This window comes from Taudactylus pleione, unplaced genomic scaffold (assembly GCF_031769625.1).
Source record: "Taudactylus pleione unplaced genomic scaffold, aTauple2 ptg000041l, whole genome shotgun sequence".
Lineage (NCBI taxonomy): Eukaryota > Metazoa > Chordata > Amphibia > Anura > Myobatrachidae > Taudactylus > Taudactylus pleione.
Window position 1 is genome coordinate 3,140,898 of NW_028284443.1, and position 1,153,433 is coordinate 4,294,330.

Below are 1,153,433 nucleotides of genomic sequence, written 5' to 3' on the forward strand. Positions count from 1 at the left end.
TCACAGCCTCCATGGATCTCAACTGTGGCTCCCAGTGCTGACACACAGTCTCCTGCTCTCAGTCTCAGCTGGGATTGAGACTAAGGGGCCTATTCATTAAATGATAAATGGCCCAGTAACCATGCAGGCCATTCATCATTAGGGGTCCTATCGGACCCCCCCCCCGGTATTCAGCCAATGCCGAAAACTGAAAGTTTTTGGAGTGTGCTACCGAGAACAAGCGCCATCTCCAGACGGTGCTTGTTATCAGTTTCCTGCTCCTTCCCATGGGGAGGAGTTCCAGGGATGCAAAGAGGGATCCAAGCGGATCCCTCTGCCGCCTCCTCACCAGCTCCCTGGCAGCTGTGCGCATGAGTAACCCAAGGTCACGCATGCATTGCCGGGGCGACGGGGAAGTAGCTGCCGTACTTTCCACAGGGGCAGCAGCTTTTCAGAGCAGTTGTCCCCTCACCGGAGCAATGATGAATTGCTCCGGTGTCAGGCTTCCTCCACTGTGAGTTGGATACTAAAGTATCCCTCGCAGCGAGTTCTAAACTACATCATCGGAGGCCATATGCCTTCAATGATGAATAGGCCCCTAAGAGTGGGAAACAGTGTTTCAGTATAGTAGCAGCTGCAGATAACTGTGGTAATTGGCACTACAGAAAGATCTGGGTTTAGTCCCCATACAAAACAGAGACTAATTAAATATTCTAATTATCAAACCTAAATGTAAATATGTTGCTTTTAGTTAAAAGTTCTTTCCATGTTCAACTATCTAAGAAAAAAAAGTCAGCAAGTAAACCTCACAAACTGCTCTATTTATCAATCTTTGTTTACTAAAATAATGTGAAATGGGGTGTTTCAAACCCTTTTCACATTATTTTAGTTTCACTGAAATGTATTAAAGGGCAATTGTAGTCATTTTTGTGAAAAACTACTCAAACTCTTTTAATTCTCATTTCTTTAGCAAGCAGATTGCATTTCCCATACTTGTAATGGGAAATGCAATCTGCCTATAACATCGCCATCTAGAGATGGCATTAAATAGGGATCCCTCCGGTTCTCTGACTTCTGCTCTGCAGAGCTGGGAGCCGGCCCCCCGTAATCAGCTTTGTGGTCTAAATAGACCACAAGCGGATCACTGCAAAAAAAAGAATAGTTAAAAAAAACACTTATCTGCAGCCGAGGGTCCACCAATTGGTGATCGTTGAGCTGTCTCCTCCTGTCAACTGGTCACTGGGGCTCCTGCACTGTGACCCTGGTCAGCTGTGCTGTAAACCAGCATTTCAGTTTACAGCACACCTAAATAGAGTCACAGACCAGAAGACCCGGTGACTAGCTGAATGGACAAGAGAGCTCACTGATCATCCGGGTAAGTGTTAGCTGGGGGGGAGGGGGGTTCACAGCGGGAAGGGAGTGTTGGCTGTGGGGTGGTTAGCGCTGGTTGGCATTGGCACACGCACAGGTTCTCGCATGCTCTCTTCCTACTTCAGAATGTTAATACATTCTCAGGAAATTATCACACTACAATCCCAAATTGAAATGTGGATTGTAGTAAATAGGGGCCAGTATGATGTAGATGTAGAACAATCTTGCTATAACAAGTTGATAGCCACAAATTTGAAGTCACATTATTAATCTCCTCATGATATGTTATTTCTAATACCTAATACCTAAAGAAATACAGATAAGTGGCATTATATAAATAGTTCCTATGTTAATTTTATTTCCTTTACCTTTTATTTCTAGTATTGTACACTTTTTTTTTCCAACCACGTATTATTTCCATTACAAAAAATGTAAGGCAGACAATTACTTATTTAGGTTGCTTTCATTAACAAGCCCCGGGCAGTGCTAATTCTCAAAATGGCCTTGAGTATAATGGATACTGTTTTGGCTTCAAATCCTAATTGTAATTTCTGAATATTATGTAGAACATTCTCTAAGAGAAGCTTTTATTATTAAAATTTATACTTACAAGTTTTTATTTGTTTTAATTAACCTTTTTATTAATTTTTAGAATAAAACAATCCTTCTCAGTTAAGTGATTCATCCTAAGTATAAGCCTTTCATATTTCTTAATTGACAATAAGTTGGCACTTTATCTGTTTAAAAGAAGACTCACTATCCTCCTCATTCTCCTACTACTACTATTACTATTACTACTACTTCTGCTAAAACTGAGACCAAAGGATGTACCCAGTACCCATGCCTCTGGGGGTCTTAGAGTGCAGGGGAGGTGTATCCACACCCCAAAGGTTTTACAGATATACCCCTCTTGACACACAACTGCTTCTGAATAAAGCCCCCAACTGGTCCCCAATGTGTGCTGCACCCCACCTACCACTGGCATTGGGCTCTTGATGGCCTTGCTACTACTATTATTATTTAGTCAGAAATATTGCATTGTTTGTTAAATTTACTTTTGCAATGTCATCCTTTACATTTTATTTTTTTATTAGAACAAAAACTTATTGGGACATTTTTTAAATAGACTATGAAAATAATAAAAAAAATAATCATGTCAACTACAGAAAGTTGAAATATATTTTTATTTGATGATTCAACATCTGGGTATGCCAAAAATTACTCAGTTCTTCATTGTACACCCTTTAATTACCAATATACTACCACCCTTATCTGATAATGCAATCATTTTTTTATTTTAACCTTCTAAACTTATTAAAGCTGCTTTCTCAGGCTTACTGGGATAAGCCTCACTATTATAAATTTTCAGATGGTCAATTATTTTGGTTTCCAAAGAAACAAATTAGTAAAACTTTGAATAGGGATGGGAAATGTGAACTTCTCCCTAGATTTCATATAGAGTATAGACTAATTCTTCCTGTGGCAAATGATATTAAAAGGCTACACTATAACATTACAGAGAGTTCAGTAAAATCAAATGTTGTTCAGGAACAATATTTAAAAAGTACAAATGCTCCTCACTTAACAACCTACCCTTAGTACAATTACTAAAATGTTACTCTTAATGTCTTTAGCTTTAATTGTACTGTATAGTATGTAAGAGTTATGCAAAGTACAACACAGTTATAGCATGAAGTTTGATTTTCATTTTCTTTATTCAGAATAAATAAAAACGATTACCTGTATTAAGTATATGCCGCTCCTTGTTTAGTGACCAATTAGTTTAGTGACCTAGTCATAGTAACGGAACTCAGTTGTTAAGTGAGGAACATCTATATATATACATGTTTTGGTTCTCAATAACCCTGAAGTGGTTTTTTTTGGATCTGAATTCCTTTAAAAACTTGATAAAACAGCTAGACGCAAGAAATCTTTGTCTTTTTTTGTTCCTACAGTATCATTCACATCAATGACACTAATTTCCAGTCAACCACCTCATGGCTCACAATATTGATTTCACCAATACTGGCCAAAAGCTGACTGGATAAACTAAGGGACAGAGCAGTGGCACAAACACACAGCAGTTTAAAAGAATATAGCACATCTACGAAACGTAGTGGAACAGCAGTGGCAAACAGGATGGCAGTTTGATAAACTATAAAATCCTATAGAACTAATAACCAAAAATTTAAAGCATAGTAGAATAAATAAATATATGTGCTCCATAGAAATTGATAATTGTAGAAAGTAGAAAGTGATAATTAAAAAGTTAGTAGCAAACTTCTCCAACCAGCAAATCACAGGCCTCAGGCCAACAGAAATTGAGAATTGTAGAAAGTAGAAATTGATAATTAATAACAAACTTTTCCAACCAGAAACTCACAGGCCCAATCAAATCAAATCATACAGATAAAAGATATAAAACATCAAAGACTATGAAAAGTACTGTAGTCGTTTAGAACTAGATGTACACTGTTGCTATGACCTCTAGAAAAGAGATAAGAAGCTGGAGCTAATACTACCACATCTACCAAAGAAGGAAAAGTGGAAATAGATGATCTGTACTTGTCATAGTCAGTTAAGGGGAATATAAAAGAGCATTACCAGAAATAATCTATTAGTATTTCCATAAATTTGGTTTGGCGTAGATAATATGTAGACTTATTTATTTTTCACAGTAGTTTACAGGTATTCGTACTTTCACCATCACTACTGACATTTTTTATGTCAGAGCATAATGGTGATAATAATTATCATAGAAGTTTGTAACCTTGTCTATATGCAGTCAGAATTTTGCTTTCTATTAATATAATTTTAATATATGGCTAAAAATCCCAGTAAAGTGTAATAATAATAATAATAATAATAATAATAATAATAATAACAATAATAATAATATGCTGCCTGGCAAAGCTCATAATGAAAAGTTGGGCATGATGGAATAGTCCTTGGAGTCTCCCACCCACCCTTGTGATGTATATTAAAAAGGGCATTCACTTATTTTATTTTATGTTTTTTTTATTTTGGTTTAGATTTGTCCCTCCTTTCTTCTTTTATGCGTTTGTTGTTTAACTCATCATATGTTGACCATCTTAGACCTGCTGTTATATGCTGTACTTACATTGATTATATTGTATAACATATTTTTGTTTATTGTGCAGCTACTTGACATGTTTTTATACAATGATAAATGGTCTTCTATACCTGCTAAATGCTCTTAATACCTATTTAGACTCAATAAAAATTTATTTAAAAAAGGGACATGCACACTTTAACAAACCAAACCCTTCATCTACTGGGACTGCACCTTTTGTGGCTAAAGTGCTTGATTTGTTTGGGCCCCCACAAAAGAAAATATTTTTGCAGTTTTGTTAAACCAAGGAAAAACTGAAGCAGGAGACATAATGTAATGTGCCACTTGAGTTGACATTTTTAATACACAAAGCACTTTGCATTTCTTAAGAGCTGTGTCAGTTAAAAAGAAAGACATTACATATGACTTAAACCTAGGATCAAGCATTGTTGGCAAACATTTACTGATTCAATTGCAAGATGATGCAAATTCTTTGGTCCTGGTGAAGCAAATAAAGAACTTGATCTACAAGCTCAACATACTTAGCAGAATTGCTTCATTTCATCTCCTCGTTCATCTTTTCTAACTAGTAGTTTAATTAAGGGTATGACCTGACTCAGTCTGGCAATGTCTTAACTTACTTATTTAATTGGCTACAATGTCAAAAGGTTTCAGTAGCTTGCATAAAACCAAGAGTATTCTCCACTGTGCTGGACTAAGGTACAAATCCCACCCCCTCTCCCAGTCCCTATCATGGCTTGTTGTGTTCTTTTGGTTATTTTGTTGCTGTTCCTATAGTTGCTGATGAATATGATGGGTGGAATTTTACCTGATTACTTTCTCTTACTTCAGATGGTGGCATGGATTAGTATAATGTTCTTGCAGCTGCTGCAGTCTTCTACATGTGTGGTTGCTGAATGCTGAAAATGCCCAGAAATTTTACAGGCCACAGTCAGCATCTCCTGTATCGATCTCAAATTTTTAAAGAAATTTTGAACCACCATGTTGGTCTACAACCACACGGTCGCCTCGATGTTTGTCCAGTGCGCATGCACATGAGGGAGCCAGATCCTTCGTGCACATGCGTGAGACCCGCTACGACTGACAGCGCTGGTTGTAGCGGGTCTCTTTCCAAAGGGGGCGAGCTGTCGATGTTGATTGACAGCTCGCCCCATTTGGAAGGCGGGCCGGGGGGGTGGCAGCCCAAATGGAGGTGTTCCCATGGGAACGCCTGCCATTTGGGGGAGGCCCCACTGACATCACTAGTGATGTCAGTGGAGAGCTTCCAGCTCTGACAGAGCCAGAAGCTCTCCGGGGCTTACGACAAGTCAGACCCTACCCTAGGGTCTCGACGTAAGCTCGGATGGTCGCGATGGTCTATGACCATCACGACTATCACCCTAGTGGTCATTAGAGCTGTGGGTGTAAACCCACAGCCTAATGACTGAAACAGAGGTGGCCAGTCAGGATGCAAGCGGCCGCCCAGTTTCTGAGCGACCGCTTGCATCCTCCGACCGCCTCTGAATGAGAGCCAGAATTTGGTAGTATGTACACATGCCCTCAACTAATCAACTAAATACAAATCCATTGATGGCAGGTATTGCAATTCCTTGATGGCTGTCATGGCTTCAATCCACTGTGCAATAGGATGGTGGCTGTCATATTTGCTTCCTCTTGCCAATGATTTTTTTTACAGACATTTGTTGTGAGGAAACTACTAGACTTCTTCTGGGTCCCCTTATGTGAGGAAGATTCACCCCCAGCAGCTGTAGCATTCAAGGATTTTTATTGGAAACCCTAGATAGGGGAGGAGTCAGTTTGTCTATGTATATTGGATGTAGGACTACATATGGTCATTAATGAGGAGATGGATGATGAAGGTGTTGGCGATGGAGTTTGCATGTACTAGGATCTATCCGTACTGCTGATAACTGACGTTGGACTGCTTCTTATTATTTTACATGATTTTCCAGAATTTGGTAAATAATTTGCATGATCTTGCACAAATGACATAACAGAGAGGAGGTGCTTAGATGATGAATTCCCAATCTCTATCTCTAATACAAATGGTATTGATGTCTTGATAAATGTTCTCAAGATTTAGGTTCAAATTTTTCCATATGGAAGTGGAAGCTTTTTTGGTTTTAGGTCCTATCATGTTTTTATTACTGGCAGGACATCTCCCTTCATTACTATGGTGAGTGCCCCCGAGTGACCTTGCGATGGGCCTCCCAGCTGTACACAAGAACTGCTACCACAGTTTAATCCTCCTTAATTTTTATCAACTTGTTCTTGTCCAACACATATATCATCAAAATCCTCATGAGTGTCAAATACACACTTATAATCCCCAGCCTTTTGCACATCCACCGTAGCATCCTTCCATTTTAAGTATAAACCATCATCATCATTACTATAATTTTGCTAGTACTCATCCTCACATTTGCAGAGGAATCAGAAATGGTGGAAGGAGGCTTCTATATGATTTCAGTGTCAGAAATGTCATACACAAAGTACTTGTGGACAACCTTAGACTCTCCTCAGGGATCTGTAGGGTTTGTAAACAAAAAGTTTGTTCTTCTGTTTTAGAGCCATATTCTGTTGCCGGCAAAAAGTCTCAGACTTTTCGCCTGCCGGAGTTTTTACCATCAATGTTTGTTTTGGCTCTGTAAAAGTATCATGCTCGTCACCCTGATTTGCCCCATTCAATTCCAAAGGAGGTGAAAATGGGTCCCAGCGAAACTCAAAAGTCCTGTCAGATTTGGGCAAATCACCTTGACAGCCCCCAAAAGAAGTACTGACATGGGGGATTACTATGGATACCCCCAAATAGCCCTGCTGAAGGTATTTGGGGTGCTTAACTGGTCTAAATTGGTGCTATTTTGCATCTTTGCAGAAGTGGTGAAGAATAGAATTTTGCAGGGTTTTTTTTGCAAAAATAAGTAGTCCCAGCAAATACATGAAAATGGGTGCAAACATGGTTAAAATTCGCTAAAGTGCTTTTTTAAAAAACAAAAAATGCACCTTCAGCATGCACCTGCAATGAAAAAAAAGCTTGGGCATACTTGGGGGACCTCCTGGAGTCGATTTTGCTAGTTTTTAGATTTGTCCCCCAACTTTGTTTTTTTGCCCCCAAAACAAAAGTACTTTTTTGTAAAGTATTTTTTAAACTTTTTTGATGCAGTTTACCTTTGGAGGACTGTCCCAAGGCTGCACGAGTGTACCCTCAACTTTGCACCCCAAATCCCCAATTCTGCACTCTTTTCAGCCTCCATTCACAGACAAATCTTTTCCGCTGGTTACAAGGCACACACTTTTCACACTGGCGAAAAGTCTTTGCTTGAATACGGGGAAAAGTTCTCACCTGGAGAAATGACGTCACTGGTGAGAACTTTTCGCAGTTTTTGGCTTTTCACCTGCAATTGAATATGGCCCTTAGTATTTTGTGCACTGAATTGCCTGTTTTAAAGGTGACACATCTAAACTAGGAGTGAGAATTACTGTAACGTACAATGAGATATTGCAGGGAAATGAGGGAAGTACCTTTCCTATGCAGTTTTATCTGGTGTTTTTTGACACCAGATAAAAACATTTTTTTTTGCAGTTATAATTTTTGGTGTGAAGCTGATAGGAACACACCCAGGAAGTACAGTAATATATGCTATAGTACCTCTCAAAAGCACTCAATATTCACTTGATATATGATTTTAATTGAATTATAAAAGACTTTTTTAGACAACAGAATTTTTTTTATTTTCTGCACTGTTATTAATTTGAGGTGCAGCTTATGGGGACATGACCACACCCTCTATGTACAGTAATATACACTGCCTCTCAAAAGCACATAATATTTCCTTGATATTTGATTTGTAAAAGGCTTGAAATGTCTTCTTTGGCTTGCAGCTCACAGACACAGCACATTATTTTTGGAAAGTTACTGTAAGCTTTAATAAATCACTAAATGTAATAGGGTGAGAGTTTAGAAAATGTGAGAGTTTTCTCACACTTTTTAAACTCGGCCAATGTAATAGAGTCTGAGAACAAAGCAAAAGAGCAAACTCGCATGTTTTTCAGACTCAAAAAACTCTCACAATTTAAAATCTCATCCAGATATTTTCCCTTTTTGAAGAGAAAACTAGACCAATGTGAGAGTTTACAGCTAAACTCTCATGTTTTCAAAACTCTCACCTTATTACATTTGGCCCTATACCTGCCATCATACAAAAATCACAATATGTACTGCAGTGTAAATAGATTTCCTTGTAAAAAATAATTGTAAGTAAGTGCAGCTCATTTCATGATCACTTCTAACAAAAATAAACAATAGCCTGATTGCACTACTTTGCTATGGGAAAGTTTTGGAGAGTTAGCAAGCTCTCTTCACTTCACCATAAGCCAAACTCGAGTAACTTTTTACTAGTGAAGATAGGATTGAGGAATTAACCAAGATGAGAGTTTCTAAACTCTCATGAGAATGGACAATACTCCTGTAAAAATTTGGGAAATCAATTCACCTGCTTGTGAGCAGTGAGTTTGGCAGAAACATACACAAATCAGTGTGATCCATTTATGTTTCTGCCTGTATACAGTAATTGAAGGGTTCATTTGTTAAAGTCCCCCCAAAAATATAACCAGCCTCGGGCTGCTCAGCCAGTCCTGGTTCCTAAAAAATGAATTAGGGTTCCCCCGTAATTTAGGAACCAGCACCTGGCTGCACGGCCAGAGCTGGTTCCAAATATAGAGGGAAAAAATGCATAAGGGTTTCACTATATTTATAACCAGCACTAGACCCAAACCGACCGGGGTGTAATGCCACAGCCAGGAGACCCTATCACCTTGTCTCCAGGGCTAAATCATTAAGACCTCAAGCTTGTCAACCCAAGCCGGGGATCTCAGGGGAGGTGGGAACCTCTCCCAAAACCCCAGGCTAGTCTGAAGCCCAGGGCTCCTCCCCACACTCCTGGGCTGTGGGTACGGGAGTAATAATGGGGGAAATAGATCAAAATTATTGTACTTTGCAGTGGAACTACAGGTGCCAGCATGTCTGCCCTTTTGCACTTGTGGAACTACAAATGCCAGCAGGTGGATGGCACCCACTCCTCCCCACTATAAAATAAATAGTTAAAAAACACAGTACACACACACTGTATATAGTAGAACTTTAATATATACACCTATCCCACACATACTTACCTGCTGCCAGATGTTCACATCCACTTTTCTTGTAGATTCCAATGGGAATACCTGGAATAAAGATCCCATACTCATATCCTGGCGCCACTCTCCGTAGCATCCACATACATACAAAAAAAAATGAAACCTGGACCACATACTTACTTTAGTGGTGTATGTGTGTGACTTCATACACCACTAGCTGGCTCCTGACTGCTCAGTGTGAACTGTCAGGAGCCATCAGCCAATCAGCAGTTAACAAAGCAGAGAGGGGCACTCCATAGTGCATTAAAAGTTTATCAAAACACTTTTATTTAAAAGTTGTGCAAAGATGTACTTGTACCCAGTATATAAGTGCTGTAGGCTGGTTACCATATGATATGAATTACAAATATCCATGGCAATCACCAACTGTCCTGCAGAAGAACCGGAGCCTGCCTCATGTTGTGAGCCGATGTCAGATAACTGCAGCATGCCGGACCATGGGGAATCAGGAAAGTGCAAGGATACATCGGGAGAATCAGGATAACATCACTCAGGTCCCTCCATGGGGTAACTTGCTCTGGTGCCCTCCTTAGGAAAGACCAGATTGCTGGGCTGTGGTGTGATATATTTGGTCTATGTCAACTGGATTGCAGGCTTGCAGGATCTGCCAAGGCACCAGGACATATTTATTGTTTTACCTACAGGATCCATTTGTTTCACGCTGTCACTTTGGGGTGCACATACACCAAGCTGTTTGGATGATTGTAGTCACAGTATGGCTACCACTATGAAAGATCTACCAAAGGCTGTTATGTATATGCTACAATATGACAATTCTGATGTATTAAGTTTTTCAGATGTAGAGGCTGAACATATTTGACATAAAGTTTCAGCTTTTCATACACAGATTGAACTTTCCAATGAGGACATTTATCGTGAATATTTAAAACTAAAAAAAAGAGAGTTGGACTTTCTATATCATGGACGCACATTATCTGACTACTATAGGGGAAAACAAATACCCCGGGGTTTCAGGATCCACAACATGCCCACTATAGGCCACTATAGCATGTCCTTTTGCAAACAGTGGATCTCGGTGCTAAACAAATGTTCAATGGATTTGATATTACTAGTAATCGAGGAAGCCACTTGTGAGATGAACATCACGAAAGACAAAATTAAACAGTTTGAGGATGCACATTTAGACCATAAACAAAGATCTAACAGCAGGATGGCTAGATAAGTTGAAAGTGCAGCTTGACACCTACTGGATTGATTTATTGAAATGTATAAAAGAAACATTTCTGAAAGTCCAACAGGACTAAGAACAGCATAAGGTCTATTCCTGGTTAACCAGCCTAATGTCTCCAAGCCAAAAAAATTTGTACCAACTTATAGAAAAAGGAGACAAGGTCTTAGATTTTCTAGCACCTCCGCCAGTAAGACCGAAGATCAATCCTCACAACCTACCCCCTCACAATCAACTAGTCACCCTTTAGAGGTAAAAACCCAGTCTAGGGCCACAGCCCGGGATCACAACCCATGAGGAGTGGGACCAAACATGGAGGCTGAGGAACAGCCAAACCCCTTTGGGGAGAATTAGCTAATATTTAATTTGTCTACAGCCAGCTGATCACCTGCCAAACTACAAGTCCTAAGTAAAGGACTGTCATTTATTCCTACTAATATTCCTGATGAGTTTGGCTGGAAAGTGGACTCCTATAAATTCCACAGGTCATTAAAATTGAAAGAATTTTTTGACAAACAACAACCTCAGGATGAACATAATACATTACCTTTACAATTGCGGAATATTGGACCTAAGTCGCAATTCGATCCGGTTTCCTCTAATATATCATTAAAAGCGTTTATGCTGGAAGCATCGGTGCATGAACAAGAACCACCTAAATTTAACAACTTGTCTATGGAAGAATGCAAGGCCCTTCAGTCCCTTAGTAAGAGACAAGACATCAAAGTCTGAGGGGCAGCTAAGGGTGGAGCAATCATTATCATGGACTTGAGTGATCATAAGGCTGAATGTGCTCATTTGTTGAGTGATGTGGATATGTACAGTCCTCTTGAGAAGAACCCTACTAATTTATGTAAAGTTAAGCTTGATTCTTTGTTGCAACAAGTGGTAATTGATGGTATCATTTCTGGTTCAGTTCGTAACAAGCTTACTAGTGCTTGTCCAATAGCAGCTATCTTTTATACTATCCCTAAAATTCATAAGGATTCCCATAGGCCCCCTGGGAAACCCGTTATATCGGCCAGGGAGTCTCTGTGTAAGCCAGTTGCTCAATACCTAGATTTGTGGTTACAAACCTGTATTCAAAATATATTGACTTATCTAAAAGACTCCAACATGTTGTTGAGAAAATTAGATGAGTTAAATGATGTACCAGTAGAAACGTAGCTAGCAACATTGGATGTTGCGAGCCTTTATACATGTATTCCCCACAAGGACGACCTGTTAGCTGTGAAACACCTGATCACAAAATACCCGGCATATCAAGGCCCAGATATAGACATTTTAATTACTTTGTTGGAGTTCACGCTAACTCATAACTTCTTTTTATACGATGGTAATTTTTTTCATCAAGTGACTGGTTGTGCAATGGGTTAGCCTGTTGCCCCTTCCCTGGCAAATGCATACATGTGGGAAGTATAAAGGGTGATATTTTTTGAATCACCTGGTATTTCTTCTAAAATTCATCTCTATTACAGATACAGAGATGATTTTCTATTAATGTGGAAAGGTTCCAAACAGGATCTAGAACTGTAGAGGTTCAAAATGCATCCACCAGCCCAATTAAACTTACACTCACTATGGATAAAGGTAAGATCTGCTTTTTGGACATTTGTATATCCATCTATGACATGAAAGTTCAAACATCACTCTACTCTAAACCCACAGATCGCAACACATTACTACAACATGAGAGTTTTCAACCGAGCTCGATTATTAAGGGATTACCATACTTCCAATTCCTTAGGGGCCATCGGACAACTAGTAACCCTATTAAAACTGAGGAATATTTAAATAGTATGATGGGAAAGTTTGTCGCCAGAGGGTATTCCAACCGTGATCTGGAAAAAGCGAAGTCCAAAGCTCTAACACCGCTGTTGAGCAAAATACAGATGAAAGAAAAAAGTAATAAAATTCCATGGGTAAATCAGAATAACACACTAAGCAGATACACTAAGAAAAGGGCCAAACAATGGTGGCCCTTAGTATCCACTGATTCTGAATTACCCTTTCTATGAAACACACAAATTATGCCGAGTTACACCAGAGGGAGATATGCTGGTAAAAACTGACATCACCGGTTTTAACAAGCCCACCAAACACTTTATGAGCAGAAATAATGGCAATTATAAGTGCTTGGGATGCACCACGTGTAACTATCTCATACCGGGAGATGAGATCAGACATCCATATTCTGGCAAGAAATTCAACATTAGATGGCCACTAACTTGCACCTCAAAATTCATAGTCTGTGTTCTGTTCTGTCCATGTGGCCTCATCTATGTTGAGAAAACTGATTGACAGTTCAAAGAAAGGCTGGTCCAACATAGGAGTGCCATACGGGCAACACTACTATCTGGGTCCAGTGACCAACCAGTAGCTCGCCATTTCACTTTTTTCAAACATGGGTTGGCTACCTTATGGTATAGGATGGTGGACCATGTTCCCCTCTCTTTAAGAGGTGGCAACAGATCAAAAAAACTGTTGCAACTTGAATCAAGGTGGATTTACAGGCTTGATGCGTTACATCCTAGAGTGTTAAATGACTTTCTTGGGTTGTCCAATTTTCTCTAAATTAATAGTATTATTAATACATATGTTTTGGTCATATCTATTGTTTCCATCGGATACTTGACTCAGAGTCACATGATGATTGTTGTATACCCTTTCGTGTAAGAGGATATAAGTGTTAGTATATATTATATAATGTTTGATAGGAGCCTTTTTGGTTGTACCATACATGGTGGTATATCATTATGGCTATGTTTTTAGAGCAAAAAAATTTCTTTATAAACAAAAAATCCTAATATGCACATTTTGACATTTTATTATGATTACACAGAGCTGATAATGCATTTATGGCAATAAAAAACCAGGAAAGGGGAATTTGGAGAAGTTCGATGAGAACAGGATGAGAAGGTCACAGGTATGTAAATATAGATATAATATAGACAAGTCCACAATCATCAAAGTTAAACCCACTATCCAATAGGGGTATGAAAATAATTATTGGTTGTGTGGAGGTGCTCCCCTGAGAGTATAAATTGATAAGAGAAAAGGAAGAGAAAGAAGAACTCTCTGGTTGGGGTCACTCTTAATGATACTAAATTAGTAATAAATAAATAACATTTATTAGATATGCATTAAAATATCTGCCAAGAAGGAGTGCAGATCCTAAATAGTAAAATTACAGTAGTACATAATCGATAATAGACAAAACAAAACGAAACACAATACTAAACACCAATATGGGAAGCATAGTGAAATATGAATCAATGGAGAAAAGATTGTTGTCAATGTTAGTATAGTTATATAGCAGAATCACTAAATAAGCTCCCCTGGATGTCAGACCAAGCAACTAAATGTAAATAATAATAATCATACACAAGAAAAGAAAGTTCCATGAAAATTAAATTCCATGACATGTCACAGCAACAACACATTTATAATATGATGATTCTCAAAAATGTAAAAGATGCATGTCAGCAGATATCTGTAGAGAACTCTCAATGTTTGTATCTTCCAATTAGGCAAATTGAAAATAGCAAGTCTATCAGATATGAAAAAATGGGAACTAAAAAAAATAGGCAATGATAAACTTCTGTAACAGCCTGTGAGTCCACCAGATGCCGTATATTTATAATTGTTTATGGTACCACAGAAAATAGATTACATAGTGAGTGTAGAAATATAGATAGGTTATACCCTTTATACGGTGTCAAGGCAACAGCTGCTGCCTGTCATTATGTATCACAGTGAATGACACGTGGTGTTTGTTTGCAAAAGCCTCTGAGTGCCAGTTCTTTTGGATATGCTGTTTATTTTCACCGTGCACCAGAGAAAGCTGCTTCGATGTTGGAGTGCCGGCAGACCGTGGATTGATATATATAAATATATGTATAAAGTACATAAAAAACACAATGTTTTATAAACCATATGATCAAAGTCTTCCATAACCTGCAGTTCTTTGCAAAACCACCTCTTCACTTTAGACTCTTCTATCCACACCTGATACTACTCATATAAATGTTCTACCAAATACCATCCCATGTCCATTTCCAGTGTTCCCCCTCATACCTGCCATCAGAAATTGTGGGGCCCGGGATTGACAAAATAGGCAACACCCCATTTTTTTGCAACTACAGCCATGCAGTGTCTCTCCAGTTCCAGCCAGCTCCAATTTTGTCTCCCCAACCAGTCCTCCTTCTGTGTCTCCCCATTCAGACTTCCTTCTGTCTCCCCAGCCAACCCTTCTGTATCTCCCCAGCCATACCTCTTCTGTGTCCCCAGCCAGCCTCCCTTTCTTTGTCCACAGCCAGCCCCCTTCTGTGTCCCCAGCCAGCCAGCATGCTTTCTGTGTCCCCTACCAGCCCCCCTTCTGTATCTCCAGACTGCCCCCCTTCTGTGTCCCCACCCAGCCTGCCAATTTTCTGTGTCTACAGTCTGTTCCCTTTCTGTGTCTTCAGTCCAGCCACCACTTCTGTCTCTCTAGCCCCAGCCAGCCCCCACACTTACCTTCTTCTTGGTGGCATGGTTCTTGAGCTCCTTTCTATCAGTGGTGTGGTGTGATGTCATGATGTCACGAGATGGGTCTCTAAAAAACTTTATTGCACGGTGGGCAGGCTGGTGGACAGATGATGGCCAGGCTGGAGGGTGGGTGGCCAGATAGGGAAGTGGGAGGCCAGCAGGTGGGTAAATGGGCAGGCAGCAGGATTGCGGTTGGGCCCCCCTCTCTGTCCGAGTCTAGTACTCCAGTCCCAGCAGTCCCCCCTAATGGTGGCCTGGTTCCCCGTACCTAATTTCTCAGCATTGCACTTTCCCTCTAGACTGTAAGCGCTCACAAGCAGGCCTGTCCTACACTCAGACTCATGTTGACAACCTCAACATTGTATGTACTTGTTCTGTTTTTATATGTCATTTGTAATACTTATCGTTTATACTGTAACTATGTCTCTCAGAAGCTGCATAGTTTTTGCCCCATTACAAATAAATGATGATGATGGTGCTATGCATATTTTTCCTGTTCTCTATGATCTACTGTATTTTAAATGTACAACATAAGTAAAGAGAATTTAAAATCTTTGTGAACAAACTGGCTGTGTGATATACAGTACTTTGATAATAGAATAATGTTTTAAGAGTGGGATGTAGTCTATAGGTCGACAATGACAATGTTGAAATTCATAATGTCAATACCACATTGTTGACAGTCATGATGTTGACATTGTTAAAAGGCTAACAGGTAATGTGTCAACATACTCAGACTGTAGACAGGAGAAGTGTCAACATTGTCAGAATGTCGACATTAGGTTTAAGCTGCTGGCACGATAGTTAGGCTGCATAGGCAGGTTAGGGTTAGACTGCAGGGTTGGGGGTTAAGGATAGGCACTAGAGAATGGATTAGGGTTGGAGTTAGGGATTAGGGTTAGGAATAGGAGAGAATCATAGTCACATGACCGCCAAGACCTGGAAGATGCTGCTGGAGTCTTCGGAAGCAGATAAGTGACCGCTGCGCCACCAGGGACGATATGTAGACATTCATGTTGACATTTTATCAGTGTCCATATGGTCAATGATGACATAATGATCATGTCAACATTCTCATGGAACATAATAAATGTTGGCATTATGACTGTCAACATATAATTCCCACCCCCTTAAGAGACATCTGTAGATTATTAGTAATAACAATTTGGAATATGTATGTCTATGTTTTATTACAGTTTCCCATTCAAGAATATAAAATAACACACATTACATCTTACACATGTACTGTTACTTGTGATTTACTTACTATATCTATGCTAATAGGAAAAGCAGCCAAGTGTAAGTTTTCTTTTAATTAAAACATAAAAAAATAATAATATTTGAACTCACTTAATAAATAAAAAATGACAACAACTAGGCTATAAGAAAAAAGGTTTGTAATGTAATGAAGGCAAAGCTAATATGCAATACTGTATGTAAGGTGATGTTACTTTGGATTCACATATTCTTAGTTTTAAAAAGATATAATCAAAAATATTGTATCTTTAGAACACCATTTAACCCTTTTGCTGCATATTTTGTACCTTAACTGGTCAGACCATGTTTGTACTGTGCGCATTACATACAGTCGAATACTTTATTTCTCTAACCATGTTAAATTCATTCCATCCCATTGTGCAGCTCACGGTCACTACTTGGATATTTGCTGCCCCCCCGCATTCATACGAATTAGTGACAAACACTTTACATAAATTAACTTTTATATAACATATATTAACATTCCCTCTATCAAAACACCCCTATCCTTGGTACAAAAGACATAATAAATATATCTGTAAACATGCACATTTATGCTTCTGAATAACTCTGTATAACCCACAATTAAGTCAACACACCACTGAATATTAAGAGAAAAAGTATATTTGCACTAATAAGACACTATTTATTATAAAATAATCAAAAAATCAGGTGGTCTGATGCTCACTAAACAACACATATAAATCTATTAATATATTTTATATGCAATGTATATTTATTCAGACTAGAATATGATTAGCCATAATGTAAAGATTAATATTTAGACATATGACACATAAATAAATACCAACAAATGCTGCATATAAAAACACATACAACCAATAAAACGACTATAATGATCACAATAACTCCATGGAGATCTCCAAGTCTAATATGTGAATGACACTGTGCTTTTTAAGATGACTCAGTCACTGTCCATTTGGGGAGTCCTCCATACCATCTGGAATATAGAGACTACTGACGTTCACTTCCAGCATCAGCATCGGTGGTACAGGCGGACTCCTGCAGGTGCATACATGGGCGGCGTGCAATTTCAGCAACTGCACCTCTCTTTACAGTATGGGGGTTGTTCAGAACTGCCTATTTCCACACAGCATACCTAGAGCTCCCTTACTGAATGATCCCAAGTCAAGAGAAGCATGAGCACCACATGAGGGAAGCAACAGGGATGCTTTCACACTTGCTGGGGGAGATGGCACATGTTTAGGGGAGAGGTCACTAACAGATGAAAGATATAGGGAGAGGTTGCCACATGTAGAAGGGGCAGGGAGAGACAAGAGAAGAGGCTCTCTCACATGCAGAAGGGGTTCATGGGGAGAGGCTGTCACACATGAAGAGGGTTAGGGGAAGACAGAGAATGGCACATGTTTAAGTGAAGTTAAAGTAGTGGGAGTGGTTGGTGTGATTGCTGAGGACAAGCATTTGTAATCCTGACAGTAACAAGAAGTCCCTTCACATTAGAAATGTATGATTATATTAGTGACAAAAACACAGGAATAGAGTTTGAGTGTAGTTTTATTTTTCCCAGGTTTCTGACCTACATGTTTTAAAAACCCCACAAAAATGTTTGTAGTTGTTTAAACGGTTTGCTAAGAATTTTTGGGATGTGGTAAAAGCCAGTTAAGGGTTCCTGTAATTATGGATGGAGAGTGAGGGTGGGCTCCATCCATTAGGCCCATTTTGGGTCTTTAGTAGCTCTTGCCTAAAGCTGGCCACACACTAGACCAACTTACATCCAACCAGCCAACTAGATGATTGGTTGGAATGAAAATCTGGTAATGTATGGGAGTAAATGATGATCAGCAAATTGTTCCTAAATGCCAAAAAACAGATGAAAATGGTTGTTCAGACAAGTTTGTTAAATGTTTGATCTAAACAATTTATTCAAACAACAGTTTTTTCGGCGTTTGGGAGCAACTTGCTGATTGTCATTTGCTTTCATACCATACCAGATTTTCATTCCAACCAATCAACTAGTTGGCTGGTTGGATGTAAGTTGGTCTTGTGTGTGGCCAGCTTAAGTACTGATTAGTACTTGCATCTGTGTGAGTATGTTAAAAACTGTTAGGCTGGACATCCACTCTCTCACTGCCTGGGGAAAGGGACTGCAGAGTCTCTGTGAGAGAAAAACTTGCTACTTGATTTAAGTAAGCTATACTTGCTGAAACAAAGGGAAAGAGCGAGTAACTTTGTATCTGGAACAAACCATTTTACAATGCAAGTGGTGCAAATACATTTCTTTATGTTTTTGCAGATTAAATACTGGCTGCATTTGCATGTAGCCCACAAATGCTGTAGAGCTTTATCTTTACACTGCAATTTCGATTTGAGTTTGGACACTCCCCTCCAATTCTAAATATCTGCACATTTTAAATCTGCCCCACCTGCAGTGTAGAATGGTTTTACCAAGGTGCTAAGTTACTTGCAATTTTTTTCCTTTGCTTCCAACTCAGAATCAGACCCAGAATCTATACTTGTGACCCTCTGGAAGTTTAATGCTACAATTCCAAAACATCTTTTAGATTATTTAATAAGCTACAATTCTGCCTAGTGATTTGTTTATAAATAATGAATAAGCATTTGTCACTACAAAAACCATCTCCCAACAATATTGAATTCTCTTGATTAACAAACTTTCAGCAGAAATTTTTTGGCTTGTTAAAATGTTAAAAATGAAAGATTAATGATTAATGGTATGGTTGTATTGTTGATTAAAGCAAGGATATTTTGGCTCAGTTAAACCAAATAAGACTATTATAATTTTTTATAATATTTTTAATACACAGGACATTGTATCATTGACACATGAGGATTATGATTTGTTTACAAATATTGCTATAAAATAGCATCAGCACAAAATGGCATATTAATGTTGCACACTTTTCTAATGGTGCGGACACACGGTACAACTATCATGAACGATATGAATGATAACGATATTGTTCATATTGTTATCACTTTTTTGCAGTCACCAACCTGACAATGACCAACTTTGCGCGTTCCCGCATGGACGATACAGATATCTTTCATCGTCCATGCATGCAGGCCAACTTAGCCGATATCGTCAACTTTGCCTGTTCAGAGATGTGGCAGGATCTCTTCACTGAAAGATATCTTTTAAAGATCGGTTTGAAAAATATTTGAAAGATATCTTTCAAGTCGTTTGTGGTACAGATCATACTGTGTGTATGCACCATTAGAGTTTCAAAATATGACCATAACTTTTCCTACAACTCGTAATACCAATCATGGAGACAGTGCATTGATGCTCAAACACAAACTGTAACAAATAATAAATATAAGAAACATAGATTTATAGTGTTTAGAAGCACCTGTATTTGACAAAGAGAAACTATTGATTCCAATTAATATTTAAAGTGAAATATGAACTGTATTCTCCCGTTTCAATGAGTTAGTGTCGATTCCAGGTCTAGATGCCAATTGGTACAGTATCTGTAGACATTAGAGCACTTAGGTGTAAAATCTGCACTGAATCCCATCAATCCCTCAGTAATAAGCTCTGATTTGTCTAGTGTAAATTAATGTGTGTGTTGTAAAATATGCACCTAAATATAACTCTATTATTTTTCCTTATGAACTGCTATAGAAAGATTTACTTCAATTATCCCAATTTTAGAAAAGTTTAAAATTGCACTTTACATTTTATTTGATTTGTGACAATTGTCAGTTAATCAGTAACATTATACATAGATAACACATATCCACCCATTCTATTACTCTTATTCAATAAATAGACTTCGATTAGTGTCTAGGTTTTAGAGCCAGCTATATTAAAATCATATTCAGGGAAAAAATAAGAACAGCAGTGAGACCGGCATTATAGATGCTTTTAGTCAGCAAAGAGCCTGTATGCCAACAGGGAGTAGAGTCTGCAGTTTTATAGAAATCTTCACTCTCTATGTTGGCTGTTAAGCCTCAAAGGCCTCTGTAAATCACATTTTGACAGAATTATATATAATATTAACATTTTTCAGCAGGAAATATCACCACCAGGATACGAATTGTGAATAATGAAATACAGTAGTCATATAAAGTCCACTCTGCACTCACAACTGTGTCTGCTTTGGTTTAATTTTTACCATAAACTAAAGTGCAATTTAATATAGTGATTAAATGTCACATGCTTATTGGCTTCTAGAGATATAATGCAATATTTTTACAAAAAATATGAATTTACCTTTGGGATCTATTTATTGAGTACAGAACAAATTATATGTACATAATTAGGTATATCTCTTTAAATACTGCATCAGCAGTTTGCTAGCTAGAAGTGCCTTCAAATATTTTCAAGATGTTCTAATGTGCATTAACAAATCTTACAGACTTTATTGATTATGTCAAGGTTCAATTCATCACATCAAGTGACAGCTGGAAAAAATTATCTCTCGGAAATGTTTAGCAGCTATTGATCCATTTGATTAACATTGCTTAGAGAAGTATTTAAAATTAGTAGGATTGTTCTGTATTCTCCATTTTGTAAATATACCTGCAATTAGTCTGACATTGTATTGGAATAAGAAAAAAAGAAAATAAAGCTTTCAAACCTTTGGATGAACTTTAAGCGCAAAATTTAATAACAATAAATTAAATAAAAAACAGTATTACAATTCAGATGATAGCAAAATTATTTCAAGGAATTCTTATCAGTATATCAGCTATAAAATAGAAAGATCAATAAAAAATCAAGATAAACAGCCAACAAATATATGTGCCATTCATCATTACTTTATATTCAGTTTCACATGTACAGAACATTCAAACTACAGCAGGAAACACAAAAAGTATCTAATATATCTCATATATCTTAGGAAAAATAAATAAAAACACATCTACAAGAAGTAATGTTATTCCAAACAAATGACATTGATCTCAGTAACAGGTCTTAGGCAATTTATTACACCATCTGTAGCAAGACGAGCATTAAAGGAAGACCATCAACATCAATAATAGAAAGCGACATTGGATACAAAAAATATGGGTCAGTTAGGGAAAGCAATAACAAAACAAAAACAAATAAATATATAATTTACCCAATAGATGCTTACTGCATAAAACTGCAAGTATTACTCTTTCACATGTTGTGTATATTATTACTTGTTCTACATAGCCAGTTTCAGCACTCATATACTGTGCTTTAGGAGTCTATGTACTAAGCCTTGAAGAGAGATAAAGTAGATGGAGATAAATTACCAACCAATCAGCTTCTAATTGTCATTTTCCAAACACAGCCTGTGAAATTGAAGTTGGGAGCCAATTGATTGGTATTTTATCTCCATCCACTTTATCTCTCTCCAAGGCTTAGTACATAGACCACTAATTGAATATATTATTGCTCTACCATTTCCTTTTAAAGCTATACTGTACTCTTTCAGGCACATTGGTAACTGCACTGCTGATAGTTAATGATCACTGGGGTTCTGGAGTTTGTTGGTGAAGGACAGAGCATACATTAAACAGAGACTACAAGGTAGAAAATGATAATTGCAGAACTGAAAAGAAAGCATAGGGAGGCTTCAGTTCACAAGAGCATACCATCTTATGGGAAAAGGTCAGAGACAATAAGTCATGAGAGAATATTTTAAGATGAGATTTAAGATGTATATAAGTTGAGTATTATTTAAGCTTTGCAGGGGAGGTTGAGTATATAGAGAGAAGATTAGCATTGCTGTATTAAGGGTGGATTGAAGTGGTTACAGGTGGGTAACATACTGTAAATGCCAAACAAGTAGATATGATAGAGGTGCAAATAAAAAAAGAGGTGGAAGCTGATGCATAAGCATTTGGTTGAATCATAATTTCTGTGAATGTTTCTCTTAAAGCATATTTTTGCAAAGCTTGTTCATTATTAAATTATTTTAGCTTTAATTTAAAACTATTCACTTGAATTATTTAGAAACTTACATTTTTGGCACAGTACATCATTTTCACTGTTATTAAAACAAGCATCAAATCCAAAATTGCTGCTAACCTGCTATGATTGTATTATTAGGTAACGTCTGTGCCAACAGATATTCAGTTTCATGGGTGAGCTGGTAAATAGGCAGTTAGGTTAGTCTCACCTCTTCTGTAACACATTATCTCTATCTGAGTCATGTTCTCTCTATAAGGGGGTTGTTACAGACATTCCAGCCCAACCCACAGAATATCACTGATTAATACACACATACAAAATGCACACACAAACACACACACTCAATGATGGGTAAACTAAAAGAGAACAGGTTAATTGTTTAATAGGATTTGACTTTCTCACTCAGTAGTTCAAGAGCTATGTACATTTAATGAAAGATCATGCAATACACTTTTTCAACCAATAATAGCTTTAATAAACAGTTTGAACATTTTTATATCTGAAATGTCATAATCACTCTTAGGAATAAAAAATAGTAATGTATATAATATTAGGAAGTGCAATGATAATTTTATCATTGTACTTATTAATATTGTGAATATTATTTTTTTTATTTCTGAGAGTAACACACTTTAGTACAGTAATATTGTTCAAATTGTTTACTCAAGCTATTATCCGTTAAAAAAATATTGAATGATCTTTCATTCTATGTACGTAGCTCAGAAAATGAGTTAGATAATCATACTTTTAAACATTCAACATGTTATTAATATTCAGTAAGAATATAAATTAGGACCTCAACTCTTATTGGGATTGTAGATTCTAGGTTTTAGTTATATGACACTATGTTCTAAGTGAAACTAATTGTGGTGGTTATTGGTTCCACACTGGAGATAATTTGTTTGGCTCTAAACTTTCTGGAAGTAATGGAGAAGTTATGTTCTCCTATGCTGCGGTATAGATCACCATGAGGACTTTGAACTGAATTTTGAAGGGAAATGTGAGCCAATGAAAAAAGCTTCAGAGGGCAGATATAGAGAAAGTAAGGCGGGAAAACAAATGAGACAAGAAGCAACATCAAGAATAGACTAAAATGGGGATATGAGAGTGAAGAGGAGGTTACAGCAATCTAGACAGAAAATGTTGAGTTCATAAATGAGAGTTTTGGTGGCATCAGGGCGATGATTTGCCAGATTCACAATATTTTCTTGAGGTGGAAGCAGTAAAATTGAGAGATTTCCTGAATGTGAGAAGTGAAGAAGAGAGCAGAATCAAAGGATGACATTGAGGTAGCAGCTTGGGGGATATAATAGAGGTTGCTGTTGACAAGAAAGAGAAAGATGCGGATTGACCCTGGAAGGGGAGAGAAATGAGTTCAGTTAGGGTCACATTAAGTTTCCAAAAGTACTGCTGCATCTAGAGGAGATGGCAGAAAAACAATTAGAGACATGAGAGATAATGGAGAGAAAGTAAGATCAGGCGTGGACAGGCAGATTTAAGTGTCATCAGCATATAGATAGTATTGGAGGCCAAAGGAGATAGTGACATATATATGGGAGGTAGTATGGAGAGAGAAGATAATGGTGCCAAAAAACAGACCATTGGGGGACACCTACACGTAGAGAAGTGAGAAATGAATTCAGAGGTAGGAAGAGAACCATGTAAGGGTAGAGTCATGGATACCAGCAGACAGGAGGGTGTGAAGTAAAGGATAGTTGATGATATTAAAAGTAATGATAGGGAAAGAGGATAATAAACAGAAGTGATCCTTGGATTTGGCAGTGAGAAAGTCCTCATTGACCTTGGTGGAGCCAGCTTCAGTGGAGTGTAGAGGCCAGAAGCCAGATTGAAAAGGGTTGTGAAAGGTGTGAAGGAAAGGAATGTGATGAGGTGGAAGTAGACAATCATTTCAAGAAGCTTGTAGGCATATATTGGATTGTAGTTAAAGAGTCAGGGTTAAGTGAGGTTTTCTTAAGGTTAGGGACAGAGTCTGGAGAGAGGGACAGGTTGAAGAGATGGCCAAGATGGGTGCCTGTATCAGGAGAGAGAACATCGTAGGCAGGAGGGAATGAGATCAAGCAGACATGTCATGGGGGAATATGAAGAGAGGATGTCAACTTTGTCCATAGTGGGGGGAGTGACGGCAGAATGTTAGTTATATTGCTCCTGCAGGAAGTCTTGCTGAAGTTATGGAGAGTTATATTGCTCCTGCAGGAAGTCTTGCTGAAGTTATGGAGTGCCACAGCTAGGAAGTGATGAGAGATGATGTACATCTAGATAAAATAGGTAGACAGAAGATTAATATTCAATTATTTGCAAGAATGTGTAGAGAGACGTTTATAATTATTTTTTATAGTGCCTAGTGACATATTGGTGCATATTGATTCTAGGTAAAATGATAGGAATAGAAAATAATTCAAATGTAAATTAGTAAAAAACTCACCTGTTACAGTAGTACTGTACTTGCACATATGCACATTTGAAAAGTATGTGAAGTGTGTTACTATTTGATGTACCCTACATAAATAGCATATAACAATATTATGGCCACTGCTTTGTGCAGATATACTTAATTTATGCTCTGTAATGGAACACTATAGTCAAGAGATATTGTGTTTGCCTCCTAGGCCAAAATTTGCCAGCACTCCTGAGCCAGTTATCAACCACATTATAGGAAGTTGATATTCAAAATGTTGACATTCAGAATATCGACAGTGTTCCAATGTCTATTTTTTCGACATATCAACATTATACAAGTGGACAGTGATAATGTCAGCAATACTATTTTACTCTAACTGCATCCTAACCCTAACCCTAACTGCAGTCTAACCCTAACGCTCATACTGTATGTTCATAATGTGGACATGCATAATATCAACATAATGAACATGTCAATATTCTGACAGAATACAGTATGTCAGAATGTTGACATGGTAACAACATACAGTGTTAGAAATGTATGTTAGGCTATAATGTGTGTGTTAAATACTGTGTTATGTACTATCTGATTTGGATTTTATATAGTTTGATATAAATTACATAGGGTGTAAAGTCTGTTATTAATTGGTCTAATGTCTTTTCCTTGAATTTTCTAAACTGCCCTGCATTCTGGCCTATGAACTCACTCATTGCTTGATGTTAAATATGCCCAAAGTGTACACATATTTTTTCTCCCCACTTTTAATTGTGACCAATTGAATACACACATGGGGCCTATTCATCAAAACATAATTATCACTTGTTATAATTATGGTTTGAACTCGCTGTAAGTTCAAACACATTTTACGAGGCATTCATCATGCCTCATGCACTAAACTTTCACTTCCGAAAAACTGCTGTTTCTACGAAGCAGTTTTTAGAAGTGAGAGACTTTTCTCTTGTTCCTCTTCAGTTTTCACTGCCTGCCTTCAAGCTGCGCATGCACAGCTTGAAGACAGGCTGCAAAGAGATACTGAGACCCTTTCCCTCCAACTAACCCTGCCGGCGTCTGTCACCCCCCACCACCCCATTCTTGTAAAGCTACCTCCCCCTTCCCCCCACTGAGACCTGCTAGATGCATTGAGTAGGTCCCCGCTGCACCTGCCGGAGACTGTGTGGCCCCCCCTTGCTGAGACCTGCTGCTCTGAGTAGGCTCCCCACTGTTGCTGCTGTGTGGGGGACCTACTCAGCTAAGCTTCTTTTGCTGACAGAGAATTGCCCCCATCACACCAGCTGACCGCTGTAGGACCCCCTGCCACTGCTGATCCCACTGGCCGCTGCTGCTGTGCCCTCTCTAGGCCCTGGCTCACAGAAGGACTGCTCTAGGAGCTGGGAGGGAGCTGCTGGTAGGTAAGTGGACACAGCAGAGGGATGAATTTCATAATTTCTACATTTCCATACTATAGTATGGGGACTGCGGAAATAATCGATGCACAATTGTAAACAGGATATATCTGTGATATCTCCTGTGTTACATGAATGATGAATGGCCCTGACACTTAAATTATACAAAATTAGGTGAAAATTTTATTTTTCACCTGCTTTTGTATAATTAAGTGATGATGAATCGGCCCCCTTGTCACAAATCAGAAGTTACTTAAATTACTTCCCAATTGGTGGCAATTTGCTTTTAACTACTAATTAATTTATGCACTTCATACAATATATTATATTTTAAGACTGGAACTTGCAAAAATTATGGATTGCATATTATGAACAAACAATCAGTGGAAATATATGCATTTTAGGATTTATATGTAAAAATAAATGTCTTAATGGTAAGATTAAGCATTTTGTGTTATTATCTAGAAAGAAGATAACCAACTATATAAAAGATACTAAAAGATTTATGCAAAGACATCACTGGCTCTGCGCACTCCATAATCCCCCTTCTGAAAAGGGATGTGGCCTAAAATTAGGGAGCGTGACCTAACAGAAATCACAATTGCATCACTCCAGGGGTCGGCCCAGCATCCCCGATGATGCTGGGCTGCCCCCAGAGACTATTGCCATGCACTCTCGGGTCCTCCTCTGTGACAGGAGCCGAGTGCTGCACCCGGCTCCCGTCACTGAGGAGGAGCTGCCATTTTGGTGTCACCCCCTCTGAGGGTGACACCCGGCTGCGGCCCACACCCACATAGTGACACCAGTGGATTTATGTATATTCAAACATCACATTCCAGGAAGCTTACTGAGAATACTTAGCATTTAAGTTATCATATTTTGTCCATTGGATTCCTTCATATGTCATACAAAACGGTATTTACTTGATTAAGTGTGATACAGTCGCAGACTTTATTATGGTATTAGAATCTAGGAGTCTATTCTGACCCAACTTAATATAATACAGTCCTTGGTTACACTACTGAATTAGAATCCATTTGTCTAGGGCAATTATTCACTTTGCTATCTATATATATATATATTACTTGCTTAGTCCCTTTGTCCAGAAAGCTCTTTGAATTTGAATATCTCAAAGACTAATTAAGAGATTACTTTCATTATTTTGCAAAGGATTTCAATCAGCAATAAATTACAGAATTTAGAATAAAACAGTATAAAATTTGATGGAAAAAAAAAAATCGACAAAGACCATAATAAATGCTTTGGTATAACTAACCTTAAAATGTCTAGAAAACTACTAGAACACAGAGCCAGCACAGTGACCCAGGGGAAGAAGGACAGGTGTCACACCACCAGCTGCTTTTTCTCATGCACTACTGGGTGGTCTGTGCTCTCACATGGACCTGGAACCCTAGACATGTGCGGACATTATTTACATTCTGCCTAGTTCAGCTCCTGATTGGCTGCCTGGCTGCATTATGTACCTATTTCATAATAATGGAGGGCACATGGGTGGCACAACATGTTAGGCTGATGCTTTAGAAGGTGCTCTTCCTCACATACTTTCTCCAACATGTCGATTCCAGGTTTTCAACTACCAGCTAATCAGAACCGGGTTTGTGCCTCAAAAGCAATGCCCTTTTTCTCTGCTTTCCACGAGAGTTGCTGGCAGCCGCTGATTGGCAGGAGGCTGGGAGACGGTGAGGTGGAGTAACAGTACATTATCATTTGCATCTATAGGGGCTCAGTTTGCATGGACAAATAAATCATCGCACTTACAAATTGGCGAAATGTTACATTATAAAAATCCCCAAAAATCACAAAAGGGCGTGGCTTAGCAGGTTATGTTTCACATACATCTTTTATTACCAGATTCCGTCATATGAACATATGATCTAGCCATTATCTAGCAAAACATTTTCCGTACGTAAGTTCTGGGTTCAAGTTGGCAAAATGTTCACCACAGGCAAACTAGTAGTTTCCATAATATGATGGTAAATATACCTACTCTTCATTATTAGAATTATTGGACACACTATGATAATTATTGCCATTACTGTGACACATATAGGGCCTGATTCAGAGCCAGACGCTATTTGCGCTCGCTCGTTCAGAAAAAGGGGCCGGCTATTTAAATTGAGCGCTCGCTCTTTGCGGTCTGTTGAAGCCTCTTTGAGCGAGCGAACAAAACATGCGCACGCTATTTTGTAAAGACGCCCCCTGGCCGCTTGCATCATACGTCATCTCCGCTATTTATTAGATTAATCGAGTACATCAAAAGGCGTCTGAATTGCTCGCAGTGCTTGTGGTTGGATTTTCCTACCACAATCATGCGAACAGTTCAGGCTAAGAAACAACCAAGTGACGTGGTCGATGACGCTGCTTTGTTAATAATGCACACCCTTAAAACGCCCGTTTTGACCGCTTGGTACGCCTGCGTTCGGATCTCCACTCCCCATTTTCAAGCACCTTCCCTTGTTACCACCCTCAAACGCCTCATCCTGTCACTCAAATTAGCAGGTACTCGCTATTTTGCGAGCGCTCGATTTCTGACCGCAATGACTGGTTGGCGCATGCGCATTACAACCCATACGCATGCGCAGTTGTGCGAACATCGCTCGGAGCGAACGAGCGGCCGCTTACGAGCGGTTCTGAATCAGGCCCATAGTGCTTAGCACTCAGTACTTTAGCTGGTATTTTACTGGATTTTATTAAGACATACGCTTACTAATGATATATTTTTTCATATTTCAAATATTTTGCCGGTATTTATAAGATATTTGTGTATGTACAGAAATATTTTGGGATTTTTAACATCTCGCTCATTCATTTTAATAGTCAAGAATAAAAGTTACGTTTCAAATCGGCATAATTTGTGAAATCTGTATTCCTAAAGTGTGCCCCCAAAAAGAGTCCTTTTATTTTCTTCTTAATTTTTTTTATGTTAAAAAGGCAAATACAGAGGTCCTATAAGAGTGACCTGCACCGTGCCTCATGCCACATTGTTATGCTTAAACTTCAACTTTATAAGCGAATATATGTGCAGCTATGATGCGAATAAGATTCAAAATCGAGGAAAAAGTATGAAATTATAGAAATTGCTAATTGTGGTGGAATATCTAAGCCACGCCATGCGTCTCATGCCATATGTTGCAAAAATGCTAGGTGTATGAAGACACATCTTTAAGAATAGTAGGTAAGAATTATTTTCTTATTTTAATATTTTATTGTTGAGTATCTTATTATGAAACTTTTGGACTAGGGGTGCCATGAAAATAATTAATGAAACACTATGATGCTGCAGTCTGAAAAAAAATGAGACCCACTGCTAAAGGCTATTTCACATCTATAAAGTGAGTAGATCCAATCAGATTTACCAGCATGTGGATTAAAGCTGGATGTGTGAGTGGGATGGACAAGGGGAATGTCCACAGTATTCCTTGGGATTGGTGATAGTATAAAAATGTCCCACAGGATGGGTAAGTATATATTAAAATTTTCAGTAAAAAGATGAAACTTAATAATGGAAGTATTTAAGTAAAGTCGTACCAGAGGAGAGCTGGGGAGCCAGTGGGTGTTGGTTTGCAGGGATTCCAGGTGGCCCTGCAATGACTCCACTGGTTTTGTTAAAAAAAAAAATGTTTTTTTCCTTTTTTCAACAGGAAGTGTTGAAAACTCCATTTTGGGGGAGATGTCTAGCATGTGTTTTCTCTCTATAATCAGCTTGGTTTCTTGAAACGGTGGCCATTTTGGAGAAAATGGTTTGAGAAGATAATTTGTGAAAAATGATTTATACTGTTGTTGTTAATCTTCTTTCTTGGTGATGGACGATGGCCATTTTGAAGTGGTCTTATAAAAAAAAAATTATATATATATTTTTTTTAACAAAAACTTAATTTCCGGTTCCGTGACATCACTTCTGGTTTCGGCAATCTGGAAAACTGGAAATGGGCATTTTTAACCTCCAAAAATGCCCACCACACCCTGCAGCCAGCTATAAAAAGCCAGCAAACACACAGGTACACAGCAGCCTTGAGGAAGAGACCACAAGTCTTGAAACACATTGGCTATCTTGACCTGTATCATCCCCTGGACCAGAAGGACAACAAAGATCCCCGGACGATTTGGGTACAAACCAGTGGAGCCATTGCAGGGCCACCCGGAATCCCTGCATACCAACACCCGCTGGCTCTCTGCCTCTCCTCTGGCACAACTTTACTTAAATACTTCATGTTATCAAGTTTCATCTTTTTACTGAAAATTTTTATATACTTACCCATCCTGTGGGACATTTTTATACTATCACCAATCCCAAGGAATACTTTCCCCTTGTCCATCCCACTCACCCATCCAGCTTCAATCCACATGCTGGTAAATCTGTTTGGATCTACTCGCTTTGTCGGGGCATTTGCCCAACATTCCCAAACCCATGAATTCTTGGAGCTAACCCATAACCTTTGGGATCCCCCCATTCATGATTTTGTATGTTAAATGTTTCATGTTTTCATACCTCTTCACGTGTTTTTTATTATCACATGTTTTCTATATGATGAATAAATGTCATATTTGTTACATTTAAAACTGAATACCTCTCATATGTTCCCATATGGTTTAGAACTGATTAGCGCCTACAGTAGGTAAGACCCATTTTTTTATTTTTATTTTTGCTATTGACTTAAGATTTCCTACTAGAAAAACTCATTACCTACCAGGCCTGCTTACAATCAGGGAGTGCCCAGGGTCACATACACCCACACTATTTCACATCTATGCATTTCAACATAGATCTAAGATCAAACATTTTCATGTACAGTATTGTGCTGGATGTTTTTCATTTAAATATTAAAAAATCTACTGTGAGTTAATGGATGCCCTCTCCTGGATGTCATTCTACCTATCTAACTGTTCCTTCTCTGTCTCCTCTCATGACTCCTCTTCCCCCCCACTACCACTACCAGTAGGTGTTCCCCAAAGTTCTGTTCTTGGACCACTCCTATACTTTTTATATACGTCCTCTTTAGGTAAACTCATCCACTCTTTTGATATTCAATATCATCTCTATTCTGATGACACTCAGATCTACCTTCCTCCTCTGACCTTCCCCTCTCTCCTCACCCATATCTTCAACTGTCTCTTTGCTATCTCTTCCTGGATGTCCAAGTGCTTTCTTTAACTTAACATGTCTAATACTGAGATGATCATCTTCCCACCCTCCCGCATAACCACACTTCCTACAATTTCATTATCAATTGATGGCACAACTATATCCTCTAGCCCCAAAGTGCTCTGTCTCTGAGTTATCCTGGACTCCTCTCTCTCCTTCAAACCTCACATCAGCACCTCTCGTAGTCCTGCCATTTCCTTCTTAAAAATATTCATAGGATCAGCCCCTTTCTCATCATGGATGCTACTAAAACCCTCATCCACTCACTGTTAATATCCAGATTGGACTACTGTAAACTCCTCCTATCTGTCCTCCTAGACTCTCACCTCTCTCTATCCAGTCTGTCTTCAATGCTGCTGCTCAGCTCATCTTCCTCTCCAAACATTCCACATCTGCCTATTCTCTCCTTTAAGCCCTACACTGGCTCCCCTTCCCCTTCAGAACCCAATTCAAGGTTCTTGCACTCACTTACAAAGCCGTCACCCAATCTTCTCCCATTTACATCTCTGACCTCATCTCTCTTCACACTCTCACCTGTCCACTTCGCTTAACAAATGCATGTCTTCTCTCCTGCCAACTGATTACTTCCTCCAACTCCTACCTCCAAGATTTTGACCGTGCTGCTCCCTTCCTCTGGCACTCTCTCCCTCTCCCTCTCCGACTCTAAACCTCTCTACAAATCTTCAAACGGGCTCTAAAGACCCGCTTATTCATCAAGGCCTTCTAGCTCTCATCCTAACTATATGCTCTTTCCTCCCTGTCTACCCCATCTGTTTTACACCTGTTTGTCTGCCCCTCCACTTTAGAATGTAAGCTCTTATGAGCAGCTCTTCTTTCATGTGCTTATCCTTACTTATACATTCTTCTCCTCCTTACTCCTCACAAGGACACCTAACACTTGATTGCTGATTCCCTGCTGCTCATATTGGGTGTTATAATCGCTAATGCAGCAATGTGTATAAACTATGTCCTACTCCTGCACTGTATTGTACAGTAAGTCACTGGTTTCTTGTTCACTTATTTGTTTATGTACTTTGTAAGGCGCTGCAGAACACTTGTGGTGCCATATAAATAAAGTATAATAATAATATTAATAATAATAAAATCACCAGTAAGATGTGTTAAAATATAGTTCAATGTACTATACTGCCATCTATTCATATTTTCCAACCACGCGAATTTTGTCAGGACAGTCTTGGTTTGAGCTGTCCTGTGATTGGGTGCTGGGAGATATTCCCCAACTGTATGCAATAAAGACAGGTGCCTCCAGTGCAAGTAGCCATAAAATTAATTTCCTGTAGCTAGTGTGGCATCCTAGCACTTCAAATATGTTTATAAAAAGCCAAGGGATGTTGCACTATGATGCAGCTACACCCAGCAGCCACTGCCAGACCCAATATTTTTCATGCTGTTCTCAATTATCCAATGTATGAAAACCATATACCAAATGAAAAGTTCATGGGTGTGTATATGAAGGAACACTAAAGGCTGATTTTGAGATAGCAGCACCTGAAAAAAACATTTTGTGATGCACAGGGGAAAATGTAAAATGCACAGCCTATTTAACTGTTGTGAAGGAATTGTGGTCAAGCAAAACTGAGGAAACCAGTATGAAAATTGAGCTGACTAGTAAGTCTATGCGGTAACTAATGGCATGCAGTGTATACCCTGCGTGCAAGAAAATGTGCTTTTATACACTTTGCAGTACAACTTTGTTTGCTTGGCTGTACTGTTTGCTTGACCATACCATTTGCTTGGCTGTACTGTTTGCTTGACCATACCATTTGCTTGGCTGTACTGTTTGCTTGACCATACCATTTGCTTGGCTGTACTGTTTGCTTGACCATACTATTTACTTGGCTGTACTGTTTGCTTGACCATACCATTTGCTTGGCTGTACTGTTTGCTTGACCATACTATTTACTTGGCTGTACTGTTTGCTTGACCATACTATTTACTTGGCTGTACTGTTTGCTTGGCAAAATTTGCATATCACTCTAACACCAAATTTTGCAGGAGACATTTAAATTTACACATATTTCATTTGTAACAATATCCAGATAATAAAGGTACTGTACATCACTTTCTGCTGGGTATGGGTTGTCACTGTACTGTTAATAAACAAAAACTTTGCAAAAAGAATGTTCTGTTATAATCACAATCAGTAACTTGTAATTGTAGATTAATTGCTGATTTTTGGGGTAGAATGGAGTTTTATCTTGGAAAATCATGTTGCCATTGAATACTAATTTGTTTTAACAAAAAGAATTTTAATTAGTTTCAAGTTTTCAGCTGTACTTTATCCAGTACATTATAAACACTACAATTATGATGTACTTTTGTTGAATCACAAATAACTATGTTACTCACTGAGATGTTGACACCATTAGTGTGTTCAGCAATAATATATATAGTTTCCAAATATGTCTTTGGTGCTAAATTTCTATCTAAGAAATAAGCCGTTGAATTAAGTTTGAGCAATCTACTATTACTTCCAAATACCAAAATAGAGTAGATGAACTATGTAATGCAACATAAGCTATAATCTATTCTTTTTTTGAATTGTTCAAATCTGTTCTCTAGAATAGACATAATGTCACACTATTTCATTAACTTTTAATTGTACTTTGAATATACCATTGTATTATTGAAATTTTAGTAGAAGTCATTTAACCCTTGTGCAATGTTATAATTTTTTGTTCATGCTAAAACATATACTGTATACAGATTATCTGAGATCTACCTCCTCCATGCTGCTCTAACTAAGTGGGATATGTATGAACAGGCTGTTAAAGATCATTAATTGTCTCGACTTGCTTTGCCCATTGTCTTGGTGAAGCAGGTCCAGATAACAGCCGGATGCATTACAATTTAATTTGCAATAGAAGGAGAGTGTTAACTCACCTCTCCGCTGAATCATACTCTCCCTCTTTCAGCATCTGACTGAGGTTTGCAGTGAATCTACACATGTGCCAGTCAGAAGTTATTACTTTTTGTATGCACAATCCCTGCCTGTTAGAATTGTCAGCCAGGGACAGAACTACGGGATGCAGCAATGATGTAGAAATTGATAGCTGCAATTGTCAGAACATTCAGTGCCACACCATATATAGGTATAGTGGGCGGCACCAATAACGACAGGGGTCTATAGCTCCCCTGTCATTCTGATCACTTCCCTGCATTTTTACATGGAACGAAGCGGTAACTATAGCACATAACATGTGCAGTCACCAATTTAACAGCAATTGCTCCTTCATACATCTCCCCATAAGTTATGTTCTGCCAGGAAAGACAGCTGAAAACCTAACTGTTGAGGTGTTGGGTATGGGTGTAGATCCAGGTCTCCTGTGAATCTTTTTTTTCAGATATCCCAGTGTTGCTATAATAGACATTTGCATTGATGCACACAGTGGAGGTTTGACAGGGATATTCCAGAGCCACTGAAGTGAATATCTGCCTTTGTGCAGTCTGTTGTATACAGTGGCGGCTTAAGAAGGATACTCCGGTGCTGCTGAAATAGACAACTGCATTTGGGAGCCGCTCTTATATCTTTGGAAAAGCTATATAACTGCATGTCCTAATGGGCTGACTCAGCATTGCATGCTGGTGTGGGGGGCAGGGGGTGGCCGGCGTTCCCAGAAACAAGGGCATGTCGGCCCCATTTTTTGGGACTGGACACAGTTTCCTGGCTTCACAAGGCAGCTAGCCTATGTTAGCTGAGGCTTACTCAGCTGGCCAGCACAGTCCACCATCGCAACTGATATTCGCAATGGCTATCTAGGACTGTGACCTCAGTCGCAGTGCTGGGATCACAAATGCAGCAAGGGATGTCAGACACCTTCTGCTGCATTTGCAAATTTGCAAGGTTGGAATTGCAAAGCTGCTTGTGTGCAGCTTTACAATTCCCTCCACTACTGAATCACCCCCTAAGATTAGTAAGACCCATATCTGGGACTGGTTATTTAGGAAATTAACATTTCTAGCCAGAACATCACCAGTAAAATAGACTCCTAATTCTTTTTCTCCCTTAATTAAAAATGTATTACTTATTCAGCTGGCCAATTAGCACAAGGACCGATGCAAACAATGTTACAACTAACAGTCATGTGCACATGCTAATTAATATGTATTTATATTTCATATTATATATTATATTTAATATTATAATTGGTTATATTAAAACATTTATTTATTTTAAAAGTGACTTTTTTTCTGCCATGACAAATTCTAATAGGTGGTGATAAGCACAGTGCCATTTTTCTTGATATATTTAGTAACATAACTACACCTTCATTTCAATGTCATACAAACAAAATTAATCTAAAAGTACATAACAACTTTAGTCTCTAGTTGGAAGTAACCTTTACTAATCATCTAAGTAAAACTATAAAAACTGCAGGATGATTGATTATGACATGTGTAGTCCATAGCGATGATAAAAGAATGAAACATTGATTAGTAGAATATGGGACACAAGGCCTGGTTCAGAGACAGACACAATGGTGATATTTATGCAGATCGAGTGATTGTTTACAAGTGCGCATGCATATAAGCCGCAATGTGCATGCACCGCGATTGCTTTGCGATTGCGTTCGCACAAAGGATCCTCTCACAAAGTGAATGACAGGTAGTTAGTATTTGGGGGTGGTAACAGGGGGGTAGTCAGAATAACGCAGGCATGTCTGACCATTTGATATTTATTGAAAGAAGCCCAACATTAAAATTAACCTGTTTAGGGTTAATCTTGATGTACGTCCAAATTTTCGTGTGAGACACAGTATACAATTTCATCTGTAAAAAGGAAAGTACCAAACGCCAAGATGGTAGTGCAGACAATGGTATATACAGCTTCCCATCACCTGGGAGTATGCCAAGGCACAATGGGCCTGATTCAGACCCACTCGCAAGTGGCTGTCCGCTCGCAAGTGGGTCGATGGTGTGCACTGCGCATGCACACGATGGAGGGAGCTCTGTCGTGCGCATGCACCAGACGCGACGAGCGAACGACTTTCCTTTGCTCGTTGTGTCTGATCAAAGGGGGCGAGCTTTCGATGTTGATTGACAGCACGCCCCCTTTGGTGGGCATGCCGGGGGCATGCCTCCCAAACGGGGGCGTTCCCAAGGGAATGCCTACCATTAGAAGCCGGCCCACTGACATCACTAGTGATGTCAGTGGGAGTGATTTTGGCTCTGATAGAGCCAAAATCACTCCGGGCCTTGCGGTTGAGAAACTCAACCGCAGGCTCCGGCTCGCAGTGGCGATGGTCAAGACCATCGCGGCCATCAACCTGCACGCTCGTATAGGCTGTGGGTGGTGACCCACAGCTATACGAGCGTCCAGGAGGATGCTCCATAATTATGGAGGATGGCCCTCATTCAGAGCGTGCGCTCTGCTCAGAGCGTCCGGCTCTGAATGAGGGCCAATGTGTGCTGTATTGGAAAAATAGACAAGAAGGTGGATCAGCACTAGATACACATGTACTACCAAGTAGTATAAATTGTGCAGACAATGGTATATACAGCTGCCCACCACCTGCGAGTATGCCAACACTCCCAAAAGGCACAATGTGTGCCGTATTGGAAAAATAGACAAGTAGGTGGATCGGCACTAGATACACATGTACTACCAAGTAGTATAAATGGCAATGACAAATGCAAGAGATTACAAATAATGACAAATAATTAATGCTCTGACAATAAGCTAAGAATGATATGCATGGGTGCTATATAATCAACCTCCACATGGTTACACTGAACCAAATAGTGCAACAAATGTATCATAAGTAGGGAAATGAAATCTCGCTGCTGCGTGTACTGGAGTCACATTAATAAAGAGTCATTCGAAATGTGAGTCACTGTGCTGATATGTTCGTTGATGTATCAATGGTATTAATACCCAGATGTCAAAGATCCAATGAATGGTATGGTCTGGTGGTATAGTGATGTGACACTAACCGTAGGTGTGATAGGGCTGACAATAGTTACAAAACTGAAATACACTGTGAGCACTGTACCTGTACACTGGTGGATGTAAATGTTCACCTGGCTCCCGGCGTGGATGATCAATTCTCCGAATCAAAGCCACATGATTAGCTGGGATGTGAGTGGCTGAGTTGTGGCTGGAGAGTGCCGTGGATGTGTGGGTGATCTCAGTGCAGGCACAGGTCCGCATACAGGTGGGCGACTGATGAATCCTAGTGTCCAGCGGGGTAGCGCTATGCCTCACCGGTAAGTGAGTTGGCTGTCAGTGCCCAGCAGTGTGTCTGATAACTCCAGAAGGATGATGCGGCATCAGACCTGGCTGACCAGGCTGATTCACGGTGGTAGACAGCCACAAAGAAAGTAGGTCCTGGTGTGGGTACTGGGAAATGCCGCAAGGTGGAATCCGTTGATGCAGGGTATCTGAGACTGGTAAACCAGGCAGCAGTGAGTGATGTGGTGGGAGATTTCTGTAGTCCTTTAACGCATTCCATTGCAAACAGTAGCTTTATCAAGAAGGCAGAATGAATAGCACTGACATGAGTGGCTATATAGAGCCCTTTACCATTGATTAGACACCTGCAGACCAGCACCTGTCCTATGTCAATCAATAATTAGTGCACATATTACAAAACAACAATTCAAATGTTTTATAGAAATAATTTGGTCAGATGCAGTGTCTAAACAAATGAATATATAAAAAGGCTAAGATATAAATCATGTTACTAAAGATCTCTAATACAAATATATCTAAATTCAGATGATCTGCATCTAGATGTTCATGAGCATTAGGCATGTTACACTTAAAGATAAAATAGGTAATAAATTCCAAAAGACACAGTGGCGTCAATGATACTGACTCACTTACCAATGTATTTTATAGTTAACTATATTAGTGGCTATACAGAATGTAAAATAAATCACTATAATTGTGATTAACATATGCATATATAGTCATGCATACATGTGAACAAATGTACACATGTGTATGCATGAAATCACACACATGCACACATGAGAACACAGTCACTCATGTGAAAACTAATTAGAATACTGAAATAAATGAACAAGTACAATATAATGTGATGTAGGGGGAAAAAATAATAATAATAAAAAATTTTTTTTTATATATTTACATATAATAAAGAAGAAGAGAAGAGCAGGAATGAATTAGAGAACAAGGACTAAGAAAGGTCTTAATAGTAATAACACATGTCTAATGCATGCAATAATACCCATAACTACATGAATGGGAGAAGGACAAACCGGTGGACACACTAGCAAGGAAACCGCTTGATGGTGTCCTAAATAGGAACATAAGGCTATTGAAAATGAATAATCAAAGAAGAGTGACATGACATCTGAGGATGAAACAAAAAACAAAACAGGAACAGCTGAGGGGATAATGTTAAATGAATTCTAAATCGATGTTTTCAATCAAACCCTGAGGACTCAGGGTGTGCATTTTCAAATCCAGGCTGCTTCTTGTTTGCAGAGAGTCCTGAATCTGTTACCCCCTCTAATCATATGTGGAATCTTTTCCACACTGACCACTCTAAGGGCCTGATTCAGAGCCACTCGTAAGCGGCAGCTCGTTCGCTCCGAGTGATGTTTGCCCAACTGCGCATGCGTACAGATCGTTATACGCATGCGCGAACCAGTCAGTGCAGCCGAAATTCATGTGCTCGCAAAATAGCGAATGCCTGCTAATTTCAGTGACAGGATGAGGCGTATATGGGTGGTAACAGGGGAAGGTGCTTGAAAACGGGGAGTGGAGATCCGATCGCAGGCGTGCTTAAAGGTCAAAACGGGTGTTTTATGGGTGTGCATATTTAAAACAGCAGCGTCATTGACCACGTCACTGGGTTTTTTTTAAGCCAGAACTGCTCGCAAAATTGTGGTAGCAAAAACCAACCACAAGAATAGCGAGCAGCTCATACCCTGTTCGATGTACTCGATTAATCTTATAAATAGCGGACATGACGTAGGATGCGAGCGGCCAGGGGGCGTAGCTTCCCAAAAAACGACCGCAAGTTTTGTTCGCTCGTTCAGACCTAGAGGCGTGAACAGACCGCAAACAGCGAACGGTTCATTTGAATAGCCACCCCTATTTTCTGGACGAGCGAGCGCTAATTGCATCCGGCTCTGAATCAGGCCCTAAGACCGTTAGGATCACTATTGTGATGTTCAAAGAAGTGTCTGGAAACACTGTGCTTGATCGACTTATGTACAATGTTACGTCTGTGCTCTAAAAATCTCTGTTTGAGAGGACGTATAGTGCGGCCAATGTAGAACAAATTACAGGGACATATCAGTAAATATATGACATATTGACTAATCAGCATGATGAGATATTCGATGGTTTCAATCAGTTAGAAAATTTACTAAAAGCTGAAGCTAGACACTGGTGGGACAAAATGTCACTACAAAAATATATTGAACATAAGAAAATTCCTTGTGGCCTTAGAATTTTTAAAACACTTTATTTTAATGAAGACCCGGAATTACTTAACCCATGGCACACTATTTTAGATAAATGTTCATTTGCATTAATGCAGTTATTAATTGACTATAGGGAAAGCAAACTCAGAACTCTAGAAATAGAGATTAAACATATACAAGAACAGTTTTTGAAATTTCAAGAGGGCAACCATTATAAAGAAAGGGAAACACTTACTAACACTCGTTTAGTACAATATGAAAAGGAAATTATAGATAGAAAAGAAAAGGAGTTTAAAAGAGATCTACATGACTATAGTACAGATATGGTTAGACCATACAATAAGAGATTTAAACCTTCAAGGCATTTCAGTAATCCCTCTTACCATTATTCCATTATTCAGAATCTATACCTCTTCCTCACCAGAGACTTCCTGCACATCCATCCTATTCCCATATCAACAAACCCAGACAAGAAGGATGGCAGGAATCCAAATCCAAACATACACATTCCACCTAGACCGGTTCCAGGATCCCAATCGGTATGCCAGCCTATATCAGTCTCCTGAAAGAAGCAGAGACCCAGATCTAGAGGTACCAGGGGAGGGAGAAAAAAACAAGAAAAAATGAAAGATTCCATTAACCCACTCAGGGGTATGCAACCTCTCTTCCAAACAACTCACCAATGATAAAACACGTTTACTTTCTAGAGGGTTGAATGTCTCTCCCTCTTCAACACCTAACTACTTCGAACTATTTATTGAACTTAATAGATATGTTTGCAGTTTGTGTAGAGCTAGGTACTTTGCTGCAAATAAAATGGACAAAAAATACAATTCATGGTAGCATCATCACACTGGGTAAAGGTGACCAAACGAGTTTAAACATCCTTAATGAATTATTATTGGAAAGTACAGATCTAACCACTAATACATCTCAGGAAGAGATTTTTCTCTTTGATATTATGTCACACCCGGAACAAAAATTTAAGGTTAAATCTAACTTCTTTCCAATACAACACAAAACAAGTGCCATTGAAACCTTTTATTACACTACCTTGGAACAATTTAAATCACTCTGTGATACTAAACTTCATCCGTGTTCTTTTAACCTTACCTCACAGGAACAGTCAGCTCTCAAAGCTTTATATAATGACTCATCCATCACCATCAAGATGGCTGATAAGGGGGGTGGGGTAGTCATTCAAGACACCATAGATTATTTAAAAGAAGCTAACAGACAACTGCTAGATGATTCTGTCTATCAGAAACTTCTTTCAGAACGGACTTCAGTATACCAACAGAAGCTTAAACGTCTTCTCTGTTCTGCATTAGACAATAAGATAATATCCAAAGATCAATTCACTTTTATTTATCCTTTGCACCCTGTCACACCTATTTATTATAACCTAACTAAAATTCACAAATCCCTACATGCACCACCTGGGCGTCCTATAATTTCTGGGATTGGGGGACTCCTAATTTATTCCACATATGATTAAAGGGGGTAGCAGATTCAGGACTCTCTGCAAACAAGAAGCAGCCTGGATTTTGAAAATGCACACCCTGAGTCCTCAGGGTTTGAATGAAAACATCGATTTAGAATTCATTTAACATCATCCCCTCAGCTGTTCCTGTTTTTTGTTTCATTCTCAGATGTCATGTCACTCTTCTTTGATTATCCATTTTCAATAGCCTTATGTTCCTATTTAGGACACCATCGAGCATGTTCCTTGCTAGTGTGTCCCATGTTTGTCCTCCTCTGATTCATGTATTTATGGGTATTATTGCATGCATTAGACATGGGTTATTACTATTAAGACCTTTCTCAATCCTTGTTCTCTAATTCATTCCGGCTCTTCTCTTCTTCTTTATATGTAAATATATATATTCATAATTATTATAATTTTTTTCCCCCTACATCACATTATATTGTACTTGTTCATTTATTTCTATTCTAATTAGTTTTCACATGAGTGACTGTGTTCTCATGTGTGCATGTGTGTGATTTCATGCATACACATGTGTACATTTGTTCACATGTATGCATGACTATATATACATATGTTAATCACAATTATAGTGATTTATTTTACGTTCTGTATGGCCACTAATATAGTTAACTATTGATAATATTAAATCTTCATCAAGATAGCTTGTAGTGAAACAAAGGTAGATTTATTCAGCTGGACCAGTCACAATATTGTGCGCACAGACGTGGACCATGCACATTGAGTTATCAGTGAGATATCCTATATTTCATTAGGTTACAATACATTTTATGCACTCCAATAACAATGATTAATGAAAAAGGTGTACATAATTACATTGCAATACATCATATTACAGAATCATGATTTGTTAATCCATTATCAAAGGGAGTGACAGGGAGGTGACAAAGAGGTGATGGGATAGAAAGGGGCGTTCAGGGGAGTGGGCAATTAGGACAAGTCCAGGGGAAAGTTACTGGTATATGTGACTGGGAAAATGTCAAGTCTTCACTTTAAGGGGTATAAAGTGGTTCATTATAGTTCATCACAGTCTCTACTCAACAGGTCCATTGTCCATCTTGATTCCGGGTGGCATGATTATTTAGTCCTTTCATCAGGTTCCATAATCAATAAAGTTTCTGGATAAGTTTACATTACCATCTCCATATCTCATACTTCCAACGTGTCCTTATAACTCATAGTCCAATATAGGGATGAAATCACTTCTTATTATTAGGTTAACCCATTCTGAAGCTATTGTGGTTACAGCAATAATTAGCTGAAGACAGTTTAATGCATTCACATAAAATCACTTAACTAAATTAATATTTTAAAGAAATACATTGGTATTTTAATACAACCTTAACAGTCCTCCCTTTTGTTAATTATCTTAACACCATAATCATCAAATTAAAATACTACTTCTTTCTTTGTGAGATAGAAAAAAGAAATTAGAGTATTATAAGAGATAGTACTATACCTGAGGGCCTACGCCTGATTCACTCCCGAGTCATTGAGATGGTGAGGGGCACACCATCTCCCTCTGGTTATAGTAAAAGAATAGGAGCGACAGTGGATGTGAAAGCTTTTGTTCACCCTCATGGTTCTCAGAGGAGGTGCTGCCTTTGGACTAAGTTCCAGGTATATGTGTGTGCAAGAAATAAGCATAAAAAGGGGAAAAGCATAATATGCCTCAATACTAATATCTGTATTTAAGTATCTACTGGAGAATATGTAGTTACAGGTTTCATTGCCATCACCTGGACTACTTCTTTCTGTTGGGCTTTCCTATTTTGGAACAGCGGCGTAGAATCACTGGCACACACCTGACTCCCAGATAGATGACGAAGACAATGGCAAAGAAATAACCCATATAGTAAAGGATACGTGTGAGCCACCTTGACATACCTTGTCCTAACCATCCAAAAGGGTCCCATTTATTTCCTTGATTTAAATGTTTTGTATACTCTGTAGGTCTTGGATTCTCTTTTCTATTGAGTTGTAATTATCAGAGATATTAAAACAACACAATCCCTTAAATTGTTCACAACCACTCCCAGCCTTCAGTAATAAGTAATCAATAGCCACTCTATTTTGTAGCATTCCTTCTCTAACTTCCCTTAGTTCTTAATTTATATAGGCGATTGCAGTACTAGTGGTGTTTATTGTCTTGGCAAACCCACAGGCAATACTGTTAATCACTTGGGTATTGTACAGGCTAAGGCCTGGGACTCCTACCAGAGAGGCGGCTAGAGCTATATATTGAGATGGTGATAATAAAGCTAAATCAGATCTGCAGTTAGGGGACAGAGATCTTTTGTCCCTAATAAAATCTTCAGTCTTTGTAATATTAGAGTGAGCAGCTACAAAAGTCAATCTACCTAAATAACATACACCAGTAGCATTCGCAGGCAAGTAAGAATATGCAATATCACCACATACAAAGAATATGCCTTTTGGCATATATAGGTCTGAAGATATGTAGCTACAATTCTCAGTATTCCCTAGAACTAGTGGTATTCTAATTTTACTAATAATATTCCAACAGTGCTTCTCAAATATACTAGGCTGTAACTCTATTTTGTATTTTGTGAGATGGAACCTTCGTGCGTTCTCTTGGGGATGCGTTGTTACTATCAAATCAAAGGTTATAGCTTCAAACTTAGGACTTTTATCATCCAATATGCTTACGTCATTTAATTCCTTCACTGATATGGGGATACATATAAAACAAGTCTTATAAGCTGCTCCAACATGCATAGGAGGGGCTACACAAAAGGAATCACTGTCAGCAGCCGTAGTGGCTAATTCAACAAACATATTTTTTCCATATGCACTGGCCCTAGCAATTGGATTATAACTCTCACCCGGATATTCTAAATCTGCATCATTGTGGGTGGCTACCCGTTTTACCCTACTCTCAGTGCTGGTATAAAATACTCCTCCATCCATTTCATAACACCATATAATACATTCATGTGCAGGAATTCTACCACAATTTCTACATATACATCTGAATACATTTACCATTTTATGACAATCTTTACTTACCATGGGGGAGGCTTCTCGTGTAATTCTTCCCCATACAGGTGTCTCTTCCGTACACCACCTTATACATCGCAAATTCTGGATTTGGACCACAATATTTACATATACAGTGGGGAATTTTAGGCAATCCTTGGCATCTTTCCTGAGGGCCCTGTTCTCTGGCCTCTCTCTTTCTCCTTACTTCACCTGATGTTTTAGAGGGTAGATAAGGGCCAAAAGTCACAGGAGACTCGGGGTCCTTACGAGGATACTGCACCACCCTGCTTACCACCGCAGTAGGGGTCTCCTGCACTCCACCAATTCCCATCATCCTAATAAGGATGTAATATGTAACAATTCCTGCCATCCACATGACTATAACTAAACAGGCTGCAAGTACCGCCAATTCTGTAAAGCGCCAATCACATTTCCCTTTCTTACTCTTGGGATGGAGAAAACCTGTATGCCAGGCCCTCTCATTCTCCATCCTGTCTGTCCTAGTCATGACCAGGCTTACTTTCCTTGAAACAGCCCTTCAAGAGCTGGGGTCAGGTCAGCCTCCTTGTTAGCTTCGTCTGTGAGAGAGCTGACGGGTACAGATCCGGTTACCCTCTTGCAATGTGAAGCATGAATCCAGGTAGGCTTTTCTGCGACCTTGACAGCAGTTGAAGTAGTCAGCAACATCTGGTAGGGTCCTTCCCAGTGGTCTACAAGAGAACCTGAACGTAAAAAATTGCACACCATTACAAATTCTCCTGGTTTCACTGTATGACAATTTAATTCTACATTATTGGATGGCTGGCGAGCTATCACACCCTTGTGTATTAACCTGAACTGCTTCTGCATGGTAAGAACATACTTGGTAGTCAAGTCATGTAGAGTGGCATGACTGTCTTCAGGGCCTAACATTAAGTTTGGGCAATGGCCAAACAAGATCTCATAAGGAGAGAGATTTAGAGGAGGTTTAGGAGTTACCCTCATGCTGTGCAAGACTATGGGTAGTGCATCCACCCAAACCATTCCTGTCTCTGCGGTGACCTTTGACAACTTACTCTTTATAGTGAAGTTAGCTTGTTCCACTTTCCCTGAGGCTTGGGGTCGATAAACGCAATGCAACTTTGACTCTATTCCCATAAGTCGACACATTTCCTGAAACACCTGTCCTGTGAAGTGTGTGCCCTGATCTGATTCAATAATATTTGGTATACCATATCTGGAAACAAATTCGTGTACTATTTTCTTTGCTGTAAAACTAGCTGTACTTGCTACAGCTGGAAAAGCTTCAACCCACCCAGAGAAGATATCACAAATTACCAAAACATACTTAAAGTTCCTACAGGGTGGAAGTTGTATGAAATCAATCTGTATTGCTTGGAAAGGTCCTCGTGTAGGCGGAATGTGCTTCACTGGGGTTGGGACTGTTTTGCCTGGGTTTTTTCACAAACAGGTAAGGCACGACTGTACTCTCTTACCTGCATATGAGGAGAACCCTGGAGCACACCAGTATAATTTGACCGTCCTCACCATGCCCTACTTTCCAACATGTGTAAGCCCATGGGCTGCCTCAGCCAAGCTAGGCAACAGTGATTTAGGTGCAACTGGCCTTCCCAATTTGTCTCTCCAAACTCCCAGGTCATCAGTTTCCCATCCCTTGGCCTTCCACGAGGAAATTTCCTTCTGTGAACAAGACTCATATAGACATGTTAATTTCTCATATGTGACAGGTTGGAACATATGCAATGACACAATTTGTTCTAACTGTGGGACCACATGCATTTGATCAATGTGAGTCGCTTCCATAGCTGCTTTCTTTGCAGTGTCGTCTGCCTTTGCATTCCCCAAGGAAACTGGGTCTTGTTGACTAGTGTGTGTTTGACATTTTATTACAGCCACCTCCTTTGGAAGCAATACTACTTCCATCAGATATTGGACAATGCTCGCATGAGATATAGGAATTCCATTAGAAGTTAAAAAGTTCCTTAATTTCCAAATGGCCCCGTAATCTTGTACCACACCATATGCGTATTGTGAATCTGTATAGATATTTACAGTTTTATCCTTTGCCAATTGGCATGCTCTTCCTAGCGCAATAAGTTCTGCCCTTTTTGCTGAATGTGGTGGAGGAAGAGCATGCGCCTCAATTGTATCAGTATCACTCATGATGGCATATCCTGAAGTAAGTTTTCCTTTCTCATTCTGCCTGTGGCAACTACCATCAACATAAAAGGTCAGTTCAGCATTTTCTATGGCTGTGTCTTTGATGTCTGGCCTTGGGGTACAAAGATGTTGTGTTAGTGTTTCACAGTCATGATCATCAACATTTACAACATTTCCCTCACCTTCCACCCCTTGTGACTGTCCAGTCACACCTGGGAGAAAAGTAGCAGGGTTAAGTGTGGTACATCGCTGCAATACAAGGTTGGGAGGAATGAGTAGAGCCAGTTCCCATTTTCCCATATTCAATAATGCTGCTACTGCATGTGGGACATTTAGATGCAAGCAATGTCCCAAAACGATATCAGCCGTTTTTTCTACTAGTAGCGCCGCTGCAGCTACTGCACGCAAACATTGTGGTAAGCCTCTAGCAACAGTATCAAGCTGGGCGCTATAATAACCTAAAGGCCAATGCCAATGACCATGCTTTTGTGTTAAAACTCCAGCTGCGCGTCCTGATCATTCTGTACAAAAAAGAAAGAATGGTTTAGTATAACAAAGCAGCCCTAAAGCTGGAGCAGTTACCAGGGCTGCTTTGAGTAAATCAAAAGCTTGTTCTGTTTGATCATTATGTATGACTGGGTCTGGCTTTGTGATGGAAACTAGCTCCTGTAATGGCAGGGATATGGCAGCATATCCAGGTATGAATTGACGGCAAAAGGTAGTCATTCCTAGAAATGTACGGACTTGCTTTTGTGCCCGGGGAATAGTCATTGCAGTGATAGCTGCTGTGCGCGTAGGTAATAGATGCCTGAATCCCTGTGACAAGCAGTGACCTAGGTATTGCACCCGCTCCTGTGAGAGTTGTAGCTTAGTTTTACTAGCTTTAAGTCCTATGTTGGCTAGGAAAGTCAGAAGAGACAATGAATCCTGTAGTGAGGTGTGCAGCGATGGGGAACAAAGCAGTAAATCATCAACATACTGTATCAGTACTGAATCATATGTTGACATCCAATGCTGCAACTTGTCATGTAGCGCTTGACTAAAATGACTGGGGGAATCAACATATCCTTGACTAAGCCTAGTCCAGGTATATTGCAACCCTCTGTACGTGAAAGCAAAAAGGTATTGGCAATCTGGATGTAGGGGTACATAGAAAAAAGCTGAGCACCAATCTATTACCAGGAAACGGCAGTACTTGGTATCTGGCTTAGTATGGTAGCAGGATTGGGTACAACAGGGTGGCATGTTTGCACTACTGCATTTAGTGCGCGAAGGTCCTGCACAATACGGTAAGATTTACAGGGTCCTGGCTTCCTTATAGGGAAGATAGGGGTATTGGCTGGGCTGGAACAATGAACCAGGACCCCTTGCTGGAGAAGAGAGGAGATGGTGGGAAACACTACTTCTTCAACCTCAGGCTTTAGTGGGTATTGGACAATGTGTGGGGCTTTCCTTCCTGGAAGTAGTGTTACTACCACAGGGGTAACATCCTGTAATAGACCTACTTCATCCTTGTGAGTTGCCCATAGGACAGGGGGTACACATTGTAATACTGCCTCGTGCTCAGGGGACAAGGCACGTTGAACATTTGATATTGACTGGAATGTAAGTAAAGGTACAGGTATGTCCAGAGATGCCTGAACAACCGTTGCATGTGAGTCAGGCACATCTAGGAACACACCGTCTCGTGTACAATATATTATTCCATTCATTTTACATAGTAGATCCCTACCTAGTAAATTTTGGGGGGCATTTGATGCCAGTAGGAGAGCATGGGTATGCTGCAGGGGTCCTATTTGTACCTGATTTTGTGATAGCACCGGGAATTGCTGGACTTGGCCAGATACCCCCACTGCTGCAACACTGTGTCCAGTAAGTGATTGGGTAGGTAGTGCCGTGTGCATGACTGACTGAGAGGCTCCTGAGTCCACCAAGTATTCCACAGGGACATCATTTACTTTTAGAGTCACTGTAGGCTCATTCATGTTCACAGGCACTACACTGCAAACAGCAGACACAGGATTGCCGGACCATCAGTATTGTGGGTCCCACCGTCTTCCTCCATCCGTGGCCCATGGGTGGCTATTGGCACTCAATGAGGAACTTTGGTTAGTTTGATTTGGGCCAGATGGGTTTAGACTACTGACTTGGGGTCTGTCTTGGGTTCTGGGGGTCTGAAAGGCGCGGGGAGCATCATCTCTATTGTTTTTATATGATTGTGGGCAGTTCCTGGAGATATGACCAGGCATACCACAAGTAAAGCAAATTATTTGTTGCGGCCTGTCTCCCTGACGAGTGGGTTTTGCCCACCTCTCAGCTGACTTCTACCGAGCTGGAAAATTTGGCTCCCTTTGTGGCCTATTTTGAAGATTTCGTGAAGACTTAAACGGTGTTGGTTTAAAATCCTGGATGAGCCCCCACTTGATAATATTAAATCTTCATCAAGATAGCTTGTAGTGAAACAAAGGTAGATTTATTCAGCTGGACCAGTCACAATATTGTTCGCAGAGACGTGGACCATGCACATTGAGTTATCAGTGAGATATCCTATATTTCATTAGGTTACAATACATTTTATGCACTCCAATAACAATGATTAATGAAAAAGGTGTACATAATTACATTGCAATACATCATATTACAGAATCATGATTTGTTAATCTGTTATCAAAGTGAGTGACAGGGAGGTGACAAGGAGGTGATGGGATAGAAAGGGGCGTTCAGGGGAGTGGGCAATTAGGACAAGTCCAGGGGAAAGTTACTGGTATACGTAACTGGGAAAATGTCAAGTCTTCACTTTAAGGGGTATAAAGTGGTTCATTATAGTTCATCATGGTCTCTAGTAAACAGGTCCATTGTCCATCTTGATTCCGGGTGGCATGATCATTTAGTCCTTTTCATCAGGTTCCATAATCAATAAAGTTTCTGGATAAGTTTTCATTACCATCTCCATATCTCATACTTCCAACGTGTCCTTATAACTCATAGTCCAATATAGGGATGAAATAACTTCTTATTATTAGGTTAACCCATTCTGAAGCTATTGTGGTTACTGCAATAATTAGCTGAAGACAGTTTAATGCATTCACATAAAATCACTTAACTAAATGAATATTTTAAAGCAATACAGAGGTATTTTAATACAACCTTAACACTATACAATACATTGGTAAGTGAGTCAGTATCATCGACGCCACTGTGTCTTTTGGAATTTATTATCTATTTTATCTTTCAGTGTAACATGCCTAATGCTCATGAACATCTAGATGCAGATCATCTGAATTTAGATATATTTATATTAGAGATCTTTAGTAACATGTTTTATATCTTAGCCTTTTTATATATTCATTTGTTTAGACACTGCATCTGACCAAATTATTTCTATAAAAGCAGTTGAATTGTTGTTTTGTAATATGTGCACTAATTATTGATTGACATAAGACAGGTGCTGGTCTGCAGGTGTCTAATCAATGGTAAAGGGCTATATATAGCCACTCATGTCAGTGCTATTCATTCTGCCTTCTTCATAAAGCTGCTTTTTGCAGTGGAATGCGTTAAAGGACTACAGAAATCTCCCACCACATCACTCTCACACCGCTGCCAGTTTACCAGTCTCAGATCCCTACATCAACGGATTGCGGCATTGCCCAGTACCCACACCGGGACCTACTTTCTTTGTGGGTGTATACCACCGCGAATCAGCCTGGTCAGCCAGGTCTGACGCTGCATCATCCTTCTGGAGTTATCAGACAACCTGCTGAGCACTGACAGCCAACACACTTACCGGTGAGGCATAGCACTACCTAGCTGGATGCTAGGATTCATCAGTCGGCCACCTGTATGCGGACCTGTGCCTGCACTGAGATCACCCACACATCCATGGCACTCTCCAGCCGCAACTCAGCCACTCACATCCCAGCTAATCATGTGGCTTTGATTCGGAGAATTGATCATCCACGCCGGGAGCCAGGTGAACATTTACATCCACCAGTGTACAGGTACAGTGCTCACAGCGTATTTCAGTTTTGTAACTATTGTCAGCCCTATCACACCTACGGTTAGTGTCACATCACTATACCACCAGACCATACCATTCATTGGATCTTTGACATCTGGGTATTAATACCGTTGATACATCAACGAACATATCAGCACAGTGACTCATATTTCGCATGACTTTTTATTAATGTGACTCCAGTACACGCTGCAGCGAGATTTCATTTCCCTACTTATGATACATTTGTTGCACTATTTGGTTCAGAGTATCCATGTGGAGGTTGATTATATAGCACCCATGCATATCATTCTTAGCTTATGGTCAGAGCATTAATTATTTGTCATTATTTGTAATCACTTGCATTTGTCATTGCCATTTTACTTATTATTGATTTTTTATTAAACCATTTGTACTACTTGGTAGTACATGTGTATCTAGTGCCTATCCACCTACTTGTCTATTTTTACAATTTCTTCTGTGCAAGCACACCAATAATACACTCATATTTATATTAAGAGTTGTGTGCAGTTTTGAAGTCAAGTGAAGTAAGGATATCAACATGTAATTGCAGCTTAAATGTGAACATCTGTCAGGAGCATATGTTTTGTGTGTGCTGGAAGAATGGTTCAATGATGATTTCTGTCAGCAATAACATTTTGCAGCTTCTGATTGGTCATTTATAGAATGACGTTTTCAGTTGATAGCATTTTGGCTATATTACATCCTGGCAATCTCTTCTAATTACTAGACTGTTAGTTCCACAAGGACTGTAGCAGACACTGCCCTCCATTTTAAATGGATAAACAATTGATGTGGAGGTGTCATGTTTTTTTTAATATAGTGTACTGTATACAACATTATTTTCTCTACTGTAACTGACTTCATTAGCCTATTTGTACAAAATATTATAATGTATTAAACTTAGTTTAGATTACATTAATAGGTTGTGTACAAATAGAATAATGCCACTTCAGCAAAAAGCTAATTGTTTTATTGCTTGAGTATCATACACTTCTGTCATGTGTATATGTGCACTGATACAATTCATGTTTGACTTAAGAATCTTTAAGTAGTTCCTATTGCAAGCTGCATCTGATTATATATGGAATCAAGAACACTTTTTCTTGCATGCATCTTTTCCCATGTTTCTTGCATGCATCTTTTCCCATGTTTCTTGCATGCATCTTTTCCCATGTTTCTTGCATGCATCTTATCCCATGTTTCTTGCATGCATCTTTACCCATGTTCCTTGCATGCATTGTATCCCATGTTTCTTGCAAGCATCTTATCCCATGTTTCTTGCATGCATCTTTTCCCATGTTTCTTGCATGCATCTTTTCCCATGTTTCTTGCATGCATCTTTTCCAATGTTTCTTGCATGCATCTTTTCCCATGTTCCTTGCATGCATCTTTTCCCATGTTTCTTGCAAGCATCTTATCCCATGTTTCTTGCATGCATCTTTTCCCATGTTTCTTGCATGCATCTTTTCCCATGTTTCTTGCATGCATCTTTTCCCATGTTCCTTGCATGCATCGTATCCCATGTTTCTTGCATGCATCTTTTCCCTTGTTTCTTGCATGCATCTTTTCCCATGTTTCTTGCATGCATCTTTTCCCATGTTTCTTTCATGCATCTTTTCCCATGTTTCTTGCATGCATCTTTTCCCTTGTTTCTTGCATGCATCTTTTCCCATGTTTCTTGCATGCATCTTTTCCCATGTTTCTTTCATGCATCTTTTCCCATGTTTCTTGCATGCATCTTTTCCCATGTTTCTTGCATCCATCTTTTCCCATGTTTCTTTCATGCATCTATTCCCATGTTTCTTGCATGCATCTTTTCCCATGTTTCTTGCATCCATCTTTTCCCATGTTTCTTTCATGCATCTATTCCCATGTTTCTTGCATGCATCTTTTCCCATGTTTCTTGCATGCATCTTTTCCCATATTCCTTGCATGCATCTTTTCCCATGTGTTGGAGAAAAACATCACCACAAATTAAAAAGAAATGTATAAAGATGATGTTGAGTTGTAACAATCACTGCTTTAAGGTCGCAAAAATATGCATTAGGGTGACTATTTGGTAAAGAAAGGCTATATTTTTTAGTATAACTTATTTTAGTCCTTAAAAAAATAATGAAAAAATAAAAATAAATGTGTATCCTGCCACACAACTAATATCGTAAACTGTATTTTTCAGGATTGCTTCAGAGCCAGAACATTAAAATCCATCAAATAATTTATAATTATATTCCAATGTGTTATATTTGTATGTTTTTTTAATATAGAATTGCCATATTGTAGTATTAGAAAGTCCAGATATTGTGAATAAATCACAATAATTTTAGTAAGCAAATAAACTGAATTTGCTATATAGTGATAGTGGCAGGCATTCATTAGAACAAAATCCATAAAGTTCAGAAGAAAAGTCTTTTAAATGAGAATAGCATGTGTGAATCTTTAATTTCATATGTTTCAACTAACCAGAAATATATGTGATGGATCTCCCCAAGCATCATAAATGTCTCTACTTAAAGATAGATGTCAATCTAGTCCGTGATGAAATTGCCTTGCATCTTTCATTAAACCAATTGAGGTAGCGTGTGAAACAGTCCTGATAGTAACTCTTGTGCAATTTAGCTCATGCTGTGATAACTAATTTCTACTCAGTTGCTATAAAGAAGGAGATTTGACCTGCTAACAAAAATACTTTCTATGACAATCACCTTTTCTTCAGCAGACTAACAGCTTTTTACCGCATTATTGGTAAATGGAGCAATAATACACTGAAGGGACTACTTACCAACAACAAGTGAGCGATAAGGAGAGAAATTGCTCCTCTTCACCTTAGATACTCAACCATCATCTAAAGTACTTATCTTGATTAAACATACCATTTATGTGCCATATAGTACACAACATCTAAAATGCACAATTTAAACAAAATACACCTACAGTATATGAACTAACCACAAACTGTATAAATGAAAATAGATTTACATAAAATAGATGTGAATGTCTTTATTTTTTTTCCCAAAATGAACCTTACGCTTCGGTCTGGAAAAAAAACCCTCCTTCAATGAATAGCTATTAGAAGTGACTAGCAATAACACAGCAAGCATTATTCATTGCAAGTTCAATTTCCATTAATGGCCATAAATGGAAAACTATTTATTCTCTCTACATTGCAAAGTCAAAAACATTTTCATTTTTAAAGTTTTGAGTTTCTGGGGTGCCAGCATACAATTGCAAATAGGTTTTAGGCCTCTGGCTGAGTCAAATGTATTTCAATGCATTTTAATTTGTACAGTGTTCCAATAAGATGTCACAAAATATATTGTTTAAACCAGAAACTGTATTAGTTGAACACTAAAGGTTCTCGTTCTGAATGAAAATTGTTTTAAAACTATGATTTATTATGTATTATTATATAGTCAGAAAGGGTATTTTGTAAGTTGTAATTACTTTGATGAGCCAAGCAACATTTTGTGTTTGTGCATATTTATACATAATGATACCTAAATGGAACTATGGCTTTGTGTCTGTGAAATAACAATTATTCTGAATAATCAGTAGCATTTAGTGGTTAGTTATGAATAGCATAATTATTCTCCGTTTGTATATGGGATCGGCAATAATACAATCTCTGTTTGAGTAAGTAGTGCTGGGTTACATGGAGTTTAAATGTTTACAATAAAATGAAAAATAGTAAAAAAATAATCATTTCTAAATTGCATTACATATAAATCGAAAAAATAAAAAATGCTTTCATTTGTTGGGTTTTTTAAATTCTGCATGCACATACACCTAAATTATTATGCACTAACAAATTAAACAAATATGTGTGGGGTTTTTATAGATTGTAAAATGGCATGGACAGATCTCTAAATTCTCTTTCATGTTTGCAAGCTTATTTTTTTAATACAAATCTGAACTACTGTAATACCTCATGCTTTCATACAACTAATTGACAATTTTTGGGGTGGCCAAATTGGTCCTCAAATACTCTGAACACCTTCATATTCTATGGTAGAAATTCAACAAAGCAGGAGGTCCTGTAGGAACTCAATGAGATATTACTGATGTGAAACATTGCTTATTTATTCTAGTGCATCATATCTGAAAATGTTTGCAGATGTCCATCATTGAACTCACACTTAATAACAATCTGCACCTATGGTAGGCTCATAGGAGCAAATTTGCTAGACCACCTGTGGACTTGCAGATGATGTCAGTAATGCTGGGCATACACTGTGAGATAAAATGTCTGTCAGACCAACAGACATTTTATCTCACATGCTGATACTATCCGATATCATGCCCAGTGAGATATTGCACAGTGTATGCCCACAAACTCTGTGGTCCTCCCATCGGGAAGAAACATTTCCCTGTTCTACTTCTGTGAAGGAACAGGGTAAATGTTGGGCGGTCGGCAGCAGCAATACATACAATGTCAGATGTGGTCAATTATTATTGGATCTTTTGGATATGCTGAACGATATCAGCATGTCAGACAGACCAAATACTGCTTGGTTGCAGCAATACACTATTCAAATATCTGTCAGATTAGCTGATTTTTGGCAGATCGAGTCAATAATTGAACAGTGTATGCTCAGAATTAGAAATGAATGCACATCTTTTCCACGTGGTCTGGAAAACATATACTGTTAGGGGTTGTTAAGGACCAGGTTGGCCATCCCTGTTCTGTAAGGTAAACATTCTCAGCCTTTGCTGTTTGATAGATATTATCTCTTAATGTTATTCAAGTTTGAATGACACAATAAATCATGTGAAATATATGAGTATATATCATAATGCACAGAATTGTATAATTGCATATTTACGTGTTAACTATTTTACTGTAATTTAATGTAATATGTAATTTGGACCCTATCACATCTACACATTCTATGGTTGAATCTCTACCAGTGGCGTCTCCTAGGGTGGGGCTGCAGCGCAGTCCAAAATTTAAATAGGGGAGCCAGACCAACTGCCAGTGAGTCCCAGCCATCCATGTTTGGCAGCATTTGAAATGGCAGTTGGTGTGGCTCCCCTATTTGAATTTTGGACTGCGCTGCAGCCCCACCTCTGGAGCCGCCACTGGTAGAGATTCAACAAAGCAGGAGGTCCTGTAGGAACTCAATGAGATATTACTAATGTGAAACAATAATTATTTATTCTAATGCCTCATATCTGAAAATGTTTGCAGGAGTCCATCACTGAACTCACACTTAATAATGTCTGCACCTATGGTAGGCTCAAAGTACAGACTGTGATGCTGCTATCCTGGATGCATGTGCATATAGTGGTCCCATTGATTGTCTAATCTATCTACAGTATGTGCCATAAAATAAGCAGTAAGACAGAAGAGTGAGATTAGTAATAAACTACCAGACCTTCTTGCCTATTATTTATAATAATATAATGTTTTCATAAATAGAAAAAAATAAATGTTTTTTCTATTAATGCCAGTTCCTATTTTTTGCTGACATAAGTGCAAACAAAGTAAACATATAAGCAGCTGCTGTTACCACCAAGGGGTTTAGTATAAGGAAACCAGGGGTGTGTGAGCGGTGCCATTGCCCAGAGTGCAGAGCCCTGTGGGCAGCAGTAGCAGTATCTCTGCCCAATGGTCCTTGCATCTGGCAAACAGGGTGCCTGGACACTCCAGGCATGCACACTGCAGCCTGTACAGCCCCCTGTGCTGTTTATCCCAGCCCCGGTGGCCCCTTCCTTCTGCATGACATCATGGGGGGTATGGCCAGCAAAGGACACCGAAAAGCCCTGTTATGGCACTGAAGTAAACCTTTCTGACCACACACACATTATGAAAATGATGTCACTAACAAAGAATAATTTGTACTGAACCATAGCAATGTACCTCTTCATGAAAATAAGAGGTTCAGTAATATTTTCTTATTCAAAGTATATAATAGTACATGTTTAGGGGCATATTTTTCACATTTTGCATTTTTAATGTGATGGTGCTGTGTGAATATCACCCATAATCGCAATGCAGTAATGCAAAGTACTACTTGCAATTATTATCCTTTGGGTGCCAGGACAGAGCTTCTGAGATAGCCCTATCCCAGCAAAGTGATAGTTGTCACTTTCCCTGTGGTTTTGGGTTCAGACACAGTGCTCATGCATCAATACACACTGTTGGGAAGTGATATGGAGGATCACTCTCCATAAAATAAATAAAATGTGAAACATAGGCTACCAGGGCCATAACTAGGGTGGTGTGACCGCAGGGCAGGGGGCGATATTTGGGCCTGTCAATTTTCCTGTTTTTTATCATTCTCACTTGTAGCGTCCTCCTCTTTTATCCCCAGCATCTCCTGGCCTCCCCTATCTCTTCCCTGGCCCTTCCCCATGAGGCCATGGCCCTTTTCAGATGCATTAACTTATGTCCCTACTTAAAAATGGGTGGGACAATGCTCTCTCTGGCATAGGGCACCAAAAAGAAAAGTCTAGTTATGGCTCTGTAGGCTACCCTAGGCTAACACCATCTGAAGATAACATTAGCTCACAGCTTAGTAAATTTTAAACCTATGTGGGCTACTTTTGCGAAAAAAAAACTGGGGACTACAGAAAATACTCCAATATCTGCTGCAGTCCCCCATACATTCTTGGGACACTTATTACTTGTAGGTGTCCCTGAAAACAGCAATTTATACCCACAAATTTTAGTAGAGATGAGCAGTTTGATTTTGTTGAAAACCGCTCACCCAAACTTTGGGGTTCTGAGTCAAACCGAGTCCTGGCTCAGATCACTTTGGGGTTCCAAGTAGCACCGAGTCCTGACTGGTATTTTCCTGCCAAGTTCGGAACTTGATCTAAAGACCTGATCTCATGTATTTTGGATTGCTTTTAAGTCCCTCCCTTGTGATTTCAGATGCTGTCAGGTGGTCAATTTGATTGGAAATTACTGGAAATTAATGTTATTGATGTTAATAATACTATAGGAACAAAAGTAGGTCCATGTTACATGATTTTAGCTGTTTTTATAAAGTTTTAAAGAAATTCAAAACCAAACAATAACACTGCAGGAGGATTTACCAATACCAAAACACGACAATGATTTGCTGTAAAACCAAAACCAAATCCCGGTCTGTTTTAAGTATCCCAAGAATGTATATATTTTAAGCAACATTATTATGCAGAATATGCTCCTTAAAGACTGGCAATTAAAATTACAGAGATTGCTTGCAGCTAAGTCCCTCTATCATTTGTTATGCAGTATGCAACATCCAACAAAATTGTGATAGGTGTTGACAATATAATACAATAATAATTCCAACTGCTACTCATTATGTTACTACACATCATTCATTTCCCTTGGAGATTACAAGATAGGCTAAAGTTTATTACATAACCTAATTTATCTGTAGTTTTTATCTCTAGATTTCACCATAGCCTTCAACAGAAATTGTTAAGACAACATTTTGAAACAAATAAATCTGAAATAATAGAATGCAGCATTTGTAACAAAAATAAATGCTTAAGAAAGGAATATGGTCACTTTACTTTCATTGTCTAGTCGGTTTAATTTCCTGTATTCCAAGATAAACATTTTTTCTATACATGCCTAATATTTGTCCAAAGAAAAATATGGCTGAGTTGAACATTGCTTGTAATAATATAAATATGTTCTTACAATAACTTTATTTTACTTTACACTAATACACAACAATGTCTTGAACAAATTAAAATAAAAAAATTTACGTTATACATGTAGTTCAAATTGTGTGCAGTATTTTTGAGAATGCACATACAGTATAAACATATTTAGTTTAGCAGAATAACAAGATGGAGCCCCTAGAGAATGGTGCATGGATCATCTTGCTCGCACATAGCTTGTGCCTCTACCACTTAAAGTAGGTGTTGGGGTTATTGCTGCATGGTCAGGTGCATCCACCATGCTTCTGGGGCCTTTCAATTATGTCATTTATCTACAAGAAATGTGGCTCATATGTATTTTTATATCTACACTTAGATATAAAAGCTATGTCAATCAGTACATATTAGTGTAATATATTTGGTTAGAAAAACCTCCTGGGGTTTCTTGTACAGTTTCTAGATCTATTCCATATCATGTACTTTAGCCACAAGGAAGAAAAGAAAGATATGTAACATATGCACTTTTGCTGGGTTTGACACTAATCTTCAGACAAAAGAGCTGACTCAGGTTCTGCATAGTGCCTTGTATAAATGATCACAGAAACTAAAATACAAAATGCCTCATGGAGAATAATCTAGAGATTTAAATAAAAGAATCCAATGAAAGTGAGAATGCTATGAATGAAAGAAAGATAATGAAAAATACAAATAGGAACAGTAATGTCACTGTTATTTATAAGGTTGACTTGTTTTCCAATGAATGTTTACTAAACCATGCTTACAATGCTTATTCTCCAAAGCAAATTATTAATCTGCATATTTTCATTTGACATATTTATGCTAACATAGCCAGGATAAACTGAAATATTGCCGCGGGCCAACAGAAAAGCCACATTAAGAGGGTGGAAGGCGCATACCCCAGGCCCACCTCTCACAGGGCATGCTCCCCATTAGTGATGACCACACTAAGGAAGCATTTTGTTTTGTTTTCAAAAGTAATAAAGGGCTCCTCAGAATGTCTCAACTGGAAAACCCACAGGGCCACCCCATCATCATGCACATGTCCCATGGTTACCCATAGCCTCCACAGCTGGAGAAGAGCACTTCTTTCTCCCACAAGTACTAGTGGCACACCATCATCCACAGCTCCTGGCTATCTGTAGACCTAGGGAGTGAGGAAGTCGCCTAGCCAGAGATGGAGCAGTGTAGACATGGGGGACTCACTTCTCCTGCCCAAACTGGGCATGTGAGTGGTTGAGCATCTAGACTACTAAATCAAAAGGCATGGTTGTGCTGCTAGAGGAGCTCATGGGCAAAGAGCTTCAAGCGACTGTTCAATGATTTCTTTTCAGGACACGACTAAGTGAAGTCTCGGGTAAGTGAAAACAAGAGATCTCCTGTGTGGTATGTGATTACTACCTTTGTGTTTTTTTGGGTGTGGATATCTATATCAGTAAGTTGCTAACTTTGAATCATACAATTTTAATGACTTCCAGTAAGGGTAATGAGGCTGAGATATTAAATAATTATGAAACAGATAATGACTGAGGATTAGGTGATTGAATAATAAAATAGATTAATTAATACTTTGAGGTGGTTTGTCTAAATATTTTTTTAGTTAAATATACAACTAGTTTTGTCCTAAAAATACATTATATCATTTTCCATTAATAATGTAATTGTTCTGACTGCTTCTTAAATAAGTCCCTCTCCTTTTAATCAAATTATCATAAAACATGTCAGAGAGCATTTTTAACTTCAATATCCATAATCATTGTGGGCAAAATAAAGATAAAGAAAACAGATAAATATGCAAATTACATGCTTACACAAAGATAGGACAGAGGAGCTGCTGCAAGGATATTCACCAATGGACATTCCATTAACACATATTGCCACCTCATCTGTTTACATGTGTTCTAATGTGTTCCATAAAATATTCACCATTTACTTGATGTCCCAATCGAATACTACCACTTTGCGAACTAAAGGTGTAAGAAAATGTAAGTGTTCTGGGTGTCCCTACCTGCCTGGTCTTCCATTAGTAGACACTCCCTTTAATATGGATGTGGCAACAGTAGCCATATCTACAATATTAATTTTGGTGGTCAAAGGGGTGTGATATCTCTAGAAGTGCATGCGACATGAGCAGTTCTAGGCATGGTTTGATGTGATTTGGGGTGTAACATCAAGTATATAAATTGTGCGATGTGTAAAGTAGGGTGATATAATCCTCTATGGATACTTGGTCAGAATACAAATACATGTACCACTAGCCATTTGGAGCAAATGTCATAACCTAAATATGAAAAAATTTGGCAGCAAATGAGTGACAACACAAATAAATATTACTCGACTGCAGAGTACATTCAATGGCACTAGCTGTAGGGTACAATATAAGTACCTTTAAGAGAATGCATTTGAAATTATATATTATAACAAATTGCAAGAATGGCCAAAATCCTTTCAACGAGAGGATGAAAATGCAGTAGATAGAAAAAAAACTGTTAAAAGTATATTCTGTTAGCTCCTCGAGCTGAAGATTGTTAGTTCAATTCCCATGTTCACTGGTTTAAAATGAAAGCCTTAGGCACTGTGGAGTGCTCAGCTGCTGCAGAATCCTCACAAGTCTTCTAATCCCAATGTACATAAATACTGTCAGAGCAGCTCTGACAATGATCTATTATTCTGATGTCAGATTGATAGGGATAGAAATGTCAGTTTACTTTCCGCGAAAGAGAAACAGTATTTTTGCAGTTTGGTCAGTGACGGCAGACAGAGAGAGATAATTACTAGCAAAGTGTAAAGAGGCAGCAGTAGCAAGATAGAATAGAATCCATAGCTGTTTCATTCTCTATCTCAATAAATGTCAAAGATATCTACTGATTCTATTTTCTGTTATATCTGCTCTTACTGTATACCATAGGGCATTTCAAATCAATACTTGTCAGACCACTTTAATGCCAACAAGTGTTAAGCATATATTATATTTTTAATAATACACACATACTGTATGCCACTATCTACTTTAAGACTCTGCAATACCACTTTTGAGTCATCTTTTAAAAAAAAACTGCATATACTGTAATGGAAGTGATTTATTCAACTCTTATATTCAAAGTCACAGGAGGGAGACTAACCAAATGATAGATGCAAGCAAAAGAAAACAATTTACATATCATGTACAGTAAGTACAAATTTCTTAATTAGAAGTGTGAGCAATTTACACTGACAATAAAGTCCCTACTAGAACCTTTGTGCAACCTTGTAAAATACTGTATGCAAAGGGGAACCAAATATTGGTGTATATTGTGCCCACTTTTGCACTGTGTGCCTGATTCAGAGCCGCTCGTAAGCGGCCGCTCGTTCGCTCCGAGCGATGTTCGCACATCTGCGCATGCGTATGGGTCATAATGCGCATGCGCCAACCAGTCATTGCGGAAATCGAGTGCTCGCAAAATAGCGAGTGCCTGCTAATTTGAGTGACAGGATGAGGCGTTTGTGGGTGGTAACAGGGGTAGGTGCTTGAAAATGGGGAGTGGAGATCCGAACGCAGGCGTGCCAAACGGTCAAAACGGGCGTTTTAAGGGTGTGCATAATTAACAAAGCAGCGTCATCGGCCACGTCACTTGGTTGTTTCTTAGTCTGAACTGTTCGCATGATTGCGGTAGGAAAATCAGACCACAAGCACTGCGAGCAGTTCAGATGCCTTTCGATGTACTCGATTAATCTAATAAATAGCAGAGATGACGTAGGATGCGAGTGGCCAGGGGGCGTCTTTACAAAATAGCGAGTGCATGTTTCGTTCGCTCGCTCACACATAGAGGCGTCAACAGACCGCAAAGAGCGAGCGCTCAATTTAAATAGCCGGCCCCTTTTTCTGAACGAGCGAGCGCAAATAGCGTCCGGCTCTGAATCAGGCCCAGTGACTGTAACTGATGCAGAGTTAGTATCAAAAGCAGCATAATTTACTAATTGGTAAAGTTGCAAGCAAAACAACTATTTTTGCCCATACTGAATGCAGAGCTTAAGATACATTTAGAAACAGTAGCACATGCACAGAGCTGGCCCTAGCCAAATTAGTGGGATCCAGTCCAAACTTACTTACCTTGAGTGCAGCCTGTAGAACTGTCCGACTCAAGGTACAACAAGTGGCGGGCGGCAGACCCGTTTCTCCAGGCTGGCAGGCTGTAGCTATGTGTGATGATTGTTGGAGATGGAGACCAGAGGCATGAGGTGTGACTCACTACTCCTAGCACCACGAAGCCCCATGGTGCAGCAGCCATCCTGCGACCATTACATAAAGTAATGAATGAGCCTCTGCCCAAGCGCAAAAGCTCATTATGATTGTGTGAAGCCTCCGAGCCGGCCCGGCGTTAACCACTAGCCACTGTCCAGGTGCTCTATCCCTGCAAACTTCCACCGGCTGTTCTGCCGCTGCCCGCTCACTGTTTGCTGCTGCCAGGCCAGATCGGAGCTGTCAACTGAGCACCAATTGTGGATGCTGTGCAGTGGCAGTAGCAGCTGCCAGAGTCTCTGCCTAGCCGGGAGCAGGTGCCCTGGCTGTGCCAGCACCAAACCTCCACCGGCCCTAGGCGGGTTTGAATGCACCTAGGCATTTGCTTAGTTTGTCTATGCCTGGGGCTGGCTCTGCACATGCACCTGCTTTATGTCAGCCACATGTCACACTTACAATTGTGCCTGTGTTTTAAATAATTAATTTTACACATCTGCAATTCAATCTAAGGCATCAATTGAACCACAAAACCTTTTCTAATACAGAAACTACTAGCCAGGGGCGTAACTAGAACTTTTTGGGCCGCATAGCAACATTTTTAAGGGGCCCCCCTAACTTAGGTCTTACACAATAACCACAGTAGTTCCCCTAAAACATTAAATGCCCACTGTAATGGTGCCCCTTATGCAATGTCCACTGTAATGGTGCCCCTTACACAGTGCCCCCAGTAGTAGCCCCTGTAGTTGCCCCCAGTAATGAGCCCCCTGTAATGCCCCCAGTAGTGGGCCCCTTGTAGCTGCCCTCAGTAGTGAGCCCCCTGTAATGCCCCAGTAGTGAGCCCCCTGTAGCTGCCCCCTGTAATGCCCCCAGTAGTGACCCCCTGTAGCTTCCCCCAGTAGTGAGCCCCCTGTAGCTGCCCCCAGTAGTGAGCCTCCTGTAGCTGCCCCCAGTGGTGAGATCCCAGTAGTTGCCCCCCCATACCCCCGCACGCGCACACATGCATACAAAAACAACTTACCTTATCCCCGCTCCTGTGAAGCCACCGTCCACCCCGGCGCCCGCTCCTCGGAACTATGGGAGTGACGTCATGACTTCACTCCCATAGTGCTCTGCGGGACCCGGAAGACAGAGCTCACTCCTGAGCTCCGTCCCCAGCGTCCGCTCCTCGGCACTATGGGAGTGACGTCATGACATCACTCCCATAGTGCACTGCGGGACCCGGAAGATGGAGTGCGCTCCGTCCTCTGGCTGCCATCGGGGGTTTGAATAGGAGCCGGGCGTCCGCTGGTAACACAATCTCAGCGGGCGCCCGGCATATGGAGGGTGCAGGGGGTGCGATCGCTGGGCCGGCGGGCCCCTTAAGCTGCCGGGCCCCATAGCAGCCGCACTCCCTGCACCCTCCATAGTTACGCCACTGCTACTAGCATACGCTAAACAAACAAAAGGTTAGCTTATAGCATATTATATGTGCAACAGTGGCATTTCAAGGGGGGTGTGGGTAGTGTGGGCCGCACCCGGGTGTCACCCGCCATAGGGTGACACCAAGATGCAGACTCCCCCTCAGTGACAGGAGCTGGGTGCTGCACTGTATAATAAAGTGCAGCACTCGGCTCGTGACACTGTGAGGGAGCCAGTACTGCAAACAGGGCAGTCACTCCGCACCTCCGGCACCCACCATTCCCCACTGTCTGCACACTTACTGTAACCACGGGCGTTCGGGCAGTGAGGCCCCGCCCCTTCCGGCGTGGCCTCACCCCTGCCCAAGAGGCCACACCCCCTTTTGTCTGCGTGCTGCTCTGCCGCACACACAACATCACTCCCCGCACCAGGTGACACAACAGGGAGGGACGCCACTGATGTGCAAGTGATAAGGTAAGCACCAATCAGGTTAAGTACAATGTTTGAAAACAGTCATTCACAAGTAGTTTTCTAGTGATGATCCTCCTAAACTATTTACACCTGCCCCTGATGAACCACAAATAATTTGCTCTCCCCAGCAAATGTGCATCTTTTCTTGACACCTGTTTGCCCCTTACTATACTTGGCATACTTTAGAATGCCTCCATCCTGCCACGTTCTGCCCATTCAGGCACATGCAGAATCATGCAAATCTGCATGAATACATAATGCATATGCATGCTCCCATTTTTCTGGGAAAGACAACTGGCATAGTACTCACTCTGCATCAGCCCCTATATGTGTACATAGCTCAGGTATACACCTTAAACCAAATTCCACTGATGAAACATATACAATTTCACAGTCAAATCTGAAATGAGGCAAATGTTCACATAACTGTTTTGTAAATGTAATCTAAAGAATATATGGAGCTCTACATATCAGTGAGATACTCATTAAGGGTAATGTCACATGTGCAATTAAAAGCTTGCTTTTTAATGTGGTGCTTAATTGCTAAATCACTAGCACATGCAAATTAATGGAAATTTGCAATTAGAATTTATACATTCTACAATCTGAGTTACCATTTATTTCTACATTATTGATTTTTTAATATGGCTGGTGGTAATTTGTCCATAGGCCTCACCAGGAGTTCTCCCAGTAGGCTTGTGTTCCCCATGACAAGCTGAGGCTTCTTAGGCATTTACTTTTTTAACCTTTACATTTTTAAAAAAGTAAGAGCACGATAGTCTGGGTTTTGGGACAGGAAGCCATGGTCTGAGTGTCCCCAGTCAATTGGGGTTGACCCTGGCAATAGCATTCTTCCTGATGGCTATGGTGCCCTGAAATTTCAAAACAGGTGAAAATGATTTGCCAACATCCCTGTTTAATGATATCATGCATAATATTCCTTGTTGTGCAGTGCATAATTCCTAAGAACCCCAATGAGTTTACAGGGGTCATGTTGAGTAAGATGCAATTTGCACTTAAATAAAACTGTAAGTGTAAATTGCAGCCAAAAAAATGTATAGTATACTATTTTCTTTCTACTGACAGATTCATATGCATTTGTGTCCCAGTTTTCATAGTTTGCATTTGCACCAACATGCCCATTTAGTACTTTGGCCAAGATGACATATCCACGCCTTCATCCAGTCTGCCTCTTCAATCATACAGAGTTGCAAAAAGTACCTGATTGATCATATGGCTTTTTTAAAAAGACCCCTAAACTACTTTAGTTTCATGTTTTCTGGAAAGAAAATACATTTAAATAAAAAATTGGTTACAGATGTGAATATAAAATGTCCTATAAAAAAATTAAAGAGGCCAAAAATTATTTTATTTAATCAATATCTCATTGACTTTCCCACAAAAGAAGGTTTGACATTTACTTTTCCTAACATTTAAAAAAAAAATTGACACATCAGTCTTCATAAATGTATTAGGAAACACACTATACAATGATTATTTACATTTCTAGCAATACATACAATGCATTAACTTCAATATTAACCACCTCTGCAGATATCAACTGCTCCAATATCACTGCTCATAATACCAAGTTTAAGAAATCCTCCAATCTTAAATCTACTGTAATTTTGCTAAAAGTGCATATACTTAAATTTTTTCACCATTTCACACTTTACAGTTTAAATAAACTCAATAATTATTATTCAATCTAAAACTAATTTTAAAACACAGTTTGACTCTGTAATATTTAAGCCACTGAACAGTAAAAAATATTTTTTAACTTACTATTAAGTACATGAGCAATGGTAGTGGTGTTGAATTATGGAAAATGGGAAATTTTATTATACTCTTATTTAACTTATGTATTGATCCACCATTTGCTCACAAGTTTGAAATGAAGGGCATATTGGATATTTTAGCTAATTAAGATAAATATGATTTTCTCTTTGTGAGCAATTTTTGTAATTCATTGTTCATTGTTTACAAAAAAATCATAAACGCTTAATTAAAACCTCAGAGAGGCCTACTGTTTCTGGTACAGACTGCCAAAACTCTAAATTCTCTTACTCTAGATTACATTATTAACTCTAGATTACATTCTTAAGATGTTGTTTTTTGACCCACAATCTTTTGTCAAGTATTCTACTCATATAATATATGCGAAAGCATCTGTTGGGATCAGAGTATTACACTCATTAGCTGTGACATTAATGCTGGGTACACACTGGCCAATATATTGGCCAAGCAATTGATCAGCCAGTATATCTGTCAGTGTGTACAGGTGATATGTCGTTCACAGACGTCGTTCACAGACATATCGCACTGGCTGTGCTGCACAGCCAATGGACAGATATAATATATGCAAAAGCATCTGTTGGGATGAAGTCCATGAATGACTGTGGCCAGCAGTGATCGGGATGCCGACATTACCCCCCACAGCGTGGCTGCAGAGCAGCCGATACCTCACCTCCTGCCTCCGCCGGCGGCACTGCGATGTGTCTCCAGCCAGCGCCAGGGTCAGCCTCACTCCTGCTGTGACTAACCGGCCCCGCCTCCCCCGTTCAGCTGCTCACTCACAGACAGCTATATGATATCCTCCTGGCCGGGGGCAACCCCACCTCCTCATTCCTTCTGGCCAGGAGCAGCTCCACCTCTTCTGCCTGCCTTGTGCCCGATCACTGCTGGCCACACTGATCGGACACTAAAGAGTCTATATATGTGCAATATATGTGCAGTAAAGACTATATATATATATATATATATATATATATATATATATATATATATACAGGTTGAGTCTCCCATATCCAAAATGCTTGGGACCAGAGGTATTTTGGATATCGGAATATTCCGTATTTTGGAATAATTGCATACCATATTGAAATGTCTTAGGTATACGGCCCAAATCTAAACACAGAATGCATTTATGATTTATATCCACATTATACACACAGCCTGAAGGTAATTTTATACAATATTTTCAATACTTTTGTGGCTCAAACAAAGTTTGTGTAAATACATGAAATTCATTTATGTGTCATATACACCTTATACACACAGCCTATAGGTCATTTTATACTTTATTTTTAATAATTCTGTGCCTTAAACGAAGTTTGTGTGCATTGAACCATCAAAAATCAAAGTTTTCACTATCTCAGTCATGCAGAAAATATTCCGTATTTCGGAATATTTGGATATGGGAGACTCAACCTGTATATATATATATATATATATATATATATATATATATATATATTAGGGGTGTGCACCGGCCACTTTTCGTGTTTTGTGCTTTGGTTTTGGATCTGGATCTTTCTTCATGTTTTGGATCTGGATTGGTTTTGCCAAAACCACCCTTCCGTGTTTTGGGTTCTGGGTTTTGTGTTTTGGATCTGTATTTTTTTGATAAAAAGCATAAAAACAGCTTAAATCACAGAATTTGTGGGTTTTTCTGCTCCTATGCAATTATTAACATCAATAACCTCCATTTCCACTCATTTCCAGTCTATTCTGAACACCTCACACTTCACAATATTGTTTTTATGGCCAAAAGATTGCATCGAGGAAGCTGGATGACTATGCTAAGCAACACGAGTGGGCGGCACAAGCATGTGGCCCATATAGGAGTGACACTGCAGTGGCAGACAGGATGGCAGTTTGAAAAACTAGGCCCAAAACAGTACATACTGCAAAGAAAAAAAAGAGGTGCAAGATGGAATTGTCCTTGGGCCCTCCCACCCACCCTTATGTTGTATAAATAGAACATGCACACTTTAACAAACCAATCATTTCAGCACCAGGGTCTGCCACATGACTGTGACTGAAATGATTGGTTCGTTTGGGCCCCCACAAAACAAGCTGGCAATTAATGTGTCCCTGCACAAACTGGCTCTACGGAGGCAAGATGTCGTCCTCATCCTACTCATCCACCGATTCCTTGGATAAAATAGGAAAAAGGGATTTAGGTGTCCCTGGACTGCTTACGGTCTTTCTGAACTTGACAGTAACTTTTTATGAACGTGCTGCAGGTGCCGTATAAGGGAGGATGTTCCTAGGTGGTTAACGTCCCTACCCCTACTTATTTCACCTTTACATATGGTACATATGGCAAGACAGTTGTTGTCCGGATTTGGATAGAAATATTGCCAGACCAAAGAGGTGGAATGTTTGGTCTTCTTCCCAGGCATGACCGTGATGGGCTTTTTCATCCCACGGACAACAACTGTCTCCCCCAGAGCCTGATTTTAACAAACCACATCACCATCAGAATCCTCCTCGCCAACTTCCTCCTCAGTGCCAGCTACACCAGTATCCTCATTCTGTTGTACTTCAACAGTGACATCTTCAATTTGCATATCAGCAAGTGGACTGTGGGTGCTCCTTTCAGCACTTGCAGGGGGCGTGCAAATGGTGGAAAGAGCCACCTCTTCCCATCCAGTGCTGGGAAGGTCAGACATTGCAACCGCTACCACACTTGGACTCTCCTTGGGGATTTGTGATATCTTCTTAGAATGCACAGTTCTTTGCTGTGCTTTTGCCAGCTTAACTCGTTTGATTTTTTTAGCGGGAGGAGGGCTTCCATCGTCATGTGAAGCTGAACCACTAGTCATGAACATAGGGAAAGACCTTAGCCGTTCCTTGCCACTCCGTGTCGTAAATGGCATATTGGCAAGTTTACGTTTCTCTTCAGATGATGTAAATGTTTTTTTCAAGGTAATTTTCCTGAACTTTGTCATTTGGGATTGTATGTGGCCTCTACTATGACATTGGGCATCGTTCTTGGCAGACGACGTTGATGGCATGTTATCGTCTATGTCATGACTAGTGGCAGCAGCTTCAGCACTAGGAGGAAGTGGTTCTTGATCTTTCCCTATTTTATTTTTATCGGAGAAAGTTTGGTCCTCCATTTATGTTATATTGATATATACGTGCGGCTAAGGCGCACACAAACACAGAAAATAATTTTTTATTTTTGTTGGAGACTAGTGCAGTTTGTGGGTTACACCACCCTTTAAGAAATGAGCCAGCCGACCCTTTACTTATGTGACACAGTCGCACGCATGCCACTACTCCTTTGTTGATGCACGTGCAGCTACAGCCCACACAATTCACAAACACAGAAAATATTTTTTTATTTTGTTTGGAGTGCCCCTTGGGGGTCACAGCACCCTTTAACGGACAATCCAGCCGGCCTTTTACTTATGGGACACTGGCGCACACTTGGCGCTGCTCCTTCGTTGATGCACGTGCAGCCACAGTGCACACAATTCACAAACACAGAAAATTTTTCTTATTTTGTTTGGAGTGCCCTTTGGGGGTTACAGCACCCTTTAGTGGTCAATCCAGCCGGCCCTTTATTTATGGGACACAGGCGCACGCTTAGCACTACTTTGTTGATGCACGTGCGGCTACTGCGCACACAATACACGAACACAAAAAAATATATTTTTTTATTTTGTTTGGAGTGCCCTTTGGGGGTTACAGCACCCTTTAACGGACAAGCCAGCCAGCCTTTTACTTATGGGACTCAGGTGCATGCTTGGAGCTGCTCCTTTATTGATGCACGTGCAGCCACAGTGCACACAATTCACAAACATAGAAAAAAAAAATTATTTTGTTTGGAGTGCCCTTTGGGGGTTACAGCACCCTTAAGCGGTCAATCCAGCTGGCCCTTTATTTATGGGACACAGGCGCACGCTTGGCACTACTTTGTTGATGCACGTGCGGCTACTGCGCACACAATTCACAAAAACAAAAAAATATTTTTTTTATTTTGTTTGGACTGCCCTTTGGGGGTTACAGCACCCTTTAGCGGTCAATCCAGCTGGCCCTTTATTTATGGGACACAGGCGCACGCTTGGCACTACTTTGTTGATGCACGTGCGGCTACTGCGCACACAATTCACAAACACAAAAAAATATATTTTTTTATTTTGTGTGGAGTGCCCATTGGGGGTTACAGCACCCTTTAGCAGTCAATCCAGCCGGTCCTTTATTTATAGGACACAGGCGCACGCTTGGCACTACTTTGTTGATGCACGTGCGGCTACTGCGCACACAATTCACAAACACAAAAAAATATTTTTTTTTATTTTGTTTGGTTTGCCCTTTGGGGGTTACAGCACCCTTTAACGGACAAGCCAGCCGGCCTTTTACTTATGGGACACAGGCGCATGCTTGGCGCTGCTCCTTCATTGATGCACGTGCGGCCACAGTGCACACAATTCACAAACACAGAAAACATTGTTTTATTTTGTTTGGAGTGCCCTTTAGGGGTTACAGCACCCTTTAGTGGTCAATCCAGCCGGCCCTTTATTTATGGGACACAGGCGCACGCTTGGCACTATTTTGTTTATGCACGTGCGGCTACTGCTCACACAATTCACAAACAAAAAAAAAATATTTTTTTATTTTGTTTGGAGTGCCCATTGGGGGTTACAGCACCCTTTAATGGACAAGCCAGCCGGCCTTTTACTTATGGGACACAGGCGCATGCTTGGCACTACCTTGTTGATGCACGTGCAGCTACTGCGCACACAATTCACAAACACAAAAAAAAAAAAATTTTATTTTGTTTGGAGTGCCCTTTGGGGGTTACAGCACCCTTTAATGGACAAGCCAGCTGGCCTTTTACTTATGGGACACAGGCGCATGCTTGGCGCTGCTCCTTCATTGATGCACGTGCAGCCACAGTGCACACAATTCACAAACACAGAAAACATTTTTTTATTTTGTTTGGAGTGCCCCTTGGGGGTCACAGCACCCTTTAACGGACAAGCCAGCCGGCCTTTTACTTATGGGACCCAGGCGCACACTTGGCGCTGCTCCTTCGTTGATGCACGTGCAGCCACAGTGCACACAATTCACAAACACAGAAAAAAAAAAATTATTTTGTTTGGAGTGCCCTTTGGGGCTTACAGCACCCTTTAGTGGTCAATCCAGCCGGCCCTTTATTTAAGGGACACAGGCGCACGCTTGGCACTACTTTGTTGATGCACGTGCGGCTACTGCGCACACAATTCACAAAAACAAAGAAAATTTTTTTTTATTTTGTTTGGACTGCCCTTTGGGGGTTACAGCATCCTTTAGCGGTCAATCCAGCTGGCTCTTTATTTATGGGACACAGGCGCACGATTGGCACTACTTTTTTGATGCACGTGCGGCTACTGCGCACACAATTCACAAACACAAAAATAAAACTTTTTTTATTTTGTTTGGATTGCCCTTTGGGGGTTACAGCACCCTATAGCAGTCAATCCAGATGGCCCTTTATTTAAAGGACACAGGCGCACGCTTGGCACTACTTTGTTGATGCACGTGCGGCTACTGCGCACACAATTCACAAACAAAAAAATATTTTTTTCATTTTGTTTGGTGTGCCCTATGGGGGTTACAGCACCCTTTAACGGACAAGCCAGCCAGAATTTTACTTATGGGACACAGGCGCATGCTTGGCGCTTCTCCTTCATTGATGCACGTGCAGCCACAGTGCACACAATTCACAAACACAGAAAAAAAAAATTATTTGTTTGGAGTGCCCTTTGGGGGTTACAGCACCCTTTAACGGACAAGCCAGCCGGCCTTTTACTTATGGGACACAGGCGCATGCTTGGAGCTGCTCCTTCATTGATGCATGTGCAGCCACAGTGCACACAATTCACAAACACAGAAAAAAAAAATTATTTTGTTTGGAGTGCCCTTTGGGGGTTACAGCACCCTTTAGTGGTCTATCCAGCCGGCCCTTTATTTATGGGACACAGGCGCACGCTGGCACTACTTTGTTGATGCACGTGCGGCTACTGTGCACACAATTCACAAACACAAAGAAATATTTTTTTTTATTGTGTTTGTAGTGCCCTTTGAGGGTTACAGCACCCTTTAATGGATGAGCCAGCCGGCCTTTTCTTATGGGACACAGGTGCACGCTTGGCGCTGCTCCTTCATTGATGCACGTGCAGCCACAGTGCACACAATTCACAAATACAGAAAAAAAAATTTTTATTTTGTTTGGAGTGCCCTTTGGGGGTTACAGCACCCTTTTGAGGTCAATCCAGCAGGCCCTTTATTTATGGGACACAGGCGCATGCTTGGCACTACTTTGTTGATGCACGTGCGGCTACTGCGCACACAATTCACAAAAACAAAGAAAATTTTTTTTTATTTTGTTTGGACTGCCCTTTGGGGGTTACAGCATCCTTTAGCGGTCAATCCAGCTGGCTCTTTATTTATGGGACACAGGCGCACGATTGGCACTACTTTTTTGATGCACGTGCGGCTACTGCGCACACAATTCACAAACACAAAAATAAAACTTTTTTTATTTTGTTTGGATTGCCCTTTGGGGGTTACAGCACCCTATAGCAGTCAATCCAGATGGCCCTTTATTTAAAGGACACAGGCGCACGCTTGGCACTACTTTGTTGATGCACGTGCGGCTACTGCGCACACAATTCACAAACAAAAAAATATTTTTTTCATTTTGTTTGGTGTGCCCTATGGGGGTTACAGCACCCTTTAACGGACAAGCCAGCCAGAATTTTACTTATGGGACACAGGCGCATGCTTGGCGCTTCTCCTTCATTGATGCACGTGCAGCCACAGTGCACACAATTCACAAACACAGAAAAAAAAAATTATTTGTTTGGAGTGCCCTTTGGGGGTTACAGCACCCTTTAACGGACAAGCCAGCCGGCCTTTTACTTATGGGACACAGGCGCATGCTTGGAGCTGCTCCTTCATTGATGCATGTGCAGCCACAGTGCACACAATTCACAAACACAGAAAAAAAAAATTATTTTGTTTGGAGTGCCCTTTGGGGGTTACAGCACCCTTTAGTGGTCTATCCAGCCGGCCCTTTATTTATGGGACACAGGCGCACGCTGGCACTACTTTGTTGATGCACGTGCGGCTACTGTGCACACAATTCACAAACACAAAGAAATATTTTTTTTTATTGTGTTTGTAGTGCCCTTTGAGGGTTACAGCACCCTTTAATGGATGAGCCAGCCGGCCTTTTCTTATGGGACACAGGTGCACGCTTGGCGCTGCTCCTTCATTGATGCACGTGCAGCCACAGTGCACACAATTCACAAATACAGAAAAAAATTTTTTTATTTTGTTTGGAGTGCCCTTTGGGGGTTACAGCACCCTTTTGAGGTCAATCCAGCAGGCCCTTTATTTATGGGACACAGGCGCATGCTTGGCACTACTTTGTTGATGCACGTGCGGCTACTGCGCACACAATTCACAAACACTAAAAAATATATTTTTTTATTTTGTTTGGAGTGCCCTTTGGGGTTACAGCACCCTTTAGCGGTCAATCCAGCCGGCCCTTTATTTATGGGACACAGGCGCACGCTTGGCACTACTTTGTTGATGCACGTGCGGCTTCTGCGCACACAATTCACAAACACAAAACAATATTTTTTTTTATTTTGTTTGGAGTGCCCTTTGAGGGATACAGCACCCTTTAATGGACAAGCCAGCTGGCCTTTTACTTATGGGACACAGGCGCATGCTTGGCGCTGCTCCTTCATTGATGCACGTGCAGCCACAGTACACACAATTCACAAACACAGAAAACATTTTTTTATTTTGTTTGGAGTGCCCTTTGGGGGTTACAGCACCCTTTAGCGGTCAATCCAGCCGGCCCTTTATTTATGGGACACAGGCGCACGCTTGGCACTACTTTGTTGATGCACATGTGGCTACTGCTCACACAATTCACAAACAAAAAAAATTATATTTTTTTATTTTGTTTGGAGTGCCCTTTGGGGGTTACAGCAACCTTTAATGGACAAGCCAGCCGGCCTTTTACTTATGGGACACAGGCGCATGCTTGGAGCAGCTCATTCGTTGATGCACGTGCAGCCACAGTGCACACAATTCACAAACATAGAAAAAAAAAATTTATTTTGTTTGGAGTGCCCTTTGGGGGTTACAGCACCCTTTAGCGGTCAATCCAGCTGGCCCTTTATTTATGGGACTCAGGCGCACGCTTGGCACTACCTTGTTGATGCACGTGCGGCTACTGCGCACACAATTCGCAAACACAAAAAAATGAGGGATACAGCACCCTTTAATGGACAAGCCAGCTTGCCTATTACTTATGGGACACATGCGCACGCTTGGCACTACTTTGTTGATGCACGTGCGGCTACTGCGCACACAATTCACAAACAAAAAATTTTATTTTTTTATTTTGTTTGGAGTGCACAGACAAGCCAGCCGGCCTTTTACTTATGGGACACAGGCGCACGCTTCGTGCTGCTCCTTCGTTAATGCACGTGCAGCCACAGTGCTCACAATTCACAAACACAGAAAACATTTTTTTATTTTGTTTGGAGTGCCCTTTGGGGGTTACAGCACCCTTTAGCGGTCAATCCAGCCAGCCTTTTATTTATGGGACACAGGCGCACGCTTGGCACTACTTTGTTGATGCACGTGCGGCTACTGCGCACACAATTAACAAACACAAAATTATATATTTTTTTATTTTGTTTGGAGCGCCCTTTAGGGGTTACAGCACCCTTTAGCGGTCAAACCAGCCGGCCCTTTATTTATGGGACACAGGCGCACGCTTGGCACTACTTTTTTGATGCACGTGCGGCTGCTGCGCACACAATTCACAAACACAAAAATATATTTTTTTTTATTTTGTTTGGAGTGCCCTTTGGGGGTTACATCACCCTTTAACGGACAAGCCAGCTGGCCCTTTACTTATGACACAGGCGCACGCTTGGCACTACTTTGTTGATGCACGTGCGGCTACTGCGCACACAATTCACAAACACAGAAAATATTTTTCTATTTTGTTTGGAGTATACTTTGGGGGTTACAGCACCCTTTAATGGTCAAGCCAGCCGGCCCTTTACTTATGACACAGGCGCCCGCTTGGCACTACTTTGTTGATGCACGTGCGGCTACTGAGCACACAATTCACAAACAGAAAATATTTTTTTTTTTTTGCACTTGGTGGGAGCACCCTGATGGACAGAGCACCCCCTGGACAACACTACAGCACTCCTTTAGGACTGGGACTCTGCACAGGACTTTGAAGTGGACACAGCCCCTTTGGACAACTGACTGCACAACACAGTCCAGCCAGCCCCTATGGACTTTGGAGGAGTGGACACAGCCCCTATGGACAACAGCAGCACAGCACAACACAGCCAGCCCCTATGGACTTTGGAGGAGTGGACACAGCCCCTATGGACAACAGCAGCACAGCACAACACAGCCAGCCCCTATGGACTTTGGAGGAGTGGACACAGCCCCTATGGACAACAGCAGCACAGCACAACACAGCCAGCCCCTATGGACTTTGGAGGAGTGGACACAGCCCTTATGGACAACAGCAGCACAGCGCAGCACAGCACAGCACAACACTACACTGCACTACATTACACTACACTACACAGCCCAGCCAGCCCTAACTCCCACCCTCCCTCTTCACTGTTCACAGCCGAGTGAGAAAATGGCGCCGACGCGGGTACCTTATATAGGATCCAAAACCTGCGAGACCTGGAAAGCGGGATGATTACGTTTTGCCTCGATTTCAGATCCGAGTCAGGCGGGAAAAGTCGAGCCTGACTCGGATCGGCCTCGGATCTTGGGGGCTCGGGGGGGTTCGGATTTCAGAAATCCGAACCCGCTCACCCCTAATATATATACATATACATAATATATGCAGTGTGTTTTTTATATATATATATTATACATTTATGCTATGTATATATATATATGCAGTATAATATATATATATATATATATATATATATATGTGTGTGTGATATATACATATATATATGCTATATATATGCAATATATATGCAATGTATATATATATATATATATATATGTTTATACAGTATATACACACACTAGGGATGGTCACTGACCATCGATGTTTTGCAAAACATCGATAGACTAAAAAAAGTGGTTTTGCCCTGCTGACAAGCACCGATGCTGCACAACGCTGGCAGCCCCCACCAATGTTATAGCAACATCGGTGGCTGTGGTCTCAAATAATTAATTAACTTTTTAATTGATGGTTTCCCAACTGACCATCGATGGTACGCCTGTCAATAGCTACCGTTACAGTATACCATAAAAATTGCTGTTTTTATGGTATACTGTGTTAAAAAAAAAATTTATGAAATTATTTTGGATAAAAAAGATGTTCTTGACCTAATTCAATCGTAAAAAAACCCGACAATTTCTGAGCGGTTTTTGGAAAAATAATTTGTCAGTTAAGTGGTTAAGTGCTATCTCTCTCTTTATTGCCAACTCTTAATCAGGCCCTTTATCTCTCTCCACCTATCTCCTTAAGCTTTGATAAATTAGTAACTTTATACCATCATTAAACATGACCATTATATTTTAACCACCAAATTTTTAATTGTGATTTTGAATATGCTTGAAGGACAAATGTTTTCTTTATGCATTCATTTTATACATATATCAGGTATTTTAAACATGAAGATACAGTACCAGGAATCTATTTTTTTAGACTTTTGTTTTAATGAATGTGGTGTTGAGTTTTGCATTGCAACATTTCAAAAAAGGTTATGAAAAATATATTTTAGTTGACTAAAACAATTTCCAAAAACTCAAATACTTACGATAAAATACAACTATACAACTTTAAAACCTACTGTACAAACAACAAAAAACTATTTTGTAAACTGCAGTATTGATGGTTAGTTAGTTTAAGATGAGTTTTATTAATGTATTGTATATATTATAATTATTATTGTAATCTTTGGAGAGGATATATTACATTCTAATTGAAAGAGGGCACAGCTAAAACAAGAGCAGCTGAGTGTTGTGATGTTGCTAAGCATGTTTATCATATTTAGATAGAGATGAGTATGCTCTAATAAAGAGATGGGTGTTCAAGGAGCATTTAAAAGATGTAAAGGCAGTAGGAAACTTAAGTTTTTAGGAGAGTCTGAAGAAAACAAGTAAACACACTCATAAGTGCTGCAGTACTCTGCTACTTCATATCACAAACATACACTGAAATGGCAAAAGTCATAGGATAGATGCTTAGTATCTTGTAGGACCCCCTCTAGCCCAGCAAAGTGCAGCAACTTGACATAGCATCAATACCACAAGTGGACGGCAGACCTCTGAAAAGATGTTGACTCATGCCATCTGAATAGCTTCCCACAGCTCCCTGATATTTGTAGGTGCAGAATCTTGGGATTTACCTCTTTACCACATTCCACAAATGTTCAATTGGGTCCATATTGGGTGAAGGTGGTGGCCGCACCATTTGTCATTACTATCCAGTATGCATCTCAAACCAATTCTGGACAATTTGATGACACAGAGCTTTATCTGGCTCGAATATTCCATCTTTGTTGGGGTTCATGAAGTCCATGAAGGACTGCAAATGGTCATCAAGCAATGTAATGTAGTGGTTACTAGTCAATGATGTGCTCAGAAGGACCTGCATACCCATCTATGCCATGTGAACACAACCCACACCATTATGGAACAAGCATCAGCCTGCACAGTGTCTTGTTGACAACTGGGGTTCATGGCCTCATGGGGTCTGTGCCACACCCAAAACTTACAATCAGCCTGAAACAAGTAGAATGTTGACTCAGCAGACCACTCCACATGTTCCCAGTCCTCCAGGGTCCAATTAGAGACAACACAAGTCCAGGTGAGGCACTGCATCAAAGTGTTAACAGGGCACTCTGATGTGACTTTTGCTCACATATCCCTTATAAGCTGCATTGACCTGCTGGTACCTTCTGTATTGAATATGGATGTGATTTGAGCTAGTTTTGCTTGCCTGTTACCATGGAAAATTCTGTCCAGACACCGCTGGTCATGATCATTAATGACCCATGGTCAGCCACTGCACTGTGCACTGTGTACCATCTAATATATGTGTGTGTGAGTGTCTTAACTCTCATGGATGGATAATGGATGCTAACCTGTATTTAGTTATTGACGAGACCAAGTACTGAGGCGCGGAATCTAACATGCCAGCGGTATTCACCAGGGACCCCCACAAAGAGGTTTGGACTTGCGTCCAAAAAGCAGGTCATGGCACTCAGACTAGGTTTCCTTGTGCAGGTCCTGGTGTTCTTGAATTGAACAGAATACAATACAGGTGAATACATAGTCGACATGCCAGGTCAGAACCAACTGGACAAGATGGTACCAAGAAGCAGACAAAATCAGGTCACGGAGGATAGCCATGATAAAAACTGGAATACAAGTGAAGTAACAGGAAGAAGACGGAATTATGTCACGAACAAGCCGAGGTCAGGTATGAGTAGGCAGTAATCACTGGGAGAGCTGGAGTGTGGTTTGAGAGCCTATACTCTGGCAAGAGGGAAGTGTCCCAGATCCTCTTTAAATGCCACCCACAGTGACATCTTCTGAGCGGCATGCACAGCTCTATGGAAGCCACAGCTGCTGAGATACACTGCCGCTGGAGCCTGAGGGAAGCCGGAGACCTCAGCAACAGGCACCAGGAACTCCCTGCCTGCTGCCTGGATGCCAATCAGTGCAACTGGACCAGGTAAGAAAATGTCAGGGTTTGGAACACTGTGACAGTGTGTGTGTGTGTGTGCGTGTGTGTATGTGTGTGAAAGTGTGTGTCTGTCTGTCCATTATGTTCAGACAGAGTTTTGTACCTAGTTCCACCAAATTTGGCATGGTGGTGTAGTTTGAATAGGATTAGGTTTTTGCCTAGGTTTGAACTTTGTCAGTTCAACATACTGTCCCACATTCCCATAAAATTGAAGAGCGGCTGGTTTTATACACACACTGTCACAGGCTTATGAGCAATTCAGGACTTGATACATTCCACTCGATACCTCAAACTGTGGCAGACAGCATGCTCATGTTAGCAACTGCGATAGCATATCTGTCCACAGCTGAATCACCCCCTCTGTTCTGCAGTGATTTCTAAAACTCAAATGATTTTGAAAGCTATGTATACTGATTTCTGTTCTGTAAGTCACTCTGCTCCTAACATACCCCATTCCAAATGGTATGAAAATACACCTGCCTGCACTGTCATTTACTCCTAATTTACAGTTATCCAGGTTATAGGTGAGGGCAATGTAAAAAAATTAAGCTGCAGGTGTACTTTAGGATCCACTCTTCAACCCGGGTGATTTATGTTTTAGGTTTGCTGTTATTTACTAAGCTTTCCATATTAACTCATTTACTCTGAATGTGCCTCCTCTCCCACCACATTGGTGGTGTAATTGGGGTTAAAGAGAAATCTGGCAGTGGAGCAGTTACTTTTGGATTGTCCTGGTTTTACTTTAGTGCTTACAATGGCTGTATTCTGGATGATTATTGTACGTCACTGGTTAAAAAAATAATTATAAATACTTACAATACTTTTATGAAATGTATTCATCTCCTGGACTGGCTTTGTTTCTATGTTCTTCAATTAAATAATCCTCCTTCTGACATTTTGTACTTGGCTTGGCCTCAATTCTGAACAGTCAGAGGAGACATCGCTCATTTCACCCACACTGCCTGCAGAGTTATTGTACCTAAGTGTGTGCAGGAACAGATTAACTTAGAGAACGAATGGCTGAATTTTGTATTACAAGTTAATGTAGGTACTCATCAGTGTTCTTATCTAGAGTCTTCATTCCACCTGTTCCCATCACTGGCTCCCATCATCCCAAACTGTCACATTACTGAAATCCAGATGGAAAGAAATTACACTTTTGATGAAGATGAGGAGATACTGAATGACTCAGATCCCCTTGGACCCCCATTTCCTCTGTTGCCTTTACAAGTTGCATAGTCAGAAATGGCTGTAGTAAAGTGTACTGTAGGCATAGAATACAGTTAAGTCCATATATCTTTGGACACTCACATATGATTTGTTATTTATTTTATCTGTTTACCAAAAAATATTCAAGTTCCAGTTATATAATGAATATGGTGTTAAAGTGCAGCCTATCAGCTTTGATTTGAGGGTATGCACATCCAAAAGGTAGACAGGGTTTAGGAATCTGTTTAATATGTAGCCCCCTACTTTTCAATAGATCAAAAGTAATTGCACAATTGACTCAAAAGCTGTTACATGGACAGGCATGGGCTATTATTTCTTTATCAATTAACCAGGCAAAAGATCTGGAGTTGATTCCAAGTGTGGTATTTGTATTGGGAAGCTGTTGCTGTGAACCTACAACTTGTGGTCAAAGGAGCTATCAATGCAAGTGGAACAGGCCATCCTTCAGCAGCAAAAGCAAAAAAAATATCAGAGAGATAGCAGGAAGCTTAGGAGTGGCCAATCAACAGTTTGGTACATTCTGAACAAAAAAGAAGGCACTGGTGAGCTCAGTAACACAGAAAGGCCTGGACATCCACTGAAGACAATAGTAGTGGATGACTGCAGGATCATTTCCAAGGTAAAGAAAAAATCTGACTCAACATCCAGAAAAGTGAAGAACACTCTCCAGGAGGTAGGCATTTCATTATTCAAGTCTACTATACAGAGAAGACTTCATGAGAGCAAATGCCATAAAATGGAAAGGCCAGATTAGACTGCCAAATAAAAAACATCTAAAAAAGTCAGCCCAGTTCTGCTATAGTATTTTTTCAATAGATGAAACTAAGAACAACCTGTACTAGAATGGGGGAGAAAATAAAGTATGGCAAAGGCTTGCATTGGCACATGATCCAAAGCATACCACATCATCTGTAAAACACAGTGGAGGCAGTATGATGGCATGGTAATGCATGGCTTTCAATGGAACTGGGTCACTAGTGTTTATTGATGATGTGACAGGAGACAGAAGCAGTCAAATGAATTCTGAAATGTATAGTGATATACTGTGTGCTCCGATTCAGCAAAAATCAGCAAAGTTGATTGGACAGCGCTTCACCTCACAGATGGACAATGATTCAAAACATACTGTGAAAGCAACCAGAAGTTTGTTATGGCAAAGAAGTGGAATATTCTGCAATGGCTGCATCAATCACCTGATCCCAACCCAATCAGCCATGCATTTCACTACTGAAGATAAAACTAAATGCAGTAAACCCACAAAGTAACTACATTTGAAGACAGATGCAGTAAATGCCTGGCTATTTGGTGATGTCAACAAAGTATTAAAAATTAACATTGTCCGATTACATTTGAGTCCCTGAAAATAGGGAACGGTGTGTAAAAATGGTTGCAACTCCCAAAAGTTTCATACAATATTTTTGTTCAACCCTTTAAATTAAAGCTAAAGGTCAGGACTTTAATTGCATCTCCATTGTTTAATTTCAATGCCGAGCCAATATTATGAAAATTGTGTCAGTGTCCAAATACATATGGACATACTGCAACTGTATATAATATGTACATGAAAGCAATGAAAAGCAGCATTGCATATGTGCACAGTATCTGCTTTTAACCAAGTTGAAAATGGAGCCTGAGGGGGATCACAGTTGTCACACTGCCTAGAGTACTGACTCTTGTAGAGACTGTGCATGCAGCTTTGTTGGTTTGGTGGGGGGAGGCATAGGAAACACCCACATTGGAGTCTGTAGTTTTTCTTTTTGGTCCTGGTCCATCTGACTTGAGGATGATACTGAAAATTGAGTAGTGTTTTATACTTTGCAATTATACACACAGAGACCTGTGTTTTTCCTACATACATGCATTTCTTGCTCTTACATTTACCTATATGTGAAAGAAGGTGTACTGCTGAATAATACTTAGAATTATGCCCCATCTCTTCTCACTCACTCTTTATAGTTCCCTTAACCAAGTTTGTTTTAGTCTGTTTCTATTTAAAACATTTCTCACCAATGTAGTCTTTTTAAAGTAATAAATAGATCAGTAAATAACTGACAAATATCTGTTTTAGAAAAATCAATGTTAATATGGACGTACCAAAATTTAAGGTTTTAAAGAATTCTGTCATCTTTAAAACTAATGTGCCTAGGGAGGAAAGTCACTGTCAAAAACAAAAGTAATTTTGGACAGTCGAAAACAGAGTCAGTGACAGTAACTGACAGAGCATCCCCCATAGTCCACTATGGAAGGGAAATGTGACACAGCCATGAGCCTGGGATGTCTTGTCACATGGTACAGAAATGTAGCTGACATTGTTGCATTTGCCCTCTAAGCCTGACGGTTATGCTACTTAGCATCTTCAAAAGCATACTAACATTAATAACATGAATTAAATTGTGAATATGTTGAATATATTATATTTATTCTACAAGAAGCAAAATAGCTATATAAATTTTTCCACAATTTGAGCAAAAATGCAACTTTTTCAATTAAATTAATCTAGTAAAAGAAGAAAAAAGATATGCACCATTTTCAATACAGAAAAAAGTATACCGCTGATTTTTTAAATATGGAATTCAATGTACTTATCTTTTAATTTTTGGAATTTTTTTAAGTTTAATTTAACTATTTATTTATTTAGTTATTTATTAATTTATTGAATCCATCTGCAGGTATGAATTTTATTTTATTGTACACGGTAAGGACATTAACTAAAATCTTGTGATTTACTTTGAGACGATAGCCAAAAAGTTTCACAACCAAAACCTAAATGTAAAGAAGTCTCACCCCGTTGCTTAGGTTGTACACAAATTGAGCATCACAGCGCTACCGCCAGAGGTGATGCATTCAAGATGTGGTTACCCCGGCAACCTGTCCAAACACATAGCCGGCAGCCAAACATGCAAACTAGAGATGACACAATGTAAACACACTACGCTCCAGATACAAAAGGATGGGGTGAGACCTCCGGTGGGAGATCTGACAGGGACAGTGCGCTTGTGCATGCATGTATAGACAGGTGAGTGTGATTTTGTAATTGTGAGCTGCTGGGTATATAAGGATATTGTGTTGAATTGTGACTTAGGCTCCTGACGAAGGTGGTTGTGGTACACCAAAATGGTTGTCGAGTCTGTTAATTGGTGATGGCTTCTGGCACTGCACTTTCCCTATGATGAGTATTACATGGACTATTGATGTTCTATTTTTGTACTTTGTCATCCTGAAACACAAATTATATATGGATATGCTGATACCCTTGTGATGACTTTTTGAATATATAAATGCTTTTTGATATGGATGTGCTGGCTCTGGACTTTCTATTTTACATTACCTTGTATGTGCCAATGCACTCCATCTTTTATTTACAATAATGTGCAATATAGTTAACCTTTTTATGCTGACTAGCACCATGGATATTCTATGATTCCTTGTTACTTAATGTTTATTTATTTTTTGGGTGATATATTTTTCTTTGGATTACTTTTCACAATGGAGGATACAACATCTCTGTCTAATGCTTTAAAAAATGTTAAACGAATTGAAAATAAGGACATTTCTAGGATCCTTTTTGCAGATACAGAATCCCTAGCTTTTGATGTGGACAGCCCTTTTTTGAAGTATATTATGACTTACTGAAATTAAGAAAAAGAAAAGTTGAATTAAATCTACATGGTTTAACCCTTTCTCAATATTATAAAGAAAAGATCATAGCCAGGGGTTTCAGAATCAAAAATCAACCCACCATAGGGAGGTCTAATATTGGTTTCTGCAAACAATGATGTTAAATTTTAAATGAATGTTTGTTTCAACTTATGGTATTGGTGATAGAACAGATCAATAAAGACATAGAGTTTCTTGACAAAATAGATTATGACTTGTGAGAAATCTGGTTTAGACATCCTTAAAACTGATGTTGATGATGATTGGCTGAGTAGGATTAAGACCAGTATTGGGCAATTCTACTCAGAACTACTCACCTTCAAAAAAACTAAGTATAAGAGAGTTAAGGATGATTACAAGGATTTGAGAGTATATAAATGGATTCATGGAGGTGAGTCTAAGTTTAATTGAGAAGAGACAACACAAGGCTGAGACATACAGAACTGCCCAGCTATTTTGTTGCTCGTGGCTTGAGTCACACCATGGACTTGTGGCGTGGCCTGCAGGCCTCTGAGTCATGCCATGGACTCTTCATGCTACGGCATGTAATACAGTGCTTAACCGCTGGGTGGTGAGTGCTCCACTTTTGTAATTGCATGTAATACAGTGTTTAACCGCTGGGTGGCGGGTGCTCCACTGTTGTAATTTGTACTGAATGCCTTGTACTGAATGCCATACTGTTAAACTTACACTAAATTGGATGGATATCACATTCACAGCATTTGCATGTTCGCACAACCAATACTGTATTTTTAATGTCACATAATGTACATACAGTACAGTACTGTACCGTACAGTAAGATCTTATAACAGGATGCAAATCACTGCACATACTGCACTGTACAGTATGTACAATACTGTAACTGAACAGTAGAGAAGTTGCCCGAGTTGTTATCATGGTATAACCGATACTGTAGATTAATGAGATGCACGTACAGCTTTCACTGAGATGGGATGAATTACAGTATGACAATTTTTTTTTTTATTAACAACAGCAGTGGGAGGAGTACACAAGGATGAGGCCGCTCTGTGAGGTTCACTGTAGCTGTCGTGTGGGCTAGTGGTTAGGTGATCACTTTGGTAGAATTATGGTCCTGGGTTCGATCCCTGGAAAAGAATATACCATACTGTATATTTTTTTTTAGTGGCACTGTCTGCTCTGGACAATATAGTAAAACTACTTTAGTAGTGTTGTACTGTAATACTGTAGTGTTGTTGTTTAAAAGGCTGCTTAAAAGTAAGACATTACAAACTGATTGTGTGTTTAAATAGTGCAAAACTTTCGGCAATGTCTGCGCTGTGGTGGCTGTCTGCTTCAAGGGGTTGCAATGGGATTTCATGCGCATGCCCAGTGGAGGGGTTACAATGGGATCTGTAGCGCCAAGAGAGGGCTCTGTATTTCAAAATGTGCACCTAAACCGCAAACCGCAAACATGCGACAACGCATATGCGGTCTCGGCCTTACACACTATAGCCACATCTCTTGGACTGTCTGAGAGTGGTTTCTGACTGTGAGAGAGGTCTCTGTCTTCAAAGTTGACTGTGAGTTTCAAGCGCAAAATAGCTTTGCATCGCAAACTTAAGACAATGGTGATGCTCTTCCAACCTTGCACACTAAGTACGGTAGTAGTGGGATCTGTATGAGAGAGAGCTCTCTCTATTACACGGTTGGCGCTATGGTGGCTGTCAGCCATCTGTGGTGGATTAGAAATGGAGGGGGTACCTGTACAATGGGATCTGTGGCGCCAAGCCATATGCCATGTAGCGCTATGCCATGGCATATGGAAGATCATCACTGAGCATGCGCAGTTGGTTGGCTGTATTACTGCAGTCAGTATGCTGTTGAATTTCCATCTCTGGCGGGCGCATGCCCAGTAGGAGGGTTGCGATGGGATTTCTGGTGCATGCCCAGTGGGCCGAGAGTCATACACAGTGCATCAGGTCCCTTCCCCCAAAGCAAGCAAGAGCCACTCATTACCATAATAAAGGATGCTTTGTTAATCCATTTATTGTATGCAGTCAGCTCTGCCCTAGTGTCCTGAAAAATGCTATGAAGAGTGACCATTGCCAAGGACACCATCCCCCATCTGCTAGGACAATTAGTGTGCCGCTATGAATGTGCCTGTACTGTATATTAAAAACTAACAGTGCCGTTGAATTTTGCACCACACAATAGTGATTTCATAACTGCAGAAACTGGTAGTGAATGGACTGTATAGAATGAGAGACAGGGCTCTGTATCACAAACTGTGCGCCTAAACCGCAAAATGCAAACATGTGACAACGCATATGCGGTCTCGGCCTTACACACTATAGCCACGTCTCTTGGACTGTGTTTGAGAGTGGTTTCTGACTGTGAGAGAGCTCTCTGTCTTCAAAGCTGACTGTGCATTTCAAGCGCAAAATAGCGTTGCATCGCAAACTTATGACAATGGTGATGCTCTTCCAACCTTGCACACTAGGTACAGTAGTATTGGGATCTGTATGAGAGAGAGCTCTCTTTATTACACAGTTGGCGCTATGGTGGCTGTCAGCCATCTGCGGTGGATTAGAAATGGAGGGGGTATGCATATGCGGTCTCGGCTTTACACACTATAGCCACGTCTCTTGGACTGAGTCTGAGAGTGGTTTCTGACTGTGACTTTGCCAATACGGTTATGACTACATTACAGTGCACCACAGACGCCTGCTGTAACGAGTAAATTAGTGTCGTCGTGCGCCGTGCGCCATATGTTATGCGCTGTGCGATGTACGATGTGCGTCACTGGCTATTGAAAATGGCTGCTACTAGGGCGCGATGATTTTCATCCGGCGAGCTCTTTGTCTTGGTGAAGTGGCGGGACCAAGCCTTCGCCACAAACCAAGACAAAGAGCTTGCATATCGAAGAGCAAGTCGCGAAATATACAGGCTCTATGGCCTGCGCCGAAACGTGAGGTCACTGCAGCGCAGGTGGTCGGAGCTGCTGAGGAGGGACATGCCTCACCTAGAGCACATCTGGAGGCGTATAAGGTGAAGTAAGTACAGTATTGCTGTATAATCACATGAATTGCAGTATACTGTACAATAATGAATACAGTACAATGCACGACTCTGACATACTCTACATTACTGTACACTGCACTGTAGGGTGTTGGATACTACAGTATCTGACGATGACTGACAGTTGTTACCACATACTGATATGACTGGCAGACATTTGATTGACAGGCTGATTAAATCTACAGTACTGTACTGTACATGGACTAAAGGGTGACACACTATTGGTCGACATGGCTTGTTTGATTAATAAACCTACAGTAACAAAAGGCAAGTTGATTGATCCACCATTCTAATGCTTGTCGACCAAATCTATGTTAACCTACAGTACTTTACACACTATTTTTCAGTGCTGGGCCTGCCCCCTTTAAGTCTGACATTATTACTGTACGTCATGGACAGATTCAGGGGTCTCCAATCAGCTCCCAACTGTCATCTCACAGGCTGTGTTTGAAAAATGAAAATTGGGAGCTGATTGGCTGGTATCTTATCACTTCTCACTCTGTGCCCCATTTACAAATGAAGAGAAATACCAGGGGGAATTTTTGTTTAGTATCACTGTGATACAAACGAAAATTCCACTGGTACTGTATTTATTAATACCGTACTTAACCCTCCGGCGAGGTCCCGCAAAGTCCTCTGCGAGGTCCTCCGCTGGGTACCGGCTCCAGTGTCATGCGCATGTTCATGACAGGGAGACCTGGCAGTGCCTCAAATGCTTTGTTGAAGCTGGAAAGGCACTGCCGGGTCTCCATTGCCGGCAATGGGGCCACATCGCTCTCGCCATCTTTTGTGCCATCTTGTACAGCTCGTGGGGTGGCGACAGTGCCACCCACAGAGCCTCTGTGTGACGTTGCACCACTTGGTCATACAGTACTTTACTGGACTGTATATTTTTTTATATACAGTACAGTACAGTACCATACTGTTTTATGTTGGGCCCAATGCCAGCTTCACAGACTACAGTAGTTTTTGTACTACTTCTGGAACCATGCACATCTCTCACATATACCACGTCCGAAGCATCCGTTAAAGGTCCATGTATGGGGAGGTATATCTCGTGGGGGTGCAGGACCAATCTATATTTTTGAAGGTGCTGTACAGTAATGTTTGTTGTAAAAATTATATACAGTCCTGTACAGTGTACGCTTGTTACTGACAATAATTTTTCATCTCTTTAGGCATCATGGATAAGACCTTCTTCCAAGAAAAAATAGTAGATTGCTGTATGGTGCCATTTGTGAGAAAATGCTTTCCATCAGGCATCTCCGGTGAGAACCTGTGTGTCTGTCTTTTACTGTCTGTTCGTCTCTGCCTATCCTCCTTTCTTCAGGGCGTATAGTGGACCTTGCACTCCGATGCAAGGTAGAGTCTGCACCTGGTATAGGTGAAACTCTGGATCTGAGGCCAAAAGTGCCAGTGATGATTTTAACTTAAAAGCCTAATCTTTTTGTGTAGTCCTTGATCCAGGTTTTGAATTCCAGGACATGCCAGCAGGGGACAGTAGAGGACTACGGGGGTGGAAAGCTAAAGAAGTCCCCCCCCTCTGTAAAGCATGTTACTGTAGGTTAAATAAAAATTGTCATTAATTTATAAAATTGGTGTTTGTACTGTATGTAATTCAGTCTTTAAGTGTGCCTGAGACCCAACACGTGCATCTGTCATTAAAAAGGTAGAAAAAGTCAATAACACACAGATGCAGGGGTGTATCGTCCTATTGGCCAGGATTTCACTCACCAGGGGCGCGCGGGTTGGTGTGGCAGTGCTAATCCAGGTTTGGAGCAAGGACTGGCTGGTGAATTTTAGCCTGGGGGGCAAGCACACAGCACCAGCCCATGAGTAGTGACTCAACCTTCCCCCTCTCTCTACCCTAACTCTAACCCTACTTCCCCAGTACTTAAACCTAACATGCCCCCTAGTGTCTAAACCTAACCTCCCCCTCCCTAAACGGTGGGCACGTGCCATGGTGCCCCCCTAGAGGTGGACCCTGATTCATATACGGGCGCTCTGGCTGTTAGCAAGTTAAATCACTAACCAATAAATAAAAAAAACACTGAAATAATAATTATATCTAAAGGAATAACTCGATCAGTGTTTTTTTTTTTTTTTTTAATTAAGTGGCCTCCTGGCCCCTAGCATAGCTGTGGGTGACCACCCACAACTAATGCGAGCGGCCAGGATGATGGTCGCCATGGCGACCATCCCGCTTGCAATGAGACCTTTGTGGTAGGGTCTCGGCCATCGCAAGCCCCAGAGAACTTTCGGCATTAACAGAGCCGGAATTTCACAAGTGATGTCAGTGGGGCCGCCCCCAGACGGCAGGCGTTCCGGCAGGAAAGCTTCCGTTTGGGCTTCCACCCCCCCGGCCCGCCCGCCAAAGGGGGGCGTGCTGTCACTCAACATCGACAGCACGACCCCTTTGGTGTGAGACCCGGAGCGACGGATTGCCCGTCGCTAGCCGGGTCTGGCGCATTTGCGCACGATGGAGCCGGCTCCGTGGTGCGCATGCCCAGTGGTCAACCATCGACCCCGTTGCGAGCGTTCAGTGCTTGCGACCTTGTCAGAATCAGGCCCTGAATTCACAAATTATTCAGGGTTAGTATACATAGAATGAATGGTACACATATTCAATTCACACACATAGGTTAATGAAAATCACACTCACAACCAAACATTTATTCTACATGAATGTACCATCAATAAAGTAAACCACAAGACCAGAGTATTGAAGTTGACAATTTTTATAAGTATAAAAAAAATAAAAAATGGACCGGATTCATTGAATATTACCAGGCCAATGAGTGCCTCCTCAGCAGGGACTACTCCAAACATGAGAAGCTTCAGGCACTGAAATAAGTGTAATATACAGTCGGGAGCTAAACAGTGATGTCAACATAAGCAGGGTGAAGAACAAGAAATAGGGTTCAAAAACAGTGTCCATGGGAGCACAAGAAGTATGCAGAAATCAAAACATTAGGAAAACAGGTGCAAATGTAGTACATTTGCCAAAGTTAAGGCACTATGTACATGCTCAAATTCAGCCTTGACAAAGAACCAAAGAAAAAGAAGTGTCACATTTTTGAATCACTTAAAAAAACCGAACATTAAAAAATATCTAATAATTAAAATAAATCTCATCATCTGCCTCCAGCGTGGCATGTGCACTCATCCATGATGAGCGCACTTCACTGCTGGATGTGGTGGGAATGGGAACTGGTGTCTGTGGGGCGCCCGACGCATGATAGGTGAGGGGATGTGACGGAGGAGGAATTGGCCTTAGTTGGGACGCGGGTCTATGAGGTGGGATAGGGAAATTGTCAGAAGACAATGGGGTGGGCTGCGCCATCATATATGACCCTATGTTACTATGCTCGTCCAAATTTCCATTGTGAGCTAGTAACAGAGCGTTATATAGAAGACGCTTGAAATGATGCAGCTGGTTATGAGCCATGCTGTCCATTTCGTTGCCGATGTGAGCTGCAAAAGTTTGATTTGGACCGGGGGGTGCATGTAATACCTCCTCCGCGTGACTCAAAAATCTGTCACTTCTTGACGGGCCAGAGGATGGAGTCCTGGAAGCCGTCCTCCGCTTTCATACATGGGAATAGTCAATTCCCGGCAAAATGTACTGTACTTCTTGCATGCTGGACTTTGACTACTTCACCTGTTTTCAATGCAAAAAAGCATAGCGTGCGTGCTCGCTTTTCGCCGTATTCAATTAGAAATCAGAGAAAAATCGGAGCCAGCGACATTAACATGCGAAAAGTCCTGATCAGCCCAACACCCCCCAAAAGATGCACTGACATTGGGGATCACCATAGATCCCCCGAAATAGGTCTGCTAATAGTATTTGGGGTACTTAAATGATCTCAACAGCTGCTAATTAGCGTCTTTGCAGAAGTGGTAAAGAATAGCATTTAGCCAGACTGTGAGGCTGTGGCAGTCAGCCAACTAGAGACCAGGCCGGAGCCTGTGTTAACCTGCAGGAAGCAGGGCTAAGCTGACTTTGGACTTTGTTTGCAGACTAGCTGCACTTTAATAGTGAGGGTTCAAGAAGTGAGCTAGTGCCCTAAACAAGGGCTAGGTTGCTTATTATTTTCTGTTTACTGGTTTCCATGCTGGAAGTAAAGCACCACTTTCATTTATTTTTTACTGGAATGCAATTTGTGGACTCTAATTCAGCACCTAATCACAGCACCACTGACCGTAATCTTCGAGCTAATTACCCCACAACATCACAATATATATATATATATATATATATATATATACACCATCCCGCCTAAAGCAAGAGTCACGATCCGCCCCTGGGTGCAAGGGGGTTTAGGCACTAGTGGGAGGGTTAGACACTAGGAGAGGGTTATGGTGCAGGGGGGTTTAGGCACTAGTGGGAGGGTTAGGGATAGGGGAGGGTTAGGGATAGGCAGAAAATACTCACCCAAATTGCCGCTCTATCACACGTCTGCCCCAAGAAGTGGTGGTCATGACTGTTGGGATCCAAAAGCTGTCCTGGAGCAGCTGCAGCCATCGGGTCCAAGCAAGTGGCTGCTGGGTCACCATTCTATCATGTCAACATGTCATCCATGTAGACATGATGAATGTCGACATGCTGTATACTGACATTTTGACCATGACTTTATTCTCATATCAACCTGATGCATGTTAACATGATAACTGTTGACCTAATATACCACACTCATTTATCATATATCAATTTCAGAAATATCAATTTTAATTGGCTTTATGGCACTCCTTTCTCTACTGCTACATTATTACAGTATGAAATAAATAATCTGTAGTACATGGTTCTGGCAGGAACATGGATTAACCCCTTATACTTTTTCTTGGTTCTCTGGGCCTGATTCAGACCCGCTCACGAGCGCTGAGTGCTCGCAAGTGGGTCAATGTTGGCCCAGTGCACATGCTCATGACGGACAGGCTCTGTAGTGCGCATGCACAAGACCCGGAAAGCGACGGGCAAGCTGTCGCTATGGGTCTCACTACAAAGGGGGCGTGCCATCGATGGCGAGTGACAGCATGCCCCCTTTGGTGGGCATGCCGGGGGCGTGGCTGCCCAGACGGAGGCGTTCCCATGGGAACGCCAACCGTCTGGGGCTGGCCCCACTGACATCACAAGCGATGTCAGTGGGAGTGCTTTCAGCTCTGATAGAGCCAAAAGCACTCCAGGGCTTGTGGCAACAAGACCCTACCACAAGGGTCTCGTCGCAAGCCCGATGGTCGCGATGGTCTTGACCATCGCGACCATCTTCCTGGTCGCTCGCTATAGCTGTGGGTGGTCAGCCACAGCTATGCGAGCGACCAGGAGGCCACTCTAAAAAAAGAGAAGACAGGCCCTGATTCAGAGCGAGTGCTCTGTCAGAGCGTCTGGCTCTGAATCAGGGCCTCTGTTCTTGGAACATCACTGTTCCTTTGTATAATAGCATACCTCCTAACGAACTCTATTTCAGTAGGACAGTCCTGATGATATTCCTGACATCAAAGTCCCTTCATCATGATTAGAATAGTGATGTCCGAAATACTTGAAAGTTGTGGCAGTATATGCATGCACTGATACTCCATATACCAATAACAGGTGCCCCCAGAGGCATGATAAAGCACCCTTCGTGGCACAGATATGCCTATCTCAATCTACTCACCTGAAATGTTGGGATGTATAGTACAATAGTGTACAAGTATGTTAACAGGAAAGTAACCAAAACTGAAATTGTAGAAAATGACCTTATAATCTCGAAGTGCAAGGGTTAAACTTTTCAAAGCAAAGTATATTGGCTACTTTATAACTTATTCAGTTTTGAGTTTTTTCTCATTTATATAAGATATGTAGTGCAGCAGTTAGCATGTCACCAAGGGAAAAGTTCCAAACGTGAAGGGATGTATGAAGCTGTTGGGAGAACGAATTAAACAGTAATGAACACAGTACGGCTTATTTTCTAGCCATAATTGCAGGATTCTTACTACTAATAAGCAAATTATCATAACTGTACATTTCAGCAGTCTGATCAAAAATCCTTTGATTCTAAATATCAATGGTAGCTCTTTAGGCTTTAATGTCATAATAATTATAACTGTACTATATGCAATGCAAATTTTATATATTTTGCTTGGACTGACTATTTAAGTTACCTGGGGATCTTATAGTGGATCCCAAGCTTCTCTGTATATAGGAAAACATTTCTTTCATTCTCCCTTCATATTTTAAACGTATCGCACAGACAGGTTTAAACATTATGTATTTATTCAGCATAAATACTAGTGCTAAATTAAAAAACATTATCTTAGTTGTTCAAACTTCAAAGATATAAATTAAATAACATTTTCTATTGATTTTAAGCTATTGGGAAAAGGGCATTTGCTACACTTTTATCAATTTGTATTTAAGAAATTTCCCATAATACACAGTGGAATATGTTGGCACATCTGTTAAAATAATAATAATATTAGTAAGAATAATAATACTCATCATCACCATTATTATCATCATCTTATTCTACATAAATTAATTTTATGTTATTTGCTATCTAAAAATTTGTTATCTAAAAATGTATTTTTCAAAATGTGCTGTCTATAAAGTAATGACAAGAAAACAAACATGTTTTACTAAAACAAGTGACCCGGATTTTTGGGGAAAACCACAGAAAGTGAAATTAATGACTTTGAAACTTTATATAAACCACTGGTTTTCAATAATCAACTAGACTAGATCTATGACCAATTTGCCATATTGGCACATAGGACAGCTACATTACAACAATGGTGGTTTGTGTTATTTAATGACAGTGTCTGACAACCATATTTTAAGGGGACACACACATTTCTGTTGATTGATTTCTCCCTATATATGCTAATGTGATCATTGGTATATTAGATTTCAGGGACAAAACAGGTGGGAGGCTTCTAGACAAGATAATGTGTTCATAGAGAATGAGTATATCAAATCACAGACCATTGTTAATCACAAATCATGAAAGAAAGAACAAAGTGTGATGGTGCTATCTAAAATAAATGATAACAAAACAAAAGATGAGGAAAGATGTGCTTTTTGCTGGAGGGCTTGATCACAATAGTCAGTGATCCCCATGTATAAGAGTTTGGTATTTGTCTGTCTTTGGCTTGCAGATATTAAGCAGAACAAATTATTGTTTCTAATTTAGGTCATATACACAGATTGATGTCAGTCCAATTAGAATTTAAACAATTGTGGGTCTATTTACTAAGCCTTGTATGGAGATAAAGTGAAAGGAGATAAAGTGCAAACCAACCAGCTCCTAACTGTAATTTTTCAAACACAGCCTGTGACTTGGTAGTTAGGAGCTGATTGGCTGGTACTTTTTCTCCATTCACTTTATCGCCATCCAGGGCTTAGAAAATAGACCCCTATATTGGCCAATTTCTTGCATAATGTGCCACCAGTATAAAACTTACAAGCCATTCTCCAAATCCTATTTAATAAAAAGCAATAGAATATAGTATCTAGAGAAATGGGAACATTTGATACTAGATATGGGTGACAGATATTTTCTGGCTTTTTTCATCATTTGCACATACATAGAATATCCTTTTTAAGGGAAAGAAATGTGCTGAATCGACTGAAAGGACAGTCGTTATTGGTAACAAAACCAATTAGTTTATTAGGGGTTCAGGAGAAAGGTCAACTACCTACACATTTGTAAAACACTATTAATGTATATATAATTATTTTTGTATTATTTTTCTTTTCCACAAACCTTTTCCTGGATTTATCCTAGTTCTTTTATGTGCAGTACTTTGGAATAAATGCTTTAGTAATACAAGATAATCTTTTACCAAATGAAAAGCAGAACACAATCTCCCAAAACTGCAAGGTTTCTTCCGAAGGCAGAAGTAAGTCATTTTAATCATTTAAATCCCATTTAAACATTTCTAGATAGTTCTTTTGTAGAGCTGTAATCAAACTGATTTTACAACTTAATTTTGCAGATTAATAACTAGTGGAATAGAGTAAAAACATCAGGTTCATTGAATTTTAGTTTATACAAATTGTTGTTATTCTGACTTTTCTGTCAAATATGTTAGATCATTTGTGTTTTATTAGAATAAGTAGTTTAAGGACAGGATTTGTTTCCAATATGTCTCTGATTTGGTGTTTTCAGTCCAGTGACCAAATTAAGACAATGGCAAATGTTCTATCAGCCACATTACCAATTAATGACCTAGCAGGTGATTGTCACTCAACTTGCCTTCTAAATCCCAGGTTGCATATCATCAATCAGTACAATCCTATTCTTGTATGATAGTTTTAGTGATTAACAGACCAAGTGAGATAAATTTTAGACAAAATAAATTAATTACATATATCATGTGGGCTTTATTGTGACTGTTAGTGCTTTGTTATATCTAGGATTTTAGCAACAAAAATTTAAATACATACATGTTCTGTGATAGCTTCTACTGTACGGGATCCTGGAAATGATTGAGGGGACTTTTATGCCATTCACTGCTGCGTGATCAGTGTTAGTTTCTCCTGTGGGACTGTGCTACTTCGTGGAATTGTTCTGGGACGTTATACGCTGCTCAGACTGGCCCTATCTGGACTGCTACCTGCAAATTGCCTGTGCTCTGTATTTACCTCTTGTCCTTACATTTTATCTATTTCTGTGTGATGTGGAAAAATAAACCATCACTTTGGTTTCATCTGCGCGGTGTCTGGGTGATTGAGAGAACCCGGTATCCTGGCCCAAGGTACCTAAAGCAGCTTCTGATTCCTTACCGTCCCACTATATTACTGCGATCCATTGATGAAGGACTATTAACAGTACCTAGATTCTCCCAAAATTTGTCTGGGGGTCGAGCTTTCAATTTTGGGGCTCCAACCTTATGAAACTCACTTCCCGGCACAGTTCGAGAGGCCTCCACTCTAGAATCCTTCAAAATTAGCCTCAAGACTTACCTCTTCACCCAAGCATTTCACTAATGTCCCTTGTTTAAGTTTATTTTGTATTTTGTACTGTAAAGGCAAATGTAAAGCACTTTGAGTCCTTTAGGAGAAAAACACTATATAAATAAAATTATTATTATTATTATTAAATACATACAAAAAAGTTATTTTTGTAACACTAACACAACATAATTTTTTTTATTCAGTTATGGACTTTTTAGCCATTGCAAATAAGTCTGACTAAGCTGTCTAAGGAAAAATAGTTTGTGCTAATCAGTGAAAATAAAAATAAGTAGGTATATTGGATATGGTAGAAAAACAGGATCAAGATGCCAATTTATATCAACATATATTATTTATATATATATATATATATATATGGACTAAAAATAGTAGTACCACAGTAAGAATCTAGTAAATTGTGATGAGTGACCTGAAGTCTGCATCTGAATCATCTATGGTAAGTTTGTTAATATATATATATATATATATATATATATATATATGTATATATAAACATGTGTAGTCTGTCCAAATAGGAATCTCACCACATCCAAGCAAAATGAATGGTCCACTCCCAGTGGCGTAACTATAAATTTTGCTCCCCCATGCCAAAAAAGTTTCAGGTGCCCACCCCCAAAAAAAAAACAACAACAAACTAACACACCCAAAGATGATGTTTAAGGTGTGTGGTTTCATTCATGTTCATGATACAGTTATGTGCCTTACACATTATGACACACCAAGTAATGCCACTTATAACACATTATGCCACACCTGAATGCCCCAATAACACATTATGCCACAGTAATACCCCTTACAACACATTATGCCACACAGCAATGCACCTTATACATGCCACACAGTAATGCCCTTATAACAAATTATGCCATGCCGTAATGCCTGTATTTCACATTATGACCAATAACACATTGTGCCACACAGTAATGCCCCTTATACATTATTCCCCTTATAACACATAATGCCACACAGTAATGCCCCTAATAGCACATTGTGCACACAGTAATGCCCATTACACTTTATGCCACACAATAATGCCCATTACATCCCACTCTGACAGTCTATCACCTCAGCTCAAGACAGGTTGCACAGTTTTTATGTCCATGTAGAACCAGATTCTTGGGAACATAGTTTATAACCTATTAAATTAGTGCCCCTTATACAATGCCCCCTGTAGTTGTGCCCCATATGCAATGACCCATGTAATAGTACCCATTATCCAGGGCCCCCTGTAGTTGTGCCCCTTAAAGTAGTGCCCCCTGTAGTTGTGCCCATATGCAGTGCCCCGTAACTGTGCCCCTTAAAGTATTGACCCTTCAAGTAGTGCCCCTGTAGTTGTGCCCCTTCAAGTAGTGTCCCCTGTAATTGTGCCTCATATGCAATGCCCCCTGTAATAGTGCCCCTTATGCAATATCCCTTGTAGAAGTACCCATTATCCAGGGCCCCCTGTAGTTGTGCCCATAGGCAGTGCCCTCTGTAGCTGTGCCCCTGTAGTTGTGCCCCTTATAGTATTGCCCCTGTAGTTGCACCCATTCAAGTAGTGCCCCCTGTAATTGTGCCCCTTCAAGTAGTGCCCCCTGTAATTGTGCCCCTTCAAGTAGAGGCCCCTGTAATTGTGCCCCTTCAAGTAGTGCCCATGTAGCTGTGCCCCTTCAAGTAGTGTCCCTGTAGTTGTGCCCCTCAAGTAGTGCCCCCTGTAGTTGTACCCCTTAAACAGTGCCCCCTGTAGCTGTGTCCCTTAAAGTATTGCCCCTTGTAGTTGTGCCCCTTCAATTAGTGCTCCTTCAAGTAGTGCCTCAGTAGTTGTGCCCCTTCAAGTAGTGCCCACTGTCCCCTGTAGTTGTGTCCCTTCAATTAGTGCACCCTGTAGTAGTTCCCCCCCTACTTACCTGACTCCATGCAGGCTGCAGCTGTCATCCGGGCTGTCTCTCCCGACTCCCGCGCTGACTGGATCAATTGATCCAGCAGACGCGGCTGCTCAGTTTCCTCACTGCGCAGGTGACATCATGACATCACCCGTGCAATGCAGTACTGGGAACGCTGGCCTCTGAAGTGATCAAAGGCTTCCATAGCCTCTGATCACTTCAGAGGCCAGTGCTCACAGTTGCAGTGGCGTAATCACTGCCCCCGGCACTCCCAAGCTACCCGGCACCCCCAAGCCACTGCGGGGGCAGCAGGGGCAGTAGTTATGCCACTGTCCACTCCTACATTCACAGGTCTCCAAACCTGCAGCATTGCGCACCACCCTGGGCTGAAGTGACACTGTGTGTAGAATGACAGCTGTGTGTACAGTATTACGAGTGGCTCCACGTGCAGAAGTAAAGTCAGCTTGCGACAACACAATGTGATGATGTGTAGGCAAGTAGTCCTCTTACTCAGCAGACCTCTGGTTTGTCCGTAGATGAATTCCTCAGAGGGAAATATTAACAGCAGCTTAGCGGTCACACATCAAATAAAAAGTCTAGTGGTAATAATTGTCAACTGATGCATTTCACTTCCCTGTTGGAGGCTTTGTTGCATACTGACTAATCAGTCTGACTAATAGTAAATTAATCTTTTGGTAACACGTGTGTAGATGTGCCAGTGTAAATTAATGTAACTACGGTTACATGCAGTTTGTGACCCTTGAGCTGATGACTTAGAATATTAATCAATATGTTTTTGTTTTAATTTTTATGAAATCCAAGACTTTTTAGTATAGTAAGATTTTGGGCCTAATTCTGATTTGGACGCAATGTTGGACGCAATTGAGCAATCTTTTCCTTCTGTGCATGCGTCCAGAGTCTGTGCGCACAGAATCGCATTTGTAATTGAGATGCATGGTGTCCGAACTGTCTTGAAAATGTATTGGGTTTATTTGGGCAGAGTTTGGGAGGTGACAGGGAGGTAGCTATACAGACTCAAAGAGATGGTCCCTTTTATGGTAGTGTTATGGGAGTGTCGCAGGCGTGTCACTGAAGCTTTTGCAAACTCAGACACATAATAGTTTACATACTCAGACAAATGTACTCAATAATTAAAATCTCTTTAAATTATATTCTTCAGTCAAAGCTTTTAATAATAAATTGGTGTAAAGACACCAGTAGAAAATATTTAGTGATTAAAAGAATCAGATTTTCATTGAGAATGTGTAACATATATAAATGATATGTGGTGTGCACTGGGCATGGTGGTACAGTGGTTAGCATTGCTGTCTCACAACACTGGGCTCATTCGTTCAATTCCATATATGTGTGGAGTTTATATGTTCTCAACATGTTTGTATGGGTTTTCTCCTGGTACTCCGGTTTTCTCTCATACCACAAAACATACTGGTTGGGTAATTGTCTGCTGTTTCTAAATTCTACCCTAGAACGCATGCGTTTGAGTGCATGTACTGTATGTTATGGATTTAAACTGTAAGCTCCACTGGAGTAAGGACTGAGGTGAAAAATAAATATATTCTCAGTACAGCGCTGCATAATTAGTGACACTATAAAAATAATATGTTAGAGCGTAATAATCAAATCAATAAAATATAAAAATAAATGCAAAAATAATTGTAATTTTAAATTCACAGATAAGATGTTTGGCAGTAAAATTAATATTTAAATGTACTATATAATAGAACAGAAAATGCCATGTTGTGATTTTAGGTATCACAGAAATATACTGTATGTAACAGTACACAGTTGTTTAAGAAGAATACAGTTTATACAATGCAACCATACACACGGTAAGCACCTAAACCTGGATGGGGCTAGACGAGTGTCAGTCTGGCTGTTTTAGTTTGACATTTCTAGATGTAAAACAATAGTTCAAGACAGCAACCAGCATCAAACAGCAAACAGATTGTAACAGATATAATGACCAATTGGCTGGCTTAGCTATGGTTGCCAACACATAGATACAAATTATAGCTCAAGGTCTAGGAGTAACAGCCAAGAGACTCATTATCACTTACAAGAAAGACTTTGAAAAAATACTGTCAAGAAAAAAATCAGATTATTTCAAGACTGCACATTTAGCATGATCAAATATGCATTTATTTTTAGACATGAAAAGAAAATGTAAGGATGGCACAGTAAATATTTTGAATGGGTTTTTTTAATGTAGTATTTAGAATATATATTTATAATGACTTATGCTTTATATATATATATTTATATATATATATATATATATATATATATATATCTATATATGTACATATAGATATAGATATATATATATATATATATACATATATAGATATATGTATATCTGCAATATAAAAATAATATCAGCTGAGATAACACACTGTTATTGAAGGTGGGTAACCACAATAACTTAATGCACAAACCAAAGATATTCTCAAAAAACAGAATCAATGCCATTCAACACAAGCACGAAGGGAACATCATTAAAATGCACCACAGGGCTATCTCCATGTAGGAATTTGGAACTACAGGAGACAATTAAGGTCCAGAGATTCATTAAGACCTCTAGGCGCCAACGTGTTCAATAGGAATAGCCAACGTGATTCCTTTTGTAACATACGTTTAGGTCTGTTCCCACCATGTAGTGACAAGGGAATGTGGTCAATCATCCAGTAGCATAATGTGGCTACCCCATGTTTGGCTTGAGCAAAGTGGTGACCCACCGGTTGGTCACTAGAGCCGCAGGCAATCACTGCTCTGATGGCAGAGCGGTGTTGAGCCATGCGCTCCTTAAATTGCCTCTCTGTCTTGCCCAAATCGCGTAACCCACATGGGCAAGAGAGAAGCTACACCACAAAACGTAAACTATAGGTCAAAGCATGAAATTTTTTTTTACTTATTTCCAGAATATGGATGCAAAAAGCTATCACCTATGACCATGTATCGACAAATAAGACACCCGGTACATTTAAAACAACCATTTTTCCAGTGTAAAAAATGTGTGGGGGCAACACGAACCTGTAATGCCAGTTTTTACTAAATAATCTTTAAGGTTGCGACCCTTAGAATAACACGATCGAATCCTGAAATCAGACAATGTCGCCAATTCTGGGTCAGACTGTATCAGCGGCCAGAGTTGTTTGGCTTTTTTGGTGCTACTTTTGCTACTAATGCTAAACTTGTTAACCCAGGTGATAACATTTGATCAGGGGATTTGTTAACAGGCTGTAATAAATGATCCCGATTAACAGATAAGGCTTTTTGTTTAGCTTGAATTAATTCATTCAGGAGTAACCCCTATCAATAAATTTTGCAATCATGATATCTAGTTGTTCATGTCTGTCCTGAATATCACTAGTTATGCAATATACCCAGAGCATCTGCGCATACAGCAGACTCCGTAATGTAGAAATGGGATGAAAACTGTTAAGTCTTAACAGGGTGTTATGGTCTGTTGGCTTAACATAGAGAGATGTCTGTAGTTTGCCCATCAAAAACATAATTCTGACATCTAGGAACGTGACCTCATTCATATAGATGGAGTAAGTCAATTTGGCAGGGGTATCAGATGAATTGTTTGACAAAATTAAGTCATGAAACATTTGTTCTGTGCCTGTCCAAAAAATAAGAATATCATCTATATAACGTAAATATAGATGAATGTGTTGGATAATCATAGAATCAGTAAAAAATAAGAGCTTCTCTACAATACATACAGGCATTCGCGTATGATAGGGCCACACAGGACCCCATTGCACACCCGGCCAACTGTATGTAGAACCACCCATCATGCAAAAAATAATTGTGTGTCAGCGTGAATTTCAACAATCTCAAAAAGAGATCAATCCTGGGTCCCATATATAAATCATTGTCAGTAATCAAGTCTCTTACAGCCGGGCAGAGATAATAGGTCTGCCCAGGGGACTCTGTGCATTCTTGTGAATTTTAAAGATGATGTAAAACACCGGCACTACTGGAAAATCCACAAACAGCGATTGTACAACCTCATCAGACATAGAAGAGGCATCTGCCAACAACATATCCAATTGTTTTTTAAAGACAAAAGTAGGATCTGCAGATAAGGGAGCACAGGTGGAATTATCGGATAGTAGCCTGGTACATTCTACACTATACATTTGCAGATCCATAACAACAATTGACCCACCCTTATCCACTCCACAGATAATTATATCCCTCCTTTTGCTTAAAGCTAAAAGGGCTTGATGTTGGAATAAGTGCAAAATGAATCTTCACTAGTACTTTGTTTTAACAATCTCGAGAATGTTTTAATGGAGGGGCTGGATGACAGGGGATCGAATTGAGAGCATGGACCAATATTGCATAGTTGTGGAGAAATAGATGGCTGGCAATCTGTAGCAACAGGTAAATCCTTCCTGCCAAAGAATTATTTTAACTTGAGAGTATGTTGCAGTTTATATGAGTCTATCTTCCACTGAAACTCATCATGCTGATTTGTGGGGAGAAATGAAAGTCCCTTGCTGAGAACTGAAATTCAAAATTTGCTCAATGGAGTAGAAGACAAGTTGAAAATCATATCTTCTTTCCACTCAGAGGTTTGGCATTTGTTCTGCCTCTTTGTCTGCCCACCCCTTCTTGTAGGTTGGGTCTTGTATCTGCTGGGTATGCTCTGGTGTCGACACCTAAAGGGATTTGCTTAATTCCCTAGAGGTGGATGGAGTACTCCAACTCTCATTCTCACTTGCAGATGTACTTGAATTGCCAGCCTGTGTAGACAGAGGCCTCCGTCTTCTTGATAATGCTGTGTAATTAGGTTTGTTGCCACTATTGAGCCAACCGTAAACTTTATGCTGCTCATAATCTTTTTGTACCCTATTCCATTTTTGTTCTTTATACTGGATCAAATCAAGGCGATACTGTTCCACTTGTATCATTTTGTCCAGCCAATTAGTGCTTGTATCCTCAGAAAATGACACTGCATGAGTATCCTCAAAAATCTTGATCTTATCTCATATCAGGTTTAATGCATAGGAAGATTCTTCCACCACTAAAAGGATTTAGGGCCTGATTCAGAGCCGGACGCTATTTGCGCTTGCTCGTTCAGAAAAAGGGGCCGACTATTTAAATTGAGCGCTCGCTCTTTGCGGTCTGTTGACGCCTCTATGTCTGAGCGAGCAAGCGAAACATGCGCTCGCTATTTTGTAAAGAGGCCGCTCGCATCCTATGTCATCTCTGCTATTTATTTGATTAATCAAGTACATCGAAAGGCATCTGAACTGCTCACAGTGCTTGTGGTAGGATTTTCCAACCGCAATCATGCGAACAGTTCAGGCTAAGAAACAACCAAGTGACGTGGTCGATGACGCTGCTTTGTTAATTATGCACACCCTTAAAACACCCATTTTGACCGTTTGGCACGCCTGCGTTCGGATCACCACTCCCCGTTTTCAAGGACCTTCCCCTGTTACCACCCACAAATGCCTCATCCTGTCACTCAAATTAGCAGGCACTCGCTATTTTGCGAGTGATCAATTTCCGACCGCAATGACTTGTTGGCGCATGCGCATTATGACCCATACGCTTGCGCAGATGTGCGAACTTCACTCGGGGCGAACAAGTGGCCGCTTATGAGCGGCTCTGAATCAGGCCCCAAGTCCATTGAGCATTTATTTAGCATTGCAGTCCATTTTTAGCCAAATGGAATGCTATACCTGCCAATAGTAGCATGTTGTGTATACGGAAGCCCCGTGGGACATGTTTCTCTTTATAATAATCTGAAAGAGTAATTGCATGGTAAAGACAATCCAATTCATTTTTCTTGAGTTTGAATAACTCTATTTAATTCTGATACAGAAAAGGAGCTACTGTGGTCAGATAATTTCTCTTTGAGCAAAATAGTTCAGCTTCAATGTCAGAAAAACTAAATGTCGTATAATGGGCAACTAAGAATACATAATCCAAAATAAAAAAAACACCACAAAAAGAGGACATTACAAAAAATTATGCAAAGAGTTATATTCATTCAACCCTCTAGGGGCCACTGTGTCCAACTTATGGATCCAGTAGAATTCTCTCTTAAGTAACAGCAAATCGCAGTCTCCTCCTCTTCTAGGTGTGGGAACCCAGTCAATAATCATATATTTTAACGTGGAGACTTGATGCCCCTTTAATAAAGAGTGGACTGACACTGGTTTGTCAGTGCTTTTTATCTCATGAGCCAGTCTAATATCTGACCTGTGCTGGGCCATCTGTTTGTGAAAAGTTCTAACAGTTTTTCTGACATAAACTAGGCCACAAGGGCATAGCAGTATATAAATTATATGGTCCATTTGACAGGTCATACAATGTTTAAGCATGACTCATTTCCCATTGTGTGGGTGCGGAAAAGAGTTTTCAAACAATAGTGCCCTGCACATAGTGCAGCCTAGGCAGCGATAACAACCATTTTTTTCAAATAGCCAATTGCCCTGCTGGAATTTCATAGTCTACAAATTTGTTCAAAAGAGGAGCTCTTTCAGATTTTTTCCCATTTTTATGCAAAATAAAGGTGGTCTGGTCCCAGTTCTCTTCAAGTTAGGGTCAGTCCCAAGTAAAGGCCAATGTTTTTTGACCGATTTCTGTACAGCTTATAAGCCTGTATCACATCTGGTGTTGAATATAAGTCTGTGCTTCTAATCAAAAACAGCAGTCGACTTTCTTACACCATTGAACAAGTCTTTCGCCATGGTGAGGCTTCTTTCAGTTGTGATCATCTTATATCCAAGTGCATAAAATCTTTGTTTAACTTCATTTAACTGAAACTCAGTCAAATCCTGCTCAGAATTATTTCTGAGAACTCACATAAATTGCAATATTGGAAAGTTTCTTTTTAGTGCTTCCGAGTGGTGACTATCTGTCGATTTTTGATAGAGGGTGAAGGTCAGTCTTCCCTCCTTTCTGAAAATTAGTACATTTAAAAAATTTCATCTGCTGTGGTTCAACCAAGCAGGTAAAACATACCGGACTATCCATTACATTGAGAGATTTAACCATCTCTTAAAAGGACTTAGCATCCCCATGCCATATCAAAAAAAATATAATTTATGAAGCATTGGTAATACAAAATATCATCTTTAAATTCTGAGAGAAAGTGATCTTGCTCATACCGATCTATATATAAGTTAGCATAGGCCGGGGCCATGCTTGAGCCCATGCCAGTGCCGGACTTTTGCATATAAATATCAGAATCATACAGAAAGTGATTATACTCCAATACTGTCTGCAATAGCGTCAACAAAAAATCAATTGGCGGCCCTGAATAGGTGCCTTCTCTTAGATGTTGATGAACTGCCCCTACACCACCATCATGTGGGATGATGGTGTAAAGGGAGCTCATGTCCATGGTTGCCAGGAGACACTGGTCCAGAATATTACACAAGCAATCAATCCCCTCTAGGAAATGTCCTGTATCCCTAGTAAATCTTACAGATTGTATGATGTACTCTTGAAGGTAATAGTCAATTAACTGATCCCCTGACTGAAATAATCGGCCTACCAGGGGGGTTGTCTAATGACTTATGCACCTTTGGGAGCGAATATATTATTGGGATTATTGGATGATCAACCATCAAAAATTCAGCTGTAGTTTTGTTGATCCATCTTTCAAGAAGTGCCATCTCAATCAAACTGTCTATTTTCTTTTTAATCCTAGGTACAGGATTAATAGAAATTTTCTCATATGACATTACTGAGTTGTCTGAGTATCTCTGCTTCATATTTAACAGAATCTTGGAGAACAACTGTTCCTCCCTTATCCTCTTTGCAGATCAGAAGTGTGTGATCATCTCGAAGAGCCTTGAGAGCCCACCTCTCAGCTTTACTTAAATTGTCAAAGTTATGGTGTTTTGGGATCTCATTTCTTACATCTCTTACAACCATCCTCAAAAAAGTTTTATTGCTAGGGTTGTTAGAGGATGGATCAAATCTGCTAGATTTTTTTAATCTCTTAACATCCCATTAGAAAAAAATTCTCTAAGCCTAATATTTCTCCCCATTCTATAATGGTCAATTGACTAATCAAAGCTCTTAAACTCACATGTCGAGACAAGGCTGGAGCCTTGAGAGAGAGAAGAGAGGATTCAGCCTCAGTGAGATTATGTCTGGACAAATTAAAAATTAATTCCTCATTCCCACCCGTTTGCATCTGGGATGACCTATTGTGCCTGCCCCTCCTTGGGTGCAGCCTATGATGTTTCCTACTGGGTCTGTGGCATGTGACCTTGTGGCCATCCCTAAAAAATCCTCTGAGGGTGGTCTAGTATTGGTACTTTCAGACTCTGATGTTGAATTAGATGTAGTTGTATCAAATCTAAAGTTTTTAAATTGGCATCATGGGCGTAACCTATATGTAGTCCAACCAGTACTGCCATCACCTAACAACCATCTATAAACTGTATGATTCTTGTAGTCATACTCAACTGTTTCAAGCTTCTTGCGTTTAAATGCGACAACCTCAGATCTATATTTGTCAATTTGAGCCTGAAGCTTTTCAAGCCAGGGTTCAGATTTATCACTGCTGAGGATCTTACCAAATTCTTTAACAAATGTCACTATCTCTTCCCGTGTGATGGCCAGCTCTACACCTACTCCCTCTACAACTAATAACTGCAAATCCAGAGAGCACTTATTCAGAATACTGCACCTTCGGCTACAGAAACCCGGATTCCTGCGTCCAATGGTTGGTATGTTGTTTATTCTGAACCCCCTTGGTATATGTTTTGTTCTGTAATAATCGGACAAAAATTGTCCGTGTAGGACTAAATCTATTTCCCTCCGTTTCAGTCTGCTTAGTTTATTGTATATCTCAGTGGGTGTCTGGCTGGACAAGGTGTCAAACTTTAGTTGTTCAAACAATACTCTCACTGCGTCATCATCTGTGAGATTTATCTGCACATTCTCTGCATCGCTAAGTAATGCATCACTCAAAAAGCCTTGACCTGCCACCATACTCAAAGACAAAATTCACTCAAATAGGTTGCTTAATGTGCGGAAATCTAATCCCTCTCAAAATATACACAACATTACCATAAATAAACACAAAAAAGCAAAACCAATTCTCAGAAACCCATTATCTAATATATATATATATATATATATATATATATATAAACTGTTAAAAAAATTAACAAAGTTCCTATTAAGGAACACAAAAATCAATTAAAGCCCGCTGTCAGTAACCTTGATTCCATGCTTATATTCATTTAAGAAAGTTCATCTTTCACATAGTTCCCTTCAGTTTTAAATGTCCAACATCAATGAAAAGTTAGGGTGCTTGACCCAAAGAGAATAATTTCCATATTCTCCTTTATATAATGTCCACAAACGGTCAGCACACGCTAAAAGCAACAAGCAGTTTAATGCCTGGGGTGGCAGTCAATGGAGCAATGGAGGTCTGGAGCAAAAAAAACTTGTCACAAGCAGCAATTTGTAGTCAACATTTCATTGCTACTTTAATTGACACTGTCTTCAGGACAATAAACAATGGCATAAACTCACCTTATATCCCCAAAAGCGACCACCACGTGCAAACACTGATTGTCCAAACCCAGCACATCAAGGTCTGTCACTGGCACCCACTTTTCATTTTCTAGTACCTGGCGATCACTTCTACCACCTGCAGTCTGGCAAGGTTTATAAGATCCACCACTACTTAAACTGTAACCGCTGTTTTATGATTGTCCTGAAGACAGTGCCAATTAAAGTAACACTGAAATGTTGACTGCAAATTACTGCTTGTGACTTGTTTTTTTTGCTCCCAAGAGCTGCACCTACATACTTGCTAGTATCCAGTACTCACCATTCCTGTAGCAGCAGACCAGGGTGCACAATCTGGCAAAAATACCATAGACAGACATAGAGGAGTTGCACTCCAGGATTTGTAAAGAAGACAGCAGACTGCAAGGACTTGCAACAGTTTTTTTTTTACTTCAAACCCATCATCAGGCATACAGCCATGGCCAAAAGTTTTGAGAATGACACAAGTATTGGTTTTCACAAAGTTTGCTGCTTGTGTTTTTAGACCTTTTTGTCAGTTGAATGGTCTCAGTAGGCTTTACTGTTGGCATGACACAGGACTGATGGTAGCGCTAACCTTTCATTCTCCAGACAAGCATTTTTCCAGCTGAACCAAACAATCTGAAAGGATTCATCAGAGAAAATAACTTTACCCCAGTATTCAGCAGTCCAATCCCTGTACCTTTTGCAGAATGTCAGTCTGTCCCTGATGGTTTTTCTGGAGAGAAGTGGCTTCTTTGCTGCCCTTCTTGACACCAGACCATCCTCCAAAAGTCTTCGTCCTGTGTCATGCCAACAGTAAAGCATACTGAGACCATTCATGTGAGGGTTTTCTTCTCAGACAAGTGAGTGGGATCACTCACAATTTTGCCTAATAGCACAGCTATGAATAAAGAATGGTATCAAAACATCCTCCAAGAGCAACTTCTCCCAATCATCCAAGAACAGTTTGGTGACAAACAATGCCTTTTCCAGGATGATGGAGCATCTCGCCATAAGGCAAAAGTGATAACTTAGTGGCTCAGGGAACAAAACAGTGACATTTTGAGTCCATGGCCAGGAAACTCCCCAGACCTTAATCCCATTGAGAACTTGTGGTCAATCCTCAAGAGGTGAGTGGACAAACAAAAACCCACAAATTCTGACAAACTCCAAGCATTGATTAGGCAAGAATGGGTGACCATTATTTAGTATGTGGCCCAGAAGTTAATTGACAGCATGCCAGGGTTAATTGCTGAGGTCTTGAAAAAGAAGGGTCAACATTGCAAATATTGGCTCTTTGCATAAACTAAATGTAATTTTCAATAAAAGCCTTTGACACTTATAAAATGCTTGTCATTTTATTTCTGTATACCACAGTAACATCTGACAAATAGGTCTACAAACACTATAGCAGCAAACTTTGTGAAAACCAATACTTGTGTCATTCTCAAAACTTTTGGCCATGGCTGTACATTACAATAGTGTGATCATAGTGAATTAAACCTAGCTGCAGGCTGGAGGCACAGCTCCCCATGGCGTCCCATGCATGGAGGCTTCTACCATTGATGTCACGCATGATCAGGCTGAGCCCTTAGTAACCAACAGATAACAACTTGTATATCAGGTAACACTTAAGCCCCTGTGACTCCCGGCACTGAGACATGCCCACCTGGGACGTCTTTAGAGACCCAGCCCCTACCCCACAACCAAATGTAAATAAACAAATAGAGTGCATGCACCTACATGTGCTGAGACTGAGAATCAAGAATCAAGAAATAGAAAACACCATGGTATATGAAAAATAATTAACTAAAACAGAACACATGAAAATACCTATAAAAAACATATTCAAATAAAATAAATACAAAAAAAAGCAATTTAAATTAACCAAAACAAAACCAAAATATGACAAAGAAGTATGAGTGAGACTGCTAGAGGTGCATACCTCCTGAAAGGCATTATGGGTGTGTTGTAGCAAATCTATCCCAGACCCAGGGAGTTATGTGCAGCAAAATCTAAGGAGCAGGCTATAGAAAAACAAACAAAACTATATGAAATATATACATCATAGAAGGGGTTAAGTAACCATCTGCCACACTACTAGAACTAGAACTAGAACCATCTAAGTGACCAAAACAGCCCTTTATAAAAGAAACTCAATAAGAATATACAGTGGTTCATGGCAACACGTGAGTGACAGTGACATATTGAGACCAGCAGGATACACAGTATTTAAGGTATAAAGCCATTTGGCTTCCAGACATAAAAGGGCTAGGGCCCTATCACCACCTCTCTCAGTCAGGGACATACAATCAATAATTTTCTATTTCAATGTTGCCAGCCCATAATGAAGATCTTTTAAAATGACTTGTGACTGTTTGGTCTTGATCTTTACCATTCAGCACTGCTCGCATGGCTAAGCGATGAAGTCCCATCCTCTTCTTGAACTGGCGTGTGGTGTTACCCACATATACCAGTCCACATGGACATCAAATTATGTAGACCATGAACTTAGATGTACACATAAGAAAAGGTCTAATCCGGTACCTTTTTCCTGATTGGAGATAGGCAAAAATATCTCCCGTTTCCAGGTAACAGCATGTGGTGAAATTGGTGCACCTATAGCATCCTGTTTTTTTTTGTCAAAAAGTGACTATGGGCTGATTTATTTAGGCCAGAAATATTATTCTTCACCACCCAATCCTTGATATTTTTTGGTCTAAATCAGCTCTGAATCAGGCCTAAAGTGTGTAATAGTGGATTCCAGAAGAGATAAGCTAATATTGTGTGTTAATGATATTAACAAGAGTGATGAGTGGGATGATGACGATAATGATATGTTTAAACTGTGATAATGATTAACAACAATGTTAGCCATTTGGTAGCTTGGTTTATCCACACCACCAAGATGTTTTCTTTTGTGTGGCCCAAACAAACCAAGCACTTCAGCCACAAAAGTGGTAGTCTCTGTCTCTGAAGAGCATGCTTTTTAAACTATGCATGTCTTTTTTAGTATACAACATAAGGGGTATATTATTGTACACCATTTTTTAGAATGGGCTTTGCCAAGATTGTTTGAGTTTGACAGGTGACATATATAACTGTATTTTACTGGGGTGTTGATGTTCTGTATCTTTCAAGACCATACATCAGGAAGGGAGAGGGGGCTTGAACTGCACACCCTAATTTTAAACATAATGAGAGGTGCTACCATGCTGAGACTTGTAGTACAATGCAGGGGACAAAGAACACAGGTGCACAATCTGAGTACTAAGAACAATGATGGTCAATATAATCCTGATAAACTCTAAAATTAAAATGAACCCCAACATCCCTAATACTAACACATTGGGGTATATTTAATAAAGTGCAGGTTTTTAGAAGTGGAGATGTGGCCTATAGAAACCAATATGATTCTGCTTAACAATTGTTAAGCACCTTCTAGAAGATAATAGCTAGAATCTGATTGGTTGCTTTGGGCAACATCTCCACTTCTAAAAACCCCAATTTTAGTAAATATACCCCATTATGGCAATTTATCCAGGACTTATCTATCACAGTGCCTATTTGTGTATTTTGTACACTTGAAGACTGAGACTCCTTCTGCTTATTATTTGCTCCCCACCCATCTGCCTTTAGGTTCTTTTAATCATCTGCACAAGTTACTACATTTGCTGTCTACATATTAGAATGGGCACCATGATAGGTATAGGGGATGTTAGGGAACCATCTTATGGGGTTCACCTTGACGTGGTGGATGGGCAAACAAATTTGGCCAAACTTGTACTAAAAACCTCACCTATACTCCATTTTAATTGTAGAGTTTATCATGATTATTTTGACTATCAAGACCATACATCACCAACTTCTCACCCAGGTGTATAGGCCTCATTTGCAGCAGCTTCTCCACAGATATAGAGTAGCATTTTCCTTCTTATCATCCTTTATTAAGTGCATTTGACAGGCAGCATCAAATTGACTATGATGAGTACATATTGTCCGATTTGCTCATTTCAGCTTTTCATCCTTTTAGTAGATGTTGTAATATCAGCTATAGCTTCTCAACTGTCTTCTATAGGTCACAGCAGCAGCATACATGTCATTCTGGACAGCCACTTTTCACCTGTATCTCTTATTTGTATGATTTGATTTGATTTGGTCTTGTATTTGCAGGTTTGAGAAGTTTGTTATTAATGAATTATTACTTTCTACATGTATCAGTTTCTATTGGTCTGATATGTTGTTTTTTGTATCATATTAGGCTTTTACTTTTAGGCTATTAGTTATTGATTAATGAAAACATTCTATAGGGTTGTATAGTTTATTAAACTACCATCCTCTCTACCACTGCTGTGTCATTATGTTTCATAGATGTGTATGACTTGTTTGAGCCTGTGATTTGCTGGGTGGGAAAATTTGTCATTAACTTTTTAATTAATTATCAATTTCTACTTTCTACAATTATTAATTTCTATAGGCCAGTGGCCTGTGATATGCTGATTGAAGAAGTTTGTTATTAATTGGTTAATAAAATATAACTTTCTAATTTTTAAGATTATCAATGTATATGCCTGATGCCTGTGATTTTGTGATATATTGTTTTTTGTATCATATTAGGTTTTTAGGCTAATAAATTCTTGATTAATGAAAACATTCTATAGGGTCATATAGATTATTAAACTGACATCCTGTCTGCCATGTATGTGCCACTATGTTTCATATATGTACTATATTCTTTTAAAATGTAATGTGTTTGTGCAACCATTGGCCAATAATGGCAAAAATAATAATAACTGTGAGGTGATCAAGCTTGACTAGAGATGACTGTATATTAACGTTATTGATACTATAGATAGAAAACCAGGAACAAATTACATTATTTGCACTGTTTTTATCATTTTTCAAATAAATCAAAAATAAAACAATTAAAGGTGGTTTTGTCAAAACCAAAACATGATCATGATTTAGACCCAAAACCAAATCATGGGGGTTTATTAAACTAACGCCTTCAGGATTATGCTCACAATATAACTTTGGTGTAATAGTCTACGTGCTCTATGTGCCAAGACAGACAATTTGTGCAAACATTTCTTCTTTGGCAATCTTTAGCACTAACCTAACACAGTTCAACTGACTATCAGATTGGCCAGATGGTCTGGCATTGATTGCCCTCCCCACAGAAACCAGTACTTTTTTAAAGGCTACACCAGCTCTATCCTAATTGCCTGATATCAAACTCCTGTTTTCCCATTCTCTGACACTCAAAATTCCATTAAAATTAATTCATTTTCATATTGCCTCACAATGGATGCATATAATAGCACATTCAATTATGGTTTAGCTAAATATATTATTACAAAATAATGCAACAGTATATAATTATAATAAGATATATTAATAATGTTACATAGACTGACATATATAGTTGGTTATTTAATCAACTGTAAGTATCTATCTGGATCTTGTTACTTAATAAATTTATTTAATGTAATGTATGTATTCAATCAAGTTATGCATACACTAATTGGCTGTGTCACAGATGGTCATTTTGTATATATTATTAATATAATTTTAGAAAAGCTGCTATGTCAGGAAAGTTTATGCTTCATTTCAGTATCACAACATGATATTGCTTGATATATTTTTGTGTACAATTCCTATATTCTAATTTTGACATGTAACATGCTTTAATGCTGACAAGGTTCATTAAATACATGTTTATTATAATAAATTGTGTCTTTCCTTCTTAGGCAGTAGAAAAAGCATAGTAAGGTTAGTTTAATAATTTAATAATCTATTTTATTATTATGATCACTGTGCTAGAAACACTAGAGTTATGAGCCTCCAACAAATATTTTAACTAAATTCTAATAAATATTTTTCTAATAAAAATCTATATATTCATTTTTTATCCTTTATGTTTTCTGAATTATAAATTCTTTGAAAATTAATCAAAACTCTACTCATATGCACAAACATTGTAAGGATCAGGGTGCTACAATATGGCATATTAGCCACATGAGATACATTTATTAACTAAAAAACTATATCACAATTTTTAAAACTCAGTTAATCAAGGTGTGAAAGAAATATAAGAAAACAATTACACTGACCTACAGAAAGGTTTTATAGTTTTCACCTCAAAAAAATGTGTTTTGTTTTTTAATTGAACAATATTTCATGCTGCAGACAGGATTTATTTGTGCTAATGTCCTCAAAACCTTAATGCTATTGTATGGTGTTTGGATTGTTCTTTGGAGATTTTCTGCCCATGCTGACTACAGAAGACTCTAAAGAGCAAAATAAGGCAAATGGAATGGTAACCAAAAAGGATTTGTTATAAGAATGTGCGTATAAAAGGCCAGTGCAATGCAGTAAGTGGGGTAGACATAGCAGGGGGCACTGGGCTGGAAAAGTGTCATGCTTTCATGCTGCTTGTTGATAGTCGGATGTCTGACAGAATGTCTGTCGCTGTGCCAGTCAAACTGTATGACTGGAAGGCTGAGGCAGCACAGCAGTGTCATGGGTCTGACAGGCACTTCAGCGCTAATCCACCTTCCTCCCCTCCCATGATCTTTGCTCACCACCAGACTACTGACAGGAGTGCAGTGAGCGTATGCTCATTGGGACATCAGGCACACTGCACTAATGAGAGAAGATAGCAAGGAGCTCTGTAATGGTGGACGGCCAAAGAGAAGCCTGACACAGAGAGAGGAACATCAACAACCTGAAAAGGGGTGCCCTGGAGAAGGCAAAAGACACAAAAAACAGACAAAGAAAAAGTGTTTTATTATAAATGTTTATAGTAAACTGTCATGGTCTAGTTATTTGGTAGATCTGGCTCAGGACCCTTGGGTCTGGCTGACATGCATGATGGCAAGATGGCTTGATCCAACTCTGGCTCATGCGTATGAACAGGAGGACAGGCACTATAGCTAGTGTAGGCAACACAGACTTGTGACATGCAAGGATGTTTCACTGGAACCGAGGCAAATACCCAGTTCACTGGTCACCCCTTTGCCTAGCAACCTCAGGAGGTCAACCAGACCAGGGAAATGCTCAAGCAACAATGGGGAGCCGGAACTCAGAACTGCATGGTACCGCTAGATAGGGACTCAGAACTAAGACCAGGAATCAGAGTCCCATGTATGAAGGATACATCTTAGGAAAGCTGCAACCCTGGTACAGTTCTAACACAAGACCTGGAACTGGAACCAGTGCAAAACTCAGAAACTGAGAGTTAGGAAAAGTAATTCAGCACTGAACATGTCAGTGTACAGGTTGCATACTGCACACTGAACCACAGCCCTGGAACTAACATCCTTATCTGAACCAGCCCAAGACAACAGCATACAGTGCAGAGAAATCAATACCAATTAGCACAATAGTATAACTATGTACCTGGACATCCACTGAACACAGAGTAGAACAGCAAAACAACTAACATGCAATGTCTCTGCGGTATGATGGAATAATACTGCAGGCGACAGTTCACAACACTACAGGACCGTCAACTACCCCACCAATTACCATTGCCAGGACCCCGGGTACCAATCACGATCCATCTATACAGACACAGCAACATGGAGAGGCCGAGCATGCAGCACAAGCCGGCAGCAGTTGTGGACCATAAGGTCCACACAGTGTAGCCTTGCTACCACCATAGCTACACTCCCCGCATATCAGCAGGAGACCGTTGGCACCTGGAGGCACATAAGGAGCTCCTTCCCTGTGATCTTAATGGCCGGCCATTATACTCCACCACTGGAACACTTCACACAGGACAAACATCAATACTGGACTGTAGCAAGTTCACATCAGCTACACTGTACAGCACAGACAATTGACTTTATCTATCACAGGAAGATTACTGGATCCCAACCCTGTTCCCCATACCACCCCCCTCCTTCCTTTACACATCTGTCCACATCTCTCAAAATATACCCAACACACACTCCTTCCTCTGTATAGTCCAGTGTTACTGAGTTTGTCCTGTGTTTATGTTCTGAGGAACCCTTCTCCATACATCCATAGCTGACTGTTTATTATAGAGTTTATTTAGACGCAGCTATAACTGCACTCCATTTGATGACACTTAATCTTTCTGTACATGGCGGCAATATATATATTTATTTTTATTTAAAATTTGAGTTAGGATTTAACATTGAGACTGTTCCATTTAGTACTGCCAAGTGCAGATTTTAAGATAATCAAATAAATTATCTTTATTTTTATTACATAGTATATTGTCTTCTGATTACAAACAGACACTAAGAGTGAGTGCTGGATACTCTTGATCTTAAAGACCTAAAATAATAGTCATGTTATGCAAATTCAAATCTTTATCAGCCTGTAGTATTGCCCAAAATTTCTAGTTTTGGACTGAATCCAAGAACTAGCATAGTTGAATCGAGTTATCCATATCATCTTATTAGGAGGCCACATCAAATGTCAGGGTACTACAACATCTCACATAATAGTATATCACACAATGCCTTAAATAGTGCACATAATGACCATTAGACAATAATTAATTAATTAAAACAATGCTTACGACTCCTATGATCCAAGTCCTCCGTCATTAACCACATGTGTCATGGCCAGTATTCCTGTAGCGCATGATACTTCTGGGACTTTCATTTGTCACCCCACTCATGAGGGATGATGCCAACGTGGTAAGCTTACCAGGAATTAATTCACTATTGGCTGTAGGTCATTATGTGCACTTTTTATATGGGGGCCTGGTGAAGCATTATGTGATATACTGTTGCATAAAAAGAGATGTTGCTGTACACTGTTATTTGATGTGGACATGTTTTATTATGCCTGGATAAAGGATCAGAGTGGTTCTGAAATGTCGTCTTAATTTGGCAATATGGTAACTTATTGATACAACTAAATGGTGTGTGCCTTCATATCTACATTTGTGGATTATCATCTGTATTATTTAAAGACATTCTTTGTGAATTATGCTTTGAAGTGCACCCCAGTGATGGTGTTTATATGAAGATGTGAGTGCAGATTTGTTTCAAATCTTGTTAGGAGGAATATTCCTAGTTTTTTTTAGTTAACAAGTCATCTCTATCAAATTGTAATGCACATGGTTTAGTATTTAGCAATAATTGTTTATCATAACATCTAATAAAAAAACTTGTCAATAACTTGATCTAAAAAAAATTGCGGCTTCTTCCCTATCACTACAAATCCACATTACTCTAAGCATTTGGGAAAATGGTAATCCCATCCTGAGGGGTTTAGGATTACTACTATTGTAGTAACATATTTCTATCTGTTGATATAGGCTTTCATATAGATAGACATGGAGATGTTACTATCTTTTTTAGACCTTTAACATCCTAAATTGATTTGGTTAGGGTCGATTTGAAATGTAAATTTATTGCACTAGAAGTGCTATTAATTATGCTTTTTAATATGTGAGTTGTTGAAGGTACCGAGCATAGTTTACCATTTGCCTGTGAGTGCCAAAACAGTGGTTTCAATTTCTATCTATCTATCTATCTATCTATCTATCTATCTATCTATCTATCTATCTATATCTATCTATCTATCCAAAGAAAAACACCACACACAAAAGTCAATCAATAAAAATGAATAGAGTGCTAGTCATATTAACATCATTCAATACATTTCAGTCCAAAAAGACATGAACACCTACTGTACTATTTCAGTATGCAAAAGACAAACATATTGATGTTTAAAATAGTTCCAACATGAAAAAATACTTATCAGGCTCTAGGTAAAAGCCATTTGCAGATCAAGAGTAGGCCCACTATTTGTTTTAGTGCCAGCATGAAGCTTTTTAACCACTTGTCTGGTGTGGTTGCATCTGCTGTGATCTGTCAAAAATGCCCACTGGGCAGCTGCTGGAAGATATTCTTCCAGTAGCTAGCCATCTCACAGGGACCTCCCAGCCCCTCTGCACCTTCAGAATATCCTCCAATTTTTGCTGATCACTGGCTGCTGGTTGCAGTGATCGGCAGCCAGATAGCACCCCCTTCCTGCTGGCTACAGAGAGAAGCAGCCACCAGGGAAGTGAAATATATCAGCATGCTGCCCCCTGTGCCCCCCCAGTGGCTGCCTAGTAAAGCAGCCATGGTGGAAGTGAAGCCTGTCAGCATGCCACACCCCTGTGCACTCCCGGTGGCTGCACAGAGAGAAGCAGCAGCTGGGGAAGTGTACCCTGTCAGCCCACAGTCTCCCTGTGCACACAAAGAGACTGCAGAGAGAAGCATCCTTCTGGACATATATAGCAGATCACCATCAACCTGGGGCTTATTGATTTTTCACAGACTGAACATTTTTTGAGAAGGCCTCCGGTGTTATAAGGCGGAACGCATCAGTGAACCCCGATAAATATGCTTCCCTTTGATGGTCATAGCATCCTGGATGTCTACAGGTGTAACAGCAATTATTGGAAAATTTACCACTGTTAGTATATGGATGGTCCATTCCCCGCAGGCATTAAAAGGAACCTTCAGTGATTGTATATACTGGCTTCCTGCTGATGAACTGGGAGCACACTGTGAGTGTAAACAGAGGTGGCTCACTTGTCACTTACCAGATCGCAGTCAGACGGAATACCACTGGGCAGATGGGACACTTGCTGTGAGTACATAACAAAGACAGCTCACTTGCAACAAGCCGGATTTCGGTCAGACTGAATTAACTCAGCCAGGATGGGGTAATTATTGAACAGCATAAAAAGCGTATGTACACTGCTAAAAAATTATCTTTAAAGACTTATACATTTAACTATACGGAACTCTGTGGATGCAAATTTATAGGCCATATAGTGAGAGATCCTCACCTAAAAAATTTGCTTGAATACTCATGAGGCACTAATGATATTGTGATATACTTTTAAAGTAATTATTGCTGTTGAAGTTTAAATTGGATATTTTATTTTATTAGCCTAATAGAAACCATATTGCATATGCTTGATTATTATTAAATGTGTGTATTGTCTATATACATTGTATGTGATTAAATATACACTTTTATTCATATATAGTACTGACTGATAATCATTTCTGCCATTTCTCAAATCAAACAATTTTTCTAACTAGCGCAGTAATGACACAGAAATATTAGTTCTTTCTTACTTTCTTAGATGAGCAACTATAGTTCCTCTCAATTACTGTAGCTGTATATATAATTACTGGAATAGTGCTGGAGATCTAAATTAGATCTGTGGATTTTATTAATAGTATTTTTATATTTTTTTTTTATTAGCACCATCAGTCTTGTACATTTTTTTATATTGTGAGTGCCATCTTCTGAGGACCTGAACTGTGTATTTAGATTGTGTGTTTTTTAAGGTGTTAGGTGTTGCATGTGGCCATTATTGAAGTAGGCAGCTCCATGGTTGCGCAGTAGTGTGTTTTCAACTTTTTGAAATTGTTGATCTACAAACATGTTTAATGTCTTAAATATATTAACGTATTTGTGCATTTCTACTGTAATGCATGTTTATATAGCTGTTACTGTAAATTTTACAGGCAAGACCAATGTTAAGTCTAATTGTTAAAGTAAAGTGTGTGGACAATCCATTCAAACTTACCACAAAATTATTGAGCTCCACACTTTTGTACAGCATTGGTGGTCATCTGTTGCTTTGAGGATCCAAGAGTACCCCCACTAACTTCCTTGATGGTGAGGCATAGTGACATGCAAGATTGGTTCTACCAATACCGGCATCCTGTGCTGTTTGAGTCCAGCTCTGGAAAGACATGCCTGCATCCTGGATTCAGGATTTGCTTCAACTCCATACACTGGTGTCACTATCAGAGCAAACATGCTGCTTCTCCTTGTTAGCTTGCTTTTCCAGTACTGCAGCTGAGTAGCTCACCTATATTTGCTTGCACACTGTCTTGTATTGATTGAGCCCTATCTGAAGAAGGCCTGGTATCCTGTGGGGTTGCATTTGCCCACCTCATAGCTAATCTCTTCTTATTTGATCTTTGAATTTTGTGGATCATCTATATACACTCTTTGCAACCTGAGAGTATATGGTGGTGGTAAGTTCCTATTGGTTAGTGGAAGCTACATATACATAGGCTTGCCATATCAGGTCTTTAGTTTAGGACAGATATGAGTTACACAGATTCTGTTGTTGTCTGTTTTCAAGTCTCCATTTTACTTAGTTTTAAATTAGCCACAGAACCTGTGTAATTCCCATATGGCCCATATGTCCTGCATTAAAGGGATGATATGGCAAGCCTATCTATACCAGGGCTGATTGAAAAGTAATGAGACTGCCTCTATTTTTCTTTGACATAGGTAGACATGGCAACGCTATGCTGGTTATTGTAAAGCTCAAACATTGATGTGTCTGAACCTCCAGTTGGACTGCTGTAGTCTTCTTTGATTGGTCACAAAGAGTGGAAGTACTTCATATGTATTGTCATGGCGGATGAGGAAGACATGTCTATGAGATTACATCAAAGGTGTGTGACTTAATTTTGTGTTGAACTTGGAAAAAGCAGAAATGTTTCTATACACTGGACTGTTGTTTGGATTCCAGGTCATAATGGCGAATCCACGATTCATCACACGTCACAATCGATGTCAAGAAATCGGGTATCCTCTCTGACATTCGAACGGTGTTCTTGCATGATTCAACTCGTTGTCTCATCTGCTCTTCTGTGAGATTTCTGAGTACCCACCTGGCATACAAGCGATGCATTTTCAGTCCCTTTGTCACAATATGCTGAACTCATTTGAATGAGATGCCTAGTGAAGCCGAAAGTTCACGTAAGGTTAACCTTCCGTCATTTGGCAACATCTCCGCAGCTTTGGCAATGTTGACATCTGTAACTGTGGTGAATGGCCTCCCAGAATGCACTTCAGCAGTCACTCATGTATTACCCTCTTTGAAGTGCTTCCGCCACGGAATTACTGCAGCATGGCTAATATGCTAAGCTGTATGCTTACCGTAACATTTCCACTTTTATGCAAACTTCATTCACACATCTTTGACGTAATATCACAGACACATCTTCCTCATCATATTGTATGTTTCTTCGATGATTCAATTACTACTATACTTTGAGACTTTGTGGAATACTGTACTTTCCCAAGCACATGATCACTATGTCTGACAAAATTGATAATCTGGAAAATAGATACTGAAGTAATAACTAACGCTTTGTTGGTATACCTATACCTACTAAAGGAAATAATCTTTTAGATTTTTTGCAAGTTGACTTGCTGATGCTTTGGGTTTGTCCTGTGACAATACCGATTCTGCCATTGAACAGGTGGATCACCTACAGCTTGATGGCCCTAATAGTTTGGGGAGTCCCTGAGCAGTTATTGCTAAATTCCTTCATTTTTGGGACTTGGGTGATAAAATTCAAGCCTACAGGAGGACTACAGAAGTGTCAGTGCATAATTTTAAAATATTGGTATTTCAAGAGTTTTCAGTCTCTCAGAAATTAAAAGAATTTGCTCTTTTATGCAAAATATTAATTTAAAGTTACATTTGATTTTCCTTAATCTATCCAGCAAATCTGAAGATTTTGGAAGGAAATTGGATCCATATTTTTGACAATGCTAGCAAGGCTAGGGAATTTATACCTGCTATATGTGTCTGATGACATGTATACTAGGTCACCACCCTGAAAATACTGCATTATTTTTATACTTATTACTGTACGTGTACTGAATTTAATATTTGATCCTACAATGGCAATGTTTTGCTGTTATTGCTTTTTCTTTCTAGTCTGCTATCTTATAGATTGGAATTATTCTCATCTGGAGGATAATTGAAAAAATGTTTTTTGGAGTGCTGTTTTGGTATTTGCATCTTGTTTTTTGGAAAATCATGTTGCTGGTGGATTTATTTAGCTGGGAGATTAATCCACCTTTTTTTGCCTACTTATCCATGCTATTGCCTGCTCCCAATTGTTGTGTTCGATGAGTGACTCTACATTTTCTCAAGATCCTCATTGGGGTGCACGTTACCGTATGTGTTGTTTCTTGGAATGTGGAAGGTTTACACCCCGGTTAATCCCAAGTGTGTTGTTTCTAATCATAATTCTCTCCATCCAGTTTACATTTTTCTCCAATAAATGCATTGGTCTTAATCCACTGTTGTATTAAGGAATGTTATTCAGCTTCTTATATATCTAAGATGCAGGAAGAGGGAGAGCATAATATTCCATAAGAACTTGAAATTCAATGTTCATTGGAACACTGAGGGCCATTTTCTACTGCTTGATACCTTCATTTTGGGGAAGGCTTTACTTGTCTCTATATATTTGCTCCTAATACTCCTAACCATGATTTATTTGCCTCTATTTCCTTGTTTGTGTCTCCCAGGGTCTGGATTGGAAAGCCTTCTATAATGTATTATAAGGTATTTATTTGAACATTTATTTGCTCTTTACATCCAATGCCATTATTATTGTATGGAATAATGTTAATGCTATATTCTTCTTTCCCTATATATGTATATTTCTCTTTTCTAATATGCCTACTATGCCAAATTATTACCTTAACACATAATATATCTCTTCTTAACCTCCACAATATCATGTACTGTATAACATCTGTTAGATTATTAATTGTCCCTTCCCATGACTTCATATATAACATTCCCCCTTTTGTTATTCCTGACAGATCTCCCAAGATTCCACTTATATGTGCATCCACAAACCCTGCTGTATCACACTTTCATCGGCAGCATGGTTCTCTTGAAAATGGACAGCGATACCAGAGCCATCTTTAGCCATGTGCCCTATGACATCACACTCAATACCATTTGTTTACATTGACCGGTGGCTCCCTGCAGTGTACATTGCCTGAGGAAGTGGTTCAGCAAGATTCCAAATAAGTGAGACTCATTCTGTGTTTAATATATTTTTTATATTTTTTTTATTGATTTAAGTGTTCTTTTTTATTATCTGATTTTTTAGTGCCAACAGCCTAGTTTAATGTATTCTATTATTTTATTAATCAGTCATTGTCTGTGATAGACATATTTGTATCTTATACTGTATACGGTGTCATTTAATTTTACACCTAAACTATTGTAGTGGACAATTCACCTTTCCTTGTGTGCACAGATTATGTAAAGTGAGTAAAGAAGGAGGTTGTTCAGACAAAGTCCTGGTAATATATAGTATTATTTATCCACATTTAAGGTGGTTATGCAGTTACATTTATATACCCTAAAGTCAGCACCGGATATTGTCTTGTATTGTAAATACATCTTTGGAAGCCATTTTGTAAACTCCATTTGTCGCTTCTGCTGTTTTTAGATGCTGTGGTGCCAGCCATTACTGCTGTGTCTCCATTCAAAAATGCTTATCCAATTAGATATTCCTAATTTTATTATACGAGTGGACATGAATACTGTGGGATTTCCCTTTCCAGACAGATCTGCTCCAATGACTACATTAATTTCTTCTTCATTTAATGGGATTTCTTTATTTTAGGCTATACATGATCTGACCATGGTACTTTGTACCATGGTGACAACGTTGCACATTTTAATCTGCTGTTCATTGAACATTGTTAAGGATTGACTGTTTTTTTATTTCACAATATCAGATCATGCCCAAGTATCCCTAAATATGGGTGGGAGAGGGCACCAGTGCATTGTATTGCCCAGGGCTTAAAATGCTGTTACGATGACCTTATATAAGTCTATATATATTTTATCTTCTCTTTGGATATAAGATCAAAGATCTTGTACTGGAATGTAGCCACCCCATGCATAGCCTCAGCCTGTTTACTTATGCCAAAGAGAATGGCAGCATAGATTACAGGTCTGTGCACCACCATTCTCTCTTTGAATTGCTATTTGGTTTTTCAAAAGTAATACAACCCACAAGGTCAAAACAAAAAGTATACTACAAACTCAGTGGTACATTTTAAGAAATTATGATTTTTTACTTTACTACCAAAATAAATATACAGTATCTGCCAAATAATGTACAGTATCTACAGTACATGTCATTTGTCAGTTGGGGTTTTTGTAGCAGGCTTTCCTAGGTTGGTTTAGAAAATGAGTGGGTTTTGTTTTGTCAAGCTAGTAACATTAGACTTAATTAAAATGTTTTTAATATTTTTACTTTGTGAGTAACAGGGCATTAGCCGACAGTCACGGAGACCCGGTAACTCTTGATCTGATTGTACAATAGGCTACAGGGATTTATCTAACTTCCTATCATTTTCACTTGCCTTAGTATAATAAACCTTAAACCATAATAGCTTCAGTAATGAATGTAAGCAGTGCATACTTATTTGCAAATGGTGCTGTATGCAAAGCTATTTATAATTAACCAATATGTTTGTTCCATGCACAATTAAATGTAATTGATGATAAACCTGATACACTGTGATGACAAAAATACAGAGCAGAAATCACTCAAATGAGCCTTATCCTGCCTTGTTTGTCATCAAATCCATTGCTTCCCCTGGAGTCAAATAACAGATTATGGAGGCTTCTATAAGTGCTAGAAGTTGGGTCTGCACTCTCTTTCTTTTTGGAATAGCACCATAAATGAAGCTATATAAAGTCTTTGTTTTCTTAACTTCCTGAATTTCCTGATTTCAGTGACAGTTTCTGTATATATTTGTATCCCTATGTGACTCTGCCAGGTTCCTTTGCATAAAATAATTGCTTTAGACTCAGCAAGACATACACCATAAATATATTTTTCTTTATGCAAACCTGGCAGTTCTTTGTTATTTTAAAATGTGTACATTGTTTTCTGAGCATACTTTCATTTTAATTTTATGGGATTCAAATATGCAGACAGCTGGATTCTGTCCATGATCTTATCCATTAAAAAAAACACATGCCGCATTTAGAATTGTAACTTGTGAATTAAACATTTTACAAAAAAAAAAATCATTGTGTTACCTGGAAAAATGTTTTTATATATTCAGTATAACTTCAGTAAACTATTAGTTTATTTTTTTTAACTCATTTTGTTTTTTTATTTAATTTGAAGGATTTCCAGTGTTGAATTCAATTCATTTAAATCACTTTAATGTTATTTTTTCATGTTAGTTATTTGATTGTATAAAAAAATTATTTCTAATCATTATCAATTCATTTTTAAAATGATGACCAACTTTATATTTTTATATTACTTCTCATGCATGATTGTTGACAATGAATTTTGTTTTAATTATTGCAGCTGTCACAGACTCAATTCAAATAATCCATCATGTTCAATATAACCATATACGGTATATGAATATCTTTCTGCACAGAGGAACAGCAGATAGATAGATAGATAGATAGATAGATAGATAGATAGATAGATACATACATACATACATACATACATACAAACATACATACATACTGATTAGCACTCTATGTGACATGCCAAAACGTCAACTTTTCTTAACACACATAACTCTTCAGAAAGCTGAAAATTATTACTACCCCACCTGAATATCACATTATTTCCATGTGCATATGTGCAATCTAGTGTCTTTTTTAGGTAATCAAAAGAAGGAGCAGAGCATACAGATTACAGAGCAGCTATCAACAAATTGTTGAATTTCAGTTTAATTATTGCAGTGATTTTAATGGAGATGGAACTACTGTATGATAAAGCTGTGTAAGACAAAATTATACAGCTGAAAGCTACTGAAAACTAGCCTAAGTTGAAGCATATGGGTAAATCAGCTTTAAAGGCTACTTAGTCTATGCGATCTTGCTGTATATAGGAATAAAAATATAAGATATTGTTACTTGACAATTTTAGCTGCAATTTGTGAGATAGTGACTGATACAGAATCTCTGTATAACTTGTGGAGTTTTATAAACAAAACTGAGGAAGTGAGGGGATGTATTCTATTTTAGGTTATTCAAAGCCTCTGACTAAATAATTTATGCCATGAATGACAGCAGAAGACTAATGGTGAAGACCAGAAGGTGATTTAGAAGATTGCAGTGATACAATCTTAATTTGTTTTGCACTTTGTATGTTAATGACTGAATTTAAAATTTAATTATGGTGGTATGTAATATGAAAAGCAACAAATGAGTAACCAATCACATGTATGAATAAAACTGGCAACAGTATTCAAAGTGTATTAAAAGAAGGAAAAATCAGTGGGAGAGAGAATGATAGTCAATGCGACTGAGACAAAACTGTTGGTGCTGAATCACTGGCAGCCTAATATACAAATGTAATTTCATATAACCTATATTCTCCATGCATGTTACTGGTTATGGTCTAAAATATGACTTACTTAGAATTATATAAAATACTGATAATAACATTCACAGATAGGTATGTGTATATATATTATTAACATTTATTTTTATAGCGTCAGTATACTCTGTAGCTATTTATAATAATTATGAATCATAAAGTTAAGATTTATGGGGAGAAATGTTACTATATAGCATGCTTCCTACCAGTAATCCAACTGAAATATACTGCATTCAGCCATTTTAAAGCTCTTTTGCCAAAAATGACTGTTAACAGAGATTCACAATTCTAAAACCCGGCAGAGTATGCCGGTGCTATAAAAACAAAAGGTTGACATAAATGAACAATAATAATAGCTTGCAATCAACTATAGTGGAAATGTATACAGTATATTTTGACAGGTATGATCATTCTATCTAGGTATCAAAACTTATATAAGTGGATTTGTGATTGTTATTAGTAGTTTTTTCATGTAAGGCAATTTAAGTAAATTATACTTTAGATTTACTGGTATTTTAAAAAATATATTTTTAATAACATTAAAGAATACATTCTTCAAATGTTGAATAAAAATAGTCTATAGTAAAAGCACACATTAGGTCTAATTTAGGGCTAACAGAAAATTCAGATGAAAGGTATAATTTTCCACCTGGGCAAACTACATTGAAGTGCTAATGTAATATTTTTCCATGCAGGAAAAATACTGTCTATGTTTCCATGTAGCACACAAATGCTGGGCTGCTTTAACCTAGAAGTGCAATAAAGATTGAGCATAACTCTGAATCAAGCCCATAGTAAGAAATTACAGAGACAGTGAAAACCTGACCAGAAAGAACAATTCACATTGCTTTACTTGCTATCTTCAAGACCTCATTTTTAGATTGCAGTTGTCATTGTTTTATATTGATAACTTAGTAAGAGGTTTACTAAAGCTTTTTACATTATTTGGTTCTTCATGCCACTCACCATACTAATGAATCTGTGAGTGTTGGCTACTGACAACAACTTGCTAACATGTATAAATGATCAACTTGACTTCAATGTACATGGCAAACCTTTCTCTTCCCAGCATTATTTCAACTTTCAAATCTCCAAATTAAAAAGCTAATTTTACAAGGGAAATTATTTCTTGGGCAGAATCAAATTTCACTGTAACCAAGAAAAACATCCAGTAAATGGTCACAATTCACTGTGAATGGAAAAACAGAATTATAAGTGGGAAAGTTGCCAAGCCAGCCAACAGCTTCCTAGAAAAGTGTTTTTGTCTGAAATCATTGTTCACTCTGCCTAATCAACTTTTCAGTTAAATATCATTTTGTTTGTTTGTTTGTTTGTTTGTTTTACTGTTACTATTAATGATATAAAAAAAAAAAAGTAACAAATTTGCATGTGCATGGCAGGCCTGGCAATAGACATTTTGTACACTCATGTTTTGGTACCCCCATCCCTCCCCGGAAAGAACAAAGTCGAAATATAGAAAAATACAAAATTTGTGAAAGCAAAAATACAAACATGAATTAAGGAATAGTGGGAATGTTTAACTAGGGGGCTAAAAGGTTACAGAATGGGGGAGATTAGCAAATGAGTGAGAGTTGCAGCAGACTGATAATGATGTGTGGAAGAGCCAGAGAATAAGAAATGTACAGACTGGGATAATGAGGGGAGTAGGTGTGATTATCCCCAGTGGAGACAATGTCAGAGGACATTAGTGCTAATGTAACCTAACCTTTCCCCAGATCCCCAGCACAGGCAACAGGAAGATACCCAGGGTGGCCCCCACAGCTGCAATTCCTCTTCATGGTACATGGTACCACAGCGACACTGGATCACAGTTTGGGCACATGGATACAGCAGGCCCATCAGCATCCTGACCAGGGCGGCAGGGACTTAAGGAACCAGCTAGCAATGTTTATACTTATTGATTAACACAGACAGGGTGTTTTGCTAGATGATCTAGGCCACCTGCTGGTGCCTTCTGCCAATGGTGAGCTGTGGGCCTCCGAGTAGCCAGACTTGTGAGGAAGCTAAAGCCTAATATATTTGTTATGTGGACAAATTAACTTGCAATGATTTAATGCATTATTAAAAAAGTTTATATATTGAAAATTACAGTACAAGCACCTTTTCTTAGGTATAATTTTTAATTCTTATAACTAGTTCTAAACTATGAAGAAAGGAAGACATCTATGAAATACTGTAATTTACATTTTTATATAAAAAAGCAGGGTATAGAAGCTGATATAAATGTTGTATCCACTTTCATTTTAAGTAAGTACTAGTACTGTTTTTCAGAGAAAAAAAGTACTGTAATTTACCTTCTACACCATGTCATTGAGTCATGAGATTTTAAGGATTGTTTAAGGGATTTTCCTTAAATTGTAATAGTATCAAATTAAATACTGGCTACCTTCATATCAACAGATTATTATTTAAGAGGTGTTTAGATCATTTGTTATTTTTTCAGGATAATTAATCACATTACAGTAAACTGAAAAATGTGTATAAGATTAGGAACAAGCACATTTAGCAGGGAATATTGGCATTCTGGTAACAAAAGCAATTTAGATATGTTCTTGAGATCATACTAGGAATTAAATTGTATGCAAACTCACTGCAAGTAAAATGACTGTATCTGTCTTGAAATCACCACACTAAACACTGATGTTCAAGAATAGTTTATTTTATTTTACTTCACTGTTCTGCAGAATATTAGCACTAGATGAGATAGTCAAATTGAAAAACAGCTATAGTAGTAATATTGGGGGGAGGACCTTATTTTGAGTTAGACATAAATGGAGTAGGAAAATGCATAAAAAAAGTACCATTCTTGCAACCTAAAAAGGTCGTATTTGCAAGTCTGCAAATATGGTTTCCTCCACTTCATGCACCAGATGTGATTGGAATATGATTGGAAGCTAGTTCTGAAAAAGCTAAAAATTGCAGTACACTTCCTCTGACCAGCAGGCCTATCCCCGAAGCCCCACATCTTACCTTGTGCTGGCAAGCGGGTTCTTCCACCGCTGCAGTGATATTCTGGAGGATGGCACATGCGTACAAGAGAGCACAGTGCTAAGGTCATTGCTTTCACTGTGTGGCACCATCTTAATGAAGATGTCCCTGGCAAGATGGCACCACAGAGGAGGAGGGACCCACTTGCCAGCACGAGGTAAGTATACTATAAGTGAAATATGCAGTACAGGGCCTGCACCAATTATAAATACTCCTATACACTGCAGTGTTAAGTGACTTTAAAAACACTGCTGCTGCAGTTTTATTGATTTGGCATATATGTATTCCATGGGTTCGACTATTTGGATGCAATCATCATCATGCACAATTTACACCAGGGCTATAGCACCTGCAACCCAGTCCCTTCCAGATGACTACATTTGCACATTTCAGTAGCCATTTTATTCACAGTTTGCTACTACATGACCACACAATGCCTTTACTGTACTTTGGATGCATCTGCACACCCACTGTCTATACACCTATTCCATCCATGATCTCAGCCCTCTGGTCATACACAGTTGCAAATCTGTTGTATGAATGAAAAAAGTGTAACTTGCAGGGGGAGGGAAGGGTGGCTGCTAATCATCTCTATGTCTGTCTCTGAATAAGAGATATAAGAATATAACCACATCAGAGTAATATAAATAATGTTCTTAGACATACTGTAGGTTTTTACTTATGATAAACTAATTGATGCAGATGACAATAAGAATTATGTGAGTCAGTGACAGGATTACTATGGCTGCAGGGGTTGTGCTAGCTACAGGGCCTGGAGGTAGAGGTCCACTCTGCCTGCCTTGCACACTCTAAGTTCCAAAATGCTCAGTAGATGCTTAATCTGTTAATTATAGCACGTTGAACGGGAGCAGGCTAGATTAACAATGGGGTGGATGAAGCTACAGTACAGCTCCTGGCCCTCACATAAAAATAGGCCTATAATCATGACAGTCTGATGATGACCAGCTGGCCACACAATCAGCCATAAATCATATATGTTAAAATTGTATTTCTATTTTCTTTTCCACAAAATTCTGCAATACTTCTATTTTTATGTATTTAGGGAGATAGTGTAGGGGTGTTCATACCCACGTGGCTCTTCCCACACCCATAGAGTACTGAACACAGCTCCTTCCCTTCACAATATAGACCCTTAAAGCAGTGGCGTAAATTCATACCAGATGGCCGGAGGCAAGTTATAATTTGGTGTCCCCCCCCGCTGGCACAGCCACTGACACTGTCATGTAGCAATTTGCACGCAGACAGGCTATAGATAGACGAAGGCAGCAGCTGATGGTCTGACATGGAGCTCTCCACTAGTGTATGGTAGCTTCTCAGGTGCCAGGAAGGGGTGCCATGTATTGGGCGGCCGTGACGGTACTCTCCGGATACATAGTTACAGGCCTAAGTAGGGTGAATATGTTGTGGACAATGAAGGAAGTGCCCCTTCAGTGCTGGAGCCCGGCAGCAGGCGCCTCCATTGTCTCCTATAGTTCTGCCCCTGCCTTAATGCATTTTCAGCCCCAGGCCCATGTGGCTCTTAATCCGGCCCTACCCGGGAGGCTACAGAGGTAATGCCGGGCCCCTCACCTTTTTTATTTTGTTTTAAAAGAGAGATGTTTTATGCAAATTCATAAACTTACTGCATGTTATTTACAGTGGAGGAAATTTTGTTTCATTTAATCCTACCATATCTTAACATAAATGGTAGCTGTATATTAGTTGCAAAAAGAGAAGCTATGTGACAAAGAGGTATTGTAAGCTGTTATACCATGTTCGAGTGTAGAATAAGAATGGTCACTGTACTTATGTCTTCAGGAAGAAAACTCTAATAAAGTAGTTCAAAATATTTTGCAAATCATAATATTACTTTTACTGTCGCTCCTTTATCTAGAACGATGTCTGTATATTGGGCCTGATTCTAAGTTGGGACTAAAGCAAGAAAGTGTAAATAACTGTGCACCTTGGTAACACCAGAGGAGTAGTGTGGAACCATGGTGCCCGGAGAACTTACATGTCATAGCGCCCCCCCCTCCATGTACTGAACCTTGCCAGTGGGGTCAGGCCCGTTAAGAGCTGCGCCGGACCCTGGTAAAAAAGGGGGCATGGCCTAATCACGGGAGGTGTGGCCACACCCCCTTTGGTTAAAAAAATAAGTTTTGCATCGCTGCGCGCTGGTGATGGGGGGTGCAGTGAGCCCGCTCAGCCTGGTGCATAACCAGTGGGGGGCGCGATCAGCTTGATCACTCCCCCCACAGGCATACTGTAGGAGACTGCTGTGGCTGCTTCTTAGATGCCACGAGCAGTGTCCAGGGCAGCCCAGCACACAGCAGCATGTGATGTAAGAGGGGGGGAGCGGTGCCGGACCCGGGCCCCTACCGGGCCCCTCCAGCAAGCCTGGGCCTGGGTAATTTGTACCCGCTTCCCCCTTCTCTTGGTGCCACTGAGTGGGGTATGGCCAGCCTGCGGGGGAATACTGAAGTGAAGAGAAAACAATGGGAATGGAATGATTCGGACATTAAGGGGTAGCTCCTTTGGCACTGCTTTATTTATGTAAATAGGATCTGACTTTTATCTCCTTAGAATCATTGTTATTAGTCAACAAAGGAGATTGTATATTATATATTCTGATCATTTAACTTAAATTGACAAAGTACATGTGCTAGAGTGAGATTCCACAGGGTGCACAGCTTATGACTGAAATTACTGCCCTGAGCACCATTCACTGGAGTGGGAACACCTATGGGAAGCTCCATTCTCAGCTATGCTCCTACTTCGCAAATATACATTGCACCTATATCAATGTGAGTACTACAGTACTAATCATGTTCTGTCTACCACCATTATTATTATTTCAGGTCTCCTAAAAGGCCTTTCAAATAACACTTTGTGGTCATTCATGGGAACACCTCCATTACTTTAAATAGCAAAGCAATGACTTTTTTTTAAAACTCATACCTTATAATTGAAGCTTAGGATTTTACCTCAGATGTGTCACTTTTAAATCCAATTAAGCACAGAATAAGTAGAGAGGGGTCAAAGAGGAGAGGGGAGAATGCTGATCAGACAGGGGAGGTGACAGAGGCCAATAAGAAAGGAGTGGACAGGGGCAAAGAGCTGATCACAGGGTAGAGGGGTGGAATTAAAGAGGAGAGGAAAGGGGAGGTGCTAGGAAAGGGGAGGTGACAAGATGATCACAGAGGAGGGAGGAGAGGCAATCTGGGCAGTTTGAGGGAGCATGAAATGTAGAAACGGATCTCAACTTATTTAAGATATAGAGCAAACAAACCGAGATAAAAACTAACAGATGGGCGTCATACTGTGTAGCATCCCATGAAATCCAGAACCCTGGATGGTGCCCTTTGTCCATTTTGGAACCTGGAGCTCATGCTCCACTGGAACCACCCTTGCTACTACCCTGGGTAACACCATGTTGCACTGCTGGTGGTGCAGATGTAAAATGTGCAGAGAGATTTACATTTGGGAGGGATGTGTCAAAACTAAAATCTGATGTGCCCAATCTAAAATATAAATTCAGTGTAAAATAAAGCAGTCCAGTATTATGGGCTACATGCATATTTGCACCCCTTGCATTGTTACGTGGTATGTCCAGGTACACAGTTACTTGCTCTTTCTTACTTTATTCCCAACTCAGAATCAGGCATATACCACAAACATATAGTGATAACAAAAATATAACTCTTAATTCTACTAATAAAACCAGTAAAATCGGCATGTGCTGCTTATGCAGCATTGGGTGCCTGGATCACTGCTCCCTATTTTGGCAACGTCACCTGTACCCGGCTTCTGCCAGTGTAGCGGACATATTGGTGTTGTGACACTGCCTGTCAGAGGAGCTGAGATGGAGGGAGAAGAACATGAGAAAGCAACTACAGGTAAGGTTCTTGTGGTGGATGGAAGAACAATAAGAAACATGTATACAGGGGTGTGGAGGACAATATGGAGCATAGATAGGGGGGTTGGTCAGGAACATATTAGAGAACTTACAGGGTGGGTAATAATATAATACTGATGGCAAGAGACAAAGGTGATTGTTCAATCTTAATCCTTCTGGATCTTTCAGCAGTATTTGATACTGTGGACCACGGGACTCTAATAGAGCGTCTAAAAAATTTCTGTGGACTGGATGGCACAGTCCTTAGCTCGTTCAAATCATTTCTGACTGGCAGGTCACAGAGAGTTTCTTCTGGAGTAAACTCTTCAACACCAGTGCCACTTCCATGCAGTGTCTCACAGGGTTCTATACTATCTCCCATGCTTTTTTCAGTATACATGCTACCACTGGGTGAAATAATCAGATGTCATGGCCTGGTGTACCACTGCTATGCTGATGATACACAACTGTACCTGTCCTTTGCTCCAGGTACAAAGAACCCCATAACAACCCTAAATGGCTGCCTAGCTGAGCTTCAAGAGTGGATGAGTGCCAGTTGGCTTCGACTGAACCCTGATAAAACAGAGGTCCTTATGATAGGGCACAAGTCAGGGCTACAGCCTAGCCAACCAACAGGACTTACGCCTGGGGGATCAGAATTACAAAACACTGAACATGTGCAGAATCTTGGTGTTGTCCTGGATAGTGGCTGGACACTTAAACATCAGGTATCAGCCACAATCAAATCCTCATTCATTCATCTGAGGAACATTGCCAGAATCAAGCACTTAATTCCCTCAGAAGATCTGCCTAAAGTCATACATGAATTTATATCATCATGCCTAGACTACTGCAACGCCCTCTACCTTGGACTCCCAGCAAAAGAATTGCAGCACTTGCAGATGGTACAAAATGCAGCTGCCAGGCTATTAATCAACCAGCCCCATTCCAGCCACATATCACCCACTCTCTACTCCCTTCACTGGCTGCCTGTCATATGGTGAATTGTTTTCAAGATTGGATTACTAACTTACAAAGCCCTATGTGACCATGGTCTAAGGTACCTAAAGCAGCTTCTGATTCCATACCGTCCCACACGAGTACTGCGATCCATTGACGAAGGGCTATTAACAGTACCTAGAATCTCCCGGAATTTGTCTGGGGGTCGAGCTGTCAGTTCGAGAGGCCTCAACTCTAGAATCCTTCAAAAATAGACTCAAGACTTACCTCTTCACCCAAGCATTTCACTAATGTGCCTTGTTTAAGCTTATTTTGTGTTTTGTACAGTAAAGGCAAATGTAAAGCACTTTGAGTACTTTAGGAGAAAAGAGCTATATAAATAAAATTATTATTTTATATCATTATTATTATTATTATTACTATTATTATTATTATTATTATTATTAATAATAAGAACCATAGCAATGTGGAAGGGATGAGGAGCACATTAAAGAACATTCATATTGGGGGAGGGTGTGTGTTTGTGAAGTACAGCAAAGAACATACAGGTGGGGGAGCATAATATAAAGTATATGGGGTGGAGAAGCACAAAACTTAACATATGTATAGAGGGGGAAATACTGACATATTCACATACATACATAGGGGGGTACATACAGAAATATGGAAGTATGAGACAAACAAAATTGTAAAATAGAAAGAGTAATCTCAACAGAGTATATAATATGATTGCATTAGTAATGTATGTATAAAGGCTGTCTAAATGTTTCAACTTCGAGACATCTTATATAAAGGGCAAACGGGGTTTGTAGTCAGAATACTGTAGATGATTGACAATTATTATTACATGTTAATTATTCTTTATAACTACAGATCCCATTTATCCTCATTTCTCTTCATTACAAGATGTTTTAATGTTTTTATAGTTGGATAGTTTTTTTTACTAATATTATTATTGCAATCACAAAACTGTATATACTGTATGAAACCTCCCTTTTGAATAGCAACCCTCATATGCTAGTACCATGTTTGTTTAATATTTATGCTAAGGAGGCTATTGATCAATGTATATATACTAGGGGTGTGCACCGGCCACTTTTCGTGTTTTGTGTTTTGGTTTTGGATCTGGATATTTCTTCGTGTTTTGGATCTGGATTGGTTTTGCCAAAAGCACCCTTCAGTGTTTTGGGTTCTGGGTTTTGTGTTTTGGATCTGTATTTTTTTTTAAAAAAAGCATAAAAACAGCTAAAATCACAGAATTTGTGGGTTTTTCTGCTCCTATGCAATTATTAACCTCAATAACCTTCATTTCCACTCATTTCCAGTCTATTCTGAACACCTCACACCTCACAATATTGTTTTTATGGCCAAAAGATTGCAGCGAGGTAGCTAGATGACTATGCTAACCAACACGAGTGGGCGGCACAAGCACGTGGCCCATCTAGGAGTGACACTGCAGTGGCAGACAGGATGGCAGTTTGAAAAACTAGGCCCCAAACAGTACATACTGCAAAGAAAATAAAGAGGTGCAAGATGGAATTGTCCTTGGGCCCTCCCACCCACCCTTATGTTGTATAAACAGGACATGCACACTTTAACAAACCAAACATTTCAGCACCAGGGTCTGCCACACAACTGTGGCTGAAATGATTGCTTCATTTGGGCCCCCACAAAACAAGCTGGCAATTAATCTATCCCTGCACAAACTGGCTCTACGGAGGCAAGATGTCGTCCTCATCCTCCTCATCCACCGATTCCTCACCCTCTTCAGTGTTGTGAACATCCTCATCCTCACAGAGTATTAATTCGTCCCCACTGGAATCCACAACCACAGGTCCCTCTGTACGTTCTGGAGGCTGGTCTCCCTGGAAGAGTTGATAATTCATTTTATGAACATCATCTTCTCCACATTTTGTGGAAGCAACCTCCTGCACCTTTCGCTGACAAGGTTCCCAGCTGCACTAAACACTCTTTCGGAGTACACACTGGAGGGGGGGGGCAACTCAGGTAAAATAGAGGCAGTTTGTACAGGGACCTCCAAATTGCTTCTTTTTCCTGCCAGTACAGGTACGGACTGTCTGACATGCCTACTTGGATGCTGTCACTGATGTAATCCTTTAGCAGACAGATGCACGCTTGTCGCTGCTGCTTTAAGGATGCAGGTGCGGCTACAGCCCACACATTTCACAAAGACAGAAAAAAATATTTTTTTTTTATTGTTTGTGGAGCGCACTTTGAGGGTTACACCACCCTTTAACAGACAGACGCACGCTTGTCGCTGCTGCTTTGAGGATGCAAGTGCGGCTACAGGCCACACAATTCACAAAGACAGAAAAAAAAGAAGAATATTTTTATTGTTTGTGGAGCGCACTTTGAGGGTTACACCACCCTTTAACAGACAGACGCACGCTTGTCGCTGCTGCTTTAAGGATGCAGGTGCGGCTACAGCCCACACATTTCACAAAGAGAAAAAAAAGAAGAATTTTTTTATTGTTTGTGGAGCGCACTTTGAGGGTTACACCACCCTTTAAAAGACAGACGCACGCTTGTCGCTGCTGCTTTGAGGATGCAGGTGGAATCTAGATGGGACACACTACCTCCATCAATTGTCTAAATCCCACTGCACTAATGGTGGATACCGGACGCATGTCTAACACCAACATAGCAGTCAAGGCCTCAGTTATACGTTTTGCTTCAGGATGACTGCTGTCGTACTTCATCCTCATCGCTAGGGACTGTTGGAGGGTCAATTGTTTAGTAAAAGTAGTGAAGTTCCTACTTCCTCTCTGGGATGATGAACAACTCCCAGCAGCAGCAACAGCACTAGCAGGAAGTGGTTCTTGATCTTTCCCTATTTTATTTTTATCGGAGAAAGTTTGGTCCTCCATTTATGTTATATTGATATATACGTGCGGCTAAGGTGCACACAAACACAGAAAATATTTTTTTATTTTTGCTGGAGAGTAGTGCACTTTGTGGGTTACACCACCCTTTAAGAAATGAGCCAGCCGGCTCTTTACTTATGGGACACAGGCGCACGCTTGGCACTGCTCCTTTGTTGATGCACGTGCTGCCACAGTGCACACAATTCACAAACACAGAAAATATTTTTTTATTTGGTTTGGAGTGTACTTTGGAGGTTACAGCACCCTTTAACGGTCAAGCCAGCCGGCCCTTTACTTATGACACAGGCGCACGCTTAGCACTACTTTGTTGATGCATGTGCGGCTACTGCGCACACAATTCACAAACACAGAAAATATTTTTTTACTTGGTTTGGAGTGTACTTTGGGGGTTACAGCACCCTTCAATGGTCAAGCCAGCACAACACTACTCTGCACTACACTACACTACACAGCCCAGCCAGCCCTAACTCCCACCCTCCCTCTTCACTGTCCACAGCCGAGTGAGAAAATGGCGCCGACGCGGGTACCTTATATAGGATCCAAAACTCACGAGACCCGGAAGGCGGGATGATGACGTTTTGCCTCGATTTCAGATCCGAGTCAGGCGGGAAAAGTCGAGCCTGACTCGGATCGGCCTCGGATCGGGGGGGCTTGGGGGGGTTCAGATTTCTGAAATCCGAACCCGCTCACCCCTAATATATACTGTATGTATGTATATATATATATATATATATATATATATATATATGTTTACTGTTATTATATATGTAATGGTGGACTAAGATTTAAAAATGTGTATCAAATAGCCTGTTAGGTAAAAAGAGGAAGCTTTACTTGTCTTATAACTGTTGGGGGAGATGAGAAATTCCCCAGCTGTGAGCAGTGATGGCTGCCCCAACAACTGTCATCAAAGAGATTTAAGTGACAGTTGAAGAGAGGAGTTAGAGGGTACTGGAGAGGACAGACGGGACCTACAGTACAATCCAGAGGGTTGGCTGCAGGGAGGATATGGATCAGAGACCTCCAGATTGAAGCTGGGGTCAGTGTAGACACCATATAGACACTGCTGGTTGGCTGGTGTCATAGTGTGGGTTGGATACAGAGACCCAGCACTAAAGTGATGGACATGAATAAAGATATTTAACTCTTATTGCAATGTAGCACAATACAAGTCACACTGCACATCATATGGCTACTTATCAGCAGACTGGCTGATTCAATTGTGAACTTGTTGGATGTCTTATATATTCAATTTACAGTACCAGGGTATAATTTATATATATATAATTTTTAGAGATGATCCGCACTCACATCCCACTGAGGTAGTATTATGCAGGGTGCTCCACTATAAAGGATACCAGCGGTATTCCAGTAATATAGTCCAGACTATGGCAAATAAAGCCAAAATGAGGGTACTCACCACAATTTTATAGTAGATTGATGTACATTTTAGAGGCTTGGCTAGTATGTCTCTACTGTGATGATGGATAGATATTGGGCTTTACCATCGATCACAGCTTGTCCAGTAAAATTTACTGTTAGAATGCATCAAGAGTGCATTGATTTTCTTGATGTCCTAATCACTAAGAAAGATCAAGTCTGATCTTCCTCAGTTTACTTTAAGCCCTTAAGAAACTAAGAATAAAGTTATGATATTGGATAGGTGTGATTTGCTTAAGAAAAGAACTGATTCGACTAAGAGAAGAGTTGTTCCATGGGTTAATCAGTTTAATGTTTTGTCACCAGCTATTAAAAAAGTAGCTAAAGAGCATTGGTTGATCTTAAAATCTGATGATTCTATGGCTTTAACCAACACTGATATTATGCCCTGTTACTCCAGAGGGAGACATTTATGGGATATTCTTGTTAAATCAGACATCAGTAATTGGGACATAGCCCCTGAGAAAAGTCATTTTTTGTCTCATAGAAAAATGGGATGCTTTAGTTGCTCCTGTGTTACATGCTGGTACTTAATATCAGGCAATACTTTTAACCATCCACACAGGATGCAGTCATGTGACCGGCGGCCTTGCGGCTGCCGGTCACAGTCCTGACAGTGTAATCCCGGCAAGGGATATAACATAGGCATCAAAATACCGATGCATATGTTAATCCTGACACCGGGACCCCGACAGGACGCTGGACCGATTGTCCAATGCTGGGGGTAGGTATCCATGTAGCTGGGGATGGGGGGGTTAGGTTTAGGGACCCCTGGGGGGAGTTAGGGTTAGGCACCTCCCCCCCAGGGAGGGCTTATGGATAGGCTAGGGGAAGGGGAGGTTAGGGTTACGGGGGGGAGAGGGGAGGGTTAGGCACTTTACTTACCTCTGAAGGGATCTGTGCTGTTCAGCCTGCCGCCGTCGGGATTTCATCATTGATAATTCATAATTCATATCAATTCCATTCAAGTTTAATCACAGCTTGGCATGTTTATGCTATTGGATGATTGATCATATTCCCCAACCTATTAGAGGTGGTGATAGAAATCGTCTTTTAATGCAATGTGAGGCCAGGTGGAACCATTGCTTAGATATGATCTCACCCATGGCCTAGATTAATCTGCTTCTTTGTCTTGTTTTTGAAATGTTTCTATTAATGTTTATTCTAATTGATATGATGTGCCTATGCCAATTAGGAATGTGTTTATACCTAGCTCTGATTACCGCTATACTTATATTTGTGTTTGACTGTATGTATATCTGTCTCCAGCGCCTCCAGTGGTTTGTTTACTGGTAACTATGGTGATGGGCACAATGTTCTGATGCTCATGCTTGTCACGATGATGTCATCTCTCACTGACGCCACCCGTGTGCATGGTCCCGCTGTCGGCGTGGTTCTCAAATGGGGTGCAGTGTGTACTTAAGGTAAGATGTTTTTATCTATTTTTGTAATCCTGAAGATAGTACATAAATTACTGAAATATTGATTATTACACGTTGGTGTAGTTTGGATTTATTATTGAGAGTGCCACACCTCTGGATGTTTTTATTTTTATTACTGTGAGGGCTCCTCTGCAAGTTTTTGGTTGTTGTAGAGAGTGCAGGACCTCTTGCAACATATATATATATATATATATAATATATATATATATATATATATATATATATATATAAATATATATATATATATATAGTATATATAGTAATAACTGTTAGAACAATTAATTTGGGGTATTGTCAGTGCGAGTGTGATGAGGATGGGTGTATGTTAAATAGGGATAGGTTATATTAAGGTGGTGAGGAAAGACAGGAAAGGTTTGGAAAGAAGAAAACAAAACTTTAGAATTGGTAACTGGAATCGGGGTTTAACATAAGCTGATTTAGGGACAAGTCGTAATTGTCATGGGAAAGGGAAACTACCTATGGAATGTGGTATGGGTGGGATGTGCAATAATATTGCTATGAATGATTATATATGGGATATTTGCTTGCAAGAAAGCAGAATATTGTAAATATGTTTATGTAATGGTTATGTTGACATAATAACCTTGCACTTACAAGATTGTGTGAGGTAGAAAAGATGAAATATAATAAAATTAACACTTATTATTTTATATTTTAAAGGTGTGTGATTGTCCATTTACTTAACCTAATCCTTTTCCTAGAGAGTAGTTTCAATACATTTATGGGTGTCATATATATATATATATATATATATATATATATACACTAGCTGTTTCCTGCTTCTTTGCCCACAATGAACTTGCTTCTGCCAACATATTTTTTGTTTGAGGTGTTATAGTTGTATTGCTCTGCATAGGGACCCTGTCTCAGGAATGGCCCACATGAACAGCACACCTATACAAGTGGGGGCAGCAGCTCCTTCTCCCACTACCTACACCAATGCTGCTGTGTGCCCTGTGCACATACTCCTATGTAGCCTATTCCATTCAAGGGAAGGCAGGCCCAAAGCACCTCGCCTACCCACCCCTTACCAGCTGCGCGCATGGTGCCAAACCTATCTCCTGCATTGATGGTCAATACATTTTGTTTTTGTTATTGCTGAGCTTCAGCTTAATGGACCGAGATTGAACAAAGTGCAAGTTTTTATAGGAGTTTGCACTTTGCACTACAAAATGATGCAGTTTTCATGAAATTCTGTTCCAAAGTTTTTGTGCTAACTTGGAACAAACAAACCAAATGTTATTAGAATTACAATATATATATATATACCAGTGCAGTCTTTGGATAGCTTAATCCAATGTAAATGTATCTTTATTCAATGCTTTGGGGCTCCCCCCATCGTCAGAAATATTCCTGACGACGGATGGCAGCCCGAAACATTGAGTAAAGATACAATTTACAAAGAAAGACGCTGGGTGCTGCCATTCCCTCTGTACGTTTTTTATATATATGTCTATATATCCAACCAAATGAGGAGGCACCCCAAGACTTGTGAAAAAACGTGTATTGGGAATTGATGTTTCAGGGTCAGTCATCCCTTCATCAGGACACACGTCCTGAAATGTCGACCCCGAAACGTTGATTCCCAATACATGTTTTTTCACAAGTCTTGGAGTGCCTCCTCATTTGGTTGGATGCAGTGGGGGTACATTATCCCAAAGGAAGGCACCCAAGCCAGTTACTGAGAGGTACCAGCTGCCTTCAGAGTGCCAGGTTTTTGTTGGATTACACATATATATATATATATGTATATATATATATATATATATATATATATGATGAAGTCCAGCCAAATCATTTGGGCATAAGAGACGAAACATGTTGAGGGCATTGCACTATACCTATCAGTATATATATATATATATATATATATATATATATATATGTACTGTATATATATATATATATATATATATAAACCACTAACACTTCCTGAAGCAGCAAAGTGTAAAATGCAGCACTATATATATATATATATATATATATATATATAACGTGCAGAGGGAATGGAGGCAAAATCAAGGTAAATGTGTGCACATTAGATGATTAAAATGAGCAATTGAATGATTAGGACATCGTTATCATTCAATCGCTCATTAATTGTTCATAAATCATCCAGTAGAATGTTGAAAAATTACCAGCAATACGCGCTCCCGCTGGTCATTTTTGATATCAATCATCAGCTGAACATTCAGGTCAATCTGCCAATAACGACAGATTGTGCATGTTCGGGGATGAGGGTGGGTGTCTGCACTGAACAACATATCGTTCAGTTTGGGCACATTATCCACTGCACTAGATGAAGAACGATTTACAAAGAAAGACGCTGAGTGCCGCCATTCCCTCTGTATGTTTTATATATCTATCCTCCCCTTGATGAAGTCCCAGGATGAAACGCGTTGCAGTCATTCCACTGTTGTCTAGGGTGTACGCACATTTAGTGCGCTGTCTCTTGGGGTAAATGCTTGCAGTTGTCATGCATCAGTCACGTAGTAGCACACCAGTCTTGGTGCAAATATCCGCTAGTTTTATTAGCAGCACAAAAATAAATCAAAACATATAAGTAAATCCTGACCTGTCTGGCTCTAACTAAACAAAATTAATCCCATACTTAGAGTGGAGGGACCTAACATCTCTCTCATAAAACAGAAGTCTTTAGCACAGCACTTATATTCAGTAATCACAGTGTCACTCAACAGGTCTCTTACATGTTCCAAGGCAGAGAGAGACTGACTACAGAGACTGACACACCCTTTATCAGCCTCTCACAGGTGGTTTAGCAATCAATTCTGCTGTTCAGCTCCTGTCTACCAGACAGAAGCTAAAAACCTGGGACATATATATCTCACCTTGACATATAAACAGTATGTATTGGCAAAGAGGGTTCATGTGTGTGTGTGTGTGGAGCATAAAGGTTGTGGGATTCAGGGGGGAGGTGCTCCTGATGCTGAACTAGTCGATCAGGTAATAGTGAGCTGCTATTGTTACCTTGGTGTCAGGGAGCCATATGTGGGATGTACATGTGCTGATATAACATTTTGCATCAATAAAATTTTATCTGACAAGGACAACTGCTGTCAAGTTTGTTTCTTTGCAAGTAGAATGTTACATTATATATATTCATTAAGTTTGTTTTTGCTTTTGAAGCCCGCATCTAGAACGGTCTACCCCATTTCCCATCAGTGTTGAAATACAGCAAAAGCCTCAAGCTGAAAAAAAGCCTCAGATAAATACAGCCGGTGGGAGGAGAAATGAATAGCAACAGTAGCTATTGAGAGGTAGGACAATGAAATATAAGAAGTATAAATGTTATACAATTTTTTTTTCTTTAGGGTTCTTTTGTCAGTTTTTGGAAAGGGTACAGATGTGATGCCCAGCGTGAGTAAGCCATGCCAAACAATATAGTGTAGTGACTTTAACAGCACAGAAATTAGTTTTAAATATGTAGAAAGTTAATGGTACTAGGAATGAAATAAAGCCATGGCCGCTGCTTCATAGCACTTTGTATACTGATTCAGAATTATTCGCACATAGATGTACAAGTGTCGCATATGAAATTAATCAGTGCAGTCTCATTAAGCAGTTTTGTCACATCCAATTGTTTCATTTGTGCATCTAAGACGTACATTCGTGTGAAAAAGACGCTTGGTGCAAATATAGCCTCATGGGACCTGGAGCACCAAGAAGGGCTGTTTAGCACGACCCTGTCGACCATTTGTACAGTACCTGTTGACGTTCTTCCATGTTGACCTTTAGTGTGTTGACCTTTTGTTCCTGTCGACCTATTGCCTGTCTAACATCTGGTGTCTGTCTAGACAGTGTCGATCTTTTAACTGTCTATGTTTTATATTACACACAAAGCAGCGTAATACATAGGAAATAATAACCCATCTTTCATCACCACAAACAGCATTGAATAGAGTCATGCTGTTTAAATCCCAAAAGCATTATTTTTCCTAAGTATATACAATATTTTTCCTACACAAATGATCTATGACTTCCCTCATGACATAAACTACTTTGATCATAACATACTTATATTGCATTAGATTCATTTAATAAGACAAATGGGATGTCACTAGTGTCCATATTTAATTACATGACCTAAATACAAGAATTACCTAAAGGGTCTTACACATATGAACTATGTTTTATCTTTAGCGTGTCACTTTCTTTACTTAAAATAGCATTCATATATATTATTTATATGTAAACAAAATGTCTCTTAGCATCTTCCCCCTTGAGTTTACATTATTCATACATTTTAAGATGCAATTCTCTTTTCAAGATCTCATACATATATTAATGAACTTGGCATGAGTAGAAAGAATACAGAATACAGTGTGCAATAACCTATAAAAAAATAAGGATTATTCGCTATAAAAAGCATCTGAGGGTAGACATGAGATAGGCTAGTGTAAATCAGACACTTTCTCAAATACAGCATGTTTGTTTTTAAAAATGGTGTATGCATTTTATAATGTAGCTCCTTCAGTTTCACACAGCATATGCTTACGTAAATGTGAGATTGCAGACTATTATTATTTCTTAAATAATCTTCTATGTACTGACATTCGATAGATCAAAAATTTGGGAAAATTGTTTTTTTCTTCTTGTTAGTAGCAGGGTGGGGGCAATATGGTATTATTTAGAATGAAAACTGAAAGTTCTTTTATTGCTTTAGGAGGAAGCTTAAAGTATTGTTCTGTATTTCATTTACAGTCTGAGACATTAACTGCTTCATTGTTTCCTTTCCTACAGCCCAGTAAGTACAATAATATTTAATACCACTGCCTTTAACCTAAATGAAACAAAATTTAGTCCTTCATAACCGGGGACTAGCCTTTTTCACAGAATGCTAAATTGCGCAAACTAAGAAATCGGACATAATCTTAAAAACACTGTTCCTCCCAATGCAAATTAATTCATTTGTAAAGGTCCACCTAGATATTAAAGTACTAAACTTTGCAGTGTGTAAAGAAGGAATTGCTAGAATTAGAAGAGCTTTAGAGGTCTATGTACTAAGCTTTGGAGAGAAATAAAGTACCAACCAATCAGTGTATAACTTCCATGTTACAGGCTGTGTTTGAAAAATGACAGTTAGGAGCTGATTGGTTGGTACTTTATCTCCATCCACTTTTTACACACTCCAAGGCTTAGTACATATACTGCTCAGTTTCTTTCACATAACCCTATATTTAAAAAATGTGTTTACGCACATCATATAGCTGTAACATATTTATGTAGTTCATCAAGTCCATTATCATATTAAGCCGATTTTATATCACTCTATTCTTAGGTAAAAATCGGACTCAGAAACACTGGGTAATGCCATGCCAGTGTAGAGACTTTAGAATCTATTGCAAAAAGCTGGGTTATTATCAGTAAGAAATGGAATAACACTTCTATATTACACATTCTACCTGATATCAGTGATGTATTGTGCTCACAATTGTCTGTATTCATTAGAACTATTTCACTGCTACTGTATGTAGCATCTTTCATAGCAACCTTTGTAGTATTAATGTCATTATTCTCTATTGTAAGCAAAATGCGGATAGAAGACTGGCAATAAAGTACATCTCAATCAAAAAGTGATGATTGCCCTACAAACTACTTTATAGTAACACAAATTTGTAGTGAAAATGGACACAGGCAGCCTGGAGCACTTTGGCAGTAGATAAAAACTATTCCTACCATTGAAATAAACTTTTCAAAATGATTGGGAGTGCCCAAGTCCTATCAGGAGAAAAGTGCTAAATAAAAAAAGAGTATGGGTCTTATGATTATAGGTTAACACCACAAACCCCCCACTGCACACACACACACACATAAACACACTCACATACACACAATACCCCATCTGTTTCTGAATTTTCCAGCTGAGGTGTCTGTTGTGAAGCCCTCACACCTCATGTTCCCACACACTAAGGAGATGATACAGAGTTGAACGCAAGTCCATCTGTGGATGCATGCTTGTGCACAGTGCTTGTGTCCAAACCAAGTATACACAACACTGGGTGATGTTGAATCTTGCGCTATTCATAACTTCTTGCAGCTGAAGTAGTTTAATTAGATAACAATATTGTAATGTGGGGTTCACATGTAGGGAATGCTAACAAAATGACACACTATGCATAGCTGTGTGTAGATACTCATATTTGCGGAGGTATATATTGCATGAAGTACAGGATTGTGCAAGTGTAGTGAATAGATAAGAGATGTCCAGATACATAGTTGTCTACAACTGTGCATATGGGAGAATATCTGCATTTAGTTCCAATGCAGAAGCAATTATGGCCAATTTGCCATTTTAAACCCCCAGTACCTCATATCTCATACCTATATATTTAGCATATTTAGTCTCCTCCTCAGTAATTGTTTATTAACCTCTCCCACCTCAGCTTTCCAATATTAACCATCCTCATTCAACATGCCTCAGTCTATAGTGCCCCCATTTGTCCTTCCCCACCTCAACCCTCTATTTTGAACAGATTCATACAGGTATTTTTTAAAAGATTACACACAAAAAATTACATAGCATGCAAGATACATTGAGCAGAGCAGCCTGTGTAAGTGACCTCATGTTGCATCGCTAAAGCTGGGTACATACCTTATGACAGTACAACCAAGCGCGCACAGCACACACTGCACGATCCACCAGATTCTACAGCTGAGGAAGAAAGGAGATGATTATCTGTGAAGGATCTTCTTTGCTTATGGGACTCTACCTGGCACAAGGACTGGTAACTTTTTCTCCCATCTTCATGGCTGGACATTATTTCCAATCAATCTTCTTATTTCCTCTTCACATACACATACAGTATGAAACAGTGACCACTTCTTTTAAGGAGAAACTGTACCATAGAAGTCTAAATATTCTGCAGAGTGTACCTCATATCTGCTACTTACAGATATTATTTTATCTATTGCATTTATTATTTTCTGAAGTTTGAATATGATTTATTACAATTTGTCATATACTGTATTTTATTCTTGAAGTCCACAGAAACAGTCATTTATACTTTTGTAATATACCACCATAGTGCTGCTCTGTTGTATGGTGTGTACTCAGCTTTAGCCTAACATGCAGTGCATGGTCTAGCCTACAGCCATGCAGACCAATTCATTTGATTAGGGATTGGACTACCTGTGGCATCCCTGAGTGTGCACTGAGGCACACCAGAGTGCTATGGTACAAAGTTTGGCAACCACTGCACTAAGCAATTAAGCTGTTTATGAAATACACACCCAATGATGCTCACCCACATTTAAAGCATACATGCCTACTCTCCCAAACTTGCGGTAGGCTCTCATTTTTTGGGTAACACCCCCGCACCCCCGGAAGAGTAGGCATATGTCCCGCATTCCGCCCACTTTCTAGTGAAGTGGATAGGATGAGATTTTATTGGGAAGTTTCGGGTCTGCTAGTAGGGGGTAGAGCTAAAATGACATGAAGCACATCATTTATTCTGCCCCTACTCGTGGACCCATGAATCACGGAATTTTCCTGTTTTGGGGCTGGGCCTAATGACGTATGGTTCGGCTCCGCCCCTGAAGATGTCAACAGACTATTTACAAAGTTGGCAAGTATGGTACTAAAGATTTCCCATAAATGTTCTAATTGTGCGTATACACAGTACAATAAAAATGCACAATATGAACAATAACGATATAATTCATATAGTATTGTTATCTTTCATTTTTTGGTGCCTTCCAACCCTCAAACGACCAGCGATGCGCGGGCATGTATAAGCTATAACGATATTGTCCATTGCCCGTGCATGCTTGTCGATATCGACCAGGCTACATAGGGACGATCGTGGGTCACTGGCCCGTCGTTGGTGGGTTGGTGGTGTGCTGGATGATCGATATTGATCATCCAGCACACAGGGAAGGTGCAGGGAGATCAGTCAGCGATATCGTCATCGCTGACTGATCGTACCGTGTGTATGCACCATAAACCTTTATAGTTGGTCATACTTTGAGGCATTTTAGAAACAAATTAAATTCAACATTCACACATCCTTTTTATTATTATTATTTTGCATTTACAAGGTACCTCAAGGGTTTCATAATGCTGTACAAATGGGAAAGATCAAACATAAATTAGAACATGTATAAACAGATAAAGATCATTTCACAACTTAAATATAAACACATGAATTTATAATTACAGTGTGCAGTTGAAATAATTATATGGAGAAAACAAAGGGGAGACTGCACTGCTAACAAGAGTTTACAATCTAGAAGGGATATGGAAATAGAAGGGAGAAGAGAGAGAGTAGGGGAAGGAAGAGAATTAGGAGTGTTGGTAGGCTACACTACATTCATTTAGTTATAAGGGCATGTTTGTAGGCATGGGGGCTGGAAGAGGTTGGGAGTGGCCCAGGAGGAATTGAGATGAGAAAGAGAAGAAGAAATAAGGAAGGGGGTGAGGTGGCAGTCATCGGCATAGCAAAAAGTAATGAATGGAATGTGTGAGGAAAAGGTGGAATTTGATTCTCTTATGGGACAGAGAGGTAAAGGGGACAACAGAGACGGAGGAACGACAGAGAATAATGGTGTGGATAGCAGAGTTGCCTCTCCTATATAACACATCTAGCCCTCTTTACCTCTACAACACATCCACCCTCCATTACACTTATATAACATTTCTTTATTGCACGTCATAATGCTCCTCTGCTACACATTTGTCCCTCATCACTTCTAACACATACCCCACTCTGCAAAATATTTCTTACCCCCACCCCTCACTTATAGCACATATCACCTATACATTGCTTACATTTCCTGTTTTGGGATCTTGGTGGTTTTCAGACAGCGATTTAGTCTCACAAGATACTTTGATCAATTATCAGTTGTGAAACTAGCCTCTGCAGCACAGTGACAGCCAGGCAGCAAGCCAGATTGTAGCTGATTCATTCTGTATCACGGCCAGACTGTCTGACCTTACTGAGGAATGGATGGGTCTCACTGGGTTGCAGTTGCAGGGAATAGGAGAGTTCCCACACCCAAAGCCCCACTGAGACCCAGTGCAAAGCAGGATAGAACTGATAAAGAGGGCTCTCTGGACACTACTGTGGTATCTCTGTATTGGTGTTCTCCTGTATCTGTCCTGCTTCTGGCGATTTACAAAAGAATGGCCTGCAGGCTTTATGTTCATTGTGTATTTGTGCTTTAAACCAATGCTAGATTGTTGCACTAGCAGTAAAGAAAGGGGACAGAAGAAATTTGAAGTTACATGTTTTCATAGTGAAGCAGTATCAATATAGTTTGTCATTGCTTGCTTTCGGCTATAAAAGGTAATAGCAAACACAGAAAATCCACTTGCTATGCTCTGTGCTCATACACCTTTGTGAATCATGGAAAAAAAGCATACATAAAGCTATCTGTATGAAATAATAGATTTCATGAGTGGATGAAATCTGAGACATACACTAGGTACTCTAGGTACTGTAGGTGTATAATTGTGATTAACACGAGACCATGACGGCACTTTGTAGTTTGCTCATCTTTTAAAAACAATTGATTTTCTAACCCATGGAAAATAGAATTAAATTGACTTCTTTCCATTCTTATTAATTTCAAGCTATATGTGCAGGAAGAAATCTGGAACAGTTTTCAACTAAAGCCTGGTACCACTAATTCTAAGGTACAAATAACATTGACAAATATATTTATGCAAAATTTAAGGACTTATTAGAACTCAAAATATTTCAGAAAATGTGATCACAGGGAAGGTTTTCTTTTTTGCACAGTATATTTAATATATTTCGGACACAAATAATGGGTTCTCTGTCGGGAGATGATTTATTAATGGCTTATTTTTCCTCTAGCTTGGCAGGTTTTTGTTCACATCCTACAGCCAATTAGGTATGATAAAATAGTCTATTTTTATGTTTTGCATAACCTAATTGGTTTTTAGACATGAACACATATCTGTGAGGCTAGATGAAAACTTACACCTTTAGTAAATCATCCCGAGTCTAAAGTGGATGATAACAGAAACTAACAGCTTGTACTTAGCTGTTTAGACACATCCCAGATACATCTAAAGATTATAATATAATTGTTTTTTAGATTTAGTCAAGTAAAAAAAATTAAGTTTTAATTAATATGCAAAATAGACACAATGAGGTATGTTTACTAAAGTTAGAGTTTTTAAAAGTGGAGATGTTGCCCATAGCAACCAATAAAATTCTACTTAACATTTAACTAGAACCTTCTAGAAGATAATAGCTTGGTTGCTATAGGCAACATCTCCACTTCTTAAACTCTCAATGTTTGTAATTTTTACCCCAATGTGCTCAAAGTATTAGTGTAGCACAGCCACAGTGGTCCTTTTGTACCAGAACTATGCATTATACAGGAATTTGAGGTGATAGAGGATGAAGGAGGAGATGGTGCAGTGAAAGAACCACCTGATAATAAGTAATCTTATTTACATATGTCCTTAATGTGACAGCACTCCCAACATTTCGACCAGACACATTCCTGGCAGATGGCTGCATAAAGTAACTGAAAGGAGAGAAATATGTAGAAATGCACCACTCTTTTCTCCATGTGTGCCGTTCATGTCTGTGTACATTTACCAGCAGAGTTTGTATAGCACTTACCTCTTCTGCAGTGCCTGGCTAGGCATACGTTCAGCATGCTGACATTCAGAATATCAACATGGACAGAATGTCAACAATCAACATGTCGACACTAACAGAATGTCAACACTAACAGAACGTCAACAGCAAATTTTAGTGTTAGCGTAAGGCTGCATTTAGGGTTAAGCTGTGGTTATAATTAGAGTTAGACTGCAGTTACGGTTAGACTACAGTTTGAATTAAGTTTAGGGTTAAGGTTAATTTTAGTTGACAAGTCAATAGAAAAATGCATTGTTGACATGCCAACTATTGACATTCAGAATGTTGAAATTAGGGCAATGTTGACATTATGTCAGTATCAACATTTAATGTCATTGTTTGACTTGTCAACATTCTGAGCCAAATGTAGTAGGTTGTGATTTTGTTAAAAATGCGAGTTTAGCACTGAACTCGCATTTTTTACTCAATCGCAAATGTAATAGGGTGCGACTATAGTAAAACTCACATTTTTACTATAATTCACAAAAAACATCTCGCATCCAGATTTTTTCCCATTCTCTAGATAGAACTCGGGCAATGTAATAGAGGGCGAGTGCTTCACTCGAACAAATTACTGCCTGAGAACTCTCAAAAACAATAGACCAGCTTCAGGATAGCGAGTTATCCTGAGCAGGTTAGAGTAACACAGAAAAATGAGATACGTGCATGTTTCCGTGTGTCCATATGAAAGTACTTTTGTATTTTTAAAAAATTACGTGCACCCCCTCCCCCAGACTCGGTACAGCCTGTGCTGGTTTTTAAAATACAGGGGCCAAAATGCGTAGGGGGCCCCTGTACTTTAAGTACCAGCACAGTGCTTTTCTGTTCCACTCCTGGTTGTGGAAAAAGAGGGGACAAAATGAGTAGGGGTCCCCTGTAATTTCCATAACCAGCACCGGACTCTTTCTAGCAGGGGGGTAATGCCACAGCCAGGGAAACCCTTTCACCAGGTTCCCAACCAAACCATTACCCCCTGACTGCTAGTCAGCCCTGTTTGGAGATCCCTGGGTAGGGGGTCCCCCCAATAAAGAGGTCCCCCTTTTCAGGGCACCCCATTTCTAGGCTGATAGCCTGGGGCTATCCCTGGCACCTCTGGCTGGTGGGTGCCAGGATGACAGTGTAAATGTGTTGTGTAAAATTGAAGTGTAAATATTGTCTTTTGCTGTGGAACTACAGGTCCCAGCAAGCCTCCCCCTCATGCTGGTACTTGGAGAACCACAAGTACCAGCATGTGGAGCATTATGCGCCTGCTGGTACCTGTAGTTCCACTGCAAAAGAAATATTAAAATAAAGACAAGACACACCATGAAAGTACAATTTTATTTAAACATGCATGCACACTCACACTCACTGACACACATACTCACCTAGTATCCTTGTTACCGTCATGTCCCCTTCTCCAGTAGGAATCCATATGGTACCTGTAATAAAAAAAAAACATATGCACCTCTCCTATGCGATGTTCCTGTCCTCTTCAATCCCTGTAGGCATCCAGGGGGTTAAAACAAAAAACGGAAAAACCTGAAACCATGCCGGACAGGAGGAAAGGTATGTGTTTATATATACCTTTCCTCCGCGCGAATGACTGGGGCACAGGTGTGCCGAGTCATTGCAGGAGCCACCAGCCAATCAGCGGGCATCTCCGTCGGAGCTGCTCGCTGACTGGCTGTGTGCGGTCAGCCTGTCTCCTCCATAGACTTCAATGGTGTGAAATCTCCATTGAAGTCTATGGTGGGAACCGCTACATTGTATTCAATGATGTAACCACAAGGTTACTTCAAGAGCCTTGAGAAAGCCTGTAGTGAAACGGCCATCGGCTTCAGTACGGCTACTGTTCATTTTAAAGAACCTTACTGTGCATGATAATATGATTTAAACCATGTCTAATCTATCCAGTGTGATGATGACATAAATATATGCCTAACACTGCAAGTGCAACTAATACGGATATCCACAACACTGACTATATGGCAGAGTGGGAGTCTCCCGGTAACCGCAGCAATCAATAGACGCAGCCACGGCCCGGATAAACTTAATAGTGGCTGGAAATAGAAGAAGATAGCCTCATTGGAAAGTGATAGGATGATACTCACTCGATGCATACACAGAGTGATAGTAGTGCTCATGCTTAGTGTCCGGGGCACGGTGTAGTGAGATCTATGTATGGTGCATAATCATCTATTGTTTGGGGAATATATTCATTAACGTGTATATCATGTTTGATTTAGATTATTGACATCAGACATTAAGGTTACCATTTACAATAATAACCATATTCATCTCATCTAATACTCACTACTGACATACTGCAGTGTGAAATTAGTAGCAAAATAACAATCAGAGTAATTTCACTGGACAAAGATACAAATGGAGCAATCACTGGCACAGTTCTCACAGGGTATAAGCAATACTGTATAGCTTTTTCATTTAGTGAAATACTTTAGGATCATAATAAAAGAACAGTAGCCGGAAGAAACTTTTATAGATATTTTTAATGCACTGTTCTTTCTTTTTGCACACTAACATTTTAATATTTCACCATCTCTCAGAAAATATAGTGTATATTTTTTAATGTATATGAATAAAATATAACTTTTTCTATATTTTTTGGATCAGCGTGCACCCAGCATAATGCTTCTTTTTCTTCATTCTTGAATACATTGGTCCTTGACTTATAGCATTAGGGTAGCACTGCATTGGGGCTGTATTTAACAATTATGGAGATTGTGTTCCTATGATTATTAATATATGGATACAGAACCAATGACCATCAGATAATTAAAAATATAGGTTCATTGGATACTGGTTCTGGATAGTCTTATTATAAGTGTCTCTTTTAAACCATGCCTGGCTGGTTGTACAGGGTTCTCTATCTTTATCATGATCTGGTTTGCTCAGAATAGTACAATTTGTTTTTCATTCTACTCTGTTTAAAGCCAATAATTTCTGCAATATTGGCTGGGTGGCCATATACAAAGGACTACCCAAGGTGGCAGGTATTGCAAGAGAGGTAAATGCTTGTAACTCTCTATAGAAAACAGTTACAGATTGGATAGGTGGTATATGTACAAAACTGAGAATTTTGAGTCTTTGTTGCATATTTAATTCATAAAAACCTATATGGTGTTTCCTTCAAAAATAAAAAGTAAACTGATCACTACACTTTATCTGAATCCACTAATGTACTAAGGGCCTTATTCTGCAGAGGACGCAGAATGGGGTATTCTCCATTTTGCACATGTGCAGAATGGGTCCTGCGAGATCACAAGCAGTCCCCCCTATGTCAATCATGCAGAGGCATTTGCGGGCAGCGTGGGGGCAGAGACAGCCCGTGTTCCTGGAAACTTTTCAGGAAGGACGAGGATAGGATCTGCGTCCATGGACGCAGACTTCCTGGCCTCGCAAGCTGACCAGCCTGCATAAGCTTAAGCTTACTCAACTGGCCGGTGCCTCACAACATCGTGACCAATAGTTGCCATGGTGATCCCAGGCTGTGACCTCGGTCACAGCATTGGGATCTCAGATGCTGATAGGAGGTGTCTCTTCACTTCAGATGCCTCCTACTGCATTTACATTTTAGCTGGATGGAACTGCAAAGGGGCTTGTGTGCAGCTTTGCAATTCCATCCACTGCTGAATCAGGAACTAAGACAGCACACCAGGTTAGAGGACAATGAATGGGGACATGGGGGTACTCCCAAAGCTGGTTTTAGTAGATCCCCAACTTTGGGTTGCACAACCCTCATATTGACAAGAAAACAAGAAACACACTACTCTGCTTCACATTGGCAATATGCCCATATACTGCCCCTCCAATATACAAACAGGGCCCCTCAAAAAGCACATGGAAAAAGTGATTCTGCCTTTAGAATGTTATGTTTGAACAATCTCATTCAATGACAGAACTGATTTCCTTGCTCTGTAACTGACATAGGAAATCTAATTGTCATTCTAACTTGCACTAACATTCAGTGCAATACAAATCGGCTCTCTAGCACATATCAGGGGTGTACGAGACATGACAGACTATCCAATAATTGCAATGTAAGAATGGGGTAATGACTAGTCTAGCCAAGCCTGGGCCTCATCAATCAGACTAGAGTAAGCCCATTCACTCATTTAAACAATATGTGCACCAGCTATTCAGGTATATCATTTGGAATTTTATGTCTACTGGTCTACTGCTTAAGAAGCTACTTTTTAACATGGTATATGAAATTAAATATTAATTACATTTCAATTGCTTTTATTAGGAGAATAACAAATAATATGTATACTGTAAATATTATTTTATCATGATGCTCCTAGTACAGTACATCAGATGTTTTGTTGCCTGTATGTGACAGTGCAGTTATTGTTTGCCAGTAACACTTAATATACGTCTAAAACATCTCCACAGAGTGCAACATAATAAACGAGGGCATCAAAACAATACAAACATGTGTTATTATTGTTATTGCTATTCTAAATACATAATATACCCATAAAATACATACCTGGAATTTTAAAGGAGTTCACATTTTATTAGGCAGCTACTAGTAAGATGCTTATCATTTTCAGAACGGACATTATTGATAAACCCCTTTGTTTGCCATGGCTTCTTTACAGGATTGATGCCAGCCTTACATGCTAGCATCAGCAGAACTGGTTGTCCCTGGCTAATTTCATCACTAACCTTAACTGTCAGGCAATATCTGTAATAGCTAATTAATCATGACATGTCAATGTGGTCTGATGCTTCAGATATCAGCTTGCCAGGTCGGTGAATACAAAATATGTGTTTCTGGTTTGCTTTATATCAACAGCTTGTAAAATAAAAATGCTTTACAATACTAATGTAGCTTATAATATAATATGTAATAAGCAAAACTGGTGAATATTATATGATTATAGATGTGTATTTATACAGGAAAAAACTTTGGAAAAACAAAATATATTTAGAATCAAATATATTGCACAATCAATTACATTGTGACACATTTGAGATACTGTAAACAGATTTTTTTTTTGCCATTTTCCTTATATTTTTACAAGTGACTTCCATCTGGTTTCTTTCCCAGAGCATATCACTGAGCTGTTCTGGAATCCAACCTTTGGTGGCACTAGAGATTTAGAATTTGCTGAGCAGAGGTGGTTATTAGTGGAAAGGCAAACAGTTGAATCTGCTATGATTTAGTGTGTTATTTGATAGGAACAGAATAATCTTGTGTGTGCATACGTAGACAAGGACATGAAGAAAGAAAGCAAGTGGCACAAACATCCCCAGCAGTAAGATTCATGTTTGCTGTTTATTCATGCAAAAGACAGATCTTTTCTGCTTTTAAAAAATAAATAAGATATTGCAATCTGTTTACATTATACATACTATAGTATTAGATTTACCCTTTCAGCTATAGATGCAGCATTTTCTATTATTGAGGTAGAGACTGGGCAACAACCAAGCATGAGGCCCAAATAATTGTTGTAAGTGAACTGATTGTGGGTTTTTAAAGATCATGATCCGATTATGCAGTCTATGCACATGCAGAGGATAGCACATAATAACATATTAATAAACGTGACAGTGGGGTTTTCTGTTATTTTTGAATAACAGCTGTCAATAAAATTACAATTGCAAGCTAACAGTCTAAAGGTGCATACACACGTAAAGATTTTCTGTCCAACCATCCAACTAGATGATTGGTTGGAATGAAAATCTGGTAACGTATGGGAGTAACTGATGATCAGCAATTTGCTCCTAAATGCCGGAAAATGGACAAAAACTGTTGCTTGAACAATTACTGTAGGAGCAAATTGCTGATCATCAGTTACTCCCATACATTACTAGATTTTCATTCCAACCAATCAACTAGTTGGATGGTTGGACAGAAAATCTTTACGTGTGTATCAGTGGTGTAACTAGGGTATTTGGAGCCCAGGGCAAATGTGAAAAGGGAGCCCCCCCCCCTAACATCCCGATATGTGCGCTCACGGAAAAAAAAATGGGCGTGGTCACTTAAAAATGGGGCATGTCAACATGACACACCCCTTTATTTTCACGCTGAACATTCCTATCCATATGCACCTTAACTTCAGTAGTACCCCTTATACAGTACCCCAGTATGCAGTTGTGGTCCCTCTTATGCAGGCCCATAGTAGTGCCCCTTATACAGTATCCCCAGTAGTGGTCCCCCTTATACAGCCCCCAATTAGTTCCCCTTACTCAGTGCCCCCAGTAGTGGTCCCCCCCAAATGCAGTTCCGTATGTAGTGTTCCCCCTTATGCAGTGCCCCCACCAGCCCCCGTTGTGCCCCCACCCTGGTAGAGGTCCCCCCAATAGTAGCCACCCCCCTCCCCCTCCCCCATTGTGCCCCCAGTAGTGCTGACAGGTTTAAAAAAATATATATACAAAAACATACTTACCTGAATCCATGCTGTTGCTCCGGACCGCGACACAGCTCCCGCCGCCACCGCCAGTCCTCCCGGGCAGGCGCGCTCAGCATAATGGGAGAGACGTCATGAAGTCACATGACGTCTGTCCCATTACCCACTGCAGGAGCCGGACGGAAGTCCGGCTCTTGCAGTGGGTGCTGCAGCAGTCAATGAGAGTCTATCTGACTCTCATTGGCTGCTGTTTAACACACACATCGCCGCCAGCGCTTGCGGCGAAGCGTGTGTTATGCACAGCCTGAGCCCGCCTCCTGGCGCTATTGGGCAAGCGCTCGGGGGGAGGGAACGGGCTCAGGTGTGCAGCACAGGACCGGTGCTGGAAGCCTAGCACCGGTCCTGTGTAAATGTGTAGCGCTGACCGCACTCATTGCGGTCGGCACTACACTGGCTAACTAGGGCGGGTGGGCCAGTACTGTGGCCGGCGGCGCCCCCCACGCCGCCGGTCCATTGGCACCCAGGGCACGCACCCCGCTCGCCCTGCCCTAGTTACACCACTGGTGTGTATGCACCTTAAGAACTGATTGGGTGCAGTGTGCTTCTTTCTGATTGTCACTAATCTGACACAGGAGAGGAGAGTAATACAACATCAGATACACTCACAGTCTCCAGCTGCTAAAGAAGTGCTGCCGCGCAATGCAGATTGTCGGCATCTGATTGGCTGCCTCAAGTGGCACCATTTCTATCTGTGTGTATATAGGATAAGAAAGAAATCATACAACGGTGTCTATTAATAATTGTATATCATAATCCAGCAAAAACATTTTAGAATGCATATCAATAATTTTTAATACCTAATTTAAATAAATTTATATAGTGCTATTTTTCTTTCTGGCTGAAATTGAATTAATAATGCTACATTAATAAAAAAGAAAAAAAGAAAATGTATCTGAAAATTTGGTGGACAATAAAGGCCTGATGCAGAGTTTCAATGCATTTACGCCTTAAATCGCAGGAATAAAATGTATTCACAAAGCTGCAATTATGTGCATACGCTAAAGTGGCAACAATCACAAGTCATGCAGGTCTCCTCCAGTAGCATATGCATCAGGTATATCACTCAAAATTACATTCATGTTTTTAAATAGTGGTGTAACTACCAGAGACAAAGAAGGGGTTCATATCCGTGCACCAGCATAGAAGGGTCCCAGGCCCTTTATTCTGGTGCTGATGTTCACAGCTACAAACTGCTTTTTATTCACAGACAGACTGCCTGTCAATCAGTAGCAGTGTGTGGTCGGGTTCATCTGCACCAGTGGATCTGGATTAAGCTGGGAATAGGAAGAAGATGCTCTGGCACTCTCACTCTTGGGTTCCCCTCTTTGTCTGGACCAGGTGCACATACTTTGTAGGAACACAGCACCTAACTTTCAGCATGTTTATCCATTATTTGATAGTACATGCCAGGCAGTAGTGTGACCTAGAAGCATTTTGCATTCCATGGTAAAAGAGGGAAATAATGGGAATAGGTAGTCCTCCAAGCTGTGCTTTTCATTGACAGAGAGAGAGATAAGCACATTGTTTTATTAGACCAAATAAAATTTAAGTAGGCAGCTTGGATGGTTTTCAATAAATGCACAGGTCGCTGATGTGAAGCACTCTCATTAGCCATAGCAGACATGAGCAAACTCTTCTTTATTATGGTTGTGATGCGGCTGGGCTTTGAGATATTTTTTAATCCCATTGTAGCAGAGAATCTTTATGTCCAAACAGCGCATTACGAAACTCCTTAAAGGCATGATGGAAGTATTTATAAATATTACTGGTTAGGTATTTTATAGTATTAGTAGTTTTTCTCCCTGAGTATACATAGGGGTTGTGGCTTATTCCTTTACAATAAGATAATTTGGCAAAAGTATCAATTATGTTATCTATTGCTTTTAACATAAGTAGAGGTTAATTGGCACAAATCATTTCATAATCAATGAAAACATATAGACATTTTCTGTGCAAACTATTACCAGAGTATAGCGTTTTAATAGTAGGGCCATCCATAACATACTCGGTTAATAGTTCCATTACCATACAGAAGATAAGTAGAGAGAATGGACACTCTTGTGTTGCTCTACTTGTAATAAAAAAAAAAGTTTTTCATAAATCCTGAATATACGATTTTTGCAGGAGGATTAGAATATACAGCTAAAATTGCTGAAGAGAGCTGAGGAGTTTTAAACCACGAGGAAGGCTTTCAGCCTTTTCCAGTTTACCCTGTCTATATTTGGAAGCCCATATCATCTAAACTGGGTCCAGAATAGAAAATGATGCCATCCAGTGCCTAGTGGGCTGTTACATACCCATTTAGTCTGGGATAATACATTATAATAGTTTTGTTGTGAGACAGAACTTTTGCATACATTTTAACATCTGCATTTAAGAGAGAGCTTTAGATAACGCTACTATAGTAGCTTCCAATATTTCTCTTGGGACAGAGCCCATTTCAGCAGCTTCATTAAATAAATTGGTCAATTGAGGGACTAAAATAGCTGTAAAAGATTTATAGTACAAGTTTGTGTTGCCGTCATGCTCCAGGGATTTGCCTCGAGTGAGAGACTTATAGCCTGTTGAACTTCCTGTGGAGAGATGGGCTCGTGAATTTACTTGTTGTGCAGTAACAGGTTCATAGTGTCTGATGTTGGTTTAAAAGTGTTATTATCCTTTTCCAGATAGATCTGTCATTGCAAATCTATCCCCAAGATTGTACCTTCTAGTGAACAGGGCCCCTTTCCCCTCTGAATCCTTGTCAGTAATTATATAACATGAGCACTGTTATTATGTATTTAAATATGTATGTATATATGTAAGTTATGTTTCTGGTCTGTACTATTCTGCAGTTACGCAAGTTTGGGTTGGGTATGATATGTCGACATGCAAAATGTCAATGTTCATTATGTTGGCACCATAATGTCAACATGATCAGAATGTCAGCTTTCAGCATGTCTACTTGTTCAGAATGTTGACAGTACTATTTTAGCCTAAAGCTAACCCTATCCCTAATTGCAGTTTAACCCTAATCCTAGCTGTTTTGCACAGGTTATGCTGACCCTCTGCCGAGGTATTGGAAGATGTGGTTGGGAAAGGAACAGGAGGCGAGGGGCCTGGATAAATGACTTCCTCATCTACTAGTACCGGATGTTGGCTAGACATGACCAAAGATGCGGAGTCTAACTTACTGGGAGGTGTTCACCAGTGACCCCTCCAAACAGGATTTGGGCTTAAGCTGCACCCAGCAAGCAAGTCATGGACCTTTGGTCAGTTATCCAGCACAAGTGGGAAATGGAAGAACACTATCACAGGGAAAGCAAGGAAAAAGATGCTGGAAGTTTGTACTGGGGTGATGTATTGAGGACACACTCTGTTGATCCAGAAGCAAGGCTGATACAGGAGAAGGCACTAGGAGATTGTACTTGGATGACCTACTAAGTAGAACTGGCACAGAAGAATGGTATTATGAGATGGTACTTGGATGACATACTAAGTGCACACACTGTGGCTTCAGATGCAGAACTGGCACAGGAGAATGGTACGTTGAGATGGTACTTGGATGATGTACTAAGTACACACACACTGTAGCCTCAGATGCAGTAGTGGTACTGGAGAATGCTATGATGATATAGTCCTTGGATATCATACTAAGTACACACATTGTGGCTTCAGATGCAGAACTGACACAGGAGATGACCCTAGGAGATTAAACTCAGAAGACTGAGTACACACACTGTGGATAAACACTAAAAACAAGTCACTAGGAGCAACGGAGCTTGGGACCTCGAATGCTGCAACAGCAAGTATGCACTGGAAGTAACGACAGGCAACTTCCTGTTGTCCAGAGCCCGGCTAAATACTCTAAGGTAGCCATCAATTGGAGGATAGTGTCAGCTGATAGCAACCAATGCTACCAAAACTGTCATGGCTGCATCCATGTAGGTAACTGCAGGACCACATCACAGAGCGAGCACATGTATGTCCTAGCAGACCCCAGGTATAATCCTCATCGCATCACTCGCCACTGTGCCTGGCGCCTGACTGCTCGGGAGGTCAGGGAAGCCAGCACTGAGGTGAGTAACGGCCGATCCTAGGCCACAACCGAACAGTACCCTCCCTTTCAGGAAGAACTCTGGACACTCACAAGGCTTAGCAGTAAACTTCTTATGAAAAGCTCGAACAAGCTGTGGAGCATGGACATCAGATGCCTTGATCCATGCTCGTTCTTCAGGTCTGTACTACTTTCAGTCAATGAGATACTGAAGATGATTCAATTGGTGTAGAGAGTCAAGGATCTTCTTAATTTCAAATTCGACTCCCAATTGAGTCTGAACTTGAGGAGTCTTGGGTGGAATTGATTAAGGATTAATGGTCGTAAAAGAGAAAAATGTGTTGGAAATCTTCAACTGAGGAGATAGCTCCAGTTTATACACCACCAGATTGATCATTTTAAGAATACAATATGGTCCAATGAAGCATGTAGCAAATTTCATGCTTGGAACCTTTAGTCGAATGTTCTTAGTTGACAGTCACACCCTATCTCTTCAGAAGAGCAATGGCAAGATGTTTTCGATCTGCACATTTTTTGTAATTACTAGAAGCTTTTTTCAAAAAGGAGTGAATATTTTGCCATGTATCAGACAATGATTCCACAAGATTAGTGACGGCAGGTACTTCCATGGGAAGTAAATCTTGGAAATCTTGAACACGTGGATGTCTTCCATATACTGCAAAAAATTTAGTAGAATTTGAAGAAGAGTGGTACCTAAAATTGTGGGAAAACTCTGCCCATGGGAATAAATCGACCCAGTCATCTTGAGAAGAAGAAACGAAAAGTCAAAGAAATGTTTCCAATTCCTGATTCATCCTCTTAGTTTGGCCATTTGTCTGCAAGTGATAGGTGGAGGATAACTTCAGTTTATTTCCACAAGAGGCACATAAAGCCCACCTGACACTATCTCCTTGGGTAGTTTATGAAGACAGAAGATGTCACGAATAAACATTTTGTCCAACTGTGGAGCAGAAGTCCTACCAAGGGAATAAAATGGGCCATTTTTGAAAATCAGTACACTACCACCCAGATGGCCTGATTCAGACCCGCTCGCAAGTGGGTCGATGGTTGTGCATTGCGCACACGCATGCACAAACCCAGTAACGAGTGAGAAATTCACTCGCCCTGGGGCTTGCTACAAATGGGGTGGCTGTCGATGTTGATCGACAGCTTGCCCCATTTTGTAGGCAGGATGGGGTGGTGGCTGGGCAAACGGAGGCATTCCTGAAGGAACGCCTGCCATTTGTGGGCGGCCCTTCAGTAGGAGCGCTGTGGGCAGTATGAGCGATGTAAAAACGTAAAATTTCTGTGGATGCCCGAGTGACCAGAAAACAAGGAGACATGAGCCCAAGTTAATAAGTTTTTACACAACTGAGGTGCTACAAAGATCTTGCCAGGAGAAGGAGGAGGAAGCAGCTGGGTGTGAGAAAAGACAAGAGGATCTAGAATAGGACTAACTTGAGGTTGTTCTTCTTCTTCCTGTGGAGACAGAAAGAACTGGGAGAGTGCATCAGCCTTTTTATTTTGTATGCCAGGATGAAATTGGACTTTAAAATCAAACCTGGGGAAAAAAAGAGAGCAGCAAGCTTGTCTGGCATTCAAATGATGAGCTGTATTGAGATAAAGAAGATTCTTATGATCAGTGTTGATAGCAATAGAAAATTTAGTGCCTTCCAAAAGGTGTCTCCATTCCTCTAGTGCCAATCTCCTATTCAACAATTCTTGATCCCCTATGGCATAGTTCTTCATAGACGGGGAAAATTTACAAGAAAAGAAACTACAAAGATGATTTTTTCCATCTTCAGCCACTTGAGACAGTACGGCTCCCATTCCTACCATAGAGGCATCGACTTCTAAAGTGAAAGGTTTTCAAGTTGTGGTTGACAAAGAATTGGAGCTGTGGAAAAAGCTGTTTTGAGGGCTTGGAAGGCAGGCACCGCTGTCAGAGGCCAATGAGACAGGTTAGCACCCCTCTTAGTGAGAGTCGTGATGGGAGCAACAATCATAGAAAAGTTTAAAATTAATGTTCTATAATAATTAGAGAAGCCAAGAAACCATTGGATGGCTTTCAAGGAGTGCGATGGGGGCCAGTCTTGGATGGCTCTTAGCCTGTCTGAATCCATTTGAAAGGAATTTTCTGATACAATGTGCCCCAAAAATGGCATGGAGGACTGTTCAACAACGCATTTAGAGATTTTCCCGTACAGATGATGACTTCGAAGATGGGACAAAACCTCTCTGACATGTAGATGATGGGATTGCAGGTTCTCTGAAAAAATGTAAATGTCGTCCAGATAGACTACAACTAATTTGTAAAGGACATCTTGGAAGATTTCATTGATGTAACTCTGAAAAATTGCTGGCGCATCACACAAGCCAAAAGGCATCACCAAGTACTCATAATGGTCATCTTGTGTATTAAAAGCAGTTTTCCACTCGTCCCCTGTTTTGATACGGATTTAATTGTAGGCTCCAATTTAATGAAAATGGATGGTCCACAAACCTTGTCAAAAACTCAGAGATGAGTTGCAAAGGATATCTATTTTTCACAGTGATTTGATTCAGCCCACGGGAGTCTATACAGGGTCTGAGACATCTGTCTTTCTTCTCAACAAAGAATAATCCGGTCCCAGCAGGACAAGAAGATGGTCTTATAAAACCTTGGCTAGGTTTTCTTTTATGTAGTCAGACATAGCAGCTGTTCTGGAAATGTCAGCAAAATATTGATAAGGTTTTGGCAAACAAGAATCTGGTTTAGAAATTAAATTATTAAACATAGGAAACTTTGGGGAAGATTCAGTAGATACTTGTTGGGTTCGCACTGGTGAAAACAATTGAATCTCCAAGCCAGGACATACATTGTGGACCAGTCCAGCATGGGGTTGTGGATTTTCAACCAAGGCAGACCTAAAACTAGAGCATGTGGAGTTTTAGGTAGAACTAGGAATTCTAACTCCTCTTGATGTAGGCATCCTACCTGAAGTGAAACAGGTAGTGTAACTGGAAATATAATGCCTCCAAGGATAAAATTGCCATCTACTCCAGAAAGAGCCAGCTTGCTTGGAAGAGGAAGAACTGGAATACCTAGTTTATGTGTCAGAGATTCAGAAAAAAAAATTCTGCTGGCTCCTGAGTTCACTAAGGCTTTAAAATTTTTTGTTTGAGTCTTGAAATTAATAGACACTGGAAGAAGACTACCCAACAAATGGGAAGGCTTAGTTAACACTCCCAACCAAATGCTCCTAAAGCCAATTGGGGTCTCTTGTTTCTTGAGAGAAGAGGACAAACTTTAAGAATATGATCAGAAGCCGCACAGTAGAGGCAAAGCTTGTTCTGTAATCGGCGGGTCCGCTTAGCCGGAGTCAAACGAGACCTGTTGATCTGCATAGGTTCCTCTTCAGTTGGTGCAAGAGAGGAAGGACGTGCAGCTGTCAGAAATTAATCCTTGAAATGATCTTCATGCCCTTTACTAACCTGCTGGTCTCTGTGGCGCAAGTCTATCTAAATACATAACGATTTTACTTCCGATAGGGACTCAGGAACATCTCGAGAGGCTAATTAATCCTTCATTCTCTCGCATAATCCATGAGTAAATGCTGCCCTAAGCGCCTCATCATTCCACTTTAACTCGGAAGCAATCATCTGGAATTGAACCACATACTGGCCCATTGTACGTGTCCCTTGTCGAACTTGAAGGAGAGCAGAAGAGGCTGAGGCAGTCCATCCTGGCTCATTGAAAATTCTCTTAAACTAGAGGATCGGCTCGCTCCCATAATGGGGAGACCCAGTCCAAGGTGGTCCCAGATAGTAAGGAGATGAAGTATGCCACCTTTTACCTTAGAGTGGGGAAGAGACAGGCACTTGAACTGTATCTCACACTTATTGATGAATACCTGGCATCATCTGGGGTTTCCATCAAAACGCTCAGGAGAGGCCAACTGCAAATGAGATCTTTGAGTTACTGCTACTGGAGGATTTACAGGAGCAGATCCAGAAGGAGTAGGCAGTATAGTGGCCAGAGTCGACTGAATGGAGAGTAATTGACCAGAGAGATCCTGGTGATATTGAGCCACCTGGTGTTGTGCTGCCTCCTGATTCTCGATGCTAAAGGCGAGATCTTGTAACGCCCCTGTACCCTGTGATCCAGTGGCTTCCATAGGGCCTATACAAACTGTCATGCTCAGGCTATGCTGACCCTCTGCTGAGGTATTGGAAGACATGGACCCCTTTAATCAGGTATCCAGCACAAGTGAGAAATGGAAGAACACTATCACAGGGAAAGCAAGGAAAAAGACACTGGAAGTTTATACTGGGGTGATGTATTGAGTACACATTCTGTTGATCCAGAAGCAAGGCTGACACAAGAGAATGGCACTAGGAGATTGTACTTGGATGACATACTAAGTAGAACTGACACAGAAGAATGGTATTATGAGATGGTACTTGGATGACGTACTAAGTACACACACTGTGGCTTCAGATGTAGAAGTGGCACAGGAAAATGGTATGATGAGATGGTACTTGGATGATGTACTAAGTACACACACTGTGGCTTCAGATGCAGAACTGGCACAGGAGAGGACTCTAGGAAATTGTACTCAGAAGACGTACTGAGGGCCTTATTCTGCAAGGGTCGTAATTGCAAAGCTGCACGCAGGCAGCTTTGCAATTGCAACCCTTGCAGATTTGGTAATGCAGCAGGAGGCTTCATGCCTCCTGTGCATTACTTATCCAAGCTGCGTTGTCCAATGCAGGATCAGATAATCTGCATAACATTGGCCAGCTGCGGTGACCCATGGTGTCCCGCTGCCGGCTGCCGCAGCCTAGAGGAAGAGGCCAGAAATCTCCATCAGACGACGGAGATCCTGGCTTCTTCCCTCCCCTGCAACGACAGCAACAAACCTCCGTTTCGGGAAATGGAGGGCATTGCCGCCCCCTCCCCGCCCAGAAATGGCAGCAGTCTGTCTATCACTGCCAGTCTGCGAGCGAGTTAGCAGGACCCATTCTGCACACTTGCAGAATGGGTCCTGCACCTGCAGATTCCCAAACATTGGGATTCTGTGTTCAGCAGTGCACTAGCGTGCACTGCTGAATCAGGCCCTGAGTACACACACTGTGGATAAACACTAGGAACAAGTCACTAGGAGCAATGGAGCTTGGGACCTGCAGCAGAAAGTATTCACTAGAAGTGATGACGTTGTACAGGCAACTTTCAGTTGTTCACAGCCCGACTAAATACCCTAAGGTAGCAGTCCATTGGAGGATAATGTCAGCTAACAGCAACCAATGCTACCATTGGGTAAAGTGCTAATCAGGATATGGTCTGTCATGGCTGCATCCATGACAGTAACCACAGGAACCACATCACGGAGTGAGCACATGGATATCCCAGCAGACCCCAGGTATAATCCTCAGCGCGTCACTCGCTGCCGCGCCTGGTGTCTGACCACTCTGGAGGTCAGGGGAAGCCAGCCCTGAGGTGAGTAACAGCCGATCCTAGGCCACAACCTGACACTAACCTTAATTGCAGCCTAACCCTCACCCTAATAACATGTGTCGAAATTGTTACACATTTTAAAATGTTGACATTATATTGAAGCCAACACATTGTGAATGTTAACATTTTATCTGTTGACACTCTAAACAAGTCGACATCCTAAATTTCAAATGATGTTGACATTCTGGTGTTGACATTTTGATTGTCGACATTCTGAACGGTGACATGTTCACTAGAGCCTTGCAAATTTTTTATGCTACTATTTTAATAATAATATATGTCTAAGTTAAGATATACAGTATACTTATTTAGCTGTTCAAAACAGTATAACCTGGTAAGCATCTACATTTAGTGTAGATTTCCCTGTCTTTTTATGCTAGAAACCGTTATAATAAAATTTAATATTTTGAGGTTTTTGTTGGCACACTTGAGGGTGGACTATTTAGGCAATGAGTTACAGCATAAGAATTCTTAACTGGTGATTCAATCAATTGTTATTGTAGAATTAGTGGTTCTACAGTCATCAAGTACCACCAACATGTCATGTTTTGTGGACTTCTTTAATCATGCATAGGTCATTATTTTACTTGGTCAATAATTATTCCACCTGCTTCCACAGACAGAAATCCTGAAAATATGACCTGTTGGGAATATTTAACGTTTGAGGTTGAGAACCACTGATGAACATACTTAAATGTAACCTCCACTGGCCTTTTCCAATGAAAGGTGCTGGTTACTTAATCAGTGCACAGATAGGGGAATAATCTATGGGGCTCCATTCAAGAATGAAACCAAATACAGACATGTTTCATTCAGTATCACAGTGAATATGCAGCCGGTATCTAACAACGTACATGTCCGGCGAGATCCAGCAGTGTTCACCTCTTCAGCAGTGACATCTGCTGAGCTGCCGTCAGTCTGCTACTGCTGATGATGGGCTGCTGACTAATACTAATGCGTAACGGATGCCTACTCATATGTATTGTGCTTCAACTCGGCAAGGACTCCTATGGTGTAAGCAATAAATTCATAAACAGTTATAAGCTACAAATATGTCCTCATTCACCTAGTGCAAGGGTTCTCAAACTTGGTCCTCAGGACCCCACGCAGTTCACTTTTTGCAGTTCACCCAGCAGGTGCACATGTGTATTCATTACTCACTGACACATTTTAAAAGATCCACAGGTGGAGCTAATTATCTCACTTGTGATTCTGTGAGAGACCTGGAAAACATGCACTGTTTGAGGTCCTGAGGACCGAGTTTGAGAACCTGTGACCTAGTGGCATATGGTTCGAGGCACTTTGCTATTTAATGCTCCAACATGTGTAGCAATTTGTATTGTTTTCCTAAATTTTGAGTCTTATTCACATAATAGCCGCATACAAAATCACTAACAGTGTACCAGGTACACTTGATTAATACTTTTGTCAAATGGAATTGGTATAAAGTTGAAAATGAAGCATAATAATATGTGGTGCAAGGCATAACACAGTCACTTGCTTTGGAACTCTGGAGTTGATTCAGACCCTCTTGCTAGGATGCGACCACTCGTTGTTGACCGATAGTTGCAATCTGCGCATGTGTATGCATCGCAATGCATGTGCGCAAACCACTGCGAAAGATCAGAATGCGTTCGTTCGTTGCACATAGACAGCCCAGCAGAGTGAGTGACAGAAGAAGCCATTTGTGGGTCGTGACGGGGGCAGTCCACTAGAAACAGGGGAGTGGAGGTGCAAACGCAGGCATGCCTGAGTGTTTCAATGCCGTTTCAGAGGCGTGCATAATTAAAAGACAGCATCATAGTACACGTCACTTGGTGGGATTTAATACTGAAGTGATCGCAGTGCTTGTGGAAGGGTATAGTCAAGCTCAAGCGCTGCGATCGCATCCGATGGTGCTCGATGTACCAATGTATTCATGCACTTCCAGGATATGACGTGCGCAAGTGGGCATCTTATGAATGGCTGGTGGGCATCTGCATACACAAAGTGATCACACGCCAAGACATAGTGGGCATGCTAATGCCTTGCCGAGCGATCGCCTGCCTTACTGGGCATGTGCTGGATTTGCATACGCAAGCTGCAAGTGAACAAATCTAGCGAGCGGGTCTGAATGAGCTCCTCTGTGTTTTACCCAGATAAGTGAAATTGTTGCACGCAGAAGTATATGAAATACCAGTACCAGTAGTCAGTGTACCCTTGCAATGTATGTTTTTTGCATTAGTTATGTGAAAACAAAGCATATTTTGAGAAAAAGTCTCTGGTGGGATGCTTAGCGGGCCAAAGATGCAAAGTCAGTGATTTGTTCAAAGGTGTATGTGCAGAGCCGGATAAAGGCTCAGGGAGGCCCCAATGGACTAAAATAAAGTATAATTATAGGTTTATACCCTGATGACGATAGAATAAAGCCATCGAAACGTTGGCAAAATTCTGCCTATATTAGTTTTTTATTACCTGAGTGCCGCTGTGTTTGGAGTGTACATATGGGAACCCTGTGCTAGGGGTTCTATAGGAGGGCATTGTGGACATTTAATACCAATTTATATGTGAGTGCTGCCAAGATGTGGTATATATATATATATATATATATATATATATTCCTGAAAACACTTGGAATGGTGTAAATGTTGTACTTTCTTATACCATTTCTTTTTAGCATATTTTTAAGCTATGATAGAACCCAGTGACATGCATCAGTGTGGCAACAGGCCACCAAAAACAATAAGAACCAAGAGACTAGAGTGTATATTTACTAAAGCTCTGGCTTTGGGACTCGGGGGTAACTAGAAACTGCCCCAGACACTATGCAGTGTCATCATCCAGGTACGCTCACAACTGCGGCAGTGCTGAGGATTGATGGGCCCCCCACCCCACTCCGCTCCTCCCCCTCCCCCTCCTGCTCATGTGTCCTGGCACAATGCATGCAGCCATGCACAGCACTCCTCCTGACTAGGTCACAGGATTACAATGTCAGAGGAGCAGCAATATCAGAGGAGCAGCGGCATGATAGTGGCTCCTTCTTCTTCCCTGCCCCTTGTATCAGTATCCCAGGTGCCACTAGTAGTGCACCTGCCAGTACTCAGAAACCCCCCCAAAAACAACAAATGTTTATTTTACCCACAGTCATAGCCACACCCCCTTGCATTATACCGCAATTTGTGGGTCCATGGGGAGGGGGCAGAGCCAAAATGATTAGAATCTATAAGATTTGCATCATTTTGGTTTCACCTACTCCCCCAGACCCACGAATTCCGGGATTATGCCATTGGGTCGGAGCCTAATGATGCAAACTGCCCAGCCCCACCCCCATCAACAACCTGCTGCAGCATGTCAGGATGCCAAAGTGCCAAAGTAAGTGAAAGTGTGTCTGTGAATATATATATATATATATATATATATATATAAAATCCAACACTCAGCGGCAAGGAGTTCTTTGCTAATAAACTGACAGTTTCTTCACATGTACCATCACGATTTTTAAACTACAAGAGAAATCAACATTCGACCCTAATAGTAATAATGCCTCTATTACTACCTTTACGTGGTTGCTTGACAAAACAATTAGTGAGTACCCAGAAGCTAAGTCACCGAAGTTTTGGAATCTAACTAAAGAAGAACATTGCGCCCTCAAACAACTTGCCTCTTATGAGGATATTGTGTTTTGGCAAGCAGATAAGGGCAGAGCCCTAGTTGTGCTAAATCTCACGGATTATAAAGAAGAAGCTTTGAAGCAGCTTAGTGACTCTGCCATATATAAGAAGTTGCCACAAGATCCGATGGCAGCATTCAAAAATGAATCGGATATCATCCTTCAGGATGCTTGTTCATCTGGTGCTATTCCGCTTGCAATTAAGAAAGCTTTGGAAGTAAAGCACCCCATCAAACCGATATTGTATTTAATTCCTAAATTACATAAAGATCCTTTGAGGCCGCCTGGTCGTCCCATTATAGCGGCACGCAGTGCTCTTTTCCAACCAATTTCCACCTATTTGGACACTGTGCTGCAACCTTGCGTCCAGGCGAAACCATCTTATCTGAGGGACACCAATAGCCTGTTGATGACATTACTGAAATTACCTGATTTGTCTGTTGATAGTGTACTTTGTTCTGTTGATGTGTGTAGTCTGTACACCTGCATCCTCCATGGGGAAGGTTTACAGGCTACTAGGAATCTCATCCATGATAATCCTCTATTTGAGGGCACCAATGAGGCCCTATTTATGCAGTTGTTGGAATTGACTCTTACCCGAAAAAACTTCATGTTCGATGGCAATTATTATTTACAGCTATCTGACTGCATGATGGGATCCAATGTGGCCCCATCCTATGCAAATTCATACATGTATGCCATCGAGCATGAAGTATTTTTTGCAGATGCATCTGTTGCAGCCAATATATTGGCTTTTTTTCGGTACATTGATGATTTGCTAATTGTGTGGGGAGGTACTACACAGTCATTTATTGATTTAATGGAGCAGCACAATAGTCTGAATAGACCAGTGAGGTTTACCTATGCTATGAGTTGTACTACAGTAAACTTCCTTGATGTAACAATTACTAAGAGTAATGGCAGACTAGTTCCTTCTCTCTTCACTAAGGCCACTGATAGAAACAACTACTTATTGGCCAGTAGTGCTCATCCAGCTCAACTAAAATAATGGCTTACCCTATTCGCAGTTTTTGCGGGCATTGAGAATAGCTTGGGATCATGATGAAGGCACCAGACAACTTAACCAGATGATGACAAATTTTGCACAAAGAGGTTACAGCAATGTGGATTTAGAATGAGCTAAACATAAAGCTTTCTCTGTTCCTGTGCATAGACTATTAGACAGAAGATCATCTATTGTGGTAGATAATCCTAATAGACACATTTGGGTTAACAATTTCAACCACATGAGCACCATGATTAATCACCTAGCTAAATTGCTATGGCCAATCATCAATACCGATAAGCAATTAAAACCACTTATCGATTTGTCCTTAATGTCTTGTTACCGTAAAGGGAAAAAATCTTAGCGATAGTTTTGTGCGCAATGACATTACTCAGTTGGGGAAATCCAAGAGTAGCACATTTTTAGGCAATCCCAAACAGGTCCGTCATTTTTTCATCCATTTACTGGCACTAAATACAATATTCGGTTTCATTTGACTTGCACAAGCTCGTATATTGTTTATGCCATTATGTGCCCTTGCTTTATGATGTATATAGGGAAAACAGAATGTACCCTTCGAGTCCACATGGCCCAACATCGTTCAGCCATTAGGGCTGCAATTGCCACTGGCACTAGTGAACAGCTAGTGGCAAGACATTTTGCTGAGGCTAAACACAATCTTGCCACACTTAGGTACCGTATCATTGATCACGTGCTGCCTCTGATGAGAGGGGGTGATCGCAAGAAGAAATTAATACAATGTGAAGCAATTTGGATTATGTGATTAGATACATTGTCTCCCTGTGGCCTAAATGATGCATTGGGGTTACATTGTTTTGTTTAATTCTCCAGCTTTTTGCTATGTCAGCTAATACTAGGTAGTGTTTTGATTTTGGTAGTGTCACACAATAAGTAGTGGTGTCTAGTGATAGTCATGTGTAGGGCTCTAGCTTTGGTGCAGTGCATTTAGACGCTGTACCATTTAATTAAATTGGGAGTCTGATACAGCAGTTATAGATTGATATTACATTGTAGGAGTCATCAGCATTGTGACCTCGTTTTGATACACCATATGCATGATTTCAATGTAATGTATAATATCATTATTAGTGTAGATCAGTTGTGCATTTGTTTGTCCTTGATGGTATGTGTATTTTTATGTGTTTGTCCTTTTATGCAATAAGTATGTATACTTGTCATGTGTATTTTTGGACATTGGCACTGTTTGTGTATCTCAGTTTAAGTATATTTAGTGTCTCTTATTGGCTGCTAGTATCACATTCTGTTATTCATTTAATTGATCTTATGTAGTGTGTTCTCACACTTTGTATTTTAGATTGTCCTTCTTTAGTTAGCAGTTGCGGTTGCATTGTTATTGTTGTTTGTAACAGCATGGCTACACACAGAGCCAATCATGACGTGTCTCTTTTGCGACTGCCGTTTGGCAGCACACACAAGGCATGTCCGAGGGTTGGTCCTCATGGGGTAAGCTATTTATGTCTGTTATTTCTCATTTACTTTGTCTTTTAAGCTTGATAAAAGCACCGATTAAAGGCGCTGAAATGTTGATATAGCTATGATAGCTATGTGTACCTAGTGTTTATTTGTATGGAGTGCCGCTGAGTGTTGGATTATGTGACTGTGCACCTTCTTATAGGAGACTGCATTGTGGAAGGCACCCGCCACAGTTATGTGTGTGCCATATATATATATATATATATATATATACATACACATGTGTGTATGTGCATGTGTGTGTCCCATGTAATATATGTGTGCAGAATATATATATATATATATATATATATGTGTATGTGTATACAGTTTTTGCAGGTAGATCTCTCCAGCTCCCACAGTGCTAGCATCTAGTGAGGAGCTGTTCCATTGGGTGCAGGCAAGGTGGCTTGAGTCCACTCCAGACAGCAGAGTGTTAGTCACTGGCAGTGTCAGTGTGAGGTTAAGCCTGCCTTGTCACAGGGTGAGTGCTGCATGTGGGATGTGGGAAAGGCACAAAAATATCGAAGGGGAGGGTTGTATTACTGTGTGGCATATGTATTGGGCACTACTGTGTGGCATTATGTGTAAGGGGCATTACTGTGTGGAATAATGTTCATAAGGGGCACTACTGTGTGGCATAATGTGTGCAAGGGGCACTACTATGTGGCATAATGTGTGTAAGGAGCAATACTGTGTGGCATAAAATGAATAAGGGGTACTACTATGCGGTGCAATGTTGTACTGCTGTGTGGTGTAATTTGAATTGGGGCAATATTGTGTGGCCAGGTCCATAAACTGTGAGACCTTTTTTTGTCCTTATTTAAAATATGGCACCAAAGATCTTTCTGGCACAGGGCACCAAAGCAGGGGCAAAGGCAGGATTTTTTACAGGGGGTTTTGCACACACATATATGCCATGTATATATATATATATATATATATATATATATATAGTGACAGGGTCAGCATAACTCCACTTGAAGTAAATGTGGAATAATCAGAAGATCTCCCAGGTTTGGCAGAGCAAAGGCATTAGGATTGTGTAAATGTCCAGTTCAGGTGTTGCCTCAATTAGTGCCTGGAAAGACAGCTGCTTACAGACACCTGTGAGAAGCTGGTTTAAGAACTGCAGAGACACTGGGGAAACTGAGCCTGATTAAGGCTAACAAGGGCCTGGAGCTGAAAACTATGAAAGGCCTCTTGTGTGATGCCACAGGTAGTATGACTAAAGACGGGAGTGTGTGACTAGCAATGTGGGGGTGTGGTCTGTACAAGGATTGTGGGGCGTGGCTGCCACCATGGAGTGCATAGCTAGCTCCTACCTTCAACCCACTTAATTTTCCTTGCCTCTTCACTTATAGCAATAGTGTAATGTGAGGGTCTACCAATGAACAAAGGGAAACAACCCTGGGGAACGTGAACATAGTATAACTAAATAAAAATTGCACTTAGTGAAGTGAATCCCTTCTATTAAAAATCATAAGAGTCACTTAGTGATGTTGTAAATATGAAATCTCCAGACCCAACATTATTGATAACTGTAAAAAGATTTCATATATATAATATATATATTTATATATATATATATATATATATATATAGTATATAAAAGAGGACACTACCCCTCTCTGAACATAACCTCATAACTGACCTACTGAATTACCTCTCATCCACCATCACTGCTTGGAACCATACATTACCCACATACAGTAAATATCCTTTCCAAAATTGGTCAATTAAGGAAAACCACAAAACAAAATTGCATAGCATTTGTCCTACCTCTCATAGGCACTCGTCAACATTCATTCCTCTTTCCAATACCTGTATTACTCACAAGCTTCTTCTCAACCTAAAGCTGCTATGATTCAACATTGGAGGGCTAAGGAGGGTTTAAGAAACAAAGAAACAAAAACAGAAAATAACGCAAATATAAAAATATTTACTCAAAGGTAAATACTATATATATTAATATTGCAAGAGCAATGTTAGTATAAAGACTATTGCCTAAATATATCTATAGTTTATAATCCTTAAAATATTACATACAGTATATATATATATATATATATTTATGCCAATATTAATTTTACAATCATAATATATATTGTGTTTAGATTATTTTTTTCCATTTTCCTTTTTTTTAGTTTTGACTTAAATCCTTCTATATGTCTGTATGTGTCCCTTTGTCTGTCAGCATGACCATTATATCTGTATTTGTTGTACTAAGCCTGCCTCATATGCTTTATATTGCGCTACCCTATCATCTGTATGTATATTCTGTACTTTGCCTTTCATCCCTTTCACCTACGGTATATGTCCAGTATTGTGTTGTCTGTCCCTCTTCCCATATGTATATCCTGCATTGTACTGTCCACCACCCCCTTTCCATCCATATGTCCAGCATTGTGTTGTCTGTCTTCGCAATGTGTATGTCTTGCATTGTGCTGTCTGCCCCTCCCCAACTGTAGACATTGCATTGTGTTGTCCGCCCCTAGGATTATGTCCTGCATTGTACTGTCCCGCCATCTGTGTGGCCCACCCTCTCCCAATGTGTATGTCCTGCATTGTGCTGTGTTCCCCCTCCCCATCTGAATGTCCTGCATTGCACTCTCTGTCCCTCCCCATCTGTATGTCCTGCATTGTGCTGTCCATATCTATATGTTATACATTGTGCTGTCCAACCCATTTGTATAATCAGTATTATGCACTACATCCCCCCTTCAATCTGTATGTCCTGAAGTGTGTACTCCCAAATTACAATGTATTCTATATTGTGCTCCCCGCCCTTATGTTTTGTATTGTCCTCTCACCCCTGTTTTGTATTGTCCTCTCACAACTCTTATGTTGTTCCTCCCTTTGTCTTCTATTGTCTTCAACCCATGTCTTTTATTGTCCTTGTTCCTCCCCATGTCCTCTATGTCTTGCATTGTCTCCTATCTCTGTCTTCTCTTGTCCTCTTGCGCTCCCCAGTATAAAGCAGAAAGAAAACAATATTGAATGGGTGGGTGATTCTTTCCATTTGGAAGTAAGCAGCAGTTTTTTCTTATCAAGTACCACAGCATTAGCCTACATTTATCTTTAGCCCTTCTGCGCCGTCCTCTGCACTGCCGCTCCTCCAGGGTTCGTCTTTGCAGAATCACAGACAGCAGCCGCATGACATCATCGCCTGCCGTCTGCACCGTGGCTCTACAGGCGGGACATTTCGACAGGCGAGAGGGGAGACTGTCAGGATCTGGGGCGAGCACCTAGCTGGGGCACGCACTGCACTGTGGGAGGAGGATGGGATCAATGTGTCCTACATGGCCCACCACCTAGTGCTAGATGATGTGGCCCAGATTACTGTCACTGACAGGCAGTGATGTACTGTGGGACAGCAGTCACCTAAGTGGGTAGAAAGAAAGGTGGTACGGCCGCTGGCCCGTACCACCATACTTGTAACAATGTTGTCCAGGAAATCCTGTGGGCCTATTTTGTATGGAGGGCCTGGAGCTGAAGCTCCACCTGCCCCATTATTAATCCGGCCCTGGCCTGATGGTGAAATAGTCGCCCAGCTTAGAAGCATGGGGGTGACTAGTGTTAGGGTTCCTGGACCTGCGAGTCCACTGAAGAAATATTGCTGTATTGGAAGACTTTGTATGACATTTTGCTTGTGAAACTGCCATATCCTGTGTACCTTCCAGTGGTGAGCAATAAAAGCTACTGATGGATTTTACCCGGTCTATGTGATTCCTGTCACAATATATTTATATATATGTCACACATAGTACACACACACTTACCTTGCAGCAGCTGTTGGTTGTACACCTGTGATGAGGATGGGACCTGGCAGGCTGGCACCATGTCATTAGCAACCCCCCCCCCCCTAGCAACAAAATGCCGCGATTCGCAGGTCAATCAGGAGGGGGCAGAGCCAAATGATGTGATTCTAATGGAATAAATGCATATTGGCTCCACCTCCTCCCGGTTGACCAGCATATCGTGGCATTATGCCACAAGGGGCAGGGCTTAAGAAGATGGTGCCCGCTCTTGCCGGTTTCTGCATGCGCTAGTGCAAAGTGTCTAGTTACGGCTTTGGTGTGTCACAATGAATGTTTGTAAAATATAGGGGTGAGCGGGTTCGGATTTCTGAAATCCGAACCCCCCCGAGCCCCCCTGATCCAAGTCCGATCCGAGTCAGGCTCGACTTTTCCCACCTGACTCGGATCTGAAATCGAGGCAAAACGTCATCATCCCGCCATCCGAGTCTTGCGGGTTTTGGATCCTATATAAGGTACCCGCGTCGGCGCCATATTCTCACTCGGCTGTGGACAGTGAAGAGGGAGGGTGGGAGTTAGGGCTGGCTGGGCTGTGTAGTGTAGTGTAGTGTAGTGCTGCTGTTGTCCACTACTTCAAAGTCCATAGGGGCTGGCTGGACTGTGTTGTGCAGTCAGTTCTCCATAGGGGCTGTGTCCACTCCAAAGTCCTGTGCAGTGTCCCATTCCTAAAGGGGTGCTGTAGTGTTGTCCAGGGGGTGCTCTGTCCATCAGGGGTACTCCCCCCAAGTGCTAAAAAAAATATATATATATTTTCTGTGTTTGTGAATTGTGTGCGCAGTAGCCGCACGTGCATCAACAAAGTAGTGCCAAGCATGCGCCTGTGTCATAAGTAAAGGGCCGGCTGGCTTGACCATTAAAGGGTGCTGTAACCCCCAAAGTACACTCCAGTCCAAACCAAAAAAAAAATTATTTTCTGTGTTTGTGAATTGTGTGCGCAGTAGCCGCACGTGCATCAACAAAGTAGTGCCAAGCGTGCGCCTGTGTCATAAGAAAAGGGCCGGCTGGCTTGACCGTTAAAGGGTGCTGTAACCCCCAAAGTGCACTCCAGTCCAAACCAAAAAAAAAATTATTTTCTGTGTTTGTGAATTGTGTGCGCAGTAGCCGCACGTGCATAAACAAAGTAGTGCCAAGCGTGCGCCTGTGTCATAAGTAAAGGGCCAGCTGGCTTGACCATTAAAGGGTGCTGTAACCCCCAAAGTACACTCCAGTCCAAACCAAAAAAAAAATTATTTTCTGCGTTTGTGAATTGTGTGCGCAGTAGCCGCACGTGCATCAACAAAGTAGTGCCAAGCGTGCGCCTGTGTCATAAGTAAAGGGCCGGCTGGCTTGACCGTTAAAGGGTGCTGTAACCCCCAAAGTGCACTCCAGTCCAAACCAAAAAAATATATATTTTCTGTGTTTGTGAATTGTGTGCGTAGTAGCCGCACATGCATCAACAAAGTAGTGCCAAGCGTGCGCCTGTGTCATAAGTAAAGGGCCGGCTGGCTTGACCATTAAAGGGTGCTGTAACCCCCAAAGTACACTCCAGTCCAAACCAAAAAAAAAATTATTTTCTGTGTTTGTGAATTGTGTGCGCAGTAGCCGCACGTGCATCAACAAAGTAGTGCCAAGCGTGCGCCTGTGTCATAAGTAAAGGGCCAGCTGGCTTGACCATTAAAGGGTGCTGTAACCCCCAAAGTACACTCCAGTCCAAACCAAAAAAAAAATTATTTTCTGTGTTTGTGAATTGTGTGCGCAGTTGCCGCACGTGCATCAAAAAAGTAGTGCCAAGCGTGCACCTGTGTCATAAGTAAAGGGCCGGCTGGCTTGACCATTAAAGGGTGCTGTAACCCCCAAAGTACACTCCAGTCCAAACCAAAAAAAAAATTATTTTCTGTGTTTGTGAATTGTGTGCGCAGTAGCCGCACGTGCATCAACAAAGTAGTGCCAAGCGTGCGCCTGTGTCATAAGTAAAGGGCCGGCTGGCTTGACCGTTAAAGGGTGCTGAAACCCCCAAAGTACACTCCAAACCAAATAAAAAAATATTTTCTGTGTTTGTGAATTGTGTGCGCAGTAGCCGCACGTGCATCAACAAAGTAGTGCCAAGCGTGCGCCTGTGTCATAAGTAAAGGGCCAGCTGGCTTGACCGTTAAAGGGTGCTGTAACCCCCAAAGTACACTCCAAACCAAATAAAAAATTTTTCTGTGTTTGTGAATTGTGTGCGCAGTAGCCGCACGTGCATCAACAAAGTAGTGCCAAGCGTGCGCCTGTGTCATAAGTAAAGGGCCAGCTGGCTTGACCGTTAAAGGGTGCTGTAACCCCCAAAGTACACTCCAAACCAAATAAAAAAATATTTTCTGTGTTTGTGAAATGTGTGCGCAGTAGCCGCACGTGCATCAACAAAGTAGTGCCAGGCGTGCGCCTGTGTCATAAGTAAAGGGCCGGCTGGCTTGACCGTTAAAGGGTGCTGTAACCCCCAAAGTACACTCCAAACCAAATAAAAAAATATTTTCTGTGTGTGTGAATTGTGTGCGCAGTAGCCGCACGTGCATCAAAAAAGTAGTGCGAAGCGTGCGCCTGTGTCATAAGTAAAGGGCCAGCTGGCTTGACCGTTAAAGGGTGCTGTAACCCCCAAAGTACACTCCAAACCAAAAAAAAATGTATTTTCTGTGTTTGTGACTTGTGTGCACTGTGGCTGCACGTGCATCAACAAAGGAGCAGCGCCAAGCGTGCGCCTGTGTCCCATAAGTAAAGAGCCGGCTGGCTCATTTCTTAAAGGGTGGTGTAACCCACAAAGTGCACTACTCTCCAGCAAAATTAAAAAAATATTTTCTGTGTTTGTGTGTGCTTTAGCTGCACTTATATATCAATATACCATAAATGGAGGACCAAACTTTCTCCGATAAAAATAAAATAGGGAAAGATCAAGAACCACTTCCTCCTAGTGCTATTGCTGCTGCTGGGAGTTGTTCATCATCCCAGAGAGGAAGTAGGAACATCACTACTTTTACTAAACAATTGACCCTCCAACAGTCCCTAGCGATGAGGATGAAGTACGACAGCAGTCATCCTGAAGCAAAATGTATAACTGAGGCCTTGACTGCTATGTTGGTGTTAGACGTGCGTCCGGTATCCGCCATTAGTGCAGTGGGATTTAGACAATTGATGGAGGTAGTGTGTCCCCGGTTCCAAATCCCATCTAGATTCCACCTGCATCCTTAAAGCAGCAGCGACAAGCGTGCGTCTGTCTGTTAAAGGGTGGTGACACCCTCAAAGTGTGCTACACAAACAATAAAAATATTGTTCTTTTTTTTTCTGTCTTTGTGAATTGTGTGGGCTGTAGCCGCACTTGCATCCTCAAAGCAGCAGCGACAAGCGTGCGTCTGTCTGTTAAAGGGTGGTGACACCCTCAAAGTGTGCTACACAAACAATAAAAATATTGTTCTTTTTTTTCTGTCTTTGTGAATTGTGTGGGCTGTAGCCGCACTTGCATCCTCAAAGCAGCAGCGACAAGCGTGCGTCTGTCTGTTCAAGGGTGGTGTAACCCTCAAAGTGCTTCAAAAAATAAAAAACTATTTTTTTAATGTGTTTGTGACTTGTGTGCGATGTAGCCGCACGTGCATCAACATAGTAGCAGCGCCAAGCGTGCGCCTGTGTCATAAGTCAAGGGCTGGTTTGGACATCTGGTCCAGACTGAAGGACGTGCCAACAATTTCTGACAAGTCTACTGTCACTGCATATGATACTGTCCTCAAAGCAGCAGCGACAAGCGTGCGTCTGTCTGTTAAAGGGTGGTGACACCCTCAAAGTGTGCTACACAAACAATAAAAATATTGATCTTTTTTTTTCTGTCTTTGTGAATTGGGTGGGCTGTAGCCGCACTTGCATCCTCAAAGCAGCAGCGACAAGCGTGCATCTGTCTGTTAAAGGGTGGTGTAACCCTCAAAGTGCTCCAAAAAATAAAAAACTATTTTTTTAATGTGTTTGTGAATTGTGTGCGATGTAGCCGCACGTGCATCAACATAGTAGCAGTGCCAAGCGTGCGCCTGTGTCATAAGTAAAGGGCTGGCTGGCTTGACCGTTAAAGGGTGCTGTAACCCCCAAAGTACACTCCAGTCCAAACCAAAAAAAAAATTATTTTCTGTGTTTGTGAATTGTGTGCGCAGTAGCCGCACGTGCATCAACAAAGTAGTGCCAAGCGTGCACCTGTGTCATAAGTAAAGGGCCAGCTGGCTTGACCGCTAAAGGGTGCTGTAACCCCCAAAGTACACTCCAAACCAGAAAAAAAATTATTTTCTGTGTTTGTGACTTGTGTGCACTGTGGCTGCACGTGCATCAACAAAGGAGCAGCGCCAAGCGTGCGCCTGTGTCCCATAAGTAAAGAGCCGGCTGGCTCATTTCTTAAAGGGTGGTGTAACCCACAAAGTGCACTACTCTCCAGCAAAATTATAAAAATATTTTCTGTGTTTGTGTGCGCTTTAGCTGCACGTATTTATCAACATAACATAAATGGAGGACCAAACTTTCTCCGATAAAAATAAAATAGGGAAAGATCAAGAACCACTTCCTCCTAGTGCTATTGCTGCTGCTGGGAGTTGTTCATCATCCCAGAGAGGAAGTAGGAACATCACTACTTTTACTAAACAATTGACCCTCCAACAGTCCCTAGCGATGAGGATGAAGTACGACAGCAGTCATCCTGAAGCAAAACGTATAACTGAGGCCTTGACTGCTATGTTGGTGTTAGACGTGCGTCCGGTATCCGCCATTAGTGCAGTGGGATTTAGACAATTGATGGAGGTAGTGTGTCCCCGGTTCCAAATCCCATCTAGATTCCACCTGCATCCTCAAAGCAGCAGCGACAAGCATGCATCTGTCTGTTAAAGGGTGGTGACACCCTCAAAGTGTGCTACACAAACAATAAAAATATTGTTCTTTTTTTTTGGTCTTTGTGAAATGTGTGGGCTGTAGCCGCACCTGCATCCTTAAAGCAGCAGCGACAAGCGTGCGTCTGTCTGTTAAAGGGTGGTGACACCCTCAAAGTGTGCTACACAAACAATAAAAATATTGTTCTTTTTTTTTCTGTCTTTGTGAAATGTGTGGGCTGTAGCCGCACCTGCATCCTTAAAGCAGCAGCGACAAGCGTGCGTCTGTCTGTTAAAGGGTGGTGTAACCCTCAAAGTGCTCCAAAAAATAAAAAACTATTTTTTTAATGTGTTTGTGACTTGTGTGCGATGTAGCCGCACGTGCATCAACATAGTAGCAGCGCCAAGCGTGCGCCTGTGTCATAAGTCAAGGGCTGGTTTGGACATCTGGTCCAGACTGAAGGACGTGCCAACAATTTCTGACAAGTCTACTGTCACTGCATATGATACTGTCCTCAAAGCAGCAGCGACAAGCGTGCGTCTGTCTGTTAAAGGGTGGTGACACCCTCAAAGTGTGCTACACAAACAATAAAAATATTCTTTTTTTTTTTTCTGTCTTTGTGAATTGTGTGGGCTGTAGCCGCACTTGCATCCTCAAAGCAGCAACGACAAGCGTGTGTCTGTCTGTTAAAGGATTACATTGGTGACAGCATCCAAGTAGGCATGTCAGACAGTCCGTACCTGTACTGGCAGGAAAAAGAAGCAATTTGGAGGTCCCTGTACAAACTGGCTCTATTTTACCTGAGTTGCCCCCCCTCCAGTGTGTACTCCGAAAGAGTGTTTAGTGCAGCCGGGAACCTTGTCAGCGAAAGGCGTAGGAGGTTGCTTCCACAAAATGTGGAGAAGATGGTGTTCTTAAAATGAATTATCAACTCTTCCAGGGAGACCAGCCTCCAGAACGTACAGAGGGACCTGTGGTTCCAGCGGGGATGAATTAATACTCTGTGAGGAGGAGGATGTACACACTGAAGAGGGTGAGGAATCGGTGGATGAGGATGACATCTTGCCTCCGTAGAGCCAGTTTGTGCAGGGACAGATTAATTGCCAGCTTGTTTTGTGGGGGCCCAAACGAACCAATCATTTCAGCCACAGTTGTGTGGCAGACCCTGGCGCTGAAATGATTGGTTTGTTAAAGTGTGCATGTCCTGTTTATACAACATAAGGGTGGGTGGGAGGGCCCAAGGACAATTCCATCTTGCACCTCTTTTTTTTCTTTGCATTATGTACAGTTTGGGGCCTAGTTTTTCAAACTGCCATCCTGTCTGCCACTGCAGTTTCACGCCTAGATGGGTCACGTGTTTGTGCCGCCCACTCGTGTCGCTTAGCATAGTCATCCAGCTACCTCGGTGCAACCTTTTGGACATAAAAACACTATTGTGAGGTGTGAGGTGTTCAGAATAGACTGGAAATGAGTGGAAATTAAGGTTATTGAGGTTAATAATAGCATAGGAGCAGAAAAACCTACAAATTCTGTGATTTTAGCTGTTTTTATGCTTTTTTTCAAAAAAATACAGATCCAAAACACAAAACCCAGAACCCAAAACACGGAAGGGTGGTTTTGGCAAAACCAATCCAGATCCAAAACACGAAGAAAGATCCAGATCCAAAACCAAAACACAAAACACGAAAAGTGGCCGGTGCACACCCCTAGTAAAATATGGCATAAAATCTTGCACCAGACTTTACTAAATATATTGGATTTATATGTACTTGCTTCCATAGAAATTTTCACAGGTTTATTGACATTTGTTGAAATGTCTCTGTGTTAGTGGCTTGTGGATGGGGGTTTTGTAAAATGTCAATTAAACTGATTTGCTATGCAAAGGCTACAAAAGGTGGGTAACTACAATTGTTTTTTTTCCCATTTTATTAACTCTGGGAATCTGAATGTTTTCTCTGGGTCTCCCATTCCCACCTGCTCTCCATTCCTCCTATTAGTAAATCTGATGTCTTGTTTATTTTAGACAGGATGTTTTTGTATTTCTTTGTAATACTGTATGATACATACTTTTTAAAGGTTATGTGTGTATATCCTTGTGAGTGAAACCTCTGTGAAAGTGTAATCTCTAACCAATCACTGCGATGTGCAATACGACTTTCTAGCATGCGCAATGGCTAAAATTTGCTCAATCTGCATAAATATCGGCATTGCAAAAATCTCTGAATCAGGCGCTCTGTCTGTTGTTGAGTGTTTGAACTTTTCATTAATTTATATTTAAAAAAAAGGTGGCCAGTTGGCGCTCATCAGGGCACACTCAGGATTCTCTATATATCACAATAAAGTCAAATTATTACAATAAAAAAAAATTAGAAGAACATTTTCATGGCAACCATTAATTTTCTTTCAGAAATAATGACTTTCAAAGCTGGGAGGGTTGGTTGTTCTTATTTCTTAGTACCCACTAAGCTAAAACTCATTTAGCAAGGTGGCAATCACCACTGGATCAAGGGGGTACTGGTAGTAAAATCTTACATATTTCTAATTTTATTTAGCATATGTGCCCATCTGTACCTCAATGTTATAGAAGGATGACATACAGTATCTACCTCAGTAAATGCATCAATACTTTATTTTGGTACGTGAATGTGTTACAGAATATTGCATTCATAATGACATGATAAATACCAATTTATTTAAAAGTAATTAAATGTATATTATTTATTTCCATGGGTTTTCTTAACCGTGTAACAACTTACTAGGTACAACACCTTAGAATGTATATGTGTTAAGGATATTTCTTAACATTGCCCAAGAGAAAAACACAGCAAGCCTAATATTCTTCCTACTGCCCTGGAGTGCTGTGTCCAGTGATTCCCAGACCTTTTAAAGTGCTGCATTAAAGTAGTTATTTTACCAATACATTAGTTCTACTTGAATAAGATAGTACATTGCCACTTATTTGTATATGTGTTGTGTATTCCCTTGCTATGTGGTTGCTATACATATTAAATAAATGCAATATTATGAGCAAATGTTCAGAGTGACAGTGAATGTGTTACAAGGCTTTCACTTTGCAATAAACCTTGTATGTGCTGTCATGTGGGAATTTGCGATTAAAGCAGCATTGTCAGCTTTTAAATAAGTTTGCCATATAAAAAAAAAATTGTGAATCAAGGCAAAGAGAGCAATACATTATATTTTCTTGCTTAATGTTTAGACCCACATACCTTAGAAGTATTATATTTTTAGCACTAAAGTGCCTATACGAGTTGATATTTCATTTTTATGTCTGTGTAGTTGCTTTTGACACCAATGAATGCACAAACAAATAACATCAACACATGAATACTAGAAGCAGATACCATTCATTGATGCAATGAAGTGCAGTGCTGTTATTGGGAAGACCTCGTGGGATCTCAAAACCACTAGCAAATACTGAGGGGCTTCTCCACATTCTGAGAAATGTATTGATTAAATGCTGCCAGGCCACATTTCGTCTCACTTGTTTCACAGCTCTACTCATGCTCTGCAACCAGCATATTCTTGTTGCTCTAAAACAGTGGTCAGGAAACAGGGGTAAATTACCCCACATGGGGTAAAAATTAAATTCCTTGGGGTAAAGGACGGACAGCCGGGCATGCATATGAATAATTCTATAATATAGAATGACTCATATGCATGCACGCCTGTGCCGCAGGGAGGCTCTAAGCCGGACGCCTGCCTAGATGTTATTACCAGCGGACGCCCGGCTCCTTCCCTGCAGCGCCGTGTTAGCCGAAGGCTGGAGTTCTCTTCTGAATTCCAGCTTCCGCCTCTCTCCATGTGCACTATGGGAGAGGCATCATGATGTCTCTCCCATAGTTCCGAGGAGCAGCCGGGTGGACAGGACAGCGGCGGATGCAGGAGCTGGGATTAAGGTAAGTGGTTTGTTTTTTTTATGTACAAACGGCACTACAGGGGCATTGTATGGGGGCACTACTACAGGGGCATTGTATGGGGGCACTACTACAGGGGCATAACTATGAGGGCACTACTACAGGGGCATTATATGGGGGCACTACTACAGGGGCATAACTATGAGGCACTACTACAGGGGCATTATATGGGGGCACTACTATATGATTTCCTTCCTTTCAAATCAAGGGGGTAACGTCGGCTTATCTAAATATATTTTGGGGTAAAAGGTAAAAAAGTTCCCTGACCCCTGCTCTAAAAGGAATAGATTGCAATGAATTTCCAGAAGGAACTGTCGAAGCTGGATAATTGGCTGAGACAAGATCAGTTTAAAATTGGATCGCAGTGAAGCCACTTGCGACTGGCCGCAAGATGCCATCTTGGAAATGAGATCGCAAGATGCCATTTTGCGAATGGCTGCCTAAGCGCCATTTTAGATAAACTCACACTTTAGTACATGTGGCGATATTATTATTAGCATCATGCGATTGCATCTTTCACCATTTCTCATACACACATTAATACGCACAATTGCGCTGTTAGCTAGTCGCATATTAGCGAATACATAAGACCCTGTATGAAAACGCTGAATATTAGCTCCATGCACACGCATCTGCCCCAAGTTAACTAGCGTCTTTACATCAAACCCCACATACTCACACATTACATATTCACATACAAGGTTCCATAAGCTATAAGGTATAAGATTCGAGTATGCACATTTATTATCATTGCTAGGAAATAAAGGTTATTTCGTAACTAAGGTTTTATACGTGATAAGTAAGCCATGTTTGGTATTGTGCTGATGCGTACTCTCTCAACAGTATTCCGGTAATATCGATGGAGAGATCGCAACATTCATTCTCAACTTATGGACCGCAGAGACTTCAAGCAACAAAATGTACATTATATGAACAACTGTTAGGATTTGCATGAGGCGGGAAACCAGAGACCACCAGTTGTTAGAGGCTGGGCTGTGTCTATTTGAACCAACCTGTTAAATGCCTTGTAACATATGCCCTCTCCTTTAGGACCAATGGTATTAGCAACAAACTTCTCTATTGTGTTGTTTACTTCTGGGGGGTATAAATATGTGTGCTCTGACCCTGGGTTCCTGGTCTTCATGCTGAATGCTGATTGACGAGGGGTTTCTTGCTGATGCCTACATCTGGACCAGAGAGCGCTGCATATGTATAATTGTACTTGGGTCTGTATAATCTCTTTGCCATAAGATTATATGAGGATCATAGCATGTAACTGCTGTACTTTTACTTGAGTAATACTTTGTGCTTTGGAACCACAGGTTCTAGGTCTGGAGTCTTTATTTACTGTATGACTGCGTATGCAAATTAGCATCATCCTTAGAGGTTTATAGGCAGGATATTAGAAGGTATAGGCAGGGGTATATAGAGGTTCAAAGGCAGTATCGTTAGAAGCAAATAGAGGAAGCCCAGAATTTGGATGAGAAATAAGGTGCTGCATTTGGATGTGGTTTTTTAATAAAGAATTGTTTTTCACAGTGTTTGTGTTTCTATTGTAAAACATTTTTGCAGGTGCACTACATGACCCTGCATTACAGGACCCTGATGGCAATTGAAGTTCACTTTGTATTGAAGTATTCAAATATTCCACCATGCAAATTTTCTGGTGGAGCCATAAAGTCAGAAAGGTGTTTGCTTCCAAGGACCAAGAAATACACAAGTGGACAATTAGGGCTACAGTTATGAAGCACTGGCTTTTGCTGATTTAGTGGGTTTGACCCTAATATTTGTAATGCCAATAATATGAGATGCAAATCCAGGCATCTTTTGCATCTAATATTATTGCTGTTTAGATTTCAGTGTCATAACCGCCAAAAATATGTGGCTTACTGAAGCCAAAGCTTAGTAAATCTGGCCCTTAATTTTCCTTGTAAAATAAAAAAAAACAGTGAGGTCGTACTGTGGTACTCCGCTTAAAATGAAGGTAAGGATGGTGCGGAGCAGGTGCAAGTTGGAGTTACCTCTCTGATAGATTGACCTTCTGGCTTCTTTGTTCAGCTGCAATTTCCAACTCAGACCACGCTCCAACAGAGAAGCAAAAGTTCTTCCTCCAGACACAGTAAAAACACGGGATGTAGTCTGTGATGTTCTGGGTTGTTTGTGGACCCGGTGTGGTAGCAGGAGCGATCACAGAAGCAGATTTAAAAATAAAACTAGAATTTTTAATAAGTGCTTGAGTAGACATATAATGGCAGAAAATAAAAGTCCAGGAATATATAATGTGCACAAGAGTTCTGTGGTGGGAGTAAAAGGGTTAATGTCCAAGTAGAAACAATTAGAGCTGTCCAGGTGTGCAGGTAGTGAAACTGAAAATAATCAAGCCAGGTTTGCAGGAAGTGAACTGAAAATAAACAAGCCAGGTATACAGGTAGTGAACTGAAGGGCAGGATGTCAGCAGGCTCAGGCACTCAGGTATGGGCAAGGGTGATGGAGGAAGCGGGGTAGTCCAGTGGGAGCTAGGAGCTGACAGGCAGACTGGCAGACAGCGAATTCACAGGAACAGGAAAGCACAGAGAACTCCCTCTCAGCTAGGCTGAGATACACGTTGCACTGGCAAAGAAGGAAGGCACTGACCCTTCCTAAATACCCCATGCCGTGCTGTTACTGGCTGGAGGGAACATGTGACTCACCAGGATTGGCCAGCCGCATCACATGGCCAGAAGGCAAGATGGCGGCGCCCATGCCAAACGGAACGGAGACGCCGCCAGGCCTCACCAGCGCAGAGTGACAACAGGGCCGCACAACAATGCGCGCAGCCAAAGCCCCCCGCCAGACACCAGCTCTGCCACCAGACAGCCCACAACGACCTCACAGGTAACACCCGCCTAGCACCATGCTGAAATACCCTGGCCGTGACAGTACCCCCCCCTTTTGGGGTGGCCTCAGGACACTCACCAGGCTTCTCCGGATGGGCAGAATGGAATCTCCTGATGAGCGTGGGAGCGTGGACATCATGAGCATCGGTCCAGCAACGTTCCTCTGGACAGTAACCTTTCCAGTCCAACAAATACTGAAGATGACCTCTGCGCAGACGAGAGTCCAAGATTTGGGCGACTTCAAACTCAACTCCTCTCTCCGTCTGGACTCGAGGAGAAGCAGGTAGAGCATTATGGAACTTATTCAGGACTAGGGGCTTTAATAAGGAAACATGGAAGGAATTGGGAATTTTTAGGTATGGGGGTAACTGTAAACAGTAGGCCACTGGATTAATGACTTCTGTTATGGTGAAGGGACCGATGAAGCGGGGTGCGAATTTCATAGACGGAACTCTTAGACGAAGGTTCCGAGTAGACAACCAGACCTGGTTTCCTACTTGCATGCGTGGAACTATTCTACGCTTCTTATCGGCCTGGGTCTTATAGCGAGAGGATGCCTTCAACAAATCAGACCGTACTTGAGTCCAGATGGCAGCAAAATTCTGCACCGTGTCCTCCACAGCCGGAACATCGAAAACAGGCAGGCTTCGGAATTCGGGAACACGAGGATGAAGGCCATATACAACCTGAAATGGCGTTTGGTTAGTTGACGAGTGGTAGGAAGCATAATGTGTAAACTCAGCCCATGGCAGCAAGGCAGCCCAATTGTCCTTGGAAGATGACATAAAAATTCTTAAGAAAGTCTCTAGATCTTGATTAACTCTCTCGGTGGAGCCGTTGCTTTGCGGATGGTAGGCCGTTGAAAAGATTAACTTCACTTGAAGCACAGAACACAAAGCCATCCAGAATTTTGCAGTAAACTGCACACCACGGTCAGAGACAATTTCAGCAGAAAGGCCATGTAGATGAAATATGTGTTGGACAAACAACTGTGCCAGGTCAGGGGCAGAAGGTAACTTCTTCAACGGTATATAGTGGACCATCTTAGAAAATCGGTCAATTACAACCCAGATAGTGTTGAAACCTTGAGAGACTGGCAGGTCTGTGACTAAATCCATGGAGAGATGCATCCATGGACGTGATGGAGTAGGTAATGGAAGCAATTCCCCAGCTGGAGCTTGTCGTGATGATTTATGCTGGGCACAGGAGGAGCAGGAAGAGATAAACTCCATTATATCTGCCTTCATGGAAGGCCACCAATAGTGTCTTTTCAGGAACTCCAAGGTCTTCCGAGTGCCTGAGTGCCCTGCGAAGCGAGAGGAATGTGCCCAAGTGAGAAGCTGCTTCCTTAATTCTGGGGCCACAAATGATTTTCCCGTAGGAGGCTGAAGTTGTAATGCGGCGAAAACTCTTGATTCCAAGACAGGGGTATTGCTTTGATTTTCAGATTGATCATCACAGAGGAGAGATCTCGATAGGGCATCAGCCTTCTGATTAAGTGCTCCAGACCGGAAGGTCAGGGTGAACTGAAACCTGGCAAAGAATATTGCCCAGCGGGCCAAACGAGGACTCACACATTGGAGGTTTTTGAGAAATAGGAGATTTCTATGGTCCATAAATACAGTAAATGGAAACTTGGCGCCTTCTAGCAAATATCTCCATTCCTTCAATGCCAACTTTACAGCTAGTAGTTCTTGCTCACCTATGGCGTAGTTCCTTTTGGCAGGAGAGAATTTTTTAGAAAAGAACCCACACGGATGGACTCGGTTGTCCTCATAACGTTGAGATAAGACTGCTCCCACAGCTTCAGATGATGCGTCTACTTCCAACAAAAAAGGCCTGTCCAGATCGGGTTGTCGAAGAACTGGTGCTGAGATAAAGGCCTGTTTTAGAAGATGAAAGGCAGACTCTGCCTCAGGTGACCATTGGGCAGGATTAGCACCTTTGCGGGTCAAGGCTGTAATGGGAGAAAGCAGTGTAGAAAATCCCTTAATGAAGCGTCTATAATAATTTGCGAAGCCCAACAATCTCTGGATGGCCTTCAGTGTCTGAGGTCGGGTCCAATCCAGAATTGCCTGTACCTTCTTGGGGTCCATTTCTAAACTGGAGCCAGATATTACATAGCCGAGAAAAGGTACACTGGGCACTCCAAAGACGCACTTCTCGAGTTTGCAGTAAAGGTGGTTTTCTCTCAAACGGGTCAAAACTTCTTTAACATGTTCTTGATGTTTAGCCACAGAGGGTGAAAAAATCAGTATGTCATCCAGATAGACAACAACCGAAACATATAACAGATCCCGGAAAATCTCATTAACGAAACTTTGAAAGACAGCAGGGGCATTACACAATCCAAAAGGCATTACTAAATACTCGAAATGTCCATCTCTGGTATTAAAAGCGGTCTTCCATTCATCGCCAGCTCGGATACGAATGAGGTTGTAAGCCCCTCTTAGATCTAGTTTTGAAAAAATGACAAAGCCCTTGACCCTATCAAACAACTCAGTAATCAGGGGAAGAGGGTATCGATTCTTTACAGTAATGTCATTAAGGCCTCGATAATCGATGCATGGTCTTAGACCACCGTCCTTCTTGCCAACAAAGAAAAACCCAGCTCCGGCAGGTGAAGTAGAGGGGCGAATAAACCCCTTTGCCAGGTTGTCCCGGATGTATTCGGTCATGGCTTGAGTCTCAGGCAAGGACAGCGGATAGGTACGACCACGAGGTGGTATCTTATCAGGTATCAATTCAATTGGACAGTCCCATTCCCTATGAGGGGGTAAGATATTTGCTTGTTGTTCAGAGAAAACGTCGGCGAACATCTGATATTCCTTGGGAATGGCAGAAGAAACTAATGGAACTGTCTTTCTCACAGGTCGCATCTTTGGAAGACAGGATTTCTGACAGTCCATACCCCATGACAGAATCTGCATTGAACTCCAATCAATCCTGGGATTATGTTGACGTAACCAGGGTAGACCAAGAACAATTTCTTGAGAGGCCTCTGATATCACCAGGAATTTTAAGGACTCAGAATGAAGTGCCCCAATTCGGACCAATACTGGTTGAGTCTCTTTGGTGACTATCCCGTTAGTTAGAGGGCGTCCATCTATAGAGGTCAGAGAGATGGCATGGTTGAGAGACAAACAAGGAATCTGAAATTTCTCTATGAAACTAGACGTTATGAAATTTCCGGCTGCTCCCGAGTCGAGTAGAGCAGTAGCAAAGACAGGTTTGGGTTTAAGATCCAAGGCTAGGGTAATCGTGAAATCTTTAATTTTTGGAGACGGGTTCATAACTCCTAACTTGATGTCTCCAGGATCAGTTAGGATTTGGCATTTCCCGGTTTACGGGGGCAGGAGATTAGCAGGTGACCGGACTCTCCGCAGTACAGACAGAGGTTCTTTTGCATTCTTCTCTGACGTTCTTCTTTAGAGAGGTGTGTATGATTCACCTGCATAGGCTCCTCTTCAGTAGGGGAAGGAAAGGGATGGGTAGAAATGGAGGGGGTAAATAACCTTTGCCGGTCAGTTCTGTTTTTTTCAGCCTGACGTTCCCTGAAGCATAGGTCAACTTTGATACACAATGAAATCATGTCGTTCAGATTAGTAGGAAGCTCTCGAGTGACTAGATCATCCTTTAGTCGGTCTGACAACCCATGCCAGAAGGTCGAGGTGAGGGCTTCCTCATTCCATTTGAGCTCTGATGCTAAAATTTGAAATTGCATGGCATATTGACTGACAGGACGGACCCCTTGTCTCAGTGTCATGATGTTTGATGATGCTGATACAGTACACCCAGGTTCATCGAAAATCCTCCTGAAGGATGACACAAAGCCTGCGTAATTATCCAGCAGCGGATCTGAGCGCTCCCAGAGTGGGGAAGCCCATTCCAAGGCCTGGCCGGATAACAGAGAGACTATATAAGCCACTTTAGTTCTTGCAGTTAGAAAGTTGTCAGGCTGCAGTGTAAAATGTATGTCACACTGATTTGGGAATCCTCGGCAGAGTTTAGGATTGCCGTCAAATTTATTTGGTAAAGGAAGACGTAAGTGGGGAGACGATCTGCCTCCTGTATTCCCAGACGCTGATGCGGATGTAGATGCTGGTACTTCAGGGGTAGAAAAGGAAGTTTGCAAACTATCCTGTCGCTTGGACATCTCTTGCAGAAATTGAGCCCTCTGATGCTGCATGTTTTCCAGATTTTCTAAACGACCAGAAATGCACCTGAACAAATCCACTCCTGACTCCTGATCCGTGGCCGGCTCCATGGGGCCAGTGCAAACTGTGATGTTCTGGGTTGTTTGTGGACCCGGGGTGGTAGCAGGAGCAATCACAGAAGCAGATTTAAAAATAAAACTAGAATTTTTAATAAGTGCTTGAGTAGACATATAATGGCAGAAAATAAAAGTCCAGGAATATATAATGTGCACAAGAGTTCTGTGGTGGGAGTAAAAGGGTTAATGTCCAAGTAGAAACAATTAGAGCTGTCCAGGTGTGCAGGTAGTGAAACTGAAAATAATCAAGCCAGGTTTGCAGGAAGTGAACTGAAAATAAACAAGCCAGGTATACAGGTAGTGAACTGAAGGGCAGGATGTCAGCAGGCTCAGGCACTCAGGTATGGGCAAGGGTGATGGAGGAAGCGGGGTAGTCCAGTGGGAGCTAGGAGCTGACAGGCAGACTGGCAGACAGCAAATTCACAGGAACAGGAAAGCACAGAGAACTCCCTCTCAGCTAGGCTGAGATACACGTTGCACTGGCAAAGAAGGAAGGCACTGACCCCTCCTAAATACCCCATGCCGTGCTGTTACTGGCCGGAGGGAACATGTGACTCACCAGGATTGGCCAGCCGCATCACATGGCCAGAAGGCAAGATGGCGGCGCCCATGCCAAACGGAACGGAGACGCCGCCAGGCCTCACCAGCGCAGAGTGACAACAGGGCTGCACAACAATGCGCACAGCCAAAGCCCCCCGCCAGACACCAGCTCCGCCACCAGACAGCCCGCGCCACAACGACCTCACAGGTAACACCCACCTAGCGCCATGCTGAAATACCCTGGCCATGACATAGTCATTATACCAACAATCGGGATGCCAGCACTTAGAATACCGGCGCCGGAATCCTGATACTTGTCAGAATCCCCGCGCCGGCATTCCGACTGCTGGATTCCTGACAGTAAGTATTAGGGGTTAGGGTTTTGTGGTTAGGGGGAGGGTTAGGGTTTGTGATTAGGGGGAGGGTTAGGGTTAGGCACTAGTGGGGAGGGTTAGAGTTAGGCACTAGGAGGAGGGTTAGATTTAAGCACTAGGGTGGAGGTTAGGTTTAGGGTGCAGGGACAGAGTTAGGGGTAGGGTTAGGGGTGGCTTACTTACTGCTAGGCATCGGTATTGTAACCTAGCTGGCTTTTGACCGCCGGCATCCCGTACCCAACTAAATGCAAATGTACAAGAATTAAATATGTAATTTACATTACACCAGATGAAAACTAGAATGTTATAATAAATTAAATAAAGGGCCTGATTCAGAAAGAAACGCAAGTGTGCACACGCATGCACCTGGCCGCTGCGAGAAAGAATGCATACGCACGGCATTTGCAGCAGAATAAGCAGACGCCCAGCACTACACAATACCACCCACTTCCCTTAACTTGTGTCCTCTACACCTGGCAAGACAGCGGAAACATCGAGAACCATCGGAACCATATGCACAATTAGTGATTGACCTGACCCTCCAGCAGTCTTTGCTACATCTCCTGCACACAGTTAGAGCTCAGGCTGCATAGGGTTTCGCAATGCCTAATTTATGCACGCCTCTGCAGCGGCATTGAAATGCACTGACACGCCTGCATTCGCACGACCACACCCCATTACCACCCACAAACGGTACTTCCTGTCAATCACTGGGTGGTAGGTCTGCATGCTGTCTGCGCTCACATTCCCCTTCACAGCAGCTGGTTCGCGCACGCGCACTGCATCTTATACACATGCGCAGTTTGCAAACATCAGCCGAGTGCGTGCGAATGCAGCATTGCGTTCCCTGCTGAATCAGGCCCTAAAGTCACAATGAATCAAAATACAATCTCACAGTTACTGTTAACCTTTTCACTAAGGAACTAGCTATAAAAAAATATAGAATGTCTCTTTAAGACAAATTCTATATTCACCAAATACACAAAAACTGGATATTCAAATAAACCAAACATAATATGCATTCTGCTAGCACTAAATGTCTTTTACGTAATGGAGGGTCCTTTAACCCACATACCAATGTCCAGAATACTATGGTGAAGCATCTCTAAGTGAAGTGAATGCTGGTAATCTGGGTCACAGCTGAGTTTTTTTGTGCACTTTGAGGGCAATAATGTTTATACCCAACTAGCACTGCAACGTTGCAGTGCTGATACGTATATAAAGGTATCAGAAATGGGTATGAAGTCCCGTCAGGATTAAGATAGGCATCTGTAATTCAATGCCTATCTTAAGTCACTTGACGGGATTCAGATGTCGGTATTGTGACCAGTGGTCTCATAACTACCTCCCATCACAAACTATGGGCTTGATCCAATTAAGTACAAAGGGGGTGAATTGCTGTTGCAGCGGCATAGAAACACTCATAATTTGCCCCCTTTGCAGCCCAATCTCACCCCAGATTCGCACATTTTTGTATGCAGCCCTATGGGGCTGTGAACAGAAATGTGCAAGTCCAGAGGTATCGTAAGTGCGGTAAACAGCAAAACTTATTTGCGGGTGCAAGTAACCTAATTGGATCCAATCAGGTGCGAGTTTGTGGACTGACTTGGATCCCTAGTGATTTCCGTTCAGGCTCTCCCTAAAAACGTGTTGCGGTGGTGCCGAGCTATTAAGCCCGGGACCCACAGCTAAGGAAGCTAGCCCACCGCAACCACCAGAAAGGGTGAGGACATTCATTTACCATTGCCCGCAAGGGAAGTCCATGGACCTTTATTTTCCAGGAATCTTTTAATGTTTTGTATGTTGTATGTATTCTTGTCCAATAAATGTACATTATTTGTTGCTCATTCCAGCTACTAGTACATTTATATTTTTTTGCTTTATGCAACCATAATCCAGACTTAGCGCTCCCTCACTCTCACCTACTTTGTTTTCATTCATTTTCACAGGGAGCCTTTGTGTTTCTCCCCAGGTGTGTGTTGGTACTGCATGTGGTCTGGTTCATTGCGCAAGAATTCACTCACTCCATTTTTTTGTACCTCCTATCACAAACTATGGGCTTGATCCAATTAAGTACAAAGGGGACGAATTGCTGTTGCAGCGGCATAGAAACGCTCATAATTTGCCCCCTTTGCAGCCCAATATCACCCCAGATTCACACATTTTTGTACGCAGCCCTATGGGCTGTGAATAGAAATGTGCGAGTCCAGAGATACAGTAAGTGCGGCAAACAGCAAAACTTATTTGCGAGTGCGAGTAAGCTAATTGGATCCAATCAGGTGCGAGTTTGTGAATGAAAATATGTTTCATGAAACTAAAATAAATCGTACAAATGCGCGCACCAGGGAAATGAGGGATCCAATAAGAAATGCCAATTCGATGTAGTCATGGAAAGGATGCGCAACTTTTTGACAAAATATTACCTGGGAGAAGTGCATGAAAAGGTGGAGAAACCATCATGGACTCTAAAAAAGAGGCAACTGAATAAGCAAGAAAATATAGAAAGCTATTAGTTGCTATAAGGAAAGTACTGGATGTTTTAAAAGGTGTCAAATGGCTGTTTTTTGCACTTTTTATTAATGTTTGAAAATGCTAGCAAGCATGTGATATTCACCAAATTAATGTTTTTCTAGCATTTTGGTGTACAGAAAAATGTATGCAGAGTAATTTTTCAGTGTTTTTATACAAGTTTGTAAAAAGTGGGAATTAACCCTTTATCTACAAGTTCTAAAACCCCTCTCCCATGAGTACAGCACCTCCACATACTGTACCTGGCCCACATCATTTACCCCTCCGCATACCTGTCCCCCATCATTTACACCTCCACATACCTATACACATCATTTACACCTCCATATACCTGGCCCACATCATTTACACTTCCACATACCTGTTCCCCATCATTTACACCTCCACATACCTACCCACATCATTTACACCTCAACGTACCTGTCCTCCATCATTTACACCTCCACATACCTGTTGTCACGATCCGGTGCAAGTGTTCCTCTGTGGAGGATGGTGAGCCGGGGGGTTCGGGTGACTAGGGAAGTGACTGCAGCTAGGTCTCCTTGTTGCGGCTGAACCCAGGTTTGGCTAGACCTGCCCGGAGGCGCGGAGTCTAATTCACTTGGTGGTTTTCTCCAGTGACCCTTCCAATTGGGATTTGGTTTTCCGCTGCACCAAGTGAGCAGGTCGCGGCCCTCTCGACAGGTACCTGGGAATGGCAGAAGACCGGAAACTATAATGAAAGCTATAACACTGGAGGTGAACTGAATGAATGAACTCTGGAGATGGATCTGAATGCTAGAAAACAGGGGAAGAATCTGGATGCTAGAACACAGGCATGGACTGGAAACAGTTAAATATCTAGGTGCTGATTAGTTCAGAAAACACAGAGTAGCATGGACAATAGAGAATACTGGGAAAGCTAGAAATGCTGGTACTGATTGTGCTGGCTACACAGGCAAGCACAGAGCAGACTGGACACATGCATAAACTGGGAATAATTACACATGCAGGTGCAGATTTGCACAGACAAGACACAGAGAAAAGACAGGCATATACTGAGGGAGCTAAAAGGTGCAGCTGGGATCTAATAGTAATAGCAGGTAATCTGACACCTCAGTGACACAGGGTAATAGCCACAGAAAAACTGCAATAGAATTAGCAGCACATAAACAAAGACACACAGGAAAGAGACATGAAACACTGAAATACTGTGAGAGAGCTAAAGTCTCAGACTAAGGGTTAGCATGTAAGCTAATACAGGAAACTGGAGTACTGTGAGCAGGCTGAAGCAACATGCTGAAGCAATTAGCACAGAGCAACAGTGGGAGTATCACAGGCACTGGAACAATGAAGTTGAACAGCAGTTAGTTGTTCCTGGAATCAGACTTAAATACCCCTGGGTGGCTGATCATTGGATCAGAGGATCAGTTGTGTGAACACAGGACTATCATTGGGAAAGACTAGTCAGGTGATATGAGCCAACATGGCTGCACCCATGCTTGGCACCCAAGAAACCAGGACGCACACATGGAAGCCCTAGCGGACCCCAGGGAGAATACTCAGTCACCACTCACCTCAATGCCCAGCATCTGGACACCTAAGCCCAAAGACACCAGCGCAGAGGTGAGTAGCAGCCGGTCCCAGGCCGCATCCTGACACCTGTCCCCCATCATTTACACCTCCACATACCTGTTCCCCATCATTTACACTTCCACATACCTGTCCCCCATCATTTACCCCTCCACATACCTGTCCCCCATCATTTAACCCTCCACAAACCTGTCCCCATCATTTACACCTCCACATACCTACCCACATCATTTACACCTCAATGTACCTGTCCCTCATAATTTACACCTCCACATACCTGTCCTCCATAATTTACACCTCCACATAACTGTCCCCCATCATTTAACCCTCCACAAACCTGTCCCCATCATTTACACCTCCACATACCTACCCACATCATTTACACCTCAATGTACCTGTCCCTCATAATTTACACCTCCACATACCTGTCCTCCATAATTTACACCTCCACATAACTGTCCCCCATCATTTACACCTCCACATACCTGTTCCCCATCATTTACCCCTCAACGTACCTGCCTCACATCATTTACACCTCCACATACTGTACCTGTCCCACATCATTTATACCTGTCCCACATAATTTACACCTCCACATACCTGTCCCACATCATTTATACCTGTCCCACAACATTTACACCTCCACATTCTGTATCTGTCCCACATTATTTACACCTCCATATACTTTATCTGTCCCAAATCATTTACACCTCCACATACCTGTCTCACATCATTTATACCTCCACATACCTATCCCACATCATTTATACCTGTCCCACATAATTTCCATCTCAACATACCTGTCTCACATCATTTATACCTCCACATACCTATCCCACATCATGTATACCTGTCCCCATAATTTACACCTCCACATACCTGTCCTACATCATTTATACCTGTCCCCATAATTTACACCTCCACATACCTGTCCCCCATCATCTACACCTCCATGTACCTGTCTAATATCAGTTACACCTCCACATACCTGTCCCACATAATTTACACCTCCACATACCTGTCCCACATCATGTACACCTCCACATACCTGTCCCACATCATTTACACCTCCACATACCTGTCCCACATCATTTACACCTCCACATACCTGTCCCACATCAGTTACACCTCCACATACCTGTCCCACATCATTGTACACCTCCACATACCTGTCCCACATCAGTTACACCTCCACATACCTGTCCCACATCATTTACACTTCCACATACCTGCCCCATATTATTTACACCTCCACATACCTGTCCCACATCATTTACACCTCCACATAACTGCCCACATTATTTACACCTCCACATACCGGTCCCACAACATTTACATCTTCACATACCTGTCCCCCATCATTTACACCTCCATGTACCTGTCTAACATCATTTATACCTCCACATACCTGTCCCACATCATTTACACCTCCACATACCTGTCCCACATCATTTACACCTCCATATAGCTGCCATTATTTACTCCTCCACATACCTGGCCCACATCATTTACACCTCCACGTACCTGCCCACATCATTTACACCTCCACGTACCTGCCCATATCATTTACACCTCTACATGCCTGTCCAACATAATTATTAAGCTGTTTAGAAAAATTCACCTGAAAACTGACATGACTATATTGGCCAAATTATGTTATTTAAACCCCTCCAAGTGTATGATTATTCATTAGGAAGGGGGGTACAAGAAGTTCTGCACTGTCTCCTGACATTTTTACCTTACAATAAAGATTACCTTTTCACTCGCTCAGGGGGTTGCGCACAAAATTTTTTTTTAATTTGCCGGGAATCTGCAATGTGAGTTTGGAATTGAGTTGCAAATGCAATTTGCAGTAAAAATGTCCTGCACCCAACTTGCACCTCATTAAATTGACCACTATGGGGTCAATCCTATTCCATGTGATGATCTCACCAGTGCGAGTCTTTGCGGCAGTGGCCACAAAGACTCGCACTGGTGAGATCATCACTCGGAAGCCCGGATTCGCCAAATTTTGCATGCAGCCCCATAGGGCAGCAAGCAAAGTTTGGCGAATTCAGGGTCGAGTCGAGCTGTGAAAGATACGACGTGCCGGTCCGTTGCCAGCGTTTTAATGCCGTTGCAGTGGCACATCACACTCTTCGCATGGAATAGGGCTGACTCCTATGTCTGTTACACAACAATGGATGCTTATGGACATCTAAATGGTTTTATTTCACCAATGTAGTATACTGAATCAGGATTCTACTTCCCCTCCAAACGTTAAGTACAGGTCTCACTTCAGTGGGACTCTCTGCGTAGAAACATGAGCCTCAGCCAGTCTGCTTGTTGCGGTCTCTCCCTCTCATCTGCTTAGCTCTCAATCTGCCTCAGCTCTCCTCTCTCCACAGCCCCAACTGTCATCCCTCCAACTGCTCTTTTGTTATTTTTTTTTTAAATCAACTTTGTTTAAAATGGCACTACCCTCTATGCCAGTGGTTCCCAAACTGCATGCCGTGGCACCCTGGGGTGCCTAAGGGTATGTGCTGGGGTGCCTCGGGTTGGTGGTCCAGTACCAAATAAAATTATTTTTAGTCATTGTGATAGGCAAAACCCATGCTAGTGGCTGCCAATCAAAAAATATGTGGACCAAAAGAAGCGCAGCCCTGTCAACCACCACATAACTGAACCTATGGGTGACATATAAGCACAATTTACTTCATTTAATTTTTGCTGAATTTCTCTGTAAGAAACTTTTGGCCCAGGGGTATTGTGGAAAGAATGATGATACTCTAGGGTGCCGTGAATCAAAAAAGTTTGGAACCACTGCTCTATGCTGACCCTCCAAGATGACCTGTTCCATTAGGTTCCAAAATGCTCTACTCAGGGATTTCCTAATTGGTTCAGCAAAGGTGACCAGGACCGCCATCAAGGGGAGACTGCCAGTAATGGAGTCCCGGGCCCAGACAGAAAGGGGGCCCGCCCCTGGCTCCTACCACCCAGGGCCATGGGGAGCTCAAGACAGCTCCCGGAGCTCCCCTCATTTGCTTGTCAGGCCCACAGCCGCTAGCTTCCCCATGCTGGGCCGATTCTAGATACACTGTAACAACAAGGGCTTGACAGGGAAATAAAGTTTTTTTTTTTTTTTAAATGCAGCACGGTGTGAAATCAAACTGCGCTATTGAGAGGAGCTGCAGCCACACCCACTATATGAAGAGGAGCAGCTGCCAGCCGGAATAAGGTAAATGATTGATGCTGGGGCTGGATGGAGGCACGCAAGCTGGGGCTGGATGGAGGCACGCAGGCTGGGGCAGGATGGATACACACAGGCTGGGGCTGGATGGAGACACAGGCTGGGGCTGGATGGAGACACACAGGTTGGGGCTGGATGGAGATTCACAGGCTGGGCTGGATGGAGACACAGGAGGGCTGGCTGATGACACACAGGATGGGGCTGGATGGAGACACAGGCAGGGGTTGGCTAGTGACACAGGCTGGGGCTGGATGGAGATACAGGAAGGGGCTGGATGGAGACACAGGCTGGGGCTGGATGGAGACACACAGGTTGGGGCTGGATGGAGATTCACAGGCTGGGCTGGATGGAGACACAGGAGGGCTGGCTGATGACACACAGGCTGCGGCTGGATGGAGACACACAGGCTGGGGCTGGCTGATGACACACAGGTTGGGGCTGGATGGAGACAAAGGCTGGGGCTGGATGGAGACACACAGGCAGGGACTGGCTAGAGACACAGGAGGGCTAGCTGGAGACACAGAAGGGGGCTGGCTGTTGACACAAAAAGGGGGCTGGCTGGTGACACAAAAGGGGGACTGGCTGATGACACAAAAGGGGGACTGACTGGTGATGGGGCTGGCTGGGGAGGCAGAAAGGGGAAGCTGGCTGGGGAGGTAGAAAGGGGATGGCTGGAGAAACTGCAGGGTTGGAGTTGCCGAAACACGGGGGGTTTGGGGGCCCTGTCTATTTTGTCAGTCTCGGGCCCCACAATTTCTGATGGAAGCCCTGCAGGTGACTGCAATCATAAATTAGGTGGGAAATCCAGGAGCAGAGCATTTTGTACATAATGGAACGGGTCATGTTGGAAATTAGGCTCTATGCCCTTTTCCAGAATGGTCTAATTTGAGTAGGGTCTGACTGACCATGAAATGTAAGTCAACAGAATTGTAACTGCAAGGTATCACACTACATTTTTTAGGGTATTTAAATGACAGAAATAAAACTTAGCAGAGGATTTCAATATTAGGACCACAGATATGGAATCTTGAATAAAAGGCAGATGTAATTTTACATGATTAAACAAATGTCTCACTATCCAGCCATATAAATGACATTTGCTATCCACTAACTGCACAATAACAATTACTTGAAACTAGTCATAAATGTTTAGTTTTTATTATAGAATAATAAATGAATTGTATTCAGACCTGCTGTAATAAATAGACACACTATGTCAAGGCAGCATATGACCAAAGATAATGAAAATGCATTAACTATGTTTCTACTGTAACTTTAAATCTGAGACTGGCAATTTGCAGTGGATATTAGCAACACTAGTGCATGCAGGGGGGTTTCTGAATACCTAGAACCCCCTCGACTCACCGATTCCCCTGTTAACTGGCCGCAATGGGAGCAGAGCCAATACAGCATGCCCTGCCCCCATATCTCTTCAAATCGTGGCATAATGCCGTGAGGGGCGGGGCCTTATGAATCCCCATTAGCAACCTGTCCTGTGCCTGCAGTATGTTATGTATGTGTAGTATTTTAGTGTGTATGTATGTGAATGTTTGTATGTGTTAGGGGGCCTATTCATCAACACTAGAATAACGTTGTTAAGGACATTTTCCTTAACAACCGTTATTTTACTATTCATGAACACACTTAACACAGGAGATATCATCGATATCTCCTGGTTAAGTCCACGTGAGTTAATTCCACACTCACCATACATTAGTATGGGGCAGGGGTGCTTTTAGAGAGGAGGGGGCTCGTGTGCAGTCTTTGACATGGGCCCCCTCCTCTCTGTCCAGCGGCCGGCAGCGCACTGAGCTGTGCATGGCCAGCGCCGTAGTTATAGACTCTGGGCACTAGAGTGTGTCTATAGAATATGTGCAGGTCACCGGGAAAATGACCACGGTGGCCATTATCTCTGTACTACGCATGCGCAAGTGATGGGAAAATGGCCGCGGTGCCCATTTTCCAGTTGTTTTTACAGCGCAGGACCCCCACGCTGACGTGGGTCTCTGGTGACGTAATACTATAGGTGCAGGGGCCCAGGGGCCCATGTGCCCTGCACACCCTGCACCATTATAGATACGCTCCTGGTATGGGGATATGGAAATTATGCTATTCATCAAATTCCGAAAATTGTGTCTTTTCGGAATTTGCTGGCGTTGCTATCCACCACTGTGAGGTGGCTTATAGCAGGTGGCACTTACCTGTGGGCAGGTCCTCTTCCGCTCCCTCCGGTGCTCCCTGGTCTCTCCTCTGGCTCTGGTGGCTGTTCTGACACGTGTTCTCCAGGCAGAACACAGTAAAGTTTAGAAATCGGTTTTTTTTTCTACACTTTACTGTATTCTGCCTGGAGAACACAGTGTCGGAACATCAGACGGAGTCAGAGGCGGTTGCAGCGGGCAGGTAAGTCAGGGACGGGGGGGGAGGTAAGCAAAGGGGGGAGGGGGGTGGGACACAGAATTACCTCAGCTGTAGGCAGTGCTGCACATGTGCTGCTTTTACGGATGTAACAGTGCATGCGCAGCACTGATTCCAGATGCGGTAAGGTAGAGTAGAAAGGGAAAACTATCTATTTCCTGAAAAGCTGTCATCGCAAAAATGACAGCTTTTCGAAATAGATAGTTATGGAGAGGAGGAATGATGAATTCCTCCGTTAATTAGGTAGAACTCCATGCAAATTCAAAATCTAATTACCTCCAAAGAAATTGTAGTTATGATGAATAGACCCCTGAGTGTCATTGTATTTGCTATTGTGTATATGTGTTAATGTGTGTCAGATGAGTAACTAGGGTCTTTGGCGCCCAGGAAAAATTAAAAATGGTGCCCCCCACCCAAATGTGCGCGAGTGCCAAAAAATGGGTGTGGCTACATGCCACAAGGGGCATGGCCACTGAAAAATGGGGGCGTGTCAACATGACATGCCACCATTTCTCATCACTCTGGGAACATTCCTTTCCATTCCATATGCACCTTACCTATATAGTGGTTTCTCACAATGGGGAACCTCTGAAGAAATTTATCCTCCCTGGGCAGACTGCGTCTTCAGTCAGTATTTACTACTCATGTAGAATATCATGGTCTGGAAGATGCCTTTTTGTGTAGGAATATTACCAAGGTCATCATTATACAACAACGGATCAACCAGACTCCTGCCCCCTGTGCTACTTCCTGCCCCCTTGTCTCTCAGCCACATCATCTCCTCCCTGCATCTCTCTGCCACACCATCGCATTCCTCCTGCATCTCTCACCATCCCCATTCACTCTGTGTTTCTCAGCCTCCCCCCTTCACTCTGTATCTCTCAGTCTCCCCCTCCTTTCATTTTGTATCTCTCTGTGCCCCCCCCCTCCCACTGTCTGATATGGAGGTGCAGGGTGTACATGAGTCAGGAATGGAGGATCAGGGTATGCAAGAGTCAGGGATAAAGGTGCAGGGTGTACAGGAGTCAGGGATGGAGGATCAGGGTGTACAGGAGTCAGGGATGGAGGTGCAGGGTGTACAGGAGTCAGGGATAAAGGTGCAGGGTGTACAGGAGTCAGGGATGGAGGTGCAAGGAGTACAGGAGTCAGGGATGGAGGTGCAGGGTGTACAGGAGTCAGGGATGGATATTACACAGAAGACAACTTTAGGTCAATCACAGTTCATGGAATGTGAAGAAGTCAATCAACAAGCATCAACAACTATCACATGTCTATAGCCTTATATAAGATCTTCTAGCTTCCTAGATTCTACAAGGATAAGATATACTATATCAATATGCATGCTCTAAGTTACTGTGCAAACTACACTACAGTATTATAACACGCTGTTTGCTGCAAACCAGGATTCCCCCTCAATCTGAGTGTAATATTCCTTAACCTCTGTGAGTCATATGGCTGAGCCAGTCTACTAAAATGATAGGCATGAGTCTTAAACATTGCTTAGAATGTGCAACATGTATTGTTTAATGTGACATTGTGATTTAAATAAATATACTTGTTTCAAATTCACTGATTGGTACAAAACATATTTTTTCTTTAGTCCACTTGCCTATCTCGGTGTGATAATAGACAGTTTATTTATTATGATAACAAGTGCACCATGGTGTAATATTGCATTGATTTGGAACAAATAAATATTTAGGGGTATATTTACTAAGATGGGGATTTCTAGAATTGGAGATGTTGCCCATAGCAACCAATCAGATCTACTTAACATTTATCTAGCACCTTCTAGAAGGTAATAGCTAGAATATGATTGGTTACTCTGTGCAACATCTCCAATTCTAAATTAAATTATACTAAATATAATTCTTAGGGCTCTATTTATAAAGATTTAGGGCGAGTTGAATGAATTGGAAAAATACTGTAAATCCCCAGAAAACTTGCAATTTTGGAGGATTACTGCATGACATATGGATCCCCATATGTATGAATAGGGTCCACAGTACAGCAGATATCTCCGATTTCTGTGGTGCAGTGGCTCAGCAGTCCTCATACAGTAGGTTTCTATGGGGCTGTGATATGGCCGCATGCATCCAGCTCCAGGAAGCATAACTTTTCCGGAGCTTGTGGCCAATAGCTATGGCCATTATTAGAAGGCATTAGCCAGGGTAGCCTATTAGCTACAATTCCACAAAGTGGCCCTCAGAGGGATCTGAAGTATCCCTCACCAATAGAGGCCAATAACTCAGGCTGCTGGCGTCATATGTGCATCATATTAACCCGGTCATATACCTGAAGGTGATGACATTGTCTGGATAGCTGGATAATGTTGAGCTGTCCTGGCAAGAATAACAATAAAGAATACTGGTGGACATTCCTGCATATAAGTAATGTGATCATTAATATATCTCACTGCTTAATTGTGGCCAGTGCTACTTATCACAGGGTGCAGGGTGTACAGGAGTCAGGGATGGAGGTGCAGGGAGTACAGGAGTCAGGGATGGAGGTGCAGGGTGTACAGGAGTCAGGGATGGATATTACACAGAAGACAACTTTAGGTCAATCACAGTTCATGGAATGTGAAGAAGTCAATCAACAAGCATCAACAACTATCACATGTCTATAGCCTTATATAAGATCTTCTAGCTTCCTAGATTCTACAAGGATAAGATATACTATATCAATATGCATGCTCTAAGTTACTGTGCAAACTACACTACAGTATTATAACACGCTGTTTGCTGCAAACCAGGATTCCCCCTCAATCTGAGTGTAATATTCCTTAACCTCTGTGAGTCATATGGCTGAGCCAGTCTACTAAAATGATAGGCATGAGTCTTAAACATTGCTTAGAATGTGCAACATGTATTGTTTAATGTGACATTGTGATTTAAATAAATATACTTGTTTCAAATTCACTGATTGGTACAAAACATATTTTTTCTTTAGTCCACTTGCCTATCTCGGTGTGATAATAGACAGTTTATTTATTATGATAACAAGTGCACCATGGTGTAATATTGCATTGATTTGGAACAAATAAATATTTAGGGGTATATTTACTAAGATGGGGATTTCTAGAATTGGAGATGTTGCCCATAGCAACCAATCAGATCTACTTAACATTTATCTAGCACCTTCTAGAAGGTAATAGCTAGAATATGATTGGTTACTCTGTGCAACATCTCCAATTCTAAAAAACGGCACTTTAGTAAATATACCCCCAAGTAGAAACTAAATTTCATTACTGTATATATTAAACAATAAATTTATTAAACAATAAATAATTTTTCTGACATAACCGTTTCCACTTTTAGCTAAATCTTCATGTTAACTTTAGTGACATCATGTACAATGATATGTTTTGGTGTACCTAGTTTGGCACCAAAGTACATGGGTTATGGAGGCAAGATGACCATGTCTGGACAAGCCAATCTGAACGGGAATGAAGGCATGCCTTGCTATGTGTGGATCAGGCACATGGGAGCACCTAGTTTTGCGGACCCTTGATTTCTTTTTATGGCATAAGACTATTAAAATATGATAAAGGGATGAAGAATATGCACATTGCAAAAACATATAACAATTGAAAACTGTGGGCCTGATTCAGCGTGGATCGCAAGTAAGAGATTGCACGTACCTGACCGCTGCGAGAATATGCTAATGAATGCATACGCACGACAATTGTAACACAAGATGCAGATGCCCTGCACTACATAAAGCCAGCCCATCTCTCTTTACTCTATGATCAGTAAGCAGGCTTGCGCAAACATTGGTAATATCGTGAACCATCGAACCTATATGCACAACTGTGGTAGCCCTGACCTTACGCAGGATTGTGGAAGCTTTTTGTGTACATCGAGATGTATGGCTGCATATGCCACTGCACAAGCTTAATTATGCATGCCTCTGTAACGCCGTTCAAACACCTGCGTTCGCATGACCACCCCCCGCCACCACCCACAAATGCCACTTCCTCTCAATCAACATCGGAGGTCTCTCCGTGCTGACTGCGTATGCTGTGTGATCCCGTACTTGATCACAATGACTGGTTCACGCACACGCATTGAGACGCATGCGCAGAGACACAAATCGGCCAACTGTGAGCAAATTCTTACTTGTGATCCTTGCTGAATCAGGCCCTGTGAGTGGTGAATTGCAATTTGCTAATTTTGCGCTCATTTGCTAATTGTGCACTCTACTTTGGTCAAATCTATATACATTTAAATCTTGGTATTTCATACAGTTATATCTGCTATTAAGCAGTATATCCTACCAAAATTATTAATGCATATTACAGTTCTTAGAGTTTAGGTGGCCAGGAAATAATCTCTTGCTGTAATCATTTTATCTATGTTAAATTGGGAATTGGATATTTCCTAAAATTTGGTTATTTTACATATAAATGTGCTGGTGTGTAAGACAAAGAGAAAGAAATGAACAGAAAGTAATTTCTTCTTGAATATACCCACAGCAGGGCATTTCACAGCTACAGTACACTCTATTTAAATTGTTCTTCTGCCTGCTGCTTAATTTAAACCTCCAGTTTTCATGATGCAATGTGTTTGTTTCTGCTATTAGTGTTGCTTTTAACATCTTCACAGTTATTGTACTTAGCAGTGTAAATGATTACATACATATGTAGTTGCTGCTTCCTTGTTGTATTGTGTCAGCAAAGAATTAGCTGTGGTAGTAAAGGCCTTTTGTCAGTTCCTTTGTGATAATCACAGCTGTGCCACATCAGCCCTATAATGACATTTGCTACTTGTTACTTATATGGAATATTATATTGGACAATCTCTCACTTAGATTGTTACATATACAATGAGAACAATGATTGTTATTAGTTGCCAATTTGTTAATTTACAATACAGGATATATGGAAGGGAATGGTCATACTTTATTTTATAGTGTGCAGCACTAGTATTATGTGTTCAGGTAACTACTTTCTATACCAGCTGCTCATAAACACATCTGCAGTACATAATATATGTGGTGCACTTGGTGCAGTGGTTTTCTGGCTCATTTCTTTATCATTCCAAATGAATTATAAAAACTGCCATGAGCACAATGTCAACACAAAACTTCATGATGGGTCTTATGATCCCCTTTATTAAAAAGGTTGACTGCTACATCTAACGTGATTAGCCTATAAATATGTAACGGACTTAAAAAAGCATGACATTTCAGGCAAGAGATGACTCAACACTGGATATCAGGTGATGGATGACATGTGAGTTCCTAAAATACAACTATGTTCAGTCCTCTTTGACCCAGAAAAAGTGTATTTGAAGCCTGAGAAGTATCTTCCAGCAGATATACTAAATATAATTCTTAGGGCTCTATTTATAAAGATTTAGGGCGAGTTGAATGAATTGGAAAAATACTGTAAATCCCCAGAAAACTTGCAATTTTGGAGGATTACTGCATGACATATGGATCCCCATATGTATGAATAGGGTCCACAGTACAGCAGATATCTCCGATTTCTGTGGTGCAGTGGCTCAGCAGTCCTCATACAGTAGGTTTCTATGGGGCTGTGATATGGCCGCATGCATCCAGCTCCAGGAAGCATAACTTTTCCGGAGCTTGTGGCCAATAGCTATGGCCATTATTAGAAGGCATTAGCCAGGGTAGCCTATTAGCTACAATTCCACAAAGTGGCCCTCAGAGGGATCTGAAGTATCCCTCACCAATAGTGGCCAATAACTCAGGCTGCTGGCGTCATATGTGCATCATATTAACCCGGTCATATACCTGAAGGTGATGACATTGTCTGGATAGCTGGATAATGTTGAGCTGTCCTGGCAAGAATAACAATAAAGAATACTGGTGGACATTCCTGCATATAAGTAATGTGATCATTAATATATCTCACTGCTTAATTGTGGCCAGTGCTACTTATCACATACAGTAACTTTGCTGTTCTAATTTGTTCAGTTATCATGTAATTCAAATACTCTCACTCCTCTTTGGAAATAAAACTAAAAATGGGTCCTCAGTGAGGAACATAAGATAATGTTGTTGTGGGCTCTACTGACTGCATGGGGTAGTATCAACTGCTCCAGTTGCGTGATGTTCAGACAAGGATGTATCAAATATCGCATGCAGGAACAGAGGGCCTGATTCAGAGCTGAACGCTCTGACCAGAGCGCTCGCTCTGAATCAGGGCCGTCCCAGCTAAATAGAGCCAAAAGCACTCCAGGGCTTGCAGCAGAAGAGACCCTACCACAAGGGTCTCGTCGCAAGCCCGATGGTCGCGATGGTCTTGACCATCGCGACCATCTTTTTGGCCGCTCGCTATAGCTGTAGGTGGTCACCCACAGCTATGCGAGCGGCCAGGAGGCCGCTCTAAAATCAGGAAGGACGGCCCTGATTCAGAGCGAGCGCTCTGTCAGGGCGTCCGGCTCTGAATCAGGGCCATTATTCCTATACTCGTGTATGGGGAAGTGAGACCATCTGTAACTCGGGGAATAGCAAGAATAATCATCATCATTATCTGCGGTAATATAGGCAAAAACAACAAAAACCTGCGCTGATGTATAGCTATATAAAATCTTAGATCTCAGAGTTGACTAGACATAGAATATTTATTAAAACACACAAAATATAAACACTATATGCTGCATAAGAAAATAACCACATAACAAACACTCTGGACTGTTAATAATACCCATTATTATATTATAACAGAGTACTATTGGTAAAAAATAAACTTATTGTAAACAATTCCCCCTAGAATCCTTCTTTTAAGAGGTTATAATATGTAATTTATTAAAGTTTTTGTTGTATTTGCCTATATTATCATGAGAATGTTTTGTTCTATAAATACGGGAAGCTGTTTGGCATTTTATTTAAAATAGTGTTTGTGGATTTTAATATTAATTTAGTAGTGGAATATCTGGCATTTTGTGGTTCGTTATTTCTCTGCAGTAACTCCATTACCTACTGCGATCCCTCCATTCCCGCTGGCAGCTGCATCACCCATAGGTTTCTATGGGGATGCGATGCTGCCAGATTTACCAATATCCGGAATGCTATGCATTCCAGATATTGGCCCCCGCAGCTGTCGCAATTTGAAGATGGCATTAGCCACTGTAGCCTATGGGCTACACCGCACATAATTAGCCAGCGGAGGGCTCCTCCAGAACCCTCCCTGGCTATGGCCACAGCACATGTGAAGTCAGCAGGACTGCGCTTGCGTAGCAGACCCGGCACTGGCTGGCAGCTCTCCGAGCACATCGCAGGGACAGGCTCCTTTCAGAGCCTGTGTATCTGCATGTGCCGGATGATACATCCGGGCGATATGATTGCATATTGCAATGCGATCATGGGCACTACAGACATGCCCAGATCGCATTGCAAGTGTGATCATTAATAAATGGGGGCCTATGACTCGTTCTTAAATGGAATGCTACGTATTTCATTGTAGATGTCCCAGTCATATCAAGCAGGGCCAGATATCATATAGCTATATCAAAAGCCTGAGACAGGACAAGTAAGTCAAGAAAGTATTGTGTATAAAAAGGTGGAGTTGCTCGATGGATTGAGGCTGATTGTTGTTTCCCTGCAAACAGTTATGTAAATCAAGCACTGTCTTCAGGCATTCCAAGTGGTAGCTACTTTTGCAGATAACAAATACTGTAGGAACTGATTTCTTGTGAGAAATAACTTGCAGAAGCCCAGTCAACTACATGCAGATAGTTAGTAAGTAAGAAATCTAACTGACCAAAGTTGTTTTGCTATACCATTCTAAACTTTTAGTTACCAGATATCATATATTCATGTTTCTGTTAAGAGACACTTGGGTTAGCACAGTATTAAGCAGATAGTAATTAAAGAAACAAATATCCTATATTAGTTCAATAGCACAGGAGTTTCTGTGCAAAGTTTATAGACAGCTATGTGCAGTGTCTGTAAGAAAACAAATCTTCTTGCACCCTGCACAATATATGTTTCGCAATTGCACTCTACCATACTGCAAGTATAGGACAAGACTAGAGATCTAGTTATTCTGCCTCACTTGACTTTCAGTGTTACTCATTACTACAGCACCAGCTTCGGTGGACAGCTCCGTCAGATAAGCTCAGCTGGGGAATTACTACACCCTGTTATACCTCCAAACCACTACACATCATGTCCAGTGCATCCATGCGTGGGGGAACTGTTACAGCTCTGCATTTTCCCAACTGAGCGTCTCACACCAACACAATACAAGTGACAGCGTGTTCCTATAATTGCAAAATGAATTTATTGTTCCCCTGAAGGCTCAATAAACTACAGTAGGAAGTCTTCAACTCTTTATTTATAATGTTCTATTGGTTTATTAAACTGCACAGATTTTTTTTAGCACAAGAGAAGGTGCCACTAAGCAATCAAAGAAATATGAATTTATTCAAACCAGATATGAACTGATATTATTATATATTAAGTAAACACCTCTATAAGTTTTGCAGTGTGGTACACATATACACACGTATGTGTTGTTGGGAAATAGTGGTGTGATATAAATTGTGTCTTACTGTATCAAAATCTAACCATACTTTAAGTGACATTTTCAACCACACGTATTTTCCCCCATTAAAATCTATACAGGTTAAAAAATAGTTTGAGGATATCTGTAACTTGCAGAATAATGCTTATAAGTAGCCTTTTGCGTGCAATTGGCAATTTGTCTTTCTGAAGACTTATTTAATAGCATGGTACATGTGACACAAATATCAACTATTCATGCATCTTACAGTACATCAGTCTGGTACCTTACATGCTAATTAAAAGTACTGATTAGGCCTTTAAGACAAATGAACAAATTAAAAAAAAATATGTATTTCTGTTTGTGAGACGGATTTCTCTACATTTTCACTTTCAATATTTTGGATCAGAATATTAAGATAATGAAACTTTATAAGTAATATTTGAGCCTGGAGTAGATATTTTTATCTCAGGATACAGAAGCCTGTGATAACTGATGCGAAATCTACTGTAACAACACATCCTATTCTATCTGGCTGGTGGTGACCTATAAGAAATATAAAGCAATATATATATCACTTCTGGATTGAAATGTGCTGTGTTTGAGAGCCCATCATAATAAGATCAACATGCTAGACAGCCTGGACCAGGGACAGCAGCCCTCCTCACAACAGTCACTGAGAAACTTCACGTCGGCATTTGTTACAGACTTCAAAGGACTCCCTTTACTTCACGTGTCCAAGACAACCAGAGAATAATATGTGTATTAATAGGAGAGCCTGTGTGTGAGACAGACACATACAGGCCACCTCGCTGAATAACAGCCTAATTACCAAGCCAGCCTACATAACAAGGATAAGCTGCCCATTGAAACACAAAAGGCATTCTTGGATTGCACATTTTTCAGGCCCGCACCATTAAGAACACATTAAGCTGGGAAAAGGACGCTTACATCCATGCAGCATGTGTTTTTGTGATGGAAACTACTGATGAGATGCAAAAATAAGTCCGTTGATATCACAAGCAATGATATTGCTGGGGAACAGTGTAAATACGCTGAAAGGTCTTGTCAACATGGACTACACATTATATATACAGTATGTACCTGTATACAGTATATAACTCCTGTATTGCATGGCAACATCCCTAGCGCTGGGGAATACAGGTTACTCTGTGACTAGGAGGAAAGCCCTGCTGCTTATAATGCTCAGTGGGAGGGGGCGAGGGTCACTGATCGGGGTGGGGGGAGAGGGTGCTGCTGTAGAGGGGGGCACACCGTGACGTCACGGAACGAGCAGAGGAAAGTTGAGGCGAGCTCTGGCAGTGTTTAAATAAGGAGGCAGCGGGCAGTGGCACTGAGCCTCCGGCACATAAACCCCGCACCGACATAAATACACCTCTATTAACATCCAGCTCGCTGCCCGTGTACGCGCCGAGGGAGGTCAGCGACATCCAATATTCCCTCCCAGAAAGCAGGAGGGAAAGGCAGCGCAGCCTCCGCAATCAGCACCAGACAGAGGTTCTGCAAAGCTGCAGCTGCAGCGCGGACTGTGCATGTCTACGGCTCAGCCCTTCCCTTCACTGGATCATTGCATCGGAATGAGCACTGAACTCAAGCAGCCCGCTGGCAGCTCCTCCAGCTAAAGCAATCAATCCAAGGGACACTACAAGGCTTGTCAAGCCCCAAACAAGCGGCAGGAGACAGACGTGGTCGTGGAAGTGGAACTCCCATGTTCTAGTGGAGTGGTACAATTACACAGTGGAAGGGAGGGACAGATTTGGGAAGGAAGAGCACTGAGTAGCTGCCACCTCTGGCATCTCAGCACCATGGTGCAGGAGCCCATGCCGAGCAACACGTAAAGAGACCCTCGGAGAGAGCAGCGACTATAGGAACCTGTCTCGGACAAGTTGCAGCAAAGAAGGGGGAGGAATGTCATAAAACAGCCCCAGTCCTAGTCAGAAACAGCGGCAGCAGAGAGAATCAGGGGGGCAGCGTACATGGGGGGCAGGAGGATGAATTGAACGAGGGGAAATAATTGATGGCTCGCATTTATTGCGCAATCGTGTCCAGTCTCCCGGCCAACTCCGAGGAACAGAAAGCTGATTCATGGATCACTGGTGGCTTCCTGTCTCCGTCCCTCCCGCAGAGAATGCTGCCTGAGACTGTGCTGTGAGCCAGCGCCGCGCTACCGGAGGCTACTGTCTAACAGTCACCCTGGCGGCTTGGGAGCCCTGGATGCATCGCTGTGCTGGGGAATCACTGTGTTACTTTCTGGGTATTTGCTGATTTGGGAAACGACATGCAGCTCCTGAAAGCTTTATGGGCACTAGCAGGAGCGGCGATCTGCTGTTTTCTTATATTTGTTATCCATTCGCAGTTCCTGAAAGAAGGTAAATATGGTGCCCCTGTAATTATCTCAGCCTGCAGTGTGCTGTGAGTGGGCTGTGTGTACTGTGAGAGTAGCCCTGTCACCAGCCATCCTAGCTGTGAGAATGCGGTAAGATGAAAGCGCTGTGTGCTAATAGACAACTCTGTCTTCCGCTCCTATTTAGCAGCAATTAGCAGTGGAGTGCGTGGAGATGTACACTGTGTGCAGGAACAGGATCGCTCTTCTGCAGGTGGAAGGACTCGCAGCCGAGCATGGGATAAAAAAAAAATCCTGTTGAGTAATTTGCTTGTTTGGAATCCAGATCAATAGGTGCCCTGATCCCCTTTTATTCAGCAAGTTTTCAATAGATGGCACTAAAGTTCTATGGAAAGGGCAGATGAGTGCACACAGGACGCACCAGATTCTGCAGCTCAGCTTCAGGCCCGAAACCATTCAATAGTCTAATCTTCCCCCAATGCCTCCAAACAATCTCCAACTGAATTTTGGATGGTAATTTCCTATTAGTGATCCCACTGGAAATACACAGTGTTAAAGGTTAATGGAGTCAAATGATCTCCTGTTTACATGGCTGCATCTGCAGTTTAAGCACAACTAGCAGACAACGCAACATTTATTTTCTCTGGTCTCAATGGAAAATATTCATGTTCAGTTACTGCCTAGTGGTTTTGTAGGTATTAGAAGGTTTTACCATGATATGCTATACCATTATGTACAGTTTACCTATTCCCCTAGGTTATGCCGGCATATACATCATAGTTATAGCCAAATAAGTTGTGGTGGTTCTGTCACCACTTGCGACAAAATGGGCAATATATATTTTATGCAATTCTGTTGATTCTCTACTGTTATTTATTAAATCATTAATGTTATATACAAATACTTACCCATCCTAATCCCTGCTACATATATTAACCTTGTCATACTGTCTATGGGAAAATCAACGTGTCTGTGAATGCATCAGCTTGCTACTTGTGGTGCAACATGGCTTTTATCTCAAGATTGTTGTTACTGGGGAATGACAAAGCTCCCATCTGTTGCTATAGCAGTATTTATTATCAGGCGTATTGATGTAAGTCTGGATCTTCTGGTATGTTCTCAACAACCATCAGAGGAAAAGGTTCATTGCTTTATTAGTCTAGGAATAAATCCTACTGTTGTTTTTCTGACAATCTGTGCAGCAGATACCTTTGTTGGTTGCTTTAAAGGAGAGAACACTGTCAAACGCATATTGCTTACCCACCTTTTATTATTTAAGAAGAATTACGTCTTTCATCAATAATGTGCTTGTGGTCAATTAACTGCCTTAGGTGCATATATAATATTAGAGAGCTGCATACAGCGCTTCAGTATGTCTTGGGTTCCCATTAGCGTTATAAGATTCCCACGCTACCCTTCTTTACACAGGCTACTTCAGCTGCTATGAAGTACTCACTGCAAAATATGTTTGGAGATTGACACTTTACATGCACCTAGTCAGTACGGTCAGATTGCAGAGTAACATTCTCCTATTACACTTGTATTTTGCATTTCTCTTTCTTAATGAAGCACCGATTTTTTTTTTTGAAATGTCAAGGAGAACTTGCCAGGGGGATGTTTCCTGTGGTGAAGAAATTTTGATCCTTGAAAAACAGGAATATGGAAAGTTCACAGGAATATTCTCTGAAGTGATGAGATACCATTTTTATTCTGGTTTGCATCTCTGTTTTTGAAACACATTTTGGAGGACGTTTTTTTTTCTCTTACTGATTTAATGAGGAATTTACAGTGCTCTTTATGATCTGTTTAATGATTGCAGTTGTAGTTTAACACATCCTGCATATATAATTATATTCCCCTTTAGAGTAGTTCTATAACCAGTTTGTATCCATTTGTAAGCTCACATTATCAGACTTCATCATAGAATACTGGATTAGTCTCCAATTATTCCAACTAGGTAGATAAGTGTCATTTACAAATGTCATCCTTCATAGCTTATAGTCAGCATACCATGGTTAAATTCAATAAAATATTATATAAATATATGTTTTTATGATTGATGGTGTGTTTTCATAGTACTTTTAAATTTTTTATACTACTCCATAAATAAATATCTGCCTCGTCAAAATAATTGTATTGTACTATATCTTTTATTTATCTATTCATTTTGCCTTAAAATAGTTTAGTTAGGTGATCTTTATCTAGAACCTGCACGTTAGTGGTTTTATTCTATTTGATAATTTATGTATGAGCTTTATAGTTTACAAGCAAATGTAATGTATACAAATTGTTAGTTTACTTCAATATTAACACATTTAAGCCAATAAAAGATACTCTAATTAAAAACCATTAAACTAGTCATTTTTGGCACAAATTATGGGAGGTATTTCTTCTATTAGGAGTTGTGCTGTACCCAAGCAACGATTGTCCTTTATATTGCATCTGAGTAATATTACACATTATGTAGATTTTGGCTTAACATATGTGTTCAAAATAAAACATTGGTAAAGGAGAACTGCTGCTACATATTTTGTACATGAGTTTTATTCAGGGGAGGCCTGTATGGCTTTTGTTGAAGTACACTGTCAGTATCGGTTCTCTTTTCCTAATTAACGTGAATTGATGGTAAAATTGCATTGATATAAGCCGCAGAGACAATCAGTTCTTGTTCTGCAATGAGTGGGAAAGAGCTGTTTATATGCCCATTTCCCTGAATTTTTAGAAAGTAAAGAATAGGTGACACAGGGTGCTATTTTTCCACACTTAGTCTTTTGTGTAGAAATACAGGTCGTCCCATGGGTAATCCTCACCCTGATGTCCAATCTGTCTTTCAATGTTTTAAAAAGATGAATGGAACTGTGAACTCAGCAAAGGGCATTGTAATTTATAATTGCAATCCCATGCCTGTCTAAGCTTTATACAAAGCACTATAACATTTTTAGTCTTTCTCAGTCTTTTCCTGAAGACTAAATAAACAAAATGTCTTAAACATGACTTTTAAAGATATATGCATGTCTGAGAATATATTTCTGTGCCAAATTATTTCCTAGGCTGTAATTGTAATAGTCTTCCCAACACTGCATCATTCTTGTAGACTAGGAAGATGGATGCTGTCCAAGAGAAATTTAGGGCAAATGCTACTGTTTAAAGATGCATTTCAACAATAATCTAGGAATCTGACAAACCATCTGTAATTGCAAATACTAACTAATAAAAGACTGTTCAATAGTGTCTTCAGTGGATATGTGTCTAATTGCAGTCTTTCGAGTAATGAAGCACATCATTCTCTTAAACTCATCTATATTTGGCATTCTTACCTTAATATATAATATTTAAACATATTGTATTACAATAACTTTCTCTTTAAGGCCACTGAGATGTCACGACCAGCCTGGAAGATGTTAAGAGAATTGTTAAAAATGGATTGAAGTTTGTGAACAACTCTTATTTATCGGCATGTTTTCTGTGTTATTGAAGTGTGCTTGTTTTATTTGTTGAATCATATTGATAAGTTTTATGGTTTATTTGTGAAAATGTATTTTCATCATTTTGTATTCGGATGAGTAACATTTTGTTTATTACAGATATGTAAAGCATACTTGCTAGGTTAGTTTCCTTTATATCACGCCCACAGTCACGGTGCAACTTTGAAATAATCTAGCATCATATGTTCGTCAAGAACTGGTGTATGAATTATAAGTATAATAAGTAAAATAGAATGAAAAAAATGCAACATTTTGATGGGTGTGTCTTCTGATGTTTTAGATTTATTTATATAATACTTCATGATTAACATGGATGATTTATTCTGGCTTTTGTAGCCTTTGTACAAGGCATATAATACAGAGTGGTCTGCACAAAGGGTTTTACCAACTTTTATAATCACCTTTCCTTATACATCATATGTAATTGGTTTTGACCAACACACAAAGCATGTATTATTCACACAGTACATTGTAAGGTACAGCGATTTATTTAACTTATTGATGCTGTTTTCCATCATTTGGAAACACTTTAAATTGATAGTAGCACTGTTATATAAGGCTGTCCTTTATCAGTGTATGCTGGAATGTCCTATGCTAGCCTTGTGATAAAACTTTACACCATAAATTTGATAGTCTAAATATAAACTATCATACTGTTTTACTGCATACATCCTTGCTGTGTGTTTGGAAAGACATGACTTTATGCCAAAGTATTGGATCTGTGTTCATCTACATCCTGCCCAATCAGAGGCAGAATGTAGCAGACAAAACTCATCAACACCAAGCTGTTATTTGCTTGAGTAAAGCACTCCAGTAGTGTAGGGATGAAGTCAGCATCCCGGCAGTCAGAATCCCGATGCTCAGAATACTGGTCAGAATGCCCACAACTTCTAATGGTAAGTATGAGGGTTAGGGTTAGGCTGCGGAATGGGAGGGTTAGGATTAGGCTGTGGAAGGGGAGGGTTAGAGCTAGGTTGCAGGAGGGGAAGGTTAGGTGGAGGGTGGAGGGCGGTTAGGGTTAGGCTGCGGGAGGGGTAGGTTAGGGTTAGCGTGAAACTATTTACTGAAATTGGGCAGCATTTTCACCATCGTGGTCCCATTTCCAGCATATCTGGATATACAACTGTGCTCAATAGGATCAATATTTTGACCAGGGATTATCCATTATGATTAATTATTGCAGCTGCCATCAGCAATATATTTGTGCTTTGTGAGAGCATTGTAACTTGTAGCTATTTAATATAACTGTTTCACATAAGTGAGCAAGGTTGCTATTAAATAATAATTTGTCTATATAATCGTGCTCTATGCCATAGCTGTTTTTGTCTTCATATATTCCATTTCAAGGTGACCACCATGACATTGCCTTGTCCAGATTTCCACCTCCCATGTATTTAAACCTCTATTATATGCTGAAATCAGGAATATGCAATAATTGAGGGCAGAACAAAATTCTGAGTAATGTTTTGATCTTCAGCACAAAAAGTTATCAAAAATGAATTTCGATGGCTATTCATTAAGCAACATTCTTGCAGATCACTAGGAAATCTGGCCTCCAAAAGGTGACCTAACCGTGCAGATTGCTTTAAGACAAGTCTGTGAAATTGGAGAATATAAAATAAATTTTCATGTATATGAGCGGCAAATTCCTAGTTAGATAATGCCACCATTAATTTATTCTAACCTTTATAAAAGAAAATATGTTCTTGTGGTAATTTTTACTCATTTGTTCATTTGTCCTCCTTCAGCAATCACATTCTGTTTAGTTAGTTTGTTCTTGTCAACTAGTGCTTAATGAGAGGGCATAGCCTTTGTTTAGTGTCTGATGAGATTACATGAAAAGTGTTTGATGTTCACATGCTACAGGGAAGCTATTTCACATTAACACCAATCACTGTTACCCTAATTGGCCATATGAATGGCATTATTAAGGTTCTTACCATTCTCCAGACTCTAAAATGACACATCAGATGCTACACAAGAGGGTAACAATGTTCTAGGTCAGCCTAGTGGTTTGTTTGTATTATGCAACTATTTCAATGAAAAAAAGTTAATCCTACCATTATGTTGTTCAAATTGGTTTCTTCTTTATGAAGGATAACCCCTAAGAAAACATAATCCCATTATAAACTCATGGTTCCCTTTGGGTGCCATTTACAGTTACAAATAAATCCAGCTAAAATATACAAATGTGTACCAGGACAAACCATGTAAATATGCAAGTGGAGCAAATAAATTTTTTTATCATGTTGGAAAAAAATACTTTTTTCTGTTGTATGTAGAATGTATAGTAGTAAGTTTAATACCATGTGCCAGAAATTAAAAACAATGCATCCCTCTTCCAACTATAAATCATTTTAAATGTGGCCCCTTCAGTGTAATACACATTTATCAGGGTGCAAGTTATACAAATTAGTAATGGCAAGTATGGATTTAAAAGGCATTTACACATAGGCACTGACTCTGAGTCACACACAAGGCCGATGTTCATGGAGTTGATCAATGGGTTTGTTACTGCATGTGTGCAACTATCCCTAAAATCATGTACGGCGCATGCGTTACACTGTGATGGATGTGATTGGGACTCACGTTATCAGAAATGTATAGGAAATGTGACTGGGTGGTGGTTATTTAGACGCACAGACATGGTCCCTCTTATTCATGTGTTATGGGAGTCTTGTGGCCATATCGCTGAAGTGTTTGTGTACACAAGCTTAATCATACACATTAGAGGCCATACACGGATGGAAAATCTGTACCCACCATAGGGTTGGAGCAAGGCTCGAAGATGATGTGGCCGATGATGGCATCTAAAGACGCACCAAGCAGTATTACAGCATCTCAAAGTGGGCATCTTCGTCCTTGCATATTCAGGCACATGCTTGTACACCAGGAGAAAGGCTGATACTAGCATCAGCATATAGTTGTAGGCGCGACTACAGCAAAAGACGTTAAGTTGGTTGCAGCAGAGTGCGACTCTTAATCAGGACCATAGAGAGCTTTTTATTGTAATCTTAATGATAACTTCATCATAAATCTAATTCTGTTCAACCATGGCTACGATAGCTATTGGCTGTTCATGCTGCATTTTTAAATGCAGTTTCACACCTCAATTGCAGCGCTTTAAATGCTTTGTAGTCATGTTATACATGAAATGCACTAGGGAACCAAGAGATAATTGTTACCTATTGTTACCATGCCTTTTCTTTCACATTATGATGTGTCTTAATAGCTGTACCCTGTTTAACACATATGCAAATGTGTATTATGTAGTTCAGGTTGATATTTTACCGAACACAGAATATAATATGCAGTGACCTTGTTTTGCAGTGCATATGGATATATGTGATTGATTAAAATCAGCTACTAGATCTTGAATTTAATTTGGTGCAACTGTCCTGAATCCCTAGTAGATTTCACACTGGCAGCTATTGGGTGTATGTAAGTTGCATAAAGTCATTCAGTAGTTGTATAATTACCTCCAATTCATTTCTGCTTTGTAAAGACTGTACTCAAGATGTTATTGTGACACAACCATGAAGAGGCCATTAAGTTAATGGTGATCAGTTTAGATAAATAATACAGCTGGTGTGCCCCCTTTTTTAGCTCCTGTTATTTGATTTGGGACATTTTGTTAAAGGATATTTATAATAATCACTGTTATCAACAATAAAACTTACTTTATTCTATATTTTGCTATTATTATTATTTTTGAATCAAAGTTAAACATTAGTAATAGTAATAATAATAATAATAATAATAATAATAATAATAATAATAATACTTTTAAGGTTAGAAATGCCTTTAACCAAATTCTAATATTTCTTAAGCTGGGTACACACTTTGATGATGGATCAGTCAGCAGATGATTTCACCGTCAGAGTGGCTGATTGGCAAGTTATGCACACTTACCAATTGGTCACGCGATGAGTTTGGGGATGGGCTGACATCACAACTGGACGGGCATTTATATGTCTGTGTCAGCAGTCCCTTGCAGCAAATGTAGGGGTGGTCCGCAGGTCGCCTGTACACACAGCCTGATGCATTGATATATCTTACAGATATTTTGACATCGACTGTGCTACAGGGCAGACCTGATATGTCTGGGAACCACATCATTCACAGACATATCAGGTGTATATACCCATTGATTCACTCGCTATACATTGCTCGTTGATAGAATGAGCAGCATATTGCCAAGTGTACCCAGCATAAGATAGGATCAGGGACATACCTATAATGGGTTCAGTTTGTGTGGTGTACATGGACCCCTGGGTCCAGGGGGGCCCACACTGTGCACCCTGCATCCATTTATTCAATACTTACCCCGCCGGAGTCCAGCAACGGCGGTATCAGCGCTGTACAAATTGCCTGGTAAATGGCTGCCGCGGCCATTTTAATGGCAATTTCCCTCCTGTGCATGCACAAATTGCCAGGAAAATGGCTGCGGTGCCATTTCCTCAGTGACTATATATTTTGGCAAGTGTATATGTGTTAAATATCATGTGGCTGAAATATTATAGTATATTATAGTATATTGCTTTTTATATGAGTTTACAAATAAAGAAGCTACAAAGTAATTTTATTTTGAAAGGCAGGAGATACAAGTACTGTGGGGTCTATTCAGCAATGGTGATGATATTACCCAGAATATTATCGGGCAACATCGTCACTATTTTTTATCAATTATTATTATTTATGGCTGCTATTCAGCATTATTTTGAGTAGGGACAGCGGTTGCGGTAACACGCTGTCCCTGCAATGTTACAGAAGACATTGTTATCGGTTTCCGAAAATAGTATCTTCTGTTACTACGACTGCGCATGCTCAGTCATGCGCTTCCGAACAGTCTCCGTCCTTGCTTTGAGGTGACTGCAGATGGTGGTCACCTCATGTGTATATTCATATTTATATATAAATGTTAACTATAATAGCACATAAATATACATGTATACAGGTTAATATAAAGCCTGTATACACATATCAATAAATTTTGGCAGGTTTAACAGGCTTTAGAGAGACTTACCTGCCGACGGTCACTGCACACCGGTGATGGAGACTGGGTGGAGGTACACGATGCTGCAGGGATTTATGAGAAAATTTCCCTCTGTCCCTGCAGTTTTCGGGGGAATTTAACGCATTTTATTCATATAACGCCATTCTAAAATGGCGTTATATAAAGTAAGGATTTTTCGAGTAGTTTAACACTTTTTGCTTTGCTGAATAGCAATAAGCGTTAAAGCACTGTAGAGATCAATGGCTGATCCCTACAATGCGGTACTCTGTGAGATGGGAATTAATGGAGAAGATAATGTGTTATCTTCTCCATTAACCCATTGGATTTTCTGCATTTTTATGTAAAAAAATCATTGCTGAATAGACCCATGTATAAGGTGAATATGTGGGAATACAATCCATGCATTAGGTTACTCATCCTTTTTTATGTAATATATGCATTTTGGAATATCTTACATATGTGACTTCAGCCATGTTGGTAAGGATGCAACAGAATGCAAAGTGAATATATCTTATATTCAGTTAATATAAATTACATTTTGGTAAAAGGGAAAAAAATGAAAAAGTTAAAAATGTAAACTTGCAAAAAGGACCAAATAAAGCTGAGGTCAGGCTTACTGGTGAACTAATGTAATACCAGACAAGCATGCAGGAATTAGGGACAAGCCAACTCATAAACAGCAATAACAATACAAAAACAAAGACAAGCACCAAAATAGCATTGTGGCACAATGGGCAACATCACTTTGTTTTAGCACTTGGGTCATTTCTGGATTTTGAACTAGGGCCATATCTCACTATATACTTATAACTGCCAGATGTGGACCCTAGTATGTATTTGTGATATGCACTGATGGTGCAGGGACTGGTGTGAATGATTACTATTCTCTGTATGCTACTGCTTTATATGGAGGGTCTAATGTATAAAACACCTGCTGCTCTGGCACTGAAGTTATCACTGAGCTGGAATTATAAAACAATTTGATTTTCCATACTGGGTCAAGTCAACTCCATAAGTACAGCTGAAGAGCAGTATGTAACCTAGCTTTAATGAAGCAATGTCTCTCAGTAATGATGATGATCGATGATTAGACTGGGACCCACCATCAAGATACATTACTTACTTGCTCATGGATAACCTGGCCTAATGGATTTTAATATATATGGCCTACATGTAAGTCTAGAGCAGCAGCATGGCCAATGGGTAGTGCCTAAAAATGTTCCAAAATTCAGTATCAGGTTACAGACATCTAAATTAAATTGACTTTGGTAAATGTTCTCCATTAAAGTACACAATAATGTGAACTATGTAATCTAAGAACTATTAATTGTACAAACTATTAAGTTGAAGTGGATATTAAGTTTAAATATTGGGACATGGGGTGTTATGCCATAGTGGGCGTTGGCATGGCCACATCTACAATGGGTGTGATTAGCACTTCTGTAGTGCTAGGCCACCTTCAACCATCCTCCCTACTTGTGGTACCCAATCATGACTAGCATATCACGCAACCTCTCATGAGTTGAGTAGGTGGGACAGTCTCTTCAAGGCGAGAATGCACCCTCAAAATCTGGATGGTTGGGAGTTCTGTTATCTTAGTAGCTTATTGTAATTTAAATTTGCCTATATCTTGCACCACTTCAAAAAATAAAATAGTTTGTATAGTTTCCTAATTATAAAACCATTTATTTGTTTTAGATTATTTATTATATGGTTCATTGTGTTATATTGCAAACTGAATGCTCAAAACAGTTAAAGTTATTTTTATAGTATTTTTTTCCATGGAGCATTTCTATATCTAGAAACAGATGAAATCTACTATAGTCTAAAATTCTTTTATTATTCCAAACTGTGCATTCATCATATTTTTCATTTCCTAAACAATAGCACTATTTATAGGGTTCAATTCCACATTGTCACAGGTTTGATATGTTTTTTTTTAAACTATGAAAATAAATAAATGCATATATTTCAGATATATTTGCATTTAGTTGTTGGGCTCTGAAAATTCTAGAAAGTATGTGGAAATGCTTTGCTTGCTCACCATTGTATTTCAATGAAGAGAAGACAGATGCAGACAGTTCCTAATGATGAAGGACATACCTTCATAAAGGCATCTGTCTTCTCTCTGGTTTTGTTAGGCTAATTTAGGTTAGGCTTGATGACCTAAAAATGAGGTTTTAGGTTTTTTTCATGGAGAAAAATAGAATGTATATGCATAAACTCATTTAAAATTGTGGAGTTGTTTTTCATTTCATTGTTCACTGGAGCAGATCCAAATTTCTCTCTTTGGAGATCTGCTGAATATATACAGATATAGACCTATAACAGCTTTTATGCTTGAAAAAATACACAACACATGAATTTAAGTTATGTTCGTAACTGAAAAAGCCTTGTTAAGAGGATAACAAATAATTAAATTTTAAAGGACAGTTTGTGAAAATAGTTTCTTTTATCTTTTGATTTTTTCATGGCAATTTTCCAAAATTTGAATCCTGGAATTGAAAAATACATACTAAAATACATTTTTAGTAAATTAACTTATTTGAAATATTTGTCTCTTATTTAACTATTTTCCTTAGTAATTAATTATTATTTCATTTATGTGCATGATATATGATGTAAGCTTGTTCGTCCAAGTGTGGATGGCATGTTCGCTGTGTTTCCATAGTGTATGAAATGTTTGCGGTGAGTGTGAAAGACAAATAATGTATTTTTTTCATTCAGTGATAACATATTCTTTTATTCAGTGTCCCACAACGTTACCCGAATTCCAGTAAAACATTTCAGTTCCTATTGACCTATTTATCAAACATGAAAAAGCCCTGTCTCTGTCAAAAACATGTATTTTCAAGAGAGATATGGTTTTTATTTTGTTTCGTACTATATATAAAAAAATTAACATGGGTGATAGCATTGCTGTCGCTGTAGGTAACACAAACCAGTGATAAGATTTGTTAGGTTTCTCTGGCAATAGCATAAGGAAGCTAATATAACATGTATCATTGTTGTACTTTTATTGCCACAATCCTCCTGCTACCACTATCTCGGGAGAGAGATACTGTATAAGATAAAAATGTATGAAAAATAAACTTTATGATTTAAATAAGCATTTTTTAAACATGAAATATTGTTTAACTTTTTTATGTAACTATTTTTGTAAAAAAACAAGTAACAAATAGAAAAAAACCAACATTTTGATAAATAGGCCCATATGTGCTGTGGAGGATTTGTAGGAGCATGTTAATAATGTGTTTTTGAAAGTGATTTTTTTTTTATGGTGTCTTTTCAACTACCAAGCTCTTTTGCCATGTTTTCTGATATATTTGGTTATATTTTTGTTGTGCCTGTAACACGCTATTCAATAAATGTCAAAATAGAAACATTTTGTTGGCCTCATCGAGAACAATTTGTTACAAAACTTGCAGTCTGTTGGTTAAGCTTAACCCCAAATACATGAAAGTAAAATGGCATGTGTAGCCTATCCATTACCTATTGCCATCACTAAACATTATAGATATGTGTTTATTACAGATTTAAGAAAGGTTATTCAATGAAAGCATCCTCAAAATAATTGCCAAAAAATATATAATAGTTGAAAGTTCACTATGCAGGTAAAATGCATGCATGAAAAAGTGCATTTACATGCTTATGTTCAATCAGGCACATCACAAGTTGTGTCAAAGCATATATGCCAGGTTTACTTTAAGAGCAACAAGTGTCTACACTCAGTATCAGACTGTGGCATGAAGGGCCTACCAGGGAATGCAATGGTAGTGGCCCAAATTTAAGGGGTGTGACTAGCCACCAGATGGGTGTGGCCAGCCAAAACAGATGGCCTTGGCCAACCATTAGAGAGTTAATGCAAAGGCCAGAGCCCATTTATAAATAAGGGGACAGGGGTGTGTCAGCACCACCCACTTTGATTGGCAGGAGGGCTAATCTTAGTGCAGTTTCAATAGAAACAAATGAAGCACCCAAGTTCATCCATGGCCCTGCTCAACCCCTATCAGTGGGGCCCTCAGGCAGTGGGGCCCACCGGGGACTTCCCCTGTACTCCTGTGGGCCAGTCCGGCCCTGTGTATGCTTATGTGCACTTACATCCCACAATCGCGTAGATATAGCATAGAGATGTGGCACTTAGTAGTGAACACAAAAGTCGCATTAACTTATTTGTATTCTCTTTTTACACAATATAATATGGTAAGTGTTATAGACAGAAAAGTGAATAGTGTCTTGACATTTTTTAATAAAAGCAAAAGGATACATGCCTACTCTCACAGAAGTCGCGGGAGGCCTCCGATTTTTCGGGTAACCCCCACACCTCCGGTAGAGTAGGCACTTCTTCCGCAGTCCTGCCCACTTTCTAGTGAAGTGGGCAAAATGGGGAGAATTTCCATAGCGATCGGGAGTCTCTGAGTAGGGGGCGGAGCTTAATAATGCGATTATATAAGGATTGCGTAATTTAGCTCCGCCCCCATTTAACTATGGGCTAATAGCATCAATTTACCATGAAGGGGCAGGGCTTAATGATGCGACATGTCAGGGCCCACCCCCCATCGGCGCCCACCTTCTTCTCCTCCCTGGGAAGTATGTGCAAAAGTTGCATGTTCCATACCAATAAATACAAATACATTAACAACATACAAATTTAAATGAATTGACTTCAATTAAATATAAGCATCTGTTGTTTTTGCCTTAAAGAATCAAATGACAATCTTCTTTCCAGCCACAGTTCAAATGGAAATATTAATTAAATGAGAATAGACAGCCACATCTTCATAAAACATAGCTGCTGTGCTATTGAATGTAATGCAGCTAGAGGGAACAAACCACAATCAACCAATCAGAAGCAGCTTCCTATTACTACTCTTTATCATCAGTATCATCAGCAACATTGCATCTTGTTACACGAGACCTCCAAAACCTTCAAGATATATTCCTTCTGAAAGGGGAATCTGTCAGTATGGAGGTATTCATGTAGTTGCAACTGAAAATGACTTTGACAAAGTCACAGCCTGTGTCTCTGTTGAAGTAGTTTTCAGTTGCAGCCACATGAATACCTCCTTTATGTACTCACCCTATTCTCACTCACTCTTCGTGGCCAATTCATCATCGAGGGCCATATGGCCCCCGATGATGAAGTATTCATCTCGCCGCGGATACTTTAGTATCACCCTCACCGTGGGGGATATTTAACACTGGAGCACTTTATCATTGCTCTGGTGCAGGGACATGCTCTGAAAAGAAGCTGTCCCCATGATTAGTAGCGCAGCCTGTCCCTGGCTTTTAAGGTCACGTATGCGCAAAGCCGCTGGGGAGTCACGGAGGAGGCGGCAGAGGGATCTTCGAATCCCCGGGTTACAAGACCAAGCGTCATCTGAAGATGGCACTTGTTCTTGCAGGCAAACTCAGAGTTTGCTGAATATCAGGTGGTCCTGTTCAGACCCCTGATGATGAATGGCCCAGTAACTTAAATATGTGAAAACTAGCGTTTATGCATGGTTAACGGTCCATTTTTCTTATGCTGAATAAACCCTTTAGCCACCCTGTGCCTTCTCCCGATTCATAAAGAATCATAAGTGTATGATGCAACAAGATATGCTTATGGACATATGAGTACATTTATTTGAGATCAGATATTGAAAGGTGTATTTTATGTAAACAAAACAGACCTCCATTCAAGTATTCATAATCCTCATGATATTGAAGGGTTACATTTTAAGAGTAAGGCTCAAGATCCTGTAACTTAGTAACTTACTCCATGCACACATTGACCCCAGGAACTATAGCACTGATTATTTTTTTTACACTATGCTTTTCATGGACCTAGCTGATTAGCTTGATGTTGTATGTGTGACAAAAAGGAAAAAAGTTTCACTCTTCTTCCTTTTTTTTAATGTACTGCGCAATAAAGAAAGCAAAAAAGAAAACTTCAACAGAGCCTGTTTCAGCTGCTGCTTGATGGTAACGTTGAATAAACTTCTTGCCAACTAGGTCAGCCAAATGTCGGATTCCTCTGGCAGAAATGATTGCAAGTTTCTATTCTGTGACATTTTGCAAAGAAGACAAAACATTTTATATAGCGTACAATATTTTTGATGGCTACAAATTATCAAAAACTCAGCTAAGTAGTGAAAATGATCACAAATATTAACATCACAATAGCGAAAAAGTAGATATTTATAAACAAGATAATAAAAACATCAGCATAGTATTTGTAGTTCTAATAAACTACATTACGTGCATCTTATGTAAAATCTTCATGGAATGGGGACTGTATTTGATACTAATGTCATTTTTGTAAAAACCCTTTAACTTTGGAATTGCAGCTAAATACTTTATGTAGATTCCATAATGATTTGCGCTTTCTAGCGCTCTGATTAGCTTTGATTGCTGCTATTAAGAATTGTGATTATCTAAAGTATTTAGCATATATTGGCACCTGTTCCTTCACATGTAAAAGGATTTGTTGCATCGATGCTGGAAATCTTATGATTAGTGTTTATTAACACAGTAATACTATGTGAATAGTTCAGGCAAATTTCTTATATTTGACTGCATGCTATTTTAGAGATACCAAAATAATTATAGGGGTTTACAGTTTCTTTTTTTTTCCATCCTAAAATTATTTCACATACAGTGCAAGAATTAATTTTTAAAATAAACTAAGGAACATTATTTTTTAACTCTAATTTAACTAATTTTTTTTCAATAATTAGAGTTATAGCTCTGTTTTATCATTTCCAGAGTCACAGTAGCTATCCTATAAAAATAAATAATATTCAGCAAATACTTGGAAGCAATAAAGGTAAATATACATTTTAGGTGGTATCATAATGTTTCTGTTTACGTCGTGATGTTGCAGTTTGTCTAAGTTTCAATCAACTCTCTACATGTATTCTAGTCAATATCAGTGGACACCTTGGCTAATATATATATATGGATATATATATATATATATATACATATATATATATATATATATATATATATATAGACACACACACACGGCTGGTAGCCTGGTGTATGTGTATTTGTTAAAAACAATATATATGTATATATATATATATATATATATATATATATATACATATGCACATGTATGTGTATATATTTATATGCGTGTGTGTGTGTATATATATATTTATATATATATTATATACACGCATACAACTTTTAGTGATAAGTGTCCCCACATATTTGTTGCCCAGGGGCACCCAAGGACCTTAATCCAGCCCTGTGGCTGAGGCTTGATCACATTACAATTCTACAGGTTTTCATATGTGAATAATATTTTAAGAGTAGATTAGGAGTGATTATCATCTGACCCTGGTTATGGGATTACAGCAGTATTCGTAGTTTTGGTGATATGGAGCCAAATGTAATAGGTTGCGAATTTGTAAAAAATGTAAGTTTAGCGCTGAACTCGCATATTTTACTCACTCGCAAATGTAATTCGCACCGAATATAGTGAAACCTGCATTTTACGTGCTGAACTATTTCTTGCATAAAAGCATCTCGCATACAGATGTGTTTCCATTCTCTAGATAGAATTTGGGCGATGTAATAGAGTGTGAGTGCTTCACTCGCACATATTACTGATAATTACTGATATTAATCAAAAATGTTTTTTGTTTAGAGATCTTTTTTTGCACTTAATTAATTATAATAAACACAATCTGGATGATCCATTGTGTTAAAAAATCTATGCAAATAAACATTTATACTTGAGTTATAATAGTAACAAAAAGTAATGAAAATAAAGAGCAACTATAAAAGATTTACAAAAAAGAGCTGCATTATTGGTCATTCTGGTGGTTAGTATTGAAGTTATAATCCAATGCCAAATACATCAATATTGGTCAATGCAGCCTGTTTGTTTAAAATACACATATTTGATCAATATCTCTTAAGGTTAGAGGTTTTCTCATATAGCTAGGATAACTTTATGTCTCAATCTTCATTATAGCTAAAAGGCATATTGTTCAATTAACAAAAAAAAGGCAATTTATTCATTGCAAATTGTGTGAAAATATACTTTGCACTGTAGTCGGCAAATATGTAAATGTAATACAAATTGTGAGTAATACTTCTAAAAGCAATATGGATGTTCCTAACTTGTTTCTGTGATGTTAAATATTAAAAATATTGATTCTATACATGCAAGTATTTTCAGAATTAGATCTTTTAGTTGACTTCCCAATGTCTTCTTCCGCAGGCTATGCATGTGCTGATTTCAGTGCCCACGTTGGCCAATTTAAGTCAAATCAGCAAATTACTATGTGTGGCTCTCCACTGACCACAACTGAAGGGCAGGAAAATATTGAATCCATGTGGACTTTATTGCTGACCATTGTAATTGGTTGTTACTTCTATGACTGAAATGGATACAGATGTGGATGTTTGGCAATAGAGCTAAATGACTGGCCAAATTTATTCTTTGCAAAACTCTTGCCTGTCACCCCCAACATATAATACAAATTCGAAAGTAATCACAAAACGGTGACAAGCTTTGTTTTAGTTCTTTTTTTTAGAACAATATAGAGACCATATGAGTGAATAGAGAAAAATATGTATTACATACTGTACATATATAAAGCTAAATGACTGGCTAGATTTATTCTTAGATCAACCCTTGCCTGTCACCCCCAACACAATCTAATATAAATTTGAAAAGTAATCACAATACAGTGACAAACTTTGTTTTAGTTCTTGTTTTTTTTAAAAAAACAATATAGAGGCCATTCGAGTGAATAGAGAATAAATCACATGCATGGTTAGCTGTTAAGTTTTATGTCATGAATGCTGGACAAAAATCAACAATAAGGAGCATATGATCAGTTTTGTCTTTGGTAGTCAGTTAATAATAGGCCTCAAAATAATAGGCATCTCCTATTTTAAATCTCATGATGTTAAATTTATTTCTAGTAAAATCCATAAATTGTGTCTGTAATGAATTATCAGACAGGTGCTATGCCGATCCTGTCCTTGACTTTCCTTGCTTTGCGAGTGTCATATACCCCGAAAGCCTCACTGTTGTCATGCAGAGGTCACCGCTAAAATCACTCCTCTTTTCTAGTATGGTGTGGCTGCTTCAGTGCCATGGGCATTGGATGTTTTCATCCCACCTGAAATCACCAATCTCTAGGAAGAATTTGGGGTGAGATTTAACAAAGATTGTATAAAAACTGTGATCTACTCCATCTGTCTTTTTGGAATCATTAACATTCAATCCACTAGAATGCATCACAAGATAAACTTGCTGGTAAATTGCTGTACCAGCGAAGTCATTATTTCCTGGTTTCGGACCTGAAAGATGTAATGCTCATGTGCAGCCATTGGACTGTACATGTGCAAGTGGCTAGTATATGACACAAGCTGCAAAAAGCTAAGCTTTACACAACCTGATATACTCAGCCAGATCTCTTTATAAAAACCTATGGGGACTTCTCTGCTGAAAAATAAAATAGACTGGTGATCCTTAATTCATGTGGTAGTACCCCCAAACTATTAGTTCTACTTAGATACATCTCCCCCTTTGTGCAGCTGGACTGGAATCATAAGCTTTGGTTTGCAGTTTTTCAGCTTCTGTACAGTGAGCTCACATAACAATCTTACACCCTTTTCATTATGGATTTGTGTGTGCAGACCTGCATCAGGGAATGACTTAATGATCTGCTGCTAGTTATGTGTTTGGCTTGTTAGCATAATTTTAAACCTACAATATATCAGCAGTTTCCTGTGAATAACAACACATGAACAGTTTATTGAGCTTGTCTCTCTTTTCTCTATTTTCCTGGCTGACTTATGTTTCAACCCTGGATTTCAGATGACTACCTTTCTGGTTTTTAGCCCATGGCTATCCTCTGGGTTGTTTACAGGAGTCCCCAGATTTGTCATCTGTACTTAAATGTACAGGTAATTTTTTCCCACTCATACCTTTTTTACACCGGAGCTAAAACCCGGGTTTTTGAAGGGTTAACCTGGGCAGCTCCCTGGTGTAAAAGGGGAGAGGGTTGGATCGCCGGGTCGAGTGACCCAGCAATCCAACCCAGGTAACTAGCAGGGTTTAACACGGGCGTAGCCCGTGAAACCCCACTGTGAGAACTGCGCACTCCGGATCACGATGACCTGGAGTGCGCTGCTAGCCTGCCGATTGGTCCGGCTTCAGTGGCGCTTGGAGATGACGTCATCTCCAAGTGACCACTTTCACTCCGGAAAAGCCGGGTCTATACAGACCCGACTGCGGTGTGAGCGGCGCCGACTCATCAATATCCCGAGTCGGCGCGTGGCAAAATTCCGGGTCTGATCCAGATAGGAACTTTGTTCCAATTCCGGGTCAGACCCGGAATATAGGTGGAAATGGGGTATTGGGGAAATGGGGTATTAGATTGTTCCTGCCACAGGTATCCACAATCAGTACCTACTATAATGTTTTGACAAGAGTTGTGCAGAGACATATGAGCAATGGAGCAACCCCAGAGTAACTTAATTTTACTAATTTAGGGGGTCATTCAGACCCACTCGCGAGCGGCAGTACGCTCGCAAGTGGGTCGATGGTCCCCACTGCGCATGCGCACGACGGAGGGAGCTCCATCGTGCGCATGCGCGAGACCCGGCGAGCGAAGGACTTTCCATCGCTCCGGGTCTCGCACCAAAGGGGGCGTGCTGTCGATGTTGATTGACAGCACGCCCCCTTTGGTGGGCGTTCCGGGGGCGTGCCCTAAGGGAACGCCTACCATCTGAAGCCGGCCCCACTGACATCACTAGTGATGTCAGTGGGAGTGATTTTGGCTCTGATAGAGCCAAAATCACTCCTGGCCTTGCGGTTGAGAAACCCGACCACAGGGTTTCACTCGCAAGTCCGATGGTCGCGATGGTCAAGACCATCGCAACCATCTTGTTGGACGCTCGTATATGCTGTGGGTGGTGACCCACAACTATACGAGCGTCGAGGAGGACGCTCCATTTTAATGGAGGTGGGCCCTGATTCAGAGCGAGCGCTCTGGTCAGAGCGTCCGGCTCTGAATCAGGGCCTTAATCCACTGTTTATTTTAGTGGAATGAAGAGCGATGGGACTTTTTAACAGTTTACAATATGTTTTTTTGAGCACAGAAAGTAAAAATAAAGTCTCATTCAGTGTCGTCACTAGGGGAAAGTGAGGGGTGCGGACCGCACTAGGTGACACCATCCGAGGGCGTGACACCAAAATAGCAGAGAAGCACCGAGCAACGGTGACAATGTGCCAAAAGTCGGGAGAGGCTGAGAGATGAAAACAGGGGCGTGATCGCATGGTCACACCCCCAAAAGTCACACACCGGGGGACATGGCCTCATGGGCACGATGCCACTTCCCATTTTGCAGGCATGTGCAAGAAGTCCACAGTGGCGCACTTGTTACACCAACCCCAGTGAGGCCACTGCTCTCATTACAAATGTTTTAATTGTGGGCATTACCAAATCACAAGTAGTTAAAAATCAATGTTGTAAAAGAAATTTAAAACATTATATTAAATTGATTTATGTGTTTTTTCTTTTTTAAATTAGGTAGTGTTAATTTACTTTGATTTGGAAATAAAAAAATAAAAGAAATAAGCAAAATATGTGATTAATAAACTAAAGCTTTATGTACTGCACAGGGATTCTTTTTTAGCGATCAAGAAACCAGCAAAAAAATAAAATTTTCCAGCTAATCTATTTATAAGTCATTCCTAGTAGCTTCCATCTCATATTTACCTGCTAACACCTGATAATTATACATAGCTTGCTGCAAGCCTCACAATTAATCACATTCTGCAGAGCATGGGACTGTTATTCATCAAGCAGATTAAGTCAGTCAACACTATTGAGATCATTGACTCTTGCTACAAAAAAAATGCATGTTCTCTCCTGGTTAGGAATAAATAATATGTCCTTCACTATCTGAAGTAGCTTAATAATGCCATTGTGACTCTCAAACTTTTGTGAAGCATATACGGTAAATATAAAGCAAGTCATATACAGTATGTGTATGTATGTGTATATATATATATATATATATATACAGTATGTATACATATATATGTGTATATATATATAATAAATATATATACAGTATATATTTTATGTGTGTATATTTATATATGTATTTTTGATACTGTAATAATGATCTGCATTGTATTTTATAACGTACATCAAAAAGGGTTGGCACGGCCACCCCTATCAGAAAAAAACATCTGAAAACTACTCTGCCTTCTTCCTCCTGAACAGCTGGCTGAGCCCCTTAAACAAGCCTGGCCCAGGTAATTATACCATCTACCCCCCTCTTTGCGCCCCTGCTCACACACACAAATAAGGGGGAATTTAAATAGCTGCAATAAAATAAACGTTAACATATTTTAACTTAACGCACCTTTCACCTGTTAATGTCATTTATGGCCTTTATGTGCACTCCCATTTAACGCCCAATTCAATTATAAAGGTTGTCTTCCGACATTTGGGTGATAATTCTTGCACGTGTTACATGTGTTAAGTATAGGTGAAAATAGGGAAATCAGCCTGTACCCCTAAAAATTGCAAAGTAATATATACTTCAGTATAGAAGTCTGTTAGTGGCCAAAAACAAACTATTTGGAGTTATTATAGTGTGTCAAATGTCTGTTATAAGTATTTTTCAATAACAGTGAAAACATTACATAAATCAAGTCTTTTTCAGCAAATAAATGCTGTAGGGAGCATAAAAATACCTGTCAGTTTATTTTTGCGTCATTTAAGCCACTGTTAAAAATATGTTAAGCAACACCTGTAACTGTTTCCTGCATATTTAAAATGGAATCGGTTTGTAATGCCGACTGTCGGGATACCTTGTGTGAAAATACTGACAGCGGCATCCCAATGGCTAGTATCCAGACAGGGGTCGGGTAAGTATACTTACACTCCACCCTTCTACCCCTAACCCTCCCTTCTTTTAGCTTAATCCTAACCTTCCTCACTCCCTAACCCTAGCCCTCCCCGTTAGGTTTAGGCACTAAGTCTCCCCATATTCATGCCTAAACCTAACCCTCCCCCTTTAGTGCCTAACCCTAACCTCCCCCACAAAACCTAATACTAACCTCGCTATGGTACCTAAGCCAACCCCCCCCCCCCGCGTCTAGCAGCTAAGACACCCCGGACTTACCCGTTTCGTGATGGTGTCTGTCTGGGTTCCAGCATCGGGATTAAGATAGGCATCGGTATTTCACCTTCCGCCGGTCTGCAAACTACATCCCATTTAAAACACCTGCCCTATCCATACAGCACCCCATACACTCGTCCCACATCTGTTAACCCATTATTCTGCAGTTTGCAGAATTTCACCCTGAATATAAAAATATATTATTATCCAAATTTAGCTCATTAAAAACTTCTAAGTGCCTAATTAAACATTACGGAGGGTGTCCCAGCAATTCTGAACCATATCCCAACAATTTTAGCTTAAAAATTTTTACTTATATATGCGAAAACGAGTTATCGTGGCTAACTGAATTACCCCAATATCATAATTCTGAAAACCTGTTCTGTCTTCATTATGCACAATGGAAACCAGAACATCCTCCGAAGGCTCCCAATGCTATAACAAGACAGGGAACATATAAAAGGCGAAGAAGATGCCCGCTTAGCAATCTGCGGCAGTGGGGATGAGCTGCTGCATTCAGGAATTTGACCATAAGTGCCACACAAGGGAGGGAAAGAGGCCCACCGACTGATGGATCTAAAAGCCCCCATACACGGTGCAATTCAAAGTTGGTAAGATGAGTTTGTACGATTGGCCTTGAAGTTTTTCATAAGATGTGGTCAAATGTTGTACGATTGATCGTTACGATCATAGGATAAGATGCGTAGAAGTGTATCACATTGTACTCAAAAGATCGTAGATCTCTCTGCAAAACCATCTTATCTAGGATCCAACTAGACGATGACGGGGACGCGCATCGGGGTCACACAACACACAAAATTTACCTATTTTCGCACGATTGGTCTGTCCAATATGTCGTAACTGGCCATATCGTGCAAAAAATCGTCCCGTGTATGGGCACTTTAACACACACACATTAAATAGCTTTAATACATAGTACAACTTGAAATAGCTTGATTAACATTATAAATGTCTCAGGTGAGTCCAAAGGATTTTATGTATCTTTGTTTTATATATAAATAAAAGAGGTTCTTGCCGCAAACTCACAATGACTACACTGAGACATATTGATTTCAATAGCAAGCCTTGGATTTATGCAATGCTTATGGATGAAATGTCAGAGATGGGAAGATGAAATAAGGCTGGATTAGGAATAATTGGCCAGTAAGCATGAGATAACACCAAAAATGAGAATGAAATAATTTGGATTACATAGAAAGATTGAACAGAAAGGAATAGCCTTTTCTTTTACTGACAATCATTTCATATTGCACTACATACAAAACTTGAATAAAAACAAAGTATTCTGTTTTTCAAATGATTCATACTTAAATCATATTCAAATAATTGAAGAACTAAAACAGCCTCTAACTATAGTTAAATTACATTTTCTACAAATGAAAATATATGGTACATTATCTTTGTTAAGCCTTAATAAGTATCACGACTAAGCAGAGAATGCTAATAGATTTTTTTGTCAATTTGTTATAGGACAGCTGTTATCTGACAGTGTTCTATGAGACAAGTCACGCTTTCACTTAGTGGCATTACTGGAAAAATCCATTTTTACCTATCTTTTTTTTCCATTTATAACCGGGCATTCATTATCTTTCATAATGCTCTTCAAAGTTTATTTGAAGTTAAATGAGCCCCCCCCTCTCCAAAAGCAAAATGATTTCTCAAGTTTAAAATGTTACCACTCTTAAATCAGGGACCTGATGTTGAATGAAAGTAAAATGTTAATTATATGATTGTTATGTTAATTATATGATTGTTATATGCAAGACATAAACATTCTGCTGCAGAGAGTTACTATTTATTTAATGATCTGTTTAAATACACATGATCATATATATGTACAGTAATCTTGTATTATTGATTTGTTTCAGTATCTGCAATTCTGAGTTTTTGCCCATGCAGTATTGATTTTCAGTGCTTATTCCCAGTGGGCCAAACGCTCAAGGATACTTTTAGAGCACTCTTAAAGCAAAGATTTCATGTGTTTCAAAGTAAATGCATATAGTGCTTGTTGTGAGAAAGTGTTCTAAGTGCTGTAATGACGCAGGATGTATTTTTTCAGTGTCAATAATCTTTTACAAACATTTTCAGTGAATGGTGACCCTTGTAGGAGGCATTATAATAGCAATGGCATGCCTATTAAGAAGTCAGAAGTAAATTAAAAATCCAAAGTAAATAACTCTTCTTGAAAGATGATATACCTTGCCTTCTGTGCTAACTCTAAAATAGCAGATCTGCTGTAACACAGATCACATTATGTGGTGCACACAGCTTTCTTCATGTTGTGACGTAAGGGGGCTGCTGTTGCACACACTGTGCTGTTTTACCCTGTGCATAGTAATTCAAACTATAAGATTGTTTATTCTTACCTTCGGATAATGGACAATATATACAGTAAGTATCTGGTTTTGCTATGGCTTAGACGTACCTGAAATTTGTTTATGAGTGTATGGAAAACTGTCTGCAAGAAGATTTTGTATGTGTGCATGCAGGTGCATACATATAGTGAGTTCAAGGGCTTCTGTTGCTATGCAGCCTGGAGGCTTTGGGGCTTGCCTCTCTTTCACCCAGATCACATTAGATCACCTCTGTTGGTGGTTCCTCCTCCTGTCTGTCCCAATTCATTTAGTATTATGATAGGATTGTGGGTGTCCTGCTCATTGTGTTCTGACCCATCATAGTGAATGCTGTTCTCAGATGCACCTCCTCTATTTTTTTATATATATAGTTTATTGAACAGATAACTTTGTAATACATTGGCCAAAACATATAGAGGTTAAAGAATACAAAATCAGTGCACACAGCAAAAATCGGATCATATCTAGTATTAGCTCAAAGTGATCCAATTTTAGGCATAACAAAGAGCGAGGGAGACACCCTCAAGAGTAACAGCGTGGCAAACCGTTAAAAAAAGAGACAAAAAGAAATCAGAGAAAGTGGGAAAATGAAATAAAGAGAACAGGTTTGAGAAAGGATAACAGTGGGGTGAAGTTTCTAGCTGGGAGCTACTTATTGGAGAGAAAGATACGAGCAATTATCTGCTAAACAGGGGTTGGGCTTTTTGGGAGGCCAATCGAGGACTCCAAACTTTTTTGAATGATTTGGCCGAATTATTGATTATGCTAGTCATAGGTTGAGTCTCCGATATCCAAAATGCTTGGGACCAGTGGTATTTTGGATAACGGAATAATCCGTATTTTGGAATAATTGCATATCATAATGAAATATCTTGGGAATGGGACCCCAATATACACACATCATGCATTTATTTGTTATATACACCTTATACACATAGCCTGCAGCTCATTTTATACAGTATTTTCAATAATTTTGTGGCTCAAGCAAAGTTTGTGTACATACATGAAATAAATTTATGTTTCATTTACACCCTATACACACAGCCTGAAGGTAATTTTATGCCATATTTTTAATAATTTGTGCCTTAGACAAAGTTTGTGTACATTGAACCATCAAAAATCAAAGGTTTTGTTATCTCAGTCATGCCAAAATTATTCCGTAATTCGGAATATTCCGTATTTCGGAATATTTGGATATGGGAGACTCAACCTGTACTGCATCTTATAGGTATACCAAGTGCGTGAAAGGACTAACTAGATAGGTGATGGTATGGGGGACTTCCAGTCAGCAGTGATTTGGCAAGTCATAGCAGAAACAATGTGACACATTAACTTGTTTTGGTGCCTGGATAATGTTGTGAGACCTAGAGGAAGAAGAAAGTATTTAGGGTCAAAATGGACAGGGACATTAAATAAGTGCAAGAGGAGGTTTATGACCTCCTGCAAAAAAGCAGTTAACTTTGGGCAAGACCACCAGATGTGGGTGAAGGTACCCTCATTAGAGCATCCCATCCAACATCTGTCTCTAGTGTCAGGGAACATTGTGCTCAGCCAAGAAGATACATAGTGGCAGATGTATGAAGCTCTTGAAAGTGATAAAGTGCAGAGTGATAACCGTCCAGCCACTCAGCTCCCAACTTTCTGTTAGCAAAGATTTAGATGTAATGACTTGATTGTATTTTGTATTACCTGGGTGGGGGATGTTGTTCAGTGATGCCTAGTTTATGGTAGGATACTGCTTGTGTTTACACAAACCCAGTGCCAAATTTCTTCATTGATTAGTTACCATTTGTGGTCAGCTGTAGCATGTTTCATTCAGACTTTCTTTAAGTTTAGAATCAGTTTAGAGGCAGCCTTGGATGTCGTTGGCAGCCGTGTATTATAAGCACTAAGTGTGTTATAACACAAAGTGTAATTATATAACAGTTAAAAAAACAGTTGAACAAACATTGAACAACATCTACAACAAGGTAATAACAATATCATTCCTTACCAGTAGTTTGTGTGTTGTACATTATTGAATGTATTGCAAAAATGTATCTGAAACTTCTATTAATGATCTCACTCCATGGAATCATCTCTAAGACTACTACATCCCTTACTCTCCCTGCAGCTCATCCTTTTGTACATATTGCTGCCTCAGTACTTTCCTCTTCTCTTACAAACACATATGAGCTTTTAATTTATCTAAACACATTGACAATAACATCCACAACCTCTCGCCATAACATACATTCAGTCAAATCCCACAAATATATTTATATCTCGCTCCTGTTGCTTCTATTAGCTGGTGACATATCTCCAAATCCAGGCCCAACCCACATGCCACACCCACAACAAACTATAAATCCAGCTAACCTCATAAATATTGCATGCCTTCCTTCACCATCCAAGTCACTAAAATGTGCCTTATGGAATGCACGCTCTGTCTGCAACAAACTAACATCCATCCATGACCTCTTTATTTCAACCAACCTCAACCTTCTGGCAATAACAGAAACATGGCTAACACAATCAGACACTATCTCCCCTGCTGCACTTTCACATGGTAACCTACACTTCTCACACACCTCCAGGCCTGGCAATTGTAAAGGAGGTGGGGTAGGAATATTACTCTCCCAATCTTTCACATTCACAGTTCTCCCACAGGTACCTTCACTCACATTTACATCATTTGAAGTACATTCTATCAGGACTTTTACCCCTTTCTCTCTGCGAGTTGCTGTTATCTATCGCCCGCCTGGGCCACCGCACCAATTTCTGGAACATTTTTCAGCCTGGCTCCCTCACTTCCTATCCTCAGACATCTCCACCATCATTATGGGTGATTTCAATATCCCCATTGACAGTCCACAATCTCCTCATGCCTCCAAACTATTCTCTCTAACCTCCTCTCTTGGTCTCTCCCAATGGACTGACTCCTCTACTTATAAGGAGGGCCACTGCCTTGATCTTGTATTTACCAGACTATGCTCAGTTTCTGATTTCACTAATGCTCCTTTCCCTCTCTCAGATCACAATCTTATCACCTGCACACTTTCCTCCATTACATCAACCTCAATGTCAGTGAAATCAACCAAACCTCCTAAAACCAGCAGAAATATTAATGTGATTAACTTTCAACAACTATCTACCTCTCTACAACAACAACTCTCACCAATTTCCACACTCACTTCTCCTGAGACTGCTGCATCACAGCTAAACCAGATTTTAGTAAAAGCCCTCGAAGTAGCTCCAGCTACCCATCACACTCCGCGTAGACTCAGACGTCAACCGTGGCATTCTAACTTAACAAGGCATCTACAAAAACTCTCGCGTAAAGTAGAACGTCAGTGGCGAAAGTCTCGCACTCCAAGTGACTTCCTCACATATAAGTCTATCTACAACTCTTATCGTACTGCTCTGGACACTGCCAAGCAAATATATTTCCAATCTCTTATCTCTGCTCAAGCCTCTAACCCCAAGCGACTTTTTAATACATTTAAACTGCTTCTTACCCCTCCCTCACCCAAGCCACCTGCTACTATCTGTGCACAAGATCTTGCTTCCTATTTCAAGGACAAGATTGATAATATCCGAAATGAAATGTTATTCTCTTCCTCAGCTAGTGACCTACTCAATTCCCTACCTGAACCCTCTGGCACATTCTCTTCATTTGACCCCACAAATGAAGATGAAGTATCTACACTCTTCTCATCCTCCTACTCTATTACCTCTCCTCTAGATCCTATACCCTCACAAATTAGTAAAGCTCTGTCTCCTGTGCTCATCCCAACCCTAACTAAAATCTGTAATCTCTCTCTTTCTACTGGCATCTTTCCATCACTGTTCAAGCATGAAGTGATTACTCCCATTCTGAAAAAACAAAATTCTGACCCTAACACTCTCTCTAATTACCGTCCTATCTCCCAGCTCCCATGCCCCTCCAAGCTACTGGAGAGACTTGTCTACACCCGCCTCACACACTTTCTTAACACCCACAACTTATTGGACCCACTTCAGTCTGGCTTCCGTTCCCAGCACTCCACAGAGACAGCACTGACTAAGGTAGTAAATGATTTGGTCACTGCCAAGGCTAAAGGCCATTACTCACTTCTAATTCTTCTAGATCTCTCTGCTGTTTTTGACACTGTTGACCACTCTCTTCTCGTACAAACATTACAATCCCTAGGTCTTAAGGACACAGCCCTTTCTTGGTTCTCTTCCTACCTATCTGATCGCTCTTTTTCTGTTCGTTTTTCTGATTCTGCCTCCTCTTCGCTACCTCTATCAGTTGGAGTACTGCAAGGCTCTGTCTTAGGTCCTTTGCTATTCTCAATCTATACCACCTCTCTTGGCAAACTAATCCGCTCTTTTGGATTTCAGTACCATCTGTATGCGGATGATACTCAAATCTACCTATCCTCTCCAGATTTATCACCATCTGTATTGGTCCGTGTCACTGAATGTATTTCTGCCATTTCATCTTGGATGTCATCTCGCTACCTGAAACTTAATATTTCTAAAACAGAATTAATTATATTTCCACCGGCCAATAACAGTTACCAATCTGATCTCTTTATCACTGTTGATAACTCAACAATCCACCCCACCCCACAAGCTCGCTGCCTTGGTGTCATCCTTGATTCTGAATTGTCCTTTGTTCCCCACATTCAATCTGTCTCAAAATCATGTTACATACATCTAAAAAACATATACAAAATTCGACCATATCTCACACAAGACACTGCAAAAACTCTAATCCATGCACTCATTATTTCCCGCATTGACTATTGCAATAGTCTCCTTACTGGTCTTCCCAAAAACAGGCTATCGCCATTACAATCCATTATGAATGCAGCTGCGAGGCTTATCTTCCTTGCCAAACGTTCATCGTCTGCTGCCCCGCTCTGTCAGTCCCTCCATTGGTTGCCGGTTTTCTACCGTATTCAATACAAAATACTGTTACTTACACATAAGGCCATTAACCGAATTACACCAACATACATCTCTTCACTCATCTCAAAATATCTCCCAACCCGACCTCTCCGCTCAGCACAAGAACTGCGTCTCTCATCCCCACGCATTACTTGCTCCCATTTACAGCTACAGGACTTTCTTCGGGCTGCACCCACTCTATGGAATGCCTTACCACACACAATAAGACTTACCTCTACTCTTCAATCCTTCAAGCGTTCCCTGAAAACTCACCTCTTCAGACAAGCTTATCAGATTCCAGAACCGACCACATAACCTTCATAACTTCCATGTCTTATCACATCCCCTCTCACAGTCCACACATAACCTCACATATTGTCTTTCTTTCACATACTCCTGACATTTTGTCGACATTCCTGTGTGACTGGATCATGCAGCCCACCAAGAAACTCTGCATTCTGGCCAGACCAAATTGCAATATATATAGCACCTATCCTTGTGTATCAATGCCTGTTTCCCTATAGATTGTAAGCTTGCAAGCAGGGCCCTCTTACCTCTATGTCTGTCTGTTATTACCCTGTTTTGTTCTATCAATGTTTCCAATTGTAAAGCGCAACGGAATATGCTGCGCTATATAAGAAACTGTTAATAAATAAATAAATAAATAACTGTCATGTTAAAGGCTGTGTTTGAAAAATGACAGTTGGGAGCTGATTGGCTGGACAGTTATCACTCTGCACTTTATCACTTTCCAGAGTTTCATACATCTGCCCCACTGTACCATAGATATAACAGTTTATATACATTCTTTTTAATTTTAACGCAGATGGAACTAGAGGCAGCATTGTCCCTAATCTACCATTCCTCAATATAAAAATTAATATCTAGATCTGTTTCCCTGAGTCATGCACGGGAGGAGCATCCTTGACCAGCAGGGCATAGAATTCAGAAATTAAACCCTTGGTCGAAGGGGCATCTCCAACAAAAATCCTCAAAGGAATGCACCTCCTATATAAGTGACTGAAGTATGATCCCACAATGAGAAAAGTAATAGCCCTCATCCCTAGCTAAGGAAATGTTGCCTCCAGTATTGTGTGTGTTGATGACTCAATGATTGATTACTTGTTATTGTTTATACCCACTGAATGCAGATGCACCTTCTTTAGATGTGTTTGTGTTTGTTTTGGAAGGGCTACATCAAAATATTGCTATAGGGCCTACAAAGTTCTAATGATGATCCTGCTTGAAAGATAATAAAATGATCTTCTAAGGGACTTGCAAGCATTAGCCTCATGTCAACCAGCAGTAAACCATCTACATTGGAACAGTGGTCTACTCACATAAAGGGGCTGATACAGAGTTGTAAACAAAATGGGTGTAAATTATTGTAAAAAAAAACCCAAACTACATGTAAATTAGCATATTTCCACTAATTAGTGATGTACTGTACTCATCTCAATATGTGTCCTGCAACACATATGCAAGTCATCATCATTAGTGTGTATTTTCACCTGCCCTGTACCAGGTGGAAAAGATATGCCTCCTAACAGGTTCATATAGCTCTCCCTGAGCAGCAGCTGCATGAACATGTCCTTACCATACTCACTCTATATTATACCACCACTTGCCTCCACATTCTGCCTCTCTAGTTCATAGGAGGTGCAAATGCCAGGTTGTCTGCTATGGTGCATATACATCCTTTCTCTTTTGAGAATACAGTGTGAATTTGCACAATTTATAATATGCAAAATTGAGTATGTTCAGCTGAGCATCAGGGCCTAATTTATACAATAAAATCGAGTGCTGATAAAAAATTATGTAATAATGTTGGATTGTAGTGATAAATTATATGACCTCTTACCCTTCCCACTATTGTCAGAGATGCACAAGAAAGAGTGAGGGGCAGTGATATAGACAGTAGGAGAAAGAGAATGAGTGGTGGATAGGAGAAGAGAGAAAGGGGAGGGGGGTGTCAGGGGAGAGATAAAGAGTAGGGGTACGAGAGAGATGGAAAAAAAGAGAAAGGGTGGGGTGATGGAGACAGAGAGGAAAAATAAATAACATTACAGCTTCTTGTCTATAAATCTCAAGCAGGGCATAGTATAAACCTAGTAAAATAACATGATAAATAAATTGACTGGCTCACAACAGAGAACAGACTGCAAAATGGTTCTTTCATTTACCTAAACAGTTAAATTAAACATCCTTCTCTGACATGTTCAGTAGGTGTCACTGACATGCGTAGGAGGGTCCAGTGCTCAGACCAACTGTCAGTAACTGTAATGTAACTGTTACTTGGTAATAGTGTTGGATCTTTCCTTTTATCTGCCTGCCACTATCCCTGAGTAGGTCACATGAGCAGTGTCAGAGGCCAGTGACAGTTGGAAGTGACTGGCAGTTAGTCACAGAGTCATTGAGGTTCCTTGAGAGCCAGAGTGGACCCTGCGCTGCTGCTGAGGGCCATCACATGGCCAGAAGGCAAGATGGCGGCGCCCATGCCAAACGGAACGGAGACGCCACCAGGCCTTACCAGCGCAGAGTGACAACAGGGCCGCACAACAACGCGCGCAGCCAAAGCCCCCCGCCAGACACCAGCTCCGCCACCAGACAGCCCACGCCACAACGACCTCACAGGTAACACCCGCCTAGCGCCATGCTGAAATACCCTGGCCATGACATCTCTGAGGTAAACAAACTATCTACCTGTCCCATTCCTTCCCCTACTGAGGAGGAGCCTATGCAGGTGAATCATACACACCTCTCTAAAGAAGAACGTCAGAGAAGAATGCAAAAGAACCTCTGTACTGCGGAGAGTCCGGTCACCTGCTGATCTCCTGCCCCCGTAAACTGGGAAATGCCAAATCCTAACTGACCCTGGAGACATCAAGTTAGGAGTTATGAACCCGTCTCCAAAAATTAAAGATTTCACGATTACCCTAACCTTGGATCTTAAACCCAAACCTTTCTTTGCTACTGCTCTACTCGACTCGGGAGCAGCCGGAAATTTCATAACGTCTAGTTTCATAGATAAATTTCAGATTCCTTGTTTGTCTCTCAACCATGCCATCTCTCTGACCTCTATAGATGGACGCCCTCTAACTAACGGGATAGTCACCAAAGAGACTCAACCAGTATTGGTCCGAATTGGGGCACTTCATTCTGAGTCCTTAAAATTCCTGGTGATATCAGAGGCCTCTCAAGAAATTGTTCTTGGTCTACCCTGGTTACGTCAACATAATCCCAGGATTGATTGGAGTTCTATGCAGATTCTGTCATGGGGTATGGACTGTCAGAAATCCTGTCTTCCAAAAATTCGACCTGTGAGAAAGACAGTTCCATTAGTTTCTTCTGCCATTCCCAATGAATATCAGATGTTCGCCGACGTTTTCTCTGAACAACAAGCAAATATCTTACCCCCTCATAGGGAATGGGACTGTCCAATTGAATTGATACCTGATAAGATACCACCTCGTGGTCGTACCTATCCGCTGTCCTTGCCTGAGACTCAAGCCATGACCGAATACATCCGAGACAATCTGGCAAAGGGGTTCATTTGCCCCTCTACTTCACCTGCCGGAGCTGGGTTTTTCTTCGTCGGCAAGAAGGACGGTGGTCTGAGACCATGTATCGATTATCGAGGTCTTAATGACATTACTGTAAAGAATCGATATCCTCTTCCCTTGATTACTGAGTTGTTTGATAGGGTCAAGGGCTCTGTAATTTTTTCGAAATGAGATCTAAGAGGGGCTTACAACCTCATTCGTATCCGAGCTGGCGATGAATGGAAGACCGCATTTAATACCAGAGATGGACATTTCGAGTATTTAGTAATGCCTTTTGGATTGTGTAACGCCCCTGCTGTCTTTCAAAGTTTTGTTAATGAGATTTTCCGGAATCTGTTATATGTTTCAGTTGTTGTCTATCTGGATGACATACTGATTTTTTCACCCTCTGTGGCTAAACATCAAGAACATGTTAAAGAAGTTTTGACCCGTTTGAGAGAAAACCACCTTTACTGCAAACTGGAGAAGTGCGTCTTTGGAGTGCCCAGTGTACCTTTTCTCGGCTATGTAATATCTGGCTCCAGTTTAGAAATGGACCCCAAGAAGGTACAGGCAATTCTGGATTGGACCCGACCTCAGACTCTGAAGGCCATCCAGAGATTGTTCGGCTTCGCAAATTATTATAGACGCTTCATTAAGGGATTTTCTACACTGCTGGCTCCCATTACAGCCTTGACCCGCAAAGGTGCTAATCCTGCCCAATGGTCACCTGAGGCAGAGTCTGCCTTTCATCTTCTAAAACAGGCCTTTATCTCAGCACCAGTTCTTCGACAACCCGATTTGGACAGGCCTTTTTTGTTGGAAGTAGACGCATCATCTGAAGCTGTGGGAGCAGTCTTGTCTCAACGTTATGAGGACAACCGAGTCCATCCGTGTGGGTTCTTTTCTAAGAAATTCTCTCCTGCCGAAAGGAACTACGCCATAGGTGAGCAAGAACTACTAGCTGTAAAGTTTGCGTTGAAGGAATGGAGATATTTGCTAGAAGGCGTCAAGTTTCCATTTACTGTATTTACGGACCATAGAAATCTCCTATTTCTCAAAAACCTCCAATGTGTGAGTCCTCGTTTGGCCCGCTGGGCAATATTCTTTGCCAGGTTTCAGTTCACCCTGACCTTCCGGTCTGGAGCACTTAACCAGAAAGCTGATGCCCTATCGAGATCTCTCCTCTGTGATGATCAATCTGAAAATCAAAGCAATACCCCTGTCTTGGAATCAAGAGTTTTCGCCGCATTACAACTTCAGCCCCAAATCATTTGTGGCCCCGGAATTAAGGAAGCAGCTTCTCACCTGGGCACATTCCTCTCGCTTCGCAGGGCACTCATGCACTCGGAAGACCTTGGAGTTCCTGAAAAGACACTATTGGTGGCCTTCTAAGAAGGCAGATATAATGGGGTTTATCTCTTCCTGCTCCTCCTGTGCCCAGCATAAATCATCACGACAAGCTCCAGCTGGGGAATTGCTTCCATTACCTACTCCATCACGTCCATGGACGCATCTCTCCATGGATTTCGTCACATACCTGCCAGTCTCTCAAGGTTTCAACACTATCTGGGTTGTAATAGACCGATTTTCTAAGATGGTCCACTATATACCGTTGAAGAAGTTACCTTCTGCCCCTGACCTGGCACAGTTGTTTGTCCAACACATATTTCGTCTACATGGCCTTCCTGCTGAAATTGTCTCTGACCGTGGTGTGCAGTTTACTGCAAAATTCTGGAGGGCTTTGTGTTCTGTTCTTCAAGTGAAGTTAAACTTTTCCACGGCCTACCATCCGCAAAGCAACGGCTCCACCGAGAGAGTTAATCAAGATCTAGAGACTTTCTTAAGAATTTTTATGTCATCTTCCCAGGACAATTGGGCTGCCTTGCTGCCATGGGCTGAGTTTGCACATAATGCTTCCTACCACTCGTTAACTAACCAAACGCCATTTCAGATTGTATATGGCCTTCATCCTCGTGTTCCCGAATTCCGAAGCCTGCCTATTTTCGATGTTCCGGCCGTGGAGGACATGGTGCGGAATTTTGCTGCCATCTGGACTCAAGTACGGTCTGATTTGTTGAAGGCATCCTCTCGCTATAAGACCCAGGCCGATAAGAAGCGTAGAATAGTTCCACGCATGCAAGTAGGAAACCAGGTCTGGTTGTCTACTCGGAACCTTCGTCTAAGAGTTCCGTCTATGAAATTCGCACCCCGCTTCATCGGTCCATTCACCATAACAGAAGTCATTAATCCAGTGGCCTACCGTTTACAGTCACCCCCATACCTAAAAAATCCCAATTCCTTCCATGTTTCCTTATTAAAGCCCCTAGTCCTGAATAAGTTCCATAATGCTCTACCTGCTTCTCCTCGAGTCCAGACGGAGAGAGGAGTTGAGTTTGAAGTCGCCCAGATCTTGGACTCTCGTCTGCGCAGAGGTCATCTTCAGTATTTGTTGGACTGGAAAGGTTACGGTCCAGAGGAACGTTGCTGGACCGATGCTCGTGATGTCCACACTCCCACGCTCATCAGGAGATTCCATTCTGCCCATCCGGAGAAGCCTGGTGAGTGTCCTGAGGCCACCCCAAAAGGGGGGGGTATTGTCACGGCCAGGGTATTTCAGCATGGTGCTAGGCGGGTGTTACCTGTGAGGTCGTTGTGGCGCGGGCTGTCTGGTGGCGGAGCTGGTGTCTGGCGGGGGGCTTTGGCTGCGCGCGTTGTTGTGCGGCCCTGTTGTCACTCTGCGCTGGTAAGGCCTGGTGGCGTCTCCGTTCCGTTTGACATGGGCGCCGCCATCTTGCCTTCTGGCCATGTGATGAGGCTGGCCAATCCTGGTGAGTCACATGTTCCCTCCGGCCAGTAACAGCACGGCATGGGGTATTTAGGAAGGGTCAGTGCCTTCCTTCTTTGCCAGTGCAACGTGTATCTCAGTCTAGCTGGGAGGGAGTTCTCTGTGCTTTCCTGTTCCTGTGAATTCGCTGTCTGCCAGTCTGCCTGTCAGCTCCTAGTTCCCACTGGCCTACCCCGCTACCTCCATCACCCTTGCCCATACCTGAGTGCCTGAGCCTGCTGACATCCTGCGCTTTAGTTCACTATCTGCAAACCTGGCTTGATTTTTTTCAGTTCACTACCTGCAAACCTGGCTTGATTATTTTCAGTTTCCCTACCTGCACACCTGGACTGCTCTAATTGTTCCTACCTGGACATTAACCCTTTTGCTCCCACCACAGAACTCTTGTGCACATTTATATTTTCCTGGACTTTTGTTTACTGCCATTATATGTCTACTCAAGCACTTATTAAAAATCCTAGTTTTATTTTCAAATCTGCTTCTGTGATCGCTCCTGCTACCACCCAGGGTCCACAAGCAACCCAGAACATAACAAGAGACAGTTTATATATAGAGCCAGTTGTGTGTTTCTATAACCCATCTCTGTAATGAATTTCATTGATTTATCGACAATGGTTAAAGACCAAGAAATGGCCATATGTTTCTAACAACAAAAAGGAGTTTTACATGCGCAAAGAAATTGCTCCTCAGCTCATAAGATAACATTGGGATTAACAGGAGAGAGATGGAGATGTTCTAAATGAGGATGCCGAGTAGAAATAGCTGTACATTCTAATACATGGTTCACAGCTTCTAAATTAGACTTCAAAATGGCTATATTTTTTGTGTATTCACGGAGTCACGAATACATAACAATTTTGTTTTTGTGAGCATGAACTGCGTATAAACAAGAACACTTGTGTGGACTGGATTAATTACACAAGAGAAGTATGTGCAGTTGCCTTGTTTTTTGATACTGTATTTTTCATGTATTTCTTGCACAGTTTGTAAAAGTATGTTTCTCAGGTATAGTGGCGGGCAGGTAACAGGAAAGAACCAAAGTGTTTTTTGGTTACTCCAACTGATTTACATCCATCCTTTCCTTATCACTAATCTACAGAGAAAGAGATAAGATGGAGAACATCCAGGAGGCATTTATAGAAATGGTTTGTGAAACCATATGGTCACACTGTATCAGCCTACTGTACATAACAACTGTCCCGAAAGTGATCGACCCGAACACCCATTAAATGTCACACAATAGAAATATATATAATAATCATGCATGGTCTGTTCTGATTTAGAAGTGCAGTGGGAGGGCACACACCCACCTATCTCCTGCTAATGACTACCACTGCAGGAGACAGAGAGAAAAGAGTGATAGAAAGTGTGGCCAGAGGGTGGGAGAAGAGAGGTAGGAGAGATCTTTTGAACCAATGAATGCCGGTTCCTTTATGCTAGTTAATAGTAAATAATGTACTTTGAAAACATTAAATCCACCTTAGTTTATTTTTGCACACTAACACTTTTTAAAATAAATATACAAAAGTATAATTTCATTAAATTCTGTTGTATTGATCTGATCATCTGCCATATGTCGCTTTGTCTATTTCTTATCCAGTTTTATTTTGCCTAACTAGATTGACTGACATTGGCCACTTTCTTGACTGATCATCAGTTTAAGATCACATTTTGGGATAAACTAGTTATTCAAAATACTTGTCATAATTTAGTAAGGTATTGTTTTATATTTTTATGATATCACCAATTTAAATGAAACTGCACAAAGTCATTCTACATGGAAAGTCATTTGGTGGTATACGTTTTAAAATTCCAGAAGACTTAGGAAATGAGCATTTATATGTAAGGATAACTAAGCATTTTTGTTACAGTTTTACCTTTAGGCAGCAGGTAGTGTTCGGTCCTTCAACTGTATGTGTTATATGTCACAAATCTGTCTCCTTGACAAGATGTGCCAAGTTTGTTAACACTTTTTCATATACTCCATCATGAAACAGACTGAAAATGTGTCAACACACCTTGGATACATTTACAGAGTTGAGAAGAAGTATATATTAATTGATAATGATGTGATTTGTAAAAATAGCTTCCTAATGCAAAGCAATAAGAGTATAGATGAAAGCAGTTAGGGGAAGCATCAATCTGAAAGCTTAATAAGTTCGGTGAGAGATAAAATTGGTATAAAAATGGTTTAGCCCACAGAATATATTAAATTGGGATGAAAAAGTATTTGGATGTTGCTGAGCTACACTTTTAAGATGTACTTCAAAACAGCAGCTGTGTCAGACATCTGACTGCAGAACTAGGACAAATAGAGCACCAATGTAAATGAGTTAGTCACTCTTGTAACATATTACTAAGTGTAAATGTTATACTTGTCAGAATCATTTTAGTGGGTACAGTTACTTTGATCGCTAGTGGCTAGTGGTAATTATAATTCTATATTACTACATTTCACTCGCACTGGAGCAATTTCATTGCGCCACAGCCCCCTGCATCTCATAACAATCTACGCCATGTCACCACAATCCCCTGCATCTCAACACATTAATGCTGCTAATCAGCTTCTGACTTCTGTCTAGCAGGCAAAACCTAAAGCCTGGGGCATATATAGCTCCCCTTGACAACCTCCCCAGTGTTGTGTAACTATATATACACAGTATATATATATATATATATATATATCCTTGACAAATATAAACATACACTGTATAAAAATTAAGAAGGCTTATCTGATGGATCACCTGACGCTTACAGCCATCACCACGAGTCCCGGACCAAAATTTCCCATGCCCCTGAGGACGTCATACTGTCCTCAAGTGTTGGACAAGACAAAACACATTGTCAAGGATTTTAATAAATTAATTATAATATGAGGTGCACTATGATATTTTCCTCTCATTTTTGCTTTTGGCCAACTGGAGATTACACCAGGAGAATTTCAGGAGTATACGTTATCCCTGACTATTCTGATTCAGATAATCCTATAAATAATTATTGTTTTGGTTCGGTGCCAATTGGCTTCACACTGATACATTTTCTTTCACATTGTTTTTTTTTTAATAATGCGCAAGGATGTGCCTGTTGTTTGTTCTTTTAGATTTTTTCGCCTGCAATGGGGTGTACAAGTGAGGCTGGCCCTCTTATACAGTGGAGGATTGATTTTGTAAAAATGCCCAGTGTCTTCAAGGATTGTTGAATACGATTTATAATGAACTTGGATATTCAGGCACATGTTAAATTTTTTATAGGAATGTAATTATAGCGTATGCTGAAATTGATGACCATTAACTTCTTGTCATTTTTATACTCTAACAATAACTGGAAGTGAACCCCCATGTAATTTGTCTCAGGTTATTTAATGAATTTCAGCAATAATATAGAGTCTGTATTCCCATTTGGCTCAATAAATATTAGCATAAAAATCTTCAAAGATTAGCATAAAAAAGTTCAAAGTTAAAGATGAAATATTAATATGCATTTACAAAGCATGCTTAACCCAAATTATTAACCTCTTATAACAGTTTGCAGTTACATATTTCTTAGTATTACATTAAAAATCTAATGCTATATGATTTCACTTGAAAAGGGCAAAAGATAAGTACAATGATAGAATATTGGGTTTATTTACAAATACATATTGACAGTTAACTAAAATGAAAGTATTGTAGTATATAGCATATTTTTAAGAGGTTTAGGGGAAAATTCAAATAGCCTTAATAATTTATTGAGGGTGAGAAAAGGTGGTAGCCTTCAGGCTTTAAGACCCAGGGCTATTCAATTGCAGCCCCTTTTTTCTTGCCAGATAAATTATTTGTTATCATGCATTAATATATAGACTGCAGGAAAAATTCCCGGACCTATGTGTTAACCCATTGTTTGCGCCCGATAACAGGCTAATTATCGGTTCGGACCCGAAAAAAATATGCATTGAGTGCAGTGCTGCGGGCTGACTTCGGGGCTAATTGGATAGCCCCAGGAATCCAGTAAATTACCGCAGCAAATTGATGAGAAATAAAGGTTTAGAACATATTGGCCACAACAGCATCTCTTATAGATGGTACTGCAATGATCAGGTTGGGTATGGGATCCTGGCTGTTAGGATGCCTACTGTCAGAATACCAACAGAGGCATCCCGAAAGCCCGAATCCTGACAATACAAGGCAAGTTCTCTACGGCTAACCCTTACCCCTACCCCTACCCCTCCCTCCCCGGCGGTGCCTAACTTTAACCCTCCTTCTAGTGTCTAACCCCTAACCCTAAACCTAACCCTCCCCTAATCCTCTGATACTTACCTTCGGGATGCCGGCGGTCAGTATACTGGAGCCAGGATCCCAACTACTGTCAGGATTCCTGCGCCGGTAAGTAGACCGTCGGCATACCATAAGCCGGGATGCTGACTACATCCTGCCATTATCATGTATACAGATATTGGGAATGTCCTTTAATGGACATGTTGTGAAATAATATGTAAACATTAGATATTGTTTCATATTCATGTTGAAAATTAATAGATTTTTAAACATATAGTTAATGTATGTTTCAAATAAAAAATAAGTTGGGAAATATAAACATGTACGTTTCATGTATGTAATCTGAGAATTACATAACAATTTCAATTACATAACATGATATTATAAACCTCTTGCAGTAAATATCAGCTGCAGGAGAGAATACATTCATTGTCATAGATTGCTGCATAAGATTTGTTGTAAGTTAGTCACAACCCATCACTACAGTAGGTGCCGACTATGGCACTGATTGTCCTGCTCTCTTTCAAGTATCTCTCAGATTATACTTGTTTTGCATTTTCAGTAAATGAAAACATTACGACAACCAAGCAAACTGATCACATAAGCTGCATACACACATAAATATTTTCTGTCCAAACATCCAACTAGTTGATTGGTGGGAATGAAAATTTGGTAACGTATGGGAGTAGCTAATGATCAGCAATTTGCTCCTAAATGCCAGAAAACAGATGTAAATGGACGTTCAGACAAGTTTGTTAAATGTTTGATCTAAACAATTTGTTAAAACAACATTTTTTGTCCATTTTGGGAGCAAATTGCTGATTATCATTTGCTTTCATACCTCACCAGATTTTCATTCCAACCAATCATCTAGTTGGATGGTTGGACAGAAAATCTTTACGTGTGTATGCAGCTATACATTTAATCAGTGTTATAATAATAAATATTTATTTTTTGTATATCTTTTGCAATTGTATACAGTATGACAAACTATACAATACAAACTATACAATATGATAGGAAAGCATTGAGCAGTTTGCTTGTCAGTTTTGTGTTTTTTTTCCAATGTCCAAATAAGTATGTGGGGATTTTTTATTAATCCACTACTCTTTAATGTTCTATAAATCTCATTCATACTTTGGAAGTAAACGTAGAGCTGGAATGAAGTAAAAATTACACCTTTAGTAAATCACCCCCAATGAGCTACATATTTGTGTAATAGAGAAATCCATGTACTATTATTTATAGCTTGATAAATGTCTTCAGAGAGAGATCAAAATGCTTAATGTCCCTCAAATACAATGGCAACTATACTAGATGCAGTACAGTATGTGACAAAATAGGGCCCATATAACATTGAAAGCAAACATTTCCTGGGCTGTAATAATTAAATCTTTAATGTTCTCTCATGTCTTACACAATTAATGAGTATAATCCAGTATTTACTACAGTATGTACCTTTACAAGTCAGTTGTTTTTCACTTAATGGATAAAAATAAGTACACATCTGTTTCCATAAAAGGCTAGCCGTGACTCTTTGCTTGTGTTATGCGTGTCTCATATTATTATCAATATTGCCCTCTGGCACAAAACACTACTTTATGTAATTGCTCAGAAGGTAATGAAAGGTCAACTGATGCCCATAAAATTTATATACATATACAGTGCAGATAAAGCTTGTTTCCCACTCAATTACTATACCTGTTTGGATATTATTACCCTAATTAGGTGAAATACCTAAACTGGTAGCAAAACTTGCCACTACTGATTATTTTGTTTATTATTACTTATTATTTTACAGATTGACTAAAATTTTTATGCATAAAAAACATCTAAATAATAATACTATAGTTTTGGAGAATGCTTGCTGCAATATACTAATGTCTGCATGCATTCATATTACTATTCTATTGACTGCTACATTTTATCAGGCCTTTAAACTTTATTGAGTGATTATAGGACTGATTCAGAGGTGGGCTCTATATCAGTTTTTATGCAGTACACACACATGTTCAGCGACGGTGCTGCCACTCTGGTTGCAGTGCCCTGGACACCGCAGCCTGGCTGACAGGCCGCAACCATTTGGGGGAGGCGATGTGGAGCGTTTTACAATACGGTGACATGTCAGCCCCATTTTGTAGGCGTGCTGAAACCAGTGCAAAACATATACAGAAAATAAGAGAAGGCCACCCAGCGCTGCTCTGAAAAACAATTATTTGTTAAAAAGATTAATAAAATATATTATGAAAGGTTCTTCTGTCCGATAACACCAATCCAAGTCCTTAGGGAACTTCAAGCAATCGATGTCAACTGATATATCCCAATGAGAGTATGCTCACCTCAAAATGGTGAAAAATGTGCACATAAAGGTATCTTTAAGGAGATCTTCTAGATTTATTCAGGGATAACCTTTGTCCTACTGTAATCGATGTTCCATGGACCCTCAAATAGAATCACAGAGAGCGCACTCCCATCGTGTAAAGCAGTAAAGCAATTTATTCACAATAAACACGTAACAAACAGCACAGGACAAAAAGATATGTATAATAATAATAATTTTAAAAATCCCCCTTCGGGGTATCCTGCGTACCGGAATGGGCCTAGAGATAGGCACTGTAAAGAACGTGGGTGGATAGATGTTAACCCGGGTACATCTCCTCCCCGATCAGTCCAGAGAAAATCCTTTCCTAGGTCCAGCCAGGCAGCAGTAATTTCTCCCACACCACCAACGCGTTTCGGAAACCTGTTCCTTCCTCAAGGTGTATGGGAGAAATGGAAACTAAAGCTCCTTATATACCTGAACACATGATTGATAGTGTTCATTAGTAAAAACACCTGTGATCCTAATGATACATTTTTTAAAATAATAAATGCGTCAAAATGACCAAAAAAAACTCTGCAATATCCACATAACATACATGATGATAATCCCAAGACCCTAAAACAAAACAAACTTTAATAATAAATATATAAAAAATATATAAAAAACATGTAAAATCTCACAAAGTGTCCCCGATTGGTAAGAAACAAAGTGCGGTGCATAATCCTAGCATAAGGCTATCCATCCTTAATGATCCAATTATTTCATTGATCCATTTCCTGCTTTGTTAGTACAGAACGATGTATCCAGAATGTAGCTGCGACGTAATATCCGGTGCGCGGAATCTAAAACCGGATGTCGTTTGCCGTCAGTGAGTCCATCTGGCTTGACACGCAAAAAGGTATTTCCGGGATATGACCCGCAAAACCGGAAAGTGTAACAATGTCTCAAGTCCTGACTGTAGAACGCACAAGCGGAAGTCATGGATGGAATGGAGAAATTGCTCCGCAGTGTAAATATCAATTAGCCACGCGCTCCGTTAACTCTTTGTTCACTGCATCTCTGTTCACTAAATAATACCATGGGGATGGAGAATGGTCTCAAAAAGCTGATAACACTGCAGGCACAGGGATACCTCATAATAAAGAAAACATGCAGTAAGAGAACAATATAAACAAACACCTAATACATTCTAAAATTATAAATATTATAAAAACCACTTAGTCTCAAAGTCAATATTGAGACCCTGTGGGTTGGACCCCGGCTGCCGTTCTTTTAGCGCAAGTCACATACCTTTTTTCTTTGTTTTCTTCGTGCTGAAACCAGTGTCTGTCTTCCGATGCAGATTTAATGGCCTTACTGCTGCACATTTCCGGGTGCAGCAGCAGATCACAGAAGCTGCCAGAAGAGGTGTCTATTTACATAAGACGCTTCCTGCGGCATTTGCATAATATTGCATAGCCACTGTGTACAAATAGGCAGCGTCTGTGTGAAAACCGCCCACGTGTGAATCAGCCCCTATATGCATTCACACCTTTATACTCACATTTATTGGACAATTTAATTAAATTAAATATGGCTTGTTCAACTCTTAACTCAAAGAGTATGTGTAGCAGAGGGCTTGGCAATTAAATTTAATAAAGTCAAGATTTTGAAACATTTTGGTGTTTACTATATTTTAATTACAATATGAAACTAGCTCTATTGCGTTATTGTGACACTGACAATACTTGTGATGTAGATCAAACTTAATTTATTTTTGTACTGTGTATAACATAATTGAAATTGATTATGATGGGGTCTTTGCTATCCTTGTAACATTAGTGGAACTCTAGTTACTCAGGGGTCTATTTATGAAGCAGTGAACTCTGGGGTAATGCTCTGTGATCTCTTTACAAAATGTACCTAGAGGTTAACGCTGGAGAAATCACAGATTTGTAACCCATTATCAACACAGCATATACTGGTCATCTAGGGCACAATAACCTGAGTCAGTTTACCAGTCTAAGGATGATGTTAGTTTTACTGGTCAGTGGAATCCAGTCAATCTAGACAGGCTTTGGTGGATCCTCACCTGATGAACTCACTGTACGCCTACCTTACGCCTGTACGCCTACATTAGGCACACAATCACATAGCACTTTCTCCTTTTGCCAGCTGTGTCAGAGGACATGGAGAAAATCCTTGTATAATTCATCTGTTTGTGATGCATTTAATATGTTTTATGTACATGTGATATATGTGTTAATATGAGGGTATTGGCTTCACAATTTCTAGTCCACCAATATTTTAAATACTTTTTTGATGCCTAAAATTCTATTTCATATTTTTTTTACATTCTTATAGAGATGAATAAGTTCTACAATTAAAAGTGCATTATTTCTTTATAGAACATTATTTACCAGACAATTGGTTTGTCTAACCTAAAGACATCTTGACAAACATTTTCACTTGAGCCACAGAAAGCTTTCAGTGCCTATTGTAACAATATTTTTAAAGTTAAAGGAATTTTTTTTAAAGCAGTAAGTTTTTCAAGTGTATTTCAGAAAAAAGAGCTGTGATAAAATCGGGATGCACAAAAAGCATACTTTTTTAGTACATTATATTTTCTACATAATAAGACTTAACAAAAGTTATATATTTTTTAAATCGTGTAAGATTGTTAACAATCTCAAACAGTGTAAAACAAAATGCATAGATATGTTTTTGCTGTGTTTAAAAAAACCTTCTAAATCATTTACATCAAACCTTGTACTGTTTTTCTAAAGACTAGGGGAGAATAAGATGTTGGCTAAAGACCTCCATCTACAGCTATTCCATAGAGTATTCTGCCTTTAGCTCGCCATTGGACGCATCAGGCAGATTATATTGAACCTGAGCTAGAAATAGTACAGCAATTTTAAAGAAATTAAATGAGTTCAAAGCCAAAACACATCCTGCCGCTGGCTATGAGGAAAGAGAAAAAGATAACTAGTCTTGTGCAAAAACTGACACACAGAAGAAGACAATGAGCTGTCATCTCGACATCAGTACACGATTGTTCCTGTGATTGTATACCTACCTTCTACAGAGGCAAAACCTAACTGATTTATGTCTCTTTCATTCAGCACATTCTATTCAAGAATTTATGCTGTCAGTGTGATATTTTAGTCCTGTGAATCAGATACATTTTATACCATGTGTTATCTATGGACAGCTTATGATAGATAATTATTTAGAACAACATTTTTATTGTTGAACAGGCATATTTTGACCTACAGTGTTCCCAGTCCTAACCCAACCATTTCATATAGTATAAAGTGTCTGTCATTGTCCCATCTCTTCAGAGACTATAAATTCCACATTGTGAAGTAGATTTTTGTCGGGCTGCTGTGCAGACACTCATGCATAGCAATCACTGCATCTATTAGTCATGACATGCTTACTGTAGTGAAGAAGAGCCAGGGTGCTGCAACAACCAGTATGATGGAGATGAGTGATGTTTGCTGTACAGGAGGACGCAGAGAATGGCATGCAAAGGAGAGGCAAAAGGAAGTAAAAATTAATTTTGTATTTTATCCTTTGTCACTTCACAAATAAAAATACAATGGGTGCTTTCAAAGCTGGATTCAGACTTTGAGGGTACTTAAGATAGGTGGACTACACTGTAAACATTAAAAGCATAGTGTCATCATGCTGAAAGATATTAAATTAGAGGTGTCACATATTAAAGAGGCATTCTTATAAAGTCCTTCATAAAAATAATATTTATTTAACAAATATCCTAATACAAACAACATCCTAGTGACCATCATATAATATGCAGAACACTGGAAGGAAGTGGATATCAAAACTACATTTATGTTGTGTGTATGTATACATTGGTCTGTTTTATGCTGTGCTAGACATATAGGGGGTTATGCTATGCTGAAGATCCACAATCTAGGAATATGTTAATGGTATCAATAGCTAATTAGTCATTGGTCATATTAATTGCATCAGACTTTTGATTCCGTAGTAAAGTGTTCACTAAGATATTTTCTTGATTTTGGTCCCAGGAATACAGTACACACAGCATTCATTTGACAGCCAAACAATACACAAAGCATCCAAGTGACTGCTATACAGTACACAGAGCATCTCAGTGACTGCTATATAGTACATAGAGCATCCCAGTGGCCACCATACAGTATACAAAGCATGCCACTGACTTCCATACAGTACATAATGCACCCCAGTGACAACCATACATTACACAGTACATCCCAATGATCACTATACATTACATAGAGCATCCCAGTGACCACTATACAATACACAGAAGATCTCAGTGACTACCATACAATACAATTAACATCCTAGTGACCATCATACAATGCACATATCATCCCTGTGACAGCAATACAGTACATAGAGAATCCCAGTGACTGCCATTGAGTACACAGAGCACCCCAGTGACTACCAAATAGTGCACAGCATATCAGTGACTGTCAGACATTACACAGGTCATTCTAGTGGCATGCCAGTGACTGCAATACAATACACAAGGCATCCCAGTTATTGCCATCGGATAGCATATATATTAATCCCATAATTATTGTACTTCCTTCATTGACTCCATTTAAAATATTAACCCCTTCATCCTTATAATAAAACCCAGTTATCCTATTGTAACCCTTATTCTAAACTTTAACTTCCCTCAACTCTTGGTGGTCCATAGTCCCCATGAATGCTGCTTTTCGAGGTTCTTTCTCAACTCCCATGCTGCTCTGCTAGACTTCCTCAACAGACAACATTGCACTCAGGACAGTCAGACGAGAAGCCCAGACCACACCGCAGAAGGGAGGGAACTTAAAAGGTTAAAAGGCTTGTGGCACATGTCTTGTCATGCTCCTGTGTTTCCTCCTACTCCCCACTCTTTTGCCACTCAGCCTTGTGGGCCTTGCACACAGGCTCACTAGTTTTTTTAAAATGTACCTGGTGTAAAAAAATATACAGTGACTGTTATATCTTTTTACACCCTATCAGCATCAGCACCACCATTCTTAATCATTAGATTTACAATTGCACCAAAGCAACGCCTCTAATTTACATTCATTGAATGTACCTCAGAACAACATTCTATGAGTACACTTCAGGGAAGAAGAATCAAACATTTGAGAGAGATAAGTGGAGATGTTGCCTATAGCAAACCAATCAGCTTCTAGCTATCATTTATCTAGCAGTCTACAAAATGACAGAAGCTAACTGAGTAATTTCTCCACTTTATCTCTCTCAGGGGTCTATTTACTAAGCAGTGTTAGGAGACAGAGTGAAAAGTGATAAGGTGCCAGCCAATCAGCACCCAACTGTAATTTTTCAAACACAGCCTGAGAGATGGCAGTTAGGAGCTGATTGGCTGGCACCTTATCACTTTTCACTCTGTCTCCTAACACTGCTTAGTAAATAGACCCCTCAGACGTATATATGGTTCTGGTCAATATCCCGGCACATGGGATGCCAGCAGTTAGAATACCAGTCCCGGAATCCCGACACCTATCAGAATCCTGGCGCCGGCATCCCGAAGGTAAGTAGCAGGGATAGGGTTTAGTTAGGTACTAGGCGGAGGGTTAGGCTTAGGCACCTGGGGGGGAGGGTTAGGTTTAGGGTGCGGGGAGGGGGAGGTTAGGTTTAGGCACCAGGTAGGGAGGAAATAGGGGTAGGAGAAGGGTTAGTATACCTATCGACAGGTGTCAGTATCCTAACCCTGTCGGGATGCCGGCATCAGGATTTTGACCACTGAGATCCCAAACACCAGCATCCTGTACCCAACCCATTTTATACATCTCCTTATTACTGTCTTATAGAGCTGCAGAAAGGAGCACTTTTATGTATTGTTTTCCGAGGGGTACATTCGGTACTAATGTACTGGTCCCAGGCTCAGAAGGGGGGTCCCGCAGGTTACCAATGATCTCACCTGTGAACTGCTTCTTGTCCACAGGCAGATGTCAGAAAGTTTGCTGTCAGAATGATCGGCAGTGACAGGGTCCAGTGTCCAATGTTCTGCTGGTTGGGAGGTGGGGCAGACAGACAGGCTCCTATAAGTGCAGGATGTGTGCACCTTCAGTACATTATCCTTTAGGTAACACACACATTTCTCAGTAATGTCATACCTGGGATTTGAACACTGGACCTCTGTGTAAGTCTGACACATTACACATGGAGCTATTTGCTCCTGCATTTTTAAGACTTGTAAGTATAACTATATAAAGCTAGGTGTAATGCAGCTAATCATATCTATGTAGTGTGCAGCCACACATCCAATGCCCCGCTGCCAAACTACATAGATCTGCTTAGCTGCAACAGTTTTATACTATTACAAGTAGCTTCATATAGTTAGAATTACAAGACTTCCTACACAGCAGCAAATTGTTCAATGTGTTAGATGTCTGACTGCAATGTGTGAAGTCCTGTGTTTCTTCTACTGGGAAATGTGAGAGTTTATTTATTTATTTATTTATTTATTAACAGTTTCTTATATAGTGCAGCATATTCCCGTTGCGCTTTACAATTGGAACATTAACAGAACAAAACTGGGTAATAACAAACAGATATAGAGTTTAAATAAAGGAGGATGCAGTTGAAATACAAGGTCCTCTCAAGTTAAGTTCAAGAGTATGGTATAAGAGGATTGGTGTTCAACTCCATTTACTTGTTCTGAAAGTCAGGGTAGGTGTGCTATAAATAAAATATATATATATATATATATGTATATATATATATATATATATATATACATATATATATATATATATATTTATATATATATATATATATATATACATATATATATATATATATATTTATATATATATATATATATATATATACATATATATACTTACACAAACATAGCACTTCTGCACTGACATATATATGTGTCATACGTGTCATATGGGAAAGCATCATAGCATGTGCTTACTCTAGGCGTCAGGGGCCGGGGGAGGATGAGGGGATCCCTTACTGTTTGATCTGTACTTGGCTCCACAATTTCTTCTGGCAGCCCTGTCAGTTACACTCAGAATTGGGGCATAAAACTGTGAGAATTATTTTTAGATGGCTTAACCCAATTGCTCCTTGTCCTGATAGCATTTTGCTCTCCTTTCGAGCTACTTAATGACTCTATAGATGTTGGTTATTTTTTGAATGCTCTACTAAGCATATAACATGTAATGAGTTTTTTCATTACATGTTATTAATTTAGCATATTTCAATTGGTGAAACTTACTCGTATGTGTTCCATAGTTAAATCTGTCCAAAGAAATAAAATACATGTTTTGGTTAGAGTTCATTTTTAAACAAAGTATTCCCATTTGAAACTAATGCATTATGAAAAAGCGACAAATTAGGCTGACATCTATGGTGCAAATTTGGCCTGAACCACTGGTAGCAAAAGCATTAGAATGTTTTACATGCTAGAAAAGATTAAGCCTTTTATACCTGTGAGTATGCTCTGAGAAATGGTCTATTCAACTGCAGATCTTGATGTACATGAAATTACACCACAATTGCACTCATCTTTAGTCACTGGCTTAGCTACATGCACAGACAGTTATTTTAAATATGCTTGAGACGTGGCAAACAAGTGAAAAAGGTTTTGTATTGTTTGACCAGTCTGGATCCTGGAAAGTAGGAAATGTGCCTCAAACTGCCTTTGCTTAATTCAAAGCCATCTATTTGTGAATATAAAAACAATGCAATAACTGCTTTTTCACTTATTATATTGTTGTAGTATACAGTAAGTGTCTGAAACAATGCACAGAAACGAAGAATTAACAAGGAACCTGCAAGAAGTAAGCTAAGAAATGTACAATGCAAATTTTAAGATGATACATAAATGCCTTGAAAATTGACATAATTAAAAAAAGAAAAAGTGTTTTATCACACACAATTGTTTTTTTATTATGAATTGTCTTCAACCTATTTGTTTTTTTATTTTCTTTTACTTGCTCATTATAATTTACTTTTATATAGGAAAGACATTCTTTGCTGCATATTGATGACTTGCATATTCTGCTTGCTCCTGCCTTTGAAAGCAGCTCAGAAAAACCCACCACTTATGGAGGGGTAGAGGTGCGCTTTTAAATACAGTGCACACCTTTGTAAAAAAATGTGTTTTATTTGCATATTGTTCCTAGTAATTAGTTTAAAATGCTCCCTAACCCCTTTTATTGTTTCGGTGAAGTTGCCTCTATACCAATTATCTTAGCCCTAGCCCATGTCATGCTCTGAATACACAGTGGGTAAAGCGTTGAATTATAGGGCTGACATGTACATTTCCCAGATGACTGTTCCCCCTAGGATGCCATCTGAAAGATTCTTAACTTAGCAGTATAAAATAAATGAAAATATTATCCAGTACAGTACATAAAGTTTAACCATTTTACTGCCAATATCATAGCCACAGCCTGTTCCACAATTAGTAGACCAAAATCTTAGAAACAATATCACCTGTCATTCATTCTCACACACTTGGTAGCTAATGTTGCTATATATAATTAGTGATTGGGTGTCTTCCTTGTCATCTGGGCTCTTATTAAACACATATGTTAAGCTATCGCATAGGGCGGGATATACCAAGTCATAAGGTGGATACACACCTCACCGATATATCTGCAGTCTGTGCAGAGCATGTGTTCTGCATACATCCCCGATCTGTAATGACTGATGTACTGGGTGGGCATTTACATGCGCCCGCCAAGTTGAGCTGTCAATCACCGCCGGCCCACACAGCAAGTGTTCAGGCAGTCGTCTGACCGCCCGTACACACAGCACGATGCCCCAATATATCTGCAGATATATTGGGCATCGGCTGTGCAGCACAGCCGATGCAATATGTCTGTGAACAACGTCGTTCACAGACATATCACTGTAACACACTTGCCGACGCACACACAATATATTGCCCATTCAATTGCATTATAATGGTGCCAACAAAGACTACAGAAGATACAGGGGATAACTAGTAAGCATCGTAAGCACCAAACCATCTATGCCACAGCGCCTCTAGTAGCAGAAGATGTAAATACATGGTGTAGCATAAATATTTGCATGACATCAAAACTTTACTGTGTGTATGTATATATATATATATATATATATATATATTTCAGCAGTCCAAGACAGACGATTAGCACTCCAATGTATATGCAAAAAAGGGTTTTCTGTTGTACAATAAAACATATGTTCCATAATCAGTTCCACAGGTGTGCAAATAATGCAAAAAGTGCAATTACCAGAAAAGTGCCACATATCATAAGAATGGCACATACAGTAATACTCTTCACTCCATAATGGGAACAAAGATTAGGGTCTGGCATTGGGCTGCCAGACCCTAATCTTTGTATGATATAAAAGATGGAACTATATATCATTCCATCCTTCTAGTGTGTATGCTCAATCCACACTCAAGGGAAATCATCGGGAAAGTCAAACGATTGCCGGTTGCTCCAGTTTGTACCCAGCATGACTGTGTGCATTATAATGCCACGCAAATAATTGTTGTCAAGGAAACCTTTTACTCTAGTTAAAATCCAGATTACTACAGTTGGGTATTGTTGTGTAAAGAGAGGGAAGCACCAGCACATTTCTGATAGCAATAGGTTCCGGTAGACATGTGTCTGTGCACATTTAAGCCCCATGAATGTATTTATTTTTTATACATTCTGTTAAAATTCAATTAAGTTGCCTAATACAAATCAACGTCATGGAAAAAAAACGAAACTAAAAAAAAACCTAAGATAATGATGATACAACTTGGTCGGCAAGAAGTGTAATCATTTGCAAAAGGCAATTTGAGTGTTTCATTTATATTAGATTATATAGCAATAGATCTGATGTATAAAGGGGTATCAGCATCACAGTGATCATTAAAAAAAATCCCAAATACCAGAAATGAAATGATTTCAGAAAGCCAATAGAAGACTTTTCTTTTTTTATTAGGTACTGTTTTGGTTAGGTGATTTGATTAGATACTTTATGAAGCATAATGTTTGACATGGAGAAGGACAGCAGCTACTGTAACTAATACTACTACCAATTCAGTGAAACATAATGCTGCCATCTGATGTGCAAATTTGGCAAGGACCCCTGTGGTGGAAGCGATAGAATGTTTTACACGCAAGAAAAGATAAAGAATAAAGCAGAGGTTCCCCAGCGCTCTCTTGGACACACTAGTTATTTATTAATCTTTTTTGAGTATGAAAAGTAACGGATCTGACCCAAGTTTGTGGAACACTTTGTTACATGTTTGTTGATTACATGAGCTGATTGTGTAAAATATTATCCATAATTTAAATAATTTTTAAAAAATCTTTATTTAAGATCATTTTTCAAAAAGCACAAATGCTTTGTCCTTGTGAAAACCATTCCTGTTCATAGACATTGTAAATTCATAGGTTTTAATATAAGTTCAAATGCCTAGCCTAGAATGATCCACTCCTATTAATAGTAATTGCTAATTCATAGGCTATACATTTAAACATAATTGTAAATATTGTAGCAGTTTTGACAGTACAAGGACAGAAAGGACAGACTAGATGGGCCAAGTTGTTCTTATCTGCCGTCAAATTCTATGTTTCTATGGTAAGGATAAAAATGTATAAATAGTATCAAAAGTTATTTTCACAGAATTGTGAATGATAATAATATGAGCAAAATGTGTATCTCGTTATTAATGCAGTCCAATAGTGAGAAACAATGTAACAGGGAACCTGTGCTTTATACACATTCTCTCTGGAGCATTTTGGGAAGCTACATTGCGCCCATGTGGCTGCAGTCAAGGACCCCTATACCCCATCAAAAAAGGGCATTGTTTAAATGTTTAAGCCCTTTCATGCCTCTGAGAATCACAGTCTATTCTCTCGTGTTTGCTTAACATGCATTCTAACAATCATTTTGTGTTAAATTGATACAATAATTTGTTAGCATTCATGCATAAGGAAATTATATCCTTATAACATCTTTAATGTGAAGTTAATGCTGACATTATTAATAAATGGTCCTTTTTTGCTTTTTTATCTGTTATTCAGATACAAAATTTAAACTTATAAATATAATTTTGGCATATTCCCATCTCATACTAGTCCATCATGCTTTTCATTATTGGAATTATCACAAGCAAATAATCAATGTCTGTCACAGCATAAATGAATGGCCCAATTGAGTAGTATGATCAGCTCTGTTTGCATAACTGTTAGAAAAGCAACATACAGTATCCTCTAACAAAACACAAGGTCATAGTAACTTGCTATCCTTATGTTTTTGAAACATTGAACTTTCAGAAGCTCATTTCTCATAATTTTCTCTGTAAAGCATTAGGAGACTTTGATGTTTCTTCTGCTGATAATGCATTACTGAAAAAAATATTAAATCTTGCTGAGGCAAAACATATTTTATGACTCAATAGCAGTTGCAATCAATGTATACATTATGATGATGGATATTATATAAAGTGTTAAAGGGCATTCATTGCTTGGTTTACTGTATGTGTGTATTATTTTCTAATACAAATGTTAAGTGAGTTTTATTGTTCATTAAAATGACGGACTTACATTGTTGAGAGGTACTTCATACCAGTAACAGAACACGATACTATGAGCCGATTCAGAGGTGGACGGTAATGAGAGCCGTGACTGCATGTTAATGCCAATGCCACAACTGTTGGAATTCATACAAAGATGTCCACCGTCTGCGATTCAAATTCACTGCTTTTCATAATATTTTGCACCATTTGATGCACAACATCGGTTGCACCGTGTGATGTAGGACATCAGAGCAGCCCTATGGTGGCTCAGAATATCCCCTGGAACTTGGCCACTGGTGCCACCGCAACTGCGAAAAAAGATGCTGTTGCTGGGCATGAGGTGGCACCCGCATCTAGCTTGCCACCCCCTGTGACACAGGAATGCTCACGGAAATTTTCTCTCCCTGCGTACAAATTAATTCTGTGTCCCCGACGGTCACCCAGGAACATGAGCAGGCAGAATACATTGGATGCTAGCATGCAACATTGACAATGCGTCCACCTCTGAATTAGGCCTTATATGTGAATGAAGGATGCATATTGATGGTATTATTCAACAGATCTGTAATCTTAGGCCTTTATATTATAAATGACTCATAAATGACTTGCAGTAAATAATACTTCATTTATTTCTAATGTACACTGCATATGTTCTGCCTGATTCAGAGATGGACACATTGTCACTATCAGACGCCAGTGGGAACTTTTAGTCTGCGCTTGTGTCCGAGCCGGAGTGCACATGCATCCTGATGGTTACCACTTTCAGTGGCTGTCTCTGGATGGTAACAGATTGTGTGGGGGATATGGCTGAAGTGTGTCGCGGTCAGCGACTGCGTCTTTTGCTGCAGTTGTACTCATACTGGTGCCCATGCTCAGACAGAGAATATGGCCCACATTCAGAGGCACTCGCAAGAAGCGAGCGCTCGTTCTGAATGAGGGCGGCCGCTTCTTTTTTTTAGTGCGGCCTCCTGGTCGCTAGCTAAGCTGTGGGTTTCCACCCACAGCTTAGCGACCGAGCAGGGTGATGGTTGCGATGGTCAAGACCATCACGACCATCGGGGCTTGCGACGAGACCCTAAGGTTGGGTCTCGGCAACCGCAAGCCCCAGGGAGCTTCCTGCTCTGATCGATGTCAGTGCGACCGCCCACAAAATGGTAGGTGTTCCTTAAGGAACGCCTCCATTTGTGAAACCACCCCCCTGCCCCGCCTACAAAATGGGCCGAGCTGTCGATCAACATTGACAGCCGGCCCTTTTGCAGTGAGTTCCGGAGCTAGAGAGTTTCTCTCTCGCTCCGGGACTTGCGCACGCGCAGTGCGGCCACTGCGCATGCGCAGGACCAAAACATCGACCCTGTTGCGAGTGCTCAGCACTTGCGACCAGGTCTGAATGAGGTCCCATGTGCTTACATAGAGAGAGTGCGACCGATGAGTGACCGATGGAGCATTTTAGAGCGCACAGCCGGTGGGCATCTCTGTATGAATCCCATCTGCTGTGGCATTTGCATAAAGACTCAGTCACGGTGCATCAAAAGACGCAGTCGCGGCTGCAATAGCATCTCTGAATCAGGCCATTACCTCTTATAAGATTAGATGAATGGCTCCATCATGTTAGCAGCAGCAGGCATGACCCTACATGTGCACATTTTAATGTCAGTTTATCCCCTACTACATCAACAGACATACCGAAAAGCATGAAATAAGACTAAAAACAAAAAGGATGCTCCGCTATTGACAAACACAGTTAGCCTTGATGTAGAGACAAGTACTATACTAGCACGGGCATTATAATGTTACATAAACAAGCGGATGCAGGGTCCATTGAAAGGTACCCCTTAAGACCATGTAACCACCGGTGTTATTATTTTATAATGGTAGTTAAAATGTAAATGAAAATGCTTTTGAAAAGTTTGACCTGCATTGTTATTAGCATTTTCAGCTCACTTGGATCTCAGTGTAGGTTTCAGTAAATGCATTGAATAGAACAAGATGTGTCATAGTAGCCACAACATAAATGCATTGTTACAGTAATGCTAGTAATCACAGTAGTGGGTATGATGACACTAGAAACAATGGGTTCTGGTTTCCAGTAGATAAACACATGCACCTAATTCAAATGAATATGTGATCCTATTTCTGCAGTGACCCATAAAAGCTGACTTCTCATCAGGTATCCTCCCCATAATCTATAGTCCCAACACGTTTCCATCTACACAGACTTTGCTCAGGATATTGCATTTGCCATTAGACTTGTTTTGAAGAATTATGTGAATTATAAACAGTTTAAGTCGTTATGACAAAAAAGTGTATTTTAATACAATCTGGTGTTACAAACATACTGTATATGTTTCAGTGCATAAACATGTTTTGCGTGGCCCATAGCATAACAATTATTGTTTGCATATACAAATTGCACGTCAACTTCATAAGATATAAAAGCTTAATATTGTATTTGCATTTGAGCATGTGTTGTAGGAATGAGCAGAATATAAAAGAAACAAAGTAAAAAGTGACACAAATAATTAATAATACATAATAATTAATCCATTAAGATTTTTGTATCCTGTATTCCCAAAGCATGACTATTTCTGCTTCTCCCAATCAAAATACCAAATTTGAGTTTAATGCTCAGAGTTTATAGCATAATGAAACCTATAAACCAACACAGTTTTACATTCTATACTGTAAATTGTTAAGTAAACCACCTATATTTTTTTCTATTGACATGTATTGACCATTTACAGGCAACATAAGCTTGTTGTATATTGGTAATCTTCTTGCTTTCAGAAGTTAATTTGCAGTTCAGCTTTGTGTTTCAGGCTTCCATTTGCCATTTAGTCACTTGATCTCCAAGGAGTTAGTTTGCCAATCATAAATGATCATGTATCTATTCTAGATAAATTAGTGTATTTCTTTTTGTAGAAAAAAAAAACATTGCAAAATTCCTATGCCTAAATATATTGAACCGTGATACTATCTCACTGCTTAAGTTTTTTTGGGTAGGGTCAGTAATCTGACAAGAATAAGGATGCATACCACATAATTCCACGTATGGTTTTACTGTAGAAAATTGTTATGTAACCAACAGATTGTAAAAAAAAAACACATATAAACATTTTTTTCATTAACCATTGACAAACAGACTAGTTGGTAAATATATATAGTAATGGAAAATATTTCTTACAATTTAAAAAATTTAATGGTAAGTGTTTCTTTCAACTTAAAATATGTAATATTACAAAATGAAGGAATTTAGTATCTGGACTATTTTGTTTATGCTAACTATAGTTACTAAATGTATCATATGTAAACCATTTGTGTTATTTGTATAGTTAAAAGTTCTTTGCACACTTACAGGTTGTTTAGTTTGGTCAATTAAATAAAATAATTTGACCAACTATCAGTGCTCGAAGTGTACCGGTATACAATGGTATGGCTTCCTGGTATTTCAAGCACTGAGCCGCCTTGGGCTCTGCTTGGTTGGAGAGGAGCCACCACTGCCTTATACATATACCGGATGCTCGCTGAGAATTTGTTACCAGTGGGCGCCCGGCTGCTCCATAACTGCAGCCGGAGGACGGAGCTCACTCCTGAGCTCCGCCTCTCGGCTCTTTCAGTGGGTGTTGGGAGAGATGTCATGACATCATGATGTCTCTCCCACAGTGCCAAGCGTGAGGAGCGGTCAGACGGTGGTGGGCGCAGGAACGGGGCTTCAGGTAAGTACTGTTTGTTTGTGTGTGTGTCTGTGTGTGTGTGTGTCTTTATGTGTAAGGGGCACTACTACTACTACTACTGTGGGCAATGTATAGGGGCACTACTACAAGGGGCACTGCTACTGTGGGCAATGTATAGGTGACACTACTACAAGGGGCATTACTACTGTGGGCAATGTATAAGGGGCACTACTACAAGGGGCACAACTACTGTGGGAATTGTATAGGAGCACTACTATAATGGGCACTACTACTGTGGGCATTGTATAAGGGGCACTACTACTGTGAGAATTACATAAGGGGCACTAATACTGTTGGCATTGTTTAGGGGACACTACTGATGTGGGCAATGTATTAGGGACACTACTATTGTGTGGCATAATGTGTATAAGGGGTACTATGGTGTGGTACACTATACTGATGAAAAGGAGTGTGTCCTAAGGACATGCCCCCTTTTGAGTGCCTTCAACCCTTTCCCGGCTTGGTCATAAGTACAACCTTAGATTTTCCATACACGTACTCCAAAATTCCCACTTCGACCACTGCCAGCCATTGTGCATTTTGAGGGGTCATCATGTCTGATCAGACTTCAAGTAAACTGATTTGACCTTTTGTGTTGGAAAACTGAGCAGAATGTTGATACCATCTACTGTATGTTACCGTCTATGTCTTTATTCAGCAGGAAAATTAAGCTGTGAGAAGGTCGCCTGAAGATTACAAACGTGGCCAAATTGCTTATTGTAGATAGTTCTGAGAATGTATTATACTTTATTGGGATTTTTAGTCTTGTACGGGATGTAACTACAAATTACTGGGCCCAAGTGTAAGACTCCACCGACAGGATATTTTCTAATCAAATATTGTACAGAGCTTCCATCACTGCCAATCATATAATGCACTCCAGTGCTCGTTACACATTACATAAAGACAAATCCCACTAAAATGGGGAGTATACCAGGGAATGGGGATATACAGTATGGTGATCATGTGAAAAGCAGGTGGGGTAGCAAGACAGTCCTGTTGCAGTCACAATAACTGTTGGGACTATGGGCCTAATTCAGACCCACTCGCGAGCGCTGAGCGCTCGCAAGTGGGTCGATGGGGCCCTAATGCGCATGCGCACAATGGAGGGAGCTCCGTCGTGCGCATGCGCGAGACCCGCATAGCGACAGCCAAGCTGTCGCTATGGGTCTCGCACCAAAGGGGGCATGCTGTCAATGGTTAGTGACAGCACGCCCCCTTTGGTGGGTGTGCCGGGGGCGTTGCTGCCCAGACGGAGGCTTTCCCATGGGAACGCCTACCGTCTGGGTCCGGCCCCACTGACATCACTAGTGATGTCAGTGGGAGTGCTTTTGGCTCTGATAGAGCCAAAAACACTCCTGGGCTTGTGGCAGCGAGACCCTACCACAGGGTCTCGTCACAAGCACTATGGTCGCAATGGTCATGACCATCGCGACCATCTTTTTGGCCGCTCGCATAAGCTGTGGGTGGTCACCCACAGCTATGCGAGCGGCCAGGAGGCCACTCCATTTTTAGGTAGGAGGGCCCTGATTCAGAGCGAGCGCTCTGGTCAGAGCGTCCGGCTCTAAATCAGGCCCTATGGTTAATCTGCTGGTCTTAAACTATATTACTTTTGCACATATATAATATCAATACACATTTTACATTTTTTTTCTTAAATTACACCTTTTTCTTTAAGGTTGTTTTACTTATTGCTTATTTACTTAACATTTATTTTTATTTTAAGCACATTGCAACTATTGTATGGTAACAATAAAGTATAAATATAGGGTACTGTTTATTACAAAAAATAGTTTTGTTGTTTTAAAAGGTGTACGTATAAGGCTGTGCTCCTGATCTAAATGCTAGAACATATGCAGAGAGGTTTTGCGAAAATGATTACAAGTATGCATTTTTGTATAGTTGCTAAATGCTCATTTTATATTCTATTCACTGAAATTGTTTCCTTTGGTTTATGCAGAAGCTCCTGATTATGACTAATGTTGACTCTTTACTCTAATACCTCCTACATAAGATACTTTACTTAAGTCGCCTGCAGGATATCTTGAGAACATTTTCAAGAGCAGTATTGTTGGTAAATCACTGGAGGTTTTCATTTTTTGTACATTTAGAGCTCAACCTTATTAAATTTCATACCAGGAAACAGCAGTGAGACTCTTGGCTTTTCCCGTGGGTTGTTCATTATTCATCAAAATCTCATTTCAGAACATTAAAAAATGTTTTCTCAACACCTGTCCATCTTCACTGTAAGTGCATTTGAATATATATATATATTTATATATATATATATATATATATATATATTTAATAGAAAAAATATACAATCCATATAAGTAATAAACAAACACAGATACATATCCCAGTTTTTGAATAAGACAAATTTGTACACAGGTAGATTAAGAAAAAAAGGTTAAATAAATTAAGAAACAGCTGCACAATAGCTAATGCCTGACACCAGAGCCGTAACTAGACTTTTTGGTGCCCTGTGCCAGAAAGAGCATTGGCGCCTCCCAAATTTTTCAAAGGACATAATGCATCCAAAAAAGGGCCATGGCTTCATGGGGAAGGGCCAGAGAAGAGAAAGGGGAGGCCAGTAGATGCTGGGGATGAGATAAGAGGAAGCTACAAGAGAGAACGATAATAAACAGAAATTTGACAGGCACAAACAGCGCCCCCTCACCTGTGGTGCCCTGTGCAATGGCACTGGCCGCACTACCCTAGCTACGGCCCTGCCTGACACCAGTTTCCACCACATCACAGGGGCCTGATGAAAACTATGAGGTGTGGTGGAAATGAAAATCATGCAATATAAAATATGTTGTCCTTTATTAAGTTTATTATACCTTGTTTCTTCTTCATCTACCTGTGTGTGTAGATTGTCACCAAACCAGAGGTTTTTCATGCTACAGTACTGTTTTTGATGTGTGGTTTGTAAATAACATAGGGGTCTATTTACGAAGCCTTAGAGACGAATTCAGTTTGAGCCGAGCCGCAAGACTTTTTCGCGTCCCGGACTTTTCGCCTACTTCGCCTGCTTTGTAGGCAGAAAAGTATCGCGCGCGTGTCCGCTTCACCCCGTATTCAATTTGAAAGTATGCGAAAACGGGACCAGGCGAAACTTGAACTGTCAGATTTGGGGAAATAAGCCTGACACCCCCCAAAAGATGCTCTGACATGAGGGTTCCGTATGGTACCCCCCGATTTGGCTTGCTGAAGGTATTTGGTCTTTTTAAACGGCCTTAATAGCTGCTAAATAGCGTTTTTCTATATGTGGTGCAGAATAGTATTCAGGAGTATTTTTCCTGAAAATATCTCATCCCAGCAAATTTGGGATACTTGAAAATGGGGGCCAGCATATTTAAAAGTTGCTAAAGTGAAGTTGAACTAATAGTGAAAAATCCACCTTCCGCAAGCACCTGCAATCAAAAAAACACTTGGGGCATACTTGGGGACCCCCCCAGAGTCAAGTTCGCTAGTTTTTAACTTTGTACCCCCAAATTTTTTTTTTGCCCCCTTTTTCAAAGTAATTTTTTGGGGTGTACTTAAGTGTTTTTTTTTTTATTGTTTGACACAGTTTACCTTTGGGGGACTGTTTGAAGGCTGCTCAGGGGTTCCCGCAACATTGCACCCCAAAACCATAATTCTGCACTTTTTTTCGCCTTCTATTCATAGGCAAAACTTTTTCGCCTATTACATTGCATTGACTTTCCTCCTAAGAAAAAGCGGGGTAAAAGCAAAACTGGCGAAAATTACATCATCGGCGAAAAAGTATCGCAGATCCGGACTTTTCACCTCAAATTGAATACGGGCCTTAGATGGAGATAAGAAACCAGACAACCAGCTGCTAACTGTCATTTTTCAAACACAGCCTGTGACATGGCAGTTAGGAGCTGACTGGTGCCTTATCTCCGTTGACTTTATCTCAATCCCAGGCTTAGTAAATTGACCCCACAATCTCAAATTGCATTTTTGGAGTTGGAACCACTGCAAAATATAAGATGCATAAACAGGCACAGCTCTATGCAGCCTCTGCTGATTTGCTCTCATTACAGGTGGCAAAAAAGCATGGAGGCTCCCTGGTAGTGGCAAATGGCATGGCGCAACAGAGGTTGGGCTAATATAACACTATTAGCAGAAAACAGCAAGCATGTATCTCTCTGTGATAAAACTCGTTGTGTATGATAATGGTGCTCCAGCGAATCAGCTTCCAACTGTCATCTGTTTGAAAAATGACAGTTGGGAGCTGATTGGCTGGAGCACATTTTATCATATGCAAAACAAGTTTTATCACTCGTGAGTGATAAAACTCGTTGATAAATAGGCCCCTCTGTTCTGAAGTAGTTTAAGCCACTGCAGTTTTACGTTTTAAGCTCTTGCACAGCGAGCCAGATCCAGAGATACACTCAATGCCCGTCGCTGCTGCAATCCCATGTGCAGTAGACTGGTGAAAATATGCCAATGACTCAGTTACCATCTTGTGCACAAAGATGCCCACTGTTATTGTCTCACATCTGCTGCTTACATTCAGAAGCGGAAACATCGGTCATACATTGGATGTAAATCGATCCACTGAAACTTTCCGGAGCTTGTATCCAGTAAGCAACGCCATAAAAAAAAGCATTGCCTATTAGAAGCTTATGGGCTTCACTCTGCATTCATCCAATAGGATCCCTCCCAGTGACCCTCGCAGCTCACGTGACAGCTAGCGCATGCACAGAAGGACTCCCGGGTTTTAAACCTGGAAGTTCCTCTTTGCAAAGGATAGCTCTTTTCAGAAGAGCTGTACTTTGCTATAGTGGGTATGCACACGGTAAGCAGCGGGATGTATCAAATACATAATGCTATGCTTAATACATATCGCCCTTTAACTGTTCTGGATTCATTCATTTCAAGTGGCTCAATATCTTGGGTTTTGCTGATGTACTTTGATATGTTCTAAAGAAAGGGGACTGTTTTAGTTCCCAACAGGTTTATCAGGATCTGCATAGAGATTGGTATTTAAGCACTCTCTTTGATTATTGGTAATTGACTGATCATCTTTGATAAATTGTCTATTTTTTATGTTATTTATAAAGGATTTATTATTTTTATAATTATATTTAGCGTTATTTCCATACACTCCATATAAATGTTTTAATTTTCTAAGTAGCATGGTGGTAATCAAGTAGAACAGCCTATTGTTTTGAGTAGGTAGTTCCGGAGTTTGTTTAGGTAAGTTTTCAGAATTGAAGGTTCAGAAGCTCAAGGGGGTCAGTCCAATTAGGAGCTAGTTTGCAAGTGCGAGTTTATCTCAAGAAACGCAAACACTTTGCACGAATGCTCACTCCTGAGAATCACACAATCCAATTAGAAAGGCCAACTCGTACTGCTCACAGTGAGGGCGTGTAAGTTCCCTATAGCATTCAACTTGGGAGAAGTGTATGAAAAAGTGGGGAGACCATGGTGGACCCTCAAAAACTGATAATTTATTTAGCAGGAGCATATAGATGGCTGTTAGTGGGCATAAGGAAAGCACTTGAGGTTTTTACATTGTGTCAAATGGCTGATTTGTGTATTGTTTAAAAAAAAATATTGAAAGTAAACTTTTTTCATTTAGTCTTAAACGAATTAACGAAAAATGCAAAGATACTAGTAAAAAGAGTGATTTTGGAGAAATTTGATGACACTATTTTTTGTTTTTTAATAATAATATAAATAAATGATGCAAAACAATTATTGTTCCATTCAAATAATACTGTAATTAAGTTTGGGGTGCCTAAACTAACAAAAAAGTTGATTTGGGGGTAATTTGAGGCCATTTTTAAAAAAAAAATCCCAAAAATTACATGTAATTATTGGGCCAATTAAACTAATTGAATACCTCTAAATGCCTTATTAGTCATTAGTGGTGTTGTCTCTGGGGTTCTGCATGGTGTCCCTACATTTTTACTTAAAAATAAAGATTTTCCATAACCATCTCACACCCTCAGGGAGGTGCGCACAAAAACACGTGAGTTTCGTTTGAAAAAAAAATGCGAGTTTGGAATTGAATTGCAAATACAATTTGCAGTGCGAGTTTGCCCAGAAAACAGCTCGCACAAGCCAACTCGCACCTAATTGGACTAACCCCAAGGATCGTCTTTTTGTATGAAGAAGGGAATTGCATAGAGAGGGTGAGGTCAGAAAAAAGTTAAGTAATGAGTGAAGATGAGATGCGCAAATCTTCGAAAGAGTGACAGGTCATATTGGACAATATTTGTAACAAGTGAAGAGAAGGATGTTGGTACAGTTTTGTTGATGACTTTGTATGGAAGTTGATGATTAGTCAAATTATGGCCTCTTGTTTGTAAGATGAGTAGAGTCACTAACATCTTGTTATTAAAAAAAGGCACAAGTTTTTGTTTTTACCATCTCCATTCTGTTCTTTTGTACACTGCTTTTCACACAGTGTAACTTTCCTACAGAGCAGATGAATGTATCTGTGTCTGTGCAGCATCATGTGACCTCCTCCTCCCTCTCCACCTGACCTAGTTAATGAGACAAGTTTCATAGTAAGGCAGTTCTCCCATACAGTACTTTGGAAACGGAAAACCAGGACATCCATATGACCCAGTGTGTGCTCAATCCATAAAAGCCACTATGTTTTGCTTTTTGTCACCAAACACAATAAAACATATAGAGGGGTTTGGTTACATAATAAATGGCTATAGGTAGAAATCCCCAGTAATGCTATTAAAATAAAAACAGCCATATATATATATATATATATATATATATATCCATTTAGTTATTATATATTTGCATATTTTTCAGCAGAATTAATATGAAAGATGGCAACTCTTGCATAATTTATTTTTCTTTATGAGATGACTGTTGCCTTTCTGTAAAACAATATCAGTATACAATTCAGGCAAACACACTGCTTTATCTACAATGTTAAAACTGACTGAGCAAAAAGATGTTTGGACACATCCGAAAAGGTCGGGCAGGTAAAACAATACACTCACATTTGACCATTAATTTATGATTATGTTTTCACCCGCACACATTAGTTTGAACAAAAATACTATATTGGGTGATAAACTTGCTAAGTGTGTGGTCAGCTTAACTAATGGCAGCTACAGAAAATACTAGGAAATCTGAATATTTTGTTAAAATAATTGTTTATTCTTAGAACTTTGAACAAATAGAAATATCACTGCAGCAAAATATTTCCCAGTATAAATTTAATGATGTGTATATTATGCATGAACGTAGTTTTGACAAGATATGCATTTTTCTTATAAACACTTTATTGTTCATGTATTTAAAATAAATTAATTTAACCTTTACAGAGAGTCGCCAGGATCTGTTTGAAGACCACATTAAGATAAGATAATGTTTAATTATTCTGGGACCTGGTTTATTTTCAGCAGCTCATGCTGTGTTCAGTAACCTGCAGTTGTAAATCAAACCAGCGCTTAAAATATGTAATGATATTGCAAAGCAAAGGAAGTGATTTATGAATTATGTTATAGCACTTTATCAGCATTGTATAAAGTACAGCAAGGAGTACAAACAAAACGGGTTTCCTTTGAAGAGACAAATAGATTTCTTTATTATTCACTCATCTTTTTTTTCTCTAACAAACAGTTTGAAGTTAGCAAACTTGAAAATGAATTTTCCAATATTCTCACAAAATCATATAATATAAGCAAGATAGCTGAAAGAAAGCACTACAGTATCAGCATCAGAGGTGGATCCAAAATCAGCCAAGCAGAAAATGTCAGCTAGTCCTGGCATCTATCATCCATGAAGCATTCCTGCTTTGGGCAGGACAGTCCAGCTTTTCTGCGACTGCCTCTACACAATGTGGGGAGAGCCTGGAGGCAGCCCAGCATCTTCGGGAGTGATGGAAACGGTTACATGCCATGAGGCCATGCCCCCTCTCTGTGAGGCCACACCCATGCGCAAATTCTTACTGCAATGTTGGGAGGTATGTCCATGTGTATTTGCTCTCAGGCACCCGCAAGTGTTGCGGCTACTGACAGGCTTATTTGCATCTCGATGTGTATCTGCCTCAGTCCAGTGGCATCACTAAGAGGTGCAGACTGCACCGAGTGTCACCCTCAGAGGGGGTGACACCAAAATGCCAGCTTCTCCTCAGTGACAGGGAGCTGGGCACTGTACACTAACTTGCTGGGCATGCTCTCAGAGTGATGAAATTGTGGATGTGCCATGAGACCATGCCCCTCTCCACTATACCACGCTCCCTTCACAGGTGTGCACAGGGACTTTACTGGCCAAACTTTGTATCACCGACCCCAGTGCCACCACTGTCTCAGTCACAAATACATAAACATGTACTGTACTCAGACTACCTGGTCTCTCCCCTGTTCTGCCGCTCCATGTGCAAGAAGGGGTTGGGTATGAGTTGCTGGAAATCGGTATCCCGGTGGTCAGATTCCCGATGCCAGGATCTCGACAGGATTAACATACCGACACTTGTTGGCCAATATGCTAACCCTCCCCTTGTCCCTACACTAACCCTAGACCTACATTCCTGGTGCCAAACCCTATCCTCCCCCCATGTGCCTAAACCTAACCCCCTCTCCCTGCACACTAAACCTAACCCTCCCCTCTTAAGGTGCCCACACATATACCGATGTGCTCGCGATACGATTTTATGGCCAATTTCCTCATGAACTTTCACGGGAGCTCCCTTGCCATCGTGATCACGATTTGGAGTTAAAAATGTCCAATCTGACTGAAGATCTATCTTGCAGCCAATGCATTGTATCCCAGATTGGCTAATCTGCCCTGCAGCACGGCAGATCAGAAGATGCGATATACGACTAGCGGTGACGCGCATCGGCATCGTGCTCGTGAGTATAAACTCACGATTTGTACTATTTTTACCCGATTCGTCGTCACGATTCGTCGAAATCGTGTAAAATCTCGCTATGTGTGTGGGCACCTTCAGTGCCTAACCCTAACCCTTCCCCTAAGGCCTAACCCTAACTCTGCACCCTAACCCTCCCCCTAACCTCCGATACTTACCTTCAGGATGCTGACAGTTGGTATTCTATGGCTGGGATCCCGACTGCTGTTGACATAATGGCGCTGGTATTTAGACTGTCAGCATCCCGTCAGCCGGGATGCTGACTACATCCTGTAAGGAGACACAAGAGTCTGATACTCAGATGTGTCTGGAGGTAGAAGTATACTCTTTTTTGTGTGCATGCGTATTACAAATTTGCATATTTTAAGCTAATACCCAAATCAGAATTAGTCCCATACTGTACAGTTTTTGTGAATGTGCTGTGTGTAAAAAGATTTCTTGGATACTCAGTATTTCCTATTATCATCTAGATTATTATAGAATGTGTCTGCAAAATTTTTGGCTTTGCTACTTTTGTTTTAACCTTGTTAGAATGGTTTTCGGTGGTATTAACATTCCTTGTAAATTTAATTCCTCACACTAGTCATCAAACTACAAACAATAGCATTATACATAATGTATATAAAATGCAGGGTAAAATACATTGCTATGAATACATTTGCTGCTACTATGACTTCAGTTTTGTTCTTGAAAAAACTAAATGGCTCAATTTTAATATCAAACATTAGAACGCAATATATTCCTTACATAAAAGTAATTTTAGTTAGCTTTTAATTTGCCAAATTAAAGGTACATGTTTTATTACTGGAGATGCATATTCTACAATTGTTTATCTCCATTGTATAACATAACATTCCAAATTAAAATTATTTACAAGGCTTAATTAGATTAGTTTAATCTACAGATAATAACACATTTAATGCAGGGGCGTATGTATAATGGGTGCAGGGAGTGCGGGGAACACGGGCCCCGCACCGCACACCTGCACCCATAATATTACTTACCTCTCCGGAGTCCCACATTGGCGCTGGCGTCCGGCGCTGTAAAACAACTGGAAAATGGCCGCGGCGGCCATTTTCCCATTGTTTGCACATGCGCAGTTCAGGTAAAATGGCCGTTGCAGCCATTTTCCCGGTGATCTGTGCATACACTATAGACTCTGGGCACATTCTAGTGCCCAGAGTCTATAACTCCGGTGCTGGCCGTGCACAGCTCAGTGCGCTGCCAGCCGCCGGGCAGAGAGGAGGGAGCCCATGTCGGAGACTGCCCACGGGCCCCCTCCTCTCTAGAACACCCCTGATTTATTGGGAATATATTTGTAGCTTTTTCACTGATCTAAACATACCAATCCCCCCCCCTCCCAAAAGGATAACATTAATAATGTGAGAACGCTTCACGCCATGTGGGTGTCCCGAATGTCCTGGAGTTGCTCAGATGGGCTAAAGCACAGAGAGCATTACTTTCTCATGAATATACATATACACATAGTGTATATTTATCTATCTGCTTTTATTTCATATAGAGATTGCTTATCTGTGAAATGCATATAAAACCCCCAAAAATCTCCAAACCTTTGCAGAGCAGTGAGGTCCTATAGTAAACGGACATTTTATTAGTCTCTGTTGATTAATCAAAGGAATAAAAAGAATCTGGATTGAATCAGGAACATTTTTATTTTTAATATCACTGTGATGGAATGTGCTTCTTAGAAGATTAACATTTTAAAAACAGAACATTGTTTTTATTGATCATACACACCAAACAATGCCTTTCCTAATAATAAAAAAGCAATCAAATCTACAAAGAAAATCTTGCATTGAGCTAGTAGCTATAGACGGCAAATCTGTGCAAATGCAAGTGCAGACTCAACGTGGTACAGCAAATCCAGCAATAATGAGCCTCTCAAACTGCAAGCATGACAGCCTAAGCCATTTTTATTATGATTGCAGTACAAAGGAGCTGGGACAGAAAGCTATTTAAGGAATCTGCTCATGCCATTAAGCCTGCATATTGTACTCTTTGGTGTTGTTTTTTTTTTTTACCTAGTACACTCCAATCTCATTGAATATTTTTGTCTTCTTGAAAATGTAACAGCTATGTTTATTTTCAATTAGACAAGAAAATCCTGCAAACAATATAACAATTTGATTTAAAAAATTTTATAGCCATGCATAATTGTCATGCCCTCTTGTGGACAAAATGTGTGTATATTATGTCTTATTTTCATATTTGAAAATACAGATGTGTCCTTGCTTATCTAGCCTTAATGCGCCATGCAGTGCGATATGCCTGGTGTGAGTGATCCACCAGGTCCCTTGCAACTCTTCTAGCATCGGGCCTCTTTTTCTGCCGAAAATGCGTAAAAGTCGCAATGCAATGTGACTATGTTGCACCAGGAGGCAATCTGACTAGGACGCACCAGGAGATGCTGATTAATTTGATATGTGACACTTGTATATCTGTGTGTGACTGAGTCTGTAAACAAGCTGCGGCTGTTACATCATAGACACTTGATGCTGATTGAGAGACTCAGGGGCGTAACTAGAATTTTGTAGGCCCCATAGCAACATTTTTAAGGGCCACCCCCTCAACTCAGGTCCCAACCAGAGTGTATACATTGCACCAGGCTATGCAGAAAATGAACTAAACTGTTCTCAGCGTGATTACTGGACCCTCAGGCTGCCATCTACAGAATAAAGCACAGCCTCCATCTTCATCATTGCCTAGGTAACAGACATATTTCGATGACATCACAATGCATGATATTTATACAGTACATATACTTGTGTTTGTTTCAACATAATGCAGTCCCCTCTGTGCCCTCCTCTGCCTCTATCTCTACTCCCTTTCTTTATTACACCTCCTCTGTGTTCCCTCCCGGCCACTGTGTTAACGCCCACCTCCCGCTGGATACCCCACTGCCTGTTGTATGCAGCTTCCCCTTTGCTCTGCTAATTTGCTCCTGTAGTGCAGCACGGCCTCTTCAGTGTCCCTCCTCTGGTCTGTTCAGTCAGCTAGCACATCGGGGGTCCTCCACCATTGCTCTCCCACTGATAAGTGAGGGTCCGCTTGAGTCTGCCTGCATCTCAGACACGGACCGTGGATACCGGCACTGAGCCAATCTTGCTGGCTTTCGGCAAACAGCTTCTTGGTTATTGTATTCGCTGCTATACTATATGCACCTTTAATTTGTTCACTATTTGTACTATAATAGAGAGCTATTCTGAGAGGCTCCGAGACATTTTCCAATGCTATCTGCATCTGTATTTGCTGCTACACTATATGCACTTTGTACAATTATTTATTTTATATTATATAGTTTATGTGTCATTTATGTAATAAATTTCAGCTGATTTTTTGAATAATAGAGACTATGGTAACTCTTTTTACCATTAGCGATTAGTGTCACTACACTTATATTGTTTAAGCTTCCCTCCCACCCCCTGACATTATTGGTGCCAAAGCTCCAACTCTGCCTACACACTCATACTACTCCCACTCCTAGAAGAGTGCTCACTGTTTGCCACTACACCCCTTTTGTCAGCCTGGCACAGCAGACTAGATTACATTACATGTCGGGCTAAACCGCCGGGTCCCATAGCAAGTGCACCCCTTGCATCCTCTATAGTTACGCCACTGGACTTAGTCAAACACAGATATACAAGTGTCACATATCAAATTAATCAGCACAGTCCTCTGGTGTGCCCTAGTTGCATCACATTGTGACTGACGGACAAAAAAAGACGCAAAAAAAGACCCCTAGCGCTTACAGATTTTCATGGGAACAGGCACCCCAAGAGGGGCTGTTTGGTGTGGCTGCAGCAAAGACGAGTGGGGACACATCCTTATGTTTTGAATCTTTTCATTTCATTGTTCAAATTAAATGAAAAAATAAATTTAGTATTTCACTATGCAGATATTTTATAAAGTGATTTTTGGGAGTTTGGAATTTGGACAAGAGGCGTCTGAAAAAGCCTTACTCAGTGGGGAACATGGAGCATATATAACACAAAGACCTAACAGGCGGATGATAAAAATCAGTGTTAGTCACTTCAGATACTGTGGAGCTGCACATCCCAGAATGCCACAGTTTTAGCATACCCTAACAAATTGCCTGCCCATGATATAAATTGAGATGTGAAGACTTTAGAGCAGGGGTTCCCAACCACGGTCCTCAAGGCACACTAACAGTCCCGGTTTTAAGGTTAGCCATACTTGAGCACAAGTGTGTTAATTAGTACTGCAGTTATTTTGATTTAACCACCTGTGCTCAGGCATGGATATCACTAAAACCAGGACTGTTAGTGTGCCTTGGGGACCGAGGTTGGGAAACACTGCGTTAGAGTTTTAAATAGTGGGTTAAATGGAGAGATTCTGCCAGTATAAAATTTCAGTTTGAGTTCTTCATACGCTTGGTTGATTATGTGAAATTCCTGTCAACTATATTATTATGCAATTAAATGGATTGATTGATCATGTTAGATTTCTTTAAATAAAATATATATTGTATTATAGAATCTAGTTGTAAAAGTAGTGTTTTATTAAATCTACAGTATATAAATTTACACGTTAGGCACTTTGGGGTTGATCCCGTGCCCCATCTGCATTGGACTTCATTTACAAATACTAGTGACGGACAAGTATATGGACTGATCCATATATATATATATATATATATAAATATTGCAATTGCATTTCATTTTGTTGCAATTTGAAGCATATGAACAGTTTCATGTGAGACTTGATTGTATTGGGCATTGCTTGGATAATCAAGGAGTATGTTACCACTTTCTGGATGCAGTCACCATGTTGACATTCATAATATCAACAGTTATGATGTAAAAATTGTTGAAATGTCAACATCAAACATTCTGAAATGCCGACATTCTGCAGAATGCTGTTTTAGGGTTAGCGTTAAACTGCGGGGTTAGGCTGCAGGAGAAGGGTAATGGTTAGGCTGCAGGGGGAGGGTTATGGATAAAGGTTAGGATCTTCCCTGTTGACATTGCTTTATCAGATGACTCCGCCATAATACCATCAGTTGTAATGTGTCCACATAAATTAGCCTCCTTGCGCGTTAAACAGTCCTTCTAGGTGCACCATGCTGTGGTGTGACTCATTAGCACTGTGCATCTTTTCATGCCACTTTGTCCCTTAAAATGCGTCTTATTTGCAAAGCGATGTGAATAGGACGCACAAGCAGCTTATGCTGATTTAAATTATATGCAGCATGTCTATATTCTGTGTGTGACTGCCACTGTATCAGCATGCAAATTACTATGTTACAGTGTCATAGACGCTGATACTGTAACGCAGCATTTTGCATGCAGAATTAACCGAAGTCACACACAGAAAGTAGGCATGCTGCATATCATTTTATTCAGAATAAGCTTCTTGTGTGTCCTGTCCTATTCTCATCAGTTTGCGAATAAGACACATTTTCAAAGGGAAAAAGTCATACAAAAAGACACTACCGGGTCGCATGGTGTTCACACGATATATGTAACGCAACTTGTAGCACACGGAGAATAGATGTATGTGGACACATCTGTATTAGGGCTGATTCATAGTTGGGGGCAAAGCAGAAAAAAGGAGTTACTGTACTATTGGACAAATCATGTTGAAATGCAAGAGGGGCAAATAATTTTTTTTCTGCAATCCATGGTAAATACTGTTTGCTTTTTTGTGTAGCCCACAAATGCTTGACAGCTTTATTTTTACACTGCAACTTAGGGGTATATTTAGTAAAGTGAGAGTTTTTAGAAGTGGAGTTGTTGCCCATAGCAACCAATCACATTGTAGCTATTATCTTCTAGAAGGTGCTAGATAAATGATAAGTAGAATCTGATTGGTTGTCATGGGCAATAACTCCACTTCTAAAAACCCACACTTTAGTAAATATATAACTTAGATTTGAGCTAGGACTCTCAAATCTAAACCTCTCTGCACATCATAAATCTGCCTCCCGTCAAACAGTGCAACATGGTTTCAAAAAAGTTGCAAATGTACTACTTTATTTTGCTTTTCTGCCAACTGTGAATTACCCTATATTTATGTTATATTTAAATTCATTATGCGATGGTGTTAAATACAATTGTATTTGTGATTTTATACATGTTATTATATTGCATATGATTTACATTGTGTCAGTTGTAATGCAATTTTACAGTCTGTATTTCATTTCATTATGTTTTAATAGTTATCACTCAATAGTTCATTATTATAGATTATGGATAGGTCAGAGCACTGTTTTCCTATTGGTATAGTATCAATGCTTGTTTATGTGTTTTATTGCATAAGTTTCTAACTAATGCTGGCCATACACTCTGCAATTATCGGGACGATCCGCCCGATATCGGCGGATCGCCGTGATAATTGCAGCGTGTATGCGGGCGACCGAGGGTTAAATATTGCTCGGTCGGGCATGCTGGATTGTCTAGCATGCCCGTCCGATTCGATATTTATCCGGGAAACTGTCAGCCGCATCGGGCAGTGTATGCCCAGCGCGGCCGACAGACAGACATTTCCTGTGTTCCTTCCTACGGAAGGAACAGGGAAATGTCTCCTCCCCCGGGGGCGGAGCGTGGATGTCGGGCTATACACTGTGAGATTTCTCTCACAGTGTATGCCGGCGACATCTGCTGCTGGCAGGCAGCCAGATAAAATGTCTGTCGGTCTGACAGACATTTTATCTGGCAGTGTATGCCCAGCATTATTGAGATCTTCATATGCTTATTTTGATTATGTTCAATTGTCAACTGCATCATAAAATTATTTGATTTTTTTAAAGCAAAATACATAATGTATTTTATCCTTTAGCTGTAGGAGTAGTGCTTTAAGAAATCCATATATGATTGCAAGTAACGAAGATACTTTGGGACTGATGCTAAATTTGGTGCATGCTAATTTTCTTAGCGAATAGACATATATACATATGCAAATGCCCATTTGCTGTGTTCCATGCATTTTCCATTTGCTAATATTTCAAATGGAATTTGATCTCTTTCTGTTACTTACTCTGACTAAGCTGAAAACGCCAGTGCAGCATAACTACATAAGCTCTATTCATTTTATTTAAAAAAACATATTTATTTCACTATAAGTGTCTACCTTATAATATAGAATAAGGGATATATTTGTACATACAAGCATTGCTGTTTTGATGCATTCATGTATGTACCCAGTGATTGCGGCTACTGTACATGCCTTCAGCTAATTCACTTTCTGGTAAGACATCGTCTGCAGAACTGTGATGTGCCAGATAGCCGATCACATCATGTCAAATGGTACAACAATGTGTGCTACATCTGTATATAAAGATGTTCAAATAGAAAATGTTGTTAGTCACATTTGTAACAAGGATTTTTTTTCATGTCCCGCAATGTGGGACTAAATAATTTGTCTATAAAGCAGGCATTTATGTACCTGTTTATATCAGCTCACGGATGCATGTGGAATACATTCATTTGTGTATTTTTAGAACTGCTGCTAATTGGTAGAGTTTTTTTAAAAAAACAAGCAAGGTGCATTTTATAATCAATAACTCCTAAAGTCTAAAGTACTTGGCTGTTGTTCTGTTTACCTTTATTCAATGCTAAGGGCTTTACCACTTACTGGTATGTCAATGATGTGTAGTAAGCAATTCAGACACTTTTAAGTAATACACATTGAATTGTATTTTCGTTTCTGGTCTAGAACTAGCTCTTATACAGAACTGTGTTTCAGTATTGCAGAATAGACCACCAGATATACATTTAATAGCAATAGGTATACATCTAGTGATATTTTTCTTACCATTATCTTGAAGAGGGGACTTTTATTATTTTATAGTCCTAATATTAGAAATCAGTGTTCTGTGTTTAGATATGCATAGCAAATTATAGCCAGAAGAAAAATGAATACAGCAGAAGCACAACAGAGCTAATTTTAGATCTGATCCTTACAAAAAAACACAGCTATAGGAAAACAACTGGCATTTAGCCTTTTTGAATAATATACATTCATCTATGGTTTGTTTATTCAGTCAAATTGAATATTTCCTCTAGTTTTTCTTAACAGTTATTACAGTATGATATGTACTGTATGTTGTTTTGTCCCTCCTGACAATCTTACAGTGTCTAAAACATACATGATCATTTTGTGTCAGCATTTCCTTGCATCCTCTGAGGTGGAACAGTTGAGGATGACTAATAGAATCTGCTTATAGGGTTAAGCTGGCCACACACTTAGCGACATTTTACCCGATCCGGCCGATTCCGACACATTGGAATGACAGATCGTGTAAAATGTGGCCAAATCCTGAGTAAATCGTGAGTCCCCACTCACGATCACGATGCGATGCGCGTCCCCGCTGGTCGCATATCGCATCGTCAGATCTGCTGTGCAGTAGGGCAGATCTGACAATCTAGAACGCAATGCACTGTGAAAGTCTGGATGCAGGAGAGATCGAATGAAGATTGGGCACCAAATCGTGTGGAGATCATGTGCAGATCTGCCGGGGAGATTTTCAAGGGAAATCGTACACATCGGCTGATTGTGAGCACATCGCTATGTCTGTGGGCACCATTACACAAAAAATATTCTGATTGAAAGAGTTACATAACCTGAGGCATAATTGACACATTGATACATGCATTCTGGTGCAACATAGCTCATTTATAATTTGCAACTAACAATACTGTAAGCAAAGCATGACACAACTAGTCTTAAAGGCTATTCAGGCTTATATATAAATGTGTTTTTTTCTGTTAATTTAGATAAATAATGTTAATGATATAGTTTCATGTTTTAACTTTTATGGTCTCTGAAGATTATGTGTCTGATGCTGAGCTGTATGCAAAATGGCCATAATTGTTTCCACATTGCATGCACAGAACTAAATGGTATATACACCAGTATGCTGAGTCGTACACTTCTTTGTGGCTCACCTGCCCCCTATCTGCTTTAATAGTTTGATAATTGTCATCAAGGTGCACATGCAACAGTCTATACCTAGTGCTAATGATACTCCTGGAACCAGGCATATATATACTTCTGTCTATCCCTGTATAAATTGCAGTAGCAGTGACGCTACGTCCCTGAACTTTGCCGAGGTGAGAATGAATCGTTACCACCCACTTACACTGCTATAGTCACAAGTAGAAATGTGAATGAAATGCTTACACCTGGTTCTGGAGCATGTGTGAATACATGCCAGACACACTCAGTAGGCAAACAGGCATATTTCTGACGCACCATAGCCTCTATGCCTCCTATATGAATACTGAATTCTATCAGTTTTATTGCACTATTAGATCTAACATATACTAATAATTCAAATATGTATGTTACACTGAAATGTAAAAAAATTATTTACCATGTATGAAGTTATTGTTATCACAAAGTAGCATATTTTGAGTAAACATACTATAATGAAACCTATGGATACAAATAGACCCTAAAAGAAAGTGTCAAGAGTGAATGCTGGATAGACTTTTAAGGAACTTGTTCTCTTGGGTCCTTGTTTCTTCCTGTGTTTACACTGAATGCCCCCCAATAAGTTTTATTCATGCCTATTTGTAGGTGGGCTACAATGATCAAACCCTCACTCTGGCCACATCTATATGTGCTCATAATGTAACATCACTGTGGAATTCCCAGACATTTGATAATGTCATAGAACTTCTTAGCCACATATAACATATTTGTGATATAATTTAATTGTCTCCAATATGGTACACTACCACACTAAGGTATACTGAACTTACTAAACGTTGATTTTAATTGATTTTGATCGGTCGGGATTCCGGCGGCAGTATTTTGACCTTCGGCACCCGGCACGCCAGGATGCTGACTACCTCCCATTTTTAGGGCTTCATCACATTTACTAACAGACAATTTTTTTTTATTTGTTTTACGTATTAGTAAATGTGTGATTTAGCCCCAGAATTTCAATGATTTTAAAACGATCAAGAATTATTAAAATGAACCTTTAGTAAATATACCTCTAGATGCCAGTTTACTCTGCAGTCCATATTTCATCGCTAATGGAATTGTATTTTTGGCCTGATTCAGCAGCGTACGAATATGCAATTACGCACACAGATCAATCGATTGTTAAACACTGCACATCATATGCTCATCACTGCATGTGCGCTGCGATCGTACTGTGATTACGAACACACTGATTAATCCATTGCAGTGTTTGGGGATGGTGACGGGGAAGTGGCTGGAAAAACGCAGGCGTGTCTGTCCGTTTGAACGGGCGTGCATAAATGAGCCACTGCGATTGCATACACAGCTTGAGTATTCACTGTGTCCGATGAGACTTGCAGTTTCTGTGGCTGGTCAGACCTTGTGTAAATGTTGCATGACGGGCTGATGTGCGTCAATGGTACCGATGTATACGCAAGAGTGCGAGATAGTACAGATGTGAGAAAGCAGCAGTGGGCATCTCTATGCCGTATGAGCTATGGCAGGCATTAGCATACATTCACAGCTGTGTTCTGTGCGAATTCGCAGTTGCATACCCAATAGCGATCCTTACTGAATCAGGCCCTCTGTGCATTGGCATTTTGCCCATATTCATGTGTGAATTTAGATTCACATAATGACAAAAAGCTACAAACTGTGTTTAGCACTTGATTTTGATATCACAATCTGTAGATACATGCTTCTTCTAAAACAAGTCAGCCAACAAAACATGACTAATTAGCTAGCTGGCAGTATGCATATGTAATTTGTAGAATTCATTGTCAAAACACACACAATTTAACCCACTAATTTCCCATAGTTACTTTTTTTAAATATGCATAGAGAAAAAAGGAAATAAATATCGAAATCTGCCCTGATTTTAGTACATACCATTACTATAAAGTTAACAAATCTGTTGCAAATTTATGCAATGACAAATATTTTAGTTAAAATAATTATTTTTTTAATTCAAGGTTTATAGATAGTTAAATAGTCTAATATCAAACTTGCAGTTAATTAATGCATGTAGACAGCTCCAGTGGGAAAAAAAAGTGTAATTTGGCATTTAAGATGCTGTTTTGCATAAAAAGAATGTTGGACTAAAATTTTGTTATTAATAATAACAATAATAATAATAATAATAATAATAATAATAATAATAATAATAATGTCTGCTTTAACCTGGAAACCTCATTTGAAAATGTTATTTGGCCTCATGAAAATAAAATATTTTATAATTGAGGAAACTACAATTATTGTAAGATTGTTAATATACTTGTAGAAAAAAGCAGGATGCTTGCTTCTTTGTAATATTTAGTAGTGTCATAATTTAATCAGGGGCCTGGGAAGGGTCTAGCAAAGTTTCTGGGTCAGATCCACCTATGGGGTAAGCCAGAGAGTTACTGGATTGCCTATAACCGTCCTAATGACTATTAGGCTATGTGCAGACGTATACCTCAGCGTCTCTGCAAAATAGCTCATCAATGTTAGCATGACCAACCATGTGTTGGCATGACCATGCACCCATGTGAATACTGAAACCATCATCTCTGAAGGAGGCATGGTCACATTATATTGTGGGTATCTCTACAGTAGCTTAGGCCCCTGAATAAGTTGGGACTCAGGTACTTTATACTTGCCCCTCCTCTGCTCTCAGCGCCCAATGGCCCTGGAGAAAAGTCAGGTATGTATTCTAGCAACCTTGATAGGTAAGGAAGGGAAATGCTTGTGCTGTTGGCGGAGAAGGATGGTCAAAAGGATGCTGCATCTGTGACTGAACGTCCTCTCTGTAGACCAGGTCATAATCCAAACTTGTTGTTAGAAAAATGGAATGCAAGTATAAGCATCTGTAATCAGGTAGTAGTGTAAACTGTGATTGTTGACCTCACAATTATTGAATATACAGTATGGTAGTTATTTCATGATTATTTTCCATGTATTGGTAAAATAAAAATATTACTCTGTACCCAGCTATTAGACAAATATCTTATAACAAAATGTAGTAAATAAGTGCCAGTATTTTGCATGCAAATAAGTGCCAGTATTTTGCAATGCACACTTTCACCTCTTCCCTTTAGCCATTTACATTTATTAGCATATTAATTTTAATTTTATCTGTAGACTTGCTCATTTTCTTACACGTTAAGGAGCCAGACAAGGTTTTATGTATTAGACATTTTGCTTTTTGAAGTGAATTCAGTCGACAGCAATTTTAAGAAAGATGAATGAGAACTGGGTAGTGGATATGTTCGTCTGGATGAAATTAGTAATAGCAAACTTCTGTGTTATGATTTTTCACACTAGAATGCTGAATCTGAGCTTGTAATAAAATTTCATTAAGGAAACGGTATAGTCAGCCGAGCTGAAGTATTTAAGAATAAAAGAATGCCCGTGATGCATACAGATGAAGAATCAACTTTACTGTCAAAATACCTATTTTTTTTCTAATTTTGTAAAAGAGACCACTGCATTTTTCATGTAACAAATAAAAAAATAATAAAATAACAATGATAGGAACCACATGTTAAACTTTTTATTATAGAAAAAGTCCAGTACTGAAAATAGAACACAATTATAATGTTTCATGTACATGAAACATGTAAGAAAATACATTATCAACTATTAGGTCCTTTCAGTCCTTTTTGATGCAGTGATGGCTTTCTATGGGTTTTATTGATATATTTTATAATAACTTACTCTGTCATTCTAGGACAGGCACAGTAAAAGCTAGAGGAAGGCCCGTCCCCTTGGGGGAGATGCACTAAGCCTTGGAAAGTAATAAAGTGGAAAGTACCAACCAATCAGCTCCTAACTGTCATTTTTCAAACACAGCCTGTAAACTGACAGGAGCTGATTGGTTGGTACCTTATCACTCTCCACTTTATCACTCTCCAAGGCTTAGTGCATCTCCCCCCGAGAGGTTACTATCAGACACCAGAGCACTTTCAGAGAGATGCCAATCCACCAAACCAGGGTAAGCATAGACAGGATACCCATTTTAACACTGCACAAACATACCATCTTCTGCTGGCTATCTGTCTTATAGCTATGTTATAAGAGGGGATAAGAGAAATACATACACACAGCCTATGTAGAGGAAGCAGACAGTACAAGAAAGAGAGACTAAAGAATAAAGTTACAGTCAATAAGTGAAAAGGGGGAGAGAGATAAAAGGAAAAAATGGGCAAATAGGAAGGGGGTGAGTGAGATGTGACAGAGAAGAGAGACACAGAGAAAGGTTAAGACAAAGACAGGAGGAAGTAGACAAAGAGGAGTGAGAGAAAGGGAGGAAGGAGGAGAGATATGGGATAAGGAAGAGAAAGAGAAAGAGACCACGAGAGAGAGAGGTAGAGAAAAACATGGGTAAGAGAGTGAGATTGAAAGATGGGCGAAGACAGAGAAAGAAAAATGTTGGGCATAATAGCTAGCTACCTGGTGAGTGATAGATACAAAATACTAGTTTTATACAAATGTATTCATACAATTCAAAAACTGTAATAACACAGAAGATAGTATCAAAAGCGCAGTCACTGTATGAGATCTTTGAGGTATCCGCCTCTGTCTCAATATATAGCTTCAGAAATCCTTCATTCCAAGTCTGGGGACTGTTCTTACTCACATATAATGGATAGAACTCACCATAAGGAATGTTATGATGTACACTGAAAGGTTTCTTTTACACTTCTTCTCTCTTTCAACATATCATATTTCTAGGAGTCTATGGACAAACACTCACCATTTGTCCCCCTTGGTTCTTGCACATATAGGTATCTTTTCAGGCTCATTCTCCATAGAGGATGAAGACGAAAAACAGCTTTTATTCCACTCAGGACCATAAAACCAACGACCATATAACAGATAAAGAATTTACAAAAAAGTATGTACAAAAAAATGAAGCAATATCAAAACTGCAGGTGGCAATGGAAAGTTCACAATATGGTTCATGAGCACATCTCCGTGTACCCGGGAATCCTCAGAGATATTCCTCCAACTAGGTGTTAAATTATTTTGGAGAGAACCACATGGGAACAAACCGAAAAGGAAGGTATATTACCACAGATAATGCAGTTGATGCTCCCTACTCCACCATCTACGTGTTTCGGACCTGTTGTCCTTCCTCAGGATGTGGAGTATGAACACAGAAAGGGCTTTATATACCCCTCCTCTAAAAGTAATAATTATCGGATCGTTATCCAATAATCCCTAAAAAACCCTATTAGTAAAGTTCCCATTGCCATCTATCAGCCTTCACAATGGTTAATAAACAATTTATACAACACTTATATTCTATACAGTGATGAATTTAAGAAAAATAGATGTAATGCGACATAAGCTGGATAATTGGTCCTTCCGAAAATCTGGAAAACTGACCCTCCTCCCCCATCAGACATATAATCTAAAAACCTCTTTCTGCAGCACCGTATATTTCGATTGGCCATCGGAAGTCCTTATAAGGCAATATCCTTGATGTAAATCCCAGCGTTCACGTGGACTGGTAGGTATTCCCGGAAGTTCTACCCCGGATGGTAGACGCTCCTAGCCGGAAGTTGAGTATCCCGCAGTTAACATCCTCGCGGCTGATACCCATTCCGCGTGACCAGAAGTGGTCACGTTCGCAACCGGAACTTCATATACGGAACATCTCGGATCAACTTCCGGTAGTTGAACCGCATCTCCATATGTTGAAAGAGGGAAGTGTAAAAGAAACCTTTCAGTGTACATCATAATATTCCTTATGGTGAGTTCTATCCATTTATATGTGAATAAGAACCGTCCCCAGACTTGGAATGAAGGATTTCTGAAGCTATATATTGAGACAGAGGCGGATACCTCAAAGATCTCATACAGTGACTGCACTTTTGATACTATTTTCTGTGTTATTAAGGTTGTATGTTGAGGTTTACATAGCAGCAGTCTGAGGTTGCGAGTTACTACTATTTTTTCTTTATTCAAAAACTATCAAAAGATATTAATGCAGGAAATATGTTCTTTTTACAGTGAAGCATAAGATTAAATGGCATTATTATGCATTGGGGCTGATTCTGATTCAGACAGATGCAATACAGTATCCACTGTGTACTCAGATCTCCCAACTGCCCCCTTTTCAATGGGATAATCCGGAATAATGGAAATATGCTGAATTTAGCTTCAGTGTCACAACGCACCAGAGCCCGGTTCCTACTAACCGGATCTGGTGGCGCTACATTCCTATATGCATCAGGACAACCAGTATTACTGCCTGCCTTAATACCCACCAGCCTGTACATAGGAAACAAGTCAGAGATCTGCGACCTGTGTATTGGGTTCAGCAAAGCCCAAACACCCTTGTGGAAGTCCCTGTTGAAAGCCACTGATGTAAAAGACTCCTTACCTCTGTTCTGGGTCTCACTCTCCACCAATCCTAATTGTACAGTCAGTATCTATAGCATCCCAGTGAGTGTTGTGACAACCAGCACATTTGTACTTTTACTTCACACTTGACATTCTCTATTCAGTGAGTAAACCACAGAAATTAGGGGTCTATGTACTAAGCAATGATAAGTGACAGAGTGAAAAGTGATGTCTGTGATAAGTGGCAGCCAGTCAGCTCCCAACTGTCATTTTTCAAACACAGCCTGTGAGATGACATTTGGAAGCTGATTGGCTGGCACTTATCACAGACTTATCACTTTTCACTCTGTCACTTATCACTGCTTAGTACATAGACCCCTTAGTCACAACTAAGGAGGAATTATGTACCTTTGCACAACAGTAGCAAGAAGCACAATTCTTTAAGGCAATGTTCCAGTCAGTTGTTTATTGCATTGTTACCCTCTCTCGCTCTCTCTTTATGAAAAATAAAGGGAGCAAGGCTCGTATGATGATGATTTCCACCAGCTACACTTTATTGGTCTCTCAATCATGTCATTAATGCAATAGAAACATTGTGTTTCTGTAACATACACTTATTAAAGTCTAGATATAAGGATATGGCTGGACACAAAGCAGAGCTATTTGAGTGAGTCGGTGGGTATACAATGAATGGTATCCAGAAAGACATGAACATGAGAAGTGTAAGGCTGACTGTACACTATGAGCTCTAGTTCTAGTTATTTTTTGTCTGTATTACCCACATTACACGTCCCTCCTCCTGCCAAATGCAGCTGTATTATAAATGAAACTGCTACCACATCAATATGTGTAGGTTGAAATTACAGATCATTCTTGCAGCAGTATTAAACACAAGGGAGTCATTTATGACTGAGCTGCAGAATAAAAATGTGTACATATTGTGTCCCACTCCCATTACTATTGCTTGTGTCTATAGCTTCTATGTGCATAAATTGCCCATTTCCCTACGTTTGGACACCTACTACAGTATTGTGCTTTTTCCATCCATGTCACCTGCACACAAACATGAAAAGGTCGAAGTGTTGCCTATTTCATTTTCCCATAGCAAATGTCTTAATTTATTGCATTAGCTTATGCACTACACTCCAAAATATATATGCTCCTAAAATGCTGATAATTTGTACCTGGTTCTTGCTGCCTATTTAAGATTAGATTGTGATCCTGTGGGAACTCTAATTGTGCACATGCCATGGAGCGGTTGGGTATGTTTTGTCACCATTCATCATGTCGACATGAAAATGTTGAAATGTTTGTAATGTTGACATGCTTAGCTTGTTGACATTGTCCATGTCGACATTCATCAGGTCTACACTGATTGTTGACATGATTAGAATGTTGACAAAACAGGTCTTGGTGGTGCATAGGCTTCTTATACCTGCTGCAGCGACTCCAGCTGTGTCTTGTGGTCCAGCAGTCATCTAACACAGAATTCTGATGGAATCATCTGATGAAGCAGTTCCAGCCTAGCCCTAACCTCTCTATGTGCCTAACCTTACCCTCCCCTCCAACAGCCTAACCCTAATGTCAGCATTGTGCAGAATGTAGACATTTCACATGCTGAAATTTCAGTTGTTGATATTGTAAACATGTCATCATTCTTCAGGTCTACATTTCAACAGTCAACATTTTGACTGTCGACATTGTGCTAATATTATGACTGTTGACAGCAGGGGTGGGTCGAGACTCTTCTTTTAGGCGGGGCGATTTAATAATTAATTCTGACTCCTCCTCTTTCCTGAACTGGCACCTCCCCCTTTCTGGTCCCAACTCCTCCCTTAATAGGGATACATTTATTGTGGCCAGATTGATTGTTACAGTTTATATATGTTTATGTATTCACTATGTGTGAATACACAGGTTTAGCACCAGCAACCATCTACATGCTCCCCCCCCCTCCCGCTGTCATTGGACAGCAGAAGCCATCCCCCCAAGACACACTATGTCCTCCTAATGCACATCTACTCTGGCATAGACGTGGCCTTCTCATGGTGTTTTGTGTCTGCAGTGCAGAGATGAAAGAGATGGGCTGTAGCGCGATCTCAAAGCAGCATAGATGGTGGCCTGAGCCATAGGTATTGCCAGACACTTTGCTGGTAGGTGGTAGCAATGTGCACAGCAGATTGGTTTAACCAGAGGGTGGTTTATTAACCAGGTAGAAAACAGGAGCAGGTTACACAGGGTTAATGGTAGGTACAGGTTGTAAGGATCCTAGTTGCAGTCAGGAGCTTTAGGGTTATGCTGGGCATTGTCATGTGACGGGTAGTACACACACTGTACAGCCACTTATGCACTGTGATGGCAGCGGGGTTATGTATAATAATAGTAGCAGTGGTGTGATTTGGGTCTCCATGTGGCCTCATGTTATATGGGATACTAGAGCACGTCCAATAGCTTCTGGAGAGAAAAGGCGTGTCGGGGAGCCAAACTTGTCAGAGGTTGCGCCTCCGTGTTGAGCTGCTCTGGGTCAACTACACAGAGTGTGCCTCTAACAAGGTTCAGCTGGTAGCTGAGGCAGGGATACACACTTCAGGAAATGGCACTCTGGGCAAACCTGTCAACTTGGGCGTTGAGCTGCCCCTGGTTGGTGAACATTTACTGTAACACAGAGCACATGTAAAAATCGAAGAAAAAAAAATAGGTGAGAAGCTCTGCTCTAGGAATTTTGGCTATTCAGTTTCTTTAGGACAACAGCAGCAGTTTAGGACAGCATACTGCAGTGCACAGCTGCTAGGACTGAAGCAGTGGGTATACGCTGCATTATCTGATGGGCACTTTTTTAACTAGCTAAATAAACAGGGCTACAAGCAGCCTAATGCCAGGATTGTTCAACAAGTCAAGGAAGAGATAGCCTTTGATCCCTGACGGCTTTATTACAGCAGCAGCAGTCCTCCCTTATTATTCCTCCCCAGCTCCTTTCCAAAGACGCGGTGAGTACTCAGATCAAAGTTCCCATTCTGACCATTGTATCTCCAGGTACTGTACTTGCCTGAAAAACAGGTCCTCACCAGCCCCCTCACAGCAAGTCACCACCTGAGCTGCTGTTTCCTCCCAGTCACACACACAGCAGTGGTGCCTTCTCCGAACCATGGCAGCCAAGTGCCTGCCTGTGCTGAGGATAGTGTTGGGAGTGTTTGCCATGCAATGAACGAGTCAGTCCAGCAGCGGAAGCAGGGTGCGCGGGGAGCCAGCTGTGATCTCTCCCTCCCTGGCTAGCCGACGACAGCCTGTCATGACACACCCCCCAGATGGTAACGCACATCGGCTCCCATCATAGCACAGGGCACTAGTGAAGAAGGGTAAGAGCAGGGGAAGGACACAAACAGTGATGCAGAGGAGAGAGATGAAAAGGATGGACTGTGCTGGGGGAGGGCGATTGCTCCAATCGACCTCCCTGGATCCACCACTGTTTGACAGTGTAATTGTGGACATCCCTTACAGAGCTACCTGTGTACCTCAATGGTGAAATTCTTAAGTAAACACTGGTTACCAATGCTTCCTTATATTGGGTTAGACATTTATGATATCCCATGGGTTCTCCAACATCTTGTGTGTGTTTATTGCGGTTCTCTCACTCAGGTGCATTACTGAAGGTAGCTTCTCCACCAGACAAAAAAACATATTCTTATTCAAAGGCTCTGCTTAATATAAATTCAGGAAACATAGGTCTACTGAAATGGATTGCAGATTTCTCAGAATTATCTATGCAAACTATCTTGGCAACATATGTCAATCTGAATAAGCAAATGGAAATGCACCAAATATTTTTACATAGAGCTTACTTTACTCCGAAACTGAAGTTTCTTTTTGATGACGCGCCAAACTGTAATTGTTATAAGTGTCACGCCCCAAATGCAGAGATTATGCATTGTCTGTGGGATTGCCCCAAAGTACAGACTATCTGGAATAATTTACAAGATTACATAAGTAATACATTTTGAATAGATTTTAGAGTATCTAGTGTTTTGGAGCATATACTCTAACAACACCAATACTTATCTTTTAACAGGTACTTGCCTATTACTCACTAAATTAGTGGCTGCTACTAAAAAGACAATATTGTTGCAATGGATCCAGATCCACCTTATATGACCTTCTTACTCCCTAGAGTTTCCTTCTTATTCATGATGGACTGGGCTTACCCAACATAAAGAAAAGCTAGTAGAATTATTTTTGACACATAGATGCCTTATATACACACATTATCCCCCCCCGCAATGAAAGCTGCTTTGAGAAGTTTTTTTCCAATGAACGTCTTGGTATAATGTAGATGTACTTACTAATGGTCTCCCTTTCTAAATGTACAAGTTCAATGGTTGCAGTACTCTGTATGTTCGCAGTTAATTGAATGCTCTTTGGAACTCACCTATGATGGCTCATTAGAGAGCTTCTATATTGAAATGGCCTTCCCTTCTTGGTCATTACTCCCTGATTGTTGCTAATGACTGTGGAGGAGATGTACTAAGCCTTGGAGAGAGATAATGTGCAGAGAGATAAACTACCAACCAATCAGCTCCTGTCATTTTTCAAACACAGCCTGTAAAGTGATATGAGCTGATTGGCTGGTACTTTATCTATCTCCACTTGATCACTCTCCAAGGTTTACTACATATCCCCCTATATCTGTAATGTCACATGTGAAAGTTGGACATTATCAGACATTGTTATCTCTGTATATGAATTTATTGTCAATGGTCACTGCTTGTACATTAACTTATTCCCACACAACTATAAAAACTTACTAATAAAAAATAAAATTGACAAAATAACACATTTAATATAAAATGTACAGCAATAGTAATTGGAGCCCTGACAAATTATGTACAATCAAACACCAAGTGAAATAAACAGGATGAAGTCTTCTACTGAACTAAATACAGATGTGATTTTCTCAGGAACCTGGTTAAGTTAATTATAAATTGAATTAAAGCTCAAACTTGTAGTGATCCAGTTGTGCCAGTTTGCATACCAGTCGCAGTAGGGAGGAGAGTTGTGTATCAGTCACAGTGTTTGTAAAATTCACTGTAGGTGCTCACCTCCGAATAGGCGATTATAGTCACAGCTGAATAGTTGGATGTGTAATGATGTTCCCCTGTGGGAGAGCATCGTCTTTGTCGTGTTGCTGATGTGGACAAGTTTGTTACAGCTCTAATCACAGATAGAGGAGTCCCATGTATGGTGAAGCATAGATGGACCTCACACCCCCATCACTTGGTATTAACTTGGACTTGCTCCCGAGAGGGCAGTGGGTGGTAACCTTTGCTCTTCCATTCATGAGACTGGGAGCAAAGCTGAAGCTACAGGGTAATTATCTCTGTAACTGGGGACAGTGTTACATGGCTGACATGCCTTGTTTAATGATTGCCATACATGCTGCATAGTATTCAGGTAGAAAAGAGATGCTTTAGTATTGCTAGAACACAATACTTAATTGCCAAATGTAAGTAATGTCTTTTAGATGGTATTTACAAATAAAGATATGTTCTAATTTTTTTAATACAGTGAATTGTCCTCGCAACAATCCATTAAAGGTTATTTTTGTGGAATTCCATTGGACATTGTTGACCCATGTACATTATCTTCCACCACAGCCACTAAATTATATAGCTCATTCTTTGTCACGCTTGATTTCGCAGTAGCTTCACTGATAAGTGCTTTTCTTGTCTGGCAAGTTTAATACTGCTTCCACTTCTGTATAATAGACTGCAAGAAGCTTAAAGGGATATATCTATAATTGTTTATCTGACTGATTTATAATGCTCTTTTGTCTTGATTATAAACTTTTTTTTTAATCACACTGTAGCTGGTAAGTTCAGATGAGCAATGGGAGACTGAGGTGTTGCAAACAAGAAAGCTTTTTATTCCAGAGTTGAAAAGGCATAGCCAGTGTAATGGCTTCTTACATAAGGCAAAAACAGCTCAGGAATAATAAATCAGCTTACATGAGGCAGCAGTTCAAACGAGCAGAGTATTCACAGCAGTCATGGTTAAGATTGTCCTGCATAGAGAGAGCTGCTGAAGGTGCAACCTCTCCATCACATTTCCACTGCCTATCTAAACTTACCAGGATTTCATACCTTCGCTGGTCTTTATTGAGGTAAGGGTGTGGTTCCTCCCTGGCTACAGAGAGGTTAACACTTTCCTCAGAATGTGGTAGAGACCCACTCTGTCACACACACCCATGTTGTAGGTCATCAAATAGAGACAGTGGTATTTATATCTATAAAATAATTCACAATAGCTTATGCTATAAATTTTTAAAAATGCACTAAGGGAAAGAAAATGTGTTGAGGACTAAATACTTATTTACAATATTTTTATGTCTGCATATTGCTTTTGATCTTTGGGCCTAATTCAGCAGTGCACATTAGTGCACATTAGTGCACTGCTGAACGAAGATTCTTGATGTTCGGGAATCTGCGCAGGTGCCAGACCCATTCTGCGCATGTGCAGAACGGGTCTGCGAGCCCGCACGTAAACTGGCAGCAGACTGTCATTGATTGACAGTCTGCTGACGTTTGGGGGCGGGGAGTAGGCAGCGATGGCCTCCGTTTCCTGAAACGGAGGTGCGTCACCGCCATTGGGGGGGAGGGAAGATGCCAGGATTTCCGTAAGCTGAAGGAGATTTCTTGGCCTCTTCCTCGCAGCATGACCTTAGCCGGTCTATGGTCCGCAGAGTATCCGATGCTGCGTTGGACAATGCAGCTCGGATACGTAATGCAGCAGGAAGCGTGATGCGAGCAGTTTAGCTATTCCGTCTAAGGGCCGTATTCAGTTAGAGGCGAAAAGTTGGGAAGGTTTTGCCTGTCCGACTTTCCGCCTCCTTCGCCTGTTTCAGAGGCAAAAACTTTTTGAGCGCGTCCCCGTCTTTTCACCCTATTCAATTCCAAACCACGTGAAAACGGATGCGAAACAGGTGGAAAGTACTGTCAGATGTGGGGAAGTCAGTATGTACCCCAAAAAAGATGCACTAGCATACAGAATCAATGCATATGTGTACTAATAGCCCTAATAAAAGTGTTTGGGGTACTTAAGTAGTTTAAATAGCTTCTTATTAGCGTCTATGCAAAAGTGGTGAAGAATGTTATAAAGCAGCATTTTTTGGTGAAAATAAGTAGCCCTGTCAAATTTGGGGTACTTGAAAATGGGTATATTTAAATGTTTGTAAAGTGAAGTTTTAAAAAATGTCAAAAACGCACCTGCTACATGCACCTGCAATCCCAAAAACACCTGACCCATCCTTACAGACCCCTCAGAAGTCTAGTTTACTAGTTTTTATGCTTGTCCTCCCACTTAACTTTTTTGCCCCAAAAATGAAAGTACTTTTTTGGGGTGTTCTTATGTTTTTGTTTTTTTTCATGATTTGGCTTTTGTACCCCAAAATAAAGATTTTGCACTTCTTTTCATCTGCTATTCTTAGGCAAATCTTTTTCGCCTATTACATTGCATGGAGTTTCCTCGTAGGTGAAATCCGGCTGGAATTGAATTTTGAAGATAATTTCCGACCAGGTGAAAAGCAGCAATAGGCGAAACTTTTTCACCGATTACAGCTTTTTGCCTCTAATTGAATACGGCCCTAAAGCTAAATCAGGCCCTTTGATTCAGAAATTATTGCACCAGTTGTTTGTGAAAAGTCTTCATTTATATTTGAAACAAAAATAATGCTAATTAATTTTTTAATATCAAGAGTTTTAATTTACCTGCAAAATTTTACCAGACATATATGTTATCACTAAAAAAGAACTGTATGCTTTCCAGAATGTGTTTTGATGTGGCAACACTTAAACATTTAACTTCCTCACATTTTATTTAACACTGTGGTCTACAGTCCCTGTCAATTATCACTTAACATAACACTTATGATGCACTTTTCATGTTTTGATGTTGCTAACATAGTATTGCACTAGATTGTACATGAAATGTGCAGCATTAAATAAATTTACCAAACATGCCTCAATTGCTAATTTCAACCTGAAATAATTTATTATGTTTAATCACCATAAAGACATTAACCCAGAAAATATAGTAAGTATATGTTGTTTTGACACAGAACCACCAAAAATAGAATTTATTAAAATAAATTACAGCATTCTATGGTGCAGTACAGATATTTTAATTGATTACTAGAATCTGAAGATAAAAACAAGAAAGAGAGGCAAAAGATGAAGAAAACAACAAGAATAAAATGAAGAAAAAAAGATAAAGTGAAAAAAAAGACAATTCACCTAAATTTCCAACCTCTGACACATACTATTTTTTGTTAAAGACACTTCCTCAAACAGAGGGCCTGATTCATTACGGATCGCAACTGCGAATGCAATAGTGATTATGCGTGTAGTTCAACTGCGATAGTATGCTAATTCATCGCGATCACTATAGCATCGCAGTACTACACGAGGATGCCCAATTTACCTTACACACATCTGTAATGTTTAACAAGACTGTGAAACCATCGGTACAATTGAGTACCATCGCAGCCCCACACACACTTGCACAAGGTCTGACTTTACTCAGAAATTGCTATCTTCAATGCACTCTATGAGACCTCAGGCTGCGTAGGGCATCACAGTGGACAATTTATGCACGTCCCTACAACGGCTTTCAAACGCACTGGCACGCCTGCATTTCGCCGACCACGTCACCAACCATGAATGGCACTTCCTGTCAATCACCCTGCAATGGGTTTACGTGGTCACTGCGATCGCAGTCCCGATCACAGTGGCTGGTTCGCGCTTGCGCACTGCGATGCATACACATGCGCAGAATGCAACAATCGGCTGATTGCGAGCGTATTAGCAACTGTGATCCTTACTGAATTAGGCCAAGAGTTTTCACTTTTACTTGTTTCATTAATAAAAAACCAACACTCCTCATACCTAAAATGTGTAGTCTTAATTATCAACATTTATAGATGTCCAATTTTACACTTGTAAACCATACTTGTTTCTTTTATTCATTTTTGAAAATATATATATATATATGCAGGTGCATGATCAGCAGGAACGCACAGACTGAGTAGTCTGTGTACTAATGTACCCAGGCCCCCAACACTTACCATGCCCATGCCGAGGCTCCTCTGTTTGATGGCACTGCTAGTGTGTGGCGCTGGCTGACGTCACGCGCAGCGCTGCAATAAACTTAAAAAACTTTATTGCACCAGCCAGCACCAGTGCAATAACGTTTTTTAAGTTTATTAAGGCGCTGCGCGTGACGTCAGCCAGCGCCGCACACTAGCAGTGCCATCAAACAGAGGAGCGGAGCCTCGGCATGGCCATGGTAAGTGTTGTGGGCCCGGGGCTGCACTGCGGGAGCTAGTTGGCCACCGGAGGGCACTGACAGGGAGCTGGCCATCGGAGGGGCACTGACAGGGAGCTAGCCATCGGAGGGGCACTTACAGGGGGCTGGCTGCAGAGAAACCGGGATAAGGGGCCCCCAAATAATGTGTGTACCGGGCCCCATGATATCTGTTTCCGGCCCTGGTTATATATAATAATACGTTTGGGGAGCACTGCAGGACTCTCGGGAGAGCAGGGTAACCTTGTTGATCCTGTCGACTTACCTAAGGTGCGAGAGACTCCTGGAAGAGAGGGTGGATCTCCCAAATGCCAGCCACTTCCTAGTGAAGTGGGCAGGATGGGGAGATAATTACCAGGAATCATGGTTTCGTATGGAGGGGCCAGGCTAAAATTATATGATTCATGTAAATTTAACTCCACCCCCTCCCCACAGACCCACAAATTGTGGCATTTTGCAGCAATAGGGGTGAAGTCTAATGACGTGAGAACTCGGCCTCACCCTAAGAGCAAGCAGATGCATCTCCTGTTCAGGCTTTTCCAGGAGAGATGCGCTTCAAAAATGGTAAGAATGCATTGCATACATCTGTGCTGTTATTGTGTGTTCAAATTATATTCATGAATATATAGTACTGTAAATTATAGTGGCACTATAAAAATATATAAAATAAATATTAATATTACACTGTATAGTTATCATGTCATAGCAAGCAATGTGTAGTGTATTATATTAGAGATTGGAAAACCGCTTTGTAAATGTATCCAAATTTAAAATATTGGTCTTTGGGGAATTACATTTTCTTCAGCTCCCAAACTGCCTGCAATCCACTGCAGTATACAGTATAAAGTAACTTACAGCCCCTCCACAAATTGATTTCTTTCTTGAAGAAATCTGTAGATTATTACTAGGAAATTCATAGCAGGATGCCAGGACCTGCAGAGCATTAGTAGGAACTGTACAACATTACCTGTCTGATTTATCTTTTCCTTTTTGTTTACATCCTGCATTTCTTTCTTGTGAAGGGGCAGTTCCAAGATTAAGTAAATCAGGCCTTGCCCCGCAGTGCAATGATGCAATTTGCATTATCTAACTGTGGTGTGTAGGAATTATAATGTAACTCACATTACCATTGTCTGTCCACTTTACAAAACAGCAAGTCATATTAGAGTTGTTACTGTGAGAAGTAGTTCAATAGTCACCATCTCCTACACCAGAGACTCACTTCTTGCAGCTCACAATGCTCCCCTAACCACATCTAGATCCATGCTGCCATATCACTGTATACAGGCATTTTGCAAGGAGTCTTCCCACCTGTTACAGCTGCACAGTCAGAGGTGTAGGAATCAGGGGTGGGGGCAGTTGCCCACCCATGATTTCTGTTGAGTGGGCAAAGACTGTTTTGCCCGCTCATGAACTTCTACACAAAAGTGAATGGGGATGAATGAAATTAAAATGGGGATGAAGCGATAATGGGATGCAGTCAGGAAGCCGACGGTCGAAATGCCGACCGCCAGCTTCCCGACTGTCAAATCCCAGCAGGATACTAATACAAGCATCAAAATCCCGATGCCTGTCATTATACCTACACCAGGAGCCCGACGCCCGGCATACCAAACGAAGGTAAGCCGGGCGGCGGGCGTAGACAGGTGGAGGGTTAGGTTAGGGGCTTCCGGGGGGACTTAGGGTTAGGCACCCCCCGGGAGGGTTAGGCTTAGGCTAGGGGAAGGGGGATATAGGGTGTAGACAGGGGGAGGGTTAGGTTAGGGGCTTCTGGGGTGACTCAGGGTTAGGCACCCCCCTGGAGGGGTAGGCTTAGGCTAGGGGAATGGGGATATAGGGTTAGGAATCGGGGGGAAGGTTAGGGTAGGCACCCCCCAGGGAGACTTAGGTTTAGGCTGCAGGGATGGGGGGGTTAGGTTTAAGCACTTAGGGGGGGTTAGGGTTAGGCACTAGGGGGGAAGTTAGGGTTAGGCACCCCTAAGGGAGGGTTAGGGTTAAGGGGTGGTAGGGTTAGTTATACTTACCTAAATCCCCTGTCAGGATTTTCACTGCTGTCGGTCAGCCGGCATCAGGATTTGAAACATACTGATTCTGCAATAATAGCTTTATTTGAACTCGCCTACTGTTGTCAATTATGTTTGCCGAAAATGAAGTTATCTTCATGTTTGTTTTCTGTACATTTTCTTCTTACAAACACATTTTTTTTCTTTCTTAGAAGCCCACTCATTTTGCTATCACAAGGTGCAGTAAGCATAAACAGACACATGAGACCAGGAAGCTGCATTTCCCATTGACTATTCTTGTAAGTTGTACGACAATGGAACAGAGAGAGTGAATGATTGAGGCCTGCGGATGGTTTAAACCATTAGCAGAAGTCTCAATGTCGCCAGATCGTAGCACATACCAGATATTATAACACATACAATAACCATTGAGGCAATGACTATAGATTTAAAAATAAGGTTAGACTGTCAATGAAATCTGAATAAAATCTAGGTTAATGATTATGAAAAAAAGTTAATTTTTAAGATGAACAATAGAATTTATCTGTCTTTCTAACATCTATTGTACTAATTGTTAGTTAATATTAATAATAATATTTATTTAATAATGTATAAACACATTAAAATAAACAATGAAACTGGGGTTGGCCAACCCCAGAAACACTGAAAATCAACATAGGAAAAATGGGGTGCCATGAGCAATAGTAGTCCTTGGCCTCTTCCCCCCTCGTGAAAATTTTCATTCCTACGTACCTGTGCACAGTCATACATTTATAATACAGAGGCTGTCATGCTCTTACATCATTCTGCTGCTGGTACTCTCCATCCTTAATGAGGTTGCCCCAAACTGCTTCTCACACAGCCTCAAAAGCCAGAGACTCTCCTCTGCAGTGGATTATGGAGCAACCTACGGTAATGGGCAAAAAAATTACAGCTCACCTTAAATTGAATCTGACCCTGTGGTTAAGGGATCCTTCTCTATTGAGCAACTACACTGTTTAGATGAAGTGATTACCCACTAATGATATTGGGCCATTTTCTGAGGGGGCTCTCATTTGGTCCGACCTCCTCCCCTCATCAGACACCTCATTCATGTTGCTTAAATGCAGCACCCCTGCTCTTTATAGGAGCACTTTTCAAGGAGGCTCTTCCCTACTATATAGTGGCAGTCACCCTCTCTTTCACTGGATGGCCCCCTTTACTGCCTTCACATTGCTTGCCATTGCCAGTCTATAGGTTTGATGCTGCTGTTGGTAATGGGAAGAAGATTATAGTATAGGTCAGGTGACACAGAGGGGAGAGACAGTGAGCGAGGAGCATAGAGTGGTAGTTTGGGATGAGAGCTGGAAAGCTTTTGTAAATAAATGTTTTTAAGTTCCAGTGGTGTGAAGAGCACAGGCAAAATAATATTAGCATATTAGAAATATAATTTGATCCCTTTCAGCATTCCTGGAATGCCTTGTCCTCTCTTGTCCATGGCATGATGTTTGACCCAGAACAACATGACCCCCTGGTGTTAGGTGCATTCATGCTTCACCACTAGCCATGCCCCATACCTAGTCACCACTAACCATGCCCCATACCTTGTCACCACCCCTTATCTAATCAAAGGATGACAAGCCACAACAATTGAATATCTTATGGACAGTAAATTATGGAAACATACTTACATTTCCCTATAAAGCATTCGGCTGCTTTTCATCCCCTGGAATAATGACAAATGGCACATGACTAGTTGCCAGTACTGTAAAATGTTGTCATTACTTTCTAGCCCATGTTCTAATGTATTATCTCAATATATGAGCAGAGCTGCCTGTGGAATTCAGTTAATCACTAATATGTGCTATAGCTGACATTTATGAAAATTAACTAATATAATGGATTAATCCCTCCACCTGCCAATGCAATATTCACAAGAACAATAACTGTGCAATGTAATCATAATTACAGTATATTGATTTGAAGCAGAAAGTGCTTGCTATATGTTTACTTAAAATTTAGAATGTAAATTGTAATGTGCAAAACTGCTATGGCTCAGTGCAAATCATCTCTGGTGTGCCTGGTTCTCCACCAAAGTGTATGGGTCCGTGGAAAAAAAATGTTGAGATTTTGTGTGGGGTGATGAGGGATTTTACAAACTAGGGGACTGATTCAGAGGTTAATACTGTTCAAATGTTTACGCAGATGGGCGATGTTTCGAGTATTGCACACAGTATGCATGTGCCATACAGCTGAAACATCGGTCACAGTGCCCTGTTAGCTGCAACCTGGTTGACAGGCTGTAGGCATTTCAGGGTGGCAACGTGGAGTGTTGCAAAAAATGAGGACTTGTCGACACCATTTTCTGGGGATGCTGAAACCAGTCCTCAGACATAGTTTCCCTGGCCCTCGCAGCATAGTTTTGCTGAGAATACTGAGTAACCTGAGGGACACTCAGATGTCCGATGGTTCAGCCAGTGTTTGTACTATGGATCAGATGCTGCATCTTCGGACTCAGACAAGGGCCCTGAGAAGCATTAGCATATGCACTCAAATCTATTGCAACTGAATACGCAGCACTGATCCACACTGTGTCCACTTATGCATCAGCCCCTAGGTGCACAAATGCACCTAGATTTATGGAGCAATTACATTTCATCTTGTGGAGCACGATTAGATAGAATGGGATAGATGGCCGAGGGCATTTTTAGAAGTGTTCCTTGTTTTTTGGAAAGGTCCACAGCCACTTTCACTCTGCATAAAACCTGTGCTAAATTTTATATTGAAAATGTTCTATGGTTTCATTCATATATCTATTATATCTAGCAATTATAGTATATTAAATACAACAATGAATAACATAGCGATGGGCAGTACTGTATATCATACCCAGTAATAAGAAGTAATAGAGAACAATGCTCACAGATATTCAGTGTAAGTTGTCTGGGATCCTTAGCTACTAAATACTAAGAGGTGCCTTAGAGCTGCCACTTATACATGGGGAAAACAGTGTAGCACTTAAGGATCCTTAAAACGTTTTTCTCATACTCACTAATTATTTATTACCAGTAAATTATATAGCGCCTGCGGCACTCCTATAACACACCTGTGGCACTCCTATAACACGCCCGCGGCATTCCTATAACACGCCCACGGCACTCCTATCAAATGCCCACGGCACTCCTATAACATGCCCGCGGCATTCCTATAACACGCCCACGGCACTCCTATCAAATGCCCACGGCACTCCTATAACACGCCTGCGGCACTCCTATAACAAGCCCCCGGCGCTCCTATCACACGCCCCCGGCACTCCTATAACATGCCCGCGGCACTCCTATAACATGCCCGCGGCACTCCTATAACACGCCTGAGGCACTCCTATAACACGCCCACGGCCCTCCTATAACACGCCCGCGGCACTCCTATAACAAGTCCGCGGCACTCCTATAACATGCCCCCGGCACTCCTATAACACGCCCGCGGCCCTCCTATAACACGCCCGCGGCACTCCTATCACATGCCCACGGCACTCGTATAACACGCCCACGGCACTCCTATCACATGCCCACGGCACTCCTATAACACGCCCACAGCACTCCTATAACAAGTTCGCGGCACTCCTATAACACGCCCCCGGCACTCCTATAACACGCCCGCGGCCCTCCTATAACATGCCCGCAGCACTCCTATCACATGCCCATGGCACTCCTATAACATGCCCACGGCACTCCTATCACATGCCCACGGCACTCCTATAACACGCCCATGGCACTCCTGTAACATGCCCACGGCACTCCTATCACATGCCCTGAGGCATTCCTATAACACGCCCGCAGCACTCCTATAACACGCCCACGGCACTCCTATCACATGCCCATGGCATTCCTATAACACGCCCACGCAATGGATTTTTTTGCATTCATTAGGCCACCTCCAGTCCCCACCTAGGAGAACCCATGGTTTTCCTTTGCTATTTCTGATACCAGCATTTCCGTACACAACAGCACATTTGTGCATACACTAAGGGTAAGGCATGCACCATAGGGGTTTTCAGAATATTTTGCGCATGTGCAGTAGCAAATAATCACTTAACTACATGAGCATCGGCATTGTGTGCACTTAGCATGCACCACTGAATCAGGCCCATTATGTGCAATTATACTTATTGTAAAATATATTGATTTTTCAGGCTAAATGGAAACAAAGAAGTAAGAGAGTTTGTTGGTGCTGCGCCTAGTAAATCACTGCTGCTACTTAGTTTCATTCACTAGTTATTAGGGCTTTTAGTATTGTTTTAAGCTCAAAAGGCTACTCAGACCCAATGTCTACCTTTCCCTGTGATGTCGGCTAGTCTCTAGCTGAGAAGAAAGTGTGTTAAAGCTATTACTATTGTTATACAGACTTTTAAGTACCTGAGTGGTGTATTTATAGACAAGCTAATAAAAGAAATGCTTGCAGGAAAGGTCATGTACTAATGTGTAAATGATTTAGCACTGGAAAGGATTTCTTTCCTGGTACATAAAATATAGATGAGCATTGCGGTACTCGGTAATCCTTTTTTTATTTTGACTACAGTATTTTTGAAGTAGCTGCTTCCATCATCAGATCTGGAGCAATACAGATAACACAATTCATGATGACAGCCCACTGACATTTAAAGTGGACCTACTATAACAAATGAACAATTTATGACTTACAATACTTACAATTCTGCATGTAAATAATGTTAGCCATCTATTACATGAACCCATCTCATTCTATTCTTAAATGTCTTTGTTGATACCCTATCTCTGTAATGCATGCATGCCAGCCACTCAAGGAATTAGGATGTTCACTGCTAGTTCAGACCTACCAACCCGTCAAGATTTTGGCAACCCATCCGTGGGCTGCAGTGTCCATCAGGGGGTGATGCAAGGTTGGGGGGGTCTTCCTCTCAACTATTGCACTGCAACATCCAAACACTGGGTAGAGGTACTATGTGTGTGCTATCTAGCAGCTTGGGAATCATTGGGCATGACCACAGCATGACAAAAAAGTGTGTGTGGGGGGTAGCAGTGATGCAAGGCCAAGCCCTAGTGCTGAGAGACTATGCCCAATTTTGTGAGACCACATTCCAAAGGAGCACAGACAATGTCCTGCTCTCTTCCTCCCTAATGTTGGGAGGTAGGCTAGTGTAACAGGGATAAACAAACAGTGTGTTTAACACCACAGTGTACCTGCACTAGTTTGAGAGGTATTTCACAGCTGTTGCGTTCTCCTTCTCCTCCTTCAGGCTCCCTATTTTTCTTAATTTCCCTTGTCACATCATGACGGTAATCCTGTCACATGCTTCCCTACCCTCACTAACATAGTTATACAAATGACAGCGATCAGTCCACTCGTCTCCAGCTGTGAGCATTTTGATGATCTCATTGGCTACACACAATTTTCTTTCTACCTACTTCAAAACTGGGGCCTAATATGAACATTGAACACAGGGCCTGATTCAGAGCCGGACGCTATTTGCGAACGGTCGTTCCTAAAAAGGAGCCGGCTATTTAAATTGAGCGCTCGCTCATTGCGGTTTGTTGACGCCTCTATGTCTGAGCAAGCGAGCGAACGAAAAATGCGCTCGCTATTTTGTAAAGACGCCCCTTTGCCATTCGCATCACACGTCATCTCCGGTATTTATTTGATTAATCGGGTACATCGAAAGGCATCTGAACTGCTCGCAGTGCTTGTGGTAGGTTTATCCTACCGCAATCACTGCGAGCAGTTCAGGCTAAAAGACAACCAAGTGACGTGGTCGATGATGCTCCTTTACTAATTATGCACTCCCATTAAACGCCCGTTTTCAAGCACCTTCCCCTGTTACCACCCACAAACAGTACATTCTGTCATTCAAATTAGCAGCCCCTCACTGTTTTGCGAGAGCTCGATTTCTGACCGCAATGACTGGTTTGCGCATGCGCATTACGACCCATATGCATGCGCAGTTGTGCGAACATCGCTCAGAGCGAACGAGTGGCCGCTTACGAGCGGCTCTGAATCAGGCCCACAATGAGATGATGAGATATCAGCCAAACACACCTTTATATGCTCAACATAAAACACCTTTCTATTTTTTGACACACAAACACACAGACTCATATACACAATGTGGTTATAAAGATGTTAAATCTATTTGAAATAAACTTACCAAGTGCAGAACCAAGGACAGTTACTAAGGTAATACAATAATGAACATTGTTTAGTATAGAACAGCTGAAAAGCTAGACATCTCTATATATATATAAAATAAAGTCCCCGGTTTAGGGGTCTGCCTGTTTGTTTGGGCTAATCTCTTGAACCACTGGACAGATTTTGATGGGGTTTTACTATTCTATACAACATAGCCGAGGAAGGTTTAGGTGTATGAGCCAAGGAAGGTTTAGCTGTATGAGCCATTTATCTGTGACAAAAGGGAATCAAGCAGTGACGATATTAGTAAAGCAAAGTCACAGAAAAAAATATTGCACCCAACCGCTGTATAGGAGCTGGCCATGGTGCTGAAACAGCAATAGACAGTCGGCCTGATTCAGCATGGATCGCTATTCTGCTTATACGCACGCAACTGCATTGCTAATATCAGCAGTGACATTTAAATGTTTGCATTCGCATTGCAAACGCAGCCTGACATAAGGATGCCCACTTCCCCTTACTCACATCCGTACACTTGGCCAACATAGCGAAACAATCGGTAACATTGAGTAACATCGGACCTAGACGCACAGTTAAGGAAGCCCAGACCTAACTTCTGCACACGCTATGAGTACTCAGGAGACGTTTGGTATCACAGTGAATAATTTATGCACGCCCATGCAACGGTGTTCAAACACTGGCATGCCTGCATTCGCACCAGCACCCCCTCGTCACCACCCACAAACAGCACTTAATGTCAATCACTCTGTCGTTCGTCTGTGTAGCCTCTATGAACGCAGTTCTGAATGCAGCGTCTGAATGCAGTTCTGAATGCAGCGTCTTAATTCGCACTGCATGCGCAGTGCGAATTAATCAACCGATAGCATGTGTATACGCAACTGGATTCCTTGCTGAATCAGGCCCAGTGAGAACTAATCAGAGATAGCAAGGTGCCCTGTTGTTTAGCACAGGTGCCCCAGCCCCTGGGACATGCTGCTGATAATATTTACAGTAGCTGCAATACAAATCTCTCATTCATGATCCACCTACCCTTCCAAGGACATTCCAGTGGCCGGGCCCCAGCCAGCTGCAGGGCAGCAGCAGTGGGGGTTGTGGTGACACTGGTAAGATGCAGTTGGCAGGGGTACGAAGCAGAGGGTTGTGTTGAGATTCAGGGGACTGTGGTGACATGGCGTAGGTTGTTATGAGATACAGGAGGCTTTGGCAAGGTGAAATTGCTCCTGTGCGAAGCAGGGGTGGGTCGCTATTCATTAATAAAGGTGTTAAGAGTATAATATATAAGAAATGTTTGTGCACTTTGATATGTTGTCATGCACATAAGCTTCCTTTTCTGTTCATAGTTCATTTATATACTGTAACATAACCAAGAAGCCACATCAAAGTTATATCTGCATATTTTGTTTTTGTTTTGGTATTTTAGTCAGTCTGTTTTCCTAGATGAAAAATCCCTTAAGCATAAAAAACCCAGGCTAACATTGACATGGCGATTAATTTCTGGATTTATTTGTTGTAATTTTTTTGCTTTTTGTTTGTATTTCTTCATTATTTAGATTTATTTTTGTCAGTTTGTGCAGTAAGTGTGCATTATAAATATTAAGCATAAATATTAAGCAGGCAGTATTTTTTGTGTAGCACAGGTGCTTTAATATGTCCCCCAATGTTCTTTTCTACTGACTTAAAATTCCCGGCTCTACCCGGGTTCAGTCACCCGGGAATCTTTGTCAGGTACCTAGCAGGGTTTTACACAGGAAGGACCCGGGTGAGCTGCAATGTAAATGGGTAACCTGGGTAGTCTGACTTGGGTCCTGTTTACAGCATGGGGAGAGCTGCATTCTGGTGAAAGGAGATGAGTCATCTCCAAGCATCGGCACTGCACCCATGTGCAGTGTGAACGGTGCCGATCTGGGGCAGTGGTGGAAAAGTGGTTTGTTCCGGGTCTAATCCGATTTGGAACTGTGGGCCTGATTCAGACCCGCTCGCGAGTGCTGAGCGCTTGCAAGCGGGTCAATGGTGGCACAGTGCGCATGCGCACGACGGAGCCAGCTCCATCGTGCACATGCGCGAGACCCGGATAGCGATGGGCAAACCGTTGCTCCGGGTCTCGTACCAAAGGGGGCGTGCTGTCGATGTTGAGTGACAGCATGCCCCCTTTGGTGGGCGTACCGGGACGTGGCTGCCCAGACGGAGGCGTTCCCATGGGAACGCCTACCGTCTGGGGCCGGCTCCACTGACATCACAAGTGATGTCAGTAGGAGTGCTTTCAGCTCTGTTTGAGCCGAAAGCACTCCAGGGCTTGTGGCAACGAGACCCTACCACAAGGGTCTCAACGCAAGCCCGATGGTCGCGATGGTCTTGACCATCACGACTATCTTCCTGGCCACTCGCTATAGCAGTGGTCACCCACAGCTATACGAGCGTCCAGGAGGCTGCTCTAAAAATCAAGAAGGACAGCCCTGATTCAGAGCGAGCGCTCTGTCAGAGCGTCCGGCTCTGAATCAGGCCTGTGCTCCAAATTCAGGGTCAGGCCCATGACTTTTGTGGAAAAGTGGTATAAATTGTTCTTTCTGCTTTGCTCCCAACTCAGAATCAGCCTCATAATCTTATTAATTATACATAGCAAAGGCTTTTGTGATTAGTGTTTAAGGCTGTGATTGTTAAGTGTTACTTCAACTCAAAACTAACACTTACCTTTGAGTGATAAAATAACAAATGTTAATTACTGAATTGATCCAGCTATTCTGTAGTTCACCTGATGGAGTTACTGTTTTGAGCTTTAGGCCCTCTCTCAAGTTATGATCCATCCCTTGTAAATTTCCCATTCAGAGAGTATTTTCTGTTTGAGAAAAATGCTTAAGAAGACCGTACAAATGGCTGGATTGAATGAAGGTAACCAATGGTAGTTTTTTTGAAACTTATTTCACTTATCTTAATTTTAACTGAATCTTAATTTCTCATTGGTGGTGGATTAAGCCTTTATGTGCATTATTTTGTTAACGGCTAAAATAGTTAAGTAATATGGTGAACCACAGCAAGGGGCAATAGATAATTTAGGATAATTCCTGTATAATTTATGAAGCTAAATGGTTGCTACCCTAACATTTCTCTGGTAGTTAATTTTGCACAAAGCAATGAACAACTGGAGCACATGAGATAAATTTGGGCACTGCAATGTGACAAATGATAAAGTTAGTTCTTCTCAATAAAGCATCTGCAAGATGATTATAATATAAATTGTATATTTAGCGAATTGCAGTGTGGACAGTAAATGTCACCCAATATGTGATAATGTATGGATGCAAATCTCTCTATTTATTATTGTATATGTGACTGTCTTCAATTTTCTTCAACTACTGTAGCAAATAAACCTTTATTCCTAGTTACACATTATGCTAACTAATATGTTAATTAATTAGTTGTCAGGCAAATAGTCCTGTAATTAATAAGGATGCATGACTTACCAGCAGTCATGAAATTTTATGATTAAAAGAAGGTTGTGGTGGGGGATGCACAGCTATACATTAATTACTGAAATGGGTTATTACAAGAGATAACCCAGAGTGTCCTGATTAAAGATTCATTGCAGTTTCTCCTGTAACATTTTAAATACATTCATTATTCTAAGTGCATAGCCTATATTGGTATAAAAGTGCTATACCTTTTCATTTTATCTTGTTATTTTCTATGAATTGCAATGTGTGCTTTGATCCATGTGTCATAAATTGAGTGCTGTTTATAACGTAGAATCTTGACTATTCCCTAGAGAAATGCCATTTGTTTCAAAATATGAATTGCTTGGCATATAAATGTATATGACATTAAGTTAGTGTCATTAATTTGATTTACGCTTCATTAACTACGAACATTGTTTATTTTTTTTTCGTTTAAGACAGATTTCAGCTAAATTATTAGATTAAGAACAAATACTCATTTGTAATCAGTCTTTATATAGGATTTGTTATAGTAACAGGATGCTTGAAAATGTCAAACCTGTCTGAAATTCAGTTGAATTCCAGCATTTTGTGGGTCCCAAACATGTTCTTGGTACAATCTTCAATATATGCCAGTTCAGTTTTGCTATTTGAAATTTGTTTGTAATTCACATTCGCTGATTTGCTTGTTAGAGCCTAAATGCCTACATTTTATAGTTTTTTGGGGGTGAAAATAAGTTTATTTCAAACCGCGAACATTTCTGCATTTGAATTTCATGTTCACCATTCACATTCATGATTCGCTATTCATTATTTGCATTAGAAAAGAGTTAAAATGTATTCCTCAAGTCTAGGCTCAAACATGTTGAAGCTAGTTTTACCATATGATAAGCAGCACTATCATGTATGAACAGACTCAGATTTAGTTGGCTTGGCTGAAAATGTTCACAATGATCAAATGTTTCCTGGATATAAATTTCAAGTTACCATTTAATTTTGAAACTTTGAACCAGTTTGAAAATAGCATACAATTTTGCCAAAGTTTGGCCATACTTTTGGCAAAACTTGTGTAACCAAGTTGTGTGTTATGTGCACCTCTCAGTGTCATTGGAATATTTTTGTAAAGTTAACAAGCCAATGAAGCTTGTTAACTGTTTTGATAGTTATTTTGATACTAAGTGATTATTATATGCAAATTTGCTTTTAAAGAATGTAAACTATATTTTTACTAGAGATGAGCGGTTCAGTTTTGGCTCGGATCTTCCCGTCAAGTTCAGGGGCAAAAAATTATCTTTCACGGACATCTATGCCAAGAGATCCATGAAAGATGACATTTTGCCTCTTTCTGAGATCTGACCTTGGCGGGAAGGTCTCAGCCAAACCCGAACTTCTCATCTCTATATTTTTTTACTAAATCTTTATAGAAATAACATAATAACTGCAATTTAACACATTTCTAATAATGCTTTGTTTAAAATGAACAAATATGTACGTAAAAATCAGTTTTGTTGTGGCTTCTCCGCAGCATAGTGATGGTTGAAAATGTTCCTGTTGCTGAAATTTTTACTGGATCTAAAGTTCAAGTTACTCTCTTATTGAATTTTGAAATTGAGGCGTGCTGTATAACTGGGGTCATGAGTTGGATTCCTATCTGTGCATTGCAAGTGTGAAAATTGTATGTTCTCTCTGTGTTTGCATCAATTTTCTCTGGGTGCTCCATTTTCCTTCCACACAGTCCAAAACATAATGTTCGCTTAACTGCTTGGTGACAAAATTGTTCCCTAGTTGTGTGCATGTTTGTGTGGTAGGAAATGTAAACTATAATGGTTCAAAACTGTAGACTATAATGGTTCCATACACTGTTTTGTAATATAAGGGGGGGGAAATCTTATTGAGGCCACCATAATGAATCAGCCTAGTGCTGATGCATAGCGTCTTGCCTCCTTCTCAGCCCCATTGCACATGCATGAGACCTTACAAACTGCGAGATCTCATGCGCACATTGCATAGATGAATACTGCAGCTGCACAGAACACATAATGGTAAGTAATAATGCCGATATGTTAATAAATGAGAAGCCACAAAGTGTGCTTATTGATTACTTGTACCATCTGAATGTTTTCATTTGTAATACAATAGTTAGATGTTTGCAAATACCATAGAGAAAACTTATTTTCTTTGCATTATCTGCTTTCATACATGTGGACCATTCATGTGTTGGATTGCTACTCAGCCAAGGGAGTGGGCTCACTCACAAATTTGCCTAAAAACACAGCCATGAATAAAGATTGGTACCAAAACATCCTCCAAGAGCAACTTCTCCCAACAATCCAAGAACAGTTTGGTGATGCCTTTTCCAGCATGATGGAGCATCTTGCCATAAGGCAAAAGTGATAAACTAAGTGGCTTGGGGAACAAAACATTGACATTTTGGGTCTATGGCCAGGAAGCTCCCCAGACCTTACTCCCATTGAGAACTTGTGGTCAATCCTCAAGAGGCAGATGGACAAACAAAAACCCTAAAATTCTCACAAACTCCAAGCATTGATTAGGGTAGAGTGGGTGTTAGGGAACAAACCGCATATGAAGATGGCAAAGGTTCCTGATGTCAAGCTCTGAGAATGTAGTATTTTCTGAGCTTGATGAATTTAGTTCCCCATACTATTGTATGGGGGCAACGGGACTGAAAAGGTAAGCATGATATCTCTTGCGTTGTCATTATGATAAATGGCCCCTATACTTAATTTCTACAAAAGTAGGTGAAAAGTAAATTTTCAACTACTTTTGTAAAAATTATGGGATGATGAATAGACCCTATAGCCCCTTATTTTCTACAGCAGACACTGGCTTTTTGAAGAAAATAAAAATTGGGGCATTGCAGTACAGAAATCAAACTGCAAACAGAATGTTCTTGTCATTCATAAATTTAATAAGTATATAATAATAAAATTAGTAGATTACTAAATTATGTATTGTAGTTATTGTAAGATTAATAATGTAAACACAATAGTCTTCATTTGAGATTTCTCTTATGTGGGTACATTTTCTTATAAAGAATATTTATTTCTCTAAAACATAAGACAAGCTGATATAAAGAAATGCATTATTTTATTCCAGACTTCAGCTTGCATAAGACATGAGCCAAAGAACAAACACTTAGAAATGTTTACACTATGCAGCACTTCATAATGAAAGCTAACAATCATCCAGGATGCTCTGGTTAGTGCTGAAACAGTTGGGTGCTTGTTTGCCTTAGTCATAATCAAGTACAAATTCTAAGAAAGTAAACAGTATCTTTTATTTACTTCAAGTCATAATTTGGTGAGAAAATATGTCTTTTAATTATTAACTCAGACAATATGTGAATGTGCTATCTTTCATACATACAGTTGTGGTCATAATTAAACAGGCCACAGCAAGCAGTACAGGATGCTGGTCAATTAAAAATGTGGTGGAAATGATCATTTTCTTTTAATTAAACTGGGACATAACACAGAGCTGTGGTTCCCTAGAAACCAGGGAATATGTTCCCATATTAGGTGCATGTCATTTCAGTGCATTCATTGTACAGTAGTTATGCTATTTGTGTCAGGTGATACTCATATGTAGGTGTATGTAGCATCAATGAATAATGCACTTATTAGTAAATGTGTTACATTATGTGACAGTAGAGGATGGAGCCTGTTATTGAACACAAATGAAAGATAGATGAATAGGACTGCTATAAAAAGGTGCCTGTTGCCTTGGTAAAATAAAAAAAATATGTATAAAAGGGATAAATCTACTTATAAGGTAAATGGAAAAAGAAAAATAATGACAATAAAATTTTTAAAGGGTTATAACACACTGTAGTAAACAACTATGACAATCATATGTTTTAAGAAACAATTCCAACATTTACAATGATACTTGCGGCTAAATGTAATAGAGTGTGAGCAGGCGCCGCTGCAGGAATACATGCGAGCATTCCCGTATTTTTAAAGCAACAAGCATGTGAAAGGCAAAACCAAGCTGGTTTTGCCTTTAACATGCTTGTTGCTTTCAAAATATGGGAATATTCACATGTATTCCTACATCGGCGCCTGCTCACACTCTATTACATTTAGCCTTGTAATCTAAAACAGCCGACAAATGTGGTAATGGTAAGGAGATACATGGGCTAATTCTGAGTGGGTAGCAAAGCAAAAAAAAGAGCAAGTAACTTTGCACCTTTGCAAAATCATGTTGCACTGTAAGTGGGGCAGATTTAAAATGTGCAGAGAGATTTTGGGCCCCATTTAACAAAGCGACATAACCCCTTCAGCATTCTATTGGAGTTATGTCCTCCTTTCAATATTTTGAAAAACAGCTGTAAACAAAGATTACCACTAATAGACTGTCACTGTAATGCTACCACTATCTATAAATGGTGAGAGCTATACAGTCCCCACAGCCGGCAAAGGAGACCCAGCAACAGCCTTTCCGGTTTCAGCAAAGTCTTCCAGGTTGGGTGACAGTGTCATGTGTATGTGCAGATTGGGCATTTGGCATGACATAGAAGCCTGTTGCTGCACCTCGCCAGAGGAGTAATGTTGAATAGCAGTGGAATATTAATTTGTTTCACTGCAATACTAAATGAAATATGCTGCTGGTATTAAAATTTGTTGTTAAATGGGGCCCTTAGATTAGAGAGGGACATGTCTAAGTTCAAATTTAAACTGCAGCGTAATGATAAAGCTGCCCATATTTGTGCCCCTTTACATCACAACTTGGTTTGTTCCAAATACAGTTACTTGCTCTTTTTGCTTCCACCTCTGAATCAGCCCAATAGTTCAGCAGGAAAACTCATAGGTCCTGATTCAGAGGTGAGAATCAGTGTCAGTGTTTGTGCTGTTGAGCGATTATTTGCCGTTGCCCATGCACAAAAAGTCCTGGAAACAACTATGGCACATGCACGCCATTGAGGGTATGCAGAGATCGCTGTTGCATACACAATCATGCTCATTTGAATAAGTATTCCTTGAAGGTGGCCTGAGGTGTACACAATAAGGGCTGTCTCATGGGCGTGTTATGGGAGTGTCATCGGCGTGTCAGTGTACACAGCTGCATTCTCAAATGCAGAGCTGGAGCCACAGAGACCATGTTTATAGAAAATTTAGATGGAGACCTGCGCCAGCCATAGGGCGTCGTAAATGTTGATGGACATTGCAAAGTTGCGCCAATGGTGGAGTGTTTTAGCCCACTGGTGGATTTCCACTGTCCACGGATATTGAAAGTGGGCATCTCAGGGCTTGCAAAATCCGGCACCCGCAATTACACAAGAGGAAGGCTGAAAGTAACATTTGCATATTATCGCAGCTGCGAATCCGAAATAAATCGCAACCGCTCATGCATTACTGTCCAACTCTGAATCAGGTCTATAGTTACAATTTAGAATAAAGAGTCTGACTTAATTAGCAAATTTGTATTGTATAATACAGCAGGAAAATGATTTTAAATTTGAATGCATTTTCAAACTAAATGTCATTAAATTATGCACATAAATGTAGTGTTTTTGCATTCAGAGCTAGTATCCCATGCTACAAACAAACTTCAGATACAGACCTACATGCTGACAGACTGAGATTAACATCCTACTTGTATTTAGGAATATTGCTCTATCAATAAAGTACCTTCAGGATGCAGTCAAAAGGTCGACAGTCATGATGTCGACACTGTTTTTGTCTTTGACATTTTCACGCCACCAGTATGCTGACATGATTTAAATGCTATTTCCTGCATTTTAAAAGTGTTGCTAATATAACTGTAAACATGCTGCTTTAACAACATATTTACAGTTATACTAGTGACACAGTTATGTTGTTATATTGGCGGTATGAATTCAGAACTCTCCCACCTTTGTCAGTGATGTTACTTTCAGAGAGTCTTGGCATAACATACATCTAATGTCTCCAAACACTTCTGTTGTTTCCCATACTTGCTCTTTTCATTCCACCTCATGATAAAAACACAAGACACTCCTGAAAATCACCCAATAACAACATCACAACATTATCCACAACCAAAATTGAATAACAATGTAAAACAAAGAAAAAAGGAACACAGGAATGCACAGGCCACATATAGAGAAAACAAAACTGTAGATGAGAAAAGGTGAGGTTGGCCCAAAAACTACAGTAGTGAAGATGAAAAGAAAAAAAAGGTTATTCTGAGGATAATCTATATAATAAAACCAAGTGATGGTATATAAAAGTCCAAAAGAGCAGGGCACTCACCAGGCTTGTAATGTATAGACTTCAAATTATTAACCTAACCTGATTATCTTCAAAAAAGGGAAGGAACCTGATCATCTTCAAAAAAGGGAAGAAAGCCACTAACATTTTTAGCAAATGGTTATATATGTTGTAATGGTGGGGACACTGCAGAACCTTTTTTGCCTTGTAATATTGAATGTCTGGCACCCAAAAAGATAAACATTGCCTTCCCCCTGGAGTGCAGTAATAATAAGTAAGTACTAATAGTTTGAAAATTGATGCTTCAATACACTTACCTAAAATCAGATTTTAATTGCATGCAGCTGAACTCCATCAGTGACTGATGTTATAGTGAATCCACCTCACCTTACTAGAGGATACAAACTCCAGGTAGATGACAAAGGCACTTCAGGTGATTAGCAACAATATGATACCCGAGGCATTTTGTCATGTATAAATACTTTTTTAGGGGTGTGGTTAAAGAGATCACTATTGCATATACCTACCCTTCATTTGAATGATACTGTAGATAACACTTTAATTAAGCATATCCTTCAATTTTAAGGAATAAGCATATTTACTGAGGGTTAAATTGCGCTGGGGCACAAATAAAAATATTACACTTATCCTAAATAAGTGGCATGGAAATGGGCAAGGCTACAACTACTTGAAGACGTTGCTATGCCTCCCTGGCAGGCCCAGGACTGGGTGGTTTTGACCCATCCCATCCCCTTCTCAATGACTCTGCAATTCTAAAGCTATGAGAGAAGAAGTATCAAATATCTATTATCCTAAGTGTCTAAGTAGTTCCGTATTACCTCTTTGCTTGTCTGATAATACCTGGTTTCATTTTATTTATTTATTTATTACAGAAAGACATGAAATGTGAGGTTTACCATACGCGCACAAGATAAGTTGCTGAATTGAAACACACCTAAGAGGTGATCCCCACCACCTGTTATACAATTGCAATAAAAGGAAGATGGGTGTGAAAACCACCAGCGCTCAAATTCGTGTCACTCAGATGTGGAAAATAAATTACATTCCATATAATGCAGTCAGTGACAAATCATAGTCCATCCTATCCTCCAAACGCTGTATGGAGCAAAAAGATCCTTATACATTCTCCTCCTCACAGTTTGGATTACAGCCTCCCGATGTTTTCAAAATGAGTGATATGAAGGAAAAACACATAAAAAATATATAGTGTAATACTGTTTAATAAAATGAAGAATACAATAAATGTCAAAAAAAAAATTCTAAACCAAATAGAAATGTGGCATGTATTGTCCCAAGATTCATATGGACAAAAAAGAGGGTAATTACCAGCAGAGCTTTCAGAACTGGATGGTGTCAGTTCTGTATAAGCATGAGGTACCTCCATACAGCGTTTGGAGCATAGGATGGACTATGATTTGTCACTGACTGCATTATAAGGAATGTAATTTATTTTCCACATCCGAGTGACACGGATTTGAGCGCTGGTGCTTTTCACACCCATCTTTCTTTTATGTAATTTTATTACTTTGTTTAATGCCAAATGTTAAATAATACACAATATTGTGTAATATAGTGCTTTATTTGACTTTCACTGTGCTATACAGGTATGTAGTGCAAGCAAACTATAATGGAGCAGAATTGATAAACAGAATATATCTCAGTGCAATGTACAGGTTTTTATTAATACAGATTTTTGTTATTTGTCTCCTTAAAAATAAAATTGTAATATTAAATCAGTGTAATAACATGGGCTGCCATTGTGTATTACACAATTACATCATAGTAACACACTGCCTTTTCACAAATGTATTTTTTTTAAACAAAGTTTTATTTATTGAAGCATAAATATACATAGAAAAAGTATAAAGGTAAAAAATAAATAAGTATAAATATCCAAAACCATTATCAAGTCAGTGGATAAGTAGTAAACTTCTACATTGGTAATGCTAATAAATATCTTTTGTTGCAGATTATACACTTTATCTTAAGCTACAATTTTGGTCCTTTCAAGTGCAAACTTAAAACATATAAGTGAGGAATTGTACTTGTTTTGCATTGAACCTAATGAGTTTATTGACAATATAAATAAATGTATATATGAATTTGGTAGCTTGTATTTCTCTTTAAGTGAATTCAGTATCCTTGACAAAAAAAGTTATACAAATAAATACAGTATTTTTCTTGCCAAATGGGAAAAAAAATCTCATCATTCACCCAATGTATTGGTCATCTGGGCATTTAGGTCAATTTTATACATTGTAATTATTGTCATATATTTATAAGGCTCCACAGTGCTCCACAATACTGGAAAGGGAGGAAAACAGGACATACATAAATTAGGTACATATAAGGTAGTCAAAATAAATGTAGATATGAAAACTAAGTATAGGGAGGGCTCAGCTTTAACTGGAAGAGGGCACAGCAGGGGGTGCATCAATGTGGGTAGTATAAGTGGGAGTAAAGTAACCTATAATAAACAAATGGGTTTTCAGAAAAGCATTTAAAGTTTTTGAAACTTCAGAAGATTCTGACCGGGTATGGTAGGAAATTCCATAAGTGTGTAGCTATCATAATGTGCATCCCAACAGATTTCACAAGGACATGATCATGTTGGAAACTTTTTCAGTCTACAGTATGATTGATATGTGTGCCTGTACTTAATCTGGGTACACACTAAGGGATCCATTGCACGATATATTGTTCTGATCGCATAGTGTGTACCCCCGATTGCGCACAGCAGATGGGATGATGCAATGAACGATGCCATGCAGCTAAATGTTGCCTGGAATGACACATTGCTCCATCATACACCGCATCATGCAGTGTGTTCAGATGGCACGATGTGTGTCACTCCATCGCTTCTTCCCATCGCTGTATACACACATCGTGTAGTGTGTACCCAGCATTAGATCCTCTATGGTCAAAGTTAAGCAGGTCATTAGGAAGCATTCTATAATTCTCAGCACCACTGATTCTGTAGTTAAACTGTTAAACAGAAAAATGCTGGTCTCACAGGGGTTATTGACACCCAGTACAAACCCTCTTGCATATTTACACTGGACAGAAGAAAAAATAATATGTGTCTGTAAAACCAGCATTTAAGCAGGGCAGGATAAAGGCTTGTGGGGGCCCCAGGGCAACTAAATTGCGGTGGCCCCCTTCAAGCCACACAGAGCAAAGCCGAGCCAAGCCTACATGGAGCCCCAAACGAAGGGCCCCCCCAGGCCACATGAAGACAGGGGCAAACACTCACACATACACATAAACAGCATACCCACACTAACTCATATACACACATTGACACATACATACACAGTATACTCACTAACACAATAACACATTCATATATACACACACTAAAGCAGTACACATACATATATACACTTGATGGACCCGGGCACCTCCTCGATTCATTATGCCCCGCCCCTGTAACATTTGCCGTGATTCGCGGGAATATGGGGGTAAGGCTTGCGTATTGGCTCCACCCCCAAAGCGGGCAGTGTAAGGGGAGGAATAAGTGTGTCGGGGGTCATGCGCTGCTGTGAAGCGGGTGGCACCCTCTCCCCCTTAGAAAGCTGATGCAGCAGCACTGACTGTGTTGCTGCATGCAGTAGAATAGCCATGGCTGCAGAATCTCCCCTCAGGAACAGGTGCCAGCTCCTGTTCTCGGCAGGGTCACATCAACCCTGTGTGTGGGGCCCTCTGTGGGAGCCCCGGGACGACCGCCCCTGTCGCCCCCCCCCCTCTTAATCCAGCCCTGACACAGTGTCTTGATTATTATATGTCAAAAGACAAGACAAAGAGCTGTATCAGTGGTATAACTGATCTCCTTAGCAACATTTTTTATTTTTAACTGCCATACAAAGACACTTCATAGCACTTGATTACAAACCTTACGGTATAATAAACATATCAGTCTGGCTAAATCTGACTGCAGCCAGGCTAAGAGGGATCTTTAGAAGCTTATTGCCACTTTGAGTCTTCCCTATGGCTTCAGTTGCGTCCTTGCTGCAGGCTCATAGTGAAATTTTGAGAGTTCATCATTTGGGCGCCTGGGAAATCCTGAGCTCATGTTATGAGTGATAATCCACAACCAATGTTATCTAAAGAAGGCACAGAAGAATTAGAAGTCTTTCAAAATGGTTTGTTTTGTAGCAAGCTGATAAAATCAAAGAAGCCTTACCTAGAAACAAATTCCATTTGTCAGATGGTAAGCAAATAACTATTTTTCCTTTATAATATATATATGTACAGTATGTAAGACCTTTGTCAATGAATACAATGTACTGTATACTGTACATTGCTTGTTCTATAAACAAAGGTCTGGTTTGTGGCTGGAAAAGGTTTGTCAAGGTTGTGCTGTGGAATAGTGTAATTCTTAGCAAAAATGTGTTTTCAAATGTAATTCATTACACATTATTCCTACATATATAAATATATTTACAAAATTGGAAACATTGATTATAAACAACATTTTTTACATTACTTTTTTGTTTGAACCAGTAATAAAAGATCAGAAAATTAATGAACCAATAATAAACCTAATAATGAATTAAAAATTGTGGACTGCAGAAAATGAGTACATACTAATTATAAGGAAATACACTAAGGGCCTGATTCAGACCCAGTCGCAAGCGCTGAGCACTCACAACCGGGTCGATGGTGGCCCACAGCGCATGCACATGACAGAGTCGGCTCCGTCGTGCGCATGCACGAGACCCGGCTAGCGATCGGCAATCCGTCCCTCTGGTTCTCGCACCAAAGGGGGCGAGCTGTCAATGTTGAGTGACAGCTCGCCCCCTTTGGTGGGCGGGCCGGGGGGGTGGCTGCCCAAACGGAGGCATTCCCATGAGGACGCCTGCCATTTGGGGGCGGCCCCACTGACATCACGAGTGATGTCAGTGGAGAGATTCCGGCTCTGTTAGAGCCGAAATCTCTCTGGGGTTTGCGGCCACGAGACCCTACCACAAGGGTCTCGTCACAAGCCCGATGGTCGTGATGGTCTTGACCATCGCGACCATCATCATGGCCACTCGCAATAGCTGTGGGTGGTCACCCACAGCTATGCGAGCGGCCAAGAGGCCGATCCAAAAAAAAAAAAGCCCGGCCCTGATTCAGAGCGAGCGCTCTGTCAGAGCAAGCGACTCTGAATCAGGCCCTAAGTTCTGAATTTAGCTCCATTTCCAAGTCAACAAGACTCTTTCATAATAATAAAACAGGTTCCCAAATAACCTAACTAGTAGTCTTGTAACCTAATTTCCAGGGTGGTGTTTTCTGACTAGTTGAAAATTGTTAAACGGTAGTGAAGAAATCAATGTGTGTAGCGTAATATATAATGTCAGGGGTGTAGTTAGACATATAGGGGCCGCAGAGCAAAATTTCTAAGCAACCCCATTGTGCGCCGAGAGCAAATTATGATATTATTTGGAGAAAATATTTCAGAAATAGTGAATATAAGCTAGGACTCACCACTCTCATATCTAAATATTTCTACACATTTTAAATCTGCCACACCTGCAGAGCAACATGGGGGGATTCAATTAGCCACAGCATATGTCCCGCAGCTAATTAATCACGATGTGCGGGGAAATGCTATTCAATTAGCATTGTTCCCTACAAGGTAAACCGGGGGTTAATGCAAGCTAATTCATTGATTCCATGTAAAGTTTGGAAACAATGGATTTTCCCCACGCGTTAAACCCAAGTGAGTGCTTTTTTTCATTGACTCTGTGGTTTAACCATACATGTCTACCCTCTAGGTTTTCACCATAGGCTCCCGATTTATCGGGTAACCCCCCGCGCCCTCAGAAGGGTAGGCCCTTCTCCCGCTTTCTGCCCACTTCCTAGGTACAGGTATAACAGACAAGCAGCTTTCACGTATCTCACTGATATGTGCAGGCTGCTAGCTCAGGAGAGATTTGCAGAGAGAAAACACTGCAATCTCGGGTGAGTAATCTCATCTAAATTTGCAACTTGGGGGAGAAATCTCGATCTGCTTCACCATCGGAAAACTCACTTTCAGCTATACTCACTTCTTAGTAAATTTGCAAGATGAAAAACGGGAAAAATCACCTGAGATTTGGCGATGCAAATCAAGATAAAAAAAAAAATCTCAACCAAACTCGAATCTTAGTAAATGTACCCCTTATACTGTTCAGAAAATGCATGTAGCCATAGGGATCATTGTAACCAATGCAGGGAAATTATACTAATGATCTCATTTGAATGTATATATCTCTGTTTTTTTTATGTAACAGCTACATAATGGTGGGTATGGTGCAATCAGAGAGATTGGTAGTCTTTTCTGGGAGTAAGTGAGGTTCCTACTATTTCAGGGAGTCTCCTTGACAATCAGGAAGAGTTGGCAGGTATGAAATATACCCTTTAGAGTGCGAGGACTCAGCCTCTCTATCATCTGCTAGAGGTGCTCAGGGCCATAGCTAGGGTGGTGCGGCCGGTGCGGTCGCACAGAGCGCAACGCTCTGGGGGCGGCACAGCTGCTGTCCCCATGGTCCCTGCATCTGACAACAGGCTGCCATTCCAGGCACCCTGCAGCCCGAATTCCTATGTCACTCACTGTAGTGCTGCACGTACGCTCCCTCTGTCCTGCCCAGACCCAGCCTTTTCCCATGCGGCCCTCCTCCTTATCCGCCCGCTCCCTCCTCCTTCACACATAGCTCGAGCCAAGAGCTCCGCCTCCAGCAGCAAGAGCAGTGGTTGCAGTTCCTTCCTCAGCGCACCGCTCACGTGCATCTGGACACTGCCGTCCTGTTTCTCAACAGCCAGCATGGAGCCATGAGCTGGGGTATGGAGCTGGGGGTGAGTGAGGCCACCCCTGCACACCGGAGCTGTACTTTACGGTGGTGGCTGGGGTTAGTGGAGTGCTGTGTGTGTGTGGATGCGTGTTGAGTATTGTGTATTAGTGTAGTGTGTTTTAAAGTGTAGTGTGCTGTGTAGTGTACTTGGTAATTTAAGAAGCGCTGGCTTCACCATTACCTGATGCTCATGAAAAGGAAGCGGGCACTACAACCTCCCTTTAAACCTGTGCCATATTTCCTTATCCCACTCTCCTCAGTCTGCAGGGTTCATACTCTCAGGTATTAGAATACAACGTCCCATTTATTTCCCATGGTCATAGATCCATCATCTCCAGGCTATTTAAATACATTCCTTCTCCACAAGACAGCACCCCTTTTTTGGTTTGGGCACATGCCGCCTAATGTCACTATTTAAAAGAATATGGGGTTGGGCGGTCAATGCTCTTTCTGGCACAGAGCACCGAAATGTCTAGTTACGGCTCTGGAGGTGATGTATTCCTTTCAAACTACTGTAGTACTTAACATGGTTACTTTATGTTAATCACACTTATTTTTTTGTTATCCCATATCTGTTTGGTTGGTTTAGTTTAAGCAATTCCATTTTAGTCACTATTTCAAGCTGAACTCTTATTAACTGGCTACCAGGTCTCTCATACTAACTGGAAGTCTGTCCCTGGTCCCAGTACTGTGGATCAGATGACAACTTCCTCCAGCCACAGTTAGTTGTCTGTCTTCATCAGATGCCAGTAACCACAATCAGGCATTGTCATTAGTACTATTTAGGGTATATTTGTCAAATGGTAATAGGACAGCAAAACCTAGGTTCCTTGAAATAAATATATTTCACACTATATATGACTATAATTTATGCTGATATCCATCATATATGTGCCTCTAGTATTACTACACTTGATTAAGTACACATGAAAATAAACACAAGCGATTAGATTTTGTGTTTTTCCTTTAAGCAGGATATATGCTTTCTGTGCATAGGAAGCTGATATATGTGAGCAAATTCCATGATGAAACAGCAGTTGATACATATAATATTAGCTAGATATATGCGCACATTCAATATCATCTTTGCATATTGGAATACACCTAAACATCTGTGTGTGTGGAGAAAATTGAATTGCTTATTTGGATGGGATGTAGATAACAGACCGACGGCTGAAGCACGAAAAGGGACTTCAGATAGGCGCCGAAATACTGATGCCTATCTTAATCCTCAAGCCTGAACACAGAATGACTGCTGCCAGAACGAGGTAAGTCTGGGGCGTCCTTAGTGTTAGCTGCAGGGGGTTAGGTTTAGGTTACACTGTGGGGTTTCTGTTAGGTTTTTTTTTGGGGGGGTTAGCATTCAGCACCCCAAGGAGGGAGGTTAGGTTAGGCACCACTGGGGGGGGGGTTAGGGTTATGCACTAAGGGGGAGGGTTATGGTTAGGCACAAAGGGGGGGAGACTTAGGTTTAGGCACTAACGGGGAGGGTTAGGGTGCGGGGTGGGGAGAGTTAGGGTTAGGCTACAAGAAGGAAGGGTCAGGGGGCGAAAGGGCGAGGGTAAGTATACTTACCCGACCCCTGTCTGGATACCAACCATCGGGATCCCGACAGTCAGAATTACATACCCATTCCATTTGGATTTGCAAGTCCATATCTACATTGGTGCTTCAAGGAATTTGCACTACTCTTCCAATTACAAATATGTAATTTTGGGGATCATATTTCGTTAGAGGCTATGTTATAATATATACAACTGATGTGATGTTCCCACTGTGTTAAATTGTTTTATAATTGCAACTGATATATTGTTCTTATTTTAACTGTTATAATTGAATTTTGCAAATGGAATAATTAACTATGTTGAGAAATTGATTTCAGCACCTTCAAGCCAGTAAAATTTAGTTCATTAATATTATACAGTAATGACCAATTTATATGAAAATTGTTTGATTACATATGGAAATTGTTTATTACTCTAAGGTTGCTTTGCAACCAATTTTAAAGCATTTAATTACACTCTTGTTTTAAAATATATATGATTTCATTTGATATCATAAATTATCAGGACATAGTAATTATGAAAGCACATCCCTTTGCAGTGCACCATACATAGATAACATTTCCTGTTCTCCATTTTGTTTGTAGACATTGATTAAGCTATCCAAAGTGCATCACCATCTTTGGAGATGTAGTATTGACCATTTGATTTTGAGGTAGTGAATATAAACATAATAATTTTAAACTGTATCTGGCACAGTTGGTATTTCCCTGTTCTAGATACAGGTTGAGTCTCCCATATCCAAAATGCTTGGGACCAGGGGTGTTTTGGATATCGGAATATTCCGTATTTTGGAATATTTGCATACCATATTGAAATGTCTTAGGAATAGGGCCCAAATCTAAACACAGAATGCATTTATGTTCTATATACACCTTATACACACAGCTTTAAGGTAATTTTATACAATATTTTCAATAATTTTGTGGCTCAAACAAAGTTTGTGTACATACATGAAATTCATTTATGTGTCATGAACACCTTATACACTCAGCCTATAGGTCATTTTATACATTATTTTTAATAATTGTGTGCCTTAAACAAAGTTTGTGTACATTGAACCACCAAAAATCAAAGGTTTCACTATCTCCGTCATGCTGAAAATATTCCATATTTTGGAATATTTGGATATGGGAGACTCAACCTGTATAGTTTTTGCCTAAGCCAAAGTCATAGTTATCCAGAAATCCATGAAAGATCATACTTTATGTTCTAGCTATTGCCTGATTTAAATACTAAACTTAGAACTGCAAGATTTTGCTAAGGTTTTAGCAACTAGACTAGGCCGAGTCATTATATAACTAGCCATAAGGCCAAGATATACTTTATACCAGGCTATGGATATTACACGTCATAAGATTGACCACATTCATTTAGTTTACAAATGGAAAATATCCTCATTGGTACTTGTCCTTGATGCTGGGAAGGCATATGATAGAGTAGAATGAAAATAAAGCTACTGTAAGTGCCTTGGGCTTCATTGGTAGCTTTCTGAAAGAGGTCAATGCTTTGTACCACAACCCAGTGCCGTAAATAGGTGTGTGCGATCTGTGCCTCCGCATATAGTGCAGTGCTCTGTAGTTGACACCGCGGGTGACACCTGCAGCCAGTATCACTGCGGCTGTTCCACCCGGAGCATCCACATCGAACAGCTGCAGTCTGTGCAGCCACTTGGAATTTCCTTAGGATGCTCCGGGCAGTGCTGGTGTTGGTGGCTTTGTTACAGCACAGCCATAACCCATTAGCATCCATCTCTGTCAGGCAGGTATTCCAAATTTTATCCTATAATATTGCTTGTTGGATACCTTTTTACAATGTTAATCATCAGACTGAAGCATGTCAATGTCTCTTTATTTCATAAGACCCATTTCTACATTTTAATGTTTTATTTGTATTTTACATTTACATATAAATTAATTTTCCCAAGAATATGTGTCTAGACAACATTTTATTAAAAGCAATGGCTGCAGCTTGTTCTAATACTGAAGGGCTAAAAAGTATCTCTGAGTAACAGCTGAACCAGGAATACCTCTTACATTGTGCAGTTCTTGAAGTTCATCATTATATATTCACCTGCAACATTATATCTCATGTTTGCACTTGGGCCCTCATTCAGACCCGCTCGCAAGCGGGTCAATGGTGGGGCACTGCGCACGCATTGTGCATGCGCAAGCCCCGTAGCGAGTGTGAAATTCACTCGCTCCAGGGCTCGCTACAAACGGGGCAGCTGTTGATGTTGATCGACAGCTCGCCCTGTTTTGTAGGCGGGGAGGGGGGGTGGCTGGACAAACGGAGGCGTTCCTGAAGGAACGCCTGCCATTTGTGGGCGGCCCTACTGACATCACTCATGATGTCAGTGGTGAGCTTCCTGCTCTATTTGAGCAGGAAGCTCACTGGGGCTTGTGGCAGATGAGACCCTACCACAAGGGTCTCATCGCAAGCCCGATGGTCGCGATAATTGCGAACATCACCTGGCCGCTCGCAAAAGCTGTGGGTGGTCATCCATAGCTTAGAGAGCGGCCAGGAGGCCGGTTTAAAAAAATAAGCGGCCGCCCACAAAGGACACGGCATAATATTATGCAGTTTAAGATACACAGACATAATACTGTGTAAAATGCACTGGAGTCTGTGTACTCAAGACCCACTGCACCACACAACAACATACACAAACAAATATAAATACACAGTCTATACAGAAGTCTAACGGATGTTTGGTCAGTCATGCTGGTGAATAGATATTACCCAGTGGAATCACAAGGGGGGGTGCTGGCCGCACACGGGTGTAACCCGCCATCTGGTGACAGCAAAATGCTGACTCCTCCTCAGTGATAGGAGCTGGGTGCTGCACTGCAGCATTATATGCAGCACTCGGCTCCTGACACAGTGAAGGAGCCGGCACTGCGCACAAAGTGGTCCCCGGGGGCAGTGATTAAAACGGGGTTTCAGGCTGCAAGGCCACACCCCCCTTTGTCACACGAACTACAACCCTCCCCACACCAGGTGTCATCATGGGGAGGGAAATCACTGATATTACCACAGTGATATTAGTATGGCTGTAGTAATTATAATTAAGTTGCCTGGTACTAACTGCAGAAAGGAGTGAGGCCCTATGGTAAGTAAACTTGGACTGGGATGAGAGAAGGAGACAAGGTGTTTGGCATCACTACCCTACAGAAAATATGGGCAAAACTTACCTGTCCTGTTATCACTATTTCAGGATTGTACCCTATTTCAGGAGGTGTGCTGGGCTGACAGGAGAAAAGAAGACAGATAAGCACAAAAAGGAAAAGGACAGAAATACATATACAGAAGGGGGGAGGGAAACAGACATGAGGTGAGAGAGATAAGGGGGGAGATGTATTGAAGTGTGGAGAGAGATAAACTACTCCGCAATCAGCTCCTAACTGTCACTTTACAGGCTGTGTTTGAAAAATGACAGAAGCTGATTGATTGGTACTTTATCTCTCTCCACTTTATTTCTCTTCAAGCTTTGCTAAATCTTCCCCAAAGAGACATACAAAGGGGAGAGAGATGTGCATACATAAAGGGCCAGATTCAATTAGCTGCAGGACTTAAAGTGCGGCTGCAGCTTTGCCTTGAGCTGTTCAATTACTGCCCGCTACCCTTTGCCACAGAGGGTGCACTTAATGCAGATTTTTTCCTTGCAACCTCAGGAAATGTCCGACCTTACCGTGCGGACACTTCACCTGGGAGCTATGAGTTAAAACGCGTTAGAACGCATAGAAATTGGCAACTAATTAAATAGCTTCAGCCGTTAAACCTTGGAGCTGCAGCCACATGGTAAGTCCAACGGGTAATTAAATCTGCTCCAAAAGTGGATGAGGGGACAGAGGCAAATATGGAAAGACAGAGATACACCTGAAAATACACTACCTGCAGCGATGGGAGGTTTATTGCCTTCAATTTTATGTAACTGATGACATGGTGGAACGGGATTGAGGGCATGACTAGGGGCTTGGGTGCAGCACAAGGCTGTCTGGACTTACTGGCAGTTGGCCCCGGCCTAAAGGGTAGTGACATGTGACAGTTAGGCAGCTTGCCTGTCATTACAGAGTGGACCACTGAGCACTTAATATAACTAGACGTAGATCAGTACCAGAAAAACTTACAGGTAAAAGTAAACTCTGTCCCCAAATACCACTATTAACCAGCTAACAGATTTAAACAGCAGAACATAAGACTATCAATTAATTTAAGACTCATCTCTGTTGAGTGAGTCTCAATGTGCATGCACACATTACCTTCATTTCACAGTCACTAAGGATAGGCATTACAGTGACAGCCATCTGTGCAATGAACGAGAGAGAGAGAGGGAGATTGATTCTTCCCCAGTGACTTAACTTAATGCTGAGTCCAGTGCTCATTGTGCTGTCAATGAATCCAGACTGGGGCAGAGACAGTGTAAGCAATCCAAGATCCTTGATCAAGGCAAAACCTACAGTGATCACAAGCCCAAATCCAGCTCTGCCTGAATCCCACCCTCTAACGTTAGAGGGTCTCTGAATCAGTGAGGTCCACACCAGTCCCCCCATTTGGCCAGTCCGACCTTGCACATATTACAGTATATTTCGGTATCCACCTCAGTCCCTGCTCCAGTGACGCTTACTATTTATATGCCCTATAATGGTTACACACATACAAACTAGGGTTCATTTTGTGTCAGATGGCAGTTAACCTTTGTTTTTGCAGTGAGAGGAGACAATAACCCACCGGGGGAAACACCCACTCAAACACTGGGGGGGACATACAAACCCCATACAGAAAGTGATTTTGTCAGGCATTGGACTCATGACTTCAAGGCTATGTGGCAGTAATGCTAACCACTATATCAACCGTGCTGCCCAAAAATGTGCGTTCATTTGTGTCCTGATGTATATAGCTAAATGTTACTCCACCTCCAATTGCTGCTTTTTTAATGTGCTGAAACATTTATGTCCATGTAGCGCTGAAACATGCATGTGTCCATGTAGTGCTGAAACATGCATGTGTCCATGTAGTGCTGAAACATGCATGTGTCCATGTAGTGCTGAAACATGCATGTGTCCATGTAGCGCTGAAACATGCATGTGTCCATGTAGTGCTGAAACATGCATGTGTCCATGTAGTGCTGAAACATGCATGTGTCCATGTAGTGCTGAAGCATGCATGTGTCCATGTAGTGCTGAAACATGCATGTGTCCATGTAGTGCTGAAACATGCATGTGTCCATGTACATTTTAGTGATATATTTTATATAAAACGACAACACAAGAAAATGAAAAGCAATGTTCACTCTGAGCCGCCACAATTTTTAGCATTTACAAATAACCCTGACAATATAATCCAATTCACTTCTTTAAGTGTTGTGTTTTTAACTGTAGTAATTACATTAAAAAGTATTATCTATATTCCACGCTTTAATATAAGAATGAAAAGTGTCCTAATTAGTTTACAGATTTATTTCATATGCAAAATCACTTTGTTCCTACCCTGTGTCTATGATTCATTTTTATTTGGTAACAAAGGAAATATTTAAACAGTACAGCTAGAGTTAGAATTTCAAACAGCGATCCATCTGCACTAATGTTTCTGCACAGCACAGCTTGATAGTTTTATTTCATATGTAGTCCCATTTAAAATAAGTAACCTCATGCTGCAGAACTTACTATTTCTATTTTCCAAGGGGCAGGCAGAGATTGAAATGTAATTTGCAGAAAACTGATGCATTCTTGCCCTTTGATTGAATGGCTTGTGTTGTTTCTAAAGCACATCAACGAAATAGCACTTGCGTATATGTAGAGATATATTCAATATATTTATATTCATGTAACCTAACTCTATTCCAGGCTGATAACTACCATACCAAAAGTACAGTGAACAAGTACATTTATTTTCCAAAGAAGTCTTTGTATGAAGCGCAGACTGTCAGAGTATGTTGCTCTAAATTACTGATGGTTCACTTGGTTGCCTAATCAGTCTTAACTGACAGCCTGCAAGATAAAAATCACTTCTCTGTTAGCATAGGAACATTTGGTATTTGGTTGCCATCTTGTTCCTTCAGGCCAGATTCCAGTATATATGAAAAAACAGCATATTATGCTTGTGAGGATTAACTGAAACTCATATGTTTTATTGCATGTTTTCTTTTCTGTTTTATACACAGAAAGAAAGAGCATATGCATTGAGATAGATCCATATAATTAATTGGTTGAAATATTTATTACAATTTTGCTTTAACTATTCTATTTATAAATGTACTGGTATTTTCCTACCAAAGTATGTAAAATGTATTTGAGGGTGCACAATATGAAATAGGGGTGTTCATATTCTTATTGCACACAAGCTGATATTTGGGTGCTCAAGCCACAAAACACTGTGGTCTCCTGTGCCATATACAAAGCATAATAGACCAAGGGTATGTTTCCTCTGGTGCAGATTACAAGGATTATTTATGTTTATTTTTCTTAATATAGGATAATGTCAGATGTTTGCAGATAAAAATATGATTAGGACATGGATTTGTGTTAGTTCTAATGTGAAGGCGATGTGTCAACCTAGCCATGAGGGATCAGCCTCTGAAGCAGCATTCCTGGCAGACCCTGCTCTTGTGGCTGTGTTGTGTCCACCGGCAGAAAATGATCCACAGTCCACACAGGAGCAGGACTGAGAATCGCTGGCAACTGGACTCATCCCCGGCCATGGCTAGCTACATGTGCTCCTGAGTCTCTGCCCCCTCCCCTAGTCTGTTCTGTCCTGGCCTCTCCCCTGCAGAGGCCGATGTGTGAAGAGAATACAGCACCCAGAGCAGGCAGAGGTAAGTTCCTGGGGTATGGGGGCTGTATGATTATTGATTCCTGTTATCTGGGGGGAGGGGTAATAATAATATTACTGGGATTGAGGTGGCATGGAGGGTATAGTACCTTGTGTAAGTGTGTGTGTAAGGGGTGTATAATATTAAATGTATAATGTATATAGGAAGCGCTGCTACCAGGAAGAATATGAACCTCAATTATTTTCACTATGGTTTAATATTACATATAGATATGGCCATAAATAAAACACATTCAAATAAAACACCATAAAACATCAATGACAATAGAAATAATACCCTGATGGTGTCAATTAGCTATCTCAGCATTCAGTATGTAGCAGCAAATCTGCAGACAATCTCAAGCTACACAAGAATAGCTGTACAGTAAAGAAATAAAAAATAAATAATAAAAAATACTCCGCACTCCTGGATGTTTCTCCGTATTGGATCCAGACCACATATAAAGAGTCACAATCTGCTTGTACCAATGACCATTTGGTTTTCTCGGCAGAGAGATTTATAAAGCAGTGCTTTCCATTCCTTATTCTTTTTAGAAGGATTTGGTCATAGGCTTATGTAAATTCACAAGGTTTTCAGTTGTTTTATCCACTTTTAGTAAAAAAACCTCAAATAATATAGATCTTCCCAAGCTGTTTGAATGGGGTATGGACTCTCAGCCAGATACCGATATCTCAATGTGTTTACACCAACTTTTTTAAAATAGGATCTTTGACAGAAATCCTATAATCAATCGGATTGTGATACTGACTAAAAGTTCTCAACAGAGCGCCCTGTTTGGTACTTGGAGATGTGGAGTAAAGAGCCTGTAGAGCCTGTAGAGCCTGTAACGTGTTTCCCCGCCTTGTGGTATACCTCAGCGGCTTCCTCAGACAGATAATACATTTACTTTCTGTTCATCAGAGGTGTGGCAACTTACCTCTATTAGGAAGCTGCAGCACTGAATGACCAGAGGGAGATAATTATATATGTATTTTTAATTTTAAAAAATTCTATAATTGTCTTTTATTATTTGGTTTGATTAGGTGCCAAGGTGTATGTATTTTGTGTAAAATATTACCTAGGGAGGATGTGGGTTGGGAGTTGTAGTAATGTGTATGTGGGTATACTATATACTAATATTATCTGGGGGGTGTAGTATTGTATGGGGGGGTGTTGTATACTAATAATACCTGGGGTTTGAGGTGGGTTGGGGGGGTTTAGTAATGTGTTTGTTTGTTGGGGTGGATACTAATATAACCTAGGGGTAGGAGTAGTAATGTATTGGGGGGGTTGTATACTAACATTACCTGGAGGTTGAGATGAGTTGGGGGTGTAGTTATGTATTGGGGGGTAGTAATATCTCATTGCCTTTGGGGTTACAGTACTGTAAGTGTTTAATTATTTTATATGCTTTTGGTTATTACTTTTGACCCTAGACCCCACTGTTACTTGTTTATAATACTGTTCACACTAATGTATTAGACAGCTGTAGTGGATTGTCTCCCATCCTACTAACGGGGATTTATCTGACCTTACCTGATGTGAAGTATAGTAGGACAGTATTAGAGTAATGTGGTGCTATACACACTACACATGGGACTATTAAGGCTGGGGTTATAGATCCTAATCTAAATTAATTAACAAAAATGAGGGGGGAGGCACTGATGCTCTACTGACACAGGCAACCAAAATGTCTAGTTACGGCTCTGGATATAGATGTTCATTTAGGGCCTTTTTGTCCATACTCTAATACTAGGAACTTGCGTCCTGACATCCTGTGTCCAGAGTAATTATATATTTCATTATTTAACCAGACTTTAGTATACATCGTTGGCAATTTAAATCAGTCCAAACTGGGGATCCAAATCTTGGGAGACAGAACAGCATCAGTTTTAATCTATTAAAAATGTATACTTCTTATATAAAATTGTAGATTCAAAATATTCAGTGTTAATTTGTGTTTTAACTTGATGCCAGTTGCTAGGCAACACGGACTTAGAAGGAAAATATCACAAGTTGCAACTCATATACACCCCCACTTAAGATGAAATAAGAATGTTACTTTTATCCAAACCAGCATAAGAGTTTCATTATTTTGTCTGTATATCAATTATTATGGTGTAAATAACATTTTAAGGACAAAGTAGACTGGTCTTTGTACTGATAAAGCTCATCCCTCTTCGCAGCTGTATATTTATTAAACAAGTTGCTTCATTTTATATGTTCTTGAAACATTTGTTGTGTTTTCTCTAACTGCTTTAGAAATGTGTATTGTAGCAAGCATACTGCAGGTATCAGTATTCTAATACTGTACACCACATTTTCCTCACCATAGCACACAACAGAATTTCCATATATCATGACTTGTTCAGGCACAATGGAATGGAATATTTGCATTATTTAGATATAGAATTCTATTGTAAACATGACAACTTTTTATATTTATTGTGTAGCTACTCTATAGACATAGCTCAGAACTACTTTATTACATTTTTACACTATCTCTGAGCAAGATGTGTGTTAGCCCTTATGTTAGGCAACATTTTGTGCTCCCTCGTGCAGAAATTAATCAATTCCTTTTAAATGTGTTTTTTTTTCTCTCTCTACTGAACAGTTCAAAGACACAACAAACTTTTTAGGAAAGCATTATCACAGTTGCCAGTAGGCATTTTTCTCTACTGATATTTCCTTCCTCTTTTAATACTGAAACTTCATAATTTTGAAAGATAATTTCATTAATGAAATGAAAGCAATCATTCTGCACAGATTGTACTCTGTAAAGCTACATTACCCAACACGCCAATAATTGTATACATTTCCTTGTGGTATTACATTGCAACATAGTCGAATAAGGAGCCATTGCCGTATGCTAACAGGTTTTTATATTCCCTCAGAGTACCACTAAGATGAAGCTTTCTTATAAAGATAATTTTAACATCCTGTATGAATTGATCTTTATATCTGAGGGGCATCCCGGCATTCAGAATCCCGGTCGGTCAGAATTCTGGCAGCGGAATACTGACAGTTAAAATGCTGGTGAATTTGGTAAGTAGTTTTAGGCTAACCCTTACATTAATCCTAACCTTACCCACCCCTCCCGCAGCCCAACTCTAACCCACCCCACACAGCCAAACCCTAACTCACCCCTTCTGCAGCCTAAGCCTATCCCTCCCCTCCCACAGCCTAATCGTAAACTCCCCCTCCCGCAGCCTAACCCTAAACCTAACCCTCATACTTACCATAACAAGTTGTCGGCATTATGACTACCAGGATTCTGAATGCCAGGATGCCAACTACATCCCATCTGAGAACTTTCCTTTTGTTCTTGCCCAGGGTGCAGGTTTGTATTTATTTTATTTAAACCTTTTCAACAAGTCATATGTGCATACATTATTCTGCACTGAAAATTTTATTTTACTTTTTTTTGCAAATTTTGGATGAATTTATATGCATGAAATCTGCCATAATGCTCGCCAAAGTGAAATAAAATATGTACCATATAATTCAATACGTCAGTGCTCCTAGTACACAAATTAAAAAAAAATGGAGTAAACTGGCATGCAGGTACATTTTTAATTTTTATTATAGACTTCTACATGACTTACTTTTTTATTAATATATAATACTTAACAATATATTTAAGTAGATTTTTAGGCACAGCATTTTTGTAGAAATCCCTACCTCTGAAGCATACTAATAAAACATAAAATACCTGTGTTTATTAAAAATCAACTGTAATTTTAAACTGGTATGAGGTACTGGAGTGCTGTGATTTGCATAATCATGGTTAAGTAGTGAACACTCTAAATTGACATGCATCACATGGCTAATTTATGACACTTAGCATCAGTGGAGCAGCCAGATATCTCTAGTGGCAGTGCTCCTAACATTTTAATTGGAAATAATTACATTTGCTCTCTAAAATAAGGGAATTTCAATAGACAAATGTGATATGAGCTCTTTCTATGATCAAAGGGAGGTGTGGCCATTGTATCCACTGTATCTCAGAGTTGACACAAGATATTTATGCATGCATCTTCTACGTAACTTGCAAACAGTTATTTATTGTACTTGGACACTTGGAATTAAATTATTGTACAGGAAACACAGAATTGGTGAGCCTATTTTGTAAATAGAAGGACAAGAAATGAACAGCGACACATGTAAATCATAAAAGATAGACAAATGTAATTAAGCTAAAGAGAAAAGGCATAATATAGCGCAAGTGACATGAGAAAAAACAAACAAATTTACAAGTAAAAATGTAAATGAATATAAACACAATCAAGTTGGAAGACAATAATAATCAAAACAAATCTGTCTCTGAAAAATGAACATTCATAGGAAATATAGACATGACTGTAAAAATATGATGAGCAATAATAAATTATACAGCATAGACAAAGAAAGTAATAATAGCCTTAATTACTGTATGTTTTTCCAGAACATGATGATGGCGCCAGAGCACTGGGACACACAGTTAATATTCTACTTGTACCTGTGTCCAGAGTTGGAGTGGGTGGAGCAATAATAACTTATCGACAGTCAGATCATCATGATAGTGACAGCAGGGGTGTTGATCTACAGTACTTTGCGGTAGTGATGACATTCCAACTTGTGTAATAAAGTAATATAGGACAGGTCTGTGGCATGATGTGAGAAGGAGTTGAATGTGAGGGAAGCAGAAAGCATACCTTACATCAATGGAAAATTCTAAATAGGGACACAGCCTTAAGGAAGTGTGTCCAGTCACATTGGGCATAACCGTCCCAATCATTTCCAAAGTATTAGGCCATCCCAGTCACCTAAAAACCCCCTTCAATGAGTCATTAGTAGATTGTGGGATGAGGAGAGCACCCCAGGAGGACAGAGCAATGTTCTGTGGCTACTGTCAAATGTAGGCCATAAGGCTGGTTTAAAGCACACTTCTATATAAAATATAGATCCTTTATCTCAGTGGCTGTAAAACTAAAGAAAACCATATAACAAATCTATTTTTTTGTTAGTGGATCATGATTAATGGTACAAAATCTAGGAAAGTATAAAACGAGTCAACAATCTAATATTAACCAAATCACAGCACATAAATCAAACCTGGTATACATCTGGTATACATCTTGAGGCAGATTCAATTAACCAGGATTTCCTGCAAATCATCTTCTATTGGGTACAGTGCCTGGAGCTATTCAGTTGGAGACCCATGATCAACCCATGATCAGCAGTTACTGCTGATCTCTTCTCACAACTTTGGAAGGCACCTCTGTATCTAACACAGGTATTGTCTTGATCTTCTCAGTGATTACAAAATACACACTATATTGCATATTTACACGTAAAAGGCAGTGAGGGACTCAGGTTTTAAAAATGACCAGGTCCTGCAGGACGCGCTGTGTGTGTGCCACAGCAGCCAGCCCAATAACATCCTTAGTGTCTCCCAACCAATCACCAGGGTGGCAGCTTCTCCTCATCCAACCACCGCCTGAGACCTCCATCCTTCCATCCCTGCCAGCGTGCCTATCCATTCCCCAGGCTCTGCATCAGCATCCTCCTTTACTGCAGCAGCAGCATTGTATATGGTGCCTGACCCCTCCAGTAAGCCTAGTTGTTCTTGCCAGGCCCCTCCAGAAGCCTGTGCTCATTCCCCGACTCCTCCAACCAGCTCTGCAAGCAGGAGGCCAGGGAGGTGGACACTGTGCAGGACAGGAGGGAGCTGGAGGCAGACAACAATGACCTGGCTGTGGGCTCCCAACAGGAGGAAGGAGGTAACCACTGCATTAAATGCTATCTACCCTTACCCCCTCCCTACCCCCAGTTGCTATCCTGACCCTTTCCCTATCCACAGCACTAACCTCAGTATTAGCTGCCTTAACCCTTTCCTTGCCCTCCAGTACTGTCCTAGCTGATATTTACCTTTACCTCCCTACCTCCAGTACTGCCTGCCCCTAACCCCCTTCTTGCCCCCCAGTACTACCCCACCTGCTATCTACTCTTGCCCACTCCCTATCCCAGTACTGCCAGCCCCCAACTCCCTTCTTGCCTCCCAGTACTGTCCCAGCTGCTATCTACACTTGCCCACTTCCTACCCTGTTTTGCCTGCCCCTGTCCCCCTCCTTGCCCCACAGTACTGCGCCAGATGCTATCTACCCATGCCCCGTCCCTACCACCAGCACTGTCTGCCCCTAGCCCCCCAGCACTGTTGCAGCTGCTGTCTGCACTTACTACCTTCCCTACCCCCCAGCACTGCTTGCCCATACTCCCCTCCATCCCCAGCTCTACCCAAATTTATCCCTTCCTTAACCTACTTTTACCCCTGCTCTACTTCAAATGCTTATTGCCCTTATCCCCCTCTACCCCATCTGCTACCTGCCCCCAGCACTGTCCCAACTGCTGCCTGCCCTCACCCCTATAATATTTGATGAGACCCAGAAACAGTGGAGTGGGACCCACAAATATTTTTGCTCAGCGTGAGCACTGCTTGTGTGTGTGTGTGTATGTGTATATATCTCCATATCCTGGGGCTCTTTAACTGCAACAAAATATGTAACACACAGCCTCCTGTATTTCCAACGTTGGTATGTGACCAGATTGTTTAAATAGATATATCAGGAGCTCTGCACTCACCATAATAACTAACAATAATAATAAACAGTGAAGTTTTGGTTCATGAATTGATCAATGCATTTTGGTTTTGCAGCCCCCGTCAAGGGACCCCACTTTACTGCAAGTCACTACTCTGTTGCTCAGAATTATAACATGAAAATAGCTATTACATTAGTGTTAAACTCAAGGTATGCTATCTGGTTTAAAGCTCACAGCAACTTTACTTTTAAAGGTGAGACAGTCACCTAGAAAACAGCTGACACAAGCTAGATTAAACAGGTTAAAAGGGGTGCATGAGAAAATGTGATTACAAAATTATTACTTAAAAGAATTGATCAAATTAACAAAAAGCACTAATCCACGGCACTCAACCTTCCTAGATTTGGGAAGCAACATGGTATGTGACCACATTGTTTAAATAGAAATCACAGAGTTTCTGCACTCACCATAATAACAAACTTAATGAACCAAGGGTCTGATTCAGAGCCAGACGCTCTGACCAGAGTGCTCGCTCTGAATTAGGGCCCTCCTACCTAAAAATGGAGCGGCCTCTTGGACGCTCGCATAGCTGTGGGTTACCACCCACAGCTTATGCGAGCATCCATGATGATGGTCACGGTGGTCAAGACCACCGCGACCATCGGGCTTGCGACGAGACCCTGCGGTAGGGTCTCGGTGACCGCAAGCCCTGGAGTGATTTTGGCTCTATCAGAGCCAAAGTCACTCCCACTGACATCACTAGTGATGTCAGTGGGGCCGGACCCATGGGAACACCTCCGTCTGGCAGCCACGCCCCCAGCACGCCCACCAAAGGGGGCATGCTGTCAGTCACCATCGACAGCACGCCCCCTTTGGTGCAAGACCCGGAGCGACAGCTTGGCTGTCGCTATGCGGGTCTCGCGCATGTGCACGACGGAGCTCCCTCCGTCGTGCACATGCGCATTAGGGCACCATCGACCCGCTTGCGAGCGTCCTGTGTTCGCGAGCGGGTCTGAATTAGGCCCCAAATCCCAAATATATATATGGCACTCACTGTACTTGACGATAACTAGTCCCAGTAGTGTATCAGTTGCAGTGTTGGCACTCAATTGTTAAATGTTCAATTAAAAACAATACTCCAACTTACAAATATTTCAATATGTTTTACATTTAAGAAAAAGTAAAATACATTGAAATGTTGGTCAGTTAAAGTATTGTCGTCAGTATATGTATGTGAAACTGATCAGTGTGGGTAAATGGAGCAGGATATATAAGTTTATGTGTACAAATTTAATAGCACAATGTAATATACAAAATGTCTAATTTTTAGCAGGAATCATATTACAAAAAAAATAGATATAACGGATAGTAATCAAAAGTTGTCTAAAGGTGCGTATCCACTAGCAGACTGTGAAACGTTTGAACAATTACAACATTGTAATTGTGCAGTTGTTTCACAGTCTATGCTGTGCCTACACTGAATGATCAGTCATCCCCTCATCCCCGAACATGGCCAATCTGTCACTATCGGCAGATTGACCAGCATGTTCGGGCGTTGATAGATGTCAAAAACGACCAGCGGGAGTTCGCATCGCTGGTCATTTTCGACATTAAACTGCCCGATTTGTGCTCGATTAAGCGATTGAGTGATAACGATGTCGTTATCATTCAATCGCTCTCATTTAATTGGGTAGTGGATACCCGCCTTTACAGTACATCCTTGCACCTCATCTATACAAGTTCTTATCATGACACCTGTTTCTGGATCTTGACAGATACTGTAGTTGTGTGTTCTAGTTGCTTAGCAACAACAGCCAGCATGCACATTCCTTTGTAGTCATTTCATTGGGTTAAGAGTTTCTGCATCATCATAATAATATGAACAATTATTTTTGGTTTGTTCTTTTTTTCAAAGAAGGTGGTCATTTTTTACAACATTTTACAGTTCAATGTTAAATCATATAAGAACAGTCTGTGCATCTGTGCAGATTAAGTATTATTTTTAAATTAATTGCACTAGCAAGTATCTCATCACATGTATTACATGAGACCATACTTCAGTTCAGTTGCCATGTAATCAGGGCTGGTGCAAGTTTTCAGGGCATCCTAGGCAAAGGTTCACAATGCCGCCCCTGTTTTCCCCCAAACCCTTCACCCAGCTCACAGACACATGCACAGCGCCCTAATAATATTCACATGACCCGAATTAAAGGGATGATTCCCCCTGCAGTGCCTTCAGTAGTAAGGTCCCCTGTAGTGCTCCCAGTTGTAATGCCCTTGTAGTGCCCCCAGTAGTAATGCTTGCTGCAGTGCCCCAGTAGTAATGCCCCTTGAAGTGCCCCCAGAAGTAAGGGCCCCTGTAGTGCCCCCAGTTGTAGTGCTCCCAATAGTGCCCCCATATGATGCCCCCAGTAGTAAGGCCCCTGTAGTGCCCCCTGTAGTAAGCCCCCCCCGGCACACACACATACACACACAAAGAAAAAAAAATTCTTACCATAAACCCTGCTCCAGTGCCTGCTGCCGTCCGGCGCCGGCTCCTCGGAACTATGGGAGTGACGTCATGACTTCACTCCCATAGTGCACTGCGGGACCTGGAAGCCGGAGCTCATGAGTGAGCTCCGTCCTCCAGCTGCCGCTGGCGCCGGGGGGGAGAGAAGAAGCCGGGCGCCCGCTGGTAACACAATCTCAGCAGGCGCCCGGCAAATGGAGGGTGCAGGTGGTGCGATCGCTGGGCCCCTTAAGCCACTGGGCCCCATAGCAACCGCATCCCCTGCACCCTCCGTAGTTAGGCGGACTCAGAAGCGCCCTCTAGTGGCCGGCGCCCCTAGGTAGCTGGCTAAGCTTGGCTAGTGGTAGCGCCGGCCCTGCATGTAATGTAATGGATATTTAAGGGGAAAGGGGTCTGGGAAAACTTCTGCACTAGTTCATAAATTAATTTTATATGTCAAATAAAACCAATTGAAAATTACTTAAATGTCATTATTTATTTTTCTTTTCTTGTTGTAATAATGGAATGGAATGGGCATGCTTAGTGCAGCGCGGCCATACCTAACCTCTCAGTGAGCTATAGATTACACTTAAGATCTAGTTAAATTGTACTCACTTAGAACCTTAGGTAACAGCATACCTATTACATACCTCCCAACATCTTGTAAATGCAAATCATGACCTCCCATCCTTCCCCCTCACTGTGGGACACAAAATCGGGATGGTTGGGTGGTATGCTGTAAGTCATGTGCACTAGCGAAATGGAGCTACATTCTACAATTAAATTATCTGCACTTAATTAGACTACATTTAATGTAAACCCCAAATGACTTAAATTCTGTATACGTATACTAATAGAATTTTTGAGAAATAAATCATACCACAGAAAAGCATGACAATGCAACTATGCTTTTATTGAGCATAAAGTTCAACAATGTTAATTAAACATACATCTGCTTTTGTAAAATTAACATATTTGCTATAATTGCATAGTGCTAAGTGACTATATTGTTGCATAGTTGCAAACCTTTGCTGTTAGACCACTTGAAGATCTATGGGCAACTATGTATTATTGGTATACGAATTAGACATCCCCCTATCCCCCTCCTTTCATTCCCTTTTTTTTCTTTGTCAGTTCATTCTATGATGTGTTACTCTAAGTGTTTGATTTCTGTTTTCTGTAATTCAAACTAAAAAATCCAAATAAAAATACAAAATGTCTGCCTTTGTACAATACTTTTACAATTTTTTCCTAATCTACTCCAAAACTCTGTGATTGATGTAAAAATGGTGTAGTCCCATGCAATATGAATATTGCAGACATCCAGAATGTGCAATGCGTACATTTCTTTGTAGGCTTCATAAATTTATAGAACATTTTCATATCACATTGAAAAGTGAAATTGGGATTATTTGTGTTCTAGTTGTGGCATGTTTGACATATTCTAAATTATTTTAGACCATGAAAAGATGCCTTTGGGATACTATTAACTTTTCACATGCTCCCAAGTGAGAAAAACAGCAGTGTTGCTTGAGATATTCTGTGCTGAAAAATAGTGCTATAAATTATAAAATGTAATCAATTGGTTTTGAGCTTTGTCAACAAATGCTGTAAAAATGCCTTAGTTTTACAATTAAATAGTGAAATGTTACTAGATTCAGCAAATTATTTGTTATCATCTCAAGGGTTTTGCGGTAATGATGTTGCCAAATATGATGCATATTGCAATATGTCTTGGTATGTAAATTATTTTCAGGTCTAGGCTGTGACAGGCAAGTTTAATGATAGATCAATAGTAGATTTACAAAAAAGAATGAAAATATTTGTATGAAAATAATATTGATGGTATCTGCACCATATGCTAATGAAGGAATAATGATAGTAACCCAATGTAGTGCATCTGAAATGGCTGCCTCCCTTAGATCTTTCATGGGTAGGATGAATAATACTTGGAACTGATTACCCAAAATGGCTGTAAAGTGCCTTAGGGCCTAGAAAAGCTCTATATAATAAAACTACTATTATTATTATTGCAGTTGAAAAAAAAACAGTTAAGGCACGGTGCAATATAGCAGCCGATCCGACGGATTGGTCCGATATCATTGCTATATCGTACCATGTGTGGGCATAATATCGGCCAGTGCACTTTCCCGTGGGATCGTACCTCGCACCTCCAGATCTTACATGCTGCACATAAGATCTGGTGATGCGATGTACGATCCCATGCAGCGCTATGCGGGGTGGGGGGGGAGGGTGCCGGCATATCGGGCTGTCGGGCAGCGGATCGCTCCGTGTGTGGGGACAGCCCAATATGTCGGCCATTGGATCAGCCGTTGCGTCGCAAAGTGCATATCGCCTTTAGAGGAGTATTTTTATTTAGGTTTAAAAGTCAGGTGCTGATTTTAATAGGTTTGGATCTTATATTCCAAAAAAAGTTGAATTTTGTAACCCCTTTAAGATTCTGATAATATCTTAAAAAATGTCCACCTACTCTAATTCAAAGCTTTAAGGCCAGCCATCAAAGGCAAGCAGTAGATGATATTTCCATAGTTTTGTTTTAAATTATAACAACTGAAATTACACTAATAACAGAATATGTTTCTTTAGAAACATAGATCTTCAGAGTTAGGACTTTTGTCAGATTCTCTCCGATCTGGTACTCTGATTGTAAAGATTCTACAACACAAAAGTCACTTAGGTTTTAGAAACCCATGCACATAAGTGTAAAGAACAAAGTATACTGTCATTAGTTTTTTTGAAAAATAACAAGAATAATATGAAATGTATAATGTTGTAATATTACATGCTTAAATTGAAAACATATTTATTCTTAAAGCTGCGGTAAATGGTAATATGAGAATGTGTTAATAGCATAAAACAATAAGAAATCATTGTAAAACCAGTGTACTTGGGATAATTTACAGTCACATTGTAATGAAAAACTTGCTGTACTATAATTTCAAATAATATATTGTACATTATAGTGTTCTTTTATTAAGTGGCAGATTTTACCTCTCACATTCATCAGTACCCTTCTCTGGTTATTGAAGTTTACTAAACAACTGACACTAGCCCTCCTGTAAGCAAAGTGCAGCAGTGAGTGTCATATTGAAGACTGGCAGTGTTCTGCTTTGAGCAAGAGAATTTATAAGGAATGGATGATTGTTATCGAAGCCTAGCAAACTGAGGCTCTTATTTACCTGCAGTGTTATGCTATGCCTAAGGGCGATAGAGGATGGAGAACTTAATCCACCCTTCAATTGGTGATGGACAGAAACACTTAACTGACCATAGCCAAGTGCTGTGCCCTATCCCTGGCGGCAGTGGGGGACAATAAAGGCCCCTACTTCTTGTTCCCAGATACAATCTAAATTAATATCTGGATTAGTAGTTCCTCTATGTCTGTGTTGATGAGAGAGAGAGAGAGAATAGGTTTATAACAACCCAAAGTGCATGCTGTCATGATTACCTGAAACCCGAACCACCCAGCCCAAAAATATCTACATTTTTTCCCCCATGAAAACTAGTTTAAGTATAGGGTGCCCACTAAATAAAGTGCATGAGCTGGGAGCTCACCAAAAGGTATTACCAGTCCTTTTTTAAACAATAAAAGTGCTACAAATGTAAACTAAGAAAAAGAGAGCGCCTGCACTTCAACAATCGAAATACATATAAAAATATTACAAATAATGTAAATCCATTTCACACGATCTCACCATTCATTATTTAATAACAATATTCCAATACATGAATATAAGTATCACAGTAAAAAATGAGAACTAAAGGAACAATGCCTGATGAGTTATGTATAACGCCACTTTCCTTAAAATTATGTATCAAATGCAGTTCCCGATACAGTTGCTAATTTGTACCCAGGTGGTTACTGAAATTTGCACAGTATATCTCATGTTAAATAATAAGTAAAAACAGTTGGTGTATGTAAAAACATACACTGATAAGCCATATCATTAAAACCACCTGTCTAATATTGTGTGGTTCCCCTTTCTGCCACCATAAAAAGGTCTGACTTGTGGAAGCATTGACTTTACAATACTTTTGAAGGTGTCCTGTGATTCTACAGAACCAAGACGTTAGCAGCAGATTCTTTAAGTCCTGTAAGTTGTGAGGTGGACTAATTTTTTAAGTTATTCTTGACACATATTCAGTTGAGTTGATTCATAGCTGGGGCAAAGCAAAAAAAACAAAAACAAACTAGTAACTTTACAACTTGTCAAAACCATGAGGTCTATGTACTAAGCCTTGGATGGAGATAAAGTGAATGGAGAAAAAGTACCAACTAATCAGCTCCTAACTGTCATTTTTCAATCACAGCCTGTGACAAGGCAGTTAGGAGCTGATTGGCTGGTACTTAATCATTGTTTACTTTATCTCCATCCAAGGCTTAGTAAATAGACCCCCATGTCTTTACTAAGGTCCTGATTCAGAGATTTACGTAAATTTGATATTTATGTAAATCTCCAATGTTTTTTTATCTATACACATGCAGGAGTTGCACTGCGCATGTGCAGATCCTTCAAAGATGGTCGTGGTGCACCAAAGCCGAATCATGATTGGCATGCTGCTGGTGTTTTGGGGCAGCGACAAGAAGACTTCCACAAAATGGGGGAGTGTCAGCCCCCTTTCCTAGGATTGCCGAAGCCAGTGGATACAGTTTCACTTGTCCAAGCAGCGTGATTTTACCGGACACCCTGAGTAACCTGAGGGCTACTCTGATGTCCGATGTTCACCCAGAGGATCTGAGGCTCTGTCTTTAGATGCAGCCATCAGATCATAGAAGCCTGATTCAGAGATTTACGGAGAAGCACAATCACTGCGTCTTTGTATGCAGCGGCTGTGATTCTCTGTAGATCTCGGAATCAGGTCCTAAGAACTCTAACCTTTATATGCCAAGGGCAGGATTACTTCTACAAAGTAGAGAGAAGCTTACAGAGAAATCAGTATCACTACTGCATGCCATTCTTCTTCAACTGTCACATTTATAATCCAACCTACAACTGTACTGTAGTTACTAAAATAAGGTACTGCTTTGTACTATAGGGACTACAGCATGGCACTGCATTTATTCTGTTGTCACCTGAATATGAACTTGGCATTTATACGCCTGTGTAATTTATTTTCAAATAGAGGCTAATGTTACTGGTTGACTTTTGCAGCACCTGCTGTCTCATTCAGAGTTGTATCTTTGTCCAAATGCAGAGTTAAGCACATCTGTACGGCTGCACCACATCTATCAATCCACTTGTGAAAATAGCCATCATCGCAAGCATCAGTCCTATACTTGGCGCAAGAGATCCATCTGGAATCAGATGTGTAGGCACAAGTCTGCATAGCCCACTATTCCACCTACATACCCTACCCACTAGTCGCCATCCGCATACTTAGCCTATATGTGAATGACCAGTTACCAGCCCAGTAACATTCATTTAGCCACAAGTGGAGATGCTACTGACATACATATGACTCACCTAGTTGCTTATAGTTGCATATGCTCAACTCGGACACATGTACATTGCAAACAATCGGAAGATGCATCCACAAAACAGACTGACGTGCAATACTAAATCTGGCACTGTTTGTGTATCTTCCAGTTTGTGTTTCAATGTACTGTAGTAACCAAAATAATGTTCTGGATGGTATTTACTTTGTTACTACAATAATAATGAAGCCACCCACAAATATGTTATAATGTATTTCCCCTATTCTTTAATGCAAAGTAAACAATTTCAACTTGCTTTGTTTGCATAAAATTAAGTGTCCCAGAATAATCAGTTACTTTACTACACATACAGGAAGTGTCATACAGATTTTGATAAATATATCTGATTACATCTGACATACAAGCAAATACATAGAAAAAAACACAAATAAATTTAAAAATACAATAACACTTTTGTGGCACTAAAGCTCCTAATCAGCCAAAGAAGGGATTGTCTGGAAGAATTTCTGGACATTCTCCCAGCTTCCCAGGAGAACAAGCCACAATCCTGAACTTCACAGACTTCACTATTGAGGTGGATGGATCCTTGATGAGATGATTCACTGTGAGTTGTGTCATCTTACCACCCCTTCCCCCTTACATGACATGAATTGCAGCATTGTGCATCATGGATATGCAAAGTGCACACCTCAGTTTCCCCTTGGAATCCCCCTCTGGAATGAAATACATATGACCATGATTCATCTTGCTATAGTTATATATTTATTTTCTAATGTATTCAGCATGATCAAATGACTTTTACCAGGTATCAGGAAGATAGTCACAGCATTCCATTACAATTAGAGCACACATGCTGTTTGCTGGCCAGCATAAAGCCTAATACCATTCAGTTCAGCAAGGTGACAAGTCTAATGGCAGACATTTCCACAGTGAGATTTTATGTGTTAACAGTTTTATTTCCAACCTTTTCTAGCACTGGATAATAATCTATCTCCCTTGATAGTCCTACCAGCACCATTCATTGAAAATAAGATATCAAAATGCCAATCAGTTTTAAATCTTACTTCTCGTGCACCCTTACTCCTACCTTTAGGAAGAGAATGAAGGTGCTTAATTAAGTAGCATACCTAGGGTGAGCTTTTGGTCTGCAAATAAAATAGTGTCCCTGTTAAGTGGTTATTCCTTTGTATACGGTTGTACTGTAAAATAACATTTAGACAAGTACTGACAGCAATTTTACAATCAACACAAAGATATATAAAGACCTGCGCAGTAGGAATTATCCATTAAACAGAGGAGTCTCATATGAAAATACAATTTTAATGTAGAAATCTAAAGCATAAAATATGCTATATTATTAGCACAATAACTAAATAATAAGAAAAAAAGAAGAAAAGGAAATGGCAATGATAACTAAGCACAATAATAATATTCAAGAAAAGAAAATGGTCCATATTGGTATAAATCAGCAGTCTGCTAAAACAGGGATATCCCTTAAAAATGTGAATGCTCATGAGCCATATATTATTAACAAGATGTCATGACACCATCAAAAATATGTTACTATCTTTCATAATCTATGCCCAGCATTAAAGGAATCAGAGTTTAGCAGTGAACACCTGGTTATGATGATGTCTTCAGAATTCATAGAATTTCACTTACAGTTAGTCTGTCATGGACTGTACCGTGCCTTTATTTGTAACATCAGAGCAACTGTTGCATGTTAAACAGCTACAATAATTCATGCACCCAGACAAACGGCAAATGTGCCTACTAGAGGAATGCAAAGCTTCCTTTCCTTTTGTGCCCAATGTAAGATGGTGTGGATCCATTGTGGCCACACACCATACAATGGCAGTAGTACTGCCTGCGACTGCATTATATGGTCAGCACAATTACAATAAAGCTGGAAATCCCTGGCCACTCAGCAAAGTATGCAAAGCAGGTAGGCGCCAGGCTGGAGAGGCGCTCTCCCTGCTTCGCTAGCCTGCTGAGTCCACTGTTGCTGCCCCCTCTTTGGTTTTAGTCCACCACCGCTGTTGCTGATTCCCCAGGCCAGACAGTACTACTGGTAAATAATTCCCATGAGTCTCTACTGAGAGGTGAGGAGCATATGCTGAGCTCCGATTGGAGAAGCCCAACACATGCTCCTCTGACCCATGGAGATCAACAGCAGCAGCCTCATGGTTGATGCTAGAACCAAGTGGGATAAAGTCACAACCATGTCATCCATAACACAGAAGAGGGTCAAGGTCGTTGGTCTAGCAGCTTTACTATCCACATGGATATCTATTGGGAATAGTAACCTGGGGCAGAGCGAGCCACCTTGCCCAAAACATGGCGAGCAGAGCGAGCCCGTGAGAGTACACATTGGGTCCCATGTTCTGAACTTGCTCCTCCTCCTGTCATCATGGGTCACATGGTTGTGACATCAGAGGTCCTTTAGCATACTTCAATTTAGACCTAACCGCAGCCTTATGGGAAGTCTTCATTCTGAGGCTGTCTCTGCTCTGCTGGGTGCCTGATGCTGCTTCCTGTGAGTACACTGTGGCATAATGTGGGTGCCCTAGAATTATGTGTATAAGGGGCACTACTACTGCGGGAATTATGTGTATATGGGCACTACTATGTGGCATGTGCACTACTGTGGTCATTATGTGTTTAAGGGACAGTACTGTTGTGGGCATTATTTGTATAAGGGGCACTACTATGGCATTATGTGTATAAGGTATACTAATGTGTAGCATAACGTGAATAAGGGGCACTACTATGTGGTATAATATGAATGAGTTTGTGCTACTTTGTGGCATAATTTGAATTGGGGTACTAATGTGTTGTCATGCCCCTTCCTTGGAAGACCACACCCCTTTTTTCCTTTTATTTATAGTTTACACCCTAGCAACGGCCCTGAGGGCTTCAATGTGGCACATACTCAGAAAAGCAGGAGCATGGCCACGGGAAGACTAACTTCATTACTGGCCTCTCTCTTTAAATGTTGCTATCGGAATGATGATGTACTGTTTTGGCTATATCATTTTTTTATAGACACAAGTACCAAACCTTACAGAAGTCTCTCTAATGCTCGACATCCACTATACAATTTCCTGTCAGATATCTGTCCAATCTGGTTGGTTGGAATGAAAACCTGGTAATGCATGGGAGCAAATGACAATTGTCCATTTGCCCACAAACACTGGAAAATATAAAAAAATGGTCGTTCAGACAAATTGGTTAAAACTCACAAATTTAAACAATTTGAACAATTTTTTTGTCCTTTTTTAAGTGTTTAAAACCATATGATCGACTGTCATTTGCTCCCATACATTACCAGGTTTTCATTCCAACCAGCCAGATTGGACAGATATCTGACAGAAAATTATTTAGTGGATGCCCAGCTTTACTCATGAATGTCTGGCTGCCATAAAGGGAATAGACTGTACTTGAAAATGTTAATATTAAAAAATTAAAATATTTAAAAATATTTAAATTATTTATAGTTGGTAAATTAGTATAAAATAGAAAATTTCCAGTAATTTCATGGCTTTGTTTATTACCATTTTATTTTTAGTGCTAAGGTTATAATGTATCTCTGTTTAAATACCTGAAGTTCTCAGATTCAAGACCGTTTACAATTACAACATGTCTGAAGTGTTTGAAGATTTAGGATGATACAACAATTTGTACTTTCACTGGTTTAGTAACTTAGTTTCAAAACTGCCCCATTCACTGTCACTCATTTTTTGTTCTAAAATATGTACATACATTTTCTTATTTTTTTTATTACACTATCTCCTGTAAACTGTTAATGACTCAAACTAATCTGTTGATGCACTATGTTCTACTAGCCCCTTTGTTCTCTAGAGCTTGCCCTTTACTTTTGAACAACCTTCTATGTCCTTGTAATGGTTATTTCTGTATTGATGTTGGACTTATATGACTGCAGCATGTTAAAGCAATTCATCTGCTCTATTTTTCCAGGAAATCTAGCTTTAGCAATCATTTAAATATATTCTTGTTAATCAAGCCATTTTGTTTTGCACACAGCCATTACTTACAATAAAACATTCTAGAACATTAATGTTGTATTGACTGCTAATAGAATAGTTTTCAAATCCGGAAATGTAAAATTATCTTTGTACCTCACACACACACAAAATATCATACATACATACCTCCCAAGCATATTCATTTGAGGAGGATAGTCCAGTTGTCTCACAATTGTTAAATTCGTTCCAGTTTGTAGAAAGGTGGGCAGTATTTATTTTGCCAAATGAAGAAGAGGCAGGTGCCTCTAGTGTCTGTGGCAATAAAATAGTGTTTTTGATCTACGCATTCCCATCCGGGGATTGGTCACATCCCTTATAGCACAGTCAGGCCCCTGCCACCATTGTTTTATTCAACAGTTTTAGCAACAGTTGGTTAATTCCAATTTAGTGATTGGATGGAGAATAACTGATTGTTAATTTAATTCACCAGAGATAATCTGACTTTTATCAATGTTAGTATATCTATTTTGGACTAAAAATAATGAATTCTTGGTAATGTTAAAATTTTATAAGTGATGCAGGGAGATCATTTTGGAATCAACTCCTTTTGCACATATGTTTTTCTTACTTCTCAAGATGCATACACACGTAAAGATGAAAATCTGGTAAGGTATGAAAGCAAATGACAATCAGCAATTTGCTCCCAAATGCCAGAAAATGGATAAAAACTGTTGTTTGAACAAATTGTTTAGATCAAACATTTAACAAACTTGTCTGAACGACCATTTTCATCTGTTTTCTGGCATTTAGGAGCAAATTGCTGATCATCCGTTACTCCCATACATTACCAGATTTTCATTCCAACCAATCAACTAGTTGGATGGTTGGACAGAAAATCTTTACGTGTGTGCCCAGCTTTAAGGGGAAAATCTGTAAAGTGATGGCTGCAATGTGCCTTGGAACGGCAGCACTTAGTGACCACTGAAGGAGAATTGGTAATGTTAGGGTACCATATTCTATTGCAATGTTCCCAGCCTTACATTGCAGTTGCACATCATAGAGAAATTAATATGGGCCTAAATGTCAGTGTTTGTTGACTTTCACTGTTATTTGCTGGTTTGGTTCCCTGCTCTATTTACTTCCCTACTCCTTGTACTGGAGAGTTCTTGCTTTCTCCTCTAGTTATCTATATTTAGCATGTTCAACAACTGCTAAAGTAAGTTGGAAACTGTCTTATATTGCTTAAACATGTGGTGAAACTAAGCTAATGTATACTGACCAACCTTAGTATTCTGAACACTATCACTATAATATATAATATATATATATATATATATATATAGATATATACATCTTAATGATCCCAGTTGGGACGTACAATATTAGATCACACCACAATTCCAAACACACCATTTCCTGCAGGCTGCTCCCCTTTTATCCTAGGCAGATTATTAGTGGATATACATAAACGTAGTTGCAAATTTGACAAAACTGTGTAAAATATGGCTACTTTGTGTTTTCAAAAACATATTTGGTTGTTCAACAATAAATTAGACTGCTTGGCAATCAGACCAAACACCAGCATTCGTCAGCTGAACACAAGTCCCCGCAATTAATTCAAATGTATAAAGACTTAATGCCACTTTAAATAAACAAAACTGCAACAAACCCAGCAATTCTTATCTCTAGTGACAGGATGTTACCTTAGTCCCTTACCACCTCTTAATGGTGGTTCCCAGTTTGCTTTTAGATTGATCCATTTATTTATACTATTTATATTTGTTATATGCTCATTTTCTTTTACATCAGATATTCACAGCTCTCTGGCTATATTAATATGCTCTAAAGTTGCCAGAGGAATATGTATCATTTACAAGAATAAGCCCTCAGTGATTTAATTTGAAGAGAACTTATAAAACAATTATATCTATGTTAAAATGGAAGCTATGTTGTTTGGTTTGCAGGGAACCAATGTAAGAATATTAATAGTAATAAAACACAATAGATAGGATCCTGGTGGAAATTGAGTTTAATAAACACTGAACTGTTATCTGATTATTTATTTGTTACAGCTGTATTTTATGTGCAATTACAAAAAGCAATTATAATTCTTGTGAAATCATAAACCTTCTATTTTCTATTAATGAGAATGATGGTCCTTCTGGAATCCAAATTCAGTTAATTGTACCTCATCCAGTGTTTTGTAATTTTGTTTTCTATGACAGCTCAAATTGTTTAATGCTCATTTTTGTTTCCATGTAGAAATAAGATGTATCTGCAGGTATCACTCCTAAGGTAATAGTATTACTTACTGCATCCCATCTTCTCCTAGTTTGTTTTAACTGTTTGTTATATGTAATATATTTGTTTGCTGAAAAGTATTTGAATAGAAAAACTATATACCAGTGATAATTATCTACATCTGAGTAGATGGGGGTATTCCGTTAGTGGCGATGAATGCAAAGTCCCAATGTTCCGACCGGTTTTCTGTCATAAGCTGTGATGTATGTTGGGTTACTGTAATTAGCAGTGGTGTGTGCAGCCGCATATTGCAACTGCCTATACAGCACATAAAGCTAATTGGATACCCTCCTAGTGTGGTGTTTGGAATTACCGTTAGACATGCAACAGGCCTATTAATTATACATTTACGGAATTAATTTTTTATCATTGGTTTTAATTTCTTTCAAATAATGAATGCACATTTGGAACCTGGAAGTCGCTACATTGCTGGGACAGCTCTATATTTTCAAACAACAGTCTCGGCGGGTAAGTAATTTTGCATACAGGCGATATAAAATGCTGGTATGCAGGCGAGTAGTAGAGAAGATATACTTACCGGCCTCTGTCGGGATTTTGAAGATCGGGTTGCCGCTGTCGGTCTTCTGACCGCCGGGATCCTGTCCAGCGGTATATCATATCGATTCCTCTCGCGCCATATGGCACACGGACACGCAGTAACTGAGGCCACATCTGTAGTCCAATAAAATCCGAGTTTCTGACCTCTAAAACTGATTCTCCACAATGAATCCCATGCATAACAAAGGGAAAATGCACAGATTCTAATGTATTGTTTTGATTTATTTAAAATAGAAATAATATTTCATAAAAGTTGGTAATGGTAAATCAACTCATTACAATCAATCAGGAGTGATGTGATCAGTAATCCAATGTTCCAGTAACCAGTGACTTGCAATCAGTATATACTACAGGTAACACCCCTTTCCTAGAACCCTATAAGAAAAGGTGTTGTGGTACAGTATGGAAAATTGAACAACAGGATTAAGCCTTCTCAACTCAGCTGACACAAGGTGCTTCAGGGGAATGACTTGCAAACACCAGGGGGAAGATTTATGGAACCATCTGCCCCACCTTTAATTTTAACCACAGTTTGATAGACACAGGGACACAGAAGTGCTGCAAAGCCACTCTGCCACATTTATTATTTGGGAAATAGCAAGGTAATACCAGTATGGCAAAGGTAAATAAGGTTATGGATAACACAGTTCACGTCAACACATAAACACAATAAATGGCAATTGCAATTCAGTAACACTTCAAATCCTGAGTTAAATAAATATAACTACTTTTTGCACTTTAGCCTTTTTTACTGAGGAATCTCATAAAGACGTTAATTCACATTAAGGGCCTAATTTTGAGTCACATGGAGTTTAGTGATTTTTTGCTAGAACCCCTAAGAACATGTACAGCACATACAGTCAGGTGCATAAATATTGGGACATTGACAGAATTTTCATATTTTGGCCTCTATTCACCACCACAATGGCTTTGAAATGAAACAAACAAGATGTGCTTTGCCCCAAGAACAAGCAGGAACTGAAGACATTTGCAGTAGAGGCCTGGCAGAGCATCACCAGGGATGAAACCCAGCGTCTGGTGATGTCTATGCGTTCCAGACTTCAGGATGTAATTGCCTGCAAAGGATTTGCAACAAAGTATTAAAAAAGTGAAAGTTAGATTTAGGATTGTTTAGTTTGTCCCATTACTTTTGGCCCCTTAAAAAGTGGGAGGCACATATAGAAACCGTTGTAATTCCTACACCGTTCACCTGATTTGGATGTAAGTACCCTCAAATTAAATCTGAAAGTCTGCAGTTAAAGCACATCTTGTTTGTTTCATTTCAAAGCCATTGTGGTGGTGAATAGAGGCCAAAATATGAAAATTCTGTCAATGTCCCAATATTTATGCACCTGACTGTACATGCGATTGAGATACATAGTATCAGAACTGTATTGTAAATGTGCTGGACACTTCTGGGTAGTGACTGGAAGATGGCTAGTCAGATGCATGAACAGGGTCCATGTTATGGGAGTGTCACTGAACTGCCTGCAAACTCAGACGATTAATCAATTACAATGAAGGCCATACTCTGACGGAGAATCTGCACCTAGCATGGGGCTGGTTCAAGTTTCAATGGTGCAACCTACAAAATTGTGTCTAAAGACACAACAAGCAATATTACAACGTCTAAAGATGCTAAAAGTGGGTGTCTCAGTCCTTCCACAGTCAGATGCACAGCTGTACATCATGGGAAGAGCTGTTACCAGCATTAGCATAAAGTTGCTGATGCGACTACAACAATAGACACTAAATGGTCGCAATGACGTGTGACTCAGACTCAGCCCCTAAACCTGATACTCATAGAACACAGTGGAGCATTGAGATCACTCTCACCCAAATTCTATGCAATGCAAACAACAACTATTCTCTCTTTTCTCTAGTTGGAGTTCAGGGGTCTATTTACTAAGCTTTGTTAGGACATAAAGTGAACGGTGATAAGGTACCAGCCAATCATTTTCTAACTGTCATTTTTCAAACACAGTCTGTGACAAGGTAGTTAGGAGCTGATTGGCTGGTACCTTATCACCGTTCACTTTATCTCCTAAAGTCGGGAAAAAAACACCTTCCGCAGCTATTTAAAACCCCAACTTACTTTTGCAGGCTAAAACAGGGGTACCCATAGTGATCTCCCATATCTGGACAGCTTTAGGGGGGTCCTACAATTTATTCCAGATAAATCCCGTTTTTTTTTCGCCGATCCTGTTTCGCCGGCTCCAGTTTTCGTAACTTTTTAATTGATTACGGGGATAAAGCGGGCACGCGCCCGATACTTTATCCCCAGAAAAGCTCTAGCACTGACTTTTCGCTCCAAATTGAATACGGCTATAAAGGGTCTATTTAGTAAGCTTTGTTAGGAGATAAAGTGAACGGTGATAAGGTACCAGTCAATCAGCTCCTAACTGCCTTGTCACAGACTGTGTTTGAAAAATGACAGTTAGAAGATGATTGGCTGGTACCTCATCACCGTTCACTTTATCTCCTAACAAAGCTTAGTAAATAGACCCTTTATAGCCGTATTCAGTTTGGAGCGTAAAGTCCGTGCTGGACTTTTCGCTCCACATCGGAGCTTTTCTGGGGATAAAGTATCAGGCGCGCGCCCGCTTTATCCCCGTAATCAATTAAAAAGTTACGAAAACTGGAGCCGGTGGAACAGGATCGGCAAAAAAAAACGTGTTTTATCTGGAATAAATTGTAGGACCCCCATAAAGCTGTCCAGATATGGGGGATCACTATGGGTACCCCATTTTAGCCTGCAAAAGTAAGTTGGGGTTTTAAATAGCTGCGGCAGGTGTTTTTTTCCGACATTGAAGAAGTGATGCAGAAGAGCACTTAGGTTGTTTTTTTCGTTTTTTTAAGTGGTCCCATCAAATTTGGGGTACATGAAAATGGGTGCTAGCATATTTTTAAGTCCCTAAACTGTTTTTTTTTTTAAATAGCCCTGAACCTATTTCCCTATTTTAAAACACTTTATTTTCCTTTTTATTTTTTTCACCCCAAATTTTTAAAGTAATTTTTTGGGGTGACCCTATTTTTTTTTTTAACTTTTTTTGACACAGTTTATTTTTAAATGTCATTCCCAGGGGTGCAGGCTATTTTTTTTAAGCCTACACCCCTAAACCCCAATTCTGCACTTTTTTTTCGCCATGTAAAATATGGTGAAAAGTTATCCCCGTTTTTTTTCAAAGACTTTTTGCACCTGCGAAAAGTCTTTGAAATTGAAAACGGGGATAATTGAAATCGGCGAAAATGATGTCATCGGCGATAATTTATCGCCGATTCTGAAGGTTTCGCTCCAAATTGAATACCCCTGTTATACCCCTTTTACACCGGAGCTAAAACCCGGGTTATTGCAGGTTTAACCCTGGCATCTCCCTGGTGTAAAAGGGGAGAGGGTTGGATTGCCGGGTCGAGTGACCCGGCAATTCAACCCAGGTAAATAGCAGGGTTTAACACGGGCGTAGCCCATGAAACCATGCTGTGAGAACAGCGCACTCCAGGTCACGATGACCTGGAGAGCGCTGCTAGCCAGCCGATTGGTCCGACTTCAGTCGCGCTTGGAGATGACATCATCTCCAAGTGTCCACTTTCACGCCGGGAAAGCCGGGTCTATGCAGACCTGACTCCGGTGTGAGTGGTGCCGACTCGGAAATATCCCGAGTCGGCGCCGGCTAAATTCTGGGTCTGATCCGGATAGGAAGTCTGTTCCAACTCCGGGTCAGACCCGGAATTTTGGTGGAAAAGGGGTACAAGTCTCTTTAAACTTTTTCCACAGAGCAGAGGGGATTAAACTTATTAAGAATCTGGCGTCACTCTTCTGGGACTAACAAACTGACATGATTGTTTTTCTGTCCAGCAATCAAGTATACTGAGTGTATAGCTTTGCTGTTCTTGCACCATACAGTATTTGTAGCTTGCAATTGCACATGATTTACACAGCTGTAGATTCACTGACAGCTAGTGGTGGATTTTAAACTAGGCACATGCCTAAGGGCTGCACTTGCTGGGTGCAGCACAGCAGTCCTCTGCCCTGCATCAGAGCCCTGGTAGGCTGCTGGATACCCAGTGTTTCCTTTTTTTTTTACTTTTTTTTTTATTTTCCAACCAACAGGCGAATCGCAGGTGTTAAATTGTGGTGCAGAAAGTGTGTTGCTCAGCAACAAAAAGCAAAGCTTTACATCGCATAATAAATCACTTACTATAGTCAATCCTCAGATCTATGGGGACAGCAGCAAACAGAGCTAAATAGGTGAACACTTTTGATATGTTGAGCAGAGTTGAGAAAATGCTGGAGAAAGGGATTTCTTAAGCTTAATTAATAGACCCCCTAGTCATCCTTTATATAAGTAGAATGAAATAAACACACTTAAATAAATAAAAAAAAGATAGTATTTACAATTCAAAAAATTTAAATAATGCAATTACAGTATTAATATATTTCTGACAGATATAGCATGTACGTATTTCTAAGTATTAAATCACAATATAAAAATATTTTATCTTTAATGAAATGCATATTGTATCACAATTGTTAACTGCAACGAAAATAGTTTAGACTCAAAGCAACTTGGCAATTAAAGATGTATTGCATTTGTTTCATCCCTCAGTGCAGAGGGGAGATGCAGCATATTGCCAAGCAATAAACTATCACTCCCGCAGCACTGAAAGGCTTAATAAAATAAGCTACATTCCTTGCTGCAGACTTTACCACTATGGCTGCAGCAGACACACTGAGCCATGTTGGATCTTTAAAAAGACAGACCTGTAGGTTTGGCCATCTACATCTCTTTTTACGTTGAAAACCTTTAAGAATAGCACCATTAATGTTCATCTTTTGACTTTGCTTGGAATGGAAATCTTTTGCTTCTAACAGTCTGGCCATTGGCAACTTTCTGCACAATGAAAGACTTCAGAGTATTTCATTTTATTCTTGCCCTTCAAACACTTCATTGGGAATTGTGACCTGACCGAAATGCTGCAGTTGTGGTACTTATTTCAGTTCAAACATAATGGGTCAAGCAGTGTATTTCAACAGCAAAGGGAGTTTAAAGCTTTTTTCCCAATACATCTGTTGTTTAAGTCTACATGTAATTCAAAAACCTTAAGTGTGTCAACATGCCTGTACATTTCTGTCCACGTGACTCTTATATGTCTTCCTGCAGCAGCAAGGCATTGCTCAGCTGGTGAAAGCACCATGTTATTACCTTTATATATTATATTTTTTGTCGTATATATAAACAAGTATAATAGGCCTTAGGGTGACCTGAACATACACCTATATGCAAGAGCATAACTTGTGTGTGTTCACACTAAGCATGGTCTGGAACTGAGCACATGCAATGTAGCCGATGCAGAGTCGTACACATTTTAATCAGTTATGACTGGAGGTGTGGCTGGATCAGGCCCAGCAACAGAGGGTTGCATTGGGGCACTTGTACCTTGGCCCCAAGATCAGACTCGACCCTGCTTCTTTCTTGCTTCCCGACGAGGCCACTACCACAGAGCAATCTGCATCAGATCGTGAAGGCTGATGATGATGGGAGCAGCTGATGATGACTGGTACAGTGCTGGCTACTGGAGCAGGAAAGCTGATGAATACAGGATACAGGATTCGCTGACTCCATCCCTCTGCTGGCAGAGATGAGTAAGTAATAGAGTGTCAGCACTGTATGACAGACAGTGGTATGTATGTCACACAGAGGGGTCTTTTCAGCAATGATTTTTTTACATAAAAAATGCGGGATCATCATTTCCGCATTTTTTATGTAAATACACTATTCAGCAATGGGATAAGGGAGAAGATAGTGCAATTATTTTCTCCATTAATTCCCATCTCGCTGAGTACCGCACTGTAGGGATCAGCCATTGAACTCTACAGTGCTTTAACACTTTTTGCTATAGAGCAAAGCAAAAAGCATTAAATTACTCGAAAAATCATTACTTTATATAACGCCGCCATCTCAGAATGGCGTTACCTGAAGAAAATACATTAAATTCCCCAAAAAGCTGCAGGGACACAGGGAAATTTTCCCATAAGTCCCTGCAGCATCTTGTAACTTTGCTCAGTCTCTGTCCCTACTTTGGGTTGACCGCGGACAGATAAGTCACTCTAGAGCATGTCAAACCTGCCTAAATGATTGATATGTCTACACAGGCTTTATATTAGCCTGTATACATGTATATTTATGTGCTATTATATTAAACATTTATATATAAATGTTAAATATAAAAGCACACAAAACATGTATACAGGCTAATATAAATCCTGTATACACATGTCAATCACTTTGGACAGGCTGTATTTGGACTTATCCGTCGGCGGTCACAGCAAAGCAGGAACGGAGACTGTTCCCGAGCGCATGACTGAGCATGCGCAGTCGTGGTAACAGAAGGGATTTTTTTCGTGTTACCGCAACCGCTGTCCCTGCGGGATATAATGCTGAATAGCTTCCATAAATTCAATAACTGATAATAAATCGTGACGATGTTGCCCGATAATATTCTGGGCAACATCATCACTATTGCTGAATAGAGCCCAGAATGTGATTTAGAAACAAAAGCTTGCAGTAATATCCATTATCACAGGGATATGTTGATAAAGTGTGTAATGTCATGGCTCATGATTCTGCATAGGGAACACACTTAAAGATAATTAATGTATGAATAAATAGTTAAATTGCTAGTTCAATAAATATGAAAACCCTATTTAAGTAAACGGCTACCAGACTCCACAAGATGTTATAAAGCAACTCCTTAGAGGTAAACAAAATATTAAAAACCCATTACTCTAAATCAATGTTATTTGGCTCAAATATATTTCCTTCTAAGATTTAAAAGCATACTTGCCTCCATTTTCAGTCTCTCCTCCTCCACAGCTGACTTGAGGTGGGGGCGGAGCCCTACGCTACGTATCACCATACTTGCCGACAATCCGGTCCAGCCTCCCGGGAGGGAGCTGATTGTCGGCTAAATGCGGGGGGCGAGGCCGGCCAATTTGTGTCACATTGGGGGCGGGGCCGCACGATTGCGTCATCGTGGCTCCGCCCCTCTTCACAATGCCGCTATTTTCGGCATTGTGAAGCAGGGGGTGGGGCTGTGATGACACGATTCAGCGCGAATCGCGTCACCGCCCCCCCCGCTGCGGGGATTTCTATTTTTTTCAGGGGGGAGGTTGGGAGGGTCGGAGGCTTCCGGGAGGCTTGCCTGCCTTTCCGGGGTCCGTTAGCGGCACCCGAAAATCGGGAGGCTCCCGGCCAAGTCGGGAGGGTAGGCAAGTCTGCGTATCACCCAGTCCCACTCCCTCACGGAAATTGCCGCAAATTGCTGGTTAATCGAGGAGGCAAGGCCAATATGATGTAATTTTCTTAGAAATACATCATATTGGCTCCTCCCCTTCACTGTTTGCGGGATTATCCTCCCTAAAGTGCCATTTTACTAGGAAGTGTCCGAGATGTGTGAGGGCTGCCTACTCTTCCGTGGGTGTGGGGGAATGCCTGCAAATTCGGGAGACTCCTGCTACTTCTGGGAGAGTAGGCAGGTATGCACAAAGGTCACCGGTTGTCATAAATACACATAATACATTATAGTATTTACTACTCACTTTCAATATTTTTCCATTAAATTCATGCCAGGTTAAAAACATACGAGTGAACAAAATAAAATGGCTTTCCACAATGCAGTTCCTTCTTTTTAAGTGAATGGTATGCTGCTATGACTGCAGGCATGTTGCAATATATTGTTATATAGAGAGGATGCTGTTTGTCATTTGTTAATGTGCATTTTAAGTATTCATTCGATATATTGGAGACCTAATGCAAGCACATTTATAGTGCAGGTTCAGTGTGCACGAAGCCATCTACAGAGATGAACTTTGGTTGGTCTCCATTCCATGGCAAGTAGTGTACAACTACATTTGAGATTTGATTGGTTATGGTGGGAAGCCCAGTTGAACTGCCGCACTAAAATGTGGATGGCAATATTTATTTTCTGGCTAAGATTATTTTGCACCATAAGAGAGAGATAGTATTTAAATATTCAGGTATTTTTTCGTTACGACAAAGGGCATTATGGGTTTTCCAATCACATGCTCTATGTATTCATCATAACAAAAAAAAAAAAGAAATGATTACCAGCATTTTTGTATTAGTTATGATTTTTTTCATTTTCTTATGTGATAAACATGATTAAATTTTTTATTTTATTTATTGCTTTGTCTGATCATATTTATTTAGCTGTCACCTGAAGCTATAGTGTTAAATACTTGATTGTCGAACATATTTCTGCCCTTTATTTGCCTTGACAAAGCATGTTTGTGTTCATGTGAAACAGCTGTTTGCCAGGGGGTTCAAACCTCATTGCTACAAGTATGGTCTGTTTTAATGCCATTAGATTTTAAAGAAATCTACGAAGTCTTGTGAGATTTTTTTTAATTATGGATTATTGGGAACTGTCATTTGTATAGGAGCTGAGCTAACAGCAGTCGACAAATAAAGCAGAGTGAACTCAACTAAAACCCTACCCATACATCATGGGGTATATTTATTTAAGTGTGGGTTTATAGAAGGGGAGGTTTTGCCCATAGCAACCAATCAGATTCTACTTGACATTTATCTAGCACCTTCTAGAAGATAATAGCTAGAATCGGATTGGTTGCTACGGGCAACTGCTCCACTTCTATAAAGTTAAACCCACACTGCAATAAATATACCCCCTAGAGTCTCATGTCATTCAACTATAATTACAGCTGGATGCTGTTATGTCTGTATGATGTTATGATCTCTGCTTTCTCTCTTGCTTAGAAAAAAAGTTGAGTAATCACCGTCATCATACTGTGAGGGGTCATTATCTGACCTGAAAAGGAAGGCAACCATTTAATACACTGTGATCCAGTTGTTCAGTTTGATACTTAAACAATTGGATCATTGCAATTTAGCCATCCATGTGTATGGCCAATTTTCACACTGATTCAATCATTTAAAATGTATACATAATAAGAAGAGCTATTAAAAGCTGCATAAAGAACACACCATGTGCCAGAATGCAGCTAAATAGAATAAAAAAGGATGTTTTTAAGAAATGGAAATCTGAGATTAGGAGAGACAAATAATACAGAAATTAATCTTTAAAAACTGTCACTGGATATCTGTGACACTTTGTTCATATAGTATCACATTAGATTAAATTTAAATTACATTGAGTACTTTGTTTTACTGGTACAATTTAATACAATACTGCTAAACCTAAAAAATAGAAACTCATTTGACAAATCTGTCTTGTAATAACTAAGATGACAGTAAATGTGTATTTTGCATACTGGAATGACATTCTATATTCTTAATAAAACATTAATAAAACAGACTTTATTTATTTTCTAATCATTTTCATTCACTTCCCAGTGCCTGTAATGAGTACACAGTAGTGCAGTAGCATTAATTATATCATAAAGTCATTATATACACTCAGGTATTTGACACAATTTAACTGACACCCACAATTCTACTCATTGCTGACCTTAGACTGCTTTATTATCTATATTACCTTACAGAGCCGTAAACAGACATTTTAGTACCCTGTGCCAAAAATAACGTTAGCGCCCCCCATATTCTAAATGGATTTGGCACGTCTCCCCCAAAAGTGGCGTGGTCTCATGGGGAAGGGGTCCCCATAATGCATACTGAATTGCACAGTATATGTATATATACTTACCTACCCTCCCGATTTGGTCGGGAGCCTCCCGAAAACCGGGTGCTGCTCCCGACCTCCTGGGAAGGCAGGCAATCCTCTTGGCTGCCGCCCACCCCTCCTATCCCCCCCGCATTTACCTTAGCAACCCCCACAGCAGGGGGGGAGGTGACGCAATTCACGTCATTTTGGCTCCGCCCCTGCTTCAGAATGACTATAATATCGGCATTGTGTAGCGGGGGCGGAGCCAAAATGACGCGATCGTGTGGCCCCGCCCCACCCACAAATTCATGTCATCAGACCGGCCCTGTCTTCTTCACGATGGCCATGCCCCCTGTCATGCCGAACTGGCTGCTCCCTCCCGGAAGGGGCAGCCAGGAAGTTGGCAAGCCTGTATATATATATATATATATATATATATATCTATCACAGCATAAAGTATATATCACGCACCACACAGTAGATTTATCACACAGCATGTGGTATATATCACACAGTACATGATCTATATCACACTGCATACAGTAAGGCTAGGGCTAAGCTGCGTGAATGATGGGTTAGGGTTAGGAAATTTACCTAATCCTGTTAGGATTCTGACCTCATACCCAACCCCCTGTAGCATTCCTCTTGACTTTTTTAAATGTTATAGTTATTAAAAATATGTAGAAAGCTAATTTTTGTCTACCTCCTCCCCCAAAAATATTTAGATTATGTCACTTTTTTTTTATTTTAGGGGTTTTTCTTTTTGGCAACACATGAGCCTTGTTTTCGTGAATGGCAGGTAAAAATACTGAACTACTGTATCAAACATACTATTTGTAAAAAAAGACAGGTTAAGTATGTTACAGTGATATTACCAGTTTTTAAATAATACACTCCAAACAAAAAATAAAATCAGTGCTGAGATCAACCGCAGTTATGTATGATTGTATTTATCAATTTAATACCTATACACCCTGATAAAAGATAAACAAAATACGTGGGGTGGGGGGGGGGGGGGGGGTGGCCAAGCACAGGTGCTATGTAACTATACACCTAAGCCAAAAAAATAAAAAAAAGAGGGTTGGACCTAACCAGTGCTAGAGACTGGTTAATATTAAAACACACAAATAAAAATATTCTACAATTTGGCTTCTCCAGGGCAGATATATCTGATATCCATGATCAATGTTTTCATAATGTGTAGTTTAATCATGAAGTTTGTGATTACTGATGTGATCATAATTTCTGTGCTACATTCCTAAAACAGCATTCCTAAAACAATATTAAAAATCTCAGGTGCTTCCTGCAAATGTGCTTGCATTTCAATCTCCTTGTTGGTTGAGGCATCCATTTCTCCCTTGGCACTGTCATCTGAGATGAGTATTATCTCTTAAAAGGTAGGGAGAAAAAAACTATTTATTGTGGGCCTATGGAGAATATAGACACATATTCACAGCCACATTTAAAACTGGACAAATGCTTACCTGGGGCATGGCCATGCATGGGGAGTGGGGCATGGCCATGCATGGGGAGTGGGGCATGGCCATGCAATCACATCACTTTGGCCCCACCCCACTACACAATGCCGAGATTACCGTCATTGTGAAGCAGGGGACACGGCCAAAATGACGTGATTCAGCGTGAATCGCATCACCGCCCCCCCGGCTGTGGGGGTTTCATTTGTTACCGCGAGGGGCCGAGAGCAATGAGAGGCTACTGGCCCAATCGGGAGGCTAGGCAAGTAAGCACGCATGGTATGAGGACAGCGGGCCATTCTGTGAGAGGATGTCCTACGAACTTTAAATATTTTATTTTGGGAATTGGACACTTGTGTTTATATTGAAATAATTATTAGATGTGTGTTTTATATTTGTTGTATACACATAGAGCACCTAATTGTTGTTCTTTTGATCATACACACATGTATATATATATATATATATATATATATATATACTGTATATGCCCGGAGTGCCGCCATTCCTACATGTATGCATCTCCCTTCCTACAAGGGAGTGGTAATTTGGAAGGCACCGGACGCAGTGGTTATCAGAAAGCAAGGGAGTGCCGGCAACACAGTCTGCTTATATATATATATCTATATATATATACACTGTATATATATCTATATATATATAAATATATATACATATATAAAAAAAAACAGGTGAAAATAATGGTGACACTCTGGACGACTTGCAAAAACTTAAAACTTTACTCCAAATCGTACTCCAACATTTCAGGTACATGCTCATCTTGAGTGCCTCCATTATTTTCACCTGGTTATACAAGGGTAATTTACCCATGGAGGGCACCGATGCATTAGTAGAAGAAGCTACATGTCAGAGTGCCGGAGACACCGCAAACATACAGTGTATATGTATATATATATATATATATATATATATATATATTCAGGTTGAGTTTCCCATAACTGTATATTCTAAAAACAAAAATATGACTAATGACGTCATGATGTCATTAGTGTCAGTGGCCAATGACTAGCGTGTGTGGGGTGGCTTTGCAGCCATTTCCTCACCAGGAACTGCTTCTCAGCCTCCTCCACCCTGCCGGACCTCCTACCCCCCCCTCGCGAGACCCTCAAGACCCCTGCAACACATGCCTGACCACCCTTGCAACATCCACTGGTCTCCTGTAACACACGCCAGACCCCCCTGCAACACCTTCGGACCCCCCCATGCCACCTAAAAGTGAGGGTGGCAAGTTTACCAGATAGTTCCAGCAAGCAGACAGGTGTTATAAAGGGGACACCAGAGTCTTATAGACCTCTGTGTCTGCTTCCACCTGGTTTAAGAGTTCCTGATGTGTCTTGCCTCTCTATGTGCAGAGTGTTCAGTTGCAGCAGTCCGTCCTGAAAGGTGGGGTCATCTATTCTATAGTCATCAGGATTATTTTCTCAAGTTTTGACTAATAGGGGCATATTGGACAAGGACTCTCTCCTCAGTAGCCAGTGCTTTGTCCAGAAGCTCCTATTCTTTCCCTCCTCTTCTGAGCTCACAGAAAGCTCACTGCAGTGACAATATACTGTAGGTAGCAACAGCTTGTTCTTCATCCATTCTTGCAGGTATAATGACCAGGGTATAATCATCAGTATGAATAGTAAAATAAACCAGCAGAGTATATACTGAGCTTCTACAAAACTCAGTAGCTATTTTATAGTGGTGAATATTGTGCCTTCTGTTTTGTCCATTCATTCCAGGCCATTATTATAATTAATTAGCATTTTCAATAATCTGAAAGTGTGCACTGAGATACTATATTGGCGAGAAAATTTGGAATCTACAGGATTGTTTGGAAATGAATTATTAATGTGTATTGTGAATGCTCCACATCAGCCATTTTTCGCAATCTGTTTGTACCAAGCTTAGCTCTTTGTGGCCATGATTTAGGTATGATTCACTTAATACTAGAGCACACCCAAACTTTAGTCATGCAAGTCAAACCGAGTCCCGACTTGGATCACTTTGGGGTTCTGAGTAGAACTGAGTCCCGGGTCGGGTCTTCTCGCCAAGTTCGGAACTCGGATCTAAAAACCTGGATCGTGCATATTTTGGATTGCATTAAAGTCCCTCCCTCATGAAATCAGGTGCTGTGAGGTGGTCAGAATTGACTGGAAATTAATGTTAATAATATAAATAATACTATATAAATAAAAAAAGGTCCAAGGGGCCTATTTATCAACTCTAAATGGCCCGTTAACCATGCGGAAACGCTAGTTCAAACAGGACCCCTGATATTCAGCAAACTCTGAAAACTGAAGGTTTTCGAAGCTTGCTTGTAGAACAAGCACCATCTTCAGACGGCGCTTGTTCTCAGATCCCCGCTCCTTCCTATGGGAAGGAGTTCCGGGGATGCGAATAGGGATCTGAGCAGATCCATCCTCCGCCTCCTCACTACCTCCCCAGCGGCTGTGTGCGTAGCCGGGATGATGGGGAGAAGGTAAGTAACGAAGCTATTTTTGTAGCTGCGATACTAACCAAGGGAACAGATGCTTTTCGGAGCAGCTGTCCCCGCAGCAGAGCAATGATGAATTGCTCCATTGTAATCTATCCCCCGCTGCCAGGTGGATACTTAAGTATCCCACGCAGCGAGTTCAATACTTCATCATCGGAGGCCGTACAGCCTTTGATGATGAATAGGCCCCCAAGTTACATCTTTTTAGCTGTTTTAAGCAATTTGTAAAAAATACCGAACCAAAACACTTGAGGGTGGTTTTACCAAAACACAACAATGTTTTAGAACCAAATCATGTGGGACTGTCCACTGCTCTACTTAATACTAGATCTATGGGCCATATGCACGATTCATGAATGTACCACATTGATCACTGGTCAATTTAGTGTTTGTGGACAGGTTTAGGTAGTTTGAATTGTGCCAGGAAAACAGAGGCCTTTAAGTAATTTCTAAATCTACTGACACCTGCTCTTTGTTTCTACCATAGATGTTTGTTATGGTTGTTGTTGTTATAGGTATATGTTTGTATCTTATTTTATAAAATGATTTCTGTACTATGGTTAATTTCCTCTTCTCTGTTATAAGGGTCATGTCAGCCATCTCCGATCTAAGCAAACAGCACAGATTTCTGTTTTACGAATGCCTCCTGGTAATTTCCCTGCCTTGTATCTGGAGAATGGAGCCACTAATCATGATGAATTGCCTTTTTTATAATTCTCTATATATTCTTCTGTCAGCTTCTTGCATACTTTTTCAAAAAGATGGTATATTTTAAGACATTAAATGTTCTTTCTAATATGTTATTGTTAGCTCTTAAAATCCTCATATGTAGATGGAAAATGTGACTAAGTGTATTTTGCTTTTTAACAGTCCTTAGTAGTGATTACATGCAATAATGCCATTTACTTTTTACTATTGCTCGAATTAAATTGCAAACTTGGTGGCGGCATCTGTTTCACTCTTTTCATTTTCAGAGGAAATAAAGCATGACAGTTGGGTTCTTCAAGTCACAATTTTGCCAATATCATGATAACGTCTTTTAATTATGCTGTTTGATTCACTGCAAGCCGTGCCAGCAATATACTAAATGTTAGTTAGGTTATATTAGAAATTAACATATTTCCAGATTATGTGTTGTACTTTGAGATATGTCTTGTAAAATGTTCAGACATAAATCTTCCTTCTGGAAAAAAATCATAGTAACTAAGCATTGAGAGCAATACAGGTTTTGCTGCATTTAATAATGTCAGTCGCAATGAGGAATGTGTTAAGTGCCTCTATCTCATTTGTTGCTGACTATGGGAATTACTGTTCTTAATACAGTGAGAGCACAGCAAATTCTATTATCACAGAAACTGTGTTCTGAGTTTCTGTTATTCTCATAATAAATATTAATAAAGTCATATTAGTTAACTCTTTGGACCCCCAAAGGGGAGATCCAAGTGGCAAGTGCAGAAGAAGTGGAGGTGTGGCCCCACGGCCGGCACAATGTCACCCTGCACACTTTATTAGGGAAGTGGGCAGGATCCAGGAGGGTGCTCTGAAAGTATGATGCAAGCATATCTACGTGCGTATGTTTAGTCATGCACATCTCAAGATGCATCCAGGTTAAAATAGTGTCATTTGCAGCAGACACATGTCAGGCATACGAGTGTGAACACTTCATACATACCGACTTTGCAGCCCTCTGCTCCGGGAGGGGGAAGCCAGGGTTGGCAGAGAGGGGGCATGGCGTCCGGATATGTGGGTGGTACAATGGGCATGGCAGTGCGATTGCATCATCGGGACCCTATAACCTGCTATACAGTGCTGAGAAAACAGGCATTGTATAGTGGGGGCAGGGCTGCAATGAGGCAATTCACCACAAATCGCATCATCAGCCCCCCCAGATCGCCCCCTTTGGGCTGTGTAAGTGGGTGGGTTGCGTTGGTGGCAGTGGCGGAACTGCCGGAGACAATGGAGGCAGTTGCCGCCGGGCTCCAGGCCTGAAGGGGGCACCTCCTCCATTGTCCCTCATTCCGTATGTTCCTTCCTGTTACTGTAATAGAGGAGCTGCTGAGCTGATTGCCGATCAGCAGCATCAGCGGCGCCCCTCCACTGCGACCTGGACCCTCTGCTCGGGTCGCGGACATCACAAAACATGTGACCGTGACCATGAGGCACTTGCCTGCGGAGTGGGAGCCGGGACAGTGCGGCTGGGCGTGCCGCGTACATGCTGAGGACGGCTATCACACACTGTGGGGAGCGCGCAGGAGTCAGGACTGGGAGAGCAACCAGCACATAAGCAGGGGCAGTGCAGTGGTGTCAGCAGACAGGCACCAGTCTGAGCGGCATGGAGGGGATGGAGACCCTGGCTATAGATGTCCCAGGCTCCAGCCAAGGTAGGGGAAATTGCATTCAACATGTGCAGGGGAGGGGGGGAGTGTATCATGGTGACCAGGGGAGAAAACAGGGGGGCTGAGAGAGGAAAGTTTAGAAAAGGAAAACTACTGTAGTAGAAGGGGGCACAGATAGAGGCACAACGGGGCAAAAGGTACAAAAGGCCCAGACAGACAGAAGGGGTGCAGGTTGAGGCACAGAGAGGTAGGAGGGGGGAAATGAGAGTCAAAATGGGGCACAAGTGTGTAGGCTTGCCATATCATCCCTTTATCTCAGGATACATGTGGATTACACAGGTTCTGTGGCCAGGGGCGTATCTATAATGGGTGCAGGGGGGCCCCGCACCATACACCTATAGTATTACTTATCTCTCCGGAGTCCCACGTTGGAGCGGGGATCCGGCGCTGTAAAGATGACTGGAAAATAGCCACCGTGGCCATTTTCTCATCATTTGCGCATGTGCAGTACAGGGAAAATGGCCACCGCGGCCATTTTCTCGTCGTTTGCGCATGTGCAGTACAGGGAAAATGGCCACCGTGGCCATTTTCTCATCGTTTGCGCATGTGCAGTACAGGGAAAATGGCCACCGCAGCCATTTTCCGGGTGACCTGCGCATACTCTATAGACTCTGGGCACACTCTAGTGCCCAGAGTCTATAATTCCGGCGCTGGCCGCACACAGCTCAGTGTGCTGCAGACCGCCGGACAGAGAGGAGGGGGCCCATGTCGGAGACTGCACACGGGCCCCCTCCTCTCTAGAAACGCCGTCTGTGGCTGATGAAAACCAGGTGATATGGGGACTTGAAGTCAGCCAGCCACAGAACCTGTGTAATTCATGTGTGTCCTGAATTAAAAGGGATGATCTGGTAAGCCTACAAATATAGAGGCACGGACAGACAGAAGGGGCCACAGGTAGAAGGAAATGTGTAGGTAACACAAAATTCTCGACTGTTTTGTTTTCACATAAAAAAAGGTGTAGAGGCGAGTGTTTCTGGGTGGAAATATACCAACAGGCAGCAGCAACAAAGATATTCTCCCTGTGCATATCCTGCATATTTACTTTAGCAAATAGGCACAATAGAAACATTCTATTTTAGTGTGTTTGTGTGCTTGTGCGTGTGCATGCGTGTGTATAGATTGATACATATACATCACATTTATTTTTTATTTTAATTTTTTTCTTGTGGGGGGGGGGGGGCGTCAAATTAGAACTTGCCTCCGGGCGACTGGGATGAACTTACACCACAGGTTGGTGGGGGGTTGGTGGATTGCGAGCAGGTGGAAGGGGGACCTTGGAGGGACTGGGTGGCGGAGGAGGGCGCCGGAGACTTGTCTATTTTACTGGGTGGACGAGAGCACCACCTGATTTTCGGGTGCCTCCTGGCCATTCTGGGAGAGTAAGCAAGTATGGTACACTTACACCCCAGAATACCATAGAGGTAGCATTGACAGTCTTAATAATACATGCTCAAGTTATATTACCCTATTTGTACACATAATAATGTAATGAAGTGTCATATACACAAGAGTATCATCTGTACAGTTACTAATAAATGGGTCACATTTGCAACTAAATAAAAACACACAATTCAAAATGAGTTAGACAAAAATAACCTGTTATTTTCCTCTTTAAATGTGAATCTACTTTCCTGCTGACATCCAAATGTCAATTATGAAATGCAAATACAAGGCTTGATATAATATAGCAATAGCAACCACACTAATGATTTAAGTGCTATAAATTAGAAGGGTCAATGCGCAACCAGCTAATCAGGAGTGGTTAGATAGTGCTGTTGATCCTCATTATTGCTATCATTTCCCCTCCAGCCTCCTAAAAGGTGTATCCGTAGATACATCTATGTCTAAATGTGTTGTAATTACATGAACGTGACCCTACTGTACTTCCAGCCACTGCCCTCCCCATGAAATGCAAGTTAATGAAATGCATACAAATTTTTGTCACACATGTACAGCTCAGAAATACAGATCATATGCAAAATATATTAACATTACTCTAACTGAGCCCCAAAGACTCTATTTGATAAATACAAGTCACAGCCAAACTTTTATTATTGGCTATGTACAGTCTGAAGCAGAGTGTATAACAGTTTCTGAAGAATGTTCTATTTAGTGAGAGTGGGTCATATGCAGTCTTAGACATTCTTCTGACACCCACCACCATGTTATCTGTCAATGATAATACTCTTTGAACAACCGGTGCAAGAAGCTGTTTGTTCAAGTGACTTCAAAGCCACTGGTGTTAGGAAGATGGAGCAGGAGCAAAGTGCATATAATTCCCCATGCCACTGAAGAGGAGAGTCTTCTGCCACAGCTAACATTGGATATACTCTGCTAGAGATTGTGCATTCAACCAACAAAACAAATTAAGCATGTACTTGTATTTACAAGATTGACCTTTTTGTCTCTATTATAACCACCAATTCTGCAGCAGGTCAGAAATTACTTTTTCCACTTATCGAAGACCAAATTTTGTTCTCACTAGCAATATATAGTTTTATCCAATGACCTTTATTACAAACAATTTCTGAATTGCAGCCCTATCATAAAGTTTCTTTTTTCTGCTGTTGTGAACCAAAAATAAAAAACATTTGTAATTAATATGAAACACACATAAAATAATTTTTACTTGCAAACTAGTTACCTACTACTAATACTACTACTACTACTGCTACTGCTACTACTACTCTTACTAATGATAATATATTCATTAGCTTGGTATTTACTAAAAAATTATGGAAATGTTTGACAACCGTGTTGGAAATCATGTAACTCACTGGTCTGGAAGCCAACTTTATTAGCAAACCAATCTTCACAAACAATGGCTTGTATGCCAAGTGTTCTTGAAATAAAAACTGATCATCTATAAAAGATAAAATTGGGATGCCAATGCTGATTTGTCACTTTAGATGTATTAATAAGTCTCAAATGTAACTGCATTTTGTGTGCCACTAGCTGAATTCAATGGCATACACAAGCAAATTACAATGATCTAATGAATCTTCTGTGCAAGTTGAAGTAGTTTATCACCTTATTGAGTTGCTTAGATGAAGATTTGAAAAGACATCTGCAGTGTTGTGCTATTTGGAAATAAATTGGTAATCTTAATGCATTGTATCATTCTGACAGCTCTGATTATCTGGGGTAGAGTTTATGGATGGCTAGTCTTGCCATGTCAATTAGTGAGGTGATATTTTACACAGCGATAGTTGCTTAAACAACTAATTATCACAAAAATAAACCACATATGCCCAGTACAAAAGTCACAGCAGCAATAGTGACAAAGCATCTAAAGACACTGACAGCATGAAGGAAAATGTAAAACATATATTAAGATATTTAGTTTACAATATTATTGAATCTGGTATGTTTAGCAGTTGAAACATACAGAAATTGCAATCATATTTGTTTTAGGCCCTCTACCTTAATACCTTGTCTTTTCTTGCTCTCTGAAAGGAGATTAAATTAACCTTGGAAACCTACCATATTTATATTTTTTTATTTTTATTATTATTCTTCTTATTATTAATATTATTATTATTTCATTAATGTAGCTCTGCCGTCATCATTAACATCAGTCTCTACCCTTTTAGAGCTTACAGTCAAAGTGCTGAAATTCTAAATCACAACAAACACATACATGTCAACATTTTGCCAGAAACCAGTTACTGGCAAAACTGCATATCTATAGCAGTCCCAATAGGCGGCACTCAGAGGACTTAAAGAAAAACACCAGTTACTTTACTTCATGCTTTCTACTGCAACATTTTGAGTCTTTGATACCCGTCTTCAGGCAAATACAAGAAGAATAAATCCTATTATGTAGTCACCCTGTGCAGGAACCATCTCTGGTCAGCTGAGGACATTGAAAGCAGTGCATGCGGGACTACTGGGTAGAACTTGGTCATGCCCACACACAACACAGCAGGTGTATGCAATTTCCCACCACCATAGAGGAATCACTGTATAGTAAAGAATAAAAACAATAAGTATCCACAATATGGACACTAGAACAAATTGCAATCCAGAATTAAATATATTCTTTAAAGATAAGTCTGCTGAGTGGCACCTAATGAAACTGTTGTATTATGTCTAGTCTGCACCATGGCACTTGTTATATTGGAAGAGATTGCCGGCTATGTGCATCAATTCTTCTAGGTACACTTGCACAAAGTCAGGGATTTTGTAGATTTATAGTCAGGTGTATGATTAACCAAACAGGTGACAATGATCATCATTTTCATATGTAGGTTGAAAAACAGTCAATAACTGAAACAGAAACAGCAGTGTAGGAGGCTTAAAACTGGTCAAGAAACAGCCAAACTCTGCTACAAAGGTGAGGTTGTGGAAGACAGTTTCATGTTACAGGTCATATACCATAGCAAGTCTGAGCACAGCAACAAGACACAAGGTAGTTATACTGCATCAGCAAGGTCTCCCCCAGGCAGTGGCGTATCTATAATGGGTGCAGTATGTGCGGGGCAGATGGGCCCCCGGGTCCAGGGGGCCCCGCACCACACACACTGCACCCGTATTTTTTTAAACTTACCTGTCTGAGGTCCCGTATCGGGTGTCACTGCTGCTCAGAATACTGGAAAAATGGCCACCGTGGCCATTTCCTGGTGTTCTGCGCATGCGCAGTAGACTCCGGGCACAAGAGTGTGCCCGGAGTCTGTTGCGCATGCACAGAACGCCGGAAAAATGGCTGCGGCGGACATTTTCCAGTGTTCTGAGCATGCGCAGTAGACTCCGGGCACACTGTAGTGCCCAGAATCTACTAATGCTCCGGTGGCTGGCCAGCCGCGTCAGTCAGCTGCCAGCCACCAGGGAGAGAGGAGGGGGTCACGCACGAGGAGTGCACACGGGCCCTATCCTCTCTTAAAATGCCCCTGTCCCCAGGCAAAGATTTCAAAGCAGACTGGGATTTCAAACTGTGCTGTTTTAGTGCTCTTGAGGAAGCACAAAGAAATGGGCAACGTTGAGGACTGTAGACACAGTGGTCATCCAAGGAAACGTACTGCATCATATGAAAGACACATTATGCTTACTTCCATTCAGAATCAGAATATGTCCAGCAGTGTCATCAGCTCAGAACTGGCAGAAACCAGTGGGACCCAGGTACACCCATCTACAGTTCGGAGAAGTCTGGCCCGAAGTGGTCTTCATGGAAGAATTGTGGCCAAAACGCCATACCTTTGACCTAGAGACAATGCCAAGTGACTCAACTATGCACAAAAACATAGGAACTGAAGTGCAGAAAAATAGCAGCAGGTGCTTTTGACTGATGAGTCAAAATTTTAAATATTTGGCTGTAACAGAAGGCAGTTTGTTTACTGAAGGGCTGGAGACCGGTACAATAATGAGTGCCTGTAGGCACAGTGAAGCATGGTGGAGGTTCCTTGTAATTTTGGATCTGCTTTTCAGCAAATGGAGTTGGGAATTTGGTCAGGATTAATGGTGTCCTCAATGGTGAGAAATACAGACAGGTACTTATCCATCAATACCGTCAGGGAGGCATATGATTTGCTCCAAATTTATTCTGCAGCAGGACAATGACCCCAAACATACAGCCAATGCCATACAGAACTATCTTCATCGTAAAGAAGAACAAGGAGTCCTGGAAATGATGATATGGCCCCCACAGAGCCCTGATCTCAACATCATCGAGTATGTTTGGGATGACATGAACAGACAGAAGGATTTGAGCAAGCCTACATCCACAGAAGATCTGGGGTTAGTTCTCCAAGAAGTTTGGAACAACCTCCCTGCAGCATTCCTTCAAAAACTGTGTGCAAGTGTACCTAGAATAATGTATGCTGTATTGAAGGCAAATGGTGGTCACACCAAATATTGATTTGATTTAGATCTCTCTTCTGTTCATTCACTTTGAATTTTGTTAATTGATAAAAGCAAGCTAATAACACTTCTATTTTTGAAAGTATTCTTACTTTGCAACATTTTTTAAACACTTGCCTAAACATTTGCACAGTACTGTATATATATATATATATATATATATATATATATAGTTTATACTTTCAGAGTAAATTGATGAACATGCTACCTCCACACACATTTACCTCTTGTAGGGCAGCAGTGCTAAGTATTGTGCCACTATGCTGAAATGAAAACATTCATCTAGACCTGGGGTCTTCAAACTTTAAGACAGTGTGCGCCACATAAAAAATATTCAATGAAGCCTGAGGGCCACTAAGGTATACTGTGGTATTTAAACTCTGCCTCCTCCTCACACAATTATGTCCCATAACTGTCCCCTCCTACAATTTTAATTAGGTCCCAGAACAGCCCCCTCCTCCCACAATTATAATTATGCCCCATAACTGTCCTCTACAGTGCCTCCAGTAGTGCCCTTTATACAGTGCCCCAGTTGTGGTCCTCCCTATGCAGTGGCCCCAGTAGTGGTCCCCATTATGCAGAGCTCCCAGTAGTAGTCCTCTCTATGCATTTCCCCTAGTAGTGCCCTTTATATAGTGCCCCCAGTAGTAGTCCCTCTTATGTAGTGCCCCTTATATAGTGCTTCCCGTAGTAGTCCTCCCTATGCAGTGCCCCCAGTAGTGGTCCTCCCTATGCAGTGCCCCCAGTAGTGGTCCCCCCTATGCAGTGCCCCTTATACATTGCCCCCAGTAGTAGTCCCCCTTATGCAGTGCACCCAGTAATGGTCCCCCCAATGCAGTGTCCCCAGTAGTAGTCCCCCCTATGCAGTGCCCCCAGTAGTGGTCCCCCCTATGCAAAGCCCCTTATAAAATGCCCCCAGTAGTAGTCCTCCTATGCAGTGCACCCAGTAGTGGCCTCCCCCATGCAGTGCCCCTTATACAGTGTCCCCAGTAGTAGTCCCCCCTATGCAATGCCCCCAGAAGTGGTCATCCATCTGTAGTGCCCGTAGTAGTGCCCTTTATATTGTGTCCCCAGTAGTGGTCCCTGCTATGCATTGCCCCCTCCCCCTATGCAGTGCCAATTCACCTTACATATATAGGACAAAGACACACACAAAAAAACCACTTGCCTGAATCCCCACTCTTGTGTCTACCACCGTCCACTTCTCCTTCCACCCGGCACGCTCTGCTGTATGGGAGAGCCGTCGTGACGTCTCTCCCTTCACCCACTGCTGGAGCGGGAAGGTAGAGCTCATGCCTTGGGTGCAGCAGCCAATGAGAGTCAGACAAACTCTAATTGGCTGCCAAAACAAACACACCGCTGTCGGGTAGTACAAGTGTTCTACCTGGCACTGGTGTTGATGTGTTTGTTACTGTGTAGTGCGGACCGCACTCACTGTGGTCCGCACTGCACTAACTGAAAAGGAGATGGAGGGGGAACATCTCCAGGGGCCACACATGGCCCGCAGGCCATGGGTTGAAGACTCCTGATCTAGACCTACCCTTCACCTATAGATGAGACTAGGAGTACAATGTATTTCTAGCAGTATTTTAAAAAGAGCAAAGTATATTAAAATATAGCTTTGAATTATATTTTACACTAATGAACCTAAATTTTCCATGATTGTCATTACAGTATGCAGTGGGAAAACATATCTAGGTGTGAAATGGTGCATATACTGGTGTGTCCCTGATGGAGGGAGAACTGTGACCTTTTTTTCACCTTCCAGACATAATAAAAACATCTAAATATATGAGTGATAAAGATACTCAATGTCATCCCACGGTCATGAATTATTTAAAATGTATAATTTCTTTGTCAGTAAATTAACTTAATTGACCATATGAACTTAATTGATCACAAGGGTCAATACAAGAGCAGCCAATAATGGCTTTTACATTCTCCCAACAATCAGAGACAAACAGCTTTATTTGGTTATTAAAATACAGGCCCTTATCAATTCACATCGCAGCTGCACTAGGATCGAGTTTGCATGACATTTTTCCCCCCAGAATTTTCTATGACTCCATATAGATTTAATTTATAATTAAAGCTGAAAATAGGGGGGTGTAGGATAGTATTGCAAATAGAAAATTAAAACCATTGGGGCCAAATTCGCAGAGTTCCATAAAATTTAATGCGGTCCAAGTTACTGTGCATATTGCACGGTATGTTCAGTATACACACGCTCACGATCAACTGTGTAAATATATATATATATATATATATATTTATATTTATAATCAAGTCAAAGCCAAAGGGGCACTCAGCAGAGTAAAGATAAGGTCACAGGTAATTTATTGCTTACATCTCCAGTCAGTCGATGTTTCGGTCAGAATAGACCTTTCTGAAGACATGCAACCATAACAGCAGGGCATCCACAAAAGCAAGTTTGTAAGAGGAATATATATATATACAGTCAGGTGCATAAATATTGGGACATTGACAGAATTTTCATATTTTGGCCTCTATTCACCACCACAATGGCTTTGAAATGAAACAAACAAGATGTGCTTTAAATGCAGACTTTCAGATTTAATTTGAGGGTAATTACATCCAAATCAGGTGAACGGTGTAGGAATTACAACGGTTTCTATATGTGCCTCCCACTTTTTAAGGGGCCAAAAGTAATGGGACTATCAACTCAAAAGCTATTTCATGGACAGGTGTGGGCTATTCCCTCATTATTTCATTATCAATTAAGCAGGTAAAAGGTCTGGAGTTGATTCTAGGTGTGACATTTGCATTTGGAATCAGTTGCTGTCGACTCTCAATATGAGATCAAAGAGCTATCACTATCATCGAAGCAAGCCATCATTAGGCTGAAAACTCAAAACAAACCCATCAGAGAGATAGCAAAAACATTAGGTGTGGCCAAATCAACTATTTGGAACATTCTTACAAAGAAAGAACGCACCGGAGAGCTCAGCAACACCAAAAGACCCAGAAGACCACGGAAAACAACTGTGGTGGATGACAGAAGAATTATTTCCCCGGTGAAGAAAAACCTCCACAACAGTTGGCCAAATCAAGAACACTCTCCAGGAAGTAGGTGTATATGTGTCAAAGTCAACAATCAAGAGAAGACTTCACAAGAGTGAATATAGAGGGTTCACCACAAGATGTAAACCATTGGTAAGCCACAAAAACAGTAAGACCATATTAGAGTTTGCCAAACAACATCTAAAAAAGCCATTACAGTTCTGGAACAACATCCTATGGACAGATGAGACAAAGATCCAGAGTGATGGGAAGAGAAGAGTATGGAGAAGAAAAGGAACTGCTCATGATCCAAAACATACCACCTCATCAGTGAAGCATGGTGGTGGTAGTGTCATGGCGTGGGCATGTATGGCTGCCAATGGAACTGGTTCCCTTGTATTTATTGATGATGTGACTGCTGACAAAAGCAGCAGAATTAATTCTGAAGTGTTTTGGGCAATATTATATGCTCATATTCAGTCAAATGCTTCAGAACTCATTGGACGGCGCTTCACAGTGCAGATGGACAATGACCTGAAGCATACTGCAAAAGCAACCAAAGAGTTTTTTAAGGCTAAAAAGTGGAATGTTATGCAATGGCCAAATCAATCCCCTGACCTGAATCCCATTGAGTATGCATTTCACTTGATGAAGACAAAACTGAAGGGAAAATGCCCCAAGAACAAGCAGGAACTGAAGACATTTGCAGTAGAGGCCTGGCAGAGCATCACCAGGGATGAAACCCAGCGTCTGGTGATGTCTATGCGTTCCAGACTTCAGGCTGTAATTGCCTGCAAAGGATTTGCAACAAAGTATTAGAAAGTGAAAGTTAGATTTAGGATTGTTTAGTTTGTCCCATTACTTTTGGCCCCTTAAAAAGTGGGAGGCACATATAGAAACCGTTAATTCCTACACCGTTCACCTGATTTGGATGTAAGTACCCTCAAATTAAATCTGAAAGTCTGCAGTTAAAGCACATCTTGTTTGTTTCATTTCAAAGTCATTGTGGTGGTGAATAGAGGCCAAAATATGAAAATTCTGTCAATGTCCCAATATTTATGCACCTGACTGTATATATATGTGCGTGTGTATATATATATATATATATATATATATATATATGTATATATATATATATATATAAAAACAGCGGCTATGTGAAAACATGCAAATGTTGCAGCACTGGGATTTATATTGAGATGCACACTTGTGGCATCTCTCTTCCGCCGCTTGTGCACAAAGATGTAACGATCAGACACACATCCGTTGATCAACGAAGTTATGAGTAACCCTATGGCTGTGCAGAATGGCAGAGGGAACTTAAATGCCGGAGCATTAAGAAGTGCATATGGGATCACAGGGCCCGATTCAGACTGGCTCGCTAGATGCGTTCGCATGCAGCCGTCAGCTGCCAAAGTATGCAAATCCCGCGATCACAAGGCAAGACATTAACATGCCCACTTTGTCTTGGCTTGCAATCGCGGTATGTATTTAGATGCCCACCAACCTATCACAAGATGCCCACTTTCCCTTAGTAACACACATCATGTCCAGGAATTGTATTAAACAATCGGTAACATCGAGTAATATCGAACCCATACGCAGTACTTGTGGCTGACCATACCCTACTGCAAGCACTGCGAGTGCTGCTGTGTGTAATTCAGCCATGTGAAGTGTCTGATGACGCTGCGTCTTAATTATGCACGCCCCTGAAACGGCATTCAGATGCACAGAATGCCTGCGTTCGCACTGCCAAACCCCTGTTTCCATCGACTACCACCTGTCACCACCCACAAACGGCTCGTCCTGTCACTCATTCTAGTGAGGCATCTAAGTACAAGGGGTGATCGTTTCGCGATTGCATGGACTGGTTCGTGCACGCGCACTGCGACTTATACTCATGTGCAGATTGCAAATATCAGCAGGCTACGCATCTTAGCGAGCCGGTCTGAATCGGGTCCACAGTCACAGGTCTCAGAAATAGTTGTGACACACCTGCATTTGTGTTGCCAACCTCTTACCGCCCACAAACGGTCCGGTCCCTGACTGTCAATCACTTTGTGAATAAATCCTATCTGCGACCCCTATCACAAAACCATCTCGACATATGCACAGTGCCACTCCCACATGTGCACAGAGAAAATACATTGCCCGTTTGCGAAAACATTGGCTTTGCATCCAATTGTAAATATACTCTATTTAAACTTGATATAGCATTTTTGTTAAATTATTTTGAATCTGTTTTAAATAGATATTATTTACATTATTTGATTTAAAAATCTACAATTTTGAGCAAATTTATTAGCCAGTTAAGTGGTTAATGCTCAATGTGCAGCATGTATATGATATATTTAATATATTTTATATATATATATATATATATATATATATATGTGCTTTCTATTGCATATATACTATTTTGTTAAATGATATAACTTCTGCTCCTCTAACATTATTCTTGTCTACTTCACTCACTAGCTGCTGCCACTACTGTTTTTTTGAAACTTTTTATAACAGTGCTCTCACAATGTAACACTGTGGTTCTTTGAATTGCTCAATTTACACTCTATGTAACCTTTCATTTCCCTCAACCATTTCAGCATTTTTATCACAAAACACTCTTTAGGACACCACACAGAAACGGTATCTTTGCAGTAAGTCTCACTCTCTTGAATACTCGATATAATGGTATTCATTTTCTGGTAATCAATAAAAGGACATGCTGTATACTTAGCAAAGTTATCCTGTTTTTTTCCAGACAGCATGGCATATTTCAGACTGTGACATGAGTATGTATGTAAGGAATATAACATGTTCAGGAAAAAGATTATACACTGTATCAATCTGTATGTGCAGCATCGAAATAAAGGGGAAAGTGTTTATTCTTGATATTTTGCATAAACACTCCTATTTCAGTATACAAATAGAAAATGATGCTACATCATAGTTTTTATCAAGTCAAAAGAGTATACATGGAATATATTGAAATGCGAAACTAACAAAGTTATAGCAATTCTAGATTTCTGAGTTTCTAGTCTCTAATATTACATTTAAAATAGTCATAATATTTGGAAGTTACTGTACACCATTATAATATACATAATTTTATATTTTTTTCTCAAAGTGATTGACAGGCACAGACTATGGGGTATATTTACTAAAGTGCAGATTTTTGGAAATGTTGCCCATGGCAACCAATCAGATTCTAGCTATTATCTACCTGAAGGTGCTAGATAAATGTTTAATAGAATCTGATTGGTTGCTATGGACAGAGGAGTAACGTGGAACCATGGCACTCGGAGAAAGTGCTTGTCATAGCGCCCCCCACTCCCTGTACTGAACTGTGCCAGTGGGGTATGGCCAGCATGCGAGGGAATATCGAAGTGAAGAGAAAACAGCAAACAGTAGCAATATAAGGCTGGGACATGGAGTTCCCATTGGGGGAATGGAATGCTTGGGACATTAATGGGTAGCTCCTTTGGTACTGCTTTATTTATGTATAGCACCTAGGATCTGACTTTTGCTCCTTTGAATCATTGTTATTAGCCAATAGAGGAGATTATATTATATATTCTGATCATTTAATTAAATTGACAGAATAAATGTGCAAGAGTGACATTTGACAGGGTGCACAGCTTGTTACTGCAATTATTGCCCCAAGCAGGAGTGGGAACACCTATAGGAAGCTCCCTTCTCAGCTACGCTCCTACTTAGCAAAATATACATTGCACCTATGTAAATGTGAGTACTACTAACCATGTCATGTTCTATCTACCACTATTATTATTATTTCAGTACTCCTAATATTTTTTGAAAAAACGTACAAATAACACTTTGCCTGGGAATACCTCATTACTTTAAATCAGGGGTGGGGAGCCTTTTTTCTGCAGAGGGCCATTTTCATATATATATATATATATATATATATATATATAACATTATTTGTGGGCCCGGTGCAGGCCATGCCCCCTCAGTGTGATGTCACACGGGGACGGGGCTACAATTGACGGTGATTACAGCAATGCCCGGAGCATCCTGAGGATGCTCCAGGGAACTGTAAGGGCAGCGGTGTGACCGTCTGAAGCATCCTAAGAAAGCTCCAGGCAGCACTGCTGCATAGATTCTGACTGTAGAGTGCTATTCTAGGCACCCCGCTAGCCAGATGAGGCTTGCAGAAAAAAGCTCAGAGGGCCAGACCAAATGATTCTGGGGGCCTTATACGGACCTGAGGTTCCCCATCCCTGCTTTAAATACCAAAGCCGTAACTTCATACTTAATTGAAGTTTTCATATAGTTTTAGGACTTTACTGTCACTTCTAAGTCTATTGAAGCACAATGAATGAATGAGGAGAGAAAGAGGGAGGGGATCAAAAAGGAGAGGGGAGAAGAAAGTGCCATCAGAGAGGGGAGGTGACAGAAGCCAATAAGAAAGGAGAGGGGAGGGGCAAGAGCCGATCAGAGAGGGTAGAGAGGGGACGGAATCAAAGAAGTGACAGTAATCTGACAGTAAAGAGGAGGTGACAGAAGATGTTTACAGAGGGGAGATAATCTGGGTAATTTGAGGGAGCATGAAATGTAGAAACTAGCTTATGTAGGATATAGAGCAAACAAACTGTGGTAAAACTAACAGGCGGCCGTCATACTGTACAGTGCCCAATGAATTGGAGCACTGAATGCAGGGCCGATGAGAGCTGCACCAGGCCCAGGTGACAGGGGGCATGGCCTAATCGTGGGTGGTCTGAGCATGCCCTCTGAAAAAAAATGAAAAAAAAAATATTTCAGCAGCGCTGCGTGATGGGGAGGGTGGTGCTGTGTGCCCTTCAGCCCGGCGCACAACCAATGGGGGGCATGATCAGCATGATTGCTCACCCCATAGGCATAGGAGACTGCTCTGGCTGCTGCTTTAGCAGCCACGAGCAGTCTTCCAGTGCAGCCCAGCACACAGCAGCATGTGCTGGGCTGCTGTGATTTAAGAGGAAAGGGTACCGGGCCCCTGCAGCAAACCTGGGCCTGGGTAATTTGTACCCGCCCCCCCCCCCTCTCAGTGCCCCTGGCTGGATGGCGCCCAGACCATATGCTCCACCGGAACCACCCTTGCTACACCCCTGGCTATGGGCAACATCTCCCCTTCTAAAAACCCGCAGTTCAGTAAATGTACCCCCACTAGTGGGCAGCAACGGGGGGTTGTCGACTCAAATGCAGGCGTGTCACAGTCATTTTCAGTGCATGCCTGAGACATCGATCCCACATGCCATAAAAAGGGCTTAGATTTGCAAAGCCGCTGGTGTGCATCTCAATATAAATCTGTGTGATTGTGATATTTGCATATTTTATACGGTGGCTGCGTACAAATTCACAGCTGTGGCAGTATTAGCGTACATCTCTGAAGCAGGCCCTTTATGAGAAAAAGGCTACATACACACCTAAAGATTTTCTTTCCAACCATCCAACTAGTTGATTGGTTGGAATGAAAATCTTGCAAGGTATGAAAGCAAATGACAATCAGCAATTTGCTCCCAAACACTGGAAAATGGACAAAAACTGTTGTTTGAATAAATTATTTAGATCAAACATTTAACAAACTTGTCTGAACGACCATTTTCATCTGTTTTCTGGCATTTAGAAGCAAATTGCTGATCATCAGTTACTCCCATACGTTACCAGATTTTCATTCCAACCAATCAACTGGTTGGATGGTTGGACAGAAAATCTTTAGGTGTGTACCCAGCCTAAAATAATTCCAGACTGAGGTTAGACAATTTGGGTCTCACTTAGAGTTTATTTTCTGCTTACAATCATTGATTCTAAAATTACTATTGCAATGTTGTGCAGATATATAACTAGAATGAAAACTGAAGTGCTGAAGTATTTTGTAGCCCAGGTAATCACCATAAAACTCTTATATTTCATGAGAAAATAAAAATTGGGAAAGAATAATAGAACATCTAGCTGATCTTGTATGCTTAGTTTGAGGACATGATGACATTTCCATTGTTATGACAAACTTAACATATCTCGAAACAAATTATTATTAATATCTATTATTTTGAATGCATCACAAAGTTTCTGCAGCCTCGCACAAGGAATACACATAGTAACAGTGTAATTTGATATATCAAGTATAATACAGTGTAAATTAATATATTATCATAATTACTTTTTGATTATTTCAATGAACGTGCATCTGGATGTCAAAGTCCAGAATTTTGTGCACTGTGTGTGTGAAACAGCAAAGCGGGACTAGAAGACTAGAACTGGCTGGCAAAGCAGTATCACTCAGCTGCCTCAGCAATATTTGAATGTAAATCAGGTGCAAAATGGTTTTAATATTGGTTGTTTTACATAAAGTCGACATTCAGAATGTGGAAATGTTCAGAATATCGACATTTAGACTGTTGACATAGATGGAAAGTCAACATATCAAATGTTGTCATTCGCAATGTTAACATTGACATTGCCAGAAACAATGACAGAATGTCGACATTGTGAATTTTGACAGTTGACATGTCGACCATTTGGATTTGCATTGGTGAGGTAGGTATGCCTAATCATAACTCTCATCCTAACCCCAACCTTAACCACAGCCAACTTAACCCTAATTGTAGCCTAACTCTTAAATTGTAAGAATATCAGCTGTCGGCATTCTATTGTCAACATTCACAAAGTTGATATTATGTCATATCAACATTTTGTCATTGTTGACATTCTAAATGTTGACATTATAAACGTATACCTTTATATTAGTTATGAAAGAGAATCTTTCCTATCAAATCTTGAAAAATAGACAAAAGAAGACAATGATTCCAAGATTTTTCCAAGCTACAGTATATCTGATATACCCAATGATAATAATCAGTTTTAGCCTCACACAGCAATTAATTGACTCTGCATTCTGCACCTTTCCTGTTATACAGTATGTATTGCAACAGAAATTCAACTATTAATACTCACAGGGCCAGAACAGGGATCAATGCTGCCCTGTCCAGGCCCCACCCCTAAACCTGTCACATCATGCATAGGGGGCGGGGCTTCCAGCTTTATAAAGTAGAGCACTGCCAAGAGCGTCCTAAGAATGCTTCAAGCAGCTGCACAGGTTGCAGGGTGCCTGCTGGAACCAACTCTACAGCATCTCTACTCATTCCAAGGAACCCTGCAAGCCACATTCAGGTGCCAGGTGGCAGCGACGATGCTGCTCCATGGCCCCTGCATCCTGTGCGATAGCACTGCTCACAAACCCCATAGTTACGACCCTGAACAGACATGATGGTAGTTCTTGGGTCCAGAGCAGGGTATATTCATCTACAAAAGATGGAATTAATGTTATGTTTTAGAGACCCTAAATTCCATCAATTCACAGTACTATTTACATAGAATACTTAATTAAGTAATTCTGAATTGCTGTGTTACAGTTGATATTAAACATTTAGAATGTGTCATGAATAATGCCCCTTATAATCATTAACAGTGTGCTTTCAGATAATAATTTATATTCTTATGGGAAAGTCTGAAACTTTATTATATTTTTATTTTACATTAATTTAATTACCATGGATGTGCATGTACCACTGTGCCAGTATGTTGATTCTTATTTTTCATGTAACTGTCTTTTGTTTTTTAAGTTGTAGCACACAAAGGATTATAAATAAATGATCATAATTGTATTACTGTTGGTATGAGATAAGCTTGCTGCTTACATTTCTATCATTGTTCAGATGTTTCAGCTTACTAATAATTTTAATGTTCACCGATGGATGACAAAACATTTGTTCCTCTAGACAGTTGTTGTTGTAAATTAAGAATGTCATTGAAAAGCTGCATCAGTCTTATGCATTGGGATCTAAAAAATGACACCAGTTTTTCATGCTATCAGTGAGGACTAAATTATTTTTTGGCCATGATACAGTATGTTTAGGCTTACCATATCATCCCTTTAAACCGGGACCCTCATGGATTACACAGGTCCTGTGGCTCATTAAAGCCAGGTGAACCAGCATACCACAGAACCAGTGTAATTCATGAGTGTCCTGGTTTAAAGGGCTAGTATGGTAAACCTAAGTATGTGGTCTTTATCAGTGATGTGTGGTGAGGTGAGGCAGGTGAGGCAGAGCTTTTCCTGTCACACTTAGGTTTACTCCAGAGTTTTGAGTATAAAAATATTCTAAATATATTCTTTGTATTATTCTAATAATTTTTAGAGTCAAAACTGTGGAGTAAAAGTGTATGGCAGGTGAGGCACTGCCTCCCCTGTCTATCTTTTCCTCACAAAACCCCCGATCAAAACACACCAAATTTCCGGACTATACACTGCTGCACCTTTGTATAATGTCCACAAGAACCCTCGGGTTCATATATGTATATGTAAGTCTGGCTCTGATTCTAGTCAGTGACTCCCCAGCCATTTAACTCACCGCACATAACTGTTCTGTATACTCTATTTGGATCTCAGTCTAATGTCTTATACACTAAACATAATTTGTCACAGGGATCTGTATACACTATATATAGGCTTACCATGCTATCCCTTTAATTTGAGACATTCAGGAATTACACAGGTTCAGTGGGTGTGAAATGCAGTCTTTTAGTTAGCCTTCCAAAGGAAAAGTATGGTAAGCCTAAGTATAGGGTATATCCATAGAACCCAACACTGTGTATAAAACATTCTGCAGGTCTACATTATCCAATGGGTCTAAGAGACTGTTCATACTAAAGGACTATACTGTAGGATGTTTATTTACTAAAGAACATTTGATCTATGGTATTTATATTTATACGCTATATTTAAAATAAAATAAAATGGGAGTGATAACAATTTATAGGATAGATACCTACAGTACCTGTATGCTCCCTACGGGAGATATGAATCAAACCTCTTAAAGCATACTTGCCTACTCTCCTGGAAGTTTTGGGAGGCTCCTGATTTTTCAGGTAGCCGCCTGCAGACCCCAAAAAGTGGCTGGATCTGCCACATCTTGCTCACTTCCGAATGAAGTTGGCAGAATGGGGGAGATAAAAATGGGAATCGCTGGTCCATATGAAGGGGGTGGAACTAAAATGATGCAAAAATGTCACACCCCCTAAACCTGTGATGTCATTACGTCATGCCTAGGGGACAAGGCTGTGATCACTATGATCAAGTACAAGTCGCATGCTGAAATATTGTCACCATTCTCACTTACCCCCGCTCCTCTACCATGCATATAGAATAGAAATGGTGGGGTCATTGTGGCATGATTCTACAAGCTGACTTACAGTACCGTAAGGAGTCACATCTGTATGCAAATTAAGTATATACCACACCTTGCATCTCTCTGCTGATGTTATGGTGTATATTAAAAACAAAAAAAAGATTAATCTCAAAATGACTCTCACTAGGTTAGATCACAACTGCATGCATGTTCCCAACTATAAGCCAATCAGCCAATTGTCAGTTTCAGCTTTCAGTTCTGTTCTGGATCATGGTTCTGATATTCCCATTCTTCTTGCTGATAAATGAAAGCAATGAGTATTATTGTGAATGTTACACATTTGTTCAACTAACATACAGGGCCGGCGCTACCATTAGGCAGCTTTAGGCAGCTGCCTATGGGCGTCAGCCACTAGAGGGTGCCGTATAGTTAGTGACAGTGAATGATTAGATATACAGACATTCCTCACTTAATGACCGAGTTCCGTTCCTATGACTAGGTCGTTAAACGAATTGGTCACTAAACGAGGAACCAGGAGGTAATCATTTTTATGTATTCTGAATAAAGAAAAGGTCTAAAGGAAACTCAAACTTGATACTGTAACTGTTTTACTTTGCATAACTCTTACATACTGTACAGTACAATTAAAGTTATAAAAAAAAAATCTTCAGAATAACATTTTAGTTATTGTACTATGGGTTCTAGCTGGTCAGAGTGCTGTTCATAAGTCAGAACGGTTGTTAAACGAGTAGGTTGTTAAGTGAGGAATGTCTGTATATCCATTCCGGCAGTTGGCAGCTGAGACAGGCCGCAGGGCCCTGCCCTGTAGGTCCATAAGTGACTGTGCACGCCATGTCCACCTGGTGGCCCACGGCACTTAAGAAGCCAGCTGCGGCCACTGCACTTGTCCTAGGCTCCACTGTCCACATGGGCGGCATCGTGGCAGGCACAGTCACATGAGACTGTAGATGGTCGCCCGATGGTGTCCACCCAGCGGCAGTGGCAACCGCACTAGTGAGGGAGTCGGGACTGAGAGACATTCTGACAGACAGTGTGTAACTGTCTGCAGTTTCAGAGTGTTGCACATACACACTGTCTAACAGACTGTCTCTGAGTCCTCACTTCCTGGCTAGCCCCTTCAGGCTCCAGAGGCAGCGTCAGCCGTAAGGGTTCAAAGGCATCAGTGCTGCAGTATTAAGGTAAGTGTGTGTTTTTTTTCCATGTCTTTCAGTCTGGACTTGCTGGGGGGGGTACTATTACTGGGGGCACTATATAAAGGGCACCGCACTGGAGGGACCACTACTGGGGACATTATATAGGGGGGCTAATACTGGGGGCACTGCATTGGTGGAACCACTGCTGGACCACTGCTGGACTACTACTGGGGGTACTATGTAAGGGGCACTGTATCGTGGGGACTACTACTGGGGGCACTGCATAGGGGGATTACTACTGGGGGCACTATATATGGGGCACTGCATAAGGAGGGCACTACTGGTGGCACTGTACTACTGGGGGCACTGCATAGAGGGGACCACTACTGGGGGCACTGTATAAAGGGCACTGCATAGAGGGGACCACTACTGGGGGCACTGTATAAGGACTTGTGTAGCTATCCAAGGGTGGGGGGGGCGCAAGGCTGAAGAATTGCCAAGGGTGCCAAGAAACCTTGCACCGGCCCTGCTAACATAGCAGCATTAAATCAACCAAACAGTTATCCAATCCAAATCATCGATGAGATAGTGTTTGGCAGTGTGGTTGAAACATGCAGAATACACAATTGCTGCTGTAAAGCATAATTGACGACAATAGACAAGGGCAGCATAATTTATAATTACAGTATGTATTTGCTTTAAGTCATGTGTGTGTATGTGTAGGGATGAAAAGAAATAAGCCAAACAAATGAGATGTTTTGGTGAATACTAAAGTGTGGTAGGTTCTCTAGACTCAATAACCCTGTGCACTGTATTTCAATAGCACTGGGATGGGGTTAGAGTGAATAATGCTATCGGCGTACCGTGCATTTGGCACTTAGTCAAGTTGCTCGGTTTAAAAACGGTGATTCAACCATAGTCAATTATGTACATGTAAACATCAGTGTGCATGCCTTTTAGCATCAGAGGGCAAAATTTACTAAGCAGTGGGTTCTAAACCTCTGTGGTTTTGTAGCGGTTTCTAAATTACACAAAAAACGCTGCCTAGTCATTTTAGCCATAGCCCTGCTCTATTCTTTTCCAAAATGTATCTTGATGGCGGTTTTGGCCTTAGTAAATCTGCGGATAGCAAAATCGCCACCAAACCGCCGGGGTTTAAACCGCTGCTTAGTAAATTTTGCCAAGATTCTCCTCCTTTTATTTGAGGCAGAAGTGAAAAAATGTGCTTCTCTTAAAGAGAACTGATGTCAAGCAGACTACAGCATTCCTAGCAAAGTGCTATACATGCTTTGAAATGTGCACCAAGGCAATTTTGCACGAGATGTTTAAACAAGGTTATAAGGTTTTTAGGGGATTAATTTACAGGTGTTTATGACACAGAAGCTAAACATATATTTTTAGCAACCATGGTGGGGGGTTGTTCTGCACGCCAGGAAACCACCCTAAGGATGACCCTTGCCCATAAGCAGATTTGATACTTGTGCCATACTTGACAACATCCAGATTTTCCTCTCCGAGAGTTGACCGGAGAGAAGATGCAGGTGGGGGGCAGGACCATACAAACTGCACCTGGTGCTCCTCGTGGTAAAATGCTGCGAGTCTGGCATATTTGAATAGGGGATGGTGCTAAATTACACGAATCTCATAGAATCACATAATTAGGCCCCGCCCCCTACTTGCAGACTTGCCGATCCACGAGAAAATGTTCCCCTTTCTGCCCACTTCACTTGGAAGTTGGTAGAATGCGGGAGAAGTGCCTACTTTTCTGGGGGTGCAGGGAGTTGCCCAAAAAATTGAGGGCCTCCCGCAGGTACCATGTGGGTAGGCAAGCGTGACTTTTTCCTCCTTACAGTTGGAGAGGTGGATCAGGGACAGGGGGGAGGCGACATGCAGAAGCAGGCTGAGAGCCTGATGCATGGATTTACGTTCAATGATATTCATAGATCTGCTCATGCGTAGGAGCCTCATTATGCATTTGCAGATCTGGTCCTGTGAGGTTGGTTGCAGTGCCCTGAAAGCTGCATCCTTATTGACATGCTGCTGGTGTTTGAGGGTGGCGACAGGGAATCGTTTCAGAAAATGGGGGCATTTCAGTATCTTTTTCTGGGCATGCCGAAGCCAGGGGCTGTGTCCTCGGATGCAGTTTCACTGGCCCCAGCAGCATAGTATTGCCGGACATTCTGAGTAACCTGAGAGTTACTCAGAAGGCAGGTGGCATCTTCGGATGCAGCAGCGGATTAGAGAAGCCGGCACTGGGTGTCTTTTTACACACTACTGTGGGCATTGTGTATAACGGGCACTAATGTGGACATTGTAGAAAATGGGCACTACTGTATGTCATAACATGAATAAGGTGGTGTAATTTGAATCAGGGGCACTATATGTGGTTTATTGTGAAAAAGATTGTGCTACTGTGTGGTGTAATTTGATTTGGGGATACTATTGTGTGACCATGCCCCTTTCTTTGTAGACCACACCCCTTTTTGTGGTGCGCTCCCAAGGCGCACACTGTCCCTTTATTGAGATAGCGATGAGGATAGGTGGGGGAGCTGAGTTCCACCACGTCTCTAGGATCACTTTAAACACTGAGTATACCAGACCATAAATAGTATATTAAATAGTATTTTTTTTACCATACATCCACTTCCTGGCCTAAGCCGATCTCCTGCAGGCTGTTGGGATAAAAGGCAGGAAGTGAAACATTGCCTGATATTAGTGGTCCCCACCTGTGATCTAACTACTACTGATTTATGTATTAATGGATTTCTTGGACTTTGACCTCTGCTTTGTTTGGCTACCCTTGCAGCTCTGCTTAACCCTTTGGCTACTTGTGTGAGCTCTGCAATATTTCCTGTGCAGCCAAATCCTAGGTCTGGACTTGGGCATTGGCACTGTATTGCTCATAGCCTCCACCAATTGGGATCTAAATCCTGAAATAACTGTGCTGCAGCACACTTGTTGTAGCTCAGCATAACAATACAGTATATGCATAAATGTAGATTAATATACATTATTTTTCCATGTAGCTCTTTAGAGCTCTTTTTGGGTCCCATATGCATTTTCAACTGAGCCTGTGCTCCTGTATGTTTAAAATGGCAGCTGTATTAAAACATGATTAAAGATGTTCTTTAAACTTGTACTGCACGTTAAGTGAACTGTAAACTTGAGGCCATGCCTGTTTAATGATTTTCATTTGATGTACTGCGTCTATCATAGTGGTAATTATTTGTACTTTTCTCCATAAATCAATGTTTCTAGTAGTAAGTAGTGTTTAGCTGGTTTTCACATATTATTTATGATATGATCCTTGAGTATGGCTGTATGCTATAATTAGGCATGACTTGAAATAAATTGAGTTATATATTTCAAGTTTCCCTATCCTATGCTGAAAAATACACAAACTCTGTACAAGGTGAGGTATGATTACCTGCAAATTTTAGTGACAACAAAAAGTTAGTTTGTAGAAAGTTCAGTATAATTTATTTAGTTTAGATTCTATTCTGGATGCTATTATAAGTTAAATAATATATTTTACTGGATATTCATATTTTGTCAAGAATTATAATTGCTTCCCGTAAATGCACAGTAAAATTTACTGCAGTAAATGCAGAGCATACTTTGTGCTTATTAATGTCAATTTCCTCTGGGTTCTGGGTGTTCTCTCCTGTTACTGAATATCCTGCTTTGTGTTTAATGTAAATCAAGCAACAAAGGTGACATATTAACTCAATGTATTATACATTATTGCCCTCGAGTTTTTATGCTACAAAGCCATCGGGACCTTTTGCATCACAGTGGCCAGTAATATGACTCTGCTAAGTACAGTACAAATTAAATTGGCTATAGTGCTGTCAAACGAGCAGAATATTTGGTAGATTAGACAATTTTATTCAATGCACATTAGCAAGCCTTAGTAACCCATCAGATATTAACTGTAATCGGTCCAGTTTGTGCGAGTTACACTAATAAAAGCAAATGTCTTACTCCTTACTTCGCTTCAAGCTATAAATGTACATTTAGTGCACATTTAAATATAGTAGTTTTTATTTCCATACTTTCATTGCTGCAAACTGGACTTCTTTATCCTTAATAAATGAAACCATCCACCCACCATGCTTCACATGGACTGCAGGAAGTAATGTGCAACAAATGACATGTGCAATGCATACTTGCCTACTTTTGAAAAAGCATTTTGGCCAGAGGTTCATTATTACAACCATTAGCGGTCTATGTTGACCAGTTTATCCAGCCTCTTTTACAACAAACGGGCAGCTATATAAGGGAGATGTCTGATTTCCTTGAGAAAATTAAAAATGTTCCTGCTGTGTCCTCAGATATTTGGTTAGCCACACTTGACATACAGTCTTTGTACACCATCATTCCACATGTGCAGGGCATTAACATAATTCGTGATTGTTTGGTTAAAGCCCAACAGACTGCACCTCTGGGTGAGTTCTTGGTGTCACTAACTGAGATGATATTGCCAAAAATAATTTTATGTATGGTTCCCATTGTCATGCCCAAAATACAGACAAGGCCATTGGCTCGAATATCATGCCATCATATGCGAATCTCTACATGGTGGCCTTTGAGAATAAATACATACTTGCTAAATACTATGATAACCTTATTATGTATCTACACTTTATTGAGGATGTCTTTATTTTACGGTCTGGTACTAAAATTGAATTTACTGACATGGTTGAACAGCAAAACTCTCTCTCTGAACTTGCCAATTTACTTACAATATTGATTTACAATCAATTGATTTTTTAGATGTTATACTGTTTAAGGATGGTGTTAAACTCGGATCAACATTATTCAGGAAGCCCACTGATCGGAATACGGTACTTAGGGCTGATAGTCAACATCCAGTAACCCTTAAGGAGAGTTTACCCATATCACAGTTTCTGAGAGTCCACAGGATTAATTCCTCTGTAACCCGTGCAACTGCACAGATTGAGGATATGAAATCAAGATTTCTTGAAAGAGGGTACTCAAAGAAGACTTTAAACTGATGTATCACCAAAGCATATAAAAGATTTGAAAATTGATAATTGTATGGTGCATGTCACCACATATGATCACACATCTAGCACAGCTGGGCGAATATACAAGAAATATTGCCCATTGGTTACATCTGATTCCTTATTGATGTTGGGTAGGGCCCCACCACCCATGAGTGCCTACAGAAGAAGACCTAATTTACATCAGCTTTTGATGCACCCTATGTTACAACCAAAGACAAGAGCAGAGTCGTGGTTGCACACTGACAAGATAGGTTGTTTCAAATGCAATGCTTGTATGACTTGTCGATCAATGTTATGTGGTAGTACATTCCCACATCCACGCAGTGGGGCAAAAATCAAGATCCAACATAAATTGCTGTGCACAATAAAGTTTGTTATTTATTTTTTTACATGCCCCTTTGGTCTTTATTATGTCAGCATGACCACCAGACCATTTAGGGAAAGAATGGCAAACCATCAAGCTTCCATTCGAGCCACATTTAGCAATGGTGATACCAACAAACCAGTTGCTAAACACTTTTTACGCCTTGGACATCAAGTATCCACATTGCGGTGTATGCTCATCGATTACGTGCAAAAACTGATAAGAGGAGGTGACCGTGAACTAATACTCAAAAAACTTGAAGCACACTGGATTTATAAATTAAATACCATTGCCCCAGGGGGCCTCAATGAGAATAACCCATTAAATATTTTTCTATAAAAACCTTTTTCTATGGCAATCCTTATATATCAGGGTAACATCTATTTTCAAATATCTTTGATCTTTTTGATTTTTTTGTTTTTCTGTATTTTTGTATATAGAAACTTTGTTGTCCAGTCCTAATATTTAATATGGAGTACAGTGCCTTTTTTAATAACTTTAAATTTCTATTTTTGGTGATTAATGTTGCACTTTAATATATTGTAGTTATTGTCTATTATATAGACCATTCTGGTCTATTTAGTTTAGTACTTTGAATATTCTAAGTATTTACAAGCTATGATCTCTTGAATTTTCATTGTTATAGTTGATTTAAGTTGATAGTCCTGATGATGTATTTATACATTTTATGATACTATGGGCTCTATTTATTAACATTATTTTTACTAAAATAAAGTGAAAAAGGGTGTTTTCACACCCTTTTCACATTATTTTACTATCACCTATAGTTATTACAGGGCAATTGGAGTAAAATTCGTAAAATTCTACTCCAACCCCTAAGCATCACTTATTTTTAGTAATCAGATTGCATTTCCCATAATTGTAATGGGAAATGTTATCCGGCCAGAGTTACTAAAAATAAAATGTGAAAAAAATGCCTAGGGAGGCCCTGGGATAATAACGCCACCTGGAGGTGGCGTTATCCAGGGACTTCCCCGGTTACCGGACTCCTGCCCCACTCTAACGGGGAGAACAGATCTGGGAGCCGGCACCAGTAATCAGCTGTGTGGTCTAAACAGACCGCATGCTGATTACTGGAAAAAAAAGCAAAAAAAAAATTGTCAAACATATTTTTTTACTTACCTGACTCCAGGGACCAGTGATGTCTATCCTCTGGTCAGCTGGTCTCCCATAGTGCACTGCGGCCCGGTCATCAGGTGATCGTGTCCCAGTGCAGTATGAGATATCACCTGACCAGATGCATGGAGGACATCACCGGAGGCCCGGATCATGCAGGTAAGTGTAATTAAGGGAGGGGGGGTCGCGGGGGGTCTGCGATCACAGGAGGCGGGGCTTAGCACCAGGGGGCGGTGCTTAGTGTCAGGGGGGTAGCAGTGGTGGCCGGTTGGTGCATGCGTGGGCACTTTGTAACGGTATTGTTTGCGAAAATACCATGACTAGTGTGCAGATGGGATTCGCAGGGACAGAGCTTTTTCGCAAGCTCTGTCCCTGCAAGGGATTTGCAGTAAATCCCTGTGATATTGCCTGAATTCGCAATGCGAATTCAGTCGATAATATCACACTACAATCTGCATTCAATATGCAGATTGTAGTAAATAGAGCCCTATGTATTGATATCTATGTGAATCCTCTTGAGCTCTGTCATTAGTCCTAACATGAGATATGTGACTAATAAAGTATTATTGTCCGTGTTGAAATGCATATTCCTCCCCTTATCACACTAGTTTCCACTTAGTTCCTGGTTGTGGAACGCATAGATGGACTAGTTTGAAGAAGGCAGAAGTGCTGAAACGTGTTTGAGACTCCTATATCCATCCCACATCCATCCCGGCTTGCCTCCACCGACGTTCCCCATCCCAACCAGGGACCACCGGTGCAGCCAGCCACCACCCCCCACATCGCCCGCACGCCCACTGGTCCACACCGCTCACACCATCATGATCGGCATCACCTCGGACCAGCCTCCCCCAGCGTGCCCTACCAAGTGTCCCGAGCAGACCACCCCCCGCCCCAGGGGTGGTCCCAGACCACACGCCTGCATCCGGTCTCCCAGCGGTTCCCCCGCCCGTGCCAGTGGCTCCACACACACCTGCAGCATCAGGACCAGCCACATAGGACCCATCAGTCTACCAATTCCACCTGCTGCACATGCTGGTCACTTACCACTGCAGGTCCGGTGACCACAAACCAACAACAGAGCCCTGCACCCGCAGACCTACCAGCATTCTTTTGACTTTGCTCACTGACATTCTGCAGCCACCACCTTCCTTCAACGGCCGCAACATCAACATCCCCCTCTCACCACAAAACCTACCGGTAGGTAAGTGACACTGAGACTCTCGCCTACACTCGGGATGCCGCCCAGGTGTTCTGACCCACTCTCCGCATCCCCCCACCTCCCGAGACATCCAAGACTGTCAACCATAGGTCCAGCAGGGGTGACAAGTTGGTCACTGAACCGCACGGCAAGGAGCCCCCTGAAAGGGTCCACCTACCTCCCCAGTCTCATTCCCATTCACCTCCACGCCTCCCCCACTTGCCCGAGACCTTATCGGAGCAGCACTGTGACTACTCCAATAAAACATTTGGCCCCCACATCTGTATCTGGCTGTTTTCATTTTCACTTTCACTTTCATTCTCAATGTTAATTTTCACTTTCATTCCCATCATTTCATCCTCAGGCCCATTCCCATCGCACCATTATCACTGCAGCACCATCCCCATCCACACTGCTCAGCAGTGCAACACTCGCACCTACCCAGTCATCCCACACCATACTCACCCACTTTAACACAACAGTTTTTACCACCACACTCAAGTAGAGCGCACCTTACCCCCTTTATTCCCATTCTAACTCAGGGCCTGATTCAGAGCCGGACGGTATTTGCGCTCGCTCGTTCAGAAAAAGGGGCCGGCTATTTAAATTGAGCGCTCGCTCTTTGCGATCTGTTGATGCCTCTATGTCTGAGCGAGTGAACGAAACATGTGCTCACTATTTTGAAAAGACGCCCCCTGGCCGCTCGTATCATACGTCATCTCCGCTATTTATTAGATTAATCGAGTACATCGAAAGGCTTCTGAACTGCTCGCAGTGCTTGTGGTTGGATTTTCCTACCGCAATCATGCAAACAGTTCAGGCTAAGAGACAACCAAGTGACGTGGTCGATGACGCTGCTTTGTTAATTAAGCACACCCTTAAAACGCCCGTTTTGACTGTTTGGCACGCCTGCATTCGGATCTCCACTCCCCGTTTTCAAGCACCTTCCCCTGTTACCACCCACAAACGCCTCATCCTGTCACTCAAATTAGCAGGCACTCGCAATTTTGCGAACACACGTTTTCGACCGCACTGACTGGTTGGCGCATGCGCATTACGACCCATACGCATGCGCAGATGTGCGAACATCGCTCGGAGCGAACGAGCGGCCGCTTACGAGCGGCTCTGAATCAGGCCCTCAGTGCAGGAACGGTACTCCCGCAAAAAGGTGCAGCACTCCTTACCAGAACTCACCACCCCCTGATCAACAAGAGCGCAGTTCTACCCCACATTTTCACATTGTTATAGTTGATTTAAGTTGATACTCCTGATGATGTATTTATACGTATTATGATACTGTGTATTGATATCTATGTGAAACCTCTTGAGCTCCATCATTAGTCCTAACATGAGATATGTGACTAATATAGTATTATTGTCCGTGTTGGTACACATATTCCTCCCCTTATCACACTAGTTTACACTTCCTGGTTGTGGAACGTATAGATGAACTAGTCAAACATGCATCGACTTCTGGGTGTGACTATGACCACTGGTGGTGACACACTTCTGGTCCAGCGTACACACGGTAGTGGCTACATTTGCTTCAGTGGAGGTAAGCGTCCACCATAACAGTATTAGTGTCTGAGTTTGTGATATGTTGTTTGTGTGGCCATCATTAATTGTTTTTTCTCTGTTATACACTATGCGTTCCAGTGTGGAGCGCTATTAACACTTACAGGTGGTTGTCATCATGGCCTATTACTACACTGACTAACATGTAGTTGGGCTATATTAAGTAGCTCACTAGGCTAGGTCAGTATGCTTCTTGTTTGCATACTGGATGGTTGTCCCTCTCTGATTTGTCTTGAGAAAGACCCCACGGGGCCGAAACGTTGACTTAGTTTTTTTTATGATGTTGAACTAGTAAAACACAGTGATTTTGTCTACAATTAGCGGTGAGTGCCCTCTGTCTGGCTTTGATTAGCCACTTTTGTACTTTTATATATTTATAAAAACATTAGTAGGTAGTGAAAAGGGCACTCAGCAATGTATAAGTGCCAATGTGTTTATTTAAGCAACATTAAATAAACATTAATGTTTTGAGCTTGAGAAAGGGCACATGTTGTAGTTGACCGAAACATTGCTGTTTATTTCCTGATGTTCTAATAACTCTGGTCAATAAAGCACACCTTGACACAGGTAAACGCCAACGTTTCGGAGCCTGACTTTATTGTTCCATCATCCATACCCTGATGATGGAGCAATAAATTCAGGCTCCGAAACATTGGAATTTACCTGTAACAAGGTGTGCTTAATTGACACGAGCGCCGCTGTGTATGCTGGTATTCGTGGGCTGACCAGCAGGGGAGTCCTAACAGAGGGCATCGGGGAATTTTGTATCACACATATTTGGAGTGCCGCCCTATTTGACTGTATATATATATATATATATATATATGCATTCACTTTTTAGGGATTAAAAAGCAACAAAGAGCCAGCACTCACGTTTAGTAGATTTAATGTGAAGGTCACATATGAAGTATACAGTGTCCAATAGTCAGCAGCAGCGTTTAGTAGATTTATTGTGAAGGTCACATATGAAATATACAGCGTCCAATAGTCAGCAGCAGCAGCCCGCCCGACGACCCTTTTAACCAAATCCTATGCACTGCTTTCTGAAGCTTGGCTCCAGTAGCTAACACCATCTCCACATGCTGTTAGCTGTTGTAGTATCTCTCCCTGGCGCTTACTACTAGCGTATGCTTTTTCAGCACACCGAGTCCTAAAGGAAAAGTGAAGTAATTACATTAGCGATCACTTCACTTATGACAGGGATGGGCTCCTATTGGAGCCCCTTTCAGAGCCCCTGTCCCTGTGTGTGTTTTAATACATTCGGGCGAACCTTAATTTCACATTGCTGTCATAAAAGGCGATAAGAAATTGTAACTATCAGATCTAAAACTCGCAAATTAGTAAATATGCTCCACATTGATGAAACATTTTTCTTATGTTTACTGCTAGAATTGGATAATTATTAATTTGTAGTAGAAGAAACACCAACTATTTTCAGGTGATTAAAAAAAACCAAAATGAATGTAATTAATTAAGAGAAGTTACTGGAAAATGTCTCTTTCCTGGATATTCCTTTGATATCATGTATTTTTATCTCTTCTTTTATGACCAGTTTGTCTTTTCTTTTCTCTGTGATCACAACTTCAAAGTTTGGTCAGGTTCACATAAGTGGAGCAAAGTCTCTGAAGAAATGATTAATTACAATGATATTCACAATAAACAATCCACAGATAAGGACAACAATGTATGAAGTCAAGTGGAATAAATGTTACACTCCAAGAGGGATTTCTGGAAAGTGTGCATATTATTTAGCACATGTTGAGAATATGCCCAGTGTCTCTTTATGGAGGTTATATATTATGACAATGTACTGCACAATGTATTTATTTATAATATCTAAGGAAATATCTATACCTGTTCAATTATGTTTTTGAATCAAAAATGAATGTATTGTTAGCTACTAATTATTACCCAGTTTAATAAATGATAAATTGTAACAATACATTTGTAGTATAAAAAGTGCAAAAGAAAAAATTGTAATCTAATAAATATTGTCAGCTTTCTTTTCAACGTGAAATCTATGCATCTTTATACATCTATGCAAGTGAGTATCTCTTAGGACAGGAAAGCTAAAAATGTCATGATTGATATTAGAGTAGATACAGATTTACAAGTCTTTATTAACTGCTCACCTGGCATGGTCTTATTATTTGCGACCTCACCGGGCAGTGCATTAACTGACATGGTTGCAAAAATCTATGTGACCAATCAGTAATGCACAGTTGGGCGGCTATTGGAAGATAATCTTCCAGCATCCACCACTAGCAGAGGAACCTGCCATCCCCACTGCATCCCTGCACCCTCTCCCAGTGACTGCCATGCTGTCAAGCACTGCTGATCGGTTAGCACTGCATGACTCCCCACTTGGCAGCTGCAGAGAGCAGTAAATGAAACATTAAACCCCCCTACCCCCAGCTCCCCCAGTGTGTACCTAGCAGCTGCTGGGACAATTAGAGTTGCAATGGCCGAGATGTTCCTAAAAAGTCAATGATGTCAATGATGATATATGTCAATATAAAAAAAACAATGATTAAGTTATGTATTAAAATTTTTTTTTTTTTTTTTATGAAATCATGTGGGATAAGTTATAAATATATGTTCTTGACCTACTTCAATCATAAAAAAACCCAGACAATTTATTACCGGTTTTTGGGGAAAAAAAATGTCAGTTAAGTCATTATAACATTTTACTCACCTGGATAATAGGTTAATTCAAAATAGAAAAATTGTATTGCACCTTGCCCATTGAAGCAGTGACATTCTATGGCATCAGCACCACAGCAGATGCCAGAAAGTAAACTGAATTGATACAATATATACATCTATACTGTACATAGTATAAATTAAAGTCCCTGGTAGACATCTGTCTGTTTGTTTGGGCTAATCTCGAGAACCACTGGATGGATTGATGCAGTTTTCATTATAATATAGAGCACAGGTTCTCAAACTCAGTCCTCAGGACCCCAAACAGTGCATGTTTTCCAGGTCTCCTCACTGAATCGCAAGTGAAATAATTAGCTTCAGCTGTGGATTTTTCTAAATGTATCAGTGAGTAACGATTACACCCAGGGTTGGACTGGCCCACGGGGGTACAGGGGAAATCCCTGGTTCACCCCACTGCCTGAGGGCCCACACCCTCTTCCAGGTGTCAGGTTTCAGACCTCAAATTATACAATGTCACTCTATTAGGTAGTCAGTTACCTGGTGGAGCAGGACCACTGATGGGTGCTTGGTTCTCTTCTACAGAAACGACACCAATATTTGCTTATTGGTCAGCCAAGCATCTGGGGTGACTGGCCACACCTCCTCTTGTGAAGCATGGGCTTCTATTACTACATTCCGCCAGTGGGCCCTTCATACCCCAGTCCGACACTGAATACACCTGTGCACTGGCGTCACAAGGGGGGTGCGGGCCGCATCGGGTGACACCCTTGGATAGTGTCACCGAGCAGCTGCAGGCACAGATGCAAGGGAGAGGCTGCTGGCTGTCCAGTAGTTGCTGCTGCGTTGAGCTGGGAAGATTACTCAGTGTAGCAGCACAGCAGCCCCTAGCCTGTCCCCTGCCCATTGATTGCAGAGGACGGGGGGTGTGACCAAGAGACTTTTTACTTGGCCCTTTTGCATGTCACATCAAAGCTAAATTTGTTCGTGTTGATGTCAGGAGGAGAATCAACTAATGTTGTCTACAAGGCAATCTTATAAGACCTATGTTAAAACACAAAAACAATAGTTGTAATTTCAAAATTGCTCCCATGCGATACCAAGGTGGGTTGCTAGTGTTATCTAACAGACTCTATCATCATATAACCCTTAAGTTATTTACCAATTGTTGTGCTGGAAATGCTGAATCTGGTATTATAAGATAGTGTTTTAATAAATAGAGTCTAGGCGTTAGATACTTATTTTCCTGCTTGCAATGTTATTTAATGATGGTGGCATGCATCCATTGCATGAAACATAAATATATATCAGATGGAAAAATAATGTGGAGACATAGTGAAAAAAGTTGATATCCAATTAGTGACAATGTATTTTCAGTCTTCTTTCACCAAAGACTTGAAAGTAACACACATTTTTTCTAACCTACTTAATTGACAGTTGGTGATTTCAGATGACAAGTATCACTTCAGTTTGAAAAGATGGTAGTCAAACTTCTCACTCCCCCTCCCTTCTCTTTTAACTACATCAGAACATGGCAGAATTTCTGCACAGTAGTTAACCCAGTGTTTGAGAGTAGTTGATAAATTAAAATGATGTTTCTCAAGCATTAACTATCCAAATAAAAAATGTTTGCAGATCAAATTATCATTAATTCAGATATATGATTAAAATATAGTGGACATAATCTTTAATCTTAAGTGTAAATGGGATGTTGTGGGAGGTATCGTTATTCCAAAAACTATATGGTTGTGGTTTCACTGTCTTAGATATGTGAAGTTTAAATTTTCAGTATTGAACTATTTAAAAATGCCCAGAGTATCCCATCAAAAGACTCCATTAATGAATAATAGGTGTTCTATGCAGTAGTTTAAAGGATATTTCATATATCATACAAGACATCAGTGATGGACATACTTAGCTACTCTACCTAAATGTCTTCCAGACTTCCGCATCTCACCCACTTCCTATTGAAATGGATTAGTTGAGGAGCATAATTCTAAATATCATGGGTCCATGAGGATGGGGCAAGGCCAATATGATGCAATTCTATGAGAGTTGAGTAATTTACTTACAGTATACCTCCAAACATGTCCTAAACATGCCACTTTTGACTTCCTGAAATCCCAATGACATTCCACTTATGACACACATCCACACATAATCTCCACATGCCACTCAAATCTCCCCACATGTCCAATGTCAGAGGTAGTGTATATAGCCACCTAAATGCATATCTAAACTAATTACTCTAATTGAATCATTCATTTAAACTAATTTTATTAATGGCAGCCAAAAACATCCACAAAATGAGACTACGTTTAACAGAATACACTGCATTATCTCCTTCTTCTCTGTTTGGATGTGCTGTATTGTGCATGTGGTACAATTGGGGTGTAGGATTCTGTGCTCAGGGTATCAAGTAATTTCTCAGGTGCTGCTTCAATCTGGAGATGTCCAGTATCCTTGGTGCAAATATTATACAGGGGTGGTTGTTGAAGTGCTGACACCTATGGATATATTTTTGAGGTGTAATGAAAATGATATGATAGTGGGATGTCACTCTACCTTAGAACCATCAAAGTCCTCTCCCCCAGACAAATGGAAATGAAGGGACATATTGGTAAGTGTTTGGGAGATGTCGCACACCACCACACTTGTTGTAGTCCATTGATTATATCATAAATTGATGTAAAGCAAAAATAATAAGTCTAGTCTGTATGATTAAGGTACTCTCTTAGAGAGTTGCCCAACATCACTAGCAGATCCCATGATATGTGGGTGTGTAACAGTCCCTACCACTACTCAACAAAGGCCACTCTCTAAATGGGTTCCACTTGATATTAGATTGAATATACAGAAAGATTGGAGGGCACTGTGACTCTTATTCACAAATAAATAGATGTATTGTTTCTTTCATACCATCTACGTCTTAATACCATATACTGTAATTTCCATTACACTACAAAACATATTCATAGGTGTCAGCACCTCAGCAACCACCCTGTATATACAAATGCCAGATGTTTCCATTCAGTCTTATTATTTTATTTATGACATAAAGCAAATAAGTCAGACAAAGGTTATAGAACCGGTAGTCTTAGGTGTCTTAGGAACTGATATTGTATTTAGTTGATATAAAGTTGGATTAAAAAGTATTATTATTATTATTATTATTATTATTATTACTTCTTTCTGTTGAAACAATAGGCATATTTTTAAAATGTATTTAACATTCACCTATATAGCACCAACCTATGCTATAGTGCATTACAATTGGGAGACACAGTAATAAAATAAGACTGGATAGTAACAGACAGACTATGGGCTAGATTCAAATAGCCATGGTAATTATAGAAATCTGTAGTAATTTCATTTATTGTGGGTGCCACAAACGCGTTAACCCATAGCTCCGGGTAGTTATCCCGGCACCTATGGGTTAATGTGTGCTAGGTGCAATTTTACTGCTCAAGGAAAAGGTGTTGTAATTGAATAGCGAGGCTACCATCGTTTTCCTCATGCTGTAAATTACTGCAGCTATTTGAATCCGGCCCAAAGAGGTAAGAAGGCTGTGCTCTCAAGCTTACAATGCATAGATATGATAATAAGAGTTGGATACATAACAGGTTAAGTGCCATATATTGCATATTGGTCCATCCAGATTGCACATAGAAAATGTCTGGCGGTCACAGAGATGTATGAGTAAAGAAAACGAATACATGTAAGTTTTGTGTGAACTGTGTATATGGGTGGAAGTCACATAGAATAGATTGGTTTCAATCATGTAGTATAGTCTAGGGAGGTGTAGAGAATGTATTAATATTGCCTGAAAAGGTGAGCTTTCAGGATACTTTAGAAGGCTAGAGGAATACATTCAATAGGACATTCAAAAGAGTGAGTGCAGTCCAAGTAAAATCATATAGCCGGGACTGGGAGCAAGTGATGAGTGTTTTCAAGGGTAGGTTTTAGTGTATTTACAAAGTAAATAGAGGTGCCAAATAGGTAACTTCTGATGGATGATTAGAATTTTATTTGAAAGATTGAGTTTAAAGAGGCAAGAGGACATCCAAGATAAAATCACAGAAAGACACTCAATAACATGGGCCAACACAGATGGTGAGAGAGATGGAGAGGATACAGTTTGTCAATTTGGGCATCATCTGCTAGAGATGATACTGAAATCCAAAAGAGCTTATACATTTTCTGATAAAAGCGGTACAAATAGAGAAGCAGAGGACATAGATTTGAGATTTATGACTCTAACTGATAAAGGAAGAAATGAGTAAGTGGATCTAGAGACACGAACCCTGAGCATTTTTATATGTAGGATGTGAAATAATAGGTCATAGGGAATGTAGTGTTAGTATGAAAAGAAAGTGATCAACGGTGCAGCAGAGAAGTTCAGGAGAATTAGTAGTATTGCTGATCATATCAATGAATACCTTAGTAAGTGCAATCTCAGTGGAGTGTTAGATACAAAAGCCTGACCTAAGAGGGTCTAATAAATTGTGTGAGGAAACAAAGAATGTAAGGTGATTGTAGACAAGTCTCTTAAGAGTCTTGGAGGAACAAGGGGGCTATGAGATTCAGATTGTAATTTATGAGCCAGTTTGGATCAGTAGTACATACTACATTTTCATTTGTGGGATCAAATGAAGAACAGGGTCCAGAAGGTTCAGGGAATAAATGGACCAGGTTGTTGGCTAAATTCATGCTAGATCTTATCAATCATATAATATTATTTCTACTATTTCTACTACTAAATATTTTACCCAGAATGTTTTAAGTGAGTTTTGAAAAGATAGAAAACTGGGTAGATTCTCATCCCCTTCCCTGTGCTCTGCTAGCGAAATTCACTGGCTTCCCAAACGGGTTGGATACAGGGTCACAGCAGTTGGGATGGTGGCAGTCAGATTACAGCCAGCAGCATCCTGACAGTCAGAATCCCGATGCCTGAAGGTAAGTATACTAACCCTAACCCACCTTCCTCACAGCCTAACCCTCCCCCCACAGTCTAACCCTCCCTCGCACAGACTCTCTAAACCTCCCCTTCACAGCCTAATCATAGCCCTCCCCCTAGAGCCTAAACCCTAAACCTAACTCTTCCCCTAACCCTAATACTTACTGTCGGGATGCTGGTGGTTCAGGATTGTCGCAACAGGATTCCAACTACTGTCCGGATTCCGGTGCTGGTATTCTGAACGCTGACATCCTGACAACAGAGATTGTAACTACATCCCTTACAAGCTACTGATTTGTTGTGTTTTTAGCTGTTGAACAATGTTGCTGAACTGAGCTATTTGGTAACCACTACTGTTATAGAAAAGGCTTAAAGTTATAATGCAATAAAAAAAGTAAATAACTATGTTTTCAAATCATCTCATTAATTGTAAGTTGAGAATTAAAGCGAAATGTGGAATCTGTTTTAAGAGCTGCAGAGGTCATGTACCAATAAAACATTGTACCATATAATTGCAGGCCAAGTATGGACACCTTGTTGACTTTTATAGGTATTCCTGAAATAGTGCATATACTGTCTGCAGTTTAAGGGTCCTATGATTAAATAACAGATGTTCTGAGAAATAATGTAGCTGAAAGTTGCATAGCTTCATAAAATGACTGGTACTGTCCAAGGCTGCAGAATCTCACCAGTGGTCACTTTGCAGCTCTTATTACAAACCTTCCGACTATGTACCACAAAGACAGTATGAAAAGTGGAATCATTTTTAAACCAGAAGCAGTAATAAATTAGGCAAAGTATGATTAGTTGTAATGCAGTTAATGCTATCCTTTGAGACATCTAAATGTAATATGCAATATACAGAAACCAAATGTTTCAATATGAATTTAAAAAATGTTGTATATTTAGATGCTTGTTACACAGCAGTGCACATTAAGTTCCATTGGTTTTCTCATGTTTCCTAATTAGATCATTTTAATTATTTAATACATGCAACCAACTGCTCACTTCAGAAAAACAACTTGGGTAACTACAATCAATTTGACTAAGCCTTATGGTATACATTTCTTTCATTTGTTTTTTTTTTTACTTACATTTACACATTTAATTGGGAGATTTATCCACTTTAATATTTAAATAATCACATTTCATGTTAATAAAATGCTGTTATTGAATCAGAAGTGATTTTTATTTTATGCAACATAAGCATTAAGTATGCAATATAGGGGCGTATCTATAATGGGTGCAGGGTGTGCGGGAAACATGGGTCCCTAGGTCCAGGGGGGCCCCGCACCGCACACCCTGCACACATAGAATTACTTACCTCTTCGGAGTCCCACGTCGGCGTGGGGGTCCGGCGCTGTAAAATGACTGGAAAATGGTGATGGTGGCCACTTTCCCATGGTTTGCACATGCGCAATACAGGGAAAACGGCCGCTACGGCCATTTTCCCGGTGACCTGTGCATACACTATAGACTCTGGGCACACTCTAGTGCCCAGAGTCTATAACTCCTGGCGCTGGCTGCGCACAGTTCAGTGCGCTGCTGGCCACCGGGCGGAGAGGAGGGGGCCAGTGTCGGAGACTGCACACGGGCCCCCTCCGCTTTAGAAATGTCCCTGATGCAATACAAACCTAAAGATACATAAAGCTTCAAAACTAATAATACAACATACCAGTGGCGTTACTAGGGGTGTGAGGGGGGTGCCGACTCTGCTATTTTGGTGTCACCCCCTTAGATATGGTCTCCAAGGCAGCACAGCAGTGGTGATGGATGAAGCTTACCGCAGCCTGACCGGGTGTTGGTTACTTAAGACACCAGGAATAGGCGTCCACCAATGCAGACCCCCGCTTCGTTCCTCCCGGAAAATGGGATGACACGCCCCTATGTCTTGGAATGATGACCAGGCACGCCACCACTCCACCCCAAAATGCTGTAGCATGTCAATCATGCTGCAGCTTGGGGCGGTCTACAAGTGAGATTGCAGGACCCGTTCTGCACATGCACAGAATGGGTGCTGCACAGACGCAGACCCCTCAACATCAGAGATCGGATTAACATACATATCTGTATCAGGCCCTGTATCTGGAGAGGCTGTGGTCTGCTCTGTAGCTCCTGGAGCACTGGGCAAACCCCCAGTGTGATGAGAACGGAGGCATGACATGTGGTGACGCCCCCCAAATGTCACACATTAGGGGCATAACCTCATGGGGCACAAGACTACGTTCCCTTTGGCACATGTCTCTCAGTGCAGCACGGGGTGTTGCCACCCATAGTGACGCCACTGCAAAACAAGTGGCTGTAATTAGCAAATAAATACAGCTAAAAGAGGTTACCAAATGTTAATGACCATACTAACTACACAGCTTGGTAAAGCAAAACATCATATTTAGAACATATAATAATGTAATCTATTTTATGAATAAAATCATTGTTATATGTTTATAAGACTAAAGTGTATTTACTTTTTTGGACAATGTTTACATATTTCCCCACAGATCCAGGGCCATAACTAGTGGTGCATTTGGGCTCGGAATTCCTTATACTTTTGTCTGGAGAATCTGAAACAGGACACATCATTATTACCAGATCGCAGAAATTCATACATGATAACCTGTTTGCTCTGTGACTTTCACATGTGTTAAGGTTATAAAAAAAAATGACACAGCAGGTGTAATGCATGCGCTGCTATAGGTCTCTGATTCTCTGGTCGTTCACCCAGGAACACTAAAGACACTTACAGTGGTTTCTGTTATATAAATGTCAGTTTCTCTTTGAAAGACTGTCACCATCTAAGCAGCAAAAAATTAGCAAAGGTGAAATCTCCTTTAAGGTGGTGTCACATGGCTGCTTTTTTTGCCCAAGCATTTTGTTGTTGTTGTGTTGCTGTGCTAATGAACTAAACAGGTTTTGCCTGGAGGGTGCCACGCAAAGTAGATGTTCTCTATGACAGCTGTCAAAAAACTACAATCAACATTTAGGACAAGCAGCAAAAGAGCTCTTGAGAAAAAAAAAACATAGCACCCTATGTTACTTCTCGTACTCCTGTCACACAAGGAATCAAGCACAGACTCTGAAACTCCTGGATTTTATATAGGACTTTTTGAGCAGTATTCCTGCCAACAGAATAGAAGCTCTGAAATATTGAAGTACCCTTTTCCTTAGCTGTTTATTTTCTGTGTAACAAGCTCTAGGTGACACCACCCTAAATAATAGCATAGTCTAATTAATTTCAGCCAGAAATAATACAGTTTCTGGCCGCTTGCAAAGATCTTACTTTTTACCAAATACCCACTATATGTAAATGTTGATGTTGAACCATACTTACCGACATTCCTGGGCAGCTTACCGGGAGCTGCTGCTCTCCTCTTCAGGGGGCGGGGCCAGATTATAGACTTCATTAAACCCCGCGATTTGCAGCTACGGATCCGAAAATTCCAGGTAAAATCTCCCCATCCTGCCCACTTCACTAGGAAGTGGGCGGGATGCAGGAGATATGTCTACTCTTCCGGGGGCGCGGGGGGTTACCCGAAAAACCGGGAGCCTCCCGCGATTCCTGGGAGAGTAGGCATGTATGTGTTGAACTAATGTGCAAATGTATATATATATATATATATATATATATATATAATTCTGGCACTGTACTTTAGGGTACAAATATCCCAAAGAAGCTCATCAAAGGCAGCACACTGAGACTTGTAATGTGAAGAAGTCCTTTTTAAGCCACCGTTTCAGTGCTACGACACCCGAGTCATTGGAATAAACAGGATTTCTTCACATAACAAGTCTCAGAGTGCCGTCTTTGATGAGCTGCTATATCGAGAGAGAGGGATTGATGAGATAAATTATATGAAACAAAGCTAGTTTAACACTTAATAGAATTGTGTGTTGTGATTAATATTGCTGAGGATGTATTGCCTTTATATGCTGGCCATACACCTGCACGACCAGCATAAGATCAGATTCACCTCACGACTCCCCGGAGCTCCCTGGCAGTCCCGGCAGCACGATTTGTTGTTTTTCTCTGCACACGATCTGACATACGATCGATCGTGTACCTCAAGTGCTCACCAGGAAAAAGTAATTTAAATTACATGAATGGATGCACGATGCATCGCATGCACAAATTACATGGTACGATCTGCACACAATACGATGGACCATATGGGCTGCACATCTGATCATATGATCTGTGTTTGGAGCTGCGGGAGCGCTCATCGGATCGTATCCTACTTAAAAAATACACGATTTCTACACTATTCATCGTATGGCTCATCGAAAATCGTCCAATCGGCCCGATATCGTGCAGGTGTATGGCCAGCGTTACTTATTCAGTCCTGACAATTGTCCCGCATCTACACTTTCCAATACAATATTGGAATTCACTCAATCATTATGGTTAATTATATTTCTGTAACAGAAAAAAAATGAAATATGAAGAACATTCTATGTTTGCTTTAGACAACCATTAATAATTGATGGTATGTTTTGTTGATATGAGCCCATTAAAGATTTAGGGCTCTATTTACTATAATCCGCATTGGTAATGCAGATTGTAGTGTGATGTTACCGAGTGAATTCGCATTGCGAATTCAGGCAATATCACAGGGATTTACTACAAATCCCTTGCAGGGACAGAGCTTTCGATAAAGCTCTGTCCCTGCTAATCCCCTTCGGAGCCTTATCACTGTATTTTTGCAAAAAATACCGTGATTAAGTGCCCACGCATGCGCCGACCGTTCGCCGCAGCTACCCCCTCCGTCGCTAAGCCCCGCCCCCGTGATCGTGGACCCCCCATGACCCCCCCTCCCCCCCGCAACCCTCCCTCTCCCTTACTTACACTTACCTGCATGCTTCCAGGCCTCCGGTGATGTCTTCCATTCCCCCAGTCAGGTGATCTCCCATACTGCACTGGGGCCCGATCACCTGATGACCAGGCAGCAGTTCACTATGGGAGACCAGCTGACCGGAGGGCAGACATCACCGGAGGCCCGATCACCGGTCCCTGGAGTCAGGTAAGTAATTTTTTTTTACTATTTTTTTTTCTTTTTTTTTTACAGTAATCAGCTTGCGGTCTGTTTAGACCACACAGCTGATTACTGGGACCGACTCCCGGCTCTGCTCTCCCCGTTAGAGCAGGCCAGGAGTCCGGTAACCAGGGGAGACCCTGGATAACGCCACCTCCAGGTGGCATTATTATCACAGGGCTTTCCCCGATATTTTTTCACATTTTATTTTTAGTAACTCTGGTCGGATCACATTTCCCATTACAGTTATGGGAAATGCGATCTGCTTTACTAAAAATAAGTGATAATTAGGGTTTGGAGTAGAATTTTATGAATTCTACTCCAATTGCCCTGTAATAACTATAGGTGATACTAAAATAATGTGAAAAGGGTGTGAAAACACCCTTTTTCACATTATTTTAGTAAAAATAATGTTGATAAATAGAGCCCTTAAAATTAATCTTGTTTAGTTAGCACAGGCATTTTCTACTATAAATATACAGTTTAGGCCCTTACTCTTACTCTTACCCAATGTGTGTTTGATCTCAAATTATAGTAAGAAACTGAAATAAAAGTCCATTGTCATCTCACATAGAAAGAGCCGAAGACCCATGCCTGTAGTAAAAACACCGATGTAAAATTATTCACTGTCACCAGTAATTGGTTATTATTATTATTATTATTATTATTATTATTATTATTATTATGTTTAACCTTTATTTATAAGGTGCCACAAAATGTACGCATGGCAGAACAGCAGTGAATGTATGCCATGTGCATGTGTATGCTGGCTATTATTATCAAAGCTAGATTATAAATGGGGCAGATAGGACTATAACTCCAGACCACCACATACAAATAGGCCCAATATCATGATGATGACCATACGTGTATCTGGCCACACTGTCGGCCATAAAGTATTACAGTTATATTTCTATTTTTCCTCCCAAACAAGTGCAATTATTCTACTTTATATTTAGGGAGACATTGGGGCTAATAGTGTAGGTGATGTGCAGGCCCACATGGCACTGGCCACACCTACACAATGCTGGCTAAACCTCCACTTCTAACTATAGACATTTGATCATTTTCAGCTCCAGGCCCATGTTGTCCTTAATCTAGCCCTGATTATTATTATATTTTATTTATATGGCACCATAAGGGGTCTGCATCACCTTAAATACTAAATAAGCATAAGCTGTGCAACCAAAAGAAAAAAAGACTAACAGTATGAAATATTGCATAACATAGGATAAATATGGGATAAAAGCTATATAACCGTTCGTGCACCAGCTTAACCCAAAGATGTCGTGCCACAGTTGGCAATGGGGAGGAGATAATGGTATGAGTGAGGGAGGGAGTAGCACATGAGGGAAGAGGGCCCTGCTCAAGAGAGTTTACAATCTAACGGGAAGGGGTGGACATACAGGTATGACTCAGAGAGGAGAGACAGTGAGCGAGTGGTATAGAGCAATGAGTTGGAAGGATTAAAATACAGAAGTGGATTGTAGGAGTCTGTTTGAAGCTTTGGAGAGAGGTTGAAAGTCAGATAGGGAAAGGGTTTTCAAGAGGTGGGAAGCAGCATGGGCAAAATTTTAGAGGTAGAAATGAGAGGAGGCAGATGACAGAGTGAAGTGGATGGCAGGATTGTGGAGGGAGATGATGTCAGAGATGTAGGGGAGGGCTTTAGAGATGAGTGTAAGTAGTTTGAATTGCAGCACTGGGGGCAGATTGGAGTGGAGAGTGGTGGGAGGCAGGCATGCCAGATAATCAGATGTTACAGTATTCCAGTCTAGAGATGATCAGTAAGTAGACAAGGGCTATATGGACACATGAAGGTTTGAGGCCCATAGTTGGAGAAATATAATGCGAAACAATACACCCATGCAACTTTAGGAAAACAATAATCTGAGCTGATTATATAATACAGAAAGTAATTATAAACACACTACAATTTTTTTTCAAGCATGTACATTATTTCCCTTTTATTTCATGAAGAAAGCATCTTTATTTAGCTCTGCTGTAAGATATATTGTGATTTATTTATCTCCTCTGATGGACAGTATTTTAAGTAGCTCATATACAACGTATACAATGTCTGTGATGTATCAATCGGCGTATAAGCATTGGCATCTGTTTTTAATGAAATTACATTGATTTTAAATTATGGTTTCTTTGATTAATCACTATAGTACCACAAATGATTGCTTTATACCATCTTAGTAGAGAATCACATTATAGTTCTATTGTATGGAGATTCAAATATTACTTGAAACTATTTAATCTGAGCAAGGATATTTACTGTGTATTTCTCAAATGGTAATGGCAAAGCGCAACTTAATTAACATATCCATTCTTTGTTTTATTGAAGAAGGATTTCTGTTGTTAAGAATAATTGTGGTGGTGAAACACTTAATAAGTAGCAGTCTTTACTACATAGATAGGGCTTATGAAAAATATGTTGCCATTAGGTTTGATAGTCTTGGATATATTACCACTACACTCATATTTATTTAACAATATGCAGCTAATAAAACTTTTATGTATTGGAATTTTCTTGTAGCGTATAAATGGAAAGGATTTATGATTTTAAAAATAGCTTTGAGTATTATGAGAAAAAACAAAAATGTCATAAAAATATCTATATAAACTATAATTAAACAGCATAAACAGTAGCAGCATAAGCAGTATGCTGAAAAAGAATCCCTCAAAATGTTTTCATTTTATAATAAGAATTTATTGAGTATTTCCTTCCTATTAACAAGTTAAATTCATATTTTAATCAGCAATGCAGATTTAATTTTAATTCCAAAATTACTTCACTGTCAAGAAAATGATTAACCTGTATAAAGAGAATTACAGATGAATGAGATTTTTATAACTATTCTACAGACTATTATCCTCAGTCTTCACTTTTCTGGAAAATTGCATAAGCAGTATTTGGTCCTATCTTCACCCAGCATGCAACAGAATAGATTATCTGTTGTCATTAAGAGTGGGATGTATCAAGCATGGCTTTTAGGATGCAATACATCTCGTTAATAATGTCGTTATGCAGCAGCATGTACAATTGCAATTAAAATCGCAAAGGACAGGTCTTCCAAAAAGAACTGTCCCTTCCAAGAAGGGACTATTGGATGGATTTATGACTCGGGAGTATTTCTGTGCATTCTGTACATTCCTCTTTGATAATTATGCAGAAAGAAGCCCATGGGCTTCTATTAGGCAATGCCAGAGCCGTAACTAGACTTTCTAGTGCCCTGTGCCAGAAAGAGCATTGACGTCCCCCCTATATTTCAAATAGGGACATAACGCACCCAAAAAAGGGGAATGGCCTCATGGAGAAGGGCCAGGGAAGAGATAGGGGAGGCCTGGAGATGCTGGGGATGAAATAAGAGGAAGCTACAAGTGAGAATAATAACAAACAGAAAACTGACAGGCCTGAACAGCACCTCTTGTCCTGCAGTGCCTGTGCCATGGAAAAGGCCGTACTACCCTAGTTATGGCCCTGGGCACTTGTCTATCGTGTACAAGCTCCAGAAAGTTTTCCAGAACTTTGTACATATGGGAAATGCAGTCATACTTCAGAGTTTTGACTGCATTTTAGCATTAGTACATCTGGCCCCAAAACACTACAGTATTTATAGACTAATCAGTGCACAAGTTGACAAATACAGTTTGAACTGGTCATTTCACAGAATGAAAACTGCAACTTGAAATTTGAATCACCAGAAACTCACATCTTTGCAAATCAGCCTGAACTATCAGAAATTTTTATTTGTGCAAAGGTTTTTTGTTTTATATCTAATTAGAATACAGACATTCCTCACTTAATGACTGAGGGCCTGATTCAGAGCCGGACGCTCTGACAAGAGCGCTCGCTTTGAATCAGGGCCCTCCTACCTAAAATTGGAGCGGCCTCCTGGCCGCTCACATAGCTGTGGGTGAGCACCCACAGCTTATGCGAGCAGCCAAAAAGATGGTCGCGATGGTCAAGACCATCGCGACCATTGGGCTTGCGACGAGACCCTGCGGTAGGGTCTCGCTGCCGCAAGCCCAAGAGTGCTTTTGGCTCTATGAGATCCAAAAGCACTCCCACTGACATCACTAGTGATGTCAGTGGGGCTGGCCCCAGACGGTAGGCGTTCCCATGGGAACGCCTCCGTCTGGGCAGCAACGCCCCCGGCACGCCCACCAAAGGGGGCGTGCTGTCACTCACCATCGACAGCACGACCCCTTTGGTGCAAGACCCATAGTGACGGCTTGGCCGTCGCTATGCGGGTCTCGCGCATTCACACGATGGAGCTCCCTCCGTCATGCACATGCGCACTAGGGCACCATCGACCCGCTTGCGAGCACTCAGCGCTCGCGAGTGGGTCTGAATCAGGCCCTGAGTTCCGTTCCTACCACTAGGACGTTAAAATAATTTGTCACTAAACGAGGAGCTGTATATACTTAATACAAGGAATAATTTTTATTTATTCTGAATAAAGAAAAGGTCTAAAGGAAACTAAAACTTGATACTGTAACTGTGTTTTACTTTGCATAACTCTTACATACTGTACAGTACAATTAAAGTTATAAAGATAAGACTTTCAGAATAACATTTTAGTCTTTGTATAGTACTATGAGTTCCAGCTGGTTGGAGTGCTGGTTGTAAGTCCGAGCGGTTGTTAAACAAGTAGGTTGTTAAGTGAGGAATGTCTGTATTTAATTTTGATCAACATGTAAATTATAATGTACTTGCAATCTAGAAAATATGCACAGATTATTTTATTTTAGCATATTTTTAATTGAATGAGGTATATACCAGGCTATTAAGAAAATGTATGTGTGCGTGCCTGCGTGCGTGCGTGCATGCGTGCGTGTATGAGTGTGTGAATGTGTGTTTGTGTAATTATAAGATTATGAATAAAAAATAAAGCCAATAAAGTACTCTAATCAGCCCCTGATTATGGAAGTAATTTGTTTCCTGTGGGCAGGAAGTTGGGATCCAGGATTAGACTCTTTTGGCAGGATTTAGACCCCTATCGAAAAGCTTAAAGTTCCAAAAATTATAACAAAAATTATAACACTGTGATATGATCACCAAAAATGTTGAAACTTTTGATAAGTAGAACAATACATTCTACAGAGGAAACAAATCCACACAAAAGTCAGTCCAGATGCCTAATGTAAGCAAAGGGCCAGATTCAGCACGGATGGCATTGCTGTGTTCGCACACACATGCTAGTTGCGAAATTATGCTAATGAATGCAATCACATGTCACCCGAAGCACTATACCAAGACGCCCATCACTGTATAAAGCCGCCCACTTCCCATGACATGCATCTGCAAGTCAGTAAAAACATTGGTAACATAAACTAAGTTTGGAACCATTCGCACAGTTGTGGTTGACCCTACCTCATAATCTGCTAAACTTGCTGTCATCATCTAGACCTCTGCCAGTGTATACTATCACAGGCGCTTAATTATGCACACCCCTGTAATGGTGTTGAAATGCATGGGCATGCCTGCGTTCCTTCGACCACCACCCGTCTACACCTTGTCTCAATCACTATGCGATTGGATTGAGTGGTCACTATGATTACTTCCCGATCGCAGTGACCGGTTGACGCATGCGCACTGCGATGTTCACACATGTGCAGAGCACAAACATCGACCAGCTGCATGCGAACACAGCCGTGCGATCCAACCTGAATAAGGCCCAAAGATCCACACATATTTATACAGTAGATAATCTGTTGACATTGGATGGTTGACTCATGGTTGGAGCTTGCACATTTGTTCTGGCATCACTTTGGCCTGTTAGAGAAGTCACTCCCACCACACTCTGAGCAATAGTGGTAATCTTGGTCTTCAGAGTCACTTTGGTCTCTCTAGGTCATTTTCCCTGGTCATCATGGAGTAGAGTGCCCAGAGGGGATGTTGAGGCTTAACTGCACCAGGCACATATGATAATGTTATTAATATTAATGGCATATTTCTACTTTCCTCCACATTTGCCACTTCTCTGAAGGTTTGCATAGCCATCCAATGGGGGAATGCCTGGGGGAAAAAACCTTTAGCTGAGCTACAGCATGCAAGCTTGGAAATTACCATGTGGCATGTGTGCCATCCTCATTACCATGTGTCATGTGTTCCACCTTCATTGCCATGTGGCATGTTTGGCATTCATTACTATGTGATATGTGTGCCACTCTCATCACCATGTGGAATGTGAGTTCCTCCCCTTTCTTCTGTGTGCCAAAATCAATTTTTGGAGCAGAGCTGCATTGTATGTGAGAAATGCTCCAAATAAGAACACCATTGTGGCTTCACATTAATATATGAAGCCTTAAATTTAGAGGGGTGGTATCTTCAAAGCTTATCTGTACACTGTGTAAAAATAAGCATAATTGAAACTTGCTAAATGTACCAGCTTTTAGTCTACAATAAAAGCATAGTACCGGGGCCAGCGGTATCATTAAGCAAATCTAGGCAGTAAGGAATAGTGTATGCACTGAAAAAGTGACTTAATATCACTTAGCCAGTGCTTTAAATGCCTCTGCAGCATCATCACGCAGATCATGAGCTGCTGACATAAAGAAGTAGCCAACAGCTTCTTATCTATGAATCAGATGGCTTATGCTTCTCAATGTCAATGCTACAATGGGAGAATGGAACTTGGCTATGATGTCAAACCCAAGCTTCACATTCCCAGTTTAAGGAGCTGAGGATGCCACTCACACCTCCACCTGCCAAGTTAAAACACATCTGCTGTGGGTGCATCTGTATCCTTGTGGGGTAGTTGCCTCATTCAGCCTAAGGAATCACCAAGGCTTGCACTGGCCCAGCACATGACTGAAGACTCTGGGGTCTAGTTACTAAGCAGTGTTATGAGACAGAGTGAAAAGTGATAAGTCTGTGATAAGGTGCCAGCCAATCAGCTCCCAACTGTCATTTTTCAAACACAGCCTGTGAAATGACAGTTGGGAGCTGATTGGCTGGCACCTTATCACTTTCTTATCACTTTTCACTCTGTCTCATAACACTGCTTAGTAAATAGACCCCATAATCTTTAGAATTACATGTAATGTCATAATTGTTTGTATATGTCTTAAAATCCTTTTGGTAAAAGAGCAATTAATTCCAGCAATTGACATTAATATATTTTCAACTTGTTTACTTGAGTTAACTGTAATATTTATACTTACATAAAATTATCTAGTTTACTATCTGTCCTTCTATATGTAATCGATTTCTAATAAGCTTTGTAGTTTGTTGGAGCTTCTCTATGTTTCATCACTCTGGGGTAGTTCAGAAGCATGAATATGACTCACAGACTAAAGAATGCTTAGTGTTGTTACTGCAAGCTTTTAAATAAATAGTTACTATGTAGTACCTTGTTATTTTAACTATTGAATCATATATCAAAACCATTTTAATCCAATGACTAATCATTCATCATTTAGTTTTTACTGTAACAAAGGTACAGTGGGATATCTAAGTGTGATGAAATAAATGCATATTTTCTTCATTCTTCAAACAGTATGTATAACATTTAAAATGTTGAGTTTAGTTGTCCATCACGGTTTCATCCCATTTGAAAGTTCTCAGTATGTATATTGGGACACGTATTCCATGAGCTTATGCTGTAGCCCAGACACTGGTGATAAACCTGCTATAATAACCAGTTACTTTAGTACAAATCAAGAGTATTTTCAAGAGTTTGAATTAACTGAAGTGAGCCATATCCCACAACTTTGATTACAGGTCAAGGACTTCATTTCAAGAAAAACTGTAATATTTTCTGGCAGCCCACAAGCCCTTTTGTTACAGTCTATGGATACAGAGATTTGAATCATTCTGAGTACTACTCTGAAAACAATTTGAGATGTTATTTTACAATATCCAGCTGTCAGAACTGTACAACATGTAGATTCCTTACATAGAAAACCTTTTTAAGATCTGAAATCTGAAGTCTGACTAAATTAATAGTCAAATATAATCTCAGAATAAAAGAAAACTTTCCTGAATAGTATTATCTCTTTGTAATTACTCTAAGTTAGAATAGCTGATTTTGATCAGTTTAAAAGAATAAAGAAAAACACGTATAAAATATAAGAGATTAGAATCTGAACTATAAGTGATACTGATATATGTCCTAAATGGTAAAGAAAGATATCACTTTTTAAAAAGATTAAGTACATTTATGATTGCATTACATAAAAGGTTCAAACAAATACGTCCAACATGCTAAAATATCACAAACAAATTAAGTAATATAACAAATATAACTGTCTTTTGTAAGAAATAAAATGCGTTCCTTGATGGCACTTTCAAAGCTTGTAAGACAAGCATATCAAGTTGTAGAATGCATATACCTGACAAAAATTGTAAACTGTAACATGGTGTCAGTGCCTAAACTATTTACCATAAATTAAAATATAAATATTAAATGTTACAGTCAGTTTAATGTGCAATGTCATTGGAAGGATTGGGTACGCGATCCCGGTGCACAGAATGCCGGCGGTCACAATACCAATGCCGGAATCCTGACAGTTGAAATGCAGACGCCTGCAGGTAAATAAACTAACCCTACCCCTAACCCTCCTTTTCTGCAGCCTAACTCTAACCCTCCACTCTTGCAGCCTAACCCTAACCCTTCCACCAACAGCCTCACCCTAACCCTCCCCCTAGTGCCTAAACCTAACCCTAACACTTACCTTTGCAGCTGCAGCTATTGTCGAGCCGGGCTTCTGACGCTTGTCTGGATTCCGGCATCGATATTGCAACCGCCAGCATTGTGTGCGCCAGGATCAGAACTAGTGAAAGCATAACATTATGTAATTGGAGGCATGGTTAGTTTTGCAAAGCACCGAAAAAATGAAAAGTGGGAAGAACAACAACTAGGTTTGTTATTAGCCTGCAGAAAGGGATACCATAAACCTATATCTAGCATATACATTCTCTTTGACCAAACACAATTAACAAAATGACATTTTTTTATTTTATTTATTGGGTCCCAATTGTAGCATAAAAATATGAACCACTTTTAAATAGCTAATGTACATTTTCAAATGTTTTTACTAATTTCTTTAAATGGCATACTTACCTACTCTCCTAGAATGCTCTAGAGTGAGTCACACAAGTATAGTGGCTCTCCTGGATGCCTGAGAAAAGTATGCAAATCTCCCAGAGGCTGCCCCATGCCTCCCTTTTCCCAAGTGAAGTGTGCAGTCCAGGTGGTTTGATGGCACAATTCATGCTGAATCAAATCATTGTGACCCCCCCATGCCGGTAATCGAAGCATTGTATTGTAGCGGGCAGGGCCACAATAACACAAGTGCAGTGTCACACTCCCAGCATTGCCCAATTGGCAAACATTATTTAAGGCATGTGATTTTTACAAGTACCAAGATTATTCCCCTCAATTGGAGGTGCAGTCTCTCACACACCATGATTGGATAGTTTATCTATCAATCACCATATGATCTAGGTTTTTGGTTTATCTTCACTACTAATACCTACCCAGTTTACAGTTGGGAACTGGCACTGTGAACAATCCACTCCATGGCAAAATGTGCATCAGGACTTTTGATGGACCCCTATAGTGAGCATGCAGGGCCCCTCTCCAAGCATTCTAAGTCTTTACCATTCTTTTCGTGCTCCCTCATTGGTTTTTGCAGCTTACCAGGCTTATTCCACAGTTATTATAACCAACAGTATAAGCACACTGTGCTCTGTCATCTGTTCCGGACACTCTCATTGATACTACCTATCATTATACCATGTACCAGTAGTGGTGTACTGTTAGTTAATTACTATTGTATCAGTAAACATAACTGGACATTTAGACCAGGACACTTTTCAAATTAAAATATGTTCTACAATTGATCCTTTATTTTTTTGCCTATATATTATGTTAGTTTTTTGTTACAATGCATTTATGATATGGAACCAAATGTTACACTAGAGCAGTCTCACCTAACCACATATTATTTAGGACTTCATCTGTACTCTCATCCTTAGTGGGTCTCCTCTCTTGAACAACACTGGGGTTAACAGCAGATTCAGAGCTACTACATACATATATTTGTGTGCTAATAGGTTCTCTCATTATTTGTCCACTGTCATTTACAAACAGTTAAAAGCAGAAATCTGGCATATTTGTATATTTGTATATATTTGTATATTTTCCATCTTTACTATTTTTATTTGATATGATACTACAAAATTATATGTCTACTGATGGTACATCATAAACTGTATATATAAGATCAATGTAAGCTTGATTCTTTAGGCTTGCTTGAAGTCCTAAGATGCCAATATCTGCTTTACTGACACATATACCTGGTTTCACCTGGGTAGACCTTAGATATTTACTGTTTCAATTTCCATCACACCACTCAAATAACATATTAATCCTTCACCTCTATGGTATTGAATCACTGCTATAGTAAGACATTACCATCCCTCACTTGTGTACTAATGCATTCCACTCCCTCACATTTGTAGTAACTCCCTCACCCATGTTTTAACACATTCAACATTCCCTTCCCTCATCTGTGTATAAATACAATCCCTCTCTCACTCCCCAATTTTCATGTTTCTAGGTCCAGGGGTTTGGGCTGGGCATTGATGAGTCAGTCAGTCAGGACATCTGATTGTTATTAGTTGTGGTTATTTACACCTGCATGGTTATAATTTACTGTCTTAAAATTACGGTCATGAATTTGTTGAAATTGTTTGGAATTTTCTGCTTTGCTGCTTATACTTGGATGTTATCTGCATACTGTGCCACATTCCTTTATGTCAAATGGTACACAAAAGTTAACAACTATAATTTTCATGCTACCTTAGGTATGCAATACATTTTCTGTGTGTATATGTTTGTGTTTGTCATGTGAGTCCAATTTATGAATTACAAGTTAATTTTTAAATTACATTTAAAGAGTGCCTCAGAAATAAAAATGTTTTATTTTTTCTCAAACTGTTAGTTCTAGGTTATTACTCTTGGGAGCACTAGTAGTCAATGATATAGTTTCCTTGTGTTTGGTTTTGTTATTATACGAGTGGACATTATTCTTACATACTTTTCTTTTATATACCGGTTTACATTATCACCACTGTCAAGTAGAGATGAGCGGTTCAGTTCTACTCGGTTACGTTCTGAGCTGAAATACATAATCTTAAGGGCTATATACAGCTCTCACATGTTTTGGATAGCCAATAAGATAATTCCAAGCTTACACTAATTTGGCAAAAAAAAGTAGAACCGAAGCGCTCATCTCTAATGTCAAGTGGAAACCAAAGCACATACCTATCTCCATCTCATTTATCTATAGTGCCAAGCAGCCCAGACCATCTAACACTGAGGCTAGGTGAGAGGTACATGCTTCTTGTTCTTTATTTTTTTACTTTAAACACCACAGTATGGAGACATGTCATTATTACAATTGGCAGTGCCTCACTAGTGTGCCAGGTAGCATTCTTCTACAACAAATTGCAACATCTAGGCAAATTGCAGATGTCATTTAAAGTATATTAAAATTATGTTCTCTTGTAGAGCAGAAATGGTTGTGTGTGCTAATAGCAATGAACACCTATGAAAATATGTCTCTCCATCCCTCTATATCAATGCAATATTAGTGATCTTTAATCGTATTTCTCATTACTGCACTGCTTTGACAAGTGAAAACCCAGTTTGTGGCTCCTCCATTTTTAATTAGGAATGTCTTAAATCCATCCAATTTCCCCAACCTGTCTGTCCAAACTGCTGCTTCAACACATACTGTATGTGCCCATCTTGTTCTGCAAGTAAGCAAGTTCCTAAAATATTGCCACTTTTGGGAAAATATATCCCCAAGTCAAGTTCAGAGCTACATTTGCCACATGGGGGGACTGTTTCGTGCTTCACTAATGACCTTTTGTGTTTTCCTTATCAGCCTTTTTCCCCTTTTTATTAACAACGTTTGGGTAAGCCAAAGACAAATTCTTACGCTCATGTTCAAAGTTCTATCCCCTAATCTTTCCTTTCATTTGCATGATAAAGTTTTCAGTCAGACTGTAAATTCTTCATTGTAGCTAATGAAAGCAGGTTAGAGAAATATTTTATTATTAGTACATAAATCTATTGGTTTCTTACTAGTTGATTATATCTGATTTCACTAGTTATTAATATACCTGAATAAACATGTATTTCAAATACTCTTACGCTTTGTGGCTACTGTTGTAAACAGGTTCTTATTCCACAAGGGCATCCAAGCATATGTTCTTTCATAGCTGTGTTTATTATAGCTCAGAAGTCAGAACATCTGAACCATGTATCGTTTCTACAACTACCTATTATATTCCAAAAATAGAAAAAAGAACACAAGAATGAAAGAGAGAACGTGTTAACTAAATGTTTCTCAAGATAGAACCCTATTTCTGCAATTGTTACTTTTCTTAGAATGTATACTATTTCAGATTGATCTGCATTCTTTATATTTTTGTCACTGTGAAATTTGGTATGAGAATCCCATTCCTAGGGGGTTTTCCTATATTTATATTGTCCTCTGCTGCTAAAGTTGTTAATTATAAGGTCTTATCTACATGAACAGTTTATATCATTGGTTTCAATATAGAATACAACATAAGAAAACCACCATTAAAATGAAGGAGGCTTCAGACCTATTGATTTTTACACTATGCTGCATATGCTGTCCACACTGACGGGAATTATTTACACCACACTAATAGGCAAGCAAGAACATAATACAGCCATCATATTCTCATTGCCATCTTGATGCAGAAGAGTTGTTACTGTGGAGAAGTTGCAAAGCATGGCGAAAAAAATAAAGCAGTCCTTACTTTGTCTTATTCTACATATTGCTTGGTTTAAGTTGAAAGAAACCACTTTAGTGAGAAAGCTCCTTCCCCTTTGTTTAATGATATCAACACATACAGTACCGACCTAAAATACTGTGGCCACTTCCCCAGTGAAAATCACACTATGGGGTCTTGATGACACAATTTACGTGGAATGGTGTCATTAAGGCCCCCTCCCCATTGCACAATGCCAACTGGACCTCTTCTTTCATGAGATGTAAGCAGATATGTGTCAGTTTTAAACGATTCATTTTGAGAGATTAGAAAAAGTCATTTGTTGCTGAAATTATTTAAATATTGAAAGTTGCTGCTATGAAAGCTATAATAATAAAAAGTCCACTATTTTATATACATATAAATAAATACAGATATGTCCTCATACAACTACTCTATCCTTTTTGCGCTATGTGGCACATGGTTTGAGTTATGGGTAGTGAATCCCGAACTTTTGTTCTTTTTCTTACAATTAGAATCTTATTTGCATCGTAGGTGCACACAAATTTGTTTGTAGTTTACTATGCACTAGGATTAGTTCTTTTGTCACAAAGGTATTGGTATAAAGTTGCAGATTAAGCACAGCGATACATGGCGTGAAGCATGGCATGGCACACTGGTATCGGACCTCCATCCTCTGCCTTTTTAGCTACTTTAGCATATGGAGTCAGGGAGCCCATGCATTGTAATTTTGTAGTGTTAGCAATGGGAATAAGACACATATTTTGTAAAAAAAAATAAAAGTCTACGGTGAGTCACATGGTGCGGCTTAGTCGCAGTGTCAGTGGCCCACCAAATGGGGCTGTTTTACATGATTTAGGGAGATGTGGACACCATGTGATTGATATGTTATGCTTTGTTACAAATCTAACCATATCTCGGGCCTATTAGGCATGCAGAAGAGGCTCCCGCTCTGCTTTTTTCAGGGCATCACTGTGCCATGCCCAGACCAAATCTTGCTATGGGGACTGGCGATACAAAGTTCTGCCCCAGTAGCTGAGTACACAGGGCCTGATTCAGAGCCGTTCGCTATTTGCGGTCGTTCGTTCAAAAACAAGGGGTGGCTATTCAAATGATCCGTTCGCAAATTGCAGTCTGTTCACACCTCTAAGTCTGAACGAGCGTGCAAAACATACGCTCGTTTATTTGTTAAAAACGCCCCCTGGCCGCTCGCACCATACGTCATGTCCGCTATTTATTAGATTAATCGAGTACATCGAACAGCGTATGAACTGCTCGCTATTCTTGTGGTTGGTTTTTTCAACCGCTATTTTGCGAGCAGTTCTGAGTTAAAAAAAAACAAGTGACGTGGTCAATGACGCTGCTGTATTAATTATGCACTCCCTTAAAACGCCCGTTTTGACCTTTAAGCACGCCTGCGTTCGAATTCCACTCCCCCGTTTACAAGCACCTTCCCCTGTTACCACCCACATATGCCTCATTCTGTCACTCAAAATAGCAGGCACTCGCTATATAGCGTACAAACGATTTTCGGCCGCACTGACTGGTTCGCGCATGCGTACTAAAAACCGTATGCATGCGCAGATGTGCGAACATCGCTCGGAACGAGCGTACGGCCGCTAGCGAGCGGCTCTGAATGAGGGCCACTATTCCCTATGCACACTGAATGCTATAGGAAGAGTTATATGCTTAGGAATTTTGCGTGGGAAAGTGCAAATAGCCAAGTAATTTAATGTTTGTGTAAGCTGCATTTCTTATAGATTAATTCAATTCAACAGCCTGCATATGCAGAATAAAGATAAAAGGATATTATTCCTACTCGCTTCCAGTTTAGTCTCACCTAAATACTGTGTTTCTGAAACAAAAAGAATAAACTTTATATTATATGCGTTCTTGTAAAAAGGTTTATACGACTGTAGAACTATGTATGTCCGCTGCTAAACATCAAATCAGCAGACAGTAAATGACATTTAATACGTAAACCTTCTGCTGAGCTATCCACTTCCTCATACACACATTATAATATGTTTGTGTGAGCAACATGTATATGTAGTCATGAGAACTGGTACAAGGGCAGACACGTAAGAAGGTTGTATTGTTTATCATACAGCTGTGCCAAATGTAAAGCTGAATGAATGAGATGGAGATTAAAGCCAGTAGTCTGAGCCTGTATTCAATCATTGCAGTCACTCTGTTTGCCTGCTGCATGCTGATGAAGTGTCATGAATAGTCCCATGTACTTTCATTTCAATATATTTCAGGCAATAGTGATTATTGTTTGTAATCTACTAACACTACAAATAAATGGCTATATCTGTTGGTAGACCCATGGAGATACTTCCTATCACATCTATGCATTGAATTGTAATGGACACCTATAAAACTGAGAAGATTTTATAAGTTTTGTTTGATACTTTCATGCATAGATAGTATGTTTGTAAATTGTCATATACAACAAATTTTCATCTGCAATATTGTTTTTCATGGCTTCTTAGACAACTTGTCAACCTGGCTTAAGAAGGCCTAGTATGATAGCTCCCAACCCGGGCCGGTTCTATGGTTACGCATGGTACACGGCCGCGTAAGGCGCCACATAGTGAAGGGCGCCGCGGCCGCGACCATGCAGAATTATCAGTGGCTTACTGCGGTGCAGACTGTGTCTCTGTGACACAGCTGCACCGCGCGTGTAGCGTTGACCGGACGGAGTTCGGTCAGCGCTACACAGTGCCAAACACACAGCTGCCGGTGCTGGCAGCTGTGTGTTTGTTTCAGCAGCTGATGAGAGTCTGTCAGACTCTCATCGGCTGCTGCTGCTCCCACTGCGGGAGCCATCTTCCGGCTCCCGCAGTGGGTAATGGGAGAGACTTCATGACGTCATGAAGTCTCTCCCATAATGCCCTGGAGAATGGTCGGGAGTAGCTGATAGCGGCGGCAGGAGCAGGAGCGGGAGCGGGGGGTTCAGGTAAGTGTTTTTTTTTATTTTTACTTCTGTCTCTACTGGGGGGGCTTCAAGGGGGGATTACTACTGGGGGCACTTGAAGGGGGGATTACTACTGGGGGTACTTGAAGGGAAGATTACTACTGGGGGCACTAGAAGGGAGGATTACTACTGGGGGTACTTGAAGGGGGGATTACTACTGGTGGCACTAGAAGGGAGGATTACTACTGGGGGCACTAGAAGGGGGGAATACTACCGGGGGCATTTGAAGGGGGCATTACTACTGGTGGCACTTGAAGGGGGGATTACTACTGGTGGCACTTGAAGGGGGGATTACTACTGGTGGCACTAGAAGGGGGGATTACTACTGGGGGTACTTGAAGGGGGGATTACTACTGGGGGCACTAGAAGAGAGGATTACTAGTGGGGGCACTAGAAGGGAGGATTACTACTGGGGGCACTTGAAGGGGGGATTACTAATGGGGGCACTAGAAGGGAGGATTACTACTGGGGGCACTGCATAGGGAGACTACTACTGGGGGCACTATATAACCTTACTAATGGGGGCACAAGGGGCACTGCACAGGGGGACCACTACCGCAGGCACTGCATAGGGGGGCGCCAAAAAACCTACTCGCTTACCAAAAAATTGGGGCTAGGGCCGGCCCTGCTTCCAGCGCTCCCTATTTAGGCTGGATATTCCGGATTTGAAGGCTCTGTCTCATGGCATGCACATGTGTGTCCTATGTAGGGGTGAGCGGGTTCGGATTTCTGAAATCCGAACCCCCCCGAGCCCCCCCGATCCGAGTCCGATCCGAGTCAGGCTCGACTTTTCCCGCCTGACTCGGATCTGAAATCGAGGCAAAACGTCATCTTCCCGCCTTCCGAGTCTCGCGGGTTTTGGATCCTATATAAGGTACACACGTCGGCGCCATTTTCTCACTCGGCTGTGGACAGTGAAGAGGGAGGGTGGGAGTTAGGGCTGTGTAGTGTAGTGTAGTGTAGTGCTGCTGTTGTCCACTACTTCAAAGTCCATAGGGGCTGGCTGTGTTGTGCTGTGCTGCTGTTGTTAATAGGGGCTGTGTCCACTACTTCAAAGTCCATAGGGGCTGGCTGGACTGTGTTGTGCAGTCAGTTCTCCATAGGGGCTGTGTCCACTCCAAAGTCCTGTGCAGTGTCCCAGTCCTAAAGGGGTGCTGAAGTGGTGTCCAGGGGGTGCTCTGTCCATCAGGGGTGCTCCCCCCAAGTGCTAAAAAAATAATATATTTTCTGTGTTTGTGAATTGTGTGCGCAGTAGCCGCACGTGCATCAACAAAGTAGTGCCAAGCGTGCGCCTGTGTCATAAGTAAAGGGCCGGCTGGCTTGACCGTTAAGGGTGCTGTAACCCCCGAAAGTACACTCCAGTCCAAACCAAAAAAAAAATTATTTTCTGTGTTTGTGAATTGTGTGCGCAGTAGCCGCACGTGCATCAACAAAGTAGTGCCAAGCGTGCGCCTGTGTCATAAGTAAAGGGCCGGCTGGCTTGACCGTTAAGGGTGCTGTAACCCCCGAAAGTACACTCCAGTCCAAACCAAAAAAAAAATTTATTTTCTGTGTTTGTGAATTGTGTGCGCAGTAGCCGCACGTGCATCAACAAAGTAGTGCCAAGCGTGCGCCTGTGTCATAAGTAAAGGGCCGGCTGGCTAGACCGTTAAAGGGTGCTGTATCCCCCGAAAGTACACTCCAGTCCAAACCAAAAAAAAAATTATTTTCTGTGTTTGTGAATTGTGTGCGCAGTAGCCGCACGTGCATCAACAAAGTAGTGCCAAGCGTGCGCCTGTGTCATAAGTAAAGGGCCGGCTGGCTTGACCGTTAAGGGTGCTGTAACCCCCGAAAGTACACTCCAGTCCAAACCAAAAAAAAAATTATTTTCTGTGTTTGTGAATTGTGTGCGCAGTAGCCGCATGTGCATCAACAAAGTAGTGCCAAGCGTGCGCCTGTGTCATAAGTAAAGGGCTGGCTGGCTGGCTTGACCGTTAAGGGTGCTGTAACCCCCGAAAGTACACTCCAGTCCAAACCAAAAAAAAAATTATTTTCTGTGTTTGTGAATTGTGTGCGCAGTAGCCGCACGTGCATCAACAAAGTAGTGCCAAGCGTGCGCCTGTGTCATAAGTAAAGGGCCGGCTGGCTTGACCGTTAAGGGTGCTGTAACCCCCGAAAGTACACTCCAGTCCAAACCAAAAAAAAAATTAGTTTCTGTGTTTGTGAATTGTGTGCGCAGTAGCCGCACGTGCATCAACAAAGTAGTGCCAAGCGTGCGCCTGTGTCATAAGTAAAGGGCCGGCTGGCTAGACCGTTAAAGGGTGCTGTATCCCCTGAAAGTACACTCCAGTCCAAACCAAAAAAAAAATTATTTTCTGTGTTTGTGAATTGTGTGCGCAGTAGCCGCACGTGCATCAACAAAGTAGTGCCAAGCGTGCGCCTGTGTCATAAGTAAAGGGCCGGCTGGCTTGACCGTTAAGGGTGCTGTAACCCCCGAAAGTACACTCCAGTCCAAACCAAAAAAAAAATTATTTTCTGTGTTTGTGAATTGTGTGCGCAGTAGCCGCACGTGCATCAACAAAGTAGTGCCAAGCGTGCGCCTGTGTCATAAGTAAAGGGCCGGCTGGCTTGACCGTTAAGGGTGCTGTAACCCCCGAAAGTACACTCCAGTCCAAACCAAAAAAAAAATTATTTTCTGTGTTTGTGAATTGTGTGCGCAGTAGCCGCACGTGCATCAACAAAGTAGTGCCAAGCGTGCGCCTGTGTCATAAGTAAAGGGCCGGCTGGCTAGACCGTTAAAGGGTGCTGTATCCCCCGAAAGTACACTCCAGTCCAAACCAAAAAAAAAATTATTTTCTGTGTTTGTGAATTGTGTGCACAGTAGCCGCACGTGCATCAACAAAGTAGTGCCAAGCGTGCGCCTGTGTCATAAGTAAAGGGCCGGCTGGCTTGACCGTTAAAGGGTTCTGTAACCCCCAAAGTACACTCCAAACCAAAAAAAAATATATTTTCTGTGTTTGTGACTTGTGTGCACTGTGGCTGCACGTGCATCAACAAAGGAGCAGCGCCAAGCGTGCGCCTGTGTCCCATAAGTAAAGAGCTGGCTGGCTCATTTCTTAAAGGGTGGTGTAACCCACAAAGTGCACTACTCTCCAGCAAAAATAAAAAAATATTTTCTGTGTTTGTGTGCGCTTTAGCCGCACGTATATATATCAATATAACATAAATGGAGGACCAAACTTTCTCCGATAAAAATAAAATAGGGAAAGATCAAGAACCACTTCCTCCTAGTGCTGTTGCTGCTGCTGGGAGTTGTTCATCATCCCAGAGAGGAAGTAGGAACATCACTACTTTTACTAAACAATTGACCCTCCAACAGTCCCTAGCGATGAGGATGAAGTACGACAGCAGTCATCCTGAAGCAAAACGTATAACTGAGGCCTTGACTGCTATGTTGGTGTTAGACGTGCGTCCGGTATCCGACATTAGTGCAGTGGGATTTAGACAATTGATGGAGGTAGTGTGTCCTCGGTTCCAAATCCCGTCTAGATTCCACCTGCATCCTCAAAGCAGCAGCGACAAGCGTGCGTCTGTCTGTTAAAGGGTGGTGACACCCTCAAAGTGTGCTACACAAACAATTAAAATATTGTTCTTTTTTTTTCTGTCTTTGTGAATTGTGTGGGCTGTAGCCGCACCTGCATCCTTAAAGCAGCAGCGACAAGCGTGCGTCTGTCTGTTAAAGGGTGGTGACACCCTCACAGTGTGCTACACAAACAATTAAAATATTGTTCTTTTTTTTTCGGTCTTTGTGAAATGTGTGGGCTGTAGCCGCACCTGCATCCTTAAAGCAGCAGCGACAAGCGTGCGTCTGTCTGTTAAAGGGTGGTGTAACTCTCAAAGTGCTCCAAAAAATAAAAAACTATTTTTTTAATGTGTTTGTGACTTGTGTGCGATGTAGCCGCACTTGCATCTTTAAAGCAGCAGCGACAAGCGTGCGTCTGTCTGTTAAAGGGTGGTGACACCCTCGAAGTGTGCTACACAAACAATAAAAATATTCTTCTTCTTTTTTCTGTCTTTGTGAATTGTGTGGGCTGTAGCCGCACCTGCATCCTTAAAGCAGCAGCGACAAGCGTGCGTCTGTCTGTTAAAGGGTGGTGAACCCTCAAAGTGTGCTACACAAACAATTAAAATATTGTTCTTTTTTTTTTCTGTCTTTGTGAATTGTGTGGGCTGTAGCCGCACCTGCATCCTTAAAGCAGCAGCGACAAGCGTGCATCTGTCTGTTAAAGGGTGGTGACACCCTCACAGTGTGCTACACAAACAATAAAAATATTCTTCTTTTTTTTTCTGTCTATGTGAATTGTGTGGGCTGTAGCCGCACCTGCATCCTTAAAGCAGCAGCGACAAGCGTGCGTCTGTCTGTTAAAGGGTGGTGACACCTCAAAGTGTTCTACAGAAACAATTAAAATATTGTTCTTTTTTTTTCGGTCTTTGTGAAATGTGTGGGCTGTAGCCGCACCTGCATCCTTAAAGCAGCAGCGACAAGCGTGCGTCTGTCTGTTAAAGGGTGGTGTAACTCTCAAAGTGCTCCAAAAAATAAAAAAACTATTTTTTTAATGTGTTTGTGACTTGTGTGCGATGTAGCCGCACTTGCATCCTCAAAGCAGCAGCGACAAGCGTGCGTCTGTCTGTTAAAGGGTGGTGACACCCTCAAAGTGTGCTACACAAACAATAAAAATATTCTTCTTTTTTCTGTCTTTGTGAATTGTGTGGGCTGTAGCCGCACCTGCATCCTTAAAGCAGCAGCGACAAGCGTGCGTCTGTCTGTTAAAGGGTGGTGACACCTCAAAGTGTTCTACAGAAACAATTAAAATATTGTTCTTTTTTTTTCGGTCTTTGTGAAATGTGTGGGCTGTAGCCGCACCTGCATCCTTAAAGCAGCAGCGACAAGCGTGCGTCTGTCTGTTAAAGGGTGGTGTAACTCTCAAAGTGCTCCAAAAAATAAAAAACTATTTTTTTAATGTGTTTGTGACTTGTGTGCGATGTAGCCGCACTTGCATCCTCAAAGCAGCAGCGACAAGCGTGCGTCTGTCTGTTAAAGGGTGGTGACACCCTCAAAGTGTGCTACACAAACAATAAAAATATTCTTCTTTTTTCTGTCTTTGTGAATTGTGTGGGCTGTAGCCGCACCTGCATCCTTAAAGCAGCAGCGACAAGCGTGCGTCTGTCTGTTAAAGGGTGGTGACACCCTCAAAGTGTGCTCCACAAACAATAAAAATATTCTTTTTTTTTTTCTGTCTTTGTGAATTGTGTGTGCTGTAGCCGCACTTGAATCCTCAAAGCAGCAGCGACAAGCGTGCGTCTGTCTGTTAAAGGATTACATCAGTGACAGAATCCAAGTAGGCATGTCAGACAGTCCGTTCCTGTACTGGCAGGAAAAAGAAGCAATTTGGAGGTCCCTGTACAAACTGGCTCTATTTTACCTGAGTTGCCCCCCCTCCAGTGTGTACTCCGAAAGAGTGTTTAGTGCAGCCGGGAACCTTGTCAGCGAAAGGCGTAGGAGGTTGCTTCCACAAAATGTGGAGAAGATGATGTTCATAAAATGAATTATCAACTCTTCCAGGGAGACCAGCCTCCAGAACGTACAGAGGGACCTGTGGTTCCTGCAGGGACGAATTAATACTCTGTGAGGATGAGGATGTACACACTGAAGAGGGTGAGGAATCGGTGGATGTGGAGGATGAGGATGACATCTTGCCTCCGTAGAGCCAGTTTGTGCAGGGACAGATAAATTGCCAGCTTGTTTTGTGGGGGCCCAAACGAACCAATCATTTTAGCCACAGTTGTGTGGCAGACCCTGGCGCTGAAATGATTGGTTTGTTAAAGTGTGCATGTCCTGTTTATACAACATAAGGGTGGGTGGGAGGGCCCAAGGACAATTCCATCTTGCACCTCTTTTTTTTCTTTGCATTATGTACAGTTTGGGGCCTAGTTTTTCAATGCCATCCTGTCTGCCACTGCAGTTTCATGCCTAGATGGGTCACGTGTTTGTGCCGCCCACTCGTGTCGCTTAGCATAGTCATCCAGCTACCTCGGTGCAACCTTTTGGACATAAAAACACTATTGTGAGGTGTGAGGTATTCAGAATAGACTGGAAATGAGTGGAAATTAAGGTTATTGAGGTTAATAATAGCATAGGAGCAGAAAAACCTACAAATTCTGTGATTTTAGCTGTTTTTATGCTTTTTTAAAAAAAATACAGATCCAAAACACAAAACCCAGAACCCAAAACACGGAAGGGTGGTTTTGGCAAAACCAATCCAGATCCAAAACACGAAGAAAGATCCAGATCCAAAACCAAAACACAAAACACGAAAAGTGGCCGGTGCACACCCCTAGTCCTATGGTGGGAAAGCTGTGAGGCATGCTCACAGGTGCTGTGTGCATCCACTTCTGGTGCTTCTGGCTATTGATGGCTTGTCCTCTATCCTGATTCATGGGTCCGAAATATGCTTAAAGAATGATTGCCTCACCTGAACTTTGTCATCATTAGCTCAGACATATATAGTTCTTCGTAAATAGGACTAGTTATTAGCATCCATTATCCAGAGTGTGCTGCATTTATTTTATAACTGGTTAATTTGCTTGAGTTATAAAACACTATACTATTATATATCTCCAGAACCTCAGACATGGTGGATAATAATTAAAGTAATTTTGCGGGAAGAGAGAGCTTTTGTGCTATCCCACAGTGTGGCTAATACCCATTTAAATGTACTCTCTCTAGCAATTTATCTAATTTAAATTATTATCTGTCCTGCAAAATCAAATCTTGTTCCTGCACTGGGTACACACATAGGAACTCATGCAATGTATACAGTATATATATATTTTTTTGTTCTTCAATTTTTTTTTGATTTTAGGATACTATTTCTACTGTCCATAAGTGTATACATCTGTATGTAGAATTGGTCAAATCGTACAATTATTATTACTCCTACGTAAGGAGGGGGAATGGGGGAGGGAAGGGAGAAGTACAGGTAGTAAAGCATAGGCCGGGTATAATAAGAATATGTTCTCAGAAATGTGACTGGGATAGATCTGGACACAGATGCAGGGGCAAATTTCTTGCAGATGCTGGAAATCTGGTGCAAATATATGCACTGATTATGACATTCAGGAACATTAGCTACTAGATTCTTATTGGCTGATTGCATCTGACCTCTCCCAATGATAGTACTTTTAATTATTAGTGTGGCTGCTATAGTATATGAAGTGTGGGTTGTCTGTTCACACTTCAAGTGACAACTAATGGGATCACACATTAACTGCTAATCAGTTTCAACTTATTAATATCCCTTTTTAATCAGAGGCTACCAGGACGTTCAGAGAATTAATATCACAATTCATACTTGCTTACTTTTCCAGAATGTACAGAAGGCTCCGGCATCTCGGTTGGCAATTGTAGCAAGTATGTCACCACTTAATGTCTACATGGATTCATATGAGGTCGTTACTAGTGAATTAATCATACATGCCTACTCTCTCTGAAGTTGCGGGAGGCTCCCGATTTTTCGGGTAACTCCCCGCACCCCCGGTAGACTAGGCATTTCTCCTGCATGCTGCCCACTTCCTAGTATAGTGGGCAGAATGGGGAGAATTTCCACGGTGATCGCAGGTCTCCGTGTAGAGGGTAGGACTTAATGACGCGATTCTTCCTATTTAAATTTGCACCAATCGTGACAATTCACCGCAAAGGGGGCAGGACTTAATGACTCAAACCATCAGGCCCTGCCCCCGTCAAAACACACCTGCTTCTCCTCCCCGGGCGGAAAAAAAAAAAGTAGGCAAGTATGGAATTAAGTCTCATCATAAGGAGTATATCAATACGATTGTTACTGAATGAGATGCGCGTCTAGTTATATTACTTTATTGCGCAAATTACCTTTACTACCAAAACCGCTAATACAACCAGGATTTACTATAGTTGCAATGAACCTGTGAATTAAGGACAATTCACACACCAACTGCAGCCGTGTGTAAACAGGTTGTGCCTAAAGTAGATGGTAGGATTCTTATTGATATTTCCTGCTGCACACAAGGTTTGATGAATATATTCTGCTACTTTATATTTTTAAATTTTTCTTTTTCTATGTACAGTATGTATATTTTTTTAATGGCATGATGTGCTGTGTTTACTAGCTGAGCATATTATCACATTTGTGCAGCCTCCTTTTCTCCTTTCCCTACACTATTTAATTGATATTGCCATTTGGACTGCAGCAGGACAGATTACAGTACCATTTGATTCTTAAAGAAGAAAACAACAGATGTTTGTGATTAATTGAATTCAAATTGTGCCATGTTGTATTGTGTCTTAAATATTTTTTTACATGCAAATGCAACTTTTGCATTTATTGATAACACTGTCCAGGTATTATTCTCTCTCATGTATATGGCGCCTCATTACAGTACTATATTGTATGCAAACATGTTAAAATTTTGTAGTGCACATTTTTTCACATTACTGTATGCAATATCCAGGATCAATTAAGGTTTGTAGGGCCCCAGGGCAAGTCATTTGTGGGGGCTCCTACCAATAAAATGACATTATGCCACACAGTCCCCCATCATATACATTATGCCACAATGCCCACAGTATAAACCACACTGTGCAGACAGTATGAAAAACAGCCCTCTCAAGTATGCCACACATTGCACCCCAGCATGCCACACATCCCCCTCCAGTATGCCACACACACCCCTCCAGTATGCCACACAGAGACCCATATTAATATTATATCCCAGTGCCACTGGGCACCTGTTCTCAGTTATTGATGGGTCAGACTGTTGGGCCCAGAGGTGATCACACTGGTTGCCCTGCCGTTAAACTGTCTCTGACAATATCTGTACTTTCTATATGTTGTTGTATGTAAGTATATGGGAGAGGGCAGCCAGCTTGGCAATGTGGGGTGTATGGCATACTGAAGGCATAGCCAAGTAGGTGGTGCAGGGGGCGTAACTCTGTGATTGTGTCACTGATACCCCGCTCCAGCAGGGGGTTGGGCCACAATGATTAAATTTACATTTTCAGCATCTGGTAGAGACACCCGAGATTTGGGAGTCTCCCAGACATTTCAAGAAAGTAGGCAAGTATGGTATACACAAATGTTAGTCTGATATTAGAGCAAAGGTTAGCATTGCTGCCTCAAAGCACCAGAACCATAAGCTTAAATCCAACCACATTACTTGTTCCAAACTGAGCCATGTATATGTGCTTGTGTGGTAGGGAATATAAGGGACAATTTATCAAGCAGAGATAACCCCTTTTTCCTGCATTTTTGCTGAAAAAGTGGCTATTACTGCTTCTCCATATGTATTAAATGGCAATCTGCCTTAGTTTTGTCTTAATGGCACCCCCCTAGCCAGCTATAGTGGTGAAGTGTGATGGCAACTTATATAGTGATGAAAATCTGAGCTTGTGTCATAACACAATGCCATCTAGGGATGGCATTATGTATACTTACTGACCCAATGCTACTTCGGGATGCTCCTGATCTCTGGGTCGCACATGCGCAGCTTACTTAAATTTACCTCTCACTTTTTTTTTACTGTAAATCAATTGCAAATGCGGCAGAGTTTTACCATAAAACATCTCTGGGGACTCACTTTTTCATACATTGCAGTGCTAAGGCGTCTTGCATCTCTGCAATAAGCTGCGATACAGGAAGTCTCTTAGCGCTGAGATAAAAGACATGTTTCCCCAAAAACTGTAGGCCCCACTGGAGCAGACATGATGGAAGTTTTCAACACATTCTTAGTAAAGCACTCTGAATGAAGGGTTAATGATAACTGGAAAAATAATTGAGGTAAAATGACATTTCATTATCAAAATCATCATACAGAATAGGTAGTAAGTGAAAAAAGACTGGGTTATTTCCAATTAATTGAAACAGCAAATTCACGGCTAAGTATAATTTAACACATTTTAAATTCAATTTTATTTTTAGAAAATACTATTCAGAATGACTGCTTTACATTAAAGGCCAAGCCAGATACTGTATGATAAACATTTTGTTGATACAATATTTTGCAAAAAGAGTGGAGACTGTACTATAAATAAACCATTTTGCACTGTTGTCTTAAACTGATCATACATGTTATAATCAGCTCATAGGATCTGATCATTTTTAATCAAATTGTAAGAAAATCTAAACGTTTGCAGTGACAATAGATGAGAAACGATCACATGTACATGTCAGAATTGAGCAATAATACAAATGTGACGCTGAAGTGTGTATTCTGGGCCTGATTCATTAAGGATCGCAACTGCAACAGCGCATGCAGTTGGTCGATTGTTGTGTACTGCGCATGCTTATGCATTGCAGTGCGCACGCGTGAAGGGTGCACTGCAATCGTACTGGGATTACGCAGAGCACAGTATGCCATCGCAGAGTGAGTAACAGGTCGTAAGCGCTTTGGGGTGGTGATGGGGGAATGGTTGGAGAAGCGCAGGTGTGCCTATCCGTTTGAACGCCGTTACATGGGCATGCATAAATCAGACATTGCGACGGCATATGCTGCTCGAGTGCTTACTGCGTGCAATGAGGTTAGCAATTTCTCAGTAATGTCAGGGCTGCTGTAAGTCTGTGTGAGGGGCCGATGGTACTCAATGTTACTGATGTATACGCAGGACTGCAAGGTTTTATGGATGTAGCGGTAGTGGGAGGCAGTGAGCGCCTCTATGCTGGCAGTGCGACAGCATTGCGATTGCATTCATTAGCATATTTTCGCAACAGACCTGCATCATACTTACCTACATTGCTGGGCAGCTTTCCGGGAGCAGCATGAGGGGACCTGCTGCTCTCCTCTTCGGGGGGCGGGGCCAGATGATAGACGGCATTAGGCCCCGCCCCCTTTACAGAAACCCCCCGTGATTCGCGGGTCCGTGAGGAGGGGGCGGGGCTAAATGACGCGATTTGCCTAATTTAGCCCTGCCCCTTCCCCACGGACCCGATAATTTCAGGTAAAATCTCCCCATCCTGCCCACTTCACTAGGAAGTGGGCGGGATGCGGGAGATATGCCTACTCTTCCGTGATCACGGGGGGTTACCTGAAAAATCGGGAGCCTCCCGCGATTCCCGGGAGAGTAGGCATGTATGACCTGCATGCGATTAGGGAGCTGCGATCACAATAGCGATCCTTAATGAATCAGGCCCTCTATGCATACAGCAATATGTTTTAATGTGTGAAATGATGGTCCATTCTTTATCTGACTACTTTTTTGTGGGGAAAATGTGTTTATAAAATAATATAAAATATGAGCCTTCAAAAATGATTATACAAATGATTATACAAATGATTATACAAAAAAAATGATTATACAAATGATTATACAAATGATTATACAAAAAAATGATTATACAAATGAAGCCAGGTAATCTTAATCTGGAAAGGAGATACCTATACCACAATATATACTACATATACTGATAAATATTCAGTAAGACTGACATTATATGAGCAGTTACTAAAAGTAAAAACACTTATATTTAAGAAGGCTAAAAAGGGAAAATCAGGATTAAAATGCATTAGTAGGCATTAAAGATAATGGTAAGGGTAAGGCTTTAAGCTGCAGTGTTTGGCTGATAGGCTGTGGGGAAGGTGAGGAGATTAGAAGAATGGCTGGTGTAACATATCTGTGCTGTAGCAAACACCTCTTCGGTCCAAGAAGTGTGTTTCAAGTAATTTCTTACTATCTCTAATGCTTGCACATTGTAATTTGCATTATAGTGTATACTATACCATGTATTTTTCAAACTTTGGATATTAATATTGATTTTTGAAACTGCTATAGAATATGCAAATTAATTTAATTTAATTAGAAACAATTTACCTCCAGAATTTACTGGAAGATATCTAACAGAAAGCACAGAGCCTGATTCAGCAGCGTACACAATTGCGATTGCAGCTGCAATTTCATACAGGACACAGCTGTGGAAAATATGCTAATGCCTGCCATAGCTCAGATGCTTTCTCACATCTGTACATCTTCGCACTCCTGCGTATACATCGGCCTGTCATGCAGCATTTACAGCAGGTCTGCCCAGCTGCAGACACTGCAAGTCTCGTTGCACGCAGTGAGTACTGAAGTTGTGTATGGAATCACAGTGGCTAATTTATACACGCCCATGAAATGGCGTTCAAACGGACAGGCACTCCTGCGTTTCTCTGACCACTCCCCCGTCACCACTCCCAAATGCTCACAGCCCGGCTTATACGCATGCACAATGGCTAACAATCACTCGATCTGCTTACGTAGTTGCATTTGCGAACACTGCTGAATCAGGCCCACTGGTCTAACCGTTTCAGTTTCAGGCAGCGCCGTCCTCTGCCCGCCTCCCGCCAAAGGCAGAAATTGCTCAATTTAAACTTTGGCCAGTGACATTTTATTCTAATTTCCTGACATGATTTACGGGGATCGCTCTGATGTCTGACCATCAGTAACAACATTCTAATTATTGATTCCTTCCCCAGGGGGGCAATTTTTCTCTACACTACAGACAGCAAGACAAGTTAGTGTAAATAGTAACACTTATTTTATAGATAATTACTTAAATATATATTGTATATAAATAACAATCAATTTTTACTAGATATTTGTGCAGACCCCTGTGTTTTGTCTTTTAGTCATCGTCATGTTTTGGTTTAGTTTCGGTATTCAATTTCTTTAAAAATTGATAAAAAATAACTAAAATCATGTAATGTGGACCTGACTTTTGTTCCTATAGTATTATTAACATCAATAACAGTCAATTTTGACCACTTAAAAGAACCTGAAGTCACAAGGGATGGAATTAACTACAATCCAAAATACGCAAGATCAGGTGTTCAGATCCGAGTTTCAAACTTGGTGAGAAGACTTGAGTCAGGCAAAGTGATCCGAGATAGGGCTTGGTTTGACTCAGAACCTAAAGTTCAGGTGTGTTCAGTTTTCAGCAAAATTTATCTGGAAGTAGGAATAGAGATATTTACATTGGCAAAAATATAGGCCAATGCAGAGTTGCACTCAAGTCGGCTATTATTGCTCCCTTGCATACACAGAACTAGAAGCACATTTTCACACATATGCAGCTTTATGCATCTTTGCAGCTGGACCTTTCCCATCTGTACCCTTTGTCTGTTACTTGTCTTCATTATCAGTGCGCACTGTCACCAACCTTACTCCTGATACAAAAAATCATCTGAAAACAATTGTAATTATGCGTGTGCACAACTCTGTATCAGCATGCATGAGTCCTTGTGGACAGACCACCACTACACAAATAGGGTGAGATACTGCATTTTTAAAATGGTGTGTCTAAAATGAAACGTGCTTTCATCATGTTTATATTTTTTCCTGTTCTTAGTGCAGACTACAGAAAACAATAATAATTTTGTTTACTTTGCTGTTTTCATCTTGTTAAGAATACTCTCTTTGCTTAAAGTTACTGCTTGGTAAAACCTTGAAAGTGTTTTCCTTATGTAGAGAAAATTAAATAACAGCATTAGTTAATTTAAGTGAATAATTTTGTCTACTGAATAACGTAGTACATTTTACAAAACAATTACAGTTCATGTTTATTTGACAAGGAATACAAATATGTTCTAGCAAAAGGGGATGTCCCTAAACTAGGTGCTGTCATTTTTGGATTCATACTACTTTCCATGGTGACTAAACTCTGGGTAGCTAGTTTTTAGAAGAGCAAGGTACTGTTAATAATAAAGCTAAACATAAAACAAAATCAGTAACATCTGGAAGTGGTGTATAGAGTGGGAAGAGATGGCATGTCTGTCACATGAAGAGGAATGCATGCCCACCACATATAGGTGGAGATTATCAAACTACGGTGAAAGATAAAATGGAGAAAGGTAAAGAACCAACCAATCAGCTCCTGTCATTTTTCAAACACAGCCTGTAAAATGGCAGTTAGATGCTGAATGGTTGGTACTTTATATATCTCCATTTTCTATCTCTCCAAGATTTGATTCATCTCCCCCTTAGTCAGATTGGCTCCTGCCTTCTGCCCACAAGATGCTGGTAAGTGGGTGTCTGGATTCCAACTTTAGTCCTGCTCCCTGCACCTGCAGTACTGTTGGAAGGGAGGTATTTGATCTCTTGGAAGCAGTACACTGCTGATTTTATAGCAGGAAATTCGTCCCTCCCTTTCTCAGACTAGCAGGTACTGTAATTGTTAGCATCCAATAATTATCAGCTACATTTGATAGTAGAAGATCATTCATCCTTGCACAGAAATTTGGCTCTGAATTCCGGTAAAGCTGGTCAGTGACTGTATTTTGCCTTATTTCATTGTGTTTCACCTATAATTTTATTATTAATTGGGAACACTCTTATGTGTCATAGTATGAATTGTTGGCACTATGGTGTGACATACTATGAATCAGAGGCAATACAGTGTGGCATATTGGGAATTGGGAGTACTATGATGTGGTATTATAAGAACTGGAAGCACTATTGTGTTGCAAACTATAAATTGGGGGCACTACAGCATGGCATACTACATCCTACAGTGTGGTATAGAAAGATTTGGAAGCACAAAGTGGGGCATACTAGGAAACAGGTGCACTATTGTGTGGTATACAATGATTTGTGGGCACTATGGCATGGTACACTATAAATTGGGGGCACTATTGTGTGGCATACTATGAATTTGGGGCACCATGGTGTGCCCTACTATGAAATAAGGGTACTAGGGTATGGTATGCTAAAAAATTGGAGCTACTATAGTGTGGCACACTATGAATTTAGGGCACTATGGTGTGGCATAATGTGAATTGGGGGCATTATGGTGTGGTATACTATGGATTGGAGGCACTACAGTGTGGCATACTATGAATTGGTTAAGAATGAAAGTCTGGCTCCTAAAATTTTAAGATAGATATTGCAATAATGTTTTGACCCCTGACTTATCATATACTGTTTTATGTTAAAAGTGCAATGTTAAAAGCATTTTTTAAACCTGAATCACATGGAATTATTAATTTTGCCATTATGATTCAAGTTCCTTTTAATAATTTACATATTATTATTATTTCTCATGTGATTACCACAGAAACTACAGTCACATGTTGGCCTAAGCAGAGAGGCTTTAGAATATTCATAGAATAAAAATCTATCCCTCCTTTATCTGCATCATGTAACCACCTTCTGCATCATAGACCTGAAGTTCCAGGAAAAGTTAGAGTATCAGCTTCATGTATAAGACTGTCTGTTTATTTATTTATTTTTAAATTGTATATAAGATTGAATCTTACAGCCCATTTGTGTAAACTTTGGTTAGGTAAATAATTTTCTCAAGTTAAGCGCATGTGTTTTCTATAGCAGAGTTTTGAACTCCAGTTTAGATATTCACAAAGTCTTAGGCCCATATTCAATTTATCACTAAAAGTCGGAATCCATGAAAAAGTATCGCAGATTGTGACTTTTCACCAGGCGGAAACTTATCTCCGTATTCAATTGCAAACTCTTTTCGCGTACGTGAAAACGCAATGCAATGTAATAGGCGAAAAAGATTCGCTTATGAATAGGTGTCGAAAAAGAGTGCAAAATGGCTATTTTGGGGTGCAAGGTGGGAAAACCACTTTGCATCCTTGGGACAGCCCCCCAAAGTATAACTGCATAAAAAAACCTAAAACACCCCAAAAAATTACTTAGAAAAAGGGGGTGAAAAAGTGCAAAATGGGGGTACAAACTTAAAAACTAGCGAAACAGACTTTTGGGGGGTCTGCAAGTATGGTGAGGTGTTTTTTGGATTGCAGGTGCTTGCTGCATGTGCATTTTATTAGTTTTTTTAAACCTTACTTTAGCGACTTTAAACTATGCTTGCACCCATTTTCAAGTACCCCAAATTTGACAGGACTACTTATTTTAACAAAAAAAACTGCTTAATGCTATTCTTCACCACTAGTACAAAGACACTAATTAGAAGAAATTGATACACCTTACGTACCCCAAAAAGCTTAATTAGGGCTATTCAGGGGCATGTATATTGATCCCCAATGTTAGTGCATCTTTTAGGGGGTGTCAGGCTGATTTCCCCAATTCTGACAGCACTTTTCACCTGGTTTGCATTCCCTGGGATGCGTTTTTGCGTGTTTTGGTATTGAATACAGCGAATAGCGGGTGTGGGCACGATAAGTTTCCACAGCTAAAGTATGTGATATAGGAAAAAGTCCGGCATGCGAAAAAGTATCGCTGGTCCGAAACTAATTGAATACGGGCCTTAGTTTGAAAATTAATATGAGAATATGTGGCATAATTATTAACCAATACATTAGTCCACATATGCATAGTTGAGGAAATCACCCAAATATGACATGTTGGGCAGTATTTTGGTGTCCTAAACTTTGATGGAAGATCTAAAATTCCATACCCCCTTTCATTCCAGTTACATTGGTCTATGGGAATTTCATAGTTGGGCATAACTCTGGGGTGTTTAAGAAATTTGTGGTCTTGAGTGTAAAATTAGTCCTTGGAGACCCATGATATGCATCCCTACCAACATTTGTTAATGAAGAAGAAGGAAAGAGAGCATGAGAAGTGGGCATGATCATGGCACACATGCCTAGTCACATCATATTGGGAATTGCAGCTCCCCCATGGGTGTGCCCAGTACTTTGAAGAAGTGTGCAATTGTCAGCCCCCTCCCTTGTCCTAAAACACCCCTTCAACTTATATGCAATGTATAGGAAGACCATCACTTAGTAGGACAAATCTACCAACTGTTCCAAGGGAAGTGTGGTCAGGGACATGCAACACTCTCCCCTTGTCACATATACTGCCTTATTATTCTCCCCTTGTCATGTATGCCACAAGCACTTCCCACAATATATTTATACCTGGTATGAGTTCTGACCTGCAGCTACTTAATCCACGAGGGAAATAACTCTAAGCAGAGTGCTTATGACTCTCATTAATGATGTCAATAGTCTCTGCACAGACCACTTAATTATGGTGCAGCAGCATATCTCACTTAGTTATCAGCTGGCTTCATATATAGCTCACATAATAAAGCATCAAGCATTAAAAATTAAACACAAATACTAAATGATCTATCTCACCAGACACTTTAGGAATTTGGGGCTTTCCATATACAACAGAGATTTTATACATGGCAAATAATCAACTAACCTGTTATACAGGTTGAGTCTCCCATATCCAAAATGCTTGGAACCAGGGGTATTTTGGATAACGGAATATTCCGTATTTTGGAATATTTGCATATCATAATGAAATATCTTGGGAATGGGACCCCAATATAAACACAGATTTCATTTATGTGTTATATACACCTTATACACATAGCCTGAAGGTAATTTTATACAATATTTTTAATAATTTGTGCCTTAGACAAAGTTTGTGTACATTGAACCATCAAAAATCAAAGGTGTCATTATCTGAGTCATGCCAAAAAAATTCTGTATTTCGGAATATTTGGATATGGGAGACTCAACCTGTATTATGAATATAGTACTCTTATTACACCTAATGTACATTAGTATTCTTCATATAGAAAACTGTACATAATAATTGCATAATACACTGGTATGCACCTGATCAGTATATTATAACAGCAGTAATATGACAAGCATCCTTCCACCCATGTCAGTGCCTAAACCTCACTCCTGTTATTTGTAACACTCCTTCAGCAACCCCACCCCAGATTTTCATTACCCCTCTTCACTATTCCAGGCACTCCTGTTTTTAATATTCCCACTTCTCTATCTGTCTCTCACAGACTTTATACGTCTCTCCTTTAGTATGATTAGTTACCACTCTTCACTACTCCAGACCCATTTTCTATCACTCCACTTCACTATGCCTACATAAGTCATCAGTTCAACCCACATTCACATGCCTTACTCTGACAGCACTGTGCTGTCTCATCCTCTCCCTGCCACTTCTCCTACATCTCATAGGAAGTCATTGCACCTGATCACCTGAGCGACTACTTCATTTGAGGTAAAGCAGGGAACCCTTGTGTGAGGTAGGAGAAGTTACATGTTGTGTGTGTTCTGTTGGTGCAGGGCAGGCCCCTGACTCAAGGGGACAGTACTTGGCTCACTGAGCACATGGGCCCATGTGCAGTGTTAAATCCTGCAACCATGATGGGTATGCCACTGTCTTGCTTTCTGGATCAGGGTTCAGGTAGAGAATGGACATCAGTTGAATTGTTTTAATTTTACAGTCAGGAATGTTGTGAGATATTTGATCACTGATATCTGGGTCATCACTCACAGATACAATGGGGTTCAGTGATGAAGACGTGAGCTCTAACGAGCACCTGCCATGTATGTACATAAGGGTGTAATCTCTGCAAAGAGGTTAGTGAATTCACTGCTGATAGGAGTGGATAATCATTGGTCTAGGTTGTTATTTGAAAACCTCCAATAATCTTAGCTACAGCAGCAGAATCAGTGAAACATTTTTTTTTCTCTCTTTATTTTTTAAATGGGTACATGATATATTAGACAGCTTCCCATGGTGTTAGTTCTATCGCTATTTCTTAATTTGAAGCCGATAAGATATAATACTCAACAAACACCTGTGCTGCTGAATATCTTAAGTGCACTTAATTCATGATTTGTTTTGCTTTCATGTTTCTTTTACATGAAGATAGTGCAATTAGAGTGGCCAGCATACATTTCACTACTTTCTGAGCACTGCAATAACACCGAGACACAGCAGGAAAGACGATCTCTGCAAGGTAGCATAAGAATACGCACATTTCAAGAGAGCATCTGAGTTGTGCTAATTATATACAGTAGCTGAATGGAATGTGAATTGTCCCAGGCATGTGCACTAAAATGTTTACGTGGAGCAACTTTTACAACTGTTGGCCTTTATCATTATTTTGCTGTATTGCTAAAGTGTCTTAAATGAGGAATTAAAGCAACTCCTGTATAATTATACATTTCAGTCAATGAGCTATCTGTGAAAATGATACTAGGAAAGTGTCATCTACATCTGATTAAATGGAAAAGCCAATCTATGCAAATTTTCTACTTATACTGCTATCTGCAGCCATCAGTCAAGCATCCCAGGGGTGCTATTTGGATGTAAACATAATTAAATCATTTCCATGTTATAATGCATGACCCTGATGATTGGTTAAAAAAAAGCCTAGAACATCTTGGGGAAAATTTGCTGAACTTTCACCTTTACCTCATGCTAACTAAATGCTGGCACTACATCTGTTGTGTTCTTGTAAATTAGCATGTGGTGCAATGTACCTTACTTTTAAAGTTTAAAACTGTCTATACCACATGGCAAATTGATTGGTTGATTTTCTTTAGTTAATAATGTCTGTCAGTATTTAGCATGTTGTTTATATACCTCTATCAATATATCCTGGTCTTTGCATTAAGTATTCAAATAGCATTTTGATAAGGTCAAAATTAAAGGAGGTTCCAACTGCAAATCAACATTGAGACAATTGAAGGATGTGTAATCTCACTGGACCTTTGAATTACATCTTTTGTTCAGTCAAAAAAATAAATAACATTAAAAACCACATATTGACATGAAATATTCAATGGGAGATGCTGTCATACAAAAACTAAATATTTATAAAAAAAAAAAAGTTGTGAATAAAGCGACATTGGCCCTCATTCAGAGCCACTCGCAAACAGCAGTACGCTCGTTGCGTTCCGATGTTGAATAACCGCGCATGCGTCGGTGTAACAGTGCGCATGTGCGTATGGCAGATTGCGAGCTTTTTTGGTCTCGTTCGTCAAATAGCGTACAGGAAGTGACCTGTCAAATGTGATTGACAGAACAGGGCATTTTTGGGTGTTGACGGGGGTGGAGATGGAAAAACGCAGCCGTGGCGAGGCGATTTTGGGGAGTACATACATTAGCAAATGCGAGCGTAAAATGTGTTCGGACCGACTCATACATCACTGGATGATCCTCTTTCCCTTCAAAATGCTCGCACAGCTTAGGGTCTGGATTACTCGACCACATTGGCGATGGCCTTCTCCTCCGTCCCGGGACTCCACGATGTTGTTGCGATTAATCGCGGGAGGGCTGAAAAGCAATTAGTGTTGGATTGAAAACCAGCTTGGTATGTGTTTTGAAATCAGTTTTTTGGGATAGCACAAAACCGTACGCAGGTGGAAATCAGAGCTGCTAATGTCAGGATGACACAATCAATTTGCGTACATTTGTGAGGGTTTATTTTGCCCTCAATTTGGTGGTTAGGGCCTATTGTAACAATAATGTCATCATGTTTTAATTTTCGAACCATTTTATTTTTGCCTCTTGAATTTGCCTCGTTATATGATTTTTTAAACGTTCTTTAAAGAGCCCATTTTTTTTTTTCTTTTGTTTTGTTTTTTCCCAGTTTTTGCCTTTTGGTCCAGGATTAAATTTAACCCATTTGTACAATAATTTCACAATCCAATGTCAGATTTTTTGTTTCAATTTATTGCTCAAACAAAATTAAAAAAAATTAAAAATTTAGGAACATCTTTTTTTGCCAAAGATATGTCCCAAAATCAAACAAATTGGCCCAACATAACTGTTGACATAAACATACAAAAAAAATTTAAAAACATTTCACAAGAAAGGAGAGGGAAGTTTTGACCAGAAAGGAATATGAGCCAAGCACAGAAGGATTGTGGGAAAAGTCACCATTGCTGTCATCGTTTTTTCACCCTTTTGGATGGGGGAGGGAGGGCGCCAGACCGGGTCCGGGATGTCATCGGGCTGGCCTGTCCAGAGGCAGATGTTGTGGCCTCTGGACTAGGCACAGGGCTAGGCACATTTGGAGGATTGGCTGATGTTGTGCCAGAGGTGGAGGATCCTGATGTTCCGGCAGGAAGGGAGGTCGGCTCCACCATGTGCTGGCGAATGAGCTGCTCCAGGGCATTGGCGATGCGGATGTTGGCCCTGGTATTTTCCGCCAGGGCCTGACCAATGGTCACGTTGGCCGCAGCATTTTGCTCCAGGGCCTCAGCCACCCGTAGCAGACTGGCGTCCATCCTCTGCAGAATCTCCGTATGGAAATCCGATTTGAAATTGAGTTCTGTGAGGAGGGACACTGCCTGCGAGGGGGATTGCCCTGGACTGGCTTCTGCAGGGTCCTCAGCCGGATGTACTGGTTCCTCCCCTGCCGAGCCAGCAGAAATTCGGCGGCCAAGGCTCCCCTCTGGAACAGACTCATCCGCCTGTGTCTCTGTTAGGAAAAAAGAGAAAAGCCTCACATTAGAATCTACATATTGGCACAATAACATTTCATAGTTGATAACATCCAAAGATTTACCTGGGACAACATGAGGAGCCGCAAAGTCTGGCATGTCCGTATCCATGTTGGACACGCCAAACACCTCCACAGGCTGCACACTCCCCTGTGCCAGCTCTTCTAAATCGGTCAACTCCAATGACACAGGGGTGGGACCCCCACCTGTCCCCCTTGCATGCCTAGCCCTGTCCACGAGTTTTTGCTTTAGGCGATATCTGAAGTCGCCCCATCTGTGGGAAAAAATGGAAGCCATTATCCTTTTGTTTAAAATGGTGTTTGTTTTTAGGGGGGGCAAGTGTTTACTTACCGCCGTTTGACATCCCGGGCTAGACGGACATAATCACCCACCCTATTGACAGCAACGGCTACCTCTTCCCACATTCTCCCCTTCTGGCTTAGACTCATATTCCTGTCTGCCTGTGGCAGGATGTCCACACACTTCTGTATCAAAACCTCCATCTCCTTTCTTGTGAAATGTGGCTGGCTTTTTTTTTTGGCAGCTTTGGCCGGAATGCTGGGCCCGGCAGCCTCTTCCATGTCATCCTCCTCACCTATTTGTGTAAATATTCAGATTTCACAAAATCACAACTTGCCCAATCTTATGTTTCAAATTAATCATTGATACAAAATGCATGAAAGACTTACCGCCTGACTCTTGGGCATTGTTTCCCTGGTCTGTCGCCATGTCTGAGGTCCAATCAAGAAATACCCCAGAATTTTAATGTGTTTTTGTGACGTATTTATACATGCGTCCTTATTTTGCGGCCGCATCATTGATTGTGCGTTCCTATGATCCCTCCTTAATTTGTGCGGGAAACGAAACACTATTTATGGCTTGGTGTGTCTCGAGTCGAGGTGGCGTTTTTGGATTGTTGGAGGTTACCTTGGCTGGAGTTTATTGTTTGCGTATAAAGGAGTTGGCGGTTGGAGATTATTTTGTTTGGTAGATTTGCGTTTTTATTTTCCGTTCTCTTTTTTGTTTTTTATTTTTTTTACCTCGTTTCTTGATTTGGTAAGTTTTGTGAAGTCTAACTTTTGATCAATTGTTGTTTCATTGTGTTTCTTCATTTTTGTAATTTTTGGATCCATAATTTCATATATTTTAGCTTTTGATTAATTTCGGACCCAAAGACCTTTTGATTTGGACTCTTATATATTTGCTCTTGGTAAGTCCATTTTTTATCTTGTATTTGTGAACTAATTAGCGCATTTTTCACAGTTTGTATAGTGACTTGTATTTGCGAACTAATTAGCGCATTTTTACTACTTACTATTGTGACTTGTATTTGCGAACGAATTAGCGCATTTTTACTACTTAGTATTGTGACTTGTATTTGCGAACTAATTAGCGCATTTTTCACAGTTTGTATAGTGACTTGTATTTGCGAACTAATTAGCGCATTTTTACTACTTACTATTGTGACTTGTATTTGCGAACTAATTAGCGCATTTTTACTACTTACTATTGTGACTTGTATTTGCGAACTAATTTGCGCATTTTTAAATGCTTATTAATAATTTTATTTTTTTTGAGGTTGCCCTTTCGCTTTTTGGGCAAACATTTCAACCCATTTTGATGTACTGTGTGCAATGTCGTTTTGCTCTTTTGCCAAATGTGTGTTTCGCATAATTTAAGTTTGGTCTATCACAAAATTTAGAAACAAAAATGCACAGAGTGAAATTTTTCAAATAATTTTTTTGATTAATTTCAGTTTGGACGTATCATGACAATACCCCGGCATGTAAGCAGCAATGGATGGTATCATCAAGCTAAGTTGTTTTGAATTTTCTTTTGGGGTGGGTCCAAAGCCTTACATTACAATCTTGCCATTTCAGGTTGATCTAGGGCGGATTGTTCTGGCCATGCTCCCGGAAGCCGACCAACCTCAATCTCGTCCCAGGCGTAGGCATCGTAGGCGTGCAAGGCCCCAGATATTTCGAACACGTGTCACCCTTTTTGGAATGCCCGATGATGAGGTTTTAAGACGCTACCGTCTTCCTCCCAAAATCATCATAGACACTCTCTCATTAATAGAGAGTGATCTTAAGCGGCAAATTGACAGTCCTACAGCAATACCACCACTTATGCAATTTATGGCGGTGTTACATTTCTGTGCCTCAGGATCGTTTCAAACAACGGTGGGAATAGTGGCAGGCATCTCACAATCCTCCTTTTCCCGGATCCTGAGGGCAGTGATGGAGGCACTTTTCAAGCACCTCCATCATTTTATTCAAATGCCTTTGGATATGGGTGCCCTTAGTGTGGCCAAGGCCAATTTTTACCAAATAGCTGGCTTCCCACACATCATAGGGGTTGTGGATGGTACTCACATACCACTTCAGCCTCCAGCACGGGTGGAGGCCATATTTCGAAACAGGAAACACTATCACTCCCTGAATGTAATGGTGGTATGTGATGCCTCCCTCCAGATCCTGTCCCTGAATGCAAAATTACCAGGAAGTGCACATGACTCCTTCGTCATCCGGCAATCAGGGATATGGCACAAATTAAACAACCTACAAGCTGGTGATGCATGGCTTCTGGGTAAGTGTAGACCTTTAGTACATAACAATGTTAAGCTTGATACACAGTGATCCTGATGTTGTCTATTCTTTTTCACAGGAGACAGTGGATACCCTTGCATGCCCTGGCTGCTCACTCCTTACTTGGCTCCCACACAAGGTCCACAAAGTGAGTTTAATACCGCACTTACAGCCACCAGGCAAGTGGTGGAGCACTGTATCGGCCTTTTAAAAGGCCGATTCAGATGCCTCCACCGCTCTGGTGGCGAGCTCATGTATTTGCCGGATATGGTTTCGAAAATTGTGGTCCTGTGTGGGATCTTTCACAACATCGCCATAAGGAGTGGTGTTCCAATGCAGCCAGAGGATGCCTTACCTGAGGATGGCCCCCCAAGGTTGGTCGGAGGTCAGTATGTGGGGGGGCCATACGCGATGATGTGGTGGCCCGATACTTTAGGTAATTATTGATCAAACAACAGTGTGTATACCCAATGTGTTATGGTTTTTTAACGTTCATCTTTTTTTATATTAATTCTTGCACCATCTTCTGTTTGTTTGCATAATCTTTGGCACTCCCACGATGACTACTTCCTGCTACCCTTCAAAAACCTTTCTGTGGAAACTTTGGGAATATATTCTGACACCAATATTGCAACGCCATATTTGTGAAATCATGTGGGCATGGACCTTCGTCAACCAGTTCTTGATTTGTTGTGTGTTTGTTTAGTGTTTTTGGTATGTGGAGTTTTTCTGATTATCACTGTGTGTTTTGTTTGTGAGTGACCACTTTGTATTTTGATTTCTGTTGTGAATAAATATTTGGAGAGTGTAATTTGTTTCCTTTTTGGGCACGTTAGAAGCAAGTGTAAACAAAATCCCAAACGTTAATTTTACCTAAGGGGTAACCCAGTAATGAAGCAAGTGGAGCTAAAATTTAATATGTTTTCGGGGTACTAACCAACACAACAAGGAATCGTGTACAATCAGTTGCCTTCGTAAGATTGTCCTAAGCAGTTTGGCCACCAAATAGGAACCTGAAAAATGGTGTAAACTATCATGTTGACCACCACAAAAAAGGAAAATGACATTGGTACTGGGAGGTGTTTCTTGTGCCTGTTTGCATTCAAAATACAACACACAATCTGTAGTGAGTTTCTGGGGCAAACCTTGCTTGAAGAGTCTACTTATGTCAGTGTAAAGAATCTTGGATTTACTCCAAACGCATGAGACAGAGCTTGATTTTAAACAGATTTATTAAGAAACAATTTAAAAAAAAAAAATAATAATAATAATTCCGAAGGAGGACCAACAGATGGTCAAGGCCCTGCATTAGCCCGGTGACCTGCTCCCGCATACGGCCCACACAATTCTCAATCTGTTCCCGACGCCTCTGTTCCTCTGTGGGTGACAAAAGTTTGGGGATTAATAAATCGATAATGAAGCAACATTGTAAAAAAACAAAAAACAAGCAAACACAAACTTACAAGCTTGTGGGCCAAAAATAAATTACACGGATAAAACCCAGAACCCCAAAATGTCGTATGCCAAAAATACAAGGGCCCTAAAAAAAGGCACACAGGTGTGATATGTGTATGGTGACATCAGCAGGAACAGGTAAAGACAACCCCCAAAAATACCCTAAGGCGAAAAAAAGAAAAAAAAATGGGGACGACACATGATTACATACAAACAGTTTGTGGTGTCCAAAATAAACTTTAAAAACATACCGTTCTCCAAAACGAGAGAGCCAGAAGCCACTCCCTGGACCACCTCGGAGGTGGCTACATTCCCCAACCCGAGGGGCAAGGTGTTTTCGCCATCCTGGGAGGGGGTATTTGGAGGAGGGACGGATGGAGGAGAGGGGGAATTGGGCTGGAGGGGAAGTAGGCCAGAAATTTCCGCCACAGGGTCTGGGGAGGAGGGGGGAATAGAGGAATTGGGGGTTGGAGAGAGGGGCCGGGACCGGCGTCTTGTGTGGCGATGCCGCCGTAGTGTTTGCTGTGCCCCTAAAAAATGACCAAAAAATTGTTGTTAGTTTCAACAGGAAACCAAAAAAAAAAAAAAAAAAAAAAATAGGACAGACATGAAAACATGCACATGCAGATATGACTACAATGACTCAATAGGACAGACATGAAAACATGCACATGCAGATATGACTACAATGACTCAATAGGACAGACATGAAAACATGCACATGCAGATATGACTACAATGACTCAATAGGACAGACATGAAAACATGCACATGCAGATATGACTACAATGACTCAATAGGACATACATGAAAACATGCACATGCAGATATGACTACAATGACTCAATAGGACAGACATGAAAACATGCACATGCAGATATGACTACAATGACTCAATAGGACAGACATGAAAACATGCACACGCAGTTAGGGCCCACAAGATAAACTTGAAAACCACAGTCCAGAACACTTACTTTCCGCAATCTGTATGCGAAAGCATGCCAGCAAGCGGGGCGTCCGCCGGTGCAGGTCCGACCACCTGCGCTCCAGCTGCCAATATGTCGGCGTGAGCCGAAGGAGCGCAGGCGTCGACGTACCTCCGCATATGCGGAACGCTTGCGCCTGTTGGAGATGGGTGGAGGCTGACTGGTGATCCTCCTGTCCATCACCTCCGTCAGCACCAGCAGTTCGCGCCTGGTGAATGCGGCGGATCTCATGATGGCAATGGTGTTTTTTTTACAAAATATTTTTAATAAAGCACCACAAAAAAATTTGATTGGCTAATGTATTTGGGAAATTAACAGGACCAATTCTATTGGTTAGTGTATGAGTCATGTGTTCGACAGGGCCACAAATCTCTTGAGAGTTATGATTGGCTTGATGCAGTGACATGCGTAAGCAAATTTAAATAAAGAAATGAACCACAGAAAAATTGTGGGGAGACAAACAAATAGAACAATTGTTTAATTGGGGCTAACATGTCTTTGGAACAATAAAAGCGAAGGTTTCAGCCGTACGTATTCTGCGAGCAAATACAAACACGGACAACATTAAAGTTTATTGCATTGTGTTGAAAAAAAAAAAAAATTAAGCTAATTGATACATTGATTGGCATGATACGATTGAGGGAGGTAGGCCGAAAAAACGAGCAGGTAATCGGAATCTGACAGTCCCACTTCCGGTTTGTACTTGTGCGTGCGTTCCCTTCAAGCCATTTCGGGGATGTACGCTCGCTATTTGGCATGCTCGTTAGTCAGAGGAGGGGTCGCCTGAGTTTGGGGTGGATTTTTAGCTGCGTAGGAAAAAAAAAACGAGTGCTTGAATTTAAATATTTTTTTACGTACGGCGAATGTGCGTACGCCCACTTGCGAGTGGGTCTGAATCAGGGCCATTGTCCATTGTTTTGAAGTGTGATGTGTAAACAAGTGAAATTACCAAAATTAGGTTTGGGCTAGCATACATTGCTGCTAGTAGACTAATGTATTTAGCCATACAGCTCTGTACCTAAAAGGATGTCTCACAATAAAAAATATAGCAGCAAATTGTGGCTAACTTTTATAGAGTTTCCTAAATTGATTACAGGGTTCTAGCATTATGAATTGTAACACATAAGACTTGATTTTCCTCTACAGTAAACTGTGTCAACATATTTGTTTCAAAGTTCACCTAAACTTTAATAACTATGCACTAGAGATTAACTATTTTGAGTTGAAATTTCACACAAATTAAATTTTGTGAAGGGAAATGATGTCTCTCCAGTGCAGTGACACAATCTTTCACTTTTTTTCAAGCTATCAAGTCTCTTTGTTTTAATACTGTATGTATCAAACAAAAAAGTGTTGTTCTAGTAAAAGACTTAAGGGGCCCATCCACTAGGTGACCTGAAAGGCTGAATGTCTAGCGTTCAGACCTTCAGGTTGCCGAGGTGCAGTGCCCGTACTGAACGTCGTTCACTGAACGTCATTCAGTGCAGGAGTCCGACCTCCTATCTCTGAACATGCTGAACCTGACGAGCATCGTCAGGTTGATGGGCATGTTCAGTAGATAGTCGGTGTCGGCAAGGACCCAGCGTGCACGCACATCGCTGGTCCTTGCCGGCTATCCATTACACAACTTTGTTATCAATGCGACCAAAACCTCCAAAGTCATGTAATGGATAGGCCCCTTAAAGCACTGTGTGAAATTTCTATGTGTGTTTGGTATATTTACATGTTTGTGTTTATAATATGTATTAAAGAATATAATGTGGCCATTATTTTATAGTCATATTACACTTCTCTACTTCAGAATGATTAATTAATTTTAATAAGTGGCTGACAGATTAATTTGAAACACAGTTCTAAATTAAGGAGTTCTTAAAGCATGTTATAGGTCTAAATTAAATTACAGTTACTAATTAGTGAACTGTATCAGGGATTAACTAGATATATGAGTTTGATTATTATTATTAGTAGTGGTAGCAATAATATTGGTAATATAATAATAATAATAATAATAATAATAATAATAATAATAATAATAATAATAATAATAACAATAATAATAGTTATTACAGCCACATGTAGAAGTGGAAGATAAAACATTGTTTACAATACATGAATGTAATAAATGGTTTGTTCGGGTTGTCTACCTTCATACGGCTTTAATTTATTTGTCTGGTGTATACTCTACATCATTTACTAACTTCATTTATATATAATCAGGTAGATATATTGTATTTGTCTTGCCTTGCATAACTCTGCTACTACAGTATCTTAGTTACAATTGTAACCATTTATCACTTTTATGTCATATAAATATGAAATATAGCTGTTTATGAAAATAAATAACTGATTACTAAAAAGATCATGCAATATGTTTGGCAAATGTTGCACGAAGACCTGTGCTTATGACAAATTAAGTGTATCTGTAGGTGTGCAACTCCTTTAAAGGCCCTACTAATTTAAGTATATATTACGCAATTACATCTATTTTCTGCATCAATTGAAGGTAATATTTAGATTTTTTATGTACTTGGAGCCATCTAGTGTTATCTGGTGCTTGTTAGTTAGAACAGTTCATCTTAAAAATATGTCTTATACATAAAGTCTAACAAAAATGTATTAGCAGCCATAGATACTGTCTGAATTTTATCTTTTTCAGTGCAGACCTTTTCAATGCCGCTTATTCCACATAAAGTTTTATCAATCTAATTAATTGAAACTGAATGCCATTTAGGCAATGTAAACTGTAATCAATTTAGGACCGATAAATAGGTCAACATAATGTTTTGTTGAATTACTGAACCCATGACCTTTCTTAAATTAATCATGGAATGATTTACAGTCTGCAAGTCGGCTAAATCTCCCAGGTTCTTGGGAACCACTGACTGCTTGCCTTTAGCAATTTGTGCACAAAGGCAGAAAAAATCAGGGTCCAGGTGAGAAAACTACATATGTTTTTTATTCCCTTGGCATTCATTAGGAATACTGGTTCAGGATACCTAGCATGCCCTTCTAAAGCAATACATATCAAACACTGAGTGATGACTAAACAGAGAGGTAAATGGCATACTGATTCTATACATCCAATAATAGAATAGAATACAAAAAATGTGTCAATTATTTTGTTATGTACCGTATTTGTCTGAACCTAGAAACATGGTAGAATAATACTGCTAGTCATCTATCTCTGTATATAATTGTTCATTTTATTTTTGTGACACCAGCAGCACATTGAAGGCCTTGCATAGACTGCTCATTTTATATATTTTGTGTATATTTTGTTACTGTCTACTCACATAGGGGCTGATGCAGAATCGCATTGCACATTGTGCAGAAATGGGCTATGCAGAGTGCTATTCCTTTTGGACCATTTTGGATTTAGGATTACCCGGGATGTAATGGTGCATTCTTATGTAGGCCAGCTTCAGTGAAGGAGTGTTACCGCAAATGCAGACTATGCAGAGCTGAAGATATGAGGCATATTTTCTACAACTATCATAGAGAAGGTGCAAGTCCTCACTGATAATGATGACTGGTAGTAACTAGGTGCGCATGCAGATGTAGTTCCATCTTGAGATACATATGATACTGCATATATGTTAATATATTCATTTTTCTGTTCATGCTTCTTTATTGAAAAACTGATGACAGTAGGTAGGTATGTCGGTGGCTAAAATAAAAATATTTTTTGACTGGCATTTTAAAGAAAATTATATTTCCCCAAGTTGTCAAAATATCATTTGTATTACTCTGAGAAATACATGAAAGATGTTTCCCATAATGGATTAAAAAACAAAAAACTAAATGCTTATGGATAGATCTCTTTCTAGGTCATAAATCATCTTTTCAGCATTTGGCTAAGATCAGCTGTAGATGTCTATGCTATGGTGCTTAAAGGCTCCCCCAGTAGGTGTTGGACTGTCACTGGCCCTCTGGCCAAGAGGCCGGCTGCTTAAAGCCTGAGGTGCTATGTGCCCCTTGTGCTACATGAGCCAGTGGTGCTCAAAATGGTACTGGTGATGGACCACACCTTTGCACTTTGCACTTTCACATTTTTTTTAGGTGGCACCACTTTTCTTTTGCCCCAGTCTTATGAATAGGATAATTTTTTATATTCCCGGCAGAAAGACTAGGGTCTATTTATATATTTTTGCACTATCTCTTTTTTTGCTTTTCACCACACCGTTTTATGCTTTATATGTGTGTGTTTTTCTCATTTGTGGGGTTTTGGATGTAGACCCTTATGGGCTTTCCTATCTCCTTGGAGAAGGGCCCCAGCACTTTTGCAATGCACTGGGTGATTGGAGCACGTACCTCAGGCTTAATAAAAATAAAAAAAATAGTTTGGTAAGTGTAGAATTGTTTACCTTCAATATCTACTGTATATACTTTGCATTAGAATGTGGAATCTAGTGCCTCTAACAAGGAATCTACAAAGTAATTAATAAATGAACTGTTTTGAATGTACTTTATTTGCTGTGTATGAGCAAAAGTGTTATTCAAATCACTAATCAATGATCAATTAATGTCTCCAATATCCACAGTGGCCTTAATGAGTACTGACCTTGGATAATGCTTCAAAATTCTTGTTTCAATGGACAGTTTTGACCAATTGGTCTAGTTACAGTAGTGACAATTGAAGTATTGAACTATAGAATTGTATGCATTTATCAATAAGAGATAACACCTTTTTATGCTGTGTTTCCATTTTTGCTATTCTTTTTTCTTACCTTCCACATTTTTAAGTCATCGGTATATTAGCTGTATTATTTATATGCATGAGTAAAGTTGGCCTTTGGGAGCACTACTTGTAATGAACCATAGCTGAATTTGTTTAATAGCTTTGCTGTATTTACCACTCACAATAGGAAACTCCTATAATTTGATAAATACATACTACTTCTAACCAACTCACACAGCAACAATGAAATAAATGTAATTATCTATTTATGGCTATTAAGGAACATTGTGAAAGGCATTAAAACCATAATTTGTTTTTACATAAATTGACAGAAACAGCATGAGTGATATTTTGTGGAGAGATTACGTTTTTTTTATATCTCAATATACTGTATCTTGAGTCTTGAATTAACTGTTTATCTACAATTATTGATCAATATACATAACTAATACCTGGTTCATTTAATTCTAGGTTAAAATGATATAGACAACTTCTCTTTGATTCAATAGTGATACCTTCAAAGTCTTTTTCCCTTATATGATATGTATAAATAGAATAAATATGCTGTTCATATAGGTTGTAGAATATACCAAAAGCAAACAATATGCAAATGTCTGAGATCAGATTTTCATGTACTCACTTTTACAGTTAAAATGTGTTTTATCAATCAGATTTCTGTGATATTATGACTTAGTAAATGCACTGTGTGATAAGCATAGCAGTCACATACCCAGATGAATGCATACTTGAGTGCTAAATTATAATTGCACCTATCAAAATCAAAAGGTATTTTCAGTGAACTAATTGTTCCCTGTTTTGCAGAGCTTCAGGAATTTTAAAGAGTGTCAGATGAGGTGGGGTAGTATTATATTTTTCTCCATTTATATCCACAATTAATATGTTCTATTCCTTTTCTGTTCAAGTGTGCTTCTACTGTATCATATTACATAAAAATATAGTGAAGGGTAACATATCCCAAAATTACATTGTAACGTATGAGAAAAACTTAACATACACAGAAGGGATGTAGTGAAATGGCCAGCGGACGGGATGCCAGCTGCCGAAATGCCAAAGCCAGCATCCCGCCACTGGAGGAAATGATGCCGCCGATATCCTGAAGGACATCAGGATACCGGCGTCGGCATACCGAACGTCAGAATGACAAACATCCGGACACTGGTAAGTACAGCTCTGTCTCCGGGGATGGGGGGTTAGGTTTAGTCACTCCTGGGGGGAGGTTAGTGTTAGGCACCCCCCAGGAGGGTTTGGATTAGGCACCCATTGGGATGGTTCGGGTTAGGCTACAGGGAGTGGGGTTAGCATTAGGCACCCCTGGGGGAGGTTAAAGTTAGGCACCCCCCCAGGGGGTTAGGTTTAGGGTGCAGGAAGGGAGGTTCAGGTTAGACACCAAATACTGAGGGTTTAGTGTTAGGGGGGAGAGGAGTAGGAACATGGAGCAGAACTATGGGAGACAATGGAGGCACCCGCTGCTGGGTGCCAGCACTGAAGGGGCACCTCCTCCATTGCCCACAAAATATTCACCCCACCCCAGGAGGGTTCGTGTTAGGCACCCCGTCGGGATGGTTCAGGTTAGGCTACAGGGAGTGGGGTTAGCATTAGGCACCCCTTGGGGAGGTTAAAGTTAAGCACCCACCAGGGGGTTAGGTTTAGGGTGCAGGAAGGGGGGTTAGGATTAGGCACTAAACAGGGAGGGTTTAGTGTTAGGGGGGAGAGGAGTAGGAACATGGAGCAGAACTATGGGAGACAATGGAGGCACCCACCGCTGGGTGCCAGCATTGAAGGGGCACCTCCTCCATTGCCCACAATGTATTCACCCCACTTAGGGCTGTAACTATGTACCGGAGTGTACCATCATGCCCAATACATGGCACCTATTCCTGGCATCTGAGAAGCCACCATACACTAATAGAGAGCTCCATGTCAGACCATCAGTTGTCATCTATCTATAGCCTGTCCCTACTCATTGTGTCGCAGCTCCTCAGGTTATGTCAGTGTGACATGGCCAGCATTACAATGTCAGCGGCTGTGGCAGGGGGCACCAAATTATAATTTGTCTCTGGGTGTCTGGGATGAATTTACGCCTTCAGGCTTCCAGCATTGGGATTAGAACCGGTATAGTGATGCCCAGGTATTGTACATTGGGGACTTTTTCTCTCAACAGATGCTTTCAGCAATACTGGATCTCTCATATGCAAATGAGTTCATATAAAGATCCTTGTTCTCATGCAGGTGCGCTGAGAAGGTGGAGCGGGTACTAATTACCTTGGCTTGCTTGTGTGGCCCAGTGGGGGCCCAGGTCTGATGCCACATCCTTGCAGCAGCAGCAGTCTCCTCTGCCTGTGGGGGAGAGGCCATCATACTGATCACACCTCCCTAGATTTGCTCACAGTTCCCCCTCCCCAGCGGACAGGGCCGCTGTGCAGCACTGCAAAAAAGTTTTTATCTTAGGTGGTGGGGCCATGCCTCCCAAGGTTAGGCAATGTCGCCTTCCTCGGGCCCAGACAGGCTCTCTATGACCCTGCTCTTGAGTAATGCTACAATAGGTGTACCACATTTGCACTGGATACTAGAGTATAGCTGCTTTTTTATACAATTCCACATTTTACGTTGCAAACATCTTGGATTGACAGTGCTATCAGAGAGTTGAAGACCAGGGGAATAGTGGACAAGTAAAACAACCATCAAGCTTAAGCTAATCAAGCATGTGAAAGAATTCTGACTATAAGTAATTATACAGTCTATAATAACTTAGAAGAATTCAGAGTTTCTATCATGTTTTCTCTAGAACTATAGACATGGTCTACAGATCAGGAATCTTACAAGCAGCTTTTTCCCAATCAAGAATGAATGAGTTCTAATCTTTTTTTCTATGAAATTGTCCTCTCTTTGTGCTAGAGAGCATGCATCCAAATATGTCAGGGTATCAGGCTTGTTAATGGGAGTGCTCCTGGACAATGCACTATTTTTAGACATGTAGATTTAAAAGAAATTATGAAAATCAGCCAGGGAATTCAACACACTACCTGTGATCTATAACTAGTCAGAGCATCTCTTCTAGTAAGCTGTATTGGTATAAGTGGCCCAAATGCTCACTGCAGACAGATATATTTCCAGAATCTCCAAAGAACATAAATTATCCCATCTGAAAAACCTTCTTTAGATCCAGACTACATTTCTATCTACAGGCCAGTGCCAAGCATATTTTCTTTATTAAGGCTATAGAATAAGTCATTGCAACCCAACAGGAGGCTTGCTTTTCAAACCTTTCATGACCCAGTGCAGTCAGGATTGAGGAAATTCTGAATGATCTTCTTGTGCAAAGAGGCAATGCCATTTGGCTGTATTTTAATCGTAATAACAGAGATTCTCTTGATGGTATTTAAATTTGCCTGCCCTGTTGAGATGTCACTGTCTGCAGCAAACGTGCAGGCGGTTGGCAGGTCACCCGAACACACAGCCAGATGCTCCAAAATCTCTTTCAGATTTATCAACACTGGGTCTGCTGCAGGGCCAACCTGATATGTCTGTGAACGATATTGTTCACAGACATATCGGGTGTACGCAGCCACCAAAGCATTTGCGATATATCGCACGTCAATAGAACAAGCAATATATTGCCAAGTGTGTACACAGCATTAGAAACTCCTCTGGAGTTTTAGCCTCTTATTTCCTACTGTTTAGGACATGCTGTTTTACTGAGTCTGAGTGGTTCTTTCTACCGTCAAAACAGGCTCAATACTTACTTCATACTTTCCTACTCTTCCGAAAATCAGGTGTCCTCCCGGAAGAGGCAGTCTGATTGTCAGCAAACCTGACTTACCTGTGTAACAAGATTTTTTATAAATGCATCAATATTCAACACTTCTTTTTCTTAATCTTTCTTTTTATCATGTATATGTCTTTATTAAACAAGGATAGTCTCTTTATTTCTTGATTTATAGAGAATATATGTGATGTATAGTATCTTAAAACACCCATGTTAACCTTATGTGGCCTGATTTACATTGGGATGCAAGCCCATATGTAAAGCATAAGAACACACTTTTCCACACTATACATGCCTACACAAGTGCAGTAATATTTAGAGCTGTAAACTTAAGGCTTTGGCTCCTTTTGCCTGGAGAGGCAGTTCAGGTAAAAATAAATTGATTACAGAAGGAATGTGTACATGTAAGTGTAGTTAGACATGAATGCATATCCAAATATGCCTCTTCAGAGGTGTGCCTTCTGTGGCTGAAACTCTGTTATGAACATATGTGATGATGATCATAATCATGTTTTTGTTTTACTAATTAATAAAAAGAAGAAAGAAAAACCAAAACACCCCTATATAAGTAAGTAACTAGTGATATAGCTTGGTCTAGTTGTTACTAATGAATTGTGACAAGAGCATGGAGTCCCCTTGCAAATGTAGCAACCAGCATCAGATAGTTTGTGATAGCCAACCTGACTTTCAGTTTGCATAATGACCTCTCCCGGTCTTTTATCCTCATTGCTGCTCCATTTATAGTAAGTTCAACCATTTTTGTAATTACCCTATGGATTAGTATTAACAGGTACCATTGTTTAACATGTTCAACATGAGAACTCAATCCAGTTCCACCTTTCATAATTTCTCTTTTGAGGAAGGTAAAACAAAAATCTCATTGAGGTTAATGCTAAAATAACCTCCCTGCAGAAAAATTATCCTTTGTGACTTCATTAAATGAAACCAGATGAATTCCCTTGATCAAATATCTAAATATGTAGTGGGTGTATCCACATATACAATGTCTTATAAAAAATTGTGTCCAGTTAATTTTCATATCTAAATGGTCATTTTGCCAGTCCTACTTAATGATCTACAGTTACATGATTACTACAATTACATGATTGTAGAGAAGACCAGAGTCTAAAAGGTCCAAATAAAATTACACTTACAAAATGCCTTGATAATTAACTTCATGATATTATCAAATAATAGCGGAATTAACCAACTAATGATCTTAATTATAATGAACAGATTGGACGATTAAAATACATTGTTGAAGCCAAGTCAGTATTTTGCAAATTTGTCTTCAATGCTGATAAACACATACCAGCTTGAAAATAAATACAGTAGCTGAATCTAAGAACATTTGAATTATATTGTGGCCAATTGTGATGAATCTTTAACATTAATATATTTATTTGTTATATCTAGTAATTAAAGTGGAAATATAGAAATGGATATACAGTATGCAAATGTAAGTAAATGGAATTAGAAAGTATTACGCAAAGGCAGTATGACATGCCATCGCATACCTACCCACTTCCACCAATGGTGTTATCCATGTCTCCAAAACATCTCTGTTTAGCAAATTATAGATAAAAAGGATAAGAGCATAAGAGATTAAAAATATAAATAACAGATTTTTAAAATACAAAAGTTTTTTTAATAATGGTTATTTTTAACTTCACAATATCTATAGAATGCCGTTATCAGATTTTGTCATAACCCGAAACTACCATAACCTCAAAGTACATTATAATTTAGAATACAGTATGTCAACTTCGCTATTTATCTTGCACAAGGTCTTCAAAGACACAAGGAACATTTGGTTTCTTTAGTGAGAAATCCATAAGTACTGTATGTGATGTCACTGGAAGACTCCATTATAGGGACCTTACAGCACACTGGATAAGCCATTTTGTTATTTTGTGCAACTGTCCAAGCCAACAGTTCTCATTTTATGTCCTGACCATATCTGCATCTATTATATCAATTAGATTTTGTGGCCAATATTAAATCAGCTATAAACACTATAAACATGAATTATTAATATTTTGACTTCTGTTTTTCAAGTCTATGGATTTATGATATATGAGAAGACATTCAATTAGATAAAAGTTAGCTACTGTACTGGAGCAAGTTTATAATGAGTTAAACCAAATGTAGGATTTTTACACAATTTTTATACTGTTTGTAAACATATGAATCTGACATTTATATTTTAAACAATTTTTGTTCTGTCAACAAATCACTCTGCCTAACAATGGATAAAGAGTGCTCACTCATATGCTGTTCTAGGAATAATTCTGCATCAGATTAATTTTCATATTGTAAATACTCCATTCACCACTTTTTTGTTTGGATGATAGACCCAGCTCAATTCCTACTCTAAATATTAAGTTTGGGACAGTGACACGTGTGTATAGCTGTGATTATCTTCTGATAACATGGCCTTACTGTAGAAGTCAGTATATAACAGTGTTCTAGAGCAGTTCTGCTTGGAGAATTTGGAACCAAACTCAGTAAAGGATTATATAAATTACCGGAAGATATACTGTACATTTTTTTGCATAATTTACTGCACAAAAATGAACGTCATTCACTTAACACTTTTTGTTGCATAATATCTTTTGATATGAAGTTCTACAAGAACCACATGATAATGATGACAAAACTAGTAAATGGTACGTGAAAACATTGGAAAGGTAATTCACTAGAGATTTCTGCCCAAAACTGTAAGAAAATAGCACAGGAAAATTAACTATAATGGGTAATGTAAATTGAATGGGGAATTCAATTAGCCATGGTAATTTACCACAGCTAAATGGTCCCCCGGGGGCTATTCAATTAACCCCTAAATCGGCAGTTATTGGGGATTGTTTTATACCTGCCAGAGGCAGGTGAAAAAAAATCCCTGATAATGATCCCGTTTTTGCATTTGCGGCTGTGAAAACACATAGGTCCGTGAAGTTATCATAGATTCTATGTGTTTTTGGCCAAATCTAATTTTTTTCACACAAAAAATTAGATGTAATTGATGTAATTAGATGTAATTGAATTGAGCGGGAAAGAAATGAGGGAAAAATTAATGGGGCTAATTGAATTCCCCCCTAATTGTACTTGGCCCAATTATTATTGACTAAGGTATGTGTATGAGAACAGTTATTTGATTAAGGAATTGTAGAAATGTTTTTTTAGTCATGTGCAAAAGAGAAAAAAATAGCACAGATGATTTTCTCAAAAAGCATCGTTAAGAGCCAAAAATGTTGTGTTCCTTGAACTTTTTAATAGTCTCTGGCAGCATCAGCTCCTACCCTCTTAGATAAGAAGGTGACACTGTAGTCCCTCACTGGGCAGCTGGATCCCAGCTCCTTTGTAATGGAACTGGCTGACGCTAATGTATCTGGTGGCACCATGCATGTGCATAAAACCAGCTTCTACAGAATGCATCAGTACAGCCCCTAGAAGCTGGATAGGGTTGTCCGACAGCCAGAGGAGCAGCTTCTCACTGAAAGCACACTCTCATCACAGCCCAGAATAGTAGTCCCAGCGGGAGAAAACACCTCCCGCTGAGTCTACCTGTTCTGTGTGTGACTGGCAGATGCAATGGGAAGCCACTGCCAATCACAGTGTAGAAAGAGCAGTTGCAGACTGCAGCTGGCTCATTGAGGTGGCATATTTTACTGGGGGGGCGGCAGCAGCCCTCCAGCCTCTAGGAAAATCCGCCTCTCTGATGATTATATGCTAGACTTACTAGGTGTTTCTTTATTGCTTGTAAGTCATATAATTTGTGTTTTTTTCTCTACTACCTTCTTCCCCATCCCTGGTCTTCAAAATAATTTGTGTAGTGCAGCGGTTATTGTCTTGTCATCCTACTGAACACCAGAAAATAAGTACTCAGAAGGCTCATAGTTTAAAAGAAGGTCTCCCCTTTTTCAAACAAGGGTTTCCCTAAATAGCTAGGTGTCAATCCTAGGCTGTTTAAATATAGGCTGGATGTAGCAGGGTTTAATTATTTCCATTGCGGAGCAAGTTCCATGTGTAATCAGGCCCTGCTCCTTACCTGACTCCCAGTGGCAGCCAGCAGCAGGGTGGGAATTATTGGTAGGTTTAATTTCCCTTTCCCCTCCCCCCTTTAGAATTCCTGCAATAATTATATGACTCACCGTGAGCACTGTTGATGTATATTATGTGGACAGTAGTTTTTAGCACTAAAGGGATTATTTTCTTTGATTATGCCTAAAAATTTGTAAATTGTTAATTCAGCCCAAATGTATCTGTACCATGTTTTTTTAACAGCAATTTAGCAACATATATTAATACAAAATAAGAACACTGGTATTCCTCTCCATCCATACTTTTATTGGAAACAACATTTATTTTGAAGATGTATTTTTCTCTGTGTGTGTTTTTTTCTTTATCCTTTTTATTATTGTAAAATGTTACGTCTGAGACAAGAATGCAGATCTTGTTTTCCATTCTCAAGCCGGCAAAGCAGTTATATGCCAAGAGTTCATATTGCAATTTTGTCCTTATAACTGAGGCCAAGTGAATGCCAACAGAATTGCCATTTCAAAGCTCTGATAATGGTTAGTTTTTAATGCTTTGCTGCCATGAGCTGTCTCCTGAGAGAATGAACCAATAGTAGCATGTGTTTTATTATTTGTGCACAATTACATAATAAACAATTGTCTTGGTCTGCCATTTTTTATAAGCTAAGGCACTTGCCATTAGCAATGAAATGCAGTTTAAGGTTCATTATTTTATGCTAGAAACATTACTGTAATGTTGCTATAATATACAGTTTTTACAATATATGATGTAATGGGAGGACATATTTATTTACATTAGCGGTAAATAAATCACATTCTCTATAATATCCTAACAACACTAGAAAACTGACCATGCAGTATATAAAACAACAGCACATACCATAATTGTGTAGAAAATGTATATGCCTTAATAGAAATCATGTACAGTAGTAATATTTACATTCTATTGTGAGTCCAGATGTGTCCTATAAAATTAGATCCTGGCATATGGCAGCTGCCCTTAAGGTGTATAGGTTTTGGGTGTATATTTGGGGACTATTTGACGAAATTCACGGTTTATTTGGATAAATTATCAATAGCGGTTATAAGTGGCATGTAAGTAATATTGTTCAAGTTTAAGCAGATGTCATTAACATACATTGTGACTCATTGAACAAAGACTATAAATAGCATAAAGAGCAGAGTAATCAATTCAAGACTGAAATCTATACAAGTTTCTTAAATGTTGATAAAATTTAATAATTGGGACTTGAGGCTGATTAGGATAATATTTGGAAAATAAATGTTCCAGTAAAATCAGACAAGTCCCATTACAGTTTACTGGAATGAGTCAATAATACATGAAATGACCAAAACACAATACAAAATAATACAAGGTGAGCCAAAAGACACTTTGCACAAACCATCCGCCCTCACCTACCATTACATCATTGATTTGATCAAAAGTCAATCCTGAAGTGTGTTACCCTGGAAATGGCTTTATTGCTTGTGGCTTGTGTATTTTTAGTGGAACAGGTGGTAGTTCAGGTGAATATATGGAAAAACTGTCTCCATGAAACTGCTGTGTGATGTGTTTAGAGACAGATTCATCTCAAAGGACATATGGGGAGCAACAAATGTGAGTGTTGTATAAACCCTATTTATTATCTGAAATATCACAGTAGACCTAGGAACAAATACTGAAATATTCTACCTATTTGCAACTGTGACAAACTAAACACAGAAAGGGGTTGATTTAACATTGAGTAATATACTGTACTGCACTTTTGAAGAAAACTTGTGCATATTTTATTTTTTTGCTAAAATAATTAGTGCATTATGTGTGAATACAGGTTATTGGAAAATATACAGTATTATCCTTATAGAACAATCTTATAAAGATCTATTTCTTATGGGAATAAATACAGCTTTTGGTATATTAACAAATGATATCCTTAAGGCCTGACAATTTTTAAGATGGAAAATATAAATAGTAGTATTTATTTTATAATGTGTACCAAATCATATTGTCAGTATCATTCTTTATTCTATGCTCAGTTAACCTTTTGATTTATTTTTTCAAGGTTGTTATATATTGAATAAGCAAGCCATGCCTACACATGTTCCATCAAAGCTTGCATACTGTAACAGTTGAAAGAGGGAAAAATAAACAAAAAAGAAAACAAGAATATTAGGACAACATGATTTACTTAGAGTCTAAGGGCTCTATTTATTAACATTATTTTGACTAAGATAAAGTGAAAAAGGGTGTTTTCACACCCTTTTCACATTATTTTAGTATCACCTCTAGTTACTACAGGGCAATTGGAGTAGAATTCGTAAAATTCTACTCCAACCCCTAAGTATCACTTATTTTTAGTAATCAGATCGCATTTCCCATAATTGTAATGGGAAATGTGATCTGTCTGGTAGTTACCAAAAATAAATTGTGAAAAAAATACCTGGGGAGGCCCTGTGACAATAACACCACCTGGAGGTGGCGTTATCCAGGGTCTCCCCCGGTTACCGGACTCCTACTCTGCTCTAACAGGGAGAACAGAGCTGGGAGTTGGTTCCAGTAATCAGCTGTGTGGTCTAAACAGACCGCAAGCTGATTCACTGCAAAAAAAAAAAAATTGTAAATAAATAATTAACTTACCTGACTCCATGGACCGGTGGTCGGGGCTCCGGTGATGTCCTCCCTCCAGTCAGCTGGTCTCCCATACTGCACTGTGGCCTGGTCATCAGGTGATCGGGTCCCAGTGCCGTATGGGAGATCACCTGACCGGAGGCATGGAGGATATCACCGGAGGCCCGGATCATGCAGGTAAGTATAATTAAGGGAGCACAGGGTGGTGGCGCTTAGCGCCGGGGGGTAGCAGCGGCGGCCGGTCGGCGCAAGTTCAGGCACTTTGTCACAGTATTTTTTCCAAAAGTACCGTGACTAGTGTGCGGAGGGGATTCGCAGGGACAGAGCTTTCTCGCAAGCTCTGTCCCTGCAAGGGATTTGTAGTAAATCCCTGTGATATTGGCTGAATTCGCAATGCGAATTCAGTTATTAATATCACACTACAATCTGCATTCAATATGCAGATCATAGTAAAATGAGCCCAAAGGTGACTATTCATCATCAAAGGCTGTATGGCCTCCGCTGATGAAATATTGAACTCGCTGTGAGAAATACTTAAGTATCCAACTCAAAGTGGGGGATAGCTTACACTGGGGAAATTCATCATTGCTCTGGTGAGGGGACAGCTCCTCTGAAAAGCAGCAATCCCCTCGGTTAGTATCGCAGCTACAGAAGCAGCTGCGTTACTTACCTCCACCCCATCATCCCGGCTATGCATGCGTGATCCAAGGTCACGCATGCGCACAACCACTAGGGAGGTAGTGAGGAAGCGGCAGAGCTCAAGTCCCTCTTCGCATTCCCGGAACTCCTTGCCATAGGAAGGAGCAGGGGTCCGAGAACAAGCGCTGTCTGATCTCTCAATTTTTGATTTGCTGAATATCAGGGGTCCTTTTCGGACCCCTGATAATGAATGGCCTGGTAACTAAAATATGCGGAAACTAACATTTCTGCATGGATACCGGGCCATTTATCGTTTGATGAATAGGCCCCTAATACTGTTCTGCAGCACAACGGTAGCATGGAATACATACAGAACATTGCTGATGCTGCTCTTAGAAATCTTAATAGGCAGGGGGAGATAAAAGGACACTGATAATGGACACTACAGTGTTTCGTCTGGGAGAAAACAAACAGTCTCTTCCACTATAGTAGCCTATTTGGCGATTTAGTTTGAAAAAAATAAAAATATGTTACCAGGCTTAGATTTATTGCTGTACTATATAGTTCTTTGTGCACTGTGAGCCTGATTGTCACACTTAATCAAGTCATTGTTCTGGTTCCTTCTAGTCATGGGAAGTCCTATACAAACATTTGCCTTTAAATGCAGGTGGTTAAAATGCAGATGGAGGGGATTACGGCAGTCAGACTGCCGACGCGGGAATGCCGATACCTGTCAGAATCCTGGGCCGACATCTTAACCACCAGAATCCCAATGGTAAGTAGTGGGGTTGGGGGAGGGTTAGTATTAGGGTTAGTGTTAAGCACTACAGGTGGTGTTTAGGGTTAAGCACTAAGGGGGGAGAGTTAGGATTAGGGAACGGGGAGGGGGAGGTTAGGTTTAGGCACCGGGGAGGTGAGGTTAGGGTAGGGAGAGGGAGAGGGCTAGGATACCGACTGTAGATGGTTAGTGACAAATCACCATAATAAATCCGGGTGAAAAAAAATCGAAGGCTTGGTCGCGGTGTTTAGGAATGATTATAAAGTCCCAGTGCAAAGGACAGTCTAGTACAGAATGTTTGATAAAGCTATGGGACACACAGGGAAATGCATCAGGAGCATTCTGTACTGGACTATCCTTTGCACTGGGACTTTATCATCATTCCTAAACACCTGGACCAAGCCTTGGGTTTTTTTCATCTGGACTTACTATGGCCATTTGTCACTAACCATCTGCTCAGCAACTCTGTCCACAAAGGTCCATTTCTGCCAAGGGACTACCAGTGTGCAGGATCATTTCTGCTAAAGAACCCTTCATTTCTGGACCATGGTGGTAATTATATGAAATTGTCTGACATCCATGTATGAATTACTTTATGTGACATCAGCCAAAAGATTCCATTAACGTAGGAGGCTATAATAGGAACAGGTGTTTTTTGTATTATACCTTGACCATCCCAGCTGCTTATAACCAATTTAATCTTTTTTCTTGTTTATAAAATCATTTATAAGATGATATGCTAATTATATATATCTTAATTAATGTATTTGGCTAAATGATTGTCTAAAAACCTTTTAAAAATATTTTCGTCCATTTATATTAAATATTTTATTTTATAATCCATTCCATCCTATATATGTATTATTCATATGCTGATTATAGTGCTGTTTATCCTTTCTGACTTGTTTACTTATCATTCTGACGTCTGACTAGCCTCATATTTAACAGAATCTTTAGAATTACTACCCTACGCTATGCCTGAAACACAACCACTTGTTAGTTCTTTTTGCATTTTCCTGCCACCCAGTAACACCTATTTAGCCATCTGTGAGAAGCCATTAAAATGTGTACAACTCAGAATCGCTCAAAGATGCTCTAAGCATATGTAAGCCACAACACCTTCAAGGTTATCCAACAATTACAAAATGCAGCTGCATCCAGGCCCTATGTAGATAGAGGGGAAAAGAGTATATGTGCAAGAGAGCATTAAATCTAGTGCACTCTTTGTATACTCTGCTCACATCTGGTCAGTCTTTACACAGACCATGCAGCAGCAGAGCAGTGAGGAATAGAAGAAGCTGATCTGTCGGTGAGCATAGTAGGGTCTAATATCTAAGAATACATATGAAGTTATTTGTGTAGAGTACTCAATCCATGACTGGCTCCCTCTGTAACTCACATCTGTCCTGCTGTGTGGGCTGGAGACAGCATATCTATGGTTACATCATTTATTTTCAGATTTTTAGACAGGAGGCATGACAAGTGGCATGGCTAAAACTGTTACAATAATTTTATTTATTGGATTTGTTATCCCCACATGCCCCTTTATATGCCATATGCTCCACATACATATTCTATACTTCAGAGCCTTATTATGCCCTTATATGCCAGCCCAGAGTCCCAACATTCCCAATTATATACCACAGTGCCCCCCTCATATCTTTATTTGCCAACCCAGAGTCCCCTTATGTCTCAGAGCCCCTTCATGTCCCTTTATGTGCCTCAGAGTCCCACCATTGCCCTTTAAATGCCTCAGAGCTCCCTTAGTTATTCTCCTTTATATGCTAGCCTAAGGCAGCTCAGTCATACCACTTTATATGCCAGCCTCAGAGCCCCCTTCAGTCATGCTTGTTTATATGCCTGCCCAGAGCCTCCTTATGCCTTTGTCTTGGCCAGGACTTACTTTCTCCAGTCACCACTGACATTTTTGTACAAACACTCACCTGTACTCTAATTTGGATGCATCTACTCCAGCATCCGGCATCCACAAATACTTCTTTGCCTGGCAGTGGATCAGAAAATCTGATTCCATCCACTACATGCTGCCCATGTCACTGCTCCAGGCATGCCTATTGCCGGAATAATTAGTTACAGTAAGAGACGTGGCCATAGGGCAGACTGGAGATGTCCTGGAGGTGGAAAAGCATAGAAGAGGACCTGTTTGGCCATGATGCACTCACAGGTACATTACCAGCACCCTGCCCAAGGATTCCCAGACCCCATCCATCTGGAATTAGGCAGCCTTCAGACTATCTGATTTCTGGACTGTCCAGAGAAATCCTAGATGAGTAGTAACCATAATCATAGTGGTTAAAGAATGAACTGGAACTGCATTTCATTTGAGAATGCTTAGATGCTCAAAGAACTAATTAGTAAAACAATAAAATAATGTCAGAAACAATAAAATGATGTCAGAGAACCTGGTGAAATGTATCAATACTCAGAACAGCAGCCCATCAGACTGCAATAAAACAGTGCCACTGTACATGAAAGGAGGTGAGAGCCATACCTACAGTATAATTATCTGTTACCCTTTAATGTATGAAATTCCTGGTATCTTTACCTTTTCAGTACCAGCAGAATGTCAAGCAATTAAATCTTCAAAACCAAATCTAGTCTCAAAATCAAAAACAAATCCAGCATTTGTCTGTTATAAATAGCTTGCTGTGGAAAACAAAATATGATTTGCAAATGTACATGTTGATTTGATGAAACAATTATGTCCTTTCTTAGGAAAACTAGCATGTTGTCATTTTTCTCTATTGGAGCAGAAAGAAGCCTGAATTTGAATCAGTCATTTCTTTTCTCCTTTTTTATCTCTCACATACATCTTTTGCACAAAGAGCCATTTCTTTTCCTACCTACATACCAATTATTATAACAAGCTCAGCTTTTGTCTTCTTTCCCTGTTCCCTCTAGAGAAGCATAATAGACAAAGTAACTCTCTGTGGCTTTTTGTACCACATTCAGTCGCGTAAAGAGGCAGTTTTTGAATTTTTAATTTACAGTAGTGCATAGGTGTAAGACCTTCACACAGAGCAATGATTTTGTGACCATACAGCATACATAATCTATTGATTTTTAACATTATTTTCTAAAGCATACGTAATTTTACCAAAGTACCAAACGGGCTTAGCTTTTCTATTTGCTCAAATATCCTAAATTGTCAAGCTAGCGCATTAAGAGGTACATGCCCTTATCTTGTGTCTGGAACAGCTGCTGCAGAATTAATATGCATCTACAGTAGTTTATTGGGATTGCTGGTATGAATGAACATGCACACATTTGAAGAAAAAACTCATGTTACTTTAATGTCAAGCCTACATACATGTTAGAATAATGTCGATTATTTAAAACTTTTCAGTTTTTCTCATAAAATACTGCCTAAGTTAGGGAATTTTGGTCAGGGTGTCACTTTTGTATCTTAAATCTTTTTATTACATTTGTGGAAATACCTTGACACCTATTTTCATGTAAATCTGCACTTGAAAGATACAAATGATGACTGTTTGAAATCAATTTGCAAGTGCACCCACCACCCTGGAGTTGAAGTGTTGCAGATGGTGGGGATGCACAGTGTAAATGGCCACGTGCTATTCTAAACCTAGGCTACAGGCCCTGGTATTCAGGTGGTGTGTTCTCCCCTCTCATTACCCCTGCTGGCTCCTGAGGTGAGCACTTCCTTTGACTCCAGGAGTTATGCAATTGTTTGCAAGTACAGTATAGGGACTATTCTTGGTTACCATTCCTTCTTGGAAAATCCAAGTACTTGTGCTGGGAGAAAAATGTTGTACAGTACCACAAACATATCCCATAAATTACATTCTCCCGATCATATTTAAAAAATCTTTTCTGCAATCCAAAATCACATTTTTGCTCTTCTGTGAATAAGCTGCCACATTCATGCAGACTGGATATTAAAAAAGTGTGGCATACTCCCTGAGCCACTGTCTTGGCCTACAAATCCATTAAGTTTTTTTTTAACATAAGTCTAAAAATTAACTTGCGACAGCACAAAACATAAATTCTACTGCATTTTTACACTTCTAATGATTCTTAATAGCTCTAATAAGATAACATTTCATTGTTACATTTGGATCTGTCAGAATGCCCCATTTCCTGATAAATAAATACATTTTTATGTAGCTAAATATAGTAAATGTAATGAACCTCCATGAATTGCAGGTAAAGAAAACTTTTATAACCATATAGGCATTAAGTGCCTGATTCAGAGACGGAGGCAAATGCAATTGCGCACACAATGGAGTGATTGTTTGCCATTGTGCATGCGTATAAGCCACACTGCGAGTCCGCAGTGATTACAGACGCACATAGGAATCCATCGCAGAGTGAGTGACAGGTTGTCAACGTTTGGGGGTGGTGACGGGGGGTGGTCTGAGAAACCCAGGCGTGTCTGTCCATTTAAACGCTGTTACATGGGCATGCATAAATTAGCCACTGCAAGTGCATGTGCAGCTCTGCATGTCAGAAGAGCTCCCAAGGCTGCGACAGGTCAGACCTCCTGCAAGGGAAGGATGACCGCCAATGTGCAGTGATGTTACTGATATTTACTCAGGTATGCATCGTCACACACAGGTAAGAAGGCAGCAGTGGGCATCTATATGCTCGGGCGATCTTTACAGACATTATTTTTGCTGCTGCATTGTGTACGAAACTGCAGCTGTGATTGCATTAGCGTCCATCTCTGAATCAGGCTCTAAATCTGTTACAATACAAAAAACTATAATCACAGTTCAAACTAAGTGAATACTATGCATTAATAAATAAATGCAGCATAGTGCTGCCCATTCGTGTAAATGAAGCAGCCCTAAGCCCCCCAGTGGATACCCAGCAGCTGCTCACAGGAGCAGCCACTTGGGAAATACAAAGTCACGATGGTCTGATATGTTCAAAAAAATTGATATTAATGTTAAGTGTTTAATATATATATATATATTTTTTTTTTTTTATTATTATTTTTTTTGGGGGGGGGGGGAGGGGATTTTATTTTTTAGAAAATTTTGTTTTGAACAAGTTATAAGTCATAAAAAAACCTGACAATTTCTGATCAATTTTTGAAAAAAATAGTCAGTTAAGTGGTTAAAGATGAGGCTTTACCACTGCTTTCTAAAGTGGAAAATATAAAGTAATTTTCTCTCTTGAGTTCTGCTCCACCTGTTAATGGAATAATATATCCTGCAGGCTTTTGTTGTTACAGCATTCTAAATCTATTACCTATTTTTTTCCCAACATATTTAATTTAGGCTATACTCTTCATATATACAGTAGTCCTATGCTCCAAATAAAAGTTAACAGCACCACTATTTTTTTAATAGACCAGTCAATATATACTGCATTACATATTAATTACTTTAAATGTGTAAACTTGATTTCCTTTACTGTATATGAAATGAAAGTTTCTTTATAGTTTACTTTTATTCAATTTAATATTGCAGTAAACTGCATACTGAATTGAAAGTTGTAATAACTTCAACACCTGTATATGAATATGTGAAAGTTTGTTTCAATTTATAGTTCATTGCATTTAAATATGTGTAAATACATTCACAAGCTTACCGATATATTGAGGGAAAATCTGGAAATTGTCAAAATTCATGACTCACACATTTGTTAATGTCACAAACTTGATTTATATGCATCTATAGATTTATGGAAATTTTCATGTAAAACAGAAGACAAATTTCACCCACTGGAGTGGAAAAATGTAACTAATTCACCAAAATGGTGCCTTCCTAGTTCATATTGTACAGATATATATAAAATATAAGTGCAGCATTAATTGGATAACAGTTGAAAGATTAACTGTGTAATGTGTCTTATGACACTGATACAACATATCTGAGAGGAAAGAACGCGTTAGTGAGTCATTGCTTTACTAACCCTGAGAAGCATCTTTGATTTTCATGTACTCCAGCAGACAGCTGCCCTTTTCATTACTGATCTTGTTTAATTCGACAGACTTACCATGCTTGGTACAGCACAGATACATTTTCTGGAACACGCTTTTAGAGATATAACTCAAATTAATTTCTTTGTGTCTGCAGGAATAATTTGAAGTTCCCAGAGTTTTTAAATCTTCACACAAAAGATAACCACTTAATAGAGCACAATGAAGGAACCAGTTAATATAAAATCCTTACGTTTATTGCAGTAAAATATAGAAAACAATATAAAGATTATAGGGGAAAAAACATGTAGGGGCCAAGGGCATATTTGGTTGCCATTATGTTACTTTGTTAGCCATGCATATGTTGAATACTGTTCAACATCCACTGTTAATTTATTTCACTATTTGATCTTTTGTGACCTTTACAGTATGTATTTTTTATGATAATAGCATTATTTTATTTATTGAACTTATAAGTGATGTATTGTGTGCAACTTTATACTTATTGGCTACAGACATCTTGTTAATTGATCATATTGTGACATTCTAATTATTTTTTAAATGTTCACTAATATTTACATTGTATATTTTACTTTGATGAATGTATACATTTTATATTAACTGGTAGTTTTGTTGTTCTCTATAGTAGATTTATTTTGTTGGAGGGTATGTTGTCTCTCTATTATGATCATATTTATCAATTGATTTTATACAGTTGGTACTTTTTAACAAACAAAGCTAGATTCTTCGTTCCCAGATTTATTAAGCTGTTACAGAAAAAACTAAAGTATAGTAATGAACTGATGACGTGATAAAGAACTGTTTCTATTCCAGAAATTAGACTACTATAATGTACAGTATATTCTAAATTGTTTCCAGGTGAATAGCTTGAAAGTGCACTTATCTCCACCTAAAGCCATATAATACATGAGTATTTAATTTAATTTAACAAGTTACCTCACTCCAGGGCATATAGACTACTTTAAGTTATTTACACCAAGTAAAATCACCTCTCTAGATATACAGTACTGTAGATGTTATTAAGATGGAAAAACAACATCAGTATACTGTATAAGTTAAACAACCATAAAAAGTGTTATAGTGTAGAGTGAATTGCTTTTCTCACTTTTTTTTAGCAGATCTGAATATATTAACAATTTATATCCAGTATGATGCATTGGAAAAATACATCTTCTCTCTCTCCTCTCCTCTTCTCTTCTTCTCTCTCTCTCTTTCTCTCTCTCTCTCTCTCTCTCTCTCTCTCTCTCTCTCCATATATATATCAAAGAAGACATTTTATTGTTTTTATTTGCTAATATCTTCCACAGCTCTCAAAGTAAAGCTGCCAAATCCTACATAGTTATTTATCATCAAAAAAGTAAACTTTTAGACCACATAGCAACAATGCTACAAAGCGACAGAGAGACAAATCTTACATATAAAATGCTTTGGTCTGTCTGTTTGTTTGTTTGTTTCAGGGGTGTATCTAGGGATCCAAGCGCCCCTGGCAATGTAATGAACTGATGCCCCCCTACCCCCCTATGCAGTGCCCCCAGTAGTAATCCCCCAGTAGTCATCCCCCCCTATGCTGCATTGCCTCCAGTAGTAGTCCCCCCTATACAGTGCCCCAGTAGTAGTCCCCACTATACAGTGCCCCCAGTAGTGGCCACCCCCCCTAAATTGCCCCCAGTAGTGGCCACCCCCTAAATTGCTCCCAGTAGTGGCCACCCCTGTACTGTGCCCCCAGTCATGGGCAACCCCCTAAATTGCCCCCAGTAGTGGCCACCCCTGCACAGTGCTCCCAGTCGTGGGCACCCCCCATAAAGTGCCCCCAGTAGCGGCCACCCACTATTTAATTGCTTCCCCTACACACACACAGAAAAAAAATACAACTTACCTGATCCCCGCTCCTGAGGCGATCGCCGCTGTCCGCTCTGAGTCCCGGCCTGCTCTTCTCCTGCATGGGAGAGATGTCATGACGTCTCTCCCATCACATGTTGCGGGGGGAACCGGAAGACAGAGCTCATTAGTGAGCTCCAGCTGGCTCCCTCCTTGGATGACGCAGCAGCAAATGAGAGTCAGTCTGACTCTCATTGGCTGGTTGCTATTACAAACACACAGCCACCGCTAGCGGCTGTCTGTTTGTAAACTGTGTAGGGCAGACCGCTCTCACTGTGGTCCGCCCTACACTTGTGGGGTCGGTGGACTTGTCCACCCCTTGGCTGCTGGTGGCACTGCTGGATGGTGCCCCCCCTTTGGTCGGCACCCCCGGATGAGTGCCATCCTGGCCAATGGGTAGATACGCCCCTGGTTTGTTTGTTTGTCTGTCTGTTTATGCATTGGGCAGAACCTTTATCCGGGGAGCCTGTTCTGAGCCTCCCACTGTATGGATTTAGACAAAAACTTCAAAGAGTGGTAATAATGGATCCCAGAAGACATACTAGGGGGTTGAGGTCCAAGTTGGACCTCCTGTTGGTGTATGCTGGGCAGAACTTTGACCTATTTTGTGTCTTCCAATGGATGGATTTGGATGAAAACTTCACAGATAGGTGGCAATTGGTCTGGGATGTGTAGTGTGCTGGGCAGAACTTTGACCCAGAGTGCCTGTTTGGACCTGGGGAGCCTGTTCTGAGCCTTCCACTGGATGGATTTGGACAAAAACTTCACAGAGTGGTAACATTGGATCCCAGAAGACATGCTAGTGGGTTGAGGTCCTGGTCAGTCCACCTGTTGATATATGTTGGGCAGAACTTTGACCCAGGGAGCCTGTTCTGGGCCTCTCACTGGATTGATTTGGATGAAAACTTCACAGAGGGTTGGCAATTGGTCTGTGATGCCTAATGAAGTGGTTGGGGTCATGGTCAGACTTCACGGCGGAGTGTGCCGGGCAGAACATTGACCCAGGGAGCCTGTTCTGGGCCTTCCACTGGATGTATTTGGTCGACATCATATAATAAAACTTAATAGCTTGAAGATTTAAACCCAAGAAACTCTGGGTACTTCAGCTAGTAAAAATATAAAACCAGATAAAAACAGCAAAACATTCCAACTCTACTATATTTTTTTCATATATTACATGTATAAATCCGTTTTTAGCAAGTTTAAATGAGTCCTTAGTCCTCGTTTTAATTATTAATGCATGTTTGTTTTTTGTTTGCACATCTCAGAATAATGGTTTGTTCACAAGTTGCTGTCATACTTTGCTAGTTATAATATCCTCTCTGGTACAGAGATATTCTTAGCTCTGAAAGGTGTTTAGCTACTCTGAAAATGGTACAGATCCTCAGTTATGAGGCCCAGACATTTACATTTTGTAATTGACTTAAATACATTTGTGAGCATATGATAAGGTTCATTTTACTTACCAATACTTCATTTTATATTCTATCTGGAATTGTATGTTAACACAGTAAAGGTAACTTATTAGCTACAAACTATATGTACAATACATTTTTATTTGCACAAACACACTTTGTGCATGCATACCTCACAATGTTTTAAGTTGTGCATTTATCACAAATATTCTTGGGTGCATGGCCATGCAGTTGGGCACAGTACTTCCAATGTTATGGACTGCCCCAGCACCCTCCCCTTCCATAAATGGACCCTTAATTACTATGCACACTAGTTGCAGCAGTGTATGACACAAAACATAACACCCACCCTTCTGGGCTATTCAGAACAAAACCAAACTGGGGACAGAACACTCAAATTGGAGTGGTCTTAACAAATCAGGACAATTGGAACCTATGGATATTTGATAAGAAGTTAATTGGTTGCTTTTAGTAACTACAGTATTTATCTTTATCTCTCTCCAAGGCTTGATACATATACCCCACAGTAGTGATTAAAGGCATCAGATAAATATCAGCTAGTGGAAAACCTTTGGGGGTAATTTATCAAACATTTGAGAGAGGTAAAGTTGCCCATAGCATCCAATAAACTTTTGTAATTTATCTAGCACAGTCTATAAAATGACAGTTAGAAGCTGATTGGTTGCTATGGGCAACTTCTCCACTTTAACTCTATAATAGATTTGATACATCTCCCCCTTATCATACATTTGTAATCTATGTGCCTGTGAGTACTGCTAACCCCCCGTTGACAAGAAACTACATTAGCTTTTTCACTGCTGCACTGAGAGCAGGATTTCCACTTGATATTTGGAATAATATTTTCCTTAGTGGAGAACTGGACTCTCACCCAATTAACTAACCATATATCACTGGAAGTATTAACTTCATTAATCCTGGAAGACTTAGTGGGGCTAATTTTTAACTATTTATGTAAGCATTTTTTCACTTGCAATTTGTAACCCTGTAGGACATCCTAGTTTGACATTTTTTTAATTTTCAATTTTTTTTACAAGCATATGTCGTAATACAAGTTAAACTACTGTGATATGGATGTATGACTCTAGTCTGATGCAAAGAGTCAGCTTTTACACAACTATTCTTATGCTGTATATCAATAGACCTTTATATATTGTATGTATATAATATCCTCATAATTAGAAAAGTATGATATATATATATATATATATACATACACACACAGTGTATATATATATATATATATATATATATATATATTAGCAACCCGCCTCGGCTTCTCACGGGAGCAATTTTCATAACAGCCTACACCATATAACCATAGTCCCCTGCATCTCACCACAGCCCCATGCATCTCACAACAGCCTTCTGCTTCTTACTCCTGACCCCTGCATTTCACCACAGCATCCTATATTTCACAACAGTCCATTGCATTTCACCACAGGCCCCTGCATCTCACTCCTGCCTCCTGCATCTCACCAGTATCACCACAACCCCCCTTGCTGTTGTCCTGTAGCTGGCTCTAGCCTGGCCACTGGGATGTGATGGGAATGGCAGGAGGATCATGGATGAGCGATTTGTGTTGAAGCTACCATAAGCATTATTAGCAGCATGTCTCCAGGGCTAGGGCACCTGTGCATATTTCCACAGCCTTCATGTTCACCCCTCCACAGCTCATAAACATGGTGAATTGGCGATGAGCAATGTCCTCTCTGCACAATGTACCCTGTATTTCCCGGGCTTCCTGTTGAGTTTCCTAGGTGCCCCCGTCTAAACACAGTGCTAACTTTCATGGGAGGTGCCTTCTGTTCACTGAGGGTGTGTGGTGAGCTGGAACATCACGCTGGAGAGGGAGAACTTCATGGTGGAGAAGTTGTAGCTGGAGTCAGCCTGCAATCTCAGCGTACAGATGGGCATTGGAATCTGATGATGACTAACCATCAATATTTTTGTTCCGATGGTAGTGTTTTTACCATTTGATGGTGGTGGGCCTATGTTTTCCACCATTGAATGGAAATCATTTGATGGTGTTCCAATGGTTCTGATAGCTATGCCTCCACTGGCTCCTTCCTGATTACTGTGTCTGCATCAGGGCATCTTCATGGGTACATTCGAGGCCTTCTCTCACTCTCTGTCTGCCTCAGATGTCACCGAGCTCAGTCCCTGACTCCCCCTCCTACTCCAGGCTACTGCTAAGCAACATGGAACATTGCTAGCTATAACTGCCTCACATTGTCTCAGAAAACCAATCAGAGTGCAGCAATCACCCATGCATCAGTCAGTCAGTCGCACACACACCACAACACTATTTCAGCACCATGGCCAGTTCCTGTATAGAACCTGACAATGCGTTTTTTATGTGACTGCTACACTAAAATCGTCACTGCTCGGCTCCCTTTTGGCACAGATGAATGTTTTGTACACCAAACCTTCATTGACTAATGCTGTATAGAATATTGCAAACCCCATCAAAATCCATCCAGTGGTTCAAGAGATTAGCCCAAATGAACACACAGACCCCTGTACAAGGAACGTTATATTATATATGTGCTGTATATATAATATGTATGTATAAATTATTATTATTATTATTATTATTATTATTAATAACAGTTTCTTATATAGTGCAGCATATTCCATTGCGCTTTACAATTGTATTGATCAATGGTCACAATTTTCATGAGCAACTAAGCGTTGGTATTTGTTTTTTTCTTGTGTTTTGTGATGGATGAATGATAGTCATTGTCTTCAAATCTGAATGTCTAAATATGTATTATTATTATTATTATTATTATTATTATTCGTTCTATATATTTTAATATATTTTGTATATATATGTTTTAGGACATTTTTGGGGAGTGCAGTGGTATATGCTTCTTTTTTAAATGTGATTACTAATATTATACATTTAGGTTTCTAGCTTTAGCAAACTATTTTTTCAAATGATTCCTATCTGAAGATGCTAAATTTGCACCCCATAGATGACAACATTTTGGCCAGCAATTCCAAGCGTTTAGAACAGAAAAGAGCTTAATTTAATGCACACATAACATACAGTGCTTTATCATCTATTAGGCTAATTATGCTGCAGCTTAGGGCGCCAGCTCCCTGCATCTTGGGTTGCAGACATTTTCTAATTACTTTGTGGTGCTGTCACAACATGCAGAAGAGCTGGAAGGAGTGAATGCAAGCAGCTGAGACTAATTGATCCATCTGAGCTATTTAGTTAGCCCTGAAGGCAGACCACATACTGCAATTAATGTACATTTTTGGGGGGATTTGATCAGTCCAATAAAAGGAATCCCAGACACATAGCATGTTAATGAGTGAGGAAACTCTGTTAGCTCCATGAAATTAGCATGTATTACATGTGGTAATGCACGTTAACACGATAATTTAATGGGCATTCAAAAGGATCTTGGGTGAAAAAGGTTCTGGAATTGAATATCCCCAGGTGTTAGAGCCTGAGGCTACTACCCTTTTTAACCCCCATTAAATTAACAGGGCTAAATTAATTCAGTCCTATATACTTTGGCTTACCATAGCTGAGAGAATGCAGGAGTGGGTGGATTTCTGTTCTACAAGTCCTGCATTTGTTTTAAAAGCAAGGAGGAGAAGGAGAAGTGGGGACTGTGCCTGTGGGCAGATGGCAGTATAGAGGTGATGGTGTACTACTGGTCACTTATGTGTTCTCATATATGAGTATGTGGCTGTGTTACAATGTACTAGGATATTACAATGTCTCCAGCTGCAGAAGAGAAGAGCAGTGGTCACCAGTGTCCTACAGACATACCAGACCTGTTGTACTTATGATTCAGGATAATGGTACTCCGACCGTGCCACTCTTATATTTTACTGCATTGCCACCAGGCCGTATTGTAATGTGCAAGATCCACATTAAGGGCATGTGTGATTGTCAGTATTCAATGAGGAGTTTGTGGTGACATTATAATATTTCTACCCTTATGTCTACTGAAAGTATGTGTGGAGACTTGTGGTGATGGCAGGATGGGTAGAGATGCAGGGAAAAACACTATGAAGTGGGCAAGGGGGAGATGCTATAATGCGGGCTGTCTAACAATCTAACAAAGTTTGGGTGTGCTCTCCTCATGTTATGTGATGACCAATGCAAATGTCCCTCTCTGGGATTAACACAAACCCATCTGGGTGTTATTAACTTTTGGAGAGTTGAACACCAATGTTTGATTGTATGAATTAATGCTGTCTTGTTTGTCATCCGTTGTTTTGTCTGCCACCATACTAACTTTAAACTAAAGACCCCCATGTTTTGGATTTGGCAAAACCACCCTCAAATGTTTTGGTTCAGTTTCAGTTTTGGATTTAATTAAAATTGATTAAAAAAAACAGCTAACCTAGTGTAATTTGGATCTGTTTGCATGCTATCCAAAAGCCCAAATCTGGTTTTTAAATTTGAGATCTTAACTTAAGGGTAGAACCAAGCTGGGAATCGGTTCTACTCGGAACCCCAAAAGTGATCCGAGCTAGAACTTGGTTTTACATGGAAGCTCAAATTTGTTGTCTGTGTCTTTATTAGCTAAGTTTTGGTTATATTATATAAGAAGGCCTATGTGAAGAAGGTAACTGATCAAGAGTGTATTAGTAGCAGTCTGGCACATTAGACAGATTTATATGCATTCTAATTTTATCCTCTTTATTTTGCCTTAAATGTCTAGTAAAAAATGTTAGCAATTACATTTTGGTTTGTACAGTAAGACACACTTTTTTCAGATTTGAAAGGTCCACTTTGTTGTCGGCACTGTAGGAATTCATATGGACTATTCTGGCTAGAGTTATGCAATGGATTTTAGCATTAAGAAGCTTATAATGTTTCACATTACTGATCATAAGTTTTACCGTACATCAATAAATCAATGCATTCACACACCAGAGGGGGGATTTCATTTAATCACTGGGTTTACCCCGCAGCTAATGTGCTGCCTAATTCAATTAGCTATGGGAACCCCACATGTTAAACCCCAGAGAGTGGATTTTTAGAGCTGCAAGAAAAATTCTGCATTAAAATGCAGACTCTGCATTTCAATGTTTGGGGAAACCCCATAGATGCTAGCAATTTGCACGGAATCTATGGATTAGCGCACATTAACCCATGGTTTCCTGCCCGGGGAAAATGCTGATTAAGTGAAAACTGTAGCTCCGGGCATCAAAACCGGATCTTTAGACCCTTGCCCTAAACCCTGTGCCTAATTTAATCACCCTGCCCCCTCCCAGGCATCCATAGCACAATAAACTCCAGGGATTGCTTTGTTCCTACAGCACTGAAAACATTCTTCTCACCTTGAACACAATCTGCAAGGTCTGGAACTTATTACAAAGAAACAGTTTGAATTCCAAGCAAGATGCATCCACTGGATTGCTGAATCTGTGCACCGTCATAGATTTGGTGCTGCCCAAAATAAATAGTTTAGATTTTTTTAAATGTTATCTGCTTTAGAAAAAAAATACACCACAAATTATTAAATTGTGTCCTTGATTTTCATTAAATAGACAGTTTTATTAAATATAAATTCATTTACGTCTAGTTTTGTTCTAGTTTTGTTGCATATAGAAAGTGTCATTTTATATTATTTTAAATATACCTTTATTGAATGAATTCAAACACATATAGCAAATAGATCACACTTTATTTGCACCTTTATAGTTCTTAGAGCTACTGAAGACTAAAACTTTGATTCAAACGTTTGATCAGTCGAGTATATTCTATTGTTGCTTTTTCAAAGACTGGTGCATTCTTTGACCTTTTCAGCTGCAGGAAACACTTATTTATATGCTGCTACGCATCTTCTTGGAAGGAACATTTAAAATATGTCGGAAAATATATTGAAAAAATTTTTTTATATAAATGATTTCATGGAGAAATATCAGTTTTTGCAAAGCACATTGGCATGAAATGACTTAAAAGCTTTCTGTGCATCACGAACTGCTATATTTTATTGCAACAAGCATGACAAATTCTTTTATGTGTTATCTCCATGTTACTGTAGTTATCTATTAGCCTTTGTTTGACAATCTACTATAGGAAAATTATTAGGCAGCAACTGCTTTTCACTGTGCAATTTGGCCTTCTGATTTCTCCATTTTTCAAAGATGTGCATTAGCCAGTGAGTGATTATCCTTTTCTTGTTGTGAAGATTATAATTTTCTGCATGTCTTCTGTAGCTAGTAGGGATAAAAGGATGTTTTCAAATCCATTTAAATGGAAAAAAAATCACAGGAAACTGATTGTATGGAAATAAACAATGAGAAGATGCATCTTAGTGGTTTTCTCACAACTATGAATAGATGACTAAAAATCTTTTATGCAACTGGGAATTAGCAAGTGGGATTTTTAAATAGTGAGTTCTTCGTCATTAAGTATCATTAAATCTGGGAACCTATGCTATCTTTGTGTGAAACTTAAGTTGTATACAGAAATGTGGATATTTATGATGCTTGTGGAAACTTTAGGCATTTAATTTTTATTTACACATTTAATTAACTTTTTCCTTCTTTTAGCTCTTATTTCAAGATTAATGAGAACAGTGTTGCCATCCTTCCAGGCTGTTTAAGAAAGCTTTCTAGACTACACACAAAGAAAACAATTACCAGTGGCAATAACAGGCCCAACTAGTATTCTAAAGCTATTTCACAAACATCATGCTTTAAAAGTTGTTTCTAGAGCACATCTAAGACCTTTGTTTAATTATCAATAAAATGACCTTCCTGTTGTTCAAGGAGTTCAACATTGAGTAAGAGACGACAGGTTTAATGATTATTGGATTGGGCTAGCTAAATATCAGGCATGTATATCAATTTATATCCACTCTTCATTACACTTGTGTTTTTAGTACATCTAACGTAAAACTATTGGGCACGGGCATTTGTTAACATACTGTAACATTTTAGTTAATTTTTGCAAATAATTATTTCTTTAAGTTATTTGATTTCTGAAACTATTATACATTAGGGGTCCTATTTACAGTTAGGAGTAAATCCAGCTAAAATGGGCAATTTAGCTTCTGGGCAAAACCATCTTGCATGGCTAAAGGTGTGCACATGTAAAAAGTTTGAACAGATTTATAGCCCTGAGGGGCACATTCTAGCTCATTCATACACCACAGTATAAAAATAAAGCTTCCTAGTATTTGTGTGTTAGATCTGTCTGCCTGTATCTCAAGGCAGTATACCAAGGCAATATTGCAAATCTTGGAGAAAGAGGTATAATATTTCTTCTTCCCTGTCAAACTCTAATTGGTTTGCAGATTATTAACTCTCTCTGTGTTTATCTATTATGTTGCCTTGTTACACATATTTATTTTCAATATTAGTTTTCAGATTTAATTTACATATTTCTCTCAGGTATATTTTCTTCTTTCATGTGTGAAAAACATACATATACATTACACACATATAAATAGGGGGAGATGTACTAAGCTCTGAAAAGTGATAAACTGGAGAGTGATAAACCACCAGCCACTCAGCTCCCAACTGTCATGTTACAGGCTGTGTTTGAAAAATGACAGCTGGGAGCTGATTGGCTAGTGGTTTATCATTCTCTAGTTTATCACTTTTCAGAGCTTAGTACATCTGGCCCATACTTCCAAAGATGGTCAGGTAACTCTAATAGAAATTCGGAAGCATCACAAATGGGGATGTACAGTAAATACAACAAGGACATATTCAGTAAAACTGTGTTAGCACTTGGATTTAATTTTGAGCACAAATTTGTCTATTAGCATTTGCATAAGGAATGCTTTACTGTGAGCAAGTAATAGAATGAGGTGACCTATATTAATATATATAAATATATGTCCTATATGCAGCATTGATTTCAGTACTAAATGATTGCCTAAAATGAGAAAAGATTCCAGTTGCATCCCACTGTGAACTCTTCATGCATATATTTAGATGAATATAGAACATTTTTTGCATATATAGACGATACTTGAAAGAATTAGCACAAAATAAAAAGAATATATGAAATATTTTTCATCTTGTTGTTTTAGCTTTGCTATCACTCGTTATTGGAATCAGTGTTCCTTTTATATTTTGTCTCAGAACAAAGTCATAGTTGTACTAATTATATTTTCATTCAATTTTGAAGATTAAATTCAATCAACACTTCTGAAGCTAGTATGTAGTTATGCATATGCAAAACTGGTCGTATAATGCAATTACTTTTCTATCTAAATGAAATATTCTTGTTTAAATTTTGGGATTCATTCTATTTTCTCTTTATCAAAACAGTAAATCTGCATGATGGATACTTATGAAAACCAGATTGTCTAAGCTATTACAGAGATACAGGAAAATGTGTATCTACAAATATTAATTAATTGGCTATTTTTATTTTATTCACTGCTTGTAGAACATATTTCATTCAATAAGAATATTTTAAAAAAGAAAAAAATAGTTAAAGTCTCTAAAAACACTTTTTTTTTGCTTATTGAACATTAAAGGTACTTTACATTTGCATGCTCCACTGGCATTTGAAGAGTTCAAGTACTTGATCATATGACACATTAATGTTTAATTTGCAGTTTAACAGCTTCACAGATGCAGGTGCAAATCCTTAACTGAAAAGCACAACAATAAGGATAATGATATGTAAAGTATATGCAGTTTTATTTTATGACCTACTTAAAAACTGGTTCCAAAGTTTCAGGGAAATTCGCACAATCTTCACGTTCAGAACTGGGATGCTTACATCATCAGATGCTGTAGTTTGAATACATTTCCTTGATAAAATTATTTAAATTTGAACAAAGTACGTGGTCAAAAGCCATATATCTACTATACTCTTCCTTAAATTGGTTTTCTGCCAATCTTGTGCTCTCAAAAACAAAGCTCATTGAGCGTAGATAATTTGACCTTGCTTCAAAATAGCTTTGAGACATGATTATCACGTACCTGAAAGCTGCACTGCAGTAATGTAAGCATGTACTTAATATAGCATTTTGAAAGGCGTTATAATGTTAACGTTTGTTTGTGAATGCTGCAGGCAACGTTGGAATTGATGCAAGACAAACCAAAATAATGTTTGTTAGGTCCATTTCCTTATTATTAATTTTACAAGCCTGCATCATACAGAATATATGAGGCTTTCCTGACACTTTAACTACTTTTTAATGTCCTTGGACCTAATGCAGAGTTGAACACAATGAAGCACAGATGTTCCCATTTTAGGTGCACAGAGCCAAAATGCATATATGTGCCCATATACTGTATAGAGCTGTATGCATCCGCTTTATTACCGGCCATCATATTAGTGCACAAGCCTGTATTTGGTGCAAAAGATGCATATGAAAAAAACATATTAATTTTTTAAGTTCACCTCTGCATACTTTACAACATGCTCTCAATGAACTACGCCTAATTATGACCAATTAACCCTTTCATTGCTGAGGGTTTTCTCGTTCCAGTGCGCCATATTCCAATATCATTATCTCAATTTTTTTGTATGAAACCGCACAAATTATAGCTTGTTTACTTCAGAAGATTTAGATTTTTCATGAAAAAAAAAAAACATTACTTTTTGCTACCTCAAACACGACAAACAAAATACACAAATACAATTTTTGTTTAGTTTCATAGTGTTATTAACTAATATGCCACCAATTTTAAACAAAACTTCCCTGGCCAGCAAGGTCCTGCAGAGTTCCCTTCCTCGGCAGTGTCCTCCTCTGTTTGCTGGTAGCTCGCCACTGCCAGCGACAGGTTGCTGGTCAATGCGCATGTGCAACGGACATCTAAGCATGTGCATTGCGCTTCAACCCAGCAGGAAGTTGGCAAGTCTGAAAAGGCTTTTGCTAGGTCCCCATTGCCATACAAGCTTCATATCTTTAAAGGGATGTTGAACACTGATTTTACATGATTAAAGCAAGCTGCTTTGCAATGTACACTTAGCTAGCTTTGCTGTTCAAGTGGTCATGACTTTATAACTTGTGGTTCTAAAAAAATGTAGATTGGCAGCATAGTTAAAAGGGGGCATGTTCCTGGCCAATTTACATGACTTCTCATGTTGAGCCAGCATTGGGGTGTACATAGCTGAAGAAGGGACCAAATGAGAGCATGTGAGGATAATGGGACAGGCACACATCCCATCATGTGGTGCCTACTATAATGGGGCATAACATTCTGTTGCTGAAGCATCTGTATTATTTTAATATCTTCAGATTTACACTAAAGTTTTTGAGGAGGCTATGAGGCATTGTCAGAAAGGGGCAACAGATTAGGATGAACTGAAAGTGTATATGAGTCTTGCAGTAGTACTTAATATTGATTAATTGATTGATTGATTGATTGATTGTTATAAGGGCTTGGATCAGTAGGTTCATGGCATCTTTTGTAACAATGTATTTTGCAGATGTTGTGGAAATGTTATAATAACCACGTTCCCAAAAAAATTTGCTGATTCAATAGATAAAATGAACTCGACAATGTGTTTTTATTATTTATAACAGTTGTTTCTGCAGAAATATAGGTCACAATTTATGATCTATTGCAGATTGACCTGCTGAGTGTGTTCCTCTGTTTGCCAATATGTCATTTAGACAAGAAGCAGTGCAGTATAGTTATCATGACCATTTTATTGGTGTCCAGTATTGTAGGGTAATGTTGTATATCACATTAAAGACTGCAATTTCTAGGAACTGGGAAATTACAGAACTTTGCCCAGTCAATAGAAGCAACTAGTCCATTTTATTGAGAGCCAAATTAAATAATAGGAAGCAATTTCCACAATATATTTTAGCTGACACATTTCAGCTATATGTGTGAGTAGGATATATGTAGTATATTATTTGGAAACAGGAACTAGTCTGTTTTAATAATATTACTAGTGAACTTTATATTTAACAGGCCAATTTTGACTTACCATTCATTAAGTACTACAAAGTTTCTGTAAGGTGCAGTTTACAACTTGCTAACTGTATCTTGTTCTTGCGGCCCTATGTGCTTGAAGAGAAAGATCTTGGCATTTACATGCAAGTAGAGTACAATAAGACTGCTGACAGGGAATATAAGGAAATATAAGCACACCTTTTAGTTATATGCCCTATTTAGAAATAAGATCTACTGTATGCCTTTAGTTACATGATTTTTTAAGACATAAAGGCTACATTTTTGTAGTTGATAATGTTGACACCCATATCTTTCACTGATTTAAATAAATAATTAAAATACTATACCTCCCTTAATTCCTAAATAAATACCACCACTATATACTGGGCGAGTTTCCAATAAGACACAATGTTTGGGATCCCCAGTTAGGTTAAAAACCAATCCTAGCCAGCATAGGCTGGTCCAGATTTTAGGGCGTCATTTATCAATGAGTTTTATTATTCACAACTAGTAATAAAACTCATTGCGTATGATAATGGTGCTCCAGCCATTCAGCTCCCAACTGTCATCTGTTTGAAAAATGACAGTTGGGAGCTGATTGGCTGGAGCACCATTTATCATATGTAACATGTTCTATCACTTGTTGTGAATGATAAAACTCATTGATAAATGAGGCCTATAGTGTTAAAATAGAGATCTGCAGGATGGTGCTTCATAGTGCTCTTCTTCTATGGAAAAAGTTCTGGTACTCAGAAAAAGAGATGCCGGTACTCACCTAAAGTGTCATGTTGATACAATGTTTATACAGTAATACCTTCCACACGTTGACTAAGTGTTCAGATACTTATTTATTTCTGAAATAATTTTATTGATTTCTTCCTATTTCTGGATCTATATATAAGAATTCAAAATTAGGAAATAAGGTGCTGTGCTTTTACTTATTTTATTAATTTCTCGTATGATTTCATGGATTGACAGAGCCAGATAAAAGAATTAAAATGTAAACAAAAAAAGGTACTGGTACAGCATACCGCTATGGTACCATCAGAAATAAAGCACTGCTGCTTCCTGTCATAGTGGGGACCAGACCTATTGTGGTCAGTGCAGGATAAGGGCCTCTATGATAAGGGGGCCACATACATTAATTGCCAAAGGCTACCAGCACCACACTGAGCATAAATAGTGCTCTCCCTGGCAGAGGGCTAAGTAGGGTTTTTGCCCCCCCCCCAAAAAAAAAAATATATATATATAAAAGAATGATATAAATCTCACATAGATATATAAACTGGGTAATTGCTATAGAACTCTGTACAGAATTAAATAATCATTTTTTAAAAGCATATTAGGGGAGTGGCTCTAGACTGCACATCCTAATGTAATGTGAGAGGTGCTATATTGCTCAGATTTATAGGACTATGCATAAAAAATGGATGCAGATGCACTATGCAATCATTACAACTCAAAATTTAAATATATATTACAATTAAATGTCATACAAGAGGTTGTTAGCATATATTTGGCCAAATATATGGGCCTGCCCACCACTGCCCAGGTCACCTATTTTTGGGCAAGTCCCTAACACTTTGGGGCTCACATCTAGGACACAGGGCACACCCAAACTAGCCCAACTAAATAACACCCCAGGGCATCACACTGGTGAAAAATAACAGTGGAGTGTAACAGTTCATCAGGTGTGTGAAGGCAGCTACTCAGTGTTAAGAGTGTTTCAGGAATAAAATGTGTAAAAAAAATACATAGATAAAAAACAAACAAGTTAAGTGATATAAAATGTGAATATAAGTGTTAAGTGGTGATGCCCTGAAGTGGCCCAGCCAGAAAAGCTCATGGGGCCCCGTGCCCCTTTTCTCACCCCCAAAAAAACTGACACTATATAAATATAAAATGGACTTAATTTTGAATATGCCTGATCCAAAGTGCAGTCAGATGGTAGTTCACTGCTTAAAAACAGAGGGAGGTGGGGGAGGGGTGCCAAGACTAGACTGAAGCAATCTCAAGATGAAAGTGTACATATATACACATAACATGGAATGTACAAGGGGAATGGCTCTAGACTGCACATCCTAGTGTAATGAGAGGTGCTATCTTGCTGTGATTTATGGTACTACAGATAGAAAAAATGGATGCAGATGCACTATGCAATCATTACTACTCAAAATTGAAATATAGATGGGCTGGTTTGGGGGCGCCCCAAACCAGCCCCAAACCACACTGCCACAAATCTCTCAATAACCCTTAGATTGCCAAAGGCTATTCTCTGAAGAATGAATTCTTCATTTCTCCCCTGAAAGAGAGAAGCTCAGTAGACTTGGAGAGAAGGTAGTCCATAAGGATCTTAGTCTAACCCCCAAATACCAGGAATTTGATGGTTGCCAGCCATCAAATGCAGCTTTCCGATGCCCATCTGATAGCTGGCTGTGGGAGGGGGAGCATACACCACTGTGGGTGTGCAGGGGGAGAATAGATGCCGTGTGCATGTGTACAACATCTATTCTCTGTGTAGGGAGAGCCTGGTGGAAGCCCAGCATCTCAGAAAGTGCTGGGCATGCCCCCACAGTGACGTGGATAGAGGAGCCAAGAGGCTTCACCCCCTTTCACACAGACTCCACCCTCTTTTTGCTCAAAAGTATAACCATCACAAAAGCTATACTATCAAATTGTTGCGATGCAATGGATAGTTGACATCACATTGCATGGTTTGATGCCGGGCTTCTGATGTTAATACCTAATTGGGGGTAAAATAATTAACAAATATGCATATTACCCTACCTATTAGACATTAAACGTTTATTAATTGATACAATTTTTGCATTCATAGTCACCACATTCACCACACAGGGAGAATATAAATATTCCAAAAGTACACTGTGGGTAGTTTAAAACACACACCAGTAGGATTAGGGAAATGTAAAAAAAAAAATTACTAATGTATTTTTTCTTTTTTTATGCTTGGTTTATGCTGGTCACTATTTGTTTGCCCTTTTGTGATAGCTGCACAGGGGGGACTGCATTGCATCAGTTCATGGTGTTATACATTGTGGACTAAATAACTTGTATACATGCAAATTGTCTTGTGAATAGTGCATTGTGATTGATGTGGTGTATGCACTCTATATGGGAATCAATGGGTGGTGATTGGTATGTGGTAGGAATTGTGGGGGAAGAGATATATTAGAAAAAAAAATTATATGCTATAAAGTGACATGTCAGAAGCCTAACATTCACTAACAAATCAATGGAGGAGAGTATACTGGTAAGAGCAGAGGAGGCAGAGGACCCAGGGAGATCAGTGATTGCGGGGGCTGTAAGGTGTGAGTCATGCAGGAGAGCAGCACATTCATAACCACCCGGCGGGATGGTCAGCAGCGGACACTCCAGCCCACCCTGTATACTGTCCTGGCAGGCGGTGCCCCTTCCCATCTGTGAGGCCTGCCACGGTGCCCAGGGCACGTACCCTGCCCAAACCACCTGGATACACCACTGCTTCATGGTGCCTCTAGACTGTCATTGCCAGAGTAATACTAAAGTCACAATGGTAAGGTGTAGCTCAGCCTTTTACATGATTACTGCTTTAAAACATCGGACAGGCTTACTGGGAAGTCGTATATGCCTGCAAGACACAGGCTATTACATTTACCCCTGCACATTTCTTTGATAATAGTGAGAACCATCCCAGCCTTTATATTATTTCACTTCATTCCATAGAAAATCTTGTATATCATTGGATTAATCTCAATATCCATTCAAAGGAATTAATCTATAATTTAAAATTATGCTAATGCTTTTCCACATTTGCAAGCAGTATGCATCTGAAGAAAGTTTAAAGCACAGTTGTATTACATCTCCAGCGGATGTTATAAATAATAGCAGTTGCTTCATTAACAACAGTTTTTCACCTTCATTAGATACTGCATAATTTATACATATCACACCTGGAAAGTTAATGATTCACAATTACAATAGCATTTGAAAGACAACGTATGTTAATGCAGGCATCATAGCCAGAAAAAAAGTAAGCTTTTACATAATGCTTGTAGAATAGATCATTTATAAATTGGATGATTTGCGACCCAGCCTTTATTTTCATGTCTATTTATTTTCATATGTTTCTCTAAATATATAAATATATATATATATATATATATATATATATATATATATATATATATATATAGGTATATGAAATACTGTGTTCTTAGTTCCAAAGAATATATGAGTTTTACTTGCGTTCTAAGCCACATCAAAGTAACTCTGACCTGATTGACCCAGCTCTCCTTCTCTAGGCCAATAACAATTTTCTTGACAGCATCACTTTGCTGGGTTTTGACATGTCCAGCTCTGAGAAAAATTATATGTCATCTCACTTTGATTATATCCTCCAGCTTATTTCCCATTTGTAGAGAAGTGGCTTTTGCTGCATTGGGCCTCACTCTGTTTACCTATAATTGATTGCTTGCATTGCATTCTCTGACATTGGTACCTGTTGCTGCTCTCTTTCCAGGTCAACTGGCTGCAGGTACGTGCGAGGTTGTTACGTATGACAGAGATAGCAGTCAGCCCCGAAGGACTATAGCCCGACAAACAGCTCGCTGTGCATGTAAAAAAGGACAGATTGCCGGCACAACAAGAGCAAGGCCAGCCTGTGTAGATGGTAAGAGTGTTATATATTATTTGGAAAATCTGTATATGTCAAAGTGCTAATGGATTTTAATGGCATGTTTTATTTTCAGTAAAAATGATTCAGTACAATGTACACTCCACGAGCATTTATAATACATACAGTATATGCATTTCTGAACATGTTCATGATCTTTAGTAGTGTGTATCAAAGCATTTTGTTATAGCTGTACAAATGAGGATAAAGAGTAAACTAGTGAGCCAGACATTTAATGGAGCATTCTAATATTCTTTAAATTCAGAATAACTGGATTCAGAACATTTTTGAATAATCCAAATGAAAAATGTAGCTTATGAGATGTGCCCACTGCTACCCGATTAGTTTCTTAAAAATGCATTTTGCTCCAGTTCAGATTCAGCGTTTTAATGCCACCCTCAGGCTAATGTGACTTCTCCTGCGTGAAAGTTAATGTTGTTGAAAAAAAAGCACTTGCAGCATTGTTAGAATAATATTTCTCTTTTTTTTATTTCTAGTATTTTGTCTCTCATTAAAATGATCACTGCATATGACTCATTGCCAAATAGTATCAGCCTGAAGCCTCCTCACATGCTAATTCTGAGGGGAAAATGTTTGTTTGCGTTTGAAAAATGACAGTTTTGTATCACATAAACAAGTTACAATTTTCTTGCAGGTTATGTCATGTTAACTGAAGTTTCATTTTTATTGCTTGTAAATATGTTCCTGATGAGATACAGCAGCCTCACAAAGCAGTATATGGCATGGCTTAAGTCCTTTGGTTTGGTTGCACAACTATTCTATGCCCAGTTTGTGTTTCTTCATAGTCACAGTAATAGACAGATATTCATTTACAGTACACATCATTTTACACTGCAGATGACCACACAAGCAGTAAATGGACAAGGTTGCCATGCCTCCAGAGCAAAGATTAGTGTGATTATTACAAAGACTGTTTGGGGCTAGTCTTTGAGACCAGTGTTTAGAAACTTGCTTATTGTTGTTACATAAAGAACATTTCAATTTAATTAAGTAGCTGAGACTATGAGAACTCACAGAGGTCCTTTTTTATATATGTAACCTTGTGAAGTTATTGGCTCATTGCCACTGTATTGGAATTGCAGGCTTGTTGCACTCATAGGCATGCACAGCACATTCATGAGAGTGTGCCCCAAGATTTGTTTAAAGGTGAACATTCATATCCACTAATTTACTCTTCGTTTTTAACCCCTTATACTCCATCAACCTCTCTATGGAGTCTATTCATCATCGGGGGCTGTATGGCTCCCGATGATTAAGTATCCACCTTTCTGTGGGGAATACTTATCACCGAAGCAATTCAGCTCTGAAAAGCAGCCGTCCCCATTATCAGTAGCACTGCTCCTTCTGTAGCTGCATTACTCACCTGTCCCGCCGCTGGCTTCTGCACATGTGTGACCTGAGGAGGCAGAGAGGGGAGGCAGTGAGGAGATGGCAGAGGGATCTGCACGAATCCCTCTTTGCATCCCCTGAACTCCTTCCCATAGGAAGGAGCGGGGCTCTGACAACATGTGCCACCAAAGATGGCATTTGTTCTTGCAGGCAAACTCTGAAAACTATATGTTTTTGAAATTTGCTGAATATCAGGTTGTCCTATCACACCCCTGATGATGAATGACCCGCTATCTTAAATATGCAAAAACTAGTGTTTTCTGCATGTGTAACGGTCCATTAAGGGATGATGAATGGACTTCTATATCCATTATAAATTTCATCATAATTTCCTATTAACAAAGAAAAAAGATTGAACAGTCTCACTTGCGCTCCAGATTTTTTCAACTTCAAATAATGATGGTGATAATTTTTCCTCAAACCATAGGACCATTCACCTAAAATAGACAGAGAAAAATATTTTTCACAATAATATATGGTTATTTCACAAATAAATGTTCCAATGGTGATGTAGGAGAGAGAATCGGTGCATATAAGTACTCTCCAAGGATATGTACCTCAACAAGTTCCAATAGGTACTATTTCCAAGAGTTCCAGAAGACACCACAAACTCGTGAAAAGCAAGGTATATAGTGGATTCTCACATGAATGCTTACTTTAGAAAAGATGGTGCAAAGCACATAAAGGTTTCTTTGATCCCAATAATTGACCAATGTGCAGGTAGAGATGGATATATTCCAATAAACACTCCTTATAGCTTAATTCCTGAATTGCTATATTTGCATTGTAAGAATTTCTTTGAAGGTGGGGGCGATGCGTGTTTCCATTACATGGATGCTTGCTTCATCTCCGGTGTTACATGATGCACCCATGTTTCATCATCTGTAACAATATGCTGCAGGAACTGAACTCCCTCTTCATGGTACCGCACCAAGTGCAGGAGAGACGATCCGATCCTATTACATTTATAAACTTCTGTGATTTGCTTCGGTACCCAGCATGAACACTTTTTCCTGTACCCCACTTGCTCATGAACAATGTTGTACACAGTACCCACTTAGATGTTCAGTTTGTCGGCAATATCACTAACTCAAATTATTCTGTTCTCCTGAATTAGACTTTCATTGCGGCACAAATTGTCATCTGTGGTGGATGTGCTTGGTTAGCTGCATCACTGCTCATCTTAAATGTCTGTCCTGCCATTATCAAAGGCAGTGCACCAAACCTATTTAAAAAGACATGACATTATGACCGTACACCTCTACAAGTTGGCAATGAATTTTAGCTGCTGATGTGCTCTTTAGATGCAGACATACACACCTCAAATTTTGACCATGTTTCCACCAGCCCCACTATCTTACAACTGATGTTGGGACAGTATTTCTGATATGAGGCACAGTGGTCTACCTACTCTGGCCTGGTGGGAAATTAAAATGAAATAGAGAACTTTACACATTGAGAGGTCTTGTTTTTTTACTTATTGAACCACCCATGTACATAATAAATTAATATAGTGGTATACACGAATATAAAATCTATGCATAATTAATAATATACATATTTCATTATAAGTTCTTTTGTTGTGTACTTATATATGATGAAATCACACAATGACTTTTAATTATAGCACACTTTATTATCATTAAATGTTCATGCATTTAGTTTAACAATTTAACCCATTTCAATTGCTAAGGGATACATAATTATTCTTCAGTTTTTATAATCAGTTTTTTAATAGCTCCAATGTTATAATTTTATGTGTGTTGTACATGATCCTGTTTATTCCCTCACTATTAAAAAGTATGAGCCCCAAGAGTCACTTTGCTAATTTACTCTCTACACCCTGGACTCAATTCTACAATTTTCTTCTCTGACCTATTGGGTGAATAATATATGTTTCATTGATCTTTGCTGTCACATCTAAAGAAAGGCAGGACATAGCAGTCCATGCTGTGAATTAATATAAGCATTTAGCTACTACAGCCAAATCACTGGGTAAACATTGCTCTATATGTTCTTTCTTTTCTAATACAAATACATACAGTTGATATATATATATATATATATATATATATATAGCTTTTTAAAAGACATGTAGGAGTCATTTTATGGCAACCATATTAGCATATTCAATAAATGTATGTCTCTTTCCCTCATTAAGTGCAAGGGGAATGTTTGGGGTCATTTATTGATTTATTCAACAGAAAAACAGTGTTCCAAACCCTTTTGGCCTCTATAAATGTAATTCTACGGAATGTGTATTTTTGTAGCTGAAACAACTCTGAGCAGGAGGTGGTTTATCTAGAACAGATTTACAGTGATAGATTAAGATGTACATTGATTGGTTCACTAATGTGCCTTTCCTTACTGAATGTATATAGGCAACTTCAATTATTCCAGAGCTAGATAAACATGCCTATCAACTGTAACTTTTAGAGAGTACAATATTTTTTTTATACTACTACAACTACTACTACTTTTATTATTATCATTATTATTATTATTATTATTATTATTATTATTATTATTATTATTATTAAAGGTTGAGTCTCCCATATCCAAATATTCCGAAGTATGGAATATTCCAAAATACGGAATATTTTTAGCATGACTGAGATAGTGACACCTTTGCTTTTTGATGGTTCAAAGTACACAAACTTTATTTAAGGCACAAAATAATAAAACATTTTGTAAAAAATTACCTTCAGGCTTTGTGTATAAAGTGTATATGAAACATAAATACATTTCATGTATGTACACAAATTTTGTTTCAGCCACAAAATTATTGAAAATATTGTATAAAATGACCTGCAGGCTGTGTGTATAAGGTGTATATAACACATAAATGCATTCTGTGTTTAGATTTGTGTCTCATTTCCAAGATATTTCATTATGGTATGCAAATATTCCAAAATATGGAGTAGTCCGATATCCAAAATCCCCCTGGTCCCAAGCATTTTGGATATGGCAGACTCAACCTGTATTATTATTATTATTATTATTATTATTATTATTATTATTATTATTATTATTATTATTATTATTATGATAGATAATACTTGTAGCACACACATCCCTAGTGTGTGTGTATATATATATATATATATATATAAATAAACACATATATATGATCTACACCAGCGCCATAACTACATTTACCAGTGCCCAGCGCAGGAGGAGAGGGCGGGGCTACGATTGGCTGTAATCACAGCAATGCCCAGAGCGTCCTCAGTGGTGCTTTAAGGACAGTGGTAGGCACGCCTGAAGTGACCTAAAGATGCTCCAGGCGGCACTGCTGCAAAGATTTTGACAGCAGGGTGCCGTTACAGGCATCCTACTAGCCAGATGCAGGGGGACCGTGGGTGAGTAGAAGTGCCACCCACAGAGTTCTGCACTCTGTGCGACCGCCCCGCTTGCACACCCCTAGTTACGGCCCTGGTCTATACTAATATTATAAGACTGTTGTGTCTGTCTGTTTTTTCTAATTTGGCATAAAAATGACTGATCTCATTTTCATGAAAACTGCGTAATTTCATTATGGAAACTGTAGAAATAACCTGGACTTTGTTTCATCTCCATCTGACAAGTTAAAGCTGAGAAATAACAAAAACTATTTTTTTACCTCATCAATGTAAAAGAAGACGTTGCACCATGTGTGCAGCCAGTAAGGGGTGGGGGGAGAGGTGCTTTAGGCCCGTGTTCACTTGCATAGGATAGGCTACATACAGTAGAGGTCTGTGCACAGGGCACACAGTGACACTGGTGTGAGTCATGGGTGAATTTCCTCACTGACTGACTGACTAACTGATTGACTCACTTACTCATCGCTCAGCCCAAATCCCTGGACCTAGAAACATGAAAATCAGGGAGAATATTAATTCATGATGTAGGTACTCAATAAGAAGAGGTTTTTCAAAATTCGATTCCTAAGGGGGTGAAAAGGGCTAAAATGTGCAATCTTCTGTATTATTGTCTCGTTGTGGTTGTAGCATAGTTCAATATTTAAACACCAACTGTCATCCCAAGTACTGCCAAACATCACTGGCAGTTGGTGTGGCTCCCCTATTTGAATAGTGAGGGAAGGAAATGTGTTACTTCAGAGTTGAGAGAGGAAAAAATGTTACAACAGCAGTGAGAGGGGAATGTGTTACTATAGAGGTGAGGGAGGGGAATGTATTACTACACAGATGAGGGTGGGGTATGTGTTACTATAGAGGTGAGGGAAGGGAATGTGTTACTACACAGTATAGTAGGGGAATGTAATAATATACAGGTGAGGGAGGGGAATGTGTTACCGTACAAGTGAGGGAGGGGAATGTGTTACTACACAGGTGAGGGGGGAATGTCAAATGTGTTACTACAGGGTAAGGGTAGGGAATGTGTTACAACATAGGTGATGAGGGGAATGTGTTAGTACAGGGGTGAGCTGGGTTAATATGTTCCAGAGTTAAGGGACGGGAATACATTACTACAGGTGTAAGTGAGGGTAATGTAATATTACATGTCTGAGGGAGGGATTGTATTTCTACACAGGTGAGGGAGGGGAATGTCGAATGTGTTACAACACAGGCGAGGGAGGGAAATATGTTATTACAGAGTTGAAGGAGTGGAATGTGTTAGTATACAGGTGAGGGAGGGTAATATCTTACTATAGCAGTGTGAGAGGGGATGCAGGTGAGGATGGTAATATCTTACTATAGCAGTGCGAGAGGGGATACATTACTATAGAGTTGAAGGATTAATGTCTTACTGGAGTGGTGAGATGGAAATAGAAAGTGAATGTCTACCGGTGAAACCTGGTACATCAGCTATTCTATCTATCTATCTATCTATCTATCTATCTATCTATCTATCTATCTATCTATCTATCTTTCTATCTATCTAATGTAACTTCAATGTGCATCATACACAGATGCACATATATAATTAATAAAGGCAGCCTAGGTACATAGAGGCACATTTCACTGCATTTAGTTGACGTTCCTAGACCTCAATCCTTTTAACAAGTCTACATGTTGAGCCATAACAAAAACAGTCTTCCGTTATGCCATGGTGTCCGCCGATGTGAATTGTCCAGGTGAAAGCCATAAGACCCACCGCCAGAAGTGACATGGTTATCAGTGCATCCATCTTTGCTAGGCAACACTCTAGGACCCAGCATTAAATAAGCATGTGTAAACTAACTGTGTCCATTGTGGATGGGCATGTATACAAAACCATAATTGGGCTACCATAAATATGGTTTAACTTTTCATGCTGACTCATATCAAACAGGAAACTAAAATAGTGTGTAATACACCATTAAAGGGGACCGAACACTCTACGTGTTTATCAATGGATCCTAATCATGCATAATAAGTGGGAATCCATGAAGGAAGTTGGTACTTAGGTCAATTAAACACCAAAAGAATATTTCAATGTATAGATTCACCAAAATGGAATGAAAAAAGACTCTGCGCTTGGAATAATATTATTACTGGCACACCTAAACATAAATGCTTAGAAAACTCAATAAATAAACATTGGAATGTACAATCTTCCCAGCCCTATGCGGTATAGTGATAGGACTGTGTCTTATAGTGAATTCTATATCTTATTATCAATGTATTCTATGATATTTTTTTGCTAAGGCTTTTAGGAGCTATAGGGCTTCATTCAGAGGTGTACACAGATGCAGCTTTGACTGCGTCTTTTTCCTCAGCAGCATCTGCCTACTGAGACGCTCAATGGTTACGGCGCTAATCGGTGGCAACATCAAAGACTGCAACAGCCCTATAGTAGGTGTAATTTCACCATCTGAACATGGTCTCCTGTGTCAGTGCTACTGCTTCTTTTGCCACAGTTGCTGTTAGCAACACACCCACATCTGGCTAGCAATCCGCATGTTACCACCCATGAACATCCACTGAAAATTAATCTCTCAGCATACAGTTTTGATCTGCATCTTAAAGCGGTAACCATCAGGACGCATGCACAGACTGAAAACATCAACCACTTGTGCATGACATCGCCACTGTGTGCACCTCTGTATCAGACCCATAGTATCCGAATGGTAGATACATTGACTTTCTAAGATAAGTAGTTACCTCCTCTCTTGGATGCTGGCACTAATTAAATTAGTTTGTATTTCAGACTGGAGTTGTTCAAAGTTTTTAAAGTGGCGCACCAGCCAGTGACTGGTCAGATTCAGCACCTTCTAATGCTGCCCTGTTAGAGGAGCAGCAAACTGCCATACATTCTTTAAATGTTCTGGAGGTCTGTCCAATGTAATAAAGTCCACACAGACAAATGATAACATGCACAACATATGTGGAGGTGCCAGACAGTACTTCATGGATTTGATATTTTGTACCCACATGTGGGTGCTTGAAAGTAGGTACAGTTTCCACATATCCACATGTAGTGCAACCCAGACATTTATATGAACCACCTGGTCTACTCAATCAATTGTTACCTCTTTTTTTCCGAATTGGTAATATTTGTTCATACCAGAGTATCCCTCAGCTTTTTGCCTCTACTGAAGCATGCCACAGTATATGTGAGGCCAGGAGGATTGCATTCACTTGAGGCAATAGATTTCAATATCCATGTGATATGTCTTTGTGTCTTGACACATACTGTATATATACAGCTATTAAACAGTGTCCAATTAGTAATGGCAGACTTAATTGGAACGGGTTGGATACGGCATGTCTGCGCTCGGGATTCCGGGAGTCAAAATCCCAACACCTACATCCTGACAGGGTTAGGATAACGACACCTATTGGGAAGTATCCTAACCCCTAAACCTAACCCTCCCTCCCCAAACCTAACCTCTGCCCCTAGTGCCTAAACCTAACCCCCCTAGTGCTTAACCCTAATCCTCCCCCCTAGTGCCTAACCCTAACTCTCTCCCCTGGTAGCTAACCCTAACCCCTAATCCTAACACTCCCCTTAACCCCACTACTTGCCGCCAGGATTCCAGCAGTCAGGATTCAGACTGATGTCGGAATTCCGGTTCCGGCATTCTAAGCACAAGCATCCTAACCGCTGGGATTTTAAATTACATCCCATTGGGGAGCCTCTTTCTCCATCTTCCACTCTCCCCTTCTCCCTCTCCCCCTCTCTCTCTCTCTCTCTCTCTCTCTCTCTCTCTCTCTATATATATATATATATATATATTTACATACATACACACACTGTTTAATCCTAATCGAAGACTGAAAATTACTTTCCCTGCTATTGTCTATAATATTATACATCTAGCTCAGATACTTAGGGCCTGATTCATTACCGATCACAACTGCGATTCTGCTTGCAAACGGACGATTGTTGCGTTCTGCGCATGCATATGCATTGCAGTGCACAAACACTTCACTGTGATCGAGACTACATTTGCAATGACTATGCAGACCCATTACAGAGTGATTGACAGCAAGTGACCTTTTGTGGGGGGTCGGCATTTGAATGCTGTTACAGGGGCATTGCATAAATTAGCTATTGTGATGCCATATGCAGCTTGGGCTTTTACTACGTGCGATGAGGTTAGCAATTCCTGAGTAAGGTCAGGCCTTGTGCAAGTGTGCATGAGGCTCCAAATGCACTCGATGTTTTGCAGATATTACGGATGTGTATAAGGTAGAGTGGGCTTCCTTAAGTTTGGCAGTGACGGCATTGCAATGTCAATCATTAGCATATTTTCACAGTGAGACAGCGTGCTTAATAGCAGTTGTGATCGTAATAGCGATCCTTACTGAATCAGGCTCTTAGTTTGGTCACTTTTAACCAAGTCAAAGTCATTTTAATATATTTCTCAGTATTAAGAAAGCATATTTTAAACTGTAAATGTACAGAGAAAATAAAAATCTTGGCTTGCTTTAAGATGCATAATGTTTGTGACCATATTTTCCTATGGGTTTTGAAGCTATCATTTATATAACTCATAAATATTGTCAAGGATTCATATTGTACATTATATATAATGAAAGGTCATTGAATTCACATTAACATATGCTCAAGAATAGTTGATTGAATCTCGTAGCTGATACAGTCATATATATCTTGAAGACTCCTTTGGTTTATTAATAACAAAATCATAATTGCCAAACGATAAAAATATATAAATTAAACATTATGTAGCAAAATAACAATTTTTATTGTGAAATTAGCTCTTAATTGCAAATTATGTAATGCAACCTGCAGAAAGATTCATCTTTCTCCAAGTCAGTTATTTTGTTTTCTATTTCCATTATTAATTCACTGCCAAGCAATGATCCTAACTTGAGCAATCTGTATAGAAGTGAAATGTTTTCCTATATAAATTGTGGAAAAATTATTTACAGGATATCTATGATCATATGGTTCTAATACTAAACAATTGAGGAGTTTCTCTGCATTGCAGATCATTTAAGAATGGCAAACTGTCCCTTGCACAATAGATAATCAGCCTCAGACCTGCCGCATGCCTAAGCTTGCAAAAGTGTGTATAGATATACTTTAAGATACATACGTTTGGAACTGTAAAATGTCACTGTTTGGGAAGGAGCAGGAACTTGCACACCAAACTTGCCGACAATCTGGTTGCCTCCTCTGGGAGGAGACAGCCAGCAAGGGGTTGGGCGTGACACATTTTTGAGAGTGGGGGGCGTGACTATGCGATCATGTCATTGCAACCCCGCCCTCACTACACTATGGCAAGATTACCGTCATTGTGTAGCCGGGGCCAAGACGCAATTCAATGCAAATTGCATCATCGGCTCTCCCCAGACTGGCCATTTATACAAGGGGTGAGCGGACACCAACGGAGGGGCAGTGGAAACTGATGGGTGGTGTGGGGTGTGCAGGTGGTTTTCGGGAGACTCCGGGACATTTTGGGAAAGTAGGAAATTATGCTACACACTAATTTGGTCAAACATTTCTGAAGATTACTGAAATGAGATAATGGGGCAGAGATCAATTTTAGGAGTCCTCCTTGTTTCCCCAAAAACACTTTAAAGTTGCACCATCATTGAGATGGTGGTCATTGGCTTTTACCCTATACTGTACTTCTTTTTTGTGTTTCCATGTTACACATTCCATGCACTCACTGAGCAATTAGTAAAAATAATTGCACACACAAAATAGACACATGTAATAAGAATAGCTACAATGTTCCCTCATTGTCATAAATGAGGCTATAACCATTCAATGTTTTTGGAGAAAATGGAAATGTTTACTTTTATGATAATGATGGTCCTAATTGCTTTAATGTGAGTGCACATCTGGAGAGTTTTCCATCCCTTTGTACAGCGAAGTGCACTTCTAATTGTAGTGGTGTAGAATGTAAGAAACAAGGTGCATAGGATTAAAATCAAGATATTTTGTGGTGTACACCTTGTTTATGATCTCCATTGTTTGGTTTACATATGCAATTTACTGTAGCAAATATTACATAGAAATAAGGTAACTGATAAACAGAGCTGCAACAATTATTTGCGTCCTGTGTTAGTTTTAGTGTAGCTGGTAGTTTAAGTTAACATTAGTCTACAGTGGAATGTGTAAATGTTACAAATGAGTAAATGAAGTGAGGTACTGTATAGCTTTACGAATTTTGTTGAATGCCTACAAACCTTTACATACTGATGTGCTAAGTGTATTACTTGCCTATAGTATTCACTGTATTTAATGCATATTCCCAAATTATTTGCTTTAGTGATAAACTATTTTCCAAGAAAAATTTTCAACAATTATTAATCTGTAGATACAGGGGAGTGGTTTTGGCAATTAAGGTTAAGATTTCAAAATGGACATCCACACATTACACACAAGTGAGTCGCATTACCAATTCTAACTATTAATATTCACACACAAAACATAATGGTTCCCATTTATCTATTAAGCCAGCATTGACCCTGTACATTAATCCAGAAGATTAATTACACACAATACACCTTTGTGATTAGTCCATTCCTGTGACAAGTAACCTATACAGACCTCATGATCAGATCTGATTGCTAATGTAAAAAACAGCTCTTTGCTATTTGGCTAATATACAATTTAGATTCAATTTTCTGTAGATTCCTATAAATTACAAAGCTTATTACCCTGTATCTTAGGGATAGCCATCGACCATTGATGATTCATAATCATTGATGGTTTATGGCCAATGTTGAATTCTTTTGGCACTGATGGGGGAGAAATAGATGGCTTCCCTCCATTGATTTCTAAGCATAACCAAATGTTTTTTTTTTAACAAGGGTCTGGAACACAGAGCATAGCTCCACCCCTGGCACTTGTGAAGCCCCACCGCCACGTTCTGATTGGCCCATGGGCCAGTCAGTCAAAAAACAGGGATGACCATCAGTTGGAGAAGCCATCAATGGTCATCCATTGAATAGTTTCTTACCATTGATAGCTACATTGGTAACCATCAATGGACAACACCGGTGGTCATCCCTACTATCGCTAGTATACATGACAGAGCTGATTACTAGCATACAATACAGTACATAATCTTTTGTTTGCTGGCCAGTATACAAGTGTAGGCACATCTCCTGCATCCTGTCCACTTCCTAGTGAAGCGGGCAGGATGGGGAGATTTAATGGGGAATTTACAGGTCCACTGGGAGGGGGCAGGGCTAAATGGTGTGATTTGCATCATTTAGCCCCACCCCCTCATCGCGGACCTGCAAATCAAGGATTTTTCTAGGAAATGGGTGGGACCTAATTACATCACCAGTCCAGTCCCGCCCCCCTAACTGCAGCAGTAGCAGCTTCTCTGGGCTGCTCCCGGAAAGGATGAAAACAAAGTCAGTAAGTATGCTATTAGATAATATTATCTCAGTTAATTAATCTCCAATGAACTTTTGCAGCAGATGTTAATTTAGTACATGTCAGGAGCATTGATCAATATCAATATCAATATAAGAAGCTGTGTTCACATTCAGCTTTCTGTCCTGCACCAAACACTATTGCTAAATTTCAGGCCTTTAAAAAAATAGAGCTACTGTCAATAAACATAGAGGTAAACGGGACAGGTGGTAGCCTGATGGTATTGAGATACATTTCTAAACTACTGCCTTGGAGTTACCTGCAATATACCTGTGTACATTAGTTTTATATCAAACAAGCTTGCTGTTATCGTATAGGTGTACTTGTTATCACAATTTTCCTTTATCAGTTTCACAGACGTCTAACATCTGTATTCCATATTGCTGTAGTTTACTGCCTGACTTAATTTCCCTCCTTATATTAGGGCATAGCCTCTATCACATACAGCCCTGTGCTCACTTATGGTGGGATGTTCAGTATATATATATATGTCCTTATACACCTATCCCTTTTCTGTCGTATAGTGTAAGAAGCCTGGCACAATATTGCGTCTGTATTAACAAATAACTTAGTTTGTTGTCACTAAAAACTTGTGTAAAATCACAGATTAGTCATAATGTTGCATAGTGGGAGTTGCTCCTATCAGACCTGTACATTTTCCTCAACTATTCTACTTATTCCTGCTTATTTGTTTCTTCTCAATCTTATATCTTAATTTACAAATAGTGTACTAGGTTTTTTGTCACAAAGGAATTGGTATAAAGTTGCAGATTAAACATAATTATATAGCATAATTACATAGCTAAGGTGGTTTAATGGCTCACCGCACTGCCTCACAGCACTGACGCTATGCGTTCGGTTCCCACTATGGCCCTAACTGTGTGGAGTTTGTATATTCTCCCTGTGCTTGCATGGGTTTCCTCTGGGGGGGATGTAGTTAAGAGTCTGTGAGGCCTCCAGTCTCTATGCCGATGCTGGAATCCCAACAAGGGAGTTAAGATAGGTGTCAAAGTACCACCGCCTATCTTAATCCCCATGCCGGAATCCAGGAGGATGCGTTCCTGAACAAAGGTAAGCCAGGGCGCCCGTAGTGTTAGCTGTGGGGGAGGGTTAGGGTTAGGTCAGTTAACGGGGTTAACATTATGTTTTGAGGGGGGCGGAGGTTAGGGTTAGGCAGCTCTAGGGGTGAGGGTTAGGATCAGGCACCACTGGGTGGGGAGTAGGTTTAGGCACTATGGGGAATGGTTAGGGTTATGCACAAAGGGGGGAGACTTAGGTTTAGGAACTAATGGGGAGGGTTAGGGTTAGAGTGCTGGGTGGGGAGGGTTAGGGTTAGGCCACAAAAAGTGAGGGTTAGGGAGAGAAGAAGGGAGGGTAGGTATACTTACCCGGCCCCTGTTGGGATACCAACCATCGGGATCCTGCTGTTGGTATTGTGACAAGAGGCATCCCGACAGCTGGTTTACATACCCATTCCCCTCCAGGTATTCCGGTTTCCTCCCACACTCCAAAAATATACTGGTAGGTTAATTGGCTCCGTACAAAAGTTAACCCTAGTGTGTATATGTGTGAGCATGTGATAGGGAATATGGATTGTAAGCTCCTCTGGGGCAGGGACTGTAAAGTGCTGCAGAATATGTGTGCTCTATATAAATAACTGTTAATTATAATAAATAATAAAGTCTGTGGCATGATAAATGGGGTTGATTTGAGATAGGTGTACGGGGACACATCTATATCAAACTAATTTTATGGAAAAATGTTGTTTTCATAGGTATTCTTCATCACTTTATTTTGAGGTTTCTATGGGGGCTGTAATCTGGATGAATGCACCAAGCTCCAGAATGCTACTTTCTTTATATGGCATTATCCATTGTAACCTCATGACTACAATATCACAAACTGGCAAGGAGAGGGAGCCTTCGGATATGTCTTTGACAGTGGCCACTAGCGCATTTGCAGCCCAATATGCATTACATCAGCCTGCCCGGTCATAAACCTGGTAGTGAAAACCTCACTGGTCTCAAAGCTGTCCAGGCAAGATTTTTTTAATGAGAAATTTCTGTGGACTTATCAGCTGCTACGTTTGCAACGATGTACCTTAATTATAAATGCAATCATTAAAACATCTTACCCCAATCATTTGAGAAATAAATGCACATACAGTGCTGCCGTAAACAATCCAGTGATTTCCTTGGCTACAAGTTGTTCTCTGTCCACCTACTTCAAAACAGGATACAAACAGACTTTGCTGCAAAATTCTAGACAAGAGGTTTACATGTTAACTACAAATACTAATAATCCACATACACATGTTTATCTTACTCTGTTCAGTGGAAGAAAGAACCACCAGTTCCTGCCTCAGGCAGTGGAATTGCTAGGATTATCCCCATAGAAAACCATCATTTATAATCCAGCTGTTATTTAGTGACACTAGAGGTTATTGGCAGATGTTGCTCATTTTAATTAACAATTTCCAAATTTTTTCAGTTTTTTTCATTTTGAATTGTATTTGACCAAAACTGAAAATATGATGTATATCCATATATATGTCATATCAGTTATGTAAGCAAAATCAAATATTGTGTTTTCAGTTACATGTTGGGGTAAAACAAAATATATTTTTTTCATTTTCTTTAAAACTGAAGTTTGGTTCATGCTGTTTATGGCCACCGATATGCTAACTTTTTACCACGGCTCCCTTGGAGATGCCAAAGGGGGTGGCTAGTTGTAAGGTGTGACACAATGAATTGCATCATCATTGCTCTATTCCTACTATGCAAAGCTGCTTGTAACTGGGCTTCAGCAGGACTTGTGTCACAGGAAATATAGACAAAACTGGTAAATAAGCTACGCAGGTAACAGGACTGTAGTATTATATATTAACGGTTATTTATATATAGCAGACATATTCCGCAGTGCTTTACAAAGAATATTTGGCCAGTCACATCAGCCCCTGCCCCAGTGGAGCTCACAATCTATATTCCAGGGCTGTAACTAGGGTAGTGCGGCCTGTGCCATTGCACAGGGCACCACAGGGCAGGGAGCGCTGTTTGGGCCTGTCAATTTTCCTGTTTATTATCATTATTACTTGGTAGTTCCTCTTCTTTTATTTATTTATTATTATTTATTTATTACCAGTTATTTATATAGCGCACACATATTTCGCAGCGCTTTACAAAGAATATTTGTCCATTCACATCAGTCCCTGCCCCTGTGGAGCTTACAATCTATATTCCCTATCACAAGCGCACACACATACACACTAGGGATAATTTGTGTTCGGAGCCAATTAACCTACCAGTATATTTTTGGAGTGTGTGAGGAAACCGGAGTACCCGGAGGAAACCCACGCAAGCACAGGGAGAATATACAAACTCTGCACAGGTAGGGCCGTGGTGGGAATTGAACCCATGACCTCAGTGCTGTGAGGCAGTAACGCTAACCATTGCACCGTCTGTGCTGCCCACATCTCCTGGCTGCCCCAGGAGGAGCACCCCTATATCTTCCCTGGCCTTTCCCCATGAAGCCATTGCCCTTTTACAGGTGCACTATCTTATGTCCCTATTTGAAAAATGGAGGGTGGGGCACCAATTCTCTCTCAGGCACAGGGCACCAAAAAGTCTAGGTACGGCTTGGTTCCCTACCATATGTACATACAAACTAGGGTTACATCTTTTTTTGTTGGGGGCCATTTAGCCTACCAGCATATTTTTTGGGAGGAAACTGGAGCACCCAGAGGAAACACACACAAGCACATGGAGATACAAACTCCACTCAGTTAGGGCCATAGTGGGAATCGAACCTATGACCTCAGTGCTGTGGGACAGTAATGTTAAGAATTAAACCATCTGTGCTGCCTACACTGTAGTAGCTGTATATATACACCGATAATAGATTTTGTTAGTAACTAGCAGAATAATTGCCAGCAAGGGCAAGGAGGCCAATCAGTATAAAGGATATGGTCAGGTGTCTAGAAAATCAACCACAAACTTCACCAGCAGGCTCAGGAACTGCAGTGATAGCAACAAACACTGACTTTGGAACATTGTGGGGCAAAAGGTACCAATTTAAATGGTAACAATCAGAACTAATCATAGGCAGCTGGAGATTGGTGAACACAGACTGAATGCATTCAGAGACTTAAGATGGCAACACATCTAAAGATTATCTATCCAAACATCCAACTAGTTGATTGGTTGGAATGAAAATCTGGTAACGTATGGGAGTAACTGATGATCAGCAATTTAATAATCAAAATAATAATAAAATAATACAAAATTGTTACTAGCACAGGGCTATTAGTAGTATATTAACGTTGAATATGAAACCATTGGGGATATAGTTATTTATGTTGGAGACTTGATGCCAGTTTCAATTAGTCATGGTAATTGGTCGTCCAGGGTTATTCAATTACAACCCGCTGCAGGCTGAGCTTAACACAAATTTCAGTTCGAGACTGACGTAGGCTCAAACAGAAATCTGTGGTGGATGCCTTGTTAACCCATATCTACGGGAACCTATGGTTTAAAACGCATTCATTGCAATTTTACAACACAAGGAAAAGGGCTTGTAATTGAATATACTTGCTACCACCCATTTCCTCATGTAGCACATAACCGCAGCTAATTGAATCCAGAACTTGACATTGGTTTGCAACCAATCTAATTATATCATCTACAAATGAAATTTAATGATGTATTCAATTTTTCTAATGGTCACTCCATGAATTTCTATCAGTAAACAAACACAATGTAACTAAGTTATCTGCAAAAGACTATGACACAGGCAAATATAGAGGCCCCACCTCTCAACTTAAAGGATCTTCTACTAATGTCTTGTGTCAGATACCACAGGACACCTTCAGAGGTCTTGTGGAGTCCATGCCTCAATGGGTCAGAGCTGTTTTGGTGGCACGAGACAGACCTACACAATATTAGGAAGGTGCTTTTAATGGTATGACTTATGTGTGTACTTACAAGTATGTTTTGGGATTGTAGGAGCACCAAGCAAAAATCCACACAATATAGGAACAACATGCAAACTCCACACACCTGATGCTCCAATCAGTAAAGAACTCATAGCCCCACTGCTTATGCCCACCCATTTAACAATATTGTGCATAGAATATTTATTTGTCCATTATTCATTCTGTAGTAAACTCAGAGTAGCACAACTTTTTGACTATAATGAAAGTAGCTTTTATAATACATACTTATAAATATTTACAGCTAAAAAGACTCCATATTTTACATATACAGGTAGCTAGTTGATTATCTTCCAGTTAAGGGTTTTTACAATAAAATAAGCATTTGCCTGGGTTTTCTTGCATAAATTCTGGAAAGAATGCTTGAGGTTATTGCACCAATGCAATGATCATCAGTCACTGTGGCTGATTAGTCAAGATGAGGATAGTGAAGCTCAAGATGCGTTTAACATACATTTTGATGAGAGGCTGGAATTAATGACTGTGAATGATCTTTTAAAAGAACTAAAGTGCTGATATATATGCTGCCAATATCTCTAGTGGCATTTACATGGAAATTACTTTTATCATTGTATCTTATTATAATCGGTCTCCTTTTTGGTATCAGCAATATTTACATTAATTGCATTTCAAGACCAATAAAGCTCCTCCATGCAGGCAATGGCATAGCCTGAAGCTGAGAGGTATTTATAGCTGTTTATCTTTCAGAACATTGTTATAAAAATAACATCAGAATGAACAGTGTATTACAAATGTTGTGTTGAAGTGCTTCATTATTAACAGATATACTGATTATATTACAATATCCTTTTTAAAAGCATTAAGTATACTTTTCTATTAGAAGTTTGTTTCAAAGTCAATATTTAACAATGTTTAAAATGTAACTCAAGAGCTCATTTCCCATGCATCTTGGTTGTCAGATTTAATAAGTACAGTATTATCCCTATCTGAATTATGTTTTTAAGTCCATTTTTATCAAGGTTTAAATATAACTCAACTTAAAGGTCAGTATAGTGGTATTTTAATTCTAGCCTTGAGTAGCTAGCCATTGCCCATACCTCTGAGTTGCCTGGATTAGGGAAGTACAGTATACTCCCAAATGAAGGAAGCTGTCCTTGACAGGAACTTTGCATTTATGGCAGGATAGATAGGAGCTTGGATGCTGACAGTTGCCATATTTACTAGTAACAGGTGTGCATGGCATTCAAGTTTTTGCCTTGATGTTGCACACTTAGGGGCATATCCAATTAGCCGCGGGGTTTACCCCGCAGCTAATTGTCATGCTGGTGGGGATTCAATTAGCGGGGATTCCACGCGCGGGTGTCCCCGAGACCACACGCGCGAGTCCCCGCTGACTGACATTACGTTGCACCTCATGTAGGTGCGAGGTAAAATCTGCATGAGGCCGCCCTATTCGGCCTTGCGCGAGAGGGTATAACACACTGAGTCCGCAGTTCTCACGGAATCAGCGTGTTCTTGCGCAGGAGTCCCTTTCTAATGATGCGGGAAAATAGCCATTTAATTGAATAGCTAATCCCCGCGTCGCGGTACTTTTGCCTGACAATTAGCCGCGGGTGAACTCCCGCGGCTAATTGGATATGCCCCTTAAAGATTCAGTGCCACTGTAATATGGGAAAATTATATAATATTTATTTCCTGGGGCAAAAAGAAGTTCAAACCTGTTCACCACATAATTGACCCTAAGGATGACAGGTAAGCACAATTTACTTCACTTCAATACTTTATTACATTTTTTTCTGAATTTCTCAATAACAGACTTTTAAATTAGGGGTGCCCTGAAAACAGTGCTGGTACTCTAGGGTGCCGTGATTCAAAAAAGTTTGGGAACCACTGCCTTAAACCTATGGCATTGGGTGATGCAGTGAAAGATGTCCATCAGCTTGCATAATGTACCTTGTATGTAAATGGTGTGCACAAATTCTCTTGTTTAAAAAAAAAAACCACACAGCTTGACATGTGTGTTTGTAAACCCATGGTTATTTACACATAAAGGGGGTGACATAAAGGTGCTGGTAAAGTGGGTGTCATTTTTTTTAAAATAAGAGCACAGAAAAATAGCCTATGTCTGCACATACACTGAGCCACAAATATCTTAAGATAAGTCCACCTCCTCATTATCAGCATATGCACTTGATTGACAAGCCTACATCATCATCAGCAGGTGTACATGCACATGCCCTCTAGGAAGTTCAAAATATTTGCCTCATGTAAGAATGAGAAGTGTATATGCATGTGCACACTTTCTGGGCAAGTACGCAACATTTGCACTCGAGATACACAATGCAAGCTGGTGGCTGTCCCACTCTGCATTAGACCAAAAATGTATTCATATAAAATAATACAAACACTAATGTCTGCAGAAATATTGTTTTACTTTAGATAGCCAATGTAATGACCAGGGGTGTAACTAGAACTTTTTGGGCCCCATAGCAACATTTTTAAGGGCCCCCCCTAACTTAGGTCTTACACAATAACCACAGTAGTTCCCCTAAAACATTAAATGCCCACTGTAATGGTGCCCCTTATGCAATGCCCACTGTAATGGTGCCCCTTACGCAGTGCCCCCAGTAATGAGCCCCCTGTAGTTGCCCCCAGTAATGAGCCCCCTGTAATGCCCCCAGTAGTGAGCCCCCTGTAATGCCCCCAGTAGAGAGCCCCTTGTAATTGCCCCAGTAGTGAGCCCCCTGTAATGCCCCCAATAGTGAGCCCCTTGTAGCTGCCCCCAGTAGTGAGCCCTGTGTAGCTGCCCCCAGTAGTGAGCCCCCTGTAGCTGCCCCCAGTAGTGACCTCCTGTAGCTGCCCCCAGTAGTGACCCCCTGTAGCTGCCCCCAGTAGTGACCCCCTGTAGCTGCCCCCAGTAGTGAGACCCCAGTAACTGCCCCAGTAGTGAGCCCCCTGTAGTGACCCCAGTAATGAGCCCCCAGTAGTGACCCCCTGTAGCTTCCCCCAGTAGTGAGCCCCCTGTAGTGAGCCCCCAGTAGTGAGCCCATGTAGCTGCCCCCAGTAGCGACCCCCTGTAGCTGCCCCCAGTAGTGAGACCCCTGTAGTGAAGCCCTGTAGCTGCCCCCAGTAGTGACCCCCTGTAGCTTCCCCCAATAGTGAGCCCCCTGTAATGCCCACAGTAGCTGCCCCCTGTAGTGAGCCCTCTGTAATGCCCCCAGTAGTGAGATCCCAGTAACTTCCCCCCACGCACGCGGGTGCGTGCGCACACACAAAACAAACAAAAAAAAACCTTACCTTATCCCCGCTCCTGTGAAGCCGCCGACCGCCTCGTCGCCCGCTCCTCGGCACTATGAGAGTGACGTCATGACGTCACTCCCATAGTGCACTGCGGGACCCAGAAAACAGAGCTCATTCCTGAGCTCCGTCCCCGGCGTCCGCTCCTCGGCACTATGGGAGTGACGTCATGACATCACTCCCATAGTGCATTGCGGGACCCGGAAGACGGAGTGAGCTCCGTCCTCCGGCTGCCGCCGGGGGTTTGAGTAGGAGTCGGGCGTCTGCTGGTAACACAATCTCAGCGGGCGCCCAGCATATGGAAAGTGCAGGGGGTGCGATCGCTGGGCCGGCGGGCCCCTTAAGCCACCGGGCCCCATAGCAACCGCACCCCCTGCACCCTCCATAGTTACGCCACTGGTAATGACGATTAGATAGAGTATTTTTACTGCATACTGGAGAAATATTTAAAATAAATGTATGTATGTCACTTATGCTGCTTGGTTGACAGGATCTTTTGTTATCCAAATGTCCAAGAACATTTTTAATGAGCTGATTTTGCAAAGCAAATTCAAGAATAAGGTTATATACCTCTTTAGTGTGAAAATGGGTGTCACACAAGTGGTTATTGTATGACAAACACCTTCTGCCTCATTTCTGAGCTTTGTTGCCACAAAAGACATGAAAGACCAAGCACCAGATGGCGTGATCCAATGAACAAGGGCTCAGGAGAGGAGAACCATAATGTTGTGAGGATGAAACATCTGGCATGCAGCCGGAAGATGATTAGACAGGTGAAGCATAGTGCAAACCAAGTAAAAGAGACAGGATAAAAAATGGTAGAACGTAAGAACATGAAACAAAAAAAAAAGCATTTTACATAATGGGCTAAAGCGACTAAAGAACTGGATTAATATTTAAGAAATCCATCAATTTGCCTGACATTTTGTCGGCTTTAGTTGCTGACATTTCCTCAGTTTATTTGTGTCTTAGGGATCTACAGTATTTATTAAACTATGAGCAGCCATAAATCAGGATAAAACAGCAGTTTACCCTAGAGAATGGCTGTCACACACTTTGTTAAATTTATGAAAGGGTTAACAATGGTAACATAAGATATGTCTTTGATGATAACCTAGCTACCTGTGCTTACTGCCATCCTTGTAGACCATTATGGGGAAAGTAAAATGACTTATATCATGGCATGCCAGTTTGTCTTCAGACTCTCTTTAGTGCAGATGGAGGACTAACGTTTTCTGCCCCACCCCTTACTGCACCACCACTACTATAGTGTGGTATAGCCAGTGCCTGCTACTCATAACAGGAGCCACTGAATTCTCTGATTAGTAAAAATAATTATACAGTAATGATAGAATCAGTGACGTGCGGTGAGGTAAATGGCTGGGGAGGCGCTGGCTAGTATCAGTGCCAGACATACAGATACATATACGAACCCGAGGGTTCATGTGGGCATTATACAAAGGTGCAGCAGTATATAGTGCTGGCAATTTGGTGTGTTTTGGTCAGGAATGTGCGGAAAAAGTAGACAGGACAGACAGGCACTTTTTACTCCAGAGTTTTGACTATAAAAATTATTAGAATAATAAAAATAAGTTAGATTTTTTATAGTCAAAACTTAGGAGTATACCTAGGTATGACAGGATAGGCTCTGCCTCACCTGACCGCACATCACTGGATAGAACTGTATGTCGGTCAGGAGTAAAAGTCAGAGGCTACAACCCTTTTCCTTGCGAGGTAAGGTATTGAGCCTAATTTAATCCAGTCCTAACTATAATATATTTGCAATTAGTGAATTGAAATTAAAAATACCTTTCACTGTTAAATGCTGCAGGTGCAATTGGGTTCACTATCTTTATTTTACTTTACACTTTATGACAATAGTAGACAAAAGTAAAAACATAAGTAAATAAAATGGTTTCCAACCCCACAAATTGCCAACTGTTTCCTGTTCTTAACACCTCTGCCTACTTGGGTTGAATATTAAGATCAGTGACACAGCAAGTGAACAAGTGGTAATAATGGTGTGCCAGCATCCTACAGTGTAGTGTTCCTCTATCACCTACAGTACTTGCTTTTAAATTGTGTTTGTTAACTTCTCAAAGACACAGTTTTGGCCTAACTACCATTTTTACCAAATAGTTTATGGGTCCTTTTTTGCTAGACAATTGAACCTTTGCGAATTTATTTCATCATTTGTATCTGTATGTTATCAGGAAACTTACATGTACACCTCATATCCTGGTCATACTTGCCCATCCTCCCAATTCAGCCAGGAGCCTTCTGCTCCTGGCCCCCTGGAAAGTCAGGCAAGCCTCCCAGTGGCCTCCACCCCCTGCGCCCTCCCCGTGTGGTTGCAAGTGAAATCCCTGCAGCAGGGGGGTGGTGGGGGCGCTGAATCACATCATTTTGGCCCCGCCACATGCTCCACAATGTAGATACATGGCATTGTGGGCCACACCCCAGCTCCACCCACAAATGCCAGGTAAGGTGTCCAGCCACCCTCCCTATGCAGGCCACACTCCCTGCTAAGGTGGCCATGCCACCCTGCTATGCCGATCTAGCTGCTGTCTCCCGTAAGGGGCAGCCAGAGTGTCGGCAAGCATAATTCTGGTGTACATTAACCATAACGGCCAGGTAAATCCTGTATAATTATATATCAAATACACAATCCATGCATACAAGGTGGACATTGCACACTGGGCGTATGCAAAATGTGTTATAACAATAAATGCACATTTCCCAGTATTCCATTGTGCATTCTTTACTTTGCCAGGGTAAAAGTATTAATCTATTATATGTGGGATGGATGGATGGATAGTACAATGTATTCCTTTAAATAATCACCAAACAGTAAACAGTTTATTAGCATAGTCTGGCACCTCTAATCTTTCATATTGAAGGTAAACTATGGATGCTCCAATATCAAAATATGTAATATAGATTTTGTAAACAACAATGTTTTGTATATATTATCATTATGTAAATGTAATGCCTTTATTATTTATACATACATAAATATATACATACATACATGACCTGTTACTTTCAGAGCTTTCAGCCTTCTTGCACCCTTCTGAATGCCCCCATTCTGATATCCCCCTACTTGTGGGATCATTTCTTTTGATGCCCCTCACAATCTGTACCCACTCCCGGGTCCACCTCCTATCCACTTTCAGAGATAAGAGAGGGAGGCAGAGGGGAACAGAGAAGAAAGAGAGACAGACAGACTCAGACAGGCAAAAAAGGAGGAACAGAGATGAAAGAGATAGATAAGGGCCATGGGAGAACAGATATATGAAGGTGGGGAAGTCACCTGTCAGCCCTTGGAGCTGGTGCTTCCACTGCCATCCCCATACTGCAAAACTCCCCATTGCTCCATCCACAAACCCCCTCGTCCTGTCTAATGGGGGTAGGGTGGACAGAGTTCATTGAGAGAGATGAAGTTGGACAGGAATGGGATAGAAGTGAGAGAGACCAGGGGATGACTGAGAGAGAAAGAGGGAGGATGCAGAAATGAAAGAGAGACAATGTGGACATAATGCTGGAGAGACAAGAGGTCCTGAGGTTAAGGAGATGGGTGATGAGGCTGGAGAGACACAGAGGATATGACGCTGGAGAAACACAGGGGGGCATGTGGCAGAAAATACTAGAGGGGGGTGTTGAGGCTGGAGGGAACATTGATGGATGAAGTTGGTGAGTCACAGGGTGATAAGGATATATGGCAGCCACACTAGCCAGTGATAAGGTGAATGATGTGTCAAAAATATTAATATACAATGAAGATTCCTTACCAGTCTTGCCAGAGGGCCCGCTGCAGTCCCCAGAAGCTGGTAAGAACTGACTGTTCGGCTGTGAATAGCAGGGAACACTTCCAATGGGAAGTCACTGCTGCTGCTAGGCATGCCCTGTGGGTGGCGGATTTTTCAGGGGGATAGGGGGCTGTAGCCCCTCGATAAAATTGGCCACTTTTTTATATTTATACATATACTATATATATATATATATATATATATTATATCCACATATACAGTATATATTCAACAGGTTTAAACATAAGTGCATATGGAACAATCATATACATGCAGTGGCTCAAAAGACACTCCTTTTGTTGTAAATCTACTGAGGTAAAAATCTATTTGAGATATATATGTATGATTTTTTCATGACTGTTGACCTGAGTATCTCAATTTAAGGTAACTGGTTGGTGTTATTTTAACATGCGAGTATAGAGGGGCTTAATGTTTAAGATGTCTTTCCAGCCAGGAATGGCATGACAAATTCTGAAACTGTTAAAGGTAATAAATGTAATAGGTGAAGCTGTGATAACAGAGCCATAACTAGACTTTTTGGTGCCCCACCCCCCCTTAATTTTTCATATCGGGACATAAGATGCACATCTGAAAAAGGGAAGCAGCCTCATGGGGAAGGGATTGACAAATCAGATTTGTCCCATACAATGCTGAAGGAGTACTGATCCCTTTGTACCACTGTTATCCAGATGTTACTGCCAAATACAGTGTGAATCCAATGGCTGCAGTGAAATGGGATTGAAATGACGGCGGCCGTTTAGCCACCGGTTCAAATCCCGACAGTGGATGCCCGACAGGATCAAGATCCCAACAGGGGCAGGCATGTAACCTAACCTCCACTGTCTCCCCTAACCCTCCCTTAGTGGTTCCTAACCCTAACCTCCCCCTTAGTGCCAAACCCTAACCTACCCCCGGGGGTGCCTAACCCTAACCCCCCCTTACTGCTCCCTAAACCTAACCCTCCTGGGGGGTGCCTAACCCTAAACTCTCCCTGGGGGTGCCTACCCTAACCCTCTCCCCTAGGGGTGTCTAACCCTAATCTCCGCCCCAAACCTAACCCTAACCCTGCTAGATTGACTAATTCTAAGCCTCCCCCCCTCGTGTCTAACGCTAAGGGTACTCTGGACTTACCTTCATTTGGGATGGCATCCTTGGCATTCTGGCATAGGGATTATGATAGGCATTGGTATTTTGCCGCCTATCATAAATTTCTAGCTGGCCACTGGTCATATGACTACATCCCGCTGCAGTAATGATACACAGTAATTATGCAGAGGTGATGGGTTTGAGTCCTGTGTATGACAGTTTTTTTTTAAATATGTGTGTTAAATAAAGGAGGATGTGATTGGAGGTGTTTGGGGAGTTGTCCAGATGGAGGTGGAGTCGGCCAGGGAGGAGATAGGGGCAGTTAGGAGATGCCGGAATAAAATAAGAGAAAGCTAGTGAGAATGATCATAAACAGAAAATTGAATGGCTCAAACAGTGCCCCCTGCCCTACAGTGCCCTATGCCATGGCAAATGTTGCATCACCCTAGTTACGGCCCTAAGTAGTCATATGCAGACAATATCAAAACCCTAAATAGCCGGAAGAAAAATACAGAAGTTAATAAACTTAGTAAAATCACTTTTCTAACTGTTATGTTTATAATTCTCATTAATTTTATTTTTTTCACTTATTTCTGTGTTTAGACCAGCTACTTGCATACCGTTGTTATATTGTTTGCTGTAAACTTTTCCATTTCAACTTTTTCATGAGATGTAAGAAACAAGGAAACCAGTTCAGCATTTTCAGTTTAAAACATGAAGTTAATCATTCATTTCTCACACATTCAGAAATGTTCTATTGCTCAGGGCTATTTTAGGGAACCAAAATACACAGTAGCAATTTTAATATGGTAAGACTACCCTAAGTACAGCTGTGTAGTAAGTTAATTGCTTCCATATATATTATTCATTGATTTATAATTGCACAACTGAATCTTACTGTGATAACTTATACAACTGGGATCATACATTATCCCAAAGGTTTCATACATTAGGATGAAGTCCCAGTAACCACCATTTTGCATAATCTATGATTAATTTGAATAAAATGCAATTTTATTACCATTGTGAATTTATATGAGACCAAATTTCACATAATTCCACAATGACAAGTATTTTATTCTGATTGAATTTTGCATTACTGTACTCTGCATAAACTATAATGTTACCAAATATGAGAGTGTCTTAGTGAGACAGTACATATATCGTTTTGAATGTAGTTTTCCATTGAGATGTCAGCCATTTGATTTTCTCCTGATGAAGTTGCGGCAACTGGAAAAGTATACAGTAGGGGTGCACATAGGTTTAAAGAACTTCTGTGAATATGTGATTGCTCCTTTGATTAGCATGTCAATAATTCATTTTCATTTCACATTAACCTTTTAATGAGAAACCTTGTAGTACTTGCAACCTAATAAGTCCCTGCAGTACTTTGGTAGACAAAAACACAACATGCAAAAATAAAATATAGGCAAACTCTGGATGATTTGTAGAATTACAAAATGTTTGAATCAAAGAATGAGAAACTAAAAGAATAATTAAGGAAATGCTCTGCCCAAAAGATGCTTCACACAAGAACAAAAAGTTACGAGTTTATGTTCTGGTGAAGTCTAACTAAATTTGTCATGATTTAGAGTTGGCACAGCATGACTGTTAATGTCTCCTCCAGGTCTTTTTTAGGTTGTTCTTTTATCTTCTGGAAACCTTGATGAGAAAAAGGATACTTATAGTTTTTGGCATGAATAAAATAGTGTTATTCGAAAATGTAGAAATGATGGTGTCCATTTATTAATGCATAGTACTACTTTAAAAATAGTTAAATATTTATTAAAGCCCATCAATAAATCAAACTATCAATCAATCAATCAATCAATCAATCAATCAGTCAATCAATCAATCAATCAATCAATCAAAGTAGAGCTAATCATTCTATAACAGTACAGACAAACTATCCAGTCAGAGACTGCGGTGGCTTTTCTAAGTCTCTCCCTATGCTCAAGGGGTCTAATTTAATTTCTTTTTATAGTACACTGTGTTTTTTGAATATTTATACATTGGACATATACTGTATAACCACTTTGTTAAAACTGTAACAGCTATCCCCAACACTACTTCTGGTAAAATAGATTAAAAGCCAACTGTACCATTTATGTAGAATAGAAAGGTTCTATCAAAATATGCTGACTACTGTAGTATACTTATGAAACTTAAAGTACAAAGTGGTTTTCATGTATTAGTCACATAGTAAGTGTAACAAAAGTGTATCAAGTTCAGCCATTCATTTTATTCCACTCCACACATTGTTGTCATAGAACAGGCCATGAAATATATACAGCTTTTATTTGTTTTTTTACTCAATAGAAAACATTTATTATTAACATTTACACATTGCACTAGCATGTTCTGTTGCACTTTACCGTTGGAAACAAAACAGTAATAAAATTAGATAAAAATGCCCTGCTTACAAGCTTACAATTGATAGATAAATAGGAATTCAATACATGAGGACAAATGCTACATTACATACAGGGCTGGATTAAGGGCCACATGGGCCTGGGGCTGAGAATTATCAAGGGCTTATTGTGGGAAGCTGCGACAAGTGCTGGGTGGGTGTGGCCAGTGATGTGTGGGTGTGACTAGTGCTACATTACATACAGGGCTGGATTAAGGGCCACATGGGCCTGGGGCTGAGAATTATCAAGGGCTTATTGTGGGAAACTGCGACAAGTGCTGGGTGGGTGTGGCCAGTGATGTGTGGGTGTGACTAGTGCTGTGCAGATGTGTATAACTATTACACTATCAGCCCCAATGTCTCCCTAAATACTGAGCAATAGAAAAATTGCATCAGATTTTTAATACCTACAGTATAATTTATAGCCGATGGTGTGGTCAGCTGGTGGTTGGTCATTATCATACTGACATGCTGATGGGCCTATTTTTATGTGAGGGCCTGGAGCTGTAGCTCCATCTGCCCCATTGTTAATCTGGCCCTGATTACATACAGTGCTGTATCACAAACAAATACAGCCATATTGCAAAGGTAAAATGTTCTATGTGTACCATATGATCCAGGCACACAGCAATGTTGGCCTAGGGTCAGTGGGATGTGTGAGTGTAGAACGAGAACATATGTAAATTATGTGTGTACTGTGCAGAGGGGAGGTAAATTGGTAGAATAGTTTATGGTGGTTATGTGGGTCATTCAGGGATTTGGTTGTCTGAAGAGGTACATTTTCAGGGACCACTTGAAAGGATTCTAGAAGAAAGTCTTGCGAGGGAGGGCAATCCACAGAATGGATACAGCCCCAATAAAGTCTTGTTAAGTTAAATATGGGATGCTAATGAGTATGGATGAAAGATGCAGAACTTGCACAGTGTGGAGGGATTGAATTAGGAGGTATTTTGAGATAAGCACAGAAATGTATGTTGGTGTAGTTTTGTTCATATTTTCTGACTCCAAAATTCAAGTTGATACATTTTCTTTCATTTTCCTACTGAGGATTCAGATGCAAGCTTATTTATTGTTTGCAGATTTAATATAGCCATATAATTGAAAAAAAATGGCAAGAGAAAAGAGTATAATACTATGTGTATAATATTAATTCCTATAAATGCATTACCCAATTTGCTACTGTATCAAATGTTTATTTTATATAGGATATATTAGTTTAGTTTTATATTTTATATTTCTTGGGCAGCTATTTACTTCTTGGTCTACTCTCTTCTATACCATTTAATCACACATTTGAAAAAAAAAAACATTCAAAACACAAATTGTATTTACCATTTAGAAAATAATGATGATTCTGATGTCTTCAGTCTTCAGTTACCACATACACTTATACACTTTTCATCATTATTCATTCCCTGTTTGCCATACTTATGGAAGCTTTATCTACCATTCCAAACTTATAAGAAGCAGGAAAAAATTAGGACATTATGGAAACTGCACAGAAAAACATACTGTAGTAAGCTTTGGTTGTGTACTTTCATGAAATTAGATACACAACTCTGAAATTAGTAATATTTGATAATATGCCCTGTAAATGAAATGACTAGTCATCAACCATGGTCGACACACATAAATAAATTGCATATAATTAAATAATAATAATGTCACTAATTTATCATAAAATGCAATTGAACACCATTAAATATTATTTATTTTATACCAGGCAGCCAGCTAAGTAAAGTAAATGATATCCAATGGCACAAATATACCTGCCAAAGACAGGACTCCTATGTGTAATGTCCATAAATTAAAGTTTGGTTTAAAATAAGAGCTTGTCAATTATTGCCTTTGAAACCCAACTTTGCATCTCCCAGGAACCTGATTTCACAACTAGAGTAGCCAGTCAGAGGAGCACTGCCCTAATGTCATCAGTTTGTCCCACTTGATAACTGGGCAAATACTGTTTTAGTTTAGTCTTTAGTGTTCTTGTACCGTATTTTTGTTTGTTTTGTTATTTTAGAACTGTTCATTTTATTTTTCTCATGCTTATTTTATGATTGGCTTCCATATGGACCCTAACACATTTTCATTGTTAAATATTGCTAAAGTCCCATGCTTTCTAATACAGGTTTTAGGCACACACAGGAATTTTAGTAAACCCCAGTAATACAAAAGATGTGGGTGTAGTACAACGATTAGGTTAGACGGCTGTAAAACAAATACAAAACTTCTCCATTGTGGCATAGTAAGATTCTAGTGGAAGAATTTATCATACAATCATACTTTATTAGTGTAATTCATTTTAACATGATTGCAAATAAAGGGAATGTAGTTTAAGAGCATTAACAAACATTAAGAATAATAGGGAATGGATGAAGATGTGCAGAGCAATGTAAAGGTTAAGTATAAGGGGTAAGCATTGTAAAGGATTATAAAGAAAGCCTATGTCAGATATCCTCCAAGATTCTCTTGACACATTCCTTTTCAGTATGCAGAATCTGTTGATATATGCAAGGGTAAAAGACCATCACTCACAGCTGGTATTGAGTTTGTGCAATGTATGATTAGAATAATGGGTGTTGTGTGGAGATAAGATGGAGTAGTATGTAGAGCATCACTTTGAACAGCTATACAAGAGCGATGTCAGGAGAGAGAGTGAACTGATCTAGATCTCCTATTATGAAGGACAAAACACAATTTGCATTAACATATTTAACAGATTACTATGTATTCCTTAGCACTAGTGTACATCATTTTAGTTAAAGCTGATACTTTAAATAATGCATAAAGCCATTATATTTTTATATTAAAGTGTTAAAAAAAGCTTCAGAACTTTTCTAAATTCTACAGATTTTTTTTTTTTACTGAAAGCAATGTGTCTTACCCGAGGTTTAATCTGCTGTCTTCCATCTTTTAGTTCACAGACTTTCAGAGTCCAGCCAAAGAATCTGTTAATTGCTTTCTTAACTCTTTTCTTACTGTAGTTCACAGATCTACTTGAGCTCTCTCCTTACCAACTCTACTGGTGTGGCCAACATGTGTAACCATTGCTTCTACTGGGCTTGTCTTTTAGACCAGGTCCTGTACTTTGGCTCTTTGAATATAGTGAATGACTGTATAGTGATCTAAACTATCTTGATAAACCCTAGGGGTTATGAACTGTGGTTAACATCACAGAAGTAGAGAACTCTCTTGTTGGAGTCCCTTGTAAAAACCATGGTTCCAATTAGTCTTCAAGTACCAGCTTAGTCAGGGATTATTACTATAGAAAAATATTTAATAGTAAGGGATATGCACTTCTAGGACATTTATAATCTCTAAATATTCATGATCAGTTAATTACAATGTATTGGTTGTAAATTAAAAAAAAATCATATATTGCTTACAGTAATTCACAATTTTGTAGATCTTTGCTTGCCCTGCATATTGCTCATCTCGGGTAGACTGTTGACTTTGCTGAAATAACATTATCTCATGTTACATAACTAAGGTAAGATAGAAAACAAATGTGTTATGCAATTCTTAACAATATTTTACATGGGGTGTGTACAATGTGTTGTTTCACGCCTTAACAGGTCAAACGGGATATTACTGGTCATTGAATTTATCATGGGATGCATTGAGGTGATATTAATGAGCTTCTTCTAGTGCCTGAAAATATAGGAAAGGTTAAGTTATCTTATGCCAAATCACAAAACTGTTCTCTATGCAAAAAGCTATTCAGAAAGCCAACAATTCTTAGCGGGTTTGACCCCAAAATTTAAAGTGGTAATAAAACTAAATGCAAAAAATTGCAGGCTTTTACATTTATTGTTATTTCCATTTAAAACTTCTGGATCAGAAGCACCTAGAATGATCAGCTTCCAAAAGCAAGTGCTTAGTAAATGTAGTTACTTGTGTTTGTAAAATGTGTGTACCACACAGGTGTCTTCATACATTTTGCCACAATATGAGTAGCGAGATGCCTGCTGCGAGTGAGCAGTCAGGTCCTGTGCAACTCTGAAAATGCCAGGTGTCTTTTTTTGCATTTTCTGTTTTTGCAGAAAATGCGCCTTAGTCGCAATGTTATGTGACTTGGATGCACCAGGAGACTGTACTGATCAATTTGATATGTGACACGTATATATATCTGTGTGCACCTGAGTCTGTATACGAAGCACAAAGAAACTTCATATATGGATTCAGAGACTCATTAGCACACAAGTGTTGCATATCAAATAATTAGCACATTCTCTCGGTGTGTCCTAGTCACATCGCATTGCGAATAATAACCCTTTTCCACCAAAATCCCGGGTCTGAAACAGGGTTTGGAACAAGTTTCCAAGCCTGGGTCAGACCCGGGATTTACCCCATTTATACTGGGTGCAGCGCCGGAAACTCTATCTCTCCCCTGAACGCAAGACCGGAGAGGACCTGGCAACCAGGGGAGGGGGTCTTTCCTGGGGGGGAGTCCTTTCGGGAAGCTGTGATGTCACAGCTGTCACCGGGAGATGGGCAGGGAGAGATTACAGCCTCCCCATATGAAGCGGGGATGGGGTAAGAACCGGAAAGGTCTAGACCAAATGGGGAGGCTGTAATCTCTCCCTCCCCGGTGACAGCTGTCACAGACAGGATTTTTTTTATAAAATTGTGGCAAGAAATGTTGTTTCAGGTGAGCAATTCTAGTTTTCAATTAAAAAATTACCAAAAGATAAATAAGAATCTTTAGATTTAAAGGGTTGAAACAATTGCAGTTTATTTTTGACACTACAGTGTGTAAAATTTGTAAACTAAAATGAAATAATTTGAATGTGAAAAAACCTCATTGTCAAAATTGATCTACTGTATAAGAAATTGAAAAGCCTTTCCTTGCCATATTACTATTATATTGTTGCATGGCTAACAATTATACTCTTTTTATTTATTTACATTTAAATGATTGCTCAATTATTTATGTGGCATTTTTTTCATTACCATTATTTTGTGAAAAATTAAACACAAATCACACATGTTAGAATAACCACCTTTCTATATACAGTAATACTTCATTGTAGATACTGTGAAGAAAGTCATGTACAGTATACATGTGTACTGCTAAATCTTTCCTGATTGCGCTACTAACACGCATTGCACCAGGCGATTACCCACAGCAGCATACGCTACAGAACGCTATGGCGCACGATCACACCATGCATTCCTATTCCATGCATATCCGTTCTCGGGTACACGCCTCGCGTCATGCGTGGCGTGATTCGCTGCGTACGCAGAAAAGATGTAGCAGGACACATCTGTATACCTACTGTATATATTTTTTTCTTGTGAAAGTAGATTTGGTTATGTATTAGTGGATGACACTTGATTTCTTTGCTTGTTTTATGCTTGCACATAATGAGTACATTTATTTGCTGTTGATGACTTTGTCTAGTACTGAAATGTTTACTGGAGAATAATTTGCTGCATAGGTAAAGCAAAATGTAAGTATCCAATTTAAACTGTAATCCTTGGGCATCCATCACTTTCTCTTAACACATTCGACTTGATTATCAGGTTTTCAGATCCCTGGTTATTTGTGTAGCTATGTGACATCATCTGCTGCCTATGATTAACTTACCTTTACAGGTTTTCAAGGAGATTCTGTAGAAGGCAACAATTGAAGCATTAACTTTAATAGATTAATCAAGATGAGAGAGAGGGAGAGAATGATCTGTTCAAATGTTCATTGATTAATCTCCAAAACACTTTAAAATGAGAATTCTATGTAAAGCCCAGGCAATGCAGATATATATCGGAAAGTTAAACCCAAATCCAATCCATTCTAAAAAAGTGGAAAAACAGTACAGCTCGATTAGTGTCTCAGACCCTATTTTCAAACCAATTTGATGTTCCTTCAAGCAATAGAAAGTCACTGCACTAAGGGCAGATGTTATCAAATCCTCCACAATTGCTTCCCAGATTAGTACTTAAAACTAAGTAGATTCATTACATCATTAACATATCAATATCAAACGTATATACAATGCCGAGAATAATTGACATTCTGTGTCATTGTCTCCCTGACTCTTTTTGCAACTTCAAGGAACTAGTGAAATTAAATCCTGCTCCTTGTTTATTCATTATTGAATTTAAAAAAGGTGAACTGCAAAAATGTCTTTGCAGTTAAATATTGCTGTTTATGATATAACTGTATGTTGTTTTTTATTTAAAGCAATAAAGTTAATATACAGGTATATAAATAACCTACAGTATAGAGGCACCAAAACGGCTGTTACAGTGTGAACTGGTATATCTGTTACGTAAAAGCCAATCAGTATTTTGTACAGTATATAATTATGTAGTTTGCTACAACTCCTGGCAGCATCATCACCAAAATACTACATGGTCTTGTTCAAAAGACATGACAGTTTATATGATGAGAATATTAAAACAAGATACAGTATATGAATGCATATTAAAAATAATTGTGCCATCACAGTCATCCTATTGAATACAGGTGTTTTTCCACTTGTAAATACTTTGTGGTACTGTAGTCTACAATTTATATTATTATTCAAATATATTTGCACATGTTCAACTTGCATCTGCAAATACTCTTTGTGTATTATACATGCAAAATGTCTTAAGTTTGTTTCAGATTTTAAATAGTTTTACCTGGAAATGTTGAAACCTGCCAATGTTACCATCATTCAAAGCTGGCCAAAGCCAGTGTCACTTCTATTATTCCATATAATACTTATTGAAGGGGACTCTTTATAAAACAATAACATATGGCTACCTACCCTCCCTTCTGTTGCTCAGCCCACTGTGGGCCCGACGCTGGCTGTCTGGAGAGTATTACGGAACAGACCATGTATCTCTTCATTGATCTCTCCTTTGACTCCACTCTTTTACAATCCTGACTTTCCTCCCGGGCTAAATGTTCATTCTTCTACCTGAGTGCAGGCTGGGTTTTTAGGCATCGGACAGCTGGTGACCTCTTCTGGCATGTCCTCCTTTAGCCATGTTTGAGAGATGTACTTGCCCGCCTCTGATATTTAGAGATACCTACCCATTAAACACTTCCTAATAAGCAAATTGATCAGTGCTGTCCAAAATGTTCCCAGGAGTCTCTGCCACTTATTGGAGATGTGCATTAGCTGTTGCTTCCCACTCCATATCTGGCTGGACTATGCAGTGCTACGCCCCATTGTGAATTATGTGATATCTCTATCTAAACAGATTGTGGGTCAGGAGGTTATCTCGGAACCTGCATTCTGGCTCCTAAATAAAACTACTGGCCCTGTGTCATCCTACAAGAAGTCATTTTTTAAACATCTAAATAGTGTAGCCAGTACACTGGAGAGCTACAGCTGCTCTCACCATTGCAGACTGATTCTCTAGGCTGTAATTTTATATGACCATGGGCAACATTCTAATTTCTAGAGCTATTACATTTAGACATATTAGTGACATTTGGGGACCTAAGCTCCTATTTAAAGATTCCTCTTACCTTCAAAAAATCCATGGTGGTTGATAATTTGTCAATCAGTCTCAATACTTACCCTAATTCCTTCTCAGGTTGTTCCCCTCTACCCTCTTTTCCCTCTTTCCCTCACCCTGCTCTAAGTCTCTTTATTATTCTCTTTTTTCTAATTTACTACAATAATTATTATTTGTCCTGTGAGTTGGTACTCCTGTATTCTGCCTTGTTCCAGTAATTATGTTTATTTCCCTCTGTATACTATAACAATATAGATTATGTTTTTTGTGGGTGTTATTCACCCTTTGTTTATGGCTTTGGTGACCTTATAAAAAGTTTTATTGTCAAAAAAATAGCATTACAGTATGTTTTTACTGACCATGATATATTGAAGATAGTTATAGGACCATTGTGTATGCAGCACGGCAAGCAATGTGGAGTGGAAATTAGGCTTCTTTTTGCAAGTACTCTTGCCATAATAGCTAAAAATTACAAAAATGAGTTGTTCTACAAAGTAAAGTTATCACAAGTGTCATTGAAACTGTATAGTTTATTCATTCACTTAATAACTAAATAATGCTTGTGTATGATGATATTTATTACAATATAAACTGATGGATGTAGATCTGTCAAAATCCCAGTCTCTTATACTAATATTTCATGTTAGAAGTTAGAGAGAGTATGAGATTGGTAAGGACTGAATCGAAATGTTGTTATAAATAATATGAAACATCAGTATCTAAAACCCAGTAATATACAATACATGTTTCTGCTCACCAGGGCCAGCCCCAGGTCTACTAGCACCCTGTGCGAGAATTTTAGGAACCCTACCCACCCACCAAATAAATGTCCAAAATTAAATTCCATGCCTTCAGGCACCTCCACCAGAGGGTTAACTAGGGTATTTGGTGCTCAGGGCAAGATGAAAAATGTCCCCCCCCAACAGCGTGCATGGCGTGGCCACGTGCCACAATGGGTGTGTTCACTGGGAAATGGGGGCATGTCAACATGACACACCACCATTTCTCGTCACTCTGGGAACATTCCTTTCCATCCAGTCTGACTCCCAGGTATGACTGTATTTTAGATTATGGAGAATGTGAAGTAGCTTGCTGTACAAAAGTTAGAATTCACAGGTTTTCACTGTAGTAGCAGATGGCTCCATTGGTAAGGTGACTGACTGCAAAGCAAGAAGGTGCTAAGTTTGAATCCTAGATATGCCTGTATTTTAAATTAAGGAGAATGTGAAGTAGCTTGATATAGTTAGAATTCACAGGTTCACTGTAATAGTAGGTGGCTCCATTGGTATGGTGACTGACTTGAAAGCATGAGGTGCTAAGTTTGAACCCCCGATATGAATGTGTTTTAGATTAATAAGAATGTGAAGTAGCTTGATATAGTTAGAATAACAGTCTTCCCATGTAATAGCAGATGGCTCATTGGTAAACTATCTGACTGCACAGCATTAAATAAGAGGTTTGATTCCCAACTATGACTGTGAATATGACTGAAGGGGAGGAGATATGATCAGATGCAAAGAGGAGATACCCAGGACTCATAGAGCAGGTAGCTACATTGCCAAGGGACGTTCCTTCTATAATGGCAACTTCTGGATACGCTGCCCAGGGCATGTGCCCTGCTCGACCCCCCTCCCCTAATTATGCCACTGCTCTCCGCATGCATATACATAAATAAAAATGTAAACAAATACTGCAGTTATCTATATAGCTAAAATCTACATTAGATACAAAAAATATTGTCATTGTTGAGCAGACAGCGCATAATATTAAAGTATAAGCTAGCTAGAGTTGAGGAATATTAGAATATTAGACTTTTAAAAACTCATGTAAATGCTGCTGAATGACCTAAAGAACATACCCCAAACCTGCTACTATATTCTTCCTCCAGGTAAAGCAGAGTGTTCCAAATATTATGGGCTGCATATTTTAAGACTTATGTTGCATACACTAAACAAGGCACATAAAACTATCTAGTTACAGGAAGAAACACCCTGACAAGCATTAGCATATCTGTAATGAGAGCAGGGTGTGTGGTGCCCACACTGCACACCCTCACCCATAAAATTATTCTTACCTCTAGGGAGTCCCGCATCGGTGCTACAGCAGTACCAGAAGTCACCAGTAAAATATTGCGGTGGCCATTTTACCAGAGATTTGTGCATGCAGAAGTCACTGGCAACATGGCACAAGATAGGACACCGCTGAGAGAACTTCACTAGGCAGGTAAGTAGTTTTAAATACTGGTGGTATAATAGAAAGTATCAATACAATATACTACCAACATGTATTTTTAATGATAAATGGAGCTCTAAGTTTGTGGCTTCTTGCTTCTACCCTCACCCAGTCACATAAGTGAGCAGATCATTGACTACCACAAGACCAACACAATCTCTGAATGTTACTCTAAGCATTCTGATTGGTTATACATTGTTCTGTTCTTTCCCTTGTAAAAACTGAGACATATGGACATGCAGACAGGGCCATAACTAAGGGAGTGTGACCGGTACCGCTGCACAGAGCGCAGGGCTCTGTTGGTGGCACCATCGCCACCCCACGTCCCTTGCTTCTGGCTAGCAGGGTGTCTGGAACAGCACCCTGCAGCCAGGAATATTGCTGCAGCACTGCCAATTCATCCTTTGAATGCTCCCGGCAGGCACCCTGCAGTCTGTGCCACTGATTAGAGCATCCTCAGGATGCTCCAATTAGCGCTGCACTTACTGTTGCTGCCAGCCCGCGCTATTTGGCCCTGTTATGGCACTTCAAGCAGGAAATAAACCATCAAAGCAAACAGATCTTTTGATGACAGTTAAATACACCTTATTTGTATTACTACTTGATGCCTCTTTTAAGGTCTGACAGTATTTACCAATATTTAAATGTAGAGATCAGGGCAGATGAGGGGTACTGCACGAGTCACCAGTTGGCAATAGAATAAAGTGCTTTATAAGATTTCTTCATTATTTTTAAATGATCTGTCTCTATTTGAGTTGTGTTGTTTATTTACAAGTATTATTTTCCAATTACTGCTTTAATTAAGGGATTCAGCACTGACATAAATCTTAAATTTTTTATGTTGTTAATAGATATCTGCATTACAGTCTACTTCATTACAGTCATTACAGCCACACATAAAGAGTGAAACATCACAAATTAAAGGCAAAATATTCAGAATATTATTTTCAAGTGGATTATTATCTATGCCTGACAAATTAGTATATATACCTGCTGGATTTGTGAGTTTTTTTTAAATTTGATAATAGATGTTGTTTTTCACCTAAGGTGTGCTGTACCAGGGTACTAATGTGCCCTGGGCTTTTTTCTCTGCACCTATGCACATGTGACATCATAACTTTAAGAATAGGGGATTGGGACTGGGAAGCTGAGTGCTCGGCACATCCTTCAGATACACTGGACCAGGGGTGTGCCAGTGGTGTGGCTGCACAGAGTGCAGTGCTCTGTGGGCGGCACCACCGCTCACCCACAGCTCCTGCATATGGCTAGCATTGTGCCTGTAATGGCATCCTTTTGCCAGAATCTCTGCAGCAGCACCTCCTGGGGCATCCTTAGGATGCTCCAGACGGTTACAATGCTGCCCTTACAGCCTGAGGATGCTTCGGGCATTGCTGTAATCACCTGCTCCTGGCACAGGATGAGAGTCATGCCCCCTTCACATGATGTCATATGGAGGGGGCGTGGCCTGCACAGGGCGCCGCGAGCACTACCCACGGCACTGCACTGCACTGGACAGCTATTTAGGCTGCAGGGCGCCATTCCAGGCACCTTGCAAGCAAAACACAGGTGCCATAGGTAAGCAACAGTGCTGCCCCCTCTGCTATGCACCTTGGGAGGCAGCACCGCTCATACAACCCTAGTTACGGTCCTAAGTCTAAGTGTATCTGATATAAATCTGACACATATGCTATTTTAATGAGCCTCTGGTGCACTGGTCCCCAAATATTCTTCCAGCATAGCACTATAGCCAGAGACCATCAGTGGCTAGTGCTCTCTCCCTGCCCACCTCTTATTGTGACATTAGCATAAAGGTGGAGCATAGCGCGGCACATGAAATAGAAGAACAGCCTGCATTCACTTCTTTGGGACACTATTATGGCAACATAATTGTGCTAAAGGGACTGTTAATAAGGATCTGGATAAGAGAGATATTTGGCATAAGTAATCTCTTTATCACCCAAGCAATAATCATTACTACAAACACTGTTTTTTATTGGAGTTGAACTTTTACGGAAATATTTCCCTCTCGTTTTTTAATAATATTGTTTAGGTTTATAACTGCCAATTGTGAAATGGTAATTTTTATTATTGTGAATTCTGATGTTTTATTTTATTTAGTGAATAAATACATTTTGTAATTTATTTTACATTGTTAATTGTTTTATGCACTCCCTTAGTGTTATTTATGACCATTTCCATTATTTCTTCTTTTGTCTTGTTGTTAATGCAGATGTTAATTAAACTGAGGTCTATCGGTACAAATGTTTGAGGTTTTACTTTACTAATGTCACCATTTAACATTTAAAACAAGTGCATAGCAAAGTGGCCCGAAAGGGCATTTAATTGAGTTCATAATAACTAAAGTCTAGAGAAAGCGAGTCAAGCTATTTAATAGAGCAGTATAGCAACAGATTATGATTACATGAGACCTTTACTTCATAATGACGGTTATTATCCTCCTGATGTAATAAATCTTATTAGCATTTATTATTTTAAATAGCAGTGTATTTCCTCTATATTATTTGCCTCATACTTTTTACCATTTCTTCTGCAGTTATACAAAAGTGAACATATAGCAGTTGTTACGCTATCTACAGTGGTAAACTGGGAAGCTTTATAAATCTTTCCCCAAACTGTAATACAGTAATTGCTTATCTGGTTCCAATTTAATTTCCCAGATTAAACAAGGCTAGTACAGAATGGCTTTTTAAACAGTAATAGCACTGAACAGGAAGTTCTAGCATTGAACAGTATTTTAAATCTCAAATGTAAACCAACCTAGTATGGGGCAAAATGTTATTAGACCTGTTCTCTGATAGCATGTACCAAAGTAACATTTACATTCCCCTCCTCAGGGAAGTCCAGTCTGGGATATCTCATTGTCAGTGGCATAACTATAAAATTTTCTCCCTCCTGCCAAAAAAAGTTTCTGGCGACCCCCTCCCCTTGGCATTTTGTTAAAACTAACACAGAGCCATTTCTAGGCAATTTGGCTCCCAGTGTGAACAGTTATAAATGTGCCCCCACCCCCATAGAGTTTACATTATTTTAATTTTGCCCCTTACACATTATGCCACACACCATAATTTCCCTTACACATTATGCCACACACCATAATGCCCATGACACAATATGCCACACACTGTAATGACCATTACACATTAATCTACACACCGTAATTTCCATTACCCATTATCCCACACACGTAATGCCCTTTACACATTATGCCAAATACATTTATGCCCCTGACACCATTTTATTTCCCACAGTAAGGCTTCTAATTACTTTTCATTTATCTGCTCATTGACAGGGGTCTCATGCTCATTATCAGGGGTTTTATACTCTTGGTTCCATGCTCGTTGCAAGGGGTTTCATGCTATTGGTTTCAATGCTCGTTGTCGGGGGTTCGATGCTCATTGCCAGGGGTTTCATGCTCATTGTCAGGGGTCTCGTGCTTGTTGTCAGTGGTTTCAGGCCAGAAGATGCCTCTTTTTGCATCTTCTTCTTGTGGCGTCAGCATTCCTGGAAATTCTGGGTAATGCTATGGGCGCTGTGCTTCCCTGACAGATTCTAGACGTCAAATAGGATCTCTAGCATCTGTCAGGGAAGCATATGTCTCCTCCTAAATGGCTGCCATTTTTGGGGGAACATTTTCAGCAGACCGCATGGAATCTGCATAAACACTGCCCCCAAGCCACTGCGCCCCCTGATACCACTGCACCCCTAAGCCTCCACAGGGTCTGTGAGGACTATTGTTAAACCCCTGCTCATGGTATACATTTTGTTTCTGTTAAAGATTATGTCTGACTAAAAAGTATATTTTTGCTACCTGAACTCTTCCTCAATTAATTTAGCTGTGTGGATCCCATGCCGTGTACTGTATTTCGGACACATTGCTGCCTCCAAAGAACTAGGGCCATCAGTTTGTGTGGGTTTTGCACATAGACCATAAACATAAAAGGTTGTTTCTGGTAGGCAATTTAACCTTCAAGCTACATTGAGACAGAGAAATATGTGATTGATATAATATTATATGTACAGTAATGCATAATTAAACTAGAATACAGAATTGACTCAATGGGATAAATTTACGAAAGGTTGTTTTTGCATTTGTGGTGCGATTTGGCATCGACTTTGCAAATCAGGGATTTACAATAGTCAAAATTAATGCCAAATGAACTAAGGGCATGATTCAGAGATGAAAGGATTTGTAGAGACACACTCAAGTGGCAGTGCATATACATCCATCTCTGATGCAAATGCAGAAGTAGGTGTCAGACACCTCCTTGCTGCATTTGCAATCCTAGCACTGCGACCGATGTTGCAGGCTGGGAACACCACCACAATCATCATGACCAATGTTTGCTTCTTTGGTCAGACTGCAGGACCTGAAGTTTCCTGCAGCCTCACCAGGTGCTGGTCACGTAAGAGACTAGGAATCTGCATCCATCGACGGTGACCAGCCACGCCCCTGCTCCACCTCCCAAATGGATTGGGGGGCTGGTGAGAAAGATCACAGGACATGTTCTGCACATGTGCAGACCGCTAACAGTCAAAGTTGTATGTTCATCCTCAGATGAACATACATCTCTAAATCAGGCCCTAAAACTTTGACTTTTAGAAAAGTTAAGAACATCAGGCCAACCACCGATACTTTTATGTAGACAGCAGTAGAAACTGGAGACTTACTAATGGTTGGCTTTGAAAGCGACCAAAAATTTACATCAGCATCAACCAGAGAATAGACTTTCCTGAGGCAGGCGAGTTTGGAAGAAGCACTGCACAGATAACTATGATCTGTGCAGGCTTCTTAGACTTAAAAGCAATTAAATAATGAAGAAATTTTTGAAAAAAACTGTGTGGTGTCCCCCTAAGTCCATAACCAGCCTGGTCTGGTACAGAAAAATGGGGGGGGGAAACAGTGTGGGGTTCCCCCTATTTTCCTATAACTAGCACCGGGCTGAACCAGCTGGGTTGGTATGCCACAGCAGGGAGACACACAGCACAGGGTCCCCCTGTCAAAGCATTAACCAGACCCAAACTGGTTCGCCCAGGGCTGGCAATCCTCAGGAAGTTGGAACCCAAAAAATAAAATGGGGTTTTCGATTCCAAGGATCAACCAGCAGCCCAGGGATATTCCCTGCATCTCTGCTGGCGGTGGGTGCAGGGTTAATGTGTCAAAGATAGAAATAAAATTGTCCTTTACAGTGGGACTACAGGTCCCAGCAAGACTGCCCTGGCATGCATTTACTTGGAGAACCACAAGTGCCAGCAGGGCTCTTTTAGTAAGTGGCCACTGGCACCAGTATCCCAGTGTACAAAAAAACTATTTAAAAAAAAAGACATAACCCACACACACACTGTATGATTAAACCCTTTGCTACACATTCACTCACACTACATACTTATCTTTTCCATGGAGGTGGTCAGTACCCTTCTGCAGGTAGAAGTCCAATAACTTGTTAAAACAAAAAAAGGTAACTTCCGTGCCCACAGACATGCTATACTGTATACATTATAACAAACTGAATGACAGGACCCATGTGGTCTCCTGCACTATAGCTCTGATTGACTAGAAGTCAGACTGCTCTTAGCCACTCAGCATGCATTGTCACAGACACCACCCACTGATTGGCAGAGAGCGATCACTGTGCACTTGATGTGGTGCCATCAGTTATCATTACACAGGAGATTGTACCTACACTATAGCAATTTCACTATCTAAACATAGCCAATGGTGTCATTGCAAATGTGTCTTTGGACACAGTCGCTGACCATGACTTGCCAGAGTCTTGCTAGACACCCCTGTTACCTCCCTGAAATGCCTACCAAAATTCTCTGTGTGCAATTGTGACCTGCGGCAACCATTTGGACTCATGCGCAGTGCTACTTGGTGGCATGCGCAAACTGAAAACTGCAGCCACTTGCGTGTGGCATTGACATTACACATACCTCTTAATCAGGCACTTATTAAGTACATTTTTATGTCAGAAACTGTAGTGCTCAAAGGTTTTGTGGTGTTGTTGTATGAAATAAATATAGTAGTCTATGTGTAAAACATTTTGTTGAAGTCTAACTGTTCCATATTTCCAGCTGTAGTACAGGAAAAGAATTCCTTCTTGTGGACTTACTGTAGTTGACTTGTCTTGTATTAGAGGTTTCTAAAATAAGTTTTAATTTGTAGATTTTATCTGTGCAGCATAAGTCCAGCTGCTGTAGTTATGGTGTATGAATTTTGTTTAATCTAGGGGCGATTTTATAACTAACTTCATGACACCAATGAACAGCCTAAGTTTCCCAGTGACAGGCATAATATACCCATGACCAGTATGTTTTATGGCCCAAATGCATATCATTATATGGCCTCAATACTTCAACTTATAGCTTTGTTACTATTATGAATTGAATATAGGATGGGATGTTAAATAGGTAACATAACTTTCTCCAACATCTGCACACCTATAATGTGATCCAGCGATGGGAACATAGATAAAAGGAAAGCCTGTCTTTTCTGCTGCAATGCTCAGATAGCTGCTGGTTTCTACAAATCTTCCTTATGAAGTGAGTTTCCGTAAAGTTGACACATGCTTCTCTGCTCATGTAGCTAATGATGGGTGCAATAGTCTTTCTTCAGTGATACACTGTATTGCAGGAGTGATGACAATGGCAAGTAAATCATTCAAAACATTATTTATTATACTTCTGCATAAACACTAGTTTAGCATAGTTTCAACATATTTCCAACAATACTATCTAATCTTAAAGTAATGTATTAGGGCTGTCTCTGTGTGAGCAACTATTTACATCCTCCTCCCCCTACAATATTTCTAACATTTATTTGCTTCCTGTTGGTCACGTCAACTTAAATGTTAATTATTCTTTGAACAAAAATGAAAAAAAAAATATTTATTTTTTGTTTAAAATATATTGTGGTTCCCAGTGACTTCTAAAACTATTTAGGCCAAAAAGCCCAAACTATTTAGGCCAGACAGTTCAAAGTGTACAGTAAAGGGCCCCATACATCTGTGATCGATTGCATCGCAGGATCGCAGAAATCCAACATGTTGATCAAAAAAATTATTGTGATTGTGAAATTGGAAAAATTTAACAAGTGAAATTTCAGCTATTCTGCGATGGATCGCTGAGCATTGATGGCCCCAGGTCGGCATTTCCAACCGGCGGATCGGCATTTCCGCTTCCATCGCTACATCGCGACGATCTATCGCAGATGTATGGGGACCTTTACTTTCCAAACCTGTAAAACAGCTGGTAATGCTGTGAGATATGAATGGTTAGGAAGAGTGTGGAGCCAACATTGCAAGTAATTATTGTGTTACATTAGAAAGAACCACATTTTTGCTTTCTTTTCTCCACTCACTCTGAATACAAACTTGTTTATCCACCCTTTATATAATGCTTAAACATTATATTCACTTTTAGTATTTGGCAGGGATATCGGCTAACTAGACATCACTGTGTGGATGAGATTGATTTGTTTTTACTAACAGAAATCCATGAAATGCATAAATCTCCATATAAATCATGTGTGCTCAATATGCTTTGAGAAATAATTCTATATTTACTGTATTTGCATATTACATTTATTTATTAATGTACATGTACAACTATCTAAGCATTACAGGCCTGATTCGAGTCCAAAAGCAGATGCATTTGGCAATTTTTAGCAAACTATGCATGTGATTACCAGAGCCGTAACTAGACATTTTGATGCCCTGTGCCTGAAAGAGCATTGCCTCCACCCCTCCATACTGTATTTGAAATGCGGACAGCATGTACCAGAAGGCCCACACCCAGAAAATGGCATGGTCCTGCAGGGAAGGGGTGTAGATGCACAATATTTCCCCAATTCAAATTATGCCACGTAGAATTGGCCCTTACACATTATGCCACACAGTAATGCCTGTTACACATTATGCCACACAGTAGTGCCCCTTACACATTATGCATCACAATATAACCAACTTATACATTATGTCACACAGTAATGCCACTTACACATTATGCCACACAATAATGCCCCTTACACATTATGCCACACAGTAACTCTCTTTACACATTATGCAACACAATATTATCCCCTTACACATTATGCCACACAGTAATGCCTCTTACACATTATACCACACACTACTGCCACTAGGTACCTAGAGACTCTAGGTAACACTGTCAATTATCATGATTCCTGTATTAGGAATAAATAGGAATTTTACAATAAAACACTAGTCCTGCTGCTTGATCAGGCTTAACCAATCTGTTTTATTGTTTTTTTAATTTTATAATTGATTTCTAATGTCCCAGCCTCACCTTCCCTCTTCCCTTTATGGCAGGTTCTACCTGGTCTTTGTTTGCCTTATTAAATGTTAGTTTTTGGATGTCAACAGGGTGGCTACCTTGCAAATGCATGCAAGTTCCATTTGGTAAGAGTGCCATGGTTATGGAGCCAGACTTCCATGCTATTCTGAGGTCTGTGAAAAAGGGAAGCCTGTTTCAGACCAATATTTTGCACCCAGCATGGGGCTGGTGGACATACCAATACTAATGATGTTTTTTAACGTGAAAAATCATTTAGTGATGCAACTATACGCATAAAGTTATACGGAAACTCTTATTAGCAAAGAATAGTAATTCTGGCTACTGGTTTGTGTCCAAACTTGCAACCACTTTGCATCCTACTAGGAATCAGGCCATACTGTACATTTATAAAATCTGTTTAATAGCGACACATACTTGTCATGTTTAATATACATATACTCTCCAGATTACTGTTTCTTTTCTTTGAATCAATATTTTTCTTTACAGCAATGTCGGTTTGATACATGGAATTTTAATTCCTTTTTGTGCCAGTTACTACATTTTACATTGTTAAATGTTCATTAAAATGTATTAGTGTGTCCACAATATAGGACACAAGGGGATTGGTTCAAATCCCAATGCCGGAAGACCGGCAGCAGTGAAGATCCTGATAGGTAAGTAAACTAACTATACCTAACCCTCTCCCCCCCTAACCCTAACCCTCCCTTAGGGGTGCTTAACCCTAACCTCCCCCTTAGTGCCTAACCCTTACCCCCCTGTAAGTGCCTAAACCTAACCCCCCGTCCCCGCAGTCTAAACCTAACCCTCCCGGGTGGGTGCCTAACCCTAACATCCCCCTGGGGGTGCCTAACTCTAACACCTCCTTCCTTTAGCCTAACCCTAACCCTCAGGAGGGGGTGCCTAACCCTAAGTCCCCCCAGGAGCCCCTAACCTAACCCTTCCCCCTTCATTTAGTATGCCGGGCGTCGGGCTCCCGGCGTAGGGATAATGATAGGCGTCGGGATTTTGATGCCTATCATTAGTCCCCTGTCGGGATTGCACAGTCGGGAAGCCAGTGGTTGCCATTTCAACCATCGGCTTCCTGACTGCATACCGACACAAGTATAATTTGCGGGATCACATGAAAAATGTGAACTTCATGAGTACATGCAAGTTGTAACCAAACAAACACTTTAGGAACTATTTGCTGCAAACAAATAAAGTGTCCATCCAGAACAAGGGAAGTGGACCCCATCCTGCTTGTTGCTCCATTGGATTTGTTAAACAAAACTTGGCCAATAAATTTGTTTAAGCCACCACTGTTTGTAATGTTAGGTTACTGAATAAAGATTTCCTTATTTATAAAATTTTTAGATAATATTCTTGCTTTAGAAAACCCTGTTCATCAGTTGTAAAACTTTAACATTGACTTACTGAATGGATTTTGTTCTGGAAAAAGCAACATAAAGTTGTCCATGACTAAATACTAGAGATTGTAAATATATACCAACAGAGTCTAAAGTTTGACCTTGGCTTTTATTTATGGTCATTGTAAAAGAAAGTCTCTCTCCTTTTTTGACAGCAAAAATGCTTCCTGCTTTATGCTTGTATTCTCTGTTTTAGTCTGTCTCTGTGTTTCCTTTACAGTCTCTTTCTTCTGTTTAGATTGTGCCATTTTTTTATTATATGGAACACTACAGTGTGCTCAATGTACTTACTGTAGGACCACATTGGTTGAATGCTTTAATTTCCAACATGTGAAAAATTAATACATCAGTTAAGGACCTAAGACATACTTGTTTACTTTTACAAAAGCAATTCAGGGAGATTATGACAGCAATACCTATGAGCGTGGTGTTAAAGTCATACCTTCCATCTCTCCCGGAACAGCCGGCAGGCTCCCAAAAATCGGGTGGAGCTCTTGGCCGCCCATAAAAGAGCGCAAGTCTCCCAGCTGGCTGCATATCCCCAGACCTCATACATGATTTGTGCTGAATTGCATTGTCATTGCCCCGCCCTCTGCTTCTCAATGCTGATGATCATTGTGCCTTATAACCAATGCAGTGAAATGGCACTGATGATCCCATATGAATGTATATATCTCTGATTTCCTTTTTCTCCAAGTACCTAAAAGCTACATCATGTGGGTAAGGAGCAGTCAGGGAGATTGCTAGACTCTTCAGGGAGTCAGGGAGATTGCTACTATCTCCAGAATTCTCCATGACATTCAGGGAGAGTTGGAAAGTATAACCTAAAATGATTCTGAGGCAGAAATATGTAAGTAATTAATTCAAGTAAGACTAATATTTCAAAAGGGGGTATGGTATATTTGTGTTATTTGTCTCTGAGAATTATACTTATTTAGATTGAGACCACTAACACAGAAAATTTAGCTGATTTGCTGCAATGATTTTGCATGCCCACTGCACCTTTTACAACTGCACTAGTTTGGAGGTGACCTCAATTGGCTGTAATATTTAAACGTTTAAGCAGCTTACAGGGTATTTTGATCCAAATGCTTGTCATGCTTGGGAGAGGGTTATATAAGGAAGAAAGTGTTTTTTTAATTTATTAATTCTAAAGACTATTAAAATATTTTTTAACACTTTGGATAGGCTTAATTACATGGGGGAGATGTGAGAAGCTCTGAAGCGGTATCAGCGCACGTTATGTGCGCTGATACCTCTTCTCCCTGATGTATGATCGGGAGGTTGGGCCCCTGTCATTATCGGCGCTGCTATCTACAAGATAGCAGCACCGAAAGCCTGGACCATGTATGAACGGTCAGATTGCCTGACCGTTTGGCCTGCTGTAGCTGTCGCTATTGACAGCTACAGCCTGGCGCTGCCCTATCCCCACAGCAGGGACAGCGCTGTCCCTGCTGTGGTGGCTGCCGGCTCCAGGCTGCGCACAGGGATCTTGCGATACTTGCGAGATCCCGTGCATGCTCAGTGGAGCTGGCCGGCCGGGACTGACACACAGCGCTTCAGCACTAGGTGATGTGGTCTCTAGCGGGTAATGCTTCCTGCTTCACCTCGGTAAAGAGGTGGAGCGGGAAGCGTTATAGCGGCATGTTAATATAATACATCTACCCCCATGCACGGAGAGTCTGATAGAAGTATTCTGCAAAATAATATGATTATATCTGGTGCAATCTGGACCTAATGTTGTATTTAAGCAGCTGATAGTTTCTGGTAATGCGGGCCATAAATCTATAGCCTTGATTAGCTGATGCAATCTGCAATAAAAAACAAAAAATCCATGGACATCGATGATTGGCGATCGGAGGGCAAATCGGGGAGAAACAGCATGATAAAACTTCCTCGACTTGTCAATTCTAATCATTTTTTGGTTGGGATCATCGAGGATTTCCATCATGTTGAATTTCCTGATTTACTGACCCTTGCATCAGCAGAACAGGGAATTGGGGCAATACATTGCATGAATATGAGCCCCTAAATACTTGATCTATTCACTAGTTGTTGATGGAGTTCACATAATGACTTCTCTTACATTTAAAGTGAATTCCCGGTGATATCAGCTTGCTCTCATCATGTTGCTCAGCATCTTAGATCTTATACTTAATGCACAGTCACATTCACCACCCTTTATGATGTATATGGAACCTGGCGTTACACTCCTTGCTTACATTTCTAGACATCTGTTAATGAGAAAAATACATGTGGGCAGAATTGAGAAGAGTTCAGAACAAATGCATATTAGCTCTTGCACCCTTTATCTCCACTACCTTTTGCCAGTGGCATTATCTTCTGTGTGATATTGTTGAAAGTTGGATCATGTGCAAAAAATAGAATAGGCTCTGGGACAGTGCCAGAGACTTTACTATCACCAGTGCTGGCATAATTATTCCAGATACAGTATGACATAAGAAAGATGGCACCACATACAAAATTAGAGTTGTACTGATCACCCTGCACCAGTTGCAGCTCCAGGGGTGGGGCTGCAGTGCAGTCCAAAATTCAAATAGGGGAGCCACACCAACTGCCAGTGAGTTCCAGCCATCCATGCTTGGCAGCGTTTGGAATGGCAGTTGGTGTGGCTCCTCTATTTAAATTTTGGACTGTGCTGCAGCCCCACCTCTGGAGCCGCCACTGCCCTGCACCCATTACAGATATGCCAGTGGCGCGGCAAGCATTGCATAACTCACCTCACTCTTGTTTACTTGGTTTTTTTGCAGTCAGCGAGTGTAAGATGTCACATGACCCACCAACCAAATTAATACAGGTATATTTTTGGGATAGGATATATGATGCATATTTCATATTCTTTGCAATGTAGTTTGCCATAATTAACACTAAAGAAATTGTATACTGTACTGTATGTGGTACATGTGTTGGAGCCAATTCAATTAGCCATAAAGGGGGTGAGTTGCTATTGCATCGGTGCAGAAATGCCGGCAACAGCACCGCAACTGGCCCCCGTGTGGCCTGATCTCACCCTGGACTGGCTCATTTTTGTACGCAGCCCTACAAGGCTGTGAACCAAAATCAATGTATCCAGAGGTCCTGTAAGTGCAGCATGCAGCCACACTCGCACCATGATGGTACTCACACCTAATTGGCTTGAGCCCTTTGAGTAGGTCTTTTTAGATTTCTTGAATAAAATGACAATAATGCATATAAACATATTTCAGTCATTAGGTTACTAAATCTCTGTGTGTTGCTAATTTATTTCACAATCTAAAAATGAACAGCAGGAGACAATTCATCTGCACCTGCTTCATTCATTGTGTGAGTGTTTAATATATCAGTCTGTTGTGCTTCTGTGAATATGCGTGTGAGTTTTATATGTGTAAATAAACCAAATGCACTGGAATAAGCATAATAGTCATCTTGTTCACCAAAAAAAGGCATTTCAATTTAAGATAAACATGTTCCAACCTACAAAATAATCTGGTATTATATTTGATCTTTTTCTGACAAGCGATACATGTTGTTTGGCTTGCAAATGCTTTCTCTGTAGAATATAAAATTTGGACTTAAATATTACTGTTTTTTGCATCCCTAATTGAAAATAAATTGGTCATCTGCACAGTAAAATTATTTCTGGAACATTGGATTAGGTTCACAGAATTATAGGAGCATATTGCAGAATACCCAGTATAAGCCACAGAATGACATTGCTGGACAAACTCAAAGTACATGTTATGAATATGAATCTAGATTGTGCCAAATGCAATTTTTTTATCAAACAAAGCCAAATGTATTTTTGAGCTTGTAAAAGAGATAGTGAGTGACTTATCTAGGGATGTGGCATCCTCGGCCAATTAAGAGCTTTTAAATTTCTAGTGTGAATTCTCAAAATAAATTATGATAAATGTACTTTCCCTCTAGAAACATATTAATGAGACTTGAGGGAGATAAGCACACAATACCTCAATGGTGATTGATCATCTCCACACCTTTACCTCTTGCACCAACATTTACTTCTAGCAAAGTTACGTTAGTGTTAGATTAAGAAAATATTTTTGTTCCATTTTAAAAATATATACAAATATTATTTTTTTTTATTCTGTGAAAATGTATTATCTAAATTGTAAAACAAATACTACTACTAACATACTTGCTTACTTTTGCCCTCTCTCCTTCAAGAGAAGCCCAGAGGAGAGATACAACTAACTGAAGGTGGGGGAGGGTCCCGGTGCTACACATCACTAGCCTCGCCCTCTTGTGAGGAAGGCAATGGGTAAATGGATGGAGCCAATTTGATGTGATTTTTCATAGAAATGTGTATTATTGTGTATTATTTGTATTATTGGCCCCACACCCATTTATCCTTGATTTGTGGAATTGTCCTCCCCATAGTGCCCACTTTGCTAGGTAATAGGCAGGATGCAGGGGGAGGGGTCTGGGGCACTGCCCGCAAATTCAGGAGTATCCCGCAACTTCCGGGAGAGAAGGCAAGTATTCTACTACTAATAATAATAATAAATGCACCCATATGGTAAACAAAATAAATTTCAGTGCAATGCTTTATGCCATATAAACACACAACACTGCAGGCCAAGTGCTTTAATACAGGTCATTAATGTTCAAGGTCATTTGTCCTATGCTTATATTTCATCACAGGGTTGTTATGTTTTAGAATACATTTTTGTACTTACACCGTACATATTTGCACAGATACTTTCTTTGTACACATACAGAAACGCTCACACCATGAACCCCCACTAAGTGGTGCGAACCCTTGACCTTGAGGCGCACTACCATTGGAAGCCATGTCCCCATATGTTGTGCCCCCACTGCTACTGCTAACCCTACCAGATGGGATATGGTCCTGGGACTGGAAGCGTGGTCCTTGACTTTGACATCCATTGGCACATGCAGGGAGGGTGGTTCTGAGTACCTAGAATGCCCCTTGACTGACCATTATTAAAGCCCCACCCCCTCACAGTGTAATGCCAAAGATTTGTGGGTGTTACTGTGGTCCATCTAGCCTCCGTTGCATGCTGGTACTTGGAGAACAACAAGTACCAGCATGCGGGGCATTACGGGCCTGCTGGTATCTGTAGTTCCACTGCAAAAGATAATATTTTTAACTCTTTTAATCGCACCACACTTTACATAATCAACCCAGCACCCACCGCTCCAGGGGAGCCGGGGATAGCCCTGAGCTATCAGCCTAGGCCTGTGGTGCCCTGGAGAGGGGGACCTTTATAGTGGGAGTCCCCAGATCCCCAGTGATCCCCAGCCTGGGTTGACTAGCGGTCAGGGGTAATGCTTTGGATGGGGGACCCAGTGAAAAGGTTCTCCTGGCTGTGACATTACACCCTGCTAGAAAAATTTTGATGCTGGTTATGGAAATTACAGAGGACCCCTATGCTTTTTATCCCCTGTATTTCCAGAACCAGGACTGGATCAAAGCCCAGTGCTGGTTGCACTAAATACAGGTGACCCCCTACGTTGTTTGTCCCCTGTATTTTGGCAACCATGGTTGGTTCTGAATAGCCTGGTGCTGGTTGTGCTTAATACAGGAGACCCCTACATCATTTATCCCCTGTATTTAGTACAACCAGTACTGGGTCTCCAAAGCCCGATGCTAGTTGTTCTTTTGTTCTTTTTTATATTTTTACACAGGATTTCATTTTTGAAACATGGAAGCACAGATGGATCTCACTGATCACACCATCCCTAATTGAATAGCCACAGAATTGAGTTGTCAGTGATGGTTAAGTATGTTGAGATGTGATTTGTATTTGGTGTCTTTTCTGGCTGTTATAACAAATACAAATTCTTAGTAAATTTCAAGGTCCTAGTGATGTTTATGGCAAATGGCTGTCGAGTTGGACCGATGGTATATGTGTCCGAAAACATGTTACCATCCGAGTTTCAGATGTTCTCAGATGATTTTTCCATTTCAAATGGAGTAAACTCAGCAGAGTTTAGCCTTTAGTGAATTTTGAATATGCAGTTCACGGCTGATTTTGATGCATTCGATGTAATTCGAGCTTAGTAAATTTACCCCAGATGTTTATTTAAAACATGATTGCAAATTCCAGATTATAGGAATCAGAGCCATAGCTAAATTAATGCTTTATGCAAAATTCCCAAATTTAGAGTAAATTGCTACTGGATAGTCAATTTTACTCAATGTCCTTCTGCAGTATAATTCTGCTTCTCCTCATTTTAAGATTACTTCATAAACTCACAGGGATGTTTACAATCATTGCTGTTAGTATATTCATATGGAAGCTAAATAGATGTTAATTATAATCAGGATCAAAACTTTGTTGCCTTTGAAAGTCAATTGTCCTTTATTTTAAATCGTGATACATGCATTATATTGACTTTTTGTGAGAAATGTATGAAAACATTGTTTAAAAAAATAGATAAAATGAGAAACAAGATAGATATCACGAATGTATATAAAGTTCATGTGCAACATATGATTCCATTTTTAATCACTGTAAGTCTTCTTGAAAGTGCTTAGCTGCTTTTAGTACCAGAATAGTAGGCGTCTCTCACTTGGATTTTGCCTGGGGATCCCCTCCTGCAATCAAGCTTACAAAATGGAGGAGTCCATCTTCAGGGCTGTATGGAGTGAAATTAAATTTTGGAACCACCATTCACCATTTCCTATCACTGTATCAGCCTGCTTGCTTAATAGAATTTGCAAATCACAGGATTGTATCTATTGATGCTACAGTACATATGCAGTCTGACATTGTGGCATATTATTGCAGGGTGAGCCTGAGATGTTGATATTCTGTGACCAGCTCACAACAGAATACATTCTTTAAGGGGTCTCATTTCATCTTAGAGGCCATTAGTAAAGAGGATGGGGATCTCAGGTGGTGGAGTTCCAGAAATGAAATATGGTAGTAGGTAATGTAAGTCATTTTAACTATTGCTGCCCAGGATCAATGTCACCATTGTACCTCTGGAGGCCGGTAATGTGTTACATTTGTTTAATTTTTAATATACAGTACCCAATCTTTTTTTTTCAGTCACATGGTGCTTAGTTTTAGATGATAGTTGAGTGATTATGGTTTTAATCCTTGGAAATTATATGTTGACAAAAAAAAGCTAAAATATTTTTTAAAAGTTTTTTTTATAATCTTTCTTTAGTTTCTTTAACTAAATGAATTTAACTCACAAAGTTAACCTCTTACTTTATTCCTACAACTCCAAATGTTTACAGGGATACCAAATATGTGTACATATATAATTATACACATTATCATATGTATTTGTGTATTTTTTTGTTTAACAATTTATTATTCAGTTATTTTTATATATTTTTTTTTAATTAACAAACTGTTTAAGTTAGCAATTACTGTAAAGCATGTGTTATCATGTAGCAACATAGACTGGATGATATACCTGGCGTATGATGACAGAGAACAGTGTTCAATGCTTCCCTCATGAAAATCTATCTACATGTAAGTGTGAAGTTCTAAAGCATGATAGCAAGAGAGTAAATGTCATATAGTATTTATTGTATTCTTAAATTTGAGATGGGCTCAAATGTAAATCTTACATCAATTGCAGGAAAAAGCTTAATAAAATATCAAATGTAGAATTGACCTTTAAAAATGACTAAGTAAACCTTTAACATTACAATATGAGAAATATATAAAATACAGTTACCAATATTATTGAATGAAATACATATAAAAAAATACAATAGCGTAATACACCAGACACATAAAACTGCTTCTACCGTAAACCAAATATCGGTAATCCCTGCACAACTATAAATATGCTAGGTAGACAAGTAAGTGTAATTTTGTCAGTGTTATAGGAGAGTGGCATATATTAAATATTTTATTATGTGCAGTACTTTTTTTATAATGGTACTCTAGAGTATGCAGTACCAGCACCTATTTTTTGGTGTATTATTTTTAAAATTTTTATAGCTAGTTTCCAGAAGTAGGAAGACATTAGTGAAATAATTTAAGAAATGAATAAAATAAGCATCTTCACATCTACTTGGACTATAAATATGTTAACAACTTTACGTAAGTACATACACCTTTTTTCATATTACAAAAAACACTGTATATGAGTGTTTGAGTACACTGTTCATAGATATTCTGGTTACCAATTTGCACTATATGAAATATTTACTTACTGTGTGTGTATATATATATATATATATATAATTCTTTATAAATATTTATATGTATATATATATATATATATATATATATATATACAATAATCCACCGGACTGGCAATCTGCTCAACCCGTGTTGATGTACTCCAGTGCCTCCTGCACAATAGTGATAAACCAGAAAAAATCAGCGGCACTTGGAGATTTTACAGAAAGTTGTTTAATGTGTACCCAAACACATATCGCCAATGTTTTGGGGCACTGCGCCCCTTTGTCAAGGTAAAAGTATATAGCAAGTGAAAAGAAAATAAGCTTACCTTATACCAAAGAAGCCCGCCAAGTGCAAGTGTCTGGACGCCGCCCAGGACCCATCGTGATGCTGCTGGAGTCCCGCATTGAAGATGTCACCACGTCGGGCATCAATGGGAACCTAGGTAACCAGGGCGCCTGCGCTGTGACCTGGCTGGTCGTCCTATAGAAGAAGATTCAGAATAGTGAAGAACAGTGTAAATAAAAACAGCCCATGTAGCATACAGTACATCACATAATCCAGAGCCAATAGGACCAAAAATACATCATATACAAATAGTGAGATGGAACAGACCGGAGAGAAATATTAAGTACAGTAATAATATAACAGGATTAAAGCCAGAAAATGCGTAAAGATTGAAAGCCAACTCCTATGTTTAGAGTATGGTAAATAAAGAAAGGGAAGGGGAGGGAAAAGGAACAAGAGAAAACAATTCAAATTCAGGAGACACAAATACTGTAACTCTATGTGATGGTTACTAATTAGTCTTTGAAACCGGGAGATAGAAAAAATCCAGCTACATGACTAATTGAACACGTTCCAGTTAATCCTCTCATTGAGGCCGAGGGGACTGATGGTCTGCAAGTTATATATCCATTTGGCTTTCACCTGAAGGAGATGGGCTGCCTGGTCCCCTCCCCTGATGGTTTTGGGCAAATGATCTATGGCCATATGTCGAAAATCACTAAGGACATGGTTTTTTTTCAAAAAAATGTTGGGCCACAGGTTGGTCTGTGGTCTTACCAGAGAGGGCTGCTTTAATAGCAGACCGGTGTAGAGCCATCCGTTCCCTCATTGTCCTAGTCGTCTTCCCCACGTAGTGGAGACCACATGGACAACTTACCAAATATACAATAAAAGATAACGTGCACGTCAATACATGTTTAATATAATAAATCCATTGGGAATGAGGATGAGTTAAAGTATGTCCAGTGATCATGTGTTGGCAGGTGGTACATCTCAAGCACTGGTAACAACCCGGTTTCCTGGAAAGGAACGTACCATCAGAAATATTTTTGCTCCTCTCGAAATTGGTGATATCGTTATGGACTATCATGTCCTTAATGTTACGTCCTCTGGTAAAACAAGCTAGTGGTCTCTTGTTCTTTAAAGATGGAAGGTTCTTATCTGAATTGACGATAGGCCAAAGTGCCCGAGTGGCTCGATGGATAACCGCACTGCTAGTGCTGTACCTGCTCATCCACAGGATGACGGATTCCTTGTTCCTGTCTTTTGAAATAAACAAAGAGCTTCTAGACATACTCCTTTTGTTGCTGTAACAGAATCGGGTCATACCCTCTCTGCAAAAATTTCCAAATGATGCAATCGATGTTCGCCTCTACCTCTGTGCGTCCACTGGTAATCCTTGCCACTCTCACCATTTGCGATTTCGGGAGACCCTTTTTAAGGGCTGGAGGATGGTGGCTGTTGGCTGACAACAAGGTATTTTTATTGGTAGGCTTAGAATAAATACTGGTAATGATACACCCCTTACTGATGGAAACTTGCACATCACGGTAACTCAAAGATTGTAGACTGTATTGATAAATAATCCTTATTGGTGAGTCCCTGGAATTAATGTTGGACAATAGGGACAGAAGTTTCTCCTCGCCCCCTGTCCATAGCATAAAGAGATTGTCTATATATCTCGCGAACAGGAGAATGTGTTTTGACACTTCACAGTTACTAAAGAACATGTAGTGCTCCTCCCTGAACATGTAGATGTTCACATTTGAGGAGGTGACATTACTCCCCATAGCACAACCAGTGCATTGAAGGAAGTATCGCCCATCAAAGAGGAAATAGCTCCTTGTTAGAGTTAGCTCCAATAATTTAAAAAACAGAGTGTGGTCAATGGTGGATACATTTTCCAAATGTAGGAACTCTTTCATGGCCTCCAATCCATCCCCGTGTGGGATGGATGTGTATAGGCTGCAGATGTCCATGACACAAATCAATGTGTTATTCGGTACCACATGCAACTCCCCTAATAATTAAAAAAAACTGGAGGTGTCTTTAATGTAGGAGGGACGTCTCAATAGCAGTGGTTGGATAATGCTGTCCAAGAATTGGGAAATGGGTTGATATATGGAGTCTCTAGCCGAGATTATTGGATGTCCTGGTGGTCTCTCCAACTGCTTGTGGACCTTAGGCACTGTAAATAGAATGGGTATAACTGGATATTCCATGGTTAAAGCCTTCACCAGTGAGTCCGATAGATATCCATCCCAGAAAGCCTCCTGTAATACTTTATCCAATTCTGTTTTAAAATCCAAAGTGGGATCGCAACTTAGAGGTTGATACGTATCAGTGACTGCCAACTGTCGATATATCTCGTTTTTGTAATCAGATAAATCTTGAATTACAATCCCACCCCCCTTGTCGGCAGGGCGGATGATGATGTCCCGATAATTTCCCAGGTTCCTCAGTGCCTCCCATTCAGCCTTGGAAAGATTGTAATGGTGGGTTGAAGTGGCAACAGTGTATCTAGAGACTGCATCGTCCAGTAATCGAGAGAACGTCCTTTTGGAGGAATTAGTTGATTGGGGATCGAAATGAGACTTGATTTACTTTTGATGAACTCTGAGTGAGGATCTGTATTTGGTATCACTGACCTGCTCCCAAAGTATTCTTGGAGACGTAATTTGCGTGAAAATTGGTGCAAAGATATTTTCCATGTCAATTCATTGTGATGGTTAGTAGGGATGCAAGAGTGTCCCTTATTTAATACCTGCATCTCTAACTCAGTTAATTAACGGGACGATAAATTGAAGACTAGTCTTCATTTTGATGACTGCCCCTGCAGAGCCTCTTGTACTGACCCCCCTGCGGGTGGGCGCCCCTTGTTTTTTGATAATTTGGACTTGTCCCGAATGTTTACTGGGGGATTAGAGATCCCCTCCTGAGGATCCTCAGAGTCAACCGGATTGAACTCGCTATTGCTGTTAGATGACGCTGCAGTGCGGCTGAATCCTTCTCTGCGTTGTCGCCAGCCAGACCTAGATCTAAAAGGCCTCTGTGTCTGACCTCTAATGTCTCCTCCCATAAGCCAGCGGTAAACGCGGTTTTCATCGTAATCCCCCTTGACGATTAGATACTTGTTCCTCTTAAATTTGGTCAAGTCTCTGCCGTAATTCTCGCACTGAGACTGTAATTTTGCCAACCAGTCATTGGACTGGTAATGTTGCAGAATAGGTTTGTAATCACATTCACTGATGGAAATTTTCTCTTTAATGAATTCCAGTTCTCTCCCAACCTCATCGATAACTAGCAGAATAAGATCCAAGCTACACTTGTTAAGTATTCCTACCCACTTCTTACAAAAATCCGGATTATACCTCCCTATCGTGGGTACATTCCGAACCCTAAATCCATGAGGAATCATTTTCTCTCTGTGATAATCCGACAATGTAATTCCGTGCAGAAGAAGATCTCCGGTCTGTTCCATCTCACTATTTCTATATGGTGTATTTTTGGTCCTATTGGCTCTGGATTATGCGATGTACTGTATACTACATGGGCTATTTTTATTTACACTGTTCTTCACTATTCTGAATCTTCTTCTATAGGACGACCAGCCGCGTCACAGCGCGGGCGCCCTGGTTACCTAGGTTCCCATTGACGCCCGACGTGGTGACATCTTCAATGCGGGACTCCAGCAGCATCACGAGGGGTCCCGGCGGTTTCCAGACACTTGCACTTGGCGGGCTTCTTTGGTATAAGGTAAGCTTATTTTCTTTTCACTTGCTATATACTTTTACCTTGACAAAGGGGCGCAGTGCCCCGAAATGTTGGCAATATGTGTTTGGGTACACATTAAACAACATTCTGTAAAATCTCCAAGTGCCGCTGATTTTTTCTGGTATATATATATATATATATATATATATATATATATATATACATACATACATACATGCTCACGCAATACCTATAATGAGCTGAAATAACCAGATAATTAAAAATTAATAAACAATAGTCAAAACATGCGATACAGATCAATTAAAATATCCTTTAGGTGAAGGCTGCTGTTCCCCATAATACTATCTACATCTATCTGATTCCATCTTAGTGGTAGCCTTGTGTCTTAATGTGTGTGCTACAGCAGGTGGTCAATAATGTAAAATTTTCATATTGTTTGGAATTATTGATTATGGCACAACATTCAAGTTCAATTTAACCAATATAAAGAGGATGAGAAATGAGAGACGCACATGTATTTGACTAAAAGAGTTCTCTCGTACTTGTATGTATAACCCTGTGGAGATATAAAAACAACTTTCAAAATGTTAGTTGCATCTCACCTTCCAATTTCAGGTTTTAGGATATGCCTGCCAGTGTGTCCCTCTCCCAGGATGCAGGATTGGGAATAAAGTGTGCCTGTTTTATCTGAGAATACTTAGAAAATGGTTAGAAGTCAGTGCAGTTAAACCATTTGCAGAAATTATTATCATTATTATCATTTATTTATTAAACACAACAAAGTGAATTCAGCACCGTACAAGATATAGGGACCTATTCATCATACCTAAAGTTTCTCTGGAGGTAATTAGGTTTAGAACTCGCATGGAGTTCTACCTAATTACCGGAGGAATTCATCATTCCTCCTCTCCATAACTATCCCGAAAAGCTGCAATTTTTGCGATGACAGCTTTTCGGGAAATAGATAGTTATCCCTCTCTGCTCTACCTTACCGCAGCTGGAATCCATGCTGCACATGCGCTGTTACATCTGTAAAACCAGTGCATGTGCAGCACTGCCTACAGATGCGGTAAGTTTGTGTCACCCCCTCCGCTCACCTGACCCCCTCCCCCCTCCGCTCACCCCCAATCCCACCCTGTCCCGCACTTACCTGCCCGTGCAGCAGCCTCTGGCTCAGTCTGCTATGCTATCACATGTTCTCCCAGCAGAACACAGTACTGTTTAGAAAAAAAAAACTTTTTTTTTAAACTGTATTGTGTTCTGCTGGGAGAACACAATGTCAGCATAGCAGACAGAGCCAGAGGAGAGACCAGAGCGACGGAGGAAGACGCCGGGGGATCTGCACACGCTGACATAGGTAAGTCTCACCTGCTATTCGCCACCTCACAGTGTCTTATAGTAACACAATCAAATTCCGAAAATACATAATTTTCAGAATTTGATGAATACCATAATTTCCATATCCCCATACTAATATATGGGGAGTGTGGAAATTAACGCAGGGGGACTTAGCAAGGAGATATCAGTGATAACTCCTGTGCTAAGTGTGTTCATGAATATTAAAATAACGTTAAGGAAAATGTCCTTAAAAACGTTATTTTAGTGTTGATGAATAGGCCTCTACAGACATAAATGAAAATAAGTACAATGAGCAACAGTAAACCATTATACGAGTACACTGTATAAATACAAACGTTGCTGTGAAACCACAATTAGAGAGTAACAATCACAGGGGACAATTCACTGTAATTTGTGTCAGCAGGTAGTGGTGAGTCACAGGGGGAAGACAGGCAGGGGGTAACAATTGCAGGGTAAACTGGGAATGACACAAGATGAGAAGGAGGAAGGAGTGCAGAAAGAAAAAACAATAACACTTCTTATCTAGATTTCTGTGTTAACCAAAAACCTTTCACAAATCTCAGCTTTAAGGATGTACACATCATACCACTTGTAGTAACAAGTATAACAAAGTGACAAACTACAATGCCTACATTATTGTTTGAACATTTCTCACTCCTCTCATTCAAGCATTAGTCTCAGAAATCACTAGCCATCACTGCTCATTTAACCTACATCATGTGTGAAAGAGTTAATGAAGAGATCGGTTATTTAGGATAACAACTGCGAAAGGTTAGAAGACTATTCCTAACTGTAAGATTGCAGATAATAGTCACATTTCAGTTTCTAGGCTTTCACCTGAAGAATTTTCATAAAGGAAATACTATGAGAATTGTAAACTGAAGTGAATGATATAAAGGAATTACTCTTGTTCAGTTGAGTTTTGAAGAGTATCATTTTTAAAACAAAATCATCATCAATAAGCCTTAGCCATGGTGTTGCAACAAAAGAGTTAGGATGCAAAAATCTTTCTCAAAATCACTCATAAAGATAACGCATATGAGCGTGCATTATTATAATTCATTGCAGGACCTGATTGCTGATTAGACAATTTTTCATCCAACTAAAAGTTATTACACAAAATGAAAACTAAAATATTAGTTCTAAAATGGGAAATGCATTAGACTTATTAATAGTATTTGACAGGTTCAATACCTACTTTAATTGAGATACTGTTAAACAGGATTACCATGTCTATTGGCTCCATTAGAACATTTAGAAAATTGCTCAGTTGGTCTAAAAAGCAATGTCTTTCTGAAATTATTTAGTACTTGCAGCTATTACTATATATTGCATAATCTTGCATATTGTATAGTAGATCACATGTTACTGCTGTAGGCTAGTAAATGGAATTGGGGCTAGAGATGGTAGGTCTCCCCCAATTATATCTACAATGTCTTGTACATGTTTTGTAAAGCATAAATTACTAGAGCTGTTGAACAGTATTTTGATTAACATTGCAAAATTATAAATAATAAAAAAATATTGAAATTTTAATTTTGGCTAATAAAGTACTTGTGGAAGTTTTAATAAAAGAATAAACGCTGTCTATATTAGCACATCAACACTATATACATTTTATAGAAATTCAAGGAGTAAGTTGAATGGGAATAGCTACTGAACCACTTGAAAACAAACTCCACATTTGTTGCTTTTGGTATTGTACTTGTTCTACTGTACATGCATTAGACTAAAGATGTAAAAATTGCTGTATTAGGTGAGACATTCAATAATAATTATTAATTAAATTTGGAACAAGGTTTCAGTATTGTCCAGCTATTTTACAATAATTCTGTTAATTTCTATTTTATGCAAATAATAAAATTAGTTCTAATATTCTACCATGTTTCCATAGAGAACTACATATAAATCAGTAGTTTAGTCTAATAAATAAAGCATATCCCTGGAGTAGATGACACAATTTATAAATTAAGTGGAAATTAGTCTGGTGAAGGAGTTAAATAGGCCAAATTGTCATTGCAGCAGCTGCATCAAGAAAATGATTGTGTGCGAGCCAACATTGTTTGTTAGTTCATGAAATCTGCACATTGAATGATACATTTGCTAGAGTGCATTTGTTTATGCATTGGTATTTTGACTTTTCCATATGACAGCAATTACATATTTCAAAATGTAATTTGATTAATTACTAAGTTGAAAGGATCCATTGAAAATATACCTGCACTTACCATTTTGGTAGCAATAATTGCAGAACATACCATCTTCAATGTTTAGAGAAACTGTAATTCATTAATCTGCTTTTTTTTTAAATATATATATTTAGAATACATTTATAACCCTATCTAGAACCATCTGCAATTCAATGAGATAAAAAATGTTCTTATTTCTCATTAAATTTACACATTGATTTTGGAAAGTGACATATAGAGCTGAGTAGACATGATTATATCTTTGTTCTTCTAATTAGAGATGAGTGATCTGCCCAATGCTTTGATTTTGATTGCATTTCCACAACCATCACCATGTTTTGGTGTTTGTTTCAGCAAAACTCGGCAGGTATTTACTTTTTGTGATTTCATTTCACCATATTGTAAAACAGATAAAATAACATCATTATGATTTACATACATCTTCATTAATTTACTGTATATTTTTTTTTATTTTCATGAATTTCACACATTGCTTTCTGCTCTGTAGACAGAAGCAGTAGTGCAGTGCTAGAGACTAATATTAACTAGATAATAGTCATAAATATTTGCTGAGACACAGATGTGAAATAAAATTAAAAAAAATGCAGTTTATTTGGTACAAAGAAATGATGATAAGAAAAAAAACATGCAAATGAACATGAGATAGATACACAACTTTGGGTTTCAGGTTTCAAAATGTATATCATTTAAGGTCTTCATCCAAATCTGGGGAGCCTCTCCATCATGCAGGTGCCAAGTATAATTAGCCAAAGGTTTTAGATCTGGTTACATGACCTTGTTTCTATTTCAGTTGGAGCTATCTGACATTGAGCTTCCAAAGCAAACTGAATGGCTAGAACCCTTTCCCAAGTCCTTCAGACATCTTCTCATGAGATATACAAGCCAAGTACCAAGCTCACCTAACAGCAGTGCAGGCATTCAACACTCAGTTTGGCCTTGCAGTCAAAGTCCTACAGGAATGCAGTATAAAGTGATTAGTTTGCCCATTCACGATTTCTTAATTTGTTAAAGATACTGAATGCTCTTATATACCCAGTTTATGATGCCTTTAGTCTAACCCAGTTTACAGTGAGTTTCCAGTCATTCATTCATAACTGACTAAAAAATACACTTAACAGTTGTATATGAATATATGTTAGTGGAAATAGTACATGATATGTTCATTAATACAACATGACATTATATTAAAGGAACTTATAAATTGTAAATTGCCTGAGTAAATTGACAATATGGTCCATTGAACATGGGTACATGAAATTCTGCAGACAATATTTAGCTTAATCACATAAGTACCCCTATTATCAATTAACTATATGTCTCTATTAAAGGATGATTCTACTACTTCTTAATTGTATTAATATGATCCAATTTGGAGAACATCTGACATAGGAATATACAGTCTGCTGTCCAAGCAGGATGATTTCAATGCATCAGGCATCATTATGAATATAATTCATAAGAAAACACATGGCTCCCTATCCCTACAATATCTAAAAAATACAGTATTTGGTCCCTTAAAGGGACATTTAAAATGACAAGAATTATGCAATTAGAACTCAGAATGACTATAAATGCTTATTTTAAATCAATGTATAACTTAGGTATATGTATTATTTTGTGTGATCAGTGTATAGGCTACATTCTGCAAGGTGAATGAGACATCTTTTAACCCTATTACAAGTAGTGGGATTGGTATGAAATACTGACAGTCGGGATCCTGGTGGTCAGAATCCCGATGCCAGGATCCTGACAGGGTTAACATACTGACACTTGTTGGTCAGTATGCTAACCCTCTCCTAACCCTTCCTCTTTGGTGACTAACCCTAACCTCCCCCTAGTGCCTGAACCTAACCTCCCCCTCCCCGCATCCTAAACTGAACCTTCCTCCCTTAGTGCCTAACCCTAACCCTTCCCCTAGTGCCTAACCCTAAACCTAACCTTCCCCACCATCCCTGTTGCTATCCTTCGGCTTTCCGGTGGTCGGGATGCTGACTCCTGGATTCTGACCAGCGTCGGTATTCTGGTGCCGGTAATGTAAGCATCGGCATCCCAATATATCTCACTTGCGACTTTATTTGTTTGTAAATAGTTTTTTCATATCTTTTACTATTTTAAAATGTACTGCATTACATAAGCACAAACATTTAAAATCTGATGGCACGCTAATCATAATCATATATTTCTAGTATTCAGCATTATATATGCAGTTATTTAAAATCAAATGGAATCACCATCAATACAATTTTTTGCAATAATTATATATAAACAGTAATTTTAAATCAAATGTCATTATTGTGAAAGTATATAAAGATTTTGACGTGTCAAAATACTAAATGAATGCAGCATGAAGTCCAATGTAGAAAACAACCCAGAAATCCCTAAAAAAGTGTAAACAGCATATGAAAAATCAATTTTACATACAGCACTAGAACATGGTAAACTATACAACAAATGGACCATTAAACACATGATAAAGGTTATAAACATAGATAACATCATACACACTTACCTGCTTGCTTTAATTCATATACAACCTTAAAATACTGGGCCTGCTGCATGTCTCCCAACATTTCTGATTCATGAATCAGGACAGGGGATGTGTGATGATGGTCATGGCCATGTTACTGTGTAAATGGATAGCACATTTAAAGTGCTAGGATTCTCTGTGCATGATTCCAAACACCCATTCATTGCCACATGCACCAGTGACCGGTGCATGTGGCACCCATTTGTTGGCTTATCTATAGGATTTACCAATTATATATATTCAATTAATCCTAAATATATATAAAGTTATTAAACTCCCTGTTGAGACCTTCATATATACTAAATCTGATATCATAGCTATTTTGAAAAAAACACATCTGATATCCAACCAAATATTTTCTTGCAAGAGATTTATGACACTTTGTTCAAATTGAATACAAGAAAGATTGACCTACATTTACACAGTGTTTACTTCTCAGACTACTTCTGTCAAAAGCATATTCCACTAGGATTTCGTATCAACTATATTCCTACTATTGGTTGTTCCAATCCATCTTTTTTGTCGTATGTGGTATTGAATCTAGAAAAAGTGCAGGATTGACCTTATACTTTTTGTTATCATAAAGGTATCCTGAGAATTATGAGAGTATCACTTATCTATATTAACAGCAGATAAACATACTACCTGGTTGGAGAAATTGCAAGCTGATATTGCTAAATTCAGCTCTGACTTACTTGAGTATAAATAAACCTAAGTATATACAGTATTATACTCTTTGAACATTCATCTGCCATGGATACATTCTAGAAGCAGATCATGTCATTCCACACAGTAGAAATCTTCTATAGTAGATTTTGAGTTTTTCTTTCTCCAGTTTAGAACCAATGCACTAAGTGGCTTTAACAAACTTTTTTAAGGGTATAAACAATGACAATATACTTGGACACTCAAATTACTCTAATAACAGGCAGAGGGAAAAGCTATGCAAGATAAAGCCTTAGTATTGGCCTTACAGTTGAATTTCATTGTCAGTAATCACAATATTTCCTTAGATGAGTATAAGGTGGCACCCTTTGTAAGGGTTTACCCTTTATGCAATCTTTTAATTTGGTCCATTTATATTTTATATATAGACTTTAATAAATTCCAAAAGCAGATTAAATAATTGATCTATTTAATAATATGAATGAGCGACAGTGAGATTAAAATCTTAAAGGACAATGGAACCACTTATCCATTGTTTCTCTCTATACCACTGATATACCTATGAATATAATAATTCAGGCTACTGATTTGGATTTTCACGAATCCAGTTATGACTACAAAAGATCAAATATCATGAAAGCACAACATTAAGCTCTCAGTGATGTCACCATGTGTGCAATCAGTAGGTTTATCACCAGCTGGCAGATTTATCAATCTATTGGAGACTTGTTTATTTTGACCCTTGCATTTCATGGTTTCTTATGATCATTGTTTAAATAGCAGTAGGAAAACCAAAAAATAAATTAATACAATTATTTGAGTTCCTGGATAAGTCCCCCCTTGTGGAACCAAAATTATACACTTTGGCTGGAAACACATCATACATATACAGCCATGGCCAAAAGTTTTGAGAATGACACAAGTATTGGTTTTGACAAAGTTTGCTGCTTCAGTGTTTTTAGACCTTTTTGTTAGATGTTACTGTGGTATACTGAAGTAAAATTACAAGCATTTCATAAGTGTCAAAGGCTTTAATTGACAAATACATTAAATTTATGCAAATAGTCAATACTTGCAGTGTTGACCCTTCTGTTTCAAGACCTCTGCAATTTGCCCTGGCATGCTGTCAATCAACTTCTGGGCCACATACTGACTGATGGCCACCCATTCTTGCCTAATCAATGCTTGGAGTTTGTCAAAATTTGTGGGTTTTTGTGTGTTCACCCGCCTCTTGAGGATTGACCACAAGTTCTCAATGGGATTAAGGTGTGGGGAGTTTCCTGGCCATGGACTCAAAATTTTGATGTTTTGTTCCCCAAGCCACTTATCATCTATCACTTTTGCCTTATTGCAAGGTGCTCCATCATGCTGGAAAAGGAATTGTTTGTCAGCAAACTGTTCTTGGATGGTGTGAGAATTTGCTCTTTGAGGATGTTTTGGTACCACTCTTCATTCATGGCTGTGTTCTTAGGCAAAATTGTGAGTGATCCCACTTCCTTGGCTGAGAATCAACAGTCATGAGTGGTCTCAGGATGCTCTACTGTTGGCAGCACAACATAAGGATGCCCATTTTACCTTACACACATCTGTAGTCCTTCAAGACTGCAAAGCCATCAGTACCATCAAGTACCATTACAGCCTCATGCACACTTTCAATAGCTCTGACCTTAATTCAAGAATTGCTAACCTCGTTGCACGCTATGAGTGGATAATTTATGCATGCCCATGCAACGGTGATGCCTGCATTACCTCCCACAAACAGCACTTCCTGTTAATCACTCTGTGATGGGTCTGCGTAATCATTGCAGCCCCGATCGCAGTGGCTAGATGCATTCGTAATCGCAATTACTATTGGTAATGAATCAGACCCACAGTCAGGTGATGCTACTGTACAGTATATCTGCCATTTGATTTGTGTGATCTGCAATGGGTTATGAAGTAGTGTTTCTTTCCATCATCCATAGACCAGTTGTAGGATCATAATCCATCATTATTTGACTTGTACCTCTTAATTTGTGTATACAATGACATACTTCCAATATAACAACCCTTGAATCTGGACAAAATTATATTCATAGACATGTTGTGTCCTGACAACATTTCTCTTCTGCATTGTTGTAGATATTGATCAACAAACAACCAAACAGTATCTCCTGATCAGCAATTACTGCAGCAGTTTCTTTTCCATAATCATTCATCCTGTCACTTCCCTTATGCTTTTATATGTTTCTTGTTTTGAAACATATCTTTTAACCACTTAACTGGCTAATATTTTTCTCAAAAACCACGTAGAAATTGTCAGGTTTCTTATGATTATTATAAGGTCAAGAACATCTATTTATAATTATCACAAATTTATTTACAAATTTTTTCACTTTTATTTCTTTGAAACACAACATTAATATTGATTTTTAACATATTGGTCATCAATATATCTGACTATCAATGATCAGACCATTGCGACTCCCCAGCAGCTCACCAGGTACCATGCACTGGAGGGGCTGATTTATTTACAAATCCCCAGTAACTGCTCCTTTTTGAAGCTGCCGGGTGGGAGGTCCTGCCATTCTGACCGACCAGCAGTGATTAGTAGCATGGCAGACACTGGGGGTGGGTGTAGGAATGTAGATGGGCCAGGAGGTCCCTCTGCCATTGGTGCCTGCTGGAAGATTATCTTTTGGCAGCCGCCCAGTGTGTGTTTCTGACTGGTGACTTTGTTTGCGACCATGCTAGGTAATGCACAGCATAGTGTGATCATAAACCATTCAACCATGCCAGCAAGTGGTTAAGGCAATAGGCTTATCAGTGTTTAGATGGACCATGTTGTAGGATTCCTGTTGGGTGTGTGTTTATCAACATTTTAATTTACCCTTGTTTTGTTATTTTATATTATGCTCAATGTTTGTTTACATTGCACTACACATCCATTGGTTCCAGCCTTAGTGTTAAAGCAAAATGTATTATAGTAAGTGTTAATAAATATGTGTACAGTATGTATGTGTGTATATATGACAAAACCAGTGGAAACAGGTGGTACTTACACATGGAAATGGTCTATAAGATTAATGTCCTAAGGGACAGTTCTGATGTCACAATGTAAGAGAGGACTATGGGCCTGATTCAGAGCCAGACGCAATTAGCGCTCGCTCGTCCAGAAAATAGGGGTGGCTATTCAAATGAACCGTTCGCTGTTTGCGGTCTGTTCACGCCTCTAGGTCTGAACGAGCGAACAAATCTTGCGGACGTTTTTTGGGAAACTACGCCCCCTGGCCGCTCGCATCCTACGTCATGTCCGCTATTTATTAGATTAATTGAGTACATCGACCAGGGTATGAACTGCTCGCTATTCTTGTGGTTGGTTTTTGCTACCACAATTTTGCAAGCAGTTCTGGCTTTTAAATAACCCAGTGACGTGGTCAATGACGCTGCTGTTTTAATTATGCACACCCATAAAACGCCCGTTTTGACCTTTAAGCATGCCTGCGTTCGGATCTCCACTCCCCGTTTTCAAGCACCTTCCCCTGTTACCATCCACATACGCCTCATTCTGTCACTCAAATTATCAGGCATTCGCTATTTTGCGAGCACATGAATTTCGGCCGCACTGAGTGGTTCGCGCATGCGTATTACGATCCGTATGCATGCGCAGTTGGGCAAACATCGCTCGGAGCGAACGAGCAGCCACTTGCGTCTGGCTCTGAATCAGGGCCTAGGGCTGCACGAGGAAGGTGGGAGTGACTTGACACAGCAACTTTATGCAGATAGCATGCTTAAATCAACTCAGCTTAAAATTCAGGTTATCTTCTGTTCCGCTCTCCCCCTTTTATGTGCCTTTCAAGAGTCAAAGGCACATAAAAAAGGACCTATATTCAACAATCAGGGTTGGATTGGGTATGAAATCCCTGTGGCTGTATAGCTGCCAGCTGAAATGAGCGAACGAGCGGCCGCTTACGAGTGGCTCTGAATCAGTTCCTATGCACACAGCATCCTCAGTGCACACTGGCTATTCATTACATATCCAAACTAAATGTCTCTGCATGAAATAATTCAATTTAGGTACAACAGTCAAAATTTAATGCCATGACTCTGAAAGCTGGGAGATATATCATGTTCACTGCTGCTCTAGTAGTGAAGAGGTGCCATGGACACCGATCACTGATGTGCATGTAAATTAATAGGCCTGTGGTGGAGAGAGATGGTACAACCAAATGCTTCATTGTGATGCAAACATGCTACAGTATTATTCACGGGTTGGGTATGAAATCCCGGCACTCGGGATGCCTGCTGTCAAAAGATCAACAGTGGCATTCCGATGCTGAGAATCCTGACAGGGGTGAGAAAAATACCCTAACCATCCCTCCTTAACCCCCTAACCCTAATTCTCCTCTTGTGCAGCCTAACCCTAACCCTCCCTACTGTGCACCTTAACCCTCCCCTTTAGTGCCTAAACCTAACCCTCCACCCTTAGTGTCTAACCCTCCCCTTAGTGCCTAACCCCCCCGGTGGTGCCTAACCCTCCCTGTCTGTAGCCTAACCCTAACCTCCCCCTCCAATAGCCTAACCCTAAATCCCCAGGGGTACCTAAACCTAACCCTCCCCTCCGCAGCTAAGACCTAAGGGCTCCCGCTGTACTTATCGTCGCCATCCCACTGTTGGTATCCCGGCGCTGGTGTCTTGTCCACGGTTTGGGATTCCAGCACCGGGATTTCATCACCCGGCATGCCAATGGTCGGCATTTTAACTACATCTCTTAATCACGATGTAGCAATCACCACTGTCCCAATTCCTGGCGCTATAAAGTTGGGAGGTATTTTTGATGATGGTGTCTCTGATTGTGAAAATATGTATTCTAGTCTATTAGCTTTAGGCTTCTCCTTGTATTAAAATACAATAAATAAATTAAAAGTGTGCACTATAATTCAAACTGTGCACTGTAAAATTTGCTTGTGAGTCCAAGATACGATTTCCAATGGTGCACTGTGTCGCTTCAACTTGTCTAAAGAAATATAACATAAAAAGGTCATGTTTTTTATTAAGGATTAGAGCATTAGTTCCCCTTTACATTTTGCATAAACATGAAAATGATCTAATCACAGTTAATATTATTATAATTAATATTGATTCGCTATAAATATTGGATGCAAATAATACAATTTTAAATGTTTACATATAACATTATTATTATTTTTCTTAACCACTTGCCTGGCACTAATGCATGAGATGTGACCACAGCCAGGAGTGCTTTATCTGACCACGTTGCATCTCATGTGTTGGTGCTGAAATCATGCCCCAGAATGCCATGTGAATGACACTCTGAGGTGCATTCATCTAAACAAAACGTGCGAGGAGGTAAACATAGTTTCCTTCTGAAGACAAGTATACTGATCTCTGTGTGTACAAAGATCATCTGAAGCAGGGGGACTGATGACACATGCTCTACTGAGCTCTGCAACAAGGTGAAGGAATAAATATTTACATATATAGTGACACAAGAGGGGGCCGAAACTGGGGGCCCATTGACACTGGGAGGTATATTTACTAAAATGAGAGTTTTTAGAAGTGGAGATGTTGCCCATAGCAACCAATCAGATTCTACTTAACATTTAACTAGCACCTTCTAGAAGATAATAGCTAGAATCTGATTGGTTGCTATGGGCAACAGCTCTACATCTAAACACTCTCACTTTAGTAAATTTACTCCTGGGGTGAATTTGGAGCTCTGCCATTGGATCTATTACAACTAGGGGTGGGGGTTGATAATGCTGGGCATCTTTTGCCACTGGGATGGGAAGATGTCAAATTATATTATGATGGGGACACTATGGACATGGGGGGGAAAACTTAGGTATAAAATAAAAAAAATATTTCTGAATGGTTATGGTTAAAACAAATTCTCAGTTAAATGGTTAATAAAAGATGCTATCCTGTAGATGTAAGAGAAGCTTCAGAAACACTGAACAAAATATTTGACATCCAATGTGCATATATAAAATTTTTCATTTTCAGCTTTTGTGGTAATTTAAGTGTACACATGAGAAAATGCCAAATTTATTTTCCAAATATAAATACAATTTCCAAAAGTCTTGATGGCCGCTGATCAGTGGCACACCCCCAACCTGCTCTAAAATGGAGGAGCAGTAACTTCAAAGGTAGGGACAGTGTTTGGTTGCTGTAGTACAATCAAGTCACTGAATGTTTGACTTTTATTATTATTATTATTATTATTATTATTATTATTATTATTATTATTATATCACTAAGGGGCATATTCAATTGTGTGCGAGAATAGCAAAAAACCCGCACTTGCAAGGTTTTTCCTGCAGGTGCGTGTTTTTTGCTATTATACTAGGTGCGTGTTTTTTTACAAAACACGCATCGGGAGGTTTGTTTCCATGCACCTCCTGAGCAAGCGTGATTTTCCCTAAAATCGATGATTTAAGGAAAAATCACTGGGACTTGCTCTGACACCCCCACTACACCCCTCCTGAGGACTAATTAAGCCATTGGAAGTATCCAATTAGCTTAATTAGTCCTTAATTACTCACCTTCCTCAGCGCTGTCTACTGCATCTTCTTCTGCATCCAGCGTCGGGAGCTGGCTCTTCTGCAGAAGGGTGAGTATGTCAGTGTGTGTGGTGTATGTAAGTGTGTATGAGTGTGTGTGTGCATGAGTGTGTGTTACCCCCAGTGCGGTGTGTGTGGCCCCCAGGAATGGGCACTGGAAGAACTACATTTTCCAGCATCCCTAGCTCCTCCCATCAGCCCCCAGGACTCCCAGCAGCCCCCTCTCCAGTAAGAAGAGAGAGGGGAAGCCACTGGGAGCCACGGAGACCCCCGCTGCCAGGTAGGTGTTTTTTTTTATGCGGCACAGGGTTTTCAGAGCTGAAAACCCTGCAACCACTATATTTTGAATTGAATACCGTGGGTAGCAGGAGCGCGCACTCCCACGGTAGTCTGGAATTGGGCAGAGGTGCGCAAGGTTTTTAACTCACTAAACCTCGCGCCCAATTGTATATACCCCTAAGTGTTTAGGGCAACTGCTAAATCCTGGTTTACTTTTGCCTAGTGGCAGTGTTGGCCTATGGAATGCAACAATGTTTGTGTTTGTGGAATTTGCCATTGAGGTACAGAGGAGCTGAGCTCAATTTCTGCAAAATAAGCAACATCTTAGGACCTAAGCTATAATATTTGGATGGCAACCCTGAGGGATGTAGTCAGAAAACCGATGCTCGGGAAGCTGTCTGACAAAATCCCGAGGTCTAAATCCCAACTTGGTACTAAAGATAGGAGTCAAAATCCTGACACCTATGTTTAGCCTAATGCTGGAATCCAGAAAGACGGCTTCCCAAACAAAGTAAGTGGGGAATGTTAGCACCAGGGGGACTTAGGCTTAGACTTTGGGTTAGGCACCCCCAGGGAAGGTTAGGGTTAGGCTAGGGGAAGGGGGGTTAGGGTTAGGCACCACCGTGGGTCTTGGGTTAGGCACCATCAAGGGAGGGTTAGGGGGTTCAGAAGGCTGTATATTCAGGTTAGCCTACTTACCTACCCCACTAGTAGTCTGCAGCTTTGGGCTTCCAGCATCGTCATTTCAGCTGGCAGCTATACAGCCACAGGGATTTCATACCCAATCCAACCCTGATTGTTGAATATAGGTCCTTTTTTATGTGCCTTTGACTCTTGAAAGGCACATAAAAGGGGGAGAGCGGAACAGAAGATAACCTGAATTTTAAGCTGAGTTGATTTAAGCATGCTATCTGCATAAAGTTGCTGTGTCAAAGTCACTCCCACCTTCCTCGTGCAGCCCTAGGCCCTGATTCAGAGCCAGACACAAGTGGCTGCTCGTTCGCTCCGAGCGATGTTTGCCCAACTGCGCATGCGTACGGATCGTAATACGCATGCGCGAACCACTCAGTGCGGCCGAAATTCATGTGCTCGCAAAATAGCGAATGCCTGATAATTTGAGTGACAGAAAGAGGCATATGTGGGTGGTAACAGGGGAAGGTGCTTGAAAACGGGGAGTGGAGATCCGATCACAGGTGTGCTTAAAGGTCAAAACGGGCGTTTTATGGGTGTGCATATTTAAAACAGCAGCGTCATTGACCACGTCACTGGGTTCTTTTATAACCAGAACTGCTCGCAAAATTGTGGTAGGAAAAATCAACCACAAGAATAGCGAGCAGTTCATACCCTGGTCGATGTACTTGATTAATCTAATAAATAGCGGACATCACGTAGGATGCGAGCGGCCAGGGGGCGTATTTTTACAAAAAACGAATGCAAGTTTTGTTCGCTCAATTCAGACCTAGAGGCGTGAACAGACCGCAAACAGTGAATGATTCATTTGAATAGCCACCCCTTGTTTTAGAACAAACGACCGCAAATAGCGAGTGGCTCTGAATGAGGGCCCTAGTCTGCAGGGAATTTTGGCATTCCATAGTGCTGTTTCTTGATATATTCCCTGAAATCTCAGAGGTTTGGAGATCAAGTTCCAGATCTGCAAAACTTGCATAAACTGGATCATCCAGGCCTAAAATCTGGCCACTACGCAGTGCCTGAAGGGCAATATAGCCTGGAGCTGCCTGAATTACCAACAGGGAGTGCAAAATGTCATCTTCATTATACAGAACCCAGGGCCTCAAATGAACCACTTTTGCTGCATGCTATAGTTTCCTGAAGATCAGGACTTATTAAGTACTTTGAGCTGTATCCAGGCACAAAGATCCATCTAGACAAGAGTGGATATGAGACTTTCTATTTTACAAAATAATAACATCAGGAGATAAATTGAGCACTGCTGGAAAATATTCAAGAGCTTAGGCTGTATTCTCATTTTGAAAAAAGTGAACCGGGCAGTAATTGTAAGGGGAAGCCTGCAACAGGTGCAGGATTGCTCTTTAAGGTAAGCAATCTGCGGCTGTATATTCAGGCCAACATAATCTTGGCTGGGTATAAGTGACCGATACACCCAAATACTTAAAACAGTCAACCCACTGTAAAGGCAAAGAATTAGGAGGAGACGCAAAACAGTGGCCCCAAAGAGGGATGATATAGCCCTTATCTCAGTTAATAGTATGACCCAAAAAGCTAAGTAGAGGATAATGGGTACGACTTGCTGAAAAAGAGCAGGAGATTGTCTGTATTCAATGCAACAGTATCTGTTCTGCGTCACAGTGCAAGCCCCTCAATACCTTGGTGAGTGCGTAATAAACATGCCAAAGACTCAATGTATATAGGAAAGAGTCAGCAACAGGGAGTAAACCCTGTCTTGTTCCCCAGGACAGATCAAAATAAGGGGAGATCAATCCAGTAATGGAAACTTGCACTCTAGGGACAGAGTACAGCAACTGAACCCACTGAAAGGTCCACTCCATGAAATCAAAAGACTTGGCTGTGCCCAAGGAGAAAATAACCAAAGAGGACTCTCTGTGTGGGAGACCTGCGAGGGGCTGAATAGGTGCAGGAGATTCACCAAAATGGACTGGCTGGGAATGAATCATGTCTGCTCTGGATGGACTATCATCATGATAACCTTGTCACACCTGAGGGTTGAGGTTGGTCGGATCAGGCATGGGAGGCTGAAGAGACTAGGGAGGCATGAATGAATCTGGGTGGCTTGAACCAAGACTTCCTCATGTGTTTATGTCAGGTGGTAGAGGAACTGCAGTAGATGATGGGCCCGAAAGCGAGAAAGGGAATGGATTGTCTTTATTATACAGCAGGTTGGAATGAGAATTTAAGATAATGATATCAAACTGTGGGCCTGATTCAGACCCGGACGCAAGTGGCTGTTCGCTCGTCCGCCGTACGAGCGAAAAATTAAAATTTAAGTGCTCGCTCATATGTTCGCTCGTAGCTAACCTTCCGCCCCATATTCTCTCAACCCCTCCTCTAGCTAGCGAGCATTCAAAATAGCGAGCGTCCGTCTACACTTTGGTTGCACTGAGCGCTCGCACAAGTCAATTCCCGGAAGTGGCCCTGTCAGTTTTCGATTGCCTGCTATTTCATTCTGCAAACATACTTGAATCGATTAATGGCAATCACTATATTAATTACCTTAATTGTTATTCACATGTTTGCAATCGTGGTTTTTTTTCACTGCCAATAAACTTTATTCTTGTTAGTGTGTGTCATTTCTTCCGCAGAATACGTACGGTTTGACCAAGGGGATGGTTTTTCGAACTTAATAGTTTGTTAGAATGCTGGTATTGTTTTGCGTTTTTTTTTATAGGCATATTTAAATACTTTAATTTTGATATTTAAATTAGCTTACGCATGTCACTGCATCAAGCCTATCATAACTCACATTATATTTGTGAGGGTGTAGGTCACATGACTCATACAATAACCAATAAAATTGTTCCTGTTAATTGACCCTTATTAAAACTGTTTTGTGTAAAAAAAATCAATGCCATCATGAGAGCCGCCGCTTTTTGTCGCCGTGAACTCCTGGTCCTCACTGAAGTGATGGACCAGAGAATCACAAATTACCCGCGCCCCATCACTAACCTCCGCAAGCGGCTGGCCTACGTGGAGGTGCGGCGCCACCTGCGTTCGATCAGCTACCGCAGAAATATCGGCCAACTTGAAAGAAGGTGGTCCGATCTGAGGCACAGATCCCCACGCTTGCTGGCCCGTTTGCGTCTCCAAATAGTTCATAGTAAGTGTTTCTGTGTATGGTTATTTTTTTATTTGTGTTTTTGTATTCTCATACCTGCGTGTGTATGTTTACAGTATATGGTAAGATTGGAGGGTACGTGCGCTCCTTGGTTGTGTGTGTGTATTGGTGGGGAGAGGGAGGAGGGAAAAAAACGGGGGGAGGTTGGGGGGAGCAGATGGCTATGTGTTGTGGTGGATGTGTTGTTGTAAAACAGAAATACTGGAGGCTGGATGGGTGGTGGAAGAAACAAATACATTTATTTGTATCTGTGTGTGCACATAGGGGGTGGTAGTTGCTCAGTAGGAGGCACAGTGCTCCTGGAGGATAAATGTCTCTTAGATGGTTCGTGGCAGCACACACTGCCCAGTTGTTGGTGATTTGGGGTGACAGGGTGTATCCACAGTGTGGGGAGTAGGGTCAACCCTTTCAGGGGGCTCCTTGACATGCAGTCCTGACTACTGCATGCTTCACTGCTGGACCTATGGTCGACAGACTTCTGAACTGGGAACCCCTGTTGGAGGTGATATGGGGTGCTCCCACTTTGCGGCGTCCCGCACTGGTGAGGAGAATGGGTGCTGACCTACCGGTAGGTGCCCAGGTCCGTTGGTGTGGGATGTTTACAGTATAGCCCTGTTTGTTTTTGGATTCTCATACTTGCGTGTGCATGTTTACAGTATAGCTCTGTTTGTTTTTGGATTCTCATACTTGCGTGTGCATGTTTACAGTATAGCCCTGTTTGTTTTTGTATTCTCATACCTGCGTGTGCATGTTTACAGTATAGCCCTGTTTGTTTTTGGATTCTCATACTTGCGTGTGCATGTTTACAGTATAGCCCTGTTTGTTTTTGGATTCTCATACTTGCATGTGCATGTTTACAGTATAGCCCTGTTTGTTTTATTTGGACATATTTGCGTGTGCTTGTTTACAGTATAGCCCTGTTTGTGTACAAATTTTTGGGTTAAAATCAAAAAGGCAAATTACTCGTTTTTCTCCATCATTTAGGGGCAGAGCGGAGACTCACACGGCGCAGACGTGTGTCTTGACCCCTATCCCCCACTCCCACCCAAACATTCTCTGCCCACTCTGCCCAAAATTCCCCCTCCACCCCAGACCTTGCCGCCTGTCAGTCCCCTCCCTCTCCTCACATTAACATCCCTCCAACTTCCCCCTCCACTCCAACCCCCCCTCTATTTTCCTCACCCTCCACTTTATCCCACATTACCCGTCCTCCTTCCCTCAGCCACTGGCCCACCTCTGATGAGGAGGAATTCGGGGCTCCAGGCCCAGTCAGCAATGTTCCCGGTATGTTTACCTTTTAAACTATGGTTTTTGGTTCTGTTTCTGTTATTTTGGTTGATGTTGTCCTTTTGCCTGTGCAGTTCAAAATAGTAAAGTAATTCCAATGTTTTTTAAATATATCTATGTGAAACAATGTCAAGGATGTTTTCCCCTTACACATATGACACATGTCCAAACACTCACACTTGTGTATTTCTTGTTTACGCTACCAACAACTGTCTTAGTTTGTTTTTTGTTTTTTTTAATGATTTTCTTTAGTCTTTTTGGAACCTTATTTGTTTTAAAGCTTTTCTTTTTGCATTCCTTTTGTTTTGGACATGTTTTGGTAACTGTTTTATTTTTTTGGTATAGTCTGAAATTTTGGTTGGTTGTTATAATCTAAATGAAGGTGTCATTTTAGTAATCCGCACATTTTTTAAACCCACAGAGGAACAGAGGCGTAACGAGGCCATTGCTGCAGGACTAATCGAGATAAGGGGGCATGTCATTGCCATGATGGTGGCAATGGACCATCTGTTGGCCATCCTGCGCCACTAATTTTTTTCACTTTCCCCAAAAAAAGCCCTAAAAATAAAGTTTATTTTGATTTATTTAAGTCTCATTCCTTGTCTGTAAATCTTAGATTGTTGAACCTTACATAAGTCTACTATTTGTCCCTGAGTTTTTAAGTAATGTACATTTGTTTGTAGAAAGCTCAAGTAAGTATGTAAGCTTGCACATTAAACACATAACAATACCAATAGGTCTGTAGAATTAACCTTCAAAAGAGATTCTTTTTTTGGGGGGTAATGTAAAAATCAAAGCTACCTGCTTAGGCTTAGAATGTACAACATACTGATTCAGCATAATACCTTTGGGGTTTGTTTTGAGCAACAAAGCAGGGTACTAAAGATTACAAATTAAGAAATTACAGTATTAGGCATTAAGCAACTTTGCATTTTTTGAACAGGTTACACTTGGTTGTAATTGATGATGGAAATGGTTGGGTAATGTAAAAAATAAATTTAATGCACACAAATAATAAACACCAAGTGAATTGACACAATAAATTCAAACATTGAAAACACACACACAAAAGTCCAAAACCCACAAAAAAAACCAATCAGGAACTGTTTGAAAAAGTAGCATGCCAACATGAATCCACAAATGAGGAGAAGAAATCAGTGTTCCCGAAGTTATATCCAATGTGACCACATAAAGTCATTTTTGTTGATCAGGTAGTATGGATGGATTTGTATGGTCATTTTAGGGAATAAAACAAACAAAAAAAATAGAAGTTAAAAGTGTACATTAAAATATTACATGTCTACATTGTGTCAATTAAATAAATTTGTTGAAATAATTACCTAAAAAATCTTGCAACAACTTCATCGCGTATGGCCCCCCCCACATACTGACCTCCGACCAACCTCGTGGGGCCATCCTCAGGCAAGGCATCCTCTGGCTGCATTGGGACACCACTCCTTATGGCGATGTTGTGAAAAATCCCACACAGGACCACAATTTTGGAAACCATAGCCGGCAAATACATAAGGTCACCACCAGAGCGGGTGAGGCATCTGAATCAGCCTTTTAAAAGGCTGATACAGCACTCCACCACCTGCCTGGTGGCTGTAAGTGTGGAATTATACTGACTTTGTGGCCCTGGTGTGGGAACCAAATAAGGAGTGAGCAGCCAGGGCGTGCAAGGGTAGCCACTGTCTCCTGTGAAAATATAAAAAACAACATCAGGACCATTGAGTACCAAGCTTTGCATTGCTTTCAACAGAAGGTGTCAACTTACCCAGAAGCCACGCATCACCAGCTTGTAGGTTGTTTAATTTGTGCCAAATCCCTGATTGCCGGATGATGAAGGAATCATGTGCACTGCCTGGGAATTTGGCATTCAGGGACAGGATCTGGAGGGAGGCATCACATACCACCATTACATTCATTGAGTGAAAGTGCTTTCGGTTCCCAAATATAGCCTCCAGCCTTGCTGGAGGCTGAAGTGGTATGTGCGTGCCATCCACAACCCCTATGATGTGTGGGAAGCCAGCAATTTGGTAAAAATTAGCCTTCACCACATTAAGGGAACCCATTTCCAAAGTCATTTTAATAAAATGATGGAGGTGTTTAAAAAGTGCCTCCATCACTGCCCTCAGGATCCTTGAAAAGGAGGATTGGGATATTCCTGCCACTATTCCAACGGTGGTTTGAAAGGATCCTGAGGCACAAAAATGTAACACCGACATTAATTGCGTAAGTGGTGGTATTGCTGTAGGACTGTCAATTTGCCATTCAAGATCACTCTCTATTAATGAGAGAGTGTCTATGATGACTTGTGGCGGAAGACGGTAGCGCCTTAACACCTCATCATCTGGCATTCCAAAAAGGGTGACACGTGTTCTATATATCTGGGGCCTTGCACGCCTACGAGGCCTATGCCTGGGACGAAGTTGAGATTGGTCGGGTTCTGGAACCATGGCCAATATAATACGACCAACATCAACCTGAAATGTTAAGCCAGGTAGTTATTTTTTTATACAAATGTGTTAGGAAAAATATACTTATCTTTTCAAAGAAAAACAAATATTCTTACAGGCCTGGGTCTTGTCATGTGAAACGCAACCTACATTTCAAAAGTAGAAAATATTTTTAAGATTAATTTAAGAAACTAGGAATTAAGCCAAATATATTTGACAAAATTTTAGAGAAGGGAGCACACATTAGTTCATAAAATAGTACGCTACATTTAGAGTTAAGACATGATTTTACCCTGAAAAAAAACACACACATTAGTTCGCAAAATAGTACGCTACATTTAGAGTTAAGACATGATTTTACACTGAAAAAAAACACACACATTAGTTCGCAAAATAGTACGCTACATTTAGAGTTAAGACATGATTTTACACTGAAAAAAACCACACACATTAGTTCGCAAAATAGTACGCTACATTTAGAGTTAAGACAAGATTTTACACTGAAAAAACACACATTACTTAGCGAAACATATGCTAAGACCAACACATCGAATTTGTTAATTCATAAAACCAAAATAACTTACCAAAAACAGACAAAAATCCCAAAGTTCGAAAATGTCACTTGGTCACTGCCAAAATAACTCTTAAAAAAAAAAAAATTATTAAAAAATGAACACTATTTACTAATTATTTTTTAGGGGAATTTATGAATACTTACTCAAAAATATAAATAAAAATAGAAAAAAAAAACGCAAAAATGCTAACGTAAAGAAACAAAGTACTAAAAAAACCAAACTTAAGAACAATACCAACTACTTCAAAAAACCAGAAACCGCGAACAAACCACTACACCGAAAAACCTCAAACAATCCAAAAATGCCACCTCGAAGGGAGTCACACCAAGCCATAAATAGGCTTTATTTTCCCTCTCAAATTAAGTACGGACAATAGAAGCGCACAAGGAATGATGCGGCCGAATAATGCTGACGCATGTATAAAAACGTCACTGAAGGCCAAAATCGGTCTGCTACATTGAGAAAAGACAATGAGTACAGAGCAGCAAAGTACTAGCCAAGAGGCGCCATGTAATTATTTTCTAAATTATGTGAAATTTGAAACATTTAACTTTTAACATTTTTCAATCATTTAAAAAAAAGGTGTGGAGGATGCCATGGAAGAGGCTGCAGGGCCTAGTAGGCAAACTAGGGCCAAAAAAAAAAGACAGCCACAATTAACAAGGAAGGAGATGGAGGTTTTGGTGCAAATGTGCAACGACAACCTGGCACAGGCACCAAGGAATATGGGTGCAACCCAGAGTTGGAAACTGTGGGACGACATAGCCAGTGCTGTCAATGGGGTGAGTGAGTTTGAACGTTCATCCCGGGAGGTCAAACGCCGGTACATAAAAACTACATTTGATTAAAAAATGGTTACTGGGCCAAATACTGCAGTAATAATGCCAACTTTTTAACCAACAGATGGAGCGACTTCAAATATCGGCTTAAACAAAAAATGGCTGATAGGGCTAGGCATGCAGGGGGAACAGGTGGAGGTCCCACCCCTGTGTCACTTGAGCTCACGGATTTTGAGGAGCTGGCCGAGGGGTGTGTGCAGGATGAGGAGGTGTTTGGCGTGTCGAACATGGATACTGACATGCCAGACTTTGCGGCTCCTCATGTTGCCCCAGGTAAATGTTGTAATGTTAACAACTCAGAAATGTGTTTTGAACAATATCTCGTTTTGATTTTTAATCTTTTCTCTTTTTTCACACAGAGACACAGGCAGATGAGTCTGCTCCAGAGGAGAGCTTTGGCCGCAGAATTTCTTCTGGCTCTGCAGGGGAGGAAGCAGTAGATCCGGCTGGGGACTCTGTGGCAGACAGTCCAGGGCATTCCCCCTCGCAGGCAGTGGCCCTCCTCACTGATCTCAATGTTAAAACGGATCAGCACACCGAGATTCTGCTGAGGATGGACGCTAATCTGCTACGGGTGGCGGACGCCTTGGAGCAAAATACTGCGGCCAACGTGAAAATTGCAAATGCCCTGGCGGAAAATACTGGGTCAAACGTAAGAATTGCAAATGCCCTGGAGCAGCTCGTTCACCAGCACATGTTGGAGCCGGCCTCCCTTCCTGCCGGAACATCAGGACCCTCCACCCCTGGCGCAACAACACCCATCCCTCCAAATGTGCCTAGCCCTATGCCTAGTCCAGAGGCAACAACATCTGCCTCTGGCCAGGCCAGCCGAAGGAGCTCCCGGGCCCGTTTCGGCTCCCTCCAAACCCCGGCCAAAAGGCCTAAAAGGCGATGACAGCACTGGCTAATTATCCCACAATCCATCTCTGTGTTTGCCCCATATTCCTTCATGACAACAACCTCCTTCTCCTTTCTTGTGAATTGTGTTGTTTTGATTTGTTTTTGTGTGTGTGGGCCAAATCAATTTACATTTTTTTATCCTTATAAAAAATATGTTTATGGCAAACAAAAATAAAAAAATAAAAAAAATTGACACAATCATTTAATAAAAATATGAAGAAAAACGGCACAATTCTATTGATGATTTATTTCAAAACTGGTTAAAAGGTAATCCCTCAAACAAACTTACAAACAATACAACGGAAATAGAAACATTTAATTTTGTTAAACAAAACAAGGGTTAAAAACAATTTATGAGTTTGAATTAACACTTAGAACAAAACAAAAAGGACGATTGGTTTCTTGTGCTCCAAAAAAATAAGCAAATAAACAAACATGCATACAATATTGTTTCCCTAAAAAAGAAACACTTACAAATATTTTAAAAGTACCAAAAACAATAAAAATTGATATCTAATTGATTGTATGACCCCAAAATTAGCAGCTGAGTAGTTCACCTGCGTTCAGATTTTAGCTACTAAAAAAGGTCTGTTTCCTAAACACCTTACAAGCAGATTTGCAATTAAAAGATGATTGTTTTTGTGGCCACAATTGATAAATTGAATCACCATCGATGAGCCCAGGGAAGTACGAAGAGACCATTGTCATTGTGGTAGACTATACCAGACCACAAGCTGAGCGAGCAGTCTTAATGGAAATTGGATGAGACCGTGACGTATCACTTGTTCCGTTCACATTTGGAGCTCGCATAAGATAATTTATGTACGCCCAAAAAACGCCTCGACATGCCTGCGTTTTTCCATCTCCACCCCCGTCACATTTGACATGTCACTTCCTGTTCACTGTGTCTACGATTGACTGAAAAATGACCGCAATCAGACGTATGCACATGCGCACTGTTACAACGACGCATGCGTGGTTGTACAACATCGAATTACTTCAAACGAGCGGCCGCTTACGAGCGGCTCTGAATCAGGCCCTGAGACCGATGATGTAGAATTGATGATGAGTTGAATAGAATTGGAATTGATGATAATGAATAGATGAGTAGAATTGGATTGGGACCTATGATGCTGAATTGATGAGTAGAATTGGTTTGGGACCGATGATGCTGAATTTGATTAGTAGGATCAGTTTGAGACTGATGATGCTGAATTGATAAGTAGGATCAGTTTGTGACCGATGTTTGGAGATATCAGATGGGATCGATGCTTGGAGATATCGGATGGGACCAATGTTTGGAGATATCGGATGGGACCAATGTTTGGAGATATTGGCTGGAACTGATGGGGTACTAGATTGAATAGGAGACTTGTATTAACCAGACTTGGAACTGAAATAGCACAGACCATACTGTTCAGATACAGAGGGGCCTTATTCAGAGATGTACGCTAACCCAATGGTTAGTGCATATCTCCGATGGTGGGAGTACTGCACATGCGCAGGAGGTGTACTGCGCATGTGCAGTCCTCAGACTGCGAGTCCGCTTGCAGTGTCTCGGGCATTCCCTGGCAGTGTTCCTGGAAATGGGGGCATGTCACCCCCCTTTTCCGGGAGGGATGAGGCCAGAGTCTGGGTAGGTGCATGCAGACTTCCTGGCCTCGCAAGCTGCCAGGGCCTGACCAGGCTGCATGAAGCTTTACCTCCCACAGCCTGGCCAAAGGGACATCAACAACTATCACAACCAATAGTCACGATTGTTCTGATTGTCGCGATTGTTCTGATGGTGACCTCAGGCTGCGACATCGTTTGCAGCGCTGGGATCACGCAAATGCAGCAAGAAGGTGTGTGACACTTCCTTCTGAATTTGCATTTTAAATGGACTGAATTGCACAGCCACATGTGTGCAAATCCATCCATCTCTGAATCAGGCCCAGAGTACCTGGGAGTTCAGTGCTGAGCTGTAATTTCAGCAGAAGCGATGTTGTATTGGCAATGGGAGCCAGTCAGGAAATGGAATTTATAGGGGTGGATCCCCAGGAATTGGATGCTGCGATCAGCTGGTCTGGGAGCTTTGCTCTGAATGGAAGAAGAGCATCAGGTGACCGAGTCCAACATGACTGTGCCCATACTGTGGTTTTGGAGGGAACTCTGGTATGTAGCTTGTGTAACATCATGCTGAGGAGACACGCTGTGAGCAATGGGCTGCGAGGAGCCATCTCCACACTCATGAGCGGACCTCTCTGCTATCCGGGAGTGATGCACAGCATGAGCAGACATTAGCAATAGCTGGGTCAGATACCGGACAGGTTAAAAGGTTATTTTTAGAGTCTGGAGCATGACAATCCTGATTTACCGGAGTCGCCAGAATCTTGGACAAATCTTGGCATCAAGAGAAAGTAAGGAAATGGGGTGGTGCTGTATGAATAAAGGATCTTCGGATACTTCGGATAGTTCCTTCGGTTTAGACAGGACTATGATAAGTGCCTCAGACATGGAGGGGGAAAGAGATCCATTATCATAGAGGTCAGTGTACATCTCTAGCAGTCAAGGCACAAAAATTAATGTATTTTTTTATACAGTTCTACTTAGCCATTGAAAAACAATGCATAGCGGCAGCCAGACTATTTGTGATTTTGGGGTTCCATATTCTAACTCAATATGTGCAGCTGAACAATGTGGTCGCACATGACAGAAAATTGAATATGGCTTTAAACTTCGATAGGTGTTTTTTTTTTAATAAAGTGTGGTGAATGTATACAACTTTTATTTTGTTATATACTGTAGAATGGTGCTACAGAAGTAGGTGAATCTTCATATATGTATATTAATGATAATAGGCTTAAACACTACTGGACAGTAAACAATCTTAGTTGCCACAAACATGGTGCCTGCATTTATATTTTAACTCCAGATAAGCAAGCAATAAAAATATGGAAAAGACTTAAATATTTCTCAAGTAGATTTTATACCCTGAATGTTTGCATTTAATAAACAGCTCACATATATGCTATGCCCCATTAACTAAATTGTAATGGTGTGTTAGAAGAGCTATTTTTTGCATACCCTTATTAGTCAAAGTCAACATTGAGTTACCCCAGGCAAAATAATGACCATCCCTGTTTCAGTTAATGAAGTGTTCACTGATTTAATCCTGCTTGGGGAATCTCTGTGTACTGTTCTAATCTTTTACTTTCCAGATGAATTTGTGTTCCTGCAGTCATCCACAGTGTAATCTTTGTGCGATTGAAAGCAAGAAAACACTGTTGGAAGGAAAGACACACACTTTAGACTTCCCTATTCAGTTTGCATATTTGCAAGTCTGGTGAGTACACTTGCTCAGCAACAATCATGAACACTATTTTAAGGCAGTCAATCAGTTATTAGGCATTTCTATAGTTTTGCTAATTTTGTTTTCCATTTAGATCATGCACTCAGTAAAAACATTGTTTCAATTTGCAGTTGTACAAAGAGACATGAAATTTGATTGTGGTTGTACAAAGGCGCATAAAATATGAAGTCAAATAGACAATAAAGTAACACCTAAACTGTTTTACCAATAACCTTTAATATGTTTAGCATATTCATGAATTTGATCTATGTTTGCTTTCATTTCATAATGCTTGGCTTCATTTCAATTCGTTAATTTTATATACAAACCACATCTTGCATATCAGCACTGGAAAGTAACTACTTGATATATATCATTATTCCTTATCCATTCAACTGTTCTCTCCATTTAAAAGTGTTTAAATAGGGTTACTGGTGTTATAATGGTGATTTTATTAACTTAAAACTCATGCTTGCTGGTAGATACCAAAACCAGTATTTAAATGGTTTGCTGCACTTTGGAAATTGATGAATGCATAGAAATCTGATATTTAATTTAAATTCTATTCTCATTCAAATTGAGTCAAAACTGCTTAGGATTTCTTGAAAATACAATATGTATGCATATCTGAAAAGTTTAATATTAGGGCTGTTTGACAGTTGTGTAAGTGTGTCATTATTGCACTACAATGAAGAAAACTGTGAACATAACTCAAGAGTAGATCAATTTTGACAAATCTCTAATAGTGTTTTAAAGTGTGATTCTGTCAATCATATATGCACATGCAGTACAGTAGGAACAATGTGATACACATTGTACTTTTGTACACTTTCTAAAAAAAAATTAAATAAAATACATCGTAACAACAACCATCTGTTCTAAAGCATTGAGAAATGTATACTATTTTAGAAATCTAATTCCACCTAGTGATTTTAAGGGGTATATTTATTAAAATGCGGGTTTTTAGAAGTGGAGATGTTGCCCATAGCAACCAATCAGATTCTATCTAACATTTATCTAGCACCTTCTAGAATATAATAGTTAGAATCTGATTGGTTGCTATGGGCAACATCTCCATTTCTAAAAACCCACACTTTAGTAAAAATTCTCCTAATACCGTTTTCAGACATAAAATCCTGGCCTCAACGTGGCTCGAAACTGGGACACCCAGGGCCGGTGCAAGGTTTATTGGAACCTTAGGCATTTCCTCAACCCTACGCCCCCCCCACCTCCACCCTCGATAGCTACACAAGCCCTTACACAGTGCCCCCAGTAGTGCCCCTTATACAGTGTCCCCCCATATGCAGTGCCCCCAGTAGTGCTGGCAGTAGTGGCCCCCCCTATGCAATGCCCCCAGTAGTGGTCCCACCTATCCAGTGCCCCCAGTAGTGGTCCCCCATGCAGTGCCCCCAATATAGTGCCCCTTATACAGTGCCCTCAGTAGTGCCCCTTATACAGTACTTCCAGTAGTGGCCCACCTATGCAGTGCCCCCAGTAGTAGTCCCCCACCTATACAGTGCCCCTTATATAGTGCCCCCAGTAGTAACCCTCCCTATGCAGTGCCCTCAGTAGTGGCCCCCCTCAGCAGTGCTCCCAGTAGTAGTATCCCCTCAGCAGTTATCCCCCAGTAGCAGCCCCCCCCAGCAGTACCCCTAGTAGTAGTCCCCCAGCAGTGCCCCAGCAGTAATCCCTCCCTATGCAGTGCCTCCAGTAGTGGCCCACCAGTGCAGCGCCCCCAGTAGTAGTCTGCCCAGTAGCAGTCCCCCCAGCAGTGCCCTTAGTAGTACTCCTTCCCTAGCAGTGCCCATAGTAGTAGTTCCCCCGATGTAGTGCCCCCAGCAGTAATCCCCTCCTATGTAGTGCCCCCAGTACCCCAGTAGTAGTCCCCCCTACAGTGCCCCCAGTAGCAGTCCCCCCAGCAGTGCCCACAGTAGCAGTCCCCTCCAGCAGTGCCCCCAGTAGCAGTGCCCCCAGTAGCAGTCCTCCCAGCAGTGCCCCCAGTAGTAGTACACCAGCAGTTCCCCTAATAGTAATCCCTCACTAGGCATTGCCCCCAGTAGTGGTCCCACAAGTGTGCAGTGCCCGCAGTAGTAGCAGTAGTAGTAGTCCCCCCCAGACAGACACACACACACGGAAAAAAAACCCTCCACTTACCTAAATCCCCACTCCGGCATCTGCTCCTCTGTCCGGCGTCCTCCCGGGCTGGCCCTCTCTGCATGATGGGAGAGACGTCACCCATCACCCACTGCAGGAACCGGAAAATGGAGCTCACAAGTGAGCTCCAGCCCAGCTCCAGCAGTGGGCGCAGCAGCCGATGAGAGTCTGTCTTACTCTCATCAGCTGCTTAAACAAACACACAGCTGCCGGCGCCTGTGTGTTTGTTACCAGTAGTTTAGTGCGGACTGCACTTATGTGCGGTCCACACTACACATCAATCCAGAGGCACCCTGCAGTGGCCGCCGCTCTTAGGCAGCTGCCTAAGTTTGCCTAGTGGTAGCGCCGACCCTGGGGACACCAAGCATGGGTTGAAGCCGGGCTACCCCTTTCACACCAAGGGGAAACACACGGGTTATTCTCGGGTCGTCATCCTTCACACCGGACCCAGGTCTTTCGGCATTCAGTGGGTGTTTGGAGATGATCCCATCTCCAAGCACTACTGTCCCCGGCCAATCAGTTCATTCTAGGCATGACCCAGGTCTTAAGGACTGGGTCGCACCTTTCACACTTGAGGCAGGTTGCAAGTCCCGGGAAAACCCTGCTCTCCAGACACTGGACTGGCAACCCGGGTCACACCTTTCAGACTTATGCCAAACCAGGTTCATGCACGTTCACGCACAAAAACCCAAGTTTTAGGCTTAATTCAGAAATGGGTATTAGTCTCTTCTTTAGAATGATATATACAAAGAAAAACAGCGCTAATGAAAAACAAATATAATTAATAAATGGAACTAAATAAAAATAATTAAATTAATTAAATGCATAAGATTCATACATAAAATGTATGTATGTATCTTATGCATTTAATTAATTAATTTTTTTTTATTTTTATGTAGTTCCATTTATCAATTATATTTGTTTTTCCGTTAGCGCTGTTTTTCTTTGTATATATATATTTGTCTGTTTTATATGACTGAGCATATTGTATACTAAATAGCAGCTTTGGAATAGACATTGAGAGAGTATAATTACTAATAATACATACCAGAATCAGAATCAGAATCACCTTTATTGCCAAGTATAAACACATATACAAGGAATTTGACTCCAGTAACTGCTGACCAAGAACTCAGTTGAACACTTCAATCATATATTCACAATGTACAAAAAACCATATTAAAAAAATTAGACAATAAAACATATAAGCTAAAACATTTGCACTATAAAAAGTTACTTCTAGTTAAGGATTAAGCCTGCGGGAAGAAACTCTTTAAATGTCTGGAGGTCTTAACCAGGTATGATCTGTATCGCCTGCCTGACGGAAGCAATTGAAACAGGTCATGACCCGGAAGAAGTGAACAGTAGCACCTAGTCCATTTCTTCCACTTTCAAGGTCTTCTTTAGAATGGTCTGACTAGCGGACGGCGAATGGGCCTGATTCAGAGATGGACGCAAATGCCATCGCAGCTGCGATCTCTTACAGACTGCAATTGCAAAAAAAATGCTAATGATTCACTCACAATCCAGTGCTTAGAGATGCCCACTGAAAGCATCTCAAATCCGCCGCTTACGCACAAAGCCAGAAACATTGAATGCAGATCAGGCAGCTATCAGCCTTCTGAGCAAGTCGAGGCTGTCGCAGACATAGCAGGTCTCCAAACATGCAGAGGGCTCTCCTCATGAGAGCTAAACTCAGTGGCTAATTTATGGATGCCCAGAAAAAAGTCTTTAAATGGTACCAATACACCTGCGTTATTCTAACCATCCCCCATTATCTCCCCCAAAATACTGGCTTAATCACAATTCAATCACTGCATGTGCACAGTGTGGCTTACATTCATGCACAATATCAAACAATCGCTCAATCTGCATGACTGTCAGCATTGCATCCATCTCTGAGTCAGAACCTATGTGCTTTTGTCCATTTATGAGTGTACAGGGGAAAATAAGCAGGGTATTGCTGTGCACATTGTCTACTTCAATTTGTATTACACTTTGGAAATGGTTCTACAGAAAGTTTTTGTTAATGTAAAATATTTCACCTGAAATGAAGTTGTTAGAGCAGTAATCCTAGGTGTATTGAGACCACAAACTCTGTAATTTGGTTTATTATTCATGACTGGTAATAAGTCATGAAAGTTTTTTTTCTATAGACATGGCACTATGCTTAGTAAATCTTTCATTGAAATAGACCTGGAAAAATAGTGTACTTGTTTATACTATATATACTAGTAAATCTGTACAATGTACAAATCAGACTCTGTTTGGTTTTTAGTAGTGCAATTGTACCTGCTGTTTGCTAACCTTCTGTTAAATAAAATTATAGAAACATACTGGACTTCAGATTTTCTACATGTAATAGATGACTATACCTGGAAGAGGTAACTTCAGGTTACAATGAACATATTCAAAACTACAAAGACACAAAACTCAGTTATTGAGTAGTGTGGATACATCCATAAAACTACCATAATTGCACACATAGGGCCTGGTTCAGAATCTCATGCTATGCTGATATGCAGGGCCGTAACTAGGGTACTGCGACCTGTGCCATGGCGCAGGACACCGCAGGGGGTGCTGTTTGGGCCTGTCAATTTTCCTGTTTATTATCATTCTCACTTGTAGCTTCCTCTTCTTTTATCCCCAGCATCTCCCATATCTCTTCCCTGGCCCTTCCTTATGAAGCCATGACCCTTTATCAGGTGCACTATCTTTTGTCCCTATTTAAAAAATGTGGGGGGGGCACCAATGCTCTCTCTGACACAGGGCACCAAAAAGTCTAGTTACGGCTCTGCTGATATGAGCACAGTTGGCAGATTATAAGTACTGTGCATGCATCTGAGGCACTCTACGCATGTGTCCTGATAGTTACCACACCAAGACGAAATACGATTTGGATGCAGGGAGTGTGGTATTTAGTGGACGTTTCTGTAGCGTTACGGGGTGGCTAGGTAGACATGGGCATCTCGCAGGTATTTAGCTGACAGCAGCTGTGTCTAAAGATGCACAAACACTGACATGTGACGCCATACTCAGATGAAGAAACTGCACCTGCCACAGGGCTGCTGCAAGTTTCAATGGTGCATCTAAAGATGCATCAAGATGGATTTCCACAGACGCAAGATGCTGCAAGTGGGCATCTCAGTTTTAGAGAAATTGGCTGCGGCATTAGCATAAAGGCACAGCTGCGCCCACGTCTGTGACTCAAAATCAGGCAAAAAAGACAACAGACAGATGTTCCACAGTAGACTCTTGTTATCGTTTATGTATTAAGTAGCAAAGCATTCCACATTGCTGTACATTGGCTCGGTCATGATATTTATTTATCTGTTAACATTATTTATATAGCACAAACATATTTTGTTGTGCTTTACAATTGTTCATATAAAGGTAAAAAAGCAAGACTCGGTAATAACAGAAAGAGACAGAGGTAAATGGGCTTGCCCATAAGGTCTAATGGTGGTGTGATAAATTGGATATGAGAGAGACAGTGGATAGTAAATACATAAATGATTAATTAATAATTCTAGAAATCTTAGACATTTATCTGTTGGCAACCGTAAGCTACCTGATTGATCCGACCAGTAGAATATGCTTGACTCAAAGGTTAAACCATGTACGTGTAAGTACACAAAGCGCTATAGTGAGATTGCTCATTAGATCAGTGATGGTAGATCAACTACCCTTCACCATTTACTGTATCTTGACTGAGCTCACTTCCTATTCTGTGTCTGTGTGAAGAAGTCTGTTGCTCAGGCACTTGATTTAGGTGCAAGGTTAATGGCATCATAGCAAGAGCCCTCCCTGCATCTAAATCCTTCTTGAGCTTGGTGTCTGATGATGAATGTTTGGGCTGCATCAGCATGTCCCCAATCATCTTAGGCTGATTAATGTATTCCTCTACCCTCTCTCTTGTGATTATCTGTTAGCTTGGAGTAGCTACAGTATCTAACCAGTTTTTTTCTATGGTATCAAGCTCGCTGTTGGACGCTTAACAAGAATACTTGTAAATTACCTCCAGTTTATCCTTTCAACCAAATGGCAATAGAAGTATATTTACCTCTGTGTCATAATTACTACAGTTAACACAGTTTACAGTGAATTTACAAAATTATTTAAAAATATTTTTATGAAGTAATATAGGCCACAGTCTTATTTAATTATAATATATGTTAAAATAGTTTGTTAAACATTTTTTTTTAAATACTGTTTTTCTAATTAGCTAATGCAAAGTACTCTTCTTTTTATTTGTCAAACATTTATGTTTTTTTTTTTAAAATACTAACTGATTTTCTATCTAGTGAATGCAAAGTACTGTCTTCTTTTCATAGAAGAGATTACTCCGAACATTTTAAAAACTTTTATGTTTTACCCAGTACTATTGATTGTGTGTTTATAGTTTGCCATAAATATCTGATATCTATGTCTATTGAATGACTAAAGGTCTTGGTTAAGTGTTTTAGATAAAGTATAGTTTCTCTAGAATCCCATAATTTACCTTATTTGACATTTTTTCATTACCACACTATGGTTTAGGGATTCACATGCAATCAACAGTCATGTTCTAACTTTTAGTAATTGTGTTTGTAAAGGCTATATTACTTCTTCTTTTGTAATTTAGCACAAAGGTTCAAAGGTACTGTATATGACTGATTTCGAGTGAAATGTACTCATTTTATGAGAGAAAAAAATGTAAACATACTGTACATTAGAATAGAAACCAATTTAGTCAGCTTTATTATTTTCCAGAAAGGCTGCTGGACCATCATTTCTACAGTCATTGATACAGGGTGATGGTTGGGGGTAAAATTGCTGTTATGAGTAAATATTATTCCTACAATCTCAGGCATATGTTTTCATAATGTCCAATGTAATAAATCAATTTAGTATCAAAACATAACTTATTATATGATGTTGACAAATTCTAAGGGGCTGTAGATACAATTTCAGTCTTTAATAGTAAAAGTAACCCATGTTATCAGATGCGGGAAAGACGGTCAGTTTGTGCGCCTTCACATTTTGGGTTGATGCCTTGCTGGTCAGGACTCTTCTTCACTTATTTTTTTATGCTTAAGTTTACTATGAAAGTTCCCATCTTTCGCCATATCTTACAACCTCATCATCACCAAGATGAGTTTTGCTTATTTTAAATCGTTATCCCATCCAATAACATAACTGCAAAATCCAAAGAGAGCATTACAAATTATACATTTTCTGATAAATGCCATCTATCACTTTGCTGCACAGCAAACTGAAAATATATAAAAAAGTGTTTTAAGGGGCTCACTATAAGTCAGTTTCTTTGCATGTGATGCACATTTCCAAACTGTGGGTGCACACCAACAATGGGGATATGTCTTGTGGGTTTTTGAGTGCAGGTGGAATGTTACACAATGATAATGATGACTATGGGCAGCACTGTCTAATTGCTTTTGATTGGCTTCATTTTGTAGGAGAAAACAAGAGATGTGGTTTAATTAACATGATTTATTTTTTATTTTACTTAAATAACATAACACAATATTAGCTCTTGTTTGTGTAAAATTGTATTACATTACTAACTATAATACCAGGTGTTGCCTGACTTTTATTTATTTATTTTTCTCTGTGTCACTCCCCTCTCTTCCTACTGTGTCTCTCCTTCTTGCCCGCACCCTTTCCTGCTATCTCACCTCAATACTTTTCTCCCCACAGCTATCCTCTCTCCCCAACTGTCTCTCACCACCCCTGATTCTCACCATGACACTGATGGGAGATGTCAGAGGTCATACCAACTGTTATTACATAATGTGATGACATAATTTTTATCAGCAGCCAGTTTTATTATATAGATTATATTGTGCACAAGTAGGGTAGCATGACCATTTAATACTAGCACTTTAAAGTCACATCTTTACATCTTTTTTATTTTAAATCTATGCATCATGGGGCATAATCTTAAGCAATTGTGTAACTGGAGTGCAAACTTAGATGCATTAAACTGAACATATGCATAGAAATATGCTTTTTGTGTATGCACCTTGTGCATGCGTTCTGAGCATCTATATGTTTCAATGTGGGCTGTTAAAATGAAGAATTTTGCCACATTCCCAAATTTAGCTAAGATGGCATTAGCCTTTGTAGCCCATGAGCTATATTCCTCAAAAGTTACTGGGAGAAGAATAAGCGGGATCCCTACCCATCATTCTCTGCCAGCACATGTACAGTTAGCAGACCATGCATGCACAGTTGTGTGACTGGGTTTGAACACTTCTTACAAATCACAGGGTCAGGCTCCTAGCTGAGCCCCTGTCCTGGCATATGTTTTTCATATTTTATTATAAAACCATAATTTCTTATTGTGACTGTAACAAATAGGATTTTTTCACTGAATAGTTTTACTTTTGTGCATCTTAAACTAACTTCAAAATAATCAAGTCAACGTATCTCATGGAAATTCTAATAATACTCTAGAAAATAATACAGTTTTTCATTTAATATCTTAAGGACTCCACTTTCCTCTTGTCTCAGAATGTATTTTGTTACAAGTCAATGTACAATGGTACAGTAAATTGTTGTGAGCACACTGATGTATATTTTTTCCAACATTTAACTTGTATGTGTTTATTGGCAATACATAAGCATTAACTCCCATTCATATGCAGACAAATTATTTCCCATCTTCAGCTTGTAATGAATACACCTATTGATATTACAGTTAATTGCATGTGCATTTTTATCCCAAGATAGGTAGTGGCAGGGTCATTGGTAGTGCTGCCACCCAGGGCACAGTCCCTAGGGGGTGACATCATTGCTGCTTGTGACACCTGTATTTGGCATGCAGGGTGTTTGGATTAGCACCCTGCAGAATAAAGATTCAACACCTGGAACATCCTTTGGATGCTTCTGGTGCTCAGCTTTTTCTGGTCCTGGTGTTCAGCTTCTCCTGGCTTCTGTTGATTACCTAACACAGAGATGCTTGGAACTTCCTTAGGATGCTCAAGGCACTAAGCTATGGCACTCGGTACAGGACACATTTTCACCCTAATACTGACCTAATACTGACCTGAGTATTGGCACTAATGACAAATATATAAGAAAATTGTTGTTTGCACCAGTCATTCTGTTAAAACAAAATACACTGGTGGATATATGTGTATTATCTCAGTTTTTGTACACCTATATACCAATTGGAGGTAATAATATGTACAGAATAAAATGGGTGTTGTGCGAGTCTGCAAGTTTCAGCAAACGCATTGATAGGAATAATTCAATGCTTGTATATTTCTATACCAAGATAACTAATATCTCTGACAACTTCAAGAAAAATTTGTTTTGCGTTAGTCAGTGTTTTGTTTTTTTAAATAAACTGGTTGATATCGCTTTGAAGTGCCTATCTATTTCTACTATACATCTAAATAAGTAATGGCCTTAATGCATATGAGAGACTTCAGAATTCTGGTAAGTTTCCCAAGAGTCCTTGGTGAGTAGCTCAATCTCTTGGATCACACCAACTTCCCCAGTGAAGAGTGTGAAATGTGACCTGTTGATGATTTGCAATGAATCACCTCACTAAAGCTCCTCCTGCTGAGTGATGTCACAAATTGCATTTTGCAGAAGTGGATAAAATGGTGATCATGCAAATCCCATTTCCACTCCTCATATACCTGCACTCTGGAACTCTCCTTCCATGATCTCCCTGAGTCGAGCAACAAAAAGAAGTGATGTATGAGCGCAATGATAAGTGCAGAGTACAATCATGTTTTGCATTGTTGAGTATGTTGTAGCAAGAGTGCAAAATGCTTATAATAAAGAGGAAGAAAGAAAAAACAGACAAATAATACACAACTGTTTACACTGATCTGTAACAAGTGCAGTGGGCATACAAGTGCACAGTCACAGAGAGTATGACAGATGTTTTCCCCTAGTACAATACAGGAGGAATGAGTGTCTAAGAGATTGCAAGCTTCATTTGTAAGGTTATAGACATGTGTTAAACATTTATTGATGCTTGCTGATTGGTTGCTATACATTCCATACACTGAGACTGGTCTAATTCTCCAGTGGGCACTATTTATTTTTGGTGTATTTGAGAATTAAATTGCCAATGGTGAATCTCTGAAATCCTGACATTCAGCTGAATCAATTCACCCATCTCTAATAAGTAATGGGAAAATATGAAAAATAATACAGTACAATAACAAAATCCTAACAGAAACATATTTTATCCTTTGTTACATTTTCATAACCCATAACCCATCATTTTAATATGCAAATACTTTGTTTTATTGACTTATGAAAGAATGATCATGAGTAAGAGCGGAGATAATGCTTTAAAGAGGACAGGAAAAATGTTCTATCTAAATATTTGTGTTAAGGACACGGTTATTTACACTTTTCCTGCATTACCAATTCATGGAACTAGGCAAATCAACACGGTTCAATACAGCTTTGCTAACATTTAAATGGAGCTTAAGGGTACATTTGTGTTGTTATCTATACATTTAAGAACAATATTATACTTAAAACATAAACTGGGCTGATCTAGTCAATTTTGAAAATTACTGTATATAGCATGAATTTAGCATTAATTTATTAGAGTTACAGTTGATAATAAACTGCTGTGTCTTAGCTGTAGTTTGATTACATAAATCTCTTGTGATTTACATTGTTCATTTGGAACTGCGTTCATGCATGCTGAGTATTTTTTCATCAATTAAGCATATTTATGACGTCTGGCAGGCATGTTATAAATCAGTTTAATCATTCTAAAGAATGGCCATCCTAAGATAAATATATATAGACTAACAAAGTAATGTAACCATGAGATAATGATTTGCTATTTATTTATATTGCATAATAATGCTTATTTGTTTATTTCATTTGTTTTTATAATGAGTTTCTAGTAAAACTTGCTATGTTGTTTTAGTTGCACTCATTCTCAATTACTGTATGCATAAAGCTCAATAGAAAGTTAAAGAGATTACCTACCATATTTATAAATCTTCACCAATTGTTATTTGTATATGCTTTAAGCACTGTGACTATGGTAATGTCTTTTTTTTGTCATAGATTCCATTTTTTTACAATCAAGTGCTAACAATCAACAACTGTTGTTAGGACATACTTACCTACTTATATTATCTGCTCCCCAGAAGATGCCCAGAGAGCAAACACAGCTGGCCACTTTGGGGGCAGGGCCGGGTTACTATGTTACCTGCCCCCATCTCGTCAAATTGCCATGAATCGCTGGAGATCACGAGGAGGAGTTGGGGCTAAATTACAGGTTTTCACAGCATTTAGCCCGGTCCCCCCCATATGGAGCCCAATTCATGGCAAATATGCCACGAATTTCTTAAAAAAGGCTGCCTGTGGCGGCCAAAATGACACCACACTTGGAACACTCACTTGAAGTGACTCTGGAGAAACACCTACAAGAGACGGATAACGATTGGAAATCATCACCATAGGCCCACCGCCACTTGCTATCAGATATGTCTTGCTTGGACCTGAACCTCCACCACACAATGAGATTGCTGTCCAGCCGGTGAGTAAGTACATACTCCCTGTGTGACACAGCCACGACAAGCCCCAGAGTGATTCTGCACACTGCGAGCCATGGAGGCACCCCATCTGTCTCACTAGTGATATAAGAACACACTGTATATAAACTCTTTTTTATATTTTCTACATTATTTTTGCCCTTACCCACACATTTCCACCTCTTACCCTCTTGTGACCCAGTCAACTTTACCTTGTCTGACATCTATCGTAAATGAACTAGGACTATTGCTGTTGTACATAATTTATACCATTTGCATTGCAAGATTGCTGTTTTAACATTATCAAATTTATAACATAGTCCCAATATATATGTATATGATTTTAACCCTCATTGATTTGTTTGATCTCTAACTGTGTTCAACAACTCTGCCGCAATACATTTAAAACGAATAGGAAAGTCAGTATACCAGTCTATATGTATAAATGAATTATATGTATACCCACATTTTACAATCACCCATTAATTTAACGTTCACTGGTTTAACACAACTGAGTGTTTATTTTATTGTAAATTTATAAAGGTTAGTGGTGACCTCACCAGAACGCTGCTCCGGTTTTCTTCACTAGTCTGTTGGATTGAGCGCACCTGTCCCTTATTCTTTCATATGCCATGAATCCCGGCAGTTATCTCCCCTTCCTGGCCATTTCACTAGGCAGTGGCCAGAATGTGGGAGATCCAGATACTCTTCCGGGGGTGCGGGCGGCTCCCCGAAAATTCTTTAGAGCCTACTGCACTTTCTGGGAGAATAGGCATGTGTTAGGATAGTTTTAATGGGAGACTGTCTCGAGACTGTGGGGACCTCAGAAACCACATAGGGCAGAGGTTCACAAACTCAGTCCTCGAGGCACCCTAACTGTAAAAGGTTTTAAGGATATCCATTCTTGATCACAGCTGACCTAATTAGAACCTCAGTCAATTTGAATTAACCACCTGTGCTCAACCATGGATAGCTCTAAAACCTAAACTGTTGGGGTACCTTGAGGACCGCGTTTGGGAACCTCTCACTCTGGGAATATAAACTACAGTTCAGTGAAATAAAGGTCACTTTTCTTAATTTATTCATGTAGTTAAAATAAAACATAACACCAACTAAAAGTTAACACAATACTTAAAAGTCAAAGATGTTAAAATATTTTAAAGTGGTGTAAGAACAACGGAAGAAAATTAGTTTTTGTGTATTTATTGGAAATCATTTGACTATTTAACAGGGAAAGAAAAAAAGCATCCTGCTTCCTGCCGTTAAGATTAGTTTTATTTCATAGAAGCCATTTGTTCAGTTCTAATGTTTGGGCCTCACTGCTCATTGCTGAATAAAGCATCCATCAGTTTGTTTTAATGTTCTGTACAGCAACTGTCCAGCAGTGATTTGATGATTGACAGTAATGATAACTACCACTGCAGTATATCGTCTGCTATGTTCAAATAAGCATTCACTTGTAAAAATTATAAAACATTGAAAAATCTTAGTTCAAAATGAACATATGTGCTCTGTAAAACAGGTAGTGTACCAAGTGACAGAAGAATGGAAACACAATTATATTGTGTCACAGGATAATAAAAGAACCTTTCCAATGTGTAATAAATATCCTATTTATATCATGGGCAAAAAAAGGCAGCATAAAATTCAATGTAGTGAACTGACAAAAAAATGCAGAATCAACTATTTACTAATGATGCTATACACTTCCTCTGAGCTTTAGTTTATAGCTTTGGGTCCTTTTAGTTATTATAAGATCCATTACGTTTTATTTTGTCTTCTCTTCTGCCAGGGTCTTTCAGGATCCTCTGGACTGTTACACTGTCTATTTACTTATTCCATTTTGCCATAGGCTGAATTTGTTCAATACAGTCATATTTTAGATGATGGCTTTTACAATGAGATATTTATTTAGACAACAAATATAGCTATAATGCTTATTATGACACTGTTACTTTATATCTTTCTCTGGTCATGTTGAAAGTTTAATGACAGTTTTCTCTAGAAATGTTGATTTCTTATTTCTGATACAAATATCATAGGATGGATCTAGCCATTAACTCTTAATAAAGTAGAACATTATAAAAGCTCAAACATCAGGAGGCTGATAGACCAGAACAGTGTTTCTCAACCTGGGGAGTTCATATCCTCAAGAGTATTTCAGATAGAGACTAAGGATACTTTAATGTCAGTTTAGTTTAATATAAAAAAACTGCAAAGGTGAATAGTTTGCATACATATCATTTGGTATTCATGGTAGCATTTTTTATGGATCACTCACAAGAAGATTATAAACCCCAAGTCTTAATTTGCTTTTTAACACAAAGAAATCATCAATCTGAATTTAGTGTTTTGATTGTAATATGATATTATGATGTAGTGTAGTACAAAAGACACTAACCATTGGATTTTTATAAGTAAATAAATTAATTTCTGTTCTGTGTTACTGGGATTAATTTATGAAGCAATGCTGAAATGTACTATTTATGATGTATGATATTTGTAATGTGAATGGATTTGAATGTTTGTATCAGTTTCTGTGCAAAAGTGTGATCTTTGCAAGTGTGCATAAACTGAGTTGAACATTAGGCAGATTGGACAGGTTGATGGATATGATTCATTTTAATGATATACTTTAAGTATTCTTTTTGCTAAGTTGATAATAGTTATGCTAACTATTGTATGCATTTATCATTTAGGAATAAGATTGCATCAAGGTAACACATTCGAATACATCATTGCCACAAAGTCAATGGTTTGTATTCAACAATGTCAATAGCATAAAGTAGAAATCTTGATACATTCACATAATGTAGATTCTGAGCATACGTTTTATTAAAGAAGAAATTGCATGGTACGCTCTTATTACTATCTAAAACAGGGGTGGGGAACCTTTTTTCTGCCGAGGGCCATTTTGATATATATAACATTATTCATGGGCTTGGTGCAGGCCACATCCCTCCATATGATGTCACACAGGGCTGGGCCATAATAGCCAGTGATTACAGTATGCCCGGAGTATCCTAAAGATGCTCCAGATGGAACTGCTGCATAGATTCTGGCTGCAGGGTACCTTTCTAAGCACCCTGCTAGCCAGATAAGGCTAGCAGAAAAAAGCTCAGAGGGCCAGACCAAATGATTCTGCAGGCCTTGTATGGCTCCTGGGCCTGAGGTTCCCGATCCCTGATCTAAAAAGTCAACACTACACAGTCGCCATTAGATTTAAGTATTTGTAAAGGATTATGTTATAATATTTACAAGTACCTCATAGAGCCAGGGTTTGTGAAGTATTTATTCACTTTATTCATTCACTTTAGTATTGTAACTTTATTTCCCCTTGTTCTATGATGAACCTTCTGTCAATGTTAAGAAATTGAATGTAAAGTAACCATGTATGCAGAGGTGCTGAGTGTGTGGGGTGGGTGCAGGGCCGTAGCTTGGGTAGTGTTTGCGGTGCCATCGCACAGGGCACCACAGGTCAGGGGGAGCTGTTTGGGCTTGTAAAATTTCTGTTTATTATCATTCTTGCTTGTAGCTTCCTCTTATTTCATCCCCAGCATCTACTGGCCTCTCCTATCTCTTCCCTGGCCCTTCCCCATGAAACCATTACCCCCTTTTTGGGTGCATTATGTCCCTTTGAAAAATGAGGGGAGCACCAATGCTCTTTCTGGCACAGGGCACCAAAAAGTCTAGTTATGGCTCTGGGTGGATGTTACTAATTGCTGGGCCTGTTGGAGGGGCATGGCGGGAGCCCAGGACAGCTGCTGAGTGGGATAAATGTCCTCCTTTGCATTACGCAGTGCCACAAATTATTTGAAATTGTTTTTCTTCTCTGGAGGGAGCATGGCCACACCTCCCAGATTTGGCCATGCCCCTCAGTACCTGTGCCATCAGTGGAGTAACTATAAATGTTACTCCCCCCTGCCAAAAAAGTTTCTGGCAACCCCCCATGGCAATTTGATAATTAAACAGGGCCTTTTTCAGGCCATTTGGCTCCCAGTATGAACAGTTAAGAATGACCCCCCAACCCATAGACATTTAAAAAAATAATAATTTGCATGCGACATCTGTGCACGCTCCAAAAATGGGGTGTGACATCGCTGCAAGAAAAGACTACCTTATACCCCAGTTTTGCAACCTGCACACCAAAAATTGTCCACCACAGGAAATAAAAAATTCCAGATTCATGCCCCTTACATTATTTGTAATTTTTCTTCATCATAGTAATATGCCTTACACATTATGCCACACACCGTTATTACCATTACACATTATGCCACACACTGTAATGCCCATTACACAATATGCCACACACTGCAAAGCCCATTACACAATATGCCACACACCATAATGCCCATTTCACATTATGCCACATACTGTAATGCCCATTACACATTTTCCACACACCATAATGCCAAATACACATTATTCTGTATACTTTAATGCCCATTTCACTGTATGCCACACACCACAATGCCCATTGCACATTATGTCACACACTGTAATGCCTATTACACATTATGCAACACACTATAATGCCCATTGACATTATTGCCACACAGAGTTATGCCCCTGACATCATTTTATGACACACACTAAGGCTTCTACTTATAAATTACATGCTTGTTGTCAGGGGTCTCATGCTCGTTGCCAGGGGTTTAATTCTCTGGTTTCCATGCTCATTGTCAGGGGTTTCATTCTCTGGAGTTCCATGCTCATTGTCAGGAGTCTCATGCTCTTGGTTCCATGCTCTTTGTCAGGGGTTTCATGCTCATTTCCAGGGGTATCATGCTCACTGTCAGGGGTTTCATGGCAGAAGATGCAACTTTCTGCATCTGCTCCCAGCTGCGCCAGCGTTCCCGGCACTTCTGGGTAACACTGTATGTGTGTATTTGTGCTTCCCTGAATTCTGGGTAATTCTGGGTAACACTGTATGTGTGTATTTGTGCACACTGTATGTGTGCTTCCCTGAAAGACGCTAGATGTCACATAGGACCTCTAGCATCTGTCTTCTCCTAGGTGGCAGATATTTTTGGAGGGACATTTTCAGCAGATTCCATGTGGAAGGCTAGACCACATGGAATCTGCATAAAAACTGGCCACAGGTTTGCACCCCCATGCCACCACAGGGTCCATTGTTACGCAACTGAGTGCCAATATAATGAGTACCCAATTTGTACATCCTCATTCAGATAAAACATTGTACAAAAAAGTAAATATAGAATTGTACAGTGCAACACAATTCCTACATGAGATTAGAGTCAGGTACTGGAAATGGATCCTACTCGTAGAATATGGAGAACAGAGTTACAGTATTAAAAAATGTATTAATTTAATTGATCACATGTAATGCTGGAATTGGACAATCCATCCCTGGTAGTTAGTGCAACAGATGCTCAGTGATTGGTACATTTTTAAGAACCAAGGGCACAAACACATACACATGTGCACAAACACACACGCACACACACACACACTTCCTGAAATCTGTAAAAAGGAACAATATTTATATAGTTTACAATTATATGTTAACATTATACCAGATTAATTTTTACAAGTCTTTTATACTGTATAATTTCTAATATAATATTTAAGTACTACTACTCAACTCAAACTGTGTTAAAATTGCGTACTAGCAACTTATAGCAAAACATACACATTTAAACTGTTTTAATTGAATCACTTCTGTTACACTTTATTAGCTGCCAGATTGGTAATGATTGCTTTGCCTTGCATCTGCCAAGTTATGGTCTTTTTAGCCTTGATTTTTTTTAATCAAAGCTTTGAGCAAATATATAGCTTAATATGAAATGTATGAGTGTTGAGTTAATATGTGCACTGTTTTAGTGCTGTGTCTGTTTGATGTACTTGTATTTTGATAGTAGTTAAGTTGAGCACCATATATAGTACCAGTTTTCAGAGTTCTATCAAATATAATATTGCATAAATATTCTCCTAAAACTAAGTTGTATTTGCATTTTTTTTTTGCTGAGTTTTAAAAATTAAATGACCTATAAATGTGGGGACTTTTTTTTTGTATTTCTGTCAAAGATTACACAGGGAGTTGAATATATTAATATTAAGTGGTGACTAGTTCTGTTCTAAATATATGTGCCAGTATAGTTTCAGAGAGCATCGAGAAAATGTATTTGCAAATGGTCCTTCATTTTGCTTGATCATACTATCAATAGACATCCTTATTTGGTGTCTTAAAGATGCAAGTTTAATTTCACATGATGATCAATGGTCCTTTCTGGATGGATTTTGTACTAAAAATGACTTCAGATAAAACTGTCTGGCATGTCTGTACTAGACAATTAAAACAAATGCAAGTTATTGCTTATTGAATCTTACAATGGGCCTGATTCAGCAAGGAACGCAGTTGCTAATATGCACACAATGGGCCGATTGTTGCGTACTGCCCATGCGTATGCATTGCATGTGCGTGAACTAGCCATTGTGACCGGGTCTGTGATCACAGTGACTACGCAGATCCATTGCAGAGTGATTGACAGGAAGTACCATTCGGGGGTGGTAATGGGGAGTGGTCGACCGAACGCTAGCGTGCCAGTGTGTTTGAATGCTATTGCAGGGGCATGCATAAATTATCCACTGCGAAGCCACACACAGCCTGAGGTCTCTTCTGAGTAAGGTCAGGGCTTGTGCAAGTGTGCGTATGGGTCTGATGGTACTCAATTGTACCGATGGTTTCACTATTCTGCTAAGTATTACGGATGTGTGTATAGTAAAGTGGGCGTCCTTATGTAGTGCTGAGTTTGCATTGCGGTATCAGTGGAGTGCCTTGCTATTGCAGTTGTACTGCGTGCATACACAGTATTGCGATCTGTAGTGAATCAGGCCCAATGTCCACTATAATTATGGAAATAAAAGCACAGTTTCACTGTAATCATTACAGTCAATCTAATATTGTTTTGGGGGAATATACTGTAATATGGTATTTCATGCCAAAAATAATAATTTATGCAAATAGTTGAGATTCTCATTGTGGGCCTGATTCAGCTTTGGGAATAGAGTAAGAAGAGCAAGTAACTTTGCATCTTGGTAAAACCATGCTGGACTGCAGGTGCGGCAGATGTAAAACGTGCAGAGAGATTTAGATTTGGGAGGGAGATGTCCTAGCTGACATCTAAATTACAGTGTAAATATAAAGCTGTCCAGCATTTGTGGGCTACTCGCAAAAGCAGCAAGTACGTATTTACCCTGCATGCAAAAACAATGTAAGTATTTGTAACCCTTGGATTGCAACACAGCTTGTCCAGGTACACAGTTACTTGCTATTTCTCACTCTATTCCAACTCTGAATCAGACCCAGTGTCAGCTATAGAGAAATAAAGTTATTGTGGACCATACCGTGAGCATGCACTCGTACCTCTTGAGTAAGTGAAGAATTACAGTACATGCACTGCTATTTTATACATGTATGAGCTAGGAATAGAGAAGAAAAACAAATCTCAAATTATCTGGTCTAATTTTACAATTATTTTCTCTGCATGTGAAAAGAAACACATAAAGACATAAAGTTAGATGTTGCATGTATAATATTAGATTTCTGCAGTGAGAAAATCCTGTTGCTATTTATTACTCATATTCAAAGCTTATTTTTCACAGACAGTAAGTGGTTAACATCAAACTATTTGCCTTATCAATGGGTTGGGTATGATATGACAAAATTTATAAAGAATGTCGACAGTGAAGAAATATTGACATATTAGAATATAGTATATTATCCTTTGTGGCCCAGTGGTGACTTACATGCTCCTGATGGCTGCAGTAGCTCTAGCAGCATCCTCCGGGGTCCCAGGAGTCATGTGACTGGGACCTCCAATCAGACCTCTAATCCTCTGGTGTTTGGGTATTTCTCCCCTCAGAGCCATAACTATACTTTTTGGTGCCCTGTGCCAGAGAGATTTGCCCCCCCCATTTTTTTAAGTAGGGACATAAGAAAGTGCACCTGAAAAAAGGCCATGGCCTCATGGGGAAGGGCCAGGAAAGAGATAGGGGTACTCCTGGGGCAGCCAGGAGATGCTGGGGATAAAAGAAGAGTAAGCTACAAGTGAGGATCATAATTAACAGGAAAATTGACATGTCCAAACAGCGCTCCCTGCCCTTTGGTGCCCTGTGCGATGGCACTGGTCGCACTACCCTAGTTACGGCCCTGTCTCCCCTATCCATAACCCTAATCCCTATCCATAACACTTCCTCTAGTGCCTAATCCTAACCTCCCCACTTACAGCCTAACCCTAACCTCTCCCCACAGCCTAATCCTAACTGCCCCCCTGCAGCCTAACCATAATCTTACCCCACAGCTTAATCCTAACCTCCCCCCTGCAGCCTAACCCTAACCTTCCCCCCGCATGTGTAGTCCTCACAAACGCTTAACTCAAAACCTGCAATTTGGTTGGTTATATAAGTCCTATCAGCCCTCACTGGGTAAACAGTGAAATACTGCTTTAAAATTTGGTGCAATTAAAACAATGACTACCAGACTACATAAACAACTAATCTCCAAACTTTCTGCTGAATAAGATTAATTACAGGCACAGATGAGGTACTCGCACTATTGCTTAATTTCCCCCCACACTATTGCTTAATTTCCCCCCCTCAGATATACTGTACATGTTACCAAAATGCAGAAAGATGTATTGGGTCTCTCAGAGACTTGTCTTTTTTTTACCAGAGTGCCTGGATTAATTTTCCCTGGAGCAACAAATAGTGAGGGGGAGAGCAGAAGAGTTAAGATCCAAAAGCAGAACAGTTCTATAGCTCCAAATACAAAGGGAGGGCAGAAACAGATCAGATGATTTTTTTTTTACCTGGTTCTGTGTACTGTGTGGCATTGATCACACTTTAATGCATAAATATTTGTGACGCTTGTCTAATCTCACCTGTCTATCTAAGGGTTTATACTAAAGTTAAGTTTTCATTTCTCAAATATGTCCCAGGGCTAATCCTTGCCTCTTTTTAGGCAAAATAAATTAGGTAAAGTCCCCAAGCCACAAAGAGGGCTAAAAAAATTATATATTTTTTTTTCAATTCAGATGATCCACTAACTATGGATCTTCTTAAATTTTGATTATATCATTATACACACTCCCTTGATGTCACTTAAATAAACTACACACCCACTACATGTTCCTCCAGTATATCCATAGTTGGTCACATTTCAATCACCATCCTCTTCTACCCATTAATGGTCCATATTTTTTTTTCCGATATGAATGAAAGTTTGCGAACTCCATTATTGAAACACTCAGATTCTCTGTTTTATATTTTAGAACTTAGATTAATATCAGAACATATACAAATACTGAGATCGCATATAAGTTATGTAATTACTTAGACACACCACTGTTTATAATTAAGATGGTGGCTTCTCAAAATGCAGATACAATATGGTCTAAGTTGTACTCAGGTAGAAAAACTGACTATACAAAGGGCATTCCATAACATAATTAACTAGTACTAGTATCATTCAAATGTGATAATCAAAATGATAGACATATGCTTTGTTTAAACAGTCTATTTGCCATAATAAGAGGGAACAGTATATTGTAGTTGCTTGAAAAATCTTTGCATCATTTTCAGTCTTCTTCACGTTCCATTGTGGCCACAAAACCCCCCAAGTAGATAGATGAGATGAGCTAACAGATATGTAATTTAGCTAAATATTCTTTAAAAAGTGAGCTGTTGGTTATTAAGAACTTTAACCTGAATTTATTTTTTATCTACAAAGCACCAAATTTTCTGAAAATTTGAAATCACTAAATTAACTGGTTTCCCAATGAACAAATTCTTCTAATCACTGCTAGGCTGAATCACTTTACGCTGATCAAGCCAAATAACTTATGCTGCTATTCTACCTGGCATATTTAGTTATTGTGCCATTTTCAGTTTCAGACATAGAATCAAATTTCTAAAATCAAATTTTAAAGTTCAATACACAAAAACAGTCAAGCATTTTAACATCCAGTCTTTAGAGATGCCTACTGAGAGCATATCACATCCGCCACTCATTGAATGCAGATCAGGTAGCCATCAGGTTTAATGTGTTGCAGACACAGTGGGTCTCCAGACACACAGAGGGCTCTCCTGCTGCAAGCAAGGATGCAGTGACTAATTTATGCATGCCCTGAAAATGGGGATTAAACGGTCCCAACACACCTGCATTTTTCTAGCTATCCTCTGTTACCTCTAGCAAATGCTGACTACCTGTCACTGAATTTGTGAGTGCATAATCGCAATTCATTTGCTGTTCGTGTGCAGTGCGGTGTATACACATGCACAATGGCTAATAATCATTCAATCTGCATAAATATTGGCATTGCGTCCACATTTGAATCAAGCCCAGAGTTCCTAGAACTCTGTACAAACAGATAAATGAAAGTGCTGAAAACTACCATTTCTCAGTGCTGGTACTGTAGTTATCTGTTTTGTATTGACTCCTTGGGATAAATAGTAGAAGTTTCCCATACCTGCAGCTTTTACTCTTTTTTCCCCTCTGCTACCATCCCTTCCTTTCCCACTATGCATAACTGCAAAAGAGGGAGCACAATTTCAATTAAATGCTATCAATCCCTGAACTTTGTGATATTTATGCACTATTCTTGCAGACTCATGGTACATGAGACTCACATGGCATTGCTTTCTTTTGATCTTCTGATTTTATGTACTAATGCTACTTCAAAAATTGTTGATAGAAAGTAAATGACCCTTCAAAACATCTTCATAATAACAGACATATTCAAAATACATGCAAAAGGGAAATATGCATATTATTATTCTGAAAGTTTTTGAAAATATATCAAATTCTGCAAAATTCTAGAAATCCATTCATTATGTCTTCCCACTCAATATCAGCAAAGTCATCAGGTAAGGCATAAACATAACAAGTATCAGTGGTGTACCAAGGGTGTGCGTGTGGAGCACCTTGCCCTGGGTGCCATCTGACAGGCTTAGCAGAGGGGGACCCTGCTGATGCAATGTCCAGCGCTGGGATCAAATGTTGATCCCAGCTCTGGAAGACCTGCAGTCCGGTGAGATGTGTCCCCAGTGAGGTAGGCTACCATTAATCCCTCCCTAGACCACCAGGTTGTCAGGCACTAGGCCCGTGGGTAGAACACATCTCACTGGACTGTTCCCAGCGGTGGGTGACATTTGGCACTGGTTGTGAGCTGAGTGTAGCTTGTGGACCAATGGCCATTTGAATTTGGTGCTGGCCTCGAGCCAATTATAGCTTGTGGACTGGCAGCCAAAAGAGAGCGGACACGATGAGCCAATCGCAGCTCGCCGCGTCATTGCTGGCATCTGACATCAGACACAACTGGGCAGAAAAGTCAGCTGGTGGCAGCGGATGGAGGATGCAGGATGGGAAGAGCTCCTGTGACCATGAAAGAAGAAGAAGCCAGGCTCAAGACAGAAGAGCTCCGGTGGTGGTACCACTGGTCAGGATGGGCCTATGGCAGTAGAATGCGGCTGAGGACCAGACAGGTAGGCTACCATTAATCCCTCCCTAGACCAGCAGGTTGTCAGGCACTAGGCCCGTGGGGTAATTAGCACTATGGTACTGATAGGGGGAGAGCAACATTTATTCCCCTATTCTGAGTGCCAAACCCCCTAGTTATGCCCCTGACCACAATGCAGATATTTTACATACATTCATATAGTGACCACCACAACATAAAATAATCACAAATTCACATTTGCTCTAGCATACAGTTTTAAGAGGAGATTGTGTGTGGGCTAATATCTATAAAACTAAACAATCAATGTGGACCTGACCAATTACAGATAAAGCTCATTTGCCTCAGTCATTGCTAAATTTATTACCTCCATGGTAAGCTCTATTTTGTCATCTGGTCAATGCAAAGAAAAGGCTAAAGTTATTCTGTTCCACAAAACTGGTGTCAGAAGCATTATTTTAAGCTATAGACCTGTCTATCTACTTTATTTGTTATCCAAAGTCATGATGAAGATTGTTTACAAAACAAAAATTTTGCTGCATCCATTTCAATCTTACTTTTGATCAAACTACTGTGGTACAGCTCTCACAATGTTGCCCTGACTAGCTTTAGTCTAGCTTTTTTTCAACCTAATCTGACATTTTATTTTGCTGTGTAGCTACAAAACTGCCCTTGTGATATACTATTAGACTGAGGATGGCTGTCCAGATGTATGTATTACAATTTACATACAGTAGAGCTTAACTAATCACACTGGCACATTTGATCTAACACACAGCAGTTTTATACCAATGCAGAGATTCTGAAGTCCCCCAAAACACCCCCCCCTCCAAAAAAAAAATATGTACAGGTACAACTAAAAAATAAAGATTATTGGTTCAGTGCTTAAGTACCATTATTCTTGGTTTTATTGTAGTATGGTACATTTTGTCAGTCTATCTTCTAACAGTTTTCCAAACTAATTTCACAAATAAATTATCTCTGCAGTTTACAGCACTTATCACCTTCTAGAAACAAGTTAATGGATTCTAACTTCAAAAAAATAATCTTGCTGCTTTTCTTTACCTTCCCAAATTCCCCTCTTCTAAAATAGCCTGCCTCTGTCATTGAGAACTGCCACCTATCTCTTTTGTGATCATAATGCTTAATGTCTTCCATTTGTAACCAGAACACAATTGTATATAATTTATCCAGAACATACTTGTAAATGAGAGATATTTAAATGTATTTCTCCTTGATAAAACATTTTCTAAATAAACAAAACTAATTGTAAATTTCTGTGCATACTGCCAACGTACTGTTTAAATCAGGTATTTTTAAGCACTGGTTCCTTTCTTGTAAGTCAAGCTTACTATGAGTTTGTTATTGCATGGGCTTTTTGTTATGTCTTTTGTTGGCAAAAACAATTTTTCCTCCAATAGTTACCCAAGAAATTCAATAAAGCCAAATATAGTGGAGTATCCCTGTACAATTTCTTAAAATATATATTATTTTTTTTTGTTATACAAAAGAACAGCATTACTTTTTGATGATATTCTGATGGATACACAAAGCATGATGGTGTATTTTCAATATGAGTTAATTTGGCACAGGTTAGCTTTGTAACTGTCAATATTCATACTTTAAATTATTTTTTTTATTTTTATAAAGTGCCTTTTGTAACAACTAGTACTCTTGTAACAAATGCATACATGTTTGCGTGTTTGTGTTTTTAATCACAGTATTTAAAAAAAAAATCATGGACGTAATGCTTATGAGCAGGTGAAAAAGTCCCCAAAACAAATTAAAGGCTCTAATAACCTGAATGCACTGCTATAACCATAATGGCCGGTGGACTGAACATGATTATTATCCCATTTTTCATATATGAAAATGGTCTTCTATGATAATCATTAACCTTCAAAGACCAGAAAACAAGTAAGAACAGACTTCATCTCACTTATAAGAGAAATCAGGTCAGTATGGAAAATAAGGAGACTTCCAGGCACTAAAACATTTCAGGGGTAAACCTTTAAATCCTGAAACTGTCCCTGGAAAGTGGAAACTCAATACAGCTGGAAAATATGCTGACAGTTTAACCAATGTTTTTTGCTATAGCTCAGAAGTCTGTCAAATTTTGACAGACTTCTTAGACACTAAACAAATAATTGGTTAAACTGTCAAACTATCCTATAAAATTAGGTTGAGGTCTGTCAAATCATAATTAGATAAAATCAATGTTAATGATGACTCAAGTATTATAGTGTCTCCTAGCATGATTATCATAATAACAGAAAATATAAGAACTAAAATGAAAAACAAATCTAAATAAAACTTGAGTTCACTGCAGGTAGGTAAAGAAATGTGTACATAATTGTAGAATGTTATTATAAAGGTACCATGTTGGTAAGTGGTAAGACATGTTTGTGAATATACTGCTTTCAGGACTTTGGTAACTATATAGCAAAAGACACAGGAACTCACTCAGAGTTAGACATAAACTCAAGTTGCAGCATACTTTGTGTTCATGCACATCTTTTCAAGATGTGTCTCTTTTTTTCCATGCAAGTTGCACTTTTGTCAAGAGGCAGGATGGGTTCTAGAGGCAGTCAATGCAAGGACGGGGTCTAGAGGCAGTCAATGCAAGGACGTGGTCTAGAGGCAGTCAATGCAAAATTTTTCTAGTATGACCATCTAAATGATGGAAATTCATATAATGGAGGGACATGACTTGCATGTACTCAAACCATGGTGAGAGTAGCAAACTGATAAAGACAGTTGCAGGGTGTGTTTGATTCACCAAAGACGCACCCAATTCTGCAAATGTTTAAAAATTGTGGCTGTTGCTATCTTATATTAGAAGTACAGTGTACAGAACACTTGATTTAAAAAGTAAAGCATGTTTCCTACTCTGTTTGGGAAGGGGACGTCTGTTGATGTATTAATTAGTGTGGATTTTAAAAAAGTTAACATTTTCCTGTATGTATCTAGTTCAATTTGCATTTCACAGGCTCCAACCAATTAGGTACTTCTTATCTACACTTTCCTGCCATTCACTGTATTGTGTTTTTGAGTGTCTTTTGTGCTCAAAGTGAAGATACAGCCTGTAGTATTTCTTAAGCATCTGTTCTTGTTACTTGCATCGGGAGGAAGTAGCATTTGGACACACCATGGGTTTGCCAACTCTGAATGGGTAGCAAAATTTGTTCTTTGTTCTAATTTTACATTTGCTTCTAATACTAAATGAGGTTAACAGTGATCTGTTATTACGTCATAGTGGGAGGGGTCAATGCACATGAGGCTGCGTACTTTTATCCATATATAATCCACGCATATCAGAGCAATAGTTCTGTCAGCAAACATGAGCTTGTGCCAGCTACATGGCAGTGCAGATAAAACTGACATGTTGCAATTCCAAAACAAAGCCTGCAGCTTAATAACAGCAAGGCACAATGTCAGGGACCATCCTGGGAAACTTGGCATTAGTTGAATTTATTATGTACACACATTCTTATGTATTATAACATAAAATGTTAATGACAACATAAATCATAATTACCCTACACAGTACTGTATGTAATCTCTACATTTGTTTCTAAATAATTTATAAAGCAAATGGCTGACCAGGAGTATGATAGAATGAGCATTGTAGTTCTGCTATAAGAGAAAAGTCCTGTATATGGTCTGCCGGACATTTTGATGCATTGCAGATATGCACATTCACCACATAGATAATGCTTGTAGTCCCTGTAAAGACTTGATTAGCCTGTAGGAGTAATGCATAGTGTTTGGTTCATGCTTTGTCATTGCTTTCAAGTGAGCAGACAGCATATTACGTACTCTGCATCCAATACTGATTACTGTACATACAGCATGACAATCACACTTCATACAGGTGGAAATTAGTCATACTGTATGTTCTTCTATTCTGGTTTAATGTGTTTCAAACATTTTTGTTACAAGTTTTCCATACAGTAACTTCCAACATGTTTTATTACTAAAGGAAATTGACCATGTCAATGTGTTAGTAAGAAGCACAACACAAAGAATAGCCCATTAAAATATATTCATTACAATACATAAAGTTTTATCTGCTATTCTCTGAAATTACTAATGCACAATAGTGTATCCAGTTCTGTGCACAGAGGCTGATATAATCCAGACGCTTTCCTTTCACTGTTACTGTAGAGCAGTTGGTGCTCACAACCTATGCTAAATTGTAATTTATCTGATCCAAGTATACTTTCTGGCATTTTCTTCACTCACTACAGTACATAAAATAGGAAATGAATAATAACATAAATTTGATTTTACACTTGTATAGTTATGTTATATTCATTTTGCATATCCATGCATCATGTTATTAAGTTGCTGGCATTCTGCTGAGTCTGCCACAGTTCAACCTAATTGATGCATGCTTCCATTAGCAGCATTTCACAGCATATGTATTTTGCATTAATGATACATGTAAATGATTGGGTTAATGTGCCAAAAGGACCCAATATTGCCGTTTCCTGAAATAATGATTTAATTATTTATGTAATTGAAATGTCTTGGTTATTTTTAAAGAGAGAACTTATAAAGAAAAGAAAATAGTTGGACATGAGTTATCCTCAGTTATTTATCATTGTATTATTATTGAACAATACTGCACGCTATGAAATAACATTTTTGAAATTGACTATACTATATGTTTGTGAAAATATCTATTTCTACACTTTGTTTAGTTTTTTAAATTACTGGTTATGTGCATACTGTATATAAAGAAAGAAAAGCCAGTCTAATACTAGGGTCAATTCATTTTGGCAATGTTTGAGATTATGCAAATATGGCCAACAATAGAATTTAAATATTTTAAAATAATTACAATTAGCTCATGCAGAAAAAGGCTCAGTCACAATACAGGAATAATGGATCATAAAAGAGGGTATTAGGTAACAGGTGCCATTTGCCATTCTAGTCTACTGTCATAGGCAGTGGTGGATTTTACCTAGGGGCTGTAAAATCCATGACCCCCAATGAGTCCATTCACTGGCAGTGGCTTCCCATTGGAAGCACTATCTGCCAATTACACACAGGTGTTTTCTCCCCCATGGACTGCTAGTTGGGGCCGCAATTATCAGAGACTGCACTTCCAATAGGAAGTCACTCTCCTGTTTTTCTGACAGCCTTAAGCAACTTCTAGGGGCTGCAGCTGATACAGTCCCTAGAAGCTGCCATTCTAGTCTACCATCATAGGCAGTGGTGGATTTTATCTAGGGGCTGAAAATCCACGACCCTCAGTGAGTCCATGCCCTAGCTTCACTGGCAGGGCCTTCCCATTGGAAGCACTACCTGCCAATCACGCACAGGACAGGCAGTCTCAGTGGGAGGTGTTTTCTCCCCCTGGAACTGCTAGTTGGGGCCGCAATTATCAGAGACTGCGCTTCTAATAGGAAGTCACTCTCCTGTTTTTTGACAGCCTTAAGCAACTTCTAGGGGCTGCAGCTGATACAGTCCCTAGAGGCTGGTGTTTGTGCACATGCTCCAATCCTACCACTGTTGTGTGCATATGCTGGTCCTGGCACCTGCCAGATCCATTGTGCAAATGCCGGGAGGACTGTGTCCGGAGTCTGGACTGCAGCACAGGCAGTCCCCCTCATTTAAGAAGATATGAGCTTCCACTGGTCATAGGCATTTAACTATACCAAAACCCCATGTGTAAATGAAAAATTGATGGCTGGAGGAATAAAGTAAAAAGCTGTAACCTTAATCCTTATTCATATGAATCTGGTTGCCTTTGTCCCCCAGGAACCATTATAGTTCTGTAACAGTATATGTAATAGAAGTTTTGCACTGTCATTTCCCATCTATGTCAGTCAAGTACAGTGTACTTACAACCCTTCCAGGGAAAATGATCATAGATGTGATACTGTTTCACCCTGTAACAATAGAAATTGAATCTTTATAAGCTAAATGTATCTGTGTTGTTAGAAAATGTCTCTCTTTGTTCTTTTCTGGTGATCGATTATGGAATCAGAGATTATTGTTCTTGTAACACCTCATTTGTTACTGTATATATTTGCCTAATTGTCCTCCTTCACAGTGCTTTGATGTAAGTTTATACTTTATACATAAATTCTAACTTTAAAATGGGGCTTTGTATTTAGGAAAAAAACACACAGAAAACCAGAAATGTAACAGCTCAACTTTCCTTTGTAATGACTAAATAATAGTATTAGTAATCACTTTGTTGAAATGTATATGTGGTCTGGTGGGTGCCAAAGTTAGTATTGGGTGTAATCTGGGTACACACTAGTCAATATATCTGAAATATATCTGAAAGATACATAGGTGCATCTACATGTGTGTATGGCGACCTCCTGTACACTTGCTGCAGGGACCGCTCAGTTGTGATATCAGCCTGGTAGCTGATTGGTAAGTGTGTATAGTTTACCAATCTGCTGCTCTGATGGCGGGACAGTTTACTGTGTACCCAGCATAAGACCGAAAACCTTCAAGTTCCGAAACAGAAAACATTGTGACTTAAATGTCTCAATATACAGTATGTCACTATTTTTATCTTTTTGTCTTTCTTTTTTTCTATTACAAAATACTGTTTTCTCAACATAGTTGCAGTATTTTTTCTTGTATTAACATTGTTTTCTTGAATTCTCGGTATATTTCAATATTATGATTGTTTACACTAGCTCCAAGGTGACAACTTTTTACATGTCCATTTTTGTTTAGCTGTCTTTCTCTTTCTTGTTATTTTTGCTAATTAAAGGCTAAATAATTATTCTCATTTGTATATTGTATAGGCTTGATAAGGATCATGGAAATCACTTCTTATGCCACTTTTGTACGTATTGTCTGACAATTAATATCCATTTTATTTTTGTATTCCATGGTGTGTATTAAACTTTTTTTTTAAATAAAATTGACACTTCTGATCAAATACTGTATAAACAAGTTTGTTTATAAAAAACAAAGTGCAAGCTGTATCGGAATGTTTAGATTCATATTTTTATACCACACTGACATTTCTTGTACCAAAACTCAGCTCTTTTGTTGCTAAGCAACAAACATGTTGCTAAGCAGTATGTGGGATTTTAACTTGCATAACCAAATGAGTTTTATCATATACCTGCACACAAAAGACAATACAGGAAAGCAGAAATAGCTTAGGATTGATAAGAAATTGCATATTTATGGGCACTTCACAACTTAGTGGATATTAAAACTTAAAGCAGAGATTTATTCCCTAAAATATTTCTATGATATCTATTCAATTGGTCTTTAAATATTATTAAATCTTTAGAAATTTTAATAAATGAGTCTACCCAAAATGCAATACAGGTGTAGAATCTTTTATTGAAAGATTTAGTGTTCAAGGAGACCAGAAATCCAAATGAAAAAAGAGATGCTATTTAATAACATTATACTGTAATATATGACCAGGAAGCACAGCCTCCTACCATTACTGGGAGGAGCATTTCAACGCCTAATGATGAATATTTTGGGCAGTGTGAGAAAAAATGTGTGATACTTTTAATTTAGTATATATTAGACTTACTGTTTTCAATAATGGGAAACCCTATTACTCAGCATTTAATATTTTTGCAACTTTATATCACCTAAAGCCAGGATTTTTGAAAAATGGCAAAGATCTGCAGTTTTGTAAATAACTACATTTGCCTAAGATCCACAAAGATCAAGTGGATCCACCAAGAAGATCAATATATAGATCTATTTCTGCAAGCACTAGTATCACAAAAAGAAGACACCTAATGGATACCACACAGGTGCTCAACCTGCTAAACAAGGTAGAGTGGCAAAATGATTACACGCTGGCTACTTGTGATGTCAAGTCTCTATATTCCTGCATAAATCATGAGAAAGAATGCAAGCATATAAAAAGTGTCTGCATTCCTCACCAAACTTCACACCAACACAAACAGATTTCTTAATAAAAGTAATCAATTTTGTATTTGCACATAACTATATCTGGTACAAAAATGAATTGTACAAACAGATGCATGGGACAGCGTCATGAATGAAATTGTATCCAGTTATATGATTTTATTTCTTGCAGAATGGGAGAACAACACAATATGGAGCAATAACCCATGAATGGACACAATCATAGTATGGGCAAGAAAAATAGAAGGCTTGGGGAGAGATTTATCAAAGCTTGCGGATAGATGAAGTGTAGAGAGATAAAGTAGCAACCAATGAGTGTCTGTCATTTTTTTAAACACAGCCTGATTGGATGTGATTCATTGGTACTTTATTGCTCTCTAAGGTTTGATACATCTCCCCTTTAATGATTATCTGAAAAGACAGGGAGTAAAACATTGGAAACTTCATAGACTATATAAACTCAAACAAAGTAAATATGGATCTCATTGCCACTTCAAATAAAGAACAAATGGATTTTCTATATCCACACCATCTTTCAACTCTAGGAGCTTGCTTTCCCCACATCTTACTGCCACTAGAGGTATACTGAAGACCAAAGATTGGGCCCCTGCACAGAAGCGTAGATTCTTACAGCTGCTGGAACACAAGCGCAGTAGGAGCTGCTCAGACTGGCACAAAAAGTTCTCCCCTTTCAAAGTATTTAAGGGAGCTCCACCTAACAGTTGTTAGGTGATTAGTTTAAATTCAACACCTTGATCTCTAGCTCCTGTGGTCTGCCTGAAGTGCCCTTGTATGAATAACCTGTTACCAGACCTCAGATTGTTTCAAGACCTGATATTGCCTATGCCCTGTTGGGAATAACCTGTTGCCAGAACTTGGAATGTTTAAAGACATGATATTGCCTGTGCCCTTGTTGTGAATAAGCTGCTTTTCGATTCACCCTGAACTCACTGGATAATACAGCGGTTCTATTAGGACTATATCTAATCTTCTATTATTTGAACCTTCACAATATGACTGTACATGCACAAGTCCAGGGGTGGTTATCCTGAAGCCATTTGAAAATGGGAGAGAGTCAATTTGTATGCTGGTTGGTTTCAACCTGCTACCATATAATTGTGACACTCTGCTACAGGGATTCAGCACTGCTTAAAATAAAGTATATCTCTGGTATCCACAAAACACCATCTATATTAATGATAACCACTTCTAGACCTGAACATTTATAAAATACAGTCCTTGGATACAACTTTATACTGGTGTCCATCAATCGTCACATGATCTGATTTGAGAATATGTCAGAGAGACAGCTCAGATGTTTTCAGAGGAACTGTCGAAGAAAGGAAACAAAGAAACAAGCAGATGTACTTTTGTCAAACTTCATGAAAATAAAGCCTAAAAGGTAGAAACTATAATATGATCTTGAAAAAGTAAAGAACATGGACTGAAAATGCACATTACATACACAGAATGGACAGGAACAAAACATTGAATTTTCTCTTTTTAGTAACCAGATACAGCCACTATCGCTTGTCTTGTATCTTGTTACTTGCTGAGGGCACCCATTATAAACATCAGAGGAGGAGTGCCAAGCCTTTGTTTTATATATGTATATATATATATATATATATATATATATTTATATATATATATATTTATATTTTATTATTATTATAATTTTTTTTTATAAAACGTAATGGAAATATAAATAAATAAATTCCAGACAATTTTTCACAAACTACAAATTTGAAATTGTTATTGCACAAAATGGTAATAAATGTTTGATTAACAGAAAGAATAAAATAAAATTTGTCCGTTAGTAGCTCCCAATGATAAGGTATTCTGGTTAGTCTTTGATGCAGAGATACAGAAAAACAGACACAAAATCATTAGAATTTGAAATTGCAGTTTCTTCCCAAGCAAGCTCCATTTGCCTAGAGATGAGTTTAATGAAAAATGTAAGAGATTTACCTCTAATGGACCTCATGCAGTTTTCTATATATATATATTATCCACAATGAGTGGCACTCCTTGGACTTGTCACAAGGCAAGTATAAAAAAATCAAATAGCCATTGTTAAAGGTTTGGGTCTTTAATACCCGTTTTCAAGGATATACAATTGAAATGTGTATTAGATCAATAGTTTAAACAGAAACTTATGTAGCATCCACCCATTCAGAGATATGTGGGCTCTCTAGAAACAATAGATACTGAACACGTTTTTTTCTGCTGGTCTGGGAAACTCACCAGAAACTGACCAACCTGCGTACTGTATATACATAGAAATAACTTTGGTGAAGTGCAATATGTGTACAGTGAGTGAGGTGAGATAAATGCCAAATTGCATGCTGCTTTTTCCCATTTACTCCATGTTTCACCTTGTAAATTACCATTTGACTTGTGTTTTGCAGATCTTAGTTGTGCTTTCCGCAGCAGTTGGCAGGTCAGGGGTATCTGCAAGTGTGCAAGTAGTTAAGCTTTTTAGCCAGAGCCCTGTGCCATAACCCAACTTGACATTATAGAGGCTACTGTTTGTTTACTGGAATGTTTTCTTAATTGCTAATTTTGTGCCTATGAAATATGCATTCTCCTTTGCTGCCTGCTTAATATTTATTTGCAAGAACAGTTGTTCACTTTTGGCTACTGTCTCATGTTAAAGCTTCCAGTCTGTTGGCCTACTGTAGATGTATTTAACTTTAAACATTTCATGATTGTTTTATTCTTTTAATCTAAAATAAGGCAATAAAAAATGAACTGTATTCCAAATATAAATATAAGTGTAGATATTTTTATATGTTAAATAGTTACATTTGTTAAATAAAAATACTTTACATTTTTGCTAACTATATTGCTATGCTTTTTCCCAGTTCTTATGAATGTTCCTCAGGTTTTAATACTTTTTAGCTGGGTTGGTAGTGAATATTCATTACTTTCTACCTTCATATCTATAGAAGCGGTTGGGTATGGGATCCCGGCGGTCGAGATGACAGTGGTTAGAATACTGACAGCATCATCCCGACAGTCAGAATCCCGACGCATGTAGGCAAGTAGCCTAACACTTAACCCTCCGCCTAACCCTAACTGTACTTGCCAACTCTCTTTCATTGTCAGGGAGACTGTGTGAAATAGTAGCAATCTCCTTGATTCCCTGAAGAGTCTAGCAATCTCCCTGATTGTGCCTTACCCTCATTATGAAGCTGTATATATAAAAAACAGAGATATATACATTCAAATGGGATCATTTCTCTGCATTGGTTATAAGGTACAATGATCCCTATAGCTACATGCATTTTGTGAAAAGTATTAGTGTGTTTTCATCAACAAATAGCTCTTACTAACTGCTTTGGTGCTCATTTACATTTGGATGTAAATCAATTTTATGACGCCTCTCGGATGTAGTAGTACACACCCACTTTACCATGTGCTTACAGATACTGCTTTCACAATCTCCCTGAAATGCTTTTTCAAAAGTAGGCAAGTATGACCCTAACCCACCTTTCCTGCAGCCTAACCCTAACCTTCCCCTCTGGAGTGAATCCTCAATTCATGGCTACCTCCCTTTGATGTGTTACAAATCTGGTTTAAACTGAGTAGTATGAATATTTATGCTGCTCTGTTCAAAACTAAAGGGTTTGAAAGACCTGGCTAAGGAGAAAGGTAACAGCTTCAGGAAAGTTAAGTAATATATATGTTAGTAGTGCGCGGACTGTAAATGACACACAATCAGGGTTATATAAAGCCTGGCCCAAATACTGACAAGGGGATGTGACGTAATGTAAGGAGGCATGTCCATGGGTGTGCACCATTGTGCCCCTGAGCCAGGGACAGATACAGGCGGAGGCATGATCAGTGCAATTATACTCCCCCCTGCTATCAGGTGCAGGCAGAGGAGACTGCTGCTTTGCTTAGCAGCAGCAATCTCCCTGTGTCCTGGGCGCAGCTGCTGCTGACAGAAGTAGGATGGGGACGGGGGGAGTGCCGGATCCCTCCAGCAAGCCTGGGCCCAGGTAATCAGTACCCACCCTTCCTCTTAGCGCCCCTGCACACAGAGTGGCCAAGCAGCATTCTCTACCAGCCTCCCAGCCTGCAGGCAGACAGTGAATGGCTGTCAGCATGCTGATTGGTGGATGGCTGGAGCTATCCACCAATCAAAGTGCTGACAGCCATTCACTGTATGCAAGCATGTGGAGAGACAGCACAGGATCGCAGTAGGTTATGATTTTTTTTACTTTAGGGTCTGATTTTTTAAAACTTTTTGTGGATGGGGTGGTTGTCAGATCTTGGGTCTGCTTTTATTAATTGGGACCAACATTTGAGCATTCAATCTGGGGTCTTATTCTATTAATTGGGGAGACAGTGCAGTGGGTGTCTGCTTTGGGGTATGATTTCATTAATGCGGGTCAGTGAGTGTCCAATCTGGAGTCTGCATTTATTAATTGGGGAAGTTAGAAGTGGGTGGCCAATTGCATGGGCCATTGTGTATTCCTTTGTACAGGGCCTTCAATGCTGCTAAGACAGCCTAGTTTGCCACAAATAAGCACCACTGACAGTGCAAAGGTAACTAATGTAGCTCCTTCCCCATGCAACTAACAGGAGCAAAACCATCATGAATATGAAAGGAGTTGTGGGTTGATTACCTATGAGTACAAAAGATGCTCAAAATCACAGTACACAATGCATGCCCATTACAGTAAATGACCTAAGAGTGCAGATAATAACTAGCCAATCAACACTGATAAATATATATAGGCAGCCTTCCCTTTCCTAAACTGAGCAGTAAGAATAGTTTATTTTTGAAAAAAAATGCCTTTATTACAATGTGTCTTAACTCTAATTCACAGCATTTTCATTATTGGCGTTGTATTATACATGTTTTTTTTTAATAGAATTTTGACCAAACTCAACTTGCACCACATTTGCATACCCATCTCCAGTCCCTCCAAATAGGCATATGTGACTTTTCACTGGCCATGTTGACCACAATTTGCATTAATATGCCAACAATATTCCCTTACTGTACTTTGGCCATCAGGTTGTGATAAACCTCCAAGGGATCTTTATTATTATCTTCGTCAGATTGTAGCAAATGAGATCATGATAGACCATCAGCATTACCTTGTTGTTTGGTTCCCCTGTTTTCAATATCATACTGGTAAGCATCCAAGAACAAAAAACAATGTTGTAGGCGAGCAGTTAGTGGTTAGTCACCAAGGTGAGTGAAAAGTGATAAGTCTGTGATAAGTACCAGCCAATCAGCTCCCAACTGTCATCTCACTGGCTGTGTTTGAAAAATGACAGTTGGGAGCTGATTGGGGGGTGGGGCTTAATCGCAGGCGCGACAGGCGGGGTAGATGTAGGGTTAGGGTTAGGCTGCGAGGGGGAGGATTAGGGTTAGGCTGCGAGGGGGAGGATTAGGGTTAGGCTGCGGGGAGGGAGTGTTAGGGTTAGGCTGCGAGGGGGAGGATTAGGGTTAGGCTGCGAGGGGGAGGATTAGGGTTAGGCTGCAGGGAGGGAGGGCTAGGTTTAGGGATAGAGATAGGATACTTACCGACAGGTGTCGGTGTCCTAACTTTGTCGGGATGCCGGCATCGGAATTCTGAGAGCCGGCATGCTGTACCCAACCCACACATACATAGCTGACGTTTCAAGGCCGCAGTTGACCTTTCGTTCAGGGTGCTGTACAGGGGCATGAATCAGAGGTTAAAATGTGGTTTATTTATTAGGTGAGTGTGTACTTGTTAACATGTTGACAATTTTTGCCTTGTATAATTGAGTTGTTGTTTTTGGTAGATTTGGGATACTTTCTTTTCAGTGTTGTTACATGATATGTTACTAGTATTTATAATATTTCAATTTATTGTTCTGCAATGTTTATCTGAAGAGCTGATGAGCCACAGATTGCAATAGTGGTGGGAGGGGGGCCCCCGAAATTTGTATCTTGCCTAGGGCCCCATGAGGTCTAAATCCGGCTCTGGTCTTCAGTACTATATTTGATCTATGAAAAATTCTAATTTGTCTTTATTGACTCAAGTCCATATTATTGTAGTTGATGACCTCATTAAATTGTCAAGGTGCTCAGTGTAATTTCTGCCAGTGGCAATAATATTGTCTAGATAACACTGTGCCTCTGGTATTTTTGTAGTACCTGGCTGTGGGGGCTGAAGCTTTAACAAATAAATGCCTGCTGCATTGTAACACTCCTTTATGTGTAGTTATGGTGAGGTATTTCTTTGGAGCTTTCTCCACTGGATTTATTGTCATATTGAAATCTGCACAGATTCATACAGTTTTGATTTACCCTGTTTAGAACTGGTACTATCAGTGTCAGCCGCTCACTCCATCCTATAGGAAAAAACACCCCAGAGTTACTAACTTGCATAATTTTTCTGCCACATCTTGCTGGGTGGTGTATGGAGTGGAGAGTGACTTTTTTGGGGGCAGCATTAGGTTCCAGTTCACTGTGGCCATTAATGTCTTTTTGAGTACATATGCTTTTATAAAAGAAAGGTCAGATGCTCTCTAGCAACTGTTGTAATCTTTTTTCAACAATGTCCATGTGCAGCTGTGAAGACTGTGGCTTGTGGGTGGATTTATAATTTAATTTGATCTTTATGAGCCACTACAAAGCCACCATAATGCAGCACATTTATATAAATGATTCACTGCTGGTTTTTGTGATTCACAGCTGGTCTTTGTTCCTTCATCAGGCTCTCTAAAACAAATAGTGCAATAGCCACCACATTGTTGCAGCTGGTGGTAAGCACAAGTTGCCTGCAAAAAAGATATGAATTGCATGTGCATGAAATAAAAGTTGCTGCCAAAAAAAAGATGCAACTTGATTTTATGTCCACCTCTGAATGAGGTTCTATAGGTATAAATGTCCTGTAAGCCAATGTTTATTGGTTTAATTTTATAGCAGAGAACACTATGGTATGGTACATGAGACAATAGATTCAACATTTGGGAGATGTAGCTTTGTTAAGATATTTGAAGAAGAGAACCTAAAGTTTGAATTGCATTCTGGAGGTATATAATTATTGGTGAGTGATCTATCATAAGACAAGTAAGTAAAGTATATTAACTGGTTATAAATAAGCAGGTTAGTAAAGAGTGACAACAAATAGCAATGAAACATGTTTGTGGGGCATGGCCTTGAGAGGCATGAAGTAAGACATGAGTATTAGCACTCTCCAGGCTGTGTATCCTGTTTACCCAACCTATGGCCAATGAAGTACCCCTCTTACTTTCTCTCATTGCTGGACCTTCTCCTGCTTTCCTGGGGTGCATTCGCTAGGCTCCAATTCCACGAGTCTGCCTCACCACAGCTCAGTACAGTCTTAGGGCCTTGTCCTCTTCTGAACACAGGGATGCTGGCACTGCTCCTTCCTGATTGCCATTCTGCTGGTTTCTAAGACTTTCTCCAGAGTGCTGTGGCTCCTTCAGTGCACTGCTTCTTATTAATCGCTGCTTCTGTGTTATAGTGCTGTGCTCTGTAGCCTTAGTCTCCTGCTGTAGCCTCCTGTCCTCCGCCATTTTGGGAGCTGGTGCTCATTCATGTGTGGTGTTTGTGACTGCAACTGGGACTGCTGCTTCTCCTGGCCACTGCTGTAAATGCTAGTCTCCGCTACTGCTGCTTTGACTGGGCCTGCAGTTTCCCCTGCCTACCTCATTGACACTGGTCCTGCTGGCATCTATTCTACGTGCTGGGGGCCAAAAGATACTATACTTTCCCTCCTTGCTACTTCCATTGTAGCCCTAAACTCATGTTCAGTGCTTCTCTTTGGACTTTTATTTCATTGCTTATATTGTTGTACTCGATTCGAATATTTTTCTTTATTATCTTTGGAAAATTCTTTGTTGCCCCCTTAATCCTGGCTGGGTACACATGGTTGTAGGGTACACAGGTGTAGCTCCCCTCAATTTTCTGTGTTAGTAGGTTAGGTAGTGTAGTGTAGTTAGGTGGTGGGGAGTTGATTGGGGATCTGAGTATACGGGGTGGGGGGAACTGAGGGAGAGGTATGTAGTCAGGTGTTGGCATTTCAACTGCCAGCTTCCCAATGGTTAAATCTCAGTCGAAATCCTGACACCTATCATTGTCCACCCACTGAAATCCCAACGCCCGGCATACTGAACAAAGGTAAGCCGGGCGGTGGGTGCAGACAGCTGCGGGGGGGAGGGTTAGGTTAGAGGCTCCTGGGGGTGACAGCATTAGATACCCCCCAGAAGGGTTAGGGTCAGGCTAGGGGAAGGGGGGCTAGGGTTAGGCACCCCCATGGGGGAGGTTAGGGTTAGCCCCCCCAGGAGGGTTAGGTTTAGGGTACGGGGACGGGGATTAGGTTTAGGTACTTATGGGGGGAGGTTAGGGTTAGGCACCCCTAAATGAGGGTAAGGGGGATAGGGTTAGGGATAATGAAAAAACTTACCTGTCGGGATTTGCTGTTGCCGGTCTTCCGGCGTCAGGATTTTAACCCGCCATACTTAGGTCAGGCGGTCACACATACCGATTCCTGTGGGAGAGGTTGTTTATTGCTGTGTGTTAATGTCCATGTTACAGAGATAATGATGAATGTGTACTTTGTTAGTTTATTTATGTTATTATGATATTTGTTTGCTATACGCCTGACTTGAAAAGACAGTTTGGTATCTGAATGACCTGGTCTGGTGTTGGATGCTGGGGTTTCCTCTATTTAGGCTATGTCTTGAGATAGCTACTACTTGCCTATATTTATTTATTTGTAAAGTAGTCACCAAGTTATTTATTTCCTTACTATTCCTTCTGATCTGGTACCGGTTAGCCATGCCAAATACTGAGTCCCTAACTACAGTCTTGTTGCTTCTATTTTTGTGATGAATATGATGTGTTTATATTCAATTTCTAACATTTACTATTTTCTTTTTGTTTTCCTATCTTCACAAGTGTTGGAGAGCTACATTGTTCCTTGTACTGCTACATCTTTGTCGTGTCACATGTTTATTCTGTTCATTGTGTTCTTATGCGTGAAAATTTCACAATCTTCTAAATAAACACAATAAAAAAAATTTTGTTTCACTATGTCACAGCTGTTTTCTGATTTGAGAAATGCATAAATACTGTACATGAGGACTAGAGATGAGCAGTTTGGTTTTAATCGGTTCTTTTCCTCAAATAAGCGCAAGTTCACATTTATCTTATTTGCTATTCAAAACACACACAAGCCAAATAGCCAGTAAGATTCTGTTTTCAGATCCGAACTTAACCAAGCCAAGACTAAACCGCTCATCTCTAATGGGGACTATTGTTGGCTGTGACCCTTTTATAAGTAGGAAGAAGCCCTATATCTGGTGAAAACAAACATTTTTGTTTGAGTAAAAAGGCCTGTTAATGAGACCAATAACCTTTTTTATTAAAAATATAAAGTTTTGCATTATTTTAGTAATGTTGTAATGTTAAAATACAGTAAATGTATTATTTTAATGTGTATTATCTGTAATGTTGGCCTGATAATGCAAATATGAAGAGCCTAAAGCAAGTAGACAGTACAATATCTATTTTAATATGGATTATGTGCTTTGAGTTTCTCATGCAAAGAACAAGTCATTTTTTTGCCCTGGGAGAATGTTGCAATTTATCAGATATGCGCCATTTTGTGAGAGATTGCAGATCTCTATGAACTTATTATAATGTTTAAATGAGATGTGTAATGTATTCATCTAAAGTTCTAAATGGAGTTATGATAATCCATCCTGCACTAATACGCTATGAAGATTCGTAAGGCATTTCATTGTTTGGGTTCATTAGTAGCACAGTGAATAGACTTCGTTTACAAAGCTATCCTGACTAAAATCATGTGAAGTCATACAAAGGACATCTATAGAATGTGCTTTTATTTACTAACCAATAACATCCTTGTTTAGCAGTTTGTATAGGTTTTTCTGCCACATATCCATAAATGGGTTTTGAATGTCACAGTTTGATATGTAAGCATATATTGTTGTCAGCAACTTTAAAAAATAATATCTCCTTGTACTAAAATCAATTGTTTGTTTAAATAAGTGAAAATAGTTGATCTGAAGCATTGTGCTTATTTTCATTATCTGAATGTACTGTATATGGGGCTACTATTTAAGATCCGTCATTAATTGGGTCGATAAATATAGTGCCTGGCATGGCATGTGATTCTTTTTCCTGCCCACTTTTTCATATTTCCCCCCTCTGTTACAATGTCTTTTTCACCCCTCCCTTTTCTCACCTGTCTTTCTATTTTCTATATAGAGGCTTCTGCCTTTCCCCCCTTCCAGTATGTCTGGGGTTCAGTCAGGGGACACTGCCACAGTTACTGGGCTAATTCAGTGGCCATCATTGGTGACAGAGTTAAAGAGTTGCTGTGAAAAGGGGTGCATAGGACCACAAACACAACCCTCTGCCTCTGACTGTACATGTCAGAGACCGACATTATAGCCCATTATAAAATATATAATTGCTTTTTGTGTGACGTAAATAATAAGTACAGTATTAATTGTCACTATTACCCAAGATGCTTGGCAGTTGGCAGCAGAACTATGCAATTGGAGGATTTGAGCATCAAATTATGGATATTAGTCAATCATGTGATTCTCACATACCTTCAGGGAAGCATCATTAGATCTAAACCTCCTGGGCGAAGATGTTATGAAATGATATTCATCCAGGGGTATCCATCCATTTTAATTAATAACGTGCAACATGTTGCTACAGATTTACATTATAAAGAGTCAGGAGATTTGAAATGTTGGATATGGTGTGTCCCTGTTGTCACAATCAAATACAATAATATTTATAACAATGATATTCATACAGAATTATTTCTTTACCAAAATTATGTGTTATAAATAAAATGCAATATATGTTTCTAATGCTTTAATTGCATACCATATATTGTCAACAGAGCATTAATTAATCTACCTTAAGTATAAATGTAGACATATTTGCCTGCATACATGTAACACTTTATTGTGCTACTTCATTTACCCTACACAAAGTAGTTTCTCACACCTGAATCCTAATATTCCTATGCTCTCTAACAGTCTCAGTTTATACAGGAGAGAACCGATTGGTGCAGGCTAGATGAGACAAAATAATAGATGTAAGGTTAGAGGTGTGGCCTTGCAGAATGTAGGGCATTGTCAGACAGATTGGACTGGCTAGATAGGTAATTTGTTTTTACCTGAAATATTGGTGGGTTCTATGATCTTAATAAATATTTATTTATTTAAAAAAGCTAGATAATATTCAATATTTTATATAGCAAACAATAAAAAATAATTATTGGTCCAGATGCTCATGAAGTATTATAAGCCATCAACGCAGGAAAGGAGAAAAGGATACAGAACTCCCTTCCTGCTGGACTTCTTAATATTGCAAAGCATTATATACAGATGTGTCCACATATATTTATCCTCCACGCACTACAAGTCGCGTTACAAATAACGCATGAGCTCAGTATGACTCGGTAGTGCCGAGCATCTTTTCATGCAACTTTTTACCTACAAATGTGTTGTATTCGCACAGTGGTGTGAATAGAACGCACAAGCATCTTCTGCTGATTAAACGATATGTGGCATGCCTATGTTCTGTTTGCGACTGCGGGTGAATCTGCATGCGTAGTGCTATGTTATAGTGTCAGTGACTGTGACACTAATATAGCATTTTGAGTGTCAATACACCTGCAGTTTCTCACAGAATATAGGCATGCCACATATCAATTTAATCAGCTGTGGGAATAAGACGCATTTGAAGTTAAAAAATTGCACACTCTGCGCTACCGAGACTAGAAGGGCTGTTTAGTTCACAAGGAGGCTAGATGTATGTGGACACATCTGTATTTTTCATTGTCATTTTTTAACCTTGACAAAAAAATGTAAAGGGATCTAAAATATTACAATAAACAAAGTTTTAGTAATATTTAGAACGGAAGTCACTGTATACTGATTATTTTGTCATATACCCCTTTTACACCAAAATCCCTGGGTCTGACCCGGGATTTGGAACACGTTTCCAACCCGGATCAGACCCGGGACAACCCCCTTTTATACTGCGGCGCAGACCTGGGCTATGCCCAAGTCATCACCATTCACATCTGACCCAGGTCAGCACTGACCCGGCTGACCGGCGAAGGTGACCAGCGCTTTTTCCCCTCCGCGACCTACTTACCTTATCCTGCAGCAGTCCAGAGGCAGGGAGAGCAGGTGGGATGTGCTGCTTCGTGCCACTCGGGCAGGCGCTGCTTGCAGTGGCCACTTGGAGATGATGTCATCTCCAAGCGCCACTGAAGCCGGCCAATCAGGTGGCATGCAGTGCGACCGGGTCATCGTGAGCCGGGCCGCGCCGTTTACATTGCAGGGTGACACGGGAACAATCCACGCTCAACCCAGCAATGGAGCAGGGTCGGATCCCCGGGTCACTGGACCCGGGTTGATCCGTTCACACCGAATAAATTCCCGGGATTATGCGCGCTCTCGTGCATCAACCTGGGATATTTCAGTTGGTGTAAAAGGGGTAATAGATGGCACAATTAATATGGTGTATTTATTATCTATACAACATAACATATATAAAACAGCAATGAAAGTAATACATACAGTAATATAATGTTCTGCACATGTTTATATATCAGAGGAACAATACATTATTTAGATTTTGATTTTCTTTAGACTATTCGAACACAGAGTGGCTGAGTGGCTGTAAATACAGGAAGCTGGGGAAGCCAGATTTTCTACCTTATGGTAATACAAGATTCCAATCAACTAATGTGGGGGTTTGTGCATGTGTAAGTGGAAACCTGTGCCACCAATTACACTGGCCATTGCAAACATCGTTATTAGCATGTGCACTTGCACCAGCCCCAGGCTAGGTGCAAGAGATATGTCAGAAACAGGCTTCACTTCCTTGTACGTGTTATTCAGATCGCACAATAATTGATATATAGAGCCTTGTTACACCCATGACACTCTCACAAGTCAGGTATATATATATATATATATATATATATATGTGTTGTCGCATTGTCACCACCCAGTTCTCACCCTGAAACACCCTATTTCACAGAAATACATATGTGACTAAGGTCCTCTAGATTTAGAATAACATGGAGATACATAAAAATGTATAAATTCACTTCTGTGTGTGTGCTGCATGTAAACAGTTGCCATTTGTGTCCATGCTAAGAGATCCATTTGACTCAGAATCCGGCCAGTATATAAAACCTTAGGTTTCATATTCTTTAATGTTCAAATCACGTGTGAAGATAGGCTTTCTGTCACTCAGGACAAGGACACAGCTCAGTGCCACTCCCCAGTAGATAGTAGTTACCCTCTATGTATATGACCATCTTATAATGCAGAGAATATCACAGTGACTGCCATAAAATACAGAGGACATCACAGTGACCACCATGCAATGCAAAGAACATCAGTGAACACCTATACAATACAAAAACAATTGCATTGTGCACCACAGTGACCCCCATATAATGCAGAGAGCATCACTCTAACCTCCATATAATACAGAAAACATCACAGTGAACACCATACAATACATACAGCATCACATTGACCACCATAATATGCAGAGAAAATCACAGTGACTTGCCATATAATGCATAGAATATCACAGTGACTAAAAAGAAATATAAAAAGCATCAGTGAAATACAGAACAGTGTGACTGAAAATAAAAAGTGTGTTAAACACACAATAGTTGATGTTAGAAAATGTGTGTACATATATATATATATATATATATATATTTAGACTTGAAAAAATGTAGGTCCTTTAATCAAGTCAATATGTTAGTGTTCATCAACTAATGCACTCCCCAGATATTACGGGTGGCAGCTCCTTCTCCCATATACTGTTGTTCAGACAGTGTAAAGTTCATATAAAACAAAAGAGTGGAGAGAGCACCTCCTAGTGCAATATTATTAGGTATATATGTAACCTTCACCAGATATGGTCACCCTCTGTGTTGGTGGTGGTGTACCTTATAAAGTGGAATACACCACTTTTAAATCTGCATGAACAACCAAGAGAGACCTCAGGTTCTAATTCCTGGACATGACTCGATGCGCACTTCATATGTCATCAAACATGATACACCTCATCAGAGTCTTAGCTGCCACAAGCAACTGACAGGGAGGAACTTTATGACCAGTTTGCAGGATCTGCTGGGTCCCTTTAAACCAGGGGTCAGGGAACTTTTTTACCTTTTACCCCAAAATATATTTAGATATGCTGATGTTACCCCCTTGATTTGAAAGGAAGAAAATCATATAGTAGTGCCCCATAGTTATGCCCCTGTAGTAGTGCCCCCATAGTTATGCCCCTGTAGTAGTGTCCCCATAGTTATGCCCATGTAGTAGTGCCCCATATAATGCCCCTGTAGTAATGCCCCCATAGTTAGGCCCTGTAGTATTGCCCCCATATAATTCCCCTGTAGTAGTGCCCCCATGTAGTGCTCCTGTAGTAGTGCCCCCATATAATGCCCATGTAGTAATGCCCCCATAGTTATGCCCCTGTAGTAGTGCCCCCATATAATGCCCCTGTAGTAGTGCCCCCATATAATACCCCTGTAGTAGTGCCCCCATATAGTGCCCCTGTAGTGCCACTCGATGTGAACGCTATGACCAGAAGCGGGACTGCTCACCCGAGCCGGCGGCGAACACTGAGTGACATCATCACTCAGAAAGTTCAATGCCATCACCATGTAGTCTAAAAACACAGTATATAATAAGAGTACATATAGGAGTGCTATGATCTTCACAAACAACATATTATAGAAACTGATAGATGGAACATCATGTGGCTGTATTATATGTCAAATGAGATACATATGTAATAGATAATATGACTACTACAGATGTTCCTCATTGTATAGTGTGTACAGTATATTCTCAGGCATCAGGCCTAGGTAACCTTTACCTGACTGGACCCAATGTAGTATTATATATATATATATATATATATATGTGTGTGTGTGTGTGTATATATATATATATATATATATACATACATATATACAATACTCCAAGGTCCGGCGCTCATCCACAACACTTACTGCATTGGGTGCCTTCACAAAGTAGGGAAATCAAGAAATCGAAAGTGTGGCACTCCAAACAAAACAATCCAACTTGAGGCAGTAGTTAAAGTCAACATTTCAATGTATTTAATCACATTTTCTTCAGAACATGTAACAAACACAACAAGCGCTTACCTTTATCCCCAGTGAAGCAGTGTGTGCAAGCGGAGCGGGACCGCTCAACCGGCCATCGGCACAGGCCACTGACATCATCATCTGGTCATCTACATGTGACCAGAGAATTTGTCAGCCAGACCCCATCACCATAACAACAGTACACAAATCAAGTGTCACCAACCCAGACATATAAATGTACTCATTAATAAACACATCTGTTAGAAGAACAAGAAGTGAATTATACCAGATAGTCACCTAAACTCTATAAATATTATGCAGTTATTGTAAAACAACTATATATATATATATATATATATATATATATATATATATATATATATATGTAAATAACATTATATCTAAATAGAGAATGCTGCGATATATAGCAATAAATCATATAGTTTAATTTGACAGATAGACTAAAAACTATGTCAGGAGCAGTAATCATCCTATAGGGTACAGGCTGCAGATTACATCAGGCATTGGAGGCCATGGTGCTCATAGAGGGCCTGATTCAGAGCCGGACGCTCTGACAGAGCGCTCACTCTGAATCAGGGCCGGCCATCTGTGTTTTTAGAGCGGCCTCCTGGCCGCTCGCATAGCTGTAGGTGACCACCCACAGCTATAGCGAACGGCCAGGATGATGGTCGCAATGGTCAAGACCATCGTGACCATCGGGCTTGCGACGAGACCCTTGTGGTAGGGTCTCATTGCCGCAAGCCCTAGAGTGCTTTCGGCTCTACCAGAGCCGAAAGCACTCCCACTGACATCACTTGTGATGTCAGTGGGGCCGGCCCCAGACGATGGGCGTTCCCATGGGAATGCCTCCGTCTGGGCAGCCACTCCCCTGGCCTGCCCACCAAAGGGGGCGTGCTGTCACTCAACACCGACAGCACGCCCCCTTTGGTACGAGACCCGGAATGACGGTTTGCCTGTCGCTATCCGGGTCTGGCACATGCGCACGACGGAGCCGGCTCCGTCGTGCGCATGCGCACTGGGCCACCATCGACCTGCTTGCGAGCGCATAGCGCTCATGAGCAGGTCTGAATCAGGCCCTGAGTCCCTTGGGAGCAAGGGTCCCCAACCGATGTATCCACTTAGCCTCACATTGTATCAATCTAAGTCCACGGTTACCTCCCCTAAGAGAGACCGGGATGTGGTCAATCATATGGTATCGCACTGCTGCCAGAGTATGCGGAACACTTGCAAAGTGCCTAGGGACTGGTTGGTCACTAGTCCCTTTGCTCAGTGCCATGCGGATGGATGAGCGATGTGCTGCCATCCTCTCCTTGAAAGGTCTTTAAGTTTTCTTCTCACCGGGACACATGCCCTGCCTGTCCCACCACCAAACCCCCCTCCAATCCTAGCAATGCTACTGGTCCAAATGATGAAACCTGTGGAGAATGTAGCACTGGAACTGGTACATTGAGGTGCAATTAATGCTGGTTACGGCAAAAATAAAAAATAAACACTCTCTGAAATGTTTTCTGTTTTGTTTGCATTGGTGAGTACACTGGCTAAAATGGTTTGGGACCTTTGTGGTTTAAATATCAACCAAAATATGTCTTTGAAACTGGAATACTCAAATGTTCAGGATGTTGGAACAAGTAAACTGAAGTGGGGATTTTAAATATGACTATGATTTTAATATTATTTTACGATAATGATTATTATTTATAATTATATTATTATTGTGTTAATTGTATGATTTTTGAAGGTCAAATCTGAACATTCCTTACATTCAGCACATGGTACAGGTTTGGAATATAAAGTATTTGGCAGCTAATTGCACTGTACCATACAGGCTGCTAAACAGAACCCTTTCTGGGAAAGAATTTACTGCAAAGTCCAAATGCAGATTATCTTTAATTTATTATATGAAAAATGTAGATAATAGGTTGTATCAATGTTTTATGAATACAGAAAATCTTTAGGTTAATTTTACAAAACAAAATACTTCCGATATCAAGGCATATCTCAGAGCAGTTAGTATTCTTCATTTTTAATTAAAGTTTTATGGAGCATAAAGACTTGAACTCAGCAGTACTCAAATTGCCTTATTCTGCTTTGAGGGAATTCATTTTTCAGCTATTGTTTGCATCCATTTTTTCATCCACCATTCACCTTTGTGTGTTTTGTGTAGGTATAATAGACCCAGAGGTATATCCTGTCCTATATGCAGCTATTAGCTATAGATTTTCCTTGGTAAATTATTGCTACAAACAAAACAAAAGTAATATATATCTTTAAGGACTATTTTCATGGCTAAAAACATTCAGCCCATGTAAATGCAGGAATGCCTCTGAGGGGTATATTTACTAAAGTGAGAGTTTTTAGAAGTGAGTTTTAAAAGTGATGTTGCCCATAGCAACCAATCAGATTCTACTTAACATTTAACTAGCACCTTCTAGAAGATAATAGTTAGAATCTGATTGGTTGCTATGGGCAACATCACTTTTAAAACACACTTCTAAAAACTCTCACTTTAGTAAATTTACACCTAAATATCTGTATCATTATCCCTAATAAAATATTTAGCTATCTTTTCCCACAAACAGAATCATTGTTGGAGAATCTGAAACATAGTCCAGGACTCCAGGGCATCATTAAACCTAATCCATAAGTAGAGATAGATACAATGTTGGATAGAGTCAGTGTAAATGAAAAGGAGAGTGAAAAGAGAAGTCCCCAAAAATTAAAATATTTCTGTGGTGCCAGATGTATGTGGGCCACATTATTTAAACAAACACATGCTCTGCGCCATGTTCCTGAGGACCTGGGCATATCTAGTAGTCTCTGGCACAGTGCCGAGTCTACTGCACCATGAGATAGGAGGAGGCCCTCATTTAGACTACACACTGTTCCCCTTCTCTCTTAAACTGCCCCTGAACATTTTATAGCTTTAATGTGGGACTTACCATAATGTGTACCTCTGGGACGTGGGGGGTGGTGAGCGGCAGCGCTGAGCATCCTATAGGATGCTCTGCACTGCCCTCTCAATGTAAAAGCTGCTTGGTGCAGCCCGGGAGTAAATTCCTGGGTGGCACCATTCAGATATGAGCAGGGTAATTTCCCAGGACTTAACTCCCGGGAAATTCCCTGGTCAATTGGAGGGTCGGCTACCCGGGAACATGTTCCCGTGTAGGCACCTTTCAGACATACACGAGATCCCGGGAATTGCCGAGGCAGGCCAAATTCCCGGGAATCTCAGTATGTCTGCAATAAGTAAGGTATGTACCCAAATAGTCTGAACAGTAATTACAAGTGCACTTATTTAATCTTGTGAAGGCCAATTGACATTTGTAACAAAAAGGAGCAATGCAACATAGTGATTAATTGTTGTGTTAGACCAGCGGTTTTCAACCGCTGTGCCGCGGCACACTAGTGTGCTGTGGGCAGTTGTGAGGTGTGCTGCAGCGCCGTCAAGAACGGCGGTCAGGGCCACCAGTCACATTGCAGGTCTGTGAACCGGGCAGCGCTGCCGCTGAGCTCCTCTGGGAGACTCAGGCATGCCCAGCTGTGGCCTGCATGAATGTGGTGGCGTGACATCACAGGTCACGCACGCCACATTTTCAGCCTGCCATACCTGATCCGCAAGCCAGCCCAGCCACTGACTCACCTGCCCACCATGCCAACCAGTCCTGCCCACCTGCATGCTTGCACACTCTCACGCTGCTGACCACTCTGCACTAACAGGTATGTGGATTCTATTTTCTGTGAGGTCAGACAAAGTTTTCTTTTATTTGTGTGAGAGTGCTTTAGATTTATTCTGTGGGGCCTATTGATTGTTTTTTCCTGAGAGGAGCAATGTGGGTTTTTTATTTTTTGTTTCTGTGGGGGTCAATGTATGCATTTTATTCCTGTCGGGGCCAATGTTATTTTTTTCTGTTGGGGCCAATGTTATTTTTTCTTTGGGGGCCAAGGTATGTGCCTTTTATTCCTGTGGGTGCCAATGTTGTGTGTTTTATTCCTGTGGAGGCCAATGTTGTGTGTTTTATTCCTGTGGAGGCCAATGTTGTATGTTTTATTCCTGTGGAGGCCAATGTATGTGTGTTTTATTTTTGTGGAGGCCAATGTATGTGTGTTTTATTCCTGTGGAGGCCAATGTATGTGTGTTTTATTCCTGTGGAGGCCAATGTATGTGTGTTTTATTCCTGTGGAGGCCAATGTATGTGTGTTTTATTCCTGTGGAGGCCAATGTAGTGTGTTTTATTCCTGTGGAGGCCAATGTTGTGTGTTTTATTCCTGTGGAGGCCAATGTTGTGTGTTTTATTCCTGGTTGGACCAATGTTGTGTGTTTTTCCATGGGTCGTGCACGCCGCATCGCCGGATGGTGTGACTTGGCAATTTTGAAATCTTGCGTAGTGTGCCTCGTATTGAAAAAGGTTGAAAATCACTGTGTTAGACACTACTAGCCAAGAGACAAAAAAAAAAAAATTACCAGTACACTGAAATAAGATCAAATAAATCTGACTGAATTTGCAATGCTGTACTCTACATTTGAGCTGCAGTTTTACATATGCTGTTCTAAATGTGCAAACTTTGGGCCTGATTCAGAGACAGATGCAATGGCTATTTTTATACAGATCAAGTGATTATATTATATATATTATATTATTTATACAGATCAAGCACGAATGCTGCACTGCACACCCGCAGCGATTGCATTGCGATTACGCTTGCACAGAGGACCCAATTGCAAAGCAAGTGACAGGTAGTCAGCTTTTGGGAGTGAATAGAAAAATTCAGGTGTCTGTTTCATGCCATTTAGTGGGTGTGCATAAATTAGTCATTGTGTTCTCCTATGCAGCATGAGACCCCTCTGCACATCAGGAGAGCTGCAGTGTTTGCAGCTGGTCAGACTTGACTTACATGCTGGTGACTGCCTGCTGTGCATTGATTGTACCAATGTTTATAATGTAGAATGTCGTCATATGGGTATGAGAAGGCAACAGTGGGCATACCTATGCTCGGGTAAAACCCCAATGGGTATTCTTTGGCAATCCGTGAGAGTATGCAGTTACATTTGCATTACTGTCCGTCTCTTAATCAGGCCCTTTGTGCATTACTACATTGCATTCTTTAACCTGTAGAGTGTTGTTTTAACGGTTATCCAGATTACTTTTTCATCAATTTATTTACAATGTCAGACTTTTTTTTTCAATGTGTGTAAAAGCAGAAAGGAAAGGAAATGTGCAGTTTTAGAACAGTGAATGATACTCATACTTGTTATTGGAAAACTTTGATTTGCCAAGGGAAGTCAATTACATTGTTAAATTATATACAAAATATTTCATGGGACATCTGGGGAAGAACTACTAATTTAAATAAAGGGCAGTAGATTAATGGAATAGCTTCCAGCAAAGGTGAGAGGCTAATACAATAAGAAAAACAAAATGTACGGGTTAGACATAAGACTATGCTGAATATTCAGAGGGGTGAAGGGTCAAACTGACTCCGAAGTTATGAAGTTGGTAGGAAAGGAGAGCAATAGGTGGAGCATACGGCAATTTTGCATGCTTCTGCTTTCTCTTTGAGAATTATTTAAGCTGCTCACTGACCAATCAAAATAACTGAAAAAAACATCACATAATCTATTTATCAATGTGAAAGCAATGATATGATATACATGTATCTTGAAATTAAATATACTTTTTCCTGGATGAAATGTTGTAATAATATAATACACAATTATATATTAAAGCACAAAGAAGAAAAAGAGACAAACGCTAAAATATACTTTCCTTTAGAGATAAAATGATATGACTGACACGTTATTACAAAAATATATGGTGCAAACAATCTCTTTTGGAACAAACTCTACATAAATTGCATAAGACAAAATTTGTTTCTTTGATATAGGGGTCAATCCAGTTAGGTGCAAGTTGGTGCAAGCTGGCTTGCCTAAGCCATTTTCATGGCAAACTTGCACTGTCAAGTACAGTTGCAATCCAATTCCAAACTCACATTTTTTTTCTAGAGGAAAATTGCATGTTTTTGTGCAAACACCCTCCTAAGGGTGTTAGATGGTAGGGAAAATCTTTATACTAAGGCAAAAATGTCTGGACACCTTGCAGAACCCATTGGCAGCCCCCTAATGGCTAATTAGGCATTTAGAAGTTTTCAGTTCGCTTAACTGGCCCAATAATTACTTGTCATTTTTAGGTGTTTAAAGAAATGGCCACAAAGTATCCGCAAATCTACTTTTTTGTTAGATTAGGCATCCCAAATGTAATTACAGTGTTTTTTTTTAAAAAAAATAATAGCTTTTTACCATTTTTTTACTTCTTTAATGAAAAGTCAGTGGTCTCAACTTAACACAAATCAACTTTTTTAATTTTTTTTAATTTTTAATTTACTTCATTTGAGATTAAATGAAAAAAGTTTGCTTTTTATTATTTCTATTTTTTTCTAGATTTCACAAATCAGCCAACTGACACCATTTAAAAACCTACAGTTTGCCCACTAACAGCCTTCTATATGATTCTGCTAACAAAATTGTAAGTTCTTTGGGTTTCCAGGATAGTTTTAACACTTTTTAATTCCCTTCTCCTAAATTGCATGCTATAGAAAATTTGCACACCCTCCCAATGAGTAGCTTGAGTTGTCATTTCTAATTGAATTGGGCGATTCTCAGAAGCGAACAATCTTGCAAAGTGTCTAAGTTTTATTAAACAAACTTGCACATGCAAACTCGCATGTTCCATAGCCTTTACTGTGCTGAAAAGGTTATCTTAGATTTATAGTTTCATCTAACTATGTATTGTGGTGAGGGTTTAGAAATTCCTCATTCTTCATTTTTTTATTGTCTGTTTTTATATGATTTTGATATTGGTTATGTTCCAATGTTAGCCATAATACTTTAAAACTTTGTTCTATTTAAAAATTGTATTTAGATTGTAAGATCGTGATAAGGGCTTTCATACATCTGTATATGTCGGTTATTACCCAGACTCATTTTAATTCTGTTTTGTTTCCATTTGTAAAGTGTAACTGAGTATAGTGAAGCTATATAAAATATATAAATATATTTTAGTCACAGTAATACGTTTTTGCATTTAAAAAAGCAATTAATTGGTGGTAAGTAGAAGCAGTAAGATTAAACAGTTGACAATTGGAATATGCCCAATCCAGTGCTGAATCAGTTCTTGAACCAATTTAACATGCCAGTTCAAAGTTTAAAAATTATTTGGTAATTTTTTTTAACTGGTTAAAAAACTGGAGGTAAATTCTGATGAATTTCAAACTGCTTTGCCATTTTTTAGCATCTCCTGTAGTTACAGCAGGGGTCAGGGTTGCCATCAGAGGGGGGCTGCCAGAACTCAAGTCCCAGTCTTGGACAGAGAAGGGGGCCTGCCAACAATCCAAATACCCACTGGCTCACCATGCCCACCCACTGCTGGACAATAAAGTTTTTTTTTAGGCCTGGTGGATGATGTCATGATGTCACACTGTGCCACTGAAAGAGAGGAGCCATGTTACATAAGAAGTATGATTCAGAGAAACAAGAAGAAATTAAGTGTGGGGGCTGAATGAGGGTGAAGACACAGAAGGGGGCAGGGCTGGAGGCACAGAAGGGGTTTAGCTGGAGACACAGAAGGGTGGCTGGCTGGAGACACAGAAGGGTGTCTGTCTGGAGACACAGAAGGAGGCTGGCTGGGCAGATAGAAGGGGATTTGGCAGGAGACACAGAAGGTAGGCTGGCAGGAGATACAGAAGGAGTGCTTGTTTGGTAGACAGAAGGGGTGCTGGCTGGTGAGACAGAATGGGGACTGGCTGAGGATACAGAATAGGGAATGGCTGGGAAGACACAAGGGGGGATGGCTGGGGAGACACAAGGTGGGCTGGCTGGAACTGGAGAGGCACTGCAGGGCTGGAGTTGCACAAACATGGGGGGCCTGCCTATTTTGTCAGCCCCTCCCACAATTTCTGATGGCAACCCTGGGTGCTGTTAAAATTTTCCCTGAAGTGTTCCCAGTCCTACCTCAACCACCCAACACAGCAAAATGTATTGACTGTTTATTCCTACACTGTAAATTCTACAGAATGCCAATGAACAGATCTTCAAAAGCAGAATTTAAAGCTTTTATCAATGAAACTGTGCACCTCTTCAAAATGTCCTGTTCTGCCAGAGAATTGGACATACAGTACACAAAATTTTACAGTAAATTTGCTCACCTCTACAGCAGTATCCATAATTATATAGTAAATGTTGAAAAAATAAACTTCTCCATTAAGTTCAACCATTCATACATTTTTCATTGATTCAGAGGAGGCAAAACAAATCCTGCAGTGTGACTGTTGCCAATACAGCTTACTGGAGGGGACAATATTCAACAAATTAAGAGTAGATCAAATTGCCATATATCTATATCTTTATAATAATTAGTATATAATCACTGTAGCGTGAAGAAAATTTAGGATGAAAACTGAAACCACAAAATGTTTTAGGGCAGTCTATTCTATTTAGCTTTAGAAATATGGCACATGAGAAATATGTTGGAGAATATTATTGCTATGTCTTCTGTGCAAGTACAAATTTAGCATCCATTTAGCTTTTTGTAACCAAGGAGATATAAGCAGAACTGGAAGATAAATAACAGCAAATGTATACTTTCAAGAAGGAACAACATTATGAGGTTTGTGAAAGTCTTCTCACACCTGTTGTCTTTGTGGATGATAAATCTAGATTTTTATAGCTGAACATCTTGCTTTGTTTCATGTTTTTCGTGGAAGAAATATAATTGCTTTGTTGTTTGTTTCATGCATATTGATATTCTGCTAATTATATTTATACTGTCTATGTTGGTTTCTTCTATACAAACAATGTTCTTGTGGCAGTAATGCAGAAATGATAAATCTTATCCAATAGTTAGTATTGTGTTTTAAACATAGTCTATATGGGAAATATTTACAATTCACTTTAATTGTCTCTATGTAAAATCCAAATTTACTTCTTGCAAATTTGATGCAATATTGCTACAATCTTAACAAACGAATGTACAGTAAGATGTTATTTATGAAAACAAATCTGAATTTAAATTGTAAAAAAGAAAACTATAAAAAAGAAACCAAATACCAAGCACTAATTAATTAAAATATAGCTATAAATGATTAATTGTAGCAGCAATTCACCCAGTAGGCCTGTGTATGCCCCCCAACACCAAAGAAAAACAAAATATAGACAGAGGATGGTGATGTGCTAATAAAGTTAGATAATAACGTCTATAACACTTGAGATGGCAGATGTATAGATTCAAGACACCACCTATATAACAGTAATAGACTTTATAATCTAAAATTATATATAAAAATCAATACATAGAACATTTCTATGTATTGGTTTATATATATTTTTATATTATAAAGTTTATTACTGTTATATAGGTGGTGTCTTGAATCTTTATTTCTGCCATCTCAGGAGTTATGGAACCAATTTGAACACAATAGAAGTTGTTTGGTGATCCTATTTATGCAGAGACAAATACATTGCTAATGGTTTAACATGTACAGTGCATCCAGAAAGTATTCACAGCGCTTCACTTTTTCCACATTTTGTTATGTTACAGCCTTATTCCAAAATGGAATAAATTCATTTTTGTCCTCAAATTTCTACACACAATACCCCATAATGACAACGTGTAAAATTTTTTGGAGATTTTTGCAAATTTAATAAAAAAAAAAAACTAAGAAATCACATGTACATAAGTATTCACAGTATTCAAAATTGAGCTCAGGTGCCTTCTGTTTCCACTGATCATCCTTGAGATGTTCCTACAGCTTAATTGGAGTCTACCTTTGGTAAATTCAGTTGCTTGGACATGATTTTGAAAGGCATACACCTGTCTATATAAGGTCCCACACTTGACAGTGCATGTCAGAGCACAAACCAAGCATGAAGTCCAAGGAATTGTCTGTAGACCTCAGAGACAGGATTTTCTCGAGGCACAAATCTGGGGAAGGGTACAGAAAAATATCTGCTGCTTTGAAGGTCCCAATGAGCACAGTGGCCTCCATCATCCGTAAATGGAAGAAGTTCGGAACCACCAGGATTCTTCCTAGAGTTGGCCGGCCATCTAAACTGAGCAATCGTGGGAGAAGGGCCGTAGTCAGGGAGGTGACCAAGAACCCGATGGTCATTCTGTCAGAGCTACAGCATTCCTCTGTGGAGAGAGGAGAACCTTCAAGAAGGGCAACCATCTCTGCAGCAATCCACCAATCAGGCCTGTATGGTAGAGTTGCCAGACAGAAGCCACTCCTTAGTAAAAAGCACATGGCAGCCCACCTATAGTTTGCCAAAATGCACCTGAAGGACTCACAGACCATGATAAACAAAATTCTCTGGTCTGATGAGACAAAGATTGAACTCTGTGGCATCAATGCCAGGCATTATGTTTTGAGGCACCGCTCATCACCAGGCCAATACCATCCCTACAGTGAAGCATGGTGGTGGCAGCATCATGCTGTGGGAATGTTTTTAAATGGCAGCAACTGGGAGACTAGTCAGGATAGAGGGAAAGATGAATGCAGCAATGTACAGAGACATCCTGGATGAAAACCTGCTCCAGAGCACTCTTGACCTCAGGACAACTCTGTTGATGTTCTTGAGTGGCCCCAGCCAGATCCCAGACTTGAATCCAATTGAACATCTCTGGAGAGATCTGAAAATGGCTGTGCACTGACGCTTCCCATCCAACTTGATGGAGCTTTAGTGGTGCTGCAAAGAGGAATGGGCGAAACTGCCCAAAGATAGGTGTGCCAAGCTTGTGGCATCATATTCAAATAGACTTGAGGCTGTAATTGCTGCCAAAGGTGCATCCAAAAAGTATTGAGCAAAGACTGTGGATACATATGTACATGTGATTTCTTAGTTTTTTTTAATTAAATTTGCAAAAATCTAAAAAAAACTTTTTACAAGTTGTCATTATGAGGTACAGGTTGAGTCTCCCATATCCAAATATTCAGAAATACGGAATATTCTGAAATACGGAATATTTTCAGCATGACTGAGATAATGAAACCTTTGATTTTTGATGGTTTAATGTACATAACTTTGTCTACGGCACAAATTAATAAAAATATTGTATAAAATAACCTTCAGGCTGTGTGTATAGGGTGTATATGAAACATAAATGAATTTCATGTATGTACACAAACTTTTTTTAATGCACAAAATTATAAAAAATATTGTATAAAATGACCTGCAGGCTGTGTGTAAAAGGTGTATATAACACATAAATGCATTCTGTGTGTATATTGGGGTCCCATTCCCAAGACATTTCATTATAATATGCAAATATTCCAAAATACGGAATATTCCGATATCCAAAATACCTCTGGTCCCAAGCATTTTGGATATGGGAGACTCAACCTGTATTGTGTGTAGAAATTTGAGGACAAAAATGAATTTATTCCATTTTGGAATAAGGCTGTAACATAACAAAATGTGGAAAAAGTGAAGCACTGTGAATACTTTCTGGATGCAGTGTATATGCCTGTTAGAGATACAATGGAATTTTTGTCATTTAATTTAGCAAGTGGACTACCTGAGGAAATACAACAACAAAGTAAACATTTAAAGTTTGAATGGATATCAGCCAATTATTACACTGCTTTGGTATATGAAAATAGATGATGAGATTCAAAACTGATCTCTTCCAGGGCTCCATAATAAGCATTGTTTTACCAGTTTGAATCATGGGACATTATTATATTGATTTTCCAGTCATATGCACTTCCACATTCATATCCAAATTGTATACTTTATATCAGCACTTTACCTTTAAATATTGATCCTCCACCACTTTAAATATTTTTTTTAGTTTCTGATATATTGCTTGCTGGTATCCTGTAAAGTCTTAGATGTCTTTAATATGTACTTTCACGATGATTAAAGACCAATTAAGGTACAATGATTTCTGTTTTGCATTTTCAGTTATAATAACATTTATAATCAACCCATTTTCTTATCATATCTATACATATCTATTAGTTTAACTATATGTAAGCATTTCTAAATATCTTGATATAGTAGTTTGTTTTAGTTTATCATTTGCATACTCTGAAATTCATAATTATATCTATTGCAACTATATTACATGGACTCATACTGAAATAAATGCCTTGACTTGTTTTACAATTATGAACGAATAGAATATAACTAAATCAAGTTCCATTTGCAGAAATTTGTATACCAGCACATTCAATATACCTGCATAATCATTCTCTTCTTCATCACTTTGTCAGCTTGGTTGTGATTTTTTTTATTTATTTAGCATAGTATTTGCTTTGAACTATTTATTTTAAATGTGAAACTATTTTTTTCATACTAGGGCACTACATTACTTTAAATTCTGTTTGAAGAAGTGCAAATTTATTTTAATATTTTCCTTAAAATTTCCCTTTGGGAAACACATAATTAGTAATAAGTCATGTTCTTTTTATTTTTACTTAATGTTCTCTGTGTAATACAAATGTTCTTTTTGCAGTCAAAGCTAAACAACAACAAGCATTTAACCCATAGGCATTCAGTCATGTTCCTATTTTATTTCCATACAGCTTGCCAGAAAAGTTATATATAATGGGTAAAATGATGGCCTATATTTACGTTGTAAAACATTAGTTTTATAAAGCAAACTTACTAAATTACTGCATTACCAACTGAATTATCTTTAATCTCTGTAATGTATACCCAAAAATAAAATGTTTTTAAAAACAATTTACAAGTTTAGCATATGAACCAAGGACAGTGAGCCATGTACTCAGACACACGTTCCTCTTAAACCCCAGACTACTACACCAGACCAGGTATAAATATATCATATATTGGTCGGGGTGCATATGGTCCCCATTATGGTACCAATAATCTGACTGTAAATTTTATTTATAAAAAAATAAACATTTGCAAAATGGGTCTGTCATACATAAACTAAATAGATTTATAAGAAGGCAATCTCTCTCTTGCTCTCTCTTTCTCTCTCTCTCTCTCTCTCTGTAAATAACCAATGCAAGTTGAGTCTGTTTATAGTATTCATATCTTAGTCAACTTGTAGTTCTTATTTGCTACAGAACACTGATGCACTGTTTGAATAAAGCTTATCACAGCATCATATTATCTGGCTGTTCCTGGTAATACAAATGAAGCAATTATTACTGAATAATTTAGTTCACCTACCTCATTAATTAGCACCAATTGCAAATAATATAGCTTCTTTCCCATTTAAATTAATTAGTTGCAGCTTGACATTCTCTCATGTCAGCTCAGTCTATGTGTAAGCATTCTGTTTTATAAATAAATTCTGTTTTTTTCTTTTAACCCCATTTTCCCTTCTTTTCAAGCAGTAAAACATGGTAAAATAAGTTGCCATTTTTCAGTACAATCTTTTGTTTGGCTCTCAAATCACATTATATCTAGACTAGTTCAAATCTACTGTGCAATGAGCATAAAATGAAGTTTTCTAGCAACAAATAGCAATTCCAGGTATATATTTTTTATAATGAACTAGAAATGACAGCTAGAATCTGACTGGTAGCCATAGGTCACAATTCCATTTGTCCTCTTTAAACTATTTGATACATATCCTCAGTGAGATTGTGTCCTGTGACTTAGGTACTGCTCATGTCTCGCTAAAGTGTAAAAGCTATAGAAATAATGTCACCATGCACACTTTAATAGCACACCATAGCATAAATTCCCTTTAACAAATGTCGCAATTTGCTATATCCTTATACAATATAAAACAAGGACAGAAAGATGATGCACTAAAACTGAGTCTATAAAGGTATGGACAACATCTAAAAATGGTATGGGTAAATGGGGCTAATTGTAATAGATTGTTTTATAATAACAGGCTCCAGTTTAGCTTAAGTAGTACTCTATCCACAACATCAGCGCAATGTTTGTGCTGATATTCCCTGTTCCCTGATGCATAGGAAAAATTGGATACCTCAGACAAGTTCGAAAATGGCATTAAATTAATTGGTTAATAGATACTTTACAGATAGGTCATCATAAGTGTGTTTGTATGTATAGATTTAGATATATTGTATAGATAGAAATATAAAATTAGAGATTTAAAAAGAAACTCTAGGCATAGAATTGTATATATTAAATATTATTAACAGGACAAATGAAAATTAATTATGAGCTATTAAACATTGGAGATCCCTTATTGTTTAATTTAAAAGGTTTTTAAGTACAAAGTTAGAAGTGAATTAATGGGCAGTACTTAGTTACATTATTGTACTTAGGGCTATAACTAGAGGTGTGTGACCAGTACCCCTTTCTTCTGGCTAGCAGAGTCCCTGGAACATCACCCTGCAGTCAGGATTGCTGCTGCAGCACTGCTGAGGCATCCTTTAGATGCTACAGACATGCACCTTGCAGCCTGTACAGTTGATCAGAGCGTCCTCAGGATGCTCCAGTCAGTGCTGCACTTACTGCCCCCTCTGACTGATACCATGAGCACTGTCATTAGGGTATGAGTTTTCACAAAGTAGCTTTATAGTCCAAAAAGAAAATATCAAGCAGGAAAAGATGGTTTAGGAAGTAAAATAAAGTAGAAGGATTGGTATTTGAATACTGACCTATGTTTATTCAAATATTAGTAATTCACTCTTTTGGTAATTTAAGGTCAGCTATTGCTTTGTGCTGATATGTGGTTGTTCTAGTGACTGGAAGCCTACTTAGACCAAATGGGTACAGTACAGTTCATGTGAGTCAGACTTCAGGATAAATATGCAGTCTACATATATTATTACATTTCATAAAAAATATAAAATAAAGAGTTAAATCAAACTGTTATTTATTAAAACCTATTAAAAATAAGATCATTAACTATTATATTTGTTCTCAACATCAAACAACCATTTCAGTACTTTGGCATATATTCATATTCAGGTCTTAAAACTAAGACAAATTGGTGTGCTGCCAAATTGTAATATAAAAGCACATTAATAAATAAGAACAACAAATGGTTACCTTCAGTGATAACTTAGACACTGCAAACTACAGTGAGAGTGTCCTTGAGGTCTTGTCGGTAATCAAAATGATGCTTGCATATGTTAGTGGAGGGATGGCAGAACATACATCATTAACCCTCATCATCCATCTAACCACAAAGACCATTTAAGCATACAAAAAATGCTCAGCCTTCCTCATTGTTTCCAAGTGCAATTTTTATTAAGCACCATCATAGGGCATCCAGAAGGCAGAGAAATTCATTTTGCTGTCAAACAGCATGTGCAAGTGAAGTTGCATTTTCTTCTAAAGATTACTGCAAATTGATATAAATTAAGGTCTGGTTTCTGTGGAGGGGGAAGTTAATCGAAGCGGGATTAAAGCTATGGCTTGCTTTCATTCTGTGGAGGTGCTTCACTGATTTTTTAAATAATGGATTATTTGATGTACTGTACTGGGACTTATGTAGGTCACTTTCAGATGAAAGTGCTTTATACATAACAAGAAAGAGAAAATATTGATACATTACTTAGTATAGGTGATTATATATCCTGTCTATTTCAGATATTTACATATATTAAAAATATCTTATTAGTTTTAGGCTGTAATCATTTTTCTCTCGTTTTAGATCTATTTAGCATTGTAAAATGTATTCAAATTGCTATGTGGACATTTTACTGACCGTGGAAATAAATGTAATTTATTTAAAAGTTTTGAACTAGTTTCAAGTTTCCATTATTTTACTAACTTTTCCAGGCTGACGGTTTTCCATTTTATAGCGTTTATGTTAAAGGGAAAGGATTCTAAAATTACCTGTGAGGAAAAAGTACGCTAAGAGCAATAAGTACTGCGATAAAGCTAGTATAATACATGTTGTCCATTTGCTTAAATAGTCTTCCTCATCAAGTTCCTTTTTTTCTATAGATATTTAAATATTGCACTTGACAAAGGCTAGGTTTGTGACTTCTTTGGCATGCATAATATCAGTAACATCAGCAAGTGATTTGTGAAGCGTGAAACAGTCACTGTACTTACACTACAATTACCATATAATTTAAGACAAAAGAAGCACGCAGACGTGCACTGAGCAGAAGGATTAGACAATTTATAATTCACAATGTGTAGATATTGTAAATTATCAACAATATTATTAAAATAATTGACCAACATGATTCCAAATTCAAACACGTTTTGTGCCTACAAATTGGACGTTATTCTGATTTCATAATTTGTATAATTATATATATTTATATCTATTTTTGGATTTCTGTAATTTAAAGTTGAAAAGGTGAATGCACATTGATATTATTAGTGCAATACTTTGCCAAGTATTTACAAAGATGGTACTGTAGCACCATTATGTTTGTTTGTGTCCAATATTTTCTTAATTTCCTCCCAAATGCCTACTACTTAGAGCTAATAAGCATGCCTTACTAACTGGTATCAGGTCTAATCATACTGTATGTGTAGCATGATATCATTTGCAGAATTTTGTAATAACAGAGCATGAAATGTAACATGCAATGGAAATAAAAAAAATCACGACTTTTACAGATCAATGACATACTGTACAACTATCGGGGGTATTCAATTAGGCTGCGAAAAAGTCAGAATCGGTGATAATTTATCACTGATTACGTAATTTTTGCCTATTTCAATTACAGTATCCCCGTATTCAATTTCAAAGACTTTCCGCAGGTTCTAAAAGTCTTCGAAAAAAAATGGGGATAACTTTTCACCATGTTTTACATGGTGAAAAAAAGTACAGAATTGGGGTTTAGAAAAAATAGCCTGCACCCCTGGGAATAGCCCCTAAAAATGAACTGTGTCAAAAAAAGTTTAAAAATAAAATAGGGAAACCCCCCAAAAATTATTTTAATTTTGGGGTAAAAAAATAATAATTGGGGAACAGTGTTTAAAAATGGCGAAATAGGTTCAGGGGTATTCTGTAAGTATGTGGCAGGTGTTTTTGCAGAATTTTTTAAAAATTAGTTTAGGGACTTAAAAATATGCTAGTACTTGATGGGACCACTTTTAAAAATGAGAAAAAAACCTAAGTGCTCTTCCGCATCACTTCTTTAATGTCAGAAAAAAACACCTGCCGCGTCTATTGAAAAATGCAGAACACATTCTGCAGGGCTAAATGGGGGTACCCACAGTGATTCCCCATGTCTGGACATCATTAGGGGGGTTCCAGGATGAATTCCAGAAAATTCCCCTATTTTTCCCGATACCTTTCTACAGCGTCCTGTTTTCGCTGGCTCCAAATTGAATATGGGGATAAAGTGGGCATGCGCCCGATACTTAATCCCCAGAAAAGCTCCGATGTGGAGCAATAAATCCAGCACGGACTTTTCGCTCCAATATTGAATACGGGCCTTTGACTTTAATATGCATCCCTCTCTAGTAACCACAAATAATTATTAAAATACAATTTTTAAATTAGGATGGTGATCATTATTTTTGTTTTGATTATTTCTATAGTTGTACCAAATTATTACAATATGACCCTACTAATGTAGTTGTGAAATATCTTATCTAGTCAGCTAGAGAAGGGATATTTTCAAGATGAAAAAAGATATATATTTTAAAAGAGAAGATAAAGTTGTTTTATTAAGTTCATAAACTTTCATTTCTATAAATTTGGAGCAACATAAGGACAATGGGAAATATTTAATACCCATATACAAAAGGGCAAATTTTTCTAATTTCCATGTCAGCTGAAACCATTAGAATGTTTAACGCAATACTCTTTGAAAAACACAGATTTAAATCTAGTATCATGAAATCTCATTCTTGATGTAACAAATTCAGAAAAATATCATGGGACTTTTCCACAAATTAAACTGGTCACAATCCATCGTGGGTCAAAAGTAAAATACAGTAAACAGTGCATTATTCTATTACGGGCATTGATTAGTATCTGAACTGTACGAGGTTTAAACTTGTACAGTATGTGGTTTTTTTTTTAGTTTTTTAAATAAGCAAAATATAATGGCAGAAAATGTATTTGTAGTTATTTTATTTGTACATAAATAGAACTTACACCTGTTTAATGGCAAATTACACTTTCATTACACTCTAAGGGGTCAATCCATTTAGGTGTGAATTGTGAGGTGCGAGGTGCTATTTTCTCTTCGAATTGGCATAGCAAATTAATTTTGCAATCCAATTAGCAACTCACACTGAATCATTCAGACTGAATTCGCATGTTTCCATTCACACCTCCCTGAGGGTGAGAAATGGAAAGGAAAATCTTTATTTTAAGGTTAAAAGGTTGAGGACACTGTGCTGAACCCCTTGGACACCTACCCTAATGACTAATTAGGCAATTGTTAGTTTCCAATTAGGTTAATTAGTCCAATAATTACGTTATTTTTTGAGGTAAAAAAAATGTCCTCTAGTTACCCCAATATCAACTTTTTCATTAGTTAGGCACTCCAAACTTAATTACAATATTTTTTAATTTAAAAATATTTGTTTTTTATCATTTTTTATCACATTTTCAAGGTTACCCTCAAAGTACCCCCAAATCACTTTATTTCCTACTTTTTGTGTTTTTTATTTTTCATTTTTTTTAGATTAAATGAAAAAAGTTTGATTTTATCATTTTCTTGCATGTTTTAAAAACACACACAAATCAGCCATTTGAAACCTACCTTTAAAACCTACAGTACCTTCCTAATGCCCACAAACAGCCTTCTATACGGTACTGATAATTAAATTATCAATTTTGGGGGGTCCAGGATGGGCACCTCACTTTTTCATGCACTTCTCTCAAATCTCATTTGGCAGTCAATACGCAGCCCCCCCATTGGGAGTAGTGCAAATAGGCATATTAAATTGGATTGGAGAATTCTCAAGAGCACGCTTTGATGCAAAGTCTGCACGTTTCAAGAAACAAACTCGCTACTCGCAATTCGCACCTAATTGGATTGACCCCTAAATAACCTGATTATATTTTTTAAGGGTTGCAGTCAAACATTCCTAGATTAATTTATGTATGGAAATTTGGGCAGAAACTGCAGTGTGAATGTTAGCATGAGTAATTTAGAGCCTGTCTTCAATAGGTGTTAAGTCTATTTACTCCTCAATAATGCTGGGCTTTACAAAAATTACTAATACATAAAAATGTATCACAGAGAAACATTTACACATCATTTTAAATAGACTACATTCAAATGGATGCTTTTGTTTGGTGTGCAGGAAGTGCTGTAATATGTAGGAGTATTAAAAAATAATGTAAATATGATTTCTCACAATCATACCTGCTCCAATTCACTGCCGATCATAGTTAGAGACTGATCCCTTGCGTCTACTCTTCCCAGCCATGTGATCACAGAGTTCTACTGTTATTAATTGTCTAATTATATTGTCTAATTACTTCACTGTATTTTTTGCAACTCCGCTGTTAGTTTGATCTCTTTTATATAAATAAAGGATGATGTTAATAATAATAATAATAATAATTCAAAAATCACCTATTTGCCAGATTTAGCCATACTAATAACAATAATAATAATAATAATAATAATAATAATAATAATAATAATAATAATAATACTATACCCACAATAGTCATCTTGATTAGATATAAACTATAAAAATGTACAGGAGACCCTTAATTCTCATTTTAATCTGGTTTATAAACAGCACTGTTGTACCTGCTCCGTTTGCTGCATGTTCCACTCCACATGTATTTTACTTTTTCCAGCCCTTATAGCTGAATCGGTTTTGCAGTGTTCATATCTATATCATTGGCATTAATTTTCCCTTAGCAGTACTGCACATTATCTAAGTATCACATGGTGCTTTTGATACATGCCCATGAAACTCGCATGACACTCCCACAGTTACATGTGTTTGCATTGTTGCTGTCCTGGAACCGACTATTTCACATACAGACAGTTCCAGCCAAAGTCCATCAGACCCATAATAGGATAGACATATGCAAAAATATTTAAGTTCATACCTGCACACATGCTGTATGCAAAAGCTCACGTTCTGCATCTGTGCATAGAGATTCATCAGCCCATCTCGGTCTTAATCCCAAATTATGCAGAATTTAGGTACTGTATAGTCATCTTTGGGCTCAGAAGATATAAATCTTGTGCTACACATTTTACTTGTAGTTTCACCTACTGAGAAATTAACAGTACAAAAATAGTGATACAGTGGGCATGATTCAGATGGATGATAATGCGATCACAGCTGCGATTTCACACGGAGTGAAAATATGCTAATAGTTCTAAAGCTTGCCCGAGCATAATGACGCCCACTGCACACAACTTTGCTTATCTGCGTAAAGATCGGTAACATCAGCACACATCGATTGGATATCTTATCTTTGCCGCAGGTCTGACCAGCTGCAGACTTGGCAGCTCTCCTGACATGCAGAGGGCTTTCATGCTGCGTAGGAGATTGCAATGGATAATTAATGCACGCCCATGTAACGGCATTTAAATGGTAAAACATGCCTGCATTTTTCTGACCACTCCCCATTACCTTCCCCACTCACTTTGTGAATAGGTTCTCTGTGTGTCCAGAATTGCAAGACAATCGCAGCGCATGTACAGTGCAACTTAAATGCATGGGCAATGACAAGCAATAGTTCAATCTGCGTAAAAATGTCATTAACATCCATCTTTGAATCAGGCCCAGTGTGTTTGCTGCCAGATGGAAAAGTGTAATGAATGTATCTGTGCGTTACTTTCATCATAATAACACCCTCTTGTAATGCCGCCTTCACTTACCACATTTTCGGTATATGCACAAAATTACTTTAAAATATATTGGTTCCATTCTATGTCATAAGCAGGTCGTTATTATGTCACCCATGCTACAATAATATAACAGTATTATCCTAACACTGATATAAGCACCAAGCAGAGGTGAACATTAGTAAGAGGTAGCTTACTTTTTATTATGAATAGAATTAAGCTTCTCACTTCATTTCCAGAGAAGTCCACTAAAAAAATTTTCCTGGCTCCATATGAGGCAGGACTGGTGACTGCAGATATTTCATGCAGTTTTTATCAATGGTCTCTCTAAGCTTATCTCAGTCAAAAAAACATCTTTCCTAACGTGCATTGATTCAGCACATTGGTTTTCATGGTTGGCCAGCAAAGGCCTGTAGAGGTAGCTACAATAATTGGGCATGCACAGCAGCTCCACCTCGACTATTTCATGCACTGAATAATAAGCTGCTGTGCATGTGTAACACCCCCAATTTGGTGGGATGTCAGTGAGTGGATCGTACCTGCTTTTCTTCTGGAACCTGCTTAGGCGTAGATCAGTGCAGTTCCTCTTTCAGGCTCCTCCTATCACAACAGAGAGACAGGAAACCCCCAAGAATCCAGCAGAGTAAACACACTTTGGGGAAAGTGACATTAATTTTATTATGCTAAGACACTTAGTCACGCTTGCACTGTTCGGAGTAAAGGTAAAGTATGCAAGGATACGACAATACCAACAATATATAGTTACTTGAATTAACTTATGATCACTTTCCAAAGCTCACTATAACTTGCTCAATATGACATTTATAATACCTGTTTCACTTTTGCTATTACTAACTGGCAATGAATAATTGTAGTTTAACTTATCAGTAACACTAAGCACATTACAATACAATGTCTCTGAGTATAATTACACCCAACTGCTCTGGTGTAAGGTCTTACTGCAAATTGCCAATAAGGAGCACAATGTCCCTCTCTGTGTGTCCTTGAGGTATTGTCACTTAATCTTCCCTGTACAGGCTCTCGTCGGTGCACATAAATACAAAGGAGGTGCAGGTAATCGCTGTATACTGAGATGCAGGGGTGCTGTCCCTGTAACTGTTTTCACTTAGAATAAATACTGTGGTACAGTGGTGTTAGCAGTATGATTAGGTGTCCCTCACTGCAATGGGTACAATATAGCTTGCTGCTGTACCTGGATAGCTGTCACTGATGCAGAAGGTACACTGACACACTGGTATAATCCTGTCCTGCACTTGTGTACACTGGGATTGTCCTTGTTGCAGAAACTATCAGCTCTTGAGCTCTCTTCTCTATGTGGTCACTCAGTGTCAGTCCTTGCATTGGTTACTCACTGTGTCCCTCTGCAGCAATAGCAGGCTCTCTGGTGCTGACAGTTACAATTGTCAGACTCTGTAGGAGGCTCTTTCCTCTGTCTGCTCTCAGCATGGGCCAGTCTGTCTCTGGGGATCCTCACAGGCAGTGCAGCTCCTATCACTACTGGAGCTCTCCTCAGGCACCACGTGTGCCCAGAAACTCAGTCTCTGCTCACAGTATGCTGCTCCTTTCCCAGTCTTGTGCAGGACTCACTGGGCTTCTCTAGCTCCACCCCCAACAGCCTCTCTCTAGTTTTCCTCCTTAAGGCTGGCAGAACAATCTCCAGGGGATCAGCAGGGTCCTAACTCCTGGCCATTAACCCCTTCCATGCTGGAGAAAACACTGCTGGTTTGGGGGTATCACACATGCGCAACACCTCTGAACGCGTACCATTTGGCGATATCATCCAAACAGAGCACTTATGAATCAACCCAGTTTCTAACCCACCAAGCCTTGTGCCGGCCCAGCCGCACTGCCCTTTGCTACTGGTGGCCCAATCCGACTCTGAATCTATGCTTAGGTCAAAAGTAAAGACATAGAAATTACCATGTGGGTAAATGACAGCATTCACTACAAGACAGGAATTAACAGAACGTCTGTACCCTGACAAGGTACATTATATTATATTCTTTGCAAACCTTAGCTCAGTATTAACCAATAATCAGGGTTCCAGGGTATCTTTCTGTAACATAATACAAATCAGGAAGACTAACAGTCTATCATATTTTAAGTCTTATCCCATTAGTTTTGTAGATTTAATGGGCTATTTTCTGAAACTGGGTCAATGTACTGTATGTTCTCTTTATTTTTGCCATGCTTTGCTATGAAAGAATATTGTGATGATGAACCACCTGAAAAGTATACACATTTCTTCACAAGTCTTGAAAATAACTTTAGACAAATCTTATATTTGCATATTATAACTTAATACAAATATGAGATTGCAAAGTACAATCATTGAGCATTAGGCACTGAGGAGAAATGTTTTGCAAAGTGTACTTCATTTTCTGTAATTATAAAACTTGACTTGAGTTAGGCATCAAATGTATTCTGTTCCCTGCTTCCTTCCTTTAATCTGCATCTGCAAGAATAGTAGTGATATTGTTCCATCATTATTGTCAATCAGTGGTGAGAAGGGTATGCAGTCGGGATGCCAACGGTCTAAATGCCGACCGTCGGCATACCGGGCAGAGGTTAGGTTAAGGTTACCTCCCCTGGAGAGTTAGGATTAGGCAGCAGGGAAGGGGGGGTTAGGTTTAGGCACTTAGAAGGGGGATAGGGTTAGGCACTAGGGAGGGAGGTTAGGGTTAGGCACCCCTAAAGTAGGGTTAGGGGGGGTTAGGTTAGTTAGTTCTAACCTTTAGCGCAGTCGGGATCTTCACTGGTGCCAGTCTTCCAGCGGTAAATCATACCGATCCCGTGAGAAGAGGGTGCTGTCACTTAGAAATCCAGCATACTAGCAGTTTAGCACTTCAATCATTTAAACTATGGTCTAAAGCATCTTGATAGTGAGGGGATATCTGTACACCGGTCTCAATGTCGACATCCAAATCCCGACAAGTGACTTAAGATAGGTGTCAAAATACCAACGCCTATCTTAATCCCGATGCCAGAATGCTGAAGGACACCAGCCTGAATGAGGTAAGTCTGGGGCGCCCTTAGCATTAGCTGTGGGAGGAGGGTTAGGTTTAGGGAGCGTAGCAGGGTTAGGGGGTAGGTTTTGGGGGAGTAGGTTAGGGTTAGGCACCCCTAGGGGGGAGGGTTAGGGTTAGGCACCAATGGGGGGAAGTTAGGGTTAGGCACCCCCCTGGAGGGTTACGTTTAGGGTGCAGTAAGGGGGGTTTAAGGTTAGGCACGACCGTGGGGAGGTTAGGGTTAGGCACTGGGGTGGCTATGGTTAGGCACCACTAAGGGAGGGTTAGGGTGGGGAGAGGGATAGGGAACTTACCTGCCCTGTCGGGATCTTCTCCCTTCGACTGCCGGCAGCTATTTAGCTGCCAGGACTTCATACCCATTCCATTTGTACTGTATTTATTACATGAGTTAATACTGTGTGTTTAAATGTTTTTACTGCATTGTAACAAAGTGACCTAGAAATGTGTTTTCCCCCAGTAGTTCACCAAGTGCAAAATTAGTCTGACTAAAGGATACGATTTAATATATGGCATCCCCAATGTAGTGGTCCATTTTTATTTAATTCAAATAATTAAATCCTGCAGTGCAATACAACACTTCATTTTGCATGTTGGAGCAAACATCTGAACTCTCAGGTGCCTAACCTGTAGTCTGCATAGCATTTCCAAGGAGGTCTTGGAAAGGTTTCTCCACCAACAGATGCTTTCAATCCTAACTGCAACTTTTGAGGATGTGTCGCCTGCTTAGAAAACCCAGACACTCATTTCAGTTAGGTGCTGCAATACCTCTAACACAGCGCCTTCCATTCTGTAGGTTCTCCATATTTTGATTAATTAGTTTCATTCATATGGCAACAGTGGGAGTCTTAGAGAGAGGGAATAATTTTCCTACCCAAGCACAAAACTTTGCTGATAAAATAGTATACCATAAGAAAATATATTTTTAACAAATGTTTGTAAGCAACAGTTATAAAGCTGCTTCCATTAAAAACTGTTTTTTATTGTGTAAATTTATAAAAAAAATAATTGACTAATAACATCACACTGTTTCACCTGTAACTTTTAAAAATTTTGGAAAAAATTACGTATGTGGAAAAACACTGGGACAGTACCCCTGCCCCCTGTCACTACAATGCGCCTATGTCTCTGCCTTTAAAACAGCTTTTTATCACTGTACACAATGATTCCTGCACAAAATGTAGACAAAGGATTGTGCGCTTCTGGTGTTAGTGACCCGGCCAGACATAAAATGAGCCAGATATCTTCTTTTAGACAGATGGCACAATCTGGCTGTTTTCAATGTATAATCCATATTGAAATAGAATGTACTCTGTCTATGTACAACATAGTGAGTGCAGTATGACTAGCAATAACCAAAATAATGGATACAATATGTCATCATGTTGGATCACACATCTAGCTAAAATAATATAGTTCATTCAAATGCAGCTTTGGTGCTAAATTGGCATGATTTATATGTACAAATGCAAAAAAATTATCTTTTTTAGTGGAAGCAGATTTAATAATAAACTGTACTTTGAGTTCTGAAACCTGTTAAAGAACTTTAAACCAAGATAAAAAAGCAGGGTTGTATTGTAGCTGTATATTTTATATACCCTGGACAGTCTTCCCCCACCCAATTCTCTTTGAAGTGTGCAGTCTACGTTTTTCTTTTCTTTTCTCTTTTCCTCCTCTTCACTTTCTCTAATTCTTCTTCCCTGTGTCTGATGATGGCTTCTGGTGGCTCCTCTTCACTGTTAGAGATGCAGTGTTGTGCCTTCACATGCAGTGTGCTGCAGAGAAACGTGAGCAGGAAGCTGGGAGGTGGATGACGGGTACCATGGAGCATCTACAGGATGCCAGGTACACCAACAGTTATCATCCTACCAGGAATATCCTACCTGGAAAAATGTCCCAGCAGGGCAGCAGCAGTAGCACACCCTAGACTTTTCACCCCTGAACAAAGCCTTTGTTCTCAATGCCCTCAGTACAGCCACAATAAAAATAAATTAGATTTATTATAAATTTGAGATTTAAATTTTTCCCTTTGCTTAATTTCTTAACAAAAAACAAACAAACATTGTTTTAAGTGGTATGGATGATTTGACATTTTAGGAAGTAAAAAACTGGTAAAATAAATTAATTTTGAAATAGAAACTTGTAATTTAGAATTCATTTGGGAGCTTGTTAAAATTTCAGTAAAGCAGTTGTTTTCTTGTGAACCAGACATTTGTTTTCTCATTAATAGCTTTACACAAAGCATAGAGGTGATTACTGAATGTCTTTGTAGATTTCAGCACTAACTGTAAGAAATTTAAAATAACAGATGAAAGAATGCATATTTTTCAATGTAGGTTATTGATTATCAAACGATCTTAATAAACATGTTATATATCCTAGAAACATAATGATATTCCATTTTATTTGACCACCTGCCACATTTTATAACAATATAGCTTTCAAGGGCATCTGAAACATTGCATGAAAATGATTGTGGTCTGGAGGTTTGTTCTATAGTACTTCAGCTCCATACTCTTGGTTCAGTGCTAGCCTAAGCGCTGTTTACTGGTGTTTGTATCCCTCCCCTCCTATTAAGTCACAATGTCCTTTGTACTGACATTTAATTATACTGCAGATGCTGTTTTGAGTATTTAACAACCATGCCATTATATCATTTTCCACTTTAAAAAAAATCTGATCTCGGTGGAGTGTGTGTTTGGGTGCACAAACAAGTGGCTATTAAATATGATTTTATATAATCTAAAGGACTATGTGCAAATATTCAGTCTAATTTCAAGTTTTGAAAAGCTCTGTAAATCCTTGTCAATGAATTACATAACTTTATAAGTTTCTCCAGTCACCTACTGTTTTAGTTCATTTAGGTGATTTCATTGAAATATACTTGTTTAAATGTGCTACTAAAACATGGTTGCTGATTTTGTGGGAATCCCCTCCAAAAATCCTGGAGGAGGGAGGTGCCAGTGGCAATTGTGGGGAGTGAGTGTAGTGCCATGGATTGCATCATCACAGCCAGCCCTACAGAAAATGACCTCATAATGGCCCTACTTCACTGCAAAAGTGGACAAAATATGGAACTATACTTTTTTTTTATCATTTATACTACAAGCCTTTAACGAAGGGTAATTATGTGTACCATGTGTGAGCTGTAAGTTGGCAACGTCTACAAAAACATGTTTTGTGCATATTACCCTAACCATGTACACTGTTTTTTTACAATCTTATCAAAAGTTTGTGAATAAAGCAAGGCCTCCACATAATTGCTGTACATCACCTAATTTGTTTTACAAACACAATAGCCAAGATTGTTTGTCAGCATTAACAACTTAAATCCACTTAATCCTAACAAGCAGGCATACATATTCATATTGAATGAATCTTTTTTTATAAAGTCACCTCTCCTATAGCAGAATAATATTACTCTTTTTAACTTTCAAATTAAAATAGTGATGCAGTAGTCTGGGTGCTAACAAAAAACTCAGTGTCCAATAGACCATTTATGGTCTATAACTGTGTAAACATTCGCATACAACACAAAAGTAACAGTCATAAACATAAGGAAATCGGGTAAAGAAAATTACCTGGTAAATAAATAAAGGCTTGAAGCAAGGTATCCAATTCATTGCGTAAGTTCTAAAAGTAATATCACATATGTTTTCTTTTTTTTTCCCAGATGTTATTTAAGTAGGTGTTAAATCAATAAGTGATGTAGCAGGATTGCATGATATTACATGATTGTTTTGCTGTGGTTCACATACAATGACAGCCCATAATGATCCACTTTCAATTTCTTTACATCGCAATCACTGTTAAATATACTGTTTGGTTTAATACTAGGAGGTGGTTCAATCATTCCAGAAAGTACATGCATTCTGATTTCAGTGATCAGGTCAGATATTATGTGTTTCACTCAGTGAGGAATTATGGTGATGTGGTCAATATCCCAACAGCAGGGATTCTTGTGGTCAGAATGCCGGTGCCGGAATCCCGACACCTGTCAGAATCCCAGCACCAGCATCCTGACTGCCGGAAACCCGAAGGTAAGTACCGGGGTTAGGGGGTGGGTTAGTGTTTGGGTTAGGCACTAAGGGGGGAGGGCTAGGTTTAAGGTGCAGGGAGGGGGAGGTTAGGTTTAGGCACTAGGGGAGGAGGTTAGGTTCAGGCACCAGGGAGGGAGAGTTAAGGGTAAGGAGAGGGGGAGGGTTTAGGATACTGACCAACAGGTCCTCCCTGTCGGGATGCCAGCATCTGGATTCTGACAGCCGGGATCCCGAGTGCCACCATCCCATACCCATCCCGAACTGTGTGTCTCTAGGAGATACATATAGCATGAACATATGAAAACTTGAGTCATTCTGGAAATTTCTATACCAGAAGTGCTAAAACAGGGACTAATGCTTCATTCCATAAGTATTTGTTTTTTGTTTTTTCTGTTTTTTTTTTTTTGGGGGGGGGCTATAAAACAGGCAAGTACACTTTTTATATCCATATACAGTATTATGAAATGATAGATGCTTGGTCCTTACAACACCACACACCACAGCTCAGAAATAATCAGGGTTGAAAACTCCACTTCAGATAGTTTCCTGTTCTGTGACTTTCAGTCCAAGTGACATTGGCAGAATGACACAGACATTTGAAAGATGTCTGAAAAAACTGACAAATGGGTGTACAAGAGAGAGGCATCTATAAATGGTGCATTGGGTAAATTTATGTATTAATTTCCCATAAAAAGCTCTGTTTAAGTTAATTTTTTTGTAACTTTTCCATTTGGCTGATTTCCAGATTAGATCTTCCTCTTCTGTTCCACCAAGTCAGCAACCTAGCCCATTAATGAGGTTTATAGTTCTGTATTAATGAGGAATTCAATTGTTTTTTGTATTTTGACATACAGTAGCTATTCAATTGTTGTGCCGATCATGTGCAAGTGCCCATTATTTCTACTCACACCCTTCTGAGGTGGTGAGCAGAAATGTGCAAAAAGTCTGGCTTTTGGTTGCCCAAACTGCATTTTCGGCAGCGCACCCAATAGTTTAGACAGGTTTAGCTGCTTTACATGTCTAAACCCGGTGCAATTGGGCGCGACATGCGTAAGGAGCGCCCAGTTACTCGCGCCCAATCAGCACAACAATTGAATATCGCCTGTCACTTTAGATGGGAGATCGGGAGCGAGAGGGCGTCCAACCAATCAAATTCCCCCCATAGAATCAAACAAATTTGTGTCTGTGGACACATGTAGCAAAAGTCCAGTTTACAGCCTGAAAAGGGAACAGCATTAATGACAACCATTTACACTACCAGTTTCTACAGAACTCTTGCCTAGCATGACTTTTTAAACACCATTTACATAATGCATTAAATGAATGTAAAACCCCTAATGCTGTGCTTGTTTTTTCCTCTGAAGTACATATTTCTTCATATTATGTTAATACAGTCAAATGTTCTGTACACAGTGCACATATAAGGTGCATAGTAATTTCACCATTTTATTGCAGTGCTGCAATTGTATGAAAGTTTGATCCATGAACTTATTCCTGCTCCCTGCTGTGCATATTTTAAAGAGAAGCATGAAGGGTATATGAATTCCCAGCGGGGATGAAGCACTTTGAATCATGATTTTCAAGACACAAATAAAGACCCCCCACTAGTCAGCACAGTGCAGAATAAGTATTCAGAAAACCCCCATGGATTTGCAGGCTCATAAAGCTACAAAATTAATATGTTTTCGAAAATTAGGTCTTTATCTGTCAAAACCATTATTAAAATATGACACCATGATATGTTGTATAAATTCTGTATGTCTTTTGCGTCTTGATGCTGTTGATGCAGAAATCTATCATTGCATTGAGTATTTCATGCACTGCTTATGAGGTAAGTTTCCAGTTATCACTTAGAGTGTAATGTGTTGATGGATACAGATGGATATATATTTGTTAGATCAGATCTATGTTTGTACAATAGGGGTGACCTCTACAGTCACAGCCAGTGGACTATAGCACTTTCAGTGACGAGGTCATCTGTCAAGAGGGGAGATAAATTTTGTATCAATAGAGCCACTAGTGATATGTCACATTTGATTTATATAGCACTTGGCATTGTGTGTGAATGTAATATATCAAGATTATTAGATTATAGATAATTTAAAAAGGCTGAAAGGACATTTAGAAAATTTACAATAAGTACAGTTATGAACCGCACCATTGCCTGTGATGACATAGTGTTGTAGGTGAAATATTCAATGGGCAGTTTTGCACAGTAAATGAAATGTAGGAATAAGGGAGGGCTTAGATGTTTGGGGCTCTGTACTGCCTATTGTAGGACTGCTAAAATTCCAGAGAATAAAATAATGCTAAGACTGCATCCTGAACGGGATAGCAATGTTAAAAAAAAGATCTTGGATAATTAAGAAAAGTAAATTCCTAAACATACAAACCTTTCTTGTTTTGCTGTGCAGTATTTTTGTGGTTTTCAGGAATTGCAGAGAATACAAACAGTACAGGCAAGGGAAAGGATGACATAGGCAGACACAAATCTCACAATTGTTTGACTTGGGCTTGACCCTGGTTTCCTTTATGTCCTGCACAGTAGTCTCTTTGCTGAATCAGTTTGTATCTAGAACCATGACGATAAGTATGCTGAAATCAATTTATATAGCTACAATATCACTAACAGTATATATGTTTATGCTGATCCCAAGCACTACCAGTACCACTAATCAACTCACCTGCCAACTGAGCACTACACTATCTTGATTTGTTGTGCTGTTGCATTTGGACAGTAAGGGTGATTTATAAGGCAGCGATTAAATGCAGTAAGCCTGCAACTAGTGAATGCACAACACAGTATTTGTGGACAGTGCATTTATTTTGATACTGCATAATTAAACATACCAAAATTATATCACATTCAAAGGGAATACATATTGCAGTGCCCTGTGGGTGGACTCGGGCAGATGTTTTGCATTCATTATACTGCTTTATAAAGCACCAGAGCTGGAACTCACTTTTATTTTTGTTAGTTGTATTTAGAAATTCATATTTTTAAATAGGTGTTAATGTTATCAAAGTAAAACATTTAAAAAAAAAATCTGACATTTATACTTTTGATTTCAGTTTTATGCTTATTTAGGCCGGGATCCAATTAGTAGAGGTATATTACCACTGCTAATGGATCCCCTGGGGGTTATCCAATTAGCCCTGAAGTCCAGCCCATGCTGTCAATTGTCAGGGATTTTTATCGAGACCTGATGTGTCCTGAAAAATAATCCCCAAAAAGTGCTGTGTTTTCGTCGCCGTGATGGCAGTAACTCATAGGTCGTGGCATATTGTATTAAATATATTCTTTTATGGAAATTAGAGAACTGGCAGTATTACAAAAAATTAAATGTTTTTGAATTTATTCCACACAGTAGTTACTTTTAGACAATTAGTATAGCTCCTGAAAATGACCTACAAACATTATTTCTCTGAGCATAAAGATTGCAAATGGATACAGAAGGGGGGAAGGCTGACTCAGGAGACAGAAGGGAGTGATGGCTGGCTGGGGACACAGAAGTGGGGACTGGCTGTATACAGAATGGGGGGCAAGGCTGACTTGGGAGACAGAAGGGAGTGCTGGCTGGCTGGCTGGGGACACAGAAGTGGGGACTGATTGTATACAGAAGGGGGGCAGGCTGACTTGGGAGACAAAAGGGAGTGCTGGATGGCTGGGGACACAAATGTGGGGACTGGCTGTATACAGGAGGTGGGGCAGGCTGACTTGGGAGACAGAAGGGGGTGCTGGCTGGCTAGGGACACAGATGTGGGGGCTGGCTGTATACAGAAGGGGGCCAAGGCTGACTTTGGAGGCAGAAGTGAGTACTGGCTGGGTGGGGACACAAATGTGGGGACTGGCTGTATACAGAAGGGAGGAAGGCTGACTTGGGAGTCAGAAGGGAGTTCTGGCTGGCTGGGGACACAGATGTGGGGGCTGGCTGGATACAGAAGGGGGGGCAGGCTAACTCAGGAGACAAAAGGGAGTGCTGGTTGGCTGGGGACACAGATGTGGGGGCTGGCTGGATACAGAAGGGCGGAAGGCTGACTCAGGAGACAGAAGGGAGTGATGGCTGGCTGGGGACACAGAAGTGGGGACTGGCTGTATACAGAATGGGGGGCAAGGCTGTCTTGGGAGACAGAAGGGAGTGCTGGCTGGCTGGCTGGGGACACAGAAGTGGGGACTGATTGTATACAGAAGGTGGGGCAGGCTGACTTGGGAGACAGAAGGGAGTGCTGGCTGGCTATGGACACAGATGTGGGGCTAGCTGTATACAGAAGGGGGCCAAGGCTGACTTGGGAGGCAGAAGTGAGTACTGGCTGGGTGTGGACACAGATGTGGGGACTGGCTGTATACAGAAGGGGGGAGGCTGACTTGGGAGTCAGAAGGGAGTCCTGGCTGGCTGGGGACACAGATTTGGGGGCTGGCTGGATACAGAAGGAGGGGCAGGCTAACTCAGGAGACAGAAGGGAGTGCTGGCTGGCTGGGGACACAGATGTGGGGGCTGGCTGGATACAGAAGAGGGGCAGTCTAACTCAGGAGACTGAAGGGAGTGCTGGGTGTCTAACATAGATGATAGATGGATAAATAAAGATATTTATATGTATATCAGCGTTCTCCCTACATTTAATTTCTCAGGTGTTTGCCCAACAAAATCCCCCTGCCATCTGGCACTTTGATGTGGCCGAGAAATGGGCACTGGGAAAACATGCAAGACTTGACATTAAGACTTATTGTCAGAGTGCTGGGTGGCATCAAACTGGAGGGCAGAGCAGATCCCTTCCCCAGTGTAAAAGGAAGGCCGCATTGTTACCGGCAGGAACAGACACCGTTGAACAGCAGGATGCCTGCGACCACTCTCTGCATTTCAGGGGCCGTGTGGTGTGTTACTGGGTTTTCTGCATCCAAAAAAGCAAAAAGTGGGACAGTTTCTGATCACTGTTAAAAATATATATTTATTTCCAAAAAGATAGTGGGCAGTTTATGGTCAGCTCTTAAAAAATGCTGACCTGCCATGTTCCTATGAGTGGTTGCTTCTCACATGCTAGACACAACCCCAAAAAAGTGCAGCCATTCTCCCAACATGCTAGGGCCACTCCCTCTCCAGGGGATCCCTGGGAGGTTGCTGTACCAGGGCCCAAGATTTCTCTTGGCAGCCCTGCATTCTGACACCCCCCCACATGCGCTGCCACCTCCACACTCCTACCCGCACCTACCAATCCGCTCTCCACTACCACCACCGCCACGCAGGTGGGAAGGTGTGGACGGACTGGCGGCGGCAGTATTTTGGTCCAGTCCATCAGACTGTCCTCCTCTCTTCTCTACTCAGAATGCAGGGCGTGACGTCATCACGCCTACCGGGTGCGCTCGGAATTCTGGGAGGAGCACTGCAGTGTGAGTGGTGGACTGGTAAGGGAGGAGAGAGCATGGAGCTGCGCACCTTGGTCCTGATTTTTTTTTTTGGTGGAGAGGGGAGGGGGGTGTCACCATGAGTTACAGCACCAGGTGACACCAACCCTAGTGACGCCTCTGAATTACAATACAACTAATGAAATGCAGACATGATAACAGGACTCAGAACTGACAGTAGATCATACAATCAATGCTGTGCTGAAAAGAGGAGTACAGACGTGTCCTCCAACATCTTTGCTGCAGTCGCACCAAACTGCTCCTCTCAGCGCATCTGGTCCCATGCAACTCTGCTAGCATCGGCCATCTTTTTTTTAATGAAAATTCATCTAAGCCACAATGTAATACAACTAATTAATTTGATATGTGACACTTGTATATCTGTGTGTGACTGAGTCTCTCAATCAGCATGCAAAGTGCTATGATGCAAAGGCCGCAACTTTTTTCCACACAAAATTCTGTTTATAGACTTAGTCGCACACAGATATGCAAGTGTTACATATAAAATAAATCAATACAGTCTCCTGGTGCATACTAGTTGCATTACATTGTCAAAAAAGACACCCAATGCTAGAAGAGTTGCGCAGAACCTGGCAGCTCACTCATGCCAGGCATCTTGCACTGCATGGTGTATTGAGGCTAGATGAACAGGACACATCTGTATATAGCACCTCTATGCAGTGACCATGCAGAAATATAATATGAAGATCACCACTATCATCTACCTAGGGTACATTGAGAAGCTGCTACAGAGCCTACAAAGTCCAAATTTGGCTGATATCAGGCTGACCACTATATGGAGCTTACACAGGAATAAATGCATATAACAATATAAAGATGCTAAAAGCATGACAAACATATTAATCAGGAAAGGTGACAGAGACATCTATACATCCCATCCATAAGGCCCAATCTTCTGAGCATGCACAGAGTAATTTAAATAATTAACATAATTCATTATCTATTTTTAGTTATGTTTTTTTTCTCAGTTATAATATTCCATTACTTTTTCTTTCATTTTCATTGTACTCATACATATTTATTCATCATATACATTTTTGGAAAATTATCTTTAAAAAAAAACATATATACTATATTCAATTGGCTAACATTCATATTCTTTACTTTGACCATTTAGTGTTGTACACTTTTATTCATTAATCAACTCCAAAAACAGCTGTTTCCTACCTTGAAATATGAACAACTTGTTATTAAACCATTAACCTACTTTAACATTTTAAATTATTATAATCTCTGATATCACCTTTACATATACTGCATCCTGATTTATGTTATATCTATCCATCTTTCTTTTTTCTTTATACTATTACTTATATTTTATTTTTCAAGTTGATTTTGTATATTTATTTTTCAACAAGAACTAAGTTATATGTATTATTACTATTTTATTGCAATTATATATTTGTATTAGTAACTTTTATCTTACAATCCTGCTGCTGTATTGATCTACCACCATAGCTCCAGAAATATTTACCAGACCACTCTACAGATCTAACAAATCCAAATATAGGCACATGGCCATTGCAATGAGAAATAAAAAAGTAAAAATTATATGGGAAATCCTTATTTACATGTGTCCCAATTGCATTGGCCATGTGTCTATTTATATTATGTTTATTCATTTTTAGTTTGACTGACAGTACGTTTTTATAGATTTTCAGTATGTAATGTCTACATTCATGCCAGAGGGTTAGGGTTGGGTAGTGAAGGGTTAGGCTTTGGGAGGGGAGGGGAGGATTAGGATTTATCTCAAAGTTTAGTCTGTGGGAGGGGAGGTTGGTGTTGGGCATTAGACAGAGGGTTATGGGTTAGTTATACTCACTGCCAGACCTGCGACAGGAACAGCTGGAAGTCACCATTAGCTGACTACCAGACCTGGAAGACAATGCTGGACACACATGTGTCCCCTTTTTACCCAATTTCTCTATCATCTATGCCCCCTTCCTATCTCTCTCATCGCTGTCTCTTCACCCTGTCTGTCTCTCTCATCTCTGCCCCACAACCTCATTTGTCTCTCTCATCTCTGTTCCCCTTCCCCTGCCTATCTCTCCTATCCTATCTCTTTCCCTACTCCCCCACCTGCCTCTCTCATTCTTTCCCCCCTTCCCACTGTCAATGAGACATACACACATACCGAGTCCCAAACAAAATCTTACTTCTTTTTTTAACAATATTTCAGTGATATTGCTTAAAAACAGCCTTATGGTTCCTGAGCACTAGGTATATATATGTACGTATATAGCAAAAGCAGGTGTTTGCAACTGACTAACATCCACTTCATTGTAGGGGTGAGCGGGTTCGGATTTCTGAAATCCGAACCCCCCCGAGCCCCCCCGATCCGAGGCCGATCCGAGTCAGGCTCGACTTTTCCCGCCTGACTCGGATCTGAAATCGAGGCAAAACGTCATCATCCCACCTTCCGGGTCTCGCGGGTTTTGGATCCTATATAAGGTACCCACGTTGGCGCCATTTTCTCACTCAGCTGTGGACAGTGAAGAGGGAGGGTGGGAGTTAGGGCTGGCTGGGCTATGTAGTGTAGTGTAGAGTAGTGTTGTGCTGTGCTGTGCTGCGCTGTGCTGCTGTTGTCCATAGGGGCTGTGTCCACTACTTCAAAGTCTATAGGGGCTGGCTGTGTTGTGCTGTGCTGCTGTTGTTAATAGGGGCTGTGTCCACTACTTCAAAGTCCATAGGGGCTGTCTGGACAGTGTTGTTCAGTCAGTTGTCCATAGGGGCTGTGTCCACTCCAAAGTCCTGTGCAGTGTCCCAGTCCTAAAGGGGTGCTGTAGTGTTGTCCAGGGGGTGCTCTGTCTGTCAGGGGTGCTCCCCCCAAGTGCTATAAAAAAAATATATATTTTCTGTGTTTGTGAATTGTGTGCGCAGTAGCCGCACGTGCATCAGCAAAGTAGTGCCAAGCGTGCGCCTGTGTCATAAGTAAAGGGCCGGCTGGCTTGACCGTTAAAGGGTGTTGTAAGCCCCAAAATACACTCCAGTCCAAACCAAATAAAAAAATATATTCTGTGTTTGTGAATTGTGTGCGCAGTAGCCGCACGTGCATCAACAAAGTAGTGCCAAGCGTGCGCCTGTGTCATAAGTAAAGGGCCGGATGGCTTGACCGTTAAAGAGTGCTGTAACCCCCAAAGTATACTCCAGTCCAAACCAAATAAAAGAATATTTTCTGTGTTTGTGAATTGTGTGCGCAGTAGCCGCACGTGCATCAACAAAGTAGTGCCAAGCGTGCGCCTGTGTCATAAGTAAAGGGCCGGTTGGCTTGACCGTTAAAGGGTGCTGTAACCCCCAAAGTACACTCCAAACCAAATAAAAAAATATTTTCTGTGTTTGTGAATTGTGTGCGCAGTAGCCGCACGTGCATCAACAAAGTAGTGCCAAGCGTGCGCCTGTGTCATAAGTAAAGGGCCGGCTGGCTTGACCGTTAAAGGGTGCTGTAACCCCCAAAGTACACTCCAAACCAAATAAAAAAATATTTTCTGTGTTTGTAAATTGTGTGCACTGTGGCTCGCACATGCATCAACAAAGGAGCAGCGCCAAGCGTGCGCCTGTGTCCCATAAGTAAAGAGCCGGCTGGCTCATTTCTTAAAGGGTGGTGTAACCCACAAAGTGCACTACTCTCCAGCAAAAAGAAAAAAATATTTTCTGTGTTTGTGTGCGCCTTAGCCGCACGTATATATCAATATAACATAAATGGAGGACCAAACTTTCTCCGATAAAAATAAAATAGGGAAAGATCAAGAACCACTTCCTCCTAGTGCTGTTGCTGCTGCTGGGAGTTGTTCATCATCCCAGAGAGGAAATAGGAACACCACTACTTTTACTAAACAATTGACCCTCCAACAGTCCCTAGCGATGAGGATGAAGTACGACAGCAGTCATCCTGAAGCAAAACATATAACTGAGGCCTTGACTGCTATGTTGGTGTTAGACGTGCGTCCGGTATCCGCCATTGGTGCAGTGGGATTTAGACAATTGATGGAGGTAGTGTGTCCCCAGTTTCAAATCCCGTCTAGATTCCATCTGCATCCTCAAAGCAGCAGCAACAAGCGTGCGCCTGTCTGTTAAACGGTGGTGTAACCCTCAAAGTGCGCTCCACAAACAATAAAAAAATTCTTCTTTTTTTTTCTCTTTGTGAAATGTGTGGGCTGTAGCCGCACCTGCATCCTTAAAGCAGCAGCGACAAGCGTGCGTCTGTCTGTTAAAGGGTGGTGACACCCTCAAAGTGCGCTCCACAAACAATATAAAAATTCTTCTTTTTTTTCTGTCTTTGTGAATTGTGTGGGCTGTAGCCGCACTTGCATCCTCAAAGCAGCAGCGACAAGCGTGCGTCTGTCTGTTAAAGGGTGGTGTAACCTCAAAGTGCGCTCCACAAACAATAAAAATATTCTTCTTTTTTTTCTGTCTTTGTGAAATGCGTGGGCTGTAGCCGCACCTGCATCCTTAAAGCAGCAGCGACAAGCGTGCGTCTGTCTGTTAAAGTGTGCTCCACAAACAATAAAACTATTCTTTTTTTTTCTGTCTTTGTGAATTGAGTGGGCTGTAGCCTCACTTGCATCCTCAAAGCAGCAGCGACAAGCGTGCACCTGTCTGTTAAAGGGTGGTGTAACCCTCAAAGTGCGCTCCACAAACAATAAAAAATTCTTCTTTTTTTTTCTCTTTGTGAAATGTGTGGGCTGTAGCCGCACCTGCATCCTTAAAGCAGCAGCGACAAGCGTGCTTCTGTCTGTTAAAGGGTGGTGACACCCTCAAAGTGTGCTCCACAAACAATAAAAATATTCTTCTTTTTTTTCTGTCTTTGTGAATTGTGTGGTCTGTAGCCGCACTTGCATCCTCAAAGCAGCAGCGACAAGCATGCGTCTGTCTGTTAAAGAGTGGTGTAACCCTCAAAGTGCTCCAAAAAATAAAAAAATATTTTTTTTATGTGTTTGTGACTTGTGTGCGATGTAGCCGCACGTGCATCAACACAGTAGCAGTGCCAAGCGTGCGCCTGTGTCATAAGTCAAAGGCCGGTTTGGTCATCTGGTCCGGACTGAAGGACGTGCCAACAATTTCTGACAAGTCTACTGTCACTGCTTATGATACTGTCCTCAAAGCAGCAGCGACAAGCGTGCGTCTGTCTGTTAAAGGGTGGTGACACCCTCAAAGTGTGCTCCACAAACAATAGAAAATATTCTTCTTTTTTTTTCTGTCTTTGTGAAATGTGTGGGCTGTAGCCGCACCTGCATCCTTAAAGCAGCAGCGACAAGTGTGCATCTGTCTGTTAAAGGATTACATCGGTGACAGCATCCAAGTAGGCATGTCAGACAGTCCGTACCTGTACTGGCAGGAAAAAGAAGCAATTTGGAGGTCCCTGTACAAACTGGCTCTATTTTACTTGAGTTGTCCCACCCTCCAGTGTGTACTCCGAAAGAGTGTTTAGTGCAGCCAGGAACCTTGTCAGCGAAAGGCGTAGGAGGTTGCTTCCACAAAATGTGGAGAAGATGATGTTCATAAAATGAATTATCAACTCTTCCAGGGAGACCAACCTCCAGAACGTACAGAGGGACCTGTGGTTGTGGATTCCAGCGGGGACGAATTAATACTCTGTGAGGATGAGGATGTACACAACACTGAAGAGGGTGAGGAATCGATGGATGAGGAGGATGAGGACGACATCTTGCCTCCGTAGAGCCAGTTTGTGCAGGGACAGATTAATTGCCAGCTTGTTTTGTGGGGGCCCAAACGAACCAATCATTTCAGACACAGTTGTGTGGCAGACCCTGGTGCTGAAATGTTTGGTTTGTTAAAGTGTGCATGTCCTGTTTATACAACATAAGGGTGGGTGGGAGGGCCCAAGGACAATTCCATCTTGCACCTCTTTTTTTTCTTTGAATTATGTACTGTTTGGGGCCTAGTTTTTCAAACTGCCATCCTGTCTGCCACTGCAGTGTCACTCCTAGATGGACCACGTGTTTGTGCCGCCCACTCGTATCTCTTAGCATAGTCATCCAGCTACCTCGGTGCAACCTTTTGGATATAAAAACACTATTGTGAGGTGTGAGGTGTTCAGAATAGACTGGAAATTAGTGGAAATTAAGGTTATTGAGGTTAATAATAGCATAGGAGCAGAAAAACACACAAATTCTGTGATTTTAGCTGTTTTTATGCTTTTTTTAAAAAAAATACAGATCCAAAACACAAAACCCAGAACCCAAAACACGGAAGGGTGGTTTTGGCAAAACCAATCAAGATCCAAAACACGAAGAAAGATCCAGATCCAAAACCAAAACACAAAACACGAAAAGTGGCCGGTGCACACCCCTACTTCATTGCAATATCTGCAGTTTCCATCAGCCTCCCTTCTGTATTTTCTGTAGCAGCATGGTGCAACAGCAGCCAGCACACTTATCTGCTTAAAGCTGAAAGCAGGCTGATTTACCTGTCACTCTTACACAATCCTTGTGGTACGTTTGCTGACTTAGTGTAGCTGCTGCTTCTCAGCTTTCAGGTGGCTGCTCTTAACACTGACTGCAAAGGCATGATGTAACATCATGACATTACAATTGCACTTTACATGCAGAATTCTGGCCAAGCAGTGTGCCATTAGACAGAGCTGCTGGGCCTTCTAAGCTTGTAAGACAGTCACTTACATAGTGATAGTATCAGGGCACTATGGAATTTAAAAAAGGCCAACTGTGTTTGCAATTCTAATGGGTGGCCTGGACCGCTGCATAGTTTTGTCTATACCTAAAGGGTGTGCAGGCACACACCTTGCACACCTCTTGCACACTCCAGTGGGAGCATATACTACTAAAGTGTACTGCCATAACACAGTTGCATATACTACTGATCTGTCCTGGCATAAATTTGACATATATGATACCTGTTAAATCTAGCTACATCTTGTAATTCATCACAGTTTAGAAATTGTGTTTTGTTTGTATTTTGTATGCAGTTTACACACTAACAGCTTAAGCCAGTGGTTCCCAAACTTTCTTATATCATGGCGACCTAAAGTATCAGCATTTTTTATTGGCATCCCATGGTCAAATGTTTTTTTATTGAGAAATTCAGCAAAAATAATTGAATTAAGTATATGCGGTAGTGGACAAGTTTGCGCTTCTGTTTGTTAACTTATTTTATGAATTCCAACCAGAAGCACTGCTTTTGATTATCACATGATATGGTTCTGGACCACAAACCCATGGCACCCTGCAGGTGCCCCGGGCAACCCCAGAGTGTCACGCACCTAATTTGGGAACACCCGGCTTAAGTCCAAATTGCACCCAACCTAATATGACCCATTCAATGTCCAAGGTATTCTCTATGACTACTGTGGTATTCTGAGGCAGCACAAGCAAACTGTAAAAGCCTGTAGTTGGTATCCATGAATATAGGCAAACAGTATTCCCTTGTCCATCTGCAGTAGCGCATTCAGGGGGGGAGGTTCTGTCTACCCAGAAACCCCCCCTGACAGACTTGAGAGCAGCCACCATGTTACTAAGCCCCTCCTTCCTCATGGCAAAATTCTGCAATTCGCGAGTCAATAGGGATGAGGAGGAGCCAGTATAATGCGATTCTTTTAGAATTGTTTAATTTGGCCGTGTCCCCTCTCGATTCACCTGTGTATCATGGCATTTTGCTGCTAGGGGGAGGGGCTTAATGACATGGTGCCATCCTGCCAGGTCCCATTTCCATCATATCTACAACCTTCTCCTTCTGCAAGGTAAGTGTGTGTATGTAATGTATGTGTGACATGTGTGTGTATATATGTATGTGTGTGTGAGGTACAGTATGTGTGAAATACAATAGTATGTATGTGCTTTTATATATATATATATATATATATATATATATGTGTATATATATATATATGCATGTGTATGTATGTATATATATATATGTGTGTATATATACTGTATATATGTATATATATATATATATATATATATATATATATAAAGTCCAGTATTAGTCCACACTCACGTCTGAAAATCCAATTGCTGGGGTAGCCACCCAAATGGGATCACCTGTATCCCTGCATACAAAAAATGAACAAAGGGGGTGCACTCACCAGTCTTCTAAAATGAGTTTTTATTTCATCTTTTTAAAAAAAATTTACAGCATCATAGTAAAGCTCCGACGTTTCGGTCCTAGCCATGGACCTTTGTCAAGGTACAATTCCAAGTAGTACTTTGCATCAATATATACCTGAGTCCAATTAAGAGACTCCTCCCTCACAATCATGTGAGTACAAACAATACAAACATATAGAGACATGAAGACATAATTTCTAATTGTGCAATAATGCCAATCCAAGACTAACACTAAAAAATGAAAAGTAATTAAAAAAACATGTTAACAGACACATATACAAAAACAAACCTTACAGGTATAATCGAGCTGCATCCCCCGCTAGCGTGCGTGTCAACTCCCCAAACTTCCTGCCAAGTGGAACGCAAGCCGGTACCATTTCCTGTCAAGTGGCACGCAAGCTAATACAGCAGTCATGACAACCACTGTTAATGCTTCCTGCACTTCATCCGTCGATGCTAGCGCCCGGAGCAATCAAATCACAAAGTAATATACAAGAACACTAGGGACCCGGTGACGCAGACAAACAAGTATACGTCACCATATAACCCATTAATTTAAATGAAGATGTAACTAACAGAGTTTTCATATATTGACTCATTAAGCTAATATCAATCGGGCAGTCGACATGCACGCCCATCAAAAAGACGCAGCCTGTAAGCAAACCAATGATAAACACCTCCTCATAGATAATATAATGATAGGGCAACGTCTATCCATCTGGATTGAATTACATATGCCTAAATTATAATGTATACAAAAACATGGTTTGTCAACATGTGTGTCGACATTTTTAAAAAAAATTCAATTATAAACATAACCAAATTTAGACACATTAAATAATTAAAAATAAATAACAAATAAACAAACTCAGCATGCTTTAGCAACATTGAGATGCATGATTATCGATTGGGTGCCTCCACCCAAGAGAGGAGACGATCGGGCCAAACTCTTGCTCCAGAGAGAAGCGATGTGGATACATAAATTGGATACGGTCCACCCTCGCGGCCTTAATGAAGCTATACACCTTGCAATGTTTTTGGATTAAAGTATTTTGGATCTCAAGTGGGGGTGCATCATCAGATTTTGTAATGATACATTTTTTTTATTTTTTATTTTTTGTTTTTTCGAGTGTTGTGGCAATGTGGGTTTTCTATGGAGTTTGTTTATTTGTTATTTATTTTTAATTATTTAATGTGTCTAATTTTGGTTATGTTTATAATTGAATTTTTTTAAAAAAATGTCGACACACATGTTGACAAACCATGTTTTTGTATACATTATAATTTAGGCATATGTAATTCAATCCAGATGGATAGACGTTGCCCTATCATTATATTATCTATGAGGAGGTGTTTATCATTGGTTTGCTTACAGGCTGCGTCTTTTTGATGGGCGTGCATGTCGACTGCCCGATTGATATTAGCTTAATGAGTCAATATATGAAAACTCTGTTAGTTACATCTTCATTTAAATTAATGGGTTATATGGTGACGTATACTTGTTTGTCTGCGTCACCGGGTCCCTAGTGTTCTTGTATATTACTTTGTGATTTGATTGCTCCGGGCGCTAGCATCGACAGATGAAGTGCAGGAAGCATTAACAGCGGTTGTCATGACTGCTGTATTAGCTTGCGTGCCACTTGACAGGAAATGGTACCGGCTTGCGTTCCACTTGGCAGGAAGTTTGGGGAGTTGACACGCACGCTAGCGGGGGATGCAGCTCGATTATACCTGTAAGGTTTGTTTTTGTATATGTGTCTGTTAACATGTTTTTTTAATTACTTTTCATTTTTTAGTGTTAGTCTTGGATTGGCATTATTGCACAATTAGAAATGATGTCTTCATGTCTCTATATGTTTGTATTGTTTGTACTCACATGATTGTGAGGGAGGAGTCTCTTAATTGGACTCAGGTATATATTGATGCAAAGTACTACTTGGAATTGTACCTTGACAAAGGTTCATGGCTAGGACCGAAACGTCGGAGCTTTACTATGATGCTGTAATTTTTTTTTAAAAAGATGAAATAAAAACTCATTTTAGAAGACTGGTGAGTGCACCCCCTTTGTTCATTTTTTTTATATATATATATATATATATATATATATATATATATATGGACCCCCCCTCGTAACAATCCTGTGTTCTGCATATTATAAAATAATTAAATCCCAGCTATGTGTATTACAGTATGTGAATACAGTACAGAGAAGCTGATTCTGAGTTTGGAGTAAAGCAATAAAGAGGCAGGTGGGCCAAATTTTGATGGGGCGTGACCTAACTCAAAGATAAATTGCAGTGTAAAAATATACCCTGTATGCTAAAATAATAAATGTATTTGCACTATACTTAAACTTTTGATCTGTTCTCCCCGTGAGAAGTCTGGGGTGAGTCACCAGTCGGGCAGTGATAGGGAAGAGGACAGACCACCCTCGTCATTAGGCCCTGCCCCCTTGCAACAAAATCCCTTGAATCGTGCATATTGTAATAGGGGACAGGGTCAAATGATGTGATTATCATAGAATCGCGTCATTAAGCCCAGCCCCCTAACAATGGACCATGGATTCCAGGTAAGTTTATCCCCATTCTGCCCACTTCACAAGGATGTGGGCGGGGTGTGGGAGAAGTGCATACCCTTCCTGGGGTGCAGGGGGCTACCTAAAAAATTGGGAGCCTCTCGTGACTACTGGGAGTGTAGGCAAGTATGATTTGCACCCCTTGCATTGCAACATGGTTTGTTCCAGATACAAATCTACTTTTTTTTTTGCTTTGCCCCCAGCTCAGAATCAGCCCCATAGTTTAAATGTCAGTATGGCATGATATAAATGTGTTTATGTGTTTCCAGTTAAACTATACAAATCTTTGGGGCTCAAATAATAACACATCCTAATTACTATTATTAATTTGTTGCTTAGAAAAAGCTATTGATTTGTTTTTGTTATCTTAGAAATCCTGTAAAGTTTGTATAGAAGTAAAACATATTTATAGTTGTAGAATTACAATTTTTATTTCACTGTTTTAGAAAAAGCAATCACCATGCAGAGTTTTATGTTCTAAGACTTCACCATTTCAGCTGTTATCAATAAAACACATTATTTTTAATTCCTTGCTCACATATTGCAAGTAGGATTTGACGAAGATTTTTGTGTGCATTTTAATCATATCTTACTAGGCGGATAAGACTGTTCAAATTTATAGCTGTCGGACAAGGTTTATCTTACTTTCTGCAGTTAAAAAAATATGCTGCATCCCACTTGGGAGATTTACCATGACTTTGGCAGTTGGTGACTGTATGAATGAATGATCAGCAAATGCAGTATTCAAAGCTATCCAAACACATATTTTGACAACACCAGTTTAAGTAAAAAGCAAGATGGTCAAAGGACTCAAGTGAAATCTGGAACCATATGGAGCATTGTACAGGTTTAAAAACTCAATTAACTGCTTATATTCTTGCAAAAATTAGGAGATATAGCTTAATTTTGGTGTACGTCGTGGTTCTACAAATTGTTAAGGAATGGACTCTATTATAGTTACTCACACACATCAACATTCTACTGGCTAAAAACAGAAGAGAATAGCTCAATTTAAATTTAAATGTTGTCATTTTTGTATGCATAGTGCCTCATAATGCCAACACTGAAGCTTTCATTTTCTGTTGTGACATCCAGTGTTTACTTTTACTTGATTGCTCTGACCTTTATGCCATTATACAGACCATATGTTATTTTTAAGAAAACATACAAATATGTTTTCTGAATGATAAGCAGATCATGGCATTTCCTATGCAATCATAACCATGAACAATTCTACACAACTCTAGTATGAAATCACAAGCATAATAATTTAAATGAGGTGCAAGAGGTGGAGACACAGTAGGTCATATAATGACTTGCACATCAGCTGGATGTTAGGTTTTAGAAGCAACCAATATTTTCAATTGGGTGCTTAAAATAAAACATAGGCATTCAAACTAAGCCTGGTTGGTGCTATAGAGCAACTATATCGATATTTCAAATTGGTATTGCCAAAATGACACTTGACATAATATTGTTTTCATGGTTTCCTTAGTTAATTAACACTTTAAAGAAAGTTGAACAAGCAATTTCTGAAAAGATGTCTGTAAATATTTTGGGGTGGGTGTAGCTATGTAGGAGGGGGATGAGGAATAGATAATAGGTTGCTCTGTTACATATCTTTGCATCTTGTGCCAATAAAATTGCACACAACTATGCATTGTCCAGTAGCTCCATCAATTATCACTAAAATGTTGTCATCTCTTGCATATTTATAAACAAGGGAGTAAATAAGATTTAACATATTTTTATGCATTTTGTACAGTGTAACACTTTTCATCTTAAAAGATGTGTTCTTATTTGCACACAATGGTGGATGAAAAGATAATAATTTAGAAGAAGAGGTCTATTGATGTTACACAATACATACATGCACATCTAATGTTAATGGAGTCAACCTCTAATACAAATGGTCCAGTCAAATGTGCGGCCCAGTGGCATTGAGGGGTCAGGTTACAGTAAACCAGATTTTTTTGGAATGACAAATGGGCAAAGAAAGGGGCCCAAAGTTGTTGAATTTGAAATGTATCTCTGCTACAATTGCTGTTATAACATGTTAAATTAGCACTCACAGGCTGTATCCATAGATATTTACAGTTAGTAAATTATATTCATATGTGATAATTAAGGGTTGGTACAGTGAAAACTATTGTCAGGAAGGATTTTTAAATCTTCTCCTCCATCCATATGGTAAGCTCACTGGGAAACACCAGAAGTTCTAACAAAGACCCAGATAGCAGGATGGAAAGTCTTCTGCTCAGAAAATATATATTCTATAGATTCACCTACATCAAATACTAGTAACCTATTTTATGTTGATCAATAGTTTGTTCATACTAATATGAAATTTATTGTGAAATTAAGAATTGAAATTAATAATATACCTCACTGTTTAAATTGCTTTTCATTGGTCAGTTGTAAAGAAGAATTATCATTATTATAGAGATAAAAGAAGCCATCGCAGTAGCACAAAATATATATTATGTTGTTTTTTCCTTTTTTTTTTACAGCACGTATTATAAGAACAAAACAGTGGTGTGAAATGCTTCCATGTTTAGAAGGAGAAGGCTGTGATTTATTAATCAATAAATCAGGCTGGACCTGTACGCAACCTGGTGGACGAATAAAGACAACTACGGTAAGTATAAAAGACGTAAAATGTTGACAAAGAAAAATAAAAAATAAAACAAAAATACATTGCTCACAGTAACATTAAATCTGCCTTCTACTCAGGCTTGCATTTGTATGTTTTCTCTCTGTAGGTTGTAATTTCTGTGCCCCCTATAACTCTAGCCCTGACAGCTTTATTTCTCCATGGTCCAAATCCCCATGCATCCTATCTGTGTAAAATGACTATATGAATAAAATATAAATAATTAAGGCCTATTCAATTATATATTATAAAAAGTATATTATTGATATACAAAAAACAAGAAAAAAATGATTATGTGCAAAATGTTACCACCTGCATACCTGCCACCCTAGGCACACCAAAGCCTTGATCCTATTAGACATGTGTCTGTACCACTAATGAAGTGTAATTTTGTTGATTCAGTAATCATACCACTTGAGAGAGAGAGAGAGAGAGATAATGTATAATAAATGTTTATTGGTTAAAATAAAATAAAAATTAATTGTATATAAAGTAATTAGATTTTTTTCATTTTTTTCATTTTGAAATCTAATTTATTAATTTTTTAACACAATATACACAAAATGTTGGCAACTCAGAACCAAAATAATGTACAGAATCTCAAATCTTGCAGCTTTGCACAAGTCTATTTATTGCAATAAATATTTAAAAAATAAGAAACAGTATAGCACTTGGCACTAGTAAGTATTTATATTGTACCAGGATCTTATAAAAAAAACTGATCATGTATGTAATATTACTATATGCTTGCTAAAATCACATTTTTAGTTTATTTGACTGAATTTGTGTATTGTTTGAATAACATCAAATAAATAAATAAATTCCATATACTAATTAGTCATTACAAATGCAATAGTTAAAATATAGTTAATTCGATACTTTACATTTTCAGAAGTGTATGCTATCTGTGACCGAGACTATCAAAGGCAGCAGACTATTTATTAAGAACTGATAGGTATTTTGATATAAAACTGTTATACTTTAAGCCTACCATGTTTATCTGATTTTCTTTCTATTTTACAAGATTGATATATGTTTCATCTGAGATTTGCTTTTGAAGATAAACTTAGCTTCAGATTCATTAGTTAGTCAGTTAGATCAAACATTGTTTTTGAGAAGTCACTATCAGTTTGATAAACTAAGCCCATTAGCAATGGAATTCAATAATGAACAACTCACAGTAATACTTGCATTGGTTTTTTTCAGCAAGTGGAGTTCACATAGGTGCCTTATACTGTTCTTGTTACAGAAGCTCACTCAGCATTAAAAGCACATTTAACAAAAAGTTGCCTACTCAATGTTGCCAACATGTGGTTTTATTATCAATCATCTTTCTGTATCTCAATTAACACAGCTTAAATGAACCTTAAAAATCTAATCTTATTTGTTACATTACCAAATGTTCTATACCATTGAGAAAATAAATTAATTTTAGTATCAGACTGTATATATTTTGTCAATGATCCATTTCTACCTAATTGTTATTTAATGGATACTTTCTTTAGATTATGTGATTTTATTGAATTGAACTTAAAAAAAACATTCATGCTCCACTTCCTTGGTAGCAAACCTCGCTAAACCTCTGTAATTTTATTGTTAAATTAGTTGAAGTGGGAAATTAAAGAGTATCAAGAACCTAAAAAGAGAGCTTCCAGTGGATAAAAGGTGTAATCACTCTGACACAGATTTTCATGCTTAGCTAGTAAAATACAGCAACAATCTACATTCGACAAGGGAAGTGACTATCCTAATAGACTTTATTTACAGATAAAGTAACAAATCACTCCTCTCCATTAGCAAAATAACATGCTATTTGAAGTACAAATTAAATTAGTGTTACTGAGAGATTAAACTGTTTTATATTGTGTTCAATGTAAATGATTAAATCTTTCCAAATTTAAACCAAATGTAGAAAAAGGAGGATAGTATTCTTTTTCTACAATTAGTTACTTATATTCGAGGGAACACTCCCAGAGTCAAATATTATAGTGATCTTACACTATTCCGGGAGAAAAATGATACATTTATCTACAATATGAACTCTTGCACAGTTTTTATTTTTTGTCAATCTAAAAGCTATTTTTTTAGCACGTTTTCTGATATTTTGTACCGCATGTTGAGCAAAACCAAAACAATGTTATATTAACATATTGTAAGATGAGTTATAGCACATTCAATGTTTTGACATTGACATTACTTATATTAGTGATATAATGAACTTGTTATTGAAAGGTGGTCTCCATTGTGTCTTAGAATAGTGCAGAATATTGAAAGGTGCTATTCCATGTCCCAGGTTGAAGATCCGAAAGCAGGAGAAAAATGTCCTCTATAGCTGTCACCACAATTCCACATAGCATTTTTATGTGTGTTTGCTTAAAACCATTCTTGACTGTAATGTACATGGCAAGAGTAATGTGTAGCCAGATCATTGGAGTATCTCAGGTCAGACTTTTTCTGGTTGTCCATATGTGCTAAAGCTAGAAGAGCTGTCTCATGCCAGACCAAGCATCACAGAGTGGTGACAATAAACTCTTGTTAAACTTGTTCATGAAAAGGGTGGTGTCAAATGAATTTCAATATGGAACAAAGATTATACATCTACTTTGTTAATAGCAAACAATCATTATTTTTACAAAGTAGATTAACTTATACTAATAAAAATAAGTTTCTTATAAATTTTTAAGTTTTTATCACCTTATTGAGATCTAATGATTGAAATTGTTACAGTTCTTACACTTAGCTAACATGTCTAATGACACTCTGGGCCTGATTCAGAGCTGTACACTCTGACAGAGCGCTTGCTCTGAATCAGGGCCGGCCCTCTGGTTTTTCAGAATGGCCTCCTGGCCGCTCGCATAGCTGTGGGTGACCACCCACAGCTATAGCGAGTGGCCATGATGATGGTCGCGATGGTCAAGACCATCACGACCATCATGCTTGTAAAGAGACCCTTGTGGTAGGGTATCATTGCCGCAAGCCCAAGAGTGCTTTCGGCTCTAACAGAGCCGAAAGCACTCCCACTAACATCACTTGTGATGTCAGTGGGGCCGGTCCCAGACGGTAGGCATTCCCATGGGAACGCCTCCATCTGGGCAGCCACTCCCCCAGCCCGCCCACCAAAGAGGGCATGCTGTCACTCAACATCGACAGCACGCCCCCTTTGGTACGAGACCCGGAGCGACGGTTTGCCCATCGCTATCCGGGTCTTGCGCATGCGCACGACGGAGCTGGCTCCATCGTGCGCATATGAACTGGGCCACCATCAACCCACTTGCGAGCGCATATGGCCCACTGACTCTGTACACACACTCATGTGCAGTATGATTTTTTTAGCTACTTAGACTCATGCACAGTTGAAGAACAGCAGCCATTTGTGTCAGTATTGACCTAGGAGTCTTTGCACATTCAGTCTCATAGATGTACACCGGGGAAGGACTTAACTAGTCAGAGCCGGACCCAGCCTAATAAGTGCTTTAGGTAAGATTGAGGGTGGTGCCCCCTCCCCAGTGGGATCCTGAAAAGGTTTGTGGGCTCATGGAGGGGGCATGGTCTCACTGTGCTGTGGCCCCTTCCTCCATTGTGCTGTGCTCCCAGCACCCCTCTCCCAGCACAACACCCCTCACCCAGCACCCCAGCCTTCACCCAGCACAGCACCTGCCTAGCACAGCACAGTGTTAGCATTCACCCTCACCAAGCACCTCTATCCAAGCAGAACAGACAGGGCTGGACTGGCCATCGGGCACTTCTGGCAAATGCCAGAAGGGCCGGTGGCCTCAGGACCAGTTCTAAGAGGGAGAAATTGCCCCCACCCTCCACCCCATGGCACCGGATACAGATTATGTGCGCCACTCAGGGGGAAGGAAGGGCCGCCACAGCAGTGATAGGCTGGGAAGAGACAGGGGCATTCCGCAAGGCCAGGCAAACCCCCTTCGTTAGTGCCCATGCAGAGGGCAGACTGCAAGGGCAGAACTACATCCCCAGTCCATTTCTGAGAGCAATCCTCTCCCAGCCGTGAGCACCACAGAACCCTGACCCTCTCCCAGTTCCAGACTTACTTTCCTTGATTGCAGCTTGCAAAGCCACCCAACTCAAGGTACAGCAAGCCACGGGCGGCGGATCCCACCAAAGGCTGGCATGCTGCAGCTGTGTGTAATGATTTCTGGAGGCAGAGCTTGGAGCCGTGATTTGTGATTCACTAGTCCGAGCTCCACAAAGGCCCATGGGAGGAGCTGCTGCAGGTGCATTTACTTAGAATTTTGAATGAGTCTTTGCCCATATGCAGAAGCTCATCCTGATTATGGTAGCACCTAGCACCCGCCGCTGCCCTGGTGTGTGCCACCCCAGCGCTAAGCAATAGCCACTGTCCAGATGCCCCTTTCCCGCAAACTGCTGCCTACTGTTCTGCCGCTGCCTGCTCACTGTTTGCTGCTTCTGGGCCCGATTGGAGCTGTCAGCTGACAGCTCCAATCATGGATGCTGTGCAGTGGCAGTAGCAGCTGCCAAAGTCTGGCTGTGCCTGCTTCAAATCTCCGCTAGCCCTAGTCAGGTTTGGATGCCCCATGGCATTCCAAATGCCCTAGGCATTTGCTTAGTTTGCCTATGCCTAGGGCTGGCTCTGGTACAAGTAGTAGTAGCATAAAATTACAGACTTGACTCCGGCAAAAGACGTTTACAGGGACAATGCTGCATCTGAATCGGACCCTTATTCTCTATGAACAGGTATTAAGATGATTTTAGTATACATACAAATAATAGCAGTACAGTGGGATAACATTCCTGTAATGTTATCTATATAATAGGATATAAAATAAGAATGACCGCTGTTTTAAATTCGGTCATCATGTTGTAAAGCATTGCAGCACATGCATGCTCCCCATGCCATGTTACACGCTTGCCACTTGTAACTGCTACTGTCACCTGCAAGGTGCATGCCTGGTGTGTTTGTGGTGCACAGATGTGCACCTTCCCTGCCAGTGACGCTCTGCTGATGACTGAACAGAGATGGAGTGCTCACATAGCAGGAATGGATGTATAGTTAAGTGGAAGAGAAACATAGGGGTAGAAAATCAAAAGGCAGGAGAGAAGGACACTGAAGGCAGAACAGAAATAAAATGAGGGGCTACAAGGTATAGGAGAGAAAAAGACTGTGGGGCAACGTGAAGCAGGGGAGAAAGACTGAGGGATGAGGCGCAGGAGAGGAAAAGAGAGAAATAGACTTAGGGAGCAGGCAGGACACAGGGAGAGGTAAGCTTATAAAGCCCCAGTCCAGTCAATGAACATGGAGAATAATTGGGAAATATTAAAAGGGTTATGTTTGGTTGCATATCTTAGAAAATCAGCTTATGTTACTGTATATATTATTTTACATTATTTGTTCATGGTATCTATCTATCTACTGTATCTATCTATCTATCTATCTATCTATCTATCTATCTATCTATCTATCTATCTATCTCAAATATGTGTAGCTTAAAATCACTGATTTGTTCTACAAATTATGCACATACTTTAATGATAAATGTTGTGCTAACCACTGGGAAGGATAAATAAATTTGTACACACAGTAATATAGGCTGTTTGTGGTGAACTTCAGCTATCATTAAACCTCATTTACAAGCCCAACAATAGTGATCAGGGTTAAGTGGTGTGGTCTTGTGCACACTCAGACCATCCCATAGTTTTGCCTATGTTGCTGGCAACAGGAGAGACCAGAGACAGGCTATATGGTTGACAAGCAGAATATAAAAGTAAAAAAATACAAATTTTATTGCTAAACTCTGTTACTCCACACTTTATATAGTATAAATATATTTGGTACCCCTATACTCAGGGTAACTAGACAATTACCACCTGTAATCATTCTCTAAGGTCACTCTAATTGGGTAATAGGATCTAATATTGTGTTAAAAGAATCATGAAAAGTGTTTTTTTGTACATTGTGCCTCTCTGTTTTATGCACTACTGCAAAGCCCCATCTATCATGAAAAAAATTATTAGGGTACAAAAAGCAATTAAAAATTATTCAAACAGGTAGAACCTAAAGAAAAACTGTAATCCGTAGTCTGGTCATAAAATATATAAGACCCAATCATGAAAATATTAATAAAGCATATTCATATTAAAATGTAGTTTTTGTATAATGATATATAGGTCATAAGGACTTCTTGTTTATTATACAGTATAGCAACCTGGGTTTTTTAGAAAATAAATATCAAACACGCTAAGATTATTAAAAGTGATCATGGTTATATTTTTGGTTTATTGATCTGTAAAGGTCCTTTTCTTTACTATTATAATTGCTCATTTGAAAACAATTTTAGGGTCCTCTTCAATTTTTGGACCCCTAAATTGGGCATAAAATAAATAATTGTGCTAATAATAAAATGTTTTGCTTTTTTTAAAGTGGCTTTTTCTTTTTTTCTATAAGTGCAATCTTTAAAGTACTGTAGTAAAAGTGTGTTATAAGTAGGTGAAATGTGCAAAATTAATATTTTATATGGATAAGCTACAATAAAGCCAATTTGGAAATTGCATATATTCAGCTTTTGTTAGAATAGATATTTACTCATTGTTAACATAAATTCATTGGATTGCGGGCTACACAATGCTTTTTCATATAGACGGAGCAGAGATTAATTTGGGACTTTCCAGTAGATTGCAAAACATTTGTGAGTTATATTGAACCATTCACTGCAGTAAACTGTGCTCCATCTGTACCACATTTTCTGTCTGTCTGCACTTTTTAAACCATTTACGCAGCATTGCAGCCCTTAATGGAGCTGTAGCGAGTACAACAATAACAATAATAATATGAAAAAATTAATCTTTTCATTGTCCACTAGTGACCAAAGCAGTTACAGTATGAGCATTTCACAGCCCAAAATGTTAACCAATGTTTAATATCACTGTTATTGATCTCAAGATGATGCTTCATACGCATCCTCTACTAGCCATTAGTGTTGCAATATTTTTTTAATGCCACATCTTCTAGCCATGTTGTGCACACAGAATCATTCTACGTTTAGAAAATGAGCAAAATATTGCTGAAATTCCCTGCAAACTGACCTTGTGGATGGCCAAGCTGTTCACAAATATGTGAAGTTGTATTTCTTTCTTGCTGCCAATTCAGTAATAGGCTGAAAGAAGCGTAATTATTTTCACTGGCAACTAGGGTCGAACATTGTTTTATAATTTCATATTCCTAAACCTGGGGATTGCAGGAAATATTTGGTGAAGCGGTGACTTCATTTCAGCTATATGTAAATAATGCTCAGCATCCAACATCCTACAAAGTCCCCTAATCTATGTACTGTATATGTAATGCTCTATTACACTGATCTTATAGCTCATTATTATACATATCTGTTAAACCACTTCATACAAAATTACATTTATAAATGTTATATGATATATGGCACTGTCATGCCACAAACTGAGGCTATTGAAGTCCCTAATCGAAACTGTAGTGCAATAAGTGTTTCTATGTGTGCTCTCTCTCGGCTGTGGTATTTTATACTAAATAGTAATAAAAAGGGGGAGACTTATTTAAGTCAAAACACTGAAGTAATAGTGCAAAAAATTGTATATGCTGTAAAATATTACTGCTTACGCCATTAAGACTTTGACTAAAATATACAATGAGAGTATTTAAAAGTGTATTTTTCATTATTTTTATCAGATTTTTTCTTATCTAATAGATGTAATATAAAAAGCTATATATTTCAGTGTGTTACCAATAGAAGATCCTATATTTACTACAAAATTATAAATTATCTAGAGTAGATTTAAAACTGATTCTTGGTATATCTGATGCAGCTCAAACAATGAAAATGAGTCTGGTCATAACAGTATATGGGACCTATTCATCCTCACTTAAATGGCCCGATACAAATGCTGAAATTCTAGCTTCCACATATTTTATATAATGGGCCTTTCATTATTAGGGGTCCGATTGTGCCACCTAATTTTCAGAAAACTCTGAAAACAAAGTTTTTTGCTTGGGAGAACAAATGCCATCTTCAGATGGCACTGGTTCTCAGAGCCCCACTCCTTCCTATGGGAAGGAGGTCCAGGGTTGTGATGAGTGATCCAAGTGGATCCCTCTGCCACCTCCTCACTGCGTACCTAACAACTTTGCACAAGTGTGACCTCAAATCACACGTGTGCAGAAGCCGGCCACAGGGGTGGCAAGTAATGCTGCTACTGAACTAATTGAGAGGACAGCTGCTTTTCAGAGCAGTTGTCCCTGTACCTGAGCAATGATTAATTGCATCAGTGATAAGTACCCCCACAGCGAGTTGGAAACATAATATTCTGGCCCCCAATGATTTATAGGTCCCTAGACAACATTTAGTTTTGAAATGGTTAAATATACATTGATGCTCATGACATAATAGTGCTTCAATGTCAAAAAAATTTATGGAAAAGTCACATTTATAACACATGGACTTTTGTTCTAATTGATGTAGATAATTTTCATAATTTAAATTGGTTTGATGCATAATACATTTTATAAGTATTGAAAACAAATATAATTTGAAAACATTTTGTATTGCACAACATTTATCATGTTCCTCTATAGCCAGTGCTCGAAGTGTGCTGGTATGCAACGGTATGGCATACCGGCACTTCAAGCAATAAAATTTTTTTTTCTCTTGTTGCTATGGCAAAGGGCTGAGCGGGACAGCTACATGTCTCCACTCTCTAGGACAGCCCCTTAAGCAGCCAGCCGCAGTGTGTGTTTATGCGGCTGGCTCAGTGAAAATGTAATTGTCCCACTGCCCGCCCATCAGCCCTCGCGTGCCGTGAGCCGTCCCCCGCTGGAAGGTAGAGATATCTGCAGTCCAGCATTTTAGCTTGTGCGCTGTCTCTTTGAACCCCCTCCCGCCTACCAGCATTACTTTGCTGGGTAATCGCTCGCCGCCTGCGGGTGTCTGCAGCTTTGATGCTGCAGAGAGACCAGCAGTGAGGCTTGTGTGCCATAAAAAAGGTAACACTTGAGTTCATTCAGTCGTGCTTTTTGTTTCTCCTCCTCCCCTTTGTCGTAACACAAGCTTCTGCTTGGCATTACAGTGTACTCTAGCAGCCCACATGCAGGGACATATGTAACCCCTCGCCAAGATAGTACTCGCAGGGGGGGTGCCATTTGTGACCAGGGGATAGAAATCAAGGGCGCTAATGGTCTGGGACCGAGCTGCTACTAGTGCTTGCCCGGGCAGCAAGGGACATAGTGACTAGTGATGGTGTAGTGTACTATAGGGTACTGTAGCAGTGCAGGGCGCTGCGGACCACACACACTGACCTAACTCCTTGGATAATTGGCTGAAAGATCCAAAGAGCAGGCAGCCCCACCCCAACTATCCAGGCCTGCCCCCTGGCCACAGCAGCATCATCAACACAGCAGGCAGCCGGCCTCTGCTGTGTGGACTGCTGTCTCTTCTGGATACATGGCTCCCCTGCACTGCCTCATCTTGATAATGATCGCTGGCAGTGAGCTGTCACTGATAGGTGAGCCAGCAAGCAGCACAGATGGCCCTGGAGCTCATTTCCAGTATTAGTAAGGTAATTAATGTACTGTAACTACTGCTGGAGAGCATCTGATCTTGGGGAGCATAAAATGTGGGATCAATGTGGAGGGGGGAGCACATAATATAGTGTGGGATGTAACAGGGAAACAAGAGAGCATATAGTGGTATAATAGGGGAAGGGGAGCAGAGTGTGGGGTGTGGAGGGAGAAGGGAAGCACAGTGTGGGATGTGGAGGGAGATGGGAAGCACTGTGTGGGGTGTTGAGGGAGAAAGGAAGCACAGTGTGGGTGTGGAGGGAGATGGAAAGCACAGTGTGGGGTGTGGAGGGAGATGGGAAGCACAGTGTGGGGTGTGGAGGGAGAAGGGAAGCACAGTGTGGGGTGTGGAGGGAGATGGGAAGCACAGTGTGGAGTGTGGAGGGAGAAGGGAAGCACAGTGTGGGGTGTGGAGGGAGAAGGGAAGCACAGTGTGGGGTGTGGAGGGAGAAGGGAAGCACAGTGTGGGGTGTGGAGGGAGATGGGAAGCACAGTGTGGAGTGTGGAGGGAGATGGGAAGCACAGTGTGGGGTGTGGAGGGAGAAGGGAAGCACAGTGTGGGGTGTGGAGGGAGATGAGAAGCACAGTGTGGGGTGTGGAGGGAGATGGGATGCACAGTGTGGGGTGTGGAGGGAGAAGGGAAGCACAGTGTGGGGTGTGGAGGGAGATGGGAAGCACAGTGTGGGGTGTGGAGGGAGATGGGAAGCACAGTGTGGGGTGTGGAGGGAGATGGGAAGCACAGTGTGGGTGGGGAGGGAGAAGGGAAGCACAGTGTGGGGTGTGGAGGGAGATGGGAAGCACAGTGTGGGGTGTGGAGGGAGATGGGAAGCACAGTGTGGGTGTGGAGGGAGAAGGGAAGCACAGTGTGGGGTGTGGAGGGAGATGGGAAGCACAGTGTGGGGTGTGGAGGGAGAAGGGAAACACAGTGTGGGGTGTGGAGGGAGATGGGAAGCACAGTGTGGGGTGTGGAGGGAGAAGGGAAGCACAGTGTGGGGTGTGGAGGGAGATGGGAAGCACAGTGTGGGGTGTGGAGGGAGATGGGAAGCACAGTGTGGGGTGTGGAGGGAGATGGGAAGCACAGTGTGGGGTGTGGAGGGAGATGGGAAGCACAGTGTGGGTGGGGAGGGAGAAGGGAAGCACAGTGTGGGGTGTGGAGGGAGATGGGAAGCACAGTGTAGGGTGTGGAGGGAGATGGGAAGCACAGTGTGGGGTGTGGAGGGAGAAGGGAAGCACAGTGTGGGGTGTGGAGGGAGATGGGAAGCACAGTGTGGGGTGTGGAGGGAGATGGGAAGCACAGTGTGGGGTGTGGAGGGAGAAGTGAAGCACAGTGTGGGGTGTGGAGGGAGATGGGAAGCACAGTGTGGGGTGTGGAGGGAGAAGTGAAGCACAGTGTGGGGTGTGGAGGGAGATGGGAAGCACAGTGTGGGGTGTGGGGGGAGAAGGGAAGCACAGTGTGGGGTGTGGAGGGAGATGGGAAGCACAGTGTGGGGTGTGGAGGGAGATGGGAAGCACAGTGTGGGGTGTGGAGGGAGAAGGGAAGCACAGTGTGGGATGAGGAACTCTAAGTGTGTTTTACTGAAAGTTGCGCAACTCGAACCACGGTGATCCTGGCAGAAGCTGTAACGGTCTCTGACACCGTCTACCAGGATCACAACTTTTGAGTGACACACACTGACAGCAAGACAGACTAGAGAGTTAAGTGTGCTGTTTGTGATGACTATGGGATGGTTTGCGTGCACAGCTCATCTCAGCAGGCAGGGGCACCCTGGGGCAGGGCAGCTACTGACGTCGGCCAGTGTGCCCTCCCCATAGGCAGAAACTAGTGAGTGAAGGTGGGTGCTTTTTTATATTAAATTAATCTCTATATTAAGTTTATTAGTTTTCAATGATATAAGTACCACGTGCAATTATTCAAAAAAATATGGGGGAGGGGGGCACCAGTCCTTTACTGTGCCAGGGGTGCTTGGACCCCTAGATACACCCCTGCCCACATGTGCGTTGCTGACTTCAGAGAGACTTTTGGTGAAGGTGAGGATAGAGTGAGGGGTGTCTACCCTGAATCTGGTCCAAAATGTAACCATTGTCAGGAGCATTGCATTGAATGTATGTGCTGTTTTTGCTGGGCTGCTTGATGAACATTTTAAGATGTTTGACAGACGCAGCTCCTTCTGTTCTGTGAGACATGTAAGCTTGTCATAAGACATGAGAGAAATTTCTCACTTTAGCACCTATTTATCAATATTATTGAAAATCCCGTTAGCTAACATCCCGGTTTGCTGGTTTCACAAAGATAAGGGAAATTATAGTATTAATCTTGCAGATGCAGAACATCACTTCCAAAACTCTGCTGTCCCAGCAAAGATGTCTCTCAGTGTACCAATGGCAATTGCAGCAGTATTTCACATTTCAGACTTTTTTCTTCTAGTACTTCTCAGTTTGAACATGTGCCGAACAAAGCTTCTGTCTTCAGTGCATACCGTCATCAAATTCTGGGATTGTGCGCTCTACACTGTTGTAATTTTAACTGTTGGGGGGGACATTTTATAAAAGATCACATTTCTAATGTGATCTGGGTGCAATGTTATCGCTCAGTTGAATTCCACTATATGTGTTTTATTTAGTTCCTGTGTGACCTATGTCTTTGTTTTTTTACGAACGGTGCCAAAGTGTATGTGAATTTTATTTTTTCATGCAAAACTTTTGTGAGCCCGGCGGCCTCCCCTCTCTCTTCTTACTGGAGAGGGGGCTGCTGGGAGTCCCTGGGGCTGGTGGGAGGAGCAAGGGCTGCTGGGAGGAGATGTAGTTCTCTCAGTGCCCATTACGGGCGGCCACAGTGACACTGGGGAGGGGGGCACACTGACCGGGACACACACACACTGATACACACTTACTGTACATACACACACACACACACACACACACACACTGACATACTCACCACTGCTGCAGAAGAGCCGGCTCCTGGCGCTGGATGAAGAAGAAGATGCAGAAGACAGCGCTGCCGAAGGTAAGTAATTAAGGACTAATTAAGCTAATTGGATACTTTCAATTGCTTAATTAGTCCTCAGGGGGGTGCTGCAGGGGTGTCAGAGCAAGTCCCAGTGATTTCTCCTGAAATCATCGATTTTAGGAAAAATCACGCTTGCTCAGGTGGTGCGCAAAAAAAAACATCCCGGCACGTGTTTTAAACCAAAACACGCGCCTAATAGAATATCAAAAAACCCGCACATGCAGGAAATACATCGCAGGTGCGAGGTTTTGCTTTTCTCGCAGCCTATTGAATATGCCCCAATGTATTTGGTTTAATTTCCTATGTGTGCCAATATTTTTTTTGTTCATGCAAAGCTTATGTGATTTATTTCCTGTGGGAGCCTAAGTGTCTGTTTTTTTCCCTATGGGTGCCAATGTGTTTTTTTGCAATGTGCTGCAGTGAGTCAGGTAATGAGTAAAGCGCATATGTACTATCTATTAGCAGTTAATGGTCTGTCTTTAGCATTCAGTGACAGTCTATAGAGAATTAGAGAGGGAAGGAGAGAGTAATTGGTACAGGGGATGAGAAAAGAAAGCAGGGAGTGAGAGATGCAGGAAGTTACAAAGAGATGGAGGGAGTGAGAAGTGCAAAGCTTGAGAGATGAAAGGAATGAATGAGCGGATGTATGACATGCCCTTTATTTAAGTAGCCATAGCCCTCATGACACGTAGCCACGCCCCATGATGTGTGGCCACACCCTTCGGCACGCACACACATTAAATCTCTATACCCCCACTTCAAAATTCCCACTTCGACCACTGAAAGCTAGCTATATTTAAACCGTACATTATCAAGGTATTGTACAGTTTAAACTCATTATGGAGCATTATTTGGTAGTTTACTGAAGTTAATATCCTTTAATTAAAAAATAAAAACAAAGCATTCCCAAAACAATGTTATATAGGCAACCCAATTAGCACAACTCCAAAACTGATTTAGCTTATTCTCCAGAAAATACGAGTACTTTATGTAATCTAAGTGTGGATCTTTTTTTATTTTCACTTTTATTTTCATTAACTAAGGAGTCTGTATTTGTTTTCTTCTATTTACAGGATTGACAGATTTAGTTAGAAATTAGTCAAACTTTCTAAACTGTCCCATGAAATTATTTCTGCATTCTGCATTTGAGTGGCCCAGTGGCCCAGCAGCTCATAATGCCTCACAGTGCTGGGGCCATATTTCCAAACAGGGCACCGTCTTTGTGGAGTTTGCATGCTTTTCCTTCAGATACTCTGGTTTCATCCCACAATTCAAAAACATACTGGCTGCTAGCAAAACAAACCAGAGTGTGCTTGTGTGTGTGTGTGTGTGTGTGTGTGATTGTGCTACCTAAATTAACATAAATAAATTTGGACTGTCATCCTTCCAACTGTTTATAGGGGTGAATTAAATTGTTTTGTTTGGACACCTATAATAATGTGCACACATCAGGGCAATTCAGTTGTTGCTCTGAGTGGGCATCCATTATTTTTGACGTGCCCAAAAAGCACACTTCTAAAGTCCTGATGGCGCCCAAACCAAAGACTTAACTCACAGTTCGGATCGCCACCTCAGGAGGCTGTGAGCAGAAATGTGTGCAGCCGCTGCTATGGGCGCCCAAACGGCAGAACAATTCAATTGCTGCAGGTGGGCAAAATCTAGTGGTGGGCATGAGAAATACAATTGAATTCCCCCTTTAGACTCCTAATCTTGAGAAATGTGGAATACCATTGCAAAATTGTAATACTTTGCACCTCTGACAAACGGTGAGTTCTATGAAAATCCACTACAATACTGCTTATCTCTAGACTTAGCATAACCTGGATTTCATACAATATGACATACTAACACTGAATTTGTAAATATTAGCAGTCAGGTGAAATCTCAGATTCTACATGCAGCTTCCTATTAATGCCTAATGTGAAAGAAAGCAATAATTTTATTTGTATTATAGATAACACCAAATATACATATATGAACAATGGCCAGGCATTCTCAGAAGTGGTATTGTCAGAATAATGGACAACTGAATGAAAGCTACCTAGTGGTTTATATATAATTAGTGGCAGTCGGGTCTCTTAAACAATAATTCCTTATCACCACATATCTCGGTTATAAATGATTTTGGGGTTGTTGTACTAAGGGGAGATAAGAAGGCCAAATGAAAAAGGCAGAGAAAATCCCTGCATATATCACTTCTCGATATGAATGTAAGGCTTTTCTCTGCCTTCTGCCTGTTAATGCTACTAGCAGGCTAGAATTTGGTGCTGCCATATGCAGGGCCAGTGTTAGGCTATTCAACACCCAGCACTGTCCTGTGCTCCCCCTCTGCCCCTTCCCTCCCCACTCCCTCCCCCTGAGCTTAAAATAATACCACCAGTGGTTGGGTGTGGGGCGGAGTTCTTCTGGAGCCGGCTCCTGGCATGTGCAGAGTGAAAACATTGGCCGATTGCGTGCGTCACTGAAATAGCTTATACCTCTGAATCAGACCAACTATGTGGTATTCTGCATCATTTAGTAATGTCAATTTTGGTCTGTTATAAGCATGTGCTTAAACACCAACTATATAAAACAAGCCTTTAATTGTAATTTAAAAAATAAATTGATACTGGATTATGGTAGCAATACACTTATAATGTCTTTAAGACACATTGTCACTTACTAGTATTCAGTTGTCAATACTGTACTGCTCTCACTTCTCAAGGTTTTGCATCTAGTCACTCCTATCTTCACTGGCACTGTGGTACATGGGGAAGACAATGCCGCTGAGATTCCCGCTGGGGCCTGGGTCGCATACAAATTCAAACAGTCCCCCCACAGTGGCTGGAGTCTAGGGGCCTCAGGCTCAGAGACTGACTGACTCTGAGGAACGCGACGAGTGCTGCACGCCAGACACTGAGGTATGGAGGAGTGGTTCCTCTCACTGTGCTCCTCAAGAATGTTGGGCATGATGATGTATCCTGGTGTGAATGTCATCACATTTTTTTTGAGGAGAGTGGAGGAGTCCAGATCAGACTTTTGTATCTCAGTGAGTGTGACCTTAGCAAACGATGAGAGAGTGCAGCTATACACCCAGCTGCCAGACTACATGGTGTTGGTTTGGTGAAGCTATAGACACAGCTGCTAGACTACACATGCTTGTTTGGTGAATGCGGCTGCACTCCCAGGCCGTAGTGCTCTGGGCAATAGCCCTGCCAGCACGCCCTTTGTGATGTTCCTGGTCTTACCTACCATAATATATCCATTTATAGTCTGCAAAAAGGAAAGATTGGCTATAAAATATAATTACATATAAACAATATATTGCTTTAAATCTAAGCTCCTTAAGTCACCTGTTTCACTCCATCTTCTGAATGAGCTATAAATCATGCAAAATCCAAGACACTAAACATATGCATGCTATACTACTAGCTACAGAATATTATGCGAAAAAAAATCAGTATATTTAAATTGTGCAATTATCAAGACTTATACAAGTTCATAAAAGAATAAAACAGAATATGTGATTTATTGGGCCAATGCCTTGGATGGGCAGAATAGAGGCATTTAAATTGCTACTCATGCTGAAGTGCTGAAGTTAAATATTATTCTTTGTACGTCCCCATAGTGACTGACAAAAGCCGGTTCAACATTTAATATGAACAATAATTACTTTCTCAGCCCTTCCAGATGGAAAGTTTCATTCATGCCACAAAACAGGGCTTATTGGCTGCACCTCATTTATTTGATTATTACAGAGCTGCATGTTTGACACTGTGTTTTGCTGCATAGTGCACAATACTTATATTAGCATGTTTAAAATGTTTCTATTGCCAAACCTGCTCTAAGGTACTATATGTTTTAAAGACCCCTGTATCAAACAGGCTTTTTTTTGGGGGTGCTATAAAGAAGTTGACCTGTAACACAATGAATACATTTCAATGTGCTTTAATATAGAGAATATACTTGTTAATGTTTTAGATGGGTTAAATATAGATAGCATTAAAAGGATGGAGCGTTATAGTTATTATATGCCGGCAATTATTGAAACAGTTAAAAGTTTCCATATCATATATAATCCAGAAAAGTGCATAATAAATAATTGAATAAAATGTACCAGGGAGTCACAGTTAAGTTTTTTTTGGGAAAGAATGAGACAATGGAGGTGTTCTAGGATTGTCTGAACATCTTACAGAAACAAGAATAGTAGACTGAAAGCCCTACATAAATGTTATGTTATAAAACAAAATGCCCACACATTATATTTTCATTGTCAATACAACTACCACAGTCATGTAGACAATAAACTGGACACTTTTGGGTAAATTTACTAAGACTCGAGTCTGATCGAGATGACAATCTCTGGTGAGTTTTGGCATGTTTTTCATCTCGCAAATTTACTAAAGGGAAACTCTGGTGAGTTTGGGAGAGAGTTCTCTGTTCTCACTCTTACAACTCGGGTGAGATCGCAAACTCAAATCTTATCACCATTGGGCAAACTCACCTAAAAGATACAGCTCGCAAATTTACCAAGAATCGAGATGACAATCTCGGGTGAGATGACAGCTAAATTGAAGTTTTAAAAATTCACCTGCGGAGCTGCAAGTTTGACAGAAACATACACAGATCAGTGTGATTTGTGTATGTTTCTGCCTGTAAATATTAAAAATATTTAAAAAAAAAAAATTATGAATGATCCCCCCTAAAAGCCATTACCAGCCCCGGACTTCTCAGCCAGTCCTGGTTCAGAAAATTATGGGGAACAAAACAAGTAGGGCTCCACCATAATTTAAGAACCAGCACCAGGCTGCAGGGCCAGTGCTGGTTTTAAATATAGGGGAACAAAAATTGTTTAGGGTTCCCCTATATTTAAAACCAGCACCGGACCCAAACCGACTGGGCACTACTTTGTTGATGCACGTGCGGCTACTGCGCACACAATTCACAAACACAGAAAATAATTTTTTTTTTGGTTTGGACTGGAGTGTACTTTCGGGGGTTACAGCACCCTTAACGGTCAAGCCAGCCGGCCCTTTACTTATGACACAGGCGCACGCTTGGCACTACTTTGTTGATGCACGTGCGGCTACTGCGCACACAATTCACAAACACAGAAAATAATTTTTTTTTTGGTTTGGACTGGAGTGTACTTTCGGGGGTTACAGCACCCTTAACGGTCAAGCCAGCCGGCCCTTTACTTATGACACAGACGAATTAATACTCTGTGAGGATGAGGATGTACACACTGAAGAGGGTGAGGAATCGGTGGATGAGGAGGATGAGGATGACATCTTGCCTCCGTAGAGCCAGTTTGTGCAGGGACAGATAAATTGCCAGCTTGTTTTGTGGGGGCCCAAACGAACCAATCATTTCAGCCACAGTTGTGTGGCAGACCCTGGCGCTGAAATGATTGGTTTGTTAAAGTGTGCATGTCCTGTTTATACAACATAAGGGTGGGTGGGAGGGCCCAAGGTCAATTCCATCTTGCACCTCTTTTTTTTCTTTGCATTATGTACAGTTTGGGGCCTAGTTTTTCAATGCCATCCTGTCTGCCACTGCAGTTTCACGCCTAGATGGGTCACGTGTTTGTGCCGCCCACTTGTGTCGCTTAGCATAGTCATCCAGCTACCTCGGAGCAACCTTTTGGACATAAAAACACTATTGTGAGGTGTGAGGTATTCAGAATAGACTGGAAATGAGTGGAAATTAAGGTTATTGAGGTTAATAATAGCATAGGAGCAGAAAAACCTACACATTCTGTGATTTTAGCTGTTTTTATGCTTTTTTTCCAAAAAATACAGATCCAAAACACAAAACCCAGAACCCAAAACACGCAAGGGTGGTTTTGGCAAAACCAATCCAGATCCAAAACACGAAGAAAGATCCAGATCCAAAACCAAAACACAAAACACGAAAAGTGGCCGGTGCACACCCCTAATATATATATATATATATATATATATATATGTACAATATATATAAAAGAACAGTGAGATGGCACTCACAAATAGTAATCACAGGGCATACTTGCTCAGGTGCCCTCCTATGGTGCAACTCCAAACACACTGGGGATGAGAAGACAGGTGGCACTCAGAGACTCCCAATAAGGTTAACAAATCACTCCTTTATTAAATTCAATGTTTCAACAGACAGCCATTTCCATCAGGAAAAAAGCATAAGTGAACAGATACAGGTATAAATACCAAAAGCCAAACACCCCTAATACCTGCAGCAGATTAACTGATGAAATACACATGGGTAACTATGGGTATTAACCTGTCATTTTAAAAATGACTAAATATACATGTTACCTCATATTATAAAAGATAGAAAAGGATATGAACACAATTTATACAATGTTCCCCATTGTATGCCATGTGTATAGTTACTTTAGTATATATACATATATTTTAGAACTGACATTAATAACATCATTAATAATAGTGCATTCAACCTTGTTGACAAAAAAATGTTAATAAGTGTTTCTGTGGTATTTTGGATTGTGTCCCAACATCTGCTCCTTCCCTTGCCTCCTGCCAGGCTTGATTATTCATATACACAACATATGTTAAAGTATCTCTTCTTTACTGTTAACCAAATAAGTAATATTTTTGAAAAAAAAAAGACTTTGCAAACTTTTTAGACTTTATTATATTTAACTTTTTAACTGTGAAACTGTTTTCTTTCCCTCAAATTCATTGGAAAAAAGAAAAAAATAACCTTGCATAGGCACTTGTCCTTATCTTCAATAGACACAAAGACAACTACATTTTCATAATGCATTTGAGAAAAAAATTACATACAAACCTGATGTTGGAATATGTTACTTTTTACTGGAAATAAATAGAAGTTTTGTGCTACCTGTAATTTTGTATTTTTACCCTTAGTTTACTATTTGTTATATTATTTGTCCTTACTTTAAAGATAGCTATCTTGTTGCATATAATAATTCAATATAATAAGGGGCCAAAAGTAATGGGACAAACTAAACAAGCCTAAATCTAACTTTCACTTTTTAATACTTTGTTGCAAATCCTTTGCAGGCAATTACAGCCTTAAGTCTGGAACGCATAGACATCACCAGATGCTGGGTTTCATCCCTGGTGATGCTCTGCCAGACCTCTACTGCAAATATCTTCAGTTCCTGCTTGTTATTGGGGCTTTTTCCCTTCACTTTTGTCTTCATCAAGTGAAATGCATGCTCAATCGGATTCAGGTCAGGGGATTGATTTGGCCATTGCATAACATTCCACTTTTTAGCCATAAAAAACTATTTGGTTGCTTTTGCAGTATGCTTCGGGTCATTGTCCATCTGCACTGTGAAGCGCCGACCAATGAGTTCTGAAGCATTTGACTGAATATGAGCATATAATATTGCCCGAAACACTTCAGAATTCATTCTGCTGCTTTTGTCAGCAGTCACATCATCAATAAATACAATCTTCTCTTGATTGTTGACTTTGACACATATACATCTACATCCTGGAGAGTGTTCTTGATTTGGCCAACTGATGTGAAGGGGTTTTTCTTCACCAGGGAAATAATTATTTTGTCATCCACCACAGTTGTTTTCCATTGTCTTCCGGGTCTTTTGGTGTTGCTGAGCTCTCCGGTGCATCCTTTCTTTTTAAGAATGTTCCAAACAGTTGATTTGGCCACACCTAATGTTTTTGCTATCTCTCTGATGGGTTTGTTTTGATTTTTCAGCCTAATGATGGCTTGCTTCACTGATAGTGACAGCTCTTTGGATCTCATATTGAGAGTTGACAGCAACTGGTTCCAAATGCAAATGTCACACCTAGAATCAACTCCAGACCTTTTACCTGCTTAATTGATAATGAAATAATGAGGGAATAGCCCACGCCTGTCCATGAAATAGGTTTTGAGTTGATAGTCCCATTACTTTTGGCCCCTTAAAAAGTGGGAGGCACATATTGAAACTGTTGTAATTCCTAAACCGTTCACCTGATTTGGATGTAATTACCCTCAAATTAAATCTGAAAGTCTGCAGTTAAAGCACATCTTGTTAGATTCTTTTCAAAACCATTGTGGTGGTGAATAGAGGCCAAAATATGAAAATTCTGTCAATGTCCCAATATTTATGGACCTGACTGTATATATATATATATATACATATACAACAGTAATAAATATGTCCGGCACTAAGAACAAATAGTAACACCATGCCCCATTGCCATTCCCAAAATAGATGCATAGTACAAATAGGTGGACGGCACTCAGAGTCTCAGCAACCCACACAGTAATCTGCAGACAGTCAAAAGTGCCACCACTTCAACTTCACTTTAGACCAAGGATGTCAACCGGCCGAATGTTCAATGTGCAAGAGTGTGTTGCCTTAAAAAAAAAAGAGTAAATTTACTTACTGAATATAGGGACCCCATAGCAACATTTCTTTGGGGACTCCATTGCTCTATCTATACAGTGCCCCTGTAGTTGTGCCCATTATGCAGTGCATCCTGTAGTTCTGCCCCTTATGCAGTGCCCCTTATTCAATGCCCAATGTAGTTGTGTCCATTATGCAATGCCCCTATAGTTGTGCCCATTATGCAGTGTTCCCTGTAGTTGGACCCCTTATGCAATGCCCCATGTAGTTGTGCCCATAATGCAGTGTCCCCTGTAGTTGTGCCCTTTATGCAGTGCCCCTTATTCAATGCCCACTGTATTTATGCCCATTATACAGTGCCCCTGTATTAGAGCCCCTTATGCAGTGCCCCAGTAATGCCGCTAGTAGTGCCCCTTATTCTGTGCCCCCAGTACTTCCCCTAGTAGTGCCCTTTATGTTGTGCCCTCTCCCAGTATAGAACAGGCCCCACTCCCCAGTGCAGTACTTACCTTTCTTCACGCTGGCCGCTGGGCACCACTCCAGTCCATGCCGGCAGCACTCCTGCGTAGATGCTGGTGCTGGCTAGATCTAGCTAGCTCCAGACCGGCAGGCATAGGCTTCTCTTATCGTGGGTGATGTCACCCACGCACTGCATCACTGGGAACGCTGGCATCTGAAGTGATCAGAGGCTTCTTTAATCTCTGATCGCTTCAGAGACCAGCGTTCTCAGTTTTAAATACAATAAACACTGCCTGATCAGAGCTGAGCTCTGATTGCGGCAGGGTTGTGGGCCTCATCATGTATATATTTGGGACCACATTGTCGGGCCACATAAAATGCTTATACAGTATGGGCCACATGCAGCCCACGGGCTGCAAGTTTGACATGCCTGCTTTAGACAGAGACTGCGGATAATTGCGTGGGTTGCTGAGATTCTGAGTGCGGTCCACCTGTTCGTACTGTGTGTGTATATATATATATATATATATATATTAGCTAATGCACCTGTTTTTACCAGGGTAGACCTTAGATATTAACTGTGCAATGCATCACTGCTGTAGTAAAACATAACCCTCCCTCACGTGTGAACAAACTTCCACCCCCTCACCTCTGTAGTAACACATTATCCTCACTCACCTCTAGAGTAACACATTACCCTCCTTCACCTGTCTTGTAACACATTCCCTTCCTTCACCCTGTAGTAGCACATTTGACTTTCCCCTCCCTCACCTCTGTAGTAACACATTCCCTTCCCTCACTATTCAAATAGGAGAGCCACACCTAAAGCCAGTGATTTTTGGCAGCACTTTGGAAGACTGTTGCTGTCTGAATATTATCTGTGCTGCAGCATGATGAAACAGCCAATCAGAACATTGCACAGGGTGAAGAAACATTTTAGCCATTTTGAACCCCATTAGGAGTCAAATTCCTAAATATCCCTTCTTAGTAAGCACCTACATCATGGAAGGAATATACTCCCCAATCTTCATGTTTCTAGGTCCAGGGTTTTGGGCTTGGCATTGATGAGTCAGTAAGTCAGGACACCTGATTTTATATATATATATATATGTATATATATATATATATATATATATATATATACATACTGTACATAGTAATCTTTCAACCGGCACTCACAGTGTAAAAATACACGACTTGACCCAGTGCCTCCACCATAATAGTACTCACAGAAACCCCCATTGCCAATTTATTAAAATTGATAAAACTGCTCCTTGTTTATGATTTCTGCCAGCGGTGGATCTAAGGACCTGATTGGGACCCGCTCGCTAAGATGCGTTTGCTCATAGCTGCCGATGGTGCACATGCATACGCATCGCAGTGCGTGAACCACTGCGAGAGATCGGGAATCATTCGCTCGCTTTGCATAGACTGCCCAGCACAGCAAGTGACAGGAGAATTGCTTGTGGGTGGTGACTGGGGCATGGCCACACCCCCTTTTTAATGCACAAATTTACTATTATCCCCACCCAAATGTTGGAAGGTATGTTCTTGCCTGCCCTCATCACAGATTGTATATTGGACCTTACCATGCCCACTGCCTGCCCTCAAACCTAGGATTGTTACTGGAATTGCTCTGCATCCATCTTTCCATCTCTCTGCCACCATTTCATCTACACCTCAATACCCAGATATAATAAGTCCCTAATACTTGGGGCTGAAGACCTTAAGGGAACCGAGTATCTGTGAACATATAGCAACTCTACAGGAAGAATGATTTGCTGTAGGTGAATGGGTCCCAAAATGGCTCATGGTTCTTATTATTTATTCATGTTATCTTAAAAATTAGATCTGACACAGGCCAAGGACTACTGTACTGTACCTTCTCCAAAAACATACTGGTAGTTAAACACATTATGACAAAATTAACCTTGGAGGATGTGCTTGCTTGTGGTAGTTACTATCCACTGGGACAGAGACTGCTGTGAATGATCAAAATAAAGATTAAAGTGCTGCATAATATGTTGGTACTCTTAAAAAACTGTTAATTATAAATAATAAATAGAGTCAATTTTAGATACAGTACATTTGTGTGGAATAAGAGCCTTGTGGTGCCAAAATCCAGGAACATCTTGCAATATGTACATTCTTCACAGTTCTCTTTCATTTATATATTTCAGCTCATAAAACAACATCTCATATTTGTTGATTGGCTAAATCTAATCTAATATTTCAACTACCATGTAGACATGGCTAAAATGGCAATATTGCTCACCCAGGGCTGTAGAAAGCTGTGCCATGCCTGGGTAATTTATTTTTTTGGGGGGTGGGGGGTGGGTGGCCTAATGTACAGAGGTGTGGCAACACCCCCTTAGTAAAAAAACTGAAAAATGGTATTCGCAGCTCTGCACCATAGGGGGGCACCATGTGCCCTTCAGCCAGCCTCAAATCCGGGAGGTGGGGGTGTGTGATCAGTGTGATCACTCCCCCCACACAGGCAGAGAAGACTGCAGCAGCCTACCTGGTCCCACCACAGCCCAGCCCACACAGCAGCATGTTCTGGGCTGGGGAGACACAGGCTGCTGACACTGACAAGTAAGGTAGGGAGAGTGGACAGTGGACCCTGGTCTCCTCCAGTCAACTCCATCAAGCCCGGACCTGGGTAATTAGTTCCTGCTCCCCCCTTTTTGTGCTCCTGGTTTTTCCTGTTGTGTGATGTTTTTTTCTTTTTAGAATAGTGCCAGGTGTGGGTAGAGGGAGTGATTGCCATGTAAGGCTGTCTAATCTCACCAAATTCCATTCCTGGATTCAAGCAGGTGGCCTGTGCCATGCTGTGACATATATGACAGACAGACTGGCAGCCTACTGTCATTGCAGAGCTTGACAAAAAAGGAAATGTTCCCGAACAATACAAAATTATATAGAAATATATGATATTAAACAAACAGATAATTAATATTATATTATATGGTTGGTGTTGCTCCCAGGAATCGAAAACCCATTATTCAAATACAAAAGATTCCAAGTAGCAAACAAAAAGATTCCTACATGGGGCACACTTAAATAATAGAAAATTAAAGTATGAAATATATGAAATATAAAACTTAGCTTTTAATTTATATACCTTTAAAAATTAGGGTCTGCAGACGTGAAAATATTTGGTATGTGTCCGCCTATATTTATATAAATGGTGAAAGGGTATATAGCAGATGACACTGCAATATACACTGTAGCATATAAATCTATAATCTATATACATATCAAAATAGACTAAAAACCATGACTAGGTCAGCTGGCGAAATAGTTTTTGATCTCTAATATATGAGAATAAGTTCAAGATGAGATCATAGGTATAAAAATGGTTTCAAGTAAACCAATGAAGATAGAACAGAGGGGGTCATTCAGACCCGCTCGCGAGCGCAGGACGCTCGCAAGCGGGTCGATGTTACCCCAATGTGCATGCGCACGATGGAGGGAGATCCGTCGTGCGCATGAGCAAGACGCGGACAGCGACAGCCAAGCTGTCGCTCCGGGTCTCGTACCAAAGGGGGCATGCTGTCGATGGTGACTGACAGCACGCCCCCTTTGGTGGGCGTGCCAGGGGCATGGCTGCCAGACCGAGGCGTTCCCATGGGAACGTCTACCGTCTGGGTCCGGCCCCACTGACATCACTAGTGATGTCAGTGGGAGTGATTTTGGCTCTGATAGAGCCAAAATCACTCCAGGGCTTGCGGTCACCGAGACCCTACTGCAGGGTCTCGTCGCAAGCCCGATGGTCGCGATGGTCTTGACCATCGCGACCATCTTTTTGGCCGCTCACATATGCTGTGGGTGGTCACCCACAGCTATGCGAGCGGCCTGGAGGCCGCTCCATTTTCAGGTAGGAGGGCACTGATTCAGAGCGAGCGCTCTGGTCAGAGCGTCCGGCTCTGAATCAGGCCCAGAGGGTGCTATGAAAGCTTGTCACACTTCTATATGCTATTTGTCAACAAATCTACTGCTTGTAGAATGCCGTTATCAAAAAGAGGAGCTGACCCTCTAAAAAATCAGACATGAAAACAAAACACAATATAGAGCACTGTATTCTTACTGGGATAAGGAAAATTATTTTTAATACAATAAAATACAGTATCGCAATGAAACTATAAAATCTATAAAATAAACAAAGTTTGTGGATTACAGTAAAAACATATGTTTGTAATATTAAACTTTTTCGCATGAATCGATCTGGCACTGTTTTAGTAGTGATTGAAGTGTAGCAGTGAATAAAGCTGTTTTCAACAAGATACACAATGAAGCTGTCAATAGAAAAAACAGTTATGTATAATATGTTGTGCCTATATATAGCACATCTTAGATTTAAGAAGCATCAGGTTCATACCTTAAATGATAGTTAATTGTCAGAGATCCAGAACATTCAAAATAATATATACTGATACTTTCTTATTGCAACAAATTGCAATCTTATTGTAACAAATTCCAATCAGATATTCATAAACATATCACACAATATGGCAGCACTCACTATGAAAAACATCAGCGCATACAATTAAAAACATTAAGCATACAATAGCATATTTAAACACAATCCACATTATAATATAATAGCTAAGGCGCCTGTGTGGGTGCACTGTGTGCTATAACTGCTGGTCAAAAAAAGCCGCACACCTATCGGGGGTCTGCCACACTCCTAACAATCTGAACCAAAAAACAATAGATAGATGGCGCTAATTTATCACAGCAGATAGAAAAGATATTAAATATAAAAATAAATATTTATTAATATGCACATATGATATGTGAATAATCCCTAAGTGGGATTTCTAGAAAGAAACAATCCTAAAAAACATATTATAAAAAACACATATATTAAACACAAATGACAATTAAATATGAATATAGCAGCCGGTGGATAATGATCTCCAACCCCCTATGATACAGGGTGCCAGAGTCTCTTCCCACTCCACATCCAATGATAGAAATAGTGTTCCCAGTGATTATGAAGTTTAGCTCACATGTACTGTGCTTTGATACAATTGTTGCTATAACTATCAGTCTGTGGCCTGTTTGTTACACAGTGTCATAATCACTGGGAACACTATTTCTATCATTGGATGTGGAGTCACTACTGTGCACAGTTCTCATCATTTGATCTGGGAAGGGACTCTGGCACCCTGTATCATATGGGATTGGAGATCATTAACCACTGGCTGCTATATTCATATTTAATTGTCATTTGTGTTTAATATATGTGTTTTTTATAATATGTTTTTTAGGATTGTTTCTTTCTAGAAATCTCACATAGGGATTATTCACATATCATATGTGCATATTAATAAATATTTAATTTTATATTTAATATCTTTTCTATCTGCTGTGATAAATTAGCGCCGTCTATCTATTGTTTTTTCACAATCCACATTATAAATCAAAATCATGCCCCTTATTGTTAGTAATGGGTTAAGGCACCTAAATGCGGTCCTCAAGGCTCCAACACTTCAGGTTTTAGAGATATCCATGGTTGAGCACAGGTGACACAATTAGTACCTCAGTCAATTTGATTTAACCACCTGTGCTCAACTATGGATATCGCTAACACCTGCAGTGGCGTAAGTTCTTCCCAGATGCCCAGAGGCGAGTTATAATTGGGTGCCCCCCCCATCACAGCTACTGACACTGTAATGTAGCATTTCGCAAACAGATATACCTGCAGTTGCACACAGAATATAGGTATGCCATGGAGGAATGAGACAGTTGTGGGTGAAGGGGGTGATGGATGTGTCACACTGACAATAGAAGCTGCTGAGGAGCAGCAACAACAATGAGTAGGGACAGGCTATAGATAGACGGAGGCGGCAACTGATGGTCTGACACAGAGCTCTCCACTAGTGTATGGTGGCTTCTCAGGTGTCAGGAAGAGGTGACATGTATTGGGCAGCCGTGATGGTACACTCCGGGTACATAGTTACAGCCCTAAGTGGGGTAAATATGTTGTGGACAATGGAGGAGGTGCCCCTTCAGTGCTGAAGCCCAGTGGCAGGTGCCTCCATTGTCTCCCATAGTTCTGCCCCTAAAAACCTGAACTGTTGGGGTGCCTTGAGGACCGTGTTTGGGAACTTCTGGGTTAAGGTAATGAGTATATGACAGATTGATTACAACACTAGGGGGTAAATTTACTAAAGTGAGAGTTTTTAGAAGTGAGTTTTAAAAGTGATGTTGTCCATAGTAACCAATCAGATTCTACTTAACATTTAAATAGCACCTTCTAGAAGATAATAGCTAGAATCTGAGTGGTTGCTATGGGCAACATCACTTTTAAAACTCACTTCTAAAAACTCTCACTTTAGTAAATTTACCCCTAGATGTCACAGGTCTTTGTGCTGTCTGTCATCATATAAGTATCAGACAACATATGAGAGAGTGGGGTCTATTTACTAAGCGGTGTTAGGAGACAGAGTGAAAAGTGATAAGTCAGTGATAAGGTGCCAGCCAATCAGCTCCCAACTGTCATCTCACAGGCTGTGTTTGAAAAATGACAGTTGGGAGCTGATTGGCTGGCACCTTTTCACTGACTTATCACTTTTCACTCTGTCTCCTAACACTGCTTAGTAAATAGACCTGAGTAGTGTCTGAAGACACTGTTGATAACAGATACCACTACCTCTTACTTATTTTTCTATCTTTTGTGTAAGTTACAGTATGTGGTCCCTGATATCTGAGACATTGCAGGGACACAAATGCTTTCCAGAAGAGAGCACCACACACTTGAAAGGAGAAATGTACTTGGTGTTAGCAAAAGAAGTCTTAACCTTATGTCTCCTATGTCAACCACAGCATTCCAGCATTTAGAGAACCTGGGGGGGATGGAGGGGAGGAGATGTGAATTTCTCCTCAAGGGCTAGATCACCTGTCAGCCTGTCAATTCAGAGCTTCTTAATTCTCACCCAGACAGGGACTGGCAAAGCCTGATACGGGACAGTAATGTACTGTTTGAATATTAAAAATAAAGTTTAATATTAGATATAAAAAAATAAAATTATAGTTTCCCACCAAAAAAAGGATAGACACAGTGCTAGAGCATATTTGTCTATATAGAATAAAATAATATACTTTACTGTTTATATTAAAAACACTATTTACTTTAGTAAAGGAAGAGAAACATATGTAATCATTTGAATCTCTTGATTGTCATTGTCAGAGTATTTGAAACAAAAAAATGGGTGATACACAGACCGTCACTACAATATATACAGTATATAAGCACACACATATATTTCCAGATTGTATAGAACCTTAATGGGGCTACAGTACTGTATGTAGCTTTTTCTTTCTTCCACCATGCACCATCTTCCCAAAATTACTGGGAAGATGGCACCCCTGGCAGAAGGTAATGAGAAGCACTGAAGATGTGGAAAGTCTGTAAATACACTTTATGACGTTTGCCCTGAACATCATAATATAACACTGTGTTCCACAAATAACTCTGACAGGGATTGGAAAAATAACATTTGCTATGTGGTAGGAAAAAATGTTCTGTTTGCGTTGTTATGTGCTAGAGATTTTCACCCACATGCCTCTTTGCACTCAGCTTCTATTTTTCTTCCATCCATCTAATTCAATGCAATCATAATTGCTATCACATTTATTAAACTAGTGGTAAAAAAGAAATAACAGCATTTTTATTTTCTTCTGTAAAGTGCGAATGATCTATTTTTAAGTGTGTGGGAAGACTTTACATCACTTTGATGTCTATACCTTCCATCCATTCAGCAATCACATAATAAGCCTCTACATATGCTCTTTGTTTTAGAGTCTAAAGACATTACAAAATGAATGAAAAAGTAAGACTCAAAAGTAGGGTACAGCGTAAAGTGATGTAACCTAACCTTATGGATTTTGTAGTGATATAGGTGTTATGAGCATTTTTAATGAAATAATAAAAACCAACATTTGTTTGTTACTGTTGTTATTCTTTTAAATATGTGTATTGTATATATAATGTGTGTGCTGAACTGGGAACTGCACTTTATTTTTAATACAGCACAAGTAAAAAAAATAAAAGCTTACCATTTGTGTTTATTACAGCACTAACATGTTCACTATATTTATAGTTTTTCACAAATACCTGTGTTCATTGATATTGTTTTTTTCTAATTTGTAACTCCTCTAGCATTTTCACTGTCGATATCCTTCAAGTAAGCTAACTAATGTAATGCAATACAAATAAGTCCATTATGTTATTTACTTTACTAAGGTATATTTGTGCTGAATTTGTCATTAGGAACAATATGAAACTGATAAAAATGAAATGTAAAATCTCCACTGTTAACAATTGAACACCAAACACTATTAAATAGTAATGGGCTCTTTAATTTTAAGAAAAGACATCAATGTAATTTAAAATGCAAAATAAGAACATATATGGTCAATGAATTGAGGGTTTTATACAGATAGAAAATATAAAGAGATCTGGTGAATTACATAAGGCATATAGAGCCAAAAAGTCACACTATAACTCAATATGCGCCTGTACTAGTATCAGTAGTAGCACTAAGATAATGAAAGCAGTTTCTTAGATTCTTTATTGGATCAGCCAACAAATCAGAATAATTAGAAATGTTGGGATGTTAGTCCCAAAACAGGCAGCAACCTATTGGCTAAATAGAAAAAAACTATTTGCAATCAGAAATTGCAAATATCCCGGCGCTCAATATCAAAAAGATAGTAAAATACATGCCTGCTCCAAGTAATAGGGGTTTTTGTCAAAAACCCTGAGACACAAGTCTCCACAGCAAAAACAACATAGAAACAAAATCTTTACTGCGCTAGGCACTATAGGTAGATTGGAATCTATATATCAATATATGGTTTGCTAGCTGTTAATAAACAGGAGGCATGTGTTAAAAATTAAAACAAATATTTATTACATACAAATGGATCCACATATAAACATCAAAAATTGCAACCTAATTGCACATGAATGGATTGACATATAAAATCGCAGAGATCATATGACTCTCTTGCTACGATGTATGAAGAAATAACTTGATACTATATCAATGGGGTTCCACAGCACAACGTTCTAATTGCTGCCAATAGTAATGCAACAGTGTGACTTAAAAGTAACAATTTGTTTCCAGTGAAATCAGCTGAAATCCGCTATTAGTGGATGATCACTCTGGCGTCCCAGTGTGATATACAGGTGGAATAGGGGAAAGAAATGATAGTACCTCAGCCCTTGGAATGCTGTATCCTATTGGCTGCCTAATACATTGTAGCTTCGTTAGGAAACACATTGGTTCTCTAGATGCTTGGATTAAAGTTATTCAATAGCTTTTGGGCCACAGGTTGCAGTAGCTCCTCATTTGGAGGAGAAGAACCATAGATTGGCTATGTACTACTTGATCAACCACTGAGATATGTAATTCACAGCAGCTGAAGAGTTACAGGTTCCCTGGTTGTAAATAGCATATCCTAATGAACATGTAGAATCAACATGCTGTGTCTTGTAGTTCTACACAAGCAGCTCCCTCTCTCCATTAGCCCTCAATGGTACTGTAATTAAAAGCCTCATCCTCTGCGTCACTAGCTATCCTTTAATATCTGTGAAATGGCAGGGCTTTTGAGAGTACTGTTCATTCATGTTGACGCTAGGTACAGTTTTTCTTATGTACTGTACTGTACAGGGCAGATATGAGATAACATTGTTGTATTTCAAAACATATTCTGATTGTATAAAGTTAAGTACTGAGATATTGTACAATATTTTTATCTGCTTCCTTTCACCTTTATGCCTCTGAAGACAGCAATTGGGAGTTGTAGCGGACAATAAGGGGGCATGTGAAGGTACATACCCAGCTACAGAAGTTGTGGATTACCAGCTGTAGACTAACAAAAAAGCAGGGGCAGAAAGACAGCCAGTTATAAATGTTGTAATATTATTTTAGGAAGATAATTTTTTGTGTAAACTTCCATTTACAATTAGTATAAAATAGATCCATACTTATATATCAAATTATACTAAATATTAACGATACATACAATGTTACCTAGTTAATGGAGGGCCTGATTCAGTATGGATCACAACTGCGATCACGGCTGCAATTATGCATGTAGTCTCACTGCGATAATATGCTAATCCACTGTGATCGCTATGCTGTCACAGCACAACATAAGGACACCCACCTTACCTTACACACATCCGTAATACTTAGCAAGACTGCAAAAAAACATTGTTAAGCTCTGACCTTATTCAAGAATTGCTAACTTCATTGCACGCAGTGAGTACACAAGCTGCATATGGCATTGCAGTGCCTAATTTATGCATGCCCCTGCAACATCGTCCAAACATACTGGCACGACTGCATTTCGCCAATCACCCCCCTTGTCACCACCCCCAAATTGTGCTTCCTGTCAATCACTCTGCAATGGGTCTGTGTAGTCACTGCTATCGCAGTCCCGATCGCAATGGCTGGTTTGCGCACGCACACTGCGATACATGTGCATGTTCAGGAAGCAACAATCGGCTAATTGCATGCGTAATCGCAGTTTCGATCCTTGCTGAATCAGACCTGGAGTCTTTATTGATGATCTAGTGTAGGTCATATGGCTCATTAAATAATCACAAATTAAAGAAATAATTTTCACTCTTATTCCACTGCCACTGTTTATTTGTGAGAAATGCACCACATTCCAACTGTATGAGGAGGATATCACTATTCAAATTAGAAACATAATTTTGTCGTTTATAAAATCCAGCAGTGAATTCATAAATTCAGATGGTTTATGTACATTTTGATTTTCTTTAGGAAACAGGTGTCTGTATGCCTAATTCAAAATTAATTATTAAAATAAATAATGGTAGCCAATAAAAATAAATATGTTTATCAAAAATAACATCACATGGCAAGTTGCTTTGAAGTTGTTAATAATTTATTATGGTGCATGATATATTCACGATTGTATGTGCTTTCAAATCATTAGTATTCTTTAATTTGCAAGCCAATACCAGAAACATTGTTAGAATTATTTAATCATAATGTAAAACAAAGAATTTGGATTTTTAAATGTCCATTGATCCTGACTTTGACTTTAGCAGAAGGCATACACTAATTAGTTGCTATTGTTCTTGTCCATGTTTGTCAGACAATGACCATAGTGTTACATTATGCAATACTGTCAGTTATGCAATCATGTGTAATAACACTTAAAATGTCAACTACAAACAGTCACAATTTGTTCTATGTATTATGATTTCTCATCATTTTTCTTGACTCCGTAACAGCTGCAATTAGTGTGATAACATCCCTTAATACCATCTAGCACATTTGCTTATACTTAATAAATGCAATCTACAATAAGAGTAGTTAAAATTTAAGTTTGCAGAGAGTCATAATTTTTTACATTTGCTTAAAAGGGAACACCATTAGTTATTAAGTGGACAGTATTTTATAATGATTTTTATATATACGGAGGTTGTAGAACAGTTATGAAAATCAGTGCACAAGAAAATTGTAGTGTTGACTACAGAAACCGATTTACATTTAGCTAACTAATTTAAATGAAGCTTTCATCTTTTAAACTGCATAAAAAATGACAGCTATAATCTAATTGGTACTGCTGTGGTAAAGATAATGCTTTTCCTGTGCAATAGTTTTCAGAAATGTCCAAAAATAGTGTTATTAGAAAACTATAAAATTGAATCAGTCCTAATTGTAGAGGTCGCCAAAATGAGCCACCAAGAGAGACATTAGCCAAATTAATTCTACTAAGAGGAAAATAAACATTATTTTCATTATTTATAAACAGTCTTCTTTTTTGTTGTTACCAAATTTGTTTTCATATGGTTACATTAATGAAGGAATCAAGTTCAAGTACAAGATATATGGTACATGATCTTTAACAGTTTAGCAATTGTCTGTGAAGATCTGATCACTGACGTGTTTACAGAAAAGTCAACAGGTTTCTTCTTTTATCAGATATTCTATAGTTTATATAGTCATGTAGTTACAAGGATATAGTGACAATATGGTGCTTGGGCAAAGACCAATACAGTATTGTAGTTATACAGTTTCTCTGAAAGTTAAATGTTTGTTGTCAGTTTCAAAAAGATAATGATGTGTTTAGATACAAAGTGGGTTAAGAAATATCAGTTATTTCCTGATAAACCAAACTGTCAGCACAATTGTAGAACAATGCATTTTATACCCTTTGTATATGTCACTTATACTTTTCCTCTTATAAAGAACAAGTTAGAGGGATTGTAATTACAAGATCAGCACATTTTGAATGTGAAGCCTTCATCCTTTCTCTCTCATCCCTTTATGTGCCAGAAACATGGCCTCAGGGATCTGTCCTTTATCACAGTACATAGAGAGGTGACAAAGGACATAGGTCCATCAATTTTCATCTTTTTTAAATTCTAATTGTGTTGATTAGATGTAAGACAGAACAAAACTCTGGTGAGGCTGACCCCAGTGTAACCTTAGTAGGGAAAATATTTCCTCCCATACATGGCAATCAGATTCATCTCCAAGATATATTACATCTATTATCCTTTCTAATAATTAAATGTTGTTAAAAATTATATATAATTGAACTCTGCAAATTATTTAATTGGAAATGTAATTATTTTAATTCTTACAATTTTGTAACTGCTGATGCTAATTTTATAATGGCTACCTAAGGTAAGCACTTGGTCTATAGCTAAATATCTCCATATACCATAGTGGAAACAGGCTATGAAGCTAATAAATAAGTGACATATGCTTCACAATATGTTAATAAAGGGTAACTCCTTTACTAAGATCAATAACATAACTCTATAATATATATCTTATTTATTTATAAAAGAAAAAGTACTACATCACCTTTATACTGTGTCTCACTGTTTGTTGGAACTGTGCTATTTTGGAAGAAGTTGATCTAATAGTTTTATAGAATTGGGAAGTGAGTAGCTAAATATTGGAAATTATTTAAAAATGTGCAGAGGTCATTCATGACTGAGGTTTACGGAATTAGATGGTGGCATTTGTGTAGGAGCAGAACTCTGCATGGCAAGTGGATTAGTAGGGCACAGGGAGGTCATACCACCTAACTAGGAGCCAGATTCTGAATTGGACACAGCTGCAGCCATCTTTGTGCCTTTTGCTGGAGTAGCATCTGTAACTTTATGCTAATGCCACTACAGAGCCCTATCCGTGCATCCAAATGTGTGAGGATTGAGATGTCCACTCGTAACTGTATTACTGTCTGGTGCATCTTTATAACTTACATCAGTTTCTCCATCTGTCTAAGGTCTCTTATGTGAGTGACTGTGCATTTCTGTATGCAATGGCTTTCAGGGACATGCCCGTGACCCGCCTGCCTCACTATCCCTAAGACACAACATCTGCATATGACTTTTTAGCCAATCCCCTGTAACCTCCCAGTCACCATCAAGAAAACGCCCCTTACATTTCTGCTACCGGGGCAAATGCATGGTGTGACTCAGATGCATGCTCAGATGAAAAAACATTGTCCGTTTAGGTGAATATTAGCATAGCGTCCAACTCTGAATCAGGCCCCATGTATGAAATAGACTCTCCAGTTCACTTACTTCTAACAATGATATGAATTGGTCAAGGTGGTGCATGTTTAGGACCATTCCTAACTCGCAGATACATGCATCATTATTCTTACTGTGCACTCAGACCTCTTTTTCTATACTTGTTGGAACACTTTTTCACCACTAACTGCACTCTAAGCAATTTAATAAAGAGCTTCACACAAAAATGGACATATAATAGAAGCAATCTAGCCTTACCGTCATAATTGAGTTAACCCATAAATAAAGTTAAAATTGACAACATTTTGGAGAAAAATGGAAAAGTGTAAATGACTGAGAAGGGTGATAATGATGTGTTGGATTTAGATGGAACATTTACGGTTCTGCTCAGGGCATCCCATTATATTTTTCCACTTTTGCCATCACAAAGTGAGCTTAGATGTGTGGATGTATCTCCTGAGATTGGCAGGTAGGCATGTACTTACAGTATGAAGTGTAGGGGACAGACTGTGCACTACATCTTCATAAATAAGGTCAGATGGATCAATTTAATCCTAAATGTAATCTTGTAGAGGAAGTTTAAGTGCCCTTTAAGCTTTCTTCTGCCATATGACGTCTACAATTAGAAGATGTATCAATTTTGTACTTTATTTTTTTTTTAAATAACCCTCAATGTGAGAGATTCATACAGCAATGCTGCTATAAACAATGTGCTTTAGCTTGGCACTTGCTTACTGCGGTAAAAGACAGTTTTTTCCTCCTTTCATTTTATCTGGCATCAGAGACCATAAAAATTGGGATGGACACATATCTTGTTCTTTAGTTTACAACACTTCATAACATCGTCCCTCTGTGGTACATGCATTGAAGCTGCATATTTCTCTGATCATTCTACTGTGGAAAGACAAGAATAGATAAATCACAATTGCACTTGTATTTTTCATTTACTGTTCACAGCTTTAGATTTTTTTAAGACATTAAAAGCTTTAAACGAAGAACAATTAATGAGTGACATATAATAACAAATTCCCTGCAGCATTACATTTATTTAGCACTGAGTTTTACATGCATTGTCGCTTGAATATAGAGAGCAGCCAAGAAGATTAAAACTGTAATCCCACTAATTATCTTCTCACTATAGTATCTCTTTATTAACATGAAGCAACACTCAACATGTACCATGTAATCCGATAAAATAATAAAATGGGGAGTTTTCTGTAATCTTACTCTCAGAATCTTATTTAACATTTATTTGTTCACTATTAATTAGAGATGAGCGGGTTCGGATCTCAGAGATCCGAACCCACACGAATTTCGGGGATCCGGGCGATCCGAGCACAGCTCGGATCTCCCTGCCTGCCCCAGATCCCTGACCCGAGGCAAAACCTTGCGACCCCTCTGTCGAGTCACGAGGTTTTGTTTTGAGCAGGCTTAATGCTGATTGGCTGAGCAGATCAGCATTAAGCCCACTGAAAACAGCACAAAAGAGGAAAAAAGATGGCACCAGCCATCCCCCGCTGCTTGACACCACTGGCACCCCCGCTGCCGACACTGCCAGCACCCCCACTGGCAGCATCCCCCGCTGCTGACACAACTGCTGCAGACACTCCTGCACTGCTGCCCAATGTACTGAGGTCACTGTTAGCAACCCTAACACTGCCGACACTGCCGACACTCCCATACTGAGGACACCACCAGTACCCCTGCACTGCCAACACAGTCAGCAAACCTTCACTGAGGACACTGCTGGCACCCTTGCTCTGCTGACACCGCCGGCACCCTGCATTGAGAACACCCCTGCACTGCCGACACAGTCAGCAAATCTGCAATGAGGACACCACTGGCACCCCTGCTCTGCTGACACCGCCGGTACCCATCACTGAGAACACTGCCAGCACTGCCATTACATGTACTGAGGACACTGCCAGCAACCCCCACACTGCCGACACAGTCAGCAAACCTGCAATGAGGACACCGCTGGCACCCCCGCACTGCCGACACAGCCAGCAAACCTGCACTAAAGACACCGCTGGCACCCCCACACTGCCGACACAGCCAGCAAACTTGCACTAAAGACATCGCTGGCACCCCCGCACTGCCGACACAGCCAGCAAACCTGCACTAAAGACACCGCTGGCACCCCCGCACTGCTGACACAGCCAGAAAACCTGCACTAAGGCACCGCTGGCACCCCTACACTGCTGACACAGCCAGCAAACCTGCACTAAGACACCGCTGCAGCCCCACACTGCCGACACAGCCAGAAAACCTGCACTAAGACACTGCTGGCACCCCCGCACTGCCAACACAGCCAGCAAACCTGCACTAAAGACACCGCTGGCACCCCCGACATCACCGGTACCCTTCACTGAGGACACTGCCAGCACCACAGCACTGCCATTTCATGTACCGAGGACACCGTCAGCAACCCTGCTCTGCCGACACTGCTGTCACAGTAAGTGCACTATTGGTGTATCCAACCCACACTGCATAACACACTGTATCTGTGTTGGAAATTAGAAACTGAACTGCCACATGTTAGTGCCGCCTACTGTGTTACTTAGCTTAGTCAGCCAGCTAGCTGGATGCAACCTTTTGGCCTTAACTAGATAAAGCAAATAATATTGTGAGGTGGTCAAAATTCATTGGAAATTACGGGAAATAAATGTTATTGAGGTTAATTATATTGTAGGAACAAAAACAGGCTAATTTTATGTGATTTTAGCTGTTTTTATGATTTTTTAAGAAAAAATCCAGATCCAAAACCAAAACACGAAACCAAATCACGAAGGTGAGGTTTTGGTAAAACCAATCCAGATTCAAAACCAGGGTAGATCCAGATCCAAAACCAAAACACAGGGGTCGGCGCACATCTCTACTATTAATAAAGAAAACTTTATAATATGGTTTCAGAATAGTAGAATTTTATTGTGACCATAAGGTTACTTGATCACCATTTTCTCCCTTTGGCTATCAAATTCAGTAAATTCTTCTAGGATCCAATTGCCACTAATTTCTTAATGTATCCAAAACAGTTTGATTTTAGTATTAGTATATATTTTTTTAAAGGAGGGGCTGTCTGGGCAGCAGTTCAGGTCATGTCTAGACGGAGACAGAAATTAAAGTGCATAGCCAATCCTAGCACAGTCAAGTGTGGCCAATATAATTGCTTACGAGTGTGTGTTTTATATGCACATGTGTGTTATATATATGTTTTTGTACAACATTAATTCTACCTTACAGTATCTGCTCCCATATGCTATTACTATATCCTCCACTGCACATGATATTACTACACACCCACCCCACCACCCTTCTAGCATTAATAAACACCCCATAATATTAATACACCTCCGTCCAGTTAATATTACCCCAACAGATAACATTATTACACCCCATCCCCAGATTGCATTAATATGCCCCCTACTCATCCCCATATACTTACTTCATCAGGAAGTAGGCTGTCTGGTCTCACCAGATGGTGCTGCTCTTGAGGAGGAGGAGGAGGAGGAGGAGAGACACACAGGCAGGGCAGGAAGAGGAGATAAAAGAGGTGGAAACTAGGGGAGGAGAAGCACAGATATAGACTAGAGGAGAAGAAGGGGGCAGGGCTGCATGGAACAGAAAGGGTGGAGTCTTGGCAGGGAGAATAGGGAATAGAGACATCCTCGCCACAGCCATATATGCAATGTGTAAAGAGCAGCTCAACCTCAGCAGAGCAGATCCTACCCTGATGAATACAGCTGCATGGTCTTGCTGCCAAACTACAAAAGTTTCCTACAGGTCCATGGGGGCCTCTTGTGAGAGGGAATCCAGGGTACTTGCCCCCTCTGTCCCCCCTTAATCCGACTCTGCACTAAGCACTTTTTGTTCTTGCAATGTGGTTGGATATGTATGCAACATGTATCATATTCCTATTTATTAAATGATTGTAAGCATGCAAGCAGGCCCTCTTACCTTTATTCAACTGTTAATATCCACTCTTGCTTAGTTACTGTAATCCCATTTGTAAAGCACAACATTAAATACTGCCACTATTATAAACAATTGTTAATAAGTAAGTTATTAAGTAAGATAAAGTGTCCATGTGACATTTAGGAAAGGTATGTGATGCTGTGTTTTACATGTGAACAGACACTGGAGCTTTTAAGGAAATATCTGAAATTTAACATGTTTATCAATTTGTAATTGTTCAGAAGTATTTCTGAGAAACTTTATGCTAAATTGGTGAATTTAAACTCTAGTTTTTTCATGGGTCAAATTATGCCTATAAATGTGCTTTTCCATAAAACTGCTATTGGAAGGTGCAAAAACATTCTAATAAAGTAAGATGCCCAACTACTACAGTCTCAGAGGACATGGAGAAATCAAATCTTTCTCTGGGAGAAAAAGGCTATGTTCTCCCTGGATGAAAATTCAGCAGGAATTTCAAGGACTAAAGGAAGGAGCATCTGGAAACTCCTAACCTTTTATAACATTGCCTCTTATTACCGATTATGGTACATTTTCTTTGACTTTATTGGTCTCAGCCTATATTTCTTTAATTTTCTATGTTTGTGGGATGAGAGTGATTAAATATTGTTTATGAAGATAACACACTATGCAGTGATCTTAGGCCCTCATTCAGAGCCGTTCGCTATTTGCGGTCGTTCGTTTAAAAACAAGGGGTGGCTATTCAAATGATCCGTACGCACATTGCAGTCTGTTCACACCTCTAAGTCTGAACGAACGAGCAAAACATACGCTCGTTTATTTGTTAAAAACGCCCCCTGGCCGCTCGCACCATACGTCATGTCCGCTATTTATTAGATTAATCGAGTACATCGACCAGCGTATGAACTGCTCGCTATTCTTGTGGTTGGTGTTTGCTACCACAAATTTGCGAGCAGTTCTGGCTCTAAAATAACCCAGTGACGTGGTCATTGACGCTGCTGTTTTAAATATACACACCCATAAAACGCCCGTTTTGACCTTTAAGCACGCCTGCGTTCAGATCTCCACTCCCCATTTTCAAGCACCTTCCCCTGTTACCACCCACATACGCCTCATTCTGTCACTCAAAATAGCAGGCACTCGCTATATAGCGTACAAACGATTTTCGGCCGCACTGACTGGTTCGCGCATGCGTACTAAAAAGCGTACGCATGCGCAGATGTGCAAACATCGCTCGGAACGAGCATACTGCCGCTAACGAGCGGCTCTGAATGAGGGCCTTAATTCATTATTAACCTGTGGAGATAACTCACACTAATCCAGTACCACTGCTGTTTTGACTGCTCCATATATGTCCTATTAGAAAATGTATTTTAAGAAAGCATAAAATCTGTTTCATATATTGTTTTGTAAACTGGCAATCAGAGAGCAATAGTGTTCTCTGACTTGACCATAGGGTGTGCAAAGGAACTTACATTTCTCTAATCACTCAAAAAAGATTAGCAATGTCAATTTTGTGGTGTCAGCAAAGTGTACAGTGGGGTTCTTGGCCATGTAATCACTGCTGCATATTCATCACATATGGCAGCCAGTTACATTTGGATGCATGCTCCCAGCTTCACTAGAAGCCCATAAGGTCATTCCCCTGCTCCTGAAAATTATGTGGGATCATTTACACAGTTGTAATCCTCAACTCAATTATGCATTTACTGTCAAAAAATCAGTGCCTGGTGTACTGTAACTGTTATGTTCATGGCTATTTAATAGCAGTTATGCCCAGACTTGCCTGTTACATCCATAGTAGGGAACTGGTTAAGCACATACATCAATTATTAGGATCAGTACATTCAAAATTAAGTACTTACATCAGGCACATAGGTATGGCTGCAAAGGACCACAGTGACCTCTGAAAGAAGGTACATTAGGTGGTCTGTACACTTTCTTGTTTAGATACCTTGGGGACTATTTACTAAGCCTTGGATGGAGATAAAGTGAACAGTGATAAGGTACCAGACATTCAGCTCTTAACTGCCATTTTTCAAACACAGCCTGTGACATGGCAATTAGGAGCTGATTGGCTGGTACCTTATCACCGTTCACTTTATTTCTTAACAAAAAGCTTATTAAATAGACCCCCTTGTCTCTTGGTGGTGCCTCACTGTGAGTATCCTATTTCTAGATAGATAGATAGATAGATAGATAGATAGATAGATGCTGTAAACCCCTATGGCCTTGTGTATACTGTATGGAGAGTCAGGGTAAAATTGCGCAATGAGCTGTAGCCTATTGTGCGGGAGGGCTGCGCTAGTGAGGAGTGGTATCTGACCTCCTGATATAGACAATGAAACAGATGTAGTACCGCGCTCTGTAAACCCCTTGATGTGGTAGGTTAAAGTAGAATGGAATATATCAATAATACAATAGAATATTATATAAATAGAAGAGACTGGTGTAATGTGTATAGTATATAGTAGGTTTACTTGAGACTTGAAGTATACGGTATGCACAATAAATTATACATGGAATGTAATCTCAATTACATTAAACCATATCTGTAGTTAAAATCTAAAACAATTTTGTCCATTATTTTAACTACAGATATGGATTATTCCAATTGAGATTACATTCCATGTATAATTTATTGTGCATAACTTATACTTCAAGTCTCAAGTAAACCTACTATATACATTACACCAGTCTCTTCTATTTATATTCTATTCTATTGTATTATTGATATATTCCATTCTACCTTAACCTACTACATCAAGGGGTTTACAGAGCGTGCTACTACTTCTGTTTCATTGTGTATACTGTAGATGTGGTTGACAATATGCCCTGTCATCTCAACAAATGTACACTACGGAAAATGAATTACACAATAGCGTAGTTGAATTTTATTTATTAAATGATAGATAGAAAAATAGGCATTTTAACGACAATTAAACCTTAGATAATAATTCAACAAACACGTATCTAGGTAATAGGTAGGTTAAATGTAAGGAACTTTAAAAGCAATGTACCCCAGCTATGTTAAGAAATATTAGCTAGTCACATCCACCATGAAACATAAAATATGTAATCAATATGTAATACAGAGAACAACAGACTGCCCTAGTGATTCAAGGGAATCATGTTGGGCAAAGTGTAAGAATACAAGAATAGATTAGCTGTAGATTACAATAAACATGGGGAAATCCAGTATAGAACAAAAAAACACTGCAGGTCATTACCCAGATTTAAGACAGCATAGTACAGATGTGTAAAATTAGGTTACAAGGAGAATGTTATATATGCAGAAGGGAACGTAAATACAAGAGTATGATGCATATGACAAATTAGGACACAGCAGTAAACACAAATACATTCATGGAAGAAAGAGATTACCAATAGATATGTAGAGCAACATGCACTCATGATGAATTACTACAAAGGCTATACAGTAGATAAACAATCCTTTTCAGCAGAATCTTGATGTGGGTCTACTTTTAGATCTGTTTAACTGTTGAGCTCTGGCTTACCCCAAACTTGAGTATGTTGTACTTTAAAATGCTGCTAAATCTCAGTTCTAAAACTAATCAGAGAATGTCTATACAAGTTACAGGGACTAAGGGGAAGATTCAGATGCACATTTATCTCCCAGGTATTGTAGGCAGATGATGCTCACACTTACATAGACTGCAAGCAGAATCTGCCTTCTGCTGTTTTAATGTGTGGAAGTCTCCAGAATAAGTCCCAGCAGTTTCCACACTTCATTAAATCTGCCTCTTGTGACATACATCTGCAAAATCAAATAGTAAGGGAATGTATATACCGATAGAGGTAGAACAGTACATTGCAGAGCCTTATAGTAGACCTGTCTCCGCATCTATTCTGAAAAGAGGTGGTCTGTTCTGAGTATGTGCGACCACTGTGCATGTGCTGCTCATAAGATGTCTCTGCTCTTTTCATAGCAGACCAGATGGCTTCGTGGTGTGTAGGAGCCTTGGAGTGGGGTGATCATAGCAGCGGCATTGCAATTATATATACTGACTCAAGATCAAGGAACACTGCTCCCACATCCTAATTCAATAGTTTACAACAGGGCCATTTTAATAGTGCCACATATGTGCTTATTTTGCAGAAATATAATCAAACTGGCCCAAAAATAGTTTTTATTGGTTAAATCATTTTCAGACACAGTTATAAATCTGATTAGAAAATTTGGGATGCGTAAATATTCTGACTCTGGGGATTCCGGCGGTCAGAATGCCGGCATCGGAATACCGACACTTGTCAGAATCCCAGCACCAGCGTCCCATCCACTGGAATCACAAAGGTAAATAGGGTGGTTGGGGACAGGGTTATCATTAGTGTTAGGCACTGGGGGGTTAGGGTAAGGCACTAAGGAGGGAGGTTTAAGTTTAGGGTGTGGGAAGGAGGAGGTTAGGTTTAGGCACCGTGGAGGAAGGGTTAGTGTATGGAGAGGGGGATAGTTAGAATACTGACAGACAAATGTTGGTATTCTGACCACTGGGATCCTGTACCTATCTGGAAAATTTAGACACCAACTTCTTGTGCCCAAATTTAAAAGTGATCTGATCTCTTGGTGCTCAAGCCATTGGACACAATTAGCATTAATGTTGCCAGGAGAAGATCTAAAGACAAAAAATCACAATAGGTGTTGCATATTGTATGCCACTTAATGTTCCTAAAATACCAAATTTACCTATCATAACAAATTCAGCTGACATACAAAATTCAACTGAGATACCAAATTAATTTACAGTAAGATACCAAATGTACAGTGGTTGTACAATACATTCTAGCAGATGCCTTATACTTTATGTATATAGTAGCATATTATGGCCAATTTCCACCCTACAGCTCATTCATTTTAGTTGCCCTTTTGGGCTGACATTGAATCACGTGCAACAAGCTAAAATGTTCTGTAAAGTTTCTTTACAATTTTGAAACTGTTTATTGTGAAATTATATATTCAGTGACGCTGTTCTTAAAGTTTCATGGACAATATGAACCTGGATATGTGCATTCTTTACTTCCCTGGAAACTTCAAATATAGCATCTTAGATTCCATTGCTCACATGTCGTGACATCTGGTAGGTGAGTTGATTTGATCACTGTAAATATCTTGTATGACACACATTTAAAGTATCAGTAAAATAATTTCTACAGTATATTTAACAAAATATATGCAAATACTAATATGTGCATCAATGCAAAATTTATTATAGAAAATTCAAGCATCAAATTCAGTAAGTTAGAGAAGACATTTGCCAAAATTTACAAGCAAAATTGCATAAGTAAATATGTTATATATGTTATTCTAAACAGCATATACACTATATGTTTTACTGTTGAAATGCTTTTTGATCTTACAAATATAGATATTACTGTAACTAATAATATTATTTCTCAATGGTACAGTTGTTGCATCAACAGCCACTGTCCCTGTTTAATTCAGAGTAGTCTAGCATGCAAATTATTGATTTACAGATTTCAACATGGAAGAATGGTTTTGTCAGAATGCATACTCATAGTCTAATGGGGTCTGAGGGCTATTAATAAAATTGTCTTATACTCATCTTGGTCATTGATGTAGCAAAAGTAGAACTCTTCTGAAAATTTAAAACATTATAAAGAAATTAAATGTATATACAGGTCTGTGTAAATGGCTGATACTTATTGTTTCTGTGGAGTATGCAGAAAAAAGGAAATTAAAATAGGAACAACAATTATTTATGTAAAAATCAAGAAAAACATGTTTAAAAAATGGCAATTTGTTTGCCTATAACTGTTTAAAACTCCTATTCAGTGGATTAATATTTGGCATACTTGTACTTGATAGAACTCTGAATATTTGACTTTCATTGAGTCATATAAATAACTGAATATCCTCAAAGCTCAGATTCTTCTGGATGTGGTTGGTGAAGGAAGTGGAGATGAGAATGAAATCATCCTTTCTACTAATGTTGTTGATCAACTTTCTATTTTGGAGTTTTTGTTTTCCAATTTTACCTTGCCTTCTACACTAGAAGGTTGAAGGATGACAGACATGTGGGAAATAAGGAAACAATATATATATATATGCTATCTGTACTGGACTAATGATATGAGGCTTATGACTCATCTCCTGCTGCCTCCCTCTTTATTTTGGTTATTCCACTTTTGGCCTGTTTATTGTAAGAGGAAAAAGCACCAAAGATGGCTCTGCTTCCTCTTTCAACTTTATATGTGAAATCAGAGCAAACTTTATTAATAAAGAGGGGAGTAGCTTCTATACCATGGTTAAATAATTCACAACATAATTCAGATCACACATTCTATAGTATTCTGCTTTTTGCTGTGTATTAAAATTCTGTAACATTGACTGGGCTATTTACTGTATACAAAGGAATAGAAAACAGAAAATCATCTATATTTTTTAATTAATCCTATTTGGACCCATAAATGTAGTTGTGCTTCAGACAAAATTAATTAACTTGGAGATAACAAGAGTTTCCAATATTGCAAGAATTCAGAATTGATAAAATACAGTAATTTCAGAGTAACATCATCATAAGCAAGCAGTAAAAGCAAATGTAACCTGGTCAGGATTATTGGTAGGGATATTGCACAACAAATCTTTATTCCACAACTAACCCTGCCTTTTCACAATCTATCTTTACCACAACAGGTTTAAAAAACAATATTAAGGGCTTCTCCTAATAGACTGCCAATTGCATAATTAAATACCATGTCACTCTTATAATTGATCCCTGGTATCCACAACATCAGTGTGTCCCATGAGTACACCACCTTTTCCTCAGATACTCACTTGAGGAAACCACCATACAAGAGGTCTGGTCAGTTCTGAGACATTATGTCACTTATTCACTATCTGTGACCTGTTTTTTTAAATACTAGGCAATACAGCTCCCAAACATAAAAATATCTAGCCCACGAGCTGAGGAGAAGATGGACTTACATGGATTGATTTCTGGCATCTCTGAGTATGATCTCAGCATGTGCTGCAGTACCAGCAGTCTCTTGTAGCATGGTTTCCATCTATGTGGTTATAACGGATGTCCAGACCTAGCAATCAATGATAGGTGATTGTCCAGTCTAAGAGTACATAGTGACTCTGAGATTCTAACTGGCTATTGTGTTTTTTTACTTCATTCTCAAATTATTCCTATTGTATTATCACTTGATTCACATGTATGAGGTCCATGCATTCTGATAAGACCATGCTCCTGCTTAACCCCAAAGTACTGCTTTGGCCACAACACAATATAAGACTTGTTTACTGCTTAACCTTTTATTGTGACTTTGCATTTACCACTCCTAAGGTTATTTAAGTTTTAAAAAGTGACACAAAGCATTAATCTTCTAAAGTGGTGTCTGAACCACTGGATCCAGGTATTACTACTATTTTATATAACATACAGTACTATAAAAAGTATCCAGGTGTTTAATCATAAGTGATGTCATACATATCAGAAGCATTTTGTTGAGAATGTTGAATGTGAACTACAATATTTAAATTACAAACAGTGTGCTTTTTGAGTTTTGCTGTCATTTAAAATGGCAAAAAAATGCTAAGGATTCTTCACAAACAAAAATGAGTTTACTTATGTTACAATAGTGCAAATCTTTGAGTTTATGTAATACAATTATATATTATTGGAAATTCTAAATAACAAAAGCATAGTATAATCCATCAATTACAAACTTGCTTCCACTCACTGGTTGAAAGATCAATCTTAGGAACAACTGGGACACACTGGGGGCCTGATTCAGAGCGCTCGCAAGCGGGTCGATGGTGCCCTGGTGCGCATGCGTACGACGGAGGGAGCTCCATCGTGCGCATGCGCAAAACCCGCATAGCGACGGCCAAGCCGTCGCTATGGGTCTCATACCAAAGGGGGCATGCTGTCGATGGTGAGTGACAGCACGCCCCCTTTGGTGGGCGTGCCGGGGGTGTTGCTGCCCAGATGGAGGCGTTCCCATGGGAACGCCTACCATCTGGGGCCGGCCCCACCGACATCACTAGTGATGTCAGTGGGAGTGCTTTTGGCCCTGATAGAGCCAAAAGCACTCCTGGGCTTGCGGCAGCGAGACCCTACCGCAGGGTCTCGTCGCAAGCCCGATGGTCGCGATGGTCTTGACCATCGCGACCATCTTTTTGGCCGCTCGCATAAGCTGTGGGTGCTCACCCACAGCTATGCGAGCGGCCAGGAGGCCGCTCCAAAAATAGGTAGGAGGGCCCTGATTCAGAGCGAGCGCTCTGTTAGAGCGTCCAGCTCTGAATCAGGCCCTGTAGCCACAAACAAAAGATAGCAGCACATTATAATTATATTTTATTTAAAAAGAACTAACATAATATTCAGCACTTTATGTCATGAAGGTCATGACATAAACAAATTGCATACAATTACATGAAATTAATGGTAAATACGACCCTATGCTCCAGTCTCTCCCAGCCAATAGTGTTAAACAGAGCAGTAACACATTTCACCAATAGAGTAATCCAATCCCTTAAAGATCATATATAAAAAATGTATGAATCATGTCATTACTCTATAACAATGCATGCAAAAAATAAATATATATTTGCACCCCTTACATTGCAGCATGATTTGTTCCAGATACAAAGTTACTCTCTTTTCTTTGTTTTGCTCCCACCTCAAAATCAGACCCTGTATTTGATGACATCTCAATGTTTAGGAAAGCCATGCAAATATACTTATATTTTCTAGACAATTTGCCCACTAGAGAAATGGTAATAATATTTATTTTTACCACAAGTGTAAAAACAGTGAAGCAAATATTGACATAAAATAAGCAGATTTTTGTGGAATAACATATGTCCATACATTTTTGTGATGTTCTACAAAATCAAATATAAATACATACTACTTGTTAGTGAACCCTTTTTACCAAGTCCAGGAATGTCTTGCATTTAATTTTATTGCTGTTTTACATTTCAGAATCAAACCACATAAAATTGTCATCTTACAAAATTGGCTACTTAGTAATACTAGCCCCAGAAGTATTATAACCTATGTTTAATAATTGTCTCTCTTTTGTGCTCAAATCCACTGTTCCTTTTTTTTTTCACTTTGTTCCTAGTTTTGGGGTAACATAACATTTCCATTAGACCTGAAAAGATCCCATATGGGTTCCACATTTTTTATATTTATTATAGTGTTATTATACATATTTTTTAAATTTTTTATGTTTCTATATTTTGTGATGTCTGTGTATATGTGCAGAAAGCATAATTGTATGATAATTTTTAACTGAATGTCTGTAAATATCTGCGTACTCTATGTGTTTAAAATGCATAAAATAGTGTATCTCTTTCTAAAATATCAATAATGTCCATCTTTTGCTATTGAAAATTATGGTGGGTACAGTAAATAATTTTTTTTCGAAAACTTATTTTTTCATTCCTGTTCATATTTTTTTATGGTCTTGTATTTTTTACAGATGTAATGTATAAAGTACATTGACCATCAGCCTAAAAGTCCATTATAACAAATTATTCACTATATACTCCAGTGTGATATATTTGTGGACTTACTTCTGTCATTCACAGCTGTCATTGAGACTTACCACAGCTGTTCTCTGGAGCCTTCAATTCTATTATTGCTTTGTATCTAACACTTATTTGTAGGCTTCATCTTTTCTAATATTTCAACAAGATTCACTTTTGTGTGATGCAGAGTGAAACTAAATATTGAGATATCCAAGAATGACACTTTCCAATAAGCTATTCTTAGATAATACCAAGGCAGTGAGGGACATAATAATCATGTGTATCAGATCAGCTGGAAAGGTGATGAAACATTTTGAATTTATACTGTACAATAGATTAAAATGTTTATTTTTAGAGCAATGATCCATACATGTTTTAGTTACAGTACTGAAATAATAACTTTGAAAATATGGCTTGTCGCTAATCATTTAACACTTTTGGGATCCATGAACAAATCACAGATGTATAGAGAAATTACATTCATTTTTTTTAAGATTCATATTACTTTTTACCATTTTTTTAAAGAATCATATCACTTTTTACCTAGTTTGTGAATGTTAGGTTAAAAAATAGCATTGCCCAAATTTGGAAGACTGATCAGATAAGTAGCAAAAGCAGCCTAGATCCAATTTTCTCACCAGATACCATATAAATGGTAGAGTACACGGCTATTAAATACAGTAAGTTTATACAGTATACTGTATAGTTATATAAATCACCATGAGGATGTAATAGTCAATGATTTACATCAACACGAAAAGGTAAGAACAGAAATATAAAGCACTTAGTTTAAAACAGAAATAATTAAATGCAATAAATGTTTTGATTGTCCAAAAAATTTTGGAATTTTCTCCCAGACTTGTTCAATGTATAAGATCAGTGTGCTGTTCCTTTTTTTTGTTACAAGTAGGTTTTCCAGCCAGCAATGAATCAGGTTTTATTTGCGTAACCATTTGTTTTGCAGTTTATTTATTACTTGGCTTTTATGGTCTTTGGCATGTACCTTTTTGTTTTTCTCCCTTAACCTGAAAGTGTTGTAATTGATTATTTTTCAAATGTATATGAACTATATACCTCCAGTCAAAAATATAGCTATGGAAAATGAAGGCTATAGAAAAGGTCCATAGGAGGACATAAAACTGGATGCAAGGGACAGGTTGAAAACACATAGTCCAATAGTAATCAGGTTGCCAACATAATGTTTTGTTTAATAAGTAATTCCATGTAGGAGATGTGTATGTAACACACATATTCCAAACTCTGCACATTTTAATCTCTAATGGACTTTTTATTGACTTTGTAATTGTTCATAGTGACATTAAATATGCCCTGATTAAGATTTGACATTTCACAAAAGTGGCATGTTTTCCCTCATGTATATCTGCATGCTAATTATGAAATTGAGATTATTAAAACTGTTAGTGTGTTTTTCTGTCTTTGAAGCTCATTACATAAAATTAATAATTTGGTTAGTAATTGTTAACTGGGGATTGCTGACCTATTCTTGATATTGTAGCACCGTTGTGCAAATGTTGTATTCTGTTGAGCCTTGAATTGTGTTTATCTTTGTGTGCCCTTTAAGCAAATATAATGATGGTGACCTCAGAACACTTTTACATCAAATCAATTGCAAACAACACCAATTATAAATTTCTATTTCATTCAGCATTCATGGTTGACATATCTTTTGGTGAAATGCTGAAGTAGAGAATGCATGGTATTAGTTTCATTGTCTCAATGCAATTTGCAATCGATTCTAATTATTAAATCACTGAAGCATTATGTGTAATATTTACAGGAAGCCTGAATTTACAAACTGACCCCTACATATGAAAATAACAGCTGTGTTAATTTGTGACAGTTTTCCAGGTGTTTGTTATTTATCTTTCAAGGGGTTAGAAAACCTGACGGCATTAGACATTAATGCTGGATTTGACAGCGATCTTCATGGATCAAAAATTTTAAGTTTTTTTCACTGGCTAACAGAGAACAGCACTCTTTTCTACTTAAAAAGAGTAGAGTTTGAGTTAGAGCTAGACATATATGCTACAGGACGGCCCCATATTTCAAACACCTTGTGGAAATTGGGGAACATCTTGAATAAGAGGAAAAAAACATACATAAATCCATCAAGGAATTTCAAATCATGGAATTTTTTTAATATTTCATTAAAAGTTAGAGTGGCATATAACTTGTTACATAACTGCATTTCGTACTTGGGGGTTCATTCATCATCACTTAATGGCCTGTTACACATGCAGAAATGCTAGGTGCAGCATATTTTAGGTAACGGGCCATTCATCATCAGGGGTCCGATAGGAACACCTGATATTCAGCAAACTACAATAATGTAAAGTTTTCAGAGTTTGCCTGTGAGAACAAATGCCACCTTCATTTTCATTGCATGTGTGTCCTCGCATATGTGACCCATGATGATTAGATCCCTTGGTCACTTAATAGATTACGGTATAAATATTTCAGTAATTTTCTTTGGCTTAATTTATGCATGGAAATTGTGACATTGCTGCAGAGTAATCCCTTTGCCCTACTAATGTCTTAGCTACTTCTCACCTAATAATACACTCTTTTGAGTGAACAATGTGTTTCTTAAAACAAAATACCCCTATTATACAGCACATGTTGTATTTCGGAGTCATACCTCATGTGCCATATTGCTTGGAATGTGACTGCCAAAGATATGTTATCATTACAACAAGAGCACTCAAGCAAAGAGTACCTGAACATGTGGGAAACATAAAAGAATCTGTTTCTGATCCCTCAAAACTCAAGAAAATAACAACAGTTGCTAGAAACTTCCATCTGAAACACAAAGGTAAAAGAGGAGCTGATCTCAATAGGAAGAGTGAGTGAACATTTAAAACTGGCATAATTGGCACCACATTGAATGAGGTTTTCTCTATTCTAGATGTTAAGGATTTTGGCCAATGGAAGTCAGATTACTAGAAGTGTTATAAGTTACCATGAAATTGTGAATGCAAGACAACTTGAGGTTTTGGCTGTTTGCTACAGTACCTCAATGGTGGGTGTTTTTGATGGATTTGACCTGTTTTTCCATATCAAGGGGACCTGATTGGCTGTTGGTTCTCCAGTAGGTACAGTATTCAGGTTTTTTAGCATTGTCAATTTGTTTCCCCACTCAACCTAACCCTTTTTTTCTTGTTTTTGTGCTTAGATGGGTTGCTTCAGTTTTTATATCATTCCTGAGTTCCTTTAACTATTTGGATAGTAGTTACTCCTTTCTGTACTGGGCATCATAAAAAACTCCCTGTTCTTAGAGAATAGTAGGGTTTGATGGTTAGGTTCCTGGAGCCTTTGTTTGGATGGTTTACAGCAGTGGTGTCAAACTCAGGCCCTTCAGCTACAGTGGAACTACACATCCCAGCATGCACTGCCAGAGTTTTGCTATTAGAGCTTGCTAAAACTGTGGCAGGGCATGCTGGGATATGTAGTCCCACAGCAGCTGGAGGGCCCGAGTTTGACACCACTGGTTTACAGGATAGTTTATGGATGAACTATGAGTCTTTGTCTTCCAAGGGTGATACTTTTACATTTGAGGCAACTTTCTCAGTAAGATGGAATCTCTTGATCTGTGTCATGCTATGATGTGCAACTTCGGGGTGTTGATGGGACCATGGCTTAATTGTAGATTTGTTTGGTCCAACATAGAATTGCTTCCTTTTTTAAATTGATGCAAGGACAGGCCAGCACTTGAAGAGGCTAGCCAAAATGACAGTGCTACAGTTGTCCAGTTTGTTGTTGGCAAAGGGGTCCATTTTGGTCAAGTATTCACTCATTCAATTTTGGAATTACCTTCTTTTCCACCTCAATGGTGTCCATCTCACTGAGGTTCATTCCATCTTCCTTAGCGATCTGTTTCAGGTTTTTGTTTTGTTGTAGTTAGCTCTTAGGTATCATTGCAGGGATGTGACTCGAGATGACACCTACTGTGGTAGGATAGAGCAGACAATTCTTTGCATACTAGTGCAGCAGTTGGGTATCCTCTCCTTCACAATAAGAGATTGACTGATACCACCCAGCTGCAGGTCAGTGACATCACCATTCCAGGTGGGATATTGTATACATGATATGTAGGAGATGTGAAAACAGTTATAATATAAGGAAATGGGGTGAATTTCTGCCTTCCCTCTAAGTTGCATCGGTTCTTAGTTGTCCCTTATTTAGGCTCAATACATTTGATAGTTGCAATAATACTTTTAATTGTCTCTGATTCTAACTCACCTTCCATTGCCACCATAGTTTGCTGCTGTTATAAATATATGATGACCTGTTTTCTTAGTGGCAAATTTTAATAAATGGTTTTACAAAGTATGATAGAAGCCACAAGTCATAATCAATCATTAAGGAGGTTCTATTGAAAGTGAGCACAGTTTTTGTAGTATATGGCGAGTCACAGTATACAAATAATTTTACAGTTAAATATTTGAACTATTCACGTATAAACCAATCAGATATATTTCATCTCCACTTACGTAGCTATTGTGCACCATTCACTGGAATACATTACACTCCGCCTGTTTGCCAAGTAACCTTGGCAAACAAAGCCAAGTAGGATGCCTAATAGGTGTAAAATTAGATATTAGTGGATTTTGCAGTGTTTAAATGACCCACACTGATAATAAAGTAATATTAATCGTACAGCTTTGTGTTTCCTTAAGATTAGTTTTCTTTTTAGTGGAATATGATTACTGTATAAGAAGCATCACTAAATTGAAGGTATTTGTTACAAGGCTTAATACAAACATAGACTCAATTTCTTTTACTACGTCTGTAAGATCCTTAGAAAATGAAATGTGCTTAAAATAAGATTATTATGTGTAATGCTATTTGCAACAAAACGGCAAAAGCAGAATCCTAATTAACTGCTCAATTTGTAACATGTATGGATATCAGCTTGCTGCTGTTAAACTTATTTTCTCCATTGTGTCCTCTTAAAAATAAATATTTAGCACTTATATTAGTTCTAGTCCTATAACTGGTGAAAATAATAAAAATAACAAAAATGTTTATGGAGATTTCTCTACAAATTTACAAGCAATTATCAATGAAGGAGAATTGTATAAATTGAAAAAAATAACAGCAGTATAAATATGTCAGCAATAAGTTAATAACAGATGAACATTTGTAGTCTCATTATTACAACTTAACATTGTTTTGGAGCATTTCATTTAAAATGCAAATAACTTTCACAGCTATTTATAAACAGAAACAATGGACATTTGTCTGTTTCTACAGCATTACTTAAAAAGTTGGAGATTATTTTAATCTTCATTGACTTGATTGGTGCACCTAGAATTTCAGCACCATGTATTTATACTTTATTTATGATATGGTCAACTGTCATAGCCGTATGCAGCCGGGAAACTGGCGGACCTAATCCTGACAGCTGGCTCCCCGACTGTCATATCCCGGCAAGGGTCTTCAGACATGCGTTGATATGCCGACGCCTGTCATTAGACATACGCCGAGAGCCCGACACCCGGCATCCCGATTGAAGGGACGCCGGGTGCGGGTAGCCGTGGGAGGGGAGTGTTAGGTTTAGGGTAGGGGAAGGGGGGGTTAGGTTTAGGCACTTGGAGGGGGGGATTATAGTTAGCTACTAGGGGGGAGGTTAGAGTTAGGCACCCCTAAGGGAGGGTTAGGGGGTAGAATTAGGTTAGCTAATACTTACCTGAGGACGACCAGGATTTCCACTGCTGCCGGGATGCTGGTGTTGGGATTCCAACTTGCAATATGTAGCACCTATCCTTGTGTATCACACCTGTTTCCCTATAGATTGTAAGCTTGTGAGCAGGGCCCTCTTACCTTTATGTCTGTCTGTTGCTACCCAGTTTTGTTCTATTAATGTTGTTTCCAATTGTAAAGTGCAACGGTATATGCTGCACAATATAAGAAACTGTTAATAAATAAAAAATAAATACATTTGTAATACATTTCAGAGACCATACATCTCAATCGGTCCTGCAACTCAATACACACACCGTTTGATGCATCTGTATCATGATTTAGAGGCATGCACAGTTGATAAACATCGCTTAACTATGTGAACATAGGAATTGCATCCAACTAAGGCCCATATTCAATTAGTTTTGCATATGCGATAGTTTCACCCGCCGGACTTTTGCCTACATAGCGTGTTTTAGCCACGGAAACTTATCGTGCGCGTACCTGCAATTCGCCCTATTCAATTCCAAAAGACACAAAAATGGTGACACGTGAAGTCAGAATAGGCGAAAAGTGGTGTTAGGATCAGGGAAATCATCCTGAACCCCCCAAAAAGATGCAGAAACATTGGGAATCAATGTAGTAGTGCTCAATTAGCCCTAATACTACTGTTTGGGGTTTTTAAGTCGCGTCTTTGCACAAGTGGTGAAGAATAGCATTAAGCAGGTTTTTTAGGAGAAAATATGTAGTCCTGTCTAATTTGGGGTACCGGAAAATGGGTGATAGCATATTTTAATGTCTCTAAAGTGCAGTTTTAATAATTGCAAATTTCAACCCTCATAAAAGCACCTGCAACCCCCAAAACACTTGACCCCTTCTTAGTGCACCCCCAGAACCTTATTTTGCTAGTTTGCGAACTTGTCCCCCCATTTTGTGCTTTTTCGCCTCAAAATTCAAAGTACTTTTTTGGGGTGTTCTTAAGTTTTTTATGAATTTTTTGATGCAGTTGTCCATTGGGGGCTGTTCCAAGGGTTCTGAGTGGATTCTCCACCTTTGCACCCCTAAACACAAATGTTGCACTTCTTTTCTCCTGGTATTCAGAGGAGAATCTTTTTTGCCTATTACATTGCATTAACTTTCCTCGTACGCTTCTAATTGAATAGGCCTTAGGGGTAAATCTTCTAAGAATCATGTTTGGGCAAGATTAAACTTGAACAGGTTCGCATGAACACGCACGAGTTTTCCCCAACAGAATTTGTTAATTTACTAAGATTTTCTCAAATTGTGTTTTCCCGTGGTGAATGTAATCGAGTTTTGTTGTGAAACTTTGGTCCAAACTCGCACAAATACAATCTCATGTGCAACAGTCAATGGTTTTTTAGATCACGTGTGAGGCGAAATACATATGAGAAGAGAATTGAGTTTTAAAAACACGCGCGAGAATGCATGCATTTAACTAGCAAAGTACTGTGATTGGTTGAATCAGTCACATGTCATATACACACTGGCCAAGCATATAAAAATGCACCAAACAGACACACTTTTGAGGTTTTTGTTGGTAGGAGTTTGCAGAGGGACAGTGAGAAGTGTGTTTAGTGGTGTAGGAGAATTTGGTGCTAGTGAATTTGATTGCTGCTTGGTGTGTGGTAGTTATTTAGTGCTTATTTGTTGTTTTGAAAGTTATCCATTTGTCTTCATTTTCTGTCTCCATTGTGTTTTTTTTTGGTCCTGTCTTTTGTGTGGTGTGTGTGTGGGTAGTAGGTGAGGAGGTTTTTGTTTGTTTGTTTGTTTGTTATTTCTTTTTCTGTGTTTTGTGATTCTGTAGGGAGGTGGTTAGGATTATGGCCCTGATTCAGAGCCGCTCGCTGCGGGCGCTCGCTCTGAATGTGGGCGTTTTTGTTTTTTTTGGCCTCCCGCTGCTCGCAAAGCTGTGGGTGACCACCTACAGCTTGTGCGAGCGGGCTGGAGACCGTCGCGATTATCGCGACCATCGGGCTTGTGGCGAGACCCTGGGGTGGGGTCTAGCTGTTGCAAGCCCGAGTGAACTTACTGCTCTAATAGAGCAGGAAGTCCACTACTGAAATCAGTAGTGATGTCAGTTAGCCCTCCTACAGGGAACGCCTGCATTTGTTCGGCCAATGTCAAGTTCACTTGGGAGGAAAACATGGCCCTTTTTCAGGAGGTCATGAAATACCACCACCTGCTGTTTGGACATAAGGCTGCAAGCACATCATCACATCGCAAGAATGTCATCTGGGCGTCGGTTGTGAGGGGACCACTTGCTGCACTCTGGATAACATTAAAAAGCGTTTCTCAGATATCAAACGTTGTGATCTTGCCCAAACACGATTCTTAGTAAATTTATCTCTTAGAATCAGACTCAGTGATAAGAGTGCTGTTATGTACTGTCTCTAGGCCTGATAAGTTTTTATCCTTTTCCCACCTCAAGTTGCTGCATGCCTTAAGTCTGTAACTATTTGAATTGTTATATGTAACAGTGCAATAAAGTAGACTTTTATTATACCTAACTATACCTTTACAGAGTGCAGTATTTAAATAAAAAAAAATAAAAAAAATAAAATAAATATATATATATATATATATATATATATATATATATATAGTTTTGTTATACTTGTTTTGTTGAACTATTGTATTGACAATGTAGCCTATGAGACTATAGACTTGGCGGTTGTCCCAGAGAGCTACATACTTGGTAGTGTATAAGGCATTGCCCCTTAGGGACAAAGGGGTTGAATCACAGCATTTCATTCTTAATGATTTTCTGCTTGGTCAAGAGGATTTCAAGGCAGGAGTGTTCTTTATTTATTACCTAATGCTGTATCATTTGGCAACCAGCCCTTTTAATTTAGTCATCACTATGCAATGCTTTAAACTGGATTCTGCAAAATGGACTGTGCAATGGAGGGAAATGCTAACTAGGAGCTTACAGAGATAAATAAAAAGCATAATAATTATTAATAAAATATGTGACTAGAAGTTAGAGTCTATACATAATATATATACATTTCCAACCATAAGAACTTATAAACATTACACTACAATACTAACTCAAATTGTAGTTAAATGCATTCCACAGACCAAAATATAATATAGAATTTTTAATCCTGAAATGCAGTTTCTATTATACAGTATATGCAAGAGTAATAATAATAATCATTACATATCTGAGGAGGCAGATGTGTTAATTAGCCCTGCAGTCTGCTTCCACTTTTAATGATACTTTATGATTGTATAGTATGGCAGAGTTTGAACAATTAATATGGTGCTCCATATGTTTGATTGTATAGCGTGTGGGGGTATGATTAGTTCAGATACACTGAAGAGAGCTTTCTGTAATAACTGCATGACTTTTCACAGTGAACTTCTTAAAGAATTCATGTACATTTAGTATGCAGCAGAAATTGCAGTTTACAGCTCAAGTTCCAGTGACCATATTGTCTAAACATATTGAGAGCAGAGCCGTAACAAGACTTTTTGGTGCCCTGTGCCAGAAAGAGCATTGGCGCCCCCTCATTTTTCAAAGGGACATTGGCCCTGATTCAGGGCCGGCCTCTTGGCCGCTCACATAGCTGTGGGTGACCACCCACAGCTAGAGCGAGCGGCCATGATGATGGTCGCGATGGTCAAGACCATTGCGACCATCGGGCTTGTGACGAGACCCTTGTGGTAGGGTCTCGTGGCTGCAAGCCCCAGAGAGATTTCGGCTCTAACAGAGCCGGAATCTCTCCACTGACATCACTCGTGATGTCAGTGGGGCCACCCCCAAACGGGAGGCGTTCTCATGGGAACACCTCCGTTTGGACAGCCACTCCCCCGGCCCGCCCACCAAAGGGAGCGAGCTGTCATTAAACATCGACAGCTCGCCCCCTTTGGTGCGAGACCCGGAGCGACGGATTGCCCATCACTATCCTGGTCTCGCTCATGCGCACGACGGAGCCGGCTCCATCATGCGCATGCGCTCTGGGCCACCATCGACCCAGTTGCAAGCGCTCAGTACTCGCAACCGGGTCTGAATCAGGCCCATAATGCACCCAAAAAAGGTGAATTACCTCATGGGGAAGGGCCAGGGAAGAGATAGGGGAGGCCAGGAGCTGCTGGGGATGAAATAAGGGGAATCTACAAGTGAGAATGATAATAAACAGAAATTTGACAAACCCAAACAGCTCCCCCTGACCTGCGGTGCCCTGTGCGATGGCACCGGCTGCACCACCCTAGCTATGGCCCTGATTGAGAGTACAGCAAAGGTGATATGTGTATATAGTTTTGGTATTGTATATTCCTTTACATATATCACTTTATATATGCCAAATTAAAAGAAAAATGCTTCATCCCATATGTTCATTTCTAATATAAATAGTACCACAGACAGTTCAATATGCATACCAGAAAATAATTCTTCATAGCTTTATCTGCATTTGCTCTTTATCTAAGCCCTTCTGGTCCCAGACCTAGTTAGATATCACCATGCTGTTTAGGAAACCATCCATGTGTGTATATGCATATATACTCCATTATCCGTACCAGACCCTGAGACTTTGAGGGGCCCCGGGCCACCCAGGAGTCTGCAGAGTCCAGCCCAGTACCTGATTGCTTTCACCTGCCCGGCCTGCCAGAATACTGCAGGGCAGATACATTAAGTTTTTTTTATGGTGCATCACATGTGATGTCCACCACGACGCTAATTGGAAGAGAAGCCTCGTAGAGGAGCAGTAGAAGACAGACTAGATTAGTGTCGGGCCTGGACTTGATAAAACACAGGGAAGGTGTTTCTGGTGTGCTGGAAAGAAATGAGGGTGAGATTGGGTGCTGCAGAAACAATGGGGGGCCGCTGATGTGCTGGAGAGAAATGGGTGTGCGTGGTGCCGAGACACAAGGAGTGGAACGGGCATTCTGGTGCAGGTGTGCTGGAGAAACACAGTGAAGGGGTAGCGGGTGCTGGTGTCTGGGAGTCACAGTTACAGGGGTTGAGGGTGCTGGTGCTAGAGAGATACAGTGACAAGGGAGGGGGGTTGCTTGTGCCAGAGAGATAGTCATAGTGGAGTGCTGGTACACAGAGAGGGGGATGAGGCTGGTCTTGAAGAGACACACAGAGACAGTGGGATGATGCCAGAAAGACACATGTGGATGGTGCTGAAGACACTGGTATGGGTCTGAAAAGTCACAGCTGGGTACGGAATGCCAACCCTCAGGATCCCGGTGATCAGACTAGTGTCGGGATTTTGGAGCCAGCATTCTGAGTGCCGGCATCCCAACTGCTGGGATATGAACTACATCCAGATTATTCTACTGTCTGTGTTTTTCAGACTATTTTTGCATAGCCCAATTGCGGTCTCACTGGATGTTTTAAGCATCGTGAATTAATTAAAACATCACATTTAAAAGATGCATTTAATACACTAAACTGCAAACGGGATCAGTATGGCCGGTGGTTCAAATCCCAACAGCGGAAGCCCAGCAGTGAAGATCCCGACAGGTAAGTTTTTTTTCTATTTACTAACCTAACCTCCCTCCTCTAACCCTAACCCTCCCTTAGGGGTGCCTAACCCTAACCTCCCCCCAAGTGCCTAACCCTAACCCTCTCTATGTCCCTAAACCTAACCCCCTTTTCCGCAACCTAACCCTAAGTCTCCCTGGGGAGTGCCTAGACCTAACCTCTCCCGGGGGGTGCCTAACCGTAACCCCCCCTTCCCCTAGCCTAACCCTAACCTCCTGGGGGGTGCCTAATCCTAAATACCCCCCGGGAGCCTCTAACCTAACCCTCCCCTCCCCCGCAGCTGTCTGCGTCCGGCGCCCAGCTTACCTTCGATCGGTAAGCCCAGTGTCAGGCTCCCGGCGAAAGTCTAATGACAGGCGTCGGGATTTCGACGGTGGTCATTAGACACTTGCCGGGATTAGACAGTCGGGATGCTGACGGTCGGCATTTAGACCATCGGCATCCCAACTGCATCCCCCGCAAACATGGAACAGATTTGCTTACAAAATCATTGACTAGACACTATGCTTCCCTGCTGCTTATATGACATTTTCATTTTTTGACAGTAAATAAGAAAGCTTTGGACACTTGTTGGTGTAATTTCTTGGTATTATTTTGCTTGAGAAATGTTCTTAAGTCACAAAGGAATTGCTACAATGAGAATTTGGGGGAATTTATCACATAGGAAATACAGTAAAAGGAAGTATCTTGAAGACTTCAAAGCCAGATAGGTAGATCTACTAAAATTTAGTCACATTTACTGAAGCTTATCCAGTTTTTACTCAGAATACAAAGTAATATCTTTGCAATTTTGTGCCTGTTCAAACCCCAAATGAAGAGTTGAGGTTTTATTCATCCCTAGTGACAGGGAGCTCTGGGTTAAATGCATCATTATAATACTGAAAAATATTATGGTCTGTTCCTATCCTATTACCTATCTCAACATTTAATAAATTAGTTTCTCACAAAGGGGTCTATTAAATATGTTAATTATCGGGGTCCGAATGGACCCCGATAATTAACATACTAATTCACCTCTGGCGATGTTCATTTTCACCTTCTTTTGTAGAAATTAAGTGATGATGAATAGACCACCAAAATGAGCTAATATTGTTTTACTGAGGTCAATAAAAAGTCTACAAATATTTCAATCTTGTTTAAGCAAGGTCTGTGGGACTTGCATTGTAAGGAGAGCCATCTGCAGCTCCTGATCCAGTTTCATGAGAACCTTATTCTTGTGACACACTGTAAGGTTTGATGCTCATGCCAATGTGCATATAGCAATATTACAATTGTGAGAGAGAAAGATCTTAATGTTTATCAAGTAAAGAGAAACACACCCATAGTTTAATAACTTTCCTAATTTCCCAGACACAAGGAGGATTGCATAGGCAAAGGTAGAGAGGTTTCCGATTGCCTGGAAGCCCACCTCCCCAGTCCACACCATAAATATACCTGTGCACCAAATATATATATATATATATATATATTAGGGGTGAGCGGGTTTCGGATTTCTGAAATCCGAACCCCCCCAAGCCCCCCTGATCCGAGGCCGATCAGAGTCAGGCTCGACTTTTCCCGCCAGACTCGGATCTGAAATCGAGGCAAAACGTCATCATCCCACCTTCCGGGTCTCGCGGGTTTTGGATCCTATATAAGGTACCCGTGTCGGCGCCATTTTCTCACTCGGCTGTGGACAGTGAAGAGGGAGGGTGGGAGTTAGGGCTGGCTGGGCTGTGTAGTGTAGTGTAGTGCAGAGTAGTGTTGTGCTGTGCTGTGCTGCGCTGTGCTGCTGTTGTCCATAGGGGCTGTGTCCACTACTTCAAAGTCCATAGGGGCTGGCTGTGTTGTGCTGTGCTGCTGTTGTCCATAGGGGCTGTGTCCACTACTTCAAAGTCCATAGGGGCTGGCTGGACTGTGTTGTGCAGTCAGTTGTCCATAGGGGCTGTGTCCACTCCAAAGTCCTGTGCAGTGTCCCAGTCCTAAAGGGGTGCTGTAGTGTTGTCCAGGGGGTGCTCTGTCCATCAGGGGTGCTCCCCCCAAGTGCTAAAAAAAATATATTTTTTCTGTGTTTGTGAATTGTGTGCGCAGTAGCCGCACGTGCATCAACAATGTAGTGCCAAGCGTGCGCCTGTGTCATAAGTAAAGGGCTGGCTGGCTTGACCGTTAATGGGTGCTGTAACCCCCAAAGTACACACTCCAAACCAAATAAAAAAATATTTTCTGTGTTTGTGAATTGTGTGCGCAGTAGCCGCACGTGCATCAACAAAGTAGTGCCAAGCGTGCGCCTGTGTCATAAGTAAAGGGCCAGCTGGCTTGACCGTTAAAGGGTGCTGTAACCCCCAAAGTATACTCCAAACCAAATAAAAAAATATTTTCTGTGTTTGTGAATTGAGTGCGCAGTAGCCGCACGTGCATCAACAAAGTAGTGCCAAGCGTGCGCCTGTGTCATAAGTAAAGGGCTGGCTGGCTTGACCGTTAAAGGGTGGTGTAACCCCCAAAGTACACTCCAAACCAAATAAAAAAATACTTTCTGTCTTTGTGAAATGTGTGGGCTGTAGCCGCACCAGCATCCTTAAAGCAGCAGCGACAAGCGTGCGTCTGTCTGTTAAAGGGTGGTATAACCCTCAAAGTGTGCTCCACAAACAATAAAAAAATTCTTCTTTTTTTTCTGTCTTTGTGAATTGTGTGGGCTGTAGCCGCACTTGCATCCTCAAAGCAGCAGCGACAAGCGTGCGTCTGTCTGTTAAAGGGTGGTGTAACCCTCAAAGTGTGCTCCACAAACAATAAAAAAATTCTTCTTTTTTTTCTGTCTTTGTGAATTGTGTGGGCTGTAGCCACACTTGCATCCTCAAAGCAGCGACAAGCGTGCGTCTGTCTGTTAAAGGGTGGTGTAACCCTCAAAGTGCGCTACCACAAACAATAAAAAATTTCTTCTTTTTTTTCTGTCTTTGTGAAATGTGTGGGCTGTAGCCGCACCTGCATCCTTAAAGCAGCAGCGACAAGCGTGCATCTGTCTGTTAAAGGATTACATCGGTGACAGCATCCAAGTAGGTATGTCAGACAGTCCGTACCTGTACTGGCAGGAAAAAGAAGCAATTTCGAGGTCCCTGTACAAACTGGCTCTATTTTACCTGAGTTGCCCCCCCTCCAGTGTGTACTCCGAAAGAGTGTTTAGTGCAGCCGGGAACCTTGTCAGCGAAAGGCGTAGGAGGTTGCTTCCACAAAATGTGGAGAAGATGATGTTCATAAAATGAATTATCAACTCTTCCAGGGAGACCAGCCTCCAGAACGTACAGAGGGACCTGTGGTTGTGGATTCCAGCAGGGACGAATTAATACTCTGTGAGGATGAGGATGTACACAACACTGAAGAGGGTGAGGAATCAGTGGATGAGGAGGATGAGGACAACATCTTGCCTCCGTAGAGCCAGTTTGTGCAGGGACAGATTAATTGCCAGCTTGTTTTGTGGGGGCCCAAACGATCCAATCATTTCAGCCACAGTCGTGTGGCAGACCCTGGCGCTGAAATGTTTGGTTTGTTAAAGTGTGCATGTCCTGTTTATACAACATAAGGGTGGGTGGGAGGGCCCAAGGACAATTCCATCTTGCACCTCTTTTTTTTCTTTGAATTATGTACTGTTTGGGGCCTAGTTTTTCAAACTGCCATCCTGTCTGCCACTGCAGTGTCACTCCTAGATGGACCACGTGTTTGTGCCGCTCACTCGTATCTCTTAGCATAGTCATCCAGCTACCTCGGTGCAACCTTTTGGATATAAAAACACTATTGTGAGGTGTGAGGTGTTCAGAATAGACTGGAAATTAGTGGAAATTAAGGTTATTGAGGTTAATAATAGCATAGGAGCAGAAAAACACACAAATTCTGTGATTTTAGCTGTTTTTATGCTTATTAAAAAAAAAATACAGATCCAAAACACAAAACCCAGAACCCAAAACACGGGAAGGGTGGTTTTGGCAAAACCAATCCAGATCCAAAACACGAAGAAAGATCCAGATCCAAAACCGAAACACAAAACACGAAAAGTGGCCGGTGCACACCCCTAATATATATATATATGTAAGCAGGGCAGTGCTAGGTTCTTCTGCTGCTTCCCCGGACTCCCAGAGTTGCTCCAATGTTCTGGAATGGTGCCCTCATCTGAAATAAAAACATTCAGCTCAGACAGGATTGCCTTACTGCCACATTTAGTGGCTTACTGAGATCACTGGTCCTGTATATGCTGGAATTATGACACACAATACACTTTGTATGATGCATATTATAGTCGGTGAAGTGCTAGTTATGCCCTCTTCATGGACTGGTCACACTCACTCTACAATCAAGCATTTGGTAACCCACCTGTAGAAATTCTGCGTATGCCACTGGATTGGATTAGCATTGTTAATATTGACATTTTGTATTTTCATTTTATGGTGAAAAGCAGCATTGTAAAGGAAAATAATTGCTACAGTTGGTAATATTGGTTAGCATTGCAGTCTAACAGCCTTGATATTTGTAATTACAGGCTCACAATCCAGAAGTTTGAAAGCCTTGAAATTACAATATTGATTTAATGTTGGCCTTAAATCTATTCACCTCATACAAAAATGCAACTAGCCTAAAATGTATCACATGTACATAACTTTATTTTGTGTTGAGTGTATCTTGAATATTTGCACTTGGAGAAGGAGCAGAGGCAGATTTAGACCTCATGGGCCCCTAGGCAAGATACTGGTTTGAGTCCCCCCCCGCTCAAACAATCAATTTTTTTAATTTAACAAATTATTTCATAGAAGACAAGTAGAGAAATATCAAGGAGTCAAGTCCACCTCAGGAAAAAAAACACCCACATTGTCTGCCGCAGAAAAAAATATACACACATTGTCCGCCTCAGGAAAAAGCACCCATTGTTCTCCACAGAAAAATTATATGCACAGATTGTCCGCCAAAGGAAAAGCTACACACACGCACACTGTCTTCCAAAGGAACAACAACACACACACGCACACTGTCCGCCAAAGGAAAAAATAAATAAAACATACATTAATTCATTGCCCCCACAGGAAAAAATATAAAACATACATTAATTCATTGCACCCCACAGGAAAAAATATAAAACATACATTAATTTATTGCACCACACAGGAAACAATAAATAAAACATACATTAATTAGTTGCACCCTACCACTCCCAAAAAAACCACCTCACAGAGCTGCAGGGAAAATTGCACAAGGAGCTCTATAATGACCCATAGGACCATTGATCCGGTCCCTGACTTGCTTCAGCATCAGCCCGCCGTGGCTGCCTCATTGATTAGTCAGTGGCTGCATTTGTATGGTATGTGTGGGTGGGACAGCGTGCGTCAGCGTGACCTATGACGATATGCTGCCACCTATATTTCACATGCACAACACAGCAGAACTAGTGTGCTCCCCTGGTCCAGGAGCCGGCACCCAGAAATTAGACAGCTGCCATCTGCCAAAGTCTAGCTGTGCACCCTCTGTCATTTTTTGACAGTACTTGCGATCCGCCTCCGTACAACCCTGGCCATGGGCTCCCTGGGACACGCCAGGCCATAGGTGGGTGCCTTGGTTGCGGAAACTGAAGTATATAATTTGTTTTTCATTCACACATTTAACAGAATCAGTCCTGTGAGAAAATCATGAAAGGTCAGCACTGATATTACCTCTATGTACTGCCTGTTACATGTCAGTCATTTATTCAACAAATTTGTTTTTTTCTCTTAAAATACTCCTTGTATTGTATTAATGCATGTATTAATATTATAACTTACTGCATCTTTGTGGATGCCTACATTTCAGTATTTAAAGTGTATATTACATTGGCTTATCTGTGGCAATTCATGTGCTTTCTCTATAATATACTGTACAGTGTTAATGGGACCCTGTTGAAAGTAGTAGCCAAATGTTTACTGATTACAAACCCCTAATACAACTAGCTCTGTCATCACTTATCCCATCAATGCCATCTTGCTGCAACTAAAGTGTACAACTCCATACAAAACTTTTTCTGACCTAACAATGCAAAACTCAGTGCACTCATGTAAAGAACAGAAAGTTAGGCCCAAATGTAATCGGGTGAGAGTTTAGAAAATGTGAGTGTTTAGGAGTAAACTCTCACATTGGTCGAGTTTTATCTTCAAAATGGGAAAACATCAGGGTGAGAGTTTAAATCGTGAGAGATTTTTGAGTGTAAAAACATGTAAGTTTGCATGTTCCCGGACTCTATTACATTGGCCGAGTTTAAAATGTGTGAGAATTTACTACTCAACTGTCACATTTTCTAAACTCTCACCCTATTACATCTGGCCTTAGGTTCATTAGGACTGTGCCACTGTATTTTTCTGCAGATGTACCCATGTCTACTCTAAGTTATCCTTCCTTTATCAGCTTCCTCATTAGAATTAATTGAAATGTTTGCATTTCAGGATTTAGAAAAATATACAACACTTAATAAAAAATATCATCTACACATATCTCCCTTGCCTCACATTTTTTTAAAACAGTGCATATATTCACACTCCCCTTTGCTACGTTAGTCTCATTCTAAATGCTTGACTAGTAATTTCATAATTAAGATTATCCCTGGAGAATGGCTTTAAAATAGAAAGGTTCTGCTGAAAAAAGAAAAATATATACTGTATACATTAAGCTGTAATCCATCAATGTATAGCATATTTACTTTGTTCTATTTTGGTTACATTTGTGATAAACTGATCATCCTGCAAATGTCAGAGACATCACCAAATTGACAATTAGGAAAACTGTCTGTGTTACCCATTTTACACTGCTGCGATAACCTGGGTTATTGCTGGGTCTACCCAGGTTGCAGCTCAGTGTAACAGGGTCCCTGAAAAATAACCTGGGTCAAGTGACCATGCAATCCAACCCAGGTAGCTACCAGGGTCAGACCCAGGATGGACCTGAGTAATGGTGCAGTGTGAACGGCACAACATTATCCAACCTGGGTCATGCCTAAAATGAGCTGATTGTTGGTTGTGGAGCAGTCACCTTCCAATTTTTATTACCTCACAAGTTTGGCATGGCAGAATAACCCAGATCGATGGTGCTGTGTAAACGGTGTCTGATCTGGGTCTGCCCTGGGTTGGAACCATTTCTGAAAACCCTGGTCGGACCCAGGTTTTTGATGGAAAAGAGGTATTTATGAGATGACCGTTCCTCTCATGCAATCTGCTTTGTTTTAAACTATTACAGGTATATAGATTGTCATGAAAGTCTTGGTACTGTCCACTAATTTAATTGTAGCACATACTACTACATTTTATATATTATTATCTTTCTGCATGAAAACTGAAATGATTCATCAACCTGTACTAGATACAGTCAGCTATTAATGTATTTAGCATTGGTCCTTTTGGCAAGGTACATTTTAAACCAATTTCTATATTTAGACAATTTTGGTCAACACTGTGTTCAGGGGCATAGACAGCCGGCCCGAGCCTGGGAAAAGGGGGCGTGGACTAAACATGGGAAGCATGGCCATGCCCCCTTTTGGGGTAAAAAAACAAACATTTTAATAGCGCCACAAAGTGGTGCTGCATGCCAGGGAGGAGGGCACTGTGAGCAGTTTCCCACTGCAGCCCAGCACACAACAGCATGTGCTGGGCTGCTGATAGGAAAGAATGAGCGGGGAGTGGCACGGTTAATTAGTACCCGATCCCCCCCACTCAGCGCCCCTGACTGTATTCAGTCTTTGTAAGATCTTGTTTGTTCTCAATTAACCACTTGCCTGGCATGGTTGCATCAGATGCGACCACACCAGACTGGGCTTTCCCATCACCTGATGCGACCAGTCAGAAATGCCCACTAGGCGGCTGCGGGAAGCTAATCTACCCACAGCCACCTATATCAGAGGGTCCTGCTGGCCCCTCTACACCCATGGCTGCCCCTACAGTGTGTCCCAATGCTGGCCACAGTGATCGGTCACAAACAGGACCCCCTCCTGGCGCAGCCACCCTGCTGTATCCCTAGCCCATGCTGGCGGTGGTGCCCTTCTCTCCTGGCACAGTTGTGACTCCTATAGAAGCAGCAGCCATGGCTCCTGGTAGCCATGGCTGTACTCTGTCCCCAGCAGCACTCCCACCTCCTCCTCCCCTGGTGTGGCTGTGACTAAAAGCAGCAGCCGCGGTTCGGCTCCTGGCAGCTGCAGCAGCTAATGCTCTGTCCCTCCCGGCCCACCTAGCCAGCGGCACCCCCGCCCTTTCCTCCCTCAGCCAGGCTACACAAGCCAGTGCTCTGTCCCTGGCTACAACTCTGCCTCTGTCTGGCCTGCCACACAGTGATCGGGCATTGTTTTATATTGAGCATGAATTATGACAGATATATGTATATATATATATATATATATATATATATACACAGAGGTAGAGAATTTCCCATATCCAAAATGCTTGGGGCCAGAATTTTCAGTATTTAGAATACCTTTGGATGTGGCGACGTAGGCGGGAGTCTGGTGTGGGTGCGTGTTGGTCCGACGTCCACGAGGGGTTGGACTTGTGTTGCGGGGGTCCAGCGATATCCAGGGCAGGGTGCGGGGGTCCAGCAGCATCCGTGGCAAGGTGCAGGGGGTCTGGCAGGTGTGCGGGAGGGTCCAGTGGCATCCGCAGGGGGCTTCTGCACTGTTAAGAAGTAGACAGTCAGAGAATGGCTCAGTCCCATGCCAGCAGTCACTGGATACAGTATATATAGTATACTAAACTATATACCGTATACTAGGGATTTTCACCAACCATCAATGGTTTGCCCCAACTGATGTTAAGGAAACATCGGTGGCTGTGGACTCAAAAAAAAAATGATGGTTTCTATTGATGGTTGAACCCATCGGCCATCGATTATCATCTGTCAAAGGCCATCATTACAGTATACCATAAGAATTGCTATTTTTATGGTATACGGTGTTCAAAAACATATTTTTTTTTATGAAATCGTGTTGAATAAGTTTTAAAAAGATGTTATTGACCTAATTCAGTCATAATAAAGTTTTTCTGAAAGGTTTTTTAAAACAAATGTTTCAGTAAAGTGGTTAAAGAACTTGTAATTATCACATAAAATGTATTGGTGTCTTTACAGCATACAGGTAATACATTTAGCTCTCTTAACCGTCACTTTTTTCTTAGTTGTAATTACAGTATATCTCATTGTTTGATGTATCCACTACTGTCTGTTTTAACCTTTTTATATTGTATTGATTGTGCCTATTTTTGTAATTTTCTCTGTACAGGTTACAGATACTTGGTGGTGCCATATTAACAAACAATAATAATAATATTAAGAAGAAGAATAAACTTAGATATATCTAAATTAATATTGTTATATGTGAGAGGGATTTCCAATTATTTTTCTATACTCACCAAAATGCTGTGAGAATGTCACCATCTTTTCAGAAATTCTAAGTGGTGAAAATCAATTCTTGGTGATGGTAACAGGTGGCCAGTGTTCAGACTGTTTCACTGGCAACTTGTGGTAAACATCACATATTTTCCTTCACAGCCCATAGAGGTGTGCAGGAAAATCTGCAAAGTTGCTGCACCAATTATTCTTGACAATGTGTTGATTTGTGCACATTGCGAAGAACTGAATCACACCCTCAATTGTCTCAAAGGGCCCTAAATAAATGGTTTGGACGTTGGAGTGAATCATTCACGATATTTCTATTAACTTAGCGCCTGATTCAGAGTTGGGAATAGAGAGAGATATCTCTCTCAACTGATCATCTTGGTGATACCATTCTGCACTGCAGGTGGGGAAGATTTAAAATCTGCAGAGAGATTTAGATTTGGGAGGAGTTTTTCCCAACTGACATCTAAATTGTAGAGTAATAATAAAGCTGTGCAGTATTTGTGGGCTACATGTAAAAGCAGCCAGTATTTACTCCACATGCAAAACAATGTATGTATTTACACCCCTTGCATTGCAACATGGTTTGTCCAGGTACACAGTTAAGTGCTTTCTCTCTCTCTATTCCCAACTCTGAATCAGGTCCTTAGTTCCATAAAAAATTAAACTGAAGAGCAAGACAAATAACTGACATTACTTTTCTGTTATAAACAATGGAGTACATTTGCTAATAAAAATGACAAATGTTATTAACAGGTAATAGCTTTAACAGCTACAGTAACGATAGTGAAAATGATCCAAGCTTTCAAGGCTCTATTGTCCCTTTGCCTGCCAGATAGTTCTCTATTCATTTTATCAGCTTTGTATTATTAATATTTTTTATTTAGTTGAAAAGGGACACTACTATCACGTATTCAATGGCAAATACAGCATCACAATATTTGAAGCTGCAAAAAAACAACTTGTGTATAATTATATCAAGACACAAACTATTGAGATGACAAACTGTGATACTCTCTTCAATCTCTAGTGTTACAGATTCCCAGAAGAGTAGATCCCCCCTCTACATCCCTTCTCCCTAATGAAATGTTCGGGGCGCAGTGACGTGATTCTCAGTGAATATCCTGAAAACACATCTAATGGTTCCATCTTTATATTACGTATCTAGCATACAGAAAATACACCTTTATCTTATTTGTATTTTAGTGAGATAATCCCAATATTATTGAGGAGGTGGATTAGAATTGGTAAACTTAGCTTTTAGAAATATATTTAATTTTAAATTTAAAAGTAATATTTTTATTATCCTACTAGTATGTTAGATATGCCACTCACAGCATAACTGGCTAGCCCAATATCTTGCTGTCTTCCCCCACCCCTTTACTGATAATAATATTTCTAATATTGTATTTTGCTGGAGAACTACATGTTCCAGCCAGCCTCCCCCACATGCTGGTACTTGGAGAACCACAAGTACCAGCATGTGGGGCATTAAGGGCCCACTGTTACCTGTAGTTTACATGCAAAAAAAATATTACAATAAACACAAGACACACACACTGTGACAGTAAAGTTTTATTAAAGCATACATGCACACTCACATTCACGCATACTCACCTAGCCAATCATGTTCCCTTGTCCATTAGAAATCCACTACACCTGTAAAGAAAAAGATCAATACTCACCTATTCCTAGCATCGATCACATCCTCTTTGTTTCATGTAGGCATCCACGAGGTAAACAACTAATACCCGAATCCAGCACTGACAGGAGTTATGACATGTGTTTACACATACTCTTCCTCTGTGCGAATGACAGGGACCCACGTGTCTCCTGTCATTGCAGGAGCCACCAGCCAATCAGCGGGCGCCTCCATGGCTCTAAGAGGTCAGACTGCCCATCAGCCTTTCCCCTATAGATCTCAGTGGTGGGAAAACTCCATTGAAGTCTATGGTGGGAACAGCTACATTGTAGCCTATGAAGTTAACTGCAAGGTTAATAGAGGTCAACTTTGTGGTTAACTTCATAGACTACAATATAGCTGTTCCCACTGCACACGTGTTGCAATGGGTTACCGACGGTGGTCGTAGTGAGTATTTGGACATAGAGTGATAGGCAGTGTGCATTTATGGGAGGTAACAGTGGGTGGCTTGTCAAAGGCTGGTGTGTTGCAAGAGTAGTGTGGACATGTGGCAGCCAGCAATTGCGTCTTGGTACACAGCATCATTGGCCCTCAGCAGCTGATTTCCGACAGACATTAGCTCAGAGGTTCAATGGTGCGACCGCTGGTTCATCTTTGTATGGAAGTGGCTGAAGAGAAGCAGCCCGTGGGCAGCTCTGTACAAATTACAACAGCTAAGGCATTAGCATGGTTTCTCACTACTCTGTGTACAAGGATGCATTAGCAATGGGATCAGGTGCATATTGATGTCATAGCAATGGAAGTACCCTCTCTCTTTTTAATATTTGGACTGTAATAGAATAACTAAACAGCTACTATTGTGTGACATACATAGTCTGTTTATCTACTTTTTTTAGACATAGATGAATACAAGCATCAAGTGTTTGGGTTTGAGCTGCCAAGTGTGTTATAAGATATAAGTTTAAAACCTTCTGAAATAGTTGATTCTCTTTTTGATGAGATTTGATGAGCAGTTCTGTCTGCAGATATTATCATACAACTTCATTGCAAGACATAATGTAATCATAATTTATTGAGCACAGTTCGAGCCAGCTCACAGCAACATTCTGTAATTATTTGTCTCAGTAGTGTAGTAATGTCTGTGATCTTCAGTCTCAAAACCACAGTTCGGTGCCAAGCGGGTAAGTAATGAAGGAGAAAGGATGAACACAACCATGCAACTATGTACATTTTTCTAAACATGGTGGCTCTTAAAAATCCCATCAAAAACTATAGTTTTGTGTGTTTAAAATATGCTCATGTACATAAGACAGGAATTATATGCAGATGAATCAGCAATTGTTGCAAAAATGTAAGTCATTTGGTTTACAAATTGCCCCAGTATTATCACACGTTTTGCCATGAAGTGAATTACCTGCAACATGCTGAAACATCTGCATCGATGAGCAGCACAGACAAAGAAGAAATATACACCATATCCTTGAATGGGAACTATAGCTGGATCATGTATTATGCAACCTAGGATCCTATCTAGGACCCTGTGGTGTCTGATGGCCAAGATTACTCTATACCATTTTTATGTTTTTGGGGTGGAAAGGGCCCAAAGCAGTATATTACCAATGCCCCATATTGTCTTAATGTGGCTCTGACTGGAACACTCCCACTTAGGAAAAAGAAAGGCTGTAATAAAATGTACAATTATATGGTACCATGCACCTCCTTCTGTGACATATTAGGACAGTGGAAGTCACTGAAAAGTTCCATACAACCAGCACATTATACGAGTAAGAGCTGTTCCACAGATCATGGAAATCCAAGGTAGATGGTGCATTATTCCTTATAATGCATGCATAGTAAGGAAGCCAATCCCACCCCATTTTTGTAATCCTGGGATTCAAAATTGAAAAAATCTCAATCCCGAGATTCCCAGGATTGAATTGTACCAACAATTCAGCCTATTGAAATGGCTGTCCCAGACTCTTTCATACACTGACTGCATGGGAGAGGGCATGGCAGTATTAGCGCAGGTCTACATGTTCCCAATATAACATTCTGCAGACAAATTAATCACTACCATTGTCCCTCACATGCAGAAACAACAACACATGAATTGCTCCCACAGGAAAAAATAAAACCCACATTCATGATTCATTGACCCAGTCCCCCACTGAAGAATGACATTGATCTCACCTGCCAGATATTTCACTGTGTCAGTGTGGAAGAAGAGGAGCTCTGCCTCACAGTCCCTTTCTCACCCGCCTCAACCGCCACTCACTTCATCACTATTACTACTATGACAGTTGTCTGCAGTGCACAACAGAGTCTTTCTATGCTGATCAGAAGAGTGCAGTGCACTCTGTGTGGGCTTGATTGATGGGCCGGCATGCAGGCTACTTGCCCTATGATGTCATGTTGCCCCATATCCATTCATAGGTCACAGTCTGCACTATGCCTGAGCCACCGGAAGAGCTCAGCACTACCTGGGCCCGAACAATTAGCTAGGACTACAGTGACTGCACTGCTGCAGGGGACACTGCATCCATTGTAAGTAATCCCAAAATCCTGGGATTAAAGCCTCCAACCCTGGGATTAAAATCCTGGACATTGTGGGGCTAAATCCTGGGATCCCACAGACCGGGATCCCGAGATTCGCTTCCCTAATGTATAATAGGTTTTCAGCACTCTATTTGCAATACGTAGTAGACATTTCAATTTGGACAACTACATGAAAAAGGAATCCCATTTGACTTTTATAGAGGAAAATGATAATGATGGTTTGTAATTAATTTCTTTAGTATCTTAGATTTGTTTGTATTGTATTCCAGTTTTTAAGGAATATGCAAATTTTGTATTTATTAATAGCACTGTCAAACATATTCTCTATTGTGTATATAACATTTCATTATATTATTATATCATGTACAAAAGGGTAAGGCACATAGTATACTACCAACACTGGCACACCCCATCTCTACACTATTTCTGTGTAAGGGTATAGTGCGCCATACAGTAAGTTTACACACTGGTTATGCTTTGTGTATGTCTGATTCAATAGTTTCTATTTGCAAGCTGAATGCAAGTGCATATCATTTTAAATGTTTATTTTGCCTATGTATGTTCTGATGCAGTATGAGCATGAATGAGTTTCTGTAGTAAAAATATGAAGGTGCTGATGTACAGTAGCATAGTTATCTCACATACCTAGAAATATTTTTTCTTGTAAGAAATGTAAGATATTTACATTGGCAAGACTTTTAATGTTAATTGGATTAAAACAAATGAAGATAACCTGAAATTTGGCTAGATAACCTGATTATGACACAGTATGACATTAAGTGTGCACTGTGGAACGAACCATCCTGTTGCCTGAGGTTATTTTTTGCACAAACCAGCATAATAATTTATTTTTCTTAAATGCATGCTGGCTGGAGCAATCTGCATGATGAGGCCAAATTATGCCAGAACAGATCTGTCAGCACAAGCCCAGAGTTTATAAACTAAGAGGGTGCGAACATTGACTTAAAGGTCTGCAATGTAAATAACACTAATCAAAAATTACACCATTTGGAGCAGATTGTTTGTAAGTAAAGTGACTAACAGTATGACTTTATATAACATAATATAACAAAAAGAAGATATACATATATAAAATGTATTCCCTACATTATGCACCCCTCCCGTCTACCCCTCCTAGGTCTTGCTATCTGATATAACTATCGCTAATTGTCTCCTCTCAAATCTTGAACTCTATCACAAAATGTGTATACTTACAGTTCAGTCTGGTAACAGTGCTGGAGTGGGGCGTGAAGGGTCCTCCAGGCAGGGCCGTTGCAAGGTTTCTTGGCACCCTAGGCATAGCTTCAGCCTAAACTACTCCCCCCCGCCCCCCAACATCCACACTCCCAGTTCCACCTCTTTGTCAGTAAGGACCCAAAGTGCACATGACTGTGCACAGACTCTTTTGTGCATACTCATTTTCTGAGCTTACACAGTGTAAATTCACACAACATATGCTAAACAGGTGTACATTCAACACTGCATCAGCACCATAGTTCATACTGGATATTAGATTGATCATGAAGTTATGATCCATCTAATATGCAATGCATCTTCTGTATTAATAATATTCCACATCTCGTGTGAGCTGCTCCAGAAAGTGTCTGACTGTAGTTTGGGCTGAATATAACACAAATGTTTATAAATACCACAGGTCACCTGTGTACTGTCAAAGAGGGGGAGAGGGGAAGAGGATGGACACTGCTACCTGCCTGCAATGCTGAACCAGCCAGGCATGTTATACATGGTTGGAAGATCAGGGGAAAAGGACGGGTGCAGCAGCTGTCCATATAATCTGCTTCTGCTGTCAGTACTAAGTAGCAATAAATTTCTATTTTAGAAACTTCTTTAATTTTTGCACTGGTGATCTCACCGCCCCTCAGGAGTCGGCAGCCGCCTAAATCTGCTTAATGGTAGCACCAGCCCTGCCTCCAGGGGAATACAGTGGTAGGTACCCATGCTTAAGGGTTGTGGCCAGCCACCAGAGAGGTTGTGAGAGTGCATGTCTAGAAAATATTGATAGTGTGTACATGATAATGTACCAGATTGATAACAGCAATGCACTGTAGTAAATACATTATAGTCCTGGTAATAAAGTATAATATAACATATGTATAAGAATGAAACACAAGATGTTAATTGTGTCTATATATACCACATTAATGCACTGTACATGTGATAGTAGATCACAGCACTGACTGGCCTGTGTCTAACCTTCAATGAGAACTGAAAAACCATTGTAAAGAAAAAAAAAAAAAGAAAATCAACTATCTAAGTTCTTATCACTGGAATGATTTAATTGTAGCTTAGTGAAAGAATGCAGAGCTACAGTGTCATTCCAATCACAGGCAGGAACTGTGTTCATAATGCTAAAACCCACAGCCAATAACACACAGTGAGAGGGGTATATCGTGAGGGCAAATCTTGGTGTAGTTTCTATGGAAGCAAACCAAGCAACAATGTCCATCCATTTCCCTCTCTACCTGGTAACTGGCCCTGTAATAGAGTAACAATGTATAATTCAAGTGTACAGTGACCTGACCTCTAAATGAGTGGATGGACCCTCAGGCAGTGGGGCCCACTGGATATTTCTCCTGTACCCCCATGGGTCAGTCCGACCCTGCCTGGAATGGTAGTCATGTAACTATATAGATTACCAGAGGATAAATATTTATAAATATTAATATATTTAAATTATTTTATGACAAATGCATATTGCATTAGTGATCATTTTTTCAGAATTGACTAATAAGCTATGACAATACATCTACTCTTTGAAAACTGGTGCACGGCAAAATGCTTCTACTTCCCGTGGCAACCCATTAGATTTGGTCATTTTTCTAATTCATTAGTATTATTATTTATACATTTATTAGTTTTGATATGGGTAACTACAACCTTTTCCTAATAAATATGTCAAATTGTATGCTATATGCAAAGAAATTCAAAGAAAATCCTCTATATGTAAAGCTAAAGAGTGATAAAAATTATGTCAAATCATTGGCATGTAATGACAGTTTGTCTGAACTCTGACCACTCCTACCTGTGTCAGTATTGTTACTACAAGAGAGTTCTTGCATAACACATCTACAGTCTTTAAACACTTCTTTTATTTTCCCATACCTACACATGACAGACCAACTCATGATGAAACCACAAACCCTTTTGAGAATCACTCAATAACATCAGCACATTATCCACAAACAAAAATGTATAACAGTATAGAAAAAATGAAATATGCACACAGGAATACACAGGCTACATGCAGAAACAAAAAACCCTCTGTAGAGGAGAAAAAGTGAAGACATTCCAAAAAGTACAATAGTAAAGATGAAAAGAAAAAAGGTAATGTTAAGCATAAACTAATTAATAAAATCAAGTGCTGACAAGATAAATAGACAGATGAGAGAGATGGAGTAATATGGGGATAGAGAAAAGGAGAACAAGAAAGAAGGAAACAGTGAGAGAGAAAAAAGAGGAAATCATGGCTCTACTTACATTGCATCTAAATAGGGGGACTCAAATGTCGTATTGTTATTACCACTACACAGAATTTCCAATAATGCATGGCTTAGTCCTAGTGTTATGAAACATTTCAATACATATATTGGTGGTACTATTGTAATAATATCTTAAATAGTAGCAAAAGCTAGTTAGTATACTGATCTAAATATACACTATAAGGGATAAAAACAGGTGTCATTTGATTTGATCTATATTACTGACTTATACATGCAGTAAAGAAACTAGATTGAAAAAATTAGTTTGAAGGGCACGCTTAACGGTTTGGAGGCAGGATGAAAGTATTATGGAGCGAGTGATAGGCTTTAGATGTAGGGAGGAGCAGTGAGGTTGAGGGTTTTGTAGTTGAGAGAGAAGTTTGAATGACATTTTTTCATATGTAAACAGGTATAAAATCCTGTACATATAGTAATAACGCATTACAAATACAGTATGCTAATAGTGTCAAAGGCTTTATTTAAATAATCATAACTCCTATACTATCATGTCTGGCTAATTAATGAATTTATTTGCTGTAGCTACTGTATATAGCTTTTATGGTTTTAATACAAACATTTCTACTGATTTTTAACACTTGTTATGTGCTTTCCAGCATTCAGCATTCTTCACTTGCCAGCAAGTTAGAATACAGGCTTTGCAAAGTATAAATGTGTGGTTTTACTACTCTAAATAATTTTAAAACATGTAACCTCATTTTCATGTAAAAAATATATTAATTGGATGCCTGTAATCTACACTTTGGCCAGTAGATGTCCCCTTTGTCTGTGGTTGAGATCAATAGAATTGTAAATGCTCAGCAAATGGCTTCAGAGAAATGCAAAAGTTTTTTTTTGGAAGTAACCCAGAAAGACTTCAGGCATGCTGCATCTACATTGCCCCCTTTCATGGATATTTTTCAGCTAGTCACATTTCATTGATTTAATGCCACACTACAATTCATATATTTTTTTTTAGGAAAGCTTAAGTACTCAAGGAAGAAAAAAATCCATACAAGATTTTCTTTAAAAATGATGTGTGATCTGATGTCAAGCATATATATGTTTTTATGATATGGTTTTTTCAAGTTATTTGAAATTCTAGTTTTAACTGATTCAAAGCACAATCTGTGTGAATGCACCTAAATAGTTACATTATCATAAAGGATATTGTACCTATCATGAACTAAAAGGAACTTATTTATAGTAACACTACACCAAAGACAAAACTTATGTAGTCCAGAAACTGTTGCTCTATACAAGATATAATGTATGTACTTCATAAAGTCTATTTACTGAACACATTTACAATGTTTCCACCACCTGTTTTGGGAACACTTACAAAGAGCAACAAACATAGTGCATTAAACATATACACTCAAATTAATTTTTTAGATAAATATATATGTGTGTACCAAAATAATGTGGTAAATGTGTTTATCAAAATAAGATGTTCAGGATGTTGTTGGTGATCTTTATACACCTCGCCAATAACTTTGCTGCTAATTTAAAATAAGACACAAATTAAGCATTAATCTATTACGATTATTATAAAACATGGTCATGTCACCACACACCTATGGAAAACTATAAGAAGGTAATTACAAAAGTTCTTATCTGTGTTTAAAGTTTACTTGTCAACATACACACACACACACACATTTAAATCTCTCTGAAGTGAACTACATTTAACTCTTTAGTAACACCCAATGTTAATGCGACCTAAAATAGAGTTTTGAGATGCCAAGATAGATGGAGATCTTTGATTCCAATGCAGTATACAAACTCATTTTATTTTATTTATTTTATGCTGGGAATGGGTAAAGCAAATATGGACCAGCACTATTTTAGTTATGGATATTAACTTATATGTTCAACAAGTGCATCTGTAGGTGCTTTCTGGTCCTTAGAACTGCAACTATTTTTGTGGATCCACCTCAAAAAGAGCATGATGGGAAAAGTGAAACTGTCACTTTGAAGTCTGACTTACTACCATTTTATGGCCGCATCCTCGCTACCATCAGTTCAACTTTGATATTTACATGTTAAATTCCCTATCCAAAAGGGACTTTCTTTAATCAGTTATTTGACCAAAATAATACCGCCCTGCAAAATGAAGCCTCATGTGTCTAATTCACACTCAGTAAATAATACCCTGTTATGGCAGTCTTACTGCATCAGATAGAGCAAACATTCAAATCAGTGCTCTCACTAATAAAAACTGCCCCCAAATTAGGCATGGAATTGAATGTTTGTAAATTGATCCTTTTTCCTTTTCAGTAGACAATGTTTTTCTGGTATATGCTTGTCAATTTCTGAATGGGCCTGTACACATCTCAGTAGTAGGATACAACTATACTACGGGGTAAATTTACTAAGATTCGTGTTTGGTTGAGTTTTGCCATTTTTAAACTCGATTTGACTCGCTGAAACTTGGGTGAGATTAGGCTTCTGAAACACTCAAATTTACCAAGAAGAGTGTTTTTCTGAGAGTGTGTTTTCCGATGGTGCATCTGATCTAGTTTTTCCCCCTGAGTTGCAAGTTTAGAACGAGATTACTCACCTGAGTTTGCAGTGTCTTCTCACTACCAAACTCTCTCGAACAAGCAGCCTGCACATATCAATGAGATATAAGATGGCTGCTTGTGTTATATCTTTGAAAAATTGTTTAATGTTTACCCAGTCCTGGTTCCTAAAAATATGGGGAAAAATATGTGTAGGGTTCCCCCATATTTTAGGAACCAGAACTGGGCTGCTGAGCCTGTCCTGGTTTTAAAAATAGGGGGGATTTTTTTTTTAGGGGCCCCCCATTTTTAAAACCAGCACCTTGTCACCCCAGCCAAAGCATATTGAAACCCCCCAATAATGAGGTCCCCTCTCTCCCAAGCATTCAAGGCTTAGTCTGAAGCCTGGGGCTCTTCTCCACACATCTGGAGCGGTGGGTGCGGGGGTAATAGTAGTGTAATTAGTAAGAAACTATTGTTTTTTACCATGGAACTACAGGAGCTCCCCTGAGATCCCCGGTTTGGGCTGACCGGCTTGGGGTGATAATGCTTTGGCTGGGGTGACCCAGTGATAGAGTTTCCTGGATGTGGAATTACACCCCAGCCGGATTTGAGCCTGGTGCTGGTTTTAAAAATAGGAGGATCCCTACACAATTTTTCCCCCCTATTTTTAAAACAAGAACAGGCTCAGCAGCCGAGTGCTGGTTTCTAAAATATTGGGGGAACCCTACTCGTTTTTTCCCCTGTATTTTTAGGAACCTGGAACTGGTTAAGCAGCCGGGGACTGGTTATGCTTTTTTGGGGGGCGCCGCTATGTCTTTTTTTTAAATTAAATTAACACTTCAAACTATCTGTAGACACAGAAAAATACACAGATCACATTGATCTGTATATTTTTCACCCAAACTCGCAGCTCAGAAGGTGGTCTATTTAAAACTTCTATTTAAGTCCGAGTTTGCTACAATTACAACCGTGATTGTAATCACGATTCTTGGTAAATTCCCAAGTTATATACTTTTCAGTGAAAGTTGATGGTGAGTTTAATCGGGTTTGCAATCTCAGCTAAGTTTTTCAGTGGAAATAGAGAAATCTCTCCCAAACTCACCCAAGTTTGGTTTTAGCTAATTTGCGAGTTGAAGAACATGCCTAAACTCACCCGAGATTGCAATCTCGACCATATTTAAAAGAGAAAATAACAATGTTATAAAAAGATACTAGCAATGTTTACTGAGATTTGTATCAATAGTTATTTATATAGCACATATAATATTATCCACCTATTTTGTATATCCCTGTCAAATTGGAACTTATGATTTATATTCAACACCAGAAGGATGCACAAACACACTACTATAATTTTGTCAGAATCTAATTGACAGTATGGGGTAAATTTATTAAGATGGGAGTTCTATTTAAGAAGTGATGTTGCCCATAGCAACCAGTCAGATTCTACTTCTCATTTATCTAGCACCTTCTAGAAGATAATACCTGAAATCTGATTGGTTGCTATGGGCAACATCACTTCTTAAATAGAACTCCCATCTTAGTAAATTTACCCTTATGTCTTTGGAGGGTGAAAGGAAACTGAAGCACCTGGAGGAAACCCGGGCAAACACAAATAGAGCTTAAAAGTTCCACACAGATAGCATACAAGTTATAATAAAACATTTGACTTCAGCTCTTTCAGGCAGCAAAGCAAACTACTATCTATCATAATGTTATATAATAGGTTCTATAATTTTTCTTCCAAAGATAGCACAGATATTTAGAGATATAGGAGGAACAGTAACATTAGGTAAAGGGTCCACATGTTAACTATACTAGTTATGTTAAAAGAACTTTGTCTCTGTCTGTTTGTTCCAAGTTTCTACAAAAACTACTGATTTTCATGAAAAAACTGCAAACTTTTGAAGTAGAAACTCCTAGAAATAACTTGCATTTTGTATCATCTCGATCCATCAAGTTAAAGCTGAGCAATGAAAAACAAACAATATGTATTATTGATATCATCAAAGCAAGAGATAGGTTTAGCGGTATGCAGTCGGGAAGCCAGCGGACTTAATCCTGACAACCAGCTTTCCGAGTGCTTGATCCCGGTGAGGGTGAAATGACAGGCATCTAAATCTAGACGCCTGTCATTTTACCGATGCTGGGAGACCGGCGCCTGTCACCCCGATCGAAGTGATGCCGGGTGCCGAGCGCAGTCAGCCGCAGGGGGGGTTAGGTTTAGGGCTCCCGGGGGGACTTAGGGTTAGGCAACCCCCCAGGGAGGGTAGGGTTAGGCTAGTGGGAGGGAGGGTTAGGATTAGGCACCTCCACAGGGGAGGATAGGGTTAGGCATCCCCCCGGGGGACTTAGGTTTAGGCGGCGGGGAAGGGCGGGTTAGGTTTAGGCACTTAGAGGGGGGATTAGGATTAGGCACTGGGGGGAAGGTTAGGGTTAGGCACCCCTAAGGAAGCTTAGGGTTATGGGGGTGAGGTTAAGTTAGGGAGTACTTACCTTACGGACAATCAGGATTTTCACCCATGTCGGGCAGCCGCTTGTCCTGCGGTAAATCATACCGATTCCGGTTTGGCACCATGTGTGTGGCTGGTAAGGGGAGGGGGAAAAGGTGCTTTGGGCCTGCATTCATTTGAATAGGATAGGCTACATAGCAGTCTGTGCACAGGGCACATAGCAACATTGGTGTGAGGGGATGCAATCATAATATCAACATTCTGGATTCCAGCACTTAGGATGCTTGCACCATAATCCCGACACCTGTCAGAATGCCGGTGCCGGCATTCCCATGGTAAGTACTGGGGTTAGGGGGAGGGTTGGGGGTTAAGGTAAGGCACTAAGGGGAGAGTTTAGGTTTAGGGTACGGGGGGGAAGTTATGTTTAGGCACTAGGGGGAGATTAGGTTTAGGGAGCAGGTAGGGAGAGTTAGGGGTAGGGAGAGGGGAGGGTTAGGATACTGACCGACAGGTGTCAGTATCCTAAATCTGTCATAATGCCGGCGTCGGGATTCTGACCGCCGGGATCGTGGGCGCCAGCATCCCTTACTCAACCAGGTGTAAGTACTGCCCCCAGTCTGTATAGTGCTGCTGATCACGTGGGCCACTCTCGCCACAAGTCCCCTATGCAAAGCAATGCAGCTATAACACCTCAAATATATTGTTGGCAGAAGCGATTTCATCGTGGGCAACGCCGCAGGCAACAGCTAGTTCAATATTACGATTACTAGGTTGGTGTTTGTGCAGAGATTTTTTTTTTATATCTCTCAGATAAAAAATTTACTTTATTTTTGCTGACTATCAGAAACAGCTGCATACTTGGATGCTTTTGATCTATACAGTCTCTGTTGTATGTGTTTTTTGTTTTTGTTAGCTCCAGGCTCAAAGAAAATGCTGGTGATCTCTAGTGTACAAATAATGCAGTGGAGAATGAGTAAATGTAAACTTCTGTCAACTTTTTGACAGTTGGCAACTTTGTTTGGTTTGCACAAAACTAGACTGTTTAATCCTTACCACTGGCCCATCCAATTAGCCATCACGGTAGATTTGTACAACATGCTTCAGGAGAGGAAATGGTTATCAGAATTCTAACAAAGGAGGAAACATCTGCTTTTCTACCTCTGCATTAATTCCCATAAGAGCTTATTATTGTATAACTGAGGGTGGTGCAGCTATTCCAGGAAACTCTTGTTTTTGCCTCCCAGAACATGAGTTTCCAGCCTTGTGTTCTGTCTTTTCATGCTTTCCAAATATTTTCAGCCCATTTTACGCAAATCCCATGGCGCTGATTGAATATAATGAATTTACAAATCAGCTAGAAAAAGAAAACAGTTTGCTAAAAAAAAAATTGGTTTATAAAGACGTGTATATTCCTAGTTTCAGTACATTTGTATGCTTTATCCTGTTTGTAAGTTAGCTTTTTTGTCTTACTGTATTGATCTTGCTAGCTTTATTTATTACCTGTTTTACCTTGCTATACAGGTTACCTTTATAGAAAGTTTAATAGACATAATCTATCCACATGTGTTAAAGAGGTATTGCACAATGCACCGTGATTCAAAAAATAAATAAAATAAACTAACAAAACAAAATAAAAATTACCCACAGCAACAAATTATATTCTAACAGACATTTTTGCAGTGCAGTTTTAAAAAAATTATGTTACCATGTACTGTGCATTTTTTGAAGCAAGGTTTTAGTTTTTGGGCCGTTCAACTAACCAGTGAACAAATTATTTATCTTAACATTCAGTGCGAACATTTTTTATGTCCTATAAAGCAAACATTTCCATTAGTTTTTACTTAAAGGCAAAACAACTGGAGTATTCATGCTAAACTGTTCCTTACTAAGTTGTCTAAACCCAGATTTGGATGGCCTCAGCTAACTAGGCGATCTATCACAGAAACATATCCTAAAAGAATAATTAGTAAGTAACTTCCGCCAATTATTATAACATAATTATTTCTTTAAATCATGTCACTGTATGCACAAGCCACGCCACTGTAGAGTTGTATATAAAGTTAGTGAGATAAGAGACTTGAACCATAAAGAACCCAGGGAATTTATAATGAGTAAATCATTTAATCAATTGATACTGAACAAAGTGAAGACGCATAATTATATTTCACTGAAAGCTTCTAAGTGACAGTCAACCAGAATAATTAGTATTTTTACATCTTAAACCTCAGATTCAACCCTTAAATTTCTTTGTATTTTTGAATTATCAATAACCCTAAAATTTGAAAATGCCTCATCAATCATTGAGATAGATAGATATTTTATTTGATATGCATATACAGTACAAAAGTATCCATATTATGGCAGGAGTTAACAGTTAATGTATGTACATTTGTTTTTGACCTCAGTGTTAGTTTTTACCTTCTGCTATCAGTCATTTTTGTTATGCTACTCAAATCTTGACATGTGTCTGTGAAAGATATAAGAAGGTCTTTTCTTTCAAAACAAATTGTCTTTGTTTTACTTAAGGTGTCCACATACAGATCCAGTTGTTTGACCTCATAAACAACTAAATATTTGTCTAACTGGGTGATAGCCAAATTGGCTAGTTGAAGCCATTAACCAGTTTACATGGGGCACAATTCATGAGAACAACAGATAATCATTAATACGTACAGACTGGTAACAAGTTTATATTGTTCTAGAACAATACAAATTAAATGCTTTTTTTATTTATCATAGTAGAATATCATTCGTGGTTCACATACAGATGTGTCCTCTTACATCCTTGCTTATCGCGTTACAAACGTGCACACGTATCGTGCCATGGCACCATGCATGGCACAATTTGCAGCATATACTGCAAAGATGCAAGAAGACATCTGTATGCAGAGACAGATCAGTCTGAGCTTAATTTGTAAGCGTAAGTGAATGCGTGTCATTTTCAGTAGGCTGCAGTCTTTCAGCTTGAGAGTAGACTTGAACCAATGGCCCCAAAATTGCAGCTTTACATGTGTATTTTGAGATACATGTACGTGGATATATGTTCAATTTAAATGTAGTGCAATAATGCAGTATCGTGAAATAATGCTCTGAGTTAAATATGGCAGTCACACGGTCATCACCTTGATATTTATTTGCAAATGTATTTACATTTTTTCCCAAAAATAAATCACGACCTCCCCCCCTCTCCTAACTCCAAACCCTTTCTACTTAAGTAACCAGCATCAATGCTATTGCATGGATTTGTTAGTGCATTTATGGTAGAAAAAAAACAAGCAAACAAACCCAGTGAAAATAAGTCACAAATGTTAGGCTATGTCAGGCTGGGCTGGCCACACTGTAAAAGAGAGATTGCAGGGATAACTGTACCTTTCTAGGGCAAACAAGCCCCATGCAACCAGACTGACTATTCCAGCCTATCATACTCTGGTTCTTGTTGCCCACACTTGTTCCCTGCTTAAGCAGTAACCAGTCCAGGTTATAGTTCTGGTGCTGGTAATTGACTTTAGGGAGTGAAGCGTGCATCTACTTTTTAAAATTGATTTTGTAAAAATACATGCAGATCATCATCATCTCATCATCATCATCATCATCATCATCATCATCATCATCATCATCATCATCATCATCTCGCCTTCAGACATCTTTACACTATGCATTTAGGAGCCAAAAAAACATGGCTCTCAAGATGCATGCAGCATTGTTCTCCAATTTTTCTGGGTCTACAGTGGGTATGTTATACTTACATTTTAATTACTCTACAGTACTTAACTATCGCTTGCAGGCCTCCAATATACCTCTTAAGACCTATAGGGCTGAAAACGCATGTTACATTCATCTTAAAATCCATCCACATTTATGCGCAGTGCAGCAATGCTTCAACTAGCTCCAAATCAGATCCTATGTGTCCATCTCTAAAAATATCTACCAAGTGTGTCATCTTTATATATTACAGTGGGTATGCTTTTAATAAAGGCTAAGTCCCTGGTCCAGTATACTAGTAATAATAAAAATTAAGTTATTGTGAATTTCTCAGGTTGTGCATAATCTCATGACACCTAGGTTACACAGGTAATCTTCCTAGGGTTACCACCTTTTCATTTCCAGATTCCCAGATGAGAGTCATGACAAGTAGGCATGTCCAAATCCATTATGACCTCACATGACTCATTTATTTATCCTACATGCCCTTTTATATGCCCCATATATGCCCCTTTATATGCCCCAGAGCCCTCTCATGCCCCTTTATATGACTCAGAGCCCCCACATGCCCCTAAATATGTGTCAGACCACCACTATTCTTTACTATATCCTCAGAGCCCCATCATTCATCTTTATACAGGCACAGTGGATGAAGAAGCATTGCATCTCCTGCTACAACTCTAGCCCCTGCTATAATAGGTAATATGGTGTGTGCTGTGTCAGTGGCAAGCAATTGTACATTACATTATGACTATCAATGAGGCATTATACAAGTGTATTGGTTACTACACAAACCTTAAGTTTGTTAGTAGCCTTTATATAATGATGTACTACCTAATACTGTACCACTTAGATGTTTATTCATTTATATTCCCTTCTCCAGTAAAACTTACCATCTAATGCTGTCGACAGCCCCTTAAGAACCACCTGAGGAGTTTTCCCATATACATCAATACATTAGATCCAAAGAAGGGACACTCAGTAGGATTTGGCTATAGTTTATATACATAAGTTTGCACTAAAAGCTATAATAAAAGTTCCAGATTCTTTTTTGTATTCTGTTCCATCTTAGCACCTAACAGTTTTATAAGCTCCAGAGTCCTCAAGAGAAAAGTAGCACACAATACCCTTGATCTGTAGTACTGATTACTGGTGGGTGTGCTACAAAGACTAAAGTAACTATAGTATTGACTTTTAGAGTTAAGATGTAATAATAATTGTACTAGATCTGTCATTAACATAATTCTTGTGTGTGATTTCTTATATTATACTTTCATGAAGAAGATTATGTTAAATTCAGTTACACTGTGATAAATAAGTATCCTCATTTAATTATCCATTCAGTCGAACATTTGTGTGGGCCTGCATGATATGCTAAATATCTTGTGATAAGGTATCACAACTACAGTACAGTACTACAGTACAGTATTCTAAAGAGTTCTAGATTGTGACACTTTGTTATGAATTGTAATATCTTATCACAAGATGCTAGCACAGGATGATAACTAGCTATGGGTGACTGGTGGCACCACAGTTTGCACAGTGCTCTGTGGGAGGCACTGTTGACCATCCATGGTGCCTGTATCTGGCTAGCAGTGTGCCTGGTGCCATTCCAGACACCCTGCAGCCAGAATCACAGATGCATTGCCACCCGGAGCATCCTCTGGACGTTCCAAACAGCAGACTGCAGTCATAACAGCCCCCGGAGCATCCTGAAGATGCTCTGGGCAGCACTATTGATCCGGTTGCTTGTGGCCCCATTCCCTTGGCATGATGTCATGACGTCATGTGCTGAGGGGGGCTCGGACGGCTCCGGGTGCCATAACTCAGAGTTACGGTGCTGCAATAGTATATCACTTAAAACTGTTACATATGTGTCCTCATTTAACTATCCTAATGACCTTTTGTGCAGCTTTGACATCTCATGATAAGGTATTACAAACAACTGTAGTATTCTATAGGGTTTACTACTACACTAATGTTAATGAATGTGACCTTTTGCAGCTTAAATATCATTTGTCTGAATGCTGGCATGTTCACAGAATATATTTGGCTAATTTTGGTGTTCAAACACAGGACAATCTAACTACATAGCAACACAAAGGCTCCAATGAGTATAGAAGCACAATACAGAGCAATATCCAGTGGAGTGGAGGTGGCAACATCTATCAGACGTTCCATTTCAGGGATGGTACTGTAATTATTACCACAATCAGCTACATATCTTGGTTATTTACTTTGGAATAATCAGCTGCTCTCATTGACAAACTATTAGTAACTTCCTATTCCTATAACAGAAGCTAGTATTTTGTGAACTAATGACAACCATCATACATCAGATACTTGCCGGCTGGCCATAATTCTATTTTGTATCACCCGGATTCATACTCTCTAATTCATTATACATTCTGACCTTCCATTATTTCTTATCCTGGAAATCCACTGACTCATGCAAGTACCTGGGTGTGTTTAAGGGGCCGATCTAGCACTGGTCATCTGACACTAGTTAACAGATAATTTATCTTAGATGGGCCATTAAACTAAATTGTACTAGTTTCAGATTAAAGTTCTACATGTATTCTTTAGATAATATAATGCTAGATATTTTGCTTTATAGAACACTGCATGCCCCTACAGTAAGGTAGTAGTTAATCCTAGCAGAAATATTGTTTGGTTAACATAGTGCCTGAGGACATTTGTCCTTATCACAGAACCTCTATAAAATGTGGCATCTTTCAACACAAATGTCAGTTTTTGATCAAGAAATCCATAGAGTGGAACAGTATTATTAATGTAGGTTAGAGATGAGCAACATTTTCTGATCTGCAGAAGGATCTTAAAACATACAAACAATTCCAGATTAATTTACTTTGAATGCAGATTAAAAGGAAAATGACATATTTAGTTACACTACTGTACATTATTTCTCCACACGTTTATGCATTTACAAGCTGTTAATTCTATGACAAACTTTACTGCAGTGAACATAAGAAATAATACATACAGTACATGAGAAAAAAGTACATTAGTAAATAAACAGACATGACAAAAGTGATTGCAAGTGATATCATAGCTTAGAACCTAAGCCTTATGTTTACTGTACCTGTATAGATGAATATGCATTTATCCAAAGATCATTTTCAGTTTATGTGATCTTACTTTACTTATACCTTATACCTCAGAATGCAACTTTGCAAAAGATTTCAGAGATAACTATCCAGGCTGAACCATGATATTCATTGGGAATTATTCTTAACAAAAATATAGCACGCAGACCTATACTAACTATTGTATAAAAATCCAAATCTTACCTTGGATTAGAATGATATGAATAACAGACCAACATTGTTGAGTCACTTTCATTTTTGCACCTGCAAATAAATGAAAACAGCTTTTTTCTGCTTTTTAGAAGTTACAATATCTTGAAGTTGGCTCATTGCAAGGAGAAAGCAGCTGCAGGGCCATAAGACAGGGGGAAGGGGGGGCAGGATATTAATTACCCAGACCAGGGCTTGTTCAATGGCTCCCCTGCACAGCAGTGCACATTGTATTTTTCATTGCTTCCAGATTTGCCCAATGCCCCCTTATTATCACTCGGGCCCACCATATACCTCAACAGCCCTGGCTAACTGTGTAGCTGTTGCTCCAACTCCAAGACTATATACTTAAACTAAGTATCGTTAGCATCAGTGCTTAAAGTGGTCCTAGAGAAGTGGTGGAACTCACCGCCCTCCCCTTGGTGCTTTTTCAATAAAGGGACAGTGCGTGCTGAAAAAAAGGTCCGTGGTCACATAATAGTATTTCCAATTCAAATTAAGCCACACAGTAGCACAATCTTTATTCACATTACACCACATAGTAGTGTCCCTTATTCATGTATGTCACACAGTGGGGCCCCCCATGATGTCTCTCCTATAGTGCACTGCGGGAGCCAACGTCTCTCCCATAGTGCACTGCGGGAGCCAAAGTCTCTCCCATAGTACACTACGAGAGCTGGAAGCCGGAGCTCAGGAGTGATAGTGCACTACGAGAGCTGGAAGCCGAAGCTCAGGAGTGATAGTGCACTACGAGAGCTGGAAGCCGAAGCTCAGGAGTGATAGTGCACTACGAGAGCTGGAAGCCGGAGCTCAGGAGTGATAGTGCACTACGAGAGCCGGAAGCCGGAGCTCAGGGTTGATAGTGCACTACGAGAGCCAGAAGCCGGAGCTCAGGAGTGATAGTGCACTATGAGAGCCGGAAGCAAGAGCTCAGGAGTGAGCTCCAGCCTCTGGCTGCTGCTGGCTCTGCAGGGAGGGAGCCAGGTGCCTGCTGGTAACAAAATCTCAGCGGTCGCCCGGCAAATGGAACCTCATTGCAACGCAGGGCTAAGGTGGGTCGGAGGAGGTGAAACTGGTTCCACCTCCAAATAGAAGTGACGGAACGCAGTTCCGCCCTGTTCCGGCCCACTTTAACCCCTCATTTTGATTGTGTTTAGGTAATGAGAGCCAAGAAGACCCAGAATAGTACACCCTTAAGCACTTGTTACATAAATATCTATCTATCTACAGATGTGTCCTCTTGTATCCTTGCTGCTAATGCAGCAAATTGTGCCACGACTGGGTCTGCACACTTCATTTACATCCGCAATCCATAGGATTGCATGGTGTGAACGATGCTACATCCTGGTGTACCATGGCGCACGTGTTGGAGGAGCAGGAAGACTGAGGTGACCCTGCATACAGTGTGTTGATTCCTTTTACTAGCTTATAATATTTTTAGATAGTAGTAGTAGTTCCCCTTATGCAATTGACCCTGTTGTAGTGACCATTATGCAGTACCCCTTAAGCAGTGCCCCCATTAATGCCCCTTAAGCAGTGCCCCTTATGAAGTGCCCAATAACTAGTGCCCTCAGTAGTGCCCCTTATACAGTGCCCCCAGTAGTGCCCCTTACACAGTGCTCCCAGTAGTGCCCAATATACAGTGCCCCCAGTAGTGCTGAATATACAGTGCCCACAGTTGTGCCCAATATATAGTGCCCCAGTAATCCCCAATATACAGTGCCCCCAGTAGTGTCCAATATACAGTGCCACTTATGCAGTGCCCCCTAGTAGTGCCCAATATATTGTGCCCCCAGTAGTGCCCCTTATACAGTGTCCCTTATATAATGCCCAATATATAGTGTCCAAAATATAGTGCCCCTATGCAGTGCCCAATTTACAGTGCCCCTATGCAGCGCCCAATATACAATGCCCCCAGCAGTAGTGCCCTTTACACTAGTAATGCCCAATATACAGTACCCACAGTAGTGTCCAATATTCAGTGCCACTTATGCAGTACCCCTAATAGTGCCCAAAATATGGTGCCCCCAGTAGTGCCCATTATAAAGTGTCCTTTATATAGTGCCCTTTATGCAGTGCCCAATATATAGTGCCCCTATGGAGTGCCCAATATACAGTGCCCCATGCAGTGCCCAATATACAGTGCCCCCAGCAGTAGTGCCTTTTACACTTAAGACACACTCAACACAATTTACTAATGGAATCCCCACTCACGCGCCCGCTGTCCACTGCTCCTGGCCGCTTGGCACTGTGGGAGAGATGTCATGACGTCTCTCCCTTCACCCAGTGCAGGAGCTAGAAGGCAGAGCTCCGGCCCTGGGTGTGGCAGCCAATAAGAGTCTGACTCTTATTGGCTGCAGTGCTAAAACAAACACACCACTGCCGGCGGCGTGTTTGTTCCAATGTGTAATGCTACGGACAGCATGTGCCCTGGCCCCTAGTGCCACTTTAAAATGGTAGGATTATGCAGAGGAAACTCCACCATTTCTGGTGAATAGGAAGCTACAAGTTAAGCAATGTTATGATAATAAAAAATAGCACTATTATTATTACTACTACTAAATATAATATGTTTAGTCTTAATGTTCAAAAACAAACAATATTTCTAAAAATATAAATAAAAGCCTAAAAAGAAATTGTAAAAGTAGTTTAATGACAATATAAATGCAAGTATTGTAGCTTGAAGTTATTCCAAATTACTCTTCAATATGTAAAATATTGACAGTTTATTAAACAAAATATTTATTCTTGCCATACTGTAGTAGACTATATTTAAATTGAATTTTCATAAAGCTTTCCAATTACCTTGTTGGCAGACAGTTTATAATGCAGCCTGCCAATGTTATATCAACCTATTATAGAGGACCTTAACTCATAATATATTCACCTCTCTGACATTAAAATCAATGGCAGTCTCCTCCTGCTACTATTTTTAATCATCTTCTCAGCACACAAAAAAAATAGAATTGTGACAAATTCACAACTGATTATGACGACTATCAATGTGAAATCTTTCTATTGTTAATTATAATACATTTATTTTTGTCTGTTACTCTATTACAATTATTGCTCATTAATAATGCCATTATTGTTTTTTTGGTAACATATTTAGCATTTTATTTAGTGCTGCTATATATGTAATACAGGAGATAAAAAGTATTATGGAAAATTGGATATTCTGAGCATAAGAAAATATAATAGAGAGACAATGCCATGAAACCACTTACAGGGCCTGATTCTGAGTTGGACGCTGCAGCATCCATATGTGCGTCTTTTGCTGGTATTGCCTCTGTGACTTTATGCAAGTACAGCTACAAATCCTTCCCTGGTGTACATCCGTGCATCTGCATGTGCAAGGACTGAGACGTCCACTCTGAGCATTTTGATATGCTCACATACCGCTTTGTGCGCTCCATTGAAACTTGCACCAGCCCTATGGCAGGCACAGATTATCCATCTGAATATGGCCTCCTTAGTGAATTCTGCATCTGTGTACACAACCACACACATCAGCGACATGCCCCTGATACTCCCATAACATGCCCATAAGGTGTGCGGCCGCTTAGCTATCTCCCTGTCACCGACCAGGAATGTCCAATACATTTTCTAAACATTTTGAGGCAGTGCGTATAGCGAGCGGCTCAATTGCAACTGCTACTCTGCAGATATGGAATCTGCATGCATACGCAGAAGAAAAAAAGCTTCACTCGACCCAGGTTGTTTTTCCTGGTCCCTTTCAGACTGAGCCATGACCTGGGTTGACCCAGCAATAACCCGGGTTATAGCAGTGGGCCTAATTCAGACCCACTCGCGAGCGCTGAGCACTCACAAGCGGGTCGATGGTGCCCTAATGCGCATGCGCACGACGGAGAGAGCTCCATCGTGAGCATGCGCGAGACCCGCATAGCGACAACCAAGCTGTCGCTATGGGTCTTGCACCAAAGGGGGCGTGCTGTGACGTCAGTGGGAGTGCTTTTGGCTCTGATAGAGCCAAAAGCACTCCTGGGCTTGTGGCAGCGAGACCCTACCGCAGGGTCTCGTCGCAAGCTCGATGGTCGCGAAGGTCTGGACCATCGCGACCATCTTTTTGGCCGCTCGCTATAGCTGTGGGTGGTCACCCACAGCTATGTGAGCGGCCAGGAGGCCGCTCCATTTTTAGGTAGGAGGGCCCTGATTCAGAACGAGCGCTCTGGTCAGAGCGTCTGGCTCTGAATCAGGCCCAGTATCTGAAAGTTGTATAGGAAACAATTTAAAGAAATACTGAATTAGAAATAGGCTCAATAATATTTTGGTACCGCTTACAAATATTGCTGAATATACAGTAATGCTTGATATACCTTTCCTTCATACATCCCAGCTTTGCAGAAATCTGAACTGATAGTCAAGTTCTGGACTTTGTAGTTGAAGTGCATATATTGATGATAATGTTTTAATATTTGATTATCTTATGGTCATTGTGTCTTATGTCCAAAATCTTCAGCGTGCTTCAGGGATCAGCTCACAGGATCCCAATCACTATGGAGATCAAGCTCATACAATGCCCAATGATGTCACATGCTCGGTGCATTAGAGAACATATATTGGTTAAGATGTAAAAAGAAAGCCCCCTACCGAATCTGTTATATAAACTGGGAAGATAGTAGGACCTCCCTGGCATTGAACATTCGGTTTTGGGGATGTAGGGGGGTCTTCTGCACTTGTCCCAGGAGCATTAGTTGACTGATTACAAGCCTGCATTTCACCTGGTTTTAATCAGTAATTTACATGAGTCCCGGTTTAAAGGGATAGCATGGTATGCTTAGTTATATGTGATCAGTGTGTTGGTGGGTGTTCCTTCAAAATAGTCTCATGGGTACATAATCTTGTAAGACAGTCTTCAATCTTTCACTACATATTGCAGTCTCACCCTTCTTTATTCCTTAAATAAATCTCAACTCCAGTCCTCAAGTATCACCAACCGTTCATGTTTAGTGGATTTCTTTAATCATGCACAGGTGAGTTAATACAGAGGTTCTCAAACTCGGTCCTCGGGACCCCAAACAGTGCATGTTTTGAAGGTCTCTTCACATAATTACTAGTGAAATAGTTAGCTGCACCTGTGGATCTTTTAAAACTTGTCAGTGAGTAATGAATAGACTTGTGCACCTACTGGGTGACCTGGAAAAAGTGAACTGTGTGGGGTCCTGAGGACCGAGTTTGAGAACCAATGAGTTAATATATTTTGCTGGACCAGTATTTATCCCACCTGCTTCCACAGACAGAAATCATATAACATGACTTGTTGGGAAAACTTGAGGGTTGGGTTGAAAACCACTGTCTTAAATAGTGGAGTTTTTGGTCTGCTGTAATTATCAGGTATTGATACAAGCTAACAACAATAATTTAGTTGCCATGCATAGTAGTCAAAACTCCCTGAGAATGGGTATATACAGGAGTGCCGAGAGGGGGGGTGAGCGGGTACTAATTACCCGGGCCCGGTCTTGCTGGAGGGGCCCGGCGGGGGCACGGATCCGGCACCGGTCCCCCCTCTTACATAACAGCAGCCCAGCACACGCTGATGTGTGCTGGGCTGCACTGGGAGACTGCTTGTGACTGCTAAGTAGCAGCCAAAGCAGTCTCCTATGCCTGTGGGGGGGGAGCGATTAAGCTGATCGCACCCCCCACTAGTTATGTGCTGGGCTGAGGGGGCTCACTGCACCCCCCATGCCAGTGCACAGCAGTTTTTGTTTTAACCTAAGGGGGCATGGCCACGCCTCCCATGATTAGGCCGTACCCTCTTTTACCCGGCACGGCTCTTGGCGGGCCAGGGTATATACAGCTTATTATGTGTCATATAATTATAGTACACATACTGTATGTCTCTGCAATTTATTTCAACATCTTCACACTCTGTTCTGTTGTGTTTCAACCAAGGTGGCTATTTAAGAACTAACTGTATATTAGAAGCAGTGTCCTTTATTTTAGCCAACTGTTGATAAAAGTTAATAATACTAACTTTATTTGCTATGCACAGTACAAAGGATAAAACTATTGGGGTAAACCTCACCATTCTCAGTATACAATACACATATAATTATAACATTTTAGTGTGGCCCAACTTTCTACTTTTTCTACAACAGAATTCAGTTAGCCAAAAGGTTTCATCTGAACCCTGTAGGCCAATGCATCTTGGGCTTATTTCAGTAGGTTGGGCACAGCATCCCGACAATCAGAATGCTGGCAATTTTGGTAAGTATTGTAAGGCTAACCTCAACCCTAACCCATCCCTCCTGTAGCCTAACGCTAACCCTCCCACAGCCTAACCCTAATACTTACCACTTGAAGTTGTCTGCATTTTGACCTGTAAGGATACTGCAGCCAGTATAGTGCACGTCGGGATACTTATTTTCAGGATGCCGACTACTTCCTGTTTCAGCTGGCACTCCATATTAATGCAAGCAAAATCAAGTGAGATTTCTGTATTGTGGTGGATGTAAATCTGCAACCCAGTAGTATGCTTCTCACCACTCTTGCAGAAATGTCATCATACTCCTTAAATGTGTGATGCAGAAGCATCCAAAGATGTAATAAGCATTTTCCCAATTTGTAAAAGGCGTAAGAAAAGAGTGAAACAGATGGGAAAAGAGTGATAGAGGGAAACAGAGGGGGAAGAGGGATAGATATGAGAAAATTACAGATATGGGAAGGGGGGGCAGGAGGGACAGAGATGAGAAGGTGGGGGAAGACAGAGAAAAAAACCCTGCAATGCTGGGCATGATAGCTAGCGACCCAGCAAATGATGAGTCCAAAATACACATACATATATAGACATATCTGTTAGTGAGTGCTGCCGGCCATGGTGAAGCACTCTCGGGAATATGCAGGACCAAAGGATATACCACCAGACCTGTAAGTAGTAGGAATTATATGATGTATAACCTTTCATCTTAGAATATCTAGATAAAAAATGGCCATTCTACATCAAATTTGACATCTCACAAAGTAAATATAAATGACAGATTTATTAACTTATGCTTACCTAGACAAAACATAGGGAGTTACACATTAATTCACTGTTACTAGTACACGTCAAGTAGGTTTTTAAAAAACACAGAACATATCCTACAGTACTATAACTATAAAAGTGAATCAGTGAAATATATTATATTCATACAAACATACATACTGTGCAAGGTCTGTAAAATATAAGTATCTCTACTTGGAGCCCTCTGTAGTAAGTTCTAATGCACATAATTAACAGAAATGTGGACAAAAGGTACTGCAGAGGAAGCACTATGTATTAGTTACAAATTTTGTCACCAGGTGGTAGGTGGCAAAACAAATCACTTTAATATGGCTACAATTGTTTAATGTGTCCTCCATTGTGGTCAACAACATTTTTAATTGGAAGAAGAGCACACTCTATAGCAGAACATAATATGTCAGATGAAATAGCCAGCTCATGATGGCTAACAGATCTACCAAGATTTGCCATCCTTCCTGAAACCTGATTCTTAAAAAAAAAAAAACACATCCAAAAGCCACATAAATGAGGTCTGTTGATTGTGGGTTCCAACATGTCTAAAGTAGCAGCTGATGACATTCTCTTTAGCAAAGTGTTGCCTTAGTAATTGTGTGCTCTTCAAGTGATTTGTAATGCTACCTGGTGACAAAATTTTAACTTTTTTTTCAATAAATGGCTAGTGCATACTCTGAAGTACCTGTTGCCCAAATCTCTTTTCATTACAAGACCACTCAAGAATGCTCTAACAAAGAATTCTGTAAATTTAACATAATAATAATAGCTTTCTCATGCAGCAGCCATTTAGTAGCACATCAGTTAAGTGCTTTGTACAAGTACCACAGCTAGTTTTATTTAGCTGCCCCCAAAAATAAACAAAACATTTAAAAAATCCTGAGCTGTCCAGCACTAACTAAAAACAGATACCCTTCTCTAATAGTGGAAGGGACCTAATGTTTAACTCACAAAAATAGAACTTAAACACAGCACTTACATTCATCAGTAGCAGTGCTTCTCAACAGGCCTGCAAGTCCGATCCCCTGGTAGTGAGAGGTAGAGTAGAAAACTGACACACCTTTTATCAGCCTCTCACAGGTGATCTGATAATCAGTCTGCTTCGCAGGTGCACAGGTTCTCAAACCCAGTCCCCAGGACTACAAACACGTTATGTTTTCCATGTCTGCTCATAGAAGCACAAGTGAAATAATTAGCTCCACCTGTGGATCTTTTAAAATGTGTCAGTGAATAATGAATACACCTGTACATCTGCTAAGTGACCTGTGAAACGTGAACTGTGTGGGGTACTGAGGACTGAGTTTGAAAACCACTGCTGTAATGCTTTTATAGGAATGGGTATGTAATACCGTCAGTCGGGATAACTTGTTTTGTTTTTGAACCAGACTCTATGGGGAAGATTCAATTAGCTGTGGGGTTATCCCCATGACTAGTTACCTTCCAAAATCACCGCTGTGTGGGGAAAAGCTGTTCAATTAAATAGCCTTTTTCCTGCACTGTAAAATCAGGACACGCGTGTGTAAACTAGGGGTGTGCACCGGCCACTTTTCGTCTTTTGTGTTTTGGTTTTGGATCTTGATCTTTCTTCGTGTTTTGGATCTGGATTGGTTTTGCCAAAACCACCCTTCGGTGTTTTGGGTTCTGGGTTTTGTGTTTTGGATCTGTATTTTTTTTTAAAAAAGCATAAAAACAGCTAAAATCACAGAATGTGTTGATTTTTCTGCTCCTATGCTATTATTAACCTCAAAAACCTTAATTTCCACTCATTTCCAGTCTATTCTGAAAACCTCACACCTCACAATAGTGTTTTTATGTCCAAAAGGTTGCACCGAGGTAGATGGATGACTAAGCTAAGCGACACGAGTGGTCGGCACAAACACATGGCCCATCTAGGAGTGACACTGCAGTGGCAGACAGGATGGCAGTTTGAAAACTAGGCTGCAAACAGTTCATAATGCAAAGAAAAAAAAAGGTGCAAGATGGAATTGTCCATGGGCCCTCCCACCCACCCTTATTTTGTATAAACAGGACATGCACACTTTAACAAACCAATCATTTCAGTGCCAGGGTCTGCCACACGACTGTGGCTGAAACGATTGTTTCGTTTGGGCCCCCACAAATATGTCCCTGCACAAACTGGCTCTACGGAGGCAAGATGTTGTCCTCATCCTCCTCATTCACCGATTCCTCACCCTCTTCAGTGTTGTGTACATCCTAATCCTCACAGAGTATTAATTAGTCCCCGCTGGAATCCACCACCACAGGTCCCTCTGTACGTTCTGGAGGCTGGTCTCCCTGGAAGGGTTGATAATTAATTTTTATGAACATCATCTTCTCCACATTTTGTGGAAGCAACCTCCTATGCCTTTCGCTGACAAGGTTCCCGGCTGCAACTCAGGTAAAATAGAGCCAGTTTGTACAGGGGCCTCCAAATTGCCTCTTTTTCCTGCCAGTACATGTACGGACTGTCTGACATGCCTACTTGGATGCTGTCACTGATGTAATCCTTTAACAGACAGACGCACGCTTGTCGCTGCTGCTTTGAGGATGCCGGTGCGGCTACAGCCCACACAATTCACAAAGACAGAAAAAAAAATAAGTTTTTACTTTTTGTGGAGTGCACTTTGAGGGTTACACCACCCTTTAACAGACAGATGCACGCTTGTCACTGCTGCTTTGAGGATGCAGGTGCAGCTACTGCGCATACATTTCACACACAAATACAGAAAAAAAGATTATTTTATTTTGGTTGGAGCGCACTTTGGGGTTACACCACCCTTTAACAGACAGACGCACACTTGTCACTACTGCTTTGCGGATGCAGGTGCGGCTACAGCCCACACATTTCACAAAGACAGAAAAAAAAGAAGACATTTTTTATTGTTTGTGGAGCTCACTTTGAGGGTTACACCACCCTTTAACAGACAGACACACGCTTGTCGCTGCTGCTTTGAGGATGCAGGTGCGGCTACAGCCCACACAATTAACAAAGACAGAAAAAAAAGAAGAATTTTTTTATTGTTTGTGGAGCGCACTTTGAGGGTTGCACCACCCTTTAACAGACAGACGCACGCTTGTCGCTGCTGCTTTGAGGATGCAGGTGCGGCTACTGTACATACATTTCACACACAAACACAGAAAAAAAGAAGAAGATTATTTTATTTTTGTTGGAGCGCACTTTGGGGGTTACACCACCCTTTAACAGACAGACGCACGCTTGGCGCTGCTGCTTTGAGGATGCAGGTGTGGCTACTGTGCATACATTTCACACACAAACACAGAAAAAAAGATTATTTTATTTTGTTGGAGCGCACTTTGGGGGTACCACCACCCTTTAACAGACAGATGCACGCTTGTCGCTGCTGCTTTGAGGAGAGTATCATATGCAGTGACAGTAGACTTGTCTGAAATTGTTGGCACGTACTTCAGTCCGGACCAGATGTCCAAACCGGCCCTTGACTTATGACACAGGCGCACACTTGGCGCTGCTACTGTGTTGATGCACATGCGGCTACATCGCACACAAGTCACAAACACATAAAAAAAAGAAGAATTTTTTTATTGTTTGTGGAGCGCACTTTGAGGGATACACCACCCTTTAACAGACAGATGCACGCTTGTCACTGCTGCTTTGAGGATGCAGGTGGAATGTAGACTGGATTTGGAACCGGGGACACACTACCTCCTTCAATTGTCTAAATCCCACTGCACTAATGGCAGATACCGGACGCACGTCTAACACCAACATAGCAGTCAAGGCCTCAGTTATACGTTTTGCTTCAGGATGACTACTGTTGTGCTTCATCCTCCTCGCTAGGGACTGTTGGAGGGTCAATTGTTTAGTAAAAGTAGTGGTGTTCCTACTTCCTCTCTGGGATGATGAACAACTCCGAGCAGCAGCAACAGCACTAGGAGGAAGTGGTTCTTGATCTTTCCTTATTTTATTTTTATCGGAGAAAGTTTGGTCCTCCATTTATGTTATATTGATATATATGTGCGGCTAAGGCGCACACAAACACAGAAAATACTTTTTTATTTTTGTTGGACACTAGTGCACTTTATGGGTTAAACCACACTTTAAGAAATGAGCCAGCCGGCCCTTTACTTATGGGACACAGGCGCACGCTTGGCGCTGCTCCTTTGTTGATGCACGTGCAGCCACAGTGCACACAATTCACAAACACAGAAAATATTTTTTTATTTTGTTTGGAGTGCACTTTAGGGGTTACAGCACCCTTTAACGTGAAGCCAGTCGGCCCTTTACTTATGAGACAGGCGCACGCTTGGCACAACTTTGTTGATGCACGTGCTGCTACTGCGCACACAATTCACAAACACAAAAAAATATATTTTTTTATCTTTTTTGGAGTGCACTTTGGGGGTTACAGCACCCTTTAATGGTCAAGCCAGCCGGCCATTTATCTATGACACAGGCGCACGCTTGGCGATACTTTGTTGATGCACGTGCGGCTACTGCGCACACAACTCACAAATACAAAAAAATATATTTTATTATTTTGTTTGGAGTGCCCTTTGGGGGTTACAGCACCCTTTAACGGACAAGCCAGCCAGCCCTTTACTTATGGGACACAGGCGCACGCTTGGCACTGCTCCTTTGTTGATGCACGTGCAGCCACAGTGCACACAATTCACAAACACAGGAAATATTTTTTTATTTTGTTTGGAGTGCACTTTGGGGGTTACAGCACCCTTTAACGGTCAAGCCAGCTGGCCCTTTACTTATGACACAGGCGCACGCTTGGCATTACTTTGTTGATGCACATGCAGCTACTGCGCACACAATTCACAAACACAGAAAAAATATTTAATTTTTTTGCACTTGGGGGGAGCACCCCTGATGGACAGAGCACCCCCTGGACAAGACTACAGCACCCCTTTAGGACTGGGACACTGCACAGGACTTTGGAGTGGACACAGCCCCTTTGTACAACTGACTGCACAACACAGTCCAGCCAGCCCCTATGGATTTTGGTGGAGTGGACACAGCCCCTGTGGACAACAGCAGCACAGCACAACACAGCCAGCCCCTATGGACTTTGGAGGAGTGGACACAGCCCCTATGGACAACAGCAGCACAGCGCAGCACAGCACAACACTACACTACACAGCCCAGCCAGCCTTAACTCCCACCCTCCCTCTTCACTGTCCACAGCTGAGTGAGAAAATGGCACCGACGCGGGTACCTTATATAGAATCCAAAACCCGCAAGACCCGGAAGGCGGGATGATGACTTTTTGCCTCGATTTCAGATCCGAGTCAGGCGGGAAAAGTCGAGCCTGACTCGGATCGGCCTCGGATCGGGGGGGCTCGGGGGGGTTCGGATTTCAGAAATCCGAACCCGCTCACCCCTAGTGTAAACATATTGATCCTGCGTAAACTGCAGAATCAATGTGTTTTTTCCCCGCGCGTGAGGCCGATTTGGTTGTTTAAACGTGGATTTCACCTCGCACCTCCAGGAGCTGCGAGGTAAAGTCCAACTGCGGGGAGGAATCCCCGGCAATTGAATTGGTCCAGCACGGCAATTAGGAGTCCCGCGGTTAATTGAATCTGCCCCTATATGTTTATTTTTTATTTTTATTTTGTATTGTTAATGTAATGTATACCGATATTAGATTGCACATTTTTTATTTATAACAATTTTGTATCTAAGTAGATTATAGTACTGTACCTAAATAAATAATTATAATTTTTTAATTATATAATATTGACTCATGTATTTTCTATTAGACAAGGTATGCGCTGAAATTTTCTTTTTCTGAAAAAAAATTCAGAAATTGCTACAACTTAGAGCCAGATTTAACATTAACCATATTTAGTTATATCTGATTTCATAACACTTTGAATGCACTTTTACATTTGGTTATAGTTAAAGATAAAGCAGTTTGACTTACAGTGCTAATTTATTAAAAATTCTTATACAGGTGCATAACAAATATCGTACCAGGAAAACAGACAATATTTCTGACTGGCATATACACTATGATTCATCCAGTAGATAAAATATGGTAATGTCCTTGTCTGTTGTCAGCCTCAGTTTTGTGAACTGTATGCCAATACAATACAGCTAAACAAATTTGAATTGTTTATAAATATTGGTGTTTCCAAAAGCCAAATGACATTTTCAGAAAAAGTACCCTCATCATATGTAAATAAACAAATAATGAACACTTATCCCAAACATTCAGTATTATTATAAACATACACAGTATACAGTATGCACCTGTGAATATATTGTCTGATATTAAATGTTTACCTTTAACCACCAATACATTCTATATTTCATTACTTTCAAATGATACATTGCTCTTTTCTTTTCCCTGTGTACCACTAGTCATCAGTTATCTCACAAACAATGCATCAATTTTAATGCAAGTTTCAGCATAACTTCCTGTCAATCATTTGTCAGATCACGAATGTCTCTAAACAAGTGTGCTATTTAATTAGAATGGAGAAAATTGCTGTCTGTAGCTTGACAAAGCCACATCAGCATGTCAGCCATAACATCAAAAATGTAAATACTTCAAAGTCAGCAGTATACAGCTGATGTGCATACTGTACTTTGTGTAGCTCACTAATTTTGTATACATCTTGTTAAAGAGCTTCACATTTCACTTCCAATAAAAAAGCAGCACTTTACAAGAAGTCCATATTCGAACATTGCATAGAGCATACATCTCAAAAGGACAACATAAACACATGGTCAAGGAGGAGACAGGACACTGCCCCAAGTGTGGTGCTCCTGATGCTTTATTTTTTCACAATTTTTGGTCCTGTCCAAAAATACAGAAATTTTGGAATAAAATAATTGTGTATATGAATAATATCTTTAAACTTAACTTACAATTAGACCCAGTTGCTTTAATATGTGTCAACTTCTCTTCATGGGAACTGGAATCTTCTAATAAACAGCTTATACCTTTGATCACTGTTATTATAACTCTTGTCAAAAAAGCGATACTCAATAAATGGATAGAGAGGTCCTCTCCAAGACTGGAACATGTAACTACAGCTCTTATGCATAAACTCTATCTGGAGAGACAATGTATACTTCCCAATATAGAAAATGGAGGAATTCGTTTCTATAAAAAATGGGGGTCTTATATTGAAACCCTAGACTCCTCTTCTAAAGAAAAAGTTCTAAAACTTTTTGAATACACCAATTGGTATTTATACAAAAGATTACACTGATACCTGCATAGTATTTATGATACATGATCATAGGACACTTGTAATGTCCAAATTACCCTATGTCCCTCTTCCCTATTGTTTCTTCTTTCCCCCTGTGAGTCTTTTGTATGTCCTATATGTATGTATGGTACTTTATTTTATATTCTGCATATATATTTCAATTTCTGGAGATTAATATAGGGAATACTGGTTGTTCCCAGATTTTGTATATAAAATCTATATTATATAGATTCAAAGGTTAATATTTTTGTCTCTGAATGTACTAACAAAGTTTTTGGAAAATATATACAGGTATGCTTCATGTGATACTTATAGTGTATAAATCTATATCTCAAGAAATGAAGAAGAATACCTGCAATACATTGTAATTTTCTTTTATTAACTTTGTATGTTTGCTTTACAATATTACTGTCAACGTTATTGTAAAAAAATTTGAATAAAAATATCTAAAAAAAAAAAAAAAAGTTGAATTGCACAAAATATCTAAACAGTTCCATGCATTGTTTCACCCTTCATCTAAAACACAGGCTGTTGCAGTATGAAAAGCTACTTATATTTGCATATCGATATCTAGAAGCTTTTACGGCATGATCAAACTTTAAATAATTGTTATTGCATTTGCTATATAGCAGATTCCACAATCTATATGGCTTTTTACAATCAGCCATTTCAGGTGTAATAATTCCTTTAGTAGACAAAAACATCAAGTCAGTATGCATAGATATTAAAATGATGCCTCTTAATCACAGCTAGGGGACTGTACTAGAATACTGATCTCTAAAAAGAATGGGCATGAATTATACATACTGTATGCCAACTAATTCCCCTCTTCCGCTGCCCAAAAAATCCAGGAGTTTGCCAGGTTTACCTGGGTCAGGCTGCAGTGGAAACAGATCCCAAAAATATAACCTGGATCAATTTACCTGGCAATCCTACCCAGTCTCGACCAGGTTTGAACATGGGTTGGACCCGGGTTACAAGGCAGTGGAAACACACCCTACCCGGGTTAGGCGTCCTAGGTAACATTTCTAGATGGTGATTGGCGCTTCTAAGGCTCTTTTGTGACCTCATCTTTGTGTGCCTCAAAAAAGTCCGATTTTAATTACATCTATAGGGTTTTACAGGGCTAACCCGGGTTTAGTGAAAACAGGGCAGACCCAGGAATAACCCGGGTTGAAGTGCAGTGGAAACAGTGTCTGAAGCCGGGTCCGACCAAGGTTGGACCAGTGTTCAATATCCCGGGTTCGACCCGGGATTTTGGTGGAAAAGGGTTATACAGTAAGTGTCCATGACCAACCATTTGTTCTTAGTTCTTCATTTATTTCAATCTTTGGGGGCCTCCTCACTACAGACCTATGCAGTGGATCACTTAGTAGTCCTCCGGAGAGTCCCATGAAAATAATTTTTGTTTACTATATTTTAAGAGTCTGATTCTGAGGTCAGACAAAGCTCATTATATGGCCGCAAAGAGCAAATTTTAGAAAACTGCGCATTTGTGCAGAAGCAAATTTCTGAATGTTTGCATATCTCCAGATGATTGATCTTTGCATGATTTCTCTTTGTATAAAATGGGCATTTTGGGAAGGGTCCCGGGTGCAACAATGTGGTTGCACGCAAGAGATCCATGTCATGTGAGTTTCATGGCAGTGTCATGGGCATGTAACTAGATTTCTGTGCTATTCTAAGTCTGCGAAGGGAAGCCTGTTTCTGACAGATCTTTTGCACCCATAGGGCAGGTGCAAGTGTAGATACTAAAGATAAGAGTTGCAGCTGTGAACGGAAAAACAGTGAGCAGTGCAGCTTTCCACTTGATCCTCATATTAGCCCTATGGAAGCTCATATTAATGTAAGGTAGTAAACTCGTGATAGGTACGCGATCCTGGCACTGATAATGTCGGCATTAAGAGTCCCGGCAGCGCAATCCCGAAGGTTGAAAATATTGATGTCTGCAGGAGTGTATTGTAACCCTTCTCCTAACAGGGATGTAGATAGCAGATTGGTGGCCAGGATGCCACCTTTCTGAATGTCAATGTAGAAAGTCCGACACAGGACTTAAGATAGGCGTCTACAGACAAGAACGCCAGCCCGAACAAGGTAAGACGGGGGCGTCTTGTTTGTTAATGTGGGGGAGGGAGTGTTAGGTTTAGGTAGCATAGCGGCAATAGTTAGTTTTGAGGGGGTGCTAAGGGTTAGGCACCACTGGGGGTGTTAGGGTTAGGCACTAAGGGGGGAGGGTTAGGTTTAGGCAGGAAGAGGGGTACTTTGGTTCAGGCACTAACTGGGAGGGTTAGGGTGCCAGGTAGGTAGGATTAGGGTTAGGCTACAAAAAGGGAGAGTTAGGGGGAGAAGGGGGAAGGGTAAGTATACTTACCCATTCCCTATTGGGATACCAACCATTGGGATGCCGCTGTTTTTATTTTGACAGGAGGAATCCTGACTGTCGGTATTACATACCCATTCCCTCCTAACCCTACCCCTAATTCTTACCCAACTTTTCTGCAGCCTAACCCTATCCCTCCCTCCATAGCCTAATCCTAACCCTTTCCTCTCACCGCCTAATCCTAACCCTCCCCATAGTGCCTGAAGCCCTAACCCTAACTTTAATACTCACCACCTGGATTGCATCCATCAGGATTCTGGAGCTGGCTTTCTGACTGCTGTTGGGATTCCAGTACCAGGATTCTGTCCACTGGTATTGTGTGTGCTGGGATGCCAACTACATCCCGTAAATTTGGTTCTGCAGCATCACACAAAAATGTTGCACCTATGTGTCTAAGTAAGAATATTTCTGTAGTTAAATGATTCCATTTAAGCACTTTTTAAGTCATATCAGCCTATCAGGGTATGTAAGCCTAAGAAATACATGTCATCAGGCCACAGTAATGATTTCCTTTAAAGCTGCTGACTGTGAAGTTTTGATGCCCTTCTGAGATTATTTCACCTGCTTCTTAACTGGCTAGTAATTAACTATTGGCAAAGTTTTATTTTTAGCAGGTCTCTGAACTCCAGATTCATTATTTTTATGTGAGATATACTAGAAACATTTACTACATAGGCCAATTTAATACCTTATTTACATAGCGTCAAATAAATTGCTGATTTGGCAGACTATATCAGTAATTTCTGTGTTGTAAATGTATTTTTTGTCACTAATGGAAAGAATCTGGATTTTATAATGAAGGTTTTAGCCTTATTTGTTTGGTTTAGTTTTATTTTTGTGTATGACAGAATATAGTCATGAGAGGAAGTAGAATTGTGCAAAACATTCTATAAATTTGGCACACATATATTGCTGCATAAAATTTAAAGGAGATAGATATAGTTAGATAAATAGATTTTCCATTGACTTACAAAAAATTATTACATATTGCTATGTTTAATTACATCTACAAACCACTAATAGTTTTATATTGACAGATGGTACTGTTAATATAAACTGTTATGAGGGATACAAACTGTAAAATGCTATTGCAATGTCAATAAATTATTTTCTAATTGATTCCAAATAAATTATTTTTAATTAGCAATAATACTTACCTCTAGCAAGTAACCCATGTTACAGTTACAGATAAAGCTTTTATTTAGGTGCAAAAAAAAATTTACTGCCTCAATTGTGGGTTACAATTATGATTTTAAAGTAATCAAATTGAAAACCTTATAAAATGTACCCTAGGTATCTACATTATTTAATGCAATTTCACACTCACAGCATAGTAAAAGGTATGTTAGTTGGTGATGTTATATACTATTTTAGTTAAAAAAAAGATGCTTAACTTTTTAGTGAATAGATGATGGATTAATTGAACAAAATGTTTTCATGGACTGTTATCTAATAAATAAAATAAGAAAAAAGAGAAAAATGGAAAATCTTGAATGAATAGAAAATTATTATAAACAATATTGTAAAATACTATAATTCTGTAGTAATCCAAAAAATATTTACTTATATATTTATTATTAATGGTTGATGTAGTGGTTAGTTTTACTGTCCCCCAGTAATAAGATCTTTTGTTCGATTCCCACCAAGTTACTATCTTTGTGGAGTTTGTATGTTCTCATTGTGCCTGTGCGGTTTTCCTCTGGGGTGCTCTGGACAATTCAAAAACATACTGGTAGATCTACTGGTTTCTTACAAACATAGTGTGTATGTGTTTCCATGTGATAGAGAATATGGATTGTAAGCACCACTGGGGCAGGGACTGATGTGAATGACCAAATATTTTCTTTTAAGCACTGTGAAATGTGCACTATATAAATAACTACAAAAAAGTGGAGAGACAGCTGATCAGTTACCTGATAGCTGAAAAAATCCTGATGCTTCAACAATTAAGTATTTGTATAAAACACCAATACTGCAGCAAGCCTATTAATGCCAGTAGCTATTCTGGCAATTTAGAAAATTCCATAAGAAAGAAGAAAAATGGTGGTAACCATTGGGATGCATGCGGCATGCGACCTGGATGCATGCTCAGACTGAAAACATTGCCACTTACATTGCCAATGCGTGCACCTCTAAAACAGGTCTGCTATCTCTTGCTTTAAAACTGCAGTACCATCTCGCAAGGGGATTCTGTATGCAGTCATCTTTCCCAGAGGTCTGACTGTTACAGCTATTTTATTTTATTAACTAACTTTAAATTATAGTGGACAGAGTGTGTGCAGGAGTATCAATCTATATCAGCGTTTTTCAATCACTGTGCCGCGGCACACTAGTGTGCCGCGAGCAGTTGTTAAGTGTGCCACGCGGCCAGGTCTGACCATCAGAACGGTCAGTCAGATCTGCCGTACTGTGGAACGGGCAGTGCTGAGCTCTTCTGGGAGTCTCAGGTATGCCCGGGCCACCACCTACAGTATGCAGACGCAGCAGCGTGACATGACATGTCATGCATGCCACATCTCCAGTCAGCCCACTCACACGCCAGCCAGCTCCACGGCCTGCCCTGCATGACGGCCACCAGCACCCCCAGTCACTCAGCCCCGCAGCCACAAGCACCACCAGCCAGCCTACCTGTGTCACCAGTCAGCCCCGCAGCCGCCAGCCAGCCTGCCTCAGCATCCAGCTAGCCCCAAAGCCACCATCTCTACCAGCACCCCTAGTCAGCCCCGAGGCCACCAGCCTGCACGCTGCACTCTGCTGACATGTAGGGGCAGAACAATGTATATTAAGATTTTATGTGGGAGCCAGTGTTCTTTGTTTTTTGGGGGGAGCAATGTCTTTTTTTTGTTTGTTTCTGTGGGTTTTATTCCTGTGGGGCCATAGTGTGTGGGTTTTATTCCTGTGGGGCCATAGTGTGTGGGTTTTATTCCTGTGGGGCCATAGTGTGTGGGTTTTATTCCTGTGGGGCCATAGTGTGTGGGTTTTATTCCTGTGGGGCCATAGTGTGTGGGTTTTATTCCTGTGGGGCCATAGTGTGTGGGTTTTATTCCTGTGGGGCCATAGTGTGTGGGTTTTATTCCTGTGGGGCCATAATGTGTGGGTTTTATTCCTGTGGGGCCATAGTGTGTGGGTTTTATTCCTGTGGGGCCATAATGTGTGGGTTTTATTCCTGTGGGGCCATAGTGTGTGGGTTTTATTCCTGTGGGGCCATAGTGTGTGGGTTTTTCTATGTGCGAGACAATAGATTTTTTCATACTGTATGTCGCGCATGCCGCATTGCCGGATGGTGTGCCTTGGCAATTTTAAGATCTTGTGCAGTGTACCTCGGGTTAAAAAAGGTTGAAAATCACTGATCTATATCATCGTTCCTTAGGATATTCTCTATTAGCTCTTCCCAAATTATTGCTGTTATTAGGTGTCTTTTTTTGCTGTATTTAATACAGTACACTTCTTTTCTGATACTTTCTCCTCACCTGTCCTCCTTGCTAGTCTAGTTTTTACTTAATTTATTGTGCACCATTTTTTCCTGTTTCTCAGGGGAAAAATGTGTGAAACTGCAATAAATGCAATACAGTGTTATCACCGAAAAAGTGCCAATTTTATCTTCAAATATCAGAAAGGGAATACCACTGAGAAATATACATGTTTTCCAAAGCTTAGAGCAGGTGTTTAGTTATCCATGAAGTTATGGTGGTGATCTTGTTGCAGATAATACTAAGGCTGGGTACACAATCATGCCGATGGTTTGGGTTCTTTACCTTCACCCCGGTACACAAGATTGCCGGTACACATTACCAATGTAATGAATGATGGAATGATACCTCGTTCCATCCTACATTACACTGCACAGCCCCGCATATGATATTATGTGATTGGCTGTGTAACATGGCCAATCACACAATATTGCATGCAACCCATGGAAGCATGCAATCGGACATACACTACGCGATATGCCTGATTTGTTGTTCTGATTTTCTGAAATCGGGAAAATTGGGCAGATATCATGCAAGTCTGTACCCACCCTAAGTTATGAATAGCAATGCTTTTTACACATACAGTATGTAAAACTCACATGGTCCAAGTGTTTATGCTATTACCAACCTGCTACCAATCAGCGCAGCTTTCTGTAAATGGAGGAATCCATAAACTTAGAAGAAAAGAGCTTCCTGATAGAAACCTCTGTTTTAAAAAGACAAACAAAAAACAAAACTGATATATGTTGTAGATTCAGCCCACTTATAAGAGGATCTCAGTTGCTGATTGGAGCTACAAGCAGTTACACAAATATCACATCTGTGCATTGCTAATGCAATACATGAGGTGCTGGGATAGCCAGATGGGTGATTTTTCTTTCCCCATTCCGGTTCCTGACATATTAGTCCATGACAGTGCTAACGCTTCCTGCCTTGCAATGATAAATGGCAAAGTATAGTAGGAGCTGACGTAAATTCACTGGCCTCTGCAGCTTCTTTGCGGTAGACATTCTGAGCATCCATAGGGTTGCTCAGATGTTCGATGGTTCTTGTAATGTTCCTGATGTTGATTCGATGCTGCCTCTTCGGATGTAGGCAGCAGAGCTGGGAAGCCGGCAGTGGGCGTCTTTTTTTTTTTTGTACAAAAGATGACCCCGGCAGCATTAGCATAATTTCTCAGATCCATTGCAACCGAAGACACAGCACCGATATCTTGTGCATCCACCTCTGAATTTGCCCTTATTTAACTACATCTATATATGCATATGATTTTTTGTTTTCATTTGGTCATCTCTGTGAAGACGCCCTGTACTGTACTTGCAATTCAGTTACTCTATATTTTCCTGAAAGAATAAAAAATTTTACATTTTTTACAGTACACTTGTGTGATAGTGTAACTATTGAATTTGTATCACACTGGTTTTACATACATTTCTTTCACACAGTTTTGAAACCATACTTAATCTTTTGAAGTGGTCCCACATGATCTTGAAAGCTTGTGAACAATATCTATGTACACAGTTTCTCCTGTTCCAATAAATGTAATCTCTCTCAATGTCACTGTCTGTCTGGTATTTCACTGGCATTTTCTTGCAGCCATGAAACCTGTCAGTCACAGCCCTCCCTATTTATTTTGTATCTTACTTACAGTTCTTAATCTATTTCTGCTTCATGTTACTTCTAGCAACTAAATTAACTCTAGATATCACCAAATGTATATTAAAGACTTTTATTACAATATTTAATTTAACAATTAAAAAAGTAAAAAATGTTTGGTGTTCTTTAATACAGCTTATTCATAGCAGTGCATTATTACAGTTTTAAAGTCATTATCTGTGTTTTTGAAATATAAAAATATATATTGTATTTACTTAAATGGATATACATTTTTTCAATCTTGCTTAAAAAAAATATAATGTAAAAAAAAAATAAAAAATACAGATGAGTAATAAATGCTACTATTTTAGATACAGATTGGGCAATATACAGTATAATATATAAGCTTTGAAGTGATGGAGGATTCCACATAGGGAGAATGGGAGGGATTGCTTATCAGGCCATAACCTTATCAATTTGTGCACCCTCACTCTGTGCAAACTGATCAAACACCTCCTATGAAGAAGGAAAACATGGACATTTGCTGCTCTCTATATTTCCCTTGTCCCCTTAGTTCTCATAATACACATTTTACACCCATTTATGTCCTGTCCTGGGGTACTGCATAAAAATCACTTTTAAAATTGACTTGTAACTTTAGTGTTATATTGTGGATGATTGTGTCTTCAATAAAATACAAAACTATAAATACTCCATGTAGAAACAAAGCAGTTGAGTGCATGAATGAACCTTTCAAAAATTCAGACAACAGTGTGATTAATGGTACAAACTCACCCATTTGATAGGAATCTAATATCACTATGTTATTATAATACTTAAAATTCTATTACCCTCTAAGAAAAAATTGTCCTAAGGTGGCTAATGCCCTAAGTAAAAGTCGCGACTAGTTGGCGGAGCCACCTCATAAAGTGGCAAACGCAGGATTTCTAGAGGGGGGTTTCCAAATGTTTGATTTTAGAGTGAGTGTGGCCAGTCCATGAAGAGGGCTTTAATAGGCGTCATACAAAGTGTATTGTGTGTCATAATTCCAGCATACACAGGACCAGTGATCACAGTAAGCCATTAAATGTGGCAGTAGGGCCATCCTGCCTGAGCTGAATGTTTTTATTTTAGATGTGGGCACCATTCCAGGGCATGGGAGCAAGTCCGGGAGTCTGGGGGAGCAGCAGAAGAACCTAGCACTGCCCTTGACATATATGTTAATATTGGGTTCTATAGCAGTGCATCCCTAAAAGTGCATGTTTTCCAAATCCCCTAATTGGTGCACAGGTCATTTATTACTGGCTGATACATGTGAAAAGTTCCACAGGTGGTGTTAAATATTTCATTCATGATACTGAGAAGAACATGCAGCACTAGTAAAATTCCATCATATTACTATTTCTATTGTGGTCATGGTGTGGGCTGGTGAGGGGGGTTTCCAGGCAGATGGAAACCCCCCCTGCATTTGCCTATGATATGCTTAGAATTCCTTGATTCTTCAATGTACTTATAATCAAAGTGTTGCTGTATATAAAGTTAGAAGAGGCACTGTAATCCAATTGATATTTGTTGTGAACAATTGAATACATATAAATAGCATAATTTTTACTTAATTACAGTACTATATTTTAGCATGAAGATATAACTCTTGGAATGTATTTCTATACAAAGTAATTGGCCTACATACTGTAAGTCTTCAATGACATAAGTTGAAGTAGTGACACTATTACGTTTCCGATGGAGCAGGCTTAGACGAGAAGCAAAGTACTTGCAGGCACTTCAATTCTAAAGTCATGGCAGCCTATTGGGCCCCATCTATCGGTAATGTTAAATATACTTTCATTCACATTATTCAAGTCCCCATTACTGAACTTCTTGCATTTATTTGGAATCAAGAAATCAATTTAATCTGTTAAAAGCTCTATTTGCACCCAAATTCATGCTTTTACTAGCATGTGTTGCCACTAATAAATGTATGAAAATATGTTTGGGAATGGAAGCCATTGGATTCAATAACCCATATCAACTAGCATTTATATTTCAGGTTGAAAGCACTAGCTTTGCATTGTTCATATGCTGACTGTCCAGTTAATTCTTTTTACTGCAAGTAAACATATTTGGGCCAATGGAGTGTTAAGTGCAACTGCTCGGTAACCAGCACATGTTAAATGCAATTGCATTTCACAAGTGATGTAACTGATGTTTAACACAGTGCCAGCAGGCAATTTTCCCTATTTACAAAACAAAAAAGTTACATATTTACAAAATGTAAAAATTGTGCCACATGACAGTGGTAGTAATACTAGTTTTTTCTGTTCCAGTAGCCTTGCAGCATTATTTACATTTTTTTATGCAAATTTGTGTATTGAACTAGTTGAGACAGTATTAATAATATACAGTATTTCTTTATTCGGATTATGAGAATTATAAATCAAAATGCGATTTATATTTACTTCTCCTACACATTTGCAAGAACATTACATTTTATTATTTGATGTTATGAGTTTGCTTATTTCAAGCTCTTTGTTTAGGTAAGTTATACCTAAACAGTGGAGTTATGTTAAATGTGCACCATGCTATTAGGAAGGCTTGTTTGTGTCTTTTTTATTCATTCTCTCATCCTGGCCAGGGGTGTTTTTCTGTACTGAACGCCCCTCTTCATATATGGTAAACATACTGTGACACATTGCTCAATAACTTTTACTTTACAGGTAATAAAAATATATTTAAAAAGAAACATCCGTATGTGCTTCAGAGAATGTGTTAAGCATTGGAGCACAAGCATATCTTTGCATATCTGAACAGTTTAAATTCATTTAAAGAACAACTCAATAAAATCAGTAGAGCAACATTAATGTCTTTCAATTGTTTCTTCTTAATTATTTTTGACAATATAATGGGATTGCCTTATCTGCATGTCATTTTCTGAATATATATTCTACCCTTGGAATAAGCATTGTTTAGTTCATTATAGTTCCTTTTGAGATCTGAGCATACTTATGAAAGGTTATATTTAACAGAGAACAATAGAGACTTGAACGTAAAATATTGACTTACAGTGTGTGTGTTTATTGATCTACAGGTCTCCTGACAAATGCAACAACAGTACCCTGCAGAAGAAGAAGTAGTGCAGGCTTGTGAGAGCTATGTACTTTAGACAATTTTACTGCTGTGGATCATCATCTCATATGTCCTCAACTCTGTCTGTTCCCCAGTATCTCATAAAAGACAGCCTAATTTTTCTACATTATGAGCTAAACTTTGTCCTTCCATATAAAGGATCACAGAAAAGAAGAATACTGAATGTTCATATGAGATATGTTTGGGCATTAGCAATACAGTTCATGGCTAACATTTCACCTACGGTTTGTGTACATCACCTCTAGACTTGATGTTACCAAGTTGTTTGAAACTGAATATTCTACCACTTTGAAGAGTATTCACCCTCCCCCAATCAGCCTTAGAAAGAAGACTGTTTTGTCTACAAGAGGACTAAGGTACAAAAGAGAGTGACTTCTTGTGCCCTGGACTGTCTGAATTGCTTTTATTTTCTTAAATGTTGGATATACACACAATAGACCAAAGAGTAATGCCTATGTTAAAATGGACACAGACCTAATATCATCAAGCATATTGGGTTTAATTGTAAAGGTTTAACATGAATGCTTACTTATGATTTAACAAAGGACATGTTTTCAGCATTTCCAACGCTGGAATTTTACTATCCAGTGGACATCTGTATGGACAACTGCAGCAAAATGGATGCAGAAAAAAAGCTCTTCAAAAGAACATCTAAGAAATGTAATGGAGCATGGAGAAAACAATAACAGCCTATGTTTTAAAACACATTTCAGAAAACAGAAACTGTTTCAATGATATCTTTATTCCTCTGTACTTAGAATGACATTCCCATACTAAACTCATTTTCAGTTTTAACGAGTAAAATATGCCTCTTCTACAATTCCATTTTGATAGTTGAAATTGGATAAACAGTATTTGCAAAAGAGCATGTTTGGTCACCCGTGGCCTCATTCGGTACACCATTTAGCACCAGAAAGAAAATTAAAGAAAAAAGTGACACTTGTTTGAAAGAGATCATTAAATGTATTTTGAAAAGCCTAAAGTTATATATTTAACAGTTTTTATATGTTGTATATTTGTAGAAAATCCTATTTAACAATTAACGTGGTAACTCTGCAATGAAAACTGTCAGAGTTCTGTTGTGTTTATTACTTCAGTTGTCTCTGAAGTCACCAGTGTAGTTTGCTTTCTTCCATTGGGACATTTTGGATGTAAAGCATGAGCAGGGAGGACTCTGTAGAAAAAGCAAAGAATAATGTTTATATAATATAAATGCATTCAACCATTGCACTCTTGGAAGGCATTTTTTTTTGCTTTTGTGTACTGGAATAATAGTTGAAAACATATCTACATTGCTTTTTCCTATTACTTTGAACCCCTCTTATTAATTCACATAGTCTTACAGTTTATAGGGATATGTATGGAAGGTACGCATAGTTCTAACTTAAGATACTTTTGTATGCTATACCGGTATGCATTAATGGGAAATAGGCTTTCTATCACTATCACACTGTTCTACAAATAGAGATGCTGTCCTACATTGATAAATTATGTATAACACTTAGACTATAAAAATAAGGACTACTTGTACCTGAAAAGATATCTCCTATACTCTGTACAAGATTTACCTCATCGTTAGAAATCTATTTTTATTCTTCAGTTTCATGAAGCAAGCAATTCAAATTGGATTGTGTGGAATTTAGGGCACAAGCTATAAAATAGAATTCTTTATTGTGTTTTTTAGAAATACTAGTGTGTTACAAATTAGTGTACTGTCTTCCTGGCAGAATTGTTTCTTTAAAAACATACATTACTTTACAATGGTTTAAAAAAAAACTACCACATTTAACCCTTTCTTTTTCATTTATCTAAATATTCTTTTAAATGTAGCCTACTAATTTAGATGTGACATTAAACCACAGGCTAAAAACACTGAACTCAACTGAGGTCAAAGATGATCATAGAGGGAAAAGGAACAATAAAGACACACTTTTTGAATACTCAATAGCTTTGGATGGATTGCAGGTTCCAAATTATTTTATTGTAGGGCTGCTGTTACAATTGTTTAAGTTATCATGAGATTAAATATATTTTGACATAATCCCTCTTTGTTCCCTTTCATCTGACTAATATGAATTATTTGGGTTCTGTCCAAGTTTTTTGTCTGACACCATTTTAAATTATTAGGTAACAAACATGCAACAAATGGTGTTAAATATTCAGATTTTAATTCACATGAATCTTACACTTATTTTCAGCTCATTGCATTAACTCCTTCACCTCATAGAGAAAGTCGGCAGAATTTTTCACAGTGATATGTTATCTAAAAGTTCACAGTCTTTTTTTTTAATTAACTGTATATCCCCAATTGATAATTAGATGATTAGTGCTGCTATCTGGATTAAAAAAATTAAATTATTAAAGCTGTTCTAACAATAGACAGCTAACTTGTATCGAGGAGGTTCAAAAAGAAAGTTAAAAGGGAGGGAAATATGAGAGCCTAGACTGTCCAAAATAGATTGGCAGGCACTTAATGGACTCAGGATGCTTGGGGGGTCTGTCATGGCTACAGTCTGCCATTTGCAGCATCCAGGGGACACTCCGGGGGCACTGCATCTGCGAGTCTGGCTGCATGATGCTGTTTCAGGCACACTGCTAGCCAGATACAAGGACCATGAGTGATTGGCAGTACCACCCACAGAGTGATGCACTCTGTATGGCTGCACCGCTCGTCCATAGCTAGTTACAGCCCTGATTGTACCCTTTGTTTAAAATAAAAAATACATAGATAAAAATATATTAAGTATTTAAAACAATAAAAAAATATATAATTATAATGAATTAATTTTGCTCCTTGAAACAAAAACTGTATTTTAACCATCGGTATTCTGCTGCCGGGATTGTGACCATCATTATGGTCACCACCGGGATCCTGACTACATCCCATTATTGGCTCTACAGCTTTTGTCATAACTTGCCTAAAGTATAAATATTTGGTAACAGGAAAAATAGGGATACAAATTTGGGGTAAATTTCTCAAGTTTCACTAATAGTGTTAAAAAGTAGGAAAAATAATTAAAGCTTTGGTTGACTGTACTAAAGAAAAACAATCAAACCCTATTAGTCCACAATACTAATATACATATAATATAACATATATAATTCTAACAATATAATTTAGTTTGGTCATTTGGGTAAATAGCCAAGTTATAAGGGGTTAGTTATAAAGCTTGAGTAAGATCAAAGTATATCCCACAATTGATAAAAGAATATATTGGAATCAAAGTTGTAAAATATAAGAGTACTGTAGATGGCCTCTTTCAAACAGAATTATTAAATGGCCGTCACTGTGCAATTATTTCAAAAGCATTTAAGTGGACGGTAATATGTCTTTTCTGGTAGACTTTAAACTCAGGGATGAAGGGGTTAATGTTCACAAAATGGAGTCGAGTAGTTATATTTTATGCACTCAACAGCTAAAAGTGTTCCATTTTTATTGCTTTAAAGTATTTGCTGTTGTATTGGTATAGCTAAATTATAAAAATAAAGACAAGTCTTTTTTATGGAGCCTTTTGTTCACTACAAACACAATGTTAACAGTGACAATTATGTATGAAGAGGCCTATGCATCAAGATATTCTTCAGCTGCCTTTTGATATACTGTTAAGTTTATGTTCCTACATGTAATAAAAAATCCAGATTCTGAAAATGAAATGGTAGAATTATCCAAAAATGTGAACTGAGATGACAGTATAAAATATAAAATATTTTCATACTGATATATATATATATATATATATATATATATATATATATAAATTAATATAAAAGTATATTGTGGGATATCTAGTATTATGTTTTCAATGGTATGAAGCACAGTTATTGATCATCATGTCTTGTGAATTTACATTTAGTTATGCAATATGTTTAATTATTTCCCAAAAGAATGTGTGCATGCTTATGTCAGTTTCTACTGATGTTGATATCTGCACCTGAAAGCAGGTACTATGGGTCAGTTACAAAAGAGCAAAGTGCAGACTTGCAACATAGGGGCTTTTTTGTGATGTCGAGCCCCTATTAATTTTGGGTTGGTATAAGAGATTGACAGTAATTAGATAGAAAATGTCTAGATAGCCACCAGATGTTAGGCAGTCAATAGTTAGACAGGGACAAAAGGAAGACAGGGACAAAAGTCAGACACACTAAAGTTCGACATGTAAGAAGCTCGACAGGTACAAAAGGTCGACAGGTACAAAAGTTCGACATGAAAATGGTCAACACAAAAATGGTCAACACATTTTTTTTTAGCCCTAATCTTCACCCTAACCCTCCCCTTGGTGCATAACCCTAACCCTCCCTCCTGGTGTCTAACCATCTGGGTAATTACCTAATTCTAACCATCCAGTAAGTGCATAACCTTAAACCTAACAAAAAAAATGTGTTGACCATTTTTGTGTCGACCATTTTAATGTTGAACTTTTGACCCTGTCAACCTTTTGTACCAGTTGACCTTCTTACATGTCAAACTTTAATGTGTCTGACTTTTGTCCCTGTCCAACTATTGACTGTCTAACATCTGATGTCTATCTAGACATTGTCTATCTAATTACTGTTTATCTATAGTCCGGAACCCATTTGTTTTTACTGAATGAACCAATTGAAAAGATGATGATAACATTTTGCAGTTAATTATAGGAGGACCTGGGAGAATAGAGATGTCCCTTGCAGAGTGTGTACTAGGCCTATGGATGAGCTTAGTTAAGCACCCACATTGTGGATGATACCTATTTAGTAATGACAAAGATTTTTTTTGCAGAAAAGGAGTACATTTTCATCAGTTTTGGTATATGTTTTCAATAGGATGCCTTTTATACACAATGGAAGTTGAAATTAATTAAGTAATTAAGTTTGTAGACTTTGCAGTGATGCTAAACTGTCTTCATCATTTCTATCCAATCCATAAATCCACAAAACATTGTACACAGAGCTTTTATTGGTACAATTTCAAAATACAGATTGGAGATTTGATGTGGGTGTATTTCTTGCTATTCGTGAGGCAGATAATTAGACAAAATGTGTTGAGGTTTCTCTTATTTTACAGCTGACCAATGACCTTTAAGATTAAAAATGACTTGTCCATTATTTTTATGTTGTGATACTGTATAATGCCAAAATGTACACATTAGTTGTATGCATGGAAGGCTTAAACTTTATGGTCATATCTGGTGATTAGAAATTTAGGTGAGTCGGCAAACTCCACTAAACTCCAGCAACAACAGGAATCGTCCAAATTATCACTCCCTGCTGGAATCATTGGAAACATTTTGCAGTGAACCAACGAAAGCTCCAAAAGAAATATCATAGACATACTGTAAGTTACTAAGGTAAGAAAAACTTTATAGTCAAAATACATAAAATAAATAAGTTGGTAATTTTTGGATAACCCACAACAAATATAAATTGCATCCTAATGGCTAAAGGTGCCTACACACATAGCAATGTGCTCATGATCCGATGATGTGTATGATTTCCCTTGAAACTCCCCCGGCAGCTTCCCCGCAGTCTTGCTCCCGCTTTGGCACACGATTTGGTGTTTGTACAAACGATCCATCGTGCATCCTTTCTTTTTTTTCAGTGCATCGTGTCCCAGATTGTCAGATCTGCACTACAGCATGGCAGATCTGAAGATGTGATGTGCGACCAGCGGGGATGCGCATCTGTATCGTGATCGTGAGTGGGGACTCATGATTAGGACATATTTTACATGATCTGTCATTCCGATGCGTCGGATTCGGCCAGATCGGGTAAAATAGTGCTATGTGTCTGCACCTTAAATGGTGCTTACGCCATTGGAGCCTCCTTTTTCCTGAAGATGAAAGCTGACTACATTTATGATAAAAAAGGAGGGGCTGGGCTGCACATCCTAATCTTAAACATAATAAAAGGTGCTACCATGCTGATACCTGTAGTTACAGCAGAAAAAAGGGGGAGATGCAGGTGCACACTATAAGCACTAAGAATTCTAATGATCAAAACTCGAACAATTAACATGGTTTTTAAGTAAGATTTCTTAGTACGTTTGGTCAAATATGTTTGCCCACCTGCCATGTCCTCATAAGGTGGGTCCCTAACATCCCTAATACTGACATATTAAATAATGTATCTAGTACTTACCTTTAATAGAGCCCATTAAATGTTTGCACTGCAATGTAAAGGACCCAAACCAATTAAAATCACCTGGGACGGCAGGTAGGAGAAGTACCAGCTTAAAAGAAAGGGTCTCACCTTCAAATGTACCTTAAATACACACATACAAGGAGGAAAAAAGGAGGGGCTGGGCTGCACATCCTAATCTTAAACATAGTCACAGGTGCTACCATGCAGAGACCTATAGTTCTACAGCAGAAAAAGGGGGAGATGCAGGTGCACACTATAAGAATTCTAATGATAAAAATATTTATAATAAACTCTTTAACAATTAACATGGTTTTTAAAATAAGGTTTCTTGGTACATGTTTGGCCAAAGATGGTTGCCTACCTACCATGTCATGGCGAGTCTCATAAGGTGGGTCCCTAACATCCCTAATACTGACATATTAAAACATTTATCTAAGACTTACCTTTAATAGAGCCCACTAAATGTGTGTACTGCAATGTAAAAAAGCCATACCAATTAAAATCACCTGGGACAGGAGTGCCAGCCTAAGAGAAGGGGTCTCACCTTCAAATATACCTTAAATACACACATACAAGGAGACAAAAAGGAGGGACTGGGCTGTACATCCAAATCTTAAACATAATAAAAAGTGCTACCTGTAGTTCTACAGCAGAAAAAAAGGGGGGAATTCAGTGGCGTCCCTCCCCGTGGTAACACCCGATGTGGGGAGGGTTGTAGCCTGAGCATCAGCAAAATAGGGTCGTGGCCTCGTGGGCAGGGGTGTGGCCTTGCTGGCAGGGAGCATCATCTTGCGTCCCAAACCCCCGTTTTAGTCACTTTGGAGGTGCGGACTGTCCCTGGGGACCTCTCTGTGTGCAAATCCGGGTACCTCGCTGTGTCAGGAGCAGAGTGCTGCATGTACTTCTACATTGCAGCACCTTGCTCCTGTCACTGAGGAGGAGTCGGCACTTTGGTGTCACCCCTCGACAAGTGACACCCTGGTGCGCTCCGCACCCCACTTGAAGGGCCACTGGGGGAGAAGCAGGTGCACATTTAGGATCAGTTTATTTTAACTACAACCTGCAACATATCATATCTCTGATTTTTAACCCATCCACTCATTTTTAACAGCGCTCTATATAGAACTTTCTATTACATAGATCTGTATAGAATGAGCCCTTTAGCCATGGTAGATATTATGTGATCTGTCATCTCAGCTTAAAGTGAGGTTCTATATTACCTCTATTGGGGGAAGGGAGACAGTATATATTAAGAGAGCAATCCCTTTAAGAAAATCATAAAAAAATATGTATATTTGTGTAGCAAATGTAAGTTTTTGCTTCTATATAAAATTATTTTTTATTATCTGCATTTTAAATATAAATTCTTTTATATTTCAGTTCTGTGCAATTTTTGTACAAAGGGTATCTGTAATAGGTCAGACAGGGGAGATGCATTGGTTGGTATTACAAAACAGGAGCACTGGATCAGTACATTTATTAAATTAAAAGTTTCATGACATTAATTCTAAACTTGTTACAGTATGTTGTCACATTCACTCTTCAAATGAAATGTATAACATAGACATAACTTTTTCTATACAACACTGTAAAAGTGTTGGGGTACAATACAATTCAGTACGATGTGTCTCAGTGATGTTAGCTGTGCACATTACAGCTTTATAAGATAGCCAAACAATTGTATTTATGCTTCTATGGGAAACTAGGGAAATTAAGTGATATTACTGGCCACTAAGGGTCTGATTCAGAGATGGAAGCAATGCCGATATTTTGGCACAATGAGTAATTGTCTGCAATTGCACTTGCACGAATGCCACACAGAGCATGCACTGTGATTACATTGTGATTACTCTCGTACACAGAAATCACTCGCAAAGTGAGTGACAGGTAGTCAGTGTTTGGGGGTGGTAACTGGGGGGGTTGTTAGAAAAATGTACTGTAGGTGTGTCTGACCGTTTGAATGCCATGTCGTGGACGTGCATAAATTAGCCATTGCATTCTCCTGGCAGCATGAGACCTCTCTGCATGTCAGGAGAGCTGCAGTGTTTGCAGCTGGTCAAACTTGCCTTACATGCTGCATAACTGCCTGATGTGCATCAATAGCACCAATGTTTATGCTGTTGTAAGTCATCGGACGTATATGAGAAGGCAACAGTGGGCATCCCTATGTTCGGCCGTGAGAAAATGCAGTTGCGATTGCACTACTGTATGTTTCTGAATCAACTCCTATGTGTCTTTGGCCATTGCAATGAATTTACTTCTCCCCTTAGTGTTATTTATCCTGTAAAAATATTTAAAACATTTGGGTTTTGCATCATCTCTTGAAAAACAACCCTGACACTTTAAATGCCAGAATTTCAAAAGGGTGACAAAGGTATAATTTCTTATATATATGTTGTGAAATATTTGTGCACATTAACTGCCACATTCCAAATAATTTTATTTTATAAATCTTTGTATATGAGTACTAACCATAACTTTTTGGAGAATTTAGGATATTACCTACAAACATAACTAAAATATCCACATCAATTTTCTTGCCATACAGATTCTAAGTGGAAGCCTGCAAGAGTGCAAATCTTAAAATAAAATGGACATACAACTCTAGTTGTAACCTACAAACCAGTTTTCAGAAAACTCAAAGATTTCATCATCATCAAAGTTCAACCTCCACTACTCTCTGAAGATGAAAGACTCAAAAAGGTGTTACTGTAAAAAGCTACAATATAATAGTATGAAGCAAACCTCATAACCTTTCTATCATACTCAAAGGAGAATCCATGACATCTACACAGAGCACAACTTCTAATGTAGCAAAAATGCAGTAAAACATCCCCTTAAAAATGCATACTCATGGACAACATTAAGAGCTGAATTTATTGCTACAGTACATAGTCTAGTGCAGAAGAAAATAGAGTCAAATAAAGTACTGAAGCTTTGTAGATTTTAAAAGTTGTCTAAATCAGTGCTATAGCTATCTCTTAGACCTCTTAGCCCTCGCTGCAATATCTAAACCAAATCTCACATAATAAAGAGTGTGGAGAAACTGAGAAGAAGCTTTCTGATTTTGGCATATATGTTGTTCCACCAGGTGTGTAACTGGCATAAATAAGGGTGGATTCTCTATATAAAAATTGTCTGGCAATGTCTGGATGTTGTATGCATATACCAAAAAGAAAATTAATCTTTATATTCTTACTCTAGGAATAAAACAATTTCCCAAGCATAGGAATATTTACAGTTTAAGTTTATCTGCTCTATTTATCAATCTTCTTGGTACATGGTACCATTCCTTTTAAATACTTTCAGCCCAACACTCAGAGGTGTAGTGTGTTGCCAGTGCGTCCGGAGCACGTGCATGCTATAGTGCCCCCCCCAAGTGTTCCATGAACATTAGGAGAGGTATTGAAAGAATATATTCCAACTCACTAGTAATTAATTCCAACTCACTCACCATTAATAAAATAAAAATAATAACAATAAAATAATGGTGGTTTCTCTGCAATGGGGAACCTCTAATAGGGCTTTCTCCCTCTAACTGATTTTAGTAGGCCCCCATTTGCTATAATACTCATTATTACACCCTCGCTGACTGCATCATTTATCAGTGCTCCAGTCTCACTGATTGTAGCAGCCCCCATTGTCTATAATACTCATTACACCCACCTTGCTCACTGACTGCATTATATATCAGTGTCATCCCTCCCTCACTGATAGCGCCATATCCCCTCATCCGCTCTTATACACATCTTTATACCCCTCACTCATTGCTCACAATATATATCTGTGCCCCATACTCACCCCCCCCAACTGATTGTAGCAGGCTCCATCCCCTATAAAACTCCTCAGCCACTGACTTATTATACAGTCTGTGTACCCTCCCCTTCTCTGATTGTAGCAGGCCCCCCCAACATAAATAATTTCCCCTGATAAAGTGTCTTGTGCACAACAATTATACTGTTAGTGTCAATCCATCTAAATAGCAAACAGGCACAGCCAGCATGATGATCTTTTCTTTTCTTTCTGGACAAGTCCCAGCTCCTCTGTCCATGCATGTGACATTATACGCTAGTGGGTGTGATGTTATGACATCACATGCACTACACTAGTGTGTGTGATGTTATGACGTCACACACACAATGCGACAGAAGATGGAAGCATGTGCTTTTCGGGAGCTGGCATCTGGTAGGCTGCTAGCTATTAGACCAGTGTTTTTTAACCTTTTTTAACTTGAGGCACACTACACAACATATTAAAGTTGCCTAGGCACAATATACAGCAATGCGGCTGCATGACCTATGAAAATACATACATATTGGCTCCCAGATAAAAAAAAACCACACATATAGAGGTAAATTTACTAAGATGGGAGTTCTATTAAGAAGTGATGTTGCCCAAAGCAACCAATCAGATTCCAGGTATTATCTTCTAGAAGGTGCTAGATAAATGAGAAGTAGAATCTGATTGGTTGCTATGGGCAACATCACTTCTTAAATGGAACTCCCATCTTAGTAAATTTACCCCATACAGTAAATTGGCCCCCAGAGAAAAAAATCCACACCCATACATTGGTCCCCAGAAAAAACAAAACACACACATACATTGGCTCCCACAGAAATATATACATATTGCTCCCCAAAGAAAACATTCATTGGCCCCTACCTGTCGGTAGTTGGGAAGGCTCACTGCTGGTCCTGTCCTGTCTCTCTGGCTGTGGTTGCTCTTGCTCAGTGTGCGGGCATGCATTTGGCTTTCATGTAGGCAGGCTGTCTGTGGCTTACTAGCGGGTGTGACCTATGATGTCACGCCCCACATCTAAAAAGGTCATGGACTCCTATCCTAAAAGAGCCCAGCGTTGCCCGGGCCCATAGTATAACTGTGAGACACAGTGTGTTGGAAAGTACTATATTAGACAAGGTAGTTAGACAGCTCAGCTGCCGGAGTTCAGCCAGCGGGCGCAGCATGCGGCGCCTTCTGACATTTTCGGTGCCTGGAGCATGCACTCCACTGAAACCACCCTCCCTACGCCTCTGCCTACACTTACTTCATAGTAAGTGTAGTAATGTTACCTGCAGAAGGCCACTCTAATGTTCTTTATTGTGTCTGCCATCAGGGGCAAAAGCAGGATTTCTAGAGGTTTTTTTTTAGAGCGAGTGGTCAGTCCATGTAGAGAGCATAATTAGCACTTATCCAGCTATAATATGTGTCATAAAAAGTGCAGTGTATGTTATAATTCTAGCATATACAGGGCCAGCAAACATAGTTAAATCATTAGATGTGGCAATAGGGCATCTATATATACTATTAATTGGGCCATCCTGCCTGAGCTGAGTGTTTTTATTTCAGATGTGACCACCAATCCAGAACATTGGAGCAAGTCCAGGAGTTTTGGGGAGTGACAGAAGAACTTAGAACGGCACAGGACATTATTTTGGTCAAGTAAACCCCCTCTGTGTTTGCCTATGTTTGCCATGATGTGTTTGTTTTCCTCTCTAAGATCCCCAAACTGCAGCACTTCCAGAGTGAGATCTAATCCTCGTGGAAAACGTTCAGCTGTATTGTTTGCGAGAAGTGAAGTGGAGGCTGTGATCAATTTCTATCCATGCTTGATCACGAAGAGACAGATAGGTCCTCACACTTCAAAGTGACTGAGGCATGTGAGAAAGGAGATGTCTCCATCCTCGGGTTATCTGTACCCACTTCCTCTTGGCACCTCTGTCTGCATCTTATAGGATGGAGACATTTTGTGGAAAAATACATTTGCTATAGCGGATTTTTGCAATGGGAAAACATTTTTATCAGCAGAAGTAACAAAAGGATTCCCAGCAAAATTGCAATGCAAAGATTACTGTGGGATGCAAAACTAGTTTTGATATGTGTTGATTTTAATTTAAGCTTATCGCAAATTTGAAGACTTACACCATGTTATCTGAATATGGAAGAAGTGGAGCATGACCAGTCATCCAAACCACAAACAATTGTCTGCATTTTCTACAATTTTCTGCATGTTAAACCATCCACACAAAGTCACACCAAGGGAAACCGAGGAAGAAGCAATATGATTGCATTAGCAAACACGTCCCTTATGAGACACTCCTGGAACATAGGTGAACTTCAGGTGATTTGTAATACATTCACACAATCGATAATTTCATATTGTCACAATCTGGTCTAAACCCCATAATTGATAAATATGTCCCATATTTGAACAAATTATAGCATTCCCATACTTCCAAAAAATGATTTACAAACTTGCATGTGTCCACTGTTAATTCAAACCATAACCATATTTCAATTACACATTACCAGTAAGATAGGACAACAATTACTCAATTAAAATGTATTATATATTGTGGATCAATTTACTTACATGTGTAGAATAAGTAATAATAATTAAAGATTCAGTTGAAGTGATGTGTAAGTTGGCTCCAATGCTTACTAGACAGCAAGGAAAAGGAGAAGCTGCAATACACTGAAGGTCTCCTCATACCTCTCCTGTTTATGAGAAAGCTATTTCTACACCATCATAGGCATGCGATACACAGGAAAAAGAAGATCCAATAAATATTAGCGATAATTGAAAGATATCGCATTACTACAATTTTCAATGGCAGAACAGTGGTTGTGTGATCTTCAATAAATATAAATTTATCACTATCATTTCCCATGAAAAAAAAAAATATTTCTTTCTTAATACATCTGACTGATACCAAATTATCGCATTTATCATGTGATAAATAATTTCATAATTTTTTTTTGCAAAATCCATCTTGTTACATTGGCCTCCTATGCTGTCAGTCTGATGTAACATCCACCACACACTCACAGTGATGAGCATAAAGCATCAATCTCTAGTACCAAAAGTAATACAATGCACCCTCCTTTCTAAACAGACATAGGACATGATTCAGCGCCTGTGCAAAATGAGTCCTGCATGATTGCACGGAGGCCCCTGTATGTCTCTGTCTGATTGACAGCAGAGACATTTTCTGAGTGGTGCAGGGGTGGGGATGGCCAGTGTTCCTGGAAATAGGTGTGTTGCCCCCGGTTTCCAGGAGTGGCAAGGAAAGGATCTGTGTCCATGGATGCAGATTCCTGTGCTCGCATGCCAACCAGCTTGCAAAAGCTGAGACTTACTTAGCTGGCCAGCGCTGTCCAACATCGCAACCAATGGTTGTGATGGTGATCCCAGGCTGCAACCTCAGTCGTATAGCTGGGATCACAGATGCAGCAGGAGGTGTCAGACATCTCCTGCTGCATTTGCATTTTAGCAAGCATGGTATTGCAAAGCTTCTTGTGTGTGGCTTTGCAATTCCATATTCTGCTGAATCAGGCCCATTGATCCTAGATGATGATTTAGTTTAGCAGCACCATTAACTAAAGTGTAGTTTAGCCCTGACAGAAGTTATATTTTATGCTGATAGACTAAACTGCAGTTAATTGCATCAATGTTATAACCTTAAATGTAAGGCTATTCCAAGGGTTGGGAATTCTGAGTGTTTCATGTCTCCAATGGTCCCATTTGGATAACAGGCAAACCCTAACAACTGAAACCTAGTATGAACTAATTAAGGGCTAAAAATTTGAGAAGGTCTCCATGATAATTCACAATTATAGAACAATAGGAGACTTTGCTATGGTTTCAGAGAGTAGTTTTTAATTCAAAGTACCATTTATCCATCCAATTATTACTATAATACAACAATTTAATCCACAGTAAAAAATACAAGAGAACACACTTTAGCACACCAAGCTCTCACAATAACTACAACAATTATCAAGTATTGTCACAGTAATCAAGCCTGGGCTTGCAAATATGATACATCAATGTGCACCACCAAGGGCTAATACAGCATAAGGACTCAGGGGATTATATTGTAGTTGCATATATGCAGTAGACTGTGGGCCTGATTCAGAGCCAGACGCTCTGACCAGAGCACTCGCTCTGAATCAGGGCCCTCCTACCTCAACTTGGAGCGGCATTATGGACGCTCGCATAGCTGTGGGTTACCACCCACAGCTTATGCGAGCATCCATGATGATGGTCGCGATGGTCAAAACCATCGCAACCATCGGGCTTGCAACGGAGACCCTGCGGTAGAGTCTCGCTGCCGCAAGCCCTGGAGTGATTTTGGCTCTATCAGAGCCAAAATCACTCCCACTGACATCACTACTGATGTCAGTGGGGCCGGCTTCAGATGGTAGGCATTCCCATGGGAATGCCTCCATCTGGCAGCAATGCCCCCAGCACTCCCACCAAAGGGGGCGTGCTGTCAATCAACATCGACAGCACGCCCCCTTTGGTGCGAGACTCGGATCGACAGCTTGGCTGTCGCTGTCCAGGTCTCACACATGCGCACGACGGAGCTCCCTCCGTCGTGCGCATGCACATTTGGGTAACATCGACCTGCTTGCGAGCATCCTGTGCTCGCGAGTGGGTCTGAATGAGACCCTGTGATTGTGGGTCCCACACTTACATAGTGAAAAATTGCCCCAGTCACAACACTGCATCACCTCATTCCCAAAGACTACACATCTTGAGCCTGATTCAGAGATGTACATTCATCCAAACATGAACATACATCTACAATGTTTCCAGATCTAATGGGTCCTGTGATTATGCTCACTGACCCCCCCAAGCAGAAGCATGATTGACATGCTGCAGCATTTAGTAGACAAAGTGGTGGTGTGGCTGTTCACCATTTTCTGGAAATGGGGAAATGTCATTCCCATTTTCCAGTAGGGATGAGGCCAGGGTCTGCATTGGTGGATGAAGATTCCTGACCTCTTACATGACCAGCACCCGGTCAGGCTGCTGGAAGCTTCAGCTCCCACAGCCTGACCAAAGGAGCAACCATCGTGACCATCGGTCACTATGGTTGTGATGGTGATCGCAGCCTGTGACATTCATCAGTGTTGCATTTGCATCAGAGATGGATGGATGTGCTTGTGTGCGGATCTGCAAATCTATGTCTGATACAGGCTCCTTGTCACAAAAAATGGAGCTCTTCTAGAACCCCTGAACTGTAGAGGTTAGCTTTTTAGTAAGACTTTGAGTTTAACCAGTAAGCAATTTATTAGTTTGCGCTAAACCTTTTGACCAGGGCCAGATCAGGGCACTATGTCACCCTGTTCTGGTTCTGCATCATAAACCCAAGAAATTATGACATCATGGCTATGGGGAGGGGCCACCAACTCTTGCAAGTAGAGCACTGCCCAGTGATTCCTAAGGACACCCCGGGCAGCTCTACAGGCTGCAGGTTGCCTGCCCAAAGAGTCGAAGGCAGTGCTACTGGCTGCAGGATGCCATTCCAGGCACACTGCAAGCCACGTGCAGGTGCTCTGGGGCAGTGAAGGTGCTGTCCCAAGGGCCCTGCACCTTGTGCAACAGCACTAACACATCCCTAGTTACGGCCCTGCCTGTGACATTACCAAGATATTTCCTGAATAATTATTCATGAGACTTAATGAATTTATAGGCAACATTCTCAAAAACATTGCTGACTAACTATTTTTATTAAAGTACTGTTGTTAATGTTAGCAGAGTGACCAGGGGGTAGGACACTTGGTACATAACTTGTTGACTTGAGTGATGTGAGTGAATGAATGAATATATATATATATATATATATATATACATATATATCCAGCCAATGCAGTACACTTGGATCTGGGTGTACAAGGTGTTAAGTGAATTACGTAGCAAATGGTGCTGGTGGCAATAAAGCAGGTACAATATAACTGGCTATTGGATGCAGCCTGGAATGTTTGGGTATCCTGAGTGTTGTAGTGTGCCAGGTAAAAATGGAGCATACACCATAGTGGTGTGCAGCACTGTGCTTCACAAAATAAGCAGTGGTGGCACAGGATGTCTAGGACACTTGTAGGAGCCTGTATGGCTGAAACTCTGTGGAGAGTCTCAAGGCACATCCTTCTAACATGGGCACAGAGGAAAAAGTCACACATGCTCAGTCGCACATGTTGGAGGTCAGACCTCCTGACAGAGCTGAGGTAGTGCAGAACACTCCTTATCCAACAACCCCTGCTCAATTTTGCCTCTTATTACATACAAGCTGTGAGCATCACACAATTTTGATGTTTCACCTATGCTAAGAGACAAAGGATACACAACAATAAATTAAAAACATCAACAATCATATTTGTTCCAGTCTACATTCTTACAAGTAAACACATGAGAAATCAAACTTTCTATCATCATGTCAGCAACACGGGTTTCTATGGACAAATCAAACATACTAACTGAGGTATTCTTTATCAGTAGTATTTGACAGTAATGTTAATGATTATCTTTGAACTAAAGATGCAATATATAGAATTAGATATTTTTATACTTCTAAATTGGAGACAGTTTTTGGTGTCTTCATACCTTTTAGGAGACTTGTTATTGTGTTTAGAACCTATAGCAGATTTATACTCTTACCAATCGCTACTGGTTTTGGATCATGGAATATCTGAGGTTCATAGCAAACAAGTCCAGCAAACTCCTCACTGTACTGTTTGGGAAGTTTCCCTTTGTTGCTCCTCATGTAACTCCTGTTCCTCGATTGATTATCTGTAGTCTTCAAATGTCTCAGTCTTCAAATGTTAAGATATTTGAAATAAACAAATCTGCAATACACCGAGAAATAGCAACCTGCGATTTAAAAAAAGGTTTTACTAATCCTTTTGAAATAAACATATATTTAAAATCTTTAAGCCACTTTGGCGCCCATCTGGGTTACATATGGTATATATTGGAGTTCACATGTAACCTGGAGCACCAAAGTGGCTTAAAGATTCTATGTTAATCTCTCAGAGTTGTCACACATTGGGGTTCTAAACACCATTATCAGACTTGGCGGTGCCACCTCATGTCCATTGATGCTCCTGCTAGCTGCTGTAGACATCCCTCAGTTCCATGCCTGCCAACCAACAGGGTAGATTGCATCCTTGAGTCTTTTCCCGCACCATGGATCATGTGCATCGCCATCTAGGCCACTACTTCCTGACTGTCTAACTGCCAACCAGGTTCCACTATCTGCTCACCTGGTTTGTTCAGTCAATCAGAAACAAGGGCACCTTATTTAAATAATCTCTAGCAGTGCACCTATTGTCAGATCAACTTCTATCCATGGGACCTGTTTCCTGGCTCCTGGCTCAGTGTGCCTGCATCTGTTCCAGACCATCCTGGTTGACTCTCCAGCTGACTCGGTTATTATTCCAGGCTGATCACTATTAAGGCAAGTTCCAGTATCCATTCCAGGATGAGCGGTATTCACAGCAAGTTCCAGCATCCATTCAAAACAGTGCGCTATTCACAGCAAGATCCTACATTCATCCTAAATTGTGCACTATATACAGCAAGTTCCAGGGTCTATATTAGGCTGTACTTTATACACATCAACTTTCAGGATCCACTACAGGCTGTATGCTGCATACAGCAAGTTCTCACAGCCATTTCAGGCTGTGTTCTACATACAGCAAGTTTCAACATAAGTTATATAGTGTGCGCTATATACAGCTTACATAAATATTAATTCCAGACTGCACTCTATATACATCTGACTCCAATATTTATTCCTCACTGTGTGGCATATTCAGTAAACTCAGTGTGTGCACTGCATACCAGTGTCATATGGTGTGCCATATCCAGCTATCACTGTCAATATCTAAGCCAGAGCATACCAACTATTTGAGGCTGTGTGCAATATCCAACTATTGAATATCTCCTACCAGCTGCATAAAAAACTTGACTCACTAACCTAACTCCTGTTGTTCCTTTGTCTGATGATTTATTATTAAGTCCATGCTATCTACTTAATGTTTCAATCAGTTCTCCATGATTAGGCTGTTCCAGTTGTTTCAGTAATCCAGGCTGCAAGGCTGCTCACCAGTCTGCTCTGCATTCTGCGTCTCATCCACGCTACAACCAACCTGCATGAGTAGAAGCTTCATCAAGCTGCCTAGCTTCCATTACTCTCCTAATAGAGAAGCCAGCACTAGGGTACCTAATCTAGGCCAACAAAACCCCAGTGTCCTGACAAGTCTCTGACATGCTTTCAGCTGCAGACATGTCAATCATTACAAGTATTTGTGGCTGTACAATACTAAGGTTGTCTTTAGCTGAAATAGTCTCATGAAATCTGACATATCTTGATAGTATAAGCTTTTTGTCACTGATGTTCTACAGATGGTAGCCATTGCTTATTTACAGTATCCAAGCATGATGCATTCACTGCACTCAGAATCAACCTTGTGTCTATGTGCTTTAGGAATGTGAGTGTACTGCACCACATCCAAATACACATAAATGACTGACATTTTTTCTTTAGTCTGTCCACGCCTCCAATGGTGTCTTGTTTTGAGGTAAACAGCCTTTTGTAATGAGTCTGTCTAATAACTTTTGTCAAAACCTACATCATCCAAACATAGATCTAGTTCTTTCAACTATGGTTCTATTTGCTCTTTCACTCGTGCCATTTTATTCTGGTGAATAAGCAATAATAAGCATATTCTTTATGCCATTTCTTTCAATATACAGTAGTTCACTAGATCTTTGTTCTCTTACTCTCCACCATGGTCAGATCTTAGTACCTTTACCTTCAGACCTGTTCAGTTCTTCAGATAGGGTCTTGTAACCTTTGAACTTTTCTCTTACTTCAATTTAATTTCTAAACTAAACATGTGTCATCCTAGTAGCATCATCGATGACTGTCATGAAATAATATTTCCCACTCATGGATTCTACGTCCATTGGTCCACACACACTAGTATGCAATAATTTTAATGGAATAGTTTATCTGGATGAAGACTTGAGAAAGTTGCAACTTGTTTACCTGCCTTTCATGCATGTTTCATATATTAGTCTTTTAGGAATACTTATTGATATCCCAGTTACCATGTAATCTATAAGCTCTGTATACTATTATTGCACACAGGTGTCCTAGCCTTCAGTGCTATAACTGCATTGACGGACCAGTATCAGTTGCTACCATTGCACAATATTCCACTGTGTCTAGGGTATAGAGCTGTCAACTTGGTAGCTACAGCATTTGCAATCCTTCTTTGGTTGTACACAATGCACTGACCCTTTGCAAACTGGGCTTTTTTACTTCAGTATACCATTGGAAATTAGATTAGTTCATAGATCAGGTATAAATAGTTCTCATAGATCAGGCATAAATAGTTAATCTTCAATGTCTGTGACAATTGCTTTGCCTTTAATTCTGAAGAGTACAGTAATTGTTATGTGGCTCCTGAGTCCATGTACTAGCAGTCCTTGTGGTGGCATCTGATACAGTATATTTAAGGCTGACTCTCTCCAACCATTACAATTTGGTGATAAGATGCCACTTGTTCTGCATTTGAGTCCTTATGTCCCAACTTATGACATTTGAAACATCTATACTTTTATGCTTTGTGCTTTTATATAGAAGAAAATAATTTTCAGCATTTGAGTCTACAAGTATGCATACTTGAAACTGCAACAAATCAGCTTGTACAGTCTCTCTTATTAACATTGTAGTACTAGACTCTAATGCTACTACCAAGAAGTCATACTATGGTGTAAGGTTTTACAACATTGCCATTGCAACCTCCTCGTCTATTATGAAGCCCCCTGAAGTCAATTGCTGAGAGATGGATAACATTCTGTCTATATACTCATTCAAGTCCTTACATGCACTATGGGTCTTATTCACAGATGTATGTTAATCTGACGATGAATGTACAAATCCAATTGTTAGTTGTCTACACATGACACATATTGCGTATTTGTAGAATGGGTCCTGCAATCTTGTTTGCTGACCACCCCAAGACAAATCAAGATTGACATGCTGTGGTGCTTGGGGGGCATAGCAGAGAAATACTTGATCACTTCCCGGAAACAGGTGGTGGAGTGTTGCCCCATTTTCTAGGAGGGATGAGGCCAGGATATGCATTGATGGACAAAGATTCCCTGCCTCTTACGTAACCAGCACCCGGTCAAGCTGCAGGAAGATTCAGCTCCTGAAGCCTTACCAAAGAGCACTCATCATGACCATAGGTTGCTATTGTAGCCGGTTATGTCGGTGACAGTGCTGGGATCAAAAATGCCACAAGGAGGTGTCTGACACCTCCTTCTGTATTTGCATTGGAGATGGATTTGCACAGCCTCTTGCGTGCACCTCTGCAAATCCATCCATCTCTGAATCAGGCCCTAAGCTTTGTAGAATATAATGTATGTCTCAAGTTAATTAATCTCATTAGCCCTTTATCTTCATAATCCATTTGTAAGGGCACCCACAAAACATGTGTGTGGTTAATAGATTATACATGTGGTTCCATAGCTAGACTTATTGTCCCCATAATACTGTACACTTCTTACCATGAGGGTTGCTAGTAATTTTCTGTAGCATTTCCCTTGTTAAGTGCATTTCCATGGAAAACTTCCATGTAGCATAATATTCTGTATGTCAGCTTTACAAAACATACTTACTCACACAGACAGGGCCAGTTCTCCCATTACCATGTGGGCCGTGGGCAGTCTGTGTCTCTGTGACACAGCTGCACCACGTGTGTAGCGCTGACCGGACGGAGGGCCTGATTCAGAGCCGCTCGTAAGCGGCCGCTCGTTCGCTCCGAGCGATGTTTGCACATCTGCGCTTGCGAATGGGTCATAATGCGCATGCGCCAAACAGTCATTGCGGTCAGAAATCGAGCGCTCGCAAAATAGCGAGTGCCTGCAAATTTGAGTTACAGGATGAGGCGTTTGTGGGTGGTAACAGGGGAAGGTACTTAAAAACGGGGAGTGGAGATCCGAATGCAGGCGCGCCAAACGGTCAAAACGGGCATTTTAAGGGTGTGCATAATTAACAAAGCAGCGTCATCGGCCACGTCACTTGGTTGTCTCTTAGCCTGAACTGTTCGCATGATTGCGGTAGGAAAATCCAACCACGAGCACTGCGAGCAGTTCAGACGCCTTTCGATGTACTCGATTAATCTAATAAATAGCGGAGATGATGTAGGATGCGAGCGCATGTTTCGTTCACTCGCTCAGACATAGAGGCATCAACAGACCGCAAAGAGCGAGCGCTCAATTTAAATAGCTGGCCCCTTTTTCTGAACGAGCGAGTGCAAATAGCGTCCGGCTCTGAATCAGGCCCGGAGTTCGGTCAGCACTACACAGCAAAAACACACAGCAGCCAGCGCCGGCAGCTGTGTGTTTGCTTTAGCAGCTGATGAGAGTGAGACAGACTCTCATCGGCTGCTGCTCCCACTGCAGGAGCCAGGCATCTTCCGGCTCCCGCAGTGGATAATGGGAGAGATGTCATGACGTCTCTCCCATAATGAAAAGCGGCCCGGAGGATTGACGGAGGAGCTGATAGCGGCGGCGGGACCAGGAGCAGGAGTGTGGTTTCAGGTAAGTGTTTTTTTTTTTATTACATCTCTAGGGTGGGGGGGTATTACTACTGGGGGACTACAAGGGGGACTACTACTGGGAGCAATACAAGGGGGGATACTACTTGGGGCACTACAAGGGGGGGCTACTACTGTGGCACTACAAGGGGGGCTACTACTGGGGCACTACAAGGGGGTACTCCAAGGGGGCACTACTACTGGGGACACTACAAGGGGGACTACTACTGGGGGCACTACAAGGGAGATTACTCCTGGGAGCACTGCAAGGGGGGACTACTACTGGGGGCACTACAAGGGGGAGACTTCTACAGGGGGCACTACAAGGGGGGACTACTACTGAGGGTACTACAAGGGGGGTTACTACTGGGGGCACTACAAGGGGGGATTACTACTGGGGGGCACTACAAGGGGGGACTACAAGGGGAGTATTACTACTGGGGGCACTACAAGGGGGGACTACAAGGGGGGATTACTACAGGGGGCACTACAAGGGGTGGCTACTACTGGGGCACTGCATAGGGGGGAACCTCCACTGGGGGTCTACTACTGGGGGAACTACAAGAAGGGGACTACAAGGGGGAACTATTACTGTTGGCACTAAATTGGGGGATTATTACTGGGGGCACTACAAGGGGGGATTACTGCTGGGGGCACTACAAGGGGGGCTACTACTGGGACACTACAAGGGGGGCTACTACTGGGAGCACTACAAGGGAGGGGTCTACTACTAGGGGCACTTCAAGGGGGGCTACTACTGGGGCACTACAAGGGGGCACTACAAGGGGGGCTACTACTGGGGGCAATTCAATGTGGGGGCTACTGCTGGGGGCACTCCAAGGGGGGCTACTACTGGCAGCACTACAAGGGAGGGCTTCTACTTGGGGCAATACAAGAGGAGATACTACTGGGGGCACTACAAGGGGGGGCTACTACTGGGGCACTACAAGGGGGGACTACTACTGGGGTCACTACAAGGCGGACTCCTACTGGGGGGCACTACAAGGGGGATTACTGAGAGCACTGCAAGGGAGGACTACTACTGGGGGCACTACAAGGGGGAGACTACTACAGGGGGCACTACAAGGGGGCACTACATGGGGGCACTACATGGGGGCTACTACTGGGGGCAATACAAGGTGGGGCTACTACTGAGGGCACTACAAGTGGGGCTACTACTAGGAGCACTACAAGGGAGGGCTACTACTGGGGGCAATACAAGGGGGGATACTACTGGGGCACTACAAGGGGGGGGCTACTACTGGGGCACTACAAGGGGGCACTACAAGGGGGGACTACTACTGGGGGGACTACAAGGGGGACCACTACTGGGGACACTACAAGGGGGATTACTACTGGGAGCACTGCAAGGGGAACTACTACTGGGGGCACTACAAGGGGGAGACTACTACAGGGGGCACTACAAGGGGGGACTACTACTGGGGGCACTACAAGGGGAGATTAGTACTGGGGGCACTAGAAGGGGGGCACTACAAGGGGAGGATTACTACTGGGGGGACTACAAGGGGGGAACTACTACTGGGGGCACTACAAGGGGTGGCTACTACTGGGGGCACTGCATAGGGGGGGAACCTCCACTGGGGGAACTACAAGAGAGGGGACTACAAGGGGGAACTATTACTGTGGGCACTACAAGGGGGGATTACTACTGCAGGCACTACAAGGGGGGATTACTTCTGGGGGCACTACAAGGGGGATTACAAGTGGGGGCACTACAAGGGGGGATTACTACTGGGGGCACTACAAGGGGGGCTACTACTGTGGGCACTGCATAGGGGGGAATCTCCACTGAGGGGACTACTACAAGGGGAGACTATAACTAGGGGCACTACAAGAGGGGGGACTACTACTAAAGACACTACAAGGGGGGACCACTACTGGGGGCACTATATAAAGGGCAATACTAGGGTACTGCATGGGGGAAACTACAACTGGGGCCACTGTTTAAAGGGCACTACATAAAGGGTACCACTATTGGGGGCACTGCATGGGGGACTACTACTGGGGCTACTATATAAGGGGCTTACTACTGGGGGCACAAGTGGCACTGCACAGGGGGGACCACAACTTGGGGCACTATATAAAAGGCACTGCATTGGGGTAACACTACTGGGGGCACTGCATAGGGGGACTACTACTGGGGGCACTATATAAGGGGTTAACACTGGGGGCACAAAGGGCACTGCACAGGGGGGACCACTACCAGGGACACTGTAAAAGGGGCACTGCATAAGGGGGTGCCAAAAAATATAGTCGCTTACCAAAAAATTTGGGCTAGGGCTGGCCCTGCTCACAGAGGACCTCATTAAGAGTCGATCGCTTGCTGCAAGTGATTGATCTGAATGAGGGTGGCCACTTACTTTTTTAAGTGCTGCCTTCTGGTCGATAGCTACCACCCACAGCTCTAGCGACCGACCTGGGAGATGGTCGCAATGGTCATCACCAATGCGACCATCGAGGGCTTACAACCAGACCCTAAGGTTGGATCTGGGCTCTCATAAGCCCCAGGGAACTTCCTACTCTGTTTGAGCAGGAAGTTCCCCACTGACATCAACAATGATGTCAGTGGGGCCGCCCCCAAATGGCAAGCATTCCGACTGGAATGCCTCCGTTTGGCCAGGCACGCCCCCTTCCTGCCCAACAAATGGGGCAAGCTGTCACTCAACATCTACAGCTCGCCCCGTCTGCTACGAGACCCCTAGCGTTGGAGTGCCTGTCTCTAGCCGTGTCTCGCGCATGTGCACAATGGAGCCGGCTCCGTCGTGCGCATGCTCTATGGGGACGATCGACCCGGTTGCGAGCGCATCGGCACTTGTGACCGGGTCTGAATGAGACCCAGATTCTCTTTTTCAATGTCACTGTGGTCTGTTTGGTGATGTCCTGGGTTCTTGTTTGATCTAGGCTGAGCCACAGCTAGGTCTATCACCTGTAATCAGAGTGACAAGGTGGTAGAATACTGAGTCCATATCCTGTTAACTGGATATATATATATATATATATATATATTCACATCACTCAAGTTACGGACACTAGGTCCTGGGTGTACAAGGTATTTAGTGAGTTATGTAGCAAATGGTGCTGGTAGTGATTTGTCCATACATGGAGTAGCTTAACCAGTTCTAATGTTTATTAACCAGGCAGAAACAGGTGACTGTATACACAGGGATAAAGCAGATACAATATAACTGGGTATTGGATGCAAAGTGGAGAGTTTCTGTATGCTGTGTGGTGTAGTATGCCAGGTAAAAACAGAGCATGCACCTTGGTTATATATAGAGCTGTACTCCAGTAAGTAAGAGGTGTTGGTACTGGATGTCTGGGATGCTTGTAGGAGTCTGTATTGCTAAAAAAAGTAGGGAGAGTCTCAGGTAACATTGAAAGTTGTGGCCTCTTTGGCTAGGACTTGTTTTTCCAGCACATACACAGATGCTTGACTGGATTGATATCTGGGGAATTTGGAGGCCAGATCAACACCTTAAACTCTATGTCACATTCCTCAAACCATTCCTGAACAAATTTTGCAGTGTGGCAGAATGCATTTTCCTTCTGAAAGAGGCCACTGCAACCAGGGAATACCATCACCATGAAGAAATGTACTTAGGGCCTGATTCAGAGCCGGATGCTATTTGCGAACGGTCGTTCAGAAAAAGGGTCCGGCTATTTAAATTGAGCGCTCGCTCTTTGCGGTCTGTTGACGCCTCTATGTCTGAGCGAGCGAACGAAACATGCGCTCGCTATTTTGTAAAGACGCCCCCTGGCCGTTCACATCATACGTCATCTCTGCTATTTATTAGATTAATCGAGTACATCGAAAGGCGTCTGAACTGCTCACAGTGCTTGTGGTAGGTTTTACTTCCCACAATCACTGCAAGCAGTTCAGGCTAAAAGACAGCCAAGTGACGTGGTCGATGACGCTGCTTTGTTAATTATGCACACCCATTAAACGCCCGTTTTGACCTTTTGGCAAGCCTGCGTTCGGATCTCCACTTCCCGTTTTCAAGCACCTTCCCCTGTTACCACCCACAAACGCCTCATTCTGTCACTCAAATTAGCAGGCCCTCGCTGTTTTGCGAGTGCACGATTTCCAACCGCAATGACTGGTTGGCGCATGCGCATTATGACCCATACGCATGCGCAGATGTGCGAACATCGCTCGGAGCGAACAAGCGGCTGCTTACGAGCGGCTCTGAATCAGGCCCTTGGTCTTTAACAATGTTTAGGTAGATGGTACGTGTAAAATTAACATCAACCTGAAATCCAAGACCTGAAGTTTCCCAGAAGATCATTGTCCAAAGAATCATACTATCTCTACCGGCTTCCTTTCATTCTATAGTGCATTCTGGTGCCATCTTTTTCCCAGGTAAATGATGCACACGCACCCAGCTGTCCACATGATGTAGAAGAAAACATGATTCACCAGACCAGGACACCTTCTTCCCTTGCTCCATGTTTCAAGTTCTGATGCTCACATGCCCATTATAGGGGATTTCAGCAGTGGACAGGGGTCAGCATGGGTACTCTGGCGCTGATTCATAGCCGGGCGCTCTGACAGAGCGCGCTCGCTCTGAATCAGGGCCGTCCTTCTTAATTTTTAGAGCGGACTCCTGGCCGCTCGTATAGCTGTGGGTCACCCGTCGCTATCCGGGTCTCGTGCATGTGCACGACAGAGCAGGCTCCGTCGTGCGCATGCATACTGAGCCAACATCGACCCGCTTGCGAGCGCTCAGTGCTTATGAGTGGGTCTGAATCAGGCCCTCTATTCGATCTGCATCTATGTAGCCCCATATGATGCAGTGTTTTGACACTTTTTTATCATATTCAATTGGAAGGGAGGAGGAGAAGGGGGCAGCACAGGAGTAGACTGAACTATCAAAATAATGACAGAGGTGTGAGATATTCAAAATAAAATTATACAGTGTATAAGACGCAGCTCATGCCCTGCACTTGCCTACAGAGCAGCACTAAATCACACAATGTTCAAGTCAAAGATCATTGTTGAGGATTTAGAATTCTGTTGGTCCAGTTCAGGACTCTTGGCTTTAACTGAGGTGCATATGAGACAAGGAAGAAGTACAGTATGTAGTTCTCGCTCATAGGGTACACAGGTAGTCCGGCACACTAGTGGCATTTTAGTAGAAACCACTGGCTTGAGTTATGCAGGGATGAGGACCTGGAACTGAGGAGTGTCAGCCTGAAGTCTTCTGGGTGAAGTTTGGCCCATTGACCTCGTATAAGCAAACAGATACAAGACCACACTCCTGGACTCTGGAGACATTCACGGAACTCAGGGCAATATTGTAATGGCAGAGTTGGAACTCAGAACTCAGGCCAGGAATTGGAGTTTTATGTATCCAGGGTAACAATAGCTTGGAACTGGAACCTGGTTAGGAACTGAAGGACCAGGATTGGAAATACAGGCTTGTCAATCACTGTGGCACACCAGCATGTATTCTGCAGTCTGACAACAGCCCTGAAACCAGCACCACTTACTCTGAATCAGTTCCAGATGGTAACACATAACAGAGGGAAACCAATACTCAGCCAGCAAGGTAGTGTAACCACTGGTATACTGTACAGTGTCAGAGGATATGCTGAGGCCCAAAGTCCACATAGTAAAGGTGCCAGAATTAGAGGCAAAGAGCCAGGCTCCACTGTAGCGGAGACTGCCAATGTTCACAGTAGCAGTTGATAATAACCCACAGATGTAATAGTAGAACTGGGGATGCTGGAGATAGAAGAATACAGCATCAGATGGATGCAGCAGCAGATGGAGTATGCCAGCAGATGAATGCAGGTACAGGAGTCCACAAGAGATGCAGGTAACAAGTCCACTGGGGACACAGGTAACAAAGCACCCTGCAGTTACAGGAAACAGGAGACAGTAGATACTGAGGTCTGGAGCCTAGAACAATCCCTGGGAGAATGAAGCTGTTCTGACAAAGGTTCCACTCCAGGTGCAGGTTTAAATAGAGAGTGGTTGAGAGTCATTGTTCTAATAGACCAGGTGAGCACTCAAGTGAATCAGCTGATTTGTTTACCTTGGGTCTCAGAAATGCTTTGCAAGCAGAAATATATGATCAACTGAGCTTAAAGGAAATGCTAAAACCCTGAAATGTGACAGTGATACTGTGCACTTCCCTCTACAGCTGCACACTGTGCACACACTGTCACAAAACAGCAGCACAAAGATGTAGAAGGACAGATTATCATCACCACAGCAGGGTGCGAGCCTCCTGTCAAATCAGTGAGCTGGGGCTACATCAGTGTGCAGAATTTAGTGATATTTGTGTGAGCAGCAACAAAAGTTAACCTTCCCAAATAATGTAGCATAATCCAGATAAGTTGGCAGCGAAATAAGAAAATGCTTTATCACTACATATTACCACTAATATACCTTTTGGCATGTACATATCAGACCATATATCCTTTACTTGAATATCCATTATAATTTTATCAGTATCCCATAAGGGTTGAAGTTGAGACCCACCCGTAATGTTCCAACAATAGTTTTCAAATGTACTTGGATGTAAATTAAATTTATTTTGAAGTGTGAAATCTTTCAGATTTATTATCAGAGTTTGTTGTTCCCAAATTGGTTATAGGATATCTCAGGTAAAATGATGGCCATGCAGCAAACCTATATAAAGCATTTTTTCTACTGAAATGGTTATGCATATGGAAGAAATTTTGTATTCCTGCCCTACATGTATACGTGGGGCTACACAAATCATAGCACTGCCTGCTGCTGTGGTAGCTAGTAATAGTAGGTATTTTTACAATATGCACTAGCCCTAGCAATAGTGTTGTAGCTCACATCAGAATAATCTAAGTTTTATTGGATTTATTAAAGTGTCTGTGATTCTCCTTTTTCCCCTATAGTCAGTACTCATTCTATGAATTTCTCCCATCCATTTTTCAGCACCATATTATAAAATAATTCCTGGCGCCTACAACAGTTCCTAAAGATGCATCTAAAAAAAAGTGGGTCTTCTCTTTTCATTCTTCATCACATAGGTTCTTCATCTCAATACAACTCACTTCAGGGGCAAATACCACAATATTGACATATGCAATGAGGAACCTTGGGCAAACATAAGCACTTATCATAATAGTCGTATTGTCCAACCAAGACATTTCCCTATCTATTCCTTTAAACAATTCTTCAATAGAAGGGATTCTGCTTGAGAGCTGATGTTTACTGTTTCGGTTACCCATTTGCAATGCAAATCAATGCAATGCAAAGAATGAATCCAGATAAGATTCTCAGCAACCTTTATGGCAGTGGAAATGGTCAGCAACACCTGATATGGTCCTTCCCAGCAATCTACAAACCTGAATGTAGAAAATTACATACCATTATAGACTCACCAGACTTCACATCATGACACTTTATCTCAAATTTATTTGTGGCCTGTGAGGAGAATATACTCAGCTGTATCATTCTAAACTGCTGTATCTAGGTCATGTAGCTTAACTTTGTAGCTACAGTACATAATGAATATACTGTACATTGTAGCTAGGTCATGGTTTACTTCTGAACCTATCATTAGAGGTCTAGGAGAAACCAAGATGCTGTGCAAGACTACGGGCAAAACAACCATTTAATTAATCTTAGTGTCCTCTGTGACTTTTAACAGTTTGTTTTTTTTATGGTAGGTTTTGGTCTTTCCAGCTTCACAGAGGTTTGGAGCCTATTGGGGCAGTGTAATTTGGATTCTATTCCTATTATATGACACATCTCCTGTGAAATGTGTTCCTTGATCTTACTCTATTATACAGGGTATACCCTATCTGAACACAAATTCCTGTACAATCTTTTTTTTCTGTTAAACTGGCAGTACATGCCACAGCTGGAAATCCTTCTACCCATCCAGAAAACACATTGCAACATACCAATACATATTTAAAATTTTTACAGGGCGAAAGCTGTATAGTCAGTCATTATTGCTTGGAAAGATCCTTTAGTAGACAGGATACAATATGGGCTGCAGACATTGGGACAGTTTTTGATGGGTTCTTTCTTAAACAGGTAAGGCAAACTGTGCTCTCTTACCTGCACAGGAGGAGAAGCCTTAAGCACACCAGTACAGCCAGACTGTCACAATTGTGGGATTTTGAGACTGTTCCCGGGCTGGGCCTTGGATCAGTATTAGTCAGCACAGGGACTTGCTGGAGGAGACTAGGCTTGATGAAGTTTCTCCGCATGAGAGGGTGCAGAAGGCTGTTAGGGAATTGAAGTAATGTGGTAGGAACTTGGTGCAGCTATGGAGCCGTATAGGGATGCAGATAGTGGGAAAGTTACTTGGAGTGGCTGGATAGCCGAGTAGAGCAGTTGGCAGCTGGGAAGCTACTTGGAGTGGCTGGGTAGCCGTGTGGAGACATTGGTAGCTGGGAAGCTACGTGGAGCAGCTGGGTAGCCATGTGGAGATGTTAGTAGCTGGGAAGCTACGTGGAGTGGCTGAGTAGCCGTGTGGAGACATTGGTAGCTGGGAAGCTACGTGGAGCAGCTGGGTAGCCGTGTGGAGATGTTGGTAGCTGGGAAGCTACGTGGAGTGGCTGAGTAGCCGTGTGGAGACATTGGTAGCTGGGAAGCTACGTGGAGTGGCTGAGTAGCCGTGTGGAGATGTTAGTAGCTGGGAAGCTACATCAAGCGGCTGAGTAGTCATGTGGAGATGTTGGTAGCTGGAAAGCTACGTGGAGCGGCTGGGTAGCCGTGTGGAGATGTTGGTAGCTGGGAAGCTACGTGGAGCGACTGAGTAGCCGTGTGGAGATGTTGGTAGCTTGGAAGCTACGTGGAGTGGCTGAGTAGCCATGTGGAGACGTTGGTAGCTTGGAAGTTACGTGGAGCGGCTGGGTAAACGTGTGGAGACATTGGTAGCCGGCAAGCTACGTGGAGTGGCTGGGTAGCCGGAAGGTGAATACTAAGCTAGATAGCAGTAAATACCTTTGGAGCACAGTGGGAAGGCTCACTTAGTAAACTAAGAAACTAGTTGCACTGGCAACTTGTGTCAGCATTGGAGATCCTTTAATAGTGGATGCTGAGAGCTGACAGGCTGAGAGAGAAGGAGAAGACTCCTCATTGGTGGTAGTGGAGTCACATGGGCAATCCAAGATGGCTGTGCCCATGGACTGGAGGACAGCACTTCGTGGAAGTAGTCAGCGGGGACCAGTGATCAGCAGGAGCCGACGTGGAAGCAACACAGCAGCGGGACCCGCCAGAGGACAACAGCATAGACTGCCCTGAGAGAGGAGGAAGCAGCGCACAGCGCAGGAGCTGGAAGACAACACAGGTTAGCGCCCACAAAGGTAAGTGATGGGGTCTGTTTCTGGGGTCTCCAGAGCGGCATGTGACACAGACCATTCTTACCATATCTACATTCACAATGTGAGTGAACCAATGGGCTGCCTCTGTTAGGCTAGGTAATAGTGATTTTGGTGCCACAGGCCTTCCCATCTTAACTCTCCAGATGCCCTCATCATCTGGTTCACATCCCTTTGGCTTCCATGAGATTTCCTGCTGTGAAAGACTAGAACACATTTATTTATTTATAAATTTAAAATTTACAGTGACACATTTTCAATTTCAAGAACCACATCCTCCCTTGATCTGTTACTCATAGTGGGTTGTTTTGCTGTTTCATCGATCCTACTGTAGCATTCCCCAGTGAGACTGGGTCATTATGAATACTGTGTGCTTGGCATTTGTACCAAAGCTGTTGTCTATCCTGTCCCAAAGAAACTTCTTTAGGTAAAACAGGATAAAGTAAGGTATAAGGTGCTGTGAAAGGCCAGTATCTAATTATCAAGACACTTAATGACTAGTGGGTCAAAGCTTCTCATCTCAGGGAAGGGCTGTTCACTACTATCTGTGGTACCATGATATTTATTCAGATACTGGGCACTCTCCATTTCATACCTGTTGATGACACAGCTAGATGCAGATCCCACAGAGTACTTTGAACTGTCAGCTCACATATTTCTTTAACTCACTAGACAACAAACCAATGTCCTAAATCTACCCCAAGCTCCTGGCTGCCTCTATCAATGTTCTACCTGGTCCTAGATATTCAATGTATAGACTAGCTTCTGCGCATCCGTAGCAGGCATGCAATCTGAACAATATACAATGCTCACTTCTATACTATAATTTTGAAATCAGTATTATACTGTAACACCATAATCATACTTGTATTTTCTTCAGGGAGCAAAACTCTTAGATGTTGTATATAAACTAAAAAAAGACAAAAACTCCTGTAATCAATAAATCTAGCAATCATCATTTCCAACTAGCATATAGTACACCTGGCATTGTAGTACTAGTAAATATAGAAGTGATTTTAAAAACATCAGAGAATCAAGCTTTATGGTACCAAGTAGAATTATTCATATATACAATATATTGGGTATAATTATATACAGTATATTTGTTTTAACACAAACCATTCACTCAACATGAGTTCATTACTTCCCACCTTCTAGACATGGATGAAGAAGCTCAACAACAGACAGAGAATGTGAGACAAAAAGTTACATAAAAGAAAAATATATTTCCTGTGCCTGGACTGTTTCCGCCCCTCTCTTGAATGTTGAGAGTTAGCTGGAATCCGTGTTGCCAAAGTGTGTAGAAAGGACGAGCACCCCAATTGTTATGTTAATTCTCTATTTGGTCAGTTTGCGGTGAAAGCAAATATAGGTTTATTTAAAGAGGTCCCATCATAATTTTGTGTGCACCGACATGGACCACATACATTGAGAAATCATCAGAATTCTCGCCTTCAGGGCAAAATGCAATACATTTTATACACATCATCAACAGATCATTAACAAAAAGGGTGCACATAATTACATCATAATACAGACAGCTGCAGGTGTGTGATTGTGTCCTGTATGCTCAGTGTCCTGTTACTGAGCATGGAGATGGCTCTCCGCAGCCTCTTGCTCACAGAATGTTTTCCCAGCATGATGGCACACATCCTCACTCCTAAACAACAGTATGGGTGCAGCCATGTTGGACTCTGTCACCTGATGCTCTTCCTCCACTCAGAGCACTGCTTCCAAACCAGCTGATCACAGCATGAAGTCCCTGGAGATCCTCCCCTATAAATTAAATTTCCTGACTAGCCTCTGTTGCCAGTACAATGTCACTTCTTGCTGATGTTACAGCTCAGTGCTGAGCTCCCAGGTACTCTGTATCTGAATGGTCCCAGTCCATTATATCCAGTTCCTATATCTCTTAACCAAGTCACCTATAACATTTTTGCACATCAGTCTGGTTTTTACCACTGAGACTTGTTCTTACAGCCAGCTTTGGTTCCAGCCTATACCTCCAACCATTGGTCTGATGCTTCCAACATTGGACTCTTATCAAATAAGCTCCTCAATTCATCAACATCGGTTCCATCCGATCAAGTTTGTCAATTCATTAATATTGGACTCATATCAATTACGTTTTTCAATTCTTCGGACTCATATCAATTAAGTCATTTAGTAATTAAGTTATTCAATTCTTCAAAATCGGTCTGAAACCGATCAAGTTCATAATTTCTTCAACATTGGATTCAAATAAATCAAGTTCTTCAAATCATCCACATTGGTCTCAAACCAATCCAGCTCACAATCCAGCATCATCTGTCACAATCCAATTCCGCTCATTCATTCAGTATTATCATCTCCAGTTCTCATTCCAACCTGCTGTTTAATAAAGACATTCTATTTCTGTCCTTGTTTTCAGACCCATCATCCACTGCTGTATCTTTATCTATTCACATCAGTACATGAGGAAGTCCTGGCTCAAGCCACACAAGTTCCTTCACACATCTCTGATCTTGCTTTCAGCCTCCCATGCCTGTGCCTACCCAAACCAACCCTCAGGTGTGACAAATGCGACTTGTAGTGCACAGAAGTAAGATGTATGTGAACATATCTGTACACTTCACAGGCAATTTTTGTCACTCACCACCTCTCTGGGCTTCAGGAAAATGACTCTGTTATACTGCTGCTGTGCAGAAAGCATCTATATTTTCCATTAAACTGCTGCTGAAATCCACATGTTTCTGAAAATATCTCAATTGCAAGCCAATTCTCCACCAAAATGTGATGTTCTGGATAATGTTGTTTAGTAACGTGGTCTGTGGTGCAGCATTTGAGTGCTCAAATTAGGGTCACTATACAGCTTTTCCAGGTAAAACAATCAAAATGATGCTTTAGTAGTGTCAGCATGCAGAACAGAAAATAAGTAACAACCTAACCTCCATTCAGTGCACTATCTCAGTTCATCAGCCCTAACTATCAAAGGCAGCTGGTCCAAACAAAACTTCAGGAAGAGCCTCAGTCTTGCCTTCTTTTGCAGCTATGGTCACAGGCCTGTTTGGCTCCTACAGCCCCACTCCTTTATAAGCTTGTTTGGACGGATCCCACCATCACAGCACAGATTCAGTGGCTCACTAATGCCACCTAGCTTCATTCTACCACAATCAATACATATATAAGCAAATTTATGTCTGGAACTCATCTAAAGTGAGTAACTGGCTACAGCTAAAACTCCTAATGCACATACATCTCATCTGAATGACACTGTATGGAAAATATGACAAGATGTTTAATCCAACATTTTGGTTTATTTGCAAACCATCTTCATCTACACAGCAGTGTAATATGAATAATATTATATGAATAATGATCACATGGTCAGGCCAAGCAGCCTGGATCAGACTGTTGCCAGGTAATTCCCATAATACAGGGGCTTGTTGCCTAGCAGCTCACTACATACAAAAATAAATAAAACTATAATATGACACATCTAACAATAAAAAAGTAAAACACACAAATACAAAAAAAAATAGAACAATGGACAATTTGAAAAAGGAATAAAGAGGGGTAAAAGGAAAAAATATAAAAATATATATACTAAGTGTAGCCAATAGTGACACTCTACTAATGCTGATAATACCAATAAGCTGGTGGTGTCATTAAAAAATCATGGCCTCTGGCATAGCAGGAACACCAGAACCAGAAAATCAATAAATATGCAGAGAATAAAGAAAATTAACTAACTAATATCTACATGTCAATTCCATGATAGAGTTCAAATATTGATAAAATATATTTATTTCCCAAAATAAAAAATTAGGAGAGTTAGAGAAATCAGGAAGAGAGAGAGAGGGGGGGGGGGCAAAGTCACCATTTCTTGTTTAGAAGGACAAACAATTGGAGCAAGAATGAAGCATGGCGGATCATTAGTTAAAAAATGTGTGTAGATTGAGATGGAATCTAGTTATTGTTCAGGAGATGGGTTTCAGATGTTATTGAATGTGAGGGAGAACTATTGGTTCAGATCACTGGGACAAAAATTCATATAAAGAAACAAATATGTAGAGGACAAGTATCAAGGGAAAGATGTAAGACTCAGAAAAAAAAATAACACCTGAAGGGCTATTTAATCTAGAAAACTAGATCATTTACACATGTTGAATTATCACTATAGCTGCATACACACACAACGATTTTTTTAAAGAACGATTTGAGTAAACGATTTTTTCCCTTGAAAAAATTTACTAAAATCGTTTACTAAAGTTGTTCATTTACTAAATGTCATGAACGATTTTTATGAACTACAAACGATTTTTGCATATTCCCTCAATGAAAATCGTTGAGTTGACAAGTCTGACTGAACGACAAACTACAAACGACAAACTACAAACGTGAACACGCATGAACGATAATCGTTCATCGTTTGACTCAGAAAGTGAACGATTTTTGCCATCAATTATCGTTAAACGATATCGTTTAACAATAATCATTAAAAAAATCATTGTGTGTGTATGCAGCTTAAGAGATAAATAACTAAAACTTGCTCTGGTTTTCAAACACAACATCTTAACATATGTGTTCTTACATTAAGCCATTTGAGGTATTTTGCTAATAAATAAATGTAAAAAAGAGATCTAGATGTTGTACCCCTTGTATTATGAGATTGGGATAGGATCGCTGTAGACATGTTAGGATCGCTAGTGAGATAAAATGGAGAACCTGATGTTTCAGCAATTTAGTGATACAACCTGAGTGAGAAAAGTTTGTCATGGTTTATATAAAATGTATTTTTTTCCTCTTCAGCATAAAAATATGCATTATTTATAGGAATGTTTTATCAGACAACATTAGAAAGATCCAAATATAAGAAAGTGGGACAAATTCAGAGGTCATTTATCACAAAGTGAAATTAAAGCAATAAAGGCTTTAGCTACTGATTAATAAATATTGCATGCATAGTGGCATTTGTTAACGTATGCATGAATAACTGCGATTAAAAGAGCAAAACAGCTCTTTCAATAAGAGCTGTCCCTAGTGTTGTGAGGACTTCTGGATGTATGACTCAGGAGTATTACTGTGCATACATGCTGTTGGCCTGTGCATGTGCAAATTGTCATGGATGGAGGTTCAGAGAGGGATACTTCATATTCCTCTCAGGAATACTCTGCATTAAAAAGGTTTTGATAGGCAAAGCCAACTATCACTTTCTATAGCTTGATGCATACAGGCACATTTGCAACTCCATAGCATGTTATGGGGACTGTAGTGCCAGTGGGCCACAAAAGATATCTTCCCTATTCACTGTGGACTACTTTTGTGCATACGGGGCTTGCAGCAGGCTTCCAAAATGGCAGTTTTTGGAACTTTGACTTCATTTTTAGGGTTAATACATTCCTCCTAATGTGTCACTCTGCTTTTATATAAGAGAACAATTCATTTCCTATAATCCATTTCCTGTCATTTTGTGACATGGGAAGTTGAATGATACCAGCAGACTAACAGCTTATTGAAGCAGTTACATAATATCTTTTGACTGATGGTTAGTTAGAGGAGGAACAACATGAGTTCTCATTTCATCCAATTACATTTATTTTGTCACATAGCTACTGTATTTTATTTTAACTCAAGTTAATATCTTCAGACTCTTGGGACTTCAATGGTCATCAAGTTCACTCTGCATTTCAAGGCTGAATTGTTGCACTATGGCAGGTTTATTAATGATTTTAGTTTTTTTAGGAATGGGGATTGTTTTTCATGAATTTAAATTATTATCATTTAAATTTACATTTGACAAGCAGCTATCACTCACATATTAACCTTCTCAATATTGTTCTCTCAGCTATTGATTGTATAATAGTTAGTCAAACAATCCATAAAAATGTGGATTGTAATAATTTTTAATATATCAGAGTTACCAGCTCCCTACTTGGAATAATTAGTGCTTGAACTAAAAAAATATATATATTTTGAAATAAAATATTCCCATCAAATTAGAAAATGGGATTAACATAAATGTTAATATAATCATACTGGATAATATATTAAAACAGGCTGTACCAGCAATACCTTTAATATTTTTGACAAGAGCAAAAACATTGAAGAACAGTTTGTTACCGAGTTACTCTATGAACAAGAATAGACATATAGCTCAAAGTTTTGGAGACAGAGGTGCATAATGGATTTCAAATAAATATATGGTCTGTTTTTTATGCAACAGGACTAGCTGCATACATACAGTATGCTTTCATTGAGTTCAAATGTACAAAATTTAGTTTTAAAACATCTGATGATGCAATTACAGTAGAGAGCTTTATAAATTGTTTCAACATACATGAACAAATTAACAAAGAACAATATAGGAACATTAAGATATTATCAGGAAAAGTACTTTATATTAAAGTATTAATGGAACATTTTAGTGCATAGTACATTTAAAATACAATCCTAAAAAACAAATAATTAAAATGAAATAACACTATTAGTGCTATATGTGGGCTAGAGCAGAAAAACTGCGAAAAATGATCCTCGTCCTTTAGGAACAACTTCAAGTTGTCATTCTCTGGTTCAGAAAGTACTATGCCATTGGCACACAAACATGTATTCAGCATAAATCAGCAAAACTATCCCTTAACCACAGTATTCCTGAAAAAAATGATGTCAGTATGATTTGGTTTACTCCTTCAGTTACGCAAGTAAATTGTAATCAGTCCACATGAAAGTACTATATTACTGCTGATGCATTTTACCATCAATGTTTTCATCAGTTGGAGTATATATGCCCACTGCACTTCACAGGAGACTAATATATTGTAATTATTTAATTAACAATCTTAAAATACATGTGTGACTACACAGAGCTTGTATCCAATACTGCACAATATAAAACACATTAAAAAACTTTTCAAGATTAAAGTTTCTTCTCAATCAAGATTATTTAATATTGTAGTTAACATACTTGGAGATTAAGATGCTTGCAGTATCAGTTGCCTCATTATACTGATTGTCACACATCTGGTTTTGTATACCAACTGTTACATCTGATTTTGATTTATGTTTTTAAATATATTTTTTATTTAAATTAAATGGTTTAAGTGTCTTTAGTATATGTTTGCAAAAAATGTTTCTTGTTACAATATAGGAAAAATAATTAGTTTTTAAAAATCTCAGACATTTCCTTTTAATGCTACTAGCATTAAAAGTTATGAGTTATATAGAATCCTTCATAGATCAGTGAGATCAGTAAAGGCATCTGTGTTGTGAAAAAAGTAAACAGTTAAAAAAAGACGTGCCTCCTCCCCCTCATTAGCATAACCAGCCCCAGGCTCTGTAGAAGCTTTCCTGGTTCTTAAAATACAGGGGGAAAATGCATAGGGGTCCCCTGTATTTAAGAACCAGCACTAGGCTCTGCTGAGCCTGTGCTGGTTCTTAAGATACAGGGGAAAAATGTGTAGGGTTCCCCTGTATATTATAAACCAGCACAAGTAGTGTAAAAAATAGATGTAATAATATTGTCTTTTGCTATCAAACTACAGGTCCCAGCAAGCCTCTCCCCGCATGCTGGTACTTGGAGAGCACAGTGTAAACCACTGCGGAATATATGTGCACTATATAAATTATTATTAATAATAATAGTAATAATAATAATAATAATAATAATAATAATAATAATAATAATAATAATGATAATAATGTTATTTACATGCCATTTTATCCCAGTAGGACTCAAAGGAGTATATTTACTAAAGTGTGGGTTTTTAGAAGTGGAGATGTAGCCCATAGCAACCACTCAGATTCTAGCTATTATCTTCTGTAAGGTTTTAGATAAATGTTAAGTATAATCTGATTGGTTACTTTGGGCAACATCTCCACTTCTAAAAACCCGCACTCTAGTAAATATACCCCAAAGTACTGTACATTTGCATTAAAAACACAAGATCCAAAATAAGCTTAACAGAAAACAATTAGTTTGTATTTTTTTTAGGAACTAAAGGGATATTATGGGAATGCTTGAGTAAACAGGTAAGTCTTGAATCTGTTTTTGAATAATTCTAGAGAGAGTGGAGGCATCTTTAACTGTGCAAGGAAGTGAGTTTCATAAAGTCAGAGCCGCAAAACTAAAAGTTTGAACCCCAAATGAACTAAAGGAGATCCTATGTACTGCTAATAGTCCTCCATCTACAGGCCTTGGACCCTGGCTATGTAGGGATTTGAAAATTAGTATGCCAATCTTGAAATAGATTCACCATTTTACAGGCATCCAGTGAAGGGAGTAGATAATGGGTGTTATGTGGCAGGAACAGGGCTGGTTAGCAGTTGCATAACAGGGCTCAAAAGCACCCTGTGCCAGCTTGGCTCCCGAGCGACCGACATCATGACGTCGCATGCATGGCATCATGATGTCACACAGAAGGCACAGAGACAATAGCAATGGGAAGTGCAGCGCTGACTGAAGGAAGCAGATGTAGGCTCTGCAAAACATGTTGCTGCATTATAGTATTACATACTTAAAGTATCCCTTCTCTAGATTGGTTTTATATTTTTGAGATTTTATATTTTTTATGTTTTTGTTTCTATATTAATGTTTACAATTGTTTTATTGCATTGTTTTTACAATAAATTGACAATTTTTTATAACCTAATTTTTTTGGTGTTCAATTATCGCATATTCATTGATCCAAATAATATTTTCGGATCACTCTAAATACTGATGGTCATTGGGTTAATATACATCAAATTAAGGCTGAGTACATTATATATCATTTGTAAAATCTAATATATTTGCTCCAAATTGATCTGCACCATGGTAGCATCACATTGTGTCTCCTACTATATAGTTATGGGGTAAAAAAATTACAGGACTGCAGTGAGAGCAACGTTCCATGAGTAACCACCATAGAAAAACAGTGTGGTTATGTCCAATGCTTGTTTACCACCATCCAAGGATTCCAGGTTACCCATTTGGAGAAATTCTTAATCATTCAAAGCAATGAGAGAGTGCCACAGCAAAACTCCCCTTTTTCATTGAACATTTAAGGAGCCCAATTGAAAGTCCCCAGCTGTTCCTGGCCACACATTTTTCTCACTTGTTCCCTAAGAAATATTTGGCACCAGCCACTCAAATTCAGGGGCTTAGGGAGGGCAGTTCCACCGGAGCACAAGCTCCAGGTGCCAAAGTCACCACAGGGCATCAAACTGGCTGAAGTCTGACTCTGGTAGCAGCTGTCAAACAGGTGACATCCTGCCAGGTCCGTGTTCTGCTGTGTTGTTTAGCCTTCCTGGAGCCATGTTCATGCATGTGACATCATGACATCACGTGCACTAGCATATGATGTCAGTTTCGCACACAGGGAGAAAGGAGCTAGGTCGCACCCTGGAATAAAAGAAGAAAAGAAAAGAGGTGCATACTGGGTGTGCAGCTGTGCCTGGCAGCTATGAAGATTATATATATATACAGGTGTGGCCACCTTTAGTGTGCCTTGAGGACCGGGGTTGGGAACCCCTGCTCTATGGGGTCTCTATTGGGAATGATCTTATAATTTTCTCACTATAATTTTTCCTGGTGTGAGATTATTCTCCCTTGTACTGTTTTGCTAAATACAGAAGAAAAAAAAATTATGCTCAGGTAAAAGAGCCAGCTTTAAGTTCCTGGAACTACAAAAGGACCGAAAGAAAGATACCTGTTACCTTGATATAAGACAAGCAAACAGCTGGTACAAGGCTATTTCTTATATACTCTGGGTGCTGGAGCTTTGACGTATATACACGAGTGGAGTGTTTCTAACACACGGCTATTATTTATGTCACCACTTTTGCACGTCAGCACTTTCTGAATGTATATATATTTATATCATTTCAGACTACACTATGTTTTTTTGTTTTTCTGTTTTCTTTGAGATTTACATCGTGGGATTTACACGAAGACACTGCAAGGATAGATTGTGTGTTTGGACCTTTTGGACTTGGTCTTAAAATCCCTGCTGTAAAAGTTGTTACACTGAAGGCGCCGTTCCTTCACCCCCCCCTTTTATCTACATTACTTTGGTGATTTTTTTGAATAGATCACACATTGGATAGTGCGGCAGCCACGTTAAATAGGGAGTGTTTTTGAGACATTTTATGTGGTTTATTTTAATTCACTATTTCTTTTGATTATATCACATATATTGTTTATGAGCTTTGTGCGCCACTTATACCATTTCAAATTAAATCTGAAAGTCTGCAGTTAAAGCACATCTTGTTTGTTTCATTTCAAAACCATTGTGGTGGTGAATAGAGGCCAAAATCTGAAAATTCTGTCAATGTCCCAATATTTATGGACCTGACTGTATATATATGCCCCAAGAACAAGCAGGAACTGAAGAAATTTGCAGTAGAGGCCTGGCAGAGCATCACCAGGGATGAAACCCAGCGTCTGGTGATGTCTATGCGTTCCAGACTTCAGGCTGTAATTGCCTGCAAAGGATTTGCAACAAAGTATTAAAAAGTGAAAGTTAGATTTAGGATTGTTTAGTTTGTCCCATTATTTTTGGCCCCTTAAAAAGTGGGAGGCACATATAGAAACCGTTGTAATTCCTACACCGTTCACCTGATTTGGATGTAATTACCCTCAAATTAAATCTGAACGTCTGCAGTTAAATCACATCTTGTTCGTTTCATTTCAAAGCCATTGTGGTGGTGAATAGAGGACAAAATATGAAAATTCTGTCAATGTCCCAATATTTATGGACCTGACTGTATATATATATATATATATATATATTGCTTATTTAGCTGCTATACATCAATCAGGAATAGCAACCTGTGGTGAGCAAAGCAGAGTGAGCCACCATGCCGAAGTGTGGCAAGCGAAGTGAGCCCACAAGGGTACAAGTTTATAAAGTGACAGCACTTTAGGGGCATGTAACCACACTTTCGCCCTCACTCCACATCACATCTACGTACATTAACTGAAGGGGATCTAAACACAACCCTGGTGTGACAGGGGGCTGAAGTGACTGGGAATGGTGTGACATGGAGAAGGAGGATGGAGTGATGGGGCAGGAGGCTGAAAAGATAGGAGGCTGGAAAGACTGGGCAGGAGGCTGGAGAGACTAAGGGGGCAGGAGGCTGTAGGGGACACATGGCAGGAAGTGACACAGGGGGCACAAGTCTGGTTGAACCTCTTTTGTATGATGATGATATTGGTTACATTGTTACACAAACAGGCATCTTCCAGACCATGTGATTTCCTACATGAACAGTGAGTACTGACTGAAGACACTGTGCCCATTACAGAGAACCCACCATATAGGTAAGATGTGTTTTTATTAAGTACACAGGAAATGGATTTTATTAGTGGAATTACTTAGTAGGATGGAATATAACTAACCTACTATGCCCCAGTCCGATGCTGCTCCTAATGTTTATTTTTATTTCCCTTTAATTTAACTCCCCATGCTGAACACACCTCCTCCCTGGCACACTTGGGGGAGCACCGAAGCATGCACGTGCTTTGGGTGCCCTGGCCACACACTACACCTCTGCTCACATTACCATTTATTTATTAGATGTCAAGGCACAACTCATCATCAACTTTTCACTCATACCATGGAATTTGTCAAAGATCCATGCTAGGACTGAAATGCTGATGAAATTTAAAATCCTTCATTACTTTTTATCTAACAGTATTCTATCTAAGCACCCTGTAGCTACTTCAGTTCAGTTAGATGATTTAACAATAAAGCACATTTTAGTTAACCATAATATCACAATAATATCACACATACATCGAAAACCTTGATTGTTTGACAAAAAATAGCAAACAGTAAAAGCTCAATTTAAATGTTACCAATGTGAGAAAATCCAAATAAATGGGAAAATAGTATAAGGAAACAACAGAGTGGGTCATTATAAAAAACATGCATTTAAGACAATAGATTGAAGGGAACATAGGGATGAATGAGTCATAGGTTTAAAACTCTTTTTGTTTCTAACATATGCTGTGACTTTTAAAAAATAATACATACTATAATGAGAAAGATTATTCTGTTGTAAGAACTACATTTTACGCTAATTAGACAATACAAGTGTCATTTTTAGATGTATTGCCTGTAGTCTCTTTTCTGTAAAAACTAAAACAATTGATTTTTTCTGCAAGTAATGCTTTCCCCACAGTCACAAAGTAATAACACTCTCCAAGACCATTATACTGCACTTTTTCCAAGCAAAAGCTATTTGAAAAAAGACCACTTCAATTGTACTATTCTTTGGTACTTTAGAATCTCACAGAACTACTAGGAAATAATGATAGATAATATTCTAAGAGAAATAATTATAGACTGTTCTCTGAACAGTGACATAATGACAGTGGCATGCGATACATTTAACCAATCAGAGATAGTAAGCATTGTAGATCCTGAAAAATTAGTTATTAGTTGTGGGACAGTTTACTAGTATGTTGCACAATTTTCATAAACAAAGAATTATTGGACTTTGTGCATAATTTGATTTTATTATGAAATTGGCATATTAGCCATAGAGAACTTCATGGCCAGTGTTCAGTTAGCCCAGTGATTCCCAACCTCGGTCCTCAAGGCACATTAACAGTCCTGGTTTTAGTGATATCCATGCTGAAGCAGAGATGGTTAAATCAAAATAACTAAGGTACTAATTAAGTGACCTGTGCTCAACTATGGCTATCCTTAAAACCTGGACTGTTAGTGTGCCTTGAGGACCGTGGTTGGGAACCCCTGAGTTAGCCAATTGTTTCATATAGGATTGGTAGAACTCTCAAACTGATATCATTCAATTTAAGTTGCTCCTATACTGTATATTTAGAATTGTTAATACAAACATAGATCTGTCTCAATTTTGCTTAATCATGATACTGTACTTTTACTATTCATATTCTAAAAGAACAAAATAGCATGTAAAACTCTTATGCATATACAGGTATAAGGTAACAAAAAAATTTTAAAACTGTTTTCAATTATAATTGAATGGGGTAAAACAAATAATGACCTATATATCCAAAGTCATGGAAATAGTTATATGCAGCCTCTGAAATTCTGCTATAAGTATACAAGATGTTGGTTCAAAATGTGAAAATCACTGCAAAGTTAATTTATTCTTAATTCCACTAGCAAATTAGTAATTAGCTAAACTAAAAAAATTTCACTACAATTTTCCACCTTCCAGCACCAATTCACGCTGACACTCAGCAATCTACATTCTCTGCTGGAGTAACAAACAACAGACCACAGCAAATGAAAGTTAGGCAGTGCATCTAAAAGTTATTGTTCTGATTTTTTTCATGATGTTTCTTTATGTTAGAATTGTCCATGTATTCAGATAAATGCATTAAACTTTTCATCCTTCATTTTAGTGAGTTTAGTAATTAATTTATTAGAGTTTTTGTAAACATTGGCTTAGGTAGCAGCTCAATGTATTTAATTGCTTTGCATTTATTTACTATAGGTTAATTTTTTAAAATTGAAGTTCAAGATGAAGACTAAGAGACTAAGGACCCGATTCAGCAAGGAATGCAGTTGCTTATACACATGCAAGCGGATGATTAATTCACACTGTGCATGCAGCACAGTGCGCAAACCAGACACTGCAGTCGGGGCTGCGATCGCAGAGGCTACGCAGAACCATGACAGAGTGATTAACAGGAAGTGCCATTTGTGGGTGGTGATGGGGAGGTGGTCGGGCAAATGCAGCATTTCAACGCCATTTCATGGGCATGCATAAATTAGCCACTGCGATACCAGATGCCGCCTGAGGACTCATAAGTTGTGCTGAAGTAAGCAAATCCTGATTGAGGTCTGACCTGCCTTAACTGTCCGTATGGGTCAGATGTTACTCAATGTTACTAATTGTTTAACAATGTCATCAAAGTATAAAGATGTGAGTAAGGGGTAGTGAGCATCTTTATGTTAGGCCGTGATCGCAATGCGAATGCAAACATTTACGTACCACAGCTGATATTAGCAACTGCGTTGCGTGCGTATAAGCAGAATAGCATTCCTTTCTGAATCAGGCAGTAAGGTGGATCAAACTTGGCCTTTGGTAACATCCTCTCCCAGACCCTGTTAAAGATGATGGCAAAAACAGGTGATACCAATGCAAAAATCAAGATACAGATAAATTAATTTTAACCTTTAAGTTGCAAGCATTATTTGTGACAGGAGCAAATGGTTTGGCTTCACCAGATCCTACCCATGATGTGGCATCTGATATGCATGATGGTGCTCATGCAACTTTAGTAACAACTTTCTTGAGGTGACACAATAGCATGGTATATCATAGAGGTGGCCTCTTGGGATCCAGAATTATAAATGCATTTGTGTTCAAATGGTGTGCGTAGTCTAAGTTTAGTAGATTTTAACTGAGAATGTATAAAAATATTTATTTGATTATATGCAAACTGAAGGCTGAGAGGGAAGCCATATTTGGCACACATATCTACAGAAGAGGATGTAGCAAAGATGCCCAGAACATGATGAAAACAATCTAATACCTGAGAGGTCCAGGAATGGGTATATGACTTTGTACATACCAGGGGGAATAAAGGGTGTTACCAGAGGGGCATAAGCAGGTATGTGTAAGGTGCCAGATGAAGTTATACCCCTATTTATCCCAGAGATGCAAGGAGAAGCATACAGAGTGGATAGAATAGAGTAAGGCTGGTCTGAGGCGCCTGTAAAGCAAACTAAAAGTCATCCATTATTCAAATGATAACACCTCTTCTATATCCACCCACCTCATCATATCCGGGGTGGTGTGCTAAGAGTGAATATGGCTCAGCAGAGTTGCATAATAATACCTCTCATATACAGTAAAGCCTAGGCCACCACTATAGATAGATTTGTCCTGAAATGTTCACTTATTTTTGAGAGCAAAGGAGCATAATTGGCTGGAAACAATTGGTCATAATTTTTAGTCAGATAAAAGTAACGTATAGACATCAATGAAAGTCAAAGTTAATCTGCAATAATGTTTCAGTATGGTATGTGCAGGGAGATTACCACAAGGGATTCAAACTACTGTATGGGGGATATTCATTTAGATGCGAAAAGTCCCATACTTTTTGCATGCCGGACTTTTCACCGACATCGCTGGTTCTCCATGCGAAAAAGTATTGCGCGCTTCCCTACTTATCCTCATATTCAATAAGAAATCGTCGAAATTGGCACCAGGCGACACGCAAAGGTGAAAAGTGCTATCAGATTTGGGGAAATCAGCCTGACACCCCCAAAAAGATGCACTGACATTGGGGATCACTATAGATACCCCCGAATAGGCCTGCTGAAGATATTTGGGGTACTTACATGATCTTAATAGCTGCTAATTTGCGTCTTTGCAGAAGTGGTGAAGAAAAGCATTTAGCAGTTTTCTTTTGTGAAAATAACTAGTCCTAGCAAATTTGGGGTACATGAAAATGGGTGCAAGCATGATTAAAAATTGCAAATGTGAGGTTTTAATAAACGTGAGAAACGCACCTTCAGCAAGCACCTGCAATAAAAAAACCTCCCCCATACTTGCAGACCCCCCAAGTCTATTGCACTAGTTTTTATGTTTGTACCCCAACTTTGTACTTTTTCCCCCCTTTTGTAAAAGTAATTTTTTGTGGTGTTCTTAGTTTTTTAGGATTTTTTTGACGCAGTTTACCTTTGGGGACCTGTCCCGAGATTTTTTCGCAGAAAACGGCTTTTCACTGCTAATTGAATACGGCCCTTAGTGTACTAATTTTATAATCTACAAATGTGCATTAACCATCAAGCTCTGCAAACAAATTAGAAAGAGATGTTTTGGGAGAGGACATGGTGGGAAGAATGTCATCCGCATTTAGCAAGATTTTATATATACAATTACCAGCTAGGATCTGATTAGTCCTGGTTGAAAGTGGCTCAATACACAGAGCATAAATCATTGGGGAAAGGGGGCAGCCTTGTCTGGACTAATGGGGAATTATGGCAGCCTTGTCTGGTCCCAATACTGAGTCTAAAAATGAAGGAGTACAAACCATTTGTGAAAATCCTACACGTGGGATTGTGGTATAACACATGAATGGCCTGAAAAAAATTACCATAAAATCTAAACATTTTCAGAATTTGAAACATAAATGGCTAAGACGAGTTTATTACATGCCTTTTCCGAATCTTAAGCTAAGATCACAGCTGGAATTTTATTGTTGTTTATGGGCCTGATTCACTACGGATCGCTATTGTGATCGCAGCTGCAATTACGCATGCAGATCTGCTGCGAAAATATGCTAATGTCACTAAGCCTGCATAGAGATGCCCACTACCACTATCTCATATCAGTAAGACCTCGAAGACCTGCGTATATATCGGTACCATCGAGTAACTTCGGACCCTCATGCTGAATTACAGCAGGTCTGACCTTACTCCGAAATTGCAACCGTTGTCGCATGCAGTGAGTACACAAGCTGTGTATGCTGTCGCAGTGGTTAATTCATGCATGCCCAGGATACAGCATTCAAATGGACAGGCACCCCTGCATTTTTTCCAAACACTCCCCTGTCACCACCCTTAAACGCTGATGTCCAGTCACTCGATCTGCAATGGCTTTTTATCTGCGTAAGTGATCGCAGTGTGATCGCAATGCTAACACACGCAAACGCACTACAGAGCATACGCATGCGCAGTATGAACCATCGGCCGATCTGCATACACTGTTGCAATAGCAATTCATAATGAATCAGGCCCTATTTGTGAAATTATAACCACTGTATGCAAAATCAAGGGCCCACCTGGTCCGAATCAATAATGCAAAAGAGGAGGTTATTCAATCTATTTGCTAGTATATTGGCAAAAAATGTGGCATCCATATTTATCAGATGTATCCCATTTATCCCATTAAGATATGATTAAACAAATCTACCAAATAGTAAATAAGTGCAAAAATGTTTTGTAATGAAAGTCATCAGGGACAGGGGATTTAGAGAGTTTTGGGGACTTGATAGCCTCCTCCACCTATATGTCTGAATTAAACTTAGAGGCCTTCTTGTGAATCAACTAAGTAAATTACAGCTATTAAGCTACTGTTGTATGTTAAGGAGGTGGGAGCTGAGAATTATTCTGGACTCTGTTGGTTACAGAACCCCTTGTAGTATTGATGAAAAGATGAGCTAACAGTAACCAGGTCATAACTAAGGGTCCCTCCTGGGTCCCAAATGACCGCGAAGGCTTGAGATGATTTCTTAGCTTTAGTTTGTTTACTAAAATGGAATTGGATTTAATACATTTCCTATAGAATGTCTGATCCATCAAGTACGTGCAAGACTGCCTGATGTTTTAAAGTAGCAGCCATGTCAAAGGCAAAATCAGCCTTTTCAATTATTGCTACTTTAAAACATTGGGCAGTCTCACACGGAACTCGCCGATTCCGGCAATCCACAGGCTATTACATTTACCTCCTGGTGATAAAGTCCACTTTAGTCTCAGTAGATGCTTTTCTGGTCATTAGGGTCATGATTTCAGACCTCATGTCATGGTAAAGTTTCTGAAGTTTTACTTTAAATGAGGTTTTCAGTTTGTGTATCATAGAGGCAAGGGCCTTGTTCTGAGATGTTGGTATCTCCAGAGGGGACAGAGGAGAAGGTGGGGAGGAGGTCTCTGCTGTGGAGAAGTTCTGACTGGATAAATATTACATAACTCCTGGTTGGGTGCCTTTTTTTGTCTTAGCACTGTATTTATTCAAAGTGGTCAATAATTATTATAACAATGTTCAGAAAATGAGAATATTGGGCCTGATTCAGAGACGGATGGAGATTATGGACACAGGGCCTGATTCAGAGCTGAATGCTCTGACCAGAGCACTCGCTCTGAATCAGGGCCCTCCTCCATGAAAATGGAGCAGCCTCCAGGCCGCTCACATAGCTATGGGTGACCACCCACAGCATATGCGAGCGGCCAAAAAGATGGTCGCGATGGTCTTGACCATCGCGACTATCGGACTTGCGACGGAGACCCTGCAGTAGGGTCTCCCTGCCACAAGCCCTGGAGTGATTTTGGCTCTATCAGAGCCAAAATCACTCCCACTGACATCACTAGTGATGTCAGTGGGGCCGGCTTCACACGGTAGGCGTTCCCATGGGAATGCCTCCGTCTGGCAGGCACGCCCCTGGCACGCCCACCAAAGGGGGCGTGCTGTCAATCAACATCGACAGCACGCCCCCTTTGGTGCAAGACCCGGAGCGATGGAAAGCCCGTCGCTCCTCGGGTCTCGCGCATGCGCACGACGGAGCTCCCTCCGTCGTGCGCATGCGCAGTGGGGAACATCGACCCGCTTGCGAGCGTACTGCCGCTCGCGAGCGGGTCTGAATGACCCCCACAGATCGAGTGACTGTTGGCCGTAAACTGCATAAGCTGAACTGTGCATGTGCAGTGTTCGCATTGTGATTACGGGCGCACAGAGGAATCCATCACAAAGTGTTTGACTGGTTGTTTGGGGTGGTAACAAGGGGGTGGTGTGAAAATTGCAGACGAGTCTGGCCATTTAAATACTGTTACATTATGTGCATAATTTAAACCTTGCAATCTCCTATGCAGCATGAGAGCACTCTGCGTGTCAGGAGAGCTGCTGAGTCTGCGGCAGGTCAGAACTGCCATAAGGGCAAGATGGCAACTTGATGTGCATCACTGTTACTGATACTTATGCAGGTAAGCAACATTGTACTCAATGAGAAGGCAGCAGTAGGTGTCCCTATGCTTGGATGATCTTTGCAACCATTAGCATATTTTCGCAGCTGTGTTGTGTACAAAATCGCATTACAGTCCACCTCTGAAGCAAGCCCAGAATTGGATGAGCAAAAAATAAAAGTTGTTCAATACATCATGAAGTTCAAATGCGGGAATATAAAGTAAATCAAAGTGGAGAGCAAATACTACAGTTTAACCACAGCAATCAAGAGGGTTGCAATAATCCCACTGCAATTCAGACCCAATGATGATCTTGGCCTGGTGTTATAGCATATAGCTCCAGTAACAGGAATCAATAACAAGACTCAAAGCAGGCAGTCAGTCTGAGCACAGCAGTCCCCTGATAGGAAATATGAACTGCAGCCCAGGTATGTGAAAGCAAACCAGATTGGGGGGAATACTACTGCTGACACACTTGCTTAATATATATATATATATATATATATACACACACACACATATATATATATTATATACGGCACTATAACCTTAGTGTTCCGAATGTCCAAAATTGGTATAGTGAAATTCTTCTTCAAACACACTTCCCCAACAATGGTGGCAGCTGAATGTACTCCAAGCTGGACCGTTGTTGCAGTGTCCAAAACGATTTATGGAAAACAAAAGATGAGAACACAGTGCCTCATAGTGTAGTAGTATTGAAGCTACAGAAATTTCTTAAATAATATATATGCGTGCCCTATAGGTTATGTGTATGATCATATAACCAATTAATCCTGGATATCCACACCAGTACGTCTTTCCAGCAAGATCCCTTTTATTTCCTGCCCATCCGGGTCCCCTGTGGTATAATTGATTTAGATTAAATCAATACATGGAGAGAAAAGATAAACTCTCATGGTGCAGTACTACAATCATTTATTACATACACCACACAAAAAAATAAATAAAGTCACAAATACAATTGAAATACTTTCAAATTTGCTTATCTCAGATTGGTTCAACCTAGCCGTATCAAGTACCTGCGTCACAGCATCATTGCTGGATGGGCAGCAAATAAAAGGGTTCTTGCTGGAAAGATGTACTGGTGGGGAGATCTAGGATTGGTTATATGCTCATACACATAACATACAATGTACACATATATATATATTATTTAAGAAATTCCTGTAGCTTCAATACTACTACACTATGAGGCGCTGTGTTCTTTGCTATGAGCCGCAGTACCCGCTACATAAAAGTAAGTATATAGTCCCAATTGCGGCACTCAGCAGTCTGGTTAATGAATAAAGATGGCACAATACGTGCTGCAACGTTTCGGCTTTATAAGCCTGTCATCAGGCTACAAAAAAACACAGTAAAAATACATAACATACTTTAAATGCCTGTCTGTACACCACTCCAGTCGCTGGGTACCGCTGGCCACCTCCCACGTCGCATGCAGGACTTCCAGGACCTCCCTGTGTTTCCCCACATGACTGCTGATGCGTTGGTAACCATAGTGACCCGGCGTCTGCAGGAGACCAATAGCAAAAGACATATGTAAACACCAGGTGACAAGATAAAATACAAACAATACTGAGATATCACTGGTAAATAAAATACAGCAATACAAAAAGGATCAATATAGAAAAAATAGAGCAGTGGATGTAAAGATAATGTATATGGGGTATACATATAGCAATCATGGAGCAATGTTAAGAGCAATATATTGATAACCTGGTAAGTCTAATATGGAGAGAATCAAAGAAAAACACCCAGAATAAGTTGGTCATTTAACCCCTTAGGTTTGACAGTGTCCAGAATGTGGATCCACTTTGCCTCCATCTGTAATAATTTTTTGTTACAATCCCCACGTCTGCCATCATCTGGAACATTGCCTACTTGAATATTTTATAGTGTGATAACAATAAGCAATGCTCTGCTAGATATGTCAAATTAATCAATGGTACGCATCCATTTGCACTTTTTTATTTGATATTTCAATAAATGTTGAAGGTTTTACGCTATGCTGGTACCCCTCTTTTGTCTTTTGTTTTGCATGAACATATACTGAGAAGTCTACATACAGGATAAGTGGCCCAGGGTGAAGGAGGAATATTAGAGGACTATTAGACATCTGGATTCAGCGTTTGTATATAACGCAATATTGTGACTATATGACATCTGGATTCAGCGTTTGCATATAAACGCAATATTGTGACTGAGTAATAGAATTGCCTATACTTATTTATAACTATTAAAGTTCTATTTACACCTTAAGTACAAGATAAGATATGAACCTAGCATAATCTGTGTGACTTTGAGAAATAATTATTTTACTTGTAATATGAATAATTCCCTTTAGGAGCACATTTTCTTTAATATATATATATATATATATATATATATATATATATCATGGAAACTGGAGGACGGCACTCAAGGAGACTAAATAAATAATCAAACTGCTATGAGCATGTTAGTGGCAGTTTGATCATTTATTTAGTCTCCTTGAGTGCCATCCTCCAGTTTCCACCATTTACCTGAATGTGGAATCACTCACCATGTAGTAGGTACAGGGGGGAAGACATACTGATCAGAGTAGCTCCACCAAGCATCAGGTACAGTCCACACTGAGTTCAGGAGAGCCAGCCAGATAATAACAGAAGGATTCATAGGTAAGTAACTTGGATAGTCTGCAGATGTCCTGTGTTTTCAGCAGATTAATTTGTGCAGATGGCAGCAGTACTGACTTTTGGCACCACCTCATAACTGATGCCCCCTGCATCTATCACAGCCAGCCATAGAGCATAGACATGAGCTATGGGTCAGCAGAGGGAATGCGGTATACTGTTTCCACTGACAGTGTGGAGATGTCTATAGTCACAGAAGTGCTGTCAGTCAGGCAGGACCACCAAGAACTTCTGGCCCCTCTAGGCCATGACTGGAAAAGGCTGACTCTGTGAGAAGAATTCTTCCCAGAGGGCCAGAAGTGTGTGCCCTTAAAATCAACTTGGAGAACAGGATTACATTCAGAGCTCCTGTAAAATGTGTATACGTAATTTTACAGCCAAGCCATGCCCCCTAATCTTTTTATTTATAAAGTAGGAAAGATACATGCTGTTGATCATCATACAGTTGGCCAATTTACACCATTGTCACAAAACTGTACACAAATAAATTGTAGTAAATATAGGAGGACTTTACTAAAAAATGGGCAAATCAGGAAGTGTTTCTAAGTGTTTCTAAAAATTCACCAATTATTAGTTATGGCTAGTGAGTTGTAGCCACAGCTGTAAGCTGCTCCAATACTACTTGCACAATAACATTTTTAAAATTATACCATTAAAATACCAAATGTTTTCTTATTTGTACTTTTATTCAGTATTTTTAATGCAATTGTTCACAAATGCACCACTATACAGTACATATCCAAACAGCAGCTGAAATATACAATTAGGTTGATAAGTACATCTGCTGGACAAATAAATAATTGATTCACACTGTGCTTCTAGATTGTCTATAACTGTATTTCCTCATTAAAAGCAGTAGTTATACATATATATTTTTACAATCATGCCACACATAGTAGTATTTACTGGGGAGTGCAGGGTAATTTTTGTATGATAATTTGTTACCTTATATAATATAAAATACAGTAAATACCAACTGAGAACTGAGACACAAATGAGAACCAAAGACACAAATGTATCATCTTCTCACTTTGTAGTTCAATCCTGTTATTTTGCTTCTGTTTTGACATATGTAAAATAACATTTGAGTGTTTAAGCCTTTAATTATTGATTGTGGTGTAATATTATTACTATAACTTTAAAGTTGTCTGAATTGTATTAGTACTAAGAAACAGCAATTAAGAAATAAAGAAAAACTTTTTTTTTATGATTGGTATACCAACATTGTGAGGATTAGGTGACCTTGCAATGTGTTATGTGGGAATTAAAATGCATATTTATTTGAATAAAACACATTACAGTTTTAGATGAATATGCATAATACATTGATGTAATTGTTTAATTTGTGTTCACTACGCTGCACAAATAAATTATTTAACATAAATGTATGAAAAAGCAATAAAGGGAAGATATTCCTACAAAGCCTTGTAATTAAAAAAATCTACAATGTATATTTGTAAGTAACCATTCAGATTAAATATAAATTACAAACACCTGGTATGCAGATAATAGTGGAGCGGATCGTAACCACAGACATTGTCTGTACTCTAAATCTAATTAAAGACTATTCAAGAGTGTGTGGAAAATCAATACCTAATATGTTTTTCACAGCTGCTTTCCTCAGCATTGCTAACATGAATGGGGAAAATGCCAATACTTTGAACTCATACATGTTCTTTGTTGTATTTCCAATGATACAGACAAGGTCAGAAGAGATAAAATGGGTTCCAAATTCACAAGTTCCTCAATTAATAGCTTAGATATCAGACAGCATAATCAAAGTCAACTATCAATAGGTGTTGAACGATAACTAAAGATCTCTACAAATACAAATCTTTGCTTTGATTTTCACCCCTAGGGCATCAGATGGTAATTTGCTACATTCACAATGTAGTACAAATGGGATCATGTTTTGGTTGTTACCTGATAACATATCATAACATCATGCCTCTCCGTGGATATTCATAGAAATTGACCATCATTTTTTGCTATAAATAACATGTAAGTCAATTGGAAAATAAAATAAACTCCTTAAAGTAGAACTGATATGTATATACTGTATGGAATGACAGTAAGGCAGACAAAGATGCATGCACATTCCAGGTGTAGGGTAGAGGTTAGTTAAGTGATGACTGAATATTCAAATGAGTCAGGCAATGTTTCTGGAAAACATGACTAAACAGGACTGAAAAGCAGTAAAAAGGGATGTAAGTAAAACCCATTTTCTGCTAGATTGCCGGGTCGCTCCCTGGATTATGTTCCTGGGCACGTCCCCTGTCAGAGAGATGGCCCGAACCGGCACTAAAGCTGTGTCGATGACGCCATTGGCATCATGTTATTAGCCAGCTCTTCCTAGGCAGAGAAGAGGACCCGGATGCATCGGCATGGGTTACCCGTTCACACTGCATCATGACCAGGGTTGAAATGCCGGGTTACTCGACCAAGCTTATTCCAACCCTGCCCTTTCACACTTCACAATAACCCGGGTTGCTGTGTGCTCACGTGCAAAAACCCGGGTTATTGGAGCTAGTGGAAAAGGGGTATTACAGAGTTGTCAAGTAGAACTATTTTTCAATTAACAGCATGCTGTTTGGGCTATTTACTAACACAGTTACACCTTAATGTGTTCTGAATTTTCCTGTGTTTGGATATATGCTTTTATTATATTTAGTATTATTGGATGATAATTATCAGTCATTAACAACATAAATATCTTATAGATAATTATACTGTTTTTATGTCATTCAGGACATATGTTGTAATTTATGTGTAATATTATTTATTAAAATATATTAATCTTAGAACAATCACATGAAAAAATTGGTGAAAAGGTTTTCACCCCTATAGGCATGCGATTTGGAAGTACAGTTTTGCTATTTTGGGGTGCAAATGTGGGGAATTGCTCCCGAACCCTTTGAACACCACCCCTAAAGACTAAGAAGTCAATCAATTTTGGATACATTTTATTAAACACCACAAAAATGTAAAAAGTGTTGGTACGGTATATGGTACAAAAGTTGGGGTTTTTGGGATTGCATGAGGCTGCAGCAGGTGTTTTTTTTAAGATTTTTAATATCTTCATTTTAGAGTGATCAAAATATACTAGTACATTTTCGTGAACACCAAATTTAACTTTGGTACTTATTTTTTGCCAAAAAATTGCCTAACATTTTCAACACATATGCAAATATGCATATTTGACTCAATATAAGTTCACTATTTACTTTTATTGGGGCTACTACTACTATTCCATATTGATTCTCAGGGTCACTGAAGCTTTTTATGTGGTACAGACTGATTTCCCCAATAAAAGTTGCCCTTTTTGCTTGTTTCACTTTGTAAAACATTTGCCTATCTGTGTTTTTTCTTGTTTTACACTTTAATCTCGCAAAAATTGGGGACGCCCATATGAATTCCTAATAGGGGTGTGCACCGGCCACTTTTCGTGTTTTGTGTTTTGGTTTTGGATCTGGTTCTTTCTTCCTGTTTTGGATCTGGATTGGTTTTGCCAAAACCACCCTTCCGTGTTTTGGGTTCTGGGTTTTGTGTTTTGGATCTGTATTTTTTTGAAAAAAAGCATAAAAACAGCTAAAATCACAGAATTTGTGGGTTTTTCTGCTCCTATGCTATTATTAACCTCAATAACCTTAATTTCCAATAATTTCCAGTCTATTCTGAACACCTCACACCTCACAATAGTGTTTTTATGTCCAAAAGGTTGCACCGAGGTAGCTGGATGACTATGCTAAGAGATACAAGTGGGCGGCACAAACACGTGGTCCATCTAGGAGTGGCACTGCAGTGGCAGACAGGATGGCAGTTTCAAAAACTAGGCCCCAAACTATACATAATTCAAAGAAAAAAAAGAGGTGCAAGATGGAATTGTCCTTGGGCCATCCCACCCACCCTTATGTTGTATAAACAGGACATGCACACTTTAACAAACCAAACATTTCAGCGCCAGGGTCTGCCACACGACTGTGGCTGAAATGATTGGTTCGTTTGGGCCCCCACAAAACAAGCTGGCAATTAATCTGTCCCTGCACAAACTGGCTCTACGGAGGCAAGATGTCGTCCTCATCCTCCTCATCCACCGATTCCTCACCCTCTTCAGTGTTGTGTACATCCTCATCCTCACAGAGTATTAATTCGTCCCCGCTGGAATCCACAACCGCAGGTCCCTCTGTACGTTCTGGAGGCTGGTCTCCCTGGAAGAGTTGATAATTCATTTTATGAACATCATCTTCTCCACATTTTGTGGAAGCAACCTCCTACGCCTTTCGCTGACAAGGTTCCCGGCTGCACTAAACACTTTTTCGGAGTACACACTGGAGGGGGGGCAACTCAGGTAAAATAGAGCCAGTTTGTACAGGGACCTCCAAATTGCCTCTTTTTCCTGCCAGTACAGGTACGGACTGTCTGACATGCCTACTTGGATGCTGTCACCGATGTAATCCTTTAACAGACAGACGCACGCTTGTCGCTGCTGCTTTGAGGATGCAAGTGCGGCTACAGCCCACACAATTCACAAAGACAGAAAAAAAAAGATGAATATTTTTATTGTTTGTGGAGCGCACTTTGAGGGTTACACCACCCTTTAACAGACAGACGCACGCTTGTTGCTGCTGCTTTGAGGATGCAAGTGCGGCTACAGTCCACACAATTAACAAAGACAGAAAAAAGAAGAATATTTTTATTGTTTGTGTAGCACACTTTGAGGGTGTCACCACCCTTTAACAGACAGATGCACGCTTGTCGCTGCTGCTTTGAGGATGCAAGTGCAGCTACAGCCCACACAATTCACAAAGACAGAAAAAAGAAGAATAATATTTTTATTGTTTGTGTAGCACACTTTGAGGGTGTCACCACCCTTTAACAGACAGACGCACGCTTGTCGCTGCTGCATTGAGGATGCAAGTGCGGCTACATCACACACAAGTCACAAACACATTAAAAAAAAAGTTTTTTATTTTTTGGAGCACTTTCAGAGTTACACCACCCTTTAACAGACAGACGCACGCTTGTCCCTGCTGCTTTGAGGATGCAAGTGCGGCTACAGCCCACACAATTCACAAAGACAGAAAAAAAAAGAACAATATTTTTATTGTTTGTGTAGCACACTTTGAGGGTGTCACCACCCTTTAACAGACAGACGCACGCTTGTCGCTGCTGCTTTGAGGACAGTATCATATGCAGTGACAGTAGACTTGTCAGAAATTGTTGGCACGTCCTTCAGTCCGGACCAGATGTCCAAACCAGCCCTTGACTTATGACACAGGCACACGCTTGGTGCTGCTACTATGTTGATGCACGTGCAGCTACATCGCACACAAGTCACAAACACATTAAAAAAATAGTTTTTTATTTTTTGGAGCACATTGAGGGTTACACCACCCTTTAACAGACAGACGCACGCTTGTCGCTGCTGCTTTGAGGATGCAAGTGCGGCTACAGCCCACACAATTCACAAAGACAGAAAATAGAAGAATATTTTTATTGTTTGTGTAGCACACTTTGAGGGTGTCACCACCCTTTAACAGACAGACATACGCTTGTTGCTGCTGCTTTGAGGATGCAAGTGCGGCTACAGCCCACAAAATTCACAAAGACAGAACAAAGAACAATATTTTTATTGTTTGTGTGGCACACTTTGAGGGTGTCACCTCCCTTTAACAGACAGACGCACGCTTGTCGCTGCTGCTTTAAGGATGCAGGTGCGGCTACAGCCCACACATTTCACAAAGACAGAAAAAAAAAGAAGAATATTTTTATTGTTTGTGGAGCGCACTTTGAGGGTTACACCACCCTTTAACAGACAGACGCACGCTTGTCGCTGCTGCTTTGAGGATGCAGGTGGAATCTAGACGGGATTTGGAACCAGGGACACACTACCTCCATCAATTGTCTAAATCCCACGGCACTAATGGCGGATACCGGATGCACGTCTAACACCAACATAGCAGTCAAGGCCTCAGTTATACGTTTTGCTTCAGGATGACTGCTGTCGTACTTCATCCTCATTGCTAGGGACTGTTGGAGGGTCAATTGTTTAGTAAAAGTAGTGATGTTCCTACTTCCTCTCTGGGATGATGAACAACTCCCAGCAGCAGCAACAGCACTAGGAGGAAGTGGTAGGAAGCCCTAACTCCCACCCTCCCTCTTCACTGTCCACAGCCGAGTGAGAAAATGGCACCGACGTGGGTACCTTATATAGGATCCAAAACCCGCAAGACCTGGAAGGTGGGATGATGACGTTTTGCCTCGATTTCAGATCCGAGTCAGGTGGGAAAAGTCGAGCCTGACTCGGATCGGCCTCGGATCGGGGGGGTTCGGGGGGGTTCGGATTTCAGAAATCTGAACCCGCTCACCCCTAATTCCTAATGATCTATAAACCCTAAATGTCGCTATTTAGCATTATAAGCCGCACAAGAAATAATTGCTTTCCAGAGTTTGATTGTGGTTCCAAAGCACAAAAAGGTATTATTCAACAAAAAGCATATAGTTACACACTGTGATCTAAATACAATTAGTGCAAACAAATTATACAATCACTAGATACAGTTGAATACATACGCATGCACTCTGGATCCAGATTTCCGGCATCAAAGGTGAAGCCTCCGTCAATAGCAAGAAAATGATGATTAACTATCAGATTTAGAGTGCTTGTGTATGTACCCTTACAGAGATAGGCAATACAATAGAACAAGTTGGCATAATCCCATTGGTTCTTCTTCCTGGTTCTTCTGTTACAAGACAGTTCATAGGTCAGTTTGTATTGTAATAGTTCAGCCTCCAACAGCCCTTTGTGTCCATTTTCCCACTGAAGAACAAGTCTAAACTGGCTAATAACATTACATTAACAGAGTACATTTCAATGCCTATCTCTCTATGATCCATAATTCCCAGATGCATGTTGCGATTTCCTTGCCAATGGAACCGGAAGTCTGCAAATAAACAGTGGTTCAGAATAGCACCAAACATGGTCTGTGTATCATGTACTAAACCCTAGATATAAAAGTACCTGCATTTCACAATATAATTAATAATGAGTATAACCTTGAATATTAACCTTAATGCTAGGGAATCTTTTTATGTAAGTATGCAATGTGTCAGTGCGGGAGTCCTTGAGGCATGTGAGAGCATACCCAACAGTCAGTTTGGTTTAAAACTTTGCCCACCATGGTATGATAATCCTCTAAAGGATACCCACCCCAATACGGGTTATACTTAGGTTGGCACTGTTGGATGCATCTCTCATCGACTAGGGACCCACAAAACTCACATATACAATAATCCTCAGAGGATAGACCTTCACACTGTCTCCGAGTTTCCAAAATAACAGATCTCTTAACAATTACTGTACTGGGTTTGGTCAGATACTCCCCCGCTTGGTTTAGCACTCCTTCTCCCAACTCCACTCCATCAATATCACCCTCAGCTCCCCTCTCCGTCCTCTGTCCTTCATCACAGAAACCAGAGATCCCGAAAAAACCCAGGATGATGAGAACTCTGGGAGAAAACACAAAGATAACCACAGCAGACCACTCCATTGCTGAAAATAATGATTTACAAATTTCTTTAGCTCAGGTATCTCACTGTAACCTTTAACCCTCCCGGAACAGACTCGCAATTGACAGGTCTACATTATCTGCCTCGATTCCGCCTTGTCTCTCCACCGATTGGTTGACCTTCTTACAGTGAGTGAAATGGACCCAGGTATCTCTCTCTGCCTCTTTCAAGGATGTTGTACTTGTCAGCAACACCTGATACGGACCTTCCCACTGATCTGTCAAATAACCTGAATGCAAGAAATTCATGATCTTAACAAATTCTCCCAGTTCAACATCATGACAGTTTATTTCTGGCATATCATGTGACAACAATATCAGTTTCTGCTGTTGCTGCTTCAACTGTTTACTCATTGTTATAAGATACCTTACAGTAATCTCGTTGTTACTTTTCAAATCTTCCCGTGGACTTACAATCAAATGAGGTTGTCTACCATACAGTATTTCAAAGGGGTACAAATTGAGAGGGGTCTAGGAGTTGTCCTGATACTGTGAAGGACAAGTGGTAGTGCTTCTGGCCACCCCAGTCCAGTTTCTGCCATGAACTTGCTCAATTTATTTTTAATAGTACCATTCATCCTCTCCACCTTGGCACTTGCTTGTGGTCGGTAGGGGGTCAGAAGTCTGCTATTAATACCTATCAACTTACACATGTTCTGGAAGATATCACCTGTGAAATGAGTATACCTATCACTTTCAATAATTCTAGGGATACTGTATCTGCATACAAACTCCTGAACTATTTTCTTAGCAGTAAATGCAGCAGTATTAGTGGCAGCTGGGTATGCCTCAACCCAATTAGAAAACACATCAGTGCACACTAATACATACTTGAGATTCCTGCAGGGTGGTAAGTGGATGAAATCAATTTGTAGTACCTGAAAAGGTCCATCAGTCAGAGGAATGTAGGATGGCTCGGTAGGGATTGTTTTCCCAATGTTTTTCCTCAAGCAAGACAAACAGGACATTGCTCTATTTTCCACTTGGGAAGAAAAACCTGGTGCACACCAGTATGCTCTCACCAATTTGCACATACCTTGCTTTCCCAAGTGAGTCAGACCGTGCACTACCTCAGCCAGGCTTGGGTAGTACATCTTGGGAACCACTGGCTTACCTTGTCCATCTCTCCAGAGTCCAGTGGACTCTTGCCCACATCCCTTGGACCTTCAGACTGCCTTTTCCTGAATGGACCACAAATTTTGCATTTCAATTAATTTCTGCATATCAATCGTTTGAAACATCATTTGGTTAACTGACTTGTTTATTCTTAAACCTGCTGCCGATTTGGCAGCTTCGTCTGCCCTGTTATTGCCCAGTGACACTGGATGGTCTTCATATGTATGGGCTTTACACTTAATTATGGCCACTACCTTAGGCAATTGGATAGCTATCAGTAGTCCTTTTATATGTCTGGCATGTGCAACTGGTGTGTCTGCTGCTGTCATAAAATTTCTCAGATACCATAGAGCACCAAAATCATGTACTACCCCAAAGGCATACCTAGAGTCAGTGTAGATATTAGCAGATTTGCCTTTTGCTAATTCACATGCTCTCCTTAGTGCCACCTGCTCCGCCACTTGGGTCGACCAAGGGGTTTGGCTTCTATGATGTCATTTACAACAGCATAACCTGTACATAACTCTCCAGTGTCAGTTTGTCTATGACAACTCCCATCCATGTAAAATGTCACATCTACATTTTCTAAAGGTGTATCCCGTATGTCAGGTCTTGCAGTAAAGGTCTGATTTAAATATTCCATACAATCATGTGCATCAGTATACCTGCAGAACTCACCTTTTGCCAGCGACTCACCTCTTTCCACCCTTTGTGCATCCTGAGGCACATATGGTAAATACTTTGCTGGGTTTAATGTGCTGCACCGCTTTATGATGAGATTTGCAGGTGCTATTAGAGCTAGTTCCCATTTTGTGAACCTAGCTGAGGAGATATGTCTGGTTTGGGCTGAATTCAGCAAAGCAGATACAGCATGAGGTGTATAAACAATCATATCATGGTCTAATACTACATCCTCACTCTTACTGACCACTAGAGCAGTTGCTGCTACACTTTATAAACATGTTGGTAGTGATCTTGCCACATTGTCCAATTGTGCACTGTAGTATGCTACGGGCCTACTGGCATCGACATGTTTTTGTGGGACACCTGCTGCGCAACTTTCAGCTTCCGTACAATATAAAACAAAAGGTTTTTCATAATCAGGTATTCCCAATGCAGGTGCTTTTGTCAGACTATCCTTAAGATTAAGAAAAGCCTGCTCTATTTCCTCTGTGTGTATGACACAATCGGGCTTTGAGGAAGAGACTAAGTCCTGTAATGGCAAGGCCAAAAGAGAAAAAACCTGGGATCCACATTCTGCAGTATCCACACATTCCCAAGAAGGTATGAATTTTCTGTTGGTTCTGCGGCAGTGTCATGGTTTGTATGGCCTGGATTCTGTCAGTGGTCAGATGTCGTAACCCTTGGGTTAGACAGTGTCCCAAGTATTAAACCATGGAACTGGAATGGCTGTAATTTGTCTTTAGCAACCTTGTGTCCTGTATGTGAGAGATGAAGCAACAGTAGTTTAGTATCATTTAAACATGACATAAATGAATCAGAACACAACAATAAATCATCTACATATTGTATTAGTACAGATCCATTGGCAGGTTGAAAAGATTGTGAACAGTCATGTAAGGCCTGGGAGAAGATACTGGGGTTGTCTATGAAACCCTTGGGGAATTGTGTCCATGTGTATTGTACCCCCCTGTATGTAAATGCAAATAGGTACTGACAATCAGGATGAAGAAGGACAGAGAAGAAGGCAGAACAGAAGTCAATGACAGTAAAATGGGTTGCATTTGGTGGGATCTGCATTAGGTTGACAGCTGGATTTGGCACTACAGGGAATTGGCTCTCTACTACATTATTAACCCCTCTAAGGTCCTGTACCAGCCTATAACCCCTCCCACCACTCTTCTTCACAGGAAAAATGGGATTGTTGGCTACACTCGCTGTATGGACTAAAATTTCCTGTTGTAATAACCGCTTAATTATGAGATAAATCCCTATCTCTACCTCCTGTTTTAACAGGTACTGGGGCATTTTTGTAGCTTGCCTACTGCTTTTTAGTTTTACCATTACAGGAGCTACATTTACCATTAATCCAATGTCCTGTCCATCTTTGGTCCAGAGGGACCCTGGTATCTGAGATAACGCTACGTTATGATCCGTGTGTATACACGAGGAGTAAAGTAGCTGCCTAGCGAATTATTTTACTTATGGTAAATTTAACCCAAGCTTCACCACTAGCTTCCGACTTTGAGTTTACTCCCACTGGTAGCATCTAGAAGATCAAATAACCCCTAACCTTGCCAGAAGTTTCACTCCCACAACACCCACTTCACAATCACAGTTTTATATAACTATGCGGTCCGATCGCATTGCCCAAAGAACCTAACTGATCAATGGACTTTGCGATTAATGGATGTTCGGACCAAGAAACCCAAAAGTTTCTCAAAAACCTAAACCACAATGTACCTGCTTTGTACACTGGCCCAGTAGTTTGTACTGCCCCATCAGGCACCTACCGAGTTTATACCGAGGTTTAACAGACAGTAACCTCCACTTACACTTAGGCTTAACAGACAGTAGCCTCTACTCTGCAATCACACGATTCAATTCTACACTCCTTTTCTGCGCAGAAAATAAAAACCTTTTTCCCTTAATATGGCAGTATAATTCTGAGGTTTTAACAAGCAATCACGCTACAGGAAATATGCGTACGCTATTGTGCGACTTCCCCTTTTTAACACTAACCTTTATCAACGAAGGAAAACAAACTTTTTCCTTCCTTGTCCCTGGATTCTAATCAGCGCTCCTTGAACTCACACAATAACGGATAGCGGTCTCTCAGCAGCAAAGTGGTAGCAGGTTGTCGAAGGCACAATGCGTTCTTTCCTGCATATGGCACCTCCACCCTTTGCTGAGAGATCGATAACCATGTGTTACCATGTGAAATGGTAGTGTGATCTCACTCTACGACCCCCCAACTATGAATTCCTAATGATCTATACACCCTAAATGTCGCTATTTAGCGTTGTAAGTCGCACAAGAAATAATTGCTTTCCAGACTTTGACTGTGGTTACAAAGCACAGAAAGATATTATTCAACAAAAAGCATATAGGACCTATCAGAGTCGGTTGTTGCGGCCGCACAGTCGTACGCCACCGATGTGCGTTATACTGCGCATGCGTAAAGTTCGCAATGCGCGTGCGCAAACTAGCCGCTAAGATCAGAAATTTCTCTCTCCTTGAATACAGCCAGGTCGGTAGTTTGAGTGACAGAATGAGGCGTTTGTGGGTGGTAACAGGGGAAGGTGCTTGAAAACGGGGGAGTGGAGATCCGAACACAGGCGTGCCTAATTATGCAAACGGCGTTTTATGGGATTGCATACGGTTTATGGGAGTGCATAATTAACAAAGTAGCGTCATGGCACATGTGACATGGGAGGTTTTTACACTGACATGATCATAGAGCTTAAGAGAGGGTATGGTCAACCTTAAGCTCTACGACCAGTTTCAATGGTTCCCGATGGTCTCGATTAATCCTTATATGCCCAGAGATGACGTGCAATGCGCACGAGAAGGGGGCGTATTTTTTTAATTCCGACCGCTTCCTTCCCTTGATCGGCCAGCTACCGATCCGAACTTAGGGACGCAACTTGCGAGGGAATCATTTGAATATCCGGCCCCTTTTCCCGTACGACCGTGCGGCCACTTTGACCGACTCTGAATGTATTTGCCAATCCTTATGGCAATTGTCAATGCCAATTATGAATTTATATTTGTTGACGTGGGGAAAAATGGCCGGGCCTCTGATGGAGGTTCATTTAAAAACACTGCCTTCTATGAAAAAATTATCAACAACACGCTAACTCTACCACCCACTGCTCAATGTCAAAATGTTTTTTTTTTCCTAGCCGATGAGGCATTTGCCCTACATAAACATCTGTTAAAGCCTTATACAGACTGCAGGTAGTAGGTACTCTAAACCCTGACTTCTTGGTTGCCAACCATTCCTGAAATAAAAATCTTAGAAAGGACACATTAAAATAAAGATTAGAAACACTTTTATTGAGACCACTATAACTGAGGACATTAAATAAGGGGCAATAGTTATATGAACTATGTATAATGGCTGCAAAAAATGCCCGCAAATTGAAAGGTACACTACTACAGTGGCCATTAAGGGGCATATTTACTTCAATCTGCATTATATAGACAGATTTTAGTGTTTTTTTATTGGCCTAAAATATACAGTGCCCCTTATGCCGTGCCCCTAGTAGTGCCTCTTGTGCAGTGCCCCCAGTACTGGCACTTATACAGTGACCCTTATGCAGTTCCACCAGTAGTGCCCATTATACATTGCCCCAAGTTCAGACACTTATACAGTGCCCCTTATGCAGTGCCCCCAGTACTGGCACTAATACAGAGCCCCTTAAGCAGTTCCCCTTATACATTGCCCCCAGTTCAGACACTTATACAGTGCCCCTTATGCAGGGCCCCCAGTAGTGTTCCTTATGCACTGTCCCCAGTACTGGCACTTATACAGTGCCCCTTATGCACTGCCCCTAGTAGTGTCTTTTTTGCAGTGCCCCCAGTACTGATACTTATGCAGTGCCCCTTATGCAGTGCCCCCAGTAGTGCCCCTTATACATTTCCCCCAGTTCAGACACCTATACAGTGCCCCTTATGCAGTGTCCCCAGTAGTCCTCCTTATGCAGTTCCCCAGTACTGGCACTTATACAGTTCCACTTATGCAGTGCCCCCAGTAGTGCCCATTATACATTGCCCCCAGTTCAGGCACTTATACAGCTTCCCTTATACAAAGCCCCCAGTAGTGTTACTTATGAAGTACCCCTCTACAGTGCACCCTGTTCAGGTTGTAATCATTGGTGGCCAGCGATAGGTACTTACTGAATTAAAAAATGTTCCAGGTGCCCACAAACATCATAGCTTGTCAGCAGCGCATTGCTCTCAAAATGGAGGATGAGGATTGTCCAAGGTGTTTCTGGAACTATATCGTTGATCATTGATCATTCATATCATTGACACTGAACAACATGAATGATTTGGTCATCAATATTGAGCACGTTGGCCTGCATGCATGGATGACCAAAATATATTAATCATGCATGCAGGAATGTGCATCATCGTAGTAAGGTCGTTGGCTGCATAAAAATGAATGAAATGAATGATTTAGCAATGATCAATATCATTATTGTTCATATATATTGTACCAAGTGTATGCATCATAAGCAAGGCCCTCTTTAGCTCTTTGTATCTCTTATTACTCTGTTCCCTATGGTTAAGTGCTGCAGGGTATTCTTGTGTTAAATAAATGTAAATAGTATAATTAATGCTACAATATCATTTGTAGCTCACACTGTGTATCTTTCTACCAAACATTTCCATATGTGCTACAAACTCATGTAAAAAAATAAATGATCAGAACTGAGCTTCATGTTTTTTTCACCTATAGAAATTCTTGTTCCCATAAAACAATGGGGTAGATGTATTATAGCGGCACTTACCATGCCGCTATAATGCTTCCGCTTCGCCTCTTTACCGAGGCGAAGCAGGAAGCACTACCGATGAGATGTATAAACATCTCATCGGCCAGAGAGGGGGAGCATTAACTCCCCCCTCCGGCGCTACCCGCTAGAGGCAGCAGCGCATCAGCCTAGTGCTGATGCGCTGTGTCTCTGTCCCGGCCGGATCCACTGAGCATGCGCGGGATCTCGCAAGTATCGCGAGATCCCCACGTGGAGCTCTGAGCTGGCAGCTGCCGCAGCAGGGACAGCACTGTCCCTGCTGTGGGGATAGGCTAACGCCAGGCTGTAGCTGTCGATAACGACAGCTACAGCCGGCCGAACGGTCAGACGATCTGACTGTTCGTACATGGCCCAGGCTATCAGTTCTGCTATCTTGTAGATAGCAGCGCCAATAATGACAGGGGCGCATAGCACCCCTATCATTTACTGCCCAGGCCCCCCATCATACATCAGGGAGAAGAGGTATCAGTGCACATAATGTGTGCTGATACTGTTTCTGGGCTTCATACATCTCCCCCAATATACTTTATGTTCACCACTACTTGTTTGCCCATTGGATGTAAGCTCAAAGTTGTGATAACTTTTCATGTGCAGTCTCACAGGAGACATTAACTAGTATGGACAACGACTGACCTGCAAATATGGCATCAAGGCAGTTGAGCTAGTTAAACAATGAGGCAAGATCAACAGGTTAAAGTGGGCAATATGCAGCAAGGAACAATAAAGGCAGATCAGTGGACAACACTGAATGATGCGGCTTATAGCAAACTAGGTAGTAGCCAGATTGGTCAACTCATGGCAAGGAGTACAATAGGAAAATAAATCAAACCGCAGTGCATATAGTATAAAATGCAGAACAGATATACAGGCAGTGTAAGAATAAAAAGCAAGATGTCAGTCCAGAAAACAAACAAGGCAAATTTTAGGTCACAAGCAGAGATCAGAATGCAGAAACACTCCGGCTCGGGACCACTAGCTTGTTACTACTATAACTGGCAAGGTACTATTGCTAAAGGCTGCTATTGAAAGCAGCTGGAACAGTACTATTGTGAATTATATAAGAATAAAAACCAACAGAGTTGGTTCCAACAGAAAAAAACAACTGCAACAAAACAAGTTGGACCTGATTGTGAATCGCATGCTGCAGTGACCGGATTAGTGTTTTTTGCCATAATTGCATCTGCGACTATATGTTAATGTTAGTATCAGCCCTTACCCTGGTGAATAAAATTGCATCTGACTCACTTTCAGCCTCTTCAGATGATGTAATAAGACATGGTACGCCACCATTGGTTTCACCATCAAAACGTTTACCAGCCCTATAGTAGGTGCATATTTTCCATCTGTGTATGGCCACCAATGTCAAGGCACACCTGTGACATTCCCATAACATGTCCAAAAGACAGACCAATTATATGCATCTGAATAGCCACTTCTCAGTCACTGCCCAGGAATGTCCAGCACATTTCTAAAATATATATTTCTGATGCTGTGCATCTCATTCACTAAAGCTCCTCTGTGCATACACACTGTGGGGCACATGCACCAGGTGAGAATTATGGAATTCCCCTAACACTTAGGGGCATATTTGAAATGGGAGCGAAAACTCCATGCTCGACATCGGAGGTTTGAGTGGGGATAAAGTATCAGACTTGTGCCCGCTTATCCCTGTATTTAATTTAAAAAGGAGCAAAAACGGGACCCGGCGAAACTTGGATCTGCGAAAAAAATGGGAATTTTCCAGAAATGTGCCTGGAACCCCCTAAAGATGTCCAGACATGGGGGATCACTATGGGTACACCCATTTTGCCTGCTGAAGGAAGTCGGGATTTGTAATAGCCATCGCAGGTGTATATTTGCGGCTATGAAGAAGTGGTGAAGAATAGCACTTAGGAATAGTTATTTAAAAAAATATATATCAAATTTGGGGTACATGAAAATGGGGGTAAGTATATTTTTAAGTCCCTAAAGTTTTTTAAAAAATTCTGCAAAAATGCACCTGCCGCTTCTTCGGCAATGAAGAAAACACCTGCTGCATATAAGGGAACCCCTCTGGACTAAATTTAGCTATTTTACAAATGGTGTTTCATTTTTTTTTTACCCCCCAATTTTTTTTTAGGGTGTCCCGATTTTTTTTAAAAAAAACTTTTTTAACACATTTTTATGGGCCATTCCCTGGGGTGCAGGCTATTTTTTAGAAGCCTGCACCCCTAAACCCCAATTCTGCACTTTATTTCGCCAGCTAAAGGCTGCTGAAAACTTATCCCCGTTTTTTTTACAAATACTTTGCACCGGCGAAAAGTCTTTGTAATTGAATACGGGGATAATTGAAACATGCGAAAATGATGTCATCGGCAAAAATTTATCGCCAATTCTGACTATTCGCAGCCAAATTGAATACGGCCCTTAGTAACAAAAAATTGCTTAACTTCATGAATATTGGCATTGCATGTGACTCGGAATCAAACCCAGTTATCTGCTGATCTTAAAAAACTGCACTGATTTTTATTGCTTAACTATATAAAATACAGACAAATTTAAATTACGTACAGTATATTCAGCTATTATTGAAGATATTGGTAAAACAGTTCCCAAAATTAGTAAGTAAAACAGAACAAGACTGAAAGCGTTAATGAAGAAATAAAGAATAAAAAAAAATGAAACAAAAATATAATAATAACAACCATGCTTACTGTAGGTGCTGGTATTAGACTTGATGCAGTGTAGAAAGGGAAATTCAATCCTATTGTAACCCATACGTCTATGTTCTTTAAATAGTATCTGGTGAGGCATACTGTACCATTGAAATTTTAATTCCTGTAACCCACAACTAAAAGGAAAAGATTAACTAGAGCTGTTAGGGACATTTAGATGCCAGAGAATCCAATAAGGTTTGAACCAAGACAGAACAGTTTGTTTCTCATAATTGCAATGCAGGTTAAACATATTTCTTTCTTTCCTTCACGCTTGGAGGTGAGCTGTTTTTTCAATGTCTGGCAGTACTAAGCCCTGCGGATACTAATATATGATGTGTAATACAAAACACATAGAAAAAATAATATTTTCACTATAGTCCTAATGAAGCCAAATAGGCATAAGGATTGGCAGATATACAACAAACACTGTACAATGTGAATATTCTTCAAAAACCTGTCATTCCATAACAACTGGAGTACTGTGTTGCTCATATCACAATTCCTTCAACAGTTAAAAGTTTGATGGACAAATTGTGTAATACATTTTCATTACAGCTAGTTAATAATTGTGTACATTTGGTGAGCGTACATTATTTACCCTGTTCCATTCCTTTTTCTTAGGTGACTTAACCTATCCTATAAGTATTGTCAGCAACTGGTATTTTCTTGAGTAACCACATTTTGGAGAGGATTGTTCACATCAAAGAGTTGCTGCTATTTTAAGATTTTACAAATTCATATGGTGTTTATTATAAGACAAATGAAAAAATTACCCAAAGATGTCAAATTCTTTCAATATGTCAACAAACTGATTTCATGTACCCTTTTTAAGTAGTTAATAATGCATGGCAATGTTAGTTAAACATGCATTCGGCTAACATGGAGAAGGTTTATAAGGGTGCCATATAAGCATTTGTTTTGACTCATGTCATAATTTCTAGATGTTTCTACCAGTGGGAAAACTGCTCACATAGGTTAAGGTGATAGTGATGAGAAAAACCTGGAACAGGTAAAATTTGCATAGTTGAATAATATTTAACCTGTTATTGCAATTTTTAAAGCAAAAGCTATTTGAAAATAGACCACTTCAATTGTGCTATTCTTTAGGACTTTTGACTACCCTAATGCTATTAGGAAATAATGATAGATAATATTCTAGGCCAGAATAATAATAGACAATTCTCTTGAAAATAGCATGCGATGCATTTAACCAATCAGAAGATAGTAAATATTGAAATTTCTGAAAAATTAATTATTATGTGGGGCCTAGTTTGCCTATATATATTAATTTTACAGAGACTTTTTGTTAAAGTAAGCAAACATTTATTGGGCATTGTACGTCATTTTATTATATAATGAATTGGCATGCTGGCCATATAGACCAGTAGATTGTTCAATATAAGATGGGTAGCTGAAATCATTCAATATAATGTGCTCCACAATATTTACAAATTCTGAATTTTACCAGTGGGAAATCTGCTGAAGGAGCTGAGGGTATAGTGATGAAAAACATCATGAACAGGCAAACATCTATTAAGTCTTGATTGGTGAATACATTTATTTATTGTGATCCTCCTGACTCCCCAATAAATCAAATTTAAAAATGAGTACTGTAGGTATTCAAGGAAATATGGTACAACATAGATTTTATGGTTCAAATAATAGAATTAATATTTTTAGTTCATCTATCCTTAAATCCTATGAAAATGACCTGTTTAGTTCAATGGATAATCTGTTCTACAAGCAGAAAAAAACTTAGTTAAATTAGAGATGTGTGTGAACCCCTGTGTTTTGCTTTCAATTTTGATTCTAATGCATCATCATGGTTTGGTTTTGATAAAACCACCCTCAAGTGTTTTGGTTTTGGATCTGGCTTTTGTTTTTTAATTTAAAAAAATAGCTAAACTTATGTTTTTAGGGCCTGTTGTTGTTCCTACACTATTATTAAACTCAAAAACATTAATTTCCAGCCAATTTTGACCACCTCACAGCTCATAATATTGTTTGCAGTTTTCACCCATATTGGCCAAAGGCTTTAGTGAACTCACTGACAAAATTGAGTGCCAGAGCAGTGGAACAAACACTTGGCAGTTAAAAAAAGAATGTATTGTAGCACATTTAGGAAACAGTGTGACACTGCAGTGGCTGACATAGTGGCAGTTTAATATCAACTATACAATGCTATAGAATGTTTCAGTAGTAAAGAACTATATAAGAGGCCCGAGTCTAGCACAGGTACAGTAAATTGAGGTTGAGTACTATTTAGTGGAAGCCAGCTAAAGCATTGATTGATTGATTAATTAATTGATCAATGATACTTCAGCCAGTCAAGTAGCTGAGAAGAATGGTTGTCAGACAAGAAGAACATCTGTACCATTCTCCAACAAATAATATCCTGTTAAAAACATAATTTCAGAGCTTTGCCAAAACCCACAATCTTGGCTGCACAGTGTCGCAAAAGAAAAAGTATATTTTTACATTAGTGAGAGCAGTGATGACACTTTCTTCACATCTACAAAGAATGTAATTATAAATGATGATGACACTGAAACTATAAGTAGTCAAAATAATACTTAATGTATATCACAAATGAAATACTATATTTTGTCTTCTGGTATGTTTTGTAAATGAATATATGCAGAACATAAGCTATTACAAATTTATATACTGCTGCTGCTGAAGATGCTACACCTACTCAGTGGGCTGTCACAGTCACGTAACAATTCGTTTGACCAGTACCAATTGTCCACATACCTTTGGTTAAATGGAAAGTGAGTACAAAGGTATTTCTAGGCCCTAGATTCTGGGAAATCCTGGATGGGAAGGTACCAGTTAGCCTTCATAAATTGGATGTACGAGGACAACCTCTGATCATTAATGAGGAGATTGATGTTGGAGGTGTTGGCAGAGATTGCATGTGCTGAAATCTATCCTGCTAAGCTTCTGCTAGCTGATGCTGGTCTGCTTGGTGTTATTTTACAGGATTTTTGAGATTTTACAAAATAATTTGCATGAACTCACTGCAAATGATGTAACAGGGAGGAGGTTCCTAGATGGTTAATGTCCCTAACTCTACTTACATTGACCTCCCAAATGATGCAGATGGCTTGACAAATGTTGTAGGTTTACTTTACTCTAAAATACTATTGTCGGCATTCTAACTTTTAACATTCACAATGCCGAGAATGTCAAAATGATGTCAGTGTCAACATTGTCAATGTTGACATGTTCAATATTGACATACTGAACATGTCAACATCCTGAATGTCATCAGACCATGTCAACATTTTTCTGTCAACATTCTGAATGTCGACATAATATATCACACCCATATTTGGTTTAGGCTTCTGGCTTCCGGTAAACTAATCTGGTTGCTTTGGGGGAGATATATGAAGGGGCGATATGGGGAAGAAGTTGTATCAGCGCACATTTTGTGCTCTGATGCCACTTCTCCCCCATGTATTAATGAGGGGTCTGGTTTTAAATGACAGGGGCACTATGCACCCCTGTCATTATCAGCGCTGCTATCTACAAGATAGCAGCATTGATGTGCAGGGAAGTGTATGAATGGCCAGTGGCACTAGCCATTCTGACAGCTGCAGTTTTCAATATTAACAGCTGAAGCTGTCATTACCCTACCACCACAGCAGGGACAGCACTGTACCTGCTGAGGTGGCTGCCAGCTCTGAGCGGCAGCACACTAAACCTCGCGATGATTGCGAGATCCCGAACTATGTCCAGTGGAACCGGCCGGGAAAGGAGACACAGTGCATCAACAGTAGGCAGATGTTCTGTGTGCTCAGACAGGGATCACCAGAGGGAAAAGTTTTCTCTCCCTCACTCTGACAGATGAGATGTTCATACATCTCATTGGTAATGCTTCCTGCTTAGCCTTAGTAAAGAGGTGATGCGGGAGTTATAGCGGCACGATCTATTCCGCTATAATACATCCTCCCCTTTGTTCCTAACTATTCTCTCTTGCTAATCCCAAAGTTTCAGCTTAAACCTTGCTACTGCATTTGGTACTGTAGGTGTTGTTTTGACACTCATTTCCCAGGCATACACCTTACTTTCACCATCTTGCTAAACTTTCAAAGTATTGTCTGCAGTCTACAGAGGAGATGCACTTACCTGTGCCGGTCCTTGGCAAATACCAGACTCTTTGACTGTAATAAGACTATGAATTTTAATAGAAAGGATATCTCAAGTATATCTAAATTCATAAAATATTACTTATCTTTATATGGGACTGTGTTATCCTCTTTTTCAATTGAGTATTCTATTTGTAAAGAGAAATGATTCTCTATACAATGATAATGTAAAGGTAAAATATAAGCACAATCTAGTGCAACCAGTTCACATTATACACCCATACATTTCAATTGTATAAAGGGTCCCAGTGTAATGAAATGCAAAGTCCTTAAAACAGAAAAAGATATTTAGGGGGATAATATTCCCATGCAAATTGCCCTCAAAGTTATATATTCACAGACTACAAAACATGTAATTATAGATCCTTAAATTCTTCTTTTATTCTGAAATTATCTTTAGATGATAATTCATATGAAGAAAGTTCATACAAATTAAAAAGTATATCTTTAAAAGTAAAAAAGAAATGTAAAGCTTTATGTGCAAAACAGGCTATAATCAAAACTGCAGGTTCTTCATATATATTACACCAGATATGCTGAAGATGGACTCACTCTCCTCTATCCTGGGAAGGTCCTGCAATACCCCTATGCAGCCAATGCATTTTGCCATGATGGCCTTTGTCAAGGCAGTCTATAATAAGATCATATTTCTTCTTAATCCTTTGCTACCGTATCACACACTAGTTTACCAGATCCATAGTATGTGCTTTCACTATACTTATATCAGTGTCCTGTACAAAAGTGATTCAATGTATTACCTACTACCATAATTAATATACCTCTACCAAGTATCCCTGTTCTGGCTATGCTGCTACTTACCTATCCTTACCTCTGATGGTAAAGTCCTAGCCATTAGGGTCCTCCCTAAATATACTAAGGTAGGAAATCTACTATATTGCTGTGAAAAATAGTCTAGCTACAATGGGCACTACTGGAGCTTTTGCTCAATCAACTGAAGTGGCTCTGTTTTACGCTACCTAAACATACCTTCTGTATGTCAGTTGGCTCATACGTAAGTAAGAATAGTCAATTTATAAGGAGCTCTTATAGTTCAGTGGTGGTATCTTCAGTTGGAATCACTTTACTTGCTAAATATGATTTCTTAGGCAAGGTGAATACAGCTTATGTGCCAGCTGTATAAGTACCCTTGTGCATACTGGTAAAAGCAGCAGCTCCTCTGAAAATGATACACTTATGAAGCTATAATTTATGAATTATATAATGACACAAAAGTAAACAACACATATAAATGACTTGCAATGTAATTAATGACTTTGGGCCTGATTCAGACCCACTCGCGAGCGGCTGTCCGCTCGCAAGTGGGTCGATGTTCTGGACTGAGCATGCGCACGACGGAGGGAGCTCCGTCGTGCGCATGCGCCAGACGCGACGAGCGAAGGAAAGTCCTTTGCTCATTGTGTCTGATCAAAGGGGGCGTGCTGTCGATGTTGATTGACAGCACGCCCCCTTTGGTAGGCGTGCCGGGGGCGTGCCTCCCTGATGGGGGCGTTCCCACGGGAACGCCTCCCATCAGAAGCCGGCCCACTGACATCACTAGTGATGTCAGTGGGAGTGATTTTGGCTCTGATAGAGCCAAAATCACTCCGGAGCTTGCGGTTGAAAACCTCAACCGCAGGCTCCGGCTCGCAGTTTCGATGGTCGCGATGGTCACGACCATCGCGGCCATCAAAATGCACGCTCGTATAGCCTGTGGGTGGTGACCCACAGCTATACGAGCGTCCAGGAGGACGCTCCATTTTCATGGAGGCCGGCCCTCATTCAGAGCGTGCGCTCTGCTCAGAGCGTACGGCTCTGAATGAGGGCCTTTGTCTGTTATCTATCAAAGGGCCAATGAGAGATGAGCATACAATGCTATGCAACTTCCAATGATACTATTTGGATAGACTCAATTTATTACCACCTTATTATAACCACACAAAAAAATAATGCATACAAATCATGTGACATCATTGTAGACATACACAATTGCATATTTTTTTCAGTACATTAACAATAAATAGTTTCTCAAAGATTTCTAAGGTTTAACTTGTCCTTATATTTGTGGCTTTTATTGTAATCATGTGGAACAAGCATACTGGTGTTAAACATAAATGGATAGATGTTCTTAAAAAAAACAGTTTGTGAAATGTTTCATTGTTTTATGAAGGGTAAAGCATAGGTCAAAAAGTTAAATGTGATTCTTATCTCTAAATTAATCGATGGTGAAATGCTTAAAGTTAAAGATTGCATGTCACAACAAAATGATGGAAGTGTTGATACTGTTTCAGGCTCCAGTAGTTTTCTAGATTAATGGCTAGAGACCTTGTGTTTTTATTGCTTTATGCCACCGATACAACACATTTTGTTCTAAATAACAATTACGGTAAATTTCATCTTATATCCATAAACATATTTTCAATAAATAGAATTTGCAACATGTGTTTTAATTAAACAAAACATGATGTGCAACCATTTATTTAGCAAAAAATTATTATAAGTATAACATTTTCATTTGTCTGAAATATATAAATTAAGAATTAATGTCATTTCCACTTTTAGATTAATTATTTTCATTTGTCTTATCAAGTAAAGCCTTCAATGTTTGACAACATTTGTAAAAGCACCAATACCACTTTAAAGTAAACTCAAAGTAATACTTATAAAGACAAGAAAAAAAGAAAATAATTGTATTGAAAATGAGGCAACTTATTTTTATCATGCTTGTGTCATCGTGGACTGACAATAAGGACAGTTGTTAAGATGTTTATTTACCAAAATCAACACATTTATACAACTGCACTAAATGATAATTCCAAGTTACACTATATCAATATTATTCATTAGTTATATATTCCAGCTCTAAAGACTAAAACAAGAAAAACAGATGTATTGACTCAATGATCTAAAATTCTATCTCATTGTGATATCATATAGTCACGTGATTTCCATAAGAACATGAAATAATTTTGTAACTATTATTAAATGCAATTTAAAAATAAATAATGAGGTGCTGTCTGGAATATAAAAATACATAGATTCATTAATACATTTAAAAAGCTAATTTTCCTCATTACTTTAAGTAACAATATAGGGTATAAAGCAAACTAAAACAAATAATTAATACACATATATGATAAAACACTGCATTTCATATATACCAGGGGTCAGGGAACTTTTTTACCTTTTACCCCAAAATATATTTAGATACGCCGATGTTACCCCCTTGATTTGAAAGGAAGGAAATCCTATAGTAGTGCCCCCATATAATGCCCCTGTAGTAGTGCTCTTATAGTTATGCCCTTATAGCAGTGCCCTCATAGTTATGCCCCTGTAGCAGTGCACCCATAGTTATGCCCCTGTAGCAGTGCCCCCATAGTAATGCCCCTGTAGCAGTGCCCTCATAGTAATGCCCCTGTAGCAGTGCCCCCATAGTTATGCCCCTGTAGTGCCGCTTGTACAAAAAAAAATGTACCTTAATCCCCGATCCTGCATCCGCCACCATCCTGTCCACCCGGCTGCTCCTCGGAACTATGGGAGATACATTATGACGTCTCTCCCATAGTGCGCATGGAGAGAGCCGGAAGCTGGAGTTCCGAAGAGAACTCCAGCCTCTGGTTAATGCGGTGCTGCAGGGAAGGAGCCGGCCACCTACTGGTAATAACATCTCAGTGGGCACCCGGTTTAGAGCCTCCCTGCGGCGCTGGGCTGCAGGTCACTGATGCCGGGTGCAGCGGGTGTGCTGCTGCACCCGGTGCCAGTGACCTCCATTCCTGGGTGTAATGGACGGACAGCTGGGCATGCAATGATTGATATGCATGCCCGGCTGTCCGTCCATTACCCCCAGGAATTTCAGTTTTACCCCAAATGGGGTAATTTACCCCTGTTCCCCAACCACTGATATATACTATAACTCCTAAGAGGAATTCAGTATGACTGTGGCCACAAATTGGATGTTAGTAACCTTGCATGCAATTAAATAGCAGAATATAGTCCTCCTAGGAGTGACATTTTATATCCCCTAGCTTCTGTAGTTAATTTGCTTAGTTTTAGGTGAGGTCTTAATCTAAGAACCACAGGCAGTGTTGCACTTATGCATAGAGTCTGAACGGCGGGTCAGTTGATGGTTGCATCACATCTTGAAGTACGATGTATTTCTTCACCTGCTTGATATGTGCAGTTTAATCAGAGAAATGTCAATAACCTATATAAAATGTTAGTACACATGTAAAGAATTTTCTTAGAAATTAGGTTTGTGAAATATATTATCATGTATATGTAATTGTAGACTGACAATAATGAAAGTTGATGGGATACTTAGGGGTAAATTTACTAAAGTGAGAGTTTTTAGAAGTGAGTTTTAAAAGTGATGTTGCCCATAACAACCAATCAGATTCTACTTAACATTTAACTAGCACCTTCTAGAAGATAATAGCTAGAATCTGATTGGTTGCTATGGGCATAATCACTTTTAAAACTCACTTCTAAAAACCCTCACTTTAGTAAATTTACCCCTTACTGTTTATAAACATTCAACACAAATGTATACATCTCTACTACCAAGCTACATTATATCAATATTAGTCATCCTGTCATATGGTCCAGCTCTAAATAACAAGACAAGAAAAAAAAACATATGTATTTACCGATTAAATTCTATCTTATTGTGATATCACACTGTATGTGACTTTTATTGTGTACTATATATAGCAAATTAATCAGCAACAGTTTTAAAATTTGTATGCCCAATATAAGACCTTTTTATTCCAATATGCAGCCAAAGCTTATATATTCCCACATCATCTCTTGTCTTGATTATGGCAACCTCCTCCTATTATTTTCCCATTATTTTCTGCATCCATATGCTGCCAATTCCATCCATCCTAAATGCCACAGCATTTATATTTCTCTCTAAGCACTTCACAGATGCTGACCTACAATTCAAATCCTTATGCTGGCCCCCAGTATGGTCAAAAACCCTTGCATGCACCTCATATCTCATTCTGATTTACTCTACTTTATGTCCTCTTAAATTTGCCTCTGACTTGCTTCTTGCCTACTCAAACATACCCAGAAATGTGCGAAGACTCCCATGTTTTGCTTTTATGTTCTAAATCATTGTTGGTTCTAAATCATCGTTTTGGTTTTGGCAAAACACCCTCAAGTGTTTTGTTTCAGTTTAGGTTTTCTTTTAAAAAAAATGAAAAAAATGCTAAAATCCTGTAACTTTGACCTGTTTTTGTCAATGTAGTATTATTAGCAACAATAAAATTAATTTCCAGTCAACTTTGACCAGTTTTGACAGCTGAAATCAAGAGGGAGGGACTTACATGCAAGCAAAAACATGCAAGATCCATTTTTTAGATTCAACTTGTGGGCTATCCTGAATTGGAACTCAGTGTTACTCAAAATCACCAAAGTGACCCGATCCATGACTCAGTTGGAATCGAAACTCCGAAGTTTGGATGTTTTTGGTTTTCAGCAGAACCAAACCGCTTATCTCTAATTATAACCCAATTTAAGGATTTGAAGCAGGTAACCAATGTTAGAGAAGGAAATAACCAAAAGACAAACAGATAAGGTTCTTCATATTTAGTAGCTTATATATTGCACTTTCAGCTTTTATTAATATTAATTACTGCACTGGAAAATTACTGTTTTTCCTTATTCAAACATTGTACTATATTATGGATTCACTTAAGAGCTAATTTTAATAGCAATAGCCACTCCAATTTTGAATAAGTGTCTTTTATATATGTAATGCTACAATATGTTTTTATATATGTTGTAATTTGCACATGTACAGATGTATCCACATATACCAAGCATCTACTGAATATGCCATGTGAAAATCTGTAGAAAATTAGTAAAGGTGGCCTCTAAAAGTGCAGTAAGTTTTGTAATCTTTTGGATACATTGGATCATCATAACATCAAATCAAATTCATCCTTAGTGAATGTCCTTAGTGATTCTCATAAAATTGGACTCTAGAGAGTCCACAAGCAGATGAAATAAGGCACAGACTTCCAGCACATTTCATTCCAAACAATGGGCCGGATTCAGAGCCGTTCGCTATTTGCGGTCGTTCGTTCAAAAACAAGGGGTGGCTATTCAAATGATCCGTACGCACATTGCAGTCTGTTCACACCTCTAAGTCTGAACGAGCGAGCAAAACATACGCTCGTTTATTTGCTAAAAACGCCCCCTGGCCGCTCGCACCATACGTCATGTCCGCTATTTATTAGATTAATCGAGTACATCGACCAGCGTATGAACTGCTCGCTATTCTTGTGGTTGGTTTTTGCTACCACAAATTTGCGAGCAGTTCTGGCTATAAAATAACCCAGTGACGTGGTCAATGACGCTGCTGTATTAATTATGCACACCCATAATACGCCCGTTTTGACCTTTAAGCACGCCTGCGTTCGGATCTCCACTCCCCATTTTCAAGCACCTACCCCTGTTACCACCCACATACGCCTCATTCTGTCACTAAAAATAGCAGGCCCTCGCTATATTGCGTACCAACGATTTTCGGCCGCACTGACTGGTTCGCGCATGCGTACTAAAATCCGTACGCATGCGCAGATGTGCAAACATCGCTCGGAACGAGCGTACTGCCGCTAACGAGCGGCTCTGAATGAGGGCCAATGTCCTTTTTCAGCAGGAACATTTTATATTTACAACAAGGATGTACTTTATTTCATACTATTTAGAGACTCTAGACCCAAAAGTGCACACTTAGACAAACATGTCTGCACTTTACAGATATGCCCAGCTACATCCTTGCCCCTGAAGTGGCAAATTGCACCATGCATAGTGCGAGATGCATTCCTGCGTGCAGATATGTGAACTGTGTACGCAACCGTGCCTCTATAGGAATGCATGGTGTGAACGCAGTGTGGGTCATAGCGTACCATAGCATATGCAGGCACAGGGAATCACATGGCGCAATGTGTGTGCACGTTTGTGGCATGATTAGCCACAATGTAACTGAGCGCATCTGTATTTTGGTATTATATATTTTTAACATTTTATATGTAACACCAGTATGCTAAATTTATTGCACTATTAGATGTTTTTTTAAAAAGTACCATAAATTGCAAATCCTACATAAATATATTGTTATGGCCCAGGCATAAATAATAACACAGATACTTTAAATGAGGAACTTAAAGTGTACAAAAACTATTATATATGAGCTGGAGTATTATAGCAGTGGACACATTAATGCAATGTGGGACCCAGTGAAGATGCCGGTGGAAGGGATGCCGGACGTAAGGATACCGATGCCGGAATCCCGATTCCCATGAGAATGTTGACACTGTTATCTCAAAGAGCTAAAGACACCAACCTCAGAATCCCGACCGCCGTCATCCTGAAGGTAAGTATGTGGGTTAGCGTTAGGGTTAGGGATGGGGGGTGTTAGGTTTAGGGACTTCCCAGGGTGGGTTAGAGATGGGCACTGACCTGTGAGCATTAGGGTTAGGCTACAAGGAGGGGGGGTTAGGGCTAAGTACCACCGGGGTTAGGTTAGGGTTAGACACTACCTGGGGTGGGTTAGGGGGTGAGAGGAGGAAGGTTAGTCTACTTACTGGCCCCTGTCAGTATTTTGCATGTCGGGATGCCGCTGTTGGTCGTCTGACCACCAGCATCTCATCTGCCGGTCAATCATACCAATTCCAATTGCTACATGTCATTGTGTCACTTCTCTGTAAGGAGAAAATCACACTCATCCAAGCGTTTTATTTGTTCTTCTCATTGGATTGAAAGCTTCAAGAAAGAAGAGACTCTCCATGAATTTATGTAATTAATAATTGATTACAAATTATTATTTTAAGGATTAAAAGTTTTTATTTAAATAAAGTTTTTATTATCCTTGAGCATTTTATGATGGCCCTGATTAATAGGACTATTAGTGTCACATACAAAAATGCAGAATTATATATTGAACAATCTTTTTTTGTGCAATTGTTTGTTACCCTGATTCTCCTAGTGTATTGTGCTCCATGCTGAAAAGCCTGGGGCTGTGTCACACTCATGTATTTTTCCCTGTCATAGTGTGACAAACCTAACCTGTCATAGCCTTGTGTTGTTTGTGATCTCCTCTGATTGCTGCAGCCAACTCAGGATATGAATGCTGGTGCTAGCTTAACTGTTTTTTTGGAGAATCACACTTTCGTACATTTATTAATTGCAGATTTTTCTTTAACAAATAAACATCTTTTATAAAGTTAAAGTTGATGATGATGAATGATGTCTTGCATATGCCTCTGCATCATGATACACTTGAAAAGTATCTTAATGCTCTTTAAGCATTGCTCATGTGGATGCATTTAATTGATTATTTTTTTTATCTCCATGTACTGTATATTGAGATGAGTGTAAATCAATATTATCATATGAATGCATTTTTGTTGCACATATTATATGCCCGCAGCTTGCATGCCTATGTGACCAATTTCATAAGAGCCTCACTCTCTGTATTTTGAAAATAAACCATTGCAATAATTACTTGGGAGTTAATACATGATAATTCAAAAATCCATTAGAGAATATATGTTTGGACTACAATAATTTCAATGCTAAGTAAAATGTTACATACCTCTTGGTAAAAATCCTAAGGAATATTTCTTAATTTAATTTAATTAATCAATGCCTTTAGCATATCTTAACAAATTAATTGAAAACAAAACTGTATCCACATATCCAGAAAAATATGTCATATTGATTTGAAATTAATTGACATGATTTAACAATTAACAAGACTGCATAAACCTTGGTTAGTGAATACATTTGTAGGTTTACTGGATGACTAAAGCTAACAATTCTTAAGACTTAACTTAAAATTTGAATACATTAAAATTTTGTGTTTTAACTTATTTACATTAAACCTTTGCCATTAAACATTTTTGTGATTAACTTTAATAATACAATATATGGGCTGATAGTTTGTATATGGGTACTTTATATAATCAATTATTAAGTATAAATAAAAAAAATAGTTTAGCAGCATTTGATTGCTGCAATTTTTATTTATATACCAAATACTATGAGCCACACCATGTAACATGGGGATGCAATCGGGAAACCAGCTGTCTTATTCCCTACAGCCAGCTTCCCGACTGCATTATCCCAGCGGGGGTTAAATGACAGGCGTCTATTTGTAGACACCTGTCATTTTCCCAATGCCGGGACATCAGCTCCCGGCATCCCGATCGAAGTGATGCCGGGTACCGCGAGCGGACAGCTGTGTGGGGGGAAGGTTAGGTGTAGGGCACCCGGGGGGGACTTATGGCTAGGCACCCCTCCAGGAGGGTTAGGGTTAGGCTAGGGGGAGGGAGGGTTAGGGTTAGGCACCCCCAGGGGGGGAGACTTAGGGTTAGGCACTCCCCTGAGGGAATTAGGTTTAGGCAGCGGGGAAGGGGGGGTAGGGTTAGGCACTTAGATGGGGGATTAGGGTTAGGCACTTGGGGGGGAGGTGAGGGTTAGGCACCTCTAAGGAGGGTTAGGGGGTTAGGTTAGATTATACTTACCTTAACGACGATCACAATTTCCAGCGCTGTCGGGCTTCTGCTGCAGGGAACTCTGCTTTTGTTGGCCAGGCGCTGCAGGGAATCGAACTGCTGGCCAGGGGGCCAGCAGTATTTCATACAGATCCCTGTAACATTTACATTGTAAAGTGCAAATTAAATATTATTTCAAGAAATATTTTTGGAGTAAAACCAAAAGATTCTGACATTAATTACACTTTTACACAGAATAGCAGTTGCTCAAATTAATATATTGGTCTATCACAGGTGCTTGTAAGTAAAAGGATAATGTATACCAGAGGTTCCCAAACGCAGTGTTCAAGGCTCCCCAACAGTTCAGGTTTTAGAGATATCAAAGGTTGAGCACAGGTGGTCAACTCAAATTGACTGAGGTACTAATTAAGTCACCTGTGGTCATGCATGGATATTCTTAAAACATGGACTGTTAGGGTACCTTAAGGAGCGAGTTTGGGAAACTCTCACTTAGACAATAAAAAAACACAGATTTACCCTGCACACTATAAAGGACCAGAAAAAGAGATTCTCATCCTACATAATAATAGCAATGCAGAGATCTTAGTTACATATATTTGCAAACATAAGAAGCCACTAAGACAACTCAAAGGCATCCTGTTTTGGTAGTCCTAATGTTACATCATAATAGCACCCACTTTAGGTCATACATTAATGTATTTTCTTATGCTATACGATAATAGCACATTCATTTATTTACTGTATTTTTAAATACACCCCAGAAAAATGTTGTCTCACAGGCTGATTTTACCTAGGGAACACATTAGGTCTCCCAAAGTATCAACTCTTTTTTACATGGCATAGGCCATAACAGAATGCCTCTATACAGTAGGTCAAATGAACAGGTGATACTGTATGTAAACAAAGTTAAATTAACTCTGATCTACCTGCACACATAGGGCAGGATCACATCAAGCATCACATTTTGGTTGCAATACATCCTGCCAATGATTGCATTCGTACTGGCATTTAGTAACACTGTGTGCATGATCATTTAAGCAAAGGACAGCTTTTCCAATAAGAGCTGTCATTTGCGGTGTTGGGACTTTTGGGTTTATGACCAAGGAGTCCCTCTGTGCATGTGCAATCAATTGACAGCGCTAGAGCAAGCTGTGGGGGACCCTGGGAGGAGATCCTAAGGGATCCCCCTCAGGAAACATTCCTGACAAGAAGCCCATAGTCTTCTATTAGGCAACACCATTTAAAGATGGCCTTGCCTATTGGGTACAAACTATGCTTTGCATCGGAGCGTGGTTCATATGGAAAATACGGTCAAATCCCCAAAAACAGCAATTTCATAGTTTTGACCACATTTTTAGTTTTGATGTATCCCATCCATGGAGTTCACATTTTATATTTTTAACTCTTAGTATCCCATAAACACAACAATAATGTCAAATATCACTGTCACTTTTTATGTGTGTGGAGCCTAATTTGTGGTCAAACACAGTAGCAGCTAAAATGTCAACTCTGTCTTTTGTTTTCTCCAATTACATAAGGGCACATATGAGGGTGAATGACATTTTGGGAAAACCAGGGAGAGCTGTTTCTGCTCTGGCATGTTGAATACCTGCTATTATCATTAGACTGGTATTCAGTTTAGGCCCTTGATGTGTTGATTTAATTGTGAAATAATGGCTAATTTGCTAAATGTAGACCTTGCATATTATAGATCGTAACCAAAGCCAGTGAGGAAAAGAGGGATTGAACTGACAAGCAGGATGTAACCCCCTAGCCACCAACATTATCTTTTCAAGGATCTTGCTGTTGAGCTATGTTTAAAAGTTTAGTAGTTTGTATGAATTTTTTGAGTTTGGTATCCACTAGCTGTTTAGTAATGTTGATAAAATTGGAGCTACTTTTGTACGTATTATAGAACAATTTAGATTGTAATGTAAATATCACAATATTTCAGATATCAATATTCTTCTACACTAGTTCTATCTGTCATTTCATTGTAGACATTGAAGCATTTTAGTCACTCAATTATTCAATCTATTTTTTTATTTATACAAGTGAACAACATTGATCTACTGTAACTCATTTACAAGGTATACTGCATTATACAAGTCAACTAACAATACATTTAAATACAAAGAAATACACAAGAGATGTAAAAAATACCACAGTATGCATATGTCTGCAATAGAATAGGATAACAAGATCAAAGTATATTAAGGTTCATCTAGTGTAAGTATAACAATATGGTAGCAATTTCCTTCCTTACATACATACATACACACATACTGTAGATACCAATTTTTAAAAGAGCCAATTATAATTATCATTATCATCTAGTGTAAGTATAAAAATATGGTAGGAATTTCCTTCCATACAGTACACATACATATCAATTTTTAAAAGAGCCGATTATCATATTTAAATGGGAGACATACTGTAGCAGAAGAGGTAGGCAGTACATCTGGGAATAAGAAGGTCTGTAACTGGGTGAAGTAAATTATTTGGGTGAAAAAGGAATGGGTCGGTAAAGGAGTATGAGATTTTGGATTGTGAATACATTTTTCATAAAAAAAAAGAAATAGGCTGCTGTTGTCAATGTCTAAAATGGTGCAGGTTATTTTTTCTTGTCTAGTTCACAATTGCCATTTGCCACCTTAACTGTACTTAGTAAAAGACTAATGTATAATTGTCATAACAGGCAGTGCCATCATTGTTCCCTACTTTTCTCTGTTGTCATCTGATAAATACGAGGGTTGTTCAAAAAGTAATGCCTAAATGCTCACAACTCAAATTTTATTATAGATAAAGATTTGAAAATTTGCTTTAAAATACTATGAAGTCTTAGTAACAGAATGCCTCTACTCAAAAAATTCACCATCTGCCCTCAAACATTTTCTCCCCCTCTCAACCCAAGCTGTGAAAAATTCCAGTGGTTGGTGTTTGACCCAGGAATGTATGGTGATTTTAACAACCTCTATTTCTTCAAAATGTTGACCACAGTAACAGTTTTTGAGAGGGCCAAACAGATGAAAGTCAGAAGGGGCCAAATCAGGACTGTATGGTGGATGTGGCATTATTGTCCACCCTATTTTGGCAATGGCCGCAGATGTTGCCATCGAAGTGTGAGGTCTGGCATTGTCGTGGTGTAAGATGACATTTGACAGTCAAATTGTTGACTTTTTTTTATGGATGGCTTCTTTCAGCTTCTTAAGTGTAATAATATATTGATCACTGTTGATTGATTGGTTTTTGATCCAAGTAATCGATGAGAATAACACCTTGGCAATCCCAGAAGAATGTGGCCATGAAGTTGTTTACGGATTGCTGTGATTTAAACTTTTTTGGCCGAGGTGAACTTAGGTGTTTCCATTGCTTTTATTGGGCCTTTGTTTCTGGGTCATAAAGGAATACCCAGGTCTCATCTCCTGTAATGACATTTTTCAAAAACGTCTCAGGGTTGGCTTCAAAGTTGGTCAAAACGTCATTGCACACTTCCACCCTCTGGACCTTATGACCCCCGGTTAATTGCTTTGGAACCCATTTAGTACACATTTTACAATATCCTAAATCATTGATTAGTGTTTCTACACTGCAATGGCTACATTCAAGTTCTTCACTGATATCTCTGATGGTCACACAATGGTCTTTCTGAATCATGGCATCGACTTTGTGTCAGTTCTCTGCTGTCACTGCAGTTGATGGTTTGCCACCATGAGGTTTGTCGCACACGGATGATTCTCCCAATTGAAAATGTTTCATCCACCTTCTGACATTGCTATAGTCAATTATACGCTCACCATACACTTTTTCCAATCTTCTCTGGATTTCTGTAGCACTGTAGCCTTCTTTTTTCAGAAATTCAATGACGGCTCTTTGTTTCATCTTGGATTCCATGATATTTCTTGGACTACCTAAACACAAATACATATATAGCTAGCAGACATATTAAACTACAAACTTTCAATTAAATGTTGCATATTATTTCAGAGTTATGAGCATTTAGGCATTATTTTTTGAATATATGGTTCTGGTTTTAAAGGCTTATTGTAAGGTTATTAGCATCAAACATCCTTAAGAAAACTTATTTTAAGGAAGGCTACTACTATCAGGTAATTATACTACTGTTTAGGAAGTTTAAAGATGGTAGTCTTTCCACTTGTCAGTCATGGGACATCATAAGTGAAAAGACTGATTATAGATAATTTGTAAAGGGGACAAGAAGGTTGCTGTAATTAGTGAATTGATATAACAAAAGTCATAAGAAGATTATAGGCTCTATTAGTTCTGAAAATAAACAATTCTAAGTGTGGTGAGGAACCTCATAACCAAAAACAATTACAACATTGATGAACCCTATTGTTGACAGGTTTCTTCACATCTCAGCTATAGTAGAGCTCATCTTCACATTGTTCATATGTTCATATTGCCCAAATGCAAATTTACATGTACGAGAGTGCATCTATTAAAATTTTGTTTTTTAATATCTAATACTGTTTAATCATCCATAATGCATGTACATTTGTTATTCTCCTTCACTGCATTGCAAAAAAGAAGGGTCATTGTAGATGTAGGCAACTGTAATGATAGTCTCATGTACACTGAGTATTGAGAAAAAAACATTTATTTATTATTAATGTGACACTTAATAACAAAGAAATTGTATTACATGTGCAGTTTAACAAATTATGTGATGATACATCCTTGTTTTATCATAAAAATATTAGAGTAAGAGATTGATTTGCAAGGTGTATGACAGCTAGGTATTAATGTAAGGATATTTTTATCACTTTTAATGAAGAATGAGAATTTGTTAAAATCCATTTACAAAACTCATTAAATACTGTTGAAACAAGCTGAACATTTCTTACTTGAGGTAAAAAACAAATATTTTGCATCTCAAGTTCCAGCAGGTCACCATGTACATGAAAGAATATTTTTAGATTGGGCCTTCCCTCTTATAAGGTGGTTGTAAAAAATGTTGAATTGCTGGTACAAACTACTTCATTATTTGCACATGTATCAAGCGTGTATAAATCTGGGCACACACTATACAATCATTAGGCCAATCTGTCAATAATCAGGAGATTGGCCTGTTTCATTGTGTAGTGTGTAGGTACAATTGTTTTGGTGTTTTGCCAATAAAATATTAAAGTCATGGCCACACATGCTGTCCTTCAATTATCAGATTGGTTAGCCTTGGTAGAAGGTATCGGTCAAAAGGACATGATATTGTGCAGTGTGTGTAATCCATTTTGTTTATAATACACCAAATACATATAGAAGCTTCCTAAATATATTGATGTTTGTTTACTTCTGGTGACCAGAAACACTCAGCCTTATTTTGTAGTTGTGCCTTTTATTTAAATTTTGAGTAATTGTCCTTGCTACCAAAATTGTCTAGTGTGTGCGTAGGCACGAATTTTTATGATCAACCAATACCGCAATTTTTTTTTAAAAATTACACAGTGCATAGCCCAGATATTGGGGCCTCAGTTGTTGCAAAATTGTGCTGAATGTCAGGTTGACATATTGTGTAGCTACCTAAATGTGCAAGCAATTTCCAGCTCTTGAAACTGATCCACTGAAAGGTAATGTATAATGTCTAATATACAGCTCAATTTAGCTTCATTTAAGTTATACAGTACAACTGTGAGCAATGGAGAATCAGGAATGTCTTTATAATGTGTAGTTTTTGTGTGTTTGATTTTTTTTTTACATTAGCCTAGGTGTCCAAAAAATGTGCTTTTGTGCAACTTGAGGATGCAACATGCTTCTCATTAATAGTATAGCATGAAGCCCAATATTCAACACCTCTACAGTATAAATCAAGTTCTTTTTCATGGAGAAAAAACAAAGCAAGGAATGCTTCCCTAAATGCGTATCTCAATGTCTTTATTCAATTAAAATACTCTTATAATGCAAAACAAAATCTAATATTTTCATCTCGGTGGAAAAGTAGACACATTTACAGTATGTGCCTAATCCAACAAATCCATGCTCAGCGTGGATCACCAAACCTTCTCATTCTCACAGTTGGTTGTATCCCTGTACACAAACAGACGTACAGTAGGATACCAAATTTGAAATGCATAATGCATGTGTTCTAACAGTATAATCAGGACAGCTGTTTAACATTTGTGTAAAAGTTAAAAAGCTGAATTATTTAGAAAATTAAACATTGCCCCCATAATACCAATATTTTCCTATATGATAGGCTTACAATACAATACATTTATTCTATTATACGTACTATCAAAATTAATTTCTATGTCTCTTGAGAAAAAACATTATAAACTGTACTTTGGGATTGTTAAAAAATAGATTTAAAGTTAATTTAGATGAAATAGACACAGAATTAGTAAATAAATTGACCAGGCCATTTAGAGGGGAACACATGAACATGTCTATGACTAAATGGTACACATGAAAATAAAATGTAGAATTAGTGTGGATTGCCTGAAACCCTTTGCCAAAAATATAAATGATGCCATTACATCAAAATCATAACAGTAGTTTGCCATGAGCAAAACTGCACATAGTAGTGGTATTTAGTTTGGTAAACATAATTTTAAATATAGCAGAGTCATGTATTAATAATGTATGTGCATTGGGCATCCTGGCTTCTCCTTTCAAAGAGGGGAGTTTTTTTGTAATACCTCACAAGAATTTATTACCAGAAAAATGTGCTTCAAGATCTAAATTAATAATTATAGGTACAGCAATTCTACTTACACATTCTTTCAGTAGATTCTTTGGCATCTCTTTTGAACATAGATTGAGCATGGATATGCTTCTGCTACACTGTTATAATAATAAAAAAATAACCAGACCATTTTCAAGATTGAAATTTTTATTCATTTGTATTAAATCAATATGCATGATTAAAAAGAAGCCCTTATAGTAGACTAAGTAATATTTTCACAGGTATATCACATCTTGCCAACAAATTGGGCAATTCTTTGGCAAATCGAAAGCTCAATATCTGAGCTACACAATGTGCAATTGTTTAAGTTTTTAGATTTTTGGCCACACCACACTGATTTTGCATATGATGTAGTCATGGGAAAATGTAGGAAATATGGGCATATTATCAAGAATGCACACACACTGCTTGATATCAGGAGATTAAGCCCAAGATTTTCTGTCTTGGCTGACTGGTTAATCAAAGGAATGCATTTATGGATTTTTTTTAACCAGGCCAAAATGCTCATGCCTACACACTTTACAATAAATCAGGCCAGTCACCTGATTAATGGAAAATCAGGCCAATAATTTTATAGGGATGTGGTTAATATCCCTACGATCAGGATGCCAGCTGCCAAAATCTGAGAAAACACCGGCACCATAATCCCGACATGACTGGGGATGCCAACGTCAGAATCCCAGCAGCTGGCATTTCAATTGAAAGGAGACCAGGGCAAGGTAAGTATCAGCTGCGTGGGTGGTGTTAGGTATAGGCACCCCAGGGAGACCTAGGGTTAGGCTGCAGGAGGGGGAGTTAGCACTGGACCGGGGGGATTAGGTTTAGGCACTAAGGGGGGGTTAGGGTTAGGGTGCAGAGTAGGGAGGGTGAGTTTGAGAGTACAAAAAAGTTAGTTTAGGGAGTAAATAGGACAGAGGAATAGTACTCACCATTTCGCTGTCGGTATTCGAACCTTTGGGATTCTGCTGTCAGTGTGCTGACAGCCGGCATCCCCTCCATCGGTATTTCATACCGATTCCATTGTATAGTGTATACCTTGCTTTAGATTTTATAATATTGGTGTATATATAATGGGTGCAGGGTTTGTGGTGCACATGGCCCCACACTACACACCCTGCAACCATATAATTATTGTAATTACCTCTCTGGAGTACTGTGTTTCCTGGTGTTGCAGGCTCAAATCACTGTAAAAATGGTGCAGTTGCCTTTTTCCTGGTGATTTGCACATTAAATTTTAATGCATGCGCCATTTTTCTACCAACTGAGTGTACATGTACTATATTATTAAGAGACTTTATGATCCTGAAACATTGTGTCATATTATTCTCAATAAACTCTGCATCTTCACTGCTTGAAACTTAACTTATAATGCAACATTGAACCTTCTAACCATGAAACAGCTTTGTAATATTATGAAATCCAGTATTTTAGAACCCCATTGGGTTATTTCATATGAAAGAATATATGCTGAATTTACAAGTATAATGTTTAGCTAATAAGCATCAGAGTAAATTGTAGACTATTGCTGCTCTTTTATTATTTATTATGAATAATAATAATAATAATAATAATAATAATAATAATAATAATAATAATATATGACCTTGCAGCGCAAAGCAAATATTAAACTATCATAGAACAGTGAGTCATGGACATACTGCATCTAGAAGGGTTGGGTATGAGATCTTGGTGGTTGGGATGCTGCTGATCAGAATATTGACAGCAACATCTTGACAGTCAGAATCCCATCAGCCATAAGGAACTAAGACTAACCCTTACCCCTAACCCTAACCCTCCCTCCCTGGTGCCTTACCATAATCTCCTCCCTAGTGCCTAAACCCAACCCTGCACCCTAGACCTAACCATCCCCCTAGTGCCTAAACCTAACCTCCCCCTTCCTGCACCCTAAACCTAACCCTCCCCCCTATTGCCTAACCCTAACCCTGCCCCTAATGCCTAACCCTAACCCTGCACACTAACCCTCCCTCTAACACCCAATACTTACCTTTCATGGATGCCGTGGTCGGGATATTGGTTTCTCGGGATTCCAAAGCTGTCAGGATTTTGGCGCTGGTAATTTGGCCAACAGCATCCCATACAATGGGATGCTGAGTACATTCTATCTAGAAGACTGACATAATTACAATCTCTACTTGCCTGCAGCAGCTTTTGCAATAGTGGTGAATCTGTAAATGCTATTCCCAGCCTTTCCTTTGTGCTCGGCGGCACAATGGAGAGTTGAGACAGCCACTTTTAGACTTCATTGTCTGTGCATTTGCAATGGAGAATGTAAACGCTCAAACATTGACAGAACATCAGTTGCACTATCAACATTTGTGGTAGCCTAGGGTCTACTTTAGCTCCTCTAATCCAACTAAACATGGCCTCTAAAGCTGTGGTTTTGTAATTGAGAATGCTGCAGCATTCTCGAACACTCCCCCTTTTTGATACTATTTTAGGTCACCTCCTAGTCTCCACCCTGTAAAGCCCTGGGTTTGCAAACTGCTTTTCAAGTGCTAGCAATGCCATATGCTATTGCAAACGGCATAAGACACATAGTTTTGTGCATGTGCAGTAAGGGATTTCTGGACTTTTCACACATATGCAGAAGAGCAAACTATTGCTCAACTGTGTAAACATCTGCACAGCATCCATCCAATATGTATACTACTGTACATAATAAATCCTAAATGTACCACTGATTTTGTGTATGAGCCTTTTATATACAAAAATGTATCATTTAGATATTTATGTTTTTTATTGTTTCAACTGATAAATGCAACTTACTTACTGTGGACAATGAGTCCAAATGAACACCAGCTTCAGTGGGAGGGTTCCATGTGCAATAAAAGAACATTTTCTTGTGACCAACTGGAGAGCTAAATTTCCAGGTACTGATGTCAGCATCAGTTTAAAAAAAAATGAATAAGGGGCTTTAAATCCCTCTGTCTCCCAAACCTTCTCATCCACAAAGATAGGTGCATCCTTGTTTTACTGCAATCAAGTTATAACTGGTGTGCATATTGCATAAAACAATCAGTGATATTGATGTTGGAATGTGAAGAGTATGAACAATGAATAATGACCTCAGCACAGGACAGAGAGAAACCTCAGCAGTGAATAGATTAATATTACATCACAAGCAGGTAAATGTGCATTTTATACATTTAAACCTAAAGACAAACATTTCTTGACTTTATACTTCATATACTGTACATCTCTTTTATACAGTCCATTATTATTATACCTTCTGGATACACTATTGAGCATCATGTTTTGTTTTTACTGAAGAAGAAATGAGAATTTAACATGTGTTATGTGGGAAATGAACATCCCAAGCTCTCTGGCTTTTCTGTACCTGGGAAGATGAAACTTCTAACATCAGTTGACATATAATCAAACTCGCTTACAGAGGTCATCCGGTTTACCATATAACACTCATATCATCAGTTATCCTTCTTCTCGCTCTGGTTAAGCAGCCCTCAAAGATGCTACTTGAGTAACCCCTTTGATTGAATCATTCTTTTATTTCTTTGATTTGTATTTCTGCAGTTTCATTATTTGTGTGGTTATAAAACACATTGTGAAATTGGCAAACTATTAATAAGTCTGGGTGGGTGATTGCTTGTTGCATAGAGTACTCTATTTCTATCAGTGTCCTTATGGAATAGGGTTGACCTCAGATGTAATCTATCCCTGAGGAATGTTATATACAAAAATCTGTGGATTTAACATCAAATTTCATAGTAAACTATACAGGATTATCAAGTGTATTCAGATAATCAACCATACAGTAAGTCCCAGACTCTGGGCCTGATTCAGACCCGCTCCCGAGCGGGTCAATGGTGGCCCAGTGCGCATGCGCACGACAAAGCCAGCTCCGTCATTTACATGCGCGAGACCCAGATAGCAAACCGTCGCTCTGGGTCTCGTACCAAAGGGGACGTGCTGTTGATGTTGAATGACAGCATGCCCCCTTTGGTGGGTGTGCTGGGGGCATGGCTTGCACAGATGGAGGCATTCCCATGGGAATGCCTACTGTCTGGGGCTGGCCCCACTGACATCACAAGTGATGTCAGTGGGAGTGCTTTCGGATCTGTTTGACCCGAAAGCACTCTAGGGCTTGCGGTAACGAGACCCTACCACAAGGGTCTCATCGCTAGCCCGATGGTCGTGATGGTCTTGACCATTGTGACCATCTTCCTGGCCACTCGCTATAGCTGTGGGTGGTCACCCACAGCTATACAAGCGGCCAGGAGGCCGCTCTAAAAATCAAGAAGGAAGGCCCTGATTCAGAGCAAGCACTCTGTCAGAGCGTCCGGCTCTGAATCAGGGCCTCTGTGCAGTGTATGTCCAAATAAGAAACACATCATCGATATATCTCTTATAATAGAGGATATTACCTTCAGCATCAAACTTTGGCACAATGTATGTCTCCTCATAGTCATACATAAATATATTAGCATAGGTAGGCACAAGGTTTGAGATCATTGCGGTCCTGGAGATTTGCATAAAATATTGCTCAATATACATAAAGTGATTATTTTTGAGTACTCCAATAGGTCTAATAGGAATTCTGTAGGTGGACCCTGCACAGACATCTACAACAGCAATTTTTTTACATTCAACATTGCCTGTTCATGTGGGTTAATTGTACAAGGTGACAACATGTCTAAAGATACCATAGGAGCTTCATCAGAAAGATCTTTGATATTTTTAATCAGTAAAAAGTCACATGTATCTCTTAAATAACTTGTAATAAATTGTACCACTTGTTGCAAAAAACTATAAACATATTGTGTGAGTGGCTGGAAGAGAGATCCTCTGGCAGAAATTATTGGACAGCCAGATGGATTGTCCAAAGTTTTGTTCAAAAGTGTATATCAAAATTGGGCAAATTGGTGCCTCTAGATATAGATGTGTGGAGTGCTGTCTACAAAACAAATGTCAATGAAGATATATAAAAAAAGGTTTTTACTTTAATAATTTCAATTCATAAGAACTGAATATAAAACATATAAACCGTAAACATACAATCTTATAAAAATTGATGATGGAGGAATGTTTTGTTAATAATTTACTTCCAGTTCAGCCAAATGTTTTGATAATGCTCTTTTTCTGCTGTAAAGGTTAGTGTGCACAAGCTAGAGGTTAGTAAGCCAGCAAAATGTTCAGTCAAAAGTAAGCAAAGTTGGTTTGCAAGCAGGGCAAATGTCACATGCATATTAGAATAGCTGCCTTGAAATCCATGTAAAAACACAGCAATAGCTCTCATTTAGGAAGCAAAGCAGGTGCATCAATATAAGCTCGTACTCCACAGTTTGGTAATTACCAGTTTAAACAGTCCCTCATGTGCTGATCAGGCACTAAGTGGTTAATGTAATGCTTAATACTCACAACTGTGTGTGAGCCTTCAGCATTACCTTTACTGTGGTTTATAATCTGCTGCCAGTAGAACAGTCTTCCTTATTCCTTTAGCAGAAATCTGTATAGTGGAATGTCCTAAACCCAAAGCTCTGCTGAACCATTTACAGGGAATGTCTCACTGTGCAGGAAAACACAGCTAGTGGTTTGTAAACAGAGGAGATCAAATCATACTGGTGCATTAGCTGTTGGCAAACTCATCCAAGTGCTGGTAACTTCCTCACTTGTCATCAAGGGGCATGGCTTAACGCATTTCTCAGCTCAATGCTGTTTCATCAGAAGCATACTGCCTTCTTCACGTGATAGCTATTTATCAGACTGCCAACCAATTAACTGTTAGAGTACCAGGTTCTTATAATGCACAATTGCTTAAAGCATATAAATAGTATAAAATCTGTGAAAAACGTGATTGTAGTAGTGCGGCATGCTTAATTGAAATGCATTCATAAATATATATATATATATGTTTCAAAAAACATGTTTCCAGCATTGCACATCTCCAATTTAAATATAATGATAGTGGCACCATTGACATATTATAGTATATAAATGGAAAAAAAAAACATAATATTTTTATATATATGTATAAAACATATATTGTTAAAGCTTAAACCAGAATTATTAATAAAGTGTTGACTAAATTGTTGAACATGGTAAATGAACAAGACAAGGAGTATAAGATGAAGACATAATTCCCAAAGTATAACATGATAACCGACATGTGACAAAGCCACATAAATTATGGCCAAAATCACATGGTACATAAAATTTAAACAGAAAATATCTTTTCAGAAGCAAGTAGGGTCTACAAGAAGTATACCCCACACTCCATACACATCCAATATAACAGATTAGTGTGTCATATGGTCCAATCTGTGTAAGCAGTGGTGTCAATTCATCCCAGACACTCAAAGGCAATTTATAATTTGGTGCCCCCTGTCACAGCTGCTGACACTAATGTAGTAATTTGCATGCAGACAGGCTATAGATAGATGAAGGCAGTAGAAGATGGTTTGTTATGGAGCTCTCCACTAGTGTGTGCTGGCTTCTCTGGTGCCAGGAAGGGGTGCCATGTATTTGGCTGTTGTAACAATAAAATCTGGGTACATAGATACAGCCCTAAGTGGGGTGAATATGTTGTGGACAATGTAGGAGGTGCCCCTTCAGAGCAGGAGCCCAACGGCAAGCGCCTCCATAGTCTCCCATAGTGCTGCCCCTGTATCTAAGGAAGAATGAAACCCAATATTCCCCAAGGGTCCTAGAGTGTGCCATGGGTCCTGACCACCTATGACATTACATGAATATAACTTTAATGGGATGGCACTTAAAAAGCTCATATAGTTGACTACCCATCTAATAAGGCTAGCAGGGGGGGAAAGGAAAGGGATGTGAGAACCTGGGGTGTTCAGATATTAATTAACTCTCATTAAGACCATTTGGAGTTAGGGTGTTGAGCTTGAAGATCCTGAAGTTTTCTCTATTACACAGCTGCTGAAATCTATGGCAGATACATAGACAAATTGTTTTTTTGTTTGGAATGGGAATGCTGCCTCTATTGCTAGTTTTGTAGATCATATGAATTCTAATGATTTGGTCCTAGGTTTACCAGTGAATTTCATGAACAATGTATACATTTCCTGGACATTACACTATCGGTATAAGATAACTTGATTTAAACATCTATGTATATTTAAAAAGTTGACTGTAATAAATATTTAAATTATAAAAGTTGCCACCACAAGAAGTGGAAGAATAATATTTCTAAAGGGTAGTTCCTCCATCTCCAGGGGAACTGCTCTAGAGATATTTAGTCAGCAGTTAGAAAACATGTATCATGCTTTCCTAGAAAAAGAATATCCTCATACCGTTTTAGATGAAGGTTTAAAACAAGTCAGTCAGATTGAAAGACATACCCTTTTTGTAAAGAAAAGAACATAAGATAGACAACAAGCAGAAACAAGATATTTGTCATTTATTATTCAATTTAACTCTGCTGCATGTCAAATTATTATACAGAAAAATTAAGTACTACTAAAAATGGGCAGATATTTGGCCCCGACACTAGGAGATGAATACCAGGTGGTATTTAGGAGATCAAACAACAAAAATTCAAACTTTGGCACCCAGCTGCCTTAGAGGTAGAGGACAGGTTGCCACTGTAGGTTCAGAACTAGTTTGGGTAACACCATAACCTAAAGGTTTCTTTTAAGTGTGGGAAGAATAAGTGTCGTACTTGAGAACATGCAGAACACAGAAGTACCTCTGTGATGTGTTACTCTAATAAAGAAGAATTTGAGTTAAAAGGTTTTCTAAATTGCCAATCAACTTATGTTGTATATGTCATCAGTTGCAGGTGTGGTATACAATATGTCGGTCGCACCATCCACACACTAAGCATTCATTTCTTAGAACACAGACATGGTATAATTAATAGTCTGCAGTCACATAATACAACCCACTACTTTGCACAGCTTCTAGTAACAAATGGTAAAATCTTATACACTTAAAGTAAAATATTATACATACAATATGAGAGGATTAATCCAATAAGGGAAGTGGTTACTAGATGTTTCAGATCCAAATTCTATCCCAAAAAACAGGGATTTTCAATCCAATTTAAGTATAGAGTTTTTCCAGGGACGATAGATTCTTTAGGTCATATTTGTCAGAAAATGAAAAACAAGAAGAGAAGGAAAAAAACAACGGTATAGTACATTTTTTATGGGGGTAATCCCATACCCATTTGTGTAAATTTGGCTATGTTTCTCCCCTCTTTCATTGAAATTATAGATAGTCGTACCATACTCATGTAGAAACGGAGTAGTATTCACCCATACATTTTATTCAGTGTTCTTTATATTCTATAACTCATATCACATATGGAATATTCACCCATGTGGAAGTATCAGGGCCAAATATCTGTCCATTTTTAGTAGTACTTAATTTTTCTCTATAATACTTTTATTTTTACCTGCAGCAGAGTTAAATTGTGTAATAAGCGACAAAGATCTTGTTTCTGCTTGTTGTCTATCTTATGTTCTTTTCTTTCCAAAAAGGGTATATCTAGGAAAGCCTGATACATGTTTTCTGACTGCTGATTAAATATCGCAACACTAGAGCAGTTCCTCCAGAGACAGGGGAAAACCCCTTTAGGAATTTTATTCTTCCACTTCTTGTGGAGGCAACTTTTATAATTTAAATATTTATTACAGTCAACTTCTTTAATATAGGTAGATGTTTGAATCATGTTATTTTGTACTGATAGTGTAATGTCCAATGTTCATGATATTCACTGGTAAACTTAAGACCGAAATAATTAGAATTCAAATGATCTACAAAACTAGCAATAGAGGCAGCATCCCCATCCCAAACAAAAAACAAGTTGTCAATGTATCAGCCATATATTTCAGCAGCTGTGTAATATAGAAAACTTCTGGATCTTCACGCTCAACACCCTAACTCCAAATGGTCTTAATGAGAGTTAATTAATATCTGAACCCCCAGGTTCTCACACCCCTTTCCTCTCTCCCTGCTAGCCTTGTTAGATGGGTACTTGACTATATGAGCTTTTTAAGTGCCATCCCATTAAAGTTATATTCATGTAATATCATAGGTGGTCGGGATCCATGGCACACTCTAGGACCCTAGGAGTATATATTGGGCTGCATTCTTCCTTAGACAGATTGGACCATATGAAACACTAATCTGTAATGTTGGATGTGCATTGAGTGTGGGGTATACTTCTTGTAGAACCTACTTGCTTTTGAAAAGATATTTTCTGTTAAAATTTTATGTACAAGGTGATTTTGGCCATCATTTATGTGGCTTTGTCCCCAGTAGATTATCATGTTATACTTTAGGAATTATGTCTTCATTTTATACTCCTTGCCTTTGTCATTTACCATGTTCAACAATTTAGTCACCACTTTGTTATTAATTCTAGTTTAAGCTTTAACAATATACGTTTTATACATATATATAAATTAGTTTTTTTTTCCATTTTTGTACTGTAATCTGTCAATGGTGTCACCATCATTATATTTAAATTGGACATGTGCAACATTGGAAACATGTTTTGTGAAACATATATATATATATATATATATATATTTTATGAATGCATTTCAATTAAGCATGCCGCACTACTACAATCACATTTTTCACAGATTTTATACTACAGTATTTATATGCTTTAAGCAATTGTGCATTTTAAGAACTTAGTACTCTAACAGTTAATAAGACCTGCCAGCTAATTGGTTGGCAGTATGATAAATAGCTAGCAGGTGAAGTGGGCAGTTTGCTTTTGATGAAACAGCATTGAACTGATAAACGTGTTAAGCCATGCCCCTTGATGACAAGTGAGGAACTTACCAGAACTTGGATGAGTTTGCCAACAGCTAATGCACCAGCATGATTTGATCTCCTCTGTTTACAAACCACTAGCTGTGTTCTCCTGCACAGCGTGAGACATTACCTGTAAATAGTTCAGCAGAGCTTTGGAGTCAGGACATTCCACTACACAGATTGCTACTAAAGGAAAAAGGAAAACTGTTCTAGTAGCTGCACATTATAATCCACAGTAAAGGTAATGCTGAGGGCTCACACACAGTTGTGAGTATTAAGCATTACATTAACCTCTTAGTGCCTGATCAGCACATGAGGGACTGTTTAAACTGGTAATTACATCACCAAACTGTGGAGTATGAACTTATATTGGTGCACCTGCTTTTTTTCCTAAATGAGAGCTATTGCTGTGTTTTTACATGGATTTCAAGGCAGCTATTCTAATGTGCGTGTGACATTTTACCCTGCTTGCAAACTAACTTTGCTTACTTTTGACTGAACATTTTGCTGGCTTACTAACCTCTAGCTTGTGCACACTAACCTTTACAGCAGAAAAAGAGCATTATCAAAACACTTGGTTGGACTGCAAGTAAATTATTAACAAAACATTCCTCCATCATCATTTTTTTATAAGATTTTACGTGTGTGGTTTATATGTTTTATATTCAGTTCTTATGTATTGAATAAAGTAAAAACCTTTTTTTTATATATATATTCATTGGCATCTGCTTTGTAGACAGCGCTCCACACATCTATATCTACAGTCATTTGTTTACTTTTGAGTGTCAGCTCCTCTTTGTGGTAACGAGTGTCAATAACAGGTGACAATTGTCGTGTAAATGGGATTCATAGTAATTAGCGCCCTTGAAAAATCTAAATTGGTGCCTCAATTAACAAGAACTCAGATCTTCTCAACCAGCCACCCGCACATTACAGCATTCTCAATAACAGTCATGATTAACGTTTGTATCCTAGCCATAGAATTCTCATTTAGGGCTCTATTTATTATCATTACTTTTACTAACAAAGTGAAAAAGGGTGTTTTCACACCCTTTTCACATTATTTTAGTTTCACCTAAAGTTACTACAAGGCAATTGGAATAGAATTCGTAAAATTTTACTCCAACTCCTAAGTAGCACTTATTTTTAGTAATCAGATCGCATTTCCCATAATTGTAATGGGCAATGCGATCTGTGTGCAAGTTACTAAAAATGAATTGTGAAAAAAAATACCTGGGGAGGCCCTGTGATAGTAATGCTACCTGGAGGTGGCATCATCCAGGGTCTCCCCCAGGTTACCGGACTCCTGCTCCACTAACGTGCAGAGCAGAGCGCGGAGCCGGGCCCCAGTAATCAGTTGTGTGGTCTAAACAGACCACATGCTGATACACTGCAAAAAAAATTAGTAAAAACAAAAAAAAATAACTTACCTAAGACCAGGGACCGGAGTTCGGGGCTCCGGTGATGTCCTCCCTCCGGTCAGCTGGTCTCCCATACTGCACTGCAGCCTGGTCATCAGGTGACCTGGTCCCAGTGCAGTATGGGATGTCAGCTGACCAGAGTCATGGAGGACATCACCAGAGCCTGGATCATGCAGATATGTGCAATTAAGGGAGGGGGGTCATGGTGGGGTTTCCGTGATCATTGGGGGTGGGGCTTAGCACCGGGGGTGGGGCTTTGCACTGGGGAGTTAGCAGCGGGGGGCGGTCAGGCCATGCATGGGCACTTGTCACAGTATTGTTTTCAAAAATACTTTGATAAGGCTGCAGAGGGGATTCGCAGGGACAGAGCTTTATCACAAGCTCTGTCCCTGCAAGGGATTTTTAGTAAATCCCTGTGATATTGCCTGCAATGCGAATTCAGTTGGTAATATCACACTACAATCTGCATTCCCAATGTGGTTTGTAGTAAATAGAGCCCAAAGTTTCATATACTGTAAGTAGAAGCATCTGATAGTTGATGTCTAACCTTCTCATCATAATCATGCCAATCCTGGATTACGACCGCCCCACCCTTATCTGCAAGGCAGATCATAATAAAATTATTATTTTTCAATGACCATAAGGCCTGTCTCTGTTCAGCTGTTAAATTATTACATTGATAGTTTGGTCTGATCTTATCAATATATTGACTGGTCAGATGTAAGAATGTTTGATGGCAGATCAAAAGATCTAGGTTTATGAAATAAAGACCTATACAGTTGTTCCATAATTGAATCTTATCAGAAAAAAATTCATGCAACCTCAATTTGCAGCCAACTTTTTATTGGTCTATCATTATATCAAAATTATTATGCTTTGCTTAAGATCCAAATGATATCCCTTAATGGGCCTATCCATTAGCAGATAAATTGAACGATAGAATGATATATCGTTCAATCATTCAATTTATCTGCTATGGATAGGCTCTGAATGATGACAGATTCGCACTCCTATGGCCAATAAATTAAATCTTTTATCTCTCCAATATGTTGGTCAATTATCGCATATCGCTTGTTACATTAAGCATTATAAATTTCTAGACGAGACAGCAGGGGAAATAACCCACACATGCACTCAGCTGATCCTAGACCAAGGGGAACATGGGGAAACACACACTCCCAGCATAGGTTATTAGTTCATAAGGTATTAAAGCAATTATAAAAGATCAGTATTATTTATAACTATATATGCTTGATAACATATGGGGGGATACATTTATCTCTCTCAATTTCCCTCCTTTTTATAATTAATCTGATCTACAGTTGAGCTTCTGGCAGTAAAATTTGTCTACCTATCATACAGTTAAGCAAACAGTTTAGGAAGAATGGTGCTAATGGCTATGGCCCCACTGAGATGATGCTAATCATACTGTCCGAGCGGGCTGCTTAAAGGCGCAAATCACACATATCCATTCTCGTAAGCTGTTCACGACTTTTCTTTGCCCAGCTCTTCTGCAGTTCTTTGTATTTGGAGGAGTCCAATGCGTTAGTCACACGTTTCTTACAAACTGAAAAACAGAAGAACACTTTAAGACATACATATATTAATAATCCTAGGCTGACTATTTTCAGATGAACATCAAAATTCCCACAATCCATCCCTTTATCCCACTAGACCAGTTAGCTGGATTGAGCCAGGAAAACTATCCATCTGTGAAAATGTCATATTCAGGGTCATTGTGTTTTTTCCTGAATTCTTCCTTTAATTCCTGTATTTTATCTAAATGTTCCTCTATGGCTTCTTCTATAGAGTCAGTTCTATTGAGGTAATTACAACAGGATTCTGCTACTACCATGCACATTCCTCCTTCTTTTGCTGTCAGGTAATCCAATACCATTCTATGTGCCTGTGCTTCCCTCTTTATCATTTTTACATCATCTAGTACCAATCTAAATGTTTCAACATATATTTGGGTTACATTGTCTAGCAGTTTTGCTAGGGCTTCTATGTTATGTGCATTCTGTACTGTACCTCCTGCTAGTGCTAAGCCCATTTTCTTATACCATGGAATGAATGTTAAGTCATGTGCATGTGTATTACTTTTCTTTATACTTCGTCAGGCTAGTTGGTGAGTATGTTGGGCAGCTTGCACCTGTTCTACAGTATACTCCTTCTGAACTCGCACTGCAGGAATGACTCATCCTATAGTGCACATGCCTGAAGCCCCATAAGGTATCCACTTATAAGCACGTCTCCCACACAGAAAATACAATCCTTTTTCTAGGATATATGTATATCCTAGAACCACTCCGTATTCCACCTGAAGCACACTTGAATCTCTGGTGTGTCGAGGCTAGTCTGCGATATTCACTTTATGTTCTGGGAGTATGGGCCTAGTATGTCTCGATTATTTATACATGAATTATTTGCTTTGAACCACTCCCGTATAATTGCATTGGTTTGATTAATCTGTACTTTAATTTCTCGGTGTACTGCCAATTGTCCTTTGTCACACCATCCTAGATAATATCCTTTGTTATGAGTGGAATTTGTTGTGACATTTACTTGGGCTTGTGAACATTTTACCTGTCCTACTCGTGCCTGAGTAGGAGTTAATATGAATCCATCTGGAAAGATTTGTTTCATTGTGACTGGAGGTGCTTCTATACAGAATTGTGGATATCCGATGGTATATGCTGTCATAAGTGAGACAGGAGTCTCTGCCATCATTTTATTATATGTGCTGCCCAGACTATAATTAAGTTCCTTAAGCTCTGATAAGGTCAGTGGTACTGCTACCCAATGCATGGACCTAGCACTGACTGTGGCATGTGTGCATATCCAACAATCAGTCAAATTCAATGCTCGGGCCACCATCATGTGGGACTGTATAACTGAGTTGGGCCACACTGCAATGTCCCTTTTTCCTCTTGTCAAGGTATGATTAATTTGAGTAAAATTCTTTTGTTCCTCAGCTTCTATTATCATTATTTAAAAGAAATATGCATAGGTGAGCACTATAAAGAGGCTTATACACATAATGCATCCCCACACACCTCTATATGGGTTAGGACCCATTAATTCCTTCCACATGATCGTATTTTTAAAAATCAAACTTAACTTTAGCGAGTTTACAATGTGACGCGTGGATCCAAGTCTCTCTCCCTTTGACTTTCACCGATGTTGGAGTAGTCAGTAACACTTGGTATGGCCCATCATATCTGGGTTCCAGCGATTTCCTGATGTGTCTTTTCAGATAGACCCAGTTACCTGGTTGCAGCTGATGTGGACTGAGATCTGCCTTAGAATCTGGGAGAGAGGCGAAAGCTAGAAAATGCAGAGAGGTGAGTTTTTCAGTTAAAGCTTTTACATATGCAGGTAAGTCGGCATGTTTATGTTGCATTTCTTGTGGATAATAACATCCTATCTTAGGGATAGTCCCAAACAAAATTTCATATGGAGACAGCGCTGTGGCTTTAGCTGGGGTGGTTCTTATACTAAACAGAGCTATTGGTAAACATTCTAACCAATTTTTCCCTGTCTCTTGTGCTGCTTTCAATATCTTAAGTTTAAGAGTTCCATTGAATTTCTCTACTAGGGCACTGGCCTGTGGCCTGTAGGGCATGTGAAAGGCCTGTTGAATCCCCAAATCTTCCATGATATGAGTCATTACTTTTCCTGTGAAGTGTGTGCCTCTATCTGATTCAATTACCTCTGGTACTCCATACCTTCAGACGATTTCTGAGAGGAGTTTTTTTGCTGTATTCCTTGCAGTGGCTTTGGCTACTGGCCAGGCCTCAATCCAATTTGTGAAGGTGTCTAAACAGACCAATGCATATTCATAAATCCCAACTTTGGGCATCTGGATATAGTCAATTTGCTGTCTCTGGAAAGGAAAATAACTTTTTGGAATGGCTCCCATGGTAGTCTTTACATTTTGTCCTGGGTTGGAGATCCCACAGATCCAGCAGGCCTGTACAAACTGTGCAGCTGCTGGGAAGAATCCTGGAGCTATCCATCTTTCCTTTACCAGGTTTCCCATTTGGTCTTTTCCTATATGTGTGAGACCATGAGTGAGTTGACACATGGGTGGTACAATGCCCTTGGTAGGCATAATAGGTTACCTGCTTTCCATAGTCCTGTGAGTTCCTCCTTGCAGGCTCCTTTCCCATGATGATTTTTCTTCTGGTCCTGCTTGTTCTTGGAGTTTTTGTAAGTCTTGAAAATCTGGCATTGTTGTTATACCTTCAGTTTGTGTGACATATGCTGTTATGTTTTTGTAAGGCTGTTTAGCTGCTTGTTTTGCTGCTCTGTCTGCTGTGCAATTCCCTTTGGTTATGCTGGTCTGATTTCTGGTGTGTGCTTGAACTTTAATAATAGCTACTTTATGGGGTAGTTCAAGTGTTTGAAAAAGTTGTTTTATAAGTTCTGCATGCTGTATTTGTTTGCCTGTCACCATTTTAAAGTCTCTGCTTTTCCATATGTTTCCATAATCCTGTACAATCCCCCAAGCATATCTTGAATCTGTATAGATGTTGGCTGTAGCTTTTTCTGCATGTTCTAGAGCCTTTGTGAGAGCTACTATTTCTGCTGCTTGTGCTGATAGATGTGAGGGTAGTGGTCCTGCTTCTATGATGTCATCTTGTGTGGTTACAGCATATCCTGTGTAAGGTGTCCCATTGTCATAATATCTAGAGCAATCTACAAACAGTTCATAGTGTGCATTTGGGAGAGCAGTGTCTGTAACATGTGGTAAAGGTGAGGTTTCTTGATCCATAAGGGCCAGACAATCATGACAGTCAAATTTTTTTGAATTGTATATTTTATCATCCCTTACTTGATTATTCTGCTCTTCATCACTTGCGGTGCAGGCATGTAAGTCTGGATAGACTATATCTCTCCCTCCTCTTGAATCTAGTGATTCAGGATCTTCTTGTTGCTCGAGTAAGCTTGGAAGGAGAGTGGCTGGGTTGAGGGTAGTACACCTTCTTATAGTTACGTTAGTTGCACTGAGTAATGCCACTTCATATTTGGTTAGCCTTGCTGCTGAAAGGTGTTTAGGTCTGGCTTGTTGAAGTATTTCCGTTACTACATGGGGTACTTGAATAGTTAACGGATGATCAAGTACAATGTCTGTGCTTTTGTCTTTTAAGACTGCTGCTGCTGCTACTGCTCTGATGCAAGTAGGTGCCCCTTTGATAATGTTGTCTAGCTTGCTGGAGTAGTAGGCCACTGATCGTTGCTTCAGTCCATGTGTTTGGGTGAGCACTCCTAGTGCATGGCCTTTTTCTTCGTGGCAGTAGAGGGTGAAGGGTTTGCTGTAATCAGGTAAGCCTAGGGCCGGGGAAGTGGTGACAGCTGCTTTGAGTTGCATCACTGCTTCTTCCATCTGCTGGGGAGTGGGATATGGGCCATCCTTTTTGGTGCTGTCATACAGGGTCTGCATGAATACCGAGGCTAGGGGGACCCATTCCTGGCAATATCCCAAGAGGCCCAAAAAAGAACGGACTTGTTTTATAGTCTTTGGTACCTTGGCTTGTAATATCAGCTTCTTCCTTTCCTCTGTTAGATGCCTTGTGCCGTGTGAGATGCAATGTCCTAGAAAGATCACTTTCTGTTTTGCTAGTTGTAGTTTTTCTTTGGAAACTCTGCAATTTTGTTCCTCCAGGAACTTTAACAAGGATACAGTCTCTTTTTGGCACTTGCTTTCAGATGTGGTAGCTAGCAGTAAATCATCAACATACTGGATGAGTATAGTTTCATCTGAAAATAAAGGTCTCCATGCCTGAAGTATTGTGGACATAACTTCAGAAAAATCACTTGGTGAAGTGGCGCCCCCTTGTGGCAATCTTGTCCAGCAATACTGTTTTCCTTTATGTGTAAATGCTAGTAGATGCTGGGAATCTGTTGTAATAGGGACCGAGAAAAAAGCATTTGCAAGGTCTACTATGGTGAACTATCTTGCTGAGGGTGGTATCTGGTTTAGGAGAGTATGTGGGTTTGGTACTATTGGGGTGTTAACTACAAGTCTCTTGTTTATTTCCCTCAAATCATGAACCAGTCTATATTGTACCTCTCCTTGTTTTCCTGTACCCCGCTCCTTTACTGGGAAGAGAGGGGTGTTGAAAGGGGACCTGCATTTTATTATGACCCCTATGTCCAAGTATGTTTGAAGCTGTTGTGAAATAGCATTTTCTTGTGCTGGTGTGAGTGGGTACTGTTTAACAGAGATTGGTATGGTACCTGGTTTGAGGGATAGTTGTACTGGCTGCACTTGTAGAAGTCCCACATCAGTCTTTCCTTTTGACCACAGTCTGTCAGGTACAGTTAAAATCCATTGTGGCAGCGAGTCGGTTGCTGGATGTTCCTGATAGAGATAAACTTGTATGGCTGCCTCAATACTATTGCTCACCTCATTTGGAATATTGCTGGTGTACTTGACTCCTTTTGGTGTGTATTGTATTGAGGCTTGCATAAGTGCAAGTATATCTGCTCCCAACAGGTTCACCGGACAGGTGGGAGAGGTGAGGAATGCCACTGGAACTGGAGTAGGTTCATCATTGATAAGCAGACAGAGTTGTTTACTTTCTTTGAGAGGCATTGCTTGACCTCCCAGACCTGTGCCTTGTATTGTCTCTGTAGTAAGAAGTTGAGGAGGGATCTGATCATGCATAAAGACTGACCTTTGGGCTCCCGTATCTATGACACAATCGAGTTCTTGTCCTGTGGGTAAAGTAACAGTGACAGTACCTGTGGGTGTGGTATGATCCTGAAGTGAAGCAAGGACAGGCACTGAAGACACAGGAGCTGTATATCTTCATGCTTGTGGGTGCTGCATTCCTGCAGTGTACGGGTGTTCAGACACCTGTTGCTTGGGAGTCATACTGCTTCCTCTGTGTATATCCTTTAGTTGGTTGCTTTGTAGTTGTTATCTGCCGCAGTGGCTGACTCTGAACCAGATTCACTGTCACTATCTGTGCTTTTGTAGCTTTAAAGTCTCTTTTATCTTTTTCAACGTCCTCTATCCCTGCCAGTACTTGCAATATTCCTTCAATATCCATTACCATGGCTTCCGGTCTGATCTGAAATAACTGAGTTCTCAAGTCATTTCTAAGTCCATTCAAAAACTTCATTTTACACAGCCTAGCTCCTGCTGCTTCTGTAACAGGATAACCTTCTTCTTCCTGTCTAGTAATTAGTTTATCATAATATGCCTGTACTGTGTCTGTTTTTTTAACTAAATCTGGTGCGGCTGGGGCAGTTCGTTGAATCTCTGCACATCTCCATTGTATTCTATTTAATAACAAGTTTCCACTATGTTGGCTATATCTTGCTTCTATTGCGGGAAGTGGCACTATTTCTGGTCTGCCCTGCTGAACTCCCTGAACAATGATTGCAATCATTTTATGATATTCTCCATGTCCTGCTGATGCTTTTACAATTTGTTCCAGATCTACCCAACATGGTCTGTAAATAGTTTTAACCTGTTCTATTTTCTGATAAAACGTATGTGGATGTCGTCTAATATCAGGCAAATCATTAACAATTCTTAACATATCAGATTGAAACCATGGATTATATACCTCTTGTTCAATGTACTCAGGACCATTTGCAGCATCTACTTGCTCTGCATTAAACCTGAGATTTGGAGATGTTTGTACTCTTATGGGTAAAATGTGATGTCCCTCTGGACCCGCTATTGTACTTCTACAAGGACTCATGTTATGGGGTGCCAGTCTTTTTAGTATGTATGACATTTTTTGTTTATTTGTAAGGAAAGTATTAGTTACATTACTACCCTGATTACATGGTGGGGCATCAGGTGATACCCAGTTATCACAGGCGGGACATTTTTCTGAACCTTCTGGGACACAAACATGACAAAACGCACATTCTCTCCCTCTGGTTATGTTTAAATTTACTTTATATTGTGATTCTATACCACACCCTTGGATGGTATTTAAGTCAATTCTGGGATACAGGTTCTGGGATGTTAATGTGGGTACTTCATTTTGTATTGCAGCTGCCGGTCTGATTGGTGCATATGGTGGTGGGTTATCTAAAACATCATTTAAATCAGACCTTTTCCTATTTTCATCCTCTATTTCTTGCGTTACTGTTTGCCATATTGTGACAGTGTCTGAATAACCCTTTTTTGTCAACCAGTCTGCATTATTATTTCTGAACCGTTTCCATTTGTTAGGGTCTAGCGTACCTTCAGGTGGAAATCCTGCTCTTTTGAAAATAACAGAAATACCTTTGAGAGCTTTTGCGCCCTCTCTCTGACAAATTATTTCTAGGGGACTCAATTCCCCAGTTCTGGTACTACCCTGTGCTCCCATTGTCCGTCTGTGTGAGGGACCAGGTCACTGGACAATACTGTAGTGGGATACTCAACTGTATCGCACTGCGTAGATTACTGTAATAATTATTCTAAAATCTGTTATTTTCTGAGCTTTATATGTATATTTTTAGCTTTCTTTTGCTGCTGACTGATACGTTCAGAATAAACAAAGGGACTTCCTTGTTCAATAATTCTCTGTACTGACTGGGGTAATTTTCTACTATCTCTATAACACAGTATTTCAAATTGCAGAGGTACAAAATTAATAGGTAAACTAACCAAACAATCAGGAAACCCCTGTCCTACAAATCTGTCAATTATGCCTTTATCAACATGACAACCAATACTGACCACAAAAGAAATATCTTTGTTTTGTAAAACACCAGAAATGTACAATAGAACCTACAGATTGCAATTGACAGTTATATTCATTAATATGTTTCTTATACCAGAGAGTAACAGTACACAAACAGTTATTACATGGCATTCATATAACATTAATTTCTGCTGTATCATAAAAATAATTCAGAAACAGACAGACAATCGGGTTCAAAATATACCAGGTATACTTACTACATATAGATAGACTGTCTCACAGGCAGTAAACAAACACTGATGGAGTAATTAAGTTGAAATCATAACTTTGAAATTACTCACCCGGGATTGTCAGTAGTTGCGGACGTGGTGTCATCTATTCTGTAGTAGCGGCACTGGTCCCAGAAATCCTGGATTGAGATCAATTAATCTCCCTCCTTCAAACCCCCATGAATTGTAGGAGATATTCCACTACCAAGTCCCTTCGATTGTCAGTTCTGTCTTTTACCCTTACCAGTCGACTGGGAGACCCAATAAGCAAACACGACATCAAGTTACGTTCAACAGATTGAGACTAAAGACTCATTTATTCCTCTAGGGTTAATATAGCAAGTTCTCTAAAACACACATGCATCTTAATTGTCACAAAAACAGGATGTCATTTCTGAGAAGTCAGACATGCTAGTCTAGATACGAGGGTATTTCCAGAGTCTAGTGCACATCCTTTATTATGCTAAGATACTTTCACATATCAGCATATTTTGAAAGTTACACTTTTGACACTAAGCTTTGTTACATTAAGCATTATAAATTTCTAGACGAGACAGCAGGGGAAATAACCCACACATGCACTCAGCTGATCCTAGACTAAGGGGAACATGGGGAAACACACACTTCCAGCATAGGTTATTAGTTCATAAGGTATTAAAGCAATTATAAAAGATCAGTATTATTTATAACTGTATATGCTTGATTACATAGGGGGGAATACATTTATCTCTCTCAATATGCGGTAAACAACATAAGATATTAGCATCAGCTACAGAGTGAGCAAAGAAAAAAATCCATTCCCTGAATGATGTCATGCGATATCGTTCATTGTTTGCCAAAATCTGTCATGTACATGACAGATATCGTTCAGCACAGCCACCAGAATTTTCAAGGGATATCTTTTGTCTTTCATTGCTCAGAAAAACATCTGCTAATGGATAGGCCCCAAAAGACCAGTAGTAATGTCTCTGCCTACTTTTCCTTCTCTCCCTCCTTATACCTACTTCAACTTGAGTGCGGCCTGCGTCTAGGATTTCTGGAGTGGACCTAAAAAACTTCTCTGTTATGAGTGAGGCAGAAGGTTTACTATCTAAAGTAGATTGTGATGATGTGTGTCAACAATAAAGTCTGCCATGTGTCTAATTGGTCTCTATTGTCTGGACAACCACCTATAAACCTAGTGGTTAGATTAGTCACTATTTAATGTGCTTAATTTCTTATTTTTAAATGTGTTTAAATCTCTCCTATAGATCTCGATCTGAGCCTGTAGCTTCTCACACCATTTTTTTTTTAAATTTCCTCCCATACCTTGAGTAATTCATAGCCAACCTCCTCCACTACCAGCAGGATCAAGTCCAATGAGCATTTATTTAGAACTCTGCACCATTTGGTACAAATGCTGCACTGGTTCTGCTGACAGTGGGAACATTGTTTACTTTAAAGCCCCGTGGGATCCTTTTAGACCAGTGGTATTCCAACAGTAATTGGCCATGCAACATCAAATCTTTCTCCCTGTGTCTTAGGGCTCTATTTACTATAATCCGCATTGGGAATGCAGATTGTAGTGTGATATTACAGACTGAATTCGCATTGCAAATTCAGGCAATATCACATGGATTTACTAAAAATCCCTTGCAGGGACAGAGCTTGCCATAAATCTCTGTCCCTGAGAATCCCCCCCACAGGCTTATCATGAGATTTTCACAAAAAATACCATGACAAGTGCCTGCGCATGCGCAGACCAGCTGCCATTGATACCCCCGATGCTACACCCTGACCCCTGGTGCTAAGCCCCGCCCCCTGCATTTGTGGACCCCCCATGACCCCCCTCCCTTAATTGCACTTACCTGCATGATGTGGACTCCGGTGATGTCCTCCATGGCTCTGGTCAGCTAACATCCCATGCTGCATTAGGACCCGGTCACCAGATGACCAGGCTGCAGTGCAGTATGGTAGACCAGCTGACCAGAGGGAGGACATCACCCAAACTCCGATCTCTGTACTTAGGCAAGTTAATTTTTTTTTACTATTTTTTTTTCTTTTTTTTTTGCAGTGTATCAGCGTGTGGTCTGTTTAGACCACACAGCTGATCGCTGAGGTCAACTCCAGGCTCTGCTCTGCATGTTAGAGCAGAGCAGGAGTCCGGTAAGTGGGGGAGACCCTGGATAATGCCACCTCCAGGTGGCGTTATTATGACAGGGCCTCCCCAGGTATTTTTTTCACAATTTATTTTTAGTATCTTGCACACAGATCACATTTCCCATTACAATTATGGGAAATGAGATTTGATTACTAAAAACAAGTGATACTTAGGGGTTGGAGTAGAATTTTATGAATTCTACTCCAATTGCCCTGTAGTAACTTTAGGTGAAACTAAAATAATGTGAAAAGGGTGTGAAAACACCCTTTTTCTCTTTATTTTAATAAAAATAATGATAATAAATGGAGCCCTTAGTCTCAATAGTATGTGATAAATATCTGTAGGTGTTTCAGCGGACAAGGTGTTAAATTCAATTTGGTCAAAATAACCTTTTGTGCATTGTTGTCTGTAAGCGACACAAGTGTGCCTCACAAAGGAGAACCTCATCAGCAATAAAGACTTTACTCTGAGACATACTGTAAACAAATCAATACTTCAATAGCGCAAAAACAGAAAGTACCATTAAACACATATACTCAACTAGATATCAAAGTACACAGAAATTGCAAAAAATACAGGTCACAGAACACCCTATTAAAAGTCTATTGGCATGTTATAATATATATATATAGTCAGAAATCCACTGCACTCGCCACTCCTAGATTTGGGGTGCAGACCTGCACTCACCATTCCCAGGACTGGGGTGCAAGTGACCTGTGACCACATTGCTTAAATAAATAAAAACAGAAAACCCAGCACTCACCATGTTTAAACACCCACAATGATGTATAAATAAGTAAATAAATAATGGGGATTTGGTTCATGGATTGATCAATGCATTTAAGCCCGCAGCCCACATCACGGGACCCCACTTTCTGCAGGTCCTACACTATCCGTCACACTGATGGAAACCTGGTAGCTGCTAACACAGTTTAGACTGAAAAACAAGGTGTTAAATTCAATTTGGTCAAAATAACCTTTTGTGCATTGTTGTCTGTAAGCGACACAAGTGTGCCTCACAAAGGAGAACCTCATCAGCAATAAAGACTTTACTCTGAGACATGCTGTAAACAAATCAATACTTCAATAGCGCAAAAACAGAAAGTACCATTAAACACATATACTCAACTGGATATCAAAGTACACAGAAATTGCAAAAAATACAGGTCACAGAACACCCTATTAAAAGTCTATTGGCATGTTATAATATAATATATATATATATATATATATATATATTAGTGGGCTTTGAATATTTACATAGGTCTAAGATTTGGATGCATAGATGACTGTGGGAATGGAGTGTCCCTTAAAATATAGAAGTGCTGTGTGTGCTAGGGCACTATGCACTGTTGCACTGTTGTATTTGTCATAGACCCGGAAGTCCATCATTCGCAAAGGATCTCTCTTATAGAGAGAGTAGTTCTTTGCGCTTACCTTCATGCATACCAGCATAATCAATGCCGACATGCATGCGAAGAGCGGCGGGATGCATCACATACTGAATGAGATACGTCACTCATCCCACCAGGTAAGAGCAATGAGGAGGGAGGGGCAGGACCTCTTTGCATCTCTCTACTGAGTCTGCATTAGACACATGGCCTTACTGTATTATATAATAGACATATATGTAACATTTAAAAAAATTACCAAAGTTGTTTAATAGGCTTATAGAAATGTTACATTTTATTTATTTTCATGAAAGTATACATGGAGCTGTATCTAATAACCTTACGTACAGATTTTGCAGAAGCCATGTTGAATTTTGTATTCCCATGTTTCATGATAGGTAGATTTTCAGTATCAAATGGAAAAAAAATGGACTACCACACACAAACTAAAAAGGCAACACATAATGATAATGGATGAGGAACAAGTCCATCTAAAAATGCTTTCATGGTGAAAGATCATAGAGGACAATAATAAGTACAAAGGTTGTTAAAAATGCAGCAGCAGAGTTTTCTGAAAGATGAAACGACATCTAGAAGGAAAGAGCAGATGACAGGTAACAGATGTTCTATATCAAATGAATGAAAATGTGAAAACTGTTATGAGTTCAGACAATGATGTCTGGGCAAAAGCAATATTTTACAAGTACATTGTACACTATTCCAATAGAAAAATCTCAATATCAAGTACAAGGAAAATAAATTACAGAGGACAGAAAGCTTGTGAAACTATATATCTATATTTGTCTATTTAAACACACATATATATATATATATATATATATATATATATATATATTTATTTATATATATATATATATATATATATATAGACCGTAGGGCGGCACTCCGTAATAAATATATCCACAAACAGAAGGTCATTTTGCAATGTTTCAGTGCTTTATTCCGCGCTTTCGTCAAGCGTAGAAATCATTGATTTGTATGCTTGACGAAAGTGCGAAATAAAGCGCTGAAACGTTGCAAAATTACCTTCTGTTTGTGGATATATTTATTACGGAGTGCCACCCTGCGTTCTATGTATCCAGTTCACCCTGTTCTTCATGGCTGACTGTGGAGGGCACCCGGCTCAGTTATTTGCGGTACCCGCGAGTGCCGGAGCGATGGCTATATATATATATATATATATATATATATATATATATATAATTTGTTTATCCATTTGCATATTTTTTCTATGAATTGTAGTTTAGCCTGTAGCTTTTTATCAATTAATTGCTCTTATGTACTGTTTTTTATTCATTTATTTAATTAAATATAATTTTTATTTGGGCACATCTGTATATTGATTTTTATTAATGAAATTGTTTCTTGGTCTGACTCAGATATTGTAATTCTTTGCACCTTGCTGAAGCCGAATAATAGGCACACTTAGCACTTTTTGTCTTAATAGATATTCAGCTTAAGTTTACACAGGCATTATGCACTTTTATTCATCATACACAGTGGCAAACGCAGGATTTCTAGAGGGGGGTTTCCAAATGCCTGATTTTAGATGGAGTGTGGCCAGTCCTTGAAGAGGGTAGAATTAGCACTTATCCAGCTTTAATATGCGTCAAAGTGTATTGTGTTGCATAATTCCAGCATATACAGGACTAGCGATTACAGTAAGCCCTTAGATGTGGCAGAAAGTCCATCCTTTCTGAGCAGAATGTTTTTTTTCAGATGTGGGCATTGGAGCAAGTCCGCGAGCCTGGGGGAGCCACAGAAGAAACTAGCACTGCCCTGGACAAATATATACATATTGGGCTCTATAGCAGCACATCCCTAACAGTGCATGGTTTCCAGATATCCTATTTGGTGCATAGGTTATTTATTACTGGCTTATACATGTTAGAAGATCCACGGGTGGTACTAATTATTTCACTTGTGATACCGAAAAGAACATGGAGCTCTAGTAACATTCTATTATATTACTATATCTATTGTGGTCATGGTGTGGGCTGGGGAGGGGGGTTTCCAGGCAGATGAAACCCCCCCTGTGTTTGCCTATGATACACACTTTATTGTCATTGAATTGTTGCATGAATTTGAACTGGTTATTCATTTGATAACATATTTGTATACTTTTTATGTATTTATTTACTCATAATTTAGCCACTTAACTGCCAAATTTTTTTCCCAAACACCGCTCACAAATTGTTGGGATTTTTTATGATTGAATTAGGTCAAGACCGTATTTTAAAAAATTTTGCAACACGATTTTCTAAAAGTGTATTTATATTTTTAAACACCGTATACCATAAAAATAGCAATCTTTATGGTATACTGTAGTGATGACCATTGTCAACTGTACCATCAATGGCCGATGGGTTCAACCATTAATAGAAACCATCAATTATTTGAGACTGCAGCCGCCAATGTTTCCTTAACATCTGTTGGAGGCTGCCATCATTGGTGCCCGTCAGTGATGGCAAAACCACTTGCCATAGACTATCGATGGTTTGCAAAACATCGATGATCGGTGACCATCCCTAGTATACTGTATAGTATACCATCCGTAATCTGAGATACTGTATCGAGTCTCGAACAATACAGGACCGCCACTATAAATATATATATATATATATATATTCTGAATGTATATATACAGTACCTTGCAAAAGTATTCACCCCCTTGTCTTTTTACCTTTGTTGTTACATTACAACCTGTTATTTATTTTTTAATCTGAATTTTACGTGATGGATCTGCACAAAATAGTCTGATTTTGTGAAGTGAATTGAGAAAAAAATATATAAAAAATAATCTTTATAAATAAAATTCTGATAATTGCCATGTGCATATGTGATCACCCCCTTTGCTATGAAGCCCCTCAAAAGTTCTGGCGCAACCAATTACCTTCAGAAGTCACATAATTAGTGAAATGAAGTCCACCTGTGTGAAATCTACAGAAAGTGTAATATGATCTGTCAGTATAAACACACCTTTTCTGAAAGGCCCCAGAGGCTGCAACAACACTAAGCAAGAGGCATCACACTATGAAGACCAAGGAGCTCTCCAAACAAGTCAGGGACAAAGTTGTTGAGAAGTACAATTCTGGGTTGGTTTATGAAAAAATATCCAAGTCTTTGATGACCCTACAGAGCACCATCAAATCCATCATCATCAAATGTAAAGAACATGGTACCACAACAAACCTGCCAAGAGAGGACCGCCCACCAAAACTCACAGATCGGGCTAGGAGGGCATTAATCAGAGAGGCAGCACAGAGACCAAAGGTAACCCTGCAGGAGCGGCAGAGTTCCACAGCAGAGACTGGTGTATCTGTGCATGTGACCACAATAAGCCGTACACGCCATAGAGCTAGGCTTTATGGAAGAGTGGCCAGAAAAAAATCCATTACTTAGTGATAAAAATAAAAAGACATGATTTGAGTTTTCCAAAAGGCATGTGGGTAACTCCCCAAATGTATGGTGGAAGGTGCTCTGGTCAGATGAGACTAAAATGTAACTTTTTGGCAACCAAGGAAAATGCTATGTCTGGCGCAAACCCAACACATCCCATCACCCCAAGAACACCATCCCCACAGTGAAACATGGTGGTGGCAGCATCATGCTGTGGGGATGTTTTTCAGCAGCAGGGACTGGGAAACTGATTAGAGTCAAGGGAAAGATGGATGGTGCTAAATACAAGGATATTCTTGAGCAAAACCTGTTTCAGCCTGCCTGTGATTTGAGACTGGGACGGAGGTTCACCTTCCAGCAGGAGAATGACCCGAAGCATACTGCTAAAGCAAAATGAGTGATTTAAGGGGAAACATTTAAATGTGTTCAAATGGCTTAGTCAAAGCCCAGATCTCAATCCAATTGAGAATCTGTGGTCAGACTTGAAGATTGCTGTTCACAAGCGGAAACCATCCAATATGAAGGAGCTGGAGCAGTTTTGCCTTGAGGAATGGGCAAAAATCCCAGGAGCAAGATGTGGCAAGCTCATAGAGACTTATCCAAAGTGACTTGCAGCTGTAATTGCCGCAAAAGGTGGCTCGACAAAGTACTGACTTTAGGACAGTGAATAGTTATGCATGCTGAAGTTTTCTGTTATGTTGTCCTAAATGTTGTTTGATTCACAATATAAAAAAAACACAACTTCACAGTTGTAGGCATGTTCTGTGAATGAAATGAAGCACACTTTCAAACAATTCATTTTAATTCCAGGTTGTGAGGTAACAAAACATGAAATATGCAAAGGGGGTGAATACTTTTGAAAGGCACTTAGTAACTAGAGGGTGCCAGGTCTGAAAGAATAGACAACAAAATAAGGTCCCAAATAAACTTGCAAGGAACCTGACAAGCACACCATGGATATTCAATCACCATGTAATTATTTAATGTTCCAAAGTATAACAAGTAGAGGAAAAAGGGATCTAAAACAAGCTAGAAAGCATTTTGCGGCAATACTTAGCAATTCAGAAGCATGCTTGTATATGCAGCCAGGGAGCCATGCTCTTAACCTGGGAAGCCCGGAAAGCCGTTTCGTATACCATCATCAAGGGACGTTGACGCAAATGTATATATATATATATACATAGAAATAGCAGAGGTCCGGCTCTCCTTTTAAGATGGCAATGTGCCGGGTGCCCGCATAAATACAAATAATATACTACATCAGTTGATGCAGCACTCCTTGCCCGAAATGATCACAGACTCAATTACGCTGATGAGTCTGTGATCATTTCGGGCCAGGATTGCTGCATCAACTGGTGTAGTGAGTGGGTATATATATATATATATATATATATCAGGGGAGTGCACTGGCCACTTTTTGTGTTTTGTGTTGTGGTTTTGGATCTGGATCTTTCTTCATCTTTTGGATCTGGATTGGTTTTGCCAAAACCACCCTTCCATGTTTTGGGTTCTGGGTTTTGTGTTTTGGATCTGTATTTTTTAGAAAAAAGCATAAAAATAACTAAAATCACTGAATTTGTGGGTTTTTCTGCTCCTATACTATTATTAACCTCAATAACATTAATTTCCACTCATTTCCAGTCAATTATGAGCACCTCACAATATTGTTTTTAGTCCAAAAGGTTGCACCGAGGTAGCTGGATGACTATGCTAAGCGACATGAGTGGGCAGCACAAACATGTGGCCCATCTAGGAGTGACACTGCAGTGGCAGACAGGATGACAGTTTGAAAAACTAGGCCCCAAACAGTACATAATACAAAGAAAAAAAAGAGGTGCAAGATGGAATTGTCCTTGGGCCCACCCACCCTTATGTTGTATAAACAGAACATGCACACTTTAACAAAACAATCATTTCAGTGCCAGGGTCTGCCACATGACTGTGGCTGAAATGATTGGTTCGTTTGGGCCTCCACAAAACAAGCTGGCAATTAATCTGTCCCTGCACAAACTGGCTCTACGGAGGCAAGATGTCGTCCTCATCCTCCGATTCCTCACCCTATTCAGTGTTGTGTACATCCTCATCCTCACAGAGTATTAATTCATCCCCGCTGGAATCCACCAGCACAGGTCCCTCTGTACGTTCTGGAGGCTGGTCTCCCTGGAAGAGTTGATAATTCATTTTGATGAAGATCATTTTCTCCACATTTTGTGGGAGCAACTTCCTACACCTTTCGCTGACAAGGTTCCCGGCTGCACTAAACACTCTTTCGGAGTACACACTGGAGGGGGGGTAACTCAGGTAAAATAGAGCCAGTTTGTACAGGGGCCTCCAAATTGCCTCTTTTTCCTGCCAGTACAGGTATGGACTGTCTGACATGCCTACTTGGATGCTGTCACCGATGTAATCCTCCACCATTCTGTCAATGGTAACAGTATCATATGCATTGACAGTAGACATGTCAGAAATTGTTGCCAGGTCCTTCAGTCCGGAGCAGATGTCCAAACTTGGTCCTGCCTGCCCTGCATCACCGCCAGTGGGTTGCTTAGGATACCTAAGTTGTTTCCTGACAGCCCCTGATGTAGGAGAAAATGAAGAAGGAGCTGTTAACATGTCACATTCCGGTTCAGCTGACAGTGTTTTCAACAGCAGGTCTTTGCACCTCTACAGGCTTGTCTCGGCCAGAAAGAGAGATACCAAATAGGCTTTAAACCTAGGATAGAGCACGGTGGCCAAAATGTAGTGGTCTGATGAAGGGATTCATCCACAAGTCCCACATGCTGAGTGGAATCGCTCCATCAAAGCTCCTCCTTCACTTTCTCCAGCTGCTTCTGCAAAATCCTGATGAGGGGAGTGACCTGACTCAAGCTGGCAGTGTCTGAACTGACTTCACGTGTGGCAAGTTTGCACAACATGGAAATCATTCTCCACTGTGCTTGAGTCAGGTGCATACCCCCTCCTTTGCCTATGTCATAGGTGGATGTATAGGCTTGAATGGCCTTTTGCTACTCCTCCATAGAGGAAGCATATAGAGGGTTGAGTTCCACTACATCACAACCTCTTGCTTCAGTTGATGGCGGGGCAGGTTCAAGAGTGTTTGCTGGCACTCCAGTCTTTGGCAATCAGTCGCTGAATGGCAAAAGTGGGCAGAAATTTTTCAGGCCGTCCAAAGCATCTCCTGCACACCCCTGTTGTTGTTCAGAAAATTCTGCACCACCAAAATTATTGTGTGAGCAAAACATGGGATGTGCTGGAATTTGCCCAGATGTAATGCCCGCAAAATATTTTGTTTGCATTGTCAGATATCACAAATCCCCAGGAGATTCTAAGTGGGGTAAGCCACTGGGCGATTATTTCCCTCAGTTTCTTTAAGAGGTTGACGGCAGTGTGCCTCTTACTGAAACCGGTGATACACAGCATAGCCTGCCCTGGAATGAGCTGGTGTTTTGAAGCTGCTGCTACTGGTGACGCTGCTGTTGTTGCTGCATAAGGTGATTCATCTACCCAGTGGGCTGTCACAGTCATATAGTCCTTAGTCTGCCCTGTTCCACTTGTCCACATGTCCATGGTTAAGTGGACAACTGCATTTTTTAGGACACTGAGGACACATTTTTTGATGTTTCTGTACAGTCTTGGTATCGCCTGCCTAGTGAAGTGGAATTTAGACAGGATTTGGTACCGGGGATACACTACCTCCATCAATTGTCTAAATCTCACTGCATTAATGGCGGATACCGGATGCACGTCTAACACCAACATAGTAGTCAAGGCCTCAGTTATCTGTTTTGCTTCACGATGAATGCTGTCATACTTCATCCTCCTCGCTAAGGACTGTTGGAGGGTCAATTGTTTAGTAAAAGTAGTGGTGTTCCTACTTCCTCTCTGGGATGATGAACGACTCCCGGCAGCAACAGCAGCAGTGGCAGCAGTAGGCATAGCAATGCAGGATCCTCCAGAGGAACCCGGATAGGAGAGTCAGTCATGCCAGTGACATGGCCTGCAGGACTACTTCCAATCTTGACTAAGGAGGAAATTGACGAGGAGGGAGTTGACGGTGTGGTTTGCAGGCACTTCGATACAACAGGACAAAGGGATTTAGGTGTCCCTGGACTGCTTACGGTCTTAGCCAAAGTTTCTGAACTTGACAGTAACTTTTTATGAACGCGCTGCAGGTGACAAATAAGGGAGGAAGTTCCTAGGTGGTTAACGTCCCTACCCCTACTTATTTCACCTTTACATATAGTACATATGGCAAGACAGTCGTTGGCCGGGTTTGGATAGAAATATTGCCAGACCAAAGAAGTGGAATGTTTGGTCTTCTGTCCAGGCATGACTGTGATGGGCTTTTTAATCCCACGGACAACAACTGTCTCCCCCGGCACCTGATTAAACAAACCACATCACCATCAGAATCCTCCTTGCCAACTTCCTCCTCAGCACCAGCTACACCAGTTTCTTCATCCTGTTGTACTTCAACAGTGACATCTTCAATTTGCATATCAGCAAGTGGACTGTGGGTGCTCCTTCCAGCACTTGCAGAGGGCGTGCAAATGGTGGAAAGTGCCCCATCTTCCCATCCAGTTTTGGGAAGGTCAGGCATCGCAACTGCCACCACACTTGGACTCTACTTGGGGATTTGTGATACCTTCTTAGAATGCACAGTTCTTCGCTGTGCTATTGCCAGCTTAACTCATTTGATTTTTGTAGTGGGAGGAGGGCTTCCATCGTCATGTGAAGCTGAACCACTAGTCATGAACATAGGGAAAGACCTTAGCCATTCCTTGCCACTCTGTGTCGTAAATGGCATATTGGCAAGTTTACGTTTCTCCTCAGATGATTTTAAATTTTTTTAAGGTAATTTTCCTGAACTTTGTCATTTGGGATTTTATATGTCCTCTACTATGACAATAGGCATTGACCTTGGCAGACGAAGTTGATGGCATTTTATTGTCTATATCATGACTAGTGGCAGCAGCTTCAGCACTAGGAGGAAGTGGTTCTTGATCTTTCCCTATTTTATTTTTATTGGACAAAGTTTTGTCCTCCATTTATGTTATATTGATATATACCTGCGGCTAAGTCGCACACAAACACAGAAAAGAAGAATTTAAAAAAAATTTTGGAGTGTATTTTGGGGGTTGCACCACCCTTTAACAGACTTATGACACAGGCGAATGCTTGGTGCTGCTCCTTTGTTGATGCACGTGTGGCTACTGTGCATACATTTCACACACCAACACAGAAAAGAAGAAGAATTGTTTTATTTTTTGTGGAGCGCAATTTGGGGGTTACACTACCCTTTAACAGACCTATGACACAGGTGCAAGCTTGGAGCTGCTCCTTTGTTGATGCACGTGCAGCTACAGCACACACAATTCACAACACAGAAAAGAAGATTTTTTTTATTTTTTTTGGAGTGCACTTTGGGGGTTACACCACCCTTCAACATATGAGCCAGCTTGCCCTTTACTTATGACACAGGCGCATGCTTGGCGCTGCTCCTTTGTTGATGCACGTGCGGCTACCGCACATACATTTCTTTCACAAACACAGAAAAAAAGAATTGTTTATATTTTGTGGAGTGCACTTTGGGGGTTACACCACCCTTTAACAGACTTATGACACAGGGACACGCTTGGCGCTGCTCCTTTGTTGATGCATGTGCGATTACAAAGCACACAATTCGCAACACAGAAAAGAAGAATTTTTAATTTTCTTTGGAGTGCACTTTCAGGGTCACACCACCCTTTAACAGATGAGTCAGCTGGCACTTTACTTATGACACAGGCGTATGCTTGGCGCTGCTCCTTTGTTGATGCACGTGCGGCTACTGCGCATACATTTCACACACAAACACAGAAAAAAAGAATTGTTTATTTTTTGTGGAGTGCACTTTGGGGGTTACACCACCCTTTAACAGACTTATGACACAGGCGCATGCTTGGTGCTGCTCCTTTGTTGATGCATTGACAGCTACAGCACACACAATTCACAACACAGAAAATAATAATTTTTAATTTTCTTTGGAGTGCACTTTTGGGGTCACACCACCCTTTAACAGATGAGCCAGCTGACCCTTTACTTATTACACTGGCGCATGCTTGGCGCTGCTCCTTTGTTGATGCACGTGCGGCTACAGTGCACACAATTCATAACACAGGAATGAAGAATTAAAAAAAAAATTTGGAGTGCACTTTGGGGGTTACACCACCCTTTAACAGACTTTTGACACATGTGCACACTTGGCGCTGCTCCTTTTTTGATGCACATGCGGCTACAGTGCATACAATTCACAACACAGAAAAGAAGAATTTTTTTTTTGAGTGCACTGTGGGGGTTACACCATCCTTTAACAGACAAGCCAGCTGGCCCTTTACTTATGACACAGGTGCACACTTGGCGCTGCTCCTTTGTTGATGCACGTGCGGCTACAGCACACACAATTCACAACACAGAAAAGAAGAATTTTTTATTTTTTTTGGAGTGCACTTTGGGGTTACACCACCCTTCAACATATGAGCCAGCTGGCCCTTTACTTATGACACAGGCGCACGCTTGGTGCTGCTCCTTTGTTGATGCACGTGTGGCTACTGCGCATACATTTCACACACAAACACAGAAAAAAAGAATTGTTTATTTTTTGTGGAGTGCACTTTGGGGGTTACACTACCCTTTAACAGACTTATGACACATACGCATGCTTGGTGCTGCTCTTTGTTGATGCATGTGCAGCTACAGCACACACAATTCACAACACAGAAAAGAAGAATTTTTAATTTTCTTTGGAGTGCACTTTCAGGGTCACACCACCCTTTAACAGATGAGCCAGCTGACCCTTTACTTATTACACAGGTGCATGCTTGGCGCTGCTCCTTTGTTGATACACGTGCAGCTACAGTGCACACAATTCATAACAGAAATGAAGAATTTTTAAAAAAAATTTGGAGTGCACTTTGGGGTTACACCACCCTTTAACAGACTTATGACACAGGCGCACACTTGGCGCTGATCCTTTTTTGATGCACATGCAGCTACAGTGCATAGAATTCACAACACAGAAAAGAAGAATTTTTTTTTAGTGCACTTTTGGGGTTACACCACCCTTTAACAGACGAGCTAGCCGGCCCTTTACTTATGACACAGGCTCATGCTTGGCGCTGCTCCTTTGTTGATGCATGTGTGACTACTGTGCATACATTTCACACACAAACAGAAAAAAAGAGTTGATTATTTTTTGTGGAGTGCACTTTGGGGCTTACACCACCCTTTAACAGACTTATGACACAGGAGCATGCTTGGCACAGCTCCTTTGTTGACGCATGTGCGGCTACAGTGCACACAATTCACAACACAGAAAAGAAGAATTTTTCTATTTTTTTTGGAGTGCACTTTGGGGGTTACACCACCCTTTAAGAGATGAGCCAGCCCTTAACTTATGACACAGGTGCACACTTGGCACTGCTCCTTTGTTGATGCACATGCAGCTACAGCGCACACAATTCACAAACACAGAAATAAGTGTTTTTTTTTGCACTTGGGTGGAGTACCCCTGATGGACAGATCACCAGCTGGACAACACTGCAGCACCCCTTTAGGACTACAGCCTTTATGGGACACTGCACAACACGGTCCAGAGAGCCCCTATAGACCTTTGGAGTGGACACAGCCCCTATGGACAACAGACTGCACAACACAGCCCAGCCAGCCTCTATGGACAACAGCAGCACAACACATCCCAGCCAGCCCCTATGGACTTTAGAGGAGTGGACACAGCCCCTATGGACAATAGCAGTATGGCACAACACAACACAGCCCAGCCAGCTCTAACTCCCACCCTCGCTCTTCACTGTCCACAGCCGGAGTGAGAAATGGCGCCAACGTGGGGACCTTTTATAGAATCCAAAACCATGAGATTCAGAAGGCGGGATGATGATGTTTTGCCTTGATGTCAGTTCCGGGTCAGGCAGGAAAACCCGAGCCGGACTCGGACTCGGGGGGGGGGGGTGGCTCGAGGGGGTTCAGATTTCAGAAATCTGAATCCGCTCATCCCTAATATATATATATATATACAAAGAAGAACAGCGGCACTCACAGGACTTGAAGTAAATAAGACTCACGACTCCAAAGGATCAGCGTCCAACGTTTCAGTTGGTGTGACTTTTATCAAGAACAACAGTGAACAAATACACATCATAACTAAATACCCAGTGACATCCCATAATGTCCATGCTTGCCGCCCGCCAAGTGAACAACGTCATAGAGGCGGGACCAGTGCTGCCGTGATGACGCATCTATCGAGAGCTCCAGGTGCCGCATACGCGTTGTTAAGGCAACCCGGCTCTAATAGCGGACCACGTGTCAAGATGTGGCTCACACGAGCGTCGGGTGTCTCTGTTGATTGCCATGGCAACCGAGCTACATCAGAGCACTGTGTGGGACAAAGGAAATAGTAGTCCAAGCAGCTAATGAAAATGAAATGCAATAATTGGCATACTGTGTATATATACAAATGACAGAAACAAAGTCTGGTGGTAACAAATGCAATCAAAGAAATACCGCGAGATACACAGTGGTGCCATGCAAAGAATATGGGCAGGACATAATGTGGACAAATAATAAATAATGCATGATGAATGAATGAACCAAATACGTGCAGGAACAAAACCCAAATATGCAGCAGGTGCTGCATACACAAATATAACATAAAAACCAAATAATAAGAAATAAGAAATAAATAATAAACAATCCAATAATGAAACATGAGCTGTGGAAAAGCAGGATGGGAAGCAAATGTCCCCATGGATGCGATACATGAAAAGGCAGATGAATGGTAAGTAATGCTCAAAAAATCATGCTGTCAGCCACATATACATGTTCACAGGTAAATATCTAAGAAACATCAATGATGGATATATAAATATAAATATAAATATGCTGTAAACAACAGGCAGCAAAAAATACATCAGGAAACCATGTAAGACAACTCTGAAGTACAGTGTAACAGCTGTTGGGAACCAACATCTGTACAATACAAGAGTAAATGGCTATATGAGGCAACTCATCAATGCATTAATGAAAAGTAGGACAAACATGGGAAAATGTAGGGGAAAGATCGGAATGGGAAAGTGGATGTATTGACTCAAAGTATTATATAGATTTTTATATACAACCACTGATTTCACAAGAACCCACCTTTTTGCTAGATTCCAATTCCCTACTTATTAAATTACATTCTTTACGCAACCTCCCACCAACTCTGATTTTGTGTATGATTGACGTAAATTCATTGTACACCAGCAGCATACCTCATAAAGAAGGTTGTGAGTATATGGAATCTTTTTTGAAATCATGACCGGATTACCAGGGACCAAACGTGGAGTTCTATATATGTCTTTTGCAACAAACTTTAAAAAACAACTATTTTTTATTCGATAACAAGTTCTTTCTTCAAAAGAAAGGATGCGCTATGGGATCTCATGTTGCACCATCCTTCGTGAATGTTTATATGTTCTCAGTAGAAAAGGAATTCTTTTTGAACAATCCGGAATTCAATCAACATCTCATTTTTTTCATTCGTTATATTGACGACATTTTGGTACTTTGGTCGGGGACAGAGAAATAATTTATTAATGCGATGTCGAGGATCAACTCCATGCATAATTACATCACCTTCACTCATGAACAAAGGGCCTGATTCAGACCCACTCACGAGCGGCTGTCCGCTCGCAAGTGGGTCGATGGTGTGCTCTGAGCATGCGCACGACGGAGGGAGCTCCGTCATGCGCATGCGCGAGACGCGACGAGCGAAGGACTTTCCTTTGCTCGTTGTGTCTGATCAAAGGGGGTGTGCTGTCGATGTTGATTTACAGCACGCCCCCTTTGGTTGGCATGCTGGGGGCGTGCCTCCCAGGCGGGGGTGTTCCCAAGGGAACGCCTACCATCAGAAGCTGGCCCACTGACATCAATAGTGATGTCAGTGGGAGTGATTTTGGCTCTGATAGTGCCAAAATCACTCCAGGGCTTGTGGTCGAAAAACCCGACCACAGGCTTCTGGTCGCACTGGCGATGGTCGCGATGGTCACGACCATCGCGACCATCATCCTGCACGCTCGTATGAGCTGTGGGTGGTGACCCACAGCTATACGAGCGTCCAGGAGGACACTCCATTTTTATGGAGGACGGCCCTCATTCAGAGCGAGCGCTCTGCTCAGAGCGTCCGGCTCTGAATGAGGGCCAAAGTTCAAACCAAGTACATTATCTGGACATAAACATTCATTGGTCTGGTACTAAATTCAGCACCACAGTATATCACAAGCCAACTGACAGTAATACTCTACTGCACGCACATAGCCATAATTCTGTTTCATTAAAAAGGAGCCTGCCGTACTCCCAGTTTTTACGAGCAATTAGAATCACCAGTGACCCTGATCTGGCAATTATTGAAATTGACAATATGATTGATAAATTTTTACAATGAGGATACAGACAGAAGGATCTTCTTCTGGCAATACAGAGAGCATTAGCATCCAGCCAACAAATCACCAGTCCAACTGACTCCGCATCCAGTAACACCAATACCATGGTATTTGTAAATCAACACAATGTGGCCAGTAAATTTATTAACAGTACCTCTAAATGCTTATGGCCAATTGTCAATACGGACAACACTATTAAACCTCTAATTACTGATTGGCTACAAACGTGGAAAAAATTTAAAGGTCTGGTTGGTCCACAACGATGTTAGTTGTGTGCCTTCAAACACTGATCATTTCTTAACCAAAAAAAACGGGATGTTTCTGTTGTACGGGTTGTACCACCTGTGGCTATTTGGAAACAGCCAGGTCATGATGTTGTACATCCACACTCTGGAAAACGGATACCAATTAAACATGTCCTGTCCTGTACCACAAAATACATCATCTACATGATTCGTTTCCCCTGTGGACTTGTCTACATAGGCAAAACCACCTGTACAGCCCGCATTTGGATGAACCAGCACCGCACTGCGATAACACAATCATTGGAAGGGAAAGATGAGGACCAACCTGTGGCACACCATTTTAAGAACCTACAACACTCTTTATCCACCTTGTTTTATAAAATTATTGACCACATCCCTCCAAATAAGAGAGGTGGGGATAGAGAGAAAAGACTTCTCCAATTGGAAACTTTTTGGATCCACAAAATGAATACTGTTTCCCCATTTTGACTCAATGAACAACTGTCTTTCTCATGTTTTTACTAAAGTGCGAGTTGTTTCTTGTTGGAGCAGCTGCACCTTAACAACACATACTGGGTATATTTTACCCTTCAATCATTTCACAGGATATCAAAATATTATCCCATGTGTTATGCTCTTGTTTTTTTCTTCCCTAATATTGTTTCCTTATTATCCCCTCGTTACTCCATCCTTCCTTTCCCGTTCCTTGTGGATGTTCTTTGTCTCAATTAGGCCCTATGGGCTTTACCTATATTCTGGATTATACATGCCTGGATTACAGTCATTCTACACTGGACACGCCTTATACCATTCGATCTTTGAAGCTAAGCAGTGTAGGCCAGGCTAGTACTTGGATGGGACACCTCCTCGGAATACCTGGTACTGTAAAATGGCAACATCCATGGTTATACTTCGAGTCAATACAACCACTTTCCCATTCCGATGTTTCCCCTACATTTTCCCATGTTTATCCTACTTTTCATTAATGCATTGATGAGTTGCCTCATACAGCCATTTTACTCTTGTATTGTACAGATGTTGATTCCCAATAGCTGTTACACTGTACTTCAGAGTTGTCTTACATGGTTTCCTGATGTATTTTTTGCTGCCTGTTGTTTACAGCATATATATTTATATTCATATTTATATTTATATATCCATCATTGATGTTTCTTAGATATTTACCTGTGAACATGTATATGTGTGGCTGACAGCATGATTTTTTGAGCATTACTTACCATTCATCTGCTTTTTCATGTATCACATCCATGGGGGCATTTGCTTCCCATCCTGCTTTTCCACAGCTCATGTTTCATTATTGGATTGTTTATTTTTTATTTCTTATTATTTGGTTTTTATGTTATATTTGTGTATGCAGCTCCTGCTGCATATTTGGGTTTTGTTCCTGCACATATTTGGTTCATTCATTCATCATGCATTATTTATTATTTGTCACATTATGTCCTGCCCATATTATTTGCACGGCACCTCCGTGTATCTCGCGGTATTTCTTTTATTGCATTTGTTACCACCAGACTTTGTTTCTATCATTTGTATATATACACAGTATGTCAATTATTGCATTTAATTTTCACTAGCTGCTTGGACTACTATTTCCTTTGTCCCACACAGCGCTCTGATGTAGCTGGGTTGCCATGGCAATCCACAGAGACACACGATGCTCGTGTGAGCCACATCTTGACAAGTGGTCCCCTATCAGAGCTGGGTTGCCTTAACAATGCGTATGCGGCACCTGGAGCTCTCGATAGATGCATCATCACGGCAGCGCTGGTCCCGCCTCTATGACGTCGTTCACTTGGCGGGTGGTAAGGCAATCAAGCATGGACATTATGAGATGTCACTGGGTATTTCGGTATGATGTGTATTTGTTCACTGTTGATCTTGATAAAAGTCACACCGACTGAAACATTGGACGCTGGTCCTTTGGAGTCGTGAGTCTTATTTATTTCAAGTCCTGTGAGTGCCGCTGTTCATCTTTGTATATTTGGTTCATATACCATTAGAGGGCACCCAGGCAGGTACAGACTATATTGTGGAGTGCCGGCATTAGCTATCTATCTATCTATCTATCTATCTATCTATCTATATATATATATACTGTATATAGTGAAAGGCTGGATGGGTGGCACTCACAGGACTTGTAACCACAGCAAACAAATTACCAACAGGTCATTTTAATGCTGACATTTCAATCTCCCATCTTGGAGATTTTCCTCAGGGACCATAACAATATGGTCCCTGAGGAAATCTCCAAGATGGTAAATTGAAACGTCGGCATTAAAATGACCTGTTGGTAATTTGTTTGCTGTGGTTACAAGTCCTGTGAGTGCCACCCATCCCGCCTTTCACTATTTACAGATTGTTTGTACAATACTGGGAGGAGGACACCCACGCAAGAACCTTGAACTATTTTTCTGGAGTGCCGGTCTATGGAGGAGGTATATGTATATATATATATATATATATATATACACATATGTCATAACTGCGGCTATTTCAGTACATAAAGATAGATTACTTTTTCCAAAGTTTCTTTGTGGTCATTGGAGGAGCTATCCTGCTTGCTGGCGTTCTTCACATACAGGGAATCAAGGTATTGTCAGGTTGTGGGATTCCTAGATTGCTCATTATTTTAAACCTGATTCCATTTGGGTTACATGTTCTGAAACTTCCTATGGATCACAGACCTCTAGTATAAAGCGTGTTACTAACTGTGTCTCAGTGTCTGTGCAACATTTCTTTCAGGTCTTTCTTGGACTCCTGCCAGATCCCTGCTGTGCCTGTGGGTTTCTGTGGACTTTACTATATCTCCGCTCATGTTCCAGCTAAACTTCTGATGCCAGTTACCAGCTGCACTACAGAGCTTAGCATAGCCATTGCCTAAGTATTGCTTTCTGCTCCACTGCTGTGGTTTCACCTTTTGCTGCACTATTTACTTTGCCTATTTGTTTTTCACTCCTATGGACATCGAATCCATCTTCATTACAGTTGTCAACTGCACCATTACAGTTATCATCACCACATTGCGGGGCTCAACCCCATTCCGGATTCTAGTCACACCGCAGAGCTCAACCCTGTTCTGGAACCACTCCGCTTTACAGGGATCAACCCTGCTTCAACCTTCTTTGCATCACGGGGCTCAACCCCGCTCCGGATTCTAGTTGCATCACAGGGCTCAACCCTGCTCCGACATCATTGCATCACAGGGCTCAACCCTGCTCTGATCTCACTGCATCTCAGGGCTCAACTCTGCTCCAACCTCATTGCATCACAAGGCTCAACCCTGCTCCAACCTCAACAGGGCTCGACCCTGCTTCAACCTCACAGCATCACAGGGCTCAATCCTGCTCCGTATTTCACTGCATCACAGGGCTCACTCTGCTCTGGATCTCCATCACTACAGGGTTCCACCCAGGTGAAGCTCCTCTATACCATCCTGAGGTGTTAGCCTCATACTGGACTCGGGGTTCCCCAACATATTAACTTTTCTGTGTTAAAGACTATATGGGAGGTTTTCTTCTATACTCATTATTGCTTATGTGAACCTCAGTGTTGTTGAGACTTTATGTGAGACATTGCTATTATATTTTTTCTGTGAATAAATTCTATTTACTTTATTCCGTGCTATCGAGATTTCATGACAAGGTCATTCCTAAAGCCATCCCAGTTTATTTTCCCTAGTAGGCCTGCCTCCTCCCAGGAGTCTCAAGTGTCGGCAGCCGTGACAATTTGCACAGACCTAGAACCTAAAAATGAATCCGGATCTGGAACAGGCTACTGGGGTACAGGTACTTCAGGGTTTGACCGCTCCTTTGGAAATACAGGAAAACAGTCAAGTTCAAGTTTTCCAATGTCTACTTGATCTTTCCACACGTCTTGATAAGCTTAAGATTCCTGTTGCAAGTACTTCAGGGGTTTCTGCTTCTCATTTACTTTTACCAACTCCTACCTCTTATGATGGTAATCCAAAAACATGTAGAGGATTTCTCAACCAATGTGAGATTCATTTTGAATTGTTACCTCAAAGTTTTACCACCTCTCGTGTTAAAGTGGCTTATATTATGTCATTATTGTCTTGTACTGCTCTTGAGTGGGCTTCTCCTTTATGGGAGAGAAATTATGCCTTAAAGTCTAATTACCAAGCTTTTGTTTCCACTTTTAAAATGATATTTGTCGAACCTGGAAGATCAGTGGCCGCGTCTGTGGATATTTTGCTAGTAAAGCAAGGAACAGCTCCAGTTGGTCAGTATGTGGTTCGTTTTCAAACTATAGCTGCAGAATTTAAATGGAATAATGAGGCATTAAGAGCAGCATATTGGAATGGTCTCTCTGAGAGACTTAAAGATGAGTTGGTGACTCGGGATCTTCCTGAGAATTTGGATGAGTTAATTTCATTGACTATAAAAATTGATCTGCGTATGCGAGAACGACGGGTTCAGAGGAGTCGCTCTGAGTGTTCAAAAAGCTCTCTTCCCCAGTCTCGCTCTTTTCATAGTACATCTGATGAGCCTATGCAAATTAATAAAGCTAAATTGTCTGAAGTTGAGAAACAACGTAGGAGGCGTTCTAATTTGTGCTTGTATTGTGCATCCTCAGAACATTTCTTGGCTAAATGTCCAATAAGGCCAGGAAAACAATCATCCCTAGTTGATGGAGGGGAATTCAAACTAGGGGTATTTTCTAAAGTTTCCCCCAAAAAGGATTGTTTAATTTCTGTGAGCATTCCTGATTTTGGTTATTCGTGTCAAGAGTATTCTGCATTGCTAGATTCTGGAGCAGCTGGCAATTTTGTTTCATTGTCCTTGGTTCAGAAATGTAAAAATTCCTGTTGTCAAATTGACCTGTTCTTTTTCCCTTTCTGCAGTTAATAGGACTACAATTTCTAATGTATATGTTATGCATCAAACAAAGTCTATGAAGTTTAGGGTAGGAGCTTTGCATGAAAAAAGTTTAGAGTTTTTTTATTACCCATTTCTATGTATGATATAGCTCTTTGTTTACCAAGGTTAACTCTTCACAACCCTCATATTGATTGGACTTGTTCTCAAACTCTTTCCTGGAGTCCTAAATGCAAATTAAATTGTTTGATTCATGTGATACCATTGGCGGAAGTGAAAGTAGATGTTCCACCTTCTCTTCCACAGCCTTATCATGAATTTGCTGATGTCTTTTCTGAGCAGGTGGCAGACTAACTTCCACTGCATCGTCCCTGGGATTGTCCTATTGAACTTATTCCTGGTAAAATGCCACCCAAAGGTTGAGTATACTCCTTCTCTCTGTTCCTGAGACTCAAGCCATGTCAGAATATGTGCATGATAACCTAAAAAATGTGGTTATCAGGCCTTCTTCATCTCCCGCTGGAGCGGGCTTCTTTTTTGTAAAGAAAAAAGATTGTGGTCTTCGTCCATGTATCGACTTTAGAGGTCTAAATGAGATCACAGTAAAAAATAAATATCCTTTGCCTCTCATTACAGAATTGTTTGACAGAGTTAAGGGGTCTTGACTAATTACTAAACTTGATCTAAAAGGAGCTTACAACTTGATCAGAGTTAAAGAGGGTGATGAGTGGAAAACTGCGTTTACTACGTGAGATGGCCATTATGAGAACCTCATCATGCCTTTTGGTTTATGTAATGCTCCTGCGGTGTTCCAGGAGTTTGTGAATGAAATTTTCCAAGATATACTTTATCAGTTTGTTATTGTTTATCTTGATGATATTTAGATTTTTTCCAGGAATCTTTCTTATCATCATACCTATGTTAAAGAAGTTTTAAGTCATCTTTGAGCTAATAAGCTTTATGGTAAGATCTCCAAGTGTGTTTTTAAAGTCCCAGGTATACCCTTTTTGGGGTATATCATTTCCAGTTCTAAACTTCAGAAGGACCCTGACAAGTTAAAGGCTATTCAAGATTGGGTTTTGCCCACTTCATTAAAGTCTACTAAAGAGATTTTTAGGCTTTTCCAATTATTACAGAAAGTTTATCAAAGCGTTTTCAATGATTGTAGCTCTAATTACTGCTATGACAAAAAAAGCGGCTAATCCCAAAGTGTGGTCCCCAGAGGCATTGGATGCCTTTCACTCTCAAAGATGCATTTTCTGTGGCCCCCATTCTAGTTCAACCTGATGTTGAGAAGACATTTATGCTAGAAGTGGATGCCTCCACTTATGGAGTTGGGGCTATTTTGTCTCAAGTGGCTGTAGATGGGAGAACAGTGTCTTGTGGATTCTTTCCACGAAAGATTTCTAGTGCTGAGTGTAATTACTCCATTGGGAACCAAGAGTTGTTAGCTATTAAGTTAGCTTTGGAGGAATGGAGATATTTATTAGAAGTTGTTACTAATTTTACAGACCATAAAAATTTGAAAACTGCCCATTGTCTGAACCCACGACAAGCTCGTTTTTTTCTCATTTTGATTTTGTCCTCAGGTATTGTCCAGGTTCATTGAATAAAAAGGCAGATGCACTTTCATGCTCAATGTTGGAAGAGAAAGAACAAAATGAGGATCAAAGGTACCCTATAATAAACCCTCTGGCTTTTTCTTCAATTTCCATCTCTCCTGATCCTCCTCCTGGGAAGATATGTGGCACCAGAGTTACAAGGTAAATTTCTTTCCTGGGCTCATAATTCTCATTTCTCTGGATACCCAGGGGTTCATAAAATGTACTCATTTTTGCAACGTTCCAATTGGTGGTCTTCCATGAAAAAATATGTCCAAGAGTTTATACATTCTTGTTCTAAGTGTGAACAACATAAGTCCTCTTGGCAGTCTCCAGTTGGTCCTCTCCATCCACTACCCATTCCCACCAAACCATGGACCCATCTTTCCATGGATTTTATTACAGATCTTCCTGAGGCTAGGGGGTGTACAGTTATTTGGGTAGTGGTGGATCATCTTACCAAGATTGCTCATTTCTGTTCTTTGGCTCAAATTCCATCAGCCCCCAAATTAGCACAAATATTTATCAAAAAGATATATCATCTAAATGGACTTCCTTCTGAGATAGTGTCTGATCGGGGTGTCCAGTTTGTTGTTCAGTTTTGGAGGGCTTTATGTTCATCATTGCAAATTAAATTACAGTTTTCTTCTGCATATCACCCTCAGTCAAATGGACAAACTGAAAAAGTGAACCAGAAATTGGAGACCTTCTTGAGAATGTATATTTCTTCTTCTCAAGATGATTGGATAGATTTCTTGCCTTGGGCTGAGTTTGCTCATAACTTTCATTATTCATCTGCTACAGGTGTAAGACCTTTTTTCGCCTATTCTGGTCGGCATCCTCGAATTTCCTGAGCTTCAATCAATTCCTACAGAGGACGTTCCAGCAGCCAAAGCTAGCCTCCAACATTTATTCTGGAATTTGGAGACAGGTACATAAGTGTCTTAGGAAAGCCTCTCTTAACTATAAGGTCTTTACTGATAGAAAATGTTTGGCTGTTCCTAAATACTCTGTTGGGGATCATGTCTGGTTGTCTACTAGAAATCTTCAACTTAAAGTACCTACTATGAAGTTTGCTCCCTGATATATTTGTCCTCTTCATATTATAAAAATTATCAACCCAGTGGCATGTAAGTTACAGTTACCTCCAACTATGCATATACCTAACTCATTTCATGTCTCCTTGCTTAGACTATTGATTCTTAATCGATTTCATGACATCTTGCCTAAAGTACCTCCCATAACAACTGCTCAAGGTGTGGAGTTTGAGATCGATAAGATTCTGAATTCACGTAAGCATTAAAATCAATTACAATACCTTGCAGACTGGAAGGGTTACGGCCCGGAGTTGAGGTCTTGGATTAAAGACTCTGATGTCCATGCTCCTAAGTTGATATGTAATTTTCATGCTAAATTCTCTTAAAAACCTGGTGGGTGTTCGGAGACCACCCAAAAAGGGGGGGTACTGTCAGGACTGTGACTATTTCAGTACATAAAGATAGATTACTTTTTCCAGTGTTCCTTTGTGGTCATTGGGGAAGCTATCCTGCCTGCTGGCATTCTTCACATACAGGGAATATAGAGTTAAAGTGATCATCTGTTTCCAAGGTGTTGCTTATGTGAACCTCAGTGTTGTTGAGACATTGGACCTCATTGAGAGCCGGTCGCAAGCACTGAGCGCTCGCAACCGGGTCAATGTTTTGGTCTTGCGCACACGCAGCGGCTATTTACTTTATTCTGTGCTAACGAGATTTCATGAAAAGGTAATTCCTAAAGCCACCACAGTTTATTTTCCCTAGTAGGCCTGCCTCCTCCCAGGAGTCTCAAGTGTCGGCAGCCATGACAACATATCTATAACACAATCCATTGTCTTATTACTGTGTCCAGCTGTGATCAGGATAGAGGTGGCGCTTGAACAGGGAGGTGTGGTATGGATGCCGCTGGCTCCATGGTTGTAACATACAGAGCACTGACACAGCCACGCCAGGAGGAAGTGGCCCGCTGGGGGACACAAAAGCTGCTGCTGCCACGCTCGGAGGAGGAGGGAGAAGGTGTCTGGCCAAGGGACACAGGAGCTTCCGCCGCCAGGCTGGGAGAAGGAGGGATGCGGTGTCCGCCCAGGGGACACAGAAGCAGCTGCAGTGCCGGTAGGAGGTGCTCATTGTCAACCCCATGCATTAACAGAAATTAATTGATGCTTCATGCTATGGAATCTTGAATCTATAAGGCATCTTTCTTCTGTGTGTTTAAAGCATGTCAGATACACCATCAACCCAGTGGCATCACAAGGGGGGTGCAGGCCACACCTGGATGTCATCTGCCGAGGTGTGACACCAAGGTGCAGACTGACCCTCATTGATAGGAGCTGGGTGCTGCACTGTATAATACGTGCAGCACTCGGCTCCTAACAATTGCGAGGGAGCCGGCAAACAATCACTGCAAACAGGGCAGTCCGCATCTCCATTTATTGTATAGTGTGTATGAACAATTGTTTGAGTGTTTCACAGATAAAATGGTTAGAAAACATCCACAAATGCATTCCTTTTATTATTGGATCTGTCGGTCAAGAACGAAAATCTTGGCCTCAAATTCCCAATATCAAGCAGCGTGTGTGCATTTTGAATAATATGCCCATATTTCCTATGTTCTCTTGACACTATGTCATCATTCTTGTGGGTGGACATATGCAAAATCAGTGTTGTGTGGTGAAAAATTGCTAGCTTCTATGGAAAATGGCATAATGGTCACACAGATATTGGGACTTTCAATTTTCAAAAAAATCATCCCATTCCTTGTCCCGATTAAAAAAACCTGACAGTGTGTAACTAGCTTAAGGAATTTAGGGTAATAAATGCACTTACAATAGGACGATATATAATGAGTTTTGTTGCAGAGGTTGCGATATTGAACAAATGTTCATTTGATTTGATGATATTAGCAATTGAGGAATCAGCATGTGCATTATGTGTGGTGAGAGAAAAACAAATGAAATTTGAGGAGCTGAATAAACTTATTTTGCTACAGGATAATAGCATTAATTGCTTTGGGAAATGTAACCACAGGTTTGGTTCTCCGAGAAACGGAAAAACCTGAACTTTGTGATCCGGGGCGATATCCAAGTCTGGCTCAAGGTTTCCCGCATGCTTCAAATCAGAAAATGAGGCAAAACATCATCCTCCCGCTATCAGATTCTAGCGGGTTTTGGATTGTATAAAGGTCCCAGTGATTGGTGCCATTTTCCCTCCTGCTGTGGAGAGTGTATAGAGCAGAGGTGCTCTGTTCTTCTAGAGTGCAGTCAGTGTTGTGTGTTGTTGTCAGTCACTTGTCACTATTTGTTGAAGTGTGCATTGTTGTCAGGCTGAGGCTGCAGTACATAAAGAGGGGGGTGCTGCTGTGTCACTCACTGTTTTCCTGTTAATCAAGGGGCTTGGGCCACAGTACATAAGTGGGTGCTGATGTGTTGTCCTGTCTATCAAGGGGCTAGGGTTGCAGTTCATAAAGTGGTGCTGTGTCATTCAGGGGTGCTCTGTCAATCCAGGGCTGCTCTTCCCCAGTGTAGTTAAAAAAAAAAGTTAAAATAAAAATCTTATTTTTTTTTACTTTTTTTTGTGTGTGTTAGGTAGTTACTAGTTAGTAACTAGTTATGCTATTATTGTTTGGTGATACTACCAACCAGACCACAGTTGATCATCCACATATTTGTGACTCTACAGGTGGTCCGTCCGCACTCCGCTGCTCTGCAGGGGTGCTTTGTTGTCCATAAAGGGGTGCTGTGTTGTTCATGAAGGGGTTGCTGCCTCGTCCATAGGTGCTCTTCCCTATGTTAAAAAATTAAAAGTTAAATAAAATGATCATTCCACAAAACAAACCAGAAAAATTATCTGTTTTGATTTTTTTTGTGTGTGTGCATGATACTGTAGCTAGTAGCTAGGCTATTATTGTTCGGTGACACTGCCGGCCAGACCGCAGTTTATCATCCACGTATTTGTGACCCTGCAAGTGGTCTGTTCACACTCCGCTGCTCTGCAGGGGTGCTTTGTTGACCATAAAGGGGTGCTGTGTTGTTCATCAAGGGGCTGCTGCCTCGTCCAGGGGTGCTCTACCCGAGTGTAAAAAAAATAAAATTTAAATAAATTGGCTTTCCACAAAAAAATAAAAAGATCATTTTTTTTCTGTGTGTGTATGCTACTTAGTAGTTATGCTATTATTGTTTGGTGACACTGCTGGTCAGACTGCAGTGTAAGTTTGTTGATATGGAGGACGATCAAAGGAGAGGATAGCAGGAACCACGATAGCAAGGCCATCAAGGTCATCTACGATGGCCGATGCCCAAGGGATTAAGTCAGGGCATGTAAAATCAAACAAGCAATGTTTTATAGTGTTAAAAAATAATATAGAAACAGCTAATTTAGCTGCAGAGAAACAAAAAATTGCCAATATGTCATTTACTATACAAAGTGGCAAGGAAAGGATTACCCTTTATTTAAGACTGGTGGTTCTATATCTTATGATGATGTAAGCCCTTCTCCTCTACAAAAACATGAAAATCGATAAGGCACATGAACCAACTGTGTGCTCAGAAATATCACAGATCCCTGAGGAGAGTCCAAGTGTGTTCGCGCTTGCCATGTGGGAGCCAAACCTTTCCAATAATGTACTTGAAGAGTATCCTCCTTCCACCATTTGTGTGCCCTCTTCAAATGTGGGGATGAGCAGCACAAGTCAACATGCTGTTGTAGAAATCGAGGATGCTTCTGTGCAATTGCACCAGGAGTATATTTCTGTACTTGGCATTAATAAGGATGATGAGGATATTGATGATGAGAAAGTGTTGATGCTGAGGATATTATTTGCATAAATCAGGCAACAATTTTTGACCATGGTATGAAAAAACCCATTGTTGTCATGCAGCGGCAAAAGACAAAAAAATCCACTTCTCATGTGTGGAATTATTTCCACCCAAATCCAGACAACAATTGTCAAGCCATCCATAATGTTTGCCAAGCAAGAGTGAGTAGAGGTAAGGACCTTAACCATCTAGGAACCTCCTCCCTGTTAAATCTCTTGAAGCACATTCATCAAATTCAAAAGTGTTTTTCAAATTCAGAAATTTTGGCTAAAAATGTAACAATCAGTCCAGTGTCACCTAGCTGCTGCCTTCTCTCTTCTAGATCCAAGCACCTGCAATCTCCACCACCAACACCTGCATCATCATCAACATCCTCAATCATGATCGGAAGTAGTCCTGCATCCAATTTCATAAGAATAACTGACTCCTCTCCTATCTGTGATTCTTCAGAAGGATCCTTGTGTGCTACGCCTGTTGATGCTGCTGCTGCTGTGAGTGGATCTTCATCCCAGAAGGGGACCAGTAGGAAGATGACTTTTAGTAATTTAACAAAACAACTGACTGTCAAGCAATCCTTTGCAATGGGGAACAAGTATGAAAGCAGCTAAACAGTTTCATAGCAGATTACTGATGCCATAACAGCTATGCTGGTATTAGACATGCATCCAGTATCCATCATTAATGCAGTGGGTTTTAGACAGTTAATTGAGGTCCTGTATCCCTGCTACCACGTCCCTTCTAGATTCCACTTCTCTTGAACAGAAATTCCAAGTCTGTACAAGGACATTAAAAAAACCTTTTTAGTGTCCTCCAACATGCTGTTGTGCCCACTGTCCACTTAACCACAGATATGTGGACAAGTGGTACAGATGCTATCCGGACCTCCAATGCAGCAATAAGGATGTATCCCAACTTGTAAAGCCAGGAGCCAAATGCAGGGGAAACCAATGCCTCTGCATGCTTTATTGTCTAACACCTGCAGCTCTTCTTCACAGTTGGTGGTAGGACCTTTTTCTAATTTATGTGACTCATGTTTTAAAACATTGTTTTATGACTCCAAGTTCTGGAGAACTCAGCCTCCTTTGTTAAACCTTTTTTTGTGATTGTTTCTGGCACATTATTTCTGCCATACTGTTGTTTTATGCTTTATGTATCCACACCTACAAGAATATCTGTTTGGTGATTAGTGCATATACTGTATATCTCTGCACATACCTGTATGTTTATTAAATATTTTTATGGTTTATTGGGCTAGCACCATTTATTTGTGACACTCACTTTCTGCCATAAGTGGTACAGAGTAACAGCCCACTGGGTAGGTGTATTGCCTCAAACAGTGCATGTGGCAACAGCAGCAACATCGAACAAATACCAGCTCATTCAGAGGCAGGCTAATCTGTGTATCACTGGTTTCACTAAGAGGCATACTGCTGAGAACCTCTTAGAAAAACTCAGGGAAAACATTGAAAAATGGTTTACCCCACTTGGACTCTCCTCAAGATTTGTGATTTCTGACAATGCCAACAATATTGTGTGAACATTACATCTGGGTGAATTAGATAACATCCCATGTTTTGCTCACACAATAAATTCGGTGGTGCAACATTTAAAAGAAATGACAGGGATGTCTAGGAGATGCTCTCTGTGGCATGAAAGATTTTGGGACATTTTTGACATTCAGCAAATGCGTGTCGAAGATTGGACCACCAGCAAGTAATGTTGAATATGCCCTGCCATCAGCTGAAGCAAGAAGTAGTAACTAGGTGGAATTCTACCCTCTTTATGCTTCAGCGGAAGGAGGAGCAGCAAAAGGCCATCCAAGGCTACACAATGGCCTATGACATAGGGAAAAGAGCGGGAATATGCCTTAGTCAAGTGCAGTGGAGAATAATTTCCATGTTGTGAAAGGTTCTCAAACCCTTTGAACTTGCCATATGTGAAGTTAGTTCAGACACTGCCAGCTTGAGTCAGGTCATTCTCCTAATGAGACTTTTGCAAAAGCACTGTAGAACCTGAAGGAGGAGCTGAAATGGAGTGATTAATTCACTTCGCCAGGATCCAAGGGTCGTCAATTTCTTGAAATTGGAATACTATATTTTGGTGACCATACTTGATCCTAGGTTTAAGTCATATCTTCTGTGCTTCTTTCTGATGGACATAAATCTGAAATTGTCAGCTCAAGTGGCACGTAACAAAGCAATATCTCCTCCTTCAGTTGCTGGGGCTGCCAGGAAAAAACTAAATTTTCCTAAGAGACCCACTGCAGGTGATGCAGATTAGTCAGCAAAACTTTATGACATCTACTTGGGTCTGAAAGAACTGACTACAAATAGTGACATGTCATCCATGACTTTGTCTGATACGGTCACCATTCAAAGATGCTGGGAGTTCTAGTTAAGCCAAAGAACTACAGGCTGCTTTCTTCTGATGTAAACAGCAAGTCTTGGTCCCATTATCCCTAACAACCTCCCTAAGTAAAAAGTAAATATCTGTTTATAGTATGTTTTAGCAGCACCTCCACAAGCAAGGCCACCTCATTTCTATTAGATGTATAAAATATTAAAAAACCTCCTCCAGATCAAAAATGTCTTTTAGGAACTGAATAACTTGATCCTAGATTAATCTTCCCTCATACATTTTTTTAAGAATCAAAACATAAATAAATTAATTAAAAACTAATCAATCCTTCCGTCCTCTCCCTGTCTTCACTCCATAAACATATTCCAACGCCATCGGGCCTCTGACCTAGTTAAGGAAACATTCTTGGTTTTCAAAATTCCTAGGGGTCGTATAGTTTATTAAACTGCCATCCTGTCTACCACTGCAATGCCACTCTGTGCCATGTTGGGAACTGAACTGCCACATGTTACTGCTGCCCACTGCTGTCGCTTAGCTTAGTCAGCCAGCTAGCTGGATGCAACCTTTTGGCCCTAAACTAGATGAAAAAAATCAATATTATGAGTTGTGAGGAGATCAAAATTGACTAGGAATTACAGGAAATAAATGTTATTGAGGTTAATAATACTGTAGGAACAAAAAATGGCCCAAATTCTGTGATTTTAGCTGTTTTTATGATTTTTTTTTTAGAAAAAAATCCAGAACCAAAACCAAAACACTCAAGGGGCGGTTTTGACAAAACCAAATACAGATGCAAAACACAAGGAGATACAGATCCAATACCAAAATCAAAACCAAAATACGGGAGTCGGTGCACATCCCTAATTCTAAACCACAAAGTTGATTTTGTGGGCAAAACATGGGTCATATTGTTCATCCATGCTCTCCCCTCCTCCCTCATAAATTTGATTCTGAATCTAAAACTTAAATTAAATTTGCTACGCATCAACCCCTTTATTTTCCTGCCTTTAACTACATACATACTCCAGCTGCCTCAGTCTTTAATAAAAAACATTTGTTTCTTGATGTGCAATGTTTGAATCTGAACTACCACATGTTAGTGCCACCCACTGTTGTTGCTTAGCAATGTTTGCCAGCTAGCTCGATGCAACCTTTTGGCTTAAACTGGATGAAAAAAAATCAATATTGTGAGGTGGTCAAAATTGACTGGAAATAAATTAGGTTAAAACACTGTAGGAACAAAAATAGGCCAAAATTATGTTATTTTTGCTGTTTTTATGATTTCTTTAAAAAAAATCCAGATCCAAAACCAAAACTGAAAAACAAAACACCAAGGAAAGAAATCCAAAACCAGATTCAGATCCAAAACCAGGGGAGATCTAGATCTAAAACCAAAACATGGGGGTCAGTGCACATCTCTAATCTATACTAGTGGTTCTCAAACTTGGTCCTCAGGACCCCACACAGATCAGATTTTCCAGGTTACCCAGCAGGTACACAGGTGTACATTACTCACTGACACATTTTTAAAGATCCACAGGTGGAGCTAATTTTCAAGACATTCTCCTTTGCGGTGGTAAGGCTGGGGGTTAACACCCACAGCCTTACGACTGCCTAAGGTGATGGTCAAGATGGTCAAGACCATCGCGACCATCGGGGCTTACGATGAGACCCTAGAGTAGGGTCTCCCTTGTCGTACGCCCCGGAGAGCTTTCGGCTCTGTCTGAGCCGGAAGCTCTCCACTGACATCACTAGTGATGTCAGTGGGGCCGCCCCCAAACAGTAGGCATTCCCATGGGACCGCCCCATTTGGCCTGCCACCCCCCCGGCCCGCCTTCCAAATGGGGCGAGCTGTCAATCAACATCGACAGCTCACCCCCTTTGGATCGAGACCTGCTATGACCGGCGCTGTCGGTCGTAGCGGGTCTCACGCATGCACACGACGGCGCCAGCGCCGTCGTGCGCATGCTCTGTGGGGGGCCATCGACCCGGTCCGAGCGCATCGGCGCTAATGACCGGGTCTGAATGACTCCCTTTGTTCCAACTCGGGGTCAGACCCGGAATTTAGGTGGAAAAGGGGTATAAAGCTACCTACACACTATACAATTTTTGGGCTGATTTAATGTTTAGTGTGTATGAACGATTGTTTAAGCTTTTCTCTGATAAAGTGGTTATAATACATCAACAAATGCATTCCTTCGATTATCGGATCTGTCGGTCAAGAAAATCTTGGCCACAATTTCCAATATCGAGCAGTGTGTGTGCATTTCACAATAATTTGCCCATATTTCCATATTTATGAACAAAATCCCAGGTGTGACCCGGCCCACCGATACTCTACATCTACAGTATAGAGTGTCTCAACACTTTCTGACAATTCTTTAAATTGTAAACCCCTTTTTGGGTTAAGTACCCACATTTAGTGCGGTGAAAAAGATGGTTCATGTGCAAGAGCAAACAGTGCCAGTGCAGTACGAATAAGATGGTGCTCACGTAGTATTTAATCTATCTAAAAGAACCCTGACTGTTCAAGAAGAGGCGGTACTGAATCTTGGGTTGACATTCATCCCAAATGTAATAATCTTGAGTGGAAAATGTATGTTGTTTACATTTTCAGCCTAAATTAAAAGAATATTTCCCTTGTACATGTACATCAAAGTCATCAGACAATAAATATTTCCAATTTAAAGATACTACCTCAATCATATGCTTTATCATGGAACTGGATTATGAAGTTACTTCTCATATCAGTGTAAATAAATTGCACATCAATGTATCCAGTTATGAATGAAATACATTGAAAGATATAAGCAACTACTGTGAAATAGTTATAGGGGTTGGGTATGATATCCTGGCTGTCGGAATGCTGCTTTTCAGAATACTGACAGTGGCATCCTGACAGCCAGAATACTGACACCCATTGGAATGCAAGTTAAGTTTTTTTTCCCCTACCCTAACTCCCCCTCCCCGGTGCCTAAACCTCCCTGCACCCTAAACTTAAGACCCCTCCTTGGTGCCTAAATCTAACCTCCCCCCTAGTGCCTAAACCTTTCCACCCCGCACCCTAATCCTAACCCTCCATCCCGGTGCCTAACCCTAACCCTCCTCCTAATCCCTAAATCTAAACCCGCTAGCTAATGCTACCCTCCATACGCACCCTGATACTTATCATTCAGGATGCCGGTGGTTGGGATACTGGTGCCAGGATCCCAACCTGCCGGGATCTCAGTGCTGGTATTTAGACTTTCGGCATCCCACACGCCGGGATGTCGACTACATTCCAGTTATAAGCCCTGTAGAATAGAGTGGGGGAATAGTTATCCAGGATGTAGAGGAATATTGCTGTTAACTGTGCTCTCAACTATCAGACAGAGAAGCATACAATACAGTAAATTAAATTTTTATCCTATGACTGTTTGTAAAGCTGAATAAGACTCTATTCTTAATACAGCTTGTGAGGAAGGGATACAAACCACAGAAGTAATTTTTCAACTGAAAACTGAATTTCCAAAAATGCTGTTATTATATTCAATAATCAAGTTCCATAATAGATTGGATAAACCTCTGGGATGTCCAATTATATCTGTCTGTGATTCTTTGTATAGTCTTAAAATTCTTAGACTTAGGGGTAAATTTGCTGTACTAAGATGAGAGTTTTTAGAAATGGAGATGTTGCCCATAGCAACCAATCAGATTCTAGCTATTATCTTCTAGAAGGTACTAGGTAAATGCTAACTTAACATTTATCTAGCACCTTCTAGAAGATAATAGCTAGAATCTGATTGGTTGCTATGGGCAACATCTCCATTTCTAAAAACTCTCATTTTAGTAAATTTTCCCCTTAGAATTTTTTTACAACCATGACTACAAGTAAATAATACATACCTTAAGGACACAACATCTCTATTTCTTCAATTGTACCATATGGAACCTATCCCGGATAATGTTTGTCTCTTTACCTTGTCTTTAAATAAACATTCCACATAGTTTATCTATTGCGGCCACTAGACACATTCTCAGTGATAACCCATTACTTAATGTTCCTGTTCTGGAACTGTTCCTTAATTTATTAAGCTCGACACTCACAAGAAATGTCTTTTTACTTTGATGGGAACTTTTACCTACAGTTTTTGTGGTGTGCAATGGGATTGCATGTCGCAACTCATACGCTAATGCATTTATGTTCCTTATGAACAGAACTTTTTCTTCTCATCAGATGTCAGTGAGAAGATTATATTTTGCACACACTATATAGATTATGTGTTACTATTCTGGAGGGGTGAAGTAACGGAATTGATTCATTAATCTCTTATATCAACAATCTTGACACTATCCAATTCACATACTCCAAAAGTACTGAAACTATTAATTTTATAGATGTGTGTATCACAGTTTATAACAATAAAATATCTGCTACAGTACATTGTTCAACAAACAAACTGTCTTACTGTATATGAAAGAAGTCAACATCCTCCTGCATTAAAAAAAGACTGCCTTACTCACAACTTCTTTGAGTAAAAAAAATTACCAGCTCCACTGTGGAGGCCAATCAAAGCATGGATAAAATGCTCAATAAGTTCAGAGACAGGGGCTACTATGGAAAAACCCTAAGAGATGCCAGAATTAATGTAGACTTGGTTGATAGTGTGGACATCATTTAAAGTAAGAATATTGAAGATCATAAGAATGACCACTTACACTGGATACATAATTCAACACCTCAAATCAGGTTACTAAGCTGTCTTTCAACAGGTTCAGACTTATGGTACAACATGGCAAAGATCTCAGGGGGTATATTTATTATTATACTTAAAATAAGTATAATAATTTATACACACCTGAATGGTGGGTGTGGGTTTGATAGGTGAAAAATATAGAATACAATGAATATCTTTTACATGCATAGGGAGCATGGTCCCAGGAAGCCTTCCATGCATGCCAATACTTGGAGAACCACAAGTACCAGAATGCAGGGCATTAGGAGGCCACTGGAACCTGTGTTCCTTCTGTAAAGGAAATATTTATTTTAATATTTCCTTTACAGAGGAATATAGTTATCAGTGGCCTCTTAAACTTAAAATAAAGACAGCACTTAAACACCTTTGAAAGATTACATACACTCACGCTCTACTTACCTTGTCCCTGGTGCTCAGTACTCTTGTCCAGTAGAATTCCGGGCATTCAAAAAAACAAACTGGCATCCTGAGCCATAACAGACACAGAAGAGCTGTATGTGTATACACATATATGCACTTGTAGGACTGCCAGACAATCAGCAGCTGTTACTATAGTCATCAGGGACAGTAATCAACAGAGTGTACATACAAAAACCCTATCTTATTAGCTACTAAATCAACTGAACAGGAGGACGCCAGAATAAGAAACCATGGGAAGCACGTGGGACAAAAAGTTGCTGCCCAATTACATCATCAGCAAACTGGGAACCCAGTGCTGTAGTATCATACCGTGCCCATCAAAGAACAGCAGAAGCATAACCTTACACTCTGAAGGAATCACACAGAATTTTTGGGCAGAGGCGAATTTGCATGTTTCCATATACTGGACTGTTTGGAGTCAGGATCATAATAACGTATCCACGATTCATTACACGTAACAATCGATGTCAGGAAGTCGGGTATCCACTCTGATATTTAAACAGAGTTCTTGCACGATTCAACTCTTCAATGAGATTTCTGGGTACCCACCTGGCACACATGTGATGCATTTTCAGTTCCTTTGTCACAATATGCTGAACCCATTCAAATGAGATGCCAAGTTAAGCTGAAAGTTTACATAAAGTTTACCTTTTGTAACTTTGCAACATCTCCGCAACTTTGGCATTATTAATATCTGTAACCACGGTGGATGGTCTCCCAGGATGCATTTCATTGGTCACTCACGTATTACCCTTTTTGAAGTGCTTCCATACCGAAATACTGCAGCGTGGCTAATTGTTTCTCCACTATATGCTTGCCGTAACATTTCATGGGTTTCATTTCCGCTATTTCCAAGTTTAATGCAAAATGTAATCACACATCTCTGACTTAATCTCACAGACAGGTCTTACTCATCTGCCATGACGAAACATATGAAAATCTTGCACTCGCTGTGACCAAACATAGAAGACTATGGCAGTCCAACCGCAGGTTCAAACACATCAATGTATGAGCTTCACAATAACCAGCATAGCATTGCCACATCTACCTATGGGACAGAAGAAAGAGGCCTTCGTATATATATATATATATATATATATATATATACATCTCCAAAGGCCGGCACTCACTTGTATAACACATATAATGTGTACTTGCCTTGGTGCCCTCCCTGGGTGCTGGCAGCTCCCCGATAGTATAGACCAATGGTAGAACAGGCGGCACTCACAGGACTCCAAAAAGACGTTTAATGACGTTAAAAGTGGGAGGCACATATAGAAACCATTATAATTCCTACACCGTTCACCTGATTTGGATGTAATTACCTTCAAATTAAATCTGAAAGTCTGCAGTTAAAGCACATCTTGTTTGTTTCATTTCAAACCATTGTGGTGGTGAATAGAGGCCAAAATATGAAAATTCTGTCAATGTCCCAATATTTATGCACCTGACTGTATATATATATATATATATATATATATATATATATAAAATTTCTGGTGTGGGTTATGGTGTTAGATTCCATTGAAATTGGTCAAAAATAGGTAAAGTCATGTAATTTGTACTTGTTTTTTGTTTCTACATTATTTTTAATATTATTTGTGTTCATTTATAGTCATTTGCAGTCAATTTTATAATCAAACACCTAAAAATGTTCAATATTTTAATTTTTCATCAATTTTGTCCATTAATGGTTACCTGGGATATTAACTGGCAAGATTTTGCTTACATATACAGTAATAATATAAGGTCATTATATATATAATAAATGCCCATGTGCTAGGATGTATGTGTTACCTTCACAAACTTACATGGAGGGGAAGGAATCCAAAGGTATATCTAACTAGGATATATACATATAACATATAGGTCATAGCACATGGGCATTTACTATTTATAATGACATCTATTTATTTAAGTATGTGAGGTGCCCTGCCTCTCATTAGCCTTTGGCTTGCTTGTTTATTATTCTTACTTTGTTAATAGCATTTTACAGCTGTTTCTTTCAGTATATTAATTATATTAGTAATATATATTGTACCCTAGCCCACAGGTGGTATGCGCCTTAAATTTTGGCAGGTTATACAGAAGGATTTGATATATTAATGTTAATAATAGTAATTGCAGTTCTTTTAGATACACATCCCTTTTTGTTTATATTGTATTGTTGTCAGTGTCACTATGGTGATGTGTACACCCACAGCCATGCCCCCACTAGAAGTCCGGTCTGCCTCGTGAGTCATTCGCATGATGTCACTGGACCTCTGATGGGCTCTATGATGGGAATTTGGCTGAGGACAGAGGTGAACACACAGATATTTATTTATTTGTATTCACATTGTATATTTTATGTCTTGATAAAAGGACACACAACCCTGAAACGCTGACCTAGTATATCTCATGGTCGAGACCTGCGCTGCACTAAGAAGTGGGGTTTATAATGAATTAACTGATATAAGCTGCAGGACCTACAAAGGGTAGCCCCAACCCTATACAATTACACACTAATCAATATAACAGGGGAGGTCCACACTAAAATACTGTTATTCAAGTAAAGGATATGACCAATTGGTTAAACTTTGACCTATATATTGAGTCTGTTGTGAATTTTTGGAGTTCCTGAGTGCCATTTGCTACCATTCTGACTACATATCTGCAAGGAAAGGCACCAGGATAGGCTGCATTTATACAGGGAGTGCCGGTCAACACAGGATACTCTCTCGCTCTCTCTCTCTGTTTTTAACATTATTTTGTATATTTTTGATTGTATTTGAATCCTTACAGCTGACCATAATTGTTTACTGTTTATTGTGACAAGCATTTCTTCTACCTCTCCAGGTTATCTGGTTGGTGCTTCACTGCCCACTAATGTTCACTGTAGAGCATGAGTTAGTTGTCATGTTTTCCTTAACTGTGTGGGTGAATTTGTTTCTTTGTTTACAACAATGAGTGACACAATTTCCGCTTGCGTTGCTCTGTTTACATGTTGGGCTGGTGAGGTGCTTTGTCTAGCTGGAAGATCATTTTATGGACATTAATCTTCATTAGATCACTTTGTTAGACCATTTGCGCTGTGTTTCCATGTGTACAGGGTGTGTGTTAATATGTTTCTTACTCCGGTCTATGACATGCACTGATACTGGAAGTACAGTACTGATACTTCCACTGACTGGTGATTACACAGCACAGCAGAGGAGTTTTATATCATTGCTGATACAAGCAGGTATATATTCTGGGAGCAGTATGTTTGCTGTCAGATCATTGGGATGTTCATTGTGTCATGATAAAGATACCGGAAGGGTATCAAAGGTACAGTATTCAGTAATCTGCTATAGGTTAAAAAATTATTTAGATTAGCAAAAATTGAATAATAATTTGAGTTTCACAGTTATAAAATATGGCTTTTTTCAAGGAATAAGTAATGGCTTAAGAACTTACAGCATTGAAAACTAAACTTGCTTGGTCCAAGAAGAGCCATAGGTGAACTATTAAATACAAAAAGAAGTCCTGTTTCCAAAAAGCCTTTAAATGTATTCAGACCCCTGTGCTTTGGTTCTATTTCATCATCATGTTTTGGTTATGATAAATCCATCCTCACGTGTTTTGGTTTTGCTAAAACCACCCTCACGTGTTTTGATTTTACATCTGCATTTTTATTTTTTATAAAAGCAGCTAAAATCATGTAATTTGGGCCTGTTTTTTTACAGTAGTATTAACCTCAATAACATAATTTTTCAGTAATTTTCAGTCAATTTTGACCAACTTACTGCTCACAATATTGTTCACTAATACTGGCCAAATGCTTGCTGTCTAAACTGAGCAAAAGAGCAGAAGCAAAAACAGATGGCAGTTTATCAGAATACAACACATTCATTTTATTTATTAAGATTGATTGATTAAGAACATTTTGGCCTTGGTTTGCAGCATCTGATAAATTCATACTAAATAATACTAAATATGCTCCATAATTCAGTATTTGAATTTTTTTTCGTGAGGAACTACATTATTTCTGGTTTCAAATGTGTGGAAAATTAGTAATGTATTAGAATAATAACCAATAAAAATGTTTGCCTATACAAAAATGACTATCACTAATGCCCCCCAAAAACACAGCCCATAATGAAAAGAAAAGTAGTGCAAGATGTGATTGTCCTTGTGACCTCCCACATACCCTTATGTTGTATATTAAAAAGAGCATGCACAGTTTAACATACCAAAAACTTCAGTGACAGGGATTGCCACTTTTGTGGCTAAAGTGCTTAGTTTGTTTGGGCCCCCAAAAAACAAACTACAAATGTGCTTAAGGTAGCTAACAGTGTTGCTAATCATCTATACACTTGGAAGATAAAATTATTATCCTCATCCCCTCATCAGTGTTAACATCATCATCATCATCATTACACAATATTAGCTCATTCTCACTAAAATCCACCATTACAGAAATTTCTGTAATTTGTACTTTATTTTATGAACATAAGTTTTTTAACATTTTCAGGAAGTAGCCCCCTATTCCAATCGCTCACAATGTTCCTGGCTGTGCTAAACACTCTTTCCGAGTACACACAGGAGGGTAAGCAACTTAAGTACACCAAAGCTAGTTTGTACAAAGGGCTCCAAATTATGCTATTTGCACATTGTCATTAAACTAATCCTCCACCATTCTATTGATGCTTAGTGTATCAGATTGAATCATGGTAGAGGTGTCAATAATTGTGGAAAATTCTTTTAAGCCTGACCAGATGTCAAAATGGTGTTTCACTTTGAGTTGATGTTGTCATGTCAAGTGCCATTTGAGCTGACAACATACTGGCAAGGAGCTCTTTGCATCTCTTAAGATCTGTGTCAGTTGGAAAGAAAGACATTATGTATAACTTAACCTAGGATCAAGCATGGTTGCCAAAATGTAGTCATCCAATTGCAAGATCTAGACAACTGTTTGGTTCTGGTGAAGCTAATAAAGAATAATGATTTTGCAATGGACCTGTGCACTATAGTGTAAATGATACAATAACTAAGTGTGCTGCTGCACTAATGGATGTCTGACATCATCCGTATAGTGATACAAGAAAAAGATTGGGTTCAAGTGCTGCGCACAACTATTATCTTCTTAGGACTAGAAGGCTAAAGATATTTTATTAGATGTAGTAGAGGTCCTACCTGATCAGTCTAATATATATATATATTATATGAGAAATGATAATGACAACAATGAGTGTAAATTTAATATTTTACTTGTACTCAGACAAATACAAGCAGGATTAACACAAGAATAATTGATTGTATAAAAGAATCTATATCAATTGCACCAGCATTAGTTAAACAATCATTGGAAGCAGTACACACCTGCCACAGAGAAGATATATTAGTAACCAAAGAGGTAAAATCAAACATGAATGACCAAGTATCTTTCTTTACACAATACTCCAAACAAAGCAAACAATTAGAAAAAATCTTGAAAAGACACTGGCAGTTGCTACAGGAAGACGATACCCTGGCCAATGCTCTACCTACAAAACCAAGGGTGATATATAGGAAAGCACCAGACATTAAGTCCAAACTGGTCAAAATCATATCCCTCCCAACTCACTACAACAAGCAACGTTGAGCTCATTATCCAAAGGTTTCTTCCATTGCAATTCATGTCCCGGTTGCACTGGTACTGGGACTAGCAGCACGAAACCCAGTACCACATTTAGATCATGCACCACAGGAGAAACATACAAGATAAGAGAAACACTAACATGTAACCATAACAATGTAATATATTTACTACAGTGCACTTGTCAAAAACAATATGTGGGGAGAACTACGAGACCCTTAAAAATCAGGATTGCGGAACATATCAGAAATATTAGAAAGAAATTGGATAGCCACAATCTATCCAAACACTTCAGTGATTACCACAATAGCAACCCTAAAGATCTGAGTTTTATGGCAATTCAAACCGTAAAACCTAACTGGAGGGGGGGAGATTTTGACTACCATATCAACAAACATGAATTGGAATCGATGTACAAGCTACAAACGTTCCATCCTAAAGGCCTCAACAGAGATAATGAAATTAAATCCATTATCTGCAAAAAATTAAATTAAATCTAAAAATCTGCAAAAAACCAAAAAAATGAAACCAGGAACGTATGTAGGTTAATCAGTTTAATAATTTAAGTATTTCACTGACCCGAGCTGAAATACCTCATGTAATATATATCATGCAACTAATTAATTTAATTATTATTATTTTTTATTAATTAATTAATCATTCATCATCATGCATCATGTAATTATTAACTGGTGGTTATATGATCAATTTACAACAGGGATCCCTATGTCCATTTAACATTAAGGTAGTTAGTGTATTCTTCTTTTTTTAAGAATCTCACAAAGAGATAAGGTTGTCCCATGTACCATTTATTCAGTCAAACAGAATTCGTCTGTTATATACACAACCATGGTAACAATTACCATGACAACGACAGACCAATCAAGCAAGACAATGACATCACCAGACCCTGCCAATCACAGGAAGTGGGACTGTATAAAAGACCCAACAGTGACAGACTAGTGCTGTACTATACTCCCAGAGGAAGACCAAAAGGTCGAAATGCGTTGGAGACAGAATATATAGAACATATCCAGAATTAATTTTTTTCATATTGAGTGCCACGAGACCTGTATCCACCTATACTGAACACCACATCGCGAGGACGCTGTTGCCTGGCAACCACAACAAGTGCGCCAATGCACCTACGCAGCTAGCAGGAAGACCCACGGGGCAGAGAGCTGAGAGCACTTCCGGGTAAGTATCCTCTGATTGAGAGGAGTGTACGCGGCCCCCAGCTCTCTAGAGCTAGGACCGCTGTCCACTCACCCCCTCTCATTTCCTGCTGGTACACTCAGACACGCGCACAGACCTAAATCTGGCAACAGGGATAGTGTCCGTGTATGCGTAGTCCAGAGCACCGCAGTGCAGAGTGATCCCCATTGCCAGCCAAGCCAATTACCACCGCACCACCGCAGCGTCACCACGGGCCACGTAAACCATCAAGGACCAGGACGCTTGAACACTTCATTGAGGTATCTGACATTGAGATTAGCGGGTCGCCGCTACATCTCATTTTTTTAGACATTATATACACCTATACGTTGTAAAGGTGTATTACAGGTATCAAGGTTGGCATATGACTTAACCCCCTATACTGCAATATATCAATAGATCAACAGACGATCTTTCATATTGGTTTTGAATGGATTACTAGAAGGCGTGTAATAGGAACTAGTGGTTTTTGCACTTACCGTTTTGTATTGAGTCACCTTTGCAATTGATATAGATTCTTTTATACAATCAATTATTCTTGTGTTAATCCTGCTTGTATTTGTCTGAGTACAAGTAAAATATTAAATTTACACTCATTGTTGTCATTATCACTTCTCATATAATATATATATATATATATATTAGACTGATCAGGTAGGACCTCTACTACATCTAATAAAATATCTTTAGCCTTCTAGTCCTAAGAAGATAATAGTTGTGCGCAGCACTTGAACCCAAGCTAATAAAGAAGTTGATCTAAAGGTCTGACATACAAGTCCTCATAGTCAGTGAGCAGCCAGGTCCTGTGCTACTATACTAGCATCAGGCATCGTTTTTTGCCGAACATTTATTCAAGTCACAATGCAATGTAACTAGGATACACCAGCAGACTGCTACACAATGCAATGTAACTAGGATACACCAGCAGACTGCTAATGAATTTGATATGTGACACTTGTATATCTGTGTGCACCTGAATGTATGAGAAGCACAATGGAACATGGAATTAAAAAAGCTGTGGCTGCTATATTGTAGCACTTTCTACACAGATTAAGAGACTTAGGACCATACTCAATTTGGGAGCGAAAAGTCTGTGCTGGACTTTTTGCTCCACATCGGACATTTTTGCAGGGATAAAGTATCAGGCGTGTGCCCGCTTATCCCCGCATTCAATTTGGAGCCGGCGAAATCGGGACCCGGCGGAAAGGTAAGTATCAGAAAAAATCTGGGAATTTTCAGGAAATAATCCAGGGACCCACCCTAATGATGTCCTGACATGGGGGATAACTATGGGTACCCCCATTTTGGTCTGTGGAAGGTAAGAAGGGTTTTTAAATAGCCGCTGCAGATGCAGAAATGCACCTGTGAAGAAGGGGTAAAGAATAGCACTTAGTTTTTTTTTTTACAAAAAAATAGTTGCATCAAATTTGAGGTACATAAAAATGGGTGCAAGCATATATTTAAGTCCCTAAAGTGCATTTTTAAAATTCTTAAAAAATGCAACTGCCACTACTACCTGCATTCTTCAAAACCCCCTGAATCAATTTTGCTACTTTAAAACTTTGTTCCCCTATTTTTTTTTAACCCAAAAATTAAAGTACATTTTTTGTGGTGTCCTGATTTTTGTTTATAACTTTTTTTGACACACATTAATTTTAGGGGCCATTCCCAGGGGTGCAGGCTATTTTTTTTTTGCCTGCACCCCTAAACCCCAATTGTGCACTTTTTTTAGCCACCTATTGTGTGGAGAAAAGTTATCCCCATTTTTTTACAAAGATTTTTTGCACCAGCAAAAAGTCTTTGAAATTGAATATGGGGATAATTAAAACAGGCGAAAATTATGTCATCGGCAATAAATTATCGCCGATAACCGGTTTTCACCTCAAATTTAATACTGCCCTCAGCTGCACACAGATATACAGGTGTCGCATATCAAGATGTATAAGGACACATCTATACTTAGCAGAATCACTTTTTTTAATCTCCTCCTTTAGTTTTTCTAGCTGCTTTTACAGTAGTTTTATTAAGAGAATCACCTGACTCAAGCTGGCAGTGTTTGAACTCACATCATTAGTTACTACTTCAAATGGTTTCAGTAGCTTGCATATAACAGAGTGTATTCTCTAGTGTGCTAAAGTAAGGTTACATTGCTTCTCCTTCCCTATGTCATGGCTTGTTGTGAAGGCTTGTTGCAGCATATAAAGGGTGGAATTCCACCTGGTCACTACCTCTTGCTTCAGTTGGTGGCATGACAAATTGAACTGTTCTTGCAGCAACTACAATCTTCTACATGTGGTTGCTGAATGCTGAAAATGTCCAGAAAATGTTTGAACCACAGACAGTATCTCCTGTACTTTCTTAGTAGTTAAATGAATATTGAGAACAATGGCATTTTCTAGGCCAGGGGGTCTTTAACCTTTTTGATATTAAAAAATTCAATGAAGCCCAAGGACCACTAAGCTATACTGCAGTATTTAGACTCTGCCCCCTCCTCACACAATTATGTCCCATAACTCCCTCCTCCTACAATTTTAATTACATCCCAGAATGGCCCCCTCCTCCCACAATTATTTTTATTCCCCATATCTGTCCTTCCTCCTCCATAAATTATGTCAGATAGTTGCCCCATCCTCAAACAATTATGTCTAATAACTGCCCCCATCAGCAGTGCCCCAGTAGTGCTCTTTATATAGTGCCCTAGTAATTTCTAAGTCACCATCTGTACTTTTTCAGCTGCTCATCCCCACATTTACAGATTATGAAAATGGTGGAAGGAGGCTTCTCTAAGAATACAATGTTAGAAATGTCAGACTCACATGTAGCACTCATGGACACACTTAGACTCTCTTCAGGGTTTTGTGAAGTTTGTGAACACACAGTTTGTTCTTCAGCCTTAGTTTTATTTTGGTGAACTGATTTCCCTGTTTTAAAAGTGACATATGTAGATATAAAGTGAGAAGGTCAGAGAGAAGAGTTTTAGAAAAGGAGATGTTGCCCATAGCAACCAACCCGATTCTAGCTATTATTTTCTAGAAGGTGCAAGTTAAATGTTAAGTAGAATCTGATTGGTTGCTCTGGGCAACATATCCACTTCTAATAAATTCTTACTTTAGTAAATTTACCTCTAAGACTCACATCAGGGATTTGTGAAGTTTGTGTACACACAGTTTGTTCTTCAGCATTTAGTTTTATTTTGGTGAACTAATTTGCCAGTTTTAAAGGTGACACATGTAGAATTAAAGTGAAAAGGTGCTGCATGTGCAGTTTTAATAGAAGCCTCACTCTGCTTAGCCCTGGCTTACACAATAGGTATTCTAGTGCATGAGACAGCAGTAGCAAGACCACCACCCATAAAAGAAGGCCATTGCCTGAGCTTTTTCTTGCCACTGTGTTTGCTGTATGGAATGTTAGCAATTTTAAATTTTTTGGCAGTAAATTTTAGCTTTATTATTAGAGGTTATGTTTTCTTTCATATTGTAAAATATTGTTTAGGTGTCTTTTCTTAAACTTTATTTCCCATGGACCACCTTTAGTAGATGTTACAGTATTATAATTTTGCTGGCAGCAACTGCAGCACTAGTACTGGGTTGCTGCTCCTGCTTTTCTATCGACTGATCCATATTGACTCACAGCACACCTTGTATATATGTGCCACCCTAATTACATATTTTTTATCATACAAGTTTTATCATTTTAATTTTTGATAACAGTGCCAGAACACACAACACAGTGCCTCACAGTGCTACTAGTAATGGTGGCACCCGAATGACGTTATATTTTTTAACACACATTTTACTATAAATTTTTTAACAGTGCCTGAACAAACACAAGTGCTATTATTTTTTATTAACTCAATGCAGACACAGGCTGTGACATACTCACAGCTTTATCATGACATCCCTGTGTTTTTGCCATCATTCCCATTACATCCCTCAAATGCTTCCTTACTGTCAATCACACTGTGATTAAAAAGTTGCTGTGCATGATTACAGTAATGTACCTTAGCACTTGCACAGTGTGACTTAGGTGCATGAACAGTTTACCGATAATCACTCAATTGCATAAGTATTGGCAATGAATACATCTCTAGATCAGGCTCACAGTTCTGTTAAAAGAAGAGCCAGCAGCAGCAGAGGGGTGGGAGATCATCATGGGATAGCTCACCTCTGTTTCTTGGGAGAGTTGGCGAGGAGGTGAGACAGTGTGTGTGTGTGTCTTGGGGGGGGAGGTGGCTACCATGAGCTGTGGATGCTGTGTGTGCAGCTTTGAGACTTGGTTACAATGAGCCATGGCTCCTATCTTTATTTTATCTGAACCATAACATGACAATGATTTAGATCCAAAGCCAAAACAAAAACACTGGGGTCTGCGTACATCTCTACTTCCTTTAAATATTACTTCTGTCCCCAAAGTAATCTGATTGAACATATAATTTCATCTTGTACTTATGAAATCACTGACTTTTTAAGGCAACATCTTGCTTCTACTACAAAAAGACAAATAGGATTTCACATAAAAGCATTTCATTTTGAACTAACCAACAAGGTTAAAATGACCATAATAAGTTCAGTTCTTACTATAATTATTTGGTTTGGAGGATATGGTACACTTTATTGCATTTTTCTTCTCCTAAAGCACTTTCAACAGCTCAGAAAATCTAGAACCATAAAAAATAGACCAGAAAATAAAATATAGTGTAGTTTGTTGATTTCTGGTAATTATACCATATGTGATTAGATGAAGAAAGGAACACACAAGTTAGCCTAATCTGAGCATACACGTCCAGATAAAATACCTGTCAGACCGACAAACATTTTATCTTGCAGCCTGCCATCCGCAGATGTCCACGGCATACACTGTGAGATTTCTCACAGTGTATTAGTCCCGACATCTGTGTCCCGCCCCCGGGGGAGGAGACATTTCCCTATTCCTTCCATGGGAAGGAACACAGGAAATGTCTGTCAGTCGGCCATGGCTGGGCATACACGGCCGACAGTTTACCTGTTAAATATCACTTTGGATGGGCACGCTGGACAATCCAGCTTGGCTGACCAAGCAATATTTAACCCTCGGTCACCCGCACACACTATACAATTATTGAGGTGATCCGCGGATATTGGGCTGATCGCCCCGATAATTGTAGCATGTATGGCCAGCTTAAGAATTAATTTAAAATCAATAATAGAATGCAACTCCCTTTTGAATTACACACTTACAGGAAGTATGCTTTATATATCGGATAGAACTTTTTATGTTCCAGTCTCAAAAATATCTTAATGCACACACTCCCAAATGGATATTAAAAATACCAGAAAAATAAAGGGAATTTGCTACATAGTGCAGGTTATCCTTACTTAAAAAAATATATATATTGCACTTGACAAATAACATTTTTACATTGAAAAATACTTCAATAACAGTGGTGGTCTCATACCAGTGAAAGATGGTAAATTCGCTTTCAGTTAAAATCAGCAAATCAGATATAAGATACTGTACAGTAGAACTGTCTTAGCAACTGGAACAAACTAACTGAACTTGGTACATCTGTATGGACTTTACAGGATGGTTACCTCTTCCTGACACATTTCAACCACAGCGTTTTTAATAGTGTAATAGAGGAATGCTCATCTTCCATTTTATTTATAACAGAACTAGCCAATCACAATAAAGGCTCCCAAATTAGTGGGTGGGTTCAAACTTATTAAACTACAGATCAAACTTATAATATAGTCATACTTAGCAATTCTGAAGTAAATAAAATATACATATACAGCTATATCAAAATATACAAAAGAAATTAAATTTTTAGTTTCATTTGAAAAACTGGAATCTGGAAATGGAATGTTTATGGAAAGAAACTTTTAAAGAAAATGTCCTTAATATTGTGTGATAAATGAAATTCATGCTGATCTGCAATACATTAGTTACATTGCCAAAATATCCCTAGAAACAAAAATACTGTCCTGTCAAGGAGATGTGAAACCGGATGTGGCACGTCATTAGTGGTGATGTAAACCAATCTTTACGATAAGTGACGACTAGTGGATCGATTCCTTGGTGATGAAAATCAATTGTGACCACTAGTGATGTTTCCTTTCTGGTTTCCTTGGGATGTAAATAGATTAACACTTGAAGTGATGTCTGATATGCTGTTTCCTAGTGTTAGAAGCTGCACAAGGTGCCTCATTGTTCAGGACACTGCGGCACAGAGGTAATCATTGGGTTCTACATGCTGTGCAGCTCTTTATGCATTGCATATCATTTTGTGCAGTATATCCTGCTACCATGGTTACTGTGAGCTTCTGCCATGGGTTTCACCATTTTGGAACACTCTGTGCGCAGCTGATCATGTGAGTCATTGGAGTGAGCCAGGTGATTCAATACAGCACTTTATAGCCAGGTCTCACTGACTCCTCAGTGCTGTTGATAGTCTAACCTACTCTTGCCAAGTGTCATCAGCTGTACATTTGTTTGTGACTTTTGTCTTAAGCCTGCTATAGACCTCTGCATGTTAACTGGACTTCATCACCCTCAAACACAGACCTCTGTATGTTAACTGGATGTCCTTGTCTATAGCCACACAGCTCTGCATGTTACATGGATTGCATCATCTTCCTCCACACACTTCTGCATGTTTACCAGATTTCTTTATCTACAGCTCACCCCCCTGCATGTTAAACAGATTGCCTTATCATCACCAGCCTGACACAGGTCATTATCTTCTAAACGGATTGCCTTTTTGTCAATCTGCTTCAGATCTCTGCATGTCAAATGAACACCATAGCAGAACTTCTCCCTGCAACTGAAAGTTGGTGAGATATTGTTTTTTTTATGTCAAATCTGTGCCACTTGTGTTTTTTCCAATGAATAAATCTAGAATATAATCATGATAGCAGTATTGATACTTCAACCTGAGAGCTTTTGAGTATTGTTGAATATTGTTTCTAGGTTCTACAATCTGTGCTAGTCCTGGTTCATAACACCAAGGTGATGTGATCAACTTTTGAAACTAATAAAAAGGATCTATACTTATAATAAAGTTGTAATGGTTGGGTCTGTACATAGAATTTTTTTGGGGAGAAATGTACTAATTTTGATTGTGTATGAACTATGGAGATGCCTTTTTATTGTCTGTTTGTTCGGTCCGGCATTACACAAAAACTACGGGATGAATTTGGATTACGTTTTCAATATTGTATAGCTGAGTCACCTAGAAAGTAACTGAGGTATGTATTATCTCAATGTGACATCAGGGAGAGGAGCAATAAAGGAAAGACCAGACACTTGGTACTTGGTGCGTGCAGTGTGCAGGCTCCTCAATCCAAAAATGACTAGATGTATATAAATATATATTTTTGGGACAAACATACTTTTAGGGACAATTTTTTTTTAAAGAATTTGCACAGGCTCCTCAAGTTCAAAATAACAATGTATATAAATGTGTTGTATATATTGCACACCCTGAACGCAAACAGTTATATATGTATGCATATAGAAATACTTAGATACATATATCTCAAGATCTATTTCACAGGAAAATCCAACTAAATTAAGCACCAATCAGGCAGATTATCTTGACTCATGATGCTGCAGTATATATGTCAATCCAGTAGATGATGCACCAAGACAAATACTACATGTGATAGTCACTGCTCATGTTACCCCTGTGGAATTTCTAAACTCACTTAGTGCCGCTGGACTTCCAGCGCACAGCATTGCACTGAAAGTTGGTGTTCCGATCATGCCTCTGCGGAAATTGACTCCACCCAAGTTATACAATAGCACCTGACTTAAAGTAATTTCTTTACAGAGGAACCTAATTGATGCATAGATGCTAACAGGATCTGGTGCAGGTAGGACTGTGTTTAAACCACGTATACCCTTTATCCCCAACAATTTTAATTTTCAATTCAAGTGCGTGCAGTTTCCTGTAAGCGTCTACTTCGCTATGATGATCAACAAGTCGCAGGGACAAACGTTCAGGGCTGCAGGCGTAGATCTCAGGACCAGCTGCTTCTCCCATGGCTGCTTTACATGGCTTGCTCACGAGTTAGTAGCCCCAAGCATCTTTTTGTGTTAATCCCTGTAGGAAAAACTGCAAATGCTGTATGTTTACAAAGACATTTTGTGATCATTGTCTACAATATAATATATACATCACAATATTTGATGCCACTGCTGTCTTTGTAAATTAGTTCTGCCAGACATCCACGAGAGTGAAGCTGCGGGCAAACACTAGATGAAAATAAAGTCTGGGGATTGGCTTCCTAGTATCGTATATCAATCTTTAACCCGGATGTTAAACATGGTGATAACATTTATCAAACTAAGCAAGAAAAATAAAGCCCAGTATAAAAATATTCTTAATAATTTACCATTTATACAGGAAATGATGAGATGATTTTCTTTTATATCAAGTTTAGATTATTCCATAGCTACATCTTATGAATGCTAATAATTATTAACTAGTTTCAGGCACCCAAATCTTTTTTTCGTAGAACATCTATGTTATGCTATAAAATGGACAGAAAGGGCATGAGTTCTAGATATTTGGTAATATTTTGTAATTGTTCTCTCAATCTTACCTTAAAGAGTCTAGTAGTGAAACCAATATAGTGCCATATTCAATTAGAAGTGAAAACCTGAGATCTGCGAAAAAGTAATTTTTTACCAGTTGGAAACTTATCTCCGTATTCAATTCCAATGCTTTCTGTGTACGCAGAATGTAATGTAATGCAATGTAATAGGCGAAAAAGATTCACCTCTGAATAGCAGGAGAAAAGTAGTGCATTTTTTATTTTGGGGGTACAAAGGTGGGGAAACCACTCAGAAAGGATAACTGCGTCAAAAAATCCCTAAAAAAAAGTGAGAAACACCCCTAAAAAGTAGTTTGAATTTGGGGGCAAAAAAATACAAAGTGGGGGTACAAACATAAAAAGTAACAAAATAGACTTTTTGGGGGTCTACAAGTAAAACCAGGACTGGCTCACAGAGCCCAATGCTGGTTCATAAAATATGGGGGACCTCTACACATTTAGGGCTTCATTCAGAGGCAGCCGTACAATCTACGACCGCACGGCAGTCTCGATGTTTTTCCAGTGCGCATGCGCACGAGGGAGCCGGCTCCTTCGTGCGCATGCGAGACCCGCTACGACCGATAGCACCGGTCGTAGCAGGTCTCTTTCCAAAGGGGGCGAGCCATCGATGTTGATTGACAGCTCGCCCCATTTGGAAGGCGGGCCGGGGGGGTGGCAGCCCAAACAGAGGCATTCCCATGGGAATGCCTGCCATTTGGGGGAGGCCCCACTGACATCACTAGTGATGTCAGTGGAGAGCTTCCGGCTCTGACAGAGCCAGAAGCTCTCCGGGGCTTATGACAAGTGAGACTCTACCCTAGGGTCTCGTCATAAGCCCCGATGGTCGCGATGGTCTATGACCATCGTGACCATCACCCTAGCGGTCGTTAGAGCTGTGGGTGTAAACCCACAGCCTAATGACCGAAACAGAGTCGGCCAGTCAAGATGCAAGTGGCCGCCCAGTTTCTGAGTGACTGCTTGCATCCTCCGACCGCCTCTGAATGAGGGCCTTAGTCCCCAGTATTTTTAGAACCAAGGCTTGCTCACAGAGCTCAGGGCTTGTTATGCTTTTGTGCTGTTTTTTTTTCCTTTTTTAATAAATATACACACAAGCAGCCTGCACACATTCAGTGAGATATGTGCTTGTCTGCATATCCGGGAGTTTTGGGCTATGGGGAACATGGGTAGGAAACATGATCACATACAACATCAAAAAACAAGATTCAGCAAAATACGATTCTTGGTAAATTTTGAGTGTAAAGGAGGGAGGGGGTTTGGACTGCATGCCCTAATTTTAAACATAATAAGAGGTGCTACTATGCTGAGACTTGGGGGTAAATTTACTAAAGTGAGAGTTTTAAGTGAAGATGTTGCCCATAGCAACCAATCAGATTCTAGCTATTATCTTCTCGAAGGTGCTAGTTAAATGTTAATTAGAATCTGATTGGTTGCTATGGACAACAGCTCTACTTCTAAAAACTCTCACTTTAGTAAATATACCCCTTGTAGTACAATTCAGGGGACAAAGAACACAGGAGCACGCTCTGAGTACTAAGAACAATGATAGTCAAAATAATCCTGATAAACTCTATTAAAATAGAGTATACAGTAAGTGAGGTTCTTAGTAAAGGTTTGGCCAAAATTGTTTGCCCATCCACCACGTCAAGGTCCTTAACATCCCTAATACAAACACATTATGTCAATTTATCCAGGACTTACCTATAATAGTGCCCATTCTAATATGTAGACAGCAATGTAAATTATTAAGGGCCTGATTCCCTACGGATCGCAATATTATGTATGCATGCAGTTCATCTATGATAGCAAGCTAATCCAATGTGATTGAAATTCAAACTCACCACTACATAAGTATGCCAACTTTACCATATGCACATCCATAATAATTAGCAAAATACTGAAATCATCGGTACAATCAAGTACCATTGGTACTATGCGCACACTTGCACAAGCCCTGACCTTTCTCAGGCCTCAGGCTGCGTTGACAGCCAATCAGCTCCCAACTGTCATATTTCAAACACAGCCTGTGAGATGGCAGTTGGGAGCTGATTGACTGGTACCTTATCACTGACTTATCACTTTTCACTCTGTCTCCTACTAACACTGCTTAGTACATAGGACCTTATTCAGAGGCGGCCATACGGTCTACGACCGCACAGCCGCCTCGATGTTTTGCCAGTGCGCATGCGCACGAGGGAGCCGGCTCCCTCGTGCGCATGCGTGAGACCCGCTATGACCGACAGCACCGGTCGTAGCGGGTCTCTTTCCAAAAGGGGCGAGCTGTCGATGTTGATTGACAGCTCGCCCCGTTTGGAAGGCGGCCCGGGGGGGTGGCAGCCCAAACAGAGGCGTTCCCATGGGAACGCCTGCCATTTGGGGGAGGCCCCACTGACATTACTAGTGATGTCAGTGGAGAGCTTCCGGCTTTTACAGAGCCAGAAGCTCTCTGGGGCTTATGACTAGTGAGACCCTACCCTACCCTAGGGTCTCGTCGTAAGCCCCGATGGTCACGATGGTCTCTTACCATCGCAACCATCACCCGAGCGGTCGTTAGAGCAGCCTAACGACCACAGCAGAGGCGGGCGGTCAGGATGCAAGTGGCTGACAAGTTTCTGAGTGGCCGCTTGCATCCTCCGACCGCCTCTGAATGAGGCCCATAGACCCCTATAATATCTGCACAGGTTCCTACATTGCTGTCTACATATTAGAATGGGCACTATGATAGGTAAGTCCTGGATAATTTGACATAATGTGTTAATATTAGGGATGTTAGGGACCCATCTTTTTGGGTTCATCCTGATGAATGGGCAAACAATATTGGCCAAACTTTTACTAAGAAATTAACTTAAACTCTACAATTAAAATGGAAAATATCAGAATTATTTAACTATCATTGTTCTTAGTACTCAGAGTGTGCACCTGTGTTCTTTGAGTCTGATTCTGCTCAGAATGCAAGTACGCAATCGCACGCACTCTGTCACTGCGAAAATATGCTAATGATTGCCTCTGCACTGCCATTGCAGCATAATAAGCAGACACTCAGCACAATATGAAGCTGCTCCCTTCCCTTTACTCACTTCTGTAAGACTTAGTAAGACTGTGAAAACATCGGTACAATCGAGTACCATCGTACCCATATGCAAAATAGTGGTTGACCAGACCTTGCTCAGAAATTGCTAAGCTTCCGGCACACTATGAGACCTCAAGCTGCGTATCCCATCGCAGTGGATAATTTATGCTTGCCCCTTCAGTGGCGATCAAATGGACAGGTACATCTGCATTCAGCTGACCACCCCCCATCACCACCCACAAATGGCATTTCCTGTCAGTTAATGGCCAATTGGTCTGCATATATCCTGAGATCAGATTGCAGTGACTAGTTTGTGCATGAGCATTGCGATGCATGCGCATGTGCAGAACGCAAACTTCGGCTGGGTTCGTGCGCTTTAGCAACTGAGATCCAAGCTGAATCAGGCCCCTTGTCCCCTAAATTTTGAGTGTTTCATCTGTCAAAAGTCACCTATGTTCCTGCGATACTGTGTGTGTTAAAACTCAGGCAATCTTGGACCAGACACAATTCTTAGTAAATTTACCCCTAAAAGTGCAAAAACTTTTGTCTAAAATAAGTAACTTGGATTCTATTAATTAAGGTAACTAATCTCTCTCTAATATTCCTTTTCCACCAAAATCCCGGGCCTGACCCGGGATTTGGAACACGCTTCCAAAGCGGGACAGACCCCTTTTACACTACGGCACCAACCAGGGTTATTCTCGGGTCAGCGCTGTCCACACTACACCTGTGCAGTTGAACTCTTATGCCAGCACTTGGAGATGACATCATCTCCAAGCACTGAGAAATCTGGATCTCCCCATGCTGTAAACGGGACCTGGGATGTCTGACCCTGGTTACCCTTTTACACTGCCCCTTAACCTGGGTCCTTCCTGTGTCCAACCCAGTTCACTGGTTATTTTTTTTAGATCCTTTTCCAGTGAGCTGCGATCCAGGTAGAGCTGGCAATAACCTGTTTTATTGCAGCAGTGAAAAAGGGGAATCAGACACACACACAAAAAAAAATTTGAATCCACACCCACATTTAGAATTTCTAGGATAAGCTGTATTACTGCTGTGACAGATTTTACATAATTTAAGACAAGTATACAAGAGCACGTTCGGGGCAGTAGAAACATTCTATCAGAAACATTTGTGTATTAGGCTCTAAATAAAAACACAATGTCATGGATAAAAAAATATTTCTATATTGATGCTTCTTGTCAACAGCAGTATACTATAGTTACAAATCAAAAATTCCTTGCTGTGACACACTACCTACATATACACACTTACAATATGTGGGTAATACTTAAATCATAAATCTATCTTTATAGTCATTGTAGGAGCCATAAAAGCAAAATAGACCCAATGGCTCTATTTTGCAGACATATCACCTATTTTATATTTTACAGTTGATCAGATGCATTTTCTAGCTGTACCTTAATTGATTCAATTACCCATCTTTTGGGGCCAGACTTATGCAGGTTTTTGTTGATGCCATCAAGTTTTAAGTTAACTAACTAGTGCAATACCATTAAATTCAAGATGATGTGGAGGTGTAGTTCAGGCATATATATATATATATATATATATATATATATATATATATATATATATATATATATGTATACCAAGGATGTATAACAAGAATAGCAGCAATAGTTGATACCTATCCAAAGTGGTAATTTTTCAACCGTCACAAGTACAATATATAATATTATATATATATTATAAGGGCACAGTTGTGCCCTTATATTAAGGCTGCATCTAAAAAAACAGATTTTCTCCATAGAGAATTCCAAAGGGCGGGGGGTGCAGGGTGTTTAAGGGGCTACACCTCAAAAGCTTAGAGGTATGGATCTGAAATTTGGCATGGCCGGGAAGAACTGTCACTGGGTGCTGAATGCCAAATTTCAGGGCAAAAACAGAAACAAAATGTGGATTTGGGAGCAATCTAAAGCTCCAACTGTCAAATTTTTCAGACATTCTCAATTAGGACCAATTTTCTGCTGTAGTCTATGGCGGTGTTTTGGGAAGGCAAAACTCAGGGTAAGTGGCAAATTTAGACTTGCGGTTTGTTTTATTAGGTAGCTATTGTGCCAGGGTATGTGCTTTTTGGGTTCAGTTAAATTAGAAAGTTAACATTTTTAAACTATTACCTCAAGAATGTGCCATTATAAAGATAGGACTTTTCAACTTGATGCGCAGCCTCAGTAGGACCCACCAGCAGGTGTTCTCACTGTGGCTTCACTTGGGTGCACAAATATGGCCGTCGTCTGTGGGTGATATCGGTGCTTGAAAACACCAATGGTAGTAGCGGCGGGGACACGGAGGTGGCGGCGGTGGGGACATCAGCGGCGGCAGTGGCATGGGTGTCGGTGGTGTCGATGTTGTCAGCGGGTCATGGGTGTCAGCGGCGTGGGTGTTGATTTTCAAAGATGGCCGCCGTGAGCCAATCACGACTCACTACGTAATTGGAGGTGGTGGCACCTGAAGATGACCACAGAAGCCCTGGGGAGGTGGCAGCCACCCCCCAGGTGAAGATGCCAGAAGCCCTGGCAGATGGGCACCTGCCAGGTGACGCCAAAGCCATGGCGGGTTGGCACCCACCAGGCGAAGACACCTGAAGTCCTAGTGGGAGGCAGCCATGAAAAAGAGCTGACACAGGCTGCCGCCCACTAGATGTAGATGTTAAAGCCCTGGTGTGTTGGTGCCCACCAGGTGAAGATGCCGAAGCCTTGGCGGGTCGGCGCCCACCAGACAAAGACACCAGAAGTCCTAGTGGGAGGCAGCCATGAAAAATAGCTAACATAGGCTGCTGCCAACTAGGTGAAGAGACCAAAGCCCTGGTGGGTTGGCACCTGCCAGGCAAAGATGCCGAAGCCCTGGTGGGCTAGAGCCTGCCAGGCGAAGACGCCATAAGTCCTAGTGGGCAGCAGACATGAAAAAGAGCTGACACAGGCTGTCGCCCACTAGGTGAAGATGCCAAAGTCCTGGCGGGTTGGTGCCCACCAGGTGAATATGCCAAAGCCCTGGAGGGTTGGCATCCACCAGGTGAAAATGCTGAAGCCCTGGTGGGTTGGCGCCTGCCAGGTGAAGTCGCCGAATCCCTGGTGGATTGGTGCCCGCCTGGCAAAGATGCCTAAGACCTGGGGTAGTGGCAGTCACATAAAAGAGCTTAAAGGCCACTGTCCCAAGGTGAATGCCTGTAAAATTAAATATTACAATAATGCAGTGTGTTGTTTTATTTTAATATTTTTTTTACAGGTGGAAGTGGGCTCTAATGCCCAGCATGCTGGTACTTGTGGTCTTCCAAGTATGATGCAGGTGCTGGGACCTATAGTTCACTTGCAAAAGAAAATATTTTTTAAAATGCACCACATCACACAATCAACCTGGCACACACCTTGCAGATGTGCTAGGGATAGCCCCGGGAGGGAACCCCTTTATTGGAGGGGTCCCCAACTCCCAAGGGATCCCAGCCAGGGCTGACTAGCAGTCAGCGGTGATGCTGTGGCTTGGGGGCTCCACTGGCTGTGGCATCACCCCCCTGCAAGAAAGTGTCCGGTGCTGGTTCTGAGAAATACAGGGGCGCCTACGCATTTTTCCCCCCTGTATTTCCAGAACCAGGACCAGATCAGAGCCCAGTGCTGGTTGCACAACTTACAGGGGACCCCTATGTCATTTGTCCCCCGTATTTTGGCAACAAGGACTGGTTCTGACTAGCCCGGTGCTGGTTGTGCTTTAATATGGGGGACTCCTATGTCATTTGACCCCTGAATTTAAGCACAACCAAGACTGGCTGCCTGTGTTTAAAAAAAAACCTGTAAAAAATGGCGTGGCCCCACCCCCCAAAAAACCAACCAGCCCTGGATATGGAGACCCAGTACTGGCTGTGCTAAATACAGGGGACAAACAACAAAGGGGTTACCCCGAATGAAGCACAACCAGCACTAGGCTTTTCAGAACCAGTACTGGTTGCCAAAATATGGGGGACAAATGATGTAGGGGTCCCCCGTATTCAGCGCAACCAGCACTGGGCTCTGAGCCAGTCCTGGTTATGGAAATACAAGGGGGAAAATTGCGTAGGCCCCCCCTGTACTTCCCAGAACCAGCACCAGACCCTTTCTTGTGGGGGGTGATGCCACAGCAAGGGGAGCCCTTTCACCAGGCCTCCCAGCTGCAGCATCACCCCTGACCAATAGTCAGCCCAGACTGGGGATCCCTGGGGAGTTGGGGACCCCTCCAATAAAGGGGTCCTCCTCTCCATGGCACCCCAGGCCCAGGCTAATAGCCCGGGGCTATCCCCAGCACCCATGGGCGGTGGGTGCTAGGTTGATTTTGTAAAATGTGATGCAATTAAATGTAAAATATTGTCTTTTGCTGTGGAACTACAGTTCCCAGCAAGCCTCCCCCACATGCTGGTACTTGGAGAACCACAAGTATCAGCATGCGGGGCATTACAGGCATGCTGGTAGCTATAGTTCCACAACAAAAGCAATATTAAAAACACAAAACACACACCATAGAAAAGTATCATTTTATTAAAACATACATGCACACACATATACTCACACATGCATACACTATCTCACATACTCACCTATTATCCCTGAAGCCAATCTGTCCTCTTCTCCAGTAGACACTCCAATGGATTACATGTAATAATAAAATCATACTCACCTCCTCCTATGAATCTGTTCTCTTCATTCCAAAGTAGGCAAATGCTGGGTCTTGGCAAAAAAGAAAAAATGAATTACTCGAGCCCATGAACATTACCCGAATGACAGCACCGCTGCAGGATTTTAGTCCAGAAGTCTCGGTACAGAGCACTCATTGGCTGAGAGAGGCGAGCCTACAGCCTCTCAGCCAATGAGCCGTTCTCACGATTGAATTCAATGGTGAGAAGTGAGTGTGCTCATTTCAAAAATGCCACCTCAGCGCCATTTTTGAAATTCAAAGATGGCCACCATGAGCCAATCACGGCTCACGACGTCTTCACCCCACCCCCTCAGCTGGCTTAAGTACTGCCAGAGCGAGTTGCTGTGCAATCAGTCATCGGTGGGGAGGCAGTAGAGAAGAGTTGCCAAAGACAAATGTTGCAGAGGAAGCCCTGGATGGGTGACAGCCAGGAAAAAGATCTTAATGGCCATTGCCCTCCAGGTGAAGATGCCATCGAAGTCCTGTGGGAGAGGCAGACATGTTAAAGAGCTTAAGGCTGCTGCCCCCTGGTGAAGGTCCCGATAAATAAAATATTTAAAAAAATGGTGTCTATCTGTTTTATATTAATATTTCTTCTGCAGGGGTACTATAGGTACCAGTAGGCCCTTAGTGCCCTGCCTGCTGGTACTTGTGGCTCTCCAAGTGCCAGTATGTGGGGGATGCCTGCTGGGACCTATAGTACTACTGCAAAAGACAATATTTATATATTCATATGCACCACAAAACATAAAACAACCCAGCACCCAGTGCCCAGGGGTGCTGTGGATAGCCCCTGGCTATTAGCCTGGGCTGCCCTCGAGAGGGGGACACCTTTAATGGGGGGTCCCCATCTTTCTAGGGATCCCCAGCCTGGGCTGACTAGCAGTCAGGGGTGATGCTTCGGCTGGGGGCCCTTGTGAAAGTGCTCCCTTGGCTGTGGCATCACCCCCCTGCTAGAAAGGGTCCCGTGCTGGTTCTGGTAAATACAGGCGGGTCCTACACATTTTTGCTCCTGTATTTCCAAAACCGGGACCGGCTCAGAGCCCAGTGCTGTTTGCTCTAAGTATGGGGGACCCCTACATCATTTGTCCCCCATGTATTTAGCAAAACCAGTACTTCGGCTCCAAAACTCGGAGCTGGTTTTCTTCTGTGGGGGAGGAGCTACATTTGTTTTTTTTAAACATTCAAATTTTAACATAGATGCATAGATGGATCTCACTGCTGCATTCGTCCATCTGTGACTTATTGATTTGATTTTCTCAGGTGCATATGCACTACCAGTGAGCCCTCTTCCCATTTGATCACCAAAACAATCTCACTGGCTTTTAACATCCTTCTCACTGCATACATTTATCTAATTTAGAATACATGTTCAGCTCCCTTATTTTAAAAAATATCATACTCTGTCTATGCATGTACACTTTCTTCCCCTATATGCCTCCATGCTGCTATATATTCCACAACCCCTACTGCTGTGTGGTCTCCCAACTGTGATAGTCTGTGTTCCCTCATCCGCACCAATATTTTTCCCCAACCGCACCGCCCTGCATCCGTGCCTTCTCCACAGCCACGTTGCTGTCTTTCTCTCATCTGTGGCACTCTTTCTTCCTCCAACTGCACTACTCTGGTCCCCTAACCATGCAACTCTGTCTCCCCCCCCAACCCGCACCACTCTGTCTTCCTCCCCATCCACAGTAATCTGTTTTCCCCAATCCCTACTGCTATGTGGTCTCCGAACTATGGTAGTCTGTGTTCTCTCATCCATACCAATCTGTCTTTCTCCATCTGCACTGCCCTGCATCCATGCTACTCTGTTTCCTTCTGAACCACTGCCTTCCCCTAAGCCACACCACTGTCTTCCTTTCCTCTGTGGCACTATTTCTTCCTCCAACTGTGCAACTCTGTCTCCTCCCCCCACCCACACTACTCTACCTTCCTACCCATCCACACTAATCTGTCTTCCCCAATCTCTACTGTTGTGTGTTCTCCTATTTGTGCTAGTCTTTATTCCCTTATCTGCACCAATCTGTCTTTACCCATCTGCATTGCTCTGTCTTCCCATGTCCATGCCACTCTCTACCCCCATCCATGTCGCTGTCCCCTAAAACCATGCCACTTTGTTCCCCCCATCTGCACCAGTTTTCCACCCATATGCATTACTTTGTCTAGCCCCCCTCTGTACTACTTAACCTTCCCTCCTCTGCATGCCTTTGTATCTCACCTATCCACACTGCTGTGTCTCCTCCTTCCATCCTCACCACTTTTATCCCATGTACACAGCTCTATTTTCTGCTTTGACCTCGGTTGCATAGACTGCATGTGTGTATTCCATGAGCACACAATTCTGTGAATTAGCAGCTCCACCATTTTGTGAGTGACAGCAATCTCATTCTGTGAGAGTGCAGAATCTTCAGTTAACCACAGGGTGTGATGGCATACCATATCTGTATTGCGCAAGGAACACGTCCATTAAGGTGTCAGCCTTAATGATTGTTATTTCATTGCTTTTTGGAGTTTGAGTGGCCGAAAATTAATAGGTTTTGTGAATTTTCAGATCTTGTCTAAGCAGTCTTAATGGGACATGTGAAACCGTAAGTTTTTTTGTCTATGGAAAATATATATATATATATATATATATAAATGTCTTTTTAGGGTCTTTAACACATAGTATAATCTGAACATTAACTTCTAATGATCCCTCAAAAATTCCCCGTGGGTCTCCTAGTGAAATTAAATTTAAACATGAAGGAATCCAGTGCAAATGAACCTAGAAAATAAAGAAATATACAGTATATAGTGTATATCAATCACAAACTTTCAAAAGTTTCAAAAAGAAAAAAGCTCACATATGAATTGCTTCTTAGCTGGTTTTTTTAACCCATTATAGCTCAAAAAGAGTAAAAATAATCATTTATAGGGGGCGATTCAATTAGACGCAAAGGGGGGTGATCTTGCCCTGGGCTCATGGACTTTTCCATGAGTCCAGAGGTCCCATAAGTATGGCACTTACTTGCAGCCACAAATAATTTGTGCCAATTAAAACATCCTCATAGTGCAGAGTTTCCCAAATTCCACCATTATAGTCCAGGTTTTAAGGATATCCATGCTTGAGACCAGACGGTTAAATCAAATTGACTGAGGTATTAATTAAGTCACCTGTACGCAAGCATGGATATCCTTAAAACCTGGACTGTAATCGCAGAGTTTGGGAATCCTTGTCATAGTGCATATGACTACCACATACCAAAATGGTACCCAAGCACTGAAGTGTAAAGAAGAAGAGAACCCACAAGACTTAATGCTTGTGAAAAAAGCCACTTACTAATGCACCACATACTGTAGGAATAAAACAAAAAAGAGGAAAAAAATCAGTGTTGGTAACAATGCACTAGTCTTTTGTATGTTTGTATGTAAGTTTCAAAACACAATGTGTATAATACCAAAAATAAAGATTATACACATAAATCCATCCGGGAAAAAGGTCAATGGAATAGTAATCAATTAACCGGTTGTAGAAGGAACCAGTTTGTATTTTCAAAGACTACTAATAGTAGTTTGTAAGGAAGTAGGAAGGTTTACCAGGTACTTCTACCATTTTTTTGTAAAACATTTTAACACCATTTTCAATATCATATAGTAGCATTAAGTCTATTGAAGTATAAGTATTCAAATAAAGCAGATTGTAGCTCTTCTAGAGAAGGGGCTGATCTTTTTATCCATCTGTCCAAAAATGAGAATGTTCGCTAAAGTGAGTATAAGTATAGGTAATAAATTAGCATCATCAGTGAGTTCCTTCCAAGCCTCAAAATGTGCAAATAGTAAAGGAAGCGGAAGCAAGGTTAACTTGAGATTAAAAGTTTGATTGATAAAAGAAAGAACTTTTCACCAAAATAGTTTGATTTTCGAACATGACCAGAAAGTGTGGATATAGGATGCATTAGTCATATGGCAATTTGGGCAATGGCTTGTAGAATCAAAACCCATATGCTTCCAACGACTAGGATGAACATAAGCTCCATTAATGAACTTGGTATGGATTTCTTTAAGAATTATCTCGGTATGGGAGGTTACCAGTTGGAAATCTTTAATTTCTGGAAGATTAGCCAACCATCTTTCCTGCAAGGTCACCCACACCTTATTGTGGTCTGCTTTTATTAGATATGAATATAGATATCTGATATGGTAGGGAACTACCATGCGCAAATTCATTAATGAATCTAGTAAATCAGGTGGCTTGTGAGATAAGGGTACATTACCTGGCAGCTTAGTATGAGCAAAGTTACGTATTTGTAAGTACATTAAAAAGTGTTTTAATGGTAAGTACAATGCCCTTACATTCCCATTGCATAAACCATGTATTTTGCAGTGAGGGTGAGAATGCTGGGTTACCCCAAATAGGAATGCTATCAGATACAGTAAAATCTCTGGATACTGTAATTTCTTAAAAATGGCCCACCGGGCAGCATAGGTTATCAAGGAAATATATGTGTTCTCTGATGTCAGATGGGACATTAGCCCATGGTAAATGGAGCATTGCTGTCAGAGCATATGGAGTCAACAATGCCTCTTCTAACTCTTCAGTAGTATAGATAGACAAGCCTACCAACCAGTCTGATATATAATGAAAGAAAGCTGCCTGAGGAAATGCAAAAATATCTGAAAGGCCTTCTCTACTATGTTGTCAAGATTGCATCAATCTATGTCTAGGTATCTTAGGTTTTCTGGCTTGCCATATAAATTTGGTGAAAGCTGCTATGTAGATTTTGGTATCTTTTTGGGAAAGATCTATAGGGAGCATCTGTATTCTGTATGTTAATTTAGGAAAAACCACAGAATTAATAAGCACGGCATCTATTCACTCTCTGGGGGTCCGGCACCGCCGCACAGCTGCGGCGGTGGGGGTCCCCAGCCTCTCGATTTGACCACCCACGGGCCACTTCAGTCCGCGGGTGGAACAGTGGGACAGTACTGTCCCGCTGAAATCAGGATGCTGGGGAGGGGAGCCACCCTCTACGGGTGGCGCCCCTGTGCAACTGCACTGGTCGAGCACCCCTAGAGCCGGCCCTGGCGAACAGTAATGGAAATAGGGGCAACCCTGTCTAATGGGGAAATTAGAGGAAACCTAACCATTAGCAAGGATCAAGAAAGCTGGATTGAATGTAACATACTAATAATATCAATATATTGAGAACTGAAACCAAAAAGCTAAAGGGTTTCATATAGGTGACTCCAAGATACAAGGTCAGTGTCAAGCAATAATAACACTTTAGAATCACCTACATTAAACTATTTCCCCACAAGGTGGCCGCTAAGAGTCTCCAAATATTTGTAATAGAGTGTCTCTGGGAAAGAAAAGTATCTCACTGTACTGGAATTTTGTGTATATATAATCCAAAATCAGTCAGTATAACTCCTCCTAGTATATAATATATGATGATAATTCAAATATCTTTATTATTATTATATTTCATTAGGGGGTGCAGCGACAGAAATACACATCAAGCACACCGTTTCCAAAGAAGTTGGAAAAGAGAAGTCCGTATCGGTGACCATACACACTGACTGACAAAAGTTTAAAATATAACCTTTATAATCTATTAAAATGATTAAATGTATGTGCTCAAGCAAGTGAAATAAAGTTAAAACCAAAAAAGTGAAGAAAAATCTTTAAATAAAAATTGTGAATTAAAATAAGAACCAGAGGGTCTCCTCTATTATTTGTCTGTTTATTATTTATTGTTGGTTTCTTATAATTATCATTACAAACAGTGGCGTAACTTCATCCCAGGTGCCCGGAGGCAAGATAAATGTTGGTGCCCCCCCCCCCAAACTAAAATGTACCACCCCCCAGCACCTATGCCAGCCACAGCTGCCACCGCCCCCCTTATGCAGTTCCTTTTATATAATGCCCCCAGTAGTGGTCCCCCTATGCAGTACATCCAGTAGTGAGCACCCGGTAGTTGCCCCCAGTAGTGAGGCCCCTTGTAGTTGCCCCCAGTAGTGAGGTCCCTTGTAGATGCCTCCAGTAGTGAGCCCCCTGTAGTTGCCCCCAGTACTGAGGCCCCTGTAGTTGCCCCCAGTAGTGAGGCCCCTGTAGTTGCCCCAGTAGTGAGCACCCTGTAGTTGCCCCCAGTAGTGAGCACCCTGTAGTTGCCCCCAGTAGTGAGGCCCCTGTAGTTACCCCCAATAGTGAGGCCCCTGTAGTTACCCCCAGTAGTGAGCCCCTGTAGTTGCCCCCAGTAGTGAGCCCCTGTAGTTGCCCCCAGTAGAAGGCCCCTGTAGTTACCCCCAGTAGTGATGCCCCCACCAAGCGTGCACACACAAAAAAACCCCACAAACAAACACTTACCTTTATCCCCGCTCCAGTGCTGCTGCCATCCATCCCTGGTGTCTGCTCCTCGGCACTATGGGAGTGACGTCATTACGTCACTCCCATAGTGCACTGCGGGACACCGAAAGACGGAGCTCACTCCTGAGCTCCGTCCCCGGCGTCCGCTCCTCGGCACTATGGGAGTGACATTATGACGTCACTCCCATAGTACACTGCAGGACCCGGAAGACGGAGGGAGCTCCGTCTTCCGGCTACCACCAGGAGGATAGGAGCCGGGCGCCCGCTGGTAACACACTCAGCTGGCGCCCAGCAAATGGAGGGTGCAGGGGTGTGACCGCACCCCTTGCACCCTCCGTAGTTAAGCCAATGGAGGTGCTCCTTCTCCATGCAGCTCCCGGGGATAATGGAGCCAGGTGCCCCCTTCAGGGCTGACGCCCAGCGGCAAATGACTCCATTGTCTCCGGGAGTTCCGCCACTGATTACAAATAAATGCTGTTTAAATTTCCAACTTACTGGCCATCCCAATCCTATGCCATTATTCTGTTTATTACAGAGGCTTGTCTTAATTATCCAACAAGTCTGTAAAGAGAGTACTGATATATTTTACAGCAATACATCTATTCAGCTAAAGACAATTTTTATTCTCGTCATCTCCTACAAGGGGATGTAGTCAGAATGCCGGTGGTCGAAATGCCGACTGCCAGAATCCCGACACTGAAAGCCTTGGATGTGACTAAAGATAGGCATCTAAATACCACCGCCTATCACTAGCCCCACGCCAAAATCCATATGCCCGGCATGCTGAAAGTAGCTGGGTGTCGCGAGCTGTTAGACACGGGGGAAGGGTTAGGCACCCCCCCATGAGGGTTAGGTTTAGGCTAGGGGAAGGGGAGTTTGGGTTAGGCACCACCCCATAGAGTAGAGGGTTAGGCAACCCCCCGGGAGGTTTAATAGAGACTGAGAATCCCGCACCAAGCTTTAAATAAATACAGATAACACTAGGGGAGTATTTTCTATGATATTCTACTTAAAGGGTAAATTCCATGCCTATAAGTGATTTGTAGGTGCTACTCACTGATTCAAAATTTTCTGCCACAATTCAAAGAGAGAAAGGAATCAGTTTTAACAGTGTGTGCTCATGTCCCCAATAAGGTTTATAATTATTTAAAAAAAAAAATTCTTTATTCGATATGCATTAAAAAACAGGTAGTTGTATTCCTTTGTAGTAATGTTAGTGTTAATTATTGTTTGGTATTACATATATTTAAATATAAATATATAAATAAAAATAAAAATTGTGTCAAATAAAGAAATATAAGAAATATAAAAACAAGGCTGTGTGCCTTGTTTATTACACAGTGTGCCTGTGTGCCTGTCTTTATTACACAGTCATAATTGCTATATAAAGCAGCTACTCGTGTATTCTTAGGTAAATATCCAATAAATGATACTCATAAATGTTGCAATGTACTGTTGTAACAATCTCACTTCATGGTTTATTATATCTGCTCAGATCCATGCTAACATACACTAAAGGCCCCCATACACGGGACGATAAAGCAGGCAATCCGATTGATTGCTGCGATTTGCCTGCTATATTGCACCGTGTATGGCCCTGATGTCGGGCCGAGCGCACTCCCATGGGGTCATCCATCGCACCCCCTGATCTTTCTGCAGGACCATTCGATCAGGGGATACCATGTGCGATCCCATGGATTGCTATGCATGTGAGGAAGGGGAGCCGGCATATTGGGCAGTGGGCCACCCGATCGCACCGTATGTGCGGACCGCCCGATATGTCAGACGATGGATCCCGTTGCCTCGCACGGTGCCATCGCACTGTGTATGGGGGCCTTAAGATGTGAGTAATTCCTGCTTCTCGTCTAATTCATATAATCCTCCTACTTAGAAGTCAAAAGATATTAAGTTTTTTAAGTCTAGGATATCTTCAGGAATAATTTCAAACACATGTAGTGAGTTATTTTGTTTTAGCTAAGATTATTATTTATAAACATCCAATGCTATGCGACAATCCTTAATTACATATTCACACTTAAATAATCTTATCATGCCATTCATTTCATTAAATGCTGTTTGTGATATTATGTTCAAAAATTAGTTCATTTTGTTCAAGCCAACACAATATACAATCAGGTCCATAAATATTGGGACATTGACAGAATTTTCAGATTTTGGCCTCTATTCACCACCACAATGGTTTTGAAATGAAACAAACAAGATGTGCTTTAACTGCAGACTTTCAGATTTAATTTGAAGGTAATTACATCCAAATCGGGTGAACGGTGTAGGAGTTACAACAGTTTCAATATTTGCCTCCCACTGTTTAAGGGGCCAAAAGTAATGGGACTATCAACTCAAAAGCTATTTCATGGAAAGGTGTGGGCTATTCCCTCGTTATTTCATTATCAATTAAGCAGGTAAAAGGTCTGGAGTTGATTCTAGGTGTGACATTTGCATTTGGAATCAGTTGATGTCGACTCTCAATATGAGATCCAAAGAGCTGTCACTATTAGTGAAGCAAGCCATCATTAGGCTGAAAAATCAAAACAAACCCATCAGAGAGATAGCAAAAACATTAGATGTGGCCAAATCAACTGTTTGGAACATTCTTAAAAAGAAAGAATGCACCAGAGAGCTCAGCAACACCAAAAGACCCGGAAGACCACGGAAAACAACTGTGGTGGATGACAGAAGAATTATTTCCCTGGTGAAGAAAAACCCCTTCACAACAGTTGGCCAAATCAAGAACACTCTCCAGGAGGTAGATGTATATGTGTCAAAGTCAACAATCAAGAGAAGACTTCACAAGAGTGAATATAGAGGGTTCACCACAAGATGGTGAGCCACAAAAACAGGAAGACCAGATTAGAGTTTGCCAAACAAAATCTAAAAAAGCCATTACAGTTCTGGAACAACATCTTATGGACAGATGAGACAAAGATCAACTTGTACCAGAGTGATGGGAAGAGAAGAGTACAGAGAAGGAAAGGAACTGCTCATGATCCAAAACACACCACCTCATCAGTGAAGCATGGTGGTGGTAGTGTCATGGCATGGGCATGTATGGCTGCCAATGGAACTGGTTCCCTTGTATTTATTGATGATGTGACTGCTGACAAAAGCAGCAGAATGAATTCTGAAGTGTTTCGGGCAATATTATATGCTCATATTCAGTCAAATGCTTCCGAACTCATTGGACGGCACTTCACAGTGTAGATGGACAATGACCCGAAGCATACTGCAAAAGCAACCAAAGAGTTTTTTATGGCTAAAAAGTGGAATGTTATGCAATGGCCAAGTCAATCCCCTGACCTGAATCCGATTGAGCATGCATTTCACTTGATGAAGACAAAACTGAAGGGAAAATGCCCCAAGAACAAGCAGGAACTGAAGACATTTTCAGTAGAGGCCTGGCAGAGCATCACCAGGGATGAAACCCAGCGTCAGGTGATGTCTATGCGTTCCAGACTTCAGGCTGTAATTGCCTGCAAAGGATTTGCAGCAAAGTATTAAAAAGTGAAAGTTAGATTTAGGATTGTTTAGTTTGTCCCATTACTTTTGGCCCCTTAAAAAGTGAGAGGCACATATAGAAACCGTTGTAATTCCTACATCGTTCGCCTGATTTGGATGTAGTTACCCTTAAATTAAATCTGAAAGTCTGCAGTTAAATCACATCTTGTTTGTTTCATTTCAAAGCCATTGTGGTGGTGAATAGAGGCCAAAATATGAAAATTCTGTCAATGTCCCAATATATATGGACCTGACCCTATATATCAAATGTCTATCTCTAATAACGCACAAAGAACTTTGCTGCTTGAGGTACTTATCTTTATGGTACTGATAAAGGTAATCCAGTTAACTTAAACATGTGCTATACACATGCTGTGAAGTCAGTTAGTGTGGATCGGAGCGGGCTTTCTCTGTCGGTACTAAGGAATCTCATGATGCTTATCTCACATTCCCTATACCGCTTCCCGCATTACATGGTTTCTAAATAGGTTTTATAATGTTTAGCAAATAGTTATATATAAATGAGGATTTCCTAGGTTTCTGTCCACTGTATCAGATTAATAAAAGTATTGGAATGCAGTGCCAATACTCAGGTAATTGTGCCCATTTTTAATATTAATAGAGTCCTAAAGGGAACGGGGAGAGTAAGCACGCCAGGATGCTCATCTCCCCATTAACCCTTTAGCATTAAATAATCGGAACTAACATACATTTATGCTGAAGGAAACCCTGAAAGTGACTACTTTGGAATATTGACATTTCAACAGAGACTTTTACTACCAGACATTGCGGATTAAGTCATGTGTTGTCTGTGTGTTGTATGTCTAGTATACCTGTATTAGGTTTATCTAATAGCACTTTATATGTTTACCATACCCTTATTTTTAGATATCATAAATCAGTTTTATATTAAACAGATTTTATACTAGTTAACATTGTTGAAAGAAGGAGATTGATTTTAACAGAACCTTATATTATCAAACAAATAGCCTTATTCAGCCAAACAGGGTGTATTTATTTATAGAGCGTGATTCTATGTCTCCAGTAAGCGCTGGGAACAACATACCTTTTTAGCAACTATTTATCCCAAACTCAGGGAAAGGAGTGTTCCTGTTTTGTTCCCATTTGCTGCTTCTGAGGGATCACCTGTGATAAGCGCAGCCTTAATATCTTTTTTTGCATAACAAGCAACCAGCCTGGAAAAGAAATATACATTTATAAAGATTTTTATCTCCCAATTGATCTAAGATTTTTTTATAATATAGTTTTCTAGTTTTATTGGAGAGGACATTGGTAGATGAAGTGCATTGTGCCATAGCCTGGTAAGATGAGGTAAGGTCAACTTGGCCATTTTCAGTCTAAATTTAGCAGAATAGGATATAATGGCTCTCTGCAAAGTAGCTTTGGCTGCATGCCAGTAATTAAGTGGATCTGTAACCAAATTATTGTACTCCTAGTTACTCCATTCCGTATGTAACTTGTCCTGAAATGTATGGGAATTTGCTAGAGAAGAAGGGAATCACCAATGCCTGTGGGTACCAGTGTTAGTGGCAGCCACCAAAATAAAATAACCCAGATATGTGCATGATCTGAAACTACAATAGGATCAATACCAAAATCTTGGACAGAGGTAACTATAGAGGAGGAGGGTAACCAATAATCAATTCTAGAGAAAGTTTTATGGAGTGGTGAGAAATAAGTGTATTCTGTAGATGTACGGTTATGTAACCTCCAAACACAAGTCAGTTGAAGTTGCTGACATACAGTACATACAGTACGATATACCAGATTTTGGGTTAGGTCTTGAATGACCAACAGTGGTTTGTTGATCCATCATGGGGGATGCCACAATATTGAAATCACTGCCTAAAAGGATGTAGGCATAAATATGGGTACATCTTATCCAATATGGGTACAGCTTATTTATAAGTTCCAGAAAGAAGGCTTTACTATAAATATTGGGTGCATAGACATTAGCAATAACGTATCTATGAGGCTTGATGGTTACATCAACAATAACAAATATACAATTTTTAACAGAAAGAGCATGATATACAAGGGCATCCAGGTGTTTATGGATTAAAATGGCCACACCTCTAGCATTTGATGAATATGAGGCAGAGGCCAGAACCTTTTCCCCTGACATACTCAATTTAGCATGTTCTGCCTTAGATAAGTAAGTCTCCTTAAGTAAGGAAATATCAGCATTATTATTGAGATGAGTGAGCATCCGTTTTCTTTTAACATGTTTGTGTATACTTTTCATGTTCCATGAATACACTTTCAATGCCTTCATGGAGGATAGTGTAAGTAGAGCATGAGACCAGTTAGCAACCCCATAAATAATGATGTACCAGGGAAAGGAAGGGAAAAACTAGGAAAAACAGAGACCATATTAACTGATTAACAAAAATAATATGACATATAAAATAAAGAACAGCAGCACTATCATGAAAGAGAAAAATGTAAGTGCAAGCAGTGAAAAGTGACACAACATCTATATCGCTAATCTCAAGAACCTCCCTGTAGGGCTAATATGAGGAGGCTCATTAAGATCCCTGATAGATCCGAACAGATACAGTAACATAATGCATGAACCACAAGAATTAAACAAGAATCTCAATAATCCATACAGATTAAGTGACAAAAAAGGCTAGTGGCGGTATCACCCACTGCAAATACTGCAAATAATGAGGTTTCGTAGGGCACAAGGAGATAGAAAAACTGTACCCTCTAACTATACCATGTTATAATACTAGTGAAAGGAAAATTAAACAAGAATATTGAAGCCTCAGTAAGAACATGTAGCAAAAAGAATGATTCAAGAATGAAACTTTTCAATCAGAAACTCCTGAGCGTCTGCAAGAGATGTGAAGTCTTTGAGCACTATTCCAGCAAATATACACAGCCAAGTGGGATATAGTAAAGAAAATTTGCGATTAGAGAAAGGCAACTTAGTGTATATAGGAGCCATGTTCCATCGTACTGCAGTAACTTCTGCTGAATAATCTTGAAAAATAAGAAGACATTGATCATTCCATGTAAGGGAGCCCATCTGATGGGCAGCTGACCAAATATCTTTTGCTTTGAAAGTTGAGGTATTGAAAGATAACTGCTCTTGGTCTAGTATCCATGTTGTCGCATGGAGGACCCAGTACAGTATGTGAGCATGCTCAATTTTTTAATTCTGAATGGATGAAGGAATCCATAGTAAATCCAGAAGATCTTTCTTTAAAAATTGGAGCAAAGCCAGACCTTTAATCGATTCCGGAAGTCCAATGAGGCGTAGATTGCTCCTGTGTGACACATTTTCAAGGTCATCTATTTTATTCTTCATCTGGTACTGTTTTATTTGCATTTGGGACACAGCATCTTTCAAATTGGAAAGTTCCTCAATGTTTTTGCCAATCCTCTGTTCATTAGTAGGGACCTGATGGTTTGACTTAGTCAATTGGTCTTTAAGCTCACAAGTGAAATCCACGAATTTGTATGCTGGAGCTGCCATAAAAAGTTCTTTGTTCTTGTTTGTTGCTCGGACAACTTCTGAGCAGCAGGGTCTGTTGTGGAAGGTAGATTTAAATCAGGAATGTCCAGTGGGGAATCCCCTGTGCAGAGAGAAGGTTGGTGTTGTCTCCTATTCTTTGGCGTTCAAGATGAGTGTGAGACAGAAGAGTCCCTCTTGTATGAACTTTTCTTAATGCCAGAATAAATGCAATGCAGAGACTGTATGCAGTGTGACACAAACTATAATAAATCCAGGGGTGAAGCCACCAAATGGCACTAATCTATGAGCACATCAGATCATAGGAAAACTTGAATATCATAATGCTGATTATATAGCCATGCATGGTAAAGTGCAAACTGGAACAATAGTGAGAAGCTTACATCATGAGGATCATGAGGAGTAATATTAATATAATATCTCACAGATAAAATTATTTCTAGAATAATAAACAATAATATGTCTTCACATATTATATCAGATATGGTGTAAGAAATATCAAATTTACAATTCATATTACACAATGTATTCATAGATATAAATATAACTGTTTATTCCAAGTTAACATCATAAATATACCATGTACAGTAGTAATCTCTTGTAATGGACAGTTCTTAACAGCCAAAATTAATTGTGTTTTATTCTTTTAGACCAGTAAGCAAATGTACCGGTAATAGTTAGTAATTCAAGTACTTTGGAACTCTTGCTATAGGAAAATGTTCTCCCCAAAGTTGAGCAAAGAGAGTATCATGAAAAATGATTGTGTATGACAAGCATATTGTTTAAAAAGTATAATGTTGTCATACTATAAGCTATAAGTATAGAGTTACCCATTGATTTAAAAAAAAAAACATACTGTAGACAGGTGTTTAGTTTAATAAAAGACAGAGTACCTTTTTCAGAGTTGTAGATCTACCCCTATTTACATATCATATGACTTTTTCAGCTACAAAAATTAAAAACACTCTTATAATCTAAGCCTTAACCCTCAATGTCTGCCAACAATTACCTTTAAGATTTTATGTAATGACCTCAGTGGTAAATACATTTTATTTCTTAAATGTTTTCCATGATTACTAAAGTTTTTAGTCACAGCATCAATGCACTCTGTATATTAAAAAGTCAATTCAATCTTTAACAGGGATTTATCTCTTTGGTGTATAGCTAGAAGACAGAAATGAGATTTGGGTTCATTCCCCTGTTAGAACAGATTGTTCTGAAGTCTGCCAGTTTTATTATTGACCAACCTGTACTTTGGAGTGATTTTCTCTTCATGTATCCCAAAAAAACTCACACGACCCAATAATCATGTGTTGATAGGTGAATTAGTTTCAGAATTCTAATGAAGCTCAGCAGCTGGGAGACAGACAGCTCATCTAAAGATTAAATGAGAAAAATTGCCACTTTTGCTGGTTCCTTTAGAAACTCATTTACATTCTGTCAGCTTTTATTAGGATAGGAAACAGCGAATTTTGAAAGAAATATGCAGGAGTCCTACATTGAGTTAACCAATCAAGTAGAATTGTAGGATGCTGCAATTTGTTGTTTTTTTTCAGAAAAAAAGTGTTTTTAAAATACTAAGTCATCTAAATAAATTATTTAAAATGTATTATTATTTTTTTTCCCTTTCATACGTAAGCAATTTAATAGCAATATGCATCAAAATGTCCTCTATATTTGTGGATGAAAAGTCTTAAATTCATACAATACAATAAGGTTCAGATTACCAACCAATGACATTGTTACTTAAAAAATTGACATTGATTGCGTGTCCTCCTTTCTTTAATCACTGATTGGAATGAGAAGAAATCATTTCTAATTTGTCAACCTGAGGAAAAAAATCCAAAATAGTAAATCCTATTTTGGATGTTTTTCCCTGAGGTTGAAAAATGAGAAATTATTTGTTATCATTCCAATCGGTGATTATCCACTTAACTGGCTAAACTTTTTTCCAAAAATGTCACCCAAATTGTAGATTTTTTTATTATTAAATTATGTAAATAATAGTATTTAAACCTTATTCAATATATTTGTCTTTAACAAAGATCCAAAAGCAGGTTTTAATAGCTATAAAATACATGATGTAATAATAAAAAATAAATCAACAATTTTAGGGACTTTAAAAAAAAACCTAGCATTAAAGTTTTTATTCTGTATTAGGTTTAATATATTTACACACACATTATATATATATTGCAGTAGATCTGTTCTGTCTCATCAATGTGTGTGCAGTGACAGCCTGGGTGTGCACCTCAATGGCTCGAATTGCAAGAGAGATGGGACAAACCAAGAGGAGGTCCAGCTGCCAGGAACAAGGTAAGTATGGGAGCAGAGGAAAGGGGTGCAGAGGGACAGAGCAAAAGGAGGGAAGGCTGGTGATTGAGCTGCATATATATCCATATACACATATATAGTGGTGCTTGAAAGTTTGTGAACCCTTCAGAATTTTCTATATTTTTTCTGAAATTTGGCCTAAAACTACCTCAGATTTTCACTCAAGTCCTAAAAGTAAATATAAAGAACCAAATCAAACAAATGAGACAAAAAAATAGACATGCTATTTGTTTTATTGAGGGAAATGATCCAATATCATATATCTGTGAGTGGCAAAAGTATATGAACCTTTAGGCTTAGCAGATATTTAGAAGATAAAATTAGTCAGGTATTTTCAATCTTCGGGATGACAATCAGGTGTGAGTTGACAATCTCTTTTAGTACCCTTGGAATTAAACGTAATTATCTGTGGTGGCTATCAATCAATCAATCAATCAGAAGTATATCCAAAAATAGTTGTCATGGCACATTCAGTGTAACCCTGTTTGGCTCCAAATATGTCAGGGACAACTAACCATATCACCCTGATTGGTACTATAATGGCATCAGGACTGCAATCATGCAGATCCCCAAGTCCAAACTTAACAAGGGCAGAGCTTAATATTATATTCAAAGCTAATATTTGATCACTTTTCCCTTTACACAATAAGGGCCTCATTTATCAACGAGTTTTATCATATGCTAAGAGTGTTAAAACTCATTTTGTATGCTTATGGTGCTCCAGCCAATAAGCTTCAGTCATCTGTTTGAAAAATGACAGTTGGGAGCTGATTGGCTGGAGCACCATTTATCTTATGCAACACGTTTTACAGTAACACTCTTAGCGTATGATAAACTAATTGAAAAATGAGCCCCTAAGTATGCATTTATAACCCAGTAGTCTGTAACCACCTGTGGAAAAAGTTCCCAAATCACATTAGTACAATTGTGCAGTCTCTGCACCACAACTATCACTCGGTTAGTCTTCCAATACTTTTAGCTATATTACTAGTGGTTCAAGGGTAGTATTAGTAATCAATGAGCTTCCTAGAAGACTAGGTCCTACCGCATATATGAAATAGACTATTAAAGAAACACTTAATTTACAAAAAAGTGTAGGAGTGTTTAATAACAAAAAAATTGTATAAATAAAATTGTTACAATATAAGACAATACTTTTGTTGCAATTCAAACGGAACGAAAAAAAAATGCCTAGTCTGTGGGAGGCACATGGAAAATGAAGGTGCAGTCTCTTAACTAGATTGATCCTCAGTCTGACAAATTACTATATTATACACAGAGCTTTTAAAAATGTAACCACTATGTGGACCAATCTGAAAGGCAGTCCAGATGTTTTTATGGGGAGGAAATTTCACCTAATGTATTTGTGCATTGTTGTGTCCCAAAATAATTCAAAACCTTTTTTAGCATATGACTTTTCCATGATATTTAACAGAAACATAATTCCAAAACTACTACATCTGTCATAGCCTCCTTCATAGTTAGATATAACAAATTAAATTTTTATGGCATTTATAATCATCCCTATAACAGATACATGATTGACATACGTTCTCTATACATCAGTTCAGCATTATTCACACACATTTTACATTCCTTGCATGTAATCATAATTTGTCAAATAAAAAGTTCCTGAAATATGAATATATATGCTTTGAAGATTCATGTTGTCTTTGATAATCGGCTTGAGAAATTTCCTCTGTATTGCACTAAAAGTGGCAGAGGGGATGACTATTGTTATTGAGCAGATAAACTAGTAATTACTGATGTGTCCTCACTCATTCAGTGCCCGTACTGATATGCAGTGTGACTAGCTAGAGGCATTGTAACATATTCAGTCACTGCGTAGCATATTCAGTCACAGCACAGTGGGCCTAATTCAGACCCGCTCACGAGCGATGAGCGCTCGCAAGCGGGTCAATGGTTTCATAATGTGCATGCGCACGATGGAGGGAGCTCCATCATGCACATGCGTGAGACCAGCATAGCGACAGCCAAGCTGTCGCTATGGGTCTCGCACCAAAGGGGGCGTGCTGTCGATGGTGAGGACAGCACGCCCCCTTTGGTGGGTGTGCCGGGGGCGTGGTTGCCCAGATGGAGGCGTTCCCATGGGAATGCCTACCGTCTGGGTCCGGCCCCACTGACATCACTAGTGATGTCAGTGGGAGTGCATTTGGCTCTGATTGAGCCAAAAGCACTCCTGGGCTTGCGGCAGCGAGACCCTACCGCAGGGTCTCGTCGCAAGCCCGATGGTCGCGATGGTCATGACCATCGCGACCATCTTTTTTTTTTAGCCGCTCACATAAGCTGTGGGTGGTCACCCACAGCTATGCGAGCGGCCAGGAGGCCGCTCCATTTTTAGGTAGGAGGGCCCTGATTCAGAGCGAGTGCTTTGGTCAGAGCGTCCGGCTCTGAATCAGCCCCAGTGTACTGAGAAGCCAAAGAGTGTAATACTGGTTTACGTCCATCAGATATTGCTTTTGATAAACATCATTGCCCATGCGTGAAATCACTACAGTATAGCAAGCCCTGACAGGCAGGCAATTCATGTACTGTACAGTGTCTGTGGAAGATGATGCTAAAAAGTTGCAGATGTACAGTATGGCAAACCACCAAGCAGCAGTGTACATGGATTGTTTCCTGCACGCACAGTCTTTAATAAGATGAGATGTTTTCATGGTGAGATTTGTACTCAAATTAAATGGTGACATATCCTCTAACAGATTACAGTATAGTATCTTAATGCTTGCAATAATGTTGCAAAGACAGCGGCCTTATGCAAAGTACAGGTGCCTATGCAATAACAGTGAGAATATTCAGTGCCTTCACAAGGGAGGTGTGCAGCACCTGAAAAGTTGAACTTGATTTTATCAATATTATATTATATACTGTACAGTATATTTTTAATATGTTAATTTTAGATTGCTGTGCAAGTGATCTATTGTCAATCAATAAATAATTAAAACAGAGTCTACTCACTCTGACACACATCACTGCAAAATAGAAATTAAGTACAGTACAATAAATGAGTATACAGTAGTATACTGTAGCAGTTAAAAAACCAGTATGCAAATGTCGACTGAAGTTGGAAGATCAAAGATACCTTTGAGGGAATATATCATCAAATGTTGATGTAAGTGCAGATCTTTTGGGGTGAAACCCCAGTCAACCTACTGTATCACATGGTGAAAAAGTTTTTCTACATGTCAACATCTTCAGTTTTAATTTGAAGCACATGAGGTGCAAATATATGCTGAAATAAACACTACACTATATATATATTTAAATTGTTTTACTGTATGTGGATGAAATTCAACTCTAGATAGGATTCCTGATACCCATATTTGAAGAGGATATCATATGCTGTTGCTGTTTATAATATATGTAGTTTTAAATTTGTTTAAATGCACCGATATCCGTTATTCATTGTGCAGTTCAGGTGGAGTTAAGTGACACCTTTGGCTTACACAGATACAGACAGGGGCATATTTATAATGGGTGCAGGGTATGTGGTGCACACAGGCCCCTGGGTCCAGGGGGGCCCACACCGCACACCTTGCACCCATATTATACTTACCTCTCCGGAGTCCCACGTTGCCGCCAGTGTCAGTGATGTAAAAACACCTGGAAAATGGCCACCATCTTGCTTAACAAATATAACAGGTATATTTACCAATCATACAAAGTACTCAGGTACATTAATGAAATTGTAGTAATAACTAGAGATGTGCGGTTTGGTTTTGCTGAAACTAAACACACCCGATCTTTGTGGTTCCGAGTCAAACTGAGTCCTGGCTCAGATCACTTTTGGGGTTACAAATAGAACCGAATCCAGCTTAGTTCTGCAGTAAGTTCAGAATTTGTTTGTAAAAACCGATTCTCAGGTATTGGATTGCATGTAAACTGGTCCAAATTACATGATTTTAGATGTATTTTTTATCAATTTTAAAGAAATCCAAAACCAAAACAGAAAATACCCAAAACACTTTATCGTGGTTTTGCCAAAACTAAAAGAAGAAACAAAACATAGGGGTCTGCGCACATATCTAGTAATAACTGTTTTGCAGGATGATGTAATAAAGATGTATATGTGAAATTACAGTATAAGTCCTAGAAATCTTGCATATATATAACACAGGTTGTTGGAAACTAGAATGTTCTCAGGACAAATAAAGCAGACTTATACTGTAGGTGGATACTGGAATGGGATGACCACAAGGAATGGAGCAGAGAAGTATGCAATACAGGGACTAACAAATTGCAGAACTGCTTAGGAGCAGCAAGGTACAGATATGTCCTGCTACATCTTTGCTCATACTGTAGTGCAGCATTCTGGCTTCCCTGTCACGTCTTGTCAATATATACGTTATGGAGTGGCGTACAATGTGCCGTGATAGACTACACACCATGCAGTACACAGATTAACCGTTGGGTGGCAATTTGCTCCACTAATGAAAACTACTGTACTGAATACAATACTGTATCAGTGGACGGTGATCCGTAAAAGGCTGGCCAATCACGTTCAGGCAGTGTAAATAGTCACAACCCAAGTTGCTTGAAATGATCACTTTCTGTCTTGACTAAACCACTATATACATTGTACTCATTATCGGCCATCCATACTGTATACCAGGAGTGGGGAACCTTTTTTCTGCCGAGGGCCATTTTGAAATATATAACATCATTTGTGGGCCTGGTACAGGCCACGCTCCCTCCATGTGACGTCTCATGGAGCGGGGTCACAATTGCCGTTGATTACAGCAATGTCTGGAGCATCCTGAGGATGCTCCGGGGAGCTGTAAGGGCAGAGGTGTACCATCAAAAGGGTCCTAAGGATGCTCCTGGCAGCACTGCTGCATAGATTCTGGATACAGGATGCCATTCTGGGCACCCTGCTAGCCAGATGAGGCTAGCAGAGAAAAGCTCAGAGGGCCAGACCAAATGACTCCGAGGGCCTTATACGGCCCCCGGGCCTGGGGTTCCCCATCCCTGCTGTATACTGTCACTACACGGTGTAACGATGCCTGGCCTAAATATACTTGGGCAGCTTTTAATAGAGAGATCATTTCAAGTTCAATATTCTTAAAGTACTCCTCACAACTTTATGCATTGATCCGCACTTTCGTCATCCCTTTATCCCCATGTTAAGACACCCAGCTTTAGTAGACTATGAACTGCTATTGACATTGTATTGTAAGTGTTGGTGTAAAGATGCATGCTAGACATGACACACACAATAATTGTAATAGCTGCTATGGCTGGCTTGCGTGGGCGAGTGGGTAAGGTGATCGCTTTGCAAAGCTTGCACCTTAGGTTTGAGGCCCGGAAAGGGACAATCTAATTTTGTATACAAGTATTTTTTATTTATTTGCCTTTTTTTAATCTACTATAGACTGTAGGTTTAAATAAAGGCTTAAATAATTTGGTGTGTGAGTCCTGTGTTTTATATGAATATTTATCTATATTGGTGTGAAGATGCATATGCAGTATTTCATAAAGACAGAGAAACTCAAGTTAAATATTAATAAGGTACACTGCTGTACTTAATACATTGCTCTAAATGTTCCACCACCTTTAATTTCTATGTTATGCCACCCAGCTGCGTTTTACTCTAAACTGCTATAGACATTGTATTGTTCTCATTACTGGCCATCCGAACTGAATACTGTTGCTAAATGGTGTAAAGAGGGTGATGTTGTGACATCAGACTAGTGGTGTGACATGTAGTGCACCTGGTGAATAGCGTCATGATCAGTATCTTAAAGGTGTGACACATAGTACACATGGTGGACTATGTAAATGATCAGTGTGTGTACGGCTTGCTACTGTGTCATACGGTGAATATGGGTGCAAGGAGACACTTATTTTGATTGAGCTTTTGTGTTTTTATTTTGCTCCTAAATTGAGACCCAGGTGGAACTATAAGTATCAGCATGAAAAGCACATGACTTGAGGCAACACTGGTGCATATTCTTTTTCATTATTTAATAGTATTCTTTATACAGTAGGTGAATTGTGGTGGTGGTTGAGGGGTGGGCTACTGTATGAACTCACTGGAGCAGGCTGCATAGTCAAATTACAAACATTGGAATGCCCTCTCGGGCCCCTCCCCAAAGTAAGCATGAGCCTTTCATTAACATAATATAGGACAAATTTTGGTAGCCAATTAAGTAGAGGAGTAAGGGGGATGGAAGCTGCCCATGAAATCAGTAAGCTCAAGGTCTCATCACGGTAGGGCATTCCTGCTGAACTCAATACATACAAGCCCCATTTTGTTCACTTGATTCATCCTAATTGTCAACTGAAGGTTTTGACACATGCAACAACAATGCAAGTACTGTATTCTGTACTTTCACCTAGAAGACCTGCAATGTTTAGCACTCCTTCACCGCTGGCCATATTTGGAACACCATTGCCTGATATCACTGTACTCTCTGTACAGCGCATCCCAGGTACTAGAATTTTTCCAAGCATTTCAATTTTGATGGAAGCCACCATAAAATACCAATCCCCAACAATTTGAATGTAGATATCCTGTCAAGATGCTGGACAATATTCAATATTGAAAATTCTGAATTACAGTAACAAAGATACAGTAAAGGACACATTGAATGGGTTGCTACAGATGGCCAGAAAACAGCCATGGAGGATGGGAATCAGACAGCTTGATGCCATAACATAGACACAAAGGGATGGGAAAAGTGCTGAGCAATGCATAAAGTTGTTGAGCAGAGTACTTTAAAAGTATTGAACCTGAAGTTATCTCTATATGAAAACTGGCAATGCATCTTTAAACCAGGCATCTTTACACCATATAGCAACAGTATACAGAACAGATGGCCCGTAATGAGTACAATACAATGTCTATAGCGGTTTAGAGTAAAATGCAGCTAGGTGGCATAACATAGAAATGGTGGTGGCAAGTTCGGAGCAATATATTAAGTTCGGTAGCGTATTGAACTTGAATTCCTTTGTCTTTATGAAATACTGCATGTGTGTCTTAATACCAATGTAAGACAGGACTCACACACCAAATTATTTAATATTTTTTTTAAACCTGTTTAGTAGATTTAAAAAAAAAAAAAAAAAAATTCTGATTTACAAAATGATATTGTCCCTTTCCGGGCCCTCAAATCTGAGGTGCAAGCTTTAGTAAGAGCTCACTTTACCCAATCTCTCACGCAAGCCAGCCATAGTAGCTGTTACACCTATTGTGTATGTCATGTTTAGCATGGGTCTTTACACCAATGTGTACAATACAATGTCAATAACGGTTTAGAGAAGGGATGAGAAAAGTGTGAAGAAATGCATAAAGTTGAGTGGAGTACTTTAAATGATCTCTCTTTATGAAAAACTGCTCATGAATCTTTAAGCCAGGCATCTTTACACCATTTAACGACAGTATAAAGTACGGATGGCCTGTAATGAGTACAATACAATGTCTATAATATAATCTATATACAATGTATATAATGACACCAAATTATTTAATCCTCTATTACACATTCAACTGCAGCTCTGTATTCATTGCAAAATGCAGTTTAGTACTACTGTATAGTCTAACAAATGACAGGTTCTATCAGTCAAACAACAGGTGGCACTTTAGAAGCTTTGTTGGCTATATATACAAGATGGCGCCGCGGATGGCTGCCTTGGCGTTGCACTCTCTGGTGTTACTGTGTTTGTGTCTGTGGCCAGTGTCAGCACTATTCTGCTCCTATAGTAAAGAGGAGCTTTTTGGGATTAGAGAACTGGCTGTCTCCCTCGCACTTACCTTGCCGGCCTTGATGCAGCCGGAGCTGGTGGAGCTTCTAGTTGGTACAGCAGCTCGATGCGGAAGTGGAGGCGCGGTGACCCGGAGCTGGCGCGGCGGAGACCCAGAACCAGTGGTCGGGGATGCAGCAGCTCGATGAGGAGGCGGAGGTGGTGGTGTGGTGAATCAGAGCTGGCGGCGCTGTGACCTGGACTCGGCGGCTTGGAGGTGGCGGAGCAGGGACCTGGATCAAATGGTGAAGGAGGTAAAGGCTGCGTATGAAGATCGTGGAGTGGTGACCCGGAGTGCGGCTGGAGGCAAGACTGGCCGGAGCTGGAATGTCGGTGTAGAAGAGCATGGTGGGGTGGATGTGGTGGCTCCCAGCAAGTTACGAGGGAGGGGGACAGGGGCTATGAGAATGGATGCCCCCTGCAGATTGGAAGAGGTTGTGTCTCACATTGAGGTGGGTGAGGTGTTTGAGCCAAGCAGGCAGGGGATGAAGTTGGGGCGGGGGGAGAGGAGGAAGCATCGGAGGGGGAGGAGAGCTGGGGTTCTGGTTAGGTGGAGGAGAAGGGGACACAGGTCTGCGCTTCCAGCAGTTTTTTTAGCCAATATTCGCTCTCTCACAAACAAACTGGATGAACTTCTGCTACTCCTTGGCAAGTCACAAGGGGGCATTTTGGGATTTGCTGTTTTATGTTTTACTGAGACCTAGCTGGAGGAATCAGCCCCTGATGAACTTTTACAGTTGCCGGGTTTCCATCTGTATTGAGGGGATCGTAATTTAGAATTATCTGGGAAGTCTAAGGGGGGTGGGATATATTTTTATGTTAATGAAGGCTGGTGCACAGATATTGTGGTATTGCACGAGTCATGTAGCCCTCATTTGGAGTGTATTTTTATTAATTGTAGGCCATTTTATTCTCCACGGGAGTTTGCTTCTTTTATTATGGTAGGAGTGTACATCCCTCCGCAGGCCTGTGTGAATGAAGCACTGCAGCATTTGGCGGCTCTTATAATGGATATGGAACATCAGTATCCTGATTCTCTATTAATTGTTATGGGGGATTTTAATAAAGCAAATTTGAGTCGGGAATTACCTAAGTATAGGCAGCATATTAGGTGCCCGACGAGGGATGTAAATATTTTGGATCAATGCTATACTACCTTAAGGGAGGCTTATCATTCCATTCCTCGTGCTGCTCTTGGTCTTTCGGATCACTGTGTGGTTCAATTGATACCAATTTACAGGCAGAAATTTAGATCAGTTAAGCCTGTAGCCAAGACAGTGAGGAAATGGACTGATGAAGCAAAGAGGAATCTTCAGGCACGCTTCGACTGCATTGATTGGAGTGTGTTTGGAGCTGTAACTGATGATTTGGATAATCTAACAGATACTGTAACTTCATATATCAGGTTTTGTGAGGATCTGTGTATTCCAACAAAAACCTCTGCACGTTTAACAAAAAAACTTGGTTTACTGGTAAACTTAGGCAGCTTCGTCGTGCTAAGGAGGAGGCCTATAGAGGTGGGGATAGGATCCTGTATAATTAGGCCAGGAACACTCTGACTAAGGAGATTAGGGCGGCAAAAAAGTGTTTTGCCGAAAAGCTGAAAATACAATTTTTTAGCTAATGATCCTGTGTCGATGTGAAGAGGCCTGCAAGATATTACTAATTATAAGAGGAAATTTCCCAATTCCATCAGGAACCAGGAATTGACAGACGAATTAAATAATTTCTATTGTAGGTTTGAAAAGCCGGATTTGCTGCCTTTATTTGCTCCTGAGCAAGGTCAAATAGGTGGGTCCTTTGGTATTTCTTCATCATGCAGTACAGGTATTTCACCTGTTTTGAGGGTGAAGGAGATGGAAGTGGCTAAACAGTTCAGAGGGCTGAGGACTAGGAAAGCACCTGGCCCAGATGGTGTGTCAACATCTAGCCTGAAGATCTGTGCTGAACAGTTGGCCCCAGTTTTTACTAGGTGTGTGCACCGGCCACTTTTCATGTTTTGTGTTTTGGTTTTGGATTTGGATCTTTCTTCATGTTTTGGATCTGGATTGGTTTTGCCAAAACCACCCTTCCGTGTTTTGGGTTCTGGGTTTTGTGTTTTGGATCTGTATTTTTTTGAAAAAAAGCATAAAAACAGCTAAAATCACAGAATTTGTGGGTTTTTCTGCTCCTATGCTATTATTAACCTCAATAACATTAATTTCCATTCATTTCCAGTCTATTCTGAACACCTCACACCTCACAATAGTGTTTTTATGTCTAAAAGGTCCTCGGTGCAACTATGCTAAGCGATACGAGTGGTCGGCACAAACACGTGGCCCATCTAGGAGTGACACTGCAGTGGCAGACAGGTTGGCAGTTTGAAAAACTAGGCCCCAAACAGTACAAAGAAAAAAAGAGGTGCAAGATGGAATTGTCCTTGGGCCCTCCCACCCACCCTTATGTTGTATAAACAGGACATGCACACTTTAACAAACCAATCATTTCAGCGCCAGGGTCTGCCACACGACTGTGGCTGAAATGATTGGTTCATTTGGGCCCCCACAAAACAAGCTGGCAATTAATCTGTCCTTGCACAAACTGGCTCAACGGAGGCAAGATGTCGTCCTCATCCACCGATTCCTCATCCTCTTCAGTGTTGTGTACATCCTCATCCTCACAGAGTATTAATTTGTCCCCGCTGGAATCCACCACCACAGGTCCCTCTGTACATTCTGGAGGCTGGTCTCCCTGGAAGAGCTGATAATTCATTTTGATGAACATCATTTTCTCCACATTTTGTGGAAGCAACCTCCTACGCCTTTCGCTGACAAGGTTCCCGGCTGCACTAAACACTCTTTCAAAGTACACACTGGAGGGGGGGCAACTCAGGTAAAAAAGAGCCAGTTTGTACAGGGGCCTTCAAATTGCCTCTTTTTCCTGCCAATACAGGTACGGACTGTCTGACATGCCTACTTGGATGCTGTCACCGATGTAATCCTCCACCATTCTGTCAATGGTGACAGTATCATATGCAGTGACAGTAGACACGTCAGAAATTGTTGCCAGGTCCTTCAGTCCGCACCAGATGTCCAAACTTGGTCCTGCCTGCCCTGCATCACCGCCAGCGGGTTGCTTAGGATACCTAAGTTTTTCTACCTGGCAGCCCCAGTTGCAGGAGAAAATGAAGAAGGAGCTGTTGACATGTCACGTTCCGCTTCAGCTGACAGTGTTTTCACCAGCAGGTCTTTGCACCTCTGCAGGCTTGTGTCGGCCAGAAAGAAAGACACCACATAGGCTTTAAACCTAGGATCGAGCACGATGGCCAAAATGTAGTGGTCTGATTTCAACAGATTGACCACCCTGGAATCCTGGCAAAGTGAATGAAGGGCTTCATCTACAAGTCCCACATGCCGAGTGGAAACGCTCAGTCTTAGCTCCTCCTTCACTTTCTCCAGCTGCTTCTGCAAAAGCCTGATGAGGGGAATGACCTGACTCAAGCTGGCAGTGTATGAACTGACTTCACGTGTGGCAAGTTTGAAGGGCTGGAGAACCTTGCACAACACAGAAATCATTCTCCACTGTGCTTGAGTCAGGTGCATACCCCCTCCTTTGGATGTATAGGCTTGAATGGCCTTTTGCTGCTCCTTCATCTTCTGAAGCATATAGAGGGTTGAGTTCCACCGCATCACAACCTCTTGCTTCAGGTGATGGCGGGGCAGGTTCAAGAGTGTTTGCTGGTGCTCCAGTCTTTGGCATGCAGTCGCTGAATGGCGAAATTGGCCAGAAATTTTTTGGGCCACCTAAAGCATCTCCGACACGCTGCTGTCAATTTTCAGAAAATTATGCACCACCAAGTTTATTGTGTGAGCAAAACATGGGACGTGCTGGAATTTTCCCAGATGTAATGCCCGCGCAATATTGGTGGTGTTGTCAGATATCACAAATCCCCAGGAGAGTTTAAGGGGGGTAAGCCACTGGGCAATGATTTCCCTCAGTTTCTCTAAGAGGTTGTAGGCGGTGTGCCTCTTACTGAAACCGGTAATACGCAGCGTAGCATGCCTTGGAACGAGCTGGCATTTCTGAGATGCTGCTACTGGTGGCGCTGCTGTTGTTGCTGTGTAAGGTGATACATCTACCCAGTGGGCTGTCACAGTCATGTAGTCCTTAGTCTGCCCTGTTCCACTTGTCCACATGTCCATGGTTAAGTGGACATTGGGTACAACCGCATTTTTCAGGACACTGAGGACACTGTTTCTGACATTTCTGTACAGTCTCGGTATCACCTGCCTAGTGAAGTGGAATCTAGATGGGATTTGGAACCGGGGACACACTACCTCCATCAATTGTCTAAATCCCACTGCACTAATGGCGGATACTGGATGCATATCTAACACCAACATAGCAGTCAAGGCCTCAGTTATATGTTTTGCTTCATGATGACTGTTGTCATACTTCATCCTCCTCGCTAAGGACTGTTGGAGGGTCAATTGTTTAGTAAAAGTAGTGGTGTTCCTACTTCCTCTCTGGGATGATGAATGACTCCCAGCAGCAACAGCAGCAATGGCAGCAGTAGGCGTAGCAATGCAGGATCCTCCAGAGGAATCCCGGATAGGAGAGTCAGTCATGCCAGTGACATATCCTGCAGGACTACTTCCGATCCTGACTAAGGAGGAAATTGATGAGGAGGGAGTTGACGGTGTGGTTTGCAGGCGCTTGGATACAACAGGACAAAGGGATTTAGGTGTCCCTGGACTGCTTACGGTCTTAGCCAAGGTTTCTGAACTTGACAGTAACTTTTTATGACCACGCTGCAGGTGACGTATAAGGGAGGATGTTCCTAGGTGGTTAATGTCCCTACTCCTACTTATTTCACCTTTACATATGGTACATATGGCAAGACAGTTGTTGTCCGGATTTGGATAGAAATATTGCCAGTCCAAAGAGGTGGAATGTTTGGTCTTCTGCCCAGGCATGACCGTGAAGGGCTTTTTCATCCCACGGACAACAACTGTCTCCCCCGGAGCCTGATTTAAACAAACCACATCACCATCAGAATCCTCCTCGCCCAGTTCCTCCTCAGCGCCAGCTACACCGGTAGTCTCATCCTGTTGTACTTCAACAGTGATATCTTCAATTTGCATATGAGCAAGTGGACTGTGGGTGCTCCTTTCAGCACTTACACAATGCATGCAAATTGTGGAAAGAGCCACCTCTTCCTGTCTAGTGCTGGGAAGGTCAGGCATCGCAACCGCCACCACACTTGGACTCTCCTTGGGGATTTGTGATATCTTCTTAGAACACACAATTCTTCGCTGTGCTTTTGCCAGCTTAACTCATTTGATTTTTTTAGTGGGATGAGGGCTTCCATCGTCATGTGAAGCTTAACCACTAGTCATGAACATAGGGATAGACCTTAGCCTTTCCTTGCCACTCTGTGTCGTAAAAGGCATATTGGCAAGTTTACATTTCTCCTCAGATGATTTAAATGTTTTTTTAAGGTCATTTTCCTGAACTTTGTCATTTGGGATTGTGTATGCCCTCTACTATGACATTGGGCATCGGCCTTGGCAGATGACGTTGATGGCATGTTATCGTCTATGTCATGACTAGTGGCAGCAGCTTCAGCACTAGGAGGAAGTGGTTCTTGATATTTCCCTGTTTTATTTTTATCGGAGAAAGTTTGGTCCTCCATTTATGTTATATTGATATATACGTGCGGCTAAGGCGCACACAAACACAGAAAATAATTTTTTATTATTGTTGGAGACTAGTGCACTTTGTGGGTTACACCACCCTTTAAGAAATGAGCCAGCTGGCTCTTTACTTATGGGACACAGGCACACGCTTGGCGCTGCTCCTTTGTTGATGCACTTGCAGCTACAGTGCACACAATTCACAAAGACAGAAAAAAATAATTTTTTACTTTTTGTGGAGCGTACTTTGAGGGTTACACCACCCTTTAACAGACAGAGGATGCTTTGAGGATGCACGTACAGTGCACACAATTCACAAACACAGAAAAAAACAATATTTTTGGGAGTGCACTTTGGGGGTTACAGCACCCTTTAACGGACGAGCCAACCGGCCTTTTACTTGTAACACAGGCGCATGCTTGGCGCTACTTTGTTGATGCACGTGTGGCCACAGTGCACACAATTCAAACAAAATAATAAATTAATTTCTGTGTTTGTGGAGTGCACTTTGGGGGTTACAGCACCCTTTAACGGACAAGCCAGCTGGCCCTTTACGTATGACACAGGTGTAGGCTTGGCGCTACTTTGTTGATGCACATGCGGCTACTGCGCACACAATTCACAAACACAAAAAAAACTATTTATCTATTTTTTTTTAAGTGCACTTTGTGGGTTACAGCACCCTTTAATGGACAAGCCAGCTTGCCCTTTACTTATGGGACACAGGCGCACGCTTGGTGCTGCTCCTTTGTCGATGCACGTGCAGCCACAGTGCACACAATTCACAAACACAGAAAACAATTTTTTATTTTGTTTGGAGTGCACTTTGGGGGTTACTGCACCCTTTAACGGTCAAGCATGCCGGCCCATTACGTATGACACAGTTGCACGCTTGGCGCTACTTTGTTGATGCACGTGCGGCTACTGCTCACACAATTCACAAACACAAAAAAATTTATTTTTATATTTTTTTTGGAGTGCACTTTGGGGGTTACAGCACCCTTCAATGGACAAGCCAGCCAGCCCTTATCTTATGGAACACAGGCGCACGCTTGGCGCTACTTTGTTGATAACCGTGCGGCCACAGTGCTCACAATTCACAAACACAGAAAATAATTTTTTCTTTTGTTTGGAGTGCACTTTGGGGGTTACAGCACCCTTTAATGTTCAAGTCAGCCAGCCCTTTACTTATGACACAGGCGCACGCTTGGCTCTACTTTGTTGATGCACGTGTGGCTACTGCGCACACAATTCACAAACACAGAAAAAATATTTTTTTTTGCACTTGGGGGGAGCACCCCTGATGGACAGAGCACCCCCTGGACAACACTACAGCCCCCCTTTAGGACTGGGACACTGTACAGGAAATTGGAGTGGACACAGCCCCTATGGACAACAGCAGCACAGCACAACACAGCCAGTCCCTATGGACTTTGGAGGAGTTGACACAGCCCCTATTGACAACAGCATCACAGCACAGCATAGCACAACACTACACTGCACTACACTACACAGCCCAGTCAGCCCTAACTCCCACCCTCCCGCTTCACTGTCCACAGCCGAGTGAGTAAATGGCGCCGATACGGGTACCTTATATAGAATCCAAAACCCACGAGACCCGGAAGGCAGGATGATGACATTTTGCCTCAATTTCAGATCCGAGTCAGGCGGAAAAGTTGAGCCTGACTCGGATCGGGGAGGCTCGGGGGGTTCGGATTTAGAAATACGAACCCGCTCACCCCTTGTTTTTAAAGGGATTTTCAATGCATCTTTGGAACAGTCCACAGTTCCATCTGTTTTTAAGAGTGCTACGATTATCCCGGTGCCTAAGAAGTCCCCTGCTAAGGGTTTTAATGACTACAGACCAGTCACTTTGACTTCAGTGGTTATGAAAACATTTGAGCGATTAGTGTTGAACTACCTGAAGGATACTGTAGGCCCCTTTTTGGATCCTATGCAGTTTGCCTATAGGGCAAATAGGTCGGTGGAGGATGCAGTCAATTTAGGGCTGCATTCTATTTTGCAACATCTCGACTTGCCGGGAACATATGCTAGGGTCTAATTTGTTGACTTCAGTTCAGTGTTTAACACAAATGTTCCAGGGAAACTTTACCCTAAACTGGTCAGTTTGGGGGTTCCTGGTTCAATGTGTTGCTGGATTATTATTTTTTTAGAGAATAGGAAGCAGCAGGTGAGGTGGGGTGGGTTCACATCTGGTGGTCGAACAATTAGCACAGGTGCCCCTCAAGGATGTGTCATTTCACCTCTGCTCTTTTCATTATTCACAAATGATTGCACTTCTAGTGAGTCGTCTGTGAAATTACTGAAATTTGCGGACGATACTACCATCATAGGTCTTATTAGAGAGGGTGATGAGTCTGCTTACAGGGGAGTGGTGGAATGGTTGGCCATTTGGTGTGGGGAAAATAATCTGGAGCTGAATCCACAGAAAATGGTGGAAATTATAGTGGATTTTAGGAAGCGGCCGGCTGTGATGTCTCCTCTCATTATTAGCGATAAAGTGGTGTCTGTGGTGGAGTCCTTTAGGTTTTTGGGGTCAGTGATCTCACATGAACTAAAGTGGGGAACAAATGTTGATTCCATTGTAAAGAAGGCTCAGAAAAGGTTGTACTTTCTGCGCCAGCTCAGTGAATTTTTTACTCAACTGTAATTCAGTCTGTTCTTTGTACTTCAATTATTGTTTGGTATAGTTCCATTATGGAACGTGAGGAGAGCAGACTGCAGAGAGTGGTTAGGGTGGCGGAAAGGATCATTGGTGTTGATCTTCCCCCTCTTCAAGATCTGTATGTAGCCAGGATTAGGAGGCAAGCTGGGAACATTGTGGCAGATGACGCACATCCAGGTTGGCACCTGTTTCAAATCTTGCCCTCGGGTAGGCGGTATAGGTCACAACGAGTAAGAACCTCTAGACATATGCATAGCTTTTTTCCACAGGCTATCATGGTGTTAATTGAGGGTGTGGGTGTGGCATGATTGTTTGTCTTTTTGTTGTTGTGAACTCAAGGGATGTGTTAACCCGTTCTCAATTCCTTGTATATTTATGTATTTATGTATGTATACTTGGCCAAATAAAGCTGTTTTGATTTGAAACATATGCAGTGCAGTTTACGAAAAGCAATATCTAGTGGACAGGAAGTTGTATTACATGCTCAGGCTTTTCCAGTGCTTCAATACATTACATCGTGCCTTATTGAAGCATGATGCAACTTAGAAGGCACAGTAGGGAGTGAATAGCACTGAGTGATACATGTCATATGGAGTAAAGATGTAGCTGGACACATCTGTATGAAGCACAAGCACTGATAAACAGTAGGTCTGTCTACATGAAGTGAAGTATGAGGAACACAAGGGCAGGTTCAAAGTTACAGAATTGCCCATATGCAGGCATTTGACTACATGTGCTGATTTTCAAGATGTTCAGTGTTGGAATACTAATGCTGGTTTTCAGTATGTTTAGTTAAGGAATACTGAGGCAGGTTTTCAAGATGTTCAGTGTAGGAACACTGTTTCAGATTTGCAGGATATCCATTTTTAGGAACACTAGTGCAGGTTGCAGGTTCTACAGTGTAGGAAAACTGATGCAGGTTCAAAGGATTTTCAGTGTAGGAACACTGATGCAAGTATGCAGGATCTTCAATGTAGGAAAACTGACACAGGTTTGCAGGTAGTGTAGGGAAACTGGTGCAGGTTCACAGGAATCAGTATGATTTACCAGTGTAAATCATACTAATCCCGGCAGCGGAAACCTGTCAATGGTGAAGATCCCGAAGCTACAAAGGTAAGTATTAACTAACCTATTTTTACCCCCTAACCCTCCTTTAGGGGTGCCTAACCCTAACCCCCCTCTAAGTGCCTAAACCTAACCCCCCCTTCCGCGCAGCCTAACTCTAACCCTCCTGGGGGGATGTCTAACCCTAACCTCCTCCCAGGGGGTGCCTAACCCTAAACTCCCCTTCCCCTAGCCTTATCTTAACCTGCCAGTGGTGTGCCTAACCCTAAGTCACCCCTGGGAGCCCCTAACCTAACCCTCCCCTCCCTGCGGCTGTCTGCACCCAGCTTACCTACTATCGGTAAGCTAGGTGTTGGGCTCCCGGAGTAGGTATAATGACAGGTGTCAGGATTTTGATGTCTGTCATTTGTACCTTGCCAGGATTAGACAGTCGGGAAGCCGGCAGTCGGGATTTCATCCATCGGCTTCCCAACTGCTTCCTGGTGTAGGAACACTGATGCAGGTTAGCAGGATCTACAGTGTAGGAACACTGATGCAGGTTTGCAGGATCTTCAGTGTAGAAACACTGTTGCAGGTTTGCAGGATCTACAACATGGGAGCACTAATGCAGGTTTGAAGGCACTGCAGTGTAGGGACACTGTGCAAATTTGCAGGTTCTGAAGTGCAATAAGCAGAGTAAGAACCTGGATCCAAGATACTAGCCTCTGGGAGAGTTTTACTGGCAACACTTGAAGACCAGGAGTCCAAAGAACACAGTCCAGCATGGAGAGTGCTGTATCTAGGAATCCAGAGATAACTAGTCCACAGCAGATAGTTGACAAATGATAAACCCACAATTTGCAGAGGCCACAGCTTGCTTCTTAGAGGGATTAACAACTATAAAGTGCTGCAGGTGGAACCACAGTCGATTAGTCATAACTACAGTGTTGCTAGAAAGGACCTAAATGTAATAACAGAACATATCCCCTGCTTTTGCAATGTATCTTTTTGCAATTTGGCTTTACAAAAGATACTGGCCCTGATTCAGAGCCAGATGCTCTTTCAGAGTGCTCGCTCTGAATTAAGGTTCTTTTTTTTTTTTTTGGAGCCGCCCTCCTGGCCGCTCGCATAGCTGTGGGAAACCACGCACAGCTTTTGTGAGCGGCCAGGTGATGGTCGCGATGGTCACAACCATCGAGCTTGCAACGAGACCCTTGTGGTAGGGTCTTGTTCCCGCAAGCCCCAGTGAGCTTCCTACTCTAATAGAGCAGGAAGCTCAACTACTGATATCACTAGTGATTTCAGTAGGGCCACCCACAAACAGCAGGTGTTCCTTCAGGAACACCTCCGTTTGGCCAGCCACCCCCCCTCCCCGCCTACAAAATGGGCGAGCTGTCAATCAACATTGACAGCCACCCCGTTTTGTTGAGAGCACCGGAGCGAGTGATTTCTCGCTCACGCATGCGGCGCGTGCGCACTGCCCAACCATCGACCCTCTTGCGAGCAGATCTGAATCAGGCCCACAGTTCCTGACACAGAGATAGTACAGGTAGAGAACAGTCTGATAGAGGCCCGTGTTTGTAAGTGCTGAAAGACATAGGGAGTTGGAGTATAAAAGGAGTTGAACTGGGAAGAGATCAGGAGGGAGAGCACAGAGTCTAGAATTGGAAGAAAGCTGATATATATAAATAAGTAAGTTCCATTCAGGGAATGTTTGAAACAATGATGCTGATATACATTTTTAGGGCACTGAAGTAGGTTCCAGAGGAGGGCAGCAGCATGGGGGCCATTTTGGATACAGGAGTGGGATTAGGTAATCAGCTCGGAGGTAAGTAATCAGTGCAATTAAATTAGTTCTCCTTTAAATATATCATCGACCTATAAATAAAATAAATGCAAGTCAATGGAACCAGAAATGTTGTCTATGAGAATACATCATCTGCTTAAGTTTAAGACCTAGTGAGCATTCAAAAATTGTTTGCATGAAAAAGTACATTTTATATTTAAATTAGGGGTGTGCACCGGCCACTTTTCGTGTTTTGTGTTTTGGTTTTGGATCTGGATCTTTCTTCGTGTTTTGGATCTGGATTGGTTTTGCCAAAACCACCCTTCCGTGTTTTGGGTTCTGGGTTTTGTGTTTTGGATCTGTATTTTTTTTTTAAAAAGCATAAAAACAGCTAAAATCACAGAATTTGTTGGTTTCTCTGCTCCTATGCTATTATTAACCTCAATAACCTTAATTTCCACTCATTTCCACTCTATTCTGAACACCTCACACCTCACAATAGTGTTTTCATGTCCAAAAGGTTGCACCGAGGTAGCTGGATGACTATGCTAAGTGACACGAGTGGGCGGCACAAACACGTGACCCATCTAGGAGTGACACTGCAGTGGCAGACAGGATGGCAGTTAGAAAAACTAGGCCCCAAACTGTACATAATGCAAAGAAAAAAATGAAGTGCAAGATGGAATTGTCCTTGGGCCCTCCCACCCACCCTTATGTTGTATAAACAGGACATGCACACTTTAACAAATCAATCATTTCAGCGCCAGGGTCTGCCACACAACTGTGGCTGAAATGATTGGTTCGTTTGGGCCCCCACAAAACAAGCTGGCAATTAATGTGTCCCTGCACAAACTGGCTCTACGGAGGCAAGATGTCATCCTCATCCTCCTCATCCACCGATTCCTCACCCTCTTCAGTGTGTACATCCTCATCCTCACAAAGTATTAACTCGTCCCCACTTGAATCCACCACCACAGGTCCCTCTGTACCTTCTGGAGGCTGGTCTCCCTGGAAGAGCTGATAATTCATTTTGATGAACATCATCTTCTCCACATTCTGTGGAAGCAACCTCCTACGCCTTTCGCTGACAAGGTTCCCGTCTGCACTAAAAACTCTTTCGGAGTACACACTGGAGGGGGGGCAACTCAGGTAAAATAGAGCCAGCTTGTACAGGGGCCTCCAAATTGCCTCTTTTTCCTGCCAGTACAGGTATGGACTGTCTGACATGCCTACTTGGATGCTGTCACCGATGTAATCCTCCACCATTCTGTCAATGGTGACAGTATCATATGCAGTGACAGTAGACATGTCAGAAATTGTTGCCAGGTCCTTCAGTCCGGACCAGATGTCCAAACTTGGTCCTGCCTGCCCTGCATCACCGCCAGCGGGTTGCTTAGGATACCTAAGTTTTTTCCTGGCAGCCCCAGTTGCGGGAGAAAATGAAGAAGGAGCCGTTGACGTGTCACGTTCCGCTTCAGCTGACAGTGTGTTCACCAGCAGGTCTTTGCACCTCTGCAGGCTTGTGTCGGCCAGAAAGAGAGACACCACATAGGCTTTAAACCTAGGATCAAGCACGGTGGCCAAAATGTAGTGGTCTGATTTCAACAGATTGACCACCCTGGAATCCTGGCAAAGCGAATGAAGGGCTTCATCCACAAGTCCCACATGCCGAGCGGAATCGCTCCGTCTTAGCTCCTCCTTCACTTTCTCCAGCTGCTTCTGCAAAAGCCTGATGAGGGGAATGACCTGACTCAAGCTGGCTGTGTCTGAACTGACTTCACGTGTGGCAAGTTCGAAGGGCTGGAGAACCTTGCACAACACGGAAATCATTCTCCACTGCGCTTGAGTCAGGTGCATACCCCCTCCTTTGCCTATGTCATAGGTGGATGTATAGGCTTGTATGGCCTTTTGCTGCTCCTCCATCCTCTGAAGCATATAGAGGGTTGAGTTCCACCGCGTCACAACCTCTTGCTTCAGGTGATGGCTGGGCAGGTTCAAGAGTGTTTGCTGGCGCTCCAGTCTTCGGCACGCAGTCGCTGAATGGCGAAAGTGGCCAGAAATTTTTCGGGCCACCCAAAGCGTCTCCTGCACGCCCCTGTCGCTTTTCAGAAAATTCTGCACCACCAAGTTTATTGTGTGAGCAAAACATGGGACGTGCTGGAATTTGCCCAGATGTAATGCCCGCACAATATTGGTGGCGTTGTCAGATATCACAAATCCCCAGGAGAGTCTAAGTGGGGTAAGCCACTGGGCGATGATTTCCCTCAGTTTCTCTAAGAGGTTGTCGGCGGTGTGCCTCTTACTGAAACCGGTGATACACAGCGTAGCCTGCCTTGTAACGAGCTGGCGTTTCTGAGATGCTGCTACTGGTGACGCTGCTGCTGTTGCTGCGTAAGGTGATACATCTACCCAGTGGGCTGTCACAGTCATATAGTCCTTAGTCTGCCCTGTTCCACTTGTCCACATGTCCGTGGTTAAGTGGACATTGTGTACAACGGCATTTTTCAGGACACTGAGGACACTTTTTCTGACGTTTCTGTACAGTCTCGGTATCGCCTGCCTAGTGAAGTGGAATCTAGACGGGATTTGGAACCGGGGACACACTACCTCCATCAATTGTCTAAATCCCACTGCACTAATGGCGGATACCGGACGCACGTCTAACACCAACATAGCAGTCAAGGCCTCAGTTATACGTTTTGCTTCAGGATGACTGCTGTCGTACTTCATCCTCCTCGCTAAGGACTGTTGGAGGGTCAATTGTTTAGTAAAAGTAGTGGTGTTCCTACTTCCTCTCTGGAATGATGAACGACTCCCAGCAGCAGCAACAGCAGCAGCGGCAGCAGTAGGCGTAGCAATGCAGGATCCTCCAGAGGAATCCCGGATAGGAGAGTCAGTCATGCCAGTGACATGGCCTGCAGGACTACTTCCGATCCTGACTAAGGAGGAAATTGACGAGGAGGGAGTTGACGGTGTGGTTTGCAGGCGCTTGGATACAACAGGACAACGGGATTTAGGTGTCCCTGGACTGCTTACGGTCTTAGCCAAAGTTTCTGAACTTGACAGTAACTTTTTATGAACGCGCTGCAGGTGCCGTATAAGGGAGGATGTTCCTAGGTGGTTGACGTCCCTACCCCTACTTATTTCACCTTTACATATGGTACATATGGCAAGACAGTTGTTGTCCGGATTTGGATAGAAATATTGCCAGACCAAAGAGGTGGAATGTTTGGTCTTCTGCCCAGGCATGACCGTGATGGGCTTTTTCATCCCACGGACAACAACTGTCTCCCCCGGAGCCTGATTTAAACAAACCACATCACCATCAGAATCCTCCTCGCCAACTTCCTCCTCAGCGCCAGCTACACCAGTATCCTCATCCTGTTGTACTTCAACAGTGACATCTTCAATTTGCATATCAGCAAGTGGACTGTGGGTGCTCCTTTCAGCACTTGCAGGGGGCGTGCAAATGGTGGAAAGAGCCACCTCTTCCCGTCCAGTGCTGGGAAGGTCAGGCATCGCAACCACCACCACACTTAGACTCTCCTTGGGGATTTGTGATATCTTCTTAGAAAGCACAGTTCTTCGCTGTGCTTTTGCCAGCTTAACTCTTTTGATTTTTTTAGTGGGAGGAGGGCTTCCATCGTCATGTGAAGCTGAACCACTAGTCATGAACATACTAGGGATCGTCCTTAGCCGTTCCTTGCCACTCCGTGTCGTAAATGGCATATTGGCAAGTTTACGTTTCTCTTCAGCTGATTTAAATGTCTTTTTCAAGGTCATTTTCCTGAACTTTGCCATTTGGGATTGTATGTGCCCTCTACTATGACATTGGGCATCGGCCTTGGCAGACGACGTTGATGGCATGTTATCGTCTATGTCATGACTAGTGGCAGCAGCTTCAGCACTAGGAGGAAGTGGTTCTTGATCTTTCTCTATTTTATTTTTATCGGAGAAAGTTTGGTCCTCCATTTATGTTATATCGATTTGATATATACGTGCGGCTAAACACAGAAAATAATTTTTTTTTTGGTTTGGACTGGAGTGTACTTTGTGGGTTACAGCACCCTTTAACGGTCAAGCCAGCCGGCCCTTTACTTATGACACAGGCGCACGCTTGGCACTACTTTGTTGATGCACGTGCGGCTACTGCGCACACAATTCACAAACACAGAAAATAATTTTTTTTTTGGTTTGGACTGGAGTGTACTTTGGGGGTTACAGCACCCTTTAACGGTCAAGCCAGCCGGCCCTTTACTTATGACACAGGCGCACGCTTGGCACTACTTTGTTGATGCACGTGCGGCTACTGCGCACACAATTCACAAACACAGAAAATAATTTTTTTTTGGTTTGGACTGGAGTGTACTTTCGGGGGTTACAGCACCCTTTAACGGTCAAGCCAGCCGGCCCTTTACTTATGACACAGGCGCACGCTTGGCACTACTTTGTTGATGCAGGTGCGGCTACTGCGCACACAATTCACAAACACAGAAAATTATTTTTTTTTTGGTTTGGACTGGAGTGTACTTTGGGGGTTACAGCACCCTTTAACGGTCAAGCCAGCCGGCCCTTTACTTATGACACAGGCGCACGCTTGGCACTACTTTGTTGATGCACGTGCGGCTACTGCGCACACAATTCACAAACACAGAAAATAATTTTTTTTTGGTTTGGACTGGAGTGTACTTTCGGGGGTTACAGCACCCTTTAACAGTCAAGCCAGCCGGCCCTTTACTTATGACACAGGCGCACACTTGGCACTACTTTGTTGATGCACGTGCGGCTACTGCGCACACAATTCACAAACACAGAAAATAATTTTTTTTTTGGTTTGGACTGGAGTGTACTTTGGGGGTTACAGCACCCTTTAATGGTCAAGCCAGCCGGCCCTTTACTTATGACACAGGCGCACGCTTGGCACTACTTTGTTGATGCACGTGCGGCTACTGCGCACACAATTCACAAACACAGAAAATTATTTTTTTTTGGTTTGGACTGGAGTGTACTTTCGGGGGTTACAGCACCCTTTAACGGTCAAGCCAGCCGGCCCTTTACTTATGACACAGGCGCACGCTTGGCACTACTTTGTTGATGCACGTGCGGCTACTGCGCACACAATTCACAAACACAGAAAATAATTTTTTTTTTGGTTTGGACTGGAGTGTACTTTGGGGGTTACAGCACCCTTTAACGGTCAAGCCAGCCGGCCCTTTACTTATGACACAGGCGCACGCTTGGCACTAGTTTGTTGATGCACGTGCGGCTACTGCGCACACAATTCACAAACACAGAAAATAATTTTTTTTTGGTTTGGACTGGAGTGTACTTTCGGGGGTTACAGCACCCTTTAACGGTCAAGCCAGCCGGCCCTTTACTTATGACACATGCGCACGCTTGGCACTACTTTGTTGATGCACGTGCGGCTACTGCGCACACAATTCACAAACACAGAAAATAATTTTTTTTTTGGTTTGGACTGGAGTGTACTTTCGGGGGTTACAGCACCCTTTAACGGTCAAGCCAGCCGGCCCTTTACTTATGACACAGGCGCACACTTGGCACTACTTTGTTGATGCACGTGCGGCTACTGCGCACACAATTCACAAACACAGAAAATTATTTTTTTTCGGTTTGGACTGGAGTGTACTTTGGGGGTTACAGCACCCTTTAACGGTCAAGCCAGCCGGTCCTTTACTTATGACACAGGCGCACGCTTGGCACTACTTTGTTGATGCACGTGCGGCTACTGCGCACACAATTCACAAACACAGAAAATAATTTTTTTTTTGGTTTGGACTGGAGTGTACTTTGGGGGTTCCAGCACCCTTTAACGGTCAAGCCAGCCGGCCCTTTACTTATGACACAGGCGCACGCTTGGCACTACTTTGTTGATGCACGTGCGGCTACTGCGCACACAATTCACAAACACAGAAAATAATTTTTTTTTGGTTTGGACTGGAGTGTACTTTCGGGGGTTACAGCACCCTTTAACGGTCAAGCCAGCCGGCCCTTTACTTATGACACAGGCGCACGCTTGGCACTACTTTGTTGATGCAGGTGCGGCTACTGCGCACACAATTCACAAACACAGAAAATTATTTTTTTTTTGGTTTGGACTGGAGTGTACTTTGGGGGTTACAGCACCCTTTAACGGTCAAGCCAGCCGGCCCTTTACTTATGACACAGGCGCACGCTTGGCACTACTTTGTTGATGCACGTGCGGCTACTGCGCACACAATTCACAAACACAGAAAATAATTTTTTTTTGGTTTGGACTGGAGTGTACTTTCGGGGGTTACAGCACCCTTTAACGGTCAAGCCAGCCGGCCCTTTACTTATGACACAGGCGCACGCTTGGCACTACTTTGTTGATGCACGTGCGGCTACTGCGCACACAATTCACAAACACAGAAAATAATTTTTTTTTTGGTTTGGACTGGAGTGTACTTTGGGGGTTACAGCACCCTTTAATGGTCAAGCCAGCCGGCCCTTTACTTATGACACAGGCGCACGCTTGGCACTACTTTGTTGATGCACGTGCGGCTACTGCGCACACAATTCACAAACACAGAAAATAATTTTTTTTTGGTTTGGACTGGAGTGTACTTTCGGGGGTTACAGCACCCTTTAACGGTCAAGCCAGCCGGCCCTTTACTTATGACACAGGCGCACGCTTGGCACTACTTTGTTGATGCACGTGCGGCTACTGCGCACACAATTCACAAACACAGAAAATAATTTTTTTTTTGGTTTGGACTGGAGTGTACTTTGGGGGTTACAGCACCCTTTAACGGTCAAGCCAGCCGGCCCTTTACTTATGACACAGGCGCACGCTTGGCACTAGTTTGTTGATGCACGTGCGGCTACTGCGCACACAATTCACAAACACAGAAAATAATTTTTTTTTGGTTTGGACTGGAGTGTACTTTCGGGGGTTACAGCACCCTTTAACGGTCAAGCCAGCCGGCACTTTACTTATGACACATGCGCACGCTTGGCACTACTTTGTTGATGCACGTGCGGCTACTGCGCACACAATTCACAAACACAGAAAATAATTTTTTTTTTGGTTTGGACTGGAGTGTACTTTCGGGGGTTACAGCACCCTTTAACGGTCAAGCCAGCCGGCCCTTTACTTATGACACAGGCGCACACTTGGCACTACTTTGTTGATGCACGTGCGGCTACTGCGCACACAATTCACAAACACAGAAAATTATTTTTTTTCGGTTTGGACTGGAGTGTACTTTGGGGGTTACAGCACCCTTTAACGGTCAAGCCAGCCGGTCCTTTACTTATGACACAGGCGCACGCTTGGCACTACTTTGTTGATGCACGTGCGGCTACTGCGCACACAATTCACAAACACAGAAAATAATTTTTTTTTTGGTTTGGACTGGAGTGTACTTTCGGGGGTTACAGCACCCTTTAACGGTCAAGCCAGCCGGCCCTTTACTTATGACACAGGCGCACGCTTGGCACTACTTTGTTGATGCACGTGCGGCTACTGCGCACACAATTCACAAACACAGAAAATAAATTTTTTTTTGGTTTGGACTGGAGTGTACTTTGGGGGTTACAGCACCCTTTAACGGTCAAGCCAGCCGGCCCTTTACTTATGACACAGGCGCACGCTTGGCACTACTTTGTTGATGCACGTGCGGCTACTGCGCACACAATTCACAAACACAGAAAATAATTTTTTTTTTGGTTTGGACTGGAGTGTACTTTCGGGGGTTACAGCACCCTTAACGGTCAAGGCAGCCGGCCCTTTACTTATGACACAGGCGCACGCTTGGCACTACTTTGTTGATGCACGTGCGGCTACTGCGCACACAATTCACAATCACAGAAAATAATTTTTTTTTTGGTTTGGACTGGAGTGTACTTTCGGGGGTTACAGCACCCTTAACGGTCAAGCCAGCCGGCCCTTTACTTATGACACAGGCGCACGCTTGGCACTACTTTGTTGATGCACGTGCGGCTACTGCGCACACAATTCACAAACACAGAAAATAATTTTTTTTTTGGTTTGGACTGGAGTGTACTTTCGGGGGTTACAGCACCATTAACGGTCAAGCCAGCCGGCCCTTTACTTATGACACAGGCGCACGCTTGGCACTACTTTGTTGATGCACGTGCGGCTACTGCGCACACAATTCACAAACACAGAAAATAATTTTTTTTGGTTTGGACTGGAGTGTACCTTCGGGGGTTACAGCACCCTTTAACGGTCAAGCCAGCCGGCCCTTTACTTATGACACAGGTGCACGCTTGGCACTACTTTGTTGATGCACGTGCGGCTACTGCGCACACAATTCACAAACACAGAAAATATATTATTTTTTTAGCACTTGGGGGGAGCACCCCTGATGGACAGAGCACCCCCTGGACAACACTACAGCACCTCTTTAGGACTGGGACACTGCACAGGACTTTGGAGTGGACACAGCCCCTATGGAGAACTGACTGCACAACACAGTCCAGCCAGCCCCTATGGACTTTGAAGTAGTGGACACAGCCCCTATTAACAACAGCAGCACAGCACAACACAGCCAGCCCCTATGGACTTTGAAGTAGTGGACAACAGCAGCACTACACTACACTACACTACACAGCCCTAACTCCCACCCTCCCTCTTCACTGTCCACAGCCGAGTGAGAAAATGGCGCCGACGTGGGTACCTTATATAGGATCCAAAACCCGCGAGACTCGGAAGGCGGGATGATGACGTTTTGCCTCGATTTCAGATCCGAGTCAGGCGGGAAAAGTCGAGCCTGATTCGGATCGGACTCGGATCGGGGGGGCTCGGGGGGAGTTCGGATTTCAGAAATCCGAACCCGCTCACCCCTAATTTAAATATATTTGGTGTTCAGTTAAGTTTTGACATTGCACTACCAATGTTGTTTTATTTATTTAACTTTGTTTTAGACCATGACTGGTTGGAAAAACTGCAAGGACTATAAAAACTTACCAATATGAGGAGTACATTCTGTGCAGTGTTGGTGAGTGATTGATAATATAGATATCTACACTTACTGAATTGTCTACAGTATTTTTTGTATCTAATTCATTCACTTTTTTATCTTTTGATTTTTTTTTAAATTGTCTAGGCTCATTGCTGATGACTGATGGAAACTGACACCAGTTTCTTTTAAATTATGATTAATTCTTCCCAAGACTGCAAATAAAATAAAGACAAATTGATTCATTGAGCTCATTACTTTTGGCCCAACAAAGCATGCAATTTGTATAAGCTGATATCACAGTTAATTTAGAAAAATAACACGCGTGATCCATATAAGACACAAAATATTTTTTTTCTCTGATTTAAATAGGAGAATAAACTTGTATTATTCTTGAATAAATTGTTACTTTTTCATAATTTTACTATGGCAAAGTTCAAAGTGGTTTATGTGGCAAGCATTTATTCACTGGTAGCGTTAGTGATAAAAAGGGGGGGTTATTGAGAAGAAAATGGTTTTCAAGTAAATGTGACAAATAGGCAATACTGTAGCTTCACTACTACTACTACTAAAAAAATTAAAAGAAATTAACATAACAAAAATAAAAGTGTGGGGCATGCAGGGAAAATCTGGTGAGGTGGGAAGCTGTGTGATTATACCCTAAACTATGCATTTATATTGTTGGTGCAGTAAATATGAGATACAATAGCATAAAATAAAAATGTTTTGAATGCTGATGCACAGTTTGCTGGATCTAACCTTTGAAATATTGGAAAATTGCATTTAGAAGAAAATGAAAATTATCTTTCTATAGAGGGTGCCTGTAGGTAAAAAGAACAAGAGAGCCCTTTACATGAGGAATCTACCTGCCTTACTCTCTACTTTTACCACCTAAACAATGCACTCCAAAATATTAACTCAAGAAATCAATATCTAATTATATTTAATACAACTTTCATTGATTGTCTTCAAAGAATATAGTCACGATTTACCATTGACAATGAAATGTTAAGATTGTTTTGATCACTAACATATCAAGTATTTCTGGTAATAAAGGTAATAAATATCTTCTCTTCTGTCCCTGAAGTCCACTGATTAGGTGTCATCCTTGACTCTTCCCTCTCCTTTGCCACATTAATTTATGCTATCTGCCAATCCTGCTGTCTTGACCTCCTCAATAACCTTTCCTCACCCTATATGGTACCAAATCTTAAATTATTGGCCTCTTCATCTCCCTTCATTACTGCTGCAAACTCCTAGTCTTTCTTTCTCCCACATCTCCCCTTGCTAATCTCTAGTTAATGGTGCTGCCTATCTCATATTCCTATCTTGTTTCTGTGATTTGACATTTCTCCTTCAACTCCTATACTGGCTTCCCTTCCCCTTCAAAAGCCAGTTTAAGCTCCACACTTTCACAATCAAAGCACTCAGTTACTCATCCCCATGCAGCATCTCTTCCCTCATCTAAGTCCATACAACCATTCCTCATTTCTTCTAAATGTCTCCCCTAGCCTAACAAACTGTTTTCCAACCTGCAATGCTTCAAACATGCCCTTAAATGCACCTGTTCATTAAAGCCTACTACTCCTGCTCACTTGATTGGAACCCTCCAACCTTTTAATCCTTACCCTGCACTATGTTTGTCTCCAGTGCACTCATAGTCAGTGATTCTGATGCTTTCTTTCCACCCTTGCTAGTGTCATTGTGTGCTATTGTTTTTTTTAAATGTCCTATTTCATTTTTACCACTGCACTGTGAGCTAGGACCCATTTATATTGTACTCTTTGTTTATATTATTTTAATTGTCCCTACACATTACTATGGACACTCTGTGGCAACATAATAATAATAATAATAATAATAATAATAATAATAATAATAATAATAATAATAATAATAATAATAATAATAAATTCTTTTGACTTAGCTTTATCCTGCAATATATTCAGAAACTCTAATCTTTAAATAAGTTATCAATTTCAAATTAAGTAGGAGATTATACTTGTACATGCTTTCAAAAAATATCTAAATAAAGGAACATTTTCATAAAACACTGGCTAGCATTACTTATATGTTTCTATATACAAACATTTTTTCATTGGATGTACAACTAAACAATTATCTTGTACCATCAAATAGTACCCTTATTTTAAATGCTAATGAGCAATGTTTTAACATTTCAACTTGGGAATATCTTATTTGGTGTGTGTCCCTCCCCCTCTTTCCATACTCCTTGGCTTCATCATCTGTTGAGCACTTATTTCCATGCAATTGTTTTTTTCAGATTTGGGAATGCCCAGAAATCACATGGTGCTATGGAGGGTGTTCCAGTGCTGTCCCATTTTTCGGTCAGTGCTGCCAATGCAACAGCAGCAACATTTGGTTGGGCATTGTCTTGTAGCAAAACCGACTGTTTCTTATACAAATGTGGTCTTTTCTTCCTCATGGCTCCACACAAATGGGTTTTCAGGACATTTGCATAGTTCTCACCATTAATTGTCTGTCCACAGGGAACCCAGTGCTGTAGGATCATACCATGTGCTTCAAAGAACAGCAGAAGCATGACTTTACACGCCAAAGGAATCACACAGAAGGTTTTGGGCGGAAGTGAATTTGCGTGTTTCAATACACTGGACTGTTGTTTGGATTCCAGATCATAATGATGAATCCACGATTCATTACACATCACAGGCGATGTCAAGAAATCCGGTTTCTTCTCCTACATTCGAGCATTGTTCTTGCACGATTCAAAGCATTGTCACATCTGCTCTTCTGTGAGATTTCTGGGTACCCACTATGCACACACGCAATGCATTTTCAGTTCCTTTCTCACAAAATGATGAACCCATTCGAATGAGATGTCAAGTGAAGCCGAACGTTCGCATAAAGTCAACCTTCTGTCATTTTGCAACATCTCCACAGCTTTGGCAATGTTGACATCTGTAAACGTGGTGGATGGTCTCCCAGAATGAGCTTCATTATTCACTCGCATATTACTCTCTTTGATGTGCTCCCACTACCAAAATACTGCAGCATGGTTAATTGTTTCTCCAACATATGCTTGCTGTAACATTTTATAAGTTTAATTTCCATTTTTTTCAAGATTAATTAAAAATTCAATCACACATCTCTGATATAATCTCACAGACAGGTCTTTCTCATCTGTCATGATGAAACATATGAAGATCTTCCACTCGCTTTGACTAAACAAAGAAGACTACGGCAGTCTAACCGTAAGTTCAGACACATCGATGTATGAGCTTCATAATAACCGGCATAGCATTGCCACATCTGCCTATGGGACAGAGGTAGTCTATGCATTCTATGGAACAGTCTATGGGACAGAGGCAGTCTATGAGGCAGTCTCATTGCAAGCCCAGGCCCGGGTAAATAGTACCCGCTCCCCCCTCTCTCGGTGCCCCTGCATTCATCATGTCAATATTTATCATGTGGACACTGCTGAAATGTTGACATGATAGAATGTTAATAAACAGTCACCTGTGATGTAGCAGTGATTTACCTGCTCCATGCAGCAGTGGAATTTCCCATGGGTTTCCAGGTCCTGGCAGTCCCTTGTGAAGTAGTACTAGGGCAAACATCTAACTGAGCTGAGGTCCTGGTGAATATTCTCCCCTATCCCTAACCCTAATCCCTATCCCTAAACATTCTTCTATTTCCAAATTCTAACCCTATACTCCCACTAGTGTCTAGCATTAACCATCACATCCGACAGCCTCACCCTAATGTCAGCATTCTAAGTGTTGGAATTTCACATGTCAACATTGTCAACAGTATTTCTTCTGCAATAGCAAATGTAGCCAAAGGCAAACATTTGTCTTGCTATTATTCCATTTCAAATGACAATGATTAATTTTAACTTTTAAATTATTTATTTAATACAATTTCTAATTTGGCTTATTCAGCCATTGTGCTCTATTCTTTAAGCATATTACAATCATTTGTATCATCAGTTGTCATGACGTTTCCATGACTAACCTACAATAGAACATGTCTTGAACCATCACATATTACTACCTCTTCATTGTAATCCAATGTAAACATCTATTGTAAATGTGATTTTGTAGCTCATTGGTGCACCTATTTCTAGAATCCCCCCAACTTCTGCTCCCCCCTCCTTTATATGTTAATGCTTCAATTTCATTAAAAATAAAATGGATACAAAGCTTCCCACATAAAACAAATTGATACAGATCTTCTCACATAAAATAAATGGTGGGTTTGAAAGTGAGAGGTGAGCATACCCATTTTAAAATGTATCAGGGCTCAAGCATAGAGGCATAAAAAGGGAATAGACTGCCATTAGACTCTTTAGATCAATTAGCAAGCTAAAATATGCACTCATATTGTGTGAGTTGATGGTAATCATATTGTGGTTCACTCCAGTAAGATAGTGGAGGGGAGGATGAAGCTTTAAATCAACCTAGAACCTAACATAAGGATTTTCTTCAGAGTTATTACCTGCCCTCTCCACTCTTTGTCCTCTCTGCTTTATTATCTAAATGAACCCTGCAGTGTACTACAAGCAGTGTTTAGCCCTAATAAATGTTTGTGTTAAGATTGTTCCCCCAAGTAACAAAGTGATAAGTCTTTTCTGTAATTAGCCTCCTGCACCTCACTGGTAAACATATTGCTATGGGCAACTTCTCCACTTGTCCACTTCTCCACTCTTTAGAAAGCTTAATACATCTCTCCCTTAATGAGGATGCACATGCAAGTTTAATACACACCAGTGATCACTGGTGCAGAGGTGTGTTATGCCTGTATCTGGGGAACTTGCAGACAGGGGCGGATTGGAAGGTATTTTCTGTGGGAAAATTCCCAGTGGGCCGATTGGATGTGGGGTCGCTTTTCTGTTGAGGCCCCGCCCCCTTATTTGCATCACCAGCCAGCTCCTGTTGAGACCACTTTGTGTTTTTTTCACAGATGCACCCGGCTGCCTGTCAAATGAGCAAATATATTTTATTGATGTTAAATTGTTCAATATAGGAAACTCCCATCTTGTCCTGCCCCAAAACGTATGTTACTATGTATTATCTGGTTGAACCTCTGTTGCATGATGATGACATTGGCTTTATTGCTACGCAAACAGGCGGCTTCCGGACCATGTGATCTCAGCAAGAATAGTGATCACCGACTCAAGAAACTGCCTGTCCAAGAAGGATCAATTTCTTCAGAGGTTCCCTGCTACAGAGAGATTATATAGGTAAGAAAATACTCATTCACCTGCTCGCTGTGCTTATTCACTGGAGAGAGGGATTAGGGGCATGGCTATAATCTCCTGGAGTGGTGGGAATGCCCCCAGCATGAAAAATGTGGGGAGAGGCTTGTGGGCATAGCATTTCTCATTAGGCCACACCCCTTCTAATTAGGCCCCACCCATTTTTTGGGCGCGTGCCTACGGCGCACACATAGGCCTATTCCTCATTTTTTTTCCAGGGCCACTTTACATTCCCAATCCGCCCCTGCTTGCAGATGATTATTAAAGCTACCTGAGTAATACCATTCTGTATCTCAAGGAATGACAGACAACATAAAGAGATGTCAACATATAGATTAATGGCAAAATTTCTAGTCATTTTGATAATTGTATAGCTGATTAGTTCACTTACATAGCCAGAGTAGAATTATACTGTCAAGATAACAGGATGATAAGAAGGTGGCATTATTATTGAGTGTTATGAGCAACAAAATAATCTATTGAGGAGTTTATTAACAGATATAAAGCCTGCAGTCAAAATATTTAAAAACATTGGGGCATATTCAATTAGCAGGTATTCCTGGCGTGTGAGTCCCTGAGATCCCGCGTGCGAATCCCCACAGTTGGACTTTACCTCACAGCTCATGGAGGTGCAAGGTAAAACCCGTGTAAAAAAAACACCAAATCAGGATAGCGCATGGGGAATAAAACCATTGATTCCGCAGTTTACGCGGAATCAGTGTGTTTCCATGCATGAGTCCTGATTTTTCGGTGTTGGAAAAAGGCTATATTATTGAATAGCTTTTCCATGTGCTGCAGGAAGTTTGGCTGGCAATTTGTCGCAGGGTAAACCCCGTGGCTAATTGAATACCTGCTATTGTGTACATTTAACAAAATCACTCAATCTGAAACCATTGGTGATTGCAAAGAGAAGTGTGTGTCATAGGAGATGCCAAAACGAAAGGGGGGGTCAAAAACTGAATAAATTGTAGAACTGCCAAAATGATTCTAGCATTGTCAGTTTGGAGCATGGTTAGTTGATGCTTTAAGTTTGTGGGATGAAAAGTGAAAGTGCTCATAAAATAATTTGTCTGATCTAGGGGTGAGCGGGTTCGGATTTCTGAAATCCGAACCCCCCCGAGCCCCCCCGATCCGAGTCCGATCCGAGTCAGGCTCGACTTTTCCCGCCTGACTCGGATCTGACATCGAGGCAAAACGTCATCATCCCGCCTTCCGAGTCTCGCGGGTTTTGGATCCTATATAAGGTACCCGCGTCGGCGCCATTTTCTCACTCGGCTGTGGACAGTGAAGAGGGAGGGTGGGAGTTAGTGCTGTGTAGTGTAGTGTAGTGTAGTGCTGCTGTTGTCCACTACTTCAAAGTCCATAGGGGCTGGCTGTGTTGTGCTGTGCTGCTGTTGTTAATAGGGGCTGTGTCCACTACTTCAAAGTCCATAGGGGCTGGCTGGACTGTGTTGTGCAGTCAGTTCTCCATAGGGGCTGTGTCCACTCCAAAGTCCTGTGCAGTGTCCCAGTCCTAAAGGGGTGCTGTAGTGTTGTCCAGGGGGTGCTCTGTCCATCAGGGGTGCTCCCCCCAAGTGCTAAAAAAATAATATATTTTCTGTGTTTGTGAATTGTGTGCGCAGTAGCCGCACGTGCATCAACAAAGTAGTGCCAAGCGTGCGCCTGTGTCATAAGTAAAGGGCCGGCTGGCTTGACCGTTAAGGGTGCTGTAACCCCCGAAAGTACACTCCAGTCCAAACCAAAAAAAAAATTATTTTCTGTGTTTGTGAATTGTGTGCGCAGTAGCCGCACGTGCATCAACAAAGTAGTGCCAAGCGTGCGCCTGTGTCATAAGTAAAGGGCCGGCTGGCTTGACCGTTAAGGGTGCTGTAACCCCCGAAAGTACACTCCAGTCCAAACCAAAAAAAAAATTATTTTCTGTGTTTGTGAATTGTGTGCGCAGTAGCCGCACGTGCATCAACAAAGTAGTGCCAAGCGTGCGCCTGTGTCATAAGTAAAGGGCCGGCTGGCTTGACCGTTAAGGGTGCTGTAACCCCCGAAAGTACACTCCAGTCCAAACCAAAAAAAAAATTATTTTCTGTGTTTGTGAATTGTGTGCGCAGTAGCCGCACGTGCATCAACAAAGTAGTGCCAAGCGTGCGCCTGTGTCATAAGTAAAGGGCCGGCTGGCTTGACCGTTAAGGGTGCTGTAACCCCCGAAAGTACACTCCAGTCCAAACCTAAAAAAAAATTATTTTCTGTGTTTGTGAATTGTGTGCGCAGTAGCCGCACGTGCATCAACAAAGTAGTGCCAAGCGTGCGCCTGTGTCATAAGTAAAGGGCCGGCTGGCTTGACCGTTAAAGGGTGCTGTAACCCCCGAAAGTAAACTCCAGTCCAAACCAAAAAAAAATTATTTTCTGTGTTTGTGAATTGTGTGCGCAGTAGCCGCACGTGCATCAACAAAGTAGTGCCAAGCGTGCGCCTGTGTCATAAGTAAAGGGCCGGCTGGCTTGACCGTTAAGGGTGCTGTAACCCCCGAAAGTACACTCCAGTCCAAACCTAAAAAAAAATTATTTTCTGTGTTTGTGAATTGTGTGCGCAGTAGCCGCACGTGCATCAACAAAGTAGTGCCAAGAGTGCGCCTGTGTCATAAGTAAAGGGCCGGCTGGCTTGACCGTTAAAGGGTGCTGTAACCCCCGAAAGTACACTCCAGTCCAAACCAAAAAAAAATTATTTTCTGTGTTTGTGAATTGTGTGCGCAGTAGCCGCACGTGCATCAACAAAGTAGTGCCAAGCGTGCGCCTGTGTCATAAGTAAAGGGCCGGCTGGCTTGACCGTTAAAGGGTGCTGTAACCCCTGAAAGTACACTCCAGTCCAAACCAAAAAAAAATTATTTTCTGTGTTTGTGAATTGTGTGCGCAGTAGCCGCACGTGCATCAACAAAGTAGTGTCAAGCGTGCGCCTGTGTCATAAGTAAAGGGCCGGCTGGCTTGACCGTTAAGGGTGCTGTAACCCCCGAAAGTACACTCCAGTCCAAACCAAAAAAAAAATTATTTTCTGTGTTTGTGAATTGTGTGCGCAGTAGCCGCACGTGCATCAACAAAGTAGTGCCAAGCGTGCGCCTGTGTCATAAGTAAAGGGCCGGCTGGCTTGACCGTTAAGGGTGCTGTAACCCCCGAAAGTACACTCCAGTCCAAACCAAAAAAAAAATTATTTTCTGTGTTTGTGAATTGTGTGCGCAGTAGCCGCACGTGCATCAACAAAGTAGTGCCAAGCGTGCGCCTGTGTCATAAGTAAAGGGCCGGCTGGCTTGACCGTTAAGGGTGCTGTAACCCCCGAAAGTACACTCCAGTCCAAACCAAAAAAAAAATTATTTTCTGTGTTTGTGAATTGTGTGCGCAGTAGCCGCACGTGCATCAACAAAGTAGTGCCAAGCGTGCGCCTGTGTCATAAGTAAAGGGCCGGCTGGCTTGACCGTTAAGGGTGCTGTAACCCCCGAAAGTACACTCCAGTCCAAACCAAAAAAAAAATTATTTTCTGTGTTTGTGAATTGTGTGCGCAGTAGCCGCACGTGCATCAACAAAGTAGTGCCAAGCGTGCGCCTGTGTCATAAGTAAAGGGCCAGCTGGCTTGACCGTTAAGGGTGCTGTAACCCCCGAAAGTACACTCCAGTCCAAACCTAAAAAAAAATTATTTTCTGTGTTTGTGAATTGTGTGCGCAGTAGCCGCACGTGCATCAACAAAGTAGTGCCAAGCGTGCGCCTGTGTCATAAGTAAAGGGCCGGCTGGCTTGACCGTTAAAGGGTGCTGTAACCCCCGAAAGTACACTCCAGTCCAAACCAAAAAAAAATTATTTTCTGTGTTTGTGAATTGTGTGCGCAGTAGCCGCACGTGCATCAACAAAGTAGTGCCAAGCGTGCGCCTGTGTCATAAGTAAAGGGCCGGCTGGCTTGACCGTTAAGGGTGCTGTAACCCCCGAAAGTACACTCCAGTCCAAACCTAAAAAAAAATTATTTTCTGTGTTTGTGAATTGTGTGCGCAGTAGCCGCACGTGCATCAACAAAGTAGTGCCAAGAGTGCGCCTGTGTCATAAGTAAAGGGCCGGCTGGCTTGACCGTTAAAGGGTGCTGTAACCCCCGAAAGTACACTCCAGTCCAAACCAAAAAAAAATTATTTTCTGTGTTTGTGAATTGTGTGCGCAGTAGCCGCACGTGCATCAACAAAGTAGTGCCAAGCGTGCGCCTGTGTCATAAGTAAAGGGCCAGCTGGCTTGACCGTTAAAGGGTGCTGTAACCCCTGAAAGTACACTCCAGTCCAAACCAAAAAAAAATTATTTTCTGTGTTTGTGAATTGTGTGCGCAGTAGCCGCACGTGCATCAACAAAGTAGTGTCAAGCGTGCGCCTGTGTCATAAGTAAAGGGCCGGCTGGCTTGACCGTTAAGGGTGCTGTAACCCCCGAAAGTACACTCCAGTCCAAACCAAAAAAAAAATTATTTTCTGTGTTTGTGAATTGTGTGCGCAGTAGCCGCACGTGCATCAACAAAGTAGTGCCAAGCGTGCGCCTGTGTCATAAGTAAAGGGCCGGCTGGCTTGACCGTTAAGGGTGCTGTAACCCCCGAAAGTACACTCCAGTCCAAACCTAAAAAAAAATTATTTTCTGTGTTTGTGAATTGTGTGCGCAGTAGCCGCACGTGCATCAACAAAGTAGTGCCAAGAGTGCGCCTGTGTCATAAGTAAAGGGCCGGCTGGCTTGACCGTTAAAGGGTGCTGTAACCCACAAAGTACACTCCAGTCCGAACCAAAAAAAATTTTTTATTTTCTGTGTTTAGCCGCACGTATATATCAAATCGATATAACATAAATGGAGGACCAAACTTTCTCCGATAAAAATAAAATAGAGAAAGATCAAGAACCACTTCCTCCTAGTGCTGAAGCTGCTGCCACTAGTCATGACATAGACGATAACATGCCATCAACGTCGTCTGCCAAGGCCGATGCCCAATGTCATAGTAGAGGGCACATACAATCCCAAATGGCAAAGTTCAGGAAAATGACCTTGAAAAAGACATTTAAATCAGCTGAAGAGAAACGTAAACTTGCCAATATGCCATTTACGACACGGAGTGGCAAGGAACGGCTAAGGTCGATCCCTAGTATGTTCATGACTAGTGGTTCAGCTTCACATGACGATGGAAGCACTCCTCCCACTAAAAAAATCAAAAGAGTTAAGCTGGCAAAAGCACAGCGAAGAACTGTGCTTTCTAAGAAGATATCACAAATCCCCAAAGAGAGTCCAAGTGTGGTGGTGGTTGCGATGCCTGACCTTCCCAGCACTGGACGGGAAGAGGTGGCTCTTTCCACCATTTGCACGCCCCCTGCAAGTGCTGAAAGGAGCACCCACAGTCCACTTGCTGATATGCAAATTGAAGATGTCACTGTTGAAGTACAACAGGATGAGGATACTGGTGTAGCTGGCGCTGAGGAGGAAGTTGGCGAGGAGGATTCTGATGGTGATGTGGTTTGTTTAAATCAGGCTCCGGGGGAGACAGTTGTTGTCCGTGGGATGAAAAAGCCCATCACGGTCATGCCTGGGCAGAAGACCAAACATTCCACCTCTTTGGTCTGGCAATATTTCTATCCAAATCCGGACAACAACTGTCTTGCCATATGTACCATATGTAAAGGTGAAATAAGTAGGGGTAGGGACGTCAACCACCTAGGAACATCCTCCCTTATACGGCACCTGCAGCGCGTTCATAAAAAGTTACTGTCAAGTTCAGAAACTTTGGCTCAGACCGTAAGCAGTCCAGGGACACCTAAATCCCGTTGTCCTGTTGTATCCAAGCGCCTGCAAACCACACCGTCAACTCCCTCCTCGTCAATTTCCTCCTTAGTCAGGATCGGAAGTAGTCCTGCAGGCCATATCACTGGCATGACTGACTCTCCTATCCGGGATTCCTCCGGAGGATCCTGCATTGCTACGCCTACTGCTGCCGCTGCTGCTGTTGCTGCTGCTGCTGGGAGTCGTTCATCATCCCAGAGAGGAAGTAGGAACACCACTACTTTTACTAAACAATTGACCCTCCAACAGTCCTTAGCGAGGAGGATGAAGTACGACAGCAGTCATCCTGAAGCAAAACGTATAACTGAGGCCTTGACTGCTATGTTGGTGTTAGACGTGCGTCCGGTATCCGCCATTAGTGCAGTGGGATTTAGACAATTGATGGAGGTAGTGTGTCCCCGGTTCCAAATCCCGTCTAGATTCCACTTCACTAGGCAGGCGATACCGAGACTGTACAGAAACGTCAGAAAAAGTGTCCTCAGTGTCCTGAAAAATGCCGTTGTACACAATGTCCACTTAACCACGGACATGTGGACAAGTGGAACAGGGCAGACTAAGGACTATATGACTGTGACAGCCCACTGGGTAGATGTATCACCTTACGCAGCAACAGCAGCAGCGTCACCAGTAGCAGCATCTCAGAAACGCCAGCTCGTTACAAGGCAGGCTACGCTGTGTATCACCGGTTTCAGTAAGAGGCACACCGCCGACAACCTCTTAGAGAAACTGAGGGAAATCATCGCCCAGTGGCTTACCCCACTTAGACTCTCCTGGGGATTTGTGATATCTGACAACGCCACCAATATTGTGCGGGCATTACATCTGGGCAAATTCCAGCACGTCCCATGTTTTGCTCACACAATAAACTTGGTGGTGCAGAATTTTCTGAAAAGCGACAGGGGCGTGCAGGAGACGCTTTGGGTGGCCCGAAAAATTTCTGGCCACTTTCGCCATTCAGCGACTGCGTGCCGAAGACTGGAGCGCCAGCAAACACTCTTGAACCTGCCCCGCCATCACCTGAAGCAAGAGGTTGTGACGCGGTGGAACTCAACCCTCTATATGCTTCAGAGGATGGAGGAGCAGCAAAAGGCCATACAAGCCTATACATCCACCTATGACATAGGCAAAGGAGGGGGTATGCACCTGACTCAAGCGCAGTGGAGAATGATTTCCGTGTTGTGCAAGGTTCTTCAGCCCTTCGAACTTGCCACACGTGAAGTCAGTTCAGACACTGCCAGCTTGAGTCAGGTCATTCCCCTCATCAGGCTTTTGCAGAAGCAGCTGGAGAAAGTGAAGGAGGAGCTAAGACGGAGCGATTCCGCTCGGCATGTGGGACTTGTGGATGAAGCCCTTCATTCGCTTTGCCAGGATTCCAGGGTGGTCAATCTGTTGAAATCAGACCACTACATTTTGGCCACCGTGCTCGATCCTAGGTTTAAAGCCTATGTGGTGTCTCTCTTTCCGGCCGACACAAGCCTGCAGAGGTGCAAAGACCTGCTGGTGAACACACTGTCAGCTGAAGCGGAACGTGACACGTCAACGGCTCCTTCTTCATTTTCTCCCGCAACTGGGGCTGCCAGGAAAAAACTTAGGTATCCTAAGCAACCCGCTGGCGGTGATGCAGGGCAGGCAGGACCAAGTTTGGACATCTGGTCCGGACTGAAGGACCTGGCAACAATTTCTGACATGTCTACTGTCACTGCATATGATACTGTCACCATTGACAGAATGGTGGAGGATTACATCGGTGACAGCATCCAAGTAGGCATGTCAGACAGTCCATACCTGTACTGGCAGGAAAAAGAGGCAATTTGGAGGCCCCTGTACAAACTGGCTCTATTTTACCTGAGTTGCCCCCCCTCCAGTGTGTACTCCGAAAGAGTGTTTAGTGCAGCCGGGAACCTTGTCAGCGAAAGGCGTAGGAGGTTGCTTCCACAGAATGTGGAGAAGATGATGTTCATCAAAATGAATTATCAGCTCTTCCAGGGAGACCAGCCTCCAGAAGGTACAGAGGGACCTGTGGTGGTGGATTCAAGTGGGGACGAGTTAATACTTTGTGAGGATGAGGATGTACACACTGAAGAGGGTGAGGAATCGGTGGATGAGGAGGATGAGGATGACATCTTGCCTCCGTAGAGCCAGTTTGTGCAGGGACACATTAATTGCCAGCTTGTTTTGTGGGGGCCCAAACGAACCAATCATTTCAGCCACAGTTGTGTGGCAGACCCTGGCGCTGAAATGATTGATTTGTTAAAGTGTGCATGTCCTGTTTATACAACATAAGGGTGGGTGGGAGGGCCCAAGGACAATTCCATCTTGCACCTCTTTTTTTCTTTGCATTATGTACAGTTTGGGGCCTAGTTTTTCTAACTGCCATCCTGCCTGCCACTGCAGTGTCACTCCTAGATGGGTCACGTGTTTGTGCCGCCCACTCGTGTCGCTTAGCATAGTCATCCAGCTACCTCGGTGCAACCTTTTGGACATAAAAACACTATTGTGAGGTGTGAGGTGTTCAGAATAGACTGGAAATGAGTGGAAATTAAGGTTATTGAGGTTAATAATAGCATAGGAGCAGAAAAACCTACAAATTCTGTGATTTTAGCTGTTTTTATGCTTTTTTTCAAAAAAATACAGATCCAAAACACAAAACCCAGAACCCAAAACACGGAAGGGTGGTTTTGGCAAAACCAATCCAGATCCAAAACACGAAGAAAGATCCAGATCCAAAACCAAAACACAAAACACGAAAAGTGGCCGGTGCACACCCCTAGTCTGATCCTGAATTTAGGGTGGGCCTTGTACCTTACATTTCCTATGGACCACCAATTATCAGAGAAGCCATGAAGTTGGCCTGCTGTCTTACCATGTATTTGCAAATGCTTGAAACAAATTTCTATTACCATATAGTATTCAAGTATTGTTGCAGGTACAATTTAGTGTGCTGGGGGAAATCTGGAGTACATCCCCCTTTTCTGTTTTTTTTAGTATGACCCCCTCCCTTTCATGTACCTGAATAGTAAATTGATTTGAGCAGCTTCCACTTTGTCATATTTCTCATGGAGAAAGCATTCAGTTGTTCTGTTGAATTGCAACAAATATGGCCATAATACTGAACACATGAAATGTCTTTTAATCCAAGGTTTCCCTGTTTTCATTATGTTAAATTCAAACATGATGCCTATCAATTATAAGAAATGTTTAAGATGTTAAAAGCGTGGCCACATAAAATGAGTGTGTTGATCAGGGAAGAGACCCAACCATCAACAAAAATATAAAACCACTTGGGAACAACCTAAATTACTATGGGTACATCAGGTTGTTGACAATGTGGCAGACTCCACTGACAGTGTAGAAACAGAAATGAAACTTATAAACAAAATAGAATCGCTAAATGTGCCAATATGTAAAAATAACAGTAAAGTCGTTGAAAAGTGCACTGAATTATTTGTAAAAATGAAAATAATAATGGTAAAATAAAAGTAATAAAAATTAATCTAAAATAAAATAAGAAGTATAACCATAAAAGTTAAATGAATAACCAGAAGAGACAGTGATTAGGGATGACAAAACATGCATAAACACTAATAATATTATAGATCTTTAGGGGGAAATGTGTGGGCAGGGAGTAATGCCCGGCATGTTTCTGAATATGATGTTTGCTTACCCTAACACTGTCCTTAGATGCATCCGGGTATGGTGCTGCTTGATCGCTGTCTCCCTCCTTGCTGACTATGAGCATAATCATAGTCTTGTTTGCAGATGAACAGTATTGATACACAAAACTGCTAAATTATTTGAATCTCAGAAACCAGTTCTGCCATATCTGTGATTATTAATACAATTGATTATGAACATCTGTTTCACACATTCCCTTGTGAAAAACATCTTTAGAACTCTGAACATATACTGGTAAGGTCTATCCACCAGTTTGGAAGAGAAAAGTGAATGTCAAGTACAAAGACAAGATGCACAGACTTTAATTATACATGCTAAAAAAGAAGATGGTGAGGCTTCATTTTATTAGGAGTGGCTGTGAAAGTCCATTTGACTGGCAGTCCATTAAAAAACTACAATCTACTCATTCCCAAAATTAAATTGCTGGAAAGGGTTTACACTGTTGCTTGAGAGAATACAACCTGTTTTCAAAAAGGCAATAGGTGCTTTGAAATTAATCAAAGCAACTATAAGTGGAATGCTAATATCACTCCAAAATTCTGCAAATCCTCCATGGTGCAGTACTGCATGCTCTCCATCTAGGTGTGGAGAAAGAACTATGCAAAATGAAAGAGTCAGTTATACTATCCCCCATAGATTGAAGTGAATTGACTACACCAATTTAAAAAAGGGCCAGACTAAATGTATTCAAACTTGAGATTTCAAAACAACAATAAAACTGATATTGCAATTGATGCAATACACATAGCAAAAGATAGAGGGCATCTTTGTGTCTTTTTCAGGTAGAGACTTTTTTACAAAAATAGATTTGGCTGAGGCATATTTGTAAATGGAAGTAGAGGAATCATCCATAAAACATCATATTTCAATGCTTTTCAATTATTTTCAATCTTAAACTTGTATTTGGAATAGCTTCAGCTCCTGGCCCCTGGCAAATAATCATCACTAGGAACATCAGCTACTCAATTTTATTTAGACAATACGATCATCACTAGGAAAATATATGAAGAACATCTTGACATTTTAACAAAATAATTTTTCAGATTGCAAGAGTATGGACAAGTTTGAATTTTTCAAAGAGCAAATGACATAAAACAAGCATATGATTGATAAGCAGGGTCTACATAAATCAGATGATAAATTTGAGGTTGCACCTCAGCTACAGTCCTTAACTCAACAAAGATCACATTTAGGCTTTGTCAACTATACCATAATTTCATACCAAATAAATCTACACTACCATACCCATTTCTTCAAAAGAACGCATGTTATAAGTAATCAAAAGACTATGAGCAAGCATTCTTGGAAACCAATAAACTAATCATGTTTGACCAAGTCTTAACTCATTTCAATGCACAATTACCTACCCAGCTATCATACAATGCTTCACAGTATGGTACTGAAGCAGTCTTGTCACACACCTTGAAAAAGAGAGGCTAATTGAATACCCATCACCTTCCACAGTCCACAGATGCAGATAAAGTTATGCACAGATTGATTATGGCGGTCTAAGTTTTGTGTGTGGAGTTAAGAATTTCCATCAGTACTGGCACAAACAGAAATTCACCATGCTGACCAACCACCAAATATTATATTGCCATGATGAACGCTTGTCTGCAAAGATTGTCTTTGTTTCTGCATGACCATTGTTATGACATTGAATACATGAGGATCAAACAAACCTGACAACACTAATAGTCTATCTCAATCTCCATTGACACAGTCTGAAGAAAATCATAACAAAGACCTCTTGGAGGTTTACCACAACTTACTAATTGACCAACTGCCAGTGACCAATAGGCAAATTGTCTGAGAAACAAAGAATGATTCATTTCATCCAAAGTTTTTCACTTAACTCTCAAGGTCTGACCCAAATTGAGAAAACCAATTTATCACAAATTTTCAAGCAGAAGAGACCAATTGTCAGTATTACAGGAAACTAGGGTTTAGAGTGGTAAATTTACCCACACTTCAAAGTAAAGTCTTGAATAAATTACACAAAGGTCACTTGAGAACTGTAAACATGAAGAATCTATCAAGAAGCTATATGTGATCATGACACAATGGTCAAACGGAAAACTTGACTAATTAGTGCTAGAGATGTCATAAAGTTCCTGTGAATGACCATCCTCCTTGAAACAAAGGGTGTAAACTGTTTTTGTGGGCTATTTTTGAACTGTATATTCTTCATTATATTCTTCATTGAGGTTGATGCTAGTTTTCAAATGACCAGAGGTGATCAAAATTAAATACATCACATCTGTGAAAATTATTTACATTCTAAGAACTATTTTTGTTAGAAACAGTTTACCAGACCAAATTTGCAGCTAAAATAGAAGACTGTTCCTTTTAGTAGAATTTCAAGGGTTCATAAAAGCAAATGGGATAAAGCATTAATGCTAGCTCATCACCCCAAAAAAAGGACAGAAATCACATAACCTGCGCTTAGTAACAAATCCACCTAGGTATGATCCTCAGACAGTTTCCAGTCCACTGGATAACAACACATGTGCAGTAATATCCTTGAAGGAATAATCCTCTCAAAGGATGTGGTAGAACTCAAAGAAGAGCAAAATAAAGTGCATATAGTGAAGCACAGTTTAATAAACATATATACATAACATTAGAAAAAAACAGCAGCATGTAATCCTCTGTATGAGGTGTCCCACATAGACATAGGTTTGCAATTACCGAATGGCCAGAACAATGAGCGTGTAGTGTGTAATCTCAGTGGAAGTCCCGGGCTATCCGCTGGCCACTGCTCACCTCCTCATCTAATTCGGCTCTGCAAGACCTCCGTCCATGGGTGGTATCCCTCATGTTTACTAATGCGTTTAGACCCCTTGTTCTGGGGTCTTTTTCAAGGTAAGTTTTAGTGATCAAGTGTGGTGTTTGTGGGACTATTTTAATACAGGTTGTCCAGTGAATGTGTTACTTACAGTTATATCTGAATATATTCTGTGTGTGTTCCAGTTTACTGTTAGATATGCTTGATTAAACTGACCAGTTAATGACACAATTGCATTGTGGTATTAAATATTCTTATACATTCACAGATGTAATAGGAACTACATTCAGTGGCAAACACAGGGGGTTTCGAAATATATATTGTGATAGGATCACTGGTAAAGTGGTCTGTGGCTGGGACATTTATCCCAGATTCCTGTCCTATGTGTTTAAAATCCCCAGGAGAAAGTCTGCAGTATAACAGGGTTGTTAAGGTTTCCACCTGAGAGTGGCCAATATAAGCCTAGTGTATTGAGGGCTGATTGTCTCACCTGGGAGAGCAGACAGGGAGTTTGCTCAGAGACTCTTGGAAAACCTATCTGTGAGTACTGTGCTGTGCTTTGTTGCTGGCGAGGGCATTAGGCCCTGCCAGGTTCTGGTAGTGAGGGAACTACCTGTGAAGTTGGTGCTCCGACAGGGCTAGGATTTACGTTTATGTTTTCTTTGTGTTATTTCTGACATTGTACAATAAAGACTGGCGCCGACCAGCTTGTACTTGCATCCAGACTGGTGTGCTGCTTCCCTGCTGCTGTGTGTGTGTGTAAGGAAGGAGTCCTCTACCCAGGAGAGGGACCCCCTAACCTAACTGTGTCACAATATATATATATATATATATATATATATGTATATATATATGTCAGAAATCCACTGCACTCGCCACTCCCAGATTTGGGGTGCAGACCTGCACTCGCCATTCCCAGGCATGGGGTGCAAGTGGCTTGTTACCACATTGCTCAAATAAATAAAATCAGAAAACTGAGCACTCACCATTGTTAAATCACTCACAATAATGTATAAATAAATAATGGGGTCTTTGTTCATGGATTGATCAACGCATTTAAGCCTGCAGCCCACATCATGGGACCCCACTTCTCTGCAGGTCCTAAACTATCTGTCACAATGATGGAAACCTGGTAGCTGCTATCACATAGTAACTTGTTTATAATAACCTGTGTCAGCTGCCTTTTTGTTAGTATGATAGAAGCTATGTTTGGTGACTGCCTTGCCTTTAAAAGCCCATAGCTGACAGATGAGCTTTAAACCAGGTAAAATTTTTTCAGTTTAAACTATGTGATAGCAGCTACCAGGTTTCCACGAGTGTGACAGATACAGATAATGTAGTACCTGCAGAGACGTGGGGTCCCGTGATGTGGGCTGCAGGCTTAAATGCAGTGATCAATCCATGAACCAAAAGCCTATTATTTATTTATACATTATTGTGAGTGATTTAACAATGGTGATTGCTGAGTTTTCAGATTTTATATATATATATATATATATATATATATATATATACACATATATAAATAAAGGATAATAATAATATATACATACATATATGCATACACATATATATATGTGTATATGCAAGATACACCCCCATTTTTAGTTATGTGTATCTGTATTGTGCCTTATATGCAGTGCCCCCAATAGTTTTGCCCCATATGCAGGTCCCCTTATGCCATGCCCCCTGTAGTTTTGACCCATATGCAGGTCCCCCTAAAGTAGTGCCCCTTATGCAGTCCCCATATGCAGGGAGCCCTAAAGTAGTGTCCCATATGCAATGCCCCCTAAAGTAGTGCCCATTATGCAGTCCCCATATGCAGGGACCCCTAAAGTAGTGTCCCATATGCAGGGCCCCCTAAAGTAGTGCCCATTATGCAGTCCCCATATGCAGAGCCCCCTAAAGTAGTGCCCATTATGCAGTCTCCATATGCAAGGCCCCCTAAAGTAGTGCCCATTATGCAGTCCCCATATGCAGGGCCCCCTAAAGTAGAGCCCATTTCAGTCCCCATATGCAGTGCCCCCTAAAGTAGTGCCCATTATGCAGTCCCCATATGAAGGGCCCTGTAAAGTAGTGTCCCTTTATGCAGTGCCCCATATGCAGGGCCCCCTAAAGTAGTGACTGTTATGCAGTGCCCACCCCCTGCACCCAGTACTTAGCTCTCCACACTGCTCCCACTCCAGCTGACTCCCGCTGCGCCACTGCCTCTGACTGGATCTGTTTAGATCCAGCAGGATCCTCACATCACGGGTGATGTCACGAAGTCACCCGCGTAGTGCATCACTGGGAACTCTGGCCTTTAAAGTGATTGGAGGCTTTTTTAGCATCCGATTGCTTCAGAGGCCAGTGTTTGCAGTGCAGGTAGCCTGCATTATAAAGCAGAGGTTGGAGACAGAGCGCTGCCTCTATCTCAAAAAACATTTTTTTGGATCACCAGGGGGGTTTCTGAGTATTCAGAAACTGCCCCTGCGTGCACAGGTGATATTAAACAACAGAGTTCCAAGTAGCTACACAACACAAATTACCCATTATAGCATTTTCCTACTGTAGTTCTGGTGAGTTTTGAAATATTGAGTTGCAGATTTACAGTATTTAACTCCACTGGTGGCTACTAAATATGCTCAATAATGTTAAACTATTTTACATTTGATTGAATTTCATTGGTTTGAATTTGCAGTTTGTGTTTATTGATTACATATGAGTTTCATAGTTTACATTCAAGGTATACTACTTGCAGTTGACAGTTCATGCTTTCATTTGTGTTTTTCCATGTTTTAATTTTTATAAAACTTTTGAATAATATATGTACAATAAAGACCTATTTTTTTAATTGAACTGCAAAACTGATAATCATGTGCAAACTGGCTCAAGCACTTGAAAATTGCCTCTGACATGGATGAACTGGCTATAATATCAATTTGTTAAAATTCCTCAAATTTAGTTTGATTTTATAATGAATTAAGAAATTCCTGAAATAAATTTTTTTTTTGCATTGTTATACCAATCCTACAAACCATAAGTGATGCCACAAACCTTTGTGAATTAGACCTACAAAATATTTATTTTAGAAGAAAAAATCGAAAACCAAGATTAATTTTGAACACTTTTATCAATATGAGCGCTATAAACTGAAAAAAGACTTTGAAAATAAGACATAACTTAATTAAATGAATGGCCACCTCAGGGTTTATTTTATGTTTATGCCCAAATTTTAAAAGGTCTGTGCTTTTACTTGAAAGACACGGGTAGTAAAAGCACAGCCCATTTAAATATCGGGAATAAAGACAAACAGAACTGTCGGGTTTTTACAACCCGACACTTTGTTAATAAACCCCTAAATGTCTTAAAAATGCTTTTATAATGTTATTTATTGCAATGCTTAGAAATTGCTTGCAGTACAATACAACAATATGAACACTGGGTGAAACTGTTGTCGAAGCCGGATAATTGGCTGAGACAGAGTCGGTTTAAAATTAAATCTGTGCGATGCCATTTTGCGAATGGCAATGAGACGCCATTTTGCGAATGGCCGCCCAGCGCCATTTTAGTGAATCTCGCCCATTATACGTACATACGGCGATGCTATTAAATAGTGTCGTGCGATTCCCACGCAATAGAAAGAAGTTAAAAGTCCTCACCACATAAATACAGAGAGTCACTAAAACATATTAACTGATTAAACCTGCAAAACACGTACCATGATGTACTCCACAAAACACATAGTTGCACAGCGCTAACTAGCGTCTTTTCCCAATTCCCAATATTTACACACTGCACACTTACATAAAAGGTTCCCTAGTATTAAAGTGTAATATTCAAGGTTTGTTCAGAAATTAATAATGTTGTGAAATAAAGGTTATTTGATATCTAAGGTTTAGTACATGGTAAGCAGACCGTGTTTGGTGTTGTACTGATCCACTGTGTCTCAACAGATTTCTGGTATCATCGGTGAGAAGATCGCAACATGTGTCTGCAAACTATGGACTATAGAGAGTTAGAACATTAAAATATACTTTGTAATGTTACCAGCTTAGATTAGCATGCAGTGGGAAAAAGGATACAAAGGGCTGTTGGAGGCTGACTCGTGTCCATTTGAATTGACCTATGAACTATCCTGTAGCAAAAGCACCATTAAGAAGAACCAATGGAATCATGCCAATCTGTTCTATTGTATTGCCTATCCCTGTAAGTGTATATATGTGCACTCTCTGACTCCAGTCGAGTGTCTTCTTGTTGTGCTGTTGATGGAGGTTTCTATTGCTGATGCCGGTATCTGGGCCCAGAGCGCGTGCGTATGTAACAACTGTACCTTGGGTCTGTATGATTTATTTGCACTAATTGTCTTTAGATCACAGCGTGTAACCATCTGTTTTCATATTGAATAATAATTTTTTGTGCTTTGGAACCCACACTCAAAGTGTGAAAGCAATTATTTACTGTGTGACTCATTACGCTAAATAGCGACAATTTTAGAAGGTATAGACAGGATTTTAGAAGGTATAAACAGGATTGCATAGAGGTTTTAAATAGGTATCGATAGTGTTCTGTTTAGGTCTATGGATGATATTTCCACTTGACAGTGTAAATCAGTTTAAGACTGACAAGATAAGAGGACTGGTGTTTTGAACTGTGATACGATTTCAATTATAAAGCATTTAATTCATGTTAGGGAAGTTCATGACTACAGCAGCACACATAATGACTCTTTCCTAATCATTACTACAGCTGTCTATGTGAGATGTGTAGCAAAATACCAGCAATAATGCAAGTACTCTATTCTATTTCCTACATACAATGTGATATGTAAACTTTAAAGACAGTTAGAAATATTCCATTAGAGATCACTGCTGTTCAGACAGATTTTTAGCACAGTACAGTATGCTAAGGTAATTATTCTTCAGGTATTAGCCATGTGTACCCATATTTCAACTTCATATGCTCAAGGTCAGATGTTTCTTAGGTGAGCAGGAGAAATCCTTCCAATTAATACATTAACACATTTGTGCTTTTGAAGCATTGAGCAGTGCTTCATCAAAAATTAATTAACTTTTGAAAAATACTTCAGAAGTTCATGATAATTTTTTAAACAAGTTTAAGAAAGTGGCATGAGAAAAAGTGATGTGTAGAATGACAGAGACCAAGGTATTGCATATAATATGTGTTTGATTTGAACTAATCAAGAAACTTCTGCAGGAACTGCTTGAAAGGAGATAGCTGAGCATAAACAGTGAATCTTTTGCTAACAGACACACTGAAGGATACAAATCCGAGCTTCAGCAAAGTTCATACAGCAGAGAAGAGGACTGTAAAAATTACTGCAGTCATCACGACCAATTTTTCATTAGCGCGAGTATGCGTGTTCCCGTTACCCGTGGTATCAAATTGAAAAAAAAATTGCCCACAGGCAACGAAAAAAAAAATGAGTCTCAAGATTTACTTAGCAAGTGTTCCACTGCAATCAGTAATCTTACCTGCAGCAGCAACTTTACTCATTCAATGGGGAGCAACAGTAGTCTTGGAAATAGTTGCAGCAATCCCACCAGCTAAAAACTCAGGTTGGTCACCAATCCTGGAAATAGCTGAGATAAAGTACCTATGACTCCCAGCAGCTCCCTGTCTGCAGCACTTCCAGTCCAAATAGGATGAGGGGCAAAGATGCCCCTCTTTTTAAAGACACTGGATCCCACGTACATGCTTGACACATTTTCCTGCAAAGAGGAATCAGATGAGATTGTGGACCAGAAAGAGCTCTAGGGAGCTACAGCCCAGCAGCAGGGGCAGCAATGTCTGGCCCTCCAGCTCCAACCCATTCATGGTCAGTGAGAAGGAGAAGGAGGTGCTATCTGCAGAAGAGGAGCAGAAGACGAAGCTGCCCTGCTACCTGTGACACTGTAGAAGATGCTAGGGAGGAGAAAAGACCGTCAGCATGTCGGAGCAGTGGAGTAGGAGGACAGGACTGACAGAAGTAATGTAATTATTGGACTAATGAAGCTAATTGGAAGCTTCTAATTGCTTAATTAGTCATTAGGAGGTTCCTAAAGCAAGACCCAACAACATTTCCTTAAAATAACCATGTATACTATAGAAATTAATGTGCCTGATTCTCTTTGCTTCAATTGAATAGAAAAAAACCTTGTGGTTGCAGGAAAAATCCCACACTGTGGTTTTTTTTGTAAATTTCACCTGTAATTGAATATGCCCCTAAACATTTCATACATTCAATATATTTTTTCCTAAATAGATGTCAATGGGGCTCATTATGAACCTAAAAATGTACCCCCACAGAACATTTAAGTTTGAACTAATGTACTCATTTAGCACTAAACACCTAGGAGAAGAGCAATGTTATGTAATTGGCTAAGAGAATATTTAAGAAAGGCTCTTGTGAATGCAAAACAGCAGCAGCGGTGAGAAATAATGCTGGGTAAAATGCTGTGTTAGCATGCGGCAGGTCAGGTTCATTGCTCCTGTCTCAGTCAGAGGACACTGGTAGTCTCCCTGGGCAGTTGGGGGCTGTGAGCAGTTGAAAGCCGACTCCTGTGATCAGAGAGGTGCCTGGTGTATGCAAGCTTGTGAATGTGGAGTGGAAACTAAATGGCCATTGCAGGGGAGACTGGAGAGTTCTAGTGAGTGCTTGTACCCACCAAACAGCATTAGGGGAGCCAATCAAAAGACAAGTCCCAGTCGCCCAGAAAGCACTGAACTGCCCTAAGCATTATGAAGTGGGAAATCCAAACCCAGCCATCCTCTGGGAGACTGACTAGTATGCCGAGCAAGTGCCTTGCCCAAAAGGGAGGCCCTGGGCTAGGAATGGCCTTCGACCATCGATAGTTAACAACCATTAATCACTGTTGGTGGATGGTTAAGCTATCAATGGTGGAGATCCAATGATTCTCCACCATTGATGGCCTCCAATGGTTTTATTCTCTTCTACTTGTCACTGGGACATGGAGTCTAGCTCCATCTGTGATGCATCCCACAAAGCTTTGCCCCCAATTCTGATTGGATTGCTGCCCAGTGAGTAATAGAGCAGGGTTGACCATTGGTGGGTGAAACCATTGATGGTCCCCAGTTGCTGATTTCATACCATCAGATTTTATAACCAATAGTCTATCATCGATGGTGACCTTTGGTTCATGCCTACTTTGGTCATGTGGTGGATTGCGTGTGAGCAGAGAATGGTGACCAGTAAGTGAGGAGTGTCTGGCTGAGAGTTTACAGGAATGTGAGTGTGTTTATGATCAGATTGGTTATAATTTGCTAGTTATAATCTACCTTACAAAAGAAAGGGAGTGATCTGACACAGGAATAGAGAAAACTACAATAGACTGATTTATTAAACCATTTTACAGTATAAGAATAATAGATTATAAATTACTGATCAAAATGGTTCAAGCAGGTGGTGCTTCCAGGAATTGAATTCTTAGAGTTATATTTACTAAAGTGCGGATTTTTAGAAGTGGAGATTTTGCCGATAGCAGCCAATCAGATTCTACTTATTTATCTAGCACCTTCTAGAAGATAATAGCTAGAATCTGATTGGTTGCTATGGGCAACATATCCACTTCTAATAACCTGCACTTTAATAAATATACACCTTAGTACTCAGAAAGAAAGGTTTAGCTGAGAAACTAACAGATTCCTACTGTACTTGGGGCACACTTATAGTATAGTTACTAAAGGTCAATTTTAATTGATTTTGATCGATTTAAAATTGATCAATATTGATCAACATTGATGTTGTGTTTCTGGGGCTAAATCACTCATTTACTAACACAATTTTTTTTTTTAATTAAGTATTATTAAATGTGTGATTTAGCCCCAGAAACATAATATCAAAGTTGATTAATTTTGATCGATTTTAAATCAATTCAAAGCGACCTTTAGTAAATAATCCCCTTAAATGATTCATAGTGAAATGGTTATAAAATTAAAAAACATAGCTTGTATTAATACACCTCCAAGAAAAGTTTTTTTATCCAGAAAAAAAAAAATTAGTCTGCCCCTATACAAAAAAACAAAATAAATACATCACTACAAATACTGCTTTTAAGGTTTACAAAGTAAATTCCTTCTATAATCTAAGAACACAAAAATGATAGACTAAGGGTCCTGTTCATCAAGATAAAATATTAATTAGTGATATTTTAGTTTTGAAATCTCCAGGATTTCATTGTTAAATTTAAGCCTATTCATCATTTGTGCATTACAAAAGTATCACTTCCGAAAAGATGCAAAGACACCTTTTCGGAAATGTGATTAACCCCCCCTGCACACATCATCTCTACAGTGCTCTGTCATTAACCCTATTCCCCCACAGCTGCATTTTGTCTGTCCTCTAATGGCTTCCAGTATGTGTCCTGGACCCCCTCCCCCATGGCTGCCATTATCCGTTGCAGACCTCCACCCCCTGTGCATCTGCCAATGCCATTTACCAGTTCCCTCATTGCTGCCACTGTAGCTGATCACTGCTGCCGATGTCTAACCCACAACCCTCCATGGACTCCACTACTGATCACCACAGACCCACTCCCCCCATGATCTGCTGACAGTGTTTGACCTCTGGCCCCCACAGCCTGCTGCTGACCTGCCACTGGTGTTTGACCCCCGAGCCCACCTGCCACCGACCCACCACTGATGTTTGACCCTGCCCCTTACTGCTCCTCAGTGTAACCACCCCCCAGTGCTATCCATCATCAGCTTCTTATCCAGGAGTATAGGGACCTTTTCCTGCAGCTATATAACATATAATGACATAAAATAGAAAATAAAGATGGCTAGCACACTATGAGGTGTGTAGATAACTAAAACACATGGTAGTGGTGTGGTATGATTGGAATGAGAAGAGCTTTTGAGGAGAGATTGTGGTAGGTGAAAACACAAAATATGAACTAGTTATGGTAGAAGTAATAACATAGATAGCTGTCACCAACCATGACTGTGATTGTGGAAAAGATTGCTTTTTTTGTGCTGCATTGGCACTCTTTTGGTTGTCTACCACCAATGAGTAGCTATGTCTCTGGCATCATGCTCACTATTGGACACAGAACCACTACACTTGGCCCCATTTAGCAATTGCTGCCTCCAAGGAGGGTATGGGGATCACCAGGAAAAATACAGAAATGGGAACAGCAGTGACAGCTGAGATATTTGGGTGCAACAGCTTACCTGAGATGGCAGTCCCAGGGGCGTATCTATAATGGGTGCAGGGTGTGCGGTTCACACGGGCCCCCAGGTCCAGGGGTGCCAGCACCGCACACCCTGTACCCATACTTTGTATTACTTAGCTCTCCGAAGTCCTGTGTCGGGTCTCCCAGCGCTGTTCAAATGCTGGAAAATGGCTGCCGCAGCCATTTTTCTGTCATTTTGCGCATGTGCTGTGAGGAGATTGCCGGGAAAATGGCAGCCACGCAATTTCCATGGTGATCTGCACATGCGCAATAGACTCTGGGTACACTCTAGTGCCCAGAGTCTATTGATTCTGTGGTGGCCGGCCAGCTGTGTCAGTCGGCTGCCGGCAACAGGAGTGAGAGGAGGGGGCCCATGTCGGGGAATGCACACGGGCCTCCTCCTCTCTAATTATGCCCCTGGGCAGTCCTTTGGGTGCAACAGCTTACCTGAGATGGCAGTCCAGTAAATCTTCAACCAACCTTGCCCCTAGTATTCTGACACTGCCCTACCTTTCACAGTGCCTTCACACTTTTTCTTTAACTGTTTTATATTTGCAATAAGAACATTATATAGGTAGTAAGTCACAGAGCTAAACCGCATCATCTCTAACTACTGTCCACACACTCAAATATCCTTGCATGTACTACAAACAAGGTACAAACAAAGTGAGTACAATAAACAACTTTTGCTCTCCTTAAAGTTTTATATATATATATTGTATTGACTATACCAGATTCTGGGCAGAATAGATGTTTTGAATTATCTTTAAGTGGATTCATTGACATTGCTAAAGGGAACTGATTTTTTATAAAGTGTAAACTATTTTTCCAAAGAGGGATAAATAAAAGAAAACTACCACACTGTGCGGAGCATCCTGAGGATGTTCCGAGTGACTGCACAAGTCCAACAGCTCTCCGCATGACACTGTGGGAGTCCCTCCTTACACAGTGCTGGGGCTGTGAGGTGGAACAGGGCAGGCTGCAGTGCCTGGTGAATAAGGTGGGTACTGTACCTTCCCCAGGGCATTGTTTCCTGTGCGGCGACACTGGTTGTACCAATTTCCCTATGATCCTGTATGCATTTGTAACATATCTAAGGAAACAATAACAATATATTAAAAGATGCAGCCAACTACACTAGTTAACCTATTAGCTACTAATGCAAGTTTTCATTCCTATGGTAAGTCTAGTACTTATGGACATATCATATTTGGATTTCTCTATCAATAATTTTTCAGGGAGCTTTATGTGCTCAAAAATAGTTGTTGTCTTTTAACAATACAAAAAGACACATTATCATTATTGCAAAATGACACATAATCATTATTTACTCAAAATAGCTGAAAGGCAGGTAAAGAATGTATTGTAATACCAAAAGGTTAGGTGCTCTATTGAGGTCTTATTCCAACCTCCTGAAGATATATAAAGTGAAGTCCTTTCGGAGGGAATAAAAAGCTTCTCAGCCTTTAGCCAACTATTCCCGTTAATGTGCTGTGTCCATCACTTGAATCTAATTCAAATATCTTGTGCCATAAGATGAAATCGTGTTTTTTGCATATGGGCAAAAAGCAAAGAGCAGAAGTGCCTCAAGCTCATATTCAACTCGGAATGCACATAGCTCCCAGACAGCTGTGTACATTCTCATCAGAAGCCCTCCCAGCAGGACAACTCTATTTTACATACACTCAAGCTCTGCAAACACTGCCATAAACCCATTTCTGCAAGTATAGTTTTGTAACATCATATATACTTATTTGCGCTGTGCACCAACAATTATTGAAATATCTGAAATATGTGACAGCATCACATTTATAATAATCTTTCAGATTTTTTTTAACCATTTTAAAAATCATTGCTCCCGAAACACAACATGAATGATACTAATGATTGCTAGATGTTATGTTGCCCTGTGTGTAGAGTATTTTACATTAATTTATACTAATCATGCTCTTAAAGTGAACACACATACAGGCTTGCCAAGAGCCGCGGCGGACCAGGGTAAAGGGGGCGTGGCCTAATCACGGATGGCGTGGCCATGCCCCCTTCGAGAAAAAAAAAGTTTTGCAGTGCCGCGAAGTGGCGCTGTGTGCTGGCGAGGGGGCGCTCTGAGCCCCCTCAGCCCGGCTCATAACCAGTGGGGGGCGCGATCAGCTTGATCGCTCCCCCCACAGGCATAGGAGACTGCTGTGGCTGCTTTTTAGCAGCCACGAGCAGTCTTCCAGTGCAGCCCAGCACACAACAGTGTGTGCTGGACTGCTGTAATGCAGGAGGAGGAGGGGAGCGGTGCCGGACCCGGGCTCCCGCTGGGCCCCTACAGCAAGCCCGGGCCCGGGAAATTTGTACCTGCCCCCTGCCCTCCCAGTGCCCCTGCACACATATAAGTGGCTGTGCAGACCATGCAGCTCACATTCTACATGTATCAAACCTTACAACCAGAGAGTCAGAATGATGAAAGGAGAATGGGTTGTTGAAGTTAAGTTAGTGTGGTTACACAAATGCGGCCCATACAGACCAACACAAAAGCATACAGTGTATAAACCTGTTAGGAAGCTCCTACTATAGGGCAGGTGCCAGTATACACTGATGATGATGATTATGAAGTGTACCAAACCATGTAGAGGACACATCACGAGATGCGAACAGCTTTGTATTTCTGTCATTTTCCTGTTCACTTTTCTTAAGAGTTATTTATGTCCACTTGCTACCAACTCATTGATCCCCATATGTTTAACATTATGCATTGCCTTAAAGATGGCACATAATGGACATTTTAAACAGCATATGAAATATTTTTATATTTTCGGTAAGTTTTAAACCTTACAGTACATGTGCATGTCAGCCTTTACTAGCAAACATTATAACAGGAATTGTTGATAAGGTTCTGAGACATTTATTCTTTCCATGCAAAATCAGTTGTCAACTAAACATTTATAGTATAAGATACACGTTTTATTCTTTTTTTCATATATACAGTCAATACATACAGTATATTCCTAACTTTAACTTTTCATAAGTAATGGCAGCAATAATTAGTACATAAGTTCTTTCAGTTTCTTCCAACTTAATAATGAAGAACATTAGGTTCATGGTAATAATCACAAATGCTACGCCTGATCAAATTCTCCTTCAGATGTCCATTACTTCTCACTAAATACTTTCAATTTTCTTTTGAATTGTTATATTCATAGAAATACATTTGCACATCCATCAGATCATTTTTTTTTCAGTATCTTCCCTACCATGAAAGGCAGGAGGTTAAAATCCATCATGATTCCTGCCATTATTTCAAGTCTTTATATGCCTAAATGCTATTGTTGATGACTATTTTTACTCATATTTAAATGCAGACAATTGCACTGTTACATGATTGAGCAGGTAACTCTGTAAATATGTGTCTTCTGTTTTCACAAGCAAACACACAGAGCACAACAGGGATTCTTGTTGCAGAGCAGCAAGGACTAAATGATGTTTGAAAATACTTTCATCTAATTCAACCACTTTCATCCACTTAACAATGTAGTATCAGGATTTGTACTCAGCGGTCTAACATCTTATGATCCCTGAGGGAAGAATTCTGATGAAGTTATCAGTGACTGGCTGGTAAATTATTCCTAACCACTAGGGCCCTGTTCATTTCAAAAGTCCTCTAAAGAAAAATGATGGTGTCCTAGACCTGGACATGTCACTTTCCTCCCAAAGCAGCTGATTTTCTTACAACAGTAAATGATTTTCACGACGCTTCAAAAGAAAAAATAATATTTGTCATCTAAATGTTAATAGAAAAAGTATATATAGATAATCATTTTACCATTATCTGTTATTTATATGGCACCACCAAGTGTCCATGGTGCTGACTAGGGAAAATACTGTGGCATGAACACAAACACTACAAAATAAAATGTTGAAACAAACAATACACTGTGAAAAATAAAACAGTCTGAAAATTATACTGCTATGTAAGTAACAGTTATCAACAGTAGCAGTCAATAACCCAGTGCCATAGAGACAGAAAGGATCAGAGTTGCTGAAAGTGAGTCAGAGCTCACTGGAGACAAGGATAATGCAATGTGAGAGCCAAGAGGTAGAGGATCCCCTTCATAAGAGCTTACAGATTACAGAAAGGGTCTGTGGGGTATAACTAGGAGCCGAACTAAGAAACTCGGTAATCTTAGATATGATGTATACTTCAAATATAAATATTTGCACATTACTTTATTTTATCCATTTTATTGCTTCTATTGTGTAGGTGTGTATTGAGAAAGAATAAAAAACACTTTTATGCTGGCATTATTCATACAACCGCTGAATATTCCTCAATAAAGTCTCTTGAGATTTGTCTGTTTCTGTGCCTGCAATTAGTCTCATCAGGTAGCACCTCCCATTATATATATTTAGGGTGTGCAGTCCAGGAATCTTTCCTATATACTCCATTTAATGTGCTTTATTGCACACCTGAGGGAAAGGAGACGCCCTCAGCCTGGATTAGCACCCCTTCCTTATTGGTTTAAAAGCATGGAGTCTGGTAATGTTAATGCACACTAGTATTAGGCACAATTCTAGGTAAGTCCTACAAGTTATATACTGTAGTGCAACTTTGGTTCATTTTTGGGGCGTGGGTCCCCCTGGATTGCTTTGGTTGATCTGTCTCAGGGCACCGCATTATAACACATTTTTCTTTTAAAACACATTTTAACCCTTCACTGTTTGTTTATTATACATGTACTTCACCTTTTTATTTTCATTCTCTATATGCAGCTGTGGCTGCTCTTAACTATCTCTTTTACACTGCACTTTTCTTACTATGGTGGTGCCCTGGGGCAGCATGCCTGGGCTAGTTTAGGGGGTGTCCTGCACTCTGGATTTGAACCCTAGTATGTTAGGGACCTACCCTAAAGAGGTTACCTGGATATGGTGGGTAGGCCCATAACCTTGGCCAAGATTATGCTAAAAACCTCTATTGATTGCAAAATTATATTGCATTTATATATTATCAATTATTTGGAGTTGTGCACCTGAGATTTGTCTGTTTCTGTGCCTGCAATTAGTCTCATCAGGTAGCACCTCCCATTATATATATTTAGGGTGTGCAGTCCAGGAACCTTTCCTATATACATTGATATAGTTAAAGACAGACATTTTTGTTGTAAATATATATTTTTTTATTTGTAATTTGCCTTTCAGCACAAGAAAAATATTAATTGTGACCGCAACATTTGCATATAATTAAAATAAAAATATAACAAAAAAAAGTTTGTTTTTTTCCCCCCCAAAAAAAGAGCTTGAGACATTGGTGACAAGAAATATAGGTACTGGACAACAGGTGAGGGAGGAGATACCCAGGGCTACTTTCATCGTTTGGGCCAGCTCGGAGGAAGAGGTAAGCTACAGACAGCCGACCGCCGACTGGCCTGGCCAGAGGTAGATGGGATTTCCACTGGCCTAGGCATAGGGCTCTCCATACTTGCGGGGGTGGCTGTTGGGCTGCTTGAGGTGGTGGTCCTGGGAGGAAGGGAGTCTCGATCCATCATGGCAGGTGGGTTGACCTGCTCCTGGGTTTTGGCCAAATGATCTAGGGCCCCAGCAATGGTCTCCAGGGCCACCGCCACCCTCACCAGAGTGGTCTCCATCCTCAGAAGAACACACCTGTTCTCCTGAGTTTGGGAGACCAACCTGGTGAGGAGAAGCACTGCTCGGTCTGATGGTTGCCCTGCAGTAGACTTCACAGGGTCCCCAGATGGAGTACTTGGATCCTCCCCTGCAGAGTCCCCATCTGTGCTGGACCCAGACCTGACCTCAGGAGCAGGCACTACCTCCTCTGAGTCTGGAATATAAAAACCAAATTTTTTATTTGTTTTCATAAAAAAAAATCGCATAGACGTTTGAGCTTTATACTTTTTGACTACCAAAATAAAATTACCTTCTTGCACATGTGGAGCGTTGAAGTCGGCCATGTCAGTGTCCATAGTGGACACGCCAACTATCTCCTCTTCCATCACACATCCCTGAGCCAACGTCTCCAACCTCGTCAAGGCCAGCTCCTCAGGGATGGGACCACCACCTGTCCCCGCAGCATGGTCCACCCTACTCAATAGCTTCCTCTTCAGTTGGTACTTGAAATCCGTCCATCAATCAATGTGAATTTTGAAATTTTAAGGGTTAGTTTATTTAAATTAGATCAAGCTTTTGACTTCAGTACACTCACAATATCATTTTCTTACCATTTTTAACGACTTTCATGGTTCTGTAGGTTGTTCCCACAGCATTAACAGCCCTGGATATCTCCTCCCAAATCCTGTCTTTGGCTCCAGCCCCCATATTTCTTGGGGCATTGACAAGGTTCTCCATTGTCATGGTCACCAATGTGTCAAGCTCGATCCGTGAAAATGGAGGGTTTCTTGGCCTTGGCATGCTTGGGCCCGCCTCCTCCTCCTCTACTGGTGGAATTGGATTCCCAGCACCTACAACATTGTTGCAATTAGATAAAAAAAAAAATTTTGTGCAAATCTGAACAGTTCTTGTGTTTTTGAAAAAATGTGATTCGCACTTACCTAGCTCAGGTGGCCTCTGCTCACCATGCTCCTCGCTTGACATTTTGCTAACCTGTGAGAGAGCATGAAGAATACTGCTTGTGCAGACTTTTGAAGAGATGTGAGCGCATCCCTGGATTGGGTACCTGTGTATCCTTATTTGCCTAACTACAAATGCACACCTTTCCTGCATTCCGTAATCACTGCGTGGGTTGTGCTAGATGTGAGCGCATCCCTGTATTGGTTACCTGTGCATCCTTATTTACCTAACTACAAATTCACACCTTTCCTGCATTCCGTAATCACTGCGTGGGTTGTGCTAGATGTGAGCGCATCCCTGGATTGGTTACACGTGCATCCTTCTTTGCCTAACTACAAATGCACACCTTTCCTGCATTCCGTAATCACTGCGTGGGTTGTGCTAGATGTGAGCGCATCCCTGGATTGGTTACTCGTGCATCCTTATTTACCTAACTACAAATGCACACCTTTCCTGCATTCCGTAATCACTGCGTGGGTTGTGCTAGATGTGAGTGCATTCCTGGATGGGTTACCCGTGCATCCTTATTTACCTAACTACAAATGCACACTTTTCCTGCATTCCATAATCACTGCGTGGGTTGTGTTAGATGTGAGCGCATCCCTGGATTGGTTAACCGTGCATCCTTATTTACCTAACTACAAATGCTCACCTTTCCTGCATGTTTCTATAATTGGGGTTTGTTTTCTTTATTTAAGGCAAAGCCAAATGTTCCCTTACTTGTGGGTTGTAGTTGGAGTGATTTGTGGTGCAGGAAGTGTTTGATAGTAGTTACATTGTTTGAAGTTGTTTGAGCGGTGCTTGTGTGAGTTGTTTGAGAGGTGCTTGTGTGAGTTGTTTGAGAGGTGCTTGTGTGTGTTGTTTGTGTGCTGTTTGTGTTTTTTTTTTTTTTTGGTTGTGGGTGTTTTTTTTGTTCCTTTTCTTTTCTTATTTTTAGTTCCTTTATTTTTGGTGTTTTTTTTAGTTCCTTTATTTTTGGTGTTGTTTTTTTTGTGTTCCTTTATTTTGGGTGGGTGTTTTTTGTGTTCCTTTATTTTTGGTGGTTGTTTTTTGTGTTCCTTTATTTTGGGTGGTGGTTTTTTTTAGTGTTTTTTTTTGGTGGTGGTTTTTGTGTTCCTTTATTTTGGGTGGTGGTTTTTTTTAGTGGTTTTTTTTGGTGGTGGTTTTTGTGTTCCTTTATTTTGGGTGGTGGTTTTTTTTAGTGTTTTTTTTTGGTGGTGGTTTTTGTGTTCCTTTATTTTGGGTGGTGGTTTTTTTTAGTGTTTTTTTTTGGTGGTAGTTTTTGTTTTTCCTATTTGTTTGGTGCAGACATTTACCAAACCCCATTAATTGTTGTGTTTGAGCCAGTTACTTCTTCTGTTTGGATGGCCTGGCTTTTGTAGCCTTAAAAAAACAATGTTATTAGAAAACTCAAGTAAGTGTGCCAGCCTACTGCATTTTTTGTTTATTTTATTTTTGTTTTACAATCATAAAAAAATTACATTTTTTGGTACTAATTTTTTTTTTACATTTAAATTTATTAAAGGTGTTTAACAGTACATATTGTACTTGAATCAGGTAAGTGTCTATTTATTCAAACCTACAATTATGTTTTTATTTTTTTGTGTTTTTTTTTTATATTTTTTTCTTTTAATGTTTTTTTATCTATTTGGTAAATGTAAATTTGTACATTTAATAACAATTCATATTGGCCAATTTAAAAGTTAAGCTTTGTTTTAACAATAATAGTAGTAATATTGGTTTGGACTAAAAAAATCTTATAAATTTTTTTCTTCCATAAAAAACAACCGTACAACTAATACACATGTAGGGATTTCCGAAGATGGCACTGCCCGACCCGGTAAGAATATGCACCATTATTATAAAGCTAAGTATTTTTGAACAAATAATCAAAAAACACTCTGTAGAACCAATTTAAAATATAAATTTAACTTTACAGAGCGATGTTGGACAGCTAATAGTGGCCATGTTGACCCCCACCAACCTTCCTCAGCCTCCTCCTGGGTGTAGGCATAGGAGGTGTGCAAGGGCCAAGATATATAGAACACGTGTCACCCTTTTTGGATTGCCTGATGATGTGGTTGTAACCACTTATTGCCTGCCTCCAAATATTATCCTGGACACTCTTTAAATAATAAAGAATGATCTAGAAAGTCAGATTCATATTCCAACAGCAATCTCACCACTTACACAGTTGTTGGCGGTGTTACATTTCTGTGCCTCAGGGTCCTTCCAAACCACTGTGGGGCTGGTGGGTGGCCTCTCCCAGCCCTCATTTTCACGGATCCTGAGGCATGTGCTAGATGCATTTTTCAGTCATCTAGCACATTTTATTAGTATGCCTTTGGATACGGAAGCCCTTGATGTGGTAAAGCAGAAGTTTTTTTTAAATTGTAGGCTTTCCACACGTCATAGGGGTAGTGGATGGCACTCACATAGCACTTCAGCCCCCTACATGCAGGGAACAAATATATAGGAACCTAAAACATTTCCATTCGCCTAAATGTAATGGTGCTATGTGATGCCTCCCTCCAGATCCTCTCCCTGAATGCCAAATTCCCAGGCTGCAGCCATGATGAGTATGTGATCCAGCATTCAGGGATTTGGCCAAAATTAAGCACACTGCAAGCTGGTGATGCGTGGCTTCTTGGTAAGTAAAAATCCAGTATGTATCTCTAGTAATAGTGTAAACATGTTTTCATGGTAAATGTATGTATTTTTGGTGTCCCATTTCCATCAGGTGACAGTGGATATCCTTGAACGCCCTGGCTGCTGACTCCTTATTTGACTCCCTCACCAGGGCCCCAAACTCACTATAATGCCACATTTACTGCCACCAGGCAGGTAGTGGAGCACTGTATCGGCCTTTTAAAGGGCCGGTTCCGGTGTCTCCATCACTCTGCTGGTGCACTAATGTACTCGCCGGATATGGTTTCTCGCATTGTGGTCCTGTGTGGGATTTTACACAACATTGCAATAAGGAGTCGAGTACCCATGCAGCCAGAGGAGGCCTTGCCAGAGGATGGCCCCCCGAAGGATGTTGTTGTGATGCTGTCAGGGGGGGCCAGACACGATTATGTTGTTTCACGTTTTTTTAGGTAGGAATATTTACTTTTTGGTTTAACAAAACACTTTTTGCAAATGTATTTTAATGTGTACCTTTTTCTTTTGTTTTCTTTTCCTACCAACCAAATCACAACACTTTCCAAAACCTGCAAAAATAATGGAACCCATTGGCAATACCCTGTATGTTTTTGGACAACTAACACATTTTGCACGGATATACCCCAACATGTTTAGTTAATTTGCCTTTTGTTTTATTAATTTGTATGTTTTCCATTCAAAAATCTGTTTGTTTTTTTACTATAGTTGTTTATGTCTGACTAAGCCAGATGTTTTATTTGGCCAAACCCTGAGGACATTTGTTATGTGTGAATCTGTTATGAAATTATTTTTATGAGTAAAAGCCTTTTGGCAACATGTTTGTTATTTAATAAATGTTTTCAATTAAATACAAATGGTGTTTTTTTTATAAAAAATAAAAACTATTTTGAGGTGGATAATGTATGCCAACCCCTAAAAAAATAAATATACAACATTACTGCAAATGTTCTTAAGGTTTACTAATACATTTTTGCAGTTCTTACACTATGGAAAGGCACCCACCTTTGTTCACCAAGTTTTTAAAATGCAGAATTACACCCTTTAATGTTTGGCAAAAAAGAGGACAAATGTTTGAACTACAAAAACTTTATTTTATCATTTTTTTAATTTTGAAAAATGGAAAAATAGGAAAACAAAATAACCATTTTTAAAAGCCCAAAAAGCCTATATTTTTGTGGTCCACAATAAAAAAAAGGCCCAGGCACAAAACCTAAGGTCGCAATTGTGAAAAACAGCATTACTGCGCAATGATTTTGACACCCATACTGAAATTACACCAAAAAAAAGGTAATAAAGTTGCACAAATACATGGATTATTATTATTATTATTATTATTATTATTATTATTATTATCCTTTATTTATATGGCGCCACAAGGGTTCCGCAGCGCATGACAAAGTACAGAAACAAATGAGCACACAAGACAACAGTTATTAACAGTACAGACAATGCAGTGCAAGTACATGATTTATATACATTGCTGCATAACACCTAAATAAGCAGCAGGGTGTCAGTAATCTGTTTTAGGTGCCATTGTGAATGAAAGTAAAAGTAAGGCAAGAAGAAGCACATGAGGAAAGAGGGCCCTGCTCGCGAGAGCTTACATTCTGAGGGGAGGGTCAGACAAACAGGGGTGACACAGATGGGCTAGATAGTGAGGAAGGAGCATAGAGTAGTGGGTTAGGATGAGCGCTGGAAAGCATTGAGGAAGAAGTGGGTCTTGATGGCCCATTTGAAGATTAAGAGCCAGGAAGCCAAGTGATGGAGGAATTTTGCAGGAGCAGTGGTGTCAGAGGGGTAAATCCAGGGTTTGGTGATGGCTAGGAGAATCCAGGCATTGCAGATGAAGTGCTCATGAACGGAGACCAGTTTATTATAGACAAAACTGGCTTTCCAGAGGGAACAGGAGAGAGGGACAGAGTTAAGAGGTGAGAGGAGAATGAGATTATTAGGGTTGATGCAGTGTGGAGGTGATACTGATCTAGAGAAGGGGAATAAGGAGTGTGGGGTTATGTGGCTGGCTTCTGAATGAGGAAGGGTGACAGCAGGTGGTGGGTCAGGTGGAGGTTTAGTGTGGTGTGGGGGGGGAGAGGATAGGTAACTTGGAGAAAAGAGAGGGTGCAGGGTTTAGTGGTGGTGCAGCAGGACCATGGTGGAAGAGAAGTGAATAATACTGGAGTTGTGGGAGATGCAGTTGAGAGACTTATATGTGATGAAGAGAGACAGAGGAGGGGGAGAACGTAGAGGGGACTATGGATGGAGAAAAGAGGTGAAAACTGGTGGTAGAGGAGAAAATAATGTAGCGGCTGAGTGAGGGTGGAGTAGAATAAAAGAGACATCGCGTAGATGAGGCGGTTGGGGGTGAAAAAGTCAGTAGTAGTAATGAGTTTGAGATGAGGGAGCAGTACAGGTCAAAGGTCAAAATCAGATAAAAGAAAGAACAGTGCTGGAAGATGTAAAGGCACAACTACAATAGTAAATTATAACCAAAAAAGGAGTGTAGAGCTGTTAAAGTAGCAAGACTTGAGAATTAGTCTAAAGTATGAATATATATATATATATATATATATTTAAAAAAAAAAAGGTATAGGTGTGAAACAATGGTAGATACTACAGTAAAGATAAATTGACAGTGGTATTGGAATGATTTAAACAATGTAGAGAAGAAACGCAAACATACAAGTATTAAATGTTCAGTAAGCAGGTAGTTGCTTGCAATGCTGAAGCAGGGTGTTGTCAAAAGGTGGGTCCAGGTTATAATGGAAGCTGGTTGCTGAGTAGCAGGGTTTCCAGAAGCTCAGAAGATCCTTTGCTTTTTTCCAAGTTATAGAGAGTTCTTTTAAAATATTGTCCTCCTGTCTTCCTCCTGCTTAACTCCTGACTAACTCTTGAAGTTATGCTGTACATGTAGTCCCACTTAGAAAAAACACACTTTGAAATAAAACCTGGCAGCCTTGTACAAGCCTAAAGCCTTGTGACCTACTGATTATATAGTTAAGCATAACATGTGTAGTCACTGATGACACCCACCCTCATTACCCTCACCCACACCAGATACAAGTCATAAAATTCTAATACAAACAAGCAAGGCCAAAACAGCATCCCATGAAGCTAGGAGATAAGATCTGACTATATAATTAAATTTAAAGTTACTCTGGTGTTTACAGATATTAAATAAAGACAGTATACCCAGCAAATCAGAGAATTCCAGACAGCATTGGTTTTTCTATAATAGGTGCCTGGTGCAAATATATGATTACCCAGCAAATCAGAGAATTCCAGACAGCATTGGTTTTTCTATAATAGGTGCCTGGTGCAAATATATGATTACCCAGCAAATCAGAGAATTCCAAACAGCATTGGTTTTTCTATAATAGGTGCCTGGTGCAAATATATGATTACCCAGCAAATCAGAGAATTCCAAACACCATTGGTTTTTCTATAATAGGTGCCTGGTGCAAATATATGATTACCCAGCAAATCAGAGAATTCCAAACAGCATTGGTTTTTCTATAATAGGTGCCTGGTGCAAATATATGATTACCCAGCAAATCAGAGAATTCCAGACAGCATTGGTTTTTCTATAATAGGTGCCTGGTGCAAATATATAATTACCCAGCAAATCAGAGAATTCGAAACAGCATTTGTTTTTCTATAATACGTGCCTGGTGCAAATATATGATTACCCAGCAAATCAGAGAATTCCAAACAGCATTGGTTTTTCTATAATAGGTGCCTGGTGCAAATATATGATTACCCAGCAAATCAGAGAATTCCAAACAGCATTGTTTTTTCTATAATAGGTGCCTGGTGCAAATATATGATTACCCAGCAAATCAGAGAATTCCAAACAGCATTGGTTTTTCTATAATAGGTGCCTGGTGCAAATATATGATTACCCAGCAAATCAGAGAATTCCAAACAGCATTGGTTTTTCTATAATAGGTGCCTGGTGCAAATATATGATTACCCAGCAAATCAGAGAATTCCAAACAGCATTGGTTTTTCTATAATAGGTGCCTGGTGCAAATATATGATTACCTGCAATGAAAGAATGGAAAAATCCGTCAAATCATCATCCCTCACTGATCGCAGAGGATATAGCTAGTAAGAACTCCTGACTAACTCTTGAAGTTATGCTGTACATGATAACAACACCCAAAAAAAAAAAAACACATACCCTCAGAGTGGTCGGGCACAACCACAGATGTCACCAGAGATGCTTCCAGAGAAGGGGAATATTCTGGAGTTGGGGGAATGGTGGAAGGGGAAATCGAGCAGGAAATATCCAAGGGAAGGGATATTTGGGAAATTTGGGATGAGTGGGCAGGGGATGGAGGAATACTCGGGGAGGATTGGAAGAGGGAGGGAGGGTTGCTGGGGGAGTATGGTGGTGGGGAGGGAGGGCTGGGTTAAGGAGATGGTGAAGGTGAGGGCTGCAGGTTGGCACCTGCATTTCTTTGCATTCTGTGTGCCCTTCTTTGTCTCCGCTGTGCTTCTAAAATGTAAACATAAAACAAAAAAAAAAGATTAGTTTTGAATTTTGGCTACACAATACAAGTACACTTTACACATTCAGGACAATAGGGACAACATACAGGAGGATATTTAACATTGACTAAAATAATTGGCAAAGGAACATACATTTTTAACAGTCCACTAATTATTACTTTTAAACAAATGCATACTTATGTCTGCGTAATTGTGCCTGCAAATTCATCAGGAGTGCAGGCGACTGGCGGCGCAGGTCAGACAAGCGCCTTTCTAATTGCGCAATATTGCGCCTGTAACCCGCAGATCTGAGGGCTCGCCTCACCTCCGCATAGGCCGCCCGCATTATGCGGTTGGAAATGGGCGGCACAGCTTACGTAATCCACCTGTCCAGGATATTCACCAGGACAAGCAATTTTCTCCTGGTAAAGGCCGTGGCTCTCATGATGGCAATGGCCGATTTTTCAGAAAACATGAAATATACATGGAGTACAAAAAAGATGATTGGCTAAAATATTTACAGTTTCCTAAAAAAAACACTATTGGCCAATCCTTTAATCATGTGGGCCGAAAAATAAGCTCACATTTGATTGGCTAAAACACGCAGGGTGCAATTGCAAACATAAGAGTGCAAATGATCCTAACGCAAAATGCACATGTATTTTTAAAGATAACACACTTTTCAACAGTACATTCACATATAATAAATCTTACTTTGTTTTTTAAATTGTGTGAAAAAAAAGAGAACGGAGAAAACAACCACGAAATGAACAATAAAGTTTATTGACACATGAGAAAAAACTCGTTTTAAAGAACAGCAAGAGTTAAACACTATTAATTAGATAATTGACAACAAACTCATAACATGCTGATTGATAGTCCATGAAAACATGACATGTGACCATCAAAACAACACATACGGCCGCAAACATCAGAACATAATTAGCATACAACGAATGACAGCGCCTGACTACGATTGTTTCGTTCATTCAATCAGATCAGTCGGTAGCTAGAGGAGGTACAGCGCTAACGAATAGGCGCCACTTTGTTAACGATCGACCTGTCGTACGATCGCAATTTGCGGTCGTTGGCCGTATGACCGTGCGGCCGCAACGACCGACTCTGAATGAGGTCCTGGATCTGGATTTGGTTTTGCAAGACCACTCTCAAGTGTTTTGGTTTTGGATCTGGATTTAAAAAAAAATTGATAAAAGGTATTAAAAACAGCTAAAATCCTGCAATTCAAAACCCGAAATTCGGATTTAAAATCCGAGTTCCGAACCGGATTTACTCAGATCTCCTCAGGAGATCAGAGCCGTGACTCGGATTTACCCAGATTCACGAAATTTGTGTGGATTCGGATTTCTGGAGAACCAAACCTCACATCTCAACCAATAGCCCATGAGATGTGAGCTTTCAGGGAAAATTATATTTTTGCATGAGTCTGGCAAGAAGTATTGTTGGTATTGTAACATTTGCATTTAAGATGTACTGCTTCACTTAATTGCTCTGCTGGCTGTTACAGACTCAGGGCCTAATTCAGACCCACTCGTGAGCGAAGGCGGCTCCGTCATGCGCATGCGCGAGACCATGATAGCGACAGGCAAGCCGTCGCTATGGGTCTCGCTACAAAGGGGGCATGCTGTCGATGGTGAGTGACAGCACGCCCCCTTTGGTTTGCATACTGTGGGGTGGCTGGCCAGACAGAGGCATTCCCATGGGAACTCCTACCGTCTGGGGCCGGCCCCACTGACATCACAAATGATGTCAGTGGGAGTGCTTTCGGCTCTGATAGAGCCGAAAGCACTTCAGGGCTTGCGTCAATGAGACCCTACCACAAGGGACTCGTCGCAAGCTCGATGGTCGTGAAGGTCTTGACCATCGTGACCATCTTTTTGGCCGCTCGCTATAGCTGTGGGTGGTCACCCACAGCTATACAAGTGGCCAGGAGGCCGCTCTAAAATTCAGAGGGATGGCCCTGATTCCGAGCGAGCTCTCTGTCAGAGCGTCCGGCTCTGAATCAGGGCCTCAGTACCGTTAATGCAATTACGTGTGTATGCTGAGTTTTATGTACTGTATTTATGAAGGAAATACATTGTACAGTATCAAAGTGGTTCAATAGTGGCTGATCCCTTCTAGCATCCATCTCTACATGAGCCCCTTAGAGCACTCTAGGCTCTGTGCCCTATTCCAACTGTCTCTCAACAGAAAATATTGCACAGTCCAAAGCTTGTGAGATTACAACATCATGAGTAAGTCACTTTGGAGCTGATTTTTAGTCACACACAAAGTGGCTGTAGTTGTGGCCAGGTACAAAAGCTTGATTTGCTTTATTATGCTAAATTGAGATTCCATTTGGATTATGCAAGGATCAATGAACCATGCACAAGTCCCACGCTAGGCACATGAAATCCATCCCTTACCTGTACACATGAATCAAAAGGAGCTTTATATACACCCCCACAACATTCCCATGGCACTCCCACAAGTCAGGGAATTTGGAGCAATTGCATTGTCACTAGCGAGTTCCCATCCCAAAATGCTCAACTTCATGGAAAGACAGGTCTGCCCAAAATCCAACTGACTCAGAAAAGGATAGGCATATGCAAGAATGTGTAAATTCGAACCTGCACATATACTGTGTCATGGCCAGGGTTTCTCAGCATGATGGTCGGCGGGTATTACCTGTGAGGTCACTATGCCGGGGGGTGTCTGGCGGTGGCACTGGTGTTTGAAAAGGGGCATTGGCTGCGCGTGGTTCTGTGCAGGCACATTGTCACTCAGGATTGGTGAGGCCTGGTGGTGTTTCTTTTCCATTTGGCATGGGTGCCGACCATCTTGCCTTCTGACCATGTGATTCAACTGCCCAATCCTGGTGAGTCATGTTCTCCTTCCAGCCAGTCATAGCACAGCACAGGGTATTTAGGAAAGTCCAGAGCATTCCTTCATTGCCAGTGCAACGTGTATCTCAGCCTTGCTGAGAGGGAGTTCTCTGAGCTCACCTTTGGTTACCTGTGTAAACGCTACCTGCCAGCCTGCTTGTCAGCTCAAGAAAAACCTGCTGGACTACCCTGCAACCTCCACTACCTTTTCCCCTGGCTGAGTGCCTGAGCCTGCTGACACACTGCACCTTGTCTACATTTCACTCCCAGCTGGACTCATCACCTCTGCCTGTGCTTTTTCAGCTCACTAACCTGCATACTGGACTTTTCTCACCTGCCACCATTTGGACATTCTCCCATTACCCTCACTATAGTTTACAAGTACATTTTAGTGCTAAACCTGGACTTTTGCTTTTTCCAATCCCATGTCTGCCAAATCACACCTTTAAATGAATCTACCTTTTTAATTCAATCCGCTTCTGTGTCTGCTCCTATCACCACCCCGGGTCCACAACTAAACCAGAACATTACATACTGTATGCAAAGACTGTCCATTTGCATCCGTGCTAAAAGACCCATCCGACTCAAAATTAGCCCATTTATATCTCCCTTTCAAATCTGAAGTCTGTGTGGAATTCCAGCATAATCTGAACCACTCATATCTTTAAACATGTTAGGCTGTAAAAGTATCTATTAAAATACATTTAAATGTGTATATGACAGTATCAGGGCTACATTTCTGTGTAGCAAAGCCAAACCTTACCTTTGTTTATGTGAATGCAAATGATCTGTAATTGCTCCCCCATTGTTTATGTAAAGGTCTGGGTTTGTTGTGGACACGGGGTGGTGACAGGAGCAGACACAGAAGCAGATTTAAATAAAAAGGTGGAATTTTAATAAGTGATTTAGCAGACATGGGAATGGCAAAAAGAAAAAGTCCAGATTTAGCACTAAAGTGCACTTGATAACTGTGGTGAAGCAAATGGGAGAATGTCCAGATAGTGACAGGCAGGAAATGTCCAGTATGCAGGTTTGGTGAGCTGTAACGAAGTGCAGGCAGAGGTAATGAAGTCCAGCTGGGAGATAGAGTGTGAGGCAAGGTGCAGGGAAACAGCAGGTTCAGGTACTCAGGCAGGGGAAAGGTAAATGGAGGGTGCAGGGTGAGTCCGCAGGTTTGGAGCAGGCAAGGTAACAGGCTAGTAGCGCTTCCAGGCAGACAGGTAAGGCGCAGATACTCTCTCTCATCCGCAGCTGAGAAACACGTTGCACTGGCAATGAATGAAGGATCTGGACCTTCCTAAATACCAGGTGCTGCGCTGTGACCGGCTGGAAAGAGCACATGACCCACCAGGATTGGACAGCTTGAATCACATGACCTGAGGCAAGATGGCGGTGCCCATGCCAAATGGAATGGAGACACCACCAGGCCTCACCAGGCCTCAGTGACAATGTGCCCACACAGACCCACATGCAGCCAATGCCCCTCGCCAAACACCAGCACCGCTTCCAAAGACCCCTCGCCACAATGACCTCACAGCTAATACCCGGTGACCACCATGCCGAGAAATCCTGGCCGTGGCAGTTTACATGGACCTAAATGCATATGGTTGCCCATATGCAGAGTTTTATTTATTTTTGTATATTAAGTTCATTAGCCATCATCATTAACATCATCATCTAGGTGTATTTGCACCAACCACTACTTGGTGTTGATATGTGTGTGCTATTGGTGGTGGAATGCAAAGTATAATAGCAACATCAGCGAAGTCAAGTTGCACTAAACAGCCCAAGTACAGTACTTAACCCTTTGTGAGGTTTATTGAAGTGTAATAGAATTACTTTTAGTAATCTGGATGGAGTGGAGCTTGAGCAGAACATACAGAGCACCAGTCAGTGTTGTATGAAGGTAGCAGTACAGGTATCTAGCAGATGTATGCAGGATACTCAGCAGGGTCATTGGAGCTATTTGGAGCAAATGGTGGCCATCTTCGTAAAAGAGAATGCTTCATATAAGGAGCATTAATGGTGTCAGTGCAGTGGCGCACTCCATATTTCAACCCCCCACCCCTTGCTGCAAGCTTCTCCTCATTACACAAACATTTTTATACATTTGTTGCAGCAACCTGTAAAAAATATGAGGGATAGACAAGCAAGAACATATTAACAAATCAAGCAATTCAAGTCCACATTTCTTTAGAAACATGACCAATGACTGTGATGTAATTCCTTTGGTAAGCACATCAGCAGGATGCTTCTCACTAGCTTTGTGAACCACAGCAACAGTTTCTTTTGCACAAGCTCTTGACTATTGTCAAACTCAGTGTTGATGGCGTCTTGCTTGTTTATAAGACTCAGGGCCTGATTCAGACCCAATCGCGAGCCATGATCACTCGCAAGCGGGTCGATGTTGCCCAAGTGCGCATGCGCACGACGGAGGCGGCTCAGTCATGCGCGAGAGCCGAATAATGATGGCCAAGCCGTCGTTATGGGTCTCGCACCAAAGGGGGCGTGCTGTCGATGGTGATTGACAGCACGCCCCCTTTGGTGGGTGTGCCGGGGGTGTGGCTGCCCAGATGGAGGTGTTCCCATGGGAACGCCTACCATCTGGGGCCGGCCCCACTGACATCACTAGTGATGTCAGTGGGAGTGCTTTTGGCTCTGATAGAGCCAAAAGCACTCCAGGGCTTGCGGCAACGAGACCTTACCGCAGGGTCTCGTCGCAAGCCCGATGGTCGCGATGGTCTTGACCATCGTGACCATCATTTTGGCCGCTCACTATAGCTGTGGGTGGTCACCCACAGCTATGCGAGCGGCCGGGAGGCCACTCCAAAAAGGAGAAGGGACGGCCCTGATTCAGAGCTAGCGCTCTGTCAGAGCGTCCAGCTCTGAATCAGGGCCTCAGTTCACTCAAAGTCTCTTTATGATCAAGAGTTTCCTGTCCCACCACTGCCACATTGATGCTACACTTGCTGAAGCTGCCATGCTGTAACTATCCTGAGGAAGGCTTCTGTGCAAACCAAAATGTTTGTAAGGATGAGGATGTTCTGTTTAATAAATGTGCTTTATTTCATCAATAAGCCAGGAGAGTGCCCTTCACACTGTAACTACTGTATTGTAAGTATGGACTGTTTTAGGGCTGAACATTAAGGCGAACCACAACTGTTACTACTGATGCAGATCAAAAGTTGTATAAGAAATAGTATAAGGTATTCAAACTCCTAGAACTCACATATAAATGAATCATCCTCAAATGTTAAATACAATTTATTTTTAGAAAACCTATGAACAGTTCAAAGAGTAACTTCTATAATGTTCACAGTAGCTTTGCAAAATCATAATACTGATGATAAACTACAACTAGTCTGACTGGAGGGTATGCGGTTAGGAAGTCAGTAGTCAAAATGTCGACAGTCAGCTTCTCGAATGTCAAATCCCAGCATGGGACTAATGATAGTCGTCAAAATCCCAACATCTGTCATTATCCACCTGCTGAAATCCCGATGCCCAGCATACCGAATGAAGGTAAGCCAGACCCTGGGAGCGGACAGCTGAGGGGGAGGAGGGTTAGGTTTAGGGGCTCCTGGGGGTACTTAGGGTTAGGCATCCCCCTGGGAGGGTTAGGGTTAGGCTAGGGGAATGGAAGGTTAGGGATTGGGGGGGTTAGGCACCCCTCGGAACGGTTAGCTTTAGGGTGCACGGAGGTTTAGGCACCCATGGGGGAGGTTAAGGTTAGGCACTATGGGGAAGGTTAGGGTTTGGCCCCCCTGTGGGAGGGTTAGGGAGGGGAAGGTTAGGGATATTATAGTAACTTACCATGTTGGAATCTTCACTCTTCTGTCTTCCGGTGTTGGTATTACATCCGCCGGGCTCACATCTGGTGGTATGTCATACCAGTTCTGACTAGAGCCATAATACCATAAGCAGTACTGCCCCATTTAAAAGACTTCTGTTGGTGGGGCAGGACCTCACTTTATCATTGGTTTTCCACAGTGGTGTAGTTCCAGCAGATTAGTATTTAGATATCAAACAATCACTGGATATCAAACACTCACTGGATTGATAATTGCTTATCATGAGCTGTCACTTTGCCTTCAACAACTCTATAAACTTGTTTTGCGTTCTAGCTGTACTTGGAGCAAGCCATTGAGTACCCACTTAATCACACAATGGAGAATGGTCATCTTAGTATCTAAGAATCTCAAGGCCTGGCACAATTTAACCCTTGACAGTCTCTTTAGGTGAACTCATACTCTGGCATAACAGGCCCATTTGCTAGCCAGGAATACCCCCAAAGTTTTTAGCCAGCAGCATGTCTCATTTTTTCAGGGTACAACAATGACTTAAAGTTAGAGTTGCATCTCTAGGGGACAGGCATAAGATCCATATACAGATGTGTCCACCTATATCTATCCTCAATACGCCTGACATGACTGGCTTGAGTAAGCCACCAGGTCCCGTGCAACTCTGCTTGCGTCTGGCATCTTTTATCAGGAGTTTTTACTGATTAATTTGATATGGGACATTTGTATATCTATGAATTAGACACATTTTTGGCAAAAAAAGATTCAGTAATTATGACTGGTGCTAACAGAGTCTCACGGGACCTGGCATGCCAAGATGGGTTGATTGGCGTGACTAAAGCAAAAATATGTGAGGACACATCTGTATACTTAAATAATATATATATATATATATATATATATATGTAACAATGTACAAGGTGACACAGTATAACAGTTATTGACAACTGAGAATGCCAAGTGAGCTTAACCTTCTTTTGCAAATATACTAGAACCCTGATATCACTACAGCTGTTTAAAAAAATAAAAGGATACTTTGAGGTCAAGGTAAATGATAAGGTGTGTTTCCAAAAATGCAACTGCATTGCCCGGCTGCCTATTTTGTTGTGCAATCATTTGCTTTTTTGGCATTTTTTTTATCCACTGTAATTGAATTTTTGGGTCATTAAGAGGTCAGTATATGTTTAATAACCTGTACAATTGAAAGATGTTGCTACATTAAATACAATTAAACTTAAATGTTTTATAGTATAATATATACTTCCACATTTTAGAATATAGCAATGCACTGGAAATAGTCTCAGACTTTTCTTGGCAGATTATTATAGACATGTTTTCTATTATACCTAAATGGTAAAGATTTATTCATATTTTACATTGACTGATTCCTAATTACTACTATTTCTATGTTAATGGGAGCCATAGTGATAATGCCATTCTGCATTACTAAAAGTTGGTAATAATTATTCATCTCTCATCCAAAGGCATCTAAATAAAAACATCACAAGTGTAAAATGTGATGCAGAAAATTGCTCTGGCCTTTAGAATACCAAAGCATTAAATTATGAAGCATCTGGTTAATATTTTATACAACCAGGAAAATGATTTATTTTGTTTTGCTTTCTCTATACTGCATAACAATGACATTTTTAAAGATCAAATAAAATGTTTTAACTGCATATAATTTCTTAAATTGATGTTTTCATATAGCAGTTGGTTGACACAGGATACTGTTAAGGAACTTCAGAAAGTTGATGACATTTCAGATAGATCTACTTTTGTTGTGGGCTAACACTGTTGGTGATTATGTAAAATAGGTGGTCTGTAAACATTGGAAATATAAAATTTAATATGTAGTAATATTTTCATTTTGACAGGTAGTCATATAATATGTTTGTTGGCAAGCAAAGGTTAAAAAATAATTGGAGTTAAAATCTATTATAGTGCTGTGATAAAACATAGTAATTGGCAGTCAGTAGGTTGGGTACTTCCCATCACTACTGGTATCAGTTTGAGCCTTGACTGAAAGTTACAGCTAAGTAATGCTAATGTAGTTCATCTCTGGGGTTGGTGTTGTGACCACAGTGGGTTTGACTATCTGGATAACTTTTTACTGTATCTACAGTATACCACTGGACCAGGTAAGTAATTTTTTTTATTTTCAGAAGACCAGAGAAGAGGATCAACCGGTGCCAGGGAATTGGCAAGCATGTATTGTGAGTGGGGGTGAGGGTGAGTGCAGGTGAGTGAGTGCATATGTAATAAAATACTAAAAAAAAATCCACAATGGGGGTACTGGTGCAAGCTGTCTGCTGGCACTTGTAGTTCTTCAAGTGTTGCAGGGCAGGCATGCTGGTACCTATAGTTCCACTGTGAAAAACAATATTAAGCATTTGTGTAAATCATTACCCCTGCAGCCACTGCAACCAGGGATGCAGGGAAGAGTTCAGGGCTTTCATCCCAGAGCTGGGTAATGCATGGGAGGGGTGATCCCATTTTTGACAAGTTTGGGGCTGGTTAATGCTTTGGCAGGGGGATCCCACACTGTGTGTCTACTTGCTGTGGCATTACTATGCCACCTGAAAAATAGGGAGAAACCAAAATTGTTTTTCCCCCGATTTAGCTCTACCAGCCTAGGGTCAGGGGTCCCGGGCTGGTTATGCTTTTGGGGAGGACCCATGTCATTTATTAAAATAGAAAATTAACACTTACTCTATATCATAAATAGAAAAAGAAGATATAAAAAAAAGAAAAACAAATAAAGTTAAAAATTAAAATAAAATGTCACATAAAAAAATCATATACAATATCAATAAAAAAGATATGATAATAATAATAATGTCCTATCAAAGGCCACATTATTATAGAAATTATGAGATGAATATGCTGACTCCTATAAAGGCCAAAGTTCAATATTCATACTCTATTCCATGTCTATATTACCTCCCAATGAAGCATCAGGTTATTACCAATCACTGTATCCTTATATACAAGCAGTCCCCTTCTAATATTCTAATATTGAAGGCCCATAATCATTGGCTTTCTGAGAGTTGGAGGCAGGACAGTGATGTCCACAACTGCTGGTACTAACAGTACCTTCACTCAAAAGGGCGGCCACCAGACACCCACAATCCTCTTATGGGAGAACTTCCTCAAGAATTTCCTAATAGCATGTGGAGCATGGACATCTTATACCTCCACATAGGTTCGCTCCTCCATACTGTACTCCTTCCAGTCTTTCAGCTATTGCAGGGTGCCCCTGTACAGATGTGTCCTGCTACAGCTTTGAGTGCACCCACAAGCTGATACATGCACTGTGTTTGCACGCGCACCTTCATAGGAATACATTGTGTGATCACAGTGCGCGCCATAGCATACCGTAGCATATGCAGATGTGGGTAGTCATGCAGCGTGATGTGTATGAACATTTGTAGCATGATCAATAAAGATGTAGCAGGACACATCTGTATTTGTAGACATGTACTGTAAAACCTGCTTGTACTGATCTTGTACTTCTCCTGAGATGACACTACAACTGGAGGTGTTGCAGTGTCCCGGGAGGAGTATTTGTTAATGATTAGTGCTTTTGGCAATGAGATGTGCAACACATTGGGTATCCACAGAGAGTATTGTAGTTTCAACCAAACTTCCACTGGATTGTTAACATGGGTGATTTGGAAGGGACCAATGTACCAAGGAGCAAGTTTCATAGAGGGTACCTAGAGACAAATATTCCTATTTGACAACTAGGCTTCAGATGGCAGTCAATAGATACACAATAGAAAGATTGACAGTGTCTAGCTAGACACCAACTGGTAGACAAGCAATAAGTCAATAGGTACACAAGGTCAACATAGTAAAAAGGTCTACACACAAAAGGTCAACATGGATGAAGATCAACAGGTACAAAAGCTTGACATGGTCAAAGGGTTAACAGTGGAATGGTCTACACAAAAATGGACAATATATTTTTTTGTATATTTAGGGTTAGGCACCAGAAGGGAGGGTTAGGGTTAGACACCAAGGGGAAAGTTAGGGTTTTGGAGAAGATTAGGATTAGAAAATAAACAAGCAAAAAAATGTCTTGACCATTTTGTGATAAACATTACAATGTCGACCTTTTGTCCATGTCAACCTTTTGTACCTATTGATCTTCATTCATGTCGACCTCTTGACTTTTTGTACCTGTTGACCCATTGCCTGTCTACCAGTTGTTGTCAATCTTTTGACTGTCTTTTTGAATAGTTTAGATCTTTTAAACCACCCCCACAGGCTTTGTCTCCATGACTCAAATGTGGGCCCTTCCTTCTCTTTTTATTGGTCACTGCTTTGTATGGCAGAGGATTAGGATAGCAGTGATGTCATGGAACTGCTGGTGTACATTGTCCACTGCTGGTACCTGCAATCTCGAGATGACAGAAGGTTTGTGAAGTTGAGGGTGGTACCCATGGAGAGCAACATTGTGGAGCCTGTACTCAATTGATAGTGCAGGTTGCGGGGAAATTCTACCCATAGGAGTGAGTCTACCCAGTCCTCCTGGTTGCCTGATACACAGGAAGGCTTTCAGGTCCTGGTTCACCCTCTCAGTATGACCATTAGATTGAGGGTGATAACATGAGTGGAAAAGTTCAGTTCCATTCTTGTCTGTGATATCCTGAGGCAACCGTGGAGTCTCAATATATCCTGAATGAAGATTTGTAACAACACTGTGACTGAGGATATGCCATTGAGATATACAAAGTGAGCCACCTTGGTGAAACAATCCACTACAACCCAGATGGTGTAACAACCCTTAGATTTGGACATAGGTGGGGTGGTAGGGGTGGTAGATTGTAGAGTTGGAGATCCCAGTTTCTAGCAAAGTCATCAGAAATGAAGCTGTTGGCTGCCCCAGAATCATTAAATGCTTGTATCTTGGTTTTGCCATTGGTTGTACAGAGGGGGATGGATACCAAGAAGAGTTTAGGTTCAGAGAAGGCTTTAACTGAATAATTACCTAGTCTGGCCTCCCTGGTCCTGTCAATGCATGGCTTTTCCCAACTTCTTGGGTCATGTGGGATGGCATAGAAGAAACCTAGTTTATGCTTAAGGCTGCGATCTTGCTCCTGTTAGGTAAGGTGTGCTCTTGCTAACTGCATGAGTTCCACATATTGGTCATGAGGTGGATTGTACTGGGGTGGCCTGGAACCCTCCTCTCTCCTGTCCAGTCAGAGGGATGTGATATGATGGTTGAAAAATCATTATACCAGAATAAACAACAAATTTGTGTTTGTATATACATACAATCAGTTAGTGTGGGTCATTTAAATATATTTATTATTGACTTTGTTATTAGAGCCTGATTCAAGATTTCTGCTCATGTTAACATGTGACCAAATTTAAAAGGACACAGTGAAGAGAAACTGTCACTCCAGGGCTATAGTGGTACTTTGATGTTTGGGGATTTTGTTTCTGCAGGGTGTCACAGCACACCGGGCTCTTGATCCCTCTTACCAGGTCTGGCAGTGCTGACTTCCTGTGGGGGCTGTGTTGATGTGGTGGGTCAATCAGCACCTGCTGTGGTGATTGTCTTGTGCTTGGTGGGTAGTGACAGGGGGTACCGGCGGCTGCTGCTGGTTCTGTGTACCAGAAGTCATGGCTCCCATAGGCGAGTATGCACCACTCTGAATGTGATTTAAAAGGCCAGGTGCACCTAGTGTGACATTACAATGGTGCCTAATTTGAAGTCCCTCCCTATATAAGGACAGTTCTGAGCACTATTCAGTAACAGAGTATCCCAAATCTTATTCCAGTATTCCTATCTGTGATACTACTTTTCATACCTGAACTTGGCTTTGTTCATGACCTGACTCTGTCTGCTCCCTGGTACTGCGCTTGGTATTCCAGTTTGTCCCTTGGCTATCCTTCATGAACTGGATATGTCTGCTCCCTGGCACCATCTTGTCCATTTGGTTTTGACCTGACTTGTCGACTATGCTGTACATCTTTATTGTACTCTACACCTGTCCAATCAACACCAGCACCTGTATTAGGGAACCTAGTCTGAGGGATGTGACCTGGATGTCAGATGCAGCTAAGTGCAAACCTCCTTTCAGTGGTCCCTGGTGATCACTGCTGGCACATTAGACTCCACACCGCAGTACTAGGTCTCGTCAATCCCAAAATATATGTTAGCATCCATAACCTATCCATGAATTGTGACATGGGAGAACTCACCAAAGACAGTATAGCTGCAATACTCTGTGAGGTGGTAGCCATAGGGGACCCAGAACTGGTTAACACAGGAAACACAAAAGCCAAAAGTACAGCTGAGTACTCAAAGTGTGGGAGTTTGGTAGCATAAAAGAAGATACAGGGATGTATTGGCACTGTTTGTACAGTGCATAGCATGTGATAACAGGCACGATTGTGTTGGCACTGTTTGTACAATGCATAGCATGTAATAAGGTACACAGAAGTGTTGACACTGTTGAAATAGCATGTGGCATGCAATGAGATACACGGAGGTGTTAGCACTGTTTGAACAGCTTGTAGCATGCAATGCAAGGCACATACTGTATGTGCTGGCACTGTTTGTACAGCATGTAGCAAATAATAAGGTACACAGAGGTGTTGGCGCTGTTGGGACAGCGCATGGCGTGCAATGAGATGCATGGAGTTGTTGGCACTGCTTGAAAAGCATGTAGCGTTCAATGAGAGACACAGATGTGTTGGCATTGTTTGCACATGCAATAAGATACATGGAAGTGTTGGCACTGTTTGAACAATGCATAGAGTGTGATGTGATAAATGGATGTGTTGACACTGTCTGTACAGTTTTTAAGGGTGGGTTTTGTCAAGTGACCAAAACAAAAAGGAAAAACCTCTTTTTGGGGGCACTCTTATATAATTGCGATTTAAAACGATTATTTATTCGATATGCATTAAAAAGCTATTAACATAAACACATAAAAAATAGACATAAGACAAAAACACAAAAAAAGAGCATAAGGAAAAGAACTTCTATATATTGTCTTTCACAAATAGACAGTAAAATAGTGATAGTGGGAAAATATCCCAAGAACTTAGGCCCTCATTCAGAGCCACTCGTAAGCGGTCGTACGCTCGTAGTCATCCGATGTTGTTATACCACGCATGCGTCGGTGTAACAGTGCGCATGTGCATACTGCTGATTGCGATCATTTTTCCTGTCGTTAGTCGAATAGCGAACAGGAAGTGACATGTCAAATGTGATTGACAGAACTGTCCGTTTTGGGGCGGTGACGGGGGTGGAGATGGGAAAACGCAGGCGTGTCGAGGCATTTTTGGGGCGTACATAAATTATCTGATGCGAACGGCCAATGTGAACGGAAAAAGTGATACGTCACTGACTGTTCCCCTTTCCATTAAAACTTCTCGCTCAGCTTGTGGTCTGGTATACTCTACCGCAATGACGATGGTCTCTTCGTCCTTCCTGAGGCACATCGATGCTCTTTCGATTTATCAATTGATGCCACCAAAACAATCAGTGTTGAATTGTAAAAATGCTTGTAAGGTGTTTAGCAAATTGCTTTTTTTTTTTAAGCCAAAAACCGTACGCAGGTGAACTACTCAGCTGCTAATTTCTGGGTTATACAATCAATTAGCTTACAAAATTATTTAAAAATTGCGTGTTTTTGCCACATTTGTTTTTGGAATTTTTTAGGGCAACAATATTGTACGCATGTTTGTTCTTTTTCTTAATTTTTTAGGGGCAAAGAAAACAATTGTCCTTTTGTTTTTTGCTAAGTGTTAATTAAAACTCATAAATTGTTTTTAACCCTTGGCTTTTTTTGGTAAAAGTAATGTTTAGATTTCCGTTGTATTGTTTGTAATTTTGTTTGCGGGATAACCTTTTAACCAGTTTTTAAAAAGATTACCAATAGAATTGTGCAGATTTTAAATAGTATTTATTTTATCTTCACATTTATTTATTTTTTTTGTGTTTTTCCATAAATAAAATCTGGATAATGTAAAAACAATAAACACATTTTTTTTAGAAACACACAAACAAAAAAAGTGGCATTTGAAAAACACAAACAAACAAATTTTAAAAACAATTCACAAGAAAGGAGAGGGAGGTTTTGGGCATTAAGGAATATGGGGCAAACACAGAGAAGGATTGTGGGAAAATTAGCAAGTGCTGTCTGCGCCTTTTGGCCCGTTTGGCCGGGTCAGGGAGTGAGCCTGAATGGGTCCAGGATGTCCTTCTGCTGGCCTGGCCAGAGGCAGATGTTGTGTCCTCTGGACTAGGCATAGGGCTAGGCACATTTGGAGGGATGGCTGTTGTTGTGCCCGAGGTGGAGGGTCCTGTTGTTCCGGCAGGAAGGGAGGCTGGCTCCAACATCTGCTGGTGAACGAGCTGCTCCAGGGCATTTGCTATTCGGACGTTGGCCCCAGTATTTTCAGCCAGGGCCTTAGCAATGGTCACGTTGGCCGCAGCACTTTGCTCCAGGGCGTCCGCCACCCATAGCAGACTGGCGTCCAGCCTCAGCAGAATCTCGGTGTGCTGATCTGTTTTAATATTGAGATCAGTGAGGAGGCCCACTGCCTGCGAGGGGGAATGCCCTGGACTGTCTGCCACAGGGTCCCTAGCCGGATCTACTGCTTCCTCCCCTGCAGAGCCAGCAGAAATTCTGCGGCCAAAGCTCCCCTCTGGAGCAGACTCATCCGCCTGTGTCTCTGTGATAAAAAAGTGAAAAGAGTAACATTATAATCTAGATATTGTCCCAAACACATTTTTGAGTTGTTAACATTACAACACTTACCTTGGCCAACACGAGGCGCCGCAAAGTCTGGCATGTCGGTATCCATGTTCGACACGCCAAACACCTCCTCATCCTGGACACATCCCTCGGCCATCTCCTCCAAATTGGTGAGCTCCAGTGATACAGGGGTGGGACCCCCACCTGTCCCCCCTGCATGCCTAGCCCTATCAGCCAGTTTTTGCTTAAGCCGATATTTGAAGTCGCTCCATCTGTGGGTTAAAAAGTTGGCATTATTCCTGCAGTATTTGGACCTGTAAACAATTTTTTTTCAAATGTAGTTTTTACGTACCGGCGTTTGACCTCCTGGGTTGAACGAAAAAACTCAGCCACCCTATTGACAGCACTGGCTATGTCATCCCACATTTTCCATTTCTGGCTTGCACCCATATTCCTTGGTGCCTGTGGCAGGTTGTCATTGCACATTTGCACCAAAACCTCCATCTCCTTTCTTGTGAATTGTGGCTGCCTTTTTTTGTTGTTTAGTTGGCCTACTAGGCCCAGCATAGCATCCTCCACTCCTTTTTTTTAAAAGATTGTAAAAATTATAATGTCAAACGTTACCAAAATTATTGGTAAACATAATCCTTTAGTCCAAAAAAGACAAATACTTACCTGGCGCCTCTTGGCCAGTGCTTTGCTGCTCTGTAGCCATTTTTGACTTTCACGTTTTTATACATGTGTCAGCATTATTCGGCCGCATCATTGATTGTGCGCTCCTATTGTCCGTCCCTGATTTGAGAGGGAAAATAAAGACTATTTATGGCTTGGTGTGACTCGAGTCGAGGTGGCGTGTTATGAATGTTGGAGGTTTGGCGTAGGAGTTGATTGTTGGCGGTATTTGGAGTTTTAGGCGGATTTTTCACTTGTGATCGTTTTGTTTGTTTTCTTACTTATTTAATTTCTGTTCGCATTTTTTTAATGTTTAGCTTTTTTTTGGAGTTTTTGAGTAAGTCTTTTTAAAAACCACCGTAAAAAATAATAGTAAATAGTTTACAAATGTTTGTACTTATTTTTTAATATTTTATTTTTACAGTTATTTTGGCATTGCCCCATTGAAGTTTTTGTACTTTGGGATATTTGTCTGTTTTTGGTAAGTGTTTTTAGTTTCATGAAGTTACAATTTCGATGTGTTGGTCTTCGCATATGTTTTGGTAAGTAATCTTGTTTTATTTCTTGGACCAATCATGTCTTACCACTAAATAGAGCATACTCTTTTGCGAAATAATGTTTGAGTTGTTTTTAATTTAAAAGGAACGTACTATTTAGCGCACTAATGTCTCCTTATGTAACTGTAAAAAATGCGTACTATTTAGCGCACTAATGTCTCCTTATGTAACTGTAAAAAATGCGTACTATTTAGCGCACTAATGTCTCCTTATGTAACTGTAAAAAATGCATACTATTTAGCGCACTAATGTCTCCTTATGTAACTGTAAAAAATGTGTACTATTTAGCGCACTAATGTCTCCTTATGTAACTGTAAATAATGCATTCTATTTTGCGCACTAATGTCTCCTTATGTAACTGTAAAAAATGCGTACTATTTAGTGCACTAATGTCTCCTTATGTAACTGTAAAAAATGCATACTATTTAGCGCACTAATGTCTCCTTATGTAACTGTAAAAAATGTGTACTATTTTGTGCACTAATGTCTCCTTATGTAACTGTAAAAATTGCGTACTTTTTAGCGCACTAATGTGTTTTGATTTTTTCATTGTAAAATCATGTTTTACCACTAAATGTAGCGTGCGAATTTCCGAACTAATGTGTGCTCCCTTCTCTATTTTTTACCCCCAAAAAATGTGTTTACAATCCAAGTTTACCAAAAACAAGCTAAAAATATTTTCTACTTTTTAAATGTAGGTTGTTCGACTCATGACAAGTCCCCAGCCTGTAAGCATCTTTGGATTTCTTAGAAAAGATAAGTATATTTTTCTTTACACATTTGTCTAAAACAAATACTACCTGGCTTACCATTTCAGGTTGATGTTGGTCGTATTATATTGGCCATGGTTCCAGAACCCGACCAACCTCAACTTCGGCCCAGGCATAGGCCTCATAGGCGTGCAAGGCCCCAGATATATAGAACATGTGTCACCCTTTTTGGAATGCCAGATGGTGAGGTATTAATACGATACCGTCTTCCTCCCCAAATCATCATAGACACTCTCTCATTAATAGAGAGTGATCTTGAACAGCAAATTGACAGTCCTACAGCAATACCACCACTTACGCAATTAATGTCGGTGTTACATTTCTGTGCCTCAGGATCCTTTAAAACCACTGTGGGAATAGTTGCCAGAATCTCCCAATCCTCCTTTTCAAGGATCCTGAGGGCAGTGATGGAGGCCATTTTTAAACACCTCCATCATTTTATTAAAATGCCATTGGATATGGGTTCCCTTAGTGTGGCGAAGGCCAATTTTTACCAAATAGCTGGCTTCCCACACATCATAGGGGTTGTGGATGGCACTCACATACCACTTCAGCCTCCAGCAAGGCTGGAGGCTATTTTTAGGAACCGCAGGCACTTTCATTCACTGAATGTAATGGTGGTTTGTGATGCCTCCCTCCAGATCCTGTCCCTGAATGCCAAATTCCCCGGCAGTGCACATGATTCCTTCGTCATCCAGCAATCTGGGATTTGGCACAAATTAGACAACCTACAAGCTGGTGATGTGTGGCTTTTAGGTAAGTTGACACCTTCTGTTGCAACCAATGCAAAGCTTGTTACACAATGGTCCTGATGTTTGTTTTTGTTTTTTCACAGGAGACAGTGCTTAACCTTGCACGCCCTGGCTGCTCACTCCTTATTTGGCTCCCACACCAGGGCCGCAAAGTGAGTATAATTCCACACTTACCGCCACCAGGCAGGTGGTGGAGCACTGTATCGGCCTTTTAAAAGGATAATTCAGATGCCTCCACCGCTCTGGTGACGAGCTCATGTATTTGCCGGATATGGTTTCAAAAATTGTGGTTCTGTGTGGGACATTTCACAACATCGCCATAAGGAGTGGTGTCCCAATGCAGCCAGAGGATGCCTTGGTTGAGGATGGCCCCCCCGAGGTTGGTCGGAGGTCAGTATGTGGGGGGGCCATACGCGATGATGTGGTGGCCTGATTTTTTAGGTAATTATTGTTAAAAATGTAGTTAATTGACACAATGTAGACATGTTAGATTTTAATGGCCAATTTTAATTTGTGTTTTTTTTTATTTTGTCTTTTATTCCATAAAATTAACCGAAAAAACAATGCCTACTACCTGATCCAAAAAATTTACTTCATGTGGCCACATTGGATAAAAATTCTGGAACAATGATTTCTTCGCCTCATTTGTGGATTCATGTTGGCATGCTACTTCTTCAAACAGTTCTTGATTGTTGTTTTTATTTTGTTATTTTTGGTGTTGGTTGTATTTTTGAGTGTGTTTTCACTGTGTGAATTGATTGTGACAATTCACTTTGTGTTTATTATTTGTGTGGAATAAATTTTTGGTTAATGTTAAAAAAACATTTCCTTGGTAAATTACAAGCAAGTGTAACCTGGTCCAAAAAAGGCAAACTTGCTTAATGGCTAATCCTGTAATGTGTTAAATTGTAAAGTATTTTACCCTACTTTGTGGCTAAAAACAAACACCAAAGGTATTATGGTGAACTAGTATGTTTTCTAATCTAGGCCTAAGCAGGTTTGATTTAACATTTACATTACCCACCCCAAAAAAAAAAAAAATTGCTGGTAATTCTACAAACCTATTGGTATTGTTAGGTGTTTAATGTGCCAGCTTACATACTTACTTGAGCTTTCTACAATCTAATTTACATTACTTAAAAAAACATGCTCCAAAAATCAACTTATGTAAGGTTAAACAATCTAATATTTACAGACAAGGAATGAGACTTTAATAAATCAAAATATATTTAATTTTTTTTAACAGTTTTATGGCGAAAAAACAAAAAGATTAGTGGCGCAGGAGCACCAACATGTGGTCCAGGACCACGAGCATGCCTATGACATGGCCCCTCAACCTGTGCAAGCCATCCTGCATTTCTTGCATCCGCCTCTGGTCCTCTGTTGGTTAAAAAAAATGTGTGGATTACTAAAAAGACACCTTAATTTATATGTTACCAAACAACTTAAAAATTAGACTATACTTTAAAAAAAGAGAAAAAAAAAACAAAGTAATGGGAAACGCAAAGATTGTATAAATAAAAACTTTAAAAACTACACATAAAAATACAACAAAAAAAAGGGAGATGTACGCAAAATACTAAATTTGTTGGTACCGTAAACAAGAAAGACACAAGTATGAGTGTTTGGACATGTGTGATATGTGTAAGGGGAAAACATCCTAGACATTGTTTGGCAAAGATATATATCCAAAACATTAGAAATACTTAACAAATTGGAAATGCACAGGCAAAAGGACAACATCAACCAAAACCAAAATAATGCAAAAGCAACCATAGTCTAAAAGGGAAACATACCGGTCATAATGATGACTGGGCCTGGAGCCCCGACATCGTCCTCCTCACAGGTGGGCCAGTGCTGGTCGGGTGGAGGAGGGGTAATTTGGCTTGATGGGGAGGGTGAGGAAAAGAGAGGGGTGGGTGGACGGGAGGGTGATGAAAAGAGAGGGGGGGGTGGAGGGGGGATGATGTAAAGAGAGGGGGGGTGGAGGGGAGGTTGAATTTTGAGGGATGGGAATATTATGAGAGGGAGGGGCATTACGGTCTGGCCGGTCTGGGGTGGAGCGGGAATTTGGGGAAGGTTGGGGAGAGGAGGTTTGGGTGGGAGTGAGGGATAGGGGACGAGGCCAACGTCGTTGATGTAGTAGACGTCGTAGTCTGCGCTCAGCCCCTAAATGATGGTTAACATTTTTTAATATTATTTTTATTTTTGGATTTTTAAAAAATTTACACAACCAAAAAAAACAAAACAAAAAAAAACCTGTACGGAAAACATGCACACGCAGGTATGTCATAAATAAAGAAACAGGGCTAGACGGAAAACATGCACACGCAGGTATGCTTACATTTAAAATGTTAAAAAAATACACTTACTTTCGCTAATTTGCTGAAGCAAATTGGCCAAAAGGCGTGGGGATCTGCGGTGGAGATCTGACCAGCGCCTTTCGAGCTGGCCGATATTGTGGCGGAAGCCCAAGGTACGCAGCCGGCGCCGCACCTCCGCATAGGCTTGCCGCTTGCGACGGTTAGTGGTGGGGGCCGGAAATTAAGGTATTCTCAGGTCCATCACATCTGTGAGGACCAGGAGTTCTCTGCGACAGAATGCTGCAGCTCTCATGATGGCAATGAATTTTTCCACACAAAACAGTTTTAATAAAAGTCCCAGAAAAAATTTGATTGGTTAATGTACTTTGAAAATTAACAGAAAGCATTGTATTGGTTATTGTATGAGTCATGTTACCTACACCCTCACAAATATAATGTGAGTTATGATAGGCTTGATGCAGTGACATGCGTAAGCTAATATAAATATTATTAATAAAGATCAAAAATCAGCATATAAACTAACGCAAAACAATAGTAGCATTCAAACAAACTTTAACATTTGAAAAACCATCCCCTTGGTACAAACATACATATTCTGCGGAAGGAATGACACACACGAACAATAATAAAGTTTATTGACATTGTAAACAAAAACGGATTGCAAAGATGTGAATACCAATTGAGCTAATGAATATACTGATTGCTATTAATCGATTCAAGTATGTTTGCAGAATGAAATAGCAGGCAATCGAAAACTGACAGGCCCACTTCCAGATTTGACTTGTGCGAGCATTCCCTGCAACCAAAGAGGAGACGGACGGTCGCTATTTTGAAGGATCGCTAGCTAGAGGAGGGTTTGGGAGACTATGGGGCGGAAGATTAGCTGCGAGCGAACATACGAGCGAGTGCTTGAATTTACATTTTTTCGCTCGTACGCCGAACGAACGGCCACTTGCGTCCGGGTCTGAATCAGGCCCTTAGTACTTAATGGTTGGGCGAAAATTTTATTCGAATAATACCTCTGCTCATAATGCAGGTGCTAACACAATATTGATAAAGGCACATATGATTAGGTAAATAGAATGTATATAACTTGATTTCCACAGGTAACCAGAAAGAGAAAAATCATATATCCAAAACAAGCCTGGTAACGTATTGAATGACCTCAGGCTGGTAGTATTATAGTGTCAGGTGTTGCTCTGCCCATAGACACGCAGTACATAGAACATGACAATTTCAATATTAGACAAGTACCACAATATATATAGGCAACATGAGGGTTTAGAATAATAATTATGTAAATCATTACCTACATGCATTTATATGATAAATGCAGTGGTCTCCACCATAAATTCTTTTCCGGTAGATAGTGATTTAAACTTCTGGTAGCATTGGATTTATTCTGCATGTGCAAGTGATATATATCTTTTGATGATACCACTCGTGATTCCACGGATATCAAGAACAAGATGCAAGGAAATATCAAAACATTAATAGGGGTATTCAATATGAAACGTTAACCTCGCCAGCAAGGTTTTCGCCGCACATCGGAGGTTTTGCCAGCGAAAAAGTATTGCGCGCTCCCGCGTATCCCCGTATTCAATTTGAAATCGTCGAAAACGGGAACCTGCGATACTTGGATCACCGGGGCTCCAGATCCAAAGCAGTACACCCCAAGTCGGTCAGCGCAAGCCAGTGATCTCGGGGGAGTTGGGGACCCCCCAAAAAGGGTCCCCCCTCTTCCCTAGCACCACAGGCTTATGCTGAAGCCTGAGGCTCATCCTCATACCCCTGGAGCGGTGGGTATGGAGGTAATAGGGGGGATAAATAATGTAACACTATTATACTTTACAGTGGAACTACAAGTGCCAGCATGCCTGCCATTTTGCACTTGTGGAACGACAAGTGCCAGCAGACATGCGGCACCTGTAATTTCACTGTAAGTAAATAGTTAAAAAAAGACAAAACACACACACCGTGCCCAGTATAAGTTTATTACATACACCTACACATTCACAAATACTTACCTATTATTATTAATGCTCTATCTTACATATTATGTATATTTTTTCTTGATAGTATATAATGGACATCTAGATATACACTCCCAATCACATAGTCCCATCCTCCAGAATCTATAGTATATCTCCTGATAGGCAATTGTAATCTCCAGATATCAAGGAGTGACTGTAAATGAATATTAGATATTATATATGATGGTAATCCCAGCACATGATGACGTAGGTGTATGTCAATGAAAGTGCTAGCTTTCTCTGATAGCCCTCTTATGCCAGATATTATTGGCCATCCCGGAGGTTCTCTTAGATTTTTGTGTGTTTTTGGAAGTAGATAGAAGGTAGGGACCTTGGGGTTTGTTACTGCCAATTTTGGTGTTCTTGATTGGTAATGACACCATCTTTTAAAGCTTTCTTAATAATCAGGGAATACATGATAACTTTACTATCATTTGGATTGAAGATAGATTTTTTATAACATTCGGTATCATCTAATTGGCAACGTGCTTCCTTCATATAAAGGTTTTTCGGCCATACCACAATGTTTCCGCCTTTATCTGACGGTTTGATAACCACGTCATTCCATGATTTTATATCTCGGATGGCCTCCCTTTCTTTTCTGGTTAGGTTATCATATTTGGGGCTAAATCTTTTCTTTTTTTGCAAAGTATCCAAATCACGGTAAACTAGGTTTTCAAAAACCTTCACCTCCGTGCATATTGGATAGTGGATAGTTTAAATCACTATCTACCGGAAAATAATTAATGGTGGAGACCACTGCATTTATCATATAAATGCATGTAGGCAGATTTACATAATTATTATTCTAAACCCTCATGTTGCCTATATATATTGTGGTATTTGTCTAATATTGAAATTGTCATGTTCTATGTACTGCGTGTCTATGGGCAGAGCAACACCTGACACTATAATACTACCAGACTGAGGTCATTCAATTCATTACCTGGCTTGTTTTGGATATATGATTTTTCTCTTTCTGGTTACCTGTGGAAATCAAGTTATATACATTCTATTTACCTAATCATATGTGCCTTTATCAATATTGTGTTAGCACCTGCATTTTGAGCAGAGGTGTTATTTAAATAAAATTTTCGCCCAACCATTAAGGACTAAGGGCCTGATTCAGAGCCGCTCATAAGCGGCCGCTCGTTCACTCCGAGCGTTGTTCGCACAACTGCATATGGGTCGTAATGCGCATGCGCTAACCAGTCAGTGCGGTTGGAAATCGAGCGCTCACAAGATAGCGAATGCCTTCTAATTTGAGTGACAGGATGAGGCGTTTGTCGGTGGTAACAGGGGAAGGTGCTTGAAAATGGGGAGTGGAGATCCAAACGCAAGCGTGCCAAACGGTCCAAACGGGTGTTTTAATGGTGTGCATAATTAACAAAGCAGCGTCATCGGCCACGTCACTAAGCCTGAACTGGTCGCATGATTGCAGTAGGAAAGTCCTACCACAAGCACTGCGAGCAGTTCAGACACCTTTCGATGTACTCGATTAACCTAATAAATAGCGGAGATGATGTAGGATGCGAGCGGCCAGGGGGCGTCTTTACAAAATAGCGAGCGCATGTTTCGTTCGCTCGCTCAGACATAGAGGCGTCAACAGACCGCAAAGAGCGAGCGCTCAATTTAAATAGCTGGCCCCATTTTCTGAACGAGCGAGCGCAAATAGCGTCTGGCTCTGAATCAGGCCCTAAGTTCTTGGGATATTTTCCCACTATCACTATAGATACTTATTTTACTGTCTATTTGTGAAAGACGATATATAGAAGTCCTTTTCCTTATGCTCATTTTTTGTGTTTTTGTCTTATGTCTATTTTTTATGTGTTTATGTTAATAGCTTTTTAATGCATATCGAATAAATAATCATTTTAAATCGCAATTATATAAGAGTGCCCCCAAAAATAGGTTTTTCCTTTTTGTTTTGCTCACTTGACAAAACCCACCCTTAAAATCTACTAATATAAGCCCTGGGTGCACCACCAACACTTTAATATACAACTTGGCATTGTTCCATTAAAAATTATTAAGTTACGTTGGTAAATAATATACTAAATAATCAGTACTGATCGTATGGAAAATAAGAAGTTTGGTGCAGGTATTTCCTTTGTTCTTTATAGTATTCTGATATGCTGAGTTCCTTCAGTTTCTAATACCTAGCACAAACACAAACTATCAAGACTCTCTCTCTCATTTTTTGATAACAATAAAAAATATAAAATACACAATAATAAAAAAACATTATAAATCAGCCAGTGCAATATCGTGACCACAACATGACAAGTTTTAATCTCAAACAAGAACTAATTAATAAACGTAAAACAGAAAAATTTGATGAAATCTTCACTAATCTCTCTTTGGACAAAAAATCAGATAATAATTGGGATGAAGATTTTTTGAAACTAAGTAAACTTTTACACAAACAATCTAGAACCAATTGGGATCTTATTAGTCTCGAAAATTATAATAAACATATGATAGTTCCTCGAGTTTTAAGATCAAGAGTCTTCCCTACATTTGAATTAGCAACTGAAACCCTGAAAGAGGAATGGGAGAAATGTCTGATTAAATGTTCATACGAATTAATTAATATATTAATTAAACATAATAATCTCGTATTGGAGGAAGTGTTAAACGAAATAGACGTCCTAGGTAAGAAACTGGAAACCTTTGAAAAAGATGCACACTTCCAGAAACGGTTTCAACAAAACAAAAAAGGATTGGAAGCCTATAAGAAAACAATAATTGACTGTAAACAAACAAAATTTGCCAGAGATAAAAAAGATTTAATTAGTAATAGGATCTTTAAATGGAATAGAATAACTACAAGAGTCAATGGTAAAGGAAGGATCAGACCATAATATTTTTGAGTCCAGAACAGGACACACAAGGGACAACTACAATCGCCTCTCTTTTTTAGGAGAGAGAAGAACCCTATAAAAAGAGGACGAGGAGTGGCGGAAAGAAGGGGAAGAGACCTAAGATGGGACTCTCCTTCACCATCCAGGTACCAAACTCGGAGAACAAAAACATGACTGACTCGGATACGAAACTGAGTCATCAATCTCTCAGATCGAATATTGACAGATGAACAAAATAAGGTTTTATCAAAAGGACTATCTTTCTCACCTTCGAAACATTTTGAAAGATTTCAGTGGGAAAAGAACCTCCGTTTGTTTGGGAGGAAATTACTACTGGCTAAATATCATGCCAACAATAAAAAACCCACCTAGAAACTTCATCACAAATAGCAAGAGAGATAGTTCCATCTGGAATGGCGCACTCATCTATGAATATAGATGAGCTAACTGATGAAGAACTCCAGGCAATTTCTATCGTAGAAGAACTTGATGATACTAGAGAGGAAAGAGATGTACCAAAATGCCCTATATGCAAAAAACCATCAACTTTCTTTCCACAAGATAGTTTATGCCCAGAGGTGAAGGTTTTTCAAAACCTAATTTTGGATACTTTGCAAAAAAATAAAAAATTTAGCCCCAGGTATGATAATCTAACCAGAAAAGAAAGGGAGGCCATCTGTGATATAAAAACATGGAATGACGTGGTTATCAAACCGTCAGATAAAGGCGGAAACATTGTGGTATGGCCGAAAAACCTTTATATGAAGGAAGCACGTCGCCAATTAGAAGATACCAAATGTTATAAAAAATCTATCTTCATTCCCAATGATAATAAAGTTATCATGTATTCCCTGATTATTAAGAAAGCTTAAAAGATGGTGTCATTACCAATCAAGAACACCAATATTTGGCAGTGACAAACCCCAAGGTCCCTACCTTCTATCTACTTCCAAAAACACACAAAAATCTAAGAGAACCTCCGGGACGGCCAATAATATCTGGCATAGGAGGGCTATCAGAGAAAGCTAGCACTTTCATTGACATACACCTACGTCATCATGTGCTGGGATTACCATCATATATAATATCTAATATTCATTTACAGTCACTCCTTGATATCTGGAGATTACAATTGCCTAACAGGAGATATACTATAGATTCTGGAGGATGGGACTATGTGATTGGGAGTGTATATCTAGATGCCCATTATATACTATCAAGAAAATATATACATAATATATAAGATAGTGTATTACTAATAATTTATCCAGTATTAACCTTACTAAAATATAAAATCAAAATCCCTTCTTGTCCTCTCCCTCTCCTATAGAGAGATTAGGACACTTCTTCATGTGAAATTGAAACTGTCAATCAACTATTAATCGTGTGACAGGACAGGACAGCAGGAATGTATGACTGGCTGTATGGGCTGTCAATCAGGCGATTGGCCGCATGTGTAAATATAGCCTAGTTCCAGTGTATGCACAAGAGGCTGTATGTGATCAAGCCCAGTAGGGGGCAAAACACGCGTCATACCCACGGCATAAGGCACCTTCACTGCAGGAACCAGGTGTTGAGACCAGCTTATCGCACCAACATATCTATACAGGTACACTCTCCTAAATAAGCAAGCATAAAGCTTAGACCAATGAGCGCTCAATCTAAAACAATAAACTATATATCACTCTACACAGTATAAACATATGTATGTCGTGATTCCCCACATAAACCAATGGAAAACCATTAATAAAATGAATATGATATGTATAATGACAATATCTGATCAATCAAGAGTGTAAAAATATGTTTAATTTTTATATACAGTTCAGACAGGATGGTCTAAATGTACACTGGTTTAAAGTAAATGAAATAAAATGAATGAAATAAAATATACAATATCAACGATAGGTAAATACCTGAGCAAGAAATCTAAATGGATAAATGAAAATGAAAATAAATAGATATATCTAGCACAATCCACTAACTCAGTGAAGCTGATCGTAGCATGCCAATCTATATGCAATTTACTAAAATAAATATGAATGCAATGAATAAAACTTGCACGTGACACATAAGGAAGGGGAAGGAAAGTGGACAAGTGAGGATGATACAGTTGTTGATGTATCAGAAAAGAGGTATTAAAATATTCCAATCGATTTGCAAAATTTTTTAAATGTTTAGAATAGCAAAGTCTTGTGGTGCAAAAGCTAGTTGACCATATAACTTTAAGGATAAATGCTGTAGTGGTACATTGGTCTTGATGCACCATGTAATATCCGTGTCCTGTATACGTCAGGCTAAAATGAATTGTATAGTCCAGTATATCAGTCCTGAAAGGCACTTGAATCCATATAGCCTGGTCTGTGGGGTAAGGATAAGGGTGACCCTGGCTCTGCAGTAGCCAAGGCCTGCACAGTCCGCTTCACTGCTGCCCGGATGTTTGCTAGAGGTGCCATAGCAGGAGTGCACCTTGTTAGCCTGGAGCAAATGCGAGCGGGGGCAACTCACCAACACCTGCACCCGGCTTAGTATGCCCACTGACGGTGTGGTGGACGCCCTCACTCACTGAATCCCCCGTGTGTGTGCAGGCTAATTGGTGCACCTGACACCGCCATGACCGAGGGTATGAGCCTCAGCGACAGCAGGGCAGGTGGACGCCGTTTGCCAGAGGTGGAAGGGGGGATAAGCTTACCGGCTGATATGATGGTAGGCACCACTGACATGGATCCTTACCAGCTACCTCCGGCAGCTAGTGGCGGTGAACATGTGTCACGAAGTTCCTCTTTGATCCAGAATTCCACATGGGCTGGTGTTAACTTGACGGTCAGTGTGCGTGTAGCCAATGCATTTCGGCCGATAATGGCGGCCTCTTTCAAGGATACTGGTCAGTTGTAGTGTGTCTGTATTTGTATAGCTGAAAGACACTCCTCCAATCTCCTGATTGGAGGAAACTGATAAGCCGTGCCTCCTGGTAGTGGTTGTCATGGAGGCACGGGAAACATATTACTTGAGAGCAGTACGTGCAGTGAGCCACAGTGAAGGGAAACAAAACAAGGATTCTTAGAGAATACATCAGAGAGTGGGAAAGAGGGACACTCTCCTTTCAATGCTCTCTCATCTGGACGTGCACCGCTCTTACCTCCCTGCAATGTTTTTATAACAACAGGATGGTGGACGTTAGCAAATCCTGACAGCAGAAGCGTCTCCATACTTTACTTCTGTCTGCCCTACCAGCTGCTCTCTCACTTTCCGTTCCCTGGACTAGCATCCACATGGGATAGCAGTAGAAGCAGTTGGGCTCTAGGTGCCAGACAATTCGTCCATCAGAGTACTCACTAGTACTCAATACTATACCTAGATATTTTACATTCACTGAAAGGATATGTGCAAAATCTGTTGTTTCTTTCTATTAAGATATCTTCTAAAATAACTGGAAAGATATGTAAGATATCTTGGAAAATAATTGGAAAGATATGTGCATAATATGTGTTTATTTCAAGTTACAGCAATCATTAACATTGTCTAAACCAGAAAACCAGGTACTGCTATAATTGCAGATCTTTTGTACTATTGTGGTACAGCATGTCAGATGTCAGTATAGGCAGGTGTTTAGAGAGATTAACATTTACAAAAACATGGTGACCATTTGCATAAACACAAAAAATCAGAAAGCATGGCACTGTTACAAATGCAAATGTGATATTGTGCCATTACTGTGTGGCATCTGAGTTTAGATAGAGTCTGCTACCTTGGACAGATACTTTGAAGACCATTCATGTTTAACAACAGCTTGCATACAATCTGCATTTAAAGACACAGTGACCATTTATAAAAACAAAAAATTGGAAAACCTGGTACTGTTATAAACCAGCTAAGTGTGAGTTCAAGTCATTATATGTTTTGATATTTCCTTGCATCTTGTTCATGATCACGAGTGGTATCATCAAAAGATATATATCATTTGCTCATGCAGAATAAATCTAATGCTACCAGAAGTTTAAATCACTATCTACCGGAAAAGTATTTATGGTGGAGACCACTGCATTTATCATATAAATGCATGTAGGTAATGATTTACATAATTATTATTCTAAACCCTCATGTTGCCTATATATATTGTGGTATTTGCCTAATATTGAAATTGTCATGTTCTATGTACTGCGTGTCTATGGGCAGAGCAACACCTGACACTATAATACTACCAAACTGAGGTCATTCAATTTGTTACCAGGCTTGTTTTGGATATATGATTGTTCTCTTTCTGGTTACCTGTGGAAATCAAGTTATATACATTCTATTTACCTAATCATATGTGCCTTTATCAATATTGTGTTAGCACCTGCATTTTGAGCAGAGGTGTTATTTAAATAAAATTTTCGCCCAACCATTAAGGACTAAGAGGGGTATTCAATATGAAACGAAAACTTCGCTGTCGAAGTTTACGTTTCATATTGGAGCTTTTACCTGGGATAAAGTATCGGGCGCGTGCACGCTTATCCCCGTATTCAATATGAAACCTAGGAAAATGGGAGCCTGTGAAGTGGGATTTACGTTAAATTACGAAATTTTCCTTAACAAAATTGTAGGACCCCCCCTAAAGCTGTAAAAACATGTGGGATCACTATTGGTACACCTGTTTTAGCCTGTAAATGAAAGTCGGGGATTTTACCTGGAGCTTTTACCTGGGATAAAGTATCGGGCGCGTGCCCGCTTATCCCCGTATTCAATATGAAACCTAGGAAAACGGGAGCCTGTGAAGTGGGATTTGCGTTAAATTACGAAATTTTCCTTAAAAAAATTGTAGGACCCCCCTAAAGCTGTAAAAACATGTGGGATCACTATTGGTACACCTGTTTTAGCCTGTAAATGAAAGTCGGGGATTAAATAGCTGCGGAAGGTGTTTTTTTCCCGACATTGAAGAAGTGATGCAGAAGAGCACTATGGTTTTTTTTTCATTTTTTTAAGTGGTCCCATCAAATTTGGGGTACATTAAAATGGGTACTAGCATATTTTTATGTCCCTAGAGTAATTTTTTAAAAATTCTGCAACTGTGCACCTGCGGCTATTAATCTATTCTAAAATACACCTGCCGCATATTTGCAGAATAGCCCTGAACCTATTTCCCTATTGTTAAACAATTTTTTCCCATTTTTTTTGTCACCCCAATTTTTAAATTAATTTTTTGGGGTGTCCCTACTTTTTTAAAAACATTTTTTTTACACAATTCTTTTTAAAATGTCATTCCCAGGGGTGCAGGCTATTTTTTTTAAGCCTGCACCCCTAAACCCCAATTCTGCACTTTTTTTCGCCACCTATTCAGTTTTAAGATCAAGAGTCTTCCCTACATTTGAATTAGCAACTGAAACCCTTTGTTCTTTATACTGTCTGTACAGTGTTTAGCATGTAATAAAGTACACATAGGTGTTGACACTGTTGAAATAGTGTGTTGTGTATAATGAAAGACAGTACAGTACAGTAGATACAATAACCCTGGAGCTCAAAACCAGACAGTGGGTGTATCAGAGTACACACATGCACATAGAGCATAAATGCAAGCAGGTGAAATTAGCACAACCAAATATACTGGCACAGAGTCTAAAACTCCTGCCAAATTCACCAGGGATCCCAACAAGAGGAGATGGACTTTCCTCAGTGAGGAACCAGGTTTCGGCCTAGTGTAGTTGGTTCCTACCATGAAAGCAATAGAGCGCTTTGCTAATATGATACCTCTGCCTGGAAACACCACTGATGGAAATGCGGATATGGATGTACTGCTGTACAAAAACTGGAGTTGAAACAACACTAAAAGCAAACTATACTGGAAAGTTTAGTTTTGAAGAAGGAGCATTTCTGAAAACACAACTGATACTCACGCACTGGAACTATGCACTGAGTAGGTTTTCATATTGACTAGCTGAATTTCCTTGCATGAGTCATCAGTGCTGGAGGTTAGTGATAACACCTGAGAGGTGTCATGTCATCTCTAGCCTGAGGCTGAGCCCAGTTGGGTTCAATTAAGGATTCTAGTTGATAAGTCCAGCAATTGGTAATCTGCAGAGTTTTGAAGGCAGGCCAGTGATGTCTAAGATTGCTGTTACTGACAGGTAGGCCATGCACCTCTTTGGAGTTGTCACTTTACAAGCTGACCTTGGTAACCTGTATAACCAAGAGGTTAAGGAGATTGGAATGGTTGATAGGGATGAAGGTCCTCAAGGATTTATTTGCTAGCCAGAATCATGCACAACTATTTTGCATTATCAATAAACAATGTGTATTTTGCATGCTTTTAAAATCACCTAATTTGCAAATACTTTTCATAACTTACTTTTCTGTTACATTACTGAGTGTGTCTGTGATCTCTGTTACACTTGCTGTCTGTTTTGATCTCCCAGGTTATTGCAATAAACTTCAGGCACCATCCAAGCTGGATCCAGAAATTTTCCAAAGGTACAGTAGCTTAGCAGAAAAAAAGATGGAACAAGAGGAAAAGTAAAGGACTGAAGGTGAGCAGGTGCAAGAGCCACATTAACATGAAGAGGAGAGGGAGCAATATACCATGCAAGGCCCAATGACTGTTGAAGATGGACAGTGAGAAATGATTATAGCTACTGCAAGTAGCTCAGTTTTGGTGGAGTAGCACTCACTAGGAGAAGACACCACACAATTGGGGGCCAGTATGAAGATCTGACAGATCAATGGTAGGAGACCATGAAGGCATCACAGTGCCTAGAATGTATGTCCTAGCTTTAATAAGCTCTGCCCATGATCTGAAACCAGTCTGGGGAAAGGGACATATTCCTGGGGTGATGATAAGCATACTTCCAAGCCCCAGAACCTAGGTGCTACCTCCCAACACAATGCAAGGACTGGTAGGCTCCAGCTGCCCTAGAGGAAATGAGCAGGGGGTAACTAAACAAAGGAGGTGAAACATTACAGTAGCATTTCTAAGGAGAGAAGGCACAAAAGAGAACAAGACAGACAGATGGAAAGAAGAAGAAAGAGGAAACATAACAAAGCAAGGAGAAAATAGCAGAAAAGAAGGCAGGAAAGGTTAGAAAACAAGAACATACTCCAAACATATGCAAACAAAAGCTAAGCAGCAAGTTTGCTTCTCTGCCAAGAGGCTTGACTAAAAGAGACCCCAGTCAAAGTAAATTAGATTAATATAACCACTGAGGTCCAAATCCACCCCTTTGCTATCCAGTGATAGGGCCAGCCTGTGAAACAAGAATGTCTGTGATAGGTAAAAAGGTTTTACAGTACTCAGGCACCAGTTCAGCCCTTCCTCCATTTTTAACCTTCCTGAGCCTAAGACTTCTCTCCACATTTTCTGGCCAATTGCTCTCCAAATAGTGGGCCTGATTTAGAGCCGCTCATAAGTGGCCGCTCGTTCGCTCCGAGCGATGTTCGCACAACTGTGCATGCGTATGGGTTGTAATGCGCATGCACCAACCAGTCATTGCGGTCGGAAATCGAGTGCTCGCAAAATAGCGAGTGCCTGCTTATTTGAGTGACAGGATGAGGCGTTTGTGGGTGGTAACAGGGGAAGGTGCTTGAAAATGGGGAGTGGAGATCCGAACGCAGGCGTGCCAAACGGTAAAAACGGGCATTTTAAGGGTGTGCATAATTAACAAAGCAGCGTCATCGACCACATCACTTGGTTGCCTGAACTGTTCGCATGATTGCGGTATGAAAATCCTATGACAAGCACTGCGAGCAGTTCAGACGCCTTTCGATGTACTCGATTAATCAAATAAATAGCGTAGATGACGTAGGATGCGAACGGCCAGGGGGCGTCTTTACAAAATAGCGAGCGCATGTTTCGTTCGCTCGCTCAGACATAGAGGCGTCAACAGACCGCAAAGAGCGAGCACTCAATTTAAATAGCCGGCACCTTTTTCTGAACGAGCGAGCGCAAATAGTGTCCAGCTCTGAATCAGGCCCAGTATCCCCACATTAGTCAACTCATCCTATAAGTATAAAGAAAGATAAGTCAATTTTCAAACCTTGATAGAATGTTTTAAATATTGGAAATAAATAAATGTATTGTGTAAAACCAGGTGATAAATGAATTTCACTAAGCATTGTACAAACAAACAGCTTTGGTTTTCTTCTAACTATTGTTTTGCATTTTCCTTAGACTTTTTGCAGGGTCACAATGTCATCTGTCAGAGGTATCACAATCACTTTGTCTAATGCAATGTAGTAAGTAAAAGACTTATCACATTAGTGTTGCATTCTGTTACAGGAAGTGTGATAAAAAAATGTAACCTATTTTTTTGTTTACTTTCATTATTCTTGTAACTTTTCCTATCCACTATAACTGCATCATTCTTTGGAGAATGATGACAACCCAAGGGTTATCAGAAAGTTTATAATGATTTATGTTAAGTTGTTATCCTTTGATACAGGCATAGTTGCACAGTACCAGGGCCGTAACTAGGGTAGTGCGGCTTGTGCCATGGCACAGGGCACCGCAGGGCAGGGGGCACTGTTTGAGCCTGTCAATTTTCTGTTTATTATCATTCTCACTTGTAGCTTCCTCTTATTTTATCCCCAGTATCTCCTGGCCTCCCCTCTCTCTGCCCAGGCTATTCCCCATGAGGCCATGGCCCTTTTTCGGGTGTTATCTCCCTGTTTAAAAAATAGGGGGAGCGCCAATGCTCTTTCTGGCACAGGGCACCAATAAGTCTAGTTACGGCTCTGCACAGTACATTAGTGTACAATTCATTATTCGTATGTTTATATATATATATATATATATATATAAATAAAGTACTGTATACTCTTGTAGAATTGTTCCCTGTTTTATTTATCGGTGTGGTTTTTGTATCTGCTTAATAAGATAATTTGCCATGCCCATTATTGGTTTATGTATGATGTTACTTCTATATAAGGAGACAAATTTAGAAATATGCTGAAAAAACAGACAGGAAGAGGAAATTATAGTGACATAGAAAAGACGGATAAAATAGTTTCTGCTTCATTTATATGTAATGATTATTAATGTGATTATAATCAGAGTAGAGGGATGATGAGGCAAGAAAAGAGTTTCCAGTAATTGTATAATGAAGATATTTTTAATGGTTATGGGCATAATTGCACTATAGATACTGTGGAATGCACTATTCAATGTTTTCCACAGTATACCCCAGTTTATATTGTATTTGTTAGTCAAGGTAGTTCAGTATTGCATGGCAGAATATGTTGCTCCCCCTGATTTGATATGATCTATACATTTTTGCCTCTATTTAATAATTCAGCCCTATATTGTTTATGTACAGTATGATGTTACATCTAAATATGTATGCAATACACTGCACGGACAGTGTAATCTTGCTGATTATAGACTCTTGCAATAAAATTTTTCTTTTAGACACATGGGGGTCTAGTTACTAAGCAGTGTTATGAGACAGAGTGAAAAGTGATAAGTCTGTGATAAGGTGCCAGCCAATCAGCTCCCAACTGTCATCTCACAGGCTGTGTTTAAAATATGACAGTTGGGAGCTGATTGTCTGGCACCTTATCACAGACTTATCACTTTTCACACTGTCTCCTAACACTGCTTAGTAAATAGACCCCATGGTTTCTTAGACATAGGATTTCTTTAACATGAACATATTTTTTTAAAGCAAAGGATGATGTTCTGCATTTGTTACTTAATGCATAAAAACTGCACATACGGTATTTCAGTATTTAGTCTAGTAAAATAAATCTTGGTGGATGAATATCATCTTTCAGACAATAAATACTGTGGTCTAACTCATTGGGGCAGATTAAATTAGTTGCAAGGATGCTAGGAAAGGGAAACCTCCATATTTTTCTCATACCACATAGAAGTGCAAACAGTTAAGCAAGGTTTGACCTACCAAAATACCCAGAAATGTGCATAGACACACATAGCTTGAGAAACTTGGAGTTTAAATGAATCAGACTTACAAAACAAACCTTGTTAGTGTTCTCAGCTTTTTCAGCATTTTAGGAATTTTTGTCCTGTCATGCCCACGTTTAAAATATAGCGCATCTATATATTTAAGCATGGGAGTCAGTTGTAACACACAGTGATAACCGGGATGTAGTCATCTGACCAGTGACTGCAAGGCCGCCGGTCACAATACCGACAGCGGAATGCCGGTTAGAGAGTTATGATAGGCATCAAAATACCGCCGTCTATCATAAACCTGACGCCGGAACGCCAAGGACGACATCCCAAATGAAGGTAAGTCCGGGCTTCCCTTAATGATAGCCGCAGGGGAGGCAGGGTTAGGATTAGGGAGTCTAGAAGAGTTAGGGTTGGTTTGGGGGGGAGATTAGGGTTAGGCACCCCTAGGGGGGAGGGTTAGGGTTAGGCACCCCCAGGGAGAGGTTAGGGTTAGGCACTCCCTTGGGAGGGTTAGCTTTAGGGAGCATTAGGTTTAGGGTTAGGCACCCCCAGGGGAAGGTTAGGTACCACTAAGGGAGGGTTAGGGTTGGGGGGGCAGGGGAGGTTAAGGTACTCACCTGCCTCTGTCAGGAGATCCTGTCAGGTAGACGCCGGTATTTCAATCCCATTCCGTGGTAACCTATTTAGATGAATTTTGTAGACTATTTATTTAGACCCAGCGCTATTATTTAGAAATGCACATATCTTAGCGCATGCTGACTAAATGTTTTTTTTTCTTGGACCTATGTTTTTTTTAAATTTTTTTTGCTAAATTTGTCATGTTTCCACTATGCAGTTTAAAAGAAAATCATAAACAGCTTTGTTATGGCAAGTAGTCTGATTCCATGCCATCTTTGTATAGTCAGTTAACCTTCCTTCCTTTAAATTATGATGATAATCAACTTTGTTGCTGATTCTCCCTAGTTGAACATAACTTAATGGGCCTTGATACTTTTTTTTACATTGCACAGTAGCTATTTTGGTACAATGACTCCACTTGAGATCCTGGATAGTGTTTGCCATGTACTGTATATATGTACTGTATATATATATATATATATATATAAAAATTTTGTATATATATATATACATATATATACACACAGTATATATATATATATATATATATATATATATATATATATATATATATATAGACCCCGAGTATCATCCCACACACAGACACTAGTTAAAATACCAATAGTGAAATCAAAAATAAAATTAAAATCATCATACAATGATCTTTCTAAACAAAAGGTGACCTTTTTAATATGTGGCTATCTGATGTTATCTTTGCAGTGCTGAGCAAATGATAATATATATAATGGTGTTATTAACGATGTTACAAATTTGTCTTCAGTTCTGGCATATATAACTTGCTGGAAAAGTGCCACAGGTATTAATCTGGAAGCTCAGTACCCCACTCTCATCACACCACCTTCTAGCTGGCTATGGATAACAGACCTTTTCTGCCCTTTGATATCCTAGTCATAAAATCAGGTACATTGATTAACTTAAATGTAGGAAGCATTGAGTAAACCCACAAAGAAGCACTGAAAAGAGCAAAACTAGAGTTTGTGTTATAAAAATGTCAATCTTTTAAATTTGTTCTCTACCATTAAGAAAAAAATTACCAAAGTATAAGGTGAATATTTTATATAATGTCATACAAACATCGAACATAGTATATCTGCTATTTATTTGCCTATCCATAAAAATGTACAATTAATAGATAAAAAATTATTATTATATTAATATTATTTTTTATAATTATATTGTTTCTATAATACTTTCATTGACATATCAACACAAAACATGACATGTAATACAATACTAATTATTTTCTAATAATTCATTTTAATTTGACACAAATATGTTACATAAAATTAAAACTAACATTTTGAATGCTGTGATTGCAGAGTTCTATTTTTTTCTCAGGCTTAACTAAATTTGCATATTACCTTATAGTACAATAAATATTTAAAGTAGAGTAGAAACACATAAACATAATTAAAGAATGATTGCATCACTTCCTTATACATATTTTATATATTTGTACATTAAAATAACATGAGCTGCACCTGATATATGTTCAAGAGCAAGTGTTGAATACTTTATAAAGGGTAAATTAATTTGGATGAATTACAATTTACACAAAAATAAATAATATAAATATGTACTGGATTTAAAAATCTTGCATGGAGATTTTTAGTTCCTTGAACACTTCGCTATTTGCATTAATTGAGATCTCCAACCTCATTAATTAAATACTTTGTTATTGTAAAATACATTACATTTAAATGTTCTCATAGTTTCTCCCGATTGCCAATATAATATAGTCAAACCTCCCTATATGGGATAATAGAATGTGATTTTGGCAACAAGATTAAACTCACAGCAAATTTATAGACATTGATGATGATTTTGATCTCCAAACTGCCAGATTTAATTTCCAATGGTCTTTATGGCTAAAATGGGAATTGCCAGCATGATCTGAAAACACTGACATTCTAGGAAAGGCCTATAGATCTGTTCTCACCCCTGTACCTAAGACAATGCTAAGTAAAACTGACCCCTTCCTGGTAATCCTGGCTTGTAGGTTCAATGGTAAAAATATACCCCTTTAATAATTAATCACGTGCATGTTTTAATAATTAATGACAAGATTCCATTTTTGGAAAGGTTAAAATAAAATATATGTATTACCTTAATAGCTTATCAAGATGGTTCCACTATAGTCAAAAGCATAGTTTAAAAGAAATTGTACTCAGAGGAAATGTTGACCCATATGTACCATGTACCAATAATTTCCAAGAAGCTTGCAAACCATAGCTCCACCCAATCCACCATTGTATTGCATACTTGTAACTACAACTATTAAGAAAGTACCTAACATAAAGCCATGATGGGCCATTAAGATGCGTGTTCTACTTATATGGTGTTAAAAATATAATCACATAATATGTATTCATTGTATACAGTATAAGGGGAAGCAATCGGGAAGCTGACTGCCTGAATACCGGCAGTCGGCTTCCCGATTGTCATATCCCGGGAAGGGTGAAATGCCGGGTGTCTAGATGTAGACGCCCGCATTTCCCCGATGCCGGGAGACTGGCACCCGGCACCCGGCATCCCGATCGTAGTGATGCCGGGCGTCGCGAGCAGACAGCCGTGGGGGGGAGGGTTAGGTTTAGGTCTCCCGGGGGGAACTTAGGGTTAGGCACCCCCCTGGGAGGGTTAGGGTTAGGCTAGGGGGAGGGAGGGTTAGGGTTAGGCATCCCCAGGGGGGACTTAGGGTTAGGCGCCCCCCTGGGGGACTTAGGTTTAGGCAGCGGGGAAGGGGGTGGTTAGGGTTAGGCACTTAGAGGGGGGATTAGGGTTTGGCACTTGGGGGGAAGTTAGGGTTAGGCACCCCTAAGGAGGGTTAGGGTTAGGGGGGTTAGGTTAGAAGATACTTACCTAGCCACGATCGGGATTTCCAGCGCTGTCGGGCTTGCGCTGCTTCTAACTCAGCTCTTGTCGGGCTGCCGCGGTATTTCATACCCATTCCAGTAGAAGAGCTTAAGGAACCATATTGGAGGTAGAATTATTGGCCAGAACTGCTCCCTCCCATATGCATATGTTGAATATCTTTTAAATAAAATACCTTTCTTATTGCACTTCAAACATTTTAGTAGACATTTACAATTGGATCAAAAGATAATTCCATATCAAATGGTGCTATGATTATGCATCCGGCTGGTGATGAAAGAACATAACCAGGTGTCTCCTTTGTCCCTTTGTTGGGAAATGCATTTTGTCACCTGCTAATGCTGGGATTGCGATCTAATTGAACAGGTGAAGAGTGTAAAAAATAAAAAATTAAGGTGTACATAATTTTAACTGTTGTCATTGCTATAAGATTTTTTACTTGGACTGTGTGACTAGTTTGAGATGAGATAACGCTTCCTGTTTTTTAAAAGAGAGAGATATACTTAGTCTTAATAAAAAAGCAGAATAGACATTTGTGATTTAAACAAATCAGTGTTGCACAGAAGAAAATTAATTTAAGATTTGATTTTTAAACATTTAGGGCCAAATGTAATAAGGTGAGACTTTAGAAAATATGAGAGTTTAGCAGTAAACTCTCACACTTTTTAAACTTGTCCAATGTACTAGAGTCCAAGAACATGCAAACCCACATGTTTTTAGACACAAAAAACTCTCACAATTTAATCTCTTATCCAGATGTTTTCCCATTTTGAAAATAAAACTCACCCAATGTGAGAGTTTACTGCTTAACTCTCACATTTTCTAAACTCTCACCCTATTACATTTGGTCCCTATTGGCAAACAAAACTTATATAAAGGCTGTGAATGAGTGTCTCAGTCTAGTTGTGCAGGCTGGAGTTACAGTACCTGCATTGCCTTCTCACCAGACATTGTGCCAATGAGTCAGTTTCATGTCTCTGCTGTGTCTGGAGACATCCCAACAGTGCCTGGAAATTACCTCACAGTCTTTAGAGCTGCTGGTGATTTGTTCACTATGAGCCAGAAACAGAAGCTGGCTGGACATAAATTACCAATGGTAGTTATTCTGTAAAGCAGAACTAGAGCTGTTCCCTCCCAAATCTGAGTAGACATAATTGTTAACAATAAGGCAGCCCCTTACAGGAAAGCCCATTAATTATTATCACTATTCACTCAGATGGCATGTAAGCATAGTGGAGTGAAGGATGTGTTTAAAAAGGAGGAATTAATAGTAATGTTAGTCACTGCATTTGTGAAAGGACTAAAACCACATATTAGAGACCATATCAACATTTCCCATCCAACTTGGAAGCTTAAACCATTTTATGAGGTCTTAGAAATGGCTAAGCATCATGATGCTAACATTGAGGCAGGAAAGAATGTTGTAGTTGAAAAACTAATGCATATGTAGATACAGGTATGTGACATAAATAATACAAACAACAGAAACAGATATAACTTCAGTGATAGATGTGTTCTGCCTGCAGATAGAAACAGGGTATTTTGCAATTATGATAAGCAGAAACATTACTTTCGGAACTGCAATAAGCCTTGGTGCCCCTGGCAGAACTGCACTAAGGGTAGACACTCGTGAGAAGACAGGAGGAAGGAGATGCTGATGCTTCCTCCTCCTGAGAGAGACTAAAGCTGGCCTCACATCTAAAGATTATCTGTCCAACCAGCCAACTAGTTGATTGGTTGGAATGAAAATCTGGTAACGTATGGGAGTAACTGATGATCAGCAATTTGCTCCAAAATGCCAGAAAACAGATGAAAATGGTTGTCAGCCAAGTTTGTTTAAATGCTTGATCCAAACAATTTGTTCAAACAACTGTTTTTGTCCATTTTCCGGCGTTTGGGAGCAAATTGCTGATTGTCATTTGCTTTCATACCTTACCAGATTTTCATTCCAACCAATCAACTAGTTGGCTGGTTGGACAGATAATCTTTAGATGTGTGGCCAGCTTTAGAGTATCCAGGCTGACAAGACTTAGTAACTTCTATTTTCCCTATGCTACATTGGGACAGAACAGACTCCACTATTCAGCTTGATATAGAAGGAACCCAGCACCCTTTCCTAATTGACACAGGAGCAGCCAGATCCACTTCCCCTTTCTGGCAATACTGTCAACAACATTGGAGTGGCAAATAAGTGCTTATATTACATGAGGCAATTCCAGTGCAAGTAACAATAAGTCTCTTGACTGTAGAACATTTATTTCTAATAACAGCAAATGCCATGTAATCTTTATTAGACATGAACTAATATGTGAATTAAACTGTACTGTTTTGGTACTTTCTTGGAGGTACCCAAGGAAAATGAGCAGAGGGCTAAGGATTTACTGAGCTCACCAGCCACACTTCTTGCATATATACAAGAAATATCCACCCCTTCAGATTTAAACAAAAAATTCAATATATGCTGTCACAAGTCCCCACAAAACTGTGGACTGCATTCCCTACAGATGTATGTATTAAGTCTTCTCTTGAGCCTGTAAAGGCTGCATTCAATTTAAACAGATCCACATATATATTTGCACCAGTACCCTTTACTGCCAGGAGCTGAGCAAGGTGTATTTTCTGTTCTTCAAAAGGGCATTGTCATTCAGTTTTAGAGCCCAGACAATTTACAGGTCTTTCTGGTCAGGAAGTGTGGTATTGGCTTTGCTATCACTACGTAGGGACCTAAAGACTTAAGTCAACCCCTCTTTCCTGTGTTGCCCAACTCTGCAACCATGCAGATCTCTCCCATCAGCACACACTTCAATGTCATTTATCTTTGCTCAGTATTTTTCTCAATTCCCATTAATGCTGGCTTTAAATGCCACTAGTCTTTTTAATCAAGCATTACAGAGCAGTTTGAGTACAGAGCAATTTGAGTCATTTTAAACCTCTATGCTCATTCAGTATCTAAATAAACTCTGGCTGTGTTCTTCATCCAAGCAGATATCCATATACAAACAATGCTAGTCTTCCTAGCAGTAAATGGACATACAGATGTGTCCTCACTCATCTTTGCTGCAGTTGTACCAAACTGCCCCTCTTGGTACTCCTGGTCCTGTGGGACTCTGGTAGCACCAGGTGTATTTTTTGCATTTTTTTATTGCTGAAATGCATCTAAGTCGCAATGCAATGTGACTAGGATGTCCCAAGGAGACTGTGCTGATTAATTTATAATGTGATGCTTGTATATCTGTATATAAACAATGTTATCAGGAACATAAACAGGCACTCATTTCAGCTCCTGAACTAGTCATAATTAGCTACAACATATCCTCTAGATCCTGTAGCGATTTTAATACTGTCTAGACTATGTGGCTGCAGCAGCACTAGTGCAGAAATCAGCAGATATACAGATGTGTCCTCATTCACCTAGTTGCTATGAGAGGTATACCTAACCATAGTTTTATTCAAATTTTGCATCTTATATGCATTGCAGATGCAACAAAACATCACTCAGTGAACTAGAGATGCTGGGCTATAACTGTAACCATGCAGGAATTAGTTTTAAACATGTACAAATTTGCAGATGATGTATAGCAGAACTTGACATGAAAAACCTGCAGCCGCTACATTGCAGTACTCTGTAAACAGATTCAGACTAATTTGCACTTCAAATTGATTAGTGTACTCAAGCAAAGTAGTTCTTTTACTTCCAGATATTTTAATTCAGCATATAATGCACACATTTGGAGCACAAAAGATGCCTGGTGCGACTGAGTCGTCTGGGACCAGGTACACCTACAGGCGCTGTTTAGTGCAACTGAAGCAACAGTGTGCTTCTGTGCCTTTATGTAACACATGCAGTACACACACTACTAACTAGCACTTATGCTCGCATCCCACAGTTTCATCACCAGATGCAATGTTCTGAACCCTTCTACACCCATAGACAGTCACAGATGGGGGAGGTAGATATAGATATAGATCATGAAGAACAGGAAGCCACATCACATGTCTGCCTACAGGATGTGGGACACCATATTTTGCACTAAGACCAGATCTTGCAGAAACCCCCAGATGCTGAGTTAACCTTATAGGTAGGTGGTATCTGCCACTGCAGATCAGTTGATGATACCCTAACTTCAGGATATGCATTAGTCACTGATCCTGAGACATTAAAAGAAGTAAGAATTTAGCCTCCATATTCTGCCCAATTGGCTGGACTCATAGCACTCACTGAAGCATGCAAGCTGGCCAAAGACAAAATTATGAACATCTACATCAATGGTACATATTCAGTGTTATTCATGATTATGGCACTATGGGATCTCAGAAATGTTATAACATGAAAATGCATTACTATAGCACATGCTAAACCTGTCAAAAGCCTTTTAGAAGCTTTAAAGCTACCAAAACATATAGCTGTGATAGAGTGTAAGGCACATGTCACAGATTCTGACAGAACAACAATAGGAGCATATGAAGCAACAAAGAAAGTATCTGAAACAGGCTGTGAAAAATATTTAACTCTTAACATTGTTACCATACCTAATGAACCTGCACTAAAGTCTAGTCAATCAATTTGTTCTCCACAAGAAAGCTCACTATGGCAAAGTGAAAGCTGTGATACAGGCACCCAAGGGCTTTGGCACAGTAAAGAAGGCAAACTAGTAGCATCAACATTCCTGTTACTGTACCTTCACTAGCAGAACTGTCCCATAGTTTAACACATGTATCAAAAATGAGTATGGTCAATCTAATAAATGCCCCAGATTTTTCTCCTTTGCTGTAAAATACTGTGTTAATTAAACCACTTGTTTAAAGGTCAATGCAGGAAGGTCTACCCATACCCAATCATCACACATGCCACCTACAGTAGAGCTCTTTCAAATATATCAGATAGATTTTATCCAACTCCTTCAGGTGAGAATGTTAAATTATGTGTTGGTGTGTGTAGATATCTTTAGTGGCTGGGTTAAACTTATCCTGTTGCATCAATTGATGCTAAGAAAATAGTGAAATAAGTCTATTGACTTTGTTAGACTAATATGATCGGGGGGCTCCTGTGGTGATGATAACAGAGTCCTTTGGAGTATTTGTCTGTTTAATTCCAAAGAAAATGTTCTTGTTTATTTCAAGGAAATTAACTATGTTCGAGATCCACAGATATTTAATGTTGAAAAAGTCCATAAAAGAAGGATGAAACTCATTGATCCAGACCAAGCTACCTGCTATTTTAAAACCACAACATGTCAAACCCAGTCAGGGTAATACTATTTTTATTTATTTGAACCAGATTGCTTTGTGTAAGAGAAGCAAGCTGTTTTTCCTGAGAAAAACCTGCAGTCATTCCCACTATGGACATACAAGTCCGCAAGTATGGAAGCCTAATGCCACACTACTTGACTGTGAGAAGTTGGCCTCCCACAGGAGGAGTGCAGCATGCAGACTGCCACTAACACTCCTGTGGCTGCCCTGCCCTCCCATTATTTGCTGGCTACCAAACATCAGATGTGTGCACCTTGTCCTGGACATATAGTGGCTGCGTATAAATCTTCCACTGCCACTCCTATTGCCTACAGAATAGTGCAGTGGCTGGTGAGTATTTGGTTCTTTATTTATCTTATTATTAACATCAGCATATGCTTCACAAGTTACATTGTACCAATACATTAAATATCTGGAACTCGATCACAGTTCATTTTCTTTAAATAAACAAGAACATTTTCTTTGGAATTAAACAGACGAATACTTCTAAGGACTCTAACTGTTATTATCACTGGAATGGGTATGAAGTCCCAGTGGCTGAACAGCTGCCGGTTCATATCCCAATGCCAGCAGCCTGAAGGGAGAAGATTCCAACAGGGCAGATCAGTACCCTGTTTCTACCCCTCTCCCCCATAACCTTAACTCTCCCTAACTGGTGCCTAACCCTAGCTTCCCCATAGTGCCTAATGCTAACCTCCATCCGGGGGTGCCTAACCCTAACACCCCCTTACCACACCCTAAACCTAACCCTCATGGGGGGTGCCTAACCCTAACCTCCCCCTGGGAGCGCCTAACCCTAACCCTCCCCCCTAAACCTAACCCTCCCCCCCACGGCTATTGCTAAGGGTACCCAGGACTTACCTCATTTGGGCTGGCATCCTTCGGCATTCCGGCATCGGGATTAAGATAGGCTTCTGTATTTCAATGCCTATCTTAAGTCCCTTGTTAGGATTCGGATGTTGGTATTAAGACTGGCAGCCTCATGGCAGCTGGTCTCATAACTACATCCCATTATTGCCACAGGAGCCTCCAATGTTCATATTATTCTAACAAAGTCAAAATACTTTTTTCATTTACAATCTTAATACTGTATATGTTCCATATTGTGGTTATATGTGTATGTATTTATATTTTGTATATCTTGGTCTAAAATGCAGCCAATATTGTGAATGTTATATGTGATATGAGATTTGATAGTCATTTAGCAATAAATTTGTATTGTTTTAATTAACCATTCAGCCATTCCTCTACGAATGTATTCAAGTAAGTAATTTCACTCAGTATAATGGTTCACTGATGCAGTCTCTAGTCATTTCTCTGTATTTGGACTCCCAGCAATAAGTCCTCAAAGACTTGCTGCAGGTAAAACATATATATATATATATATATATATACATACATACATACATACACACAGTATACGTATATATATGTATATATATATATATATATATATATATTCACAGTATATAATTTATTTTTTATATATATCTATTAATTTATCTGCATTTATATAAACACAATGTGATTCTCTGTATGACACTAATGTTATTTAAAATACTGTGTCTGCTATTGATTTTTTATTAGAATTAGAAACCTTTTGTTAACTCCTAGGTGCCGGGATTTAGTGTGTTGTGCACTCCTTGTGGATATAAGAAATTAGTGCAATCATTTGTGTGTAAGTATGGTATCCTCCAGGTAATATTATCTGTCCAAGGTACCCACTTTGCAGAAATGGTGTTTAAGAAAATATGTAAAATAACAGGATTAAATAAACAATTGCACACACTTTACCAATCCCAAATTTCTGGAAAGGATGAGCGACTTAACAACACCATTAACTGGATAAACCAGCAACTGTTACCCAAGAAACTGGTTTACAGTGGCCTGGTGCTTTACCTGTTCTTCTTTTTGCCATCACAACTACTCATTGGGGACCACTAAACCTTTCTTTCTATGAAATATGTTTGGAAAATGCCAAAATCTTATGATGAGCCCAAACGCTAATTTGTCCGGTGCAAATGATGTGACTGAACTACCTGATAAAAATGGCTAATCATTTGAAAGACTTGCAAGCCACTGTGATAGGTGCACAACAAAATTTTCCTGTCAATTTTCATTCCTTCAAAACAGTATATATGGTCATGATAATAAGTGTTGTTAATGTCATTGATGGCTGTAAAGGTCAAAGAGAAGTTAGCATGGTTACACGCCTCTCATTGAAAAAAGGTAATTCCTCCTCCAGCAGTCCAGCCAGAAGACTTTAAAGACCAAGCCCAGATACAATAAGTACCATTACTAATCCCTATAGTACAAACCAATTGGACATAATAGAGCCCCCTCTGATTACTACCTTGTAGAGGCAAAATGCTGGGGGCTCTCAGGAGTTCTGTTATGCTACATCATCCACTGAGGGATCTCTAGTTTGTCTCAGTAGGAATTTAACATGTTTTTTCCAGCTTCTCATCTTTATAAGTAAAAAGGACAATAACAGTATGAAGAGTTTGCTGGAAGTATGCAGTCGGTAGGCCAGCGGACCTAATCCCGACAGTTTGCTTCCCGACTGCTTAATCCCAGTGAGGGCTAAATGACAGTCGTCTAAATCTAGACACCTGTCATTTTATCAATGCCGGGAGACCGGCGCCTGGCATCCTGATCAATGTGATGCCGGGTGCCGCTGCGGACAGCCATGGGGGGTGAGGGTTATGTTTAGGGCTCCTAACCCTAAGTCCCCCCGACTTAGAGTTAGGCACCCCCCCAGGAGGTTAGAGTTAGGCAATGGGGAGGGAGGGTTAGGGTTAGTCACCCCCAGGGGGACTTAGGGTTAGGCACCCCCGGGGGGACTTAGTGTTAGGCACCCCCGGGGGGACTTAGTGTTAGGCACCCCCCCAGGGGATTTAGATTTAGGCAGTGGGGATGGGGGGGTTAGGTTTAGGCACTGGGGGGGAAGGTTAGGGTTAGGCACCCTAAAGGAGGGTTAGGGGTTAGAAATAGGTTAGCTAATACTTACCTTCAACGATCGGGATTTCCTCCTCTGCCAGCCTCCTGGTGTCGGGATTCCAACCGCTGGGCAGGAGTCTGGCAGTAAATCATACCACTTCCAAAGGCAATCTAAGGTACAAATAGCTTGCATATTATGCAAATACCCACTGATGATGTTTTCAACTGCAATCCTTTTGCTATTGTATAATGTTATCCTTTTTGGTCTTTTTGTGTCAACAAATAATCCAGGTTATGTTGTAAACCTTAGCCTTCCTGTTCCACCTGGTAGTGATACAGTACTGGGATTTCCAACCCATAACTATAGTGTCAAGGAAATTGGTAATGTCACCTGGCAGATACAAAGGGGTAAGGGTGGACATGGCAATTTTTTCTTGAAGGTACAGGTTTAACAAGAGAAAATATTACAAAGTGCAAGAATAGGGACATTAATGACCTTTTAGAGGTAAAGGAGACACTGAGAAAAGAGACCCTAAGGCAAAGAGGCTTGAGCGTGAGTAATGGTACCCTTCACATAAGCAGTTAATGACAACAAACATTAACTAATAAGATGTTGAAACATTGGTACCCACACCCAGTACATTTATAAACATATTGAAGCAACATAAATTCAATAGAGACAATGCCCACTGTGAAGTGATAACACCAGTTCAGAAATGTAACTCAGTATTGTGGAACTCCACAAGAAAAGAGATGTGAGAAATTATGTGAGGATGATCCAAATCCTTCTGCAGATAGACACCCAATTGATATTGTTCACTCCCTAATAGGAAAGGCAATGAAAAAGACACATTGATGGATATTCTCCCATGTAACTGGGAGTAAGAACAATATGAAAATAGTGTCCTATCTTTTGAATATTACATAAATCACTCAATTGGAATGTGTTTAATCTCATAGGGTATGGGATTTAATGACAAATATCCTAGTCCTTACAGTAGAATATCTGCCCAACATGAGTAATCCCTTGTGACCCATAAAAGAATGGTTCAAAGAAGCAGAGGATAGATTAACTACACCTACCGAGTCCCCATAGAAGAAAAGTGATTTCTTGGGTTTCATGGTTTTCATGGCTAAATGGTTCTCAGGGATTTCAGGATTGTTCTCATACATTATCCATACAGTTCTCTATGCAGAGGTGAAAGGCATGGTAATCTACGTTTTGGTTCTGTGTAGTCCAAAGATATGTTCATGTATGTGTAAGTGTTGCAGGCTTGCAGCACACCTCTTAGAAAAGGAAAAAACAAGGGAGGTTAAGAGGTCAGAAGAATGCATGATTCTGAGAATGATTCCAGAACCATCACCCACAACTGATGTCTTCCCATATTATAGACTTACCCCTTGATTGGAATGGTCAGAACTGACTAGTAGCAACTTCTTTAATTCTGCACAAAACTAGAGTTGACCAATTCGGTTTTGACTTGTTTCTTTTTGTCAAATTAGTACAAGTGTAGATTTATTTTATTGGCTGTCCAAAACACATGAGAGCCAGATAGCCAATAAGATGTTGTTTTTGAAATCCAAACATAACCAAATAAAACCGAACACCACTCATTTATACTTAAAACCATGTTCCAGTGTCTGTCTTTGTCTTCCTAAATCTTTCCAAGACTGCCATGGGTGTGGAGGAGGGGTTAGTTAAAGTTATATGGTGATGATGATAAATGATCACAGGGGGGACTGATGTGGAAAGGAAAAAGAGTTCCATTTTGGGAATGAATAAAGGACTGTATATGTATTAAATAAAAACTTATTAAAATGGCTCCACTATAGTCAAAAGCTTAAAAGTCAGGACGGACCTTTAGCATACAGTATGTTCTACTAACATGGTGTTGAAAATATAATTATGTGATACAGTATGCATGTCTCATTTGAAGTATAAGAGCTTAAGGAACCATCTTGGAGGTAGCATTGTGAGTTAGAACTGCTCCCATATACATATATTGTAACTGAATATCATGTAAATAAAAATGTATTTCTTTTTGCACTTCAAACATTTTTGTGGATCAAAAATTGGATCAAAAAATATTTTTATATCATTAAAATGAACCATATGTCCCTTATATAATTAACATTTATTTTTTACCCCATATAATTTAAATTTGATAATAATAATAATAATAATAATAATAATAATAATAATAATATGATATACTACAAGAGGAAAACAGTACAAGAGGAAAACAGAATCCACTCTAGGAGTGCAACAACCATCCTTGACAAAATTAGCTAAAAGTATCAAGTCTGTCACTTAGACTGGCAGCCAATGAAAAGTAGTCTTTCATAAAACTGCTTCTATTTTTTTTACCACTTATGTCACTTGAGCTAAAATTTTAGACACAAAATGCAATGTTTTTGTAGCAGTACAAAACCAAATGAAGAATTTATTTAATATACTGTAAATTATGCAACTCTGCTGAAAAAAAATATAGCAGATGTGACAGAGAATAGAGGTGCTTAGAAAAAGATAGGATGGGGAAGTGTTTGATCTTTCTAGGGAAGTCTTGATGGCAAATATGAGGTGTATGGAGGTGTGGAGTTTTTGACTTGGGGAGCGAAGGCAAATAATTGCAGATTGGTGAGGTGGATGTGTAGCAGCGTGATAGAATTTTATGTCTATCCTTAGCAATTATTATTATTATTATTATTATTATTATTATTATTATTATTATAAGAATAAGAATAATTCTTCACTTTTTTTCTCCAATAGGACTCAAGGCACTTAACAGATAATATGCACATAATACAGAGGTTTTGATTTTCAAAAAATACAGAAACCATGAACATAATACAGAGGTTTAGCTAGTGAGGCAACCATTTTATACACACTACATAAGGATTACACTGGGTAGAATAGGCAATGCCTTCAATTGATGACACATATTGGGGGGAGATAAAAAGAACTAGGTGAGATCCTTGTAAAATCATCAGAACCATGCATTGTTCATTCTGCATAATAGTGTACCAGGCGAGGCAGCCATGTTGGGTGCACTAAATTAGTTACATAATGAAAATGAAGAGAAAATTTATGTAGTTTGGTTGCACATTGAGTAGGAAAAGGACACAATAATTTGAAGATTGAGTTGACAGGACTGTCTGAGATACTGCATGAGTAAAGAGTGGAGTCAATTTGAAATCAAGTGTAAAATGGGGTATAGAAATAAGGAATCCAGACAGGAAGGCACTCGGTAATGCAGTGTCTTTTTAATTGTAGCACACATTGCACCTTAGCGTACATGAGGTTAGACCTGCACACATACAGGCAAATAACATAAAAACAAACAAACATAAAAGTCTCAGCACTCCTTGTGCTAATCAGTCAGCAGTGGCTTGCAGCCACAATTTGGGCATGCTCTCCCAGCATAGCCCTTGGACCCTGGCACTGTGTCCCTACTTCCTGGCTTTTACTCAGCATCAAGGTAATGAGAATCAGGTGTGTAAGTTTTAAACCCTTCCTGTGCTCCAGTGATTATTCCAGCTGGGTCTGTGCAAATGTGAAACCCTGAATTCCACACCTCCACTGCTAATGCAGAATGCACAGGTTTCACTCCAGCATCCCTTGGAGGCAACTGATTCCACTGGAATGTGGGCAATTCAGGTGAGAGACAACCCCTCTCACAAAACAACCTAGTGGGCTTGGAAGACTGAGTAATTTGTAGTGTTATCTTATATATAAAAATTGACAATGGTGTACAAAAATGATGACACTATTGCTGCCAGGAGGCAGCTGCTTCCTATAGATGCCTACTGCAGTATTTAAATATTTGCTGGATGGTATTGCATAGCCGCTTCCTTGCAGTTGTGCAATACCATTCATATCTGAATCAGGCCCAAAGAATATGATACCATATGATCTCTGACTACAAAAGCTTCAAGGGAAAATACAGACATAGGGAGTATATGTAATAGGGTGTAATTTCCAGAAACCCTGTGATTTTAGTGATTAAATCAGTGAGAATTTAAAAGGCAAATCCAGGCTCATTTTGATTGTTAGATTATTGTCGCTTTAAATTAATGGTCTTAATTGCCAGAATCACTGAAGATTCCAGGAAATTACACAATATTTCATAAACACTTAAATATCTGGGGTTTCATATAAATTATAAGGCATATTCCCCATAGAGAACACAGACCAAATAAAAATAGCGCTGTTCCATTTGGGAAATATATAATCAGGGACGACTGAGCAGAGGAATAGTAAATGATTCCAAAATTTCTATTTCTTTAACCACTTAACTGACGTGGTCATATGGGATGTGAACGCAGCCCCCAGTGCTTCAGCTGATAAGGTGTGACAGCACCAACCACTGTGTTTTTGAAGAAAAAATCTGTTCTACATATGTGCAGAATGAAGCTCTTCTGATTCCCCGGACTCTAAAAGTAATATAAATCAGCTTGAGGGGATTGCTCAAGATATATCTGAGAATTCTTCTTTTGTAAGCCTTTTCCATGAGTAACACAGACTAGAATAGTGTCTCGATTGAAGGTCTCATTGAGCATGCGGGCTGATGAATGTCATTCACCTGTTAGTAGATCAGTGCATCACGATTGTTACATAGAGTCTTAGTGTGGTGGCAGGCAGTGCCACAGCAGGTGAGAGGAGGCTTCAGAAAGTGTGAGTAAAATGCAATGGTGAGAAAGGTAAACAGGACCTCCAGTGCACAAAAAAATCCACTAGTTCAGCAATCCACCAGCTGGCAACAGAGGACCAGGATATAGATGGTGCAGATTCACTGAAGGTGTAAATGCAAGGAAGATATTCATGGTGAGCAGCAAGAAGTATCCAGATATAATGTGAAAATCACAGGTGCAGCAGGGAAGAGCTATCTGAAGACAGTTTGGGCAGTCAGAGGGCAGCGGTGAAAATATGCTAATGCTTACCAAAGTTCAGCCAGCATAAAGATGCCCACTAATGCTGTTACATCCATCCAATGTTGCTCTTCTGTGTAAACATCAGTACCATCAATGCACATTGCACAGATACGCTTCATTTACACCAAGTCTGACCAGCCACAGATACTGCAAGAACTGCAAGTCTCTTAGCATGCATTGGGCTCTCAAGCTGCATGTGCAATCATAGTGGCTAATTTTTACAAGCCCAAGCAATTGTGTCCAAATGGACAGGCGTGTCTGTGTTTTTCCGACCACCACACGTCACCACAACCAAATGCTGACAGCATGTCACTCACTGTGCAATGAATTCCTCTGGGCATCCTCAGTTGCAGTGTGCATGCGCGGTGTGGGCTTTTACGCATTTGCAATTTCTAACAATTGCTCAATCTGCCTACTACTGTAGCTGCATTTGCAATCCTTACTGAATTAGGCCCAGGGAGTCCAAGTAGAAGGACAACAGAGTTTAATCAATGAGGGAGAAAGAGAGACAGGCCAACATAGAATAGAGTGAAATGTCTCAGCACCTGACCCCAGCATTATAGAGCACTGGAAGAAGTCCAAATAACCAAAAACATGTGAATGCAGTTCTTGCAGAGAATCGAAGTCCTAGTAGCAGCTGAAATTATAAATGTGGCCACCAACAATATTAAGGGGGAGGAGAAGCAAAGCCGGTCATGATTTTTCAACTGTACAGCCCAGTCTGGTCACAGGAAGAATAGCATTTTGGGATGCAAAGTGGTCTACTGCTCTCAGCAGGCACATAGCCTCATAGCATTCAGTCTTGGAATGTGCAGCGGTCTGTCCCATTACTAGATGGCTCTGACAGAGAGTAGAAATGCTGTGGCAGCAGTAAGCAGGCAGTTCAGCAATGTACTGTAGAATCAGAGAGCATTAATCAGCTGGTCACTGGAGGATCAAGGGAGCTAGGAAAAGAAGGCATAGTTGGCTGTGTGAGAGCCAGCAGGCAGCAAGTCAAAATCAAACATTAGTGCCAGGCCAGGGAAGATACCTAGGGGTAAATTTACTAAGAATCTTGTTGGTCTGAGATTGCAATCATGGGGGTAAATTGCCATATTTCAAAAAATGGGAATTTACTATGAAAAAACGTGGTATTTTATGTTTCTTTAAAGGTGATTATGGCCGATTTTGAAGTTAAAATACACCCAAAAATACAACTAGAAATTAATACACCATTGTCTGAACACGGCAGTACTTTCGCCAGACAGGATAGCATCAAGGGAAGTTACCAAAAGTCATGGTTAGAATCATGGGTGTAATAAATCCAAACATGATGTAAAAATAAAACTTACAAATAGACCCCCTCCTAAACAGCATGTCTAGCAGAAACGTATACAGATCAGTGTGATCTAAGTATGTTTCTGCCTTTTGGGTTTCAATAAATGGTTAATAAAAAAAATGACAGCCCCAGGCTCCTAAGTCAGTTCTGTTTCTATAAATATGGGGAAAAATGTGTAGGGTTCCCCTGTATATTAGGAATCAGCACTGGGCTTCCTGGTTTTAAAAATAAGGGAAAAAATGCATGGTGTTCCCTCTATGTTTAAAACCAGCACCAGACTCAAAACTAGCCGGAGTGTAATGCCACAGCCAGGGGACCTTTTCACTGGGTCTCCTTGGTCAAAGCATTAACACCCCAAGCTAGTCAGCACAAGCGAGGGATCTAGGGGAAGGTGGGGACCCCCCAATAGAGGGTCTCCTGAGCACCCTAGGCTTACGCTAAAGCCCGGGGCTCTACCCTGCACTCCTGCCCAGTAGGTGTAAGGGTAATAGTGGAAAAATTAGAATGATACTATTGCTTTTTACAGTAGAACTACTGGTGCCAGTGTGCCTGCCCTTTGGCACTTGTGTAACTACAAGTGCCAGCAGGTGGCCAGCACCCATACCCCCACTGTAAATAAAATAGTAAATAAGACAGTACATACACACCATAACATTTTAAAGTTTATTACATACCTAACACACTCATACATACTTACCTTCTACCAGATGTTTACGTCCCCTTCTCCAGTAAAAATCCCATGAGTTTACCTGTGAAAAAGAATTCAATACTCACATACCTCCTGGCATAGTTTTGGTCCACTTCTCCTGTAGGCTCCATGACTCTTGGCAAAATAAAAAATGAGTACCGGATCCATACCGGACTGTACAGATGTATCTGTTAACACATACATCTCTACCACGCTGAATGACAGAGACAATGTAGTTTCTGTCATTCTCCGGGGTCGCCAGCCAATCAGAGGCTGTGCTACAGTTAGCGGCCATTGATTGGCTGTGACCCACTGTATTTTTTTACAGTGAGGGTATGGGTGCCGTCCACCTGCTGTCACTTGTAAGTTCAGTGCTGGTTCCTAAAAGACGGGGGAACACTAAACATTTTATTCCCCATATTTTTAGAATCAGAATTGGCTCAGGAGGGGGGACCTCTTTTTTAAAAAAATAACCTTTTAAATACCCAAACACACACAAGCAACCTGCACATATCTCACTTATTTGTGCAGGCTGCTTGTTCGGGAGGGAAACACGTGGATTAAACATGGGTAGGAACAATCAGATACACCATAGGGAAACATGATTCTGACAAACACGGGAGCTTCGTAAATTCCCGAATTTATTATTTGGGATCGTTCCTACCCAAGTTTAAAAATGGACAGAGAAATTTACCCCCTAGTGTGACATGAAGCTACACACCATACTCACTAAACACACATCCTATCTTTCTTGCTCCACTCTCTGTGAGCTAATAATCTGCTGGCCCTCTTGCCAGAAACATTAAACTTTTACAACAGCCTATTCAATAGCGCTAGGTCAATGAAAGAATAGATGATGTAAACATTGAATATGTATGTAGAGTCCCTACCCTCAGGTTCTCGCAGCATATTTAGTGAAGAGTTTCCTGAAAAGCAACAGAAGGGACTACATCCTTAGGGGGTGATGCTACTCCCAAAGCCAGGGTCCTCTCAATTTGAGGGTCCAAAACTATATTAAAGTTAACTGACCTGACTTTACTCATTTCAGTAAAGGCTTTTCAAAGAAATGGGATTTAACAGCATGCAGGTGATCCTAGGGGTGCTACAGCTATTGCCCATGACTCTGTTTTGCCTGTGAGTGTCTCAATGCTGCTCATGAAGAGGGAGGTACTGTTATAATCCATGCAGTTGCTCCTCCCTGTCTCTGGTGTTGCTCTCTGCCTGAGGTCTGTCTAGCATATTCCACACTGGCTAGTCTGTGATCCTGCAGCCTGATTACCTAATCAAGCAGCTGTGGACTGGCTATTTATGTTTACTCTGTCTAGTAATCAGTGCCAGATCATTAATTCATGCCTCCAGAGATTGATCCTTGCACATGTGCAAGTAGAGTGGCTTGTTATCTTGTTATCCTGAACTGTGAGCCAAGCTTGCTATTTTGTTACTCTGCTCTGTGAGACAAGTCTTCCATATACAGTAGTTATCCTAAACTGCAAGTCAGGTATTGATCCTGTTATATTGTGGTATCAGTATCCTGATTCTGTTTGTGAACCCTGCACTCAAAGTATATAAAGTGTAAACCCTCGTCTCTGTTTTACCCACAAGTGTGCAATAAATCAGCTGTTGTTTCTTTCCATTTGTACATTCCTTCTTTTGAAACACACACTTCTAATGGTAGTCTGAAATGACTCATGACTTATACCCCTTTTACACCGGAGCTAAAACCCGGGTTATTGCAGGGTTAACCCGGGCAGCTCCTTGGTGTAAAAGGGGTGAGGGTTGGATTGCTGGGTTGTGTGACCAGCAATCCAACCCAGGTAAATAGCAGGGTTTAACACGGGCGTAGCCCGTGAAACCCTGCTGTGTGTATTGTGCACTCCGGGACTTGATGACCTGCAGTGTGCCGCAAGCCGGCCGATTGGTCCGGCTTCAGTGGTGCTTGGAGATGACGTCATCTCCAAGCGTCCACTTTCACGCCGGAAAACCCGGGTCTATGCAGACCAGGAAATTTAGCCGGCGCCGACTCGGGATATTCCCGAGCTGACACCGGCTAAATTTCTGGGTGTGATCCGGATAGGAACCCTGTTCCAACTCCGGGTCAGACCCGGAATTTTGGTGGAAAAGAGGTATTAATGAGTTTTAACAGGGGGAGACTCTGACAATAGTGAGTGTTCAAGTGAGCCTTGATTTAAAAAAAATGTGAGTCAGAACTCTACATGCCCCATATATGTCATCAGACACATGCAGATGCCCCTTACTGTATATGCCATAAGACTACATCAGGTGCATCCAGTAAGCTATCAGCCATCTCCACATGCCCCGTATATGCCATCAGACCTTTTTGCATGACTTGTAGTACAACCAGACCCCTATACATGACTCTTAAATGCCCCTCAAAACTTTTTACATGCCACTTTTACTCCAGCAGACCAATCCACCTGTCCCTATGTACCTGTATTCATTAGGGGAGGGGGACTATTTAAGAAAGATAAACTTATGGAAGTTTTCCCATTTGATCCTATCCATGATTTATCTTAAACAACCTTTAACGCATTTCAAATATTTAACTTATAGTTAGTTAAAACATTAAACTATTTATAGCATGAGTAACACAATAACACAGTGGAGAGCATTGTTCCCTAACTGCACTGTGGTCATGGGTTTAATGACAACCAGGGTCCTATCTGTGTGGTTTACTGTTCTCTACATGTCTGCATTAGTTTCCTCCCACAATACAAAACATACTAATAGGTTAAATGGCTGTCTATGAAAAAATGAGCACATGTGTGTGTCCAGATATCAGGGAACACAGATTGTAAGCGCCACATGGAAAGGGACTATTGTGAATTAATCTCTGCAAAGCACTGTGAAATATGTGTGCACTCTATAAATAACTTAGTATAAAATAATTAGAGGTGTTCTGTTCAGACAGATATTTTTAAGTTGCTGAATTGTGTATAGTCCGTTTTCAATTACATGAAGTTTGCAAAAAAAAATCACAGCAGTTTGTTAAATATTAATAAAAGTGTGAATTACTTTTTCTTAACAGTAGTAAACCTTTGAATGGAACTTATTCTCCATAATTGCTCCAGTGGATTTAACAGCAATTGTTTTCCTTTTGCCTTCAACAATAGTAGCTTCCATGAAAAAAAATAACCTTCTGAGTTAAAGTGGACACACATGCTGCAATATTGCATACTGAATCTGCACAATATTTCAAGATATGAGGCCCCAAAATGTATCCAGTACATAAAATGATTAGGCAGTCCAGATAATGAGGTTGGAAAATGAATACTCTGTGTGTGCGGTCATCTTCCTATCACACTAAATGGCATGCACCAGGGCCTTTGCAATTAGCATAAGCTTGCTGTGAGTATATTGTGGATGTGAGGAATGAATTTCAGCCTAATCAGATGTAAGCATACTGAAAGTTCTGGTGATTTCAGATGGATCCTTTGCTCTTATGATAGTACATGTGCAAATCCTAACTGATAGTGATGATGGCTGTTCTTAAGTGCAAATTTAAAGGGGAGGTGCAGCCAGGGCCGCAGAGAGCTGCCCCAGGCCCCCCTACTATTGAGGGGGCATTGCCTAATCATGGGGAGTCATGGCCATGCCCCCTTAGAAAAAATGAAAAACCCTATTTGCAGCACTGCTAAGTGGCGCTGTATGCTGGGGAGGGTGGCGCTGTAAGCCCCTCAGCCTGGAGCAAATCCAGCAGGAGGACGCGATCAGTGTGATTGCTCCCCCAACAGGCAGAGGAGAAGAGACCACTGCTGCTGCTCAGTGGCACCAGTGAGCAGTCTTCCTGGTCTCCTACTGCAACACAACACACTGCAGCGTGTACTGGGCTGCTGACAGGTAAGAGGGAGGGGGGCGTCATCACAACATATTCATTACACAAGAGTCTTTATAGTGTAAAGTCTAAAGCTTGAACATTTGGGGTACCTTGAGGATCGCATTGGGGAACCTCTGGTGTAGAACACACCAAATACTTAATTTAGGTCATCAAATTGCTAGTTATATAAGTAAACAAAACATGACTGTTTTCCATTTTTTTTAGCAATCATTAGACATTTACGGTAACTAAACTTTATTTATGGTAACTAAATTGATTACTAATTCTGAAAATGATCTGAAATAGAGCACCATGGATAAACACAATAAAATATTTATTAAGTGTATTTGTGATGATACCAAAAATGTATCTTTAAAAAAAAATATTAAATTACTCAAGTTGACAGGTCTATTACACTTAACTACAGCAATATTCTTATCTGCATTATTTCTTTATTATTTTAATTATGCTTTTCAGTAAAATGTGATCTCATGAAATATTGAGCATTATTGAAGTAAACATTTCAATTAATATTTTTGGGTGAAATGAATTCAAAAGCTGAAGGAAACAACAACATAAAATATATTAATGAATTTTGACAACATATCACATATCATTACCGCTGTAAAAAATACAATATTTTATGCATTATTTATGTCAATTAAATATTTACTTTAGCATGGAACTAAAAGTTGTGATTTAAATATATAATATATATATATTTTTTATATTTTTGTCAATTTGTTTTATTAGTTAGATAATGGATTAATGAACTGTGACATATATATTCAATGAACAATGAGCATATACAGCACATTTGTCAGCATCTTGTAACAAAGGTTTCTTCCAAAGATATTATTCTACTTACCTAATCACCATATCACACTTTTCTGTTTTGTTTGTCTATTTAATTTGTTATTGGTGAATTACTTTCTAAATCATTATAAAGTCTTAAAAAGAATAAGGCAATGACATGATATGAATAACATTGTATTGAATTTGAGCAAATACATTTTATGCACAAAGTAGAGTCTAGATTTCTTAATATCATAACATTGTACTACTTGTACTGTATGTTTTAAGGATATCCATGATTGAGCACAAGTGACTTAATTAGTACCTAAGTCAATTTGAATTAACTTTCTGGACTCAAGCATGGCTATCCTTAAAACCTGGACTCTTATGGCAGAGTTTGGGAACCTCTGTGCTAGACTGATTGTTTTTCAGCAGGACCCTGTTGATTTGTTTCACCCTTCACTCCTTTATTTGAGTGTGCCATACCATAAGGTGCACAGAAAGTGTATATACCAGATTACAAGCATAAGGAATGGTGAGCATATAATTTATTGGTCTGTTATACCATCACCCGATGCTCTAGGAATATATGAGTGACTTCTATACTAATACTTGCTGAGATTATAATATTTCTATCCAACATTCTATTTTCCTCAACATATTTCACTTCCATTTAATTGTCCAGGAATGTCATGTAACCAATTTTAACATTAATGAATGTAATTGAATTTTTATGACCTGTTACTACATTTTTGCCCTTTTTGACACTTATTACATTTGGACTTGCTCACTTAAGTATGCTTTTTTCCAGATATAGGCATGGATTTTGGTGGTAATACCTTTTTTTAAGATGTGTAGCATATCTCAAGCTACACATTAGAGTTGTATGGACAAATGTGTTATTACTATGTTATCATTAGTGTAACACAATAAAGGTAATTGTACATTACAGTTTTGTCTTGTTATTCATTTGTCAGTCCATTTTCATTTTACAGTGCCATAAACCACCTAATTGCAACTATTTGCACTAAACATTTTGTGGAATCCTGAATCCCATGTCCAAATAAGTCTCCCTATTAAATTTGGTGACATAATGTTTGTTAGATCAAGCTATCGATGACTCTGAATCCCTTACAACTTCTTGTGCTGTGTACTTTTTCCTCAATTTTGTATCTTACAGCCCGGTCCTCCTCCAGATCCACGTATGTACACTGTGCGACTCGGACAAATAGAGCACCAGATATTTTGACAACATTTCTGGTGGCCAGTTGGCCTGCTGTCAGTGCACTCAAATGACAAAATCTATGCCTCAACACCAGGGTGCTAAATTCTGCGGCATTGGGGCAGCAGGTTTTTCCCAGACCCCTCTCATATGTGACAACTCCTCTCATAGGAGTCTAGTATTGTCTTATTGCACTGCTGCCACATTCAGAGCTCTCAATATATACTCAATGTCTGAAGTTTTCTGGGATGGTAAGCAGGAAATAGCTACCTGAATCATCCTACTTTTAACACCACTGTGATAAAGTTTGTTCCAGATGATGACATCTCACACTGATATGCTAACCAAGTCCTCTGTTTATTCATCAGGAAGTCAAAACAGTCAGCATGGTTGTTCAGCTCTAAATAGCAAAACATTACAAATTTCTCTGATCCTGTCTCTTGCAAGACATAAGGTGGTATACTATTAGCCGCGGTAATTTGCTGTGGCTAATTGATCTGGCAGGGGCTTTCCAATTAGCCCCAAAAGCTGGCACTTAACAGGGCTTAAGTTTTACCTGCCTTAGGCAGGAGAAACAAAATCCCTGAAATCAGCCCTGTTTTTGTTGCCACATTCACAAAACCACTCAGGTTTCATGGACCCTTTGTGTTTGTGTATGAAAATGGGTAAAAATAGGCTCCAATTAGATAGACCAATAATGGCCATTGGCAGTACTTAAGTTGTCCTGGAGAGGTGGTGGAACTCATCTCACCCGCCACCTACTCAACACTAGGCAGAGCTGATCTTTGAGGCCAGAACAACTGTAAAAACTGTTCTCTACACACAAACACACTTTTGTGTATAGGTGATGTCTCTTGGGATAAATGGTTGTACTTGTCATGCAGCAGCCAAGTAGTAGTACACCAGTCCAGGGCCTTGGTACAAGAATCCACAGCTAGTTTTATTAGCAGCACAAAATATACAAAGCATAAAAGTATAACTAAACAAAATTGTTCCCTCATGCAGACAGGATGGATCTAACAACCTTCTCACAAACCAGAAGTTTTTAGCACAGCACTTACATCTGGTAATTACAGTGTCTCTCAGCAGGCCTCTGACCTGTTCCTCAGGCAGTAAAAGTCTGATTAAAGAGAATGACACAGGCTTTATCTGCCTCTCACAGGAGGTCTGGCAATCAAGGGTGCAACAGCTTCTGTCTACCAGTCAGAAGCTAAAAACCTAAGGCATATATATCTCTCCTTGACAATCTTTCCAGTGTTTTTGTCACACTGTTTTATTTTTTGTTTTTTTGCTACACTGTGGAGATTTGATATAGGTCTGATGCTGGGTACACATTTAGATGATGAATTGGTTAGCATACCTATCTGCTGGAAGAGTGGCTGATTGGTAATCTATATACATATATACATACTAATCGGCCACTCGATATTTCTGAGCTGACATCATCAGTGGGCGAGCATTTAAATTTGCCCATCCTTTCCCTGCAGGAAGTGTATGTGTGGTTGGCTGATTGCACGTACACACATCCAGCTGCACCTAGATATCTATCAGATATATTGGCACAAGCAGTTCTTCAAGGCTGACCTGATATGTCTGCGAACAATGTAATTCATATTGGGTGTACACACCAGCCTATGCACTTGTGATATTTTGCTCGTCAATAGAACGAGCAATATATCACCAAGTGTGTACCCAGCATTAGAAAGAGCTTCATGCTGTAACTAAAAATTAATACTGATAAGCTACACACTTCAGATCATATGGAGTTAAAAAAAGCATAGACACAGTCCTGAATAAGAATAAGTTTTTACATTATCTATCTATCTATCTATCTATCTATCTATCTATCTATTTGTTTATCTATCAATCAATAGTCTTCATTACAAAAAACAATATTTATTTACCACATGAAAACACATCATATTAAATGGTCAAAGGTTGACAGCATGGGCTTCTGTCAACATCTCACCATTCAATAGCAGCAATTGGAAAGACTCTCCTTGCCCATGAGAGATATACCTCCACTTAATTTACAAAATACATAAACAGCACAATCATAATGATCCATAAGTCTATTACAATATATATTATTCATGTGCCAATGAACATCCCCTGTAATCAGGCTACAATAAATAAAAATATTAAATATACCTAAAAAAAATAAAATGAAATCCAAATACCTAATTATATTGAAGCCCAGACTTCCATTCATTAGGTATCAGGTGTTCGTGTAACACTGGAACACACATGTGACTCAGTGTCCCATGTGATCAAGTTCAGTTCCACTCATAGCCATCCACCATCAAAAAAATCAAAAGTCAGCATCCTGTTACACTGCTTCCTAATTCCTTTGCAATCAATTATATATACAAAAGTGTATCACTGCCTTTAACACTCAAATAGACGTGTGTAATTGACTTTAGAATAAGCGGACCGTTAGATCTAAACCTTAGTCCCATAATTTATTGTATATCAGGTCACATATAGAAACTGTACCATTAAAATGGTCTGTTAATACTGCAACACCACTGATCATATGGCTGCTAAGCAACTTATGTTTATCACTTTTATTACAGAAAAATCACAAGTCATCTATTTACATTTTAGTATTTATTATTAGGACAGCAAAATGTTCTGCAAAGCCTTACATAGCTGTCAGATCATGTTGCTGGAGGTTATTTTATCTATCTATTTGGTTCCTGTTTTTTGCTATAAAAATATAATTTGATGGTGATAAATAGTATTTTGAGCATGTGTCGCCTTATGATACTGTATGTTCAGATTATATTTTTATGTGCTTTTAACGTTTGTTCTTGTGGATACATTTACATGTATATATTAATTGCACATAACATAAGATATTTTTTATTCATAACATATTTTATTCACATATTTCACACTTAAATGAGTCCCTGTATACTTAAAAATGTGTCTGTTTGCTATTACTCTCTGCCTGTGCGCTGACTTTATCCGTGTGCAGGGAGATATACTTTAAACTGGGACTTTGCTCATCTGCCTTTTATTGTTGTGTTATGTTTGTATTTATTTTGCTTGCATATTTTGAACTGTATCCTGTTTTTGTACTGTTCAGCCCCCAAAGTCTCCTTATAATGGGCTCTAAAGACCCACTACTTCATCAAGGCCTTCCAGCTCTCATCCTAACCCACTTCATGTTCTTTCCTCCCTATCTTCCCCTTCTGTGTCACGCCTGTCTGTGTGCCCCTCCCCTTTAGAATGTAAGCGCTCATGAGCAGGAACCTCTACCCTCATGTGCTTCTCTTTACATTTTCTTCTACTCTTTACTCCCCATAAGGGCACCTAACACGTGACTGCCAACTCCCTGCTGCTTATTGTGAGTGCTTTAATCGCTATTGCAGCAATGTACAGTATATAAATCGTGTCCTTGTCCTGCACTCTAATGTACTATAAATTACTTGTTTCTTGTTCACCTATTAGTTCTATGTACTATGTACAGTGCTGCGGAACCCTTGTGGCACCATATAAATAAAGGATGATAATAATAATAATAATAATAATAATAATAATAATAATAATAATAATAATTATAACCATGCATTCACATATGCTATGGATAATAAACCTTTTATGCACCAATATCTGGTTCTGTTTCAGTCTTTGGGTTTTGGGTGTGAAAAATATCAAACAAAATCTGGTTCCTATGTGCTACCAAATTGTCAGCAAAAGAGAATGCCTTGTACAAGTCATCTAATCTTACAACAATATAAAACAAACAAATGAAGGTAAAATTCTTCTGCGCCAATCTCGAACATTGATGTGATTGTGTGTCGTTAGACGTCTTCTTTCATATAAGGGATTTTCTCAAGGATGTAACACAAGAAAAATAAACAAAAAATGGTTGTATAAGTATGAGGACCACACTAAAACCTGAAATAACTCAGCTGCATGTGTGCCACTGGTGTCTGTAGCTGGAAACACCATGTCCCACACGCAGTGTTCTCATGCACTATATAAAAAAATATTGCTTACATATGCTTACATAAACATATGTGATAGTCGTCATATAAAGGTATCTTAATCTCAAAATAAATGATGTGACAGAACTTTTGAATATGTGACCAAACTTGAACCCCAACGCTTACACAGTGTCTTACGTCAGAAAGTACGGTAATTCTCACATAACGGTATCTTTAAATTCTTAATAGATGGAGAAAAATATTCCATACATAATAGATGTAATGAATAGCAGAGTGGATGCTCACATTGATCCTTACATCAATATAACTAATGGCACTCTCATCCAGGTATCTTTGAAACCTGTGTAGTTTTCCAGCTCACAGGTAAATCATGTAATTAAACATAAAAAAACTCCTCATGGTGTAGTAAATCACAAAAAGCAGTTTATTAAACATTAAAATATATAAAAAAATTAAAAATGGTTGGCCTCGTACCAGATGATATATGCAGATCAACAGAAGCAAGCAGCTACAGAGCCCAGGTATTTCCTAAGCCGCAAAGGTCCTGGATCAGCTAGTCATAGGATGGAATAGGCATCCCCTTAGCACTCCTCCTGCTTTAATCGCTATTGCAGCAATGTACAGTATATAAATCGTGTCCTTGTCCTGAACTGTAATGTACTGTAAATTATTTGTTTCTTGTTCACCTATTAGTTCTATGTACTATGTAAGGTGCTGCGGAACACTTGTGGCGCCATATAAATAAAGGATAATAATAATAATAATAATAATAATAATAATAATTATAACCATGCATTCACATGTGCTATGGATAATAAACCTTTTATGCACCAATATCTGGTTCTGTATCAGTCTTTGGGTTTTGGGTCACTGATGTTGGAATGAAGAGAAGAGCAGAGAACCAATAACAATGCTTGACAAAGTAAAGATCTAAATTATTTATTTTGTTTTATGATTTGTAATTTTTATGTATTGTGATTATAAGTATTGATGAGTGCCTTACTGCTAAAAAATTGCCATGGGATGTGGGTTTTCAATGGTATGAACATTAGCAAGTGACAATGGAAATATCACTTGTTACATTTTTTGTTAATAATTACCAGGCCTTCCCAACACAAGGTTAGCCAGATGTACTTATTACTCAAGGCCTCGATCACACAAGAGGGCCTATGATATGAGTATGTATGCATGTGTGTGTATCTGTATTTATGTGCTACATAAATGTCCCTAACCAGTGATAGCTAAAGTCACCAACCATTAAAGTTGGAAGCATTAGACAGTAAAGTACAGCATCATAGAGTATGCTCTGTAAATATACAATTAGAAGACCTTAAAGCTTTAGAAGTTATGACTTTCCATTTTTTTTTTAAATCAAAATTATCTTGCATAATGATGGCTTGTGCAGAACTGAGATTGCAAGTACCTAGGCATTATTTTTAATCATGTAAAACTATAACTGCTTAATAATGATACCAAGGATAGAGCAGCCGCTTTACAGATTTTTTTTAAGTCAAGTTATTGCATATACTTTATGTAGCTTAGTGAGTTTGGTTAGGGTCAGTGTATGCCTTACATTCCTCAATTGGTTATTCTACAGTGCCTAGAGAAAATAAGTAATGGGTTCATGACCAACACTAATAACACTGTTATCATCATAGCCATCCCTGTCACCATTGTCATCCCCATTGGCTGCAATACTGTACTTAAAAAATTAAAAATAATAAGTGAAGGGTAGCCTTGCCAGTTGTTACTAAGTCAGTTGGAACATAGCTCACATTCAGCAAACGCAATCCTTGCTCAAATATTATTGCCTTTCATACATTTAGAATAAGTCTCAAATATTTCTTTTGTTTTACCTATTATAATTGCCAGATAATATTGGTGACCACTGTAATAGATAATATTGTGCAAGAAAAACTCTTACCAAATTGCAGACAGAACAATTTGTCAGAACATTAGCTCATACTGCACAGTATATACTGTAATTGTCCAACTAGATAGATATCTACCATGGCTTGGTATACAGCATAGAGGCACCATAAACCTGATAAGTAGAAACTTCCTTCATTATGAGAATAAATACATTGACAGTTATTGTCTCTAGACAGTATTTTGAGCACATTATTTGAAAATAACAAATCTCTGCATATTACAGTAGGGTTCATATATTAAAAAAAAACTTTAGAATATGTAACTTAATAATCTACTTTTAAAAATAAAAATAAATATCATCTGCACATTTGTAATGCAGAGCAAAAACACTCTGTTAAGGAGATGGATGGCATACAACATATCATGCAGCTGGTGGACATCACACCTATCTATATCTATATTACAACATGCTACTCAAGTGCCTTGAAGATGTAACTGAAAAATTAACCCACTAGTGTTGTCTCCTCCAGAAATCAAGTTGACAGTCCAGAGGATGACAGACTGACCTCTAATATTAAAGCCTAAATTCAGATGTATCTAAATAGAATACAGATCCATTCAGAAAATATTGGTGCTCATCTTCATGTGCCATAGCATGAAGATAGTCCAGGGTGAATGATGCACATGTTGTGTTCCTAAATGCTCATAGCATTGATTCCTGCTCATCAAAACACACCCTTTCATAATACACTACAAACAGTCAATAACCATCTGCAAAACAGTAAAACAGATATCACAAAATACACAAATTTTAAACTTTGGAAATAAAGCAACCTATATAACAAAATCTTGAAATACAAACAGTTTTAACATCTGTTTGAAACTAAGTTTGATAAATTCCAATTATCTCTTTGTTAAAATTGGATTACTATACCTGCTTTTTACCATTATGAATGCAAAGAATGCCTAGATTAAGTACGGAATGATGTCACATCTACAGTATGTCTGCTGATTATAAAACAGATCAAAATTGTGAATCGGTTATAGAAGAACCACCTTGCCACTTTTGACAAGATCAACAGAACACTACAAAAGCCATTTATTATTGCTATTCATTACAGAAAGGTTACAGTCATCTTTGCAATTACTTTTTTATAACTTAGTTCTTCCACGTAACTTTTTCACAGATTGCTTGTCACATTCAGTGACCTCTGTATAAATCGATATGTATTTGCATTTTTGGTGCTCATTATGGTGAAAGATTACACAGGCTTAGAATAAAACATGCTTTTCTTGATAATAGCGGGCCATGGTAACTAGGAAATAGTGATGACAAAAGACACAGAAATTCAGAAACAAAAATACAAGATTTGATTTGTTTCCAATAAAAGTGTTTTATTGAGAAATATTTAATCACAATAATAATGCTAATGATAATACTGTTATATTTTTTGTAATATACAGTACTTGAACATCTAAGGTTTTGTAAATATATTTTACCACTGTTGATTAAACGTGTTTGTCAGCAAAGTGCAACAATGCAATTTATACTATCAGTGTTAGTAATGTATAAATACTTAAGGCCTAGGGTCTTATGAATATGCAAAATTAGATTTAAAATTACATTGTCCTTCACAATGATCCTGGCAAAATACCCTTTGCATTCCTTGATTGGCAGCAATAGTTTAAACTTTTTGAAATACCCTGGATAGCATCAAAACCTCAGTGAGACACAAACCCAGTTGTGGAATGGCTTATGCAATGAAATTAGTGCAATGAGATTATTGAAATATGTCATAGGACATTGCAAGAAAAGTCACGGACATGGTCATGAATATAAAATTGCTGATGAATGGAAGTATGCTAATGTAATGAGTGGTGGCCCCCTCCTCAAAGTCTAGTGAGCAGATAAATTATCTTACCTCTATATGTGTGAAGATTAGTATTCTTTGTCTATGAGATGTTACCTAAAATGTTTACAGATCCTTTAAGCAGAAAAAATGTTACTACATAAACCAGATATTTCAAAAGATGAAGAGCAAGTTGGTGAGTAATCCATATAAAACAAACATAGTATTAAAATGTTTATTATTTTTAAGAAAATGTGCAAAAATGCTTGTGAATACAATTAATGATTAGCAGTAGACAGTCAAAATGGTACAGTTAAATACAAATTAACAGCAGCACTCCACTGGCCCTACAAAAAATGTAAAAGCATTGATAGAATACAAATACAAAAATGTCTCCTACCTACATCGTTTTGCTTATATAGTGTAAATATAAATATGACAATGACTGACATAAAATTATGTTTTTACACATTGATTGTAATAATGAATAATTATATGAAAAAAATGTATTAATGTTTACATTTACAGGAACATAATTATGATATGGCGAGTCAACTCAGCAGGAACAACATCTGCAAGAAGGTATAGGCACACTGACAGAGGACAAATAGAGCATCATAGGCATTCTCCATTTGTTAGATAGAAGTGCCTGACACAGAAGGTATGCGCATGCCTAGCTACAAGACTAGTCATCCAGCTATTTGTCAGAATCCTGATGAGCATGTGGTAGATAGGCAAGAAATACTAAAGCAATTATTTAACTTACCTGTGTGAAATTGGTTGGATACACAATTAATGTAGAATTAATTTTTAGAATGTAAGCTCTTACGAGCAGGGTCCTGTACCCTCTTGTGCATCTCCCTACTTTAGTTTCATCTACTTCTTACTCACCTCTAGGGCACCTAACACTTGGTTGATTATGCTCTGTTGCTTATCTGGGTGTTATGGTCGCTAATGTAGCAATGTATATTATCCATGTCCTGGTCCTGTATTGTTTTGCTCTATAAGTCACTGGTCACCTATTTGTTTCTGTACTTTGTAAGGCACTGTGGAACACTTGTGGCGCCATATCAATAAATGATAATAATAATAATAATAATAATAATAATAATAATAATAATAATAATAATAAAATGTAATGTGTTAATTAATGGGTCAGGTTTTGTATACTGTTGTATTTATGAAAGGTCAAACACAGATAGAATGAAAATAGTAAAATTCAGCTTAGTTAATTAGCACACCACAATCAGTTTCCAGCAAATCCTGATACTGGCAAGTGACAGTCAATCATCTAGAATCTTGTGCCCTGAAATCCAGAGTGAGATTCTAATGTTATGTCAGGGAGCTTCAGTACCTTCAGGTCCTGACCAATTTCTCATATCAGTTTCGGGCACTGTATTATTTCTGTATCTCAGTAATCCGGTGAAGCTAACAGGTTATATGACATCTACTGTATGAGTTAAATAGATTAGACAGGCTGTAGTCTCTCCCAAGATGCATCTCTGTCCAATATACATTATACTGTATCTTGTGTGGTAATAAGCAACTAAGCAATTGTTTTAATGCACATAAGCATCTCATTGCACTATATAAATAATCAGTCACAAAAAAAAACAATTTAACCCTATCTGTAACACCTGTAGATTATATGACTATAAAGTAAAGGTAAATTACAGCTTAAAGTAATTTTCTGTTTGACAGAGCCACAGGACTAAACATGTTTTGGCACTTTTAAAATGTTTCATGTTACAGTTGTACTCCGTTTCAGCACTCTGGCCAATTAGTTTTAAATTATTTACAGTTTTTCCTGGTGTGTTCCATGTTGTTTTGTAAACTGCTCTTTTATATATTTAATTGTAAGTTTCCCAACTTGGAAAAACACAAGTACAACCTTTGGGGCTATAATTTGTATGATATGATGAACGATTCTGCATTTGTTAAATTGCACAGCTTGCAAACCACACATAAAACCACATGTCACAAAGGTGTATTTTTATATTTTAATTAAATATTTTTGCATGTTGAAGTGAAACAACAACAGTCATATAAATTGGTAAAATACAAAAATGGATTTACTATCCATAACTAATTTTAGATGTTTCAATCTAAAACCTTGCAGAACACAATATCATACTGTAAATCAGGATTAATGCTAAATTGTTGAGATAGTCTTAAGCATTTTTGTAATTAAATTATTTTTCAAATACAAAGATTAAATAATTTAAGCTTTTATTTCCTAAAGTACACATTTTCTTAGATGACACAGGATGCCCAAGTAATTACACTTAATGGCAGTTTAGAGCTTACATCACACAATAGGAGAAAAGAGGTCACCAACACTTGATAAGCAACATGTAAAGAGTTTAATTTGTAAAGTTTGACTTATCAATTGTCTTTTTTGATAGGTAGACATATTACAAATGTTACACAAATGTCAATTTGATTTGTTTTGCCATTAAAGGTGGATATGGCTTAAATCCATTTTAAATATGGCAGAATAGGATCAAATTAAATGTACTGTAAAACAAAATAATTCCAGCAAATATTAATAAATTCCTGTAGTGGTAAGTACGAGTTAAACTCAACCTGCACATATACCTCTAAAGTGTTAAGGGTAAGAACAAGTCCCACTCGTCCTTACAATGAATTACTTGAAAGTGGTAAAAAATTATACTTACCAATCACCCACTAGAAATTCCTCTCAGAAGAGGCCTAGAGAAATAGCAAGGATTGCACAAAAAAATCTTCATAGTCAGGGGATGGGGGAGACAGCAATAGTGCCCAATCTACCCCATTCTGAAACCTACTGCCCAATGGGCACCTTTGTTTGAAAGAGAAATCCCCAGACAATAACAATTTACACTATAGATATAACTAAGAAGTCCAAGAATGGGGGAAGATCATCCCAAATTTGGTCTTAATAAACACAGGGTGATAATGTTGTAGTGAATATGATCACCAGATGATAAAACTACAGTACAAAAACACTATAAGAGCTAGTAGATAGGATGAGAGAACTAAAGGTTCCCAATCAGCCTAACCTGGCATTTAGACAGTAGGAGGACTCCAAATTTTAAAGAAGAAAATACCATCTTTTAAATGATGTGCCCTGCAAAAAATATATACTGCAGAAAGTGTCAATAAGTCCAAAAATGGGGGAGTTATCTAGTTTTTGAAATTATATGCTTTGTTGGACTAACAGTATCATTCCTTCACATGTCATGTAGTTCACTAAAGTCAGTGCAAACCATTAAAAAAATATTATCACGTTTAAAAGCAGGAACCAAAAAGTATTTCACTATGTAAGAAAATATCATAATTGTGGCCACTGTCCCTAAGTATGTATTTCATGAGACTCTTTGGGGTATATTTACTAAAGTGAGAGTTTTTAGAAGTGGAGATGTTGCCTTAGCAACCAATCAGATTCTAGATATTATCTTCTTGAAGGTACTAGTAAATATGTTAAGTAGAATCTGATTGGTTGCCATGGGCAACATCTCCATTTCTAAAAACTCTCACTTTAGTAAATATACCCCTTTGCTTCTGCACACAGTAAGGAGCTGAGAAACCCAAACTGGAATAAATGTGAACCCTACCAGATTTTTATCCACTTGACCAATCATTTAAGATTTTCACATACCCCCACTATTTGTGTTAAGCTTTTCAATGTCAATTGACTAACACTATCTTAAAATTTGCTATCAAATCAGAAATCAGTATAATTATTGTTACTTTATATACAGTATCTATTCTTTAAATCGACTCATTTGTTTGGAGACTTCAAAATTATTTAATAATAGATCTCAAAATGTGTAGTATCTATATTAAATTATAGTTATATTATCTATGAGGAGACCTAAACACAAAACAAAACCCATCAATGAAATAAAAAATAATAACTAAATAATTAATTAAATAAGTGGTTTGTATAAAAAGAAAGGACAAAACATATCACCATGAAAATACCGATAATGCAATGTTCTCGTAATTTATTTAGAATATGAAAATAAATGTCTTCGCTTAAATACATTGATGTAAATGAATGCTTAAAAAGCCATAACAGATTACACTTGTTGAAAAGCACTGATAGAGAATTGTGCATAACGTGAGCATAAATTAACTTAACTTTTAATGTTTCAAAAAACATATTAAAAATGACTTACAAGACAACAGGATAAGGTGTGTATTGTGTGCAAAAGGGGGGTGCAAGAGTTTGTACCTGTAGGGCTGGCGAAATATGACAAAAGTGATACACTCTACAAACATATGGATAATTACATATACATATACCACAAATACAATTATAAAATACACCCAGGGAGAAAGTATATCAGCGTTGCTAACACTACATTTGAAACATTAAAAGTTATGTTTTAAGTGATTTCATACTCAATTTTGGCTATAAGAGTGCTCCATTAAAGAGTCTTTTGGGTCATCCAGACCTTCTTTTTTCAAACTATTGTTATTAACTCTGAACAGCACCACCACTTTCTCCTTCATAAATTAATAAATTATTACATTTTAGGAATACTTGTGGAGATAGCCTTTGTACATCTTACTCCTCTCAATTTATGTAGTAGCCTTACCAGTGCAGTGTTATCTTTCCCAGATTCCTTCCCCTTCCCTTTGTTTCTATAACAAAGTATGTAGAATAGATCACATGCAGAGCACAACAAAAATGCATATGCACCTGTAAGGAGGCATATCATTTGTCGGTGCTCAAAATTTGTTGAAAAATCTGTGCTGATGATGATAGGAATTATCAATCTCCTCTGATTTGTTTAAAGAATCTTAATTTCTCTCACTGACACTATTTACTTTACTTGTTTGATATTTGTAATTGTCCGTTTGAAATTTCAAAGAGGAAGACAACTGATGTTTGTTTTTAATTGAACCTAATATATTACATTTTGTATTTGCATTTCTTTAATTGTATTTTTAATGGTAAATGTGACTTACCATTTGTTAATAAAACTGTGCTGACACAGACAGTATGGGGTAGAGATAAAGTGAATGGAGATAAACTTCCAACAAACCAGCTCCTGTCAGTTTTCAGACATAGCCTATAAAGTGACAGTTAAGAGCTAAATAGTTGGTACTTTATCACCATCCATTTTATCTCTTTACAAAGTTTATTACAAACACCCCTGTGTATTGCAAACAAGTATTGTATTGTGTACAACTGTTGTAATGTAAATTTAAATTTGAATTCTACCAAAGTCAATCCACATCTTCTGGCAGAAACCAAAAGTATTTACAACTGTTTCTCCTGGAGTAAACTAGGTGTGTATAATACTGTTCTTTCCTGACATAAAACTGGCATGTATGCCACCTATGCAGAGCTATAGTACAGTACTGTAGATGGATGTTGATAATATTTTAGCTATGTAACATGCACAGAAGGTGTCTTTTCTTGGGTGAATTTGACATTTGTATATTTTCAACAAAACGCAACCAACTGTATATGCATCCTTTGTTGCCAAATCCTTACACATGTATAGTCTCAAAACAATATAATCCAGAATGAATAAAAAATAAAAATGTTTACTAATATTTATTTTAGAATGTTTTTCACTTACACAAGTCAAAAGTTTTAGAACACCATGATTCTTCTATTTTATATTTGAAATTTACACTGTTTAATGTCTCATTAATTGAAATTAAAGCATATAACAAATAAACAATTAGATAAAAATAAATCATAAAATCATTTAGAGATAAAATTATTTAATAAAATTGTTTGACTCTTGACTCACTAAGTAACCACCTGTTACAGATATAAATGCCAAACACTCTCGTGGCCTTCATTCTACAATAGAAATCAAATATTGCTCAGGAAGTTATTCCCAAAACTGTTACAGCAGTTCCCACATGTGTGTTGCACTTGTAGACTGCTTTGCTTTCACCATTCTAAGGGGCATATCTAATTGGGTATGAGGTTTAGTGCAGTAAAAACCACGCTCCCCTCATGCCCAATTTAGAAATACTACGTTTATGCGTGCTCCCGATACCCACGGTTTTCAATTCCAAAAATACTGGCCACGGGGTTTTTAGTTCTGAAAACCCTGCAGCATGTATATGTTTTACTGGAAAAAAAACACCACTTACCTTTCCTGGGGTCTGCAGTAGTATCCACGGCTCCCAACGGCCTCCCCTCTTTCTTTTTACTGGAGAGGGGCTGCTGGGAGTCCCAGGGGCTGGTGGGAGGAGCAAAGGCTGCTGAGAGATGTAGTTCTCCCTTGCGCCCATTCCGGGGGAGCCACACTAGCATTGCAGGGGTACACTGACACCAGGACACACACACACACTCATACACACTTACATATACAACACACACTAACATACTCACCACTGCTGCCGAAAAGCCAGCTCCCAACGTAGGATGAAGATGACAGTGCTGCTGGAGGTAAGTAATTAAGGACTAATTAAGCCAATTGGATACTTCTAATTCCTTTATTAGTCCTCAGGGGGGGTGCTGCTGGGGTGTCAGAGCAAGTGTCGGTGATTAAACCTAAAATCAAGATTTTAGGAAAAATCACACTTGCTCAGGAGGTGCATGGAAAAAAACTCCTGACGGGTGTTTAATAGATGTGTGGTTTTCTAATAGAATAACAAAAAACCCACACCTGCAGTAAAAACCTTGCAGGTGCGGGTTTTTTGCTATTCTCGCAGCCTATTGAATATGCTCCTAACTTTAAATACCAGCTCAATGAGGTTTAAAACTGTAAACTATGCTAAACCAATAGATGACTTGAAGCCAACAGAAAGTAGTTCTGACCCAGAGTCATTATCATGTTGTAGGGATTTTTTTTTGCTATTAATAGTATTGCCCTTTTATATATTGGGCTTAACCAAACTGGGAAGTGGCAACTTTCACAAGCTGTCACTAAATGAATAAACCCTGTGCACTCTATTTTGCTTACTCAACAACATACAAAAAACCCTGACAGATGAACCAAAGATTTACAATTTTTCTAATTAATAGTATTTATTGAAGAAATTTTCAAATGATGGGATACAGAGCAGAGAAATAGGGAGGGTGACAAAAAAGGAACAATGACAATATGCAAGGGGGGTTGGAACACCAAGATTGTTTTTTAGCCGATACAGTACATGTCACAGTAAGAAAAAGAAACATCAGAATAATATAAATACAAAACATAATAATTTCAATAAGCAGGGTTTCATGGAGGTTAAAGGGTAGTAGAACACAATGTTATATCAATGGGAATGGAGAGGCCTTTGCCATCAGTAGTGAACTCATTCTAGATATATCATTCATAAGAGGGAAGAGGGCTGAGGTGGTTGGCTATCAATTAAATTTGGAATGATCCTGTTCCTCTAGCATTTCCAGTGGCAATACACCAGTATCAGATAAGGTATTATAGATGGAAGTAAGAAAGGACATCAATTGGGCACAAAAAGTGATATAAAAGGAGTTGTCAAACTAATTTCGGCCAGTGGCTTTTCTGTAGGTAGTAGTATAATTACCTCTGTCTAGTGGGTGTTCAGGAAATCTAGATCACTTTATTCAAGAGACAGCAACTTTAAGTCTGCGAAAAAGGACAGATGGTATCTGGTGTAGGTTGGAACACAGCCTGGTTACAGTTATAGAGTTTGGTATAAAAAGATGCAAATAATTCGTTATTTGTGCCGGTTTCATTATTTGAATGACTTGAGAGGTAATAATATGTTTAATTCTGTGCTGAGCTTGTCATGCACATTATTTGCTGATCAATATTTGCTTGCTCAGTTTCACAAAAAATAAAATTTCTGATGCAACCTTGCTAATGCTGCAAGACCTAACACAATTGTGGAGTTGGCTTCTTAGTTAATTAATTATTCAGAACTTTAGAGGGGAAGAGTTTATTATGGTGTTCATTAACAAACCTAGCCTCATGGTCTAATCTAGTCTTCAAGGCTCTTCTCTTAGCAAGTTTAGCATCTTGGGAGGTAATTAGATTTGGGGACAACTGCCATGAGTGGGTGGGGGGCATACAAGATTAGTTGATATTCCATGACCACAGTAAGTGAGCATGGATACAATTTTGAGATACTATAGGTATAATGTTGTAATAGTCATATATATGGGAATACTGTAAACTGGAATAGATATTATGAACAGTTGGAAAGAGGGTGTAGTCTTGCTTACTAGAAATTTGAACCCTTGAGGCATCATATAAACTAAACTCTGCTAGAAATTTCTAAATGGTGAGAAGTGCCCAGAACTGTCCAAGGGAGGCAAACAGGTGGGGAGCATGATATATTCATGAGAAGGTTTAAAACATAATTAATATCACCCAGTAAAACTAAATTACCTCTTCTTTTTCTATAAATTTATTCACAAGTGTTTTGTAGGAAAGGGACCTATCTAGAAATCAAGGCATGAATTGACACCAAATTAATCAAAACCTCTTCTAATTGGCCTGACCTCTGCAATTTTAGTGTTGAGATGAAAGGTAACTTTAGAGATAAAGAGGATTGATACCCCATTCTTTTTGAATGGTCATCTAGCCATTTAACAAATGGAGCATATTTTATCCCTAAATACAGGGAGGGCATGGAAAAAAAGGTGTCTCCGATAGGGTAACTACATCTGCTTTATGTTAATAGAAGGGAACTAGGGCAAGTTTTGTATTATGGAGAGAATTGAGCCCCTTAGCATTCAATGACATATATATATATATATATATATATATATATATATATATACACACACATATACACACACACACACATTTCTACATTGAAGGCTAGATTTATGGTGTGACCATTAGGATTAAATACAACAATGAGTATATAAACACATCCAAGATTTACTACATACAGTAGGTGTTTCCTGCATAGGTAGAAGGTGGATCAATATGGGTAAATCAAAAAGAAATATAAAGGGAAGGAAAACTGAATTAGCCTGTAAATTTTCACAATGAAGGGTAACTTAGACATGGAAGCAGCACTGAAATTATTAAGTGGGTAACATAAAACATGCTTCTGCTCGAAGACTCCTTGTTAAGCAATGGCGAAAAAGAAGAGCAGGTGGCAGAGCCTACCAGAACTGCAGCAGGGATTACCAGTGGGAGGTGAGACAGCTCACAGCAGTTCTCATTCTACCAGGCAGCAAATGGAAGCTGGGAGGAAACTTCTGGACTGCAGTGATAGGTGTTATGAAATGAAGTCAGCCATGCTGGAGTGCCAAAGAGCATTGCTGCCAGTGTGCCCAGACTATAGCTGTATCCTCTAAGGAATGTCTGGGGTCTCAGAGGTTTTAGGTTACAGATGGCAGCCAAGCAGAGCTCACTAGTGACAAGAACAGCCAAAGTTAGCAGTTCAGATATTGGTATGAAATTAGGACCATCACTAAGGTGACAGGCAGGCTACTGCTGAGGGACATCAGGTCTTCTGTCAGTGGTGGATTGTTTTTAGCCCCTTGGGGCTCGGTAGGTGAATGTAGCTCACCAGCAAGCACAAAAACAGGGTAAACCCCTTGGTCATCTCTGTTTGTGGCATGGCAGTGAGAGTTTAATGAACCCATGTCTCTACAGTATGTTGGTTAGAGTACTTCCCATCATAGATTTAAAATTTTGATTCATTGCTTAAATTTCAATAATAAAATTTAGAAATTAGGGGTGTTCTAAAAGTTTTGACTGATACTGTATTTGGGTCATTGTATCAACTTCTTTATATGCCCTTTTTAGATTGGGCAAATTATAGACTAAAGCTGGCCACACATCTAAAGATTATCTTTCCAATAAGACATCTACAGTAGTTAGCTGGTTAGAATGAAAATCTGGTATTGCATGGAATCAGTGCAGAGAAGCAGGTGAAAAGATGCTGTGCACATGCACACAACATCGATTCACAATGCTGGGAGAGCCTGGAGGCAGCCCAGCATCTCTGAGAGTGCTGGACATGCTCCCCACAGTTATGCACAAAGGGTGCTGTGCCCACTTTCGGATGAGGCTCCACCCCTTTTTTTGGCATGGGAACAGCGGTCTTGAATCTACATGAACAATGTTGGGAGGCATGCTGTTCTTGTTTCAGAGTCATGACAAGAAAAGAGTCATGTAAAATTGTCAAGAATGCACAGTCAACTACCAGGAACTTCAATAGCGAGAGTTGGAGCTGTCAAAAATGCCAGATTTAATAAAGCAAACATTACATGTACAAATTGCAATAAACATTTTTGAAAATCCCATGTTATATATTACAGTCCAATTTGTAAACTGACTAAATACCTATGTTAAACAATTTTTCCAAATTGTTTGTATTTTGCTTTTAATTTGTTATTTGTATTTTTGAAAGAATAATATCTGTATTTATCCTAATAAAAGTTTAGAGAATATCAATTTTTTATATCATATTAATGAAAATCATAATATGATGATACAGGTTATATTGACCCAAACAGTACAGTACATCTGTATAGTAGACTCAAACAGAATAGTAGGGTTAAGGTACAGTAAATGTTTACAACTACTTTATGTCAAAAAGCATTTTAAAACAGAGATCATGTATAATTATTATAGTATATTATAATTCACAATGGATATTGGTTCAATGACAAATAGGAGTGTCATTTATTTTGCCTTTCCTAGTGAGACAAATTTGAACTGACTTTAATATCTTGTTTGCGTGTTTTTTGTTTGCTAGATTGACATTGAGATGACATAGGAGAATCTGAACATGATTGGCATGTGTCTTTTCTCCACAATGATTACTACTTTATTATATGATTGATTCAATTATAGTCAATAACGTTTGTGAGATAAGAAAAGGTGATTTTTATAACAAAAGACATTTTATGTCATATTTTACTGTGTCTGTATAGCATTATATAAATCACCTTCCTACAGATACTACAACACTATTGGTGATTTGATCATTCAAATTGATCTTTTGCTATTTGTACTGTGTCACTAGGTTTATCCTGGCATGACAGTGATAGTTTTTAACTTTTTTTTAAATAAATTACAATTACAGTATCTTTTAAAACAACATGATGTGAGGTTCACATATATGTATTGATGTAATAGATGTAGTCACACCACAATAACGTATCAAAAAAATGTAAGCTAAAACTATCATATTAGATATTAACAACAGTTGCATAAATGTCTTCTTTTTGAACACTGTGAAGCCCATTTATCATTATATTTGTTCCTGCCACAAAATTAACCATTACATATATCTGCATATCTCGGCAATAGGGAATGTTATTTATCATGGGGCCATCACTGAGACATGGGCTCTGATAAAAGCCCAACCCAGTGATAAGTAAAATGTAATACTATTAAGTCTTCCCCTGCCATGATACCTCTTGGAGCATCCAGTCCTTTGTAAGGTTCTCAAACACCTTAAGGACGTGTTTATAGTTACAAGAATTTAAGTCACCAAGCTTGTTTTGCCTTTAAAATGATTGTTGCTTTAAAAATAAGGGAAGACTCAAAGGAGTTCCCGCAGTGGCTGCAACTCGTAACCTATTACATAAACCCCTATGTGTCTGCCAGGAATATTTATAAGAATTCTGGAGGTGGGTTAATGATGGGGGGGGTCATTTGGAAAGGTACTAGTAGTGTTCAATTTGTAAAATGATACCTTAGAGATTTCTTCCAATACCAAATGCAAATAAGGAAGAAAGGGTTTAATACACATGACAAAATATCATCCGCAAATAAAAAATTCTTGTGGGAGAGGCCACCAACATTTGAACTGCAAAAAGAGTATGGGGAATATGGATATTCCGGGTGAATGCCATTTGAAATATTAAAATTAGAAGAGAGGAAACCAGTGGCAAATATTCTCACTGATGGAAAGCAATAATATAATATAAAAACCTACCCCTGATACAAAACTGCTATAGAACTACCTTAAGGTACCCCATTGGAGCCTATCAAATGCCTTTTCAGCATCAAGTGAGAGGAGCAATAAAGACCCTTTTTTCCACACAAAGTATAATAATATAAAACACTTTGTGGGTGTTATCAGGGACTTGTCAGCCCAGTAAAAACCCCACCAGGTCAGGATGGACCATTGAGGGAATGCATTAATAGACCCAGTCAATTTGCAACCAATTTTAGCAAATAACTTCATGTTCGTATTCAACAAGGCAAATTGTTAATAATTCTGGACAGAAGAAGGTCACTTTCCTGGTTTGGAAATGTCAATTATCTGAGCTTCTATTATCTCCCATTAAAATTGCCCATTGTGGAGTCCTTATATAACACAAACACCAATATGGGGACCAAATCTTCCTTAAATGTTTTATAAAAGTTGGATATATATCCATCTAGGCCAGGAGCTATGTTTAATGGGAGTGAGCCAATAGCCCACAATACCTCTTGTTCCAACCAAGGGGAGTCAACAGACCGACAGTTTCCAAGGAAGGGAACCGGATATTCTTTAAGAAAAAACTTTTGAGTAGAGGGTTGAGGTGTTGGAATCATTACACCGATTATATAGATAGGAGTAGTATTCAGCAAAAACTTTTGACAACTCAAGAGGATCACAAACTTTAGCACCAATTGAAGTGAATATGTTCAGAAACCTTTCTCTAGCCCACTTTCCCCTGAACTTTCTCACCAGCAGTCTACTAGCATGATTACCACAGACAGAATTTCAGGTTGAGGCTGAACAAATTTATTTTGACTACCTGTAAGGAGTACATATGAATTCTTATTTTGCTTTAATTAACTCTCTAAAGAGGCCACCATTGCTGGGCTTGGACTTATGGTCCACATATTGCTAAGTTACTTTAGCCTCCAGATCAGATCTTCACTGTAAATGCCATTTTCTAAGCCTAGCTGCTGTTTGGATTGCTGTACTGTACCTTGCAATAGTGCCTTAAGAGAACACCAGAAATGAAAGGTGGAAGCGGCCTCTGGTTTATTGGTATCTATGAAATTTGTCAAAGATTGTTGGAAGGCTTGTTTAGACTTAACATGTGTTAAAAAGTGACCATCCAGATGAAGTTTAGGGGGGCAGCCCTGGAGCTTTTGTCCCAAACAATAAAAATGGGAGCATGGAAAATGGGAGCATGATCTGACTAAAACATACAGTAGGCATTACTTTTGATTTTCCTCATCAGACAGGGCAAGATCAATCATAGACTGTAATCTGTGGAAAATGAATCTCTAGTCCTAGGATGTTTAGTCTTCCAAATGTTAAACAGGTCATACTCTGCTAAAAGTTTTAGGATCCCATGAGAGAGGACTTATGAGAAAGGGATTTAGTCAATGTTGCTGTAAGCCGTGGACTATCTAACAATGATCAAGTATCATGATAAAGTCCCCCAAAACTACAAAAATAGAGCTGACATATTCATGCATATAGGGATACCAACATCACTTCAGTCCCCTCAAGACAGCCCACCAAGATTATATATCTGCCATTCACATCAGCATGTTGACTCATGAGCACAAAAGGGTTGTTATAAGTATAGCTATCCCACTTTTTTAGCTGGCTCATTGGCCATATAACAATGAATTAATTTAGAATAAAAGAGGCACAGACTTTATAAAACATTTCCTGTACAGCTGCAATGTAAGCTTTAGATTTAACAAAGTGGTTTAAAGCCAGGCTCCTTTTACGTGGGAAATTCAGTCCCTTAGCCTTAATAGAGATTATGTTAACCATGAGGTAGGGTGTGTAGTGCTAAGCATACCAAACATGAGTCTAAAATTATCAAAATAAGGAATCTTATGCATCCAACCATTAATGCTGAACTTCAGACCTCTTGAAGAGATCAGCAATTTTAAGGCATAAAAATAACCAGTAACCATCAATTCTACTGAAATAGTGTCTGAAGACCTGCAAAGAAAGAAGGTTGGAAACATGCAATAAATCAATGCAGAGAGGCAATACTAGAAATTGGACATTATCTGCAGAAGGCAACATGGAATCGAGTCATCTGCCTCTAGGTGATCTAATCCTACTGAATCACAGGGCTAGAATGGGTCTGTGAAGAAGATCCAACCAGGTTCCATGATGCCAGCAATTTAGTGCCTTCCTCGATTATTGAAATAGCTACAGTGGCATCATTATGAGAGACAAACAACTTGGTTGGAAACCCCCATATGTAGAGAATGTTAGCATTCTTCCATGCATTGGTGATAGGCTGAAGCAACCAGCATTTGGTCAGAGTAGTTGGAGAAAAAACCCCAAAAACCTGAAGATCCCCCAACATCTCCCCAGAATCTGATGAGGACTAGTCGCTCTAAAGATTGATTTTTTAATATGGAACAAATGTATTCTCAGAAGAGGGCCCTAGCCTTAGAGATAAATGTATGTAATCTCAGGGATCTGCATACCTGGCACGGGTTTCCAAAACAGGTTAGCCACAAAATCTTTCAGGCCCAGGCCATTATTGGGGATGGACTCTGTAACACCATGCAACTTAAGGTGATTGCAACAAGACCTGTCTTCCAAGTCACTAACTTTGTATCTGATCGCTACAACCTCTGTTTGCAAAGCTTCATGTTGAACTATCAAGTCATTCTGAGAGCCCATTAAATAATCTATTTTGGTCTCCAGATGTCAGGTCATTTATAGATTGTTGGCAAGATTAGAGGGCAGCTCTAAATTCAGCTGTGACTTCTTCCTTTAAGAGGGAGAAGGTGTTTCATTGTGCCCACCGTGAGGGCCTCCTTACCTCCATCCCAACAATGGAGGGTCCGCCTACCCCAAATGTAGATACACCTTTCTTCTCAGCAACAAAATCAATCAGCCATTTGGATCTGGAGGCTTAGAGTGAGGGCCTAAAGAAGGCAAACTGCATCACAGTTTTTTTTACACCATTGCCATTTTTGTGGCCATAGTATAAAGGTAACTGTAAACAGAGATCAAGATAGCAGTCTACGAGGTGAGTCATGTTAAAACAGGGGTTTTCCCTATGGACTGGTTGCTGCAGGTAACTAGCTAGTGATGGGAGACATTAAACACAGATCATCTTGATGCCATTACTGTGGCATGACAGCTAGGCAATTTAAATCATATACCAATAGTCTCGATAGCATCTGGAGGGTTGTGTAACTTGTAGTATAAGCTGCCTTACAAGCTTCTAAAAGTGCATAGAAGTAGAAAGAATGGATACTACTAATTTGGATGTATAATGTGGAGAGCAGAACTCACCCACCTCCACAGGAGAGAAGGACCACCAAGATAAGATCAGGCAGAATCATGCAGCAGTTAAACTAAGATAAGGATAGAGCTCCAGGAAGGATCAATGTGCAAGGCTGCCTCAGTATTGAATCCAAGATGGCTGGCACCCACAGTCAGCTAGCAGCAGTGGAAGATGATATAGCAATCCTCCTCTCTTGGCTAGTCAGTGGACCCAGTGGCTATCTAGGAAGTAATCGCTGAGGGTCCCTTCTCTCCCTCTAGAAGTCTGGCCAGGTAGCAGTCATGGACAAGTTCAGTGCCCAAATCCAGGCTACAGCTTCAGCCAGTGAGGTATACCTTATGGATGGATGACCCACAGTGAGGTCAGCGGAGGCACTGGAGAGACCCCGCTGGGTGTGTAGGTTGTAGGGATGCAGATCCACTGCACATGGCAGGTAAAAAAAACAGCTTGGGCTTGAAATGTGGCTGGCTGCAGGAATGCAAGGGAGACACATCTGCTCCAACCAGCATCTAGGCCATGTCAGTTTGTATATTTTTAATTTGGGGAAATTGGGACAGCAGTTTCTTTTCTAATATGTGGATTTTGAAGCTGTTTTGAGCTTAGTCAAACACCATAATCATTCTGAAATTGAAAAGCCAACACTTTGTACATTTTCCCCTTATTGTTAGAGAGACTATACTGCATGTAAAAGAATGTGGTTCCACTATGCAAAGGAAGGGCTTTTCCTGCTATGCAAGTAGAGTCTGGCAATATGTTCTTACTCATGTACACAACTTGGGGTTAAATTTAGTAAGTGGAATCTATCCTGGCACTTGCAAGCTGATTTAATGCTCTGCGGATCAAAGTGATTTGTATGGCTAATTTACTAACGGGAGATTTTTAAGTCTAAACTTAAACCACCAGCATTCCCCCTTGGAAATGACAACCACCATTGCATATTTTATACGGTGCAGATACTTTAATAATTACTGTGGTTTATAGAGATAAGTGATTAGTGATTGTCATTAGTGATATTTTTATGTATGATTTAAAAGTTGTATCTTGTATTTTGTTATTTCTCTTGTCAATTTAAGGTGTGTTTTTATTGTTTTCGATATATATTTTGTGTTTTATTTTGTTCAGTGTATTGAATTTGTAAGTTTGTGTCTTTGTTCCCCAATCATGTCTGGTGAAAATAGAAAGAACCAGATGCAGTCACGATGTCGACATTTACAACATTGAAATTCATAATGTCAGCAGTTATGATTTAGACATTGTTGAAGTATCAACAGTTAACATGTTGACATCTGCAGAAAGTCCACATATTATCAATGTCATCAAGTGAAATGTTGACATTCTGCAGGGTCAGAAGGGTTAGGGTGTGGACTGGGAGGGTTAGGCACTAGAAGAGGAGGGTTAGGCTGCAGGTTGAGGGTTGAGTTAGGTTAGAGATATAATCAAACTGGAATTGCAGCACAATGAGCCAGAAGTCATCAGGATGACACTGCTGGAGCTGCCTGACCTATTGGACAAGGAAAATTACCACTAGACCACCACAGATTTTGTATTGACAGTCTAATCATGTTCACATTTCATTAGTGTCGATGTCATTAATGTTGACATGGTTAATAATGATACGCATATTGACCTTAAAGTCATGTTGACATTCTTATGTCAATATTAAGAATGTCAGCTTGATTATTGTTGGCAAAATATACCACACCAGATAGGATAACACTGTAATGAGGTGAGGGCATGCTATAGTGGAGAGGGGGGCCAGTCCATTTAGACAAGATCAGACTGTAATGTGCCAAGTGTCCTAGTGTCTGTCATAGTTATCACCTCTTACTCCAAACCACAGTGCTTTTCTCATTCTGCTACTTATTTATGGAAGTCCCCACAATGGGCCGTATTCAATTAGTTTCGCATCGGCAAGAAAGTTTCACCTGCTTGACTTTTCGCCGCCTTTGCGTGTCTTGGATGCAAAAACTTTTCGTTCGTGCTCCCAATTTACTCCGTATTCAATTGCCAAATAGGCGAAATGGGACCCGGCGACTGTGAAACAGGCAAAAAGTGCAGGTTGAATTGGGGGAATCACTCTGTACCCCCCAAAAATATGGTCTGACCTGAGAAATCATTATGGTAGTTTAGTATTAGCCCTCATTGAACTACTTAGGGTACTTAAGTGGTGGTAATGCTTGCTATTAGCGTCTTGGCAAAAGTGGTGAAGAATGGCATAAAGCAGTGTATTTTAGAGAAAATAAGTAGTTCCATCAAATTTGGGGTGCTTGTAAATGGGTACTACCATATTTAAATGTCTCTAAAGTGAAGTTTTAGAAAAGTGAAATTCCTCCATCATACAAGCACCTGCAATCCCCAAAACACTTGGCCCCTTCTTAGAGCACCCCCAGAAGCTTATTTCGCTAGTTTTGAAGTGGTCCCCCCACTTTTTTTATTTTTGCCCCAAATTTCAATGGTGTTTTTTTGGGGTGTTCCTGGAATTTTTTAAAAATGTTTTGGGTGAATTTTCCAAATGGGGGGTGTACCAAGGGTTTTGGGTGAATTTCCAATATCTGCACCACAAAATATAAATTTTACACTTTTTTCACCTGCTATTCTGTGGAGAAAAATTATTGCCCATTTCAGTGCCTTGACTTTTTGCATAGGTAAAAACGTAATGAAATTAAATACAGAGATTAAAAATTCAGGCAAAATTTTTGCAAAAAAACACGTGAAAATGGCTTTTTGCTCCAAATTTAATACGGCCCCATGTCTGATCAAACTTCACACAATTATCAAATTTAAACACTGGTACACTATGTGAGACATCTGCAAGGTATAATTTTCACTGACTAAAAATATACAAATGTTGAAGCTGCAGCAGAGCTTCAGCTGTCAGGAAAACTACAATCCCTAAGATGTATTTAGGCCAACCAGGAATATTAATAGACATGTGCGCCGACCCCCATGTTTTGGTGATGGATCTGTATCTTCTTGTGTTTTGGATCTGGATTTGGTTTTGCCAAAACTGCCCCTTGTGTGTTTTGGTTTTGGTGTTGGTTTTGGATCTGGATTTTTTTTTTTAAATTTATAAAATCTGCTAAAATTACATCATTTGTTTATTTTTTTTGTTCATACAGTATTACTAACCTTAATAACATTCATTTCCACTTGTTTCCAGTCAATTTTAACCACAGCTCACAATATTGTTTTCATCCAGTTTAGGCCCAAAATTTGCACCAACTAAGTTAAGAGGCAGCAGTGGGCAGCACAAACATGTGGTAGTTCAACTTCCAACATGGCACATCAGGAAACAAATGTTTTTATTATTCAAGAGGCCTGAGGGAATTTGAGTATGTATGTAGTTGAAGGTTTGATCGGTAGTACATTTGATTTAATTTTTTGATTCTAAGAAAATTTTTGAGGGAGAATAGGAGGGGAGGCATTTACAAAAAATATTTTACTCATTTAGAGCAGTCCTTGCCCCAGAAGAATCCTTGAGTGCCATGCCTGCTGCTGTTGGAAGTGGATTTTCATCCCAGAAAGGGACCAGGAAGACTTTTAGTAGTGCTTTCCAAAACAATTCACTGTTAAATAATAATTTGCAATGATTCCACTGGAAAAGCATTTCCCAACCTGTACAAGGACATTAAAAAAAACATAAGTAGTGGCCTCGAAAATGCCATTGTACCCACTGTACACTTAACCACATATATGTGGACAAGCAGAAAAGAGCAAATGCAAGATTTAAGGTTTAAGTCTTATGTTGTGTCTTTCTTGAGAATCCTGGAGTGCCATGCCTGCTTCTGCTGCTGACTGCTGTGAGTGGATTTTCATCCCAGAAGGGGACCAGGAAGACTATTATTAGTTCTTTACAAAACAATTGACTGAAGACATGTCTTTCTTCTCAACAGACACAGATCTGAGGAGATGTAAAGAGCTGTTGGTAAGCAAATTGTCAGTTCAAGTAGCAGGTGATGCAGCGATGGCATCTCCTTCAGTTTTTCCAGCAAGTGCATCTGCTGAGAAAAAACTAAACTTTCAAAACTCCCACTGGTGATGCAGATGAGACAACACAACCAAGTTTTAACCTTTGACATCTGGTCAGGTCAGAATTGCCTACAATTAATGACACCTCTACCAGGACTCCATCTGATACGGTCTCCAATCAAAGAATGGTTGAGGACTATTTAGACATTTTTAATGATAGCATTCAAATAGGCATGTCAGACCGTCCATTTGACTACTGGCAAGAAAAAAAAGGTTACTTGGTGGCCCTTGCACAAACTGGCTTTGCTTTACTTGAGCTGTCCACCCTCCAGTGTGTACTCAGAAAGAGTATTCAGCACAGCCGGGAACCTTGTCAGTGATTGGCGTATGAGGCTACTTTCCCCAAAATGTGGAAAAGATGATGTCCTTCAAAATGAACTACAAATTCTATGAGAAAAACCTTTACCATCAATTACGTGCAAAAATTACAGAGGCACCTGTAATGCTGGATTCCAGCGGGGACAAATTAATATTGTGTGAAGATGATGTATACACTGATGAGGGTGATGAATTGGATGAGGATGATGGTGACAACATCTTGCTTCTGTAAAGCCAGTTTGTGCATGTAGAAATCATTGCCAGCAATGTCAGCTGCCCATTGGTAGCTTGTTTTGTGGGGGCCCAAACAAACCAATCGCTTCATGATTGAGGATATTGTTGATGAAGGTGTTGGTGGTGAAGATGGCAGGTGTTTGTATCTAGCAGAGAGAAGGGAGCTAGCTGATGTTGGACTGCTTGTTGTTACTTTTTTAGCAAAAGCTTCTGAATTTAAAAAAAAAAAAATTCTACTAATTTTGGCTTTACAAATGGTACAGATGCCTTCACAACTGTTGTCAGGATTTGGGTTAAAATAATTTCACACCCAAGATGTGGCTTTTCTGGTCTTATGCCCAGGCATCACCCCAGCCTATAACCCCAGTTTATATCATTACCCCAGCCTATACCATCACCCCAGATTCTACCAGCACCCAAGCCTAAATTGTTATCCCATCCTGTGTTGTGTATAAATTACAGCTGCACTCCCTGTTAGATTGGGGATTCATTGTCCACTTTAGAGGATGTGAGTTCCATTTTAGTCCATATCACCACACCCCGTACACATCTTCTAACCTGGGCTACAGGAGGAGCAGCTGCACTCTGGAATACAGTTGCATGGAGTTACCCCTCTGACTCGCTGAAATTCAGGTACAGGGGCCATGGGTAGGGAGTAGGGACACTATATCAGAGAACGCAGTTTTAGCTGCTTTATTCCATTTTTTAAACCATATCCTCTATTTTCACCTTTTGAAAATATGTTTGTGAATCTCAGCTGAGGCGTTTGTGATGTCATTATTTTTAATATGTTATTCACATTATTTAGCACTTTGTTGTGGTCATGTAGTTGACGTGTAGACTAATCATTTATTCATGATTGAGGAAAGAAGTGAAAATTAGCATTTTTTTATTGCTAACTTTGTGTTAATAAATTGTAAAGTTTCCACTTACAGTGTCACAAATTAATTTAATACGTGTTGACTATTACACTGTGGTTCCACTTACAGTGTCACAATATTTTTTACAAATACACTGCGTTTCCACTAACAGTGTCAATATTTTTTACGAATACAATGTGTTTTCCTCTTACAGTGTCACAATATTTTTACGAATACACGGCGTTATCCACTTAGTGTCACAATATTTTTTACGAACACACTGCGTTTACCACTAACAGTGTCAATGCTTTTTATGAATTCACTGCGTTTTCCACGTAGTGTCACAATATTTTTTACGAATACACTGCATTTCCACAAACAGTGTCAATATTTTTTACGAATACACTACGTTTTCCACTTAGTGTCACAATATTTAAGTGTCACAATATTTATTATACACTATGCTCCCACTTACAGTGTCACAAACAATACTTGTATGAAATATTACACTGCGGTCTGACAGCCAGCATCACAGTAAAAAAATAATAATATAGTACACTGGGGTACTGCACAAAAAATATATACTATTTATTTATTAATTATATTATGATTAGCTTATATTTTTTTATACACTGGGCACCCTTGGATGGACAGAGCACCCCTAGTTGGAGAGAGCAGCCCCTGTCCCTGGATGGACACACAAACCCCTGGATGGACACAGCAGCCCCTGCCTTGGATGGACACAGCAGGCCCTGGATGGTCACAGCAGCCCCTGCCCTAGATGAACACAACAACCCTTGGATAGACACAGCAGCCCCTGGATGGACACAGCAGCCACTGCCCCTGGATGGGTACAGCAGACCCTGGATTGATGCAGAGCCCCTGCCCTTGATGGACACAGCATCGCCTGGATGGACACAGCAGCCACTGCTGCTGTCCTTGATGGACACATCATCCCCTGGATGGACACAGCAATCCCACCCCTGGATGGACACCACAGCCCCTGCCCTGGACAGATACAGCAGTTCTTGGATGGACACAGCACATCCGTTCACTACACTCTCCAAAGCTGGAGTGAAAATGGCGCAGATCATGGGGACTTTTATATAATCCAAAGCCCGCTAGCATCCAACAGTGGGAGGATGATGTTTTGCCTTGCTTTGAGATCAGAGTCAGGTGGAAAAACCTGAGCCGGACTCGGTTCTCACTTCAGATCTACATTTTCAGGTAGGTCTGGTACTCTGATAACCAGATCTGCTCATCTCTAAATATTGAAGTGTTGGGATAATGAAAGGGACAGAGTCTAAGAGCAGAAAGAGTTACTTACAGGGGGGTTAGGATTAGGCACTAGGGGGCAAGTTAGGGTTAGGCAACCCTAAGGGAGGGTTAGGGGGGAAAGGCTTAGGGATAGTCCTCTACTTACCGATTGGGATTGTCACTGCTGTCGGGGTTCCAGCATCTGGATTTGAACCGCCGGGCATAGGTCCGGCGGTCATTCATACTGATCCCATATCTACATTGTATGTCCCTGTTTCATGTACTGTAATCTGTGATTTCCCCACTGCTAGGCTTCGTTTAGCATAGTGGCTCAATTTAAATACAACAATCACAGTAAATATTCACAAGCAAACAAAAGTAGAATTCTTCAGGCCATGCTACAATAAATATTTCTTGGTGTTTCAAATGGATGTAGAAATATCATATATGATGTTTTATTTTCCTGTATAAGATCTACCTCTAAAATGAACACTATTTTTGTACATTATTAAAGAAGATATATCCATAAGAAATCTTGCAAAAAAAGAGCTTACACATAAACGTTTTACATGTACAGTATGTACAAAACAATAAACATAACAGTGGTATATAGAATCAAAAAGTTGTAAGAAAGAAAGGTTTATTGAAGAAAGTCACAGTATTTTTGGAGAATTGATAATCTTTTTATTTCTAGTGACAAGCATAACTTGGATTAATGGACAACATGCAATTTAGACATCTATTCCAAAGTTCAAAATAATTTTCTATAGATATGGTACTTATTTGTATGTCTGATGTATTTCAAAAGGAGCTGTATTAAATACTGGACTTCAGAATGGTTTCAGGAAGCCTCCATGCAATCAGCAGTGGCACTATCACTCAACCCCGTCGCATTTAATACAAAACTGACAAAGTGAAAGGCATCTTGATAAAACTCAGGTAGTAGATTTGATAGGAAATCAGAACAGCTGAGGCAATGTGTTTATTTGATGTGTCAAGACATCATTAACATCAAGACAATGTGTCACTTGTGTAATCTGACAAGTGGAAATCAACTCCTACAATACAAGAAAGGTTTGATGTGTTTTTTATTAGTGCATATTGAAAGAGTATGTACTTTTTATTAAGTTTTTAAACAAACTAAAAAGATTGGCATATGTCATGTTTCTGTATATTTCCTTTCAATGATAACATCATGAGAACTTTGAGACTTTTTTTTAGATACACCACAACAATGTTAAATAATGCTGCAAAATTATTTTAAAATGCTAAGTAAATAGACATATTTTAAAAATATACTGTTGGGCCAGTAATACAGATACTATGTTGAACTAGGGGAAATCATATTGAATATAATATACGTGTTTGTCTTTATTTACCTACATATGTTTTATCTTGAAAGCTCATCATGCTGTTCTTACATTTACTATTAGTTCTACAGGTCAGAGTTGTGAACATATTCATACAGGGGTGCCAGAAAACATTTATATAAGAAGCACTGCATGTACTGTAATAGCCTTTAACCACTTAACTGATTCTTTTTTTTACAAAAGTGTCATAAAAAGTGTAATTTTTTAATTACTTAAGTTAAAACATTTTTTAAAATGTATTTATATATTTTATTGAAAAAAAGTATGTCTATGGGGTGTCTTGCACCCACTAGGCATGACCTAGGTCTCCATTGTAAAATTACTTTCCACCCCAGCTTCCTGTGAAAACCTGCACATAGAATTCTGCTTCTGGATTAATGCTGAAACAAGAATCACAAAGTATTTATTTGTGGTGTTTATAAGAAGGGAAAAATGCTTTTGCATTTGGTTCACTTCAATTTGAAAAATAAGATCTTTTTTTGTCCATTTTGGACACAGTTTAGTTGTGTTAGAATGTACAAAAAAATTTATTTTCTGAAAATACAAAGTGTTATAAAAAACCTATAATTTGTGTGGGTACTTTAGTGTTATTGATTTTGGAATGTAACAAAAGTATGTCCTCAACAGAGGAGTGCAACCACCTTCAGTATCAAAAGGGTTTACAGCCAGAGGATGCGGCAGGATGGTACAGTGACATGGGATGTGACTATCAGTAAAATCCAATCTGGCTGTTATTGCAACCCATGCAACCTCACCAGTTAACTGGTTAAAATTATACATGTTAAAACCTTATGTCTGATTATATCTAATTAACTTTTATAACTAAGTGCTTGTGGATTACTTTGCAGTAAAATATTTATTCCTCCTTACCATCCCATTTTTGTCCTAGTGTTTAGACTTTCATCTTGATTTGCCAGATTTTGGGTGACATACCACTGTTACACATTATGAAAGCAGCTGCCTTCATGTTGCTTAAAAACTGCATTTTTGTAATAAGAAAACAGCCATTAAGGGGTGCTGTGGCTATGCTGATGTCTCTATTATATAATCTCCCAGTGTTGGGAGATATATGTATATGTTAATTTGATGATTTGACAACTAGGTGTTTACACCAATATTTTATTCTTTTTTAGTCACCAAGTGTAGTATTTATTATGTATCTGCCATGATAAAAATTCTAATTTTGCTACCACAAAGATAATGACTATCTATATTTTTAACTGAGCCTCTATCACTTTGCTACCTGTATACACTACTAATTTTCAGACATGCTGCTACCTGTGTGCAATCCAGGTATACATCTCTAGCCTAAGAACTCCACACCACTGTCAAATTCTGTTTCCAAATGTGAAAAATATTTATATAATTTAACAACATCTTTGACTCCACTTGTGACAATTCCTGACATTAATAACAATATATTTGTGAACACAGGAAGATTTGTAAAATGTTTGACTCCCCAGAGGGGATGCCACAAATGCATAGCGATTTAGAGAAAATAGATGAATAGACTAAAGTGTGGAAATCTTAATTGTAGGATGCCGCATAAAGATATATCAAAATGTAAAACAGTGCATGTGGAACGCAAAAATTAAAAAGCTGAAAACAAAATGAGTGGGAATGCAATGTAAAAAAACAGAGGAAATTAATAGTGAAGCTATAATTGCAGTTGATGTGGTTATAAGCAAACCATTGTAATCAAAGGGAAAAGTCAGTAATGTAGAATACTAGGTTGATAGGAATAAGAATCAGTTACAGGTAGAGGGAGGTTATGTTGCAACCTGGTAAGTTCTCACCAAAACATTGTGAATGTAAAGATATTTTATAAAAGAAAAGAGAGAAAAAAAAACACACAGGCTGCTACATTTGTAATAATATCTGTGACATAGGGGTCTATTTAATAAACTATATAAAAGGTTTTTCTCCAGCATGTTAGAGAAAGTCAAAGTTTTTTTTCATCTGCATTTAGTACAGAGAAATAACAGATTTCTCCACCATTTTGTTTCTGTGTTCCTATCCTGCAGCCTCCATAGGTTTTAATGGGGGCTGTGGAGGAATGGTATTATATAGATTAGAGAAGCAAAATTCAAAGCTCTTTTAAAAGTACTGCATACTGCACTCTCCACTCTACGCTATTAGTGCTCACTGTCGACATCATGTGATGTGACTGTAGCCAGATGTGCTTCAGCTGGCAATGTGGCATCACATGTGACCACACTGCTCCACTGCCTCCCCCAGTTTTTGCAGAGGAGAAGTAGAATCATTTCTGGAATCGCACCCCAGAATGCCATGTGAACAGCACTCCAGGGTACATGCGCTAGAGATCACAGTGTGAGAAGAGGAACTTAGTTCCTCTCCAAACACTACTTGCTTGATCTCTGCAAGTGCAGAGACCAGCAGCAGGATAAGTCCTCCCTGTCGCATGCTCCACCATGCTCTGCCTGTGGTAGGCAGTATATGCCCATGGGTTTGGGGGGGGAGGCAGTAACTGGGGAGGGGGTAATATAGAGAAATATGATGATGGTGTGACATGAGGAGGTAAAATAATAATGAAAAGATTATATTGGTCACCGAATAGAAGAAGGAGAAGGGGGGGGTGCAAAGAAAAAGGGTATATTTTAGAGGCAGGGAGGATTGATTTACAAAACAGGGATTTATTTACTACTAATATGGTGTGGGGGTATTATTATTAGGATTTATGATGGTCTATTGACAATAGGTGGTGGGAAGTTATTTTATAATAGGGGTCTATGGACATGGGGTTATTGGGGGAAGGTGCAAAACAACCCTTAGATAATTTTTTTAAACAAAATATTTAAATATGTTACAGGTGAGTCTCCCATATCCAAATATTCCGACATACGGAATTTTTTTAGCATGACTAAGATAGCGAAACCTTTGCTTTTTGATGGTTCACTGTGCATAAACCTCGTTTAATGCACAAATTATTAAAAATATTGTATACAATTACATTCAGGCTGTGTGTATAAGGTGTATATGAAACATAAATGAATTTAATGTATGTACATAAACTTTATTTGAGCCACAAAATTATTGAAAATATTGTATAAAATTACCTGCAAGCTGTGTGTATAAGGTGTATATAGAACATAAAAGCATACTGTGCTTAGATTTGGGTCCCTTATTTTTCATTATATTATGCAAATATTCCAAAATACAGAATATTCCGATACCCAAAATACCCATGGTCCCAAGCATTTTGGATATAGGAGACTCAACCTGTATTAAACTTTTTTATACTTTATTAAATAAAATAAAAAACCCGACAATTTCTGAGCGATTTTGTGGGAAAAAGTGTGTTATGTAAGTGCTTGCACTTGTTACTGCTTATGTTTGAGATGTTGTCCAGTGAGGCATAGTTTCTGGTACCAAACTGGCCTGTATTTTTACATAATCTAACATAGTTCAAATTAGTAGCTGCCCCCACACAGCTGTCCCTTCACTGAATGATATGTGTTTAAGTATATAAAGTGTATACCTGAACATTTAAACAAACAGTAGCTTTAAAATTGAACATCTTAGACAAGGTAATTTCTAGAGATGAGCAGTTTAGTTTTGGATTGAATCTTCCCTCCAAGTTCAGTCTCAGAATGAGGTAAAACACATTCTACTATGTTTATTTTTCTTTCCTTCTGCTCCTATTCACTGGTGAAATTTTGCATAACCCAGGCCCCACCCATTGCCCCACTCAAATACAGCAAATTCACAACAGTATAGAAATCCAACTAACAATATAAGCATAACAGGTCTCTCATTACCCTTTAAATAGTGTTCCTCATGGAATGCGAACTGTGGGTCTGATTCACTATTGATCACAACTGCGATTGCAATAGCGATTACACACATAGTCTATCTGCGATAGTATTCTAATCCATTACGATCGCTATGCTGCTGCAGCACAACATAAGGATGCCCACTTTACCTTACACACATCGGTAATGTTTAGCAAGACTGCAAAACCATTGATACAATCGAGTACCATCGTAGCCTCACACACACTTGCACAAGCTCTGACCTTACTCAGAAATTGCGAACCTCATCGCACACTATGAGTAAGGCATTGCAGTGATAATTTATGCATGCCCCTGCAGTGGCATTCAAATGCATTGGCATGCCTGCCTTTCACTGACCACCCACAAAGGGCACTTCCTGTCAATCACTCTGTGATGGGTCTGCGTAGTCACAGTGATCGCAGACCCAATTGCAGTGGCTGGTTCGCGCACTGCAATGCATATGCATGCGCAGTATGCAACAATCGTCCAATTATGTCCGTATTAGCAGTTGCGATCCTTGCTGAATCAGGCCCTGTCTGTAATTAGAATTCATCTATGACCTCTTTACCTCAACATTCTTACAATAACAGAATCATTACTCACACAGACACTGCTACCCCTGCAGCACTTTCACCAGTGGTGGACTCAGCTTCACACTAGAGGTGTGCGCTGACCCTCGTGTTTTGGTTTTGGATCTGTATTTTTTCAAAAATTGGTAAAAAGTTGTTAGTATCTGTCACCTCTGCCCATCAGATCCAATCAGTTATCCATTACTATTTTAAAAGGCCACTGGTTGTCTGAAAGACAGACATTCACAGCCAAACAGGGGCCTGTTACCGATGATAATGGCAGCTGATTGGATCTGTTAGACAGAGTGACAGTAACCAAACCACAGAGAGGGTCATTCATACCTGGTCACAAGTGCTGAGCGCTCGCAACTGTGTCGATGTTCCCCCACTGGGTATGCGCATGTCGGAGCCGGCTCCGACGTGCGCATACACGAGGACCGGCTAGCGACGGGCGCTCCATCGCTAGGGGTCTTGCACCAAAGGGGGCAAGCTGTTGATGGTGAGTGACAGCTCACCCCATTTGGGAGGCAGGCAGGGGGCGTGGCCAGCCAAATGGAGGCATTCTCGAAGGAACGCTTGCCGTTTGGGGGCGGCCCCACTGACATCAGCAGTGATGTCAGTGGGGAGCTTCCTGCTCAATCAGAGCAGGAAGCTCCATGGGGATTGCGAGTGCTGAGACCCAACCTCAGGGTCTCATCACAAGCCCCGATGGTTGCGATGGTCTTGACCATCGCTACCATCACCCTGGTCGGTCGCTAGAGCTGTGGGTGGTAACCCACAGCTTAGTGATCGATCAAGAGGCGGCACTACAAGATGCAGGCAGCTGTCCTCATTCATAGCGACCGCTTGCATCTAACGACCGCCTCTGAATGAGGTCCAGAGATCCAACACTGGGATCTCTGTGTTTTGGCTTGTTTTCTGATCTGAGCCTATCGGGAAGGTGCAAGCTGGGACTCAGATGCACTCGGAACCCCAATGTTTGGGTGGGTTTGGTTTCCAGGAATCTGAACCTGCTCATCTCTACTTCACACACATATCCAGGCATGGAAACAGTAAAGGATGTGGGGTTAGAATGTTATTGTCCCAACATTGCACATTTCTACCACAGATTCAATCACCCACATTTGCATCTTTTGAACTACATTCTTTTACCCCATTCTCTCTGCATGTTGCTGTGATCTATCATCCACTTAGGCCACACCTTCTTGAACATTTTTCTGCATGACTCCCTCTCTTCATAGCCTCTTACATTCCCCCATCATGAATTTCAATATACCTGTTGATATAGTAGTCCACATTCTCCTTGTGCCTCCAAACTAAGCAATAATGCTATTTGCTTTCAACAACTTTCCACCCATCTTTGCAACAACTACTCTCATCAATTTCTTCTTTTATTTCTCCTGAGATTGCTGCTTCACACCTTAAACCAGCTCTCGATGAAGTTGCTTCAACTACCCATCACACTCCACATAGCTGTACATGTCAACCATGGCACTCAAAAGTAACAGGACACCTACAAAAATTGTCTTATAAAGTGTTACATCAGTGGCGTCAATCTAATTTTTATATGTGAGGAAGTAACTTAGAGTATATCTACAGTACCACTCCTATCAAAAGGTCTTGGACACTGCCAAACATATTTCCAAACAACTTTTTAGTACATTTAAATCCCCTATTTACCCCTCCCACACCCAACCCACTAGCTACTATCAGTGTACAAGATCTATCTTCCTATTCAAAGGACAAGATTGATAAGATCCAAAATGAAATGGGAAGCTCCTCCTCAGCCAGCAACGTGCTCAATTCCCCCAAACCATATGCCTCCTTCTCTTGATGAATATTAAGAATCTACAATCTTCTTATCTTCCTTTTCTATTATCTCTCCTCTTGGTTCTGTACCATAACAAATCAGTACAGTTCTGTCTCCTGTGCTCATCCTATCCTTAACTAAATTCTGTAATATCTGTCTATCTCTCTCTCTCTCTCTCTCTCTCTCTCTCTCTACTGGTATCTTTCTGTCATTATTCAAGCATGCAGTGATTACTCCTATTCTGAAAAAAAACTGAATTCTGACTCTGACTTGTTCTCAAATTACCATCTCATCTCTCATTCCCATCCATCCAAGCTACTTGAGAAACTTGCATACATCTGCCTCACAAACCTTCTTCAATGATTGGTCCCAATCACAAATGATTGGTCCCACTTTAGTCAGGCATTTGTTCCCAACACTCCACAGAGACAGTGCTGGCTGAATTGATCACTGCTAAGATTAAAGGCCATTACTTTGTTATTATTATTCTTGATCTCTGACACTGTTAATAACTCTTTTGTCAAAAAAATATTTAAATCCCTAGTTCTTAAGGATACTGTATTTCTGCTATTTTATCTTGGATGTCTTCTCAAGACCTTTAACTTAATCTTTCCAAAACATAATTAATAATATTTCCACCAACTAATTATGGTTATGAGCCTGATATCTCTATCACTGTTGATAACTCAACAATCAACCTTACCCCTCAAGTTCATTGTATGGTATCATCCTTAACTGTTAACTGTCATTTATTCTCCACATATAATTTGTTTCTAAATCCATTTATATACATCTCAAGAACATATACAGAATATGCCCATTTCTTACACGAGAAACTGCAAAAACTGTAATTCATGCATTTATTATCTCCCACATTGATTATTTCAAAAGTCTCTTTACTGGTCTTTCCCAAAACCGAGTTTCACCAAATCAATCCATTTTAAATGTAGCTGTGAGTCTGATCTTCCTTTCTAAAAGTTCTTCATCAGCTACTCCACTCTATCAGCCCCTCCATTGGTTACCTCTATTTTACCAAATTCAATATAACTACACCAATATATTAACCAAACTACACCAATATATTTCTTAACCTTTCTCATAATATATGCCAGCTCAACCTCATCCACATGCATCACCTGCTCCCATTCACATTTACACAATGAGACTTTCCTTAAGTCTCCAAACTCTGAAGTGTTCCCTAAAAATTCACCTTTTCAGGCACCCACCCACATAACCTCCATAAGATAGCCTACCCTATGCCATCCCTTCTATACAGTCTACACATAAGTTTGCATATTTATTCTTTCTTCACTTTCACATCCTGCTGACCATAGGTCAATATTACTGTGTGACTCCATCATACAGCCCACTAAGAACCTCTGCAAACTGTCTGGACCTTTATGCAAAATGGTGCACTTATCCTTGTGTATCTATGCTTATTTTGTTCACAATTGTAAAGCACAATGGATAATGCTTTGCTATATAAGATAATAATAATAATAATAATAATAATAATAATAATAATAATAATAATATTTACACTTGAAATTTGAAAGTTAAAAGTGCAATTTTTTGTCACTTTTCAATTTTTATTTTAAATAGAAACCCTAGTATCTCAGTCTGTATCAGTGTTCTTTCTTGGTAAATCAAATGTACAGTAAACTTAGCTAGCAGTACATTTATTTGATTTTATAGGATTTAATTTTCAGACATAATCCATAAACATAACATACATTGTTGAATGAAGACAAGACATTCCTGCTCAGTGTAAAGGTAAAGTACTGTATTATGTCCTCATTCCATAAAAGTTTTCTGACAGTGGGATCGAATACAGTTCAAAAATATAAGATTACAGTAGCATTATTTAAAATCGTTTGACCTCACTGGCCCTGCCCAGGGCTGTAGGGGTGAGTGTGCAAGCAGAACTGTTGTCCATGGTGCAAGGCCCTGGGGGTTGCCCCATCACTGCCCCATAGCCTCTGTATTTGGCTTGCAGGATGCCTGGTATGGCACCTTGTGGCCAATAGTGCAGTTTCTGCACAGCCTGGAGCATCTAAGGGATTTTCAGGGCACACACTCTACAGTGTGTAGAGCTGACTGCCACACTCAAAAAAGCTCCCCACACAGATTGGAAGACAGCTAGCACACTTGCTAAACTCACTTCCTGATGAAGCATCTGATGCACTATAGAGGCGTAGAAATGCGTTGATTGAGAGTACCCAGTGTCAGAGGGCACTTTGATTAATAGTGATGGAAAGAGAGCTGATCCCGGGGACCTATATAATTTTTTACTATGTGAGCTAAATCATTATAAAAAGAGGACTGAATATACTCCGGCTCCTATATGGAAAACTATGAGCCTCACGTGAGCTTCATTGTGAACAGAAGGTCCGGCGGAGTAAGCTATAAGGGATGGCATAATGAGGTGCAGTTTTATATGCAGGCATGTTTTTTTTAGAAAGCCCAAACTCTCATTGCCTTTATTTTGTACATGTCTTAGTCTGCTTTTTACAGCATAAACTATTTTGTGCAGCTTGTCTACTTAATTAGGAGCTTTTTTGCTTCCAGGTGCAATTTTTAATTGTGATTTTTATTATATTGTATTTGTATCAAATTAGTTTTTTATTTTAAATTTACAGTATACTGTACATGAAAACATTTTTTCATGTTATTAATAAACAATTAAACTGATTAGCGCCTCATCTATTTTTACTATATTTTTCATTCTTGGGGTGTACAGTTCTCCCCATATTATATGGTGGCAGTTAATTGCTCTTCTTATCTGATTGCCCAACAGGTTAGCACCTATATTGTTGTGTTTTATACGGTTGGAAGACAGCACCTTGGAGCACCGCTCCAGTATTGGCCCTACCCCACTGCTTGAATTCACCTATCCAGACAGGGTGTTACTGCAAAGACATTCTGACAGCTGTCTGTCACTGTATACAGTGACAGACAGTTGGCAGTATGCTACAAGTGGTGCCACAGAAGCACCTGTCTCCTAACATGCTATCCTGTATTAGAGAAGTGTGAGACTGCATGGTACACTTAGCCAAGAGTAAATACTCCAGTTAGTATATGAATATTAATTACCCCAATAAAACATTGCCTGTGATCAGTGGCATCACTATTGGGGTGTGGCCAAACCCATGTGTCACCCTCGGAGGGGGTGACACAAAAATGCTGACACCTATTCAGTGACAGTAGCCTGCTCCTGCAGTGTGAAATTCTCCTGCAGCACTCTGCTCCTGAGGAGGAGCTGGCAGTGCAGACAAGCACGGTCTCCTGGGGCAGCCCAGCATTTCCGATTATGCTGGGCACACCCCCGGAGTGTTCCAATTGGGATTTCCAGTGAAACCACATCACCCTTTTCGAGCATGGTATATTTAAAGCGTGCACCTGGTGTCAACAGACCCGGTGAAGCCTCTACCTGTGATTTATCATAAAGATAAATAATGGAGTTACTTATTATTTTTAAATTTGATTTATTGATTATATTGATGTAGAGGATTATTGCATGGCTCTGTAAAGCAACCGCTGTGACATGCCTCCAAGGCATACCAAAATCACACAATAGATTAGCTGATTATGGTGACCACCAATAAGAAAGAATCTTTTCATTCCACATAAAATTATTAAACCTGCCTTAGGTGGATACCCCTTTAAAATACAGCAAGATATACTCATAAAAATCAATGTGAATTTGAAAATCTAAAATTTTACACTCATCCTTCATCCTCATTCTTCATCACGTCCTCCTTAAAGACATATTTTGCCTTATTTGCTCTCCTTTCATTCAGTGAAAATCTCTTAAAAGCATTTTGTTCAAAGGCATATTATTTGAATATTTCTAAGGTTTTAAGATGATTGTATGTCATGCAAAATAGAACAAAATACAACTAAAAAATTTAGTTTGTATTGACAAAGAAAGGGTTTTTAAAATGAGCAATAATGTATGTCTTCCCTAAACATTGTGTGTGCATATACTGTGTGTATGTATATAATACTGTATACAGTATACTCAGAGAGAGAGAGAGAGAGAGAGATGAATGTCTAGCTATTTAGATTTATTGATATATACTTATATATAAAACAATCAAGTAAAAAAAGTATATAGCTAAATGTGAAATGAGAAGTTTACTGACAAGTAAGTAGGGTTATGCTTGAGCGGTTTCTCAAATGAGAATGTGGATGAACTGAAATTGTCTCAATGAGGCAGTTATTTGACCTTGATTTTTTTCCATTGTTTGCTTATAACTAAAGTCTTTCTATACATTCTTATACTGAAATCTTATCCAAACAATCTGAAGCAATCATAGAATTTAGATTCAGTTTTCCTTGTAACATTAATATTTTATTTACTTTAAGCAATAATCAGAAACCTAAAGGCCAAGTAAACTGGGTTACCTGCCAAGGACACCTTTTCCTATTCACTTTTTAAAACTAAAGTACTCTTCTGTGTTAGTTTCTTCACTATCCCCTTATTTTGTACATAAAAAATTTCAAAATACGGAAAAATAACAACGGATGTGATCTCACACCAATATATAGATATATATGTAAATGTATTTCTATTTCAGAGAAATTATCTTATTTATTCTCCAAGACCCAAGAACTCCACCTATATTAAAAAGAGTATAGTTTTTTTATGTCTGTGAAGGTGCTACCTAGTAATCTTATGATTGGCATAAATTGAAAAAACAGAAGAAAGAGATAAGATTTTATCTGGTGCACTAGTAGGGTCACAGTATCCTAGTATCCAATTATTTCTCTGAGTTAATGTTAAAATATAACTTTCATTATCATGTTTCTTAAAATTATTTTAGCTAAGTCCGAAAGGTAAAGGCGAAGTATCATTTAAAATAAAAGAATGTAAGGAAAGTGTGTATCCATATGTAAAAAGTTGTATTTAAGTGATTTAAAATACCACCTGTCTGTCTTTTACACGTACTTTATACACTACCCGATGCTTATTTTGTGTAGCTTATTAGGTGTACTCACAGTGTTAATATTACCAAACTGTGACTATATAACAATTTACTACACCTAAACAATAGATGTTAAGTGGGGAGTGTGTGTTATTGGGTACTTTCGATATAATTTCAATATATTTTTATTTTTATTAAAATTTTTAAGGAGTGTGGAGGGGAGACAGCTTTTATTTTCACTTTTGATACTTGTCCTCTCAGATCCTGCGGTGTTGTATTTATGTGATAAGCAATCTCAATATTGTGTTGCTTTTGTACAACGGTTAGGGTATCAGTTGCTAAACATATTTGTGATATCTATCCTAGATTTCAACATTCTTATACTGCTGGCATTTGTTGCTTTTTATACTTGCAACAAAACTGCAACATTCCTAAATAGAGAAACACTGCAGGTATGTTTCAATTATAGACTTTCTCACAGATCATATATTGTGTGATGGGCTGTTAGTCTCAACCCCATTCGGCAATCATCATATATGCACTGCCTTGACAAAGCAGCCATTGGCGAAACACACGTCGGCATCCCACGCTGCCGCCGGTCCGCAGCACAATTGTATGCTAAACACGTTATGTTAATACCAAAAAATATGTACATGTGAAACCAGGCTTACAGGGACTGTTTGTGTTGGAAAACATGTGACACTGCTCTGTGGCTTTAATAGACAAGTTGAGACACTACACAGAATACCGCATGCATATGGAGAGTTGGTGAAGATTGAGACTCAAACCTATAATAGCACAGACCATATGTGCCTAATAGCAAACACCACAGCACTAAGGAAAAGCAATGCATAATAATTATATGATGATTGCCGAATGGATTTGAGACTAACAGCCGATCACACAATATATGATCTGTGAGAAAGTCCATAATTGAAACATACCTGAAGTGTATCTCTATGTTGAAAGAAATACTGTATGAGCTAAGGGCCTGATTCAGAGCCGCTCGTAAGTGGCCGCTCGTTCGTTCCGAGCGATGTTTGCCCAACTGCGCATGCGTACGGATCGTAATACGCATACGCGAACCAGTCAGTGTGGCCGAAAATCGTTTGTTCGCTAAATAGCGAAAGCCTGCTATTTTGAGTGACAGGAGGAGGCGTATGTGGGTGGTAACAGGGGAAGGTGCTTGAAAACGGGGAGTGGAGATCAGAACGCAGGCGTGCTTAAAGGTCAAAACGGGCATTTTATGGGTGTGCATAATTAATACAGCAGCGTCATTGACCACGTCACTGGGTTATTTTATAGTTAGAACTGCTCGCAAGATTGTGGTAGGAAAAACCAACCACAAGAATAGCGAGCAGTTCATACGCTGGTCGATGTACTCAATTAATCTAATAAATAGCGGACATGACGTAGGATGCGAACGGCCAGGGGGCGTAATTATCCAAAAAACGACTGCAAGATTTGTTCGCTCGTTCAGACATGGAGGCATGAACAGACCGCAAAGAGCGAACGGTTCATTTGAATAGCCAACCCATTTTCCTGAACGACCATCCGCAAATAGCGTCCGGCTCTGAATCAGGCCCTAAGTCCCATCAGGCAGCCCGTATAGTGAAAAAACAACTCATAACCTGCAGCACATGAACAATGTCTTTCACCTGAACTTCAGAGCAATACAATTCAAAGTTATACAGAATGAGCATTTGGCCTGATTCAGAGATGCTCGCTAATGCGACCGCTGCTGTGATTTCGTATGGAATGCAGCTGTAAAACTATGCTAATGGTTCAAAAGATCACCCTAGCATAGAGACGCCCACTGCTGCCATCTTACCTATATAAGACATTTACCTACGTAAATATCGGTAACATCAGCATACATCCAGCAGCCAGCTTGCCCTTGCGACAGTTCTGACCAGCAACAGACTTGGCAGCTCTCCTGACACGCAGAGGGTTCCCAGGCTGTGTAGAAGATCGCTGTGGCTAATTTATGCACGCCCATGTAACGGTGTTTAAATGGTCAGGCACGCCAATGTTTATTTAACCAACCCCATTATCACCCCCAAAGGCTGACAACATGTCTCTCACTTTGCAATGGATTAGTGGGTGCATCCATAATCTCTATGCGATCACTGCAAACGCACAGTGTGGTTTATATGCATGCGCTGTGTGAAAATTGCATTTGCGACCATCTCTTAATCAGGCCCACAGTCTATATTGCAATGGTGTGTTACACTTTACCCCTGCACAGCCATGTGTAAATAAATAGACAGTGAATTCAGCTGTGTCTAAATATAGACAGGAAGTGCAACTGTGTGCTGTTGATGGACTACAGGAGGGCAGGAAACAGTTAATAGTGTGTGCTGGCTGACAGCGTGGGTACTCACACTGTGCCATGGAATGAAATCGGACACTGCAGGGAGATGACATGCTGTCCGTTAATTATGTATTGCTGCAAAGACTTCAAGAGCCGGGCTGGTAGCATGGTGTGAGCATCCAGGCACCTACACTGCCAGGGGAAACTTGCTGATAGTCACATTGGAGGAGCGTGGCTTCTGTCACTTATGCCTGTTGGATCCAATCAACGGCTGTTACATTTTAACAGGCCACTGATTGGATCTGACAGAAAGAAGTGACAAAACTAAAACACAGAGTTCCAACAGTGGAAAGAGGTGGTTTTGTCTCATTTCTGGAGCCGAGCCGGCACTCGGATCCACTCGAAACTCCTAAGTTCGGGTGGGTTCAGTTTCCAGGAAACCAAACCCGCTCATCTCTACTTTTAATGATTTTCAACCTTAACAGAAAATAAGAAAATTATGCAGTATTGGATGCAAGCAGCTCTTCTAAATTACATTTACTTAATAGTTGCAGTTTTTAAACTACAGTATTATTTAGGTGCGTGGACATTTTTAAAAAATGAAAGAGCATAGAGAGAGTGGGGGATGCTAATGCAGGATCTTTGATAAAATAAAATATAAAGAATTGCAACTTCAGATATTTCAAAAAAGGCAAAAATATATAAATAAAACAAAACACATCAATAGCCACTTTCAGATTTATTAAAGTTATAATTCGTTTATAGTTTTTACTATTTTCATTTTTGTTATAGAAGATTATTTGAATAGCATGGTTTTTCTGCTTGTGGATGAAAAGAAAAATATGCTGGATAAAACAGTATTTATGATAGATTTTTTACTTTTAATTGAAACTTTATAACTAGGAAGGCTTGACTGGAATATTACAGATGTTTAGTATGAACACATGTAAAAATGAAGCCTGTTGAGCCTTAAATATACATTAAGTCTATTAGCTAATTAGGAAATTGATTTGTGAATGCATGTTGGAGAATGATTTTGGTGCATACACATGTAATACTACTTGGCAATATCTTTAAACTAGCTAGCTAGTACTTGGAGTTGCCTGAGTTTAAATCTTTAAGTTATTAAGTTTTATTATGTGATGTCATCCAAATCCATCCAGTGGAAGGCCTAGAACAAAGTTCTGCCCAGATCAAAGTTCTGCATACACCAACAGGAGATCCAACCGGAACCTCTACCCTTATGATATCTTCTGGTATCCAATGTTCCCACTCTGAAGTTTTTGTCTAGATACATCCTTTAGAAGGCTCAGAACAGGCTTCCCAGGTCAAAGTTCTGCCCAGCATACATCAAAAGGAGGTCCGACCGGTACCCTAACTCCCTAGTAAGTCTTCTCTGATCCAGTGTTACCACTCTGTGAAGTTTTCATCCAAATACATTTAGTTGAAGGCTTAGAACAGGTTCCCCAGGTCAAAGTTCTGCCCAGCATACACCAATGGGAGGTCCGATTGGGATTCTAACCCCCCTAAAATCTGGCCAGGAGCCAACTGGACCACCTTGCGTTGGTTTCATCCCAATTGGTGCAGGGGGCAAGCAAACAAACAGACAAACAGACTGATTAATTTTATATACAGTATCTTGAGTCATTAGTGTATTATATTGTGCCATAAGGGCCATATAATTGAAAGACAAGTTGCATATTAATAGTTTATGAAGTCTGGTAAAGCCTCTGCTTAAATAAGTATTATACTTAGCTACTTTCCACAGACCATCCAGGATACTACTGATTTTATTAGGTAGTCCCACAGACCCCTTGAAGAATAGGTGCTTTTCCCACATCCCACCCATTGTTTAGTGTAGTGGGCAGGATGTGCAGTGCTTTGCCAGGAATTGTGGATCCATTGTGGAGGGATCATGTTCAATATGATACAGTTCCATAAGAATTGTTACTTTGCAGCCTCATCCTAGACCCATGCTTTTTGGCATTATGCTGATGTAGGGGAGGGACTTAGTGGCATGAAGCATCTAGCCCCACCCAATTTTCTCCCAAAGAGAAGTTTAAAAAGTCAACACATAAGATATACAGTGGAAACTTTAACACTAGTATAAAACCAGAACAATTATAAAACTGGAATGTTCAGGAAAAATAATGGAATAAAAAAGGTTAATGTGAAATTTCAGACATCTGGAAATACTGTAGCTAGATTTATTACAGTAGAAGAGATATTAAAAGGGACTATGATAATTGTGGAGTAGTTCTTTCATAGTCCATACAATGGGAAAAGCAGAATGTTATGTTTTTCTTTATACATTGATATTGATTTAATATGATACAAATGCTTTCTTCTAAAATCGAAGACTAGATTAATTATTCATATAACTTATTGTTACAATGTTAATACATTACATTTCACTTTCTAAAGTAGATGCTAACATTTACTTTATTACAATGATTTATTCTTCTGATTTTTTTTCTATAACACACAGAAGTTGGGAAACTTTTTGCTTTCTCTTGTATTTGTTTATGCTTTTATGTAAACATACTGTAGATCAGTTGTTTTATATATAATACTAGCAACCTGCCCCAGCTTCGCACTGGAGCAATTTTGAATTTATTATGATAGTCATTTTTAACCGAGGTCTTATAAGATTGCCTTGCTGACAACATTAGTTGTTTTTCCTCTTCACCACTACACAAAAATATTTAATTTTGACATGGCACACAAAAGTGCCATGTAATTTTGTCCATAAGAAAAATAGTCTCCAATTAGATCAACTCCAACCACGTTAGGTGTTTGTCCCTGTGCTTTATTTATTGGCATGCCAAAGCAGACTCTTACCAGGAACTGGACTCCATTCAAATTAAAAAAAAATTGTCACATAAATGAAATAAGTACAGTAAAAAAAGGGAAACTGAAATTTTGTATCAGTAAACAGAGCTTAAACAGAGCTTACATAAATTTTTCCTGAGAAACTTGATAATATGTATTAATCTTTACAAGTTATAAAATAAAGTCCAACGTTGTGATATATCTTACATGGTTTAGGCAGCTAAAGCCAAGAAAGCACTTGGACGTCTACTTGGATTGACTGCTCAGCTCACTTTTGTCATACATTAATGTTTCATACATGTAAACCTTCCTTGACAAAAGCTCTATAGAATAGTGAAAGCTGCATCAAAATATGTCCAGTGGTACTCAAGATTAGCCTGAACAAACAGACAGATGCCTACTAGGACTTTATTTTTTACTAGATAGTACATCATCTGCTATATATCTCCTCTACAATTCTAATATCTATATAATAAGTGAGAAAGTGTGTGTGTGTGTGTGTGCCTGTTGGTTTGTCCTTTATGCACGGCCAGAGTTTTGTACCTAGCTCCACCAAATTTGGTATGGTGGTGTAGTTTGACCAGAATTAGGTGTTTGCCTAATTTGAACTTTGTCCGGGTCACATAATCCCATAAAATGGATACAGTCTTAAATTACACAGGTTCTGGGGCTGGCTTCATGCACACACTGTCACACTCTGGCAGGCTGATGAACAGCTCAGCATTCTATACATTCAGACTGTGGCAGGCAGCATAATCAATCCACAATCTTTGATCCTGGCAAATTTTAGCATATGGAGATTATAAACAGCAGCGGAGATTGATTGCAGCCACACAGTGCCACTGCAGAAGAGCGCACTCCAGTCCCGGCATTCCCCACTGATGGCAGCCCTGCTAGACATTGTCTACAATGTCAGTCTGCAGAGTGATTTCAGGAGGTGATTCAGCTGTAGACGCAGTGACAGGAATCACACAGAGAGCCTGATTTAGAATCACTCGTAAGCATCCACACGCTCGCTCTGAGCAATGGTCGCACAACTGCGCATGCATATGGTTCGCAATGCGCATGCGCAAACCAGTCATTGCTGTCAGAAATTGTGCACTCGCAAAACACAGAGGGGCTGCTATTTTGAGTGACAGAATGTGCTGTTTGTGGGTGGTAACGGGAAGGTGCTTGAAAATGGGGGGGTGGTTGTGCGAACACAGGCGTGCCCAACGGTCAAAACGGTGTTTAATGGGAGTACATAATTAGCAAAGGAGCGTCATCGATCACGTCACTTGGTTGTCTTTTAGCCTGAACTGCTTGCAGTGATTACAGGAAGTAATTCCTACCTCAAGTGCTGCAAGCAGTTCAGAAGCCGTTCGATGTTCCCGATTAATCTAATAAAAATAGGAGATGACGTGATTTGCGAATGGCAAGGGGGCATCTTGAAAAAATAGAGAGCACATTTAGCGGATGCTCACACAGACATAGAGGCGTCCTCACACCGCATAGAGCGAGCGCTCAATTTAAATATCCGGACCCTTTTTGAGAGCAAGCAGCCACAAATAGCGTCCGGGTCTGAATCAGTATCTTCATAGGCTGTAGAAGATTTTGTGCAGCCTCTTTTATTCATCTGTGGTGCCCAGCTTGTGTGAACCCATGGTCACTCAGTCTGCCGAAAAGGATTGCAGATTATCTGATGCTGCATCCTTGGATGCAGCTCAGATCAGTAATGCATGCAGGAGGCATAACAACTCCTGCTGTATTACCATATTACAGCTCATCCATCCACAGCTGACTCACCCCCTCTGTTTTGCAGTGATTTCTGAAACTCAAGTGATTTTGGAAGCTATACTGATTTCTGTTCTGTAAGTCAATCTGCTCCTAATATATGTCCCATTCCAAACAGTATGAAAGTACACCTGTTTATCATTTACTCCTAATTTGTATAGTTATCCAGGTTATAGACGACAATGTAAAAAAATAAAGGCTGCAGGTGTATTTCAGTGTCCAGTCTTCAACCTGGGTAATGCCGGGTATCCCAGCTAGTAAATAAAATATATCTATCATATATTTGCAAGAGGAGGTTAGGAGTGCTGTCTTCTGGGGTAAACAGCAGCACCTTGCATGCAGCAGCCAATTAAGTCCAGGTCCTTGGTACTGTGGCTACTTTTGTTTGAGAGCACAAAATAAACAAATCATTAAAATAAATCCTAGCCTGCCCAGCTGTAACCAACAGACAATTCCCTCTCTCAATGTAGAAGGACCGAGTGTTCAACTCAACAAAACTAGATTTTAGCACAGCACATACAATCACAAGTAATGGTCTCTCTCTCGGTCTCTCTCTCTCTCTCTCTCATACC

The 1,153,433-nt window shown here is 40.1% G+C and overlaps 2 protein-coding genes and 1 pseudogene across 2 annotated transcripts; 2 read left to right on the forward strand and 1 right to left on the reverse strand.

The window, feature by feature from the left end:
- The first annotated feature begins 211,953 nt into the window (after positions 1 to 211,953).
- On the forward strand, positions 211,954 to 794,474 carry TAFA5 (TAFA chemokine like family member 5). The gene is made up of 4 exons (XM_088455939.1): positions 211,954 to 213,046; positions 498,492 to 498,641; positions 677,410 to 677,537; positions 790,913 to 794,474. The coding sequence occupies exons 1-4, from the start codon at positions 212,956 to 212,958 to the stop codon at positions 790,919 to 790,921; spliced, it is 378 nt and encodes a 125-aa protein (XP_088312065.1). The 5' UTR covers positions 211,954 to 212,955; the 3' UTR covers positions 790,922 to 794,474.
- Positions 794,475 to 895,722: 101,248 nt separating this feature from the next.
- On the reverse strand, positions 895,723 to 897,048 carry LOC148537937 (uncharacterized). Its single transcript, XM_088459569.1, has one exon. It carries the CDS (start codon positions 897,046 to 897,048, stop codon positions 895,723 to 895,725), a length of 1,326 nt encoding a protein of 441 aa, XP_088315695.1.
- A 21,927-nt stretch (positions 897,049 to 918,975) lies between these two features.
- Positions 918,976 to 919,093, forward strand: LOC148537938 (5S ribosomal RNA; annotated as a pseudogene).
- The last annotated feature ends 234,340 nt before the right edge of the window (positions 919,094 to 1,153,433 follow it).

What these genes read in the sequence shown, in the direction of transcription:
- LOC148537937 (XM_088459569.1), bottom strand. Translation starts at nt 897,048, where the DNA reads ATGCAGACCCTGTATGACAGCACCAAAAAGGATGGCCCATATCCCACT.
- TAFA5 (XM_088455939.1), top strand. Translation starts at nt 212,956, where the DNA reads ATGCAGCTCCTGAAAGCTTTATGGGCACTAGCAGGAGCGGCGATCTGC. An exon ending in TTCGCAGTTCCTGAAAGAAG is followed by an intron (nt 213,047 to 498,491) that starts GTAAATATGGTG and finishes CTCTCTTTCCAG; the next exon opens with GTCAACTGGCTGCAGGTACG. An exon ending in AAGGCCAGCCTGTGTAGATG is followed by an intron (nt 498,642 to 677,409) that starts GTAAGAGTGTTA and finishes TTTTTTTTACAG; the next exon opens with CACGTATTATAAGAACAAAA.